General features: G+C 38.2%; 7 protein-coding genes and 2 long non-coding RNA genes across 15 annotated transcripts; 5 read left to right on the forward strand and 4 right to left on the reverse strand.

Moving 5' to 3' along the window:
• Positions 1-108,475: 108,475 nt before the first annotated feature.
• On the reverse strand, positions 108,476-147,250 carry ANKS6 (ankyrin repeat and sterile alpha motif domain containing 6). 3 transcript variants are annotated; one of them, XM_079300640.1, is made up of 17 exons: positions 146,809-147,250; positions 143,790-144,289; positions 141,488-141,532; positions 139,611-139,815; positions 136,018-136,124; positions 134,439-134,587; positions 128,704-128,914; positions 128,084-128,133; positions 126,891-127,094; positions 124,817-124,982; positions 124,009-124,178; positions 120,263-120,452; positions 118,752-118,868; positions 116,802-116,869; positions 115,396-115,512; positions 114,587-114,683; positions 108,476-109,242 (listed from the first exon to the last, which is right to left on the reverse strand). In XM_079300640.1, the coding sequence occupies exons 1-17, from the start codon at positions 147,168-147,170 to the stop codon at positions 109,193-109,195; spliced, it is 2,808 nt and encodes a 935-aa protein (XP_079156766.1). In that variant the 5' UTR covers positions 147,171-147,250; the 3' UTR covers positions 108,476-109,192. The 3 variants fall into 3 exon arrangements, with proteins under 3 accessions (XP_079156766.1, XP_079156767.1, XP_079156768.1); XM_079300641.1 differs by lacking the exon at positions 108,476-109,242 and adding an exon at positions 112,953-113,115; XM_079300642.1 differs by lacking the exon at positions 108,476-109,242 and adding an exon at positions 113,050-113,187.
• Positions 147,251-154,953: 7,703 nt separating this feature from the next.
• Positions 154,954-200,609, forward strand: GALNT12 (polypeptide N-acetylgalactosaminyltransferase 12). The gene is made up of 10 exons (XM_079301096.1): positions 154,954-155,467; positions 168,578-168,747; positions 169,451-169,640; positions 172,835-173,020; positions 175,271-175,388; positions 181,385-181,561; positions 184,081-184,212; positions 191,056-191,169; positions 197,314-197,469; positions 199,769-200,609. The coding sequence occupies exons 1-10, from the start codon at positions 155,088-155,090 to the stop codon at positions 199,904-199,906; spliced, it is 1,761 nt and encodes a 586-aa protein (XP_079157222.1). The 5' UTR covers positions 154,954-155,087; the 3' UTR covers positions 199,907-200,609.
• A 6,917-nt stretch (positions 200,610-207,526) lies between these two features.
• GABBR2 (gamma-aminobutyric acid type B receptor subunit 2) lies at positions 207,527-654,067 on the forward strand. The gene is made up of 19 exons (XM_079301095.1): positions 207,527-208,258; positions 307,458-307,595; positions 385,233-385,403; positions 416,870-416,971; positions 421,998-422,063; positions 427,457-427,648; positions 428,756-428,992; positions 462,506-462,566; positions 495,315-495,395; positions 498,388-498,538; positions 499,006-499,138; positions 511,266-511,373; positions 526,168-526,290; positions 615,767-615,877; positions 627,355-627,579; positions 633,860-634,042; positions 635,986-636,115; positions 644,506-644,623; positions 651,597-654,067. Exons 1-19 carry the CDS (start codon positions 207,944-207,946, stop codon positions 651,760-651,762), a joined length of 2,811 nt encoding a protein of 936 aa, XP_079157221.1. The 5' UTR covers positions 207,527-207,943; the 3' UTR covers positions 651,763-654,067.
• Positions 654,068-688,671: 34,604 nt separating this feature from the next.
• Positions 688,672-724,634, reverse strand: ELP2 (elongator acetyltransferase complex subunit 2). 4 transcript variants are annotated; one of them, XM_079300326.1, is made up of 22 exons: positions 724,460-724,634; positions 724,288-724,366; positions 722,517-722,602; positions 720,608-720,758; positions 719,300-719,377; positions 715,702-715,766; positions 709,738-709,804; positions 708,787-708,921; positions 707,823-707,918; positions 706,023-706,123; positions 703,950-704,081; positions 703,329-703,478; positions 700,842-701,030; positions 698,728-698,794; positions 697,147-697,242; positions 696,969-697,026; positions 693,415-693,487; positions 692,829-693,015; positions 691,121-691,242; positions 690,473-690,615; positions 689,833-689,946; positions 688,672-688,886 (listed from the first exon to the last, which is right to left on the reverse strand). In XM_079300326.1, exons 1-22 carry the CDS (start codon positions 724,589-724,591, stop codon positions 688,730-688,732), a joined length of 2,478 nt encoding a protein of 825 aa, XP_079156452.1. In that variant the 5' UTR covers positions 724,592-724,634; the 3' UTR covers positions 688,672-688,729. The 4 variants fall into 4 exon arrangements, with proteins under 4 accessions (XP_079156452.1, XP_079156449.1, XP_079156451.1 ...); XM_079300323.1 differs by having other exon boundaries at positions 698,728-698,797; XM_079300325.1 differs by having other exon boundaries at positions 703,950-704,071; positions 706,013-706,123.
• A 46,771-nt stretch (positions 724,635-771,405) lies between these two features.
• Positions 771,406-828,304, forward strand: CTNNAL1 (catenin alpha like 1). Of its 2 annotated transcripts, none has more exons than XM_079301068.1 (19): positions 771,406-771,697; positions 792,169-792,358; positions 798,424-798,611; positions 803,308-803,427; positions 805,589-805,678; positions 805,987-806,157; positions 807,174-807,374; positions 809,211-809,297; positions 812,336-812,494; positions 813,865-813,957; positions 814,271-814,421; positions 820,396-820,433; positions 823,560-823,610; positions 823,709-823,863; positions 824,608-824,656; positions 825,444-825,500; positions 825,618-825,737; positions 826,886-826,969; positions 827,043-827,122. In XM_079301068.1, the coding sequence occupies exons 1-19, from the start codon at positions 771,572-771,574 to the stop codon at positions 827,070-827,072; spliced, it is 2,160 nt and encodes a 719-aa protein (XP_079157194.1). In that variant the 5' UTR covers positions 771,406-771,571; the 3' UTR covers positions 827,073-827,122. The 2 variants fall into 2 exon arrangements, with proteins under 2 accessions (XP_079157194.1, XP_079157193.1); XM_079301067.1 differs by having other exon boundaries at positions 771,408-771,697; positions 827,068-828,304.
• LOC306799694 lies at positions 814,777-817,288 on the forward strand. The gene is made up of 2 exons (XR_013773667.1): positions 814,777-815,015; positions 816,804-817,288. It is a non-coding gene; the product is annotated as an uncharacterized lncRNA (long non-coding RNA).
• On the reverse strand, positions 828,288-832,022 carry ABITRAM (actin binding transcription modulator). The gene is made up of 6 exons (XM_079301069.1): positions 831,912-832,022; positions 831,783-831,834; positions 829,615-829,744; positions 828,810-828,886; positions 828,668-828,737; positions 828,288-828,599 (listed from the first exon to the last, which is right to left on the reverse strand). The coding sequence occupies exons 1-6, from the start codon at positions 831,973-831,975 to the stop codon at positions 828,471-828,473; spliced, it is 522 nt and encodes a 173-aa protein (XP_079157195.1). The 5' UTR covers positions 831,976-832,022; the 3' UTR covers positions 828,288-828,470.
• Positions 832,023-832,604: 582 nt separating this feature from the next.
• On the forward strand, positions 832,605-834,781 carry LOC306800261. The gene is made up of 2 exons (XR_013773787.1): positions 832,605-832,786; positions 834,526-834,781. It is a non-coding gene; the product is annotated as an uncharacterized lncRNA (long non-coding RNA).
• Positions 834,782-835,056: 275 nt separating this feature from the next.
• Positions 835,057-850,297, reverse strand: SLC39A6 (solute carrier family 39 member 6). The gene is made up of 9 exons (XM_079302215.1): positions 849,518-850,297; positions 848,165-848,345; positions 847,738-847,907; positions 846,262-846,471; positions 844,668-844,737; positions 843,363-843,740; positions 837,996-838,076; positions 835,430-835,620; positions 835,057-835,324 (listed from the first exon to the last, which is right to left on the reverse strand). Exons 1-9 carry the CDS (start codon positions 850,277-850,279, stop codon positions 835,172-835,174), a joined length of 2,196 nt encoding a protein of 731 aa, XP_079158341.1. The 5' UTR covers positions 850,280-850,297; the 3' UTR covers positions 835,057-835,171.
• Positions 850,298-894,564: the final 44,267 nt, after the last annotated feature.

Raw genomic sequence — 894,564 nt, forward strand, 5'->3', positions numbered from 1 at the left:
AACAACCTTTTAAGAGTCAGGCCACAGAAAAACTGTATTTAAATTGGGTTCATTTTATAAAAAGCTTTTTTTCATTTCTATTGTGCCAAATTGTAAAACAGTAGCTGTTCCAACATTGCCCGCAATCTGCATTCACTGCTGTTCTGGTTTAGGTCTCCAGTGATTCTGTTTTCCTTCTGGTGGAAGTGAGAGTTTAGAAAAGCTGAAAAAATACCTGCTGACCCCTCTGACTGGAGCTGAGAGGGATTATTAGAAAATGAAGGAATGAAAAGAACTAGTGAATAGATACCCAGAGGAAAAGGGGCAGAAGACATATTTATTTTAGACCTGCAAGTTTTCTTGGAAGCACTACTTCTCTTAATCTTCCTTACCCTCTGTGAAAAAACAAAAATTATCCCAAGGACTTCTGTTTTCCAGACACAAGCCAGCAGGCCCCATTTCATGTTTTACATCTCTAAGACTGCAAGGAAATAACATTCAGGAGAACCCAAATCAGACACTATTCAGCCAGTACTACACTGCCAGGCACAGCTGAGAAGTGTGCAAGGGCATACCTAAACACAATACTGAAATACTATCACTCTGTGCCTTTGTTTCTCTCTACTATGTTAGCTCTCTGCTGGGCAGACAGAAGTAAAAAAGGCAAAAAAAAAAAAAATGGCATGCTGTCTGTTTTGTCCCTGAACATTTTCTTCAGAGTCAGCTTGTTTCTCCGTGGTTGAAATCAAGATCCACACAGGACGTGAAAATAGGAAGCACAACAATCACACCTTACTAATCATGTACTAATCTACACACAAAAGCAAATCTAAATCACTGACAGTTAAAACCATTCAGGGTCTGCATTTCCACAGAAAAAAGTGTTTGACCACAAAGTCGGATTAAAGATTTCTTCTTCAGAACACCTTCCAGATACTATCCATGTGCAACACACCCACATGCCCCAGCAGTGCCTTTGCAACTGCTAGATTGTCAGTGTGAACAGAATTGAAAACATCCCTTGTCTTTGAGCATATTGCAGACTTTTACATTTTTAAACTCTATATAAAATGGGTCAGCTCATTGACCTTCTAATATGTCCCTGAACCAACCACTTCCTGCAACATCTATGCTGACCCAAGCAGGAAGGCAGCATGCTGCCTAGCAAAACCAACACCCTGGAGCTCCCAGCAGGGCTTAAACTGGCCTTGTTGATGAAGGACTTTGTAGCTGGGACCTCCAACCAGGGCTACAGGATCTGTCTGCCTACTGGATAGCTAGGTTGGAGTTGGAGATCTTGGGGGCTCCACATCTCAGAATGGCCCCAGGCTGTCAGTTCACCTCCACCAGCACGGGTACACCTGAGCCCTGGTACATGACTGCTCCTGGGGGATAACATAGGTAGTCATCAGTAACAACAATTTTTATTTATATGTATTTTATTTTGTTGATGCTATAGGATTTAAAGCAAGCTTTGTTTTCTACATATGGGCAATTAAAAAGTGACTCTACCACCTTCAACATCTGGCAGAGCATTTCTCAAGATGGCTTGCTCCAAAATTCAAGGCATAATTTTCAAAAATAGGCTGTCAGGTAATATGAGGTTGTTACACACATTAGAAAGAAAGTTGTGGAGGGATCAAAGTCATCAGAAAGTTCTTATGAAGAGTGAGGAGAAAAATGGCCATTATGCCTTCAGGTCAAACCAATGAAAGACTTGCTCATCATAGGAGTACCACACTGTTGTGAGGCTACCAAGCTTAATTCGGGCTGGATGTTGCCTAAATTTTATTTTCATTGGAAATTTTTTAAGCAGGTCACTGCATGGTACTAAAGGCTATCCCAGTACAGGTCTGAGAATGGGGGAACATGATGGAATTTAAAGAGAATCCTGTTTTCTAAAACCAGGAACCCGAAACAATCATGTTTGCAGTACTTTAGACCGTATTTGTCACTCTTTCCTTGCAGTAAGCAACATACCAAGCAGAACACTTGATTTGCCTGTCAGCACAGGTAACAATGGCAGAGCATTTGTAAAAGAAAAATCTCATTACCAAAATTTTTCAGTCTTTCCACTCTCTGTGGTAAATCACACTCTTTGGAGCAGATCCAGAAAAACAGCCCATGGGGTAAGGTGTTCCACTGCCAGCCTTTTTTTGACTTAGTCATGCCCTGGGTGATGTAAGCCACCAAATTCTCATCTCTTCTGAAAATTCATCTACTACTTTCATTCCTTCTATAAGTATTTTGCCACCTAATCTGAAATTTGTGTTTATGCAGATCTTCTAGTGGAGGTTTTATTTGTTTTTCCTAATCTTTTTCATGAACCTTGAACAGCAATCTTGTTGACAGCAACACAATCCAAGGATTCAGAAGTTCTCTTTATTCTGGAGAGACTTATGTGTTTGGGCAGACATATAAAGCCTCCTCTCACTTCTGTATGATTTTTTTTTTGTAGAAATCTGCTTATTCTATAAAAAGAATCTGTCACTGAGAAGCAGTGTGACTGAAAAGGCACAGTAGCTGAAAACTGAACTTTATTGAACTAGGTTCAGCTTTAAATAAATCAAGCCAGTAGTTCTTTCTATGTGAATTAAATTTGCCCAAATGCAAGACCCATTTACCATTCAAACATGAGTCCATTTATCCCTAATGCTAAAAGCTAAGTGTGACTTTAAAATGGTGTAGGTGCACTGAATTTTCCCTCTTCACAAAACAATTTTTAACCCAAATTAAATAAATAAAACAATAAAAATTCTCAGAAGATTCTTAGTAAAATTTTCAAGTTACATTTACTGCATATTATGTTGCTATCAAGATATGTTTAACCACTTTCTGTATTATGGAAAATTACCTGTACAGGAAAAACACTTTGCTTGCTTTGGTAGACATTGCAATTAAAATATTCAGTTAGGCTTAATATTTAAAAGCAGCATCAGAAAATGTTATCCCTGTATTAATATGCACGTGGTACTTCTTTTTCTGATTACATTCTTCAGTTTCTAAGTTAATATACTGTAGCTTTCTACCAAAAGAATTTGCAACAATAGATTGTGATGGTAATGAGGAAAAAGTATAAACATGCCTTTCCCCTCACTTTCTAGATAAGCTTCATTTTCCATATCATTTTTTAATTGATGGTTTTAAAAGTATTTTTCTGTGTGACTTTATCCAGCTATTTTAGAAATACCCTCTTACCCTAACCTCTTAGCACAGATTTCTGAAATACATACAAGTGCAAGTTGGAAGAAAGCACACGACTCTAAAACATGCTATCAGAGGAAGAAAACAGCAACAAACTAACCAGCACACACCAAAACTGAGCACTACGCATTGTGATGAAGTCCTCAAACTGGAGTTTTATGATGGCAGCTTAAAGTTTCTTACATGCCCTTATGTTGCAGTGCAGAATAAGCCAGGGACAGCTGCACCAATTCTCCACAATTAGTCAAGGTCAGACAGTGGAAAGGGAGGACACTCACTATTTGTCAAGAGAACAATGGAAGGAGGCTCAGCCTTTCTCCACCAGGAATGACTGTTCGCTACACACATTCAACCCATGGCGAAATTATGCCTGGCCCTTTTTCGGTGTAGTAGAGAGGGGCAACCTTTCCAGACAATCGAAGTGCAAGAGCTAACAAGGCAGAGCAACAGCACAAAAACAAGCTTGTTTTAAGTACTGAAAGCATATGTTCTTGACACAAATTAATGTTTTGACACTTGTGGAGACAAAGGTATTGATTTCTACAATCTTTGAGTAAAAAATACTAAATCCGCTCAAACCTGTTCCTTCACATTTTTATTGGGGTTGCAGATTTAAAAAAAAAAATTAAAAAAACAAAACTCCAAAAAACAGAACATTCTGACAAGTTACCAGCAATTGTTTTGCTTACTCTGAGGGGTTTCGTGTGTTTTTTTTTTTTTTAACATGTATTTTTCATGAACCTAGAAACATATTCAGAAAAAGAATTAAATTTTGTGCAAAGATACTTCCCTTAACATTGGTAGGCAACCAGAGATGGAAAACAAGAAAATCAATTCAAAGTATCTGCCATTAGCAGAAGGAGCGAAAAAAAAGAAAAAACCAAAACATTTTTAACACTGAGATTTTGTTTCCCTGTTTAATTAGGTGCACTCAGAGCTGCATTTTGAGTTTCTTTATGACACAGCACAAATACAGAAAAGACAAAAAGTAGTTATAAATAATGGATATGAAGGAGTAGTTTTGATATGGAATACTCACAGTACTGCACTGGAATAAATGGGTTTAATTGTGTCAATTCTGTCACTTGTGTGAACAAGTGTGGGGATGCAGAATAGGCTGAAATTATTATGTGAAACCATATGAAGACCACCTTTTTAAACAGAACACTATACATTAAGATACATTAAAATTATTCATATTCACTGCAAACAGTATTTAAGCAAGGCTATGGCAGTTCTGAATACTAACATACTTTTAAGGTTTTTATCACATTTGCATTCATCAAAGCCAAACAATTTTTAGATACTTAAGGAGAGAATTTTTACAATGAAGGAGTTTGAAAGCATTACTTAAAGTACATATAATTAAAAAACATCAAAGAGCAAATATGCTGTTTCTGGAGACACCACCTGAAAACTAGATCACATTAGCTTTGAAAGAAAGGAATCTCTCCTTCAGCTAGTTTTTGTAGCTGCTAAGGTGCAGAAGCCACACCTGTAGCTGCACACTGCCATAAAAAAAGGGAAAGATGGAAATCTATGAATCATTCTATCAAATCCTTCCCCCCCAGTCAGAGGAATAAGGTAAGCCTCAACCATACTGTTTTCTTTCTCTGTCACTGTCCTGCAGACACATCTGAAAAACTGATTCTGGAAAGGTTCGATAAGAGGAGGAAATGGGAAAAATTTTCCTTAAGTTAACTTCACATTCCAAATATCCTACTTTCATAATAAATCTCTACTGAATCATATCTGAAAAACAGGTTTTTAGTATATTAACTTTAGAACATCCCTTTTCACCTGGAGCAATTTAGAGAGATTCTTTAAATTAGCACAAATTTAGTTCTTTGTATATCTAATGAAGACAGATTTCACTGTAGGAACTGTGCCTGTTAATTGAGACAAGAAATTGGTGCACTACCTCCTAAATTCTAAATCCTTAATGTCACTTGGCTATTGCATTGTTTACAAAGCAAGGCATTCTTGACTGCTTTCTTTATCACATTTCCGATGTCAACTGAATAAATTAGAACAGGAAAATGTCAGAGTACAATGTACCTTTTCAAGCCATTTGGCTTAGTGAAGCAGGACAGATTCAGGCAAAATTACCTCTTTTCCAGTCTGGTGGCTTTGCAGGAAGTTTCTTCATGTTTAGCAGTCCCTTCCCGTCCTCTCTTTCTTTAGAAAGCAGCCCTGGGAGGCAAATGACATTTGTAAGTGGAAGTAACCACTTAGGTCACTTTCAAGCTGCTTGCCATACACCTTCTCTTCTGATAGCTACAGGTACTACTTCCTGTGATGAGAATTTAAACCTGAAATTTGTTCATTCTAATCTTCCTTTCCGCTGATCCAAAGCAGAAGCTCTGCACCATTCTCCCCTGAGTGGCTAGAAGGTGAGGACAGGCCCCATGTGTAAAAATAGTGCTGATCAATGGAAAATAGTCAATGTCATATAACGCCAAGAAAGGAAATTATTCGAAAAAGGAAGACATAAATTGTTAAGTTATTTCAGTCTTTTCACTAAATCGATCATAAATCAAACAGACCAAAACTCCGCTTGGGAGTTACTGGATCTGAGAAAGAACTTATTTAAATGAATTCATCTAGCTAAGGGCAACTGCTATTTAACTGCATATTTTGAATTTTTCAGTATGAAAAACTAGATATTCCTATTCCACACTGACTTTTCTCATATTTGGATGGTTGAATTTTGAAACCTCAGAGCACATAAGGAAATAATATTTTGTGGCATTATTGAGAGGGTTTTTTCCCAAATGTGTCTACTGCCACATGGTATCAGTACTTGACTGGTTTGCAAATTTTTGCAGATAGCTTGAAAATAGATAAGAATTGCTTGAAACTTTTACCAGGTATAAACTAGAAAAGTGATAGCATTTTAGGTAAAAATTTCATCCACAGGGAAAGAAAGAATAACAAAAGCTATGCTAATACTGAATAGCTAGTAGCTTACAATATATTTTTATAATATTTTAAAGTTACTATGTCACCTTTTCTCCAAATATTATTAAAATCCAACTAGGAATGTTTCAAATTAAAGCAAAACCATTTAATCTTGTTCTTTCTGATGACTGTGGCCTTAGAACATTACAAAAATATCTATTCAAACATACCTGTTCCTCATAAAGAGTCAATAAATGCTTTTCACATGATTGCAGACTATCTAAAATTTCTCAGTTCATAGCATAATTTAACCATAGACATGTATTATGCTTAAAACTAGGTCTAGTTTTGATGGATGTACAGTTTATCCATACAGTAAATAAGAGTACAGCAGCACCAAGTTGTTTATAAGATAGAAGTCACCAGTGGTAAATAAAATGCTATAAACCACATTCAGAGCAGTATCCGACCTGTCATTTTGATAGTACATTTATGCATCTGACAGGGACTGTCTTTTCCTAAAGAGGTTAATAGAGTCACATTTATGTATCACTGAAGTTGAACTGATCTATACAGACTGTCAGGAGAAGGGCAGATGGATAGGTAAATTAGAAAATACTAAAATAACTTTCTCGCTGCTATAATAATGAGGGAAAAGAGAAAGAACTAGGACTCTGAGAATCATTAACTCCTTTCTGATACTGTTCATAGTGTACTATCTTAGGTCCCTATCAATCCAGAGAGTCTGAAATACAGGAAAGTCACCTAAAAAGACCTGGGTGAATTATAAATGGATGCAGAGTTATACTCCAAACACATTCTTAATGCACATTTCAATTAACTGTAAACATCACTTATTGCTGAATTAATTCATTCTAAATTCTATGTTGTAATGAAAAATCTCTGACATAAATTGGCTTGAAAAAGAGCAAATTAATCTAATATCGAGGCCTTATGGACAGATAAAACATCTTCATTTAAAACTAATAAATCTATGTTTAGCTAAAAAAATATTACTAAGAGAAACTATTTGTGCAAGCAAAAGCAGTTCACACAAAATTCTATCATAAAACAAATTATCTCTGGAAGAATTAGTGCTCGTTAATGATGACAAGAGTGTTCATATAAAATCCAGAAAATAAAATCTAAATATTCTCTGAAATTTGATACTAATCAAGATTAGAAATTCCATTGTGAACTACCCCAATTATAGACAATATCATAATAGTTATAGTATATACTGTACACCTGAAAATAAAATTTAATTTTCATAATTAAATTCCTGAGTAATTGTTACTGGACATTAACAGGAATTTCTTCTACTATAGATCCTATGTTTTGCAGAAACACACTGTTAATAATTTCACTATTATCTATTAGTTGCCTTGAATACTTGCCAGAAAAGAACAAAAAATAAGTGCATACATCAAAGTATCTAATGTAAAATTCAGTTGTTAAAAAAAATGAATTTTGTATCTGCATTTACAGGCTATTGCCTCCAACATCTGTTAAAACCAGTGACTAAGATAAGACCTCAAGTTCTGGTATTTGATAAAGAGCCTTGACTTTCAGAGGACAAGTGCTCACCACTTTGTGAATCATTAAGTAGAAAATTAAGGGCTGTGTTCCTCCATCCTGGCAGAAGCATACCACATGATTTAGGTGATGAGCCACTGAGCTGGAATTTCCATGATCAAATATCCACAATGAGATCTTTGAGAATGAGCTACAGACCAAGACTAAGAATTATCCACACAAGTTATTGGGTTAATAGTTTTGAACAATGAACACATATGAGAGTCTTTGCTTACACAATCTGTGAAGAAAAAAATATCAACTGTGGAATAAATTATAAAATTAAAATTATGTCTGTCTTTAAAATATTTTTGCTGCATTATAGTGAACTGTAACCCTGACTGTAAAGCAACTGTCCTTTGTATTTCTAATTGCAAAGTTTTTACAATAGCCATACACAGCAAGAATAAATGTCTGAATGGAAGTCATGGTGCAAGTTTGTTGTGGAACAAAAAAATATATTGATTCTTCGATCAAAGGTCAGACCTAGAGTAGCAATGCAAACACACACAGTCTGGGCATAGATGAGAAGTATTTCATAAATCTAGCAGAAGTGAAAGCTGTCACTAGTTTCTTTTTATGAGCTTGTTTGATGAGAGTAGCCTGAGGTACCAATTAAAGGGAGTTACTTTATGACATTATTAGTGGAAAGTATGTTCAAAGGTGAGCCTATTTGTCATGCCTGATTAGCACCAAGTATGGGTAAAATTAAAATGGTAACAAACCAAGTAAAATCTGTTTTTAAAAAGATCCAGTCAAATTGATTTGACTTTCACTTGCTCAAATACAAATTCAAGTTGCTCAGAGCTTTGTTTTCTTTTGCAGACTTTTTGTAATTAAGATTCAGAATACAATTTCCTATCAACCCACTAGTGCCATGACAGATATTAATACTATAGTGCAGCTAATTTTACTGAGTTTTTGCATGGAAGGTTTTGATTTACTGAACTTTCTAATCATGCTGTTATTTCTCATTCTAAACCACATGAGTGGTTTTCTCACCAGCCCTTGACGGAAAAAAAAAAAAAGAGCATATAAACCAAAATTGTCAGCAATTAAACTAGGTGGCAACTAGGCTTACCAACTGCATTCTGCACAAATCTTGAATTGTTATTTAAAAACTACAAGGCTCTTGCAATCTCTTCTAGAGAGTCTAGGAGAACATTTTTCATCCCAAAGTCAGGAAACCATATGAAGCTTTGTCACTAAAGCTGATATAAAGGTGATCTTTTCCTAGACTTTAAGTCAGAGGGGCTTTCCCATTTCCCTGCTTCCTTAACTAAGGAAGTTTTATTAACAATCTCACAAAATTCCTCATTTTGAAACCTGAAATTAATTAAAAGTCATTGATTTCAGTAATTTTCCTCTTTGTTAAAAATCCCTAAATCATTCTTCCCATCCTAGTGTGGATCAAAGAAAAATTTACAGTCAAACTCAATCATATTTTAGAAAGCTCATGGGGATAAGATACACTTGTTTATTTATATACTAACCTCAGTCTTTTCCATTATTAAGTACAATCTACAACTAATTGTGTTAAAATGTCACCCTTTACTCATAAAATTTCTTATAATGACTTGAAGCTGTGAAATCAACTCCTCTTGCCCTCTGTCCTAAATAGAACTCAACTGAAGCCAGAAAAATCCAGCATCAAACATTCATAATTACCTCCTTTCCTCCACAATATTAAAAAAATATTTTCATTTTATTGTGAATCCTAAATATGTGCCTACATTATACAATTCTGTAAGGTGAAAAGTATTTGTGAGATAGTGACATATGTGAAAAAAATATGCTTGAATCTAGTTCAATATTAAAACAGTGGTTGTATATAATTAATCTTAATTAATCAGGAGGATGCAGATACAGTATATGCATGTCATGTACCAAGAATCTACTCTAAATTGGTGTGCAGTGCACAGTCCCCTGCAGATGTGCAGACCAAGCACACAACACGTGTCTGGCTGGCCCCCTCTTTTATAGAGGGATTGCAACAAATTGAGATTTGCTCAATAACATTTTGTGCCTGCCCAATACTTAGCATGGAAAGGATTGCTTTCTATTTCTACACCCTTGAAAAATGCAAAAGGTGTTTTCACTAAAACTACTACAAAAACAGACTCCTGCCACTGAACTGTGTATGCAGCTCATATTCTTTCACACTTTCCAAGGGAAGAAATTATGGCATGATGCAAATCAGATTCTCAGCCAAGTTTTTTCCTAAGAAACTTCTAGACATTAAATGTGCCCTTAAATATTCACTTTGACTGCACAAAACTAAAATAAGTTGGGATTCCAGTGTAAAACTAGATAATTCCATTCAACTGCATTAAAAAAAAACCAAAACAAACAAACAAACAAGCAAAAAAAAACCAGAAGCCAAATAAACAAAATCCCAGTCATCAAAAAGAAATATTTCTCTCTTGAGAGAGAATAAATAAGCAATTTTTATTTTAGATTCAGCATGTACAACCACATTTCTTAAATGTACACCTACACATTTTCATGGGAGCTTTTCCTAAGTGTCTGACAGTCATTAGAGAAGTAAACATGCAGCAATTTCATACTATCTTTCCTTACCTTTTCCTCATCAGGAATAAGCTGATCTGATACTTTTAGAAGTAGTGTAATTTCTGATCTTTGTCTCTTGTTTATGTCTCTTCTTTAAATTATTTATAATATGTTCAGTACTATTAATTTGTCTTCCAACTTTGCAATATAGAAGTTAATGACTTCTGCCTTTGTACTAAAAATATGTAAATCAGAAGAAGTGCTCAGAAAAAACCACACTTTTCAGCCTCAGCACATTAATCACAAATGACTTTTTGCTCCAGTGTGGGTGGGAGTCTTGAAGTACTTCTTATTCCAACAATAGGCACTTCTTACTCTAATAAGAATGAAAAAAATGAAATATGGAGAAAAGCTTGGGGGCTAGGTGAAGGCAATGTACAGACAAGAAAAAATTAGTAAGCAATTCTGGGAGGCCTAGGAAATACCAAGTAAATGTAATGGAATTTCACCACTTAATTAGGTTAGGGCATGAATGCAAAATTATGAAAAACAGGTAATTAAAGTATCTTGTAGAAAATTATCTCTTCTTATAGAAAGGTCGGCCAAAAAAGGCAATAAAGTCAGAGGAGGGAATCCCACCTAAGCAATCTTATGAATTAGTAACAATGGTAAAAAAAGTCTTTCTTTCCTAGAAAGGTTGGATTGCAACAGACTAAAGCTTTACAGACAGTGAGAAGCAGTTAAGTGATATCGGCAGCAAGGTAATTTCTCATTTTTCTTCAAAGACTTCTTCTTATTACTGTTTGTGGAAGATTGACTATTGACCAGCTACTTCACAGATAATCAAACTAAGGAAATTGATATTGCATTCTGGCCTGAAACTGTGGAATTTGTCACATTCTTGCAGGAGGAAGCCAAGCTAGGGTCTTTCTCTGACTATTACTAGCTCTGGCTTCAATGCTTGACACTTCTGTTATACTATTACAGCATTTTATTCCTTCACCAAGTTTCCAATACTCTGACTTTAGCATTTTTGTCCAGTGACTCAAAAAGTGTCCTTTTGGTAAAAAATGTGTGTTGCACTAGCACAGGAATATTATACTTTACAAATCTTGGTATATATCTTGGTATAGCAAAAATATTCTCCACTGGAAATATTTATTAAGAGAGATCCAAAGAATGAAAAGCAGATTGAGATAGAAGTTCTTCCAGAAATACAGAAGTGGCTTCTTGAAGAAAAAAAAAACCTCAGAGTCTCAAGGTGATCAACAGCAACAAAAAGGGTTGGGATGCACTAAGTGTGAAATGTTGGAATGAGGTTAGTCCATTGGGGACTGGGCAATATTTTGACCTTTCTGCCTAAGCTAAATACTCTTGTATTATTTCCCTGTGTAGAAGATGCTTTCAACATTTTTTGTTCTGTGCTACACTAAAGCATGAAAACAAGTCTTCTGTTTCCGGGTTAATGAGTTGGAAGGGACTTTTCTCCCCCTTCATTGTCTGTGTTGAGGTCAGGACAGGTTAGAACCATCAGGCACCATCTACTGCTCAAGCCAGGGTACTGAGAAGTGTGAAAGAGCTTGAGCTGCTGTGAGTGCTGAGCATCATTGCCCACAATGTGTAATATTTCTTGGTCAATTGCAAACATCACAACCAGCATTAAGGGTTGGTAGAGAAGGAATTATCACCATTATAATCTGATTTACTGGAGTACCCAGTACAGAATAATACTGTGGTCATTTGGAGGTATCTTGACTCATCAGTTTCCTAATATTGCTGATACATTTGGAACTGATGATATCCCAGTCACTCTTGTTACTTGCTCAACATATGCAGGAAGGCATGAGAGAAACAAATGTTGTAGCAATGTTCCCACTGTGTTGTGGACTGGATACCGAGGGAAAAATGCAGAATTCTAAGTGCATCATTTGCAGATTTCCCAGCACACAAAGAAACTTGATTTCAAACTCAGTAAAATTTTCTGCATCTCAAAACCTGTGCATATTGCCACCCACATGCCAACACAGAGGAAACACTAATGCAGATTGCATACTTTAAAAAAATGTTCTTCTGAAGTGCTATGTACAAGACAAACTGAAGCAGTAGGAATTATTATTCTCTTTCTTACACACTCTGTTTAACCACATAAAGGGACAGTCAACTAAACCAATGTCACTTAACTATAAAACATTTCACTGCCCTAGGGAATTAGTCTACTCAAAAGTAATTCCCAGACATCTAGCTCTCCATCCACGATCCCTTCATCTGTGTTTCTGCACTTCAAAAAGCCAAAACTTCTCTGATGATTTATCTTAAAATGCTAAATTGAAGCATTGGGAATAAGCATAAGATAAAACTCCACACTCTTATCTTGAAATTTATATTTAAAAAAAAATTACCACCCAAACTTTACCCCAGCAATGACTGCTGGCATTACAACATAGAAAAAACGGATAGCTAATTTTGGACTTGCTGTTGTTATACCCATTCTTTCAGATATTTTCTGTTCTAGAAGACCTACCCCTTTCTTATCAGTTGCAAAATATCACAAAATTCTTGCTTATTGTCTGTTAACATCCCCTTTGAACTCTTTTATCATTTTTTTTTTCCACCAGACTTTGTTTTCCATGTTTGGATTTACCAGTCTCAAAGACTGAGAGCACATCTTCATGGAGAAATCAGGAGATATAAAGGAAACCCAAAATAGTCAGTAAACTTTCACTAGGGTTTTTTTTTGCTTGGGTTTAAAAGGGCAGCTTCTGAATATATTCTAATCTTACAGGATTATCCAACAGAATTTGACTAGGAAACACTTAATATCCTTACAGCAATGTTGATAGTAAAGGTGACAGAAGTCTTGCTTAATTTATTGAGCAGCAGTTGACCCTAGTCAATGTATTTATGACTTCTGTTGAACTGCAATTCAAATTTAATTGCTCCCATTATATTGCAGACTCTGTATACTAAATGGTTGAGGATTACAACTCACAGAAAAAGGGATGTATTTAGAAAAAGAAGTGGTCTTATTGCAAAGAATATCTAATATCTTCTGAAACCTACTTAACTTAGAAAATGTTTTCAGAAGAATATAGTTAGCAAGCTCATCTCATATGGTGAAAATCCAAAATTTTTAGGAGAAACAAAGAACTATTTTACAACTAAACATTAGACCATCTTCTGTCCTTTACAGCACAGGTTTATAGAGGAAAACACAGAAGTATCCCAGCTTTCTATCGGTACATAAGACATTTTGCTGTTTAAAAGCTGGGATATTGAGTTATGTTTTAACCAAAAAAAATATTCAAATGTTTTCAAACATATTCAGAAAACAACTCATTTTTTAGTGCAGGACAACTTTTACACACCATAAAATGAAAATTATCTGTATGTATTTATAGAAAAACAATAGTCTATGCAGCACAATGCAAGAGCCATTTAACCTGTGAATTGCAAGGTTATTTTTGTAGCTGTGCCCTGTCTAACCAGTACAGAACATGATTTATGGTCTCCAGCAGAGCTTCATCATCATTGTTCTCACCTTTATTTCCATCATAGTTAATTAAAGGGAAGGTCATTGTCACCTTATGTTTTAAACCTTCTTAACATAATATATCACCCTGGGTATGCTTTAATAAGGGGAACCATGAAGGAATGCTGTTATAGGAAAAAAACTTTGGAGCATAATCTATCCTGTTAACAATTACAACTTAGATTTACACATAATGAAAGTTAATAAGCAGACAGAATGAAGGCTATACCTTGATAGTCATTCAAATCTTGATTAATTGGTTGTGTGATCTCATGGAATAAACAGTAGTATGCTTTTCTTGACTTCAGGCATATGTATGAAGAGTGATTTTCTAAAGCAAAGATCTTCCCTTGAAATAATTTTAGCATACAAAACACTGTGCCAGTGGGAAAGGAAAAAAAAAAAAAAAAAGAGAGAGAGAGAGAGACACAAAAGCAAAGCACATATTTTAAATATTACCAAAGAAACCTCTTTTGATGTTAGATGTACAAAATAAACCACCTTTACATTGAAGATTGGCTCAGGCAGATTACAAAATATTCAGACAATGAAGACAATAGGTCTTAATACAGTTTCAGTAGGTGTTAGCTTTTTTAAAACCCCTAAGGGAAAGATTCAAACTGACTTATATCTCCTGAAGAGAACCAACTCTCTAAAACATACATAGTTCTAGGGGGAAAATAATTTAAATATATATTTACATCTTAACTCCAGAAGAGCTCAAAACATCTTCTCTGCTTAATTTATACTAATAATTTGATAACTATTATGCTGTTTATACAATTGGCCAAAATGTGGTCCAAACATACATGGAAAATGGAGCTCCCCAGCATTTCTGTACAAGTTAGCTACAGATAGTCATAGAAAAACTGAATGCTGACTTCATGGTTTCCCAAAATTACGTTTATTCTAGAAGATAAAGCTGATTTTTATTACAGTATTAGTGGACTGTATTACAAGAGGCAATACACAAAGTACAATCCTTGTCATTTGCATGTACAGTGCCTTCTCTCCTGATGTAAACACAGCAGACCTGAACTTGTCTTTAGGGACACACCATGCCTAGCTGGAGGCAAGTCTGCACCTCAGCCAGCTGGGCTGTCCAGGTAAATCATGGACCACTGATCCAATTTGTCTGACAGCTGGATCCAGACACGAAATTCTTGTTTATCATCTAACCTGGAATTGCTAATTTTGTCTTCCTTGCTATACATACCCAAAGTTCTCCCTCAGTGGAGAAAGCAACTTGTCTCTACAGGATCAAAACCATACTGATCCAGGACCTCCTCACCATAGCTGCAGTGCTTCCAGTACTGCCTCTGACATGCTAATACATTTTTAAATGGTGGTTCTAAGATTTAAACAGTGCCTTATGGTTTGAGGAGTCAGAAAACAAATTCATTGTTGACCTGAAAGAGACATTTTTATCAATCCCTTCCAATTAGTTAGTTGGAAATATAAGAAGAAGAGTTAACAAATGGCCACTTGGACAACTTGCCTTCGACATCAGCAATGCTTTTGAAAGTACATATCTCCAGACCACAGAAACTGGATGTTAACACTCTCTGGAGACAACAAAAGTATGCTATCTCCTTATTTGTCTTGTCTTCTGGCAGCATTACTGAAAGCCCTAGATGTCTGAGATGGAGACCTGTGAGAAGTTCCATGGAAAAGTCACAGATCAGGTACAGACAGTAGGAAAGAAAGGTGCTATACACTCAGCACCATGCTGAGAAAATTGTGGCACTTCAAGACAAACTCCTTCATGCACATGCAGTATGTTACTGTGTAATTGTGTGGGAGGGTGGGTTAAATAATGTACGCTGCATTCAGTCACCACAGAAGTACCCTTCGCTTTTAATGCTCTGATGCAAAATTCCTCTTAAACATCAGCAAATAATTTTGGCTAATAGCATAAATAATTTTCTGCAACAGTGTTGATCTCTACATTACATCCTCTGCTTATACATAGCCAGCTTTCCAGGAACTCCAGACACAGCATGATTCTTTAAATAGAGCAGCCAAAAAGCAAAGCAGGGAAGTGAGCAGGGATTAATTCAGCTCTTAAGATTCCTCATAACCAGTTGTTTGACTTACCCTACTGTAAAGCTCTCAGTGATATTTATTATAGCAGTTCATTTTGTTTCAGGTCGGAAGTACGCCACAAAGCCTAAAACCAATGTTAGTACTTTAAATATCCAACCAGAAAAATGCAGCAAAGGAGATCTCTCACCATATAAAATGAAGAACCCTGGCCACAAAACATAATCCACACTACACTTGAACTGCTGGAAACCTGAAAAAACAACCAGATGTTTTAGTTCATGTTCCATACCTTCCAATTAAATTTCATTCCTGTCTGTCATTGTATAAAATGAGACGTTTAGCTAAAGAATATATTTTTGCATAAACAGTGTATTGCTTTAGCTCCCCTTAAGATGTGATGAAACCTCCTAGATTTTGAGGCCTTAATATTTCTCTCTTGATACTACTCTTAACAGTCTTAAACATTTAGGCTAGTAAAAAAAAAAAAAAAAAAAAAGAAAAGAAAAGAAAAGAAAAGAAAAGAAAAGAAAAGAAAAGAAAAGAAAAGAAAAGAAAAGAAAAGAAAAGAAAAGAAAAGAAAAGAAAAGAAAAGAAAAGAAAAGAAAAGAAAAGAAAAGAAAAGAAAAGAAAAGAATGGCCTTGATGCCAAAATACTACGGAAAAATCCTGTATTTCTATTACACATTTGGCAAATCTTCTGACCCCACATTAAGGAAGGCGTGTACAACTCACTGTGCCAGCTCTGACATACCAAGATAAACCTGGCTCCTGCTTTAGAAGCTCCTGCTGGGTAGCATATTGTATAGAACTTACAACTTCTTATCAAATCTAAACTAATTAACTAATTACTAGCTGCATGAAGCTTCTTAGCTCTTTATCCACACATCAAAAATTCATAATAATTACAACCTTCACAGTTCCTAATGGCCTTGCACCCCTCTTTGGACAATATATTCACTGCTCCTGCATTTTCTGGGGTTCTCCATTGTCCTCTTTCCTCTCCCCACTTGGCTTGGCACTAATAGGAAAGAAAGAAAAGATGATCTATATTTGCTTTGTGCAATGACCTGCACTGCCTGTCCCTTCCACAAAAACTGAGGAACTGGAGGTGTCAGGCAGTCAGAAGAAGGGTCTTTCCAGGCATGGAGGCTGCCACTTCTCTCTTCTGATGGTACCAAAGCAGAGTTCAAAATCAAAGTTAAGCAAAACAGCAACTCTGACAGACATCCTACGTGCTGAGAGAGACACTATGTTGGCAAACACAGAGAGTCTGCCTATGAAGGAGCAGTAGTCTTATGAGAAGCTGCTGTGGGAACTGGGGGTGCTTAACATGGAGAAAAGGAAGCTCAGGGGGGATCCTATTGCTCTCTGCAACCACCTGAAAGGAGGGTGTAGCCAAGTGGGTGTCAGTCTCTTCTCACAGGTAACAGGATGAGAGGAAATAGCCCTGGTTGTGCCAGGAGAGGTTTAGATTGAGTATTAGGAAAAAATTCTCCATGGAAAGTGATGTTCAAGCATTGGAAGAGACTGTCCAGAGAAATGGTGGAGTCCCGGTCCCTGGGTGTGCTGAGAATGCATGTGGATATAGCACTGAGAACATAATTTAGTTGTGAACATGATGATGATGGTTGGATTTGATAATTTTAGAGGTATCTTCCAGTCTTGATGATCCTAGGATTCTATATAGCCATGTAAATTCTTATATTCAGCCAATATGAATTTTGCCAACACAGATTTGTTCTCATGTGGCAAAAAATGTCTCCTTTATAAGCAGCTTTGAGCAAGGTTACAAGGTTCACTGCCTAAATACTTGACAAAATTTCAGTACCTCCACTAATCTGTGGTTACCCTGCCACTGATTATCCAGTAACAGCTCCAGCTTGTCTTCACAGTGACTCTTGAATGTTTTCTCAACATGAAATATGCAAATGAGAGAGATGTCTGAAAAGAGAGCTCTTGGGATCCTCCCTCATACTGCAACTGTCTTCTACTCAGGTGAGCAATCTCTAGAAGTATTGCCCCTCTCCTGACACCTGGCAATAATTCCAGCTATATTAGAAGGGAAGTTCCTTAGAAAGGAGCAAGCAATTGAGAATGCAGTAATGCAGCAGTTCAAGGCTTTAGAAGCAGCAGTGGGACAGATAAGAGGAGGTTTTCTTAACACATCTTCCAAATTCTATGGCACCATCCAAGCCTCCTTTGCCTCCTCCAGAAATCAGACAACTAAATATTAGCTGTCTCAAGGAAGACCTTCTGTCCAAGTGGTCATCAGCAGCAATCATGGGACAAAATACAAACTGTAAGAAATGTGAGTCTTAATGTGTCCTAATTTATAGTGGAGAAAAGCAGGAGCTTTTTGGCCTCAGGGACTTGGATTCTTTACTTGACACTGGTATTTAAAGTGACAGATGATTACCCAGAGATGGAAATAATGTGACATTAAAATATTCCCCAAGAAATACAACATTTGATACCCTAGCTCAAGAAACCTACTCCAAAATAATAATAAAAATAAATAACTAATAATAAAAGCCAGTCTGGCTTGGGGCACAGCATGGAAAGTCTGGTTAAGTAAAGATAGTGAAATGACCCTATGTCTAAGAGCAAGATCTGCTCTTAATGCCTAACAAAGCCATTTAAGGGTTGGGTAAATGAAATCAGTAATGAGATTCACATGGGAAGTACAGTGAATGAACTTTACTTCCTGACATGCCTACATATCCCTGCTATGAAAGAGCTCATGATCAATGCTGTATCAGTAGCTGTATATCAGTCTACAGAGACCCAATCTCACATTATAAATACCAATACATTCTCAATTAATAACCAAATAAAACACACTCACAACTCACTGATGACTTTTATAGGTAGCAAACAAAGCTTTGTAGCCCCTAAAAATGATGGTAGTTTTCTTCCTCCAGCCTCTCACCCTCAAAGTGCGTGTTTTTCTATTTCCTCTCAAGACTTTGGAAATTCATGCTGTTTGGAAGTACAGCCAGAGAGTTCTTCAACACAGACAAAATATCACCTGTCAAAAAGCCCCTACATTTTCTATATTTTTTATGGCTTAAAATATTACAACAATACCACCTATTAATAGTCTGAGGCTATATTTATATGATTCTTTAATTTATCCTGATTGTTAAATTGCAGAAATCTAGCTGGTCTCACAATTGCCTGCCAATTCAGCGTGCCTCTCTCCAATGTGACTGCTTTGCTGAAGAAAAAAAGTTAAAAATTGTAAAACAATTCTCAGCATTACACAATGGGGTTAGAGAATAGCAATAAAAATATATACATTTCAAGCACTGTTTACTATTTATATCTTTATAAATCATGTATAGCATCCTGCTCTATTCATATTTTTACAGCATAAATTACGTAGGTGAGAAGTTGTGATAGTCATACAAAATCTGATTTTATGACATTTTTCCCCTTGCTGTCTTTGGTATTAAAAAATCAGGTTAATGTCATTCTGCTTTGTATTTATAGTTCCTATAGAATGACATGGAAAAATTTCAGAGTAGGTTAGTCACATTGATATGCATTTGTTTTCCTACATAACTGAGACTGCTTACATATAAAATCAGTACATTTACTGTAATCCATGTCTCAGCAAGCCAATACTACTTATACTAATTCATATAAAAAAGCTTGTATGCTAAGAAATGTCTATAAATATTCTCTTTGGGATTACTAAATTCACCTGCCTCTTTAAAAGCTATTGCTGTTTCTCTAGTGACTCTGAAGAGAAAACACACAAAATATAAAAGTCTATTTCTCCTCCCCTCAAAGCAATCATCACTGTGGCTTACTTGAGTGAGAGTAGGACTACATAAAACCTTTCTAAGTGAGTGTAATATACAATTCAAGACTAATCCCTTAACATTTTTCTCTGACTTCCCCAACAAATTCCATCCTCCAGAAAAAAAAAAAAAAAAGAACACCAACAAACAGCATTAGTTGCCTGATATGTTAGAAAACATACAATATTTCTTATGCTGCTAACACCTCCATAAAATAGCAAATACAAGCACACACTAAAGAAACACTAAGTTTTATTACTTACAATATGGCAAGAAAACCGCTCTCTAGATTCTACAGATTATGGCACAACGTTATATAGAAAGTGATAATGTAGTCGTCAGGAAAACCTGAACAGTTTTCTTGTTCTCAGCACAAAATAGGAAAGAAAACTATTTCAGGGTCTATCACAGTTAGCTAAACAAAAGGAAAGAACTCCTAAGGAAAAAAAATACCATTAGATTTGCTTTTCACAATGCAATGGCTTAGCACAGAGGGAGACTGACCAAAATTTCAGTTATTACAAAATAGGATGTCCCTGCACATCCTAAAAAGGAAACATGCAATCACTTTTTGTCATAAATTTTGCCTTTTTAAAAATTATTATTATTTTATTTGGCTGATTTGAGGCTTGTTTTCTTCTGGCTTAGTTTTAGGAGGATTTGTGAATATTAGGGGGGTTGCTTGTTTGTTTGCTTTTCCAGTTATTAATACTGCCAGTCCATAATGCACATTACCCTGCATAGTGCATAATACTCCCTGTCAGGAAAGCAATTCCTTTTTCCCTGTGAAAACAAACTAAAGTGAAGGATTCTGTGCTAGTAGGGTTTTAATATCAATTGTCCAAAATAGGGTAGATGAGACAAACCCAGAATAAACCTCCAAAAGATCTGTAGCATGAGGCAAAAAATAAACAAATAAACCCTTCTCACTAGCAGAAGGTTATAGAATCATTTCAAAATTAGCCCACTAAATATAGTACATTTTTTCTGTGGTTCTTGGACTTTTTTTTAACTGTAAGTAGTTCCTAAATGGCACTTCAATATTTTGATAAAACTGAAATACTGCCCAGCATTGCAGTAGCATTTTTATCTCTATACTGATACATTGTTTAAACTCATCTGCACACGTCTTTTCCATTTCAATTTTTGTCATAAAGCCATCAGGCTGTTTTTGAGACCAATTAAATATTTCTTAAGTACCTGCATGAAGGCAAAACTCATTGCTTAACAGATGCTACTAGCCTTTTATGAAACAAATCATTTATTTTGTTGTAAAAATTGCAAGGTGTTCCTTGTATCTTTAATTTTCTGCTGCCAAAGAGCACTCTAGAGGCATGCTCTAAGGGAGCTTGCAAAGGCACAAGTAAACATGCAAACACTACTCCAATGATGGGAGGCCAAAAGATAAGATCTCTTACAACTCAATGTTGTTTACTGTAGGCTTTTAAATATGCCTTAGCAAAGAACCCTTTTTTAATCTTTCAACAGGTTCTTTCTGCCCTTTCATTTCAGCCAATGCTATTCCAGCCCTCCCAGCATGTTTTTCAGAGAATATGTTTAATATACAACATACCTAACATCACACATCACTGTGCTTATGAGAAGACAGTCCCTACTGAGTAAGTAAGTATCTGGGAAGAAATGCATTAAGTAAATGCAAACGAAACTAGTAATGACTGTGCAATACGTTAATCTGAAAGAGCTACTATCAATATCTCATGTTAATTCTGTCTCAGAGGAGCACCTTCTTGTATGACTACCATATGCTTTTATCCTTTAAAAATGTCGACTCTCTCTAGTGCCTATTAGAAGGATTTCTCTCAGGCATTGTGATCATGTTTCAAACCACTTATACTCTTGGACAGCCAAGGGACTGCATTTGCTCTATCAGAAACCTAATGCTGAATACTCAATACTTCAATGTGTCAAATTTATGTGTGAGCATGAATTAAAAAGCACCAGGCAGTGAACTAGCAAAACTTCAAGGAAAACACTCAGCACTGCTCCAATCTAATACATGTATCTCTGTCAAGTTGCCACCTTTCATTGGTTCAACACCACACTACGGGTCTCAAAATCCACAACATACTGCATTGGCTCTATAAATATTTCATCTTCATGATCTTTAAATAAGACTTAAGTAAAAATTAGAAACTTATTTTTCAATTATGTCAGCTTAGAAAATGGAATTTTAATAACACTGGCCTTTTTTTAACTTGAAATCCATTGGGAATTTATTTTCTATTTCCAGGAGGAAGATAACAAAAAGAATACAACAGAATCTCCATAATTAAAACTGTCATATTTTGAGATGCATAACCAAGCTTAAGCATTATGTAAGTATGTGGATACTTCCCCTAATTTCTTGCTGTTACACACACATCATGCACAGTGTTCCTAGAATTTTCCTTTCTGTTTCACTGGGCACTACATAATTTCCTATCCCAGCCCCAGTCCAAGCACAAAAGGAAAGATTCAAACAAAATTTTCTTCTTCTATTTACTGTGCAACTGCTTCACTCATGTCCCCTTTCATGTTGGTTCTAGACACCAGCCTTTCAGACGCGGGGTGTGATTTCTTGCAGAAAAGAATACACATGGCAGAAAGAGCCTCTTCCCCCACTCCACATGGAGGGCATGAAATCCAGGCAGTCAGCAAGAGTTTTGTCTGCCAGGCCACGATTTCACACAGCATGTCCATAGTTGAATGACAGACACAAAAGAACTTGAAAAGTGCTACGCTCTTAAGATAGATGTCACGGCTGACAGTTATGGTATGGAGCTGTCAGCTGGGAGCAAAAATATATTCACTGCCTAAATATTATTCACCCTCTCCACCCCAGGGCTGGTACCGCCCAACTTTCAAATAACTGCAGGCCAAGATTTGGTGCTTAAGGAATGATTCATGAAAATCCATATCTTCAGATAATTCATTCCTTTCCATAGATCATCTCTTCAAGTTTTGTGAGCTCTAGGCTAAAATTACAAGTTTGGAGATGCTTTGTCAAGCTTGTGCTGATCAAGGGAACTGACAACATAATTGTTTTATCAAGATGAGTATCTATTTGATGTTCTTTTAAGATTCTGCCCAGCTGGACTGCTAAGCAGAAATTTATGAGGTTTTAGAACAGATGTAACCAGGTTTAGAGCTATGGGGATCCTTTTTTTTCTTCCAGATGTACATGTACTCATGTACAAGACTTTCAAATTTAGTTTTATCTTTCTCTCTCCTTCTTCCCCCCCACCTACTCATTTCTTGAGCTGATAATTCCATGGACATTTTAATTAATCCACAAAAGGCCTAAAATAATTTAATATGTCTTCAGCAGTGAGAGACTTAAAAAAAAAATAACAGTACTTTAAAGTACTTTAAGGCCTTCTATATATTGTTTCAGACCATAGTTATCCCCTAAAGGTGCTAGAAAGTTGCATAATCTTAATATCTACCAGTATGCAGAATGCATGAAAGGAAAGCAGTAATTTATGTTCCTAAAACAAAATACAGACTATTTAGACAACTATTTGGTAAAGTGTATTTCACTGTCTGGCAATATTATGAAGTCCAGAGGAGAAATTAATGATGCACAAAGAAGTATGCAGCTCAATGCTATACTTTAAATAAAGACATTAGAATAATTTTTTCTATGTAATGATTGCAGTCAGCCCAGATGCAGAGGAAGTTAAAATCACACTATCATTAATTTTTTATATATGAATTTAAAATACTTTACCAAGAGAATCCCTTGGAGGAACATTTAAAATAATTGCATGCCTTCATTAGTTAGTAGCAATTCAGAATGATCGTTCCCTAGTAGAGGCTCTGAAAGAACTTTTATGAAGTTAGGATGAAAGCCTTAAATTCATCACATGTACAACATTCACTGAAGTTTAATGCGATTAAAGGAAATTATTTAAAGTTATATAAATAATCCAGTATTATATATATTTATCTTCTGCACAATTCTCTTCCAGAGAAACAGTTGGAAGATCTATAGGATGGGTTTGATGATTGAGCTTTGATTGTGTCATCTTTGTCTGAGATATAAAGGAGTAATCTTTTACGAACTAGTTTACCATCCAGCAATCAAGGGATGATAGCTACATAAAGAAATCACACAGTGTAGGATACACTCCATACAAAACTCTAGTTTATCAAGGTTAACAAGGTTAACTATTCCAGTTAACTAAATTCAAATGTATTCTGCGATAATAAAAAATCCTAATAACACTAATCCTAATAATATTAAAATTCTAATAATATTAATTATTTCCTTATTTAAGCAAATTCCCTTAAAATATCTGCATTCAAATATTGATACATTAATTCTTAAAATCTTGCATTCCTTTCCCATAATTTTTTCCAGAAATAAGAGATAATTTACTCAGGACAATATTGAAGTATCAGGCTGATTAAAGTATTGTCTAGCTCTGGGCACTGTTGAAGTATGTTGAAATATTTTTTATCTGGTGGGATAAGTTTTATGTTATTTAGCTCTAGAGCTCTTTCTAAAGCTTTTAACACTAGAAGAAATATATCAAGGAGTTCAACCATTTCTAGGTTTTGAAGAGCTACAATCTGAGAAATAGTAATTTTGGAATAAAAGTAGAAGACCAAATTCCAGATAGAGGTTTTTATCCTGATTTAACAGTACATCTTGAAAGATACTCTCAAGAAATTTTGATGGTATACAAATTGAAAGAAGGAAAGGTGCTTTTCCAACATGGAAAGCAATGACTGGCAAAGGCACAGGGATATAGTCAGATGAAACATTTCAAATCACAAGGTAAGCACCAAGTTCTATCTCCACAAGAATCAAAGGAGACTTGTTCAATCTCTTTTTATTTTATTCTGATTTTTCCTTCTTGGGGTCTTTACTCTTCCTTTTTAAAGAGCAATAACAATCTACCTCATTATCTCTGCTGCAGTCCTTCTTCATCTGAATTAAATTCCTGCCTTCCTTCTGTCTTATATTTTTCTCACCAAAGACTCAGCTGCTTCAGGTGCTTGAGTCTTCCAGAAGTGCCTCTTCTCATTATAGGAGAATCTTTTCAGGTGACAAAAGAGGATTTTACAGCCCAAAAACCCCACATATGAGAACTAGAATTCTGTATACCCTGAGCTCTCATGAATAAGAGATCTTCATCTGTGTGCTGAAGGGTAAAGAAAACTGTAATGCAAAAATTTACAAGGTGAATAATTACTCCCCCATCTCTTACCAAAAATAGATTTTGCTCTGGTTTTGAAAAGAAGGAAAATAAATACTTATTTAATAAAATTTTCTACTTATATGCAGGTTTCCATTTCACACTTATTTCTTTTTTAATATTCTTTTAAATAAAATGCCAAGTCATTGCATAATCTGGAAAAATAATTTTTAAAAACCCCATTACTTGAACTTTGACTAATTTTCAAACACACTTTTACAGTGGATTTAGCAGAAATGCATTATTCTTAAGCCTGAGCAGAATGTGGTCCATTGCAAATGTCTCCTGTTCTATCATGATCATTTAATTCCAAGAAAAGACAAAACTATTCTATGCATCTGTATTCAAACACAAGATAAAGTGCGTATTTGGATATTCAGTTTTGTTCTTTGAGTACTGTGCAAATCTCTTATTTATTTTTTGTGTTTAAACCTTTATGCATGAAAGGAATATATTGAGAATTTTTTCTGTTAGCTTAAATCTGATTTCAAAATTAGCCTGAATCAAATATTCTCTTTCAGCATATTACTGAAATTTCCATCAATAGACATTTTAGAAGAAAACCTAAGTATAGAGATCTTACTCACACACTGTTTTGTCTCCAGCACTAGTATAAATCAAAACAAAACAAAAAGATTTGATGGTGATACAAAAAAAGAGGTAAGATTTCTGTAAGACCCCATTTTGCAGCTATAAATGGAAAAACATATGAACATCTTCAATAGAGCTAAGTTTAATATTACTATCCAAATTCCATTTTATCCCACTGTCACTGCCACCAAAGGAGGGGTTTTATGTTGGAGATAATATGATACTGCAGTATAAGCCCTCCTCAGATTTCAAACAGGTCAACTTGTCAAAGCTTTTTAAGGGAGCCAATTACATTAATTTTCCACAGCAGAGAAATACATATTTCATTTCCATTTCCCACTAGAGATGGGGCCCAGGGATTCTGTTTCGAAAGGCTCTTATCACTAAGTAACATTCGTACCCCCAAAGGAACCTTTGGCAGTCACTGGTCCATTGATATAATTGAGCAAGGTATGAGCTGTCTGACACTGCCATGGCATTGCTCAATAGCACTGTGCACTGAGCACTCGGAACAATGGAGCTTCAGCAGACGGCCGCATTGTCAATAAATTTCAATTACACTAATTGCCAAGAGTTCAATGAGTGCACGTTCAAAGGGGAGGGGGAAGGACGGATGGAAGATTAAAAAAGAGCCTCTGTCTACCAGAGCTAAAGAATAGGATGCAATAAATAAACTGCAGCTTCTAATGGGGGCATTAATGTATTTTTTTTAACATGGCTTAACAAGATTTTACAAGCTGTACCAGTTTCAGGGATCCTGTTTTACATTTCTTTCTTACTGTCTCTAAACAACCTGTACAGAGACTCAATTATGTGGCATTATCTTTCAGGGAAGAATCATTTTCTTAGGTTTTTATGTTGTTTGTGTTCTGCTCAGGATGGATAATGCATTTGAAAGCAGAATGCTACAATGTCAATTCCATGAGCAAATGAGGCTGCTCACTGAACAATCATATAGCAACCAAAAGCACCACCTTACTGCAGTGATACAGTCACATATTCTAAATTAATTGGGGATACTTCCATATACATGTGTATTCGCTGCAGTCACTATTAATATTAGGCTCACAGCAATGTACGCAGTATAGATATAAGCAATTGATATACTAACAATTCAACACAGATTATTTACTTCAGTGTCTGAGCTTGCATAAAAATATTCTTATCTATTCTGAGCTAAATCTGGGAACATTTTGTTTGGCTTATAGGAGCCAGAACCCTAAACAAAGTATTTCCTGATATGTGTAGTTCTGGTTTGGTTTTTAATACAGCTTTCTGTTTAAAAGGGACTCAAAGGAAAAGGCATTTTGTTTAGTATTTTTTCAAAACCATATAAAAATTCTAAGTGAGTAAGTTAAATATTTAAATTAGCAACTAGATGACGAAACCTTAGAGTGAAAACTAAGGAAACTATTAAAAGTTCCTGCTTCTGTAAGAAATGTATGTATAAATAGACTGAAAAACTGCTTATCCAATATCCAAAAGGAACTTAAGGAGGTCTACAGCTCAATCTTCTGCTCAAAGCAGGGTCAGCTCTAAAGTCAGAATAGATTACTCAGGACTTTATACAGTTGAATTTCAGAAATGCCAAGGATAGAGTTTGCCTACCCTCCCTAAGCAACTTGTTCCAACGCTTGACTGAATTCATGGTGAAAAAGATTGTCCTTACACATGCTTGGGCTCTCTCATGCTTCAGCTTGGGCTCATTGCTTCTTGTCTTCCCACTGTGCCTCCCATGGATCTTCCAGTGAAAGTCCTTGTTCTAAACACTGTTTAATGGCATAGACAGAGTGCAACTGTTCAAACACACAACCCAAATAGGTAATTTATATTATCACAGCTAAGTATGGCAATGTCAAGAAGAAGATTTGAAAATGACCACTCTATTGGTTCTACCAACATTCCAAAAAATCTCCCAGCTTTAAAAAAATCATACATAAAACTACAGACAGTTTTACTGTAGGCCAAATTTTAAAACTCAAAGAATGCTGCAGAAGAGAATGACAGCTTCAAAATCTGTCCAGGAAACAAAACAGAGGTGTAGTCTAATACATTTTCAAGATTTGTTTCTTTAATAAAGTCCAATAAAATTAGTTTGACAAAATTAGGTCTTCAGCACACCACTGAGAGTGTTGACAATAATGACTTAAGCTGTAATGGGCTCGATAAGACACCAAAAGAATTTACAGCACATTTCAAGGCACAAAATTTAGAAACAGTCACTTACCTACAAAGGAGATTTTTAAAAATTTAGGTGAGAAACATGCACAGCTAGCCTCAGTTTTCTGGGTAAAAGGAACAAAAGAACAAATACTTTCTATCAAGGGAGAAGGAAATGGTGGAACAAGTGTAAGATTCAATTCCTCCTCTGCTTCATTATGTTTATGAGTTGATAGACATCTAAAGTTTAACCCCTTTTTTACACCTCAGAGAGACCAGATCAAGATTTGCCTGTGGCAAATGAAGGAAAACTGAGGAAGGACAGAGAGCAGGACTCAAACCTCCTGGAGGCAATATTACCCAGCCACAGCATGCAGAGATCTCTGCAGCTGGGATGATAAGTAACACAAGCCCAAGAAACGCCAGGGCGTCGCAGAGTAGGAAAGGGCTCCTGGCTGATTCACAGCCAATGACACTACACGTGCAGACCAAACGAGGTATGGCTAAGGATGAAGAACTGAGGTGGCTGGGGGAAATCTCCTGGACAACTGTGGAATGAAATAAATAATGGATATTCCCAGCTTGCAAAGTAAGCCTTACATAGAAGAAGTAATCAATCATATTTAGAAGCTATTTCAGGAATTTATGAAGATTCTGAGACACCCAAAAATTATCCCAGATATCACAATTCATCTGACTAAAAACTGTGTTGCTTCAAAGGTGTGGACTGTTTTTCAAAATTTACAGCAAAAATGAAAACTCATTTTGATGCATTATGATTTTCCCTAGTCTAAAGAAATCAGATTTATGCGTAGTCACTATCAGATTCCTCTTTCTTATCCATTAAACTCATTACATTTCCAACAGCTAATGTGGAAGTGGAATTCAACATGAAAATTCTATGAAATCATCTTAAAAATCAGTGCTTGTAAGAAGGAATAATGATGGTCTTCCACTCAAAAAACTGAGTAGTGCTATGTGCTTCCCACACTGCACAGCTCTGTTCAGGCTTACTTCACTTTGCATTGCTGCTTATTTAAGGCAACAAGTTGTAGCCAAAGTTCACAAAGTTTGTTTCTCATACAGCTCACAAAACACCTTGTTCAGCTTGAGAATTCTTTATCAGGCATTTTTGTTAACTATAGGATTTCCTTAATTTCAGAAGTCTAGAGCAAAGTTGGTATTTCAAGAGTTTTGAAGTGAAACACAACAGACTGTTTAGTTTCAGCGGCATTAGATGTTCTGATCACAGAACATTTTTGTTTGTTTATGACAATATTAATCATAACAAAAACAAACCCACCACATTTACTCTTTAAAAAAAGAAAAATATTTCCTCCCCATAAATAGGTTTTCCAACTTACTTTGCACAAAAATTTTAGATGCCAAAATTTTAAAATCCGCCCAACCATATCACTATTGCAGCTGTCCCAAGACTACCATAAAAAAGTAGAGAAGCTAGTTAAAACTGTTAGTTTTATATTCTGCTAATTGAAGTAAAGGAATTGTTCAGAGATTGAAAATCAGGAGTCACAATGATCCTGTATTTCAACTTCCTGCATAAGAGAAGCTGTAGAATGTCACAGAATTATTTCTGAGGCAGGACTGGCAACTTGTGGTTAGATGGAAGCTGTTTTTAATAAAATATCTGACCTTAATCTAAGAACTTAAAGACAAATATTCCATCACAGTTATTGGTATTAGCTGGTGCTTTATTTTACTTAAAAATATATATGCAGTTTCCTTTGCTGCCCTTACCCATAGGCACTATCTTTTGGAAATTGTTAAGATTTTGTCTAAGAATTTTAAAAGATCAGTAGGAATATATTTACACAAATCAAAAGAAGACAGCATCAAAAATGCTCTGTGCATCTTTGACATAAAAATGCACCCTTAAACAAGCTCTTAACATTGATGTGAAAACAAATTTTAATGTGAAGTAGCATATGCCTTTCCTGTTTTCCATAGGTTATTTTGTTTATGGGTTACAGGTAGCTAATGGAACATTCTATATGAAATAGATAAATCACACATGAATTAAATTAACACATATATAACATAATCAATTTTATGTTTATTATAATAATTATGGAAAGCTATCCATCCACTGGAAAATGTTTTTCTAAGATCAAATTACACTGTGAGGTACTCCACTGGTAAAACAATTTATGAATGAAGGCCATGATACATAATAAGTCAGGAAAATCTCATTTTAACTCAAAAATGAAGATTTTCCCTAGTGTAAAAGAAGAAAGTTTGTTCATGGAGTATAATATATACAGAATAAATGGACCAAATATACAATACGTAAAATTATTCTATTTTTATAATTTTGGAATATGTTTCATATGTGTTGAAAAATAAGTAATGGTTAACAGCATCTAGACTACAATTCAAAGTCTTTTTAAAGAAAGAGAAAAAAATAATGTTATTTCATCATAACAGCTTAGTGTGGTTTATATCTAAAAATTGTGGTTGTGTATTTTCTGAGCTTAATGAAGCAAACTCATTGAAACAAAATAAATTTAAGCCTAAATCATTATAACTTTGGATTACTAGTGTTTCAACTTGATTTGTTTATTAATGTCATCTTCACTATCAATTTTTTTTAATCCACTGTACTGTATTTTTCAAATAACAAAAAATGAAGAACACATTTTCCTGGTTGAATCCCACTTTTGTAAGAGATCCATGAGACTAAACGAGGTTGTTACATGATTCCTGATGTCTAAGAGCAATTATTTTTGCTTCCTTACATTTACACAATATAGTACTACTTCCAGGATAATAGGACATTGCTATATGCAACTTTCTGCATGATCCCCAATGTTTTAAGTCACTTTTGCTTTCCACAGACATAAATAAATTTTATAGTATTTACTATGTATGCAGATTGGAAAGAAAGCTCTTTTTTAAAAACCTAAATATTTAGTGCCTTTCAGAACTTAGGTTAAAAAAAAAAAATCTCCTAAGTGTCATTGAAAACTCTGGGAGTCTATGAGAACAGTCTCTTGTCCAAGTGTACTAGAGAAGTATGATATATTAAACCTGACAGGATGATGTTCATTAATCTTTGAAATGTAGTCGGGACACTGGTAATTCCAAGAGGCATTACATTAAAATGAAAAGCCCCCTTATGGCAAATGAAGGTGGTTTTTTGTTTCCTGTCATCATCCATTTGTAACTGCCAATAGCCGCTAGTTAAATCAATGCACCTGATAAATATTGCTTGACTGAGGAAATCTAGAGAATCATCATTTCTTAGCACTGGGTATTTATCTTGTTTTCTTATTGCATTTATTTTTCAGCAGTTCTGTATTCTGAAAGCCTGTTCATACTGTTTGGCTTTTCAGCAATTAACATTGGCCTAAGGGCAAACTGAGCAAGGGACATGGTTTCAGACCAAGGCATATACTACAATTGTTGCTTTACTACGCATCCTTACAGAGGGTTGTGGACAGAATTTCATGAGTCCTGATGTTTTTATTCAGAGCTGTATGGTAATGTTTGTAAGATTTTGAAATAGAAAAACTCTGTTTCCCATCCAACTCAGGAAAAACAAAACTTACATTGTCTCTAAAAATGACTATAGGAATTGATCTATATCTCAGAAGTAAGTGAAGACTGGATCCAGGCAATGATTTATCCCTCCCTCATCTTTAAACCATAACAAAATTCAAGAGAAACAGACGAAAAATATATTACTGTTTGCTATTTAACCTTTTAGCTGCAAGTCACACATTTATAGTTAATAAAGGAAATATATAAAAGTGGGTGGAGGCAAAAGACACATATACTTGATACAGTCTTTAAAAATCTCATTTGGTTGTTGGGTTTGCCTATAGTATACAAAATATGAAGTGCAAATTTAAGGCTTATTTGCATTCATTTACCCTAAACACTTCTGTCTCTTGCTATGAAAAGGGCAGTATTTTTTAGAAGTGCCCATTTACTTTGATTGTTCCATTATTTCACATGTCTAGCCTGTGATCCATACATTTGGGTAATGCAAGATTAGTGATCACCAAATATTGATATGTATTGGTGTATTTTTCTTAAGGGCAAGATTTCTAAACTATTAAAATGCTTCTTTCAGTGACTTACCAAAACACTTTTAAGATGCTAAATTTGCATAAGCAACGAGAAGCTATTTATTTTAACAACAGAAAGAAGCTCTTTCCAGTGATTTATTGATGTTTATTGCCCTGATAGGCAATGAAGTAGAGATAGTAGTGCTTTGAGTGGTATTCTGAAGCACAGAGTCAGGAGTCTTCTCTTCAGAAACTCCCTACTTGATCTTCACCAAGCCAACCTGAATACCAGCTCTCCATTTTTACAATGGACAATTCTATCCTACAAAGCACTCATAGTGTGTAGGTATGATATTATATAAAATGAGACACACAGCTAGCAGCCTTAAGAGCTGTGAAAACACCAACAATACAATGCCTAAACCAGATAGTATCTCAAGGGGAAAACTTATTTCACCACAATGCTATTTGGAAAAAAAAAGTAAAGCACATGTTACAAATTTGCTAGCACTTTTGGTCTATAGTTGATTATATCCAGTTGCTAAATTAGTCTTTTCTCTCAAGTCAGAAAATTCATTAAAAATTCATTTTGCCTCATTAGCTGAAGTTGTTTCTATTTTGAGTTATACTCTTACCTGATTTTTTTTATAGACAGATTTCACTCAGAATTTGTAAAAGCATCTGTAATAAAAGCTTGGTCCAGCAAAACACTTAATTGATGCATAAGTTGGAACATGACAATAATATTGCTGAACTCAGTCCAACTGGCTAGGTATTTATGGTTACACCCATGTGGGTGCTTATGGCCTGTCAGCTGAAATCACAACTTGCAAGTTGTCCTGTGCTGCCATACATTTACCACATCATGGAGACAGTTACTCTAATGACTGAAGAGCCAAGAACAAATCTTTCAGTACACACAGTATGGTTTGCCTGAAGACAAATGGCAGGGAAAGGAAGGCATGGATACAACACTGCTGCCTGGCACCACACAAATACAAAATGAGAAGCAGCCAGAGGACTGCTGATGTTCTGTGTCACACTCTCAATGTGACAAACACAATGTTAATGCAGAAAACATCATGCACAACAGCCACAAAGTGAGCTGTTGAAAAATATCCTACCACACTTAGAAAGAAGATAAAGGAAGCACTGATGTATTTTGTCAGAAATAACCAACATAAATAGCTCATACATATATAAATTCTTCCATTCCAATTTTGCATCATCTTTTAATATCATTTGGTGAAGTCTTGCACTTTTGTCATCACAGTCATTCAGTGGGCTTTATCATAACAATGGTCATCATCAGGATGATTTCTGCAGTACATGTTAAGGTCTGGCTCCAATACAAACAAGACAAGCTTACTCCATCCTACTGATCTACCTCAGCCTGCAGGAGCTGAAGGACAATTCAGTGCCTCAACAGACTCTTTAGTGGATGTGGCTTTAGAAACCAAGCCCTGGCTGCTTGGCATTCACTATCTTTCTCACATCCTCATTTTCAGTTAGGAATAGCCTGCTCTCATGTTTGACAATATATATTTCACATTTGGTAATTATTCCTCATCGTATTATCATAATGTACCGTGTCCTAAGGGCAACAGCCCTTTGAGATTCAGTTCTCTTGGCCTCTCCCATTAATACAGGCCTACTGGCTGTTTTACATGATTGAGGTTTGACTCACAGAAATACAAATAACATAAATTTAGGCCACTGGCTTTTTAATCTTCCCTTGGCTCCCCAGCAAGGCAGATGACAATATTCTAATCTGCTTTCCATTATAATTAAGGCTCTCATTTAGTTTATGATTTTATAATTGAAGCACCACCCCTCAAGAAAAATCACAGGAATATCAGGGAAATTCTGCACATAGCAGAAGGGGCAATAGGCAGTAACAGAAAAGACATTTCTATATTAAAAAAGACATGTACAAAAAGGTTCACATTTCTAAGGTGATAAAAAGCATTTCCACACAACACAACTGGGAACATGGTAGAGAGCATTGAGCAAGCTCCAAATTTCTTTGCATGTGGTGCAATAAAAAGGAGCACTGTTCCATAAACATATGAGAAGAATTAGCATGCCTCACTGTGCAAGCTGTTTTGTCCTACTGACAGGGTCATCTGCAGCCAACTCATTTGACACCAGCAATGGGCTACCTGTGCCATGTCCCATGACATGATTTAAGCCTGCTCCTCACAGTAAACATAGCTCCATATTTAAAATAGAGTTTCCCTTAGCTTGAACTTTTCCACGAAGGTTAAATCTTCATGTTGACTTTGGAGAGCTCTGAATTTGCTAGCTTTCAATACTGGGATGTCATTTTGTCTCTCTATAGCAAGGAAATATGAACAGGGGCTCTCAGCTGAGAAAGGTGAGAAGTAGAGATAGCTCAAAGGATGGACTATTCATCCCATACAGAAAAAGCTTTGATTTGCTCTGAATAACATGATTTAGTTTTTAGTAATACCAGAAGTCAGAAGTGTGTGTTGTGAGTCATTAATGCTATTTCAAAATGGGAAAACTTCAACAAGACTATTGTCCACCTAAACACATAATGTTGATTAAAAGGAACACACATAGAAAACATCATTAGTCTTTTCATTAGTCACAGACAGGATAACATAGGATCCCAAGGAAGAAGAAAGGGAAAATACAGGAAATTTTTTTTCACCACTTCCAGAAAAATAAGCAGAGGGAAACTTGAGTCAGAAACAGCAAAGTGGCACCCAGACAATCTGGCACTTACATCAGGAGCAATGAGGACAGGACTGAACTGTAGAACAGTAGTTAGGATTGCTGTATGTGCCAAAAAACATCATCTGTCAGCATGGGCAAACCGGGCATGATAACAGCAGTGTGAACAATGAAGTGAGGTTAAAGGACTTCCCATTCTTTCAGAGTGCCCAGTGCTCCTGGACTACACAAGGGCCAGGATCACAGAGCTGTTTGAAGGTTATATTCAAACCAAGTGTTTGCCAAAAGAAGTACTATTATATTGGCAACATGGGGGACATTTCTGTCCTGCATTTTTCCCAAGTAGGTGTGCCTTTTCCAAGCTGCTGGAGTATGCTCAGAGCTGGTGTGTAGTGAAGCTGATGCTATTGCAGCCAACAGGTGAGCTGCCCACTCTGAGGGAATTCAGAAACACACATCTTTATTAAAATAAGCCAGTCCCTGTTATCACAAGGTTGATCCATGAGTCAGAACATGGTCCCAGAAAAGACAATGATAACAGGGTACTCCAGGCCCCTTCAAACATTATCTTTACAAAGCAGGATATGAGTAGCATTAAACAGTAGCTAACTGCTGTTTACTGTCAAACACACATTTTAACATCTACAACCCATATGTCACTTTCTACATCCCACCCTCTCACATATTTTAAGTTCAAAAGAGCTGTCAATCCTTATCTAACCTTTGGTTTTTGGGAAGTGGTTCCATATTATTTTCCCTTTCCTACTCAGAGATATCAGTTTAGGTATTACTCCAATGATATATAAAAATAATTAAGAAGACATGTTGCAAGAAAGTGATTTTAATTTGCTTCTAGAGAAGGGGTTAATATCAACTCCACTTCAACTACAGTTGTGTTGACTAGTAGTCAAGGAACTACACTATGACATGATTATGATTTCATGGCTAGGGCAGAAATTTTTTCAGGAATTACATGAGAAATTTACTCTCTGCCATATGGATGATACAAGAGAGAATGCACATAGCACTGTGTGAAAGGGAAGGGAAATATGGGATAGCTGTATCTACTGCACAATATGTGTCATCCAATGACTGTTGGGATGCCTCCAAATCTTTTCTGCAGAAATAATGATTAATATTTTTCTTATTATTATTCTGACAAGAGCAAGAAATGTCTCAACTTTTCAAACAGAAAATTAAACTAGGTGTTAACAAAGCTTCAAATTGAAATTATGTCACAGACAGGAGAAAAAAAAAAAAGTTTGGCATTCTTCTACCATGTCCTTATTTTTCCTATTCAAAATAAAATAATGAAACAAAAAACAAAGAAAATAGGGTAGTTTTACTCATTTTCTTAACTGTTATTCTTCAAATTCCTAAAATTTCAAGAATTCTGAAACTGCAGGTTAGTAAAAGGAAGAGACTAAACCACAGATATTATCAATTTCAATGCAAGGAGAAAGATAGCAATGAGAAAAAAGCATGCTAGGCCAGCATCATTTTTATGTGGCCATTTCATCAGTATGCAGGGTTTCCACAAATGGAAAAAAAAACAGGTAAATATTGCTCTACCTTATATCATGTTAAAGGTAAAAATTGCTTCTATTTTGGTAAAGTCATTCTTCCAGTTTTCAGCACAATCTACTGAGAGGTTATCTGACTTCACCAAACAGCTGACAGACTTAGGAACAGAAAAGGCTTTCTCAAAAGCAGTGAAATATTTCCAAAGATTGTTTATATCAACAATATAATACTTACAGAATATAATAATATTATACAATAATATAATACTTACAGAAGAGGCTGCAAGTCAGTCTACATACTACTACCATTAACTGCTAAAATGAGTATTCAACTCAGTTTTAATAGTGCTTAAAGGTCATATACCCCAGTGAAATAATGAATGGACAGAAATTTTTGCCAGGCAAACTGTAATGCCTTAATTTACCACTGAGCTGAAATGGATTTAAAAGTGGAACTAACTCAAAAATAGATAAAGCTTGTAAATATAGAAATTAATTCACAAATAGCATCTGTAAAAGCACTTCGGCAAATTGATAAAAATACATTATGCACATTAATCAGTTTGATTTAAATTAAAATAAGGCATCATATTTGTGTTTAAACTAGAATATTTGTGGCTTTGGGAAGAAAAAAAATATAATAGGACTAAGCTAACATTGGTTAATGCTGAGTTTCTAAGCCATAAAATCTTAAAGCAGATGGGACAAAAAAAGCAGACTGAGGACCTGGACAGTTTAGATATGTACACACGCTTCAGAATACACAGAATGCCACAGTATCTGAGGATCTTATGTAGTAGTGATGTGTTGTTACCTGCCATTCATGAAAAGCCTAATTAGCACAATTATCTTCTGCACTAGGTGTGATACCTTTAGAATTAATTCACATCACGCAGTGGATGTCAACACTCCAAAGCCTCATGAATTCCAGGAAACAGAAAACTTACCTGGTCAATACTAACTTATTTTGCTATATGGTTGAATAAAAATGTGATGTGAAACAATAGTTGTGCCATTGTTTAATTCTTGAGTGAAATTTCAAAAATTTCTTGTGATTCTGCAGCCAAAATCATGCTCTAGTCTTACTGACACATGGGCCAACTTGAAATACAGGCCCTTGAAATACAGGAGTCCTAATATTTAGGAATAAACACTAAATTAAAAGGTCATTATTAAAATAAAAAAAAAACCAAAAAACAGAAAAACCCCAAAGTAATCAGGAATTATTGCAAAATGCCCTTGAAAATAGAGACACAAAAGTAAAGGATGGCTGGCAAAGTAGCAATAAAAATTAAATTCATTTTATGATAGAATTAGGGCCATAAACACAAAATTCTAACAGATATATTCTATATTTAGAACAACTGAATTAATCCAATACAGAGAGAAAATTTTTTAGAACACTGTCTTGATACTGGGTTTTGAAGTTGTACTTGTCTAACTTTAAGATGCTGATAAATTTAAAAACCAGAAACTACCCAAAGCTGAATTTTTCCAAGTGCCTGGGCTGGACACAGACACCACATAGATAACTAAGTTTTCCATTTTACAACTGGAGAAACACAGGAGAAGACTGAGGAACTCCCCTCTCTTTGGATGCCATGTTAGTGGTTTCTCAGAAGCTGTGTGGTACCCATTAGCCCACACAACTTCTTCACTGCAATGATTTCAAACATACATTGCACCATCAGAAACATGAGCCTGGCCTAGTAAAAAGTCATGAGGAAAATAACCAAAATACAGAGCTCATTGTAGTGGAAATAAGACCCAGACAGAGGCAATGAATGTTAAATCCAGATCTGACCACAGGACTTGCCATTCTGCCCCAAACTTGACACCCACTGGGCCCAATACAGTGTCTCCAGCAGCAGCCAGCACCAGATGCTTTGGTGAAAGATACAAGATCCCCACAGATGCAGGATAATCTGTCTCCCTCGAAGGTCTCATCCTAATCCCTTTAGTTATAGATTCCCTTAAATCCTGATGCATGAGGAGTTTTATCCCTTCAAATACTCTTTTTTAGCATTACTATCATAACTCTGGATATTCTTGTTATCCATACAAATGCCCCTTCCCTCTTTGATGCTTATAAAATTCTTGATCTCATCTTCATCCAGAGCAAATGAGTTCTACAGTTTATATAGGAACCTTTTGGAAGTATTTCTTTATTCTTAAGAGATGGGAGAACCTGTAGTCTCACGATCTTCTTGGCTGCATGCCTCTGTTTTTCCATTTTTTTCTCTTTCAACTACATACTTTACCACTTCCACTCTCATCTGAGTCCTCAGGTAAGCAATCACTTCAGATATTTATGTCACTGGCTTTTCTCACTGCTTTTATCTGGGCCTATCCAATAGGCCTGCAATACTTGTTTCCTGGATGGACTTTCTAATAACCAATAAATTTTATAGACCACTACACTGCTGACAGATACAATAACTTTGTATGTGATTACTTTAAATTTTTTTTCTGCATTTCTTCAAAAGGAATGCACAGTTACCAAGTCTGAGTCCATGAAATTTCTTAAGGCTTCTCTGGACTTGATTAACAAGTAACCTACAAAGAGGTTATCTACCACTAACGTGGTGTTGCTGCCACATTTCTCCTTTCTCTTTCCAGATAACTAATAAATACATTACACAACAGCAGACCTAGTACAGAAACTTGTGGCTATTAACCTTTTGCCATGATGAAAACGCACCATTTGTTCACGCTTTGTCTCCTGCCTCTCAGCTACTTTTTGATCTATGATATTACATTGCCTCACAGCTACTTGGTTTCTTTTAGAGGAGATAGTATCAATCCACAGCCTTCAAAAAACCATGCATGACTAGCCTCAAAATCACATGATAGCTTACAAATCATGACATATTAAGGCATAATAACAATTCTGTTTCTCTCGGTGTCTGGTTTCTGAGCTTGCCTGATTCATGTTCATGAACTTTAACTCCTGAGATTCTAGAAAATTTCTCATCCCATTTCTTGACTACTGTAATGAAGAATTTTAAATGAACAAAATCAGGTAATATGGGCCCTACAAAAAACCCTCAAGAGCTAGAAATGTTGAATGTCTCTTCGGACACCGTGTCAGACATCTTGTGAAAGACACATCTAATATCCCATCTATTCATTTGCTAACAATCTCAAAGAATTTGAAGAGAGCAGCCAGACAAAGTTTGCTTTGCAGAGCTATATGATTAGCTATGATTATCTTCCAACTCTTCTTTCTATTTCAGAGTAACTCCAGCTAAGATTTAACAGCATGTAGTCCCACAGAGCTCCTCTGGAACATTTTTAAAAGGTATGGTCAGAGTTTCTACCCTGTCATCATCTGATCAGTTAGCCCATTTTGAGCAACTTGGTTTTGTTAGAAATTAGCTGAGTTATACTTAAAGCACCCTCAAAACTCTTGGATATATTCCATTTGGACATGGTCACTTAGTTGTTTGGAATAATTTACTGGTTTACTACACCTTTTAAAATTATAGGTTCAAAAAACTGGCTCCACTTTAACAGATCAATTAAACACTGAGAGAAAATAAGTGTAAATAATCAAATGTTCTATTTTAAAGGATACATGAATTATATAAGAAATCTTTTTTAAATTCTTTCAATAGTGAACTCTAAACACAAAGGAAAAAGCTCAGACAAAATAGAAGCAGAGCAAACAGGACAAAATATTCAGGGCAAATATCATTTGCAAATTGCAATTGCAAAAGTCATACCTATGGCTATTTTTTTTTTAAGTGCCTCAGACATTCAATTTCATTTCCTCCAGCTATTATATCTATCCTTTTTGAAGAAAGGAGAGGCTTCATAGCAGTCTCCATTTCACATACCAGTATCCACTCTTTGGAAAGACACATGTGCTCTTATGTTTTAAAATGCAAATTGTGAGGGCCTCACTTGAGCTCAGGTGCCACTGTTCTATTCCTTTGACTCCTGTAGTTCAGGGTCTGTGAGAGAAGCTTGAAGAATATGCAAGTCCCTCTAAGAAATTGTCATACTTAAGGTTTGAAAAACTTAGAGGACCAGTAGCAGCACAGGATATAATTTGAGATGACCAGCATAATTTTTTACCTGTAGCACCTAAAAGAAGTAGCAAAAAACTTCTGTATGGACTATTGCTAGTTGAAAGCAACTAGGAAGACAAACAGAAGAGAAAATTACATCAAGATTTCAAGCAGTTAAAAGAAAGGAAAATAGACAAACCCTTTCAGAAAGAGTTTATGATGTGGAGAAGGAAATATGATTCCTTTTTCAAATCACTAATCAAAACACAAGCAAGAAATTGAGAAACATATTTCATTTGTTTTAGTAAATAAATAAAAATGTTTTGTGTGACAAAGTGCAAAGTTAAACCTTTTTGTTTTATTGCTGTACTTGTTCCACTCCATATTTTATATGGGGGTTCCAGAAATTTGAAGTTTCACAGCATTGGAAAAGTGGAATTTTTTTCTAAGAACAACAATTCTATTCTCTGTGCACTTTGAAATGGAAGACTGTATAGTTGTACTTACCTAAGATCACAAATCAAAAGGAAATTCTGCTGCTTCCAACTTCCACGCTGATCAAAAATCTCCCCTGAACTGGCAATTCCAACTGCAAATATTGTGAACTATAAAGAGAGTACACAGGCCAAATCCTTCCATCTTTGTAAATCTCCTGAATTTGTATTATATGTTTTTATATTGTTAGCATGATCCAACAAGGTCACCATTCAATGCCATACGTGATGCTTCTGCACCATTTTGGGAATAAATTGCTTACTTCTCCTGCATCTGGAAAGAATACCTCATGGGAAATATTGGTTTACATATCATTTTAAAGCAAAAGCTGATTTCCAATAAAGACTGTAATTGCAAAGATATAAATTTATTCACAAATACCAGACAGCACTTAAAATTTTCGGATATTTCTGGCACAATAGTTATATTACAGTGCCATCCACTGACTCTATCCTGCAAGTACGTGCACTGACACGCACAGCTGCTGCTCTACATTGAGTTGGCTTAATTCCCACTGAAGGGACAACCATCCCCAGACAGATATATTCCCAATTCATTTCCTTCTGCAATGATAACTGTGAAATTTACCCAGCTCACAAAGGAAGAGAAATAATTTCTGTAATAGCCTTAATGGGTTTTTAGAGACTTTGGCTCACAGCCAAGAGAGACTTAGACATGGCTTTGCAGGCAGCATGAATACAGAGGTTACTTTCCTCTGTTGTGTGTGTGCATGTGTGTTGTGTGCATGGTTTTATTGTGAGCTACGTTTCAGGCAAAAAAAAAAAAAAAATGAATTGAACCCCATCAGCACTGATGCGCCCACCAGTAGTTTTTCCTCACTGACATCAAGGGATATGAATGAAAACTAATTGCGCTTCAAAGAAAAGGCAAATCACAAGTCTGTTGTAGGATTAGGTTTTTCTTTAATTAAGATTGTTGAAATAAACAGCAAGAGAGCTGTTATGGACTTTTTCATGTATACTTTAGTTCCAGTTTTTCTATTGAAATATGAGACTACCATGTTATTACAAAAGAAGATCAAAGAAAAGAACACACTAGGAAAGCCTGAAAAGCTTTCAGAAAAGAAAAAAAAAGCTCCAAAATATTAAGCTTTACTTAACTAAAATTCACTGAAATAGTCCTCAATATTTCAGTTACAAAGAGTTCAGTAATAACCTCTTACAATTAGTATTTCCAAGTATGTGCTTTACTCATTTTCTATTTCAAAGAGAAGCAGAGCATTTAAAGAATGATTTTCGAAGAAATAATTTTGACAATTCAGAGGCTGCTACACTTAACAATAAATCACATTTTCTCAGGTTTTTTTAAATGTACGTTCACTGACTAGCACATTGCATGCCAGCACGGGCGTATGCATCCACACACCAGCACAAACACACTGCAGAGGCTCTGCAGAGCTTTAAGAATTCTACAGAGGAGGATCTGGTTTTGTGACAACTCCAACTTTGGTCACTGAGGGTCACTGGGGGTGAATGAGTCATCAAGAGCTTCAAATTAAAAGCAGGTGAGGAAGAAAGGAGCCTGAGGACTACAAGGACAGTCCAGCTGGTTCGACTATTTCATTGCAGCTCTGCACCACACACGAATGTGTGTTCTCACAGGGACTAAGGGGTCACAAAGCACGATGTTCGGTACTCCAGCATGCCTGCAATGCATGCAGTGTGAACAGAGCTTTAAAAAGCCTCCTCTGTGGCAGGCAGGCTGTCTCTGCTACCAGACGGATTTAAAGTCTGTTTAGCCACAACCACATTTTTAGAAGTTGATGCCCACAAAATAGAAGAAATGAGACAAACTTAATGCACGTCCTCAAAATTTCTGGACATAAAGATGCTCAGGGAGGAAACTGTGATTTGGAGCACTTCCAAAGTGCAGGGCCTAAATTACTTGCCAGTCTCTCAGCTTCCTCTATCTTTTAATCTTTAGCCTCTTTCGTATTCTGCTGTTGACAATCATCTGTGGCACACACACTCATGTTTCTAGTCCTACCTACAGTGACAGTGCAGCCACCTTTGTGCTGCTTCCACACTGCGAGCTGGCTGCCTTCCCACGTGTGAACTTTTACCAGCCAGGTTTGCAGTCAGCCAGGAGCCATCCATCAGACAAGGGCTGTAGAGTATTTCAAGCACCAACCACTCATGTGCCATTATTGACATTCAGAACCTGGCAATTGCTTCGCTGTACGGCATTATCTGCTACTGCTCCTCTCTGTGAGTAATTAAAGAACACACCCAAGCAGCCCGTCAGACACAAAGTACTAGAGATTTGCACAGTCTGTGGTCTTTAGGTACAGATCAGGAAATCTACATATCTATTACCATTATATCAAAGGGGTTTAGCACACTAATACTGATGCAGTGCCGATATGAAGGAGTTTTAATAAGGGCTAAACTCATTTACTTGATGAAAGATGGAAAAATTATTCCTCGAGGGAAAAAAAAAAAAAAAAAAAAAAAAAGAAAGACATAGAAATAGAAGTTGTCCCTAGGAAGCTGGGTTCTGGTTAGTATTGTAGATATATTGTAGATAAAATCCACCTTCTTGGGACTCAGGTTAGTTCAAAAATACCTGACTCCAGAGTCCGACTATGCTGAAAGTCACTTATATAAAAACAAGAAAGTGGTAAGACATAAAGCTATAATATTTGAAGAAGAAGGGAAGAGGAAGTCTTTGTTAACAAAGACAAGGGTTTTGAAGACTACATTTGTGCCTGAATCCTGAGATGCTGCCTTTTAAATTATTCCTTTTATTGATTCAGGAATAGATTGCTTTTATTTCAACTAAATTTTGTATTTTCAACCAACCTGAATTTTTTGCTCGCAAAATAGGTAAGTTATTTTCCACAATATCATTGGAGGCAAAGACTAATTTTGTACTCACAGAAAGCAGACACCCAAATTTACTGATTTTGCTTTAAACAAAAATTCTTGCTCAGACCTCTAGTCTTAGCATAGAAGAGATTAAATGATGGTTTAAGCTCAACCCTCTTGAGAGAGGTACTTAAAGGTGTTTGAACATTTCTTTTTTATCCCTTTTCTAAGAGCTACAGCACTAAAAAGAATTTTCTTCCTCAAAATCCACTGAGGTCTGACAGAGATAATATCAAAAATTTGCTGGATTTTTGGACTCATGAAATTTGAAGACAGAGTATATGCCCTAGGACCATACGATATAGATGCATCTCTGTTGGCAAAATTGCCACAAGTCCAAAGTAATAATATTTTTATATTGAATATTGTTTCTAGCTCCTGGAATCCCATCTTTTGTTTTCCCTGCTTTCCATTAATATATTTTGCTATAGCTCCTACAGCATATGTATATCATGTACCCAACATATTATTATCTTTCAGGGGGAGGAAACTCAAAATAACTTTAGAATAGCTACTAAGCACAACATACACCTTACACAACCACATGTGTCAAAACTGTAAAATAAATGGCTGTGATTGCAACATAATATGCTCTATCTTAGGTCCATAACTTTCAGTGTCACATGTCCAGCACTGCTCATTATTCAAAACTACTGCAAACTTCCCAGGTCTAGCCTGGCCAGTTGAAAACCTAGTGCCCACAAGTACATGCAGGCTGTCATTTGAAAGAAGCTCTCAGCTCGATTCCACAGTCACCATCTATCTAGGTAGCAACCCCAGACACGAAGCCCTAGGCAAAGCAGAAGGCCATTCTCTAAAACATGCAGAAGCCTATTTCCCTAAGGACTCTGGAAAGCTTTGTATGGTTAATGTGCTGCCAGGCATACCCAGGCAAGGTTTTCTTCAGCTGCTTGCAATGCCCAGGAGTTGGACAGAGTGCAGAACACATCATGTCACAAACACTCTTGTGGTCACTTATCAGGAAAGTCATATAGATTTAACCAACAAATCTTAACCTTAAATTTAACCAATTTAAACCCCATTCAAACTTTTAATCCTTTGGGCTGTTTTTCCATTGAGTGTTTGTCAGATCACTACTTTACCAAATAAACTGTGTTCTGATTAGGTTTCCTTATCTAAATTGCCCATATTGCATTACTGCTTTGGTTCTACTTGGACAAAACACAATATCAATGTGTATTTATACCTCTTCCAAAGAAACAGTGAAGAGACCAAACCCATGTTCAAATTCCTGTAATTGTCTCCGCATCGTGCAGGTAGGACAGTTTCTCATTTTTCATTCCTATTTCTCAAATAAATTCATCCACTTTGTTTACATATTATAGTTATATTACTATATAGTTATATAGTTGTTATATAGTTATATAGTTGTTATATAGTTATATAGTTATAGTTATATTCATCTACCTGTATGGAAATAGATTGCACTGACCTGCAATACTATGTTCTCCAGCCACTTTTATTATAATCAGATAAAGGGTTTTTCTGGAATCATCCTCTTGGAAAACTTTAGACCTTTCCTGTTTTAGGCTAGCTTCAGAATTATGCAAATCCTCTTGGATCTCTACCAACATTATTTCTCTTCGAACCTAAAATTCCAACATTTTATCCTATTTAATTCAGTAGGTGATATATAAGTGTTTCAAATCTGACCAAATGGCACATCATATGCACACTGTTTTTGCAGCAAACCCCATAAAAATTATGACACAGTATACTCTAGATTGGTGCAGAATACTCAGACCTTCACTTTTGAATGTCAGTTTGTGGGCCCAGTGTGCCCAATAGCCAAATACCCATCCAGCTTCTCATCACACCTGCTCCCCAGTCAAGCAACACAAGAAAATAGGATCAGAAATTTTCATCTGCATAAGGAGAATTAGAAATAGATTCAGGTAGCAAGAAACAAAGACTTCACATGTCCTCCCCGCTTTTCCCTACACTCCATGAAGTCTGGCACTCCAGACTCTTCTACTGCCTCTCCTGGAGGAGGAATGCGGAGGGAGTGGAAGAAGTGTGTGCTCAGTACACAGCAGTTCCTCTCTTCCTCCCTTGCCCCTCACGCTGTTCCACTGTTCCATCATGGACTGCAGCCTTTCAGGAACCTGCCTGCATGACATTTTTTTACCCTTTCTTATCCAGGTTTTCCCCAAGGCGGCATCACCTTGGCTGCAGGGCCCAGTCATGCCCTGTGGTGGAGCCCTGGGGCTGGCTGGAATGGGCTGTGTCCAGCCATTCCTCACAAAGGCCCCTGCAGTATCTGAGCACCTGCTCCTGGTACATTCAAAATTATCAGAACCTACATATATCAAAGCTAGAAGGAACCAGAAAAAGTCAGTCTTACACAAAGCATCACATTTTACTCAGATATGCTTTGATTTGGCTAGATAATTATATTAATCAGGACAAGAGAAAACAGCCTAAAGTTGTACCCATGGAGGTTTAGGTTGGATATTAGGAAAAAATTCTTTACAGAAAGGGTGATTTGGAAATACTGGAATAGGCTGCCCAAGGAAATGGTGAAATCATCATCCCTGGAATGCAGCACCTCAGACTCACCAGCACTGCTGATACACTGCTTTGGGCATCCTGAAGTTCTTATAACATTCAGTCCCCAGGTTCTTAGTACTACTTATATTTCACCAAATCTCTGACAGCACAACATTGGTCACTATTTTCTCAGCTGTCATCAATTTTATTGTTTTTTCACTAGATTTGAACAACTGAAGTAAAGCTTGCTGGGTGAAGGTCTGTCACCTACATGTTTCTAATCTCCTACTTTCTAGGCAGTGTTTGCCTCAGCTCAGCAGTCACTCCTTCAGGGCTTTTGCCTCTAATAGTCCATTCTTTTTTCTCCTATAGAGATTATAAGTCCATTAATAGAAAAAAGTATTTTCTATATACTGACTTGTTAAGTTTTTAATTCTTTATCAATGACTATTCTGATGGGCACTCAGAAGTTGAAAGGAAAAAGAAACATTAAAATCCCACTCTATAATATTGTTATCTACAGAACTAGGAAGAAGAAATTCATCAGACCATCTACCCAATAACATTCACTCACTATTTTGTTTCTTTCAGCAAGTATACAGTATACAGAAATAGCTACAGTAAAGGAATCAACAACAACTTTATTTAAGAGAAGTAAAAAGCCTAGCCAACAATAAAATAAGCAAGTTTTCCCCTACTAAACAAAGTCCCACAATGTCACCACAAGAACCAAACACAGAACTAGACCCACCTGCACCAGCACCCAATGCAGCACTCAAAAGAGAATCCTCCTCTCCCACAAAGCTGCAGAATTAAGGAACCCACACTCTAAATGTAGGATAAATACAGCAAAAACTCTAAGATAAAACTCAGGAGTGCTGAATTAAGCAGCTTGAAACTAGAAGTGTGGAGCCCTTTATCTGCTCTTCCTTGCAGGGATGTCCTACCCTTTAACCCTGAACTCTTAACATGCACCAACTTCACAGTACCCTCTGAAGCTCTACAGAAATGTTTTATCACCCCCATTACCTGAAGCTCAGCTGCATTTCCTTTCACACAAATCCCACATCACAAAAATGCACCTCACCTCCAGCCATCCTGACGTGCATCACCCCATAGCCCAGATGCCTCTCCCAGCTGCACAACAAGATTATTCTCAGGAAAATACACAGCCTCTCCTCTGGAGAGCTTTCCTTCCTGATCAGGAACAGAATGGGCTGCTCAGCCACAGGCTTGTTAACTGAGCAGAGCACACGGTGTGTATTCAGTGAGCAAAAGAAATATTTCAGCCATTCATCACATTGTTCTTCACTGAATTCTAAAATAATACTCAGCAAGTGTGATTCCAGGTCAAGGTGTGTGTACAGACAGACAACCTTTGCAGGCTGAAAGTTAAGAAACTCTCTGTGGTACTCTGGAGAGCACTGTGGTCAAGACAGACAACAGCTAATATAAAGTACACTTGAATAAGCTTTCCATGGGGCTTTGGGAAGTATTCAGTGATGGAATAGCATCAGTCCCATATGAAGTGCTTTAGCAATTCCACCTTGTCTCTTTTATTGTGTGTCATTATGTTTTTTCAGCTGTTTCTTTTAATGTGGTTGCCCTGGTTCATGGCTTAATTTATTGTTGTCCTTTTATTTCTCGTGCTATCTCTTGTTTTGTTGTGGCTTTGAGTTTGGGGTTTTTTTCGTGAGGTGGGGATTTTGTTTTTGTTTGGGGGATTTTTTGAGTACCTCCACCTCTTTATGGGTACCGCATTTTTTCTGGCTCTCAGTCCTTACATGCCCCGAACTCAGAAGTGGTGCTGCCCACTCCTGGTGAGCACTGGTAGGTGTGTATGCCCTCTTCAACTCTCCACAGACAAAGGAAAGGAAACAGCTTCATATTAGAGAAGCATGCACTTAGTTAGAAGGATTCATATTTTTTAATACTGAGAGCAAAACCTAGGATGATTTATAACTAAGATATAGCTCGTCCACATTGAAATAATCCATAACGTTATGTCAAAGCAGTGCAAAATCAGAACTGAATGTCATCACCAAGAAATAAAGACACAGAAGGTTTAAATTACTGCAATATATACACAAGAATAATAATAATAATAAAAAAATCCAGCTAATGTTTTTCTAAGCCATTTAGATTAGATTGAGTTATTGGTTATCATACTATGTTGCAGTATGGCCATTATTGTGGTACGTAGAACACAGCCAAAATGGAGAAAAGTAGATTTGAGATGAAGAGGCTTGGCCTTTATTATTCCTCACCCCAAATTCTGTTTAAAATGTTAGGCATAGAGTTGTATGTTTCTGGTGTAGCTCATGTAGTAGTTAGCTCTGATGTTGAGCTCTTTGTTCAATTACTAAATCTCAGATCTCAATTATATTCCGTTATATTGTATTGAAAAATTATAGTATTCTTAAAGCTCAAGTGACTACGAGAGACACAAAAATATGTTCCTCTGTATTATAGCATGAAAAATAATTGGCCTCCAGATTCAGAAAAGTGGAAATGTACTGTAGATAATTAGGTCAGACTTGAGGGCCTCCTAGGCCTGCCTTTGACCCATAATATTTCTAACTCATGGATGCAGTTAGAGTAAAACTGTTATGGTCCAGAGGGAGTGCAGATTTAAAGGTCTTTGCTTGTCATGCCATTTGGTAATTTCTCACTAAATAAAAAAAACAGAGATCAAAACTTGTAGGAACGAGGATTTAAATTATATATTCATTTTGGCATTGTAACTGAGCCTAACAATATTGTTTTGCAGCTCAGAAGAGATACTGATTTGTAATATTTTCATGGTTAACACTGTATGTAATCCTGCAAGGCTTTGACAAACACATATTTGTAACTTCAAATTTAATTAATTTGTGGAATAAATATATTTCTCAAATCCTCAACACCTCACTTCACCTCTCTGCTCAACCCACTCACCAGTGCAAGCTTATTTAAAGAAATTTGAAGGATACAATTCAGCAAAATGTGATTGCTTTTCTCCCTGCCTTTTTATAAATGAGAAAGTATAATAAAACGCCAGTTTGATTTCCTGATTATCTAAAATCTAACACACTGCAAACCTACTATCATAAGCAATAAGGAGCATGTCTGTTAGTGTTTTGTTCAACTGAGGTATGAATCCAAGTAACTGCATTTTCATTTGTGTTGTCCAGCAGTCTCAGAGAACTTATTTGGATGGAATTAAACTAGAAAGTACTCACCGCCCAGCAGGACACATAATGCATATCAGATTAAATTGGGCATTCTGACCATGGAATCATACCAGAACCAGCCAAAAGTAAACCCCATGGGAACATGTACAGTAGGGATGTCAGATCCTCTAGCCCTAGAAGGATGTTGCTGTTATGCAGGACTGATTTACTGGTTAGTATTGACATAGCCTGTGATGATGTGCCTGTAGGCTCAACCTCTGAGAACAGATCACCTTGACATACTTTAGCTTCACTATATAGTTACATAAGGCTAAAGCAGTAGAATGTTTTACATGACTACAGGACAGCCCAAGCTAATGGAGCTCAGCAAGGCATAGATCCATGCCCAAGCACCCTACTTCTCAGATGTGCTTTATTTTATGTTATAGTTTAGATCTAGTTTCCTCAGTCATTCTCATAATCTCTGACTGTAGTTCAAATGGAATGTGCAGGATTACTTGAACACATCATGTGCAGCCAGTCCCTTGCCAAGTATTGGGCAGGATGACTCTCCAGAGTAGAAAGTGAAACATAAGTCCTGGACTTCTGAATAAAAGCACAGGACTGAATCACAAGCAATGACAATCTGAACTGGTTTGGGTTAATTAAACCTGCTTCTGCTCTGAAAATAACAATTTACATAATGCCCTGATGTTTTGGAGTGAATGAAGCTCAAAGAGGGACACTCAATAAGCCTGCTCATTCACACAATTTCAGTCCTTCCAAATCTCATGCTCTATGCTTGTTTTCTCACTGTTTTGTAGTATGACCTAACTCCTCCACAACCATAACACTGTTTTTTAAGAGCTTGAAGTCAGTCTTCTGATTAGTCTGGATCTGAACTAGAGCTGCCCCAGGTTTCCAAAAGTCATTAATAATACAACAACTTCCACTGTCTTCTTGGAGCTAGACAGATGACAGAAGTCCTGAATCTCCTGAAGGATATAGCCAGGCTACCAAGGAAAAAAGATCAGAGAACAAAATGTCTACTGAGCATTAAACTAAACAGCCAAAACAACCAGCTATCTGTGGAGTCAACTGTCCTGCAAACTCAACTTTCAGAAAATATTAAAGGTATGTGAACCACTGCAAAATATTCACTATTTCCAAATATAATGTATTGGCAAGACATACTAAATAACTGGATTCCATATTGGTCTTGTGTAACTATAGCTTCCATGGCCAGTCAGCAATCTTCAAAGTCTAATAAATCTAATAAAAATAGAACTGGTCAGGTAGTCTTTGCCAAATGTGTTATTCAAAGAGTACTGCTGTTACTAATCAAAACTATTCTTCAGCAAATAGCTTTTAGTAGTATTTGACCAATTGTGTAGCTGGCAGAATATTATTCACTGAATAAATTAATTAATGTATAATAACAATATTTGCTGAATAATTTATTTGAGGAAAATTCTTTTCGAGTATTTGACAAGCTCCATTAAATTCCAATAAAATCTAAGACATCACCTAATTAAAAATAATTAAAAGTCTGTTTACAAAAATTGGCCTTATTCTTTGGTACATGCCTGATGGCATTTGACTAACTGTACAGTTCCCAGATGAAGTTATAACTGGATAACCTGCACGGGAAAACCAATTCAGACTGCTAAAATCTTTAAACTTGTATTTTCTCTGCTATTTACACATCGCGACCTAAAATATATGCTTCTCACAAAGGCCAACCCTGTAGCCCATTTCCACTACCAAAACCTGGCCACAAAATATAGATATATCCTATCCTTTCCTACATGTGGCATGCAGAATAGCTCAAGACAGTTCAACAGAGGAGCTGTGTGCTGACATGTCTCACTAGAGTGAGAGAGGGATAATGGACACCAGGCATGGTGATGGGCCTAGGTAACACAGCTGCTTAACCAGCTGTTATACATATTTCTACCTGAAAGAAAAGTCACATATCTTACAGCTTGTGGAACTGTAAATATGTCTGTGAACAAAATATTGTTCCTTTACAGACAGAATACTTTTTCTGAGCAATGTCTTCTGTGCAGGTTTTTTTTGTTTTTTTTTTTTTAAAGAAGCTTTTAGATGTGTCTACTGGATATGCTAATGTTACTCCAGAGCAAATACAGCTCCAATGAGGTTATGCCCCAAGTGGAAGTCTTTCAGACTGCCCAAAGTCTGAGAGGCAAATCTACAGTTGCATTTCTGATGGAAGTATAATCTCTATGTCTGTTTTGGGCCTCAAAATTATTACCTTTCCCACTAGTTAACTAGAAATGCCAAAATACTGAATTGGACTGAACCTACTGAAAAGTGTCTTGATTTTGACCTAAGTTTATTTATTGACTTTCCTTTCCACATATGTTTATACTGATACCTACCTCCCCAAAACCAGTTTCTATTTTGTCTAAATGTTGCACCAGTGGAAAAAAGTTCCAAAATTTGATTGCTGAATATTTAGCTGAAATAGCAATCATTTGTTAAATGTGTCTCTCAAATTTCCTGCATGGCTTGAAGCACAAATGATACCTATCTTTTGCACATCTTGTAGCTTTGTAGTCCATTCTAGGCTCTTATTTAAAATCCCGTCTAAGCCGATCTCTGTAACTGTACACAAAACATAACACGCATTGTAATTGTTTGCAGCATCATCTTGCTGCTCACAGGATTCTCAGCTGCCCATTGATGCAGAAGAATCAGTGGCCACCTTTTATTATATCCCAACATTGCTCCATTCATTAGAAACCCTTTTCCTAGCACTGTCTTACTGACGAGCACTTGACGTGTCTCCTGGTTGTCTGCCAACCAGTCTTGCCATTATTGCTGCCAGAACAACAAGACTTTCAGGACCAGACTATATTTAAATACTGCAGCCTTTACCTCCCACTTCTCTTTTGTTTTAGTGGGCATTTTGTCTCCCTGAAGCATCCATTCAGAATTTGATCTCCCAGTGGTTAATCTCATTACAGATAATCCCATGTACTGAAAATCCTTCCAATAGGATAATCTTGTGAACAGCTTCCCTCTGCTGCCTTCCCACCATTCTTTCAAGGCTGAATTATTTTGATCTATTAAATAAATGGATCTCACCTACATGTAATAGTTTTCCCCTTAGACTAATTGGTTGGTAGTGAAGTACTAACCTCACACTTTGCATCCATTCCTACTTCTTTACTGGGTAATAAAGAAGCAGGTTGATATTTTGGTCACTCACCACTGAAAGAAACAGCAAGATGGCCACCTAAATTCCCACTCAAAGATTGATAACAAAAGGAGGCTATAATATTGTAATATTATAATATCATTCATTCTGAATAATATTATTACTCAGTGTATTAATACCCATCCATTATTTGTGGAATATGGAGATGGTAATTACTATTATAATTTCACTACATATAAATCTAAATATCATTTTCCAACTAATATGTACAAGAGTATATTATTTATAACTTCAAGACACACCTCAGTTTCATAGTTGTAAAGTCTAAGCAATACCTGCTTAATGCAGTTCCATGCAAATAGGCACTGTAAATCAATTCGTAAAACTTTTGTCATGTATAAGTAAAATAAAATTTAAATTTAAACAGTCTCCACAGAATCCATGTTTATCAAATTTCTGTATTCATAGCAATCCTGTTTACTCAAGGAAATATTATTCTTACTGTTGTAGTAGAGTGAACAAAAATTCCACAGGTTTTAAGTAATTAACATACTCAAGATTTAAAGATTGAAATGTTGTTTTCTAATACAACAGTTCTGCAGCTGTATGCATGCTCTGCTAAGCATTTCATTACAATATTCTTGACAAGCACTCTATACCCAGTTCTTCTCATTACTGAGCCTTTGAGAACACTTGACTTTTTTTTCAAAAGGAGACTGGATCAGGTAAGGACAGTTTTGTTTGCCAAATCAAAGAGTGGAATCAGATATTTGAGACCAATTGTATATTATTAAAAGGAGACACTTTACATTTTTCCTAATTTATCTTTAACATACACTGAAAAATAATTACTATTCAGACACCAGATATGAATCCACCAGTCCCATTTCTCCATCTTCAGAGAATTGAAAAATCTAGTTTTTTCTGAAATTTATTAGTTAACTTGTAAGAGCTGGAAAATAATCATGAATCTGTCAACCTAATAAAGCTAATCTTAGGGTGATAGGGCTCAATACTTCTGTATATTTTAAGTTAAGAAAATTAAATACTTCCAGCAACTAGAAAATTTGTTGCCATACAGTGTAATTGAAAACTTCTGTTTTCTACATGATCAAATGATGACTAATCTATCATATACTTTGTTGCATTATGCAGCATATGAGCTAAGTAATTAGCTAGAAGCAAATCTTTTTCATTATTTATCATGAACTGTTTTCCTCCCCAAATTAGCAGTAGCACACTAGGCACTAAATAATGAAAAGCTGCCAAGAAACCCCTCTAATTCACTTAAACTTATTACAATACCAAATATTTCTAATGAAATTTGATTGCTGTCAAAAAAATGGAAATAAGTGGATTATTCTTACGTGTTTCAGAAAAATTACATATTTCTATTGTTTTGAAGCATTAGTAGCAATACAGAAACATTCACATTTCAACCAAGTTAATTATTGTTTTTTCATCTGAAAAAAGAACTGGCATTTTGCTGACAATATACAGATTTTTCTCTGTCTTAAACATCCCTTTAGAGCACTCACTAAACTGAGTATGTAGTCATACACAAATCCTCTGTAGGAGTGACTCTGGTAGCATATGTTTCATGGTTTTCTTAGTAGCGAAATTGTTTCAACAATTGTATCCTTTAATTATATAAAAAATTACTTTTATTACTTTTGTTTGCATTCTTTTTCTGCATCTGGCAGTCTTTCATGAAGAACTAAACAACTATTAATCATTGTAAACTTTGACATGAAAAATACTTTGTTCATCTTTGTGGATAATGAAATATTTCTTCTCAAAAATAATCAAGCAAAAAGTAATTTATACTTTCTGACTATTTCATGCAGAACAATTATCAGAAACATTTGCTTTTCCTGTATTTTGGATTGTTTGTGGCCTTTGAGTTATTTTTTGTTCAAAGAAGTCTTCTTTTGTTTTTGAAGAAAGACTGATGCAATATTTCTATTAAATTTGCTACCAAAGTTATGATATGTTCTCATCTCATTTACCAATCAAATGACATCTAGGTGCAGCTTCATATCAATTATCACACATTATCATATGCAGTGTACTGAACTAATCATTCAAAGTATCATTTCCTATAAAACCAATATGACAAATATAAATAAATATAATACAATCATCTTTAAATAACCAGCACATTAACTACACACCAACTGCTCTACAAATATATTTAAAATATAACTTTCTGAATGTCAAAGCTAACAGTGTTTAAAGCTTCACAATATTTTTTTACCTTAGGATCCTGTTTTATAAAAAGACAGTGCAAGTATAAAGTATGTTAAGCCTATGAGTGAAAAGTACTCCTATTTGAGAAGCCTTGATCTTAGACCAGCTGGGCTGAGAATATAAAACAGCCTTCAGAGCAGCAGCTCTGTATGAGTCATTCTGATATCCCTCTGATGGGGTGAATACTAATAATACATCTCTCTGTTTGTTGTGCTGAGATTTTTTTCCCCCTCACTCAGACAAGGGAGGGAAAGCTTTATGCTTCTCTCTTCATATAAACAAGTCCGTATCCGGCTCAAAGGAAGTTTTCCACCACAATTCTCTGAAAATTTCAGCAGGGTCTTACCATAAGGTCAGAAAAAGAGGAACTGTTGTCCCAATTCAATATCACAGCTCAGAATCTCCTCTCTACAACCTTCTAAGCAGAGGCACAATAGAGTGAAGGTGGAGATATTCTTCAACATACAGGCTGGCAAAGTCAAATAAGAGTTCAGAAAACTCTGTAAGTCCCTTGACCCTTAAAGTTACAGTCAGAGACTTTTTCCCTTCTCGTAGTACTCATGCAATCTTTGCCATAAAATACTTACACAAACAGTAAACATCCACATTTTACACAGCCATTAGTTACAAAGGCTTCTTTACACAGCTCTACCCTGCTGCAGTGGACGAGGGGGAGAAAAGAGCCAACAATTACAGTCTGTGGTTTGTAGCTCTTTGATTTGTGTTGCAGGTGTGCTGTTAAATGATTACAAAGAAACTTAATTCTTTTGGTTTTTTAACTGCCGGAAACATTTTCTGGTGCTCCCATCAAGTGTTGCTTCTGAGATCTTTAAGGTCTAACTGAAAAACAGCACCTTCTCATAGGGAAGAACTTCTCAGACCAGAGTTTCACAGTGTGGCACTCAAGCCTTATTTCCTGGTATCTGCATAAGTACAGGAATTTCAGCTACTTCAAGACAAGTGTTTTGCAAAAACAGACACAGCTTGTGTAACACCACCATTACACTTACGTGGAGAATTGCATCTTAGTTGTTAATAGATAAGTGACTGAAAAAATAACGACTAACAGTGGTTTACTTTACCATAAAGGAATATCCTTAACTCTCTCTCATTTCCAAAAGACTATATCAGCTTGCTGCCATCCCTCTCTAGGAAGTCATTCACAATTAAGCTCCTGATGACTTTTTCATCATGTCAACTGCTCAAAACACTGTAAGAAAGATAGGTTGAATGACTCAAAATCTAGCTGGCTCTATCCTTTCACAGCATTGTTCATTAAATTAGTACTAAAAACATCTGTAATCTGCTTCATTATTTCCTTTCCAAAAGGACATGTGACCAGAATCCATCTCTAATCCAAGTTGAATATAGCTTCACTTTCAATAACAAGATGTCAGGCACTCCTAACTTTGTATGATTCCTGTGTAAGAAATATATGCTGTCACAGCATTTGCCAAAAAGGAACAGAGATATCTGTAGGGACATATAATTAATGTTGTAACTAATAGTCACCACAAAGAATCATATTATCAAATAACATAATATATTAGTTTATAAACAATATTTTGAATGAACACATTGAAAGAATTACAATGAAAGGTTATGCAGGAGCAAAAGTAGCTATACATCTTCTAATATTTGTGCTTCTTTTTAAACATCTATTTTTCATTTTGTAGTTTCTCATTCCCTTAGGTACAGCATAAACTTAAAAGAAACCTAGATTCTTCACAGGATTTTTAGAGTATATGATGGATCAATAATTTGTTGGTTTGTTTATGAAATATGCCAAGTTATCGGGACAGAGTCATTTTTAAGAGGAAAGAAAGATCAATATATATGTGCATAGATTTATGGGTGTTTTTTGTTGCAATCAAAATAAGCCTTTCTGTTTAAAGAACTCTAAAAGGCAAGCTTGGCTTTTCTTTTTCATCAATGCATTAGCTTAAGCAAGCCACTTTAATACTAAATGCTGATAAATACTACTTGTCAATCTTTCATTCTGTTAAAATCCCTTTGGAGTGTAATTTAAGTAGAATAAACTATAAAAAAAACACAAGCAAAAAGCCTACTAGGACTTTTTAAACATAACAATGTCTACAATGTGTTCACTTCTTTAAATATGTGAAATATTTGCCTTGAACTAAGGATCTTATCCACTGCTGTACTTCTTCCCTTGGGTTACATGGATAGAAGTTTCTCAGGAGAAAAAACAACACTAGATGGGTGGAACAAGGGTTTGGACCCCCCATTTCCTTGTTGCATCGCCCACACAGGACCACAGCTTTTTCTTTTCTCTTGCAGCAGCAATGCAAGTGTGACATCCAACTTGTGCTAGTTTTCAATATCCTCAGTGCCCTGTACACTCCAAACTTTTAATATTAAATTTCCTTATTACCCACTAGTTTTGGTGTCAAAGCTGAAGACACAGAAGCATCACAAGCACAACGTAAAGGGTCCAAAACCAGGTTGGAAGGGAGTTTAAGAAATCTCATCTAATGGGTGGCATTCCGTACCACAGCAGGGGTTTGGAACCAGATGATATTTAGGGTCCCATCCAAATCAAGCCATTCTCTAAGTCCCTTAGGGTTCAGCAATCCTGATATTGCTGTATAATTGCTTTCCTACCAGCCATGAACATAAGTATACTCATCTTCTGAAGGCATGCAGGAGTTTTGCAGCCACACTACACACACCAGCAAGAATTTGAAACTATGTGCATCTCAGCCTATCTCATCCCTAGGGTCCACTTTGATCATTTCAATATTCTCAGAAGCCATAAACATAATGGCAAGATGATGATAGTACTGTATATACAATATCTATCTGATTTACCTAGCAGATGTAGCATTCATCTCTAACAGAGGTAAGAACAATCAGTCTTTCATCTTCTTGGGCAGGCCCAAGGATAATCCTAATAATAACAGTAAAATAATCTTAATAAGACGGCTATCATCTCCTTTCTAAAATGCTGAGCAGACTTTTTCTATATGCAATCTAAGGACTAGACCCTGTATCTCCTCGGTAGCCTACTGTAAGATGAAAAGAGATGTGAGTTTTGACAACTTTTTACCATGAAACTATCCAGAATCCTTCAAAACCCACACTGGCCACTCAGCATCTGTTATCTCACATGCACAGACAGGTAATGCTCAAACTGAATGAGGCATGTTTAACCCTTCCATATGTTCTTCAACAGGGGATCAAATTGGAACATAAAAATGGAGAGCACTGTAGTCAGTTGTTCCTTGAATTCTAGTCACTGGATAGCCTCTCACAGAACACAATCTCAGATCCAGACTTTTCACTTGACAGCACATTCTTTTGTTGCTGCTGGTATGGATGCAGTCTTGATTTACCAAAAGAAAAAAAAATCAGAATAAATTGGCCACTGCCCCCTTAGCAGATTTGTTCCACTCATGACAGGAAAGGTCTGTCTTTCAAATCAGAGTAAATGCTGTAATCAAAGATTTTTTTTTTCTTCCTCATTTTACATCTAAAGGATGAAGATGAATACATATTATTATATACAGATGACATAAGAATGGAAATAAAATTCATATTAGACGAAAATTAACTATGTTATTCACTGGTTAGATAACTGTACTTAAATTCTAATCTTTTCTGTTTTAAAATGTCATTAAGGAATGGAATTTAGTACTCTTTGATAAAGAAAAAAGATACTGTTGCATTTTTTCTGTCCTTCATGCAAGTTAATTTTTTGCATACTTTGTCCATAATTGTGTGTAATTCCACAAACTTTGCTCAGAAAGCAAGTAACCACAAAATTGATTTTTACTGCTTGAGCAACTAAGCTAGTCTATTGATTTCTCAATTCTTTGTGTGATTTCAGATAGCTTTCTTAAAATATACCAGAATAGTCCAGGGTTTTCTGTGGGAAGAGGATAATATGATGCAAGTCATCTACTAAACACAGTTTATTCAAATGTTTATCAAATTCTATTTTCTTCCTCAAATAATACTTTCACTCTACTGTTTTTCCTCTTTCCCACTTTCCCTCTCCCAACTTCCAGAGACATCAAAGGCATAATTAAGCAAGAAAGAGAAATCAAGGGGGAAAAAAAGCAAGATTACCTTGTTAAAAATTTAAACGGGCTAGTAAAAGAAGAAGAAAGAGCAAATAAAACATTTAAAATATTTTTTAAAAGATGTTATTGCAATTTTGATTGTGATGTGCCTCAGTCAGAACTGAGAAGTAGAACTATTCCCCCTTCATTAGTATGCCAAATGTTCCCCAAAATAGCTATTTAAACAAAGTAATTGATTAGTTTCCATATGCTTTTATTCTCAGAATTAAAAGAAATGTGCAAATTATCTGGGAAATTTATTTTTCATTGCTTTAATCTACAATTTTATTACATTATCAACAAAACAATTGGCAAATCATAAAACAAAAAAACAACCTTTCAAGGCTTTGCAGAGTTGTCTGTAACTTTACAAAAGTAACTAGAGGAAATTTACCTTTCTTGTCTTGTTCTGACTCTTTGTCTGTCATGGGTAAAATTCTTACTGTCCTACTGATTAAAAAAAAGGCATCAAACCACAACATTCAATTCTGTCAGGGCTGTCAGAAAGGTGGAGAAAATTACCCAAGAGTTCTGTCTGTTCTTTGAATAAAATCAAGAAAAAAAGGAACATGTTTATTCCCTTCATTTATATTTTTATTTCTTTCTGTGTACCTGTCCAGTTCTAACCATAATTCATTCTTGGCTTTTTTCTACCAATGTCAATTTTATTGCCTGATTTTTAAATTAATTCAATACAATTTAAGGAGATTAAATGTCACTAATAAGTACATTGGACGTGCCTGACTACACAAGTGGTGGTCAGCTTTAAAGGATCATTTATATGCATTTATTGTTCTCTACATCAACATGCCAGGCTAAGTGTTAACTATTAATAATTGCAGTTTTATTAAGAATTATGTTTTGTTAAGTGTCTTAACTTACAGTAAGCTAAACAAAATGTGAAACTATAAAATAAACTTTTAAAAATAATATTGAATTACTAAATAACAATTAATATTCCTCTCTTTTGTACATTATAGTTTAATTAACAAACTTACTTAAAGGTAATAAAAAAAGTGTATATCCCCCAGAAAGATTATGATGCTGTTCTAGATTTTTTGTTTATTTATCCCATAAATCTTTAGATAAATTCTGTTTGTTCAATTTAGTAACACTTTATTAAGAGTTAATTAAGAACATACACAGTCAAAGAATACATTAGACCTCAACAATGTCCAGCTGATTTATGAATCAATTTAATATTTCTACACTGTTTGCAGTAGCCTGTATTAGAAATACTATGTTCACATTTATTTTATGCATGACTCTCCAATATGTAAATGGATCTAATCTATCAGTCTATGAACTCTTCACTATTTTTTATCTGTCCCTACTACATTTAGACAAAAATACTTCAAGAAGATCATGTGGTCCTTAGTAAAGCAACATCTGCTTTTCCAAGTTATTACAACAGGAAAAAATAATTCCTAGTAATAATAACAATCTAATCTAATCTAATCTAATCTAATCTAATCTAATCTAATCTAATCTAATCTCATAATGCAGGTGCTATTTTAGGAATTCTGCTATAACATAAAATGCCCAAAGCAATGATGAGGTGTTTCTTATCTTTGAACTTTCAGTATGAAAACTGGAAAAAACTTCTTGAAGATGCTAATTTATAGACTTCGTTAGGTTTTGTTGTGCTGAGTAGGAAAGTCTTGATTTTGTTTTCCAATTTGCTGGGAAAGATATTCCATTGACTGACTAGTTGTTGACTGTGTTTAATGTTAGAATTTCTGAAACAATGACTATTTTTGTTAAAACCCTTGGAGATCAGATTGCATCTCACCTTTTAAGTCCCAAAGGAATGAAATTCATTACCATTGTGATCCCATTCTTTGTGCATGTTGACAATGTCTTGAGAAAAAAAAAACAGAGTGATTGAAAAGACCACACAAAACAATTTCAAAATGCTTTAGGCACAAACTATGTGAGTGACAACTACAAATTTAAGTGCTGTAATTCTTTGATTAATAGAAAGAAAGTGATTTAGATTATTTTGATAATAGCCTTTAGGAAAAAAAAAATGACACTTAAAGGACTATAGAAATTTGAGGTTTGAATTACTTGCCTAAGATGTGTTTTTAAAAATAACCTGTCACCTATATTTTGGAAGGAGAAGAAAAAAAAAACAAGTTATTGGCTTTTTATGAAGTAAACTACCTACTGTATACTTCAGAAGTGACACTTACATTTTTTCTTACCATATCCAAAACCCTAAGAACTTGAAACATATAATAGCCTATTACAGAGCCAGAGTATGGACATGATAAGAAATCAAATTCAGAATTTACTTCTGATTTACTAAAAGGAGCAAAGCTATGGTCTCTTTACAAAATACTTCCATACAAAGACTTCTCATAATTAACAGCAGTTTTGACAACCGGCTACACAGAGCAATAATGAATAATCACCAAGTGCCATGTACACTAGGATGAAATAGAATTACCTATTTTAACAAGCACATTTGAAGCCCATATCTGCTCTAAAGTTCTACTTGTGTGACATAAAAGAAAATCAACTGACTCATTTAGGTAGTCAAACAAAGAACTAGGTACTAAACTTCCTACTTTACTGTTACTAATTTTTCACAACAAAAGATCTGGAACTTCTTAGTACTTTTAAACAACACTTTTTGCATAACTCAGTATCCCCTCAAGAAGGAGAAGCCCGGGAATTCTTTAGATCTATAAAGAAAACCAGCATACCATTTCCCTCTATTCATAAACCTCTGAAACAAATTTGTATCCTCCATGGTGCCCTTCTTCATTGAAGCTTGGCCACTACAATGATTCAGTCCCTCACTTTGCTGTACCTGTGGTCTGATTTTGTGTAAAAAGTTAAAGGAAAGTGAAAGATCCTGAAAAACAGGACATTCCTCCTGTGTCCCTTGCCTTCCTCTCTGATAATCCAAAAGATCCTTGCTTAGACTAAGTTTCAGCTGTTAGGCCAATCAATCAGTGCTGACACCAAGTTCTGTTCCTTAATAGGATGCAAGATAGCATTTGCTTAAGTTGTCATTCTCTCATTTTTGTAACCACCTTCACACTGGTTTGAGCCTTTAGTTCATTATTCAAGAAAATAATGTGATCTTACCCAAACAAGAATTCTTTTTAGTACATCTTCAGAAAACTCTTCAATGAGATCTATCAAATAGATATTTGCATATTACACAGATTTTAAAGAAAAACAAAATTTACTTTTTTTTCTTTAGCTGTCTTGGTTCAAGTACCTATAAATTAGGAGATTTGCAGATAGGCCTAACAAAAATTTCAGCCTAAAGTATTATCTATTTTGTATCTCATAATTATTTTGTTTATTGTAACTGCAAATTCAGATGAAAATTTATAGCATGACTTATTCCTGAGGGACTTAAGAAACAAAGTTCACCCAGGCAGTGAAACTGCAGATTTCGCAGGTCCCCATTGAGTCAAATAGGAAGAATAGTAAATTTATATTTGCAAAGCCATTTTAAAAAACACTATTTTCCTCTTCACCCTCCTCAGAGAAAAAGATGCACATAGCAGGAGCATTTGTATAGAGCACAGGTATTGTGAGGGTTTGGGATTGGCCACTGTGAAAAGGATTCTTAGCATAGGAGCAATGGTTCTTTGGATAACTCAGGTTTAGAATGGACTTCAAGAGGTCTCAAGTCCAACCTTCTACACCCTATGTTGAAGAATAGAATAGAATAGAATAGAATAGAATAGAATAGAATAGAATAGAATAGAATAGAATAGAATAGAATAGAATAGAATAGAATAGAATAGAATAGAATAGAATAGAATAGAATAGAATAGAATAGAATAGTTGGAAGCACAACTATGTCTTAGTCCACCTGCATCTTACTCCAGTTTACCACTGCCTTTCTCTAGATGGTTTATACAAGTGCTGAACAGCTAGGAATAATAAATGACAAAATTTTGCTGCAGTTAGCATGAAGCTGAAGCTATTTCACTTGAAGCCACAAAAGTTTTTCTGATTTATTTCAGGAGAGGAAAGAATGAAGATAGAATCTTTTACAAAATTATATCCATTGTCAGATGATGTCAGTTCTGTGCCAAAAGACTACTTGTTAGTTAGTACCCAAAAGTTTGGAACTCTAAAACACAAAAAGTCTTTCCTGACATCCTGAAAGAGAAATAGAGAAGTAGCAGTAAAGGTCCCATGAAACAGACCACATAAACTTAAGTTCTTTTGAGAATTCTTTCAATCCACCACAGTCCTTAAATATGATATCTTTAATGAAGAATTGTGCACCAGCTGTTTTAGACTCGGTGAACAAAAAATGGTAAACCCACAAAAGAAAACTGAATCAACAAAAGCCTCTGACATTAATGACAAGTTGTTCAGAGTAGTTGCAATTGCTTCAAATGCAGCTTTGGAAGACCTGTTGTTTCATTTGGAGGCAACTCAGGCCTCAACTTTCCATCCCTCCCTAAACACTTAAAAGATGACCAAATGAGAATTTTACAGAGATTTTACAGCTGTACTGGCAGTGTAATTTGGGTCATCGCAGAGTAATTTAGGTCTGAAGGTGTCATGGGAGGCCATTCAGTTGAACATATGGTTCAAGGCATGCTTAACATCAAAGCTAGATCAGATTGCCTAGGGCTTTGTCCAATCGCATCTTGAAGCTCTCTGGGGATGGGCATTTCACAGCCTGTCCAGACAAACTGTTCCAGTGCACCACTGCAGTAATGGTATTATGAAAACTACAAACAATGGGATGTGTCTGACAGACATTGGGACATTAAGGATTTCTTCTCCTTCCAGCAGTAAGTGATGTCCATGTCATTTAGGACTGCTTAGACAGAGGATTCCCAAGTAGTGGGCTACACACAGGAGTAGAGATTTCCACAAAGACTGAAGAGTGTAAGGTTCTGCAGCCACATGCAATTCCTGGCCACATGAGAACCTAAGACTTACTGGTGGCTGAGCCTGCCCTAGTCTGAAGGGGTAGAATAAGTGTCAGTGACATCCAAAAATTGAGCTGGCATATTAGAAATTGGCTTATGCTGCTACTGCAGAAAACAAGAACAGGATGGAGAGGAGCTGAAAACTGGAAACTGCCCAAGGTTGCCTTCAACTTTCTGTATACTACCAAATGATGCTGTAAAAATGGGTGAAAACAAATTGCTTGCACACTGCTAACACAAAAGAAAGTATGTTGCTTTCATTTTTGCACAACTGAGGTTATGAACACAGGCTTAATGTCAGTTATAAGACTTTCTGTTTTGGAGAAGAAAGATGGCTTCATAGCAGACAACTGACTCCTAATAACAATGCAGTTGTTCATTTATAAGCAGCTCCATGACTCCAACACATACTTAGCTTTTTCCACATTCTTCCTTTTACTGCCCTTCATTCATTCTTTAACCAACGTCCTTTGCTTCTCTTTTTGAATTATTCATGTCTTACTAAAATTAACTGTGGAGCTGACAAGATAAGGACCTGCTATGACCATCTTAGGCCATTTATGCTCTACATTGTTTTCAACTTGCCTATTTAGTCTGTACAGGGCTTAGCTGACCCTTAACCACTCTAATAATAAATATGACTAATAAAAATACAGGATTATTTTTTAGCCTAAAAACACTACGAGAAACAAATTCATTGAGGAAAGATGAAAACCACAGCAGCTACCACTGCTCTATTCTCTCCTTTCCACCTGTTGTTTAGATCCAGATTCGCAAAGCTAAATAGCCATTCTGCCTCAAACTTTGATCACTTTTTTCACTGTATGAAAGATAAGCCCCTGGTACTATACAGAGAGCAATAGTTGGTTCAGCCTCCAATATCTGATAACTTTTATGTCCCAAAGTTACCTTTGGATCATTAAAGAATTTATCAGCTTGACTTTTTGCACTCTGATACTCATCAACAGGAGAAGGAATGCTACAATGTCTGCACACTGAAAGAAACTCCTGCTCAGAAAAAAAAAATTACCATCTTTTGTCTTATTTAACACTTCCATTTTTTAAACTGTAGTCTGTCTCAGAGTATGATCAAATAAAATTATTGCTTTTCATTCAAAACGAGATCATTATGATGTTCTACCACCTTCCCATTCTGTATTTAGCTGGGTATAGTCTACTGTGCTTCTCATAAAATTACCTTATAAGCATTTGTAGGCAAGAGTATTTATAACATGTTATACTGAGCCTAGCACTTCTTAATCAGAACACTCTTATTGTAAGTGCTATCAATAATTTATAAGGAGGGGGGAATAAAATCAGTTTTTTTATATTTAACTAATTGTAATATTTCTGTTTGAAAATATGATGTTCAGGGACTGATAAATTGCTTCTTTGAGGTAAAAATGAGTCAAAATCACATAATCTCTTCAATCTTTACAAGCAGAGGTGACCCAAATTAGCAATTTTTGATCTATGGATATCTCTTGTCTGCAATTAGGCACAATCACTGCCATGGCAGGCAGTTATTATCACCAGATGCAATTTCTTGCAGATGTTCATATTAAAATCAGAAATGCAAGCAACATCCCTTCTAGCCAAGACTAAATACATGTGGCAAAAGCAGCTCCTTAAGAATAATTGTGTTAGCTCTTTATCATAATTTTGCCAGAAAGGTTTTTGCATAGGAAAGGGAAAAATGTATTAGAGACACCTGCTTTTTGCCCTTCAAAGTTAAGTGCATTTTCACCTCTCTTCTCTATACCCTGATATGCTTATGATGTATTCCAAAAGAGCCCAACAGCTCACAAATTGATGGATAGCAATTTTTCCCATGAAAATTACTGTGACGAAGGAGTGATGCAGGCAGGGATTTAAGAAATACATGTATTCTAAATACATACAGCAAGTGTGCATGAGGTGGCAGATGCAGAGGCAAGAGACAGATCATCCTTATCAACTGGAGATGCTGGGTTTTTTTACTGGCTGTTTTTACAGCAGCTGAGATCTTTCGAAATCATTCTTCGCCAATCAATTCACACTGAGCTTTGCTATCTCTTGTCACAATGCTGTTTTTCTGTCCTTCCCTCTGGATGGTCTTGCTGACCTTGATTCAGTGGAGGAAGATGATGAGGATGAAAACATAACTATTCAGACAGAGAGGAAAAGAACTCAGACAAAAAGATTTACACTGAGTATTCAGGCCCACAGGTCAGACAGCTGAGTCTAATACTGTGTCATGTTCAGAAAGGACTCAGGTGCTGAAAAGGCAGCACCTTCTCCAGCAAGTGATCCTAATGATTAGGCTGTATAACTAGAAAAGAAAAATCAGGGCCTATGGTAACTGGGAGAGCTAACAATTAGTAGAATATTAAAGCTAATATACTATTTATTATTGAGTGTCTGATAAAGAACTTTTAGCCAAACTGTTTAAGTTTTGATTTTGTTTCTCCGACAATTATTACCTGCAGCAACATAGACTTAATTCAAAAATAAAGTGTTGTACTTGCTATTTTCACACATTTTAGTAGAAGAATACTAACATTAAATAAGGGTAGTATTTTCCATTTTTGATCACTCTGTATCAAAAGAATAATAAAAAAATCTTTAAATACAAGTGCCAAAACTTGGAAAGAGAAAATAGCCCATTTTTAAGTGTTGTGTAAGATTGCAGAAAATCTAGATGCACCCTCTAAATGTATGTCATGGTCAGACAGGCAATCAGAAAAAACCAAACCCCCAAAAACACCAAAACATGATAATAAGGATCAGTTCTACTAAAGTCTCTGTGCAAAATATTTAAGCAGATTCTTAAAACATGAAGTAGTTCCTCCAGTTTAATTTGGTTTATTTATGTAAGATTGTCACACTAATTATTGTATGAATGAACTGCACTTACAAAGAAGTAACACAATGCTATCATGTCAGTGAAAAGCAGCAAGACCTGTTTTGGGTGTTCGGACCGAGACTGGTAACATGCTTGCTGCACAATGTCTTCTCACACAGCTTTACAGTTACTCACCTCTACTGAGTGCCACTAAGAAAAGAATGCTGAATCCTCACCCTCCACGTAATTTTTTCTGCTCTACTGTAAATGTGACTGATATGGGGTTAGAGAGAGGAAGACAGCCATATACCAACAGAATGCAAGGGTTGCTATTCTGCAACACCTCTACAACAGCAGCTTAATGGCAGATGCTTACCTTGGCTTACAGGCCTGCCTTAAGATTCTGGAAATACTCTGGCCTCCAGAAAGTTTGCAAAATAGAAATCTGGACCTGATTCTGATGTCTTATGCTAACAATATTCTTCTTTCTAATGTAAGGTAGAAGGTTCCTAATAGCACAGCTTCAGTAGAGTCAGTCAGTCCACAGATGATAAAATACAGCCACAGTATTCCTACCAAGAATTCCTCATAAATACACAAGACTGTGAGTTAAACTGTGCCATTTGGTAAGGGCCAACTCTGCCCACCTCTGCCGAGAAGAAAAGGTAAAGTGCAAAATGACATTGGCTAGACAGAGCAAATATCATTGCCTGGGAGTGCTTCTGCTTCTCGTGTTGTTGACATAAGCTCTAAAATCAGTGATAAATAGAGACCAGGATATCAAGCCTGAGGAAAGCAACTAATAATGATTCCATATTAGCTGTTAAAAAAATTCATTCAAGACACAAGATTCTGGATCCTGTAGCACTGCAGAGTCTTTCAGGCTCCATAAAAACACAAATTCAAGATTTTAATTAGCCCTGTGACAGTTTCAAACTGCTGTCAATCAATCTGTGAGAAAAAAAAGAATACTTGTCAAGTTTGCATGCCCAGGGAGAGTTAAATTGAAATTAAAGTGAATTTTAAAAGATTGGAAATAATTAGGGCACCAGGAAAAAGAATTCAGAGAAAAAGAAAGCTGTAAGAGGAAAATTATGTTACTAATTATGCTTTTTATTTTTTATAATTAATCCTCATTCCAGTCCCAGCTCACCTTTAATAAAATTAATGAATGATTACACAGGCAGTGTTATACTGCCCAATATTTAATTATGCAGATTTCCCACATTATGTGCACACATATAAGCATGCCCAAATGACCAACTATGTGCCCATCAGAAAAATGCAGTAGAATGGTCTATGCTGTATGAACAGACTCCCAAACTCACATGCACAGTTTATTAGCATATTCACTAAGCCCAGTTTCAAGTGCAAAAGCAAAGTTGTGCATTCCCTAAAGCCAGCTCGAAAAGATTACAGAGGATGCTCACACAGAACAAAAGGGTATCAGCATCAAACACTCCCATTCTTCAGTCAGTGCAGCTCCAATGAAAAAGCTGAAATCTGGGAGGATTGTAAACCTTAGCTTGTGAAAGACAGCTGTGGGAAAGACATAAGAGTAATGTGAGATAGACACCCAAAACAGTGAGCTTAGAGTCTACAAAAAGCAAAAGCAACAAGGGAGTGAAACACGGAGGAATACCTGACATTTTGCTCTGAACAGAGAGCTGGGTGAAGGGAATGCACAAGAAACCCTCACTGGAGAAGACAAGCAAGACTTTATCTCATTAAGGCGAAATGTTAATGATTTTCATATCTCCTGAAATTACCACATAAACACCTATATGGGAGTGAGGAGACTTGCACGTATGATTTATAGATAGAAACATATAAAAAACATAAGAAATGTGCTATGCAGCTATAAACTAAACCCCTCCTATCCACAAGGTCAGTAAAGAGATGCAGTGTCACACTTTTTAAAGCAACTAGCTGTTCTTGGTGCATGCCTGAAATGTCTGAATTGCTGCAAGGCAAAGATCCCAATGCTATTGTCTTTGCAGAAAGGTCTAAGAAACAGAATTAAATTACATACCCAGTGAATAGCAATGATATTTGTAAGTGCTGTGGTTGTCCTGAAACATGGTTACTACCCTATGTCTGGCTCACTAAGCAAAAGAAGCAACTTTCTGCAACGCTTTGTGAACCTGACAATTAAGCAGCAAGACAGGAGTAGGAAAACTCAGCTCCCAGCCAGCACAGTTGTTCAATTCCCAGGCACTGCCTTATTTTATTAGCCCTAGCTCCATCTGTAAAGAAATATGTGAGGTCACTTCAAAGATTCACAAACTACTAATACTTCAAATTGCCAAGATAAACAGATTTCCATGACCCCTACCTGCCTTTATGCATGTACTCTTCTTCAGCCAGCAAATACATAGTACCTGAAAATACATTACAAACCAAAATTTTATGAAGTATTTATCTTATTTTATTAACTATTTATCTTAGCCCTGTGCATTGAGGCTTTATTTGCTGATACTCCTAATGCATGCCCTGTGAGAAGTGTGTTTCTAAAACATATCTTTTAGCGTCTACTTTTAGCGTCTACAATTTTAACAGACATGCCACTGCAAACAAGCACAGACAAATACTGTGACACTTGAGTTCTTCATTAGAACAAATACTGATCTATACAGTTTTTCTTTTGTGTATAGACAGTAAAGCATCAGATAGCTTCAAAAAGTCAATTAAAAAGAGAGATGGTGCATCTTAATCACAGTGCTTTTCCTATCTGTTTTTTCCAGTAGTTACTTAAAACCACTAACTTGAAATCACTCACATGCTGTCTTCAGAAGTTCACTCAATCAAAGGGCCAAGCTCTGAGCAATCAAAGATCTTAAATCACTGGAGCGCCCAACATCAGCCACAGGAGGATTAAAAATCCAGTAGCCAGAACTCAATTCTTCGATCTAGCGAGCACCAGCGCATTATGAGAAGTCCCTAAAGCCCTAGATCACAGCCCAGCCTTTGCCTACTGTGGAGCTAAGTGGAAACTGTCTTTAATTCCTTAGGAGATCCTATCTTGCCAGATGAAAATAGATATTGGCCTCTGTGTGTAGGATGATTAGAAGAATGGAAGAGGATTAAACAAGATGCAAGGGGAAAGGCTCAGAGTGGCTCATTTACATGGTATTACTGCTGACAGATAGGTGTTAACAGAACAGAGCAACCTAAAGGCAAAACTGTATCTGAATTAAAGCTGCATTTATTTACTCAAGTTATAAAGGGATTAAGCCCTGTTTATTTTACCACATCCAGCACTGTTTTATCTATTAAGCACTTTGATGCTTGCTCAATTGTTCTGTGTCATGCATTGCACAGATGTTTAGGGATGTGTTTATCTTTATTTAAAACAGAGGCTTTTAAATGTTTCAAACATAAAATATAGATGCTAATGGCAAGTAAAACATTCAAGGATGTCTTCTTGTCTCCCAAAATGGAGACATTTTTAAAACAGACAACGGGAAAAGTAAAAAGCACATTTATAACTACTTTGTAGATTGCTGACAGGAAGAACGAGGTACAGGAGAGTATGTGTCACACATAAAGGGAGTGTCACTAACAAAAAAATCATTGTATTTTGATTAACTTCTAATGATTCAAAAAGCTTCAATTAGGCAAGAAAATGATTTAACAAAAATTCCATCCTACCCAATATATCAGTGAGTTTTTTCAAAAGAGAGTTTAACACCTCATAAGGTAGCCACTGTTTCACTCTGATGACCCAGTGTTTCACTGTTCTCAAGTGACCCAGTTCTCAGGGGACACAGAAACATTCCCTCCTTGGACGTTAACACCAGGAAATCAGTTATATGTAAGATTAAGCCTGAGAGCTGCTGGGCTGCTCTTATGCCCTTAGTTGCCTCATTTACCATCCCAAGTTTGGACATGATGCTTCTTACCTTCTGGGAACTGAAAAGCTAATTGTACCTCTTAGCTTTGTCCATCCCTGCTTCTGCTCCAGCAGACCTGCTTCCCTCCTCCTTTCTTTCTCCTTTTCCTGCTCATTGCAATAATGACACTTTGCAAATGTTTGTATTCTACTCCAAACTTTTCCAACCCATTTTGCACAAAGAATGGTGAGAGTGGTCAGAAGAGAGAAGATGAAGATTGGCAGAGGAATAGAGAATCTTTCAGAGTATGGTTTTTCAGATCTACTGGTGCTCAGTGCTGTTATGTGTTGCCTAGGTTCATGTTCTCCACTAGAGTGTATTTGCATAGCCATAGGACTCACTCAAGTGCAATCACACTCTTGATAATCTTGTCAGTAACATCAAGACTTTTATTTTCTGATGATACATTTTCTGGCTCTTGCTGGGACAGAATTGAAGTGCTGAGGCTGTGAGAACGGGCTTCTGCATCTTTCTTTTCAGCAGAGAAAAAGAAGAACAAGTAAAAGACAATGGGAAATAAATTCTGTCCCAAATTGTACAAGAAATTGTAACATGTTTCTACAATCTGAACATTCAGCTTCCCACAAAACTACAGCTAATGAGTCCATTCCAGACGAAATAGAGGCAAAGGTAAGTACTTAGTAGGAAAAGCTTTCAAATACTGCTGGGTAACATCAGTATTAAAACATATGAGTATTCTTTGTAGAAGACTTATTATTCATAAAAAGCTACCAGTAAAATCTGTGCAAACACTTATGAAGCCAAACCAAATTCCCCAGAAAGGTTCTCACCAAATGGGGAAGAAAAACAATAAGCAAGCAAGCAAGCAAGCAAACCCCATCCATCCTCATCCCACACTCACCCCACCCTGAAAAACAACTAACAGAAAAGTGGATTTCAGATACAAGTAATAGACTCTGTCCTGCCTTGAGAAAGCACCTGGAAACTTCCATGCCCTGTAGGGCAAGCCACCCTTTGTAAAAGGGTCAAACAGCATATCTGTAATGGATTCATATCTCCATGTTCATCACAATTAGGTCCTCGTCCCAGTCACCTGAGCTGTCCCTACTTCTCTCAACAAGCTCCTCAACCATCCCAAGCACTTCGTACAGTAATGTTCTCGATCCTGCCTGCAGCTGAAGCATGACCTACTTACAGTTCATTTTAAAAGACAGTGTGACCCTGGCATTGTGGAAGACTTTTTTCTCAGTAGTGCAGTTCCTTGTAGTCTCCTACACGATCAGACTCTGCCATTAATACTTTAGATGTGAATACTGGCCCTGTTACATCAGGTACACTATTATGCACAAAAGAAACAAGATTGAAGTAAACAAGATTTCCAGACATTAAATAATTATAAAAGAACCTAGAGACTTTAACTAGCCTGTTTATAGAGCTTCAATGCCTCTTAAAATAAATAGGTCATTGTTGATAAAAGACTGGGCTCCAGTTCTATCCTTCTGTATTTTCAGAATGCTTTCCAGCATTCAAGCACAATATGAAGAAAACCCACAGGCCTATCTGTTCATGCTTCTCTAGCCTTAGTATTGATATTAATGCCAACAAAATTAGTAATTTGACAATTAGTTTTCCACTTACCTGAAAAGACATGAAAGGCAGAAAGAAAGTAGTTTAACTAGATTATAATGTGGCTGTGACAAGTCAGGTTCCTGTCATGTTACAGCCTTCCAACTTTAACATTTTCATGTCTGCTTGGCAGGTTATTAAAATAAATGAGGGTGTGTTGGACTGCTGTTGCACTTTTCTCTAATGGGAGTTCAGGAATTTGCAAGCCGCTACTGTAAATTGACCGATCGTGAAGTCTGAAAGAAGTTGGCTAAAGTGGACAATTAGGAGCATTTCTCCACAGCCGAGTGAAATACTCCTTGTTATTTTAATAATTCAGGCACAGGCTAATTTTCGGAGGCTGAGTTTGTCAAGATAATGTGCCTTGTGCCTGTCTGCTTGTCATTTTTAACTCAATCCCACGTTACAGGTGCAGTCTAGCTTACAAAACAGGCAAATCACTCACAGTGGAATTTGCATATGGAATATAGATATATTGTACTTAGTAAAAACAGTCCAAGAAGTCAACACATAGCTGTGATAGGAATGCACATGATGGTAAAAACTTTTGATGTTTGATAGCTGTTGTATCCCTCTTTATGCTGATATAATTAAAGGTTTTGTTCTGCACTATGCATACACAAATATGTATAATGTAAAGCATCATGTAGATTTCTTTGTAAAGAGAGATGGTAAGACCGCAGGAATCCCATGTGGCATGCAGATGTTCTGGGTAGACCCAGTTACTTTTTTCAGTATAAAACATCTCAATGTTGAAAAATGTGGAACATGCAGGGAATAGTTACTTCCTTCAGCTGAGATGGTGAAACCTTTATAAAAGATGAAGCAATTTCTATATACATTATTATTCCTAGATTCTGGAGGCAATGGCCACAATACTGAACCAGAATTTTGAAACCTCTGATTATCTTTTCTTATCTATACCACTTAGCATCTGCTTCTTCTTTGCAAACAGAATTCTCACCATGCATTTTACTCTTATTTTCTCAAGCTTGATTTCTGACCAGACATAAATATTCAGGTTCAAACCAGTTGAGAAATTCTCTGACTTGCTGAATGCTTCCACTGCCGATTTAAGCCCAAGCACTGAGCCAGGAGAACTCATTCTGAAACAAACCAAATACAAACTTACAGTGGATGATGCATCTCTAGGGCAGCTTCTTGAAGGTCAGATCAGACCAACCAAATATCAGCTTATACTTAAGACACCAGGATCTATACCATCCTAAGGAATGCCATCACACTGCAGCAACGTTGGGGAAGGCAACTGTGTTCCTTCTCTTATGTTCCCTGCCAACTTTATAATCCCATTAGGAGGACTGTCATGAATGGACACCTAGGGAGAAAACACTGTACTTATGAGAGTGCAGTTATGATGCTTACAAGGAAGACAAACATTTCAAATTACCTGTAAAGGCTGGGCAATAGGAGCCTCTTAGTCTTCTCCACCACGAGATACACCTACAGACAAATGCATATCTGTGCCTATGTATCTGTTTGCATATTTATGAATAAATGGTTCTGTATTTGTATACATATATATTTATCTATTTTAAGATGTAGAAAAATTCAATTTATTTTTAATCTTCCAGATATGTCCCTCAAGGTTATGCAAAAGAAGACAATACAACATATCACCTTGAATTCACCAGTCAAAAGAGTCATTATTCCACCTAATCTCTGGTGCTGCCATCACCTCCCCATATGCCAGTAGCAATGGAGCAATACTACCATCTCCTGGAGCAAAACTGAAGGAAATCTCATTAACTGGATTGAGGGATGGAGGACATGGATCCCCAGTGGCAACAGAGTCCATTAGAACTTCTATGACTTTGAAAGGTGTGGTGAAGAGTGTACTTAACAGTGATGGGGCATGGATTCTTAGAAAAATGTACCATGAGAGTTCTTGATTTTGGCCATTCCTAGATATACCCTAAAACACCAAGAGCAATCTGAATTTCAATATTTGCATGCAAACCAGGCTATCCATGTGCAAATATGAGCATTCATCATATATTATTCATTTGTGACTGCATTTCAAAAGTTTCAGTCACTCGGTCAGGAAGAAAACTCAGTCCTTGGCAGCTGAGGTGGCCACTCATGCAGCATGACGAATGAGCAGTGCAGAACAGCTGAAGCAAGCAATTCACTCTCCAAGACTATCCATACAAAAATATTCATGTAACAAAGCCTACCTCAAACAAGATACTTGCACTCGGCAATTTGCATAAGAATTCATGTAATAGATTCCCTATTAGAAATTAGTCTGAACAACTCTGATCTTCATACATGAGGAGCAACAGTCTTTATGTCAGACCTAAGATATTCTTAAATTATGAAACAGTGAAGATGAGGATTTCAAATCTATGCACACTATCACTTTCCAAGAATTTAACTTCAGAAGCTTCAGAAAGGGAATTGTTGCTGCTGCATCAGGACTTGAGAGAGGAAAATGTCAACATATGAGCCTAAGTCGATTCTTAAGGAACTTGATATCTCTGCAAAGAAACAACAAAAAGTAAGGGCAGCCAGCAAAACCCATCTCTGGTAGAGAATGAAACCTAAAGATCAAGAATCAGAGTCAACACAAATGTCAGACCTCAACTCAAGTGGTGTCAACAGGGAATAAATGAAAACTAAGATGTTACAGTATTACTGAGATGACAAAATAAATGTTTACAGTTTAATCCTAACAGCTATTATCCTATGGTTAAAATCTTCCCAGGAAAGGCAACAAAATGGACAGAAGAAATATGCAATTTGGTGACTTCATTTCTCCTGCAAAAGAACAGTATCTCACCAAGTTACAGTTGCCTATTTTCTCATTTAGTTTCCCTTCTCTCCAGATTTTAGTGGAAAGCTTCCTTTTCCATGTATTTTCCAGCCCCACCTCCTCTCTGAGAAGGACTGCATTGCTGACTGTGTTTCAAGCTTATACTAATGTAAATATGATAGTTATGTTGCTCTAGATCAGGTTTCAGGATGAAGAGATGTCACATCAATTCTGGTAGTATAGATTCCATGCCTTTTTGGGACTAGATAATATTTACCAAGCAAATTACTTCAGAAAAAGATCAGGGCATCTCATTTAATTGTGTTTCAAAAAATTTAAAAAAGAAAAAGAAATAAAAAATAAAAATAAAAAATAAAAAAAGAAGTAATGTTTATTAATGACTTAGTGACTTAATGGCAATTTAATCCAATGTGTGTCAACAACATAAATTAATTACATGATTTAAATGCCAAGAACATTATACTTGACATTTTGAAACTGTAACAATAGAAAATATGGTGCATGTCTGGAATTTAAAAAAAAGTGTTTTAGAGGCCAAGGGGAAGAAGGAAATGGCCATTATCAACAAATGAGACCAAACACTATCAATACATGACTCTGCAATTATTCAGAGGTTAAGGAACATAACCACAAATGATTTTTGCCTAATTTTTTGTGTGCCTACCCTTGAGCAAACCTGAGTTTACATACACCTTGTCTCTTTAACACTAGATGGAAGATCTTAAAAATATCAGTTTGCAGATGTTACTTTAAAGAATGAGAGAACACTGCTGTCTGTGAATACAGATATTACTCATATGTATATATAGAGGTAATATTTAAATGCAGATGCAGTGAAGACCCTTTTGTAAACTTAATTTTAAAATTAACTTAAACTCAGTCTTAAAAATACAAATATTTAATATTTTCATACAGAATGAATTTTGTATCTATATATGTAAATTCTTCCGTGCTGTATGTCTGGTTAAAACCTGCGCCTTTCATTTGGACAAACATTCTATTGTTAATGTCTGCATTCTTACAAAAGTGTAGATTCAGAACCCTGAATTTTAAAATAGAACTACAGAGCAACCACATTTCCTCTTTCCATTCAGTGTTAATTGCTAAACAAGCCTATTTTCTGGTTAATTTTTAAAACTTCTTCTGATGTTTAATAAAAACAGACTGAAATTCTAGACAAAATAAGATCAGACACCTCCTTTTAACAGGAAAACTGTAATTCTTTCCAGTATTCATTTATGAGTCTATATAGAGAAAAGTGCAAGTCCAAGCCCACTGAATTCTGCATTGTTACACATAATGAAGTCTGAAATATTTCAGAGAGAATAACTATTTGACATTTATAGACACATTTTAATATAAATCACATGGCATGACTCACCTTGTACATTTGTAACAGAAATGTTAAAGATAATTATCAGATGGGTTAACGAAATCTTGATAATTCTTAATCTCCTATAGAACTCTGAACTGTCAAATACGTATATGGACAAAAAGCATGACAAAAGCTTAATGACTTTTGGAAGTCACTATTTATTATTAAAAGTAATAGTATCTGACATAACCAGTGTATGTTCATCAAATATATATGAAACCTGAAGCAACTTTGTGATATAAAGGTAATATTCCTCAGAATTTGAGATTTCATTTACCTCATTGCATAGTCTATTGCAAAAATATTTGTCTAACACCTAAAAAGTGAGCCAGTGCAAATGTAGAAATATGGTAAATATGTATTTTCATATATTTCTCCCCAAACTTCAAAGTGACTGCAACTTGGTTTGGAACTGACAATTCACTCTTTGAACACAGAAGGTATATTATCATTATTATACATTTATATAACTATACAAAATACAAAATAATATAGCATAATAAAACTAAAAATAAGCTTTCTACTAATAACTCTCCTTTTTGTGCTTTTTCCCTTTCAGGAAGCTCTTAAACAGAAATCTGTCCTTTACAGAAAAATTGTAGTGGTTAGTTCAAATAACATGGACAGCTAAATAAATATTTACAATATCAGAACCTACAGTAAAAACTCATTTTCATGGGCCTAAGTGGCCTCATATGGATTATCAATTTTTGCAATTACTGTGTAAATAAACAAACAAGATTTAAAAAGTCAAGGATACTATATCCCAGAGGGTACTTTGTTCTTTCTTTTTGACAAGCACAGCTTTGTTTAAATTGTGAAGAATAATACTACCAAGCAATATATTGTTTAAGTATTACAGGTTGTTTGATGAAAAGAACATACTTTAAAAATACATCAGCCAGGATACAGCAAGGAGATAAGTTCAAAAGGAAATTTTATATCTGTCTTTTCAAGTGTTTGAATTTTTCCTTCCATTTAATTGCAAAATTTCATTATATGTTTTAGTTTCAATAAACCACAAAGTTTGGGGTTTTTTTCAGTTATCAGTTGCTGAGGCTTTTTTTTTTTTTTTTTTTAATTTCACACTTCCACATGTTTTTTCCTTACTTTACTCTTTTCCTGGTGCTGTCAAGGGTATCAACTTAGTTGTGTAATGTCTGGCAAAGCAGATTCTCCATGCTTTGGCTTACTCACCTACAAAAACTGTGTAGCATGCTGGTTGTGCAGAATTAGTATGATGTTTAATCAATCTTCATAGAAGCACTCAGCTTCAGAATCCTAGCAGCACATATGTAGGAAGTACCAACACATTTCATTCCTGTGTTTGCAGCATCATCAGAGCTGTAAAAAGGGAGTGGAGCTCTACTTTATAAATGTTGAAATTATTAATGAGTCATGCTTTTCACATTTCAGAGACAGAGCATTTCTTCAGGTCAGAGCTGCCATTTTGCTAATGTAGCACTGAGTATACTGTAAGTGTATTAAGGTGTAAGTGTAGCTCTATAGTAGTGCTCTTGAGACTGAAAGCTTGCCAGAGTTTTACAGTATGTTGCATTATACTTTTCTCCAGCGTGTAAAAAATGCTAATGCTGAGGAACAGGACTGGCTATTTGTCACCAAATAGTGTTTCTAACTGTCTTTAAACTCTGTTCTAAACTGTGGTTCCTATGGCCAATATTGTTATAACAAACACAGCATATTACCATTATTTCACAGAAGTTCCCAAAACATATCAAATGCTAGATAAACTTTACAATAAGATGTCCCTATCCTCAGCTCCTCACATACACACCCCCACCCACATGATGGGAAGAAGTGTTCAGAGATGTTCCTAGTTCATCACCTCTGAAAGTCAAGGGACAATCAATCAGGCTGCATTCTTGCAGCTGGAGTTCACAACTGGAAAGTTTGTACTGTTTCCTAGATGTGTTAGCAGTTGTAGTGCAGATGCATAATAAGCAAAACAACATTTTTCTCCCTGTTAATGTTGTTTCTACCTGCATCTCTTTAAATAGATGTGTTAGTAATATTTTAAATTAACGTGTTCTGTTGATCATTAAGGAACAGACTTGAAACTGAAGTAGCGGTGCCTAATTGAGTAACTATTACTACCCCAGTAATGGGATGTGTGAAGCATTTTATCGTCTTTCTTTGCAGATTGTTAATTTAAATGGATGGCATAACAATAAACCAGTTCAAGTTAATCAGCTGAACAAAACTGGGATCATTTTAATGCTGAGAAAACTACAGCTGTTGTAAAATATGATAATTAATAATTAATAAAGTTGATGAGAAACTAATTTCTGAAAAATGGAACATCTCTCTAAAGCTACTCATGGGTAAAAGTCCCTGAATTTCTTCAGTATAATGGTCCAGAAAGGTCTCATATTCCAATGAGAAAGACTGAACCATAGTGAAGAAGATGGTGTTTTTCAGCCTCCATAACTGCAGTGAAAGCAACTGAAAAGGCCATGTACAAAACAGTAACCTCAAAGTGTTAAACTTTGAATTTTAAAAACACAGTAAGGTGCTTTACGTGCTTTCAGAATTAATTAGAAATTTTCTTTCCACCTCCTCAAAGTTTGTTCTCATGGACCCTAGATAAAAAAAGTGTGCTTTCAAATTACCAGTGCTAAATTGTGGTTTTGCACATGCTTTCTCAAATGTAAACAGGATTTTGGGGATTTGGTATTCTTTCTTTTTTTTTCCCAGTAATAAGAAATAAATAGTATATATCTTAAAGGACCAGGACCCTGGCCCTACTGTAATTATTAAAACACCTACAGTGTGACACCAGTTCTATCCAGGTTTTAAAAATTCTGGATGTCCTGATTCTGTTTGGAACTGCAAGCACAGTGGAGGAAAGACTTTTCTCAGTATTAACATCTGAGTAAATAGATCATCATCTAAACATTCACAGTATTGGTTGTTCATTGTGATGCATTTTTTGGGAACATTTACCTATGCAGCAGAAACTATCCAAGGACTACTGAAGATGCTCCAAACAGCACTTCTATATCAGAGTGTATGAGTAACATGGAAAAACACGTTTTTAACAGGCAACTATTTCAGGCTGCAAAATTCTTCTTGAGGTTTATTCACCTTCTGGCCACCATAGTAATGTCTTGTCTATAACAATTGTTCAACAAGTCAATAGAAAAATACTGATAGAAATTTGATCCCAAATTCTTGCCTCACATTTGTTCAGTTTTAAACTGGAAATCGCTTTAAAGTTGGTGTATTGTAATCTGATTACTCAAATTTGTAGAGTACAAAGGATTACAATCTGTAAACATAGTTTCTAGGGTAACACATTGGGATTTCAAGGGGAACACATCATAACACAAATACACTGCAATCAGTAGGACCAAACAGCAGTAATGGACAGCTGTTTCAAGTTTAATAATGGTTTGGATTTTAGGATAAATAAATTCACTATATTCTGAACAACTTTTACCCTGATTCCATGGATGTGTGTTGGAATTCCTATGCAGAGCCACTCTCTTCAAATCGTGTACAAACCTTGGACTGATAGCTAACACTGCCACAGAATGAAATTTTAAAAAACTGGGAAAATTTAAGAAAAACAGGCCATGCCTCACACATCATCAGTTTTGATGCTCCACAGATCTATAGCAGAGAAGAAGAAAAATCTTTAATGAAATTATGGACACAACAAATATTATATCTCTTCAGAATCTGTAGGCAATATCCTAACAGCAGGGATTGTAGTACGGCATGGTTGATAAAATTCTGCTTAGAAGAATAGAGAAAGGAAGAAAAATGGCTTATTTTTTGCTACATTATATTGGCATTATATTTTTGCATAAATTTACAAAGTGGAAGAAGCAGTACCCATGTACAGACATGAAAGATATGTTTTTAAAGAATGACATATCACAGATATTTGGAAATATCCACTGATCCACTCAACCAACAGAATGAGGACTTCAAGGCATAACATCCCTTGTCCTGAGCCTTCTCAAGGTCAGTGAAATGTTTAAAAAAAAAAAAAAAGAGAGAGGTTAGGAGAAAGAGAAGAGCAAGTAAGCCAACTGTTGCACTTATCTGTCTTGTCAGCCTTCTCTGAACCAGAACAGCCATGAACTAGCAAAAACTCAAAATGCCACAGAGATGCAGATGCCTGTGAAATGTGTTCTTCTTAAACATCTGTCTGGGCAAACACATCAGGAAGGCTTCTCATCTCACTAGCCTTTTGCCAGCCTGACACGGAAAAGTTGTCACTTCCATGAAAATGCCAGTCCTTCCTCATAAATGTATCCAAAGCCTCTGTGAGCCCAGAGAGGTCCATGCTCTTTATGGAGAATACTGTTTGCATCACAGAACTGTACTAAGTTTTTGTTGTAATTTGATACACTTCTTTGCTGATGTATTGGAAATATATGAAAGTATTATTCCTTTTTCCCAGCTGGAAACTGCTTCTTATTGGGAACATTTTTTATTATTATCAGAGAGGCAAAAAGCTGGGTGAATCATTGCTACACACAGCTGGCATGCTTCTTCCATGAGCTGGAAGCTGCAGCTTCCAGAAGCTGCCATTTCTTTCAGTGGCAGTTTTTTTTTTTGTTTTTTTTTTTTTTTTGTTCAGGGATCACTCAAATTTTTTAAAGATTTCTTAAATTTTTAGAGTTATTATCCTCTACCTCTCAAAAAAAAAAAAAAAAAAAAAAAAAAAAAAAAAAAAAAAAAAAAAAAAAAAAAAAAAAAAAAAAAGAATGCTGATTCTACTCCCACCATGGAGAAAGAAGAAAAAGTCTGTTCCTTCCCCTACTGGCAAAGAAAACTCTGGAAAACTTGGATCTTTCAGCTTTAACAACACTCTAAGATAACATATCTTTCAATTTATAATGTTGACATTCTTGCAGAATATTCCACAAATGTATCAAAAATCATCCTATCTTTTGATGTGAAACAAAAATCTCTCATTTCTCTACAGTGTGGCATGAGATCAATCTGGGTACTTGCATTCATGAGGGCACTGGTACCTTAGCAATAAACAAAATTTGCACAGCAAAAGCTCTTGTTCTTGAAGAAGCAATCTATAACAGCCAACAGCTGAATAGCCAGAGAAGATTCCTAATGAATCTTGCCTAACACTGCATCATATAGGTCAATCCAAATAAAAGGAAACTTTAATTTATAAATTTAAAACCACTCTTATCCTACATTCATGTCCCTTTTCTGCTACTGCACAAGTTGCAGAGTGAAAACAAGAATGATGTTTTGAACCCTTAGATCTCATTCAAGTCTATACAGAAATGTAGCTATTTTTGATGTTAAAATATTTTCTGGCATCAGTGCTTCTTGCAGCTAACTACCAAATGCTGCCAGAATTTCTCCCTCTCTCCCCCATGCAGTATTTGACAACACAAAGTGCTGCTCATCCAGACATCAAAACCATATATGGATGCAGCCTTCAAACAAGTGCTGAGCACTCCAAATCTTCTTTCAGATCCAGCTGCTATATACATCTGTCTGTAAGTACCAGCTAAAGCTTATTTATGCTTTGTCAGCAAGCAGACTTTCTGTTCCAGGCTCCCTCAATACCCATTTTATTAGTCCACTGAATGCTGAATTATCTGAGGATAAGCAGGATGCAAAGCTGCTCTGGTTGCTTACTGAAGGGAAGAGGTGGAGGAATAACAGAAAATCAGAACATTCAACAACTGCACAAGTAGGTGGATTCTCTCTGAAAAACAGCAAAATCAAAGGAGGGAAGAACAATTCATTCCTTCACCAGGCATCTTCCTTTCATTTCCCCTAAAAGGAGCATGGTTTACCTCTTCATTAACATCAGTAATTTCCAAAAGTCAAATACAATTCTCATCAAAGACCAAAAACCACAATCATACACAAAAAAACCCAAAACAAACAAAAAAACCCAAACAAACAAAAATCAAAACCAAAAAACACGGCAGAAATTATTTAGACAATAAACCATATTTCAGAAATTTAGCACCATTCTGTACTTCTGCAGAGAGAGCTCCTTGCCTCTTCTTCCTTGTTATCTCAGGGTCTATATGGCTGATTTGGTTCCTCTACCTCAAGAATGTGCTGGAAATGGTTTCTTGGGATTAGAACCTTATCCTTACTGCCTCGGAATATCCCTGCCACATTATCTCTCACTGTCTTGTGAGAAATTGGCTTCTCTGTTGAGTAATCAGTGCCCTGCAACATTTAGAAGTCACTGTGATCTCTAAATCACTAATTTTTGAGAACTTGGAGAGATTGGTAGAGTAGAAGAAAAGAAACAGTACCTAAAAAGAAGGAAAAGGAAATAGGGGGAGCTACAAAATGGCCTTATTTCAAGACCCTAAGACTACCTATTCAGCAATCAGCGTTTAAACATTTAGAAGACAAAGAGTTTGTCAACACATCAAGAGTCTATAGTTCAAGTTGCTTATCATCCTTGGCAGCATGACTGGCTTAACAGAAAGCCAGAGAGAAGCAGCAGATGTGATATAGTAATTTTTTTTTAATTTGCTATTTTCCTTTGTGAGAGTCACATACTGGAATACAGTATGAATTTATCTTTGGTCAAACTCTTCTCAACACAATAATTTAAAATTTGAATGTCAAAGAAATACAAATTACCAGTTTGCAGATGTCACTGGTCTGAAGGCCTCACATCAGAGATTGAAGTAATATCTAAATGATCCTAATACGTCTGGAAGACATTCCATAGGCAAATGCAAAGAACTGTGCCCTGAAGAACGGAAGTGCATAATAGGATGTAATAACAGAATAGCTAGAGCATAGAGGACCATAAACTGATAAACTCAACTTGGTGATGTTGCTGTTGTGAAAGGAACATCTTTTTTAGCATAGGACTCTCATATATCTCTCTGATATCACTCATAAAGTGATAAAGATCATTCTACTCCATGTTCAGTCAGCTTGATTGGAGCACAGCAGTCACTTCCCAGAATCATACTTCAAGAAAGCAGAGAAATAAGATAAATGCTCAGGAGAAGAATGGTGGTAGATTTAGGAAACATGGCCTGTGAAGACAGGTGGAAAGAATTATTTTTCAGCCTTGGAAAAAAAGTAGTGAGGAGAACCTCTAACACCATTTTAAGATTTGAAGTAAAATATTTATAGTTTTATATATTATTTTATAAGTAAAATACTTATTCAAACCTTATCAATACTGTCTCATATTCAGAGAGAGAGAAACAAAATATAATCAGCTTCAATGGTATAATGGAATCAATATAGTAGCTCAAGTTGGAAGTGACAACAATCCCCCTTGTTCCAATCCCCCTACCATAGGCAGGGATGTCATCCACTAGACCACCCACTAAAACCCATCCAGCCTGGTCTTTAACATTTCCAGCAATAGGGGCATCCACCACCACTCTGGGCAACCTGTTCAGTGCATCACCACTCTGGGAGTAAAGAATTTCTTCCTAATATCTAATTTAAATCTCTCCTATTTTAGTTTAATACAGTGCCCCCTTTGCTCACATAAAAGTTGCTCTGGTGGTAGCAGGAGAGATTCAGGTTAACTTTCAGGAAAAAATTTTGAGAAGTGTTCCACACTGGAGAGGCTGCAGAATCTGAGTCGAGAAAGCTTTTGCAAAGAATGTTGCATGGGTATGTGTAAGGGATGAGTTAGGTATATTAATTAATCTCTGAATAGAAAGGCACCAATCTGGCCTTCCTGAAATCCAAAGGCCACAGTGCTTGCCTTTGGGCTCAAGAAAAGGAAGTGACCAGTAAAGGTAATGGTGGGTTTCTCCATAAGGGAAGGGGAGTCAGACAGCAAGGCAGACAGCAAGGCAGACAGCAAGGGCACAGACAGATTTGCAGTACCTAAAAAGGAACAGCAAAGCAGATCTAGTGGCAACAAGATTTCAAACTAATGGACAAGTATCCAATATTGAGGCAGGTCCACAGCCAAAACAGGGAATCAAATGCACAAATCAGTGGGATATGTAGCCATAGCTGCAATAAAGGTAGCAGCAAAGAGCAAGAGTCTGAGTTTAAAAACAGCACTCAAGCAAAATAGAAACAAACCCCAGCACGACTTCTTACAACTCATTCTCAGTCTTCCTTGGCAGCAGATAGATCTAAGGCCACACTGCTGCACTGACCTTAAACCCAGGCTGCCAAAAACCACAGAGTAGAACAGATGCACTTGGAGATCTGAAAAATGCATAGAAAGGGACATGGAAACCAGTGCAGCATCCATTTGCCTTTCTTGAGTAGGTACCTCCTAATGTTTTTGTGGTTTTAAGAAATATTATCCACAAATTAGTACTCTGGCATAAAATAACATTTTTAGCTGCTGCTTCAGGACTGCTAGTACAGTTCTAGGATGAAACAACTGAATCAGCACAGTAATAGAAAACCCTGACATATGCATGGATAATACTAATATACTATAAGTATTATCTTCTTGGAATGAATATATACATATAAATATATATATATATATATACAGGTAGAATATTATAGCAGATGAATATAAATGTTCTGATTTATGATAATAATTGCAATGTTTTTAAATGTTAATATTGTTTTTGTAAGATAAATTTTGAAAAACAAGACAATTGTAAATACATTCTGTAACTGTAGCACTATTATTAGAATCAAGAGAGGTTTGAAAGTATTTTTATTGATAGAATAAATGAAATTACATGATAATATGCCATCTGTTGAGTAAAAATCATAATGGCAATGTAATTAAAATTGTATTACTAATTAGTAGCAACACACCAAATATGTCCTTTTAGAATAAACTTCAGTATTTCAAAGCTACATCACTGCAGGAGTGGCACACTTGGATTCCATCCAGGGATCAACTACCTCCCTTTACAAAAGATGTTTCACCTGACCTTCTAATCCAGAGCTTGTGCTTCTACTTTACAGTCAGCTTTTCTTCAAGCCAACTTGTCAAACACATGGGTCATGTTTTCCAAATGCCAGCAATAATCTGAAGTACGATCACCCAGAATACCTTATCTTCAGGAAAGCAATAGGTGGGATCATTCTCTTGTGTGAAGAAAACAGAAATAAGTGTTCAACATGACAAGCCTCAGATCCCTGAGACTCGGCTATCCATGCAAATCTTCACTTATCAGAACCCACAATTCCCCACCAGCTTGTATTCCTCTCTCCTCCTGAGCTAAAAGCCTATCTGCTAGCCTGAAGTGCCACACAGGGCCTGGGCTTCCACACAAAACAACTCTAAAAGAAAAAGCTGCTCCCTAGGCCTGCCATGCTCCTACAGGAGTCTCTGTGAAAGCCACACTGAAAGAGCCAGAGATGGCTGATGAAAGGCTGGCCAGAAAAACAAATGGCAACTCCAGTACCAGTTATTGGTTTAACTGTATGCAAATTCCAATGCTGCCAAAATCAGTGGCCAATTTTCAGAAGAGGATTTTAGTTTTAAGATGGCATAATCTTTTAATCTTTATAATAAATGTGAGAAGTTCTCCACTTTGTTTAATTCAAGTGTTGCAAATTTAATGTGTTATCTGTTGGACAGACTCTGATCTTCAGAGCTAATCTAAGTAGGTGATAGAGATGATACTGATTTTGCATTTGCATTCTATCTGTCCAGCATTAGTCTTTACATGAACTGGTACCTATTTGAGGAATTGTGCTGACTGGAAACTGTTATCAAATCATTCAATGTACACAATATATGCAACTGAATCCTTTAAATATTTTATTCTAGAGAGTATAATTTGATGCTTAAAATAATTGAATTTTCCAAATTATGCTAACTTGGGATGCTGTAAGAATGTCTCAAAAATTAAACATAGAGTTTGCTGATAAAACTAACAGATTATAAGGTGGTGTGTTAATCGATCACATTAAGATTCCTCCGACCCTCTGTTTACCAGACCCCAGAGTAGTTTTTGATCATTTGGCATATTTCTATAAAAAGGCCTCTGCATTATTAACTAAGAACAGTGAGTGACTGAAAAAAGGGCTTGAAGTTGTGAGATCACATTTTTTTCAGTCAACAATATCTGGAGACAAAACTGTGAGCTGAACAAATCACAGAATCACAGAATAAGCTGAGTTGGAATGGTTCCACAAGGATCATCAAGTCCAACTCCTGGCCCTGCACAGGACCATTCCCAAGAAAGGATAAATGAGGAATTTTTCCTTTGGATATGAAATAAGGTAACATTTGACATATCTAATAATGCTCATACTTTTCTCAATCTAATACTTTTTAAATCATGTCCCCTCCACCCCTCATAAAAGGTGTTTAAATTTTTCTTGCTGAAGGTATTCCTTCTATATCCTGGACTCTAGTTCTTCCCCTCTTATTTTCATAAAAACTTACTAAAGTGTTTCCTCTGGTTCTTTTTGTTTAAAAAAGACATGCAAGATACTTTTATTTCATGAAAGTTACAAGCAGGTAAGAAGTTAACAATTAATAATATGTTTTTCATACTAGTAGTGCCAATTATATGCTGTTTAAGCTTATCATCTAATTGCATGGTAGTGCTGGCTTCAGAGATGGCATGACATTAAGTCAGACTTGTGCTGCATTTCCCAGCAGTGGAATATTCAATTATTTGTTCTGACTCATGTAATTCCCTGTATTCCAAGCTTGTTAATGTCATTACAGGGCTGAAATAAAGTGATTACTCTAAATGAGTATTTATCCGATAGGCAATGCAATTCCTGCCTCCTCCGGTTGACAACAGATGATTGCAAGTGTTCTCTCCTACTCCCTCACCTGCACTTCCCCCTCCTTCCCCTGTCAAGGAGGAAACCATAACATTGTGGTGCTCTGTGAAATACTGTCAGATGGCGTAAAATATATATAATAAAATAAAAAGAAGCGCAACCTTCCCCAGCAGAGTTAAAGCTAATGACCACAGCTTCCACTCCCAGTCAGTGATGACAGGTTGAACTAACTGATAATGGCATGCCTGCTGTTGAGCTGGCCACTTATGTTATTTCTCTTGACATGGTTCTGGGGAAGGCCTAATTTTTTTGACATTTGACCATGCAAATTTGAGTCCTGATACATTATTCTGCATTTACATCCTCCCAGTGTTGCTGTTTAAAATGTGCTACAAGCTCCTTGAGCTCAGCTAATAAAGGCCACAGAATGAAAGAAAGTTAAATATGAATGTAAAAGGAGACCTAAATGAAGGGCTAGCTTGTACATCTCAGAGATGACCTTCTGGAAATGAGCAAGTGGAAAATCCTTTTTAAAGCAAATGGTAAGAAGTGTAACACCAATTTTTTTTCTTCAAGTTTTTTTAAAGATTCTAAAATATTCACAAAAAGGAAAACATTAAGTTTTACATAGACATTTCTTCGGTCAGCAATTCAGCTGAGTGTATTTTAAGACTAGGTTCCATTAATGACTCTTAGTAATACACCTTTCCCAAAGAGCCAGAAATTCACAGTGCTTCATTAAATATAAGGAAAAATACATCCTGCTCTCTCTCTCTCTTTCTTTTCACTTGCTCTTAAATTTTTCACATTGTTCATGTCCAAACGTATTACCTGTGAGCAAACCCAACTTTTTTCCATCTCTTATAATTAATTTGTATAAATTTACTGCTTATGAACAGCAGTAGCTTGACAGCTCTGGAAAAAACATCTCCTTTAGCTACAGAGAGGATGCAGGCTCCCCTGCTAAGGCTTTTACATCAAACCTGAATGCATCAAATGCAGGGAGAGGTCAGCATTTCACGGACCATCCATACTTCTGTAAGTCAGGGAAGTTGTGGTGAAACTTTCAATCCCAGACCCTTCTCTGTTATCTTCTCTCTTATTGACTGTTTACTACAACAAATCTCTCCATGCATAAGCAAATATAGAATTTTTTCTGGTTTCCGTGTTCTGCCTCACTCGTGCATAAAAACTTCAGTAATGAGCTGGCTGCAAGATTATTCAGCATCCAGACTCCTATATCTGCCACAAAGTTAGTACAGGAAATGTACCAGACTTCCCCTAGTCAATCACTCTGGAAAATAATGCATTTTGTAAAGAGCACAAATCAGAATCTCTAAAGACAAAGCAGAAATCTATCCTAAACAAGAAAACTTTAATCACTGTGCAATCTGGACCTCCAAGTCAGACATCAGCTCTGAAGCTACTTACTATATTCATTTATACTCTCCTTACTTTCCCTTTACATTTATCTGACTTCATATTTGCCAATGACTAAATAATCTGCAACATGAAATATAAGACAGAGTCTGTGTGACCTCAGTATGTTTCAGTTAGAAAACTTGAAGATGTTAATATTGCAGCTCTGTCTTGTGGGAACTATATTACAGTACATCATATTGCTACCAGTTTGAGATACTATGTTGTGTTATAAGGAAAGCAAAGTAACACCAAAGGGCTGGATTTCTTTTCTTTTTATTTCTTAGATCTGCTGGTATCAAGATTTGGTTTTCAAAATCTTATTTGATACACATTTAATGGGTACCTTAAATCTAACTCAGACTGTCCAACAGTTGAAAAAGATCTGACCTCAGTTCCTTTTAAAGTCCAACACCAGCAGCAACTTGATCAGTCATCTTGTATTCACACTGAGGTCAAGGAACACATTTTTTTTTCTTAACTACTCTAAATGGATGGTCTCTCTAGATGATTCAGTCAATTTGCAGATATATCTGATTGCAAATCCGTAGTATCTCTCTCACCTGGTCTACAAGGAATAGCTCCTTGTTAAGTCAGCCATTCAACCTATCTTTTCCCAAGATGAATTTAGACCCATTTACCATCCTCTTCTCCTGTCTCTCTGGCTAACATGGACAACAAGGAAATGCCCTCTCTTACGTTTTCCTTGTGGAAAAGGAGACGACTAGCAGGGAAGTGCCCAAACCTACATCAAAGGAAGAATATAGCAGTCCAAATATATGTCTGCTCATTTTTACTAGAGAAAGCCAGTTCCTCCTATGATACTTGCTATTTTTAAAATTTGTTTTCAAGCTACCTGAAATAACCCAGTTTCTCTTTTTCTTCATGTTTAAGGTAACCTGATTAAAAAAATTTGCAGTACTGACCAGAATTTGCACATCATTTAACACATAATTAGAAGCAAACCAAACCAAACCCAAACTGGACTATGCATTCATTGTGCTAGATAGTGTTGTAAGTGTAAATCCAGGGAGGATGCTAATGAACAGAAAATAAACTATCTCAGAAATCAATTACATTTCTATAAAAGGCACCACCTGAGCAAATATCAGTATCTGGAGTTGGTCAGAAAGTAGCAGTAACAGCAACCAACACCCTAAAAAAATCCTGTAAACTTTTCTGTTTGTACATCTGTATAAAATATATTCTTGTCCTGTTAAAGCATGAATGATCTTGAAAATCCCCCACCTCAAGTGCTGTGTCACCCCAGAGCAGCTGAGGCTGCAGGAGAGGCCATGAGAAACAGCTGGCTATACAATATCTTCTCACCAGTTACCTCACTTAAGCTATAGAGCTGCAATCTAAGACACATTCTCCAAATTAAATAGCATTTCCCTCTGCAATTCTTTAATTCCATGAGGACTGATATCTGAGAGACAATTTGAACATCCATGACAGACACTCATACGGCAGCTTTAAAAATGACAGTGTGGGCATGTGAAGTCCCAAATTTGCTCTGTAATTTCCCTTTCAAAACTCAACAGACACCTGCATCATTTGTCATGCTAAAGGAAAATCACAGTTCAGCACTGTATTCCCCTGGAGGGAAAAATCATGAACATACCAGAATTTATCACCAGTCTGGTTTTGTAATCCAGTAGCACAATAACCATGAATCCAGTAATACAAAAAATAAAAGTTCTGAAGCAAACAGACACCATTTTTTCAAAGAACTGTGGTGTGGATAGTTTTTAAATACTGCAAAGTGTGTTTCTCTGGGGAAATGATTTCCAAAGGCACAGGGGCACAAGTGGAAACTAGAGGAGAGAAAAAGGACACAGGCCAAAACTATAAACACCTTCAAGATCATGTTACCTCCCCTTTTACTATTGAATAAAATTCCATTGAATGCAAATGCTGCTCAATTGTTATTTACTTAGAAAGACTGATGTCCAGCAATGTAAGCTCAAGGGTTTCTAGACCTACCTAAGCTGTCTACATCTCACTTTCAACAATTCTCACCTAAGCACTTGCCAGGGAAATGAAGAACTAAAATAAATGATATGATAACAGAATGGCATCTTATTAACTCCTTAGAAAAGAGTAAAAGCATGAGAGCTGATATTCTGTTCCAAATACATAAAATCTCTTCTCAAGGTCAGATTATTACACCTCTCCTACACCAGCAAAAGAAGAGTTGGAACTTGAAAATACTTTACAGTTCCAATCTAATTTTTATAACTTGTAACAGCACTGCATAAATTGCACGGGCTGTCAAAGATTAAAACTAGTCTATTTCTACTGCAGATTACTTTAAATATTATCATTTTCCTGTTTATATCTCAGCAAATAAACCAAAATAAAAGTTATCTACTACACAATTTATCAGCTTTTTCAAGTGAAAGACACTTTAAAAAGATCAATGCAAATATTTAAGTATTAGATAAATGTACGTATATACTGCCCTCTGCAGAATGAAATTAAACCATCTGGGAATTCTGTCTTTCAAGAAAGAATGCATTAATAAAATATATACAATAGATTTAGAAATATTCAACTGTTATCTAAGTACTCACATAACTTGAAGCATGCATTTAATTCTTTCCTAAGTTAGGACCATGTTTTATGGAATATCCATTCAGATGTTCCCATTGTAATTGAAAAGTATTTAGCCAGCAGCTGCACCTTTAAAAATACATCCTGAATTACTGATCAGCTATGAAAAAAAATCACTGAATCTCTCAAACTGGAGTTTCTAATAATCAGTAGAATTTAAGGGATATTACAAGGATTTTAAATAAACTTACAAAATTCACAGATAAGTGAGCAATAAAGCTTGGTCAAGTTATCAATAATAAAATCAGAATAACGAGTTCAGCTAACACTTAAAAAGATATAACTGGTCTATGCAGAGCAAGCAGGTAGATCCCTTCCAAAGACCATTACTTCTTAAAATCCCATCTCTTTACAAGATTAATATAGGATTAATATCAGTGCAGCTGTATTTTTGTCACTTTAGCTAACCACAAATATTCTGCTTCTACATGACATTACCTTAATGCTAGCTAAGTATAACTTGCCATGCTCTGGGGTTATTTGCTGCTGCAATTTTAGCTTGCACTCATACTTTGTCCCAAGCAATAAATAAAAAAAAATCCTATGTGACTAAAATAAGTTTTTCCAGAGCCATTTTGATCTTTGAGCCTTTCCCTACTGACAATTTCTGCCACCTTTGCAGTCTCTGTTATTTATATATTTATATAACCTCGATTAAGCAATAGAGTTAGGACAGGGGCTTTCTGCTCTATTAGGTCTTGTCCTCTCTCAGACTACAGTCTTTATGCTTAGCTTACAGAGTGATGTGGATTTTACTTTTTTCAGAGGATATGTAAAGCAGCAGTTAATTAGTTTTCAGAGAAGAAGGAATAGCAACACACAATGCTAAACTAACTTTAAAACATAAAAAAAAATTGTTTAGAACCCAGTCTGATCCAGAAGAGAGCAAATTAACACCAAGAAGGTGGGCAGCAAAGACCAGATAACCAACCTGAAAGAGTGAGAATAGAGGTTACAGTGACACAAAGTGGAAGGATACGGCAACACAGAAAAGTGAATAAACTCTCAGAGATTCCTTTTCAAAATACACTCATTGGTTGCTGCTTTTAAGAAGAAAAATCTACATCAAAGTAAGACAAAGACCAAGGGCTTCAAGTGCCCTGAAACACAGCTTAGCACTGCAAAATGAAATACTCTCCTGGATTATCCATCAAAAGTTCTGCCCAGTTCTCCCTGACCTTGTCCTGGGAAGCCTGGGAAACGTTGGCCCTGGCAAGTCACACTGCTTGCTACTTGAATCGATTCATTTACTGCTGCTCATTTACTCTCACTACCAGCCATACATATGAACAGGAAGCAGTATGTATTGAAAGCAACATGAAAGGAGATGGGGAGGCAAACTGGAGTGGGAAGTGGGAAATAGGAAAGCTTAAACAGTGAAGCACGTGCTCCAGATAACTTCAGGCAACTGAAGAGTAGCTGCATTAAAGAATTACTAACACTTCACACAATCCTGAAGTAGCTTTGCTGTAAAAGGACAACCTGATACAGAAGTTATAATTAACTCTTAGCAAACCTAAAAAGCACTAGTGTGGTTTGTATTAAGACCTGAATGACTGCACTCCCTAGGAGATGAAGCATGGGAGACAGCAATGTAATACAGAATGTACCACAGAGAGAGGGTATTTCAGAGTATTGTCAAGAAGCAACTGGACCAAACACAGTCTGATCTCAATACAAATAGTGTATTCTGTTATCAACAGCTATGTCCAACTTTCTTGAAGAGTGGCTCTCAGTCATTCTTCCTGTGTGATGATCTCCTAACCTCCTGTGTAAATGCCACATACTGATCGACCCCAGACACAATGCCTAGTTTTTAAACACTGCATAGTCTTCTGCATAGACCAATTGCCTCTTTATAGAGCTAGTCAGAGGAGAGCAGTACATTAATCCAGACACACTCCTTATCTTGCCAGCTGCTCCACTGAGATGCAGAACACACTTGTGTCCTCTCAGTCAGCCACAAGACAATCACATGAATGTCTGTGATGAAAAATTCATTGTTAATACCCACTCTGTAGCTGGCAAGCTATCAGTTGTTACCAGTCTCATGGAGTGGCTTCAAAAGATGAAGAAAATGTCCTTGCAAAACAGAAAATCTGGCTGCACATTTAAATATGACAAACACAAAGGTGGATGTTTTAACCAGACCTTTTCATGGAGACAAAAGCAGAACAAGCATCAGGGAAATAAAGCTGGCATCCAGTCTACCCAGATGATAGTAGGAATGCTAGATGAGTCAGTTCCGATACTTTGCCAGTGTGCTCACACAAATCAGGAAAAAGAAAGAGTTAGGGAACACAGAGTTCTTTCTTACATGTAACAGCCTCTTAACAAGTGTATCTGGAGTGTGAAAGTGCACCTGTCCTGTTGTGGGGGAAAATCACAAACTCCTTCATGAAACAATTGCTGCAATTTGCTCAGAACCAGCCTTCATATTTGGTTACACTTCTGGAAAATTATTCTATTTATATACAATGGAAGAAGTATAACTCACTTTGGTGTCCATTTAACTCCCAACTTCCATTTGAAAGTTGTCCTTCTGTTAACATCAGTACTGGTTTTTGTTGTTTCAGAAGTCAGATTCAGACCATTTCATGGCTTTGCTATAGTGGTCTGTTGTGTTAGCAATGGTATTCTCCAATTCAGCACTCCCACCGAAACCAGTGCTGCTGCCCCTCCCCTGTGGTGCACTTGAGAGGGGAGTTGGAGGCACAAAAGGCAGAGAATTTGGTGCTAAGAACAATTTACTGGAAATAACAAGAAAAGAAAAATAACAGTAACAGCAACAATATTAATAACAAAAGTGTGCAAAAGAGTGATCCATGCCAAAATGCTCTCTGTGGAGCCTGCAATTCTAGCCACACCACCCTGATGGCAAGAGAGCCCTTCCTTCCAGAAGGGGAGTCCTTTCCCCTTGCACCCTCCTGGCTACTCCTGCCAGAACGAGAAACATGCTCATATTGGAGAAAACTGGGTTTTCAAAGTAATAGAACTGCAAAGTACACCAACATGTTATGATATTAAAGCTTACACTTAAATATTGGGTTTGAACCTCTCAAAATCTTCGGATGGCACATAAATTTTGAAAGCTTTTTTTTTCCTTTTTTTCTTTTTTTTTAATTATCTCCTTGCAATGCTATCTTTTGATTCTTTTGTCAGCATTAGGCTGAATCAAACTTAAGCCTTTTTTTTTTTTCCTTTTTACCCAAAATGAGCTGGAATCTCTTTGGAGCTTCATTTGCTACATCTGCAGCTACTACTATCAGACTTTTGATCAGACCAAGCCTTACAGATGGAAAAGTTCTACTTGAAAATTCCTCACGTGTTTGAAGATGTCAATAAAGATCTTTTAAAGTGTCAGAAGTGATTGCTCTGTTTGTAGTCTTGCTAATACCAATTACAATGGTATTGTTTTCAGTCAGAAGAAGGTATAAAGAAACAACTAAAGCCCTTCTCATTCCCCTACCCACTCAGATGCTAAACTGCACACAAACACCTAGGCACAGAAAGAGAGGCACACATGCACACACATGCCACTCTGCTTCTTTGAAAGGAATATATTTAAGTATTGGCCCTATGGAGTAATGAAGGAAGTATGTAAATACAGTACTCTATTCTTTCAAGAAAAGCTTTAAAAATGCACGCATTCCACTCCCCCTAAATTATGGTAGAAGATGGGTCATAATAGCTAATGTAGTAGGCAAGAAGGGAGAATGGAGCACAATTCCCTAAACTCGATAAAATAAGCAATTACTCTTGTTATCTGAATGGCTCTGTCAGTGGAGAAGTTGTCTCTGTCATAACAGAATCTAACAAAGGCTGTTGCCTTTAAGCATCAAAGGCTTTGGCCTTATTATCTTTCGAAGATGTGCATGTATATTAAGTTTTCCCAACAAATGGCAAGGAAGCATCTCTGGGAAAATATAAAATGGTGATAAACTATGTCCAAATGATTAATTCACAGAAATTCTCCATCACACTGCAGCTACATGTGCCCATCTCTTCTGTTATGCCCTTGGAGATTTTCATACTAAACGTATGTGCATATTTTTCATGGCCACTGATATTTGAATTGCAGCCTGCTCCCATGCAGAACATAAAACACTTCAAACTGCATAATGCTGACTAAATTATAAGTTCTCCAGTGGCCTGAGGTAGCAAGGGCCATAATAATGAGTGTGCTTAAGTGGTTTGTGTAGATTTTTTTCCCCCTTTAATTTTAATGCCCTGACTTGCTGCTGCCTTTTCTAAAGCTGGGGATTGTCTCATACAATCATAACAACAGCGAAATAGAAACTGCATTATGCTTTGAAAAAATGTGGGATGCAAAGGAGAAGCTCCACTCATCAAGGGCAGTGATAGCCAAATTCAGCCATGTCGGTCACATGGAACAGAAAATGCTTTGGTGACTTTGTCCACACTTGCAATTATATTTGAACTGTTCTAGGTATAAAGCCACATTTAATGCATAGAAAGCTGCAATCCTTTCAATCACATTCATACTGCACATAAAAAAAAAAACCAAAGCAAAACAAAAAAAAAAAACAAAATAAGCCAAACAAACAAAAAACCCCAAAACCCAACAAAAACAAACAAACAAACAAAAAAAAAAAAAAAACAAAAAAAACCCACATCTGAAGTGTCATTTGATTAAAAAGATAAAGAAACAAGGCAAATGAAGTCTGTAAAAATACTGTGAATTTTACTTATGGCATTACAATAGGTCAAAGTGGACATCTGTATGAGCTGCAACACTTAGTGATTTTGCAATGTTTTCAGTGTTATGGTATTGGTTATTTTTCTTGGGTTTGCTCAAAAGACAAATGGATGAAAATGCTTACACTGCTGCAATGCTCACTTCCATGGTAATTGGAAAAATATACACAAACTGTGCTAATATCCACGGATGTTTACAGTCAGGCAGATAAAAAACGCCTGGGCACATGTTAACTGTTTCTATCAACTTTCCCCACCTCTAAATAGAGACCATTTTTGGCCAGCACGTTGAGGAGCAGGGAGCTATTGACTTCACAAATCAATGCAAAGGAAGACAGACTCCTTGGAAAACCCTTTTCATATGCCTGCCTTTTGTTCCACAAGGTTTTGGGACGCTCATTTCTAAATTCCCTGCTTTACAGGATTGAGGCAGATGTTTAAACCCACTTCTCACAGGATTCACTGATCCCCATCAGTACCTAACTACTTCACCTAGCCTAAGGTCTGAGGCCTTCTTTGCAGATGACTGCAAATTTCTGCAGCTCAAGTTCTTCTATATCAATGTGGCTACACAAATTCCCTGGCAACAGTCACTGGACCTCACTGAAAACACAGAGTCAAATATTTTGGTAAGCAGAATCTACCAATCTGAAATGGAAGAAGTGAACATGATGGACTTCTTCCCTACATCCAGATTGCTCCAGAATCCTGATGTGGAACTCCTGGGTCAGTAAGCAGGAAGGGTGGCTCTGTTTTCTGTCTCAGAAAAAGATTAGCAGTGGCTTTGACAACTCTCTAGAACAGGTAAGATCTCCTGAAGCAACACCAAGACCTCCCAGGAAGTCTCTTCTCTCTTACATATTGTACACATGAAATGAATACATCTTCCATGTGGCTGTTTAATTCCCCATCATTTTGGATACTGTTTAGACACTTTACTTGCTACTTACTCAAAGTGAGTCCAAAGTGAGAAATGAAACTACTTGTTAGTCAGAGAGTGCAACCCTACTTGTTGCAATGTGTTGACCTTCTTCAGCTCTTTTCCTCACTTTCATTTTATACTTTGCGATTCAGTCATTGGGTCACAAATATGGATTTCATTTATTTATGTACTTATTTATTATTTGATCTGTCTTCATCCCCAAAATAAAAGCATGGTAAACACGCTGAGTCACAGCTTGGCTGAGGTTGGAAAGGACCTCTGGACGTCATCTGCTCCATTCCCCCTACTCTAGGAGGACCACCTAAAACAAGCTGCCCATTACCATTTCAAGATGACTGTTGAGTATCTGCAAGGATGGAGACTCCCCAACCACCTAACTCTGTCTTCTTTGCACCTTCCTTTCAAATATTTTTATGTGATGACAAAATTTCCTTAGTGATCCCTTGCTGGACTCCCTCCAGTTTTCATCCCAGCTCACTTTCTGTTCAGCCAACCTATACTTCATCAACTTCTGAATGGCACTCTTGTGGAAGCCCATGTCAAAAGCTGTACAGAAAATGAGGCAGACAATATCCATTGCCTCATCTACCACAGCAGTCATTCCATAACAGAAGGTTATCAAGTGGTAAAGCATGACTCCCTGGGGTGATGACTTGTCCTTTATATGCCTGGAAATTGTTCCCAGGATTAGCTGCTCCATCACATGCAAAGGAATTGAGGTGAGGCTGTAACTGGTCAGTAGTTCCTGGGGTCCTCCTTCTTGCCCTTTCTGGAGACAAAATGACACTTTCCTTCCTTTAGCCCTCAGACACTTCCAGTGACTATGTAGTTCAAAGATTATCAAGAGTGGCCTCTCGATGATGCCAGTTCCCTCAGTTCTGATTGATGCATCCTGCCAGAGCCCATGGAGTTACATATATCCAGTTTGATTTTATAACTTGAACCTCTTCCATCGAGGGCAAGACTTCCCTGCTCCAGTCTTCCCCTTTGATGTCTCAGCCCTCAGATTTCTGAAGGTAGGTCTTTCTGGAAAAGACTGAGGTGAAGATGGCATTCAGTAGCTCGGCCTCTTCCAAATCATGTGTCACCTGGCTCTTGCCCCATTCAGCCTCAGGCATGTACTTACCCTAGTCCTCTTTTGCTAATTGTGTATTGTGAGAAGACCTCTTGCTACCTTTAACATCCCCCACTAAATTCAATTTTAGATGGATTTTGGCTTTCTTAACATCATTCTGCATGTTCAGACAGTGTCTCTCCTTTTTATGCTTGAGTTTTGCCAGGAACTCCTTATTAACTAGTGTAATCATCCTGATAGTTTTGCCTGACTTTTTGCTTGTTGCAATGGACTGTTCTTGACCCCGGAGCACATAGTCCTTGAATATCAAAGAGCTTTATTGGGTGACTTTTCCATTCAGGGCCTTATTCCATGGGAGTCTGAGTGAACAGTCTCCCTGTAAGGCCAGAGTCCACTCCCCTGATATCCACAGTTATGATCTTGCTTTTTGCCCTGCTTACTCTTCTAAGCATTCTGAACTCCAGTATCTCAAGGCCACTACAGCCAAGATTGATTTCAACCTTTACATCCTCAACCTTCTTAATTTGTAATTACAAGGTCCAGCAGAACACCTGTCCCCACTCAATCCTCTATCAATTGCACCGAGAAACACTGTCCAGGAGCCTCCAGGATTGTGTATGTTTATCTGTGTTGTTTCTGTGGAAGATATCAGGTGGGTGAAGTTTCCCCAAAAGAACCAGACCCTGTAACATGAGGTGTCTTCTGTCTACAGAAGATTTTTTCCATTTGTTTTTCAGTGTCTTAGCACTTATTTTGACTATGAGTATACATTGCTTCCCATAAGTAATGACATACATAATTATTCACGATTGTTATACAGGGTATACCACCAAAAACAGGTATGGTATATTCTGCATGCCTGGTTTTACTTCAAGGGGCACCAGGTAAATTTCATATCTCCTGAAATATCTGTCAGCATATTTGGTTACCTTAAGATGTCTGAACAACCAGATTTGCAATCATCCATTTAGTTTGGCTAACTTCTTCATTATATAATCTGGTCAATACATTGCTTTTACTGGCAAAATTAAGTCAGGCATGTATTTTAACACATGGAAAGTGAACAGCTATGCTGATTCATCAACCTGAATTTACATGACAGAGATTCTTATTATGCAAAAGCCCTAATATTATTGTATTCAAATACATGCAGACCCTTGCTTGCCAAAAAAATAAACGGGCAGTGGTCTGGCTTCAATCTTTGCCTCTTTCTCTGGCACAGCTTGTTCAACATTTTAAAGTGCAAACACCTGCAGCACTTTGATCTTCCTTGAGTCAAAGGTGCTTCATGCAGTCCAAGTGGACAGCTAACCTTTAAAGAGGCTTTTCAAGGAAAGTTTCAATTTAGATTTGAATCCTTAGTCACAGAGCAGTGTGCTGAGGACTCATCTGTAGCTTCAGGAAGATTTTAATTTAAAACTAAAATTACTACTACTAGAAGAATAGCCAGTTCTATTGATGGTGTGTAGGCATCCTATGTAACACTCTCCTGAGGCAGACATTCTAGCTCCTAAAGCTGAATAAAGTGCTTCCTTTGTCATACCAAACCTTGCTTATCCCCAGAGGTTTTCCAGAGAAGGTTTGAAAATAAAGGTGTGCTTCAGAAACTCTCATTTACAAAACAGTATGTAAAGTAGTCAGGTTTCAGTACCTTTTAAGGAGCAGGTGAGCTTCGTTTGGTCCTGCCTTCAAAAGTGGAATATTTATACCACCTTCCTCAGTAAAACAGTGCACCACTTGTCTCTCGGGCACTCACATGTGAATCTTGTCAAGATCTATTGCCAAGTTTTCAAGCATCAGTTTTAGGATGAAAGATTCTTAGAGAAGTATCTCGCAAACAAACTTTCAAGAGTTGATTGATGTTTGAGAGACCTTGCTCTGAGCAAGACACTGTAGTTTGTTCAAATTAGTTTACAAGATTTCACATTTTAGCTCATTAAAAACACAAATGGTAGATGCTATTAACTTATGGGAGCTGCTTTTCATGTATCCCTTTGGAACATGCCCTCTGCTCCCTAGTACTCTTAGGATTTCATACGTGATAAAGGTTGAATTTAGAAAAGAGAAGGCATCCACACAGTACTTCAAAAGAGTATTTAAGTCATGCCTTTAATGTTCCACCTGAACTTTGTTTTAAACATGCACATTTTCAGTCCCACAGAACTACATACATTTTAAGCACCTATCTCCTCCAGGTAAACTAGATATATCCTTTCCTAAATTGAGATTGCATTTATTTTTCAGATAAAAGCTCATAAAAGAGCTGAAATTATAAAACCAACAGGCTTATTTAACAAGGCCCTGTTTATGTGGCTCAGCCTCCATGTTAAAGGATTTCCTTTCCTCGTAAGAAACAAACTTAGCTTTCCTCCCAAAACCATCCCTAATGAAACACTTATCCAGAGCAGGAAACAAGATGATAACTTGGTAACATGGCCACCTGTCAGCTGGGCACTGGTCCAGCATTCCTGATTTCACAGAGGCTGCAGAAAAAGCTTCAGGCCACAGAAATCAGCTTGTAGTAACTTTCAGGTGTAACTGACACAGGATTAATAGATCAAATTTCCCAAACTGAGTAGTTTGCTTATGGTGCAAAATTTTAAGTCTCCCCATCTCAGAACACCTCTTTGCAAGCTGAAACAAACTGTAGACAGATGTGCCCCTTCCTTAAATTCCCCTTGCTTTGATGTCATTCATGGCATGATTTTAAGACTGCCTAAATAAAATACGTCTGAATGTTAACCAAGCACTGAATAGAAATATGAGTATGAACTGGTTCCAGTCATGACTCTAAGTAAATGTAAGCATTGTAAGATTTAGCTTCTAGCTTCTGTGTAACACCCGTAAAACCCTTGGTCTGGGTCTGTGAAGAATTACCTAGGGCCAAAAGGAAGACACAGAAGATGGGTATTTATATTAACTCCTTGCACATGCCCAAGTAGTTAGGCACCTCATTCTGCTTGGATTTACAGTAATGTCTCCCACATGTTAGAATTAGCTAACAGCTCTCCAATTTTTATCCTAAAGCCAGTCAGACCAGTTCTCTATTCCACATCTTGCCACCAACTGAACAAGTGTATTAGCTACAACTCTTGTGGTTCAAGTGATGCCAGTGTCACTATAAAATTTTCATATTAGCATAATCAAGCACTATCCAGAGAAGTTTGGCCCACCTTAAGGAGCCATTGCTGAAAGAGAGGAAAAGGAATAACCACTGATTACACAAAAATTCTGTTGTCAGAATTATATAGAGCACTTGCTCTTTATGTTGTTTAATTCAGTTTGGAGACTGCACCCTTCTGATGATGAAGACAGGTCACAGAGCTTTAGAGATGAAAATGAGCACCTTCAAACCCCTTAATTTATAAAGTATTTAAATCTTTGTACTTCTGCAAGAGCTGTCACTTGCGTTATTTGTCCTTCTCTCTTTAATGGATAGTTGTAGTTCCCCTACGTTGATCTGAAATCTGACACATTCTTTTCTAATTAAGGACATCTAATGGGAAAGTTACACTTTCCCATGATGCCTACTACAATAAATCCTTCTAATTATTAATGTATCTAGGCAAGTGACATCTCATTATTTGGGTGACTTCACAAAACCATTTGACAGGGAATAATGATGACTCAACGCCAAGCCTAAATTTGGAAGAATTTAAGCAGATCAGAGATTTTTCACTATCATAAATATTTTTTATTCAGATGGTTTAAACTAACAGATACTCAGACTGGAAAGTTCAGAACTGTTATACTTCTTCCCACTGCAATGGGAATGCCAACTGCAATGGAGAACAACACTGGTGTGTTTTGAAGCATACCTGCAAGTATGCTGCTCCTGTCACAGTTTCCTTTATTGATCTTTCCATAGCTTATTTCTACAGCAAATACACACCATAATGACTGAAGCAGAGAATGCATCAGGGCAATTTTATACAATACTTAAGACTTCATTTGGCATTCACTCACTGGTATTATTTTGTGGGTTCTCCTTTTCTGTACGTGAACAGACAGCTTGGATCCCTGTGTCTGTTCGGAGAGCTCACCCCCTATCCCGTGGAGCATCAGCCTACACTGAGCAATTGTGTAACATGGGGGAGAGGCTGCCAGAAAAAGCTCCGAGGGCAGCTTTAAGGGGTGACGGTGCAGGTGGGTTCCTCAGTCCCCTCTCCCAGTAAATGGAGAGTAAATGGCTCTGCTCAGGGCACAGCCAAACCAAAGCCTTGCAGTGGCTTCAGGCGCATCTCCCACCACGCTGTCGCTGCCGGGCAGCCACCGTGACATGTCCCCAGCCCTCTTCCCGATCCTTGGGGCACAGCTCAGGGCCGGAGCTCGCACCACTCCTCCATTTCGGAGACCCAGAGCTCTCGAAGGGCCCGCGGCTCTGGGGACGAGGGCTTCGCCCCTGCCGGGAAAAACGCGGGGACGAGGCAAGGGAAAGAGAGCGGGAGAGCCCATTAGCTCCAGAGCAGCTCGCTGAGTAAAGGGCCTCGCCAGCCAGCCACCTTCCAGCCACGCCGGTGCCGCTCCCGTCCGCCGTCCCTCATTCCCGAGTTCTCCTGACCGCAGGGCTGCCGTCCCTCACTCCCGGGGTTCTCCCTGCCGTCCCTCATTCCCGGGGTTCTCCCGGCTGTCCCTCACTCCCGGGGTTCTCCCGGCTGTCCCTCACTCCCGGGGTTCTCCCTGCTGTCCCTCATTCCCGGGGTTCCTCCTGCCGTCCCTCACTCCCGGGGTTCTCCCGGCTGTCCCTCATTCCCGGGGTTCTGCTGACGGCGCCAAGGCCGAGCCGGCAGCGCCCCCTGGCGGCCAGGCACCGCCATGGCGGCCCTGAGGCGCGGCCGGGCCGGGCTCTGGCGCCGAGGGGCGGCGGCGGCAATCTCAGCTCTCCTCTCCTCCTCTGTGATCAATTACTATCAGGGTGCTGCAGCGCGCCTCGGCTGAGGGGACGGTAATTTCTGGGCTGTCGATAGCAATGAATAATTCAAGGCGCTGCCGCGGAGGCTGAGGAGCTCGAGATAAGGGTATCAAAGATCAGCGCAGGCTCCAACTTTTTGAAAGTGGAGGGTGTTAAACTCGACGCCTGGCGCTCGGTCTGCCTCATCAGCCGGTCCTGGCGTAGCAGGAACCGTGGGATGCTGGAGGATGCAGGGTCCAGCTGAGCTCAGGGTCAGCGCTCCGGTCCCGCTCCCTGCTGAAGGCGGGTCCAGCTGGGAGCTACGAGCTCCCTGCTACTATTAGCTAAGCTTGACCATCAAACCAATTTTTTATCTGTCTAGTTAACCACTCATCCAAACTGTGGTATCTCACCTTGGATATAAGAATACTGTGAGACAGGGTGTTTAAAGCTGTGCAAAAGTCAAGGTGCTGCTCTTGAGTCCACAAATTCAGACAGTTTGTCATAGAAGGCAATCAGATTGGTCAAGCAGTTGGCAACCTCATGCTGACTCTTGCAGCTTTCACCAAGAATCTCGGGAAGGAGCATGATCCACAGCCTGGGGATGGTGGTGGTTCTATCTGGGCACCAACACAATTGTGAATGTTTCTGTAGTGTTTTTACTCTCTCATTTCAACACCTAGAAAATATCAAGAATGTAAAAGAGCAGTTTGCTGTGGATGCCATTGTTAATTGTTCTTGGAGCTTTCTGTTGACAGTGTTGGTGGCCATGACCAGCTAAGGATGGAACATTACCAGCTGTCTATTGGTGAAGGGAAACTCTGGCAGAAAAGTTATTTACTCAAGATCACACAACGTGTCTGTTGTCAAGCAGAAGCAAAACTCAGGATGCAAAACTCCCTTCTGGTCACATACTCATCCCCAAATTTATCACATGGTAACTAATGCCAAGAACATAGTCTTCCATTCAAACTTTTCAGACAAATAAATACTTCTTCCATCCAGTGACCTCAGCTTGAGGTTTCATTGCATTATAAATATACATGTCTAACACGTATAACAAAAAAGCAACACAATGGTGAAGTGAATTATCTGGATTGCAACATGCACTTGGCTCTAATAATAAGCACTTACAAGGGAACATGAGCTCATTGGGGAATGTTAAAAAACCCAGGATGACAGACTGAAAAAAGCAGGTACATGAACAGAGACAGCAAAGCTGGCAAAAATATTGTTGCTGCAAATGGAAGGTAAACATTTATTTTATGTTTTTATGGGAAATTTCGAGATGTGTGTGGTTTTGTTTTGATTTTAAAAATACTGCATTTTTTACATTAATAAAGTAATACAGCTCTCATTCATGTTTTAAAACTTTCTGTGCAATTTTAAATTTCAAAATGCAAGAAGCATAGGACAGTGTCTTTCTCTTCTTCCCTTCCTGAACCATCCTTGTTCCACCTAAGAAATCACTGGTGTGTCTTTGCCAGACATCTTAAAGGTACAAACCAAAGAATCTAGACGTTCTCTGTGCTTGTTAAGCAAATTAAAAGGAATCCAGTGTAACATGGGGAACCAAACACAGAAGGTGGGAACAGCATAGTATGGATTTCCATCCTATCATCAGCTCTGCCTTCTGTATTTGGCATGCTCTGCTTGTGAAATGGCTGTGCAATGCTTCTAATGTGACATGTTGTCTCCAGGAGAGAAATGAGGAGTTTCTCATGCTGTGCTTATGCACAGTTCTCCCAAATTAATTTAAAATATTCACATGTACATAATAGCTAACATATGAGAAGGTTATTTCTAATTTCCACAGAATAAACAAGCTAAATAATTTACTTAGTTTTGTTGATATATCCAACCAAGTCAGGGTTTTCTAGTGGGGGTACTTTTGTAGTTTTGTTTTGTCCTCTTCATCCCCTCATCTCTATAATGAACTGCTCTTTGTGTTGCTTTGCTCCAGCATAAAAGAAAGGCATTACAAAACAAGTCCATTGATAACATTTGTAATATTTATCTAATAACTACTCATCAGATTAGAGAGAGGCAAGGCCTTCCAAGGTGTTAAACAATAGCATAATGAATTCCAACAGGGAGGTGAGCCACCAACAAAATTTAAAAGATATCTAAACCAATACAACAAACACATTCTGCAGCTCCTTGTGTAAGAACATACCTATGGTTTTCTTGCACACACACTGGGTTTGGACAGAATTTATGCAACCAGACATGGGGTGGGATACTTCATTTCTATATTATTTTAGCCCAGATTCTTTTGCAGTTCCCTGCACTTCAATCCACTGTGGCTTGGATGTGGTATGGTTACACAAATATAAACCAGGCCAGTATTTGGCTCTTTAGTTCAGCGCTTATTTACTGAAAGGTAAAAAGGGACTCGTTTGGGGTTTTTTTGTTTGTTTTTTTTTACAACTTCTCAGCAAACATCTTGCCACAAGTAGAAAACCATTATTTTGTTTAAGCAGTGCTATCAGAGAACTCAGCGCATTTAGGAGTTGTCATCTAAGAACACCACTGTCCTCTAAATTGAACAAAGAATTGACACTATTAATGTTAGAAGTCAGTATCTTTGACCATTCAAGTTTACATTTCAGGATACTTGAGAAGGCACACCTCTCCTCATGCAGAGGAAATAAGGAGGAGCTTGGTTGCAACTAATTACTGCTGTGTAAAAAAACCAGCACCTGGAGTGATTGGCTTCCCTGTGAGTTGGACCCATGCCTGCTGGTTGGCTGAATCATAGGACTAGTCAGCATGACTTCATAGGCTGTAATCTAGATAAAACACAAGAAACCACCTGTGGCTATACTAAGGAAAGGCATTCTATTATTGCAGGATTTGCTATCTGACCCTGAATCTAACAGCCTGTTTCCTAACTTGCACTGATTTGATTGGTTTTATTGTACTTGTCAGTGTGATGAGTGGCAAGAGTGAAGTTATGTCTGGCTAGGAAATACAGGGTGTATTGCAGTCTTCAGTATGTACTAAGTAATCTTCCTCAGAATATTTAGAGCCTAACAAAGTCTCAGCATTTAAAAGACTGTTGCCCACTACATCATGATGCTGGATTTACTTGAATATTGGTAACACAAAAAAGTGTCAGCAAATTTTCACTCTCTGTTCACTCTCTTTGTCCAAGGAATTGGAAGGAAAAACCCAAAGTTTATGTATCACTGTGTAAACTGAGAAACAACAGCAGCATCCCCAGGGAATGGTAACCATGAATGCTGTTGCTGTGCAATGAAAATGATGGGATACTTGGAAGAGAGCTGACAAACCTCTGCAAAGTTCACTGTAAGAAGATGTCTATAAACCACCAAAGGACTAGCAGAGGTATAGTATGCACAACACCCATTGTCTGAGGGGCACATGTAGATGACAAAATATCCTTCCATGATATTCCAGAGATGGTGTATGGGACCTCATGGGATGCACTCTACAAATACTGAGGGAGCTGTCTGGTGTCCTGCAAACCTGCTTCAATTATCTTTAAAAGGTTGTGGTGATTGGCTAACATTTCTGCACAGTGTAAGAAAACATTGCCTATCTTTATGAATAGCAAGAAAGAGGATTCAGGGAACTGGACCTTAGCAGTCTCACCTTGATTATGGGGAATGTGGTGGGAAAAATAATCTTGAAAATAATGTCCAGTTATTTTAAGATGGTGTTTGGGAGTAGTCAGTACAAATTCACAACAGAGGAAATCACATCTAATGAACCTGACAGCTTTCTATGAAGAGCATCTCACTGGATGAGGGGAGACCAATGGACAGGGTCCCAGGCAACCAGATCTAGGTGGTCTGCCTCAGCAGAGGGGCACTGGACAATATAAAACTCCAAAGGCTTGTTCCAGCCATTCTGTGATAGTGTAAAATGTATCTGTGGCATTGTTAAGGACTACAGTTTGCATGTGTGCTTGACACACCAAATATGCAATTAAAAATGCACGAAAGGAGATAATACAATGTTTTAGAAGCATATATAAACTGGAGCTCTGTTTTGTATTCTGTGGCCCAAGCAGCTGGAAAAGTGGATCTCTGCACACCCCCTTTAATTACTAGCACAGAGAACGACACTTTCTGTTTGCTGTAAGTAAGGTATATGAGCAACAGATTTTGAACTAAGTCTGTGATAAACAGTAAGAGCTTTGGAGTCCTGAGCTGCTGAAGTAAGTGAATCCCAGAGCATTCAATATTATGACTATTCAAAAAACCACCTAAAAGAGAGGCAGATCCTGAAAAGAAAACCAGAAATCCCTATCTAATAGCTGTGCTTCTATCTCCAGCTTTTATTCAATTTTTTTTCCTTTTACTTATTCCTCCCATTCTTAGGAAATTATGGCAGCAGAAAGAAAAATTATATATGGAGAAATCTGTGGAGAATAGTTAAAATCAGGCCCATTGTAATCAAATCTATTGCACTTTGTTGGCTGCTGTCTGTGCAAAGGTATTGTTCCACAGCTCACAAAAACAGGAACTCTCTGCACCAACTAATAGGAGGCTACCAATTCTGTGGGGTAACAAATCACATAGGCTTACTAAAAACAAGAACTCACAAACATGTATCAAGTGTATACATGAACACACAATATTTTTAGGCTATTTATAAGGAAGTGTCTTAAATGGGCCTGCTTTCCAACACTCATATGATCCTGTTTATCACATTCAAGAACTCTGCTCCAGTACAGCACTATCCCTCAGCTAGCAGTCCTGATATCCCACCAAACAGACCTATTTTGAGAGTGTTGTACACACACATAAAAACTCAGAGAAGTAAGAGGCCAATTAAAATGCTATAGGTGCAATGCCAGGAATATGTCAATCATACTTCAAATATCTATTTGCTGTTGTTTTTATGACTGTGTGTTAATTCCATTAAGCTTTAATGCACACTGGAATGCTGTGAATGACAAGTAGCAAATATTGCTTCGAAACAATTCCTTCCTATGACACTTTAAGGACATTGCATTAACAGTTCATTTCAATAATACAAACTTCTGAGAGACTGGAAATTAAGTGTTCCAAATCAGCTTTAAATATAGCACAAGAAGTTTTGGTTTTAATGGACAAAGCCTGTTCCCACTAAATGTACCCTTGTACTGCCAAGAGGGCTTTGAAATAAAATAAAGTGGCAAGTTTGAGGCTATTAGTGTCAGAGTTAGACAAGCCAAGCAATTGTAAATTAAGCTGATCTCGGTATTAAAGAAATCTCTTTGCATGAACTCTTATGTTCCCCTTCACTCTGGAAACCAAAGTTATTCCCTTGAGAAGGTACCTGGCTTCTAAGCCATTTGCTGAAGCATGAGGAATACTATAGATGACTGCTTGAATAATTTCCAGATAAGAAAGTATCTTTATTTAAAATCTAATGTTCATTAATTGCCAAAGTGCAGAAAAAGAAAATCAAATTCAAATAAACTTTTAAAAGCTTCTTGTAAAATAACATTATTCCTCAGCAAAACCTTAGGTTAATTAGATTAGTCAAGTTTATAGTGCTAGACTGAATCATAACAACTGTTTTTGCAGGATTTCCTTCTTTGGTAAAACCCAGAAGGTATCACTTTTCATTATGAGTTAAGCAAAGTTTGGCAACAAACATTTTCATTTAAATGAAAAAAGGATGACACAGAAAATGAACAGCAAACAGGAACAAAAAAAAAAAGCTTTCACCTCTGAAAGTCTGTGACAAATTAGGACAAGTCAATGAAATTACACTCTCCATCTCTGAATGTTCTCTTTGACCAAGTGGCTGCAATGAACAACCTGATCATGACCCTCAGGTAGTGTCATGTCTGGCATTCCTTCTGGGTGTTTTGGATGCCTTAGGGTCTGGCAAATGCCAGTGGAACCTGGACAATTGAATCAAACTTCTGGTCTAGCCAGTGAGATACTGGGTTTTGAGGCCCTGGTGATGGCACCAACCAGACCTCCACTGCCTACAGTAGAGTTTAAAGAGCTGCCCGTGCCAGCCCTGACACACAGACACACAGCACAGGACTCTGTCTCAAACTTACCTCCTCTCAAAGGCAGAAGAAGCAGCCATGAGCTGTCAGCACAGGCAGGAGCATGGAGAAATGTAAAATCTTTAGTTATATACTGAGAGCACTCAGGTAATTGGAGCTCCAGTATCTTCTTGCCTTTACCTGCAGTACTTGAATCTTCAGACAAAGAGTGTCAGAGGCTTCTGATGACTTGTATTTTAATTCCTGATGATTTGCATTTTAACTGCTTAACAAAAATGGTATTTACTAAGCAGAAAATTATTTCTACTTGTAATTATTGCAACTTCCATTTCAAAATTGCTACAAAATCAAGTTATAAAAATGTATTTTTAAGGATATGTTCGTGTTACTATTAAAAAAGAAAACAACCCAGCCAATACCAGATAAATGTTTTTATTCTCAAAAAAAAGTCAGCAATATAAAATATTTTAACATTTTTTCTGTTTAAATATTGGTGAGAGATTATGCATTTCATCAAATAAAGTGCTGTTTTTTAAAAATAGGTATTTTGTTTTTACTGCTGTTTAACCTCATAATATTGAATTGTTAAAGTATATTTTGATTATTAAAGAATGCAGCATTACTTCTCCTTTATATTTCTTCCCATGAAATCATTGCATTTTCAATCTAGACTCCTTTATCTGTATCCAATCAATAGAGGCATATTCAGTTTATGCATTTCCCCATGTAGAAGGTCATAATTTGTGGTGGCCTTCTGTGCTTTTGTTGCTCTTGACTGTGCCCATGTAGGTCTCCCACGGGTTCTTTATATATGGGTAAGACTGGAATGAAACATCCATCTTCTTGCATGTTCATCCATCTTCCTTGCTCTTCTGATTTTGCTCTTCTTAAATCCAGACCACTGATGCTTTGAACAATTCAACAGTTGGGTTGAACTGCAGAAGCAATCTCTTTATTATTTTCTTTGACTTTCTGTGGGTTCTGTATTTTAGGCACATTACTGCAGAAAATCCTATGTCACTATAGTCAGGACTAATTTTTCCAATTTTCATTTGTATGGATTTGTCTGGATTTACTTAGATGCCAAACTTCACCATAAAAAAATAAACAAACAAAAAGCACTTTTGTTCCAGTAACTACCTTTTAGAAGAAACAACTTCTTGCGGTTTTAAAGAGCAGCCAGGAGCTGTAAGAGAGGAAAAAAAAAGAAGTCTGAAAAACTGCAACCAGTAAGACTCACAGCTATAAACAAGAGAGTAATTCCAGAACTACTGGAAATAGGCCCACATTTCCCAATGTACTTGTTATACCAGTATCTAACAGTTTGATCCTGTAGTTCATTTTACTCATCTTAAGCCGTCTCCTGTAAGGAGAAGGTATAAAAAGTCAAACTCATGTGTAAAAAGATCACCTACTGTCCTGTATGATTTTTATATGGAAGTCTGTATTGATTTTGCTCCTATTTTAACTTCTCTCTCTTCAATTTGAAATTTCTAACTTGCTCCTCTGGATAATTTCCATTTGATATTTGAGTCTGAATCCGAAAATGAAAAGTAAATACACAAATAACTGTATCTGCAGATACATATGTATCTATCAATGTAAATAACATACTATAATATGTAAAGAGAAACCAGAAAACAAGAATTTCCACTAACTGTAGACTGAATGGCATCATATTCCTTTTTCATCATAGGCATGGCTACTAGTCTTCATTTAAACTTTTGTCTGGAGAATATTCAGTATATTCTTTTGAAATTGATGTCCTGCCTTTGTTCATTGCCCCTACCAGATGTTTGGATTTTCTCTTTTCTTCCCACCTATCAGGAATGTTGTTTAGATGGTGGAGAGCAGCTGAATGTCTGTACCAAGTGACAAGGCTCTTTTTTTTTTTTTTTTTCAAATATTTGAATAAAATTGGCATTAGAAGGCAAACTAAGTTAACTGCTAGTTAGCTTTACCCCCCAACCAATCTTAATGATTTTTTTTTTTTTCATAATGAGTTTAAGACATGTCCAAGCAGAAAAAGATTGTATCCTTCAGAGTATAAACCTTGGATGTTCTCATGTTTTTCGTGTCATTTTTGTAGAAATGGCAAATTCTGTTGCAAGCCATAAGTGGGCAAGGGAACTGGCATGAAGTGTTTCCATTTTATCACAGGATTTAACATATAACACTTCCTTACACATCTGTTATAACTAGCATATAGAATTTTATGTCTGCTCTTCTGGAGGAAATTATTTCAGTTGCTTTTCTCCCCTACCTCCCCCCCACACCCCTTTTTTTTTTCCCATAAGAATCCATATGACCTTTTTTCAGCTTTCCATTTCTGATTTGGCAAGTTTGTGTTAAAATGTAACTCTGTCTTCTTTGGTGTAATTCTTTCAATTACCCTGCAGACCACTGCCAGATCTGTTCAACCTCTTCATTGCACTCAGTTAATGAGGTCATGAATCTTGGCACAGCCCACCAAAATAAACTAAACAATTAGTCCTGGCAACTAGGCATTCAGAAAGTCCAATTTTCTTTTTTACCAGAAACATGTAAGCAAAAGGTCACCTTAAACCACAAACAGTAACTTTTCCTGGGATAATACTATTTGTTAAACCCCATTGTCTCAGAAATCTGGGCTTTATGCTGCCACTTGCTGTTTCTCTGAGGTTGGAATCCAGACCAAGGAGAAGCATTTTATTCCTCAGAGCAGTCATTCTGCCTCATGTCTCCACAGGCTGGTCATCTGCTCTAAATGATGAAGCAGCACAGTAATTCTGTGTTTGATGGACACATTCCCTGGGTTATAAAAAAACAGTATCTTCCTAGTAGTTCCTCTTATCAAGGACAGGGTGCATTGTCAATCTTCCAATACGTAATAGTAGCCCAACTACCTAAGTGTCAAAACCTGCCAAAATGTTCACCCTTGGAATTAATAATTTTGTCATAATTTTCTAAAAATAACCAATTAATTTCCATTAAAAAAGAGATGGAGGCAACATTCCCCATGCAAGGACTGTTTGCCTATTCAGAATTCATGGTGCCTCCAAACCTAATGGCTTACAGGTCCAGTAACCTCAGAATCATTTACACTGCTCTGCCTTATGCAGTTCAGGCAAGGACTGGAGCATGGAATTCACAGAGCCTAACCTGGTGTCCTTGGCAAGGGGTGGGTAGGAAGGATTCCATTTCAGAAACATTCTTTATGTGGGAGTCCACAATACCTTAACCAAAAGCACTAGCAAAAAAAAATGTAAAACAAATACATAAAGACACAAAGTAAATAATAGCAAATTTCTAAGGCAGATGTCCTAGAGAAGCAGAAAGATTAAGCAACTGAACTGCTGTTTACAGAGCACAGGTTGTTGTTTAAGTTGTCACATAACTGAGATGTGATAACAGTGATGTGAATCTTTTTAATGGTTCAATAGAGAATATAAGGGAACAGAGACCAGTGAGATGGACAGTAATACCAACCAGATTAGTAGAAACTGTAACAACCTGTAATTTTGTGGAAAACAATCAAGAGGGATTTTAGAAGTCTTGCCTAACCAATCTACTAGAATTCCTTGAAGGTGCCAACAGTCTTGTAGATAAAAGAGGTCCATTTGATGCTTGGATTTTGACAAGACATTTCACAAGGTACAAAGTTAGCCCTTAAGATAATAAGGGACCCACAGGGGAAAAATAAAATTTTTTGTGTGGATAAATAATATGTTAGGGTGGCAGAGGACAGAAGGTTGCAGTAAACAGTGATTTTTCCATAGTGGAGAGATTCACCACTATTATTTCATAGGAATATGCTTGAGGATATTCAAGATATGAACAGTATATTCAATATATGATTTTGAAAGGGCACATAGAGTGAAAGGACAAGCCTTCCTAAGTTATCCATGTAAATAAAAAGAAAGGTAAACAGAAGACTGGCAAAAAGATTTCATGGGACATCTGTGCCTAAACAATAAGATAGTGACAAAATTTGGTGAAGATAAATATGAAGTAATATGAAGTAAGGCAAATGGAAAAGATGTATGTGTGTTTATATAAAATTATAGGCTGTGAACTCAAAGTCAGTAGATCAGTTGAGTTTTAAGAGGTAATTGGAATTAATACCAATTCAATCTTCAATTATAGCCAACACAGTAAAGTCCCAGAAATAACAAGGAAAGGGCAAGAGATTGGAAAGGAGAGCACATAACTGAAAAACAAACATCACTCAGTCATGTAAATCCATAATATGCCTACATATTGAATACTGTATGCTAGGCTGGTATCTCCTAAGTATGAAAAGATAATAACAGAAAAGAGGTTAGGAAAAACTATGGTATAGGGAATGAGAAAGCAGCCTATAAGCCTTCCCCTTGGAAAAAAACATGAATGAAGAATATCACAGTGATCTGTAAAATCATCAGTAGCATGGATGCAGTGAAGAGGAAACAACTGCTCACTGTATCTTCTGATCCAGTATGATGAAGTAAAAAATGTCAGGACATGGCAAGTTCACAGCAAATGAAAGCAAGAAGCTCTTCACATCAGTGTCAGATGAAACTGGATGAAAAAGTTGAACACAATAGTATGGACCTTGAATCTGATTTGGTACAGCTGCTCTTAAGCTCTAAAATATTACACATTATTGGAACTTCAGGTTCCAGAGACTGCATAAGGATTCCACTGCTACTTTTTACAATAAAAAGCAGCTTACCTGGTGCAGAAACTGCTTTTAGCTACATGTTCTCTTCCTCTTCTCTGTTAGTGCTTCTGTTTCATGGCCAAATCTATATCATGGAGCTCTAATACACAAAAACCCAAAAGCCAGCTCTCTGATGGCAGCCTTCTTGCAGGGTCTTGTCAAAAGCTCAACAGGAGTAACTGTTCCTCCATTCTTACAAAATGATGTTCTCCCCAACTCTGAGCCTCCATTCTTGTCCTTTGATGTCTTCAAGACACTTAAGGTCAGCAAGTTGCTTGGAGATACATTACACCTCTATGCTTCTTTGGTTCTTGAGTAATTCCTGTTCTTTGCACCATGTAATCAAATCCCAAACAGCTTCTGCTCACCTAGTAATATCTACAGAAGAGGCTCTTCAGCTCTGGGATGTTACCAAGTGACATCCAGAAGTTCCCACACATGCTGACTATGCTGAGAACGGAAAGTTGCACAATGCATACAGGGACACCTGATAGTGGCTTTCAGCCAAGCAGACTACACAGAATACTGGAAGTATTAACTAACTAACTAATCCACCAATTTCCAGTTTATCCCAAGACATCAGTAGGTCAACAGTTAGCACCTGCTTTCACATACCTAGTGAAATGCAGCTGAGATTGGAACAACTGGCCTAGCTCATTATTAACTTTTCCTAAAGCATACAATACCTGAATTATTTAGCATAGCCCCTAAACAAATGAAATTATTTTGTGAGTGGATGAAAGCAGCAAAATAAACAATTGAAGAAGAAGCACTTTTAACACGGTGGATTTCTCAAGGCTATTCAATGGCTTTTGTTGTTTCTACTAAATATGGATACAGAAGTACATGTGGGAATAAATTATGCCCTTTGCTTTAATCTGGAGTAACAGATGAGTATCTGCCTTTGTTACAGATTGCTGGCAGGACAAAGATTTGCAGTTTTTATATCTGAGAGTGTAGGAAATGTATTCAATTATTACAGTATGTTTTGGTCACCGACAGTACATTTTAAAAGGCAGTTTCTCCAGCCTGGCTAGCAGACAACACTGATGCTTGGAATACATGTATTCCAACGTGAAGACACCAACTATAGATAAATCATATCAAAATACTACCTATGCAAAATAACCAGATGCATACATACATAAATATATAATTAACATAGCTGTCTAAAACATTATGCTAAATTGTAAATCTTGAATATATTTATTCTACCTGATCATACTAAAGTGTCTCCTATACAGATTATGTAAATTATGTACGTATGCAATTATGTATCATACAGAACACCTCCCACAGATGCTACATATATACATACAGACACTATAGACAGTATACTGTATGTTCTGGTTTGCTATACTTACATCCATTTTCTGTGTTTAGGAATGCAAAACAAAAATTTTATCCTTATTTCAGATAGTAATGAAGGATGTATAAACATATTCAGATACCTCTACTTTTTGTGTTGAAATCTTCTCTACAGTCTCAGCAAGAGACACACATCATTAGCCAGGAAAGCACATAACTGGCTTGTCTGCCACATTCTGTCTTCCAGACAGGATTAAATAAAATATCCACACATTTGGACGTTAGGAATATTTCTTTCAAGAAAGAGTGATTAGACATTGCAAATGGGCTGCCCAGGGAGTTGATGGAATCACCATCCCTGAAGATGTTTAAGAAAAGACTGGATGTGACATTCAGTGCCATGGTCTGGTTGGCATGGTGGTGTTTGGTCATAGGTTGGACTCTATGATCTCAGAAATCATATTTTCCAACCTAACTGATTTTGTGATTTTGCAATTGAACCTGTAATTCATTTTTCAAATTAATTTCAGGTGCTACTTACGTTGGGAATGACCTGGCGGTCGTGTGTTACTAACACTACTCTCAAAGGAAGAGTGGAAGTTGTGTATAGTTTCTTGTAAAATCTGTCTCTCTCGACCCTGTAAAAGAACAATAAAATAAAATGAGGCATAACTTAGTATGGAATATCATCCACCTCCCCTAATTTTTAGCCTCATCACTACTGTTGATCTTGACTTAGGGAAATTTTTGTGTTTTGTTTGTCTGAACTTCCACTATCAGGGAATGAATGGACCTCAAATCTAAAAAAAGCTGCTGAGAAGCATCAGCAAGCCTAGGCATGTTCCAGTAAAAAATCAAAGCATATCAAAGGCATGTTTCAGTAAAAAATCCCTCTGCCAAGAGCACTTTTTACTGTATACCATTCTTAGCAAATTTGTTTATGTTGACACAAAATTCAAAGATAATAAAAGTGTAAGAAATGAGAGAAGCACTATTCATGTGACCACAGATGAATCAAAACCTGTTACATTAACTAAAAGACACCCTTCTTCTTATACTGCATTCTTTAGCTGTGCTATTGCAGCCAGATTATTCTCTTTCTTGCTGAAATCAATATTCAGAAACTGCAATTGCTCACATTTACAAGTACCTTGTTCACTGGACTAGGAAAACTATTGAAAGGAAGTGCCACAAAGGAAGACTTTTTACTAATCAAATACATGAAACACTTTGTTTGGAAAAAATTAATTTAGCTTTTCTAACACCCACAAATAAATTTCAAATGTATATTGAATTAATAATATAAAAAACTTTGAAATCATTTACTAAGCACAGTACTTAAAAATGTACCTTTCCTGCATTCAGTTCAGAAATAGCTGCCAAAATCTGCTGCCTTGATCCATCTGTTTTAATACCCAGCTCTTTCAGATCACCATCAGTAAGTGTGAGGAAAGCTTCCATATCCACCTGCATATTAAAAATATAGAAGAAAAAAAAAGAAAAAAAGGTAAGAAAAATTTACCTATGCAAAGATTCATTACTCCAGGTTAAAAGTGGTTTGTTGGTTTTTTTAATTGTATAGACTTAATGTAAGTATTGTGCATAAAGAATTTTTAATTAATTACCAGCACCAAAAGATACACATTTTATCACTCTTTTGTAAGCCTTCTAATCTGCTGTTAATCATTCAAGTAATCATGATAGGACATCTAAAATATTAACGGATTTTTAATTTTTTTAACATCAACTTCTATTAATACTAAATATATAGTCTCCACAGAAATTCCTCCACCTACAGTAACAGCTAATTAAATAAACCTAAAGTTTCTCTCTTTTCTTCACCCCTTGCCCCTAAGTATTTTTGGAATTTCAGAATATTGTGGTTACTTTTCCAGTGTCTCCTGAGAAAAAACTAGGTTTTGTTCATATATCAGTTTTTATTATATTGTTATAATATAATTAGACTGTGATAAGAACAAATATCTGAAACTTTTCATATTGATATAACCTTCACACACTAAGCATATTAATTTCTATACAATGCTCCCTTGCCTATCATGCAGGGGATCAATAATAATATAATAATATATTGAATTGTCAGGGCTCATGCTGAATTTTGAACTCCGTAGCAATGTCAACTTAGTGCATGTCTATTCACTACCCTTTTCTTTGACCAAATAAACACACAATATTTGCTCCCATCTGATACTGCCTTCAATATCATAATGAATTAATTTTCCTTATTTTCCTTATTTTCAGCAACATTTTCTTTCATTGCATCCTTCAGCAAGTCAATGTCACAGCTCCCATCTATCACAATGCCTACGCTCCCCAATTTAATTCTTCTATTGCTTATAGGAGCAGATAAAGAACATGAAACAGTCATCTCAGTGACTCACACCCTGCTGTTCTCCTTCTGAAAATGAGGTTCCAGCTGTGATTCCAGGGATGACACAGTTCTATGAACTGTTTAGCCACACTGGATACAGATATATATGGGAAAAGCAGACTGTAACAATAGAGAGAAAAAAATCCTATATATATAAAAGTTGTAGGTAAAAAAAGTGTAAAAAGCTCTGTTCTTTGCAGTATTCTGAAGAATGCTACAAATATCACTTGGTCCATGTTTCAAGTTTCTCTCTGTAACCACGAAAGGTTCTAGAACTTGATTCTGGATCACAAATTTGATGTAATGTGTTATACCCTTCTTTTACTAAAACAGCAAAAAGAAAAAAGATCTTTTAGAAAAGACATACCTCCTGTTCCTCAAATATAGGTTGATATTTCTCAAGTGACAATTTTTTAAGGATGCCAGTCAGCTCATCTGTAATAACAGGGAAAAAAAAGAAATCAACCCCATAGATTAGAAAATATTGTAATGATCTCAGCAATATGAAATTATGAAAATGAAAATATATATTAAAGCCTATATTTCCCATAGTCATTTATAATAAGAAAAAACTAACCCTACTTATTCTCCGTCAGAAATTGAAATATTGGCTTACTCTGTTCTCACCTACTTAGATATACTGTAATTCCATCTAGTCTTACCTCATTAGAATAAACACTGTTGTATTGCCCTCTCTACCTCATTAAAAGGACAAACCAGTAAGGACAACTAAGGCATTTCAATGGCCTAAAAGGCAGGCACTTGCCCCCAGATGGCTGATCCAGATTGTGCAGGTTAGACAGCAAAATTTCTCAAGCAGGCAAGGAACTGAAAAGCCTATTTCCATGTCATCATCAAGAAGGCAAAGTGTAGAGCAAGCAAATACACACCTACTCATTCAAAACACGGATACAACACAGGTCTTTCTGAACCCTCTTCTCCTTGGTGCCCAACATCCAGGCACCTTGAAGACAGCTGAAGTCCAGCTAAGACAAAAACTGGACAGAATTTCAGTTTTGCAAGCTTACCTTCCAAGGCTAAGAGCAACGAATATTGTCTTTCCTCTCAAAATCAAAGGAAATTAAACATTGAAGGACCTGACAGTGACTCTTCCCACACATTTAAAATGTGATTAGCTAAAAAGCATAAGTGCACTTAGAGAATAACCTGACATTCCTTCTTAATTAAACACTACCTCTCCCAGCTAAAGTTTTCTTTTTATTGCTTTGCTGTCACGAGTAATTAACTGCTTTTTCTCCTAAAGTACCTAAGTGGTCAGTTAAACTAAGAAGTCAGAGTCAAGATGAAGAACATGAATTATTACATTATAAAACAAAACTATATTTAATAATCTGCATATAAAGTCACTTTCATTTAAAAGACATTACTAGTCCATTACAAAATATACTTTGCTTTCATTTACTTCACTTCTTTGTTTTTTGACTTTCCCATTTCTTTCATCATCACTAGAAACATGAAAGAGAATTGCATACTCTAAGCTTCTCAAAAGACATCAAGTACCTTGAGATAAACACAAATACACTTCTGTGTACTATTTTGGAACATCTCTTCTTTACACAAGAGAGACCATGGACAACTGAAGAGAAAAATTCTAGCTGAGTCTTACTTTCTGCTAGGTTTTTGTTGTTTTTTTTTTTCTTAAGTTCAACTAACTTGGTATACCTAACATGATTTGCAAAAGTTGACATGGGTCTCACACTAAAAGCTTTAGTACCCTGACATTAATCCACGGGAAAAGGTAATCAGTTTTAAAAATGTATAATGGGAACTTCTCCACACTATTTGATGAAAAATATCATCTTAGAGAAAGAAAACAGAATTCGCATTAGAAGACCTTTAGATATATTATTAACATTTTTTTCTTACAGGTTGTTAGTTGCCCTTCTCATTTTTCATCATGGTGGTGTGCTTAGAACTGTAGATCATGATAGAGGAAGAAACTTTCAGGGCATCTGAACTCAGTCTTATTGTCATAAACAACTATAACACCAAACACTTTTCACACACAGAAAATGCTTTCAGGTGTAACACCTATGTAAGGTGTTTCCTCTTCCTCTACCCCTCTTCCAGTTCCTGCATTATTACACTAAGGCTGAACAAAACCTAAAGCCTCTCAGTTTTACAACTCTTTCTTCACACGTTTTGCTTTACCACTCTCATTTGCTCTACATTTACCTGGTCTCCTTACCTCCTCCCTGGAGCAAGCTAAAGTTCTTGGAGCTCATACTGCTTTTGCCATGTTAATCCCATTCAGCACTTCCTTTTACAATATTCTATAGTTGTAAGGTAAGATTACCTTTCTCCAAGCTTTCAGAGCCTTCTTTTACTCTCATATGATTTTGTCTTTCATGATTCTCTACATCACTGTCTCTCAAAAGAGGCCCAAGCTGTTGATGGTCCACCAAGTGGTTGCCTAAAAAGAAACAAAGAACACCTTTGAATGCTGCTGCCTACTGCTCCTTCACAGAAAGGTCAAGGCAGATAGTGAATGCAGATCAATTTTCTTATTCATTTAAGTTCACTTAAAAGAAAAGTTAACACTACAGACCTTCTATATTTATTCTTCTGATTGCTGCTCAGCATATCAGCATTTATCCTGCTGCTGCTGAATCAAAGCCCAGTGAGTGAAGCCCTTGAATTAAAGGAGCACTTACCTACAAAAGCTTACAAACACAATTAATCCAGAGCTACTTGGGCTTCTGACAAACAACCTTTTCTCTGCTACAAGGGAACTCACAGTATTCTGGCCTTAGTGCACTTTCACAAAACTGAGCTTCACTGGGTGAGATGAGGGCAGCTGATGGCTTGAAGAATTCACCTCATTATCCAACAGTGAGTTCTCCTCCTTTTATGCATCTCTAAATCAGCAACACTTATATTATCAACACATCATTGTAAAACAGCACTAAATGTGAAAGATTTGCTCCAGCAGTCTCTAGAATATGTTACAGCTAAGCCATGAGGAAAGAAAGAGGGTCAAGTATCACCTGTCCTCAGTGTCAAATCGAATTACAGTGTTAATGGACAAAGATGGCATTTGTGAAAATAAACCAAAATCAATAGAGACAATTTCAGGAAAAACAAAAATAGTACAAAGTGTCTCCATTTCTTATTTAAAAGTTCTGAGTCATGTTATTTTCTCCGCTTTTTTTGAGATATTTACAAGAAAAAACAAAGGTATTGGTATCATGTTTCCAATGCAGTAAAATTACTTTTTAAAAGTTGCAATTTAGCCCTGAAATTCTAATTTAAAAGGTATTAATCTTACTAAAAAGTAATAATATTATCATTCTTTCTTATGACTTTAAGTTAAAAAGAAGTTGTAATAAGGTTTTTTTTGCAATTTAGAAAAATAAATGCACTACAGCTCTTAATGAACTTCATGTATCTATGACTTGCTATGGATAAAAAATGTAGCAATGTGTTTCCCCTGCATTTACTAAGAAAAATCCAAGAAATTTAGAGTGGAGAAAGTGAATTTTGTACCCTCAGCAAAGGATGAAAAACAGGACTTATGCCATGAAGATGGAAAATGTGGCCATGTAAGAGAGGTCTACCTACACATTTGATGCTAGCTTTGAGGTGATACCAGTCTCTCTGTAAATGGAAAGAATCACAGATTTTGAGAGAGAAAACAACAGTCATTGCAGGACTGCCAATCTCATTGTAAGAAACACCATAATATATTTTCTAGAAAGAAGAGAGACCTCATTCTCATGCAGATACACACGAGTCCAGTATAGTTTATGCTTTAAAATGCAGTATTCTTGATGAATGAATCTCCTGTAATTACAGTGAGCTACTCACCATCCTCTGTAATAGTGCCACTGCTGGAGCCATTGCTCTTGGCATGTCTGTGAGAAGAAGAGACACAAGAATCTGCATTTTGAACCTTAGGAGATGGGGAAGGTGACGGAGAGGGTGTGAGAGTTGGTGATGTGCTTTTAGATGTAGATGAAGTCCCAGATGGAGGTCTTTTGCTCATCTCCAGTTTTTGCTGCAATTAATGATACAATCATTTCAGTTAAAAAGTAATTTAAAAATGTTTACTTATACATGATGCTTCAATATTACTTAAGTTGTATATAATTTCTGAGAGCATATAGTCACAACCAGAAGTTTCTGCTTGATCTATATTGAAATAACTGGAACAACAGTGATTTTATTTCTGATGAAAGTCTCTCTTCTCAAAATTGTCAAGAAAAACACATTTATTAAGGTTTTAATTTTTTAGTTATTTCTTGTAAAGCAATACTGCCCACAAGCACTAAATTATTCTCGTTCTAAAAGGACTATTATGGTTTAAGTACAGGTGGCACCTATACACCATACAGCCTCTCACTCACATCCCCACTTCCCCTGGCATGGTCAGAAGCAGAAATAAACTTGCAGTTGAGATAAAAACAGTTTAATAACAAAGTAAATTACTTTGACTTGAAAATAGGGATTTTCATTTTGAGATTTAAGTCTCAATTAAAGATTTTCAAAGCATATGTGATGCTAATTTAAAGTAGCACTTCATGCTGGGTTAACCAGAAACATGAAGCAAGGACAAACTAAGTTTTGGGCACATTAAAACCCTTACTGCACTGGAATGGAACTTTCCAGCCAACCCTCAAATTTATTATTATCTAACAGGAGTAAATTGATGTATTAAGAATTTTGCAAATATTTAACACATTTGGAGGCATACAAAACAGGAAAATGCATTAGTTAAAATGGGTAATAAAAATATAAATATGTACACACATAAACAGTATTTTCCAAAAACAATCAGTGCACCTCACCTGTTAAAAACTCTTTGATCTACATATGCATTTTGATGTCTCAACTGAATGACCTAAAAAGGTGATTTTTTACTGGATTCTTGAATTCAGAGTTTAACTCTAAATACCTTTTGTCACCTAGGCTACAACAAACTGATAAAAAAGTTGATCTAGGTAACAAGGAAGAAATGAGAATTACAGTGGTTCCTGTCTTTTCAAATCTGTTTCTGTGCTGTGGCATAAATGAACTTTTCTAGTTAATGAAAGAGATGCAGATTTAAAAGATAAAACTCATTTGAGTGGTAGCATTCTTCCATTACTCTATCCTATGTCAGAATGCAATACTTCCTTAACCCTGCACTGAATTGACTAGAAGTAATGTAGCATGATACAAACTTGAGAGCTCCCTGAAGAGCATTATAAGCTCATTTTAACATTCAGTCCCAAATTTCCATCTAAATTGTTACTGGCCATTTGTGTTGCAGAATGGTCTTCCCTCCCTAGCACACTGCCTGCATTTATTTAAATTACATCATCCTGTAAAACGTTATTAATTTTTTTTCTTTTCCTTTAAAGCTTGCACCATCTCACCCTTCATGGATAAGTTTTGCAAAATTGATCAGTGTAGTATCACTGCATTTTTAGATCAGCTATGTCCAAGTTTAGACAGCATGGTCCTAATGGGAGGACACAAGCCACTCCTTATGGATACAGACATTAAATTTCCACCATTTACATTGCTGATTACACACTGCTAACTTTTGCAGACAATGTGGATCCATATTTGATTGTGTTCTCCCAACAGAAATATCCAAAAATTACCTCAGTTGTGTGATACAAAAATACCTATAGTGAGACCCACACTATGACATGTTTTGTTACTGGTGGATAGAATGAAACTCATCTAGACGTCTAAGCAAGGAGCACTGAAAAAGGTGTTGCATTTCCAGAACAGTGGCATAAATATTGTTTAAAAATCTTTTCAACAGTACAATGAACAGCCTTTTCAGAAGATGATCTTCTGCACATTGCACTTCAATACTCTTTTATCCCCTTATGCATCCCACTGTGAGTGGAAACAGTAGTTACATTTCTTAGTGGCAGCATTGTTCCAACAAAAGGCCAGGAGATCTGCAGCCCAAAGCTCACAAGCACAGGTATTATCTCTTGGTGGGATGATTAATATAACTGAAGAAAAATGAGACTTTTGAGTGGCACACAAGGAGCTCTTCTGAAATTAATTCCAAGCTAAAAACAAGCTGAGAGGGCATGCTGAGAGTTTAATTAAAACATACTGGTCAGACCACCTCTGAAATAAAAAGCATTTGGTAGCTGCTCTGCAGAGAAGCCTTCAATGAGGGAAGAGGATGATAAAGTGGTTTTGTCTAGAGGAAAAAGAGATGGATCATTTATAACTCAGGGAGCAGTTACACAGGATAAAAAAGGAGGAAAGATTAACATATGCCAAAGAATTGGTATGAATCCTCAGACTCTGGTCCAGCTGAGTAAGAAATTTTAGCTCCCAATCTCATCTTTGAAAAGCAACTAGTAGGCCCTCCAGAATCAGGACTGACAGATCAGAGACAAAGTGACTATTCATGGAAACTGCTTCAGTATTGGTAGTTGCACCTTTTTCTAATTTTGTTCTCCAGAAATTTCCATGTAATTTCTGAACAACTTTGCAATTTCATTTATCATTTTTATGTGATTAAATACAAATATTATGTACTGTTACCATATAAAACATCACAGAATGAGTTTGCAAAATTATTAATTTTATACTCTGGTCATTTTTGTTTCCCCAGGCAAAATTTGAAGAATCTCACTAAAAGATGCAAAGAAAATAAAACAAAACAAAATGAGCTGCTTGGAGATTATATAAGCAAAAGTTGGAGAAATTTTGCTCTTGTTAACATATTCTAACATTTCCATAATACCAGGCATTAAAACATAAACCCCAAATTATGTGTTTTCCTTCTCTTGCTCTCTGACATGCAATGTTTCCTTATGTAAATAAACCCATCAACTTCTCAATGACGTGTCACATCTTCTGTCACGATGCTGCTTTCCAATTTGTGTCTCTGCAGATCTTGAAGACTTAAAATCTTAACTGCCAAAAAGGTTGGATAAAGCGGTTAAGAACTTCAAAAGTACATGCACAAAAATGTGCATGTCATGAGGGTAAAGCTATTCCAGGTAAGTCAGCACAGATAGTATGGCCTCAGGAGAAAAACTCCACTTCGGTGATGACCTACTGCTTAAAAATAACACCATGTGGAGCAGACTGATTACATGGATATTGTTGTGGCCAGCATATCCTGGTACAAATTATTTCACACTTTGACATCAGGTTGAGCTTTTGAAGGAAAACTAGCTAGAGAAACTAACTATGCCACTTCAGGGTAAAATTCAGGAACAACTAATATAAAACATTGGATCTGAACTGCAGAAAGAAATTATGAGAAACCATAATAGTGCCGATCTACCCTAAGGTCAAGCATTGCATTTACTGTTTCTTAAAACAGAGTATTTAAGTAAGTATTAACTATTTAAGTAATTAAGAGTACTAATATTAATAGAAATTAATAATAAAATCATGTTTTCTTATTACATTTAATCTTCTGTGGACTTGAACTTAAAAGGAAAGTCTGTAGAGCTGCAAAGTTTCCACTAGCATAACAAGTGATTATTCTTTTTTGGCTGTGCAATGTTATGCACCAGGCACCCATGACTGAGATACAACCTATTAGCCACTTTAGAAGTGCAAAATTTTACATATCCTGTTACCTTTGCAACATGTCCATTGCCAACAATCTGAGCACACTGCAAATCTGACACAGCAGACGAAGGAGTTGACTGGACTGGACTGTGCTGTTGGCTGGGTTTCTGTTCAGGTAAGCCTGCTGCCTTTCTTCTCTGGGCTGCAATCTGAGACAAAACATTATCTGCACTGCCACCTAGAACAAAAAATAAAATAAACCCAGTAAAGGAAACCATTATTTTTAAATGTTTTTTATCTCTGAAACATTCACTTTCATTTAAAAACTGACTATATGAAGCAAGAGACTTGCAAGAGTTTAATCTCTCCAGCAGCTTCCAGAATAAAGAACAGAAATCAGGTGCAGAACAGGGAAGCCAGTCTTGTCTATCTATATACACACAGAGCTGACATTCATAGCCTTGGACACAGATTTCAAGAGCCACTTCACCATATTGGTCTCAACCAGGTACAATGTGTGCAGCTTCAGTTTTAATTGAGAACTGACTTTTATTTTAAACTAGAAGTAAGCAACATGCATAGGAGTCAGCTCTATGACATGCATGGTGCAAGGAGCCAGCATCCATCTGATTCACCATGGGTGGATCCAGTAAAACATGCATGAGATGGGCTGAACACCAAGACTTTGAAACATGCAAGTCTCTTCTTCCCTTACATAGGTGCTCAAAGTCCAATCCCCTGTACACTAAATTTACAGAAGTTTTGCTTCTACAATGGTAGGAGTGCTCAGAAAAGGTTTAGTATCTTTTATCATCATCATAAACACTAATTTTTAACTGAATCAGATATAAATTATTCCCTTAGCAAAAACAGTACCTGATCTGTTATGCAGTTCTCCTCCATGCCTGTTAATTCCTGCAATGTTATTGGATCCACCAGAAGAATGTGGAGAATGGTTGAAGTTGTTGGAATTTGAAGGAGATGCTGGCCTTCTTGCAAATGTTGGCAATTTGACTGGTCTAGCACCTTTGCTAACAGAGGTCTGGAAAACAAAATGAAAAGTAATTTTTTCTTTCTTAATTGAGAAAAAATAAAGAGCAAACTTCAGCTGCTATTTTATTCATCCCAAGTCCTGAAACATCCACTGAAGAACAAAAAAGATATCAGAAAGAATCTTATTTTACATATATATATATATATATATATATATACAGAATATATACATATATAAATATATATGTACTGAATATATTTATTCAATGAAAGAAATTACACCATAGTAAGCCATTAATTCTTCTTAATTTTTGGCCAACACAAATAAGCATATATGATGCACCTGAGATATGAAATACACAGTATTATGAGCAGTGGGGAAGAAAAAAAATTATCACATGTGAAATTTCTTTGCTGCAGAATCCTGGCTTTGTCTCTCCCATCTTATAAAACAGCTACCAACATTCCATCCATCATACCTCTGTTTCTTACAAACTAAGCTTCAAGAAGTGATATAAACTTTCTCCACCAGTTGCATTTTTATATTCCCTAAACAGCCAGCTGCACTACTTTATTGAGTTTTATTAACTGAGGCACTATTGATCTAGCTATACACTACCCAAATCCTCAGCCACATTCTGCTTCATTTCTCTTGCTTTTACACCATTGAGCAGTGCCAGTCATTTGACATATGAGCTTTTGCAGCTTAGTTTTTTCATGTTTCTTTTCCTGTTGCTCAAATCACTTCTTCCATCTCTGACTTACTGTTTCTCTCCTTCCTGCACCCTTAGCAAGATCCTTCTTTACTCACAGGACTGATGGCTAGTCCTCCTCATTTGATACATACACCAAATAGCCAGTAACATTATTTCAACCATCTTTTTGGGGATGATAAACACTTACTTTCCTGTTATGTCCCTTCCCTTCTAATACTCTACCTTATTTCACCTAAATCACCTTACTGGTATTATGCTAACATCACTTAAAAAAAGGAAAAGAGAAAACAATTCCTCTTAAATGTCTTTTTCCCATTTCTAGAACTGACATTGAAACACACTTCTAGACTAGTCTTCTCAACATCTAGCTATGACAGTCTACAGTTAGGGGAGTAAGCACTTCTCCTTTTTCTCCAGCTACAAAAGAGAAGACTGTCCAGGTTGTTTCATTTCCTATCTCAAGACAAACCACATATTTTTCTTTTGGTTTGCACTTTCACTGAAAACACTGTAGAATCAGGCAAGTTCCTTCTATAAAAAGACAGAAATAATCAAGACTTTTTCCAGTTTTACAGCACTTCCAATATAAAGCTGTGTGCCTTCAAGTCCACTTGCTCACTACTAGCAGTAATTTTATCTATTGCTAATCTTTCAGAATAGTGTATCGGTATATTGGTCTTACTGATATTTCTTCCCTCCTGCTCAGTTCTTAAAAACTGAGCAGTTTCATGCTTTTTTCTGTCCCTGGTCTTTTTCCAAATTAGAGCAGTTTCTACCACACTGCTGGTGGCTCTGGTTAACAGTAAAAAAAACCGCTCAAAACAAAAAAAAAAAAACCCCAAAAAACCCCCAAAAAACAAAAACAAAACAAACAAACAAAGAAACAAAAAAAAACCCCAAAAAAGCAACCCCAAAATAAAACAAGAATCAAAACCAAAAAGAAACAAAACAAACAACCCCCCAACAAAACAAAAATAACAAAATCAAAAACATGCAAACCCCCCAAAAACCAAACCAACCAAAAAAAAAAAAAAAAAAGTTGTATAATTTCATACAGAACTTCTGCTCCGTTATGTTCCTTCCATAGAGATGCACATTCTTCCCAAGCAGCACTGCTTAAAAGGACAGGCTATTGCTGAGACAGTGGGTTAAAGTTAATTTCTAACCAGAAACAGAGTGGCTCACCAGTCAGCAGGGCCTGGGCATAAGACAGTATTTTCATACACATTTAGTTTGCTTACTATATCAGAGTTCCCACTGCTGTTAAAATCATGCTTGATTGCTCTCTGTGGCCAGGCAGTTCTCATCTGTTCAGCTTTGCCATCTTTGCTGAGTCGGGTTCGGTCAGAATTCCAAAGCTCAAAGCTTGAGGGTGGTAAGAAAGGTGGTATCACTGCTTTCAGCTTATCACTGGGCAGCCTGGTAAATGGAGCACTACTCCTCAGCTGAGAGAGGAACAAAGAAAAGGGGTGGGGGGAGAAAGGGTCACTTAAGAAAGATCACTGAGAGCTGGTGATGTAGTTTCAAAAACATGAAAACACATTTAAACAAAAGAAATGAGACACAAAGTACTATTTGTGGAGAAGTGCAACACATAGCAACACAGAGAAAACCAATGAACATTGTGTCACACCTCAGTATTCTGCTCATTCATTTGATACAAGGAATACAGTTTATTAAGTAGCAGAAACTGTTTCTTCCTTTACTGGGCTAAATATTGCTCAAGATGACTTTTACAAGAATAACAATCAATTTCCAAAGAAATAACAATGTAGTCCTCTCTGTATTCCCAGACAGAATGCCTGGAAACTGTGAGCAACTGTGTGCTCCTGCTGTATGTGTACGCAGAAAGAGAAAATAACACCACAACTGATTTTGCTCCCAGTTCTGTCAGTCAGTCATATCAAAAGTTATTACAAAAGAACTCAAACTTCTTACAAAAAAACATAAAGATAATAAGCAGCCAAATTTAATTACATCACCAGGGAGTAAGTTACAGGGGAATATAAAGCTATAGCATTACAAAAGAAGAAATAGAATAACACAAATACGCTTTCCAAAATAAATATTTCATAGTTGCCTCTACTAGTAATTTCACACCTCCATTGTATGATGTTCCATCCATATTTTCCTCACTTCTTACTGCTTGTCAGCAACTAAGGTGCTGTTCCATCTATTTTACTATTTCATTGCTGATTAAAGATATGGGTAATTCTTGAAAGAGGTAAGTACAGCTTCCATACCACACTACTTTTAGCATACTTTCCAGTCTAAGAACTACTGGTTTATCAAAGCCTGTTTGCTCCTGTCTGGTGACTTTAAACAAGCTCTTTTTCTAGAAGTGACTTGGACAGGAGGCAAAGAACTGTAAAAACTATGGCAATTACATGACCCTCTGAATTAGGCAGAAGACACCAATAACACCGCAACGTACCATAGTTGTCAACAATTCATCATCCTTTCCTCCTTTCGTAGTGTTTGCACCTGAAAAAAATACATAAATTATGTTTTATTGTTTACATGTTTCTACTTTTGCTTCTATGGACAGCTCACTGTTTTTAAACAATCAACAGCTTTACCCTCAATAACCACACAGTATGAAAATTTCCAGTGACACTGTCACACACCTCAGCTGAAGTTAAGCCAAGTCTTACTTTGCATTGAAGACAGTGGGGGATTTTCATGGAGAGCTGTACAATTTCAGTAGACACACTTTACAAGTTGAGCTTTTCCAATTTCTCTTTCTTCTCAGAATTATTTATTTATTTGTTTAAATAAATTGGCTTTCATTACATAAATTAGTTTATGGAAGATACTAACACTTTTCAGTGAACAGTCTGAATTTAACAGTGTTTAGTAGCATGGTTATATTAGTATTTTCCTGCTTAAATGATGCTGCACTCAGTGAGTACAAACTTCTCTTTTTCTACAGACTACAAATATATTACGTTTTTTCACTTATATTAAGCTACAGCAGAACTAAACCAATAAATCCGAAACAGTATCATCCTACCCCACAAGAGCTCATTTCCCACAAGACAACCCTGCCTTTACCACTAGCTTTGTTATTCGTGTTCCAGGCTGCAGCAGCATCAAGGTTTCCAGAGGTGTCTGTATCACTCTGTGAGGCTACTTTTAGAGTGGAATTTAGTGATGGTTCCGTCTCATCCGGAAAAGGCACAAACTGATTAGAAGGAAATCCATGGCGCAATGTCTGAGTCAGCTTCAGCTTGCGGAATCGATTGGACATCCTGCTCCACCAGGACTAGATTGAGAAGAAGATACAACAATTTAGTTCCAACTAAAAGAAAAAAAGACAGCAGCCATAATTTTACCAAGGGATTTTTGAAATAAACTAAAAAGCAACGTTAAAGTGGTTTCCAGTTACCAACAGAATCCTCCCCCATAATTTGTATGTGTAATAATTATCTCTTCCCTTTTTTTTCACCTGGCAAATATTTGAAAATGTTTTTCCATGTTTTCTGGAAGGCCAAAGTAGAAAGAAGTATTAGGGCAATTTGAATAGGGAATTCTTGCAGATACATAACAAATATTTAATTTTCCCATTAACTTTGAATTTCACCATCAATTTTTACTCTCTCTGGAATCAATGAGTGACATCTGTATTTTCTGTTTTTTACAGTTGTGCACATGAGCTTCAATCTGCATTAAAACTTCTTGTCAAGATTTTCAAAATCAGTGGCAAACTGGAAGAACTGGGATAGCATTCCTATCAAACTAAAGCTTCACAATCTATACAGTATTGCTATACAATAGATAATATTATATAGGTAATTTAAACCAGACTGGAAAGACTATAAACTGAAAAAGGAAAGAGCAGCTGTGAAAACAAAATAAATCTTAGGACTATGTACCTATAACCTCCATCCATACACATATGGATACATCACATTTGTAGAAACTGTTATGCAAAAGGACTACCTTTGGCCAAAATAAAATTTATTAAAATATTCACACACTTGCATATTTTTACAGGCCAACAGTGCAAGTTGCTTCAAGTCTTTAGCAAGACATTTCTCTAGACTATACAAAACCTATGCCATTTGCACTGAAAATTGTGTGGCTTCTAGATAAATCAGATTATAAGTACCTTCTGATTATTTCTTAGTAAAGATTTTCCTTCTCTTCCTGGAACACTTTTTTTAAAAACTCACGTTAAAGTAGCAACACTTCATTGGGGTAGCTTTAGGTGATAGCAAATCCAGGTAACAATCCCTTGTGACAATACATATTCTGCTCTCTTCTTGGCATTTAATATTTTACTACTCACTGATACATGTTTTTGCAACTTTGTTATACTTATCCTCTGCATATTAATCCTTGCAGCAGAAGACCATTAAAAACATTTTAGACCTGCACAGAGCATTAGTAATGTATAGAGTCCCCAGGACTCTGCATCTCTTTGGTGGCACAACCAATACAAATTTACATTACTTTCAGCAACAAAGATCTGATGAAAAAAAGGCAAGAGAGACATATAGCTCTGCTAAAGCAATAAAACCCACAGTTCAGCACTTATTCATCTTCCAAAAGGAACTGGAAGTTCATCTAGTTTTAACAGAGAGTACAATGAGCTTACAAACTTCGTTTTGGTCACTGAAGCTACCTTGCTTCTGTAAGAAAGATCACTTCTAACTGCCCATCATCTCTGCTACTCCTGCTCACAGTGCTTCTGCTTCCTTAACATGCTCACACCACAAACTACCCTGAAATGGAGTAAGTACATCCACTATGTTACCAGACAAAAAAACTACTGCTCTCTGGCAAGAAAGTAATGGCACCTGGGAGGTTCATCTTGTCTTCTACAGTTCACAGTATGATGGTCTGACCTCTGGAGTTTTTTGTTTGCTGTTGCAGGAGTTTGCAGCCTCTCCATATACCCCTACCACATCACACAAGTACAGAAACTGCAATAAAGGGCTTTAAATAGTTTGAAGCATTCAAGTAACAAAAATTCATTTCTTATTTAAAATAGTGTCTATAAAAAAGGCTGAAATCTAGTGGGAGAAGGCAACAGTATTAAAGAACTAGAAAAATAATGTTGCCATTTCAGAAATATCTTATACATTTGTGACAATGCTAGGAATTAAAGAGTAAGGGGGAGAACTAGAAATCTCTGCCCTGAATTTTAATCTAAAATACAAATTGAATGTGATAATTCATACTGCTGTAATACTGACATTGAGAGTGTAACTTACTGAAGAACAGGCAGGAAGGAAAAAAAAAGAAAATTTTTGCATACGGAAAAGGGACAATTTGTTTTTAAGTTTGTTGGGGGGAAAGGGTTAAAATCAAATAGGAGGAGAGAAAGGTGCCTGCTCAAAGTGACCTTTCAGCTGGGAATGCTAAAAATGTAGGTGTGGAAAACTGAATTTATTATGCCTATGTTGTTCATCTTCTGCCTAATTGGAGAAGTAGAATTCCTGTGTAGAGGTAACAGGCTCTCAGACACACCCGAAACCTTTTGTTACAGGATGAACTATGCCTGGAGCTGGGTCCCTGTGTGTCTGAAAGCCAGCCCTGCCATTGAGGCAACAAAATAAATCTTCTCCTTGCATTTTATCTGTGGCTTGGTGGTTGCCTTGGTTACCCAGGTGTTGATTCATACAGAGGCCATAAAATGGTGAGAAACAGAACAAATAACAGTTTGTGTGTGATAGAGATGAAGAATGAGATCATGAATATCCACTACATTATCACCAGGTAAAGGAACAAAGGCCCATACTGTGCAAAAATTAAAAGAAATAAATCCCAAAATAAAAAGTCAACTAGTTCAGACAAAAGTGATCAAAGACATGAGAGTGAAAAGTGTTGTTTGTTGTTTTTTTTTTAAACTTCAAAAGTAGCCTACCTGTAATCAGGTATTTCAGTATGAATACCATTAACAGAAGGAAGGCAGGAATATATGTGTGTTTGCATAACAGAGTAAGAGTATTTAAATGAGCTTCCACAAATTAAAACTAGACAACATTGATCCAAATTATTCCAGATTAATTACAGGCAACATGACCTCTGAACAAATATTTTACTCTTCAGTAAAAGAGTACTGAAGAAGTTATAGAAACCAGGAAAAAGGCAGATATACAATCACTGAAAGGAAAATCTGAAAATTTACTTATCAAAATGCTTAACATGAAAAGGCATAATGAAGAAACTTTGTATGTTGTCACAGCTCAAAGACACAGCCAGCATAGGTTTGTTAAAAGTAAATTCTACTAAATGAATCTATTTGACAGAGTAACCAGTCAAGTGAGCAGAAGGGAGGAAAAGCTGGAATGCAGCTTGACTTCAATGAAGTTTGTATTGTTATTTCATGCAGCATTCATGAAACAATTGAGAAAATATGGCTCAAATAAAATTAATAAAGAGAAAAGACCACAGCCAAAAAAATGAGACAAATTAAAATTACAAATTATTTGATCTCAAATTGGGAGAACATATTTTGTGCAGTAGGTCTGGGAATGTTCACTAACTGCAACAATGAAACATAACATGGTTTTCCACAGTCTATGGAAGACATCCATCTAGACATTTTGTAAGTACCTTTAACATTCCAAATTTAAACACTGCCAGATCAACATTATTTAGTAGAGGTCAAGCTGGCATGTAATTGGAAATCAAGTGTACTAATATAGGAAAGGAAGTAAGGAACAAAGCAGGTGGACTTAAGAAAAAAACAAGTCACAACATAGCAGAAGCTAAGTACAGATGCACAGTGTTACAGCTGAAAAAAAAAAAAAAGTGAATTTCGCTGATAAGAGGAAACACATCTGTGATATAATTTCTGTATGTACAAACTAGAAATAGTAAAAAATTTAGGAAACAAAGCCTACAAACAAGAAAATTTGCATTAAGCAATTTTGTTTAGACTAGGAAAAAAATACTAAATATGATAGTTATCTAAGTATTTATGCAGTTCTTATAAAAATGAAGGTGACCACTGAATAAGAATCAATCAATTCAGTGGGCAACTAAAGAGATATAGGTTAAATAAGGGTGAATCAAATTCTAACCTTAAAAACCATCAAGCAGTGAAACTGGGTGCTGATGGATAGACCATGAGATCAGGGGATCTTCTTCACCACACTGAAAGAAGAGAGAACTGAACATCTGTCAAAGATGCTTTTGGCAGGTTTATTCTATCTCCTGATGTAAAGGCAAGTGAGCCTCATGAATTCCCTCTCACTTTTATATTTCCATGATCCCACAGACCCCACATTGCAGTGATCTAGACAGAAAAATGGTGTACTGTCCAGGTTGCCACAAGTATCTTTTGTTTACAGTTCCACAGAGCAGCATGGAAACACTGTTGCTACAAATCCCAGGAGAGGTCCCTCACTACAGCCCTCTCTTCTCATGCTGGCCCAAAGAGACACAACTGTTTTGACATTGCTCTCCAGTCAGAAAATGTGAAAATATCATTATTACCCTTTTTGAGTATTTGCAAGAAGAGTAAGATCTATAAGATACTCATGGTCAGACAGATTGATTAGTAAAGCATTAAGAAATGATAGAAAAACACGTTATATAGACTTCTAGGTTATATTTATTACAGAACTACATAGAAAACAATTTCTGCTGAAAAAAGCACTGTAATATTCTGTAGTTTTGAGACCAAATACTTGAATATCCCAGAACATTAATTTTGTGTCAATACTTGTGTGTATATCCTTATCACTGACAAATCTTTTTTTTTTCACCTCACTATCTTTTATGACTCTAATTCAAGGCTTTGTGTCATAACACTGCAAGGGTTGCAATCCAATCCATTGTTGATCTGTATTCCACAAAACCAAAAGTTAACCTGACAATTTCCCATCTAAGTAAAATAGATCCATCCAAATTGATAATGAAGTTTTATCATATTGAATAATAGTATAATCATATGAAAACAACCACATGTTCCTTCATAGTTAAAACTGCAAAACGGATTTGAGCTGAAGCAGAACTTTAAATTGTCTTTAAAACTGATATCAAAAATAGCCTGGAAATTAACATGACTTTTTTCAAGATCCTGTTAATATTTATACTTAAAGGATGACAACATGAACTCCAGGAAATTCTGAGGCACACCATAATTAAAGATTATTCACTAAATAAACTGATGCCGGGAAATAGCAACACCAATGGCAACAACAACAAAATTAACTCTTCCTCCTTCTCTTTTGCAAACAGTCAGTGAAAGTTACAGTATCTTTGTTGAGTTGGCATAGACTTATTCTAACTCCATGTTGCTTCCTACTGGACCACCATCAGTTTTAAGGATACAGTATACCAGATGTGTAAGCCTGAAGTGCACACTTCTCCATAACTCTTTGTATTAAAATCTCTGCTATGATCTTTTTAATTTTCAATGCCAGTAGCCTGTTACCATTTATGGCTATGAAGGAGTCTGTCCTCTGTCCAGATTTAAAAAGCAAGATCATAATGGAAATTGAGTTCCAAACTTATGAATATGGTACCTTCCATTCAATGAGATCTATTTCTAGGCACTGAAATGCTTCAATGCAAACTCTTCCCTCTGCCTTGCCACCTGAAGGAAGGAATACGTGCTACGTGAAGGAAGGAATATGTGAAAGGAAGCTGAATACGTGCTACATTCCACAAAACCAGAACACACTGTCAACAAGAAATTGTTGAAACACGATCCCCAACAACTCCCCAGCAAATCCAGTTACATATTAGATCCAAAACACTTCTTAGCAATTGCTTTCTCTGCTTATACATTACAAGAATTAATGAGTTTTTATTTTAATTAAAATATTTACCTTTAGGCCTCCTTTGTCATCTGGCAACATTGGGACATTTAAGGATTGTCTACTTCTGGAACAAGGCAGAGATGATCTGTTGTTCAGTTTATTCTTGTCTTTATCTACTTGCATGCATGCTGATGCCAGTAACCTTACAAGCTCAGTGTCTAAAAGGAAGCAAATTAAGACAATGTTTGGCCTGTTTTGCTTTCACAAATTACAACCAATGCATGGACACTTTCCCTGTAAATCCCATGTACTTAGCAATTATATACAGCTCAAAGACAAAGCAGATGAACCCCTAAACCTTCTTTCTTTCTTGACCTATTTTCCCATGCCTTCTCCCCACAATGTGGGCTCCAGTCTTATCATCTCTCTAAGGGTATTTATCAATATAAAGAAGCATGCTACTCAGCTGGAATCAGTCATGTGTGACCAAGTGAACTGTCTCCTCTCACACTTTCCATAAGTCAAGAATAATATTGATGCTCCCTTTTCTCACCTGACACAGAAGAGAGTAGAGAAAAATGAATATTCTTTCTTCAAGCGTAGGTTGCAGGAAAGAAGTTCGAAAGCAAATCCCAAAGAGACAGAAGATGTTCAGTCTGGACAATGAAGGGACTGAAAAAAAATGGTAAGAAAAAAGATGGACAAAAAAGAAGTAAGAAAAAAAGAGTGAAAAAAAAGAACAAGCAGGACAGGAGACAGGAAAGCAAAAAAAAAAATTCTGCAAATCTGCATTTTGTACAAGAGTCAGGACTTTCAGAAAGGCAGAGAGAACTGAATGAGAGAAAGAAGCAGCAAGACAAACTATTCTGTCACAGAAGCTAGTTCTAAAATAATTCTCTGTGTTTATTGTCTAAAATGTTCCACTATTAGTGTACTACTTTTGACACGGAAAAGAATCTGCTATCAACCAAGACCACCATAACGTGTAAATTCAGAGACTTCATTATCAGTAATGGGTTTTGGCTTTAGATAAATCAATTCAAGTACCAAGGAAGGTAAACAATATCAAATTATACATGTAAAACAAATTGCAACAAAAACTCTATGCCTCTATGTGTTTTGTTCAAGCCTCCCAAAAGCATGCTGCCTTGTCCTACAGCACTCCCACACAAACAGCCTGAACCCTGAGGTATGATTTATTCTTAGCCTTTACAGAACTAGCAGGAGGTTCAGCCAGGAGTTCCCTAGTTCCATTTCTACTGCTCTCTCTTTGTCCTGTCCCTTTCCTGCTCTTTGCCAAGGGGCAATTTCTAGCTTCAGCCCATAGCTCTGTGCAAATGACACTACAGAATACCAGTGCTCCCACAATCAAATGCCACTCAGCTGGCCATGGTGGCACAAACAGCACAGTTTTCAAGCATCTTCAGAACCAAAGGCAAGAGGAATGCACAATATCTGTTACCCCATAAACATATACATTAATCTAACCAATTAACTCATACTCCACCACTTTCAGACAGTGTCCTTTATTGGTCCAGTTCAGCCTGGAGAGGATACTTCCTAGTAACTGCAATGTATTTTCTAGATGGGAAGGAATGTATATTTTTTTATGTTGTACATTTCTCCTGAGCATTTTGAAATAGCATACCTGGATCATTCAGCAGCATTATCAGGTCAAAAGCTGTGTATCCGTTTTTTGCACGAAGGTTAACATCAGCTCCTTGATTTAGCAAATACTTTACAACATTTTTGTTTCTTTAAGGGAAGAAAAAAAGGCATTGATCACATTAGAGAACATGTAAATGAAGAAAGAAGCCTCCAGTACTCCATTTTCAACCTTTTATAACATTGTTTCTCAGTCAGAGATCAGTTTTACACATTCTACAGCTAACTTAGTGTAAAATTTGTTCACAAGCTCTTCAGAAGCTCCCACAAGTCCTTTGTCAGTCACTGTTTACTCACTATGAATTACATTAATCAAAATGCAGAAAGTTAGCCTTAAAAGCCTAATTTGAATAGTCAGTTTCTTAAACTGATCCTTTGGAAGTGACAGCAATATGTTGTTAAACACCTTTCTAATGAAAACTATTAATGCCTAGGGCAGAAAAGCAGATAGAAGGACAAAGGCCATTTCAGTAGTCATCATATGCCATCACTAATACTTCAATGCAACCCCATTTTCACAACTCGCACATTAAGAAATTGCATATACAAAAACCAAATTGACTGAAGATAACTTATAAACTTCAAACAGTACTTCATCTAATTACAGCAATAAATTATGTAATTGAGAAGTCACATTATCACTTCCCTGAGGTGTTTAATATGCAAAAACAATCAGCATTAAATGTCAACCAACACAGACACCTCCAACAAAAGCTCCTCAAAGCTAGCTGCATAAAAGACACTCACCATCCTGTTCCAGTTCACCCCCTCCCCTCTGATACACCTGAGTAAAGGAGCAGGACTCGCCTTGTGAGTTAAAAACAATACTTCAATTTAGCCTACGAAATAACTGAACAGATAATAAAGCTAAAATGTAGGAAAATATAAACAAAAATATATTTAATATAAAACTCTTGAGCAATGACTGACCTTGTATAAAAACAAACTCTGACATGCATCAGCAACACAGAAAAAAAACATTGTCAAGCACCAACAGGTAACTGCAAATTGTAATACAGAAGCCAAAAAATGAATCTCAACACCTCCACCTCAGAGCACCATTTCTTATACACATGACATTTCCACTCCTGAACTCACCACACAAAATCAACCTGAAATGGAGGAGGGCTGTTACTACTCTCTTACAACAAAAAATTGCTTATCCTCACCACAGCTCCTCTGCGTATTTCCTATTACTTTTCTCCTCTTCTTTAAAACTATTATCCCTCCATCCTGCTTTCCAGTCCTGCACCTTGAGAGGACACAGAGACACAATTTTTTAGTGCCTCTGACTCAGAGAAACCTTGCCTGCTCCCTCCTTCAAGCCCAAGACCCTTCATACTACTGGTGGTCCTGAGGAAGGCTTAGCTGAGGCTCTGTGGAGGCCAAAGTCTTCCAGATGTTATGAAAATTTGTAACCCTCTATGCTAAGAAAAAGGCTCAGATGCAAAGTAGAGAATTACAAGGATAAGTATTTATTTATGCACATGAGGTATTCCACCCACACTGGGGCACTCTGAATGTGCTTTACACACAGGGCTCTTGTACACTTCAAGTGTACTACCACCACTCGTAATGTGATTGCCCATCATAGTAAAACTTAGCACAGCAACTGCAGCATTCATACTGCTCTTCTATTGATCCAGATGTCCCTGGAGTCAGTCTTGTTGTCATTACTTACCCATGACATCAGACAATACTTAGAGGGTTTCATAAATGGCTGTGATGCTGGGATTATCTTGGCTGACTAGTGCTATCTTTTATCCTTCACAGATAGCTCTAAGTTCCCAAGAAGTCACATCCTTACTTCCAGGGCTGGGACATCTTTCTGGTCACTCCAGTGAGCCAGTGTCCTTTAGATACCTTTACTTAAGCATGAACAATACCAAAGACTCCTTAAATTCCACTACTTCAAACATTAAGCATATTAACAAAATTAACTAACAAAGTTTCATACTATGAAGACTGATTGATATAGTAGGGAATTTTCATAACCCAGTCCTCCAGTAAACTGAACAGCCAGTGTCTGAACACAAGCAGGACTCAGCTCTGTGTGTGCTTCCACAAACAAGAGAAGTATCTGAGAAGTACCAGCAAGGGGACATGCCAGCAGCCCTGCCCATCACTTTGTGCTGGCTGCTTTATTCCAGCTGTGTGCTGGGTGACTGCTGCTATGTGAAACAGCTGCAACCACAAAAACTGGTGTACATCTTAGTGCACTTCTGTGGAATGTCAGTCACTATCATCAATAAAATCCCCAAGAACTACTTCAGAAAAGTTTCACAAGGCAATGACAACTTGACCTCCCATTTTTCCTCTTTATTGCACATGCATAGTCTTACGAGATCTACTGACTAAAAACAAAATCTGGTGCAGAATACCTGCATTTATACAATTACTGCACTACCACTGAAGATAACCTTCACCTTGATGAGGGCCTTATCTACAACAATGAAGACAACTTCACCTTCCTAAACCGAATATCCTGTATTCTGACAGTGTTAAGTATATGATAGACATCACATGTGAAGTACCAGCCAGGGCAATTTCTGAGGTCTGACTCCTAAGCATCTACCTAGATTTTTGAAGTTTTACAGAAAATGACAATCATTTCAGCTGCATTTCCAAAAACTACATGAAAACTACAAGCTGAATAGAAGACAACAGGTATGTTTTTAAGACTGGAAAAAGTGGCACATGGAAGGCTGATTGCCTTGAAATTTCACAACTTCATGTAGGTTTACAACCCGGGCAGGAAGGATCATAGCATCTTTCACAATACTGAAAAACATCAAAGGATGGAAGCTGAAATTTGCAGCAAGGCTCCTGGGAACTGCCTGGAGCACTACATTCCCAGTACTTACTGACCTTGCTTCAGGTTCCCAAATACTCCACTCGTTCTAAGTCCAGATATCACAGAATATCCTGAATCAGAAGGAACCCACGAGGGTCATTGAATCCAGCTTCTGGCCCTGCACAGCACCATCCCCAAGAGCCACATCATGTCTCTGAGTGCTTTGCTCCAAGACTCCTTGAACTCTGTCAGGTTTGGTCCTGTAACCATTTCTCTGGGGAGCTCATTCCAGTGCCCAACCACTCTCTGAATGAAGAACCTTTTTCTAATACCCAACCTAAACCTCACCATGACACTTTCAGCCATTCCCTCAGGTCCCATTACTGATCACCACAGAGATCAGTGCCTGCCTCCACTCTTCCCCTCATGAGGAAGTTGCAGACTACAGTGAGGTCTGTCCTCAGTCTCCTTCAGGCTGAACAGGCCAAGTGACCTCAGCCACTTCTCACACAGCTTCCCCTCAAGGCCCTCCACCATCTGTGTTGCCCTCCTTTGGACATTCTCCAATAGTTTAATGTCTTTCCTATACTGGGGTGATCAAAATGTGATACAGATCTGCTCCAAAAAGCTGAGGGCAATGCAAGTGTAATGAAAAACTGCCCTTAACTTCTTACAAGACCTCTCTGCTTCTAGAGTCAGTATCAAAAAGGATTTTTTTATATTGGGATGGAAGAAATATTAAACTTCTTCACTGCTAGACACAAAAAAAGCATGTATCTTACCCATGGTACGTGGCCTGCATTAGTGCTGTCCAGCCATGAACATTATCCTGTTTATCAATATCAGCCTTTTTCTCAACAAGGAGTTGAACAAGGGGCAGCTGTCCAGTTACAGCTGCAATCATTAAAGGAGATGCACCATCAACATTGGTAATATTAACCTGACTCGGATCTTCATCAGTGATCTCTTTTACCAGCTGAAAGTTTCCTGCAAAACATTGATAAAATATAACCTAAATGTTAGTTAACTAGTACATCTTTCCAGCTTACATCAAACTTCATGAGGCACTGTATTTTCCTCGTTTTCTCTACCTGTACACTTAAGGGGCAATCCCATTACAATAATTATTTTCTGAAATTAACAAGTAAGGAAGGCTGTATGAAGTGCAGTGCATCCTGCATACGAAGATATAAATAAGGAATATTTCTATTAAATTGCCATAAAATTATGTCATGCAAGGAAAATCGATGATGCTGAGGCACCATGATTTTTCCTTCAAAGATCCCTGTTCCATCTCCACAGGCTGCAATCACAGAATCAATGACTTTAGAATCAAAGTAGGTGGGTACAAAAGCACTCTAAAAGTGGTGGAGGCCATCCCTTGCCTTAAACAGGTAGAATAATGACCTTGCATTGACCTATAAGTTCCTCTTACAAGGATAGTTCACTAATTCTAAAAACCTTTATTGATAGAATTCCACAACCCCTCAACGAGTTTATTCCAGCACTCAAACCTTCTTATATTCTGAATGAATTTTTTCTCTGCCTCCAGTATTTGAACTACATCTCCAATACAAAAATTCCTTATTCCTTCCTCAAGAGTAAAGTTGTTTGTTGTCATTAGCCTCTTTTCAATGCTGTCTTTAGTTCTTTAAAAGTTAATCTACTTTTCAGGTTTCACAAAAGAAGCTGGTAGCCACATGAGTTATTGTCTAGCAGTATGAAATATGTTACTGAACATATTTGAACAAGGTTGTGGGGTTTTTTTTCTAAATCTTGAAGTAGGACTACTTAAAAAAAAAAAATGAGGTAGTATGGATTACCTTAAACAGAGTTTAAGCCCACCTACGTCCTGTATTTTTTTTATGTCCTATAACAGGCAAAAGCAGCGAAGAAGATAAAGAAAAAACAAATCTCTGTGACTGTGTTTACCACCATGGGAACAGGGGCAAGAACAACCAAATCATCAACTGCCATGCAAATGAAAAAATGTTTACCTTTAAAAAAACTCTTCAGATAGTAAACTGCCTCATGGCATAGGTTGCTTTCAACAGGCATGAACATTTTCCTTAGAAAGTCGGTCAGAATCCCAGACAAACTTTGCAGCCACTTGAATGCACTCACTGAAACTCCCACACACCAATGCCACTCAGCTTATTTCTTGGAACAAGAACGAAAGGAAAGCACAGAACTGCTTTTCGTATGTTCCAGTTTGGTAAAAGACAGCTGGTGGCTTTTTTACACAGAACCAGAGCACAGACTTTGTTAAACAAAAACCCTGAAACCTACAGAGACACAGAATTTACTTTGAACCCTGGAGACTCCTTAACTTAACAAGCTGCTTTTTTACCAGGGCTGCCACCCATAGCCAAGTAAAAAAGCCAAAACCCAGTTTGCTGACCAATATTCATTTAGTCCCTGCTATGATACTTCTTCTGACCCAGCTCTAACATCTGTAAATCACAAAAATCACAGGGGTACAAGAAGGGCACATGATCACTCTAAAAATCTAACAGACTTTAAACTTTCCCAGGAAGATGTTTTGGTAGCTCACATATGAAGAATGGGAACAGAAAAATCATGTTTCCCATGCTAGCAAACAGACATACTCTGAAGTAAGAAAAACTAGACAGGGTGGAAGAGTAATGGCAGTATTTACCAAGTTTTAAAGCATGAAAGACATCAGGTTGCCTCTTTTCTGCATCTGAAAGAAATAAAAACATTTCTATTAGCAATCCAAAAACAAAAAAAAAATTCTATTAGATTTTTTATGGGGAGAAAAACTATTAAAAATTTATGACTTACAATAAAGCATATGTTTAGGCATACATTTAATAAGAACAAAGAAAGTATTGGCAACTTCTTTATTACCTTTGGGAAGAATGACTCACCTGTATGGTTCTCTGTGCAGTGCTAAAGCTAAAAACTGTAATAAGGCACCAGCACAGGCTTTTCAATTTCCATTCTCCAACAGGAAATTCTATTTGGAAACCCTTTTGTTTCCTGCCTGGAAGTCTAAAATATTCACTAAAGAACTACGGTATGGTTCTGAGATCTGGTAAAATCCCCTGTACAACAGTGAACACTCAAATAATAGGGATTATTTTGAAAGGTGACTCAAAAGGAGTTTTACAAGCTGCTCCAGTTTTATTTCCTCTTGAGTATTTCCAGGTTAATTTGTAAAGGTCACAAAAATAATAGTGTCAATTTAACTACACAGCTTGCTACTTGTGAATTAATATTCTTCATCTCCCAGATAACCATCCCCATAATAAGAATTGCAATTATTACGAATTTTAATATTTTGAGTGAAGAATCATTCTTTTTACATGGCTTAACAGTGCTTTGAAACTTCTGGCATTATATAAGATGAGGAAAAAACAGTGACATATTTTTCACTTTCTACTGATGCCAGAAAATACTGTCCTCTATCTTCCAAATTATTACAGACAAGGTATTACTACAGAATCAATTGGGTAACAAAATTTTATGTTAAACATAAGAGAAACACTGAGAGATTTTGTGAGCCCATTGATTCTGACTCCAAAGGGAGTCAAATTAATGTGCTGAACAAAAGCAGTAAGAAACTCTTATTTTAAGACCAGAAAAGAGAGTGATGGGCCCTACATTTTCTCCTGACTCAGAAACTGCTCTTATAGAAGGAACTGTGTGTATGTGCTCACCACAGTAAAACAGATAGTTTAGGAAAGGACCAGGCTCCATACTTGCCATGTGAAAACCCTAGAAGGGAGGCAGCTTCAGGGAGCAGGGACATGAGAAGATGACAGAAGGAGAGACTGCCATCTGGGTAAGCCTAAGTAAGGACAGGGACAGAAGGCAGGTAGCACTCAAGCCACTCCAGGTAGTTCTGAATTTGCTACTGAGAACACCTGTGGGAAGAGAGCAGCTTTCTCCTAGGAGGCAATTCGCCCTATCTATGGCAATGGATCAGAAGAAAAGTTGCTTTTTTCCTGTCTTTCATATGACAGAAATGATCTTTCTTCTTCACAGAATATTCAAGATTCCAGTGTTAGGAGGAGACTGAGGAATGATCATAAACCAATGCAGAAATTTGTGTGGAAGACTAATGTTTTTATTCCCCTCTCTGCCCAAATGAGTTACTACCCTCCTGCTGATGGAAATTCTAGCTCAGCACAGGAGACAAACAATAATCTGCTTTAAAGCAAGTCCAGTCTCCTCACTCAGAGTCCTTCAATACTTTGTCATACAACCACAGAAGGTTTTCAAGATTCATGAGGCCACCTCTGCCTGCATGTACATCCTGTACATGCAAACACATGGACACTATTGAATCCCATGGATCTCTGATTCTGTGTACTGTAACCAATAGATGTATGTTTCTCAAGAGACTGGTCATTAGCAAACATCTACAATGAATCAGTTCTGCCTGACAGCACAGCTGTATGAAAGCTCTAGAGCTCCAACTTAGCCTGAAAGTCAATACCTGAGTTAACATCTTCTCTAAAGCAGAAACAATGTCTGATTTTTGTTCTTACTTCTTCAAGTACAGGGAAGCTTGAACTGCAGGAGTGACACCAAATGTAGACAACAGTTTTGGACATGTCCATATGGCAATGGGAAATTATCTCTCTTCAGCTAGCCCCATCCTTATGTTTTACAGCAAGCAGTCCAAAGCCAGAAAATCCAGCTCTTCCAAACCCTCTTGTTAAGGACTTCTCAGTGCTGGTTTGCATAAATAACTTGAAAAGTGTCCCCAAAACAGCCACATACAGACAGGAATCTTATCCTGCTAACACAGAAAAAATCTGCTCAGGTTGGGCACCCCGTACCTCAGCTGAAGTAGGTGTGTCTACTCCAACATTTTCAAAATCCAGCTGCAAATTACAAAAGAACATCATGTCCATACAAAATACGCTCCTCAATTTCTAAATACACAATCAGACTGCAAGAAAGTGAAACAGAAAAATAACATTCCATACCTGCCTGAGGCCTGATCGTTGTGAGAGACTCCAAATAGTCCTTCATGTCTTTGTGTTTGAAGCCAACAGAGATTTCAAAAGGTGTTTTATGTAGTACATTCAAGTGATCAGGATTGGCACCTTTCTCCATGAGCTGCTGTGCCAAGCTCACCTTTCCACTAACGGCTGCCAGCATTAAAGGGCTCCAGCCCATTGTCTTTAGAGTGTAGTTGCAATCAGCTCCCCAGTCTAGCAACAGATGCACCACTGCCTCATGTCCATGCTGAGCAGCTGCCATCAGTGGAGTGATATCAGGAAGGTCGTCTCTGCTGCTGTTAAGTACATTTGTACTAAAATGGTCGTAATTGTCCACAAAAGCTCCGGATTCCAGCAACAACTTCACCATGCTGACGTGGCCACCTCTGGAGGCCATTGTGAGGACACTGGCTCCTAACTTGTTCTGTGCATTGAGATCAGCACCATTCTCCAGCAAGATGTGGGCAACACTTAGATGTCCAAACCTTGGGAGAAAGAGATATAGAGGAGAATTAATGCCTTGGATTGCAAAAACCAACATATTCTGAACCTAGAAATCTTTGTTACCAAATTTGCCTATTGACTAGTACACACACTGAGAGAGATCATAGACACATCTCTGAATGTGACAATGGGCACCTTGCTGGAGGAGGGCAATCATCAGCTGAGGACTGTAAATTAAACCACTCCACATGTAGCAGTGACCATGCTCATATAAAGCAGGCACTTATTGAAGAGGATGGTCTGCTCAAAGCAGCAAAGTGCCAGCCTCATTTTCTACTGCAGGGCACTCACAACTTCCATGAAGCAGAGTGTCACTTTCATCTTCTTATTTTCACAGCTGTATCACATTAATGGATCAAAGCCAGTTTGTTTCCAGGGATCTTTATTAAGTACCCTCATTACTAATGAACAACTAGGAAAAAAAAAACTGCAAAGAGTCAGTGCTAACTAAGGAAAAAAAAGACCATTTTATCAACTGGAGAGTCTTTTGAATTATCCCTTGTTTTCCAGTTGTGAACTATCAATGAACTCCCACAGTGGAAGAAGAGTCAGTGAATACAGACATGCCCATGAAGTTCAGGGAAGAACACAGCGAGTGGTCACCACTGTTGTAAAGTTAGCTGAACTTCCCTCAACAATAAGGGGACCAGAGATGATCTTTAAGAGAAATGGCTTACCAGAAGAGTGGGACAACTAGCCATGTGAATGGCCTTCCCTAAAACAATCAATGGAAAGTATTCTGCCCCTCAGTCAGACACACCAGCAGGGGAGAAATGTCGACATAGTTCAGCCCAACACCAACCACCAAAACTGAGCAACCAGAAAATTAACTTTAAGAAAGTAAGGTGCTTGGGCTGCCTTCCAGCCACATAGTCCTTCCTGATAATTTGGGATACCCAGCGCATAAGTTGACACAAGCAGGCCAGAACAACCACAAACTCACTCAGCTAGAATGCAAAGAGTAAGTTTATTTGTTACCTCGTGAGCAGAAATACACAGGCTCACAGTTAATTTTATGCATACATCCTACCTCCTGTCCAATTGCAACAGAGGTAATCAGAACCAGAAAATTAAACAGCTACATAAGTCTGAAAAATGTTTGTACCTTTGTACAAATACCGTGTTTCCTTTCTGGTTATCCATTAAAAAGAAAAGAGAAACATGCTCTTCTACTTTATGTTTCTCAACAATATATACAGTACTTCTCAAATCTCAGCCAGTAATTTCTTGAAATCAGTGAGAGGGTTATAGTCATCTGATTTTATTGTTTTAGGGAATGAGCGCATGGTTTTCATTAAGGAAAAAAAAAATCTAAAACTGTTTCTGAAACTTTTTCCCTTTTTTTTAAACCTTCATAAAATAACCAAATTGTTGAACCTTGTCTTCCTTGTTCTTACTGGAAAACCAGCTGTGTGACTCATTCTTTGGGAACTTTCTACGGCCATTAATTGAAAGGAGAAATGTTAACTTTGAAACAGATTTCTTTTTCCAAGAATCCAAGTATTTTTATGTTATGAAATTAAAAAAAAAAAAAAAAAAAAAAAAAACCCCACACAAAAAAAACCACCAGAAAAAAAAAAACCTTTTATTCTCTTGATTCTGTTATTATAGGATAGCAATGCCCTCCAACCCTGCCAAACATGTCTGTGAGCCCGAGATGTGCTTGTTGGGAAAAAGAGGAGCACCAACACCAGCATTAGCAACCCGGTAAGCTCCCATGGCCCAGCAGAGGGCTACACAAAGGACAGCACCGCCGATGCAGAAACAACCGTTCTGTCATTAAAACCCCCCAGCAATGACTGTCCCCGTCCTCCAGCAAACATGGCAAACATGGGCACGGCAAGTGAAATTAACTGTTTCTGTTCGCTGCAGTATGCTTTACGTCAGACGTAGTTTGCAACAAGTAAGACACACATATACCAAAAATAAATAAATAAATGAATAAACCACTGAAAGTTAAGTAAGGCTACGTGCATATACCTATTGTCACAGAAGAGAGCAATGGTTTGTGTTCACATTATCGCCAGTTTTGCGCTGGCTTAACCAAGAAACAGCATACTTCAAACACCATATCCTTAACACGAAAACTTTATAATGCCGCAGGACAACCCTCAGCCAGCCGTGGCTGGCAGCCCCTCCTGACCCTCGCCAGGGACGGGAACAGGTGCCCAGCCCGAAGCCCCGGGGCAGCTCCGGCCTCCACCGCCCAGACCGCCCGCGGCCTCCAATATGGCGCCCGCCCTGCCCCGCACGCTGCCTGGCCCGCCGCTCCCCGCCGCTCCCGGGCGCCCTCCCCCGGCCCGGGCACCGCGCCGGGCAGGGCGACAGAGCCGAGCGCCCGCGGCAGCGCGGGGGCGGGGAAGGCAGAGCTCGGCGGCCCTCCCTCCCTCCCTCCCTTCCCCGCCCCGGGGCTGCCGCCGACTAGGCCGACGCTCCGCGGCGAGGCGGGCTGGCAGCCCGAGAGCCCCGCTCGGCGCTGATCCCTCCCTGTCCCCCGCACCTGGCCGCTTGCATCAGGGGGCTCCATCCGTAGTGGTTCCTGCTCTGCACCGAGGCGCCCTTGCGCAGCAGGAACCGCACCAGCTGCTCGTGGCCTCCCGCCGCGGCGAACTGCAGCCCCGTGTTGCCGGCCTCGTCCGTGCAGTCCACGGGCACGGCGGGGCTCGGCGGGGACGGCGCTTCGCCGCGGGGCTCCGCCGCCGCCTCCTCGGGGCCGCACGCCGACGAGGAAGGGGCCGCCGGGTCGGCGGGGCCGCCGCCACTGCCGGGCAGCCCCAAGAGGCGTCGGGCGGTCTCGCAGTCGCCCTGCTCGCAGGCGCGGAGGAAGAGCTGGACCTGGGGGGGCACCCCGCACTCCCCCATGGGCAGCGCTGCCGGGCCCCGAGCGGCTCGGCCGCCCGCCGCCGCCGCCGCCGGGAAGGCAGCGGGGAGGAGGGGACTCGGCCGGCAGAGGAGGCCGGCCCAGGGCGGCTCTCGCACGGCGAGGAGGGGGAGCCGGCCGGGCCGCGCTCCTCGGAGCCGGCGGGGGTTGTCCCGGCTTGGCCCGGGGGTCTCGGCGCCTCTCCTGCCCCGCTGGCAGCCCCAGCCGTGCCCCTCGCCTCGCCCGGTGTCCCGTGTCCCCTCCGCTGGGCTTTCAGCCCTCCGGGCTCACAGCCGTTTTCCGCGCTGTTACTGAGTGCCACACAATTAAATGTGTCCGCATTGCGTGTCCTTCTGCCCGGGGTCACGGCAGCAGGCCTTCGCTATGGCTTATTCCTTCTCTCCTGACACAACAATCCCCTTTTCTTGCTTCTCAACGTGACTTCCTACAGCCTGGCGCGGTCCCTCTGTCAGCCCCACTCAGTTTACATGATACTTCAGCCTTTACTTGCACCATCCTACTTTGTATCTCTTTTAGGTCCCAAGCGGTCTCTCCCTTCAATGAGATACAAGATTCAAAGTTCAGTCTTTTCCCCTACAAAAGCCCATTTCCCATCTCCTGACAGCGCTGATTAGTCTTTCAGTTTAAAATCTTACCGCATAAAATGTGAATTCCTTGTGTGTCTTTCAGTTTCAGTCCCCCTCAGGAAATCCTGAAATCTTTTCTAGGTTAAACTTTACAACATCTAAAGCAAGGCGAAAAAGAAAAGAAAAATCTTGAACTTAGTCATTCAAGGATATAATGTTGTGTCCCTGTAAATTCAGACAGGTAATTTTCTATGAAAATCAGTGACTTCAATGGCAGGACAGGGCATTGTTATGGGGTGGAGGGTTTGGGGATGAGAAGACTAGGAAAACTTAAAAGGAGTATAAAAAATCTACCAAATGCCACTGAAATGTAGCAATCCCCTGTTTTTAGGCAGTAGCATCCTTATCTTCCAAGTTATAGAGCTTTTTGGCTCTGACACTCTAGCAAATCCAGATTGCCAGACCATCATGGCAAAGGGCCAAACAAATTACACTTGGACAAAATCTACAGCAAACAAGACTCTTGGCTAAGTTATGGGCACTTTTCCTTTGGGAAAGTACCGTTCATAGCACCAAAAATAATAATAAAAAAAAAAATAAAAAGAAAATAAAAAAAAAGAAGAAAGATGCATATTTATCATTCCAGAAATAATAGAAAAAATTCCTGGATAGGGCAGGTATTCAGGGATGCTTCTTTCATTACAAATAGCATGTGTCAACTCATGCAGAATATTTAAATATGTGTCACCTACATTTATGCTAAATAATTTCCTTAAGCACAGAGAAGCTTACAGTAGCCATCATCAGAGTGAAGATGCATGGCTAGGGAGAATTTTGGTCCAGCCAAAACAGCCTATAGCCATCCTTACATTAAAACAGTATGAGGAGCTTGCCATTGTCAATAAAGCTGGATGGTGCAATTCATTCTTTGTAAAATTTCAGAGCCTGGAAGAAGGGAATGGCAAGTGATTAATGCAATACATTATTCATGATTGAAGAAAACTGGGTCATACTTACCATATCAAAGTGCATGCTCAGATATAGTCAAATTACTGGCAGGATCACTCCAGTTTATCTTTGAGATAAGCTCACTGAATATGTTGATCCTACAAATTTATGTTGTGTAGCTGATGATTGATGTGATCAATTTCTACTAATGGTTTGAAATTACAGGCAAAGATATCATGAATGTAATTAGGACTCTATCAGCAAAAGATGCAACACTTATTTTAAGAAGTTTATAAGACATAGGAAATATTTGATGGGGTTTAAAAAGGAGAGGGAAAAATTATTTGTCCTGAATTCTGCTGCTGTCATCTGATGGTCATTACCATCTTCAGCTGGCATCTTAGGCATTTATACTGGTATGATCACTCAGAGATCTCTGTCACTGACTGACAATCAAGGCAAGGTAAAATAATCAAATTTCTTCTGAAATTAATAGACTGCTATGCAGTATTGTCCTGCATGATGCAGTACCAAGCTCTTTGCAAAATACAGGACTTCATTTCTTCACTAATGAAAGAACAACATAAGTCTTTCAAACAGTTCATGATAAGGGAGAAAACTTAGGTTGGAAGATAAGATGTGACAAAATAAAACCAAGATTCTCAAGTGTAGGTTGTGTTAGTTGTTCAGAAGATTTGTTCAAACTGCTTCTTTGTCCTGTCAGTGAAAAATGCATTGCTTTTTCAAGAAATTCATTCACATCAGTCCTGTGCTAATTTGTATAGGTCAATGTTAGATTACTCCAAGGTTTAAATAATTTTAAATGACAAAAGAAACCTTAATGAATGAAGAAATTCCTTTCAAATAAAGAAGATGAAAAAGGTGCAAGGAACACAACAGGCCCACCAAAAAGTGCAGAACACATAAGGCAGGAGTATGCATATGAAGTCAACATCTGTGAAACTTTTCTAACATAGGTCTTCACTGCTAATGACCTCAAAACACCAGCAAGAAGATAGAATGTTTATTGATGCTACTCATCACATAATGTGAAATAAAAGAGATAAATGACTTGGAGTAGTTGCTTTTCAAGACTCAGAAGTTATCATTTGGTAAACAAAGCCTAGGAAACCATTAGAGCATGTGTGCCTGTGAAACTGGTAAAGTGAGTATAATATGGCAAATGTGCAATGATGTAGAACTACACATTGGCCAGGTAAAATGACAAAAAATTCTGTTGCTCTTACAGTAGTAATAGGATGCAATGTATTTGGACATATACCATGACACATGAGCAAATCTCTGCCTTGTATATAATGCAGGATCACATAATATGGAAAATTGTAAAATTGCCATCATAATCAAAACCTCTCAGAAATGTAAAAATGCAAGAAATCAAGCAATCTGTTTCAAAGAAATCCATAGTACCAGAAAAAGGTGACTCACTCATAATCTGCGTTATCAAAGTCTGAGAATGGTAGCATCTCAAATCTCCAAGTATGATGGCAGTTTAAGAGGTAAAAGATTTATTTTCTACTGTAAAATCTTGCTGATGTGAATCACAAGAAGTCATACTTCTGAGAAAAAGAAAACTGAAATTTTTAGCATATCTTGCATGAAGACTCTTATCTCTGCCTTATGGAAAGGAAGACATATATTAGAAATACCATCACAGGAAAGAAAATGCTTCCCCAGTATCACTGAACTTATGTATGTTAACTGTGGTCCTTTCAGGCACAGAAAGAGAAACAACCTTGAAAAAATTTCTAAAAACCAAATAGTATTGGGTAGCTATAGTGTAGGGTGACAAAGATTAATTTCACAACATAATATCTGCTTGACTTCTTGGTTGAGAATTTTAATCATGGTCTTTGCTTTGTGTACTACAGCCAGCTGCTATACACCTTTATGAGGAATTTACTTCATTTACATGTTTCAGAATACATTTCAACAAACTTTCAAAAAGTATTTGCAACTCAGTATTTTAAATCATTGTGTCTGCATGAGACTGTGTGAAAAATCAGTCAGGTTCCCAACACAGCATACCATACTATCATTAACATGTCACATCATAACATACTTTGTGATCAGAACTCCAATTTGTTCCAATACTTTCTGACAGCTAAGCTTCCTGGCCTAGGTTTCCTTTATGCAGGTTTTCTCTTCCACTGTCTGCAGTTCATGCTTGCTACTTAACTAAAGAGAAAAAATATATGCAAGTGGTACATACCTACAGAAATGTCAAACATGTCTATATTTAAGCTGTCCTGGCTTGAATGTGACCTTTTGAGCAAGGTATTTTGTGTGTGTATATTATATGTGTGCATACATGCACATGTGCATGTGCACATGCATGTTCTACAAAGATCTGCAAGGTGGTACACCTGAGGTCTTGTGCAAGTAATCCACTGAATGCTGCCTCATTTTACTGACCTGTCACTAGGAGAATTTCACACTATTTATCAGCCTGATAGAAGATCCCTGAAATAGCTGACAGTTTCTATCTCAGTCATTAAGTCTGTGTTTTTAATCAATTTATTTACAGAGTTCTTCCTCTCATCTCAATTCCACAATCTCTCTGCCTCTGCACTATACACCCAGTTTCCCTTTTGACCCAAAGCCTACCCTGTAAAACAGGGTTCCTGCAGAAGCACCAGGGACCCTTTGGCACTGGGGAAGCAGGGTGTGGCTCATTTTGTGTTTTGCATGTGCTGTGCAGCTGTCTCGAATAGATACTTCCAATGCAAACACATTTATTAAAAAAATCACTGGCACTGGTAGTACAATAGACTGAATAATAATATTTTAAAAATATTTCTGCTAACAAAGGAGAGAAAGAGCAGCCAAGGTGAGAACTGGGTGGGTGTTGCAGGGCAGTGTGATTTTATGCACAGTTAAAACAATGGTGAGCAATGAGCCTATAGCCTGTTCAATGCTATCTCTAGTGGGTATGCTTTATAATTAGGATGATTCCTCCCCTCCTTTAGCATATTTCCTGTCTATGTCCAAAGTATTTGTACTTCATGTTTTCTATCATATTCTTCTGATTTTTTTTTCCAGAATATGTAAGCATTGGCTTTTTCTAAAACTAGGAACTTTATTAGGAAATACATTATTTGATACTTTATTTTTACTCTGGAAGTGTGAATTTAGTAGCCTGTTTAACTTATTGAAAATAAGTCTTCCCACTCTATTTCCATTTTTAGATTTTTGTTTTTTACACACACACACACACAAAGGAAAGTTTGGATTATGCAAATTTTAAATCTTTTGCCAAATTTAGTAGCTCTGTTTATTTCTATAATATGTATGTTATCACTAAAAATAAGAATACCTTTTAATAACGATACAAGTGTCAAATAGTTCATCTTATCTTACCTCTTTAGGTGTTCTCTATATGTAAACCTATTCCTTCAAAAAGCTCATGTATATTAGGTGAATTAAATACACCTGCATTTCAAACATATTTCAGAGAGCAACAGATACATCCTTAATTTCAGCTTTTACTTTCACCATAATGTGAATTCGTATGGGCAAATCCATATTGCTGTAGTTAGTATTTTTCTCTTAGTGTTTTTTGAAAGGTTAAGTTAATATTTTGGATACTTTTTGAGCAGAACAAAAAAAAAAAAAATCCGTTTTTAAAACAAAACTTTCCAAAGGTTTTGATTATTCTACTGATCTTCTGTTTTAATTTGGACAACTAAGGGCACAATAGATGTTTCTAGATAATTAATTGGAATTTTTATATTACTTGTTTGGTTGCTCTACTTATCTTTAGTTGAAACTCCTGAAGCAACTGAAATAAGTCATTAAACACTGAAAAATCATAACAAATTATTTTAACTTCCATTGTTACTCAAACTGAAAGAAACAAGAGAACTTCTTAAAAGGAATTCTACCATGAAAATTCTGCTACAAGTTTTATGGCTAGCAGTAAACTTGTTCATTTGACTTATTAATTGTAGATTTTTTTTTTTTTTTTTTTTTTTTACCCCAGAGCTTACTTGTATGTTCAGAGAGAATTCTTTACATATTAACTCTTTCAGCTCAGAACGTTCAGTCTTCCCATCACATTTACATCCCAAAAATATTTGAAAGAGCTTGAGAAAACATGTTTGTGCCTTCATATTCTTTACATCTTATACAAACTTCTTTGTGAATGCAAATAATTGATTCTTTATGATTTTTGCATTAACCTCATTATGGTACTTTCTCTTGATCTGCTTTATGTGTTTGGACATCATCCCCAGGGAACTACTGTTTACTAGCAATACTTTCAATTCCCACTGCAATGGTGATCACCCACTACTTTACTGTAAGAGCATTTTTACTTGCTGAGAGCAGTTCTGTCATATTTGGTTCTGTTTCCCATTTTTTAGTTTCAGAACTTGTTTTAGTCATGTGATCACATTCTTGTACTTCTTCCATATTGCTCTAATACTTAAAATACTTAAATAAAATGCAAATTCTTGTAATATATAAGAACCTCTACGGCAGAATCCTTCTTATTCAGAAAGATGGCAAGCAACGATACAAAGCAAATGCTGGGTATACAATAAATGCTGCCACCTGCCTCTTCAGACCCAAAGTTCGCTAGACATGGCTTCCTCTATATGCAATGTAAATTCTCATGTCCAACATGCTGATATTTAGTAGTTGTCTACAAAGTATATTGAAACTAGATTTTATGCCTATATAATTACCTGATAGCTAGCTGTATTGCTGAATAAGAAATAAGTTGTCTATGCACACATTTGTTGCAAATCTACCTAAATTACTTGATTTATGCTATCTTGACGGAATCAGAATCAGTCATTGGTTTTCAGAACCCTTCTGTCAGAGCATGGCCTCCATAGTAGTTGAGTCTGCATTTGTCACATGCAATACTTATTATAATGTAAAATAACAAAGAGCTCATAGCTGTATGCTCTGACCCTGATGGTGATGAAACTTTTTCCCTTCCTTAGTGTTAGTTTCACTGCTCACTAGTGCTGTAGAGCACCACCCAGTGCTGCATACTGGGCTGAAGTTCTCTCTCTGAACATGACCAAACTCCTCTGCTGGGTTGATCTTGACAGGCCTCCAACAGCAGGAAAATAGGTGGAGCAAATGACACCTCAAAAATACTTAAAAGTAGCGAGTTCCAGCTCCTGAGAGAGAAACTGTATCCAGCTATGTTACATTTATATTAAAGTGTTTCAAACACAAAATCAGGATCTGTCAGGTAATCTGACAACCTCCCGATCACTAGTTTAGGCAGATACTGTTAGGGGCTGCAGTAAAACAAACAGTATGGATATGTTGTTGAGTATGAAGCAAATCTGAAAGTTCCAACTAGTGATAATGTTGGTTTTTTTCCCCATGTTCCTGTCAAGCCATAGAATACACAGCCCATTATATGTATAATAAATTTAGGATTTTCACTGGTCTGGATTTCTCTCAGTGAGGCCACATTGGTTAGCTTCTTTTTTTGACCAAGAACACTCCTTTCTGCAGCAAAAAAAAAAGTTTGTCAGTAATGCCTATAGCTTCTTAGCTAGTGTTCTGCTCTACTTCTGAAGCACGTGCTATTCTAGAGGCAAAAGAATGGATGAAGCCCGAATTCCTGTCAATTCGTTTCCTTCAACCCCCTCTGTGGGAAATAACATCCCTTAATGTCCTGCAGCTCTGAACATTTCTGTCCGTAGATAACAAGCCTTGGGTCTATCCCAATAACTCCCAATGGTCAAAGCAGCTCTCTATGGCCCTGGCAGCTCTGTGCCGGCAGAGCTTTCCCTTGCTGGGGAAACGGAGTATCTGCCGTGCAGCTTATGAAGGTCCCTCAAGTTTCAGGACGACCAGACCACCTTACCCTTGAAGGGTGACAGCAAAGGGAACATGACTTCCTCCCTCCTTCCCACATCCCACTCCGTCCCTGCCCTGGGATGGGTCAGGACCAGTTCCGGTTCCACCGTTTGTGTCCTCAGGGAGACGCGGAGCAGGCTGGAGCCGTGTGCCTTCCCTGGGGTGCTGGAAAGCTGGGGCGCCAAGCAGCCTTCCGACCAGCGGGAAACCGAGGGGCATCGTTCCCGGGGAGGCGGCTGGCGGGCGGCAGGGGTAGGGCTCCCGGGGGACAAGCGGGGCGGGTTCCCTGGCCGGGGGTCCCGCTCCTCGCCCGCAGCAGCGCCCGTGCCCGGCTCTTCCGCGCCGCGCCCTCCGGGCTGGCCGGCGGCGGGGCGGGGAGGAGGGAGGAGCCGGCAGCGGAGGAGCCGTGCGGGCTTCCTGGCGGGGCAGCGCTGCGGCGGGCGGGTGTCGCGGCGTGGGCAGGTCCGTGAGAACTTCGCCGAGTCTGCCGGGGCGGAGGCGCGCCCGTGTCCGTGAGACGGCCGCCGCCCGCTCGGCATGGCCGGCCGCCTCGGCCGCGGGATGTGCTGGGGCAAGAGGGGCCGGGGCTGCCGGGGCGAGGGCGCGCTGCTCGCCCTGGGGCTGCTGGCCGCCCTCGGCTTCCTCGTGTGGCGGCACGGCCCGCCGCCCCGCCACGCCGCCCGCCGCGCCCCGCCGCAGCCGCCCAGCCCCGACTCGGAGCTGCTGCGGCGGCCGGTGTACGCCAAGCCGGCCCTGGACCCGGGGGCGCTGGGGGAGCTGGGCCGGGCGGTGCGGCTGGAGCTGAGCCCGGCCGAGAAGCGCCGCCAGGAGGAGAGCATCCGCCGGCACCAGATCAACATCTACCTGAGCGACCGCATCTCGCTGCACCGCCGGCTGCCCGAGCGCTGGCACCCGCTGTGAGTAGCGCAGGGGGCAGGTGGGGCCGGGGCACAGGAGCCGTGCCTGCCGCCGCTGTGGCTCACAGAGCCGCTCCGGGAACCGGGAACCGGGAACCGCGGGGTGTCTGCTGGCAGCGGCAGCGCGGATAGTCGTGTCTCTCTCGAGTATCTCTCGCTCAGGAGCCTGGATGCTTTTGGAAACTTTCCCATCACAAGCGCTCCGCGATCACAGCGTTCGCTCCCGAAGTTAAGTCGATTGGTGACTTTGCCAGGCTGCCGCACCTATGCAAGGCTGCACAAAGTTGCGTGTTGGCGGTTCGTGTGCAGGTTGTTTTCCCACGTAGCCCTGGTAGTGTGTTTTCAGTCCTTCAGCTGCGCTGCCCTGCCGCGTTTCTCCTGCTGCTGTCCCCTGGGTAAGTCACCATGGGCAGCAGCATACTGTTTCAGTCACTCCCAGCTTTAAAAATGTTACGCTTCCCAGATTTCAGCTGTGCATTGTATTCAAATGCCTTAAGACACACAGTTTAAAGGAGTTTTATCAGCAGTTTTACCAGGACTGAGCTAGAAGTGGCGCACACAGAGACGTGTAGTGGTATTCTGAAATGGGTCTGTGCTTGATTCGGGACGCATAGTTGCTGGCACAAGTTGCACTTACAGTTATGACACCGGTGGCAGATAAGGGCATAGGCAATTGTAAAGGAAGGGTTAGATAGTGTTAGATGAGGTGGCTCTAATTTACAGGCAGCTGTAAAGCCAGCGTGGCACAACAGGTCTGACTGCTGTGCCCTTACTCGATACTCGGTGTGGCACCGTCTTGGGCTCTGCTGTGAGTGAGCTGCCGGCTGGTGAGAGGAAGGGCTAGCCCGTTAAGGGATGTGCTAGCCAGCACAGGGGATGGCATGGAGCCACGGCTGCTACTGACTCCTCACAGCCCTCACTTCAAGCACAAAGCAACCTCACAGCTTGGCTTCAGCTGGTTTGTTTCGTTGCAACAGGTTTGTACGATATGGTAGCAAAAAGCTGTGGAAAAAGCAGGGCTCTGGATCTCCCGTGCATTCACTTCACGCCGGTGTGTCCTGCCCAGTGTTTCACCAACTCTGATTGTAAGGGCTGAATCTAAAGCATGAATCTTATGATGACTTTCAAAAAGTTGCAGTGCAAAAGCAAGGCCTTTTCATCATAAGTAAGTCTGACACTAGGCTCGTTTTGCTTAGTTATTATTTCCCTCTTATAAGTAGTCTGTAGATCATAGGTCAAAAAAAGGACCATTTTAGTTTCATTTCCATGGGAAGAATTAAATCATTTCAATGAGTTATTTTGGACTTCTGCCATTTCTCTATAACAGGATGTTAGAAGAAAAGAAAGGTTAGAGTTGTTGAATAGGGTACATTATAGATGGGTGTGGGTGACTATTCTAGAAATGAAAATAATTTAAATAAATTTTGCTACAACAACAGATCCTTTTTTATTTGAGTGTATGGATGCTGAAATGACAAAATATATTGAAACCAAAAGAATCACAGAATCATCAGTGTCATAATCTCAGAGATAATTGCCTTCTGAAGCTGGGGCTGTATTGTACTGTTGGCAGGTGCTTCATGCCTTTGTGCACAGTTAAATCTAAATTATGGCAAAAATGTCACACAGCATCTCTCCAACTCACACAGCAAATGTAAAAAACTTTCTCAAAGGCAATTTTGCAATTAAGTGGTAACTTCTTCTCTCAAAAAGGAAGACCATGTAAGAGATTGAAGTAAAAACAAAACAAAACCAAAAACCATATTACCAAGCCCACAGCCAAAGAAAATGCATTGCTCTTTGTTCCAAGATTAGAGGTTATATAGTTTGAAATGTCAAGTCCAGGGAAAATACTATTACTTTTTTATTAAGGTGGGTAATGCTTGACTATGACCTTTGATGAACATTCTGGTGATGAGTGAGGCTATGATGATGGGAATTAAGCAGTAATGGTAGATGGCAACTAGGTTTCAGCAGTCCACCAAAATCATGCAGAGGCTAAATTTTGGATGTCATCAGTGAATCTACTTTGGTAGCAGAAGACCAGAAGGTGACAAAGGCACCATTTTTTTAGTGGAGTACCAGAAGAGAACCAGAGAACTGTGTGCTGGCAAGCCTTGGATCTTTTCCAGGCATGTTATCTACCAACTGTAGTAAGGGAAAGAATTAGTAACAGATGGGAGGGTGTGATCTATTGAGAAAGTCAACAAGGCTTTTGTCAAGGATGACGTGTCTCACGAATCTATTTGAGTTCTTTGAAGGTTGTAATTATATGGATAAAGAAGTATGTTGTTACTTGATTAAACAACTGTGAAATAATGTGGAAATTCCTTGTATTTATAAATGAGCAGAAACTGTGAAGCATTTGTTTTGGATTTTTCTGTTTTGGTTTGTGTTTGTTTCAGGCTTTTTGTTTGTTGTAAGGAGTGAAGAGTCACTGATAAAATCCCACAGAAATCTGTGTCAGACTCAGTGCTATTCAACTTACAGCATGGCTTTCATAAAGGAGTGATTAATTTACAGGTCTTCAACCTGAAAGACAGGTGGCCTGCTGGAAGTGTACCTCCTGCAGAGCTGCTGAAATACATGGTTGATGCATGAAAGGGGATAAAACAAATTCAGCCACCTTCCTATTCCAAATATCCATTTTCTGTGAAGCATAAGAAAGTCCATCCACTAGAAAATTTAAATCAAATATTCAGGCGATATTGACAGATGCTGTGCTTGGAGACTGTTCTGGACTATGGGCTGTTTCAGCATATTTTGGTGTGTGTGGAGGCAATCTGGACATTTTAGATACCATTAAAATGGGGGGATTGAAGGGAAACAGAGACGACATTATTGTCACCTGGATGCCCCACTGCTCCTTTTGATATTAATGTCCTTCCACACTGATCAATGAACCCACTTTCTGTGTGTGAATTGGTGAAATCACTTGAATCCGATGAAAACTAGAATTTTGCTAATTAGATAGAGTATCTGAACCAGTAAGCTGTTAAATGTGATATGCAAATCATTGCACAAGGTGTTGCTGTATCAGAAACTGATGCCAAAAATCTTTTCCTACTGCTGTGTGTTGTACATCCTGGACCTGCCGTGGGAACAGAAGTGTGGCAGGTATTTGCTAATATCTTTGTCTGGTAATAGTGTACAGGAAGAGAAGAATAGTTTGGCTGAGATTACTCTCTCAAAAAAATGTATTGATTGATTGTATTTGACTGTGAATCCAGAAGTTTCAAATTTAGATCTTTCTCCTACTAATAAATTCCCAATAGTAAAAATATGCAGAAAGTTGTTATTCTTTCTTGTTTTCACCACTATAACTTGCTTTTTGTGATGACTGGTTCTGTTTCTATTGACCCACAGAGCCAAAGAACTCAACAACTACTGTTGTTTCCTTTAGACAGTTTCTGCTTCCTTTAACTGTCTGAGCTTGACCCTTAGCAACTGATAATATGTTTCATCACACAGGAATTCTTTAGTTTTATTGGAAGTATACATATAAAGAAATAAACTTCATGTGTAAACAGTCCTTAAAAATGCCCATTTGGAAGAATCTTATGGATAAGAATGTAAGTTACTCAGTGGTGATACAGTTTGTACTAGGCTGGGGTGAAATAAGCCATAGGGTCAGATAAGGATGGAGGTTGGAAGAAAACTTTGGGATGTCTAGTCCAACCTCAAAGCCTCCAAGGATGGAGATTCAACAACTTTTAAACACCTCTTTCAAGGCTCCATCACTGCCACAGTGATTTCTTTTTCTTTTTTTCCCCTGATCATAAGGCTGTTTGGATGGTCCAGCTTGTCTCTGCAACATCTACCCTTCATTTCTTGAGCTTGTACTCATAAAGGGAGCAACAATTATAGGAGGTTTAAAACCAACAAGTGTCCTTTGTTAGACTTTGACTTACTGAGGGTCCTGTTGGGGCTGATGCCCTGTAAGTGTGGTGTGATGAGCTTGGGGCCATGGGGTTTGGCTGCTGCTGCTCTCTGCCTTCCTTCCCCTGCAACACCACATCTGCATTGTGTCCATGGCCTTCTAGTTGTGGGCTTATTTTACAGGACTGTAGGGCTGGACAAACAATTGATACATTCTCTTAGCCTTTTACAGCTTATTGCAATGTGTAAGAAATATATTTCCAGTTTTTCTATTTGGGTTCTTTTCAATTAAGGGCTATTTTTCAAGCATTGTTCCAGATTTTAGACATTCTACATTTTTTTTCCCCTTTCTGTATTACAGTAAGGATGCATTTCACAATTATTTTGTGGATAGTTTCTGTAAAAGCACAAAAATTACCTTTGGCTGCCTCTTGGTACAAAAGAAACAAGTCAGGAGTAGGCACTTTTGTGCTGACTCAGCCTTTCATGTTGTCTCTTTCATGGTGGAAGCTTGATTCAGCCCTTGGGGCTCATTTTGCTTGTAATCACAAGGAAATGGATTTTTAATTATTTCCTGTCTTTCCTAAATAGCCACAAAAGCCCCCAAAATATTGAATGTGGCCTGCATAGTATTTTTCAACCCTAAGAATAGTTTTAGAGGTTTGTTCTTTAATTCTGGGTAATCTTCTGTATTTTGGAGAGACTCTTTTATGTATTTTTTTTGTATATGTGTGATTTTATGTATATGTTTAAGTATCTGTGCATATATCTTAAGTGTCTTTGTATAGATAGCTAGATATACACAAATGCTCAAATTCCTCTGTTACCATCATTTATGCCTATAATATTATTTATTTTGGGGGAATATTGTGTTTACCTTTAGCATAACAGTATTGTGGTAAGATTTTTCTGTCTTTCAAGATTGTTTTTCGTGTTTGTTCCCATATTTGTATTTGATTCTCTAAGTCTCTCTCTCTTCTATGGTTTGTTTTGTTTTCTGGGCTGTAAATACTAAATCATACCAGGATGTTTGTCTGATAGTATCTTGCTAGCAAGTTTCCAGGATAAGCCTTGATACTAAGTTTTGGTTCCTTTTCTATTCCATAAATCAGAGCTACCCCTGTCAGGAGTTTTAACCTGACTCTGCTTTGGGAGAAAAGGTTCAGCAGCTGAGTGTTTCCCTCTTCAGCCCACACTGAGTGTCTGACTTCACCCAGGAGCTTCTCTTTCATCTCTTACCCAAAAGTGAAACAACTGTGGTGACTTTTTTTTTTTTTTTTTTGGTGTATATAGGAAATAGAACTTTTTGAAGAGGTGAGCTGCAGCAGCTTGATCTTTCTGGCACATCCCTTCCCTCTAAACATGCACCTGGTGATTCACCTAATGCCCAGAGCTGGCTTTGGCACAGGTATTCCCATGCTTTGCATCTGATCAGGAGACAGCACACTACTTCTTACAAGATAGGCTTTGCATAAAAAACTGAGGAGTGTGTTTAGTATAGGAGTTTTGTAACCCTATGGTCACTTGTTAGGATTTTTTGGCTTGATTTCTAGCTTTTCAGAAATATGGAATTGGTTACTAGTAACCATATTAATCATAATACCTTTTAGTCATTACTTCAGTGTTAGTTGGCAGAATTTCTTTAATATCCAAACAGGCTTTGGACCTTCAAAGCAATGCTTTTCTAGGACATTTCATTCTTTCTTCATAAAGTAAGTTGGGTAAAAATAATTCTTCCCTATGATTGTTTTTTGGTTTGTTTGATATTTTTCTATAAGAAGGCTTGCATTTTAAAACATTACAAAATGAAGCAATCCTTCCACTATTGCTTTGATATTTAGGATATTTTGCTACTTTTGCTTCCTGTCATCAGTAAAAATGTGTCACTTCTCTTTGTCATTATGCTTTTAACAACCCCCAGCAAATATTTTCCAGAAGTCTGGATTATTTTTCACCATTTTTTTCCCCAGATTCTGGTTAGATTTCCTTAAATTCCTTTGACATCTAGATTATTGCTTGGTTTCAGCTGATTTAATTTTTAAATTGAAAAAGTTACCAGGTCTGTGATTGATAGCAAGCAAAATTTGATTTTTTTGAAATTCAAAAACTTTTTATTATAAACCATTGTGTATAACGATCAGGTGTGTCCATACCTTAGTTATAGTGATGAATACAACAGATTCTTTCAGTTATTGCTTTGCAGGCTGGTTTTTTTGGTCTTGAATCAAATTACTCACACTAAGGTAAGTTTTTGAATGTAGGTGTAGGAAACAGTATGTCTCTGTGGAAAGGTTAAATGTATCTCACTATTGTGGAAGAGAATTGAAAAGCAAATTTACATTTGAGCAAAATGTAACCACTGTTTCAGCTCAACAAAATAAAATAAAAATCAAGTGGGTTTCCCCACTGTCACATGCAGAATTTCCTTCTTGTCTGCACATCCAGAATCTCAGTCAGTTAAGAACTTCTGTAGCCTTTCTCTAACAATTTGGAATTAGGAGTTTCTATGGATTACCTGAATTTGTGGATTTTAGGATACAGATTTAGTCAATTCTCCTCCTTGGTCTTTCTAGACTTTTTTTCTTAATGTATTTTTAATCTGTTTTAAACAGATTTGCTTTCTGTGTCTACTTTCTCTCCACCCCCCAGCTTCTTAACAAATACTTTCTTCTGTTTCAGACTCAGTGTCTCTCTTGCTTCCTTATTATCTGAAATCTTAAGAAAGCTTTTGGCAGTCTGTCTTGTCAAGACCTTCTTGTCATTGGGACAATCATTCCATAGAACATTAAATAACCTGGAAAACAGTTTCATAATCTAGCCAGCCTCTCTTTCCAGAGGCTATGATCATATCACAGTGTTGTAGACTGCACAGGGGTGCTTCCTCTAACATGGTTTGTTTCAGCAGATATAATTTAGGGAGCTTTTAGCCAGCCTGCTGGGCTGGGAGAGGTGGTGGGGAAGTGTAGGCCAGCACCCTGAACTCACCTGTTTAAGTGTGCCAGCCTTGCTCTGAATAATCTGTCCATTCTGGCAGTTATCAGCACCTTGCTGCTGTTTTATAACCACACCAAGACACACCTTCTGTACACTGTCAATGCCTTTTTCTACAATAGTTAAACACATGTGGCCTGTGTAGGTGTGTAAAACCAGGTGGAGCCTCTCCATGCCAAGATAAAACTTTTTTTATTTATTTATAATTTTTAAAAAATCCATGAACTGACAGTTGGCTCAAGGTACTCTTATGTGACAAAAGAAATTTGACATGAAAAGTTGGGTAGTGTTTGGAGGAGATAAGAATAATGTTTATTATATCCTTTAATTCCACTGGAAATGTTGCACTTTTCTATCCCAGGCATTGGGTGGTGTTACTTTTGACTGGCAGGCTGCATTTTATTCATAGGTTACTCTCCCACAGAGAGGGGTGAGGAGTGGATGTTCAACTGTATATACTGGAGTAAGAGACATGGCCTTTGTCACTGTGGGGTGACTTACAAACCAGTGCTGCCACTGGTGTCATGCTGCAGGGCTTGGGATGATTGTGGATGGATGTGCAGAACCCAAGCTGCAGCTTGGGCAAAAGCAGAAAAGGGGGTAGAAGATCCCAGAACTGCTGTGGCCTCTGTCATGGCTTTGGGAAGGTGAGAGAAGGAGGTGTTTTCTCTTGAGTGAAGATACTTTGCAGATTCCAATGCCCACATGGCTGCCTCTGCTGTTTATGGAGTGGGAATGAAGATGGTGAAACCAGATTGAGATGCCCATGCAGGCTGCCATTCATCCCCATCAGACTCATTTACTTACAGCCTATAAAATGCTACTTTTGAGCACACCTCTTACTGAAAGAGCAGTTTAAGTCCTTGTTTTTAATGTTCAGGTTAGGAGGAGGAGGAGGAAAGGAGGTTGTGTGGCAAGCCAGCATGTCTATGGCCCATCATAACAAGCCCAGCCAGCCTGGTTCCTGGCCCACCATGTGAAAGCCAGCCTGAAGTAGGACCCTGGCAGTGTTTTCCAGGTGACACTGGGATGGGGCATATTGTCACATACTGGAGTCACATAAATCAAATCAGCTTCAGCAGTGGCGTGTGCTGTTTTGCACTTCTTGAGAGAATCCTGAACTTGCCTAGGGCATTCACATTGAAACTTCAAACCCAAAACTTAGCAGTATACCTTCGGAAAGTATTGAATAATTTATGAGCAGTTAGTGTTCTTAACAAATCTTTGAAAACTCAGAAAACATTTCTTTTTTTTTTTTTTTATTAAAATATAAGTAACTGTGCATATAAAATATCAAATTTGGAGATTAAAAATCTCTTTTCCCTTTCTGTATCATTGTCACAGTTGTGGTGAAAGTCTTAAGTAAGAGCATGTCAGCAACCATTCCTAATTAACTCATGGCAGTGTGCCCAGTGTGCACACATTCATGCTCTCTTTCCCTGTGTATAGATACACATCTCCTATAGAAACAGCTCTTTACAAAGAAATAAATTGAGTGATTACATTAATTGACACAAATGTTCTTGAAAACAACCCGTTTAATTTTGTTTAGGCATTTCCTGAGTGATGTCTCCTTAGTTTCTAATAAATAACCTATTGTAAAACTTGCTAACAGAAGACTATGTAGTGTAGTAGACTCCAAGGTTAATTTATTAAACTTGTCAGCTGTTTACTCTTGGTTAGACTGTGACTTAAAAATTCAGTATAAAAAAGGCAAAACCAAAACCCCACAGGAATTTGAATGCATGATGATACACTTTTGCATGTTTGGCTTCAGCTTGCATTTTGTGGACTTAGATGTTTGAGTAGAAGCTGTTGTGAAACATAGAGGAAAGGCAGTACATAGCAAACATGCTTTGGTGTTCAGGTACACACAAGCATTATTTTCTCTTTCTTCCCATCTAGAGATTTGAGGATTTATGGATGAGCAGATTTAGAATTCTAAAATATAGATGTTCTCTTAGTGTAAATTGATCAGAAAAGCCAGAAAACAAAGCTTTTACTGGTTTTATACCTGTCTTATGCCACAATGAGAAGTAGGAGGGCCCTGGAACAGCCACCCAGCAAGGCAGAAGGTGCCTGAGGGAAAGGAAGGATGATGCAGAAGGCAAGATGCTGCTGGAGCACTGTACTGTCCCTGTCTGCTCCTTGGAAGATGGTTGGGGCAGTCCTGGCCATGTTTTCTCTGAGTGTCACAAGTGATACTCTCTGAGTGTCACAAGGCTCTGCTTGTGCATTTTCTAGTGAATCTGCAGAGAGCAGGAGTGACCAGAGGGCAGAGACTGAGCAGGTGTCACTCCTTTGCATTGCCATACCTGCTGTGGTTATTATTCATTATATACCAGTGTTTTGTCATTGAAATCTGAGTCCTGTTTAAAACTATATGCATTTATTTTGTTACCTCTAGAAAAGCCTCTTGGATGTGTTGGCAGCAGGTTTTTTCTCAGTGGCTGATCCTGGTATCTGATAACTGTTACCAAAATCAGGTTGACTAGAGATATGTGTACTTCTCTGAAGAAAATGAACCCACTCAACATCGACAACATGCCATTTTTAATTTAGGTAGTTGTTTATTTAAAAATGCATTGAATTATTAAAAACCAGTAAAGTTCATGTGATTGAACAAGATAAGGAGAATAGTGAAAGAATGTTGGACTTCAAATGCATCTGCATTTATTTTCCATGCTTGGAACTGCCACACTTACAGGCAGCTAATTTCCTCATGTCTGTGTTATGTTTTTACCAGCCATTTGGTAGATCTGATGACTAATTCAAAGTGATGTATCACAGCCAGTTGTAGGGACCATAAGTAGTTTCCTATAGTCATTTAACTTTCTATGAATAAAGTTAACAACTGTTCCATAGTCAAACCTCTATGGATAAGAGGGAGGTGGGGACCCACTGAGGTCTCTTGGGCTGTGCTGGATCAACAGCTCAAAGAGGGTGAGGTGAGTTGCCTTCTTGATCTGTCTTTATGGACCTGCAGAGCCCAGATGGTCAGCTCAAAGGTGACAGGTAGTTTTTAGGATGAATAATGTGAGATGCAATTAATCCTGTTTTAACATGATCCTCTCTATTGGAAAGGAAGGTGTTATGTGTTTGAGGGTGGCACTAAAGAGTGCCCTACTCAGAAGCCAAAAGCAGGTTGCACTATAGAATGCATAAATATACATTCCCAGTATCTGCAAAAACATATTTTGGGGCTGCTGTCACCAGTTGCTGTCATTTTAATGACATACTGTAATTGATATGCATTTGTTTTTCTGAATAATCCAAAGTAGGAGTGAAATGATTCACTTGGAAAGTAGGAGCTGGGATACTTGGCTGACACATGGAGAATAAAAGTACATCTTGAAGTTTGCAAATGTGAAAACAGAAAACAGGGCTGCTAAGGCACTTCTGTGGTAAACATGAGTTGAGAAATGGAAAAGATGAGTTATGACCACTAGGCTTTAAATCAGGTTTCATACTGGTAGTGGGTTTTTTGAAGTTTTTATTTCTTGTGAAGTGGTAAAGTTTAGTGTCCATATGCATGCCACTTAATTGTTATTCAGCAACACTTCCAAGCATTTCCATTTCAGGGATTCATTAGGTTCTTTAAGATTTTCTTATACTATAATTTTTCCAGGGTCTAAATGCTTTGGATTTGTAATCTCCCAAATGGGATTAATTTTTAAGGCTTAGCAAAACTCTTTCATTACAGAAAGATAAGGAAAATTGTGCTTCACTTTAGCAACACTGAGACTGCTAACAGTTGAGATCTTCTAGCAATTTAGTAGGAAATACATGTCTTGGAAATAATATCTGAGATAGACATGCAAATCTATGCAGAAGTTGAATAACTTGGGATTGTTTTTTTCTTCTATTTTTTTCCTTTTTTTTTTTTTATTTTATAGATTTTTTTTTTATTTTTTTTAATAAGAGGGTCAGGATACTGCTCAGGTCAGGGTGGCTGTTCTGGCCAGCAGCCTGCCCTGCTACCATGGTGGGTCACTTCTCTGCACTCTTGTGCTGCCTTCCACCGTGGAGCTGGTAAATCAAACCCATTTTTTAGTGCTGGCATCTTTCTTGACTTTGGAAACCTAAGAAACGTGTGCTCCTGTAGCAGGCTGATCTTTCCTGCAGTGTGGGGTGTGCTCGAGGATGGAGGCAGCAGTGCATAGTCAATCACAAAACAGGGAATTGCCTTGCTCTGTGCCAAATTATGTTTCCCATCTCCAGCATGTAATTTCAGGCAAATCTGTTGAAGTCTTTAATCTATAATTAGACTTATAAGCTTCTTTAGACCTTTTGGATTTCCTTTCTTTAGAAGGAATACAACATTATTATTCTATGAATCTTCTTACATATTTTTCAAAGAATGCTTTACTGGTGTTTTTTAAAATTTATTTATATTTTCCTTCAGTTTTCTTCAGTGGGTGTGTAGAGATCCTATTTCCATTAAGAAATGAACTCAAAATTACCTGGTAAAAAATGAATGATATATATGATTTTTTTTTCCTGGCAGTACTGAGCAGAAATGTTTTTCAGTAGGCTAAAGTAAATATGTATTTCTAAAATTGGATTCACACAGTGTATTTTTCCTGCATTAAAAATAAAGAAGTTAATTAAAATGTCACTCGTCACTCCTTTTCATTTTTTATGTGTCAATACATGAATGTCTGGCTAAGCAAATCAATTCTCTCACCAGATGTTGGTGTGGGACAGTTCCCTCTGTGAAAGCCTCTCAGGGCAAGTTACAGCCTGGAGGGAGAGGTGTTTTAGTACTTCACTAGATCACTGTGTGTGTCTATGTGTACCTACCTATGTACATATGTAAATATCTATACATGTAAATATGCATGGGTGCAAAGGAACTTTTGGGTGCCTCCTTTGCCCAAGTGTCATCTGTCCTTGTTGCTTCCTCATGTTCATGTATTTATTACAGAATTACTTTGAAGATTGTCTGTCTGTTTTCCTGGTAAGAATTTGAATTTTAGGCATAATCAGATTCAGATTCTTTTTCTTTCTGTACACCAGATCTTAATAGATACTGCCTAATCTTCAAAGAAAACTTTAAGCTTTTTAAAATTGCAGACACAGTAGCCTCAAGTTTGTTAAAATATTCTTAGGTAAGCAGTTTGCTTCAATGTAATTTTCTTAGTGGTTTGGGGGATTTTTGTGCCCCTAAATTGACCTAAGGGATTTTCCTGCCATGTTTTCTTCTGATCAGTTTTATTTCCCTCTTCAGCTCCCCATAGCATGTATTCTGGAGGACTTGCTGCTTTTCTGTTTTGGTTGAAAGGATGTTCTTCCTGCTTTAGCAGTCTACAGAATTTGAAGTTTGTCTTTCTTGCCTCTTACAATCCTGGGGGACTCCAGCCAATAAAAATTGCCAATATGGAATACTCTAATCAAAGATGAGAAATTGTAGAAAATGCCATCATTGTTTTAAAATTCTTCTAAAGATTCTTTAGAAGATTTAGGAATTCTTTAAAGAATTTATGCATTTGGCTCAGCTATAAGTTTCTTGGCATCCTTATGTTCATTTAGGGAAGTTCATATATGTATTTATAGGAAATACATTCTGGAGCTTAATCCAAAGGTTTGCAAACTTTCTGGCTCTCCATAGAGCCAAGCTCATGCATTTCTGTATCTGTTTTACATTTTCGTGGATTCTACTATTAGATTTTGCCAGTTATGTGGCTCTCCAAATTCTTCTTCAGTGTACATACATTTCAGTTTTGTTGCTGGTTGTTTGGTTTGGGTTTTTTTTTCTTTATATGTTGCTGTTCCTTCACAGTTATATTTTTACTGTCTAGCACTTGTTCTGTTTTCCAAAGCAACAGTTATCAGTAGTTTATGTTACTGGTTTTACTGCACTTAGATTTTACATCTCTTTTATTTTTTTTCCTTTAATTCAAGGCACATTTTGGCCATTGCTTGTTCTTCTATTTGAAATTGTGCAAAGATAGCTTCTTCAGGTACACCAGTCCAGAATACCTCCTATTATTTTTCTTTTTAGACCTTCTGGTAGTTTACAGAACTTTATTTATAATGCTTCTGTGGAAATGGAGCCGCTGTAAGAGCAACTTCCAAATGTCTTCTCATACAATTTTCCACTCAGATGCAGTTCTTTTCAGATCCTTTCTGTGCTCTTGCTTGCAGTTAGTAACTAGCATATGAGTGGATTTGAGAATTGTTTCCTGAAAATTAATAAATGCTTTTGCACTTGTACTCAATGTTATTCCCCCTTTACAGATGCAGAGAGAAGAAATATGATTATTATAGCCTGCCAAAAACCTCTGTTGTGATAGCTTTCTATAACGAGGCTTGGTCAACGCTTCTGCGAACTGTTCACAGTGTTCTTGAGACATCTCCAGACATACTTTTGGAAGAAATTATCCTTGTAGATGATTACAGTGACAAAGGTAGGAAGAATAAATCTAAATAATGTTGGTTGTTGATGGGCTTCTTTGGTCAGCCAGCTCATAGGAGAAAAAGTTATGCTGTTCAGGTCACACACCAGAAGACTGTACAACAAAGGCCGCTCACTGAAAAAATAGTTTTTCTTGTAGTGTGCCCATGAAAAATTTGGCTTATGGACCAAATTTAGTTTGGAATGGGGAAGCATATTTGCTGTGTTGTAACATGAGTGCTTGTGTGTATAGATAGACTACAGTTTGATCAGAGCACTTCAGGTTTCCTGAATTGAGCATGTTTTGATTGCAACAATGCTCCCCTGGCATCTCATATGATGACAGTGACCTAGTTCTTTGGTCTGGATTGAACAACAGGGCATAAAGGCATTGCTGGCATTTTCCACCACACATGGATTGTGTTAAGAATAAAACTTTTTTACAGAAAGTCTTAAATAACATTGAGAAGTGCTTATCAATCAGGGAATGTATTACAGAGGTAAATGTGAAGCGTTCAGTTTCTTAAAAGTGACTGATCCAAGTTCTGTGTTTTTTTCATGTCCTTTCTAAATATGTATAGCAGAATGTTGAGTTCAAAATGCCACAATCTTTAGAGCCCTACTATAAGCAATATGCTAGTGAGGAGAGAGCTTCCTATAGCATGACATAAATCACTTTGGACTATATTATCCCCTCTCTTGTTGGTTTGTTACAGAGCATTTAAAGGAGACTTTGGAAAACTACGTGGCAGGTCTGCGCAAGGTGCGCCTTATCCGTGCCAACAAGCGAGAGGGGCTGGTTCGAGCCCGGCTGCTGGGGGCATCCGTGGCAAAAGGAGACATCCTGACATTCCTGGACTGCCACTGTGAATGCCACGAGGGCTGGCTGGAGCCACTGCTGGCAAGGTGAGCTGATGCTCTGGGCTGGTTTCTCTCCCACTGGAGAAGAAGGGGCGAGACAGTTTGGCCCACTTCTGCAGTGGAAAAATGACTCATGGTTCACCAAAGGTTACTGCAGTCCAGTCCCTGAGGCACTGGGAGTGTTTGGTGTTTGTCTCCTGCCTGTGGGAAGCAAATGGAAGTGTGAAAGAGCACGACATGGTTGGTTATTTGTTGTTGTTGGGTTGTTTGTTTTTTTTCTGTCCTGAGGGCCAAACTGTTCTTTTCCTTCAGACAGTGGAAAGTTTAGGGTTTCAGTAAGTCAAGTCCATGCCCTCTGTTTTGAAACTACCTTGGTAAAGGAGGCTACTTCTGTCAGCCTGGGAGGTGGATTACAGAAGATCTGGAAAGATGTGTGCCCTGCAAGGCAGTGTTTGCATAAGCAGATTGGAATACAAGCCAATAAACTCCATCTTCTTAGCCCTGAGCAAATCCAACTTTCCAGACTGGTTCTGATATAAAGGATCATAGTTAGGGTAGGGAGGAGTTAATGTTGTGTCAACACTGACTCTTACTTGGAAGCCATCTGTCCTGGGACACTGTACTTTATGCCTGTGTAGTCTGTTGTCTATTCTGCAGTCAGGCTGCTCAGAAAACTTCGGTTAATTAAAAGCAAGCAAACAAACAACAAAAAACCAAGGAACCTTCCCAAAGCTCTAACAAAAACTCTCTAGAAACCAGAATACTAGCCTTCTGTTACAGCTGAGAATATTTATTGTGTTCTTGAAGCCTCCCCCATGTGTAGCCAGCAGCCATACATGCACTTTTCCTGCTATGGGTTCAGCCACTGATACCTCATCACAGCACCTGCTGCTCCTGCATCACATTACAAAGCTCTATTGCTTTTGCCCCTTTTGCTAACAGCTCATGGCTTTACCCCCTTAGATGCCATTAGCAGATACTGATAGATACAGGATCTGAATCAGACCAAAGAAAGAAAAAAAGTCTTTCCTCAAGGCCAGTGTTTTGGTTTGGATCCTGTTAAGATTCCCACCAGACTACAGAAAAGGACCAGAAAAAAAAGCCCTAATACAAACCGGAGCAAGACTTCCGAAAGCACATAGTGTCTTGATGTGTGCAAGTTTTCCTGATTCCTAGTGGGACTCTGTTCTCAAACTCCCCATGCCCCTTTGAAATTCTAAGAATACTGTTTCAGTTTTTTGTTTTCTTGGCATACTTTCCTTGTTTCTAAATTTCGCACTGAGTGTATACCAAGTAACTGTGGGCTAACTATGATAGTGTGAAGAAAGGAAAAGGGATAAACATCAAATCGTGATCATAGGATTAACTGCTGTCCCCTAAAAAAGTGTATGATGGGGAGACGATTTTGTGATTTCTTCACTTCTTTAGCATACCACTAGATGGCAATCTTGAGGAAGGATTGGGACTTTTTTAACCGGAACAATCACCACCTGTAAAAAGTTATCCCTCTCTTGGAATTCCTGCTGTTCTTGCTGCCGATGCAGACATACACCTCTAAGGGGTTTTACTGCATCATATCTGACTCAAATGTATGGCAGCAATACAACAGCGCCAGCATTTTGCAGTGCAAACATGGTTGTATTTGTAAGCTGCCTGTGCATTGTACCATCTAGTTAATTCTTAATTTACAGAAAAGGTGATGGCTTTTCACATCCTTTCATAATTGAAATCACATGCCAGCTACCTAATTTTTAGTTATTTTCCTACTTGTTGCAGGAGGAGCAAAATATTTTTACATATTATTGTTTGTGTGTGTATAATTTTCATTGCTTTGTACAATGAGGATTTGTACAAAGTTTTATGCAAGTGGGGAAGGAGATAACAATATTTGTATGAGCCCTTTTGTCTGCTCTACCAAGCAAGATCTCAATGGGAGATCATAAAGAAGAAAACAGCTGTTTCACATATTCCCTCCAGCAACAAGAGGCCATTTCACACTTAAAGCAGTCTTTCTCATCTCAGGCAATTCTACTTTGGAATTGCTGCTACATTTAACCATCACAAGCTACTGTAATTTCACAGTATGAGCTCTTGGTCAGCCTACAGGTTTTTGGCCTAACAATTCTATGAGGAATGAGTTCCCTTTGAATGACAGATGCACTGCATCTCTTACTTGTTTGATAATATAATGTGTTCAGTTTGCCTTCACCTCTGAAATACGTAAATACAAGATGCAGGGTTGAAGTGCATACCTGCCTCTCTAAGTCAAACAAGTTACTTCATTTCACTGAACTGTCAGGGGATGTCTAACACCAGAAAAGGGAAGATGCTAAACAGTGATTTAGGAGAAAGACCTTGGCTTGAGCTTGTGTGCTTGATGTTGCTCCTAGTACTGAGGAGGCCATTCTAGAAAATGAGAAGTGGGACTCTTAGAGTCCCACTGCTTTCTGTAAGGAATTCCTTTGGAAAGGAATCCTGAAAACCCTGTATGATACTGAGAAAAGGGAGGAAGGGAGTTTCTACAAACTCCTTGTAGAAGCAGACCTGCAAGAAATGTCACCAGCTCTGATATATTCTTAGTATGATAAAGATCTTGATTATCTTTAGATGTCATTCTGCAGTGCTATCTTGTTTTTCCTTTTCATCTCTTATATTGCCAGGATTTTTGGAAGCCACCTTCAGTTATGTTTCATTGTTGGAGGTCTAATTTGGTTTTTTTCTAAGCTCAGGGCTTCTTTTTGAGTTAGTGTAACAGTACTTAGTACAGCATTTGTAGATGATCACAGTTACAAGAAAAGCCATGACTTCAAGGGCCAAGAGTCTGGCTGGTTTATTATTCATAATTGCAAAACTATGCAATCAAACTGCTCTCTAAAACAGCTACTTGTACAAAAGAAAATGTACATTTTTTGGTTGATAAAGTGGTGCTGGCTATGGCAGCCAAGCCAGATGCTGAATGTATCTCCAGCCATCTGGCATACTTTGCTTCCATCATCCAGGAATGTTGATGCTTGCCAGTGAAGTCCATCCTGATACATCCTCCTGATGATCCTCAGTTTGAAAATGGGGATATTCCTGTATTGATTGTATCATCATTTCCTTGTTATTGCAGCATGACTTGAAAAGGAGCAAAACTTCAGGTTTGGTATTGTAAGCATTCTTCATTCTTGTCACCTCTAGTTTTTTATTTTTAGAGAAGTTTCTAATGGAAGTAACCCTTTTGTTTTAAAATATACCAGGATTGCTGAAGAAGAAACAGCTGTTGTCTGCCCTGTTATTGATGTTATTGACTGGAATACATTTGAGTACTTGGGAAATGCTGGTGAGCCACAGATTGGTGGATTTGACTGGCGGCTGGTCTTCACTTGGCATAGTATCCCTGAAAGAGAACAAAAACGGAGGAAGTCCAAGACCGACGTGATCAGGTTAATTTTTATATCCTCTGAAACTGTGAATATATTCTTGATTTCACCCAAAAATGCCAGGTGCTGAAAGATATTTGGGAAATTAAGGTATTACTAAAAACTATATATTTTGTTTAGTTCCCCATTTTTTTTCAAAATAGCTCCTATTTACAATCTTCCTGGAAGAAAATAGTGGTCTAAAGGCTGATCCTGTTTCATTTTCCATATGGAAAATTTACTGCAGAGTAGTCCCTTGAGTCCTCTAAGCAAACTCTTACAGATGCTTACCAGCACATGGAAAGAGTGTAACTGATTAACTAATACTGGAGGATGTCCTCTGTGCCAAGCAAAGAGCTCTGTGTTGTTATAAAAATGTATCATGGGCAACAATGAAAAGGGAAAAAAGTCACCAACCACTAAGTAGGTAAAAGTAGCTTTGAAGAATTTTTTCTGTGCTGTAATGACAGCTGAGTTCACTGTGCTATTTTCAAAGGTGAAACCATTTTGCCAGCTCTTTACTGGGGTGAAACAATACAGCTCTATCCACCATGGTTTCTGTGAAGGGCTAAATCACAGAGCTCAGGCCAATGTCTTTATCATTTGTGTTAGTTTTGTTTTATTTTAAGACAAGATGCCATCAGTTGGTATTATTTGTCACTCAAAGTGGTATTTTTAGGAGATGCAAGAAAATAGAACAAACAAGGTACCTGGTAAATGGGAATGGTGGACAAGATCCTCATAGCTGAGGATCTGCCATGTTTAACCTAGCTCCATCTGCTATGGAAATTGCTGAATTTCAGCAGTTTATTGTAGTAAATTAACCTGTTTGGCATTGTTAATGCAGTAATTTTGTTAGTACTTTTATCTGTTATTGTATAGATCACAAAAATACAGAATTATTAATTTTTCTCAGTCTTTTTAAAGTTGCTTATCATGATATTAATACCCAGTATTTCACAAATACTAATGAACCTATCCTCAACTGAACAAACTTTTTTTAAAATAGGAAAAGTGAGGTGGTAATAGTCTTTCTCAGCATGTATTAGTCCATGTCCATCTTAAAGAAAAAAGAATCCAAATAGAGTAAGTGTTTTTAAGACATTTATTTCAGATATGATGCTTTTTTTTTCTTCATGATACAAAGAATTTTCTTTGACATGCCAAGAGGACAATGATGAGGGATAAAGTTTCATGGTAGCCTGAGGACTGTGAGCTCGACAGGTGTCTGGAGAAAGCAGCAGTGCTGGCAGTGGTGTCACCAACAGCTTGATTTGGAAAGATGAGATCTGGAGGGAGACAGGAGGACTTGACTGGTTATGGAGTTTGTTATTTTTCCTTCTGTCTTGTCTCATCTCATTCCATTCTTTGAAACAACATATGACAGTGTGAGACACTGCTGCTTCAAAAGGATAGCTGGTAAAATTAGTTTTGACAGAATAAGAGTAATTGATCATCCATCTTGCTTTTGTTAATATTTACTTCAACAGCAATTTAGTGAAATTCATATAATGTCAGTTGAACTTAGTTCTAATCAGTGTTTTATACTTGGCACTTTAAAGAGTCATCCTCAGACTGTAGACAATAAGGGACAATATTGAACAAATACAAATTTATGAGTATTTGCACACTCTAGCCTACTGAAAGTGCATCCCTTAAGTGCACTGTCACTCTGGGCTTTGTGATCTTCAATGAGGATCCAGTCATGACTCCTGATTTTAAACCCCTCCTCCAAATTTAGTAAAAAATTTAAGAACATACAGGTGGGTAGATTTTCTTAGAAAGAAAACAAACCTCTTTAGGGGCTATATTTACTTAATGATTAAAGTCTGAGAGTTTTTTCTACTGATACTAGTGGGATCAAGAATGCTGTTTTTAATTACTAAAGCACAAGTATTTCTTTAATTACTGCTTAAATAAAATAGATAAGGATACAGCACTTAGAATTTCAGAGCCAACTAATACAGTTCTGCCACAAAGAAACTAATGTTCTGTTATGTGAAGAGGCTCTTCATTTACACACAAAGACACTGCAGTTGGAAAAAATTATTTGAACACAATATTTTTTATATTCTGGTGCTTGTTTCAGATACATTTTTTAATAACAAAATTAAATTCAAACGGCCTCATAATAATTGCTAAATTTCTGTTACTTTGTATCCAGAAAAAACTAAGAAAATAGAAAATAAAAAGAATATTACATTTTTTAATCTGTTGCATTAGTTTAATATTTTTTCTTTTTACTCAGTTCAGAGTTACTATTCTCTTTTATAGGTCTCCAACCATGGCAGGTGGATTATTTTCTGTGAGCAAGAAGTATTTTGATTATCTTGGTTCCTATGACACAGGAATGGAAGTCTGGGGAGGAGAAAACCTTGAATTCTCATTTAGGGTAGGTGGCTTAATTGAAAGTTTCTTTTCTTCAGGATACAACAAGTTCCTATTTCTTTCTTCATGCCCTTTTACTTAATGAGGTAGCTGTAATGTAAGCAAGTGCTAAGAAGGGTGTATTTTGGAAGATGTTTATATGAATCTTGTTCTCTCACATCAGGATAGCTGTACTTTCCTTTCAAATAGCCATTATAAAGCAATTTTAAAAAGCATGTCTTTGTTTTGAACCCTAGTATAAAATGTAAAAAGGAGTGTGATACTAGTGGGTGAAGTTTACATCCTGCAGCTTGAAGGAGGTCATTGGGAGGAAGATTTGTAATGCTTTGATGTGACTCAGAGTTCTTGCTGTGGTTAAAGGAGTGAGCAGTTCCCACTGGGCAGGAGAAGGCAGCCCTTGTACTGATTTTAAGACTTTATTCTGTTTCACCTGAGAAAAAGTGTATATGAAGTTTATAAAAGGGGGGAGGGAAGATCTCCAGTAACTGTAGAGTTGTACCCCACAGGAGGCATGACCAAGTGCTCAGGTGTGAGTCAGATAGCTGCAATGAAAAGGATTTACAGCAGGAAAAGAGAGGAGATACAGGGTATTCCAGACTGATCAGCAAAGCTGTTCTCTGCTCAGCCATTTCCAGTGCTGTGGCTGGTTCCCACTGGTTCTCAGTGCTGGTTTCAGCACTGACTGCCTGTGGTTTGCCCCAAATCACACTTAGCTTATTGAAGCCATCCTGTGGTGACGTGAGAGGGATGCTGTAGGGCTGCTTTTGGCTATCCTGGATCACCCCTGTCTGTTCTGCCCATCACCTGTTATTTTTGATGTTTGCAATTCTGTGAGTCATTGACTTGTGGTACAGAAGGGTTTTTTGTTTTTTTTTTACCAAGTGACAACAGACTTCAAGGTTAAATAGCATTTTAATGTTATAAAACCACTTTCTTGAGAAAGGAGGCATCAGCAGACTGTCTCTCTGGAAGTCTGTGTGTTAACCAGAGAAGCATGGAGTCTTCCTGGCTGCTGTTCCAATCCAGTGTTGGCAGTGCAGAAATCTTAGAAAAGAGGGTATAAAAATAAGGATCAAAAATTATTAGGAATGATAGCAAGCACGGGCCCAGAGGTGATGTGGTTTCTCTCTGCAGGGAGACTTCTCAGCTGGAGACGCTGATTTGAGTTCATGACCACCACTTTTTTCACTTAAGCAGCAGTTCCTGGCAGTCTACTCAGTAGACTTGGTCTAGTTCATCAGGCCTCCACCTGAAGCACAAAGCGTTTGACCCACCTCCATCAGCCCTGTGACCCTCTGAACCAGGAGGCTCCAGTTCCAGTGTATCCAGGACTCCAGCTCCTTGAAGAAAACCTCTAATATGGCACACTTGGCATGCAGTTCTTGGCTTTCTGCTCCTTGTGTCTTGCTCTTGGGGAGACTGAGGCTTCCATACAGCTTGACCCCTTCCTTTTGACTCAGAGTGCCCCAGTACCAGCTGCTGCTTTAGACCCAGCTTTCCATTACCACTGACCTCTAGGAAGCTCTGGAGCCAGTCTCATTTTTTGTGTCACTGGCTCCCCTGACCAAGGGCACCGTGGGGTGCAGCAGTGTGTATGAGCAGTGCCTTCACTCCTTCAGCGTGCAGGACTGTGGTCTCCTCATGGGACAGAGGAAGCATTAGGGGTGGCCCAGCACACAGGAGAAGCACAAAGGGGCAGCAGAGTTCCCAGGAGAGAGCACACAAACTCTGCAAGGGGATAAGCCAGCATGTAGGTGCAGGTGGATCAAGCAGCTCCTGGGAGACAAACGATTTAACAGGACAGGCTGTGCAATGGCCAATGAATATGCCTGGCCTTGCCAATTTTCCTGGTGCAGACTGCCAGTAGCATCTGGGCATTTGTACGCAACATGCTTTGCTCTGTTTGATTTGGAGCCCTTGTACTCGTGCTCTGTGTGGTGAGGATTTTTGTGGAGCAGAGCAGAGTGCTACAATGTTGTTTAACTGTGTTCTTTTGGCTGTCTGCAGTGTTCCAAGAGGTCGGAAGGGATAAATCATTGTTAGGGTTGTTGTCCTTGTGTTTCTAGACCTGTCAGACCTGAAAATTAGGGGCAGAACTACTCAAAACCACTGTAAATTAATTTATTGTTGTTCTCGTCTCTGACAACACCACTCTCTCCCAATGACATGAAAAGACTTGTTCTCAAGCCTCCCCTCTCTTGCACTTCGATTGCTCTGAGCTGAAGAAATTCTCTGTGGTTTTGAGAGGTGCAACAAGGACAAAGCTTTTGCTAAAAGCACGATGACTAAGAGCGATGGAGGCTACGTGCTGAATGCAGAATCGAGTCAATGTACCTTGATTTTGGATTGCTTAATGCTATTTGGCTGGATAAAATTTCACTTCATGGGCATAATGGGCATTGAAATTCCTCTTTCTGAGGTATTCAAAATATGCTCTTTCATCTTCTCCCTCTTGTACTCAGAGCAAAGGGAATCTGGTTGCAGCTTCTGCCCCCTCTGTGCTCTTGATCCTGCAGGTGGTGCTGCAATGTAAGTTTGTTTCTGGACCAAGGCTAATAAGTCTGTGGTCTGTCCTTCAGCCTACCATGTGCAAAAGGGCCTTTCTTCTCAGAAATGTTACTGCCCTTGAGCCTGGATGATACGCCCCAGAACACTTGGGATCTTTGATTTTACGGTATTTTGTATTTTTTCTTTTTGTCTGGATCTGGAACTCTGTCGTGTGTCGAGAGCAGCCAGGGTGAGTCCATGTGTCTGGGGTGCCTCTCCACCCACCCAACTTCCAGCAGATTGTGCATGAGCATCACACTGGAGGCTTAGCCACAAATCATCAAGAAAAAATTGCAGCAGAGAGAGAGAGAGCAGCAGAAACATAGGGTTTTCCACATTTTGCCCTTTTTTAGGATGTAGCATCCTTTTTATGTCTTTTATTTCTTCCAGATAGTCTTAAAGTGTTAGAATGACCTGTTAGAGCTTTTATCCTTTAGCATTCATTGACCCAGCACCAGGTCAATTGTCCAGAGACCTTGCTGATCCCAAGGTGAGATTCTGAACATTTTCTGTAAGTTTTCATAATGTCACCATCTGTCTCTGAAAACAAAAGAAAATATGCCAATAGACTGCTTGCATCAAGATGAAAGTGAAAGTGAAAAAAGGAATGTCACCTTGTTTTCTTATTGAAGTGAAGGAAAAAATGTGTGCTTTTATAATGAGAGCTGTGAGTTATCCAGACCTAGTAAAGAAACAGATCTACATGTACGTGAGCTTGCAAAATATGCATGAAACCTTATGTGCTTTTCTGTTACAGAAGGTTGAACTAGTTTTATGGAGAATCTTCTGCAGAGCCACTTATTTAGTATTTAGCAATCAAATTTAGCTTCTCTATTAAATTCCTCCCTTTATTTTATGACTGTTCATTTGCACCTGATTTTATATAGAGGTCATAATTTTTCAATTAAAATGAAAGTGAATAAACCTTTTGAAGAATTGTTTAGCTGAAGTATATTCAATTTTCTTTTGTAATAGGATGACAAGATAATTTTTGTACTGTTTTTATGAAATACTTAGAATTTAATGAGCATTGCTTAGCAACCTACAGTTATTTTTTTAGAGATCTTTAATTATTAAAAATTCAGCTGTTATGGAATTCTCTTTTTGTCATCAATTTAACAGAGGTATGGTCAGTTTGTTTCATTCCTTAAAAATCAGACTTTATTATGGAAGAGCTGAAGCATGTGCTTCCTTCTTAACTACATTTTTTATTTCAGTAGTCTTTATCATCTGTTGCTAATATTTAAAAGTAGATTGATCTAAACAAGAAAATTAATTAAGAATTATTGTATGGAATATGACATTGGAAGTTGTTAAATTAATAAACTTAATGTTTGGGTCTTAATATTTACTGACAAATCTTGAATAATAAATCACAGCTTTTAGAAAAAATCTTGAACATAGAAATAATAATTATGAAAAATATTGTTTTGAAATGCATCTCAAAAAAGGAGTTCATAAAGTAAAAGTGGATAGTTGGTTTCATAGTAGCTTTCAAAATAGCAGTAGAATAACTTACCTAAGAAAATATGCAAATTGTTTAAAAGTTCAGTACAGAATTTTAGATTTTTTGTGTAATTCATTTAATCATCTTTGTTCAAATGACAAATATACTGCTTCCCTGAAAAGCAGCAAAAAAGAGGACAGAGGAGAGAAACCTCACTTGAAAAACAAGAAATGAAAATTTTGAATCCAGAAAGTTACAATTATCCAATATTGCCTATAGCTGAATAATGTATTATCTACATTTTTAAGGAAAATCCTGTTTTAAAAGTAAATGTGTTGGAGTACTTACATTTTGGTAATTTAGCACAGTATTGTGCCATGCATAAAGTCCCATGTTGGTATCCAAAACCAAATCAATGGAGATGACACTTACTGATTTCCAAATTTAGAAATTTGAGAGAAATTCTAAGTAACTTTAAAAAACCCCTAAAAGCTAGCAGTCTAAACTCAAGTCCTATTTTTTGTGGGCTGAAAGCCTTTATCTCTTTAGATCCCTAAAATTCCCAGAAAGAGAAGTGGGGAAAGTCCTACCACTGATCTTTTGACACTGTTAGCAGAAATCTTTTATTTGCTACCTCATATCTTTCGCTCCTGCTGTGTTCATTAGAATAACATGTAATTAAAACTGTATGTCTTATACAAGAAGGTTGTCAGGGAGCAAACCTCTACCCCTTAAGCCTATGCCAGCTAATTTCCTTTGTCTTCCATTAACAAAGGAATGATGAGCTGCCACTTATGCATGGTTGAATGCATGAGGAGAATTCTAAATCTTTTATGGAAAGTCTATCAGAGCCATTGGTGACAGCCTCAAGTTAGTTCAAGTACAGCAACATATCCCACCTTCCTCCCATCTGACTAAATTTCAGAAACCTTGTTTCAGGCACCCTTCAGAAACAGGGCATCTGCTATGTTGTGGTCACACCTAATATTGAATAGAAATAAGAAATATCTAGCTGTGCTTTCCTTTCAGGTAATCAAACATGAGATCAGAATGGTTGATGGGAAGGTGGATGTGTAGATGAACTGACAAAAGTCCTTGGTTTTCAGAGGAGAAGGATGTAATTAAAAAGATGTGTACAGAGTGCTAAGACTAATGGATCCACTTGATGGTAGTTTCTGGACTTTATCTCATGGGCTGTACATTTCCTGACCTGGGGAGGCAGGAGCATGAGCACAAGGGCAGAGTGATGGTTTGCAGGGTTCTGCTAATTCTGCACATTTAGGTGCACGTACTTGCTTGGCATCAAGCAGGAATATTGATTTAGATAGGAGAGGTCGTTTCATTGTTGTTGGCAGGACCACCATGAGTTAAAGAAGTGCGTCGCTTTTCCTTTTCATGTGTTGGGTCTGGGGCACCTTTCCCAGCTTTCAATGGAAAAGGTTAGTGGGATTTTATCACCAGGCACCCATGCCTCCCTTCTAGATGAATCTACAAATGAGAATACAACTGTCTGTTCTTTGATCACATAACAAGCTTGCCTGTTTTGTCAAGTCAGCTTTCCAGTAGAATAGATAAATACATATCTGTAGATTTCTGGTAAGAATTAGTTTTCAGCTATTAGTCTCTTTCTGAGGTAACTATTTACATGGTTAATTTGAAAAAGAAACATGCTTCTTTTTATTTTCTTTCTTTCTTTCTTTTTCACAATGCCTGCATAACTTCTATTGTAGACCACATCTTATTGTGAGAAAATAAAACTAAGAAAGGAATATTGCTCTCAAGATAAAACCAGAGATGTGGTTATCTCTTTGTGAACTAAGAGCAAATTGTTAAGAGCAATGAGGATGTAATTTTATCCATTTTAGTCATCAAATGAAACACAAAATTATTGTATGTGTTACTTGTAGTATGGTGAGGTTTTCTTGAGATGATGTTATTCTTACTATACCCTCAAGCTTGCAGTAGACTCAAATTAATGCTACGCACAATGTCAATTCTTTGCTCAGATATGGCAGTGTGGAGGAAGTCTTGAGATCCATCCTTGCTCCCATGTAGGTCACGTTTTCCCCAAACAAGCTCCGTACTCGCGCTCCAAAGCTCTGGCAAACAGCGTGCGTGCGGCTGAGGTGTGGATGGATGGATACAAACAACTTTATTACCACCGAAACCCACACGCCCGCCTGGTGAGTTCCGCCCCTGGAATTTCAGTTCCTGGAATTTCAGTACAGTTTGTCTTCAACCTACTAACTATTGACTAAGTTACTATTTGACATGCAGTGATTTTTATGTTTATTTCTTATTCTTTCTGAAACTTTTTTCCCAGGCGTTGAATAAGTGTATAATTTTTAATTCCTTGGAAAAAATTAAAAATTCTGTAAGAGTGCAAGGTGGCCCAATCTGTGTCAATATTAAATGAATAAATGAAATAATAATGTGAAGTGGGGTCATCAAAGCAAGGAAGAGTTGTTTAGCCAAAAATGTGCACTTCTGTGAGCTGGCTGATACAGGACTCTCAATTGCGCAATTAATGAATGCAAATCATGAAGTTTCAGTGGACAGTAGAGCTTCAGGTGAATAATATTTTGCAAAATTACCTGTCTTGTGATAATTGTAAAACTTTGGACTGATGTAAAACAAAATAGATTTTTCTGTTTGATTTGCTGCTGCACTGTATTTAGTAAAAAAAAAGAAAAACACTAAACCAAAATCAATATTGAAAAGATTAAATTAATTAAAATCAGTCATGAGAACTCAGATGAAAATGTTCCTAATAAAATGTTTCAAGTATCAGTTCTGTTGGTTTTGGAGGTTTTTTTAAGTTAATGTTTTTATTTTCCTTGAAATGAAAATACAAGATCATTGATGGCAGAATTTTTCAGGAGATTATTACTGTGAAAATTGAGTATGTCAAAACAGTAAAGCATTGTGCAAATTCATAACTTGGACATATTTATCGTGAGGGGCCTGAAGGCTGGAAAAGAGTGACCCTGAAATGTCCTCACAGTGTCTAGAAATTAACTAAATGAACCTCTGTCACAGGGTCTGAAATTCAGGTCCCAAAGAAATCATTGTCTGCTGTTGCTTGTTTCTGGTGGTGCCTGTTTGCATGAAAAGTTTTCTAAACATGGCCTTTCTGTTTTTGTGCCTGGGCATCTGCCTCTGGCTGTGCTGGATCAGACCTGAGGGACCAGTGTGGGGCACAGGGAACCCCCCACTCATTTGGGCTAACCCCAAAAGACACTGCAAGGGAAAACTGCTCTTGAAAACATTAGCCTTTTAAAAGATACAATGGAGGATGCTGGAGAAGATGAATTTTGTTACTTTCATCTTGTGTTTGTTTGGATTAAATTGGGTAATTAGATTATTATAGTCCACACATTTGTAATAATTGGTTTACTTTAACATTATAAAAGCCATTTAGGTTTTATTATCAGAGTCTGACTTGGGGAGAAATATGGGATTCACCCACAGGCATTGCCAGGATGATTTCAGCTTGTTTTATACAAAAAGAGCAATAAACGCTGACAATTTTTCTTGTGAAGTGCTGGGCATCTTATGTCTGTTATGACAGAGCTTTAATTTTAAAGGATATTTTTGTATTAGTACTGGAAGTTTCATGTATTGGCTTATTGTAACACAGTGGCTGGAAGCTGAAACTCATGTGGGTTATTTTTCCCCATATCTAAGCTACTGCCAATGAACTTTTGTTTCCATAATACTCTGTGCACCACTTGTTGCAGCAGTTGAGTTCAGACCTTTCTACTTCATCAAACCCAAATATTCACTTCTGTAGCATAACAGGAAAATGATTGATGCTATGCCTGCAAAAATTGGTTCCATGAAGTTTCACTTCAAGATTAATGTTCAGACCTCAGAGCTAATATGTCACGCTGTTTGTTTATTCAAACAGGCATTCTCTGCCTCTGCTTTACATCTGCTTTTTGTTTTCACTGGTATTTCCACAGCTTTGAGAAATGCAAATACATTTGTGGTTTGATGAAAGAGTGATCGAGTGACCTGTAAAATCTGGGGGCTGCAAATGCTGTCTCATGCCTGACTATCTGAAGTCCCTAGTCAATATAAAGACAGGTTTTTGAAGACAGACATAAAAAGACGTGAACTCTGCTCCAATCCATAGATAGGGAAAAGTCTGCAATGGAAGCTTTTCTCTAGAGGTTTAAGATTTCATAATGCCCACCCCCCAAAATTGTGAAGTTCAAAGGATGCATTAGCAGATTTTACAAATTTCATCACTTAAGTGTAAAACTATACAGGTAATTTGCAAATGGATAGTGTCATGAGTTAAAATCCTCAAGACTCATTCACTGCTTTGGAAATTTTCAATTATCTATCTAAAGGAAGCTTTGTTTTCCAATATGCCTTCTCAGTCTCTGGCAATCTGTATTCAAGGGCTTCCTCACTTGCAGATTCAGGGAGTTTTCTCAGACAAACTGTCTTCTAGAATATTTTAAAGTTTTACTTGCATAGCTCCAGTTCTTTTTTGTCAACATTAACAAATGTAAGGATAATGAAATCAAATCCAGCACCCAAACATGGTGATTTTTCCTGGCTAGAAGTCCTAGTCATCACTGTAGCATACGGTTCCTAATAATGTATACAGATAATTTAAAAGAGAGCATCTGTTCTAGATTTTTTTTAATTTTTATTTTCTTCTTTCTTTTCTTCTTTTTTTTTTCCCCAGGAACCATATGGAGATGTGACAGAAAGGAGACTTCTACGGGAGAAGCTGAAATGTAAGGACTTCAAATGGTTTTTGGAGAACGTGTATCCAGAACTTCACGTACCCGAGGACAGACCAGGCTTCTTTGGAATGGTATGTGGCTGCTGAGAAGGGGGCCTGCTTGCAGTTCTCTGAGCTCTCCTACTGAGTCAGTCTGAAGGTGTTTTTGTGCCTAAATCAGTTTGGGATTTTGGTAGAATTCAGTTAAAATTGGTAGGCTTTAAAATGTGGTTTCTATCAGAATCTTTCTTGAAGGGAATGCTGTTTATGAAGGAGTTCTGTGACAATGTAGGAGAACAGGTGATGTTGCCATGAATTCTAAGCGATATCTTGGGACTGTTTAAGGCAGGAAAGGATGAGGTTTTTATTTCTTGAAACATTGCATAACAAAAAAAAAAATAAAAAGAAAAGCGAAATGTTATATTTTACTTGTTGAATTGAAAGAAAAAGAGTGTGCTTTGAAACATATGTTCGTACATTTTATCTGATGAAAAATATGATGCTCGAATGATGGGAAATAGAGTTGGTGCTAAGTGCTTTCAGATCATAGGGGATTCTGTATATTAAACCAACATGTTAATTTTTAATCTGGAGGTCACCTTAGACCAGCAAGGGCACTGGCAATGGGTTCAATATCAGAATCCTCTTCTCTTTTAAGAGTTGACAGCTCTTTATACTTTTTGCAGCTTACAAACAAATATAAACTATAGCTCTGTGTATATCACATTACAGTAATCCAATCTGGAAGGGATGAAGGCAGAGATGATGCAGCAAATACCCATTTCCTCTGAAAAAATCACCAGATACCTGCTGGATGTTAGGAACGCAAAACTGCACCTTTCTACCAGGCAAAAATGTATCAAATACCTTCCTGATTACCAAATGCCACATTGACCTAAAAGTTCTTTTGCTGGTAACTCAATTGCTCTGCAGATTCAGCTAAGCTGCATTCTCTCACTGCTGCATCACATCCAGCCCTTGTCTTGCTGGCATCTCCCCTTCAGTTACTCAGCCTCTGCTGAATCTCCTTCAGGAAAGGGGAAAAAAAATCTGATCTCTGTGGACGAACAAAACATTCAGGAACCAAGTCTTCCCACAGTCTGCCCTGATAGCTTTGTAACTTGTTGAATGAAAAAGATCCTCATGTGGAAATGCTGTGGTTTCCCCTGGGAAGCTGTATTTCCCCTGAAGAGCTGTGGGAGTTCCCACAGGGAGGGCAGCAGTTGTCAGAAAAGCCCTTAGGAGCCTCTGGGAGAATTGCCATCCTTCTCCATTTGTCTTGGAGCTTGCAGGAGAGGTGGTATCTCTGTGATCACTGCCTCAAAAGGTATTGCCCACCTTTATCCAGTACCTTGAACAAACCCTGGTACAACATTGGTTCAGTTTTTGCTCTTTGGTGCTGGATTGCTACTGACAAGGTCTGAGACAGTTGAAGCAGTAAGGTATTACAAGACTTACCTTCCAGGAACATTTCAGGAATTTTATCCTTCCCTCTGCCTCTATGTTTCTCCCTCCAAAAGAAAGGGTTAGACTGGTGCCAGTGATAGTGCCTCAGCCTCCTGGGGAAGAGAAGGTATTTGTGCAGTTTCTTTTATGATTTAATTGTCATCCTCAGGCAACGGGGTGACAGTACCTAGAAATAATAACTCTTGTTCAGAGCTGTTTGAGGTATCTAGAGTATAATTTAGGTGTGCTCTATATATTTCTCTAAAAACAATTCATAAATGCTGTCATCTAGTTGTGAGCATAATGAGAATGCACCATTTTTGGGGGGGAGAAAGAATTTAAAATGTGATGGAAATATGGTCGTACTCTGAGAAACTGAGAGTGCAGAAACGACACCTACTGATTCAGCTGATTTGTGGATATTGAGTCCCATCTGCTAGCTTCAATGAATCACTGATGGTGTTCTTTACTCCCGCCTTAGCTGTGTAGTGCTTCTGTGGTTCACAAAAATACTGTATTTAAAAGTGTCAGCTTTGATAACAGCTCAGCTCAGTGTGAGGTTATTTGATTGTTCGAAGAGAATACAAGGGAATATGGGGTTTTTTTATCTCCCTTAAAAACCTTTTTACTTTTGAACTGAAGTTGAAAATATTTCTAAGATTACCCATAAGTCAGCCATGTGTTATTCAAATGGAATAGCAAGAATTATTGAGCAGCATTCAGCGCTGTGCACTAACAAGCGGCCTCTTAAGCTGCATTTTTTTTCTTGATACATAGATAAAAATATCCATGCTACACTTGGTTGTCTAAAAAGTTAGCTGCCTAAAACTTTACTTAAACATACTGAATTATGAACCTTTTTGCCTGAGATATGATTGCATTCCTGCAAACTGCCTGAGACCCATAAAGGAGATTAATATCTTCTTGCTTCTGCCTGGGCTTCATGCAGCTTTAGAACTCTGTGAGACATGAACTTCCGACTTGAATAATTTCTTTGGTGGGCCAGGAGGAAGCAAGCTGGTAGGCACTCGTGGGTTGAAATAATATGTCAACACTTCTGGAAAGACTGATAATACCTTTTAGGCTCTTGTGTAGCACACTGATATCTCTTTTTCTGGCATAGCATCTGATTTGGCCATCCTTGAGCAGGGCAGAGTACCTACCAGTAAGTAGGTGTGAAATTGTAACCAGACTTGAGCCCCAGCTCTGCACAGATTTCCCACCCAGGCAGCAGAGATTTGGTCAGCTTACAAACCCTGACTCCCCTGGGAAGAGATGGTGTGGGTGTGTGTAGGAGGAGCTCTGTGGCAGCTGGTGTGCTCAGTGTTGGTGTGGAGACATCGCTGCATTGTGCAGCTGGATGAAGGTGGAGGAGCTGGGCAGCTCTGTGATCGTTTCATGCTGTTGGTGACTGTGGAAAGGCACAGCTCCAAAGCAAGGGAGTAGTCAGGGCTCTTCTCTCTCCTAAGATATGTATTAAGTATGGCTGGCATTGAGGTGCATATCTGAGGATAAAGATTATGGTCATTTGACGAATTTGGCTTTAAATTTGGCATCAAGATTGATGGCAAAACACAGTAGTAACACAAAGATCAGGATTTTACTCTAATTTTCTATAAGTTTGATCACTTGGCAGTGCAACCATACTATGTTCTGACACGGCAAGTTTTTCTCTGTTCTTCTCAGTTTCTAGCTGATATTTCTTTCAGCTGAATGTAAAGCACCTAAGCTGATAGATGTCTGGTGTTGTGACTTTCTATCTGGTCTCTCTTTCTGCCTTCTATCTGTAAAGGCATCTGCCACTGACTGAATGAGTTGGAAAATCAAAAACTTTTTTTCTTTTGACAGCTTCCTTCCCCTTTTTCCTCCAAGACCATCTCATATTCATTTCCAAGTGTTCAGTCATAATTTTATTTTAATTTAAACCAGATATAATCTTAAAAAAATTGGAAGGAAGATTCTAAACTATGCTTTTAAAACTATGAAGAATTTTGTTTTTCTGCAACATGAAAGAGACCATTATTTAATTTATCTAAAGAATACAAGATATATATGGACAGGCTGGCAGAAGAAGAGAGCTACATGGTTTAAATTATGTAATCAAGGATATTATTCCATGACTGGTGCTCCAAGTTCTCAGAGGGATCAGCATCCCTTCTCTAGGGTATACCTCTAAAACTGCTTCATAATCCAATTTGTAGAGCTGCCACTTGAGGTTGAATTGGTAGCCAAGATTAGGACTGACTAGACCTGGAGACCTTATGCCCATCACAGGAGGATATGCACCTCTTGGTTGGATGGGCAGCCTCTGAAAGCTAGGGGGAGGCTTTTTCAAAGGAAGTGGAAGAAATTCAAGTCTTTGGTAGTGAGCACACCATTGTTTGAACCACATGTTTATATGATTTTGAGCTTCCCAGGGAGATCTAGGCTTCCTGGGATGAGCCAATGAATCCAAGAGCAGTGTGTCACCTTCCTTCAGAGCATTTTAGTAATCAGTGTTGTATGCCCTTTTCATCATTGCCCTTAAGAAGTTAACAAGTGATATAAAAATAGCATTCATAGTAGAATTCAGTAGAATCATTCCCTGTGACTACTTAGATTACCTTTGAGGTGAAAACTGATGTATGATCAGTACTAATGAAGATGTTTGGCTTGCTGCAAATTCATATTTTACTGTGTCCCACAGTATCATCTGTCCATATCACTAATAGATCAGCACCACTGCCACTGGCAGAATAAAGATGATTCTGATCTATTCTGTGGATGCAGAAAAATGTTGGCAGTGCTCCATTGGCCGAACTTATCAACAAATATAATGAAGTTTTAGTGTCAAAAATCTGTTGTTGATGGTTTGTTTACAATGGACTTTATCTTAAAAAAATGCAAGCCCAAACTAAAAATTACTCATAGAATGGCACCTATATTGTGTATATGCTAGTGTCCAGATATTAGGAAAAAATAGATTTAAATATCTCCTAGCAGTAAGGGAATAAGGTCTATGGTGAATATCTCAGTAGCTGGTGTTTACTACCTATTTCAGCCTTCTAACAGTGGTGACTAAATGGCATGCAGAATGACACTAGCAATGTGGAGCAAATAGGACACTAGCAATAGGAGGCAAATGCTGTAAAAACCACAGCCAATAGTCCTGCATGGGTACATTTTTTAGATCTGAATGGTGTGTTTCAATAGCAAGGTGATCAACATTTTTTCTTGCTTCTGTTTCTCTAATGCAGCATTCTGCAAAAGAACTAAGGTAAGTCACAGAGAAAATTTTCTTCTTATTGCATGAGTTGTTTATGGTGGATGTGGGAATAAACACAGCTTCAGAAATGAATGGATGGTCACTGTTTTGATAGAGCTCTTGCACATAAAAGAAACCTAAACTGTATATTCTCATTTAACAAGAGAAAAATACTTCACAAATTTCCTCATACTTCTTTATGCCTTGGAACAGAGGGCAAGTTTGTGTTTTTTTGTTTGTCTTTTTTTTTTTAATAAATAGCACTGCAATCAGATTTTCAAATTTTTCTGTCATTTCAGATCAGGTTATTTAAAATCTTGGAATATATTCTTCCCACTAATTAGGTCTTGAATACCTGTTGGGTTTCCTGATGAAGTGTGAGCATGTCTACCAATGTCTGACAAAATAAAATAACCAGGTGAACTGTATGGACCCTGTACATGTAGGACGATGTCAGCATGTATCAAAAGCATTTATGCATGAAAGAGAAAAAAGAGAGAACATCAATGGTAACATCCTGGAGCACAACCTCATTTTCAAACCATCTGAATTGAAGCTTAAGTTTAGTAAGCTTTTACACATCTTTTGTTGTGTGTTTTTGGGCATTCACTAGCATGCATTGGAGAGTTACTGTTGTTCTGGTGGTGCAAGGCATTTTTGAGCAGATTATTTAAAATTTCCCAAAAGGGAGCTCACACTTGGGCATGTGCTAGGGGCTGATGGCAAAGAGCACTAGTGAATTCATTGGGTTGCCTGGAAGGGCACCATGGATAAGGGCTTTGCTGCCCTTGGAGCCAATGGACAGTCAGGCAGAGTCATATGTTATTAAACATACTAATGGGAGACCCTCTGGTCCTGGAGACAGCTGCTGATAATAACAATTGTAGAGATAAAATTACCATTGTAAGTGGCTATGACTTTCAAGTTGATATTTCCTGATGTAGAATGTAGAAACATGAGAAGCTCATCATTTGTTTTATGTAGTTCCATGGCAGTGTTAAAAATAGTCTGTGTAAGACACTTCTCTTTCCTGTTTTTCTAAGTGTAATTCTTACTTCCTAAAAAAAATAGGTAAACAAAATGTTTTCTTTTGACTGTTCAAGGGAGGTTGCAGTGGCCTAATGTGGAAATGAGCACCAAGAAATGGAAAGAAGATGTTGGGTAGCACTAAAAGTAGAAGTTGACAAAGCAAACATATATAGAACACAAGTATTTAATTTTCCATCTTGTGTGGTTTGCTCTGTGGTGGGTTTAAGCCCTGCAGGATTTGCCTTGTTTGTTTAGTTTTACCTCCTGCAATCCCTATGTGTCTGCTCATTTTCCACATTAAGAACTCAGGATACGATTATCATGACTAGGGAAGAGCAGTGAAATTGCACCTTGCTGAACTAACTCTTCTGAGATTTACTCTGCTTATTCTTTTTGTCTGTGATATAATTACACTCAGTAACAGGGGCATTCAGCTTCTTGTTTACAGAAGCCAGTGTAATTTCAAATTTTGTTATGTGGCTAATACCAGGAATCAGTGGTTGTAATGTGATTGTTTAGCTTATTGTCAGCTAATTTTGCCTTCAGAATACTTAAACACAAATCCTTGTTAACTAGCCTGTTGTTTTGAAAATTAGCTTAGTTAATATTTTAAAATTTAATCTACCTCTTCTGTCAGAGATCAGCAGCACGAGTAAAGAGCATTTAATATCACACCTAGTGTCTCTTTCCAAAGATATATTTTGCCCACTTTCAAGATTTCTGATCCTAAAATCTGTCTTTTTCTTCTGCCTCAAGAGGGTACTGGAGTCCTTTCGAGAACAAATCCTCCTAACATTTCCCATTTGACAAACTGAGAAAAGTATGTAGACATCTTTTCATAAGAAAATTGAACAAGTAGATCCTGGGGGAAAAAGGCATGGCAGACTCTTTTGTTCTGCATGAGTTGCTGGCTTGTTGGGTTTCAGCACAGTTTTTCATAATTTCTCCTCGCTCCCTTTGCAAATATGTTGGAACACAATGTCATTCCTAGGGGAAGCCATTGTGTCTGGCTGCTTCAGTGCTCAAAGTCAAGATGGTCCAGTTTAATTTCACATAAGTCTGAGAGGTGTTACCATTGCATCCCTTTGATCTATTCCAGTTGATTTGCATCAGCTTTGGGATGGATTTCAGAGCCCAGCAGGATGGATGTAGAGTGGCTACAGAATATCTTCTTTACTTTAGACTAATATTTTAAAATATTATTTTGTTTTGATTAGCTGAAGAATAGAGGAATGGAAAACTTCTGCTTTGATTATAACCCTACAAATGAACATCAAGTAACTGGACAGAGGGTGATACTCTACCCATGCCATGGTATGGGACAAAATCAGGTAAGAATAATGGTTTTTTTTCATTTTGACTAACACTTATGATTGTAACGTAGGGAAGTATGGTAGAGTAATTGCAATAGGGTTGAGAATGTGTAACCCACAGTAAGATGATCTTAGTTAAAGTTTTGATTCTTGCACTAAATGCTTTTTATTTTGATGTATCTTAGATCGGATTTTATTCATTCTGATGATGTGTCCACCCAGCCGAGGGAACTCATGCATATCTTTATTATGTCTTTCCACAGAGCCCATTATCAGGGGTTCATAGCACATCAGTGCAGCAATAGTGCTCACCCATCTCCAAAACCCCTCTGATCTTTTGTCTGTCCGTGCCTCTAAAGCCCTTAATAACATTGGAAACCTCACCTAGTTCCACCTGTCTGTCCTCATGTCTCTTGCCCGTGCTGCCTTTCTAGCTACCCAAGAGGTTTTGGACCACATCTTTTCCTGTCCTTCTACAGAAATGTCCTCCTGGGCTTGGCCTCCACAGTCCAGGAGAGCAATTCTTTAAGACTTTAATTCTTGCTGTCTTGTTTTTAACTTCTGAAGCTGAAAATTCTGTTTTCTTTCTCCTTGTTGACTGAAACTGTGTGCAGCAGTGGTTAGTTTTGATGCCTATAAGCCTCTCTGCATAATGCCATGGAAAAAGTATTGTGGGTCACTGTGTTGTGCCATGCTAGAATGCCTGTTTTGCATAGTTATGAGTGACCACCTTCCAGAATTGAAGTTTGGTGTTTGATGTGGGGTATGAAATTGCCTGTCTATCTTGATTTTTGGCTTTTAACCCAGAATAGAGCAAACACAGTGCTGGAGATATGGTCTCATCAGTGCTGAGTACCAAAGGTCTTGTGAGACCTCTTGTGCATAGCCCTGTGACAGCTTGGGTGGCTTGACAGTTTAGGTCTTTTTTGAATGAAATTAATCCAAACATTCAGTTAGGATTTTTTGGAAAAAGGAGAAGAGGAAAAAATGAATTTTGGAAAGAATACAGAGATGTGCCAATTAAGCAGTGTATCTGCTATCATTCTGAACTCTGCTTTAAAAAAAAAAAATCAAAACAAAACAAAAAAAACCTCATAAAAGCTTGAGGAGTGTAAAACAAGTCTGTATTGAGGAGAAAACTTCTAATATCAACTGCACTTTACAAGGAAAAAGCAATGTACCTCAGATCTTAAAAGGAAATTGGTTTATTGCTGATAGCAAGCTTATTGCTTAAAGTATTATAGATATTATTTAGTATTATTTATTAGCTCATGTCTGGTTTATGTCTTAAGTTTCATAATATTTCTGTCCTTAAGGGGAAGGCTGGATAAGAATTTTGTACCACAAATGCCAAAGGATCTCAATACTGACAGGTGTATGCCAATTATCCTATGCCCCACCTCATTCCTTTTACTCCCTCAGTTCAGATGCATGCCCAAGTTAAGAATATTCTATAGATCTATATAGAAGTTAGTAATCAGATAACCCAGTCAAGTCACTTTCTTGTAATTAACATTGATTGCTTTTGTAAATTAAGAAGCATTTCATATATAGAATTACATTTCTTTTTTGTTGTATTGCAGATTACAGAGAGGAGAGGGGTTGCATTTTTTTTTGCATTTCTCTGAGCAAAAAGAGTTAGCTTAAATTTTACCCTTTTCCCAAGAAAGAATAAAGATATAGTGGAAGCAAAAGAGATGTACAATTGAGAGGTGAATCGTCATGAGATGACATTTTTACAGTTGTCCTTTGTTTAGCTAGCACTAAGAGAATAACTGAATTTACTGCAAGATATCACATCACTGGGTGTTAATGCTTTTCCATTTCTGATGATGGGGTGGTGCATCCCTGTGCCTGTGGCAGCACGGGCCAGGCTGAAAGCAGCAGCACTCTTGGAACTGCAAACTGCTCCCTCTGCTGGCACCCAAGCAGGAGGAGGAAGGGGAAATGGAGCAACTACCTCAATGGAGTATAAACCTATAAAGGAAAATATGAGATGACTCAAGAGAACTGCAGAGCCTGAGGAGGGAAGGCCAAACATGGGAAAAGGGGAAAACAAGATTAGTGAAATGGGCAAAAAGGCATGGGAAGGATGGCAGGAGCCATGGAAAAAGGGTCAATGTGACCAAGGGCAGTAGTAGTTTGGGACAGAGGTTGAGTAACAGGTGATGAGCAGGGCATGTGTGATAGAGGACAGAGTAGGAGAGGGAGTGAACCAAGCAGAGTCATTGGAGAACATTTAATTTGAAAGGGGCAGGGAGCCCACATTATTAAATATGGGAGCCGAGATACCAGTTGGCAAAGGGGACTGTGAATAGGGGGATAGATTGTCACAAGAGAATAAGTGGATGGCAAGAAGAGTTGTGGATGGGGGAACAGAGGAAGGCTAAAATAAGACAAGAAGTAGAAACACAAGTGAGATGGGAAATGAAGTTGGGTTTGCTGGACTTGCAGTTCCCTTTTCTGGCTCACAATTAGCTGTGAAACCTACCAGCAGGACATTTTTCTCTGTTTCTTTCCATCCCACCACCTTCTTGGCAGTCATTCTGAAAAGGTAGCAGGCAACATGTTTCTTGTGGTGCAAATTCCTTGGTAAGTGACACTTTGAGCATCAAAACAGTCAAAGTCTTCCATGTTTACATCCATTGCTGTCTGCTGATGAAATATTGTGGCAAGGTTTGGTCATTCTCTAGTGTCAACAACCAGAGTTTCAGAGATGTTTACTGACAACAGGTAGCCTTAACTTCTCTTTGGCCCCTTGGAAGGGAATCTGCCATGCTAATTCCAAATTCTTCCTGCCTTTTCTCCCTGAGTTTGTTCTCATCACTCCATTCATTACCTATCTAGAGCTTTAGCAACAAACCCTTGTTCCAAGCTTTGTTCTAGTTCCCTGTCCTCACCACAGGCAGGTGGCTTTTTATGTAGGGACAACTGTGAAATTCTTCACTGGAAACAAATTTCCACTTAGTGACCTGTACATCAGTGTGCACTGTGCTGAGAGGAGAGAGCTATAAGTTCAGTTTTACATCTCAGTGAATAAAACCACTCTCAGAAAACTAAAGTTGCTGGTAATATGTTGCTGTTCTTCCTTGAGTTCATGGTCTAATTGAGAGGGTTTCCTTTACTCCTTTTGTGTAAGCATAAGAAAACTAACTGGAGTTTTTTTTAAATTAGTATATTCACTATCACAAGGAGGTGAGAATAACATTGCAGTGTTAAGAGCTGAATGTGTATGGAAGAGGCAGAAAATACACAAAACACTGGCTACCGATTGCTTGCACCTCAGGCTGCTTATGTTTAGTGGGAGTGTCTGCCCCAGAGATGAGAATGAAAGGCTTTGAAATTAAACACCAGTACAGCCCTTTGCCCTTCTGGGTATGGCTGGGAAGCAGCATAGAGGGCACCAATATGTGATGGCAAGAAATCAACCTGATGTGATAAGAGGATGGGAAAACACTGACTGAGAGTGTTCTTTCCAGAATCCCCATTTGCAGCTGATAACATTTGACATAAATAGAGACAGGGAAACAAAGAAATTAGCAAAAGCCCTTGGGTTTTTAGGAAAAAAGAGTATCAGACCTGATAACCTCTCTGCTGGTTCTACCCATCAAGTGCAAACTTTTTGCTGCATTCAAAACAGTAGTAGCACGGCATAGAGAAAGATAAGCGTGTTTCAGGGTCCAGTGAGGTAGCCAAAATCTGCTGCTGGCCCCAGTACCAGAGAGACACTGATGCAGCTGAGGCATATCCTGTAGTTTGTCCAGAAGCCAAAGACACTGGGAAAAAGGCTTCATTGAGTTTCCCAACAGCACTTAAGGGAATCTACTGATTCTCAGAAGGAAAGAAATGCAGTCAGGCTACTAGTTATTGGGCCATGGATTAGTTTGAAAATGCTTTCTTTCTGCTGACAAAATGCAAGAAAAGAGAACTAAAAAACATTGTACCTTTTCAGGAAGAAGATATTTATTTCCTGTATTACCAGAGCTTGGAAAGGCCCAAAGCCTTAAGTATTTATTCATTTTGAAGCAAGAGTGGGGTAATGAACTGTATTATGTTCGTTGGGCAACAAGGCAGGAGTGCTTGGTTGCTGGTATTATAACCCCATTCCTTAAAATTATCCAGAAATTAACCATTTTACTTGTTCATTTTACTTATTCTTCTTCAGAATCTGGTGCAAGTCCTTGAGAGACCATGCAGCAAAGATATCAGTAGTAAGAAGTGCTCTGATCTAGTAGCTGCTCCATTTACCATGCATCTGGTACAGTCAGCAGCTTGCAGGCTTTCACTTACAATACAAATTGCTAAAGAGTTATTATATCTAATAAGTCCCCTAATGAGCAAGGCTCTAAATATGGCTTTGTGAAAGTGGCAGCTGTGAAAAGTGTCCATCCACACACAACTGAGCAGAACTGAGGCTTTTTCTTTATTCACAAGCCATAGGATTAAAATGCACGTCCCTGTATCTCACTGTGGTGCCCAAAGTGGTGCATTTTTCATGTGTCAGTCAGATACTGAACCTGGAGATAAAGCCTAAAGGCCAGGGATATGCCTATTAGGATAAATAATAATTAAAAAAAAAAATAGGACCAATATTCACACAATTTACTTTTGTTGTTGATGAGATTTTTTTCATAAGGCAAATACAGAGGTAGTGCAACCTACATTGTAGGAGCAGATCTTAGCAATAGGTTCAAGGGAAAATCCTGGTCTCTGGGGTTTTATGTCTGCAGGGAGACTTCAAACCTGATGTTGCTTTCTCAAAATATTAATTTTCCTTTGTGGCTTACCACAAATGAATGGTGGCAAACAGATGAATTCTGGTGGGGGGTGTGGGTTAGTCACTTGCATCATTGACAGAAAAGAAAAACCATGAGGATCCACAGGGTGATGCAGTGGGCAGCATTGGTCAGTGTATGGCTGTGATGGCCACCTTGACAGAGAAATTCCTGATTATGGTAACAGGAGGGGCAGATTTCATGAAACAACCATTATCAGTGTAGTCTAGATCAGAGCTCTTACACTTGGAAATGGATGGCTGCAGATTCTGTAATCGCACAGTCTTGTTTATACTGAAACTCCATTTCCAACTCCTCATTCAAGGTTATTAGCCTGGTTGGTTGTTAAGGATGTTTTTGTGTAAAGTTCAAGTATATACATTTCTGATGTATGTACAGCCCCCTTCACAAAACTTTACAGTCTCCAGGGGGGGAAAACTAAACAAAAGAGGATTCCTTCTCTCCCTCATCTCTGCTAATGCAGCTGTACTATGGGTAATAAGCAATTTTCTGATGTTTATAAAACTCTCTACTACTTTATTGAATATAATCTAAATCAGATCTAAACACACATTCGTGCACTATAGTCATCTAAATTATTTAAAAAGCTTGCTAGATACAAACAGCTCTCAAACTCTGCCACTCTTTAATGAAGTCCAAAAGTTGGCAAATGTCCATGATAAGTATAAAATTTTAAGGAAGTCTTCAGCCATAACTGCCTCTTCAATTCCTGAAGCCAGGAGTTTGAGAGCATGTTCATAACACTTCTGTAGAATATCTCACAACAAGCAAAGAGAGTAAATTGTCTTTAAGGAAGTTGTTTTTATGTTCAAAAGCAGCTGTAACTGCTTCAAATTGCTTCAAATAATATCTTCAAACTTTATAGAACAAAATGCTCATCACCCTGCATCCTTAGTACTGGAAATGACCATTACAACTGGAAATGAACCTAGATCAAACTGCATTTCAACTATGCAATGAGCAACTCCTTAGTTAAAAGTAATATTACTTTGTGATGACTGAATTAAGAAGGCATAATGTCAGGCCAGAAACTTTTTTCCATCCTATTTTTAAGGGGGCCTTGAATGTGGAAGTCAAATATTACAGTTTAATTTAGGAAATTCTTTAATGCTGGAAAGCTAGGACATTTATTCAGTATTTCCTGCAATTTTAGTGCTACCAGTGCTGTGATGTGATTGATTTTCTGTAAAATAGTAAGCAGTAGAAGTTAAAGACCCTTGAATATTTCTGGCAGAATTTCTCTTCACAGCAACAACTTTTATTCATGAGCCTAATTATAGTCTCTTAGTATATGCTTCTTTTTAAACACTCTCTGGGTACATGTGAAATGACTGCTGTCCTCTGTTTCTTCTCTTGGGTTTGTAGTTTTTTTGAGTACACATCCCATAATGAAATACGTTACAACACACGGCAGCCGGAAGTCTGCGCGGCAGTCGACTCAGGAACTGACTACTTGACCATGAACTTGTGCCAAGAAAATGCCCACAGTGTTCCTGAAAACCAGAAGTTTATTTTCAGAGAGGTAGGTGTGCCCTCTTGGGTTTGGGTTTGTTTTTTTGGGGAGTGGGTAGAAGGAGAATTATTGAATTTTTAAAATTTTTTATGTTACTTGTGCCACAACACTGGTACAGGTCTCTGGGAGAAATAGGCTATCTTGGGTTTTAATATCTGAACACAGAAAGAGGGTAGCAGGCAAAGAGTATTCCTGTCATAAAGAACAGGAAGATGAGAGGAAGGAAAGCACCCTTGTTAACATGAAGGAGGTTGGGAACATTCTATTTTGCATGTCACCCCTACAGTCTTCTGAGACTGAGGTGCTTCAATAGAACCCTTCCCCAGCCACTTCTGCTGGTTCACTTCTGCTCTCCTTTCATTGACTTATTTCCCTGTATTTGCATTACCATACATCCCCAAAACTTCACACACCACCATTACTTTGTGCTCCTTCCTGCTTTTAAGCACCTGCCACTGCATGATATTAGAAAACTTGTGTTTAGTAGTTTTAAATCTGAATAGAAGCTGGATGAAAAATTATGGCCTTGGTCAAGTTCTGGAGTGTTGTTATTTGGCTAAGGGAAAAGGCCACATAATATATCAAAATGGTGTATTTACATAATGTGTCTGCATAATGCATCTAATCTCTACAAGCTCCATGGCTGACAAATGTCACACTGATGTTGCACCAGTGACAGGTAGCAGGGTAAACTCTCAAAAAATGGGAGGAAAACTGCTGTCCGTTCCCTAAATCTAGTCGAGACTGAAGCTCACAGTGATATTACTAAATAAAAATGTTTAAAAGGTTGACTTTATTAATGATGTTTCATTTTTGATGTTGACTTTTAACACAATTGCTCAAGGTCATATGCATTAATCCCTAAAATGACATGTATTGAAGGATCTTCAGTCACTTCAAGAAATAATCAAGAAAACTGAAATTTTCAAATTGAGAAAATTTTCAAATTGAAAAATATTATGGAATGCATCAGTTTTCACTGTATTTCTAACCATTAATTTTATCATCTGAGACTTTAGGAATTACTTTAAATGTTTTTTCTCATGATCACTTTGTGCCTGTATGATTTGAATGTGCTGCTCTGCTCCAGTTCCTTTCCTGCTGCTGCACTAAATCAAAACCACTGGTCTTCACCTTTGAAGGGGAGTGATGGGTGAGGTGTCAGCACCACATTTCTTTTGCTTTGTGCATAGTAGTGTCAGACAGCTGTCCTTATGGATGGAGCATAATCAAAGATTTGAACAGCCTTCCCAGCAGCTTGGCAAGAATTGAGTTCTTGTGGACACTGAGTCAAAAATGAGTGAGATGGATGCTGATTAATCCACTCTACAATTTGAATTATCATGTTGGAAGCAGGAAAGTAATTCAGCAGCTGAGTCTGTCAGCAAGTCTGTGAGCAAGCACAGGCTGCTGGGCATCAGGAGCTGTGCCTCAGGATGCAGTTCAGTGCAACATTCCTGATGAAGGAGGGAACAGACTTCCCCAGGAGCCAGGGCTGTGCTCAGGAACAAGGTGCTGGCATTTTGCTCTCAAAGCTGCCTTGGGAATGCTTACATGTGGGGGTGTCACCTAGGCCAAGGGGATGGCCTCAGAGCAGGGCAGCCCTCCATGGCTGCTATGCTGCCCTTTTGCAGCTCGCTGTCCTAGCTGAGAGTGTTCCTGGATTGGAGCTAGAGACTGGAGATTACCATAAAAAAAAAAGGCCTGATGTCTCAAAATGTGTTCTTTGGAGAATCTGACTATGGAGATCTGTCAGACCATACACCTCTGAGGCAGCTGTGCTGCCCTTCAGCAAAGCAAGTGAACTCCACAGACATCTTGCAGGCAAGGGTCACACTTAGATATGTTTACTTTTTCCACCAAAAATATACTCTATGAAGAGATAGGAAAATTTCTTGCTAAAAAAGATGTCCAACATTTATGGTTAATGAACAATATTTGCCTTTTACTTACAAGACATGCAATAAATTGATAAATTTGGGTAATACATGTGCTTGGCTTAGTTATTTTGTGCCATATTCTGGTCCAGTAACAAAAGGCAATGAAAGCAAATGTTAGCAATCCTTTACAGGCTGAGATGTCACTTCATGAATGCTGTAAAGCAATGTTGATGTCAGTTTAAAAGCAGGACCTTTTGGTAAAGTTTCAGACATCCTCAAGTACTGAGGCTTTACCGCAGAACCTCATTGGAAGGATATGTGGCGTATTTAATTGTTGCAAATGTTTTTTAAAACTGTTACTTTAAAGCACAGTGATATGCTTGCAATTTTTGAGACTGAAGAGCACACTTTATTTCTGTCTTTTGTAGGATGGTGCCTTGTTTCACCCACAAACCCAGAAGTGCATACAAGCCGAGGCAAACGCTTACAACGGGAACCCAGCGCCATTGTTACGACCTTGTACCAACTCAGACTACCAAAAATGGTTCTTCAAAGAAAGAAGTTGATCCAGATGTTGTCTAGGACATAGCTGAATGCAAAAAAATGTGCTCTTTCTAGTCAGCATTTAGTCAGCCTTTTGAAAAATCTCATAAGTGATATATTTTTGTATGGAAAGAACTGTAATTAGTTGACAAACCGTGGATGTCATTTGCTGGAGCTTTCGAAGGCACTAAGTATTGAGAGCTTCATAAAGTGCCACAGAATCTGCTCCTTTTCTCTTTACTTGGCAGCTACATAACTGCTTCTGAAATGTCTTAGGTTCTTTTCACAAGTGACAATGTATTTTTTAAATCTACTGTGTGGAAGTAAGGCAGTCAAAATAATTGCACTAATGTTAATCTGCCAATAACTTAAAATGTTTATTTTTCTACTAAAACATTCTGCAGTTGGATCTTTTAATTTAGTTGTTAATAATTATTCTCATCTTTTAAATACCAAGAAGGTAAATGTAGGCCATATTCTGCCCTAAGTGACTACCCCAAAGCCCTCACTGAAGATAGTGTGGATTTATTTACACATAAAGGCAGAGTATATCTGCATGTTTTTGCACAAATAACAATCTAGATGCATACAAATTGCACATGCCTGACAATACTATACCTTAGATGTTCTGACAATTTTAGATGTTCATGGCCCTTGACAAATTTCTAATCATGCTTAAGGTTGGTTGGGGAGTAAAATGGGGATTTTCTCATCTTTCTTAAAGGGGAAAAGTTATTTGGATTCATATGGGCCCAGCTATGTGGTTGTGTCCCAAAATGCACAACCAACTTGAACATTATGTTTACTTTCAATGTGCATGAAACTTTCAAGATAAGACCTACCAATAATTCTTTTGTAAAAAATTTAAAATTGCAGTTAGAGAAAATGAATCTTAACATTTAAGTGTTTAAATGATTCATGTGGAAACAATTATATTTCAAGAACAGTTTTGTGACTGATTTCTGCGAAATGCAGCTAAGATTAATACTGAAAGGGTTGTCTTTCGGGTATGACTTGTATTTTGTCTGGGAACTCCTTTTAGATGAGTTGGCCCTGCATATATGATCCTGTTGAGGTGTAACCTGCAGCAGTACAGGATGGTTTGTGCCCTGGTGTGTGGGATCTGCCTGGCCCAGTCAGACAAGGAGTGTGTGTATAGCAGTGTACCTGCCCATTGACATCAGCATTACCATGCTGATTAGAAGGGTTTCAGCTCATGAGAAGGGTGTCAGATGAAGGAATGATTATGTATAGAAGGATGAAAATTTCAACCTTTTTCCCCTCAGAAGTCGTGGCATCTGTTTTGATTAGTTTGGTATGTGTTTTGTTGTTTGCTTTTGTTCATGTTTTCTATAAAAATGTACAGCCTTTTCTTTGAATCCCCACAAGCTCATGCCATTTTGGCATACCTATTTATATGATTGGGGTGTGGGGGGAGGGTTTCTGCCTGTAGGAGATACATGTTTTGGTTCTTCCAAGGACTTTCTTACCCATGTGGATAGAATGTTTTTGTGAGCACCTTGAAGTTTTGTCTCTGTGGGATGGACTGATGAAACTGATGTTAGAATTAATAAAATATTTTGTGAATCAGAAGAGTGGGAAATGTCTTATCAACTATTTTTTTTTTCTTGTGGTCAGTGGTTTTCATTTAATAATTTTCCTCTTAGGCCTAGATCCCTACAGCACTTGGGAGAAGACAGCTTTGTTTTATGGTATCTCAAGTGTCTCAAGTTCTGTTTCCTGAACTCAGTAATGCTTCTGTTCACCTCCTAGCAGCAGTGGTTTACACTTTGTGGAGCCACAAATCAGAAGTGGGTGGCTGCATGAGGGAACAGCAAGAATTTTATATTAATTTCTGCTTTGCCTTCTTGACAGCTGATTGAACAATGTTAGTAGCTGATAAAAGCCCAGCTACTAGAATCATAGCCAGAGCTCTCACTGACCTCCGTTCTCAGTGAGGTTTTCTTAGTCTTGAGATTTCAAGACTCATCATCAGATGGTGGTAACTTAAACTTAGTAACAGGAAATTATTTTCTATACATCTTTTTACTTTGCCCTTCTTCAGAGGGAAGTATTGATGGTTTTGGCTTCTTGCAGCTAAGATGTTTTCACATATGCCAGCCAACCTGCTAGCCTGGGGTGCATATTTACTAGACAAACATACTTGAGGTCAAAAGCAAATACTGAACATTAGCAATGCCAGCAGCTTGCTCCCTCTGTGCTGGCCTTTTGGTCCCTCTACTCACCATTTTTATTCCTTGATAGCCTTTTCTTCTTCTCAATGTGCTGGAGTTGTATTAATGTCTGGCTTCATGTTTGGAGGGTGAAGGACTCCATCAGGCATCTGAGTCATGAAGTACATCTTCTGACTTCCTTTAACATCTCCAGACTTCCTTTTGCAGGAGGTCAGGGCTACCTGCTGAAGAATGGACTGTGGACTTTGGACTTCTCCTGAGCAGAGATGGGGCAGGATATCTCATAGAAATGGAAAAATTGGAGGACTTTAGTCAAATCAATGCTTAATTCTTAATCTTCTATTCCTGTATTTAATTTTTTTTTAAGAAAACCATCCAGACTACACTCTGTGTAATTCTCATATTTATTTGAATTTATCAGGTAATGATTTTGATTTTTTTTTCATTTGTTCATTCATTCATCAATTTCCTTTCATTTAAAAATTATGAGTCTTCAACATGGGCTAAAATTTACTGGATTTTCACTTCAACAGAAGACATGTGAAGGTCACAGTACATGAACTTTCCTTCTAAGAAATAAACCACTAAAACCTCTGTATATGTGGCCTTGACTGAACCATTGTGTTGGGGGATTGTTAGAGCTTGCACAAACACCTGGGAACATCAGTCATCATTGCACATGCATCAGTCAACATGAATTGGAAACAGTACTTCTTGCTGGCTCTGCTGAAAACAGAGACTCAAAACTGTGTTCAATTTTTGTTATATTTATAGGAAGTGGTAAGATGCACTGCAAGGGGAAATTCATATTGGTTGATAACACTGAACTGGACTGATGAGATTGTGCTGCTATTTCCTATTTATGAAAACATGGGCACTTACAAAGTGACAGTGTTTGATTGGGAATTTAAAATCTGATGCTCTTTTAACTTCATTTGGCTCTCTTAAGGCCTTTAGATTTGGAGATTAACTTGAAATTAATTGAGCTTTGTCCTGATACGCTGATATAAAGCCATAGCAATCAAGGTGTCTGGAGAAACTGTAGGGTTAGGATCATTCAGTTGTATGCATACATATATATTTGTATGTATATTGCAACTGTGCAGGTTTTTTGGCAGTGTTTGAGAATGCTGTATACTCTTTTAATAAATATGGAACTTTGTGCTAGGAAGTTAGCTGAAGTAGGTGGGAAAGCCCTTGGGAGGAGGGGAAAAGATGGATAGGAGAGCTCTCTCCTGTTCTGTTGAGGTGCAACAGCAATAGCTGAGTTTGAATTGCAGCACTGCAGTATTCTGGCATTTCTCATTTACAGAGAAAAAACATGCATGTACATGCAGTACTAAAATCACTATGCTTAGATTAACAACTTTCAAATTTTTTAATCCACTGTTCACTGAATAGACAAAGCCTAATTAGGCCAGTCCCAGTCAGGACTGAAAGGAATTGTAAGGCTCCAGGATTTGTAAAGGTGGCTGGAGAAAGCAACGACAGAGCAAGACCTTCTCAGTGACCTCTCTAAAAGTAGTAAGAGGATGAATATACATGAAAATACATACAAGAAGTGAGGCTTAAGGGGCTGCATGACTTATTTTGTGTAGCATCAAACCATCTCCCAGAGTGGGACAGAACTTGCAGCAGATGCAATTTTGTTTGTTGGTGTTAAGGGAAAAATCAGTTTTCTGAGTTTCTTGACTTTATCCATGGACTGAGGATACTTAACTTGCAACTGAAGAAAAAGTGGTCAAGGGAGTCATACCAGTACAGATGCTTAAATGTGAAATTAATTAATTAGGTACTCTGTTATGAGCAAATATAAATATATAAAGAACAAAATTGTTAATCGTGCATACACTGTGAGAAGACTTAGTAATAACTGAGAAATTGGAAGCGATCATTAGTGGAGAGATGCTTGACAGTGTTTTTACAGAAATATGGTTGAAGGATTCACATGATTGAAGTGCTGAAATGACTGGGTAACATGCCAGGAAAAAAGTGACATTTGATATTCGAGTTAAGAGAACAGATTTTACTATTCTCATGAACTGATTTAGCCAACAAGGAATAAACAGAGGGTGTCTAATGTGGACCACCAAATGAGAATATAAAGCCTTTTTGCCTAACAGATAAAGGATGTGTGCAGCTTCAGAGGATTTCATCCTAGAGAATGCACTATACCAATTTGACAGTAGCAAAACATTCTGGGGATTTCTAAAGGAAAAAAAGGCACCTGGAGCCAGTGGCTGTGTCTGACACAATCTTTAATAAGCACTTTGGTGCAATTCCACTTTAGGCCACCTCCTATTTAAAATGAGCTGTTACCTGGGCATCTGATACATAAACACAGCACAGTACCTAAAAAAGAAGAAATTTCTCAGTGTTGAGAATTGGAAGGAAGCAGGCTTTTCAGAACATAACTATAACATATAATCATGTTGAAAACACATGTAGACAATGTGAAGCTTTCAGATTGCAAATTAAATACTTAAGTACCAGAAATAAAGGTTTTTGTGAAATCAGAAGCTGGCCTCAGTGTGTCTATTATACTACATGATTTTCTTGCAATACATTCCCTGTTTTGGGGGGGGGGGTGGGGGGGGAGTGCTTGGGTGTTTTTGTTTGTTTTTGTTGGGGACTTTTTTCTTGTTTTTTTACAAAAGGTGGAAAAACTGTCATTTTCATGCCTCACTGATACTCAGGAAGAATTTTGAGAGGCTTACTTTAACTAATCCTCATTGTTCAGTATATGGCCTTATTTACATCTGCATAACAAATTGCTAGACTGAAAAATAAAAGTTATTTTCTTAATGTGTGTTGTTTCCTTTTTTTTTTTTTTGGTTGGTTGTTTTTATAGAACATGAATATTACAGTTTCATAGTGCTTCCCAAATGCCTATTAATCTGTCTTCACAGTATTACCATAAAGGAAGAGCACCCTGTTTTACTGACAGGGAATGCAGCAACACAGATTAAGGTCAGAAGAGCCACATTGTTAAATACTGTAATTTGAACCCAGCTTTTCTTGCTTTAAATGATATCCAGCCTTACTGTAGACCTCTGCAGCTCCTAGATGCATTCCCTTGCCCTAGCTCTCCAGCACAGCCTTCCCTGTGCACTGCAGGGACACCAGTGTCAGCTGGTCTCTGCCTCCCACATGAGGGCAAGCCTTGAACTTCACACTGAGTGCAACTGACCAGTAGCTCTTTACATCCTGTGCTGGGAAAAGCAAGATGCATTTCAGTCTTCACCTAACAAAGGGATGTTTGCTGCCACAGCAGTAGTAAAGAACGATGGCAAGCAGTCACTAATAATGTCCAATATACTAATTCTGTTGTAACACAAAACCTGCCCTTAAGCTTTCTTTCAGAAAGACTGAGTTCTCAAAAACGTGGAATTTGCTTCCAAAAATACCCCCAAATCTTGGAAGGCTGATGATGGCCCAGAGACAATGTGAGTGTGTTTGTTAATAAACTGCCAATATTGTAAAAAGATCACCAAATTGTCCAAGTAGCTGTAGTTCTGGTCACCAAGTACTGGTGAAAGTCACAGAAAGATATAGTATGCAGGCAGTGAAGAAAGGTTTCCTGTGACACAAATTTTGACGGACAAACTTGCATATCAAGTTGAGAATGGCAAAATATCATTTAGCATATGATATTCTGGTTAAAAATAGCATTACACAAAATCAATATGGCACCTATTCCTATTGGCATCGTAGGAATGTTCTTGGTGTTATGATAATCAATTTTCTGCAAGAAAATGAGTTGCTGGAAAGTTTGCAGGTGACAAACTGCTGGACAAGTCACTTGTACAAATAAAGCTCATGGTTTGATTTATTCTAGTGCAAGAGCAAGTGCACAGGAGTAAGGAGGTGGGTGATGCTTTTAGGCAGTATGAATTCAATTCAATGTGTGGTGAAGATCACTGATACTATGTCCTCTTAAACTAATAAAGGTATGATTAGAACTACTGGGTGGAAGTTGGAATAAGATAAATTGATACTGAATATGAAATGCACCTTTTAGCAAAGTAATTAATGATTGAAATGATTTATCAAGAGATGTGATGGACTCTATTACTGATACAGTAAAGCCAACACTGCTGGATATCATCCTGAGTGAAAGGCTGTAATGCAACTAGTGTTATGGAATAACTGGTTGAGGGCTTGTAGCCCAAGGTCAGATCTTACAATCTTAGAATGTATTAATCCATGAAAATTCTTTCCAAATTATTGCAGACATTCTGCCATTGCTGTGTAATGTAAATTAAATTTATTAGGTTGATCTTCAAAGGTTTGCTCGCAGTGACCTCAGGAAATTTATGAATATGTATAGAAAGTGGGGTGCCTAAGGCAGGGTTAAGAAAAGTTTCTCATTTTGCCTGTACCACCTCCTGTATGGGATCTACCTGAGATGAAACAGATCAGTGAACTGCTGCTCTGGGACTCTGCAGACCACGGATGTGGGTGGGCAGTGTGAACGTGTTCCCTGGGATGGCAGGATAGCCTGGGAGCAACGCAAAAAGCCATGGGCTGTCTATGGGACATGCCCCACAGCCACTGAGATGTGAAGACAGCTACTTGGCGTGGACAGGGCTCGATTCCCACAGGCTATTCACAGGATTACGACTGCCCTCCGGACAGCTCAGAGCCCTGTCGCAGCCTTAATTTTTTTCTTTTTTTTTTTTTTTTTTTTTTTTTTTTTTTTTTTTTTTTGTCTTTTGGTAACACGAGCGGTGTCAGGCTCCCAAAAAACCGCCAATTCTGCGGGAAAAAGAAAACAGATTAAAAAAAAAAAAACAACCCAACAAACCCACGACTTGTGCTCCAGCGAAACGCCCCGCTGCTGCGTGCCGCAGCGCTGCCGTGGCCCGGGCTGGCTGCGCGTGTGCGTGTGCGGGGTGCCGAGCCCGAGTGGGAGAGCGTTTCGCGTGTTTGCGTGCCGCGTGTGCGCGGGGAGGGCGGGGAGAGCCGGGCAGCGCTGCCCGCTCCGTGCGTGTGCCGGAGTCGCGCCGGGGGCACAGCCTCCCCACCCGCCCCGGGCAGCGGCTCGCACCTCCCCGCACCCGCCCCGGCCGCTGCACCTGCGGAAGGTGCCCGACCCGCAGGCGGCGAGCGCTGATGCCGTGAAGGGGAGCTCGGCTCGGCCCGGCCCCGCCGCACACTCTGCTCTGCCCCCGGCCGCTTTGCCCGAGCCGCAGGAAGGGCGCAGGCGGCACCTGGCGGGGGCTGCCCCGGCTCCGCGGAATGCGGCAGTAGCACCCCCGCCCCGGCTCGGCACCCTCCTCCGCCTCCCCGGCTCTAGGGGGGGCTTTTCGCTCTTCGGCGTCTTCTGCCGGAGCATCCCTTTTTTTTTCCCCTCTTCACCCTTTTGGAGGAGGAGGAGGAGGAGGAGGAGGAGGAAGGAAGGAGGTGTTCAATGAGGGCTGCTCGGCTCCCCCCGCCGCGCCTGAGAGGTGCTGTCCCTCCCTGAGCGGAGAGGGGGGAGAGCTGCCGGGGAGGCAGAGGCAGGTCCCGCTCCCTTGCTGTGCCGCCGGGGAGAGCGGAGGAGGGTGGTGGGGAGCGTGTCTGTGTGTGCGTGGTGGTGGTTATTTATTTATTTATTGCTCCTGGTGGTTGCAGCTGGCAGACCTGGGAAGGAGTAGGCGCCATTGCCAGAAGGATTATTGCCAGGGGAGGGGAGGGGGGGTGGGGGGAAGAGAGAGGAGACCCCGAGGCTCCCGAGGAAGCGGAGAGAAGCAGACCTTTTCCTCCCGCCTTGGCTTCTGCCGCCGGGGGATGCGCCCAGACTGAGAGGGGCTCGGCTCTTTTCCGCCGCTCAGCCCGTTCCCCCACCCTCAGTCCTCCTCCTCCTCCTCCCCATCCAGCAGCATGCATCCCTCTCCGCGGAGACCGGCCGCTGCCACCTCCAACCCTGCCATGCTACTGCTGCTCCTGTGCCTGGGCTGGGCGCCGCCGGGCTGGGGCTGGCCGCGGGGCAGCTCCCGGGGGGCGGCCGGGATGCCCCCCAACGCCACCACGCCGATCTCCATCATGGGCTTGATGCCGCTCAGCCAGTCCGAGGAGGACCAGAAGAGCAGGATCGGCCGGGGAGTGCTGCCCGCCGTGCAGCTGGCCATGGATCAGATCCGCAACGAGTCCCTGCTCAACCCCTATTTCCTGGACCTGCGGCTCTACGACACGGAGGTAGGGACCGCCGCGGGCCCCGCGCCGCCGGGGCAGGGGGAGGCGCCGCCGCCCAGTCCCGGGGCGCTGCGGGTGCCGGGGCGCAAGGGCAGCGCGGACGCCGGGCCGGGGCTGCGGCTGCCGGCGGGGCCGTGCGCGCCGCCTCCGAACCCCCGGCCCCGCGGGCTGCCGGCAGATGTGCGGGGACCGGCGGCCGAGGGGGAGGACGTGGAGGCGGCGGGCCGGGTCCTGTCCGCCCAGTATCATCAGGAGCGGCTGCCCCGGCGGCTGGGGGTCGGTCCTCCGCCCCAGGAGCTCCCCGGTCCGGGAGGCATTCTGCGCGGGGGTGGGCCCGGACGAGCGCCCGGGCGGCGGGGGTGCTCGGCGGTGGCGGTGGCCGGGATCCGCTGCCCTTGGCACGCACGTACACCGGTGGGAGGAAAGCTGCCTCGCCCAGCGAAGCCGCGGCCGCATCCCTGTGCCAGCCGCCACCCGCTCAGCAACAGATGCACGCCGGGCGCTCCGCTCCCCCGCTCCGCCAACGGGATCGCGCTGCCAGCCCGGCTCATCCCGTGCGGCGGCGGGACGCGAAGGGCAGCGATCGCAGCCGTAGATGTAGGAGGAGGCGGGGAGGCTCCCGCCGGGTTTCGCCGAGTTTCCCCCGTCCCTGCCCTCCGGTGGAGCGCTCGCCCGGGGGTGCGTGGCGAGCGGGCGGCGGGGAGCGGAGGCGCTCGCTTCTCGGCAAGAACTAAATTTGCAGCGCCGGTCCCCGCGGAGCGCCGCCAGCGCGGCGGGATGCCTGCCCCCGTTCCGGAGCGCTGCCGGCGGCCGGCCGGCAGGCTGGTAGAGGGGCTGGGCGAGGAAACACACTCACTTTACCTGGGAGAGGTGCAGGGAGTGAGGCGAGGGCTTTGTCGAGTTGGTGGCCACTACCACCCGGCCACAACTGCCTTTGGTTTTTGTCACAACTTCAGTACCTGTGTGTTCGCGGAGGATGCGCGCGGGTCCGGTACCGGGGCTCCCCTGAAGATGGCAGTCGCTTCTTGTGTAATGCTGGCGGCCGGGGCTCGCTTCCAAGACAACCCCCGGTAAAGCAAGTGACTGCTGAAAATCTTCCCGGCTGTAATTTAAGGAAGCCCCTGTCTGCTCCCCTTCGGTTCTCAGGGTCCGGAGGAAACGAGCTGAGAGCAGCAATGACAGGCTGTACTGCTTCGTGACAGTGTTTCCGCCTCTGAAATGACTACCTAAGGCCTCTCTTCCAGGGTGGCTGCTTTTTATTGACATAAATTTGTCATAGTGGGCCTTTTTTTTTTTTTTTTTGTATCTCTGAGCAGAAATGCATGGAGGGCAATACTGCTGAAGATGTCACTTAGGAAGGAGCAGGCTGCCATGGTGTTGTGTTGTGTGAACAAGACTAGATACTGACAGGGAATACAGGCAAGATCAGCCTAGAGTAGCTGCTAGTTTCCTTAAAAAAATGAATCTAGGGAACTCTGCAATTGTAATGAAAAGAATTATGGGGGATTTTCTGAATGGCATTACCTGTCTCATAAAGTGGGATGCATGTTAGGAAAAAAATCACAGTTCTCCTAATCCTGTTTTCATTACATTATTCTATATTAGTTCTTCCCTTGGATAGAATTATTACAAAAATAACATATGCATAGGAATTAGAGAAGCCTAAGCAGGATGTCCCTTCTTCGCACAGTAACATCTCAATCAATAAGGTGCTGCACTTTATTGCAGTCAAAATATTGTGACGTTCTTAGTAGAGATTTTGGGTTCTGAACTAGATAGTCATCATTAAAATATTCAGGAAAAAATTACTCTGTTTGTTCTGGAGTGAGTATCAGTTTCTTAAAAATTGCATTTTTACTGTTTTGGATATAAGAAATCAGGGTCGTGTTGCCAGCTTGCTGTGTTTCTTTGAATGCTTTTATGCAATTAATAAATGGATGGTTGTGGAATGCTAAGTCAAGTGAATGTATATGTTTGGAGTACTGTTGGATCGTTATTGCATGCTTAATAGTGATAAGTAAATAAGTAAGTGTCCATGAAGAGTGCTAGATTGACTGCACCCAAACAGAATAGACTAATGCCTGGAACAGCCATTAAATACCTAATGGCAGCACAAACTTTTTCACTCACTGCAGACATTACCTTTTTCCTTTGGTGCACTTGCAGTAAGCAGGAAGGTAGCTAGCTCATCATGCCCACTTGATTCTCAGCCTGTTTTCTGAGGCTGCCAATAAATAGATATGCCTGAAGGGTCTGGATCCTTATCATTGCATAATCAGAGACCAGGGAGTAGTTCTCCCTCTCAGGGCTTCACAGGTGGTGCTCGTGACATTGTTGGCTCTTGAGAGAATGTAGATCCTTGAACACATGGGATTTTTTTAATAGCTTGAGAAATAATTGCAGTGTGTTTATAATGCTCAGGAAATGTATAGCAATGATTTACTAACTCATGTATTCTCCCTTGTGTCTCTCCAAAATCCCCCATTGTTGCAGTCTGATCCTTGTACTGCAATTTTCTGTAATGCTTTAACTAAGTGTTTGTGAAAAACAATAATGAAAATCACCAAACTAGATAAAAAAAAATATATATTATGCATTCAGGTTCATTCTGTCAGGATTGAACTGAATATTCTAGCTGTCTTGATAGTTCTGGTTGTATAAGGAAGTATTAAAATGCCTTTGCTTTCTGACCAGCCATCTGAAGGGCTGCAGTGTGCCTTCTAAGGACAACTGGTGTTTGTCAGCACTTGAACTCGTTAACCTTTGAGGATATGAGCAGCAGCTCTAGTGTTTTTCAAAGCATTGAAATTGAATTAAGCTCTTAAGTACAGTGTTTAGTTTATGTCTCAGTCGAGATTATGTGAATTGCATCTTTGTTATGAAATATGACCACAGGTTACATACAGAAATATAGAGGCTTCTGTTTTGGGTATTTTTTTATCTTTAAATATGCTTGGAGTGTGATCCTGATCCAGGCTGTTTTGCTACCTCATGGGCATGTCTTTATCTATTTGAGCATTCCTATGCAGCTCAGCCAATAAAACAAAGCTCAAATGTAGGCATTTGCAGAACTCTGGTCTGAGTGACTTTACTTTGCACTGTTCATTTCAATGAGAGTGGGAGTCTCTCTCTAGATGAGACTCTTGGGCAAAATTTCATAATTGTGTTATTTTGGAAACTCAAGAATTTATAAAGTGATCATCTCTAAAGAGTCTCATCCAAACCCCATTGAAATTAATGGCAGTAATGCACTGATTCCAGCAGCCCCTGGACCAAGTCCTAGAAGCTAAGGGTGCTTGATAGTTTATGGCTTCAGATCAACAACCGTGATACAATAGCTCTTCTTTTTTTTTTTTTTTCTTTTATAATCCCTGTGATTTTAGCTTTAGTTAGTTGAGAAAGCAAACAATTATTTTGCAAAATAATGAAAGAAAAGCCTCTACAAACACTAGGTATAGCTCAAAGATGCACAATTATCAGGAAAGATGATTTCAGCTTAAGCACCCTGGAGGAAAAAAGCAGAATAACCCTAAAATAAAGGCATTAATCATTCTTGTGCACCCTATTATCAATTTTAACAGTATTTGGTTTGCATCAGGCAAAAACTGACCATATAGTAACATATGGTCCATATAGTAACTGGAGGAAGAGGCATTGTGGAAGAAGGCAAGAGAAGTTAATGGAAGTTGGATATCTGTCGTTCTACATCTGGACATCTTCCCTCAAATACACACTGGATTTTCTGATTTCTTGTAGGAGCAGTGCTGGAAGTGGTGCACAGACAGTATGAGCTTGTTTTGAATCTAAACATATATAGTCAAGAAAGCACTGTTTCTGAAGATCAAAGTGAGTCTTGACAAGCTAAAAAAACCAGTCTTCCTGAAATAAGTGGGTATATTATCACAAAGAGGAAAGGATATTTGTACTGGATGAATGAGATTATTTAATTTTCTCTAACTACAACAAATACCTTGTGGTAATCATTATATAATCTCATCTTTGTGAAATAATACATTCTACTACCTTTAAATAGCAGGTTGGCATAAAGGGGTGTGCTCTAGAAAATGCGCAGGACTCCACAAAATCTGAAGGAAACCTGAGATTATTGATATTTGATACATATTGGCCTTTTTCTATTTTGTAACTAAGTAGAAAGTGCCTTTCCTAATTTACCTGACAAGAAATTACAGTCTAGGTGTAGTATGTGTAGATTTTGTATCCTCTTTCTTTTTTACTAAAAAAGTGTATGTGTTTTCAGTAAAACTCTCAAAGCTTAAGAAAGGCTGTGCACCCATCTGAGTCATTCCTTCCAGCTATTCTAGGTTTTAAAGGACCCTGAGCCACCAAATGACAATGCCTCCTGCACAAAGTCCAGTCATGAGTGATGTCAACAAAATCCACTCATGTCTCGTTCCCACAAGTGGAAGTAAGAGAACTATTCACTTTTGCAAAGTGTGGGGAACACATTCTGGAAACAGGAGAGCAGGTTTGTGTCAGTGGTACAAAGTAAGGTGTCTGTCCCCTGGATCTCCTCATGGTGGCCCTCAGGGGGACAAACAGCTGCTGGTTGCTGTCTGAAAAACCTCACCATCATTGTAACAGGGCTGGGCAGGGGCACTCCCACCCCCTAAAGAAGTGCATGTGATGTGTTGGTTAGGCACTCTGTCCTAGGAGGCATCAACAGTGTCTGGATTTGCAAGAGGACGCATGATGTACCAAAGTCAAGTGGGATCTCTGGGGCTGAGCCCTGCCATGTTTGTGAATGCTCTGGGCACTAAATTGTCTGGAGCCTTATTTTGATTTCTGGAGTGCTCTCAGTGGGACAGGTAAGGTGGTGTTGTAGTCATCTGAGGGCAACAGCTGAATACACAGGAGATGTCAGGGTCTGAAAGAGAGTCCAGTTTACAGCAGACAGAGCTGGTAGACGTTTGTTCTTGTATCATCAGGTGAGCATGTGTCTGGCATATGCTGAGGTACTTGGGTAATTTCTTACCTTTAAATATCACTGAGTGCTTGTGCTGTCTGATATCTGCAGAGAGTGAGGCATTAAAATGTACTACACTGCTTGTATGGTGACAGTCGCTGTCTGCTCTGCTGGTGACACTCTGCTGGGAAGGGACACACTTCTTTAAATAGTCAGTGCCCCCTCTGACTTCTGTGTAACATGACTCCGTTCACGACATAACCTCCTTTTGCTTTAGAGTTCTGTAAACTTGGAGGGAAGAATCGAAAAGTTAAGTGTTTATGTTAATTCTATGCTGGCTGCTCTGCTGATGTTAGGATGTGGGTGGGGAGAGGAGAGAAATCATGTATTCACTGCACCCACTCCTCTGGGTGCAGATCCCAGACCTGCAGAATGTATATGCTCTAAATATCTCTGCAAAGAGATTAAAGCCAGTTTCTGGCATATGTCTTGCAATTTCTTGTATAACTTATCCTATGCATACTGCAAAACACACTGATATGGAATCTTTTGATTCAAATGCCAAACATGCTCCATCAGCATGGAAAAACTAATTCTTTGAATAAATCTAGGTAGTAGTATCTATTTGCATTTGAAGAAAGAGTAGAAAGGCCCTGTCCTCTTATAAGGTTATCAGTCAGAGTTAATTACTCAAGTTCATGAAAAAGATGGAGTGTAATATCCTGGTGATAACTGTGAAGAAAATATTTGCTAGAGGAAAACAGAGGAAGAAGCTAGATGAGAGAGATTTAATGATGGCATTCACAAAGAAAGTTGTTGATACTCTATTTACATTGTTTTAATCAAATACATGTAACTGTTTGGAAAGACATCATAAATAGCATTGCATGTCAAGGCTGTAAAACACCATCTTGCATTAATAATCTGAGTATGATGACACGTGTGCATATCAAGTTTTGTTTGCTTTCAAGTTCATTGCTCTATGCATGTTCCCATGGCATAAGGCAGAAGAATAATGCCTGTGAGCAAGCTGTAGAATCTGGGAACCAAACAGGTCTTTCATGAAAACTCAAGTGAAGACCATTGCTATGATAGGAAAGGAGATACTTTTCCTTAGGAAGGGTTGAACCATTGCATGCAGAGATCTGGCTCAAGAAATCAAGTGATGGAAGTTAACAGAGGAAAACCCCCATGATTCCTTTTGACTTGGATAGTTTTTGGGGCAGCTGGAGTTAGCAGAGGTGTGTACTGAGATCAGCGAGCACAGCTATGACTCAATCTTGTGGAGATGTCTGTTAATACACAGCAGCCCCATATATCCCTGGAAGCCTATTTCAGACTGTGAGATTCCAAACTGAGATGGTACAGTGCACATACATCATATTTTTTCAAATTTATTTTTGTACTAGGAATCTTGGAACTAAATCAGTGAAGGAGTCTCAAAGTGTTCAGCAGCCAGATGCACTGTTCTCTGATTTGTGGGTCTAGCTGAGCTAGAAATGAGATTTGCAGTGCTTTTGTGGTTCTTGGGCTCCAGCACTAATGGCCCAGCAGTCTGACTTCTGAAGCAGCTCATTCAGCTACACCATTGCTATGACCTTAAGAAGGTGGTGCCCCTGGAAACAGGTGGAATATGCTTTCAGTCACCCTGTGTCTCCCCTTGCCATGCCACTGACACTTAAGGGATGCCTTCTTTGCTTCTGCTGTGGACAAGATCTGCTGGATTTGGGGGCTGCTTGATAATGCCTGCTGAGTGGAAATGTGACTGGCAAACACTTTTCTTTTATTTCTTTTTTCCCCCCTTGTGGTGGAATAGCCATGTAATCTCATTGCTAAGTCAGTGATTGATGCTCAATTTCTGTGCCATTAATTTTCCATTATCATCAGCCTTTATTTCTGACATTTTTATCCATTTTATTTTTCAAGCAAGTTTTCTCAAATGTGAAGACGAAAGCTAACAAATTAAAGACAAATATCCACCTTCTGCCTGAAAAATATACCCACAAAGAATGATGAATATAGGGTCTAATTTAGCAGGGTTGTCCAAATTGTTGTTACTGGGGCTTCTGAGAGATGAAGACCCAGATAATGGACTAATTGCTTTAATGTGAGCATCACAACTTTGAATGATAGGATTAGAAAACCTAGGTTTCCTACTATGGCCACGGTACTTTCCTTAAATAATTGATGAGTTCTAAGATCAGAGGACCATTAGGATTATCCACATTTTACAATACAGACCATGTATTTCAGCTGGGAATTTCTGCCCATTGTGCTGCAAACTAGAATATGTACTTCAGAAAACTTTTCGATCTTGTCTTAAGGATCCCCCAAAATCCTTGTCCCTGGACAACTTTTTTCTGTGATTTGCTTGAAATCCCTTTAAAGGTCCATTGTTATTTCCAGTTTAAACCCTGCTGATCCTGCAGCTGCTAAAGCTATGAGAGCACCAGCTCAATTTTTTTTTACATAGACGACCCTCCCTACAATACCTTACCAGCACAGGTTCTTGATGCCACCAGCAACAGGGGGGATCAAAGGTTTCTGACTTTTAGGGTTGTCTAGGGGATCCTTTGCTTGTATGAAGGACTCTGATGGATTGGATCCTGATGGAATCAGAAGACTTCTTCACTTTGTCAGATTGTCACAGACTTAATGTGAAAACCTTGTATCTTTGCAAGCTGGGTCTGCCAGGCTCTTGTGCTCTGTCATTGAGTAAATCGTTCTGCAGAACCATCTCTGAATTCTTGGCTGAGCTGATTTTCTTTCCCCCACCTTTTTTTGTAAGACCCTTTTTTGTCACAGTCCCCGTCAGAGGAACATATTGTGTCTGTCTGATTAAGTTATTTCTGTAATCTCTTTTATTTATCAAACAATCACCACCACATATCTTTAAGAGAATCTGTTTGTTGAATATTTAAGTTCTTAAAGTAGTTATGTATTCTAATTTGCCATTTGACTAGGGTAGGCCTCATCTTCTGCTGCAGCTTAGTTGAACTACAGAGTTATGTGAAGATTCATACACACAATAGGTGTCTAAGTAACCATTTTACATCCAAAACCTCCAGGGAGTAGTAAGAGGCCCCTTTTGGGATGCTAATTAACTTCCTTTCCACTGTTTACTGCTCCTGTTTTCACAGGGAATTAAGTGTTTTTCTAGCAAAGAATAAATCTCTTTCTTTACTATCTTTACTTTATATGAAGGGACCATTTTTGACAGCCTAACACTTAGTGTGGTATAAAATGCAGCACATAACATTTTTCAAGCGTTGTCATTCAGATTTGCACTCATGTTTATCTTACCAGCACCATGTAGGTATATTGTAGTGTGTACATATGGTAAAAAAATATTAAGCTGTGTGTTTTTCTGGGGTCATTCATATAATTTTAAAGTTCTGTAAAAGCACTTTGGGTTTTACTTTCTATTTCCCCCTGTGAATTTGGCAAGCCCGAATTATTAATAATTTACAGGAGGTTGATCAAGAGAGAAAGCCAACTTCCTCTTTTTTCCCTATCCACTTTCTCTCTTTCTAAAAATTGGAAGAAGGACAAAATTCCAAGTTGGTGAGAATCTAACCTGGAGGGATGTGCTAGTGGCAGCAAGACTTTGTGTGATGTAGCAAAATAAATCTAAGTTGCAATAGCTGCCTTTATATAAAGTGATACAAAAACTTTTGCATCTTTAAACTTAGCCAAGCTCCCCTCTGCTCCTCATTTTTTGCTGTGAAGCATTTAATGCTATCAGCTCCACACAACTTTTGTTTTGTTTTGTTTTTTTAAGAGTTTCTAGTTAGGTCCCTGAACTAAAGATTTGCTTTCCAAAAGCGTGGAGTGATTTGCATTTTCTGTCAACAACAGTGGGAATTGCTGAATGCTCAGCACTTTAGAAAGCCAGCCCACCTATGAAAATGCAGTCCCTCTATGAGGAGGAGACCTAGAATTGCCACTTTTAATTAAGAGCAAAGGCACTCATCGTTACTTGCTTTACAGTTTCAAATTGCCTGGTGGAATAAAATGCTGATTTCACTCAGTCTTTGGAATAGAAATCCTTTCAGGATCAATGGCTGTATTAAATATATTTTTAAATTAGATTATTACATCTCAAGGATCTTGTAGCTGAAAAATATGCAAGGTATGGGTATTAAAAAAAACAATAAATCAAAAAGTAGTCATTTTTATAATTAACACATATTTGAAAATGGTGTGCTTGACCTTGGCAAAAATAACAGCTTGTATGAAGTAAACAAAAGGAGTGACATGGAGGGAGTGTTATGTCCCTAGGGCCTTGTTACTCAAGGCAGGTCTACATGGCTGGCACGATTGTGTCTCTGGTGGGTATCAGGAGGTGTTATCTCAATGTCAGCAGAAGTCCTCACTGTAATTACAGCAGCAAACTTTTTTTTTTAACAGATATAACAAAGGTTATTTTGTTAAAAGGGGATAGTTTACAGAAAGGTAGAAAATGTGTTTTCCTTAACTGCTGAAAAGTTTGGTATTATTAGAAATCACTTTTTCATCCACTATAGGGCAAGTTATAGATTAAGCTACCTCTGAACATTAAGCTACATTGAATGAATTGCTGATTTTGGATTTTTTCCCTCAGCATTTTATGTGTTCTTGTGTCTTTCTTCTCAATCTTTGCAGTTTGTCATCTTCGTTCTCAAAGTGCTGCCACTAGAGTTTCATCTCTTACTTCAGGAGTAATCTCACCGTTGCTGTATATAGAAGTAATTTTATCTCTTTTCTTCAAGCCTTCTGTTCAGAATGGAGGAAATTAATTTGATCTTTGTGTTGCACTGCTGGGAAGGAGGAAAAGAAGGCAGAGAGATTTTCACCAGGAGTGAGACACTAGGGTTTGAGGCAAAACTAAATTTTCATTTGCTCTCTCAAAATGAATCTCTCTAGCTACAAGCAAGTCTGGATAGCAACTACTTAAAAAGCTGGGACATGTTACACCAGACAATAGTGTCTTGATAGTGAAGCTGCTCTTGGCAGTAAGTAGAGGCTTGGTCAGGACAGGATTTGCCATCCACAGTACAATACATTACCAAGGTTTCTTAGGATATACAAGTGCTCTGTACTCTAATTACAGTGAGTGATTAAGCAACAAGAGCAGAGACACGTGGGACAAGAAAGGGTGAATGATAACCTTCTCTGAAAAAAACGAACATGTGAGGCTGGGATTAGAACATCCTATGAATGTTACTGGGTGTTACTCAAGGGGGAGGAAGCTGTGTGTGGGAGGAGTGAGGTGACATATAGCTTAAATATATAGCCAGCCTTTAACACAGTTAATACAGTCTATAATCAAGCTTTTACATGAACTAATAACTGTTTAAGTGATTTACAGTTCAGAAATACTGATCAGGGGATTGAGAACTGGATTTTAAATGCTGTAAAATTAGAGGATAATATGGCAAAGAGGACAACACTGAAAAGATTTCTCCTTTTGCCTTTGGAAAGTACTATCTATGGACAACACATTTATGCCAGGTGTTTGGGGTTTTTTCTATTTTTAAGTTGTCAGGGATTGTGCTGCTACGAGGGAGCACAGTTTCCTCCTACAGTTTCCCTTTCTGAATATTACTCAGTTTGTGTGGAACTCACAAAGGAGATGCCAACAGTGAGTCATCTGGTCACCAGCTCTGTCCTAAGTTTTTCAGCTAAATCTTGCAAAAGCTACTTTAATGTACCCAACAACAGTGATTGACCTTTGGTAAAATGCCCCAAAACAGTGTGGAAGGCAGTGTTTGAAGTCAAATGGCCTTCTTTTTCTTTGAAATCAAGTTGAAAATTGAAATCAAGTTTCAAAATTTCAAATTAGTGCAATTTCTAAAGCTTCACATTTGAGAAGTGGATGTAAGATGCAATGAGTTGATTTATTGTCTTAAGATTTCACCACTGTTGTATTTTAGTAGTAAATTTTGAGAGTGTTGGGCAAACTCAGTTGAAAGACTCTATCTTCAAATGTGCAACAGAGGCTTAGTTATATGTTTTTATAGATATTAAACTTCAGGAGATGCTATTCAGAAAATGAAGATTATACCTGCATGATCAGTCATGAGCATGGCATGTGTAGATATTTTATTTGTAAAAATGAAAACACATGGGCTTTTGATGCAAGTTTTACAGGATTAGTCAGCAATAAAAATACTCTATAAGAAACAGTTGTCTGGTTAGATAGTTAAATGTTTCTGTCAGAAAGCACAGTTTTCAGGACAGGAGGCTGCTGTAGTTCAAAATCTTGTTTGCTCCTTTGTCAGGCATAGGTTAAATGCAGCCATGCTGAGGGCACACAGAAGTAGCACCAGAAGAGAAAAGACTGGTTTGTGTTGAAGCTGGTCATGAATCTGTAGAATAAGGTGTATCTTCATGGGTCTGTAGAATAAGGTACCTTAAATGTCCATCCATATGGTGCTGAAAATTATTTCATGGCCTCTGATTTGCCATTGCCCTTTTATGAATTTAAAGGCACTGGCTGAGCAACAGGAGCTCAGTGAGGTGTGGTGGCAGATTTGTGTCTTTTTGAATGCTGAAGAGAGTAGTGGATAGTGCAACCACATTTTTTTGTTACCTACCTATGATTAAGTGGAGGCCCATGTTCTCACTCAGCTGGTGAGAAGATTTGGGCATAGGAGGAAGAGCAGTTCAGAGCACCTTAGCTGCTGAGGTTTGGCAGCATGAATGCCTGCTTTCCACTTCTCTTCATTAGTGTAGTCAATGCTGAAATAATGCTGGTAAGGAATAGTCCAAGGACTATTCACCAACAAAATCCCATTTAAGCCTCTAAGAAAGGTATTAAATGGGATTTAAGCAACATCTTGGCCTATACTGGCCCTCTGCTCTGGGAAGAATTTCATCTTAAGTAAAAAAAAATGTTTTAAAAATGTGTTTTCAGTAATCACATTATAGAATCATGAGGCTTAGGAATGGAAAATACCTATTAAGTCATTGTGTTAAATTGTTGCTATGCAGATTGTGCTGTGAGAGTGTGCTTCCTACTTAGGGTTGTGCCCAGACAATGTGTTAGATTTCTAGGTCTAGGAAATATCCATAATAAATTTTGGTCTTGCTGCATTTGATTTGGCCATAGCCTTTTACAGGAAGAAAACCAATGTCTCCTTCCCCACACAAAGGGCTCCACACAGCCTTGCTGCTTTCTGAATGTGGGCAATGGTGATGGAAAAAGCAAAGGTTATGCAAGGCTTTTTCTCCACCCTGAGCAAGAGTATTTCTATTTCACCTTGTGTTTGTGTATAAGAATGCATTGGGCTCTTTTCTTGTCCATCCAGTTGCACAGGTGTGTTGGCAGAAGGGTCACTGTGGACAGTAGTGATTAATTGAGTGTATCACCTGCTTGGAGCTATTTGCTGGGCCCAAGGTAGACATTTTTTGCTTATTTATACATTATTAGTTTGCTCCTTTTAATTTTTATTTATCTATTTACTTCCATGCCCTCATGTCATGTGACATATATATCATAATTATAAATTAGAATGTTTATGACTAGAATTTATGTGGAGATTTTATGTAAAAAACTTTTTTGTTGCATGTCAGCTTCAGAATAATTTGTTGACCTGGAATGTTGTGTTTTTAAATTTAAAATTAGACAAGCTAACCTGACTTTCTGCAGCAAACTAATGTTTTCTTTTTTTTTTTTAAATGTCAGCCATTCACAAAATAAATTGCCAAGCTCTGAACATATAATTTCAAATTTGATTTATACCAAATTAACCTTCTGCTTATGAGCCCTTCCATTTGTTTTCCTTTCAGATTATTGAGTCACGAAAACCTTTGAGGTTTTGGGTTTCCATCCCAGCTTGGCACAGGGAATTTTTTTGAAACCTTGAATTTCCACAAGGCAGTGAAGCAATTTGCTTTCCACCTGCATGTATAATGAGACTTGCTGAAAATCAGAGCTTTTTTCCTACTTGGAGAAGCAAGCATCTCCCAGATTTCCTTCCTCTCCATGCCCCTAGGCTTGGCCCTTGTGTTTCCTTCCCTTGCCTATGACAGCATTTCAGAAGGTGTGGGATGTGGATGAGGGTGGGGATGGGGAGAGCTGGCTGCTTGGATGGAGAGGAGGGGTCACCCAGGGCTGCCTCCAGAGAACAGTGGCACTGCTGCTGTGAAAGGACAGGGAAGATGCTGACCGGCCTGGGGAGCAGAGGTGCAGCTTCTCCTGTGGTGTGGTGATCCTGTGTATAATCCCTTCTCACCCTGGTGAGTTTTGATTAGCAGGAGGGAAGATTTTTTCCAGCATTACTGTTTTCTCTGCATTTCTGCGTGTGCAGCACCCATTCCATTTCGTAGCCTGGCATAGTACTTGGAAAACTGCAAATAGTGTGTTGAAATTACTTAGCTAGCTACAACAATATGTAAAATGCCTGTCAAAAGCTATGTGCCTGTAGATGGGAGGAGCAGGCCTGAATGCTAAATTTGCTCACAACTACCACTGATTTCAAGGGAAGCATAGGGTTTCTAACAAAATGCAGGATCAGGAAAAACTGATACAGAACTGTACAGCTTTGAATTGATACAGCTTTTTCACTAGAAGTATATAAAATATTATTGATATGCAAGACTTCATATTCTCTGTTTGATGTGTATGAAACCAATAGAAAATGGGTTTGTGCAAGATAAAACAAAGACAATCTTCTGACCCAATGGCATACAGGTTGCTGTATGCAACCACTTTGATCAACCCCTAGAATATGTATTTTAAAAGGAATCATATAAGTTCGTGTATTGATTTGTCACCTATGGTAGAATATTTCTCCTACAGAATGTTTAAAATGACACGTTTAAAATTAGACTTGGCAGAGCAATTTGCCTAGAGATTATTCTTGTGAAGTATTGATTCACAGCACTGCTGTGAGCTGGATTACTGTCCAAATTGGAAAAGCCAGTCGTAGAGAGGTCTTTATCCTTTAATAACAATTAGCTGCTTTCTTAGAGGGACATAGGTGGCTGGAGCAGAGGAAAGCTGCAAAATGTCGGGCAGCCAGGGAATCTAAGGCCTTCTCTTCAGGGGATGTGGGCTGCTGGGCGAGAGAAAGAAAAAGAAGAAAAGCACCAAAAAAGATGGTTTTCTGGAGCTGGAAGCTAGACACTCTGATGCTGTTTGTGTTACTAATAATCAGGTGCTCTGAGGAGCTGAATCGGACTCGCCTCTCTCTTCTCGGGCTTTTACCCAACAGCTGCCTGATTGGCCAGAAAAACCTAACAGCAGATGTGCTGCCCGCGGTCCATTTAGCCCTGAAACATTTATACAAGCATAGATGGATGCTGAAGAACTATGAACTCCAGATATCATTCCATGACACGCAGGTAAAGGGGTGTAGAGTTGTGCAGTGTTTGAGCTTCCTCTGTGAGCACACTTCAGAATGCTTGTGACTGAGCCCTTTCCTGGCAAACCTTGCTCTGCTGGAATAGAGCAAATGCTGGCTGCCCAGCAGTGCTTGGGCTCTTGGGTGGATGCCTGACTGTGATGTGGATCTTGCAGTGCAATTGTGCCCTGCTAGAAGCAGGAAAAGACAGCGTGTGAATTAGGGGGATTGGCAAACATCTATGGCTCTTGAGAAGTGTTTGAGGTACCCAGAAAGTGATTCCCAAATCCATGGCTTGCCAAGTCACTCTATTCTTCTGCACTGTCTTCTGCATCTTCCTCTTGCAGCTTTCCACAGTGACAGCTTTATAGGTCACTGTCTTTTTCTTTCTGTTCTGCATGAGCAGGAGAGCAGCCTGTGCTGGGCTGTCAGAGCAGGGTGGTGGTGTAGAGCTTTGCTTGCCAATTTAAGGAAAAAATTAGAGGCTGATATGAGAGATGAAGGTTCTGAGAAGCTGGATATATTGAGATGATATCTGTTTTTGCAATAATTTCAGATTTGAGAGAAGCTTCTTCTAGAATTGTGATATCTCTTCATCTTCTGTACAGAAATTAAGGCAATCTGTTTCTAAAACCTGTCTTCTAGTATGGCCAGAAGAATTGTGACAAAATTAAGAGGAGGAGCTCTCATATTAGGGTGATCTGGGACCTTAAACATGTTCTTGAGGAGATTGTCACTGATATGGATTTCTGTTTCCCGCATCAGAAGCATGTGGTGAGACAGATGCCCTCAGATTCATACACACTTACAGGCTGCTTAATATTTTGAAGTTGCAAAGTAATGTGTCTCACCATGTTTGCTTATCTATAAATCTTTAAATGTGGAATGTACTGCTATGATGAAGTTATTAAAATTTGACATTATTACACCAATAACAGTTGTGCTGCATTATATAATGGGAAGAAGGTATTATATGTCTTCTTTTGAAACTCCAGAAAATTAGCCAAGGGAGAAATTAGAATGTAATTTTAATAGTGCATTTGGTTCATAAGCACTTATGTATAATTTTTGAAGTGCTTAACATATAACAAACATGATCCCATATGCTATAAAATTACTTGAGGATTGCCTCCATGTTTAATAATGGAAAACAAATGCATCAACTGCATGTTCTCATTAAGAAACTGCCTGTCTTGTAAATTACCTTTGATACAATTCACTGTTTTATTAGTTTGTCAGTACGTTCTTATCGGAAATGTAAGTATAGATATGCAGTCTTGAAAAACATGTATTTCTTAGTTTCTCATGTAAAAAAGATTAACATTTCAGTTACATTTCAGCTTAAATAAGTGGAAAGTGTGGATATAAGTTTAGGTGGACAGCAATTAAAACCTACTTTTATTTGCTCAGATTCAGTGTTTTGACTGGGCTATGGGCAGTTTTGTGGAGGTGGATGTTTATATGCTAATTGTGTTTACTTAGTTTGCAGTTCTAGGAGCAACTCCAAAATATTTTTCCCCACATAAATAGTCAGTGGATTTGAATTGCCGAACTACAGCTCTGTTGCATTGATCTCTCAATTTGAATTAAAATATTGAAGTAATTTATAATTATATTTTTTAATTAACCCCTGGCAAAAGATGTGTCATGGTGATTTGTAAGGGATTAACAGAATGTGGATCTTTAAAACTTCTGATTTTTCTTCCTGGTTCTGAGAATAGAGTACACACTCTTGAGTTTTAAGTACTGATTACAGACACGCTGCTGAGGTCCTTGTATTTAATGGTTTCTCAGGGACAGTATGAATGCAAGAGAGCTGATTCTGTTTTTTTAATGCTGTGAGCTTAGACTTGCCATATGTGACCTTATACAACCTCTGGATTAGCTTCCTTTCAAGTAGAAAATACGGATACTTGACTTTTTGGATGCAAGATCTGCAATGAAGGGGACAGATAATTGTCTTTTGAGCATTGTTCACTAGGAAGACAGGAAAGTTATGTCTAAAAGTACTTGTTGCTTTTGCTGAAATAAAAAAATGGAAAGAAATCATGACTCAATATATGATGATGCACAGGGCTTGAAAACAGTGTTGTAGCTTCATTCATGAGCAAAGGGAAGAGAGTTGTGCTCTGCCAGGAGCCCCTGAAGTTTTGAATCTTATTGCTGCCCAGGAGGGAGCACTGCCCTGCCCAAAGGTAGGATGTTTTGTGCAGGTGTTCAGTCTTTGGCTTTGCTACAGTTTTATTTCAACTAATTAAGCTGTCATTATTCCAGAATGTGAGTGGTAATCAAGAGGCAAGGGGAGGATTCCTGCAAGAGCTGTCTGAATTTTGTGTATTAAATGAAGCTGTTTCAATTAGGAGCCTTTGGGAAACTTTCTTCAGCAGAGTACTTTATAACCTGGTGGCTTTGGCACTGAGCTGAGAATGGAATGCTCTCTTTGACTGATGTCTCCAGGTCTCCTGTGATTAAATGTGCTTTTCCTAATTACTGTGTTGTCAATTCCTTTTACGTGGGACTTCCTTGAAAACTCATGATGCAGCACTTTCACGTTAAAAAAAAACCCAACCAAACAAAACAACAACAACAACAACAACAAAACAAAAAACCAAAAAACCAAAAAAACAAACAAAAAAAAAAAAAACCAAAAAAACCACCCCACATTAAATATTCACTAAGAATGAAAAGCAAACAAATGAAAACGATCTTGTAGTTTGGTAAATGGCTGCTTATCCATCAAATGGTACATCTATGTCTGCAATGTTTATTTATTTATACCAGAAGGACAGTGTTAACAGGACTGATGTATCTTTCTGTTCCAGCCAGCCCAGGCAGTGGCAGCTTGGGGAGGAGTGTTTCCCTGCCTCTGATTGAAGGAGGGCTGAACCTGAGTTGTGTGGAGAACTCAAACCCTTGAAATGCTGGACAAAGGATCAGAAAGGCAGAAAAGCTGCCATCTGCAGATCTGTGAATCCAGCCATGGAGCAGCTTTTAGTGCAGCAGGGGAAATTATGCCCTTGAGATTTTCACCCATGGGGGTGGGCAGCCAGGTATAATTGAGCTGTCTGAGTATCACTTTATTTCTGTCTTTCACCGTATGGCTGACATCTGGAGTGTCTCCTTCTACGCTGTCCTCAGGGTGATCAGCCTGGTGGATTCTTACAGGCTTAAGCAAGTCTAAAAATAGTTTTACTGTTGTGTAAATAACAGTATGTTACTTCTTCAAAGTTATTTTTCTATTCTTACCTAGTTTTCTGACTTACTAGACAGTTAAAGGGATGCAAAGCCAGGGCTGTATTAGCAATGGTGTTAACAAGAAAGGTTTATGAGCTGTAATTAGGGCATGGCCTGAGAAAATATTCTTCACCACTGGGATTTTCTGAGTAGTGCTGATTTGCACTCAGATTGCTAGTTGACACTTGGCTGAGTCTATCCTAAAGTGTATCATTTCTGACAGGAGTGCTACAACATATTCCGGTCTGACTTAAAAGCTGTTTGTCTTTTCTTTGTTGTTAAACTGATTCCTTTCTAATGGAAAGATACAATAACATGATAGCTATGTGTTAGCTCATTTAAAGGCAGATATATATTTGTTCTTATTAAACAAATGCAACCCTCCAGCCCTCTAGAACTCAGCAGTAGAACAGTCACTGAAAGTGACATTGATAAGGAATTTCTAAAGTGAAAATTCCAAGGCATGCTGGTTTATTTATCCTACCTAAATAAGAAAAAAAAATCCTGCTTCATGCTTAAGATGCAATGAACTGAAGCATTACACTGGTTTTGGGTTGTACATGTACATTAATTACTTAAAAGCATAGACATTTTGAAATGATGTTAGGATACATTGCCAGTATTATTCCATAAATAAGACAGAACAGTTACTGGTTTTCACGTGTGCAACTCTTTGCATATGATGTGTAACTCCACCTTGCACATTCCTACATTCTGGGATGCCTCATGAAACAGTTTGCCAAGACAGGCATAGGAGACAAAAACATCCCGTTTTGTAAACTTGAGAGTTTGAAAACTTCTGTAAGTTGGTGACCCAGGAAGTTAATAAAAGAGCCTGTACTATAAACCAGTTCTTGACATCTAGTTCACATTCACGTGAACAAGACATTCTATTTTGCCTCTGAGAATGCAGTTGCTCAGTACAGTATTGTAGGCATGAAAATTGTGAACCATAAAATACTTGACAAAATGCTAATTTTATCTTTCCTAAATTGTCATATCACTATCCCTATTATAGGAAAAGTCTAACTGAAAACAGGAAGAAAATTGTTAAGTTGTCTGTATTTTTCAACCCAAAAAAGTCTTAATTATTATTCCTGGCAACATCTCTTTGTTTTCCAAATCATATACTTAAGAAAAAAAAAAAAAGATAAAACTGGCTTAATTACTTTTAAACAGTGAAAGGTTTCCAGTTTCAGTTTTATTCTAATGTTTCACTTTCCAGTACAGCAGGGGTTCAGAGTTGTACAAAGGGTGCACAGTTGCCTTATGTTAACCCTTTCTAATATTTCTCATATAGTGGAAAGACCTGTAGCTTTTCTTAACTTTTGTCCCCAGAAGACTCAGTCTTTATTCACTGATGTAATTCTGTCTTTTTGCTCTATCTTCTTAGTGTCACCTTTCATTTATTCCAGGCCTTTGAAACTGCTGTGTTTAATGCACCTCACCCGTACAAGTGCTGTACATGCAGACATCTGGTGTGAGAAACACTTCTTGGGCTTGGCATTTTTGTTTTCCTGTTACTGCTTCTGAGCCATAAGGAATTTGAGCAGAGGAGTTGGTTGATGAATCCAATGAGGGGTGACAGCACAGGAGAGGGGTTTGGAGCTGTGAAGCCAGGGATGTTCCCAGGCATGTCCAGGGCCAGAAGGGCTTTGGTCTTCATCTGACCTGGGTTTGGAAGTGTGGGCTGGGGATATCTCCCTTCAGCTAGTGTGCCAGTGTTCTTGTGTGATCAAAGAGTAGGCAGTTCTATGTGGGAAAATTCATCTAACCTATTTTAGGTGATTATTTTTAAGATAAAAAGGATGGTATACTAGAGAAAGCCTCTTTTTTTTTGGTGAAGTATAAAGGGAACCTCAGCTGGCTGATGTAGATGCAGATGTCTCCTATATGGAGTTCTGTATTATGTCAGCTAGAGACTACCCTAGGTGTCTGGGGGAATTTTAATGTGAGACCCTGTAGTAACAATGCATTTCCATCACCTCTGGCTCTCCAGAGAGCTCGTTCCCCACCATCCCCACTTCATCTTTATTGGTTACAAAATACTCTTCTTTGGTCTCTCGTGTCTAGCCAGAAAAACCTGGAAACCAGGTCAGCAGTGTCCTGTGGTGTGTGGGGAAGCAGGGAGATGGCAGCACAGTGGCCAGGAGATGTTGTGTGCCAGCCCTGAGGACACACAGGCAGTCCCTCACCTGAGCTGGGGATGGGCTGCTGCTGCTGTGGGGCTGTGCTTACTATCACCACATCTTAATCTCAAAAATCAAGGAAGGATAGTTTAGATAGTCTTGACACAATTTTTGAAATTGCATACTGCACCTCCCTGCTCATATTTCCATATTTGGATGTTGTCCTTCTGTGAAATTCTACACATAGATGTTTTGTGATCTTTATTGTGAAAGTTTCATAAAATGCCTCTCTTTGAATTTGAAAATAAAAAGGGAGATCCACCAGAACAATAAGATTCTGGAAAAATTGCTGCATTGAAGTATGCTTTGTTTAGGGCAACTTCAAGGTTTTATTCTGGTGTATTGTGTTTGAATAGATCCAAGTCTCTGGTGAATACTGTGACTTTTGGAGCAATTTGCTTGATTTTGACTTTTCACTAGTGCAGTCAGTCTTTAAAGAAGTACCACCAAATACATCTCCACTCTGCTGTCATTCTCAGACACACCTTGCAATTTCCTTAGCTTTTGCTGCAAAGCAGTGATAAAACAATTGTGAAGGCAAAGAATTAAAAACCCCACAAGGTTGTTGTTAAGTTCAGGATCATTTGTAGCTTGGCTGAAGTGTGGGAGCCTCACAAACTGCTCTGAGAATGGTGACCTGCTGGGCAACTAGCACAGGAGAAGTAAACCAGGGTTTGTTCCAAAGTAGGAGGTGGCAAAGCCACTTGATTGATTTGAATAATTCCACTGAGGGGTTAGACATTTTGGCTTTGCATCACAATTAAACTTTCTTCATTTTTTTTGCATAGTCAGTCTTTAAAAATGTCTTTTACTTTCAGGTATCATCTATTCACTTCTCTGATAGCAGCTGATGCCATACTATTAGAAACATTTTTTTGTTTGATGGAGATGCACAGCAAATATTTTAAACATAGAGAAGTAATCTGGATTTTTTTTTTTAATAAAAGGAATGTAGCACTGTTCTCTGAGGGTGCTCATACCCAAAGCTTGTTATTCTCCAGACCTTCTATGTCCATCTGAATCAAAGAACTCAGTCCTGCTGCCCATCTCCTCCATTTGTGGCTCTTACCCTCTTTTCCCACTGCTGGGGTCTTTTTGCTCTCAGCATTTGTTGTGTCTTGGCTCACATCACTGCTGCTCCAGAGCTGCTCTCTCCTGCCATGACCACTGACTCTGGGTGCTCTGTGGTTTCTCATCTGCCCACAGTAAGGAGAGAGGCAGGGATCCAAGAGAAGGGAGTCATCAACAGGAGGCCAATGAAACCTTGTGAAGAGGAAGTAGGCGTTTCACAGGGTTTTAAAACAAGAAGGATCAGGAAAAATGTCACCCCAATGTCTTATGAGCACCTTCCAAGTACAGGAATCCTTTAGGAGTGCATGGTTTAGTACCAGCTAAACCACAAGAAGTTTAGAGACACAAATGTGATCAGAGTGCTGTATTTGAAGAAGTGGGGCTTGAAGCTGTAGTGAGAGATTTTAACTCCAGAGGTATTTAGCAAAAGGAAGAAGAGAGAAATTAGTTTTTATTCACACTTTTTTAGCAATTAGCTTCTTGTTGCTGAGTGCATTCAGTCGTGCTACAGTACTTTACCAAGTGTATTTCATAAATGTCAGGCTGGAATGGAAGATTTTCTGAAAACTATCTTAAATGCATAATTTAAGGAAAATCATAAGGTTTTTGTAGTTATTTTCTCAGTTTTGTGATTAAATTATCTCCAAATAAATATTTATTTTTATCATGAAGGCAGGGACATTGAATTGCATTTTTCATTTTGTTCCAAATGATGCCCTTATTCCGGAAAAACACCCAATAGAAATAAGAATTTCTTGATACATGAGAAAGCTCACATGAAGATCTGACAGATGGAATTGATTTGATATTTATATGATATGTATTAAATTATTTAAGCCTTACTGGTCAAAGCAATCATATAGGTACTTGTATAACAATGGGAAAAATACTCTTGATCCAATTCTCATTTACAAAATGGATGGTTTTACAGAAACTGACAAGGTAAAGGTGCTTTAAAAGATCTGATCTTTAAGTCTGCATAGGCAGAGACCACAGCCAGTGTAATTGACTTCAGTGTAAGCTTCTCTCCCCAAAACCTGAAAGCCAGTATTAATAAAGTAAAACATATAACCTATGGGGTGGGTAGAAGTGAAGTGGGAAGATATAAAAGCCAAGAGGGTTGTTTCTTTTAACTTTGATGTGCTGGTAGCTGCAATCAAAGTGATGCTATAATGCAGACAAGCTTTAGAGCCAGGTGATGTGCCAGGTTTTATCCCTGGGACTAAGATTAATTATTAAGAGGTCATGCAAAGAACTTTTGATGTGGTAAATCAGGGGAAGAACTGGTAAAAATACCAGAAAGCCTCTCCTTTGTAGCACAACTTACATACCAAGCAGCAGAGAAAACTAGATGAATGAAATGCAAAAATATGTTTGCCTCGAAAGGGATACTTGCATTGGTACATCAGCAATGGTTTTAAACTTGGCAGTGTTTACCATGATGGTAGAAGTCTTAGGAGATGCTTATAACAAGAACTTTTTCATGCCTAGTTTTTGTTGTTACTGTTGGCTGTCCTAAAGGAGTCAAAAACCTAGCAGTAGATTAATTTACAAAATATGATAATATTGTCTTCATTAGCCTTCCATGGACCAGTTACTCTATCCATCAAGAGATTCCTGCAGCAGGTTCACCAGTCTCCCTCAGACTTGTAATTTATCTTTTTGAAAGGTGTGCAGTTTTTATTTAGAGTCATCCAAGGATGGAGAGAATTTGCTGCAATTTTTTGAAAGCTGTACCAATCGGCAGTTTCACATATTATTTGTGGTTAAACCTTGCTGATTTTATATTTCAGTTGTAATAAATAATGGTCTCTGTTGGATTTAAAATCACAATGTGATCTCTATATATTGATTGTGGATCATGTTCATCTTGCCACTTTCTATTGGCTGTGATAAACAGAGGAAGTGCTTTTATTTTCTTGCTGCAAGGCAGAATTTTCAGGAGTTACACCATTCATCAAATTAGCTTTTTGGAGAGAGAACAGAGGAATATCACCATTTTCTATTCCCCTACTTGACTCCTACTTTGACCTCACATTGTAGAAGCAAGGTTCCCTTAGCAATTGGCTCTGCTGTTCCTACTGACTTGTGGAGGTCCAAAGAGCAAATGGGATACATATCTGATACAGGAAGAGCCCTATTCATTTAAAAACTGCCTATGAAAGTAAAAGTGTCTCTAGAGATTTTTCTGTGTCCTCGAGTTGTCAGCACACACTGACTCTTCTGTCTTTGCATAATGCTGAGATACAGGCTGTGTCTATCATAAAATACTGCACCCATAAAATATAAGTTTAGACTACGATTGTCTAAATCTGAATATTCTTGATAGACAGAATCACAGTATGACCTTTTCTGCTTAAAATAAGTTTGAAGCCCATCCCCTTGATGACAAAAACCCAGCATGAGCAATGGAAGATATTTTAAAATTTTATAGTGTTTCACATATCATTGCAAGATTGTTAATCTTTATTTACAGAATGCTGGATGTATAAATGCACATTTCTCTCAGTAGAAACTGAAGAATCAATATTGTTTCTTTCAATAGAAACAATATGACAGACATTTTGTTCTTTGACTTTGTTTACCAAAAAAGCCTGCATGTGCAAATATGTGTAGCTGTGAAGCTATACATATAAATATGTAGAAGCAATATATGTACTAAAGGAGAATGTGTACGACTGTGGCTAATTTGGAATACAAAATCCAAATGACATTTTGCTTACTTTGTGTTTCAGCTGTCTTGTTTGAGAACTCTTTTGGGTCATGGACATTTCTTTCAATCTGTAAGAAAACTGCTAATAGAATTAGGCATTGTGATGTTTCTAAAGCTGTCATTCATAGAATCATAGAATCACAGAATTATTTGGGTTGGAAGGAACCTCAGTACCATCTAGTTCTGACCCTACTGCTATGGGCAGGGACACTTTTCACTAGATTCAGAGCCCCATCCTACCAAGGGGTGGGGTATCCACAACCTCTCTAGCCAACCTGTTCTGGAGGCTCACCACCATTATAGTAAAGAATTTCTTCCTGCTATCTAATCTAAATATACCCTCCTTTTGATTAAGAGCATTCTCCTTGCTCCCACTGCTTTTTATTTCCACTTAACTTTGGAGTTTTCTGCCTTGATCGTTATTGAGAGTGCTTTCATTCTTAGTTTTACATGAGTACTGCTAGTTTGGCCTTACAGAGTTCCTTGCTTAAGACCTGATCCATGACCAGGATGACACAATAGAAAGGGCCCATCAAAACTGAACTGAACTGAGAAGTGACGATGGATGCAAAGTTGATGTCTGATTCATCACACCTATTTTTAGGTATGTGTGTCTGAGTTGGTCAGCCTTTACAGTCAAGACATTTGGATGTCTGCTTTAGGATGCAATGAATTCTGTATTATATAAGTCAGCTTCTTTCCACTGTCTACACTAACCCACAATATTTAGCAGAACTCTAAGTCTGGTCAAGTGAATCACAGTATGTGTCTGGCCATCCAGAAAGGGATTTGTTGTTTGTGCTGTTCAGGTACATGGTACACTACCTTGTTGACCAATTCTGCATGGCAAAAATGTGAATTCTTGTTTTTTTTTTCTTTTGCTCCTTCCTATTCATGAACCAATCTCCTATTAGTCTAGGAAATACCTTCAGGTCTGTGTCCTAATGGAATGCTTGGATACTACATAGGTTTTTACATGACAGATCATCCATTTAGCATCTGAGAAGTAAACCCACAAACGGCAACCTATCTTTGTGCCTCAGGGACTGTTACCTCCCATCAGCTGCCTGTGCTACCTAATACGTGTTCTCTTTACTTCCACTGTAGAATTCACATTTATCTAATCTTCTGCTTCCAGTGCTTCTTCCAGAACTGTGTTCAGCTTAGTTCTGTTAGTGATATTTTAATTTTGCAGGATGCTTTTGCTAATGAATGCTTTTACATCTTTGAAAATTTAATCTCTTTTGTTATTTTCCAAACACATTTCTAAACTAAGTTCCTTGCCTTCATTAGTATTCTCAGTAGCACCCGGCTTAATAGCATCAGCAAATTTTCAGCAAATTAACCAGTTGTTTATGTCTTCAATATAAAAATCAAAATGTTAAACAGGACTGTTCCAACACTGATCCTCTGGCAGTCTAATCATAGTCACTTTCCCCAAACTTAGCAATTTATCATTTATCATCACTGTTGTATTTCAGCCATAGTTCAGACTGTCTTATCACACATATGTAATCATATGTAATTAATTTGGTAAGATAATATAAAATGATATGCTAAATTTCAAATATTCTAAGTGAGTTCAAGCTTAGTTTTCAATTAAAATTCCCACTCAGTGGGCAGATGCATCACAAAAGCAAATAAATTAAAATCAGAGTGCATATGCAATGCATAACAAATGAAATGGAAAATTGTGGATACAATATTATACACAAATATTAGATAAATCAGTGATACATCCATATATGAGGTGTAATCCATCATAGATATGAATACAGGTCTCATAGGAAGGATTCAGAGATGGGGACAAACCTAGTCAAAGGCCTGCAAATGCCTTTGCACAGCTGAGATCTGATTTGAAAGAGGCAGTCAATCCCAAGTATCATGTTTCAGGAAACTTATTCAACTTAATTCCCCTAAAGAAAAGACCCCAAGATTTTTTTACTTTTGCATTTTGCTTGAATGAAATCTTTCTTGGTCCAGATGTCACAAGTAGAAACTCATGACAGTGGTTTCTGGCTTTCTTGGGATATCCACACAGATTCTTGGTATTGTTTGTGGTACTTGTCAGTCCCTGAGTTGCTCAATGCATAATGCACAGGTGGGTCACACCCAGACTGTTCCTTCATGCACCAGTTCCTCTAATTTGTTTGAACTGATATATAAAATGGTTGTTTCCATTATTATTTCATGTAAAGGTTGCCCCAGATAATCCTTCACTTCTTTTGAGTCTGGCTCTTTTGGTGCATAAGGAAATGTGGGAAGACACTGGGTCCTTGAAATGAAGCTGATGTCTTGGACACTTTCCATAGCATACAAGAAAAAAAACCAAGTAGGAGAGAGCTCTGAAGTGAGTACTGGGGGCGGTGAGGAATGTAGTGTGATGAATGGTCAGGAAGCCACTCTAATGCTTTCATTTAAAAATAGACATGCAGTCTCTTGTGTGGTTACAGAGTAAAACTTGAAAAGGTAATAGGAGTGCATTCTGAAATCCAAAGGTAAATAAGCAGTATGAATTTATTATGATGATAGGTTCTATTTAATGGTTTATTGGAGCCTGACTCATGACCTTTCAACATCCATAATGGACAGTATTAGCAAAATAGGGAAGAGATTCGTAATGTATAGCAGCCATGTAAGGACCATAGTGCCTGTCAACCCTTTTGCAGTGAAATTCAATTTCCTGCCTTTTTGTCCTGTGCCGAGTAGAGATTTTCTTTTTATTGTTTCATTTGACTTTGAAGAAATATACCTTGTTAACAAGTTCACGTTTATGAATGTGGTTTGTCTATCCGAAACTTTATTTTAGCTTTCTTCTTTATAATGGTGAGACACTGAGCATGTATTTCTTAAGAAGCTCTTAAATTTACCTCAAGTAACTGCAGTTCATGTAGGTCTGATTGTGCTAAAACAGAACTATTAGTCGTAATTGTGTGTAGAACAGAGCAAATAATTCTTAAAGAATGGAGTTGATCAGAGTCCTCAAAATTTCTGAAAATAGAAATGTAGTGTAACAATATATTTTAACTGAATTTTGGGGGTCAGTAAAAATAAAGAGACAGATCCTTAAATAGAAAAAAATATATAGATACACTTTTAAAATTCTAAAGCATGTCACTTAGAGCTTAGCCCGATAACCAAATATATCCCTCCAAAAGACTGAAAAGACTGGGCAATGTCCTTCAGAGATCGGCCAGCACTGGAGCCCATTTTGTGTAATTCCTGTATTTTATTATTGACCTGGAGGATGGGATGGGGTGCAGCCTTCTCAAGTTTGTAAATGACACTTGACTGGAGCAGTAGTGATGAGTGGAGGCAGAGGTAACTCAACAAGGTTGGGTTGAAAGGACTCTTGCATATAAGACATTGCCATAATGAGGACTATCAAGATAGTTCAGTGGTTTGGAGCACATTACGTAGAAAATGTGGTTCAAAATTTAGTTTTGAAATACTGTATGCAAGGGAAGGCAAAACAGATGGTATTTGGTGACTCACTAGTATGAAGGTAAAGTGCAGCTACCATACTGAGCTATCATCTCTTCATCTCATGGGCGGCTGGTCCCACTCTCATGTCTGTTGGAGGGACAGCACAGAAGGGCACAAGCAGCTCAGCGTGTTTCTGGAGGGCATTGGTGATAACTTTCAGAAAACAGAAGTGATCAAGGAGCTCCCAAGCTGCTGAAGTAGGGGCTTGTGGAGGTGGACTGAAAGCTGTCTGAACTGGAGGGCTCAAAGTGATCAGCAGCATGAAGACTAGCAGGAGATCAGGCCCTGGTGGTGTACCCCAGGCATCAATAAAGGGTCCAGCACTGCTGAATGCTTTAATTAATCATCAGGATGATGGGACAGACTGTACTCTCAGCAAGTTTGGAGGTGAGACAAATGTGAGAGAAAAGGCTGATAAACCAGGTATGTGTGCCTTGATGGAGGGAGGGACTTGGATGGGCTAGAGAAGTGGGGAAGGGCAAAGTCCTCACAGTAACACATGGCACCAGTACACACTAGGGCTGACCAGCTGGAAAACAGCTTTTCAGAGAAGGCCTACAAGGTCCTGGTGGACGGCAAACTGACCAAGAACCAGAAATGTGCCTCTGCAGCAAAGGAAGCAAACAGCCTCCTTGTCTTTCTGCTTTAGGAAGAGTGTTGCAAATAGATCCAGGGAGGTGATCCCTCTTGTCTACTCAGAATCTGTAAGGCCACATCTGAGGTGCCAGTTCCGGGCACCCTGACACAAAAGAGATATGGACTTACTGGAGCAAGCCTTCAAGGATTTCTCATATGTGGAGAGGCTGAGAGAGCTGGGATTATTTAGCATAAAGAAGAGAAGAGTCAAAGGAAAATTTATCCATATTTATAAATGGCAGGGTGTAAAGAAGAAACATCTAGACTCTTAGTCATGCCCATTGAGAAGACTAGAGGCAATGGGCAATGGGCATAAAGTAAAACACAGAAAATTCGATCTGAATATAAGATTTTTTTTTTTTGCTTTAGTGTGAGAGTGGTTGCACCAGAACACTCTCTAGAGATGATGTACAGTGTCCATCACTGGGCATTCTCAAAACACAACTGGACACAGTCCTGGACAACTTAGTTTTTCTGACCCTGTTTTGAGCCAGGAGGTTGAATGAGATGATTCCCCATATACCCCTTTCAGACTCATTCATTCTGTGGTCTGTGCCTTACTCAAGCCTGAGTGGGAAGCACTGAAGGAATTTCCCTCTTTGTTTATGGTGAAAACCTCTGTATAAGAACTAAGCATGAGGTTACTAGATTTACTATTTGATAGAAAATCTCAAAGATAATTAAAATTGCTAAAGATTGAACATTTTACTTAACCATGTTAAAGAGTCAAAATTATGAACATTACTCAACTCCCTTTTCAGCCCGAAATTTGGAAAGTCTTAGTAGTGTGAAATAGTAGAACTTAAAAAAACCCAACACCTAAACAGATGGCAAGACAAGGGAGAAAAGTGCATAGTGAAATTAAGAAAACAAGGGACATTACATTTCTTTAATCTGAATTCTGTAAGAACAGTAAAAATTGAAATTGTTTGATGTTAATCAGTTATAAGCAAACATGCATTTGCTATCAATATTTTGCAAAAGCATGAGAAAATGTATTAATTGCTCACAGCTCTTGCACTCGGTGTCACAAGTCATCTGGCAGATAAGTTACAGAATCACAGAATTTTTAGGGTTGGAAGGGACCTCTGGAGATCATCTAGTCATGCCCCCTACCAAGGCAGGCTCACCTGGAGCAGGTCACAGAGGAACGTGTCCAGATAGGTTTGGAATGTCTCCAGGAAGGGAGACTCCTTACACCTGCCCTTGCTGAACCTTGTTAGATTTCTTTCTGCCCAATTCTTAAGTTTATCAAGGTCCTGCTGAATGGTAGCACAGTCCTCAGGTATATCAGTCACTCCTCTGTATTATCAGCAAACTTGCTGATGGTCCCTTGCATTCTTTCCCTTTGTTCAGGTCCTTGATAAACAAGTTGAATGAGTTGGACCCAGTAATGAACTTGGGGAACACTAACTACAGGCCTCCAGGTGGATTCTAATCTCCAATTACAACCCTCTGAGTTCTCCCATTCAATCAGCTTTTGATCCACCTCTGTTCATCCATCAAACCCACATTTCCTGAGCTTACCTACGAGGATTTTATGGGACAGTCTTGAAAGCCTTGCTGAAGTCTAGGTGGACAGCATCCACTGCTGTGCTGTCATCAACCCATTCTCCTATGTCATGATATAGACTGTCAGATTTTTCAGGATGATTCCCCTGTGGTGAATCCATGCTGACTACCCCTGATTATCTTTTCTTCTATGTGCTTGTTGATGACCTGAATGAATGAATGAATGAAAGGCCTTCTCCATCACCTTTGCTGGTGATGGAGAGTTTAATGGGTCTTCTTTCTTGCCCTATTTAAAGATGCAAGTAACACTGGCCTTCCTCCAGTCATAAGGCACCTCTCCCATTTTCCATGATTTTTCAAATGTGGTCGAGAACAGCAGAGTATCAACATCTGTCAGCTCCCTCAGCACTGTGGGTGCATCCCATCAGGTTTTATGGATTTGTGCATGTAAAATCTGCCTAGCTGATCTCTAACCCAACCCTCTATGACCTGAGGGAAGTCTTCCCTTCTCTGGTCTTCTCTTACCTCACAGTTCTGAAACTCCTGAGAGCCACCCTCAGCAGTGAAGACTGAGGCAAAGAAGACATTCAGTGTTTCCCCTTCCACAGTGTCTTCCATTACCAGAATAACCATCTGAATCAGCAGCAGCCCAACATTTCTCCTAATCTTCTTTTTTCTGCTGATATATTTGTGAAGCCCTTCTTGATGTCCTCAATGTCCTCTGCCAGACTTAATTCCAAGTGGGCCTTGGCCTTTTTTGTCACATCCCTGCCTACTCTGACGATTTTCCTATAGTCCTTCCATATGGCCTGTTCCTTTTTCCACATCCCATAAATTCCTTTTTTGTATTGAGAACTGTTAATAACAGATGGATGAAAAGATCTCCCCAACAAAGAAAATGACATGAGGAGAGGTCTGTATTTCAGTATGGTGTTAATTCCTCAGCCTGCCAGAGAAGTAATTTTTCTGCTATTTTTACAAGTCACTGAACATCTTAACACAACACTGGAACCAGTCAGCAGTTGGGTTCATCTGTTATATTAAACCTGACTCAAATGTCAGTCTATATGTAAGATAAGCAACAGTGGTAAAATCACAGTTATGAGTCTCCAAATGTTTTTAGGGCAGAATTTGTAAGTTACATTAGGGAGAAAACGTGAAAAAAATCTGTATTATTTGAAAATCAGGGCAAGAAAAAAGAAAATAATTTTCCTGTTTATTATGAGTCTCCAGTATAGAAGTAATGGTTGGCTTAAATCTGAAAGAATGACATTTCAATATAAAGGGAGATGATAATTACATAATTAATGTTTCTGGCAGTAATAGCAGTAGTAGGAGTACTACTACTTCTAATAGTAGTAGTATCAGCAATAATATATTCTAAAGCAACATGCAGTTCTGAGGAGATGCAGGTGTCAATTTCCCCATGATGCTGAATCCTTAAGATGGATACAGTTCAATTCTCTGTACAGGGTGATCACAATGCAGGCATGTGCCACTTTGCAAGTGATGGCCTGGGTAAATAGCCTTGGTGGCTTTCTGACAGGCCACAGAAGTTGCACCTGGTGCTGGTGGTACCATCATCTGGTAGAATTTGAGGTGGTTTCTGACACTTCTTCCTTGAAACCCTTCAGGATGAGAACTTAGCAATGGCTTTAAACAGCAGGCCTGGAAGGACCCTGTGTGGAAGAGTGAGAGTTGTATCAAACACAAAATCATGTCAAGGAAATTCTGTGACCAGAAGCCTGAAAGCTGATAGATGTGTCCTGCCCAGTGATCAGGGTCTGTGGGAGCAATGGTTGCTTAATTTGTTTATTGAAGGCTCCACATGGAATGTGTCTGGTAGCTCACTCTTGGTGGTATCCCTCATCTTCAAGTTGCTTTTTGCAACTTCCATGGCTATTGAAAGGAAATGAGTAGTTAAAATAATAGATTTTAGATCTTCCTGGAAGCCAGAAACAGGAGAACTTGGGGCCATAATCTGTGAACATTTCTGCCTGAACTTAAAATTAAAAATGTAACATGTTCTTCCTGTCTGACATCTGCACAGCAGTTCAGGACACGACCTGTAAGTTTGGGTTGATTTTTTTTTCCTTAGTGCTAGCTGGGGGATAGTACTAAAATTGAATAGGATCACGATGGATTGGAGAATCAATCTGGAAGAAACATGTGCAGTTCAATTTAGACAAATGCAGAGTCCCAGCTTTAGCAATAGACAAAGTTAATAAACACTTTCCTTACTTGGCTATAGGTCTTTGATATGTGTGACTTAGTCTGATAGTTTTCCTCAGTTGTACATAAAGAGTTAAATATATCTTAGTTCATTGCTGACAAGGGAACATATATTTAAACAAAAAGATGATTAGGGAGGGTTTAGGACCATCAATTCTTTCTTCACCAGCTGTCATGTATTGGCTAAAATAGATCTCTAAATCTTCATTCATACGTATTTTTATTTATTTTACATTTATGTAGGCAAGATCTCTTACCATAAATTAATCAAAATATTACAAGAAGTTGTCATTGGATAAGAAAGAACTATAACACATTCATTTAAATCAGTGTGCTTGAAAAATGGCTATATGAGGGACTTACTATTTTTTTTTCTTTACTTTACAAATCACTTCTGCTGCTTTTTCTCAGTTCTTCAATATTGTACAGTTCATTCACTGAAGATGTGTCTTTTTTCCTGTCTTACTATGCATGAATTCTCATATTAACATCTGGCAAATTCTGCCAGATGTCACTGAAATAGTTTCTTAGTTTCAGTGCTGGAGATACTATCTCAACTTTAGATACCCAGGAGGTTTGTGATTGCCATACTGTTCTGTCCTGCTGCTTCTATATTCTCCATGCACAGGGTGATCTGTGGGGGAGCTGCCAAAGGAAGAGAAATGTCAGGAGTAGAAATGTACTTACTGCATCATACAGACCAAACAACCCCAATTCACCTCTCCTTTCTTCTTGTGAAATAGCTGGGAAGAAAATCTTAACCTCTGGAACAGACCTTTCAATGTGTAGAACTTAAAAGTATTAAATATAGTGGGATTTTTTGGGGTTTTTGTGTCAAGAGTAGTGAAACATGGAACGCTCTCAAATAATTTCATTTCTAGATCATTAAATAACTCCTTCATAGTAAGGACCTACACTTTTACCTGCTTAGAGGGTGATCATCCTTTCTATGCTTTCTCATGTTCCTCATGTCACCTCTGACAGCAACCCCTGCATTGTCACTCTCCTCATGACTTGCCATCCTTACTTTTCACAGTATCTGCTTAATTTTTCTGCCTGGTTCCTTTTTTCCTTCTCTACACCATTTCTTTCACACACAGTGCCATTTCATCTTGGCCTTGTAATTAGCCAAATGATAATCAATAAGATATAATATTCTGTGCATAAAAATAATGTCCGGAAATTATCTTGCTGCTTAAACAGCCCCACTTCCCTGCAACAGCCTGCTGAATCAGTCACTTCAAACATTACTGGAAGCATTGATTGCTGCACTATTCCTAAATGAAACACAAGTTTATGTACTTTATCTTCCCATGACAATGGTAGTCCGAAATTATACCTTTGAGCACACTTTTTTTTGCTGTAGTTTATTTTGGGTAAATGGCTTTCAGACATTAATCACATTGTTCCTCCAGCCAGCCTTGCTGTAAGGTAGAGTTGTAAGTACTAGAAGATGTGGCATCACTAAAATGAGAGGTGGAAGGAGCTCTTTTGGTGCAGGAGGGATCAGGTAGTGGTCTCCTAGCTGAGGATATTCCAACAATGCATTTTCACCCTAACCACTCAGAAATATGGTTATTCAGATCCTTGCACTTAATCATCTGATTGAAAGTACACACAGAAGTAGCCTGTTCCCTGCGTAACAGACTGTGAAATGTTACTTCTTTGTGTTAAAAGGGGATCCAGAGTTAACATTTGGCATAAAAATGCCAAAGGAAGCGGCTGATCTTTCAATCAAAGGACACAGATAATTTTTGGCAGCAGGAGACTAATTCTGGGTGATCATATGTTACAGTTTTACTAGGAACTTACTTTAATATTACTAGTCAGCCAAATAAGCAAATAAATAAAGCAAATGTTGTTATGAAATCAACTTCAGGCACTGAATTCTCTAAAATATGAGATTAATTAAAAAATGAACTGATGCCATTGTGAAATAGCTTATATGTGCTTTGGTGAAGAGAAGAAAATAAAGAAGGAATGTTTGTGTGTAGTACCATCAGAAACTAGAATTACCACACAGAGTTAATCTTAGGAGCTACTGCACATGTTTTACACAGCAGCAGTTCTGCAGGGATTCAAACAAACAAAAGTGGCACCACTGCTTTTGTGGTAAGGTTTCACATCAAGGAAGATTTTTCTCAAGAAATTAAAGTGGCATCATTGTTGTTTAGAAGACTGTGTGCCCTTTGACTGGTATAGTAATAAAGCATGTAGTCTAGCCTCTGCAAATCTGATAAAGAAAAAGGAAAAGAGAATGGATGCTTTGATGAATGCAGCATGGTGTCAGAAAGGACATAAAATATATACTACCTTAGACTTTGCAACCTCCATTTCAGTCTTCTTGGCAGATTTGGAAGGCTTAAATGTTTCCAAGCTCCCTGATTTGTGTATATTTAATAGCACACTACTATCAGAAGGTTATCAAACCTAATATTGTACTTATTTTATTTTGTCTTTAGAGTGATAAATTGGAGACAGAGGAATGGGAAAGCAAATGAATTGGTCTTAGTGCAGTCTGAAAGAATGTTGCCTTGTATCCATTTGAACCCAGCAAGGCAAAAACACTTTGTCACCAGACAGAACCTGATCTCCGTGGTCTGTTGAGCAGATTGATCCATCAAACGATTTCTCTTTTTTTGTTGGGCAAGATACTAAATATTTCTTTTTTTTTATTCTGTGCTCTAAATCTATATGTTGATCTGGGATGCCTAGAATAGGTGCTATCCATGCAATGCATTAGCACAAAGCAGGCAACGTAGCTTGTCAATCACACTGATATGCATGTTAATCACTACTTTCCTAGATTCCTTGTCATCCACAAGAAATGCCTTGATGGCATTGGGACCAGCGGCATCACCACCAGTACAACATCCAACTCAACATGCTGTCAAAAACCCTTCTCATCTTCCTGCAGCTCTTGCTCCAAACACTCCTTCCCCTTATTCCCCCCCAACAAGATCCTGATGTGAGATCACAGGACAAGACCAGGCATCTGCTCATCAGGTCAAGAGGAGATGTAGGAGAGGCATCAGGTATGAACAACCCTCCTGCAGTAAATCCCCCTTTACCACTGACATTTTGATGTGCCACGTTCATCACACACGGATTGGCTGCCCTGCCAAACAGACTCAAGGCTCATCTGAACTGTGCCTGAGACGTGGCTGGATCCAGCAGGAAAACAGCTCCAGGCCACAGATCTTGTACTTTGTTACTCTGAGGGGAGGCCAAACACAGCAGTCAATGTGATGGTGCAGAAGGGGTGCTCCTGTCCCATGGCACAGAGATGAACAGAGACTCCATCACTTCCAGAGACTGATGTGTCACAGTGGGACACAAAGTGCAGTTTCCCTTCTGCTACACAATTTCTGCTTCACAAGTTGCTCTACTTCACAATTGCTCTAAACACCCTCAAAACCATCCTCTCCCCAGGACTCTTCCACTTCTGTTGACTACTAGATTTCCCCACTTTTTTCTTTCTCCAAAATAAGACTTTGTAGGCTTGTGAACATCAATTTCACCCTCCTGGAAAAAAGTGTCCAAGAAGCATTGCTTGAATATTTTTTCTTATTTAATCAGATACAATAATGCAACAGCATTGACTCAGTGAAGCATAATTTAATAACAACTTACATTCTGTAGTAGGTTTGATCCATTTGTCTGAAAACACTTTAAGACATTAATACATTAAATTTAACACTGTCCCTCTTGTGAAGTAGGTAGGTATTATAGCCTTAATTTTACAGATGAGAAAACACAGGCACAAAGAATTGAAATGCCTTGCCGAAGGTCAAATGAGAGATTCCTGCTAGAACTAAGAAACTGGGAAGAGGAAAGAACAGTATGTTTCCATTAGCACTGCAGCAATGTATCCAGCTCCTAGATCTTTATGGAAGAAAATGTGTGCATCTACACACATGAGCAAATTATATTATCCTCGTATGTGTAACATTAGTATAAATGCCTGCATAATCAATAATATACTTTTAAATTCAGACAATGCATCAGAGGGAGGAGTGGACCAAAGGTAACATTTTGACCAGCAACTTTGTTCATTTTTCCAGTATTATGAACTCAGCATCTCTAGCACTATTACTTTTTCTTGTTTCTTTAATGCAGTTGTCAGTTTTGAGAAATAAATGCACTAAATAAATGAGTGTGTAACCCTTGCCATGGCTGACATAGGTTAATAAGATTCTGGACTGCTGTCTCTGGAAATGGACATTAAATCGGTTCTTGGTCATTCTTGCTATGGTGTTAAAAGAAAAACAGACCATAGGAAGGTACAAAGTTGAGAGAAAAGCTCAGTTACAGAAGGCTGTCATGACTTTGGAGTTTTGCCATGAGAGAGAAGAATGTCTGGAGCACTGTTAGGGGCTGTTTAGCAAGGACAGGGGCCTCTGACACATGCTTGTGTCAGTCTGCAAATTTTAGCCAGAATGTGTAGATTAATTTTTTTGCTTCTTAACTTTCTGATGCAATATGCCAGTCAAGGTAGAACCATGCCATGTGTCATATGATTTTCTTTGTTCTTTTTTTTGTTTCTTTTGCTCTGGAAAATTGCTTTCTTCTCTTCAGCTATTCTCTTTTTTCCCCTTGAATGAACATATTCTGGAAGTACTTGCATATTTCTGGTTTTCCTTCCCTCCTTTTCCTGTAATCAATTGCTTGCAGCCACTTCCAGAAGTGTATATTGGCTTATTGTCAATTTGCCCAGCTTAATCTATGTAAATGCATACAAATGCTTTTATCTCTACTCTCTTTCCCTCCCTACTTAACTCCTCTGAGGTTCTCTGCATCTGCTCTGATTTTTTGCATGGAGCTCTGTTCCCAAGTTTTGAATAGATACATGCACTTATCCTGTACATCTTTGCTGTTACCAGATACCTGCAAATTCCATGCCTTTCAGGCAGTGCCTGTTGCATTCACCCATGAAGAGAGGTTTTTGATCTTTCTAGGGAACATGAACAAAGCCATTTGCAAGTAAAAAAGTCCCACTAGATTGATTTTCCCTTATGGTGTCTGGAGGGGAGGACCAGAAAAACAAATAATAAAATAAAAAATGTGGTTCCACTGCACATGAAGCAATCACATTTCTTGCTTCCCAGCTGTAAGCACTGAACTCCAGCTCCTCAAACAAAAAGACAGAGGTTCTGTTTCTGTCTGGAAAAGTCCAAGCTGGCTAACAGAGGTGTGGGAACTGGAGAGAAGATGATTCCAAGTGAGAACCCAGGACAAATTTATAGTTATCATTCACTCTTTTGCATGTTTTTTCATACCTGTTCCCATTTGCTACTCTATCATATGGTGCTTCATGGATGTGATTTGTAATCTGCTCTTAAGTCATGCAAAAACCCCACAAGCTAGAGTGTCTTCCCCTGAATTTATTTTCTTACTTCTCAACCCCTAATTCCTGGCAGAACAGGGGCAAGAGGAGGCTTTCCCTCTTTTTCCATGTAGCTCATGAATGCTCTGTCCCAAACAAACCTTACTCAAGAGGTTATTTTGTGCTGCTGCCCTGAACAGCATTTCACAGTGTCTTGGACTCTTGGCATGTGTCCTCATGGTGCCCTTGATGAATGGACAGCAAGAAACACTGGTTAAAACACAGCAAAAGGAAAATCTCCTGAAACCAGCAAGAAAGAGGAAAGAAGTCATCTGTGCCTTGCCTTCCCTCATTGAAAGAGGCAAGAGAAGACTGTTGGTTTCCTGCTGAAGGTTTATGTTTTATGTAGACATGCATGACATCACTGTGATTCACTGTGCTAGTGGGTGATGGAGCTGTTGGGTTCTTCTTTGGGGTGAAACAGCAAAGTATTTCTTATACTCTAATATTCTTAGATTGCCTTATCTGTATCAATATTTATTTTTGGATGCTTCTTTTCCTCAAAGCTTAGCTTTATATCCTTTTTGCATTCTACAGAAGCACAGAATCAACTAGGTTGGAAAAGAGCTTTGAGATTTCTGGTCCAACCTCTGACCAAATGCCACCTTGTACATCTCCACAGAAATGGCTTTTACCACAGAAAGTCATGGAAAACATCATCTAAATGAAAGATATAGAGGTTTGCCAAGTAGCTGCTTAGAAGGTCTACATGTTCCTTTACCCATGATGAGCAGTTTATATGACAGCCAGAAGAATTTGCAGACACATTTGCTACATTGCTCTTACTAACTTTTCTTTTGTAAAAGAGCTTGCAACTGTTTTTGTAATGCGCCTAATAGTCTCTTGTGTTCTCACTAATATGTTAATGCAACACAAGATACAATAATAGTATGGTGTATACATCATATTTAATGTTCTATATTGCAGTGTTTATTATAAAATTAAATACTAGTAATATAAAATTATAGTGTCGGGGGGGGCTTCAGACCTTTAAGGAGCTCATTTAGAGTGTTTTTTATTTCTGAGTGTGTATGTTAGCACAATTTAATTGCTTAAAGATGGTTACAATGCTTTTTTTGACCAGAAGTAGGCTTACTTTTGAGTGCAGTTGGACTGCTGCATTTTGAAGCAGGCATGGTCTGTAAAATACTGTAATTTTAAAGACAGGTATTAGAAAGCCAGAGTAGGAGGTTTTTTACCACCTAAGATAAACAACTAATTTCTGTGTACTCAGGGGTGCATTGATAATGGAAAAAGGATGGGAAGGACATGAAAAATGCACTGCTTTTCAGAAAAACAGAAGACAAGTCTGACAGTACCAGCAGCATCCAAACGTGTCTGCATTGTTGCACCCTCCTACAAGCTAAAATCTTTCCAGGAACACTTTATACCCATTCCTGCCCTTGGGGATAGTGGGCTTCTCCTTAGCAGTTTCCTTGCTTGGCTTCCTTCAGGACTGCTTTAAAGTTTGAACCTGATGGCATCAGAAATACAAGCTCACTGAGTTGCTAGAAGAGCAGCTACATCAGCAGGTTGCAGTGATGGGTTCTTACAACAATTAATCTGTCGGGAATAGAAAACTTGTCAATTTTCTTTCTATTTTAGGTATGTCCAGGAAGTCTTTTTTGAGAATGTAGGTTTCTATTTTTACCTGAGAATATGCTCTGAGTGGTTTTAAAATTGAAGTCTTTTCAGACAAGCTCTGTGCCAAATGGAGATATTTTCCCCAGTTGCTCTCTACTGCTTTGGGAGCAAATTCAGTGCAAGTCAGGTACTGTGGGCAGAAGTTGTCCTTCCCAGTAGTTTTCTCTTCCTGGCTGGATTGCAGAGGTGTGAGCCCAGGCACACAGATGATACGGAACTAAAACTGTTTTTCAATATTTTTCTCATCCTACTATTTTGTTTAATGCCACCAAGAAATACAAGTTCTTTTATAAAGTCAAAATGTTTTTAAAGTTTAGATCAAGAGTTTTGGTAGATTATGGAGGAGTGGCTTGGGGAGGTATTTGTAGCATGAGACCTCACAGATTTATTGTGCCATATGCTCTGTTCTCAAGGTGTAATTTAGTAAGCAATCTTTGTGCTGTTTTTTTGGTTGTTTGAGTTTGTTTTTCTTTTTTCAGATGGAACTGTAGATAATAATTTCAATAGGTGTTACCAGATTATGGCATAATTTGTATTTGCATAGTCTGTTAAAGTCCTGTGCTCTTGCTTTCAAGATTCAGGATTTAAACCATGAAATTTAGTGCATTTGCTCGGAAAATAAGAGATATGTCATGTTTGACAATTAAGAGGATACTGTCAGAAAATTACACAACTTTATTTTCAAAGGCAATAAGAAATATGATCCAAAACATTTTCCTCTTCTTGTAAAAACACTGAACATCCTGGTTAGGAAGTCATATAAAAATAATCTTTGTATGAAGGAATTTGTTCCACATAAGCATATTTTACTTTTCCCCTTAACATTTATTTGCAGTTGACTATTTATAATGGCTGCTGAAAATCTATTGAAGATCTGTAAGATCATCAACATTAACAAACTTGCCTCCTGTGTACTTTTGTACATTGTCAAATACAATCTTAATTTGCCACAGGCATTGTATATTTATTGAAAGTGACATTTTCCCATTTTCGTCCAAGCAGATGTCTCATATGTGCAAAGAAAACTAATTCAGAGAACAAAGACTGTGTGTATTGCCTTAATGTTGTGCAATTGCAATATTTTTGAATTTTAAGAAAGTGAAGACCTGAAACAGACGGTTCCAATTCCTACCTGTGTGGCCAAAGTTTTAGCTTAAAGTAACATGAACTGCCTGCATAATTTTCAGACTGACTACTTCATCTGTTTGTGTATGTGTAAGCATATACAGGTATATATACTGACACACATATATGCTTGCAAACTTCCCACGTGCTTGATGATAAATTTTTCCCCAAAAGTCACATTTGCTAATTATAGAATGGGTTAAGTTTATGTTGTAGTTTATTTCTGGTTTTTATTATCAAGACCAGATGTAATGTACGTTAGGCTTGATCATTTTATCTTGGACCTTTGCATTATAAATGTAATTGAATATAGGTATGGTTTGTTGTTTTTTTTTTATCTACACTGTTGAAGTCTTAAGCATGCACAAGAGGAATTATTGAGATTAGAGTCTGTGAGCACTCTGCAGAGCTGTAGTTTGCATCACAATGCCTTATAAAGTCAATAGTAGTGAGAATTCTTAGCATAATTTAAGATGATGCATCATTCCAACAAGCAAAACTCTTTTGGACTTTGACCCAGAAAGTATTTCCAGCAGATTATGAATGGGAACAATCCCTTCTGGAAAATCCATTCATCTGCCTGGGAAGAGTTTGCCAAGAGTGCGTGTAGTCAGATTAGCCTCTTACATGAATGGCTAAGTGTAAACAAGGGACTTAATGCTAGTCTGTAGGTCATGCATCAGAGCTAAGCAGTTCAAATACAAGACCTTAATTTCTTTGCCTCTTTCCTTACTAATCTTATGTCGTGCTTACATCAGGTATGTGTGTGTCCAAAGAACACTGGGAATGCTGATAATTAGTTTCTTCCTTGAACATCTCCAAGTGAATAGCATCAAAATTGATCAGAATTTTTAATTTCTTGCTAAAACTGTGAGTAGTGCTTAAGCACTTTGCAGAATGAAGAAATCACTCTTTTGGTTTTCATATATTCATTTGAAATGCTTTATTTACTTCGAAAGGATTAATCTTAATAGCTTTAAAAATGAAAGCCCAAAACTAGCCAGAATTGTTGGCTTAGGACCTACAAAAGGGAATTAGTGGCTTCCCACTCAGCACTAATGAGTGGATTTTTTTTAAGCTCTGTTTATTTATGAGCACTGTTGAATACAAATTCTTGTTAAACAAGTCATTTTAGGGAACCTGCTCTGCTTGACATCAAAATATATTCAACAATCATATTAACAAAATGCTATTTGGCCTAGTGGCCACGTAATTTCATCTAGCATGGAAAAAATGCAGAATGCTTAAAGAAGAAAAATGTTTAGATTATTAACAACTGTAGTATTCAGTAAAATCACCTACTTTTCTTAGCATGGGGTACTTTTTGGGCAACCTAAGATACAAGTACATACTATTATGGACTTAAATGATGCATACAACATACTATATAAACATTCCAAAAAATTTATATCTAAGGTATGTACAAGCTTAGTAAAGTCCTTTGCTCACATTGAAGACCACGTGCCTTAAGAATATAGGATGTGAAAATAGGATACAGGTTTTGGGGTAACATAAGTGTTCCCCTGCAAAACTTTCCTCTATTGCACCAGTGTTATTCCTTTTCCATGGATAAAAGAAATTTCAGCAGATTAAAACCATCAAAGTCTGTATTTTAATAGATGAGGACAGAAGTATTTTTTTTTTTGCTGTTTCTTTGCTTTTGGGAACTGACTAGTAACACTTTTACTGTAGGGTGTTGTACCAGATCCCCTATCTTGATTCTATTTTGATTACATGTAAGAGAAGACAATTTAGCCAAGCTTAAAGATTTTTTTGTTGTTCCTTGTGCATGACCTCAGGTTTTGTTTTAAAAATTATTTTTGGTCGTTGTCATGAAATGAATTTTTCTTTTTCATGTAATGTTTTCATCTTCTCAACTTCATGCTTTTTTTGCCTTTTCATGTTTTTGTTCTTTTTACATTTTTGGTCACAATGTTCTCTTCCACCATTTTTGTTCTTGCACTGGAACACTGGGGAGTGCCATTTTGGGTATGCAGTGTGCCAAGAGGAGCGTGTCTGTAGGTCCCTTGGCATGGATGCTCCAGGGTAAAGCTGGAGTTGAAGGAGCTGCAGGTGACCTTGGAGCAGCTGCACATGACCTCAGTGAGGTCAGACACTTTACTTGCCCCTTTTGCAGAAGTGATTGGGTGCTGGGATGGGATCCTTTAGTAAGGGTTTGCTTGTGTCTTCTTTCTTTACATATCTAATAACCCCAAAAAACAAATTAATTTTTACAGAACCACTCAGCTTTGGCCATCTGCTGCTGCTCAGCAGGGGAGCCATTCTGGTTGTGGAAGAGCATACCAGAAAGGTCAACTAGTTTTAGTTCCTCAAATTACTCCATTGACAGATTGACCTGTAATTGTCTTCTTCCACTGTGACAAATTAAAACTCACTTACAGTGGCTAATGATTTGCTCCATTATACAAGATGGAGGTGGGATAATTTACTGCATTCCTGTTCTGTGCTGGAATTGCTCATCTGATTAATTTTGGGGAAAAAATTACACTGTGATAAAATGTAACATTAAGTGGACTGTACTCCAGCTCCAGCATCATCCAAGTGGATGTCTCATTTTGCATTTCTGAAGAGATATATACAATGTAAAAGTGCTCTTGTTTTTTGCTAAAATATGTATATGTATGTACTCACAGAAGAGCTAATCCTTGTTTATCGCTGACAAAGGTGTATCTTGGGGACTTAAGGTTCCAGATCATTACAAAAGATGTTTAAAATAATTATATATATAACACAGTAGTAATATATTATAAATAAACTTTTTTTGTAAAATTTTAATTAGTGCATGCCACCAAAAGTATTGAGAGGTTGCTGCCTGACAAGGAACATCAAGCTTGCCCTTGAAATAATGTTGATTAAAATTACAGTGTTTGAAAAATAAATTATAGAAACGTGTGGAAAATGAGCCATTTACATGCACTTGTGTGAGTATCTGCAAATATAGCACTGTTTTTTTTTCTTTGTTTGTTTATTGGCAGTGTCCATCTAAACTGCTCTGCATCAGACTCCATCATGCCTGTCAGCTTCACATGGTTTTAGAACTTTCTGTTATTTCATCAGTGAAGCAGAGCAAGCACATTACTGGTCAAATAATAATTTAAAAAACCAAAAAAAACCCCAAAATGTAATTTATATATTTTCTGTATCCATGGTAATGAAGCTCAGTAAGGCAGGAAGACTATTACATCATCATTACTTACAGCTTGTGACTACCTAACCAGTTTTGAGTCACCTGGTCCACACAGCATCAGCTCCATCTCCTAGCACCACTTTTTGCTAAGCTTTACTGTGCTTCTTAGACAACAGTCATCTCCCTCAAAATTTGTTTTCTGGATCTCAGTGTAATGGTACGGGAAGAAAAAAATAGTACAGAAATTATAAAAAAAAGTTTCTATCAGGTATGGTAATGATAGCTTAAGATCCTTTGAAATGGTGACCTTTCTGGATCTCCCTAGATGAGCAGATCTCATTCTCCCACTCAAAAAATTTTTATGTGTATTATTAGCCCTCATTCAGATGCACTGCAAAGTGAAAAGCCCTGGATAGCCTGGATCATGAAGTAATTCTTACAGAGGCTCTGTGAGCAGGGAAAAAATGTTCAGGACTAGTGGGGAAGATGACAGGTATTAGCCAGAGACTGTTCTGAAATATACTTTCTTCCACCTTTAGTACTTCTGGCATGAAGGATTTTGTTGTGTACTTATGCTTTGTTTTGTTTGAGGGGGTAGCACATTCATAATAAATATGAAAATGATGGACTTTTTCCTTGCTTATCCAGGGGCAGAGCACACGCTTCTTAATTTTTTTCTAGCCTTTTTTATAAATAGCAAAGGCATATTGTTTGGATTTATGCCAGTGGGTTGTTCTGTTGTTTCAGTTTGCTTTACAATCTGAACAGCATATGGATGGCAAAGCCATTATGCACCTGGAATGAAATACAATTCCTGTCTCCTTCACATGCATGCATCTACCTTTAAAAGGAAGAATGAACATTAGAGAAGCTGAAGGTAGAAGACACAAATGGGAACTGACTTTTGTGAGTAGAACCATTTGTGTAAATCTCTGAATCAGTCTTCATGGAAAGTACTAACATAGAAAGCTATAAATATTTTTTAATTCTTTCTGAATGAAGATCAGTGTGAGGAGGTATCTGACTCTAGTTTCAGTCAAGAAAAAATTTATTCTATTTTAATTTTAAACAGAGTTATTAAAGATAATAAGTGCTCATATTTTGAAGTATGTATTTTAGGGTTGGTCAAATGTAAGGAACATCTGTATCTCAGGTGTAACTGTTAGTCCAGCTCTATGTTAGTCTCAGCCTCTTATGGATCCAAACATTCTCTTGAGTGCCTTCCCACCTTTGTGCCATTAGATGACAGAGTCATCTAGGCTGAATTCCTGCTCCAAGCAGCCCTTCTGCCCTGCTACAGAGGCTCTGTCATGGCTCAGTTGGCCACACCTCACACAGCTCCAGGGTGCAGACTGCAGCTTCACTGGGCCACTGACCCAGCACTGCTCCAGCCAAAATGTTGCTCCTGATGCCCTGATGTACTTCCCAGGCTGCAGCTTGCAGCTGTTTTACTGCCCATGTTATCTGCCAGGACCATCATCTCTGTAGCCTGTTTCAAGGAGTGTTATGTTGTCCCTCAGCCAAGCTCAACAAGCCCAGCTTCCTCAGTCTCTCTGGGCTGGGTTGCACGCTCCAGGCTGGTGACCAACCTGGCAACTGGACTTTTGCTGGAGAACCAGAGCTAAATAAAGCATTCCAGATATAGTGCCAAAAAGAAGAAAATAATATCTTCCCTCTTGCTGTCTAATTGCATCTACTTATATTACAGGCTAATTGCATCATGTCATAGTGTTTGAGAAATGCTTGAGAAATATAGTAAGGTAATTTTTCTATAGTAATGCTGTTCTTACAAGTTCTACAAAGAATAAAGTATGCTTTCAAGATGGTTTGCCAGCATAAACTGCACTACACGGATCTGAGAAATCAATGCATGAGTTTTTACCAAAATCATAACAAATGACTTTAAGATGCAAAGCCTGTTTTTCTCAAATTCAAGATGAAGTTTGCACTTGATTAATCTGGAGAAGCAAAGTAACACAGGAAATTATTGTGGGCTAGCTTCATCTTTGCTTTCTGGCAGTGGACTCACAAAGATGAGTATCCATCACATACACATCCTTTGCATTTTGAAGGGAGAACAGCACAGGGGAGATAAGTGAGGGTGGAATGCCTTCCATCTCTCACAAAATACTTGTTGGTAGTCTTCACAAAGCCATTGAAAATGGTATGAGGGATTTACTTCACTTCTACCTTGGACATCCATTTTTAGTCGTCTATTTAAATGGGACTATTATTTAAAACATGTATTTTTAATTACTGGAAATTACACAAAAATGGTAAATGTGGAGCTCGCCTTAATTCCATACAGTGCATGTTATAATTTTTAAGAATATTAAGAAAACAGGTGCACCCAATTGCAAACTTTGTAACTCATATGCAAGCTTCTATATATAATTTTTATTTGAGCACAATCTCTTCTATAACTGTTTTTAACCTCTTATTTTCTTTGTAGTTCTTTGTCCAGTCTGACATTTGCAGTAACTCTCATTTCAATAAAAAGTGGAAACATTTTTTTTGTTTGATTGTCCTTTTCTTTCAATTCAACTTCTAAGGATATTGGTTTCCTTTAGAAATGTATTTGTTTTGAACCATATCAGAATTGGGGCTTAATGAAAGACAGCTTGACATAAAGAGGCAGGCTTCAGTATGCTTGTAATTGGAACACAGTTTAGAATTTGGTGTCCAAAATGCTTTTTTGGTTGTTGATTGTTTCTTTGTTTTTCCTCTTTTTTTGTTGTTATCATATCTAGAGGCCTCCTGAAAGGGTAGGTTTTAGTGTGATGTAACTTCAGTACCCAAAGAGATGTTCCTGTTCCATAAATCCTGTTCTCCTGGTACAAGATGTGTGAGAGCAGTGGCAGGCAGCCAATCTGGTAGAAAAGCACAAGCAATTAGTGTAAGGAAACAAGTTAAACAGATTGACAGGTGCATAAGGATTTGTAAGTGTCCTGTTGGGATAAATTCAAAGGATGTGCTTGAAAGAGGGTATTTTTGTGTGTAGATGTTGTTTTTTTTTTGTAACACAATGTGTGGACATAGAAGGAGTTTTGTAGGGAAAATGACAACTGGAGATAAAAAGCCACTGCTGTTGACAGAGGGAACACAGGACTTGATGCTTTAACTGTGCACTGAATTATTTGGGGAGTGATAAACAGGAGCTAGACATAATTGTATAAAAATATAATAAACATACTTGATGAGAGGAGGGTGGAAGCAGAAACTCTAATTTACACTTTTTTACGCTTCTGGATTTGATGTCAAAATTTAAAAATTCCAGTTTTACAGGGAAAAATTTCCCCTCATACACATGAAACCCATAATTTTCTGGAAGATTTTTTTTTTACATTGTTGAAATTTTATTATGCACTTGTAAATCTCACTTCCTGCAAAAATTGTGACCAAAATACCTTATATACAGAAAAAAATAACTGAATTGCCAAGTATAAAATTGCCAAGCTTAAAAGAAAACTGAGTTTAGAGTAATACTGTGTAGAACAAACTGCAGGGTAAGGAGGGACCAGAAAAAGGAAATTTAAGAGGTGGAGAAGAAGAGGGGAAGGGGTTAAGGTTGAATTTCTGGGTCAGGTGGATGAGGTGGAAGGTTCAGTAAAGAAAAATAACTGTCTCATTTGCACAGACAGACTAAAAAGCAATCACTAAGTTACAACTACTAAAAAATTAATTCACAAGACAGGGATGGGATAAGACCTGATTGAGAGGTATGGCTGATGGCATCTTTTGTTTAGAGTGCTGGGAGGGACGTTTATCTTAGGTGTTTTTTGTTTATTTTTTTATCTCCTTCCTTTAATTAGAAGGACTTGTTTGGGTGGGACCGAGGTGGAAATGGGAGGCTGCTCCTGCTGGGGTAGGTGAACAGAGATCTGCCCAGAGGGAAGGTGGCAGCAGGAATCCTGCCAGGAGCATTGGGGAGGCAGTGGGAAAGAGTAGGGACCAATATACCAGAGACACAAATGACAGAAAAAATTACCTGCAGACAGAGATGGTTGGGCACAGTTTGGTGCAACTCTGAAAGCCACTCAGCAGGGCAAAGCCAGGCTGTGAAGCAAGGATCAGCCTACGTTTGCTGTTGTGAGAATAATAAATTTGAAGCAGACTCAGAAGTTGTCTCTCTCAATTATCTTGATGATTTCCAATGATTGAGGGCATCGGTGTCAAGCTGTTATTTCTTTCCAGAATGTAATTCTAAAATCAATATGTTGTACTAACACTTCCAATGCCAGTGATGAAAATAAAATAATTTAAATATGTAGTCAGAAAATTGCATCTATCATCGCTTTCTCTGCCATATAAAATTACTCAAATTTTGAATGCTTGATCTAGATTCCACCTGAGATGTAGCACATTCCCTGTAGCTTTCAGGCCAATCTTCCCCTTCCCCTGCCCAGGAGACAGGCAATGCTGCTCAGCTGGATGAATTTGAATATATCAGCCAAAAAATTAATATTGGAAGAGAGTCTTCACATTCAAAATTTGCATGCTTGCAATTCAATACCAACTACTGATTTAAAAAACATTTTATTCGTGTGTTTTGCTTTTGTACTTAGGATTTTTTTTTTTTGGGGGGGGTGGGGGCTGTTTTTTTAAAACTTGCTTTTTCAATTTATTCCATGAATTCTACATTTGGACCTTCTGATTTTTTGATTGACTGTTTTTAGAGGCCACAAAAAGTGCTGGAGAAAAACAAGTGACAGAGTAACACAGCTTTTCTTTTAAGAAGCAGCTCACACTTCTTGGAAACCTTCATTACAGTAATGTGCTCCCAGGCTGTGTGGTAGCCAGCAAGGGTGTTTGCTTTGGGCTCCAGCACTGGCACTGCATTGGCACAGATGGGATAGTCTGGTAAAGTACACAGAGCCATTTGCCCAGCTCTCCTTCCACCAGAACCCACAGCACAAGAGGATTGGGCAGATAATGCACCCTGAGCCTCACCCCACCTTAAAAATGACACGGTTTCAGTGCTTCTTCATGCGTGGAAAAAGGTTTTACTGCACAGCTTCAGTCAACCCAGCTTTGGCTTTCTAAATTTTTCTGCTAATGAGATTAAAAGCCTAGTCGGATCTTGGTTTTGAAACTCGTGGAAAATTGTCACCTTCCAGCTGGAAATGAGCCAAAGGCAAGCTGCATTTGTCATGCCAGGTTATCATGGCCACTGCTTCATAAAGGTTGTTGACCTGAGCATGATGGCTCTGCTCTTAACAAGCTGCTGGTGGGAGGGACAGATGAACCTAGTTTACCAAGGCAGATGTGGGAGGGTTTATGTTGTGATTTTGGTTTGAGATTTTTTTTGTTAATTTTTTCTTTTTCCCCAAAGGAAAGAGTTTATTTGTAAATGTTTATCTTCTAGGATAATGTGATGTTTACATTCTTGGAGTGCAAAACACTGCTATGCTGCCTGTTGTTTTCCTCCTTATCATTTCAGCATCTTTTTGAAAATATATGAATATACATGTCATGCAAATGAGGGTTTATAAGTCAATAAATAATTGTATTTGCATTACTGCGCATGCAAATTTTGAGGTCAAGTTACAGTCATTAAAATAGTTTTATAAGCATTTCTTTTTACCTTGACAAAAATAACTCATCTTTGAAGCAATTACTGTCATGCAAACCACTCAACTATTTTGGACAACTTGGTTTTGCTTTGCAATGCTATTTGCTCTATCCAATGTAGCTAATCTGTGCAAATGCAATAGGAAAACAATTTGCTTGCTGGTAATCCTATTGTTCAGAAGGCTGGACCTTGGATGACATCTCTGTAACTCTGCTTGTGCAGTGTCTGGATTAAGCAGTGATTCCCTTACCAGCAGAAGCAAACATGAAGTGTTTGTTACATGGTGAATGAATTCAGCTTGCACGAGCTTCTTGCTCCTTGGGGTGGAGCTGTGAAACAAAGAAGAAAAAGGAATTCTACAAATAAAGATCTGGACATCAGAGTTATGAGATAAATATCTGCCAGAATTTGGGGACAGTAGGGTAATAGTCCAATGTCAGTACTGGAGGCATACTCAGGCCTATGACTTTAATAATGATGTATGTCTGCTGTATATAGAAACATTTATGACCTCATGCTGTAATTTAGGTGTCCTTTATTTAAAAAAAGGACACATTAGGCAAAGTTTTGAAGTGATTCGCTTGAAAAGATAATTTGGAGACCATCCCTGTGAAATATTGCAACAGCAGTGTCTTTGGAAGAAGAGATCAATCCAAACTGATAGCCTTGAGGGTAGCAGAAACTTTAAAATAAGACCATATGATCATCAGAGGGAATAAACAGTGTAATAACTATTACAGAAACATAGGTAAATTCATAGCTACTGACTCACTGATTTTTCACTGCATAATCTTTATTCATAATATAAATTTAAAAAAAAAAATTAGCAGTCACACAGGCAAGAGCCTCAGTGTTAGATACTTCCCTTCAGAACATTTTCCAGTACCAATTTACAAAGAAAACAACTTTTTTGACCTTCAGGATGCCTTTTGGCTGATTTAAGTAGCTTTGAAGGACATTTTGCTTTCTTCCTGGTGCTGCAATAGTGCCAGTGACAGTTCTGTTGTATGAGGCCTCAGGGGGGTTGGATACAAACACAGATGACACTACAATGTTTGGCTGAGGAAGTTCTTGATTGTAACCTGATAGCATAATGAACAACAGAAGGTGTCAAGTGTTATTACAGTTAATGGGCCTCAGTTTTCTTGTCATGAGCTTGAATACATCTAATTCTCTTCACAGCACAGTTTCCACCATAATAAGGCTGAAAGAATTGTCAGGACTGCCAAAAACCTGGGCTTTGGGTTTTATTGTTTTTCCCTCCCTACCCGCATCCTCCCGTCTCCAGATGGAGAGGGATAGGTAAGTGGGAGCATATCAGAATAACAAAGCATGTAGAAAGAATTACTAGACTAGAGAAAAACACCAGCAGAAGGCAGAGGCAGCCTTCCAGTACAGCTCATGTCACACCGTGTGTGGACTATCCTGTTTATTGCAAATGAAGATTTGAAGCCAGCAGCAGCTGAAAAGCAACAGGCCAGTGGTAACTAACCAAATATTGCTGTGCAGATAGCCAGATTACTGGAACTTAAATATTCCTGCTAACCAAGGATGCAACTGGCATCTAAAACCAGATGTAAGGTGTGAAGGGCAAGAAGACACACATTCAAGACTGGTGTCTAGCAAAGAACAAGTGACAGCTTCAAATTAATGGGTGACTCGCTCAGCACGTACCTAGCAATATGGATTGAGACAAGATGAACAAGATAAGGCAATAAAATAATCAAAGACAACTTACCAAGACAGATGTAGTCAGAAAACTATTACAAGTAAGAGAAAATAATGAAAAGAAATTAATAAAGCAAACTGAAAACCTTTTATTTATAAATGAAAAAAAACCCCAGTATTTCAGTAAAAGCAATGCAAAAATTAATAAATATGTCCTTTATTAAAGTGATTAATGTTGAGGACAGAAGCCTCCTAGCATTAAATAATACTTTGCTGTTCATTAGTCTTAGTGGTTTATGCAACTGGTATTTGCAATTTTTGTTATATTTAACTACGAATAAAAAGGGAATTAATAAAGAGATTGGAAATAGAAGAGAGAAAGGTAACTCAACGTCATGTAGTTTTATAAGCTTCAAATAGCTACTTGAGCAGAAAAGAATTCCTCTGAAAATTTTGCTTTCAGCATACTGGCAGAAGTAAGCTTAATTTTACTACTGTGTCTCCTCATTGTGTATGGCCAGAGGTACTGGGCAGCACTTAATGACAGTGATGAGAGATTTATAGCAGAGACATAAATACAGTGAGTAGCAGAGAGGTTATATATAATGGAAGTGCAAGTCGTGTTCCTCTACAGCCATAATTCTGAAAGAATAAACACTAAATTGTTTTCCTTAGGGGACAACTTGAATTACTCCTATGGCCTGGTTGTGAGGATAGCTACTTTCTCTAAGGCTTGAGGCTTGGCAAAAATGATGCATGAAAATGAGAACCAAAGTGTGGATGTCCTTGAAGGCAATCATGAAATGAAGAAAATCACCCAGAAAAAAATAATGGATGAATTGTAAAAAGATATAAAAACCTCAACAAGCATTACATCCAACTATTTATTCTTCCCTGTAGAGAGAAAGAATCATTACAGGAGTTCCCTCGGTGAGCAGATATCTGGAAAAGGCTAGTTTTGTCACTGCTTTATCCTGACCACAAGCTTTTGTGGCTCTTGAATTCTTGAAGCTCACAAGTTTCAGGTGGCCCAAGTGCAATCTTTGTGTTGAAGCAAAGCCATGCACCTGGAAGCTGGCACAGATCCTGCTGGGTACAGCAGATCCTAGAGGCTGCAGGCAAGCAGCCAGCAGAGCCATCCAAGCTCCTGCTCCTGGGCTCCCCCAGTTCAGACTATGGCTATTCTGCAATGAAATGGGAAGTTGGAAATGTTTATTACTTCCACAAGCCTGAATTGACTCTTTAGCAACTTGCTTCCATGTTGAAAGGAAGGTGACATGGCAGGGGACAGAAAGAGAGCCAGCCAAAATCTCTGCAATGCTGATACCCACACCACAGTAGGGCAGGATAGGCCAAGTCTTTCTCCACCCCTCAGGCAGGTGTCCTTCAGAGAGAAGACATCTGTAGAGCTTTCCCTCTTGTGGAGCTCTTCATTAACTGAATTCAACCTGAGTTTGCAAATAGTTTATTATTTTCTTTAAAAATAAAATAAAAATAATAATAAAAAAAACCCTTCACAAAACAAACAGCTATCTTTCCTAGCCTTAGGCACAGCTGAACAGCTGTGAAGAAACATTTTAGCTATTGCTGTGCCAGTCACGGCAGAGGAACAGAGCTTTTCACAGGTGGCTCTCATTTTCTGGGTTGCTGACTTGCGACCTCACTGTTTGATTTGCAGAGGCACTGAGTACTTGCAGCTGGAGTTAATAGTAGCTGGGCTTTGAGCATGGAAGAGCATCATGAAACAAGTCTTCTGAAAAGCAGTTTTCAGCACTTTTCAGACTGAGTATCCGAAATTAGTAAGTGTGTGGTGGTTTTTGGTTTTTCTTTTTTTTTTAAATTTTTTATTTTTCCTCTAGTTTTTTTTAAGAAAAGTTTTTCTTGCTGTATGTCTGCTATAAAAACAAATTTATTAAAATGTGTTATGCATGTAGATGTTATAATGATGAACTTATGGAGGAATCAAAAAAGAAATTAATTGCTTTCAGTCTGAACTCATGTTGGGTTTACAGAAAGAAAATTAATGGCAGTAGAATATGGTAGGCCAGTGTGCTGAATCAAGTAGAATAGTACAAAAAGTTGTTATCATCTTCTCTGTGTCTTACTCTCAGGATTTCATGAAATGGTTTAAATATCTACTGGATAAGGTCAGGCACAGTCTGTCCATGTTGTGTAACTTGCTTCACTTCTATTACTACTGCCTTATTGTGGTGTAAATCAGAAGGAGTGAATCTTGAAGGAAAGAAGCCCTACATGACAGTGCAAAGAGAGGTCTTGTACTGTCGTGGGCCCTAACACAGTCTGTAAGTTCACACAGAATATTCTGAGCAATGAGCTCTCATGCAAGGTGCCTCTGGTAGCCCTGGGTGAGCAGCACAGTCAAAGACTGAGCTTCAAAAGTCAGTGGTAGCTTATAAATAACAGTACTGTAAGTATATAAAACATGGCATAATGGTTTTCCCTAGCTTCTGTGGTTACTGATGTTTTAGCTTTATTACTGGGACAGAGTAGGGACAGAGATACATCAAAGAATCATTGATGTGATAGTCGAATAAGGTCACCTCCAGTGACAGGAGAAGAAACATGAACTGCTGGGTTTCTTTATTTCTTAAAATGTTAGAGAGGAAACAGCGACCTAGGAAAGGATAAGGAATCCCTAAAGTTTTGCAATTTCTTTTTTTCTGCATAGCTGAATGTAAGAATTGCTGCAGCTGATTCTGATTAGTATCCATGTATTTAATTGCAGTCTGCTGCTTATGATTGATTGTGTTTAGGATGTTACAGCACTTTTGCATTGCAATTAGGTTAGAAACTGGAAGGTGAGTTTTGATGTATTTGCTTGTACTGATTTAAGATTTCCCCTGGCTGTTGGAAATTACCATCGTCATTATAGTGAGAGTGAGACGTGTACCTGTGGTTCCACTTTTCTGTTTCTTAACCCATGAGGAATGAATTGCTGATAAGAGTGGGTGTCTGTAGGAAGCCAGACTGTTAATGGGAAGAGCTGAGGTGCACCTTCTTGTCTTGTTCCCTTGGGCATTTGCTAAGGGCCAGCTTGGGGCAGAGCAGCCATGTTTGGTTCTTGTGCTGGTATCCAAGTGTCAGACTCCTGTATGAAATTTTAAAGCTCTTGTCTGCTCTCACCTATGTGCTTATGAAGCCAGGTTGAATGGGACTCTGGTAAAAAGTGTCCCTACCCAAAGCAGGGAGATTGGAATTATATAATCTTTAAGATCCCTTCCAATCCAAAAATTCCATGATTCTACAATACTCTGATAACAGTTTGTATATTGATGCAGTGACCTTTTTCAGCTCCATGCATCTTTTCAGTGTAAAAGTCACTGTAGGTTTAGAGCTCCTATGAACCCACTGCATGATAAAATACAATGTCTAGAGAATATTTACTGAAGCAGAACAATTTTTCCTGTTACTGGCAAAACAATGCAAATATTGAACATCAGCAGAATTTTGCAGTTTAAGAAGTCAAATTCATTGTTGTCTATTACACAATACATAAAGCAAAAAGAGTATGAAAGCATGCATGGATATCTTTATACTAGTGAAGAAAACTATTTTCAACATAGGCTCTGTGTGTCTCCAAAAAGATAGTCAGATTTTTTAATTAGCAGCAAACTGAGTATGCTTCAGCAATTTTCTGCAGAGCCCATCATAAACCATGGAAAACTGTTTTGGAGTCCTCCTACCACTCAGTTTTCATACACAGGATTTTTGCTTCCCCGAATTTTAGCTTTGGAATGATTCCAAGCATCACCCCATGCAGCAGGATGACAATACCTGGAAACTGGGACAGCAGATCCACAAGAAAGATTGCATACTTTCAGCAGAGTACAAATGAAGGAGACTTTCTAACTCCTAGTAATAATAATAATACTATCTCAGATGGGAGAATAAATTCAGCCAGCTTTTTACTTTGCTAAGCTGTGTGCTCTGAAATGAGTCATCATCAATTCATTTGGGTTGACCCAGTTCAACTTAAAGCAGAGCTTCATCTGCCCTGATCTGATCAGATGCTACACAGCTTGTTGGTAGCTGTAATGGTTGTGGAAAGGAAACTACATACAGTGATTAACAAAAATATTTTATTACACCTACTGCCTTGCTCAGGAATTTGTATAATACTATGTCAGCATGTGGCATTTTTTACATGTTGTTTTGTCAAATATAAAGAATCCTTGTCACGATCTTCCTGTAAAATTTCTTAAATTCCTGGCTGCTCTTATTCCTGTTGTCTCTTCTTTCTGCTCATGGTTGTGCCTGAGAGACCTTTTGTCCTTGCCAAATCTGTCAAGATTTGAAGGTCAGTCGCTGGCAAGCTGAGCTTGTGGTTTTCACAGGTTTCAGCCCTGGTCTGTACTCAGAGCAATTACTGGTGTCCTGTAGCATTGCAGCAGCGTTTCTCTGTCTCTGCCTGTACTGCTGTTAGCAGGCAGCTGGGATGCAATGAGGAAAGGAGCTTTTTAATACCCTAGTGCATCTTTACAGATCTGAAATATTTTTCCTTCACCTTTTTGTTGCTGTTGGGTGTATAAGCTGACTTGCTGTGGGCTATAAACTGGATGGTGAAACAAGACTGCTGCCTGCTCCTTTAGTTGGCAAATCTTAGTTCTGCTTTCGTTGTCTCTTATCCCAATTTGCCTGGATAATATTTTCTTGAAAGCAGCATACACTTTGCCATTAAACTAGGTCCAGTGTGAGAAAAATCTGAGGCATTAAACTCATGATGTAAGCTCTGCAAATCCTTGACAGGTAAATTGGAGAGAACTGAAAGGACTTGAGAGGCTGTGTTTTCCATATATCCATCCAAATATAAATGGCTTGATTGTAACTGTCACTTCATAGAAGCCGTTGTCTAAGTTGTTCCTAAAAACCTCCTGTGATGGAGATTCAAATCCTTCCCTAGTCATATATTCCAGCTTGCAATGTTGGGCACAGGAAATGTTTTCTACCTTAAATTTGTAATGCAAGCCCATACTTTGCTGCTAGAAGATGTGGAGGAGAAAATGATACCTTAAGCTGCTTTAATTTGCCACTTAGATGCTTGATGACTTTGAATGATTAACAATTTTCACTTTCCAGGACAAACTGTCCTGACTCATTTAACCCTTCCTTACAAGCTGTACTTTCTAGTCTTCTGCTTGGTCCCATTATTTACCCAATGGTTAACTGTGAAGAGCCTGGATACTACTTTAGTTTTAGCAGCAGCAACTGGGCAAGCTGGTGAAGTGCTGTCTAGTGCCACACAGGGCAAAAGCACTTCTTGGTTGTCTTATGGATAATACTCTTCCTTTTATATTATTGGTATGGTGGTTTTTTGTATGGTGGTTGGTTTTTTTTGGTTTTTTTTTTTTGGTTGGTTTTTTTTTTTTTTAATTAAGCATAAAATGCATTTCAGCTGAGATTAGCACCTGGCTCCTGTCCCTTTGTGTATTTGTTTGTTTTTTTTTTCATGGTGTAATATCATATGTCTATAGATCTGAAAATGTAGAACTTGCATTTGTTCTTACTGGATTAAAATAGTAATTTAATGATTTCAGTGGGAGCCCTATGAAGGTTAGTCAAACTAAGCAAGTTGATGAGGAGGACTACTTTTTAATTTTTTTTCTTATTTTCTTAAATAAAACAAAAAATATTCTAGTTTCCAATCAGTTGGATATTATTTGTGTTAAGCTTATGTGCTATTTTTATCTTATTAAAGATGGAGTGTCAGAAAATCAACTGAAAATTTATTTGACTGGAGCCTGTGCATCAGGTGAAGGCTTAGGAAAAGCTCTGCTGTTTTCCCAGTGAAACAGATGGCATTCATAGACCTATAAGAGTGCATGTGTATTTTTGATGTGTTTATGGTAATAAGCAGGGAATATATTTCTCAGATCTTCCTGAAATCCAGTCATGCCATTCATAGTGAGAAGATGTATGTGTTCTTCTGCTACTTAAAAGCAGTGCATGCACAGTGGCTGTATTATTTCAGACCAGAAACCATCCCTGTTAAACGCTTGCAAACTAAATCTTTTATAGCATTTTTAAATTTTGAAAGTCACTAGCAAAGGCCTGCCTCTGAGCTGCTGCATATTGTCAGTTACTCAGTGACATTTGGGATGTGGTATTCAAGGATACATCTCCAAATGCTGACTTTAAGCTGTCAGCACTGAGATCTTAGCAATAAGTATTTGCAGTTCAGACTAGCAATTTATGGAATACTTTAAAAAACAGCTTGATAACCTGTCTTTCAAAATAGTGGCTCTTTTACTTCATTTTTCTTGATAGATCTTTTCCTCTATAGAATGCAATTCCATATATTCAGTGGCATTGTTAAAAATTACATTAGGACTTTTTTTGCTGTTTTGGGTTGTTTTCATCTAGAAGATGAATTGTGAGCAACTATTTGTTACCATTTGCTAAGTGACATCTTTAATTCTATTGAGCTCCTACATAAGCAAAGAAAGAAGATGCAAAAGACCTTGAAGCTTTTTGTGTCCATAATTTTCTTTAGTGATTTTACTTGTGATGTTTCTGATGTACTGCATGAGGTTTTTAAATCACATTTAAAATCTTGGTCTGGAGTGTGACAATTTATCTATTAAATCATTCTGTGGTGCAATGTTGTACTTGGAAAACAAACTAGCACTGAAACAATGCCAGCTAATAAACGTGGTGGGAAAATGTTCTCCTAGCTAACGTTGCCCAGAATGAGCTAGATGTGGAAAGCTGCAAACTCAAGGGGAAAAAAAATATTTAGGGGCATCTTGCAGATGGTAATTTATGCAAGGCTAAATTAAGCCTATGCAGTAAACTATGGATAGAACAGAGCTCCAAAACATAAGAATACATAATCCACTCTGGCTTCCAGTGGTGGCTTTCTGTTTTTTAGTGTCCCTGCTTCAGAAATAAGCAGCTGCCCCTCCAGTCCTTTAGCCTTGGCATGACTTGCTCCCTGGTGTGTTCACAAGCAGAATTTGTCCTCCCTCCCTCCCTCTGCTCCTTTGTGCAAACTGAGGTTAGCCAGTGGGTGAAGTCTTGCTCCTTGACTGCACGTGATTTGGGACAGGCATGATCCAGCCTGAGTAGTCCAGGCTAAAAGAATTTAGCACCACTGCATAAAGTCTGGCAGCTAGCATGTTACCTTACAGAGAAGAGATGTCTCTTTTGGAATGAAACAAACCCAAAGTCATTGCCTGTTTGTCCTAAGAAGCAGAAATTCTACCTTAGTTAGACCTATCATGATGGGCAATCAGTGTTATTTGTAAATAGAAATGTGATATAAATGGAAATTTAGATAGGAAATAAAGTTCTGATCAGTCTTTTTTTCTGTGCCATCCTAATCCCTTGAATAACCTTTTAATTTAAATTGTGTTTAATAACTGGATTAAGCTGAGTAAAGAAAAAAATTGCTTAATGGAAATAAACAGAAGTAATGAAATAAAATATAAAAACAATAGCTCTGACAAAAAGCTTTAAATTGCATTGCGGTGATGGGTGGAAAAAAAGACAAAACAAACTACCACAGACTTGGCTCATGCTTACTTATGTATATATGAAATAGGGCTCCTTTTATTCTGAGTGACAGTTTGGAATTTATCTATTTTAAAACTTCTGTTGGTGATAGAAATCAGCTGAATATAAAATGTGTTAAAACTCACTATTCTGTCATAAACTCAAATTTAAGAGTTCTGGGGAGTGGATGATATTGATGGGCTTTATTTTGTTTTCCATTTGTTCAAATAGCAATGTTGATTGCCTAATTATCTTTGAGTTCCTGTGAGAGAGAAAAAGCAAATGTCATTTCAGCACATTTGGCTTTCACATAATATTAAGACGTCATTGTCTTCTAGTAGCCAGCCTGTAGGCCTGTAAATTGTTGATCTGGTAAAGGTAAGCTGCAGAAGTGAATAGACAAAAGCTTTATGGCACATAGAGATGTTGCCTGGATGATAAACTGATAGGATCCAACTTAGACTGGTTAGAAATGTGTGGGAGAAAAAGCTGTACATGTACTTCTTGCTTTTGTATATGAAAGAACAGATTGCCTTTGAGACACAGAAAATGCAGTATATAAGGTAATTGTTAAATAACTTCTTTCTCCTCAGCCTTGTCTTTATGTGGATTGTAGACAAGCAATGAGATTTGGGTAGTTTCTGTCTTCTCTGACAGGTCTATCATTGCCCCAGTGCTGCTGGCACCCTGAAGTTCCCTATTATCATCACATCTGGTCTCATCAAAGAGCCAGTGATAAACACAAACTTCTCCTAAAATATTTGTTGTTTAAAAAGAAAAAAATTAAAAATTCAGTGATACAAACTATAATGTTCAGGGATAGATACATTCCTTGCTGCTGCATAAAGCCAGACAGCCACCAAAAGGGAAGTCAAAAACTCAGACTTTCATTGCAGCAAGGATTTGTTTAGTAACTAGTCCAGCACAGCATTTAGTGTAGTAAAGAAACACTTGCATGGGTGTTGGAAGAGAAAATCTCTAAAAGATCAGCAAGGCTGTCTTCCACATCAGGCAGAAAGAGGAATGAAGGATTAGTCCTATGTAATTGTTTAAAAGAGAGTTAGGCCATAGGAGCTTGCAGATGGTACAAGGGAAGGCTGTATGTTCTGTAATCTTGATTGCTGTCAGGAGGGACCAGTAAGTAAACAGAAACACTTTTTTATTTATGTTTAATTTTTTTAAAAAAATTATTTATTCCCCCCCTCCCCCAAGTTGGTTTTGGTGTCTCTATTTTCTTTTCATTTTCTCCAGAAATCTCCATTTCCCTGGTGTTTAAGTACTCAGCAATGGGCTAACTTGATTCTAACTGTAGCACTATATTTTTTCTAAATATAAATAAAGATGTGTATACAGCAAATATAAAAAGCAAACCCTTTTTGCTTCTAAACAATTTGCATTTCTATCAGATGTGAGAGATCTAATTATAGAAACGCATACAGGCTGTTCTGTACTGACATGCTGGAAAAATCAGAACAATTCTGTTCCTCTATCTTCTGATTCCTTTAATCTCAATGTTTTCAAGAATCAGTTCTGAGAATGCCCTCACTTCATTTTTTACATAAATTCAGCATACTTATCATTATTTAGAAATTTGGGTCCCTTAAAATAAGTTGTTAAGCAACTTTAAAGCCTACATTCTCAAAATTTCAGGAGAGAACTAGACATGTGAATCACTTTGACATTTTTGAAAATATTGCTTCAATCCTCTCTTTCATCTTGTAATTTTAAAGGATTAAAGGCTTGACTGTCCTTTAAAGTCACAAGCCAGCATTATCACTGGGAGTAATGGCACTGTATTTCAAGACATAGAGCTGTCTATCTTTAGAAGACTTCTGAAAGCTTGCTTGTAAACTAGATAGATGTAAAGATCATCCTGAAGAGGGGGTGCATGTAGAGACATGGGCACCTCCAGGAGTGGTAGTTTGCAGAGGTTCACTGTTACAGCTGCTTGAGCAGTTTCATGGGTGTAGTAGCAGATAAACAGAGAAACTCCAACTCTTTGGGAAGAATAGGAGGGAGGAAATAGTTTCAGGGCTTGCTTGGTCTGAGGGATCAATATAAATATATTCTGATAATAGAAAAAAACTTGTTGGTTGGCTTAAAATTCTCAGCTTGGCAATCAGAATAAGGTGAAAACAAACATCTGTATATCACAGGTGAAAAAGAGCACTCAAAAATAACTTTGGGATTTTTTGGTGTTTTCTTTTCCCCTTCAGAGTTATTTATTATATGCACTTAAGTCCAAAGCAGTACCAGTACTACTCATACTAGGGCTAAAGTAGTATTTTCCTCAAACTGCCATTGATTTTTATATATCTCTCACTAGTTTCAAAAATTGTATGTGATAGAATGCTTTAGTGATCTCATCCTTGCCTTTGCTTTCTCAGAATTAGTTGTGGTGTAGAGGATATATTTGTGGATACAAGAGCATATTTAGTTACCAAATGAGGCAAAGGTCTGTTAAAGAAAGATATTTATCCAGTCATTTTTTGGCAAGAGTTCTTCTCAAGTATCTTGCTGCAAGACCCTCCAGCACAGTGTATCTTGCTTTCTGTACTGATTTGGATTAAAGTGTCCAGGTGTCACTTATAGTGTCCTTGACTTTTACATTTGCCTGGTTAACCTCTTATTTTTCAAAGATAGTCCTCAGACTGCCCCCCTTCTTCCTGGCCTGTTGTCACCTCCTGTCACTGGTTTCTCTGCTTGTCCTGTCCTCCTCAGCTGCTGGTGCTCTGCTTCTTGTCAGACTTCCAAAATGCAGCATCAAGTTCTCCCATACGCTGCTTTTCCACAGCTGGCCTTCCAGATATAGCTTTGACTTACAGCAAAACAAATTTGCAGAGAAAGCATTTAGCTGCCTTGATTAACACTATATCCCACAGAATTTTTGCAAAGCAAATAATTTCTCCTCTCTACACTGATAAGTTTTATTGAAGAGCAAGAGATTATTACACTTCAAATGACAGGTAGAATTTCAAATCACAAACTAAATCTCATCATAAATGCTTGCATTTCAAATCTTCTTATTGCTTCTGATGTGCTGAGGGAGTCATAAGCTTGTGTGTTGTCTGCTACAGCTCTATACAGTACATAAAGAAACCTGTAAAAACACCATATGATATTATTATGCAATATGCAACCATTAGATTTCATTAAATTCTGGCTGGTAGATTGGTCTCTGAACTAAATCCTTTTTGGCCTATGGACATTTACAAATTGTCACAAAATGCCTCCTGATTTCATCTTTGATAAGATAAATGCAAGAAGATCTTTAAACTTGTTAGGCATGACTGACTATTCTGGCCTGTATAGGTTTCCTTCACTTAGTAAGTTTATAGTTTGAAATAGTGAGGATGGTCATAATTATTGCATCTTCTCCACAAAAGGATGGTAAATGTCTCTGCTTTCAACCACTGCACTGAAGAAAGAGTAAACTTGGATAAGCAACATTTCAGAACAGCTGATTTCTTCTTAAGAGCAGTCTTTTTTAGGAATCTTTCAGGAGGAAAGACTCTTAAAATCTAGTGGAGAATCTAATTTTCATTTTTCTGATCCCTTCCTGCTTAAGAAAGACACAGTCTTCCAGGAGCCTTTTGAGATTAAAGTCACAGGCTGACCAAAACCTGCTCATGCCTTGCCACTCTTTCAACTCAATTTTTTTGAATGCTTATGATACAGATAGGTAAACACAAAACATCCAGTGTCTTGTTTCTGCCAGTGAGGGATTCTTGTGATTCAAAATGCTGCATCTCACTAGAGCTTTAATTTCTCCTTTGCTTATTTTACTATTTATTCATTTAAACAATTGGGTGTGGAAGTAGCAAATCTTGGCAGAACAATTGCAAACCATATTTTTTATTTTTTTTCAGTCTTGATGATCTTTTCTCTGTAGTTTATACTAACTTATCTTGAAGTTAGATAGTTTTTGCTGTCAGTTCATTTCAGGCTGTCTCAATGATTTAAGTCATAAATTTTAAGCTTAAAAAAACTGATTGTGTTTTGCAGTTGGGATCTGAAAACAATTAGCAGCAATTTACTTGTACTCTTAATTCAGAGCACTATAATCTCTAATTGTATTCCTACTTTGTGTACATTATCAGTGGGATATTGGGTACAATGACAATAGAAAAGAAGGATTTGGGGTTCACTAGGCAGGCTAAACATCTGTAATTCTCAAGTGTGGGAACTTTTTATAGTTTTTTTTTTTTCTGAACTGAACATTAAGACCTTTACTTCAAGAGTATACTCAGTTCTGATTTATGCATTCAGCAAAGAAGCTGGAAAGAATTCAAAGTAAAAATAATGAGTGATGTGACATTTGGAAAAATAATCTTAGCATAAGAGAAAAAGAAAGTCTATTTTATTAGAGTTGCTTCAGAAATGTCCTGATCACAGCCTGGGGCAGGATTTTGTTGGAGACTGTTGAGAAGGATAGAATTGGCTGTAAACAAGCAGGGAAGAAACTCTGACTTGTCAAAACACCAGCTGCCTCCACAGTGACTGTCTTTAACTTATAGGCAGGTCTTTAATTTGGGAGAAAGCTCCCAACTTTAACAAAATCCAATAATAAATTTTTTTGGTGTTGTTTTGATAGGAGTCAGAGGATTTATAGGCTACAGAGAGCATCAGCACTTAGCAGGCATGTAACATTAAACAGTATATTTCTACCCACTGAAAGATTAAAACTGAATTACAAGTGATTTTTGAAACTGAGAAGCATTCTCTGAGATGTCTGTTCAATTTAATTGAAGTGCCATTGTGAAAAAATTGGCTTTTTACAATAATTTTTTAGTAAATATACCCTTTGGAAAGCCTGTATTCATGTAGCAATGCCACAAATTTGGCTCAATGATGAGAAAACAGAAACATCCTAAAGTTTCTTAAAAATGCCAAAACCAGCAAGAACAGTAATCCAAAACTCAACCTCCAGCAAATTAATTATGTGTAACAGAACATCCCGGTTTTTTTGGGTTTTTTTTTAATTTTTATATTTTTAAATTTTTTTTATTTTTTTGTGTTACGAAAATGCTGCAGAAGCCTAATTTGATGCTAGATATTTCTGGTTGTATTCAGTCATCTTGGCCTACTGCAGAGGAAAATGTGTTTTTATTTCTTAGACACAGAGAAACAGCCCAGCTTCAAGACTGCCTACTGAACTTTGATCTCATATGTCATGAACATAATTATTTATACATTTCTGATCAACTCTTCCTGAATAAACAGAGAGATGATACCACTAGAGTCAAATATCCACAGTCAAGGACTTTCAGCTAGTCAAAAAGCTGTGTATGAGAAATAAGGCCCTGTCACATCAGGAATTATCCAGAGGCTTGTGACACCTGGATAAAGATATACAAAAATGCTCTTCAGCCCTTTTTTTTGTCTGTTTAGGCAAACTGTGTACTTTTTCCTGCTGGACTGTGTTCAAAAAAATTTCACAACTGTCTTCCAAGTGGGCTGCTATGAGGTGGGGGAGGAAGGAGGGCAGGTGGCTGCTGCAGCAAGCACATGCTGTTATTACCTGCAGGAGGTTTGCCCTGTCCCCCATCTGTGAGCCCAGGGATGTCGTGGGGGTGCTGCTTTGGGAATGGTACATGGCTCTTGGCTGCAGGGTGGCACCACAGCTTGGGAGCCTGAGCTGGTGCTGTGAGAAAAAGAAATGAAAAAAAAAAAAAAAATAATGCAGATGGCTTTTATCTCCAGCAATGAAAACATCTTAAGTTTGTCCACTGTTTCCATGGTGACCATGCCATCATATAGTCTCCCTGGGTAACAGGCAGGAGGAGGAGAATGCTCAGAGTCTTGAAATATATAAACCAGCATATTCTTATGAGAAATTGTTTTGCTCGAAAAGCAAATAGATGAGGGTGTTTTTTGTAGAGCTGCATCTGTGCTTGCACTTGTGCAGTCTCAGAGTGACAGTGGCTCTGCTGATGGGGCTGTCAGCTATTCAAAAAGCTGTGTATGGAAAGCAAGCCCCTGTCACATCAGGGGGAGTTATTCAGAGGCTTGTGACACCTGGATAAAAAGCTAATCTGCACATTACATGCTTTCAGCTTTTGGTGTAGTCCATGCATATCCTGAAACTGGGTGACTGTGAACCTCCTGAACTGGAGGGCTTCTCTGCACTTTTTGTTGGTGTTGTATACTTGAAAGATACTCAACTATTTCATGTAGATCAATTATCCTGTAGTATTGTTTGCTTCAGTTTTGTGTTTCAGAGCAAAAAAAGAAAGGGGAAAACGAACTTTAAAAAAAAGTGAGGGGAAAGAGGAAAAAAAAATCAAAAAACAAGGAAAAATGGCATTTTTGACTGATGGGACTAGACCAGCAGTGCCTGGATGCTCTGAGCTATGGAGGAGATCCTTCTGCTGGAAGGGTAGGCTGCACACTCAACACCCATGAGGGAAAGGGATGCAGCTAGGAGATCTCCAGGGGAGCCTGGTGAGAGAAAATGGAGTTGTGCATGACAAACAAGGTGCTCTGCTCACAGAAGCAGGCCAGAACAGGCTGAATATGGAGGTTTTCACCTTGGGACCCCAAACTGGCTTTAGTCACTTCACTGTGACCCTGTTGTCTCAATTCCTTTGTAGACCCATCTCTTTGTCCCTTTCTTCTTGCGGTTAGAGGTGGGAGGGGTGAGGGGGTATGACTAAGCCTTATGCCATCAGATTTTTCAGTTTGTTCTTGCTCTACTTGACTTCAGTTACCCTCTGTCCTGGCTTGCCCTTGCAGGTGGCAGCTCAGGTGGCCCAGTTCCTGGGCACAAGGCATTCCTATTCAGCTGGGAACCTAGAAGGACACTTTGGGAATGTGTGAAAGGCTGGGTTTAAATTACATGAAATGCTATTATACATACATAAATACCCTGTGCATATTTATCATCTGCATCTGCAGGACTCATCTGTACTGTATCTAATAGATTCTGTACAGAACTGGTAAATTTTTGCCTTTTAAAGGCAAACTCAAAGGAAATGCTTCACTTGTGCTTTCTACAAAGCTAAGGCAAACAAAGGTGACATGGGAATCTGCAGCTCCTGCAACTCAAGTGCCAGGGACTCAGTGTCCAGCATTGACTGGAGCTGAAACACTTTAACCTTCTGTTATTCCAAAATATCCTGTTATGGGTAAGGAGGATGCATTGTAACTAAACAAATAAGCATACACTTTATATATGTAAAGCCAAGCATTTATTTGTAGTATAATGGAAATGTTATGAGTCTGTTCCAGAGCTGTGACAACCAACTGATCATTTCATGCCCACCTGGTTGTTCCTGTGTTAGTGAACTGCAGGTCCAGCTGTGCATCACATCTGGTTGACTCATCCTGCAGCAATGTCAATAAGTTTTCTAACACCCTCCAAAATTCTCTCTCAACTGCTTGTGTCTTGCCATGTCACCTTTGCTGAAGGTATTATAGACCCCCATGAGAGCAAGGGTTTGATCCAGAGACTTCCTCGCTTGGACTGAAGAAATCTTCATCAGCTTTAATTTGGTGGGATGTGGTGCATGCATTCCCTATCTTTTAGACACTCACAGTATCCAGCAGCTTGAGCAGCATTCCTGGGCCCCTGTGCACACCCTTCCTCTGGCAGCAGGATTTGGCATGTAGTTCTCTGCACTCCAGAGCAGGCTGCTTTTCCCAAGACTGAGTGCTCCTGCCTGCTGCTCATTTTACTTGTGAGGAACTCCAGGGCTGTCCTTGTGGGAAATTGCACCGAGGCATTATCTGCATGTGTGTAGTGGATCTTCCCCCAGCAGGTCCTGTCTTCTGCAGCAGCTGATAGCAGTTGTCTGGGTGCTCCCTATGGGTCCCAAAGTTTGATCCTAAGTGCAGTCCTTCTTGAGCAGAGGGCATATTACTGTCTGTGTTGCAAGTAAGCTGGTCTAGCAGCACTGAAATTCATCTTTTTCAGCACATCTCTATGCTAAGAAAGCTATGTGAAGCTGTTATCATTAGCATTTCACCTGTTTTTCATCTTTCCTTCCTGTCAGCTGCAAACTTTATTCACAGAGATTTTTTTTGAATTTGCTTTCAGGAATGGATCTGCCTTCTTGATGACCTTAATCAAAGCAGAGAGGTTTGAGATTTGGCAGACTGCTTGTGTCAAAGCATGACTTGATTGATGGTGTAGCCAAGGTGTGTTCATTACTCAAAACTGGAGGGTTAGATCTGCTTGTCTGGCTCGTAGGTACTTTCTGGGCTCAGAAGTTGATAGCTGGGAGGTTCCAAGCAGATAGTCATATGTACACAAACCCTCTTACCTCCCTAGCTCAACCAACAGAAGATCTGAAAATGCAGAATTAAGGTACCATTTAAAAAATCAAGTGATGAACAGAAAACAAAGTATGCTGTGACACACCTAAGGACTTTGGGCAAAAATGGGATGGTAGAAGAGGTGTGAATAATTTTCATACAAGAAGAGGAACATAGGTGGTTCATTGGTCCCCATGGATTTCTTTGTGGCACCTAAATTACAGCTTGTCCCGTTTTAGAGAGTTCTGGAAAGGAGAAAATCATCTTGCTGTGAGTCCACAGCAGGTGAGTGTCTTGATGCTTTAAGTCTTGCAGTGGCAATGGCTGTCTCCAGTTTTTCAGTCACTCTTGCTGCAGGTTCTATTACTCCCTCTTGACTTTTCTTCCTTGCTTTAAGCCATCAAATATTCCACAAAATTCATGAAAAAGAATAATTGAGATTTAAGAAGGGTGTTCCTTCCAGCCTTCATATGATCACCACTACAGCATTTATGAGAAAACAATATAGGTATTATATTACTCTGGAATAAATATACTTCAGGATTGCCTCCTATCTGCAATCAATGAATCTTAGAGCTAAAGCTGTATTTGTCTTGCATATTTTATTGTGTTAATCTGTCACTGAATGGTCCTTTTTATGTTTCTTTTTATCAGTTGATATCTGTGTTCTCAAAGAGATCTGGATTTTGAAGGACTTTGGGAATTAAAACTGTGAGGGAGGGAGGGTGGGAGTGAGGGAGAGAGGAAGGGAGGAAGTTGTGACCTGCCCAACAGTCTTGACAAATACAGTAAATTGGCATGCCACTTGTGAATAACTGTAACTCTCTCAGGGTGTGACAGCATTTCAGGTAACGTTTTCATCATTTACTTCTGCAAATAGGCATTGACAAGAGAGTTAAGATTTCCATTTTGTTTTCCAGAAAGTCATAAATTAAGAGTTAAGATGTGGTGAGCTTACTCAGTGTTGTAGCTTGACAGGCACAGAATGGCCAGGGTATTTTGGGGGTAGTGTAAAGGGTTGTTTGTTTGCTGTCTGTAAGGTTACAAGGGGAAGGGTTTATAATTCAACTAGAAGAATTCCACACTTGATCACAATGATCAGCAAGGTTTTCATTCTTTTCAGATTAGGTGTATTGGCTTTGTAGGTTCTTATCTTGTGCTAGTTCACAGTAAGGAAGCTCCTTGGAAAGTTTAATGAGACCTCCCACCATGGTTATTTTTCTCTATTTGTGTTTTAAGAGATTACACAGAATCAGTTAGGAGGGAAGTTGACTTTCACACCGTATCAGTGTGTCTGCTCAGAAGTGCAAAGCTATAATTTTGCTATTTTAATGTTTTACAAAAAGATTGGGCTGTTCAGGACTGTGGTGCTAGTTGCCTAGTGGTAAGACAAATAATGGGAAAAGATCAGCAAGTGTTCAAAGATATTAGATTTTTCTGGAGATATTTTTTCCCCATGAAAGAAATGTCTGTGGCATTCAGTAAATGATAATATAATCACAGAGAAAAGGAGTAGCCACAGTGATCTTGTCATTAAATGTGTACAATCTAATTAAAAATTTGTGAAAAAAAATATTTTGCTAAGCTTGGTGTCCTGGAGATTTGAGCCTTCTGTCCCTCTGCCTGGCCTCTGCATGCACTGTGAAAAACATAATTTCTAGCTTTCTTCACATTCATTGGGATTTAATCCCTGTTTGGCTCTTAGAGCACTGCCAGCTACCTCGTGTTCCCTGGTGCCTTGGGAAGAGGCAGCTGCAGCTGGAGTGGAGTTTGTGTGTGACCAGGCAGTGCCCATGTGCTGCCCCCTTGGCAGGTGGCAGAGCCTGAGGGGCTGTCTCACTGTACATGTTAAACCTCTCTAGTTTGCCTCTTCCTGATTCTTGGGCACTAGATTTCATCCAACATAAAAATGATCCTTTAGGAGTGCAAAAGGATGAAGGGTTATGAAGACAGTGATGGATAAGCAGGAAAGTGGTACATTCTGAGTCACTCGAGAAGTGAAAAGCAATGAGCAAGATGTGATGTGATGTTTCTTGAAGCTTTAGGATTCCATGCCTGGGCATTTAAAAGCAGTTTTTCCTCTTCATGTTTTTTTGGTTTTTTTTTTTGTTTTTGTTTTTTTTTTTTTTTTGCTGTAGGTAAAAAAACCCTCCCTGGGTGTAATGCTTTAATGCATTCAGTCTAGGGGAAAATCACTGCTAACACTTCTGGTAGGGATTGACAGATTTGATCCTCAGGGAAGGATTTGGACTTGCTAGTTTTGGGAAGAGAATAATCCTTTCTGGATTTCAGTCACAGTCAGCACAAACCCAGAATTTGTAAACAATAACAGAAACAATGAACATTATGGAGGAGGGAGGGATAGTACTCCCTCACAAGGAAATGGTAAATTTTAAATTCATCTTAAAGTGAAAGGAAGATTAGTACCCAGCAGTTTAGGGTAATTCTTGAAAAGGATGAACCTATTGAAAACTGTTGATTGGGCAAAATTTAGGAAAAAAGTAGGAGCAATTTTTACTGTATGGTATCCAAAGTGTTAACAGAAGTGGTATAAATGCATTTCTAAAAATATACATTTATGAAGAATGTCAGTGGAGCTGCAAGAGTTTTTACCAGGGCTGACTTCCTTTCATATTTATAAACCTTGCCTACTTGCGTGGTCTCTAAAGTAATTTGAAATTCCATATTTGCATATTTATTTCTTAACCTTAATATAGTAATAAAATGTATAACTGTCTCCATTTTATTATGTATCTCATGCCTGATTTTAAATTAAAGGAAGAGAGCCAATTCATTAGGCTATAAGCTATGACAACTACAGGGATTTTTAGAAATTAATTTGACAGTAAGTGAAATTTTTTTCTGTGTTTTTTATTTCTAGTTATGTTTTTATATGATAATGAAATACTTTCAGGTTGAGGTTTTTAAAATTTGTTTTCTCTGTATGTGTAAAGAACCAGTATCACATATATATCAGGTAACCCTGCATTTAAAACATAACATGTATTTGCTTCTGCAAGAATTGCCGTGTCAATATTCATTATGATGTACTTCTATGGAGCTGCTTTGGGGTACATAATGTGTGTGTACTGTTCCCCAGGATGAAGCATTAGGGAAAGATCCTTCTCCATTTATAAATGCCTCTGAAATTGTTAATAAATGACAACTTGCTTTGCACAGGGAATGTACACTATATAATGACATATCTATTCAGCCAGTTGATTCTGTGATTGTAACTGTTCTTTTATATGAGATTTTTCTAGAAATAGACTATTGCCAGGAGAGAAAACAAGAAGAGTATTTTCTTCATCAATGAGATTTTAGTGTCTATAAGGACACGTCTTGTGGAAAGATTTATATGACAGCTATCGTAAGTGTAAAATGAAATAAATGCTAGTGTTGCACATATGTAATTCATCTATATGATCTCCATATGGAAAACATTCAATAAAAATTCTCAATTAATAATACTGACATTTTTGCATAGAAGAGAAGACTGAATAATTTGGGTGGTTTTCTTGTTTGCAGTATATTGTCCTATTTAGGGGAAAAAAGAGAATTGTGATTAAATCTTGAGATACTTGAATCATGTAAATCATTTAAGAATGCAAATTGCTTTTACAGATAATGAACACATCTAATAAGGGGTGCTTTAAAATTAAATGAATCCGTTCAAACTTTAACATTTACATAGTATTTTATTTCTATCAGTCTATAAAAAATTACATTCTGGCATTGTCTTCTTGGTCTCCAATTTTTCCATTTCATGACCTCTTCTTGTGTCAGACATATTTGTCACCTGAATGTCTTTGAATTCAGGTTTCAGCTTGACATGATTCAGAAATATTATTAACATATGTGAAAGTGTGACATTCTTCACATACTGGGTAAATTCTGATCTGCTTGGTATATCTATACAATCTGAAGGATACTTTAGAATGATTGCTTAAAAAAGAAAGTAATTTCCCATCTCCAGGATTGCAATGAAAGTCATTAGCTGTAATATAAAAATCTTCTGTTAAAAGGTGGAATAGCCCAAATATTCCAGATCCTCAAAACTGAATGTGAAAATAAAATTTTTCAGGCATTTAAATTCCTTATGATGTTTCATTCCATCAGGCCAAAGTGGGTAAAGAACCAGGACTATTTTCTGCACCTTCTGTTTTGTGAGATAAATAAGTCAAGCTAATATTTAGCCTTCCCCTAAGACAGGCTTCTAAAATAACAGAAATAATGGGAATGGAAAGTCTTTCTCTGCATCTGTCGCACAATGAATTAATCATTCTCAAATGTTATGATTAAAGATGCACATGACAGTCCTTTTTGGGTCATTTACTGTCTGGAAACATTTTTAATATTACATTTGATGGTTTTGCTTCTAAACGTGATATTTAAATATTTACCCTTCAGTTTCCAACTGATGAGCTCCAAACTTGATGAACTTGGGGTGGACTTCTGTTTTATTGATTCCTTAGTGGAATGGTTTGGGTTGGAAGGGACCTTAAAAATCATCTTGTTCTAGTCCCCCCCATAGATTCTGAAGACTTTGTAAATTACTGCTCACCTACATATGCAGTACATAAGGTATGTTATATAGTCCAGTTGTCAGCTCTGAGCTGGAATATGTTGTGTCAGTGCCTGCTGTGCTCAGAGGTGTGTTTGCATCCTGTGAAGCCTGGTCTGAGCAGGTTTGCATAGCTCAGGTGTGAACCAGGGGGGCTCTGGGGCCAAAAGCTACTGAGCCAGAGTTTGTGTCCCAGCACAAAGGCAAGGCTGCAGGAGACAGGCTGGTGCTGTGCCAGCTAAGTGATAGTAACCAGCCTGCTCGTGTTTGCCTTCAAAGGAAGGGAATCCTTGCCATCCATCCCAAAGGAGCCCCTTGCCCGGGTGGTCTGCCCCCAGTGGCCCATTCCTTCTGTCAGTGCAGTGGGCGAATCAAATTGTCTCAGGAGATCAACAGATCCTGTCCCTTAGGATCTTTTTTTGTGCAGTGTTAGCATTCAGGCATTCATTTAGAAGCCAGAGTGGAGGAGGAGAGGAAAATAGCAGATTTCCTAGATTTTTTTCAAGAAGCCCAGTAGAGTCCTCTGCCTAATTTTCTTCACCAATAGGAAGAATTAGTTGCAAGATGCAAAATGCTCAATTCAGTTTTAAACTTTGCAGTGTAACTTAATACATTAAGAAGGACAGATTCACATCTGTCAGTGCAACTGTAAGCAGAAGACTGTCTAATGTTAAGTCTTAATATTTACATATCTAATTTACATGTCTAATATCTAATGTGTTTCATGCTCTCAATGTCTGCCTCAAACAGGACCTCTGCTTTAAGGATATTTGTCCATTGCAGTACATCTTCAAGAAACTAGAATTCCCATTATTCTTAACAGAAATTTGGTAGAGGAAAAAGAAAAGTAGAACTAGAGGCAGATGGAAACAAAAAGTGTTATTGGGTGTGTTATGTGTGGAACTAGAAACTTGCTGATTGCAAATGCTGAGCACAGGGACTGGGAAAGAAGTGTGACTTAGAAATGTGAACCTTGTATTTCTAAGAATTGTTTTTGGTTTCTGGTGTACTGGAAATTTTCAGGGATTGTGAAGCTTTTTTTTTTTAATAACATATGGAGGCCTTGCCTAGTGATAATCAGGGTGCTCATATATGTCAATTTGAGGATGTAGAGGCAACAAACATCTCTAATACTTCTGAAAACTTGGATTTAATTCTTTAAAAATGCCTAGTTGCAATTTATCATTTCCACTATGTGGGAGCCCTTAGATTCATGCCTTGGTTCAGTTATTTTTAGGACTGCACCAGCTACTTCTGTGTTGCAAATGTGTAGTGTCATGTATTAACTGACAGGGACTGACCTGGGCCTTTTGCATCTATAGTTTCCAGTTTTATAAATGACTTCAGATCTACTTACTGAAGGAACAAAATGAGTCTTAATAGTGTGCCAGGATGAGGAAGAAGGTTGTAATTTAGAGACCAAAAAAGCAAACTAAGAAGTGTTAATTATCTTGTCCTTTTGTACATTTGTCAATTTCTAACTGGGCACTATAGTTTTAATGTACAAAAGAACTGTTCCACTTTGTTACCTAATGCCAATTCATTGGTGTGGCTGTGGTCTTTTGTCATAGAATAATCTCAGAACTGCTTTCTGTGAGCACACTGAAAACCATTTTTTCAGTTTATAAATCAGGATGTTTTAATCCAAATGAGTAATGAGATGGTTTAATCTTATTGAGAAGGCATGTAAAAAAATACATCTTCAGCTATAATTAAGTAGTTTAATTGTGTTGTCTTGCATAACACTGTACAAGATAAAAAATATTTTTTTTGTAAAAAAAAAAATCTGTCCATTAAGCATTCTTTTTTTTCTGACAAGTGACAAGAATGAGAGATGTCTTTACCCCTTGTTTTCTGAAGCAGGTCTATTTGATTTGGCTGCAATAAATTTATTTATTTTGTTTTGATACCTAGGTTCTCTTGCTATTTTTATTTTCCATTATATAAATACTAATCTTGAGTTATGAGACAGATCTATGCTGCTAGATGAACAGCATCAGAAGTGTGTTTATATTTTGAAGAGTGTATGCTTCATGTAAAAGTCAAAAGTAAGTTTCCACCCCAGCACTTTCAAAACAAACTTAAAATGTCATTTAGTCCTATTGAAAAAAAAAATAAAAAAAAAAAAAAATAGATGCTCTTGTGAAGATAACGAAGAGAGACATTTTGGGCATTTTTAAGTGAAATAACTGACATTGATATGCATTACTGATATGCTTTTGATCAATTTTGTTGAGGGAATGACAACAGGAGTGAGTGTATCTAGTGTAGAACCTGGAACTGGGAATTGCAGTGGGACAGTAGTCACAAGCCAGAAATAGCAGGCATGGCAAAAACACGACAAAACAAAAACCAGCTGTTTTTCAGCTAAATGGTGCTGTCTTTAACTGCAGATCAAAGATACAAGTAGACATTTTGCTCCATTTGGTAAATGTTTGACATGCAGTTTCCTTGCCACCTGGGTTCCCTGCCCCACCTCTTACTGGAAGTACTAGATATGTGCCAAGTTCTAACCCCTAAACCACTAGTTTAGTGTTATATAAATTGCTTACTATGTACTTATAGGCCTTAATAAAAGTTGGACATGATCCAGGTAATTGTGACAGTGAAACAGTTTCTGTGTAACACAGTCCTCTGAGGGTGCTGAAGACTGAAGTGTGTCAAACCTTCTGTTCTGTGTATACTGTCCTGTACTGGGGTGCCAGGGGATCCAAGCATCCTTACCAGCTGAAGGACATGAGACACAGTTATGACAAATTTCTAGGCAGAGCTCAGCTGACAAAACAGAGTTCTATGTTTCCTACCCCATTTTCCTAACCTTTGCCATGGCCTGCCTGTACCTGGCTCTGGGGAGCTGAGTTTCACATTGATATTTATCAATAGAAATAACTTGTTTGAGTATATGGAGATAATGGAAATGTAGTTAAGATTTTCATAAATGCATGAAATTCAGCAACAAAGTATCTTTTTTCTTTTATTAGAAAAGGGTTGTCACTTGTGTGCAGATAGGCCAGAGTTCCACTGAGGGATATATTCATCAGCTGCCCTTCAGGGTGAACAAGCACTCAGAGGTCAGTGCATCCATTCAGTACTTAAACAAGATCAGAGCAATGTCATCAATAGAAGTAGTGGAGTTCATCAATTTCACTCACTCAAATCTATTTGATATTATATTTTGTTTGATCTATTGATATTATAATTTGTGTTCAGCAGTCTCCTAGAGTTAACCTACTTTGGTTTCCTTGTGTGTGCCTGGCAGCTCCAGAGCCAAGTGCTGGGACCATATGTTCCAGAGCCATGTGGTGATGCTGAGGCATCAGCCTGGTGGGAGAGGGAGTGGCTGGTAACGAGGCCAAAGCAGCCTGGGGAAAAGGGCAGTAGGCATCTGGAGGGACATTGTCTTATCTTCTTTACTGAAATCCAGAATACAAATGTTTTTGAGACAGATCTTTTGACAGGTAATTCTGGGACTGAGGCTGGCAGTTGTTCACTGAAAATATTCTGTGTTTCTCAGTATGACTTTGAGGACTGCTCCAGGAAGGAATGTGTTTGAGGGATCTGTTGCCAGGGAGGAATGCAAAGTCCTAAACATTGTGCTGTTTCTGCCTTTAAGGATTAAGATATCTAGGTCTGCTCAAAAGATTAATGTAGAATTAATGCATCACACATGTATGCCTCTAATCAGTACAAATTTTGTAAAATGCTGACCACCTACTTCAGCATGCTGTAATACTCCATCCTTGTTTTGTAAAGCATCTATCATAAGGTAACTTGCTAAATATCTTACAGGAGTAAATGGAAAGTGGTGGTGGGGGGGGGTTGGTTTGTTTTTTAATTTTTTTTCTAGATAATTTTTTTTTTGGTGGTAGTGAAGGACCAACTAAACTTTGGAGAGAGTTACTGCATGGTTAGGGTGAAGTGCAAAGAGCCAATACAATGGTAGACCAATGCTTGTGAAAACTTGCCAATAAATAAGGCTAAAAAGGTGCGGATTTATTGTGGAAGGTTTTGGAGGGGTGATGCTTAGCTTCCTTGTTTTGTTAGCCAGTGTGTTTTGCATTCCTGTGCCATGGAGCAGTTGTGTCTGCCATTGCACAAGTCTCTTGATCTGTAAAAAAAACCCTTGATCTGTACAGATGTGTAGCAATATGTGCTCAATACTGCCATCGAAACAACCTGCTGCATTTTGAAACATGCCACCTTAAATGCTTCTTAATGGGTTTGAGTGTAAAAATATTGCACAGAAACATTATTTTATAATGTTATAATGTATTTGGGGAGATGTATATAGCTTAAATTCTAAATGTGAGTTAATGATCAAGAAAAAATTATTCCTGAGTTACTGAAGAAATGGAAATTTTTCTAAAGAGATCGAGAGAAATAGAAAAAGATTTGAGGTTTTTTTACTTAATGAGGAGTTGTCATCTAGCTGCAAAATAGGCTGAGAATTATTGACTTCAAGGAAGATAGCAAAGTATCAGTGCCATTTATCATTCTTGACCTTTCATTGCATAATTAAAGGTGTTTAGGATGGCTAAAGGGTAGACCAACCCATTAGTGTGAACTGACTTAGTGGGATAGAAAAGCACAGACAGTGGTTGAAGGTTGGTCCCTACAAGCCTAATTCCAGTGAATTCCTTTTATACTGACACTTTGCTTAGGTGCTTTGTGGCAGTACCTGTGTTCTGAACATACACCACCCATGGGTTTTGCATGAAACAGTGCTGTGGTTTGGTTTGTAGGTTTTTTTTTCTCTACAGGAAACTAATGAGCAAGGAAGGATAAAAATGAAGAAAACACCCCAATTGAAATGCCTCCTCCAAAGCACAAATGAAATAATCTAATCTTCCACTAATGTATAAATAAGCCCTTTCTGTGATTGCCCCATGGTACTGTGCAGTAGCAGATGAGGAACCAAGTGATTGCCTGATCCTCCATGAGAGTAGGATTGACTTACATAGTGACAGAAGTGAGAGATGGAGTGTTCTTGAAGGAATTATTCCTTAAGATGTCATCCATATTTAGTATTAGGCTAAAGCAGTCTAAAAACAAATGTAATTTGTTGTTATGAAAGAATTGGGAGATGTGCTTTTCTGCAGTTTAAGCAAGTTTGTGCATTTCAGTCCACTCAGAGATTGTGATAGATTTTTAATATTTTGTGGGTTTTATTTTGTTGTTGGTTGTTTGCTTGTTGTGTCTTTTTGGTGTTATTGAGATTTGTTAAATGTGACCTGATATACAAGAAAATAATCACTGTGAAATCTCTGGAGATGTTTGAAATGTTGTACAGAGAGAAAAGTAATTAGAATGCATAAGAACTTCTAAATGTCAAGATACAAGTGTAAATGTAACCTCATAATCTGTAGAGTCTGCAGTTATTTATGTGCATTAATATATTCAGAAAATATTGCATAAGATAGCCATTCAAACTATGTAACTGTTAGGAAAGTAAGAAACTTGAAATATTGCCAATTTTACACTGTAAGGAGGAAGAGATCTGCCTATTACCAAATATTAATATTTTCATGAAATAATTATTTACTACAGAGAATTGTGTAGATCAAATGCATGCAATAATACATAAAATTTATTATAATGCTGTAATGTACCATTTTGAGGAGCTTCCCCCAAAAAAGTTTGTGTACAGGCAATGCTGAGATTGAAGGGACTCGAGAATGAGTCCAACTCCTGATCCTGCACAGGACACATCAAGAGTCACCCTGTGCCTGAGAGTATTGCCCAAATGCTTCTTGAATTCTCTCAAATTGGTGCTGGGACCACTTCCCTGGGGAGCTTGTTCCAGTGCCCAGCATCCCTCTAGGTGAATTATTCAACACTGCAGTTTCTAGTTCAGCCTGGTACAAGTGCACCAAAGTGAGAATACCCATTACCAGTCTAATATTTTACCTCTTTTTTACGGCTTCTTGATGCTAGAAAAAAAATCTATAGATCTATGTTTCAGACTCTGTACCAGTTTCTCAAAGTGATGACTGTTTGCTTTTTTTTTTCCTTTTTTTTCTTCCCCCTCCCCACCTTTTTTTTTTTTTTTTGTCATAGCATATGACATATTTTCTAAAGTAAAACCAGTATCTACTGGTTGAACATTGTGTTTAAAAATATAGTTTTCCCCCTAAGATTATTTCCCAGTGCTTATTTACATGTAAAGGTTCCAGGTGATATGGTACCACTTTCTTTCTATGATTAAAATAGCTCATATGTAAACCACAGCATCAAGGTGTTGAGCAATTTAAGCACCTATTTCTTGCTCCTTTAATTTTGTGCATAATGAACCTGACACATTTCAGGATTTCAGTGCTGTACAGTGCTCACATTTGCACATACCTTGGACTTAAATCCTAGCTTCAGGGAGGAGAGATAAAATTCATGGTAGATTGGCTTAATTCCTTTTTTTTTATGACAGATGTGTGGATCAGAATAGAAACTGGACTGTTAGGCTAAGTAGTAGGAGGTGTCTTTGTGGATTGAATGCAAGTGATGTGGTCAGAGAGCCTTGTTAAATGCTTTTATCCTATGGTGCACTTAACTATTACATGGAATTTTTTGTGTGTTTTGAAATCCTTTTGTTTGTATCTCCTAACTGTTCTGGGGAAGTGGCAAAATAACACAGCTTAGTTTGGATCAAAAATTTGTAGGTGTAGTATATGAAAAGAGGATTTCAATAAGGCCGTGAACTGGGGGTTTATGTGGGTTTTTTATAATTACAGTAATGCGGTCTAATAAGGTGAAACTTCTTAATGAGTGTCTGGCACAGTTTTTTTTTAACTTAGAACTTCTTTTCATTCCTGGCTGAAGAAAGCAAATGTCATAAACTGTGTAAGGAGATTTCAGTGGTTTCTGATGCCCCAGTGTCTAGGAGCTGCACCTCTGCCAAATGGAAACATCCATTTATAGAAAGTGGAGCTATTAGGGCTCTTTCCAATCGAAAAATAAAACAGAGAAAAATGTAATATCAGAAAGCTTCAGGGATTGCTGTTTCCCCAACAATATGTGGGCAGAGAAATTTCAAAAATGGAGTTTTAGAGCAGCAGCAGCAGCCTGGTGTCAGAGAGTGGGGAATATTTGCATGTTCACCAGCTCTGTTAGGAATGGTCAGATCACTGTGGGTGCCAAGGTAAGGATTTAATTATTTTGCCTGATTTGATGACTAAGTCACATTGAACAACGTCTCCCAGGCACAGAGATACTTCTTAACTGCATCAGCAGCGTTTGACACCTTTGCTCACCTGAAAGACTCTAGCAGCTTTGTATGGCATCTATGTAATTTTCAGGGCAATCTATGGTTTCACTGAAATATAAATCACAGCTATTGTGGGCTAATTTAAACCCTGGCACATGAAGGTGGATGGTCAATGATTACAGGGGGTTTACACCTGCTTTTTTTTCAGTTTATCATGTTAGTCTTGCTTCCCCTAACATTCACCTAGTTTCATTTCTTGTGTGTTGTAGTGAAACAGATTTTTCCCTAATTCATTAATTCAGGATGAAACTTCAACTGAACTCCAAAGTGTTAGGAAATTTAGATGGATGAATAAATGTATGAAAGCTCCAAAGACAGAATCGCTTGTCTGCCAAGACACTTCCCATGATTAAAAGATGCTGTCATTTAATTGAAATAAATTATTGCTTAAAAATCACCAACCAAAGACTCAGTAAAATGACTTCTAGGATTAGCAGACTTTTAAAGATGACAATACACCTCTGAATAAAATCCATATTTATTTTATATCTCAAATGAAATGAGACTATTAAAGAGTTTTTGTACTTTGCCCATTTTTCATTTTGTTTGCATGGCCTACTTTTCAACTTACTTAAATTAATATAGTTAGAACCAAGTCTTCTGAAGATAATGAAATAACTGTAGCAAATAACTGCTGTAAGGAAGAGGAGACTCTGGCATGTATATGCAATATTAAAAGAATTCTTAGTGAGACTGCTTTCATAATGAACTATTCAAAAATGTCACTTACAATCTAAGCCACAGGATGAGATTTTTTGAAAATACTGCCAGAAGAAGAAATCCCTGTTCCTGTTGGTAGTGTTAGTGGCTACCACCCACTCCACATTTGATGTGCATGCAGTCATGGGTCTGGTTAAAGCCACAGGCTAAATCATCTTTTAATCAAGCTAAAAGAGTGGAAGTAAGTGGAATTCAATGTCCTTCACAGTGATACCGAGGCATGGTGGGGAGATACATAGATACCTAGGAAAGTCAGATGATGATGATTATTTTATTACAAATTTAAGTTGAAGGTTGTGCATGTGTGTAAGCACGCAAGCCAAGAAACTAGGACAGGAAGAATGGAAAATCAGTGACCTACTAAGAGAAGAGGTGTGAGTAAGGCCCCAGAAGATGCAAAGATGTGCTCTTTGTTAGAAAGCACCCTGGGGAGGCAGCTCTGCAGCTATGATCAAGAGTGAGCTCACAGCCCAGCCAGGCCCTTGCTGCTGCAGAAAGGGAGATTTGGAGATTTCTGATGCCTTCCCTGAGTGCTCCCCCTACCCTGCCTGCTTGCTCCTGATTTCAGGGTAGGATGGTTTAGCCCACTGACCAGGGGAAAGAAATCACCTGAGTACTTTTCCTGCTCTGTCATTGTTTCAGTTTACTCATGTGGGATCAAAGGGCTGTCAAAAGCAGCCTTAGTGAGAGGGTGGCAGGGGCAGAAGGTCAGCACCTCTCGCTCTCATCATGGCAAGTTCAGCTTCAGTCATGGGGATAAGCTGTACTCTCAGCTGAATTAGGGGCAGGGGTGGAGAAAGTGCATGTGGGTTGTTATAACAACTCAGCTCTAGTCTTTTTGTGCTTGCTCTACCTTTTTATTTTTTGGCAAGTGCCAAGACTCTAAAGAAAGGCTCAACAAAACATCAAACTCTCTGCCTACATATGATAACTTTCACCCTAAAAAGTACAGGCATTTAGACTGTCCTAATGGGAGACAGTGGTTACATGAAAAACTGACTCTATTTGTCCTCTTGAGCACAGGCACATGGTGGTTTTGTTGAAGGCCTTGTACATGTGAGAATCACAGAACGGTTTGGATTAGAATGGACCTTAAAGGTCATCTAGTTCCAACTTCCCTGCTGTGGGTGGGGACACTGTTGTAATCTGATCCCAGAGGTATAAGGAAGGTCTTGCCTGTCCCCCTCCCACTACCCCAGGCTTCTCAGGGCCCCATCCAACCTGCTCTTGGACACTTGCAGGGCTGGGACATCCACAGCTTTTCTGGGCAACCTGCTCCAGTGCCTCACCACTCTGAGCAACAAACTTCTTCCCCAGCGTTTGATCTATATCTCTACTTTTTCAGTTTTAAACCATTCCTCTTTTTTTTCCCTGTCACTAACTGCTGTGTAAAAAGCTCTTCCCCTCTTCCTTATAAACCCCCTTGAAAGTACTGGAAGATTGCTAGAGGTCTCCCTGGGGCCTTTTCTTCTTCTGGCTTAACAACTCCAACTCTCTCAGCTTCTCTTCAAAGGAGAGGTGTCTTGTGTGTGCAGGGGACCACCAAGTGGGGTGTTAGGAGAGCAGAGTAGAGAGTCACCTCCCTCAACCTGCTGGCCACACTCTCTTTGGTGAACCACAAGATGTGATTGACCCTCTGATCTGTGAGTGCACACTGCTGGCTTTCAGCCCAGAGCGTTGCTGGACACAAGACACTGAAATATCAGAAGTTATCAGACCTGGGAGAGCAGGAACATAGATGCCAATTCCCAGGTGTTCATGATTTAAGGAAAGGCATATTAGGGGGCAGTATCCTCTGCTTCCTGTGGTGGTGCTGTCTGGCTTATCCCCAGGCTGGGCAGGCTGTCCCAGCCCCAGCTGGATGAGGCTCCTTGTGTGTATACAGAGGCAGTGGTACCTCTGACAGTGAGCTTCAGTCTTCTGAGCCTCTCATGTTCCTTAGGCTGCTCAGTGTGTCCCCACAGCATCCTTCCCAAAGACAGCTAAATGGAGCAGTGAGTGACAGCAGTTCAACCTTCTCATTGTCTGTTCATCACTTAGATGTCAAGCATCAGTAATTGTGTGATTTCCCCTTGCATTCACTCTTCTGTTTTACCATAAGAGATTTTAGCATAGGCTTTGAATAGTATCAGTAGATTTATTGGTCTGGATGCACCTAATCTTCCCAATGTTTGTTGACTGTTCATAAATGATGTTATGTAATGGGTTGAAATGGACTTTTTTGCTGCCTTAAACAATTCAGAGTGCAAACTTCTGACAAGACAACATCATCTTTAGAAAGGAGAGGCTTTAAATGCTCACTACAAATCATTACCACCTGAACTAAGTACTACCTGAACTGGTAGAGAATGAAACTCTTTTTTGGTGTGAACAGAATTTAACTTTGACAGTGATTAATCACTACAATTTACTAAAAATGCTGGGAACTGTGGTAACTTATCTTCTACTCTTGTTCCAGGAACCTGCTTGTTTCTAGAGTTTGCTGATCACAATGTTGGGTCAAGCAATAAATTAGGATCTCATACATAACATTGTGGACTTTGAATCCACTGTATCCACCTCACAAGCAAGGACTGGATTTTACCAGTTCAGAGCCTATATAGAAGTAAAATGAATGGCCTCATGACAAGCTACAGGTCAACGTGAGATCAGGAATGCAACAATATCCATGTCTCCTGCAGGAAATCATTCAGGCAGTTTATCAGTCTGTGTTTTCATGCTAGTCTTACCACACTCTCGTGCTGCACATCTACTGTCTGGCCATACTTCTTAAGATCTTTAAAATTTTTTATTAAAGAATTACTAAATTTTTAGCTTTTATTACCTGCACTAGGTGGGTGATAGGAAGCTGGTTATTCCTGACACACAAAAAAGCTCCAGTTATTAATTCTCTCCTGCTACTTCCCTCCCTCCTCTCCCTCTCTGGTCTTAAAATGTTTGCTGAACATTGTGGGGTATGGAGAAGAGTTGAACAGAAGCTAGTAATAGCTGCTGCATGCTGCTCTTTCAAGTTTCTTATCTGGTGACAATCCTAGGGATCCTTGTATTGCTAATTTATCAGTCAAATCAATACAGATGTGTAAAACTCAAGAGTATGTGAATGCAATGCATATTTAGGACCAACATTTCCATCATGCTTAATGGGAAACAAAAAAGGGGGAAGTTCATACTGATAGTATTGTATAAAAGAATAGAGGTAGCATCCCCTGTTTTTCATCTCCTTATACAAAAAATTTCAAATTCAAATATCTTTAAAAATATATGTACCATACAGATACTGCAGTGTGTTAGACCACTTCCTTTCTGTTTGAATGCCAACATCTGAGAATGCTAGATCTGAAAAAGCATTGTACAAACTGCATTGAATAACAGAGCATACGGTAATGAGGCAACATACATGATGTTCTCCCAAGTGAAAATGATACAGAACACTCAGTAAAAGAAATTTGGATGTCTGTTAGAAATCCAAATTAGCAACGTGACAAGGCTGTCTTATAAAAATATTTCACAAGTTCTCAAAATTCCATCACAGATGTAGTTTCTCAGGGGATATTTCCTGCATGTACATCTGCAGCAGTAGCATGAATAGCTTCTACTTATTTAGATGTCTCAGGTTGTACCCTTTGAAGAGGGATGGCAGTAGTCACTGTGAAAACAGGATAAAGAATTGATGAAGTGCCAAGAATTTTGGGTTAGATACAGGTCTGAGCTTGGAATCACGTATTAGGGGAGCTGGGATACACAGGAGACTGGAGGATACAGGAAAGCATATAGAAACTGTATGGGCAGAGATTTATGTCTGTTACTCTTTATCAGAAAATATTATGATTATACTTTTTTCAGTTGAGCTCTGTAAGCCTAGCCCTGGGGAAAGTGTATGCAGAAGGCAGGGATGGAGAAAAATTTTCAATAGAGTGTGAAGGAGGATTGGAGTGAAAGTAATTGGGATGTCTCAGGGCAGAAGTGGTGTTAGGGTTAAGGAATACTAGGGAAAGAGATGGGAACATTACATGATAGTACATTCTTGCACACACAACTGACATCTGCTATTTCCCTTCCTATTTTAAACAGATGGTAGGAAATCAAAATAATTTTTATTTGATTACTTAAAGGGAGTTATTCAAATGAGATTTGTCCTTAAAGGGCTCACAATCACAATTTGGATGAAGAACATTTTAGCACAGATTCACTCAGTGACACTTTTGTCTGCCAGGATTGCTTCAGCATCTTTTATCTAATTTTACCATCTCTCTGTTCCTAACCATCTTGTTATCTCCAACCTAAGTCTTCCCAACACTATTTTCACAGATCTAATAATGTATGATACTTATCTAAAAGACAAGATCCTAAGAATGAAATGGGAATTGCATTTAAGTCTCATCTCCTAATTAGCAGTAATTCCAGTGTGAAACACTGTGCACCCCAGAGCTGAGGAGACATGGGGATCCAGGGTCTGATGCCACAGGATGCAGTGTATGCTGGCAGCTTCTGGGGCTGGTCCCAGTTCAAGGAGCACTCTTGAGAAAAGTGATGAATGGATATTAGGAATGTCTATTCTAAATAACATCCCACTTTTCTGCTCTGTTTACCAAGATTAGCAGATGCCTTCTTTCCAGGAATATAGCCTAGACAATCTGGTGTTTTCTAGGAGAAGCTGTAATTACAATAAGTTATAAATACCTTACATCATTATACCATTACAATATTGAAATTATTACGAGGAATATTACCATCACAGCTTCCCCTGAGCTTTCATAAACTCTGACTTGCCAGGAATTATTCTGGGACCTTGGCAAAAGGTGATACATCCTGTGTTTGTGGGTTAATAAATATCGTCATAGCATTTTTCCTCAGCCATTGGAAGTTACTGGGTGAACATAAGTATGTAAAAATGAAAGGTGATATCACTTGCTTGATTAAATGACATTTTTAAAAAAGGTTTTAGACAAGTTGCAATTCATCTAGTTAGAAAAATTGTGGCAAAACAGAGTGATATTAGTACAAGGAAAACAATTGTCTACCTATCCACAGTGATCTGTAAATACTCCTCTTTATAGTGACTGAGAACAAAGCATGATGGAAATGTAGTTTAAAAAAAAAAAAAAAAAAAGGTTTAAAATAGAATCTTGCATGAGAGCCAGAGAGCACGCAGTTGTTATATGAAGATTAATGATGTTGTTCTTTTTCAATAATTTTATATATATATATTCCTGTTGTTGTCTTAAGTAAATGCTAGTCAAAATAATTTTTTGCTTTCCCAATGCAAGGTGATTCTTATTGGAGACGGAAAGATGTGATACAAACCTTAGGCTCAAAAGTTTTGTCTGCAGACCTTCATTCCAAAAACGGAGTGAAGACCCTGTATTTTCAGTGCTCATGGGTACTTCTTGATAAAAAGACCTTGTCAAATCAATGCAGGAATGTTGGGTTGGTGAGAATTAGTGCTGCATCGGAGACTGCTGTGAATGGACATGGTGTTGTGAGGCTGATTTTGCCTTTCTTGCTTTGCTTCAGCTCCTGTGGTAACTTAGTATTCAAATATCACAATTAATTTTGCTTGAAAAGGACCTCTGGGGACCTCATGCACCACATGCTCCATCACCCTTTTGATGTTTCTCCTTGGTTTCTCTCCTGTTTATCAGAATTTCCTCTGTATCCAAAGGCTCAAAAATGAGCAGGCTGCTTGAAATGCAGCTTTGACAGTGATGACTAAAAGGGAATAGTCTGTCCCAGGAAACTGAGCAGTCTGCAGTCACTACTGCACAGCCCCACTGGGGACACACATTCTAATTCTTGCTCCCCAGGCTCCCCCTTCCCTGTCTCAGGGTGCTGCTTGGCCTGAACTGCTGCACGGGGCTCTCTGCTCCTACATGAGACTTTGGATTTGCCTTGATGAAATTCATGAGGGTGCTGTTAACACACTCCTTTGGCTTGTCAGTGAAGGGCAGCACAGCCCTCCATGCAAACATGAGTTTGACTTGGCTGAGCTCAGGTAAATGAGCACAGAACTCAGTTTGCTGTTCCAGCAGCTTTCCTGAAGCAGAAAGCTGTGTCCTTTGGGGATCTGGGCAAGGGAAATCTTGGCCTCTGTCCTGTTCCATTTAGCCCCACAGTTTCTGGGGTTGCCATGATGTTCTCTTTAGCTCATTCAGCTTCTGCATTTTTTTCTGTGTTTTGCAAGAAGTTCCTGAATTATTAATGTAACCAGTTGAAGTTTTCCAATCTAATATTACCCATTTTGCTCACTTCATATAGAATTAATCAATTACTCTAAAGGAGGGGTTTATGTTTGTACATCACCAAACTCTTTTGTTCAGAAATCAGTGGAATCAAGGAGTTAAGTGCCTTTAGATTCAAGCCTAAAAGGGTAGGTGTGACAAACACTTGCTGGCAGGAGTTGGACTCAACATAACAAGAGGGTTAGCTGACTTTGACCTTTGTGTTTACAGCATTAGCTGATAACTAGAGCTTCTTGTGTTTCTTCTCAGCTTGAGGTAGTCCAATCTTGCCACTCAACAGAGGTTGTTGTTTTTTTTAACTGCCAGGCTCAAGATAGACAGGGCAAAGAACACTTCTGTTTTCTTGTTAAAGGTGTCCTGAAACTATTTGAGTTAAATTAGAAGTGTTCCCCTGTCTACATCATCAAGTGGAAAAAAATAAAGGTATATTCTTCTCAGGTCCTTGATGTTTTGGTGGCTTGTAGTAAAAAGAAAAGAATCATCCCATGAAAAAGAAATATTTTGCTTTAAGCAGAAGAAATAATTTTGAAGATTTAACTATAAATATTTTCTTAAGCTTGAAATCACAGAGTGAGCAATGTTAATAGGAATGCTTACAGAAACTCTGTGAGGTTTTAAATGGGATTTATTTCAAAATGGATGGCAATTGAATTATTTATAACAGATCAAAGCTGTGACAAAATCACTTCTGATTTATCATTTCTAAATAGAAAGTGGTGCTATTTGCATTGTGCCTCTTTTAATGCAGATTTTTTTGTTGTTTTTTTTAGAGGTTGCTTTTATGATGCACTAAACTTCATATCAACCTGATTTATATAGGTCTTACATAGCTTAGTCATATTGCTTTACGTATTTTTGATTAAATGGCATTTAGAATCATAGCATCCTATTTCCTGGACATTAAGAATTTGTAATTAAGAACTAACCCAATATTAAATGGACATGAGAAGGTACAGGAGCTAATGCTGCTAAATGTTTTTGAAAAGGCCAAGCTAGACTGTCAAATGACATTTCAAGGTGCATGTGCATATTTATCAGCAATGATAAATCTGGATTAGAAGATAAAAATCCTTTCTACTCAGTGAGGAATACAGGGCTGACCAATATAAGTTGCTCCTAATACACCTGGTGGAACTAATGCACAAACAAGTTGAAAACCCATTAAAACAAGACTATGAAGAGTTTCTTCAACTGTCAGGAACTAGTCAAAAGAAGAACTAGAATTTTGTTAGTACAAGCTAATCTGTTTTCCAAGTGTTGGGGCACAGAGCAGGAGTATGCAGCACTCAGAAATTGATTGTCAGTAGGCTGTGTACCCAATATTAAGTGCTGAAAAGCCTTTGGTTTGTTGATTTGAACATTAAAATGCAAACTTGGGAAACAATTTCTCTGAGTAACACTGCAAATAACTCTTGTAGTCTAATTTTCCTAAATTTGTTTTCTATTGTGATCTCAATTAATTAATTACGTTCATTTTCCCCCTCATGTTTATGGTTGAACACACACTGTTCATAGTTTATGAATAAAGGAAATTCACAGAAATGGTTGCAATACAATGGAGAAAGCGGTGGGCAAATTTTCTGTCTTCCTTCCAGTAATGTTATCATAATTAATTTAAAGCATGAGGAGCTCTGAAATCTGGAGGTGTACTTGTTTTGTCATATCTGCATATCTGTAGAAATATTCTGAGCTTAAAGAAGTCAATAAGCCTTTGTGGTTAGGAGGGGAGACATATGACACTTCCCCCCCTTCCAACTCTGTCATGTTTGCATGCTAACACATCACATGCCACCCAAATCCATGTTAATATTTGTGATTCATTCAAATCCCTCCTTTTCTTTGCTGTGGGTGTGAGTCTCCTATCTTCCAACTCCTACAGTAGCTTAAACTACATTTTGAACACATTAGAAGAGGGTACTCACACAGTCTTCCATCAGTTTGCATATAGCAGTGTAAGTAGGAGGCAGAGGAAGAAATTATCCCTTTTTTTTTCTTTTTTCTTTTTTTTTCCCCCATTGATTTTACTGTTTCTAGGGAATACAGGCCCCACTGCAGCTGAGGAATGGGCTGTTCCATGTTTTCATGAACTGTCACCTGAGATGTTATTTTGTCACCATGTCCTTCTCAGCTTAGCAAGTTGACATGTGCTCCCAGCTCCATTTGCTGGAGTGGATTTGTTTTGGCTTTATTAGTTTGTGGTGAGGGTTTTGTTGTTGTTTGTTTGCTCATGGAGTTCTTTTTTTAAGGTTAGTACATGGAACTCTGCTGGCAAACTGTCCTGTTCTTGAGGCTGAGATATGGGGTGTTTGAAAAGAGCATTTCCTTTTAACTGCTGTGTTGTCCTTCACCCTCAAAGGAGAGCAGTCAAATCAGAGTTGCAGGAAGATCTGTGGCAGCCAGGGAGGCTCTTGTTCTCCCTCTGTCCTTGCCTCTGCATGCACATGCTGGCATAAACATGCACATCTACATCCTGCTTTGACAGAGTGCAAAAGATGAACTCATCCATTCCAATGTGAGGTCGGCAGACATACTCAAACAACTGTAAATATAAATAGTAAGTTGTCAACTTGCTTTACCTGAATTGGGAACCACTTGCATAAACTTTTCTAATTGGGCTGTGGAAAGGTGACAGCCAGGTGACATGTTTCTGACCACAACCTAGGTAAAGAATGCCCCTTCTTGTCTTTACTGTGTCATCTGGTCTGTCTGGAGTGCTTCTGCTTTCATTTCATCAAAGATTTGAAATCCTACTTTTGCTAGTATACATTCTCACTATTGGTTTTGAACTAGATTTTGTGCTTCCCTCCTACACCAACAGCTGCCAATTTTTATGCAGTTTCCAGCAGCCAACAGAAAACCTTTTTAGGTCTCTTTTTCTGCACTACTACTTTTTACTGGAAGACTTAATGACAGAAACTCCTTTCTTCCCCTTGAGACGTTCTGAGTGTCATATCAAGTAAGACATTTGAAATCTCCTGAGGTATCCATAGCTCTGGTTCATTTTGAGAATGGTTTCCTTGGACAAGGTCATTGTCAATTTAATATTTCACCTGGTCAGGACTTGCACATTTTCCTTCAGATTGTCTCCTAAGAATTTTTAAGATGATTTTAACTCATTCACACTACTTCTTCTAACTATATGATGCCAGAGTAAAAAATGAAAACAGATCCAGAGCTGTACAAAGTACTTTTCTTCACTTGACAGTATAGTGTCAGCCATGCTTAACAGAATGATTAGAATCATTCTATTAGCATTTTATACCATTTCAGCCTGTTAAGATTCTGGGTGACAGTCAGTACATGTTTGGCAAAAGAATGTCAAGAATCTGCACCATTCCCTGTACAAGCTTAAAGCAATTTATCTCTGTTGGAGTACATGGTATAAGAGGAAGAAAGCTGTCTAGAGGAACTTGATATTTGCATGATTTTTTAATTTATTTTTTATCTCTGGACAGCTTAGGACTGAATGAGCCTGACAAAACTGTGGAGATTTTAAGGTAAGGTTATCTTCATAAGCAGATGGAAAACCTTACACATTTCTCTATCCAGTTACTGAACTAGTAAGTGAATTTTCTAGTATGATGATTCAGGGAGTTTAGTCATTCACAGTTTATTAGAGTTTAGTCAAGCCATTTTTAGTGGTGTTTAGGCAAGTTTAAAAAGTCAATTTATACAGACATGAATTCTATTCATGCATATGAGCTTTGCTTGTGGGGTAGCAGTGCCTAGCAGAGCATTACATGCCCAAGTAATAGCAGCAGTCAGGGAGGTTTCAAATATAACCAGTGTGAAGGCAACTGGGCAGATGACAATGGATTTGGTGGTTTGGAACTTCTTTGTGGTGTGTCAGTGAGATTTCTGTGGAATTTGGTAAACAGTCAGCAGGAATTTCAGTGAGACATCTGAGGGAGGTCATGTTGGGGTTTGTTATGGAGGAGGATGGTGTGCACAGAGACAAAAACAGTTCTTGGGCTCCTACATTCATCCTGGGTGGCAAGCTGGCAAGGACCTGAGGAACAAATTTTGTTGTGGGTGTGTCACATGTATGTAATACATTTAAGAAACTAAACAAAGAGAATTAAGGTGACCTAATTACGCTAAAATGGGCAGGCTAGCAGACCTTAACCTCTGGTATGGGCTTTGTTCTCAGTTTCCAGACTTGCACTGAATATATTTTGCTTTTAAACATCTGGGTTTGAGCTGTGCTCTCTGTGGGCATGTCACCTTCACTCAGCTCTATTTCACTTTTATGTCACACGGCCTTTTTTGGGGGGAGAGAATAAGCAGCAAACCCCCAAGGGTCAATACTTAAAGGTGAGTAATACCCTGCTCTTGGCAAGTTTAATTAAGATTTTCTGTAAGAGCTGTAAGAAAAAGAAAGAGCACTGCTCAGTCTGCTTGTAGAAATCCTGTACTATGCTGCTGAATGTGAGTGGTGAGGATTTATTTGCCAGTCTGCTACACTTTCTTGATCTAGCAAAGGAGCAGCTGTTTGTTAATCATGTTCCAATTTTCAATGTGGAGGCAGTATGTTGCTTTTATAGCTTTAAAGCTATTGAAATGGAGTGTTCATGCATGAGTGTGGCAGGACCACATATCAGAGAGACCCACCACTTCAAGTTTGAAGTGGTCCCTAATCTCTACCAGTTATTCCCCTGGAATATAAAACTCAGATCAAGGAGAGACTTTAGATAGGGAAAAAACAAATAAAGTTTGCCTTGAATAATACCTGTAACAGCCTTGCCTACAGAGCTAATGAAATTGGAAAACTTCTGGAACAGGTTTCCATTCCAGTATCTTTGCATACTTCCAGGGCTGATCCTTTTATTTCCTTTGCCTCTCAAGATCAACTTTGAGTCAACTCCCCACTGCAGATAAATCTGTGGCACTTCAGGTTTTGTTAGTGATGTTCCCAACTGAAACAGGGATTTTGGGGAGTTTTCCATACCTGCTGACTGTGAAGCATTGTGCCTACTCACAGGCTGAATGTCATCCCATATGAGTAGCTGCTGAAACAAAAGTTTATTCTTTCCATGTTGTCTCTTTTGCCAGGTATTAAGAGGGGAAAAGAACATGATGCTACCTGTGCTGATATGTACTCTATCCATTTCCAGCCTAAGACTTCTATGGAATTGTGAATTATTGTAGTCTCATGCTATGTTAATTCATGCCAAATTAAAGCATACCATGAATTTAATTTGGCTTTTATGGGCTAACTTAATGGTAGTTTATCCAAAGGATCACACATTATTCCTCGTTAGATGAATTAGCTTAGCAGAGTTTCATTTGCTATGAACAAAGTTCAACTCTTTTACATCACAGAAAGATTTTAATTAAAAATCATGGACTTGTGATGGAGGCTATTATACCAGATTTTCTTGACCTTTGAGTAAAAAAAATAATTTTTTGCTATTCTTAATTCATTACACCCTTTCTAATCTCTTACTTTGTCAGCTGTATTTTAATTCTGATATTTGTCTTTCTGCTTTGTGTTTCTGAAGTTCTTGTTGGGGAATTAAAAATAAATATCAAAAAACCAAAGAACAGAAAACCCCAAACCAAACAAACAAAAATTTCCCCAAACCAACCAAGCAACCAACAACAACAACAAAAAAAACAAATAGAAAATCAAAACAAAACTCCAAAAACCAAAACAAACCCCAAAACCAATGAACTGAAAAAAAAAAAAATCTTTCAAAACATATTACTTCAGAAAAGTCATGCTGGGAGCTACGTGGACCACTAAGTGCTCTTGATGTTGAATATCATCCTCTAAAATGCCAGATGCTTTCGGACCTTTTATTAAAATTCAGATATATTCTCAAGGATGCTACAGACATCCTTGTGGTAGCTTAAGAGATTGTCTCACATTTTCCAGGTAAATGACTTTCAGAAGTTATAAGAACAATTCTGAAGGACCTTGGAGTCGTCTGTGCCCCTTGTCATCCTTGGTGAATGTTTATTTAGAAATTTCTGTGGCTGTGAGCACTGAGACATGAGCCCTGTTGCCATATGACAGAGGCACACAGGGGAGACTTTATTTCGACATGACCCTTAACCAGAAGGATGCTGAAGAGTTTTGTTGAGTTTTTTTCCCCCATATCTCTTCACCCTCTGAATAATATATTAATTTAATGTCAGAATAGTATCAAGAAAGATTTCTTTCTTTTTTTTTTCCCTGTACCCTTACCCCTTTTATAAAAATAATGGCTTTTCCATCAGTAAATAGGTCATGGTAAAGAAAAAATTCATATAGCAGACTTCCCTTACCACTGCTTCTTGCTGAGAGTCAAGTGATTTTTCAAAATATGTTTGCACTCCTAACTTGGTTTTTGTTGCAGCTTATTACTGCAGAGAGAGGGGTGCCAGGCATTCTATCACATATATCACTGGTACTTTACATGTTTTGCTCTAGGGCACCTCTATTTTCTTCCACCTACAAGAACTTCTTGATTTTTATTTATGAATTTGTATTTTTCTCCTTTTTTGTTTTCTTATTTCAGGCCTTTCTTTTATTTACTGTGAAGAGCACTGCTACAGTTAAAAGGAGTTACACATTTTTAGTATGTAACAATTTTCAGTGTACTGAAAAGACACACTAAGAGCTCAGAGCTGATATTCTTCCCTGCATGAGGTGATTTTCCTATTCCCAAAATTACCTGGGGGGGAAAAACCCCAATCCTATTAAAACTGAGCACATAGTCAGTAGCAAACATACGGAGAAAGGAGAAGACTGGTAAAACTATACATTTAAAGAGAGTTTCAGAAAACTTATTTACAAAACATAAAATGAAGCATGATTTCTTATTTTTGATTGTGTGAAAAGTCATATCTTTTGTACACCCTAGATCTGGAAAACAAAATCCAGTGTCATATTTAAATGACATATCTTTTCACTTTCTTTTCTGAAGCCTTCCCTGTATTCTGAAAAGCACAGAGGAAGGAATGAAAGGAAATCTAGCAGAAATATTTCAACAGAATGTGACTATGAAAACACATGCTATTTATGGCAGCGTAATGATAAATAATAAATGGTAATAAGAAAGGGAATTTTTAAAAAAAGAGACAAATACAATTGAAGAATTGATATTAGTGACTTTGTGTTGAACCTGCCAGTATTGTCCCCTTAGTTCTCCATTTTATACTTGAGCAGCAAATGGCAAGTACCTTGTAAATCTACTACAGCATATATCTGAGAGACAACAAAATAATCAGTAGAGTGATAATGATCTTGGGGTTCAAGTGTCTGAAACAGTTAACACATTTGAGGTTGCTTAAATACAAAAACATGACTGATTTCATAGGGACATTTAAAAATATTTTGATATAAATAAAGTCTGAAGGTATTTTCCTTAATTACTGAAAAATTATTATTTTTTTTTAATTAGAAACCATTGTAATGTTGACCTTCTTGGTAAAAATTGAAATAGCTGGAGAAAGTCAAGCCATCTTATTCTCAAAACCAGAATATATTATTTGTTTTCTAAATGTGTTATTTTACTTCCAGTGGAAGTAAATTCCACTGGAATTTTATGCTATTCCATAATTCCACTTATTTGCATAAAACATAATGGCAAAAGAGTAATACAGGTTCCCTTGGGAGGAAGAAATAAGCAAGGTGTCCCTGTTAATGCTGAATTTTCAAAAATATCTGATAGGCCAGAAAAAACCAATACAGTACCAAGACTTAGTTTTGTGTTTTATATATTTATGCCATAAAGAAGTGAACATCCACAAACATCTTTAAGGTTACTTGTAAAAAATTCTAATTCAAGAGGATAATTTTTTTGGGAAGGTGCATCCATTTCAGTTAATGCTTTTCAATTAAAAAACATCTACAAAACTTTCCTGTGTAATATTTTATTAGATTGATGCAGAAGTAAGTAAAATAAAATGGACTGTATGTTATGGGTGAGCCAATACAGTATTGATGTTATGTTAGAAAGTGTCCAGGAATATTTGAATTAGCACTAATTTGATTCAGGGAAGATGACAGGTCCAGCAGCAGAACAATCCAACAAAACTCAGTGACTTATACTGTGGTGTCTGACTAATTGTTCGTTTTGCACAATAGGATTTCTCTAAGGCCCAAATGTTAGCTTTTGATTAGAAATTCACAAGAAGACATTAAGGTTTTGAATTCCTGTTCAACTTCTTACAGACATCCTGGCCAGTGTTATCTTAATTATAAAATCCATTGCTGTGTAGTCCTCGAGCAACTCCTGCACAGGATTAGGGATACAGACAGAAAAACAAAAGGAAAATTATAGAGTGGATCTGTGCTTCATGGACCTCCATGGGCTGCAGGGGGTCAGCCTGTGCTGCCACAGGCTGTAGCACCTGGAGCATCTCCTGCCCCTCCTTCCTCACTCACCTTGGTGCTGGCAGGGCTGTTGCTTTCACTTTTTTTTTTTCCTTGTTCCTCCTTCACAGCTGCTATGCAGTGGTTTTTTGGTTTGGTTTGTTGTTGGTTTTTGTTTTGTTTTGTTGAGTTTATTTTTCCTGTTAATAAACATGTTATCACAGAGTTTCATCAGCAACACTGATGGGCTCAGATTTGGGCAGTGGGAAGTTTTGGAGCCAGCCAGAACTGGTTGTCAGTCCTAGATAGGGACAACTCCACTTGTCTTCTCACAGAATTCACCCCTGCTGCTCCTCTGCTACCAAAACCTTGCCACATCAACCCAATAGTTCCATTATTAAAAGGTAATGATCTTCATATCACAAATACAAAAAATGTTTCTTGATGATCTTCTGATCTTGTGTGTGTGTTAGTTGCACAAAGCTTTACCTTTGAGGAAAGACTTCACCTTTCAAGCTGAATGCAAGTTTACTCTGAATAGAAGCAGTCAAATTGATCTCTGCTACTACTGCATATTTAATCAGGGTGGAAACATAGAGTCAGTTTTGATTACAGAGGATTTATCTATTTGCTACATTCCAATTCCATTTAATATTGGAGTTCTCATTCAGTGTAAATGTTATATACTCTAAGAAATAGTAACGAGACGGAAAATATAAGTCATGTAATAAAAAAAGAGTATTATTGGAAAAAGTAAATATACTTCTCTTATAAGGAGAGACAGGAAATCTTTGTTTATATTGCTTGGTGGACTTGATTCCAAACAGTGAACTGAATAAAAAGAAAATGTCATTGAGCAAGAGGCTGAGCCTTCACAAGGTGTTTAGACAGGTTCTTAGGAAATGAGGGGACAGAGGAGTGAGTGGTCCCCCTTTGCTTTGGGATCAGTGATTAGAGAGGCTGGTGACACCTAAGGCAGAATATAAGCTGCTAAATGAGATACCAAGCATCAGCATCAGATAAAGAAGTTGCTATATAAAGTCTAGAAGTATGTCAAGAGGTATCAAGGTAAGAGAGTTAATTTACTGGGAAATATTTCACTGACTAGATTAAGTCCTCCTCTTCTGTGTCCAGTCCTTCTAAAGCAAAACCAAATAAGATTGCTAGATATGATTGCATATTTTAATTAAATTAAATTATGATAGAGAAATCACATACAGAAAGGCCCTCAGTTTAGGATGAGTTAACTCCAGTTTTAAGACAGAGAAGTTTAGTGTACTTGCTGGAAAGTATTGTTTTTGCTTTTCAAATACAGAATATAGGAATGAATGTCTGTAGCAGTTCAGGCCAGACTTGATGCAAGTACTTGGCGTTCTCAGTTGATCAGCAGGAAGGGGAGGATTTTAGTCTGGCTTCCCTAGAATGGCATCATGGCCACCAAAAATTGGTGATTAGATGTTTCCTGAGATTATTGCCATGTCTCCGTTAAGAAGTTTTGAATTGTTTTTTGGGTTTTTTTTTTGATCTATGAACTAGTCCAATTTAATTTCATGTATTTGTGAACATTTAGCATTCATGACATCCCCTGGCAAGGCATCTTACACCTACTTTGCACAGTGTGAAGCATTCTAGAGCAATTGAAAGGTAGTGCTTTTTCTTTCAATGGATAATTATGTTGTCACCAGATGCTGTGGTTGTCAAAGTGGAGGTTCCAAGAGCAGTCGTACAAATTTATGGAAAGAAAATCCAGCTACAGCAGTTAAATGCTAAAATATAATTGCTGGCTTTTAAAGTACCTAGATTGGAGATAGTTGAAAACAGAAAGAAACTCAGGGGAAGTATGCCCTGCCCATATAAAGCAGTCAGAGTTTGCTAACTTGATTGACATTTTTTGTAGCTCCAAGCAGTTGTCTATGTGTTCTTCACTGAATTGTTTGTATTTATTGATGGCTTTAAAGACGTCAATGAAAATTAAATTAAAGTGATTGTTGATGTTCCTCATCTCTTAGCTCCATTTGAGTTGATGTTAACACAGAGCTAGTTTCCAAGCAAGATTTTGCAGAGGATAGGAACCTTTGTTCTCTCTATCCAAAGAAGTCTCTTCATATATTTATCAGCATTTAGGGCAGAGTGCTGCTGAAAGCTCTGATATCACTCAATAAAGTTGGTTAGTTTGTTATGCAGATGACAGCTGTTTGTTAGTCCCTCTTTTCATAAAGGCTCTCTAACATCAATTGTCAGTAGCTCAATAGACACCAAAATAGTTCCTCATGTTTACTTTTACTCAGAAAAGTATAGTTGTGCCAGAATGCAGCTTGCTGAGAAAAAGTTCAGCACAGCTGAACAGCTAGGAATCTAAACATAATCACACATGTGACCAGTGTATCCATCCCTACAATGCTCATTGCTGTGCAACTCTAACAAGATCTGTTAAATTGCAAGTATCTGCTGTTGTGATAGTCCTGTAATTGCTCAAACCTGTCAGTGTTACGAAGTTGGCAAAATTATTGATTGTATGAGAGCCATATGAATTTCTGTTCTGTGCACCAAGGACCTGCAGTATGTTATGGTTATGGCCATGAGGATTCCAGTGTCTCTTTCACTGTCTGCCAGACAGCCTTCCTGGCAGCCAGCAACCCTCGCAGGTCAGTCCTGCTGCTTCTCCTGATTCAGTGCTGTGTGGCCTTCCCATGGCACATCCTTTCTCTCAGCTGCAGAGAACATTTGGGTAGGTTGGAATCTCTCCTGTGTATTCAGCTGCTGTGCTGCTCTCTCCAGAAATGTTCTTGTCCACCCCTTACACCTCAGGCAGCTCTTCCTCCGTGAGTATTTGGATCCTTTTCTCAGTGGAGGATTAGAGTTTTTATTTTTCAGCCTCTCCTCTGAAGAGGATTCAGGAAGGTTAATACTTCAATCCACAAATTCCTTTGACTCGTCTCCTATGCAGCAGTTCATCTGGCTATTTTTCTTAATTAAAATAGGTGGTTCTGTGCACTCTGTCAGATGCTAGCTGTGATATTAAGCTGTCTTTGTCACAGCAAGAGGCAGGTCACTTTGCAGCCTTTGCTTAGTGATTTGGTTGTATTCTTCCTTGTGAATTTCCCAGGTAATCTGTATCAAGTCAGTGTGTTAAGAGATACACTTAATGTAATTATTTCATTAATATGTATGTTTGCTATTTATATTTTGCTTATTGCTGGCTTTTGGCTGAGACTAAGCATAGCAATTAATGTGTTTGGGGTAGGTAGTTCTCAGCCCCTTCTGAAGAAAATTGTGATAAGTGACATATCACATATATTCGAAATTCTAGTTTAGGTAAATGTATTGCAGCCATGGTCAGTGTTTTAATGTGCAGTCAAGTTCAGGGCCACAGCAGAGCTGCCTGGTTTTATGCATGGGTTGAAGGTGAGCTGCAGTTCAGCTCAGTGAAGTAGACATGTTGATGACAATTCAGGCAAAATATCAAAACTTGGTAGCAAAAGCAGTGTTGGCTCCTTCAGATTATATTTTTCATGATACAAGTTTCTGACTTTTTATGAGGGATTATTTCTCCTTCATTGCTGTCAGTCATACTACAATTAGTAAGACAGCTGCTTGTCATCCGCATGTGGCCAGGACTTTCTAGTCTTTGCTTTTTAATGTGGATTTTGGTTCTTCTGTAGTCTTCTGGTGTCCTGTAAATAGATTACTGCAAAGAGTTTTTCCTGCACCTATCTGGAGTCACTTGGAGACAACAATTCAGGAAGTAGTTTGGTGGTGATATGATGGTGGTTGTTGTCTTTCAACAGCACTGCCTTTTTTTATGGTTACACATGTAGGCTTTGGAAATTGAAGACCATGGGCAGCAGTGGTGTCCACCTGGGATTTCTAAAAAACTCCAGTTGTTTGCAGGGTTTCAGGAGCTCTCTAATACATTTGTCAGACTAGAGGCAGGAAGAAACCTTTTCTCCTGCTTGTCTGTCTGGCTTGGTAGGGCTATTATTTTTATCTGAATGTTTATTTTTTAATGCTTGTGACAGACTGTTCTGTTGCTTGCAGGGAAGAATGTTATACACAGTGTATGTTGTGAAATGTGACATTAAACAAATGTGAAAGTCTGCTTTCTCCCATCTTTCTCATTTTTCCTTTCATTTCTGTCCAGTTGTGGCCAGCCACAGTACTAAGTTCTTGTTCTTTATCTCTGAGATTTACTTTAAGACTATTGGGACAGTTTTGCTCAAGGAATAGGCACAGTCTACTCTAATTATTCATGGTGGGTTAGAAAGAGAGAGAGCTGAGACTGGTCAGGAGGAAAGTACAAAGGTGAAAACATGGTAGACTTTTAACTGGATCACATGGAAGAGAAGCCCAGGTGTTACTGTAGGTACTTTTGATTGATCAGTAATATATCTTGGCAACATGATATCTCTCTCACTTTGGGAGAGATGAACAAACATTTTGGCATACCTTCCCAAGAGAATATTGAAAAAGGGTTGTTGTCATGTTAGTATATTCATAACCATGAACAATCAAATAAGAAAGAAAGAAAGAAAGACCTTATACCAGTTCTGGCCCTCCCAGAAAGCTGACCTACTGCAACCCATAATTTCTTAAGTTTACTGCAATGAGAAACATTTTGCAGGCAAATAGTAATTAAAAATGCATCAGTTTTTTGTGATGTAAGGGTGGGTTTTAGTGTGGATTTTAATTCAGATAACATGACATAAGTCTTTATAATTTATTCATAAGTTTTCATGTACATGGCCCTTCACAGGCTGCAACTTTGGACAGTTATTTTACTATTAACATAACTTTTATTTCATATATGGCTTGTCTTCTTCTCAAACTGCCACTTAGTGATACATTTTAAATGTGATCTAATAAAAAAAAAAAGAAAAATAACTGGTTTTAGGTTGGTATGAAAACTAGTTCAGCAATCTCTTCTGCTGCAGCTTCCTATGATAAGGTGGATGAGGGAAAAGACTTGGCTAAATGTCAATTAAGTGCAGATGCCTACAGCTCTAGTGTCCTTGTCTGCTTATAAATTCAAGAAGTATCTGAGCCTTCTGGTTGCACTTGGAATAAAGTGGTCTTTAAGTAGGGAATGAAGGAGTAAGAATAGAGAATTCTGCTTCTTCCATTGATCATCGTCTTAATTCCCCCACAATGTGAGCTTGTCACCAGCACATTAAACTGACAGGGGAGCCTCTGCTGTACTGAGTGGTTTGGGGTTTTTTTTTTTCTGCATTAAAAAGGAAAGCATTGGGCTATATTATGCAATTTAAGACAGTCTATGCATTAAATATCTGCATGCTTTTGAATAAGTGGGAGTAATAATTCTATTCTTGAAGATAGAATGCAAATATAATAATTTTTCTTTTAGCATATTAATTCAGTAAGGAGATTAATATAAGCTTCCAAACTTCTTAGTCAAAATCTTTATTCTCTCTGCAGAATGCAATACAATTACTACTTGGATGCTGATAGTAAATGAACTGTTTTATTGAATAGTCGTATTGAAATATTGGAGGCTGCTGTGTGATTGTTCTTATAAAGAGTACATTCAAGGAAGACTTTGTAGAGGAGGCAAAAGAGAGCAGAAGACTTCTGTTTCAGAAAGAGAAAGGGGTGGCCATTAGTTGAGCAGTGGCAGCCACTATTACAGTCTGTTGGTACTTCTGACTTCCAGTTTGGCTTGGAATCAAATTCTTACCTTCAGGCACATAATTTATTAATACTCTGTTGCAATCTAAGGAATTAGGGTTATTAGGAATGATTAATACTACTTTATTCAAAGACTGATATATCTTTTGCAATACTGGCTGGCGTGAGCCTTTTTTTCTTAATTTTGAGTTCTGGTCTCAGTCTGCAGTAAAATTCTTTACACCTGAAATAATGATCAAACTAATTATCAGGGAAGCCAAGAACAGGTCAGAAGGAGACCTCAGAATTTCATCTAGCCCAGCCTTCCCAGCCACTCAAAGCTGTGTCAGCTGTGAGAGCAGAACAATTAATTCTTAGCACTTCAAAAGAATATTTTATTATCTTTTGAAAGTTTTATGTTATCCTTCTAAATTACAGTCTCTCTGCAATATATTTTTGCACAGAATACTGAGGTTGGATTTTAAGTTGAAGTAGAAGCTCCTTAGGAGTCATCCTTAGAAACAGAACTTTTTTCACAGAGACCATCAGCATGTCAAACTTCCCTTCAACTATGGAAGCCCTGCTGACAATCTGGTGTTACATTCCAAATTTTGCTTTGGGAAATGGTAGCTCTAAATGTAGAGAATATTTTGATCAAGCATTTGTTACTGGACTTTTTAGTTATTTGTCAAATGGCAGTACTGAATCCAGAAGAGAGTGCTCTAATTTTTCATGTTTAGATCTTATGTTTATGTCTATGGAGCTCCTAATTTTCTTCCATGCCTAACTGCTTAACAGTTTATTTCTTAGTCAATTAATTTGTGACACTGAATATTGTCTCTCTCTTTTCTTTTTTTCAGTGTGACAATGCAAAAGGACTCAAAGCCTTCTACGATGCAATAAAATATGGACCTAATCATCTGATGGTTTTTGGTGGTGTTTGTGCAACAGTTACTTCTATCATTGCTGAATCTCTAAAGGGATGGAATTTGGTTCAGGTAAGGCATGAAATGGAATATATTCTCATGCTGACTGTCTTGTGTATCTGGATTTTTTTTTTTTTAATTGGAAACTTAATGCTTTTAAAGCTTAGCATTTTGTGTAATTTTTATGTTTCAGTTTTGAAGGCCAATGAAATTATGTGTAAAGATTAGTTGTATGTAGTGCTGTATTTTAAGGCTTGGCATTTTATTGTACTCAGAAATACTTGTGAGTTCAGGGCAGCAGTCATGTGTCTCAATAGGTTAATTAAATAAAAATAATGTGTCTCAAAAAGCAACCTAGGTGAGATCACATTCAGACATGGTAGAGGAGCAAACCTAGGACTTTTGAAAAGTTAGAAGAAAGAACTCATCAGGCCTTAAATTATGATACTTCAGGGTATTTACTCAGTCAGAATGCAGTAATTCCTATGCACTTCAAAAGTGCTGGAAGTGCATAAATTCTAAATAGTGACTGGGTTCATGTCTCAGTATTTAACTCACGAAGCACATTCATTCCCAGTTGTTCTTCTTTCTGACTTTCTCAAAGGTCAAGTTTGTGGAAGGTTTCCTCTGCTGAGGAATCAGAATTTATTAATACTAATCTCTAAAATGCAGATAACAACAGTATGATTTTCTTCATTTATTCAATCATCTGACTAGTGAAAATTTTCAGATGGATGGCTGATCACACAGCCATCAGGTTTTGCCTTTCTGATGTGGAAACACCCTTTCTACTCAGTATTCATATTGCCCAAAGATACCCCTGTACATTTTTTTTTTCTGAAAAACTCAAAATCATTCTATAGCAAAATGAAAAAATATATAACAATTACCTGTGGTTACACTTACAAACAGGCTCCTCTTTTCCACGTGGAATACTCACTGAGAGTGGTGCAGCAAGAACAAATGAGGCATAATTAAGTTTGTGAAGAAGATGATGATCAGAGTACAAATGGGAAAATCTTAGGAGGATAATTAAAGTAGCTTGTTAACTGTGTTTGCAACACTTGTCAAATCAGATATTTTTTTTTTCTGCTTTGGGATTTTTTTTCCTGATTTAAAAAAGAATTCCTCTGTGGAAACGAAATAATAGTGTGTCTCTGGGGAGAATGGAGCAAATAGCAAAGCTTGAAACTAGCCTTTAACACTTTCTATTAAAATTGGCCTAGTTCATGACCTATAATGAAGTATATGGCCAGAACTCTGTTTTTTTCAATTTGTCACATGGAGTTTCTGTATGATGTAGGGTGTTCTACACAGCTGGATTTCATTGTGCTAAAAATCTTTACACTTGTAGTCAAGTTCTGCTTGATGCAATCTGGAAAACAATTTGTTCATGAAGTTGCTTAGTCTGAGGAAGGGTGATTAGAAAGCTTTTAAATTCCTGGATTTGTCAATATATATGTTCAGTTATAGAATGGTATGAAGTATTGCTACCAGAGAACATTTATTTCTCCATGTTTATGGCTGTGACTATGCTTTAAACATTATTTATGATATTAGTTCATCAAGGTATTCTTGGCTGCTTGGGCTTAGTATTCTGTGGGCACTAGATAAATCCTCATGTGGCAAAACTGCTCTTTATGCCAGGTTTTTATATCTTGATTGGCTGAATGATGAAAGAAACAAAAAATAACAGCATGGCTGGGAAGTGTGGCGAGGCCTAGTAAATGCAGCAGTGGCAATAATCTAAATATTGTTATGTCATACAGTGACAGCAATATGTGTATCTGCAAATCAGTAGATGTAAAGTGTATGAGATAGCAGGGAAACAGAGTACAAATCCTTCCACTCCTCAGGATCCACTGTCATAAGTGTCTCTGATTAAAAGCGTAACTTGAATAGAAAGAGAAGATAGAAATCTGTAGTTCTCAGAAGTGGAGCAATAATATTCAGCTTGGTAAAATACAAGGCTGTCCTCCCTCAAAACTTGAAACTTCATCTCAAGGAGTCACAGTGAACTCACATAAATTTTTTTTATGAAATCATGATGATGATGAAGTCATTTCATGTTGCAGTCAGGAGGAGGGAAAACAGCATAGAGACAAAAACTAACCTGACATTGTATTATTGAATAGAGGATTTTCATTTGGATGTCTGACTCCAAAGCTTTGTCCCTGTCCTTGTGCCTGCAGTCATGAAAACAAAGCTCATAACCCTAGCAGGAACATTTGATTTGATTTGATTTACACAGGTGTCATGAGGTTCAGCTAAGTGATGACTCTTATACACAGGAGAAATGCAGGATGATACTGATAGTCTTGTGAAAAATAGGGATGAAAGAAGAATAACAGAATATAAAAACTAAAAGTAAAAATTACTTTCCTGAGCAAATACAAGATGAGGCTTGTTGACTGCAAAACCATTCTGAAGACCTTTTAGCACTCAGTCACCCAAGTTATTGGGTGACAGATTTTCCTTTGTTTGGATGAATTTTCCTTTTCTGCCTCTTCTTCATTCCCTACAATAAGAAGTTGCCAAAACCAAACAATGAAACAAAAGGACAAGAGTATAAGAGTATAAATGTGCTGGAATTTTTTATATTGCATTTTCTACTCAGGGAGCTATGGTAATGATGAGGGAAGGGAAAGAAATAGTTTCTTGCAAAGTGACTTCAGTCTCTACTCTCCTTACTGTATGATTTTGATAATGAAAATGTCTTTTTTACTTAACTGGTTAAATCAAGTCACTGATAGCCTGCAACAATGTGAAATAGGGAAGATTATAGAGGTTGAGAAAAGTCTCAGTCTGAAGGTGACATGTCTTATTTCCACATTGTATCAAAAACAGGTACTTTTCCATCTCCATCTTGACAAATTCTGATTTAGTTATGATCACAAGCTGAAAGGGAATTTGTGTTCTCAATTAGCTGCCTTCAACTGCTGGCTGATTTAATTAACTCTTACTGTAATAAAATTAATTATTTCTAATGGAGCACTTTTTATCTGTGAAAGGAGCAAGTTGTTTTAGTCTGCAAAGACTTATGTCATCCTGAAGGACTTTCACTGAGATATGCTAGGTGAAACAACCTGGAAAATCTTTTTTGAACAGATTCTTAGTAGGACAAATGCAGGCACCCATTCCTTAGCCTCTCAAATTAAAAGGCTCTCCATGGGGAATCTCTGTGTGCCAGCAGTCCTTTGTTGAGTGACAGTCTGAATATGGGCTGGAGGCTGCATGTGTGTCTTTGATCTCCAGGCTGTGGAGGGGAATCAGTTTGAACCTTTGGTGTTTTAGTTTAAAAGTGCCAATAATATCCTGTGCCTTTGAGAGTGGGCCTTAAAGGCATGAAGGCATAATACTGGGCAGTTGGTGTTCTGTAGGGGGAATACATCAATGTCAAATTCCTCCATATTAATATTATCCCCATTCTCCTTCAATGTGCATTCAAGGTAATTCGAGAGTGAAGAAGGATCATGAATATAATCTCTTAATGTCTTGCAAAAGACAAGTTATGTATTTTTATTCTGTACATTGAAGCATTCCTGCTAGTACCCAGTTAGTATAAAATGGAGGAGGTAGGTAGCTATTCAGTCTTTTTCTTCTATTTCAGTATATCCATCAAATGTTATCTCCATGTGAATTCCTTACAGTGGCAAAAGGATCTATTTTATATAGATTGCTGTTTCTCCTGTTTTTCATTGTCATCTCTCAATTTTCCTGATTGTTTTGTTAACATAAACATTTAATCAGCATGAGGATTTTGACCACACAGATAGTCTCTCTTAATATGTGGACCCCTTTCTCACTTTCTGGAGATTTGTCTTTTTCTTCCATTGTGTCACTGACAGCCTGCTTCATTTACAATTTCATTTAACTCTGGAAATAAGCTTCTGCCAGAAACTAAGTATAAATGTTTGTGGTTCCTCAGAATATCCTCTGTTTCTACATATTTTATGTAATCTAGTCATAACTGCTGGCTTCTAGGCAAGTAACTCCTTCAGGCAATACAGTGATTAGATCGTAATGACATTCAAAACTGAGGAACCTTATTTTGGATTCAGCATCTCATGTTGGAAAGTTTTCTAACAAAATTATAGGTACCCTAATCATGGTGTATTACTGCTCACTCTTGGGCATATTAATATAGGATGAGTTTGTGTGTTAGTAAGGGGTGCTGGAAAGGGAAAATTCCTGGATGTAGGATATTAAACAGCCTACACTGAGATTTGTTTTATTGTCCCAGAGACCCATAGGTATTCAAGATCCCATCTCTGAATTACTGAAAAGGCTGCCGCTGTTCAAAAAAATCAATGGTGTTTTTAACTTTCCTTTTCCTTCTAAAGCAAGGTTGATGTGATTACACTGTCAGTTCCTCCTTGTGATTTCTGACCACTGGCCAATCACAAACCAGTTTTAACAAGGGATTTCCCAAAGACTGTTAGCTTCATTTCTGTGAAAATGAGCTTCTGTGGACAGGGATCCATATGAATGAGGAAAAGGCTGCAACATAAGCAGAGAGAGCTTAGGGCCAGCTGTGCCATGTTCTCCTCCTTGTCCAGCTGTTGTTTATGGACAGGCGATTGACTGGATCGAGATTTAAAAAAAAAAAAAAAAAAGGAAAAACAGAGGAAGGGCGAAACCCAGAAGGGTGTGAAGGTGTGAAGTAGAAGCTGAGGTATATGTTTGTGTATTTGTAAAAGCCTAGGGCACATGTATCTATAAGAAACCAGGCTTTACTAGGTGTCTGTTACTCGTCAAAATTATTGTTAACACAGAATTTCAAAACTATGTCAGCTTTGACATGAAGGTACAGCAAATCATCACAGAGATTTCTATACTGGCCACTGAATAAAATTTATTCTTGGTGATATCTGAATTTTCTAAATCCTTATACTTGTTACCTGAAGCTCCAGCAAGAACACATTAATATTTGATAAAAGAATGTGGTGTTTTCTTTTCTTTTTAGCCTTCTTCATCATGTTTATTCCAGTACAGCGAGTTTGTGCTGCTTTTGCCTTCACTGCACAATTTTCATGTATTATTAGTTTGAGTAATGAAAAGGGCATTTAAACTAGTTTTTGGCTAAGAAGATTAGCTACTTCTATCTATGTGATGCAGGCAGTCCCTCTTGAAGAGTCCTTTTTTCCCACTGGAATATGACCTGATGCACAAACAAACTAGAATCTTTGATTTTTGGCCCATAATTCGCTATTGTAATTTTCTTTTTTCTTCTTTTTCCTATGCTTTTCTATTTTTTTTTTTTCCCTGGGATTGGAGGGATTTTATAGATTTTCTGTATTTTTGTTGTGCTTTTAATAGACAAAGTGCATGAGGGAAAGACACCTCTTGAGGTCCTATTATATAAGGTGCAAACCTGAGGACATTCTGATCCTGCTTTCAGGAGTTAGCTGAGCACATAAAGAAGTTTTGCTCACTTCTCTGTAGGAATGCCCAGGAGCTTCTGAACAGGAAGAAAACACAGTAGGTCTGACCTTCAGGCAGATTTTCATGTGAAGTTTCTTCTCATTTGAGAGAAGCTGTGGTGAATTTGAGGGAGAGAGATCTTTTAGGTCTGCAAATCCTCCCTCTGAGACAAGCTGCCAGCAGGAACCCTGCCATTACTGATGAACCCTCCTGAAGATTTGCAGCTGCTGCTGGAGAAGATGCATGGGGAGTTGAAACAGATAATCAGTGCCCTACCTGCTAATTAGGCTGTGAGCCTCAGTGTGTGGACAGATGCATACATGCACAAGGTGGAGCTGGCTTGGAAGGAGTTGTATGTTCACCTTTGAGCTTGGAGAAATGGATGAGGCAGGACAGCAGGCAAGACTGGTCTAGGGCAAAGGAATTACTTTAGTGGCCAAAGTCCTTTCACAGGGATGCTGAGCACCAGTGCATTATTGTAGTAACAACATCACTTTGCTGTTAAGAACAGAAACATGGTCCACAAAGTTTAAATTGGAATTTTCCAGGCTGAGGTATGGCAAGAAGTGCACATCCTAAATTTCAAATGCACTGTAAAATATAGTAGGACCTTCTTTTCTCTTCTTTTTCTCTTCTTTCTAAATGTATGACATTGATTTCTATGGCTTAACCTGTCTTTCCATCAGTTTGAAACTGGCTTCTATCTAGTGTTCACTTTTATTTAAATATGATTAGCTCTTCTTTTTCATCTTGTTCATCCTGCAGAAAGCATCAAAACTACAATACATAGTCTAATTTTTGCCTTTGATCTAATGTCTAAGGTTCAGTTCACTATGTAAAGCGTGAATAAAGATATTTTAATACAGCTCTAGAGTCAGGTCAAAGCAGTCAAGACTGAACCTGTATATTTATTCTAACATGATTTGCATGTCTGGCAGAAAAAAAAAATAAAACCATTTGTTATTAGTTTTCTTCTTAGCTGTTTGCATGTATTCATTCAATTCCTTTTTTCAGTGCTGGATCAATACTACAAAATGAATGAATGGTGGTCTCAGACATACACTGAAGAGGCAAGGATGTCACTTTGCTTTGCAGTATGATTTATCCTTGGGAAAGCATTTAATTCTGAACAAATCAGATATTCCCTCTGTCTGAATCTGAATGGTCTCTTGAACAAAAATAAAAGACATTAAAAAGATCCCAAACACACAGTGTAATACACAAGCATTGATGTTTTTTGTTTTTCAAATACAAAGTCTTGTGTTATAATGCTAGCTCACATTATTGGTAAGGTGTTCAAAATGTCCAGGGTAATTTATAATTAGAATAAATAATGGCTATGTACTTTGTTATTTAGGGATTTTTTCTCCCTCCATGTAATTTTTTATTGTCTCTCTGCTAGTATTGCTGGATTTTTTTTTTTTCAGCTGTTCTTTTCTCTTTCCCATTTTGTTCATTTCCATAAAACAGGCTTGAAGTCTTTTCTCATGTGGCTTTTGCAGCCCCACAGCTAGGATAGACTTGCCATGTAGAATCTTACTTACCAAAAGGTTTCAATATTGCACCTTGCAGCTACTGCAGAGCTTCCTTCCCTGCTACAAAGGCATCCCTTAGAGTTCCCTCAGGCTGCTGTTTGCTGCTGCTTTTTCTGGAGGGGTTTTAGGAGGGGAGGTAGAGTGGCAACTCTGGTTCCCATCTCCTCCTTCTCTCCTCTTCCCTGTCCTGATAGGCAGAGTTAAGTTTTGCTTCTTTGTAAAATCACCTGTAGTTCAGCATCTTCTTTATGCTGAAAGAAGAAACAGCTATTTCTTTTTCAGATTTGAGATTATTTTTATGACACATTTTCTAGTACCTTGTCAGATGTCTTGGGTTTTTTATGGTTCTTACCCACTGGACAAAACTGCTGCTAAATTTTATTCTAGCATTGTGTTTTCACTTGACATTTTCTGGGAAATATTATAAAATTTTGGGGGATGTAACTGTTTGGCACTAATGCCCCATTATGATAATATTTGATTTATTCACAATTATGCCAGCCCAAAGAATCGTGTTTTGATTCATTAATCCCATTGATTTCATTACTCTGTGACCCAAAGACTTGTCTAGAATCTCCCATTGTTTAGTGGGAGCATTTTTATAGTTTCTCAGCAAATGCAGCACTGAATTTTGAGCTGCCACTTGCATTTTCCCCTATGCCTGCTTTACAAATCTCATTAGTCTCTCATTGAAAGTTATCTCAGGGAGATCAGATGTTAATTAGCTGGCCATCTATATATGATTTAAAGGTTATATTGATTTAAATCTATCTTATTTTATTGAAAATCATTTTATCACTTTTTGATTGACTTTTGGCAATCATTATTATTTTTTTCCAAAGTGTTCAGACTATAATGTTGTATATCTCTGGCTATTGCAATATTTCAAATATTCTAGGAAATTGCTTTCAGGCTTCTTTTACCACTAAATCCCCAAATGTGGTTCTTCTGATTATTTTGACTACACCCAAGATTTTGGCAAAGTTGGAATTGGTTATTTTGGTATGTTACTCGTCAGAGTGACTACTGTGATTTGTTCCTTAAACAAGTAGCACTGAGTTTGCTCTACATAACCAGCTGGCTGTCCTGTTTCTCAACAGCCTGCTTGGAAAGCCCTGGGGCTGTTTTCTCTCCAGTCCCTTTGACCAGCCTGGCTTGAGTGGTCTTATGTGGAGTGGCACCCTCTGCCATAGCTGCTGTGTCCTTGGAAACACACAAACCTGTCCACAGCAAGAAGGCAAATTCAACAACAAGTAATAATAACTAACAGCTAACAAATAAAACTTGACAACTAAGTCAAGGCAAAATTGACATGATAAATTTTGTTGTTTCCTACTGTGGCTCCCACAGCCCCAAATTCACTTCTTCATTTCATTCTCTCTCATTTCAATGTTTTTCTTCGTGTCACCGTTCTATTACAGAACAAGGAAAGGAAAAAACCATTTTCAAGTGGTAAATTAACCTGCTTTTCCCTGAATGCTCTTTGGCAGCAATTACTTAATTACTTATTTTGAGGAATAGCCTAATTCATAAAAAATTGGCATCAACATCTCCTGGGTATAAATTGAAGAACAAACTAATACACCAAGAAATTGTTAAAAGAATAATCATCATTGTGAAATTTTGAAATGTAAATAAGATATTTATTGACCTTTAAAAACAGAAAAAAATTAATTGTGCTCCATTAAAGAAGTAATTCTATGGTGATATGTTTGTAGAAAAGCAAATGGTAAGGTACACATTCTCACATAATAGAAGCTGCTCTAAGGGCATGATTCTAAAATTCACTGTGGAGTTCTTGGTATGTGATTCATCCAAGATTGAAACCTATATGGATGACATCTGCTTTTAATTTTTTACATCTCAGTACTCAGTACTAGTTCACCTAGAACAGTTTGGGGGACTTGCAGATCTTGCTACATGCTTTCTCCAGGCATCAGTTAAGTTTTGAAACAACTAGAGAGGAATAAGGCCAATTGAACAATTGATAGTTATATTTTAATTAAACGTGAAGTAATTTGGAAGCACATTTAGTTCCTTTAGCCTTAGTTATCACACACAGAAAAAAATAGACTCTCAGTGTCAGAGACAATAGAAATGATCAGCACAGATTAAGAACCTTCAGACTGTTGGGAAAAACAGCCTTGTGTACAAAATTGACTGAAACAATTGATAGTTGGAATAAGAAGCTTTGTTTGGCCCTAGAATTACAGTGAGAAAAGGAACAGAGTGCACAGCTCTTAAGTATTGACTTGTGATGTCTTTTCCCTTTGCTTCTCGTCACATTTAAAGCTTTCAGCCATGGATAGCTTAAGTAACTGGGTTTAAAATTATTTTTGCACTAGAAAATAGTTCCACAGTTGCACCTTTCCAGTCTTTCAGAATCTCTTCTTGATTCTCTCGATTTTAATTCTGAACAGTAGTTGCAAATTCAAATTTACTTCTAGTTCTTGTTATGCCTTGATTTCATTCATTTTTAGGAGATATGTAGCTTGAAATTTCTGAACTCTGTGTTAAGCCATAGCATCTTCTTCTCCTAGTTTTCAGAGTAAGGGAAGGTGCTTCTCCAGTGTAGTCCCATCTTCCCTTAGCTTGCAGAAGTCCATCAGACTTTGTTATCCAGTAGACAGCCCATCACATTCTGATTAATGGACTACAGCAGGATTGGCAATATAACCACTATGAGCTTTGTTTGTGTTATGATGCAACACTAAGCTAGGAAAATTCTGTAATTATTTATAATTAAGCTACTGTGAGGGCACAGTGTGTATCAGGATGTGGATTCATTATGTCAGTTTGCTTTCTCAAAGTAAAAAGATTAGTGGCACAGCTTCTGGAAGGTTTGTTTAAGTCCTTCAGTACTCAGATAAGGGAATAAGTATGCATGTGATTGGGGAGTGGCAGGTCTCCAGCAGCTTAAAATATTGCAATTGAAGCTTGGGAGCCACAATTTTGTGTTAATTTTAAGCACAATCTTCCTGACATAAATTAAGAGTTAATTTGTTCTGTTTTAAAAAAGGCAAGAAAATTTTTCATCACAACCTTTTGAAAAGCTTGTAGAAGAGTGATGGCAGTCTCAATCTGAAATAGTATACAAGTGCCAATCAAAAGCTGGATGTTTTTCTGCATTTTTCCAGTGGAGGGCATGAAGATGGTCAGAGATCTAGCACATCTCTCCTGTGATGACAGGCTGAGAGAGTTGGTTGCTCAGCCTGGAGAAGGGACAGCTCCAGGATCTTATAAAAGCCTTTATAAGGCTTTTATACCTAAAGGGAGGTTACAGAGAAGCTGCAGAGGGACTTTTTACAGGAGCATGGAGAGATAGGACAAGGGGTAACAGCTTTAGACTAAAAGAGGGTAGGTTTAGATTGATTATTAGGAAAAAATTCTTTACTGTGAAGGTGGTAAGACACTGGAGCAGAAAAAGCTGTGGATGCCCCATCCCTGGGAGTGTTCAAGGCCAGGTTGGAGGGGGGCTCTGAACAGTCTGGTCTAGTGGAAGGTGTCCCTGCCCATGAAAGTGGGTTTGGAACTAGGCAATCCTTAAGGTCCACTCCAAACTAAACTGTTCCGTGGTTCCAAATGACCTCACAAGCTGGATCCACTAATGGGTTTGGGAGCATCTGTAGCTCCAAGGAAAAGATCCTTTCTGGGAAAGAGGCATACACATGCATCCTTGTTAATAATGGGGCTTTTAATTATAAAGACATGCTTCTGCCAAAGAGATTATTTTCCTCATGTCACTCATTTAATTTGAACAATCAGTCAAAAAATTAGTTTTGTAAGCAAATTTTAGCTGTTTCTATTTTCAAGGCTCAGAATGCTACTGGGGAAAGCAGAGTGACTGAGCAAGCAATAGAGATAATCAGTACTAGACTGACCTCAGTCTTTTTTATGGCTCAGTCTGCTGCAGATGGGACACTGGCATGTTTTCAGATAAATGCAGTTGCATTCTCTTATTGCATCAGGATTAATTTTCATCCAGAATTATGGTTGGCATGTGTAAGAGGGTACTAGACAAGCAGTCTGCTTTGAAATTTTCTTCCTGTGGCTTTCTGCTCTTCAGTTGTTTTGTCCTTTACCTGATTTGTTTTATTCTGCTTGCTTATAAGAATTTAAAAAGAATTCTATTTACAAATATGAAAGTGAAGGAAAGGCCAGAACAAAGAGTTTACTTTTATAGAAAAATCCTGTATGTTATTCGTGGATCTTGATGCAGGAATCCAGAATTACATATTAGGGACTGTAATCAGACTAGCCTGAAAGAAATCTGTCTATAGAGACAAAAGTTTGAGATGTAATTTTTACCTAGTAAATTTCATTCTGTCTCTTCAAATGTTCATATCTTAGGTATTAAAATTCAGTAACGTTGCAGCTGCCAAATCCTCTAATGCTTAGTGGCATAAACACTAATGTTGATCATGAGTTCTTTGAGTTGTCACTGTGAAAACTCTTGTGACCAATGTGATTTTGCCCTTGCTTTTGGAAGTCTGTATGACAATGTGATAAGACCCTGTCTTTATGTTGATTTTAGCTTGGGAGGAAGTATGAAAATGCAGACAGTGGTTTCTTATATTTTGCCTTTGTTAGAGCAAAGGGCAGAATGATTCAACTATGGGGCCCTGAGCTCCACTGCCTGACTACTCACCTTTATTGATTGAGATCTCAAACTACAGTTTTTGCAACCATAATAATCTTATACATAGACTGTATGCAAGATGGCAGGAGGCATATCTTTAATTATAACACAAATCTTTCTCATAACAAAGGTGCTTGCACTGGCTTGATTTGTCTTCTATTCATTGTCCAATTGTTAGATCACAATAAGAGTTCTAGAATTCTGCAACTTAAAGTTGCTTTAAGTAAAGGTGTATAGCTAAGTTGCTGGTTTGTTGTTTGGTTTTATTTATTTAAATTAAAGCATCAAAACAGAAAACAACAAAACTGAGTAATAATCTTTGCACAAATAATTCTTTGCTTTGCTCTTTCTGTTAGCCCCATTCTTAACTTTTTTATCTCCCATTGCCACAAGCAGTGCTAGGAGGGCTTAAAGACAGCACTTTGCCAATTAGTCATGGCTTGCACACTGCTCTTTTGAACAGCAGGAATTTATTTTTATGTCTAGAACTCCATGTTTATCAATGCAGATGAACCTACAGAGGGGAGTCTTGTAGTTAGTTCAATAGTCTAACTCGTTATGTGAACAAGGAAAATGAAACCTTAAATGTTGTTGCCCAATACTCTACTGTTTTACAGGCAGATTATTATAGTATTATAATCACTTTGGAAAGACAGCTTGTGCCTCCAGTCACAAATGAATTCACACAGAATATGACATTTTTAGCATAGCCATAAAGGGAACAGGTTTCTGGGCAGTAAATCTTAGAATTAATGTTTACTGAGAATAAGTGACTGAGAGTGCTACTTTGGAAGTCTTAGCTGCCTGGCCAGAGACTACATAAATCCTACCTGAATGGTTTCCCCAAAAGCTCCATCTATTAGAGGTATGTTTTCAGAAAGCAAGGGTAATATTATTGCCTCAGCGCCCTAGATGAATAATGAAATGTGCATCACTTGAATTCTGTAGATCCTCATACTTGTCCATGTATGAAATGAGTTTTGGTAACCCCATTATATGAGGACATCTCAAGGCCCAGTATCTCATGAACTTACCATCAGACTTTGCCCTTGATCCTACACTGCTTCAGAGTACAAACATCTCTCATTCTGCATCTCTTCTGGTAGTCAAGCACCACCATGCCATGCTGGGTTCTCTCAGGAGGGGTCCCATCCCAAGTAATTGCTTGTGAGTTTGCCAGGAGCTTTGACTGCAAGTTATACAGTTCCTATGAAAAAAAAAAAAAAAAAGAAATCAGAAGAGGGATCAAAATAAATGTCGCTTTTCTGAATTGTCATCAAGATTACTGTGGCCAATGTTACAATTTCTAGTTTTGTACCTCCTTTGCTTTTGGCCTTTGAGAAAGGCAGTTCTGTCTTGCCACAAAACATCAAAGTGCAGTGAGCTGTCTCAGATGGTCATGGCTCAGTGCTTACAATCATGAAATTAATTTCCAGGGATTGGAAGTGGTACTGTCTCAGCTTCTTCTTTGGTGATACAAACACAAGCTCTGTATGAATACCTGGACTGCTGAAGAGAATGGATGGATTTCCACTTATCTTCAGGTGCTCTAGACAATATTTATATGGAATAATAGGCATACCCACCTTTCAAATTTACCTGAAAATAGAAGAGTGTGAAAAAATGAAGTGTACACATTTTCAGAGCTTGGTTTGGTCCCAGGAGCATGGAGTTATGAAACCTGCTGCTAAAGCCCTGCAGAGGGTGGGATTTCAGAAGCACTCCTCGACTTGGAATGGCTCATTGCTCTAGCTCTAAGCACCCCCATGCCTAGCATGCCTGATGTGCTTGAATCACATCCTGAGGCACTAAACTCTCCCTGTGTGCTGTACAGTGAGCTCAAGAGCCTAACTTTGTATTCCATTACTCTGAAAAAGCACTGATGTTCCCAGAGTGTGTGTTTGCCAGGTATTTCTGAAGCCATGTCTGTCTTTCATCATACTGCAACAGCTCGCTGTGTTGAATCACCATATATAAAACTGCAGTTCTAATTTTAACATCACAATTGGCTTCTCTGGAAGTGGCTGTAATGAGCAAAATGAAACGTTATTAACCAAATCCTTTTTCCTGCTCTGCAGTCTAATTGTCATCTGGAGAAATCTCTTCAGAGTTGTAATAACAACTTTATGGGCTCAGTAGAGAGGAAGTTGTATGCCTCTACTGAGGTTTTAAGCCAGTACTAGACATTGAAGACCAACACACCAATTTTTTAAAAAAATCACTTTCATGGAGATTTTGACTGATTTTAGGAATGCCTAAATGTATAAGGCAGTTCTGTTTTTTCCTCAGATGTCTCCAGGTGCTGGATATGTAGGAATTTGCTTTTGTGCATTTTATTTAGCTTTGCTCTAGTCAATGCAGGTTATTGTCACTTAGTTTTGAAAATAGACCTTAACACAATGCTCTTGTTGTCTTTTAAGATGTTTCCAGCAAACATGGTAGTAAAGAGGTTGCTGGTGTTTTACTGTGAAAATAAAACAGCCATAACAGTTGCCCAGAAATTTGTAGGTTTACTGTTCTCTCCTAAGACAGTAAAAAATCACCTCAGAGTGCCATAAGTGGTAGGCTACAGAGCCACTGTCCCTCACATCCTCAGTTTTTCTGGTCACACAAACCTTTTCAATGTTTTGCTGTAGAGTGAGGCACTGCTGATATGAGGTAGGAGAAGATGTAGCTGACACCCTGAACTTAGGGTGATGATAAAAACAGTGTCAGTGCATCAACCTGAGGATGACTTGGACAAGATTCTCAGACACGTGATTGACTCTTGGGGATGGTGCTGTGCAGGGCCCAGAGTTGGAGTTGATGATTCTTGTGGGTCCCTTCCAACTCAACTTATTCTGTGGTTCTGTGGTCTATGTTTCCTTCCTCCTGGACAAGACTTACACTGACTTTAAGATAGGAGTGCTCCTACATTCTGGCAGCCAATGGGTCTAGATAAAAATATTGCATTGTAGCCAGCTGCTTTGGCAGGACAAGTGTCAGTGCTCTTCATCCTGCCATCTCCATGGATAGAGATCTGCTGCCTTGAATGATGTGGCTGGTCTTTGCAGAGCAAGGATTTGGCACTCCCCATTACCCCAAGCATTCTAAATGTGCTAAATATCCCCTGTTTAGTGCATTACTTGTTTTCTGCAGCACCATAGTTTCCAGTTCATGTTATAAGGAAGCTAAATGTGCACAGAGTTCAAGGTGCTCTTCTGGGACCCAGGTTGAGTTTGGCAATATTTATTTTGTAGGTACTAAGGGAATTAATTTCACTGATAACTGAGTTTGTATTCACTGCACTACCTGAAGTTACCTTGTACAACACAAACATACAGTGAGGACAGGAACAAAAACCAGCTGGTTTATTGATTGCAGCTTAGGGGTAATTTTCAAACATTCTAGATATGTATAGAGGAAAAATCCATCTCTGCTCCTGCTTAAAGAGTGTATGACTGATCTTGTCAGCTTTAATTTTTGTGGAATTTAGAATGTGACATTTGGTATGCCTGAACTTATCCCTATGTAGGATACTGTTAGTCTTAAGTCAATTCAGGATAGAGCACTCAAATTATCTGTCTTACAAGAACAAATGACTGGAATGGGCTTTTCAGGTAGTATGAGAAATCTTAAGTTTTTCTTTAAACTGTTGGATAACTTTTGAAAAGTCCATAAAGAAGAAGAATATTATAGAATTCAGACATTGATTACACTCAATTTCCAGAATTTCATAGCAAGTTTTTCCAGAACAGATAGCAAGAATCACTGTAGTGGTTCTCAACCACTTCATCACATAGATCATGTTTTCCTTATTTTACCGAAATCGGAGCCTAAGAGAATCAGGAATCACAATATAATATATTAAAGTACTCCAGAGAGACCAATTTTTTTCTAAAGAGATCTTCCATCTCTTTTGATTCAGTACCCAATCTAGATATATATGCTCCATATTTTTCCAAAACAGAGACATTAATAAATATTAATTTAATATTTTCTAAGCTTTCTTCAAGCAAATTGAAGAAATTATTTTCATTTTGAAGATCCTTTTATGTGTGTGGTGATTTCTAGATCCTACTTTAATTATGCCTAAATAATTATGAATCTCCAGATTTTTTTTCTATGGCAGTATCTCTATTTTTATTTTGATCATAAAAAGAATAAAATTCTGCACTATGAAAGTATGATAGAACATGCAGCTCAGAGCTAAAAATATTGAAGTTCTCATTAGAATAGGCATAATTTGATTATATTGCTCATATCTGGTAGTACTTATAATTCTGTGTTTTTATTAGTCTATATAGCTTTTTCTTCAGTGAGGATGTAAATTCTTAATAATTTTCTGCATAAACCAGTTTTGAAATGTTCTGCTCTCAGGGAGACATATCTTAGGGAGAAGATTTGGGAGAATCATGCCAATGTGTATAAACACCTGATGGAGGAAATGAAGGCAGAGCTGGATTTTCATAGTGGTGTCCAGTGACAGGACAGGAGGAAATGGGCACAAACTGAAATGCAGGAAATTAGGTGTCATTGTAGGGGTGACCAAACCCCAAGAAATGGTATAAAGTCCATTCCTGGAGATTGTCACAAATGGGGCTGCACAGGACCTTGAGTGACATGCACAAGTAGACTTTAGTTTGAGCAGGGAGGTCAGACTAGACTAAGACCTGTCTTCCTACCTCAGCTATTCTGTGATTTTATGAATGTAGCCCACAGTCTTTATTTAGATTTTTGTTTTACTGTAGACTAAAAAAGCTAAAGTAATGGCAGTGAAATTCCACTGACAGATTGAAATATCTATGGGTTCCCTTATCAGCTAAAAATGATGAGCAGATTTTATTTTAATCCTGTTTAATTCAGTATGCACTTATTGTTACTGGTTTGTTTTTGTTTTTGTTTGTTTCCCCCAAATCCTCCTTCAGGCTTTTAAAGCAATAACAATGAAACAAAGTGCTATACCCTCTGAATATTGAATTGAATGTGACTTCATGAATAAATATGCATTTCTAAAACCAAATTCTTAAAAGCACAAACAACATTCATTAACTCTCCTTTGAGCAGGAAGTTGGACTATTTGTTTTCCTGTGATTCTGAAATTCCTGAACTATGGTGGCTCCTATTAGGTTTAAAAGACTAAAGATGGTTTATCTCTCACATGTTATAGTTCTGAAAATGCTAGTATTCTTGGAAATTACCAGAATATTGAAACTTTTCATTTCAGCTTTGTGTATTGCTAGATATTAGAATAGTTCTTTGCAAAGTGCTCCATCATGTTTAGTGGTTAGCAAAGTGCTAAAGCTACTACTTTTCTAAGGAAAAAGTTCTTGGACTTCATTGTAATTTACCAAGCAACTCCAACAATCAAAAATTATAGTAGTCAGTAAGATTTAAAAGACCATTTAAAAAATCTCTTTAAGCCCAAAGCCAAAAAAGAGAACAGACAGAACTGTACAGGAATAGTGTATTGGAACAGTGTCTGCTTTCTGTCCTGAACAGAGACTGAATAAATTGTATGGCTTCCTCATCACTAAAACAAGGATGCAAACTCAAGGGGAGTTACATCAAACATGTCAGAAGATCACTGCACTGAAAATGGAAAAGGAATATAAGGAGGAGAGAAAGTGTACTTATTTTAATACAAAATTATATTTTGCATAGGGTCAAAACTCTCATTACTTAGATGCACTTGAGTTTCAGATGAAAATAACTATAATTCCTCATCTATAAACATAACTTAATTTTATTTGTTGATGATTCCTGTTAAAAAGATTGACATGACTGGAGTGTTAAACTTTATAGTCACAGCCTCTTCAAGAAAGATTAGGTGATCAAAACTCAAGAGAGCACTCAAAAATGACATTTCTTATCAGTGACTTCTTGAAAGAAAATAAATATTTGAGGGATTACTACCAGATTAGAGAAGTAGGAAGTGTGTAATCAATAATAATGAAGTTATTACCTGATGTTTGCAGAAAACTATTAGATCACGGTAGAAAACAAAATGCTGAACTCAGGATTTAGTTATTATATAGAGAGAGTGAAATGAAGACACACAATAGAGGACTTCAGTCTGGATTAAATATGATAGAACTGGCAACTTCTTCAACCGCAGCAACAAAGAAATAGGATTTATAGAGGCTTAGAGGTTTATGTTTAAATTAACATAGTTTACAATTTGAGTTGTTTAAAATTGTTGCTCCATATCCAGATATCTACAGTTTGTCATGATTACAAAACCCAAACAAATGGAAAACTAATGGGCAATACTGGATGACATTTAATGAAAACAAAGCTAAAAAGGAAAAAGTGATAACAGTTGATGGAAATCAGAAGATAGGAATATTTGGAACATAACAAGATCTTGACCAGTCTGATGTGATTAGACCTGCTCTGGACAAAGATTTGTTCTAGGCTACCTCTGGAAATTGGTTGAATCTAGGCATCCTCCCCACCTAATATGTTCCGATGTTCTAGGAAGACAAAGAAGAGCAAAAGACATGTTTAGGTAAATCAGGAACTAAGGAAATCTGACTATACCAGTTAAGTGTTAGGAGGAAATAGTATGGTCAAAAAAATGTGTAAACAGAATAAGTGTTTCTTTAGAAACAGACTTGGTAGGTCTCTTTTTGGGGAAATGATTGATAACAAAAATATTATAGGTTTTTCTGCAGTAACCTGTGAGAATGATGGTTAGGTATTTTAGAACAAGTTGTTTTAAATAAATCTCTATTTAAATTTTCTGACAAACTGACCAAAGAACTTTGTGAGTATTTATCACAAATGTTATCATCTTGGACCACCAAAAAACTTCAAAGGAAGGGGAAGGGAGCTAACACTGCACTCTGTGTTAAAGGACTGTAAAGGATAGTTTGAGCTGACACAGGTTAAAATCTGTCCCACAAAACAGAACAGATGCTATAGATTTTTGACTTATACTGAGCAGACAGAGGTAAGAGAAAAAATATACTTGTGGATTTATGAAAAATTACCTCCTGCCAGACTCCTCTTGCTTGGAATTTATAGTTTCTGTTGAGGAAAAAAAACCCCCACGTTTATAAATTGAGTTAGTTTCTAAATAATAGAGGCATTTACCTTGCAGAAGTTAGGGAATTATAAGTAACAAAACCAAGTCACTAGCACAGATTGATCTCGATTACTGAGAGAACATCACCTCTGCATGGATTTCCTCTCTTCTGGAACATTTCTCTTCTGGAAAGCAGTGTTCCTTAAAAAAAGGAAACAAAACAATCTTCATAGATAATTGGTCTGTCATGACAGTGGGATGCCATACTCAACAAAACAGGATTCTTGCATGGATAGGCAGAAAAATAGGGGAATTTTAGGAGGAATTCTGTGTCTAGTTCTGGAACCCATATCCAAAATTTTCACAGAACAGCTATGCAAATAGATAAAATGCAGTAAAAAGGTCTAATAATGAGATATTCCAATAATTCTGTTCAAACCCTCAGACACATGATGGTGAAATTTTGTCAGAAAAACTTTTTACCACTTCTGTATCAAGAATAAATTTAAGTGGAAGCTTTGAAATCAGTGGAAATAAGGCTAGAAATAAAACATACATTTTTAACAGCAGGTATATTTAATATAACAATTTCCAGAAGCTTTCATTCAATTCTACCTTGTTAGCAGGTCAAGAGCAAAGGTTTTTTTAAAACTAAGCTGTAGGTTAAAGAAAATGTAATCTAGGGCATTACTTCAGCATGTCATGCATATGGAGTCACTCCAGATGCTCAAAATTATTCTGTCCAGTCTCACCTACAAGTCATCTGAACAAAGATATTCTTACAGGGATACTGAATTTTTATCATATATAGTATGAAAACATGGCAAATGACATTTTCCAAAAAAATCAGAGCATCTTCCTTGGATAATGGAGATAGCTATTAATTGGCTTAAATTGAGGAAAAAGTATTAGAAGAAAATTATTATTTTAGAAATTGCGTGAAGATCATTGTAGGGACTATTAACAGTTCACTGTACACAAGATAAAGTAATTGCCAAAGGAAAAAAAATAGAATAATCATGATTAATAAGTTCTTTGCTCAGATATTTTAATAATTTGATAGAATTTTTTTTTTGGTCAGAAATCCACTGTGAAGAAATCTAATTACTGTCCTCATTTTTGGGTGTAGTCTAGAGGCAGGCAAATGTCTTCCAGTAAAGAAAAAAATATTTGGCATTTTCAACAGAAAGTATATTTTTCATTTGCAGCTGGAAAATGTGTTCATGTAAAGATATTTTCTGGGCAAAGATAGAGAATAAATATTCTCAACCACAGTACCTTGCAGGGAAATGAATGAAACACACGAATGTATTTTTTACTTTGTTTTTAAGTTAAAACTGAAGTAATCTTATTAAAAGTTTGAATACCATTTCCTTAAATCACATAAAATATAAGCTCTGTTTCTATCATTAATAATTTTTTAGCTTTTGTATTGTGAAGAAAAGCTTGTCTCTATGCCCTAAGGCACCAGACATGTTAACAGATCCTTCTGCTGCTGTGAAGACATGGAGATACCCTTTAAGGAAAACTGCCCTTGTGCTTTCTGTCTGCATTGGGCCCAGCTGTCTAGGAATCTAAGACAATACCTAAAGGAGCATTTTAGCTCAGATCTGGAGTGTGGTTTGGATGTGCATCCTCCTAGTGTCCCCACTGGCCATGCTTTGGCTCTTGCCTAGCCAAGTGTTGAAGTGCTGAAAGGATGATGCCTTCTGCCATCACCTCTGCCTGGTAAATTTGTTCCTGAATAGCTGTTGGGTTTCTCTGTTTTTTACTCCTGGTCTTTAGAAGCCCAAAAAGTCTTCTGGCAACAAATATTCTGAATATTCAGAGAGCTAAGACAAGAGACCCCTTGGGTGGAGTTATCCCACAGAGTTTATCCCATTGTGTATCCAAAGCTTTCCACATTCTTACTGTGGACCTTAAAAACTTTTATTGAAACTCCTGTTTTCTAGAAGTTGAAGCTGTTTATTTGCAGAGTTCAAAATCTTCAGGGCAGAAGGGCCAAATACAACATATAGTTTGACATGCAATTAAAACTCTGGACAAAATTTTTCAGCTACTTTTCAGCTATCTTTGTACAGCCTAGTAATTTATGGCTAAGCTGGACTGAATCTTTATAAAAGACATCCATTTTTGATTTAAAATGTTCTACAGAGAATCCAGCATACCCTTAAGTGAGGTGTTCCAATGATTAATTACACTCACTCTGAAAATATTTCCAGTCAGACTTTGCTTAGCTTCAGTCTCCAGTCATTTATCTTTGTGCCTTTGTCTGTCAAGAAGCTGCTTGCCACTGAAAAATCTTTTAATACATAGGTACTTACAAACTGACACTTTGTTGCCCTTGGGAAAACAGTTCTGTAAAAGTGACACACATTTACAAAATCCTTTAAAAGAAAGGAACCCAAAATTTAAAACATTGCTTTGTTTTCAATTTTTTCCAATTTCAAGGGAATAAGATTTTCTTTCTATAAAACTTTCAGTATAGTTATACTGAACTTTCAAGCTATAGAGAGAACTTTTTAACCAAACCATGGCCATGAGTTGAAATGAAGTAAAACTGATAAAGCATTCCTTTTTGTTACCTTGTATGTCATCATTTTCAGAGAGATACAACATGGTTATTTAAAACTCTTTTTAAAACCAGTTGTTTCTATTACAGCTGCTACTAAAAAATGTGGGTTTTCCCCAAATGATAGGATGAGAAAAACCTAATGGAAAGTTCAGGGATGGTAGAGCCAAGTTTTTCATTCTAAGGTGTATGATGGTAGAACAAGAGGAAATGGATATAAGTTGCAATATGGTTAGATGTAAAGAAATGTATTTTATTTTTCACCATCATCAGAGACTCAAGCAGGCCCCCAGAGGGGTTTTGGGATCTTTGTCCAAGATGATCTCAAAGTTTAGCTATACACAACCCCAGGCTCCTTCATCTAGAAGACCCTGCTGAAAGCAGGAGTTGACCTCTGATCCTCAGGGCTCCCTTCTGTCTTGAATTCTGCAGAAACACCACAAGTTGGGCAATGTGAGTGTTTCACCCTTTCTGTCTTTGATGGGGTTTGACAAGAGCTTCCTCCTCCACCTGGTCAAGAACTTATGTGAAGTGTGTTGAAAACTTGTGTCTTTGGGATTTGGAGAACAATCCCATAAATATATGACTGGACCAACTTAGCTTCATTTCCTCAGGCAAAAAGACCCAAAACAGACAGCAGGTCCTTGTTTAGTCACATCACCTATGCACATGGAGCATGAGAAACTTTATTAAACTGGTCATCTAAGTTGGCAGCTTTGTTGACATGCAACAGAAAATTACCAGTGTTCCATATTGCTGATTACTAAAATCTCAATTTCTCAGTTTTATCTTTTGACAGTCATATTTGGGTAGACTGTGATGCCTAAAAGTAATTAAAGCTTTTACTGGTAATAAGTAAACTGAGGCATGGAATTTGCATTTATTCATAATTGAACAGAAAAACACAAAAAATCATGAAACAGAACCCATTTTTATTCACTTGAAGTTTAACTCCCAGTTTTCTAGCCTTTGCAAAATATTGCCTGTATCAGACAAGTCAGTGTACAAGCAATGCTAATTAATAGAAGCAAAAAGAGAAAAATGAATCTCTCATTCTAGCACAGTGTATTTTGACACAAAATTTAAACAAGTATTATTCTATTACCTAATTAATTCCATTTAATCAAACCAAGGACATACCTATCTTTGTATTTTTTCTATAAATAAGCCACAAAGTCTGGAAATTTTTAAGTCAGGGAAGCCAGGCTGTCATTATTCAAATTCAAAGTTGTCTTGAACATTGCACTCTTTGATATGCACCTGATAAAAATAAACTTGTTATGTAAGGTGCTGATTCAGTGAAGAGGATAAGTACATTCTTAACTTTTTATGCACTACTGGATCTAGTAGCATTCAGTAAGTACACATAAGTCAATTGAAAATTATTGAATGACAAGAGTCATTGTCATCATCAGGAATATAAATGCATTTCAGTGCTACTGATCATTAACAATATGTCTGGTGAATTCGTGGCTACTTAGTTTGATTGCTTGTTTTAGCAGCATCAAATATTGCAGTAGTTATGGATTTCCAGTAAACTTATTTTCAAGAGTTTTCAACTCTCCGTTGGCAGTAGGAGGTCACACAATCACGGTATTTCAAATATGTTTATTTAAATCCCCAACAGAGTTCAACTCCATTAATTCCATGACCTCTTTTACTTTGTGCTCTCTGTCCATGGGCAATTATTATTCTGTGTTTCAGTTAGTTATTGCTAAATTCCTGTTTTTTCTTCCTCTGTTTCTCCCATAAGAAGGGAGATCACTATGAGTAAATCTAAGCCAGTATTTATATCTCTTTTCCTTTTGCATTTTTATTACTGTGATTAACATCCTTCTTTTGCATAATATTTGCTTATTTGTGTATGGAAACAAAACAGTGGTGATTTATTTCTGAAAGAGACTTTAATATTTCCTTGTAGTAGTCCAAATTGAAAAAATATATCAAAAAGTCACAATGCCTATACATGTCTAATGTGTTTTCTCTATGCTGAGGGGGTGTTTGGGGGTTTATTTTCTGTGGGGCTTTTTTTTGGAGGGGGGGGTGTATGTTTGCTTTGTTTTGTTGTGAGCCTTTTGTTTGGTTTTGTTCAATTTGTCTGAATCTGCTTGGAGCATCATAAAAAGAGAATCTGGAGAATCATTTTATGTTGCTTGTACACAAGTCTATGTACGTGGAGAGGAAGGGAATGATCCTCCAGGTTTTTGATTAGGAATTGCTTTGATTTGAATGATGTCTGCTCATGAATAAATTGGTATGGTAATGCAAATGTGTGATTTGAAGATCTTTCAAGCAATTTATGAACTGAGGTTTTAAATACACATAGCTTAAAATGTAGCTAAAGTAATTTATATTCTGCTACACAATGGCATAAAATTCTCTGATAGCAGATGTATTTTGCAGTAGCAGCCAGTGAATTCCATAACAATATCAATTTATTTTATTGCTAAGTAATACACTTATTTTTTTCTCACTTATATCCCTTGCAAAGATACAAAATGTGACTCATAGCTGAAAACAGTCAACAAATTTTATATTTGATTAATATCTTCAACAAATGCTTTCATGTGTTCTCCAAGTTGTATGGCCACACCACACACAATCCCTGTCTGAACCTGCTTCTCCCCATATGTCAGAGCTTGGCTAAGCTTGAAGGCTGTTAGAGCAGCTTTTCTTCATCATCTGGACAAGTCTGTACTGCTGCTTTGTGCAATAAGTAGCCCCCAGTCTGTGGTGCAACATGCAGTGTGAGGATCTCTGGAACAAAACAGCTTTAGTTGTGTGGCTGACACTACTTGCCAACATTTGCATTTCTCTCTGTTCCCTCTGCAAGCCTAACACCAGCATTTGCTTTCCAGCTTTTTGAGCCATGCACTGTAATCTGGTTAAAATGCTCAATGGCTAAATCTTCCAAGAGTCAGCTGCAAACAGGAAAAGAAAGTTTAAGCTTAGATGACATTTCTCATATATGTATGTTGAAAATTGGAAGGTTTGTTATCTGTAGATGCTCTGGACCTACCTTTTATTAAGACCCTTATAATAGCAAGGGATGAGAGGTCCCATCCAGCCTATGTGCTGGCCAAATACTGAAATCAGAAGTTACCAAGTCAACATGATAAAAATGGGAAAAGGCAAGAAAAGGCACCATTCAGAGCTGTCATTTTGGCAAATATATGCAGAGCACACATACCAATTTTTGCTACAAATTTAGTCTCTTTGCTGCTGTTTAGCTTCCTTGTTGCCTTGTTGATTTTAGTGTGTGATTATAAGAGGGAGAGGAGTTCTAAGATGAGCTAGAGTCCAACATTATGTGACTTAATTTTAGATGTAAGAGGAAATTCTGTTGCATCACTCTGTGACAAAAGACAATTGTGAAAGGAAATTCTTATGCAAGAATACCCCTTTTCATACTGAAGGCCATGCTAGGAGTATATTCTTTAGCAATATGTAAAAGTCTATTCTCATGCTTTTGGCATTCTTCATAATGTTCCTTCTTGCACTTTTCAAATATTTTCAAGTTTTTCTATAGATTTTCATGTCCATGCTTTTCCCATTTTTTATTATGGTAGGTTTTTTCAAGTCCAATTTGGCTTGAACATCACCCACATATCTGTTTGGAATTCTGGGGTCTAAAATTCTTTAATGGAAAAGAAATGGGGTTTTATTGATGTAATACAATGGTGTAGAAAGCTGAATTTCGAATAAAAGTGATAAAATAGGTCCTAACTTTATATACATTTTGTGTATCAGTGTAAAGACTTGTAAAGATTCAACGTCAGTGGCTTTGAAATAATTTGGGCAGTCTTGGTAGATGAACTGAACACATGACTGCATGGTTTTCATGAAGCAAATTAAAGAAAGTAGGAAATAAAGAAGGTGGGTTTACTTTTGACTCCAACAAAAGTAGAACTACTGGATTATTTGTTGTACGTTGCAGAACTGTGGAATAATGGTCTGAGGACTCAAATATTGTACATATTACAAGACTTTAAAATTAAAATTTATGAAAATGGCACTGTATCTGTCTGGGAACATTTTGGCAATTTTTTCCAAGTTCTTTCTTCAATCTAGTTTCCCAGAGATCGAATAAAGATTTAGAGAACTTGATTTGTATTCAAGGCATTGATTTACAATGTTACTGACCTTCTCTGACTTAGCAGACAAAACTTAATGTGATCCCTTGTCAGCTACAAAAATTCAAATGTATATATGGGCAGATATTTTCTTGCCATGCAAGGGCCAGCTGCCGTTTCCTGAGAGCTGTGTGAGGTTTGCTGTGAGTGGAAGTTTCCTGAACAGTCCAATCCAAGTGAATCACAGGAGGTTGGAGGTTGGTTTGGGTAATGCTGAACAACCTTTTTGTCCATCTCACATGGGTGTGGGGACCTCTGGTGCTCCTCCAGCCTCACACCCTGCATGTTCTCTGTGTTAACCCTGTAGGGACTGTTTGCTACCATGCCACTGATGGATACAGGTGAAAGCTGGATGCTACAAGGAGATATTCCTATTTGGGTGTCTCCTCCCAATGCCTTTTTCCCCCCAGTTTTTATGGGGAAAAGCAGTAAAGTTGTGGTCCCTGTTGGCAGTGTTAGAGGCTTTTTAAATCCAAGTTAAAGTGATTCTTCTTTGTACCATTTTCTAATGGCTAGAGATGAAGAAGAAAACTGTCTAGACATATTAGCTGTCTTACAGACAAGGGCTTCACAAGCATTGAATTATGTATTCTGTAAGGGGGAGATCAAAAAGTGCCTCACTTCCTCTACCAGTTTCAGCATCTGCCATTAAAAAAGCTGTTTGGTTGCTACTACACAAAGGTTAGACAGGTATTGCTGCTTTTTTTGCTGTGAAAACAGCAAGCAGAACACAAAAAGGGTTTTGTTAGCAAGAAAAAGACTAAAAAAAGGAAAAGCAACTTGCTAGGAAAACACCAGAAAATATAATGGATTTACTTTCAAAGAGTTTGAAGTGCTTCTCAATAAGTTTTTTATGACAGATACCATTACTGCAAATAAAACCAAAGTGGAAAAGTAGTGTTAACTTCCTGCTGACTGCTTGGGTAGCCAAGATATCCATCACTTTTATCTTTTATTTGCTTTAGTGGTAATATATTTAGAATAACCAGTCCAATAGTTTTCAGACTTACAGAAAATCTACACAAAATTATGTAATTTCTTTTCACTAAGTTTTAAAATATTTTTCATTTAAATGAATCTAAATGACATTTTTTTCTTAGTGAAAAATCTATGGCACGTGTAAATAATTAATGCATGCATAAAAACACACAAAAATCTCTTACTGATTTCTTTTGACCCTGTAAATAGATTTTATAGAATGAAATTCTGATAAATAGGCTTTGCAAGCTTCTTGTTTAAGACTAGCAACTTTATCCTTTTTGTGTTACTTTTGTTTTTTTCATGTTAGTTTTGATTGCTTAGATTTATAATTTTTTCTTGAAAACAAGGCAACATGTGTTTAAATGAGATATTTTCCTTTTTGCTTTGTTGATATTTTGCACAGCAGGCTGAAGTGGATTATCAATGTGTCTGTTGTCCTTAATGGAGAAGTACTTCACCTGTTGTGACATTTGAATCTCCTCTGAGAAAGAGACTGGCAAATCTGCCTATTTATTATTTTGTACTTTTTTTTTCCTTCTTCCTGTTTTCAGTATTAGTTTGTGGGAATACTATTTCATTAATTTTCATATTTTCCTTAATTTTAACAAAAATTTTCTCAGCATTTGTAACTAGGGATTTAGCTGAGGTGATGCTTGAAATCAAAGAGCCAAGTTAAGAGCTAGTACAGAAAGAAATCTTTATTGATGTCTATGTTTGAGAGTTTTTGAGTATTTATCTATTTTTCTCCTGGTTCAAAAAGCAGAACACAGTACACCTACTGTGATTTATAGACTATGTAAAAAGTCCTCAGAAAAATTAGGTGTCTCTGCAGTCCCACAAAGTTTAACATACTCTTGTATCTTTAAATGCTGGTAAAATTATTTGGTTTTAAGCAATTAGGTAAGAATCAGTGTAAATAATAACATATGTTTTATAATCAGCTGATTCTGACTGCCTTTGTCCAACTCAAATAATTTAGAAAGTCTTAATCATGCTTGTTTTCAAAAAAAGTGTCATGTAAATATTAAAGTAAAAAAAAAAAATCTGTGGGCTTAGAATCTCATACACTTTTCACATATGAAATTATCGAACATGTTTTTTCTCTTTTTTTAACACTAATAAATTTTTCCTTTGAGAAAGTACATTTGTCTTCTGTACTCAGCCATGATTTCAGGTTTCAGGTTAGGTATGTCACCTTAATTTAAACGCCTTATTTGTTTACAGTGTTGTATCTTAATACTTAAAATATGAGGTTTCCATTTCTGATATCAAAGGTACCAAAAGATTGTCCCTTGAGAATCAACACTTTCTTTACAAACAAGATGAGCCCCACTTTTTCTTCATTCCTTTTAAGAACTTTGAAGAACTTTGAAGTCAAGAAAATTTTTAGCTGAATGTCAAATGAGGACATTTATCCTTGTTCCTCTGCAATACTTAGTTAAGGCTTACTTGCTGGAACTCCTTTGATTTTGCAGTGATAAAATAATTTCTTTTTCTGTGTCTGTCCTTTGGTATGTTAGAAACAAAATGTGCCTGTAAAGCCACAGCTTTCCTTGTGCTAACACAATGCATCAGAAAGAGGCTGGCTGGCTGCTCATTCATGTGAAATACTTTGCTCAGTTTCTCCATCCTGCTTACTGAACAGTTGTCTTTTTAATTAGGCAATGTTGATTAATCTCTGACTGGTGTTGTGAGTCAAAAACAAATTTGATAGCAAACATTGTAGAATCCTCCAGTAGCATGTCCCAGTAAGCAGGATTTTGCAACAGGTTCAGCAAAACCACACCTGCCCTTTGGTGTTTTTCATGACAAGTTTTCTCCTTTCTCTCCTGCATGTTGTCTCATTAAAGACAAGAGTATTTTTTCTCACAGTTATCTCAATTTGCCCCTAAAAGCCAAGAGTTTATTATGCCTTCTCTGCTCTTGCAAGTTCCAGACAAGAAAGTTTGGGGTGTTTTTTCAGAAGTTATTTGTCTTGATGCCCAGAGCAATGAAAATTTTCGGGGTTTTTTTGCATTTAACAAAATTTGAGATGGTCTTCTGTATTAGAAGTTAGTATTGAACACACCCTCGAAGCAAAGCCACTTCTACCTTCGTACAGAGCCTGGGAGCTGTCTAGTTCTGACCCATAACAGATTTCCCAGTAAAGCCAATAGAAAGTTCTTAAGAAGCTAAAGTAAACAATAATATCTAAATGTACTACCAGAATAAATGTCTCAGTGAGACTGAATGTCACCAAGAACTGGAAAGGCAATTTTAGAGCTGCTGTTTTTTGTCTTTTTCCTGGCATTCTTAGCATTTTCTTTCCAGTTCATCCTCTGTTTCTCATTTACTTTTCCCTTCTGTGTTTTATTGCTTTTGAGAACTCCCAGCTGATCCTCCTGTGCTTCAGTTCCACTTCCTCTCACAACTGCTTTCCAAAATAGGATCATTGAACAGTTAATGCTGGCACTTAGGATGAGTGAACAACCCAATTAGATTAACTGAGGGTAGTGAAATTCATGTTTCAGACTTTTATTTTCTGCCAACTCAGGAAGACAAAAGAACATCAAACAGCTCCCAGGTCCTGCCAGGCATAGCAGTGCAAAGTATAATTGGGGCCATAATGTCCATGCTGGTGATGATGTTGCTGTTTTCAGCCTTCAGGGGATAAGGGCATTTGCCATTTGCTAGGGAGGACTTAAATGGAAGAAATGAGAGTTTTGGCAGATTCTTCCTGTCAGATTTTGGGGTTGAAAAAATAAAGATAAGAATTTAAACCTTTGTCAGAGCAAAAGACATTTACCAGACCTTCTGATCTGCTTTGTGGACATTGACTAATTGACTTATCCATACCTATGGCTAGCCTTCTAGGGATCAAGAATTTCTCTTTTTGCTCCTGAGTAAAGCAGTACATTGGAGAGAGAGTAGAGTCATGGTGCTTGCTCTTAAAAGGTAATAAAACATCAATAACATTACTTTCTTATTATTTAGCCAGTGTGGTGGATACAAAGGAAGGTGACTTTCCCCTGGGCCATGAGCTGTGGTGTAGCTGTTTTACATTTTTTCCGCCAACCTTCCTATGTTAGCTGGCTCTATTTCTGTAGGGTTTTGTAGCTGTAGTACCTCAAAATTATTTCTTAAAGCTTTAAGACACAGTTGTTATTAAAGTGTTGCCAAAATATTATTATATATTTACGTTTATATATGTTCACACATATAGCACACTCATACTCTTCCTCAGAAAAAGTGCTGTCAGTACTAGGATTTAAAAAGTGTGCGTTCCAGAGATGAGTCCCAATGCCACATTAGTGCCTGGCATGACTTGTTTTCAGTTTTCCTCCTACCCCTGACTACTGCTGCTAATTTCCAGTGCTGGCCAGCACACAGGCATAGGCTAGCCTTCCCAAGGTTTTGCACTGAATGTAATTTTCTCTTTCCATTGCTTCTTATTGGCAGAGTAGACAAAGTTTCTCTGCTGAACTTCTGAGATGAGTTCTTACATTTGATGGTTTGGTGCTCTCTGTCTCATTTTTGCATTTGGTCAATTTCCTTTAGTCCTTCTCTCACTGAAAGAGATGGCACAAGTTATTTTTGCTTACAGAATTCCCTCAAAAATGCAGTCAGTTCATTGCCTGGGGATTTTTTTAGTAGTCATTTACTCGTGCAACAAGGGAAGATATACAAACTTAGCTGCTATTTCAGCAAGTCACCAAATGCTGTTTGATACCTGACATTGCCTCTTGTTTGCTCAGACCAGTTTGTAAGTAATCTCCTCTAGGTTTAGCTCTGGTTTTGAGTCCAGAATCTAGTTAGATTTTGAAATAAACTGTTCTCTCTCACTGCAATCTCCATACATTTCAGGATCAGTGGTCCTGAAGAAGTGTTTCCCATTGGAATTTTTTCATAATTTATATACATAAATATATATATTATTTTTCCAAGACAGGATGGTATGTGAGTCACTTACAATTTTCCTTCCCACACCTTCTTAATTTAGTTTTAAAGAGTGCCATTGAAACGTGTCTGCAATAATAATTTCTTACTGGAATAGTGTTTGGTTCTTATTTCTGCAAGTTTGCAAACCATTAACACTTAACAAACCATTGCACTAGAATTCCTATAAAGTGATTTCTAATGGTTTATTTGGTTTGCCTTAAATAAATTTTAAATGATAAATATTTGTCAAGCATAAAGACAAGTTTTTGTTATTAGTTTCTGTGTAAGAATGTGGTTTCACATTGTTTTCACTTTAGTTGCTTTTTAGCAAAATATGTCAAACTGTTCAATAACCATGAAAGATACCTTCCAACCTGCTGCTGATGCTGCATTAAGAGATATTCTGGCTTCTTTGCTAAACTCAAAATATTTCACTGAAGATTTATACTTGGGACAATATTTAATTCCTCAAAATAGTGACTCTTGCCAATCTTTCCACATACCAATTTAGTATGGAATGAGTTTATTAACAAAGGTGTGCTTTTAATCTCTGATCTGTCTAATTTCTACATGTAGTCAGCCATAAAGAGAGAGCAAGAGCCTGCCCTCTAGGGAGCAAGATCAGCCCTCGAGCTAGGCATTGCCTTCAAGAGAGTCTTTCCCCATCGACTGCAGAAGAAGGCTGGAGAAACTAAAATAGCTTCTGGGACTAGTCTGGATCTCTAACTCATTAGAGAGGCTTAATTATATCAACATGTTGGAGATTCTTCTGTGATATAAATTCACCTTCCATCTGTACAACCTTTTCATTCCTTTATTTTTTTTTAAGCTTTTAGCATCTAGTCAAAATATGCTCCACAAGTGTCTCAGTTAATATGGGGATATCACTGAAAACTGTTTCCAAATTTCTTTTTGAGAAAAATATAGAGATCATTTGCAGGGAGGCAGTAAAACACTACATAGCATCTCGCTGCATGTTGCTCATTTTAAGAGGAACTTGCAAGAAGCTTGGCACTCTTTGTAGTTTGCACACCCAGTTGGTAGTATTTAATATAAAACAACCCCTGAAAGTGGCATTGAAAATGAAACCTGTTTGGCACAAGTGTAGAGCACCTCCCATGGAGATCCATGCTCAGTATTTCATTAAAGATCAGCCATCACTTGCACATAATACTTGAATTTTCTAAACTAAGCTAGGCATAATGTATTCCTAATACAACATAACTAGAACTGACATTCTTGCTTTCACTTGTTCTGTAGAAGTATATCTTTGCTGGTGTTTATCTTATGAGTTTTTGCTTTTAATAGTGGAATTTTGTTCTCCATATTCACTTAAAATTATTTTTTTAAATACAAGGTTCAAAGTTTTTTTCTTTGTACCATAATATTTAGGCAAAAGCTTTCCCTTACTAAGGCAAGTGTGCCATATATATTTTGAATTTCTGATCTGTTTATTTCTCATATCAGAACCTACTGTTTACAATTTTTTAAAATTGATAAACCCAAGGAAATATATCTTTCAACATCAGAGTCCTTTTTTTCATCTTTGTCTTCTCTCTTTAATATTTGTTACTAGCTTGTAGTTGAAAAATGCTGGGTTTCTGGTTGAAAAGCAACTTTGAAGAACTGCAATTTATTTTTTCTATCTTCAATCAATAGGGGTTTTTGCCTATGATTGTTTTATGGTTTTTAGTAATTCTCTGGCATACTGCAATTTTACCAATGGATGTTTCTGTTCTTCTCCTACAGTTTTATGTGTATGTATACCTTTTAAGCCCACACTTTTCCTGCCATGTCAACTTTATTTCTGAAGTAACATCCCTATATTCAGATTCAATTTTTTAATAAATAAATTTCATTTACAGCTAATCCACATTGATGGGATTTAGCTGCATTACTTAGTTGCTTACTATAGCTCAGGTTCCTTACAGTGCAGCTGACTTCACATAAATAAAAGTGGATTGTTTCCTGATTATGAACTTCCAACTCACTCTGAGTGAGTCACTCAGAAGTTTCAAACAAGCCATCACTTTTTGGAGAGCAGTCCAGGGAAATTTACACTGTTGGAACAAGCAGTTGTGCTGACATTAAATGAAAATGGAAGAACACTGCAGGAGTTTAAAAAACCTAAACATTTTATAAATAAAAAAGTTTACTGTCATTTTGAAGCTATTTTTGTTTTCATTGTTTTGCTGTATAGAAACTAAATATAAAAAGTGGAAATTTAATAACACTTTTCACCTAGCCCAAAATAAGAATTTATACACAATTGTACATTTTTTTACTTCAGAGTTATCCAGAATAAGCTTGAGGTTTTGCACTTTATAAATTCTGCTGCTCCATGTATAGTTGTTTTCTGTCAACTTACTGTACACTGGTATTAAATAGAGACCTGTCACCTTTCTTATGAGGGTGTAAGAGGATGTTACCTCAGCTATCTTGGATAAGAACTGGGAGGTAAGAAAACAGTGTCTTTGGGCTGGAAGATGTAAATGGAAGTACTCTATGTTAAAGTGTTCTGTTTCTGTCACCACATAATTAGCATGCAACACAAATTTTTGTGGTTAAAAATGGGCTCTGTCTTGGTGCTAATCACAGTGCAGTTGGACTGACAAGTAACATCCCTTTGGTCAGCTGCTGGAAAGTTATTCACTGACCTTAATGACTGCAGGGAGAAAAAGGGATTCTATTTTAAAACCTTGACTGTAGCTTATGAAATGAAATAATTTCATCTTCAAACTGTTGGCTCAGTAAAGGATATTAAGTTATAGATATTCTCTTTGGAGATTTCTTTCATTTTAGGAGATAACTGGGGGCTGTCATGATGAGACAGAACTATAAGTCCCTTTGATTTAAGTCATGAACTTAGAGAAAGGTCTTGTTAGATTTAAGTAATTCATAAAACTCACTGAATCTGAAGATTATTGCCCAGTGTTGCATTGCAGGATTTGAGACAAGGTTTGATATTTCGTTTAGATGTATCCAAAAGTGATTGCATATTTTTCTAGTTTATTGTTACTCTACTGCATATCTTTGTCTATTTCTTTTGGTTTCTTTACAAAACTTCTTCAAGTGTTTCCATTTTAATCTTGTAAGTCTTGATGTAGATCAAGATATTAGAAAAAATTACTTTCCTTCTAGAGTTCCACAGTGATGGTATAATGCAATCCTTTTCTCCTTTGTCCCTAAAAAAACAAAAAATAAAAAAAAAGTAGAAATGCTTTCTTTTTATTATTTTTATACATTTTTGGGGATCTTATTAATTAATGAGTCAGGTGTACCACATCATATTTTTTTTCTTACTATTTTTTTGAAATTCCTCTTGCTTCCTCAAGAAATGTCAGATGTCTGCTTTTGCCTTCTCTGTGCATGGAATTAATTTTATCCTAGTATCATTGACATTGCACTTTGAACTGCTTTTGCTTGTATGGTTTTGCCTAACTTTTTCCACTTACAGATATTTCTGCAGTAGATTTTCTTTGGGTTTTGTGCATTTTTATTTTTGCTTGTTTGTTACATCCACATTGGTTCAATTTTTTGAAGGCATACCTCAATGGAGTACAATTAAGCCCTGTGTGATAATTTTCATCAGTATATAATGTTTCCCGCGCACTACTTGCATCAGCAGTTTAATTTTAATATTTTATAGCTGCCAAGAAATTAATTTTAAATGTTTTTTAGAATATAATATGTAGTTTTAATTCCCATTTTCAAAAGGAAAGCAAATAGAGCAAAAATTCACTAAAAAAAAAAAAAAAACCTAAAAGAACTACTTCATGTTATCTGGGACACATTAAAATATCTTGAACCAGATGTCAGAAATTATAAAGTTATGAAATGAGCTACTAAATTGTAACCTTCTGTATAGTTTGGACCATTCTATTGAAACACAATACAGAGACATGCTCAGATTTCTACAGAAGAGGAGTTTAATACCATTTTTGTGCTTATTTTTGATTATGATTTTAAAGTAGATAAGAATGTGGATAAATGGATGCTTAAACTATACATTTTTTCAAATGAGGATTTTTCCTTTCACATTAGAAAGATCCTTCTGTGTCTTACAGGATAAGATACATCAAACAGAATAAAATATATTGAGACACAAGAACAACATACCAGAATTTTCAGTTGTATATAGATAATGAATAAAAAAAACATTGATAGCACTTCCATTTTCTATTTCAATTGTTTATAAGGATTCATTTATTAGGAGCTTTCTGTCCCATTTGGCTGACAAATGCTGCTGTCTGAATCTTGATGCAATCGGCATCTTTTCCTCATACTAAATCATTCATGAATATTGCACTACTTTTAGACTCTTTATTCTGTCAATGACTTTGTGGTAAAAATAGAAATAGAGCTTTTTGATTTCAGTGATGCATTCGTAGTTGATGCAGATCATTAGCTTTTTTAAATGCATAACTCATAGATCCTAATTTTACAGTCTTTAGGCTTTTAATCTGTTGGTAGTGTTTGCACTCTGATTTTAAAGGAATAATTTAATTACCTTTTTTAGTACTAAATGGAATAACTCTCCAATAGTAGATACATAGATATAAAACAGGAGTAGTTAAATAACGTCTCCAAGAAAAAGGAGGAAAGATTGTAAGCCACAAACATAACCAATTCAAAGAATCAGGGCTATTCAACTTTTATGAGAAGAAAAGATAATCTGTGATACCAATAAACACTATACAGAACAAAGGAAGACAAGAACTGTCTCCCAACTCCTTATGTGACCTTCAATTAAGAAAAAAGTGTGTTTGTGTTTATAACTAGTAATAACTTTATTCTTCAAGATGCATGCTGTGTAAGAGCTACAGAGTTTAAAGTTGGGGAAAATGTCAACCAAAAGAAAATTCGTTGGTGCCAGTAAGACTTTTGAGGTGCACGAATGTCTCTGCAGAAATAGCAGAGGCAGCAAAAGACAGGGATGCAACTTTATTTAAAAATAACCATAATTTTAAAAGGTGCTAATAAGGAAAAGAGTTTGTAATAGCAACAGTGAATCAGGCTTGACGGGAAAAAAAACCCATTTCATTTATACTAGATATTTCTGGTATTTGAGAAACCCTTTACAGTGCTGACAAGCTCCATAAAAAGTGTAATACATACTCTGCCTTGTTTTTTTCAGGGAGGTTTTCACTTTTCTGCATTGCAGGAGATTTAGAAATAAAGCAACCTGCACTACTTGGGCTTTGCAACGAAACTGAATGAAAATTGCACTACTGAAAAAACTTTACTCTAGGATTTCTTAGCAGAGCTTGCCTTAAATTTAATTGATAAAAATAAGTAGGTAAATACAGATGTCTACCAAGTCTCATCAGTGTGACAATGTATAAGGTTTAGTTTGTGGTCAGTTAGCTTTGAGATACCAAAAGCATTTTGTCCTTTTCCAGTGTTAGAACACTTATCATGATTGCTTGTGAGGAAAATGGAACATGTTTGGTTTCTTTTTTAATGTATGTTTACTGCTGAATGAGTTTAAAATGCAAGTCAAGAAATGAAAATGCTTACATAGCAAGAAATAAAGAATTTAGATTATGTGGCAGGTTTTTGCTGTTGAAGAACAGGCAGCTGCTCCTTAGTGATTTCTCTTTTTATAGAATTGAAAGAGAAGAGATGAGCAAACTCTAATGGATAAACCTTAATTTGAATGGTATGAGAATGTCTTTCATAGCAGAGGAAGCAAATTGTTGTATGGACTGTGTTTATTTTACTCAACATTTCTTTGATGAGAATTTGCCCTTCATTTAAAATTCTGCAGAACATTTACACAACACTTGCCTCCTACAGAACAGGCTGTAATAAGTGATGGTAGTCACTTACTTCTGGGTTCAAAAGAGCTGTTCTACTTAGGACAATGGAAGGACATCACTTGGCTTTGGATTAGGGCTTTGTAAGGAACTGGGAGATGGAAGCCCATGTTACAGAGTGCTTCTGGAATAAATATAGATAACCACGAGGATATGGCTGAAAGATAGGAGCACTGCTGCCTTCTCTCTCCAGTTTTCTTTGCTCTGTGTTGAGAGGCTGTAGCTCACAGGTACAGTGGTGTCCTATACTGTAAGATGATGTACTGGAAGAAAGAACAAAGTGAAGTGGAATGCCACATCTGCTGAGGTTTACTTCAACTGCTTGATGCTGGATTGTATAATTTTATTTTTCTCCCCTCTATGGTAGTGTAAAGCCTGGGCCATATAATCAATGGTCTTTTTAGTTTGACTTTTTCAATTGCATCCTTGAAAAACCAGTGGGCTCCCTGAGTGGACAGTGAGGACTGGCTGAAAGGCAGATTCCAGAGGGTTTGTAATCACTGGCACACTCTAGTGCCTGTCACAAGTGGTGTCTCCCAAAACTTGGTACTGGGCCCAGTATTGTTTAACTTGTTTGTCAGTGACTCAGATGAAGGGGCAGGTGCCTCCTCAGCAAGTTCCCTGAAGACACATAGCTGGGAATAGTGGGTGATACCCCAGAGGGCTCTGCAGCCCTTCAGAGGGACCTTGACAGGATGGAGAGATGGGCAGAGAGGAAAATTCTGAAATTTGACAAAGACAAGTGCAGGGTCCTGAACCTGGGGAGGAATAACTCCAGGCACCAGCACAGGCAGGGGGCTGACCTGCTGGAAAGCAGCTTTGTGGAGGTCTGGTGGACAACAAGCTGTCCATGAACCAGCAGTGTGCCCTGCTGGCCAAGAGGACCAATGGTATCCTGTGGGGGGTTGGGAACACCAGCAGGTTGAGGGACATGATCCTACTCCTCCACTCAGCCCTGGTGAGGCCACATCTGGAGTGTTCTCCAGTTCTGGGCTCCTTAGCACAAGAGAGAGATGGAGCTCCTCGAGCGGGTCCAGCAGAGAGCTACAAAGATGATTAAAGGACTGGAGCATCTTTCTTGTAAGGAAAGGCTGAGGGTGCTGGGCTTGTTCAGGCTGAGAAGAGACAACTGACAGTTCTCGGTGCTGATCAACAGGACAAAGAGCAGCAGGCAGAAACTAATGCATATATGCACATATGAATATGAGGAAAAACTGCTCTGTGGATGATGGAGCACTGGAACAGATAGAGACGTTGTGGAGTCTCCCTCAGTGGAGATACTCAAGAACCGTCTGGTTGCAATTCTGTGCAGTGTGCTGTGGGATGATCTACTTGAACAGGAAGGTTGGACCAAATATCCACTGTAGTCCCTTCCAACAGTATCCATTCTGTGATCAGGTCTCTAAGTATTTACCAAAATAGTTAATCTTGAGAATTTAGGAAACTATTGTCCCTTTCTCACTTTACCTTTTGTTTTTTTCCCCACTCTCCACTTTCTTTGTTACCACCTTCTCCCTTATCACTTTTGTTTTGATAGATCATTTGTAAACTCATTTGTATCTCTCATTGGTATCTTTAGTGACATATTTTGGGAATCATGCCATGATTTCCATCATTTTTTTCACACACTGTTGCTGAACCTACTTTGTTTCTACTTCTTCATTTTTGGAGAACACAAAAGAGAACAGGAGACATTATTCCAGCTGAGGTGACATCATGAACATAAATAAACTGTCATAAGGATGTCCTGTGTTTTATGCTAGGATCTTTCTTGAAATTCTTAATAGTCCATTAAATGTTTGGTTACCCTTAAACACTAAAGTGACATCTGCAGAAAATTACCTGTCATAGCCATGTAATGATTAATGTTTTAGAGTGAAAATTTCTATATACCTAATTAGAGCTGCAGGGTTTGTTTGGTTTTACTACATGGATGTGGCTTTCCATGCACAAATATTATTGATGTACTGATATACTGAACTTGAAGAGTCCCCGTTAACATGAAAATAATCATGGCACCATTTGTTGTCTTATGTGGACAGAGAAGTCTACAGGCATTATTCATCGTTTTCATAAATTCTTGAGAGATCTGAAAACACTGACATGAAGGCATCTGAAATGTTGTTTATTATGTTATATGAAATACTGCATTTTAAATTTGTTAGCAAATAAGGTGGTAAAAAACACCCAAAGCTGATACTGATCTCTGCAGCTCATAGGCAGTTACTAGCCCAGATGTTCTCACCTGTTGCAAGCTGACAGCTCAAAAATACGTGTAACTTTGAATACAAGTGCTAATAACAACTGAGACAGTAAAATGTAATTATTGCATGTTATTATACTCTCACCTGTGCAGCTGCGAGGCGTAGACTGAATATTCTGCCACGTTCAATTAGAAGAAGATAAAAGTAGCACTGGAGAACTGAGTCAGTTAAATGAGAATTTAAATCACTGCAACTGCAGTAGCAATTGTAAAGTCATTCAACACCCCAGCCAACAAGACATGTTTCAAGACTAGCAAAGTGTGATTTTTTTCCTGAATTTAGGTCACCAAAGCTAGTAATTTGGATGATATCTTAAGGGAGTGTTTGGCCTATCAGGCAGATGTATGATTTCTTAATGCCTTTTGAGCAGTTATAGTCACTGGAAATGTACTGTCCTAGCAACTGGAGTAGAAGAAAACTGTCTTTTCACTATGTTATCAACATTTGCCCCTTGCATGCACCATGGCACTTGCCATACTCTTCACTTTCTTATCCAGTCTCTAATAAATCCAAGCTGCATCTACCTACTCATTTCAATATAGGTTTTCATTGCAAATGGTTCCTGTAGGGCTGCAGCATCTTTTGTTTTAAGATATAAGTCAGACCAGTTATATTGTTTTGACTTCTGTTAAAAAAATCAGAGTAATGGTTGATCTCCCTTTATTGATAATAATTTTATAACAATGTTCAGACTTCTACCTTTACCTTGTAAACATAAAGGATACATTAGTGCTATGGTTGCTGTTTCTGTGATCAGGCAGCCTCTGGAGTCACAGGAGTTTCTGAGATTTAAGAAATCAGAAGTGAGAATGTAAAAGCTGCTTAGAACTTCAGAATTTTAGCCACATGTGTCAGATTACATTTTCCATATTATCTGTCTTTGAATAAATTGATTTCTTAAAAAAGAATGGTTCAATTGGAGTAAATGGACTTAAAACACTGCCTAGAAGATTTTTATAGGCAAAGAAATGTATGCATTTCAGTAGAATGATGATAGTTAATCATCACTTAGACTTGCCTACTATGTAACACAAGCTGTTTAATCCAGTAATGATTGTAACACATCTATAGTTTTTGTTTTAAGAATGTACATTTTAATGTACCTTTTATGATATAAAAACTGAGACCAGTTCACTAATTAGCCTTCCCTTTGGTATGGGCCAGTAAGTTTCTGACTTGTGGCTGTAGAGTTATCATCTGACAACTCCAGTGACTTTTGTGGGATTCACAGAGTAGCTGAGGCTGAAAGGCACCCCTGTAGATTGTGCAGTTCAACCCATCTGCTCCAGCAGGGTCACACAGAGCTGGTCAACCAAGACCATGTCCTGACAGCTATTGGACCTCCATCCTTAGTCATGAAAGAAGTGTTTCTTGATATTCACATGGCGCCTGCTGTGTTTCCATTTGTATAGACTGCCCCTTGTCCTGACACTGGATACCACTGGGAACAGTCTGCTTCTTCTTCATTCCTTTTCATCTGGTATTTCTACACTGTCATAAGTTCCTCCCCAAGCCTTCTCTTTTCCAGGTTGAACAGTCCCAGCTCTCTCAGCCTTTCATCATAGGAGAGATGCTCCCCTAGTTCTTTGTCCTTCGTTCCACTTATCTTCCAAAGCCCATCTTTCTTGTAGCCCAGTTTCTTCAGAAATGTTCATTTATTTTCACTCTCCTATTTGACATTTAAGTGGCATATTCTATTGAGCCTTCTCTCAGATTGCCTTTTCCTTATTGTAAACACAATTCTGGAATCTATACTAGAATTCCTTTGATCCCAGCTGATGCATAAATTTGAAGTCTCCTTTCTACATTTCTGCAAACACACATCAAGTAAAATGGAAAACTACTGCTCGTAAAATTGGAGTCTTATGTCAACCAAGCCACAGCAATCCAGGCTTGAAACTCAAGGTGTCTTTTATTTTCTGTAAACAAAGAAATTGGACAACTCCACCAATTAATGTCAACTGAAAGAAAACAACTGTCCTATATAAGACAAGGCAACAGTGCTTGATTTTATCACAAAATACCAACCTTGTAACTAAAGATTTTTTTTTCAGAAACCCTCACACTCTTAAATTGTGACCTATAAAGCAGCACTTATGACCCCACCAACAGCACAACCACCTCCCTCCAACCCCCATCCTGATTCCCCCTTATTACATAGTTGGTATTGCTGCCCATGTCCAAGGGATATCCTGCAGCATTAAGTTGTTCATATTTAATGCTGGAAAAAAATATTGATCCAAAATATAAATAAAAGAAATCACTTGAAAGAAGTTTCTTTTAAAAAAGTTTATTTGGAACAGGAGTACAATTTTACATGCTTCACAGAGGAATTAAGGCAGACTAAAATCAGATATTGCAAAACCCTAAATTTCAAGCTATAATATGCCACTAGCTGGAATTTTTTTTTTTTTTTTAAATCAGGCAGAGAAAATGGTTTTAATTTATTGAATTTTTAAATCTATTTTGCCTTTGTAAAATTTGTCTAACACACTGCTCTATTTGATGAAAATAAAGTAAATTATGAAAGGGAAATAATATTTGGAAATTTGAGGTTTTTTCTCAGTTTAAATATTGAATAAAATCACATTAACAAGAAATGTTGTTATTTGGGGGATGGGTTTTGAACATGGAGTAGTTATAACAATTTAAAATGCACCATTATTTGTCCCATGCCATGTCCTTACTTTGGAAATTCAATAAAACCTTAATTTTGACCTTGAGGACAGAATACTCCATATGAAGCAGAATGTTTAAGTGCAATTCACTGTGGGTTCCCTCTTATCAGTGTGGAAAAATTTGAAAGATGGTCTCTTTAACACTACTTTGTTATTGTCAGTTTCAAAAACTTCCTTCTTTCAGTTAATAGAGTTAGGATGACACTTATTAATATGCCTGGTGTTTGCTTTTATTTACGACCTTGCTGATGCTGTCCTAGAGAGTAATTTCTTCTGATCAGCCTTCAAGAGGACCATACCATAAGTAGTGATTTAAAACAAAATAGAAAGAGATTTCAGGTGTTGTTTTAGCTTGAGTAATAGGTGCACAGTATTCTCTTCTGTTTATACAAGTAATGGATACTCTTATAACTGCTGCATGACTTGCAGTCATCCAGCCTGGTCCTTCCAGAGCAATGGGAACCACTCTGATTTGGACTTGGAAATCTCCCTCAAGGGAAAGTTTATTTGCAGCAAAATTATCTTCTCAGAAAATTGCATAACTTTTCTGAGCATCCCTGCAGCCTTCATGACGTGTCCAAAATTGCTGGCAGGTGAAAAGGTGTTAAACTACTTGAGGCTCTGCATCTAAAACCTCTGTAGATCTGTAATCCATTACTGAAAGGAGAAGGGCTAAAAATGTTGTGTTAATGATAATAGATGCTGAATTGCTTAAAATTATCCTTAATACGTAAACAACTTCATTTTATATCAACAACACTTTTAATGAGACTGTATTTCATATAGATGCTTTAGCTCAGAGAAAGACAAAGGTAATTGCAGTATGACTACAGCCAGAGTGGTGCTTTCATCATTAACTACCCTTTAGCAGAGATGGCTAAAGGAAACATGGCATCTGGATTTGCTTAAATGAAGTATTAAAGAGAGAAGTAAAATCAACTAATAAAAAATGGCATAATAGTAAATTCACCAGTAGAGTGGAGGGATATTTTATGACTGGTGGTTTTGTCCCCTGAGATATTGCAGACAATTCATCCAGAAGACTGTAACTCCATGTTGCATAAAGTTCCCTGTGGACATTCCCCTGGAGACCTGTCCTTCCAATGCTGTTTTCTCTCCACACCAGCTGTGTCCTGGCAGCTCATCTTACTGTCAATAAGATTTTCCCATCCGTGGATTCCACTGAGCCACAGTGTCTGCTCTTTCTGTTTTGTTTTGTTGGTTTATTTGGGTTTTATTTTAATGTCTTGCAAGCTTGACTATTCTTTTCTTCCTTCATGGAAGGACAAAAAGAGGTTAGAAAACTTTGTGATATCCTTCTGCATCTTGATTCCTTCACCTTTTTTTTAAGATTCTCTTTAACCTTGCCATCATGGAGGTGTAAAAGTCCTAGGAATACTGTGACAAAGTTCATTGCAGAGCAGGGAATGGCAGAGCTGCTCATTTGCTGAATGTCAGTGTGCAGCTTTCTCCACAGGTTATTTCCTATTGAGAGGCAGCCTAAATGAGCTCAGTGTTGCACCAGGAATGTTTTGGTGTGCTGGGGACCTGAACTGGAACCGCTGCCTGAGCAGAACTTGGTTCTGTGCATGCTCTTGTGCATGCTGCCCATACCCAGGGTAATGGGTTATATCAGTTAGGATATAGCTCCTGGGTTTGTGCATCTGAGAGGGGATATCCCACACAAACATGCACATGCACCAGATTTAAGTCTGTGTTACCAATAGTTGTGTGGCCAGAAGTATAAATCTGAGTCCTTGCTCAGGTTTATTTCTTTCAATCCAATCACATTATATTCCCTTATCTCTTTTCACACTTAATTTTCATTTTAGCATCACAACAATTCCGTGATACCTATCTTAAAACTAAAATATCCTTCTGTTTCATGGATGTAATACTGCAATGCAAAAGCTTTAAAAAAACTGTGTATTTTTTTCAGTCAATGTACTACCATATCTTAATTGTTCTAGCAGCAAGGAAGGAGTTTCATGGAGACTAAGTTTTTCAAGAAGCTTTAAAATAGTCTGCTTAGGCAGAAAAAAGGTTTGGAAATCTTTGCAATATATCAGTTTAGGGAGACTTTTGACATTTTTTACAACAGGGAATGAGAAACTTTGGCCATTTATTATTGTTTGTATTTTTATATCTGATAATGCTACCATGTTGCACATTTATCTATATGTATGTGTGTGTACATATATATACATATCATCAAACAAAAGCTAGGCAAATACAAGACCTTTCAGTTATATAAAGGAAACTAAAGCAGTGTTTTGACTTTCCTCTTGCTTTGATAGAAAGTATCTCTAAATGGGGCAGAATTGTTCCCCTGCCTCACCACATCTCCCAGAATCATCCAATAATGAATCTAACTTCTCATGACAGTTGCTTCTTTAAAATATTGTTTTCATTGAAGTAAAAGCAAGTAGGAATTTTCTTTTTGCTAGTTTTGCTTTGAAACTCAAAACTCTGCTTATCACAAGCCATTGGATTTGAAGAAAGTATGAATTGTACTTTAGCAAAAGTATGTTCTTCAAAGTTGACAGTTTTCTGAGGTGTTTCCAGAAAATTTCATCAGTGGTCTTTGGACAGCCATTGCTCCCAGTAAAAAACAGATATTTCATAGTCTTTGTGATTTGAACATACTGAGTTTTGTCACATCCTAGAGAACTTCCAGAGTTCACCAGAACTGTTCTTTTTGCAGCATATGTATATTTTTTCCACCAAAAATAACTTAGAAGCAGGAAGACAGATATCTGTTTACATGTCAATTCCTAGTATTGTCTAAACTTATCAGGTGATTTCCTTGAGTATGCACTTCTCAATGACGTGCAGTACTTAAGGGGAAAGTGAAGTAAGACATTTCCTTTTATGCTGAATGAAGTATTTCTAAGAATGGCAATTCTTTATGCTGCTTCAGAAAGCAATTCATATGAAACTGAAAATAGTTTGATTTCTGAAGCTGGAGAGGTTATCTTGTCCACTACTCAATGATATTATGACCAGGACTGCCATGTCTTTAAATCAGTTTAAAAATCCTGAATATTTTTCCTGTGAGCTGTGAAAGTAAAGTATTGTAAAGTACAATAAAATATGCAATTGTATACAAAGAAAGATGTTAAGTAAGGCCCTTTAAAGAATAAAGAGAAATACAAGTATGCGTCGCCTAGAAAGTAAATTTAGCAAATTAAAGTCAGATACAAATGCTTGGAAAAAATATGCAGCTCAGGATACATTTAGCTGTCTTTTCTGCAAGGATATGATTGTTTTGAATGAACTGAGGAATACTGTATAGCTAGTTAGAAATCTTGAATTGTTTATTCATAAATATCTAGATATTATCTGCTGAGACTGAAGTAGAGATGCCCCCAAGATGGAACGACTACGAGTTGCACCATATGTAGTTTGTAGGACATATTTACAATGATATAGAAGTAAAATATATTTGAGCATGTAGCCATTTTTGACAGAATCTGTTGAAATATAGTATCTGCACAGGAGAAAATTCAGATAAGTGAATATATTTAATCTCTATTTTGGTTTCTGTCTCTACAGGCTTGGTTGCATTGAAATAAAGATTCTGAATTAAGCAGTACAATGAGCTTAGGAATAGTGTTTTAAAGTCCTTATGCTAGATTGATTCAGGCACTTCAAAAATAGCACATGAATAGCAACAAGGCATAGCAATGCCCTCATTGTTTCTCTGTTGACATATCAAAATCTGTTGCAGTGAGCTAAACCAAATTGTGGATGGCCTTGGAAAACAAGGAAGGATATATTGTAAAGAAATAGCTTGGGTGGGGGAAGGAAGAGGGGAAAAAAAAGTCCTTCAAACCAGCTCTTTACCACAAGTGACAAACAGGTTGTCATTAATAGACAAGTATAATTTTTATTATTAAAATGGAGTTAAAAATCATTGCCTATTTAATCAGTATTCAAAAGGATTATAGGAAAGGAGAAAATGTATGTACCGAGTTAGGATAATCTTGGGAAAAAAATATTTAGGAAAGGAATAAATAAACCTCCAAAAGTTGAAAGTAGGTTGGTTTATATTAGATATTAGTAAGAAATTCTTTACTGTGAGGATGGTGAGGCACTGGGACAGATTGCCCAGGGCAGTTGAGGATGGCTCATCCCTGGAAGCGTTTCAGGCCGAGCTGGATGGGGCACTGAGTAACCTGATCTAATGGAAGGTGTCCTTGGTGTCCTGGTTTCAGCCAAGGACAGGGTTTATGTTTTCCAGGAGCTGAGAGGGTGCATGGCTAAGGGGGCATGGCCAGACCCAGGTGTCATTGGGTACTGCCTCAAGTCCTTTCCAGGGGCAGGCAAAAGGGACACTCTCTGGCTTCCAGGGGGAAGCGTGTTCCTTTCAGAGGGAGGAAACCTGGTGGGTTAATTGGTCTGGTGTTGTTTTATTTTGTGTTTCACTTATTTTGTCTCACAGCTTTGTTGCTGTTACTCTTCATTTTCTTATCTCATAGTGGTTTCCAGTAAATTGTTCTTAGCTCTCTACCTTTCATGCTTTCAGCTGGAGGGGGAGGGGAACAAGCAGCTTGTGGTCTTTTTAGTGGGAGTACTGAACTGGGGAAGACCTTTCCTAAACCATGACATCTGTGCATGTCTGAGGGGCTGGGACTAGATGATCTTTTAGATGCCTCCTAATCTAAACCATTCTGTGATTATATGCCTCTGAAATTAGTGCTCTATACCTAGTTAATAAGATAGCAATTAAATGTTGATTAATTCAGAGTCTGAAATGTTGCAGTTACAGGTCACCTTTTTCATACACCTTCCCAACTTCTGATGAGGGTCATGTAGTTTTTGCTGCTGCTTCTTCTAAGTTCTTATTAGAAGCACTCCCTGTAAGAGAAGATGATGCAGCACTGTTCTGGAAGTGGCACTGTATGCCCTGTACTCCTATCACTGTGGGAGGGGGTCTGTCTTCTGCTTGTTCGACCTGGTGGAAGAGCTCTTATCCAGATACAACATTCAACTTACGTGTCCGGGGTGAGGCAGGAACATTCTGGATGACTCCAATGAATTAATTGTTTTTTTATCAAAGGTCATAGTGTATACAGGTGCAGGGGTGCACTTCTCAGGGAAATCACGTCCTAATGGTTTTCTAATCTCTTTTGTTCTCACCACAGAAGCAGAAGGCAGCAGAAGCAGCTGCTCTGTTAGTGCTACTTATCATTAATCTTCAGTCAAGGTCTTTCAGTCTTTCTGAAATTGTCTTGAAATCTGCTGCAGTGAAAATGCAAGACTTCTGGAGGCAGACATTTTGCCTGAGTCTGTATATTACTTATTTAAATTTTGCAGTCTTGTGTGAAATTGTCTGTCATGACGGATTGTGTGTAAATGTAATTTCAATGGAAACCCATTAGTACTTTAATCCTATAGAGATCAGTGAATATTTAATTATTTTACTATGAAATCAAGTTTACAAGATTACGTTTTGTCCACTTTGTTTTTGAAGTCACCAGTAACGCCCTTGTTTAAATCGTGAAGGATGGGCACAATATGAGTAGAGGTTTACAGGAAAAATAGTACACAATTGTTTTTTCTTTCTCAGGGACAGGTTAGACAGGAGGCACAGACTCCATCAGCACACTGAGTGTGTCTGAAGCAGTAGTAGCACAAGGTGATGTAGCACAAAGTGCTGGCATATGGTGACCTTCAGTGCTCAGTCTTGCACTTTAATGATCAGGGATTGGTGTTTACCAGTTGGACTCTCTGTGTTCTATGTCTACATATCTATACATAGTTTCTGCAGACATTTATTTTGCTTCACCAGTAGCTAATGACAACATACAGACGGATCTGTCTTAGACAAGTATCAAAAGCAATATGTGTCCCATATGCATGAAGCTTGCAGGCTAAAGCAAAGCCTTTAGCATTACTTTGGCATTAATTTTTGGCAGAAAAAATTCCCAAATCATAAGATGCCTGAAAATTAATGATACCAATCCTGTTAGAGGGTTTTATGCCAAGGAATAGGAGGTCTTGGGAAGCATAGCATGTTGTGAGGTAACATATATTTTGCTATTGCTTGTTGAGAAAAACAAGTGCATTGCAGGCATTAATGAAATAGAATCACAAAATACTTCCCCCTAAAGGGGGCTAAATGGATTTTGGGGTTTATGGACACCGTGTTTCCTCAGCCTTAATTGACAGGCAACATTACTTTTATCTACTAGCTTTAGTGAAAATTTACTTGAAAACCAAACATGGGCAAATAGGTGGATAGAGAAAATGAAAAACCCTGTGCTTCCCTTTTCAGAAACATCAAACGGTGCCTCAATGGATTATTTCTTTGTATTAGTATTGCATGCGTTTATACCAGTATCATCTTTGGGTTTGCTATTTTTAATTAAAAATCTATTTGCATTTACTATTGGCCTGGTGTGACAGTACATCCTATGCAGTCCTGATGGCAGCTCAGTAGGTACCACAGACTCCCCAGCAGAGCAAATGCCAACTCATGCCTGCAGGCAGATGGGAAAGTAAAACATGCATGTTATTTCCAAACCACTTAAAAAAACAACTTCCCTTACAGCATCAGATGAAAACATATTAAAGAAAAGCTGTCTTTCTCCACATTTAGATAAATATGTTCTGTAAAACCAATTATGTCAAGTAATGTATTTGAACAAATATGCAGCAATTAGGACATTTTGCTGAGTGTATCTGCGGTGACTACCAATCATATCAAAGCCATATTGATAGCAATCTTCTTTATTATTCTTCTTGCTTAAAAGGAAATTCAGATTTAAAAACATGAAAGCCAAAGAAAATATTTGGCACAATCTTTCTTTCTGTGAGCTATTTTATATATTCAATTAAAGCCTAACTCGTTATTGGTCACAAGGCACTTTAAACTGAGGGCAGTGTGTCTGCCCTTAGTATGGTCCTTGTGTTGTTTCATTTTGGGATGAATTCTATTAATTCTTTTTGGCATGTTTCATTTGGGACTGGAAACTAACTTTTTAAATATCATAAGACCAAAAAGAAATGTAAAAAATAAATTTAAAAAGAACAAATCAAACAACTAAACAAAACCCCAAACAAACTACAAATAAAAATCTGCTGTTCTCTTTCTGTCCCAAGGGAATGTGCCTTTACTTTAAGATGCAGAAGTGCCTTTTATAAAATTGACTAGCTGTCATCTCTGTGTATTGCTAAAGATTTGGTTCTTTTGGAAGTAGTTTGGTTTACCTAGTGATACAGAAATAAAACATAGATAACACATAATTAGTTGAATGCTGCCAAAGCACTGCCCAAAGGTAGATTGTAAACTGTATTTAGTGTGGGCTTCCATTGCTGAAGAAAACAAAAGATATTAATTTTTATAGAAAGTAACTAAAATTATAAACTTATTATCCTGCTTCCTATGCTGTCAAAATGATTAAGTTTAGAAATTGAAGTGATGAAAATATAAATCTTAATTCATCTGGCATTTAAATTTTAAGAGATAGTATTTCTCTGGCCTTCTGACTGGCCTTCTGACAATATATTGAAGTGGAGAAGTAGCCAATTGAGTTCATTTGAGGGATGTTTTTTTGGTTCTCTTTCTACTTTACATCAGACATAGACTTCAATCAGTCAAAATTATTTTATGCAACTTTTTATTCATATATAGTATGTTTGTTTCTATTCATTTGACACTTTCTCAGTTTCTCTTCTTTCTAAAGATAGGACAATGTTTGCTTCTCAGTTCTAAGAAAGGTCTTAGGATAGTCTGTATGGGACATTAATTAGAGCATAGATATGGAACAATATTTTGGGACTGGGTTAGTGGCCAACCTCAACTTAGAGAGACAGGCCTCAAAGATAGAAGTGGTCACAAGATTCACTTGATCATAAAGCCCCAAGATTTTTATGGTGGTGCTTCAATTTCTCATTAATTTTGCAAACTGCTGGGACTATATATCCAGTGGAATATTTGCTCCTTAATTAAATTTAATTTTATTCCTGTAACCTTAGAATAGGGGAAACAAAAAATCAGCAATCAATATCTTGTCACCATAGCAATCCTAGTTGGAAAATACTTTATGTTAAAGAAATGCTATCTGTATTATTATTGGAAAAGTTATTTTATTAATCTGATTTTAAAGCTTTCTGAAATGGTGATTGTGCAACCTGCCTTCTCCAGTGCTGGGCTACCAGGGTTCTTTCATCATGTCTAACCAGAATCTTTGTTGTTGCAAACTAAACTAGTTATTTCCTTTTTTTTTGAAAAATAGTAAAGATTATTCTTGCTGCCTTTATGTTTTCGTATTAAACATCCCTATTAGATCCCCTCTTTCCAGCTAGGTTAAAACCTTTTTTTTTTTATTGTTAAAGTTGTTTTTTTCTGGCCCTCTGGTCCTTTCTCATGCTCATATCTGGACATACTGTCTTTGGTCCACAGCCTCATTAAAGTGCTATTCCCTAAGCTGAGGCAGTATTTTTTTTTAGCAAAACCACTAATTTGTTTTATGTTTGTGCAGGTGATTATTTTCTCCTGAAAATTTGATGGCTTGCCCATATTTCAATTGAATTCCTGATTTAGTTGCAAGCTACTGCTTCATTTTGTTGAGATTTTTCTTATTAGTTCTAATTTTGAGCTTTAATTTTCTTACCATCCATGTTTACCTAATGCTATCTGTTGATTTAATATGCATGATCTGTGTTCAAAGGCTATTGAATAGTTAAAGTGATGATCCTATACTCAGAGAAAGACCCAATTCCAGAATTTCACTCCCTGTCCCTCTGAGTTAGCTTGGCTAAATGAGAAGACACCACTGAGAAGTTTTCTCTGGTTTGCCAATTTCTCTGCCATGAAAGGCAGTTCTGGAAAGTGAAGCACTTAAAACTGGAAACAAAAATACCAATAAGCATCAAGAAACATGCTGGCTTTTGAAGAAATATGCAAGAATATTCTCAAGGGGTCTAGAAACGTAACAAGTTGGTGAGCATTTTCAGCTCTCTTATTCTATGTTCTGCCAATTCGTTCAGCTTGAACCACCAAACAATGTCTGAATTTTGACCCTATAATTACCTTTGTAAAGGAAACAGCATCCTAAATCCCAAAGAATTAGCTCAGCTCTCTGACCAACAGCAGAAGTACAAGAGGAAATGTGGTAACAGGATAATCATTAAATCCTCCATGGCCTGAGTCCACAACTGAGCATGACACTTGAAGGTTTTGTGTTCAGAGGTTAGTGACGAGAATAATTTTTGTTCCAGAAAGACTGACCTGCAAAGAAAGGTCTTAAGACCTGAAGTTTTTTAAGGAAGAGTCAGAAGGAAGAAGACAAAGAGGCTTCAAGCCTCTGAAGGAGCTGACTGTCAGGAGGCAGAGAGCAGAGGCAGGATCATTCCACCACTGCAGTGAGAAGGGAACAACTTGCCAAATTTATGGTTTGTCAGACTGTCTAAGAGATAGAGCAGCCTGTCTGCCAGGAGAGCTGACATCCCTTCCAGCCCAATTGTAGGTCTCTCTGACTTGCTCCTGTTACACTGTTCTCCAGTACCTGACTTCATTCCTTCGTATTCCTGCATTTTTAAAGGCTCTTTCTGAGCTTCTTTTCCTTTTGTAGATGCATACACATAATGATTTTATTCTTTTCCATCATGAAAAAATTCTTTTAAACCTCTAGCCTCATTTAACAGGAAGTCTACAGTCATTGGTTTATATTCTTTAGGAATTACTTTTTCTGATTATCTCCCAAGCAATTTCTGCCCTGTGTGCTATCTGAAGTTCATTCACAGCAAGGAAATAAAAACAAATACCTCTTGGCAAAACAACAGGTTCTTTACTCCATCTTTACTCTTGCATAGAATCTGTTGAACCAGACAGTATCCTTCTTATACTATCCTGGTTCTTGGGTTATCATTTAATTTCTTCCTCCCGTGTCACATTTTTTGTCTCATTCCTCCAGTAGGTGGAAAATTTTAGCTTTCTCCTAGACATATTTTTCAGGTGGTGTTCTCTGTAGCTTTTATACTGACAGTACACATGCATCTCCATACGGATCTGTTCTAAGTCTATAAAATTAGGATCTCTAGGGCTTTTTCTAGTAGTACCTGAGACATAAAGCAGACGAAAACAAGCTTAAACTTAGTTCTAGTGATATTAAAAATGTCAGGTAGACTTTTTTCCAAGAAAATATATTTCTCCCAAATTTCTCTTAGCTAAAGAAGACTGCAGTCATGACTGATGTCCTCCAGTGGAAGATGCAGTAGTGTATGTTCTGCTGAGTATAATGTTACCATTTTCCTCATTCTGCTTAATCATCACATGAATTCATGGTTCTAGTTTTGAGGTCACAGCTAGCTGCTGCAGAAGTGCTGGTTGCAAACCAACTGAAGAGCTACTGGCCAAACCTCTCTCTTTGTCCTTGACACAAGCAACTGATAGACTCTCCAAGGCAACAGAAACCCAATGATGATATGAAACAACTTGTTATAACAATTTTATGGGATAATTCAGGCATGGCATACCATGTGGACCTCATGTTGGATGTAGGAAGGCTTTGAGCACCTAAAACAAAAGCTGTAGAAGTTGAATTTTTAAGGAATCTCTAGGCACAGTTGGTTGGTGGGTCCCTACATACTGATGGCACCAACGTTTCTGCTTGTACACAGCCCTGAACTGCTGTGACCTGAGAGGTGCCACTTCTGCTTAAACCTGGCTTTTTGCATAAATCTCCTGACAGCTGTGACTAGAAGTCATGCTGTGAAGGTGTCCACCACATCAGTGTGGTTGGCCTTGTAGAAGCAGTGGCTTCCATAATTTTCCAATATATAAAAAGAGGAGAAGAATGGGCAAGAAAGGGAGGTTTGAAGCCTTGCATGGCTTGTGATGACCTTTTTTGCTGCAGTGCACCCTCCCTTGATGTAGTTGTGGTCTTGTCATTACAGTGATATCCCAGATAATGTGAGGGGAAGATGAGAATACTTGCAATTACAGAGAGGCATACATCCTGGGAATCCTGACTTCTAGGCTGTCCTTACAGAGGATGGCTATAATCTGGGCAGGAAGGCAAAGTTATCTACCTGCTTTTCCTGCTTGTGGTTTCCCTCTGGCTACTGACAGTTAAACAAATGGGTTTCCTGAGGTGCCTGACTCTTCTCATGAGCTGAAAGCCAAAGGCCATTTGTGTTCTGAGCCATGTACTGGCACAGCATGATTAGGAACTGCTAGTCTGAAAGCACCTGTTTTTACTGGGTCTCCCAAAGCATGGCAGCATTTCTGAGAGCACTGCAAAGGAGAAAAAAACTGAATTGTTCGTGACTGAGGATCTTCCATTTTGCTGTGATTTTTTGCTACCTCAACATATCCTTCAGGATTTAGAATTTCTTTGAAATGACAATATTTTGTGATTGAATCTGAAAGTGTCACTAATGCAGGGTATGGGTAAGGTGTGAAGAAAGCAGACTCTCATCTGTCAACCATATAGGATTCAACCTACTGGTTTAGCTAGGTCACAAATAGGATACTGTCCATGGAGGAATGTTCTTTTATTTCAGTAAGATACCTCTCTGAAATCTAGGTAAATTATTTAGAAAAATAGGAGTTAACTTGCAATTAAATTTTATTATTTAGCTAAGAGAGAAAAAACAAACACACTTTTAATTTTTTTTTTGTTATTATTCAAACATACACATTATGTTTGTAATTTGGTGACTGCTGGAAAGCCAAAATTCACATTCACACTAGCTTGTTAATTAGGGACTTATTCCTATTAAGTGATTAACAAATTTAGTTGAGTCATCACCCACAAGCTGGTTGGTAGGTACATGCCATCACATCCTCATTCATACACAAACTCCTTCATTTTCAACCCCTCACTGCTCACTGTTACCTGCCACTGGCCCTGGAGCCATGGACTGAGCTAGCAGTCCAACATTTGAGATATTTTGAGTTTTACTTAACACCTCAATTCCTGCATTGTTGTTGTTATACAATGAATTTCCATCCTCCTTGCAAAAATAAATTCTTGGGATTTTTTTCCTCTTAAATAAGTAGGTCAGGTTTAAACTATGAACTTTATAGAATACAGAGAAAAAAAAAAAGATATATCACTGGGTTTGCTTTTTAATGTTATTTTAGTTGAAGAAAGGAAGAAGTAGGATTTTTGCTGCTTGATATTAGTCCTATAAAAATTACCAATGGTTTGTTATTGATAAACTTGATTTGTTTACCTCCCATCCACAGTGGTAGACAATTTGCAATAGCTTACCTGCTAAAATGGCTTATTTTAGGTAATACTTCTGTTAATGATAGATACTTGGCTTTTTTAAGATTCATCCCTTGTAAACCATTCAGGAGAAGAAATTTTGCTATAGCCACAGAGAGATTGTGGCCTGTCTTTAGTAGATAGTTTCTCTTTGTTTAAATGTCCCTCTGAATTGTAGTTGGACACGCTTCACTGGCATTACACTGCATCAGTGCCATGCCCATCCATCCATTTCAGGAGGATTAGCTCTGTGCAAAGTTCATCAGTCACTTCTGCCGTTGTAGCTTGGCATGATTTGTACTAGTCTAATTGGGTCACAATTTCAGCTAATAATGATTGATACAAGCTTTTTATCAGTGTGGGAGGGGGATGTGTGACCTTCTTATCTATTCCTCTGCTTCCTGAAAAAACTTGTTATTAACATTATACAAGCATTAAACCTGCTTAAAAAAAAAAAAAAAAAAAGAGAGAGAGAGAGATGGAAATGTGTGTTTCATTAAAATGTCTTCATCTAGTAATCTGTTGATGTGAGTATAACACTTTAATATGAAACTGGCAGGTAAATGCTGCTCTTCAAATTTAATTGATGGAAACTGGTAGTCCCTCTGCAGGTTCAGTTGTAACATGCACACTTTTGAACTCCCTATTTCAATCTTTTTCTCCCTCGGCATAATTATTAATTTATTTTCCCTCTGTATTTGGCACTGGTGAGGCTGCACCTCAAACTCTATGCTCAGTTTTGGGTCCCTCACTCAAGAAAGACTTTGGGATGTTAAAACCTGTGCAGAGAAGGGCAGTGGAGCTGGTGAAGGGTCTGGAGAACAATCTTTTGAGAGTAGCTAAGGGAGATGGGGGTGTTTAACCTTCAGAAAAAGAGTGAGGTCGCACCTTATGAGTCTGTACAACTACCTGACAGGAGGGGGCAGCCCAGATGGGGGTTGGCCTCTTCTGCAGGTGACAAGCAACAGCACACAAGGAAATGGTGTCAAGTTGTGCCAGGGAAGGTTTAAGTAGGATATTGTAAAAAATTTTCTTCACTGAAAGGGTGGTCAGGGACTGGAACAAAATATCCAGGGAAGTAGTGGAATCACCATCTCTGAAAGCATTCAAGAGATGTGTGAATATGGCTCTTGGGGACATGGTTTGTGGTGAACATGGTGATGGTGCCACTTAACAGGTGGAATTGATGATCTTACAGGTATTTTCCAACCATAATTTTTCTATGAGCTCAGAACCACCAGTACACCAGTGGTTTGCCAGATCCTGGGGGACCTTACAGTGACTTTTGTCCTCTTTTGAGTAAAGAAAAAAAAATACATTTTCTCTTTTGAGGCTACCTGGCTTTTGAAGGAGTACTTTTAAAAATTTTCTGTCACTGTAATAGGTCATAAAAGAGTGTATGGTTTTTATTTAGAAGGGCCACTGTCAGTACATTCAGTTGTTTTTCCAACTAATAGGACCTCAGGAAAGTACTGGTAGTCTTTAAGTTATGTGAACACACAGGACAGTGTCCCTCTGGTTCTAAAACTGCAATGTAATATAAAACTCTCAAAGGCATATTTTGCACATGAAATATTATCTGTGGGGTGCTTCTACTAACCTTTCAGCCTTCTAACCTATTTATCCATTGTGTTTTTATAATCCATTGGTCTGGGGTGGTTTTCATCATCTTAAAATGTAGCACAAGCCAGTTCTTTCCCTGCTCTATTCGCACTTCAATTCTGGTGTGTCTGAATGTCTGCATCATTGTACTACGTGAGTGCATTTTTCATACTTAAAAATAGACTCAATAACCATCTTCCTTCTCTGCCTTTCACTTTACAACTGCAGTAGCAGCTACATTTCCTGTCTCAATAGCACTTATGAAGCAATTAAGCAAATTTAGGACAGATTTTGCTACTGAATGCTAGACAGATTTCTCTTTATCCTTACTAAACTTGTGCATGGACAGATTATACCCTAATGGTCTAGTTCTTTTTCTGCCCCCACAAGAAACACTCATCTCATTTTATACATGGGCCATTTGATTTGGTGCCACAAAATGAAATTGATGGATCCTCTAATTGGTCACTTGTAATTAATTAGTATAAAAATTATTTATCTTTTTCTGTGTTGTATTTTCTGTAGTCTTCAATGACTACTGCTTGTGGTTACACAGCTGAAGGAAATTATTAGCAGGCAAAGTGTGGACTTATGGGAGCAGGTCCAGAAGAGGGCCATAAAGATGATCAGGGTGCTGGAACAGCTCTCATGTGAACACAGGCTGAAAGAGTACAGCCTGGGGAATCTGAGATCCAGTGAGATCTCATTGCAGTCTGCCAGCCACAAAAGAAAAGGGGGAGAGTAACTTTTTACATTGGCAAATAGAGATAGGACAATGGGAAACAGTTTTAAACTAAAAAGGAAAAGATTTAGGTTAGATATTAGGAAGAAAATCTTTACTGTGAGGATAGTAAAGCACTAGAATGGACTGCCCAAAGAATCTCCATCCCTGGAAGTGTTCAAGGCCAAACTGGCCAAAGATAAATAGAACATGTATTATATAAATACAAGTTTAAAAGGGCTCACCAATTGTACCAGTCCATTGCTGTATTTATGGCCATTACTAAATAGCAAAAATTATTATTCTGATTTATATCAGAATACCCCCAAAAATAAACTATTATTTACACCATCCCTATAAATTACGCTTCCTCCATAATAGAAATGAATATTAATATTCGATCTTCTCTCTGCTCACACATATTTTATTACTGAAAATTGCTTGCTTTCTGAATTACAGAGAAAAAAATGTACTTTTGGAAGGAGCAGTTGTGCAGGAAGGATTCATTGTGCAGATTTGCAGCCTTCAAAACTGGTAACAAAAACTTCTGCCATAGGGCTTGAGTCACCTATGACTGTAAAACACCAGGATAATGTGTATGCAAACATAATTAAGTTTAGTCATGGAAAGGAGTTCTTGATTAGAACAGGATACAATTAGTACCATGGTACAAGATATGGGTAATACCTCATTAAATAATTGGAACATTCTGCAAAAATCTGGCCAAAATGTTCACACTGTTCAAATAGGAACAGCCCAAAAGAGATGAAAAAGAGAATGAGGGATTCCTGGGGGGAAAATGTTATAACTTGTTTAGTGAAATGATGATGAGAAAGTACATGAATACTTTCCAACTAGCTTCGATGCTCGTTATCTTCCTGTTCAAAGAGCAAATGCATGTACAGAATTCACAGAGCGTTTAGATTTGAAGGTTTTGAAAAAGTTTCTAAATATCCAGAGAGCAAAGCTCTGAGATGACCTACATCAAGGGAGGTTGTGAGGGCAGAAAGATTGGGAATACTTACTGGCTGTGTGCAGACTGTAGCTGTGTTTATATAGGGAAAACACATGTGCATGAATATACCTAGACGTGTGTATTCCCTGTATGTGGAATACTTGCCCAGCCTTGCTGCTGGCTGGGGCCACTGGATTGGACAACTCTAATAAAGGTCATCAGGAGTTGCACAGAATAAATCCCCTGTTTCTGTGTAGGTCAAGGGCATTGGCAGTGTTTCTCATCTTTCTATGCCCTCATTTGGTGGCACATCATTGCTGAGTCAAAGAGGGTTTTACTACAAGTTTTCAGCTTAATAAAACGTGTAGGGAATATTCTGTGGATTTGGTTTATTGGAGCACATGTTCTCTAGATTCTTCTTACTGTGTGGTATCCTGGAATTGCTGAAATGGGTCTTGATGAACAAGGTCTAATTTTATATGGCAGCGGCAGATTATACTGACCACATGCCACCTATTGAAAGTGTTTCCCTTCTAAGTGGTTGGACTGCTTGAACTTCCTGTGTTGATCTTGTGCATAAGCTCTGGAAAGGAGCACAGACGAAATGGTTGACCCCTCCTCCTCTTGGTACTCACAACAACAATATGCTCCTAGACTCAACTCCTGTATTGCCATACATCAGCATAGAGGACAAACTTCTCTCCTGCTGCAGTAGAGAGAACAGTCCTGTTCATACAAAGCAGTATGACCTTCATCCTGCACAACACCATTCTTGATTCATATTCAACTCTGTGAAAATCTGATATGCTCAGATTTTTTTATCTTCCCATGCAAGACTAACAAGTTGTTTTTTAACTTTTTATTACTCTTATTATTTAATTTGGTGGATTTCATTGTTCTGAAATGTATAAAGGTTTTTCCATTTCATCTTAGTAAATTTCATCCTGTTTTCTCCAGCGTAATTCTTGCATTTACCGTTGTTCTGATTTATTCAACTGCATTTATGTATCTTGCATCCCCTCTTATCTGTTAACTGCAACTGTTAACATATTATCTGTTAACATATTATTTCATCTTTCAGTCCATAAGATAGCACAGCTGGAATAGACTGTATGTAAGCAGTATAAACCTTATGACATCATACAAAATTTTCATAGCAAATTTTCTTTTGCACCTTCCTACTGGCTTTATAAGAACTGAATAGTAGTTCAGTCTGCTTAGGATGTTTGTTTGCCTGCTTACAAAATATCGTATGTTGTCAAAAACCTTGTTAAAAATGAGTTGTGTCACTCCCCTTGTTTTTTCCTTCAGATACAAGGATTGTTCTCTATCAAAAAGGGTAATCTGATTGGTTCAGCATGATTTTCCTTTTATGTTTATGATGAAGTCAGCAATGAAAAAGAAAAATAAATTGAAAACAGTCAGTTATGCACTAAAATTGTGTCCTTCAACACCCGTCTAAATTTTTGTAAATCAAAATAGCCTTTAGCCATGATTTTTTATAAGATATCTCAATGCATCTCAAAGCACTAGTGTTAATGTCATATATTTAGGTGTATAATATATAAAATCCAAACCAAGTTAAGCAAAGACTTTAGAAGAAAATGTGTAACCATTTTCAAAATAAAATGAGCAAATCACATACAATACACTTTTTATATTAAGAAGGGTTAAAGTAAATAATTTCACTGGAATTCTTTAATTTAGAGAGAAATCCATCTTCTGCCAATATAAAAAAGAAAAAGTTTTCAAAAATTCCCCATGCAATTTGCAGATATGTTGAAACTTGAAGTTAAGAAAGGATTTGTTAGGCTTTTTCCTGATCTGTAGTAGAATAATGTTAAAATATACTTCTATATTACAGGATTAATATACCTCTATATAACAGGATTCAGGGATTGAATTACACTATATTTTTCATATTGTATTAATTTTGACAATTATGTCACTCTAATATTTCCTTGGACATCTCTTTATTGAGACATCATGAAGCAAATCCACAACACATTTGTAATGCTTAGAGCATTCTGGTTTTTATTTTTAATTTAGATTTAAAAATAAACAACCCAAAGCAGATATCTTCACAATTAATGATGGTGAAATCTGAACTAAAACGCTGTACTCAGTCTCTCTGCTGCATTAAACTCATTTTCCAGCATTCAGAGGCAGAGCTTCTGTCAGTGTTTTCAGCATCCTTCGCTCACTGCGGTGTAGCTTTCAATATTTTCACGTTGCTCAAAATCTGTGCGAGTTTATTCACACAGTGCTGAGCCTGAGCTAATATTCCCTGCTGAGGGACTTAGCTTCAGCACAGAGCCCTGGCAGAATATCTCCTGGTATTGTAAGAACGACTCGTTAACTCTATACACGTTGTTGACATAGCAGTGGTGTTTTGAAGCATTGACTAATTCTTCCACAGCTGTAGGTAGCATCAGGCACTTGGTTTTTATTAGGAAAGTTGCCAACACGTTGGGAATGTTTGTACGCACAGTGACTGTAGTCAAAGATACTCTTTGTTGTTAGGCACCACTGTTAGAAGTGGTCCTAAAAGTTCTGGTCTCCCATTACTATAACCCCTGCTGACTGTGGAAGTTAATAGCATTGGCATAAAGCTCCTCAGAAATTACAAGCAACACCCATATGCCAACGTTTGTTGCTAAGTGAAATTGTTACTAGCACCACTGAGTTGCTGGAACTGCTTGTAACAGCTGTGAACCCCGAAGCCGGTGATTAATGTCAGCTCCAAGCATTGCCGGGTGCCTGGCAGAGCTTGTAACAGCCAAGAATACTGAAGGGCAGGGCTTCTGATGGCTGCAGGCACTGCTGGCTTCCCAGCAATAAATGTAACATCCTGAAGGCTGGAGTCACAGCATCTTATCTTTTGGCCATTTCTGCTTGGTTCTGGTGAAATCTAATTGCCAAGATGAAATGAAGAATTTTAGAATTTCCATACAGTTATTTTTGCTGGTAAACTTCATTATGAGAATATATTCCTTGTGGGGTTTTTTTGGTTTTTTTTAAATATAGTTTACAGCTGTCCTTGAATTTTCAGGAAAGAAGTGGGCTGGATTCTGAGTGTGGCTATGCTCTTTATTTATTGCCAGAGAATGGGGATGGACTTTTGTGGAACCATGTGTAATATTCTTATCATGGGAGCAATTCCATGCTATTTCCTATAAATGAAAGCTCATTATAATAGAAAGATGCCAAAGAACTAGAGATTTAGCTTCAGCTAAGAATTGCCAGTTGTCTCACTGTGCCAGCAAGTTGCACCCTCTGCTTGTTGTCTCTTTGGGAAACTGCAGTGAGTATAAGAAGACTTAGCAATGAGAATAAAGCTTTAAAGACTTCAATCTCTATGCATATAAAAGGTCAGTGGATAGGCCAGTTGTCCTACAGTATTTTATATGTCATGCTGCTACACATCCTAAGGCATTGTGCATCATAGAATCATAGAATTTTTAAGGTTGGGAAAGAGCTCTTCATCAAGTCCAGCTGTTATCCCAGCACCTCCAGGCTCACCACTAAATCATATCCAATTAAAACACCTGTAACATTGCCAAAACTATGAATTAATCTAGGACTGCAACAATTTAAAACCCAGTATTTACCCATGAACATGTATCTTTTTGTTCATAGAAGAAATATTTCCACTGTCTCTGCCAAAATTGTGTTACTAATCCTTGGGCTGCTAAGCATCTGTACTCAGATCTTGTAATCCTGACCTTCTTATCAAATACACAGAATAAGGTAACAGTACTTGGTATTGCTCAGCCAGTCAAAATGGTGTCGGTTATGAACTCCTGTGAACTTTTACTAAGACAGTAGTTAATTCACTCTGTTTTCTAAGCAAGAGCTATGTAGCATAAAATGAAACATGAAAGCAACAGACTCAAAATCAAGTGGAAGACCTGATTCCTCAATTAAGCTGTGCTTAATTTGTGCATCTCTGCTGTGGATTATTATGTGGACCAAAAATTTCACCTTCAAAAAGTAGCTGAGCTAGATATATTAATGGAAGGGGGGAAAAAGTGGTGGGAGGAATATTAAATCCAAAGGCAACTGAAATATCCAAATAAATTCATGAGCTGCAAATTTCTGGAGGTTGGGAGTTTCCTTTGCAAATGTCTCTAGCAGTGGCTGAGAGCAAATATGTAAGAGCACAGAGACCTAGGAAAGAGCAGACACAGAGGTGAAGGAACAACAGTGAATATCTTTGTTTTGACCTGCTATGGCCAGGTATGATATGCTGAGTTTTTTCAAACTGGAACATGTATCTCTGGCAAAGTAGATCCCCATGTAGGTGTTTGCCTTCCTTTGTGAATAACTTGATTGAATTAATTTGAATGAACACATTTGAATGTTGTGTGGATTTTTCCCATTCATCTCCTCAGACTGCCGGCTCTCAAGCCTTTGTGAAGAGGAGTGAAGCGATAACAAATTTATGGCTGATTATCTTAAGTGAAATCTAAAGCTACTCTCTTATCCACAGCTCTTAGATGCATGGCAGCTTCTGAGTGCAGAAGCAATGAGAGAGCTGCATTTGTAGGATTTGTGAATTTGCATTTGTGAAATAATGTGCTGGAATTATGTGACTCAAGTAACACTGTTTTTTCAATGACAGCCATTTAAATAAGGAGACAGTAAGCTGGCTACCTGAATTGGAATACAGCACAGTAACTGCATAGACAGAAAGAGTGCAAAGGATGAGGTTGCACATGGTTGGTTTGGATTAAGTGAAAGTATTTTCTATATATTCAGTGAATAATAGGTCTGGGGAAATCATTCTTATGGAATAATGTGTTTCCTCTACTATCAATTTGTTGTCAGAGAGGAAAATAGAGATATATACTGTACATATTCTGTCTGAGAGCTTTAACTTGCAACTGCAACTTTAGTCATTCTTGAATGGCATCTTTATGACTTTTATTTCACTGGTGGCATTTATCAGTTTTAATTTTTTAAATCAAGAATATTTTGAGAAGATGACAAACAAGTATGCATGTAAGCATTTTAAATATATTGTTTTGTATTTAGACACAGAGGTTGATAATGGGGCCAATAACTGTTACATCTTCAGTAATCCCTTGGATGATGGAGTAGGGTAGACCCTCATCAGATTTGCAGGTGTGAAAAAGCCAGGATGTTTTGTTTGTACACCAGATGTGCCATTGGGTTGTGCTGCCATCCCATGACATGTCAGAAGGCTGGAGATCTTGGCCAGAAAGTCTCTTCTAAAGCCAAACAAAGGCAAATGCCAGATCCCACCCCAGGGGAGAAAGAAACCCCAGGTACTCACCTGTACAGGCTGGGTGGTGTTTGGCTGGAAAGCTGCATTCCAGTAAAGGTCCTGGGGATCCTGGTGGTCCTAGGAGCACCTAGTGGAACATGAGCCAGCAAAACACCTTTGGAATATAGGCAGCCAGGAGAAGCCAGATTGCACTAGGGAAAGCATTACCACTAGATCAGGGGAGGTGAGTGAGTCTTCTTGACTGCTGAGCCCTGACTGGAGCACATCTGCAGTGCTCTGTCCACACTGGGGTCCCAAAACAAGGTAGACAGGGACATAGAGGAGCAAGTTAGCAAAGACCTCCACAAGGGTGAAGTACTTGGGCACCTGTCATACGAGGAGACCCTGAGAGAGTTGTGGTTGTTTAGCCTAGAGAAGACTGAGAATCTTCCCAAGAATGCCTGAAAGTTGTGGCTCACACACTCATAACAGGCTCTTATTATGAATCCCAGTTGTGCTCTGCAGCAGCAGCAGCTTGAGTCTCCATTAACAGCAGGTTTGGAGGGGCAGCCATGAGGACAGAGGTGCCTCCCTTAACTCTCAAAACACAGGGACATGTGCCTGCTCCTTCTCTGATCAGTGGTGAGGTGGGGACCAGGGAAAGAGGGATTGCTGCAGAGGGAGGCAAGGGACAGATCAACCACAGCAGGCACCATTTTCTCCAGTCCTTTGACTTGCTGGGCTGTTTGTTCTATTCTCACTTTTGTACCTCATCTTCTCCAGGGAAGAGCTTCTGGTTATTGCCTCTTCTGAGAAGAACTGGAGGAGATGAGTTGAGGCCACAGACAGAGGAAGGGCTATTTTGTGCCTTTGTATTGCAAATCTCAAGTAGAAGGCAGATATTTTATATTGCAGGAGAAAAGGGAGAGACAGGAAGACATATGGGGGAGAGAAGGTGCATGTCTGTTCCCAGCCTCCCCCTAGAAAATTGAAGTGGCCTCTTACTCTTTGAAAGCTGCTGTGAAGCAGTGCTTAATCTTCTGAAATAAGGACCCAAAAAACATAAATACCCAGAAGCTGTAGTATTCCTTTTGGATATGTTACCCTTCCCTAGCACTTCCTGACCAACTCCTATTCAGCAACCACATTGACCTGAGTCCTGCAGGCTTAGAACTTGAAGAAATGCATGGTTTTACTGATAGTGAGAGATAGAGACTCTCAATACAGAAATATTGTGTATTTATCTTTATGTATAGTTTGAGTTCTCAATAATATCAATAAGTAATGGAATCAAAATTTCTGTTATGTGAATACAGAAAACATCTTTTCCATCAGCAACAGGATGTTCCATTTCTTATTTCACCAATAACTTGAATGTATGCATCTAGCACAAAAGGACTTGAGACAAGTACAATTTGAATGACATCCTGACAACAACATGATATCCAGTTAAAGGACTGAGAGTATAATATTTCCATGTTTTTTCCTGGATCCATTAATTCAAAACATATCCAGATAATATATTTTTGAGACTTTATGCTGTTTTGCTTCTTTGGTTGACTCCTACTACTTTTTGATGGCTCCTACTATTTCCAGACTAGCTTCATAGCTCTGGTGCACCATTTGTGCAAAGAACAGTGAGAAAGCCTTCTACTCATCTGGCTCTTTTGTAAATTTAGCTGGCTGTCATGGGATAATGGTTTCTAAATTCCCAAAACAAAAATCACTGGATTTGCTTGCAGTATCTGTCCAGTGTCCTTTCCCCCTCAAGTTTACCCCATTGCTTCCACAAAGCTTTGCAGTTTAGTGTATAAAGGGTTAAGTTAAAGTTGTTGACTCTTTTCTTTGATTTAATAATTTAAAGTATATTTTTTGTTGTATTTCAACTGTGTTGCACTTCTCTTTGGTCAAGCAGGACTTGCAGAAAATGAACAGCAGAGAGTGAATGCTTTACCTCTGTGGCTGAGTGTGAGAGCTCAAGTGCCATGCAGCAGTTGGGATATTGCAGGGTCTTGCTCCAACTGCAGCCTTGGCTGTGTGGGTATAGGTACAAAATCCTGAAAGGAACAGTTGAAAGTATGTGGGCATTGGTTTTTTTGGCTGTTGCCTAAGGTTTAAGGTAAATGACATTGTTGGTCATAGAGAGATGTTCTTATTCAACAAAGTAAACAGCTGCCCCATCAGTTGCCTTGGATGGTTTATGTAAAAGTGGAAGCATTATGCCGAGATGAAATATGTGGTAAGGATAAGGTTAAGACTGTTTTGAAACACCTGACCTGAATCTCCAAGTAATTTTAAGGTTGAGAGAAAGTGCAGTGAAAATTCAGTTATCTAAAGCCTTAGCACTGTGGTAAGAAATTTAAAAGTGAAGATATGGAACCACTTGGAAATTCCATGATATCTGTATTTTCCTTTACTATGATTTCTGAAGAATTAAGGCACTGCCAGATTTATTAATCATTTTAGTTTAACCTTTTAAAGAGACCAATTAACTAAAAAACCCTCTGGGGTTAAGAGGCTGAAGTTTCTTCTAGGGGGTTCACTGCTTCCTCACATACTTTAATATCTACACAGGTCTGATAATTTTTGTGGGATTCATTTGACCAAGTGCAATGTAGGTGGCTGCATCTGATACAGGCACTGAAGTCTCCCACTGGTGCCTACAGTAGTTAGTAGCAGATGCTTCTAGGGAGTGATTCATCTCATCTTAAGGTTTACCCTAGGCAAGTCAATATCAGTCATGACATACCAATATAAATCACACCAAATTTGAAGTTTTACTCTTCTTTAAACATACTGGGACGTAAAAAAGAATGGGTCAAGAGGTTGTATTCAAGCTGGCTGCCTACTGGTCACTCCTTATCTATACTCTGGGAGATGCTTTTCTGCTCAGAGTAATCTGAATTTCTTTATAAGGGGAAAATAAGGAGTCCAATAAGCTGAAGAATAAGTAAATTATTGATATATAGAAACAAGAGCTGTCAAATCCAGTAACTTATGGATAGTAGATTAATCTGATGACAAACAAATTAATAGAAAAAGAAGATACCCTATTCATTTCTAGGTGTTTCTGTGAACTAGCTATGAAGGCACCATATGCATATTGGGAAAAGTATCTTCATTTTTACTACAGTTCTGTCAGAGAGTTAATCTGTCACTTGTGGTTTATCTTCTCTTTTCTCATTGGATAAGTGCAAAAGTATACCAGGAGTTGTCCCAAAGATGTAGGTTTCTTCAGTAGTTAAATTTAAAGGGGTGAAAAATAAATTTGATGTTCATTTAAGAAATGTAGCTGTTCAACTACAGAGAATTTCTGAGTAACCTGCTTGTAAAACAGACAGTGAATATAATGAATCTTATTTTGTTTTCCACCCAAATGCACAGTGCATTGGTTGCTAGTGCATCTCTTGATAAATATTTTTTCATAAAGCTGACGTTACTTTAACTGCAGGAGGTACTTCACAATTCACAGTGAAAATATATTTTCCATATATAATAAAGTTCATCTATAAAAGTTTCATATATAAAGTTTCATATATAATAAAGTTCATATAAATAAAGTATAATTCCTCAGGCACAGCAATACAGATCACCAATGTAATTTTTGAATCTCCAGGTGAGTATGAACGGTGCATATTTCCAGATCTGGAATTGCACTGGTCACCTGTCACAGATGCTTTTCATTTTCCCTGCTGTCTGTACCATCGTGAGTTTGTGCCATGCAGAGGCAGTAAAAATAGCAGACAAGTTCACATTCATCAGGAATATGTCCAAGACCAGTGTTTGAAAAGGTCCAAAATAACTCAGTACTACCCAAAATAACAGAAGCTTAAGTCAGTAACTGTTGAGACTAAGTAGACAAAGTGATAAAGAAGCCCTCCCCACATAAATACTAACAATTTGATCAGAAATATTGCATAAAAATAAATGGAAATTCAGAAAACACTGTGCCAGAAATAAGAGAGCTGAGAAGAGGTGACTTCAACAATCTCAACTTATTCACTGCACATAGAAGTGAATAATAAAAAATGAAATGCATGAGATTGAATTAGGAGAGATGATACTTAGGGCAGCTTCCAAAACTAATAAGCAGTACCAAACTCTAATGCACATTTGACTTTTCATATGTGAGTTCCTTCTCTCAAATCAATAAAACTATTGAAATATTTAAAATTAAACTATATTCACTTTCCTGGCTCTGTGACAAAGATCGAGCACAAAGCTATTCCTTGCATGGGAAGAGTTAAGGCTGTATTGGCTTTTGTACTGCATATGGAGAGATTCAGTTCTGTTTCTATCTCACCTGGATGGATGTGAGTTACAGAAAATATTGTAGGAAGAGCAGGTTGATAAAGACTATTTTCGGGAATAGATGGGGTCCTAGTGAACAGTTTTATGGAGTAATTGACAAAAAAGATAATGAGGTCTAGAAAAAACATTCAGCTTTCAGCCTGCAGGAACTAGGGCGATGGCAGCAACCAAGGAAAAATGGCTGAGAGATCTAACTGAAGTGTGCATAATCTTAAATGGTGTAGATAATCTTAATTCTTTGTACCCAGCATGCATTCAAAGACCAGGGGCAAGTACTGTACTTAAAATCAAATGCAGGCATAAAGAATCACTTATTAAATTAATAGCAACTGCTGAAATGACCTGCAAGGCATAGGTATTGAGAAAAACACATTGAGGGTTCCTGGGGCAACGATTAGGTCATGTCCTGCACCCAGCAGCATTGGAAGGAAACATTCATGGCTTCTTCCACTTTCTCACTGGCATTTGAGAGGGTATTTTTGTTTTGTAACTGTACTTGAACCAAGACTCATTGACAATTTTTATTTCATAAAAGTAGATTATAATGCCTCATTAGATTTTTTTACAACCTCTTGCAGATTAAAAAGAAAAACAGAATGCAGCTGTAAGTTGACACTTTTGGTCTTTAGGTTGTCTGAATATATCTGCATTAGCATTTCCTGCCTGCATATGTTGCTGAAAGGTTTTGTACATGTAGATTCCCATCCAGAGCATCTTGTTAAAATCTGTGCTGACCGTAGATTAAAAATATATGCATAAATTATGCATGATTTTGGTTATTTCTTAGAGGAGGATCAATGACACATTTGACATTTTAATGCCAAATATATTATAATCATAATTGTGATTGACATTTCTGCTGAAGATTTTTAGTGGCAATGCAACCCAAGTTGCCCTTGCTGCTGGGCAAGCAGAATTTATTTTGCTGGCAATGTCTGTTGGCAAAAAAAGTTCCCTGAATTTTTACCAGTTTTTTTAACATCTCTACTCCAGCAAGCCCTTGATTTCTCTAGCATAGCCCTTCTTATAAAGTATTAAAGGTACAGTTCCAGGTGACTGATGTCAGACTGGTCTCTGAACACTTCTGGTGGGTTGTAACTGCAGCATGCAGTGCTGAGATATCAGAAAAGTTACAGAGCTGAAAGAAAAGGCAAATTAGTCCAGGCTGAGTATAGAATTAGTGATGAGGTATTGCTCCCAGGACCTGATAAGTCATCTCTCAGCTATGCTGTTCCATATAGAATAAAGAGTATCTTTGTGTATTACTATATTACATAATGAGTCTGTCACCTGTTTTAGCTTGAACAATCTGAGATTTCTTGCTTAGGTCTGAAAAGAGAGAATGAGAAATAAACAAATCATTAATTCACAGCTTAGGACTATGAAAAAAAGTATTTTTGTAAATAGTTCAGTAACTCTTGAGCTAACATAATGTGCCTTATTTCTTAAGATGTTGTATTCCCATAAAAAAAAAATACAAGATGGAAAGATCAGAATTGGGACTCTATAGGAATGTCCATGTCACAGAAGAACTGGGAAATTTTCATCTTGAAGCTCACCAATGGCCCCACTCCCTATTTCCAGTAGAGTGAAGGGTTCATAATGTCCCAAGAAAAATATTGCACATCTAAGGTATCTTTATATTTGAGAAATCTTTTTTATTCTTTTCATCATTTAGAGGCAGAAGGAAAAATAATAAAACAGATATTTAAAGACCAAATGTAGACAGAACAGCTGTAGTTTTAGCATGTGTTAGCTGGATGAAATCTGACAAACAAATAATACTGATAGAATGATAATAGTTTCGGGCAGCCATCCAGGAACACGCTGTTGTGAATAGGTCTTGAAAGATTTTTTTTTTTTAATTAATTATGTCGATATAGTCTGTTTTATCAAAGGTGAAATATTTCATGCAGTTGTTGGTTTCCACTAGATTTTGAGGATAATCTGTTGTAGACAAGAAACAAGGAAATTGAGTACCAAGGGTATGAGTGTAGGAAACTTTGCTTGGTTTGGGATAAACAATAATGCTGTGACTGAAGTGGAACAGGGATTTGGAACTGGATTCTGATATAATCCAGGCCAGTAGCCAAATGCTAAGCAACTGAGTGTGACAGACAAAAATACACAGCCCTCTTTTGCAATGCAGTTCCATTTTTGAAAATGCTCAAAAGATTTTATTTCTTATTCTGTTTGGAAATTGAAACAAAATTTGCAGCAACTTCAGTAGATCTGACATTTAATTTTAACGCTCTGTTCAACCTGTAGCAATAAGCAGAACACATATTAGGGCAAATGATTTGTGTTTAATATAAAGCAGAAAATCTTTCTGGAGTGTAGAAAAAGGAATTAATTATTTTTTTAGACTCTGATAGATCTTTTCAAATGAATGGTCAGAAAACATGCCATGAAAAGAGGATGACAATTGTTTATTTTCCATTAATAATGAAAGAATCAAGTTAAGCCTGATGATAAATTTTTAATTTTGGATGGGATCATCTGTTGGAGATGATTCTGCCTCATGTTTACCTGACTACCTTCTGTAACTCTGAACCCTAAAATCTCTATTAGCTTTACTGACTGCACTGTTGACCATTGAATTGAAGGACATTTTTCATAACTCCATCATATACTTCCTTGACATGTCTCAGAAGTAAGGTTAATGTCATAGGTCTGTGAGGCAGTAGTTATTAGAACTTAAAATGGGTCCCATTACTTGGACATGAATTTCATATGTAACTATATTTTAGTCTGAACACTAATAACTATTGTTTTTCCTTTTCAACATAAATATTGTTCAAAGAATTCTTTTAATTTTTTTTTTTCCTCTAAAGTTCATAAATATAGGTTCTTGCTGGTGTGAACAGAAGCATGGAAGTTATTATTCTATGCTGAGAGGCAGGTGAAGCAGTAGTGCTAATGTCTAGCACGTTTTCTTCATTTTATTTTTTTCCCCCAGCAGATCTGCTACAATTTTCATCTTTATTTTCATGTTTATCCTTTCCATGACTTGAAGACAAAAAAGCACCTGAGAGTGGATTCATAGACTCATAGAATGGCTTGAGTTGAAAGGGACCTTAAAGACCATCTAGTTTCAAACTCCCCTGCCACAAGTAGGGATATCTGCTTAATCATCTTGCTCCAAGCCTTATTCAGCCTGGACTTGAACACTTCCAGAGATGAAGCATTCACACCTTATCTGGGTAAACTTTTCCAATACCTCACCATCCTCACAGTAAAGAAAACTTCATCCTAATACCTAATTTCTTTCAATTTAAAGCCATCCCTCCTCATCCTATCACTTCATGTCCTTTTAAAAAGTCTCTCTCCTCTTGTAGTCTCTTTTAGGTACTGGAAAGTCTACAAGGTTTTTTCCAGAGTCTTCCTTCTCCAGGCTAAGCAGCCCCAGTTCTCTTATCCTTGTCTTCTTGGGAGAGCTGCTCCATCCCCTGATGTTTGTGGTGCTCCTCTGGACTCACTCCAGCAGGCCACATCCTTCTTACATTGGGGGCCCCAGGGCTTCAATCACTCTTCATCCTAAATCAGTTCCTCATCTTAAACTACAGACTTTATGGCAGGAAAAAAGTTTAACATCAAAAGACCAAACTTTATAGTCTGTTCTGACTTCTTGCGTGCAGACATCTACAAGGTTTTACCAAATTATATTGTGAGTAGTTTGGGTTGTTCAAGAGGGAAACAGGACTGAATGCTCCTTTTCCATTAACCTGTAGGCACACATCTTTCAGCTGAAGTACTTCTCATACGGATTTTGTTTAAACCAGTTTCTGTCCTCAAAAATATTGGTTTGTTCAGTAGCCAGAATTGCTTCCTAAAATGTCTCCAGAGCAAAATGCAGCTGAATATCTGTCTTAATGTGATTGGATTAATTCACTGGAATGCCATCAGCATTGAGGCAGGTGCCTTCCAACGTTGAGACCAGCTGGAAGTGTTTTTTCTGTAAGCTCCCAGGTGCCAAAAGGCAGTCAGTGAAAGCAATTTCAGACACAGAATTAATGAAGGTAACAGCAGATGATATTGGGCAGCAGTGTTTGGCAGAACATTTGACTTCAAAAGGAACAGTAGCTTTAATCACATGGGTAATATGTTATGGATGATGAAAGGGATGTTCATCCATGAGATCAATTCTTGTCCAGTGAGTTTAATACAATATGTATCTTCATGTTCCCATTTGGATGAGGCATCCTGCCCATATACCAGCTAGTGAGACATCACAGATACTCTCCCAGACTTTTATTTTGCTCTTGCAGCTGTCATAATGAAAGCCCTTACAGAGTTATCAGAACATTTTTTAATTGCTAGTTCTATTTGTTATAACAATGAAGTTTGTCCAGTTCCATAAAATCTTATGATTGATGGAATCTCCAGAGCTTTCATTCAAGTAATTATTTAACAGTATTATATGACAGGTAAAAATGTAACTATTTACCGCTGCTGGAAAAGCATAATATGCTGTTAATGTTTTCTTCTTTGTCAACTTGTGTCTTCTTTATATCACCTGGGCTGTTTGGGGATCATGATTAGGGCACAGACAGGAGAGAAGATTGCCACTATGATTTCTAGGTCCAACTCAGAACCTATTTCTTTGGTGTCTGTACCTAGACACTCAACATCAGCAGATCAGCAGCTGTACAGGTAAATTGCCAAAAAAACATTTTCCTTGTTTCTTAGTCTTTATTACTGTGTTTTGCTTTCACCTGGTTTGAAGATCTGTGCAAGCAACTGTCAATGAAATTGCTGCACTTACCTTCTTATGTTGACATATTTCCCAAATATATAGGTGTTTGTAACCATTTTTGCAATGCTACTTCCGTGTGCCTTTCCTCTAAGTCATCCATCAAAGCTGATTAGATGATATATTTCGTGCATTGAGGTGGAAAAAGGCATTCTAATATATCCCTCTTCTTATTATACAGGCTATCATGTATTTAAGGTTCTCTTTAATATTCTTCTAGAACACTTTTTTACCTTATTTCAAGCAATGTTATGACATTAAAACCTATTCATAGCTTCACTAGTGGCAAGATCAAGTTCAGTGATAGTTTCACTGCACATCAAGATAAGTTGGCTTGCATAATAAGGTTACTGTGAATTAACATTTAGCCTAAATATTTATATTTTATAATTACTATTCTGTTAAAAAAGGCAGTTTACTATGCTTCAATCTGTTCTCTGTCTCTGGGTTAAGAGTGTATTGTTTCACTTGTTATGTGACATCAGCTAATGCTCAAGAGCTGCCCTAGGCAAATATTTTAACTCTTCATTATTCATTAGTTTCCATTCTGGTTCTTCTAGCTCCTGGGACCATCACATGCTTGCACTTGAGTATCATAGTTGTTGGCACAGGTTTATCAAAGCACTAGAGCTGGCAAGGCACACAAAGGAATGGTGTGTGGTGCCACAAGTACACGTTGCTGCAAATCATCGTCTTCCTGAGTTTTGTCCTTGCAATTTCATGTGACAAGGTTCTGTGTGTGCAATCCTGTACCACTGTAAGAATATTTTCGGTGGATTTTCCTGATCTTCTGCTCTTTTATTGGAAAGAATTATTTGCATTTTCCTTTTTTTGCAGAAAATATTGCTTCCTATCTAAGCGTACATGACATACAATCTCTAGTTATGATGATAAATGGTAGCACCAATCAGTTGAATCAGCAGTTTATATCCTGTTTAGCAATGTTGATTTATCAGCATAATTTAACTTTATAGAAAATGTGCAGGAAATAAAGGTGATATCTGCCATATATAAAAACCTCTCCATCAGGACTGGTTTTGCAGCTACAGGGGCACATTTAAATTTCTAGCAATCATTAATAAAATGTTTGTACAAACCTAGCACAGAAACCTAGGAAGACTAAGCTAATCTCTCTGGTGCTCAATAAACTGATTTTCCCATTTGCAAACGTGTCCTGGCTTAGGGCAAATTTAGGAGGAAACTTCCATACTGGTCAGGGAAAATATTTCCTTGGAGAAAAGTAGAAAAAACCTGTTTATTTAACAAGCAAAGTATTCACGTGCATAAACAATGAATAATATTAAACAATAAAACCTCTTTTGTTCTGAAGGGATGGCAAATTTAGAAAGTCCCTGTCATGGAGTGTAGCTTGGTTTGCTCAGTCTCTTATCCGTCTTATCCATCCCTCCCCCTGGAAAGTGCTGCATACTGGCCCCGGTGGGCCACAGGTGTGAGCTCCTGGTGTTTTCAGTTCAGAGCAGGGCTGATCAGTTCCAAGAAAAAGAAAAGCCACAATCCAGGGAACTTCTCTGCCTCAGCTATCTACAAAAACTAACTAAAAGCAAAAGATCTCTCTCCTGCTGTCTGTCCATGCTGCAGAGAGCACAGTCCAGGAGAGAGAATGCGGGAGAGCAAGTGCAGATTCTGAAAACGAATTTTGTGCTCCTTTTCCCCCCCTTTGCTTTCAGAACCAGTCTTAAAGGAGCAAAACTTAATATCCAGCATAAACAGAGCAGGTGATTAGGGCTACATGCATCATAAAGTCACCCTAGAACATTGCATTAATCAGCTGTCTTAGCAGATGACATTTTATTCACCCTGTTACCTGAAGGAACTTTTATTTCCTTTTATTTTCATTTCCCCCCTCCATTGTATAATACTCCATGAACACAGTGTGTAGAGGTTGAACTCCAAACAGCCACTTGCTTTCCCTTCCACCCTGTCCTGCCAAAGAGGGACAAAGGCAGAGAGCATGAGCTGAGATAACAATTTACTGAAAGCAAATGGACTAAGGAATGCCCAGTGATGGCAGCAGCACCAATAACAGAAGTATGCAAGAGGAGGAGGTGCTTTACACACAAAGGGGTTCACTACCTCTACGTTGTTCTGCATGGCTGCTGGGACAAAGACAAGACAGACAAAGATGTGCAGGGGCTCCCACAGTGCTCTGCTTGTCCCTGAGCTAGGAACAGGAAAACAATGGACACCCCCAAAAGCTGGATTGTCCACGCTGAGCCACACTGCTGCTTCACATTCTGGGCTCGATTCTGTGCTTTATATTACATTGCAGTTTTAGAACCAGAGGGACACTGTCCTGTGTGTTCACATAACTTAAAGACTACCAGTACTTTCCTGAGGTCCTATTAGTGACACTGGTGTCACTGATTTGATTCTTTCATCTGGGTCCACTTGGCTCCTTTCAGCTTGGGTCAGATTCAGCTGAGCTCTGCACATCTTGATCTACAACAGCTTTGCAAAGGATTTCTGTTACTGGGTTACCTCAGCTGATACAGTTTATTTAAATAAGTGCGACTCCTTAATAGACCTCTGCCCTTAGATAAGGACAACTGTTTACCCAGGGATCATTCTGGTCTTTTATTTTCCCCAGACTTTTGTACCCTACTACAGCAACAAAAATTAAACGTAAATACTTCTTAGAGACAGGGAAATGACTGAACAGAAGGAGATTATTTGCCATTTCTGGTAACTTCCTTTCTCTCTACAGTACATGAGACTGCAGTATGGCTTCATTCAGCCTTCCAGCTTCTGGACTCATATATGGGATCTATACATGGCACATACAGTGTTGTTTCCTTTTCCAATTTTTTTCATTGTTTCTAATAACGTCTGTCCTTTCTTACATAACACTTAGTCTTTCCCATTGATTTCATTAGTGATGCATCCCATTTTCTTAAATGAACAGTAGAGCTTATCATCTTATTATTCCTGCTTCTGGGCTGACTTTAAGTTGAATGCACCATTACTTCCTTATACAGAAGCACTTGAAAGCACTTCAGACTGATGTTTCTCATTTAATCTCCCACAACTCCTTTAAACTTAATATAGGGTTATGAAGCTACCTTTTACTCCCCTTCTGCAGATCTGTTCCTTTCAACATTTTTTGTTTTAACTTCCTTTTTCTTTCATCTTGCTATCTAGTGCTGATGACAAAATTTCCTTGAAAATGTGTGGATTTTCAACTAAATTAACATTTTCAGAAAATACCATCTTTCTTGGGAAAATTTAATTCATCAACACATATGCCTGACCCCAAAACTTCTGTAATAAAATTCTTCTGTATATTTTTCAGTTTTTCAACAGTTCACCAAAGTCTATGCAATACCCTGGTCTATTTGTTTCTCATTTTGTATTATAGCTAATATTTTATAGTTTTTACTTGAATGGTAAATATTACCTTGTTTTCTATTTCAAAGTTTTATACTGTTTCATTTCAGAAATTCCCATCTGAGTCATAGCTTATGTTTCCCTATATACCATCATTTTAAGTTCAGATGTGGTTGCTCACAAATTGGAAGCAGCTATTCTAAAGATATTCTAAAGAATATATCTCAGAGATAATCTAGCAAGTAGCTGCAAGTTTTTCTGATAGTATTCAAACATATATATATATATATATATGTCTCTATAAAATATATATGAGCTTTTTTTTTCTATAGATCTACACAGAGCCTGTTTACATAAGTACACACAAAATAATAATTTATCACCTGGTAACTGTCCACTGTGTCTTTTGCTTTATAGTAACTTGAATTTTTTTTTTTTCCTTTCATTCGTCCTTTCTTGAAGTTTGTCTTTTGGCCACCTTTTACAAGTTTTGTAAAATAATTTCCTGTGAAATAATAACATTATACACCCCACAGGCATTTACTGCTGAGTTATAATCCTGTATATAACTGTTTATCTCTCACTCCAGTTGAACACAGGGAGGCAAGTACAAACACCTGTCAAAAAAATTTAGACCAGTGCATGAATATGTATGCATTGAAAATACAATTTTGTATTTTGCAAAGAATTGTCTGAACAATATGATTGCCTTTCATCCAGATTTTTGCTAAATAACTGAAAGTTATCAACATGAATTCTTGTAACAAAAAGCAGGATGGCTTTCAATCCTGGAGAATGAAGTTAAACTATGAAAAGCCTTTCAATATGTAATTTTCAAATCAGCCATGAATAAACTACTTTAGCCCTAAATACAGAGGAATAATTCTCTGTTAAAATGGGCTGTACTATCATAATGCATACGTGGATGGACTGTGTTGTGATCTTACTTGTTTTATCATATTAAATAAAGTTTTTTAATTAGTATTTTCGTTATATTTCCATATAGCTGTGCTATCTCACATACTTTACCCAAAATGTCAGTTCATTTCTTAACATGATCTTTTTATTACCATTATTTAGAACATAAGGAGATTTTTTTTCCATTTTTCATCCTTGTCCCTCTCAAAGAAGAATATTGATGCAGGTGACTTTTCTATTAAATTCATTGCCTCTCCCAAACTCTTACAGAGATGATTTTATGACAAGTTAAATATTTTTGATGATTTAATTTTTCCAGGATATTTCTCCATCTCTTGCAATGGTCTTATTAATTGTTAAAGTGATGCAAAATGAGACTAGCCATAATATATGTGATGCTTGAAACACCTCTGAACCCATCCTACAACCCAAAAATTGTTTGAACATTCAATTTTCCTATTTTTGTATTTAATAAAACCGTTATTTAAAAATAAAATGAAGAGGATTTTTTTTTTTTTTTAAATTCAGGTGTCTTTAGTTTTACACTAAACCTGGATTCACCTCTCTTCATATGGTTGAGAAATCTGTTATGAGACCTTATTTTTCTGTAAGCAGTGAAGAGAGGTAATGTTTGGCTTCATTGTTTCCAAGGAAATTTGAGCAATTAGGATACTAATTTAGGCCCTTTAAGACACTAAAAAAATCACAAAGGATTGTTTTGAATTATCTTGCTTACATCATGGATCTTCACCCTAAAGCCAGCTGACACATAGAGATGCTTCTCATTACTATGGACCTTTGTACTACTGATCAGAAAACATTGCCATTCAATCTGTGAACCTGAGCTGGTGAACCTTGCTGGTGCTTCTTGCCACTACTGTTACTTCAGTGTTGCTCTTAGCTTCTTTTTCTTAAGATCAATCAAATTATGTTTGATCCAAACCCATAATAACTTGAAAAGCAAGTTCTTGAAAAGCAGCTGGGCTGCTGAGAGGCATTCCTCTTCAGGCTGGATTTGCAATGTCAAATTTTCTCTATTTTTCAGTCAGCAGTACAGGTCCTTATTTCCACCTTCATTGTGCAGTGAATGCATGATGTTCAGCACTACCAGGCTAAACAGAAAAGCTGACTAGGTCTACCTGGCAATGCTCATTCTTCTTTCCTTATGGAGTTGGTTTTGGAAAATCAAGATGGCAATATGTCATAGCACTTCATGTTGCACTCTTTTCGTGAAATCTAGTAAAAGATCAGCTGCTATATTAGAAATGTTTTACCTCAGAATTATATGATAATTACATTATTCATGATCTCCTGGCTAGTGTAGAGAAAGGATCTTCCATTTTGAATGGTATACTGTAAACTGTCCAGGTAATGCACACTTTAAGCTGTTTAGATTTCTTTTAATTAGGAAAGCAAACTACATTCAGGCCATTATAACAATGCAATATATACTTTGTGAATCTATAATCAGACAGAGAGTAAGTCCTATCTCTGATAGGCTAAAGCTATATTTTTATAAACTTGAAGAAAAGACTTGAGCTGTTTTTTCAGATTAAATTTGTCTATTCTGAATTTCAGAAAATGTTTTCTAACCCAAATATACTGAATGCTAGTTTTAAAGAGTGTAAACTTAAAGCTATGTTTGATATATAGTCTTGAATTCACCTACATTTTCTGATTCTCTATTGATTTTGAAAGACTTTAAATAACTGTATCAGGGACCTTGTTTTGTGTCAGTCGAAACAATTTGCATTAAAGCAGTACTTTAAGAAACCCCTTAACCAAAAAACCTGGCTGAAAAAATGCTTGAGAAGCACATTCCTAGAAGCCTAAAAAGAACTGGAGGGAATGACCAGAGGTATCTTTGGAGTTGGAGTGTGTTCAAAAAGTGAATGTCAGGCATTCTCTTCAAAACACTGTCTGAAAAACATTCACAAAAAAAAAAAAAAAAAAAAAAAAAAGGCCACCTTTAACTTTGGCAGAAGCGTTCAATGAAGTTTTCTATTTGTTTTTGTATGTTTTAAAAGTTTTCCTGTTTTCTTTTGTAATAAACATTCTCTAACCATGAACAAATTCCAGTGTTGTAGCCATTGAATCCTCTTTTATAACACAAACCACAGGGGGCCTGCTTCAGTGCAGGAAGCTGAGACCCAAGTAAACTTCTGAGTTTCAGCCTTGGCTAACATAATGATTTTCTGTTTTTCTGTTACCTGGAGCTGTTTTGTTACATGAAGGTAGGAAGAAGTACTACTAGGGATTTACTCAGTAACTTAAGATATATAAGACTTTGAGAAAATAATATCCTCTTGGAGGTATGCTCAACTTTTATGAAGAGAAATTGACAGGGAATTCATCATAGAGATTTACTCCCTTAGGCCTTTTTGCTCTGTGCAATGTGTAAGATGCATGATTTTAAACGGAGGATTTTACATCACTGACTTTTGAGATTTCCTAGTTTAATTTTGCAGCAGGCAGTTTATAGAGCTAAAGTATTTCAAAAATCTCTGTGAAAGTAAATGGTGCTGATAGGACGTTTAAGGTGTATGATGGTGAAACTTCTCTACATGACATCAATGCACAGATTGAGTCTTGTTGCACTGAGGAAAGCAAAACATTTTAACTGACAGCTAGATGACTTATGATGACTTTCATTTTTTTGTTCTTTGATTTTTTTCCAGCTTTCATTTGCAGCAACAACTCCAGAGTTGGCTGATAAGAAAAAATATCCTTATTTCTTCCGGACAGTGCCATCTGACAATGCAGTGAATCCAGCAATTTTGAAGTTACTCAAACATTACCATTGGAAGAGAGTAGGAACTTTAACCCAGGATGTACAAAGGTTCTCTGAGGTAAGATTTGCATAATTACTAGTATATGCAGAGAGATACTAATATCAGAATTCTAAGGAGTTAGTTCCTTTTATAAAAGCGATTCAGGAAAAAGAAACAGTCCCACTGTTTCAGTCCTGCTTGACTTTCTCTTAGTAGGTCACATTTGCTGTACTGAATAACCTTAATTCCCTTCTGAGGTTTATTTGAGTGTCTGTAATGAAAGCTACCATGCTTTTGCATGTCTGATTTTTACACACAAGATCATTGCACCCCAGTACAAAGGTTCCTTTATAATCTTTGATTTGAAAAACCTTATTTTTGAGGGAGGCTTGTATTCTGACTCTGGTTCACTTAAAAGGGAGAAGAAAACCAATTTCATCATGTTCCTTTTGTCCTCTGATTTATTACAAACATCAATCTGAACACTGATGAACAAAATCTGGTAAGTCTATGGCTAAAAATATTGGAGGAGTTTACTGAGACAAAAATGTCAGAAGCCCCTAGAACTAATAGGAACACATACTATGCGCCCCACAGATCTTTCAAGCTTCACCCTGAGCAACATTCTGATCATAGAAATTGCAATAAAGAATGGACTAAGTGCCAATAATGGCTTTAACAGCTGAGTAAAAGAAAGTATCTTATATGTAATGAATCAGAGCTACACAAGGAAAAAGTTGCCCCATTAATTATCAGAGAGGTAAAACTAATAGAGACATGCTTGGTTGTTTGGTTGTTAGGAGTTTTTTTCTTCCTCAACATTGATTTTTAAAAAGGCTGACTGAGCTCTGAAGACTAGTGCAATTAAAACTAGGGAAGAGGGATAAGAACAGGTTAGAGTCGTCTTAGATGAGTCAGATATTTTCAAATTGTCTGGCACAATTAATTCACTATGGAATACTTAAGAAATCTTAGACTCTTCCCTTATGAGCTTTGAGAATTAAAGCATAAAAAGTAAATTAATTGTAGAGGGAGGGAAAAAACCTATGTGTCTGTCTTTCCAGAAAACACACAAAGGCCTTGGGAATTATAGGCCAGCCAGGTTAAATTTGATTCCTGGAAAGACACTTGAGCACATAATCTGTTTGGAATCACCCAGGAGATAAAAAAATGCTAAACAAGGGTGAAAATGGATTTGTCAAGAATAAATCATGTAAAGCAATCTGATTTTCCTCTATGACAAGGTAACAAGTCTCAAGGAGGTGTGATACATGATGTATGATATTCCATGACTTGTAAAAAGTTAAAAGTGCTCCTAAAGAAAAGTAGGAAAAGTTCATCTTGGTGAAGATACTGTAAGAGCAGTATACTCTCTAGCCAATATTCATTCAATAAAAGTTAATTGACATCAGGTCAGTTGAATATTTGTTTTTAAAATAAATGCTGAAGCAAAAAGTCACCAGAAAGTATGGTATGCTTTACCCTTCTCTGTCTTGGAAATAATTTCAGTGAGTAGTTATCAGTGGTATACTGTCAAACAAGAAGGATGAGATTCTGTCAAGTGGTATTCTCTAGAAAGAGATAAGGCTTTCTTTAGATAGTATGATAGAAAAAATGTTTATTAAGTTGCAATTGATACCTACTTGGGAAAAGCTGCAAGTACTTTGCTGAGGACTGGATTGTGTTTCAGGATGATATTGATGCTGGCTTAACTCCAGCCAGCAGCTGAACACCATACAGCCTCTTGGTCATTCCACTGTGAGCATGTTTGGGGGCAGAATCTGAAGGGCAAAAGCCAGAAAGCTCGGGGATTGAGATAAAGACAGACTCATAAGGAAAGCAAATGCCATGTGCACAAGCAAAGCAAAATAAGGAATTAGTTCATCTCTTCCCATAGGCAGGTGGGTGTTCAGCCATGTGCAGGAGAGCAGGGCTCCATCACACATAGCAGTTACTTAGGAAGATAAACACCATCACTCCAAATGTCCCCTCCTTCCTCCTTCCTACCCCACTTTATATATTGAGTATGATGTCATATGCTCTGTAATATCCCTCTGGACAGTTTAGATCACCTGTCCCATTTGTGTCTCCTCCCAGCCCACCATACAAGCCCAGTGCCTTGCCAGTGATGCAGTATGAAAAGCAGAAAGGCCTCGATTCTGTGCAAGCCCTACATAGCAATAACAAAAGCATCTCTATATTATCAACCTTGTGCTCAGCACAAATCCAAAACACAGCCCCATACTGGACACTGAGGAAAACTACCCCAGCCAAAACTAGCATATTGATAAAGGTTTTAATAAAAACAACATGAAAGTGAAAAAGTACAACATGGCCGTGTAGGCAGCAGATCTCCAGAGAATGATATGGCAAGCACAACAATGAACTCAAAATTGAGTAATGGACAAGACGTTTAGACTCCTTGATTTACTACAAAAAGTAGAAAAGAAGCAGAAAGCTCTCACTGCACCCAGTGTAATGCAATACTGACACTTAAGATACATAGATTAAACTATAACTCTACTTAGTGTTCATCAGGTGAAAGTAGGAAAGTCAGGTCTAATATCTTCAAGAAGGAGGTAGACCAGAGAAGTCTGTAAAAAACACTGGGCCACCTGGAAACATATTTAATGAGAAAGATTAGAAGTGAAAAAATGTCAAATAGAAAGAGTAGAGTATTGAACTTTTGTTGTGTAGAGTTTTTTAGGGTAAAACTAAACAAACACAACACAGGGAACCTTGGTCTTCCTTTGGGACTGCTGGAGGGACTTTCTGTCTGTCAGGGTCACTTAAAAAGTTATAAAACTGCATCTTTCAAGGTTTGCAAGAGTACTGCACTTGAGTTCAAAGTCTCTCCATTTCTCTTGAAAGGTAAGCATCAGCCTTCTCTGTCTGCAAACTCAATTTACTGTGATTCATTACAGCTTTCAAGTAGTGCAAGATTCAGGAAAAGCTTCCTTGAATTGCAGTGATTTTTATACAGCATGCTGAGTCCTGGGTCTTCAAAATGATTGGAGCTTGATTCTTCCTTTTTCAGCTCCATGTAGAGTTTCTCCCTTCCCTATGCAGACAGTGAAAGCACTGGAAAAACTGTAGGAACTAATTAAATTGCTGTCTGGGAGCAGTGAGAAATGGAATATAGCAGGAGAGCACGTGTTGGCTGGGCAGAGCCCAGTCCTGTTACAAAGAGAGTAGGGCATACTGAGGGATTGAGGCCAGGACCAGCCAAGTGTGCAGATCATCAGGCAAGGAAGTCCATGGCAGTAAAGCAGGTCCAAGGCCAAGCTGGAAAATCAATCCACAAGTCAGGGTGAAATCCAGTGACTGCTGGACAGGTCTATGGCAGATGCTGAAGACACAGGAATAAAGGCTGGATAGCACTCCCAGAAGAAGGACTATCAAGGCTGTTAGTGACCCTCAGTCTATACCTCAACTGAAACTATAATTTTCCCTCTAAAGGAACATCAGGCAAAACTATTCTTCGGATATTTTTTTGAAAGTGACAAAATAGTTGAATAGGATCTCAAACTCCTTTCTCTGTTGTAAAATGCCAGTGAGCTTGGGATGTGAATGGTCTGATCTATAATGAAAATGCATTACAAACCATTGGATCAGAAGTAATTGAATGTCTTCTCTTAGTCTCATGCAAAATAAAATAAGTAAAAACAAATTAATGGGATCTTTAGAGAAGCCTGTATAGTAACTCAAGTGGTTTTACTCTTAGCAGCGAGACAGAGCCATTCTCTCATTTTTCCATCTGCCAGAAAGGCTGCATCGGGTTGACAGATCTCTTTCTCTTTTTTTAATCTAGAGCAGTTTTTATGTATATATAAATTTCCTTCAGTGGTCCTTCCACCTAAACACATGGGAGGATAGATTCTCATTCTTGCAGAGGGACTTCATATCCATGTAGTTTAGTCAACAGGAACCCTGATTGCATCTCTTTACCTGCCATCTAACTTCAGGGTTTTTTGGGCTCATGACTTTTTTCCCTTAGCTAGATCACTGTCTTCTGTTCCTCTGCAATTTGTACTTTGATCTTATCTACTGAATAATTAAAGCTCACCTAACTTGTCTGCAAGTTAGCTGCCCCTTAAAGTCATCAAGCTGTCTTTTTGGTTTACTTTGCCTTGTAATGAGACAGTTGTCTCAATTGCTTAGTTTATCTTTATCTCTGAAGGACAAGATCACAGATGATCTCTTGCTTCTATTTCAGTTGTTTCCTTTGAGAATCCTTTCTGCCAAAGCTTTGGGTTATCGCTCATTTCCTTTTACTTGGCAAAAGTCTTGTCTTTCTTATTAAAAATATTATATCTTCTTTAATCTTCAGGTCACAAAAAGAGATTAAAAGGTAGGTAGAGAGAATGGAGAACATTATGCCACGGTTTTTTCAGTTCTTAGAGCACATGGGCAATATCTATACATCTTACACTGCTATCATGGCTTGAGACTCCTTTTCTTGGCATTGCTTGGATTCAAAGATTATGACTTTTCAAGTGACCTGTATTCTGTGGCTGCCAATAGTTGAGCTCACTGTTAGCATCCTTTGTGAATTCTTCAGCTCTCTTTGTACAACCATAAATATCCTTTCCATTGGGTTAATGTTTAAATTGTATAAGTTGACTTGGTATAAGAATAATGTACACACTTCATCGGTTCTGTTACTTAAGTAGGACAAATTCATAACTATTGTGCTTCTGTGTCCTAGATTTCATGGATTGCTGCCCTGTTCTCATCCTCTGGGAGAAGATTCTGTTTCAAAAGTTAACTCTGGGGCAAAGATTTTTAAATGAGGTTACAAAATATTTTCAGGATTTTCAGCTCAAAGTGTTTGCTGTGGAATATAACTGTAGGGTAAGTTGGAAGAGATCTTGGGAGGTCTCTCATCCAACCTGCTGCTCAGGCTAGCTTTAGTATTTATCAGCCCTGAAGAGTTACAGCTGTTTGTCCTGGTTCTGGGCAGGAAGGGTTAGTTTATGCAGTGTCCAGGAGGGGACATCTCCAAGACACAGAAATTATTCTATACCACCTTACTTCATTGCTGGGATTTGGGGGAAGGGAGTCTCTTCCAGTGAAAAGGGGTCCCTTCCAGCTCAGCACATTGGAGGGAGCAGTCAGGAATTGTTTCTATATGAATTGTTCACATCTTTCTTATTCCTTCTCTCACTGGTATTGCTGCTGTTAGAGTTCCTTCTCTTATCTCATTGCTATTTCCAGTAAATCACTCTTAACCCATGATCTTTTGTGCCTCTGATTCTCCTCTCCATCCCACCACAGGGAGGGGAAAAAGGGTGTGAGCAAGAGGCTCATGGTTTCACTGGAAACACTACATTGGAGAATAGCATTCCTAAACCACGACACTGTTGCACACAGAGTTTTCAGAAAAGGCCTATGTCCTGTTTCTGATTCACAGATGAGCTTTCAGCTCATTGAAGCATATGCAGTGGTTGGTGCCTCAAGTTTTCCTGCTACCTCTTTGGGATTGTATTTTGAATTAGGCAAACCAAGCAATACTCCTGTGGTTTGTGGCTTGCAGTCTTTCATGCTTCAGTGGGAGGAGTCATGGGAATAAAGTTATATTTAACTATCAGTAAATCAAAACTTTTGGACACCACCAGTATTGAAGAAGATGTAAAGGTTACAGAATGTGACTGGGAAACAGAAAAATGTATACTTATGTACTGGTTTTCAGATATGCTTTATTTGCTTATGTGTAATTCCAATTTACCTTGCTTCAGTGTTTTTCTGTTATTTACTCATATTTTTCATTTTATTTATACATCTTTTTATTCATAGTATGTTTCAAACTGGAAGTTAGCACTTGATTGCAATGATACACTAAGAGAGCTTCCTTATTTTGTGATATAGACTGGCTTCAATTCTTTTTGCAATCATCTCGTGTTGAAATTCATTGAAACTGCGTTTTAACTTAGCATTTGATAGCATATTCATGGTATTTCTAGATATAAAAATATATATATACATTTTCCTCCCACTGAATACCTTGTCGGGGATTGTTTTTAAAATAAGTTAAATTCTGTTCATCTCAAGTGAATCTTTGTTTTTCCTTCCTTCTTAATAGTCATCTTTTTGTGTGATTTCTCTGCTTCTTCATGGAAATATTGAGAACTCGTAATTTTATAAGTGTAGGTGGCATTTCAAAAAGGCAGAAGAACTGAGAAGTGTGCAGTATGATAATTAAATAGATTAACAATTTCAAGATAAAATATTCTCTCCTGTGACTCTGTCACAGTCTTCATTGAGATCAATGACCTCAAAATAATGACAGTACAAAAACTTAAAAGAAACTAACCTTTTAAATGGACAAAAAGGCTTTTTTCCTGGGAGACATGATGAACACTTCTTTAGATTATGTTGCATTTTGCACACTGACAATGCAACATCTGTGAAAATGAGCAGGCCATCAGGGTCCATTTTACCTGACTTTAAAGAATTTAGTATCTCTAAATTCCAAGTTTCATCCAGAAAATGTAATACTGGAAAAAATAAAATTGTTCCCAAGTAAAGCAGCTAACAATAAGTCTTCTCAACATAGTATATGTCTGTTGCTGTAGAGAAATCAGACTAGAAGCATTATTAATCTAAATTTTTATTTATTGTAGCTTTGCTTTGTCACTGTACAGTCTGCAAACTCACATCTGAGTTAGAGGCCAGTTCTGATAAGAATTCACTGGATGAGCAGAGGTAATGAGAGAGTTATTGTGAGGCTAAGAGGACTTAGGAAAAATAATTGAGATATCTGTAGACCTTTCATATTTCAGTCAGAAAACAAGCTTGAGACCAAAGCTAGTACGTAGACTTCAAGGTGTGATTATGTTTTTTGACTTCTTAGGTTTGGCTTCTGAGGATCAAAAAGTTAAGTAGAACTTTCCGCACTCATCAGCTGCCAAGAGGTTTTAGTGCAGCAAGAAAAACATTATTTTTTTTGTCCATGAATGAGCTTGGAAGTCTTAAATATAACAAATAACATAAATGTTTAATCTGAGAGCTCTGAATAGTATGCAGCAATTTCATCCTAGAAGGAGTGCTCCACCTTCATCTTTGAACAGAAAAAAAAAAGGAAAAGCAGAAGATTAGAGAGACAGAGAAGGCAGTAAAAGGAAAATATGAGAAAAAAACCATGAAGATAAATGAGAGCAGGAAAACTGAAACATTATAAATGTCATTGTTTAACTATAAAACTCTTAGAAGTTATCTCTTCCTAATGCTTACTTTTTCAAAGTTTCGTGTGCCTGAGATCTTCTTTCATATTGTCTTATTCCCAATTCCTGTCTGATTTCTCTACCAAAATTTAGGGAAAAATTTAATTCAAGTTTTCTTGACGTCACAGAGAAAAATGAATTCTTCTATTCTGTCTCATAATTATGCTTTCTTATAATTCAAGTTGATACATTCAGATCTTCACAGACAGGCAGTCACTGAAAGTGACTTTTACTAACTAAAGGGAAACTGAAGTTTTGGATCTAGGATGATTCTTCTGGGTCCTGGTAAATATTTAGAAGCCATGAGATTATGGTAAGGTCACAAGACTATCATATAGGAAACGGGGATAAATCAGAGAGATGGAGGCTTAGCCCAGGTTTGTCCCTCTTCATAGGAAATGGTCTGTGTACATTCAACTACAGAGCAGGAGGTCATTTGAGGTGAGAATTGTAAATAGTAGTTAGAACTGGCTATGTACAGGCAGCCTTTCAGTACCTTCACAGATGAAAACTGCACAGCCTCCCTGGGCAACTTATGCCAGTGGTTGGTGATCCTCACAGTTACAAAGCATTTCCTGATGTCCAGATGGTGCTTGGTACCTGCTGGGTTTCAGTTTATGCCTTTTGACTCTGATCTTGTCACTGGGCACCACTGAAAGAAGCCATGCTTCATCCTCTACACCTTCATGTCCTTCTCTGGTCTCTCTCCTGTGTGTCCATGTCTCTGTATTGAGAAGCCAAGAACTGAACTTGCCACTCCATGTATGAGCTCAGCAATGCTAAGCAGAGAAGGCTCACCTCTGCTGACACATTGTGACAACACTGCTAGATGCATCCCAGAATACTATTAGCTTTGTTTGCCACAAGGGCACATTGTTGGCTCATCTGCAACCCAGTGTCTACCAGGACTGTTTTCACCAAGCTGCTTTCCACTGGGCACATCCAACTTATATTGGTGCAGGTTGTTTGTCCCAGCCCAGGATTTTGCACTTCCCCTTGTAGAACACGAGGCTCCTGTCAGTATGACCCTACTGAGTATCAGTCACTCATCCCAGTATGTGTCATCAGCAGCCTTGCTGAGGGCACACTTTGCCCCATCATCTGAATCATTAATGAAGATCTTGATCAGGACTGGAGCCAGTACTGCCCCCTGGGGTACACTGCTAGATTCTGGGCTCCTCCTAGACCTCATGCCAGTGGGTGCAGCCATTCGGGCAAGTTTTCAGTTTACCTCACTGTCCCCTTGTCCAGCTCATATTCTATTAACTCTATGAGAATCTTACAGGACAATGTCAAAAGTCTTGCTGAAGTAAGTCTAGGCAGGCAATATGCTCCATCACCCTCTCAAGTATTGATGTGATGTTGACTGGCCTGTAGTTCCCTGACATTTCCTTTCCTCCAGTCATCAGGCACTTCTCTCAGTCACCATGATTTTTTTATTATTGACACAACACAGTATCACCTACATTGGTGTGCTCAGTAACTGTTTGCCTACAAGATCTCAGTTGGATCATTATCCATCCCTAGGAAGAGCTCCATATAGTCCAGCTGTTCTGCCTCAAAAAAGGCAACCCCACCTCCTCATTTTCCACCCCTCCTTCCAAAAGAGTCTGTATCCCACTGCATCCACTTGAGTTGCAGGATCTATCCCACATTATCTGTGAGCCCCATAAAATGGTAGCCCCACAGCAGCTCCCTGATACATAAGTCACTGTGTTTATTCTCCAAGCTGCGTGCTTTGCTGTAAGGGCACTGCAGAGGGCAACCCCACATGCTGATTTCCCAAAATTATGAGAAGATTTCTCTGTAACGGTGCCTTGCAGGCACATCCTTGCTTATGTTCTGGAGGTGACCCTGCTTAGGCTCCTTAAGCTTTGTTTTGTTGATTTTGTGATCCCTTTTGGTCATGTCACTCCAGGCCCTTTACTTATCAATCCTCCCTGACCTTCACTGTCTCACAGTGCTTCTGGTAACTCTCTCTGTCATTTTTAGTTTTTAGTGCTCTTTACCAGGGCAGCCATTTTGCTGGCAAAGATAACTTTGTCCCACTTAGTGAGAAGGGTCCCAGCTGTCTAAAGTAAGTGTTGACCCACAAACAGGGTTCCATAGTTGTAGAAATCAACACCCTCTCACCACAACCAGCTCCACAACCAGCTGTGGATATGTATTACCAGCTGCCTCCTTCCCACAGCCTTTCCCCTCACCAGCAGGAGTAAGGACAATACCATGTGGGCCCCTATGCCCCTGGCCACTGACCATAGAGCTTGAAGTCACTTTTGATACTCTCCAGGCAGCATTATTGGTGCCACATGGATGAGCAGCAGTGAGTAATAGTAAGTGTCAGGAAAGCTTTGGCACCCTCTCAACATTATCATGGATCCAGGCACCCAGAAAGCAAACCTCCCTAGATCATAGGTCAGGTCCACAGATAAGTTCCTCTGCTCTCCACAGCAAGGAGCCACCCATTATTATTTCTTGTTACTTTTTCCTGGTGGTCTTGCATGATTTAAGGTTTGGTTTAGGGGACACAGTTACTCTCTTGAAAGCACATTTTGGTAATCTTTAGGATTCACTATGCTACTTGGGAGCATTCACTTGTCTGTGAATCAGGAGTTTTCCTCTTGGTGCCAGAAATCACTGACTTGGCATGGACAGCTTAAATCTCCCCTGCAGCTTGGGGTTCAGGGATATTGAGACTGTAGTGTCTCCAAGAAGTCAGTCTGTGTCTGTCTGTCTGTCTCATCTTTCCTGCTGTTGTGCAGCTTATGTGTCACTACCACACTTGAGACTTTTTTTAGGCTGATTTGAACACAGTTGTGTGCCTCTCTCTCTCTCTTCCACCTCTCATTTCTTCTGGTTTTTGCCCCTTCTGCACAAGCTTCTGTGCTTGACTGTCCCTGGGAGCTGTGCTCTGGGCTTGGCTCTTAGAGAGGCCTCTCCTGAGCACCATCTGAAAGGATTGTTGACCCTCTGTAGAAGGTGGCTGCAAGAGGGCTCTAAGCACCTTGGGTCAAGGGCAGCTCGTCATGTTCATTACGATTGGCTAGAGCATTTTGGGGCCATGCTGGCATGGCTCTCCTTATCTCATCCTTGCCTTGCAGTAGCAGGCACCTTCAAGTTTCTCAGAGGATTCCTGAGTTTTCTCATTATCCTGGACCTTGTTCCTAGAGGATCACAAACCAAAGACCATCAGCTTTTGCACAGACTGGTGGGTCTGTTTGGGACACACAACAAGCAAATCTCCATAGGGGTAATAAAAAGAGAGGCAGAGGGCAGGAAAAATAAATCACAACATAGTTTTTTTAAAGGAAAATTTTGTCAGAGATGGTAAGCTAATTGATTTCTTAGAACTATTAGAGTGGATTTTAATGCTTGGCTGAATTTTATTTTGGTTGGTACAGTGCCCTGCAGGACCTGGGCAGAACAGGGAAGATTGGATGAGTGCAGAGAGTTCTAAGCCAGTTCAGAAGCACAGCCAGAGGGAAGACTGCAGCAAATAGCAGTATTTTTAGGACAAAGAAGTTGATAGTGAGTTTTTTCTTTTTTAAAGTGATAGCCCTGGGACCAAGTTTTTTAATTGTATTAATTCATTACTTTAGGGAGAACAACTTACAAACTTGAGAAAGTTGTAGATGACACAGGGAATAAAGAAATTCCCATTACAAAAAAAGAAACCGATCATCACAAGGGTTGTTCTGCATGATCTCATTAACAGGAATCAGAAAATGAAGTGTGGTAGGCTTTACACATGGTAAGCTTTCTAAATACTCTAGGATTTTAATTAAACAGATTCCAGCTGTTGCAGAACCATAAGACATTAGTGATGGTTTCAAATACTCTCTCTTTAACTCTTCCTTTGGATCATTATCGCTGTAGCCTTAAATAATTTATTGCAGATTTAAATTTTAGTTCTGTAAAATGTTTTACAGCCTACAGCATAGGAAGAGACTTCCCATGTGTGAATATTTTAAATCTGTATATCAACTCTTCGGTTGTACCAGGCAGTCCCTTTCAGAGATAAATTCTTGTGGGTTTTAGACATACCCAATTCTTAAGAATCTCCTTTTCTTATTATTTTTAGATACAATCTATCAGAATTGTAAGTTCCCTCTACAAGGGAAAATTTTAATTTACCTAATAATCAGTGTTTCATTACCTTACAGAGAACTTACTTAAGATATATTTTTTCTTTTTTGTTAGAAAATAAAGAATTAATCTAACTCTGATTATTGAAAACTTTATGATAATAGTCATACTGTTATGATACTGAAGATATATTTGAAAGTGTTTAATTTTTACCAAAATGTCTCTTTTTTAGTCTAGATCAGATAAGCTACTTGGGGCATTGTATTACCTGGCTGAATGAATGCATGAGGACTTCCAGCATACACATTTCTAAACTTTGACTGCAGTCAATACTGTCAGAAAGAACTTGAGATCAACCCTTTCTGTAAATGTCAAAAGCTAAATCACATACATGTTAAATAGGAGTTGAATTCACTAAAACTGTTGCAGTAGCTGTCTGGCTTCTTCTCTAGAGCAATTGCTGTGAAGGATCTTTCAAGAAGTTCAGAAAGATAGGTCTGTAAAAAGTATATAGGCTTCTTATCCCTAGCTTCCAAACCTGGGGAGTTTAATTCCTCCTGATACAATTTTTGGATGCATTCCCAAAATCAGAGGCAGCCATGACAGCACACAGACCAATGAACTAGTAAAGGTTATCAAGAAACACTGAGATTTCTGTGTATTATAAATGCTGCCATTTTCTGGGAAGTTAGAGCCTTCCTCTGAGGCTACAGGGATGCACTTCCATACATGCAGAATTCACATCCCCACATAAATTTCTGGACTCCAGAGGTCTACTGTCTGTACTTCAAAGGTTGAATGGAGGTCAGTGCCTTCTCTCAGAAAGCCATTTCTGCAGATGACATTTTTGCTTTAGTTTCTCATTCAAGAGCATGCCAAGGAAGTGGAAATTCTCTTTTCTGTTCCCTTCTCTTTGAATCCTCTGAAATGAATTCAAGCTCACATCAGCCCACTGCCAGGATGGGGACCTAATCATCAGAGTGGCAGACATCTGCTAACTTTTTTGGCAGTAACTCCAAGTACTTTTGCTACAGTAATAAATGGGAGCATAACCCATTCCAGAAGGGTACAGTGTAGGTGGAAAACGAGGAATATGTCCAGGTAGTCTTAAACAGATGCATAACAAGACACGCTTATGTTTGCTCTGCACTGCTCTGAGGGAGGAAGGTGGGTGGTGAATTCCTGTGTTTCATTCTGCAAATTACACATCTACTAAAGGGAGGAGGAGTACAGAACAGAATTAGACAGTGTTGCAGAGAATGTGTCACATACAAAACTTTTTTTGAAGTTCAGCCTCTATGTGGACATTGAGCTGGCAGTGTTTGAATGATAAGAAGTGAGCAGATGTTGGTCTGCCTTCTGCAGAGGCTGTTCTAGTCATTCCCTAGATGTGCACAGCTAGTAATGCAGCATGAGCAGGAATGCCTCTGCTGTGCCTTTGTTTCCATGCAGAGATAAAGTTGTTCTCACGTGTTTTACATCCCCAGTCCATATAGAGGTTGCTAAGAGTAATACAAACTTCACCATGACAGACAAGACAATGAATGGCATTAGCAGGTCCTAACAGGCAGACCAAACCTTCTTTAAAAATGCTCTGTGATTGATCTGTGATCATCTCTGTAACTTTCCAGACAGGACAAACAGGTGTCAAGGACTAGGGTGACCTATTAAGCCATTTCAATTGCATATCCAGAATGCAGTTACTTTTCCTAATCAGTAAATAAACAGTAATATATAGAAAAATGCATCAGTCAAAGTGTATGTGTGAGAAACAAGAGGCTCTGGCTTTGCAATTATCAAAAGTGGTGCTTTGCATGGTGATTGATGTAACCATGGCTTCCAACAGAAGAAGGAATCCATCCATAAAACAAATGTCCTATTCAATGTAGAGCTGTAAACCCCCATAGTTCCTCTTTCTTTCAAGCAAGGACACAACAAAGTTGTGAAAGAAGGAAGAAGGAATGTTTTTCATGGACCTTATTCGACTCACTTTCCCCCTTGCTTTGTGCTGAACTCTTCTGAATCTTGTCGTGTCTCCAGCTTGAAAACTTCCCTTCTGTGATCCTCCTGCCTCTTGGGGTTGCATGTAGTAGAGGTTTGTTCTACTGTTCCCTTCATCTTTCTAAAGTGATTCTGCAGATGAAGTACTAACTTTATACAGAATGAGTGCAGGATCCAGCTGCATCATCTTTATCAATGAGAAGTGTAGCTTTTCATTTCTTTCAAGTAATTTTCATCACTGCCCAGCTTCATCAAGAATTGTCCACATGTTTTTTCAAGAAGTCTTATCTAAGACTGTAAAACTTCAATTTATATCGGCACTAAAATCACTAGCTGGAAGGTATAAGAGGGTGAATCTGTTTCAAAATGCAACAAATTATATAAATTATGATTTTCACTATATGGTTTTCTATCCAGTCCTGATAGTCATGTAAGAATCAATGGGAGTTCACGGACTTAAGCTGGCATGGATCCAAATTGCCATGTTCATGCAGTGTGTTGCATGTGAAGTTCCCAGCTCTGATGTTTCTTTGTCTGTACTGAAAAGTTATATTCCTCATAGTACCAGAGATTGCAGGGCTGTTGGCATCACATTGAAATGCTATTCCCTGGAGAAGAGGAGGGGGGAAATATATGAATTACGTTTTGATTATGGTACACTGCATTGTAGCCTTTAGCTCTTATTTTGTTTTCTAGTCATTTTCTTTATTTTAGCTTCAGTTTTATTTGTTTAATTTCAGGCTGTATGATGTTCTGATGCACTAGCAAACCAATTTGCCTACAGCCTAGTAAAAATCTCATGTTTTGCTTCTGTCAGGTCTAATGGTTGCAACAGTGTTTGCCCATGCACTGGTGAAACAGACAAGTGCTCTGCGTTACATTTGTCAGTCTTCTGCAAAATGGTCCTGAGGTTTTCCCTCAGACCAGCTTTGCTTTGCTTGTCCAGTTTGGTGTAATGAAAACCATGGTATGAAGTTTTCTGTGGTGGATATCATCACCAATGGTTTAATGGATGCTTTTGTTTATATGAATGATGCTTTAGGGTGAAAGGCACAAGCAAAAAGCAAGTTCCCAACACTGTTTCTCCTGGAAACCAGCTGTTTTGAGCTTTTCACTTCTCTTAAAGTTGCTTGTAATTTCTGCAACTCTACAAATGCAAAACTAGTGAAATCCCTCTACATTGACTGCCTGGTTTAGATTAAATTTTGTGTCCTTAGAATGCTTTGCATATCTTGTTTTGTTCTTTCCATATAAAATACATTCTTAAATTTACTTGTGATAGGACTTTCTTCCTGTGGCAAGATTCCTATATTTTGTTGACCAATACCCTTAGGCAAATTTTTGACTCAAAAAAGGTAGCAATCAATTCTGAATGTTCTTGATAAAACAGATGACTAGCTTCAGAATTGGTCCTCTTAAATAGTTACTATACTTGAGGGTGTGACCCATGTAAAGTTTCTTTTTTTCAGATGACTGAGATCATGCCTGCATAAGTGATGCCTCAGGGCCAGAAGACTCCCTTTGCTTACAGGAATTGCTCTGTGTTTGGGATTCATTTTGTGTTAACCACAGGGGAAGGAGATTGATCTGTAGCTGAGTGAGATGATGGGTGGGGAGGTCAAGAGTGCAGGGTGATGGGAACACGACTACAGAAGCAATAAAGCTGTGTGAAGGGACACCTGACTCAAATGTCTATAGTCCCTTACTGAAAAACACAGAAGAGCACTGCTATGTTGTGACAGCTATTCTCTCTGATCAGAGTTCAGTGAAAGTAATCAGGAAGCCTGAAATATGGAACGTATTGAGGTTTGAATACAGGCTTAACATATTTACATGAGGAAAAAAAATGGTTAATCGAAAATAAATTGATTAATTTTTATTTCTCTTATGGAAACATCATTTCTGCTGAATGAATATTAAGCAGCCTGTGGTAATTAATGATGAAGTAAGTGATACGCATTTACTGAAATCAACTTTAAGCAAGGGTCCCAGATCTTTTGAATCTGTGGTTAGAAATTCTATGCCAATTTAAAATAAAACTGTAGACAAGAACCAAATGCATACTAGTTTTCAATTATTAGAATGAAAGATGTCTTTCCTGTAAAACTTAATGTAAGAGTGAAAGACAAGGAGGGAAAAATACTGCTTGTCTTTTTAGATGTACACAGTATGTATGTTTGAATTTCAGTCAGTGATGCAATGAAAGGAAAGAAATCTCAGATGTAGCTAGGGTTAGCTGCAAACTTTAACCTGTGGAAAAAAAAAAGTTAAATAGAATTACTTGATTAAAAAAATGCTGAACTCTATGGGACCTAAGATACCAAATATTAAGAATATGTCTGCACCAAAAAAATAAACATTCTTATCTGTCTCCAAGACAGAAAGAACTTTCAAAAAGGATTTTGTTTATTAAGGCTAAGATTCTGCTGGTGTCCATCACATGGTTTTGATGCAGTGCTTTCTGACTAAAGCATTGTGGCCTCTATTTTGTAGGAATTCCAACAAGATATTTGTATTTTTCCTTAAAAACTTGTTAAGTTACAGATCCTAATACAGTGTTATGTGGTATAATATAACGATCTTTCTCTGAGGTTCTCATGCTGACTGTGACATCTTATGGTGGAAAATATCCTTTTAGTCAGTTTGGATCTGCTGTCCTGGCTGAGTTTCCTCCCAACATCTTAGCTATTCCAAGTTTACTGGTTTTGGCGGGCAGGAGACAGAAAAAAATCCTTAATGCTGTGCAAGCATGATTTAGCAATAGCCAAAACCCTGGTGGGTTATCAGTGCTGCTTTAGCCACCAGTGCAGAGCACAGCAACCCACAGGCTGCTGTGAACAAAGCTGAGTTGATAACTTAATTCCAACCAGACCCAGGACATCATGTTATTCCTTCAAGCTCAGGTTGCTGCCAGAGAATGAAAGTCATCAGTGTTTTTAATCAGTAGATCTTTAAGAGTTATAAAGAGCTACTTTCTGCCAATATAAAAGAATTTGCTGTTTTTATTATCTACAGGGATTTGTTATAATTTAAAAAATGTGGACAGTAAAGTACAAATAAATTAGGGGATGGGAGTTAGACTGGATCCAGTGAAAAGTTGAAAATAGGAAAGTTTGATTTTATCCAGTCAAAATGTAGATTTTTCTTGGTTTGCTAAGGGAAAGTGCTACAGAATCTAATTAATAGTTGTATAATCCTCTAGTTTCCCATGTATTCATGCTCAAGAACACTGGAAGGCTGGGAAATTCACTACTGTCTTTGTCACTGTCTTAGTGGTTAGTGATACACATTAAAAAAAAATGTGTCTTATTTCATCTTTAACTTCCAGCCACTATATTTTATGTATTTTTGTCTGCTAGATTAAAGAGATTGAAGTTAGAAAATCTCCTTAAGTAGGTAATTTATCATGTATAGACTATCATCAAGATCCAGTTCTGTCCTAATCCATCTTGGAGCTCATTTAGTCTCTATACAGTCTATTTCCAAACTGCAAATCAATCTTACAGTTTTCCTCTAAAGTTTGAGCTCTATCTTGGCATTGCTTTTAGTGGGAAAACTGGATAGAATTGGTTATATTCCGTTTTGGGAGGACAGTGGGTACTGTAGTAGTGCTGTAGGCATTAAAGCATATGTAATTTTTTTGCTAGGTATATACCTTGAAGTTCACATCTTTTTTCCAAGTGGCCAGAGATTGCCTTCAATCATTCTAAAATCCAGATATAGGCTGGCAAGCTCTGAACTGTGCCCAGCTAAAGAGTGAGCAGGGCTAAGGTCTCCAGCTAGGGGTGTCTGCACACCAAGGGTTATGTGTGATGGTCTGTGGAGGTGCAGGAAGAAAATTATCACACTTCCATTTCCACTTATTTTTATTTTTATCTTAAAAAATGAGGAAGAAATTAAGCTTTGGTATATGTATTGACACTGGTGTATTTAGCCAATCCATGTGTCAGATAGCCACATAGGGTTCCTGAAGGGTCCTGAGGGAAGAGGGGTTACTTCCCAACACTGGGGAGTTGAGAGTGGCATCCTCACTCATTCATCCCCTTTCAGCTTATTCCATGTATTACTGTTTACATGTGTCCAGTTAAGTGGATTTATGGATTATATTATCTAGTTTTCACTAAACTACAAAATGGACAAGGGGCTTAAAAAGATTCCTGCAGAGCAACTGCAGATTGAAGATAATGCTGATAATGCCAGTAGAAGTTAACAGGAAGAAAATGACAGAGCTGACATTTCTCCTCCTGATAGCACGAGTTCTTTATCAGTTGCGTTATGAGTTACAGCTATGATGAGCCAAGCAGATCTGAAAAGAAGTGAAGGAAAAAATAAAGCACACCCAAATTACCAAGATCATTTGAAATATAGATTTATAGCTACTGTTGCTAGTAGTAAACCTTGCTCTAAATGTGTATTGTGCCCTGAGATGTTTGATATTGACAGTAAATGAAGACACTGAGATTAGAAAGACATTTAAAATTTAAGCATCCAGAACATGAAAACAGGCCTCAAGTAATGTGTAGAGTCACATGATAGTCTGTCCAGTACTTTACAGAGCTAAGCATGATGATAAATGTTTTAAAAAAAATCTGAATTTTCTTACTTAATAGGAAAATACAAAAAGGTCCAAATTATTGAGGCAACACTTGTTCTTTTTGTGCCAGTGAAAATGCATGGCAAACAATAGGTTGACAAAGTCCATTTGTCAGCAAATACTGTTGTAAGATGCAGAGAAGAGTTGCTGAAGAGTTGAAGTAACAGATTTTTTTAAAAAATCATGCAGTGTAGGATGTTGGGAGCATGTGAAATTACAGACATTTCTAATGTGTCTCAGGGATTTGTTGAGTTCTATTTTAATAATGGAACATATAAAGAAGTACTTCTCTGTGAGCCATTGAAGGAAATATGTACTGCAGAAGGTACATTTTCAGAAGTAATAATAAGGACCATGTTTTATGGAAAAACTGTGTAAGTGTAACAACTAATGGAGCAGCTGGTACAAAAAAAGTGTATTCCAGAGGGTTGCAGAACTAGGATCACATGTGAAATTGCTTGGGTGCATCAGTCATTGGCAAACTCCTGCAGGAGCTGATGTGGTTAATCTTACAGAAAAAAACACCTTTCAAAGCTGAAAATTAATCTAGGTGAATCTATTGTATAGCAGTTTGGAGAAGTGACTGAAAACTAAGAGATGCACCACTTTATAAGATATTCTTGCTTCCTCCATTTCTCCTCTCCTTTAGGACCACACTTAAGAGTATCACATCATCTGGTAACCATGGGGAATCAGGGCAGGGAGAGAAAGAGGGAGGATTCCTGTCCTCCTTTCTCTAATAAACGTTTTTGGACCCAAATATTGGTAGTAGATGATACTTCCCTTACTTTGATGTGTTCATGTAATGTGGAGGAAAATAGGTTCCATGTCAGTGGATTGTTTTTTAAACATTTTTTTCAATGTAAATCAGTAATGAATGGTCAGTTTCCTAAGTACTCTAGTAACACCTGCACTCCTAGATAATATTCACCAAAGTTTTCTGGCACTGAAATAAATAAATAGATAGAAATTTAAAGAATTATTCAGATTGCAGGATCCACAAATGTAAATTCAAACATGTCTGCAGAGCTTTAGCAGAAATGTTATATAAAGAAAGGGAACATAATTAAAACAAAATTAATGTCTTTCTCCTAACTCCCAGTCTAGTACAGCTTCTTCTTGCCAAAACACAGTGTGCTTCTCTGGACAATGGGACTGTTCCATGTGCTTCTGTGTTTCTTTTTTTGTTTAAAAGAGATATATTAATTTTACAGGCAATTAATGCTACAGTTTGGTTTGGGGTTTTTTAATGTTAAATGGGCATTATCCTTTAGACCAATTAAAGAATATAACAAATGGCATGGAATTTATTTACAACTCATAAATAGATAAAAGTTATTTTGAGGGAGACTATTAAATTCCATTGAATTCAAATGTGTAACCATAATGATGGTGCATGTATACTCTCCTTCCTAAGAGGCATAAAACAAAATATTTTATATGCTTATGAAAGTACCAAACATTTTTTCATACCAGATTGTTGCTAGGTCTTGTGGGGATATAGAAGTCTGATTCCAGATTTTCTTTGAATTCCATACACAATCCATAAAGTTAAGAAGAAAAGGGCAGCAACACTAAAACGAATTAGGACATATGGTCAAAGAGATCCATACAAAGTCCAAACAGACATAGTTTTTACCACTTGAAGTTGCAAACAAGTGGCCCAAAGACACAGATTGACACTGATTCTTAATTTGCAGCATAAAGCACTTCAAGTAATTCTCACTTGGAATTCTTTCCTGGAAGATTTTGTCTTCTGGTTTCCATACTGAATTAAGGACTTCCTCTCAGACAGTACTGATAGATTGCATACATTTTTATATGATTTTCTAGTCGTGGATAAAATTTGCATTACTTTCTTAAACCAAAAAGCTTGCATTAATGTCATTCTGGAGGATTCTGTGGGAAAAGAGAATATGAAGCCAATGAAATTAAAAGATGCCACCATGTTGGTTTTGTTTATTTTTTTTAAGTGCATCACTGATGTAGTTTAAAACCCTCAAAAGGCTGCTTAAGACAATCTGCCAAGATGCAGCATGAGGCCTGTTCAGAATCCCATTGGGAATAATAGAAAACAATGTGCAGAACTTATTTAGAAAGGACTTGATATGAGACATACAAGAGATTATTTTGATTTAAGAAGTTTCAGGAAACGACTCCACAAGGAAGAAATCTCAGAACATAAAAGTCTGTCAAAAAAGAGAAAGAGCAATTAACAAAGACATTAAAGGTTTCAAAAAGATATGTACAAGAGCAGGAGGAAAATCACTTTTCTAGAAAGACTTTTCACAGGTAACTGCAGTACAGCTTCAGCCAACAATTGAAATCTCAGTGGAGGAAGTATGTGAATCAAACTGAGACGCTCAAGTACAGTAAATTATCACCACCATATGGTGTCCTTCTGAGAATTCTGCAGTAAATAAAGTGTGAAATAACAGTCATACGCCATTGCAGGAAATGTTGCTGCAAGGTTTTCTTTGTGATTAAAAAATATATTGATATAGCTACTGTATTTTCTTTAGTCTTGGGGAACCAAGGGATAATCCCCAAATTCCAAAACAAAGTTTAATCTCCTAGTAGTCCTAGAAAATAGGATGAAAACTCTAATAGCAACAGTACTTTTTCTTGCTTTCCTGACTTTGACTTTGATAAAAAGTGAATTTAATTCACTTAACACATGCAAATTCATTACATTAACTGGAATAGGTTAACTGAGCTATTAACTACTTTTCTTATCTAAATTCTTGCTTTCCAAAAAATAATGTAATTATGAATTCTATCAACTTTTAACTTGCTTGGTTTTTTTAACAGAGGTGGTTGCTCTCCAAAGCCTTTAGCAGAGGACAGTCATGTCTCTCATGATGATTTTGGGAAAATCACTGATGTTAAAAATGATAGTGCCATTATCAGTTTTTAGAGGAAAGAGGTGGGAGGCAGGGAAATTAGAAGGAGAAACAGTAGTTTAGTCTGTAACTTTCTTCTCCCCAGGTGACATGAACTACTGTAGCTTCCCTAATGCCAGAGAGCATCATTTAAACATCCATTATTTTTTTCTGTTGCAGACTTTTTGCAACATTCTGTCACATTCCACGAAGCAGCCTTGAACTTCAGCTTGCTGCTGCATTTAAGAGACAGGGTCAACTCTGTGTGCTTCCTGGAAATCACTGTTGGCTATTGTGCCAAGCACAGGGCAGCTTTTCAAAATACATTTAAGTAGTTGAAATGGTATGCCTCGTCTTTTATTAGTTTTGAATTTTCAAGATTTTCTTTTATGTGTATCCTTTGTTCCTGAGGTCATAGGAAATCTAAATCCAACTAAATTTTAGATACAGTTAATTTTGAGTGTGATCCACTTTATATGCATTTCTGACGTTTTCCAGGAGCACCCTTCTTTTCTCTTTTTCTTTTTCTTTTTTTTTTTTTTTTTTTTTTTTGTTTGTTTGTTTTGATTTTTTGTTTTTGCTTTGTTTTGTTTGGAAACAGAACAGTAAATTCAAGACATTTCTTTAGGAAGCATTTCCTGATGGGTAGACTCAAGCAAAGTTTCCTACAAGAATTAACAACAATTAAGACTGTAGCCACCATACAACTCCTGCAAGACTGCTGCTTCCTCTTAGAGGCGCATGTAATCCCTTTGTCAGAGGTTTATTGCACTGAATAATAGATTTCTCAAACAAAAAAAAATCCTTGTATTTGGCCATTTGAACCTTCTTGCAAAAGTCCTTTCTGCAAATTAAAGCATGGTTGGTCCTGGGGGGTGATCTTTTCCCCCTGGGTTATGTAGCCTTTCAGCTAGCCTGTGAGACAGTATGTCTATTGTTTGAAATGTGGAGTACTTCAAGAAGATCCAATGTTGTTCCCATTGTGAAGACTGCCATAACTAAGATTGTGAATTTCAGCCTTCTTGTGGCCTGTTACCTTGAAAGAAGGGAGAAAAGAGATTTTTCTGATACATTGGCAGTATCTTAGTTCTTCAAGGTTTCATAACTCCTCAGTTTTCCAGTACAGGTGGGTGAGCACAGACTCTGAATGCCAACTATTATAGCCAGATTCACAATCCTTCTTTGGATTTGATTGCTGATGATTTTCTGCATCCCACAGACAGAGAGAATGAAAAAAAAAAATGTTTCACAAATATTTATAAACCTATGTTGGTATTCTGCATTATAAATAAATATAAATTATGAATAAAGTTAATACAGTGTCTTCACAGAGAGCCAATGCTGAAGCATTTTGACAGAGCAATCAGATCAGCAGTATTTGCATGTGCAGAAGGTGGCCATTTGAGTTTGTAAACTCATTGTTTCCTCAGATAATAATCCCAGTGATCACAAGAATGATATTAGTGGCCATCTGAGACAGCAAAAAAAATATTAACTGAGCAATTGTTTCCACTTCAAAGGCTCTAAAAAGTTATTTTTGAAAACAAAACAGTAGTATGAAATTTCAGTGCATAAAACTAAGGAGTGCAATCGTACTTTAGTCTCATGTATCTTCATTTTATCTTCTGACTTTAGTTTCTAAATGGATTGAAGTTGCAGTCCTTAGTACAATATGCTACAGAATTTCAGTCTTAAGAAAACAAAAAAGGATGGCTCAATTTAATATACATGTGCGAGTGAGAGAAGTCCTTTGAATGCAAATGAAACACAGTGGAGAGAAAGAGGAATATTTCTTTTTTAAATCTCTTTACTGCTTGTCTCTGCTGAGTAATATCACTCAAGCTAGTATCCGATTTAGTTCTCTAATGTAGCAGAACCTCTCTGAGTCAGAAAAGATAGAAGGTAACTTCTTACATATTTTCCAGAAAGAAGGAACATGGGGCTGAAGCATGGTTCATATGGTAAATTTTTCTTGTATTAACATAGAATTATCATTGTAATGTGATGACCTTAGATCCCTGAAATGGCATCTCTTTTCTGCTTTTCATCTAAAAGAAGAAATAGAGACTCAGATATTTAAATTGCCGTGCTTTTTTTACAGAGCTGATCTAAACAAAGATGCTTGGAGCAGTGGAAAATAAGTTAATGAAAAGCTTTATTAAGCTGTTCACAAATTTTCAACAAACCTATCCCTGTACTCCTAAAAAGCCTAAAGCCCAAATACCCCAGTGTGTTGCCAGGAGGGCAAGTATTCCCATAGTTCAGACACATAACAGAATTAAATCTGAGCTTGATGTTGCTGACCTTTCCACATTTAGGAAGTCTGAGGAATATGAATTGCTATTTTGGAGGACTTCTGAAATAATGTAATAATTCCTTGTGATCTCTATCCTCACAGGTTCTGTAATCTCCCTTTCATCAAAATGTCATGCAGTTTTTATATTAGGTAAATGTTTCTTCCTTTTTTAGTTTCCCACTGAGGCTTGTATTCATAGTTTTCAGTTGATAACAAGACTTACTCCTGGATGCAGAGGTTTTCAGAAGTGTTGGCAGAGCCCCCTGAGTCTGATGCAATTAAATCATTAGTGAGTGCATGGCAAAACTTCAAACTTGGTCCAGGTTTTCTGAAAGGAAAAAATTCCAATACACAAGGATTTTAGTTTTTCACAAAACCATGGTTTAGACAAACCTTCTCTACCAGCCAAGAAGTGGAATAAGATCCTGTGTCTTCTCCCTCAGCCATGGGGTGGACAGATTGAGAAGGGATGCAGGAAGGCAGCTCACTCCTCTGACCTTGCCCTGAGAACCTTTTATTAAGGTAAGGGATCTTTGGGGCTTTTAAGGTTCAGTGGATGGCAGTGCTACTGGAACATCATTTTGAGACAGGGTTAGATTCTGAGACTGGAATTTAGCTGGAATTTGTCTGTATCTCGGAGTCCTCTGTGCTCCATTTATAGCTGATGAAGAAAGGAGAGAGGTTCTTCCAGGGTGCAATTCATCTCACCTCTTTTAGACATCTATTTATTGATGAGATGACTCACTACTTAGAAATGCTCATTTATTTAACTTTAGCAATATACGTGTAACACCCTTCCCTAGTTAGTGTTGGAATAAAAAATATTTTATCCATCACAGATTAAGAGACTTCAAATGTATAAATGGTGGGTTGCTTTCATTCTAAGTGCCCAAGGAGGAATTTACATAAAGGTGCTTCCTTATGTAATTATAAATCAAAGCTCTTTTAGCACTGATAACATTTTCTCGAGCAATATTTAATCATCATTCATATTTGTTTGAATTATCCCTCTCAATGAATTCTGTTCAGAATTATTTTAGTAAATGGGCTCTTCCTGAGTGTAATAAATGTGTTTGAAATGTGTATGTATGCAAGAATTATTAACTACTATACATTGCCCACCTCTAATAATACAGTAAGATCTTGAGTCCCTCATTTTTGTTTCAGTAGTCGAGCAGTCTTTGCTACGTGTAGACAATTACACAAGTGGGTTTGAGGATGGTGGTATAGTGTGTCCTTCAAAAGAAATTAATTATCTTTTTCTAAGCTGTGATTTATTCTTTATTTCTGTGGTACCATGAGACTTTCCCTCTTGTTCTATACTCATGTCCTAGGCTACACTAAATCCACCAATGTAAAGCAGCCTTATTATGTATTCTAGGGAGTTCTAATTTATTTTAATTAAAAAATATATATATTTAAGTTTTTTTTCTCTAAACTCACATTTAAACCCTGTGAAATTTAATTTCCCAGGGAAAGATGCAGGTGTATTCTATATTTTTCATTTGATGTTCTGATTGCTCTTCACACATAATAATATAGAGCATGTGTCTGCCTCCACATTCCCTCTGAGATAAAATATTGAGTATTTCAGCACACCCAGTTACTTGAATGCTTGCACCAAGTTCAGTACTCCTATTGCATTCCCTTGCTGTAATAAACAAGCATTTCTAAATTCTCACTTATTTACTTGCACTTCTGGCATCAGCTTGTAAATTATTAAATAATCTATTCACAATATGGCCCCTATTTACTTTCATAATACCTGACATGAAAATTACTGTTGTATAATATTGCAACCTCCAGACCCTATAATTTTGTTCTGCTTTCTCTACAAGTCATGTCTGATAAACTTGTAGAAAGATGGCTGCCCTATTTCCCTGGAAGCAATCAGAAATCACATTATCCTCAGTTTTGTAGATGGTATCTCACAGTGAAGGAACCAGGAGTTTATTTTGTGTTTATTTTCTTTTCTAGTTTTGTTCATCAGTGCTCCTTAACCCCTCATGTGAGCCAATGTTATTTCTTATAGAATAAATAATTACTTTCAATCCTTGCCTACTATCTTTGAGGTCCTTTCTGGCTTGGCAATGCATTATGTAATTTTTTCCTGTAAGGAATGTACCATGCCTTTCCTCTCTCTGCTGTACAACTGAGGTGTGTTTTAACTTTTCTTAGTGTCTGGTCTTACTGAAGAGAGTTTGTTTTTTCAGACTGCTCAAAGTCCTGCTGAACATTATGTGCATGTTCTTAACATGCCTATAGATTAGGTGAAACTTAACCTTTTGATATTTTGTTATGGCACAGATCCCTGAGGTTTTTTCCTAACTAAATTTTTATTTCACTGTCATATGCTGGTTTCTTCAAATACCTCATAGCAACAGATCCTCTCTTGAAAAGATGAATTTATTTAATCTCTATAGGAGAGAAATCACCTTCTAACTTGGACTGTTTGTAGGTAAGCCTAAAGCCCCCTAATTAACTTCCCCCCTACCACAAGAATCCTACATACCTATCAATTATTTTTGCACACAACTGATAGGTTTAGCATCAGAGTTCCTGATTATGTTTAGACTCTGTGATCAAAAAACACAAGAAAGGTAAAGCAATTCCTTTTTTCCTTTAGAGAATTTGGGAGCAAATTAGAGCATTTTGTAAGTGATTTCATAGAGATTTATTTTTAAGTAGGTATGATCTGTTTGATAGTCACACATATGTAGGTTTTATGTGAAACCATATTCACCATACTGCCATTCCAGGCAGAAAGGAGGATAATTAACATTTTTTACTGAAATATGTAGTTATAATTGAAATATAACAAAAATATAATTGGCAGTGTTATTATTACTCCAGTCTGAAAGATTCAGTCTGAAACATGCAGGTGTTTCTTGTAGATGAGACTAATATTGATTGCATTATTTTTCAGGTTAGACTCAGCTACTATTATCCTATTTCAATGAAAAAAAGTAATATTTTTTTATGAAATCCCATACTCTGGCAGTTTAAAGTAAAAATCCAGTATTCCAGCGCTCCTTCTTCCCTTCCTGTCACAATTAAAACCATAAACATGGTACTTTTAAAAATATCTGATTTCTTTTGTGCAGAGAAGGAAATCCAATGCAATTCTGATTTCATTTCTCCTTTACACAATAAATCACTTTTATTTTTTAATTTTCCTCTAAATCAAACCCTTTCCTACTAGCCAAAATAATATTTTACTGTTACCTCTTGGTGTATTTTGTGCTTCATCTTCTATTTTTGCACTGTCTCTCTGCTTCAAATGAGGTTCTACCACCTGTTTCATTTTTGTAGTCCCAAATGATGTGTGTGTTGATGAAAGTGTATCTCTGCAGTTTGCATTTCTTGGATGTAAGTTTTCACTTAATGCTTCTAAGCCTCTATATGTGACTAATGTGTTCCATTGGAATGGAAATAGGGATGATTATGTTTACTTGTAACGCATCGTATATGGTGAGACCTCTATCTTTACTAATCCCAAAAATTGTAATCTGTCCTATGCAATTAGTCACAATTTACATTTTGTCCATGTAATGAGGAAATTTTTTCTTATCATTCAAACATTTGTTTTGTACACATATATTTATATGTCTGTGCTGAAACCCCTACATGTAACATTTTAAATTGCACTGTATATTCCGGACTACAGGAAATCTTAGTAAAATATCTGACTGTGTAATCCATCTGGTCTGACCAGCTCTCATTTGTTAGGCATCTCTTATGATCAACATCTGGTGGGATTAGACTGCCCTGAACGACAAGGATTTAGCTTGCTGTACTTACATGCAGCTTTAGTGAACCAAAAGGTCATCGGAAATATTTGTTAAAAGCAAAGTAGTATGATTAATCTAAAAATTATTAAATTTGTTTTGTAACTGGCAGCATTAGGATTAACTGTGTGAACTGTGCCTTTAAATGTATAATTTGAAACCTAGTTTGAAATGCTGGTCAGTGCAGACCCCTAAATCCAAACTATCATCACTAGATTGGCAGTTCATCACCTTTCTTTACCACTTTTCTTGGAAAAAACAGATAAAATTGGCTTGCAAAAAATGAAATACTGTGGTCAAATGGATGCTAACTATTTACTAGAGTTCACAAGGTGCTTGCAGTAATAACCACACTGAAGTGAGCAATCTCATCTCTCCTAAAAAAAAAGCCACTATATATGCAACTTTTGTATCCTTGTGAGGGACAGGTTCATTTATATATTGTACGCAGAGAATCCTCACACTGAGTTGATGTAGGAAGTAAAAAACAACCAAAATTTAGTGTCTGGGCTCTGAGAGCACCAAAAGCCCTTTCTGTCACTGTGTAGCCTCCAGGGCTGTAACCCCACCTCTCACCCCATCCTTTCCCTGTCCCTGACCCCATTTCAGCTCAGCTCAGGGCCATCTGACCATGCCCTCATGATGCTGTGGGGTGCTGGATTCTCCTTCACTCCATCACAGCTGTGCCTGGCAGGAACCCTGTAGGCTTGTTCCCAGTCCTCACTTTGATGTGGACCTGCCCAGCAACTTGATCCTGTTCCAGACTTGAGGATTGAGTTCCCAGCTTTACACTGGGCCTGCCTTATTGCCATGAACTTGTGTGGAGGTGTCATATCCTGGCTGAAGCTGGCTGTTCTCTCCAAGCCTGTGCTGCTCCCCTTGCTGGGTTGTTGCTGCTGAGCTGTGCTAGTGCTCTTGCACCCCTCTTCCTTAGGGAGCTAGATCATGCTGCTCCCCAATATTTTCTTCCTTTCCTTAAAGCTGCATTCATTCTTTCTGGTACAGACCACAAGTGTGTCGTAATTTTATCTCCTCTAGACTCACCATTATTTACAATCTGCTTATTTATTCTATCTACTCTCTCAATTTGCTAGAGGTTAAAGAAACTAAAAGTTCTTCCTTTGCAGTGCATGTTCTTTATTCCTCAAAATCCCTGTATTTCTTCTTTCACAGGTGCAGGGTGAGGGACTTTGTTGTTCACCTCTCAAACATCAATAAATTTGATACAAGAGCTATGAGGTAGGCAAGTACTGCTGCCATCCACTTCACAAGAAAAATGTAAAGCCTGACTTGGTAGCAAACTTTAAAACCTTTATTTCAGTCATAGGAGTTGAATCAAAGAGCAGCTCTGGCATAATGAGCGAGAAAAAACAGTTCTCTTACATCCCATCTTTTCTTTTGCCTAAAGCAAAAGGGCCATACTTTTCTTTCTGGAAAAGCATCCCTTACAAACCCTTCCTTTTTTGGAAGTTGCTCCTGAGCAAACATATTTGCACCCCAGTAATTTTTGTAGTTGACCACACAGATTAAATATCTAGTATGGTGAAATACTGGTTTCATCTAATTTTGTAGACAGAACAGTGCAAAAGTGTCTTTCACTGGTTTTTGAAAATTTTCAGGTTTACTGATGATCAGGGCTGGTACTTCCTGTTTTGGCAAAATGACATATTGCTGTCTTTAAAGTTCATAAAGTTGATATAAACAGACATAGAGCTACAGCCTCCATTAAATTGTTAAGTGGAATTACACTGCTTCTGTGTTATAGTCAATGCAAAATTTCCTTAGCAACTGTGGATCCCCATAAAAACTTAATGCAGATTTGCTACCACTTCCTACAGCAGTTTCTGAAAGTTGAAATTATCCTATTTGCACAACAAAAACCAGAAGCACAGTAGTTTACAGTTCTCTTTACTTGGAATGAAATAGTTGCTGCTGAGCTCTAAAACTGCTTGCACTAAAACTGCTGGTGATACACTTCCCAGGACTGTGAGCATCTGCTGAAACAAAACACAGCATTTGGTACTCCCAGCTCCACAAATTTCATCCAAAATAGGAATGTTTGTGTCAGGATTGGCAGCTCTAGAAGTGGAGGTGACTGACTTTGGACCTAAATACAAATCAGAGGATTCTATAATTAAGGTCATCTGAAAGAAGGGAAGAACCTCTGTAGAAAGAAAAACACAACTTTCCCTTCCATGACATATGTAGAGTACTTATAAAGGAAGAAAAGAACCTGAGGTTTGTGGGGGGAAAAATGTATGGAAATAGGAAGTAGAAATTGGAAAATATAGTAAAAATGCTCCCAGACACAAGATGACATGTCAGACATAGGTCAGAGCATTAAAGGGAAACATCATCTTTTAGAAAAACCTTGTAAATTCTTACAAAGCTCTAATATCTTGTTGGGATAATGGGAAAAAATCACCTTTCTTTTGGCAAAATCTCCACAACAGATGCATCTGGAAAACAGCAAATATCTGCTTGCAGCAGTAAAGGGAAAAGGTTTTGCACAGAATCTAGTAAGGTGTGTCTTTTGGGAGATTATTCAGTAGATAAATGAAAAGTCTAGGAGCTCTGGAAGCCACAGATACTTTGCTTCTAGCAGACGAGACAGGGGAGATGTCAGAGAAATTTCTCAGTGGCTGAATTTAAGTAAGCACTGCTCAGAACAAACCTCAAACATATGCAATTTAATTCCTCAAGTGCAAAGTTCTAAAGGGATGGAATCCCAACAAGTCAGTAGACTGTCTGAGGTATAATTTTTATAATCATCAGCCTTGTGCCCACCACTGAAGCCTACCCATAAGTATTAATACTATTTAATGTGTGGTTTTTTGTCATTGTTCTTTTGTTCATAATGGTCTAATTTGACTAGACAGTATTTGGTAAATCAGCTGTTTTCTGCTCAGTTTAGCTGAGTAATGTTAATCTAGTCTTTGATTTAAAGATCGACTAGAATTGTTCAGAAAATATCAGAAAAGCAAATCTGAAACTAAAAAATTCTTGTCATACAGAAGAATATAGGACATTATGGGTAGAAGCAAATGATAAGTTGTATTCCTTGGAAAGTACATCGATGCTAAGTAAGAAAAATGCTACTTTTTGTCAGTAGCAAATGATAGTTCTAGTGTTCTCTTACACTAGGTTGAAGGATTTTGGACATTGGCTAAACTATGATCAAGAGAGATTTGTTTTCTTGTGTTATCACTGATGGTTTGTTTTAAAAAAAACCTCAGTTTTTTCTTTATATTGAGAAAGACCTCTGTAGCAAGGAGCAGTTAATGGCATCACTGGAGCCAAAATAACAATAATTCAGTTTTACTAATATGGAAGCAGAAAAAGAAGTCACTGCTGTTCACTTTTTGTGAACGTGTTTCCACAGAATGAGTTTAAAGAACTCACAGAAGGATAAAGGATGCAACTCAAATCTTGGCAGGTTGACCATTCTGACTTGCTTCTCTAAGATAAAACAATTTTTAATAAAAAATTACTTATTTTTTCTAATCATTGTAAAAGGTTATAAAGTAAAAAATGTGTCTTAGTAATTTTAAAGCATGACTAAAGGGGATAAGATGACATAGAGGCCATGAAAGAAGTAATTAAGGCAGCTGCTGTAGTGATCATTGTCAGGAAGTGACCCATGGAGAGGTCATCAGAAAGTATCTGCATATGACACACAGACTTCTAAATTCTCCTGTTTAATATCACCTATCTTCCATCCTCTCTTTTCTGTGTTTGCATGTGGGATACCTGTTTTACACGGATTTGCTTCTCCTATTTCTATTACAAACAAATTAAATAGGCAATCACTGCAATTGATGTGATCCTAATTCTATTAACTTAAAATTGGTGTGCCACTCTCTTCATTTCAGTCTGTAATCATGTTGCAGACTAAAATTATTTTTGCTTATCTATTAGGAATAGTAATGTGAAACTGGCTTTGCAGTTATGTGGCTGGAGGAAAACCAGCAGTGATTAAGACAGAAAACCTTGAAGTAGTTATATGGGAAAAAACCCTAAATCAGAAAGCTGGATTGCTTTGTATGTTATCTGGCTTCTTTGTGCTATTAGGCAGCTCAGAGAGGACAGTCTTGCCACTATTAAACAGGTGAAAAAAATCTGCTAGTACCTATATGTGCCACCTTCCACCCAACTATACCTCTTGCTGCCCCATGGTGTGATGAGTGGTCTAAGAGAGGGGTTTGCTAGGCTTTATCAGTCCCTAAGTGATTTAAGCTAAGCTCTACTGATTCATCATAGGACCAGCTTAAATAAGTACCTGAGAATGTATGAGTTTTCTTGATGAGTCTTTTCCCTTGATACTGTCTCATACACCACTTTGGCTACAACAGTTTTTGGTCCCTACAGCCCTGGGAATACAGAAGAATAGTTCATCCCTATGAATGGGAGCCCAGTTTGTGGGGCTATGTGTGAAGAACATTTTTTTTTGCCTCATGTAGTAAAGTCCTTTATGTGGTACAGCCATTGATAGCAGATGGTGGTTGTAGAGGAATAACACTTTGATCACATCTTGGGTAAAATGGAAAAAACTGTGTGGGTGCATATATCACCATCAAGATCATTGCCTGTCATTACAGATATAAATGTAGCCCATCTGCTTCCTTCTCACTAGCCCTTGGTTCACTAGTCTGCCTTTTTCTCATCTTGTGACAGGTGAGGAATGATCTGACTGGCGTCCTTTATGGTGAAGACATCGAGATTTCGGATACTGAGAGTTTTTCCAATGATCCCTGCACAAGTGTAAAGAAGCTAAAGGTATGTGTTGCTGTTTGATGAAAAAGATAAAGTGGTGATTGTATTTTTTTTTACATGAAGAGGAATAAGGAAACAAAATTTGTGTTAGAATGACGCATTACTACATTCCATTGCATAATAATATAAAAAATGGCCCTTTGAGGGCTTAGTCCTTCTTAAGTTATTGTAGGTCTATGTGTATAGTAAATATTTTCAATAGTTCCCAATAGTGATACTAAATAAAGGAAGTTGTTGCTGGCTTAATGTTTGCACTTAATGCCCCAGTCATAGTCATATATATGTGAAAACTCTTGAGGTTTCGAACAAGAACCCTTTTAAGATAAATTATCGTGTAGAAAGAATATTGAGACTCTTTCCATTAACTCCATTACACATTTTAAATTGAATTATTTGCTAACATCATTTGCATGATTTCAAATGAATCATAAGCAAAAAAGAAAGAAAAACAAATTTGGTAGGAGAATAACTTCTCATCCTTCTCCTATTATACTGAGTTATTAGACTTCTGCCATCTCATAAAATTAAAGCTATATTTTAGCATTACTATGCAGTGCAACCAGCAATAAACTAGACACAAGAGATATGACTCTTAAACTGCACAGGAACATGAAAAAAATGATTGAACAGCAGGAGAAAACACTTTTAAATAGTGAAGTTCTCTTGTTTCTGGCATGAAGTGCATATGACACATTTAAACCCACAATCCTGAAAACTCTTAATTATGTGTAAAACAGGTTGCAAAAAAACCCCTAAATGATGTTTAAATAAGTAAAATTAAAGCAAGAATATTGACCTGTGTAAGACTAGGCCACTACTGAAGCTGAGAAGGTTCTAGAGCATCATAAACTGAGAGTGGTTTATTATGTCCACAATCTAGAGATGTAAGCCTGAACGTTTAAGGTGTTAATAGGTAAAGGTTACGTTTGTGGAAAGCCATTTGTGTTTGTCCAGTCTAAGCCAGTTTGCATTTCCTGTCTGAAAACCTGTCTGGGTTGAAGAGACTCCAGTAGGTGTTACAGTAAAGTCCATATTTTTGACCAGCATTGATGTAATAACAAGAAAAAAATGCATATTAAGCATTTTAGCGTGGAAGTCATAAGAAGTAATGTGATTCTAGCTTTTCTCTTCATCAACAGCACATTGGGTTGTTTTACAGGGAATACAAGAAGACTGAACTAACAGTATATTTGTTATCTCTTGATTTCTTCTTCAAAACAAATTTAAAAAATAAGCAATTACCCAGAAAATTGCTTGTTCTTGTCAGAAATATAAGGTTAGTTGCTGTTAGGTACATGTCAGACCAGAATTTAACTAAACAATTCTAGAAATGTTCATTCTTTTCTTCAACATGTACCTCATATAAGTAAACTGGTATTTGCTTACCTGAAATACCTTTTATTTTCACAAACACATTTAAATTAATGAAATTGGTGGTTTTGGAATGGAAAACAGGAAAATCTGGTATGATTTGCAGAAATATATTTTATATTTCTCTCGGTAACACCTTAGTTTCTACTGCATTGACTGCACAGTTAAAAGGTAAATTTAAGTTTAAGGATATCTTTAAAACTCATTTTTGTGTTCAGAGAAAGGAATGCATTTGTACATCCATGTAAATGCTTGAAAATTCTAAGCATGCCTAAGTTGTAAGATCAATAACCCTTCTGCTTCCAACTTTTCATACCTTGCATGTAGGACAAAAGAATTTCCATCATGTTATGATGGTGGGAGTTGATGTCCTCTAGTTCACCTTCACCATCAGCAATTCCATAGCTAAGGTCAGAGGCTTATCTGTAGTTCTTCAAGTGGACATCCAAGCATTTAAAAGTCAAAACATGTGGCTACTTCCGCTGTCAAAGTTACCCAGGTTTTTGTAGATTTATTGATAACCTCTTGACTGTCAGATACATGGTGGAGAATAAGACAGAGTATCTGGGCTATTCAATTTTGGTATCTCATAAAGAGCCTGCCAAGGCATTGACTTTTCCTGGCAGATGAGATATTGCAGTAATCCTTCTCTGGAAAGCTATATAATACAACATTGTGGTGTTATTCATTAGAAATGAGGCAGATTAAAATCTGATCAAAGAAGGGAAGGTTTGAAGGCTGAAAAAAAAAAAAAAAAAAGCTGCCTATTCCAGCATAATATGCATCACTCAAAAACTCTGAAAAGGCTAAAGAGTGTCTCGTGTCTGAGGCTGTTAGAAATGGCAGTGAAGGAGACAAGTTGTTCTTCCTCCCTCAGTAGAGCATCTCAGATGTGTTGATCCTCTCTCTCTTCAGGGCTTATATTACTCAGCTCCTGGTGCTTCCGAAGCCATTTTATATTTAGTAGCCAAAAAATATCCTCACCTATGTGAAAGAAAGAAGTGAGAAAAAGAGTAATTATTTTTTGAGGCTGGGCTATAGTTTTAATTTATAAAACATGTTTTTATGCAGGGTTTGCCACAACTGTGGCTAAATGAAATATAACTGTTCTTCATTTTCTTGTTTGAACTTCAGTCCATATGGGAACATATGTATTTCTTACTGAGGGGCAAAGCTTAAATGCTGATATTGCTACTGTAATCTCTGGGAAGAGTAAATATGACAGCTCACCATCTGGCAAACAGTCTAAACATTGGTCTTTTTATGTAAGTGCAGTTTTGGGAGTTGCCTTCCCCCTGGGATGTTTTTAATCATCTTGTAGATCACCTGCCTAGTTCCATGAATTAAAACCTCTTCAGTCAAATATGTTTTGGCTCCAAGCAATTTACAGCTCTCTGAAAAAGAGATTTGACACTTGCAGGGATCCAATGGGTGATTTCTTTGATCTCTATGAGGAAGTTCCACTGTGTTAACTTGCATCATTCTGCAAGTGTGTGTGTAAAGGAGTTAGTAGATCCTTGCAAGGAAATGATGCTAGTTAATGGTATGAATGAAGGGGGGAAAAAGTTATGCCCAGCAAGCATCTGATGTATCTCTCTGCATGAGTCTGTAATGTGGACTTGACCTAGAGCAATGACATGAACCCAGCTCTGACATGGGTAAAACCTCTCAAAGTACTTGAGCTTTGTGCAGTTGCATGAATTTGAAGCTTCAGTGTCTCTCATGTGGGATGGAACCAGCAGACTCAAGCCTGGCATCCAATGGATCTATGCTTATTTGCAATCTTGAATGCAATTCTTCAAAGAGGAAATCTGGGGGAAATGTGGAAGGGTATGCTGAAAGTGGAGTTCAGAAGGAAGAGGCTGGCTGAGGAGTGTGTGCAGAGGAAGACTTATGCATGAAAGAGGAAGAGCTGCTGGATAGAGTTTCCTAAATTACATGTGTTCTGGCACACAACTCCTTGGTTACATGGGTCCATACTAAATTATGTGATAATCAGGTGGAAGCAATGTCTCAGGGTGTGAAACCACAGACCACAGACTCTGTGACTTCAGTCTGAATGTTGTCACACAGCCAGTGGGCAGCATTGCTGCGTGCACACTCTGGGATTATTATTTAGGAAGCCACAGAGTTTACATATTTTGTTTGTTGTTTTGTTTGTTTAATTGGTTCTCATTATGTTATAAAATGGAAAGGAATTTTTTTAATTTAAGTTTAATTATTAGATGCTGTGCCATTTATTTTTTAATCAAACTCTGCTACTCTTTTTATCAAATATTAAGTCTGCATTTTTATGTTCAGAGCAGTCAAGTGACTCAGAGCTGAGGTTCCAAGAATAACCAATTTTTTTCAAATGTGAAAAAAAGAATCCTAAATCTATTTATTATCCTTACAAAAACTGTAATACTATTGCTGTAATTTGTGTAATTTGTTTGTTTATTTCCATGTAACCTTGTTAGATTTGTTTATAAAGAATATAATCCACTTGAAAAAGATTTACATTACTTTATCAGTCTGTGGCTAAATATAAAAATGAAGAGAAGTAGGCTTACTGAAAATGCACAGGTTCAGAATGAGCAAAGCACATTACACTATTTCTGCTTTAAACCATGCTAAGAGTGATACTGTTGTCATGCATTTAATTACAGATGCATTCTAATATCTTACTGCACTGTCCATCATAATATTTTCTGCTAAACAGGAAATAAGCAGTGAAATTATCTGAGCTAGAAATCTTTGACAAATTGATTTAATTAAAACTTAAATGTTTTTTGCCATTGAAAATCATACCAAATCATATGTTTGTTTTTTTCCTTGGAGAGAGAAAGAGCTGTTAGTAATTCTAAACAGATCTTATACGAAAGAAATGAAAAATTAGATTTGCTCAAGCTTTTGCAGAGAGCTCTGCCTTTGTGTGAAAGAAGAGGCAATGTGAAGTCATATAAGTGTGTTTTGTGGATATTGGAAGTAATATTTTATGTTAGGAAGAGGTTAGTCCTGTTCATGGAGAGATGTTTTCTTGCTTATAGTCCTGAATTTCAGAAGACTCTCTTAAAAGTTTCTGTGTATGAAAGTAAAATTGTCATTGGACTTCAGTCATAGGTTTTTAAACTGTGATTTTTTTTCAATGTGTGGAGGTGGGAGGGAGCAGAGGGAGTTGGCAGTGTATTAAAGTGACTACAGAGAAGATGTTGTATGAGTAAAACCTATAAAAGTTACTCAAGCAGGCATAATATCAAGACATTTGATCTCACAAATCACATTTCTTAATTTTACAGTTTTATTTCATGCAGAAAGTGATAAGTTTGTGTCTTCAACCGGTTCTAATATGCAAAATTATAGAAGACATATTGCAAGGAAGCAAAAGAATATTTGATATTTTAGTATTACTGAATACTAATATTTGACTGTAGTATTAGTTTTCCTCTCATTAGTGCTATTGCCTAACCATTTTCTCCTCCCTAGCCTTTTTTTTTTTTTTTTTTTTACTTTTGTGGTACTTCAAGTTCTTGAACTTAAAGAGGATGAAATAGTTCTGTATTAATTCTGTCTGCAGCTGTGATCTGTGCTAACTCCCTGCATGATCTGCATGGCCAATTAAAATGGTATCTGGAAGCTGGACTGTGTTTAACTGCCACGTATTTTATTCAATCTGCAGGGTAACGACGTTCGGATAATCCTTGGCCAGTTTGACGAGGAAATGGCTGTGAAGGTTTTCTGCTGTGTAAGTAAATGTATTTAATTGCATGTCAGACTAAAGAATGTGCTGCATTTGAATAAAAAGCAACCTGAGCATAAACATTCCTTCATGGAGTTTAGATCTGTGAAGGTTTTTATCCTAAAGAGAGGTTACATATGCTTAGTTCCATTTCTCTTTCAGTAAAATACTTTGTACTTGATTTCAGTGGAATTTAGGCACAGGCTGCATGGTTAGCTTCTTCTTATTATTTTTTCCTGTAATGGAACTAAATGCCAAATCAGACTTGAGCATTGAGCTTCACATCAGATCAAAGGAAATACTTGCCTATGTAGCAGCAGATAGAAAACTGCAAGATTTCAGTCTTGTCAAAGATCTGTGTTCTGGTGATAATATCTGTGTGTGTGGATTTTGCTTTTAAAGAATATGAAATTCAAGCCAGTTCCTATACATCCTGACTCAGCAACACTAATAATTTCTGCTACTGAAAATGTTACTAATTGTGCAGTTGTCATTCCCATCTGACTGCTGTACCTTTTATATGTATTACATGAAAGCAAATATTAGTTGGCAAAAAATAAAGTTTTTTTAAACTGTAACAGTAGTACTAGCAAACATAAAATTCCCTATCCTCACCAATTGTTTGTGTGAATATGTTGCAAACTTATCCACTGATATTGCCATTAAAAGTAGCAGGATTAAAATGTGGATCTTACTTGTACTGGCCTGAAAACAAATCCCAAAGAGAAAGATTTTAGTGGCCTAAGTATTGAATTCTTAGTCTAAATAGTTAGATTAATCCAAGAACACAGTAAAATAAATATAATGGAAAAGCAATTGTCACAGCATCTAAATTTCCAAGGTTGTTTTTTAGTATTCACTTAGTGAGACAGTTACCTATCCTTGGAAAGAGAGGAAAGGCAGAAGTTCAACATCTAAGTGCTGCATGTGCCTCAGATGCATTTTGGCTCTTACTCAACAGCTGTCCCAGTTGGTGGCAAAATTTGGAAAGGAGACTGTATAGTATATTTGGAAGGAACAAAATCTGTTTTCATCCCAAAGGAAATGGGAAGTATTATTCTGTTTTTCATTCTTCTCATCTCTAATAGGTCTTTGTATATAGATCTTTTTGTACTGCCATTTAAATTGGATTGACAGATATAATTTCCTATTTTATTCATTCCTGGAAGAAAGAATGGTACTTCTGCAGCCCAGATCCTCCTCAGATCTCTTGGGCTTGGGCTGCATTTCCCCAGCAGAGGGATCCTCGTCAGAATTATCTTCCAGTCCAACATCAGCAAAAGATTGATCTCATTTCTAGGTGCCCTTAATTTCTAGTTGCATTTCTCTAGAGTCCTCTTCCAAATCCATGTGCCTGTGAAGAAATCCTAGAATTCTTTGGAGGAGCAGGCTGTCCTTCAGTCTGCATTGCTACTGTCTGAAGGGTTCCAAGGAGAGGATGTCTCTGCCACAGGAACCCCGGTCACAGATTTTGGTGGCTACAGTTTGGTGTGAACATGGGGAATGTCTGTAATTCTGAGTGGTTCAAGACTGATGGCTGCTTCTAAAGTACGTTAGTGTGAAAAATAATAAGGTGGATTTTTCTGGACCCTGGGGAGATCTGAAAGAACATGTATTTAGGCTTGTTTAAATGTATTTATTTGAGAGTTTCGGCAGGAGACTGAATGCAGGAGAGGGCAGTTCAAAGTAGGTCATTTATATATTAATGCACTACAATATGTCAGAAAGCTTGTTATTACTCATAAAATATATTGTTGACTCATGCACTCCTACAGATATATGCCTAAAAGCACAATAACTTAGATATGCCAAGTTTTTTAACTCCTCTTTTCCAGGTGTATATTCAGACAGGTTTCACGTGTGATTTCCTGGGTTTATTTTGTAGAGTTACTGACCTCAGTCAGAAAAAGGCTTCAAGTTTGTTAAAAGAAGATGCTTTTCCACTAATGCAAGACTTTTTTTTTTTTTTCCTTTTCTGATTGTGATTATATCTTAAATATTATTTGATAATGATTTATGTAGGTGGCAAAACCTTTAAAGTCTGCCTCACTTTTTTGCCTGGATTCAACAGCCATATGCTATGAAGTTTCCTCAGGACACCCATAGGAGTTTATATAAGATCATGTAAATCATTAGATGATGTAGATCTTTAGGTTGGAAAAGACCTTTAAGACTATCAAGTCCAGCCATTCACCCAGCACTGCCAAGTCCACCACTAAGCCATGTCCCTAAGTGCCTCATCTGCACATATTTTGAACTGCCTCCTATGACTCAACCTCTTCTGATCCCTGATAATCCTTTCAGTGAAGAAGTCTTTCCTAATATCCAATCTAAACCACCTCTATTGCAACTTAAGATAATTTCCTCTTTACCTATTCCTTATTCCTTGGAACAAGAGACCAACACCCATACCCACACCCAAAAAAAAAAAAAAAAAAAAAAAAAGAGCCTAAAAGACAGTATGATTCAGTAGCAAATTTTAAAAACAGGACAGGGCTGGTTCAAGCTAAAGTGAATGCTGGCAGGTATTTCCTACAAGAATTTAAATAAGCTTAGCTGTTCATTTATCACCAGTGTCAAAAACAGTGAGCAAGTTTAGTTCTATGGGAAATCTTAGCTTTATAATTAATTTTCACCTCAGTGGGATGAATGGGATGTTTTCTTGGAATAGAAATTAAGGCCTTTTGGACAAACTTAAGACTTCAACAATCAACAAATTGCCAATAATTGTTTACTACACAATAATTATTTACTACACATAAGAAATATCTCTTACATTAATCTCTTTGTTGTAAATAAGCATTTACTTATAGATTTAAACAAGAATTAATTGTTTTAAAAAGAAAAAAATAAAAATTCAGTTTCACAAGGGCAAAAATTGTCCATGACAGTTTCCTGGCTGCTTGACAGCAACCTGGCTCTTTGCATCCTACATAGGGCATGGGAGAAAGATTAAGGAAAATGCATGACTACTTTATCTGGTTCTGGAGGTATAAAGTATGTGAAAAACCTTCTTGCCCTTGTCTGCCAAAAAATCTTCCCCTTAGAAACTGGAACTTTTAAGTATTGGTCTATGTGAACTCAAACAGTTCAAGAAAGATCCACGTGTTTCAAGTACATGCATCTTTTAAGCATCAAAATCACCTTCATTTAGCAGAATTAACTGGGAGAAAATGGTGGGAAAAAAGTATTATTTTGCAATAAGTCTTCTGGTACTCAGACACTGAAATGTCCAATAGTATCAGCTGTGCTGTCACTAGAAAAATGACTGCAAGGTCATGGTGCTCAGCCTCAGAGGAGCTGATTTTCTTCCTACTTTTGTCTTCCTCAGACTACCCTTCAAGCCCTGTCGTTCCATTGTATGTCTAAAAGAAGAGCTGAACCTCTTTAAGTGGCTGTTTTGTGTTTTATTAAACCAGATTGTTAAAGAAATGTGAATGTATAACCAGTCCTTCAGGCAACCATGTTGGGAATGGTCCATTGTTTCCAGGATGAAATTTCTGGCTATTTTGAAATTTTCAATCTTCAGCCCATTTCCCAGGACATTCACAGCTTATGCAGGAAACAGTACAAGTGCTTATGCAAACAGAAAATTTCCAGCAGCTCTAATTTCAGAATAGTTCCCAGCCAATACTTTCTGGCAACACACAATTTGATACTTTAATCTCTACAGAGCAGGGGAAGCTACATAAGATTGTCCTTCTCTAAAAGCACTTTTCTGTGTCAGTTTGCATCCTCATGATTCGAAAACTGACAGATAAAAAACCACTGAATCACTGAAAGGTCTTGAACGACCTAACTGTATAATGAAAACTCTTTTAGAAGGAAATACTGCAGGATGGTATTGCTATTTTCCTCTGGTGGCCCTGGAATAGAGTGCCTCCATAGCTGTGCAGGAGGGGAGGTGGGTAGGAGGAGAAAGCAGATATGTTTCTGCAAGGGCAGAATTAACAAGCAACAGAAAGACAAACTGTTTATGTGGATTGTGGAGTAAGTAATATATGAGATGCAAAACACCAGGTTTCAGACAGGACTTTCAAACAGCATTGTATACAAAGGCATGAAATTTGATTTTAGCTGAACAAAAGCTTTTGCAACCAGGGGCCAAATAAATGTGCTTTGTGCACAATACTGTTATGAACTAAGCTGGCATCATTATAATAGACTTCACAGATTTAAAGCCCATTTTTAATTTGTGTATTAACATATTTAGGAGGTTGTCCTATTTAATATATTCTGCTATTGATCTTTGTTTCTCTGATAGGCTTTTTGTATGATCTTTGGGATATTTTTCAAAAGAGTTATTTCAGAATCTGTCCTGTTTGCATTCTCATAATTTCCTCCTTCTGTAATATTTTCTGTGAAAATGCAGCAGTTTTCCTGTTAAGAGCTCTAAGCTTACACCATGTATTTCTAAAAATTAGAATTTTTATCTTAGGCCTTCTATCTCTAGTATTGCTTATATTAGGAGCTGAACAAGCATGAAACCTGCAGTTTTGAAATGGAGTCTGACTGAAATGTCGAAAGAAAATATCTAGTTGCAAGACAGTGAAAGAAACATCTGAGATAAAATTTGCTAATTTTATCCAAGAACACTGTTCCCAATCAAAGAGAATTTTTTTTAGAATAGATCAGCTTTTAGGTACAACAGCATATGTCCCTGACTAAGAAAGTATTTCTGTTTCTTGTTATATATATCTCTGCTAAGTATTGAAAGGAGATAACTATAATCCTAATATCTTGGATTACAGTGCGCTATATTCACTATTCCTACAATATATGAATTTCATGCAAGACAATTCTTACCAAGAAAAAAAAAATCATTAAGATTTTGCTTTATCAATTCACTATTCACTCATGCTCCTCAGAAGGAACCACTAACTTACTGTTACAATGGTCTGCTTTTTAGCAGTCACCTAATTCATATTTGCCACATGTGATGTGATGGCAGCTATGATCCAAGTTTTCTAATTTGCCTGGTCCGTAGGTTGTCTTAAGTGTGATAATAACTTAGTTTAATTGGTAGCATGATGGTTCTATCACTTATATAATAGTTCTGTTATGAAGTACTTTCTGTGGATAGCTGTGTCTCCTGTTTGTGCTCCTCTTTAACTCCCTCAGTTCTAGGACACAGTTTCATTTTTCTGTTTTTTGAGAAATGATCCACTGAAAGAAAAGCAGGGTTTAGTAAATTCTCCTAATCTGGATTCTAAACCCATGTGTCTTCAAAAAAGTCTTCATTAATAGAAAGTAATTATTCTAGACTGTTCAAAATACTTGTGTACCCCAGTTACACCTTAAATTCATTAATAATGAAAAAAGTTAACAAAAGCAATTGGTTTTATGTTCAATACCTCTATTACAATGTCCATTATATTTTCTGTTTTTCTTATTTGCAGGCTTATGATGAAGAAATGTATGGCAGCAAATACCAGTGGATTATTCCAGGCTGGTATGAAAATCTTTGGTGGGAATCCTGGATTAATTCCTCACAGTGTCTCAGCAAAAATCTTCTTGCAGCCATGGAAGGTTATATTGGAGTGGATTTTGAGCCTCTTAGCTCAAAAACAAATAAGACAATATCAGGAAGGGTTAGTATTTTTATTCCATCTATTTTATTATGCCATCAGTTCTCTCACTGCTGGGTTGGCACAGTAAAAGCACCAAGGAGGGAAGTAAAGGCAAAGGGGTCTTCTACCAAGTCACCTGGCAAAAATCACAGTCAGTTTCACCACTTCCACTAGTCTGCAGTTTTGAAATATTTGAAAATCAAATCTAATTCTCTACAGGATAAAAAAGCAGTGAAGTCCCTTGCTTCAAATCTACCCTGTTCCCCCAGTATTAACATTATAGTTAAAGGTATATCAAAGTTTGAATTACAATCTTCAGTATCATGTGCTGTGTCACTTCAAGCTAAATAGTTGAGCAGAGAAAAAGAAAACTCTTATATTTAAACCTATTCTACAAACAGCCAATTTGAATGGTGATTTGTGCCCCTCAGAACTAGGGAGCAGGTGGTGAGGATTGCTTTAAAGAAAAAAATATGTTGTGTTTCCATAAAGCACATAAAATTTTATCACAGAACAAATCCATACAAACTCTGACCAATGAATAAATATGCCTGATTTTGCTGCTTTTAATATTTTTTTTCCATCTTCCTTTCATGCTTTGCTGAGTGATCACGAGAGGCAACTTTACTGAAGGGCAACTCATCATATGATAGCACACTTGTAAAATAGAGACAAATTGCCACTCAAAATTTCATATTGAGCAAACAGTTGTTCGAGTAAAAGTTATTTGATTTGTGTTATCCTGTAAAGTGTAATCCGACCACTAATTTGCAGGGATACAGGCTTATTCTCTGTTCTAGTATTATAGCTCACCAACTTACAGTTTTGTTTGAACTGCAGCCTTCTGTACAAAAGTAAAATAAAGCAAGATGTCATTTATACAGTGAGGCAGTACAACTGCTTTCACTCTCTCTGTCTTCTAGTTCTGCTTCCCAATCTCACCAGCAGTTTTAAAATCAGGCAATGCATGTTTATTGAATTTTATTTTCTTTCATAATTTTTATTTTGGAAGCCTGTGTTAGTTAGGCACATCTCTAAATTGGAAAGTGCAGTTTGAGGTGTTGGTTTAGATTCAACTCAATAAAATGTTAAGCATTGAGGTAAAACTGAATTTAATCTCCTCTGCAGACTCCACAGCAGTATGAAAAGGAATACAATGCTAAACGTGGTGATGGACAATCCAGCAAATTTCATGGTTATGCCTATGATGGAATATGGGTGATTGCCAGGACCTTACAGCGGGCAATGAATTATCTCAATTCCACCAACAAACACCAAAAAATTGAAGATTTTAACTACACAAATCACAAACTCGGCAAAATTTTTCTGAATGCTATGAATGAAACCAGGTTCTTTGGAGTAACGGTAAGTCCTCATCAGATAATGCAGGAGGCTTGTGATTTTGTGTCAGTAGTGGAAACAAGTATTAAATATTAAGCATGCTTGAAAAAGAAACACAGTTCAGTATTTCTTCTGTTTTCAGAGGTTCCACTTCCACTTTATATTAATAATTAATGTTGTTGCCTTGACAGTCTTGCTCATTACCTATCTTCAGATGCCAAGGGATGACATTGTACAATTCTATAGTTATCAGATTTTTAAGCATGAATGTCATCTGAATTAACAAATCAAAGTGGTCCCAGGGGAACCACAAATTTAGCAAACTGCAGTGACCTTGTAAGTGAATGTTTTAGCAGTTAAGGAGTAACTGGAATGTGACCTGAAAATATATATTCCTCTCCATTATTTAGGTTTGGTAATAGGTTATAGTACACTGTCTGTAATTCCAGTGCTGTACATCCTAGATATTCTTGCAACATACTTCATTTGTGATTTAAATTTATTTATAATTTGTATTTTTTCATGGTTAAGTATAAAATATGCTCACAATTAATGAAGAACTGGTCATATACAGTAGTATCCTCATTCTGATTTCAATTGTACAATTGCAAACGGATACCTTTTTGGGTTTTAGGGGTTTTTTTTCGAATTTGTTTACATTTCTGCTTTTTAGCAGAGTAAAACAGGCGACAGGAGTGTGATCTTAAAAGTTCTTAATTGCTTAATTGTATCTGAGGCAGCATCAGTTGGAAGTTCAGAGCTCACCAAGAGAGATGAGCAGATTTCATTGCAGGGAAAATGGTTTTTGGAGTTTCCAACAGCTGCAACAAGGAACCTACTGGAGCGTGCTTTGTTGAGGTGTTTGGTCTGCAATATGGCTAGATAAGGAAAACAGTGTTTGAAGAAAAGTGTATTTCAGTGATGCACTGAGGGGCATCTCCTTGCAGCAAGAGCATGGAGAAGGTTGGAGGGAGCTGGTCAGATTCTGTCACCATGTTAGAATAAACTGTCTTGGATATCAATTAGCATCTAAACATGTTGAAGTAGAAGAACTAAGTTGTCATATGTGTCAGAAACTAGTTCAAGGAGGAAATAAATCAACAAGGTGCAAAGGCTCAACCTTTTAGTGTCCTCATTAATGGCGGAAAAAGTTTTTTGTGACATGGTGCAATTGAAACTAATTCTGAATTTCTAAGTGAAAATCAACCATATGGCAAGAAAATACTAGTATCTAGTTGCTTGTACAATATGAATTTTGCTTTCTTTTTACACTGAATTTGAGTGAAAGTTTCAGTAAAAGAATTTGTTTTTCCATTGTATTCATAGTAGGCCTGGGTGAAGCTTTCAGACAGTAGCAGGTATGAACCAGACCCTTCAGGGCCTCGGTTATATTTGTCCTGTGTTATTCCATGTATGGTATCTATCAATAGGCTTGAAATTGAATATTGCTATGAAGTTCCTTTTTGGGGTTTTGTTTGTTCTTATCCTTTTTGCCTTCTGTTTAGTTTTGCAGCCAGTTATAGATTTCATTAGCATTGCTTAATTACCCTTCACTGCTTCCTCTCGAACAAAAAAAATCCCCAAACCCAACCCAACAAAATCAAATCTGAAAATCTAAGATTGAAGGAAAGTTCTTTTTCACTAGTTTCAGAGACACCAGCAAAGTCTCACATGCAGAGAGGAGGGAATGAATCCCTTTAGGGAGGGAATGAATCAAAGCTTCAAGTGCCACATTCAACTATGTTTACTGACTTTATTGCTTCAGATATAATAGTTTTCAAATAAATTACTGCATGATACTTGGTAATTTCTCTTTATCATTGGTCAACCAAGTCATAATGACAATGCACAGCCCAAATCTGGTAATTGCAAGGATCATACTCCCTATACCTGTAATTCATGAAAACATTTTGAGGGAGATATGGAGAGAAGAAAGTCTACAGCAATCACACTTTCTTAGGGCATAATTACAACACACAATGCTCAAGCTTTTCCAGACAGCATGGAGAAAGAGAGTTTTGGAGGAATATTAATTATTTTGCATTGTAGTGTTCAGAAAGCTAAAGTTGAAGTACCAGATTGATTCTTACCAGAAACACTTTTAAACTTTTTGTTCTTCAGTCTAATAAATTGCTGTCATTTGTGGCCTCATTTAAAACTTTCACTTGAATATGACTTTTAAGTCTTGGAGTGCTAAATCTAATTTAATTTCTTTTTCCAGAATACGTATTTTAATATAAATTTTTTACAGTTTGTTTTTTAAAACTTATTCTAAACAGGAAAAGGAAATTCCTTTATTCAAGAGAATCTGTGCCAAATATAAAATGAGTTTTGGAAAAAATAAAGAAGAAATAAAAGGGAGGACCAAATCTTGCCAATATTCAAAACCTCATCTAATAATAAACTATGTTGTCATTTATTAGGTAAGACAAGATAGACAAGAAGCTGTAGACAAGAATCTAAAACTGGAAAATCTGTTGAGACATCTTTCTCTATGCTTTCTGTGAATATGATATCAGAAACACTGCCATGCCATAAATAATAAATACCTTTACCCAGTTTTCATTTTCTTTCAAATTATTTATAGAAAACAACATCATTGAGTGGGGAAGGGGTTGTGGAATTTTTTGAACAATTTTGAAAAGATTTGGGATGAAATGTGCTGGTTCCTGATTATACGGAATATCATTCTTTCAACTTTATCTTCTTTTTTATTTCTTAAATTCTTTTAAAATTTTCTAGGAGACAGCATTTAGAAAACAGATAAGGCTATTGCCCAGAGACTTGACATGACAAATCTTATTTTTATGTATCAGAAACTCAGTACAAAAGTATTTCTGCTCTCTTTCTGGGTTTTTTATTCTTAGCAAATTGATTCCTTCTGTTATTTTGCCTTCATACTTATCAGACTTGTAGGACTTATAATCATGTTGATTACCATATAAATTTCTTGTGCATTCTGAATACAGAGAAAGTAAAAAAAAAAAAAAAATTGGTGTTTTATCAGAAAAGAGTAATATAGCTATCTGCTACACTTCTGAAAATATAAACTGGGTACTGTTCTACAAGTGGAAAAGGATTTTGTGATGAGAAATGCAAAACAAAAGACCTGCAGGGATCTTCCTGCAGTTTTGTGAATCTGTATGTCCAGTCCTGGAATCAGATTTTCTGGTGTTGGCCATTTTCCAGTTGAGTAAGGCATTTCTTGGTTAGAATGGCCCCTCTGCAATGACCAGCTTTCAAGAGAGCAGTGCTTTTGATTTGGAACTACTTTGGCTTTCATGGTGTGCATTTTCCTAATTTCCTTATTTATCAGAGCACTTGATTAGTTATAAATGAGAAAGTTGCTGTAATAAAAAAATAGGATTTTGAAGGAGTTTTTTTTCCCACTTTTCTTAATCCAGATAGATACATTTGTATAAACTAAATACAACACTACGCTTGTGATTTATAAAGAGCCAGGTCCAGTTTCCTTGCTAAATATATTCCTCTTCTCAAATAGCACACATTCTTTCTGGTAACTTAAATGTTAGAATATGGAAGACGAGAGAAGAAGTATTTACACAGGTTTTTTTGACACTGTTTAGATGTCTGAGGAGTTCCTGATGTAGTTGGTAGAGACACTGGAAGTAATTTAGATTTGCAGGGTTTACTGAGGTCCCTGCTGAACTGTTACCACTTTGAATCAGTAAAGAGTGATAAAGTGATGGGAAAAAAATACGTCACAGAGATATATATATCTGCATTTCAATTCCATAATACACAGCATTCTACCTATAACATGTTCATGCTGAGGAGAATTTTCTACAGAGTCAGAATTATTCTCCTAAAGCAAGACTGTTTGTCTAAGGGATAATTTAAAAAAATAATAATAAAAAGAAGGAATGTCAAACTTTATTTTAATGCTACCATAATACAGCTTGTAGGCTTAATAACTAGTGAAGAAATAGTGCTATCTTCTCAGGATAGCAAATAATATTTAGTGTAGCAAATAATATTTAGTGTATGCTGAATCAAAATTCATCTAGAGAATAGACAGATTTTGTCTTAGTAATTTTTTCACTTTTTTTTTTTCCTCTTTGTAGAGGCTATGGATGACTACACAGTGACTTACAATTCTAGCAATATTTATATTCGTTAGCAAAAAATGTTGGTTATACTTGGAAAGATGTCACAGAATGGTTTGGCTTGGAAAGGACCTTAAAGTCCATCTAGTTCCAGCCCCTCTCAGAGCCCATCCAACCTGGCCTTGAACACTTTCAGGGATGGGGCATCCACTGCTTGTTTGGGCAACCTGTGCCAGTTCCTCAGCACCTTCACAGTAAAAGATTTATTCCTAATATCTACTCTAAATCTGCCCTCTTTCAGTTGGAATCCATTTACCCTTATCCCTTCACTACATCCCCTTGTAAATAGTCACTCTGCAGTTTTCTTATTGGCTCCCTTTAGACCCTGGAAGGCTGCCATATTAAATACCACATTTGTTCTCAGGATATTAGAAGTTTATTCTGGTTCCATGGGGGAGCCAGGTAGTGGGAAAAATACAGTGCATGTCAGAGACAATTTTTAATTCCTTTTTTACTCAAAACATGACGCTATTTTTAAAAAATGTTTTCCTGTAATTTTCTATTTGCTTCACCTTTGTTACTGATGTGAAGTCATGAATGTTACTATTCTCACTGATTTATGCCTGAACTGTTGCAGGGGGTATTCTGCTTCTTGCATTTATTGCTATTATCTGTTATTATAAATCAAGTTTCAAACTTGTTAATTTATTTCTCCTCCTTATGACCTTCTATTATTTCTGTGTAATGGAAAAAGAATTGCAGTGGAGGAGTGAGAAAATTAAATACAGTGTTGTCTTTTCCTTTTATGTCAACCAGAGACTAGCACAGTAGGATAAAATTCCATCACAGTAGCTGCTGCACAATTGAAACCACAGCCATGAAATAGCTTTCAAGTCTGTCTCTGGCATCCTGCATTTGAATGGATCTAGTCATATTTCATAACTGGAAAAATGCTTATTTATATGAAGTTTGCTTTGTATTTTAATGCTGATTATTTTTGAAAATTTATCTTAGCAGCTTGATTCCAATTTCCAGGCTTCAGTAGCCACTGTGCTGTACAGGAATCTCAGAAATACAGGAGATATTAGCAACAGAATAGGAAAAGGGAGAAAGTATTATTTCATGTCATCCTGGAAAAATAACCTACCCAAGATGGTTAAATTAAAAAATGTGTCGGTCTTTGGCAGAGAATCAGATAAAATTAGCATGGACTTCAGCAGGATGAGCTTATGCTTAATATGGGAGTCTAACAAACATTTCTGTTAGTAGCATTGATCACTGCAACTAATTTTCATGAACGGTTCTGAATTAAGCCTCAGGAGCTATTTATACCTGCAGTTAAATTTTTTTTGTTGGCATGGTTGAGGTAGGATGAATAGTAAAAGTATTGGGGGAGGGCAGAAATTTCAATCAAACAATTTCTTGTTAATATAGAATAGAGCTTTAAAAGAACATTTAATTTTATAAAAAGGATGGGGGCAAAGGTTTAGTGTGCAATGGAATACTTAACACTATAAAGACATCTGTTACTGAGAAATGCTTTTGAATGTTCAATCAAATTTAACTTAATTTTGAACATTTGAAAATTTCTTGTTGGACATTTACCATAATTGGGTGATTTGAGGGAGTACAACAAGCTAGCAAAACATAGGAAAATCTGTAAATGTATGCACACACACGCACATGCTCACAGCCCCACTAAATCTTGGCAAATCTCAGGTTTTTTTCTACACCTGCCCCTGTGAGGGTGAACTGTTCTGAATTTAATACCTTGCTTTGCCTTTTCATTTTTCAGAACTTGATTCCTGGTAGGGTGTTTCTTGTCTAGCACAAAAAAGAAAAATACTTGGGATCTGGCTGTGTGCAAGACCCCCTGCAGAGCTTTTTGGTTTTCTTGAACCTTGAATCTCCGTTTACCTGAGAAGAGATAAACATGGTGAATCTCCTACTACATTGCTCCCTCCTGACTTCCAGCAAATTATCCAACTTCCATGACCAAGCAAGAGCAGTACAGGTGGTTGATGAACTAATTTGCACTCTATGTGGCCAGTTCATTTAGGAGACTCCCCGAAATAGAGAGCTGCTAAACTATGCCATCAGCAAGTTTGCATAAGGTCATAAACAATGTTTGCTCATTAGGAAAATTCATTGCAAATATTTTCATCCACCAACAGTGTAAAACTGCATACTAAAGGAAATACTAACTTTTAGAAATGAGATCTGAAATTAACTGTGACATTTCAAAGATTAGCCCTCAAGCTAATCAGCAGTTGACAATTTAATAGTTACAGTAGGTGTCAAACAAAAAAGGCTTTAGTCTGAAGTTGTAGAACACTTACTGCAGCATCTGTCATTTTAATAGTTGGATATTTGATGAAAATAAATTAACAACATACATTTATAGAAAAGCTAGTGAAACATTTTCTGGCTGATATCTCTTAGCTTCCTCTGCTTTGTATTTAATATTGTCTGTATCTAGACAGTGCTTAACACAATGCTTAATATGCCCTACAAGCTGCTTTGTTGCTACTTTTTGTACAAAGAGGGGAAGTCCCTACAAATAATAAAGAAACAAATCTCAAGGGAAGGCAATTGCACTGTCTGAGTGGTGGTGCAGGTTCGTGTTTCACAGGGTAGTTCTCTTAAAGCTTCTAAAGAGAGCAAGCATGTTTCAGTAGTGCCACAACCTTGGTTTGTTTTTTGGTCTGAAGTGTGATTTGTTTTTTAGCTGCATGTTTTTAACCAGCCTTTGGTTTATGTTTTGAGATTGCTTTTTTTCCTTTCATTTCATTTTTCTTGTCTGTATTCCTTGAATTTGGAGGATGAAAAGACTAAAAAAAAAAAAGTTAAATTTATGAAATCTCTGTCCTGCTCCAGATCTGCAGTTAAGCTGGGAGAGGGTATTGATGGTTTTAAAGCAAGTTTTCAAGACAGTTTTTTCGTTTGCTATTGGGTTTCTCTGAAATTGTTACAGAGGGCTCTTTGAAAACTGCAAAATACTGAAAGAGTGGGCAGTGTGTTTGTGTTGGACAGGCATCACGGAACTGCAGGTTCTGGTGTCTGTTGAATAAGCAGGACATTTTTTTTTCCGATGATTAGATGGCCTTTTTTCTTCTGCTTAGTCAGAAGTACTACTAGATAGATTCCTTTGCCACCTTTTCTTTATCTATCAGAAAAAGAAGGAAAAATGTTATGTACCTTCTGTCACTGCGTTAAAGCCCTGTGCCCTGCTTCAACAAGTTTTTTTATATGAGATAGGAAGTGTTGTGTGCCTACTGAAAAAGGGTCATAGGATAAAATTCTACAGACACTTATGGAGAAATGTCCTGCTTGCAACAAGTGTACCATTGAAATACCATCTCCTAAAATTATAGAAAACCTGGAGTAGCTCCATCCACCTGAACTGTGACTTCAAACCATGTCAGTATCTTGGGATCAGTGGCAGATGACACATCAGTGTGGACCTCTGGTGATGATCCCATATCAGGAAGAATATATCAGCACTTCTCTTTATCATATACAAGACCATAAAAACAGTTCAGAGTTTGCAAAATATGCTGTAAGACCTGCATTGACAGAGTCTCTCCTGCAATAATTATCCAAAATGGAAATGCAGTGAAAGGCACATGGTGTTGATGGTGTGGCAAATTTCTGGATTTCTGTTTGGAATTTCTCAATTTCTGTTTGGAATTTGTCAATTTCTGTTCCTGATTGGCAGGTATACCCCTCCTAAGAAGGATTGAAACGCTGCTGTAAAGGGAGGTGCAGAAGGAAAGTGGAGTGTGATGGAGAAGGGAAAGTCTGAAGTGCTTCAGCTGCACTGTGACCAGTTGCAGTTCTTGGTAGCTGTTGTATGTGTCAGTCAGTACAGCAGCTAAGCAAACAGCTGTCTGGAGAGCTATGATTACACAGTCCAGGTTAAAATTATTTCAAACCCCTTTCAAGTAAAGTTGTCTGTAAAGGAGGACTGCTCCTGCACCAAGAGAGAAATAACTTGAGTGCAGAGGGAACAGATGAAATATCAGCAGGGTCTGAGCTCTGGGTGGAGAGGCCCTGGAGAGGAATTATATCCATAGCTATGTCCCTAACCTGCACACATGTATTTTTAAGAACAATGATTCTGGAAAGGAAGACTGCATAGAAGAATAAAATGGGAAATAAAAAGATTTCCTGGAAGGCTCTTTTCTAATCTGCATCACAGAATGGTTCTGAGTTTCCAGTCTCCAGTGTCTCTTGTTCTAGTTCTGATTTGTTTATTAGTGCTTAGAGTTGAATGAAGATCTTACCTGACTGTGCATTTCCCAAAATTGATTTTTACTGTCTTTTTTGAAGAGCAAATCAGTAACAGATTATGTCAATTCCACAGAAATATGTCCAGATAAGGCAGGTGTGCATGGACCATGTGTTTAGTAGCTGGACCATATAAGTATTTAATAGATGGAGCTTGATGGTCTTGATGAGCCAGCAAGGCTCTTTTATGGTTACCTGGCAGATGGTGTGTGACTCATACAGGTGCAGGCTGGTACAGGCACAGCTGAACCATCCTTCCAGGTGTGTATTTGCAGATGATGCAATGAAGTTTAGGGGGGAAAACAAAGTCTTTGAATTATGGGCATTCCAGAGCAACAGTGCAACAGTAATATAGTTATTCCTGCCTTCAGTGTCCCTAAGAGAAGGAAAAAAGATTTATGGCAAATTTAGGGGTGCTACTGTTTCTGTCTGATATGTCTCTGTTTGAAATTACAAGAAAAGACAAAGAAGAAATACAAGAAATACAAGCAAAGACATCTTACATGGATATTTCCAAGCCCTCAGCTGCCCAGTGGTTTGAAAATGAAAACCACCAAACAGAACCTTGAAGTGCAAGATATTCTCTCAGTGGGCACATTGATCAGAACAGCAAGATTAGGTATCCTGCATCAGCCTCAGTCTGTAAACTCTTTCCTCAAAGCTACATCTGGTTTATATCCCTTTCCTCCTAGAAGAGAGCACTAGAGAAGTATGTGGTTCAGCTTAATATTTGGGTAGTGCATGCTCTTCTGTAATGATTCTAGAGTTAAAACTACTATTATTTTGGAGTTAACATATTTTATGAATAGTATAAAACTGAATTCCTGAGTGCTTGAGGGAATCGCAGTTCTTGTTTTATTTTCCACAAGAACAGATGTTAGCCCTGCTGCCTTGGGATTGTTCCAACTCTGGTAATTCTGTGCTGTGTACCTAAAACACTCACTGAGGTTTCAGATGGATGAGGAAGTTATTATTTACTAGCTTTTCACCAGGACTCCTCTGGGACAATAAATGCCATAAAGATGCAAAATTTTAGTACTGTTCTCCTTTCTCTAAGTAGGCTTTCATCTTATTACTATTTCACTGTACAGGTAAAATATAGTAAGATTTTACTGGTTTGATCTTGTTCTTGTTTCAATCAGGAACAAATCTCCTTTAGCTTCATTGTGAGCAGGAGGCGGTTCTTACCTAGCAAAGTGCTCTAATAAACAATTTGCAAATATTACTCAAAATCTTATTCTGAAATCCTTTTTTCTCACAGAAAATGTAGGAGAAACTCCTTTTGAGACGCTGTCTGGAGTTAGTGGAGATATTTTAAGGGTGCTGATCAGGTGTATTGCTATGAGTTTGGTAATGAATGATTAGGCTCAAGAGCTTGTTCAAGTGCGTTTGGAGAATGTGTTGAGTGTACTGTATGGAATTACATGACTCAGATGTCAAATAACTGAGAGTGATTAAAATAATGGGGTGGAGTATAGCAATTTAGACTATAAGAGACTACGACTTTTAAGTGCGGATCATGTAAATCAAAGAAATGCTGAATATTTTGGTGATCAGTTGTGCTCATTGTATATATTCATTTGGCTCAACAGTGTAATTCTTTCCTGGGTATCAGATGGCTGGGAAAATGAAACATAGAAAAAAAGATAAATGAGAAACCTTGAAGCATGCAAATACTATTCTGAAGGCTGAAGCAATAGGAAGAATATTCATGAGCCAGTTTGTCGAAATCTCAAGAACATGTTTTCTACTGTTTTTTGGAGTTGTAATCATACTACTCTAAAATCTTCTCAACATCTGCTTTTCCTGAGTATTTAAAGAATGAGTAAATCTCATAAATGATAAATTTCGAAATGTGTTTGATCTGAAAGCAGGTTCATTTAGTAAATAAATTCTGGAGTATAAAATTAGTTCTAACCTGCTTATATTTATGCTTTACAGCACTGTTTTGGATACTCTGAGAAAAGAAATAAAATATATACATTCTCTATGACAGTTTTTGTGCTACATTTACAAAGATCTGTTGATTTAGGTTAATTGTACTTGTCTCCATTTTTGAGTATTTGCTTGGCAAACTTTAGTTTATGTTCTTCTTTCATCTAGGTTACCCCATCACTGGGCAATTTTAAAAAGCTTTTGAAATAAGCCTTTTTTTGTCTTCAGTGAAAGTGTCCCACTTGATGTTACAAGAATTAGAATTTAGCATTATGGGAATTTTTGCATGCACCTAAAAGCAAAATTTTCCCTTGGGGAATATTTTGCAATGTGACCTTACTTTATGGCCAGTAAAAAAACCCTTAACTTTTAAAACTGTATTTTGTTTAATTCTTTGTTCACATTGCAGCACTTCTGAGTTTTTAGCTTCACCAATTAATATATTCTTCACTGTTGTTAATCTTTACAGCAGCTTTAGGCAAAAATATTCCTTAACTTGAATGTAGAATTCTGCTGAGTGTGAGTCCACCTGCAGCAGTGTTAAGAGTGGTGTTATTAGCTGACTTAGCCTGGAAATGCTCTGAGGTTGTCAGGTCTGATGTTCAGTGGATTATATTTTTCATACACCACTGCTTGTCTTTTCTGGCAGTCATGATTTCTATGATGAACTAGTTTTCTTCCTTGGAGAGGTGTTCCAGTTGCAAATAGGATTCTTGGAGCCTCCGAGCATTTTTGGGAAACATGGGAAAGTAACAGTATTCTAATGGCATTTCTTGCAGATAAATGCACAGTACATTTTCAAATGGTTTTCTAGTAGTTTTGGAGTCAACTTTTAGAACTTCTTATTTACTGCCTTCTGCTCTTCTCCCCACCTTCTTCTCATAGATTTTTTCTCAGCCTCTGCTGCAGCTGAGTTCAGCATTTTCTAGCCTCTGCTAAAGCTACGTAAAGATAGTTTGTTTTTAGGATTTCATAAAACAAAAGAGTTCTTGCACTTCAGTAGAGTATATGGCATGTAACCTCCCTTGGAGAACTTTCTCACGTGAAGAACTTCCCCCTTGGAGTTCTTCACATAAACATTTGGAAGGTGATGAAGGGGAAAGTGCAGCAGGACCCTTGAAGGAGGCTCTTCAGTATAGGACAACAAGCTCCATTGGGCTGCTTCCAGCTTCAGCCCTGCCATGACAAACAGGCTGAGATCAAAGGCAGCACTTGGAAAACTAAAGTAGGCTACCTTTTTGTTTTTGATTTTTTTTTTCCTCTAACCACATCATTTGAACAATTTTTAGATATTCCTATTTTACACATTTTAGAAAAACAATCCTAGGATTCTGATTTCTGCCTTACCACCTGCTTTATATCTGATCCACAGTGACACCTGAGATTGTTGACAGATTCCTGTCCATAACACTGGACAGGAATCAGACTCTTCTCCCATTTTTCAATGAACAGTTTCAATCAAGCCTGGGAGCTGTTGTGATTCACTTGTTTAATTTTTCTGTGTGACAGTAATTTTTCCATTTTTGTAATTCATATTGGCCTCAAATGCACCAAAACTTATAACCATGCATCCTACTAACCACTGTCAGAAATCAGATTATCCTTTTAGAACATGGTCTATAAAGAAGTTCACACATCACTCTGCTGTTGTTAGTTTTAACAGCATCTATATTTTTATATATCAGCCTCTAACATCTCACCAAAGCTTCATTAAACCTTATTATGTCTCCAAAAAATCTTTCTGCCCTTCATTCAAGAACTTCTCAAACTACTTTGACATTAAATCTTGTGTATGTGCCTAAAACAAGCAGAGCTGTACCCAGTTCTCTCACTTACATGTTACCAAACCTTTTTGGCTGAGTGACCCTTCAACCTGAGCATAACCTGCAGAGTTTTTTGTGATGCCACTTATTTAGTATCAGTAGGTGTTATAACAGGTAGTTAGATGAAAACAACCCAACTGTAACCAAAATAAAATAATCTGAATACAAAGATTGAACCCACCATCAAGCATTATCAGGGATTGTGCAAATAAAGCTGCCCAGGGCTGATGTTTCATCATCACTGCAGAAGATACTCGACAGGCTGCTTGGTGACACAGAAAACTCTGTGTGACTGTAATACTGAAAAACTGAAGAACTTTCAAGAGTAACTCAGCACAAATCAAGAGATAATAGAGAACTATTTGAGGGAAGAGTGGTCCCATAATAGTGTATTTAAAAATCAGCATGCTTTTCCATCTGTGATGGATTGACATAGGGGGTTTTGGATGCATAAATTAGCCATATAAGAGCCAATCCTTCAACAGGAACTCTTTGAAAAAGAAAGATGCTGTTTTATAGTTTGTGAATTCTACACTTTTTCTACCACATGAATTGTGCCTCAAAAACTCCTGGTAAAATTCTTCTGCCTGTGCAATTTCAGTTCTGCCTCATTCATCCTGGCTGCTGAATTAGACAGCGGTTCAGTTGGTTTTGACCATGTAATTAGGATGATGTTGTGCATAAGCAGTCATCATTGTGAGTGCTGTAGAACAGCCAGAGCTAAAAACCACACCTAGAGACTGCAAAGAATATTGGCCCAGCGAGAGACAGCAGCAGTCTAGCAATTTTCCTTCCCTGCCTCAGCCCAGTGAAGGACAGGGTTCTGCTTCATGTAGTGAAGGAAATAGTTTGTTAATTTTTTTTGTGGAGTCTCAACACTGAAGATCTTCACTGAGGTGGCTTCCTTGTCCTGTGTGCTACTGCTTTACCTGCTTGCTGGTACACTGTGGTGTTGCTGCATTTGCCTGGTGACTACCAGATTCACCACGTTTGTGTTGAGCTGCTTTGGTTAAAATGTTCTCCAAGAGTTACAAAGAGGAGAGGAAGTTTCAGTGGTGAGAAGTGCATGTCTCAGCTGTATCTGAATTCTGTGACACAGAGGTAAACTCCTGTGGCCTGAAGGTTCTTGTTCTGCTGAACTCAGATGTTTGATGCAGACCAGAGAAGCATGTGAGCATGTTCAAAAGAGACTGCAATGACATTTTCTGTTAGATATTCTTAATGCTAAGTTTTCGAAGTTCACAGTCAAATCTGTTAAATTTTATTATTGGTGCTTTCACTATGAATGACACTGAAGACTGGCATTTGAAACACAAAATATCTAGCTCGTCACTTAATTTCCTTTTTTTTTTTTAAATTAAAATCTTTTCTCGATGTCAGGCTACACAATTTTTTCTCCATTATGACAGTTCCGTTGATAGAGGACAAGGCAAACGTGTAAGAAAAGCAATTATGACACCACAAAATTTGATCAGGGATTAAAAGTATAAATTGCCTGAGGTAAGAACACATAGATCAGTTAAATTGCATCTAGGAATAAATCAGTCAAGCTACACATGCTGCTGAGGGATAATTGTTTGCTGGTCCCTTTGGATGAGTGCACAACAAACCCACACAGCATTAAACACCGGGTCACACACTGATTGCTGTGAGTAGACCTCAGCAGTGTCACAAATGCTTTCCAAGGACCTTTCCATTGTAAATGCTGAAATTTTTCATTGATTCATGATTTTTTGGTGTGATTTTAAAGCTATTCATTTTAATGAGATTTATCCTATCGCCTACTCTTTAAAAGCAAACACTGTGGCACTGTGGAAATTTGGATCTCTTTGCATCTAGATGATGTTTTCTCCTAGTTTCCATTTTGAAGATGCAAGTTTTGCTATAGAGACCAAAGAGCTACAATTAGTATTCTAGAAAAGGTTCAGTGCTCAGCTTTCAGCTTAATGTTCCAGACCTAAGTGTGTTCGTGTCAAGTTTTCCCTCTTGCAGAAAGCATGGGGAAAGCAGATGGGAAGAAAGACATCCTTTAGTGGTTAATTCCTAACAGTGTACAGCAAAGTAAACTTTCCCTCTGCTTTGAGTCTATTTTCCATAGCACAGCTGCCAAGTCCCAAGGGATGCAGCAGGGGCCATTTCCCCAATTTGAGTCAACCCATAGCCTGTGGGAGAGGGGAGGGATCCTGCTCCAGAGCACTTCTAAAATGCATCCCAGCTGCTCCTGGGCTAAGGAAGAAGCTGTGACAGAGGGAACAGAAATCCCTGTAGATGTGGTTCAGAAAACATTTGGATAAGTAGCTGTTATGAATCATGAATATTAAGCATACTTTCCCTTGAAACCTAAGTAGTGGCATCTGACTCATTGGGCTCATGAATTTCTGTAGTTATTCCTGCAAATAGCATGTACATGGACGGAAGGAAGGAAGGAAAATGTGACTACCTTGCCAATTATTTCTTTTCATATCTGTTTTTTATGTTTGGGCACTTGGGGTTTTTAAGATCTGGGCACTTGAGTTTTCTGGTTTTTTATGCTACACCAGTGAGTAAATGTCAGCTGTTAAAATGTTCAAGCAACTAAAGATGCAGCTAAGTACCTAGAATATTGATTTTATTTTGCAACTTATTATTTAGTATGTATTTAAACATAACATACTGTATTGTGTTTCTGATTGAAATATATTTATGAGGTATTTCCCCAGAAAAGTGGATGATGAAATTTATGTATATCCTGATTATCATGTTATGCATCTTATATATTTATAGTGATAAGGATTTTGATCAATTGGTAAGCTGGCTAAAGGTTCACCCAATGATGAGTGATAAAAAAGTGTGATATTAAAAAGAACTCTATAATAATTATAAAATAAACCTGGAATATCCTAAGTGTTGCCCACTTGATTAACAAACATCAAACTGAGCATCTCTCTGCAGTAAGTCAAATGAACATGTAATGCAAAACCAAATGTTTAAAAACTGCAGAATATATTTTCTGTGCTTATTTTTAATAGTCTCGGGGGCAGAATAGCTGTATTTCATATTTTCTTTCTAAAAAATATTTTCCCTGAGACTTTCAAACTACTCATACTGGTCTTTCTGTTAAGTTCTGATTAAGCAAAGTGCTTTAAAACACACTGAGTATTAAGAATAAGTATTCCAAATGGGCTGGTGAAGGGCTGTATTGAATCAAGTCTTTAAAGAGTATGTTCCTTGTTTTGCAAAGAAACATTTGCCTCGTAGAGTTAATGTTTAGTATCCCCTCTTTGTGGAACTGTTTTACAGTAACCATTAGCTGTGAGAGAGAATAAACTTTGTTACACAAAATGTGAAAATTATACAATTTTTAATGTGCATCTCAGTGAAATTAAAGGCATGTCAGGCTTGGATTTTTCAATAAAGGCATGCCATTGCCTGGGGGCTTGTCATGGCTGAAAACCTAGTTTGTGACATGCTTTTCACTTCTCTGAGTGACAGGCGAGGCAGTGCTGCCTCCAAAATAAAACGTGTTAAGGCCTTTGCAGACTGCATGTATTTTATGATAGGTTATAACAGAATCATAGAACATCCTGATTTCAAATGGAGATGATAAAACTGAAGTTAGTGTATTAATTTTTGGTTGGCTTTGTTCTTTGAGGTCTGCAAACCACAGACTCCTCTCAGTCACAAAATGCAACTGTATATGATGCAATCCCAATGCACCACAGCAGCTTTATTTTCTCTTGTCTCTCATGCTAACTTCATCTACTGCTTTCCACAAAGCTCAGCAACTCCTGGCAGTACATAGGTGAGAGGAGCTGAGAAAGAACTTGCTCCAAATTCCATGTGTGTCACTAATATAATCTCTTCAGCAGTGATCTCATATCAGAAGGGGAATAAGTGAAAAAAATTCTCAAACACAGCAATTCCTTTGTGCTTTAATAAAATTTTTAAGAAAGCAAATAGGGATGGGTATCTTTCTCTGTCAAAGTATTCTTTTTATTTTCTCAATTTAAAAAAAAAAAATAATTACCTCCTCTTGATAATCATATTTAACCACTATTGCATTCATAGGATTTAGTTGTTGTTTCAATTGTATTTCGGTTATAACAAATACTTTTAATAACCACAACCTTTTAGGGAAATGCAAATTTAGGTTCATGTCCCTTTACCTTTTATTCACTGGCAGCCAAAATAAATCCATTCAGAAATCAGACATCACTGTCTGACTTAGACATGTGTTTGACTTAGACACTGCTTGTAGTTATCAAATGCGGATGGTTTGCTCAAGGCTGCTGCCTTGAAGTCCTTTCCCTGCCAGGATATGCACCTTACTGCCATCTCTACAATTTCTCTTCCACTCCAAGATGGCATTATCTTTTTCTCCCTCCTAGCCTTTGTGCTGTAATCTAACCTGCTACTCCTGCTACAGTTCTTCTTTACCTTTGCGGTTCCTAAATGAAAAAGCTTTTTTTGTTGCTGATTGCCTCCATCAAATATTTGTGACAATATCTCCCTCTACTTATTATTCAGCCATTTCATATAGATGGAAAGGTCTTAATCCTCTCCAGGAAATTAATCCCTACATACTTTGATTTAAATTCCTCCACCAATGCATATGTTAAGAAGTTATGTGGCAGTGAGCAGGCCAATGATTTAAACACTGTGAACTGAGAGGGGAAATAGTATTTGACATGCATGATGTTGGCAAAAGCTGCTTTTGTGTTATGGCTTTCTGAATTTCCCTTCATTAATTCACATTTTTCTGTAGTGGCAGTGTTTGTGTGTGATAGGAGTTTTCTCAATGTAAGTTACTCCAGAGCTTAATCCAGACAGAGGGGCAGTTTTGCTTATCTCTCTCACTATTTTTCCCTCTTTGCCTTTAGTTTGAAGATTAGTTTATTCAGATCTACCTTATTTTGAAGTAAACACTGGCTATTTTCCTGTCCTCATTTCCACATTCCTGAAGCCTGCATGTTGTTTTCAGCCTAATCTTGTAATTAACTGCAGGAGGGTAGCACTGATGTAGGTGAGTACAGCTGGCACCTTTCCCAGCCTTTCTTGGTGCAGTCTCTGTGCAAGCAGGGTAACAAGGATGCCTTTACTGACAGAGCATTTCCAATTTATGGGTCTATAATCTTAACAAAGGCAAGACTTTCAAGTAATTCTCGTATTTGCTGCATAGTGTTCCTAAACTTTGCAGTGATTAGCATGCATTTGTACTCACTGATGGCAGTGAGTGAACAATAAAAATACAAATTATTTATTTAAAAGTTGAATGTGTTGAAATTCTCCCCAAAACTAGAATGTTATTTTTCACATTTTAAAGTTTTACATACGTAAGCATAAAGAAAGCGTAAATTTGGCTTGGGGTTTTTTAAGTCTGGACGAAGTGGAAACCACTTTTAAAAACTCTCCAAATCCGAAAAGTGGTTAACCAGGGCTATAAAGCAACAGGAGAAGGGTGGAAGCTTATTCCTACTAGTTATGTAGAAAAGCTGAAAAAGCATTGAATGCTGCACCTAAGAAGTTGTTGACAAGAACTGTTTTTATGATCTGTTTGAAAAACCTGACCTGATTTCACTGTAGAGAAAGGTTAAGTATAAGTTTAAAGATTACATAATTTGTAAGCCACCAATTTTTGAAGGCCATATATCCCCATCCTGCTAAAAAAAGGTGAAAACAAGAAAAATTAAAACCAGATGGTGCTCTTTGCTTTAGCAGAAGTGGTCATAACTCTCTTCAGATTAGCCATCTTGGATATGAAAGAAGGAAAATGATTCATCCCAAAAAATGGTGTCATGTTCTTATTTCAGGGCTGCTTTTCAGCTCTCCTCCCTTTTGTCTTGCTGTTTCCTTTTTGATTCTGTAATACCAGCAAACCCACCATGCTGGGCAGTAAAATGAGCTCTGGTGGGAACTGGGGGTTGAGAGTAATTGCTCCCTTGCCACTCACAGGGCTCTTTCTTGGTGTAAAGGTTGAGTAACTGGGGAGCTTGAGCTGGTTTGTGTGACCCAGGGTACGTGGAGGCAGCACTTGAGTCAAGCCTGCTCCAGAATAGGCACCAGTTCCCACTCTGTCTGAAGGCAGATTCTGTGATAGCCTCCAACAGTTGCTGCATGGTGAGAGGGCTCTGTGTGAAGGTCAGACACAGCAATCAATGCTCTGTGTGGAGCATGTTTGAAGTGTAGCCAACACATTAGAATTTGAATGCATTTTCTTACTGAGTGCATATTCTTATAACAACTATCTGCATGATCTTTCCTTTGAATGAGTGCTGCTTCATGCAGTGTGTCTGAATGAAAAACTTCTCTTGTGTTTGCTGCACACTGAAATGAATAACCAGGTTTTTCATAACATGAGAGCTTTTCTGGATCTGATGCTTGCTGAAGTTTTGCAGTGTTTGTAGATTAAATGGGAAAATGAGAGCTAACACAAGACTGTAGCTCTGTAGAATGTACTTTGCTCTGAGAAAAACTGTTGTTTGTTTCAAACATTGAGCAGCAGCATTTTTGTTCAGCTGGTTTTCTGTTTTCCTAATCAGATAAAAGAGATAAGAAATAGGAAAGAAACAAAATGCCTAAAGAGTTGGGAACGGCTTACTACAACAGCATCATGCTGAGATATACCATATTTGTTTGACTGCATACACTGACCAAATAATTATTTCAATAAATATAAACAATCAAAGTGGAAAATAGTTCATCTGCCATTTCTCTATTCCTCACCTGTAAGTAATACTCAGTATATCTGTGATGTGTGGCAAACTGATTTTCATACACCTTATCTTGCAATTTTTAAAATAGAGAATATTTTATACTCACTTGACCATTCTTTTCACTTGTGAGGAAGCAAAGAACTATCATAGTGCTTTACAACATGTGCAAATTGTATAAATTAAGTACTGTTGAACAAAGACAGAAGTTGCCTTATGCTTAAATTTCAGTGGGAATATGTAGCCCCATGTGAAATGCATATTGTTTGGACAAAAAGTTACAATACCCATATGCAAAATAGAAAGTCTTATCCTTCTCATTTCAGTTAGTAAGAAAGTTTCTTTTGCTTAGCTGTCATCAAGACTATTTAGTCCATTATTTTCCACGGGAAAATTCCATTAATAAAAACTTGGAGTGAGAAGTGGCTCAGCTTCTAGGAATAAATCTTAAAGATGTTCAGAGGCTCAGAAAATCTCAAAATTATGGTCTTTATTAATAAAGTAATACATGCTCTGCATAAAAATAATAATAATTCGGATATATTTTGACAAAAAAAAAAGAAAATATGAATGCTGTCTTGAGACAGAAATTTGTGTTAGTCATACTTTGCCAATGTCAGTAGAAGACTTCAGATATTTTCTATGATGCTGTTGATCAAATACTGGTTAGAATGACTGTAGACATAAATTTTCTCTCCAAAACACCACCTTTAAATAGGATATTTTGGATTTTTAAATAGAATAGTCTTCTGGCAGTTAGACATAAAATAGTTTGCAACTAGGAGCAACTTTATCTCTGGATCCACTGCTCCCTGTATGCACTACACAGGGAGCAAAGTTCAGTCTTTAAAATATAAGAGTATGAAAAGTGTGTCTCTTTTCAAGAGCATGAACAAACCCTGGCAGAAAAGAGCACGGACACTGTGTCTTTGTCTGTCAGACAGACTGTGTCCACCCCGGGAGATAAGTCAGGGAGTGCTGGAAATTGTTCCTGGCTTGCAGCCACAAAAATTACTGTCAGGGGTTAGTAAGCAAAACCCTTCTTCTGAATACACTAAGTCAAAAAAGTCACATCAGCAGCAGTAAGCATCTCACTTCTTCTGCTCCTGTATATTCCCCCTGCCACATTGCAGAGGGAAGATTTCTAGTGAGAAAAAAGAGAAAAGTGACATAGATAAAGCCCTCTCTGTCTCTAGGGGTTACCAATGCACCTTATCTGCCTGATGGTAGTAGAAGAGAGAGAAACAAGATTGTAAAACAATGCTGCATAAATTCCTTTATGCAATGTGGACAGTAACATAGCCCAACAGTACCACCTGATTCCCAGAGCTGCATTGAAACTTCCCAATCATTTCCTACAAATTCCTCTGCACAGGGTAAAGCTTTTTCTGATATCATGAGACACAGCAATATGGCCCTTCCAATGAAGTTGACTTGGCTCTCAGGCTTCAGAAAAATAGTCTAGAATAAGTGGTATCTTCCTTATATGAGTATTCTGAGTTTTTGGAAACAACATAATTTGTATGCTAATAAGGTTTCCATTATTGCAATGATTGCTTTCTTGTCCATTAATTACTTATGCTTTGATCAATCTGCATTAGTGCTCTGCATAAAATAGCTTTACAAATATTTAATAAATGGGTTCACAATATTAGTGTTTTTAAAGATAGTTATTGCTACAAATTAAGAGATTCCTTTTCCAGCTTAGAATATGAAGATAAATATGATCTAATTTGAGAAGCAATTGTTAGCTGTTTTGCAATTATTAATTCCTTTTATGAGTGATAGAAAGAGAGTAGAATCTCCTTTTAAGTGCTATATCCTCATTCTAGCTGGGATTCAACATTGTCATATCACTGCAATATAGTGAAAAACATCATAAATATTCATTGAATGCCAGTGGCAGAAAAGGAAATACTTTCTTATTCTAATACCACTTTCATTTGAGATAGATGAAATAAAAGGCTTCTCATTAGTTATTTTGGAACATTTAATACTCTATAGGCATGCCATACACTTGGCCAATTAGCATAGATGATTGATGACAAGAAGTAAAAAATAGAAGTAACTAATTTTTAAGGGCAGCTGTGAGTACAGGGATTGCTGCAATTTTACAGAGCAGTGCAGTTTGTCAGAATATCAAAAAGAAATTTAGTCCCATTTCGTTCAGTGCAAGTGTGTTGACCAAGATAAGGAAAAGGTTATGATGCTGGAGATAGCCAGAGAAAATAATGGACTCTGTCATTTGTCTTCCTTCAGGCTGTTTAGATATTATAGCTGTCTCCAAGAAGCCAAGCATCTGATGCTGAAATGCTTTAATTACAGAGGTGTCAGCATGAGCTTCAACTCACAGTGATTATTTGGAACTTATAGTGTTGGATCTTGTGTAGGAAAATGAAGATTATTGCATCTTTGAGCAATGGTTTCTTTGTTTTCCAGTGAGATCTCTTCCAAGTTTAATGCTTCCTGGATCTTGATGGTTTGATCTCTTCAACAGGGCTGAAAAAAAGCAGCCAAACTGATAAGAAGGTTTTGAGTATGAGGCAACCTTCTCTTTCACTGGGAATAGAAAAAGAAGCTAAGCAAGGTCTGGGCCTCTGTGCTTGCCTCGAAAAATCTAAGCTTAAAATCAGTTCAGCTGCCCTGCAGGACAGTTTCAGGACTTCCTTCAGCACAAGCTGAGGTGCTGCCAACCATATTCCCAGTGGATTCACACTGGCATCAGCTTGCTCAGTTTCTAGAGCACTGCTGGGGTTCAAATAGCACTTCAGCCCAGCTCAGTATGATTCAGGGTGTGGGGCTGGGGCACTGCTCTTGAGAGGGAAATGTATTCAAATAGTCCAGTCCTTCCCAAATATAAATTAGGGGCATAAATGTAGATTTGTGTACATTATTGTCTAAAGAGTGCAGCTATGAGTTAGTCAAGATTTCTGCTCTTTTGAGTGGTATTCTGCCATACCTTTTGATAGACCCACAGACTTTTTTTTTTCCAAAATTTAAATATTCGTATTTTCAATATATAGAAAATTTTTACAGTTTAAGAAAAATTTAGATTTTCATTTCAAACGAAATATTTTTAAAGTCTGCAAACTGATTTTAGCCCTTTTTTCCACAGGAAAAATGATGAGTTTTTTTCTTATTTTCCAGCATTCTTTGTATGTCTTAAAATGTATCCTTTTTTCTTTTTCTTTTCATTGCAACTAAGGGATATACAAATCTCAAATTTATGAGTGTTATGTGTTAAATAAATGAATTATGTTATTCAATTATCAAATTGAATAACAGTTATCAGAGGAGAGCATTTATCGTCTACTTTAGGCATACCAGAGGCATTTAAAGAAAGCATAGGTGTCTGAGGTTCAGAGAACAGCAGCCCAGAATGGTTTCTGTCCAGTCTCACTTTCAGGACACTGAAATTACAATCCCTGCCTCCATTCTGGAACATGAAATTCCAATACACTTTGTGCATGAGAGAAACATTTCAGAATGGCCAGGTAAAAATCTTCCTCCTATATAAAATCAACTTTTGTGGTGGAAAGATAACTCAGCTGTTTTTTTATTCTTTTCCCTATTGCAGCTCTGAGAATACCTAGTCTCTGTGTGGAGAACAATTTGTTCTCTGCATAAATATAATTTAACAAAAAGAACGGGGGAATCTCCTTCAAATAATGCTGCCAGGCTAAAAGTAAGCATATGGCCAATAATGAGAGAACCTGAAAGCATGAGGAAAGCTTAACATGATAAGATTCAGGTTCAGAAACAGTTCTCTGATGGAAATAATGGAAGTAAAAAAGCTCCCCATAGTGAGTTTTATAACTCCAGGAGCTTAGATATGAATATAGCTCCATGAAATGCATTGATGGGTAGTAATTCCCTAATTCCCTTCCAGTTCCAAATTTACTGGCTCTGATTCTGCCTGCACTCCTCTGAAAGCAAGAACTGAGAGCAGTACTTTTAAAATAACTCCAAATCATTTATTATATATATTTTTTATTTTTTAGGGTTTTTTTGGTGTTTGGTTTTTTGCTTGGTTTTTGGAGGTTGGGGAATTGGTTGGTTGGTTGATTTTAGTTAGTTGTTTTTTTGGGTTTTGTTTTGGGTTTGTTTATTTTTTTTGGGGGGGGGAGGGGTTTGGTTTTTTTTTTTTTGTTTTTTGGTTTTTTGTTTTGTTTTGGGGGGTTTTTTTGTTGCTGTTTTGGTGGGGTTTTTTTGTTTTGTTTGTTTGTTTGTTTGTTTATTTTTTTTGGTCCAGAAGCAGCTTAGTGGCGTCTGAGCTGAGAAAGGAAATTCCATAGACTAGGTTTGGTAGACTGAGAATCTGCTTGTACTTTTAGACTGACACCAATTTTGCTTTCCTGTGTAGATTTACCAGTTCATTTACCTGGGTGCATCTGAATTAGTCTGCATGGCATGGTATAGATAACATCCTGTGTGTGGAAATGCTGGAGGGATGGGTAGGAAGAATATGCCTAGTCTGTTGCTATTTCAAAGCATTAATTGGCTATAAACAATACCTTGAGTTAGAAGAAACCCAAAGAGGACTGACTTTTCATTGCCTTGCTTTTATATTAATTTTTGCAAATTAGTTGGTGTGACTTGAGGGGTAGCAAGGGAGATATCATCTGTTGTCTTGTTTTCATCTCTGTCATCATGTCCATAGGGAATCCTGAAGAGTTTTCAAGTGGTATGTTTCACTGAAAAATATACTATTTATCTATTAAGTGACTAGTAGGTCTCAAATTTTTAGTATGACATTGATTTTTAATTAATTTAAGGCAGCAAATGTATTTAAAACAACAAAGTACTTAATAAAAGTTTCTGAAAGCATCCATCACAGTGGGAGGATATTTAAGTATCAGTAAGTCTTAACCTTAGTGTTCTGAAAGTGTAGGAGGAGTGATCCCAAAGTAACACTATTACTCTAAGCAGGCTTTGTGGAGTCTGAAGAGAGATACACCTTTGAGCCCTATGACCTGTTCTGGCTGGAAAGCTGCTGTGCTGTGTAGGATCTGATGGCATGTGGCACTGCTCACCCAGAAACCAAACCAGGCATCTCCAGACCTGAGTGTTTTACAAAGAAGCTCCCGTCTTTCCTCACCAAAACACATAGACAGAGAATCTTTAATGTGTCAAAACTATTGCAGTTATATCTCACTGACTCTCGCAGGTAGTTGGCAAAGGTTAGAATAATCTGAAGGACTAAAATGGACAATGAAAAGGGCTGAATTTGATGAAAAGGGCTGAATTTGATTTTATTAAGAATATGCTGGTTAGATCTCCTTCATGCCACTGCCAAGCCTGTTTAAATCTCTGTGCTCAGCAATGCTAATGCTCTTCTCTGCAGATTTCAGTCAGAATTTGATGCTGATGAAAGCATCACCTGGAGCCATGCAGTGCTGAAGAAAAGGAAGAGGATGACACTTCCACTTCATTATCATCAAACATAGCTGTCTTCAGGAGTCCTTTCTGATAGCAATATAGACAAAATCTGAAATTTTATAGAAAAGTAAATCTGAAAGTCCTAGGACTGGAAATAGCTTAGGCTAGGTTTTTAGCTTTACAGAAATAGACATTAAACATCTTAAATGTCATAGCAATTCTGGCAATTGTCAAGTAAAGCCAAAACTATGACTGAGCTAAATTAAAAAGTTGTTAGAAGCTTGCTGTAAATTTAAATCAACAAAAATTGTTGATTCTTTCTGAAATGAAAAATGGACCAATTTCAGTGATGGTTATTGGGAAATGTATTAGAATGTCCTGGATGGTCAGTTCCCATGTGCTTTGAACTGTCTTAGTTGATTTGCCAAAGAAAAGTTTAAAATAGTCTAATGACTAGAAACATTTTATGAACATTGAATTAAACAGTTTGAGTTTGTGTGCAAGAGCTTGTACTGCATAAAAAGAGGTAAAATCGGTGTTAGTGTTGTAGACCTGGATGGTTGCTCACTACGAAGAAAATACCTTTTAGCTTACTCAGAGCCTTCCCTGGTCAGCATCAGTTTACACTTCTGCCTGCAGGGGAATTTTTGGATGCAAAGTAGCTGTATAACACTGGGAATGAGTCTGCTATCATAATCTCTTCTCTACCCAGAAGGGAGAATCATCCACGACTGACAGGTACACATACTTAGAGATTTGTTAAGCTGTCTGGTCTTTGTAATTTTTTTTTTTTTTTTTTTTTTAATTCCCCTTTCCCGTTAAGGCGGTTTTTGAATTAAAGTTACTCACTTAGAAAGATAATTGTCTGAAGATACTGCTTTCGGCACTTGCACATGGATAATGCCAGTGTGCTCTACTTTGGATATGAAACCCTTGTTAATAACAGAGACTGCCTGCTCTTTAGAAAGATCAGAGTAAACAAAGTAATCTCCTGTGTCCAGCCAATGTGGCAGAGCCTGGGCAGGAGGTGGAGAGAGTGGATCCTGCAGTCTTTCAGGTCATCATCAGAACAAATGAAATACAGCCTGTGCAGTTCTGCTCTCTTCTGAGATTAATGTAGTTTAAAGAAAATGGAAGAAATTACTTCAGAACATCATATGAAATTGCACTGTTGAAGAGATGGAACTGCTGCTTAATGCGGTGTCCTTAAAAGGCTTTTTGCCATCTCTTCTGATTCATTCTTACAAAAGCTGTGGGGGGGAAAGAAACCAACATAGTGGTGGAAGATAATGTGCTGTTACCCTGTTTCTACAGACACACAAAGCTAGAAACTGAAATCATCAGGGACTCAACCTCGTAAGAACAATTCTGAGCATCACCTCAGCAGTTCATATTTACTCTTTTATACACACTGGGAAGGGCTTGAGTTCCTAGTCCCAGTGCTTCAGACTGTTTGCTTTTCTCTTGCCACCTTGAAAAACAGGTTGTTTAGATCAATGTTTTTACACACTCCTGGAGGAGATTGAGTCAAGAGAAAAGGCATTACATTTCTCATGCTTTGTAAGCCAACCATAGATCAGGAAATTTGTTAAATGCCAACAATCAGTGCTGTTATATATTATATATGTCACTTGATTTGAAAGCATTTGTTGCATACTGTTCCAGGGCCTGTCATTTTGTTTCTGAAGTACTCATAAAGAGACTTGCAAAATAGCTTCTCAAGTGTATATGTTTCATTTCAATTTCTTTCCTGCCCTGCTTTTAAACCTAAGACCACTAATGATGTCCAACAAGAGTTTACCTGACCACAGACAGAAAGGACTCACCAAAAACTCTGTCACTGGGTAAAAATGATATGGCCTTAAAGAATAAAAGAGCATCTAACTACTTTGCCTTGTGGTGGCTATAAGCCCAAGATGAATGTGTAAAGGCACATTAATGAGTAATAAAGCATAAAGGTTTCATCTTTCTTCACCTGCAATGGCCAGCAGGTCTGATACTGTTTGATGCATGATTTCCTGGCAGGCATCCTTTTCTCCCCCCTTTCAGCTGCTTATGAATTGCTGGTACCTTGTCAGGGACATTATTCCCTTAGTTTTGCTTCTGTGTGTAAACGGAGTGCTCAGATGTTCGTAAATGATGCCTTTGCTTGCTGTGCTGAAAGAAATGCTATGATTGTGCTGTCTCATTTCAGCATAGCTGTGTAAAATTGTTTAGATGCATCTAAATGCTAATCTAATGGAGCAGCTTAGTCTGGGCTTATGTCATTGTGCTGCCAGCAGCAGACTTTTATGCAGTGACAACTGATGAGAGAGGATGCTGATGAGATGGAGGGAAGAAATTTTAACTAAAGAAATTCTGTCTGTTCCCTTTCTGATTTCTTCACTTCCCTGGAAAAAAAAAAAAAAAAAAAAGAGTTAAAATTCTGCCTGTAATATGGTAAAGATCAACTAGCAAAAAATTAGTTAGAAATATAGGCACCCTTCTTTTTGCACAGCAAGATCATTTGAGTTTCAAATATGCCTTTTTCAGGAAATACATAAAACTGTAACAGGGGTTTAGAGAGGGAAGATAGGCAAAATAAAAGAAATCCCCTCTCCTTGAAAGAAGAGGCTGAATGGAATGAAATTCTTTATTTAGAAGGAAGTCTAGTGGCAGCATGATGAAACCAAGTGGTAAGGCTTCCAATACTTTGTATTTCCTAATTTGAGGATGTATGTGAATGATAGGTACACAAAGATGTACTTAATTTGAAACTGTAGATATTGATCTTCAGTTTTCATTTCTTCTAGTCCAGCTGTGGAATATAACTCATTGCTATTATGATATTAGCAATTTCACAGTAGCCTTCTCTTTTTTGTTAGGAAACTTAGTTTTGGGAAAGGATTTTAACTCAGGATAGTCTAAAGAAATTATTTTATAGACCAGGGATTTATTTTTTATTTTTGAGAAACTCTATTACTTATTCAGTAGGCATTTAAAGTAGACAAGTGCCAAAGCAGAACACAATGGGCAATGCCTACTAATGCAACACTACTTGAAATAGCTGATGCTAACAAAGATCTTGGCAAATATGAGACACAGATCCCATCTTTTTATTAAAATTGCCAGATATTTTTGCCTAGTTTTTGCAATGGAAGAGGAAAACAAAAAAAAAAGAACTTTTGTATCTCTCTCCTGTGTCCTTTATTTCTAAATTGCCTCTGATGTGAACCTGTACATCTGCTTATCCCATACTTCATTCATATGAGAGCAGTTTCTGTAACCTATTTAAAACATCATTAATATTTCCTGATCTCTGAGATATAATTTTCCACTTACCTGTCTGACTACTAAGAGTTCACAGAAGCAGCATAAGAATGCATGAAGAGTCGCATGAGATTTATAGACTGGGTCATGTCCCAGGCCTCTGTTTCTAAATGAAACAAATATATAAGTAATCCTCACTCAGTGCAAATTTCAGAAGGTCATTACCTGCTGTGCAAAGGAATAATGTGAAAAACAGCACTGATTTTTTTGTTTTAGACCAAAGTCCTAATAGATGAGTGCCTCCTAGTTCCAATATTAAGGGATTTGATAAACACAAATTCTTCCTTCTTTTCCATCACTGTCACAATTACCAGAATTTCTTTCTTTTTCTCAGTCCTTCTTCCTCACAGTTTTCCTCCAAAACCAGTGTTTTTGTGTTTGGGGAAACAAACTTATTTGGGGATATGTTTTTTAAGCATAGCACAGCATGCTTTTTATGGTGCATATGGACACTCAATGTATGGAAGTAGGCCTGTTCATTTTTTTTCCTGCTATTTTATGCCTGTTCTGTCATGTCTAGAACAAAAGTTTCTGTTTAGATGAGAATAGGGCTATTGCTTCCTTTAGAAAATGTTAGCCAAGATCAGGTTTTCAGCTATGCTTCACCCTGCTCTTTGAGCTGCTCTGCTGCTCTCCAGAAAACAGTGTTCAGTAACCCAAAGCTTTTGGAAAATGTTGTAAGAGAGAAAACAGGCAGGGAAAAACATCCCAATGGATTGTAAACTATTTCAGATTTTAGTCTTTAATCTTGAAAATTTTGAAGGAAAACATCTTTTCTGAAAAAAGGTGCATGGTGTGAAAAGCAGCAGTCACTGAGTCTATTTTGATCAAATATTCTAGAAACATTTTATCCACAGCAGTCTAAAGATATAAAATAATGGACTGAGGAGCATTGTTGATTTGATGGAGCATTTTTATTTTAGTCACCCTCTGCCTTCTGCTCTCCTCTCATTTATCCAAAGATGATGGTTACCTCTTTGTCCCTCTTGGGGTTACACCTTCACTGCTGTCTCTCTGGTATCCTCTCTTGCACTCTGCTTAGATCTCCTGTGCTTAGCTCTTTGTCTGCAGCTGAATGAGTGATGTAACTAGGTTGAAACCAGAAGAGTTGTGCACAAGCTGCCCTCAGCTGGAAGCTTGCTGCTTTGTTTCAGAAGTGAGGTTATACTTGCAGATCTAAGAGCCTGTTAGGTAGAATAAATGATATTCCCTTTCTCTGTAAACACCACTGCCTTGGACATGAAATTTGGAGGGTGGAAGAGGCTGTGAATTCCAGTGTGCAGCTCTTCACTGCCCACAAGTTGCAGAACCAGGAGCCACAGAATCCCAGCTTGCTGCTTTGTGCATCAGGGAAGGTGTGTCACTAGTTAAGAAGTTCTTAATGAGTAAATTGAGTGCAACATGTGAGTAGCAGGCTGTGTGGAAACACAGAAAAATCTTCTGAAAGGATCTGGGGCCAGCAGAGAGTTGCTCCCTTCCTCCTACCTCCTTCTGCTAGTACCTGCATCCTTCCAGGGCTCCTTTGTGCTGGGTCTGGTTCAGCAATTCATAAACAACATATTGCCCACTTGCCAAAGCAATAAAATAAAATTTAAAAAAACAAAAAAAAACCAAAACAAAAAAACAAAACCAAAAACAAACAAACAAACATAAAAAAGCAAAGCAAAAACAAAACAAAACAAAAATCAACAACTACAAAAAAAAAAAAACCTGAATGCATTTTGCTGATTTAGTAGGCCAGCTCACACAGGGGCTTAATGAATGCTGAGCTACCACCTGGTAGGTGTAGGGCTGTACAGCTAGGAGTAATGTGAGAGGCCAGCAAGCTGCCCTCTGGGTGATAGCAAACTCTTAGGTTTCTTATCCTAGGATGCTTCACCCTCCTTGCCTTGTACAGAAGTACACCTTGATTTCAGTAAATGCCACAGAACTTAAACAAAATTAATTTTATATATGATATAAATACATAAAGAATATATAAAATTATATAAAACATTATTTCAGTTGTCATAGTTATCTTACTGCTTTTCAGGTATTTCTGCATGCATTCATTTAGATTGTTTACTTGATATCAAATATCTCACTCAGGTACCCCAAAAGTGAACAAGGTAATTTATTTTTGGAAAAATACCAATGGTCGTTTTTGGAGAAGGTTTGACTGTGTGGTCTCAGATGTTCTATGGAAAGCCACTGGCTTTAAACACTGTTTTATGAGGAGGAGATGACTTGTTTATAGGGCAGAGCAGCCCAGATTTCTAGGCAGTGAAGTGAAACTGAAGCAGTGTCCTGAAATATATTGGGCCATCAGAAAACACTAGTGGCACAGAAATCCTGTGGAATTGAACTGTCCTGCATCCATCTATGACCTTTCCTCTGATGAAGGGGCATTTATGTTGTTAATTTAGCTTGAATTTATGTTTATGACATTTTGAACCAGCAATAAGATAACAAGTATAGACTGATTACATGATAAACATCTAAACAAATAGTTGTTCAGTGCCATGTTTTGGAAGACTGAAGGAGGAAGTAAACGTGGTGTAAAGCAGACTTGTGTTGTAGAGATAGTACTGAAAATCATGAAGTAAATGCTATGCACTTACTTCTCTGTTTACTAAATTTGAGATCCTTTGCAGAAGAAAATAAACATTAAATTAAATGGTCGTCAAAGTGCAGACCTGGCCCTGACTGAGAGAGCAGTTAAGAAATTTATGGACTCTGGTTTGATTGAAGATGATAAGGAAAGTTAAAGACATAAATGAAAAATTGTGCTGGCTGTGGATTTCAGTGTATGAAAAATGAAAGAATTCTAACTTTGGCATGGGCCTCTGTCCAGAGCTGAATAATAATACTGTCAAAGATAATACAAAGAAAATTTTAATAAATGCTAGTGCTCAGTAGATCAAAAAGAGCTAAATTACATGCTGATAATATAGCAAAGATACCTACTTTTTAACCACCAGGAAAAAATATAGAAGCATAATATACAGTTCCTTCCAAGTAGAGACGAATGACTGCTTTAAAGACAGGGGAAGTCCCATGTGTCTGAAATAAATCTAATGTTGGCTAATAGTTTGTAAGTGTGAATGGACAATGTGGACTTCTTATTCTGACCACAAATAAAGGACTAATGGATTAAGATAAAAAGAAAAGACTCTACATCCAAGGAGGATAGAAAATATCTTTTTATTAAGGGGATGAAACAGTTACTCTGTATAACAAAGTACACAAATCAATATTCGGTTTGTAAAACAGAGCACAAAAAAGATGATGGTACTCAGAAGAAATAGGGAGATGATGTCCTTGTATGTGGCAAGTGAGATTGATGCTGTTGAAATGTCTGGTCCAGTCTGGTTTTCATAATTTGTAAAGGACATTCAAGCACTTTAGCTTTTTGAGGGGAAGAAAACAAACAAACAAACAAACAAAGACAAACAATTAAAGGGAAGCATGTGAAAGATGTATCAGAAAGCAAACAAACAAACAAACACAAACAAATAAAAACCTAAAAGACCTACAACACAAGCTTCTGTATTTCTGTTGTTTGAGTCTCCTAACTTGTAATGTGAGACTAGTATTGTTTATGCTTATGGGTGGTAGTACACTTAGGAAAACTAAATAAAGTACACCTATGTAAGGTTGTATGAAGAGTTATGCAGCTGCAATGAATCCCAAATACAGGGATGTATTTGGGCCAAAAAATTGATATTCTGTGTGCTGTGGTGGCTGTACCCACCAGCAGCAATATCCAGGGGAGCCAGACTGTGCCAGACTGAGCTCATTCAGCTCCTTTTCCACCGTCTGTTCACATCTCTGTCTGTTGGACTCCAAGCCACAAACTTTCTGTTTCCTTCCCATCAACTTTTCAAGGGTCACTGCTAGTGTGAAGATGCCTGTCCGCAGCTCAAATTTGGGCAGATCAACTGGGCAGATTGGTATTTATTCTGGCATTCACTTTTACAACTAGTAAAGGAAGAAAAAATGTAGATGGTAAATTGAAGAAAATTAAATAAACAGCAAGACACCAGTGTGGTTTATGTTGGTCTCCATTGAGATAACCTGTGTGTAATGGAAGAGGGAAGCTTTGCTAATTGACTATTTAATATATAGTAAAATGTGGGGTTTCTTCTAGGTGCAAATTATACACTTGTGCAGTTGATTTAAATGCTTGTTCAGGACCGAGGTCTTATTTTACATCTCTTGAAATAAAATATTTGCTTGATAATAAATATTTTTTTAATATGATGATCATGTTCTGAAGAAGTTAGTATGGACATTACTTCCATTATTTTTTTTAGTTCTATAGAATCACTGGTCCTTTTGCTAATCAGTATCTAAAAATGCCTATGTAATATCACCAAAACACAATGGAAGGTAAAAGAGGATTTTGTGTGTTGCTATATTCATGTGGATTTCGTGAGACTTAGGTTTTATGGTGGGTCACACCATAAACTGCTGTTTTAACTGGCACATGTGCTGGAGTGTGTGGTGAAGTAAAAAGAAAGGATTAAATAGTGCTGACTGGCTTTCAGAATGTCTCATCTTAATATGTGTATCAGTAATATCTATTATTCAAACATCCACCACTTTAAATAAAGACAAAACACTTTTAGCAATTTATGAATCTCACGTGTAAAGAAGAAAATTCTCCATCTAAATCTCATGGTATGTTATCTCAGTAACAAAGAAATGGCTTGATGTGAGCTGTAGAACATCACCAGGTTATAGCTCACTTCTCATGATATAAATCATTACATAATTCCTAAAGACAAGTTTCTGAAACACTGAATGGCTGATTTCTTACTAGCATTGCTGTAATTTATAAAATTCAACATTTTACTGTCTCTTTATATCACTTTTTTTTTTTGCTGCAAACATAATTCTCTTATTTTTTTTAATAAAGTAACCAGAAGATCAGGGCTTTTGAGTCTTAAAGTTTAGCACAATGTGGCTTGCACTTGTTTAAGCTTTCTACTGTTTATCAAAGGGAAATGGCCTGCAGAAAAAGGGGAGAGGTGAGTGTGCTGTACTACCAAACTGTTGCACTGCTCCTGCAGGGATCCAGCTTCAGTATTTCAGAGGCCTTCAGTGCATCCCTTCAGTCACCAGAAAGGGTTATCCAAAAAGTGACAGGCTGGCACAGAGAAATATACTGTAGCCTCACAGCTTTACCATTTGGTTTCTTTTCCTCTGACATCTGCCAAAACAAAGATTTATGGAGATGGTGTTAATAAGCCAAACCAGGGATCCAATCTATCTTGACAGCGCTCAGCTCTCCGCTGCAGGTTCAAAATATTAAAAATATTTACTGCAAATGAATGAAACCTTCTTCTTTCATACTCAATTATGAAATAGTTGAAGTAAGGAGGAATTTTAACAAGATCTTTTCTTAATTTAATCCAGAAAGATTGGATAAAAGATGGGACTAATTTCCTAGGGATATGTGAGGAGGTTTCAGCATTACATGACCAATATATTGAGAAGTAAGAGTGTATAGCACCACAGATGGTAGTACTGACTTAAAAACATTACAAATTAAAGAATACTAGGACACACATGCTGGTATAGGACAAAACCAAGCCATAGGAGCTACTGGTATCCATAATCTAGTAGGATAAGTATATAAGATAAATATCTTCTAGAGCCATTTGGAGAACTGTATGATGGATGAATGAAGTGGAAAACTATTTTCTTGTGTGATCTTTGAAAGTTTTTATGTATCCTTCATAAAGCAAACAGTGAAAATCAATTGTTTGCATCTCTCTCATCATTAGATTGAGTAAGTTACTGGCTTTATTGTGCTTCTATTTACTTTAAATTAAAAGTGGGTGATAACACTGGCCAAGTTTCTAAGGCCGTTTGAAATCTGTAGAAGAAGGCTTTAAGGATGTGTTCTTGTGTTATTTTCAATCTGTTTGAATCTGCTATCTTCAGCATTTAAACATTGCTTTGGTAACTTTAATAGTCAATGGCAAATTAAGATGTTAATGAAAAGCTATATTATGAGAGATTTATAAAACTTTTAAGGTGTTTATTTATTTTATTTAGGGTGAAGTTGTTTTCAGAAATGGAGAGAGGATGGGAACTATCAAATTTACGCAATTCCAAGGTAGGTTGCAAACAATTTTCATTATTTTTATCTATGCAACTTTTGTGTCAGTTGCATTTGTGTCAAGATGTTTTAAATCTGTACAATTATTTATAAAAAAGAACTGTTTGCAGAAAGGAACCTAATAAGTTTTTGTTACCTGTTTAAAATGCTGTGTTCTGAACCTTGAGTGCTATGAGGTATTTCCGAGATTTTTTCTTGAAATCCCCATGTTTACAGAAACTACTGATCTATAGCAACCTGTGACTGTTTAAAAAACCTACTGGTCAGCTCAGTATCCACTTCTTAATACAGTTGTTTCTTAAAAAGGAATGTAAAATGGAATCTGGAGGGAATTTTTGTTGTTAAGCTCTTTCAAATTAGTTTTTTCGCTCTCTGAAGACTCAGTTTTGACATTCTGCAATTGTCTGCTAAAAGTTGCTTCAGGAGTCAGTCCCTCAGCATGCAGGGGACACAAACTGCTGACCCCATCCCTTGGAGACAACATGCTCCCAAGAGCAACTCACCAACCCTGCTGCATCCTCTCAGGCTGAGCTGCTCCTGCAGGGAATGGTCTCAGCAGCAGAGACTGCAAATGAAGCCACAGGGATTTGTCAGGGGCCATTTGCAGCCAGGAGGAGGCACTTGCTGGGAGAGGCTTCTGCAGAAATGGTGATTCATGTTGTAGCTGTTTCTGCAGTTTCTAGAATGCAATTCATGTGTTTTATTCCTAGGCTGAGGCTGAGATAAAACAGGAGATGATTGCATTTGGATGGTCTCATGAGGGTAGTTGTAAGCTGGCAAATTCTTCCCATACAATGCATGAGAGAGAAGCTTGCTCTCCCTTTGTTTTCAGGAGAGCACTTTAAACATAATCCTGCTGACCAAGTTACAAAGGCTCATTCTTTAAACAGAAATTGTCTGCTGTATGGACAATATTATTAATGAACAGCAATGCACTTGAGGGGTTCTGTTGTTACTCATTCTGAATTAGTGAAGCAATCTGCAGAATTGCTCTTGCCTTCACAACTGTAAGTGATGCTATTAATTCATGTTCCCGGAAGAATTTTGACCCACTAAAACTTTGCAGACATCATCCCACAGTAATGTAATTTAGGAATTCTTGCTCAACACTAATGATAAATATTGTTTGCTACCTATTCTTCCTCCCCCCGGCCCCTTTTTTCATAATAGTGGTGTTTACAGCCACATTAAAGAATCCTGAGAAAATTTTTACAAGAGGTGTTAATTCCTCAGAAGTCTGGAGGAACTCTAATGCATTTTGCCTGAGGTAGCTGTATGTACCCTACTAGAACAGCTGAGCAAGGAGGAAGTTTGGCATGTTCCCTCTGCACATTAAGGATCCCATGATTTGGGATCATGGGGAGGAACAATATATATCTTCTGAACTAATCCAGAAGAGCCCTACAAGTCCAGGATAGCTGATTTTAAATTGACTTTTATCTCCAGCCATTCAAACTGAGGTTCTTTATAATATTTTCAGTTTCATATCAGATACTATTTAACAACAGTGGTTTTACCATCAGCTGAAATATTGTTAGATCAGTAAAAACAGAGGAGACAGCCACCCCTTTAAAATCCCTTATAATTGCAAAATTATTATTTCAGAAGTGATTCAGGCACATATTTGGTATTGTGATCATCAAACAAAGATTTCCAATTAACCTACAGAAAATAAAACAACTCAGGCATCCTGTGGAGAAGTGCCAGAGAGAGGTTGGATTTCTATGCAAACAATAGTCAGTCAACACATCTTAAGTCTGGTCTCGAATTTTGTTTAGTTTCTCACTCATTTTGCAAATAAAGAGAATGTGCATAAATGTATGAAAAATTGAATAAGGAACAATATAGCAACATAGATGAAAGTTTTCTCTTTTTTTAACTACAAATGATAGTCTAAATATTATCAAGGATTTTTCTGTTCTTTTATTGGTATTGTTTTTGTACAAAGATTTTATATTCAATACTTGTGGTATAATTGTAGACATTATTAATTTGCTCAAAAGAACTCTTAATTGGTTAGGGGACTTTCTGAAACATTCTCATTAACTTTTAATAATTCTTGGACTATTGGGAAAGTTCCTAATAATGTAAAGAAGTTAGTTAAGGGCTGTGTCTAAAATGATAAATGGGCTTTTCCTTTGTAGTTACAGCTGTTAGGAGTGATCAAGCATGAGACAGATATATAACTCATTGGTTAAAGGGTTTTTTTCAAGAATATAATACAAATCATGAAGATTTCAAGGAAAAAAGACCACATCAAAGATGTCTTGTAAATGCTTTTGTAAGATTAGTTGTAATTATGAATATAACTTATATTAAATATATTAGCAGCTTATTATCCAAACATAATAATTAGGAATTGCCTGTGTTAGTGTTCCACACTTCAAGTATTTTTTTCATCTGCACAGCTTTATAATTTCTTTAACAATCTGAATGAAAGTTGTTGCAGTTGCTCACAGTAGAAATAATTCAATGCAGAAAAAATAAAGCAGATAAATAGGTAATAATATACCAGAATAGGGCCAAAACCTCTGTTCCTCATTTGCTGGGTAGAAAAATCAGAAGAGTTCTCTCCGGAGCTATATTTTCTGTTCTTTGCTGGAAACTTTTGTTTTATTGAGACTCTCTGCAAACATTTTGAGTATGGAAAAAGCAGACAGACACATCTGCCAGAGGCAAGGGAAAACCAGCCTGTGAGGGTTCAAGAGGGAACTGCAGTTTTGGCACATTGTGATGAAAATCCAAATAGTTGGTTTAATTTTGGATCTAGATACAGTTTTTTTCCCAAACTCATGCTAGTCATGCCTCTTTTTCAGCTTCTGTGCAGTCTGTTACTTTTGCAAGTGGTCAAACAGATGGTGCCAGAGATAGCTGTGACCAATCTGCTTGCTGCTTTATAGATTATGAATACCTCCCAGGAATTATTTAGTATGCAACATAGCACATGTAATAGCATTTCCCCCCCCCACCTTACTGGTAAATAAAGAGTAGGCTGTTAGTTTAGCTGAGATATTCAACTGATGTTTGAAGTTTGCATCCTTCCAAATGAAGGGCAGTTTTTCCATGGGTACAATTTAAGAACTCTTCTCATAGTCAGACATGTAGTTGAAGTAGATGGTCAAAATCTTTTGTCTAGTGAGAGCTGAAAAAAAGTTCTGACAGTTTTTGTGGGAGTATCAGGGAGCAAGGAGGGCAGTAACAAAGCTGAAATTGTAGATTGCTGTGATATGGGAGACTTCAAGAGCAGATCTATACCTGTCCTTCAGAATGTTTCACTTTGGCAGATCCTTTCTGATGAACCTGACTGGAGCCTAGAAGGCACCTTGCTTTCAGTCAGACTCCTATTTCTGTCAGACATTAAAGAACACCTAAGAGATATCTGTGTTGGAATAGGTTAAAAAGGAAAATCAAAGAATTGTAAACAAATACAAATGAATTGTGTAGATAGCAATGAAAGTCTGTGGTACTGCCTATTGGAACAAACCTTTAAGGAAGTGGGAAGAATTTAAGTGTTTCAACTCATTTAGCCAGGTAATGTGGTGTGACATTTGTAGTGCTGAAAGCTGATCTGTTCACCAAGCGAGAGGCAGAGCACGACTTGTCAAGTGTAACACCTTTGGTCTCCTCAGAAGAAGCCTTACTGAACTTCTGCAGTAAAATCCCCAGATATTCTTCTGAGTTTAACCAAATGAAGGAGACAAAAAAAAAGTCTACTCTACAGTCAAGGGGAAGGTACTTAAGAACCCAGGATTGCTTTCCTGGATCCTCAGTGCATCTATAACTTGTTCTCCAGGGGCATCAATCCAATCCTGGAAAAGTTTCTTTCTATTTATTCTGAATATAATCTGGCATACTCTTAACTACTCTTGGTTCTTGCTTCCACAAAGGCTCGTATAAATAATGAGAATAATTGTCTTAGAATGTATTTTTTTTAAATATCTAATATCTGTCCAGTATATAACCCAAAGAACCAGTCTATGGATTGTTTTTCTGTGATGATGTTGAAGGAATATAATCTATTTAATATAAAATACTTAGTAAGAACTCTGAAAACTCAGACATATGTATATATATATGGAAACTGTGGTGTCAAATATCTAGACTCAGTGGATTAATTCACTGCTTCTGCAAATAACTTTAAAAGTCAGAGTAAAAAGTCAGAATAAAATTTCCTTATAAATATTAAGGGGTTTTTTTAAGATTAAGGAATACCTTAAAATATCTAAATATGAATTTAGGAAAAAAAGTATATAACGAAATTCAGAATTCTGTTGTTTGAGCAATTTTTTAGTAATGGTCAATAAATAATTGCTAGTGTCATGTAATGAGTAATACAGTTGTAAATTAAACTGTGTACTGCTTATCCTGGGCAGAGGATTCTGAGCTGGATCCTTCTGGAAAAGACCACCATATCATAAAAAACTATAATTTTTCAAGCAAAAAAGAGAATTACCGAAGAAGACAAAGTTAACTTCTGATACATCCTAACAGGAGAATATCTTGACTGTAATCACATCAATGTGTATTTTGTAGACTTCTTGCTGCATCATATCCAGTCCATTTTTATCTCCATATTGAGTAGTGTAATTTTTTTGTAACTGTCCACACCTTAGTGACCAGTGGCTTTTTAGCTTAGTGATCAATTAATTCACCGGATTAAAAAATGGTTTGGGTTGAAAGGGACCTTAAAGATCACCTAGCTACAAGCCCCATGCCTTGGGCAGAAACACCTTCCACTAAAGCGTGATTTATATGAGTGTAAAAGTATCCACAAAACTGATTTAAAGCCCCATTTCAATATGGAGAGTTATACCTAATAGACCTCTGAAAGGGTGTGCCTTAAATCTGGAGTCACTGAATATTGACATTGCTGATTAAGAAAATGAACCGGAATATATAATTATCAAAAAATACAGTGGTCTCTGAGAGAGTCAGCAAGCACCAGGGGGACTAGACAAGGATTCAAAAAATACTAAGGATTTGAAGAAGTAATCAGGAGAAAAAGAATGCTGGTCAAATGGCTTGTGCTACATTGGGAGCAAACTTCTGGACAAATAGAAAATTAAGAACAACTCACCAGTTCATAGTTATACATAAAAACAACTAAAGATTACAGTAGGTGAATGAATATGAATATGCAAAAACAGGAGAAGTTAAAAAAAGGCAATTTCTGCACTGGGATGTAAAAATAATAGTATCCTTTTAATCTCCCTGGTGTCAAAAGGCTATAACTAACTGTGGAGCTATCAATACTGTTTCAAGAAAAATGTGTGGAGAAAACATAAGGGTAAGAAAATACCGCAATACAAAAACCAAAATATCTGGGCTGCTTAGAGAAGATGGTCAAAATGCATGATAGCTGCTGAAAAAACAATTTCTACCTTCATTGTCTGGTTGAGAATTAAGAAATTTGGATAGGAGAGAAGATTTGAGATAATGTTAGGAAAAACTTAATGAAAAGGATATTTAAACTCTTGAAAATTGCTATCTTCCTGACTGTTTGAACTGGAGGGTGTCTTTGGACCACAAGGTTTAATCATTGCATGTGGATTTATTGTCTATCAATTTGTCTTATCTTTCATGAATCCATTTATAATTTCGGCCTTCAACTCATCTCCTGGCAGTGAGTTTCAAAATATAATTGTGCATGTAATGATTAAAGCACTTCCATCTGTTTTAAATCAACTGTCTTAGAGTTTCACTGGGCATACCCTGCTTCTTGTGATGTGATAAGCAGTGAGTAACTGTGTCTTACTTTTTGCACATTGTTCATGTTTTACAGATCTCTCTTATCAATGAGTCTCTTTAGAAATGCAACTCTATCATCCATTTAGTTTTTTCATCATGTAAAAGCTACTCTATATTTCTAATAAGCCTCTATCTTTCCTGGTATTCTTTTTTTGTGAGAGCTTGGTGAGAGCCACACACAGCTCTGAAACATCCACCTCTATAACTCACCTTTCTGAAGAACTTTTCTGAATTATTTTAACTGCTCTCACAACATTCTGTCTGGCCACATATATCCTCTTTTTGCCTCTGGCCACCAGTGAGCACAGCACTGATATTTTCAAAGAACCAACCACAGTGAGTCTGAGGCCTCATCGTCGATGCTCTTAATTACTTAGTACCAACAGTTTGCATGTGTATACTTGAGACTCATTTTCTCTCGTATGTTATGCTGTACCTCACTAGCACTGAACATCACTTATGGTTTTGTTATCAGTATTTCACTCACCTTTACAATAGTCCTCTGTCTGATGAAACCATACAGAAGATTATATTTAATATATGTTTATTGCTGTTTTCCCTTTTTATTGTCAGATTTTTTGACACATTTCCTATTCAGTTTCTGTTCTTTTCCATACCTACCAGCAGCAATATTTCCCCAGTTATTTCTCTTGGAATCTGTTGGCATTATTTATTAGAAGTTGGGGTTTTTGGTTTGTGTTCATTTGGTTTGTTTTTATAAACACAGGAAAGTGTATTAAAATTCAGGTATCAAAGTAGTGTACTTGTGCTGTCAAACTGAAGAAAGGACAGATAAGGGCTATAGAAATTTTTTGGGGTCTTAGGGAATTATTTACAAAGACTGATTAATGGGATTAAGTGTGGGGAGTTGAGTCACCTCATTTTGAGAAGCTGTATAGTGTGGATATAAACTTCAAAGCCAGGGAGGACACACTGGAAGGGGACAATGATGTGCAGCTGCTGGTGACCATGGCAGCTTGTTTTGTTTTGTTTTTTGTTTTGTTTTGTTTTGTTCTGTTTTACCTGAGCTAGCTTTAAGCGGGCCAACTGTGAGCAGTGTAGCAACAATAACATGGAGCAGACTGGAAGCTGGGAATCTGCCCAGGAGCAAAACCAGTGTTTTGGTAGGTGACCTTTCCACTGGGAGCACAGCTATGGGAGGCCACAGCTTTGCAGCTATCACATTCAAGCAAGCTATTTCCAGGCTAGCTGGGTACTTGTGTGCCACCCAAAGCTGCAGTGAGCTTGACAGAGTTGCTGGGAAGAGTTGCATCCATCGTTTTTCCCCAGGCATGAGTGAGGAGCAGGGGAAACCTGGTTATCACTGTGTTTCTGTGCCTGTGCTTCACAGAGAGCTCCATCCCTTGAGAGGTGGTTTGAACAGTGCAAATAGTTATTGCTGGGACAAGAAGCTGTCATTTTCATAGGATTCCACTTCTTTCAATGTACTCTGAGGCACAAAGTGTTTTGTAGGCTCTGATAAGTCTCTGTCACTCTGTTGTGCACAAAATGTCTTAGGAGATGTCTTAATTACTGAGTAAAAAGACTAACTTTCAAATGTAACAGCAAAGAAAAAAAGTTGAAAAGCAGGGGAAAATAATTTTACAAATTATTTCTACCACAGACTGAAGTATTCAGCTCCAAAAAGTTAACAGAAATTAGCACCCCACTAAAGAAATGGAGTTTAAGAAGAACCTGAAAGAATTGCCAGGTTTTTCCTTCAGAATTCTCTGACTTTCACTATAGTTTAATATTTTTTTCAGCTGGCATTCAGAGTCCTACTTTTGTTACAGTTAACTTGTTCAGATGTTCCATTTCAGGTGGTGTGCAGTGCTGTCCCTCCCTGTCACCACCCAGTCCTCCCTGTCTTTTGAAGAGAGACAGAGGTTTTCTTGAGGGCTATGGGGCCACCATGAGCTGCTGCACTCTGCAGAGCTGTGTGCTGGCATGTCTCTCTCCTTGACATCTCAGAGAGATGGTTTTTTTGGAAGAATTTGTAATATTCTACATGGGGATAAAAAGTGCCCAAAGATATACAAGAACCCATGAAATTCTGGTATATATTATGGGAAAATATTTAATTTTGTGTAATTAATGCAGAATTCAGTCTATTGAAATTACATCATCCCTAACTTGTAGTTCAAATATTTCCTCAAGATATAGAGAACCATGAAATAGAATAATTTCAATTCTTAATGAACGGAAAAAAAGAAAATGAAGTTTATCTAGGTCACTGAAAGGACATAGATCTATTATTTGACATTACCATTTGAACAGACAAAACAGAGTATTGTTGAGCAGTACACCAAGCCAGGATGTTAAAATTTGTGTAGTTGAAGGTAATAGATGTGAAGATCATCATGTAGAATCTAAAAGATTTCTGAATCTGTGGAATATTATAACAAAGTGTATTTGAAAAAAATTTCCTTCATAGAACTTTGTCAGGGATGGTAGAAGATATCATCATGGTGTTATGAGAAAACAACTCTGATCTATTACAGATAAGAGAGATGAAAAATGATTTTTTTTTCTTTTTAAAGAGTGCAGATGGATTTATTCACTCTGTAGATGACCAAATGCAGTTGTTAATTGTGTGCTGCAGAATTCATATAGGCATTTCTACTAAAACTTAGAGAGCACAGAAGTATTTTAAGTCCAGGAATTAGCTCCTTATTAAGAGTACAGAAAGGCTAAGTTGCTTTTCAAATGTACTAGACCCCTTTTTTCATCCTAATCATAGCTTTGTGTTTTTCTGCCATTCCAAATACTTATTTAATTTCAAATCATAGAAAACCATGCTGTCATTGTATTGGCACCTATTTCTCTAACCTCACATTTTAGTTTTTGAAAAAATAATTTATTTTGATATATCATCACTGGACCCTGGTTCAGAAATTAAAGAATTCTGATTCTGTCAACATGTAACAGATAATGAGCACATATAATTAATAGATTTGGGATATATCTTTTGAATTTTGTCTAAATGTTTGACTTTTGGTACTACTTCACAATGGCACAGTTGCCATTTTCTGGCTTGAATCATGTTATTTAATATAGTTATACTGAATTTGTTACAGATCTGTGATAAACATCTCTCTGTTTATTTTCAGTGAATTTTGATTATTTGCTCCAACAGGAATTTCTCACCCTCTTTTTGGAAAGAAGTGGGAATGCCAGTACAAGAAATAGTAGCTTTCCATTTCTCTGTGTCCAGAGTCAGTCAAGACCCTTTGTAATCTCATACTTTGGCTTAGAATACACTCATTTTTCAGAGTTTTCTATTACAGAGTCTGGCAGTCAAAAAAACCCCACAACAGCCACATCCCATACATTTTGGACTTAGGCAAAACATTTTTTAAAAGCTTACTATGGCCCTTAAGGTTCCCTTGTCACTGCAATGAAAGGACTGGGTCATACTTTTCTTACTCTTGGGTCACTATTTCAAAAACTGAAACCAAAGGGAGAACATGATTGTGGACTGTTTAGAAAAATATCTGTTTGAAATTCCATTCATCTTGGTATTTGTTATCTCCAACTGGAGCTCATGTATAATTTTTTCTTTAAATGATTATAGAGGACAAGGGATGAATTCCTCATAAGTAAATTATTTCACTAGATTGATCTAATACATCTACCTGCAACAAAGTGATTCCACCACAGATGATTTAGCAGTGATTTAGTTCAAAATGCCAGAATTTATGCAAAAATTTAGTTCAAATGCCAGAATGAAAAATGTATTGAATTAATACTGTTCATGTAAGGAGCAGGGTCAGGCAGAGATATAGGGAACTGTCATTTGTACATAAATCTAAGTGCTATTTTATATGATCCCCAGCTACTGACATGAAGCAGTTTGATATAGCTTTCTGTGTTCTCCCTTTATTCCTCCCCTCTTTGTTAACCTTTATACACATTTTACCTCCTTGAGCTGCTTTCTGCATATCCAGTTCAGAGCTATCCAGGCCATGCTTTGACCTTGACGGACTGTACAGTCATTACTGGTTAATCTCTTGCGTATAATAATCAATTTACCCTTATTTTATCAGATTTGGGACTTGACTGGACTCACTAGGTGGTCTCAGAAGCCCCACATGGCTGGGAAGCATGGGAACAGTCTCCCTGTCAGTATCTTGGCCACTGCAAATCATCTGGGATCTACCAACAAAGACTAGCTTGGAGGAGGAGGAAAAGAGCAATACCCCACTAAAGGGGTATCCCCTAAACTCAAAGAATCTTTTAATTGGCAAAGGCCTTCAAGATTATGAAGCCCAGCCTCTGACTGATCACCATGTTGTCAAATAGACCCTGGCACAAAGTGTCAGCTCCAGTAATTTCTTGAATTTTCAGGCATGGTGACTCCTCCATCTCCCTGGACAGTCTGTTTCAGTCTGTTCCAGTCCTTCTGCTTTTGCACTGAGCAGGCTGGATGGCTCTTCCCCAGGAAACCTCCTATCTATTATTTAGTTATGATGGATCTTTGCTCCTATTAGAAGTAGGCTCTAGGATCCAAGTTAGTAATACATATACCCTGTTCTGGCCATTTTAAAAATCAAGGTATTTATAGACCTGGTAAGGCAAATTGCTCTACATATTGCCCTGACCTGTGTCAAGATGGAAAGTTGAGTACATCCAGGGAAGCCCTGTGATCCTCAAGAAGAAAGGTGTCTGACATACATGGAGGGACTAATCCTCAGGCAATTATTTTACTGGTTTTGAGTGCTGCTTGTACCAAACAGGCTATAGGATGGATTCACAGAGTGCTCAGTGGAATGACATTGCTCCTGCAATATCACATGTTCATAAAAACTGACACCTCCCCCTTGAAAATGAAGCATGTGTTTCTCAGTTTAGGAGAAAAATAAGGAAAGGGTCCCTGCACAGAGCAAGAGAAGCTAAGCCTTCCTCTCATTCTGGCCCTTCAAAAGGTCACTGCAGAAAGTGTTGTAACACAAAGTGATTTTAACCTGACTCTGCTAATGTGACATTTGGAGCATGGCAGTGGCAGTCTGATGTGACAGCAGGCAAATGTTGTACTGTGCTGTGTTAGTAAATGGCAGATAGTCTGATAAAAATGAGGGGCTTATTCACGTGTTTAGTCTGTGCTTCCCCTTTCAGAGGAAAAGTCTTTGAAAAGTCTCTGACGTGCAAATCCCAAAGGTCAGTAAATGCACAGAGGGCTTGTTGAATTCAGAGAAGAGAATAGAATTAAAAAAAAAAAAAAAAAAAAAAAAATTGTGAATTTTCACACCCGGAAAATGTTAAGTAGGATTTAAGGCTGCTGTTGTGTACAGAAGCTATAAATCATCAAAAGCTTTTTAACTGCTCATATCTGGGTTTGATAAATTCAGCTGACAACGTAAGTGATAACCTGTAGCCAAATGCTAGATTATTGCCTGTGTGTTACAGGTTCATTTTTCAGCACTTTAGAGCTACTTTAATCCCTGAAAGACTCAAGTAGCTCTAGTCCATCTGATTTACTGTGCTGGATAAAATCAGTGGTGCACATAACTCCAGCTGTGGACTGACTCTGGAGGGAGTGAGTTTTACAGAAACATTAGTTCTCGAAAAGACTGTGGGCTCACAAACCATAAATGTGTAGATTGGTGTTCTTCAGATATAGAATATACTGATATACTCATGCCATGGACCATGTAAGTTAAAAATTTCACCTCTTGTATGGGCTTGAGGTGGACTTCTGCTTCTCTTTCTCTTGTTAATACATATTTCAATGATCTTTTTTAATGAAAATTCAAATTACTGTTCTTCAGGCCTCCATGACTATCTATTTGTATGGGAGAGGCTGACTAAATGAAAGGAATACAAAAGATAAAATGTCAGGGGGAAAGACAACTGAGTTATACATTTTAATTTCTAAGTCACTCCAGCATTTTAAAATTGCTACGCAAAGTGGATTTGCCCAAAGATTAGCTCACTTGGTCGGAGCATGGTGCTATTGATGCCAGGATTTGGGTTCAATCCCCAAATGGGCCATTCACTTAAGAGTTGGGCTCAATGATCCATGTAGGTCCCTTCCAACTGTGATTCTGTGAAGCTGGCTGGCAGCTGAGTCAACCTAAACATGCCCCATCCCAAATGGTGCAAAGCTGAAACCTAACATTTTTAAGACATAGTAGGCAGATAATGATAATGCCTCTCCCTTGGCTTTATAACTGATGATTTGAGCATGTAAGCATTTCTTCAAGTTTTTCGTCCCTTAGATCTTTTTGTGATTGACAATGGAGATCTGGCCAGAATAATGATAATGTTTTTCTTTCTCATACTGAATAAGAAAGAGAGAATAACAGTCTAGGAGCATTGCAAAATTCCTCAGCTCTGCCTTGTGGAATTTAATGTAGAGATTTTCTGAGCATGAGAGCCTAAAAGGAATAAAAGTTTATCTTAAATGATCTGTCAGGTTCAATTTATTTGCATTAATTGGCCTGGAGCTCTTCCATTTAGCAAAACCTTGGCTGCTCTTGCATGGGCAGAGTCCTTGGAAGAAAAGGCTCTTTTTGCTGCCTGCCTAAAGATGCGTCCATGCAAAGCAGTCCAACTAGCATCCCTGGCAGGACTTCCTATCCCACAGGGCCATGGACAGATGTACTGGGAGAGTAGCTTTGGACCTTCACAGTCTGCACACATACCTCCTGGTGCTGGGCTACAGACCCTACAGAAATGTGTACTGCCTCTTTAGTGACAGATTTGAGGAATTCAAGACATGACTGGACCTGGCACTTGGTGCCATGGTCAAGTTGACAACGTGGAGATTGGCCAAAGGTTGGACTCCATGATCTTGGAGCTCTTCTCCAACCTAAATGATTTGTGATTCTGTCATTACAAGCAGCCTTCTTGCCTCAAACAGCACAGCCATGGTCAGGCATGGGTAATGGGGGCAAAGTGCACTCAAGCCTCTGGGGTGATGCCCATTGTGGCCTCTGGACATGCATTAAAATTATGCATGTGGGACCCCCAGGTTTAGCAGTGCTTGTCCGGAACTTCAGACAACTACAAGAGGCAGATGCAAAGAGTGGAGACAAGAGATGATTTCTAAGCCTTTGCAACATCTGTTGCTTTGTGCTTTCACCAGCTTACTAATATATAGACTAAAAGAACAAGTGTCACAGTGGCTCATCAGTATTCTTCATTACAATACAATTAATTGATCTCATGACTCTGTAATTTACACCAATTCAAGAAGCATTCATGGCAGGTGAAATTCGTATTTTCATCATTTTTGATAAATTTAGGATGAAATTTATGCTTTATTTAAGACTACATAGATCCCTCTTGTTTGCTTTCCTTTCATCTTGGCATTGCAACTATTATTAAAAACAAAAAGTGGGGAGACAGGAGTAAGGGAGTGAAATGTTACATTTTTCATGTCATAAACCAAGTACTCAAAAGTCAGCAATTACAGGATCAAAGGTAAAAACTCACAAATAGCTTTTCCCTCCATTCTAAAGGATAAAATAACTAATGTTGAAAATCTGTAGGAATGAAAAATTTACAAGCAGCAGAAGTAAACTCATTCAAGGTCCAGATAAGGAAATTGGAATAGTCTATGCTGGCAGACCTGATTTTAACTGGGTGAAAGATTAGGTCATAGAGTGGCTTTTAGCCACTTAGCATTAAGAAAGTGAAATTCTGTCCCTGCTTTGCATTGCTCAGGATGGGGATGGAAAAACAGAGTTGAAATATTTCATAATGTTACTCCGATTCAACCAAACTGTTTGCCACTTAGCATTCCAAATAGTTTGACTAAAATGGAAATGGGAAAGCTGCCCAAGATGCACAGAAAGGAAATACAGTCTTCAGGGTTCTCTGAATTTTCCCTTTGTCAATCTTTTTTTTTTCATCTTTGTTGATATCCTGCCAGAGCAGAGCGCAGTTAATAAAACTAGACCTTGAAAACTAGATTTAATTCTTCTTGTGATACAAATGCTAGAATTTTACAATTGGTTAAATTTTGTATGAAAAAAATATAGCGATATGCATATGCTGTTATCTCAGATTTGACATAAGAATCATAAAATGTCCTCTGTCACCACCATGTGTGTATTTTCCACTCTTTGTAGAAGACCAGTAGAAATAAGCCCCTGAAATAGTGGCAAACTCCTTTGTGCTTTGACTAGAATATCCTCCTGTGTATTCCCTTTTCTCAGATGGTATGAGTTTTCTTGGGATTGTCCTCATCTGAGATTTGTTAATTTCTGCTAGAGAAATTGCCACAGATTTCCAAGACTAAAAGATGTGGGTGCCTTGTAAAGGTCCGAAACAAGACAAGAGCTTCCTGGCTTGCACACATGATAGGTTTCCATTCCTGTACTGCAATTTATCAGCCATTCTCAATGATGGGATTTTTGCCTGTAGTCTATGATTATGAGGAAATATTTAGGGGACTATTTCGATTACATTTTTGCCAAACTATCAGGTAACTATCTAATGGTCAAGTAGTAGAAGAAGCTGCCAGGACAGTTATACCACACATTTCATTTTTCAAAACAAGCTAGCTAGATGATGTTGGATAATTAATCCCTATGGAATAACAAAAGACAAACAAAAGTGAACAATAGGTGTTTCTCTTTTTAATCTGGAATGGTTCTATAAATTGTGCCGTTACATAGAAATCAATAGCTGATCAGTTAGTTGGGTAAAACCCAATCAACAGATAAAATATAAATGAAGCTGCATCACACTGAATTGGGTCAAATCCCACTGGAAATGGGTCAAGCCTTTAGGAATCCTTCCCTACTGTTGATTATAATGAGTGTACAAGGTTTTAAAACCAGCTTACAGCTTTTAATCAGCAGTAGCTTATGGTATGATGAATTACTGCCGTGTATGTGCTGTAATTAAGCAGTGCTTTATGAAGACAGTGTAGCTGTAATATTGTAAACTCTGAGACTGATACAGAAAAGTTCTAAGTCCATCCTGTAATTTTAAATTGATTGGGCATTCAGGGCTTTCAGCATCTCACACAGCAAAACCTGTAATGTAACAGTGCAAGAGAACTCATTTTGCACATGGATTTTGCACTCATCTGTGACTGTAGCAGCTTTTAAATTTTTAAGGTATTGATCCACAGCCTACTTTGATCTTACAATATATAAACTGAACCAATGTTAAGTACCCAAATACAGAAAATATCTTCTGGAAGCATATGAAATACAAAACTTCATTTCCTTCAAGAAATGAAGTTATACCAGGCTTGTGACAGTCTTCAGCAATGCCTTCTTCTAGGACTACAAATGAAAAATGTGTACATAGAATTTAGTTATTGCTAAAGTGTCTATACAGGTAATTGTGTTTACCAATTAAATGGTAAGAATAGAGATACTCAAGCTGCTCTTCAGATGTTTGATTTTTATGTCCCTGTATGCCCATATTTACACCAGCACTTATCTGCTCTGGACTTATACTAAAACCTGGCACATCTAAGCCACATCTAAGCCCTAGTACCTCAGGCCAAATTGTTTTCTGACAAGATGGAGCATTGCTCAGGATGTCCCCAGGTGCAGCAGACAGACATCCACATAAAAATTGGATAATTCAGATGTAGTTCCATCCTCTGCTCACTGTAGAAAAGGAACTTACATCAAAACTTCCTTTATTCTGAAGTTACTGAACTGCTCCTGAGATATAACTGGGGTGAATTTCTAAGCCTTTCATGCTTATTCTGTTTTGTTATGTATTAATTTGCCAGAAAGAAAGAGCAAAATAACAGTCCAGAAGCTGGGACATTCATCTAAACTGGGGGACAACTGAGTTTGGATCCCTCATCTAGATTTTTCTGAGAGGAACTTAAACCATTAATAGATCATGTATTAATTCTGTGTTTGTTTTTCTTTACCTTTTATTTGTGAAGGAGGTCATCTCAGGAGATGAAACCTGTGTCGTGTGTGATGTCCATGAATATTCAAACAACTTGTCCAGATATTTGTGTCTGGGCAAGTTGTCTTGAACCACCTTAAGGGAAGATGCAGGAAGTTCCAGAATGAAACTAAATCTTATCCTTTGGGTTTTATCTATAGGGAATCAAGTAAATCATGCTCTATAAGTGTCTGTCTTCCCCAGCTTCTTGACAGAGACCCCAGAAGAGGTGGCTGTGACATACACTGTACCCGTTGAAGTTTGGATAGAGGAATCCCCCCAAATCATCTTCTAACTAATAAACAGTGTAGTGGCTGTAAAAGGGAGGAATTAACTATGACAATAATAACAAGTTAAATGAAACACTACTCAGTTGCTTCTTCTGTAGTTTTGAAATCATGGGTCACTTCCCATATAATAATGTTTAAATAATCAAGTTCAGACACTTATTTTTTTACTGGCTTTAGATCTCAGAAAACTAATTTGGTGCTGCTGAAGAATAATCAAACAAAATTAAATCTGTAAATATGAGAATCCTTGCTGAGGAAGCTGAAAAAGCCCAAACTGTATTTTTTAATAATGCAAGTAGAGATTAAATTAATTTTAAATTCCTCCCCAGCACAGTAATTTGGACAGCGCAGGAAATCTGAAGGCTAGTTCCTCAGTTCCTAGAATTGGTAGGTATGACTTATTGTATGTAGGATTGTATGTGGATGACTTATTGTAGTAGGACAAAGGAAAAAAAGGAGACTTTACCATCCTAACTTGTCCTGCCCTGGTGTATACAGTTTCTTGTACATGCAAATCATGGTGAATGCCCAACAGTACACCATCCAGGAACCAGGAAACTCTCAGTGAGGTTTGTCAACACCAGCTTCTGTTACCCTCTGTGTGGTGAACTGTGAATGGAAATATTTATCCAAATTTTTCACCCGTTAGGCTCACTTTAAGCTGGTAAGGAGTAAGAATTTTCTTCCAAAATTTGAGATAATTATTTTTTAATAGATAATGGTCTGATAATACCTTAGTGAACCAAGGCAGCTGAGTTGGTGACCCAACAGCCTGTGAAAAGGTGTGACTTTCTTGTGTCTGGTGCCTTGTGTCTTCAGCAGCCTTGTGGGATGTGTCACCTCAGGCTGATGGGTTCTGTTTTGGAGTGAATTTTAGAAGCACAGAAATTGTCAGTGCCCTGTCTGGGTTTTGGACACTTGTGGGCTCCCTGAGACACCTCACTAATTCCTTGTTGTCTTAGACTTGGAGGAGGGCTGTGGCTGACAATCAAATGAAGTTGCAAGAAAAATTTATTTGTAGTAAGAAAAAATAATTTATGTAGTATTGAAACCTATCAGTTGATTTCATTAATTCATTATTTGTTTCCACCAAAAATTAAATAATGACAAAAATCATGATTTAATTTGTAGATAGTCCTTTTAAAACTTGCTTTAAAACTTCCTTTTACTTATGACTGCTATAAAAGCTATAATAATATAATTTTAGAAAAATACCATCTTATCTGGCACACTCTAACAAAAATTTGTTGTGATAATTCTATTCAACTTTATTTTTAAGAGGCCTGTTTTCTTTCTGAGGTAGAATTAAATTAGTCATACACAGGTTTCACTAAGAAAATGTCTCATGCAAGAAGCAGAGAAATTCAGATGGTTTTTCACCACTTCAAATTATGTGTATAGTGCTTTCTTGATTGTTAAATTACACTCTAGGCTAGGTCAAGGTATAGAATAATTTTTATTTTCAAGTGGATGGGAATTAGATGATTTAGAAGCATATTACTGGGTATCAGAGAGCAGGTAATTTTATGTTTAAGCTCAATGAAAAGTTTGTATGGGGTGTAAAGGAGGCTTTTATTAAGAAAAGAGGAGCAGGAAATTGGACCTCTTCAAAACAGACTTACCCAATTTCTCTTACTAAAGTCAGTGAGTGGGTTTTCACAAAACCAGCTATTGAAGGAAACAGACAATGCACAAGATAGAGCATGATAGATTTAGCTTTTGTTTTCAATTGAATCTTTCATCCACAGAGGTTTTACAGCACGTCCTGTCAAAATCTCCTAAGATATGGAAAGCCCCACTGAAAGAAATAAAAACAGTCTGAGAACATCATGTCCCAAGTTAAAAAAAAATTTAAAAATACAATATAAAAAATGCAGTGTTGGTGTATATGTTCTGTTTGTTCATTACTTCATTCTCATAGGCAAAATCAGGAAACTGATTTGTAAAGAAAAGTCTCAATCTGAGTTGTTATTGCTACTCTGTTGATGAATTGCCACTTATGAACTGGACCTAGCTGAATGATACCTGTAACTCTCTCTTTGGACCTCTTCTGAAAAACTTCAGAATGGTAGACAAATGCCTAAAATAGTTGTTTTGTTTCAAGAAACTTAGATATGAGATTAGGGATTTAACAACAGGTAAAAAAGTTTGTAGATAATATTTCTTTTGGAGGTATTCAAGCAATAAGGATAAACATGGCTGTCTCACAGGGCTCTCATCTCTCCAGCACTGTGTGCTGTAACTTTTGGCAGTGAAGCATGGTGAGGCTGTGTCTGTGTGCTCCCATCATTTCTGTGCCTCCCACCACCTTTGCTCACCAGGCTCAGCAGGGTTACCTGGCCTGGCCCCTGAGCTCTGTGTGTCCTACACCTGTGTCAGCCTGCTCTGTGCTCTCTCTTGCCAGTTCTCCTGGTCTTCAAAGTATTTTTGGTATGTTGGAGGGGTTGGGTGGGGCATGTGTCAAAGCTGTGAAAGGATTTAGCGTTTTCAGGGCAGGGACATGAGCAGGAAAGGACTGTCATTAATGGCTAGTCCAGAAGAGTCCATGAAATTTCCATGGCAGCTCCACTGTCCCTCCCACATACACACACAAGAAATACCAGAAAGCCCATGATGTGCTACCCTTGGATAAAACAGCAGCTTCAAAATCTGCAAGAATGGGAGCATTCTGCACAGGGATGAAACAACGCAGGTGGTGCTGCAGGTTGACATGGTCTCAATACCAGTTACAGAAGTGAAAATTGCTTTCCCTTTGAATTCTAATAATCCTATGCTTTACAGCTCAGGGTTGAAAAACACCTGCAGAAACAGTCCATGAATAGGATATGAGTTATATGAGTTATAGAATATTTTCCATTTAACTAAGAGACTTCCATGTGTAGGAATATATCCACTGCTGCGTGCCAGAAATAACTCGGCAGAGCAAAGGCAAAGCAAGTTGGTGCTGCACATGAAAAACAGAGGTGCTGCCAAACAGCATCAGTGGTGTGATTGAAAAGGAGCCAGTGACTCCTCTTTCAGCTAGGCCAGTGCAGAGGAAGATTTAACACAAGCACTGCTCTGTCCAGCAGCTGTGTTTCCCCTCATGTTCACTCGTGATACTGCTGAGTGAGGAGAAACACGATCTGTGAAGTGAAAAAGTGTTTGAAGCAGGGTGGGCTTAAAACCAAGGCAAAACTTAGGTAGAATTCTGCAATATGTACCATAAATCCTGGCCCCTCTGTTGTCTCTTGTTTTTGTTGGTACTGGTTCTACTGTGGCCAGGATATCTCTGGTCCTCCTAGAAAGTGAGATGGTAAGACCATTGAGGTGAGGAGGGCATCAGGAATAAGGCAAAGATGGTAGCTGGAATTTGAGGGTCCCAGCTTTCCAAAAACACAAGTGAAGATCCAGGGACTGCTCTCACACAAATAATTTCTCATCTAGCATGTGTTTCATGTGTTTGTGGCTGCTGCTTGCTCATGAGTTTTGACATTTATTGTCTTACTTCCCATTGTTCTTGTTTAAATCAAGGTTACTTAAATCTAGAAACAAGAGATTTGTGCTAATTTTTCTGTACCTACTCAAAACACAGGGAAGCAACAGAAAATTTTTCCATCTTTTACTGAAAAGCAGTAAAAGCACTTGACTTGTGTCGAAGCTCCCAAAAATCCATACATGCTATTGCAGAAGAAGGAATTGTTTATACGATAGAGAAGAGACAAAACTTGTGCATAAATATTTTTAATGCAGTTTAGTACTGAGATTCTTAATTTGGATAATTAAAGATTTATGGTCAAGTATGTAACTATATAAAACACATGATAGATTATCATGATAAATAATCAACAGATTATCATTCTGTCACAGTCTTTTTTTTCCTTCTGGATACATTCTATGACTTAAATTTCTATAAAATGCTGTAAATATCAAAGGATTGGTAGCAGTTACTCAGATTCATATGCACTGAGATGTATACTCACTTCAGGTAGGATTTAAAACCCTTTTCACACTTTAATCACTGTGGGTTTGACTTTCAGATTTGTCAGAAATGAAGTTAATGGGACAACTGTCTTTTCTAAGTAGTTGATACTAAGACTATGCTATCAATTTCAGGGAAAAACTGTAAAAAAAATTTAAATTGTTTTTAGCATTTCCTTCTTCCAAAATTCTGCTTACTCTCATACTCCAAACAAGCTTCAGCTTTCTTCACCTACAATTTTAACATTGTCTTAGGCAAAAGGTTAAATTAGAACAGTTAGACACTAATCCATCTCATTTAAAGCATTACAACTTTTTGACTTTTGATTCCACTTGCATCTGTTTTATACAGCAGTTTTCCAAAATTTGGTACATCTTGTGGAGGTTATTTAATCTAGTATTTTATTCCCAAACCATTTAAAAAATTCCTACCATTCTTCAGTCTCATTCTGAAAAAAAAATGCATACTTCTGCTTTTCTAGTTTTAATCAGCTTTGCGAGGATTTTTACCTTATATTGTATTTCACTCCTACATGCATCAATCCTGTCCTAACAAGACAACGTTGCTGTATGCTATCAATTTTCTGAGCAGAATAGATTTTCTCAAACTAGAAGTATCTTGTCAAATTGTTTTCTCTTGGTACCTAAAGTATGAATTTTAATTCTGGAAACTCTTAGAAAGTGTATTTAATGTTATAAAGCACACAAATACAATGCTGCACTTATGCATAAATGATTTGCTGCTCTGGTTGTGCTTTGCTACACAACTTTATTCCAGAGCTGACTGTCAGGTGTATTATATAACTGCTCTATATTAATTATTAAATCCTTTATTATTTAGAGTAATTATAATTTAATGGCTGTAGCTTTCCATGGGAGGCTTTTTCTCTTAATGCTAGTCTGCTTCCTGTAGCTACTCAAACTCCAGATGAAGAAATAAAGGGAAAAATAAATCAGAATTTAAAATGAAACAGCACAACAATGTCATATACCATATTTTAGGAATTTTTTTTTAGCAATTAAAGATATCATTAAAGATAAAATCAATGAGTTTCACTTTGAAACTGTTCTTTGTGTCTCAGTCAGTCTTCTATACCAATTTCTTTGCTCTTAGTAAAACACATTGTTCCTAATTAGCATTAATAGGAAATCACTGTTGGACCTTTCTCCTCCTTTTTATTTTTTTCCCAGTGGATTAGGATAAAGAGATTATTCAAAACAAGTTAAAGCAAGAGGAAGTTTGCTGAAGCAGCAGGAAAAAGGAATTATTACTCTGGAACGTTGACTTTTAACCAGTTCCAGTTGGAGTGGTTTATTTCTCTTGAATATAGGATCAACTTACAGGTAAAACAAAACAAAACAAAACAACCAAATCTGACCAAATCAAAATAGTTTTCTTAATGAGTTTTCTTTTGCAAAGATTATTAATTTTTGAGGGTTTTTTTCCCCCATAAGTTTTAACATAATTAGATTTTAAAATGAAAAATAATGAAAATGCAGTGGTGATAAGTTTTGTAATTGAAGACTAGTTTTCATCCTACATAAATGTACTGGTAGGATCTGGAGGAAGTCAAACAACTCTATTAGCATGAAAGGCATGGATCAGGATGGGCTAAATCCTGAATTTGCCATTTTCTTATGTTTCAAGATTGCTTTGGTCTCATGCTGGCATACAATTCACATATATTTACATCAAAAAATAAAAAGGCATAGAATGGATATTAATAAAGTGAGAAATAAGCTTCTAGGAATCTCTTGGGCAGGGTTGCTGCACAGAAAATTTCAAATGTTGTTAGAATCCCCACCATAACTTTTGTAGACAGCAGCCTCTTGTGAGTGGGTTCCATCTTCTGGATCTGTCTTTTAAAGCCTGTGAGAACTGAGTGGGGCATGGTCATTTTTGCTCCTCTTCCAGTGCTTGAGGTCATGGGGCTTCATATCCTCACCACCTGCTCCCCACAGCCAGTTCCCAGGCTCTGGGTCTCACACGTTTACAGACTCACAGCATCTTCCTCCTGGTAATTCAAACTTTCCAAACTTCTCAGGTGGCCTCATGGGGATCAAAAAGACAGACAAGAAATGTAGATTTTGAAGAGGAATTGCCCAGCAGCCACTACTACTTGTAAAATGCGTCTCTGCCCATGGCAGGGGGGTTGGAACTAGAAGATCATTAAGGACCATTCCTACGATTCTGAAACACTGAAATTTGCAGCCAGGCACACACTTTCCTCACTCAAAGAATCATGCAGTTCTTGGGTTGGACAGGCATCCTGGCATTGTGTAACACTTCGTGTTCTCTCACTCCCTAGAGTGCATTCCCTAATTGCAGCAGGGACAAGCCCGTCCCTTATGGGAGCAGAGTGTTCCCTGAGGACTGGGAAATCCAATTGGTGATCCCGTGTGACTTCTGCATGGGGAGCTGATTGTCAGGGGAAGACTACAGCTCAGAGTCCCTGGCTTTCAATGGCTCTTTGAGTGAGAGCTGTCTTGTTCATGTCAGCAGCAGAAACTGAAGCAGTGATCTAGGCAGGGTATTGCTACTTGGGGGCTTCTGGTTTCCCTAATGTCTCAGTAAGAGCTCATTTGTAGTTGCAGGTTACAGCACAAGTGGGCTTTTTGTTGCTCTAAAGTTTTTCCTGGATTATTCCCCTACAAGTCTTGAATAAATTATTTGGAATAAACCAGCCTGGATGACTCAAAACTACATTTCTTGTACAGGAAAAAACTTTGGCAGTTACTGTACAAATCATAAGACAGGAAAGAATAGAATTTGCAGCTTTGTATGAATGTCATCAGCACTGCCTCTTCTCCCTTATTTGATATCTTAGGATGAGGACAGTGGGGATTCTGCCCTTGAGTTTGACCCTGAATCATGAATAATGCTCTTCATGAGCTACAGTGTTTTCACAGGCCACCTGGTGTAATGGCAAGAATGGTTATTCAAGGACATAATGAGTAGTTGAGATCTAACACATAATATGCACAGCAGCTGCAGCTCTCCTCTGTTTTCAGATTTGGTAACAGTGAAACTACAACCTTTAAATAACACCCTCTTAACTCTGTAAAAGTGTTAAGGATGTAGTATGTAAGGAAGAAGCCAGAGCATCTTGGTTTAGGTCTCTCAGCTGGAGCAGAGCAGGCGCAGCCGTCTGGGAGGCTGCTCAGCATGTGCTGAGCCTTCCTCTGCCAGGGGAGGGGAAACACAGCCTGACAGAAGGTGAGGGAAGGCCCTAATTATATAATCATAGGTATGCATCCAAATGTGTCAAAATGGAGTTTATGATTCTTCCCTGCATGGAGTGAGATCACCAGAAAGCAGGCATGCCTTGCTCAGTGAAGGGAAAACAACCTTGCTGGGACCCATGATTGCTGGCATGATTCTTTGTGCTGGTCAAGCACACATCTGCTGCTCTGGGAGACATTTTTATTTCTGTCATGTTGTGCACTTAAGTTTGGTTATCATTTAAATTAGCAAGGGCTAACCAGCCCTGAAAAGGAGAACTGTATGATGCAGCTCATCCTGCACATCTGAGCAGCCACTGAAAACACAGTGGCAGAGATCTAGCAGCCACGTGCAGGTCAGCTGAAGCTGTCCACAGACCAGGGCTACTGTCAAACTGTTGTGCTGTGCATCACCCCACTGACAAGAAAAGTCTCTCTGGGAAAAGGTAACCACATCAGGCTTTCTATGTAGCTGAAATGTGTTTTTAAATTTGTTTTGTCTACTACAAAAAAATAATTGATATTGCACATTGAATTTAGAATTTCAGTTACATAAGTAATGGGCTTAGTTGTAGCAAAACATTTCTTTTGGACATGCACAAGAAAATCAAATGAAATGCTAGAATATTAAGCATATCAGAGAAGGAAAAGGTCACCTTTATCTCCTTTCTCATTCAATCAGAGTGTGTAGCTGGACTGGAGTCAGGGTCATCCAGGTCCCTGGGGACTCTTTCTTGTCAGGATATCCTCTATCACATCATCTGTCATGTTTGTATGGAAAGCTTAACTGCTGAGCTAGCAGATGGAAACTGGGATTAGGTCACTGTCCTGAGTGTCTTGCATTTTTCAGCTGTGTGTGTACTTTACCCTGGTGAGACAGAAAAGACTGACAGCATTGCAATTCCCATTCTTTTCCTTCCCTAAATGACACTGCTTGGTGGATTTGATTTAAGTTCATTAGTAACTTTTGGCTTAACTGAAAAAAATAATCTGGCAATTTGATAATGATTCAAATCTTTCTTTTGCCTGACTATCCTGGTAGTGCACACTGTGCTTTTTTAGACTGAGTTTCCAGGACACCAGGGACATAATAATTGCATTTATTCCCCTTAGATAAAAGAAGTGGATACACTAATGCTCTGTCATCTTGGGTTTCTTTGGAAACATCATAGATTTTTGAAATGGGTACACTGCAGTCCTGTAGTTTGCTGTCCCTTACCTTTGAATGAGTGCAATGTCATGATGTATCTTGAATTGTGCCTCACAGTCTCTGACATTTCAGTGCTCTGAAGTCAAGCTCAGGTGGCAAGAGAACGTGGCCACCACCTCTCTCACTGCACCTCCACGCCCTGCCTGGTCCTGCCTTCAGTTTTCACTCTCCCAGAGAGACCCTGACAGATGGAGCTGCTGCTGGGCCCTGGGATGCTGCCAGAGGGGCTTCTCTGCTGCTCAGTGTTATCCATGTCCAAACCTGTCACTGCCTGGATGGCCTTTCCAGCCTGGGCAGCTCCTGGGAGTTCTCTCGGGAAATCAGCCCAAGCTTGCACAGGCTGATTCCCTCACACACCTCTCTAGAAACTGGACTAGTGTATGACACAACAATTAATGAAATTGAGCTATCATTATTAATTGAGCAAATGTCTTCTCATGATTGTTGCCTGTAATCTTATATGTACAATGTTATTTCTGAGTCAAGAAAAGCCTGCTGTGTTTGGACTGTGCCAGGAAGAAGTCACTCCAAGTGATAAATGGCATATATATAAATTTTTGTAGACCATGCTACATCCAGATAAATATTAATATTAAAGACGACATGTATACTTACACCATTCAACCTTAAAGAAAAATCTATTTTGGCAAATAAACTCCTAGAATGATGAGGATTTGCATTTTCTGAAAAGTTAAATAATTAAACAGAATGAACAGTAGAACAGAAGCACCCTTGGCTAGACTAAGATGTTGCAGTTGTTGCACATCCATGTATCCTAGAATATAATCATACCATATCCACTTGAATATATATTTTTATCTTGTAATTTACTTACTAGAGTTGATTTAAATTGCTGACATACATTTCAGGTTTTACAGTTTGATTCAGTCAAGATTTTATGTACAATTATTAAATCCAAGAAAAAGTGTAATCTCACGTGCAACCTCATTTCAAACTATCATGGATTTTATTAAGCATCCTAAGAAACAGGAACTTCTATTCAGAAGAATTAAGCTCTGTAAGCTCTGTTTACTTGATTCATCATAACCATTGTTATACTTCATGGATGATCTGCCTTCATTTCTTTATGTTTATTTATACCTTTCTCAGTTTCCTGAATGAAAGCTGTAATGATGATGTTAACAATTCATATTTAAAGAAGTAATAGTTTTAAACAGAGTCTTTATTTATTTATTTCATTATATAGCTCTTTCTTTGATACATAATGTTTGATACCTAATATTTTTAGGTGTTAAATCCATATGAACTATATTGCTAAATTTCTATACAGAGCTAGATGACAGTCTAACAAATCAAGTAAGAGACAGAAGTACAATAAGGAAATTGAAAACAAAGGTTAAGAAGAATCAGTAAAAATAATTTTGTAAGCTCATGAAAATGCAAATTCTTGAAATTTTTATAGAAGAATCTTCTTGGGCTACAAAATGATTGATTCTTTTATGAGTTAGGTTACTTAATGATGTTTTGTGTGCTCCTTGCTTACTTGGTCGCTGTGTCCTTTTGGCAAAATACCATTACTAATGTAGTGAAATTTTGCCCAGGATTAAGACTCCTTAGCTTTTATCCTGACTTTAAGGATACTCTGTTTGGCCTTTGTCTGGTTTGACCTTTCTGTCTGTTTTGCTTTATGGATGACTGAAAGATTTACAGCCAGAGAACTGGTTATAAGGGATAATTATCACTTGCTATATATACTGCTTTCATAACTTGAGATTTCCTGTATGCTGTGTATATATGTTTCCAAAGCACTGAAATCTAGGATTTCATAAATACAACACATAAATAGAACTTTAAATGAAGGAAACAGCTATGCAGCAGTTAAAGTAGAAAGTAGTATTTCTTAGGACAAAAGAAATGTTAAAACTCTAATTACAAGGGTAAAAACTATCACAGTTCAAATCCTTGCAAAGGTAACATGCTTTTCTTCCTTCAGTCTTTATTTTCTGTCAGCTTCTGCTGAAGAATAATCTTCTATCTGACCTGACATTTTCTTCCTTATTTGAACTGTGATTCTTAATCTCAGCATTTTTGTCTTTGAACAAAGAAATGGTTGCCTGCAAGTGGATGAAAAAGGTTTTGCTCATTCATTATTTATAAGCTTCTATTGTGATTCTTTTTTTTTTAATTGGAAACTTTCAATTGGTGTTGGTTATTGCTGATATGTGATAAGGATAACTGAAAAGCTTTTCAGTCCTGTCTGACAAGGATATATTATGAAAGTTAAGATTGCATTAATTTGCTAAGACTTGCTACATGACCCACAACATGAAATGTTTCTGTATTTATTCTGAAGGAAATTAGTGTTCCTGACACTTAGTTTCATTCAGTACCATAGAGGCATTTGAGGCAGCATTTCCAGTTATTTGGTAGATCGTTATTTCATGAAACAGCTTCAAAATGAGCAAGACAGGTAGGGCAGGTTAGCAGAGATTTTGCAGGCAATTTGCACAGGATGTATTGAAATATGGGAAGTGTTCTCAAGCTTGGCATCATTTTCCAGTCTCCAGCCCAATTTTTTCACTGTTTATGTCTGGCCAGTCTTCTTTCCTGCGACTTGCTCTCTGAACACTCTTGGCCACAGGATTGCTGTCGCTCAGTGCAGCACACAATCTCTTCAGGAGCCTTCCCAGGAGGCAATAGATGAAATGAGAAAGAAGACCTAAGACCTGTCAGTGACAAATGATTGCTGGGTGACTGGCAGTGTAGAGTGTTAAAGAAAAGCATTCACTCTTTAAAAGAGAGTGTGAGCAGAAGCTAAATTGGAGAGAAACAAGCCTTAGGACACCATAAGGTAATGTGTCAGAGCACCCTTCACTCTTTCTCTCCACTGAACCTATCAAGGAGCTGCCAATAGCTTGCTAATGGTGAGCTTTAAGACAGGTCAGATATGTCTTTGAACGTGTGAGTGCCTGTGCAGTAGCATGATTTTTGATTCATGCCTAGGAGATTGATTTGAAATTTGAGATTAAAATCTGTGGTTTAATCCCAGCCAGCAGCCAAGCCCCACGGAGCCACTTGGTCACTCCTCCACCAGCAGGACTGGGGAGGGAATTGGCAGGGTAGAAGTATAGAACTCAGGGTTTGACATGAAGACAGTTTAATAAGAAAAGCAGAAGCCATGCACACAAGCAAAGCAAAACTAAGAATTCATTCACCACTTTCCATGGGCAGGCAGCTGTTCAGCCATGTCCAGGAGACCATGGCCCCATCACATGTAATGTTTACTTCAGAAGACACATGCTGTCATTCCAAGCGTCCCCTCCTTCTTCCTTTTTACCTCACTATATATCCTGAGCATGAGGCCATATGGCCTGGAATGTCCCTTTAGTCAGCTGAAATTGCCTGTCCCAGCTGTGTCTGATCCATCTCCCATTCTCCTCCAGCCCCTTGATAAAGTGTCAGTGTGAGAAGCAGAAAGGCCTTAACCCTGTGCAAGCCCTGCTCAGCAAGAACAAAAACATCTCCAGATTATCAACCTTGTGTCCAGCAGAAATCCAAAACACAGGCTTGTACTAGCCACTGTGAAAAAAAAAAAAAACCAACTTTATCCCAGCTGAAACCACCAGAAAATCTTGCCAAATTTTAGAGCCATTCTCTTCTTCAGGTATTTCAGGTGCATATGGACCATGCTTAGTTTCACCTGTTGGCAAACACTTTTCCAAAATTCTTGTGAGGTCTGATGACTAAGTATTCCCTATAGCTGCCAGCAGTCCTGTTGATCTGTGATGCATGAATAAGGATTAATGCTCAGAAACTAAATGGTTCTGTTGTAGGACAAGGTTTAATAATATTGGTGCCTGAGATAGGCTGCTGAGTGCTGATTATGCAGCAAGATTTTCTAAAAGGCTGAGCATCTAATCACTCCCACTGAATTAGTATAGTTAAGCAAAAGGGGCATCTGGAAGAGAGTGGGAGAAGAGATTGTTAAACTGATGTCACAGCAAGGTTTAAGGGAGTGCAGTGATCATGTACTGTGTGGAGAAGCAGGAGAGGCTACATAAAAAATTTTGACAAGCATTTCAAGGAGGAGTCATGGAGGCAGCACCTTTTGCAGGCATGGTTTTTCAGGACAAACTAAGACCTAGATATTTTTTAGGCTTTCAGCTACATGTAATATTTTTCTGCTGCTTCTAAATCAAGGATAGCCTGTGTACTCTAGATGAGAAACCTCTGTGACCCTTAGTTTTCTGGACAATAGTCCACGCAAAGTTTATTAAATTTATTTTTAAAAATTACATTGTATTTGTTTGAAAGTGAACACTCATCACTTGCTCATATTTCTCTCTGTAGTTTGCATGGAATTCTAAGTTTTTAAGAGCTGCAGTGACATAACAGTGTTCTTAGTAGTGTCAAGCTATGGCAAGGTATTATGTGCTTTGAAATCCTTAATCTTCATTTGGAGCCATGTGGTTTGGGCACTGCAATGATGTTAGGACAGACATACAATTTGGCTTTGTGCTGGCATAGACATAGTTTTGACATGAGTATATCTAAGCAGGCATATAGGAGTTCATGAGTGGATACACACATCAATACATGTATTTTGTAAACTTTTTAGGATATAGTGGTTTTTCAGAGGGGCCTTTATAAGCATAAATTGTACTTGTGCTTTTACTGGCATAAACATTTTTATGTTGGTTTAACTGCATCACTGTGAGGGTTATTTGCAATCAGACTGACATAACTGAGGGTGCTAGTAGCTTTAGATACAGTATCATTGAAAGCTAGACAGCATTGTCTACATAGAGGAAAATCCATCTGTCCCATCCCTTATGCATTGCAAGTGTATTTCTCTCATCCTTAAACACTCAGTAGAAACTGTCTTCATGAGGTGTGAACAGTACACTTACAAAAATGTGGTGAAAATAGAAATTATGACATACAGCAAAAGGAACTGAAAGTGAGCATAGACTCATCTGGAAATTCTCAGTGTAAGTAGGTAGTAGTAAAACTGACAATCATAATACTGCTGTGCATTTTGGTAAGTTTGTTTTATTCAGCTGATATCAGTTGCAGGATTTCTTTTTGCTTTTATTGAACAAGAACATGTAACCACCTGATATGCTCTTGAAAATCCTCTGTACTAACTTTGTGATATGTGAACTAATTAATTAAGTGGCAGTGAGTCAATTTGTGTGGAGCTGCTTAAAGTGGGCCATAAAATCTTGTAATAAAATATGTAGAGAAAAGCTTTTCAATATACCTTTAAGAGTTTCTATTCTTTGTTGGTAGCAGGCTTTCATCTTGGTGATATAAATAATCTGTTCTGTGACAATGAATTAACCACAAGGATTGTTTATAATTCCATGAGAATTATGGGCATAAGTTACAGACACATTTTTCTGGGCCAGTTTTATCTGGTTTGGTTAGTTTTTATACTTTTTTGTCCCTCTGTGAAAAACAGCTTCAGATTCAAGTTCTGAAATTTCTCCACTCCTGTCATGGTACTGATAAACATTATCTCACAACCCCAGTACATTTTCTCTCATATTTTTCTTCTGCATTTTAATGTGAGCTTCAATACAATATCTCTATTATGATTACAGAAAGATCTAGTTAAAAATAATAGAAACACTACAGAGAGAAGCCAGCATCATATTCTGAGTATTCTGAAAGGCACTTTGTTGGTGTGTTTCTTTGAAGGAGTTCTGCTCTCTCCTGTCCTTTTGTTGTTGAATACTCAGAGGTTTTGACAGATATGAGCTACATTATATAAATACTATACTAGCTTTAATAACTGAGAATTTCCAAAGGCAACTGAAAGGAATAGCATATAGAAAAGTGAGCCTGCAGTCCCATCCTTAGCTGTATTGAGCTGTGCAAGAGAGAAGAGAACCACAGTCCTGTCTCCTTGCTTCCTTTAATTAATATTTGGAAGTGGCTTTGTCGCTGACCAGCACTTGTGCTTGGGGATCTGAAAAAGCAGCAGCTGTACTTGTCCTTGCTGAGAGAACAGAAGATCAAAAAAAAACCTTTTTGTGTCTCCCCCTGAGCACCCCTGTAATCACACTATAAAGTGAATAGTATATCCTTCCTCTCAATAAAAGTATGTTTTATTTCCCTCACAGACTAATTTTCACAGTTGTCACTACCTTATGATATCAAATATCTTTATGGCTCTTCTTGACTTCTAGAGAATGTGTCATGTCCTCCATGAATTGTCCTTTCCTGTTGGTAAGGGACAAGGGACATTGATCATGTGGTTTCCTGGTAGTAATTACTGGGTTTTTTCTCCCACATTCTTGGGTTTCTAAGCCCAAAAAGCTTGCTTTTCAGACTGCCATGGGAGCTTGTTTGTCTGAATACTGAGCTCCATTCCTGCAAGGGTTAGCTCCTGGTACCTAAGCTAGCTAGTTATAGGGCAGGCACATTGTCAGTGTCACTTCCCCTGTGAAGGAAACCATGTAAGAATTTATAAATCCTGAAAAGAAATGGCTTCATCTGCCACACAAAATAATCACACAAAAACTTCCTTAATTGCAGTACTGTAATCAGATCATAGATTTACACAGTTCTTGTGTATGTCTCTCCACCTGTTATGTGCTTCCCACATCTCATCTAGTCCCAATAAACTCTCAATGCAGAAATGGTTGCAGAGCAATTACTTATATCTCTTCTATGCTCATCAGAGCTATGAGGCTTTAGCCTGTTTCTAAACTTTGAAGCTGGGGCTAGACCAACACCAAGGAGATGCTGTGGACTGTCTGTATCTAATATGCCCACTGCATTTCAATATGCATCCTGATGTTCTTCTCTCTTCTCTCTAGGTTGTGTTTTGATGTTTTAGATCTACAGGTAACAGCTGTCATGCTACAAGTACAAATGGAACTAGATTGGTTCTGGTTTTAGCATTAACCATTTTAGCTTTTAGATGACTACTGGGAATATTTTGTTGTTTAAGATTGTCAAGAATCGATTCATGTATCTACTTCACAGTGAATGTTCAGTCTGTGACAGAAATTATAAACTTATATTCACTTTTAAGAGTATGTGATGCCTTGTGGATGGGCTTTGTGAAACTGCTGCTGGATACCAAGGGATTTTGCTTTTATTCCAAACTACTCTTAGGTTAGTCATGAGAAAGCTAAATAAGTCTTCAGAACTGCAAACTCCAGCTCTTAATGGGTTTTTAATAAATGCCTATGACCTTCTGCCAGATTTGCAGCCCAGTATACAATTTGTTGTAGTCAATTTAAAAAATATAACAATATATATAACAACATAAAAATAAAGATAGTGGTTGGTATTAAGGAAACTTTTGCCTCCTGTGAGGTCTCAGATTGGTATTAGTCAGACTGTAGATTTTACTACAATTAAGCTAGCAGTTCTATTCAGCAGAGCTGAACAGGCAAAATCACTTTGAGTGAGAAAGGAGAAAAGGTTAATGTGGAGCTGTTGGGTGAAATACAGTCTTTCCAAATTTGCCATCTAGCTCAAGATCATCAGCTCCCAAAATCAGTGTCACAAATAGGTTCATGAACTCAGAATTTAAATGTAAATTGGGCTGTGTTTGCCCAGACAGAGAGGTCTGAAAAGAATTTTTTGTCTCTATTGAGCCAGTTCTCCAATGAAATCTTTAGCCAATGGGCCTGTGGTTTGTAAGTCTGATCAAAATGTAAAAGTTTTGGTGTAAAAATGATAATACAGTAAGCACCTGCACTTCTAAGTCATACCAAAAACCCAACAAAAATAGCAGAAAATAATTGATCCCAGATGTTATCAGAAGTTTGGGATAAATGCATTCAGAGTTCCAGGTGCAGTGGCCAAGGCAGCAAACAAATTCCTCTGTCTGCACACTCTATTCTGTCAGGTACAAGAAGGCCATAGGTGTTAGGACAGTCCCAAAATGCCAGATGAGATGAACAGTAAAATTTTAACTCATTTTAACTGGCTTTAGTTATATAACACAGTATATTTTGCAGTCAGGGTACTAATGAGTTGCTAATTCCCAGTCAGAGTAAGAGATTTGATTCCCAGCATATCTGCTAACTAGCCAGTCTGCTCCATACTGGCTGGAGCCTCTACCATGACTCTCCTGGGAAACACTTCACAAAGCAAGATGTCCTAGTTGTTTAAATGGGAGGGGAGTGTGTGATTTAGCTGTGTTTTTTCTCCCAGTAAAAATGTTCTGCATGGTGTGAGCCAGTAAGAAACTGTGTGATCTTTAAGCTGGAGATGACCATATCCAATAAGAGTTTCCTGATTATGTAAATGAGGTCTTAAAAATGCTTTATGTTTCTTTCAAGAACCAGAAATGTTTCTTTTAATGATGTTGGCTGTCTGGCATTCTGATTTAATTATTCATGCCTTATTCTTTCATATTTCTTTTCCTTTTGACATACTGTCAAAAAAGAAAAAATCAGTTAAATAATTGAGAACATGTGAACTGCCATAAACAATCACTCTTTCTTTGTTTCTCTGCAGAACAAAAGGAAGTAAAGGTGGGAGAATACAATGCTGTGGATGACAAATTGGTAATAATCAACAACAGCATCAGGTTCCAAGGTAGGAGACAAAACTGGAAAGAGATACAGAAGTGACATGGATAGCTGCATGGAGTTTCTGAGACTGTGTGCTCTTAAAAAAACTGTTTTAGGATTTTTAATAACAAATGCTGTGACATTGCAAAAAGTAAAAGGGAAAAATGCTTTAAAAATAGAATTTTTAGGTGTAATTTTGAATTTTGAGTGGAATATTGCAGTTTTGGTATGGTATACTTGGTTTTTATTCCAATGATAGGGCAAAATCAAATTTATTTGTGTGTACAAATGTTCTTTGATATTTCATGAAGCAGGTTCTTCACCAATGAATAATGTCCTATTTCATGCCCATTTACCCCTCCCCCAGTTCATCTCCCCTGAGGGATGTTCTCATGTTCTGTGTTTGCAGACACAAGAAGGATGCAGTTGTTTTTCTTTGGGAGGTGTCGGGTAGTTAGAAAATAGGTTTCCAAAGGCTGGCTTTAACATGGCCCATGGGAAACAGGGCCAGAGAAGGTTTTCTGACCAGCATCCCTCTGAAGGTTCACAGCATACATGTATCATTTCTTCCTGCCATTTTTTATCCCATGCTGCTCCAAATATTACACGAGGACTCCCTCAGCCCACAAGCAGCTGGAGTGCAGGCATACCAATGGTTCTCAGTGCCCATGGTCATGGCAGCCAGGTGTGAGCTGAAATGAGTTTTAAGGGTGTCTCCTGTTGAATATAAGCATATACATTATTTTCAAAGCTAATTTTAAAGATTTAATCTTAAGCTCTGCTATGGTGCAGTTCAGTGAGAGAAAGTGAAATTGGCTTTGTGACTTCTGAGTGGTTTTCCCCTGAGTGGTGAGGTGGATGAGCATCAAGCTGTTGTGCTGTTGTACTCCACTACACCTTTCTCCAGTGTCCCAAAACCCAAGGTTTGCATGAGCGTGGGTGGAGTTTCATTAATTCATGACTACTTGTCTGTCTGCTGGAGCTTTCCACCTTTCCTTTTGATATCCCTTGCTGGGCTTAAAAGAGCACAGATACCCAAACTTCTCACATGTCTCTGAGGAATGAGGCTTTGAAAATGAAGAGAGCAGAATCTGTCCCAGTTGTCAAAGTCTGGGACCCACCAGATTATTTTTGTTGCAAGGATAAGCTAATGATGTGCTTAAATACTGATTGAGCCCCATTAATTGCCAGAGAATATATGAAGTATGCATCAATTTACAGGAGACAGCAGTTGTTCATAACTTCTCACTTTTATGGACAGTATATGATGAGGAAAAGTCTCTGTACAGTCTTTTTTCAGGACAAGACTGCTAGATCTTGTCACATCTGAAGGTGGTCTTTCCACCCATACCTGTGGTATGGTTAAGATATTATGTGACTCATTGAATCTTTTCTTTTTACTCAGCTTAGCTTTCCATTAAGACAGTTGGATATTCAATGTGGAAGACACTGATTTCCAGTCAGTATAAGAAGCCTAGTAACTTTAAGTATTTGAAATAGAGAGTAGTAAAAATGTTCCTTTAATGTTTTAAACCATTGGATAAAATTCCACAGCAACAGGAAGCAAGAGGATTGAATGGCCAGTACACAAACAAAAAATAAATTTTATAGACTCAATGTTTGTTTATATTTAATAAATACATACCTTCAATATACTCTGTAGAGTGCAGAAAAAGTAGGGTGAAGGTTTATTTTTTAGTGTTAGTTCTTTAAAATCAGGCATGTATTTTACTGCTTTTTTGCCTTGCTACTTGTCTGATTTTATGAATTATCATGGACTTTAAATACATGCAATGTGGAAGGAAAGAAGAAAATCTCAGGTACTTCTTTCCAATATTAAATCAAAAAATGGTCCCTTCACTGCCACTTTTTTGTAAGCACCTGGAGGAATTTATTTTTTTTTTCTGAAAAGTTTGGCATAAAGACAAAAGGATAGCAAATTTCCATGATCTGAATCGTTTCAACTTATCTCTTAAAGGTAGAGCTATTTTATTTGGCAAACCCTTGAATATTCTTTTAAGTGCAAGGCAGAAGAATGGATGTAAAATTTAGCCTTGACAGCTGCTAGCTAGGGACACACAGCTCTACTTCTGCAGCCCTTGCAGCCCCACCGGAGAGCCAATGTGAAAGGACAGGCTCAGGGGCTGTGGGGCACACAGATCTGTTTCTGAAGGAAGACAGCGATGCTAAAGGCCTTTTGCCAATCTCCTGCACCAAGGAAAAACTTAGTAAGCAGGTGAAATGAAGTGTGGGAAGTCAGGGATGCAGAGCTTTATTGCAGTTGTCAGAAAGCGATTCTCCTCACTAAACCGAGAAGCCTTTAATTAGTTGGAGCTGGCTGTCAATGAAGTTTAAACTTAGTTTTTAAGTTCAGGCATTCAAATCTACATCTGCAAATGGACCTGTCCCCATAAAACTTTTGCTATCCATTTTTCCATATTGTTCCCTTCTGTAGAATCTTGAAGGCACCTAGTCTCCCTTCCCTCCTCCCAGGGCTTCCCCCACCATGCCCCCAGCCCAGGATTGCATTCCAGCCCAGGACCATCATTCCCTGGCCCAGTGATGCTACACTAAGGCTGATCTCCAGACTGGCTGCTTGAATTAGCACTGGCAACAACAGTGGGCACAGAAATGATGATTTCTGTTTTCTACTCATTGCTCTGTCAATTGTTGCAGGAAAGCATAACGACCTAGTAAAATTTACACTCAAAGTTTGCATTTCCTTGTTTATTTACTTTAAAATGAAGCTATTTAGCATGTAAGGGGTTCTGCACCGGGGTTTGGTTGTGTCTTTTCTTCCAAAGAGGATATTTACCTGCTCCAGAAATGCAAATCTTCATGTCAATCAATGTGACTAACATATGTCTGTCAAAGCCAATGATTTCATCAGCTACTGATGTGGTTCACAGTTGCTAAGTGTGCTAATTCAAGGTATGACACTTAGGTGAGGCAAAGTCTCTTGCAGAACTTCTACATCTGGTTGAGCTTTAGCCTTTTTTTCCTTTGTGTAATTCTAGGACTTGAGCCTCCAAAGGACAAAACAATTATACAAGAGGAGCTGCGCAAAATCTCCCTGCCTCTCTACAGCATCCTCTCAGCCCTCACAATCCTGGGAATGATAATGGCCAGTGCTTTCTTGTTCTTTAACATCAAAAACAGAAATCAGAAGTAAGCCATTCGTGTTCCTTCTATCGCAAATTCTTTCGTATTTAATGCCATGTTTGTAGAACCAGTCATGCATGTTTATTTATATACATATATATGTAAAGAAAATGTAAAAGTGAGGAAAGGTGGTATTTTAGTTAATTGAAATCATTGGGTAATATATTCACAATGAAACAAACTATTTAAGTGCTTTTATACTGTCTGAAAAGTGTCATTTTCTATTTTATGTTTGACTGTCTGCTAATAACATTAACCCTAGCTAATTAATCCATCAGTAAAAGAGGAGGTCTTTTTACTGAGCACTCAGAAACCTGGAACAATACCTAACTTTATTAAACAGCAAATACTGTGCATGCCTTTAGATTTCATGAAGTTCTAGAAGAGTTATCTCTTTGCCTGGTTTGCTCTTTGCTCTAGTAGCCTAGCAGTAATCTTTTCCTCTTTAATGCACTATCACCTTTTGTCCATAGACTAATAAAGATGTCCAGCCCCTACATGAACAACCTTATTATCCTTGGAGGGATGCTTTCTTATGCATCTATTTTTCTTTTTGGTCTTGATGGATCCTTTGTCTCCGAAAAGACATTTGAGACACTTTGCACAGTAAGTAATTCTATATATTCTAGTTCAATTCTAGTTGAATTCAGTCTTACAGGAAACTGTGTGAGAAATGCAAGCAGAAAAGTTCAGTAGTTGGATGTGTCATTCCATTAAATCACTGTTAAATCACTGTTTCTTGTAGTTCTTTCCTGGGATATTTTCTGTGACCAAATTCTAGAACATGCACAAAACTTCATTTATGGTGGTGGTGGATATTGTTTTTGTTATTATTATTATTATTATTATTATTATTATTATTAGCTTCAGATGCATTGGGATTTGATGTCAGACTGATAGTTTTGAAATCATATCTAGAGAGGTGATTTACTAAAGGCTGTGTTTGTAGCATGACAACTTGTAATAACTGTAAAGCTACTGTGTTTTCTTTATAATTCAGTATTATTTTAAGCTACACGAGTGCTGTTTGTCTAGATCTCTTTAGTCAGTCTCTTTGGCCAATTCTCCAAAGATTCCTACTTTTATTTCCAGGCCACACTATAAATTCTAGCCTAGATCCATATAGAATACATTCTAGTTGAATCAAAACAAGCCACTCAGAAACCAAGTTAAATATTTCCACCTAGAAACTAGTCTTAATTGTTCGGTGTTATATGCACTTACTCTGACTCACACAGGTCTTTCAAAGAAGGGATGGGGCAAGAATTTTACTGCAAGGATACTTCTTCCAGAAGCAGTACAAAACAGCATTTAAATTTATCCAATACCTTCTCAAGACATTCTAAGACTCTGCTTGACCTGTTGCCTACAAATATCACACTTACTCAGGAGTTTTTGATTCTTATTCTTGTCTCTAGGAAGCTGCAGTTCAGAACACCTTTTGTTTTTAGGAGTCTGAATTTCTGATGTCATAACTGGCAAGAGAGGAATTTTTCTTCAAGGGGATAATTCAAAATTGATGCAGATACATCCCAATATGTCAACTGAAGCCCTCCATACTGACTAGAATCCTTACAGAAGTGAAACACCTTGTGATCTGTTGAGTTAGACCATTTTGAAACACTGGACATTCCGTAGCAATGCCAAGATGGACTGGAAGACACACTCTGGGTGAACATACAGGATTGTCTGAGCTGGGCCCTTAGCTGAGCCTGGACAGGACTGTGTTTCAGACACTGAAACTTTAGCAGCAAAGGAGAAGGAAAGAATATCCAGCCTTCCTAAAACTAGAACTCTAATTCTCAATACGCTAGTAGAAAGAGATGCCTTAAAGATTTGAAAGGGATGGTCCTGTTCACCTCTCAGAAACTAGTCTATAACTGTTAATATAATGGGACCAATAGGAAGTGGAAGATGAAAGCAACCATTTCTAATCCAGGAATTATGTCCTTGGGCTTGGGATGCAATTTTTAAGTCTTTACATCTGCTCAGTCTTGAGGGGCTTGTATCCAGAGCTCCTGATTTCCCTGCCAGGCTGCAGGCCACTGAATGACTGAGCTGCAGCTTTCCTCTGGAAGCAGCCATGGACTGCTGAACAGAAGGAATGTGGGAACCAGAGATACTTATCAGCATCTAGCTGTTCTCGGAAACAGATTTCCAACCAAATGTAGCTGTATATGACTAAATACAGCTAAATGAGTCCCGTTTTACATGTGAAACAGTTCAGTCTTAACTCTGAAAAATGAACCAATGTCCAAAATCCTCTGCCTCTGAGCTAGAACATTTCTTCTATCTGATTTTTCTCTAATCTGCCTCTCAAAATGTAATCACTACTCTCATTTTATAAATGCAAAAAAATTTAACTGTGGGCTGCTTATTTTGTCTAATCCTACATATCTCTTCCTTTTATTCCAATTTGTATCTGTAACATGTTAAGTCTGTTTGTCTGCCATAGAGGGATAGATCTCCACTCGAGGAAAACACTTACTTGACTTAGGTGACCAGTAAAATAAAAGGGTGGGAAGAATGCTATGTCCTAAACCCAAACTTCGATTAAGAAATATCACCTTGTGCCTTAAGCAGAGTTGGTTTTTTGGGTTTTTTTTTTAATATAGTTAAATGCCGTATAAACAGAGCAGAGTCTGAGATTTCTTCTGTCTTGGTTTTCCAGATTTTCCGTCCTGTACAGAAACATTTCTGATTGTATTTCTGTGCATGGCTACTGTTTCTTAAGAAACTCAGCAATTAGTACTATTGTCATAGATGCAATAATCCTTCAGCAGCCACCAATAAGGAATGCTTTTTCAATCATCCAACTAATTAAAATGATATTTTAAATTTTTTTTCTCCAATTATATACTTTTTAATAGGATAAGTAATGCTTCTCTTAGATATCATCTCTACATGGCTACCATTCACCATGGCAATGCACTTTTATTGTATCTAGAAAACTCTGAATTAGTTCTGTGAAGTTTGTAAATATGGGAGGCAAACGCACTTACCTGTTGAATAACTCTTCTCTTTCTCATCCTCTCCTCCAAACATCCACCAGGTGCTGGGTACAGAGTATGCATTTGGCTCTGTGTCATGAACATCCTGATTCTCATGTGGGCAATGTGCTTAGTGGTTTCATAAGTTCTGCTGACAGATACCAGTGCTTATAGGATCAGGCGAGGTCAAATCGCTCTTCATCATCCGTCTCCCTTGAAATGCATGATTTTTGATTACTCATTCTAGCCATGAGAGATTAGTTTAAAATTCCCATTTTATTTCAGACTGCAGCTTAGTCTTTAAAAAAAATCGGTTACAATTGAGAATGATCATAAAAAGCCATTGAGGCAAGTCATCAGGATGTAACAACTGCATCTCAGACACAGACAAGATACTGACATATGGCTATATACCAATGAAGGGAGGTTTCTTTGGAAGAGAAGTAAAAGATTTCATTCAAGTTTTATAAGTACATACAAAGCTGTAAAGCTGTCGTTAGTGTGTTATCCCCTGTTTAAGCCAAGTAATTACCCTTGTTGTCTTCTGTATTTCAGAAGTGATGAGATCTCACCAGAGTAGCAATATATACCCAATAATCAGTGTATCTAATTGGATATGTTATATATGGTCTCTAAATTCTGACAATTTTTGGCAAGCTTATTGGAGGTCCTTAAATCTTCTCTGTTTACTAAGGTGTTCCTACCACAGCAAGGGGATTTGGAATAGGTGGTCTTTGAGGTATTTTACAATCCAGGCCATTCTATTGTTCTGTCCTTACAAATTCAGGAAAAATGGTTTCCAAATTGTAGGTATTACATTCAAATCAGTTGGGTTTGTTTCCTCTAGAGCATGTTGTTTGTAGTGCTGTTTGGAGGGTGAAATGCTTTGCAACATCAGCTCTTTTTTTTAATTTTCAACGGTTTATGTCTACATGTGGCATATTCCTAATGCTGTAATATTCCAAGAACACTGAAATATGTCCCAAAATCACACCAGTAACACCTGAAATGTTCAAAGGATTTATTTGCTAAGTTGTACTACTGCTTTCCACTCTGTTAGGCCCTGGGTGTAGAAGGAAGTGGTTTATATGTCATTATGCTGAAACATGGAAACAAGTGTTAAATGTAGTGAAGAGTCAGCAAAGCACTTTAAACATATAGTAAAAAAATTTGCTGAATAAGGGTATATTATATTAGTCATTAAAAGTATAAAATACAGATTCTGTGACAGAGTGATAGAGTGAATGATTGGTTCCAAAACACACTCATTTTATCTTGTTGTGCTCATTTTCTATGGAAAAGTAATCAGTACATTTGAATACATAATAATTCTGTGTTTTCACAGTAAGAACTCGTAATAGCAAATATTGCATAATTTAGTTTCATATCAGAATTGGAGATTACGTATCATATTTTATAACTCCAATTATATGGAATTAAAATGATCCAGAGCAGTGAGTTCTGAGAAAGTGGTCAGTGTATTATTGAACCATTAGATCATGTCTTACTTAATAGCAACTTTATTGGTTGCACAGAACAAGAAAAAGCAATACAATATTTCATTACATCCATATGTATGCCAAAGTACATAGTGTTTTAGAGAGAGAGAGAGAATGAGAATGATTTATCTTTGTTTTTAATCTCACAATCACCATGGTATCAGAGCAATAAAAAAATTAAAAAAAAAAAAAAGACAAGTTAGAAGTAAGGGTGTGAAATGAGATGTGATGCCAACTGGAAAAATGCAAGCAAGTGGAAACATATTTCAAAGCAGTCATTATATGGAAGAGAGAGACTCAAAATTAGAAATGTTAGTGACATATCCTATGAATAGAGTTTGAGGTGGCATACTAAGTAGAGATACTTAAAATAGAGAGAATATTAGATAAGATCATAACGTTTAGACTTCTGTAATAAATTCCACTGAGAATTTAATGATTTACATTTAAGATGAATGTCTCTCCAAGCTGGAACTGCTATGGGATGAAAGACTATTATAGTCTTGAGTACAACCATAGACCACTCTGTTTTGTATCTTCCTCAAATAAGTAAATCTAATTATTAAGTTGGAGCTGAAGATGTTTGAAGTACTCCATGTTGCTCTCACCTGTAGTTCCACAAAAAGAAGGCCTGGTTCATTAGGTACTGGTAGAGTGGACAGCTCCTCTTCTCCTCAGTCTTGTAGTTCTGATCTGTAGCAGGACTTTCTCCTGGGCAGTGTGCTGCAGTGGCACTTTGCAGTGACTGGGAAGTGGCAGAAGATCTGTCTGGCATAATTGAATGTGGGGTTCATGCTTTGATAGGAGATACCTATTGTGCAGATAGAATATCCTTTACACTCCAAAGTGTTCTGCAAAGGTGCCACATAAAATATAAGAGGATTTAAATCTTGCAATTTACATAGGCACTAAAATGAAGCATGCTTTATCTTGTCCATCATTAGTTAGCACAGTTTATATGTGTTGCCAAGGCCAGGCAGGTGTTCTGTGATTTCAGGTGATCTCACGGAGCCTGGTCAGTTTTTTGGCTTGGATAAAGTGAAAAAAATGGTGTGAAGGTTTTTGCACACTGCAGGCTGTGCTCAGGCTCTTAGATTTCAGTTGGTTGCTCTCAGCCATGATGTGGGTATTTGGAAACACTGTACAGAAAGGTGAGCCCAAGCAGTGGGGAGGGATGGAGAGACAGAAAGAGAGAAGGAGAGAGTACAGACCATTGACAAAGTCCAGCTCACTACTACAGTGTGTGTGTGACTACCTTTTCTCAGAAAAACATCTTGAGGACATGTGTGCTCATGGAAACAGTATATGTTGTAGACCTTATATCTTCTCAAATGTGCATTTTAAAATGTGACCTTTGAACATATCCAGATATTCAGACGAACTTAGTAGTATTATTAATTATGGGTCATGAACACTTTTGACTCTGTGCCTTGCAACAATGTGAAAGGCAGATTTTTTTCTTTTTTCTAAACCGGTTTTCTTTTAATATTCTTATATCTGCCATGCTGAGAGAACAGCTAGGCAAGGTGGAACCCTGTGGTTAAATTTCACCCTATCTAGGGAAACCCTGAACCTCTGAAGGGTGGGGATTGCAATGTGATATGAGTGGAGAGACATCCTGAAAAACACATTAAATAGAAGGTAATATACAGTAGTGAGGAACAGGCAGAAAAAGGCAGTTTTGAGCTGCTATGAAATGGATTCCTAGGGATGGAAGCAGGATGCAGGGGGAGGGGGATGGTGAACAATTTGCTGAAACTCCGAAAGCTGGCTGAGGGCCGCTCTAAAAGGAGGGACGTGCCTCTAATAGTAAAGCAGGTAGAGGGAGAAGATGTATGAACCTTCTGTCTTTTTATTTATTTCTGCTTTGTCTTCACATGTCACTTTGCATTTTCTCTGTTTTACCAATTTTGAGGCAACAGACTGAAAGGAAATCTGCGGTTTTCTCTGTGGGCAAGAGGACACTTGGACCCTGTGCTACCAAATAGCATGTGGCCTTGATATTTGGCTAGTCGATGATGTGGTCCTTATTCAATTCATGTCCTCTAAGCTCTTCAGGAATTCCCCAAAACTCAAGGCTTTGGTTTGGTTTGTTGTGGGGTTATTTTTTGGGGGGAGAGGGAGATGTTTCCTGTCTTCAGACTTTATGTTTGCCTAATTCTTTTCCCCAAAATGTTTAATTTTGGCCAGAAATTTAAAAGAAAATCCAACAGATACACATTCAACTTCTATTGAACTGCAAAAGGATTTAGACCTCTAATCTATTTGTTTGTCTCTGGAAACCAGAGCCTTTGTATTTTTCATCTGGCCTTTTTAATTTTGTGTGTATTCTTCAGTTTATTTCCAATTTAATTGTTTAGCTGTTAATTTTAATCTCCCTTTTCTGTTTAATCTTTTCCATAATTGTTCTCCCTGTTGTTCAGTCTGAGACTGATCTCACTACTATTTAATTCAACAGCAGCTCTGTTACTGAGTTTAACATGAGCCTGATCAGCTTCTATTTTAGTAAATGACATTTTCTTGAGGGTAAAGAAAAAAGAGTACAGACAAAAGTTATAAGGTTGAATAGATCCTAGAAACAAAATTATGTCATATGCTGAAGCAAATACACCACAACCTTGCCAGAGATGTATTAAGGTAATATTTTTAGAATGTTTTCCTCTCCTTCAGTAGAAATAGCAGACACTTTTTAAAGCCCCCTTGTAGAAACAGGAGAAATGATAACATCTCTTACACTACCCATAGATTAACTGTGAAAAATGATCTAAAGGATATTAAGAAATCACTACAGGAGATCTCACAGCATGAGATGAACCTCTGTATTTAATTTATGTGAAAACAGCGGGATTCAATTCTCCAACATTATTGCCACTTATGTTTTACAGGAATCTGTGCTGGTGCCACACAAATTCTAAAAAATGAGCTAAAAGTCAAAAGAAATTGTCAGAAATGTCTGATATAAATGAGAAAAGTATCATTCAAAGGGATGAACTCATTCTTTGGGGTCTGCTTGTTCTCACACTGTCAATTCTGCCATCATTAATAGAAGCAGAGCCATAACCCAGTGTAAACTTGTTGAGATGAAACATCTTTGTTCATCATAATTATCCATTATGTCCCCAGTTTTCCAAGAAAAATAGAATGCTTAATTTCCGTCTTCTGCTTACTCCACAAAAATCAATGCAATTGTCCACTTAGAGACAGCTGTGCTCTCCAGGGCTAAATGCACAGCATGGTTTATTGTCACATTTGTTCCTTTTAAGTACCTAAATCTAGTTCTTAGGTGCCACCAAGCTGCTCAGCAGCAATGTTCAGCTGCTGCCTAACCCTTGGGCAGTGCAGCTTCCACCCACAGTGTGTGTATAACTGGCTCATTATTGGTATTCCTCGAGTGAATCAGTCTGAGACTCATAAACAAAGCTGCAGAATGGAGTGTAATGGAAAGAAAGATTTCCAAGTTTTATTAAAAAAAATAAATTAACTTCTTGAGGTGGGGAAAAGTATGTTTGTGAGAATCTTAAACCTGAGTGATTCACTGCAGAAACATAATCTAATTGTTTTACTAACTGAAGGAGCTCTTAAAGAACCAAGCAATTTCACTATCCCATTCAAATAGCTGTTATTTAAAACAAAAAAAAAGTCACCTAAAGAAGTGATAATAAGTTTGAAACATTTAACACAATGCATGAAGGTCCTTTGTGCTGATACTTGGGTTTCTTTGGTCATCCCTCTGAGTCTTTAATCAAACTTTCTTTTTAGGCTTGAGATTGGCAAACTGGATTAACACAGCATTAGCAAAGATGCAACATGAAAAAACAGCATTGTGTATTCAGTACAGGTTATATTTCTTCTTTTCAATTTAAAAAAGCAGTAAAATGCATCACTTTTTTGATCAACTGCATTTAAAATTGCTGTTAACATTTTCATGGACTCGAGACTTTCCCACAAACTTGCCAGATTGTAACTGTGTGGTTTTCTGAATGCATAGGCAGGGGTGGTCAAACAACAAAAAATAATGGAACTTCTTGAAAAATGAAAGTTTTAATTTTTCATTAATTCAGTTCCTTTTCCAATATAACCTTATGATTTTATTTAGAATTGTAATTATATTAAAATAAAATATTTATTTCAAATAATATTGGTGTTTATCTGAAAGTTAGCAGCACCTAAAATGTTAGATTATTTTTAAAGTTTCATTTTTAGAATATATAAACAGAGATTTTTACTTCTTTATTCAGAATATTTCTGGCACTTTCACTACTTATTAACTTCCCCTTACTAACTCATTGTTCACAATTAGATGGCTTCTTTTATTAATTATGAGGGGTAATATCAGGTAACTTTTATGTCTGTTACACAGACTTATAATTAGTAACCACTTCACCATTCCCATAACGAGATGATGGGAGAGGCTCAGATAGATTTGTGTGAAAATGTCAAATAGCAGCAAATGTAGACTAGCCAGCTAAAGCTCAAGATTGAAAGGAAATAGGATTGAATTTAAAGTAATTTTACATGAGATTCTTTACCTATCTGTGCTTATTATGGGGCAGAAGAATTGTCTTCCTTTAAAAAATAAAAGGTGTTTAGCACCCTTTGGATAGGTTAAAAGCAGAGAGGTTTTACTGTCAAAGGAAAATAAAAGGTGATGCTCCTACAAGATGTAAGGAACATCTTGTTCATAGATGCAGTGACTGTCTAGCTGAAACTTACAATATTTGTCTCAAGTTTAATATTTGACAAAAGTAGTGTGCTTTTTTAAATAACAGTCATATTTGTTTCAAGTCTGGAACCTCATCAGAAAGATCTTTTTCTTTGTGGAGATATTTTCAGCATTTACTGTTGGTCAGCTGTGCATTATCCACTAGGTAAATGTTTTCCAGGTTTTTTTAATTATTCCATGCACCTCTAAGAACTTCTGTCAAGTAATTTATAAAAAGCAAAAATTCTTACATGGTGTTTTCAAAAATAGATCCTAAGCCAAAATACTGTAGTGCCTAAAAACAAAACAGACATAGGAAACTCCATTTTACTATTTGTATAGGAATACTTGTTGTATACCAAATTATATCATTTCGTTTGACACTTGCATGTTGCCTTGAATTATAGAAAACAAAATATTTGTAGGACATATTCAAAGAGTCAACATATCTCATTCAAAAAATAAAAAGGAAGTAAGATGTATAAGCAGAAAATTGAAAGTATGCCCTAAAATACTTGAAGGCATCAAGAATTTTGTAATGATTTAACCAGTTAAGAAACAGGAACAGGTATTTGAATGCAAGTTCTTGTCTGCTAAAGAGAATTTTTCCTGCTTGTTTGGTGGGTACTGAGAGAAGGGTGGTTGTCTTTAGCTTCTGGTGAAACACATTGTTAGAAAATTCCAACATGACAGAATTACTGATCAATTCTGTAGCATCATGGTCATGCTCTTCAATTACTGATATTTTTATCATGTTCTTTCAAATGAGTAGGATATGGAGGTATAATACATTTAAGAATATAAATTAGCAGATATAAGTATTTCAGACTTTTGCTGTTTTCTAAATTTTTCATTTTGCCAGCTGCATTAATGAATTATAGCAGATAAATCTGAGGTCATTTTCTTCAAAATTAAAAATTTATTTTCATCTGAAACTTACCATTTCCTTCTTAGCAGCAATGATCTCATTTTGACAAAATCTTGGTATATTTAATCTAGAATGTTTCTGATACAGACAGTAATTATGTTATTCTAATATGCATGCTCCCAATCATGAATACATACATTTTTTTTAATCAAACATGCCAGAAATAACATTTTTCTGAATATTAAGTTAGAAACATATTATGAGCATAATTGAATTTATTAGTATTCCCAAGAGACAATTACTGTTTCAGTGAGAACAAAACAGTCTTATTAGAGACACAAAAATGCCATGTATCTGTTTGCCAAATATACCACTAAGCTGTACACAAAAGAGATGAATACTTATTAATAACAGCAAAAGGATTGAAAGCTAAATATGGTTATTGATGTGAAGTCAAAAAAAACCATAACTGACTAGTATGAACATGATGATATGAAATGTATTTTTTAAATACCTCAGAGTTGATCTAACTGTGGTTTTACTAAAGCATAATGCAGGATAGTGGTTAATCAGCAAAGAATTGGAAAATATTGAAGCTAAAAATAATGCTTTGCTGGCCTAAATTTCTTTTTTTTTTTTTTTTTTTTTTTTTTTTTTTTTTTTTTTTTTTTTTTTTTTTTTTGGTAGATTGGTTGTTTAGGGGTTTCTTTTTCAATATCACATTCAAGAACATCACAAAGCAGCAAAACTGCAATCACAATTGTTTTACTGGTTTTGTTAATAGCAAGATTAACCAGCAAGGAATCAACTCTACATTCAGGGTCATTATCAACAATGTGGCAGATAAACCACAACATTAGATGCCGCTAAATAATTAATATATACATGCAAATATCTAAACAGTCTTCTGTACAAAATCATAGCATTTTCTAATGTTTAGGCTCATGGTGCTGTGTGTACTTTTCATAGAATCCTAGAATGGCTTGGGTCAGAATGTGACTTAAATATTATTTAGTTCTAATTCCATGGCCATAGGCAAGGATGTCACCCACTAGACCAGGATGGTCAAAGCCAAATCCAACCTTGAACACTTCCAGAGATGGTACAGCCACAACTTTGGGCAACCTGTTCTAGTGCATCACAACTCTAATAGTGAAGAACCACTTTTCTCTTACTAATTCACTATTTTGGACCATACGTGTCTTATTTATTTATTTTAATGAACTGCAGTAATTTTATTGCTTTATCAATAGTATTTGAATGAGTATATTTTTTTTTCCTTTCCCTGCCTTTATACCTAGTCACTAAACACTATCAAAAATGAGAATTTGATTTCCACAGAAAATTTTGTGTAAAAAGATCATGTTTTGAATACAAAAATGGAAATTCTGAAAAAATTTGAAAGGACAAAAATGGCATGTATTTTGATATTAAACATTTAGATTATTCCTAAGGTTTGTCTTAGATATCAAGTTTTGAATCTTACTAGATTCTCATCAATATGCATGTCCTGAAATTAGAAATTAAAAATTCCAAACTCTCCAGAAGTTAGACACAAAACTAGGTTGGTTTCTAATGAAAATCATTGCCTTTAGGTTCTCTAAAGACTGTTTCCCAAATGCTTTTTTAAAACATCCTAGTTTCTGTAAATCAGATTGGTTTTTTGTATCACAAAACAGCTCTGCTGGCCAAGCATGCATGGTCAGCATGGCCAAAAGAAGGCCGGCTTTCTCTTTTTCAATATTTCCTTTCCCTGTATTTAGCCATTGTCTATTCCTCAGTTTTTTCATCTGCAAGGTTGAGTAGTTTGTTTTTTCACTTCTTTGTTCAATTTTGTGCAGTCTCCCTTTTCATTCTCCCTTTTTCATGGAGTCTCTAGGAGGGGGTTGAGATTATCCCTCCTTGTGGTTTTTCAGGATCTCAGATTCAGTTATTGGCTTCAAGCTCCATGCTTGTGCCTCTCTCATGGACTTCTACCTGCTATTCTCTGTAGTTTTTGATCCATCTTTGGGAAGAAAATGGTCTGATCAGGGGGGAAAAAAAGCTTTCAAACAGCCAAACCTGCTTGGTAGTGAAAACAAACTTCCAAGGAAATAGAGAGGGCCGTGTAGAGTTTACTGCAGCTGTGAAGGTCACTGTCCTAGCTCAAACCAAGTCTGAATTTAAAATCTCTTGTTCTTATCTTTCCAGAATGCTCAGGTTTTTTCATTGAGTGATGTGTATCTCCCATAGTACAATCCTTTTTTATTTAGTCTGAATTACATCTCTATTTCTCTGTTAATTTCTGTTCGAAATGTTGCCATTAATATTAGCTCCCTGAGTGGTTTTTATAGTCTGTCTCTTGAGTTTTTCAATTGGTTCTTTCTCTATCTGCAAAGAACACAATAAAAGTTAAAAAAAAATAAATGAGAAAAAGCAGACTATTCTAAGATAATTATGATCTATGGGTTTATATATTAAAGAGATAGTTAATTCAGCATCCAGATTTGTTTTAGTTAGGGAAGGAATGGACAGATGAGTAAAAAAAACAAGTCACCAATTAATGAGAAACTACTAAATACCAAGTTTTGTCATGTTCTTCAGATTTTTTTTTTCTCAGGATCTTGACAAAAAGTTGTCTGAAATAATGATGTCTAAGTAACTTTGTCTTTTATTAATGTATACACATTTTTAGGTCCGAACATGGATTCTTACAGTGGGATACACAACTGCATTTGGAGCAATGTTTGCAAAAACGTGGAGAGTCCATGCAATTTTCAAAAACGTAAAAATGAAGAAAAAGGTGAGAGGAAATAGACTCTTTTCTTGTTGTCCTGTTAATACAATTTTTTTATTGTTTCCATACCTTTCTTAGATGTCCATAGCCATGCTGACTGTTCATGTGTCACGTCCAAAGATCCTGAATAGTTTGATATCGGGGCTTTTTGGTTTCTTGTTTAGTCTCTGAGAGTTGGAGTCAAGCATCAGCCCTCCAGTCTTTATAATAAGAGATGGACAGTGGAGTTGAATGTAAATTGTCAAAATGAATTTTAATCTCTGCTCCCTCTCAGTATGTTTCTTCAGCATCCAGAGTTCTCCTTCTGGTAAATTCATTTTATAAAATGTTTTCTGATTATGTCTGTTGGAGACATGGGTATTACCTGTGGATTTCTCACAGGTTGGTAGGAGGAGGCAAAAGAAAGTCCTGCTTACAGCTTCCTATTTCTAATTATCATTGAAATTGCATAAATTTACTCTGACTGATCAGAATTGAACCACAATAGTTGTCATTTTTTTATACAGCACATTTTCTGTAAAGGATTAGGCTCAGCTTAGGAGCAGCACAGCTCTTCATGATATTTTTCCCATTAAATTTCTTTTCATACATGAAGCACTTTTTGTTTTTTATTTAAAAATTGGGAAAACACTGAACAGAAAACATTTTGGTAACATTAATGGTAAAAGCATTAAGAGAAATGTGCATGAAAAAGAAAAACAATTTAATATTTTTATAGAGAGGGCAGAAGTGCCAAGTGCAGTTCCTATGTGCTTCTGAATAGTTTTATTCTAATAACCAATAAAGAGTTATATATAACCAAATTAAGTAGAATAATGTTGTAAGACCTTGTCAGATTCCTTTGTTTTCCCCTGTGTGTGGTCATAAAAGAACTGTGTTTTTATATTTTTTGTTAGCACTGTATTATTTTTCCACAGCTGCAATGTGTAGGGAATCTGTCACAATGGAATACATCATTCCCTTGGAAGAAATGGACTTTAGATAGAGAGGGAGAGAGTTAACTCCATTTCTAAGAGGATTTATGTCTCAGGTTATTAAGGAATTGCATGCTGTGTCTGGAACAGGATCTATTACTCTGGGACCACAACAACACAACCAGCTAGTACTTCCCCCTCCTATTCAGTCATGTCAGGTTTGCTCTATTTCATTATCATTCATTGTAAAAAATAATGATGAGTAAATACAAAATATCTTAAAACTAACTAAAATTAGAAAAAATATCTATACCAAAACCAGGATACTCTGGGTGGAGTGAAATGGAAACCCCTCCTTTTTGCACATGTGCAAAGAGCCCACTCTGACATATAAGTTTATAGTATAATAGTTTTTTTATATATTTTTTTGGTTTTTTCCTTTTTTTTTCAAGAATCTTACACATGCTATATTAATTTTTTTTACAAGGATGAGCCAGGATTTTACTTTTCTGAGAAATGAAATTTTACAATGAAAATATGTTTTCACTTATATTAGTACAAATATTTTTTAAATTAGTGAAGTTACACAAGACACTACAGTCTGACACATAAAAACATTTACTTCATAAACTTTATTATCCTCAGAATTTTATAAATTCTCCAATACCTGCTGTTTCACATAGGAGTGAACAGGTAATGTCACTGAGCTTCTGATTCCTTTTTTTTTAAACATTACATTTTACATCTGCAAGTGGCTGCTTCAATATTAAATTACACTGTCTCTTAACTAAGCATAATCCTCCAATTCTTTATTGCCCCTTTTCTTCAAGGGGTTCATCACCAACTGCAAATTGCAATTAGTTATGTAGAGCTGGATGTTAAAAATTATTTAAGACCAGTTAAAAAGACACTAACCAGTATAAGGGAGATAAACTTTCAGACATCTGGAGGATGAGCTGCTTTACTCTGAGTGGTACGGGAGACATCAAGGCTATTTGGCATCTTCTTCAATATTCTGGAATTAAGTCAATAACACATTTTGTTCTATAAACTTTAAAGAATTCTTTTTTTAGATATCTCACTCCAAATCATAAGTATGAATCATAAAGTACAACAGTTTTCTTTATGTAAAACAAATCAACTATCCATGATAAGTGTTTACTAGTCATTTATTTTCTGTCTTCGATTTGCCAGGATAGATAAAAGTGTTTTTAGGAGCTGACTGAAAAACATGGCATTCTTTACTTATGTCTTGCAAGAATGACATTTCCATTTTCTGCAGATGTAATTTACAGCCAAAGTATTTTCTTTATATAGATGCACAGAAAATAGAAATTTTTGCAAACAATATCTAAACTGACAAATGCACCAAGGCAGTGCCACATGAAAACAGCACATTAATGTTTTCTGAATTAATTGTGCCATGACAGAGTAGACTGGCATTGCAATCAGAGAAGTGCAAAGTTCCAAAATTATATGAGTACTATGGATCCTATTAATTTGTGATCACTTCAGTTACTACCTGTATATGACAGTAAAATCAGTAGGACCTTGAGCCATGCCACCTTTGCCTTTGTCATCCTCCATATTTTCATCAGGAAAACATTTGCCAACAGTGAAATTTCTTCACAGAATGAAAGAATCTCTGTGTGGCTTTTGAAAATACTGGTTAATTCATTTCCTGAAAGTAGGTGTTAAGTAAGGGAGAGAATTTGATGGGTAAATCTGTAAATCTCATCAGATAGGGCAAGCTTACTTCTGTACATTTATTGTACACTTGGGTGTACAATGTGGCTTTTTGAAGAGATTAGTGCATATCTGTCTCAGTGAGAGAAAATGTACAGAATTTCAAATGATAATAATAATGCACTTCATATTACTGCAGTGGAAAGTGGAACTTAATGAGTTAGACTGTCTTGAATTAGTTGAAGATTCTCGTTAAATGCTGTTTATAAAGCTTTCAAAAGTCTTTTTTATTTTCACCCTTTTATATATTCACCCCTGTATTACTGGAAATTAATAAACAATAAAATTCAGAATACACTCATTCTGTTATCAGAATACTAAGGACAAATTGCACAAAATTCCCAGAGCTCTGTCACCATCTTTGATCTTGCTAGGGCTCAAAGGAAGCAAATTAAAAATGCATTAGTTTTAGCTGGAAACAGAGGGGTGCAAGGGGATCAATTTTTGTCAAATGGAAATGACAGAATCAGTAGGGGGAAATAAATTATTTTTGAGTTTTGAAGAGGTTAGCAGAGATAATGGAAAGCAGAATAGAATTATTATTAAAAATACCCATAACAGTTATAATTGAGGTGCAATTCTGATTTTCATACGTCTCCTTCCTGTTGTTTTGGGCTGCAGAATGTCTGCTGCTCAGAGAGAGGTGGAAACTGGTTTTTTGTTTCCCTTGGCAGCAGGAGGGCTGGCAGAGGATAAGAAGAGGAGAATATCAGTGGCAGGAGAGCATGTGGTGTCCTGGGGAAGCTTTAGCTAGCTGAACCATTTACAGAAGCCAGTGCTCCTGGTAAATTTAGAAGTATGAGAAGGTGTCTGTTTTGATGGGATCTGCACTATCTTGGGTATTTGGGGGTGTTGAAGCAGTCCTGCACAGTGACTGCTCCTGCACAGCCCCTGCATGTCAAATAAAGCCCATACACTTCTGATAAATACCAGAATAGTAAGAAATTCAAAGCAGTGGGATTTAAAGCCTCCATAAATATTATAAATTCTGCTCCTACAAAGACAAGTGTTTGGCCATTTGTAGATGGCTACAGTAAAGCAGAAGATGATCTAGGTCACAGTGTTGCCATGTTGCATTTGTTGTATTTGAAAGTGCAATACATTTCAGTTGATGCTGCCATGATAAACTAATCTTACCCATAACAGAGTACAATCTGGCTTTGTCTATTTGGACTTAATTCTTCAACTGTGGCATCAGAGAAGGGATGTTTTTATCTTCTGTTTTCACTGAAAATATTACCATTTTACTCAGTTATTGCTACCACTGTAGACTTCTGGTGGCATATGTCTTCATGTTGACAAAGTTGCTACAAGATAAATACAGAATATAATGACAAAGGGGATGTACAGCAGTCTCTTATCTTGAGGCTTGTGCTGCTATAACTTTGCCAACATTATTCTTCTCCTTCATGATAATTCATAAGGTTTTCTCTGTATTACCAAGATCACAGGGTAAGAAAGCTACAACCAATCACAACAGACACAAATGACTTATCAGGCTAACCTGACTTAGCTGTGCCTCTCAGACTGCCATCTGGCAAACTCATTGTCATTCATTTGTTCTACTAGGTCCTTATAAGACTACTGAAGAGAGCTGAGGTCTTCATGGCTTACAAAGATGGGTAGGAGATTTTGCAAATTATGTTTTTGACAGTAGGGTGGGGAAGGGAGACTGGCAGTGCAAGGGAACTTCAGGGCCAAGAGACTGGGACCAGGAAAGAGATCGAAGAGGAGTAACTAGGTTTGCTGCTAATGCCTCCAAGACAGAAGCCTCTCCAGATTTAAAAAAAAAAAAAAAAAAAAAAAAAAAAAAAAAAAAAAAGAAAAGAAAAAAAGCACAAAGAAAAAAACCAACAATTTGGGATTATATACTAGGAAAAGATATTGAAGAGGGAGACTGAATTTGAATTAAAATTCCCTTGGAAACTAAATTTCAAGGACAGTAAAGGCAGGAAGGTCTCTAAGAAATGATCAAGAAGGGTGGCTATGATGGAATGCAGAGCCTGAGTAAGGTATTTAAGTGGCAAACTGTAATTGAAGACTGGGTCTGGTTTTAAATGAGATTAAGATTCAAAGGCAGAATGGGAGGCCTGAAAATTAGGGATGTAGTCTAGGAAAGGAAAGCAGAAATGAGAACGGAGAAAGAGACAAGAAAAAACTTGGGATTAGAACCAGCCAAAATGATTGCGCAAGAAGTGTGGGCAAAGCACAAAATCTGAACACAGGATTTTGGAATTTTACTGTTCTTTTTTCCACTGCTATGTATCTATAAAACCTACAGGCAAAATATGTGCCTTGTCTTCCTGTTATGCAGTTGTACAGATTCTGATAGCTACTAGTGACTCTTTTAGCTCAAGCTGATGATGTGTGCAAAGATGTAAAGGCTCCTCTTGCTGATGTGTGCAGCTCTTTCTATAATTGAATCCTCTTTCCATTTTCTTTATGAAGAATGGGCTCATGAAAATGTTAAAAGTTTTATGTTGTGGCTAAAAAGTCAATAATTGAAAAGCTACAGCTTGCTAGGATCTCTACAATGTACACTTATTCCCCTATGCAGATTATTAGGACACCAGTGAAGCCTTAGCTTCCTACAGGATGCCAGTCATGAAATAAAGGTAGTCAGTCTGCTCTGGGCATGGAATGGGAATGTGCAGTAAAAGACACAGTTTTATGTTAAGATCTCTTTCACTTAAACTAGAAAATATGCATAATGAAAAAATGTAGGAGTTTTGAGAAAGGTGGTCTCATGTTTAAGACGGTTGAATGCCAAATGAAAAATAACTACTTTCCAGAATTATTTGTTTTGCTGTAGAAATCTCTCTGGGCATATTTTTCAGAAATTATTCTTTTGTTTCTTTGTTTCTGAGAAGCAGATCTATTACCTGAGTGAAGCAACGCAGGAATTCTCAGACATTTTAGCTCATTGCCTTCACACAAATCTGGCCACCTCACCTCCATAACTCATACATTTAATGGTTCAAAAACGGGTGTATAGAAAACTAGAGGGGTAAGAAGCCATCCAGGCTCTCTCTGGGGACCAGGGCACATGGGCTACTGAGAGCAGTGCCCAGTCCTCATCCCCAGGTCAGGGTGGGCAGCAGCTGGCTGTGTGCTCCTCCCCTACAGGTGCCAGCTGCAGGGAGGCTGCCAGGTCCTGTCATTGCAGTATCCCTGGAGGGGGGAGCAGAGAGAGGAAAGCAGCTGGAGGATACACAGTTATGAGTTCATGTGCTGCTGCCTTCTCAACTTGTGTCTATTGTTTGCTATCCCCATCCCTCACTCCAAAACCTCTGTGAGGAAGTTTATAGCATGAGAGTCATCTCTAGCCATGAACTTTTCTGTAAGTTTTTCAAGCCACTTATAGATTTGGAATTTAGTACAATCTATATTTTTCCTCCCCAAAGCCCTGAAGAGGTTTAAAAAAAGTTACCCATTATCTTAATCTTTTAAAAATAGATGAAGCAAAGTTCTCCAGATTACGTTGACAGAGGGTTTAGGTCAGAATATCACAGGCCGCATCTCATTTATTCATTTAAATCCTATGTAGACATAGTTCTGAATTAGCATAAATGCAGTTTGTATTATCTAATCAGTTTTTTCTGTAAATTCTGTTATAAAATATATTTCCAGGTCAGTTTTCAGTCTGTTTATATTTTTTTCAGGATATTTTATAAAAATCTCGCTAGATCTTTTTATGTGTATAGCAAAAATTATATGATGGATTTCCCCTAGGATACACTTGTATTCTACTGAACATATATGAGAGATCATAAGTCTGGAGAAGAGATGTGTCAAGATCCAAAAATTTGCTTTGGGTAACCATACCAACAGTACAACAATCTATTAAGGACCATCTGCTGAAAATGAACCAGCATATGGATACCTAAAGAAATATTCAGTGTTATTGTTCAGTCTTTGAGAGTAAGAAAGAAGACTGTTTGAAATTTGTTTATGTTTAGGATTTTTTTTTCATTATGAATATTTACCACTGGACAAGTAATCTCTGACACTTACAAGGCAGTGTAAATTATTCAGGTATAGCTTATGCTTTATTAATACATAGATACAGTACTTCCTAAAGTGATATAAGTGGAAACTAAATTATTTTGATTTTTTTTTTCCCCAAATAGCTACAATTATAAATTTTATGTCCAAAGCTTTAAAAATAGTCAGTATAATCTTAGAATCCAAAGCCAGATGAAAAATAAGTATCTTAGTTTTCATAAGAGCTGATCAGTCAAAATGCCAACTGAGGAATAACAGGAATCACATTTCTAAAATTTACATTCATATAAATATGGAATTTGAAGCTAAATCTCAAGCTCATGTCACAGAAAGAAGCTGCGTTAATGAACTGTACATCTAGGAGAAAAATCTGCTTTTGAAGTAATTTATGTATGGAAATTTCTGCATGGTACAGTTTGACAAGGGTAAACCTCAGTAGTGACAAAAACAAGGAAAACTCAATGTGAAATGTAAGTGCTCATAAATGGTGCTACAACCATAATTTCTATGTATTATGAGACTATTGGATGACAGGGAAATAAAGAACATGTTGCTATACAGTATGAAGCAATTTATTCCTGAATAGCTTGAAATTGGATTGTAAATGTAATCAAGTGCATTGATGTTCCCAGCTATTTGGTAATGATGAAGTATGCTTTTCTAGAGAATTTTTCATTAAGGAAAATATTAAAGTCTAGGTATTTTAGTGTTATATCAAATAAAATCACAATATTTCTTCTTGAGCATTCAAATACTTGGTGCACCTTTTTTTTTTCCCTGAAGATTTTTCTTTCAACACCAAAGATGAGAATTCACACCTCTCATAGAAAGTTCTTTACTTTTATGGCCCAAGTGCATTTTTTCTCAGAGGTGAATTTGACCTCTGTGTTGGAGAGATATGCAGGTTTCTCAAGGTAGCACATCTTGCTTTGTTGGTTGTGAGCAGATGTTAACACAATGTTGAGGCTCTTTCTAAGACTGTTTTCCAGAACACCAGCAAGAGTAGTTGATTCTAATGTTGTCAAGATGGATTTCTTAGTGCAATTTATAGACTAGCATTGTTTTATTTTTGTCCTTTCAAAAGAGTTTTGTGAAAAATAGTCATTTTATATCACTCTGTGTGCTCTTTATGGTGGGATTAGCAGTGTTAATAAAACAGTCACTTCTCCAATTCTCTAGTGCATTGTAGTCATAACTGAGGCTCAGACTTTCAAAACAAGGGTTTTTATAATTTTTTTTTTGACATATCACTTAATCTCTCTCTATCCCTAACCTCTGAAAAGTTTCTGTCTTCTGCTTCCCCTAGGGAGTATCACCACTAGGACATTCCCACTTTTTTTATATTTGAGTTGGAAAAGAGGAAAGGTGTCTTCTAATTGAGAGCTTCTCCTGGCAGCAGGGCATAGAATCAACACATCCACATTTTTAATAGCATTATTGGGAGAGGGAGTCTGCCCAATGATGCAATTATCCTAAGTAGGAGTCACCAAAGAAACCTGTTTTAGAAATATGTGCTTTATCAAGCTAGTGGCTGTAGCTATTTAATTCTGAAAGCCAAGTGCTTTTTGAGCATATCCAATTGTCCATCATTGTCAGGAGTACCACACACTCCCCTATCCTGAAAGGTAGTCACCAACTTCTTGGATTACAGGTATCACAGTTAATCCTCACAGGAAACAGAAATGTTGGTGGGTTTTTTAAAACTTACAAGTAGATATACAAATCTTCCATCATATCAGTCAAAATGCCTCTAAGACAATGAAAGTTAGCTTTTTACTCCCGGTGACTTACTACTGGTCAAAATCCTTAATACTACAACATATTTTTTCAAATGTTAGCATTCACCCAATTGAAACTAATGTAATTGCAGCTTGAGGCATTGCCAATACTAATCATACAATCTATTATAGGAAGTACTCATAATAGCTGTTGAAAAAAACATTGTGGAGTTATTGGGAACAATGCATAATGTGTTTTCAATGGTCCTTTTTTCTCATTCCATTACACAATAGAAATTAAGAATGTATTACATTATAGTTCTCTAAAATATTAATGGCTTTAATAACTCTCAGATAGAATCTCCCTCAGCCCACATAGGGTAAAGTTCACCCATCCACCACTGACTTTGCATCCCCAGCCTCCTGGCACCATCCCACTTGTGCTGATGCACTTAATGTAGGGGAGCAAGCCAAAGGTGAGAGCCATACTGAGAGAAATGAGAGTTCAGTTTATGCAATGGAGAGACTATTCTGAAGGCAAGCTCATGAGTGGTTTTATGGTCCCTTTTGCAAGCTCACGGACCTTACAGGTTTTTTTCCCCTGCAAACTCTATTTTCTTTCTTTTCCCTCCAGTTCAGAGAGAGGACACCAGTCAGCAGGATTTCTGTATGGATCAGGGAGAAGAATATTTGGTTTCAGATTTCTGAGGATTTTTATAATGGATGTCAGTGATATTCATTTAAATTAATAAGGTCTAGGAGGCTTCACAGAGGGATCCTTTAAAAAGAGTTTCTCTCTACAGATTCCATCCCAGGAGTCTGGGGAAGAAACAACTGAAAAAAAAAAAAAAAAAAAAAAAAAAAGGTTAATTAATAACGTTAAGTGTTTATCCAACTAGTGCCAGAAGGCAAGGGACTACTCTGCCAGCTAGACTAGACAGGGTTGATCTGCATAAGAGAAACCAGAATTGCCTTCTTAAATAAAAATAATCCTGGATCTTAAATGAAAAAGAAAAAAATATATATTTTATCAAAACCTATGAATAAATGCAAAAGTACTCCTAGTCTTTCTGTTTCTATGAATTCAGTTAAAAACCCAACAAACAAACAAACCACAAAGATTTAGCTAATACAGCTTTAAATTTAAAGACATTTTATTCTGACAAAGGGAGGTGACCTGGTAACAAGGAAACAAACGCTGAAGAAAAGACAGGAGTAAATTAAGTCTTCATTTGTGATGGAAAGTTGTTTGTGGAAATCAGAGTACAAAACTAATGTTACATTCTGGAGAAAAGGGTAAGTCTTCATATGTAAGACTCTTTCTTCATGATTTAGAATGGAGCTCAGCTTTAGGGTCTATGACATAAACATTTTCGGAGCTGGTTTCTAGTAAGATAAGAAGTAACAGAAAGTTTTCCTTAGCCATAGCTATAAAAAACAAATCTCATGTTTAATTACTCTTCATTGCCAAATTGTCAGGTGATCCCACAAACTAGTAGATGATAGGGTCCTCCAGAAAACAAATTTTAAAAAGCCCAACAAAAGGTGTGTGCAATAATAACCAATTGGACAGTTGAAGTTATCATGGCAGGTGATACAGCCTGTGATAGTTCTAGAAAATCCTCAAGAATTTCCATGAGCAGAAACTTTATCACAGAGTTTTAGACAGGCTTTTTAACTCCTGTGATCAGACAGCAAGGCCTGTGGAGAGTAAGGACTTTGATCTCTCTTCATGGTCACGAGTTTCCAGAACAATTTTGATTTGCTCATACAGCCATGTTGCTCAGAAGAAAATGGCCTACCAGCTTTTGTTCTGAGTGAATTTGTTTTGAGGACAGACTGCTTCTTATCCAGATATATAGTCCAGACTGGTGGCAATGGCATTTATAACAGTGTTCAGATCTGCCAGGATGAGACAGATTCACCTATCCAATCACAGATGGTAGAAAATATGACTCACAGATGCTGCTGTGTGAGAGCTTGGCTTCAGCGAGGATTCGGGAGCACTTGCAAAAATGGATTTTATTAGCTACCATGTATTTTTCCAAAGGCTGTTTTACTGTTTGCTAGAAGGAAAATGAAAAAGGAAAAAATGAGAACCTTTCTCATAAAGAAAAATTATGGTTTTGGTAGTGAGGAAACTCAGTAGCTCATGACTTTCTTTTGCCAGACAGAGAATTTGTCGGATTTGCAAGATCTGAGTCAAGACTCCTTTAGTGCATCTGGTGTTTCCCAAGGAGTGAATGTACTGAACTTAAGGAGTTCTAGTGGGTGGGAGTGATGGCTGGGGAGAGGGAAAGCTGAGCTTCCTGCAGGTGGAAGGGGAGAGCAGCAAGCCTCTTAGAAATGCTGTTAGTTAGTGGCATTTCTCAGGGCAAATCTCTTTTAGGACAAGCTGCTAATGACTGGCAGAAGTGAAAAATAATTGAACAGTGTTTTGTTCTGAAAGCAAACATTCTAGGGGAGAGTTCTGCATCACAGCTAGATTCCAACAGTGGTTTTGCTGAGGACAGTCCAGCGCTGGGGTGGGCGTGGGTGGCAGCCCCAGCTGCCCTGCATTCAGTCCTCTCACCCTGCAGCAGCAGCACTTCCACTGTGTTTGACAGAGCTCATCATGGTAGTGTAGGTCACTTAGGTTATCTTATGGGCTTTCTTTTGCTTGCCTTCCTCCTGGCTGTCTGGCAGAAGCAAGGGATGAATAATACCTGCTGCCAGTGACAGCTGCTGTTATACAACTCCCCTTCTGTCCAGAAAAGGGCAGAGTAATGCAGGAAAAAATATTCCAAGAGGTATCCAAGTAAGAGCTCCACTGTTGCTGTATCTCTACTTCAATTTTTTCTAATAACTACCTGTCCAAAAAAGGGTTACCAAACTTACAAGTGAGCTAAAATACTGCTCTGCAAGGACAGATACAAATGAAAGATGTATTAGAGCAAGGAGAAGTGTTATGATCATATTGCTAATGTGATATGAATAGGACATTATTTATTTTGATTCTGTGAGTGGATTATCAGTATTACTGCTTTTGATAATATCCTTTCACACGTTTGCTTCTGGCATTGCTGTACCCACCTGATTAATATTACCAAGGGTTGGTTAATCTGAATCCAATGCAACTTTACTTTGAATATGAAGATAGTCCATAGAAATATGGAAGACATTGGGCTGCTCGCCTACCCTTGCTAAAATGTACACTATTTTAATTAGAAAGATAAAATATTTTGGATTTTTTTCAAGGAACCTTTTTGGCTTAGGAGACCAGAGAGAGATATTTCTGTCTTTCTGAAAGATGCTTTCACATTGCTTTTAATTTGTCAAATGCATATTTTTAGCTGAAGCTAATTGTCTTCACCTCCTCATGGGGGGTGGGGAATGAGGAAGGGATGTTCATATTTCAGAACACTAATTTTTCTGACCCTAAATCTTACCCAGGATAGGTGGGATGAATTGTGTTTTTAATGCTTTTGTCCTTGTCCACTGGCTACTGAGAAAGGCTAAACACATAATAGTTCAGCAGCCAACTTAGGTAAAATAAGCTACATCAGTTAAAAAGGAAGACTGAAGACCAACTAAAATATGCCAATAAATTCCCTAGCCATTTAAGAGGGAATAAAATAAATTTGAGTTAATATGTCAACATTTCAAGCATTTCTAAATCCAAATTCTCTATGGACTTCATTCCCCATTTTTTCCTCTCCTCTCCTCTCCTCTCCTCTCCTCTCCTCTCCTCTCCTCTCCTCTCCTCTCCTCTCCTCTCCTCTCCTCTCCTCTCCTCTCCTCTCCTCTCCTCTCCTTCCTCTCCTCTCTCTCTCCTCTCCTCCTCCTCTCCTCTCCTCCCTCTCCTCTCTCTCCTTCCTCTCCTCTCCTCCTCCTCTCCTCTCCTCTCCTCTCCTCCTCCATCTTCCTCCTCTCCTCCTCTCCTCCTCTCCTACCTCTCCTCTTCCCATCTCCTCTCCCTCTCCTCTCCTCTCCTCCCTCCCTCCCTCTCCTCCTCCCTCGCCTCTCCCTCTCCCTCCTCTCCCTCTCCTTCTCCTCTCCTCTCCTCCTCCTCTCCTCTCCTCTCCTCATCCTCTCCTCTCCTCTCCTCCTCCCCTCCCTCTCCTTCTCCTCTCCTCTCCTCTCCTCTCCTCTCCTCTCCTCTCCTCTCCTCCTCCTCCTCCTCCTCTCCTCCTACTCCTCTCCTCTACCCTTCTCCTCTCCTCATCCTCTCCTCTCCTCTCCTCGCCTTCTCCTCTCCTCTTCCTCTCTCTCCTCTCTCCTCTCCTTCTCTCCTCTCCTCTCCTCTCCTCTCTCCTCTCCTCTCCTCTCCTCTCCTCTCCTCTCCTCTCCTCTCCTCTCCCTCATCCTCCTCCTCCTTCCTCTCCTCTCCTCTCCTCTCCTCTCCTCTCTCTCCTCTCCTCCCCTCCCCTCCCCTCTCCCCTCCCCTCCCCTCACCTCCCCTCCCCTCCCCTCCCCTCCCCTCCCCTCCCCTCCCCTCCCCTCCCCTCCCCTCCCCTCCCTCCCCTCCCCTCCCTCCCCTCCCCTCCCATACTAGGAGTAGTACTAGGCATGTTTCACCCAATGCCTGTTTGCAGGCATTAGAAGAGAGATTTAAAAACCCATGGACAGTATAAACAAAGGCTAACCTGCTCCTTTTCAGTTTAGATTGCCACTTGATAAGCAGCTAAAAGGTCAGATATAGTTCTGTTTTCCCAAAGAAGACAAGGGACCACGCTGTATCTGAGAATCTTTGCTTAGTACCTGCTTTCATTTTAGCTTAATGAAGAAACATTTCAACAGCCTTCCTCCCCTGCAGAGCACACCAAGACACCTTTTCCTTGCAAAGTTTTCCTTGCCCAATCATCCAGCAGCAAGGCATGAAAGCTGCCCCCCTCCCCCTTCACTGCCCTCTCCAGACACACCTGTGCTGTCTCTCCTGAGGTGGGTGTACCACTTCATTGCTGCTGGAAAGCATCACATTCCAGTCCTTTATGGCAATGGTAGCCCCTGGATTCACATAACTTAGGAAATTAAAATAATCTATCGAGTCCTTTAGCTCATTCTGATTTCCAGCCTTTATTTTATTCTTAGTTTATTCCAAATTATCTATACAATAAACCAGCAGATTAGCAAAAAGTGGTTCACAATGTTGCCAAAACATCTTTCAAAATACAAAATGTATCACACCAAAATGTATCACACTTTCTAAATTTCTTCTTCCATTATTTCAAATTTTTTGTCATTTTTATCATTTTCTTCAGCTTGATAAGAATGTAATGCAAATACAATTTATTCTCCACAGGAATACTAACCTTGCCCCTATTAAGATTAGCAGACACTTCTGGCTTTTTAATGCATTTTCAAAATCCTAATAATTTCATCAAATTGAACTTAAATAATCACAACTTTATTAAGCTCCTCAGACTTAATATTTTTTAATATTTCATTCGGATTAAGTCAACTGTTTCCCAGAATGAAAACTTGGGGGAAAAAATGTCCATGGATTTGTCCATGTTAAAGCAATTTGGCAATAACTTTTGACTATTGGATGAATATTCTTAGTAATAAAGGTAGATAGTAGTTAAGAAACCATGACCATACACTCAAGAGCACTGAAATAAAATTAATTTAAGCCCGATTTTCCAACATGCTTACAACTTTGCAACTGAAATAATGTAATTGAAGTGTATTTTTTCTGCGTTGCTATGTGTACAATAGTAGAAATGTCATAGGGATTGCATGCAGTTATAAAAGACACTAATACATGGTTTAGATTGTTATTTTTATCAACAACTCTTGTTTTTTTTTTTTTGAACCTAAACCCCAAGCAAAATTAAAAGCATGTTTTACACTGGATGTGCATTTAGGCCTCTGACCATTGTAATACAGGAAAAATACATCATTCCTTCCTGCTCCCTGGGTAACAGGGGCAAATATTAAACACATAGACACAGAAAACCTCCAAAATTAACTTTTGATGGCTTCTGTGTTTTCCACATCCAAGAAGGTTGTGAAAGAGTGAGCACTAAATCTTAGTGAAAACTACCTCGATGCCTGCTACTCTGAGACTGATGAACAGTTTCTACATTTACATGCATAAACACAGCAGTGGCTCCCTAGAATATATTTTTCTCATTTTCCAGAAGTTAATATTAAACCCAGGCTTCAATATAAATGTTTAAGAGTCCTCCCAAAGTCTTTTTAGAAGGTGGAAAGTACTTCAGATACTTCTAACAACCATGAAATGAACTAAAATAATTTGCCTTGCTTTCATCTTTCTATATTTCTTTTCTTTGTTCATTGTTAAAAACCTTTGTTATTAGCAACCTGTGTTTTTCTCCCTATATAGGAATAAAGCTGTACAGGGTCTATCTGTGGCTCATGGGAATCTCCCTGATTCTTTTTTCCTTTTTTTTTTTTTTTTTTCTGTCTCTCCAGATCATTAAAGACCAGAAACTACTGGGGATAGTTGGAGGGATGCTACTGATTGATCTTTGCATCCTGATTTGCTGGCAGGTTGTGGATCCTTTGAGGAGGACAGTGGAAAAGTATAACATGGAGGTATGTCCTCAAGCCCAAGTAATACTTATGGTTGCATATCAGTATCTACAGCTTTAAGATTAAGCTAAAGATGCATTAGGTGAAATGAAAGCAAGTCATGTATTTTGGGGGAGGAAGGGTTCTGGTTTTTAAAACCAAATAGAGAAGAAACAACTGCAACCAAAACAAATTGTGTATGTAGAGGTACCACATTTCTGTCGCTTGTGAGACATTTTATTTGCAAGGGCTGTAAACACAGGAGAGTCCTCTGCTAAGACTCTCTATTAGAGTTTGTTGCAATAAATAATAGATTATCAGAACCCATTAGTGGATTTCAGTAAGAGCTCATTCAAGATAAGTGCAGGAGAGGTCACTGCTTAGACTGCATTCTTTGTGGAGATGGTCAGGAATTATGTTACTTGCTGCTATATTTATTTGCAGTAATTTTATGTGTGTGCACCCATCCTGACTGTTCCTCTTTTAATGGTATTCCCAGAAAGGTCACATGAGCAATTATGATAGACAGGAGGTAATAGCTTAATGCCAGGTGTATGCACTCTCCAACACTCTGGTTGGTTGCTAGAAGTGAAGCTGAATTAGAACTTTCTGGATAAACTGACAGCAAGAAACATGGCAGCAACAATCCATACCTAGGAAAAAAAACATCTATCTGCATATAGATTTTGCATTGTTTGAGAGTTTATTGCCTCCAACATGGAAACTGGTGATATCTGAAAACTAGATTATACGAGGACAATCTAGAAGTGTTAGTCTCTTCTCCAGTTCTTGGCAATCTGTAAGAACAGTAATTTTCTCTTCTGATGTTAACATTTGCAAGAAAATATATACCATTTTTACTTTGATCTTACTTTGCAGTGTAGTTCTGGAATTTTATTAGGAAAAGATTTTACTTTTTTGGTAGAATTTGTATAAGATACCTTAGAACAATGCCTCTTAAACTACAAGTGATTTCTTTGAAGAAATCATTTTAGAGTCTAAAAGATTTGTCTCAGTCATTCCCTAGAGATTAAAAAACTTCCCAGCTAATATAGTTGTCAATAAAAAATAGAAAATGCAACTGAAATTTGTCTTTTGGAGAAACTTCTGGTCTGTGTCTGTATAGCTTGAAGCCATAGCAGCTTGTTGAGAGCCTTGTTTACTTCATTTTGCTCCAATTGTATTGTAAGTGATATTTCAGTTGTCAGTATTGCTAACATTTTGTCTGCCCATCTAAACCCAAACATGTTATGACAAATAGTCACAAATTCAAATTAAAATAATCTCAGAGAGAGGAATTTTACTTTTTACTTTAGTTTAAACTAAAGACCTGATACTTAGTTTTACTAGATTCACTTGAGTATAATGTCCATAGACAGCAGCAGTAACTGCGAAGTTAAACCATAGATACCATATATTTGAAAAATAATATTTATTGTGGTTTTGAATGATTGCAATTTCCATCTGAACTTTTTTGTGTATATTCTTTGATCTTCTAATGTATAACACTAAAACCTTGGTGTTTTTTCTACATTTGGGGCTTCCCAGACCATGGGGCTGCACACCAGTTGCCTGAACTTTGCATAAGAACTGAAATTCTCCTGGAACTATACAGCCCATGCAAAGTGACATTCACCAAATGCACACATGAAAACGTTTGATATTTTGGTCCCTTTGACTTGAACTTACTGTTAGAGCTCTTAGCTATTACTGTAAGTTGCACAGAACATTTTTAAGCTAATGGATTTGGGGTGGGAAGGAAATAAAAGTATCATGCTAACAAATATATTCATTAAACTATGTGCGTAAAATATGTTACTATAAAAGCAGTGAGGTGAATTGCAATTTGCTTTCCTGAAACACACCTCTTCAGATCTCTAAAACTCCTGTGTAAATATAAATGACAATTGTCTTTGCTGCTATTATTATTATTGTTGTTGTTGCTATTATTATGTTATTTTTTAATTTTCAGGTTTTTAAAGTGTAATGGTGAATTCTTTAGTTTAGTTTGATTGAGCACATATTATATTTTCTGTATTTAAAAAATACTTGCTACATTGTAAATACTACTGGTGGCAAATTTCTGTTTTATTTCAGGAATATTTTGTAGTGGATATTTCTTGCCCCACTTGATTCTGTGAAATAATTTTAAAGGGATTATTTCTGTCAGTTAATGCTAATCCAAGTGATAAAGATTAAACTAAATGTAGGCTCCAAATTCATGAATGCAATCAGTCGTTCTAGCTAATGAACAATTTGAGTTTAGGAATACTCATCAGGTTCCTATGTGATAGTTCTGCATTTGGTTTGTATCAGGTGGCCCTCTGTCAGTTGTGGCTTCATAAACACATCAATCAAAGGAACCAAGATAAGAAGGGTAATACTGGGTAATGTCCTGTGCTGTTCACTATTATTCACAAAATACTTCATTTTAATGAAAGAACAGCAATAAATTATCAAGAAGTCTTTAAAAGAGTTCTTAAACCCATAACTTAAAAATCCAGGTTTCTTTTCTAGAGCTGTTTGCAAAGTCCATGCAGTCCATGCTTTATAAGCTAAGGATAAGCAGTCTAAATTTAAAAACAAAAAGGGAAATTGAAGGCATTTCTTGAGACTCTGTGGTCATTGCAGAAGGCAGAAATTGTATGGAATGTTGGATGTGTCAGTTTTCAGACCAATTTCTGGCATCCTCACCCTACAGGTATGGTTTCTTTAGGAAAAGCACGTCTGTGGCTGCCATAAGACACCATGTTAAAAGTTTTAATGATGGAACCACAAAGCATCCAGACCCTCCAGTCATCAGTAGGGGAAGTAGTTTATGGTTTATGGACAATAAAACTGCTGGATAAAAGCAAAGATGTTAAAGACCAAGGCAGGGACGATGTTAAAACTTCCCTAACTCCACGTTGATTTGCAGAACTGTAACAGTGTCCTTCTGTACATTTCCTAAGAGTGTTGTAGGCTTGAGTGCCATATAATGTAAAAGCATTTGGTGACACAAAAGGCTTTTCAACTTCAAGTAACAGGGTAAAAAAACCCAAACTGAATTAATCCATAATGTTACTTCTATTCAGCTGTGTTCCAAGTTGCACTGTCTGTAACATTTCTCCTTTTGGTAATTTTTCAGACCACTGGAGAGACCTCTCACTTTCTTTCTCACTAAGTTCTTCCTAGGCTGAACTAGGAATTTGCTTTTTTTCATCATGATTCACCTTTTTTTGTCATAATCAGAATGCTGTGTGGTTATGCTCAGATCTGAGCTAGGCTCCTGCCAGACTGTTTCTCCCAGTCTTGTGAACTGCAGTGCATCCTTCCTTCACTGTCTCACTGGCTGGGCTCTTGGGCTCTACTGCCCATGAGGAATTATGGTGCTTCTGTGGATGCAGCTGTAGAAGACTTTTGCAAGGCTCCACTGTTTTTTGCTTTTTTACTTGCTTTCTTAAGCAGGCAATGATTATGTGCTAGGATGCTCTGTGTGACTTTTTTTTCCTACTACCTAACAAACTTTGTGTTTCAGTCAAATCTGACAAATTTGAGCAGATACATCTCTTAAGGACATAGGACCACAACAGATTTGCTGGAAACAGCCAGCTGTGTGGAGGAGAGGTTCTGGCAGTGTCTCCTCTAAGTGAAGGGTCACAGAGTGAGTTTATCCCTTTATCTAAATACAGATATTTTAAATTACCTGCTACAGGGTAACTTCACTCTTAGCCGAAGAGAATCCAGCCACAAAAATGTTTAGGAAACCAGCTCACTCTAATTTCAGTTGCTCAGCTAAGTTGGAATGAAACCACAGTCTGAAACAGCAAAATCCTTCAGAAAGTGGAGTCTGTGCAATAGCCATATCATGATTCAATTATGTACTTAGTACAGTTGAAAGGGTCCATGTGTACACATGCACTCACACTCACCTCTTGCTCATAATTAGCTCAGCAAGTCAGAGCATGGCACTAGTAATGCCAAGGCCATGTGTTCAGTCCTGCATGGACCATTCACTTAAGAGCTGGACTCGGTGGGCCTTGTGGGGACCTTCCAACTCAGAATATTCTGTGATTCTGTGGTGTAGTAACTCTTTTTCTCTAGAGTTCAGCTTGAAAGCCTCTGACTGGCTTATCTTCTCCCAACATAAATATCTATGAAACAGATTGGATCTTTGTAGCCTTGGAAAGTAGACAGTGATAGTGTTTAATAAATAATTACTTTTAGGGGAAATGGACTACCTCTTATAACTCCCATGGTAAAAAAATCTTGCATTAATGTTAGATTCAATGAAAGTAGTACCTTGCATACTGGATGCCAATATTTCTTGTTAAATTTTAAAACATTTATCCAGGGCAGCAGCCTTTGCATTCGTTGATGTCTTAGTGACAGTTAAGTAGTTATTTCTGTGATGTTTCCTCTTATGCATTCTAATGATAGCATTATCAAGATTTAAAAATAAACTTCATTCTGATATCTTGAATACAAGTATTTAAGGTTTCAGCCTAATTTTTCCTGGGATGGTAATAAATGTGAAATAGAGGAAAAAATCTGAACAAAATGCCATTTTAGAAGACACAGAAGAGAAAAAGACATCAATGAGCATGTCCTATTTGGGCTTCTAACACTGACATAAACATAAAATGCAGAAAGATATATATATATATATATATATATGAGAATGTTGGAATAACAAAAATACCAATATGCAAGAAACATTAGTAAGCCATACCAGTGTCAGAGTAGTGCAGTGTTAAAGTCAATTCATACTACCAAATTAATAATTTCAGTGAGTGAGACAGAATTTCTATGTATTTCGAGTGTATAACAATGCTGCCAGACACATATTACTACACAAGCCCAAAGGTCAGCTTTGATTGATCTGTTGAGGGACTCATAAACATTGCAAAACCAAAAAAATGGTTATTTAAACTGGACAAATGTGCTGCTCAGCCTAACTCATTTGTAATTCAACAGATTAGAGAACCCACAGACAGAGAATTAACCCTTGATTTCATTCTGAATGGCACACAGAATCTTTTCCAAAGTCTTTCTATGTGGAAGAGTTTTCCATAGCTACAAATAAATCATTCTTAGTTTTGGTAGATTTGAAGAAGCAGCAGCCAAAAAAGTTCTGTAGAGTGGTACTCAGCTTCAGAAAGCAGAAGAACATTTAGTTGAGGAAGCTTCTTAAACAGAGGCTAAAGAGAAAACTGCAGAGAGTTAAATCTTTGCAGGTGGTTTAGGTAGTATTAAAAACTTCATATGTGAGACACAGTAAATTCCTGCCACACATCAAGTAACACTTGAAAAAGAAAAGACTCAGCATGACAAAACAGCAGGAAGACATCCTTCAAAGAAATAAAATTATATCCAGACAGGGAAAATACACAGGATCATAAGGTCTGGTAAGTTAAATGTAGAAGACAATAAAGCAGTCTAAAAAAGCATCTTACAATGAATGAAAAAGAATAATAAATCTTTCTGTAAATACCAGTAGCAGCAAGATTTCCATGGAATCTTGGGAATAATATTTAAGCAGAATAGAAGATCATTACTTGCAGAAAATAAGGCTATGTAGAATGATTAAATGACTGCTTTGCTGCTTTGTTCAGCAAAATTCTTAGTTGAAGGATTTGTGGAGATTGCTGTGCTAGAACCCTTTTGATGAACTCACTGAGGAGTGACTGGAGTTGCTGGTAGAAATAGGGAAACTGATCAGAAATAAATCAATGGGAAAAGATTCTATTCTCCCAGGTTTTCTATAGCAATTCAAAATAATAATTGTCAAACTACTGATAGATTACAGTATGTAATCATTAGTTCAGAACTGCTTTGATATCTGAGCAAAATGTTGCAAATATCTTGCCATGTTTTCAAGACAAAGTAGAAACCTTAAACTTGTAAGTTCATGTAGTAGGCCAACTTATAAAAATTATAATCAGAAGTAGGATTAGAAATTGATATGCTACACTGAGGAGGAGTTGACATCACACTTGTGAAGGAACAAGTCATTAAAACTTAGTGAAGTCCTTTGAAGAAGGCAGCAGACATGAATAGAAGCTGACACAGCCAGCTAGGTCTCAAAAAAAGGACTCATCAATTTCTTTCATCAAAGGCTCTCACAGAAAGGAAATAGACATGGAATAAGAGGGAGGCCGTCAAACGGGTATGAAGTCCTTTAGAATAAGGAAACAGAACTCAGAAATAAATAAAAATTAATTTTCAAGTAAGGAGGCATGTAGCCAGTAGAGTCCTTCAGGCAAGTCCCAGTCTTTGTTCTGGTACCTGTATTATTCAGTAGAAGAGGTTATATCAAATTATTTCAGAAAATATAAAAGAGGGCTGACTGTGAAGAATTCGGGAGAGACATTGCAAAGCTTAACATAAAGTGAAATGCTCTTTCCTTATAGCAGCTGCAGCAGTAAAAATAAATGTTGTTTTGTTTGTGATGTAAACTCTTTCTGTTAGAGAGGAAGATGGAATTATAGATTTAAGTTCAGCTAGAGGAAACCCATAAATAGATTAAATAAATTGAGTACATCTCACATCTTTCTGAATAGAACAGAGGAGTCTGGCTTTAAAACAATTATAACTGCCTAAAGTTTTTATTTAAATAGCTAACCCAGACCAAAATCAGCTGCTTTGATACAGACCTCTGAGCACCCAGATATGTTGAGTATATCCTCAGTGTATGGATATAAGTACAACAGGACTGGAGGAATAAATATTGTTCCTGGGTGTCTGATTGTTTTTTCTGTGGGACTTCTCCTAGAACCTGAAGAAATCAATACCACTGAGCTTTCATTTGGGCTGTACATTAATTTAGCTATGCATAGATACATGTTTAAAAGTTACTCCCAATAGTAATGCAAGGTCAATGGTAAGTGAGAGTTGTGCAAAAATAACTGAGATGGGATGTAAAGAATACTCAGGAAGGAGTGCATATTTTATGTATGAAAGTCCAATGTGAGCACGAAGCTATACCCTGATGGACTAGTTAACTAAGAGCTGTGGTCATCAAATACAACACATTTTTTTAGGACAGACGTTTGTCTTTTAAAATTGCATTGTCCCTACATTTTTTAAAATGAAATTTATGTGAAAATTTGGCTTCAAAGGCACAGATGTAGATATTTTTCTTTAACATCCATTTTCATAACAACACTGCTATTGAAGGGACTGAAAAATACTTTGGTCCAAAATTATTCACAGAGGAGTGTGGGATGGGCTGGGATGGGGTGGGGTGTTAGTATTCACATGATAACATGGGAGTTATATAGGTATGGAGTTGGTAAAGATGTCTGTTTCAAATTCAAGAGCTCAAGCAGATTTTTTGTAAATTCTATGATGTTTTGAAAAAATTGGATCACGTTATTTTCTCTTTCTGCATATGTATATATGCATGAAGAGATGTGTTTATAGGGTTTTGTTTACATTGTGCTGTTCAGTCAGCTAACAGCTGGATTAGAGAGAACTTTGTCAAATGTGCAATGTGAAATGAAGAATTTAATTGGCTGAAGTAGTTCCTGGGGGTGTTCAGCCTAATGCAGGTCAGAGCTTGTTAGTCAATTTGTTCTCTAAATATCGTTATGCCCATCTGTTTCCCCTACTATTTTTTAAATAAATTTAATTTCTTTCCTTCCAATTTGAAATATTACAGACTGTGGGAGCCAAATGTCTCCTGAAATTTGTAGCCTGCTTTCAAACCCTGCCATTGTAGCTCCCAGCAGGCGGCCCACAGGGGTAGCTGAAACTGAGAACTCTTACTTGCATCTGCTGGGACACTCTGGTGGCTGGCAGATGCTCCAGAGAGAAGGAAAATGAATGGCCATTAAAGTCATCTGTAAACCTTTCACCAGTCCAGAGGATCTAGCACAGGTCCAAGGAAAGAGTAAATACTAAAGAGTAAATGCTGGTTTACTTCTCTCTTTCATTTGACATCAGTTTCCAAGGAAACAGAACAAAACGTGAGAGCTGGGAGCCAGCAGCTGAGATTGACTCAGCTGGTGGCTAGTCCTGCTTCTGTTCCCATGGAAACCTGTATCAAATTGGCAAAAATAAGGAAATAGGGCAGGGTCAGTTCCAAAATGGTAGGATGAATGGCTGCTGCTAAACAACAGCTACTTAACAAGAGGAGCCTTGCTGATACTTATTCCTCTTCAATAAGCAATTCCAGTTTTAGTTTTACCTGCCAAAAAAACAGAAACCTCAGAAATGTAGGAATCACTATCATTGGCCAGACTTGTTTAAAACAATGACTGGCCCAAATACTTTCAGAGGTGGACACCAGAAATGTGTAGTGCACATCTGAAAATTCATCTGTCACACTTGAAAATTTCAGCAGTGATTCACAATGAAATGAGCAATTGTGTATAGTGCATAACTCTTATATTCACACTAATTGAACACTTTTGTTACTCCTATAAATGTCAGGTGGGTTTGACTCTTGCAAACTTTGCACAAATCAGTGTCATTGCTAACTAGACATAGTATGAAGAACTTCCTGTCTCAGTTTTGAAAATACTGCTTTTCAGTCTCATTGAACATATATTACTTTTCTTTTAGAGGAAGAGAATTGAGTCTTCCACATCTCCTTTGGCAGTACCAAGCATTACTATTCATCTCTGTGTTTACAACCTTATTTTCCTCTTTTTTCTTTAGTAGACAGTCCCAATCTTATTAAGCTTTTTTTCATGTGACATAGAAACTCTAAAGCTTCCTTTTTAGTTAGGATGACTAATATTGCATATTTTAGAAGATCTGTGTAATGTGTTTTATCTATTATTCATCCTCTTCCATATATTTAGTGTATTATTTTTCACTGTTGCACACCATTGAACAAAATTTTGGACTTCACTGTCAAAGCTATTCCCAGATCATTTCCATGAACTAATTATAACTTGGAGAAAATGTATAAGTAGTTCCACTGTTTTTATAGGGGCATTGCAGTTACTGAAATCAAATTCCACTTGTCATCATATGCCCCACTTTGTTACTCTCCTCACACTTTTTAAGACTCAACCTCAGTGTTTTCGTCTGGGTATTTTCATGCTTGTGCTGTTGGGCAACACTGACTTCAGTATGGAATTATGATTCCTAGAGTGGAAGTATTATTCTGGAATATGGAAGCATGTTAGTGGAGGACTTTTGTTATATAATTATTGTTACTTGTGCTACTGTTACGTAGTCACACTTCACACTTTGCAGTAGCTGCTCCAGTTCTCAGGGCTCTGCTGCCAGAGGTACCCAACAGGACCCATCCCTTCAACTGCATCTGGAAATCCAGACTATTGTTCCCCCCTTGGGATTTTAAGGCATAGTCCTCAGTGAATTAGTCTGTTGGAGGAAAGGAAATCAGATGTCAAATATCTAACTCCAAGTCAATACATACACACAGACCTAAGCAGCCATTTACCACTAATGACAGCAGCACTGCTGAGGTTGCTGTGTGAGACCACCAGTGAATGATTCACCACCTAACCATCATTAAAAGCAGCAGACACATCTTCTGTCTGGGATACCTGGCTGCTTCACACAGAAGGCACTGAGCAGTTTTGTTCATTCACTGAGGAGGCTCAGTATATGACAGACCTAGTGGCACTTCTTCCCTTTAAACTTCAAATATATAGGGTGCAATCATTCAGATTTATTTCTCTGAAAACTGAAGCCAGAGTCAAACTTTACACTGATTTTATGCTCCTTTATAAGACTACAGTGTTGGTATAGGACACTGGTATTTTTGGCAGTCAGGAACTGCCTACTAAATAGAAACATAGCTGGCTTTAAGATATTTCAGAATTTGTTAAGCAGTACCACATCAGCAAGGTCATAGAAGTTCTTTTCTTCACATGCTTACCTTCTTTATTCAGAGACAACTCTTTATGAGATCTCTGGACACATTTTTACTTGAACTTCATATTGAGTGTCAGTGATTTTAGTTGTCAATATCAGAAGTGAAAAAAGACAAGAAAATGCTTATTTCCATTAATCACCAAAACCTGATGAGGAGAAACTTCCAGAACACAGTCTAGTAATGGATTAATCTTCCTTGCTGCATTTTAACCTGGGTACTCAATGTTCAGCCCTTTCTAGTAATGTAGCATCTGTCTTGTTTACTGGAAGAACCCATCACTGTATAAAGATAGACTTTAATGCTTTTGCCCAAAACCAGATGCTGATATGGATAAAAAGAACCATAATGAATTACTCCACAAATATGCTAAGGCTGCAATAGAGACCAATAGAATCTTTCCACCAGACATCTCTGAAAATAGAGAATTCTGCATTAAAATAGCTGTTTAGCAGAGCAAATTATCTAATGTTATTAATACTTCTTTGGGGGAAGAATATTCTCTTGTTCCTTCAAATGTTTAAATAGGTTGACTCTGAGAAGATACAATCTGGATATCCTTGTGCTTCTTTAAAACCATTCTTTCAATCATAAGCAACTTTATGGAGAAGGCAAGCCTCGAGTTTATATTATAGGTAATTAGAGGTAGTATCATTTGCATAGAATGTCCTGAGTTCTGGCCAACAAATTGTACTGGAACAGATTAATGGCAGTGATTAATCCTGTTGTCAATTTACAAAAGCAAGCCCTGAGTCACCTGCCACAAGATCTTAATGCAGTGCTTGACCATGAAGTAATGCTCTCTCACTCAAAGGACACCTTGGCTTTGCCCTGAAACCACGTCAGTGCTGCTCAGACTTGATAGGAGCTGATGTACTTTTCCTTCGAGGTGAAGTGCCAGGTGAGCACTCCTGTTTGTAAGAGTACCCAGGGAGGCAGGGAGAGCTGGCTGCACTGCAAGGGCACACACACACACACACACAGGCCACAGGCAGATGCAGAGTGCTGCAGACAGCCCAGACCTTGTGCAGAGGGCCTGAGGAAGAGCTCCCTTGAACAAAGCATCCCCTTCGTTTCACTTCTGTGTTTGGTTCTCCTGGACTCCTCATTGCTTCTAAGCTCTCTCACACAGCAGCACCTGTGAGCAATGTGTCCAATGTGTTTGTGCCCAAACCATGGAAACTCTGTCCTTCCCCAGCATAGCAATGCAGCCATATTTTGAAAACTATTTTTAAAAAAGTGCTGGTACCAACACAGGACATTTTCTCCAAGTGCCTTGGGCCATTCTGTGCTGGAATTTCCCATATGATAGTAAATCAAAGTCTTTATGTGATTATATTTTAGGTATGTAAAATTGGTCTGCTTTAGGTATGTAAAATTGGTTTGCTTTAGAGGGTAAAATTGTTTCTTCTCTGATAAGCATACGCTAAAATTTAAACGTTTATTTCATATACAAGTGAGAAAAAACTTTTTTCTGGCTCTGGAAAACACTAGAATGAACTTTCCTATAAAAATTGCAGATTCTCACAAATCTCATCTGTGCAAAAAGCAGATTGTTTCTTAATTAGTTGTCTCCTGTATTAATATCCAGAAGAATGTGTTTATGCCTATGCATTTTTATTTTAAAATACCTTCTTGTATAGACTTCTCTCCCTGGATAAAAGAGAAGAAACACATAATAGCTGTTAACCACATTATTAATGGGGCCAATATGCATTAGCAATACTTTGGTTGCATATGTATTTTTTTAAGCTATAAAACAAAGGGCATTTTGCTTTTTAGAGACCTGAATCACCCTGAAGTCTACTTTCCAAGCTGTCTTTGTTCTTAGACCTTCAGCAGCTCTATTCTGGGAAGTGCATTCCTTGCTTCCATGCTTCCCTACCCTCCTATAATGCTTTCTCCTGCCTGTCTCCATGAGCTGTCACGCTTAACAAATCTTACCTCATGCTCACTTTCACTACCATAATGTGCAGGTCGTTCATAAAACTGGCTGTGTGAAAGGACAGCAAACTTGTGGCTTAGGCCAGCTCAGCCTTAGATCACCACCCCACTCCTGAGCAGATTTTTAAAGACTAGTGATGACCTCACTGCAGGTGACCATCAGTCAGAAGTAAGAAGAAAAAGTGAAAAATTGATGCAGATTGGACAATTTCCCAAGAGAGGTACTCACTTCTGTTTTTGCTAAGAATGCTGAGACAGCTCAAATCCAATCATTCTTTTTCTTTTTTTTTTTTACTTTAAAGAAAGAGTGATGAATCAACTATGAGCTACACAGGCTGGTATGGACATATTTCTGAATAGTCAGTGTAAGGAAGACCTGATTTAATGGTTTCTAGTCAAGACTCAAAAATAAATGCTTACTAATTAATTGTGGGGAAGTGGAGTAAGTTCCTAGTGCATGAGGGTGCCTCAAAAAGGGAGAGACCCCAACACTGCAGCTGTAGCTGCTTGGCATCCCTCTTTGGTTGTCTTGCTTTGTTTTGTTTTTCGTTTTTGGGGTGTGTTTTTATTATCTTTTTTTTTTTTTTTTTTGGTTTTGGTTTTGGTGTTTTTTTGTTTTTTGCGGGTTGTTTTTGTTTGTTTTTGGTAGTGGTAGCCAACAGTCTTTTCAGCAGAAAATTTTGAGTTTTCATTCTGTTGTTATCATTACTTCTCATCTTAACAGCAGTGTCATGGATCCGTTTGTTTGATTTTTTTGGGTGCATTTAAAAGAAACTTACTGTTGCCTTTTAGCTACTTGTTCATGAAAACTTCTATTAGCCATCCTAATTTTTCCCATGTAATTTCTCTATAATGTATAACTTCTTTATTGTGACTATGTTATAAAGGATTCCTGGTTATCTCAAATAATATTTTGGATTTTAGTTATTGATATACCTATTTCTTTAGAATTTCCATTTTATTCAACACTTTCCATTAATTCTGAGATATTTCTGTTGCTTACTTATGGCATCTATGACCTGAGCAAGAATTTTAGAGATCCAAGAACCTTTCTAAGCAGTTGATAACTCCTTTATTGCTTTATATCAGATTAGAGCTAATCAGATATAAAGCTAGAAACCTCATTTTATGGAAATATCCTGCTTATATTTTAAAATTATGATGTCTGATTTTTTCATCAACAGATGAAATACTGTGTAATTCTGACCAGTGTGGAAGTTTCTCTTCTAATCTTTTCAGAATTAGATACTTGAAAAGGCACGTATTTGGGAAAAAATGCTTCTCTAAGTATTTATTTTCAATATGCCGAATATAAATGTACATTATATGTTTGAATATGAACATATGTGCTAATATGTACATATATATTATTCAGTATCTTGATTGTTGATATTTCAGTTCTGGTATTTGGTCAGGGACATAATTGAAACAACCAATGGTTTGGATTATGGTTGACAAAAGTTGGATATTCCCTCTGTTATTTCTTTCTGTGTGTTGGTAACTACCCTGCAGAAAAGGAACTTTTAATCTAACTGCTCTGATTAGCTCTCTCATTTTGTAGGGCTGTTGCAAAGAAAGGTGGGACAGTACACCTACATCCTAGATTTGTAGGGCTAATGATAGAAAGTTCCATTTACCCCAGAATTTTCTTTTTTCCATAATACCATTAAGCCAGCACGTAACTTTGTGCAGCAAATGAAAGCAAAATGAATTTTTCTGGCTTCCAAAACGGAGATGCTCTTCAGCTTTGTTATACAGGTTGAAGGCACACATCTTTAATGCTTTCACTGGGATCTAACCTTACAATAATGCTGTGAGTAGTTTAAACTAAATTTATTTTTTCCATGTTTTTCATTTGTATACATCAATATAGAAGAAAGAACAACCAGTTAAAGTACTCTGAAGACACATTCAGGAGGGAAATGTATGCCTCATGGTAAACCATCAAACAACATTATAAGAAAGGGTATTACAAAGGAATTGAGCTGGAATAAAATTGAAAAGATCACTGTGGGAACAATTTGGATATTTTCCCCCTTCCTTTCCAGTGTTTGGAGTTTTTTAAAATAAATTAATAAAATTTATAAATTAATATGAAATGAGATTCATATCAGAAATTATCAAAGTAATTAGTTAAGCAGGTAAAATTATGAACTTTGATAAGTTGTTTCCACAAGTCACTATGATACTGATTTCATAAATTGAAATGCCAAACAAGATATCTGGTTTAAGGGAAAATGACACAATAGATGAAGCTGCATATAAATAAATGCCAGGTGATGGTTGAACATGATACAAGAGCACTTAGTTTTAAGAAAATATCATCATAATGCACAATAGAAGTCAAAAGGCAAACCAAGTTTAAGGGATGATAAGAAAATAAATAGGGGAGAAAATATAAAGCAATCTTATGTCAGTGTTTAAATTCAGAGTGGAGTTATACTGCATACAGCCCAGCACAGTTCCTGACCTCCAGGAGATGGAAAACATCCGGAGCTATGTAGAGTCTTGAAAAGTATGGAATAGCCCCTATCCAAGGAATAGGCTGGGATCAATTCTGCCTGGAAAAGAGATGGATGAGGACAGGGAAGAATAAAATCTTCAGTGGGTTAGAAAATGTGATTAGAAGTGATCACACATGGTGTATTCCTATACAAGAGCTGAGGAGCGTGAAGTGGAACTGGCAGGTTCAAGGAACAGACAGCACATACTGCAGATGGTGAACTTTTCTGCAAAACATTGTCCATCCTAAAAGCTTTCATGGGATTAACACAGCAACTGGGCACACTGGAGAAGGAAAAGACTTTCAGGTATTAAGTAAGCAGATGTGACCTCACTGAAGAAATCATTGTGTGACAGATGATAGAATATTCCAGAGTTGTTTCTTTATGCTTGGCCTTTTTTAGCTTCTTCCCCAGGGGAGGCATGGTTTGGTAGGACTTGAGAAGTGCATTGGGCTAGATAGATTTTTATGAGTACATCTGTTATGTGCATCACCTATGAAGAGAGGGGATACCTGTAAGGGCTCAGCTGCACCACCTAATTGGTGACTTGTCTTCTCTTCTTCTGCCTTCACTCAGAGTCAGGATTAAAACACAAAGGAGATGGATTGCTCATTCAGACTTGGTTGTTTATTAAATCTTATCTAAAGTATGGAGAGGTCTTCAGCACTTCTAGCTATCAAGCCTAAAAACAAGAGAATGGAGGTGAATCTAGCTAGTTACAAAAAAGCTAAACAGTCCAATTAAAAGCTAACACCTACATTATTTATACTTTTGACCCAATATCCAAACCCTGTGACCTGTAGTGCAGCACTAACTATCCAACCAGAAACTACTACCTGAAAGCATGAAGAAGAAGGAAGAAGAAGGAACAGAAAAGGAGAAAGACAATTCCCAAGAACTTCCATCATATCCCATACCCATTACTATATCCTAAAACCCCAAATTCAAAACCCTTCACCATGTGAAATTACACACTTCTATTCTAACTGCACACTATTGTTCTAACTTCATCACTCAAATTTGGAATTCTTCTCCAGGGCCTCAAGTCAAAAGCAGTGTTCCCTCGGGGATCAGTGTCAGAGAGCACAGAAAGTTTAAAACTCCCAGACTTCTGGGTTCCAACAGATACCCCTGCATTTTTAAGTTCTCTTTGCATTTAATTTTATTTATATTTTTTATAATTCTTTCATAGAATAAAGAGAGCAATTCTGAAAAACTGCAGGTAGCATTTCTGAACACTGATGGAAGAATGTTTAGAATGTAATTCCTGACATCAGGTGTCCTGCATTCTTTTCCAAGTGTCTCACAACATCATATTTTTAGATAATTTGATAGTTGTGCTATGATGGGAACTCATATTCATCTAACACATCATAAAGAGGAAGAGATCTTCAGTGTTTACCTAATTTTTATTTAATTCATACAAACTGATTCCTGAAAAAGAAACTGAGGTTAAGAAATTAAATATATAATTATAGAATCTTTGAGACTGGAAGGGATCTCTGGATATTTTCTGTTTAAAGCAGAGTCACTTATAGTGCATTGTTCAAGACCATGTCTAATCATATTTTGAATATATTCAAGTGTGGACTCTCTACAACCTCTCTGGGCAATATGCCACTGTGTTCAACCACCCTCATCATCAAAAAAGCATGCTTTTTTCTCATGTTTAAATGGTACTTCCTGCATTTCAATTTGTGCCTTTTGTTTTTTCATTGAATACAGCTGACAAAAACTCTGGCTTCATCTAGAAATATATAGCTAAAAATTGATCATGAGTAAAGAGACACTGTGTGTGGGAGTGAGACTATGTTTCTAAGGCACTAGATTAGTTGAAGATCTAGAATGGTCTTCTTGGAGAGGGGGGATAATGATACAACTTGAATTTCAGGGTTTAATAATGATAGGAAAGAGATTATGTGTTGTGAAGACTGGCCCCATGTTTCTGTGTTTAGGAATTGGTCCCCAGATTTTTACAAAGACCTTGTGAGAATTACTTTCAACCCTGCTATTTTCCAGTTAAAGGTTGGCTAGCTTCATCTGGATTTTGAGATATTTTTTCAGCTGCAAATGGCTAACACAAGAGAGAGAATACCACAGCTATCACTGCATCTCCTTTAAAATGGTTCATTTGCCTCAGGCTTTAGGATTTAGCTGTAATGAAGATGAAAGATTGATGGCTGACTGCTGACCTACTTTGAGGAAATGAAAGAGCAGGTGGCATGCTGCTGACTAGGAGAGTAAAAGACTGTACTAAATGCAGAGAAATAAAGCATGGCTGAATAAAGTCTCTTTTAGATCACAGCTTCTTTTCAGTAGACCAATACAGAATAATACACATCTGGAAACCTCAAAACCTCTTTTATATCTCTGCATGTGTAAATATATTTAACCTATTTGAAATAGTTATTTTCATTTTACATAAGAAGGCTCTATAACTTACTGCTAGGGCTTTGAATCTATCCAACTGTCACAGCGTATTGCAGAAACTAATGGGAAAAGCTAGATGAGGCAAATTACAAAAAATGTTAAAGCTTAAAGTGTGACAGATGTGTCTGTGGCTGAACAAACTGTTCTCCAAATTTTGTTTAACCTTTGGCAAAAGAGAGGCACGTTCTTCTAAACTCAGAATTAAGGTGTTCCCACAACTGTGTGATGAAAGTGTTTAATCATTGCTGGGAACCAGCCCTGCAGAGAAGAGCTTTGACCTTTCAACTGGGAGCAGTGTACTCTACTTTGTGTAAGGAGCTTCAAGCATGAAGCATGAAAAGGGATTAGAGAAAAACATTTCCAGTTTCTTGGTAGCAGTCATTTTCAAGCAAACTAGTAATACATTGGTGAATGCAGCTAATGTTGATCACCAAACTTCTCATAACCAATAAGTTTATAGAGAATGGCATGATTTTTAAGCTATATATTTTCCTCAAAAAGCAGCTATCTCCCATGTTTTAGAGCAGGTACAGAAGAGAAGAGCTATATTGCCTACTTAATGGGAAAAGGACTGAGCTGCAAGCCCAGAGAGTTGTGACTGTACTCCCTTACATCTTGCATTTCTGCACTTGCAACAGCCCTCATTGATACCTGCAGTGTCATGCTGACATCCTGAAATGAGAGGAAGCTTTACAAACTAAGCAGATCCCTCTGTACTCAGCTTCAGATGGCAACAGGACCCTAGGATGTAATTTAAGAGATCCAATTCTTGTTCCTTTAGAGAAGAGTCAAAGGGATGTGCCATTTGGAGAATGTCAAAGGTGTGTGGCTCTGAATTTCCCTTCAGTAAATTATTATAAAAGTTCAAGTATGTGACAAAAGGCATCTTTGTGTATCTTTACACTCTTTTCCTTTACATGGAAAGCTTTAACTTATTCTTTGAATGCAAGACATGGGAGATACCAACCTATTAGGCTGTCAACTCTAAATATTCCTGAGAACTTTCCTTTCATACAGTCTGGGAATAAAAATCTGATTTTATCATCTGATATTCAGCCCATATTCTAAAACAATTTATTAACTCATGGTCATTTTTGTACTGTCTTCCTTTGTTCTGCATCTTTGAAAGAGGAGACAGCTAGAGGAAGTGAGCATTTACTATGTTGGTGTTATTCAAAGCTTGAGAGTGATGTAGAGGGATAAAGGGAGAAAAACATGTATGTGTATATCAGAGAATGTGTGAGTTAATATGCTGCATCCTTTTTTTTTTCCTTCCCATCCTGTAAAACATTCTAGTTAGGAGAAAACTTACCTTGGTGGGGTTTGGGTTTTTTGTTTGTTTTTTGGTGGGACAGGACACTTCCAGTAACTTTTTCCTTTGTGTACAAAGAGTAATAAGCATTATGTATGTGTTTCCTGTAAAGGAAAAAAATATAATTTCATAAATCTTTTTCCTCAAAAGAAGTGTGATTTCCTAATTGTTGTATTAATACTTATGGGTGTGGTTGTCTTAGGGTGCAGGAATTATGCCATCAAGACTTAATTTTCTCTGGTTTTGATCTATCTCATCAGGTGTCTGGTGGCCATTTATACAAGGCAAACTTGTTTGCTTCTACTCCTAGAACCCACCTGATAGACTCTCCATCATTTGCACCATATAGAGCTCAGTGAGAGCAGACCCTTACTGAAGCTTTGCATAAAAGCTCTAGAGAAGATAAAAAGTTACTTACCTTTATAAGGTTAGGTTTAACTCACATAACAAATTGAAACCCAATATTAATATTTTAAAAATTATTTGATGTTACAATGATACATATTTTTTAATCTTTCAGAAATAATAAGGCTGACTATAAACAATAATGATATGAAATAAAGGAGAAGCCCTTTTTCTATTGTTCTTGCCTGAAAAAAAAAAAGAGAAATAGGAGTGAAGGTGAGGGTGACCTAAAAAAATAAAGGTGAGAGGAGCACAAGATTATTCTTTTGAATCAGAGTCCCACAAACCAGCAAAGAAAGAAACCAAGGCAAAAAATACATGTCTAACAGTGAAAATGCATGTGCCTGGGCATAACTAAGAAACATCTATAATGAAAATACCAAGATAATTCTTTTTCTGCCATAAACACAGACTGCAAAGTGGTAATTGAATAGATTATTTTAAAAAGGTTAATGAAGTATAGCAATTAAAATGGTGGGGCTTGGAGTGTTTTGGAAGGTAGGACTATTTTAGCACCATTTGTAAACATAAATTAAAAAGACGACTGTATCCTTAAAAGATCTATTCAGAGTATTCTATGGTGAAGTGATGTCAATGTTCCTTTGTGTTAGAAATCATGGAATCATGGAATCATAGAATGGTTTGGGTTGGAGGGGACTTAAAAGATCATCTAGTTCCAAAACCCTGGCATGGGGAAGGACATCTTTCATGAGGCCAAGTTTCTCAGAGCCCATATTTCCACTAGGTAACACAGATATGTTTTTCCTTTTGTATAACATTAGAAGGAAATTTACTGCCATTGCTACTGAAAGATTTTAAAAATGTCTGTCTCTAGTTGTGATTTGCATACAAAACTGAGAGGATTAAAGTAAAGGTCAAATCTAAGATGGACATACTTTGTGGCATTTCTAAATTGATTTTGACCTAACTCACACTCATTTAATTCACATCAGAACTCTTGCTGGAGTACAGTTAATAATATAAAGATTTTTTCTAATTCTGAAATTTTTTCACTGGTTTAACTGACTGGTTTTACATATAAAAATATGTTATATGACATATAAAAATATATTTAACTGACATATTTTAACTTGTGTAAATTAAGCCAGTGATGTTTATTATGCAGGCAAGCTATCACTTTCCAAGCTATCAGATTACCTGTCACAAATACATTCACTCTAGATGGTGCAAATTGAAGGACTGGAATCTTGTCTATTAGGTATTTGAATAACTAGATTTGGGTCTATCAGTGTACAGAGATAAAAAGTATAACTTGTGAAAGTTTCATTGTCTTTGGGATTCAGTTTTTACTTGATGTTGTCAATGGAATTATTCATCATAAGCAATTTATGGGATTTCTGATAGGAGTGGTCTGTAAAGAATAGTTTGCTTAGTGTTTGCTCCCATTTTCAGTCTCAACACTCCTTTTTCTTTTCCTCCATGTTTTCCTAACTCTTTCAATGAACAGAACTGTAGCTTTTTCTCTTTGATGTATGTCCCTTTTGATTAGGAGATCATCAATTATTTAGATTGTTCCAAACCTTGCAGCCTAATACTTTGAACATTAGACTGTAAGTAGAGCATTTTCAAGATCAGTGTTTAAAAATAGGTCATGTTTTTCAAGAGACCAGCCAAATCAGTGTTTGAAAATCTGGAAAATCTCCTGATTAGCATTCAGTATTTGTTAACCTAATATGTTTAATATTGTTTTTAAAACATTAGCTGTATTATCTTTTCTATTTAGAAAAGCCAGCTAGCTTATATACAACATATAATGCCAGTTGTATTATTAACAGTATCTGTTAAAAAACAAGAACAATTATATTCAAGGGATTTAGCTGAAGAAAAGGAAGGTATTTTCTCAACTTCCCATTAACATCCATTTCATACTGTTTGGTAACCTTACAAAGTTATCAGTGTTGTTTTGCTATGATAATTATTTGGTGCATATGCTTTATTATTAATAATAATAATAGTAATAATAATATTTTGCATTTCTGAAGCACTTTTCATCTGCCGGCCTCACTTCTTTTTGCAAACAGCTAATTAGACTTCAAAACACAGTAAGTGGTGCTATTCCCACTTTTCTGCAGGGCAGTACTGGAGGGCAAACCATGCTGCCTCTCAGTAGGCAGTCCAGGATGCTTGAGGGGATGAGTAGGAACCCCCATGAATATGAATTGTGAATTAATATGCCATGAGGCAAGCTTTCCTTCTTATTCCTACTAATTAGCTCATGGCCTGATAATGAAAAGGACAGAAATTTCAGACTGTTCCCTGCAACTGCATGCTTAAAAGTTTTCCCCTTATCTCATTATATGGCAGAGAAATCATGACAACCACAGAGCTTTTCACAGTAGTTTCACACACCAGAGAGAAGTTCAAGCAAAACTAACTATTTACACATATGTGTTGATTAAATGGTGTTTTCCATCCTAACCTGTGTAAGTGGTGATAGGTGTACTTCTTCCAGCTTTGCTTCTTTCGTATTGTTGTTTTCCAGATGAGTTCTGGCCAAGTGCTTTCAACAGGGTAGCTACTGGTATTTGTCTAGTTTTGTTGGCTCTCCAAGCTGATTCACAACTGGCTGTCACACTCAAGTATATTAGAAATGTTCACAGCACATAAATGCTGAGAGAGAACTAGTTATATCATCAACCATAGATTTAGTTTAAGATCTTCCTTTTAAATAAGGAGGGTAAGAGCACTGGATTCTTTCTGTTTACTTCAACTTTACTAAGGCTTTTGACACCATCTACCATATCCTCATAGAAAAACTGATGCTGATGATGAGCAGACAGCCAATGGAAAGCTGAATGGCTGAGACTAGAAGGTGGTGATCAGCAGCACGAAGTCCAGCTGGAGGCCAGTAGGTAGTGGTGTACCCTGGGCTCAGTCCTGGGTCTAGCCTTATTCAGGATCTTCCCTGATGATCTGGATGATGGAGCAGAGGGTATCCTCAGCAGGGCTCTGGTGGGGTGTAACTGGGAGGGATAGCCAGTGCATAAGAGGGTTGTGCTGCCATCAGAGGTCCCTTGCAGGTCTGGAGAAACAGACTGACAGGAAGGTCAGGCAATTCAACAAAGAAATGTCAAGTCCTTCACCCAAGGAGAAACAAACCTGAGTGCCCTGGGGGCTGACCAGGTGGGAGTAGTTCAGCAGAAAAGGACCAGGGCCTCTGGTAGACAGCACATCAAACATAAACCAAGAATGTGCCCTTGCCATAAAGGTGGCCAATGGGACCTGGGCAAAGCACTGACAGCAGGTGAAAGGAGAATCCTTCCTCTCTGCTCACCACAGGTGAGGCCACACCTGGAGTGCTGGGTCCAATTCTGGGCTCCCTTGGAGAGACAAGGATGTTTAGGAGAGTCTAGTGAAGGGCCACAAGATTATCTGACTGGAGCTTTTGTCCTATAAGGAAAGGCTGAGAGAGCTGGGACTGCATGTAAGTATGTGTGATATACATATATATGTATATGTATGATACATGATGTACATATGGCTATGTATATAAATACCTGAAGGGAGGGATAAAGAGGACGTAGCCAGTCATTTTTGAAGGCACTCAGTGACAGGACCAGAGGCAGTGGGAACAATCTGAAACACAGGAGGTTTTATCTGAACATTCAGGAAACACAGTTTCACTCTCAGGCTGACTGGGCACTGGCATGGGTTGCCCAGAGACATAGAGGAGGTATCCTCATCCTTGGAGTTGTTCAAAAGCTGCCTGGATATTGTTCTGGAAAAGCTGCTCTAAGGTGACTGTGCTTGAGCAAATGGATTGAACAAGGTGACTTTTGGAGATCCCTTGCTACCATACCCAATCTATGATTCTTTGATTTTGTAAAATGAAAAAGGTGGATTTTATCTACCTAAGATTCTACCTCAGGGCTACTTGGGATTTCCTCTCTGCTGCTAATTTTACCTTGGTTTCCATGGAGCCAAAGGCAGAGGAGCAGAAGAAATCAAGTAATGAAGCCTACAAGTAGTTTCTCAAGGGAATGAGAGGCTGAACAAGGTAAATGGATATAAAATAAAACAGAAACTATTTCTCACTTCATTGAATCCTTGAAAAAATAACAGAAGGATGTCCTTGAATGCAGTACTCTCTGGTCTAGTATTTAGCAGCATTTTTTTTAATACCTTTAATTTTTCCTTGCTATCTTATATTTGTTGCTGGACGTATCATTTTTCAACAATAATGCCATTTAATGAAATACATTATGGATACAGAGTGACATCATTTCAGTCTTGTTATAAAAGCAAACTGAGGGGTAGATGGCTGTCCTATACACAGGTGAATTTCAGTGTAATTTTTTACTTAGGTTTTAAAAATAGTATTCACTTTTCACAAATATTTGTCCTAGAGACTGGGTGAAGAATCACTGTAATGTGAAATGAAAACATGATTAACATAGCACAAATAGTTAAGTTTATTGTACCTAATGTTTAGTATTTGAAGAAGAGTAGGATAAAAATACTGGTGGAATTTCCTGTTCTTAACAACCAGAGTACAGAATGTCATTTTTTCATCTGTGTCTCATGAAACAGCTCATCATAACACATATCATAGATTTTTGGTCTCTGCCTTTTTTTTTCTTACTAGTTTTACTGCTGATTCAGGCCCTGACTCTGCAAACTATTGTGCACTATGTGCTCACTGCCTGAACTGTGGCTTTTCTGAGCACATGCAGTATTTATCTAACCACCAGATTCTGCATTAAGATATTAGAGATTATTCAGGGAGTGGTGGTGAGGTTTTTATTTCTTTTTTTCTTCCTTTTTCCCCCTCTTCTTTCTTTTTTTTTTTTTTCTGGGTTTATTTTGTTTTTGTTTGTTGTTGTTTTGTTTTCTTTCTTGTTTATAGTATTGTTTTTCATCAAAGAAAATAAAAGAGGTAAAAGAGTGCTACTTTAGTGCTACAAGGGTGAAATACTTTCAGAGGGCAAAAACATTAAGGTGGCATGTTGTAAAGGCTGTAACTACTGGGAAAAACCCAATAAGAGGCTGTTTATCAGACTGTAATGTATTTTAAAGAAAAGCATTAGGAAACTGGCAAGCAGACAAACTAATTTATTAAAAATATTTTAAGAACTCAGAAACCCTTAAGAACCACAGTAACAGAAAATTATATGGATCATCAAATACAGATTATAGAGTCAGAGAAAACCTGTAGAATACTGATTCCTTGTGGAATTACATGAAATTTGGGTGAAAATAATTTTCTTTATAGCACTAGAAGGAATTACCTTCAGGATAATGGCTTCAAGGTCTTCAAGCTACAGAATAACAGTATCCCCTTATATGACCTATTTTATGTGTTTTGGCTGGTGCTGCTGAACAGCTGCAGTCATTCTGTTTGATCTCCACTTTTAGTTTTGCAGAGGAGAGCTGTTGGGTTTGTGGGGATGACCATTTATTAGGCTATCCCTAAGGTGCCCCAGGGGAAATTCTGATGGAATAAGGGCTGTAGCAGTAGTATCACTTTCTGAAATAACAAGTTCTGAGTAATAAAAATTATTAGAGACTTTTGTTTAGAAAAGATACAAACCTGTCTTTTTCTTCCCTTGCTTGTTTCTCTCATATAACATATATATGTTTTCAGGACTTCTTCCCAATGTCCAGCAATATTGGGAATTGGAAACATGAATACACTCCTGTGTATTTTGATGTTTCAAAAGTAATTTTGTGCATGTACATGTTTTAGCAAGAAAAAGTATATATATGTATATTTACTTTTCATTTAGCATTATAGCTGTGGATCTCCTGACTGGGACACTAGAACGATTACAGATAAACTTTTGTTAACTTTGCTGAGTGTTTATCTTGCATTTCTTAGCCATAAAATACACTGGGTATATACTGGTGTGTAATTTTTACCTCACTGCAGGTGTATCTGCTGAATTGTTTCCTGTGGTGTACAGCAAGTGCAATGGCACTCAGTGCAGGAGCTCAGAATGGCCACTGCTCCTCCCAGAAATGACCAGGCTGTGTGCTGCAGCTCATCTGACCCAAAATAGATGCTGTCCTGAGAAAGTATTTGGAAATGACTTGTAGATGACTTTTATCTTCTTACACACGATATTAACATGCTACAGGATTTTTTTAGTTTTCCACAAAGTGCTTTTATTGTAAGAAGTCTAGCTTGTGTTTTTCCCACTTTTTTTATTCACCCATTCAGCAATTTATTATGCACCCTGACAACTTTCAGATGGGATGTACCCTACCCCTTCTCCCCCTCTTTCCCTTGTTTGCCTCCTAAACACCTTCTCCTCAGGCATGTAATCAAAGGCTTGGCTCTTTCACTGTTGCCATAAACTACATCTGCTCCTGAGTCAGGTGCTCTGTGGTCATGGGCTTTGGTAAATCAATGTAATGAGTCTCTTTTAAACTTCTCAAAAAAGGTAATTTGGCCTTTTGGGTTTATTATTTGATTTGACCATAAAGGAAGGTGAAATCTGAAACTTTCTTGCCTGGATTTTGTTTGTTTCTTTGAGTGGAAAAAGAAAAAAAAAGTAAAAATACCTCTTACTAAACTGAAGGATCTATGGATTTTGTGTAAGTAATTCCTGCAAGAGTGCTGGTTTCCAAGCCTTTCCTCATTTCATAACACTTACAGATTACATTTCCATCTCAACATACATCTACTCCTTTTGTATTGTATTTGATAAAATTGTACCAGCATTGTCTGCTATTTCTTGCTTCCCCTCCAGATCCAACTTGTCCTAAATGAACTTCTGTTCTGAAAAACTACAGCCACTGAAGGAGCAGTGAGGTGTGATTCACCACATCTGCACAGACTTTCCTACTGAACCCACAGGAAACACACATAAACCATTTTATTTCTTATCTCAGCAGAATTGTTTTCCTCTAGACTTGTCAGCCCAGCATTCCTTTTTATTTTGAAACAACTAGATCCTGCAATTTTTTTCCTTTTGCTGCACACAGTTGCATGTCTAACAGAAATATGAGCTCAAGTATAACCCTGAGTAAATTCCTGTTGAAACTGATGAGAAAATATTGCAGAAATTACTCTTTGAACTGATCCAGATAAGTATTTAAGTGTTCTTCTTTCCTCCCCCTCATTCCCTGGCTGCCTCCCTCTCCCATTTTCTCTTTTCATTCTTTCAGCTGCCTGCTTTCCAGATTACTCTTTTTTTCTCTTTGTTCATTCATTTTTAACCTACTACATCTCTTAACTCAGCTTTTGCCATTGAAAGTTTCCTCTCTCAAGGAAAGATGTTTGGTTTTTCTCCTCTGCTGAGGATATACCGGTTCTTGGTTAACTAGTGTGTACTTCCTCTTCTGCTGCTGTACCTCTGCATGCACCAATTTTGCCCATCTGAGTGTTTCATAATGTTGTTCTACAGAAAAAATATTTGGATCACTGCTACTGTTTCTTCCTAACTATTGGAGTTTTGAAGTTGACCATATTGCTGAAAAAACAGCTGTAAAGCATTCACTTTGTTTTGTCACTGGAATATCTACATCTGATACAGATGAAGTCTTTATCTACCTCTGAAACTACATTTTCTTTTTCACTTGCCTTTAGTGTGTAACTAGATGTAATTAACAATGAGGCATAAAGATGTGCACCTACAACTGGGAAGTCACTCTCCTCAAAAAATTTCAAATCTTAAAAGTTGAATAGATATAAAAAGCTAAGAAAAGAAATTAATCTTTGGCTGATTAACAATATGTTTTCCTAATAGAAGTCCATCATAAATGTTCATACATGCAAGAAATGCTTGTTCAGAGAGAATTATAAAAGGTCATTCTTGCCATAATTGCAGCATCAAAAGTGTATTTTTTGGTGTTGGAGCAAACAAAGAACTTGTTTTGCCAGACTACTCTGCTCAGTGCAGTTGTTCATTCAGATTCAAACACTGCTATTACCCTTCTCTAGGGCACTTCACCTGAAAGCTTTTCCAGCCATTGTCAGTGGTCTGACCCAATTGTCACTTCAACTTAATCTTTTAAACAAGCTTAGCACCTTCCCTGGGCCCTTGATTCATGTGTCAGCCTTCAAATATGTCTTCTTGTGCTGGAAAAAAAAAAAAAACAACAAAATATTTTATCTCCTTCAAACTGAGAACCCCAAAATAAACAGCTGAAAGAAATGTTTCATGTGACAGCCTATCTCCTACAGAAACAGAGCTGTGAAGTGCACAGACAGATGGCTTCTGCAGGCAAAGCATATTCTCAATGTGTGATAAATCAGATTTTTTATAAATATTCTTGTATCTTTTTTTTTTAACTGCTGTTATAAAAAGATTATTATTAACTGTTGAAGAATGGGCTATTGATTTCATCCTCAGTGCTGAATGGGAGAAGATCATCACTCACTTGAGACTTCTCACTGGCAAGGCTCTCCTGAGAGGCAATCATGAGTGGTTTGCTCTCCAAAAAATATTCCTGTTTTGGAAGTGACACACAGATTATAGATTTTTAGAGTCAACCACCTTTGACAATTCTAGCTCCATTCTTTCCATTAACAGATATATGATTACTATTAGAGTGGAAATCTCTGACACATAAGGAAAAGGTTTTCTTCCCTGGAATACAGAATTTCCACTGCTCACTGTTTCCTCCTCATCCCAACAATAGTGAACCAATGATATTTTAGGGTATGACAGTTTATATTGCCTATTTTCTTCACTTTACTGAAGTCTCCTCTATTAACTGATGCATATTTTCCATCTATCAAACTTAACTATTCACAGTATCAAACAAAACTCTCCCTTCAGTGTGAAATTTTGCACAACTGTGTCTAATAATTTAATTGAGTTGGGAAACATTGAAAATTCATACTCTAAAAAGCTGAATTATCTGGATGACTCTCCTGTGTAATTATGAAAGCAAGAGAACTTAACATTTGTATTTTCCCACCAGCAACTCGTTTTTCTGTTTGCTTTCTGTCCAAACTTAGGAAATTAATTGTTTTATCCCACAGTTCATGCTCAGAAAGTAGCATCCAGTGAACTGTTTTGCCTTCTTTCCCTGTTTTTAATAGTCCCCTTGGCACTCTAATACATTTTGAAAGCTTCTGTAGCTGGGGGGAACTGTCAGACTTGACAGACTGCTGAACTTCTTCTCTTTAGCAAGCCAGGCCAGGCCATAGATTGGGGGGAAAAAAATAAATAAAAAAAAGCAATCCACATTTGGGAAGATTTGTTACTGACACTTCACCCTGGCAAAGAGAAATCCTGAGCCAGGTCTGAGTGAGAAGCCAGGAAGAAATAGGTTAGAAGTGCTGCTAAATCTGTCATGGTGAACACAGTTAATGACCATGGTCAAGCAGGGTGAGTGTTTGTCAGCACCATTCAGTAGCCAAGATGAAAAGCTCTCTCCAGAGACAGAAACAGCTCCTGACCTACAAGTCTAACCTGGAAGAGAAGGGGTCTGTCCCTTACTGTTGCAAATGTAAGTGGTTTTCTTAATAGTGCTCTCCATTCTAATGGGGTACTAGTTTTGTCTTCTGCATCATCTTCTGTATGAACTAATAAATCATTAAGCCTCCATCTGATTTCAGAGGTGAGGGTTTGAGCAGTGCTTGGATTTAGATTTTAAATCATAGCTTTTCAACTAAGAACAAGGTATACCAGTCAATGGCAAGCTTTCTGAAATAGTCAATCTGTTGCAGGAATCTAAATCCCACCTGCAATCTTTCACATAGATAAAAGTCCAATCCTTAGAATACTATTTCACAATTTTATTGGTCTTTTTTAGTATAGGGGGAGTTGTAACAAGGTGTATGTAGTAGCATTGTATACTAAAACAAAATCTGCCAAACATCTGCCAAATTCTGCCATTAAGCTGAATTCCTTCCCTTATCTTTTTATTTCTATTTTGTTGTTAAGATCCTGGAATATTATAAGTGGGATAGTGCCTTTCTGATTTTTGGTGCACAAAAGGGGAAAAGCAGTTGGGAGCAGAGAAATGAGAACTAGAAAAAACACAAAGAGCAGCAGTGGTAGCTGGTTATAGTTACTGGCAAAAGTGAATGAATGACATCTACAACTTACAATTTCTTACCTTGAGTGACACACATGTAATTCAGTCTGGTTTAGGTTTTTTCATAGGCTTATCTCTTATAAAGCAAGAATAGTATTCTCTCTCTGCATGCAGGACTTTTCTCAGTGGCATATAATCCTGTACCAGTTTTCTGAAGCACAGTCATAACCAAAACAGGGGTATTTTTTTCAAATGCATTATCTTATGATTTTGCCTTCATTCTATGTTTTTTCATACTCTTTTAATTTTACATTATTTGCTTTGCAGCCTTTGAGGGCAGGCTCTGGTGGCCTCTATGTACCCAGTGTAGCTAGGATATTTGTCCAATTCACAGTTCACATGTAAATTACACCATAGTTTGCACCTCTGATATTTAAAGAAAAAAATCAAAATTATCTTTCATTGTTTGTTTGGCATTTCCTTCAGTTCTGTCCTTTCCTATTTTTAAGTTTTAACTTCTGAGAAGAAAGAAGGCTTGTACTTTTTCTTGGGAAAATTAGCAGTATTTATACTTTGTTTAGAAATCCCTTCTCCTTGATCTGCAGACACTTAGGTTTCACTGGTTAGTTCCCTCACACCTGAAATCCTGCATCTGGGCATACTCCATGTAGGTGCATGATCACCACCATCCTGTATCTCAAGTTTCCCCTAAGTATGCCTCTTTAGGCCTTTGCTCTAGTACCTTTTTGTAAGATCAAGTCTGATGCATGCAAGCAGTGTAAATTAATCTGAAAGCAAAGCAGGGTCAGATGCTTTGGTTAAAAAAGTAGAGGAATTGTTCTTGGTTCAGCCACTCCAGCTGGGTGTGCCCCACCAGCCTGCCTTTTGTACTGTGCTGCCTCCTTCCTTCTCCTTGTAGCCCAGCAAAACCAAGGTGGTTTCTCTTAGGACCAACAGCAGTTTCTGCAGCTGGGACTGCAGGTGTGATGGTGGCTCAGCATCTCAACATCTACAGCTCCCTGTGTCCTCAATAAGACATGTATTATACTGGTGCCTACACTGTAGGAACTGGGAGTTCCTACAGCTATCCAGGTGTCCCAGTCCAAAAATGTTGGAGAAAACTCTCCACAGATTTTGGCTGAAGCTAGGAAGCTGATTTTCTGTACTGGAGAAACTCTGGTGTGAGACTTCCTAGCATAACTCATCTTCCCTGGGAGTCCAAAGCTGAAGGAGGGTGTGATCTCAGACATTCCTCTCTCGTTAGTTTTTTCTTGGAGTAGTGTTTGTGGCTCACTGCTCAGTGTGCTGATGCTTTGAATCTCATTCAGAAGAGCACTGTGGAGAGTGCAGGCAGCTGACTTGATGGATTGCACTTCAAAAGAAGATGCCAACCACTTCAAAGTCAGACATCACAATGCCAGGTCCCACACTGTGTCTGCATTCTTTTGCACAACACACCTTTACAATTTTAATTTTAATCTTTTAATCTGCCACTGACAGAAAGCACTTAAATCGTCTCTTTCATCTATTGTGCATTGTAGAAATGCACTTTCATGCCAAATGACTTCACTCAGTCCATTTCCGCAGGCAGCCTGTCCAGTTCTAGGCTCAGTAATCAGGCAGGCTGGCAAAAGGTAGGGCAGGTCTGGGCTGCCTTTGGATAAGCAGCTTGGGCTCCAGGATGTTGAATTCCCTGACTGGAATGCTATTTTCTTGTTGAGCCATGGTGTACTTTTTAATGGTCACTTCCCACCTCTGCTCCTTCAATGTGCTGAGTCTTTCCTTTGCTGGTGCTCAGAAATGGCAGAGATAGCAATAGTAACCCCACACAGTGACAAATGCCCACCCACACCATTCCACAGCTGCAGACATGTCACTTCTCATAGAGTGCCTGCTTTCAGCAATCTGCATCTTCCCTTGCTTTGGTTTACTTCTAAACAATTTTTAGACATACTATTAATATAGATGTTTTAAAAACCAGCTTTCTTGAAGTTTCTTCCTTTTATTCTTTCAGGCACGTATCCAGGGTGCATGTCACACAACTGTGCTAATTATGTTTATTTCTAGATTCATTACTACAGTCCTGTCCATCTTAGGATCCTTTCTTTTGTTACACTGCATGTCCTATTTCATCCACTGTACTTATTCTGAATAGGGAGAGCCATATGCAGAAGATCCATTGTGACTCTTCTAGAAAACTTTATTGTTCCCATTGAACCAAGCAGAGGGATGAAGATTTTGTTAACATTTCAGTAAAAACCTTTACCCACTCAGTTCATTCTCTTCAGAGTTCTCCTATTAACAATATGGGCTTCTGACCTGCAGAATTTTTATGGGCATTGGTATTACAGGTATCCTGAGGATAGTTTTCCTTTATATCCCCCTGTATTTCATGCCCCTAATCATCCTCTGCAAGTATGTTCAGTCTGCATTTTTTTGTGGGTAAAGTAACACTTCACAATCTCATATCACCTCAAAATTGGTACAAACTTTTCTATAAAGTACATTATTAACTCAAACCATTTTAATTTTCTGTGACAGGCAACACCACACACACTTCAGAAGACAGTATGAAATTTTCACTCACACACACACATATCAAGTTGTTGTGTACCCACAGTGGAAGTTTATTTCTTTGCTACAGCAATATTGGCTGACTTATGGCTGCAGTGTCCATCACTGAACCTGCTGAACTTGCAAAAGGGTGACCTGAAAGTGTTTAGTTCCCTTGCCTTACTGAAAACCAGTGATGGTTCCTGCTTCCTTTGAACTCCCAGGATTTTGTCATCTCTTGTAATCCCTTTGTAACCCCTTTTAGTAGATTTTTTCTCTTCCCCACCACTCCACACAACTACTTGTAAAATTGTACTTTTTTTTTTTTTTTGGCAGAGATTTTGATGGTGTAATTACTGGGTTCTGAATCAAGATACAAATATTTTCTGGGAAATTAACTGAATTTCTCTACTCTCTGCATGGAACCATGCTTGAACACACAGTAACAAAGGGTACCTCTGAACCCTTTCAGCCATCTTTCACCACCAAAAGAACCCAAAAGTATTTAAAAAGAGGATGAGGACCAAGAGCTAATTTTTCCTAGGAATGAAAAAGTCACTAAGATTAATAGTTCCTGGTCAAAGGGAGTACCAGCTGAAGAAAAGGATTAAGCATGAAACAGATTTTTGCTAATAGTCTAAGGGACCATTTTTTCTCTCTAACCTACAAATCAAAGGCTGCCTTTGCTAATAATAGCAAATTTACTCTTTCAAATTCAACAATTAATTTTTTAATGGAATGATGAATATTTATTTTTTAGTTTTATTTTAGACCACATAACCTTTTGGTATTTTGAATATTAGCTGCCATAAAAATAAAATGTAGGGGGTTTGGTGTTGTTTTAGCGCAAATTATATTGTTTATCAAGGGCTGACACTATTCTTTTTAATTTTCAAAAGCCAAAGATTTTAAATTCTCCCCTAAGTAGTGTAAAATATGGAAGACAATTGCAGATTTTAAAATCTTGATATTATTTATAAACATTCTCTACATATGGGAATTATGCTTCATATCTGTGAATGTATTTGTTGATATTAGTGTTCTAAAGAAAAATGGTTCCAATTATTATTCTGCATATTTAAAGGCAAAAAATGTATTCCCAATGCTGATTTACATTTCTTAAAAAGGCTAAAATACAAATAGCATGGAACAGTATACTGAGAACCAACCACAGTCATTTAAATGCATGTGCTAGGAAAATGTTATTTGATTGAACAGCTTACCACAGACAGATCTAATAAGACCTTCAAGGAAGTGAGGCTAAATTCACATAATACTTGTGTGCTGAGGGTAAGATGTGCTGTGAGCAGCAGCCTCTGGCAATGACACCAATTTCGTTGGATGGAGAAGGGAATATGGAGCTCATCTCATGGTGCAGGGAAGGGAGGGTGCTCCAGTGCCTGGTGTTTCACTCACACTGCTGAGCTCATCCCTTTAATGGGATTCTTTCACTCAACAAGCCCAGCCTTCTTTGGTTTCATGCAGATAGAGATAACTCAATATATCTTCTAGCAGTTTTAAAAGAAAACCCAAACTAAATAATCTTATACATTTGCTGCTCACTAGGAAAGTTAGTGGCCATCACCACAGCAACATATCACTAGCAACTTAATCTATATGTTTTATAGTTTTTTATCCATTGAAACCTATTGTTTCAGTAATTGTTTTCTTGAATAACAAAAGGCTAATTAGCACCCAGTGTTTGTCACAGAAGCATTTTACAAATGCTTCTGTTGAATGACTTCTGACACAACCAATAAAAGAAAACAATTTCTCATTTCCAGAAGGGTGTATTTATGGACAGAGAATTTTAGTGATTTATCGCAGACCTCAAAGAATTGTCTATAACACCCAAGTTACATAAGATAGGATGGGTTATTTTGGTTCAGAATGCAGCTGCCTATTAGTTACACAAAACACCTTTCACTGTTGTTATGCCAAGTTGTTCTTGGAATCCTGTCTGTTGCCTGCCTAAAAATGTCCCTAGCTGGCTAATGAAGGTATGACTTTAGTGTTTACCTGATATACTGTCTACCCAGAATTGCATAGATACAGCACTTTTGCCCTGGGTTATCAACCTCTGAAAATGAAGATCTAAAATAAAACTGATGATGTAGCCTTAGCTGCAGGAGAACTCAAAGTCATTTCTCTTTCAGCACAAAGTGGGGACATTTTCTTTTCCTCTGCAGCATTGTGGCATATTCGGACTCAGTCATTTCTTTGATGTGTAAATGCACCTTAAGAAGGACATTAAATATTTCAAGTAATTGGTATGAACATGAAATCTCTCATTAGTGTCTGCTAGACAGCTGCAAAGTGCAGATAAGCAACTGCCTGTGCTAGTACAAGAAAATATTCCAAAATACTTGAGTGAAGCTTCCTGTCTAGAAATGCCCAGTTTCTTTTTGCCCTTCCAGACTATGTCTGTGCAATCTGTGCCTAGTGTAAAAATTCTGGTTATGTGGAAAAGTAAAGCACTGTGTCTGTTAATCTCCTTGCCACAAAGGCTTTTCCTTACAGTGGCATCTAGGATCTAGGCTCCAGACCAAAATTATTTTCCCACCTACTGGCAGAATCGAATTTGGATGGTGCTTATTTAAAACACTTTAATTTGTCACATGTTTGATTTTGAAATGTGTTTTCAATAACATCCAGTGAAGTCCCTTCTAAAACTGATATGACTGTCTAAAATGAAATGGCAACAATAATTAACGTTCCACTTCATGGTTAATTAAAATAATTATATACTAAGAAAACACAAACTTCATATCATAAAACTAGTTAATTAGTCTTCTCAAAGCTGTTTTTATGAGGTCCATTGTTTTCACAAGCTCTAAAATTGTGTGTCAGCGCAGTATGAATGTAAAGAAATCCTCTGGACTGCTTCTGTAGAAGGAGGAAGTTTAGTTCCCCACATGTACTTCTAGCACTTTCTGAAAAAGTTTGGATACACAAATTCATCCTTCCTGAGACTGAGCAAGATGTCAGTTGGAATTAAGGAAGAGCCATGGAAGTGAAAGGAATTTTATAACAGGCTGATTTTCAGCATTCATTGTGGTTCCTGACTGCACTGAGGAGAGAAGGGCAGTCAAGTGTGTACTGCCAGTATAACCATGAAGAATAATTTAGTTTACTGGGGAGACCAGAGATGAAGGCTGGAAACAGAACTTGAGTCCTTCAGAGAGCTGGATGTTTTCCAGATATATGGCAGGGTAGAGTTGCTGTAGTGAAAATCTGATCTTTTTTTAGTGCTGCTCTGAAAGCAGGGTAGGATGATGTCTTTGCTGGTGCAGAACCCCAAGGTACTGAGAGCAGCTCTCCCTGTTATCTAATGTTGTGACCTGCATTATGTATTAACCATTAATTATTTTGCAGATTTTTTAGTTTTTCAGATTTACACATTTCTCTGAAGATTAGCTTCTTTCCTAATTTAGGATTAGAATACCAGTTGGTAGTTTTGATGAATAAAACTTTGCATCCGCAGATTGGGATTAAGGCAATCTTTTCTCTGACAGAGGTCTGCAAACAAACTAAAACCAGAAGGCAGAAGAAACTTCCTCTGGAGGTAACAGACCTTTCAATCATAACAATTTGTGCAGCTCTTTCCAGTGAGCATGCAGTCCGTGCTGGTAGGCAGGAATGCTGAATCCAGCAGCCAACATCATCCTGTGAGTCTTTTGAGCAAGAACAGCTCCAGCATCCTAATGAACAGGGCTGCAGTGCAGTAGATGTTTTACAGAGAAGTGTTCTGTTGCCAGTGAGGCCAAAGGAGAAATCTAGTTTAATTTTGCTTATAAATAAAGTAAACTTTAAAAGACCACAATACATATCATCAGGTAATCAAATTCTAGAGCAATGTTAGAGCTACTCTTGAACTACTTCTTGGTCAATCTTCTTGCATTTATGTGTCTCATATCCTGGGACATAAATAGTTTTTCCACTTTTGGATCCCTCTGATATTCAGAGCAATTATTTTCCTTTACTGCTGTAAGAATAACCACAGGACAGCACCTCATAGGAAGTACAATCATAAATGAGGCTGTGATAGTACATAAGATATTTGGTGCTTGGCTTGCCTTCCACAATCCAGGAACAAGCAGCAATAAAAACATCTGGTTTAGCCATTAGTGCTACCTATCCATTTATCTCAGGTTGTCTTAAGTACATAAAAAAATTAAGTTTAAGTCAGAACATTTTTTTTTTCTTCATGCATTAGTTTCAATTTTTTGCTTTCTCTTCAAACCTGATGATGAGCTCATAAATAAATTTATTTTATTTTTCCAGTCAATCCAACAAATCAGCTGCTCCTAAATCCCCTGTATTTCTATGTCATTAAAACACTGAAACTGGAACAACACTAATATTGCATCTCTTTTAGGAATATTGTTCTGTGGTGCAGCAAGGGAAAATGTTTGTAGCTGTTTCATTAAAACCTGTGTTTTATGTTCAGCTCTGCCTAAAATATACTTATGTAACCTCATGAGTGAAATGCATGATACACAGTTACTCCTGAACAATAGCACTAAGAGGCCTTGATAAGGGGTTTGAATGCTCACAAATATTACCATATGTAGGTGGGAGAGCTGGGACTGCACAGCTCAGTGAATATTCCTCCCAGCTATAAATAGCTTTTGGAAAAGGTATCGAATGCAATATAAAAATGCCCAAGTGCCTACAATTCATAGCCCTGTTATCTTGCATTACTGAGTTTTTTTGGTCTGTTTAGAGTCTGATCTAATTTTTGTGCCAGATACTACAATTGGGGTTGCTTATTTTCCAATACAATACTAAGGCAAATTCAGAAATACCTGTGCAGAGAGAAGAGATACAAGTTACCTAACCCTTTAATCTGGCAAACAAAAATGCTTGATTTGACAGAATTTTCACTGCCCACATTAATAAGCAAGATGAACTTCTAAAATGCATCAGTAATGAGCCACAAGACCATCCTAATTGTGTAGTAAATTCTTCATTCTTTTTAACCCTCAATTCAGCAGTGCTCTGTAGCAAACTGCAAAAGGCATAGTGATCCAATTTTGTACTATGAATTAACCACTTTTTTAGTCATTTCAGAATATGGAAGTTGTCTTGCCATTTTTGTGATCCCTTTATTTTTCGCCTTCCCAATTACATTAATAGTTATGTTCTATTATTTTTATCCTTACACAATTGTAAATTTTCAACATATGAACTCCACGCTATTTCAGGTCTCTAGAAGAAGGCTCTATCTTGTTTCTAGTTTTTGTTTCAAAGCAAGATACTATTTCAATATGTTGTACACCTTCAGCATATGGGTACTCATACTAAAGTCAACAGGTGGCTCATACTTAGGGAGAAACATATGGCTAAGTAGTGGGGTTTTTTCTTTTTTACTTTTTTTTCAGATTTCGATCTAAAATCATACTGGAAAAGCCTGAATATAACAAAACTGCTCTTCTTCCACTGTGTGGAAGAGCAGGACACCTGACACATTTCCACATTTCCTGTTGTGTGCCATGAAGCAGTATTTTGTAGGATTTCCTGCTACATACGTGTATGAGGTTAGAGGAAAAGCTGATGTAGCACAATCCTGTGCAACCACAGGCAAATTACATAGACTTCATTATGTAACTGGAGGGCTGGATGAGCAGTTCTGCTAATGCTTTGCAGAGATAATCTATTTGAGTTCTATGAAGACTGACAGCGTAATATCAGGTTCTGGTACTGTAACCAAGGTTTTGCATAGATACTAAACAGGATTTTGTCCTAGCCTGTATTCCAGGTTTATTTCTTTGTACAGCTCTGCACAGATTTCTGTTCAGGTCATTAAGTCGTGCTAGGTTTTCACTGTTGATTCATTAGCTTTGAAGGGGCTGAATTCAAACGCATCAGTTTGCTGCTTCTCTTTCATATGAATTCCTTATCTGTATTTGCAATAGATGAATTATGTTAGAGTAATCTATTTAGCATAATCCATTCATTTTTTATTGCCCATTTGTGTGATGGAAAGCAGACAGACTTCTGGGAACAGGGTCAAAACCTAGCTTTCTCTCTCCATCCTGGATTTTAGCTAAGCATTAGGCATTTATTCTCTGGTATTTCTGTGGAGACAGATCCATGTTGACACAAATCCTAGGAATTCCTCTTTTTTGATGAGTTTGCTGTTACTCACAAATATTGCTGAGCATATATGCAGTCTTTCTCCTGCTTGAAAGGAGAGGAGGCAGCTACAGAGGAGAATTCTCAGTTCTGGATCTAAGCAGACTGAAGTGCCTGACATGGAACCTTCATTCACAGGCTGAAGCATCTGGGAGAGGTCAGTGGTCAGGCACAGCTTAGCACTCCTTCCAGGATAACTTCCACTTTGCAAGAGCACTGAAATGCCTTTTAAAAGCACTTCAGCTGCTATCAGCTGTGCTCCCACAGACAGACTCTAGGCAATTTACTGCCACCAAACATCCAAGGCTGATATCTACTGGGGCTCTCCAGATTGATACCAGAAGTGGAAGAATGACATTTTGGCTGCCATGGAGTGCCACCCAAGTGATTAACCTAAAAGAAAGTCAGCAGTGATTTTAAGTTAATGTCTGAGCACTGAATCACAGCTAGTGTATCATCCTTTCTACCATGGCAGCTACAGTGGCAGTAGCCTGTGCCAGAAGTACACAGCTCAGATTGGTGACCTCTTGAATCTTCATGAATTCCCAGAGACTGCAAAGAGCCTATAAATCTGTCGCTGACTGCCCTGGGAGTTTAAATGTCTGACTTGGATCGTTAGATACTTTGGTACTTTGAATCTATCTCTCTTTGAAATAGCGGAAAATAAAAACCTAAAAAACCCATCAGACTCCACTCTTCCCCACTCTTCCCACTTCCAACCCCTATACTAAGCTTTTACAGCAGGTGTTTGGAACCAGTCCCTTGTGTTAGGTGCATGTTTGTATTATCTTTTTGTAGTTCATTACTGTTGCATTTATTTTCCCCATCACCTCACACATTTTCCTCTTCTGTAGGACCTTGGATTTTAAAATGAAATATATTAATTCTTTCTCCAATAGACACCATTCCATTTACAGTCAAAGAACTGTAAGAATCCATGCCAACTGGATCATATCATCAAGCCTGGTCTCTTGGGTCTCTTTTCATTCTGCTTAATTTATCACTTCAGCCCATTTGCCAAGTTTAGATATATGGTTTAACACCAAGATCAAACTCCGGAATTTTTTAAAACACAGACAGAAGCATGGTTATGCTTATATAGGGTTACATTTTTGTAGCTATGTCCTGCCTTTAGGTTTTCCAGGGTGCCAAAAGTGCTGCTGTACCTGAGAGTTCAGCTCTAAACAGGGATGTGTCAGCACTGCTGATGCCTGTGTAGGTCTTGGCTATTGCATTGAGAGGTTACTTCATTCTGGTGTCCAGCTGAACACAACAGATCCAGTGACTACACTTCCAAGCTCAAAGGATGTTTTAACACGTGTCAAAAATGTACGATCAGAAATGAGTATACATCACATAATCTCAGGTTCCAAAGCATCACATCACAATTAAAGTCCTCTGCAGTGGATTGTACTGTTCCTATGATGCCATAGGAGCTCCAGACCTGGCTATTTAAATGCCATCACTGTTGTAAAGGGATATTGGAAAATATTTGATGTACATTGACAAAGTTTGATCACAGAACTTTTCCTGCAAGACTTGGCCTGTTCAAGTTCATGCAATACCAGATCAGGGCTGAGGCTCCTTACTGCTCAGAGTTAAAGAGCTCTTATCGCACTAACAAGCAAATTGAAAACAAATTAATGATGAAGTGTTTCAATTTGGACAGTAGGTGTTCTTTCTTTCATGTTTACATCATCTGGCTGTTCAAATGCAGCTGATTTTTAAAAATCCCTCTCTCTAATCTCAGGTGAGGGATAAGGGAGCTCTTTGGCTTCCATGGGAAGGTTCTGATAGCCACGACATAAACACATATAATATTATATTTGAAAGAATTAAATTTATCAGATGAACTTTAGGAGTAAGGAAAAGCCAGCACTCACTTGCATGTGCTGTTTCAAGTGTAGACCTCTCTGATGAATTTGCCAGAACTGGCATATTATTTTTGTGGGTTTTGAGTCTTGTCTCTCATATTGGCCCACTTATATTCTAGCTCAGCCTGTCCTGGGATGCCTGTGTCCACTCTCATTGTTCATTTAGTTTCCCAATATGTGCCAGTGTTAAAACAGTGATGAAGATGAATATCTGTGGCACAAAAGAATAAAAGGAAATCTTTTGCTATGGTACTAAAGTGTTTCATGTGTGCAGACCATGAATCAAGTTACTGCAAATTACCGTCTACAATGTTCCTACATATAATACACTTAAAAACCATAAAATATTTCTTTTATTTCTTTTATATCCCTTAAATGTGTAATAAAAACTTGATCTTTATCACTGTTAGCAATATGGCAGAATAGCAGCAAACTTAGAACTATTTATCTAAATTTATTATGATTAAAAATATAAAAGGAATCTAGTGTTATGGAAGAATGTCTTTCACTAGCCAATTTAGTGCTCATCCCTGTGTCTGAGATTGCTTGTGGATCAATATACCTAGTTTTATTGCTATTTATTTGGACAAATGTCAGTCATATATTTCTCTTGACCTTTTAGTCTATTTAAAGCAAAAAAGGAAATAGATATTTATTGTTTGCCAGCCCTTTTTTCTGTCTCATTTCACTGCATATGTTCTGCAATCCAGTTTTCTAGGCAAGCTGACTGCATTCATTTCATTCACCATTCTGCCATCTGTGAAGTAATTAACTTTTGACTTATGGAAAAAGAATCATGAAGAATGACAATCATTTTATTTATTTCCCTGTGCCACTGGAAGATCAGCAGTAATATTGTTTCTATTTAAGCTGGGGTATGCATGAACATCCAAAATCTGGAAATTGCTCAGTTTCTTTTACAGTGTCTATTTTGATTTTACTCCAGCTAAAATTTTCCTGTCATGACTATGAAAGGTGCTACTGTGAGCTATAGTTCTGCATCTGAGTTGGTTGTGGCCCTGAAACTTAATATGAGGACTGGATTAAACTGTTTGATTCAAATTGACATCCTCCTCTGCCAAACCACAGCACCCCTACAACCAAGATTTGCAAAAGCATTTGGAGATTTATAATGTTTTATGTGGTTTGATGTAGGAGAGAAAGATATTATAAATTCTTTTTCCAATTTACAAGGAGATTTATATTACTATAAATGTTAAAAGAAAATTCTGCTGACCATCATTGCATTATATTAGTTTTCATCTTAAAAGGGAGACACTTTACAGGACTGTTACAGTGCTGATGGCAACAGAAGATCCCAAGTCATGTTCTGTTGTGTGGAGGAGCAGAGAACTAGCAAAAATTCTGTTTGCCTACTGTGATTATAGCAATTCAGTCTGATTAACTAGCCTGAAGCATTCATATTCACACTATAGGGCAACAATGTGTAGTTATTCATCCAGGTTGGTGCAATGATTACCTTTCTTCCCTTCTGGTTTGTCCAGTTGAGTTGGCACAGGGTGATTTAACTGATAGGGCAGAAATGCATGTCACCTTTACTAGATTTTCCTCTCCTTGCCCCAGGTGTTGCCCCTCCCAAAGCAGGGTTGGCTGGACCATAGATGAGGTTTGTAACCCAGAATATGAAAAGAATTATAGTATCTGGGGGAGTATTTTCTGCAGTTGTTTGGAGACTGTTTCAGGTGTGCTTTTAACCAACTTTGGCATGGTTATATAATAGCTTCAGGCATCTTATTGTGATCCTCGCTGTGAGCTGACAATCTCAGAATTACAGTCTTTCCTTTAGAGCTGCTAATGTTTCAGGAAAAATTTACTGGGATGGCAATTTCATGACCTTTTCTCTGCAGTACTTTCTGTTTCAGTAGCAAGCCCATCAAATATTTCTTTCTCATGTAACTTCCAGGGATATTTCACCTACCCAGTGCATGAGATGAACAGACTGTGTGGAGAATGACTGAGGAAACACAATTTCAAGCCAGGGGTGACAGCAATTTTAGGTGAATTAGGGTACAGCATAACAGATATCCATAAGTTAGCTCTCCTGGTGAACCAAAGGCCATCCTAACAGTTAAAAACATTGAAAGAGAGGAACAAAGACCAGGAAGGATGGTCAGAGAACAAATGCACTAAACCACAGTCAGTATCCATCAGGTGGGATTTGATATTGCTGTGTCTGTAACATGGCTGGAAACAGTGGCAGAGTCACTGTCACTTTGAACTCTGCATACTGTAGAAAGGAAAAGATTCACCACAAGCAACCATCAAAGCACAGAAGCATGCCAGCTGCTCATCTCTCCAACATTTGCAAATCATGTAGGGAAACATTGCTAAATTTTTAAATGAAACAGGTTACATACTTTTATTTTCTAATAGGTTCCCCATTGCAGATGCTCTGACAGTTTTCCAGCTATATTCAGCATTTCTTTCTGAGGGGATGGGAGGGTTTTTAATGGCATATTATATATAAAATTTTTAGTTCAAATAATATTTTAAATGGCTGGTGAGCTGTGTCTTTCCCAAAGTTATTTCCTTTCCAAAGTGCCACAGATTTAGGTCTTGTTAATAAAATTTAGCAGTTCAGGTTTGCTTATGTTCATTGTCTCACAGCTTCATCTTGTAGATCAAACTATTCATTCAAAATTATAAAAATATGGGTATGGACAACATTCTTGAAAAATAAGGATTGGTGCTGTGATACTGCTGGAACCAAAAATCTGGCACAGAATTAGCTGGTATGATCTTCTGTCTCAGTTTTGCTGTCCAGGTCATGAAATTTGTTTATTCGTAGTCCTGCACAGCCCAACCCCAAGTAAGTTGTCCAGGGATTTAGTTAATGTTGTCATTATGCTTTCAGAAGGCAAAGGGCTCATTTCTGTAACATCTGGTGCAAGACAGTCCAATCCCCCCAATTTGTGCAAATCCTGCTGTAGTTTAAGTCCTTTGTAGTGTTTTAATGTCTGAAACCCTTTAGTACAATCAGCAAACTTTACTAATGCACAGTCCAATTCTCTCCTCATATGAGTATGTAAAATAAGTATTGCTTATAATAACTCTGTAGGATATAACCTTTTAACCTTTAACCCTGCAGCAGAGTGTGGAAATGGCATCTTTCTGCCATTGTGTGCTCTAACCCTGTGAAAAGATAGATGTGCTGTTACTTGATTGACTAACCTGCTCTGCCTTGGGCACCCAGGAATGGGATTGGCTTTTTGGGTTGTGACTACTGGGGGCTGGTGCAGAGAAAAGTATCATAGGTATAGGCAAAGTTGATGAAGGACAAAATGTTCCAAAGTTTGTGCTTCTTTTGTTTTTTCTTTGTTTTTTCTTTTTTCTTTTTTTTTGTTTTTGTTTTGTTTTGTTTATCTGATAGATCAGATGTTAAATTTAATCCTTTCAAATTGTGTCAGTGTTTTACCTCCTTCTGAACTAGATTCTCAGACAGTTTCCCTGGCTCTCATTTAAGTTCCTTCTGTCTGTAGATTGCAAGACTGTCTTTTTAGGAGCAGCTTTGCTGTCTTTAGAAATACTTGCTATTTTAAGAATGACTTTCATAAACAGTAAATTTAATTGCACTGGATTATGCAAAGTATTTTCTGGATATATGGTAGAGCTTGCTCAGTATGCAAAAGTACCCAGAAAAAGAAAGGAAATATATTTCCTAGCTGTTAAATGTTAGGGATTGATTTGCTCTTCTGCATTTAATCTGTTCTAATTGAACAACATAGCATGGTTGAAATATATGCCCATTCAGTGTAAAATCCTATGTATGCTGTTTGTTGAAGTAGTTGCTACCAGTCTTAGGGACCTGAATTAATATTCAGATATTAATATCAGTTTCAGACATTCTATCTGTTACTCAATAAGTTTTTTTGAGTCTTTGTTATTGAATATAAGAGTATTGTGCCATACTTTCTGTACAGACTCGGTTCCACTTGTTATTTGCTATCAAAATACAAAGCTGCTTTGTTCTTAACCATTGGTACGATGGCAACTAAGATATCATCCTCCCTAAAGGTCCTTCTCCGATTATTGTGATAGAAAAGGTAAGATATTAAACACTCTGATGATCCTATAAATTAAAACATGTATGAAAGTCTTCATTTATGTATTTATTTCTCTTTTTAAAGCGTCCACCTAAAGTTTTGTTCCTTGCCATTGCTGACAAGAACCTTATGTTAAATTTTGCTCAGACAAAAAAAGCAAATGCACAAACTCAGTCCAGACTTACAGATACAAGACCGTGCAGTCAACAATAGAGTATTAATAAAGCATTTATCACTTAACATAATCAAGGAGAGTTTGAGGGACAATTCACAGGAAAGAAGTGAAGAATCAGAAGAATCATACAGTTTACTCTATGATGTGGCAATATTCCCTAGGGTAGTCCTGTAATCCTGTGGCATACACTTGCCATGAGAGTTCTGCCTTGTTGTTTGCAGATAACACATTAGCCAGTTTGGCCCTTTGCACTGGCACATCTCTTACTAGCCAAAGTTTTGTATTTGTTTCATAGATTCAACCAATCCAGCTTGAACTATATGGATTACCTCTTTCAAAAAGGAACAAACACAATAGTTTCTGCATTTGTACTAGTTTTGCTGTCTGAGATTGTGGTAAAGTTTGAGAGTTTCATCTTGACCTCTTGAAACCATTTCCTCAATAGAAATCACTCAATATGAAAATCAAATTTTCTGCAGAGTCCAAACGTGTTGAATTTCAGAGTTAGATGTAAGACTCATTCTTTTGTTCAGGGAGCAGCAAGGACCCAGAGACCAGAGCTTGCTCTTGTGTCACCAGAGACTCAGTGGACAACTGTCCAGGGCTCTTCAGCATGCTTCTCATTCTGCTGAGAGGGTGTAACCTGCCTCTTTGGAAGCTGCAGAATAAATATCCTCTTCAGTATACACTTTCACATTATTCCTTTCAATCTTTGAATGAAATACCATCTGGTCCTGATGACTTACTGTAATTGCATCTTTAATTGCTCCGTTACTTCCTCAGAGAGTTCAATCTCAGGGAAAGACATATTCAGATTTACCATTAAAATTGACTTCAATATAGCAATTGAGTTATGAGGTCTCCTCTTTCTACATCTCACTGTATCCAAATTGTGTAGAAGAATAAGGACTACCATAAGGATATTTCCTGGCCTACAGAATTCCTGCTTTGGTTAAATGGAAAAGTTTTTCTTGGAAAATGTGTTACAAATCTGACAAGTAGAGAAATAAGATGAATAAGGAAGTTCCCTTAGCACTGAAAAATCTGATATTTATTATCACTTCTGTTGATTATGTCTCTCTAGTCTCAGGATTGACATTATCATTGTCAATCACAACGATATTACACCTTTATTATGAATGCTTTCCTGTATTTAAAGTCTAAATCCTTATGCTGTTCTGCTGCTCACTTCTGATGTTGATCCAAGTTACAATGACTTCCTTTATATTTTCAAGAAATCTTTTTGAAGTATTGAAAATTATGAAGAAAATATTTACACATGTTTTTCCATCATTGTGCATGCACCTTGCTGGCCCTGTAGTTGTGGTGTAATACATCAAGGCTCACATGTATAAGCTGTTGAAGTATCCCAGTTAGTGGCTGATGTTGCTGAAAGGTTGTCAGTTCTTTGTGAAAGCAAAACATCTATTCTTTTATAGACTTCAAGCCAGCACTTCAGTTGAAGGATCAGTCGAAGGAATTTTTTTTGATCCATGAATCACTTACAGAGATCCTAACACAAGATCATCCTGCAAACAAGGCAGACACAGGACATCTTTTCCTAAGAAAAAGCATCATGTTTAGCTCATTCTCTTGATTTTCATATTTTTCTGTTTCCATTTCTTCTTCTCCAGATATAAAGAATAATTTTCTGTTGCTAGCTGTATTGACTTGACTTTTTCTGGGCACTGTTGCTAAGTTCCTTTTGCCTATCCAAGAGAAAATGGGAGGATATGACCAATAAGGCTCAGTCAGTTTTCCCATATGGATCTTCAGCTCAAGATCATGGTATCCTTGTTGTGCTCATTAGGATCTAAGGACATTTTTTCAGATATTGAGTTCAGTTCCATTCTTTCCTGGGACTGTCCTGGGATCCCAAGCAATTTCAGCAAGATTTCTGGTTGATATCATCAATATAATCAGATGAAATCCTTGCATCACAATGTTATTAGGATTATTATCCTGTATGGTTTCACTTGCAAGATTTCACCCTGAGGCTGGTTCAGAGCTGGCTACCAGCTGGAAGCAGCATGTGTGCAATTATGGAATCAGCCTTGTCCCCACACAGGAGTGATCAAAGGATGCAGTCTCAGTGTCACTATTTCCCTCCCTTCAAACCTGTGGTCTTAGCACAAGCAAACAGGATGCATATGGACCCTTAGTCATCCACTCTTTCTGAAAATGCATCGAAACTCAGACAATGCCCTTCACCTGGAACAATTTCATCCTCCTGAAAGAGGAGTGACACTCTGCATCCTGGCAGATGTTACATTGGCCCTATCCACTGTGTAAGGGAGCACTTTTCACCCTGATAGGCTCAGCATGAAACAACTTGCAGAGCACTGCAGTTAGCAGGTGTGAGCAACCACCCATCAGACTGTTTTAAACAGCCAGTAATTCCCAGGCTGCCAGGCAAGGTGAAAGACCAATCCTCTCAGTACAAGAAGGAAAATGAGTAGCAAGTTGAAAACATACCATTTTGTGCTATAAGGGGCCACATTCCTGCCTCTCTCTGAGATGCCCTTTGGCATTCTTAAAATAACCCCCTACCAGAATCTAAACCTATTTCCTGTTAAAAATGGCAGCAATTCAAAATGGTTTGTCTCTGTGGATCCTATTATCTACTTTTCTTTCTCTCTTTTCCATCACCTCACTGTGCTTCCAGGGTGACTCAACGTGGTAGATGGAATACAAGTTTCAAATGACTCTGAGATGAGATTCTTGAAGTCCTTGAACTACAGTGCCAGTCAAAGAGTATGAGCGAAATGGGAGCATCCCTATGGACACGAGATTCATAAAGGGCAATATTCAGAAAACTGTGGTTATAGTAAATTCAGAGACCATGTGAATGTCATCTGCTTTGCTTGGTGGGAGGAGAGGTTATACAGAAATAGCCTGGGTTTTAAAATTTATTTTTGAAACCTTCTCCCTCTTCTGGAATTAGTCTGTGTGCAAATCTGAACATTATCATGTCTCCCCTTTGAGCTCTACCACCATTACAAAGACATTTGTACTCTTGACATTACTATAAGTAGAATAAAATGTTAGCTGTTGTATCAGCTAGAAAATCCCTCCCAAACTAGATTAATCTATTCCTGTGATTTGTGAGGCACTTATTCTGGATTTAAGCTTAGGAGTCTTAGCAAAATTTTTCTCAAATCTAGAAGCATGTTGAACTTTATGGCAAATTAATACATACTAATAGAGCAAATTTGGTTTTCCAGCACAGAGACTGTCCACTGTTTGTTTTCCTTCTTGTAAAATATTAATCATCCATGCAGGAAGTTCAAACTACTCAAGTACTCAAGTGATAGGCAATAAATCAGAAAAGACCATTTCTTTGTTGTTTTGATAAGTGGCTTGCTATTTGTTTTCAGGTTATTTTTGGTATGAGAGAAGGTGCTAGCATTTATCTGGATTTGTTCAGCAAATGTTGGAATGGAATATTTTACATTGAACTGCTCAAAGCTATGACAGTTTAAAACCTCTAAAATTTATAAATAATTCATATTTTATAAAGAGAAGGAAAGATGTTGGTAAAAGTGTAAGTTACGGACTTTTTTTTAAGATTCAGAGACAAAACACATGATTTGTCTTCAGGCAAGAATAATTGAAATGTCATCCAAGATCCATGCACCTTGACCTCTTTTCACTGAGTAACACACCAGTTGCATGACAGGTGCATTTGAAATATTAAATTTTGATGGAACTGGAAAGTGCAAGCAGAGCTAGATATGTATGTCAGCAGAAATGAAAGACATGACTAATCTACCAGGAACAAAAAACTATTCTACCCACTTCAGACACAGCACCTGATCAGACATTGTATCACTGGAATGATCAGAGTTCAAATCAGTTTCTCTTACAGGACGATGAAGTCTGTCAGACTTTTACAAGCAAATGACATGAACTCAGTGGACTGGGATTTGAGGAGAAAAGTGGATTTAATCCAGAAGTAACTGACAGCATGAGAGATGGAAAGGGTCAAAGGTGGGAAAAATGAAAGTGCATTCTTGGAAAAGTAATTTTTTTTCTATATAACTAAACTAACATAGATGATCCCTACAGAGAGTCAGACTAGATAAAATATTCAGAAAGGTTGTTTTAATCTGGTGACTGTCTATTCTGTATAAATATTGTCCTAATCTGTGCTGCCTTACCCAATATAAATAAAATAAGATTGTAGCTGAGATTAAAATACAGGGCCAGCGGTCTCAAACCCAGCCTAAATTTATGAATTATGAGGCCACTTTCTACAACTATTGCAAGTCTGCCATGCTATTGGTAGCTTCAGTAGGGAAATGGAGGGGGTTTCTCTGTACATTACTGTACAGAGAAAAGCCTGATTTTTAAGGCCAAGGACTTTCCCAGAAACTTCTCAGTGATATACTCTGATATTCATTGAATAATGCCAGAAGCTTGTCTTTAACCACATTCTTACTAAAAATAACAGTTATGGATGATGATATGCAATCCATTGGCCAGAGCAGCACTGCAGAACAGAATATAGTGGGGATTCTGGACTGAGAAGCATGTTTCCAGCTGACATGATGATATTTTGCTGCTCACTACCAGTACTGGTCCCTTCTGCATCACCTGGAGTCAATTATCAAAGCAAACTAGAATAAAAAGGAGTGAGATGTCATCTTCTGTGAGATGACTCCCTTTCAAACCAAAAACCACACCACTCATTCAGCTGTAGTTATCTGCAGAAGTTTATTGGTGCAGACTTATCAGAGATCCTTTCAAGCAATGCTTCATCTTATTTGAAGAAATGGGAGCAGTGACAGTGGCCTCTCCATGCTGTGGTGGAATACAGAAACTGAGCCTCCATTCCTCCACACCAGCAATCTCAGGAACCAGAAAGATGAGTTTTTCTCTTTTTGTGGTATCTGCATCAGCCAGTGTTCAACTTCTTATTTTCATATTTTCAAAGATCAGATATTTTGGATTATTGTGCATAAACATCAGCCCAGCTGACTTCACAAACTTAGTTTTATTAGGGTTGCATAAATGTTGGTTAAGACTCGAGGTTCTATGAAGAGAAGTTTGAGCCTACAGAATAATATTAATGTCTGATTTCTTTTTTCTTAGTTTTGCAATGCTGAGTAGATATGCAATATGAAGAAAAAAGATAGGAGGTTAACAGAAAAATTAAAACTGGAATTCAAGAACCTTAACTAGAACTTCATCAGAATTATGTGATAAATACAAAACTGTGCAGCTGTAACCTTAACCTGCAACATTCCATTTACTGCTTTCAAATCCTCCAGAATGATAATAGATGTGATGAGTTACCTCAGTCTTGGCAGAATGAATTAAACTCTTACATTGCTTTACAGCAGTACTTGAAAGTGAAGCATCACTCCTCTTATTAAGTTTGAGCAGCTTAATCTTTAGGCTTAACACACTCTGACACATGTGGACTTGCAAAATACACTAAACAAAAACCTCTGTGACAGTTGCCCCTTCCTTATAAAACATAACCCTCCAGATTGCACAAGATGATGGTGAGTTTTCTTGCCCAGGAATTGGGACACATTTCAATTACCTGTTCAGTGTTTAAACCCCCAGTTCCAGGCATAGACTAGCACATTTGTCTGTATTCTGGAAAACTGTCACTTTGCATTATCAGATTGGAGACACAAACTGCCTTTGTAGATGACTGATCTCTCAAGGTTACATTTTTGTTTTGTTTTTTCTTTTATTTTATTCAATGAGCCAGGAAGGAGTTCCCCTCCTCCTGATCAGTACTCTAAGGTAGTAATTTTTATGTGGAAATGGAAAACCATGTCTTTTGTTAGCTTTGTTTTTAAAGAAAATCTCAGAAGTATATTTGATGCATAGATTTTATGCTGGAGAAAGAAAAAAAAGAGGAATCTGTATGAAGTGCCTAAGAGGCAAGGTTAAATGACCTTGCCATCCTATTGCCTGGCTCTAGGTAGCTTTGAGATTCTAATTGTGTGGTTTTCATTTGGGGATATCTCTCTATGTCCATCCACATAGCCAATCCAGCCACCAAATCTGTGAAGGCAGATGACTGAGGGACAGCCACCCCTGTCCTTACTTTCTGGATCCTTTCATTGGATCCAGCCTTGAGAGCACATGGCTGTTGGACAGCAGCAAATTAACTTTAAAAAATGCAGTTCTTTAAATTCCTTCTTATCTTTCTAATAAATTGCAACCTTAAAAAAAGAAATAATCTGGCTAGAGACTTAAATTTATCATGGCATTAATCTGACTGTGTTTTTACTTTGCTTAAAGTTTAATTTGATTCTTTCCCTCCAATAAATCTCATGTTAATTAAGACAGCCCAAAATTAATTATAGGGACTGTTGCTGGATGCCTAATGCTGAATATTCCAAAGACAAGTGGAGCTGACTCCTGCCTTCAGGTGAAGCAGAAACAGCATGAGGGCATGAACACTGATGGGCATGAGATGGCAAATTGTAGCATGAACAAGAGCTGTGAGGCTCCTACCAGCAGACCTTGGCTTGTAGACCCAGTGACAAATCTGAATTTCTATAGGGAGTACATAAGGAGCACTATCAGTCCAGTGTAGTTGTTTGGGCTCTTTTTTTTTTGGCAGTGGCCATCAACACAAGTACCCTGTGCCAGATGTACATAGCACAACTGGAATAGTGTGTACAAACTCATGCACAGAGTCAACAGTTTCACACTGCAGCTGAGCCAGTGAATTTCAACATTTATCTATAACAGGCTTCCGTCCCAGTCAAGCACTTTTCTTCTCCTTAGAAGAAGGCTATCAGTGATGCCAAGCTCTACAAACAGCACTCAGTTCTTCTTTCTAATTTACATTGGCTTGAAATGTAGTTTTTCAGATATACTTGAAGGTAGAATTGAGCCTGTAAAGGCTCCATTCCTGCAAAGTGTGATGTGCATGCAAATAACTCATCTTACAAAGGTTCCCACTGACAGCATTAACTTTATAGCCAGATGTTTTGTGAAATCAATACCTTTGACAAGAGGGAAGGTTTTTAAACATGAGACACAGAGCTTTTTGCAACTTAGAAATGAATATTCAGGAAAATTCCCATATGATAATTTCAGATATTATGAAGGATATTATTTCTTCTTCATAGAATATGATTAGTTATATAGTGATGCTGGTTGACCAGCAGATATTGACAGATATAAAGCAAGAAATATCTGTGACAGTACATGACTTCATACACTAAACTGTCTTTTTATTTAAAATTTCATTGAGTATAAGAGGATCATGAGTCCTTAACAAGTGTATTAGACTCTATGAACTGCATAAATGAGATTTCTTTTCCAGTATTGTGCAGCTGGTGCTATATATTGTAGTTAACTAAAACTGGTTGCTGAAATGGCAATAAAGTCACAGTTAGTATCTCTCTTAGGATAATAAACTATGTTAACTTTTTTTCCCAAAGGGATAGACTCACAGGTTTGGGGGTTTAGATGAAGAGTGCACAAGAGTGTGTCTAAAGCAGCAGCAGAAGGTAGAATAATCAGCAGAGCTGTATGAAGACAAAAGCAGCAGCAACCTGATAATGTTACGGGTTGATGCCATCCAGTGGTTCACTGCAGCACTCAGGGACAGGTTTTGAGTATCTGGTACCATTTACAGATTAGGCTACAGAGCTGCTCCCTTCTGATATTGTTATTCCAGTTGAAGTTGCTTATGTTTAATAACTGCTAATTTACTTTTGTTCTAACCTACAATTGTGTAATACTCTTCACATGTGCTTTGACCTAATTTCATATACACAGCAATTCATAATAATTTCATATTGCCTTGTCTATGTTGTGAGTCTGTGTGCACATACAGACAGCAATAATGTTCTATGGCACAGTTTCCATCTGAAGGGGCATGGCTCAGCTATTGGAAGAAAAACCAGCTAATTTTCCTGAAAATCACATATGTGCTCCATAAGTGGAGCGACTGCTTTATATCATAGCTCTACACAACAATAAATTTTTTATTTTCTCAAATGGTCATAGAGGGGAGACATATTAAATGAGCTGCAAGCAATTATGAATGCTTGAAGCAATTATGAATGCTTGCTAGAAGTAACCTGCTACACCATCCTAACAATATTGCAATTTATCTCTGTGTCTGCCATTTAGAAAACAAGGAAATACCAAAGGCCTCAGTGTAGTGGGTTTCACATGGATGTATTGCACTGTCAAACTGCAGAAAAATTGCCTGTAGATGTTAATTTTATAATGTTCAGTAAACAGAACTGATATTCTCATTAGTTTCAAATCAGGAAATCGGTGCAAAATTTAAAATAAATTAACTCAGACCCTGGCAAGAAATCTGCTTGCTAGTATGTGCATGTTGATTTTAGGGGATTGAAGGAGGTATTGAAAGCTGTTTCTTCCTTTGAGAATGGACATCAGCACTAAACAGCTCTGAGAGACCATGAACAGCTCACTCTACTTTTCCATGCAAAGCAGATTCAGGAGTGCTCTGCATTGGAATGACTGCAATTCCCTGTGGAGTCACAAGGGATGGCACCAGAAAATGGTAAACACACGCTGCAGTACATTAGAGGAACTACTAAATTCTGTTGTCCTCTGTGACAACTGCATCAATTTCAAAATTGCAGATTTGGGTGGGAAGGAGGAAAAAATATTTCTGTGTGGCTCCCTTTTACTCTTCTGTAAATAGAAGAAGCAGACAGAGAAAGAAAAGGGCTGAGAGGTGCAAAATGACTGACAAATTAAGTCATCCCTCTTCAATTTTGACGGGACTATAAAGGGTGTTGAAAACAAGCCAGTTTCCTGGCAGTCTGTTTCATAGGAATTCCTGTCTGCTAACAAGAGTGATTAAAACAGCAAATGAAACTTTAAATATGAGTTACCAAGAAAGCCTTTTGAAAACTTAATTGTTGCAGTTTTTCTATTCCCTTGAGTGCCAAGCAGCATGCAGTTAATGTCATGCCAGCTTTCCCCCCCACAAAGTTGTTAAGTCCACAGCATTTCAAATATAGACCTAAGGTTTCTCTGTGTCTGTTAACAGGGAAGTGCCTTCTCTCATTTAGCAATTATTACTTTTTTTCCGTAATCTCAGCCACAGGCAGTTTAATTTTACTTTGATCAACTGTCTTGTCTTTCTATCACTTGTCTGAGATCTGAAGAGAGAGAAACATCACTGAGAAAATGCTTGTGAACTGGCATTAATGTGATTTAAGTCGTTTGAATAAGTTTTGGATTAAATTTGGCACTTTTTTATCTGTAAGTTTAGATAGTTAGTTTTCATAGATATTGGGATCAGAAAGCATGAACACGTGGATTCATTGCAATAGTTAGAGGTGCCTACATACATCTGTGCTCTTAGTGTGATAATTTTTAATACATAATCCTGTGCTCTCTTGTATACTTACATCGATTATTCCTCACCTCCTCAAACTTTGATCTTGCCTTTTCCTCTGAAATATGAGAATATTGGTTCTTACAGCATGCTGTAAGTTGACTAATGGCATGGGTGAGCAGAGTAAAACTGAAGATTTCTCAGGGCAAAAAGCTGGCTGCCTGTCACGTCTCTGCAGAGACTCTGCTTCTCTGGTGCCCTTGCAGGCAACACTGCAGAATAATGACCTCAGCAGTGGATTTTTTTCCATTATTATTTAGATCCTTGTCAGACTATTTAGGGCTTTATAGGCTTAAATTGTTCCTTTCACTCGCACCCAGGAGCTCACTGAAGGCCAGTACAGTGCTGCTGAGGGTAGTAGTGTAATGGGCTTACCTCCTACTCATCCTTCCATGTAACCCAGGTTTCAACATCTGAGGCATCACAGGCAAGCTCTTTCTGAAAACTGTATTACAGTTATGACCTTATTTTGGCAAATCCTGCAGTGGAGAGCAAGCAGCATGGAGATGAACTGGTCTCTGCATTGAGTGCAGGAGCAGCCTGGACAACAAAAAAGATGTCCTGACTTATGAAAAGGAGTCTCTCCTGTTTAAAACAAGTTGCCAGGGTAAACTGGGGTGAGGTTACCTCTGACTTGATTAGCTGTGTAGCACCTGAGTGCTAAGTGAATGTGAGTATTGGATAATATATTCCACTAGTTCAGCACCTCCAGACAAGATTAAGCTGTAGAACTATGTACCACAGGAAACTACTTATCTTTCCTCCTGCATCCAGTGTAATCCTTGGAGTCAAACAGTAAGGGTACACCATTCCAAATAATGACTTTGACCAAACAGTTCACAACATAATTGTTTTATATGTCATTCAAAGCATCCAGATTTCTTATAGCAACCTAAAAGTGTTTTGTTACCAAGCCTTTTTTAAGAATAACACTTGTTAGCAATATTGTCTTGAGGCTGAAACACTTTCAGGTTTATTATTTCTCACTATCCTTTGGTGCACTGCATTGTACTGTGAGCTAATTAAATCTGTTCTCTTAGAAATTACAAATTCCTTGTTCTGTGTTTATTTTGAACACAAAAAGGAAAAGTTTGGAGGTCAAGGCAGATATCTAACTAAGATTGATGTAGATAGATCTTACTGGATCTCTTGTTAATACCCTCAAGCTTCTCTGTCCAAATATTGAAATGGTTTGAATTCCTGAACACCTGAAATGCACAAAAGCTATTGGCAAAGGAAGGCTAAAACATGCAGTCAGTGCTTTGTTTTGCTAATTGTTGGTAGGAGTTTGCAGACAAGCCCACTTTTGCTTCACTCATTCTGATAAGGATCATGAAGAAAGGCGTCCCTGAGGAGGATTTTGAAGAAGTCTAAGAAAAGGGGTTTGTGGGGTAATTCAGAGAAGGAATTCAGAAATGTCTCTGTGAAGTCCTCATCACTTACTACAAAGTAAAGAAAGAGGCTTATAGCATGCACAGTTGCAATAGTAGAAGAAACAACAGGCAAACCCCAAACTCAGAGACAGAGAAACCAAAGTTCTTCTGCAGATTTGTAATTTAGTTTTAAAAATGTGTAATATCTAAAATTACATTATGAAATGTTGACTTGAGCATTCAAGAATGCTCTCACTGCAATAGAAAGGATCATTATTTTGTGAAATATTGCCAGTGACAAAATACAAATTACAGTACAGTCACCCTGCCTTCGATAGTCAAAAAGTTACCAAAATCATTTTGTTAAATAATCAGTTTATAGGCATAGACAATAAAATAACAAAGTGATTTGAAACCGCCAACATCAATTTATCAAGAATAAATCAAGTTAAATCAGTGTGTGTTTCTTTTTGACAGTATAACTGCCTGGTGGATACAAAGAAGGCAGGGGATGTGATATATTTGGACATTAATAAGGCTTTTGACACACTACCAGTTACATTCTCATAAGCAACTTAAGGAAATGTTCTGGATGAAATTGCCATCTGGTGGGTGCACCCAATGGCTGCAGAAATGTATTAAAAAGCAGTTATGACAGTTCACTGTCAAATTAGGAAGAGGTATTATATAACATCCTTTACAGACTTTTCCTGTGTTTTGTTCCAGTTTCATTAATGATCAGAAAATGCTCATCAAAAAAGGGAGATTTTTTTCTTTATCCACTGATAAGATGGGAACATTTTGGAGGATTAAAATTCAAAAGTCATGGCAGTTTGAAGAAATGGTTTGAAAATCATTACACATGAAAGAGCTGCTACGCTTGCTAAGAATAAAATACTCAAACAGAAGATTTGAAGTAAGGGTGATAATACTGTACAAAGGAGCAGGGATAAAACACAGTCAAAATATGAAACTGCAGTTTCATACTACTGAAAAACAAGGAGCAGAGGAATTTCAGTGTCTGTATCTAAAGCATGGGAGGTAGGAGGTATTTGGTTTTACATATGGCATTTTAACTAGATCATTATGTCAGACTTGGATTTCAGAATAGGTAAACATTTCTAAAAGTCAAAAGGAAAGTCAAAAGAGATATGAAAAGTTAGAAAATGGCTTGTGAGGGAGGTTTGAGAATTTGCTTATTTGTTGTGGCTTCTTTGTTCTGAACAAGTATGAGAAAGCTTGTCATAAAAAGAACTGGGAAATATTATTATTATAACAACAAGAAATTCAAATTCCCTCTTATCCACTGAGAATAGGACAAAAGTAGTTAGCAGAATTTATCCAAGAGAGAGTTAAGTTAGATGCTAAGAAAATGTAAATGTAGGGACAGATTGTGCTGGAACATGCTAACTGTGCAGTCTCCTTCACTGGAGATTTCTGAGGACACATTAGATGAATGTGTAATCAAGAGTGAGCTGGGTATGCTTCATCCTGTCTCAAAGATTTCTTTCAGCCTAGCTTTGTGTGATTTCTACTTAGTAATGCAAATGTCTGAAATTAGTGCTTAGGTGGAATCTAGAAAATAGCTCTGAGGTAGATTCAGGCAAAAGTATCTCTGCCAGCAGACTGGCAGCAGAGCCTCCTGACAAAACCTGGGAGCTAGGAATGAGGGGGTGAAGAGATGGTGACCCACAGTCCATTGGGGAGGTGGTGGGCTGTGTTGGCAGGAGGGTGCAGCAGACAGGACAGAGCTTAAGGATGACAAAACAGGGTGAAGGACACCCACTTGGAGCACATGAAGGCAGCAGGGAAGTGCCACAGACAGCATTGCAGGGGAAGCTCTCACAATTCATGAGAAATCAATTGGTTGGAGCACCCCTCTGAAATGCCTTTACACTGATGCATGCATTTAGACAAAAGCAGGAGGGAGTGCAGGTGCAGGACTGTGACCTTGCAGAGATGGTGGGACAGCTCCCACAGCCAGCGAGCTGCAAGGCATGGACACAGGACTGCAGCATGAACAGGGAGAGGGGAAGGTCATGGAGTCAGTCAGTTTTTTGTCAGAGAATAACAAGGATCATTGGAGCCTTGCCCTGGGCTCATTAGACAATTGGCAGTCAACAGTTTATGGTTTAGGATTAGAGGGCAGACCATGTCATGGCAGGTGTCTACTACAGACTGCCAGAGGGGAAGACGATGATGCTGTCTTCAGAGAAGGGGAAGAAGCCTTGTGTTCAAAACCCCACTTCTCATGAGGGGCCTGTTACCTGCTGGACACAGCACTAAGCAAGCAATCCTGAGGTACTTGCAAACAAGAAAGGCTTGGGGATATGAAAGTTGGGGCAGTCTTGGCTACCCATGAGCAGGTGGAGAGCTCATTCTGAGCAACAGGTAGGAGGAGCATGACTCTGGATTATGGAACAACAGACTGTGGCCTCTTGAAGGATCTACTTGATGGGAGATGGTCATAGAGAAAAGAGCAGACCAGGAGCTCTGGCTGATCTTCGGGATGCATAACAATGAGCTATGCCAATGTGGAAGAAATCAAACCAAAGTGGCAGAAGGCCTACACCTCTGTTCTGTTTTGGGCCTCTCACTGTAAGAAGGACATTGAGGTGCTGGAGCATGTCCCCAGAAGGGCAACAGAGCTCGTGAAATGTCTGGAGTATGTCCTATGAGGAGTGACTGTGGGACCCAGGGATGCCTAGCCTGGAGAGGAGACCTTATTGTTCTCTACAGCTGTCTGAATGGAGGTTGTAGAGAGAAAGGGATGTTAGGAAAAATTTCTTTGTGAAAAGGGTGGTCAGGCAATGGAAGGGGCTACCCAGGGATGTGGGAGAGTCATCATCCTTTGAAGTGCATGTGGATAGGGCACTTGAGGAGATGGTTTAGTGGTGAGTATGGTGGTGGTGCTGGGTTAACAGCTGGACTTGATGATCTTAGCCTTAATGATTCTATGATGGGTGAGGATGATCTGCTTACTTAACTCAGACCTAAAAAGGAAGAGTAGAAGAGGTGATAGCTGGAACAGGTGAAAAGAAGAATACAGAGATATTCTCTGACTATGCAGCAATGGCAATAGGAAGGCTAAAGCCCATCTACAGCTGAATCTTGGAAAAGACAGGAAGGGGATCATGAAGGACTTTAACAATGCCATCAGCAACAAAAGACAGATCAGCAAAAATGAGGACGTGGAATGGGGTGGGGGAGAAAAGACATGGAAAAGGGTGAGGTACCCAGTACCTTCTTCACCTCAGCCTTTACTGATAAAATCTGTCCTGAGGAATCACAGCTCCCTGAGACCCATGAGAAAGGCCAAAGCGAAGAAGTTTTATACTCAAGAGGATCTCATTACATAATATTAAGCCAAGGGCACATACACATCTGAGGGACACAAGTGAATGCATCCATGAGGACTAAGGCAGCTGGCTGATGTCATTGTGAGGCCAGTCTTGATTATCTTTGAAAATTGTGGTGAATGGGGGAGGTTTCAGAGGACTGGAAAACTAAAGGTCACTGATATGTTCAATGAGGGCAAACAGGAGGGTCTAGGGAGCTACAGACCAGTCTAACTCATCTTAATTATTGTGAAAGTAATAGAGCAAATCCCACTGGAACCATTTTCCAACGTATTATTGTGTTTTAGGCATTTTCCAATCCTTTGTAAAAGAATGCAAAACATCGTTTGTTATTTTTAGTACACTACACAGAGGTTTCATGTCTACAGTGCTGAGGCTCTGTTAGGTTCAGTGATCTTGATATCTTTGTCAGCAACAAGCTGAGACAGAAACTTCTAGCATCTCACAAATGCTGGTGGAGCTCCACATAGACAGAAAGTCTCTTCCAAACAACACACTCCTACTTTCTAGTAGGGGTCAGATAAAAAAAACCACAAAGCCTACTTATTCTGAACTTCCCCCATTTCTGCATGGCCATCCTGATGCAGTAATTGGGCATAATAAAATGGAACCATCTGGGACTAGCAGATATATATGGGAGAGAGGATGAGATTATCTGGGTGCAGACTGATTGCAGTTGCAAAAATAATAAAATCATTTTTAAGGGAACGATTTTCAGGAAGTTTAATTTGCAGAGTGAGAAAATTAATTGAGAGCATAGGCAATTTTCATCTTTCCATCCAGCAAGGAGAGAAAACTAAAGGGAAATAATGAATATAATCAGAATGACAGGAAAAAGAAACAGTCACTTATAATTGTTCTTGGTGACAGCATAATTTTTTCAAGAATACAGTGGTGTCTGAAAATTACTTTCAATAGCTCTGAAAATACATGAATGATATTCAGTCAACTATTTATTATGACCAAAACACTTACACAGTAAGTCAGAGGCTTGGATGGGTCAAATTCATATTCCCAAATTTAAAATAATCTAAAAATAAATAATTAACATACAGGTGAGACACATACACAAATTTTGCATCTATGCAAACAAAAAAACCAAAAACTTTGGAGTTCAAGAGGCAGAATTTTACAGCTTTATTAAGCAAAGCATGGCTATGAATATCAAGGCTGTCAGGGGGAAACTGTCTTGGAAAAATTAAGATATTTTAACATTTGCATTTTTTCTGAATTAGCATAAAATTAAGATATCTACTTTTTTCAAAGAACAAAACACTTTTTGTAACAAGCTTGTTTTCACATTCACCATGGTCATGGCTGAGACTGCCTGGTTCCTGATTCTGGGGATGTTTCTGCATGAGCTATGGTGTTGGGAGAATTTAGTGCTCTTCAGAAGACTGCTAATTAGCAACTGGTCTAAAGGAACTGTTTGACAAAACTACAGGCCTTTCCAATATGTTTCCTTTTCTAGGAAGGGTGGGATACTACTCTGTTTGTAATTATAATGAACTGTCTTGTACTGTCTTGTACAGCTAAGGCTGGTAAATGTGTCTCATTTTGAATTCCTTGGTACTGGTTGAGCTGTGAAAAGTAAGTGAAGCAGATCTGATAATCTGACCCACATGACTCCTTTACAAAGTAAACATTATCAACGAACACTTGATTTCCTGTATCCTCAAGGAAAATTGCACTGGAAGCAGAGACTGCTCATGAGTGGCCTCTTGATAGCCTCTTTTCAAATGCTTATCTTCCTGTATCAGCAGGCAAGTCTTGTTTGTGAGGAGGGCTCCACTCCACCTCCTTGTTTGGGATACCAAGGGTAATTCACACACATCTGTATCTCGGTTTTCATCCTGTTCTGCTCTGCTGTAAATACCAGTTTTATTGACAGCTATCAGCCTCTCTGACACTCCTCTGTTGGCTGGAGATCTGAAATTCCCCAGCTCCATTTTTTGTCAAAACATCTCCCAGAGATATAATGAGCAGCAGCAGGGATTGGAAAAAACACTTGAAAAGTGCTCAAAACCCAGCTTTGTTCATTCTTTGTGGCAATCTGCTCTAAGGTTTGCTGCCTAATATTGGTCACACTACAAAATAGTGCTTCGTACATGATTAGCCTTTGCCACTATTAAAGTATTGCATTCTTTATGTTTAACCTGATTGTAAGAAGAACTTTCACATCAGGCTGCTGTTGGAATTGTTTTATGTGGCAAATAGTGCAACTGTGTTTTTGGCACTCCGGAATCTCTAAAAACAATAAAAAATAAATAAGTTGTCATTGACAAGGACAGAAAACAAGTGCTGTCATGGAAAAGATGCAATTTTTTTCACATTTGGGGTATTGGTGTAATCTTTGGTGCGTGGCACAATTCTTCTGAAAACTGCAATTTTTTTCTTTCTTAAAACATAGCGCCTTTAATAGCTAAAAATAGCTGTCAGTCTAACATTCTGTGCTTTTGCCCTGTAGCATTAGCCTTGCAGAAAAATGCCTAAAGACAAAAAGAGACGAGTCTGAATTTGGCCCACATCCAGAGATTTTTGTGAACACGAACCCCATGGGCTGTTTAGTTGGTAACTATTAGAATTGTAGAAAGTTTTTTTGTAATTCTGTTGTTCCACAAGAAGAATGAATGCAGAAACTATGTTAGTGTTTCATATCCCAAATTCAAAATCACTAAAAAAGTAGAATGTGGAGAAATTATATTCTGGCTGCAGAAATAATACCAGGTTATATTAAAAAGGGGTAGATATGTATCTGTAAATCCAATTGGATTTTAGAAATTAAGGAAGATCAGCCTACTGACTTGCAGTTTCCATGTTATCATGAGCTTCATGGTTTTGATGATTTTCTTGACTTTTTATCTTCTCTCTTGAAAAAAAACCTGCCTTTATTCAAAATTGTTTGTTTGCTCTGTTAATTTTAACAGGACACTTCTCATGATTAGCCTATCTGTCATAGCCATACATCCTGGAAATTAAAAGTGAACAAATTCCTAACCTTGTATAATCTGCACTTCATTACATCTTTTAAAAAATAATGAACTGCTGATTTGTTCCCTTAATTATTTTTAGGATATATGTAGCCTTCAAATAATTAAAAAAAAATTAAAATATTGTTTAGTTCAATACCATTTATATTTAACAAATAAATGCACTACAATTAAAGTAGAGCTAAACTAGAGGCATAAGAGTAGTTTATACACACTACACTTTGCCATGACCCTTGCATCTTGAGGTAGAATAGAGTATTGGGAGGCAGTTTTTGTATTTACCAATCCTGCCAGTTGCAGCTCTTTGGGCTGGGCTCAGGTGCACATGTGCAAACACCTGCTGCTGGCACAAAGCAGCCATGGGCCCATGCTGCCACCATCTGTGGTGCATGCACTGCCTGGCAGAGGGATTCCCTCTGTCTCCTGGAGGCAGGCCCCATCCATCCCTTTGTGTTGCCATGGCCACAGTCTCCCTCTGAGCATCCTTGAGTGCAGAAGAATGCAGTGGTGATGCTTCCCCAGGAGACTGCCTTGTGTTCAACATCAGCATGGCAGAATGGTGAGGCACCTGGTGAAATACAGCAAGGTGGGGAAACTTTAGCCACAGATGTGGGCAAGCCAGGAACTGGTCTTCAGCTGCAGGCAGTTTGTGCTCCTCATTGCAGCACTGAATTTAGAAGTCTTCTTATATAAACAAACAAATAAATAAATAAATCTGTATATATTTATAAATATATACTCTCTCTAAATACATAGTTATTATGTAGCACATTATACCTAGAGGATAGGCATCCTCTACGATAGGTATCCAATTTTTCTGGATTATCAAATTTGAGGTTGAATTCTGAGCAAAAAAGAGTAGCACCTGAAATCTGGTTCAGGGATTATCTCTTCAAATACTCATCACTTTAGCATATTTCACAGACCCTCCATAATATCAGCCAATATTCCTATTTTTGTAAGAATAGCTTTGTTTTCTCAGTAAACAAATCTCTTTTTGCTAGCTTGCTGTGGTGATAAAATTTAACATCACAAGCAGCTGTCCTGTAAAGATTGAAATAAGGACTATGTGTTAATACCACAAAGAAGAAACACTGGGCTGCAAAGTGCCCTTTCTTTCTCCAGGTGCCAGCATTATAAAGAATCAATATGAAATGAACAATTAGGATGAGAAAGAAAACAAACATAACTCTGTTCCCATTGTTTCTTTCTCAATGTTAAAAACCTTGTTGTCAAAGAGGCAGGGAGGAAAAGATGATGAAACAGTCTTTGATATGAAAAAACTAAGCCCTCAGAATTTAGGACTTTGTCTTCCTCTAAAGTGGCAAAGAAGACCAAGGTCATTTAAAGTCAGTGAAACAGGAGCCATTCTGCTGTGTCCTTCAATTAAAGCAGGGTGTGCAAAAAGACGATTTTCTCTACTGCATCCTTTTCAGAATGACCCAGTAATGACAACCCAGTTTAGCATGATGACTTTGATAATCGTTATCTCAGGTATGCAGAGGTGTTGGGGAAAAAAAAATCTTATAAATGCCACCATAATAAAGTGACAATATATTTCATTATTAAGGAATGGGACCTTATTTTAGAGAAATTATGGGAACAATTTAAACAGTCATGGGCAGAGATAGAAAAGATTTAAAGGGAGAGGAGCTCCAGCCAATGAGCAAAATCACATTTCAAAGGATAGATTGCATCATCTTTAGTTGGGATTTTAGTGGTGCACAGGACTTTTGCTGTATTATTCTTTGCAGTAGACAGACTTCCACACATCCCACTTGCAGGATACAGAGTTGAGTAAGCAGGGAATAATCCTTCCAGATGCAGAACAGTAATTCAGCAATAACAGCCTAAAGTAAACAGAAGAACTGTATGTGAGGTTTTTGCACCATCTCCTAGGCTGAGCATCTGTTCAGCAGCTGAGGTGGATACTCAGATTCAGAAGCAAATCTTAGTGTTTTTGCATAAGCACAAGCCCCTTTCTCCTCTGAGCTGGGATTTTCCAAGCTGCAATGCTCCAGTGTGGAGAGACACCTGGTGGGGGCTGCCAGCAGTGCCTTGCTGGGCTCACCTACAGAGCCCACAGTTCTCTCTTTGCCATATTCCCTCGGTTATTATTCTCTGTTTGTGAAATATTCACAGCCTCCTAAGCTTTTCTGCTGTTTTTCTTCTTTTTGTTTCTCAGTTCTTGCAGTTGTAGTTATTCTTTGCAAAACAAGATTCATGAACAAGACTGTTAGTGAACCATTTCATAGCTGGACAAAATGTTTTAGCAAAAAAAAACAAAAACAAAGTTAATTACTTCAAAGTACAAATTCACAATATCTTACAGATTTAAACCAAATTCTGCAAATAATTTCATGTGGAGGGGGGGAAAAAAAAGGTGCCTCATTCAGATGCATGCTTGAGCTAGACCAGGGGAATTATTTTCAGTCTGCCTGCTGTCTCAGGGCTTAGAGCAGTGTGGAAGGCTGGAAGAGACTTGATTCAGTTCTAATAAAATCCATCCTCTGTAAGATTGAAGGCTGGGTGGGGGCTGAGGAGGAGGTGCCTATAATCAGATCATGAGATGCTCTAAACAAGGGCTTCCTCACTCATCCCCTTTGAGACTGCTTCATTATTTATTAAATACTGACATAATTACACATCCCAAAAGAAGTATAAAGAAGAAAAAGATGAAAAAGAAAAAAAGAAAAAGAAAAAGAAAAAGAAAAAGAAAAAGAAAAAGAAAAAGAAAAAGAAAAAGAAAAAGAAAAAGAAAAAGAAAAAGAAAAAGAAAAAGAAAAAGAGAAAAAGATAAAAGAGTGAGAGCGGTCTGAGATTGGTTTTCCAGCCATGTTCAGGGACCTTTGCTGGATAGACAGTATATTAATGCTACTTGGATGCTTGGTAGCAGGGTTTGGACCTTTAAAGGTCCCAGTCCAACCCCAACTACTCTGTGATTCTATGATTCAACACACACCAGTGTTCACACAAGTAACCACTGAGTAACACATAAAGTTCCTCAACAGGTGAAATGCAAAGCAACTCTTTGTGGCACCAGGGCACTTTTCAGGGAATTAGGGACTGGGAATTCAGGTCCCCTCAAGAAGAGGAGACATCTGAGTTTGGGGCTTCTAAACTGTAAATCCCTAAATGAACCCACCCTTTCTTCTGTGTTTGGCAAGTCCAGGCTTTCTTTAGCATTGTTCTTTTGATAAGTTCTGAAATAATATTTTATCTAAGAGAAAAAGATTTTTTATTTTTTCACAGTAGGAGAAAATGATTCAGCTAACAAAAAGTCTCACAGCCTTAATTCCAAATGTGGGGTATTTTATTAAGTACTCTTATTCCCACTGATATTTCAAAAAAAGCTTTCAGAAAGTGCTTCACCTATATTTTGCATCAGAGTTTAAAGAGTATTAGAAATGCAGGCCGTGAATTTTCTAATTTCCAAGTATTTCAGGAAAACAGAAGCTTCTTTAGGAATACTGAGCATCCTTTAGCCTGAGAAATATCTGGGGCATTTTATTTCACTGCAGGAAACAACAGCAAGTACGATTATGCTCTCTTCTGTTGTTTTAAATTATCACTTTTATGTAATTAATTACATATGCAACACAGAACTGTTATGAGAGGGTTGAGTGTGCTAGACAGTATAGCTCATATCTTGCAATAGAGGTTGGAAAACCATTTATCCATATTCTCCTGTGGGGCATTCAATGTTTCTTGCAGGGTTGTGGTGAGCTGTTACCACAGCCTGCCCCCATCTCACCTTCCTGACAGGTCACTTGCATTAAATACAGTGTGAGTCTGCATTACTCCCCCACACCCTCTTTCCTGCAGCATCAGGTGGGGCCCATATCCTCAGATCAATCACACTGCACTCATCAGGCTGCTCTGGCATTGCTGCTCAGCCACCAGAAAGGTCTAATGAACATTTTGTGTCTGCAGCTGCTTCTTGGCTGCCCTCGGGAGCAGGTGTGGGCTGGGTGGGTGCCCTGGCAGGCACAGGCAAAGACCCAGCTGGAGGACAAAAGTCAGTCCAGAAATTCTCTGTTTTCAAAATACTGTTTCTTTCCCTAATTTAAAAAACACATTATCATATTAATATGCTTTATGTCAGAGGCATTTCTAATTTGAATGCCAGAGTAACAGAGTGGCTGTAGTTTCTCTGCTTAGTACATGAGCTCCTGCTTTTTCTAAGTCTTTCAACAACATATCTCATTATCTCAGAAAAGAAAAAAACATGGTGTATTCACAATGCCCTTAAATCATGCTTCTAATTATTAAACAAACTTGTCAATAGCTATTTTCACTGGAAAGGCAATGGAACAAAAACAACTGTGTTTGCCAGCAAACACAAGGTCGAACATCAACTTTTAAAATCTTTGTCTCATATAAAATAGAAACCATGGCATATGCCTCAGAAAAAAAAACTTTACTTCTTTCTACTCTTCACTGGTTTGTTGCACCAGAAGCCTTTTACTGCAGTTCTGTTGTACAGAATCAGCTCCTCGCCGTGAGCATCCAAGTAGAATTGCTGATTTTACAAACATATACATCCACCTGTCAAAACCATAACTCACATTAAAGGGAGATTGTAAAATTAATGTTCTTTCATGAACTAGGTCACATGTGATCTTACATCTGATGAACAAAAATCCAGGACAGAGCCAGCTTTTGGTCCTAAAATTACTGCTGTTAATGTCTAAATTCATGTGATTGGAACTTCAATTGTTCATATGGGCTATTTACTTAAGATTTGAACTCAATGATCCTTGTGTGTCCCTTCTAACTCAGAATATTCTGTGATTCTTTCCTGTCACTCCATTGAAAAATGTTTTGAAAATAATTCACATTATATTTGAAAATTTCTATTCCAATTTATCACTGATGATGAAAAAAAATTGCAATTGTATTTGGAATTTCCTTTTATTCCTGTATTATTCCAGGAGTCAAAGCAAAGCACTAACATGTCCTAAATCTCTGGGAGCTCATTGCTATAACAAGTTCAAGATAGGGCCACCAACATGATAGGGGCTGGAGCACTTCACCTGAGGGAAGACATTCAGGGAAAAAGTCTTGCTCAGCCTTGAGAAGAAAAAGCTTCAGGTTGGGTTAACACCAGCCTTCCAACAGGTATGAGGACATTGCTGAGAAGGTGAGATGAGCTTCCTCTCAGAAATGCACGGGAAAACAATGAGCACAAACAGAAAAGATGAGCTTGACCCATAGAGACTAATTTTTTTTTTTTTCAGGGGGCAAAATTCTGTATTAAACCAGGTTTAATACAGGATTTGTTATTTAATATAGGTTTAACATCTGTCCAGAGAGTTGTGCAGTGTCCCACTGTGAGACTGGACTGTATCAGTAACTGGTTCTGACTCCACAGCTGACCCTGCTTTGAGCAGGGGGTTAAATTACAGACAGGTCCCTGAGGTGTCTTAGAATTTTCCTGTGAACTTATAATAGATTGTTTGAAAGGAAAATTGTCTATTAGAATGTCAGAAACAAACACAATACTGACACAGTAGGAGTTGCATGAGGAAATCTCTTAAGGTTTAACCATCTCAAGAGACCTCCAACAATGTCATGCTAAACTGGATGTGTTCTGATAAAGGAGTTTTGCTGTGATTACACATAATGATCCCTAAAGCCACAGGAGAATATTATTTTCTCTCCTTGTCATAGGCATGGAAATTTCTACAGCAACGTTGTCATTGGAAGGAAAAATTAAAATAAGAAATTCTGGCAGGAGGAACTTATGAAGTGTATCATCCTCATGTAACAGTGGTTATGCACTAAAAGGGATTGCTTCCACTTCTGCCATTCTTTTTAAAGAGTTTAGCTTAAAGAATCTAAATCTCTAAGGCTCTGGAGCCTTTTATATAGTTATTTGAATTTTACTTAGATGTAAGATTCATGTTAAGTGGAATTGTTTCTGCTTATTCTGAAAGGGCTCTTCAAAATAATTTACTATGTTTTCTCTTCTTCCCCAGTCAGCAGGGTAAAATCCTACATGAGATGTGCTTGCAGATTTCATGTACTGTTGAGTTGCATATTTAAAATACAGATTATTTGTGGTGACTGCAAAACAAGTCCTAAACATAACTTCTCTTTTCTGTATGTTTTAAGTGCACAGTATAGGGAAATTCATTTCAGTGCTCCTTGAAGGTTGTTTCTTGTTCTCAATGTTGGGTTTTTTTTTAATAAAGAGAGACATGCTTTAAAGTAGTAAATCTATGCTTTTACCAGGGATTAATATAGTCATGGCTTTAATCCATTAATTTAGCACCTATGAACAAAAATAATTAAAACCCAAACTGAAATATTCAAAGAAATCTAACACTGCCACAAACTCCAGCAAATTATCAAATGAGACATTTCTGCAAAGGCGACTGGTTTTTTCAGGCATATAAGAAATAATTGGCTGACAACCTGGGTATATGAGTATTTTCAGGAATAATTGCTTCAAAAATGAAAAGAGCAGCCACAAAGTGTGAGTCTCTGCATCCAGTTGTGGAAAACAGAAACTAAATATATTCGACATGCTCTAATAGTCATATATGAAGAAAGTAGAAACTTTCAAGCACTTTTGTAGGACAAACCTCCCCCTTTCAAGTAGGAAGCATAAAGAGAAATGTAATCTGATAAATAAAATGCATAGTAGTCAATGAGGATACCTTTGGAGTTTCACTTTTGAAGCACAGCAGAGGCTGAAGTAGCCTGCCTTCAAATAACTTGTAGGTGTTTGGAAAGAATACAAGATTACCATTCTTTTCAGACATTGCAAAACCATCAAAAATTCCTGTCCTTTATATTTTCTTTAAAGATTTAACATTTCTGAAAGCTTTAAAGAATATACTGAAATACTATATTTTCAGAAATATCAGAGTAAAAGTCAGACGAGCAGCAAAATTTGGAAGTATGGAGGTTTGAGCAGTTGATACATTTTTCAAAGGTTTTCTTACAGGTCCAATTTTTATTATCACCAGATACTAAATCAAAATTATATCACAATAATAGAGCTTATATGTACTACATAAAGCAGTGATCCAGGCAATTCATTACTCTGTCTATTACTAAAAAGGTGTCACAGTATTGTTACCTTACATTTTAATAGTGAAAGTCAGAGGATGGTGGTTTTATTCTGCTATTTTAGTTCAAAAAACACATAACAGATCAGAAGAAGTTGCTTTCATAGATCTATTTGTTAGAAATAAATATAAATATAAATTAAATATAAATATAGATGTAAATGTAAATGTAAATTTGATATAATAATCAAATGCCTCAAAATCAGTGTGAAGATCACAGTTACTTAATGAGTTTAAAAGCAGCCTGAATGTTTACATATCAAAATTACAGCTGGCCTCAACTTCAGTTATATTTAAATTGTTGTGAGACAACTTAAAAGGATTGAGGAAAAGGCAGCAAAGAGAAGCATAATGTAAGAATTTCCATTTTGAAGAGCAATTTTATAGCTGATAGGAGTGGTAGATGTTGGTGGCACACAGTGATGAAAGTGGAATATATATGGAGGCAAGATCAGAGAGATGAAAGAGAATTTTCAGATAGTAGGAGGACAACAAAAATCATAAAGGAGTTTAGTTCAGATGCTTTTTAAAAACTCAGAAAATACATAGGAGCTAATAAGATAGTAGTATAAAAATAATTAATGTCAAAAAAGGCCAAATAGTGTATTTACTCTTCTAATGTGACATCAGTAAACTGTCAGCCAAAGTCTTCATCAACATATTTTTAGTACATAAGAGGGTGTGCTTTGCAGACTATACATAAATAACCAGTTAAAGTAACCTGTGCAAGAACTGAAGAAGAAAAAAAACCCTGCAACCTTTATACAAGTAATAAAGGCTTTACCACATTCATAGAAAATTCCAGCAGCTTGGGAGAAAGATTTTATTTTCTTTTTCCTGGAAATATAGTTTGCTAGCAAGTTTGGACATTTTGCAAAGCACCTCTGTAAGTGAGGCTCCTGCTAACTGTGCTATTGGTCTTAACTATAGTGACAGTTTCTTTGTCTTTGCTGTGGTGCAGTGCAGACATATCAGTTATCCCTAAAAAATGAAAAAAAACTGAAATAAATTATAGTGTAAATTCACATCTGTCTGTGGAATATAAGTTGTACTTCCATACAGCAACAGCAATAATGAAGACCTGGCTTTTCCTGTAATGTTCTACTTAAAACCCACTTAAATTAAATGAATTTTTCTTTACTAGCAGTAATAAATTAATTTTTTTAAGGAAAAATAAGCAGCTCTGCTACCACAGCAGAAGTTTTTGCTGTTTGTATGTTGTTATGAACTTCTAGGTAGGTCACTCTTTTTCCCACCCCACTTCTCAGAAGCACTTTAGTGTAAGGATGAAGTTTCATTTCCTACCAAGTTTGTCCTTGATACTAATTCAATAATTGTTCTTTATGCCATGGAAAAGTGTTTCACAGCAAGGAACACCTGAGATCTTACAGTGCTCAGTACAAAATGCAATCAAAGCTATTGATAACCAGGGTAGGAGATTGGCCTAATGGTCTGATAACTTACTCAGGATTCCAATTAAGTCCACTTGAGTGTGGTATAATTCCCATAATGACTTTGAGTAATCCATTTAGTCTTCCACCTTTCCCCACCACTAAAATGGGAAAATAATTTTCTTCAAGATACACTGGACATATTTGCTGTTGGGATTGGAGTGGGAAAAATTCAATAAAATACCCTGTTTTAGGGTGTCACCTCTTCACTCTATAAGAGGGTTAAAAATGCAATTTTTTATTACTTCATAGTATGATAAATAGTAACACTTATTTGTCATAATACCTGTCATTTTTACAAAATTCCTATGAAAATATACATGGTTTTTCTTCTCTCTTTTCTTTCCAGCCAATTGAATGGTGACACAGATAATTGAGCAGTTTCATATTCTACCAAATGCAGCTTACCTCTAATTAAGTGTTGTCCATGTATGAGAAGGATTAGAATATTAAGGACTTAAGGTCAGGATTAGCTGTAGAAGCTGTCTTCATCCTCAGGAAACAAATTAAAAGCACTGTTGATTAAATGGATGATTTCCAATAGTCAGTGTAGACAGTCCATGTCACCATATTTTCTCAAAGTGACTGCTACATGCATGTATGACAGCATTACTCCCATTCAGGAAAAACTAGATATTTACTTTGTGCAATAAAGGACTGGAGAAAATTTTATTTTGAAACTATGAAGAGATCTGTTGATAGCAGTTCAGGGTGTTGGTGGCTCTTATGCTCTCTTGTTTTATTTCCTTCTTGATTATTTGAGTCCTACAGTGATTTTTCAAGAAATGCTTAATTTACCTTGACTTCTGCCACTTGTTTTGAACTTGTTTTTTTCCTTAAAGCCAGTGAAACTGCTGGCAAGATAGATTTCTGTGCAACATGGAATGAAGTGTTAGACCAAAAATAGAAAGGGGTTAGAGACATTCAATGCCCAATGATTTCTGTATTCCACGTCAAAATTTCTCAACCTCCTTCCTAATCTTTACACCCATTTCTTTCACTGTTGCTTGGCCACACACAGAACTAGGTCCATTTCCAAGTGCTTGTGCTAATTAATAGAATTCCTGACCTCAAATTATGTTCTAAGGTGCCTCATTTCAGCATCTCCTCTCCTTCAGTTGACACCTCTACATCAAGGGGCACAAGAAGGGGCAGTTTTGTTTCTCTTCCCAATTTGAGCACAAAGTTTTAAACTCCACTGTGCTTCAGCAAGTTAGTTGGAAGATGTTGGTTCAAATATGATGTCATAGAAGCAAGTTTGGAGTTCTTCTGTATTCTATCCCAACAGACAGCAGTTGGGATGAGGGAGGGAAGAACAAAAAGAGGCCACCCTGCCCTTCCCACAAGCTGTGTTTCACACACTGGTAGCTACTGCCAAAGCAGAATTAGGAAATCAAGCCCCACATGTCAGTCAGCTGGGAAGCATTTTGTGGTAAGGCTCATCATAAAAACATCTACAGGTGAACAGATGTTCTGGGGTGCTGTGCATGCACCTCACTGCTGAAATTGAGGTGGCTGCTAGAAATGTTTGCAGAGGAAACTGGAAGGTCGTGGGGATGTGTTGCCTACAGAGCTGGCCTGCCACAGGTATTGGTGATACCAAAATGATGGACATGTATCCCTGAAATTCAGTGCTCCTGTCCTCTTTGTAAATGCATCCTTGAGCATCTCTGATAGTTCAATAGTTCTCTCCCTATTTGTCCTGTTTTGTTGTCTTTGACCTTATTGAGAATGGTCTCATGAAGTGTCCTCCATCTAACGCTTGGAAGAATTGCCTATTTATTCCTGTGTTTTCTTTCTTCTTCTAATGGCTGTGTTTGAGATGAGATAGAATTTTTATGATAGATAGGAATTTTTTTGTTTCCTAATGATTCCTTTTGTTTCAAGGAAACTGGCCATAATTACTGTTTAAAGTTCAGCTCTAGAAAATGCTATGAAAAACTGCTTCTTGATGTAGTACTCAGAACTGAGATGCAAATAAACATGAACTGAAATAATTAACTCAATTACTAACTTCGACTTTTTTCCTGTTAATCTGTGTAGGGTTTATATTTTCAGAATAATAATGTCCAAATTCATCTTAGCTGAAGTAATTTTTTAGGTTGAGATTCATTCCTTCCTCTCAGTACTCAGAACTAGGTTTTGCTTGAGGCAGTCATTTAATTTGTGAAGAAATTACTTCTCTAAACTTTGTCCCAATGTGACTTTTGACCAGTTTATGTGTGGATAGCTGAAACAATACATTACTAACAGTTTATTAACTTCAGCTGAAATGTCTTTCCTTCAGTATTATATGTTCAATACTTTTTGTGATTTAGAAGCCATAATTTTAACCTGCCAAGTATGTCTTTCAGATGGGGTGAATACACATGTAGTTAGGAAGTTAAACATAATAGCTTCTGTTTGGCTTGGGGAGCTCTGGATACAGCAGGCAAATATTACCATGTTTCTGTGACTTTGCTGTTCCAACCTTCTCTCAGACATCTATTTCTCTTTCTTACTCACTGCAAGTAGAAGACTGCCTGCTGCTCAGGCTCCCATGGGCTGAGCTGCCCTGGGCTGCATGGGTGATGTGACAGCCTCTCTGGTGCTTCCCAGGCTTTTTCATCCCCCTGAAAACCTGGCTGCTTCATTTTTACCTCTGCCACCAGAAGGAAAGGAAATCATAAATAAGGAAAGTGTCCACCAATGCCAGGGATGTATGGAATTAAACTAATTAGCTAAATGGAAAATGTTCAGAACTAAGCGGGGGAACTCTGTGGAACAGAAGATTGATGATTGCAAGGGAAGCAGAAGAAAAGGAGCTGGGAATGGCAGACAGAGGCTGCATGTTGACAGTATTTGTTGCATGGTGGTGCATTGTACAGAGAAAACCAGCAATAGCTAAAGCACTGCAGGAGCTATGTGGGAACACAGGGTCAGGACTCCAAAACTATTCAAATTCTTGATTGCCTAGATGTCTCATAGGCACCTAGGTGCAAATTCACTCAACCTCAGTCTAGCTGCCACTTATCCTTTCAGGCTGCTGAAATCCTAGCTCTGAACTTTTCAGATGCCCAAGTGCAGTGTTGAGGGTAGAGGTGCCTAAGCTTTGCTGCTGAGCTGCTGCTTCCAGCTCTGCCAGGGTTCACAGGCTGAGCAACTCCATCTGATACTCTCTGCAGTCTTGTGTGTATTAGAGGAGTCAAAACAGATATCAGACTAGTAACTTTTAGTAACCTGTGGAAATACAGGATGCACACTTAAAATATTTCTCTACTGGCTTTGATCACATTTTTTGGAGAAGTACCTTGGTCTTTCTGTTTGCATGATCAGGAGCTGAGATCACGTGTAATGAAGTTCTGTTTTTATGAATCCCTGCCTGACATTGTTTCTCCTCACTACTCTGTTTTTAGAAAAAAATAAACAGCACATCTTTAGGTTTTAAGATTTCATATCCTAGGTTCTTGTTGTGAACCTTACACATAGTCTGCCCTCCTAAGGACATTGTGACTTACAACAGATTGGGCATGGAAACCAGAGGAAATGGCTTCAATTTTGAATCTGTTACTGAAATTTCCACCCACAAGCTGAGTATCATTTCAGTGCTACAAGTGCACATTCACTGTACATCTAACAGCAGTTTAATTTTAATGCTAGGCCTTATTTTTGAAGATTAATTTTTTAATTGGCGATCAAATTGTCAGTGCCTGACTGAAAGCAGCTCTAATTTATGTAACAAATTTATGTCTAGCAGCTTCACTCAAGCCATTGGAGTTATACTAGGGCCACTGAGAATGCTTCATCTTTAGATCAGTATAAACTTATTAGGATAATTGTTTGATCTTATAAGTGAATCCAGCAAGCTAAAATCACCCTTCATCTAAAGCAGATAATTACATTAGGGTTAAATTAATTGATTTATATGATGGTCATGTCCTGGAGCCTGCCAGGATCCTGAGATCTTAACTCCCTCTCTTGCTTCCTAGCATGAAAATGATGGAACTGGAAGAAATGTGCAAGTTACAAATTCAGGTGTGTCACCACTTGCTTTTTGGTTATTTATTGCTGTTTATAGAGCAGCTCAGGTTTGTGTGACACTTCAGGCAAGTAAAGCATCAGGTTACTGCCTGACAGCATGGAAAGCTGATTGTTCATCACTTGGCTTAGGCATTCCTGCTTGCATAAAATGCAGGTGATGTGTGCATAACCTGATGGCAAATTTGAGTGCTTTGTTCACCTGCTCTCCATTAGATTTTGGCTTTATGCTGACTGCTCAGGGAGACATATCAGTGTAAGAGATTTGTGCTGTACCAGCTGTGGTCCTGGAACAGGAATCAGATGTCATGGAAGTTTGCTATTGTGACAGCAAAGGGGCATGAAGAATAGCCTGCAGTTGTGGAATCCTTTTCAGAAATGACATTTAGAAAGGCAAAATGCAGATGAAAAACAAGTGAAACTTTGCAAGGAAGACCTTCTTTCCCATACCTCTCCTGTTTTCTTTTTGTATATGTATTTCCTCTTCTATCTGTGTTGTTGTTTATTCCTACTTGAATCCCAGATGTTTTTAAAAGCAGCTTGAGGCCACCCATATAGAAGTATGGGTCATCAATTCATTACTGCTACGTGCATCATACATCACCTCAAGTCCCTCTAATTTTGTTCCAGACTTCAACAGACAGTAATATATATATTTGATTTATCTGTCATTGTGTCATTATGAACACTGATGGTATATTAGACCTCTGGAAAGCATGTTCATCCTTTAGAGTCTCCTGACAGGAAAGCACCAGTGTGAAAGACCCAGGGGGATAGAGAGACAAAGAGGAGAGGAACCTTTGATCTATTCCTTCTATTCCTGGACTATACAAAACACCTGCATCTATCAATCAAAAACACTGATTCTGAGCAATCAGGCTTCATTAGCTCCATTTGATGCAGGACTAATGGTTTAAACACAAAATGAAAGAAGTCATAAAAGTTAATCTGTTTGTTAAAACTTTAGCTTCTGGTAAATGATGGGGTAATTTTCATTGAAAATTAAATTGTAGAAAGTCATATATGAATGTGGCTAAATACAGACTGGGAATTTTTTCTGAAAAGAATATATTCTGTATCTTGAGATAAAACATCCTGAGATGTAGGAGTTGCTATGGAAATGCTTAAATTAAATGTAAAGCATGCATAAATTTTCAATATACCCATCACTTTGGGAATTGGGGACATATGTTAGGGGGAAAGACATATACATGAAGACAAAGCAGAAGGTAAAACATGGGATTTTTTTTTTTCTGTGGATCTGTGTTTGGAATATTCCACTGGTGAATCTACACCTCATTTTGAGTGCAGACCAAATTCCACACTTGAATTCCAAAGTATTCCTGTGCAAACTTCAGGACAAGCCAGAAGCATGGCCAGAGGTAATTGTGCCACCAGTTCCCTGTCTTCTCATGCAGCACTACAGCTTGGCCAGCTTTGGGCAAACAAGCAGAAATCTGTGCTCTCTAGGAAGGTGCTGGGTACCACCACAGTCCATCACACCCTGGGGTTGACCCTACCTGCTTCTGTGTGAAGCAGAGAGGACAAGATGACTTCCAGATGTGCCTTCTGACCTCAGATATTCCATGGTTTCCTGAAGCTGGAATTATGTGAATAGACTGATATCTTGTCCTTGCAATAGTCTGTCCACTGAGCTACAGGTGTTCTTTAGCAGATGCAGTTAAAAAGACAGAAACGTACAATGGGTAAATTGCACCCCTTACCCCCGTACAGATCTACAGAGACCATATAGCTAAAAAAAACCCTCCAGGTTTCTTTTCTGATGCTGACATAGTGAATGTCTAATCAGCCTGAAGACTGAAATTTGCAGAAACATTCTGAATCTCTCTTCATGCTTGAAAGAGCTTCTGTAAGGTGGTTCAGTTTTCTGTTTTGATCTTCTTGCTAAATTATGACTCAGCACTCTAACGTAAATTTAAAAAAAATATCTCTGAATCTTCAAATTGCAGCTTCTTATAAGTCAATTTCCTCATTAAGAAAAAAATAAAAATCTGTATCAGAGATATGTCATATGAAACTATACACATAAAACACACAGGCACCTTTAATTAACTTTAAGTTATTCAGTTTAATCTAAGTCCTGATTTATGAAAAGGCTTCCCTCCTCAAGGAACTTTGTGTCTGCCTGCCTGCATCAGCATTTTGAATTGGGAATGTGCACCTGGAATTTGGTTTCACTTTTTCAGTGGAACTACATCAGAAGTGCTCCAGAAGTGTGCCTGATGTGCTCTATCCACTGGTGGATAAGAAGGCTACAGGGCTTTGTTTGAATAGGTGTGCCCAGCCCAGGCATTGCTGCAGGTGGTGACTCATAGCTGCAGTTGTAAGAATCCCATTAGGTTTGAAAAATGTAAAAAAATCAAAGACACAATCTTGACTGCACTAAAATGAAAAGTAAGGTTCCCATTCACTTTAGGGAAGGCATGCTATAACTAGAGTAGATGCTTTTCCCACCCCAGCAGCTGCCTGACAGGAATGAACTACAGCAATCAATTTTTAGATATGGCTGCTGGATCCAAAACAATCATATACTCTGAATTGCACTTCTCTGCAGAGCTAGAAAAATGCACCCTTTATCAAAGACACATTAACCCTGCTGGACAGCCACTTTAATGGATAGGTTTAATAACATCAGAACCTGTTTGTTTCCCATTGTCCATGCACACAAAATAAATCCCTCTGCTAACACAGCCTGCACCTGCCTCTTTCACACCCATTTTAAACACTATTTTGTACAGAGGTGAGTGTTCACCATTCATTTAAAAAAAAATAGCATGACTATGGTAAAAAAATAAAGTATATTTAGTCACGTCCTTCATCTGCGTATTTATAATTTCTCTTTTTGTTTTTTCATTTACATAATGATGGAAAGCTAAGGGTTGAAGACACCCATTGACATGTGCAGATAAAGCCTGGAGGCTAGACCAGTAAAGATATTCTTATGTCCATATAGGCAGGTGTTCTATCAGGAAATTTCAGGTATTTATTTATATTAATTGTCCACTAAGTAAAATATTCTGCAAAAAATCAGAAGCAACAAATGGCACCTGGTGGATTTTATTTCCATCTGTAAGCAATACGCTGTGTCTTTGTAACCCATGGCATAGGGAAATTATTTTAACCATGGTGTTAAATGGTACTGGATTCATTGGAGACTATTTTGGCAAACATATAGTCTATTAAAGAGACAACAAGAACTCATGCTTGTGAAAATATGGTGGGAATAGACACTGAACTATGACATCTGCATACTATTTAATTAAAAAGAAAATATTTGCACAGCTAATATAGATCAGACAGTACTGGAAGAAGCTTTTTATTGCTTATCACAAGAGATGCTGGTCCTCAGAGTGTGATTTGATTCACACATGAGCAATGTATATCTCAATGTTTAGATTTGTGATCCTGTGAGTCAACCCAAATTGCATATTGTGACTATTATATTTGATACAATTCTTGAAAGCAGTGTATTTAAAATACTACATTGAAACCTTTTATTTAGTCATAATTAGCAGATACAGGAATCGAGATACCACAAACTTTATGTCTTTGGGGGGAAAAGGTATTTAAAGAAGTTAATGTGCCTCCATAAAAACTTAAATGCATAGGGTCATATTGTGAGAGCTTGTTCATACAGTGCTAAGGTACTATTTAACATACAAATTGTGTAATGGGAGCTCTCTCCTTTCGGAACACTACATTCAGTTATTCAGATACTTTTTGCTTAATGAATTGTTGCACAATTTGTCCAAATTGCTACTGAAAATAATTATTTTTGGAAAATGGTTCTCTTTAATTGAGGAAGGCTATCATAAACTGTTTGTAGAGAATGGGTTTATGTAACTTTCAGCTGTATAATATTTTTTATATATATATATAATATAAAGCTGTAATATTTTGAAATTTAAGGTAAGCATTTGTTTGGCTTTTCCCCTGAAAACAAAGTATGAGTATGTCTTTGATAGTGCTTTCAAAATTTTTTATAAGCAGTAAATTTTTTAATCCCTCAATTGTATACAAACAAAACATGCTACTTATTCACTATCTGATATATATAAATTCTTGTGTTTTAACAGGTTAGCTAAATCATGCTCTACTCAAGCTTTTACACTTGTCCATCCCATTGAACACCAAGCACTGCTCAGTGGTAGATATACTTGTCTATTCATAAACAAGTGTAGGATAAGCTGTCATATGTCTTTCCCTGTCCATTCATCCCTAGAGGGTAATATTGGACAGCTAATTTACAAATTAAGATTTTGTTAAGTCAGGCTCAAAAAACTACACTAGTATTTTGCCTCTATAGGAGTTCCTGTTTCTATACTAATTATAATATAGTTTCTGATTTATACAGAGTAGATTTCATACCCTTCAGCCACCTCCTAAGAAAGTAGTTTTCCATTTCTAACTAATAATTGCTCTTGTTTAATTTCTTGTATTGAATGGCTGATGTATTCACAAAGTAATGTCAAGGTGATTGTGGGAATATGTAGCAGCAGACCTCTCGTTGGGGGTAGAAATGAGCCAACACACAGACTCATTCAACAATGTGAAAAGGATCCTGGCTCATTCTTCATTACAGCTCAGCCATCCTGGCTCTGACTACAGCAAGCTCCTGCTGCAGGGTCCAGCTGCAGACTGGCTGTGGCTGTTTCCTGCTGCACTATGACAGCCAGTGTTGGTTTGCAGACTCTGAACACAGCTTTACCCAGCTCAGCCATGACTGCAGGCTCCAACACAGGCTCTGACTACATTAGATCCAGACTGACATGAAAGCAGATATTTTATTACAGCAACTCTCTTCCTTGTTCTGGTCTTCTTTGTCTAAATAAGTCCCCCTTCCTCAGAGCTCCTCTACCTCCTCAAGGTCCTCTTTCTCCAAGATCCCCCAACCCACCCCTTTTCTCACACTTATCTCTGTTACTCACAGCTGTGACCCATTAAGGGCAAGGCTGTTCCTCTTCTTTGGTAATTAATACAACTGTGATTTATCAGGGGCGAGGTCACCTGTAATCTCTTGTTCTGCCCCTGCAGGAACATCAGGCCTTGTTGCCATGGAAATAAACATTTACTTAAACACATTTCAAAAAGAAAAAAATCACTTTCACAAAAGTTCTTTAAGAGATATTTTTGTAATTAATGTTGATCAGGCTACAGAAAGAATTCTTTGCTATTTTTGATTTATATATGTTGGTTTAAATGTGTTAACTGTGGGACCAAGTATGGGATTGATGCTGAATCAATTCATACCCCACTTGGTGGGGACAGAAGGAAATCTTTTTAGGGGGATCATGTGAACCTGTCCACTTTCTTCATTAGCTCTTTCTTCCCTTTCTTCTTAATTTGGCAGGCAAAAGTGTTCACCACAACTTCCTTTCTTCCCCACAGTCTTCTTGAGTCAAAGGGGTCTGATGTTTCAGTCTTCTTGAGTTTTTTGTATTTCCTTAATTCCATTAGGTCTCAGGATTGATCCCAAGGTTTATTTCTATGCTTGATGTATTTGTGAGATTCTTACTGAACTTTCTGAGCAATTTACCAAAAGTCTACTCCACTGTATAGAAACTCAAGTGACCAAGAATTGTCACTGCTGACACTTTTTCAAGCCTTAGATGAGTTGTGAAAACCACCTCAAGCTTCAGTTTCTCGGTGGTAGGAAAGCTCACTCCAGCAGAGGACTAAGACATCAACCTCACTAAGTTGGATCACTTGGCTCATACCATAGGTGCTCCAGCGATCCTCAGTGTGGGTTTGCTTTGGTGAGAATCAACTAAGAGCTCTGTAGCAGAATGTTCTGCAGTTTCCTTGGTTCCTCAAAGCACACACACACACTCAAAGCAAAACTGAGATTTCCTGGGGCCAGACCAGTGCTGTTTGCCCAGCTGTTTTGGCTGGTCCTGCTCCAAGGAGCCCTCCAGCACTGCCACCTGCAGCCAGTGCAAAGTGCCAGAATGTCACACCTCCCATCTCTCCTAAAGTCCTGTCATGCTGCAACCTTCAAGAGGAGATGGTGACAGCATAATAGTTGCTTGGATAGCTCAGACAGAAGGGTGACACCAGCCACCACTATTCAGAAATGTGCTGCTTTTCCTGCCCTCATGCTGATAATGCCTGTCTGCCTGTGCACCTCTTGTCCTCTGCTGGTCTGTCTGTGAGCTGAGAAAAGTGTTATCAAGAACAAAGGCATCACCCCCTTAATGCTTCTCTTCAATACCTTGGTCTGAGAAATGAAAATTTGGGTGTAAATGTAAGTTGTCAGGGGCTATGCTAGAAAGAGTTTTTGATGGCTTTCATGTAAGCTCTGGAAGTGCTCTAGAAGAATTACATACGCTCACCTGTCAAAATAAAACTATGGAATATACATCCCTAAAAATTAACAGGAGGAAGGATAAAATTGCTAACTATACCCTATTGAAAAATCAGGGATAGATTTGGAGGAAACATTTTTCTGTGGAAATAACCACCTTAAAGAATTATTCAAGTCCAGTGAAGGTTACAGGCTTTGCCTCCAATACTGGAACAATCCAGTTTCCTGAAACATGCAGACACTTGACACAGTATGATACACTTGTACTGGGAAGATGCTTGTAGGTAAGATCATCACTATCTACCAGGATAACGCCAAGCTCACACGACAAAAGAAAAAATGTAAAGCTGTGGATATACACTGCATATTTAGCTATAGACAATAAATGAAAACACATCAGATCAATGCTTCTTATAACTCTCTAGCTTGAAAAAAAATAACATTTTGTCTTGTCCAGATCTTCTAATGCAAGAATTCACAGAAACATCACCTTAAAAATAAGCAAATGTACTAATATTATCAAGAATATATGGGAATTGCAAGGCAGAGTAGGTTCAGAGTGATCTGCTTGTGCTACATATGTATATCTATACATATATATCATATATATGCTTCATAAACAAACAAAAAACCCCAAACGTATATGATTTAGAGTTTAACAGTGTAAAAAAAATCTGTGGAAATATAAAATGAATTTTATGGTTGCTAGGTTTTGTTTCACATTGGCTTGCTTTTTCAACTGAACATTCTTCTGTTGCGTACCAGAGCAAAGGACCTGCAACATTTAAAGTGTGTGGTAGACTTGTGTTAAATGAAATCTGGTCTGACAGATGCTGAAAGAAAATAAATTATTTAAGAAAAACGTTGCATAAAAGTTTTACTGAACTGCGAGAACGAAAAATATTCCCATGACTACCTGCTTTGCTCTGAATAACGTCAATAGAAGTGGCAACACTGAAATAGCTATTTGTAGAAGAAAGATGTAATGGAAAAATCAAAAATCCCTGTAACTGCTATTCTTTTTGTGTTTTGGGGGTATGTAGCTTTCAAGGTAGCTTTGTGCAGCTATTATGAGTTCTCACTCATTTCACCTATTCCTATGAAATCAAGAGAAATACTTGAACAAGATTTCAAGATTATATTTTTTCTAAAGCTTTTAAACTGTCTTCACGTTTCTGTATTCATTTAGAAAACAGAGAAAAGAAAAATGGAGAGCTCTTGTTTGCATGTGAGTTCTTTGGTCTAACTTGACCTTGGGTGTTATGGTGGTATTAATCCTGACTATGTCTGTAGGGCTGCTGTGACAGCTGAGCACACTCCATTCCACTCCTCAGATTTCAGGAAATGTGCTGGTCCAATGGTCCAGTGAAGACCAATAAGGCATGTTAAAGAAAGATAAAACATGTCAACAGTGGAATATGAGCTCAAGATGTGGCTTATCAAGGACTACATTAAGAGTTTACTGGGTCAAAATCGGTAAATTCCAGCACAGCAACCAAATTGTGTTATGCAGCCTTTCACTTCAGTAGACAAAACATAGTAAGTACTAAAAGGAACTAAAGGAACCTGATAATTCATTTTAGACATCAGAACCAAAATTAAGGCCACTTTTTTCTGCAGTCAATACAATTGGCTCAGCAAGAGCTATATAGGTTTATTGTCACAGGATAGTTTATTTCTAAAAGTGATTTTTTTTTCTAAAAGAGATGTTTTATTTCAAACTGGAGTTAATGCAATGAAAATCTATATTCTGTGTTTTACTGAAGATGAGACAGCTAGCAAGACAATCTCATTTAACTGTAATGTCAATATTAGTATGAAATATTAAGCCTCATTTCAAAGCCATTCTTTAAAGCAAGATGGACATTGATTTAAGATTCCAAGTGTAATTTTAGTTTGTTTAGGCCTACATTTTTCACTACTGAAGCAGGACTCTATTTAAGATAAAGGCATGCTTTGTACACCTTTAATCACCTGCCTTCACCTGTAAGCTTTGCTGGCATAATTATGTTTGTAAAAGCTGCAAAGTTGTTTGGTTCATTCACTGGTGTCACCACTCCAATATAGGAGCAGTTACTCTGGCAAGCATGAATCTTCAGAAGTAATCTGTCAAGACCATGGATTTACAAGCTGATTTATGATGATATTCCTTAATATTAAGATTTTTTCTCAGAAAACATTGAGTTGCCATAAGATTCATATACTTGCTATAAAAAAGGTGGTCTCAGTCAGTTTTCCCACGCAGAATTATTTTGGTAGGAAAGTACTAAAATATTCTTGTTGACCTTTGTTAACTAAAGAACATCTCTTTTGAATTCAACATGACCTTTCTCATCAAAATGGAGTTAGGTTATATCAAAGAAGATTATCAATTTTAAAAGGTCAAAACAAAATCAAATCTTTTGAAGTAATCAAAATATTTCTCTTGACCTGACCTTTATTGAGTCATTCCTCCACTCTTTTTTTGCATGAAAATTGTATGTAAAAATGTTTCTATCTGAGAGATTACTAGTGTTGCAAGGTGGGAGGAAAAAAAAAATCAAAATCTTCAAAATTTTTATTAAAGACAAATGTTTTCATGTACTTCTGTATATTGAGATGTACCTTATGTTTGACTGTCAAGAAGAAACTGGGAGTTGATTGAAGAGAAAGCAGCTTTTGTGTTGAGGAAGTAGAATTACCTAATTTTAGAAGGACTTATGGAAGAGAATTAGGCGTTTCTGCTTCAATCATTATGTTGAAATTATGCAATATACTTATTAAGCTAGTCTTAGGATTTAGAAATTAAAGATTTTCCTCAATATTTTTGAAAACAAAGGAAAGAACTCTCCTTACTACAGCAGTTCCTCAGTTATGTCTTTGTGCAGTCATAAAAACAGCAGCAAAATCCTCCAATAGGTTGATGGACCATCATCTTATCATTTTTGAAAATATAAATAAAAACAAGTGGAGAAATTAAAATCATCCCTAATATTGAGAAATAATGGGTTTTTATTATTTGCCACAGCCCAGAAACTATTCATTTATCAGTGCCTGCATAGGGTGGCAGTGCTCTCTGATGATACTTGCCTCTGAAAATATCAGAGGCAACCCTCTCTTCTCCCACACATGATATATATGTTTTTAAATCCTCTTAGGGAATGAATTTTTCACTTTCTAAATTAAGTCAGTGTCCATTTGTTGTTGTTGCTGTCACTACAATGCAAATAAGCATAGTGATAAATATTTTCAGAATCCATAAATCAAGGCAATTATAGCACTAAAAAGCAAATATAAGACAATTGTAGAGGTGAGATTGTTGTCCTCCTTGACCCAAATAGCTGGGCACAATTGAGGACCTGATTTTTCTTACAGGAAGAAGCAACTGATGATAGATTCTGTGAGTTGTTGGGTGCAAGTCTGGTTTTTTTACAGGAAAAGTGTTAAATCCAGTTTCTTCTGAGTGCCACATAATGGGCAGTAAGTCATATCCTTGCTTACAGCTCAAAGCCTTCCCACTAGGAAATTAATTACAAAAACAGCCTCAAACTTGGTTCCAGCTGGGGCCACCCAAACAGTTTGTCCCTGGCTGTCCCCTGTGGTTTCCCTCTACTGTTCTCCTTTCTGCCTTTGCTGTCCTTCCCAAGAATGCTGTCTGTTTCCATTACCATGAGCAAGGAGGCATTGAACTGCTCCAGCCACCAAAAGGAGTGCCTGGCATGGCCTCCAGCACAGCAGGAAATCTAGCTAGGAAAGGAAAAAAAAAAAACTAGAAGGAACTGCAAGTCTGGGCTGTGAGCCACAGTTCTGGGCAGGTTCACAGGAAAGGAGGGGAGAATATTCTTCTTGGGGAGCTGATACCAGGAACTGTACATTTCTGGTAGAATCTGTACCGTGCCAGAGGGGATGGGTACTAAGAGAGCTCCTCATTCCTCTGACCTACTTCTTTTATGTGCCTTGGCCCCTTGCCCTCCCTTCAGAGAAAGCCACACGATCCACGTCGAGAATGCTTTATTAAGCCTTTGTAACACTTGTCCCTCTGTCTCCATGCACATACACAGAAAAGTTCATTATCCACCAGATATGCAATTGGGGCAACATCCTCTGAGGAAATAACATGATGTAAAATTTCTGCTGAAGTGTTGGCTGAGTGCAGAATGGGAAGATTCGGTCACAGTTGTTTGAAACTCTCTATAATTCAAGAGAATTTTACCTTTTTCCTTTCATTTTCTAGTCAGCAACTGTTTGCAGGGATCACAGCAGTTTCTTGACTCAGTCTACACCACTATTTTGCATTTTTATGTTAATCCAAATAGATGAAACTGTTTGTATTAGGAGATGATATCAATAAAAATAGCAAGAAATCTCTGGGAACCTTTCAGCTCTCAGAAAACAGTTTCATTTAAACAACAATGAACCACCACAATAGGAAAATAAAACTCATTAAGTAAAGTGATATTATAAATAATGCTGATGGGAGATTTTCTCTGCAAATAAATATATGGACAAATTCATGATAAGAGAGTTTATAAATAGCTCTTCCGGCATTTTATCATCAGACCAATTTTTATCATCTGTAAATCAGACCAATTTACAGTATGTATGCAGACTGATTTATGGAATTATTTGTAGAAGAGGCAGATGGGGACCTAAAAAGTAGATTTGTTTTAAAGATATTGCAGGGTGATATCACTGTGTCTGTATCATCAAACCTTATTTTTTAGGATAATAGGAATTACAGCGGTTATCTCTAATATATTTTGGGGGAGAAGGGGAGCTTTCTTTGCTCCCATTCACTTGGAAATTTAGACCTGGAGTCAGTATATGTATCAAACTGAGGGATGTAAAATAGCAACATCAATATCCTTGAGGCCATGAATAATCACTACTTTTTCTTTAGTTTATATTGTACACCTTTTTTCTTTAGAAAACTAAATTGAGAAAAGTGACTGAAGTAAAAAAATAAAAAGGGATATTCATGTTGGTATTCGAGCAAGTCTCATTTCTTTGTGTCATGATTGCTTGCTAACCATTACTGAATTACTGTCCCATACTAAAATACCAGTTGGAATTAAGATTTTTAGGGGTTACAATACAAACACATATGTTGATATATTGAACTGTGGAAACAGTTTAATCATTGAAGTATTTGTGAAGCCAAACAATGCCTAAAGTCCTGTCCACTGACTCAGGTGGCGTGGTGAACTGCATTGGATTTCAGTATAACAGGAAAAGAGAAAATGAATGAAGCAGAAAATAGCCTTTAATCTCCTTAGATAATGTAAAGATACCCTTTAGTTCATGTCACAGAGGCAAGGGTTGTGTATTCACATCTATGTAAGAAAGCTTGAGTCCTGAAACACTTCATACCTCATCTTTCAATCATTAAAATGTAACAGAGATGTCCAAACTTCTCAATTAACATTGAAGGGAAATTAAATTGGTCACTGGACTGCAAGAATTCAGTAATGGTTTTGTGTTTTACTGAGATTACTCTGTGACATAAAATGGGATCCGTAATGTTCCCAAATCTAAGATCAGGTATCAACAAAAACAAACAAGGTTGCTTATTATTCTAGGTTGTCTACCAATTTTTTAATTGGAAGACATTCCAAACGAGCTACCATAGCTTAATATTGTCATTCCTATTTTGCATTAATGGAAAGTATGACTGCACAAAGTTAAAAATACATGAAACAAAAGGGAACCATTTCCTGGAAAATCTCTTCATCATATCACTGTTCATATCAGCTGTTTTGCTCTAAAAATACCTACAAATTATTAAGTAATCAAAAAGTTGACAGTGTCTGATCCTTCTCTTTTCATCAGTAATTAAGAGCCTGGCTCTCAATTTCACACTGTGTGCTCAAACTGTTTGAATCCTTTTATGAAACACCTTTACAGAATTCAGAGTATAAATCAACTATAATTATCCTTGGGAGGAAAAAAAAAATTGAATTTAAGAAGTAAGAATGATCTTCTAATTTAGCAAAGTCTGAGTTTTAAGACAAGGAGTCACATGTGAGCTCCATATGACTGCTAAATGTGCTAAATTAAAGATGCCAGAGATATCTAATTCAACTGCAAACTAGCTGTAGTACACAGTCATTATGCCAGTTCAATTGAAGCCATTTAAAGGGAAGATAAAACAGAGTGGGATGATATATGAAGGCCATTTTAACAGTGTGACAGAAGAGTAAGATCCTGCATTTTCCTATACTGTGGGAAACACATGGTTTATTTAAACATAGTAAACAGAAGCTGCAGCTATTTATCTTATGTTCCATGCCCATCTCTGGAAAAGACTGAGGCCTAATATGAGTTTCTCACTGGTGGAAGTGCAGTTTCAGAAGTGGCACAGAGTCCCACTGGGGGTCTGCTGCAATGTCCTTGGTGAGCTGCTGGGACTGAGCCTGAGCTCTGTCACACGGCAGCAGCACAGCTCTGCAAACAGAATCATCTCTCTGCTGGCCAAGGGACCTGGTGAGGAGACTGCAGAAAAACTGCCTCAGGAAGGCCAAGGACTTCTGGATACTGTGTGCTAGCCCAGTCTGCTCTTCATAGACATTTGCTTGATCAAATGCCTCTGGGAACATGGACCCTTCCTCCTTTTAAAACCTTTGTGAACCTGCAGAAAAGGAATAGCAATAAAGACACAAAATAAGTCAAAAGTATATTAGTCATCATGCAAATATCTGTCTTTTCCAGAGGGATTTTGGCCAGTATAATAACCACTAAGAAATTGTACTTATAGATAAAAAAAACCAAAAAAAAACCAAAAACAACCAACCACAGATTTCTCTGATGGCTCCTGATAATTTTAAGCTTTACCTCTCACTCTGCCAGTTCCCACCTAGGCCATCACTCACCTGTTATGACAAGGATCTGCCAGCCCTCCCAGAAGACTGAAAAGCAAAGAAAATGAAAAAGCAACAGAGCTACAGACATGACTAATAACTGTTTAAACACACACAGGGGATATCAACATTCTGTGGGTAATCTGTTTACTGGTTTGGGTTGCTTTCTAGACCTACCAGATCTAATGTAAAACAAGCATTTTACTGGTGCTGATACACAACTCTTGTATGAAGTGAACAGATTAAACTATTTATGTTCAACTGCTGAAAGCACTCCAGAAATTGATGTCAATGTCAGAAACCTTATTAGGTTTCAGAGGAGGTAGGAGAGCTTCAGCCTAATCACAAGATAGGAGGTCTTCAGGCTTTTGAGAATGACATCTGAAGGGCATTGAGATTGTTTCCTATAAAAGGAAAGGGCAAATTTCCAGTACATATATAATCACTGGTAGCATTTATGTTGTCATCCTCTCTAAAGCAATAACAAAGTGCACAAATGGTGAATGATTAGAGAGGTCAGTCAAGTGCCCCATTCAGCTGTAATTGTAGAGTTTTCAAAAATTCTTTTGACATCAGAAAATATCATATGTTTTTTTAACCCAGCTTTTTGCTATGATTAGTTAATTCATGCAAAATCAGTGAAGAAACAGAATGGCAAATTAAAAGCAGTAGAACAGGAATGTCATTTTGCAATAGTGATAAGTAATCAGAAAAATCTGTTCACTTTAAAATTACTGCTACCTACCAATATTTAACCCCACACGCACAGACCTCAGCAATTTTTTTTTAAATACTACCACCTCACAGGTCCCAAAAGTCTTTTGAAAGAAGTGCTGCCACATCTTTGCTGCAATCAGTATTCTCTCTCTCCCTGCTCTACACAGAGCACTTCACAAGATTTTCCTATCTCACAAAGAAAAACTGAACACACTGTTTTACTTAATTAACATCAATTTTGAACCATCATGCCTCAAAAAAATCTGACAATCTTCCTACTAAGGAAATTATGCTCACTCTCTAACAGTATTTGAAAAGGAAATTATGTTTTCAACTTCATCATTTTTGTGCCTTTTGTGTCTTTAAAGAGAGATTTTGGGTAACGAATGGACATACACTTTCCAGTTTTGAAGTAAATTATCACTAGAGAATATATAAATTATATAAATATATAATCTGCCACAAACAAAATAGGAGCTCTCATTTCAGTAAAATTCCTCAAAACAGGGAATGATTCCAATTATTTATAGTTACTCAAAGGAGAGGAGTCCTTCAGTCCAGGTGTGATTAGAGTTTTCAGTCCAGGAACAAAGAAAAGAAACATGATATCATCCATCACACCAGGTGAAAGCCTTCATTATTTATACACTTTCTTGCTTCAGAAAAGTGGGAAACTGAAATAGAAGGAATACCTGGCAGGAAGGATGTGGAACTGGGGAAGCAAAGAGACAGTCCTGTGCTGACTCACTAGTGTGAAGAAAAAAAAAAAAAAGGAAAGCACTCTGATGATCAAAACCTTAAATTTTATTACACTTCTGTAATTCCAGACCATGAGAGATGGAGCTTTTGGCACGTTAGAAAAATTTCTCTGTAGTACAGCTCTGATGACACACCAGTAACACCTACAGAGCCCAGTGTGAATGATTTGTCCAGTGAAGTTTATTACATAATAGAAAAAAAATGATGTTAAACATATTAGCTGTGCCTTTGACATGAAAAGGTGCTTTCAGTGCACCTAAACTTTAGCACTGGGCTTTTGATCAGGGAGAATGAGAGAGCTCAGCTGATCCCCAGACAAACATTTGTAGCTTCTTAAATGTTGTGATGACATTTAGTGTTTGCAGTCATTTCAGTTCTTCAGCTAATGGTGGTTTGCCTGCCATCAACAACCATTAGGATGGAGTCATAAGCTCTCTGGGAGAGTTAATATTGCTGCCTTGGTTTTTATCTTATTTTGTTTTAGGACACCTTTTTTTCCAAGAGCTTTATTTTTCCATTTAGGGTTTCTACAGAAGTTCAGGGTAGGAAAAGGTTTTAAATGTTAATGTCTTGCCTGCTGAATGCTTTGCAAAGAAAATTGTGAATAGTTTCACTGTGCATTGCATCACAGCACAAGGCTGTTTGGGTTTTCTCTTTTTTTTTAACAGTGTATGAGGTATGGGGAAATGCCTCACATACAAAAATACCAGTGGAAAAAAGTTAACTGAAGATTATTGCTGTGACAAATACATAAAATACATAGCAGAATACATAGCAGAAGTCATACATCATGTGGGAAAGCAAACATAAGCTTTAGAAAATTATTTAGATCTCCTCAAAGTCCTTCCACTTACAATTCTATTTTTCAGTTGGTGAAAATATGACTTTTCCTTATATAATAATCATACTTATTAATAAGACATTTTTCATGTGTTATTCATAAAAAAGGAAAATGGAAAAGCCCACTGGGACAATCAGGTACAGAAAGCTACATCTGAGTTGATCTTAGTTTGGCTGAAGTTCAGATCCAGTCTTTCAAAGTAGAAAGGAAAAATAGCTTTCAGTATTTCAGCCTTTTCTGTAAGCACAGCAGACTGTGGGTCTCATCTCAGAACAGCCAACAGGAGTGTTCTGCAGCATGCAACTAAAACAAGTTCTCCTAGAATCACATACAAGATCCTTGTGTTCTTTTGCAATGTTCATCTTTAACAAGCAGCCTAGCAGTTTGACCAAACCCTAATATCTATTCTAATTTTATACAGCATAGTAGCTATTAACCCTTTTCTCTGTGTGTCAACTTCTTTTTTCTGTCCATTGAAAAAAAAAACAAAGTGAGTAGGTCAAGGGGTATTTAATGACAATTTCTCTGAGTCTTTATTATTGATTCTCCTTCATATAAGCAGTTCTGGTATTCTCCAAGACCTCATTATTCTGCAATATTATACAATCTCCTTTTCCAAATAATGAAAAGCTGCACAGCTTCCAGAAATATTTAATTTTGCACGAGCATCCGCTGGTTCTAAAAAGCAATGTTTTTTGATGATGGTTTATGATCTCTCCTAAGCTACTGGTATAGTTAAATGGTCTTTGATTTAGCTCATGGTTATCAGTGAAAAACCACCTGAAACACAGCAATGTTTCATACATTGTTTATCAGCCATCTGCCAGTGACACAAGAACTGGAGGTAAAAGGAAAGAGAAATTTAAATACATTATTTTTCATGCCTGTGCCTTGTAGAAAAAGTATATGTCCTAAAGCAAATAAATATGACTGACACTATTAAATACAGAGTGACTTCAGATATTTTGTTTCAGGTTTGCAGTGACCTCACCAGGTAGTAGCTATCAGGCAGCTGTTTCCTCAGACCCTTGCTTTCCACTGTATTTCTCTGCAGGTTCATGGGTCTGCTCTCACCACAAGTTACCCTTAAGTTGTCCACCCTGTATCCTGCACATCCTCAATCTACTGAAAATAGAGCTGAGTAGCACTGAGGTGTGAAGCACAGGAAATCTGAGTGCAAACATTTCCCCTTTTGTTTCTTCAGCCGGACCCTGCGGGCAGAGACATCTCCATCCGGCCGATCCTGGAGCACTGCGAGAACACCCACATGACCATCTGGCTGGGGATTGTCTATGCCTACAAAGGGCTGCTGATGGTAAGCACCCTTCTTCTGCACAGCTCTGATTTCTCTTTGCTGATATATTACCTATAACAGGCACAAACTGAATTATATTTGCTTTCCTGGTGGCTGAGGGTGAGTGAAAAACTGCCTCGAGTGCAACTTCTATTATCAGATCTGTTCTAGTGGTCATTAGACAGTAATTTGTGGATATATGCATATCTAAAATAAATAAGACATCTGTAGCATTTAAGTTTAATATTATGGATATACCACAAACTGAGAAATTCAGTAGTGAAAAGATGGGTCTATAAATGAGACAACTTTGTAAATAAAGAATTCCTGTAGGTTGTCCAAAAAAGGTAGAACTAGGTTGCCCAAAATGTTTGCCTTGTAGTTGCTAATGTATTTGAGGAATAGTCATGAGATGCAAGATTAATCTGAGGCCTGAATCAAAATAACCCTTTTGTCCCTGAGGCTCATCTCCATAAAAAGATATAACTAAAATAGATTCCAGGAACCAGGGATCCTGAGTCTTGGTAATTAAAAAAAAAAAAACAAAAAAACAAAAAAAAAAACTGTAAAGGTGACTATTAGTGATTAAAAGCTCCTGAGCCTGAAGGTTGGGAAAACATCTGATATGGACAGCACTGACCAGCAGAACACCTATCTCAAATCAAGCCCCATCTGGATTCTAAGCCTGATAGACATTAGTCTACACTGCCTGAAGGGGTCAATCTGTTCTGTGCATTTGGAGCATTCTGGTTCATTAGGACACTGGGGAAAGACTGGATCAGCTGCTTCCACTTGGCGTGGTTGGTGCTGCTGCCCAGAGGGGGCTGCTGGTGCCTGGAGTCCTCTTCTTCCCTCTCCTCTATGAATGACTGCTCTGATGAGCCCTGCTGCTTTTCATGATGCTTTTTTCAGGCTGAAAAGTCTTTAAATAGCCAATACGAGGCTTAGCAGGAGAGGATGAGAAGTTTCGTTTCTTTAATTTCTAAACATTTGCTTTGTGGTCAGACCATTCTGCTGGGATGAGCCTTCAAGCAAGAAGGCACTAGCATCAAGTGTCTCCATTCCCCAGGTGAGAGTTTTGATCCTTGAGCTACGAGCCAAAAGGAAGCCTTCTCAGCTCTCCATTTAATTAAGAAAAAGAAAGAAAAAAGGCAGCCTTAGTTGTAGATGCCTCCTTTTCAGGGAATGTCCAAGCATGCTGTGAAATAAAGAGCTAGGACATATGTGGTCCCTCCAAAGGGATCAGGAATCAGGAGAGACTCCACACCTCAGCATATCTTACTGGTTGGTCAGCTGAGGGTGGCTCTGGATGCACATTAACCTTAGCATGTAGCACAGCACCAAGGAATTTATGTCCTGGAGGGCACCACAAGTTGGGAGCCATGACATTGACTAGGAGTGGGGTCACAGTAAGATTCAAATAAATCGTTTTGGGTTTTTTTTTAAATAACTTCATCAGTGTTTTCAGTTAAAATATTTTAAATATGCATTCTCAGGCAACTTTCTTTGAGGTGTTGAGTGGTGTTATACAGTAGTCAAACTGCTTGGGTTCTCACTAGTCCTTTGCCCTAGACTGGTTTGCCAGCATGTATGTTGGACTATTTTCTACGAGATATGTGGCACTCTTTAAGTCTGCAAGGGTCATTTCAAACGAATTTTGCAAATGCCATTACATTATTATGTATTAGACAATAATATGTGCATAGATGCATATGTAAAGTACCCAATTTATTATTGAATTTCTTGGTTTATGGTATATTTATAATATTCAGCTTAAGTGCTACTAATATCTTATTTATTTTACGTATGCCATTACTTGCTAATTTCAGGCACATAGCATTTTATAACCACCAGTGAAATGCACACTTTTTATTACTCCAGTGCCCTCTTAACACACAAATCACTACATATTAGAAAGGAAGATACTCATTCTGAATCATTTAAATAATTGCTATGATGAGTGAATGAGTGATATGAGGACAACAGAATTGATGCATTTTATCTCATCACCAAAGATGCTTCTGTACACCACACGTACTTTGCCTTCAGAACAAAAAAAAACCCAGAGTCTCTCATGTTACTATATAATTTTATAAAGGTTTAGCTAATACAAAACTCTGAGAGTTTTTAATAGGAATTTAACATGCTATGTACTAAAGAGCTAGTATTGCTAACTCCAGTACAATGCAGTATTTAAGGTGAAATGTGTTTACTTGGGCTAAAATTATTTACTTTGACCTTTTGTCTCACAATGGGAATAAAATGAGTTATTTGTTTCATCTCAGCCAGAACTATCCAGGCTGGACTCTTAGAATGCTTTGCTTATTAATCACACACACATTTGTCTTGTCTGCTGTTTAATTCCTCTCTTCCTGATAATACTTTGAATTACATTAGACTCCAGGTCTATGTTGGAAGGTTCATTGTGTCCCTGATATGTTATTACAGGTACCTGAGAAACAGGCTTTTGAGGCAAAACTATATTTTGAGCTTGACTGTTGCTCTCTGTATGAAATCCTACTTTTGCTCGTGTTAATTGAAGGGGTTTTATGCCATAACTAATAATAGTGACCACTACTCATACACCATTTTTATTTTGTTGTCCTTAGCTAACCTTGCCAAGAATGAAAATATCAGTATTTTATGACTGAGATAGGAAAAAAAAAAAAAAAGTATATTCATCATGGGACTTTATGAATGTTGCTAAGAATAAGAAATTTATTTTCTTGTAATGATTCATATTCCCACATATCACTATAGTTGATATACTGCCCAACACAACTCTGTAATTGATTTAGAAGCCAAAGAAAATATTAATTCAACTAAAATATATCCTTGGGATAATGTTCAATCTTTATTTCAAGTCTGAAAGAATCCCCTGCTTCCTAAGGATCTCTGATTGTTATGCTGAATTTGTCTTACTTCCAAGCCTTGCACTTTGGTGGGTCTTGGATATATGCCATCCCTCTTACTCTAAAATGGCATTATGTCCATATTTCTAGGCAAATTTCTTTGCATTTGGCCAAATTTCTGTGATTTCCCTAAAAATCTTTCTGTGACTTGTCTACCATTCTTCCCCTCTGCTTCCTCTGCCCCATGATATTATCTCCTCCAAGTCAATATACATATCTGGGACAACTTAAGAGAGAATTGTTTTTAATTATCCTTTTTTTTTTTTTTTAGTAGCTTCTCATTAACAGTTATATGTTGAAACCATAGCTTTCAATCAATTTAAATTTGTTGTATTGATTTTATAGCATTCTGTATTTAAATAATGATACTGTGCACTATTAAGACAAACACTACTGAGAAATCCATGTATCCTGCATGAATGTAATTACTTTTATGCAGTCTTGCAAACTCATTTTTAAAAAAATAATGGCAATTTGAATTATAGTGCTATCCCTTTTTTCCCCCCACTTATTGGCTGAGTTCATGTGGCAGCCATTTCATTAATTTGCTTAGGATAGAAATTACGGTAATAGCTCTGTAATCACTGGGGGTGTTCCACTTTCTCTTTTCCCATATGGCCTCTTTGTATCTTAAGTGGAGCTTTGCCAGAATTCCAATAAATATCAACAATTAAGCCCAGCACTCCAGACAACTTCTAAATCAATTCTTAAAACTACTGCCTGTAAGTTACTGTCACCTCTATGTAAAGATAGGACAAAACCCTTGTTAAGCACATCTTATCAGGCATCATTGCTATTGAATTTGTCATCTTCCAAGGAATGAATCATTATTACGATTCATTTGTCTCAACTTACATTTTTATAAATCCCAATGAATCTGTTAATGCTGCTAGCCATTCATTTACTACTGTGCATTTAACTTATCCTTCCACTATCTCTATTTTAGATTTATGATCCCTTATCATTATTATGAATTTCCTCTTTTTAACTTTTGTTACATTCTGTTCAGTCTTTGGCCAATTTTATTGCTTGTTTGTTTTACATTCCACAACAACCAAAACAATTTTTAAGGTAAGAATATTTTACATATGTGTAGCTTAGGACAGATCATTTACAGCACATGTATAAGCAACTTTCTGTTGCTGTTGGTAAATATACCTGTTGCTACCCCTTCTCCAATGGCTTCCTTTGCTTCGTTGGCTAATACATAAACATTACTTTTCCACTTTTTCATGTACTTGGAAATAGATTTTCAAAAAAGGAATTAGGTGGCATGGTTTAGAGCTTGGGTTCCAGTCTGCCCTGCAGCCCAGTCTTCAGTCAGCACTTTGTGCTCTTGCCTCTGCAGGAAGGAGGGGAAGCAGATGCTGGCTGTGTGACAGGCACCAGTTCCCAAACATCCAGCAAAAATTTTGGTCGCTGACAGCATTTAGGTATCTACAGGTGGTGCTGAGGATGGTCTGGCTGTCCTTGCTGGATGTTGGATGTAGCTTCTCACTAGTGCCCCAGGTGCTTTAGCCCTCTCTGTGTGTGCCAAGCCCAGGAGCTGCATGTGAGCAGTACAGCTGTGCTGTGCAGCACATGCTACTCCTTGTATTATTTTACCATTACTGTATATTTACTAAGTGAAAGCTGGATGTAAAGAATTATATTTTTTTGCCACTAAGGAAAGGGAAGCAGTGGAGCAGCTCACCCAGAGAGTTTGATCAGCCTTGGTCCTCAGAAGGTTCCAGAACTAGACTGGATAAAAGTATGAACAACCTGCACTGAACTCCCATCTGAGCCTGCTTTTTGAGCAGGAGGTTGCACTAGATTATTTTCTCAAATCCCTCCCAATTATCTTATGAGATTATATCAACCATGTGATTAATTTATTCCTTTGTTAAATTAATACATTTGATGTGCAGAAAAATTGAATAGTTTTCAGATTGTGTTAAAATTCCCAATTGTTTACTGATAATGCCTTTGATTTTTAACACACATATTTATATTCTTTCCTACCTCCCTTCACAATAAAAAATAGAACTCAGAAGAAGGACCTACCTCCTTATAAATTAACTTGCATGATTCCAACTCAGATATGTGGTGGGGCCCATCTGTCCTATCTTACAGTGATTAAAGAGAAAGATAGTCAAGCTTTTTGGTGGGGGAAATTAGTTTATAGTGGTACCAGATATTTATTATATCTTCAATAAAACATGTACAGTATTTTAGCATCCAAAACCACATCTCCATATGGTTTTGTTGGATATTTTTTTCCCAAATATGACCACAAGGAAACTTCAAATATATTTTTGAAATTTTGCAGATAGTGGGGTATTCCCTTACATATCTCTTGGCATCAGTTTTTGTACAGCAGAAATTGGTTTAAACTGTAGCACACACTGGCTTTTAGCAGAGGTGCTTCACCTCCTTACAGAGCTGTGATTGTGGTAATCTTATGCCAGAAACAATATAAAGCTATTCCAAGTGGACATTTGCTAATGACCAGTTGTGCATTTGTTTCAACTGAGTTGCTATAATGTGTTTCATGACTAAGCAGAATTTTCATGCAAAAAGTCAAATACACTCTGAATGGAAAGAGGGGGAATTATTTTATTGACTTGTAGCTTTGGGAGACTGGAGTATAAAGTGAAATTTGGATGCCTGTTAGTGTTCATAGATTTATGCAGCTGCTTTTCTGTCTTGCACTGGGTATAAAGTGTTTTGCCAAGACCTTTAAGGAGAAAGTCCTTCAGCTGAGTAGCTGAATATGCATATATTGCAATTAAAATCAATATTTAACTCTTGTCCTAATGCTCAATAGAAATATTAAGCTTCCCCTAAGCAAGGTCTATCCAGAGCAGCTCTGTGAAAATTAACTAAATACACAACTGACTCATAGCAAATCAGGGGAGTGAGCAATGGTTTAACATCAGGTTGTACTGACAGTGAAGGTAAGAGACCTACAAGTGAATAGTTTGTCTTGTGGTTTTCTAACCTAACTTATTGCACAGGTAATTTAAAAAAGAAAAGAAAAATTAAAAAAAAAAAAAAAGAAAAGTCACTTTTCTATGAAAGCTGCTCAGTATTTTGCACTGTACAATTCTCCAGTGAAAACATGAAGACCAAAAGTCTTTTTTTTTTGGTGTTCATTGAAAAATATCTGCAGCCATCTCATAGAAATAAAAATGTGCCCGTGCCTGTGATGATCTGGATTTAATGACTGAACCTGAGTAGAGAAGCACACAAGTCAAGCTTTAAAGTTACTTCAGGCTGAGAGGTCCTCACAGCCCAGAGTCCAGAACTGCCTTGGTTTAGAGTGCCAGGAGGGGAAATCTCACAGTAATCTAGCTAGAAGAAAAAAAAAACAAAACAAACAAAATTCTCCAGATGTAAAACCTTTGAAGAATAGGCTTGATTTTATTCTTTTATGTGGCACACAGCAGGGCTGCTAGCCACAAGTGAGCAGGATCAGTGCTACTACAATACAGCAATTAGCTGCAAAGCTGCAGCCTGGTCCAATATATAATCTTTCCAAACCCATATACCCCAGTTATTGGTAAGCATGACTTATGACAAGACTGGAGATTTTTCCTCTGGTATTTCTCTGCTGTTGTCAGATATCTTTAACATAATTTTCTCTATCTTTCTTTCCTAATACTGTTCATAACCTAAGCTGACATGACTTTGAAATGAAACATTTAAAAAATGGTTTAAGGACAGTACAGGGCAATGGAGGTGAATAAATAATTTCCTTCCTGTCATGTGACAGTCTCTGCAATCCAATAGCAAATTAGGCATTTGGTTGCATCAATATATGTTATAAGTCTAAGCAATTGTTACTGTGCTTAGAAGTAATTCTCATGAACAAGATTTAAAATTAACTAGATGGTAGAGTTTTAAAAAACAGTGTTAAACATTTTCCAATACTTCAGCTACAAACACTTTCATTATATCCCCAGGTATCAAAATTTGATCAGTACAAGATTTTTTAAAATTAAAGTTTGCCTATTGAATGTAAACACAAGTATAATATTCTCCAAACACCTGTTATGCCTCTAACATTTTAATGCAGATTTTTTTTAGTGACCACTATTCTATCTTTAATCACAGTGATACAATCCTGTTGTCTTCAGATACTATTTACCCCAAATTTATACAGTGGTTTTCTCACAGCCTTTTTAGGTGCACTAACAGCACAGCCTAAACCTACCATACCAACAGCTGCAAAGGCAATATTCTAAATCAGTGTCAAATGGATGCTGCCTAACCTCAAACAAAAGATGAAACAAACCCATCCTGCCTGTACAGCTGCCCATATCTTCTGAGAAAACCCAAACCAATATTTTATGGCACTTTCTACATCAAGATGTGTGTATTAGACCACTAAAACTGAAGAAGACTTTAAGTTCATTAATAACCCTGTAGGATGCCTTTCTAGCTGCATTCTCAGTGTCATTGGTTGGGATCAAAAAATGACTAAAATTAGGCCAGTAGAGTTGACAGAAGGCTGAGGTGTCCTTAGATTTTAGACAACAGCTTTGTACAGGAGAATGTGTAGCCCTGAGTTATTCAAACTCCTTTGGAGGTGCGTGGGGTCCATCAGAAGGCTCAGGATGGGAATTGTAACTGGGGTAAAGCAGCGGGGACAGATGTGCCCTACACCTCTCTAAACCCAGCACTTTAGCACTGCTAAGAGCTGCCTGCCTCCATCCCAGTGTGTATTTACACACACCTTCTCTAAAGACTGTTTAATCAAAATTCTCAGCAGAGATCAGAACTAACATCCCACGCAAGTGCCCCATTAATTAAGTCAGTCAGTCTCTCATTACATAAAATCTGACAGCTCTGAAAGAAGTTCAAGAGCTCCTTCAGAAGCCAGACTGCTCTGGGGTTAGAGAGCACATCTCAGCAAAATTTGGAATTGTGCTGTGTTCTTCAAACACAAAGCTATGCAATGGTCATCCTCAGCATCATTATCTTGAATTAAGATGTGTGCTGGTGTATTTTGTGTGGAGACCAAGCCAGGGGACAGACTGAGAAACCTTTACCAGCTTGAGCCCTGTAGGAGCAATAGGAGGAGAGACAGCTGTATTGCAAATATCAGCAGGCAACCTAAAAATATCAAATAGCTCTTAAATTTCACAGCAGTCCCAAGAATTAGATGCCCCCAAGCATAATTTGAAATATAAATTTATTATCTGGGGACGATGAATGTTTAAAGTTTAGGTACCAGCAGTAAGGAGGAGCTGAACTAGGTACTATGAGTTTGTGGTTTTAACTGTAGCTCCCAAGTTTCATATTCAAAAGAAATCACAGAAATCTGGACTTTTCACTAGCAATGTCAGCATCCCATTCCTAAACCAAGATATTTTACAGGATTTTTATCTCAGAGCAGAAACCTTACAAACCCCATAGAGCCCTTCAGGCATCTGCACCAGGCAAACAAGGAGCACCTCTGCAATCACCACTGCCCTGGCAGCAGGATGCAGAAATCTCTCAGCTTTTATCTATGTTTGAGTCTCAAAGATGAGCTGTGACTTTTGGAAAAGAAGATCTTTCTTCCTGAGGCAAGCATTTTACCCAAAATGCTAATAAAAATTTAAAACAATGCTCCCAGATTTAAAGTGCTTCATTCTGAGGAAACCCACTTGCTGCAAGAGACTCTCCCTTTCTTTAGTTATCATATAAGCATATATCTTCCTTTCATCCAAAAGATATTTAACCATTTTCCAAGCTGTTCTCAATTATAAATGAGCATGAGCCAAACCGTAACCCCCACAACACTCTTCAAACAATCTTTTCCCTTATAATTGATATTTTAGATCATTTTATAACCACCTCAGCTATAAATTCATCCCCATTATTTGTAATAAGTGCTGGCCTCATGTAAGTATATTGGCTGTTTTCCCAGAATAATGCTTTTGGAATGGAATTCGTTCATACTGAGGGAAGTGGAAGATAGTGAGGAATGATCTACAACCCTAAAATCTCATTAATAATTAATCATAGTATGAGAAGATACAAATGTTCTCCATAGTTAATCAGGGTCTCATCCCTTTAAAAATGGGATGTACAAATACAGGCAAGGATTCTTTCTACCCCTCAAAACAGCTAAGCCCAGACCAGCCTGATTGTCAGTTCAGGGCTGGCAAAATGTAAATTTGCAGCAGAGCTGAGTAGTGCAGCACCAAGATTGCAGGGAGTGGAGAACAGGCAACTCCTGAGATGGTGGGGTTTGGGGGGAACAGGTTTGTCTCCTGAGAAAAGGTACCACCACTGCATGTGTCCCCCCTGCACCCAGGTGAATGCAGTGGCAATTTTTTTCTGCAGAGCCTGAAAAGGAGTCTGTTCATTCCTGCTCTGCCTGTGCACAGTGCCAGACCCAGCAGCAAAGGATGCTGCCTGCATCCTTCCCTATGGGGCGATTGCCTTGTTTACCAGAGGGGCTCTGAAAATGTATCAGAGCATGAGCTGCTGCTCTGGCACAAGGCTTGATGAGGGGTCAGTCACCTCAGCTGCCCTGCCTGGATGGCTGAGACCCCTTGCTGGCCCAGGTAGCTGTCTACAGACCCCTCAAGAGCATCTCCCTCCCATGCTCTGCCTGCAGCAGCCACTACTGCTGTTCCTGCAATTCTTAGGTGCTGGGAAGGTGGGTAAGAGAGGTGATGGGCCTGAGTAAGGTGTGGGCTCTAGTCATACTAAAGGAGATTAAACTGAAGAGGCAGGATTGCAACAACGAGGCAATGGAGTGCCCTCAACAGGACCAACTCCTTCAGCAGCACATAGAGGGATAGGATGGGAATGCTGCTGAGAAAGACTTGGGTAGGGATTAGCTACTGCTGCTGATGCTGGGAAGGGTCACCTGTGGCAATCTTAATAGGGATTGCAGCAGTGATGGCAGCATTTGTAGGAGGATGAGCAAATGATTCTCCATCCTTCGCCTGGACTGGGAAGCTCCTGCAGCCACACTCCATGGACTGAAAGTAGATGCCTAATCTGCCAAAGCCTCCCAGCCAGCTCTGCTCTATCAGGGTGACACATGTTGTAGGCAAGAGAATTAAATAAGCCAGCAGACAAGCCAGGGAGGGCAGGGCTGGCAGCTCAACAGCATGTCCTGGTTGGAAATGCCTGGATGAATAGGTAGATGGCTGCAGCCTGGAAGTGCCTGTGGGAGTGCAGAGTAGCTGAGTCACAAGTGATTGGCTTTGTTACCATTGTTATTTGAGGTTAAAACTAAGCAAATAATCAAGAAAACTTGCATTACTAGTGTCCCAGTGTTGCTATAAGTTGGGCTGGAACCCAAGTTTGTAGAGCAAACATCAATCTGCCATTTCCCTACTCTGTTTTGCTTGTCTGGCAACCAAACACTGTTCTTCTAGTCCAGGTTATTTGCCATTACCATTGACCTCCAATTTCCTGGATTGCACATAAACTGATGTTGTATAAAAGAGAAGATTATTTCCATGACATGGCAGTGGACAAATGTCATTTGTCAGCTGTCAAATGTCTGGGAGGAAGGCTACTAAGGTCAATGGGAGTGCACCTTTGTTCTTTCTCCTTCTTGTCTGTTCCTGCATTGTAATCAGGAAAAAAAAAATGCTAGAAAACATAGAAACCATGTCCTGGACCTTAGTGATAGCTCCTCTCTCTGTCCTTCCCATCCATCCAATGCCATCTGCTGTCTGTCCTGCTTCCCAAGTCACCATACAGTCCTACAGGGCTTTGCATAGACTGTGGGCTGGGTTACCTATTCACAATGTCTTGAGTTCATTTAGGCTTTTACTGCATTGCCAGAACTCCTCTGAGGAATGCAAGAGGAAGAAAATAATTGTCTGCAGCAGTTCATGTTGCAGAAAAATCTAATTAAATTTCAAGGGATGGAGATGGCTTCCTTCCACTAAAGGCTTTCCCCTGCTGAATTGCAAAAGCATATTGCAAATAACAGAGGGGCTAAAACTTAAAAATACACCAAAGGAAAAAAGCAAACAAAAAATTGCCACAAGAATATTTTATGCCAGAAATCATTAGGCAACTTCAATTGAAAGGCCATTACCAACTCCCACTATAATAAAAGACATTATAATTGTAATCTGAACAACTCGGGTGACACTTTCTACATTGTATATTTATCTCTCATGGGACACATCTTGGCACTGGTGCTTATTAATGTAGGTGATAATCATGTAATGAATAGCCAGATTGATAAGAGCATATTGAGAATAGCTGCTGAAAATAGCTAAAAAAACAATGCACATTATATCTTTACTGGAATCCTTAAAAAAAAAAAAAAAAAGGACAGTCTTTAAAAATTATTTAAAATATATAAAAAAGACAACCATAGTATTTAGAATTTTTTTTTCCAATCAGGAGTAATTTAAAGTTTCACATTTTTCTTGTTAGAGCAGGAATCTGTCCTAGTGAGCAAAACAAATCACATAGGTAATTAGATCTTGAGGAAAAGGTAGGTGTATATCTCTGAATTGTAATATCACCTACATCTGTCAAGTTGGAAAACATACCTGTTTTAAATGAGTGCTTTTTCTAGATGACAGCCAATTCCTCTTACAACTATCAAAATTTCTCCTTCTTTTGTTGTTTCAGTTATTTGGGTGTTTCCTCGCCTGGGAGACACGGAATGTCAGCATTCCTGCTTTGAATGACAGCAAGTACATCGGGATGAGTGTGTACAACGTGGGGATAATGTGCATTATTGGTGCTGCTGTTTCATTCCTGACTCGGGACCAGCCCAATGTGCAGTTCTGCATCGTTGCTTTAGTCATAATATTCTGCAGCACCATTACTCTCTGCCTTGTGTTTGTACCCAAGGTAGGTGAATTTGTTTTGCATGGGCCTTTTTTTCCTGCTGTTTTGTAATTATGATGCAATATGCAGATGTTTATCACCTTTTCAAGTGCAGGAGATGTGTATGAATTCTTAACCAAGCTCATCTATAAACTCTTCTCTCAGGACCCTGCAGGAAAAACAAAGATTCGTGACATTTTGGAGAAAGTGTGAACACATCTGCTTCTAATGCCTATATTTTTACTGAAATTGTGACTGGGGAAACAAAAGTTGTTTTTTTATAGTTTCAATACAATAGCCTCTATTTCCAGCTTTCAGGAAATTTATGGAAAGAGTGGAGATGTAAGTGGAGATTCAGAGGGGACATTCCTGTTGTTCTACTCTGCCATGTTTCTTCTCTTCCCACTTTTTTTTGTGATCAGTTACAGGTACCAAAGGAATAGCATAAATCTGTCTCTGGGGAGTTTTAGGTTGGACACTAGGAAAAGGTTCTTCACCCAGAGGGTAATTGGGCACTGGAAAAAGATGTCCAGGGAAGTGATAACAGCACCAGCCTGACATAGTTCAAGAAGCATTTGAACAATGCTCTTGGTGATCCGTGGGCTGTTCCTGTGCAGCTGGACCTGAGTGATCCCAATGGCTCCCTTCCCAGGATATTCTAAGATTCTTACATACCCTAAACAAGATAATCAAGATCTCTGTTTCTGTATCTACAAAATTATGATCTTTTTAGTTCACTGGCATGATAAGAGAGCAATTGTGTTGAAGCCTACAAGTACTCATTTATGGTGGCACAATAGGCTTTGTCAGTACTTCAGAGGGAAACTCTATGTATGCTGCAAATGCTGACACTGACATATTTATTAATGGGTATATTAAAGGACTAAGTGAGGCACAGGCTGGGAGACACCTGCTTTAATTTCCTTTTGCTCTTCTGGGCTCTAAGGACAGGTTCATTGTGCCTTGTTGGAAGAATTGAAAAGAAATTTACAGAGGGATGGAACTTGATCAGTTCCCTTGCATAGTTATGCTTTAGACATGAATATGACAGATCTTGAATGAAGCAAAAAATGGCTTTTATGTAAGCTTACTTAGCAAAGCCTTGAGTACTAGGGAATGCATTCAATGTTTTGAAGTAAAATGTTCAATTGTATTCATTTTAAGTGGCTTGCATAAACATAGCTTATTACCCCAAATTAGATACATATGCAGTTGGATGTCTGAAATATTTGCAAAATGTAGATCTTTTTGCCTCTATGATCTGTTTTTAGATTTTTCAAGTGAGTATTTATAAGAGGCTCTTTATTGGACCACGTTCAACCAATGCATGAGCAAATTGTAGCCAGTAGATTCTGGTGCTAAGTGGCATCCTATCTACTGGGGGGCCAAGAATTATGTCTGCAAAAGAAGCAAGAGAAATAAGCTAATAAGCTTATCTCTAAGTGCAACCATTGAAAGAAATTAGAGGTGAAGACTAGCAATAGAAGCTGATCTGTGATCTGCAAAAAAAAAAAAAAAGCAAAGTAATTAGTTCTCCAGGATTGACTAAACAGGATGCTTTTCCAAGTTTTGCAATTCACCTCTCAAATATTAAAAAGCCATACTGACATGTATAGTCATATTTTTATTCTGGATGTTAGGGAAGAATCACAATTTTGCTCTAAATTGAGGGCATGTTCACAAACACATCAATAGAGTGTACTTTGAAACACTGCAAGATTTAAGTGGGTAAGCCATATGAAAACTCTGATGCCAAAAATACCTCTAAAGAATGTCAAACTCTCTTCAAAGAGAATTATTATTTCTGTCCCTGGCCTTTGCCCCTTTGTTTTCATGCTGCTTTGCCCATCCCTCTCATCACAGGCTCTGAAACTACTTTTCTGATTCCTTTTTTAACCCCTTCCTCTGATCTTCTTTTAAACTCCAATTACCCTACCCTCATTTTTCCTCTCAGTTCTTTTTTACTCAAAATACAAATATGAACCACAGCATGAAGTCTCTAACCTCTTTCTGTGTACTGCCAGGTTTCCAAATGCTTAGCTATTTAGCAATAAAATTCATCATTAGATAAGGTACCAAAAAAACGTTGAGGCAGGGACTGGAATGCAGCACTCCAATGCCCATGTGAGTGTTTTCACAGCTGGAGAGTTCTTCTAGCACTCGTATATATTGTCCTACATCTCCTCTGGCTATGCTGTGCCACAGTCACAGCAGGACAGCTGGCAAACATTCCCTCCTCAGCCTGCTCCAGCACAGGTTGCACAATACCTCATCTGGACACCACAGAAGATTATATCCAACACTACCTAGTCTGTACATCTAGACACCAAATCTCTCCCCTCAAGTAATTATGTCATAAATTAGTACAGTCTTGGCATTTTAGGAAGGTTTCTGGTGAATACTAAAGCCTGTTGCTCATCAAGCTCAGGGGATGATAATGAAGACCTGGAAGACTGCACTTTCTCATTTATTAAACTGACCAGACAGATGCAAGCAGTAATGTGGTTCTGAGCCAGGTGAGTGCCACTACTTCTCTGCTGCACAGAGTAAAGTGTATTCCTTTTAACTAATCTCCAGCAGTCTCCTGGGTCAGCAGTGCTGAAACTCAATTTTACCCCACAGCCCTTTTATGAATCTAAATAGGCATCTACTCAATGATGTAGACACACTAAGGAATGAAACATGACATTTTTCCCTTCCTTCTTGTCAGCTCTACTAATCTTACTTCCCTATAACATGGCAATTACTATACTTCTCCAGTTAAATGTCCACTACGTCCATTGCCATTTTGTCCAGTACCAAGTGCCTCAGAAAACAAACATGAGGAAAATCCCACAGCAGAGTAAGAGAGATCAGAGGAAAAAATGCTCATTATCCTCTCCATTTAAAGGTACAAATGATGATAGCATTATACTGCATCACACTTATATTAACTGTACACAATCTTGTTATCCAATCAAAAACTTTCCAAACATTGCTAAAACAATTATGGATTTCTGCATTCAAGGGCATTATGTAGAAGTTATTTTCAGAATTCAAACACCAGTTATGTATATTTTTCCTGTTAGAAATTAACTGCTATGTCTAATTATCTTTTTAAGGACCAAGATGTCTATAGTACTTTTCAGCATACTCTTCACTTCTTTAAATAAAAAATTCTAATATGCATTCTCTCCTAGTGAAGTAGTTGTCACATGCTTATCCATGTTTATGAAGCTTCCATGTCCTTCAATTTTTCTCCATCCATTTTGAGAGAGAGCACTGGGCTTACTTTTAGTTGCCCAGCAAGTGCATACCATTTCTGGCTGCAATGGCATTAACACATTAATTCTGATCCAGTTTCCTGCAGAGCAGCAAGGCAAAATCAGTTCTAGGGATTAAAACATTCCTTGTCTATGTTGGTAGCATTTTATGCCTATTTGCAATTGGCTCTATGGATATTTAAGGTTGACACTTCCTGAAAATGAAAACCTCACAGATGTAAGACAGCACGATGTAACTTCCACTGACTCTGTGGTAGAAAAAAGAATTGAAAACTCATCTAATCTCATTCTTTGTACAGCATGAGCCAACAATGTTGCCCATGGAGTTTTTAATCTAGTCCACATCATGTGAATGAATTCATTACACCATGTCCCTGTTGCAAAACACCCAGTCTTTAGCTATTAACTCCCAGACGAAGATGATTCAATGACAATACTTCTATCTTATATTTAGTTATAACTTAGACCACATCAAATTGCAGAACTTTAAACACTTGTAATACTTTTGCCTCCTGCTTTCAGAAACTTTGTAATTACCATTCTTCACATTTAACTTCATTTGCATGTAGTTTTTGGTCTGGGACTTAGACACATCAGTCATTACAACCAGCCTAATTTGAAACAAAGTGTTGTGAGAGTGAAGGCTCAGCTACAGCAAGATACCCAGGGCCTTAAGCAGTTGGGTCTTGGTTAATTCCAGGTGAATAATTCCCAACTCCTCTGAGTACCTCTACCAGCATTTAACCATGTTCACAATAGGAAAAGCTTTTTCTGATGTTTAAGTGAAAATTTTGGTTTTTCAGCCTATGTCTCCCTCCCTTTCACTGCAGATCATTGAGAAGAGTCTGGCTCCATCCTCTTTACTGTCTTCCATCATATATTGAATATACATGAATAATGTAAGCCCCTCACAATGTCTTCCATCTCAAGGCTAAATAGTCGGTCTTTATTTGTATCATAAGGGCTGCAACCTTATTCAGCATCTTTGTGGCCCTTCTCTGGGCTTTCTTTCCTATTCCTATTTCTCTATTGTTCTGGGCAGCCCAAACATGGACTCAACACCCCAGGTGTGTTCTAGCCCAGGCTGAGTAGAAAGGAAGGATCACCTCTCTTGGCCCAGGGTCCTTTTGGCTCATGTTCCACCACAATCTCCAGTGCCTTTACTGGAAAGGTATTTTCCAGCCAAACAGACCTCGTGCTTTTTGGGGAGCTGCTTGGGGTTTCATTTCTCCTCAAGGTCAGGACTTAGTATTTACCTTTGCCTAGCTTTAGGAGGCCCAGATCCATTTCATTCCAGACTGAGGAACAGCATTAGTGACTGGCTGCCACAATCCTCTGAACCTGTCAATTCAGCCCAATTTGAATCCACTTCAGTGGTTCCTTGCCCAGTCACTTTATTAGTTTAACAGTGAGGATGCTCTGGGAGACAGTGTTAAATCTTTGCTTAAGTCAAGAAAAATAACACTCTACCCTCATCTACCAGCCCAGACATTTCACTGAAGACAGCTATAAATCAGGCTGGTCAGGCAGGATTTCTCTTTCATAAATCAACAATGACTGCTTCCAATCATGTTCTTGCTCTTCATATGCTTGGAAATGGTTCCCCAGAGGATTTACTGCAGCATCCCCCACGGACTGAGGTGAAGGTGGCAAGCAGGCTTTTCCCTAAATTATTCTCTCACATATCCTGAACACAGCTGTGACATGTTCTTTCGTTCAGTCCTCAAAAACTGCTCAAAATCAACATTATCCTCCAAAACTGACTAAGAGTGGCCTGATGATGACATGGACCATTAATCCTCAGGCATGCAACTTGTCAGGTTGGCTGAACCTGATGTATTCAATTACTTTAGTAGTCTGGAATTTTTGAAGGCAAGTTTTACCATAAAGACTAAGGTGAAGAAGACACAGAGCACCTTAGCCTTCTTCATCTACTTTACCACCTGAAAATTGAAATGTATTATCCACAAACATCCCAATCTTCAGGCATGGTCTGTAAATACATGTCAGGGACCACATTCTTCAGAGTCTGAGCAGTCAGATCTCTCTTGTTCAGAAGTTAGGGCCCTATTTCGTGCCACTGGAGCTGCAGAACAGTTCCATGCTCTTAATAATACGAGGAATCAGTTCCAAAATGCAGCTATACCACAGAATCTGGCTGGACTGTGCATGAAAAACAATTGCCCATTCTGTCTTTTCAGACAACTCAACACCTTTGGATTTATGATTCCATGCCTATCCTCTCAGGGCAGGGAGCTCCTTCAGCTTTGCCTGTATACAAATATATATGTATGCTGCTTGGCAAGGAGCATAAATTTTGTATTCTCTAGAGTAATCTGTGAATCTCTCTCACCACTGCCAAACAGCAGGAGCTTTCTCTCCTCATGTCGAGGTGATATTTTCACATTGTCACTGAGTGTTAAATTTTACTTATATTTGCCTAAATTAAATATGTTTAAGGTTAACCTTTTTTTAAAGTGGCTTATTTAATTTGTTTGAACAGATTTAGTTTATTTTGGGTTGCTAAAAACTAATTAAGTTTCTGTTATCTCCAGAGTGCAATCTCCCATGTTAATACTCCTGCTTCACGTCTCTCACTGCTTGAGTGTTACTTCTAACAGTAGGAAAGGACAAATTTCAGATGAAACTGTGCTTGGGAAGAGAAGGGTTTGGTGGATTGTTTTTTCCTTGAAGAAGGAATATATCCTTTGAAAGTATAAAATATCAATGAAAGAGAAAAATGCATTTGATAGAATATTAAAATATATTTTAATATATTTTAAATCCAGATAAATATATTTTGAATGAGTTTTCCCTAATTTTTGGAATGTTTCCCTTCCCATAATCATTTTAATTCAACCTATTCTATAAAGTCATTCAGAAATCATCTCAAGTAGTGCACATGGCAAGCAGAGCTCACTTTCCAGTTTTATACTTGAAAAACAAAAAGGAGCTGTTGGTTTGCCTTTCAATATTTTGAGATATAAAATAAATAGCTGCAGAAATAAAACAGGATTTCTTAAGGCTTTTCAACCTTTCAGCTCATCACACTGCGAACAAATCCAGATGCAGCCACACAGAACAGACGGTTTCAGTTCACTCAAAATCAAAAGAAAGAAGATTCAAAAACATCAACATCAGTCACCAGCGTCAATCAGGCCAGCACATCTCGACTAGAAGGATTGCAGTCAGAGAACCACCGCTTGAGAATGAAAATTACAGAGGTACTGGTTACTGTATATACTGCCCAGGCACTTCATTTTCCATTGTTTGGTGTTGCAATTCTGCAATCTGTCTAAATGCTGACTGTTTTTTAGAGAAAAAAGTTAACTTTCCCCATAGAAATAATAGGAAAGAGACAATTTATATGGATTGCTAACTAGTACAGCAAATACATAGCAGGTGTGATTAAATGAAACTGTCTCTTAGCAAAATGGAATTAAACTTGCCCTATTTTTTTGTGACAGGCCAATTACCCTGCTGCTTCACATGGCCATACTGAGCTCCACAGCTCCAGCAGTGTAACCTTTACAAGGTTTACCTCTTTACCTTTACAAGTGTAACAAGAACCACAGCCCCACTCAAAGGCTGTCCTTGTTCCTGCTTATGGCTGAGTTCTGAGGCTGCTGCTGTTATTTCTCAGCCTCTCTGAGAGTTTGCTCAAAAACTTGCTAGACAGATTTTTACATCTTCTGTGAAACAGAATTACATATTTTCTTAAGGTAGAAAAATACCTTTGTGAACGTGTGAGCTGACTCTTTTGGCACAAAGGTGGAGGTTTCTTCAGTGCCTACTAAGGGAAAGGCTGAGCACACGAATTCCACTAGAGCTATAGCATGTACATTTATAGTTATGTCCATCCTTGCTCAGTAGATCTGAAATGATGACAAACCAATCTTGAAGACTGCCCAATTTTTGAGACAAGGTAACCATAACTGATCATGTCATAAAGAAATTAACCTATTTGTGCCCAGTCTGTATTCCTACACCTTGAAGAAAAGCTATTTTATTGAAGCAGTTATTTCTTTGCCTAGATCTTAAATAATAACAATTGCCTAGGTAACTAGAAGATATTTACTCAAGATACCAAAGAATCCAAAAGTAAAAGTTATATCTGCCTCGTTAAAGAAATTTAGTTCAGCTTTGCCAGGTCCCTTTCATGTGAGAACCTTGAAATTTTTAATGAAGGCCTAGCTGCCTGCTGGCTATTTTTGTTCTTTTACTCTTTAGTTTTTTCCTACTAAGCCTTCTAACACAAGATCTCAGCTTGTGCCTCGCAAGGCTCATGATGGTGAGCACAGGTAAGGCAGATCTGAGCAGCCCCATTAGTGCTTGCAGGGCCCTGCCTCTTTCTTTTGGACTTTGCTCTAAATAGATTAAATTCCCAGAACCAGTGGGTCCAAATCAGTTTCGTTGTCAAGGGGATTTGGAACATGCCCTGCCATGGCTAGCAGATACATGTCTAGTTTGAGTTGCTATGTCCCAGTTCTATAAAGAATAATGTAAAGCTAAATTAAAGCACTTTTAAAATCCACTCAAGCTGGTAGTGAGTGAGACATGGTCTGGACACCACGCCCTGCACAACTGTTCACAAACAGGATTAGGAAACTTGTTTCTTGTAATTTCCTATTGGGGCTGTAGACAATTGGGTACAAGTCAGCCTCTGAGGAGAGCACACTGTGCTCTGCTCAGTGCTAAAAGTGCATTCCTGGTAGAGTTGACTGCAGTCACTCACATGATTGGACATGCCACAGTTCCCTTATATTCTCCTGTATGTTGGATAATTTGATGGATGAAATGGTTATAGCTATGTATGTCACAATTTTACATGTGGATAATAAATGACTGAGGGGTCTTCAGTTTGGGCTTTCTCATCTTTCTCATTTTGGCCCTTATCTTTCTCATTTGTCAGTACACCTGAATTGCTACTACTGTCAACTACTAAAGCTCCTACACCCTGTGTGCAATATCACAAGTCAATTTGTGACTTGTAGCATTATTTTTAGAGATAGAGTAGTAGTGCTGTAAGAAAACTGCATTTGTCACAGTGTAATAATTGCATTACCACCTGTCTTCCTGTCTAATTATAGAAAACTGTGCCTCAGTGCAGATACCTGAAGCAAAGACTCCTGGATTTTGAAGGATTTGTACTCTCTTTGTTTTTCAGCTGGATAAAGACTTGGAAGAGGTAACAATGCAACTTCAGGACACTCCTGAGAAAACAACATACATTAAGCAGAACCACTATCAGGACCTTAATGACATTCTTAGTATACGGAACTTCACAGACAGCAAAGGTGAGTGCTAGTAAAATCCATTAGTAGCTCAACGTGCCAAACCTTTGAATATCAATCTCATTGAATTGGTTTTGGAGCACTCAGACCTTGGTAAGACAGCTTAAATATTTTGGTTGAATTACTAAGGAGATGCAGATTCACATAATGAGCTACGTGGTACCCATTGAGTAGTTATTTCTGTACATATGTCTTCTATTGTAATACACATGGTGAAATGGGAAGCTTTCAGAAATGTACTTGTTCAGAGGTCAAGTTTTTTGTGCTGCATGGAGAGAGGAAAGTCACAGAATTTTAAGACCAGTCTAATTTGTGTTTGCCTGACTAGGATGCTGAAATGCTGCTTTTGGATGCTGCTACCAAGCACGTAAAAGAGAAGCATGTAAATATTTCAGTGCTGATTTGGATTCTAAATGCAGAATTGAAGCCACTCATGTATGAAAATTCTTCCCTAGGAATTGATAAAAAAAGATTTAATGACAACTGTAATATTCCTAAGTTGTTTCTCCTGTGTCTCTTGCACTGCTCCCTGAAGAAATACATGCAAGAGAATTGCTTCCATTAGAGCCATTTTGCTTTTTGAGAAGCAATAAAATCTGGTGCACAGTGCAATAAAAGTGGAAGCCAGGACACCCACTTCCATATCTGACTCTAGAATGGATCTAGTTTGTTACTTCCAGCAAATAGCTTTGTAAAACTGACTTTTACTATGGTGTATGAAAAACTGGTTGCTCTGTGCTCAGAATTTGTATATTTGCATGTTTGCTACACTGCAAGGCTCGGGCTTCCTATTGATGTGGCACCATAGTCTTGATTCAATGGGACAGAAGTCACGCCTATGAATAAATTTGAAGAATAATTTTAGAACAACAGCAACAGTTCACATATATTTTTAAAGTATGTTGAAATTTCGGTTGGATAAGGTTACTTTTTCTTGAGTGTTTTGTTTTAGCCTGGGTATGTTCTGGGTTGTATAACTTGTGGCAAAAAGAAAAAAAAGGGAGAGTTCCCAGTGTCCTTTTTAAAAGTGGAAAAAAAAAAAAAAAAAACAGAAGAGGGGAAAGGAGGAAAAGGAAAACGTAAATAGCTGCTGGAGGCGTGTGATTATTGGGCTGAGATCAGGAGCAAGAACTAACATCAGTGAGTGGGATGAGGCAGTTTGAAAGGAACACATAGAATGTTCCTCTCATGTCAGATGCTCTGGGAAAAATGATAAATCATGAATAATATTTCAAGCAGAAAAGATATATTGCATTGTGCCAAATGCCCATCTGAGTTTGGGTATGAGAAACAAAAAATGATTCTCAAGAAATACACTGGGTATAAATTTAGGATGGATGCTTCCCACAGCAAGATGCACTCCATTTGCAGTAGGAGGCTGGTGAAGAAATCAAGGATAAAATATAACCTTTCTGCACTTACTTGTGGCTATGTCTACAAAAGACATTGATGGCTAACTGCTGCTTTAAGCAACAGCATCCAAAATTGTCCTTGATGCTAATTTTCTCCCAGTATAGCTTTTATGTTTTTGCTGTGGGGTGCATACTTAAAATCATCTGTAAGCACGGAGCCTTAATGTCCTGAGTAGCTTGAAACTATGTATTATTGGGATTTATAGGGTAGATATTCTACACGTTGCTGGACACAGAATTGTCTCAGTGGACCTACCACATAAAGCTCCACACAAAAGGTGGGACAGGTGCAGAAAGATGCTTTCCCTTGTCCAAATGTATATGGAAAAGTTAGAGCATCCATTCACCTGGGAATGAGGAAGACCTGGATCCCAATTTGCAGAAAGTGCTTGAAGTTTGGTCCCACACCTGGTGGCAAATACTCCATGCATGCATATTGTAGTGTTTCCTGATTCTGACACAAGTGACATTAAATATTCATACTTCCAGGCTCTGAGCCACTATGATCAGCAGCCCTTTCTAGCCCTTTCCTGTCCCTCCAATTCCATTTCTTCTTCCTCTTATCTTTCATTTCCCTGTCCCTTATCTGCGTCTGACTCTCCTGTCTGCTTCTCTCACTGCACCCATTCCCAATAGTCAACCCATGTGCTTAATATAAATTTGCCATTCCAATCAAAATAAAAAGGCTTTGGAGAATTCATGCTGCTGAGTCACTGCTGCTTCTGTGCAGATTCAAACAGACATCACTTAAATGGTACTTAAAAAAATTCTTGCCCTTACGGCTACAGGAAAGCTAACTCTGAATGACATGACTATGCTTTCTGTAGCTGTGCATTTCATGAGCTCTCAGTAAAGGAAAATACAGAAACTTGAAATTATGCATCCCGGGTGGTACTCGAGTGAAGCTTCAGAATTGTAAATAATCTATTAGCGTGACCTAGAAGTGACCATCTCTCTCATCCCCACTGTGCAACTGGGGAAGCCAGTCCAATATTGGTTTAAAGGTGATGATGAGGTTTGTGCCTTCCTTGATCTTGTGAAAATGTGAGCTGGGAGAGCGGGAATAGGACAGTGAAGAGACAGGCTCAAAATAGCAGCTGACTTGGAGCTAAAAATCATGCAGATAATTTGCCTCATTCTCTTTGTGGTTCATTTCAATGTGAATTGTTCTTATAAAATATCTTGCTGTTCTGGAGGAGCTCACAGGGAGAATACCATGTAGTGTAACCCCATTGCTATTGCTTACACAAACTCAGGGCACTGCTCTTCACAGAGCAGATCATAACAGGGGATTTAGGCAATGCATCTCGAACAAGCCCTGATCAAACTTTAATGTCATAGTACACTTCAGTAGAATTTAGATCTGTAAAAATAGCTCAGAGTTAAAAATCCTAATTCCTATAGCCAAAGGAGGTTATTTGATTCATCTTCCTTCCCCACCACCCTAATTTACATAAGATACTGATTTAAGATACAAAAGTGAAATTACTTATCCAAAATAGGTAGATACAGCTGTGAACTCCTATACCTGCCTGACCTCAGGCAGCATTTCATAACTTTGGGATTCCTGGTTAGTTATTAACAGCTACAGCTCCTGGTGTATCCCAGGAGCTTTTTGCTGGCATAGGAACTCCTTTGCAGCACATTTCAGTACATCTCATTTAAAGAGAGATATTATCTGAGACACTCAACTCTTGTTCACAAATGCATAATGTCCCTGAGACATCTTCAGCAATTGGCTATGTAAGAAAAGCAATTAGGAAAATGTGATTTGTGGTTTATGGCCTGATTGCTTTCTTTTAATGCAGCCTTTTAGCTGCACTGCTGCATAGCTTTGTCTGGTCAAGCAGTTTTCAGCATGCTCCATGGGCTATGGCTCTGATACCTCAAATGACTTTCCAGCTGAATTTAAAAGGGCATCCCCTTAACTTAATTTCCTGCATTCCTCAGATGGCTTTGAGTCACTGTGCCTGCTGGTGGCCTCAGCTCTGTGTGCTGGGCAGCATTAACTTCTCCCCTGGCACTTGTGGGGTCTGGTGGCCTTGCTGGAGTGACAGAGCCACGTTATAGCCCAGGTTTGAGGCAGGGATGGAGTGGGGGAGGCCAGCACTTGGCTCAGTGCTGGAACTGATAGAGCCACTCAGCAAGAGGAGTCAGGCTTGGAGGCACGGCTGTGTTTGCCAGGCTGACATTTGGAAAAAAGCAGGACAAGTGCCTCAACTGTGATGCTGTGTAAAGGAAGGGGAGGGGGTGAGGGGGGTAGATAATTTTGTTACACTTGGAATTCATGCTATCTTACTCTACTTGACTTCTTTTGATGTTTTAATACATTAAATTATTTCCATGTGACATAATTCACAAAATCATGGATTGAGAGAGTTTCATAAAAAGCAAAGCTCAGAAGAAATCCTGCAGAAAATCTCCCTCTATTTCTACCTTGGCCAGTACATTTCAGAAAAGCATATTAGGGAAATTAAGGAATGACAGCCATTCTATGGGATGTACAGAAGCCTCGCCACAGTCCCCTCTTATAAGCCAATACTTTTTGCAGGTTCTCTCTCTGCAGGAGCCCTTCCTTGCTCAGAAAACCTTGTTTGTTTTAAGACAGAAAACAGTCTTTACTCATTGCTGTGAATGGGCTGGGAGCATTCATTTACATGTCAGCTATGCCTACATACTGTCACTTGTCACCCCACTCGGATGTTTCCTGGTGTTAGTTTTTCCCGATGTAAAAGCAGCTCAAAGAAAAACAGATTTCAAAGGCATGTTGCTCACAAATGCAAAGCAAAACAGAGTTCATCTGTGAGAGATGAGGGAAATATTATTCCTATGAAGTTCATGTGATTCAAGCACTAAGCTTGAGATTGAAAAATAGATTCAAAGGGTGAGGGCTTTCAGAAATAACTCCTTTAAATGGATGCTAGTTTGAAGCAAGAATATAGTTCCTTCCTTCATAGAGATATATAGAGATATGTATGCTAGTTTCTGTGAAGCTTAACAAATGGATTCAATCCTGAAATTAGAACTTGTTTCTATATCAACAGGGAGACCAACCTGTCTGAGGATCAGTACCTGCCCTTTCTTGCACAGAAATGAATCTGTAGTAAAGGGAATTTCTACTGATTTAAAGTAGAATAAAACAGAGCAAAATCTTGCCAGTTTGTTTTTTTTTTATTCTTCCTCTCAAAACACAACTGTGAGGGGCTATGATTTAGATTGCCTGTGCAGTGTGCTTACTTCAGGAAAACTTTTTTCTGATTACCCAGCAGATGATGTGATCATTTTAATTTTTCCTTTCAGTTTACTTTTCTAGCACCCTATTCACATGAAAAACAGAGACTGGCTAGTCATGTTTCACAGTTCAAGCAATAAAACTGGGAAAAATTAGAGCAGGTTTTCAAAATCTGCCTTCAATTTTAAAGTTTCTTGAGCACTTTAGTAAATCAGCAATTACCTCTGCCAGATCTTATAAGTCCTTATTGAACCACACTTGCTTCTTTGTGGAGCACAATATATGCTTTCCAGCAAAGAGGAACAACAGTAGAATTGAAAGATATTGGATGAAGAGTAGTTCTGTCATCCAGTTCTAAGCCAACAGAGGAGTATTGCTGCTAAAGCATAATGATGAAGATGTTCAATAAAGCTGCAGTGTACAAATAGCAACAAAACAAGCCTGTAGTTAAAAAAAATATGTTTTCTAAACTCTTGAAAGAAATGGAAGCATCATCAGTCACCTGGTGCTTTCTGCCTGCAGCTGAATGAGGGCTGTTAATATGCACAGCACATTTAAACCTGCCCAGGTAATTTTGGCAGCACGAGGTTGCAGAGTGATTATAGGTCACCCCAGGCAGAGGGAGAGGAGGGCAGCTGGGAGCAGTGACCTCCTGGCTGAGCCCCTCAGCAGCCTGCATCAGGTGTGCTCTTGCAGCTCAGGGCTTTGTAAATGGAAGCTGTCTCTTTGCTACAGGTAGGCAAAGGTCCTGAGCTAAAGCCTTCTGGCTCTCACCAACCACTGGCAGCGAGTTTGTTTATAATGAGCCCATGGCTGAGTGCTCTGTGAGGCCCTTGAGATGTATTTGTCTTTTCTCCCAACAGCTTTCTGAATGGAGAGTGCTCAGGCATCACTTATCCAGGCTTATGAGTTCCGGTGTGAGGTCTACAAAGGTGAAAATTATTTAGAAGGTGCTTCTGGCTAATGTAATTTCAATTTAAAAGGTAGTTACATCATTCTGGTGCAACTTACTGGGTAGAATCTGCAGTGGCAGGCAGTAACCTGGGAAGGAAGGGCATTTTCCAGCCTGCATTCTTAATGGACAGAAGAAGAGAAGATGGGAAAGTATCAAAAACATATATACTATATACTGCTAAACTTTCCAGGGGAAACTGGGAAATCAAATGTTTACCACAACTTTCAGTTGTTCACATGTATAAAACTAGTTTTCTAAACCCTTAAGTTTTTTAAGTGCATATGGGATTAGTGTTTTTTCTTTAAGCTCCAGCTCCCAGAAGCATATGACTAAGTGAGAATCTTGCTCTTCATTATTTAAATGAAAGGTAAATGAAAAATAAAGATATTCTAGTTTCCATAGCTGCAAAATAAAAACCAGCAACTCCTCTCTGAAAATGCTTAACAAATAAGAATTACCTAACTTTTTCTTTTAATTTTGAAAGAAGCAAATGAAAAAGAAAAAAAAATGACAATTTTATGTGCATTTTGTCTGTATTTTATAGATATACAGTAAAACTTGTACTCTGTAGCCTTGTATGTAGAAATTTATTCAGTGTATTAAGGGCAAATCATCTGCAAGAGTGGTAGAAAAGAGTCTATTAAGAATAACACACCGTGATATATGGGCAGTTGGTGTTGAGAGGTGAGTAGGAAGAGAATATATGATTTCTGCTCTACTCTAAACTAAATCCCCCACCTTTTTGACAAGGACCACCTCCTTCTCTTTCTCTCTCATAGCACATCTGAAAGTAGATGAAACTCCTTTCTTGTGTACTAGACACATTATCCTACTAAATAACATACTCACAAAGAGCAACAGCTGTATTTTCCAATAATTTGATGAAGAATTATATCTTTAGTGGCTTCATAAAACGTTAAATTGCTTATCTTGGCCAAAGGAGTTGGAACCCTAAAATAATTAGATCTTAGAGCCTTTCCATCCCTAATTACAAGGATTATTCAAATTTTTACTTTGGTCTGTATCAAAAAGTCAGCAGTTTCCATTGTCAGCTTAAATCAGCTCAGGACTAAATGTTGGTTTTAATCACGGAAGCAAAAAGTGTTCTTTTCTACATGTCTGTTTATAGACATCACAAGACTTTTATGCAAATGTCAAACTTGATATACAAAGAAGTGCAATGTACAGAAAATAAAAACTGAACTCCTGTGACAGCAAATGCCACACCAGCAAACTTCAGGCTGCCCTGAGATGATAGACCTCACTGCTTATCTTAGCCACTGTCAGATTTGGCTCTTTGCTGTACTCCCTTCACATCTAAACCATCAGTGAATCCTGCCATCTCTTAAACACTCTACAACTGCTACAGCTGAACTCCTTAGTTCTCTTCTACTGACATTTTCTTGCCCCAACCAAAGCAGGTTCATGTGTTCACCTCCTTTCTCACCCAGATCCTTCTCTTCAATGCAACATAAGTGAAAATCTTGTTTCCTCTTCCAAGCTGTAGTGATCCCTATGTCTGCACATTGTTTCCTCCTCACCTACACACTTGGCTGTTGCTTGCTTGTTAGGTTTTTCACAGCATAAAGTGAATGCTATCAAATAATGCCAGGGATGACCTTGCTGGGAGGGCAATTATAGATCCTGGAGATTGCCCTCAAAATATTTATGCCTCCAGCTTCTTTCCCCAGTTTATGTTTCTGCTGCTTGATTTGTCCCCCCAGTGCCTGTTGATAGCATGCATTCCTAGCATGCTGGGAGCTGAGCATTGTTTGGGGCTTCTGAACATGATTACAAGGGAGAAGCTTAACCCTTCAAAATGTACTGGCTTTCATGCCATTTTCCTTTTTTCATTACTCCTCTCCTGCTTTTCCCCCTTGTACCCGATTTTATGTTCCAATCCTCCAGTACTCTCTTCAAGAATTTACCTCAGACTCTTCTTCCATTCTGCCTCAATGCCTGCAGCAATCACTGCTCCTCTGTTTGTGTGGCAAACAACTGCTGGTGATGGATTTGGAGCTCTCTGTAATTATTTATGAAAACTGTGAACTGCCCTCATTATTCAGATGCTTTCTGTGTGATTTGATTTGGCTTACCACAGAAAGAGACTTTGAAAAAGCAGGCAGGAACAGAAAGGATCTTCTTAAAATGGCTTTGTTCACCCATGTTTCTCAGGGAGAATGATGCCATGGACTTCAGCACAGCTAGCCAGGGACTCCCAGGACACCCAGGGGAGCCAAGAACTATGATCTGTCTTGTTATCACTATGTAAAAAAGAAAAAAAGTGTAAAGACATCATTAGCTGTCCTTGCTGCAGACAGCCTATGGAACAGTGCAAGTGATATGGATCATGTTTCCATGCTAAAAATGATGACAGTAGCAGATGACAGCAAATGACAGCACTTAATTGCCTGTGTGATCATAAGAGTATCAAGGGTTTCTACATCAATGAGATTATAGTTTTTCTAGGAAGAGTGTTATGAAAAGGTTACAATTTCTAACTGCAAGAACAGTACAGTTACATTATTTTTTCACATAGCCCGAGACTAGATGGGAGAGCATGATATCACTTTTGTCACTTTCCTGTTTCTTCATGGTGGTTCCTGTGGAGAAACACATCATCCAAAACATAAGAGTACCATAATCTCACAGTAAAACTTGAGACTATATTGGAATATAGGTAGCATGAATTTACTTTGTGGTATTGTGGATATCTGAGAAAAGTTAAAATGAAATAATTTTTAAATGGTCACTTGGTCACAGTAAAGTAAAATTGAATGTTTTGTCCATCCAGATGGTGAGAAAGCCATTTTGAAAAATCATCTTGATCAAAATCCACCAGCACAGTGGGGCTCATCAGACCCTTCCAGAACAAGCAAAGATCCCATAGAAGACATCAACTCTCCAGAACAGTAAGTATACATCGTTACCCTGCTGACAAGATGTTCATTTAAATTATTGCATTTCATCAAAGCCCATATTTCTCTTCCATGCACTTTTTAATGGAAAGACCTTCACTATATCCCCCTCTCAGCCAGCCCAGGTTACAGAGAGAGCCTGATACACCAGCAACAGGGAATGTGAATGGCACCTCCTGAAGCACCGGTAGGCAGCAAGGTTGTCCTGTGATGCCTCCCTGCCACCAGCTCACCACCCCAATGGAACTTAAAGGATATCAGGGGTTTCAGACCCTAAGGTGCCCCAAAGGCAAATCAACATGCTTCTTTCCTCTTGCTGGAAACCTCCATAGCATGATGTCCAAAGTTTCTGTAGAGAGTTACAGGATGAGCTGTGCCCAATCACCAGTGTGTGGAGGAGAGAAGAGGGTGTACATATGTGCACAAATGTCTTATGACTGTTGTCAAAAGTCCAAGTCCTTCCACACACCAAGCAGAAGGGTTCACAGTGTACATAGACATTTTGTTCTTTTCCATTCTTAAGCTAGATGAGAAATAAAAAATGTCCTGAGAGCTTTTCAACGTTGCCATAGCAGCTGGACCTGAGTTTTGGCACAGGAAAGCCTGCACTAAGTACTTTCCCTTAGAAACAATGCTGCAGCTACAAGGGGAGGATGGCACAAAACACTGGCTAGATTTACAGAAGGGAAAGAGTCTTCTGCTGTCAGCTTTTGTCTCTAGGAGCCTATACAATAGACTCATGTCCTACCCTCCACCAGCTGAGCAGGACCTGCCATGGCCAGAGCACAGGGAAGCGCCGTTCTCATGTGCCTGGAGCAGCTGTTCCCCCATGGTTACATGGGCATCACTTCATCAGTGTCTGAGCTAATAGCTATCAGACTCCTGGGCAATTTAAAAGCTTATTTAAAAACAGAATAAGTTAAACAGATTACTAGAGTGAGTTACATCAGCAGCAGCAGTGCTGATTGCAGATAGTGGCTGCTGCCTTGTACTACCTGGAGCAGGAAAACACGTGGACTTCTAAATCTGTCATTGCACTCAAAGAAAAAACCCAACCCAAGCCTGCAAAGAAGCTAATTCACACAAACACATGCATCAAAAAGAAATCCCACAGTAGATGAAATAACCTGTAATTTCTCATAAGCAGGGCTCTTGCTGAGAAAGCTATCATGACTTCATGGGCTCTCATGACTTCATGGGCAGAGTGCTTTAATGCATAGCTTTTAAAGGCCTGTGTATTTTTCAGCACCATTTGTCAGAAATAATGTAGTGTGAATGCAGCCTCATCCACATGTGCCCCACTTACATTGAGAAAGATGCTAAGAAAAATACAGACACTCAGATAATCCAATTGTCTCGATGCAGATTTAAGACAGACAAAGAAAAAGAAACATATTTGGTGGTGACAGAACTTCCTCTAGGCTAGTAATAACTGATGAGAAGATTGAGATTTCCTAAAGGTTCTGGACAGTGGGTCAGTAGGAATCTGGACAGTGTCTGACATTTATGGAAAGCAATTAATAAAGTCCTGCTAAATCTAAACAGTGTCTTTGAGCACTTGCACAGCTGTGACTGTGCCAGGTCCAAGGGCCAGTCTCTTTCCTGAGAACGAGTTGGCAGTTTGGGTACCAGAGCCACACTGCCCAGACACAGTGGATCTGCCAGGGAGGAAATCCTGTCTTCAGGACTTCTCTCTTTTTGACAAGAGATTGCCTCCAAAGTTTGTACTCTTTAAGATATCCTTCTGCACTTCTGGGCTTGTTTTTCAACTTGTCTGGCAGCACTTCTGTCCTTTGATGGTTGCTAAATGTATAATTTTTGGAAAAAAAAAAAAAAAAAAGGAGTTAAAGACAAGCTGTATTTTCTGTCTTTCTCATTTCATTTTATACATAGTATATCTGATAGGTAGTCACACAGTCTGAGAAACATTTCTTATTCAAGAACACAAATCTCAAGGACATTAGTCTGAAAAAGATTTCGTCTTGGTCATAAACCTGTGAAAGGAGGATGTCAAGACAATCATTTTTCTGCAGAAATTTTAACTCTTTAATGTCTATGGGGAAAAAAAATCATCCCAGTTTCCTGTATTTGTCAGCACTCATGAGAACTGGAATCTTCTAGTATGAAAGCTCTTAGAGAGTCCAGAAAAGAGCTGATTCGGGATTTTTTCATTCTTTCTTACCATTAATGCTACATTTAACTCATTGATAAGATCCCTCATTCTACAGCTGTGCACAAAGTAAAGGCACAACATTATACACACACCTCAGGCAGTAGTGCAGGAAGTTGTTTCACATTTGTTGATGGGGCGATTTTTACATTGTCTCAACCATAATGTGGAAAACAATTTTTTTGTACTTGTCTCAGATTTAGAACCCTGCAAACAAGGAAAATGAAGTCTGTATGACTTAGAGCATGAATATAGACAATTCTCAGTTCCCTTGGCAGTTCCTGCTGGGCAGGACCCAGTAGGTTTTCCACACTGCCATGTAAAATTTTCCATACCCAGTCAGACCATCAGATGAGAGGAGCAAAAAGTGGGTGCTGACTGCTTCTTTCCTGTTTACACTGTCTACACAGTTTAAATTAACACCTCCTATAGCAGGCAAAGTGATGCCAGTGCACAGGCACAAGCCCTGCACTTTGATTTCCCATTTTTTAGCACACTCCCCAGCACAGCTGTATCCATTTGTACTCTCCCAGGTAATGCTCAGCAACAATCCTGGGGGATGCTTAGCTGTGTGCATGGACACTGTACCATGCCAGCTCATCTCAGATCCAGAGAACAGCCTGAACCAATTTAAAATAGATATAATTCTTTTCCCAGTAGGATGAATTGTCTCTCAGGCAAAAAGTCATCTGCTTTGATGAGTATCAAACTGTGCATATTTCCTGATGGGCAGCCCTGCTTATCTAAAGATCACATCAGTCAGCTTATCTGCATGATGGCCACATTCAGTGGTTTGTCTTCTGTGACCCTTAAAGACATCCATCTATGCACTTTCATTCCTGCATGTTGTCCCTTCTCATCAGTGACCTACCTCTAGCAGGTCATTAGTTTTTGGCACCACTAAAATTTATTCCATTCTCATTTTAACAGCAACAATATGTAACAGTCTTCCAGATCTCTAAGTAGAGGTGATGACAGATTTCTGCAGGACCCCGCTAAAAGTTGTGATTTTAATAGACTAATTCTATATGCAGGGTTTTTTGTAACCTTCAATGCATAACTTCAAAGCATAACTAGAGCCAGTTATGTTAATTTAAGTAACAGAAAATTCTCATTCAAAAAAGCTGGTTGTGACTGGATTATTGCATTGCAGCCATATGCCTCAGCATGAACAGGCCTTTGTTATTTGGTTTCTTCACTGAGAGTAGTTTATCTATGATCTATCTATGATCTTACTCAAATGTGTCATTAAAATAAGGTGGGTTTAGAATGGTTAGTTCACCTGCTAGTAGAACATCTTGCTTTACTGTAGTCTTTTTGAGCTTCTCCAGTTTCCCTACATTTGCTAAAAATCAACACTAATGTGCTGCAGAATTAACTGAAATAATCCCCAAGTGCTTAGGCACCATTTACACACTCCCACAGAACTTCAGATGTTTGACTGTTGCAGCAATTTGTTTCAGTCCCCCACTTACCAATGGATCTTATTACTGGTTTTCTATGATAAAACCAAAATATATTTCAAATGCCTTGGCCCCTTGTGGTATTGTGCATTCCCATGTGCACTGCACTGTGTCCACTGACTTTGGAAGTCAAGGTTTTACCTGATTTTATGTTTCCCTAATAAGTGGCAACACAGATTCCACACACAGAGCAGCCACTCATCAGGATTCTGCTCCCCATCTCCTTTGGTGGTTGCTACCAACCCTTACCTCTCCAAAGTACTTGACCATATATATGCTTTCACATACATATCTGTACATATGGACAACTTGAAACAAATTCCTAGAGTCATATAATGGTTTGGGATGGAAGGGATCTTTAAAGGTCAACAAGTCCAATCCCCCTGCAATGAGCAAATACAACTTCATGTAGATCAAGTTGTTCAAATCCCCATCCAGTTTGGCCTTGAATGTGTCAGGGGATGGGGCATCTGAGCCAGCTTTATTTTTTTTTTTTTTTATTACTTTTATGTAGTCTAAATCTAGCCTCCTTTGTTTACAACACGGCATCCTCTCACTCCCTGCCCTTGTAAAAAGTCCCTCTTCAGCTTTCTTGTAAGCTCTCCTCAGGTACTGGAAGGCAGCTTTAAGGTCTCCCGGAGCTTTCTATTCTCCAAGATGAAAAACACCAGTTCTTTCAGCCTGTTTTCATGGAAGACATCCCCCAGCCCTCTGATTTTCTTTGTGTCCTTCCTCTGGACTCGCTCCAGCAGGTCCACATTCTTAGGAGAAGAGCTGAATGCACCATTCCGGGTGGGGTCTCACCAGAGCAGAGCAGTGGGGCAGCATCACTTCCCTTGTGCTGCTGGTCACACAAATTTTGATACAGCCCAGGATATGATTAACTTTCTGGGCTGCAAGTGCACATTTCCAGGTCATGTCCAGCTTTTCATCCACCATCACCCCCAGTTCCCACTTGGCAGGGCTGCTCTTGATCCCTTCATCCTCCAGCCTGTATTGGTACCAAGGTTTTCCCCCAAAGCATTGGCGAAATGTGGCAGGAGTAGAAAAAGGAAAAATCACTGATATTGGGGAAAAAAAAAAACCAAATAGAAAGAGTGAGGCAAGGCACAAAATTTACTTTCACTTCAGGCAAAAATAACAGGTTTGTTTGGATTTTGCTATTCATTTTGGTTTGTTTCATGTTTCACTCTAAGAGTTTTGTCTACAATCTTCATTATGTGCAAGGCTCCAGGCTACAGTTCTCTGCCCCAATTCCAGGAACCAACTTTTCAAGGGAAAGTAAACTTTTAAGTACGGTTAAAGCAGAATTTGCCACCCACCTCAGCCACCATTGGCAAAGCTAAATAAATGTGCTTTGTCCATGGTATGGCTAACACTGAAATGGATAAAAAAAAATCCTATTCACTTGATTATGCAACTGGATTCTCTTGGAGTCGTTTCAAAAAGCCCTTTAATGAGAAGTCTATAACAGTTGAACAAAGTAAGCATTTCCACTGGTGGGAAAATAAGTGAGGGCAATTCTGCATTTGAGCCCTCAACAAGAGACAGAATGACAATCCACAGCATCAGGCTCATAAGGATTCAGTACAGGAAACAGTGAGCCGTGCCCCCTCTGCATTCCTTGGATACAAGGCATGACTTCATTGATAGCACCAGGAAGAGTGGAGCACAGTAGCAAAATAACAATGAATGGATGTTGTTTAGTTCCAGGAATGAATTTCCAGCACTAGAATGATCACCACTGAGGACTAGCATTGTGTGAAACTTTAAAAAGGAGTTTGAGGGGGAGAAACAATGAGAAACTTTCCTGGGTAGGCAGACAAAAGCTACTTTTACTGCACCTCCATACAAACCTCAAAGTTTGTAGTGAAGAAACTAAAGAGGTGAATGCTACATTTCTTTCTGTTTGTATTTAAAAGCTGCACTGCTTGGGGCCCAAGCAGTGCAATGGATGCCTTAGTGTCTGTCTTTGCTTCCTAACACAAAGCAAAAAACCAATTAAATGTCACTTGAACCAAAATGGCTGTCCAAAGGGTAGCTTTCAAACAAACACCTTTTATAAAGGCCTTTCTATACACTGTCATTATATCAGATAACAGGTAAACATAAATTTAAAACTCTATTATACTGATACAATGCTTTCTATGGGCATTTTGTTCAGAAATCCAAAAGACAGTCTTCAGTTCAGCTCAGTCACTTTGACATCTGTCATCTCTTTAGAAAGTGCCTCTGTGTTTCAAGGGTGAATGTCTCCAAATACAAAGCCATCCTGATGATAAAATGACTGAAAACATCTTTTACACTAGCAAACCTTAACAAGATTTTGATTTTGTGAAATGTGTGACTATATCCACAGCACAGGAGAAGCAGAGCCCTTTTCTCATGGCACTATCCTCTCCAAGGAAAGGGCTTAGATGGAATACCTCGGAGCATGATTTAGTATTCATTTAAAGAAAAAATTATACCAGTTATCATTATGTCAATCCACTTGGAAAAATGAATACAGAATGTTGGGTTCTGGAACACTGAATTTTAGTATGGGTTTTGGGCAGGACTGCTTTTAGAGTGCCAGCTACTCATTCCCATAGCACTGACTGACAGAACACAAAAGCATTTATCACCTCAAAAGCACAGACCCAAACTTAAAAGAGGAAAAAGCCATCAGTCCCAAATCCCTCCCACCATGCACCTGTGTTTGCTTTAGCTGGAGTTGCAGAAATGCCATCCTTAATACTGACATCCTTGTGCTAACTGATGCGTGGCTTGGAACTGTGACCTCTTGCATGTCTACACAGCTGGGCAGGGCTCTGCATGCAGTAGATCACTTTGCAAGGGGTGGGGGTCACCTAGCCATACACCCACTTTGCAAACTCAAGGTTTTCCCTTTTCTTGGTATCAGCAGCCTAACAATTAACCTGAATGTCGCTGGGAATTTCAGAGTGTCGTGGAATGCTGAGAAAGCATGCTTAGTTTCCTTTGTCATGTCTAACCTGTCAGAAAAATTCCCCAAGGGGAAAACAACATCATGGTGGCACAGTTCAGCATCAGCAAACACAATGCTGCTGGCATTAACCCTGTCAGGAACAGTGGCAGGCACAGAGAGCTCCCTCGCAGCAGGCTGGGAGCACAACAGCCATGTGGTGCATTCCATGTGATGTATTCCATGAGATACATTCCACGTGATGCATTCCACATGATGCATTCCATGTGATTGGTGCATTCCATGTGTGTATTCCATGTGTGCATTCCACATGGTACACTCCATGTGACTGTGCATTCCGCGCGGTGTGCTCCATCCCTGGCTAACGCTGCTCTCCCGTCTCTCCCGCAGCATACAGCGCCGGCTGTCCTTGCAGCTGCCCATCCTCCACCATGCCTACCTGCCGTCCATAGGAGGAGTGGATGCCAGCTGTGCCAGCCCGTGTGTAAGCCCCAGTGCCAGTCCTCGGCACAGACACGTGCCGCCCTCCTTCCGAGTGATGGTTTCGGGGCTGTAGGAGGGGGAGATCAGTGCTTCCTGAACTGCTTTTAAGTACTCAATGACTGGACTAAACATCTGACTAGAACTCTGCTACAAACATGTAACATTGGCTCTTACCGCAGAGGAACTTCTGCTGAGGCCCTCGTCACAGGAGTGCCCATGTAACTCGTGTGAAAAAGCAAAGGAGGACACAAGGAGTTTGATCTGTAGCCTTATTCATGGAGTTTTTATTTCTTCACCTAGAAGTCACTGAAAAATGTTTCTTCCAAAATTTCTACTAGCAACAAGGAGGCTGGGATATATGGATCTTGCAAAAAAGACACTTGGAAAAAAAGAACCACTCAAATGTCACTGAGCATTACGTGGCTGCTGAGAACATGCAATTCTATACTGTATCCATGTAAGAAAAATGTAGTGGTCGAGCTATACCACGTTGGAATAGATACACTCATTTTTACAAGAGTTGTGTTAAATCGCTGGAAACATTCTGCACTGGTTAGTCTTGCTTTTTTTCATTTCAGGGATGATGTTTAGTAGGAAAGAAGAATTGTGAGAAATGATTCCTCGGGTGTCATTGAGACTCTGCAGTGCTGTGAGCAGGGTCACCTTTACCTTGCAGCAGTATGTGTAACCCAAGCAGAGCCTGAACTCCAGCTCTGAGTTGCCACCAGCTGGAGAGCTGCTGATAGCACACAGAGCACTTCACCCTTCTCCAGGGCAATGGTAGTGACTGCTGACCATCTGCAGCTTCATTTTTAGCAAAGTTTCTCCACCTATTTCAGCATAAACACCACCAACCATAACACACTAAACTGTCTGAAAAAGTCCTAGGGCTGATAACTCAGGAAACTGAGGACAGATGGGTAGTAAAGTCTTAATGCCACAGGATGAATTGTTTTTCCTAGTTCGTTTGAAGTGTGTCACACATAATTACAATAAAATTAACAGAGTGGACTTGGGGGGAGGGATTAGGGCACAGCACTTTGCTGCTGCAGGGCACGTAGATGTGAATATACACCATGTTTGCTTCGTACCTGCATACGTGTGACAGTTGTAGCGAATAGCAGAGGACAAACCCAATCTACCAATAGAACATTTTACCTGGATCCTGAAAGGACTGTGAAAAAACAATGGATTTTATACTTTAGCTCCTTTCCCTGAACCAAAGTAATTAGGAGGAATGACAGTGGTGTTGGTCTGGACCAACTCTGGAGCCAAACCCTCAGGCACAGGTGAGACAAACATGCAGCTTCTTTTTCCAAGGGACTGGAAATGTATCCTCTCACTGCCAGGGCTATTTGCTAAAAGTAGGGGGGAAGAAAACACATGAAGCACCCACTGGACTCTCAGTTTTCTTTAATCAACACTTATGCCCCTCAGACCAAACCTTTGGAATGACATTTGTACAAAGGTTTGTGAAGCAGCAATGACTGAAGCACAGCTGAAGGGGTTCATTAGCTGAGGGATTTAACTGCAGCTTTGACAAGCTAGCATAAATCTCCATTAAAAATAAAATACACCTCATAGTGGCCAAAACCAACATGAATATGTATCTGAATCTTACAATCAGGAGCATCACAAAATATTTCACTTGGCACATACAGTAAGAGAGGTTATGGAAATATCTGTAGCTTTTAGAACAAAAAAACATGTAAGTATAAACACAGATAAACTAGAATTCATTACTCTGTTTAAGCACTAAACACTGACGTCGTCACTCAATGTGTGTTGACAGTATTCTCTTGCTTTATTAATATCATCAGGGCCTGGTTTATTTTAAAAGGAATGTTAATTTTTAAAAAGAGAAAATTACTATATTGTATATAATGTATACACAAAGATCTCTGTAGAAATATTATTCCAACTTAGCAGGAAAAACAAAGAAATTCAGAAGTATTGGACCATTGGAGGTGAGTGTGTGTGTGTGTGTGTGTGTGTGTGTCTGTAACTTCGTGAATACTGACTGTGTGACGTTTATTAGGTTTAAACCATGCAGTACATTCTTTGTCTCAATGATACTGTAGTTTTTCCCATAACATTTTTTTTTTACTTTACTGCAGATAACAAGACCAACCAAGTGAATATAGCTATTTAATGTTTCTGTTCTTTTATACTGCAGCAAAAATGTACTGTAAATTTATGAAGAGGCTGTGCCCCAATGGCATTTTCCAATGATGTTAGTGCACAAATGCTTTAAACTAGACTGGAACTGCCAGAATAAAATGTAAATGAAGAATTTCTTGTATAACCTTATACTGCATGAGATCAATTTTTAATAAATTGTTGCAAATCTGTTTTTATGAATAAAATATATAAAACTTAGCTTTTTGGACTCAATGCCCTCTTCCCCCACTGCAAAATCATTTTAAATGAGAGTGTGTGTGTACATATATATGTATAAACATAGATATATATATAAAAGCCTCCTTGGAGAAAGAGGAATCCTATTACAACACTACATTTTAATAAAAATGTAAGATGTAATAAAAATATACATCCTAGTTGTTGAACAGTTTGCATTGGGAGATAACAGATAGATGAGCTTCTTCTGCCCTGAAACACGATTACTGCAGTATCAAAGAGTGAAGTCTAAGACCTTTTTCAAATGGGAAAATAATCAAAACATGTACTGAACATTTATATCCACACCACACTTAGCCCACACACTGTTCTCTCTTGCCCCACAATGAATGTGAATTCAGAAGAAAAAGAAATATTTTACTATTTCACACAAGTGATTGAAGTTGAGCCAATGTTCCAGCTCAATAGTAAAATCTCTGCATCAACAAATGAGAAGTTTCTGAGAATCAATTGCTGCATGAAGGCAAACACTAAGTCTCTCCATCTAGTTTTGTGCATGTGGTGGGATTTGTGTCTTACAGCAGGTTCTTCTGCATGACAAAACAGGAGGAGGGTGGGAATGTCGGGCAATGAGAAAGTGAGAGGAAAGCGCATTTTGAGTCGCTTGCTTTTCAACAGGGGAGCATCCTCAAGTCAGCACAAAATGTCATAAAGCCCAGGATGTGAGAATTAGAACCACCACAAATGGCTTTCCAGTAGATTTCTGATGCATCTCAGAACATATGCAAAAAGAGAAAATACTGGTGAGGAGTTAACAGTGTGGATCGTGGCTCTCGGTGCAGAATACCAGATGGCAGGAGAAACTCAAACAGATACATCAAAGCTCATTCAAGAAAGGAAAAAGTACAGAACAGCTTCAATGTGAAATCTATATTCAACCAGAAATTGTGGGAGGATGTGAAGAACTTAGAATTTCTCATGAATAATAGGAAACCAGAACAAAGTGAAATACTACTTTAAAGGGCCATGATAAAAGAGGAAGATATCAGCAGAGCAACTTTACTTGAACCATTGACTTTCCACAGTCACAACAAATATGTTTCCTGTGCAATCATAAAGTTGACATTGAATTAATGGAAGATTGCTAATCTTGCAGCACTGCTTTCAAATAAATAAAATCAAGAAAGGTAAGATAAGAGCATTTTCCTCTTTTTTTTTTTTTTTTTTTTTTTTTTTCCTTGAGATATAATACTTTTCCTTAAAGGTTGATCAAGTCAAATAGTTTCTGATCTTTGCAGAATTTGTTTGTTCATTGCAAGTCTCAGCACAATATGCCTGTTTTCCCAAGACTGGATTAGTGTTTCTGCAGATCTCTGGTCAGGATTGCTTAGGGCCTGGAAGGCAGCCCAGCAAGGCTTGTCCCAGCACTTCCACAGCACCCCATGGATATCAGCAGGGCTTTATTGTGTTCTCAAATCACAGTCCAAAGGATGGACTGCTTTGCCTATTCAGCATGTTGACTCTCCCTGTCATAAGCTTGTTTAATAGGGATTTTCTGCTCACAATCAGAGAAGACTGACAGATTTATTACAATGGTTTAAGCACCATGATTTTTATCGGAGTTCAGTTCTCAGTTACTGACTGCCTTTTCCATCTCCTGACACAGAGAATAGCACTTACAGCCATTACTTTAATATGCCTGAATATCATTCACGAGTGCACTTTCAAGAGCACTTTGCCCCTCGAGTCGATCAGGACTCTGAGAGCACTACTGTGCTTGTCACTGCTCACTCAATGGCATTGCAGAGAATCAGTAGAGGGTCTAGAGATGCATTGGAAGAGATGGGGAAGGGAGAGCCCAAGCTGCTGCCAAGGGCAGTACCACCATGTTAGTGTTGCCACAGACAGCCTGCAGACATTGAGCCACCAACTTTGCAAACTGCATCCCTTGATGATGAAGTGCTGAAGTAGACCAAATGATGGGCAAGAGGGAAGAGCATGTGGGAGGAGACGGTAGAAGCATCATCTCCAAACACTGAGGAGATCCTTCACTTCCCCTAAAAAACTGGCTGCTACTTCCTTTTTTTGATGGATGCCCATCAAAGCTAAGCACCATACAAGAATTTAAACAAATTCCTGAGCTTTAGAGGCTAAATTCAGTAGAGGTCAAATAGATCTGAGGACAGGATCTGTAGGTACCAGGAGCAATCAGCCTATGGTTTGGCTCACTAGCAGAAAGGAGCATAGCAAAAAGGAGCTCACAAGGCCTTGAACTTCAGGAGGACAAATACCTTAATGAGTCAGGAAATACAGGCTTTGACCAGAACTGATCCTGTGCCCACATGCAGTGAGTGCAACAGAAGTTAAGAGTGTTGATTACATTTACAACCCACAGCTGCAACGTCCTCAGGGACCACATCACACACCTACCCACCTGCCTACCACTGCCCTCAGCAATGTGGGATGCCTGCTGGAGCAGAGGAGCTGCCACTGGCAGCAGATCATCCCACAGATGTGAAGTTGTCCGTTCTGGCAAGTCAAACTGACTGGAAAATAGAGGGCAGGTGTGGAGCAGGGAGTGTGTGTGTGTGTGTGTTGCAAAGAGCACAGGCAGACACAGAGAAATTATGAGCAGCTCAACATTAATGGCCTGGAAAACACCTTGAGCATCTAGGCAGAGACACCCTTGCTACCTCCCAGTTTGAGAATTTGTCAAACATTTAAAAGCATAGACATTCCAAGCACACAAACACACAAGCCTTCCCTAGCTCAGAATTAATTCTCCTTGGTCCTTGCCCACTCTGCCACAAACTACTAAGCCTTTTCAGCTGAACATTCCCTGTTTGAAAGCAAAATGCAGCATGATGCAGAAATGGAAGATGGGAAAAGAGCAGGCATGAAAACACACACATGACTTTGTCTTCATAAAGTGCTCTGCTTTAGTGTTACCCAAGTGGCTCCTACTCTGTCTTGTCTAAAGGTACTGCAATACCCCAAATACCAGGCACCCCTTTCAGGACAGGGATAGATACACCTCTTCTACAGGAGGAGGAGCCTGACATCCTCACCAAACAAGCTAGCTGGCATAAAACCAGTCCACATGATAAGCAAGATGTCAACCAGTGATACAAACCAGCACAAGCTTCATAAGAGCAAAGTATTCTCCAGAACACAGCATCCCTCTTTGGGAAGTGCTGTGCTCCTTTTACTTTGGACATGTCGTGTACTACACACCACAAGGACAGCTCCAGAGAAAAAAACTGTTCCTCCAGCTGGAGAAACCCTACATTTTTTCCCCTGCTACACCTGTGTCTGAAGTGGAGAGATAGAGACATAACAGTAGAGGTGAAAGTCATCTCTTGAGCAGTTCAGGAGATAAAGGCAGTGTCTCCTGAAAAGCTGCTGGGACCACCTGCCTGAGTGAGAGGGTCATCTGCAAATAGAGGTGCCTCCAAAAGACCTGGTGAGAAGAGCAAATTGCTGAGCATGGATCAGCTTGTCCTTCAGAAGGGTAAAAGGAAGAAATGTGTTTGTTGCTCATCCTAAAGGCAGTCACATTTCCAAATACATTGACTATCCTCATGATGAGTGGTGGGTGAAGGACACTAATAACAAGGGGAGCAAGCACACTGAGCTTGCAGAGGGAGTGTGACCAGGCTAAGAATTCCATAAGCCCCACAATTCATCCTGATTCAACATTGCAAAGAAATCCTCTTCAGTTTGCCTTGGCTCATTCTAATGTCACTGGAAGACACTATTTGAGAAATGCAGAAGAGTCCATGGGATAAAAGGGGAAAAATATCAAAACAACCAACACACACGTACAAGAAGGTGGCTTGAGAGTCATAAAGATGAAAATGAACAAGGGATTCAGCTGCAATCACTTCTGAGGAAGATTCATCAATGTCAGCATCAGATATGAGCACCCCTAGCAAAATATAGTAGTCACTGTCATCCCAGAGAGCTGGCTGTACAAATAAAACTGTTAAAACTGTCAGAAACTGAGCCAACTCTGTCACTAACTGCCTTGGTGTTGCTAGTAACTAAAATGGGAGCAACTTTCCTCCAAATTTTGACCTCAGATTCTAGTAGGCTCAAAGTATGAAATTCAGTTTAGTACCTTGATATCCTAGGCTGTTTCCAGACTTTCATTATTACTGAAAGTCTGCAGGAGTGTGGAGCTTTCAAATTACCAATCCTTATGAAAATTTTACAGACACTGGTTTTTACAGACAAAGACTTTTTTTTAAGCAGGTTGCCTTAGTCAGGGTGTGGGGAGTAATAATTTCATTATTCTTCCTATGTACACATAGTTTATTGCTTTCAGAGGCCACCACCGAATTTTCCTTTGAGATTATAAACTCTCCAAACTGAAAGTACAACTGAACATCTTTGTACTGCTGGGTGATAAAGAATATTTCTCTAATAAGTGTTCTCATTCTTTGAGAACCTTTTATTCTTTTCTCTCCCAAAATATCCTCTATTTCTGCCCTGTTTCAATTTTAAAATCCAAGAATCTATTTACCTAAGAATTAACTGACTTTTGAACTTAAATAAGCAATTTATGATGAGAGTGAAGCTCAGCAAAGTGGAAAAAACGCATGAGTTGTTCCAGCATAATCCATGCAAACAAATAAGAACAGTGCTTGCAACTGCTCAAAACTTTCAGACATATCTCACTGAGACAAATGAAAATAATTTCAAAACAAAATCAAATAAACACATCCCAGATTTAATGGCCCCTTGAGTTAGAGGACAGGTTTCAGTTATCTTGGAACAACCAATTTGGGTTGCCACAACCTGGGATCCAACCTGCCTGCTCCACCCACTGGGTTTGCTCACTGCTAATTAAAGCCACCTTCATCCTGCAAAAGCTGGCATGTAACTTTTTGAGGGTGAAAAAATTAACTTTGAAATTCAGCCTTGCACATATGAATTCTCCACAGACCTTTACTGCCTTGTGTCAACCTGCCCTTCCTTCCATCTCATTTTGCTTTATATTATACTGTCATTTTATATAAAACTGCTCCTATTAGGGACAAGAAAAATTTTAATGAGAATGGAAAGACATATAAAAACATTCTTCTAATTGGTCTGTAGCAGAGCATTTCAGTAGTAGGAGTGAATCTGTTGAACCCAAAGGCATCTGAAACTACCTGAAAGGAGTTTGTAGCAAGTGAGGGTCAGCCTCATTTCCCAAGCAGCCAGTGACAGGAAAAGATGACAGAGCCTCAAGCTGTGCCAGGGAAGGTCTGGGTTGAATATCAGGAAGAATATCTTCATGAAAAGGGTTATTAAGCATTGGAACAGACTGTCCCAGGGAGGTTTTCAAGGTGAGACTGGACATGGCCCTTATTGCGGTGGTCTAGTTGATGTGGTGGTGTTCAGTCAAAGGTTGGACTCAATAATCTCAAAGATCTTTTCAAACCTAAATGTTTCTGTGATTCTGTGATCTGCCCCCACTGAGCAGCAAGTTATTTGTTTTGCCATGGGACAGTAGCAATTGTGTCAGCTGCCCATCCATTCCTCTCAAAAGAAGTTTGCTTGTAATTTTTATGCTAACCTGATCCTATTGCAGGAAGACTAACTTCTCCTCTCTCCTTCCAGACTTAAATAAAGTCTCCTGACTGAATCTTTTCAAAATTATCAAGAAGGTAAAAATTCTCCTTCATCTTCTTGATTACCTGATTAACTCTGCTCCAGCACCTTGTACTCCTGTAGGCAGGCAGAGGAGCTGGGGCATTCAGCAGCCAGACAGACCCTCTCCAAACCACATTTCCCCACAACATCTAGAAAGGCTGCAGAGTTTCACACTCCATCTTTCTTTCTTTTTTTTTTTTTTCCTTCTCATCTACTTTACCAGCTTAACTCCACGTGCCATCTCCATTGTTCTTTGAGCATGTGTTACTGATGCTGGAACATCTCAGATGTTCAAATCTTTCTGAAAAGGCTGTCAGTCCTTACTTGAGAAATCATGAGTAGTGAATGCTTCAGGAGACCCAAATGTGATAAAAATAATTTCAAGAATAAAAAGTGACTATTTTAATATCATCTCCTTTCAAATAAGCTCTATTTTTTCCCAGTGTACGTCAGCAATCATCAACCATCATTGTCTTCTACAATTAAAAACGTGCACACCCAGTTCATGGGCATGCTTGCATTTCTTTTCATACCCCTTGTTTTTGCCTTTTCTCTTTTCATGTTGCTGATTTATTGTTTGTTTGTTTTCAAGCAAGACAGAAATAAAATTAACTTCCCCATATGGAGAACACCAACCACAGAGCATTTGTGTCTGTGCAGTACAAATGCTCAAGAGTAAACTGCTTCTCCTCATCCAGCATGCAGAGTGCATATCCCAGGCTCTATGGGTAGAAGCCTAGAGCTTCAGTCAGATGAAAGATAATAAAATGAGCTTGGGCCTCATTAACTTACCCTGTTGATGTGAATATTAACATAGATTAAAATCCAAGCTCCAAAAAGAAAACACAGTCCCAGCTCTCATCACAGGCAAACTGCAAGCAGTAATAACTTCCTTGAATTAATTTACTTCATCACACTCTAAAGCTACAGTAAGACACTCAGCATAAAGGCTTTTTTCACATGGTTTTGGAAGTTTTGTAGCCAAGTGCAATTTCAAGAATTAAATCTCTGCTTATGCACTTTGTTTATGGCTTTGATGAATACCCTGCTGTCTTGGCTTCATATCAAGAAAGAGTCTAGGAAGGCATTTTTCTTTCTTTCAGGATCTAGTTCAGCTTGGTATGCACAAAAACATTTACGAACATATCAGAATTTAGACAACCTTGCTCAAATTAATTTAATGGGGTGTATTCAAAATGATGAAAAGATGTTTCTCATTAATTTATCTCTCTTCTGGAATAATGCTTTCCTTTTACTGATGTTCAGTTCTTTTACTCTGTTCTAAATAGATGTTATATTACCTTCATTACGGTTACATTATTAGTACTACACTGGTTATGCAAATAAGGACTCTTCATCTTATTTTTCCCCTCTGCTATTCCTACAGGGGATCTGTGTTTACAGTGTAGTCTTTGTACTTATATAAGAAAAACTGAGGTGGAAGGAAGAAAGGAATTGCTGGGTTTTTCACTTACACTACAAACTTCATGTTTATCATGGAAGTTAAAATATGTGTTTAACAACTTAACAAAGGAAAAAACATTTATGGACATCATTCATTCCTCCTAAAGCTAAATCCAGTCTTGAACTGTTCCTTAGGAAATTATCACCCTCTCCCTGGTGTAAGAAGTTCAATGCATTAAGTGGTCATCAGCAATCCTCATCCAAAATCTTCAGGCCAGGTTTTATCTTTGTTAATCCCAGTCACCAGTTTAATGTTTAAAAAGTGCTTTCCCCAGAATCCACTGCCTCATTTGACTCCCATCATGAGATTTGTCTGCTCTGTTCTTTCCTGGCATAGCTGACATGGAAAGACACTTGAAGTTGAGCTTACCCTCCAATTCCCTATGCTGATGGACAGACTCCCTTGGCCAGGGGGATTTTTTCATCATGGAACTTACCCCACTCTTTAGATACATCTGCCTATTTCTCCATCTGCATTCAGGGTTGTAAACTGCTCCTTGTGAACTGTGGTGGTCTTAAGACAGACATCTGTTTCTGCCTCTGTGACAGACATTTCCTGCCAGTAGCTTGCATGCCCCTGTAAGATAGCATTAACCCTGCAGAAGGGCAGAGCAGCAGATCATATGATTTTCTGGCTGTGTTTATTTCATTGGAAAAGACTGATTTGGAATTTTTTTGGTACATCAAGCTAGACACTGCTTTATGCACTGTAGATTTCTTTATATTTAATACGCAGATCACTGGCTTAGCACACAGTGGATGCCTCTGCTGATGACAGTCCTCTGTCATACCTTCTTTCTGACACTGTTCCCAATGCAGTTGCTGTGGGCAGAGCTGCACCTCCCCAAAGACATGCCTTTCTGCATAAAAAACATCCCACAGTCTGCTAAATTGCTTTTGCACCTGTCAGGCAGTCATTTGGCTACCCATAAATTACAGTATTCCCTCTTGCTCTACCTAGCATCCTCCTCATGTTTCTTCAGTTCTCTTGATGAGAGCTTCTGCCTACAAACACTAAAATGTCTCTTCTACTTTTCTCTAAATACTCAATTTCATCTTTTTGGTTTCTTTGGTGGCCAAACCTGCCACTCACAACTGCCAATTGCATCAGGCCACCTAATAGTTCACTAGGTTACTGACTGATGAGCCCTTATTTTGCAGGTGAAGTGCCAAGAACAAAAATCAAGGACAGAACTTCTGTCAAAGAAGATGAAAGCCAGAAGATCAATGTTGTTGTTGCTATATGGGCCATGTTATCTGCATTTTCTGAGTGATGACTCTGCTATCAGGACTTACTGGGCTGTATTTTGGCACCTCTGAGCTTGGTGGAGCTATGGCTGCAGAATCACTAAAGGGTTGGTATCATCTGCTGAACTTGTTTCTTAGCCTGAAGCTGGCAGGTTTCAGTGTATTTGGTAAAGGACTAAGGAAACACTGATTACAGTAGTGTAACTACTCCTGCTGGCTTGCCAACAAGGAACTCTGTCCAAACAGACTAGCAAGGTACAAGGATAACCTCCCAAGCCAACCCAGGGCTGGAGGGAGGCAGCCCACTGCCACTCCCAGGAGGAAGGGAATCCCCTCCCACTTCTGAACTCCTCCTGGTGAAGACATTCAGTGACCAATAGCTCACCTCAGACACTTTCTTCTAAAGGAAATCTGGTGCTCTTGACCTTCAGGGCTCAGAAGGGCACAGGAAAAGTGTGTACAAAAGCCCACATAAGTTGCACAATTCAAAAAAAGGAAAAATGCAAATTTTTCATCTGAAGTCATTCAATCATTTGGAATATCATGTGTCTGGTAGTCTTCTCCCATCTCCCAGAATTAGCACAAGAGAAAGAGAGAGCATGGAATTCACCAGCTCATGTGAGATGCAAGGTCTTTTCTGTGCAGTCTTTATCTGGAGAGTTATATAAACTGAATGATCCAATGCTCCCTGAAATTGCCATAGAAAAGGCTGACAATGAGAAGTGATTTCCTGTTCCTGCTGCAGCACTTACCATTATTTTCCACCATTATATTTATGCCACTTCATCTTAGGTTTACTCTAGCAAAACAAGTTCATCTTATCTATAAAGGAGAACAGGCTGTTGCCTTATTCTGATCGTTTTTAATCAACATTCTAGACATGAGCAAGTATCTGGAAATAAAAATATATTTTTTAAAAAAGAGAACTAGGAATACCTGAAGAAGGAAGAAGAATGGTTTTCCCACTCTTTCCCCTTGAGAGAAAATATTTTTACATATTTTTTTGGATCAGCCTGGGCTCAAAAAATGTAGAGACTGACAAGCAGAAATAAGAAACAAACCAAAACCAAACACAAACAAAAAGACACACACACACATGCCTTACAAGAAAATAAAAAAGTAACAGGGAGTTTTCCACCACTTGCCTAGTCCTCCTCCCCCAGTGGTTATCTTGGTCAAACCTGTCACTGGGAAAAACACGTTACTAGCAGAGGGAGAAGACAATTCAAAATTGAATCATGGTTATTTCATATGGTTTTCCAGATGGAAAACCATAAATCAGGGTGAGGGTTTACTGCAAAACAAAACAGTCTGGAGAAGGGAGGAAACATATGCATGGTTGCATACATTAAAAGCAATTTGAGAAAATCAATTAGACATTTAGAAAATGATAGGCAATGAAGAATAAATTTCTCCATTTTTTCCAATCAAAATTTTGCATTTGAAACCATTCTCTGGATGTATTGACAATTTGTGTACATATAAGCACATTGATTTTACAGTGCATTGATTTACTGCTGCCAAATTTGGAACATTGAAGTCCTATGTACAAATTTAATATGGAGTCACAGACTCACTAAGGCTGGAAAAGGTCTCCAAGATCATTGAGTCCAACCTTTGAGCTGGTGGTTGACCACCACCATTTCAACAAAACCATGCCACTAAGTGCCATGTCCAGGTGATTCTTGAACACCTCCAGGGGCAGTGACTCCACCATCTCCCTGGGAAGGCTTTTCCAATGCTAAACAACCCTTTCTGTGAAGAAATTCTTCCTGATGTCCACCCTCAATCTCCCCTGGCACAAGTTGAGGCCATTTCCTCTTGCCCTGTCACTGGTCCCTTGGGAGAAAAGATCAACACCCACCTTGCTACAATCTCCTTTCAGGGAGTTGTGGAGTGTGATAAGGTCTTCTCAGAGCCTCTTTATCTCCAGGCTACATAACCCCAGCTCCCTCAATCACTCCATGTAGGACTTTACTCTCCAGACCCTTCACCAGCTCTGTTTCCCTTCTCTGGACTCACTCCAGCACCTCAATGTCCTTCTTGTAGTGAAGACCCCACAACTGGACACAGGATTTGAAGTGTGGCCTCACAACTGTTGAGTACAGGGGGACAATCCCTACTCTACTCCTGCTGGTCACTATTTCCCATCCAGGCCAGGCATCCACTGGCCTCCTTGGCCACCTGGGCACACACTGGCTCATGTTCAGCCACTGTCAATCAGCACCCCCAGGTCCTTTTCCACCAGCAGCTTTCAGCCACTCTGCCCCCAGCCTGCAGCACTGCCTGGGGTTGTTGTGACCAAGGGCAGGACTCAGCCCTTGGCCTTGTTGAACCTCACCCAACTGGCCCCAACCCAGTGATCCAGCCTGTCCAGATCCCTCTGCAGAGCCCCCTGCCCTCCAGAAGATCAGCACTGGGTGTTATCTACATTCACTGACTTGTTCAGTTGCAGCAAAAGCTCCCTGTTCAACCAGGATGATCTTTTTCCTCACTGGCTCATCTTTCAGCACAAAGGGACAGCCTGCTCCTGTGCCTTTAAGATTTCCTTCCAAAAGTAGCTCCAGCCTTCCTGGATCCCTTTATTATTAAGGACTGTTTCCCAAGACACTCATTAAACCAGTACCCTGAACAGTCCAAAATCTGCTCTCAGGAAGTCCAGAGGCTTTGTTGATGCCCCCTCCTTACTTCACCTAGGATTGAAAATTCTCTCGTTTCATGGTTGTTGTGCCCTAGACGGCCTCTGACCACCACATCTCCCACCAGCCCTACTCTTTTTGTAAAGAGCAGGTGTAGCAGGACCGCATCCCTGTAGGCTCACTTACCAGCTGCAACAGGAATTTATTTTCCACACACTCCAGGAACCTCCTAGACTGCTTCCTCTTCACTGTGTTCAGTTTCCATCAGAAAATCCAGCAAGTTAAAATCTCCCATCACCCATATTCTTTAGCTGATAAGACATTTTGCATAAATATTATTTTGGTTTATCATGTAAGAATATTTTGATAGGATGTTCTGGGCTCATGTATTTTTTATAAATTGCTGCTCTTTTGGTAAAGCAGAAATGTGGGGTAAACAACAGCAGCAAGTAGTTACAATTTCTCATCTTGCTACTACACAGCACACCTGGATTTATATCTAATTTCACCAATAGCTTTCATTGTCCTGCCTTTTTACATTTTCCTTACTCTGTTATTGTTGGGGGGGGGGTTAGTCATTAACTTCAAATTGACATCCTTGGGCCAACTCAGTTTTAATTTAGGAGTATGAAACAAAAATAGCATAATGAGACAAGAATTATACAAATGAGAAATGAGCATATGGCAAAAACCAAGCCCTTTTAGCTGCTCTTTGAATGTAATCTGATTTATAACTGTGAGGTTATGTGGTAGAGTTTAGAGTGCAAAGCTTACTAAATAATGAATACAGTGCTTCCATGTAATTTTGCTGGCAATGGCCCTGAGGAATTTTAATTAGCTTCACCTCCCATTAACAGCAAGGATAGCTATGGATATGCAGCCTTCCTACAAGAGTTCTGCAACTTGACTTATTTAGATTTCATTTTTCTGCTATCAAAACACATCTCCACCAACACAAAGGAGCACAAAGGAGTGATGACAAGCGGCCAAACCCCAGTATCTTAATCAGACAAAGCAGAGCACCCTGACCTGGCTATTCCCATGCTCAGTCCACTGTCCTGGTACAAAACCCATCATCAAAATGAGGGGGTTTTTTATCCCTTCTGGATAGCCTACAGACTGAGGGAGTGTTACTGCCTTAAGGGACATGGAATTCATTGAGACTTGCCAGGGAAGGGCACCTGGGGATTTTGCAGAACTACAGGTTTTAAGGGGGGAACAGTAAAGGATTAAAGAGGTTTCAAGGAAACAAGCACAGAAAACCTCCCCCAAGAAATAGGATAAAAGCAGGTGGTTGCAAACAGGCAATTGCTCAGCAGACTCATCAGCCTGTGCCCTGTGCCTGACTGCAATAGCCTGTCCTGCTTCTCATTAAATTCCATTTCTGTTTTCCTTAGGGTGGGCCTCTCTGCATTGTTCCATGAAGGCCCAGCTATCACTGATCAGGCTAGGAGGCCAGGAAGAACAGAAGCCCTTTGTCTGGGATGGCAGGCAGCTGGAGCCTGCAGACGTGCATGGGTGTGTAGAGTGCTGTGTAATGACTGGCAAACACAGAGTGAGACTGGCAGTGAGCAGGGAGAGAGTCCTGGCAGCCAGGAGTATAGGCTGGATGGTGGAGAGACCAAGAGGTCTGAGAGCTGGCTGCTGGAGGGATCAGGAACCCAAAAGTGGCTATTGGTGATCTTGTGGCATCTGAAGGTCGGCTCAGACACCTTTGCATGTTGTGTGGCAAAGGCAGTGGAGGGCAGAGGATCCAAGGACCATTTGCTGGGTAGTCTGTGGGTCTAAAGCCAGTGGCTGGAAAGATCCCTAGTGTACCTCTGTGTGTCTGAGCACCAGCATTGGATAGTCACAAATGTCATCTGTCCCAAAACTTGGGATGATCTTGGTTTGTCTGGTGATAGGTGCACAGGCAGCTGCTTCTTCACACACTTTGCCAACAGTGGGAAGTCTGGATGCATTACCCAGGATGTTTAGCCAGACAAAGCAGACCTCACCTCTGCCAGGCCTGGAGTTAGTGCCATCCTGGTGTTCCCTTCTGTGCTTATCTCGTGGTAAAACCCTTAAAAGTGCTTGAGACAGGACTGTGCTCTCTAAGTCCTTACAATTCCATGTGCCTGCAGGACACACCTGCCCAGCCTGGCTGCTGGACACGTGGGGCTGCCAAAACAGCCTTACCTCCATCTGGCTGCCAGATTTGGCAGCTCCTGACAATTTCTTCTTGAGATGGCAGCTGAAGTGTGCAAACAGCCCCCCCACATCATTTCCTGGAGGGAAGGTTAACAGGACATCTCGCTACTAACTCGGGGTCAAACAGCAGCTGTCTTCTGACATGACACTTGCCTGTCCTGGTGGAATCAGTGACATTTATGTCTCTTGCTATTATCTGAAGCCTGGTATTCACCTAGAACATTAGCTTCAGCTGCAGTTCCAAAAGGCATGGCTTAAGGGATGAGTTTGGAACTCTTTGTCCTTAACCACTTAGCTGCTGCCACATGAAGAAATTCTATCCTTTCTCTTTTACTGCCCATTTACCTCCTCTGTCCTACTAGCCAGCTTTCAGCTTGGTGCATTTTCCCCTCAGCACAGAAGCCTTCTGCCAAATCACAACAATGAGCTCAAGAAATTGCTGTAACAGCCAGAGAACAGTGTGCCCCAGGAGCCCCTTGCCTCTTTACTGCCTCTGCCTGCCACACTGGACCTCCTGCTCACCTGAGAGGCACAGATCTCTGTCTAATTCCTACCATCAGGGAAATTGGGAGAGAAAGCTGTAAGCAGGGGAAACTCACCTCAGGATCAGAGATCTGCTGATTAGATGATGACTATGGCTAGGTGTGCCCAAAGAGTTTTCACCCTGCTTTTACTCAAAGCTCAAGCCTTTTCCAGCCTCAACACCAGATACAGAAAATTTCTCTAGTGAGTGTGGATAACCCAAAATGCAAATTGACAATTTTTTCCTTGCCTGTCTCAATTTTCACTCATTTTAAAGAGGGAAAAATGAATAAGGGTGGTTTTGTTATTTTTTTAATAAAATTTATTGTGATGACTGTATTATTATGGACCATAAATCTGACCTCACAGTTCTCATTACCCTCTGTTTTCTGGCAGCAATTTTGGGAGAGTTTTATTTCATCACTAAGAGAATAAACAAATTGGACCTATTCTGTTTCAATATACCAATTTGCTACAAAAGGTTGATATTCTTGGACAGCAGATGCTTGGAGCTTTGCCAAATGGGAGAAGAAAATCTAAATAGGTTTTCTGTTGTTATTACAGAGTACTGTGTATTTATAGGTCTATAACATATCCTCACCTCTTTAACAGTCTGTCAGACAGCTGGAAGTTTTCTAAATTACACGAAAATAGCAGTTTTAGGTTCTGGCACTACAGAAACTTAGAGTAGAAAATCCAGAGAACAGAGCAGAAGTCTATACCAAAAGGATAAGGCAGATGGGAGGGCTCTACATGATGGCAGACTCCACAAAACAGTCTGACTGCTCAGAGAAAGCTGAATGAATTACTGGAAGTTTTTCCTTAGACATCCGTTCATGCTGGATGTGGAATATGTGAGCCCAGATGTTTTCTGCTGTTGTATTTTAAGAGAACTCTTGCCACGATGGATAAAACAGCAGCTGGTGAAGGGTGCAATGGCTCCAGCTACTTTGTTGAGGAGGAGAAACAGCCAGTGAAACTAATCAAGGACAAAGAGCAAGCGGGAAAGGGACTTAGAGATCAATTAGTGTCTTGTACCCCTTGTTTTCCAAAACAATTTTCCCCCTGACCTACCATCAAATCCCGAAGTGTTGGCTAGCAGGAGATGCTCAGGGTGATGTCTGTACAGCCAGCACTTCCTTTCCATGACTACAGTGCTGATGGAGCTCACCTGCACAAACCTGCTTTGGCAGCAGAGATCCTCAGAGCAGGAGGCAGCTTTACAGGACAGGCAGCCAGGCCTTACAGCTGCCAACACTGATTTATTTGATAGTGTCTCCACTGCTATTTCACTGCTGACTGTAAAGCAGGTTGCTTGAGCCTTTGGAGAGGTAGCTTTCTTGCTGTATCACAGGCATTGTTATAATTCTGGGTACTTGTCATACCTGAGGTAATAAGTAGACTATTCCCCAGTAGATAGAATTAGCAACAAAGACAGAGCACATATGTGGAACAAGTTAATTACTCAGTACAGGACAAAAACCATGAAAAAAGCAGTTGGGGAGCTAACCAAAGCATATTTGAGGGATTTCAGCTTTAAAAACCTTGGCCTTCAAAGAAATCTGTAATCAGATATGCAAAACAGAGCTAACAAAAAAAAAAAAAAAAAAAAATCACTGAGTTTCTGAAATCTTAAGGCAGAAGGTCTTCCTCTCAAGAAAGGGAGGATGTGCTCTCTTTAGATAGCTTTCTAATTTAGGAAAATAAGCTCTCTCTATACAAAGATGTTGGCAGGCCTACCTATCAACTTTGTTTAGGCTTCCTAGCAAGTCACCACATGGTGTCTTTAACTACAGAATTTAAGAAAGCTTCTAGCTAAATGGCTTACTGACAAAGATATCTGCTTTTAAACTACACATAAACTAGGTATTTAAAAATTCATCCAAACATCTGGGCTCAGAGGTAAAATATTTTAGAAGAAAACAACCACAGCATATTTTCTGTTGAAAGTATTCTGTGTCTCAACTTCCTTCAGCTAAGCTGTGAGATGTCAGCTTTAATGCTTCAGGTAATTGTAGCTGTCACCAAATACCTGAAGAGAAAGTTGGCCTTTAATATATTTGAGAACTTTAACAATTTTGGGGGTATTCAAATTGTAATAGCAAAAAGCAAACTCAGGATCAATACATAATGTAGAATACAGGTTAATCATAATTTTACTGATAGGCTTATTCACGCAAGAAAAAACAGTGCAATTGGAGAAACAAGGTAAGCAATGACTTTTAGAAAGACTAAAGCTCTTCTATTGGGTACTGATAAGCAGAAATAGGGCTGGTCCTATTCCAAGAGGTTCTCACGAAAATGTTACACTTAGATATTGGAAGTTAAAATGTACTTTCTGGGGGTTGAAGAAAAATCTGGCTGCAAGAAGTGGCATTATATAAATGCGTTTTAAGCTATCAGAAAGATAGAATGGGGAGAGCACACATTGGTATGGAAAACCTGAATTGATCCTAAAACCAGAGCCATTATTATCTTTTTCCCTTTGCTTCTTCACAGACAAACAGTAGCTCCACTGTCCTCTTCACTAAACAGCCCAAGTGGAAAGTGATCTCTGGAGGTCATTTGCTCCAACCTGCCTGCTCAGGCAGGACCATCTAGAGCCATTCACACAGGACCATGTCCAGATGGCTTCTGAATACCTCTAGGAAAAGATATTTCACAACCTCCCTGGATCCTTCTGTTCCTGTATTTGATCACCTTTAAAGAAGATCCTTTTGATGTATAAATGGCATTTTCTCTATTTCAGTTTTGGCCCATTGCCTGTCATCCTTCCAGTGGAAAGCAGTATCCTACCTCCAGAGATCACACTGAGCCAGGGCCCCTGCTGTGCCAAGGGCCCTTGTTTGAGTCACTGCAAGGGACCATGTCCCAAGTGACCCCTGTCCTTTGACCCCAAGCAGCCTCTCTTGGCTGCCTCCATCATTGCCTCTCCTACCTCATCCTGCATTTTCATCTTCTTATAATCAGGAAGAAAAAAGCCAATATAGAGCTGCCTCCCCACATCTATTTTCCTTTCCTCAGTCTCCTTCCCCGTCCTGTTGCCTGGATTATTCCCTCTCAGTGCCTCTTCCCTCCCACACCCACCACCTGCACCTCTGCACAGGTTCTTCTCCTTTACTAGCTGCACCTTCACATCTGCCCCACAATCTCTTACAAACTGTTCAGCCAGAGGTGGAGGTGTTCATGGCAACCTCACTCCTAGGCAACTCAGCTCCTCACAGGAAATTCAAGAGGATTATACCAAGCACTCCAGCCTAACCCATCACTCCGATACACTTAGGAGATAGGATCAGGTGCTGTTACACCAATATTTCTGTGTGTCATTTTTACTCCCTGTCCACTTCTTATCTTACTTTTATATTTCCTATTAGGTTTCCCAGCACATGTGTCAAATTTAGCAGACTTAATTTTCCTGTGTCTCCTCTGGAAACCTTTCTAAAAAACTGCTGGAGTGGTTGTAGCAACCTTATAATATCAAACTGGTTTCAGACAAAAGTTTGCAAGCTGCTGTGGGCAGATCAGCTCTTGCATCCTTACATTCTCCTTTGGAAGACCTGGGTGAATGTCTTCCAGTTATGATGATGTGGTAATATTTATTTTGTCTATTCCTTCCATAATCTTTTCTGCAGTCACTTAGGACTGGGCAATTCAATGTGTGACTTCTTTATGATGTGCTTATCAAAGATGAGCACTGCAGTCAGGATCCTTTCCCCTGAAACATCCTCCCTTTTTGAGATGGTGGAAAAGGAGTACAAACACTTTGCTCTCTCACACACCCACACCCTGCCTACTGAAAATGTATTTTTTCATGCCCACACTCAGAAGAAAGAAGTAGGAGTGCTGCAATTTTAGTGTACTCATTTGGTTGAGAATTTATACAACTTGCTTGCTTTCTGCTTCCCCCAGCCAAAGGCTCAGAGAGCCAAGCAGGATGCTCTCAGCTGCCCCTGGCAGATGGCCCAGGTGGCCAGGGCATGCTGGCATCACTCCTGCATCCCCTGGTGCTGCAAAGCCTGGACCAGCCCCCAGTGGGATGGACACAGAGCACCAAGCCCCCTGTACCTGAGAGTGAACCTCAGCTGGCATGGAAATACACGGACTCCCACTCCTAAGTGAAGAGGTTTGTGTTTAGCTCCCATGGCTGCCCCGGAGGATGGCTCAGATGAGATGTAAATCCATTCCTGCTCCACCAGCAGCAGGGGTGGATCCTGCCAGCTCTGTGATTCCCAGGACCAGCTCTCACACACATTCTCACTTGCACTGGGGGTGGCCGGGGGTGGGTGTCTGCCTCCCTCTCCTCACTGTCGTTCACATCTCTCTCCTTCCTCAGAGGGCTGCCACAGATTTGAAAAGACCTAGCTCCACTCCACTGCCTTTGACAGGAAAAAAAGCCTCCCTTTCTGAGCTTCATCTTATAGGAATGTCCATGCCGAGTTTTAAAACATATATAGTGTTTATAATATAATGCAGTATAATCCCACTGTATTTTATTGAGGAGGAGTGATGTGGATTTCCATTGTTTCATCATGCAAAAAAGTAGATAATAAAATATTCTGCCAACCACACCGGCTGTGAAAATTAAACGTTACAAGTGACCCAAATAAAATTTAACCACTGTGTTTCTCATTCTCTTCCCCTGAAGGTACAGCTATCACCAGCTCAGATCCCTGACTACAGATGATGGAAGCAAAATTCCCCATGTACTTAAGTTCTTTCTATATTTTTAAATAAAAACAAAGCAATTAATTTGGTGTAGACTGTTTCAGATATAGGATTCTAATCTGCATTTCTATAATCTTTGAGGAAAATGCTTGTTACTGCTTAAATGGTCATAGGTTTGCTGCCTGGATGATAATCCTGATGCAATTTCACACTGATTACCAAGGACTTTTACTGTAGCATAGCAGGTCAGAGAAGGCTCATAGGGGATTCTGTAGCAGTCTAGGTGATCTGTAAAACCATCTCTCTTCCTTCTTTCTTCATTTTTCTAACCAAAATTGTTATATATAACACAGCAAAAGAGAATGAAGAAGTAAGAATATTAAAAATTGTTTTAAGCAGTGTAAGCAGGAAGCATTCCTGAGTGGAACCTTCTGATGGATTTGGTTGTCAGAGAGCAAGACAATTTCCTTGCCATGAAGCACTTCAGAGGAAGGGGGAATTGCTAACAGCAGAGCAGCTCCACATGGCATCCACACCTCTTCTTAACTGTGTGCTTGGGCAGCACATAGGCAGTGAAGCACAGAGACATTACCTAAGAGCAGCTGGTGGTTAAACTCAGAACATCCACAGTAACCATGAGGGACCACTCTCAGGTAAAGGATTTAAATAACATAGAACAAAATTTCATCAGAAACCCCTTATTTTGAAAAGTAAGGGCTGTGGTTACTGTTTCTAGACTCGATCCCTCAACACACGGCTTCTGGTACTGACAGGGAATCTGTGCTTGGCTTTGTGCCAGCCTGCTGTGGTCAGATTTGGGTGTTGTAAACCCTCACTTTGAGCTGATTTCTGTCAGCTCTAACCCCACCATAGTGGAGAATTTAAAAGAAGATCACAGCCAGTTCCTTTCCCCCATTAACCTCTGCCTGTCCAGACTCCCCTTGCTCAGAGCACCAGTGCACAGCCCCTTCTGTTACTCCTCTCCCTTGCCTTCAGCTGTCCCACCAAGAGGAAGGCTTATTTTGCTTTCCTTATCCTTCCCACCCAGGCTGGGATCCAGGACAGTTTCTCCTCCCTCTAAACACAAGGAAAGAAGCAAGGAAGACTCTTCTGAGCACCCTGGAAATGCACTGCATGCCCAGGATTTCAGCTGCAGGTCTAACATTATCTACTAGGACTTACAAGTGCACACCCAATGGATCTCTTCAAGTCAAATAAAGTAGAAGTACTTGTTCCATCCTTCAAATGGAAACAATTTTATACTTTCCTACAAACCATCAGCTGATTCATAACCTCAATATTCAGCTCCCTTCCTCAACTAGTTAACAGGGTTTCCTGAAATGCTCATTCCTAGAATCATGGAATAATTAAACTGGAAACAACCTCTGAGAACACTGAGTCCAACCATTAACCCAGCACTGCCAAGTCCATCACTAAGCCACATCCCTAAGTGCTACATCTACATGTCTTTTGAATACCTCCAGAGATGGTGACTCCACCACTTCCCTGAGCAGCCTGTGCCAATGCTTGACAATCCCTTTGGTGAAGAAAGGAAAGTAAGTGAAGGAAGAAATTCTTTCTAATACCCACTCTAAACCTCCCCTGGTGCTGTTTACATTTGCCCTGTTGCATTTTACTTGGGAGAAGAGGCTGACACCCACCTTGCTCCATCCTCCATCTCCTGGTTTTGAAGGACAGTTAGAACACACACAGCAGCAGTCATGGTGCGTCAATGTTTGAGCCAAAAATAGGACATTCTCCTAGCAGTACATTTTCTTTGTCACTTAATTTTGAAGTTACATTGATTTTTAAAAATAAAAACAGTTTGGGCCATTGTTTGCATAAAAGATGTTTTAGAAAAGTACATTGTATTGGTTTTCAAATTATTTGCCAATGTTTGCCATACAAATTTCTGTTCTCTTTGCTGTACCTCCCCCTATATTAGGAATGGACTTTAACAACTATCCTAAATTTAAAATAAAATAAAAATAAGGTAACAGTACCAAGATGTATTCCTTCTTTCCAATCTTCCCATGCTCAAAATCACTGAATTGTCCTAGTGCATTGCCGCAATTTTTTTTTTCAATATCGCATTTCACAGATTGCATTGGATTTTTTAGATGCACAAGTAACTTTCCAGCCAATTCTTGGGCACAGAAAACCACTCAGCAAGAGCACCTTACTCCTAATGAACACAGAGATTTTACCTGCCCTCTGGAAGCTTTACCCAGTGAATAAACAAAGTTGCTCTTTCAAAGCCTGCTGCAGCCCCAAGAGCCTCCTCAGAAAAGCAACACCTCCACAGCCACCCTGCAGCCAGGTAATTCCTACTCTGTGCAGAAATGCAGGATAATTACAGCTGGATTTCCCCAGCAGGTGCACTCAGCCCACAGACCTTGCCATCTCCTGGGGAGCAGAGACAGCTCTGTGAAAAACTGAGCCCAGGGAACAGGTTTCACCTATGCATCAGGGTTTTTTTTGCTTCTACACCTGCTCTCTTTCCTGTGTGGTCTGTCTTTCCCCAGAGCTAGGGATCCTCAGACCTGTGCCTGGCTGCAGCTCTCCAAGGCAGGTGTGCAGGCAGACTCTGCTGGCTGAGCTGTGCCCGAGCCACAGCCCCCTTAGGAGTGTCCAGCATCACAGCCTGACCCTGCTCCTCACCACCCTGTGCTGCATTCCAGTGTCTGCCACGCTCCTCCTGCCACTCATCCATCAGGCACACACACCTGCCCTTTCCAGGGTCATTTCACAAGCCAAGGATCCCTGTCAGCAAATTATGGTGGGGGTGTTGCTGACAGCCTGGTCCCTTTGTTCTCATGTTGCCATTAGCATTGTTCTGCCCATGACAGAAACCTGACATTGTCCCCTGTCGTTCTATGATCAGTTTCGATTTTAGTTACTAATGAAACCAAGCCAGGCTTGAAAATACACTTTTTCACATATCTGGGAATTGAATGGGCACTAGTGCTTCATGCTTGTTCCTTAGCCTAGTTGCTGAGATCTCATTTGTACTTTAATTATTGTTACTTAGTTTGTTCAGGAAATTTTAACTTGCTTGTTCCTCACTCTGCAGGTTGGAGGTGTCCTTTGTGAATACAGTCCAGTCTTCTTGTAAGATAAGCAGCAAAGAAGAGTCTTAATTTTTCAATAAAGCATCTTGTAGTCATTTAGAAAATAATTTTTACAAGTGTTTTCAGACAATCCTTTAAGTGAAGCAGAAATCTGATGGAGGAGTAGGGAAATTGTTTGAGAGAAACTGTGGAACATAAGTTTAGTGGTATGCCAAAAATTTCTGGTGGAAGCAAAGACAAAGCAAAGTTGTGATCAGTATTCAGTTCAGCTTACTGGAGGTCTGCATGTGTTACCCTCAGCATGTCCTTCCCTCTTTAATTATCTTGCCAGCTTCAGTGGCTCTCAGTCTCAGGGTCACCAAAGCTACTTGCTGGTAACCTGATTGCCAACAACAACAAAAGACTCAGAATTGCCTGTTTTGATTATTGTTTAATTTTCATTCAATTCACAGTCAGTGGATGGTGGAAAGAGCTTCCTAATGTCTATCTCATGATCTGGAAACTCTCACCAGTGAGTGAAAATAGCTGCCCCTCAGAAGGGAGGACAAGTCTAGAGCTACTGGTCACTCAAGGACACCCAAATGCCAGCAGTAGCTATTTCCTCCTAAAAGAGCCTGTCCCAGATGTGCACTTATTCCCCCACCTCCATCATCCTTAGGTGATACTTCAGCTTCTTCTGATGAAGTCGACTGAAAAATACGTGCTGTGCAAAGATCAAAGTAAAGCAACAGTTAAAACTGGGTGAAGGCATTGCTGAAGCTTAAAGAAGAAATGCTGGAAGACATTCACAGAGAGAAATGTGGAGATGATGGGCAAGTAATTTTGCAGCACCAGAACTCCTTCTGATGTGTGACTTCACACGGCCTTAACTGGCAGAAAATTTTCTGAAGACCTTTCCAAAAAAAAAAAAATCAGAAATACTCTGAACTTCTTTAGGCACAGCTCAATCAGGCAATCAGGAAAAATTTTAAAATATAATGGAACACAGGCCAGTACCCCTTACTTTGTTCTCTGGCTTTTCACTGTCCACCTGAGGTAAGACTGCTGCTATTGCAAGCAAACAGTTTTCCTGGGCCCTCTAGACCTGGGTGAGATGACAACAAGGCTGCTGCAGGAGCCTGTGAAGAAAACACCCCTAACATTGAATTGGCAGCTCAGTGCAGGAGGCAGAGCTGTCAGGGATTAAATTTGTCTTCCTCACACAGGTGCTTGTTCACTGCAGCCACCCCCAAGGTCCCTGGAAGAAGGACTGTAAGGGAGGAGGGCATGTGAGTAAAGGTTTTGACAGCTGGCCAGTACCTAATGCTCCTCTTGAAATATTCAGGGAAAGAAAATGGTATGTTCCTTCAACTGCCTCTTCTCTTTCACTTCTTGAAACTCAATCTCAGTGGTTTTCCTGTGTCAGAAACCCTAGCTAATTAGGAATAGCTTCAGCTTATTTAAGGTCTCATCTTTGTGACATCAACACAAGGACATTGATAATTCCAAGGTGCTAGGGAGAATGAGGTGGTGGTATTAGTGTGTAGAAATAGTAATTATCTCATTCACAAGAACTGGGGAGGGCCAGAGAGATGTGCCATTTCATGAAAAACTGCAATATCAACAAATATCTGTAACACGACTCCAAAGAGTCTCCCAGAGTGGCTTTTAAATAATTGAAGAGAGATTTTAGGTGCTGCTAAATTATGATGCTTTGGGCTTTCATGCCAAGTTTTCTGAAGTTTACTATAGACTCCAAACAGGGAGTGCATTCTAGCTTGAAAACAGATCTGAGTGAGCATTGAGCTGCCCTGAGATCAAAGTTTGTTAATATTTTAATGTTTCTAACATGACGCAGAGTGCATGAGAAGTATGAGCCTTGGGGACCATCCTGCTTAATTTATGTTGTGAGTCACTACCAAAAAGCAAGGCTGTAGTTCTGTCTTCCTGATGGCACATTAAATTCTGGCTATTCTCAATAGTCCAATACAGAGCATTAAAACAACCTCTTCTTCCCCTTCTACATTTTTAACAAAGACAATAGAAAATTAAACCGGTTCAGGACAATAATAGGCAATCAGGAAAAAATGTTGGAGCTGACTGTCATTAGCTATACTGATTTTCAGTCTAGTATAGAGATAAATCAGATCAGCATTTGGCAAACAAAACAGTCATGCTGGTGCTGGAATAATTGCATGCATTGTCAGAAATGCAAGTAAAGGCCTTCAAATGTTCTGCCTACTTAACATCAACTCTCTTTTATTTTAAATAGTCATCTACAGAGCAAACATGATCTAGGGAAAAGCAGCACTGTGAGGCACAAATGGGTAGCAGTGATCACAAAAGGCTGAGCAGAGCACATGTGCTGGCTCCTAGCACGGGACTTGCAGTAGCAGGCTGGCTGCCCAGCTGCAGGACACACAGTGGGGTCAGGGAGAGGATAGGCTCTTCTTTGCCCTAACAACCCCAGGCAAAGCACTGGTTCTCCAGCTTCGTGGACAGAGGGCTTAGGACAGGAATCTCTCCAGTGAGAGGGTCATGTAGCACAGATAAGTAGAAAAAATAATTTTCCAGCCATAGCCTGCAAGCATTAGTTCTGTGGTGAGCTGACTGAAAGAGTGTCCCAATCTCCAGATAGCTTTGGGTGATGAAAACCACTGTGCCATCAACAATGGGTTTGGCTCTCCTGCTGCCTCTTGTGATTTTGTTTTGCTCAAAGCAGGATGCCAGGATGAAACCCAGGACAAGTCATTTGTGGCCACTCGACCAGTAAGGCATTGGTGAGAAGGGCTGTTCCTGTGCTCCTGACAACAAACTTCCTGCAAGTCACACGTGTCCTGAGAGGTGTCCCCCATCCAAGGAGTCCATATGGACCACAGAACATTAAAACTGCTACTGCTTTCTCCCTCCTAGTACACAATACTGGGCATTAAGGGAAGATCATCTGTGCAGTGGGCTTTTGAGCTCAGTTCCAGATTCTGGCCTCCCAAAGCAATGAGTTATCCTGTCCTGCCACAGCTGCTGCCCTGCAGTGCGAGTGCTGGGTTTCCATGGCTAGGGTGGGAGCTTGCACTTTTTTAAAGTGAGCTGAATGCAAGCAAAGGCTCTGAGTTTGGCTTGATCACCAGTCCCTGAACCATCTCAAATTTACAGCTTCTGCTGGCAAGATTTATACTGAATTCAGCTATTTCAGGTGAGCTTTAATCCTCAAAGATAAAAAGGAAAAGCAGGTTGATCTTCCCCTCTGATAAAGCAACAGACCTCAATATATCAGGCAGCCTCTTTAACTGACAAAGAAGCAAAAACTGTGCAGCTCCGTGTATACTCGTGAGTGGTTCTTACCTCATTATTGAAGGCTGTATACACTGATACTAGTTTGAAAAGACAGAAGAATCTGATTGTTTTGCTACAGCTTTGCTCATCCCATCACAACATGATTCCCCAGAAGATTTCCCTAAGAATGATGCACTGTTCTGTTTGTGTCATGAAAAAGTGGCACATCTCAGAGATGCTGCAACATGACACTGGCTTAGTGTTTGTAAAAGGCTCCACAGCAGCCAGACAAGCCAAGGGCTTTAGGAGGCAGAATGACACTGTAGGGGCCAGCTAATCCTGTGGCAACCTGGAGAGCAATGTTGCCTAAAGCTGTTAAAGAAGCACCAATCATTGATCTGGGCCTGCAGTGGATCTCCCAAAATAGTCTGGTACTGACTATCCTACTGGAAAAGGGAATAGCTCAGCCAAAAGCCTGCAAGCATCTGGCACCAACATGCCTCCACGTGTCATGAGTGCCTGCTAGCAAAGCTTCATACGGCCATTATCCTATGAAAGGTTCATTTGCATATCTGTGCCACTTGGGAAGTGAATATTGTTTATATTAGCCAAGAGCTGATGACGAAAAGGGGAACGTCTGCCTGGGACATGGTGTGCTTTCAGAAGCTGAGGTGAATTGTGTGCAGACACACTGCCATGAGACATGGCAAACAGCTTCATGATTTGAACATGGGAATGGCACCACAGCCAAAGTCATAACTGGCCAGTGTTAGATGTCAACAAAATACTGTACACGCCTAAAACAGGGGTCTCCACCTGGCTGCAGCATAAGGTGGGAAGAGTCTGGAAGAAAAAGACCACAAAGAACAGCCCCAAGCCACTGAAGCCCAGCTATAGGAAGACTGGGCTTGTCACCACTGCCAGCTGAGGAGATGGTGCAGAATATGAATCTCAGATCTAAATGTACATTGACCTCTACATCAACTTCAGAGCCTACTGCACCTGTCCAGAGCTACTCCTATCACAGGGTAAACTACGTCCCAGTGACTCAGAGAGCACATATGGCATCTTCAGAAGGAAACAGAGATAAGACAGCTTCTTCAAAAGCATATGTTCACCTTTCTCCCACGCCCACGCAGAAGCACAAGGTGCAGAACATGTTCCACGCACACACCATCGTCATCACCACAGCACAGTGCAGTCTGCTCCCAGGGGTGCTGCAAGCGTTGAGCCCCGAGGCAAATCCCAAAACTCTGCACTGTCTTTATCTGTTGAGGTTCTGCCCATGCTGAAGCTGTGCTCAGGCTGAAATCAAATGTTTTTGCCTGCTTTGTGTTTGCTGTTTGGCTGAGTCTGGGGCACCAGTTCTTGCCCTCAATCAAACAGCTGCTGGGGAAAAAGAGGGATAGGGACAATTCTGGGCAACATTTTTCTAACGTGTCTCCTCTTAGAGGCATATCAAACACAAATTTTCATTTGCTTCCTCGAGACATATGGAGAAAAGCAAGTACCACTTTTTTTACACAACTTTTTTATCAGTTAAGAGACCACATTTTGGTGTCTTACAGATGACCAGTCAACCCCACCATCACTGTAACAGAACAAGACTTCAAGACAAACAGCACAACCTTGCAAGCCCTTTTGTAGCTTTTGGAGAACCTCTTTTAGCCACATTATAGTGAGGGAATTGTGGAAGAGTAAGGAGATGTTTCCAGCTTGTTTTGCTCCTTTAAAGATCTTTCTGGATAACCTGGTTAACCACAAGTCACTGCACTGCTCAGTAACTCAACAGAGTACAATATCCCCTCCTAAATTATGCAAAAGGACAAGCTGAACAGCAACTGCACATTCCTATAGACTTTTAAAAAAATCAATAATTTTTTTGTTTTAAAATCTGTACAATCCTATGGAGACATTTTCCTCTCTGCTGATTTTGTGGGCAAGGACAGCTGGAAAGGGTTTCTGGCATCTGCCACGTCTGTGGGGAGGCTTTCCACACAGTGGAAAGGCTCTCACCAAATCACAGGAGTTACTCACCAGCCTCCTCTGTTTTTACAGAGTCGATAAAGGAAATTCTCACCACCGTGATTGACTGATTCTTTGATGAAGCAGCAAAGACACAGGAGGCATAAAATCAGCTGCTGCACAGACGTCCCAAGCATATGCTGCCAGCACCTTCAGTCCTGGGTTGCAGCTAACCTGTTATTTTAGTATTGGATTTATCCTTTAGCAGCAAGTGCTAATCATTCCACACCAGGCTGTGATGCTAAGGCCTCTGCAACTTGTCACTGCAGACCAAAATGGTATTAGAAAAATTAATTTATGACTTAAATAAGGAAATAATAAAACAGTCCAAAGACAAGATACTACATTCTGTCACAAATATTCGAAAGACAGCATCATGAGCCTTAAATGCTTCAAATAGGATAGTTTTGACTTGTTTCAAAACAAAACAAAACAAAACAAAACAAAAAAAAAACCCAAAAAAAAAAAACTCCCCCAAAAAAAGAAAATTATTTGCTAGTACTTTAAATAAAGCAGTTTGGCTTGTTAGGCACTCCCAGACAAACATAAATAAATAAATATAAAGATGCAAAGCCAGTAATAAATACATGTTTTATTGGTAGAAATATTGTAATGCTAAGGAAGAGGCAATAAGTTCAATGAAGAGTACAGCTGCCATAAAAGGGACATTTTATTACAGCAGAACCCTTCAAACTGGAAAAGAAATCCATGGGTAGGGAATATACTAGAGGTCTATAAAATCAAGGAGACAGTGAAGAACAACTAATCATTTCTTTTCTAATATAATAACAAGGAGGCATTAAATGTTCTAAACAAACAAGAGATGCATCTTCTTATTGGCACAGACTTACCCTGAGGATTACCAACTAATCACAGGGAAATTATGTGTTTGCATGGATTCAAAAAGCAATTAGACAAACACATGGAAAGAAAAGGAAATTCATCAATAGCTAATAGGCACCAGGGCTCTTCCTCTAGTTGAAGACGTTTCTGAAACTTAAGTCACTGGCATCTGGGAGAGTTTCCTCATATGGATCCACTATGATCATCCCTCACTTAAAAATCATAGAATCAGAGTAGTTTGGGTTGGAGGAGGCCTTGAGTTCATCACTCTTCAAAGCCACATCCAGCCTCACCTGGAATGCTTCCAGGAATGGGTCATGTACAGCTTCTCTGGGCAACCTATTCCTGTGCCTCACCACACTCACAGTAAAGAATTTATTCCTAATATTGCATCTAGATCGACCCTATAATCTAAATCACAGCTGCCATCAGGAGGTATATGAGACCTCCTTAGCTTAAACCCCTCCCAGGGCATTCACATGGTTAGACAGCCTTTCAGAATGAAAAAGACAGACTACATAACAGATACAGAAAATTAGGTCCCATTTTACACTTCAACAAAATAAAGCAAGATAATTAAAATTTTTTGTATATCTTCTTCAGACTGAGTTGTTGGGGTGAGGGTCAATATCTGTATCAGACAGTAAGACCCTGTGTGATTAGGAGAAGCTCATCACTTTCTGAAGTTTGCAGTTTCCCAACTGCAGGACAAAAATTGAAAACTGCTTTCAAAAGCAGCATTTAATGAGAAATGCTTGTCACTGAAACAGTGCATTTAAACAACTCAGGAGATCGAATACCTGTGTTTGAATATATTTGTAATTTATTTCTATTTTTTGAGCATATGTGACAGGTGCTGCAAATACACGCTTATCCTTTTTCTTGTATTGCCACCTGGTGGTCCTGGGCATGTGGAAGCAACCAACTCACGGGTTTTTCAGTGAAATTACCACTGTTCAGGCATTTAAAATAGCATCATTTTCTTTTCCTCTGAGATAGATGACAAGCAATTCTTTACATCTAGAATTTTAGGCATGAGGTGTTGTTTGGGTTTACAACCAATATAACAGCACCTACGTTAGCTCTCAATTATCTTAATTAAATGGATGGCTGCAATGGCCACCCCAAGTCACAGGGAAAGAGCTAAGATGGATTGCAGCTCTGCTCTGGGCTCTGGACACCTGCCTTGGCTGGGTGCCTTGCTCTCTGGGGCCAGGCACCCCACACTCAGAGGGAGGCAGGAGATGGAGGGAGCTTGCAGCCAGAGCCAAACCATCTTTCCTCTGCCCTTTCCACCTCACCAGTGGTGGAAGCATGACGTAAGAGCACTTAACTGGTATGACAGGAGCTCTTTTGTTCCCAGAAGCAGTGTGCCACGTGGCCAGAGCACTGCCTGAGCTTCCATCTAGTGGGGATGCTGGAATACACTGCACAGTGGGTATGGGGAAGATCCACTGCGCACACATTAAAATCTGCAGCTCTGTCCTGGGATCGCACTGCCAGCACACACAAGCAAGTGCATGCAAAGGAATAGTGTAGGAAAGTGATATGATAAGGTTAAAGAAAAGAGAGCTATAGACTTGGACTCCCTAGGAAAAGAAATTGTAACATAGGCTTAAGACAGTCTATTGTGGAGATTGTGGGCACTTGTCCAGTTTGAGGTTTTCCTCACAGGAAAGATGATGTTAAGCTGGAGCCAGTGCAGCAGAGGGCCACTAAGGTAGTGGGAGCTGGATCAGTTGCCCTGTGTGGGAAGGTGGAGGGATGGGCCAGGTTCAGCCTGGGAAGAGAAGACTTTGCAGGTACATGGTAGCAGCCTTCAGTTGCTATGGAGGAGACTGTGAAGATGATGGAGCCCAGCTCTTCACAATGGAGAGATGAAGGAAGGTAAGAGAGGGCATAAACCAAAACAACAGAGGTTCAGAGAAAAAGAGAAGAAAAGTTTTCCCCATGAAAACAGTCAGCAGTCAAACTGCGCAGTCTCCATCTGAGATTTGCAAGACCAGACTGGCAGAAGTTCTGAGCAGCCTGGTGTGATTTCACAGCTGACCCTGCCTGGAGCAGTTAGAGAGAGAGACTTCCTGAGCTCCCTTCCAATTTTAATAATCACATCATCCTATTGCTCTGTGAAACATAATCTGTTTTTATTTCAGCCTTGAGCTAGCAATTTTCAGTACTACTAATCTATGGAAATACACTTTTGAGCAATTCATAGGAATTGCAGAATTTCACATCAGAGACAACTCCTGTTTTGAGATATGACAATACCTTTTACATGAGAAAACACACCAATTTTTCTTTTTTGGTAGAAAAAGTTGAAGATGCCAATTTCCTAGTAGTAGCTATGCAAAACCAACATTTATACTTTTTATTAGCTTTAACAACTATACTCCATGCACCTGTAACAATAGGGGTGGTGTGCCAGCCTGAATCAATGCTCACCAGCTGTAAAGGGGCTCCCACTTCAACTAGTCCCAATGGACTTAGTGACCTGGAGCTGTTACTGAAGGCACAGCAATATCTGTGATATAAAGAGAAACATACCAAAGAGGCAGAACACCCATGGGAGGCTTCTACATCACACTTTTAGCACCTGTGCAGGTCAGACAGACCCACCCTACACAGACCAACCTACAGGAGCTTCCCTGCACTGCAGCCTTCCTGAACAACTTCTGCAGAGAAAGAATCGTGTTGCAGCTCTGTGCTCTCTGTGGTCAGTGGTGAAGACTTGTAGCATGCAGAGAACTGAATATAGGACAGCCTGCCATGTCAAAGGAAAAAAAACATAAAACAGCAGAAAGCTCCTACACTGTAAAAAGTGTGTCTGTGAAGTGCAGATATTCTCTCAGAGAGGCACATCTTTATATGATAACTCACAGGAAGGAGACTCTCCAAGATGATGAAACAGAGACAAACATAACAATTGCTTTATCTTGAAAAGCACTTGGAAAGCCTCCCTTGGGGAGACTGCAGTCAATTCATTTTTGTAGAGGAGAAAAGTTCCCCCCACTGGCAGGTAGACAGCTTATGCTCTAGCAAAGGAGGAGGCCATGCTGCTCACACGTATGCCAGTAATTTGTTGTCAGGGAGAGAGGAGGTAATTATGTTGGACAGGCTGTGTAAATTCCAAAAGCCCAAAACCCAGCAAGGGAAGAATCAGAGACAAAGAAGGCAGAACGGAAAATACCAAGAGGATGTTATACTTGATACATGTGAATTCTCCCAGGATCATGTATTAGAAAGCATTGGATTATTTTACAAGAACAATAGGAAGAGAGAGAAGGCTGTTGAGAAAATAAGGATTGGCTACAGGAGTATTTAGGGGCCTGCAGGAGGGAGGAAGGGTCCAAGAAGGCAAATCATCTTTCTTAGAAGAGGGTGTGAGTAAAGAACAAAGTGCTTAGAAAAAGCAAAATGAGGCAGGACAAGATCAGTGTTAGCACAAGATTTTCAGGGGAACAGCTCTGCTGCAGTAAAAAACGTACTTGCTGCATCCCTTGTTATTTCAGCTGAGATCTGCTGGAGTCTATAGAAGGCTGACACCACTGTAACACAGATATTACCTTGGGCACAGCACCTCCCCTCATCTGTGCAGCTGAAATGTTGGCTGAGTCCTGCAAACACCAATTACAGGGAGCAGCTCTCCTCCAGGACTTCCAAGTCCAGGGCACATCTGATTGGTAGTGCTATCCCAGGATACTGGAGATAGCCCCATGATTATGGTACAGCACTGGGATTCATCACATGGTCTACCCTAAATGCCCTCCAGAAAGAGAGGCCATTTCTAGTTTTATTATTGCATTACAGCATACAATGTGCTGCTGCAAAAACTAAAATGACAATGTTTGGATAAGCATAGAACACAAACTGCTCAAATACAGTCACTAAAGCTGGTCACACAAGGGGACAGCAAGAGTTGTGCTTGAGCAAGAGTACCAAGGGCTGGCTAAGGGAGCCCACAGCCCCCCAGCTCCCTACAAAGCTGGATACAAACACAGAAGCAGGATAAGAGGAATCTGGTGGTTGGCATAGGAAAAAAGGGCAGCTCCTGGCTAGGGGAGAAAAGTGTCTGAAGGGATATCACACAATTGTTTGAGGCAAACTATGTTCTGCCAGTACACAGGGCAAAAATGGGAATGTTTGGAGGGTCAAGGGCTAGGCAAGTCATGGGGTAAATGGTGCCCTGCTGCCTCAAAACTACCACTGCAGAGCCTAAAAACTGCTGATAAATGAGCAGTAGTGGGGCATTGCTGAACTGTGCTCAACCCCCACCTCCACCAGATTCCAGCGAACAAAAGGCAAATTCTGATTTTTGTTCTGTCAGTGATTTTGCCTCATCTTTCATACAGCTCCAGATGCTCCTTAAAACAGAGCAAGTTATATTTTTGCTTCTCATTTCAGTTATTTTAAAGTTTCCTTATTTGTAACAGCCATTTTTTAAAAGTGAGATTTGAGTCTAAATGAGGACACAGCTGCTTCCTCCTCTTCCCTCATCTCTGCATTAGCTGCAGTTGGCAGTGAGCATTGGAGCATTCTCAATTCTTCACGTTAAATATTTTGGAAAACAGAGATTAGTCAGTTACCAAAGTGATGTTTTCAATAGCTCAGAGTTCAATAATTGACTTCCTTGAAATTTTCAACCCCTTCTAGTTACTTCTGAAGTCTCAGCTGACAAGAGAGAACAGCAGGGTAACACTTTTTTAAGGCTTAGCACGATGCATAACCTGCTCCTTCTTTGCCATTTCATAACTGAAGGAATCAACACAATCGATAGCCTGGCAGCAGTGCCTAAGGAGCTTGCCACATGGAGCCCAGGCAGGAGTTCCTTGGCTGAATGTCAGCACCCCACATCCTCCCAGCTTACACAAACAGCTCATTTTATCTTCCTGATCCACTGGACACCACAGCATGCTCACCTCTAACACCAGTGCTAGCATGGCTTCTTGGTCCAACACAGGCTTGAGGGTGTCTCAATACCTACATCCTGGACTGAAAGATTTAAGACTGCTTTGGACAATCTCAGTAACAATTTGATTTTGATTATAAACAGCAAGACCCGTGCCATTTCTTGCTTGCTTTGTCACACACACCTCTACTGTAAGACAAAACAACCCTCCTCCTTTAGGCCTGATTACATAAAACACTTTGCTCACATCTTTGACCACAAAGTCTCTTCAAAATTAGCACAAAGCCAGTAAATACTGATAATATGCATCCAAAATCTTCATGGGGTGGCTTTACCTCAAATGTATCAAAAGGTATTAGAATGTTCTTTACAAAACTTCCATTTATCCCATCAATTTCCTCAACTCCATTTTCAGTGACACTGTACAATAAGCAGAGAATTTCAGAGTGCCAAGTACATTGACAGCAGCTCATTTCTTAATATTTTTACATGCTGATTTACATTTTGAAAAAACATGAGTGGATTTATGAGAAAATAAAGGTGCATATAAAAGTCACACCTACTAAATGCATAGCAAAGTGACATGTGAGCAAAGATAGTATCATACACAAAATATTAATCATGTGTTGAGGTGTCTAACCTCTAACTTAATTGAAAATTAAAAGTGTCTATTATAAACATTTAGACTTAGGAGACCAACAGACTAATCTGGTGCATTTAAAACTGGAACAATGAATGTGATTGAGTCACCAAGTCCAGGGGTAATGTAGTGGATTACTAGATCCTCTAGTAGCTGATGCTTGTTTAATGACAGCATTTCACAAAATAAAAGAGAGGGACAACTAATATTTCATTGTCACCTGTACTCAGAAGTGGCCACATAACAACATGTACTACTATTGGAAAGAATTGTACAGTATTATCATAAAATTGTAAGATACGAGATTACAATTGGAACACAGAATAAAGTCTAACTTTTGGCATCTTTTTGAAACCTCATGAGTGATAAGTTATGTCTTTCTCTTGCCAGGATATAGTTGCTTTAAAAAATCCCAGAAAAGTGAAATACAATACTCAAATGCTTGAATGCTAAAGCACTCGTGTAAGGAAAGCACTAGGTACCACAAGTAAAATGTAGCAAATCATCTTTATTAATAAGTCTTTTTTTTTTTTAATTCCTCTGTCCCCATTTTAAAGATTTTTTTTTAATGGCTGAAAAACAGAACTGAAAATGAAGAGCTAAAATACAAAAACCTTTCAAAGCATAAACCATAATTATTCTGAAAAAAGTATAACCCACTCTGAAAGAGCTACACTCTTAATCTAAATATCCAACACAGTAAAAAGTTAAACACAATTTCAGTTACCTCTGCACTGCCAGTTACAGGTAGCAAGCAGTTCTGGAATAACAATTTCACTCTCAAAATTTTACCAATTTCTAAATTAGACTTTGGAACCAGATAGAGACCTGCTGATGTACAATGCCCAAAGGCATTGTAAGCAATGGCTGTCTCCTTTTAGCTCCTTCCTAGTGATATCCATAAGCTTTTCCAGTCCAAACTGTAGAGGACAGCCCTCTAACAGTCTCACAGGCAGCTCTTCTATCACTTTGCTCAGAGAGGGCTCACAGGGAAACACTAGAAGAATTAAGTGGTCTCTGAGTTCAGCTTTAAGCTTCACTTGACCAAGAAGCATGAATTCAGCCCTGCACAGCCCTGAATGTGTAATACACATTCAAAGGCAACCAGAGAAAGCTTCATGTTTAACTCTGATCTCTGGCTGCACAGGCCACAACACACACTGGCAGCACTGGTAGGCCCATCAACAGTTAAGTTTAAAAGCAGGAGGAGTTTAAAAAAAATTCAGTACTCCAGGTGGAATCTCAAGCACAGAAGAACCCAAGCATCAGCAGCTTCCCACCTACCCTTCAAGTCACAGTGAACAAAGCTGTCTCATTATCCTCCCATGCCCTACCAAGCTCCCATCCCTCAGATCCAGGATATTCACCAAACAAAGCATACACTTTCTACTCCCAGAACTGCAGGATTATAAAACTATTTGACATTTCCAACTTCCAAACCAAAGTTGCTTTGATAAATTACATGTCAGATATTTTACTTTCCATAGCAGAAAACAGAAAATTCAATAATCAAAGTCGCTAAAAGTCGAAATAAAATGCTGTGAATCTGTTTGACACAAACAGGCCTGCTGTCTTTGCTAAAGTGCAAATCTGTTGACATTGAATATTTTAACACTGTGATCGGCTCCACAACTTGCAAGCTGCAACCACTTGCTGCTGTTCTCATCATTATGTCCAGCTCTCCCTGCATGATGTCTCCAACATAAGCGTTTCACAGCAAGAGCATGACTTTGGCTGCAACAAAAAGAAATCCATACGTAACTGCAAAATGATAAACACAGTTGGGCATGTGAGTAAACGTCAACATTCATGTAATTAGTACTCTTCACACAACACTACCAACTGAGGGAAAACTGACTTGTGACAACAGCACATATTAAGTTCTTATTAAGTAGGGTCATTAACACTAATGACATTTTATCCTCTCGCTCATCAATAATTCTAACAGCTATTGATTTTCAGTTTTACCACATTAAGCTGGAGGTCAAGTATCTCAGTTACTTAGATATGACAGATCTCTGGCATTTAGCCTGCAATTTCCTGTTATTTGGTGTCTCTTTCCCATTCACTGCAAGCACACACAGGCAAAAGTCACCATAAACTTCCATTTCTGTTACTATCAATGTCGTGTGTGATAGAAGAACCCAGGGGAGTGCTCCAATTGAAACATTCCAAGTCTCTCCACAGAGACTCTCCAGCTGTCACCGCAGCAGCCCCACATAGAGCTTGTTGTTCCTTTGTTTTCTGCTGGAAGCCACTCTTCAAAGCTTGCTGACATCCACTCCAAAATGTTTTGCTGATGTACAAAGACAGTGATCCTTTCCAGTCTCTATTCAGTGTTTTCTATCATCATATTTATGACTAAAGGTAAAATAGTTTTTTTTTTTAAGTAGGGCCAACAAAGGGTAATACTTCTCAAACCACTTGCATAGCTTTTGGTTTTTGTTGGTATTTGTTGGGAGGTTTTTTTAATACATCTAAATAGTCAATATTTAAATTTCTGGGTTTTGCTTCAAGATATCTTTAGACTTTCAGGGATCACACTTTTCCTAAGAGGATAACAATTTTTTGTATAGAAACAAACTAGATTCATGTATTTTATACTATAAGAACAGAACTTCAGCACTGTTAATATGAAGAATAATATTTCATTGCTCCTAACTCACTTCAGAAGACATACCTGTTATCTATCTCAACACTTGTGGTCCAGTCAGTCAGTGCTGGTTCTTTCCCACTTTGCTTCCATGTGTTCAAGATAATCTTCCCATTCTCTAAGCCTACTGCAACAATGTATCTATCAAGAGAATAATTACATTAATTTCATTAGAAATTACAGCAGACTGTTCAGTGAAGTCAGTTCTAATGCAGGACAGAGAGAACTAGCACTCAAGCACGTTGCCCTTCAAATCAGTATTTACTTTTCCATGAAAACAATTAATACATTAAAGCTGTTTCACAAAAAAAATGAGCAAAGCAGAAACTTGCTACATATATTCGGTTATGAAAAAAAATGAGGTTATCATACAACATCACATCAGTGAATATTGTTGGAAGAATTAATGTGTTTCAGGTGCATTCATGCGTCTGTCCCTCCCCTCTCCTACTTTCAGTTTTCTCATAACACTTCTTGGAGAAGTCACCATACACCTGAAAAGGGGGTTAGGAAAGAAAAAAAGTAGAGGTCATTCTATTAAAGAATGGTCAAAATAATTGATAGGTAGATTTTGGGAGCTGTTTAGCCACAGGAAACTAGTTGACTAAAGGGATAAACACTAATTTCAGATTAGATACAAAATGACATTACAGAAAACCAGCAATACCTTCCATCAGGAGTAAGCACACGGCTGATACCAACAGCAGTTACAGAATCCCCAGCATCCAGCACTGTTGAACAAGGCTTGATTGAATCCAGCTCATTCCCTTCAGTAATCACTGACAAATCACACTGGCCCCAGATAATGACCTGTAAGGAAGAGAGTCATCTATGAACTTTCACTTTAATCTTCTTGTAAATGCACGTACAAAAACATAAGGAATAACTTAATTAAAATAATTCCAGGGCACAGTGGATGACCCTAAAAATGGTAAAAAAAAAAAAAAAAATCTCTACCTACAAAGATTCAACTTTGTAGGCAGTCTGTCTGATTTCATTAAAGTTACTGACAACAAAACCAGATCCTGTTATGAAAGTTAAAGAAAAACTTGAGACCCATAGAATTATGTGACATATGCTTGTCTTGCTACATGAAAAAAGAAGGGAGAATGTCCAACTGGCAGCCCACAGTCTTGTATATACATATTCAAGCACTTTATTTAGCCTATGAAAGTATCACCGATTACTTTGCTAATACATGCAATGAGATTTTTGTGTATTTATAAAATAGGGGCTCATTAGAATACAGTGTTTGTTATTCTAAAAGATGTTTAAAATAACTCTGGGCTTTCTATGTTCCTTTAACATTAATTACCTTTTTGTCCCGACTACCAGTAATAAAATACTTGCTATCTGGTGTCCAATCACAGGACCAAATGATTCGACTGTGAACAGCTGTATTTTTATCTGTGTATGCACAGCAAGCGAAGACTGGTCCTGGGATAAAACATGGAGAGAAAAAGCCTTTTCACTTATTTTACATATTAAAAGTGATTGCTACTGTTACTTAACTCTATGTCAGAACTCCAAGAATACTTGGACATTATTCCACTCATCTTTAAAACAACTGGGGATACTTAAGACTACATGAATATTTTTTTTCCAGCATTTACCACAGTGGTAACTAGGATCTGTTGAAGACCATATCAGCAAGCCCTAAAATAGTAGCAACAGTTCAATCTTTCTTTTTCAGAAGAATTTAAGTCCAAGTGTAACACCTTTGGGTTATTTCTATGAAATTTTTTTAAGAACACTGATTTCAGGTGTTTTTTAAATAGTGCAACATTTACCATGTGCTCACGTTTCCCCAGTAATTTCACCAAAGCTCCTGTTTACCAGTAAAGCCCCAACTGCTCCAGTCATAATGGTGCAATTGTAAAGATTAACGTGTTCCCAAAGAGACAAGCTTGTATTCAATATGTATACAATCAGGCACTAAATCTGATCAGCAGATCAGTAAATGGGAATGCTTTTCCTAAGTAGAAAAGGTTGTCATTTTGGAGCACAGACTTTGAATAACCACTTCTTGGGATGCCAATAGCAGCAGTTTTGCTTTACACTGATAATGATGTTATTTGTAGACAGAAGGGTTATTGATGAACTGATGAAAAGAGGATTTCCTCTACTTGCTATGAGTATTCATGATCCTTATTCTGAACCATTGTGTAACTACTGTGGACAATATGCCAGGCTTTAGAATAGAAGTCTGAATAGAACAGAAATTCAAGCCAGGATACAACTGGACACTGTCTGAAGGGGCCAAAACTCACTGCCAAGTCTCTAGGAACATTCTATAGAGCCCAGCAGTGTTTATATGCTATTAAGCCAAGAGTGCAATGATAATCGCTTTCAGCACAAGCATCTGTTCTAGGATTCTATTAAAGTGTTCAATAGCAATCTCCTCATGATTTCGCAAGGCTCAAAGTCTTAATGAGAAAGTCAGCTGGAATCCTTACTATCAGCTCTTTTTCCAGACATAGCCAGTCCTAGTCGAATTAATCAATTGTGCAGGATTATCAGAAAGCCACACCAAAGACAGATATTAATCCTGTCAAGAGTCTCAAAGTGTCATGGCTTGCAAGCAGAGACAAGGCAGCCTGTGCAGGGTATGGGTGCAGCACTGAACCTTCCAGCCATGCCTGCACAGAACTAACTCTGTGATGAAGGCTCTCCTTAACAGAATGCCAATCTGAAGTTCAGCTTGTACACTTGATTTCAGTAAGTCAAACATACAATCACATGCAGAAGGCACGAGGACTAGCAGACTTCATTACATCCATCAATTAAACACCACCTAAAGCCTGATTATACTCTTCTCTGTATTTTAATTTCCTTTCTATCTTTCCACACATTAATTGCATTTCTTAAATCCACAAGAGCCTACACCACTAACAAATCTTCAGAGTTGTAAGCAAAATGTCCATTAAAATATTTTATCATTTCCCTTTCAGATATTCTGCAGCCAAAAACACTGAACAAACTGCCCAGTCTAAAAATGTGTGTATCCACTTCACGTATCTTACCGGACTCTGAGGAATCTTGTTTCCTCCACAGTGACCAATTTCTGTCTCTAGAAACAGCTAGTAAAAAGCTGTCATCAGGAGAAAATGCCAGCTGAGTAACAGTCAGATTGTGAAAAGACAAACTCTGCAGTTTCTTCCAAGAAGCAGTGCTCCACAAAATAATTGCTGCATGTTCTTTTTTGGAAGCCTTTATGCATGGAAAAAAATATCAGTGCAAATTAATGAGAGCAAGTATAGAAGTCACACCTTCCAAAGCAGTAAGATATTAGACAGCTTGTTTTAAGGCTTGCAATCAAATAAGACCCAGCTTTCTTCTGGGAGGTTTCAACATTGTTTCCCTACTTTCTTCTCATACTGATAATATCTGTAAGAAAACATTTCACACCTATATTTTTTAGGGTTTATCTTACTAATATCTTCAAATGTACCATACAAAATTTAGGAATAATAACTTATTGGCAATCCATCCTCACCTTTGCAAGGAACTGTCACTTATACAAAATCTCTCACATTTTGTGAAAGAAGAAAATTCAGTCCTAGAAATAGGATAGCACTTTTCACTAGGTGGTGCTAGAAATCTTCTTACCTTACATGCTGAGGCAATTACAGTGTTTGAATTATTGCAAGCAACACAAAAAACTTCATATCCATGTCCATATCTGAAATACACATGAAAACAAATTTAACACATCACAGTCATTTTTGCAATATGTATTAAAGTTGTTATATTAATTTAAATCCCTTTTAAAAAATGAAAGGCACCTGCCAGGAACTTTTCACTACTGTTTCAGTATTACATCCCAAATAATTTGTTCAGCTTTCAGTTTAAGCATCTGCACAAATTCTTCCATTAGACACTGGCTACAGAAAAATCTCTCCAGCCCATTCCATAGTCTTAAAGCACAAGCACTGCAAAAGCCACCCTAATGACTAACAAAACAGATTAAAGCAGCATTTATTGTATCCTTATTTTCTTAAAAAGCAATTTTAACACTACCAGTAAAAAACATAAGCCACATATTTGAAAACCACTGAAGAAAAATGCCACGCACACACAGTCAAAGGATGCCTATTCTGTGAAATACTGCAAGAAGATTTCTGACCTAAAGGACAAGCATCATGCTGGAAAAGGAAATAAAGAGAAATTCCACACAGACTAACACAAATTAAAATTAGTCACAAAAAAGTAAAATTGGAGATGCAACCTATTAACAGTAGACAAGTATCAGCTCAATACTGGATGGGGTAGTTTCCAATGATTCTTCTAGTTCTGAAGAGATGGACAGTTCTCTTATTGAACTCCTTTGGTCAGCATGTTAACTTCTTACATGGGACTCATGTTCATGGGATTTCACTTGTAGCTGGAACAGCCACAACGTAAATGACAAATTACTGTCTGGATCTGCTGAACTGAGTCTGAAGCATCGTTGCTGGGCGTATCCCATCAACAGACTGCCAAAGCCATGTCTGAAGACTGGAAATGCACTGGCTTTTATAAAATGTAACTGTGCCTGGACCCTTTAACAGGGAGAGGGACTGGGGTGTACCCCTAATTGAAAAGTTAAGTTGCAAATTTGTGTGTATTTTATAATGATGAAGGTACTGCTGGATGTCTTACTCTTAATTCGCCACAAGCAGGAGTTTTATCACAATGCTTACTTTAAAGCACATTCCTGGAGACAGTTTTGTAGTGAAAACCACGGCAAGTCAATTTTCTAAATCTAAAAAAATATTTATTGCATCAAAAGTATAAATTTCCTGAAACTCAATGACAGGAAAATAACCTGTAAAACAAATCCTCAGTTGCTTTGGTTTCTAATCTCCTAAAAGTACTATTGAAGAGCAGTTGATAGAAACATTTCAAGCTTATACATGCAATGCTTCTTTTGCTAAATGGAAGTGCCAAAATGTAACCATTCTTCTTAACAAAAAACATAAAATATTGTCTCTTGCAAAGCTACTTGTGCAGGACTATCCTCGGTCAGACCAGCAGCTCTATAGCCCATTGCTGTCTCCAGTAAAAAGAATTAAGCTATTGGCAACAGGAGATGCTGTTTTAAAAGAGTGTAGATGAGCCTTGACAATATAGGAGCTACAATATTGTTCCACCCTCTGATCCCATAAACAATATCTTCACTACATAATACACCATCAAATAAAGGTTCACAATGGAGAGAAGTAACTGCATGAATGAATAATGAAATTCTATTTTCAATCACAGGCAATTTTGCCTCAGCACTGTACAATTCTTAGCATTCTTTTAATGCACAGGTAGACTGACTGGACTTTCAAGTGTCCAGACAAATGAATACAGTATTTTCTAGTGTCAAAAAGGATCTTTTCCAACTTCCAAGTGTATTGCATGAAATGTACATACATATAAACGTACATATTTATGTCAACACTCAAGCTTTAATCTCAGCATGCTGCATATGAACTCTCTATGATAATTTTCCAAGGGGATAAAGATTAGCATATTCTCACAAGATTTACCACATTTTTAAAGTTAATATATTATGTAAAAAATTTAGCAAGTTCTTCATACTAAAAACCTCCTCAAGCAAACATTTCGCAAAACCCAACACTAATCCTTCAAAATTTGGTGTCAAGTTAGAGCTAGGAATACACAAATGTCAATGACAAACAAGCTATTTTTAGCAAGTCAGTGCCTCACACTGTTCTTCTGCTGCTATGGCAACTTGAAATCTACATTATGTGATTTCATGTTACTTCTTTAAAGATTACTCTAAGCAAAAAATCTGAAAGTCTATGAATGCTTTACATCTTGTTGCTCTTGCATAAAATAATCTATATCATTAGCTGTGTCTCTAAAAAGAGAAAAAATTGCTCAGATAAAAGTCATCTGAAGACTGTCATAAAATGGAGTTATTTTAATGTATGCAGGATATAAAGGCAGAGAAGCAGTACATCCATAGCAGAGTATAAAATATTAATGTCCCACTAGACTTTGTGAAATGTCAAAGGCAAATGAAGATGAATTTTGGCCTTGGCTCCTTTTCACTACTTAAACATCCCTTATCAATCTACTTATGTGAGTGCACTAGCAGCCATAGAATGCACAGAAGAAAAAGTAACAGTTAGAAATTACAAAATGTGCAGATATGGTCTAACATCCATTGGCTTTCCTCCTAAAATCATTTTTTAGTACAAACAGAGTAACTGAGTTTAAAAGCATTCAAAGCAGATTTACTGCCCAACTGAAGGCAAAGATCAGCTCCCACAGAACTTCCCCCCCAGTCAAATGAAAGCAAGCTGTATAGTGTTTTCCCAAAGCTTTTTATTTCCTCTCTCACAAAATTGGTAATGTAGAGAGGTAACTGTAACCATCAGCAAAGGCTCAACTTTCATCTTGTTCCAGTCTGAGACCCCTTTCAGGAGATTCAGATAAATAAACCCACAAGAGATTGAGATTATTCAATTTCTTTGTGTTATACTTGGAAGATTGTCAAAGTATAGCCTCATGTTACTGGGATCCCCAGGGAGCAAATCAGGTGACAATATTCATGTGAAAATTGTTGTGAATTTCAGAAAAAGAAGAAAACACAGCTTAAGAATTCTAAAACCCTGCAACCTCAAAACAATTATCATAACCACGTAACTTCATTATCCTCGCAACTGACAGCCACTGTGTCAGAATTCAATATACCCAAACTGGGTTTATAACCATCTTACTCAACATTTTTCACTTTGCTCTACCCACTAGACACATCCTGGTTTGGCTGCTGCTTCCATCTATTGCACCTTACAGCTCTGACAGGCGTCAGGGGCAAGCTCCTCCACTGATGGCTCAGCCTCTACTTCTACACCACATCTGCAAGCCTGTGCCACCAAGTGGAAAGTAGAGGAAAACTTCTTACACAGAGACACCTTCAGCATAGACAAGGTTTTAAGGAGAAATAAACAAGTAAAATAAAACTACAACACTTCAGGTCTAACTGCTGTTTTCTTCATTGTTTCCTGATTTATATATATAATGCATTTATTTTGCAAGAATACAGTGCACACAAAGTCAAATAACATCATAAAATAGGCAGAGTTACAAGACCAGGCTACATTAACATGTTGCAACAGCTTTCAGGAAATTTTGTAACAAATAAAAGAAGGAAAAATAAAACTTACAACTTCTGAATTTCAGGCCACAATGTATTCTGCAGCAAGTGATCCTCTGGTGGAGGTTCTAAAAAAGATTTGCACAGCCTACTCAAATTTGATTTTTCCAAAACAGCTAATTAATGCTTCAAGTTTATATCCAATGAACCTCATTCACTATTTCCTACAACAGAAATTATTCTCATACCTGTAAGGATGAAGGGCTGAAAATAAATCTCTGGATACTGATTTGAAATGGTATCAAATGATTCTTCATCCTCATCTGGTTGAACAGCCATATCTCCTGCAAAAGTAAGGACTTCATTAGCTAGAGAACATGCTTGAAAGGAGGGAAAACACATGGACTTATTATACAAGTTAAAAACATCTATATTTCTTACAAGCAATTGAAACTAGGTTCTTCTGCTTGCAGAGTTACAATAATGAGTACTAGAAGCTAGTTATTCTAATGCATATGAGAATGAGAAGATTTAAAAAAAAATATAATCTAACCTTTATTTTGAAACTGACCTCTCTCCATCAGCACAATCTTTTAGAGATTCCTAAAAAGAATTTCAGTGAGGAAAGCAGTCACCAGAGTTCAACCTGTGTTTCCTCGATGTTAAACCTTTCCTTCTGTATTTGAAAAAGTCGAAGACAAAAATCTCTGATACAAATGATGAGTTCCTAAATTTGACATAGATCACTAACTGAAAACCCATATCTGAGCAAGTGTATCTACAACTTGCAAACTTCAGCAAAACTGCTGAGGGCTCAGTCCTTAGCTTAGTCCTTCATTGTGAAGGTATTAAGAAAAAGGTACAGAGATAGAGAACAGTTCCTCCCAGACAGAATCCAAATATACATCTCAAGCACAGCAGTTTCAAAAAGAAGGTACAGAAAAAGCAAAGCAAAGACTATCTTCTCATTCATCCCCTCTTCACTCTTTGAAAATTAAATGAGCAATGTTCATCTGAGACCAGTATCAGATCATCACTCACCATGAAGATTCCTCTGCAGAGTAAGAGGGAATATGTCTGTGGTGTTTTACCCTAAGCTATCAATGCTGACAGCACTGTGTGAACACAGGTGGATGATGCAGGAAGGTTTTATTCATGGTGCTGCTTCTGGCTGGGCCACATGAAATCAATGGAAATTATTTATTATGTGTGTGGCAATAATCCAGAAGAAGGAAGTTTTGTTCCTTCGCTCATTGAAAGGGCTCATGAGAAAGCAGGAGGAAAAAATACTTTGCCAAAATATGTTTTACAAGTTATTTCAAGTACAATAAAGTTGGTTTTTCTCTCAGAAATGATTTAGAAAAATTTGGCTTACTGCCATTGAGGACCCCAGAGACAAAGCTTATTAAAATGCTTCCTTTTGTAGGTCACACCTTCTGATAAAGATTTAAACAGAGAAAAAACAGGTCTGACCTAATTTGTACATACCACTATAGTACATTTTTACCAGAGACTGTATGAACAACCTAGTCTCATTCCCAGTCTCAGGAAAATACCTTTATCATTTTTAGGGAGATGTCTGTCCCTCGTTCCCCCAAAATGTAAACTCCATTGCCTCCCCAAGATTAGTTACTGTTGGCTAACTAATTCACTTTTAAGCACCATGTTTAGGCACTAGCAAAGAAATAAACACTTTGCATGATTTTATTTCTAGAATTCTCAACTTGCAGTCAAGCCTACAATTACAGACCTAATATGTACACTAAAACAATCCCTTAAATAAAGTTCCCACATGAAACATCACAATCATTATTTCTCACTAGCAATACCTTCAAAAACAGCTTTATTGGATAATCCCAAAGCTGGCACAGTTGCACCTTCTGGAAGATCAGATGACTGCTGAATTAAAGAAAAAAAAGAAAGGTTACACACAGATTGTCATGCAGGCTTGGATATCAAAGACCACAGCTTAAGGAATCCCTGAGAGCTTCCAGAGTTACTTTCCTGGAGAAGTGAAGGGGGTGCTTTGAAAAACTCTTGTTCAGAACATACCCTGGACAACACAAAAACCAGTACTCTGGCAGGAAGGAAAAAAAAAAAACAAAAAAAGTGCTTTTCTAAGGCCTCAGCTCAAGGATTTTCTTCAATACTAATTGCAGGTTTTCTTCCACAATTATATTTATTCTGGCACGTACATGACAATTAATCTATTAACTGAGAGCACAGCAGTTTTTAACACAATAGAACTGGGAATCTTTGTTCTGAAGTGAAATAATAAAAGCAGCATTTTGGAAAAAAGAACAGAGGGTGACTGCCTGTGACCACAACTTGAAACACAACTCAGTAAATAGTACAGAGATGTGGCTGGAATACGTGTCTGATTAAAGCAGCACATGGGAAAGACAAATCATCTGACAGAAAATCATTCCATAATGGCATAAGGACAAGAGTAAAAATTTATAAAGTGAACTTAGGGACCTTTGCATAGAGATAATAAAAGATTTAATATCTGAAAACCCACTTCCTTATGGTATCAGGAAAGTTCAAAGAAAGATTGCTTTACAGAATTAAATACATATTTTAGGTGACAGCTTAAAATGTATTTAAATGTTCATAATTAGATAAGAAAATGTATCAGAGACCCAGACATGCATAAGGCCTCTAAAACAAAAATTTTTCCTCATTACAACCCAAAGTAAAACACAATCCTATGGATTTGAACTGCATATAATCCTAGTCAACCCTTTTTGAATATAAAGCTGGTTTTGGGTTCCAGGTACTTTTTTGGGGAAGGCATTTAAGCCAAATAATAAAAAAAAGCTTCCCCTCTTTATTAATAAAAAAAGCTTCCCCAGAAAACAATTTTTAGAAAGCTATTTAAAAGCAGCTATATAATTAACACTCATAAAGCCTTTCTCTTTATCCAAAATCCATGTGAAACAGCCAATAAGAAAAGTCTGTATAAAGTAAAATAATGTCACCTGCCAGCCTTATAAAAGCACAATGTTATTTGTACAATGTTCATTAATGCAAATGCTTATGAAGTCTTGTGGAATTAAAGCACTAAACAGCTACTTATGTAACTTCTTGCTATCAAAAATGATTCTATTTCTATCCCAGATATTTAAATTGTTAAATTAATTGGGAAGGCTGATCCATCTCTGAGAAACTGCACAGAAAACCCTGCTTTTGAGTAAGATATCCAAAGAGCATACAAGGCACTGCACAGAGGCAACTATCTTGAATGAGATCTGCTCTACAAAATGCAGACAAAATCAGAATTACACCTTAATGTAAACAGAGAGCAAACAAAGAACAGTAAGGATATAGTCACAACTAAGGCTGGCAACCTCATATCCATACAGGACAGCTGGCAAACCCACAAGTAAGAGCTGAAATGCAAAGACTCAAGAAAATTTCCAAGTGCCAAGAGGAATTAAAGCATGAGCAAACACATATTTATAAATATTTGTACGCAAGAACTAAAAATAGTGTCAAAAGCTTTATGCTATTTCCAAGCAAGCAATTAAAAATTAGTAATACCAACACATAACCACACAACAATAATTAGATCTAGACAAGACTACTACACCCTTAAATTAAGGGGAAACATGTTCACAGGCTTCATTGTTTGCTTAATTCCCACGTGTGTACAGCAGTCTACTTAGGTTTGAGTTGCTTAAAATTTACCCACACTCTCTTCGATTCTCTGACACAAGGTTTTGTTTGGTTTCAGACAGAACCTGTTTCATATGATAACATCATAAAAATGAAACACATGGAAGCAAGCAGAAGGAAAAGGCAAAACAAGGTTACAGTTTCTGTAGGACTATTTTTAGAAGAATTTTTACAAGGTTTAGTGCAATCTGACACTTTCTGAAGCATTAACTTACTCTACATCTAAGAGGATTCTCTTCATTAAGCATTGCTTTAGCATACTTACATGGGAGCAGAGTTTCTCCATTGGGATACCAGTGATGTTACTGAAATTTTCTATAAAATTCTTGGGAGCACGGAAAACTCGAAGCACTTTTTCATCTGCCCCTGACACAAACTGGAACCGGCCGATCATTGCCAGACAGCGCAGGTCGTATCCGTGTACTTGAGGCCTGGCAATTTCATGCCAGGTTACCTAAAAATGAGCAGACACACAGCTAAAACACAATTCTTAAGCAGAGAAGCAGCACAATTTGAAGTTCTAAAAAAGCACCACTACTCTACTTGCTGAATTTATTAACACAAAGCAAAGTTAAGAACAATCTTCTACTGATGTGCATAAAACTGGTGCTCACATACTTCGATTGAATCCTCTTTTTCCACCAAACCATTCCTGTAATTAGTAAACTCTGTCCCTGCATAGATGTGTTTAAGGCACCTTACTGTGACTTCTTTATGCTGGATAGTCAGGAACAGAACATAATTTGCCTAAGCAGAAAGAGGTTTGTATCCTACTATTTTCAAGACTGTAGGTCTGAAAGAAAGGTAGTGATAATTATCTTGTTTCCTTCATCTATCCTTCACAAAGAACAGCAGCATTGCTGTCAGCAGGCTACAGCTTCCTACTTGCCTCTTTTCTTTAAATACTTGATTTAAGTGAGACCATTTAATAGAAGCTTCGCAAAAAACTGACAAACCATAATAGATTCTTGCAAAAAAAATATGGAAAATCTGGATATCTGTAGAATTATTCCTACTTTCCTGAAATACTATATCCACTCTTCAAGTATTAATCCAAGTAAACAAGAATTAACAGACAACCAAAACAGAGAGACAAGCTAGTTTTACAGTCATACTGAACAAAGAATATTATCAAAAAAGGTATTATTTTAATTACTTTTCTAAAAAACTGACTTACTCTACACATGAGAAAAATTACTCTCAAAAAAAAAAAAAAAAAAAACACATTTATTTTCTAGCAAATGCACTTTCATGAAGAGATTTTTTTTCCTAAGTGTCATTTGCTACTTCACCTGGATGGTACTTCAGTTGGAAAAATTCAGTGTGCACTTTTGAACTAGAAGAGCAAGAATTAATTGAAATAACTACTTCAGTACTCCAATGCCTGTAGCCAAGACTAGATATCATATGAATATAGGCAAAGGCATTATATTGACTGTAGACTGCACATATCACACTAAAAATTCAATTGAGTTTTGAATGTTGAAGTTTCTGATAGGACCTGAAAGGGAATTCGAGACATCCTACAAAACCTCCTGATTTTACAAGGGCTTGATTATTTTTCAGAGAGGAAAAAAGCATTCATTCTTTAAAAAAAAATCAAATAGTGCAACAAACTCTTCTTATCTGAAGACAGGATTACAATTACAATTTAGCAAGCAGCATACATAATAAAGAATGGTACTTCAGTAGGTCACTGAGAAAGTGATATTGACAATTCTTGAATGCTGCCAACTTACATCACATGCTAGCCCTGAACTTTCTTTCAATATATTTAATGCACCCTCATGAGTGGAGATCAGGTTAAAAATCAGGGAAGGAAACTGGAAATGTCCTTCCTACAACACAAGGCAAAGTATAGCTCTCGAACAAGGGTTGTCACCACTCCTGTGTGGCCTGGAAGAAGAAAATCAAAGAACTGATGCCAAATTCACTCTCACAAACATTATACCTCTTGTGCTGCTCTACATTACAGAAGCTTTGAAAAGACAGCTATAATAGCCTCCCCCAATTAATGGCACAGAGCCTTACACGACTATAGCCAGTCTAGTTTCTGCCAGTTTCCTGAATGGAATATTGGTAGTGTTCTGTCAGAAAAGCTTGTATTTGTAGAGGAGGAAAATGCATGAGAAACAAGAAACAGGAACTTATGCATTCCTAAACAGACTTTCCCCCAACTCAATGCAGGAGGAGTGAGCAAGCAGTTGTGTGGTTCTTAGTTGCTGGCTGGGGATTAGAACAGGACAGGTATCAGCTGCACCCATGTAGTTCAGATAATCATTCTAGTAAAACAGAGTCATTACCAAATTAATGTAAAAAAATACAGTGAGAACTTTATTTAGATTATGTTAGTGTAAAAAAGCACAACCAAATTTGCGTTTCTTTACTGTCAGCCGCAGCAGTGTAGCCAATTGTTAAAACACTGCAATAGGTGGTTATTAGTATCAGTCATGTATTCCTCCTTCTGAATTACTGCAGAGCATGTTTCTCAAGACTGCAAGAACACTAACTGAAGGTAATCTAGACATGGACTCAGGACTGAACTGCAATCATACTGTCTGATTGCAAAAACTCTGCCACTAGTATTTTTAAAGTGAAAACAGCACACTCTCGATTACCAAACCAAGCAGTTTTAAACAGATCATCACTTGGGGAACTTTTAAGGCTTGAGTTATATTTAGACAAACTCATTCCAAACACAAGACTGACGAAATCCCCTTAACCACACTCACAAAGTCTTTGAAGATCATACCTCTGTCTCTTCCTTCCTTTTCCATGGAGCAAAGAGCCTTGTAGTTTGATCAGAGCTCACACTGATGATAAACTCTCCTTCTGGATCCCACTTTACATCCTCTACACTGTTAAAATGTCCTGAAATCACAACTTCTGGAGTCCATTCTTTCTATTAAAAGAGTTCCACAAAGAAGTAAGGAATTTTTCATTTGACTGATTGGCACATTCTAAGCAAAATAAAAGTATCAATGTGCTTAAGAAAATAAGAAAAACACAGCAAATTATTAGAAGTCAAGAGAAGCTGAAGAGACAAATAGTCTTGTATTGCTCCCATCTGAAAGAAACTTGTGTTTCTTCAGCTGTGCACAAAGCACAACCACAAAGGAGTTCAGCCTGTTCAACTGACTTCATGATCTCCACAGTAAGAAACAGGATTTAGAGCCTAGAGGATTTCAACCTCCTTTCTATGCAGGAGTGAGACTCCTATGGAATATTATACTCAGAAAAAGTCTATTTCAATCACTAATTTTAAATTATACTGTTACACTTTTCTATTAATAACAGAAATTTACCTCAAATAACTTAAAAGTACAGTTCTTTAAAGTAATACTACTAACAAAAAAAAAAAAAAACAACATACCTTATTAACTGTAGCCTGTTTCCAAAGGTGTAGTGCTCCATGAAAAGCATGAGCAATGATCATCGAACCATCTGGACTAAACTGGCAGTCAAAAAATCCAAGAGTATTGCCACCCACTTCACCTACACGTACCTAAATTAATGAACAGAAGTGAAACATCCATGAAAATGGCCTTCCACTGCTACAAAATCATTCCTACTTCATGAGATGAAAACTACCTACAGACAAGAGTTCAAATTACATACAAACACATTTGAAGAGTATTTTAATTGCAAAGTTAAGAGTGAAATGTCATGGGAATTAAACCTGCATGCCAACTGAATAGAGCCTCTCTTCACAGACATTTCAAGATAGGATCCCCCGATGGAAAGAAATCACTACATTAGATAGATGCAAATCCAAATGTTCAGTGTTTCAGTCCAGCTTGTTGGATGCAACAGCTCTTTATCATCTGTTGCCTGGCTACTGCTCTGTTGCACAATACAGAAAAATGATCCAAACAAACAGCAGTTCCCAAGTATAAGTAGGGAAAAGAATAATTTCCAAGATTCTCTAGCATATTTTCATTTCCCCGTTTCCCCATGAACATCTGCAATTTGATCCACACTCCTCCTATGGCATATGCTGGCCTCTGTTTGGTGCTTCTCTTACGACTTCTCATGTATGTGCATATGCATACACACAGGGCTGACAGTTGCTCTAGTGCCCTTCCATTTTTTAAATTTTATTAAAAGATAAGTAGTTACATTTCCAAGTTTTATTCAAGACTTAAGACAATTTATTTCAAGCTTTCAACTCCTCCATTCTTATATAGCCTCTGTTAAGATCAAAATGAAATGAACCAATGTCCTATTTTAAATGGCACTGCACTAGAAGTTCCATTTTATTAGCACTCATTTAAAAAAAAAATACCACTCATATTGGAGTGACTTTGATATGCCATGCTAGAGGCAGAATTCTAGTTTCACCTCCGAGCAGGGGAATGAATTTCATCATGCTATCATGAACAAGATGTCTTTAGAAAGAGAGAAACTGGGATGTTCCCCTTGTGCCCTTCCTCCCTGCAGGCTTCCAGCTCAGATTTCCCTCTCTTGAGGCAAAATGGGTTTTTGCAGTTAAAATGTCTGATCTGAACTTGAAGCTGCACATTTGTTGTCAAACCAATACAAAGGGAATGTAAAATTAAAGAACCACAGCTTGCAACAAGCTTTACTGCACTATCCGTTTTCAGAAGCTTGTGAATTTAGCCACAACTACGTGTTACACCTAGGGACATCAAATGGCATCTCTATGCGATTGGTCTTTTATGACTAATTTCTACTTCAAGCACAAAGGCATCAGAACTTTTCAATGTAACAGAGGAAAAATTAAATAACCTACTGTAACTCTCACTTTTTCACCCAAGGGATGATTGGAACTTTCTTCGTGACAGGAAATATCACAAACAATGGCTGGCATAACACAAACAGCTTCAACTGAACTACTGCAATTTGGAAAAGCAGGTCAGTTGAAAAGACATCAATCAAAGCACTAGAGAAGTTTGGTTGTGTTACTTGTTTATTTAGGATGATCCACATCAGAAGAGCTTTTAGAATACTACATGAGTGACACATGAGTATTCAGCTCAAATGGAAGAAAAACCCAATGACACAGCCAATGATCAAGTTACTGTGAGTAACACCAGGCTTGTGAATTGCATGTCAGCTCCTCTGCAGTAACTGCTCAGGTCACATTCCCACAAGCATGAACTGCAAATAGTTCAAGAGGGTTTTTTCCACCTCTTACCATTACTATGCAGCCCCTGCCTTGTACACTATGAATGACAGCTGAGCACAAACACCCCTTATAAACTCCTAATAGAGTAGTAAGAGCACAGAAAAGCAATAAAAATCATATTGTATCCCTTTTTTGAAATACAGTTTTACTCACAACAGAGCATAGGAATGAGTATTTTTGCAAGAAAACACTTCACCTTTCTCTGACAGAATTTTAGAGTTTTTGATCCCTAAAATACCCACATGATGGAAACACAATCTGAATACAGTATATACTGTGAGAAAGACTAACACTTGCCTGTTCTAGCCAGACTCCAGATTCTTTATCAGGTTCCCAGATGATCACAGTTTTGTCCATTGATGCAGATAATATCCTCATTGGTTGTTGCATGCTGCCATCTACAGTACAAGGAAAATCATTATCCTACAGCCTAAGAGCACACTTTCTAAAGAAATTAGGTGATACTGAAATACATGTAAAAAACTGTTCAGCATCAGAGACATGCAATGCAGTTCTTATATGCCAAATTCACAGGCATTCTTGCCAGGCATTCTTTAGGAGATACTGTATTCTCAGCCATAATCACCCAAAAAGAGTAAAATACATGAGAACAACCATATTCTACAGTTTTCTCACTCTGAACTTCTATTGAATTAAATATAATTTGGAAGAAAAGCTAGAGTTTCACAAAGAGAATGCACAGCAGTTCTCAGTTCTATTCCTTAAGTATGTTCTTACTGAGAGATTTTTAGTTTAAAATCATTGTCCTGTATTCGCTGTTAGGGGGTTTTTCCCCAAATTGTTAGGTTTGCTACTGACTTCAGTAGACTCTAGCAAACCTGTAGTACACACAGTAATTCAGGACTGCTCCCCAAAACACAGTGAAACACTCCAGAAAAAAGCCCAACACAGAATTGTAAAGAGGGAGCTGGTTCATCTGCAGTTGTGAAACCTGTAGGAAAACCACTGAGGAACTTTTCTTGCTAATGGAGATATTGGCAGGCATCTCATGAGGTGATATGTTAACAACAGACTTCCCACCTTACCTTCTGCACTGAGAATAAGTCTCTCAGTTCAGTTTTTCTCTAATGAAAATTTGTTTTGGGAACCCAACACTGGGTGGGTCACAACACAAGCAGCTTCACATATGCAGAAGCACCTGGAAAACTTCATGGTCTAACAGGACAGTTTTCAGACTGCAGTGCAAGGCTGACAGGCCTACATTGCACCTAAACCTTGTTCTAAATCTTTTACTGGTGTCTGATTTAGAAAAAAAAAAGAGAAAAGTTTAAGGACCAGATAACTAACCCAATATTTTTAGAGCAAGTCCTGTGTCTTTCACTACATGTATTTTGACATTCTAATGGCACTGTAATTGAACTGCTGTTCAAGTGCTGTACAGACACCAGCAAAGCTGTCCTTTGTACCACTGAAGTCGCCTGTCATCAGAAACTCTAAAATACATCAGAAAAAAAGACACCTTTGCCAGTACAAACATTCAAGGGTTCTGATTGTGCAATGTTAAATAAAGAATCTCCTTCCCTTATATGCCAGGTAAACACATAACAGCAAAACAGTACTGCAAACAAGGCTGTCAGAATTTAAGGATTTCAAAAAAAAGATAAATACTCAGGCAAAATACAAAATTTAACTATAAATAACTGTTCCAGTGGGAGTCTGCACTAATGCCTTAAAGTTACATGCTCAAGAAAACTGATACTCCAGGAATCCACACTATTAAAACAAAAGGAGAGCTCTTGAGGTAATGGTTACCTTCTGAAGAACAGACATTTCAAATACATGTAACCTACACGTAATCAAGGTTAGAGCTATTAATTCATACTGATTAACTAATTTGTACACCATAACCAACAAATCAAATACAATAAAGTTTTTACAGCTCTGTTATTTAATTTCATTCCTTAAAGAAAAGGTGAGTACAAGGCAACCTCTGCTTACTCATACAACATTATTTGCAGAATTTAAAGACTGCCGTTGTCTACAGGAAGATGTGAATATGCAAACAGAATACAAAGACATGTGACTGTACTTTATGTATATGACAATTAACATTGCTGGTGTTTGGTATCTTTTTACCTTTGGATAATGAAGGTTGCCAGTGAACTGCATACACCCAGTTTTCATGACCAGCCAACACAGACTCCAAAGAAACTGCATATGATGTGTCAGCATCTACCAGAAATCAGAGAACAGTATGTTTTTTTTTTCTAAAAGCCAAGACTAGGTAATTTCTGATATCTTTAGTGAAAGTAATCAAATGCTTTCAACATCTGCCAATATCTCAAACTTCCTGACACAGAAGAGCTCCTTGAAATCCTACTTTGGCACAAGCCTTGAATACCGGATTGATGGTCACAGGTTAGTGTATTGCCTTAGAGGGGTCTCTCAAAATTCCTGGAGAACTCTCAGGCAGTATTGAAATAAATGCTCCAAATTGGCACTATGCATACTCTTAGCATATTTCAATCTCCAAATGACTGAAAACACAAACATTAAGATATTTCAAACAATGAATCAGGATTTGCAGGAAGCATCATGAGCACTTTTTACACAGATCATCACATACTTCATTATATTAACTAGGTTGCCAAACAATGTACCCTACAACGTCAGCAATGCAAGCATCTGATGTTACCATGCTTAAAGACCTTGTTAAATGACCACAAAGTAAGCCTGCACATACTTATCTTTTCTTTCTGGTACGTTATCTTTAAGTAACAGCAGCATCTCTTAATTCACTGAATTCAAAGAAAATGAAAGGTAAGCTACTAAACGGGAGAACCACACAACAGCCTCCCTCCCACAGATAAGTAAGTGTTTTACATATTGTATTTGGAACATGCATAACAGTAACAACTCATGTTGGTATTAAGCTCTCTCACTGCTTAACCATTTCTTGTAATACATTATTAACTTTTGGCTTTAAAACAGTTAATTCTGCCTTCTTAACAGCTAAAAACAATGCAGTCAACACAGAACAAACCAAACTAAGATACACAAGTGAAAAGTTGTGCCAGAGAATCTCACAGCCGTTACCTACCTTTAACAGTAAAAATATTCTCTTTCAGTTTTATGGAATCATCTTCAGTTTCTGGAAGTTGCTTTAATTTTGCGCATACTTTCCAAATTCTGATCAAACAGTCCTGAGCACAGCTTGCTAAGAAGAGGTCTTCACCTATTTGTTTTCAGAAAGAGAAAAAAAAAATAAAAAAAAGAGCCACATCTTCATTGCAACCACTGTCATTACTAACCTACCATCTTTTCATACATGCACCTAACAGCATTATCCAAATTTTTCCTATTGTACACGGTATCATAAAAACATCCAGTTTTACTTGAACAACAACAACTTTCCCATTCAAATTCTCTACTATTTTATAACACACTATGAACATGTCCCTGCTTATAGATGTGGAAGATATGGTAAGCACTCTACATGTGATACTTTCCTGCTATTTATGCCCTTTGCTTTTGGAATTCTATCAGTCTCAATACCTGCCAAAATCCTCTTTCCTTTCTTCAGGCTTGTAGCATCCTCCAATTCCATTTTTTTGGTGCCATTGCAATAACTATTGATTAATGTCTGCGAAGATTCTTCTCTTAATTCCCCAATTAAAAAAATAAAAAGGGCAATGGAGGAAACAGGAAAATATAAACATACTATTTCCCCCTACTCTCCCCACTTTGAAAAAGCAGCCAACTCTTCCTCACTCAGATATAGACAGTTGTATATTGAAAAGGACAAGTTGCTAAAACCTCAATTTGTTTGCATTTAAGTCAGACAAACAAACTTGAAAGCCAGAAAAATATTTTTAAAAGGAAACAAAGTTTCATCTTGATTTTTAATATTAACTACCACCACCTCAGGAAAACAAATATCACAACCACAAGACCTTAGGTGCTCTTGTGCATCAAGGTCATCTGTTGGAGGGGTAAAACACTAGCAATGCCATTAAACCACTATTTCACTTTATTCATCTTTCATACTGACCACAGACTGCCCACTCAACGCCTCTTATCCAATCTTCATGGCCAGGGAGTACTAACGTTTTCTGAAACTGAATAAAAACTCCTGTTACATCATAGAAATGCACCCAATTGCCATGCACATATCAGCAATAAGCCTTAGTTTTTCAAGTTTATTATATTTATAGTTTTGATTATTTGAAACAGGGGGAAAAAATAAGCCACTGCTAAGGATTGTAATTTACACACAGATTTGAAATAAGCCTTTTTGGTTTTGCCACCATTGGATATGCACACATAACTTTACAACATTTCCCATATATAAAGCAGGAAAGGATGTGAATTTAAGGTGCACAGCTTCAGGAGGCCACAGTGTCTCTATGATACATTTGACATTTTTTTAAGTTTATCAGGCTTACAGTGATGCACAAAAAATAACATAATGCAGGTGTGATGTGACAAGTAATTTCTTGCATTTGTGTAAAGTGGATGCAACTGCAGATGATGAAGAAAATGAATACAAGTGAAATCAAGTATAAAAAGAAGAGTAAATGCTTTGAAATTATTTCAAGAATAAATTTGCAATATAAGATGATCAATAAGAATCAGTTACGGTGCTGGAAATATTCTCTGTGTTTTTTAAGTTTATTAAGAAAATTTCTAAGGAAGGTGTACATCAAGAACTGCTTATAGAAAACTACATGAACACAGGTTCAGGAACACCAGAATGCAAACCCAGTCTGGATTCTCTTTTAAGAACTTTCACTAGTAATTTATTTTCATTTATTACATATGTAGTATTACCATTTTATTTTGATTCATGCATTGAATCAAACTATTTACTATCACTATTTACTCCTTACATAGCATTTAAGCCATTTCTGCTTTTCTTTGCCCAGAAACAGACCTACTTCCATGACATTTTTTTATTCCAAGTTGAAGTAAAATGTCTGAAGTAACTGTTACAGTTAAAACTGGTGTAGTTTAATATGAATAACACATTATTTCTGGCATTATATTCTACTAAATCCCTTACCTAGGCCTACTTAGAGCTATGACTAAATGTCAGCCTCTGCTACCAGCACAAGTCTGCAACAGAGGTCTCTCCTCCAATCTGTGACAGGGAAAAAAAGAAACAAATAAAAGGAAAAATTTGCATGTGTATGAAAAAAAATCCATACTCAGAAATTGGTGTCCCTCTTTTTGATCCAACACTTCTGATATTCTCCAAAACCACATTCCCATCAAACAATGCTACTCTGCCTCTCCTCATCACACATCTTCAGTCAAATATAAAATGGTTTCATTTGAAAAGGTCATTGAATATCATGTAGATACACCCTTTCCAGCCATAAGCAGGGACACTTTCAACTAGATCAGGCTGGTCAAAGCCTCATCCAACCTGGCCTCAAGCTGCTCCAGGAATGAGGCATCCACAACTTCTCTGGGCAACTTGTTCCAGTGCCTCACCACCCTCACAGTAAAGGAGGAAGTAAAGAATTTGTTCCTAATATCTACACTAAGCCTACCCTAGCCATTGCCCCTTCTCCTGTAACTATGTGCCCATGTAAAATGTTCCTAAAATTACAGAACCATCTATATATGAGATAGATAACCAGAACAGGATATATGATGAGACCAAGCTGATCAGATACTTGCAAATCAGAAAGTTTAGGTCTTAAAAATGTCTTCTCACAGCCACCTAACCCTCATTTGGCTGGTCACTTCTGTAACTACTGGCACCTTCCAGATGGGGCATTCCAAATAGATGTTTAAGTTAAACACCCAACACATTATATGTAAAGGCAGGAAGAAACAGTCCAGGAAGTGAGATGAAAGATTTTTCTGAAGATTACATGGTTTTGGTAATACATAAAAAAAATGTTTAGCAATTGATATTTCAGATAATAGATAAAACACATTTATTTATTCATTTATATAATCTTTGACAAAATGCATGATATGTTATATCCATCACGGTTAGTTGGTAAGTTTATTTCTAACTGAAAGACTGGTTGAGGCTGAACTGTTGCTAACACCCTTCTCTTTTATGGTTCCTATAATGCTAAACAGTGTGTGTATCACCTGAAACTTGACTCTAATATTAATCTAAACACACATCTAATCACTTTCCCTTTTCAAGGTGTTGTTTTGTGGATTTTTTTTAAATTATCCTCCTCATCTTACATCAAAGATATCCATTAAGAAAAGCAGCCATTTGCTTTCCCTTAGAGCAAAACTAATTACTTTGAGATTATTAATACCATCCCAGATTTCTAAATCATTTCCCAAACACATTGCTAGGCAGTACTTAGCTTTAAGTCAAGCATACAGTTCTTGCATGCTGCAGAACAAGCATGCTTAACCAGCCAGCTAGAAGTCTGTACTAATTTTTATATGCTTACATTGAACAGTCCCATTGAACTATTCACATGATTTAAGGCAGATACTGCTGAATTTAATTATCTCATATTCACTCATGGCAGTAATACCAGCACCAGATGGTGTATGAAGCATTACTGCTGAGGAGAGATACCCCCAAATCTCTGTAAATGCATCCAGTCCCTTAAATGAGAAACTCGTGCTGCTGTCTTTCCCATCCCTGCAACATCATCCTGCACTCTGCACCCATCTGAGCAGTGCCAGGAGAGCACAAGGGCTATTACCATACACTGAAGGATGATGCCATGAAGCTGAGGAACACATTCTTAGTCATGTAATTTAGTTTTAGGTGGTCTGTGAGGAACAAGAAGTTGGACCCAATAATCGTTATGGGTCTCCTCAAGCTTGAGATATTCTAAGATTCTATGATTGTCAATTTTCAAGATATTTTTTCCCATAAAAATAAAAACTGTCGACTGAAACTGAGCAAGGAGTAGTGTATGATGTTATGCTAGGATTTTAGTATTGTTTTTGCCCTTTTCTTTGAAGTTTTGTCTTTTGGCATCCTATATCCAGTTTTTTCAGATGCATTCAGTTCTAAAATTGAACCAGTATAAAAGGATTGTGTAGATGCACATGGTCATTATTTTTAGGTGATTCAGTCAAAGTTTCTATTATTGTCTAGGTTGCATATACACCAGTGTTTTGAGGTGTCATTCTTCTCTTTTTTACAGACTTTGTTTTTAGAGTCTCAAATTTCTTCTTTGTTTCAGTTTGCACTTCATCTTCACTGGATACTTAAGAAGTTCCAATACCAACAGTTTAAAAAAACCTCCTGGTCTGACTCTACTTCTCAGGCTTTCCCATGCCCCTTACCTAATCTCTGAATATTCTTGCCTAGCAGCAATCTGGCCTCTTTCCTTTTAAACAAAGGATAAAGTTGTTCTGTAGGTAGCACAACTAATGAAGCTGTGGACGTGCCCAGCACACTCTGTACAACCAATCCTGCCCACACTTTGGGTACATCTCTTTCAGGACCAGGCTAATAGCATTTTTTCTCCAGCAGACACTAGATGTGATATTCCCTCCTCTATGCAGCTGTTAATTTTAACAGATCAGAAAGAGCTTGAATTATTTTTGATTTATCCCTGTATTCCACTTCTCAACTATGCCAAACTACTTGGCAGGAACTCAAAACACGCAGTGCACCATCGTCTCAGAAAAATGAAGTTCAAATAGAAATTTTCTGGTAAAAAACACTAGTTTAATCTGCTGGATGACTAACTTGCCTTCCACAGGCCACATCTGTAGATGTTGTATCTCAAGCAGCAAGATATAGTATGGTTTCTGAAAGATTTTTTCCCTGGATACTTTTATAAATCAATACCCTCTTCCAGCAAGTCAGAAAAGCCAAGAGTTCATTCTCTGTACTGTTTAACACAGTAAGGGATCTATGGGTAGGGAGCATCAAAAGATGTAAAGCATGCCCACTCAGTTTTAAAAACCAAGCAGTTTTTAATGAATAAGTACATTTTGACTGGAAAATTAAGGAGTTTACCAAAAGGTAGCCTGAATTAGTTAGCTAAGTAAAGATGCCTCATCCTCCCTCAGAGTCTAACAGTGCCCTTTAAATTTCATAAGAATGCCCTGTTATGAATGCATGTTCTACCTCTGGATTCATACTCACATTCATAACCTTTTTGAGGATATTAACTGAAGGAAGTGCTTTACAAGAGTCACTGAATTAACTGGACAGAGCTACAGGCCCTTACCAGCAAGGGAATGCCACAGCGAAAAAGATTCTAATCACTCTCCTATGCCAAGATTCAGTAAAAAAATGACAAGGCTATAGTAACACTTTCTTCAAATACCTTTAATAGTACTAAGAAGCCATAAAAAAAGGTGTCAGTACATCTGAGAAAACCTGATGAATGAGATTTAGCAGCTAGGCAGGAATTCATGTCAGAAGGCTTGCAAGGATGTCTTAATTCTGTTAATAGCTGTAAAGCACAACACAAGCCTGCACAGTACACTTAGCTAAAAGAGATAAAAAGTTAAGATAGACACCAACAAGAAGACACTAACAAGAAGTCCCACTTCATTTAAAAGATATTCTGAACAACAACTCTGCCACAACAGCTGGTGAAAATACTTTCTGAAATTGAAATTGTGAAAAATAACACATGCAAACCAAAATTGCTCATCCCTTGTATAAATAAAGTTTCCTACCTCCAAAAAAAGACAGCACAAACTTGCTTATAAAGTTTGAGAGAACCTGTTTATTCAAGTTAACTTCCTTTACCCTTCACAGACTGACTGCCTTTTAAAATGGCAGACTATTGTTATACTGGAAAGTTTGGCCAACAATGGGCAAAATAAGTTATGTATATCTGAAAATTTTTGGCAGTCAAACTGTATATAATTTGTTAACATGAATCATACAAGAAAACAAGTTTCAAACTCTGAATGAGAAAAACCAACTGCACAGTCCCTGACATAAAAGTCTCTTTAACACATTGAGAATCAGGAGTGGCACTCTGCCATTACTAATTTCCAGAGAATTCATTAAAATGACCAGTCACAAGCTACACAGGAAAAAATAAAAAAATCAAAAATCAAAAATCTAACCAAGCACCCTTCTGTTCTACTGAGTGGTCAAGAAATCATTAAACATAGAAAAAGAGGATGAAGTACTTATTAGTACTTTTACTTGACAACAACAGCAACCAAAAAAATCTTATTACTGTACATGGCAACACAAACTGGCAAAATTACCTATAAAGTAGCTTTTGTCTCTCATTAAAAAAAAAAAAAAAAAAGAGATTAAGTGTTTCTATGCCAGTTTCAAAAGGGGGTTTTAAATGGTAGCTTCACTGGTGCATGGGGAGAGCATTTGTGGTTTGAAGGGTTTTTTTTAAGAGAGTGAGAAAAAGAAAGAAGTGATGCTGAGTTCTGTTTTGGAAAACAGTCACTCAACACATGCTTTAGAATCTAACAAAACTTCTGAACAGATGCAAGAGAGGACATAATGTTTTTCTAATGCTCAAAAGGAATATTTATCTGTATGAAAAACTAAAAACTGTCAGCTTCCAAATAACACATGAAAAATGTGCTTTTATAAGTGGATACTCCTAAAAATACTTTTTCTTTATGTTCAAAAGCAGTCAAGCATAAAGGGCCTACTTGGCAACAAACATAAAATTCTTTGGATAGAAGTAATAACAGTTCCATTATAATAATTTATAGAATGAAAGTAACAATTTCCATATTAACAACTCGATGCCTGGATACTTAATAAAGAAGGACAGTCGCAGCTATTTCGTATCAGTGGGAATAGAAACAGGCTATCTTGACACAGGGGGGGAAAAAAAAAAAATCAAGAAAAACTAGAACTTTCATGCACTAAATTCAACTTCAATATTCTGTATGTGCACTTCATCACTACCTAGAAAAATTGATTAACTATTTGGAAAAGAGTTGTTGTATGTGATGGCTACGTAGAGACAGAAAGGACTTGGTGAAGAACTTGAAAAAAATCAACAGCACATTTGAAAAGAAGCAGAAGAACTCAGTAATGCTCTGAACAAGAGACAAAAATTGTAATTACCTGACCATTCTGCTGTATAAACAAACTTATTTTGCAGTCATCACCACCACAAGCCAGTACTGGTACTAGAAAGGAAAAGAAGGTCTTCAATTTTATAAGTTCTAATATTCTAGGATATGAAAAAATATAAATAATGCAAAAATCAATATAGAAATATATCAAAATATAACAATACTAAGGCTAGTGTGATACTACTTTTTAAATGTTTTCTACCTTAGCTGCCTAATAAATTAGTATCTTAAGAACAAAGGACTCAAGAGTTATTTCAACATGCAAATAACATCCATAAATATCTAACATGCTAAAAGGAGTAGTTTGCCTCAAGCTCATCTGTAGGAAGTTCAAGTATCAAGAGTTTCTAGCTAATTGTATTGATATCAACAAGCATTTGCTCTAAATACAGAAAGAAAGAACAGAACAAAATGACTCAGAACTAAAGCAATTCAAGTTCCTAAATCAATTAAGATAAGTTTAGATGTAGTTAACATAATTATTACACAGCAAATGAAAAGTCCAAAAATGGAAGACAGATGACCACTATCTGTACTCAAGAACATGAAAGCAATGAAACATTTTTCACTCAAGACTACTCAAGTCTTGAACAGTAGTTCACTTGCACTGGCTAACCTAGAAAGTGCACAGACCCTATAAGTCTACTGAATCAAACCAGAGAAAGTTATGTCTGAGGTTAAAAAAAGAGAAGTTAGGCAGTGTATTAGCTCCTCTGTCCAACAGAAGATGAGGAAAAATAGTTAAAGCTTACTCCACTCTTCTTTTTTTACATCATAAGGAGGAAGTGTTACTACTCAGGACTGAAACAGTAAAAGCAAATCAATTTAGTATAAAACTGTGAAAGAATAAGTTATATGTTAAGGGTTAGATATTTGCATTTCTCAAGTCTGGGTAGAAAATGAAAGATACTAAATTTAACTAAAATCAACTACTTTTAACAAAAAGCCTTCGTGACATCCCTTCATACAGATAATTTTATCTTTATTATGGATAGTAAAAAAAAAAAAAATCAACTTGGATATTCATAATATGTTTATCCTCTATTCTAATTTCTTCTTTCTACTTGTACCCAATCTGTGCCTAAATACCCACTGTTCCTCTTGCACTTCTCAGCCACATTCCACATTCTTATAGTTCCATCCCTTGCCTCTTCTCTTCAACCTCTAAGTCGCATTTCACCTCTATCTCCTCCTCTCTTTAATAGGCCTAAAAAAACCTGCTTTGGATTAAAGGTGATTAGCTGCTTTGAATGAAGACCTAGTCATCAGGTTCACAGGAATTGGGCAGGAGTGACATTTTCTTCAAAATACAATATTATGGATGTTCTTGAAGACAGTATCATCCTTTCCTGAGAAACACATTTTATGGGCCATTACTGTGTTTACATATTTACTCAATGGAATGAAACTTTAGCTAAGAACATCTAAGAGAACTATGATTTAGTTGCTATTGCAGACAAATGCAAATACTTTCACTCAAAAAATTCTATCAAGAAAAACATATCTGGCAAAAATGGACAAGTATACAGTTTTCCAGTGCTTTGGGGTATTAGAATTTGGATCTGATTAAGATAAAAGTCCTGCAGAGGAAATAAGTAAATTGGATAAGTAGAGCTTTTCCAAGTTCACTTGCTCTTTTTTTTTTTCACCAGTTGTAATTCAATTCAGAGGAGACAATTATTTGCTGTCAGAGGCCAAGCTGCATCATTAGCAATTATCCAGGTGGTAGGAAGAATCAGATTATATGACAAATGGCTGATCAAGATCTGTAAAATAGTAAATCCTATTGCCAGCATTTTAGAAGCAGAGTTTGTGCAAACACTGCAAAGCAAAAAGCAAGCAAGCAACCAAACCTGCACAAAGCTCTTCTTCAAGGCTAAAGAGCAAATGTACAGAAACTCCTTAACAAAGAGGCTGCCAGAGAAGTGTTTAAGCTGCATTCCAGCTGCAAATGACTGGTCAGGTTTTTATGAGCAGTCTATCAGTTTTTCCTGTTCGACTTCTTGACAAAAGTGACCCAATTTTTTTTTAAATAATTTATTTTCAAGGACAGTTAAATCCTAGGCATCAGGAACATCCTCTGAAAGTTAAACCTTGCATTGCACATGAATCCATTTTCAATGCAAGCCTCAAATTTCTTTTCTTAGTGAAATTAGAGGTTACTGTGAATGCTTCAGGAAATGTAGTTTACAATTTTAAGAAAAGTAATTCTGTATTTAGTTCCTGACTTAAGAAATGCAGATTGTTCTCAAGAGAAAAACTTCTTTGAATCTCTGTGCAGCTGACAACTTAACCTTCATAAAGATTTCTGAGTAACTCCTAAATTTATCATGGATCATTTTTCCCTGAAGATCATTAAAATTCCAAATTGCCATTAGAGATTAATGTTTCTGACAAATGATCAGCAGAGATATTTTTAATAATATATTTTAAGCTACTTTATTTAGTCTTCGGAATTAACATACTCAACTATATGGACTACTATGCTAGGCTTAGGGAGAAAATAGTGGCAAAGCTTTATTAAAAACCCTTTAAAGATTTCTACAGGAAACATTTCTACAGGCACCTCACTTCTAAAGAATATTCACACTTGCAGTAATGATTTTAATTTATCCTCAAGCCTTTTAACTTCACCTTAACAAGCACATGTTAGTGTATTTACATGAAAAGAGAGAGAGAGAGGTGTAAATGTTCTTTACTGACACAGATGCTGCTTTTGGTATCAGACAGGCTCTGGAAACAGACACTGGCATTTCCAAATGGGACAATACATCCTGATAGAGCTTTCATAGCTCCCTGAATTAAAAATATAATAAAGTATGCTTGTAGACATATAATCAAAACAACACATCAGTGTGGAACGCATGCAGCAAAGAGTTGAAAATTCCAGATACAGTAAGAAAATTTAGCATTTTTTCAGATGGAAGCTGGGCAGGCCTCCATCCAGGTGAAAGACTAATGATACTTAAACACAAACTTAATTCATCACATGTATCTGGCTTGAGGATATATCTGTTTTATAAAAAAAAAAAAAGCTTCTACCTATTTGCACAAAAAGAATGTGTCTGTAGCAGCTTACAAAGCCTAACCTTTCTGTTAACAGAAAGCCACATAAACCATACTGAACAGTCAGGTTAAAGTAGTTCAGCATTTCAATTTTTTCACATTTGAGACTGAGTAGGTGATAAACACTGCTTGGGAACCTATGGTTTTTGATGCAGGCCTTCAGATTTTCTCTGAATCTTACAACAAGAACAAACATGCAGCAGTACCACAAGGAGTAGGTGGAAATAACAGCATTATCCTATCCCATTCATTTACAGCACTGCTACCTCATTTAAAGCTCAAGAGTTCAGCTAGTCAACTCCATCTGAGTGCCATTTTGAAGACACTGTAATCAGTCTGTGTCTTTAATTACTAAGAAGAGTTCAGAGAAAATCTTTAGATACAAGACCCAGCTTAAGCAGATTTCATAGAACACAAAACTGTGGTACACAGGTCTGGAGTCAGTCAACTGAAAACCTGTTTGGGGGATTTCTTAGATTTTTCTTCCTGCATTGATATTCAAGATGTGCAGCTTTACTTACCATCGCTGCCAGGCAAGAAGGATAAGCAGAGATCCATAACAAATCCATTTCCAAACTGCAGAATTTCAATGCATTTAGCTGGAAAACAGGAACAGACAGTGTTGATCTCATTCACTGTAATTATTATAGTTACACTGTCATTTCCTTCTGTAATATATAGTTAAAATTTCCCACCCATTTTTATTTTAAGAAGCTGAAAAAAATCTACAGATTTTCAGAAGCCTAAACAATAATATCTTTTGTGTGGCCATAAAAATTCATCCAATCAGTTGAGTTAGAAGATAACACTGAGTATTAAATCTATACAGCTTCACTGTGGTAACACATTAGAAGGAATAAATATTACAAAATATATCCTGTGGCAACAGCATTCACAACACAGGAAAATCCTGAAAAAAAAAATGGAATCTGATTGCTACAACAGCAGCTAGACAGATGAGCAAAAGCCTGCAAACCACCCTGAGATCCTGGAAATGGTTAAATTAGTAAGCCATCCAGATCAGAACAAATGAGGGTAGCAGAAAAAAAATCTCTACAGCAGAAGAATTAGTCCCTCCCACTGTAACCCACACCAGCATGACAAAATTAAAAAGACAGGACTTCATGAGGTTCTTTGGGAGCACCAAAAATGCCTTCCAGAACATGGGACTGTAGATTGGCAACTCCCACTTCTCTTATGTAGGCAAGGCAATATGAAATCTTCAAACACACCAGGGAAGGAAGAAAATAGCTGAAGAAATGCAACCACTACAACTCAACCAGTAAACAGCACCTTAAATCTCAATCATCTACCCAATTTATTTCTTATTTATTTTAGAATGCTGTTTTCCCGTATGTCCATGCAAAGTCCTAGTTCAACAGAAAGTCAAGATCCCATTATCCCAAACTTCACTGGACTCAAGCCAACAGGAAAAAACAAGTGACTAGTTGAACATCACCTTTCTAATGTCAGCATTAATCATTTTACTACATAATTTTACTTCACACATGCATGCAGCTAGTCTGTCTCCACATTACAGAGCAAAACAATAGTTGAGATTATTTTAAAATATGTATTCAGCTTATGATAAAGTAAATTCAGGCCACACAACCCTGATAAAGTATAAAGATAAATCATTCTGCAGAACAAATCTGACCCAAGGCTTTTAAAGAGTAATACAGTGCTTTGATGTACTAAAGTCTGAAGAGAAATCAATGTTTGATTTCTCTAGTTGCATTAGTAAGATGTTAGTATTTAATACCTAATGAATAAGCATTCACGATTCTTACTTAGCCAGTATGTTATCCCTAACATTAAAAAAATGTTACCTTCTGAACCATGCCGAGACCAGATCCTCACAGTCGAGTCAGAGGCTGCAGAAGCTACTAGCAGATTTAAATCAGGTTCACCTGACTGGTAGACAGCATCCACAGCAAAAACAGCTTCTGTGTGGCCTTTGAGAGGAATGCTTTTCACAACCTGAACATGTGAGAAAATATCACAGTTTTAAATTCTGGTAACTTACATGAGAGAATTTTTAAAGCCATTTTAAGAAAAAAAAAAATACTGAAAATGAGTTCTGTACCTGCAATGGCAGAGTATCTGCCAAGCTGTGCTTAAGCTAGACCATATTCCAGGAAACCCAGAGAAGGGATACAGCAGCAATGAATATTAACTTGGTAAGATTTTGCTCAAAGATGAACAGAATTAAATGCTCCTGTGTACACTACATAAACCTCACCCTTCCTTCAGGGAAGCTGGAAACAGCATAGAAATTAGAAAGAGCAGTTTTCCTTCCTTTTTCTCCTTCTTTTGGCCCTTACCCTGAGGAACATCTCCCAAAAGTTTGGAGAACCTTAGTGAAGGAGAAAGAGCAGAGAACATAATGGAATAAGCAGCAGCTACAGCAGCTGTAGCAGCAATGTTTAGCATGTCCTCACAAACCAAAACAGCTTTTCACCCATTCAAATGCCAACGTGAAAAACAAAAATGCTAAATTTAGACAATGAATACAAGTGATTCAATTTGCAATCTGTTCCCCATTAACACAAAGATCAAAATGAGAAGCTTTTAATTTTGCAACCACAAGGCATCCAGCATTTATCCAAATTTTATCATAGACAAACTTGACATCTCTTTCCAAAATACAGCCTGGTAGGCCCAGTAAGAATTTTTGATTGGTTCAATACACAACTTTGTTTTTAAGAATTTACACTAGTCTAGAACTGCCATTAAAATGTGCACATTTAGCCACATTCTTTAGAAATTTTTGCCATATGGCTGTGTACCACATCAGCAGAAAAGGTTTATTAAAAAGTCTGTAAGTTAACTCAAATAAATGCATGAACAGTTACAATGGATCAGGATCAGAAATAACTTATTTCTGAGAACTTTTCCCCATCAAAGTAGGTGCATTTACCCCTACTATGAATTCTCATGCATTTTAAAATGCCAAGTCTAATAACCTACTTTGAGACAGATGATGAAATGGCTTACCTATACAGACAGTCACAATCCAGGGCCCAATAAGCAAGATTTTAAAAGCTAGATAATAAAGTGTTTTTTTCACCAAAATTCCAGGTCATTCTGAAGGCTCTTTCATACAACACTGAATCTTTTGCCTTACATTCTACAGTAAAAACAATAAATTAGTATGTCTCCTTACTTTTCTCCATTTGTCTGACAAAAACCAATTTTTAAATTTTCATTTTTGTTAAACATCTACTTCAACTTGTATATCATCCTGGTAAGACTATCTACATACAAACCCCACACCGTTGCACAGGTTGACCAGAAATCACTAGAAATGGATATAAGGAAACAAGGAAAAAGGGTACCAAAAATGCCAGCTCAGAATGGGCCTCCTGGTTTAGAAGTTTTAAGGTGATTTAAAGAAAACAGTCATGTGAGACTAGAAAGCTGATGAGTCAAGAACATGGGTCTTTCAGACACCTAAACAAATCCACTCAATGAGTGACAGGTTAGCTAATTTCTTTACCAATGTTGATTTGAAAAAGATGAACCACAGAAAAAACATTTGTAGTAAAACATATTAAGATAGAGTACCAACAATTTCAAGGATATACACACCATGTTCAATTAAGAAAAAACAAAAAACAAACAACCAGTCCAAGTGAAACAAATAGTATGAACCAGGAATACAGACAAAACAGACCATTTGTCATAGGTGAGAAACTAGTATGGAGCAAGATTTGAAAACAGGTTATTCCTGCTTACCTGACTATTCCATGTTATTCTATCTTTCCATTCCCAAAGAATAAGTTGTTTATCAGATCCACCAGAAATTAACTCTGTTTCAGAAGCTAAAAAAAAATATGTCTTGGTTAGTTCAGTGTACACTTAACTTTGTAACAGCAACATAAGCAGTTCTGCTGGTTACTACTCACAAAGTATCACTGGTAACCAACGTTTCCACCAAAATAAAGTATGGTTAATAGGAGTTGCACTGTGCAGAACAGGTTAAGAGCAAAGACATTCCCTAGGAAAACAGAAAGAGAAAATTCACAGGACTATTTAAAGTTCTGTATGAAAGTGCTAAAAATACCTTTCCAAAAGACCCTCAAATCCAACAGTGTAAATTCATCTTTTGGGGTTTTGTTTGGTCTTTTTGGAAGAAAAGAAAATAAGGCAAGAGAAATCTAAACAAACAGAATTCAAAGCTTCACAAGAAAATTTAATTCCCAAGTTCCCCGAAAACAACTTATTTTAATAATTTTTAATAAGAATATGGTTCAGCACAACTTGTTGAAAGGATGGCAGTTTACATCACAATCAAAAAACTCATGTGTGCACCTCAGTATTTCTCAAAAAAAGAAAGTAGCACATTACATTAGCAGTCTAATAAGCAGTTGCATTTCTCTTTTTCAGTGAGTTTCCATAAACATCTAAGGGCAAGAATATATGCCTATAAAAATTCTGCCCTAAGCAATGTTAAATCCTAGAATTACTATTCAGCAAAAGCCTTATAAATGTCTCAAACATTTCTATCTATCTAAAGATTCGTTTTTTTGAGCACACAACCTCTATGCAATTTCAGAGTTTTATAATCAGAGATTGCTAAAAGGCATTGCAAATGAGTTTACAAAGTCAAAACACGCAAAACTCCAAACCTTACTGAAGGGACTGGGAGCAGAACAAGCAGCACAAGCCATCGACCTGTGTGAGCTGCCACAGCCCCAGGCAATCATTCTCCTGGGGTGCCCATGGCTGTGGGGCTGGGAGCAGAGACCCCCTCACCTAGCAGGCAGTTCACCTGGCTTTGGCAGGTCACATTCCTACAGACACACCTATAACGTGGCCACACCTCGACTACTGTGTTCTGAGCCCCGCAACTCAGCAGGGGCGCTAACGTGCTGGAGCAGGTCCAGAGATGGCAATGGAGCTGATAAGGGTCTGGAGCATGCATTTTATGAGGAGTGGCTGAGGGAGCTGGGCGTGTTTAGCCTGGAGAAGAGGCAGCTCAGGGCGGCCCTTATCACTCTCTACAACCACCTGAAAGCAGGGAGGAGCCAGGTGGGGGTCGGTCTACTCCCGCAGACAGCAAGTAACAGCAGAGAGAACACATTCTTAAGCCCCGACAGGGCAAGTTTAGGAGGAACATCAGGGCAAATATCATTACAGCAAGGGTGCTTAGACAGTAGAACAGGCTGCCCAAGAAGGTGGTGGAGTCACTGTCCCTGTAGGTATTTAATGAAAAACGGGACGCGGCACTCAGTGCTATGGTCTAATTGACACAGTGGTGTTGGGTCATAGGCTGAACTCCATTATTTCAGAGATACTTTCCAAACTAACCGATTCTGTGAAAATCCCTGTTGGGAAGCCGGGCCTAAGGCGAAAGGATGCACTGCAAGCGCCGCAGACCCCCAATTCCAGCAGAGTCCAGCGCACCCGCAGCTGCCGAGCCGCCCCCGCCTGCTCTCCCCAGCACGGGGACCCGGCCCCACCGCGCACCGCACCCCAGGGACGCGGCTGCAAGGCCGCTACTCACCGCCGCCCCGCCGGCGCACCCAGCGCACGCAGCTCACCCTGCCGCAGTGCCCGCGGAGCGCGGCGACCGCCCGCCTCACCTGCGGGACAGACGGACAGACAGCACCGAGCGTCAGCGACTGGCCCTGGCCCCGGCCCCGCTCGCGGCCCCGCCCCAGAGCGCATCAGCTCACCGCCGGGTCGTAGAGGATGACGTCGTGGCAGCTGCCGAAGGCGAGGAGGCCGCCGCGGCCCCAGGCCACGGCGCCGCCGCCCACCCGGTTGGCGCAGCAGGCGATGTGACAGAGCGACACGGGCGCCGCCATCTTCCCGCCGCCGCGTGCGCGACCCCGCGCGGCTCCCGTGGCAACGACCCTGAGGGGGCGGGGCCTGAGGGGCGGGGGGCGGGGCCTGAGGGGCGGGCCGCGTGTGGGGATTTCGGCGGGGTTTTGTCTGTCCTGCGCCTTTGGCCGAGAGCTCAAGGGTTTCAAAAGCTTAAAACTTTCCTCTTTGCTGGTATCAGAGATCGTGTCGCTGATACCCATTCCTGGGCTTCTTCCATCGCCTGTGAAGCCACCTCCTGATAAACAATCATGCTCAAATTAAATCTCTGACGTCGGGATGTACTTATTATTACCATCTATGGTGTTCTAAAAAAATGAAAAGTGTGAGACTTTGCAACTGAACAATGGCCAGGCTCTACAGCTTGATCTGAATATGTCTGAATATTTCTGCTTTTCAGAGAACAGAGCAATTAGTGAATTCCATCTGTTACATTTTATTTTTTCATTCTTTGATGTACTTATTACCCTTCCTGCACAAGAAACTGAAATCAAATCAAGAAAAATAGAAAATTACTGCAGTGGTATTCTAGTTTTGCTTGCAAGGCCACTGGCCTTGAGGAGCAGGGTCCCAGTGCGGGTGTTACACTGTATTCATGTGCTCCAGTTGTGTCTGCCGCTTGGCTTCACAGGTTCAAGGATTTTGCTGGTTTCCAGGAGCCACAGGTGGAATCAGCTGCCCCACAGGCTGAGCAGGAGCCTCAGCAGGACCTTCAAGACTGTGCCTCCAAATGCACTGCCCCACACACGCAGAAGGCCGTGGAGCAGAAACCAGGTTGAAATATAAATGGAGAGCTCAGCTATGCAACCATGGAAAGGGAGAGAAACAGAGATGTGCCTCCTGTCCCCAGACCACACCTAGGATATCCTGGAATAACTGAAACTGAACTGAAAAGCTGGGAAGTGTGGGCTGGAGGGAGAAGCTGGCTTCATGGGGCTGTGCAAGAGGTGGGGGCAGGAAGAGAAAGCAGTGAAAAGCAAGGAGGCATCCAGAGGAAACGCTCTGCATAGCACATGGAACATTTTGGGCCCTAAACCTCTCCTGCCCGGCCTTTATCTCCCTGTGTGTTCTTGAATCCTGGCTGTTGGCAGCGCTGTAACCTGACACAAAAACATCGCAGATAGGCACAGTTGTTTTCCAGTGGGTATGAGAGGAAGGAAGCTGTGCCTGATCACACAGAAGATACAGCCAGAAATGTTAGCTGCTAGGGGAACAAATGACTCCTAGCAGAAAAATGCATGGATCCAGTCATCAAAGCATGCCTTGACTGAGGAGTGCTGTCTGGAGCTGCCAAGGATGGCTGCACAGCAGCCAGGTTGCACAGCAACCCCTTCTCAGCAGGCCTTGCCAGGGCTGGAGTCGGGGCTCTGGCAGAAGGAGGTCGGGCACTGCCAAAAGCTGGGTCATGTTATAGGAGCTGCGTCTGTTGCTGTGGGAACAAAGCTGCCTCTGTCTGTGATTGTAGGCATAAGTGTAGGCTTTTCCAAGATGGATTGGGTGAGAGACTCCTCTGTGACACACGAAATTAACTCAACTGATAGATAACCTGCTGCTTTTGCTGTCCTGTGAACAGTTTCACCGGGGTGCTGCTTGCAGTGGAGAAATCAGGGGTTGTACCATGCCTGAGGGTGCAAGGGTATTGTGGCCCTGTGCTGCAGGGTTTTCTGGGGCTGGTCATTGCACAGCCAGTTTGAGGTACCACATTGTGGAGGGCTGCAAGTGCCAACTATTGACAGTGATTGCCACTTTTTCCCAAAAACAGATCTGACACTGTCACCCCTAACACAGTTCAACACTGAGAGAACTGGGATAAATCAACATAGAATATGGATTTAAAAGTGCCATGAGGAATGCTGTAGCAGCACCATGGTGCCATGGCTAAAAATGCACAGGAATCTGGATTTATGTCAGGACAAATCAGCCCAGATCAGCCTAGTTTCCTACTTGTCATAAGTACTCTGTCTGACCAAGGCCTCCTTCACATGAGTCTCTGAGCCTTTGGTCAGACCCAAAACAGTTTTTTTCTGAATTCTAATGTTACGGGATCTTCTCTTGAAAACTGAAATATCTGGAGGATATTGTATGAGAAGTTCAGAATATCTAATTTTTATAGAACCAATATGCCTTTTAGGAACATATACTTTATAAGGAAGTAATAGTGATGGTCAGTGATGTTACAAGGATGGAAAAGGACATACTCTGGACTTGTCACCAGCTGCCAGTCTTCATTCATAGCTAATATCCTCATGGAATTAAAATCTCTTGTAGAGGCCCAAAGAAGTTGGTGCTTCCTTCCCCTTAAAAGTGGACCATCACATCTGTCCTTGTTTTCCTTTATATTCCGTAGTTAAGTTCTATAGAAGAAAGTTCAAAAGTTGTTAAATGAGCAAAGCCAGTACTCAAAGGTTGGGAGCCTTGTTCTTGTAAGCTCTTGTTGAACTGAGCCTATCTTTATGTGTCTTCATTGTATACATGCTTATGAAGTAATCCCTAATGAAATTGCCTCATATACAAGTTACTGTTTGCTATTTTTACTTTAGGTTGTTTGCCTCCAGTAGCAACTTGGATGAGTAGTGCCTAGTGAATGAGACAGCTATTCAGTATTTTAATGTCTCCTCATTAGCTATATCATGGCCCTAGGCTTAATTTGTTGTACCATAGGCTTTTCTGTACAACACAGAATTATTTTTTCCATAGCCATCTTTTTTTTGTTTTGTTTTGGTTTTTTTTTTTGTAGCTTCTACTGCCACAGCACCTGAATGTCTCAGGAAAAACCTTCTGAGTTACATTTTTCTTTATAAGATAACTCTTAGGCAGAGAGGTATTATTGTATTCATTCCCTGAGGTCAATTTCTGCCTACATCAGAATTCATTAAAAAAATCACAGACTCATAGTATGACTTGAGTTGGAAAGGATCTTAAAAATCACCTATTTTCAAGCTCCTGACATGGGCAAAGACACCTTCCACTGAACCAGGCTGCTCAAGGCCCCATCCAACCTGGATTAGAATACTTCCAGGAATAGAGCATCCACAGCTTCTCTGGGCCACCTGTTTCAGTGCCTCAGCACCACCACAGTACAGAATTTCTTTCTAGTGCCTAACCTAAACCTGCTCTCTTTCAGTTTGAAGGCATGCCCCCTCTTCCTATCACTACACTTCTTTATAAATAGTCCCTCCCCCATTTTCTGTAGTTTCCACTCACCTTAGGTACAAGAAGGCTGCTCCGAGGTGTCCCCAGGGACTTCTCTAGGCTGAACAACCCCAAATCTCTCGAGCACCATAGGCCTTTAGAGGTGAAATCCCTGCTGTGAAAGACAGAGAATAGCATTCAGGAGAGTGGCAAACTCTTCACAGCATCCTTTGCCTTCAGCTTGGATTGAGAGCATTCAAAACATGGAAATCAGATTCCACTCCTGGAACACTTCTAATGGCTCTGCCAAGGTTTCATCTGAGGGATCAGAGCTGGAGCACTGTGAAAATAAATATTAAACAATAGTGACCAAAACCATAAAGATGAGTTTAAATAACTCCCTAGCTTCACAGAGGATATCCTGTACAACAGCTGGGAAGAACTCCATTGCCTTTGACATCTTGAAAACAGATACAGCCTCTTCCATTTTGCCAACAGTGGGATCTGTATTGGAAGGCATTCCAATGCATGAGGAATACTAATTTGTAGGTTTGCTAGGATTTCTGTCCCTTGAGCATGCACCTACCAGAAGGGATGATCAAGGAGAAATGTCATTCTCAAAGTTACTAATTGAGTCCATTAAAATTCACCATGAGACTTTGTTTAACTGCCACTGGAACAATTCTGGAATTGTGGGTCCTGCTTTCAATAAAAGTTAAGGTTTCTAGTGTATCTTGAGTATAATGTAAGCCTGGGGTATCCTTTCTGAATACATTTCTCAAGATAAAAAAGCCAATATTGTTACTTGAACAGATTTAATTTTAAATGTTTTGAGTACTTTTTTAGAAACAATTTCTCCTTTAATTCATCTCACTGAAGACTGAAAGTTGAATGATGCTGGTGAAAGTTGAACTGAACAAATCTTAACTATAGCTATTTCCATTTTTCTTGAAGGATGTATTTTAAGTATTCTATTAATAGCTTAAATCTCTACTGCCTAAATGGATTTCTGATTTTCTAAAAAAACCAAACAACTAATTATTTAGAAATGTAATTCAAAGTTATTTCCCCAAACAATGACTCTAAATTGCTGGCTGAAAGAAATTCTGCATAAAATCTTCCCTTTTTAAAGGGAGACCTAACACAAACATGACCTAGAAAATTGCTTGGGAAGAAAAAAAGAGAAAAAGGATGAAACAGCTTGTCACATAATCGAACTGATTATGCATTATGTTTTTGAAACAGAAGCTCTAAAAAGAGACATGATAATGGGCATTCATTCCAGAGGGCGTACGTGTACAAGCACACATGCACACACACACAAAAGAAAAAGTACGTGGAAATGCCATCTGAAATAATTAAGGTAATATTTTACATTTAAATTCTGTATTAGCAGCAGTTCTTGTAGGACTTTTATGAATAGTGTTCCACACCATAGAATAATATCCCCCAAACCCAAAAATAAGGTTTCTAATAATCTCCTGATGTATCTCTTCATGCTCATTTAAAAATCCCAAACCTAACACGTTGAGTTAATATCAGTAGGTGGTTTTATCTGTACACATACACATTTATCATGTAGCCACATCCAATGCATATATATTTAGAATGGGTTTGATCATAAAGGGGTTTTGTACAAGTTATATAACCTCCAAAAGGATATGCCTGATCCAAAGCCTTCAGTCTTCCAAAGCAGTCTGAGATTCCCAGTATTTGATGAGGCTTTGAATCAGAGGTCTGGTTACTGACTTAGGAGCTGGCAATGTTTTTTATCTGTATGATAATGCCACACTTCCCTGCTCTTTGTCACTGTCTCACTCCCAGGAACTTGGTGAGGACAGGTAGGAAAATCAATAACCTTCTACCCTGCTGGTCTGAAGCTGTCGTGGGTTTCAGCTCGGGGAGCACTGTAAGTTTGTATGAGGAAATCCCCATTCCCAATGCTAAGTTCTCAAAGGCAAATGTCTGCTGACTCTCACAGCTGCAGAGCAAAGAGGAACATGACACAGCATATCCTATGCTCATACAGCAGTCTGCTTGTGTTCCATGAAACTTCCTCTTCTAGGAAAGATAATTAAAAACTCTCTCATTTCTGTCAAAATTCCCTTTTAAGATGGGGGGGATGTTTCTTATTCTTTTTATTTTTTTCACTGTTGGTGTACATTGATGTGCAACGTTTCTGTAGTAGACAACAACTTTTTGGGAGAATTTGATGAACTGCTTTACCACACATTATAGATGTGTGAAAGGCTTGAATGTGTCCCAGCACAAGGGCCACAAAGTCCCCTGTGCCATTCAAGATGGAGTTGCTTTTCCCCTGTCACCTTCAGCAGGACACAGCCCAGTCAAATGCCACAAGCCACAGAAGAGAAATAAAAAATACTTTATTTTGCAAGGAAGAAACGTGCTTTCTGTTTGATGTGGCTTGGCTTAAATAAGCACCTCAGAGGAAGACTTCATACCACACTAGCATTAAGAAAACATTGCTAAAAAGAAAGGCCTTTCCTACAGAGATGTAAGAGTGAATAGTAGTTGATAGTAAAGAAATTTAGAAGGGAAAAAATACTGAGTGAATATGAAGAAAAAAAATCCCACTGAAAAGTCAGTTGAACCAGGTTAGAAAATTGCAGTGTCATGAACAGGAACATGTGATATCTCTTCAAATTTTAGGTAGTTAGATCTGCTTTGCACCTAAACCTGGAATTCAGCCTCCTTCTTCTGCATAATAATTCTAAAAAACATACTCTTTGGACATCAAGCAATTATTTTGATACTTTAAATTATCTCACTGGATAAAACAGAAAAAAATGAAAATGAGTTTGCATAAGAAAAACACCATGAAATGGAGAGAACATGAAATATGAAAATATAAAAATCTGCATAATTTTAACCATTTAGAAAAACACACACAACATACAGCTAAACTTAGCATTTCCAAGCACATTATTTTTAACTCTCATATCCTAAAGTGTTTTGAGGCAAAGTATTTTGTCTACATTTCCAGTCAAAAATTGAACCATTTAAAGAAGTAAAATACTTAAGCAGGGATGTCTAGAGAATGAGGACCAAAGCAATCTCTGCACCAGTGAGCCTTACAGGACATTATGCAAACAGCATTGCATGAAAGAACCAGGCAGAAGGGGCATCACCAAAAGCCTGCAGTGCAGACTGGAATTCACTCCTGAGAATCAAACTTCTGCACACTGAGCAGTAAAAACACTCAGAGTAGATCCTTAGCTTTCGTGCTGCATTAACTGCCAACAAAACCAGACTTACACAAGGATAGGGTAAACTTCTACCTGCATTGAGTGCATGAAAAATCGTCATTTCACCAAGGAATATTGTCAAGGTAAATTGCAACATGCCTCATAGTTTCTTCCCCAGTTTCCATCCAAAAAGTCCATCTTTTGTGTAATCACTAACAGCAAAACTTTGCTTTTGCCAGGCTTTCCCTACAGTCCAAGGCATGGAGAGCTACATCCTCCGGGTTATACATACAAACTGTGGGGAAAACAGTTTATTGTAACTGGAACAGGCTCCCCAGGGAAGTGGTCATGGCACTAAGCCTATCAGAGTTCAAGAAGTATCTGGATGATACTCTTAATTTTAGTAAGCAATTTTAGTAAGTCATGCAAAGAGCAGGGAATTGGACCCAGTGATCCAATGGTCTCTTCCAACTTGAGGTATTCTATGATCCTTTTCCTAGTCTGTCACATTACCCTCTAGAAACTTTATTTTCCCTTTTCTTATCCTTTTCCTTCTCCTATTCACTTCCCTGTTGCCTTAACTTCTGCACTGAGTGTTTTACAGAATGCATTGTGTTCAAGGAGCTGGCAATCCTGAACATTCCTGTTCCACTGGGCCTTGTACACAGGGCTGGAGCAGCCCATTCATTAGCGTGGGAGCCACCCACACCAGCCTGAGCTACACTGGTGTCTGTGGGATGGAGATAACATTCCAAGCTGTTGGAAGACTGCCTGTTAGCTGGACAGCCCACTCAGATAATCTGTAACTTTCAAAACTGCTGGGAAAGGTGACTTTTGTGTGGATCAGGGGGAGGAGCACAGCTCTCCTGCCTGGGAGGGGGCTGCCCATGGAGGAGTGGGTGATTAGCTCAGTAGGTTGCAGCATGATGCTAACAACACCAAGGTCACTGTTTGAACCCCACATAGGTCATTCACTTTAGAGTTGGACTCGATCTTTTTGGTTCCTAGCAACTCAGATTACTCTGTGTGATCACATTTCTGAGTGACCCCTGCCACAGTACCCCGAGCAAGCACAGCAGGGTGCTGGGCTGCCTGCCCAGCAGGGTCCTTGGGCTGTGCCAGGCCTCCAGGGTCACCTCACCTGCATCACAGTCACAGAGATGCCTGCAGGCAGCTCCCACACCATACCAGCAATTTAGCCTCCTACATGGCCTTGCCCGTATCTAACCATACAGCAAAAAGTTCTGTAAGCATCCTTCAGGAACAGAGCTTCTTGTGAGAAAATCCTGTGTTAGCTCAAAGAACCTAAAGGGGGAGGATGCAAGAATGTCTCCATGGACAGGATCTGCTCTGTGCGGAATTCCTTGGGGAAATCCATCTGGCTCCATCAGATGCTGCATGAGCACAAGAGTGCCCAGCATCAGAAGGGATATAAAATGTACTCACTGTATATATATTTCTCTTCTTATTGTACAAAATCTGATCTTTTATGGAGCTGTTTAATTGTCTTGTTGATATCCATACAAGCCCTGCTCCATCCCTTTCCCCCTTCACCTCACCCCCTCCCCAGAGCAGAACATCCTCTACCTCTTCCCCACTGCAGGTGTAACCTTGCCCTCTAATCCCACCACCCCTTGGCACTGTCAGCTCACTACCCTCCCCACAGCCCTGAGAGCCAGGCCATAGAAAGGCTTCAAGATGCTCATAAAATGGCATAAAGCCAAGGTACAGAAGACTGAAAGATTTTGTCACCCACTTCAGTGTATTTGCATTACATTTATATTTCTCCTATTTCTCTATAACATATTCCTTTAACAAAAAAAAAAAAAAAAAAAAAAAAAAAAAAAAAAAAAAAAAAAAAAACCAAACAAACAAAAAAACAACAAACAACACCCCCTTCAAAAAAAAAAAAAAGTGCTATAGAAGTTGAGAGATCTGCACTGAATAGTTGCATACATGCCTCATGCAGAAACCAGCTGCACTGAGCTGTGGAGCTGCCTATCATTCCCAGACTATTCATGTCCTTAATGCCACCAAGTCACCCAAAAACATATAGCAAGCAAACAAGATAAAGGGGAACTGCTGAGATGGCTTCTGCTTTCACACTTCTCTGCTTTTCGTTTAGCTCTTTGTGAAACTGGCTTTAAATTATTCTGTTTTCAATGGCCTTTTTTTTTATTTTTTTATTTTTCCTGATTGCCATTAGTCATTACCTAAGTGCTCAGAATCTAGGGAAGCCAAGATATTTTGGTTCAGCTGTCAGGTGAGGCTTGTGACAGATGGCAAAACGTTATTCTTAATGAGAAGTTTTTCCACCACAGATCTCCAGCAAGGGAGTCCTCCCTCCCCAAGCCTGCAGTGAGCCCAAGGTCACTGTGGCAGGACATGCTCAGGTGAGTATCAGGGAAAAGCACAAGCCCCGGGGTGTCTGTAACAGTTTGCAAGTGGTGGTGGTACCCTGAGGACTGTCCTGCCTATTGAGCACCAGGGAAATAATAAGGATGGCAGAAAAAGGATAAATCTTTAGCCTTGGGGAAAACTGAAAAAGGTGCTTTCACATTGGAGCCAGAAAAACAGCAAAAAATTGTGTTATTAACTTGGACTTTATTACAGCCTGCATCCAACTGCATCAAACATTAGTCATCTGTACAGAATTTTTAGTAAAAGGAATTACTAAATTATAATAATAACATTCTTATTTTATAATACAGTACAAAAGCAACTAAAGTATTAGCAGGTAAGCTCTAAGGCTATAGACACAGCTTCTTAAGGTCATATTTGAACTATATAATCTCTAATGATTCTTTCCTATTTTTCCAGATTGTACACCAATGGAATTATTATCACAATCTTTTCAATTTCCTGATAAAAGGCATCAATGTGAATAAAAAATAATTATGGAATAGTTGTGATTAGCTTTAGGATATGTAAGAGTCATGATCTTGCTCTTGTATATTTGTAACTTTCTGTATAAAAATTTATATCTAAACAATATTTTCTGACCCCCTTTTGAATATGTAGTATCTGCTAGGAAGTAAACACAGATTTTCTTGTACTGTATAAAAGATGTCAATGTTCTATAAAACGTTAAGAAAATGTTTTAAACATGATCTTTTTTTTCACATGAGCCTTATTTTTCTCCTTAGATCTGTGAAGCGAATATGTTTTCCTTCTTCCTATTTCCATCACATACAGAAAAAAATAATATTTTTCTTAATTTAATTATAGAATCATAGAATGGCTTGGGCTGTAAAGGACCTTGAAGATAACTAGTTCCAACCTCCCTGCCATGGACAGGGACAACTTCCACTAGACCAAGTTGTTCAGAGCCCTATCCAACTTGTCCTTGAACACTCGCAGAGATTCAGAGAACTAGAATAAATCTAATCTCTCCCTAGACATAAAAAGCATTACAGGAGTTGTCCCAGGCTGATAGAAATTGTTATACTTCTCTTGGAGCAAATCTTTGATTGTTTGCATCTTCTGAGGGCTTGCTTCTGAACAGTGGTAATGAAAGTGCCATTTTATTCTTTACTTTAGTAAGTGTTCAATATGCCCAGTAAGGTATGATATGAATCAATTTATTGTAGCCCCAGCACATTACAAAAATCCTCTTACCAATGTTGGAAATTTATTCTACCATTTTCAGGGCAGCAGTTGAAAAGCAAATTGAATAAATTTTAGGTGGGTGTTCATGAAATGGAAGAAAAAAGAAACAGCAGCCGCTTATGCAGATTTTTCCCTTTCTGTTTTTTTTTTCATTTTGTTTTTATGACATAGAAACAGGATGTACATTTCCTATTTTATAATAGATAATTGCACCCAAATCTTTCCATATATTAAAAATAACTCATTTTCATGTATCTTTGTAAAATATCTGGTGGACTTTTTTTCCCCTAGTTTCTGCATCATTATTATTCCACATTTGATTATATCTATTTGTCCAGAACTATACCTTTTTTCAAAAGAAATCATCAGATGCAATTTGACATTATGTTTGAAGAAGTTCTGATAAACAATGAATGACTAATAGGGGTTTTACCATTATTTCATTTTATTTTACCATTATTATGAACATCACTGTTCACTTTCAAGTGAAAATCTCTGCCTACATTTTTAGGAATGCTATTTGTCTGAACAGCTTATTAGTTTGTTCAAATATTTTCTCGTAGAGTTGTTCCTTTTCTTTCCTTTCTTTAAGTCCTTTAAGTACTTTAAGTCCTTACAAGCACATTATTACATGAATATTTTAATTTTCAGTACATGGACATCCTTCTGATTTTTGGCTGTATATATTTTGTCCTTTCAAAACTTTAGAGATTATTTTTTGTGTCTAGGAGACTTAAATAGGTTAGCTGTTTATTTTGCTAAGGCATGTGTTTCTTTCTGAGTAATACTGAATTTTAAATAAAATTAGTGATAAACTGAATATTATACACTTATAAAATATATTAATCAAGATAATTTAATAATATGGCAATAATTTAGTTTTTATATGTACAATAGCCATTAAAAAATCATATTAAAGCCCAAAAATTTTCTTGAACATTGGAGCCTGAGATAATCTGGTTTAGGGTTTACATTTTGGGATGGTTTCATTGATTTATGTCTCATTTGACAAGAAGGTACCTGATAAAATGTCTTTTGAGTCAATGGACAGGAAGATTAAAGAAATTAAAGTTTTCATATCTTTGGGCTCCAAATCCAAGCATCATAAAACAGAGGTGACCTACCTTGAAAAGATGCTGTCTCATCTGGTACAGACATGAGTTGTTCTCACTCCTCACAATATCCCACTGAAATCTTCATGTCTTGCCCTGTCTGCTCCCTGTTACATGTGGCATGTCTTCTCTGATCACAGATTCCTTTCAATTCTCTCGCCCAGACCTCTTGTTTTTGCCCAAACCTCTTTTCTCCTTAAACCCTTTTAACAAAATGGTGTGCTTATAAATGTTTCTGAATTCTGTACAGAATTTTAGAAGGTGAGTCACTGAGTAAAACCGTGACCATGACCTTTTCTTTGAACCTTCTTCTTCCATAATCTCCATTTTTTCCCAGGGTGTATTTTTTCCCCTGCTCCTATCCTATTTAGAGATTTACATTATTATGCTACTATAAAGAGATTTCACATTTTTCCTTCTTCACAGATAATAATTTATTCCAGACAATAAAATTTTCTTATCTCTGGCAAATATTGATGAAGACCATGCTTCCATGGATGAAAATTGTTGATGATCCTGAAAATCTGACTTTGGTCATTTGCAGTTCTAAGTTCTGACTCTCCAGTTGTCCATATACCCTTTCTACAGAAAGAGGAAGGGAACTCTTTGCTCCCTTCCAACTTCCCCCAGTGTATCAATCCAGCCCTACTGTGGAGCCAGGGATATATAGGAACTCTCAAGAAGGAAGTTATATGAAATCCAGTAGCCAGAATTCAGCTTAAGAAGTCCAGTTTTGCACAGAATTTCTGAGCCAACACTTCTATCCTGCCAGGTTCACTTTGCACTAGAGAGAGCTGTTACCCACAGACAAAGTGCGAGTGGGTTGGCACATTCTGTTATTTCCTAAATTGCTGCAACAAGTTTTGTCTGAACTTTTTGATCAATCTCCTCAACCCACAAAGTGAATATAATAACCAGGCAAAACACAATATTCACAGACAAGGAGGCTTCTTATCTGTCAGAGACATTATTTTCTTCTGTCCTGTTTTCTTTTCCAGCAGCTGCATAATGGAACTGTCATCTTTTATCATGAGATGTTGTGATATTCCTCTGTTGCTTTCCTAAGCAACAAAGTTCCTTCAAGGCACGTAGTTATGTTTTCAATTAAAGTACAATGTCATACATTTGTTTCCATTTCCATCTCATTGACAAACAGCGAAGGTAAAGAACATATATTGTATTTTCATCTGGTTTGTTCAGGAATTTGAGAACCTCTCATAGGTTGGCAGGGTCACTGTATCACAGTGCTTATGTAGCTTCTCCCACTTATCACAAATTTGCACATCTAGCTTTCAAAAGCACATCCATCTTTTCAATGCCATGTGATTTTAAGTAGTCACTGATTTCACTCTGTATCATTTAGCTAATCCCTTTGACCTCGGCTTTCTCCTCCACTTCTGAGTACTGTGATCATTTTGGATCCATTTGTGCAAATGCCATCCTACACAAAGGCAAGTCAGATACTGGTCTTCACTACCTGGAAACCTATTGCTTTGATACAGAGGTATTTTGGTCTCATTCCTGAATTCAGCAAATATTTTTACATATAATGTTCCTGTCTTTAATAAAAAGAATTGTTCTTACATGAATAATTTTGGTGGCTCTGAAGAACTGGAGGTTTTATTTTATTTTTGACTGCGTACAGTTTGGTTTAAAATAACCTTGGTTTGTTTTGCTGAGCATCATTTATAAAGGCCTGGAAGGAGGTATTGAAGATGACTGGATGTGATGTGCTCTGAGCCCTTTGTCTGCTGATGTGCCCCTGTGTAAACTGCACTACAATACACAGGGTTTATGGTGGACACAAGGACAGCCTCCAGCAGGGCTTTTACCACACTCCACTGAGGTTATAACTTTGCAAATGACAAAAATTAAATTATTTCATCTCCAAACTAGAAGTTAAGTCATTTTGCTGTCTTTGAATGTAGGGCTGCCAGGAATCCCAGGGACAACTTATATAAAGCAAATCATCCAACACTGTATGAGACATTCTGGAAAATTTTTCCAGAGCTGCTTGTACCACCACAGGCTGTCCTCAGCCTACCACTGGCAGGCTGGCCAAAGCCCTGTATGGCTAGTTTTCTTAAAACTTGGCATCTCCTTATTTCTTCCCCTTGTTGAAAAGAGCTTCTGCCTGTAGGTTGCTTTTTGCTGTGTTATGAAGGCACATGGACTCTCTGCTAATGAAGTATGATGGCAGCCTTGTGATCTTTGCCCCGCTCCTTGGTTTTCTTCCTTCTTGTTCAGCTGAAGCTGATTTTCAAACCTTTTCAAGAAGCTTTAATGAGAAAGAATTTTTGCATGGATCATCCTCCCTCCCACTTAAAGCAATTGTGATTTTCTACTCTTATTTGAGGCAACAATATTTCTAAAGAGACTTTTCTTATGTGGAAAATTACTGCTTGGAAAAGTTTTCATCTGCTATTACTGTTTCAGTTTATCAGGTAGGAACAAGCTAAAATGGCTAATCCTATATCTAGTTTTCAGGCTGTAAACCACATATAATAATCCTATTTTGAAGTCCAGCAGCAGACATAGGAGGGATTAGATTACTCAGAGGAGCAAAAAAGGTTGAGTGTCTGCAAATATTTTCTTGGTCAGCCTGTGAAATATTGAACAGAGTTTTTCTCTTCCCTGGAGAAAAAGAAAAATAAAAATTAGTATCTTGGAGTATCTTGAAGCATTGAAAACAAGTTTGGATAGAAGAAGAATGTTGTACTAAAGCAGATAATAAGCAAAAGGGCTTGAGAATTCTTTCTGTTTCTTCTCTATGGAAGGGAAATTAGGTATGTGCACAATTACAAAGCAAGTGGCATGCATGATAATGTTTTCCTCAGTCAGATTTGTTTTTCTGTTCTTCTAATTTGGCTTTAATTAACACTAACACAAATAGAGGTTTTTCCTGAATAAAAGCACAGATATGTACTGTGGCTAAGGTTTTAAATCACGCCTGTGGTGCACTTAGGTAATTTCTATTGGTATTAGAGAGAGTAACACTTTTTTTTTAATGTGCAGCCTGGAGTAAATGGTACCCAAGTATAAGACTGATAGTCATGCTTTGTTGTGTGTGTGAAATTTAGCAAAGGGAATTAACAACCCAAATGAGCGCTCCCACATGAAGGATAGTATTAAACAAATCTAGCTCTAAGTCCTGACCTTCCTACCCATAATTCCTGTCAGGAGACTTTGAAGTCTGATCTAAAAAGACTGTGGAGCTTGGAAACTGAAAACAGCATTTCACAGGTATTAGCATGATAATTAGGAGTCTGTTTAACACATGACTTTAATTTGAAAGTAAGTAATCAGAGTTTAGATGACACTTTGCTTAATTATATTGAGTGTTTGACATGAAAGTAAATTAATAGCAAATTTATTTCCACAATCTGCTACTATTAACACTGGGAAAACCAGCAGAACTCCAAATGTGCTTTATACAGACATTTTTCAATATTATTATCCAAAAAAGATGTTGCATCTTTGTAAGAAACAACACAATGCACACAATGGAAGAATAAAGGAGCAGTTTCCTAGAGCAGAAGACAGGGTAGGATGTGATTGGGACTGAGCCTGTAGCACCACCACTGCCCACTGCGCAAGGCAAACACTGTTCCTGAAGTGTTACACACTCCAGACTGTGTCCTGGAATAGTTTGAATATAACTAAATAAGAAAGGGCAACAGTGGAAACAGTCCCACTAAAAGCACTCAAGCCTTTGCAACATGTAGAGAAATGGAAAGAGAGTACAAGTGTTCAGATTTGTAATTTTTCCTTACAGTTAACCAAGGCTCCATACATAGCAGCCTGAGAAAACTGTAAGTGTTATCATCCCTCAGTTTTATAGCTGGATTGTTAGAGAGAATATTTTCTTTGGAAATGTTCTGCCTTTGGCATTGGTATGAGGATTTTTTAATCTCACAATGCAAATTATTTCCCAATTTAAATGTAGGAACAATTATCACTCTAATATTTTTGTAATGGGGAATACGTAATTGGAAATTACTTCCTCTCCTAAAGAGCACAGCTTTCTATACAAGGTATATAATTCATATCTAATAAAGTGAGAATGAATTAGGCAATAAAACAGTGAAGGTATTTTGAAATGTGAATGTTTATTTGCTTTTACAATACAATTTGAAAAACCTGGACAAAGTCTGGAATATTTCAAAGGGAAACCACCACCCGTATCTAAAGTTGTTGTTGCTATGAGTTATCTCCCACAGTGGGTATATGTAACTTAAAACCTAGAATAATATTGCATCCAGCCAACACATGCTATTAGTGTGGTCTGATAAAAGCTGGGACAGGTTGTGCCCAGTTTGTTGAGGAGTGGCAATTTTAAAATATTCACATCCATAATACAGAGGTCCATGACAAAGATGGGTCAGTGTGGCACTGGCTCACAGTAGCTTAGGGGTAAAATGGAACTGCCATGTTATATCTCTTGAGATTAAGGTACTCTGAGAACACTTCCTCAAGTGATGTGAACACCAGCAAGAGAGCTGTCCTGTCATTTTGCTGAACAGCAGCAGAATGACTGTGCTTGTGCTGTCTTTACACTGCCTTTAGCTCCTCTTTTTCAGACTATTTTAGAGATCAGATTAGCTAAAGCAAATTATTTTAGAGAACCTGGAAAAGAATCCATGCAGATCCAACTGAAAAAACCCAAGCCACGATGCTGAAAACAGCCAGGCTGCACAGAGGCAGAGCTCAGAGTCCTGCAGCCAACAGACAGCAAGACACTTACTACCAACAGGATGCTTGCAGAACAGATTTGAACAATTTCTTGTTGCTCTTGTTTCGTGCTACCAGAACCTTCTCTCCAAAATTCCTGTCACAGAAATGATAGATGTTAAAGGTTATTATTATCTAGGGTCTCAAAAGTGCTTTTGCTTCAGCCCCTAGGAGATGAAACAAATAAAAAAATTAAAATGTTTTAGCCAAGGAATCCCATGTTACCAGATCCTGAAACTGGAAGCAAGGCAATTTTCTCAACAACTTCTGAGACTCCTGAAGCCCTATAAAGACATCAGCTTTATGAAAGCATCAATAAGAATTGAGAATCTCCTTGCAAGGAGCATCCCTCAGCAACCAGCCAAATGCTGTTTGGTTTACCCTGTTTTTTTCTCCCACCAGTAGTAGAGTACTTCCCCTCCCATCAAGAGTGGGGCAAGTTTCCCTCTTCAGCTGCAGGTTTCCTGCCAGGGACACTCTGTGATCATCAGCCACCTCAGGGACACTGGCTGTTCTGGCCATGCTGAGAATGGGCTGGACATAACAGGGAAGAGCAGAGGCAGGACTTCCTTTTAACATATAACTGGGCTTTTTACTCACAGTGACAGTCTTTAAACATGTTGATAAGGAATATAATTTTTCAAGCTGCTGTACACTCTCCTTAGAGAGTATATTTCCCAAAGCATATTGCATCTTGTTTATTATGAAATTTAATCTACTGTATGAGTGTAGACATTTAGCATATACACCTCACATACATATATACCTCATGTACATCCTCAAAAGGGGATGCTGAAAGCCTTTGATTTATGCTTCAGTGGCAATTTGAACTACAAGGATTGTAGTTTTGTGAAGACAAAAATATCAACATTACAAATTACTATACATTAGCTAACATTTCACCAAACAAATTAATTTAGGCCATGTAACTCTCATGACAAAATTGAGGTGATTCCTTTATAGGAAATATCCTTAACATCCAATTTCATTTTCACACAGTGTTCACAGAGCTCCTGAGAATGGCTGTGAAATCAGACCAGTTTATCAATTATCACTTTCACAAAAGGGTTGTTCTAAATACATTTTCCCTTGAAGGTATCTCAGCTCTTTTCATCAAGAGAAAAGTTTGGATGGAGGAACTGGAAATAATTTCTTTTTGTCTCTCCTTCCATCTTTTTTTTAAACATTTAAATAAATGTATAGTGATTGTGCTTAAATGGAAAAAGTCAAATACTATTCATGAGCTCATTTTAATCTCATGAATATCCCATATTTGATTTTCCAACATGCTAAAATGCCCCAGGTTTTTAATCTATAGTGATTTTTTTCTCTTAGTCTTACATAGTAGTCCCTCACAGATTTCCTTGAAGAGGAAGAACATCATATTAGGTAACACATTGCTGTAGTTTCCATATACACTCTCACACAGCATGTCAGAAAGGAGATTTAGGTGCAGAACACTTGGTTAAAAATTCAAGAAACTGGCCTTCCCAAACAGTCCCCAGGTTTGCACTTGCCATGGAGTATTAGCAGAAGGAACTCAGGACCCTTTGTTTTCATTCTGTGACTCATTGTGTCACCAGATGTAGATGTGTTTTTATTAGGTCTTCCAGAGGTCACCCCATGTTTCCCATCCTAGTGGTGACTTGTTAAAATCTAAAACCAGAGAAGCAAGACATGGATTTGTAATAATCAAAATTTTAACTGGACAAGTATGTGAGGAGAAATGAATCACATTATCATAGCCAGAAAATAAAGATGAACCCCTTTTTTAACAGAAGAAATAGATTTCCTATGCAGGATTTCCATGAGAAGATGTGCTCTAAGAGGGAGCAGCAGCTGCTGTGCTTATACAGTACAGCTGCAGAGTCCTGATGAAATTTCGAGGCTTAGAGTTTTACAAAACTGGTTTGATGTGAAACTCTAGGGGGAAAACATTTGCAAATGATGCTAGAAGTAGGCAGAAAATATTAACTACTCTAGTACTTCTATTTGCATTTTTGAGAAGAACTTGTCTTTCTTACTTCATTAAATATGTAGGGAAAAAAAAAGCATAAAAACACAAGGAGATATTTCAAGCCTATTTTACAAAGTGACCTGAACCACAACTATATCTGAATTTTTATGACTGGCTGCTCTTACCTCTGTAGTTAACAAAGAAAGTCAAGGAAAAAGAGAGAAAAGAGAAAATCTTCTTACTCTCATGGGTCTATCTGTACTGAGAATTTAGATTATCATACTCATTGAAGCACAAGACAGACTTACCTTCTTTTTACAAGACAATAAGAGAAAGATGCACCTGAATTTGAGGTAAGCCTGCACAATCTTGTTAATTCAATGGTCATATGAAGAAGCACAGATTCATTTCCTTGGTAGTGATCCTGTGAATAAAATATCAGTCTGTTAGACTTGAGCTATACCTATATTTCACATATAATGCTGTTGTTTAGGTATATATCAGAAGTTATGGGCCTTGATACTCAGAATGGCCATCAAGGGCAAACTTGGCATTTTACTTACTGATTCTCATATCTGACTGTAATGCTGTGACATTCAAATGCAAATCCATGAGGGAATATAGCCTCTCAAACACAAAATGTGTTGCTGAAGTGATTTTTAATGCATAAGAACAACTGCAATGGCCCAGACTCCTAGGGCATATTTTTCTAGTGGTCATATTTGCACGAATCCCAAACTGGAAGCAGAGCTGCTTCTATTAAACAGGCAATCCTGTGAACACCAGATCTCAGGAGTCCTGCTTGCTTTCAGAGAGATCTCCCTGCCAAGATGCAATCAACAGAAACACACTCTGATGGAAGACTGGGCTCCCTGGCATCTAAGAAGGTATGAATCCCAGGTGGAGCTTTCCTGAAGTTGTATCTCTCTGCTTTCTCACCTGCTTTCTTCAAATGTACTGGAAACGTGCATCTTTGAAACATATTTTTTCTTTTATCTTTTTTTTTTTTTTTCTTTTTTTTTTATGTGCTTGAAATACAGCGACAGACAGAGTCCTTGGCTGTGACTTTTATAGGGGGGAAATGAAATATGTACACAAAAAGAAGTATCACACACTCTGTATTCATTCACTGGAGGCAGTGTAGAGTGATGTGGGCTTTCCTGTCAAACATGTGAACATAGGAGTTAGCTCTTAGGGCCAGGATGTCAATGTATTTAAATGTTCACTGACTTCACAGTAGATGTGGTGCTTTATACAAGTCAGAGACTTCAACCCCTGTATTTACTAAGTGCAAACTCATTTAACTCAGTTGATCTGAGAAACACTCCTGATTAAAAAGACTTTATTAGGGATAGCTATTCATTATGCATACCCACAGCTTCCCAAAGAAACTCATTCTCAGTATCCTGCTGTGACAGAGATTAGTCATTATGCAGTAAAGCTGTACTGCTGGGACCACATTTGCATTATTAAATGAATTAGAGTATTACTTACAAAAAAAGCAGTCCCATGGCAGTGATCCCCACCCCCAACCTAGGCAAATGTGGCCAGCAGATGTTTCAGGACACGTCCAACCATTTGGGAAGAGGACTGCATCCTCAGTCATCTGTCACAGTGAGGCAGAGTCACTGGCATCTATAAAATACAATAGAAGGGAAGTCTCATAGAAACTTCCCATTAATAGCCAAGTACCTACTATCAAAAGCAAAGCAGCAGTAGATACTGCCTATAAAACACTACAATAGTGTTTCAGTGTTGGGTTTCCTCCCCCACTGCACAAAACCTGCAGCACCACTGAAACACACCTACATCCAAACTTTACATGGACCTTTCTTCCAGAGCACTGCCTGACCCACTGCTGCCCCTGGCCATTTCAGCACAGAACTGGGAACTGCTCAGCCAGCCAGGAGAAGCTACCAGTTGAGAGGCAGGCAGGAAAAGCTTTTAAGTGACCATTTTCCAAGCATCTCCTCTCTTTGAAGTTGCCTTCTCATCTTAGAGCAAGTTTAAGTAGGTGTGTGGAAAGCATCTTTTTTAGTTTGAACTCAAGGACTCAGACAGTCCACCTTTGTTTTGGGAGAACACAAAAATGGGCTGAGGGCATTTTACTTTTTTGAATGGCCTCCTGACCATCCTAGGACACTTAGGCTTTTCCATCCCTTTTCAAGGCAATTTTAAACACAACTTTAACAAGGTAATGTGTTTCACTTTTAATCCTTGTGAATAAGAAAACTTCACATGCATTGCAATTAAAAATAAATCCTTATTTCTGTGCAGCTATAGACTTTTAGGCTCTGTTTCTGCCTGACTTATTGAAGCCACACAGCATGTAGAGCAGGGGGCATGGCCACCTTTAGAAGTGGGGCTGCTCTTGTCTCTGCTCTGAACCACATCCTCAATGAGCTAAGCCAGAGCACACCATGGTCCAGGGCTGGTAGTGTGGCTGGATAGTAAATGAGGGTACATGCTTTTATTCAGGTAAAGGTCCAGCAGTTCAGACATCATGTGCCACAATTTAGGCAGCCTGGAAAACCACATGAGGAAAACCAGGAAGGAAAACTGAGCTGCCAGCACGTCCTGGCCATCCAAATAAATGAGGAATGGATGGTGGCCAAATGCAACAAGCTGGTGCACTTTAGAATACAAATACCAAATTCAGTAACATTTTGGAAAAAATGTCAAAATCATGCACTCTGGAAGCACACAGTTCCTGTCTGAAATGAAGGCAGCTTTTTACCCCCTGCAGTAGCTATTACTGCAGGCTGTGAGCAAACTGGTGACTTGAACTCAGGTCATATTTTCAAAGTTATCACTACAATCATAATTCCACAGATCCAAACACAATAAGGTGTAGATCCTAGCTGTTACCATGCTCTTTGAAAAGCATATCCAAATTGAAGTTACAAGTCTAGAAGAAAAGCTCACTAGCCTAAACATTTCATCAAATCTGTGCCCAAAAGCTTGGACTGTGGAGGCTTTGGGCTATTGCAAATCTATTGTAGGACCTCAAGGGTCCAGTCAGACAAAATAGGCTGAACTGATACATCAGCCCAGGGCTGCTAGAAGAAGCAGTTCTTCTCCCTCTCTTCCTTTTTGTCACCAATATCCTCCTTCTTACTCTTACTGCACTGATCCCCAGCTAATTTCCCTGGGCTAACTTGGTGCTATCTAACATTTCAAGGAGGCAGCTGAGCTTGTGAAAGTGGTAGAAATTAAGATTACAAAAAAAAAGAGAGAGATAATTATTTTTTAGGCATAGCAAGCTGTGAAGTCAGCTCAGCTATCTCATCTGATTGGACCTTCAGACATGCTGAGTATAAAACAAGCAAACACTGGCTGCTCTTGAAAAAAATCTGCTGAGTTTTTCAAATACCAACATATGGCCTTTATTAATCTTGCAAAATTGTATGAAGGTGCAAGACAATAGAGTCTGACTCAAAATCTGTAGAGTTCCCTTGTGCTAATTAGAAGTGGCCTTTCCTTTCACCAATTCCAAGATGTTGCCTGAACTTTCAAGTATTTATGAATGCAGCTGCAATTTCTTACTTGAAATGAAGGACCAATGGCTTAATATTTAACCTGTCACTGTTGTCAGCTATTTAACCTTGTCCAGAAGTGAATGGGTAATTCCCCTTGGCTAACAAAAGTGCAAAAAATATCTTAAAATGACCTTGTGCCAAGTTTATGGTGAAAAGTCACACTTCAGTAAAGCCACACAGTGAGTAACCATGCTGACCTTTTGTTCTTGGCCATTTGAGGATGTTAAAATCTGACTGAAACCTTACACCATCTTAGACTCAAGGTGCTTAAATAAAACAAGGGGCAGTGGCAGGGAGGATGAGCCAGGCTGAGGCAGAGTGAGCTGAGCCCTGCTCCAGGCAGCCCTGAGGAAGAGCTGCACTAATTTTATGTCACTGATTCTTGGCTGGTTTTAAAATTTTTGTTATCAGAATAGACTTCTTTATTTGGACAAAAGCTGACTAAGAAGGGGGGATTTATTCACATTAACAGGCAGTCAGTATTAATGACTCATTAGCATATGATCAGAGAGGGTTTGCAACCCTGCAGGCCTGTGAGTGGGGCTGAGAGAATCAAATAGAAGGAGAAGAAACAACGATGAGTTTGCACTTGAAAGTTTGTTTTAGGAAAATAATCCAGACAAGAGGGTCATCAGTTATTGGGAAACTAGACTGGCTAGTGGATATTCCTATTCCAGGAATGAGCATATTAAGATTTCTCAAACTGTAGTGTCTGTGCAGTCATATGAAACTTAGACTAAGCTGCCAGCAAAAGGCAAAGGATCTCACTCATGACCCATAGAGCAGTCTGGGGCTCTTGATGGCTTGGAGATATCAGCCCAGTTACTCACATATCTGAAAGAAACTGAGAAGATTTTGTAAAATGCAGCTCATCAAGCTGAAGGGTGAAGCATGCCTTTTAATTTCACTCTGGGAGGGTGGGCCTTACCTGATGTAGCCCTGCATAAGCTAAAAGGGGAAATTTGGGTATTAGCCCACTGCTTCTTGGTACTCTTTAGCACAATCAGGCTCATCTGAAGAAGAAATTCCACTTCTTATGAGTCTTATTTATGAAGCTTTTCTGATTTCCACTCAATGCAAACCATGTGAGGTCTTGCTTCTCCAAGGCAAAAGTTGTGCAGCTCTCTACAGAGAAAATCCCACTGCCTTCTGACTCAGCCATCATTTAAAAAAAACAACAAAACATTTGCTTTGATGTAAAATTGCTCCTGAATGCACATAAACAGGCAGGGTTTGAAATTTTGGTGCAGAATTTGTCCTTTGGGTGCAGTTTGCTGTCTCTGCCATAATTATGTTTTGAAATGCTTGATTTCATTTGTACTTCTGTCCAAATGAGCTCTTATCCTCTTCTCCTGTAAGCAAGCGGATCTCGCATCCGTTGTCACCAGAGTGAGTGGCTTCTCCTTTTAAAGAAGAGAGCAGGTGTGTGTCACCCTGCACATCAGTGATCACCATAGCAGTGTCTTCAAAACTTTCCAACAGCAGGATTACACTGCAAGTTCCATCTTCTCCTCCTTGTCACTCACCCAGGGGAAGGATTGCTGCAGAAAACAATGTCCCACCCAGCACTGTGGGATGGAAGTCTTGGCTCTTTTGCCATGGGCAGCACGAGCTCTCCTGAGTAATATTCCCAGCCCTGCATTCAGCACTGTGCAGGCAGCCTGGCTGCCTCCCACCCCTGAGAGAGAGCTGTGGTGCCTCTGCCCACGCAGGCACAGCGGGATGGACTGGAAATCAGCGGTCACGGTCCATTCCACAGGCACGCTCAATAAACAGAAAATAATGGCTGGGAGTTTTCAGCTGTGCATGGGAGATTCAGTGTGGCCTGCTTTGTTTTCAGAGTGCTGGGAGAAATCTGTTTTGATTGCTCAGACTTCAGAGCAGCTGCTGTAAACATGACGTGTCTGGATGTTTCTTCTGGGCAAATGCTGGCGACAATGCAGCTCACAAATTCTGCTAAAACAGATTATCCTCCATCTTCCTGCTCACCCTTTTTAGGGCTAACTGACAAGTCATTAATCCTCAAAAATTTAAGACAGCTATGGGCCTCTTTAATTTGCACCTAGCTTCCTCTAATCTAAACTGATTTTTCCAGAAGCCAAAAATAACTGCTGCACATATGCAGCTGTTCTTTTATTCTACCTAAACACTAGTGGGAACAAGAGCATGATTTTCTGTTAAATCCCTGTGTCCCACCCCATTCCTGCCCCACTGATATGTTTTTCTTGGGGCCTATGACTATCTTTGAAGCTCCTTGTGGCAGCAAAAAAGCAAAATTGAATCATAGCACAAAGAGAAAATCAAAACCTAAAGAACACAAGATTGACACTGAACTCAGCTATTTACTTAAAACTTTGCCAAGAAGGGAAATGCAAAGCTGTTAATGATGATAACATTGAAACCCAGAAGGTAGGTTTTTATCCCATTTCTGGAAGGTCAGCTGTGTTCTAGTTTTCAAGTGAAGACAATGTTTCACAGCAAAGATGAGCAGGTGAAAATATACACCAGCAGTGACCCATTTTATAGAACAAAATTTTAATTTGCACATCTTTTATGAGTGCCCAGCATCCAGTTTGAAAGCATGTGCCTGTAGACATCATGACTTAATCACAGCCTCATTAAAGACAAAATCAAGCAGCTTTGGTCGTTTGGCCACCTCAAGGCTGTAGAACTGTCATCCCAGTTTGCTGTGTCCAAAATCTCCTTTTGATTTTCAAAACCTATTATGCAAACGCAGGAAGCATGCTAACTAGAACAATGAGCTCTGAACATAGGACTTTGCCACCCAAAAGACATTTCCCTGTGACCTCTAAAAAACAAAAAGCCTCCCCAGTTCTTTTCTGCCAAGGCAATGTCTGCATTAACAAGTTGTGCAACACCAGTGGAGCAAATCCAACTTTGCAGCCCCTGCAATCTGAGGCTGTGGTGATGATCCAGTGCTGACTTTTGGTGTTTCAGCTTTTTCTGCTCTCCTGGACTGACAGCCCAGTAGTGGCTGGCACACACAAAGTGCAGTGCTGAAGTATACTGTCTGATGGAACCAAATGTTTGGTGCACTTCCATGCTAAAGGAAGGGCTATTCTAGGGATTTTATGAAGAGCTCATCCGCCCATGTCAAAGACCTTTCTGTGATGAAAATAAAAACATGAGTGGACATAATCAGGAGAATCACCTAAAAAGCGTAATTTTGATCCAAACTACATCATTAATGACAACACATTCTGACAGAGTCAGCATCTGCCTGGGCTTAGCTGAGCACAGGTAGGTTTTAAGGACAGTGTCAAAAGAGGTGCAGCTTCTGATGTGCTCAAGTGTGTGAAGGCTTATGAGACCCCACAAGGGTCAGCACTCCCTGCTGGCAGAAGAACTTTTTTCACCATGGGTGCACTCCATCCTTAATTGTAAGGGACATTTTTTTTTTTCATTCACTTTTCCAAAGGATATGGGGAAGGTTGAACCATTCAGTCAAATGCTATAACCTAAGTTTTGCCAGGGAATACCAACAGATCCAATCACTGACTGAAACGTTTTTTCAGGCTGTAGTTCAGCCTGAGGAAATAAAATCTTAAAAAAAAAAAAAAAATCCTAAACACAAAGCCTAAGAAAAATATGATTCTCTGTTATTCTGTGGCTATCCTGAATTATGAGCTTGAAATTTAAAGTCGTGGGTGTGGAATTGTATTTGAGCCATTAGCTATTGAAGTGTGATGTTTATGCATTTGTAACTCAGTTAGAGAAATGGCATGCAAAAAAAGGAACCTTTCAAAGGCTTCAGGCTTCATGTAGGGCTATATGAACTGGAAATGCTTCATATTATTTGAAGTCTAGCATGTTTTATTGCACATGTTTAGTGAGTACTGTGGAAAGGGCAGAAACATGAAATAAACCAGCCCATATGGATTCCATAATTTTTATTTATTTTTTAAGTAGAAGTTTTGCTAGTGCTTTATAGGAGTTTCATAACAGGCTCAGTACCTATAAATAAAGGAGATCTTCAGCAACTGGGGGTTTTACTGTGTCACTGATGTTTTCATCCCTACAGACTCAACTCACACTGAACAAATAAAAGTTACAGCATTTTGAGGGAACTGGAAGCAAGCTGGGACCCTTCTGATATTAGAAGACCATGTGAGCATTCCAGAGACCAGACAGCCTCTAAAAACAAACTGATATGGAAATTTCTCCTGTTTTCTGAAGACTAAAAACAGTTGAAAGAAGTATGATGAGTGCTCACTCCTAGAGAGACTTCCAAGTAATTGAATTAAATCCTGAACATCAAATTTCATATGTTCCTTCATAAACTTCATATGGAAAGGATTTCAGCTGCTCCCCAAGTGTAAGATGTTACCTTATGTGTCTGCCAGAAAAGCTCTAGCTGACTCCCAAGATCTTTAGCTACCACTGCCTTCTATAAAGACAGTGCTGTCCTCCTGTTTAAAGTGTCAGATACAGTCAAACACGACACCTGTCTATGTCACTGAAGATGTGAGTCACTGGTTGTGGGTTAGGGTTGGCTATGCCCATAGTGAATTACTAGTTTATTGGATTATCTACCTCTACACATGATGGTCATGCCTTTAAAGGTTACTAAAAGAACTCATCTGCAGAACAAGAGGTACACTTCATTGTAGAAGAATTCTGCAGGTATCAAAAAAGGTTAAGAGCTTTCCAGATTTTCATGATGGATTCTCAGACATGGGATAGAATGTTGAAAAAGAAAATAAAAACAAATTGCAAAATTTCTTCTAAGTAACAGCTTATTTTGTTGGTAAGGAAAAGGCTGAAGTGACTGTACCACAAGCAATAAAAAGTGTGCCAAGAAAACAAATAATGATTGTGGCAGTAGATTATTTAAGATGAAGTGGGTGGCTCATTCTCTAATAACTCAAAGAAAAAAAAAGTAGATTAAAAACTATAATAGCTCCTTCTTTTAAAGGAGAAAATAAAGACTGATGAAAAGGACATATTTTTCTCAGAAGCCTCTGATACTTTTGATAACTGAAATGTAATAGTTACCACAGTATTGTTAATATTGGTTTACAAGGGGGATATTCTATTAGGAATGCAAGAATATACACTTCTATCTAACTGCTGAGATCATATGCTACATATAACAACATGCATAGCACAACTATTAATTTTAAAGGTATGTGACAAAACTTTCTTGTCACTCTCATTTATGCAAAAAAAGGCTAGGAATTTCAGGATATGTTTAATTTTGTCAGCAAAATATACAAGTATCTGAGGTTTATCCACCAACAATACATGTTATCACTAAAAGGCACTTAAAAGCCTTCCAACTTCTCTAAGTCACCTATGTATGTTAGGTGAAAATTTATCAAATGCAGTCTCTAAATTGGTTCCAGATGGCAAAGGTGAGGATGATGGCAAACCACTTTTGGTAACTGGAATGATGCTTATACTCTTTTATAGTGAGCTAAAAGTCTTGGAGCAGTTTGATTTTATATGCTGAGTTTTCTGAAATCATGTGTTCTCTGCAGAATAATGACAAGAAACAGATGACAAATTCTTTTGTCATAGCAGTAACATAGCAGAAACACATCAAAACAAAGCACAAGGTGTGTGAGAAGGGATAAATTCAGTAGCATACCTTGGCTCTTAGAAACCTGACTTTTCAGTTTCGTGTAAGTGAACAAATTTTCAGTCACCTCCTATAGAAAAATGTCATTTTTTGACATAAGTAGGACTGAAGGGCTGAGATATGAAAAAAGGCTGGATTTGTAGTGTTTAATGACAATATGTATGAAGAATAATGTATGTTGAGAGATTCAGTAGGGAATTATTTATTTGAGGAAAATGCGAATGCACACCTAAAGCTTACAGAGTGCCTCCTCAAAACACTACCTGATATTTTTACATTCTTTCCTTCCATCTCAAGGTATCACATAATGTCAGTTGCTCCTGTTAAGTCCAGAGCTTTTAACTGTTGCCTGACATTTCTAACTACACCATTAAATACAGAATCATCAATTATAGAAGAGACCTTCAAGATCATCCAACCATCAACCCAGCTCCAGCATAATCACCCCTGAACCATAGCCTCAAGTGCCACATCCAGATGCCTCTTGAACACTTCCAGAGACAGTGACTTGGTGACTTATTCCAATACCTAGCTAGTCTTTCTGTGAAAAATTATTATATTAAATAAATTAATTGGTATATTATTTTTCTAATATCCAATCTAAACCTTCCCTGGTGCAATTTAAGATCTTTCCTCAGCACCCAGCACAATGCATTCCTTTTAAATACAGTGCTCTGGATTTTGAAGGGATTAGAGGTGGCACACAGAATGGACATAGGGCTCCATCAGTGAACATCTCCCTGAAGTTTTCCTCAGCAGCATCACCTACCAAGGGCTCTTCAAAAAGCTCACTGACTATTTCTTGCACATCTTTTCCACAGAAAATGTGGTTTTTTTTCAACCCCAGACCGATAAAATTATGACGAAGAAACTGTTCTCAAATACCAGAAAACCAAAACATGCATATCCAAGGAAAAGAGCATGAGACATCTATAAAAAATAATTCTGCAGCTGTTGGTGTCAGTTCCCAGCTCTCTACCATTCCCCCTGCTTCACAACAGCTGCTGCATAGACCTTGTGGGCGATTTCCAAAATCTCTAACAGAAGCTGTTTTGCCCTATGAGAAAATCACAATTTCATTCTTGTTTCCAGTTTTAAAAGAAAACAGCACCATGTTTCTGGGGAATTTAACCCAAAGCCACCTAAATCCTGAGAAAGCTTTCTAAAATCACTTGGAATTTGCCATGGAGGAGGCTGTGTGTTAAGTTCAGTGCAACTGCAGTGGTGCAACACAGAGCAGTGGGGACACAAAGTATAGTGCATCTAAAACTGCTCAGTTGCATAAATATTCCATTTCCCATATTCTCATGGATGGGAGCCCTTCAAACTACTCAAGTTGCAGGCAAACAGGTCAGCAGAGATGAACATGGAGTGGAGGACCACTGGAATTCTCTTAGCTGAGCCCTTCCTGTGGGCATCCCAGTTAATGTGCCTCAGGTTTATCAGGATGGGACAAGAACAAAGCACTCTCTCCGGTGATGAGTGATTTCGCACTTATTTTTCCTGCTACTTTGAATTGTTCTGTCATCCATTTAACTCTCAGCAGTATCAGTCATCAGGGGAAGAGACAACTGAATCCATAAATTAATGAGTGCTTGGAAACCATTGTGTTTCTCCGAAGTGTCCCAATGTCTTTGAAATATTTGAAATATTTGAAATAACTGGCATCATCTCCTGCATCTTAGTACCAAAAAATATTGCAAAAAAACCCCAAAACCAAAACAGTACCAGCTGCTTGATGTAAGGTCTGATTAACTCATATTCTGTCCCCCCTTGCTCTGTTATCCCTTCTTCTGAGGTTCTCTTCAAATCCACGTAACTATTTACAAGGGAAAAATAAAGGGGACTGAGAGCACAGAGAGCAAGTGGAATTTGTTTTGTGAGCTTGAGAAGAATAATCTGCCAGTAGCAAATTATGCTCAGATAAAACATCTGTAAATTTCAAGTAATGAAGTGACCAGGTCCAAAATACCTGAAAAACAAAATGCTACTGAGCAATAGCAAACAGAAGAATGGCAAGAATAATCAGTGTAAAATCAAACCAATCAACCAACAGCATCCCCCAAATATGCAAACAAAGGCAACTTTTCTGGCCCTAACACTGTGCTAGTCTTGAATGTCATGGTTCATTTCACCCTCAAATATACAGAACAATATACATGATTAAGGAAACTTGGATTCTTGAGCTCACTAGGTGGTACCACACAGTATAGAAGTAAAATTCTTCAGAAGAGGATTTTACTCATATCTATTAAGGTTTTTCTTACTGTGGGCTGTTTCACTGTGAAAAGAAGTGTGCACTATCCCCACACCAAAATGAAAATGCTCTGGAATAACAGAGTCCTGACTGTACCAGCACAGGAAAATGTAGAAACTGGGAAGACTTTGAAGTAAATGAAGAAAGAGAAGAAAGGAAAGAAAAATATTTGGAGAAGAATGGCTGTGATGGGATTCTTTTGCTTGTAGCAATGAGATCACTGCTTTGCCCAGGCACTGATCCTAAATGTTCTGGGCCCCTTAGGGAACTGCTTTATATGGAGTACTGCTAGCTTGTTCCCATAGACAAGGCATACTGGCTGTCACACTCACGGATATGAAATTTATCTTTCTGTAAATGAATTACAGACTTAGGAAGGCAGCAAGCAGCCAAGCCTCAGAAGACAAAACTGGAATTCAGATTGTCTAAATCTCATTGGACCACTGTGCATGGTGACCTGCCACTTTATCTCAGACTAAGTTTTTACCACATCCTAGCCCAGCTGCTCAGGACCCAGAACTTTCACAAATCTGAAATAGATCTTCTGAAACAGCACTAGGTGAGTGATTCAGAAAGCTATTTCTGTCGTGCCCCTGTGACCTGTAAAACTGAAGTCTAAATGAGAGGAAGGTCTTAGGTAACTGTTCCTGTAAGAGGTACTTAAGAGGCCTGCCATGTATTGTATTTTCCAGGAGTATTTCTTAAAGCTGATAATTTGTAGTTCCTGGGAATTCTACATTGAAAAATGGATGATAACCAAAAACCAAAATATTTATTAATTTTCAATTAGCAAATTTCAGTCGAGAAATGTAAAATCCCATAATTTTGTCTTGGTTTGAAACCAACTTGTCCCTCCTCTTTCCTTTGGTAACTCAGATGCAACTCGTAATCCCATTCCTCTCAGCAGGGCTTCCCACACAGGTTGCTTGTGGCTGCTTCAATTCAAGACAGACATCCTTGAAATCCTCTAATGAATTAATGAAATTTTTTTGGCCTATATATTTTTATAAAGAAAAGAAATCATGTACAATTTTACTACCATGGCCTACATTGAGAAAGAAATTAATTTCTAGATAGGTGTTTCATTACTGAAGCTTAACAGAAAAGTAAATCTGATAATTTTCCCTTACTCTGCTTCCTTTTTTTTCCAAAAGATATTCAAAGAAATGATAATTTTTATTAAGTGGCGGAAATCAAATAATTTAAATATCATCTTAGGAGAATGAATATTTTGTTAAACGTTAGTGATTTAGAACAACTCTGACATATTTCATATTCCTCTCCACTGCCTGTTAATTTTTTCTCTTTCCATTTTTCTGTCATGTATATTACCTAGTGCAGCTGCCAAGATCAGCTTAGAGTGTGCTCAACTTTCATGAATTTTTCCTTTTATGTTCTCACTGAATTTATAAAGCAGTTTATAATGAAAATTCACCATAAAGTAAAAAACTTACAAGATATTTTTATGGAGCAGTCGTAAGTTTTACAATTTAAACTGGGAAGCAGTAACTGTGAAGTCATTGCCATACCCATGGTATATTTTAATCATCTGTCTACAATATGCATAAGCTGGAAAAGTTTTTTTAAAAAAACTGAAGGAGATTTTCCCCTCCTTGAGGAACAGCAGAAACAGGAATAAAATTCTGATATTTGGAGACTGTAATTGATACCAACACTCTGTAAAGATAGCAGCAATGGAATGTTACTGAAAGAATTGATTCACTGTTTGTTGATTCTTTTGTTATGTACACATAGATAGAAAGGAACCATAATACAAGGATGCAACTAATGACAGTTTCCCCCATGAAATCCCCTTCCAAACAGATAACAAAGGCACAGAGAGCACTGCCTCAAGGTCCTTCAGCTGAGGTCTCTCACTTGAACATGACAGTTGAGAGGTATCATAGCACAGGAGATAATAACAGTCTCATGAAAATAAGTTAGGGGCCAGCTAGAAATTTACATATCTAAAGCAACACTTTTGAATCCCAAGTATAATCCTCAACTAGCTGTTGTGAAACAGAAAGCAGTAGTACACTGGTTCACAGTAAAATATCCCAATTAATGGAGCCTTCTGTCTTGTCCAATTTCAGCCTGTCAGTGGTTTGGATTTGCTGTAGTAGGATTTTGCTCTGAGGTGCACAGGCAATGTGTAGGTATTTGCTGGAGGGGATCACCATCATTATTTGATCTGTTCTTGGTTTTACTCACTACTAAACCAGCAGATAGGAGAGCAGAAAGCTCAATCTCACCTGGGAGGACACCTAAAGGAGCAGGGCAGAAGGAGGAGGGCGAAGGGGCAGCCTTTTATCTGAGTACCTGCAGAGCAGTTATGTTGTAAGGACAGTGTATTCCAGAGAAACACAGGATCTGGTTGTACCTGCAGTATTTTTTCCAGTGCTTGAAGTTTGAGGAAAACAAGAAGAGAGGGATGCAATATGCAGAGGCAGAGGTCTAACTTAGAATCACAGAATATCTTGAGTTGGAAGGAACCCATAATGATAATTGAGTCCAACTTACCAAACTAGGACCAAAGGAGAGGTCTGCTACAGACCTGAACATAGAGTGTGTCACCTGGAAGGAGGGCTGACAGTGAAGTCTGTGCTGCAAAGGACCAGTGCACATCAGTAGATGAATTCATGCTTTTCCTGGAACTTAATTACAGCAGAACTGAGAGTGCACCCTTCAATTTAACTTCTGTGATTGGTCAGGAGATCAGTAAGCCAGAACTGAAGGCCGGGTTTGAGAAGGCTAGCATGGAACTTTGTCCACACTCTCTGACTCCACAACCATACTCAATGTATTTAATCAGTAGTTACACCTTTTTTGGAACCCTTAGCAGAGTGTATTTGAGATAAACTGAACAATAGAGTTCTCACTATGCTGAAATGGCTGGCAACATGCCAAAAAGTAATAGCAAATTTACTAAAGTATTAGACCAGTAACATTTTATATTAAGAATCATCACCCAAACTGTCAACACTAACAAAAATATTTGAAGCCCTCTTGTGAGCCCTTTTGAATGCCTGCACAGAAGAGAAGTATCTGCAGCTGTACACGATGGAGCTGTTGGTGACTGGCTTACCCTTTTTCTGGGGTGGGCAGAGAACATAAATCACCATGGGCTCGTGGGTCAGCAGGCTGGGCTGCATCCCACAGCAGGAGAGGAGGAAATGGGCTGTGCCAGGAAAAAGGGTGGTGCAAACCACTTCCCTTCTGCAACAAGGAACACTTGACCCCATGAGTCAGAGTTCCCAGGTCGGTTCAGCTCTGCTTCTCCTTTACATGGTTGAATTGCTTGGTGGAAAGCCAACGTTCTGGGTTTGTTTTAGAGAGAAACAGTTAAATCCTTTTGTTAGAAGTATCTGCCCTGGGTTTCCGTTGGTTTAGGGTGGTAAAGCTTCTTCATTGTGTTATGGAAGGATTGGAGTGGTTCCCCATGAGATTCAACAGCACCAGTGTTTGAAAGGTCGTTTTCCATTTAGCACAGAGCTACAAAAAGTGTAACTGGTATATTAGTCAACTTTCCAACTTGCATGACAAATTAAAAACCCTGCCAGAACTCAGCCTCTATGCTTCTTTCCTTATCTGACTGCAGAGATACTCCTGTTTTGTAGTTGTGAAACTTTATTAAATGTGTCTTGGAACTGGTAAATTCTCAAATTTTATGGTTGGTACAGTTTCTCACTGCATTGATAGTAACAATAGTAACTGTGTGAAAGTAAACCTGAAGCATGCTCAAGCTTTACTATTAAAAATACACCTGTTAAGGAGAAATATGCTATCTTTGTGTGTATGTAGTGTTTGGCTTATTTTGCCTCTATAATCAGAATTATACTCTAGATATAAACAAAGCCTAACTGCTTCTCACGTATCAGTCAGGTTCCTAGCTCTACTTGAGTAGTATATTATAATATCTGAAGGGATTTGCATAGGTGGCAGAGTGTGCTGCAGAGTAGCTTAGAAATGCTTTCTGGCAGGACTGGAGTAAAAGTAAATAGGTGGTCTGCAAGGAAATATACAGCCAAACTGATGCTGGGTAGAATGGATGGTGAGATGACAACACCAGTTAAAAATACAATCCACCAATGACTCAGCTTCTACTTGAGCAGCTTCCTAACTATCCAGAATGCTAGCAGTTCAAAACCTATGAGCTATCACATATGTATTGGCAAAAACACACAGTGAGTCTCATGGTTAGAGCAGAGGACAGAAAAACCCAGGCATCTGTTTATGACTTAGCTACAGATTTACTGTGGAAGTCCAAGTACATTTAACTCTTTATATTCCCCTAACTCAGTCTGCAAACTAGAAAAAGAAAAAAAACCCAGCTAGTCATGTTGTAAAACTGAAGTCTTGCCTTTAAGGAGTTAAAGGAAAAGCAAATATGTCAAAGTTAGTCCTAAATCACTAATTCTTTTTGCTGTAGCTACTAGTAAATTCCTCCCAGTAAGAAATGCCAAAACGAATTTAAAGTTCAGTCTCTCCTGGAAGTCTCTTGCTTTTGAGAAGGAGGGGAAAGGAAAGGCACCAGCCACATAAAGGCACTCACTTTAGAACTGCAAATGAGCCTGCACAATGTTTTATCCTTCACCAGTCCTCTTTGTCTCCTTCTCTTCTGACTGCATTCTTGGAACATCTTGTACAAGAATTTATAAGACTATTTGTTTTATTGCCACATTTTAAACTGCATAGACCACACTGCAGTCTGAGAAATACATTTGAAAAGAATGGTGAACTGTGTTATTTTGGTAAAAACAGTTCTTGCTAAAACCAAAAGCTGTGTTTTTCTCACATTGGAATTTAAAAAAATACTTTGGCAGAATTAGGACATGAAAGGTACCTGAAAAGTTGAACTGTGTAAACACCAAAATGCTATCAAGTAGAGTTTCATTAGAAAGTAGGGGATGCAGCATCACTTATAAGAACTCATGAGTTTTACTTATTTAAAATACACAAAAGCCACGTCAGTTTTCTGGCATTAGCGGCTTTTCTAATTTGATTATACCTGAACATAGTGTACCTGTTGATAAACAATTAAAATCAGTCAGAAGTATTTAGAATTTGAGTACTGCTTTTATTAAAACCAAGCTGGAAGCCATAAGTGTGCCTGGAAGAGAGTGCACCCTAGACTATGGGTGCAAATAGCCCTTTGCAGGTAAGATCCCTTCAGGTGTCTCATTCAGAAGGCAGCAGCACTGCTCATCTGCTAGAAGGGATAGATGTGCTGCTTTCCTGATTATCAGAGCAGTGGCAGGGGATGGAAGTGCTGCAGACTCTGCTCCTCCAGCCATCCTTTTGCACCAGCTAATATTTCCGATAAAACGGGTAAATTTCATTTCATGGAAAAAGTGACAAACGTCAGCAAACTAACCTGAGGACAGAGATTTCATCAGCAGGCTTTTGGTTACTGCAGAGTGCATTATTGGATGACTGGATCCCTGAACTATATGGTAAACATTAAAGAAATTTTAAAAATTGTATCATTAAAATGATGACAAAATACAGTCTGCTTATTTCAATCATTCAAATTCCCTTGAGGTAAATGACACAGACAATGATTACACAGGAAAACATAGAAAATAATTACAGGGAAGTAATACAGGCTAGACAAATTAGTTGATGAAAGAAAACAAGTTAAGAGGTTTTTAAAAGTACATTTAGGAAAAATTAATAGGGAAGGCAAGTTTAGAGACTGTAGGCTTACACTTCATGACATAAAAACATATTTCTTTAACGTCACTCCTAATCTATAACAAAAAAAAAATTTGTGGGGATGGCATTTTTTAATGAGAGGATACAAAATCTGTTGAAAATAGCATTGGATACAATCTTTTTCCCATGAGTATTTAAAAAAACAGATGAATCAATTTTTATGCATTATTTTCTACACTCATTCATTTGAAAGGTGCCATCTGTAATATGTTTGCATAAAATGAATTTCAGTCTCACTACAAAACATTTGTTGAAAATAATTCTGAATTTACTTTGGAAAATATTCACTGTAGAAATCTGATGAAAGCTCTGCATTCAAGCAAGTAAAAGAAATTACCGGGGAATCTATAACCAATGATATTAGCCTCATTTTTGGCTTTAAAATAACAAATAACACAATATAAGAAATTAAAGAACACTTTGTTTTACATTTTCCAGTAATGCCTACACTGGAAAAAATTGAAAGAAATTATACTTGTTGCATCAGGCTGTTAGAAATTATATGATTGGCTGTAAGAAAACAAGACTGGTGTTCTTTATAGCCTTCTCCAAGAGATCCCAGCTGCCTGGAACATATTACTGGCACACAAGTAAATGCTCCTGCATAAGGACCCTTCCAGTTTTTTGTAATTGCTCATTCTGGTTTTCCTTACAATGACTAATATATGGTTCCCAAGTCTTTCGAATGCAAAGGCATTTTCAGAAACTACCAGTTTTGTGACTTATAATAGATATTGTAACTTAATTAATAGAACAGTTTTCCTTTATTTTGTTGAACTAAGATGTGCTACATACCTGTGAACATTAGGGAACCATATTCAAAGAGTATCTTCAAGCTTAGCTTGTTATAGGGTTCCAGATTCCTGTTCTAATCTCAGATTTAGTGATCATCAGCTTTCTCCAAGTATTTAAGTGTTAGGTCAGGAATGGTGACAGCTGAAGGTTCCTAGCTCTGTGTTATAATGAAGCAACAGGTTCCACTTTTATTCAACTTAGAGCTTAGCAAAATGTGTTAGAGAAATTGTCTGAAAAAGAAAGCTGTGTCTAACAAGCCTGCTTAGCCTGCTGGCCTTGCCTGCCTTCTGTGCTTTAGAGCTGTGGAAAAGAGGAGGCTCAGCCATCTCCATTTGCCAGCAGGCTGTGATTTTAGACATTTCTCTGAAAACATGGAACTCCTCCACGAAGTAATATTAAAGTTGGCTGAAGAATTCCTTCTCAGATTGAATGGCTATGAATGAACTGGTTAGTGCTTAACAGCTGCGTGGTTGGAAAAGGATGAATTGAAATGTCCGTGTTGGATTGTACTGCTATTTTTTTATATGGGACCTAAACTGCATGACTTAGCACAAAGAGAGGCAGCTATTAACAATAAAAGTTTGAACTCAGATAAAAAATTGAAAGGAGTGGCCTAAACTTAGCCTTTTTATCCTTGATCACAGTTCCTGGCATTGTCTTCTTCCAAGGCTGAACTTAATGCAGTCCTACTTTCCCACCTAAAAAGCTCTTCTAAGCTATCCTTCAATTACAGTTTCAAAATTTTGTCTGTCATCCACTGGAAAGGGATAAAAGTTTACACAGCAACATGTCTCAACTAGAAATCATTAAAACACCTACTCAGTTAAACCATGCAAATCCTATTATTTTTTTTTCTGGGGGGGGGGGGGAAAGGGGGGAGTAGTATGAGGTCCTGTGCAACAATAAGACCATTTGTTACTTTGCTACATTTTTGATTGTTCGATATGCTCTTCTCTCCAAGACTGTGATCTATAGAAAGTAAAATCCAGAGAACTGAACGCACCAATTCTCCTGGCAGCCTCACATAAATAATCCAGAAAAGAGAACACTAACTATGGTTAGACCAGCTTTCAGTACATTTTCACGGTGAAAGGGAAATATCTTTAAAAAAATCCCTAGAAAATCAGTGACTGATTATTCTGAAGGAAAACTGCCAGGAAGGAAAAGATGGAAGTGCCTTCTTACTGGGAACAAATCTACTTCTGCTCTGAGTTTGTTATTGATCTGTGACTAGAGAAGTCTGTATCTCTGAAAAGCAGAGGAATAATTAATAATAAGTATCATTAGAAGGTGAATTCATCATTAGAAGGTGATTCAGCTACTGGGATACTTGATGATCAGTACTGTTCAGGGTCACATAATCAAAAAGCAGGGAAAGAATTTCTCCCCCTCCTCCCCTTCCTCCCTTCCTGCCAATTTGCATCTGTCACATTAGACAGGAAATAATTGTAAAAAGAGATGAGTAAATAGGGATAAACTGTCTCTCACTATCAACTCTAGAACAGGACAAAAATAGAGTCATGACTACTATAAATATTGTAAGGTTCAATAAGTGCATGTTCCCTGAGCCTAATTCCTGCTACCAATCTTTCCACATTAGTCTGCCAAAACCTGAGAACCTCCAAAATGCTGAACAGAAGATAAGTGTTGTGGGAAGCCAGAATACAGTTTTCTTCTGACTAGAACTTGGGCTATCTAAGAGGGAATTCACAAATGTGCCTTTTATTGACCTGTGCCTGACCCAGAGGACTCAGGAGATGACAGATGACTTCCACTGGAACAGTTTTAGGCCAGTGTCTAAAGAATTTTGACTCTCATCAAAGAATTTCCTTCAATGTAATCCTAATGGGAAAAGTACAAGGCAACAAAACAGTTTGTGGGGTTTTATTCTTCCTAGCTAAGAATTGTGACCAAGTATAACAGAACCAACTATAAGCAGTTTTGCTGTATTCAAATGAGGGATATGACAAACTACTGATTCTAATCTTATGAATATTTTGATCTGTAAAAATTGGAGGAAAATATCCTAAGGGATTAGAAATGCAGGATTTAAATGAGGCGAATGTTAACTGGAAAGGAGTTGCGATAAGAGATATAAAAGTAACAGTTTAATTCAAATTGCATGGCTATAGTACAGTTCCATCATGCACATTAAGTCTATTTGGATCAGCATATACACACAAAATCCCTGTCTGAAGACAGCTGGTCATGCCTTTTATAAAGTGCCCCTGGAACACTGAACTTTCTCTGAAACTCATGTTTAATATGTGACTTCTTTTTAAGAAAGTTTCAAGAGGAAGAAGAGAAATTGTGCATGATTTAGGAGTCAAAAGTGTGAGTTCTGATTCTATTATGAAGGCTTTGGAGGGAAATGTACTAAAGCACCTTCAGATACTGAAAAGAAGGAAGAAGAAAATAAACTTATATTTAAAATGTTAAGTGGATTCTACCATTCTTGTTTGGGATGAAAGGCAAACCTTCAGAAACATTGCTAAACATAGTATGAGTTCTCCAGATCACACTTTTAAGTCCCAACTCTATTTTGAAATTAAAAACAGCAGTAAATCATAAGTTAATCTTTATGTTAAGTATGTTATGCTAACAAATGTTAAGACTGAAAAGATAGTATTGACTCTTTTCCTTTTTCCTGAATTTAGGTAAGAATTATTTGGGGGGAACATAGCAATTTCTGTTTTGTATCTAAATGAAAATGAAGTCTGACGGAGGTTCCTTCAAAAAAAGAGACACCACCTTGAAACATCCATAGTTAAACATACAGATGGGAAGTGGGAATTTAGTTTCAAGACCAGGATCTGAAGCTGGGTAAGCAGGGATTTAAACCAGGTTATGAAAGCTACATGTGTGACCTGTACACCAGGCTACACTAATCTAGGTGGATTTTCGCTTTGTCTTACCTCTGCTGTGCCCATTTAAAAAAAAAAAAAAAAAAAAGTGAATCTTAATAATCTGTCTTTCAAAGTCAAGGATAAACTCTGCTAGAGCTAAAAGAATATTATCATTTGCTGTATCCCCTCAGCACCTTGATCATAACTTTTGAGAAGGACACAGAGGTAGATAAAATACAGTTGTGGTTTCTGCTGGAAGGGCTGAGATTCCCTACCCAATGTGTACCAGTATTTGAGCATGAAAGGCAGAGTAAGGAGCAATTCTATCAGGATATAATTATCAATTACATATCACTCTGTGATATTTTAAGTTCTAAAAATACACTGTTTTAATGTAGAGTGATATTTTTCTAGTTATGTTCCTTGGTAAGATACATAGTATTGTGAGAAATTGAAATGGGTGCATATAGAGGCATAGAAAATAAATGAGGTCCTGAGAATCCTGAAGCAACTTGCCGGCTAAATAGCTGGCATGAATCCTGGAACTCTGAAAACACAAACTGTCTCCCATAAATTGGTTTCTCCTCTTTGAGAGAAGCAGGGTTTTTGCCATCCTCTATGGCAGGATCAAAGAAACATTGATTAGGAAACTATTTTCTCTTTATCCAAAGCCAACAACTAGACTTCACATTCTGATTGCTAGAATAGCCCAACTGTGAAAGAAGAAAGCTTGAACTTTGAAATCTACAAACTTGCTCCTGCTGAGGACCATGAACAGCATCCTGAGCATCCCTGAACATGCAGTCCTCACGTGGCACCACTCCAAAGTACAGCAATGGAAGAGTTGCCAGGTCAGAACTACTGTTAGTGACTACAGCAATTCTGTCAATGTTCTCCTTGCACTGCAACACCTCATTTTGTTTTCAAAACTTTTGCCTATTAGGGCCTGTCTACATTAGGATGTTTTCCAAAAATGGCTGATATTGCACTGGCAGTTCAGTACAAATGTCAGGTTCTAAGAAATGCTTTTAGTACTTCGAACATGACTGAAAAAGAGAGGCTTCTAAATTTTCAGTTATTTACATTATGCTTTCTGGAACTTTTAATATTTAGTATAAACTCACTGAATGTACTTATTTCAAAAATCCTTGTGCTCCCTTGGCAATAGCTTGCCGTTTCCCCTTCCATTTCAGCTGCACTTACAATTTTCTGCTCCAATTCTGATACTTCAGCATGTACTCTCCTGCTGCCAGGAACAGAATTGAATCCTACCAGCTGCCTGTAAGGGGTTAGAAACAATATCTTTTAGCATTGGAATTATTTTATTACTAATGTGTATTAGTAATGTCTTTGTTGGGCTTAAGTTGGTTTCTTAACTGAGAAACATGTTTTAAAAAGAACATACACCGAAACAAAGTGGGGTTCATAACCTGTTAATAAGGAATCTTAAGTAATGCTATGAAAACAAGCCTAGAAGCTGCTCACTTTTTTTAGAACAGATCCAGGTTAATTTAACAATGCCACATGGGTGAGATTCCTTAATGAATAACTACTGTTTGGAGGTCAGGGAGATCTGAAAGATGCAGTATCCTTAGGTATCCCCAGGTTCTTTTCTTTAAGGAGATTTAAAAATAATAGGAGGAAAACAGAGCAACTAGGATAACTGATACTCAATAAAGTACATTCTTAGATGTTGCAAAGACTTATGCATGATAATCATCTAAATAGAACCCATGTGCATTAGCATCTGTTTAATTTTCCTCTACTATCTCATTAACATCACAAAATGCAGACCAACAGGATTTTGATAGCCAGCCAGCTCATGCATGTTGCAATTACGCTTCCTCTCATATAATTCCCATGCTTTCCTCACATATCTGAGGAAACTAACAGAGTATCTGTGGTTTAAATCATTAACATCTATAAGTACTATCTATATTATCACACTTTTCAAGGAGTGTGGTATTTATTGCCTGACTAAGTTAGCAAACGCACATTTGAAAATAAAATAGCTTCTAATCTAAGTATTCATTTGCTGATGAATTAAAATCACCAAGTTATTCAGCACAATTCAAAATGAAAAAGCTGACATATCATTTATTGCAAAGGCCACAGCCATAATGGGAACGTCATTGTTTCCCTTTCTGCTGGTCTCACACATTCTTTTTAATCTTGATTATTTGTTACCCTGTTAGGAACTTCTTATGGTAATGAAATCCTTTGTCAGTGATGTAACCAGAGCATTTTGCTGCATTTTTCCTTCCTACATAAGCTACATTTGCAGTTATAAACACAGTGGAGTTTTTTTTTGAATCACACAATTACAGATTGTTTGAAGGAAACACACGTTCCGAGCTGTTGCTAGGTGGCAAATGCTCTTAAAGATTTTGCAGGCTAGAGATTTCTTCAAACCTTTAATCCTCCATATTTATTTTATAACCCATAGGAACTGTTAAAAAAGCAGCAAAATACCACTCAGTGCTAGGATGATAGCAGATTTGAAAGAGATAAAAGATTTGGCATCAAAAGCTTATTCCCAATCCTAGCTACAGGTCAGCTTAAGACTTTCATGAGGGTTGATTATCCTGTATCTGCATATTGCAGGGCTGCTCATGCTTTCTTCTAAAACTGGTGTTAGCTCCTATTTAGAACAAGGTCCTCAATCACAGTCCTTTGAAAAATATGTAAGTGCAAAAGAACTTCACAGACTACAAGGAAATAAGGCAAAAGTTTTGCTTAACCTCTAGGAACTGATCATCTAGGGGATTTTGCCTGAGATCATGCAGCCCCACTGAATTTCAAAGAGTATAGCAACTCACTGACAAATCTAGTGTTTGTCTGAAAAGAAAGAATCCTGCATTCTACCATTCCTAGGGTATGATTTTACAAAACTGCACATTAATTCCTACTTATAGGTCAAGTTGAAACTGTATTTTTCAGGTGTTCTTTAGAAATAAGGCCAAATTCACAGCAGAAGCTAAAGTGATGAGACTTTTCACCTCTAAAAGCTGTCACACCAGTGTCAGTGTTAGACTCAAGTTTATATGTATTAAAGGAAGCTCTAAATACAGAAAAAAACAAAACCAAGGCTTTATTACAGAGCAGCTTCAGCTTCTCCTGCAGTGCATAGTACCTGTTTCAAATCTCAGCATATTCATATTCAACCAAAAGCAGGGTCTTAAAATGGAAAGTCTTGGGTAACTCAGTATCCATTATATATTATCCACTGCATTTTTCCTTGCCAATAAAGTCTCATGTTACCATTATAAAAAAGCAAATTTTTAGAGGATTGAAAATTGTTCCCTTGTTCTTCCCTACCTCAGACACACATCTACAACTGCAAGTGGCTTTAGTAGGAAACATAAGTGAAAAAATGGGATATAACCTTCAGACCCTGACTTTAATGTTCTTTCTTTAATTTTGATTGGTTGATTAAAGCTTCTGTGCTCCTTGTGTTCAGCATGATACAGGAAACATATGTTTTGTGCCTAGATGTGTTCTCAAAAACTGCTTCTTGTTACAGAAGTCTCTTAATGGTGCTGAGGTAGATGAAAACTACCGTGTCCTTAGACTTCCTGGGGAGCTAGCACAGGTACCTGTATTCTTTTGAGCTCTGTAAAAGAGGCAGTGAAGCCATGATGGGCTATCAGCATCTGACCATCCAAACGAGCTTCCTCATTTTCCTCAGACAAAGGGGACAGAGTGTTTTGGAGGTGTACCACATTTGGTAGTGTGGCCAAATAGCTGTTACTTGCTGAAGATTTTGACAGCTACTACCTTGTAAACTCAAAGGGAGAGAGAGCTTGAAAGGGCACAGATATTATATATATTGAATATATATATTATTATTATTATATCATTGCTCTGGAAAAACCTTCAGATAAAAATAGACGCTGGCTTGTAGTCCTTCAGATATGTCAACCCATTACTTTAATATCCCCTGTTCTTCATAGTTTCTGTAATAACTGTTGCAATCTCACTGTGAAACTAGTAAATTCACAAAATGACAAATATAGCCACTGTGGAGTCACATAAAATGCTCTCAATGTAAAAAAACCACGTTGTCTTTGTAAAGAGTATTTTACTATGGGGCATGAAGCAAACATAAAAGATTGATTGTTTTTATAAAGAAGTAATGTACTTTGGACTTAATAACCACTAATAGGTTTAGACATTTCACGCAATGCTTGTCTCCCATCTTTTAACATTTCTCAAAAGCCTAAATTTTGTAGCTGTCTTTAAAATTACTGATTTCAAAAGCTGCCTGCAAAACATCCCCACTGGAAAAAAAAAAAAAAAAAAAAAAAAGAAATATGACTTTGTCAAATTTTAGAGGAAACTAGAGGCAATCGAGGGAAAAGCTTAATCTTAAAGTGGATTTCTGAATTGCATCTGGGGATGATTGATGTGCTTTCCCCTCCCACACCGCTATAACTTTAATCTCACCTGGAGGAAAGAGAAAGGGAGCAATCTGACACTTAGCCCACTCAGCTCTGCTTTCCAGACTGCAGCTGGGAGATAAGGAAGCAATGGAGGCACTGCTTCCTCTCACCCCTGGATAGTTGCTCTCTGTGGGAGGACAAAGACCAATTACCCCTTGGAATTCATCCTCAAAGTGTTAATAATTTAGCTAATTCCTACGTCTTACTCATTATAAGCATGTGTTGAAAAGTGCTCATTATCAAAATTGAGTAAAAAGCCCTCTTATCCATCAGCTCACCTTTAATAGTATTTCCCTGTTCTCCCTGCAGTTTGTGCTTCCTAGACCAACTGCTCCTTGTGGACAGAAACTGCTAAGCTCCTCTTCACAGCTCACAAGTTCAAACCCGTCCTGACTGGTTAAATGGCATCTGCTTTGCTGCATGTGCCTCAGCAGCACAAATGGAACAACTATAACCTCATCCCTGACAGGGATTTCTCCATGTGGAAAAGGCTTCTGTCCTCACTGCTGAACCTTATGCTGGTCAAAATGACCAGACTAGCAAAAGCATAACTTAAACTGTTTAAGTGTTACCCATCTCGTTTTGCTTTAAACAGGCCAGGGAACACACACATCTTAGCTAGAAGGTAAGAGCAGGTGCCAGCTGCTCCATCAAACTGAGGCTGACTGACAGCTTCTTCAAACAAGCCATGGCACAGGTAGCATAAGATTTGTTTAGTACACTCATTAGTGCGTTTCATGTAATTCTCATCAAAGCTAAGAGGTCAGCATCTGTGGTGAGAGGCTTAACTACTCATAAAGGCTCAAAACAGCCATCCTTGACAGAAGGCAGAGTGTAGGGAACAGCACTTTTGTCTCAGAACTCTGGCACAGCACTGTGCGAGGTAGTAATGCTGTCTCCCATAAAAGCTAGTTTAGTTAGGAACAATAAAAGTAAGAACTAGACAAGGGAAAACTGGCTTACATTCTGTGTAGGAATCTGTCACCAGTCACAGAACCCAAGCTCATAGATTATGGACAGAGGAGCAGGTGTCACCTCCTTAAGTGAAGTCTAGAAACAATATGAGGAGGACCAGACTGACATGTTCATAATGCTATGAGGATATGAATCACTTCCTTCCTCTTGACCACTGGCTAAGTTATGAAGTTAGAAATATAGTCCATTAGGCATTACTCTTGTCCTCCATACTTCAAACGCTTTCCAGGTCCAAAAGCAGAGTTGAACAGTGGTAACTCAAGTGGTAACATGAGACTGCCGTGGCCAGTGGGTGGTCCTCACACCCTGCAGCCACCAGGGACGTTCTTTGTGGGGTGATGGGCTACTGCTTTTGTGAGCTGATGATCGTATGCAGAACGTTCTGCTGTGCCTTGCACAGTGTTCTCCTCAGAGGTATGTGTTGGCATGCCAAAGGTGTGGTTGCAATCTATCACACTGGCTCATTCAAATTGTCTTAACATAATTAAAGAGCACAATTAAGCTCCAGGCTATGATGTTTGATGATCTCCTCAAGGTGTCTTCAAAGATACTAGTCTGCAGCATGCTAGAGATTTTCAACTGTCTTATATTAAAAACAACACAGCTCTGTTTGCCTAGCACAGGATTCCAGAAGCAGAGCAGTGGTTTCCGTGCTCACATCTGGAGCCACCTGAGGAGGAGAATTGGGAGAGCTAGACAGTGTTGTGAGTAGCACCACCCACTTCGTTTTGTTTCAAGTGAAAACAAAATGCAAGCAGTAAAACAAAGTGGTAGATTGGGAACAGGAGCTCTGTCTGCAGAAAGGCATTGCAAAGTTCACACGATTTGTCCACTAAATGTAAGAATTTTTTTTTTTTTTGCCACTTCTAAACTCATTGTTTCTTCTTTAAAAAAAAAGTTACAATCTTCAAAATTAATCATTAATCTCTGTTACTAATGCTGCTTTGATTTAGAAAATGTCATTCCTGGAATGTCTGATACATTATTGTCATGAAGATGACAGACAGCTGTCTTTGAAATTAAGTGACACAAATTGTCAGATTAAAAACCACTTGTGCATCCAAGTGTTCATGTCCTTCTAGTGCATTTCTGACGTGAATCACAGATTTGTGTCTGTAGATGCTGATGACAATTAACTTGCATTATGGCAATATTCATGAAATAGTCAATAAGTGGGAATAACAGGGGAAAGGGAAAAGGAATGCACTTCTCTCTGGTATTACTGACACTTTGGTGGATGTTCCTGCTCATGATCCAGAACTTGGGGAGGCTGCAACCCTACCTAATCTCAGTACTCTATCAAAATGTAAAAGAAAGGACTTGTTGCCAGACCTTGGAATATGGCTATTGAGAAGTAAAAGAAAAACATATTACCTGGAAAAGAACAAAAGGTGTTGTAAGAAAATGAAAAGTTTGGGAGAAAAACAAACCAAGAAATCTCAAGTGTGCTCTAAACCACTTTGATCAGGCATGACTAGTACTTATTTCGAGTCTGCACCATCATTCAGATGTTTTTGTACCATGGCAGGTTTAAGCCTTCAGTTCTCGCCTGAAACACTTGATGTTATATAAGATGTCATTTTAGAAAATATGAGACCATGTTGGAAACCAATTTCCTGAAGAGCTAGGAATAGGGTCATATCGTTATCTAGTGTTATACTTGCAGCTCTGGCAATTTTCTTTTTTAATAAATATGGATAAGTCCATAGGACTCTAAAGGACAACAAATATTGTCCTTTATCTTATGTCTGTGTTTCAGTCATGGAAAAGATGCTATGCGCAAAAAGGGTCAGAAATCTTTTCGAAGGCATAAAACGATACAAAGTCCCTGATCTAAAACATTTAAAAAAAGCCAAAGACACGATTACAGAGTTGTGTTGTGCGAGAGCTGAGCGGTCAGACACAAACCATCAGCTCTGACCAGGAAACTAGGTATTTTCGTGGAAGTGGTTTCTGTCCCAGCCCCTGCCTGCTCGCTGGCTGCCCACAGCTCCGCGCTGAGTGGCCCCAGAGCTGGGCTGGAGCTGCTCTGCACCCCGGCCTTGGGACACAGCCAGAAGAGCTCCGCTCCTGTCCACAATTTTGGGCAGACAGCCTGTAGAAGAAACAGCCGTACCAAATGCACTCAAGCCAAATGAGACCCGTAAGCATCCATGTACAAATGCTTTTCAAACACAGGTTAGTAAATAAAGTGGAGAAGTGAATTTAGCCCATAACAAACCCCACAACACAAACCAAAACACTTTTATTTCTTTGAATTACTTTTGCATTTTTGCCAGATCAATCACAAACGTTGTTGCTTTAGCAGGGCTGGGCAAACCCGGATAAGCGCGATAGCAGTTCTCTAGGAGCGGCCAGGTATGGAATACAAATCACCCAAAGCCAGAAACCTTTTTTTCCCCCCCTTCGCCATGAGTCTTCCAAGAGAGAGGCTGATGGCGTTTAGTTTGAGACACATCACCAGCCCTGCGGATGCTAAACGTAGGCGAGTGGCGGCTGCAGCCCTTCCCAAGAGGAGAGCGGCTCCTCGGCTGCCTCTCCCCGGCCCTCACACCGGTGTCCCACACGGCCCGACCGAGACCCCCGTTCCCGTTCCCGCTCCTCCCCGGGCCGCTCAGCCCCTCAGCCACCGCCTGCCCCCCTCGGGCAGGGACCCGAGCGAGCCCGGAGGGGAAACTCCGGTGGGAGCGGAGGCGGCGGGACCAGCCCCGGCCCCGTTCCTCCGCCGGCTGCGGGCTGTGGCGGGGGGAGCAGGCGGCAGCGGGAGCCGTGCGGGCGGGAGCTGCCGCTTTAAATCCACCCCGTCCCGAGGGGCGGGGAAGGGGCCGCCGAGGGGGGGCCGGGCGCGCGCGCGCGGCATCGCCCGGCGCGGCAGCGGAAGCCCCGGCGGGCGCGGGGCGGGGGCGGCGGCCCGGGGGCGGGACCGGGACGGGCGGCGTGAGGGGAGCGGCGGGGCGCGGGCTGCCCGTGCGGGAGCGCGGCGGCGGCGGCGCGGCTGGAGGGCGTCCCCGCGGCCGGACGGGGGTCCCGGCCCGGCTCCCCCGCTATGGCCACGTCCCCGTGCAGCAGCAGCGGCGTCTCCTCGTCGTCCTCGTCGGGGCTGGGCGCGGACGCGGGGCTGGAGATCCGCACGCGCTCCGTGGAGCAGACGCTGGTGCCGCTGGTGTCGCAGGTAGGAGAAGCGCCGCGGGAAAGCGATTTCCCTTCCCCCGCAAGCTCCGGGAGGCTCTGCCCGCCCGGGACGCGGCTCGGCCGCCGCCGAAGTTTGCGCGCTCGGGTCGCGGCGCTCCGCAGCCCGCTCTGTGCCGCCGCGCCCCCTCCCGCCCGTCCCGGGGTCCCGCCGGCTGCCGGAGCCGGTGCCGTGCGGGTGATGCTGCTCGCACGTCCCTCCCCGGGAAAGACTCCGAAGTTCCCCGCAAGGTCGCGGGGGAGCGTTGCGTAACGCCGGGCGCTGCGGAGCCGCCGGCGGTGCGAGCCCCGCACGGAGGGGCTGCCCGAGCCTCCCGCCGCCGCCGCTGCTCTCCGCCCCGCCCGGCGCCGGAGAGCGCGCTGCACTTCAGGGGCTTCCGCGGAGCTTTGTGTTTTCGCGGTCTGGCCTGAGCCTTGCATTGATTGGAGCTCCTGCTGCACCCCGGGGAAGCGCCCGAGTTTTGAGAGGTTCCATAATAGGCAAACTGTCCTGATGACCTTTTAGCATGTCCCGCGCAGTGCTAAATGACCTTAAACCCCCGCAAATTGGGCTTTTCGGCGCTCTGCTAAGTAATTATCTGCGGTGTTTTTTTGTTGTTGTTGCTGTTAGTTTTTTTTTTCCCAGACATTTACAAAACTGTTGTTTGAGATACTCATTAGAATTTTGTTTCTTGAAAAATAATGTCTGAAAAAAGCACAGTATTTGCTGTATAGAATTTTTCTGCTTTGAGCACTGATCAATAAAGTTAGCAAGTCAAAACCTATCTGTACAAAATCTTTAAACGATATGTAACAGCTATACAAAAGTAACTAGTCCTGGTGAGGTCAGATTGTGTTTATACCTCATAATCCATCTGGAAACAAACTGTGGTAAACCTTGTTCTGTATTTGTATGTCTGGGCTGCAGGAAGAGTTTCTGATGGCTAATTGTGTTTCTGTACCCATTATGGTAATGTCTGTTTATTTTTCAGTTTGGAGAAATCACAGTCAGTACAGCAAAGCCCTTCAAAGGGATTGAACAACTTGTTCCAAGGCAAAGTAAAATGAATTTTCTAGTCCTGAAACAACTGAGATGAAATAGGGAGATCTCATTCAGGAAGCTTAGGAGCAATCAGAAACGCATGCAGTTGCAAAAGCTGAATTTAATTGCATGTGTTAACTTTGTACTTTTAACAGATCCATATGAAGATGTTCGTATTTCTCTGGAGTACTCTGTAATAACAATGATCTTATTACCTTTGCAACAAACCCACAGAGAAGTGCAACATGTATGATTTTGCATTGACCACAAAACCCGTGACAGCACCTTCCAGAAGGGCTAAGCAGCTCTCCCTTCCCTGTGTGCAGGGTGCCTGAGCATTTGTGAGCACTCGGAGCTCTCCGTTTTCCTGCTGAGGCACTCCAGGCTCCAGACAAGTGTGTTCCTTGGAGCGCGAGCGCTGAGCTCTGCTCGGATTCAGGCTGAAGTTGCTAATGATGCCAGCAGTAGCTCCCTACACCTGCCTGCTAAAATGTAGTGGTTTATCACTTCTGCCTGTACCATTCCATCTGGATTGCTCAACTGAGATCTCACTGGCTGGCTTTGTTGGGAAATTTATGCAATATGGTCTTTATAGAGTACTTCTTTGTCTCAGAATTTGCTTGAAGAGTCTGCATAAGCTGTGCATGCAGTAACCCTCAGGGTTTTGTTTTTCTGCTTGTACAAAATACACTCGCAAAGGGCTATGTTCCTACTGTGAAGTTAACTTCACAGTTTACCCTTTTGTTAAAATCTGAGAAGTGCTATGTGATACTTGTATACTACTGAAACAAATAGTCAGAATGTTCCTACTGCTTTTCACTTACTTATTTTAAGCAAAGAGGAAACAAAAGGTGCCTTGTCTGACAAACTCACTTTCAATCTCTCATGTGGGGCTAAATCTTTCTTTTAAGGAAAAAAAAAAAAGCTGCATTGATTCTTATTAAAATTTATGTAATGTACCGTACATTGTCCTCATTTTAATATTGTAAAGGTGTTTGCCTGATTGTTTTTCCTCAGTAATTGTGAGGGTTGGTTTTGTTTGATTTTTTTTTTTTTAATTGCATTTTGCAGCGTTGGTTTATTTTCTAATGGACTATGTTGTAACAGAGTACATTTGCTATCAGCAGTGCTATAAGATTCCTGTTTTTCCAGGAGGAGAAATTACTCCTAGAGTCATTACTTCATGTACTTATTAAACCAATTAAAATTGGTTTTAAAACTTAGAGTGTGTACAGAGTTAAACTAGATTTGTTCATACCTTGATGTGGCCCATTTTTAAGAGTGCCACAGATGACAAAGACGACAAATTTAAAGCCATGGGATTAAGCATATTTGCTAACGCTTCTTTTTCACTATCTACATAGCTGTAGTGTGAAAAGAATCATTGTACAGTATTTTGCAAAGTATGTGGCATGCAGTTCAGAAAATATGGTTTCTGGGGTCAAGCACCACGATTTTCTTTAAAATAAGTAGCATTTTCTTCTCCAGGATAGGTGTCTTTAGTTCAGTTTTCCATGAATAAATATAACTATAGCATGCTTTAAAAGTCTAGACATTTCCTTCACTGCTGCTATCCATTTCCAGTCTAATTATTTTGAGGTCCATTTTTTAATGGGAGGTTTTTGGCAACACACGTCAGGAAGGGTGTTTGAAGTGGTCAATGCTGACTCATTTAATAACAAGTCATTTAAACAGTTGAGGAAAAGCAAAGACAGGGAGAAAGCCCTTTTCAGGATGTGGCTTCCACAGCTGCCATCTGTACCTGTTTTCTAGTGTAGGAATAATCAGGTACCATCACAGCTGTAGGATTTTGTTCTGATCTGTTCTAAGGAAGCATTCTGAGGATACTCAATTTGTCGACCTTCGCAGTCAGGTACTTGAGAAAAAAGAGGGAAACTTTGAGATCTGTCTACCTGGAGAAGAGAAGGCTCTGGAGAGATACATTGCAGTTTTCAAGTACCTAAAGAGGACCTGCAAGAAAGCTGGAGAGGGACTTCTTACAAAGGTGTGCAGTGATAGAGCAAGGGGGACTAGCTTTAAGCTGAAACCAAATATTTTTAGATTTGATGTTAGAAAGAAATTCTTTTCTGTGAGGGTGGTGAGGCACTGCAGTGGGCTGTCCATGATGGCACAGAGATGCTGTGGGTGCCCCATCCCTGGAAGTGTTCAAGGCCAGGTTGGATGGGGCTCTGAGCAACCTGATCCAGTGGAAGACATCCTAGCCCTTGGCAGAGGGAGTGGAACTAGGTGACCTTTCCCTTGTATCCCAAATCATCCCACACTTCTATATTCCTTGAAAGAACAAAGTCACTTTTCACAGTTGAAGGTGACCTATCCTCAAGCATCTGGAGTGCAGACCAATGTATTACAACTGCTCAGCTTTCAGAAAGCTCATTTTGTCATAGGCAGTTTGGAGAATGATTCTGTGCCCCTATGTTACTGAGCATGTTTTTCCAATTTTCTTGGTATAGGATATCCTGCCAGAGGTTTTTGAATTGACTTGACCTATATAGTAAAAAATACAAGCTTTTAAGCTTTTCTTTTAGTTACAAAAAACCCATGATACCAATGCTTTTGAATGCTGTTGTTGTCAGTCTTAGATTCTATGTAAGTTAACAGTGCCTTGAGGTGAATGAAGCAAACCTGTTGTTTACTGTTGTATTGTTTCCTTGCTTTCTCTGAAGCAGGCTAAAATAATTCCCATTTCAGTAAATGTTATATAACATTACATAATGTTCTGCCACTGTTCTGTTTTTCCAAAGTTTTTGGAGTTGTATATTAGAGCTCAAAGAAGCTCCCACAGCTGATGTTTTCCTAATAATGTGAAAAGCTCACTGATGCAGTTTTCAGACTGAAGGTATGACTTTGGAATAGCCATTGTGTATCAGGCTACAGGTCTGTGTATAATCTTTAAACTTCTCTCTGGTTTTATTTTTTGGGCAATTATCAGGACTGATATGGGGGCCAGTACTGTTTAGCATCTTTACTAATGATCTGATTGTTGGGGTGACCATGTTCAACAGGCATGTGAACTTCCCTACAGCAAGCTGGGGAGTGTCTGACACTGTGCACGACAGGGCTGCTAGACAGAGGGACAGGCTATAAAGGTACATGACAGGAAGTTTGTGAAGTCCAAGTCATGCAGCTGAGATGGGGTAACACTCATGCAGCAGTTCAGGATGGGATCAACTGTTCTCAGGAAAACTGCACTGGAGTCCTGGAGGACTGGAGTTGAGTGGGGGTCAGCAGTGATGTCCGGCTGCACCTAGGGCTGGTAGCATGGGCATAACAAGCAGAGTGCAGAAGTGATTATTTTTCTGGTTGGCACTTGTGAGGCAGCATGGGGTACAGCACTGTGTTCTGCAGTACGAGGGAAAACACTGACAAACTGGAGTATGTGACATGAGGGGAGAGGTAGAAGGAAGTGGGGTTGTTCCACCTCAAGAAGAGAGGTGTAATGGTCTATTACCTTTCATATGGAAAGCTAGGATGGTACTTTCCTCTGTCTATCACTTGAATCTGCAGTGATTTTTTTGTTGTTGTTGTTTGTTGGGATTTTTTTTGTTTTGTTTTGTTTATATGTTTGTTTTTGGTCTGGACAGTGGCAGAGTTTACCACAGTCTACAGCTATCCACCTAATGGCAGGTATGGAGAAGACAGAGACAGGCATCCCAGAGATGTATGGTGACAGAACAAGGAGCAATGGGCAGAAGCTGGAATATGGGAAAGTCTATTGAGGTATAAGAGAAGGCTTTTTTCAACGTAAGGGAGACCAAACACTGGATGAGGTGTGCAGAGCTCCTACAGAGTCTGCAATTTTGGAGGTGTTCAGAATGAATAAGACTATAAACAAGATACTCTGACTAGACTTGGTTTGAGCAGGGAACTAGGGCAGATGATCCTGGAAATTTCTTTCATCATAAGCAAGTCAGATGTTTTCATGGATGTCTGTTTCGTAATCAAAAGATCTTGCTGCTGAGGAGTAATGGTCAGCTCAGACCTAGCCTTCATAAGGAAACCTAGGAATGTACTTTCCCATCTGTATCACTTTGATCTGCAGTAATTTTTTGGTCTGACATTTTGTTCCCTGGTCAGTGCAGCAAGATGTTTCTGCAGTTCTGTAGTCAGATCTTATCTTTACTGTCCCAAATAAATTGGGATCACCAACAAATTTTCATCATGTTATTACTTGCTTATCTCTCCTCTATCTTTGTGATTATATATAATAATCCATGTTGTAGTACTTTGCAGTATTAGGTTTCTGTGTAACTATTAAAGTAGGTAATCATTCACTTTCTGATATCCTTCATCTTCCTTCTCATCATTCTGTATCTTTGATGAGTTTAATATTCGTGCAAAAGATCTGCTTCTGTTTCTCTTAGAGACTTGCTTGATGTCTTTTGAAAACTGTGGTGTGGATTTTGTTTCCTGTGGATTTTCTTTCAGTGGAGTGTCTTCTTATTTATGATACAAAGAAATCTGGTTGTTTTGTGAGGCAGTAATTCCTTTAGCAAACACCTCTATTAAATCTTTGCCTATATGTCATATTTATTTGGGTATCCACTACTTCTTTTTAACTTTTTGTATTGATTTAACATGTCCAAGTGTAAGGGCAACTTTCACACTTCACTGTTAACGTGGTTTTAAGCAGAAGGTTGCATGAGAAAGTTGATCCAATACATTCTATCTTTGAGCCACTTGAAATCTTAGTGAATAACATCTAATGTTGGCAAGTTGCTCCAGTTCATTTTAGCTAACATTTTTATATCATATTCTGCATATCACTTTGATTCCACACACATTCTCTGAGTACCTCACAGACATACATTCTGGAGTAGGGATTGCTTCACTTTCTTTTGCAGTTGAGCACAGTTATGAATAGCTGCTGTCCTCTGTTCTTATTTTCTGTCAAAAGAATAAGGCAAATCTGTGATAAGGAAGTAACAGAGTACGTCAGGGTTATAACTCCTGCAGAAATGGAATGAAACAGTTTGTACATTACTGTATCTTTAGTGAAACTGATGTTATTCTCCATGGAATTGAAAAAGCATGTACTGTCCAAGAGAGAGCTTTAAAAGGAGTGTAAAACTGCAGACATGGAATTCAGTATGCTACTGTACTGCTACTGACACTGGCCTTTGAATTTTGTCTGTAGGCAAGCAGTGTTTTTGGGGAAGCTGTTTTGTGGATTTGCTGGCTTGGAAGTCCTCAGATGGCTTCTTCAAATACATGAATAATGAAAAAAAACCAAACTAAGGGGAATGTGAACCTGTTGCTAAATGGAGGTGGGACCCTGGTAACAGAGGATGCAGAGAAGGTGGAGTTACTGAATGCCTTCTTTGCATCAGTCTTCACTGACAACACCAGCCCTCAGGAATCTCTGACTCAGGAGACCAGGGTAAAGGAATGTTGGAAGGATGACTTCTGCCTGTCAAGGAAGATTGGGTTAGAGCACATGTAGGCAAACTTGCTATCCACATGTCAATGGGCTGTGATAGGATGTCCATCCATGAGTGCTGGGAGAGCTGGCAGACATCACAGCAAGGCTGCTCACAGGCATCTTTGAAAGGTCAGGATGATTGGGAGAGATGTCTGAGGACTGAAGAAATCAAGTGTTACTCTGGCCTACAAAAAGAGTAAGAAAGAGGAGACAGGGAACTACTGGCCAGTCATCCTCACCTTAATTCTTGGAAAGATGATGGAGTGCCTCATTCTGGAAGCAGTCTCTGTCCACATGGACCACAAGAAGGGGTTCAGGAGTAGCAGGGATAGATTCACTAAAACTAAATCATGCTTGACCAACCTGATTGACTTCTGTAGTGAAACAACTTCCTGAATGGATGAGGGGAGAACAGAGGATCTTTTCTACCTCGAATTCAGTGAGACTTTGGACACTGTTTCTTGCAACATCCTCATAGGCCAACTCAGGAAATGTGGACTGGATGAGTGGACAGTGATGTGATCTGAGAACTGAATGGCAGATCCCAGAGGGATTGTTGCACAGGGTCTAGCTGGAGGCCTGTCACAAATGGTGTCCCCCAAGGTTCAGAACTAGGCATGATGTTGTTTAACTTGTTAATCAATGACTTGGCTTCATCAAGGAAGGGGCAGGTGCCTCCTCAGCAAGTTCATTGATGACACAAAGCTGGGAGGAGTAGATGATACCCCAGAGGCTGTGCAGACCTTCAGAAGGACCTTGACAGGGTGGAGATTGGAAGAGGAACCTTCTGAAATTCTGTTGTTTTTTTTTTCTAACAGCTTTAAAGCATTATTAGGCTTCTAATTTATTTATCACTAGCTCTTTATTCTTGGAAGTCTACACAAATGGAGGGAGGAAACCCACCACATTCTTCCTGTCTTTTTTCCTCTGCATCATGCATCAGGTATGTAAATCTTGTATATAACCTGATGTGTGAATGTCTATAGCCATAGTATTGCATTGTAGTACAGGCTCATTGCACACCTACTTTAGAACTTGTTAATCAAATGTGTTCTCTCTCAATTAGAGTCTAAATAGAAAGTGTCTTATATACTCTCTGCACAATATTTGCAAACTTAAGGAGTATGTGTAGTCTCATTCCCTTTATGAACTTCAGCATTCAGTCCAAACTCAGATCCATTTCAACTTACTTGCATTTCCCATGCAGCAGATGCACTGACAGATTTGTTCCAGCGAATCCCTTGGCTTCCTTGTTTCACTGGGCATTTTTTTGGTACTTCTAGGTCTTTCATATGCCTAGGGTGCTAAAGGATTCTTACATTGTTGGCTGTTGTTGCTCCAGTATGGTGCCAGAGCTTGTGCATTGCCCCTTATAGCTCTTTTTGGAAGATGCGAAAATTCTTTTTTGGAAAAAGTAGGATAATCCGTATTTGTCTTTAGCTCATTGCATCTGAGGAAAAGATCTGCATGTACCCCTTTTAAAATGCTTAGGACCTTGTCTTTGGTAAATTGAAAGCTTTGAGAAGCTGTTTCTCCTCTTTTCCAGAATTTTTTGTCTTATGAATTAATTTGGTGCTCACTTTAGGCTTGAAACCTGGCACTAGTGTTGAATAATAAAATTATGACTTGTGGTGTAAAGGCTTGCGTTGTAACTTGGATGGAGAGAGGCGAATCTCCTGCTGAACTCAGAAGAGTTTACATCCTGTATGGCAGAGAAACTCTGCTGTGGATCATATGCTGTAGCTGCTGTGGCTCTGGAAGCATATGGTGCTGCCTGGGTACAGACTGCACCTCTGCAGTTCCAGTCAGTCACTGGCTCAGTGACTTCTCCCTGCCGTTCCACAGGTATTGCAGGTTAAGTTGTGAGCTTCTGACTCATGTCAAGCATCTTGTGCTTCATTCAAGTTCTTTTTCTGGCAGAAGCTCAGCTGTTACTCAGCCTACACTTGGTGCTCTGTGCCCCTAAAGGAGCCTGATTGTTTCACTTTGATTTATGCAGAAGAGTTAATCTTAGGAGATTGTCATCTGGATATTGAAAAGGTGATTATTTCAAAGTATCAATTGTATTTCTTGGCTGATGTGGTTGCAGGTTTCCTTTTAATGAGACTAGTTTTTAATTGACAGCTTTTAGTCATGGAAGCTAGGTCATTGTGAAATGTTGAAAGAGAAATAGATAATAATTTACAGCTGTGGTTTATAAGGTATGCTGTGGAGTCCAGGAGTTCCTTAGAATAACTTAGAGGTAAATTAAATTATTTTGTTACATTAATAATTAATGATGTTACTATCACTAATTATATTCTGCTTTGCAAAGAAAATTACACTTGAACATTTTATCACATGAGCAACAGCACTATCATGAAACAGCTGTGATTTCAGGCTTATTTTTCTGTGAACCCTTGGATTGTAAAATTGCCTTTGAGTTAAGCTTGGGTACTGCTTCATAATGTTCAATACCTTAGTCTTTGATGTTATAAATGAGTCAGACTAACATTTCAAGTGGCTGAAGGAAGATGCTTTTTACTGACATAGCTGAAAATCAATTGCTCTTTTTCAATGGTATCTTATCTTTCATATTTTTGAGATCTGATTAATGACTTTTTTGCAGATTAAACAATTTTTTGTAGTTCTCCAGTAGAATGAGTATTAAATCAAAACTGTCTCTCTGTGGTCATGCACAAGAAGAATTAGAGCAGCTTTCTTGCTATTCAGCATTGTTAACAGATGGTTTTAGACAGATTAGGTAGGGAAATCCCCAAAGGATGATTTATGAATTAATGATTGCAAACAACTCTGATTATAGTTCAGTAAAGCTGTTGTGTGGTACTATGAGCCTGTGGCTTTCTGCCTGGATTTATTTTGTTTTTTAATTCATTAGAAGAGTATAAACCATGCTAGATAGAAACTTATAGCTCAATAGGTAAAAATAGACTTTAATGCATTTCATTAATAGCCCTGTTTAAAGATAATGGGGTAAATGAGAGGTGATATAGACTCTAGCTGTTGCTCTGCTTTAGGTACTGAATTGGATTATTTCTTAGTGTAGTGAATTCTCAAATAGTAAGATAACTCCTAAGCACAAATCACAAAAGTAATTTATGAGCAAATCCCAAAGTTCTTTCATATGTGCATAGAAAAATAAAAAAATCATGCTGTTGCTTTTGTCTTACAGAAACATGTTTTTATTAAACAGAATGAATATAACCATTTAGAACTACACAAATCCTATTTTCAAATAAAAATAAAGCAGTTTTTCTGTAGTAACAATCTTGTCAGCATGTGATAGTATTTTTTGTTTGTTTATTCACAGTCATGAAAAATGTTTACAAGTAGAAGGATAATGTCCAATGTTGCAAGCACTTAGGAGTTAGCATGTAGGAGCTAGACCAGTGCATGGAGTGTTCCCTTTTAGCTATCAAAGATTCTGTATTGTCCCTCTGTGGTACATTTAAATATCTTAAATTTTCTAACTGAATGAGTTTTTATTGCCCTGGAGCTCTTCAATGAAGCAATTAAAAGAACATACAGGCACTTTAGCATAAATAAGGTAATAGTTCCTGGATTGTAGAAAGTTGTTTTGCACCCCTGTAGGTGGGTAGTAGTTGGATTTGCATAGCCTTTTCCAGAGAGCAATGTACTTCTCAGTTAATCCCTAGAGCAAGTCTGTGCTTTTCAAAATGAAATACCAGGTGTTGCTCTGAACTGAAGTGGGATGTCAAAATGCTGTTAAGGAAGCCTTCTCTGAAAGAGGCTGCAGGAGCTCTTTGGTTGGGAGCAGGCAAGGATTGAATAGCTGGTGTTCATGGCAGGGAAGCCACCTGCTTCAGGGACTAACAAGGAACATCTTCTACATCTTCAGGAGCCAATCCCTGTTTGAATTGAAGGAATTCTCAGTTGCAGGTGATATAAGTTTGTTGTCCCTGCTGCATCCTTTATTACAATGTCTGAGTTTTTAGTTCCACAACAGTGGTGGCTTTTTTTAATAAGCAGCTCAGAGCTGGCTCAGGCATTGTTTGCACAAGCAGTACAAGGTTAGGTCCATTAACAGCAGCAAGTTGAGGGGAAAAGCAAGAATTATTGTTTGCCAGTCTCTGGTTTTGAGGTTACCTGATTATGTTAGTAAATTGAGTTATTTCTGAGACTTGCATCTCTCTGGTGCTGAAAACATGTCTGCATCTGTTTTGACCACATCTGAAAGTACACTTTAAACAATGAACTTCTCTCTGAGTTGGATTTTCTTAGGCTTAATCCTGCTCTAGGTGTGGAATAGAAAGCAGGAATTGCTTTGTTTATAAAATCTGGCTGTTTGGGTAAGACGCTGAAAGGCAACAGGAGAGGAGGAAAGTGTACTGCCGTGTATGTCCTGAAACCCAATTATTTGGTCTACTAGCTTATGCTCATCTTTTCTAGTGAGGTGGTTGTGCATTTCAAACTTCAAGACAGCAGTTGAGTTAGAAAGCCAGTTTTACTTCTGAACACATTTTGTAATAGGTTAATGCATATTTTATGATGTCCAGTGTGCTTGTTGATATACACATTATATTAGCAGAAGTTAAATTGGACCTCGTTTGAAAAACTGTCTTTGCTCACATCAAGTTGCACAAAGGTACAAATTTTGGTGCCAGCTCAGTCTGTGAACTTGACTGCATCTCTTAAAAAAGAGAGGAAAGATTGAACTTGAATTGTCTGAAAATTATTATCTTTTTCATGGTCACTCATTGCTATAGAAATTCTGAAGATGCATTATTTGGGTGAATGGTGGGGCAGTCCTTTGACTTGTACAAGGTATCTTTGATCATTGGCTGAGTCTCACTGAGGATTTTTCCAGTGATGTCTTCTCTTCCATATGTGGAAAAACAGAGGGTAGCAGCAATGCAGGTTGGGTTTTGTCTGCAGATCAGTGGGGATCCCTGGTTTTAAGGAGTCTGTGAAAAGAGAACATTAAAAAGAAAGCATATTTCTCCTCTACAGTAGGGTACTTTAATAACATTCATTAAAGTATTTTAATCCTCTACATAATATCAAGAGTCCACAGACTGCAAAAATAGTGAGCTGTATTATTTCCTCTTTTTTTCCCCTCTGATATTCCTTTTCACAAGAAAAAAACAATATAAAAGAAATAATTTAATCCCACAGAAAAAAAAAAAAAAAAAAAGAAAAAAAAAAAGAAAAAAAAAGTCTTGAATTTTTCAGGGTTTTTGTTGCTTTGGGGAAAAAAACAAACAAACCAACAAAAAAAAAAAAAAAAAACAAAACAAACCAGAGAAACCTGCCATGCAAATCCCAAATCCAAAATAATCCACACTGGAGGAAACAAATTGCTGCACTGCATTTGAACAAGTTCATCTATATCACATTTTAGCTAATCATTTTCTCAATGGTGTTTGGTTTGGAACTTGAAATTTAAAAGTTCCTTGGTTTTCTCGGAATGCATTCAGCACAAAGAAAGGGTATTCACTACTATAGTACAGTCTTGCTCTGAGTTGAATCCTTTCTTTTGATCTCTTAAGAATTCCAAGAATGTCTAACAAGTACATAGCAATGGTACTAATAATCTGAGGTGTGTATTTGATTTTGAAGTTGTGTACTCTTCTCTTTCCTGGTGAACTCTACAAAGAGTAAATTTTGAAGTGTAGATGTGAAGGAGGTAAAAGAGGACTGTTTTCACTCCTTCCAGATAATATTTATATCTGCTGAAGCTATTGTGCTTGTGAGAAGTGCACAATTATGTATTGTGGTGTTTTAAAATTTAATGTACAGTTTGCAGTTAGCCAGCTGAAAATCTGGTTACAAGTGCATTATAGCTCATGTTGCATTTGCTTGTTCAACTCTCTTGATCTTTTCTAGGCAAGCATGTGGAGGGCTGTGGGATATAAGGTACTAGGTTAGGTACCCCAGTGATCTGAGCTGGTAGGGCTGTTCTTGTGTTGCTTGGCAGCCCCTGCTTGTCCCTGCAGGTCATGGATTGTTCTCTCCTTCCTTTTCAGAGGTGGCTCACCAGCTTGTTAGACACTGCCTGTGAATGATTGCCTGAGGCTCTGCTAAGCGTGTTAGCATTTGCCCACAGATAAGTGAACCAGCCTACAGGTTGTTAAAGTTGTTTATTTAATTTGATTCCCTAAAGGCTTTTATAAAAGATGTATATAAAACCAATGAGAAGGTATTTTAAAAAAGCCTCCAGGTAAAGGTACAACAATGCCACAAGTCTAAGTACTCAGCAGTCTTGGATATGCAGTGCAATTGTACTGCTCTTCTAGACACCAGTCCAGAGGGACTATGAGGAAAATTCATAAATAGGGGGTAGCTGGATTCCATCACTTCATGGAAGCTGTCTCAAAAGTGTTGACTCAGCATCCTAAATGATGTGTTGAGGTCTGTATGACTTCTGCAAGAAGGGTTGATATGCCCCTTTGCATAATAGCACATAGAAGAAACTTCTCTGATTCAATAGTCCATAAAGCAGGGGCAATTGTCTGAAATAATGTTTTCAACATAAAAAATATATGGGTTCTTACAGTTAGCTGTAAGTGCTTTAGTAGTTAGTGCAGTTGAATTTCATTTTGGTTAGTCTTGTCCAACCTTTGACAACTTTAAAAATTTAGTTTCTGCAGAGATTATTAGTTGAATATTTTGCAAAATTAAATATGAATAGATGCTAATTTTCCTATTCTGCAAATCCACATCATAGCTAAACTTTTGAAAAATATTTTAATGCTTGAAATTGTACAAAAATGCTTAAGATTTCCATAGGTACCAGGACAGACATCTCATCTCAACAGATTTTGTTTTCTTGGACAGGTAAGCAGGTAGTCCTTGTTCACTTGCTGAGATCCCTGAGGCTCATCTTGTGATGAGAAGCCTGTGTGGCAGTTCTTCTGGTGGTCCTTATGGACAGGATGTCCAGTGCCAGCTGCTGCTCCTCCACTCCCTCTGGGGCGTGGTTGTATCCTGTAGCAGGTGTGGGTGTTGGAACAACATGTGCTGCTGTCTGGCTAAATGAGTCTGAAGACCTGATCCTCCTCAAGGAGTATGCAAGACCTAATGAGAGACAGTACCTAAAATGTAATATTAGAGGTTCCTCTCTGCCCCCAAGCTCAAGATGATCTAATGAAAGTACAAGGAATGTGAGAAAGGCCTTTTTAACCAAGATTTCTACATGTTGTATTTAATGCAACTAAATTTACCTTACAGCCCTCTTCTTTGTAGGGGTTTATAACTTCTTTCACAGTATGTAGTGCTATTACATTTTCTTAGCAAAGACTGTTCATTCCTGGTATTATTATTATTATTTTTAAGAACCAGATTTTCTACCATTGTAAAGTTAATGGAAGGTAGAAAGCAGAAAATACACTAAATGGAAGAGGAGCTGTTACTCTGAGGCAGCTAATCCTCATTGCATTGAGATAACATCTTGAATTTTTTCTAGCAGGAAAGCTAATCAATATAGAATTAAAGAATCAATGACCTGGGTTGGGAAGGGATCTTAGAGGTCATCTAGTTCCAACCCCCCCTACCAAGGGCAGAGACACTTTCTAGTAGATCAGGTTGCCAGGGCCCCATCCAGCCTGGCCTTGAACACTTCCAGGGATAGGGCATCCACTAGAAGTAAAGGTTTTTTTTTTTCCTGGTATCTAATCTAACCAGATTCTCTTTCAGTTTGAAGCCATCCCCCCTTGTGCCGCCCCTACATGTCCTTATAATAGACAGTCTCCATCTTTCCTATAGGCTCCTGTCACACTCTGGAAGGCTGCAGTGAGGTCACTTAAAGCCTTCATTTTCCAGGGTGAATATGAGTGTGTTGGGTTTGCATGGCAGGATTCTGGTACTGGGGCCAGTGTCAGATGGCTCCCATATGGACCCACTGGCCAAGGCTGAGCCAGTCAGGGATGGAGGTAACCCCTCCAGGACAATGTATTCAAGGGAAAAGGTGTAGTGCAGAGGTAATTGCAGCCAGAGAAGAGTGGAGTGATACTATGAGACAAACAATTCTGCAGACACCAAAGTTGGTGCTCTAGTTACTGGTGCAGACCATGGTGGGGCAGTTGTCCCTCTGCAGCCCATGCAGATTCACAGGGATGCTGTCTCCTTGTGCTGCTGGGGGAAAGGAGGTAGAGAATCAGGAATAAAGACCAGAGGGAAGGGGTAGAGGGAAGGTATTTTAAAGATGTGTTTTACTTCTCAAATCCTACTCTGATTTGATTGGTCATAAATTCATTTCTTTTCCCCAAGCAGAGGCTATTTAGGCCATGATGGTAACTGATGAGTGATCTCTCCCTTCCTTATCTCAGCCCACATACCTTTTATTATATTTTCTCTCCCTTTTCTTACTGAGAAGGGGAGGGATCGAGTGGCTTTGGTGAGCATTTGGCATCCAGCCAGGATCAGCCTTCCACACAAGAGGCAGTAACAAATACTACTCTTGAGAGTCTAAATCATCCTGTGTACATACAATGTGGGTGCTTTCCAATGGAGAGAGGTGGGCAGGATATCTTCCAACATCACTTTTCAGTTTAACTCTTGTGTTTGTAGCAGGGGCTGTGAAATAGCTATGTTTCCTCTGGTTTTATTTATAGATGTCTATAAATACTTCCTGAAACCCAGTCTCTTTAAGTATCACTTAATTCTGTCATGCAAGACTTAATTACACTGACAATAAATAGACATTAGAATATTTTTAGCTAAGCATGCTGTCATGATGCTTCCTGAGCATGAAGCATATAATGACTTAAATGTCAGTTTCTGAAGGTCCTCAAAAAGATCTGGAAAACAGCTGCTCAAAAATTGCCACAATTGAGCTTGTTTCCTTAAATATGAGATACATCTTGATACATTATAGCTATGTCTGTTAGTTTTGGCAAAGTTCAAGGGAAAAGGCCATTTTTCTGTGTCTTCCCATAACAAGTGACAAAAAAATTGTAGCTGACAGATTCTTGAGACACTCCTTAAACTGATATTCTCAAATCTCAGATAAACATTCCATGGAAATAGTGTGAGAGCTCACATTAAACAGAGGGTGAGTACCATCAAAAGGACTGTTTCCTTTCTAGGACCTGATCAGTAAATCCTTAAGTAAACAGCATGTAACGTATTGCTCTTGTTCAAAGAGACTTGCAGGTAATCTTTTCAGCTGGTAACTCCTGTCCAAACATCACAGATGTTGGTGACTGGGAAATACATGATCTGAATATAACAGATTAAATATCCCGGAGGTGTTAAGCTTGAGGGAGCACTTAGATGATGTTCTTGGACTTGCAGGGGTTTCCTTCATTTAAAAAAAATTAAAATGCAGTAGTAGTTCTAGTCTGGTTCCAACTGGATGGACTGCAGGGGAAAAAGCAATTTCTTGTAATCTGAAACATCTTAAATGTTGCAAGTTTTACTAGTTCAGTTTTTTATAGGCTCTTAGGGTTTCTTTGGTTGATTGTTGGGGAGAAAATTCCTTGTTAAGTTTCTTCTGGGTCTTTCCTTTTCTCCATTTAACTTGTCCAATTTTTTATCTTCATTTTAAACATTGTTTAAAAGTCAGGAGCAAATTTTTTGCTTATTCTTTATTTTAGAAGCTTTTCTTACTGGCCTTTTGATGCTCATTGCTGTGTTTGTGTTCTGAGGCAATTGTTATTGAATGCTGGACTGGTTAGATAATCTTTGCATTGCTCATTAGCATCAAAGTTTCCTTCAGTTTGTCACTTAATTTTCTAGTGAAATTCCTCTCCTTGCTGAGTTAAGATCTTGCTATTTTTTTAAGGCTGACTGGTAATTACAACTTAATTAAGTCTTGAAAAGAATCCTAAACTGCAGTTGCCATTACCTCTGCTTTTTCAAAACTTCATTTGACATGGAGGATGTACCTATCACTCTTAACACTCTGTGAGGGAATGAGAAAGATTTTTCAGAATTATGCATTCTCATTGTTTGTAGAGCAGTGTTTTCTGCAGGTGGCAGGTTATGAGAAGCCCATCTTGTGTCTGAACAGCTTTTGTCATGCCTTTGACTTTATTACATTTGGTTTATGTGTAACTCATGTTTCTAGAACTAAACCCAGCCCTGTTTATTTTTAACTGATCTATATTTCATATCTTTCTTTTATCATGACCTACCTAATCCTATTTCAGGGCTGTTTGTTACTTAGTTTTTTATAGGAAACATCTTATGGAAATCTGATATCAATATAGGCTGTGTTTGCTACAAAATGTTGATCACACTTGAAAGAGGTGTTACATGAAGCTGTTTACTGTGATATTTCAAACTTCTTGACCAACTTCTGTTTTGGTTCTCTCACAATGGTTGTTTTTAACTGTCAATCTATACAGTTTTTTGACTTATCTGAAAAGAAAAAAAAATATGAAGCTCAGCCAACTTCCCTCCATTCCAATGTTAAAGATAGTTACTATACTGACCCTAAGTTAGCCAGTCTGAGAAGAAATTATATTACCCAGCTAAGAGTTCATTATTCCAGGAGGCATTTGCAAAGCCTCCACTGCTGTGCATAACCATAGGTTGAGTTTCATCTTTATATACAAGCTGCTCAAGTGGGTGTCTAGAGTAGGCCATAGAATCAGAGAATGGTTTGGATTAAAAAAAGCCTTTGAAGACCATCTAGTTCTACCCTCCTGCTGTTGGCAGGGATACCTTCCACTAGACCTGGCCTTGAACTCTTAAAATGATGGGGCTTCCACAACTCAGAGAAATTGTTCAGTGTCTCATCACCTTAGTGGTAAAAAATTACCACTTTAGGTCCAGTCAGAATCTACCCTTTCAGTTTGAAACTGTTGACCTTTCTATTTCACTACAGGCCTTGGTAAAAAGTCTTCTCTGATCTTCTTCTAGGCCACCTTTCATATGTTAAAAGGCTGCTGTAAGGTCTTCCTGGAGCTTTTGGCAGGCTGAACCACCCCAGCTCTCTCAGCCTGTCCTCACAGGAGAGGTGCTCCATCCCTCTGACCATCTTCTTGGCCCTCCTCTGAACTGTCTTCAGCAGGTCCACATCCTTCTTCTGTTGGGGACCCCAGAGCTGTGCACCCCTCTCCAGCTGGGGTCTCACCAGAGCAGAGTGGAGGGGCAAAATCCCCTCCCTCAGCCTGCTAGCCATGCTGCTTTTGTTGCAGCCCAGCACACAAGCACATTGTTGACTCATGTCCAATTTTTCTTGCACCAGTACCCCCAAGTCATTTTCTGCTGGGCTGTTCTCAGTCCATTCATCTCCCAGCCTGCATTGGAACCAGGGATTGTCCCAGCATGTGACCAGTGCAAGACCTTGTGTTTAGCCTTGTTGAACTTCATGAGGTGAAGATGAAACTGGTGATAGACCTGTCAAAACAGCTGCTTATTCTTGCTTAACCTTGGCAGGGGGAGTAGAGGGGTTGTTTTTTGTAAAAATGATGATGCCCTATGAAGGGAATGCTAAAGAAATTATAGAAATGTAAAAGGCACTCGTGTTCCTGAGAGTGTTTTGTAAGACTTTAATAAAGCAATTTAAGCTGTGATATCTTCGTGATTTTTATTATTTGCATGCCTCTGCAGTAACATGGGAATTAAAATAAATGCCCTTGATGATTTGTAAGAGACAGTGGGATTCCTTTCACTCTGCAGTGTTATTTGCATATGCATTTTTTTTTAGGGTTATGCAGAACGTGTTTGAACTTCAACTGGTGTGAAATGCTGTGGGAGGTAAACTTGCAGCCAGTATGTAAACTTGCAGTTTGTTGTAGGCCAGTGTTATTTTATATATATTTTATATATTCTGAGAAGTCTGAGTTATTCTGAGAATAACTGTATGAATGTAATATTAACCCAGTATTGGGTTGCTGTTTACTTAAAAACCAATTGAAGAAACCAAGTTGTGACCCTCTATCAGTTTGGTTTTCTTCAGCATTTGGACTCATGCTCTCAGATGCCTTGCTAGCCATGCCTATTCCAGAATTTACCAGCTGGCCCTGTTAAATTAGCTGCTGACAGTATTTTTAAATTTGGTATACCTGAAATACCTACAATACAAGAATTCATGAGAGCTGCATACTGCAGTTGTTTTTACCATGAATTTCATGTTGTTCTGAATTTCCATTGAAGTGATGGTAATTGTGTATTTTGAGGAATGTCATTCCTCACATAAAATGAATTTGAAGTTGTTCAGATGTTTCCTCAGTTTACTCTCTGTTAGGACTCTGTTTTCACTGTAAGCTCTTTCCACTGGAAGGGCATCTAGGGTTCATAGGTTTTGAAGTTTGGTGATCCATAGGACTCTTACAGGGACAGATTTGTTGTATGAACTATGGAAAGCAACCTTCCTTTAGACCTTATGGCTTAGATACAGATTGGAAAAGTAGGCCATGTATAAGCTAGTGGGCAGACAGTGCATTTCTCTACTGATTTTGTACTGTTGTGGTTTTATACCAGAACAAAATATTTTTCCATTCTCCTAGAAGATCTTCCATAGAGCAGCACTGTTTTTGGGTTTTTTGGCATTTTCATTTTTCTTGTATGTGCAAAGTGCTCTATGAAGTGTTGATATTTCCCATTGCAAAGAATTTAATACTGGAAACTTGGCTAAACCAGCTCCTGGCATTCAAAACTAGCCTCAGCAAGGTGTTAAACATCACCACCCTTTTTCTTTTTTTCTTTTTTTTTTTTTTCTTTTCCCCTCCAGAAAGATGGCTCAGTGATATCTGAAGGTGAACCTTGGGCATTGCTAAAATCATGAAGCAGAACAGTTCCTACACTGCTTCCTGCTATGTCCTTGAATCTGTAGTGAGCATTACAGGTACAGCTTGCATTCTCCTATCCCACCACAGGCTTGACTGGTAGGAGAATGAGTGAATGAGGATGTTTTTGGTTTTTTTTTGAGGAATGGCAAAGACATCTATGATCAAGCTGGTATCGCTGAGATGTTCAGACACTTAGGTAATTCATGTAATTCTGAGATTCTTTAAACAGACATCTTTGAGCTCCTGGGAATATAGCTGACAGTGGAGTTCTGTGGGCATTTGAAACAATACTCCTGCTGAAAGGAGTGCTTCTACCCATCTTTCTCTCCTCAGGCTATACTGTTTCCCTTTTGCCACCAAAAATATTCATGAAGCTATGCAGTGAACTAGACTGGGGACTTGATAATGGGGAAAACAAAAACAAGCATTACCTTCTCCACAACTGAGGTTTAACCCACATCAGATAAATTCATTGCAAACATGAGAGTGGGAGACAAGGACAGGCAAGACTGTTTTTGTTGGGTTTTGATGATGGTTTAGGATGTTTGAAACTAGAGAGTTTAATTTCTGTCCTTGTTCTCGCTAGGAAAGAGTTGTAGCAAAAATTTCCAGCTCATGTTTGTAATGCAGTTTATAGTTAGTTGTGAGTGGCAGGATTGCATACTATTCTCATGTTTATGTGATGCCTTGGTTGAGAAGCTGCTTCTGCAATCCTGCCTTTCTCCTCTGTGAGGGGAAAGGATCTCTTTGTTTCCTCATGGTTGGTGTTTTGGACGAATCTTCAGTCTCCTGCAGCCAGCATGCAGCTGATCTCCAGTCCGTGTGCTACGAGAGGGAATGCATAGCACTTTGCAGGGCAGAAAAACCAAGTCAGGAGTTCAAAACAGGAATGTCCTCAGAAATTGTTTTACTAATAACTTACATCTAAATGGCAACCTTCTTCTAAATTCTAGGAAACACATAATTGACGATGTTTAAGTTAGGAGTATGGTAGATATTTTAATGGGGGAAGGGCTGTGTAAGTAGTGTGAAAGCCTGTTGAGACCCAGGGCAGCTTATTTTAATACTGCAAAATGGGAGTGGAATAAAAATAAAAACCTCTATTTTCATTTGATAAACTGAGCAGATGAGCAATCTTAATTACACTTTATTATTTTTTCATTCTCTGAGAAGTTGAATGATACCTCATGACACAGCGCAAAAATCAATTTTATTAGCAAAGTATTGAGTTCAAAACTTGCTTTTGGTATTCAAGTTAAAATGTTCTAATAAATAACTCATCTTGTTTTCAGATAACTACTCTTATAAATCACAAGGATAAGCCAAAGCGTTCAGACAAGACTCTGCAAGCAATCCAGCGAGTGGGCCAAGCTGTTAACCTGGCCGTCGGGAGATTTGTCACTGTGGGGGAAGCCATAGCCAACGAAAACCATGAGCTGAAGGAGGAAATGAGCGTTGCTTGCATCGAGGCAAGGAGAGCAGGTATGCAGTTACTCAGGAAATTGTACTTGTGCCATTTTTGGCACGCTATTTTTAGTGTCAGGCATCATGTAAGAACATTATTATTTAATTGCTTAACCTTCCTCTGCTGGTTCATTCAAGGCCTGATCTGTTACCTGATTTTGTCACTTACTTAAATTACTGTCATCTTACGAATAGGGAATGGAATGGTGTTGGCTTTGATTTTTATAGGATCATTTGCCACAAGGAATTACCTGACTGCTCTTTTTTATGATGTTACTACAGACAAAGAGCAGAGTGTTGGGAATACAACTTTAGAGTTTATTGCTGCCAAGTTAAAACAGTGGAGTATTTTAAGTTATTTGAGTGCTGTGCTATTGAGGTCACTGCATTCCAAATCTCAGTGTCTGAATGAAGGTCAGTGTCAACCCATATTTCATCAGGACTCAGTAAAATGACTCACATCAGTCATCTGATGACTCCCCTCAGTAGAATGAAAATCACATTGTGCTTGCCATTTTGCTGGATTCAAGTTTTGTTGCAAACTTGCTGTGTGTGTGAATTGAATGTGAAGTGTGGATAATTGAGTTGCCTGCTGTCACTCTCCTTCCCCCAGAAGACTCTGTCTAGGCGAATTGGGGTTTGCATTCTCTGATGCTGTAAGAGAATGTCAGTGTTGTGCTAGAAACTACTTTCCTAGATACTAAATACTATTCCTTGCATATTTCAGTGTCCCTCAATAAATGTATTTTCTTAGATCTGCAGTGAAGGCTTCAAGATGACATTTAGTAGAATCTAGTTCCTTTTGTTGTTAGTGGGATGAGGTTTTGTTTTCTCTTTCAAATATTTTTGGATTATGGGAAATTCAACTTGAAGCTTTCCCAGTTTGATCAGGTGGATGAACCTGCAAGTGTGACAGATTCTGTTTGCTGTGGCTTCAGGCTGACAACCTTGAGCTTCTGTTGCGGGGACAAATAAATGACCCTTCATCAGCCCTTCAACACTAATGCCTTGATTACTGCTGGATGCAGCAATATTCTACTCCAAGATGTGGGTTGAAACTATGTAGTATACTTGAAACTGATCTGTTAAGTTAAAAAGGGGGCTTGGGTGGGTGTTCGGTTTTTGTCTTTGAAATGATCTCAGAGTCCTGAAAACCTTATCTTTGCTGTCCTAACTGGTGTTTATGTCTTGTTGAATAGCTGTTCTGGCCTCAGACTTTGGGGATAGAGTTCATACTATTATTTGTGATTAAACGAATAAAAAAGAAGCTTAGAAATTGGGCATGGTGCTGTAAGAAATCCTCTGAAAATCCCTCAACAAGGAGTCACAATGTCTAGAAACATGCTAATGATGAATGATTGTTCTTGTGATTTGAAGGACTGTTCTGGATAAACTTTAGACTGAAAATTCCTAGTCGCTCCAGTAAACTTGGCTGCAAAAAGAAATGTCCTAATTTAAAAACATTCCATTTGTTATGTGAAGCATGTGTTTTCTCTTCAGAGATCCAAGTAAAGTGCTGACAAGCCAAAATTGCCAAAGTTCACATCGATAATCTCAGCTGCTGGAAGAGCAGTGCTGTCTGAATCTGTTTTTTGACTTGCCACTTATGCTGTGGTTAGATATTTTTTTTCTCTGTATTACTGTATGCAGGAGGAGCTCAGAACCTAAAAATAGTCTGTGCTACTTTATCCCAGCAAAAGACTATAGTTCTTTTTCACTGTAAGTTTTATTTCCTGTTATGCAGTAATAGCCTCAGTCTAGAGGAGTGAAGATATGGGTTGTTTACATTTCTGTCAGCCTCACGTTTACTTTGGCATGGCTCAGTTGTTCCCTGCTTTTGAGATCTAACTGACAACTTACATGGGAGATTCAGTGTAGCAAACATGTTTGCTCCTGGTTATTTGTTTGATGGAGGAGTTTTTGAGCCAGTATTATCTCTGTGGACTGTTCAGTGCTGGACACAGTAACAGTCCTTTGAGCACATAAATTCTTACAGGTGAATGTCGCCTGAACTCAGTTTCTGAGCATGGTTACTCAAGTGCCATTTTTAATTACTTTGGTGTTCCAAGCAAGCCAAAAAATTTCCTGGACAATTACAGCCAAGCATATTGACCTGTATTAAGGAACCCTGAGTTCTTAGAACATAGGCAGCAGAAAGCCTTTGCTCTTTAGGAGAGGAAATCTGGTAGAGCTGTTCATACTTCTTTTTAGCCAATAAATTAGATTGTATCTCAGAAATTGAGATTTTGTTAGGAATAAAACACAGATTTCAACACAAAAGGATTTAGAACATTAGGCATTTCAATTTCTGAGAAAAATAGGGAGTCTTTAAATCAGTTGCATATCCTGCAGAGGCTTTGAAGGATGACAGATGTTGTATCTGTCTCTTGAGAAGGGTATAATCAGTGATCTGAAGTGTTTCAGACTTGTTATGACTATTTCCTTGTAATAAACCTTGTAATTTGATTGACTCAAAATAGAATCCTAAAACACTGCAGAGGGTCATGTAGCAGATTTTGTGTAATATTATTTTTGCACTGTGTCAATGTTTACAGTGACAGTATAGTAGTGGAATGTAACTTAAAGAAGCACATTTTAGATGCCCATCTGTGGATTTTTTTTTTTTCTTTTTTTTTTTTCTCTCTAAAACTTGGAAAGACTGGCTAATTTAAAAGAGAGAGCACATGTCAGGAATAAGTGTCATAGCTTTTCCAGTATTCTCTGCCAGTTGACTACATAGCCCTAAAGGAAGACATGGAATAAAGTAAAAGCAATAAATAGCTCTCTCTTATTTTTGCTTTGGGTTTTAGTACAGAGAGGGCTAAATTAGGAAGGCCGAAAAATGGAAATTTAAGTGGATAAATGGAATCACAGAATAACTGAAGTTGTAAGGGACATTTTTACTCCCAAGAATGGAGATCATGCAATTTCTTTTACACTTCTCATTTTTGCTTCTTTCTTGTGCCTTTACTTAAAAGTGTTTGACCACCTTTGCTGTGGCAAAAGTATTTTCTTACATCTTGTTCCTTGCTTCTTGTTCCATCACCATACTTACTGGGATCAGTCTGGCTGGCTCTCCATACATGCCCACTAGGGGGATAGATGTAGAGCACAGAAAGCTCTGCCACGGCCTTGTCTTCTTGGGGCAGAATAAATTTCCCCCTTAAAGCTCTCCCCTTATGTCACTGGCTCCATTATGTCAGCTGAGCTGCTGAGGAACCCAGAAGTGGACATAGTGCTCCATGTGCTACCTCACAAGTGCCAGAAGGAAGGGAAGAATCATTCCTGTCTTCCAGGTGCAGCTGCCGTTCTTGCTGACTCCAACTCTTTGTTGGTCCCCCCTGTCTTTCCCCACAAAGATCCCTGGCTGACATCTGATCTCAACATGTAGGGCTGAGTGGTGTTACCCTGAGCCAGATGTGGTATTTACTGTCCTTGTTGGACTTCACAGATTTTCTATCAGATCATTTTTTTTCAGCTTGCTCCTCTGTCTATTATCCCTGCCCTCTGCAGTATCAGACACTCACCCACTTTGGTGTTGTTCACACACCTGCTGAACATGCTGGGTCATCATCCAGGGAATAGTTTTGATGACTCCTGTCAACCCCAGAGAAACACTGCTGGAAGTTGACTGCCCAGTGAACTTTGTGCCTTTTATCACATCCCCAAGCCCAACAGTCAGGTTCATTTTCTACCCATCTTTTTGTTCCCTTAGTCCATATCCCTTGATGAGTAATAAGGAAACTATGGGGGAAAATGACAGGGGCCATGCTGGAGCTGAGATGCACAGCATTCATTACTTTCTTATTTTTTAAAAACAGTGTCATCTCATCGTAGAAGGCAGTCAGATCAATAAGGGACTATCACCCTGGCAGGTCTGTGCTGATTGCCTTTTTCTTTCAAGATTATTTTAGTGGTAATCCTGGAGACTGATGTGAGGCTGACTAGCCCACTGTTGCCTGAATTTTTCTTGTTAACCTTCTTTGAGATGGATATGACAGTTGTCTTTCTATCATTGGCAATATCACCCAATTATCATAATCTCCCAGTCATGCTAGGAGAATTACAGACACTGAACTGTCTTTGACATGCTTAGATGTGTTTTATGGACTGATGCACACCCAGCTGGTTATAGCTTCCTTAGCTCCAGCTCTTTACCCCAATAGCTCTTGTACCCCACAGCTTACTCTCAGGGCTTTATTCCTGTTCCTGTAGTTGCAGATCTATAGGCAGAGAAGGAAGTTTTTGTTCTGTCTTGAGTTTCTATGGCTATCTGGAGCTTTTGACAGGCAGGTGTTTCAGTGTTCTCTGATCACTCTGTGTGTGACTAGCTGCTTCACCTTCATCCTCAATAAGGTGAATCCCATAGCATAAGAAATGGGGTAATGGTGTGCATCCTTTCTTATTAACAAAATAACTTCTCATCTGTTGTAATTGTTCTCTGTGTGTTTCTACAGCATTTTGTGTTGTCACAGATATGATGAGGCCAAAGAAATAGATTAATCTGCTGACAAAGGTGAACAAGTAGAGACTGGTGTGAGGTGAAATGAATTGAACTGTGGAGAAGGCAATAGTCCATGTTTTACTGTCAAATGATCTCTTGACTGGAGACTTGTCCTACAGCTTCACTGGGAGTGCCCATCTGGCTGCCCCCCACTCTTTGAACTGTAGCTGTACTTTTATAATTCCTCTTGCTTCTAATCCATTTTCAGGTACTTCAGCTGTGGAACTCACTGTCTCAGACTGTACTCTAGTATGGGATATTGGAGTGACTCTCTGATTATTTGTAGCATGCCTTTTGTGACCTGGCCTGGTCCCAGCAAATGTACTGGAAGTTCCTTTCCATACTGCAGTACTATTTCAGCTTCTTAAGAACCCAAGGGATTACAATTATCAGAGGAGAGAAGCACTATGAAATGTGGAGCTCTGTGGGTTGAAGGACTGTCAGGCCTTCCTTCTTCTATAGTGTATGGTATTTCTGGAGTACCAGAATAATGCAAGTTCTTCAAATGGGAGCACTGGCTTTATCAGGCTTTTGGAGTATTTTGCCTGCTTAGGTGTTGAGGTTTTGAAGATGAGTCATAGGGAATTTTATTAAATATCCTAGATTTTATCTTTAAGGATGATCTATAGGTCAGTTGTAGGTTGATCATCTTGTGTTGCATGCTAGCAAAAATCATGTCTCAGAACTTGCCTGATCTCAGTCTCCCAGCACCCCTTCTCTGGTTACAGCAAATTGCTTTGTCTTTCATGCATTGCACTACTATCTAGGGTACTCCAGAACATGAAATTGGACAGGGTCTGTGTTTCTTTCTCAGATAAGGAAATCCATTAGCTGCAGTGAATGTAGGGTTTTTACCTGCATAAAAAATAAAACTGGTCAATTCAGCCCATTTAACTGCTTAACTAAATGCACATTGAATAAAATATAGTGATGAACCAAAAATCAGCACTTCTTTGCCTTTCTCCCTTTCCTGTCTGACAGTGCTCTGTGTAGTGGCCCTCCTTGGAATGTAAAGCGCAGTAGTCTCTCACTATAATGCTTCCATCCTCTAAGTTGCAAAGTTACTGTTTGGAATCTCTTTATTATTCATGCCTGGAGACTTCTGGAGACAGGAATAGGAAATCCATAAATTATGGGGATGCTAATTGAAATTTGGAAAGTGGAGGGCAATTTGTAGTTCTTTCTTCCTTGCTATATCCCACTCTTTCTGTGGATTGATGCTGCAAGTGTGGACATTGGTTTGACTTTTGCTATTAGAATCAGAAAAATGCCTCCCATTAATGTTTTCTCCCTCCACACTCCCTAATTCCTCTCATCACTCTCATTCTCAAATAGCTGTAGATTACTGTAAGAAAATTAGTGTATGTTACAGATGGAAAATAAGGTAGCAGTGAATTGTAATACACACTTAAATATGGAGAGGGTGCCACCAACAGTCGGTTGAAGGAAATGAAGCGAAATAGAGAGTTGTAGGTAGCTCTGAGATTGTCTTATCCTCAAAGGTAAAAGTTAAGAATGCTTAATAGCCAAGTAAATTTCTTCTAAGTATGGAAAGTCACTTTTTTTTTTTTCCTTCTAGGTGAAACAATTGCACAGCTTACAGATGTGGCAAGCTTGGATCATCCAGAATCTGATAGCCACATAACAATCTTTACAGACAAAACGGGTGTGGTAAAAGCTGCAAGGTTGTTGCTTTCTTCTGTCACAAAGGTGCTGGTGTTGGCAGACAGAATTGTTATTAAGCAAATTATAACTTCCAGGAACAAGGTATTGTAGCTTTTTTTCTGTTTTGTTTAACTGATACCTGCAAAAGAGTGGTGGTAAATGTGATGTTGTCATTGTCTCTCTGGAGGAATTATAAAATAAAGAGATAAAAAGGAATGTCTTACACATATTTACTTACCAGGTATTTGAAAGGGATTGGCTCTGAGTCAGTAGGATTAAAATAACGATTTTTAGTGATTCTGCATTTTATGTCACCCACATTGCTTTATTCACTTATTATGCTGGAAAAGATGCTGTGTTACTGCTTGTTGAACTTTAAATTTGCTGTGAAGTGAAAAGTGTGTCTGTTGATAAAATGGTCAATAAATCTACTTGCTAATGACAGGATGTTTGTACTCTCAGGATCAAGACAAGGAGAATATTATGGCATCTAAGCAAAAAGCTGTGAGGAATGCACATAAAAGTCTGTGCCAGAAAAGTGAGGTTTACAGAGGTTTACAGATTAAAAGGGTTTTGTGCAGTTTAACTTAGGTCTTGAAACTTAGGATGAAACTACTTGGTTGGTTTAAATAATGTATGAAGGCCCATTTAACCTCAAATTTAATCTATTTCATGCAGTGCAGACTTCACTGTCTTGCCTGTAGGGTATTCTTCCATTTTTTTTCTTCACAATTTGCTAAAACAAAAATAGAAAAATCCTATGTTTGAAAAATGAGAACCTGATAAGGCCTGAGTTTTTCCATTAATTTTGAGCTTGTAATCCAGAGCAGTGCTCCTCTTTCCACTTTTGACTCCTCATGCTGTCTCAATTCCTTTGTCCCAGTTTACTTTCCAGACCTGTTGGTCTCTATTTTGCAGCACCTAGATCCAAGACACTCAGTTCAACCCAGAATTCCCAACCAGTGAAATTAACTGCTTCTCTCTGGCTTTAGACTTGGCAGCACAGATCTGCTCTCTTTGTGCTCATTTCTTCTCTCAGTGGTTGATTCAGTTGGCAGCAGTTTTAGCAATATCAGTTTGCTGAAGTTCCTTTTAGCTTTGGTCTTTTTTTTGCTCTGAAGACCAGAATGGTGCATTTATTATCTTTTGCTGCTTTTCTGCTGTTGTCTGCAGCCATGCAGTGATCCTAATTAATTTACCTTTCCAAAAGTGGTGGGTTTAGGCTATGAAGCAATTATGCAAATGCACATATCATGAAAGGATAAGGAGGGAATATATCCTTTCAGGAGCAGGCTAAGTTTCTGATAATTTTAAACATACATGAAAATGTTGTCATATATACACTGATGTGAATATAGTAAGCATACGTGCACCATTTAATTTTGAAAGCATTTCAGGCAATCTCATAGTCCAGAGTAACTGTGCCTCTGACTGCCATAGGCATAGAATTGTAAGATATTCTGAGTTGGAAGGGACCCAAGTCCAGCTCCTGACCCTGCCCTGAACATGCCCAAGAATCACCTCATGTGCCTGAGAGCACTGTCCAAACACTTCCTGAGCTCTGTCAGGCTTGGTACTGTGACCATTTCCCTGGGAAGCCTGTTCCAGTGCCCAATCACCTTCTGGATGAAGAGCCTTTTCCTAATATCCAATCTAAACCTCCCCAGATAAGACTTCAGGCCATTCCCTTCAATCCTGTTACAGAGAAGAGATCAGTGCCTGTGCCTCCTCTTCCTCTCACCAGGAAGTTTTAACTCCACCCAGTCCCCTCTTCTCCAGGCTGAACAGACCAAGTGACTTCAACTCCTCCTCATCCAGTTTCCTCTCAAGGCCCTTCACCTTCATAGCCCTCCTTTGGACACTCTCCATGGCTTTATATCCTTCTTATATTGTGTCACCTACAACTGCCCCAGCACTGGAGGTGAGGCTGCCCCAGCTCAGAGCAGAGCAGGACAATCCCCTCCCTTGGCCAGCCGGCAGTGCTGTGCCTGATGCTCCCCAGGACACTGCTAGTCTTTGTTATCTTCTGGGTTTTACTGCATTCTCCTTTCTGTGCATAGTGCATGTGTTTGGGAAAGCCTGCTTTTGTCTGTGGTACCAGTAGAGCAGTTTGTATCTTTAAGACCAGATTAAATAAACGATGGTGTCTTAGACAGGCCTAGTATTTATATATGCCCTAATTTTTATAAAGTACAGTCTGGAAAAGTGTGTCAGATAATGCTGTGCTGGATAGCAAAGAGGTTCTTCTGTAGGAGACATTGCAGTAGAGGGATAATATGGGCAGGAATCTAAGAAGTACACACAAATACTCTGAGGCACTGTAGTATAATATGGCAAAGAGGATAGAAATGAAGAAAAAGCATCATCAGTACTGCCAACTGGAGAGGATTCTGGCTTCTTGAAATGCGTCACTGTTCCAGATCATCTCAGATCCATTTTTATCTTAGAGACTGAATGCCTAGTGTTAAACTTCTGTTGCCTTTTTTTTTCCCCTCTCTATTTCTGAATATCTTTATTTCATTGTCATCATCTTCCTCATGTGAATAAAGAGTTAATCAAGGGCAAATGGTAGAAAAACAGATGAGTGGTTGGACATCTAATCCCTCAGACAAACAAAGTGATTTAGATCTTCCAGAATGGTCATCTGTTCTGGAATCCAGCCTCTAGCTGATGATCCCCAGTGATCCTGTTCCTGCTTCCACATTCTCTGCACCCTGTATGCTGTCCTTGTGTTCTTGGATTGCATACATTTTCTTCTATATATGCCCACATCTTTCCTACCTTTCCTAACTACAAAATCAGTTTCATTGTCCCGCAGACTTAGTCACTGCATCAGTGAGCTTAAGGTTTTGCTCCACTCCCTGTCACCAGTCAGGTTAGGGGAGCCTGAACAATGAGCAGGGAAGTGACAGACAGTGGGGGAGTTGCTGCCCTGTTCATTTTAGATCAAAATATGGATGTGCCCAGAAGTGATGTCAGCCCATGAATACTGTCTGCAAGGCGACATTCATCCTGCAGCAGCAGCTGTGCAATACCTAGTGCTAATTTAGATGTTAATAAGAGCTTAAAGACGTAGGGTTTTTTTACGTTTTTTAACCTTTTAATTAAAAAATGTATGTCTTCATTACTATCCGCATGTTGCTTGTTTAAAGTTTTAAAATTAAAAATTATGGATCACACTTATTTTGCATTGTATCAGCATCTTGAATAAGTGTTAGACAAATTTAGAGCTGTCTATACAGTCCTTCAGAATGTCAACTCTGCCTGGGATGTCTAGAATTATTCAATGCAATGGAAATACATGTGAAATTTTTATTTGACAGGGAATTTATCATGGGAGAAACACGAAAAACTTTAACAGTTGTTTGTAACCACAGTCATGCTCACAAAGTACTACATTCACTTAAACCTAGAATGGTTGAGCATTATTAATATTTCTTTTTATCTATTCTTAGAAGAGGAAGTTGGACCTTAGCTTGTATGTTTTACTCTTTTATCCACATTTGCTTTTCTACATTCTCACTTTCCCAGTCCTGTGGTTCTCTCCTTCTTCCATCTCTCATGGAAGTCCTTCGCACTCCAGCCTTTCTCACAGCATCAGCACTCCAATCAGGAAAACTCCTTGTTTCTGCAGCCTTTGTGGAACTGGCTGCCCAGCATAATATACAGATTTCTGCAGTCTAATATTGCTTGATAAAGCAGTGAATTCCACAGCAGTCACAGGATTTAGTGGAACATTTGCTTAGGTTACAACTGAGATTGGGCGGCTGCTGCACAAATAAATGTTTGCCTCTAGGAGAGTTTGCCAAGGTTATAGAGAAATGGGAGTTTGTCAATCAGGTGTGTACACTGCTTTTGTAGTTGTGGGGAAGATATTTTGGCATAGAAAAGGAAAATCAGTTGAAGTTTCTTCCTTTCAAGTACAGTGTGTTAAATTTTCATGCAGTGTCTTATCTCCAGTCTGAAAGACAATACAGAACTGCTTTGAGTGTTTTCCCTTCTGAAGACATTTAGGGTTTGAAAAACCACTTGCAGATTAGCAAGTATGTCTAACCTGAAAAAAGCAGATGTTAATTTCTATTATAGTCCATAATGTAGTGACTTCACAGGATACCTTCAGTAATCAGTAATTTATAAGCTCTGTGATAGTCTTTGCTGAATGTTTAAAAGAATGCTGATTTTACATACTTTAATGTATCTTGAGTAAGAGCTTGATACAACTTGAGTATATTTAGTTCTTTGTTTTATATGCAACTAATAAAAATCTCCAGAGTTAGAGTAGGTTGTTATGGAAAGTATAAAACTATGTATTCACTTATTTCTAACTTTTTTGTTCAGTTTTGTTGAATTCTCTTGCTTTGTTTTTTTTAACATAGAGAGCCACTGAAACACATGTCTATGCAACTGTGATCGTAGACTGTAAAAGTTAGGCAGCTGAAAGGGAGAGTTACAATACAGGGATATAACACAGGGATCTAATTTGCACTTGTTACTGTCATGTTAAATTTAAAGACACATTTTTTTCCTGGATCTGGAAGCTGAATCCATTAATACTGTTGTTCTTAATACCATGAGGAACAAGGAAAATGATTTTGAGGGCTGACAACACTTTGAATGAAGCATGATAATTAACCTACATTTGATTTCTGGATGTTGAGTTATTAATGCTTAAAAAGTAACAAAATACATACATTTTGCACAACTTATAAGTGTCTGGAAATAGTAGTACTCCTAATTCAATGATAATGTTTTTTGTTCAACATCTCAATAATCTACAGTGTTTTCTCTTATCTTGCAGGTTCTTGCAACAATGGAACAACTAGAAAAAGTCAGTAGTTTCCAGGAGTTTGTACAAATATTCAGCCAGTTTGGAAATGAAATGGTGGAGTTTGCCCATTTAACTGGAGACAGGCAAAATGTAAGTATTAGTGAAAGATTGTGAGAGATGGTGCATGATGTCATCTTCATCTTATTATCAAGAAGGTGTGGGTTCTTCTGGGATGATAAAAGAAAACAAAACAAGTGCTGTTGTCCTGTCTCTGGAGCCTGCCCTCTCCTTCTTCCACCCAAAACATCTTTTGATTTTAAAGCTCAGCCCGAGAAAATGTGGCTGCACTGTTTGCCCTGCATATCTTCCAGAACCCTGGGTGTGTGTTAGTTGCATTGTCTTTTGGCTTCAGTCACTGTCTTTTGGCTCATTACTCTGGTGGAGTTAGTCTGTTGTTACTTGACAGAAGTATTTGATGTTTGCATGTAGGATTTCATTATTTTAGAAAACTCCAAACAGATTCTAATAAAGCATCTGCTTGGGTGGCTTGATGGTTTGTTTGTTGTTATTATTATTATTATTATTCATTCTGGAATATTTTTCTAGGTTTAGATCAAAACCTTATGTTAAGGCAATGAGTTTTCTCACATGCAGTTGCTTTTTCAAAGCCTTTCATTTGTACCAGAAGCTTTTTTCCCACTACTTCCAAATTTAAGTTAGTTGTAAATTTAAGGGTTTGGTGAGGCTTAAGACTTCTGCTCTGAGCTCTAGTTGCTTTCCCTTGATAATCCAGTCCTCTGTTCAGAACCAAACCAGGGTTTGATATGAATATACAGAGTCCTTAATATCCAGCAAAATTCAGAATTCAGTTTGTATAAACAAATTTGCCAACGTCATCTGTTTCCTTTTGCTGTTGGTGTGTGCATGCTTAGTGTCAAAGAACCAGGACTGGGAAAGCTACTTAAAATTAAGGGAAATACCTGCTTAGAAGTGAACCCTTTTTTCTCCCCTGAAGTTTTTTTTCCCTGAAGCAGTTGTTCCTTTGGGAGGAAAACATGCATTATTACAAAGTTGTAGTCTTTTCAGTTATGTTGGATTTTCAATGTCAGAAGTGATGATCTGCATTCCTCTCCTTGCCTCCTTGACTCTTTTGGAAAGAGTCCTGCATTACCACTTCTTCAATTGTTTCAGGACTTTCTTGAGATGCTCAGCTTACAATGTGTAGACTGCTTTGTGGCACTGCTAGCTTTATGGGGTGGAAACATCCCTCATAGTATTTTTAAGTGTGCCATAAATTCTTGGGTGCTATCAGATTTATCAGAATGTAATGTCAGAATTTCAGAAATTAACCATTTTCTTGTTTGGTTGTTTTGTTGGTTTGGTTTTTAATGTGATTTTGATCTTAAAGATTTTCTGTAGTTGCTAAATATAAACATTATAAAAATGTCAAAAGAGACTGCTGCTGTGATTTATCTGGGTGTTTTTGTTAATCTAGAGTATATTAGGATTAATTAATTATCTCCTGTAAACCTTCAGCCATTCCGTTTCCTGTTTGACTCTCAGGTAGCACTCAGCTGTCTGTGAGCAATGAGAAGATCATAGTTATAACTTTTTAAGTTCTTCCCCTTGCTAGACCCTCTTGTTTGTTGAGAATTCATGTCTTGCCCTCTTCCCTCACATCCTGGTTTAGAGTCTAAACTCTTCTGTATTGATGAACTTTGCTGGGGGTATAGTTCAATTTTGCAGGTGTATCCGTCTTTATCTGGAAAGTCTTAAAGTTTCTGTACTCAGAACAGAGAAATACCAAGGAATTGCTTTTTCAGCCTATTAAGACTTTTTTTATTACTGGCATGTAGCAAATATAACACTCAAGTAGAAAAAAAGATTTAGTTTACATTTCCTCCACTGCAGTGCAATAAAAGCAGTTGTTCTCTGTCTCTACCTTACCCTCCCCTTCATTTCAGAAAATACTTCTTGTCAGCTATTTTTTTCACCTAATTTTTCTGTTTCATGAATAATGCTTTATGATCAAGGTGTCAAAATTAGCAAGTTTATGTAACATGCTCTGTATCTTGGAGATCCTCTTTCTTTGAAATCTGAATTCAATAGAGCCAATATATGGCTCTATAAATGCATAAATTAAATTCTGTCTGAAAAGTAAGTTGTAGATCATGCGTTAGGCAGAAATTAGAATGCTTTCTCACAAACCATTCACCTGCAAGAGTTTCCTTTTTTCCAGTCTCACAAGCAATTAATATTTAGATACTGTGTAATATTTGGCTTTGTTTTTTTCTTTCTTTTTGGCATTTAGGATTTGAAGGATGAGAAGAAAAAGGCTAGAATGGCAGCATCTAGGGCTGTTCTTGAGAAGTGCACTATGATGCTCCTGACTGCTTCAAAGGTGAGTGAGTTTGTGCACCCTTACACAGCTTGGGTAAATCACAAAGCATGGCATCTGCCTGGAGAGCTGACTCTCCTCTCTCAGCCTCACTTGAGATTTCATGCTAAAGAAGGGTTTAAGTGTAAAGAATGAGGAAAGAAAATCTTTATATTCTGAGTAATGGTGTGAATTTGACTTAACAGCAGTTTAACAGAAAGAATGCACCATTTTTAAAACACATTCTTTAGACTTGCCTTAGCAGGAAGTATTGATTTCAATATACAGCATGTGTACTTTCTCATAATAGTTGCTCTACTTTCTTTAAAAAGACTTGTCTGAGGCATCCAGACTGTGAATCTGCTCGTATTAACAAAGATGGAGTTTTTCATCGGATGAGACTAGCTTTGGAACAGGTAATAGAAATTGTAACTGACTCTAGGCCAAATGGAGAAAATGAAGTGGCCCCCATCAGCATATATTCTGGCATCAAAGAATTCAAGGTAAGAGTAGACATAATACTGTTTTTTACAGCCAATAAAGTACCTCTTAACTAGGATGTTGGAGAAGAAGGTGGTTTTAGGTTTAAGATCATGAAACTGCATCTCTTCAGCAGCGTTGACTTAAATTACTGTCCCAAAGTGTTAAAGAATCTGTCAAGAGGTGCCTATAATTTAGTAGTCATTGCCAAAATACACCTCTCTGAATCAGTATGCATTCAGAGCTCTGATATTTTGTTGAGGTGATTCATTGACATTGAATAAACTGAAGCATCAGGATCTGATCAGACCTTCATTAATAGTTGTTGTTTTAGAATTCTTGCTTTGTGTTAGTGTTTTTAAAACTGCACACAGAAATATTCATATGAACATTTAAAAGAGCAAACTGTCATTCAAAAGAAATGTTCTGAATTGAAATTGTAGCCTGTAGCTCAGTGGACTTTTTTCCTCATAAAGGCTTTTCTAAATTTCTTATTCTATTAAGAACAGTTAATGAGCAACCATGGCTTACTGCTTTTGAACCTGTCACTTTGATTCAATTTATTTGTTTATCCATTTCCCCTCTTTAAATTTCAACTGAAGTTTTTTGAGAGCGCCCCAAAGTATTCAATTTTCTACATACACATTTTTAGAAAACTACTCAAAATGGATTACATGGATGTGGAAAGATCAAACAAAATCTATTTAATTTAATTTGAATTTAAGAACATATTTAATTTCTGAAACTTACTGAACTTGGGAACTTTTTTTTGACAGCAGTAGAACGATGATGTATTTGCTGTTATTCCTTGTAAGGGGCTAGTAAACTGCAGATTGTATTATCACTTTTAAAAAACATCCCAAACCTAAAACTGCAGGTCTGGACACAAGCAAATTGTTGGATTACTTTGAAAATAAGGGAATAATTTTAGAAGGCACTAAGTAGATAAATAACATGTAAAATAATGGATCTACTTTCTGCATTTGCGTCACAACTAAGTCACGTAAATTCTGAAGGAAATGATGTGCTTCATTTTCAGAATAAGGTGGAAGGTCTCCGTGAGAATCTTTATTTTCTCTCAAAAGAGAACCTTTCAACAATGCTGGAAGTTATCCTGGAACATACAGAAGACTTCACAGATTCTGCCTATACCAGTCATGAGCACAGAGAACACATTTTGGAGCTGTCTAAACAGGCTAAAATGGAACTAGAGCAGCTGGTTTCAGTGTGGATGCAAGCTGTAAGAGCTTTTTAGCAAAGTAAATCTTTTCACCTCTACTTTGAAAAGAATTTTGAATGCAGTCTTTCTTCTAGGAAGAGAGAACTGAGTGTATTCCTCACAGTGGGAGCTGATCAAGGAAGCCATAGTTTGTTCTGATCTTCTGCAGCTTCCATATGTTCTCTCCTCCCCCTACCCCAATGGTATTGCTTCATTGATTCTTTGATGGCTAAATTAGGCTACTGATGGTAGTAGACTAATTTTAATGAAGTTGAGTGGAAACAAGGCAGTGAACAGAAGTATCATTGCACAGTCTTAAAGAGTTAAGTCCTTTGATGGAGTTCAGAGATTTCAATTGCCTTTATCCCATAGCAGTGATCACAGTTTTCTTTCTTGTTTTTAGTGGACTATTGGAAAGAGTTAAAACTATTGGAAAGGGAAACAGTATAAAAAATTGACTGTGTTTTTCATATTATGGAAAGAGAAGAGAAACAATAAGGCTATTTTTGTTTTTCCTTTTTTACATGGTTTAAATGATGGTAGCTTTTAGAGAAGAAGCATGTTAAGCCTGCCTCTGTCATTTGTCTTACTTGTATCTTCTGTCATTTTGAAGAACATGTAAAAGGGGAAGCAGAGATGGAAAATGCAGCTTCTGGTTTTGATGCTGACTTGCTTTCAGTCTTGATCCTGGGGATATGTATAGCACAGTCTTATCAACACTGAAATATGACAGATGTGTCCTGGTATAGGATATTTACTCAACTGATATTTACTCAACTCTTATTTCTTAAGAGAAAGCATTTTTGTTCCTTTTTCCTCTTTGAATCAGGTACTGCAGTCAGGTCTTTTTAATGCAGTAGTGTAGTTTGAAGTACATATAAATCTTACTGATAATACAGAATATTGTTGTGACAAACAAGACACATATAGAATATTAATTGCATAGACTCCCTTTAACTACAGGAGCTAAACCTGTGTTCAGCTTGGTGTTGGTGGTTAGCCCTGGTAGGCAGCTGTGCAAACACTGCTCAGCAATAACTGAATACCACGTTGTCAGCAGTGTTTTTATCAGACATCTGAAGCAGCAGCATGCCAGGTTTATAAGGAAATTAATTCTAGACCAGTCAAAACCAGGACACTTGCTTATTTCTAAGCTCTGTTACTGGTGGAAAGTGATCACATCTTAAGTATTTTACAGACTACATTTCAAGAGATGGAAATGAAAGCCTAGTACAAGATTATGCATATATATGATCTGTGAAAATACTTGGGCATGCACATGTGTGCTTATGCATTAAGTATTTTCATTAATAAATAACCCAGCCTGATTGTGACTAAAGACGCAGTAGGAGATAAAATAGTAACAGCTCATTGAGGTGGATTTTTGGTTTCAGCTCAACAGCTTCATTGCAAGGTGAATTAAAGTTGAATTTTTTTCATTCACTATAGAATGTTTGGTATAACATTTTAGGTACCATTTTATTTTAAAAGGGTTTTTATATTAAAAAAAAAGCCTTAAACACTTGTTTTACTTTAGGATGGTCAGGTAGAAGATTTCTGGCAGATGTCTAGGAAACCATTTTCCTGAAAAAAGCTCAGTGAGGTTTAGAAATAAATTCCTGTTGAACACAAGCAGTCAATCAGATTGCATCACTATTGGTTTTAGATTTAATTTGGTGATAAATGTTTCTATAAAATAAATTTTTGACTAGAATATGCACAGGCTGCACAAGTGAAATAAATTCATCTAGAAAGAAAAGGCTGTCTTCTAAAGCTTCTTGAGCTAATGACATATGAAGGTGGGGTTTGCTGGGTTTTTCGTGTAATGTCTTGTTGGTTTCTTTCTTTGGTTTGCAGCAAAACCAAAAGACAAAGGATCTCATGGAAGACTTGGAAGTAGCCATTTTAAAAACATGCCAGTGCATGAATGAACTTAAAAGAGAGGTAAGTGCAGCTTAAGCAAGAAAAGGTGAATAAAAATTCGAATTTCTTACTTTTTATACATGAGGTTGTTAAATGGGATCCTGTACCCAAGAAGACTGTTGTCTGTTATAGACAAGAGTAACCAAATCAGAATTATATCATGGAGCTAGCTACATATCTTTGTCCTTAGTGATTAGAAATCTGTTGGCTGCACAGGCTCATTGCTCACCCACAAAAAAAGTTTTTGGAAGTAAGTACTATGTATGTAATCATTATTTTAAATGTAAAGGCAAAGAACCCTTGGGGATGTATACATCACTGTTTGTAAATACATTTTCTTCTAGAGTATGCCTAAATTAATAAATTACATTTGCAGTTTATTTGTACTTAGCCTGTCCTACTTATTTCCTTAGAAGAAATATGTTATGACAGTGCCTTATACTCAAGAGGTTTTTTTTCCTCAGCAGTTGGCAGCTGTATGTGTGTCTGTAGTAAATCATTATTCTTTTGCTAAGTGCAAGTATGCTGTGGTCAGCTTGCATACACACATGGAATAGCTGCCTCATTTGGTACATGGGATGGACTGCACTTGCTGCTCAGGGTCTTCAACCTTTCTTTCAAGGATAGCATTGCTGCCTTGTCTGTTCAACAGAATTGAAGGAAATAAAGAATCTGGTTTCTGGCATCTTCCTAAATATTTGCATGTCATTCAGCTATCTTTTCAACTGCTTCAAATTGCTGTTCTTTTAACCAGATTGAGAAATTAAGATTAAGAACTGTGAGTTTCAACACAGAGCAGTGCAAAGATATTAGAAGTGTGGTCAACTTGCTTAGGCTGAGCTGTCAGCTACTCTAACTAGGAAACCTCAGCTGCTGAAAAAAATCTTTCTCCCCTTTTTTACCATAGGCAAAATGAGAAATTTTGTCTTCTGGACTATAGTTCCTGCCACTGTCCTGAAGGTTTGAACAGTACTTTCAGTCTGTTTCAGTTCAGTTGCACTTCTGCTGTCAGGCAGAGTGTTGGGCTCCAGAAAGTGGAGGATACATAGTTTTTGCACTGGGATTATGTGCTGCTTTGTAATTTAGTCACCATTATAGAGGAAATGGGTAGCAGAGCTTTTCCAAAGTGGCATTCTCTTTGGAATGTGTGCACTTCACAGTGCTTTAACTGGGAGATTATCCTTTTTGAGTAACATTGCCTCCCATGCTGAATGAGGTGGAAGAGTTCACAGTCAAATTAGGATGTGACTGTTTAATTACATAGATCATAAAGCCACAGGTGGCTGGAATATGTTGTGTGAAAGAAAGGATTTGTGCTCTTAGAAGTAAGTTTAGAGAATTTTATAATTTTTATTGTTCTCTGTGTAGTGATTGAATTGATCCCAGAGTGGCCATGCTTACATGACTGAAGTCTGTCCTATCAGCCTGACTTGGGGTGCTGCAGTGCATTAGTCAGCAACCAGGATTTCTACTGGTTAAATTCAAATGTCGTGACTCTAATTAAAATGGTTTTGAGAGCCTGAGTGGCTGAGAACAAAAGCCAGCCTTGTTAAAGTAGTTCTCACCTGTCTCTGTCTTTTTATGGAAGAAACAGAATTTATATTCCTTTCTTGGGGTTATTTTACTGCTCAGGATCAGAGACAGCATTAAGTAGAAGTATATTTCTATTTTGGATCAGGGTGAACATAATCTCTAAGGAAAAAGGTGATCTCTGTGTAGTCTAGATATAAATGAGAATTGCTAGTTCTACTCCAGCATTACAAGCCTTTCAGATACCCTTTCTTCAGAGCTGACTTCATTTCTGGGATTAGTGATTTTACTAATTTGTAATGCCATGTGAGCAATGATACATAAATAGTTTATAACAGGTTGTCATAGCTGGTTTTTCCCCCTCAAAAAACAATTGCAGCAGGTTTTGAGGCAATAATTCAGTTGTTTTATCTTTTGTGAAATTAAAAAAAAAAAAAAAAAACAACAAAAAACCACTTAATTCTGGATGCACAGGAAGTACTGCCAGAGGAAAGGTATAAAAATGGAGTCCAGTGAATTAAAAACCCCAACATACCATTCCAGTAAACTCTTCTCTATGAAGTGAGTTCCAAGCTCACTGCATTCATAAGAGCTGGAAAAATACTTTCTCTTGAACACCAAGTTTGTTCTGTACTCAGTGTAGTCTAGCAAAATGAGTGCAGTATTGCAAGACTCTCAGTAGTCCTATGAGCATACTCTGCTGTCTCTAGAGGGGTTGCTGTTTTGGTTTTACCTATGTTCTTAACATGGGGCTGATTGAAGGCCACAGGTAACCTAGTGACTAGTTACTAGAGCTAGCAGCAGCTGTCACTGGTAGCTGTCATCAAGCAGAGTCCTTCACAGCACAGTTTCTGAGTGTCTGGATTTAGGGCTGTGTTTAAATCAGAAGCTTCTCCTTGCTTGGGAGTGCAGGCAGATTGATTGAGACATCTTCAAGATGCATCTCCTTGTAGAAAAGGTACTTTATACTTTCCTAAGGTTGTGTCACAAGCTGATTATATTCAAGCTTTTCTTTGTGTCACTGATAATTCTAATTCCTAATATATTATAAATTCAGTTTTATGTGGCTCCAGTCTGATTCACACAATTCAATGTGTGTTCTTTCAGAGAAGTGGAATGACCATTGTGCTTTGCTTATGCTGAACTTGGTGACCCACAGATTAATGCACCTAATTTTTCCCCATCTGTAACACAGTCAGAAAGCAGCAGTGTTAAAACTTGATGGCCTCATTTTACCCAGCTTTTTTTTTTTTTTTCCTCATATGTGGTTGTGGAGTTGGTTTTTTCTTGGGTTTTTTTTTGTGGGGGGAGTTTTTTGGCTTTTTTAATTGCAGTGGATTTTATCTTTGAATAGTAATTGAAGAAATAAAACTCCTGATAATAAGCAAGCTGTATATCAGCTTTCGTGGCAGTAAATATTTTGCTTCTTGAAAAATTAATCTGTCTCTTAAGCTTGTTTGACTTGGTACTAGATGGATATTTTTTTTTCTGTTCCATGTTTATCTCTCCTTCTTTTAATGCTCTTCAAGGTCCACAGTGCAGCAACATCTCTGGCAGCAGATCTTCTAAAATACCATACAGATCATATGGTTCTCAAAGCATTAAAAATCACAGGAGTAGAAGGAAATCTTGAAGCTGTAGCAGAATATACTTGCAAGCTATCAGAGCAGAAAGAACAGCTTGTTGAGGTGAGTTCACAGCTGCTTTCATTGAAAATGAATGGGTAGATTTGCATTGATCTATTCCTTAGGAAAGCTTTGATCTGTGTTCTTGTAATTTATTTTTTTATTGCAAGTGTTGTAAAAGGAATTTATATTTGTGCCCAGTTCTCCTCATGGATCTAGACTCAATCTGTATGTAGACATTTGGCCTAAAATACTAATAAAAAAGTACATTTCTAGATCCAAGAGGAAATGATGACCCCTTTCTTTCAAGCAGCAGACATCCAGCAATAGCTGAATCCAGGTATACAAGAATGCTGGAGATACCCAGTTAAGTTTCTTAATGGAGTGAATTTGATTCTTTTGAAGATCAGTCAAGAGGGCCACTGAAAATCTTCCTGCTTTGTGAAAAGCAGTGTGTGGAGGGAATGTCAGCCACGTCTACCTTGTTGCTGTCTCTCTCACAGCCCAGCAGAGGTACCTCTGCTAGCAGGTGACATACAGATATAGATCACTTTGATCTGAAATACAGTGATGCCAGCAGCTGTACTTGCATGGTATCCAATGTTCATTTCTAAAAAATTACATACACAGGGCTTGAGGATTGCTCCCAGACTATGAATATACAGAAGCAACACACTTGAACTTCCAGGACTGGCAGAAGAATGCTTTGAATTTTTAATTTCAACTTTAATGTCCCCTTGATCTCTGGCTATTTAACATTCTAGTGAGACACTTAATTTTTTTTTTCAGGCATAACCAGGAGGTTAAATAGCATGTGAGTGAGACCTTACAGCATGTCTATGATGGACAGTGCAATAAGTTTCATATGTGCTGTCTCTTTCTTAAAAATTCTTTTTGATCTGAAAACTTCCATGTTCCTTCTCAACCCAAAGCTGACTCTCAATCTTCCTAAAAAAACAAGATGAAGGAAATAGTATTTCTTCCCTAAACTAATTTTACACTGGTTTGCTCAAAGATAATTCAGTCCCCTGGATGTTGAAAGCCTAAATTTTCCACATGGTCGCTTATTGCTGAATAAGCCTATTCTGCTAAAGTTATTTATCCTACATTTTTTCCAAGTTCTATATCTGTGTGTTTACTTTTAGTTTTATTCAGTTATAAATATGTGAAATTCTTTTTGGTTTACTTTAATTTAGTTATTAAGACTTCCTTTTCTGTGCTTTTCCACACTTTTCAAGTCAGGATTTAGCCTCATTTTTATTGTTAATTCTGCCTGAGAAACTTCCAGCATCCAGTGTAGTCCCCAGTAAATATTTAAAAGGACAATCAATAACTTTGTGTTTGTTTGTACACTTACGTACACCTTTTCTCACTATTAATAAATGCACATATTTTACAATTATTTTCATGGTTTTTTTTTTTTAATAATTCAGATGTGTCGCTTATTGAGGCATGTTTCTGGAACTGAGCCTCTTGAGATTACTTGCATACATGCAGAAGATACCTTTCAGGTCACAGGCCCACAGGTATGTTCCACTTTTAACTGGCCTCTTCTACTACACATAAGTCAATAAAAATTACTTGTGTGAATTTTTAGGAGACTTAATGTTTACCTATTCAAAGCATTCGTTTCTAAGAAGGAATTTTGCTCTAATTCTGGGTGGTACCTAAAGGAACGCACAAGAAAGATCATCAAGCCTGCAAATGTCAGATGAATACACTACAAAGATGTAATAGTAGCAGTTTAATTTTGTGTTTTGCCTGGGGAGGCATTTGTGAATTCATGTGGAACACTATGTACTAGGATTTGCAGTAGCAAATGCTTTGTTCTTTGTCCAGATAATTTCTGCTGCAGAAACCCTGGCACTACATCCGTCTAGCAAGATTGCAAAAGAAAATCTTGAGGTGTTCTGTGAGGCCTGGGAGTCTCAACTGAGTGACATGTCTTTGTTGTTAAGAGAAATCAACGATGTGTTTGAAGGAAGAAGAGGTAAGAAGGCTGCATAGAAATAGAAAAATGTAACTTCAAATCTAAGAATTTTAAGTGTGATTTAAGAAATTCTGGTTTCTTAAGAGTGGAGTGCAGTAAACAGTTGCATATCCTGTGGGATCTAGGTAGTAATAGAAAAATATATTTGGTTTGTATAGATGTCAAATCAGGCTGCTTATGGGATTTTTTCAAATAAAAGCAACCCAATATTTAGAGGCCGGATTTATGTAAGATTAGCTGTGTTCAATTTTCTTCACTGGGATTAGTTCTAGCAAAATCAAGTGGAACTGTTGAAAGGTCACAAAAGTGTTCGACACAGCTCTTTGCCAGCAGTGTCCAAATACAAGGGCCCTCGTTTTATCTAGAAGATATCAATTTATAACAGTCAAGATACAACTTGAATTGTGACATGTTTAATTAATGTCCTGTACTTGTGGAAAATACATATATACATATATATTCTATACTGTCAGCTTGCCTTGTATTCACTTCATAATGTAGTGAATGTAGTTATTTGATTTTTAAACTGCTGTCCTTTCTCCTGGATGGAATTTCTGACGACTCTGCACAATCTTGGGATATTTTCTCTGGTTGGTAAGTTTATTGGTATTTGTACAACATGTAGAAGAAAACCTTGGAATCTTAAGGAAAAAAAAATCTGTGTCTACTTTTAGCATAGGGTAATTTACCTTTAAAAATGGAAGGCATTTTTGTTTTCATTTTTATACCACATAATTTTCTTTCAGATTATGTCTTTAGTGTAGCCTGTCATACTTCTTAGAGCTGTGTGTTTGTTTCAGTCTTTAAGGTATAATTGCATACAGATAGAATGTAATATATAATAATACTGAATGTCTTGTATTTTTAAGAAAATTGCTCAGGTTCAAAAGCTTAGATTTAGCTAAACACAGGCACTTATTTTTTTGTATACAGGATACAGAAAAAGTAAATCAGGTTAGATAACACTTTATCAATGATATAATACTTCATCTTGCTACTGAGATCTCACTCTCAGACTTTATTTTGTAGTTTAACTTTCTCTTCTTGATTTTTTTTTTTTTTTTTTTTTTTTTTTTTTTTTTTTTTTTTTTTTTTTTTTTTTTGTGTAAGCAGTTTTTTACTGCCAGCATTTTGAGCACAGTAGCAGCCAATCATGGAGTGAATATCTGAAATTGTTGCTGCTAGTTGGTGAATGAGTGCATGCCTGAGCTTCAAGGCTTATAAAAAGGAAACATTTAAATTCTGAGTGGATTTGTAATAATTGTGTGTACTGCAGGTTACTGGCAGTTTGAGACTTTGGAGAAAAACATGATTGTTATTCTGGCTGCTCTTCCACCTTGGTCTGGAATACCACATAAATATATGCAGCAATCAGAGAGCTTTTATGGGTCTTTTAACTTCCAGTAGATTTTTTGTTTGTTTTAGGAGCCAGGGTCACACTCACATTCCTTAAAGAGAACATTTTATAAAATTAAACTTAAATTATGATATTATGCTATTGTTAATGTGTTAAAATAAATTCGAAATCTTTAGGGCTGGTCATGCAGCATCTGATTTTTTTTCAATTCATACAATGGTTTAGCAAGGTTAAATGATAACCTTTTTATATATATATGTGCACATGTGCATATGTATATATATAGATATTACAGTATTTAAGAATAATAGGATGAGAATCATGCAGCCACAGCAAAGCATATCCTTGGCTCTCCTAACAAATTGTTCTTGATATCTGATGCCCAGCTTCCTCTGTAGTTCTTGGGGCTGCTGATGGAAGATGACACATTTTCCATAAGTGGTATTTTCCACTTTCTTTAAAGCATCATTTCACAAGGTCAACCCAATGTCCTTGCTTGAAGGAGGGAAAGGAGGATGGGTAGGTGTTGCTGTGCAGGTTGGAGGCCATCATGAGTGATGCAGTGAAGACTTCTCTTGTTTGGCATAACCACACAAGTGTGTTCTTGTTAGTGTCTCTCATTTCCTCAGTCTTTCTTTCAGCATAAAGTGTTCTGATACCAGCACCACTGGTAAGACACTAAGCATGGCTTGTGTTCTCTCTGTGGCCTTGGGTGCATTAGATCTTGTAGTGCCAAAACACTTAAGAAATCTCCATTTTCCTTGTCACATGGCCCAGCCTAGTAAGAGACTTTCCTCTGAATCTGGATTGTTTCACAGTAGCCACTAATTATGTCCTTAGAAGTAGTTTGGTCTCTTATATTCACCTGTCTTCTACAAAGTTTTCCTCTGTATTGTGGGCTAATCTGGTTTTGTTTGTTTTCTCTTGTTGGACTTCAGAGTGACTCTTGTCACTAAAAAAAAAAAGAAAAAAAAAAGGGGGAGCTGAAAAATCTCACCCAAATACCCCTACCTTTTGTCTATCAGAAAATACTCTGAAGTTACTTTGCCACTTCCAACATTTTTCTTCTCTGAGAAAACACAACTGGTGATCCAGTAAATAAATGAAACTAACATATTTACTTGCTAAGATTATAAGAGTGGCATTCACAAAACTTTTGCCTCCAAACACAATGGCATTTCACAATATTTGATAAGACTTTATTCCTCTCATAATTCATGATACTTGTCTTAATGTTGAGGTTGGTAAAAATGTCTTTATTTTACAGACTAAAATGTATCAAGTGCTTTATTCATAGTAAAATTGTGACTATATGTAACAAGAGATAGAATTACAGTAAGAGGTATATTTTTTTTTCTCCTCAGTTTAAAATCTTGTATTTTTGTACTACCAATGTAAATGTTTAGCTTTGTTAGAGTGGTCAGAATACAGCTTAAGATGCAAGAATTGAATGGTGACTAAATGTGCTGGACACATCAAATAAAAGAAGCATTTTTCTGATTACACTAGATTCACATTGTTTATGCTGATTTCTTTGTTTCTACGAGCAATTGCATCGCTCCTTATCCAGTGCATTTTTAATAACATAAAATGAGGTATTTTTCATGCTGAGGTACCAAATGCACATGGGAGGAGCTGGATTTAGCTTGAAAGTGAAGCACTATTTTACACAATTTTAATGAAATGATACACCAGAACATGCCCAAATTGAAAAGGGTTTCTGTAGGGGAGCAGGATTCACAGGCAGGGCAGAGTTGGGGAGGCTGGTGAGCACCCTGCATCCCTCATTACAATATTTTTGGAAATATTCCTGTGCTGTGCAGAACTGTATAGCAGGGTAGAGTTGTCCTTTTCCTCAGTCCTAAGCCACTATTTAATCCAGTGGTGAGGAGGCCTGTTCTCCACAATGTTGGTGTGTCCAGGCTGGGATGAGGAGGGTGACAGGCTCCTCAAGAGAGTGACTCCTGCCAGGCATGGGAAGTTTGATTCTGCCCACAGTGGGATTGTTTTGTTCATTTCCATTTGATTAACTCTGAGTCTCTTGCACTTTGAGATGAACCACCTGACATAAGTACCTTTCATCAATCCAAGCTGCTGGATGTCAGCCAGTCTCTTTTTTCTAATGCTTTGGTTTGAACATGGTGGAGAAGAATGTAAATAAATAATCCTCTGATTTGCTCCCTTGTAACTTGGGTCAGAAGTGAGAGAATGGTTTCTGAGGATAACACACTTTCCTGCCCTCCTCTCTTGTTTTGCCCACTTGATTTGAGAGGAGTTGAAGGACCATGAGGTTTGTGAAGTGCTGTAGGTGATGAATGGGTGATACAGATCAGAATTTCAGAATTAGGAAGCTCAAATTTTAGAAAGAAGAGTGAAGCAGGCATGCTGCTATACTCTCAGAGATGAAGTAACATCAAAAGTGGGAGTGAAAAATTGAAATAGGGGTATTGTGGAAGGAAAAACATGATTGGAACTAATAGAAAGCAAGAAATTGGAAGACAGAGAGAATGAAATAATGAAAATTAATTTTAAGTGAGAAAAGGAAGGATAAACATGTTTAAGAAAACACATTAGGAAAAGCAAAGGCAGAGTCAAATAAAAAAAGACCATCCTGGAGTGAAGAAAGCCTAGCAAATGTCTGACACACAAATTAAGGAAATTAAATACCTAAAAAAATGTATATTCTGTTAATGTAATAAAAGTTTTGTGATTACACTGATGGAATTAAGTATTTCCTGATTAAGTAGGATTATCTCCAACCTGAGCTGATCTTCTCTTTTGAAAGGTCTGGTGTCTGTGGGTCTGGTGAAGTGCATTTTTGTGTGTGAACTTTGTGGCATTCAGGATTTTTTAAAATGTTCCAAGAAATAAATAGTTTTTAATAAGTAGATCTATCATGTTTTTGAATATGGTGAGCAACTAAACCTTGCTAAGCCAAATAATGGGAATTACTAGAAGAGCAAAGGCAGGGTTTTTTTTCTTATTTCTGTTTGCTACCACTTTCTGTTTGGTTTCCATAATTCTGAATGCCTGCCTTGTGTGTGCAAGTACTGTGTCGTTACAGTGAGCATTTCTATTCTATTTGTTATGTCAAAGATTTTTGTGTTTGAACTTTTTAACAAGGCACAACAAGTTTTTACATAGCTCCAAGGAGATCTTTTATGCTGCAGCATTTAAAATTGCAGGTTCACTTTTGTTCTTGGTATGTCATACATGCATTCTTACATGCCCTTTAGCTGATGTTTTGATGTATAGGATATTGTAAATGACTTCTCATAATTTGTATTGGTCTTTAGGGAGAAATCTTGCTTGGATACGTGTTTGGGCAATTAATATCCAAATAACTGCATTCTGATAAAAAAGGCACTTGTGCCCTGTTAGCTCCTTCATCTTTTGCAAAACTGCACAGGGAAGGAAAAGGTGATCTTAGAAAGGAAGGTTCCATTTTTTGATTTTTCAAGAGGATTGAGAGACACTTGTTGGCATCCTAAAATTCTAGGAGTCATTTGCTCAGACCCAGAGATTATGATCTTCCTGTTCTGTCAGGAGATAAAGGGCATGCTTTCAAAAAATCCTGAATGCACAAAAGAACTGTATTCTGAGGACTCAGAATGAAATTGCTCTAGGAGCTGATACAGGAGGAGGAATTAGCAATTGCAGAGGGGTTTGTTGCTTGTCCTTTGCTACAATGCATCCTCTCTGTGTAAACCTGTACTGACATCCATTGCAGTAGCCTTTGGGTTTTAGTTGCTGGGGTGGGGTTTTTTAAATTTTTTTCTGAGTTTTTTGGTCATACCAATTTTTTACTATTTCTTAAGGTTTTTTCTCATTTTAATTTGGTTTAGCAGACTTTCCTAAGTCTATTGTAATAAATGCAAGACCTTATAGACTATTATGTCTTTTATTAATTGAAACTCTAATCCTACGTTGTTAGCCCAGGTGCTGTTTCTTATTGAAAATAAAGTCTTCTTAGCAACTTTCAGGTAACACCCAAAAATAATTTTTTCTTTCTTAATTTGTTTTGCTCAGACTTGCAATCTTGTAGGCCTCTGGCAAAACAAGAAACAATTCAATAAGTGTGTAAAATGCTGTAGAACTTCCTTCTTTATAAAATACAGCACACCTGGGATACATACTGTACAGTACAACATGAGAGTTTTATTTGCATTACTTAGGAAAACCTGCCTAGGTGTTTCTCACTAGTGGCACTGTCTAGTCCAAATTTCAGACTATTCAGCCCATGCTAAGAAAAGCCACACATGGAGCTACAATTTTATGTTCTGTTTTTTGCAACAAAAACGAATGCATGTAGCTAGTCATTGGAGAGAGTTGCTTTATTTCCTTGTGGAATACATGCAGGGGACTAGAAATATTACTGAGGGAAATGTTCAGAGAAGCTTTCTTAATTGTCAGTTGCTAAAATCTGAGCAGTACGGAGCACTTGGCCTGTCTCTGAAAGCATGAGACAGAGGATCTGCAGTATTCAGAGAGGAGGAATTACAGGTAAGTAATTTGCTTTTATAGTACTGCAATTTAAGGAAGGATAAAGTAAGGCATTTGATCCACTGATTAAAATCTGCATACAAATTTTGGTATAAACCTGTGTGTTCTTCATAGGAGAGAAGCGTGTCTACCTATCACTGCCCAGACCAGGGGTAAGTTGCTTTTGGGTTTGTTGTGTTTACTTCACATCTGCTGTTCTCTGTTTGACTTCTTTCCCTGTCACAACTTGTTGGGGACATAACAATATCTTGGTAACATGCATCCTGACTGCATGGCTGACAGTAAAATACCAAAGTTTGTCAGTTTATTAAATGAATCATAAACAGGCTGAAGACGAATGTAACTAGTTATGTAATGTGCTTTAAACACTTTGACTGTAAATAAACTTTAATTCCTGTTCGTTAATTTTTACCACATACTCTACTGTCATGCAATATAATAAAAAAGTGCATTGTTGCTATTGAAACAGTAGGAATATGCTGCAATATACTGAAAGCTAAAATAAAAAATAAATCATACTACCAAGACTTAATATTGTAGCTAGCCTGAGTTAACCTGTTTGGAACAAGGGGGCATGTTTGAGCCTGTTGTAGCCTCTTTAAAGAATGGGTTCTTGTTTCCTTCTTTGATCTTAAGTGTGTTTAATGTAGAGAAAAAAGTTACACCAAATACCCAGTTTTTACGTGTGAGGTATTGAATATCCTTAGCTGATTATAACTGATATTACACTGTTTCTGATAGTGTCTGTATGTTAGGTTTAGGAAACCTCCTAAACCTAGTGTCATGTAATCAGTCATTTGATTCACTTGCTATGAACTGAATCTTTCAGTGGGTAGAAAAAAAGAAAAATGGTCTCAAAAGGTACAGTAAGCTCTTCCTTGTTTTTCTCTCCTTGCTTTCTTTCCTTCAACTGTACTGTTGAGGAATATGAGTTTGAAATGGTCTTCTATCTCCATGCCTTCTGTTGTGCAATTCTACAGCTTCAAACACAACTTCAGAACCCTTAATGAAAAGAGAAAAGCTTTATATATAAAATCTTCATTTAAAAAGTTTTATAAATCCAATCTGCAGATTTAAATAGATTATGTTAGGCTGTATGAGCATGGGTGAATTTCACAGTTATGAAACTAAATTTTGAAACTTTGACCAGTTTGACTGAGATACATAGCTTGTGGACTTCATAATTTAGAGATTAAATGCTTGAAGTTGGAGTCCCACTTATGGATTCATATATTTTTGAAAATACTTTAATAAAAAAATTGTGGTCAGCATTTAAACAGTTCTGCTGTTTGAAAGGTTGCTGCCTTCTTTTTTTAATTTTGCATTTTGGAGAGTTGCACAGTTTGAAAGTAGATAGGAAATGTGGATTGCATCCACAGGACACCAGAGTTTTTTCACAGAGTAATTTATGTGCCTAGCTGATGGTCTGAGCCTTGGAACTGCCTCTCTCTCTGGTGCTGTTCCTCTCAGCAGAGCCTCTCCTCCCTGTACTGCCGCCACAGATATGCTGTGCCTGCCTGACACCCACGCTGTCCCTGCACAGAGGCCACCCTGTTCCTGCCAATCTAATTAGATCACATATTTTGTTACATCTGTTAAATTGCCACTGTGCTGTTTGCTGATAATGAGTGGCACCCTAGACCATGCTGTGGATGAGGACCAGAGCAGCAATGATTCACATGTGTACTTTAATGCGTATTTTTCCTCTATAGTTTAAAGTGTTGAATCATGTTTTAAAGGCAAGAATAATGTATCTGCTGATCTGACTTTTAACAATAGTACTATTCAAATAATACAAGTGAACAGAGTGGAGAAAACTGCAGAAACATTCTGAGCTTTCTTAAGTTATTTGACTGATTTGTTGTAATCAGCACTGGTTTTCTTGAATACCCTTAACTCTGCAGCTTAAATATTTGCCATACCTTCTAGACCAAAGTTTGTGTTGACAAACAAATCTATTTTGGTTTGTCTTCCTTTCTTCTTTTAAGACACTACCTTAAAAATAGCATTCCTGAAATTGCATTTCTAATGTGCAGTATAGTCAAATCACAATTAGGAGTATCAGTCCTTTGTGCTAAATGTTTTGATATGAGATCAGTATTTCTAATAAGTAGGCAGATTTTGCAGTGTCTAATCTGGGCAGACATTCATAAGATTCAGAATATTTAAACATTTTTGGATGGGAAAAGAGAAATGGCAGAAAGCTAAAATGAGCACCAAATTGCACTAGGAACTTCAGTATGAGTACTTTTGTTCAGACTCTTGAAGTGAGAAATGGAGGTGGCACCTGAATCTCATTTCTGATGCTGTTCACAATGAACAGTGTTGTTTCTTGTTTATTTTTTACCCTCAGGTATTCCTGAGTCTAATTTGCCCAGGTACTCCCACTAATGAATAGCAGCAGGTTTTTTCAGTTTTTCAGAATCTCAGACAAGGCTCTCAGTTGGGCACTGAGATTATCCACCTTCCTCCTGTGCCTCACACCTCTCCAAATTATGACATCAACTTTGTATTATTCCTCTGCAGTCCAGTGATTTCTGAATGTGGACTGTGCCTCCCACGCCTGGTGGTTTTGCTGTCTTTGCACAGTGACAGCACCTACACACTAAATTAAAGCTAAGAACAAATATTTATGAAATAAATAATGACTGCCTAAGTGTGCCATGCAGTTGGCAAGCACAGCCTTAGCAGGTAGTCCACTCACATCAGTATCACTAATTATTGTTTAATATGCACTAATATTTGTCTTGCAGCCAGACTGATACTTTGGGTAGTTCATGACTTAAATGAAAGAAGGAAACCCATGAAAAGATCACAGTGTCAGTGTTTGTTTGCAGTTGCTTCTCCAGAGTGACACAGAATTATGGGCTGCCTCTTCACACCAGCATTCGTATGGGTTGTAGCCTACATCAGCTTCCTTGTTATATCAGTACCATCAGTGATGGAAAAATCAGTGCAGGAGCACTTGCTTAAGACTGTTTAGTCCTGAGTATTATTGAGGATTTTCAGGGTAAGGGGAAGACATCTACTGCATTAGGAAGTGGAGCCTGAGAACTCTGGAAGAGGTATTTTCCTTGCAATTTCAGGGCATGTGCACCTGCCATTTCAGGACAGACAGATCAGAACAGGTTCTTAGTTTCTGTTGAGAAGTTTGTTTGAACCTCTGGAACTCTCCTGCAAAGCCTTTCTCTGAATATAGAGCTACCTCTTTTAAGATTTTCTAGTAAAATTATTACCAATTCCTTTTATTTAAAAATATTGTTTTTTGTTTGAAACAGAAGCATAATGCAAATCTGAAAGCATTAAAGCCAGTCAAACTAGATACTGAGGTAAGATGCCATCATTTCAGTAAAAAAACTCCTTTCATATTTTTATCTTGTCTGAAGAATGTGGTTTTAAGTGCTATAAATATGGTTACCATTTACAGGAACAGGCAAAAATTGCAAAACTTGGATTAGAATTGCATCTGCTAACATCTGATGTGGATTCTGAGACAGAGAAATGGGAGGATCAGGAGAATGAGATTGTGCAACATGGGCAAGGCATGTCAAGTATGGCCTACTCCATGTATCTATTTACCAGGTAAATACCCTGCACTTGGCAAATTTTGGTGGTAAAAAGAGAATTAACAGTGTTTATAAGAAAGAACAAATTTTCATTTTCAGAGCATAATTTCAACCCATTTAGAAAGGAACTTGATTCTGTCCATAGGCTTTATACATTTTTGTAAATTTCTAGGCTGTTTAAAAACCCCCTAAATTCCCCTTTATTGTTAAAGGGCTAAACACCTGTTTGTTGGAGGGCATCTATTTACATGTCTCTTGGGTACAGAAAACATTTTCAGAAGTATGTTACTAAATACTTTGAAAAATTAAGGAATTAAAGCACAAGTATATACCTGTAGATGAGAATTACTGATCCTTGCTGTACTAAAAAGTGTTTCTCTGAAACTTGCCTGTGCAATGTCAGCTTTCTTACTTGAAGGATTTAGGTTTGCTTGGGGCTTTTTAACCAGAGCTGAGATTTTTTTTGTTACCTACTAGTCAGTAATACTTAGTACACCAGACATGGATTGTTTAGCTTATGAGCCATTGTTAATTCCCCAACAGGGCCGTAGCTACTGAGGTGTTTGTGTAATATTTTTTAATGCAGTTCCTGTAGGTAGTGATTGTTGTGACTAGTATCTTCTACAAGACTAATATTTACAGTTCACTGGTGTGAACTGTAAAATGCTCAATGGTGAGACTATAATTTTTTTGTAAGTAGCAAGCAAAATAATCTACAGTCTATGAATGGCATATCTTCTGCTTTTGTTATTTCCCACAGAGGAGAAGGACTTCTGAAAACTACTCAAGATTTATTTCATCAGGCAGAGGTAATGTATTTTTAACAAAATAGAGCATAGATACTGAGTGCAGCCAAACAGGAACTTCAGTGTCTGATTCCTTACACATAAGTACAGTGTGCCATGAAATGACTGGCATCTGTAGATTTTGAGCACCCTAACTCTGATACATATTCTGAAAGTGAACTTCCCAGTGTTCTAGTAGGTGCTTTGGACAGGATCATTACACTGACAGATTCCAGCTAGGAGGAGGGATAGCAAACTGGCATTATGGTAAATTCAGTGGACTTCAGCACATTTGTAGTATTTGTTGTGTCACTCAGCTCAGTCTGTGGTAGTGTTAACAGATAGTGAATCCTAGTCTGAGCAGCAGGATTTTCATGGGAAAGAAAAAAAGATGTAACAATTTGCACAATGCAAAAAGAAGACACGGGATCAAATAAAGGGATGTGGGATGTGATTTCCAGGATGCATGCCTGTGTGTAACAGGAGACTGGTTACCTTTGAAAGGACAATAAACTAACAGGGCAGGTGTTATCACAAAACATTTGTGAGCTGCCACAGTGCAAAAAATAATTGGAAGTTGGGGGTTTTGTTGTATGTAAAGGAAAAGCCTTTAAACTCTGTGAGGATGGCAGTTTGTAGTGTAGATTATTATTTCAGAAGTCACTGCAAACTGCTGACTTTGAATGATATACTTATACAATTATTACAACTGTTTCCTGCTACCTTTTTACTTAAAAGCATACTATTAAAACAGGAGGGAAAACAGGACTATTGTAGTTCCATTTTCTTAAATGCTTTTTCCTCCTTTCAGATTTTTGCCACAGAAGGCACAAAGCTTGCTTCAGCTCTTCATGCTCTTTCTGATCAGGTGATGTATCCTGTGGCATCATTGATACTGCTTAGAAGTTGCTTATGCTGTCTTCTCCCTTAACTTAATGTTGGAGTTTTTAACACAGTTATTTTGTCTTCCTGGACCATGTACCAGGTACATGATGATGACAAGCCTTTGCTTCTGTTGGAGGCTGAAAAACTCATCTCAATGTGCAAGCAGCTCCAGATAACAGCTAAAGCTCCTGCTCAGGGTAAAAGTGCTACATTTACAAAGGTAAGGTAAAATTATATATATTTCTCAAAGTAGCACCTAACTTGTTTTGAAATAAAGTAATTTAGTGATTTATGCTCCAGTTAAAATATGGAACTAGGTTGCAGCAGTAGTGTAATCCACTAGAACTCCATTCAGATAAACAGGAACTGTAATTAAGTGTACCTCAATATGGACTTCAGGGATCAAAATTTTAAGGAAGGTAATATGTATTTCCACCATTGTAATAATTACTGTTGTTATTGTTACTGATGTTTAACACAAGTTACAAATTCCAGACTCCACTACAGAAGCACATTTACTTCTCAGTAGGTAGCCTCTACCCTGGAGTGCACAGATTATTTTCCAATATTAGTATTTGCTATAAATAACTGCATAGACAGCTGCCATGAAAGTTTCATCACTGTTAACACAAATAGATCTGCAAAGATCAGAGGGGATCAGTGTCCCTGAGCCAGCAGTGATCAATGTGAGCAAGACCATTTCCATGCACCTGGATGTTTGTTTCCAGTTGGCTGTGGGAAATGTGTTTGAGTTTTACAGCAGCTGTGAAACTGGCTAAAGCATGCAAGCTACACTGAACCAAACTGAGCACCTTGGGGCTACTGTGTGGTTTGTTTTACACTCTGTAAATTAAACAGGAACTCCAGTCTGTTTTTGCAGTGATGTATAGCAATTACATATTCTTAAATTAATGTTCGAAGGCTCAGACTTGTGATCAGTGCTGAGTGTTAAGATTTAAGATAACTTTTAGTGTAACATCAGACTAAGGCTCAGATGATGCATGGCTTTCTACATCATGCTGGCTGGACATAAAACAAAAGGAAAACCATGAGGAATTATGATTATTCATACTTAGATCGTAAGAACTCTTTTCCAGGAGACTTCTGTTACTGTTTAATGTATTATTGGTAGTTTGTTTCCTTGGGATGTTTCTGCCTCATAGCTCAAGTCGTGCTTAACAGAAAAGATGCTCTTGTACTACAAAGAGAAATTTTAAAAAATGTAGGCAAACCCATTTCATTAGGAGGTATTTAAAAAGGACAAGTATTACTTAACCCAGGTCAAAGCAGATCACCATCTCATGCTAAAAAAAACTGCCTAACACAAGTATTGAGTGGTATTACTCTGCTATTAACTGTCTTGTTTAGGTTGATGCATGCATTCTGAAAACAAGGAATGTGATGACTCTGTTATGTCAGCTTCTTCCACTTTGCTGCAAATTACTGAGGAAGGTAAGTATTTGCTTAATCTGCACTATTAGAAGTTTTGGGGTTTGTTTGGTTGGGTTGCTTTTTGGTTTTTAAGAATTCTTTTTTATATACATACACAGAATAAAGTGGGAAATGGTTGTCTTAAGCCTGCTCCACCATGGAAAGAAGACAGAATACGAACTGGTACAAATGCACGTACTCCAGAAAGAAGAGTGGACACATTTGGCATCAAGTCTTTAGAAAATCATGTAACAAACATGACATTTTTAGAGAGCAAGTAATCCTAGCACTGAGAAATGCAGCAATTCCCATTTGAAAATAACACTTGCTGAAGTTTCAATACTGCTTTCATTTGTGGAAAGTCAAGCCAGGTTAATTTGATATAAAACTGTTGACCTTTGTCACATCTAATAGATGTCCCATTCCTTAGCCATTAAAAGACCAGCTAGTTTAAATGTTCTGTATTTTTATAATGTGAATGCTTTTCCTACGCTCACTATTGATACGATTTTGTAATTAATGCTTATGAATGTCTTAATGGATGTGTCAACCCAAAGATGCTGCTAACAGACATTTTATGTTAATCCCCTCTGCTGCATACACTATATGTAACACTACTGTTGAAGTCTGTAAACTCATCTCTGGCCTTTTTCAGTCTATGTATTTGATGAAGCAGAATCAGGAATATGGTCTGAAAGGCTGTGGCTTGAAGCACTGAAATGTTGCCTTAGTTACAAGTTATACCTGCAATGAAGTAGTCCTAGGGGGAAAAAATAACCTCTTTCAATAGCTGCACCCCTGAATTTTAATCTTGACATGATTCATCTCTACAAAAAGTGTATTTCTAGGTGATTTGTAGTCTTGACTCAAACCCTTTTTCTTTTACTCCATTTGTAGATGGCAGTTGTTGCTTTTTTTTAATTAAAACTTACTGAGCAGAATTTGAGTTGCCTGTAGAACCACTGAAGTATTATGCAGACTTGACATTATGCCATCTAAAATTTAAGAAAACAGATAGTGATTATTGCAAAATGCTGTACAAAGGGCATTATTTGACTTCAGGATACAACTTGGTGTGAAATATATATTTTCAAGTTTATCTGCTCTTTGTACATAGGCTTTTGTTGCATTTTTATTTTCCATTCACTTGTGTCAAACTCCATATTGTATTAGTTTAGCTAAATTACATGATAGCTAAATGCTATGGTTTTTCTATATGTACTATGCTATTAAGCAGAAGCAAAGATGATTGTGGAGTATAAATAATCTCCAATATGTCATTCTGAGCTTATTTAAAATACTGTAGTGCTAGAATTCAGAGAAAAATAAGAATTTTAAGTCAAGTTTTTACAGAAATTTTAATATACAAACTGTTTGAATTGGTTTATTCTTTTATGAATCAAGGAGTTTAGTTCCACTTTTAAAAACTGGCACTGAGCCTTTTCAATACTGTAAAACTCACAGTGTACAATAAAAGTCACTCATTTAGTATCAAACACAGACGGGAAGAGTAGAATTGATTTCAAGAAGCAGAACTGCGGCGTTTCAACAGAACTTCCTCGTACTCCTTCTGCGTCAGGAGTCCCTGAGTTATACTCTTGCTTTCTTCAAATTTGGGTAGAACCACTGCAATATACCCCTCAGTTGATGGCTAAAAAGTGAGACTGCAGTTAGCAGTGAAATAAAAGCTGAGAAATAAAGAACAAGAAAGTGTCTTACCTTTTCTTGCAGAAGAGCTGGATTACTAAGGATGTTCTCATTCACTTCAATCAGCCGCCCTCGTATGCAACTGCAAAAGTGTTCAGATTCTGTAGGTGGGTGTGGTATGTCAAGGTAAGAAAAAAAAAGGGAAAAACCTTACCTGTAAATAGTGTATTCCTCGCCATCTGAAGAAGATATCCTGCACAGAGGGGCAAGTTCAGTTAAAAACTGAGCTCCCTGCGTTTGGAAAATAAACAAACATGTCTGTAGTTTTAATTACACAGGGCTTGTAAAAGTCTAAATGTCTAAAAGGAAGGATGTGTGATAGGTATGGATCATTCCAAGTTCCAGAGCTGTGCTTCCCTACAGAAGGGAAGATGCCAACTTACTTGTGTGCACAAATCAAGTAGAAGTTTGTTACAAGCTGACAGATTTAGTCATAATTAAGTTTCTTGCAGACTAGCAAACTTCTATTTTGATGAGACTAAAGTCAGGGGAGAGAGGAGAGGAATGGCACCATAAGCAAGTTAAACTGCACCTTCAAAAACCCACCACACCATAAGCAAGTTAAACTGCACCTTCAAAAACCCACCACACTGAACTGGCCCATCTACTATCTAGATCCGCTTGAGAAGAACAATAGTCTCCAAATCCTTTATATCTTCCTGGAAATAACTTTTTATTATTTCAAGGAGGTTTATATCCCTTTGTACTACCAGAAAAATTACTAGAAGCGAGTGGCTTTGAGCAGCACTGGAAACCACCAGTGCTGTAGGAGCACTGCAAGACCCTGGCTGGGACAGGCAGACAGGCACCTGTGACAAGTCTAAATTCTTCAAGTGCAGAGGGGCTGGTCTTACATGAAATACAAAAGTAAGCTGCTGGCTTTCTATCCAAGAAATGACAGAAGGATCTCAGGCAGTGAGATTATTAAAATGAAAACTAAAGAAATAAAAAGGCCATACCCTTTTTGACTTCCCAGAGACCTTATTCTGAAGTCTGCTACAGTTTGCACTGATTTGGTAATTAATGTTTTTAATTGTTTTCCCACTTTGAAGAAGAGGATGGGCTTCTGCCAAGGTGATGACACAGATCCTGCAAAACAACCAAAAGCAATTATTCCACTGTAGTTGTAAGAAGCCACACCCTTGTACTTTAAACAAGTCTCACAACCTTCTCTGCCTATCTTACTTGACACCTGTTGTACCAAACTGAATGAAACTAGAATTCAGACCCAAAGCCACTCCCATAGAAAATGCATTCTGTCAAAAGCCCTACACTTCTTACTGAAACAGAACCACAGCTTTTAAATAAGCCAGTGCTGTTCTATCAGTGCTCTACCCCATGAGAGCATGGTTGGTTCATTTCAGCCAGTAGCTGAAGCAGGGACTCAGGTTAAGACAAGTAAAGCATGATGTACTTTTATCACAAAATGCAGCACAAAGCAGTATTTCTCAACAGCTAAAGGCCCTTTGTGGTGAACAATTACAGCTGATGAATCCTTCTGTGAACTGGCCTTAGTTAACTTGCTGCTTGCATTTCATTTTTTTCTAAAGGAGTGTTACTTACCAAGACACAGGACAGTTTGAGACAAGCCCAGCTGAAGAGACTAGCCTAGCCTAGAACCATGCTAGATACACAAGCATGATCTTGCCAGTAGATGAAGAGAGTAGAAGCCATTCTGTTTGAGAGTATAAAACCTAGAGCAAGCACCAGACTCAACAGAAGAATGACTGCAGAGAAAACCAGGGCACAGAACCAGATCTCTCCCTGTGGATGCTGTATCCATGTCCCCACACTCCTCCTAGGGAGTTCTGGCTGTGCAGCTCCCACAAGAGGGAGCTGGATCCTGGTGAATGCATCCAGTGTGTCCTAGCAGCAAAGCTACCTCCCTTCACCCCAGCCTCCTAAGGGGAAGATGACAAATTATCTTTCAGCTGTCACCTGATGGAGCTGAGACCTCGCAAAACAAAAAATCAGGAAGCAACTTCACATTGCCTAGAAGCAGCAAACTGAGCCATAGCTCCATACATAATAATGGAAAAATAGTTTACAGAACATCTGGCTAAGCTGCTGTGGAATCCAAGGGTCTGACATTTCAGAAGTCAAAGCAGCAGAACAGTCTTCATAGACAATTGAACAAATCAATAGGATTTAAACTATTGTTTATATCAGACACCTGAGATTAGTAACCTTGTATTTAGTATTTAGTACAAATGGAAGGGTGTCCTTCCTTTCTGTTACTGTCATGCCTGTTATTTGAAGGCACTCTGGTTTCCCTTTTGAAAGAATTGAGGAAGAACTGCAGGAAACAGCCACAGAGAAGCTCCAAGTCCAAAGGCTGCAGCGAGGTGATGGTTCTGCCCTGTGCTAAGCATGCCCTTTCTTTTACTCTGAATTCCTAGAGCAGGCAGCTCACCGGGAACACAAGCGCTGCCTCGCCTTCCCTCAAGCCATGAGCCACTGGCCCTGCCACATTTTCTGTGGACAGCAGTTGGCCTCTGTTCTTCTCTCTGGGACTAAGCAGCCCAGAAATGCTCCCGCTGCCCCAACAGGCTGCAGCAGCGGGAGGTAAGGTATGGAAGGAGACTCCACATCAGGTACAGGTTGATTTATTCCAAATCACTGCATATCCAGCTACATCCAAGCAGAAACAAAGACACTTTGCTTGTTCAAACTGAAGGAGTTCTAAATCAGGTTAAAGAGACTCCAAAATGTCATTATGGAAAGGCCTTTTGGAACATTGCTCTATCACTACTGGTGATCACAGAATCAAAAAAGACCTGTGAGATCGAGTCCACCCTGACCGACCGTGTGAACTAGAGCATGGCACTGAGCGCCACGTCCAGTCTTTCCATAAACACCCTTAGGGACGGTGAATGGGCCCGTTTAGCAGGAGAGGGAGCGAGGGCAGCACCACGGACACTGCCGAGCTGTACCGGGGGTGTGGGGGGGAAGAGGCCAGGCCTCGCTGTTTCTCGTTGGCGCAGTAATTAAAGGACGGGGAGGCCGGTTTGTCATTCTCCATCCTCCCACGTTCCGGACAGCGCGGGCTCGCCCGGTGCAGTGTCCCAGCCACCCCGTCCATGGCCCGTCCGGGCCCGAGGCGGACCCGACCCCGCCGGCCACTCGCCTGTTGGAGTGCTGCAGCACGCAGAAGTCCTCGCACGGTCGTCCCTTCACGTCTGCAAGAAGGGCACAAAGAGGAGTCAGGGCCCGCCCCAGCCCCAGCCCGGCCCGGCCCGGCTCGGCCCGGCGGTACCTGGCTTGTACCAGCGGGTGAAGTAGCGCTCGGCGCCGCCCGGGCCCGCCGCCCCCTCAGCCATGCCCGGCCCGGCCCGCGGCGCGCCGCGATGACGGGAGAGGGCGGCTCCGGCAGGCCCGGCCCCCGGCCCGCCCGGCACGGAAACCCGGCGGAAACACGGCACAGCCTGCACAGCCTTTCTTCTCCTTCTTCTCTCGGCTAGAGCGTCTCACCGTATTCTGCACCACGGAAAAACGCTCGGACGCCCGCGGTTTGGTTCAGTGGTTTATTTTCTCTAGCATACAACAAGACAGCAACAGCTACAGTGACCATATATAAACGTGCTTTAAATTAAAACAAAACAAAACAAAACAAACACAAAAACCTAACAATCCTTAAAACATCTTTTTGCTTCCTGCTCGTGGAAAACAGAACGACTCAGTTTTTCCACAGAGATAACTGCACTGGTGTCTCAGATCAGGCAGCAGGAGAGCTCTGTGAATTCCATACCAGCCTCTAAATTCCATACCAGCCTCTGAATTCCATTCCAGCCTCTGAATTCCGGTTCAGCCCGGGCTGTTTTCTATCAACATAAAAGAGTTGCGTTCTCACAACACACGTGGCATCACAATTAGGCACAAAGGATGCAGAGAAACCGTACCAGCACCTGATCCCCACAGGCAGGCGGGGGAGAGCCTGAGAACATCCACACCTCTGCTGACTCCTGCTGCCCAAACTAATGTGACACCTCTTCTGTGCAAATACAGACCAAAACCATTAGAAGAGTGTATTACAGAAAAAAACCCAAAATTTATTCCAGCACTGCTTGCCTATTCTCTTTACCTGCATCTAGCACAGGCGCTAAAGGCAGCTGTAATGGCATAAAAATTAAGGTATGTACCATTATTATGCTACAGATGGATACACAAAGCAGACACTTGCATTTATTTTCCAGAGTAGCCAGGCACATTAATAACTCCAGCAGAAAAATATACACATAAAGAGCTACTTAGAGCCTCTGCCCCACCAGTTTGCCAAACTATGAGTATTTCCAACAGGAGTACATTGCAACAGATGCAGGTTCTACTTCATAAGGCTGACAAAGAGAACAAACAAAAAGAACAACCAACCTTTTGTCATCCTGCTGACACAGAACTACAGCATATTTTAGTCTGTATCCTTCTCAGGTATCAGTTTGGACAGCTGCCTGACACGGACATTTCTCCATCAATGACTGAAGAGCACTGAATGGGTGGAATATGCTTGTGTACAGGACAGAACCATTTCTGCCCACTGCATGAAAGGCAATTCATTTTTCTTATTCTTAAATTGGCTATGTGTTTTGATATGTGGATATTTTAATGTCAGTTGAGTACATCAAAAGCCAGCCAAGAACCCAGTGGAAACACTGAAATGTGTAGATTTATCTCCATTAGATAGTGATTGATCTTAAAATCTTCTGAGCAACAGTAGGTATCTGCCCACTTCCTGTGTCATATCCAGACAAGAGAAGTCCAGGTGAACTGGCAGCTATTATGGCTGTAGGCTAACAGAAACCAGCAGTGAAAAATTAAACTGAAGGAAGTACACTTTTGTACCCCCTGGCTTCAAAGGAGGCGTAGAACAGGATTTCATCAGTGTGAGCAGAAAAGCAAATATCAATCTTGCTAACCTGAGGAAAGGCTGAAAGAGGAGAAGCTAATAGTCCACTGGCTGCAAAAACTCCTGTGGCATCCATTTCTCTACTCCTAAAAAACCCTCAAACCTCTCAATTAATTGAAAACATCTATTTTCTGAGGTGATAGAATGGTTCCTGGCTTCCACTGTATGACAGACCAACAAACTGTTTTAACCTGTCATACATGATATTATCAAACATTTCTCTTGTTGTTCAAGCTTTTTATTCAGCTGATGATTTGAAGCAGTGGATGAGAAATTTGTTCTAATTATTTTATTTCTGGGACTTTTAAAGCTAGCTAGTAAGATAGCATAATTCTGTTATTTATTCATCATTAAACAACTTTGCCATATTCACCTTCCCTGCAAATGCAGAATTTATTTTGCTATTGGTTTTTTCAACCTTCTTCCTTCAGTGACATTCAGAGTGGTTAAACATATTAAGACTGTAGGCTTAAACTACATACTTCAGTATACACATATCATCCTTAACACACTGCTTCTCTAGATATGCTACCAAAGAAATCCTTTTATTTTGGATTTCTCAGCTTTAGTTCTTGCAAAAAATATAGCACAGGTTCTGTACACTGAACTAGAAGTAGGCAGCTCTCCCACTCAGCTCATTTTCCTAAAGTAAATCAACACTTCAGGAAGCTGTTGTAGGAAATGATTGTTTATCTAAGCCTGTAGCACTCCTCCCTCCTGATATCAGACAGGCTTTAATACACCTTTGTCACTTCAGGCAGCCTAAGTGTTGAACAGTAAGTACAGCACTGCTTTTAAAGTCTTTTTGATGGAATTCACAGATCTTAAAGCTTTGGCAATTTAAGAGCTGGACTTTAGATGCTGATTTGAGAAATCAGTGAAGAGCAACTCATATCAGAAGGGATGAAACAACTTAAACATTTGATGTAAACACTTAGAATGTGGCTTTACTTTAATTTGTTTGGAGTAGAAACCAACTGGAATAAGACACAGGAATCCACAAGCTACTGAGACAACCAGCACCACAAGGATGGAATGGACTTCTCTGCCTTTCCATATAAACCAGGTGGAAGCAGAAGAGATGAGTTTTTACCAATAAACACATGCTAACCATTACATGTCTTGTAATGGTTGTCTTGTTTTGCTCACTGTGCTCTGTATCCACTGATTTTAATTATGCTAAAATAAAAACCACTTTTATTTTACCCCTTTAAACCAAAAAAACCCACTGAAGTAGAAAACATTACATATAATTACATACAGTAAATAAATTCAGTAAAAAAAACAAACTAACCCCACCAGACATTACAAATAATATAAATTTGGCCATGTTTTACTAAGTACCACTTTCCAAAGTACCATAAGCAATGCTAAATCCCAAGTAAAAAAACCACAATTAAAAACAAACAAACAAATAAACCCCCCAAAAACCCCAAACTTTACAGTGTTTCTTTCTATCAGGCAAGAAGGGAGGGAAATGCACAAAATCAAAGCACACCAATAAAAAAATCTAGTCTATATCAAATGTACCTTTCCAATAAGGAAATCTGTAGAAAAAAAAACAACAACCCTACCACTTATAATTTAACATCGAGTTGTCCTCCTGGCAACCAGGATTACAAGTTTATGCTGAATACAATCTTGTGTTCAAATACTGAGATAAGCAGCATTATCCCAAAACCCAGGAGAATGCCAGCATTCTGTAACAGGAAGTATCCCCACCGGCTGCATCCATGGTCACTGGCATCATTGTGGAGCATTTCAGGTACCTAAGCAAACAAGAAAGTGTTAAATGCCTTCAAAACAAACAGCTGCTTCAAATCATTAACTCTTAAGCTGTGTCATGCAAAATTCAAATAGGTCTAGGCACTTACCATATCCACAAGAGCCACATACATGAACAAGCCAGCGGTAAGTGCAAATATCCACATTGAAACATTGTCTGCATAATGACCAATAAGGATCCCAGTCGCCATACCAAGATAAGCCAGCATTGCTGACAGAGCGTTATAAAGCACAGCTTGCTTGACAGTCATACCAGCTTTTAGAAGGACAGCAAAATCTCCTGTAACAGGGAAAAAAAAAAAGCAAGACATAGTTTTCATCCTCAGGTAAGTACTGCAGTGTTGCCTTATTTACAGTTCTCTTACTTACAGGATTACTAATCTACTTTTATGCTGTTGTTTGCTTTATTTTTCTTCCTTCATAAAATCAGAAAACACTGAGGGACAGAAACTCAGAGGGTGCACATGAATAACAACACAGCAGCAAATACTGTAAGTTTATAATTTTTAAGTATTCGCATTTTTGAAAGAAGCAGCTTTTTGCTGAATCACAGAACAGCCTGACTTGGCAAAGACCCACAAGGATCATCAAGTCTAACTCCTGGCCCTGCACAGGACAGTCCCAAGATCACACCATGTGCCTGAGAGTGTTGTCCAAACACTCCTTGAACAACGCTCAGCCTTGGTGCTGTCACCATTCCCCTGGGGAGCTGTTCCAGTGCCCAAACACCCTCTGGGTGAAGAACCTTTTCCCAATATCCAACCTAAACCTCCCTGACACAACTTCAGGCCATTCCTTTGGGTTCTGTCATAGGAGAGAAGAGATCAGTGCTTGCCCTTTGTCTTCCCCTCATGAGAAAGCTGTAGAGTGCAGTGAGGTCTCCCCTCAGTCTCCTCCAGGCTGAACAGACCAAGTGACCTTGTTCACTCCTCAACAGGCTTCCCCTCAAGACCCTCCACCATCTTCATACCCCTCCTTTGGACGGTCGCTAATAGCTTCATCTCCTCAAGCAGCTTGAATTTAAACCATCACTGTAAAATGCTGCAGTACCTGATATGCCTGAGTGTTCCTAAAATAAAATATTCCCACTCAATTATGTATTCAATTTATTATCCTGTAATCGCTCTTTGTACTTTTAATCTGTGTTATAAATTTAAAATAATTTCTTTATTAATTTCTGTAAATGATCCTTAACGTCTTATTTTTACCTGAAGCTATGATAGGCCATCAGATAGAAACAATTTTCTGCAATTCAGAACATATTTTTTCTAAACCAGAGTAATATAAACTTACTATTTGAAAATAAAATTGATTCTTTGTGTGTTATCTCCAGTTAAAGTAAACAAAAGTGATTTTCAAAGCTGATTTGAGTAATTTGCTACAACAGCTTTTCCTACAAGCTACTGCAATTAAGATGAACTGGTATAATAAAAACATGGTTTAACATTAACAACAATTTACAACTTTATTCCAGGCTAACCTCAACTAGTCCCATTTGTTTCAATTTTCCTATGTCACTTCATGTCCTCTGGCAAAGACGGTATTTCCTATCAAGTCTTCTGTTCTGATTAAAAAAGTATGATTTAAATGTTAAAAGATTTTTCTTATTTCTAAAACCAACAGAACAGCTGAATTTAGAATTATCCAGTTCATAAGATGAATTCACTTCTTATATCTGAATTAACAACATTCAGTACATGTAATTAATACAAGTTCCACAATTAGTATGAACAAGTCTCAATTCCTCCCAGTCCATAAAATCAGGTATGTTTTCTCCACAATAACATATTTCTGCATAAAATTACTGTGTAAATATATCCAACTGTTTATATAGAGGGAGTTTAATGTTTACACACACTGGTTTGCAAGCTCCATTAAATGAAACTGAATGTTCTCCCCTCTGGGGAATTAAACCTTAAAAAAAGGGAAAGCAAATTCTTCTTTCTTCATTCTATACACCAAGTATGACTGTGGCCATGACAGCTAAGAAATAAACACCAATTGCACATCCAAAATGATTTGACAACTGGAAAGATCAGCTTCATCTTGAGTTCAACTAAGCACATCCACCCTGTTCTCACCAGCTGCCCTTCAAAAGGGCCAAATCCTGAACTCATATTGTAAGACACGACAATGATCTCTCATGGGACTGCACACAAATTTAAATCACTTGGGCTTGAAAGACACACTGTTTCCAGAAAGATTCTAAGTCATTTCAAGTTTAATTTAGAGCTACAGCAGTTCTTTGCTAGACTTAATGAAAAAGCAGCAAATGTTATGCAGAAAGTACTTTGACTAATCGTGACCTTCTTTTTAGCAGCACAAGCATGAGAATAAAATTAAGGAGAGATGTGAGAAAAGCAAATTCTGTCACACATTCTCCTGCAATTCACAACTTGTTACATACAAGGAGAATAAAAACTACAACTAAATTACACAGAAAAACTGCAAGAGACAGTTTTATGCAAAGTAGCTGAAATATTTAGATTTTTAAACTATTAATTCAATTAAGAAATGGTTAAACAGTCTAAGTATATCAGAAGTATCCTTGAATAGACAATCTGACACAGATGAAGTTTTCTGATCAAATTTTATTCCCCTACATACACCTATAAGTATATACACATGCAGCATATGGAAATGCTGGGGTCTTACCTAGCTCATGAGGTAATTCATGGCAAAATACAGCCACAGAAGTGCTTAAACCACTAGAAAACCCTTCAGTAAAGGCTGCTCCTATGAAGAGACAGGGGAAAAAAAAGCAAACAAAACATTACTACGTATTCAGACATCAAGTGCAGAAGCATTAATGAACATGCTTGTGTCATATCAGGACATACATTTCACTCAAATTTTTCTTTGTGGAAGCATTTAAACTTTAACTGAACAGTTGCTTATGATTCTTGAGTTGCAAAATTCTTCAGAATCTTGCTATTAAAATAAAACCACATTTCACTATCTTATTTCTGAACTAAGCCAAACACATTCCAACAACACAACCCTTCCCAAAAAATGCAATAAATGACAATACCATCCAAAAATATGTGCGGGTTTTTTTTAAGATACAAAGAGAACAAAGCAGCTCAACTGCAACTGAGAGTCAGATACCTTAAGAAAGTCAAGACACAATAATAGAGGCTATGAAATCAACAGTGAGAGATAACTTCTAAGCAGCTTACTTTTAAATAAATACCAGAGCAGCTTGCTTTCAAGTGGAGAAAAAAAAGCCCCAAAACCACAAAAACCCCTTAAACTAGTTCAGCAGTCCTCATCTTTCCCATCTCTCCTGCTCCTCCCATTCTTTGCCATTTTTCTTGCTTGGCAGCAGCTCAGGAGGATGCAGCACACTGCAGGGCTGCAGAGCTGCACCACAGCTCACACGTGACATGTCAGGTCCCCAGCTGCATGGAGAGCCTCTTCAAGGATGAAGAGCCACATTCAGCTTCCTCTTCAGCTGCTACCAGGAGCCTGCCAGCAAACAAGATGCTGCCAACAAGCAGTGAAGGAGGCACTAAGCCATGTCACAGTGGCTGGCACACAAGGGACCCAGGAGTACCATTCCCAGAGGAAGCACTACAATGCCAATGACTCCACTGGAGACAATCCCTTCTTTTCACTGGGGAAACTACATGCTGACCTAACTCTTGAGGGAGACAAGGCTATCCAGGTCTTCAAGTGCAAGAAATGACTGATGCTCCTCCCTGAAGTGATGACAGCAGCAGGAACATTATGTCTGGGATGTGAGCTGTGGCATCCAGGCAAGAGGATGCAGGACATGGTGAGCAGGCATCTTTGGATGAGTGGTAAGAAACAGGATCAAGAGGGCCTTCAGAAGAGGTTCTACAGGGGCAAAAGCCCAAGCTCATCAGACTAAAGAGGAAGGCAAGACCAAAGTAGCACTGGAACTAGTATAAGAAACATGAACTCTGAGATGAGTAACAATTGAAAACAGTGCAGTCTGGCAACAGGAATAACATTCTGTTCCCACTACAGCTATTGATCTGAAGAACATGGTCATGACCTTGGCAGCAGTGAAAGGATAAATGAGTCCTGCCTTGCCCAGCAGTTCAGTACATCAGATAAAAAGTACAAAAAGAAAGGAAAGGTTTTTTTAAATTTTTTTTTTTTTAGTGACAGGAGATTCCCTCCCATGCAGGACAAAGACAGACCTGCTGACCTGTTGCCCAGGAAGTCCATGGGTTGCCCAGAGCCTACTTGAATGATGCTGTGGAGACACCACCAAAGTTTGTCTGGCCTGTCATGGATAGATACAAACTGCCTACAGGGACAGAATACAATTCACTGTGGAGGTATTTTTGCTACCTCCATAAAGGGGATCCTTGACCACAGAGATCTCCAGTATAAAAGTACATGTGAACTGTGGTTCTATATGTCTATTCAGCCCCTTGGTCAATCACAGTAACACTAAGGAATAAGATTACCAATCATCTAACCAAGGAAAGGTGGTGGATAAGCCTACCTATGAACACAGGACATCACCATTCACACAGTCTTCAGCTGTGGAGGTAACAGCACTGGGCACACAAACCAGGATGTTCCTTAACTGTACTGGTAATGGTTTCCTACTACAGATGACACAAAAGCCAGCCAGAATTAGCATTGTAAATTGACCTGCTGCCCAAAAACAAGGAAACACCGATGGCAAATACCACAAAAAATTACTTCTTTGTGAGCATGAGGTAACAGAGTTCAGGACACAGGAGGAGGCTGGAAGACGAAGAAACAAGATCAGGACTCGAGGCTTTAATGAAGCAGACTTTGACTTATTTAAGGAACTGCAGTGTAGAATACCCTGGGAGTCAGTCAAAAGGGATGTGCCCAGAAGGGGTGGGCAGTTTGTAAAGCACAGAGATGTACAAACAAACAAGCCAGTTTGTGCAGGAACACTTGAAGAAGATGTGCCCAGGTAAGCAGTGTGTCCTAATAATTTAAGATTCAAAAAGGAAGCACACAAGAAATAGGAACAAAGACTAGCAACAAGGAAGCTAAAAGCAGTGGAACAAAAGGGAGGAAGACCAAAGCCCAGCTTGATCTAAAACTAACAAGACTCCAAGGATAACAAGAAACAGTTCCATAAGAATGTTAGCCGAGAAACAGAGTTCATTAAAAATTCGGGTCTGTTGACAGATGAGGAAGGGAAATACGCAGTATACATAACAAGAGGCACAGCACAGCCTTCTCAATCTTTGTCAACAAAGCCAGATCCCAGCTCCTTACCAGAAAGAAAGAGACATCAAACCACAGAAGCAGAAGTTCAGAAAAATGCAGAAAAAGTGAAATGCTCAGGTGCATCCCAGGATGGGGATCCCCTGAGGATACTGACAGAGTTTGTGACTAAAAAGCTGCTGTTGATCATGTGTGAAAAACCATGGTTATAGAAGGCCCCACTGGAACTCTGGGAAAAGGATAATATTATTCCCATTTTTAAGAAAGGCAAAGAACCGGACTCAGGAGTGTTTAGTGTCATTCAGTTCCTGAAAGGATCATCTGAAATATCCTCTTAAAATCCCCTCCAAAAGCTGCATCGAGCTTGAGGAGATAATTGACCACACAGATGGTGAATATAACAGAACTGTAGTAGGATTTCTCACACCATCTCCTATAGCAGTCTTATCTGGGCAAAGAGGAAATATGGGCTTGCCCACTGACTGGACTGCTGGGCTAACAGGGTTGGTGGCTGGTAAGAAGTAGAGCTCACCAGGACAAAAACTGCAACGCATTTTCTTCAGTATCTTCACTAATGATCTGGATAAAATAAATGGCACCAACAGCAAATTTAGGGGAAAGCAAGAGAAAGTAAGGGCTGAGGTGACAGACCAAGCACTAGAGCTTTAGACAAGATCATAGCAAACTTAATTCTTATGAAGATCAAAGAAGACAAGTAAGAAGTAATCAAAATGCAAGCTTAAATATCAAGAATATCTCTTTTTATTTTTTCATTGCTAAAAAGAAGTCCTGAAATGTTAACAAACTGAAGATGAAATTAATATATCTGGCATTATCCCCTCTCAAGATGCTGATTTATCTTAAAATATACTTTTAAGACATGACTTTTCTCAAAACCTAAAGAAAAAAATGTGTATGCAAGACTAGTGTAAAAATAGTGTTCTGCATTTTACTTATTTAATTGTAATTACGCATAAAAGTTCAAATCACAGATGATCCTTTTGCACAAATGAGTCAGATGCAACAGCCTTAATAAAAAAATAATCACTTTTAAATCTTGCTCCTACATAATTAGCACAACAGATTTGAGGAGAAAAGTAACCGATAGAACTTATGAATAACAAATCACATGAAGCAAATCAACTTAAATGAAGGGTTATGCTGGCTAAAGCTATCTTTACAGAAGTGTTCACATCTTCTTTAAAATACAGATGAACTACTACACAAGTAGCATTGGCATTTTTACAACACCATCAAATTGATGTTTTCCCATAATACTTTTAAGAACATAGAGAACAGAAAAGAAACCCATATTTCCATTAGCCTGAACAAGCTACACAGCAGGACTTCTGAAAGCTATTGCTCTCACTTGTTCAATAAGCCTTTATTAACCTTTCTCATACTTTTCCCTTCATAACTATAAAGTCATAGCTCCTTCCCAAATCTCCCTAATGCCAAGAGGTAATTGATTCTGTGTCATTTGTATGCAAATCTTCCTTCTACCACATTTTTCACTACTGATCTGCTCAAAAATTTACATTTCATGCTTCAGCTTCCATCAAAAACGAGATTAAATCAGAAAGTCTCTTTTCACATTACAGTCTGAATTGACTGAACCTGAACAACTGCAAATATTGCTGTGCAAAAATAGTTATTATTTGGTTTCCTCTTCAAACAAGAATGAATTTTTTCCTACAATAAAATTTACAGAAAGACTGATACTGCTGAACTGCCTCCAGTATGCTAAACAGCCTCGAAATGAATCCAATACCTGTAAAGATTAGTCTTAAATACAATAGTCAAGATCAGGAAAGATTAGCTTAAGTACTGAAGATTATTGATTTGACTTCACTTTCTGTAACTTACTTTAACCTTTTAAATTCAATATACCTGTAGTCTAGTTCTCCTTCCAGGAAAAACATGGGAGTTCCCAAATCTGACCTCCCAGACAGAAGTCCAAAACAAAATATTCAATCTACTATATTTGGGATGAAGAAATATTTTCACTGAAGCATTATCAAAAAAAGAAAGACTGAGCAACTACAAGCATTAAGGGAAAAATCGGTGAAGGAACTAAACAGGAACAAAAAGATAAATGCTTTGTTTACAAGTAAAATAACTGTTTATACCTGTTCAATTTTTTTTTAAGTGGACTACTATGCTCAGCTCTAGATTTTAAGGTTTTGAGTATATTATGACCACAGTTTCAGAAAACAAATTCAGGCTAAAACAGATTGAAACTAGGGCCTCATCTCCCTACCCATCAGTGCTCTGGAGGAATACTGATGTGTAACCAGTACAGGCAGGCAGATGGGCCAAGTACAGAACCTGACCTTGCTGCATCACAAGAGAAGATGAAAGAGAAAAAAGTGAAAAAGCCAATGATGCCAGTGGCCTGACTGAAGTAAAAAAACCACAGTTACTTTGTATGTGACAAAAAAGACAAGCTTGTCCTAAAAACAATTAGAATTTTAAAAACTGCTGAGCACCTGCGGGCACTGAAATAGAAACTCAGTCTTAAATATTCTTTATAAGCCTAGGTTTGGTTTTGAGAAATGTTAGCTTTAACTCTTCAAAAGCAGGAAATGAAGCCCAGTTCATATATTTTCTAAAGAAACACAGCTGCAAACACATAATTTCTCTTTCATACATCACTTACCTTCAGGTTGTTAAGCTGGAAATTTTTCCTACTCATTAAGATGATGCTCTCAGAAAAAAGTTTAGGCTTCAAAGTCCCTCTGCTAATTAGCTAAACCCTAATAGAGGTAAGAGACAGCTAGAAGACTTCACTGCCCTCACATGCAAGAAAGCTGCAGCTCTCAAGTTAGCACTTACCAATCGCCAGCCCATCACTAAAATTGTGTAGCCCATCTCCCATGATCACCATCCAGGCCAGAGTTGCAATCCCCGCGTCCTTCAGTTCTTCGCGCGAGTAGCGCTGACTGTGACTGTGGGGATGATGGTTCTGATGGTGATGGTGGTGCAGAATGTGATGGTAGTCATGGTGATGGTGACTCAGATGATCTGTCTGTCCTAGAGTATCGTGCAAGTGAGAATGGCATTTGTTCCTACAGCCCCTGGACACATATTCGTTGTCAACCTCCTCTTGATGAGAATGAGCTATCATCACTTCTTCTTCCTCTTGTACAGTTGGCTGCTGAGAAATGAAGGTTGATGGATCTTGAGAATCTACTCCTAGATAGCCCTCAGGCCCTGTTACAAAAAGCCAGAGTACAATGTTACACATTTTTAAAATCACCTAAGAAGCAAAGATACAATAAACAGTTTGACTATGGGAAGCCTAAAGAAGTTTAGAGACCGATAATTCAATGTCTTGAACAAGAAGATTTCCTTGAAACGTTTCCACAACTTATTTAGGTTTCAGAGATAATTCCCAATAGCTCACAATAAGGAAAACTTTTAGTTTCTGCTCCTACTGCTGAAACAGCCCTTACATTATGGCAACAAATGCTTCCCAAAAGGCAAAAACCTTTTAATCTGAGACTCACTGCAATTTAAACACAAGAGCAAAAGGCTCCAAGTCCCAGTTTCACAGCATGAAAACTGTTAGTTCAATTGCTTCAGGAAAAAACAAGTATCTGAAAAGCATGTGCCATTTAGTTATCTCAGCTGAAGAAAAAGGATACAGAAGAAGATCATGTTATAGATAATTTTGGAAACTCCTGTATTTCAAAACAAATACAGGCACTTGAGCTTAACACCTGAAAAATAAACACTAAAAAACAAAGTCATCAATACAGACCATGAAATACTCTCATATAAACGCTGCTGACACACTACAGTTGGTTCAGCAGTCCAAAGAGAAGTGTAGAAGTCAGTAGGTTCAGCTGTACTGCAACTTTCACAGAATTTCAACTTCTGCTGCTAAATCCAGAATTAAAAGGCCTAAAGTTCCAAAACTATGAATTTACTACTTCTAACCCACTGATCCTTTTCAAAAGAAAGCAGCAAATAGATTTAGTGCTCTACAAATCAGCAGACAGGTTTTGTTTTGAAAATAATTCAAGTATGAGTGATCCAATTTACAGTAAGAAGTGGATCTGAGAGCTGCCATCAATCAGGTGTTTTTTAAACAGTGCTGCCTAAAAGTAAAAACTGTGTGACATTAAAGAGACTTACGATCATCCGTATCCAACTTATCTTCATTTGCTGTAAACTTCTTACTTTCTCCATCATCTTCATTTTTTTTCTTATTCCAAAAGAAAATACTGCAGTTATGAATATTTTACTTGTTTTTCAGGTTATACATGAACAACATTATATTCATAACATTTATGCAGCCTGCACAGAAAGATGACAATATGGAAACCATATAAAGAGTGTAGAAGAGGAATATTAGAATAGTACTAAAGTAAAATTACAAAGGTTCCTCAGACTCCATAGGAGAGGAGAAAAAATAAAACTAAACAAAAAAGACCACAAACAAACCAACCCATATATATAAATGCCCTGCATTTTTCACAAGAAATAAGCAGAAGGTTTTCATCTGAGAAGCAAAATACATCAAATGGTGAGTAATATATCCCACTAATTCTTTTCTATCATAATGTCAATATGTTTTTTAATAATGTACAGAAGGAAAACCAAGGAAAATCTCTCCTCCTTGCTCACTAAAGTCTGTGTCACAACAATTTATAATCAATGACTCAGTATCTAGGAGGGCATAATTAGTCTAACAGGAAATCCATTCCTTGTGGCTGGGAGGAGACAAAATTCTTGCTTTGGTTCAAACTGTTCATGTTCTTTCCTGTCAAACAAATGTAACTAGAGATAAGGAAATCTCAGTTAGTTCAGTTTCAGTATAAACCACATCAACACATCCTCCCATGCTCAAAGAGCATACATGGCATTTGCTGTGCAACTGCTGCCTTAATGACCAATTTAACATGAAAACTAAACAGAGATTATCAATCTTTAAGGTAGCCTAGTAATTAGCAGTTTTTAAAGCAAGTAATTAGTATTTACTAGCTTTCTTCAAGCAAGGCTTAGGATTGGCTGGAACCAGATGACCTTTAAGATACCTTCCAACTCAAACCACTCTATAATTCTATTGTATCACCAATTTCTGCTTAATCTTTTTTACTGAGTCAAGTTTGATATATCTGAGAGCTGCATATTTTGGGGGAGAGACAGGAAAGCTCCAAGGGGCTTGACAGACTGTTTCCTCACAGAATGCTATTCCATAATGCCACTTTCTACAACATACTTGGATGTATATTTATGTAAGCACTTACTGCCAACCCTTACCTGTCTGTGCAAGTGCCCTCTTCAACAGAAGTACAATAACTGTACAATGCAAACTTATTGCATCCAGGATTGAAATTAAAATAGTAATAAAAATAGTTCAGATAGCTAAAAATGTCTCAAGATACCAGAAGGAAGTCAGTAATGAAGTGAGTTCTTAAACCACTCTGTTAAAACTAAAGATGCAACTGGACATTTGCTTATTAAACAATTCACTGCAATGTCAAAGCCTGTACTATGTTGCCTGGTTGTGGAAATAGCAGAGTACTTAATAAAAGGATCACACAAGAAGATTATCACATACTTTAGAAGCATGTGTGTCCCTAATAAAAATGAAATTCTAACACTAATCCAGTCAGCCATTGCTATTAAATTGAAAGGTATATGATATTCATGGAAGGTTTTTTAATAAGTGCTTTCAGAAATGAGTACGCAATACAATAGAGCTTCAAAGTAATAGTCTCCCTACCTTTTTCTTTTTGTCTTTAAATTGCTTTATTAAAGTGATCAAATGCTCCACTAGAAACATGAAGTACAAGCCTCCAAGTGCTGTAAGTCCTTTCCATGTAGAATCCAGGTAAGCACTCTCCTCTGTACTTTGAAAAACAAGATGCTTGTACATAGAGCCTTTTTGATCAAGCACAGGCTTTTCATGATAATGGTGATGGTTTCCGTGAGACTAAGGGAAGAAAAAGAGGAAAATTATTATATTCAAAAGAACTGTAATGTAAGAAACACAGAAAGTCCTTTTCACATCTTTTTCCTCATGTCTGTAGTCCAGACTTGACAATTTTCACAGGTCAAATGCTCTGCTTAGAGACTCAAACAATTACAAAGGAATCTGTTGATTGCAAATTTATTGATAAGAAGAAACATTGCAAGGACTGGGAACAGGCCTGGCACTGGCCCACACGCTGAAGCTGCACAGACACAGCTTAATCCCAAGTGTACAGCTGCCACACAAACTCCTGACCCTATCAAAGAAACCACATTTTAAACAGTGGTCACAGCCAGCACATCAGTTAGCTTCCCATCTAAGACAATTCACAGATGCCAAACAACTTTTTCTACAAGGACGTTGGCTATAATTTCTTTCTTTAAAGAAGTCTGACACTTTTCCTCTCCTTACTGGATACTGGTGGGTTCAGAAATAAAAAACCTTTTTGCACACCTCATTCACATGTGTTTTGATTTACACAACCTCCACAAAAAATGCAAAATTAACTGAAAGGAAAAAGAACCATCTGGTGGATTACAGGCAGGACTGAGAAACCACAGAATCTGAAGTCACTTTTATTGGTTTTATTTGAAAGCTGGAACAAGTTACTTTTGAGAGGGGAGGAGAGGGAAAATATCTGTTTAAGAACTTAAAAAAAGGCAGAACTTTAGCAATCATATTTCCTTTTCATTGTCCCTATTACATAACAGCAATTCCAAAATCTATCAAGTAGTATTTTCCCCAGGACTTCAGAAATGATGGACTCTGGTAAAAAAAAAAAAAAAATCACAATAGGTAAGCCATCAACGTAAGTGGCTTGTAACAAAAAATAGTTGATTATTCATTTCACATTTAAAGTGTTCAGTGAGCAATTTCCACTATCTCTAAAAAATCCATTAAACTGAGGAAACAAAAAATGGGGGGCAGCATTCCAATAAACCACTAAGACAAATTATGCAAAATTCAAGGAACAATAAAGGGACGTGGCAGCACATATGACTAAGAACAGGAAATAGAATGGGATAATGCTCTGAAGCTCTTGAACTTTTAAAGACTGTGAAATGATTAACACAGATATTCCAAATGGAAAACCTTTCCATCAAACAACCTGCATAACAGGGTTGAGAAATGACTCATCAAATGGGTATGAACTAATAGGGGACTAATACATACAGCTGTCAAGTTCTTTTCTTTGAGACAATGAATGAAACATTAATTAATACTCACATGTGGAAGGAGGTGTAAGAAGGCATCTCCACTCAAGGTCCCCACAGCCAATGCCACAAGAAAACTCAGAAGAAATTTGAAAAATACTCGATTCATCAGTGGTACCAATATAACACCCAGCAAGGAAAGAAAGCTGATGACAGAGATGGATATAAAGCCACCAATCCAAGCTGGCAAAAAAAAGTAACAAAAATAAGTAAGGGCTGTACATGATTTTGTCTGCTTAACATTTCTGTTATCAAACACACCTGATCATTCAATTAATCAGATATTAACAAAAGGTATGCCACAAAGAGATCTCTAATCTTGGTGAAGTGCCAAAAGAAAACAACACTTCTTACAACTATGAAATAGGTTCCTTGCATTTGTAACTAACATATACATTTTTCCATTAAGCTTCGATGTTACAAGAGAAAACACAGCCTACCTATTTGCAGGGAGTAACTTTTTGGAGGAGTTTCAGCTTTTTCACTGGTAGCATGGACTATGCAGTATTTGCCATCGATCTGATTAATAAGAGCTGGACAGAGATAACTAAATTCTGTAGCAGTCAACAATACTTGAGTGCCTATTCCATGCGACTGCATCAGTCTGGATGCATTGGAGCACTGTGGAAAAAGACATGTTGAAGATTAACCAGAACCAAAATACCACAATACATCTTAAAAGAACTGCACATCCCATCTCAATTGAAATGCAGCAGCACTGCATGAAAGTGGCTACATCAGAACAACTCAAAAACTGGTAACAAACCCATTTAGTAAAAAATGTACTTCCACCTCAGTCCTGCCCCAGAAAGCTGGTTTGGAAGTCTGGGTAGATAATGTGTGATTATTACTCATTCTCAGCTCAAATGGGTCAGATGCTTTGATGTACAAATAAAAAAAGCCTAACACTTTTCAGTCAGTTTTAAAGGCCATCAAAGGAAACATTAACAAGGTCTAATATCTTTTTGTAGCAATGGCTGCTGTGGAATGTCTTGTTCAGAGCATGTTGTACATACACTCCCTCGAGTAAATAGCTCCCCACTGTACAGCCTACACACAGTCTCAGGGGTTTAAAGAACTGCAGTACTTCTGCTTCGACAGGGCAGAACACAGCAACAACTTGTGAATTCAGCACCCACCATCGCATGGCACACAATACCCAATCAGAATTACCTGGTATGGCCACAAACATTAAGATCCTGCTTGCTTTTTAAAGTCCTTAATAGAAAAGGATCTGACTATTTAAGAAAAATGTCTACAACACAACTATATTCTTTATCATTAATAATTTTATACTGTTTTAAAGTAACACGTGACATTTTGCCACAACCTTTTTAGAGTTGTTTTTTACGTACAGTTGTCAGATGGGGAGGGGAGGGTGTTAGAGGAGGACAGTTCTACACTATCACAATGTGAGACAGCTTTGATAAGAATCACAGTACCTTAACTGGATCTTTTTACTTTCACTACATTAATAGGAAAACAAGACAGACTCCTGATTTAAGGCAGAACTGGAAGTTTTAAACTGTACATGTTTTTCAGGTTTAGTGAGAGTTTAATATTTAGTAACAGTTAAATATATAAATAATCAATGCATTACACCAAGTGTACATTTACTCTTAATTTTCCTTTAAGCTTGTGAACATAATACCATATCCCCTCAAAATGTTAAGTTCCAAAGTTCCAAGGAAAGTGTTTTCACGTGTTTGGCTACGCGTATTGTTACACCACAAAACTTGAAAAATAAGGCCGGTGTATCTGGATTCCTGAGAATACAACAGAACCAGCCTCACCTCTTGAGTGCTTTGTTTCTTCAGTTTAGAATAGAGGTGGCTCCCTCTGTCCAGCTCCTTCGGAGAAGCGCGGGGTTCGCCGGTCCTTGCAGCTCCGCGGGCGGTGGCGTTGCGGGCCGCGGTGGCGTTGCGGGCCCCGGGCAGGCCGGGAGCGGTCCTGCCGTCCCCGGGCTGCGCGCTCCGGGGCTCGGCGCGGCCGCCCGCGGGCGCCGGCATCTCCTGAGCCGCGCTCTTGCTGCGCACAAAGTTCTGCTGCCGCTCCCCGCTCTCGGCCTTGTGCGGCTCCTTCCCGTGGCTGCTCCTGTGGTCTTTGCCAGCATCGGAGTCGTGGTTCGGGCACGCGGTCTTCTCAGAGCTTTTACTCAATGAAACATGATTATGATGAGAGTGGTGATCATGGTCATGGTCGTGATGGTCATGATGGTCGTGATGGTCGTGACTGTGGTCATGATCGTGATCGTGATCATGATCGTGACCGTGGCTCATTTTAATCCTTTTCATTTTATCTATACCTATGTTCTGTAGCAGCTTTCTAAACCCATCAATTGACAGAGAGTTGTTTTCTCCGTAACGATTGAAAAGTTCTTGAAGGTGCAACTTTTGTATTAGTCCTGCCAAGTCAGTATTGACACCCACTGTCTTTTCTGGAAAAGCTCTCTCCGATGTATGCACCACAGTAGCCGTCTCCACTCCATGATGGTAACTTTCACACAGAAGTATGGAAAACGATACGAGGAAAATAACTGATACCGTACTCTCCATTGCAGCTCCTTTTCAGTAGTAAAAATAATCAGGAAAAAGAGGAAAATTTAAGTAGTTTGCATGAAACTGATCACGTTGTACTCTGTAACACGCAGTCATCATCCACTCAAACAAAAAAAACCCACAACAAACAAAACCAAACACTGCTCAAAGTATCAATGCAGCAAGAGACATTTAAATTTCCTACACATTCAGCACTTCTCCCAGATGTGCTGCCTCGGGCAAAAGAAGCGGCTGAATACCACGGTGAGGTCACTGGCCACCAACACCTCCCCAGGTGCCAACCTGCCTTTGTTCAGCTCTGCCTGAGTCACTGCTAACACGGGCAGAGAGCCCTCAAGGGTGCACCAACTAAGCTCTAGGTTCGAGTTTTCTCACGCTTCAAAGAAGCCCTGTAATTTCTCCCTTAGCAATGAATAAGTCGTATAAATTACATGTTCCCTCTTAAAAACCGAAACTCCCAACCCTTCATCAGAGGATTTCCCGCAGGTTTTGGCAAACCAGCTGGGCAAGTGTTTCCAGCGCTCCACAAAAATTTGGTTTTTTATGCTGTCACGTTCCGTCTTTGTTTTAACATCAGTGTCGCACGGCTCCTTTCCCTAGGCAGACCGACTATTGCTGCGGACCAGCTGCTCACAAGCGTGAGCGTTTGTGTGCTTCATCCCATAAACACTCCAGCAGGGCTGCGAATTAACTCCTATGGAGACTGATGGAGACTGCGCGCAGAGCTATGCTGCCTCAGCCCTTTTCCAGGGAGATATTAATTAGTCAGCCTGAAAAAACCCACACCGCGGCTGGAAGGAGATGGCTGCGAGGGGACCTCGTCAGTGTCCGTAAGTATTGGAAGGAGGAGTGCCAAGAGGATCGATGCAGGTGGTGCAGAGAAATGGCATAAGAGGCAAAGAGCAGACACCGATGTACAGGGAGCAACCCCGGAATGTGAGACAGAACGTTACAGTGCGGGTGACCGAGCACTGGAACAGGCTGTCCAGAGGGTGCGGAGTGTCCCTCCCTGCAGATAGCCTAGAACCGCCTGGCCGCAATCCCGTGCCACGTGCTCCGGGATGAGCCTGCCGGAGCAGGGCGGCAGGACCAGACCCCCACCCTGCTCCTTCCAGCCTGTCCCGCTCGGTGACTGCGACCCGCAGGAGCCGCCAGCGCCCACGGCCCCCGCTGCGACTCCGCACGGGCGGAGGGGCCCCGAGCGCGGCGGGGCCCGGGCACGGCACACGGGAGGCCGCCGCAGGGAGAGGGGTGAGGAGGGGGAGGAAAGAAGCCCGAGGTTACCTCTCCCGCCGCCGCCGGGCCGGGCAGAGCCCACCGCCGCCGCTGCCCGCCCGCGCCAGCCGCGCCGCGCCCCTCGGCTTCCTTCCCTTTCCTTTCCTGTTCCGGGTACGGGCGGCGCGGCCGCTCCCAGGGAGGCGGGGCCGCCTCACGTGCGGCCCCAGCCGCCTCGACGGGCCCGGCGCCGCCCCGGGTCCTGCCGGGGTGTCCCGCGGCTCCTGGGCTGCTTCCCCAGCGGCTCCCTGCTTCAGAAAACACTCAAGTGTGGGTTTGGTGTCTCGTGGGAGGCGCGAATAACCCCCAGAAAGTTAAAAGGATGAGAGTCAGGGGGGACTTTTCCTCCCAGAGAACACGAGTCATTCAGGGCTGGCAGCGCTGGTTCGGTGGTGGCACGGGGTGTGGCAGCATTCCTTGGAGGCTTGGAAAGGGTTTTGTACAAGGACTCCCGGGGTTGAAAAGTGTGTGGGCAAGCAAGGGCCGGAATTGGGCTTGTAAATGGCCAGGGATGTTGGGTTTCCACGGCATCCACGGGCCCTTGCAGCGAGCCCAGTTTGGTTAAACCTGTCATGATTAATGACATGGCAGAGGAATCACTGTGCGCGAGTGGACAAAGAGACAGTGAGAAAGGACTGAGATCACCCTGGAGAAAGGCTTGAAACTTGCTAAAAGCACGTTGCTTTCTCCTGAAAAAACTTATTGTATTTTTCACATGTTGCTTTGCTGTGCCGCTTAACTGGCCATCAGCCCTTCACCACTCTGAGTCCCAGGCACAGGCTCTCTTACACTTGCTGCTTCTTTCTCCGGCATTTCCTGAGCTTTTCTCTCTGTCACACATTGCTGGTAAAGTGGGTGCTTACCCGTGTGCCAATTGCCTCTGGAATTTGGCTCTCTCTGATCAGTTGCCAAGGTTTTTCAGCTTGCTGGAATGTGAAAGCAGCACTGAATCCTGCCCTAGTATCTGGCTTTACTGATGACTTCTGAATGTTATGACAGTGTCTCAAACTTAACATCCAAGCCATTCTCAGCCGTCTTTCTCCTGCTGCCTGCACTCCTGACAGTGCCACCTTGCTCACCAGTCAGGAGGTGACAGATGTCTCTTCTTTATGTCTAATACCTCCCACTCTCTGACTGAATTAAACCTCTTTGTTCATGAGTTGAGCTGACTGAAGGACAGAAGGGAAATATGCGTTGTGAACAACTCCAGAAATAGAGAGCAACACATCAGAAGGTTATGGATTTGTTCCATGCACTTGCTTTTGAAGTATTAAAAAAAAATTCTGAGTCATTCAACCCTACTCTTTTTTTTTTCCCCCGAAGGAAGAGAGGGAGGCTATAAATGCAGGAGTGGGTGGGATTGGTGTGTTTGGATTTCTTTTTTTTTTTTTTTTTTGTTTAATGCTAATTCATTTTGCATAAACACCATTTACCATATGCCTTTGTATTACTTCAGTAACACTACATTTGTGCCTAACATGCTAATGTTGCACATTTGTTTGTGGATTGTTTATTTTTTAAATCTTTTGAGATTACAGCTGGTACATGATGCAGCCTCTTTTTCTAGCCTCATGAATGCATGGACTGTCTTTCTTTCATTGTATCAAATCTGGAGTTTCCGCTCACATCTTGTCAAGGTCACCTAAGTATCAGAGTTTACGTTGCACAGAACTGGTCTTCAGCACTCTCTTTTATTTTATTCAAGTAGTTAACATGAATCAGCTGGGGAAAAAAAAAATCCATTGCAGTAAAAACAATTCACCTAAACTGCTTATTTGTAGTAAAACTTGAGGTCACATTTATTTTACCTGAACTGATCTCAGCATGTTTATCTTATGGTAGAATTGAAGTACTTTAATAATTTTTTCCCCATTCTGTTATTTAGTGTTTTAGTCTGAATACATACCCAGCTGTGGGCTCTGGAGTGGTTGTGATTACATAAAACAAAGGTCTTGGTGACCCTTGTGGATGGCTTAATGAATGTATAAAAATCTCTCAGCCCATGGACAAATGGGAAGCATTAATTGGAGAGTTGGTGGAGAGCAAACCAGGAAGCAGCTTGATTGCTGTCTTAGTCCATCATGGAACTGCATAACTAGCCTGTAGCTCCAGACCCCTGTTACAAAAAGGGTATGTTTGGACTTGAAAAGATCATCTTTGCTGGGATTTGTTTGTTTGTTTGTTTGTTTGTTTTCAGGAGGTGACAGCCTTTTCAGCATGGAAAATGGATGAGGAAGAAGGAGATGGAAGTAGAAAAGCTTGTGAAAAAATATACATATTTAACTGATGTGATTGGTGTTGCCCAAAGATTTCTTGATTGCTGGTGCTGAGTGTGTGCCAGTGCAGATACCTGAAGACTTACAACTTGAGAACCAGTAAGGAACTGCTGTTGGTGCAGTTCCAGTCTCTTAGGAAGGCTTTATCACAGCTGTGTTGTGTGAGTTCAACATTATACACTTAATGAGGTGATGATAGGATAGTGGGCCTGAGCATGATGCTGAGAAACACCTTTCTGTGGTCCTTCTAAGCTTCTACCCCTAAAAGTTTCTTGAGATTTGGAAAGTTTTAAATTTTCTTGCCTTTTAACTTTTTATTGAGAACAGCTATGTGATTAGACGTATTAAATGCTTTATAAAATAAATGAAAACTCTGAAAGTTAATAACTTTGGTTTTAAACTGGTAAGTTGTTACTGTACGAGTTCTGGACAGCTGAAACCTCACACAAAAGTCCCATATCATTCTTTATCTTCAGTAATCCTTTTATTCTATTAACAACACTTCACAATTGTAAAGAAATCCCTGAATCAGGAATTCCTTGTTATTGTTCCAATAGGTTCCTCTTTTCAGTACTATGCTGAACAACAAGTTCGCAATTGCATATTTGATGTTATTGTATTCTAACTCCTAAAGATACATTTTAATGTAGCAATGTCCTTTGTTTGCTTGTGCATTCTGTGGTGATTTTCAAAATCCTTAGAATTCTGTCTGGAAAAAGAAAAATGGTATTACTGGTTATGGCTCCCAAATGGCTACAGATTTTCCTCAGCCTACAAGATGAGCTTTGGACAGGAGTGTTGGTTTGTTTTTTCGGGTTTTTTTAAATAAACAGAAATACATAACAGTAATTTCTTAAGTAAAGGAACATATATGAATATACAGCAGTACAGAATTCCTTATGTAGCAACCTCCACTACCTTCTACTGTGTTCCTTCTCTTTCTTTAGTGGCTCCTTCTTGTGTCAACAAATTCTTTTCTGAAGACCTCTCTGAAACAGAGGGGTTTCAGCTGAAGAAATAATTATCTGGAAGCTTCACAGCAAGAGCACTGGATCCTTTTGTGTGCTGTGCTTAGCTGCACAGATGTCTGGGGAAACACTAACTGCCAGGGTGGGGCTTTGACTTGTATCATACATTTTCTTACAAATTGTGACTGTAGACATGACCTGCTTGCAAATAATTTCTGAAGAATAAGCCCTGAAATTATTGAAATAGTAAAGAATAGAAATAAAATATTGAAGTTATGCTATTTCCCCCTGCAGAGCTCCTTTTGCCTTTAGCCTGATCTGTCAGTTATTGAAGTCTGTGGAAAAACTCCCTAGGGATTTGAGCATATGATCACAGACACTTAGAAACCAAAAACTTTGCTGTTTGAGTCTGCTGTAATTTTTGTGTTCAGTAATTTTGATTGTATTTTGTATTTTTCAATGCTTATGATACGTGTAGAATATCAGTATTGAAAATAATTCATAAACTGTTAAGCTGTGCTTGATAATGTAACAGAATAACACAGAAAAGTGTCTTGGCATAAGCTGTATGTGGGGTTATCAGAGGCTCATTGCCATGAGCACCGAGGAGCAATGACTTGAGGGGAAACTCCAGTCACTGGGTAAGCATGAGGGAAAAGCCCTGATCTGCATCTGGGACTGTCAAAGGAATAGGATCAGCCTCAGGTCCAAGTGTGAAATTCTAAGTGCGAATTTCCCAAATAAGTTTATGGAAGAAGCTGGCTGGATCACTACAGACATCCTATCACCTTGAAAGGGACATTGAAGTCATTATAGGATGCATGGAAAGAGATTCTTAGGATTGTGCAATGTTTATTATAAAATGTTTAGGGGAAGGACCACAGTGGGCAAAAGAAGGATCAAGGTAATTTCAGAAGGGACAAAGATGAGAAGAAAGGGAAGAAGTGACAATAAGGGCCAGTTGCAAGGCTTATTATAAATAGTTGAACATGCATGCTCTGCTGCTTTTCCAGCTTTGTTACTGAATTCCATTGGTAACTTTGTGAATGAGGGTCTGTCTGTTCAGTGTGGATGGATGAGTAAGTGCCAGTGGCTAGAGAGGACACCAGGAGTTACAGGGGTCCTTGCTTGTGATGCCAGCAGCTGGGAAGTCAAATGTGTGCAGGTGTGAGTGCCAGCAACAGGACAGGTGGGCATAAGTATGCAAGTCAGTATGTCACAGGTGTCTGTGTGTCTGAAGTGACAGCAACTGGAAAGACTGGAGTGCGTGCACAGTGTGTGTAATTAATTACTAATGAACATTAAGGTGGAGGTTGGAAGGACCGATGGAATTAGGGGACAAGGCAGTGAGAGAGTCTGTATGTACATGAGGCAAGTGTCAGGTTAGGGATTCAGAGCTGGGTATAGATTGACTAAGACCTGTGAGAGCCACAGGGTGTGTGTCAGTGTGCATGCTCCAGTGGGTCTGGGAGCCAGCAGCCTGTGGGGCTGCGGGCCTCAGGGGCTTTTATGTCCAGGTGCCAGCAACTGGAGACAGCAGAAGATCCTGCAGCCAGTAACTAGACAGATGGAGTGTCTAAGAGCAGCTGCTGGAGGGATCTGTATTATATCCATGTATGCATTCCTTGCTCACAGGCTTTCATCCTAATCAGCCAGATGGGGGAACAGGATGTGGGTGCCGGTGCTGTTGGTGATTACATGAGGGCTGTGTTTGGTCTGTGTATCTGTGTGACTGGCTCTCTGTGGGTCCTCCACCTTTTTTTGAGAAAACCTGCTCAACCTCACTGCTGCAGGATCCAGGGCAGCAGCAGCCTGGCCTCTACTGGGTAATGAGATTTGGCAAACTCTAGGAATTATTGTTCTTTGGGTATTGTGGTGGCATTAGACCTCAGATGCAGAAAAGGCTGAGTTTTCAGGAAAAGAGTGTAAGCAACAGCAAAGTATATTAAAAAAGAATATGGAGAAAATGAGTAAGAAAAAGATAAAAACACTCCAGAGAAACCTATTCAGAATTGCAGAAACATGCAATTTGTTATATAGCAAGGAACACAGTACACAGTACAATGATATGCAGTGATTTTATACATTCTTGTAGGTGCTATTGACTGAAAGATACTGAAAGAAGAGAGTAACAGCATTTGTTCTTGCATGGCATGCTTTTCAGTAGCATAGCTGAAATATGTACCTTCACAGGAGATTTTACTACATAATTAAAAGGTATCCCAGATGGAGATTCTCTTCCTTTGTGTCATAGAAATATAATAGTTACAGTGTCTGATAAAATCTGGTGCTTAGAGCTTTTATTTACTTCTAAAATTTGCCAAAGAGGTTCTGCATCATAGAACGTGTGCATTTCATGTGTCTTAAATACAGGGCTAGCAATTATTAAATCAGCAACTTTCTATTTAGTTAGAAAAAGTTATATTTAAAAAACACAGAAGCAATAGCTTCCTCATTTGTTTGTTTCTTTTTTTTGCCCATCTAATTGTGTAAATAGAAGCTTGAATCTCAAATGTCCTGGCTCAGTCAGCAAAGGTGGGCTGCCAGCTTTTCAATACCTGTTGCCTTCACTTTTTTACCTGAGCCAACCATGCAAAACTCACTTGAAATGAGAAAATTCATGGTGAAGAATGATGTTTCTGGTGGCAGCATATTCTCCCCAGTTTTGGGTGCAGTGTCCTGTAAAAGGGATGTTGCACTAGGATGACCTCTCTTTTATTTGGGCTGAACACAGGCTGGATTTATGGCTGGCCACCCTTCCCTTTTGCTTCTTTTGCTTTGCTTTGTCCTAACAGAAAAATGATGCCACTTTAGTTTGTGTCTTTTGAAAATGGATTGTAATAATGAAAATCATAGCTGCTTAATGCACTGTTGGAATAAATTTTTGGAGTTCATGTTACTTTGCAAAGCTAGGGCAGTTAAAAGATTTTAAAAGCATGTATAAACGCTGCAATTTTTGCTGTATTACAGGTTCTCTGCTGAATACAGAAAATAATTGGAAGGCATGCATTTGGGAAGTTGTCTTCCTAATCCTAAATTTAAAATCAAAGTTCTCAAGCCTAAATGCCTTTGAAATCACTGAAGCTAATGAGTACCCAGCATCTCAGATCTAAGCCTGCTTATTTATATTCTTCAGTCCAGATCCAGTGTTCCCATGCCATTTTAAAAGCCTGTCTTTAATGTGAGCTTGAGTTCTGACCAGTAAAGCTTTGATAAATGCCATTAAGGCAATGTAAGAAGTAAACTTGTTCTGACACAAAGGCTGGCTCACAGATAGAGTTGTTTACTGCATAAACTATAATTAAAATATTGCCATATTTCTCTCTGGTACTTTCTGGAAAGAAATAGCAACGTGTGTGTTGAGTAGGTCTTGGGACACGCCACAGCTGCTTGTTTACATTTTGCAGAACAGATAGTGTCCAAGTGTGTTGTACTAATTGTACCTAACCAGATGAACTCTAAAACTGTATGTAGCACTTAAAACACTTCAGATAAGCTACTGCTTTGCAGCTACTTGGCATATGAAGGACTTCTAAATATCCAGTAGCCCGGTTCTACTCTTCAGGACTTCATGCAACATTTCTGGTAGTAGGAGGCCTTTTGCTGGTCTCAAGATATTCCTGTTTTGATAAAGTGTTACATTGATGTCCTCAACTCTTATTAAATTGTCACTGCTTTGTGACGTGCTTGTTTCAAAACTGTGATACAAAAGTAACCTCATACAGAGGACAGATGTCACAATAATATTTAGCATTATTGTCATTATGTTTTCTTCTAGCTGCTATGTATTGAATTTGGATGGTATAATATCTCATGTGAAATAGAACACTAGTAGATAACTTGAAAACCTGGCACAGCCAGGTTTTTTTCCTATCAAACTAATTTCCTTTGAACCTGAAGCAGCATCCATCAGATCTTGTCAGCAGCACAATGAGGTACCTACTGTATATTGTCAGTGGAATACCAATTAGCCTTTAATTTTACCACACGCCCAATCAAAAGAGCTATTGCTTTCACATGATGGCAGAAGGTCATTAAAACAAATGATCTTGCTGCCAGACAATGACAACAAAACCACAGCTCGGTAAGTAGTGTATCTGTTATTGGGCACTGACAGCACACTAAATGCTGTGCTGCTCTCACTTTTTCATTCTGCCTTGTTTCAGGTGATCCCATGGCCTGAGAGCTGTTGCTAAAATTCTGTCTCCTAACTTTAACTTTTCAGATGCAACTCTATTTGCCTCAAATGTTCAAGCACACAAGTACTTTTGATGTCACAGCTGTCAGATTCTGTACCTTTTCCTTTGCTTTCAGCTGTGTTTGCTGGTTTAGTTCTTAACAATCTTTTCCAGGAAAAACAGCAGCCTGTCCTTTAATGTTTTTTCTGAATGTTTTTTCTTCAGCCCTGCAAAGTGAGTGCTGGTGCATTACTTACGATGTTACAGCTTGTCTGGGTTCAGTCACCAGGATTCTCTGAGGTGTTACACTTCATATTCTGCTGTGAGATGTGGGCAGTTCAGTGCTCTCTTCTGTCTGGGATGTAAGAAAATTTCCAGGTTTTAGCTTTCTCATGTTTTTCATCCCACTCACTTTTGAACTTTCCTCTTGTTAGGCAGTTGCCTGTTTTTCTTCCTTCAGCTTGAGAGTGAGGTTCTTTACAAAATTCCATAGTAATACAGTTGCAGCTGTATAACTGGGTGGTGCTATTCACAGACCGGGGTCAATCACACAAGGCTACTAAAATGTATTAATGTTTTTATATTGAAAAAGGAGCAAAAGTCTATGTACTGTAATAGATACTACTTCTCCTATCATCAACCCATAACATATGGTTATGAGATGTCTGTGCAAAAGTAAAACAGAAAAGCATATTGTAAAAAAAAACAAAATGTGAAACAGAGAAACATAAACAATTGGGAATAGAGCATGACTGACAGCAAAAAAAAAAAAAAAATCCTCCTCTGTATGTAAGAATTCCAGTTCAAGTCTTTGCAATTTTTTTCTGTGCTGAGTTTTTCCACTGATTTTGCTCAACAATATTACCAACACTGAGAACTCCTGTAGAGCTGCTGCATTGGTTGCAATCAGGAAAAAAAAGGATTTTTATCCTTGCTGCAAAATAGTCTAGGCACCAAGTTTGTAATCTTTTTTTTTACTGACTTCTTAAAAGGAAAAATTAGCACTGATGGTAAATGGTTCTGTGTGAGATTTTTGGCCTGTCTGTAAATCAGGTGGTAAGTAAGCATCCAGAAAATGCGTAGTGTATGATCATTGACCCAATGACATCTCTTCACTGTCCTCCAAAGCTGAGAAAAGTTTATTTTCTACAGAGTGTCACTGGAATGTTTTTACCAGGGAAGAAAAAAAATGGTGTAGCAGTCACACAATTCAGTTGTAGTCTCTGAGGCTCCTGGAAATAATTCCCTCCTAAGTGGTGTCCCAAGAAAGGATGATGTGTTCAGCCTGTTTCATTCACCAAATGTGGAAATGTTTGGGTTGGACACCACAGATACATGGCAAACATTGCTTCTACCATCTGCTGGAGGCAGTCCTGGTTAAGTGTCCCTGATGGAATGGGAATGTCTGCTAGTTTAGTGCAGCATTATTGAGTCTGATTTTTCACTGAGGGGTATTTTAGATGAAGCCATTTACCCAATGCCCAAGAATTAACTTCAGTAACTTTTACGAGTTGGTGAAACGATGGAGAAAAAGTGAGACCTGAAGTGAGAGAACCTGAATTCTGTTCTCCAGGGAGAATGTTTTAACTAACAGTGTAATTTGTAAGAAAAGGAGAATGGTGTTATTTCATTATCTCACTTCTCACACTGCCGACTCGAATTTGGTGGATCAGAAAAGCCTTCAGGTATTGTGTGTGCTCTGTCTCCTAAACAGCTACAGCTTAAATCATAGAGAGGAATGGAGTCATGTAAGAATTTACATTTAATGTGTGTGTTTGGTATAAAAACCTTAATATCTACCCGTTGTGAATTCATGACTCCATATGGAACTCTGGTTTCTGGTGTTTATTTTAAAACCCTAAGGTACTGCTTATTTAATGTCTTTAGAAATGAATATCAGTGTTAGTGTCTTTAAACTACATTTCTAGTGCTTGCAGTTCTAGGGGAAAGAAAGAAAACTTGATTCACATGCACTTTAGTATTTCCAAAATGAGCATGGAAAAGAGAAGGACAAATATGACCAATCATAATTGTTAAAAAACAGTGAGCCTAATGCTGAAAACAAGCCTGAGTGACTAAAAGTCTCCACTATTTTAAGATTAAAATAATAATAAAATTTGGCTTCTGATATTAAATGATTCAGCAATCTTTGCTTTCATTTTTTTTTGCAACACGAGCCTGGAAACTCAAAATAGTCTCTTTCAAATAACTCAAAGTTCAACACCAGATATTTCTGGACCATATTTCACACTTTATCATGTATTTCTGGACTCATGATTAAATCTCCACAAGCTCTGCAGTCAGAAGCCAGAGAAGGCTGCTGTAGAAAGATAGAAAGATGCAAAATGCAGACTAATACTGCATTTAGAGCAATGCTTGCTGTATTATTTTCTGCAGAGATTTTTTTCATCACTTTGTCTTGTGACCTACATATTCCAGTCTTTTATTATACCTACTTTATGCTCCTTATATAAAGATGGTGTGATTCTTTTCAGGGGCAGACTGGCAATGCTTGTGGGTCCCTTCCAACTCAGGATATTCTGTGATTCTATGTTTCTTTATCTGAGTTGTTTTGATGTATGGATGGCAGGCATGAACGAGCTCTCTGAGAGCTCTGAGAGCACACAAGGCCACTCTAGTCAAAAAGCCAGGGACCACATTAGCAATCCACTAGGTCAGAACTTGTCTCTCCAGACTTCTTGCAGAGCTTATTAGTTCAGGGTTGGTGCCAGATAGTAATGTAGTCACATCTATGTCATTAAAGCAAGCTTGCATCTGCCCACAAGGTCACACAAAGTTTAAAACTAAACTCTTCTTTTTGAACAGCCATTTCAGGCACTACAGACTGTGCTCAATAGGTTTGGGAGCTGAAGCAATTTGAGCAGTCAAATATGTAAGTAAGCAGTCATACATACATAAATGCATATGTATACATGTTGCTTGGAATGATTTGGCTGAAGATGTTAAGGTATGAGATAAGTTGTCAGTATCCTCTTGACTCTGGGTACGATCTTCCTGTCACCTATGTGAGCTGCAAGGGGTTAAACCATTGAGTCATTGTTACTGGAAATTTGTTCAAGCACCAAAATAATGGAAGCCCAAGTATTTGACTTTGTGCCTTATGGCAGCAGAAATTTATCTTGTGCTTTAGTCAGCAATCAAACTGAGGGTAGAGAAGGCTGATGGTAGTAGTCCCAGAACTTGACAAAAACTTGTAGCTTGCTGAGTAGTTGAAGAGATGGATCAGACCATTTACTTAACACTAAAATAAACTTCTGAAGTCTGCCTCCTTCTGAAGTCTTCCTGGGCTCTACAAGCCCTACACAATTTTGTTCCACAGTCTTTTGAACAAGTCTTTTGTAAGCAGGCAAATGTGTCCTTAACTTTTGTTCCATGGTAACTACTCAGTTACCTGATGTGCTCGGTCTCCTAACTCACATAACAGCTGGTTATGGACATAGTTAATAGTTTTCATACTTACTGAAATAAAGTTATACACAGCATTGTTAACAAGTGGAAAAAGACTCTGTTACCAATAGAATAATGGCAACCAAATGGCATTTTTGAATAGAACATTATTTATGGAATACCCAAGCTTTCCAAATCCTACTGTAAATAACACTGTTAATCATGAAGAAAATCTTAATTTAGGATGTTAATTTTCACTTTTCTCTGGTGATAATTTTCATGCCTGAATGCATATTCTGCAAGTCCATGACAGATAGATATTGTTCATTTGAAGCTGAGGCACAATGTTGGGACAGATTCACAATAATTATTGTCTTATATATGTGTAGTATTTATTCTAATTATGGACAGCTGAGAATGCAGCTGCAAAATCATCATTCAGTTTACTGTCAGTGTTTATTACTGGCAAGGTCTTTTAACTTTTAGAATACAGTATTTTAAGCTCTCTCTCTCTTCCTTCTATCTCTCCACAGATGTTTTGAACATTATTTTCAAAAACTAAATTTTACAGCCTCCGGACACAACATTTTTATATTTAGGGCCCTTTTTGTGGAAAAATAATAATTTTTGAGGAATATGTATGCAAACATTTTAATAAGGCAAAAGCTTATAATTAGGAACTGACAAGCAGAGAGTTTAAACAACTGCACCATCTTCCTTGAAAATAGATAAGTAGCAAGCAGAACCAGAAAAGCAGCTTTAAAAGCTGCTGGGTTTGAATGCTTTAAAAATGGTAAAATGGTAATGAATTCTTTAGACTGGAAGGTTTGTTTCTGAACAGTGGGGAAAAAAGACACATATTGTGCATCAAAAAAAAAAAGTGCTACTGCCAATCTTTAATATTTTTGATACTGTAATCTTGAGGAAGATTTAGTAGGTCTCCATTGTTAATGTCTAAAACTCTTTTCTTTTTCTTGCAAATAAATCTTCTAAAAGCAGTTTATAACCACATTTGCAATAGCTGTTTTGACTGAAACCTTCTTCTCTGCAGTTACAGGAAAAACATGGCTAATAACTTTTTCTCCTAAAAACATCAGTCCCTTTGCTACTGTTACAACTGTGTAATTTGTGACCTCTCTATGTAGAAAGTCTGATGGTTTTAACACTTCATACTCCAAAAGGGACAAAGCAGCATTCTCTTCCTTTCTGTCTTTTCTGCTCCCAAGGTAATTTTGCTTATGGTGTGCATTGATCCAAATCTGCAACTCTCAATTCTGTGGACATTTTCTCTCAGTAAATTTTCATATACTCTGCAGGATTTGTGTCTTACAAATGGCATGGTTTACTGTTTCCCTTGAAGCATAGCCTATCTTCCCAAAGCTCTTTACTTGAGCCTAAAACCCACTGATTCAAATGAGCTATTGTCTGCATTGTCAAAACAGTAAAGGTTTTCATTGCTAAGGGTCATTCCAACCTGTAAAATTCACACAAACAGTTATGCAGCACCTATCAGGCTATGCCTGGAATACTGTGTTCAGTTCTGGTCCCCACAGTTCAAGACTCACATGGGCTGACAGGAGAGGGTCTGAAGCAGGGCCAGGAAGATGACCAAAGTATTGGAGAACCTGACCTCTCAGGGAACACTGGAGTTAGACAAGAGGGCTTGGAGGGATCTCATCACTGCATTCCAGTACTTAAATGGGGCTAAAAAGAGGATGCCCCTTATTTTTTTTACCAGAAAAAGAAAAATTCCAGCCTGTCAGAACCTTGTAAGTCTTTGGTAACTTATCAAACTAAATGTAAGCACTGCATTTTCAGTCTTCACTATAGATATCTTTTTAGAACCATATATTCAAAATTTGCAAGAATATTTTTAAAGTAATTGCTTGACATAATTATTTCATGACCATATAGGCATTATGATAGGAGTAGCAGCCTCTAACACAGTTTGTCTAGTGCTTTCTGTAATAAAATAAAATGGTTATAACTTTTAACAGCTCCACTTCCATCATGATTAGCAGCATATTTTGGGAGCTTGGCAGGAAAGAGTCTTTGAGTTAGAAAGGTGTCTTTTAGTGCCATTATAAAAATTTCTATTGCATTGGCAGAATTTCAAATTGTCAGGAGTCATCATTTTTCCCACGTACTGTATACTGTACTGATTAGGGTTTTGCACTTCCTGCCAAAACCCTTGACATCTGAGAGCGCTGTGTGCATACCAGGAAGCCATCCTAAATCTGTGCAGAATTCAAAGTCTGAATGGTTCATGAATCAAAGCAATCTTTTCCTGTTTAGCAAGCCTGTGGGGAATAGGAACTGACCAAGCAATAAATTCATTCTGTACCTTGACTTTTTGTCTTCAGTATGATCTGTACCTTTGACTCTGCCTATTAATAAAAATATCTCTTGATTCACAAAGAATATGCATAAGCTCGAGCAAGAAAACATCCAGGACAGATACATGAGCTACCTGTGAAGTTACAGAAGGAAAGCATTACTTAGAGATCTTTAGCTGTTTAGCTACTAAAACAAGACTAGTCAGATATAAATGACCTTTTAAAAAGGAAAAAAAAACCCAAAGTCAATCTGGCACGGCTTGGAAATTTTTTTTGTGGATGAAATAATTAGTCATTGTAGGACTCCAGAACATCTAGTAATTTAATCTTCCATCTTAAACTAATGACATCATAAACCTCTGCAGATCTCCAAGTTTATATTCCACTAATATTTATTCCTCCAATTCCAAGAGGCTAAGTCTGCTGATGGACAAAAAGTCAGAAAAAAATATTAAGGAAAGTAGCAAGCTATTATAAATCAATCTGACATTTAGAGAAATCTGAGTTACACCAGTCAGTGCATGCACCACAGCCAAAAATTTCTATCTGATAATGTTACACAATTTTGGTCAATAAACTTGCAGTAACTTGAATATGGTGTGGATTTTCTGGATTGTAGGATTTGATTTTTCATAATCATTGTAAAGATGTCAGAAAACCACGGAGCTGTCATAGCAGTAGAGGCTCATTTCTCGTGCTGAATGCATTTAGCACGCAGGAACACTGTAGAGCAGCTGAAGCTGGCTGGCAGGGGAGCTCTGCAGATTAACTGGTGTGAGTGCAGCAGCCAGGCTTGAAACTGGGGATAGAGTCATTCACCAGTGAATCACACACCAATCCAGGAAATGTGAAGCAACAGAGTAAGGAAATGAACATCGTGAGTGTAGTAAGAATAGTTCTGGGAGACAGGACAGCTAAAACAATGGTTGAGATAATGTAAAATACAAGATAAATTTGTAGCATTTTAAGTCCCAGAAGTAGCAAGTACATTACAGAACAGCAAAAGATCACAAAATAAAGTTACATGAAATACAAACCAATAAAAAACCCTTTTTGTCACTGATTATATTGTTAATGATATGTATGAAATGTTTGATTATTTTTCATACCTAAATTAACAATTTTCAAACCAGAGCAATTTGAAGCTGTCTAAACCCTTACTTAAGCAGATTCAATGTGTCACAAAAGCTGCAAAAACTTTTTGAAGTTAATAAATGAGCTAAACCCAATTTCCTGTAATAAAAATCCTTAACTCTTGGCCAAAACTTCACCATTTGAGAAATCCTTTCTTGCTCCTACCAGTGAAGTTTTTTAAGACACTTGCAAAACATGTAGCTTATCTTCCACACTGATGGTTTATTTTCTGATATATTTTTGTTCTCTGAAATGTCACATTGGAGGTCACCAAATAATTTTCAGTTTTATTTAATTAAAGTTTGTAATTCTCATTTAGAAGCATGTGCTCTGGCCTGCAGAGTTGATTATGGATAAATTGCCAATTACTTTTGGACACAGGGAGATTGAAAGTGGTGCAGTGAGTTATTTTTCAAAAGCCCATGCAGCATGGACTCTTAATTGGTAGAGTTTGATGGGAATGACACTCATTACACAGCAAAGTGCATTTGGACATCCAGATATGTCCTTCCCTACTTCTTTGGGCTGAGAGTTTAAAAAACATTGATGTTCTGAAGTGAAATGTGTACTGCTGCACACATGTTGCAGGAGAGAGCATTGGTCTCCAGACAGCTTGTGATGAGTTCATGCTTCTCCAGAAACTCAGTGCCAAGTACTGTTTCTCATAGAAGAGCTACTTGTATTCTTGTCCATATTCTTAATTTCTATGATCTTACCTGTACTTAACAGATTCTTGTTACAACTGTATAAAAAAAGAAAAAAAATCATAATTTCCTTGAACACTTTTAGAGATTTGTTCTTCACCCATTTAATCTTCTCAAAGACCCAGGAAATATATTACAATAATTAAGTTTATTTTCCAGAAATTTCATTTAAATAATCATCAATTTCTCTTTGCCAGAAAATCTGATCTGTTTTTCAGAACAGATTTTGCACCAGTTTTGATAACTAAGACAAATATAAACCTCAGCCAGATTAATATAAACTTCTAATTGAATTCATGTCATTTGTCCTTTGATTTATGGGGTTTGCAGGTTGTATATTTGGATTTTTAAACATTCTTGAAATACATAAATTAATTTGTGTAGGGATATGAGAAAGTGATATTATCCTTCTGGATCTACAGACATAATTTTCTCCACATTAGTCAAGGTTTAATTACAGTGGTGAAGATTTTTCTTCCTACACGTAAAATATTGCACATTTTAATAGATCTTATTATTTGAAAATGTCTCTTGAAATTCAGCATTTATCACAATTTGACTAACTTTATCTTTCACTAAATTAAAAACCCAGTTGACTTTTTCCTAGGTTTTTTGTTGGTTCAGTTTCTAGAGGTTGAAGTACTAAAGATCCTTCATCTTTTATTTTCATCTTTAATGTAAAAGTTAAGCAGCCATTTGATTGACCATCTCTGTTTGGCTTTGACCGAGACTAAGAAAAAAACAGGAGACCAAGGGAACCTTTAGACCACTGATGTTTGAACTTCCAAGGATTAGTTGCTTCAGTGAACTGTTTTCAAAAGCTAATTTCTGAAATGTAACTCAAGGAGAAGTATAAGTTACTCTCTGACATTCTCAAAAGGTTAAATTGGAAAGAAACTGTGCCTCTGCCTGATGTTCTGGTAAATAAATGGTGAGGAATGACACTGGCTGAAGTAGGAATGTTCCTTTCAGTCAATACAAGTTTTAAGTTTTGTAGTGTTTTCAGTAAAAAACCAGTAAGTATTCAGAAACAAATCTGGATTGTGAAGGAGGAAATGTTAACTAATTAGGTGTTTGTAAAGTGACAGTGGGGGCAGGACAGAATCATAAGGCAATCGTACATGACGAATTAAAATAATTAGAATAATTAATTCCATAGTTACATGGGCAAAATCAGTTCAAGTGGAATAAAGTTTGAGGAGGTGACTCAGATCTTACAGCCCACATTCTTTGTAGTTCTCAGTGCTTATGAATATGTTTACATATAATCTGACTCCAGTTTAACACCAGGCACCTCCTGCCTCCACAGAAAATGAGGATTCTAAATACAAATACAAAGTGTTAGTACTCTTGTGAACTTGATTCTGTTCTTCCCTCTGTATTCAAATATCTGTAAAATCAATATTGTCTGCCTTGGTTTTCTCCCATTTCAATAAGGTACAATGATTATGAGTCCCTGTTGTGGAAGGGTGACAATTTGTTGAAGGGATTTCACAAAGATTTAAGACAAGCAGGGCTGTCTTCAAGCAACATTACTTGATATCTAGTAAATTAGAAGTAAAAGTTTTTAAGCAGTGCAAGGAAAGCCAGTGATAAATGGTCCATTGCAATAAAAATACAAATAAGTTGTAATCATAAAAGTCAAATAAGAACTGGTATTAATTCAGTAATTATTTCTTGCAGCTCAATAGTGCATATGAATAATTCTCTATATCTTTTGCTTGAATTCAGCATTTCCACTGATGGTTTGTCCAGGCACCTTTTTTGGCTGAATTTTGTTCAACAAGGTTGTTCATAAAAGCCATAAATTGCCAGAGAGTGTGAACTGTTCACAAATGAATAGCAACTTGATTAATTTTTCTGTTGGTGTTAAAAATAAAATCCTCTTGATTGTTTTCAGTGGTGTATCTGCTTTTAAGTATGTCATAGGGGTTTATATGCCCTATGCTTTGAATCTCAGGTAATTATATATCTGAGACTTAAAACAAGGAAAATAATCTTATATTGAATTTATTATCCTAGAATGTTTTTTATTCTTTGCTACCACCAAAAAAAACCCAAAAACCAAACAAACTCATTTATGATTGCAGTATCATCTGTAAGTATTAAATATACTCAGCTGATACTTTAGTTGGCTTATTCTGTCTTTTCATCACATCTGTGTATAAGTCAGTAGTGTTAGGTTTACAGTCAAGTTTTATTTTAGTGCTCCCATGACTTATAAGAGGGTAATCTGGTAAGGTAGCTCATTTGTATACATTCTGTATAGTTTTTCTGCAATCAAATTGCAGATCAATTGCTCTAGGTTTTAGTTGCATTGGATTCACTGAAGCTTTAACTGTCCACCCTAATTATTTAGAGACCCTAATGTGTAGTTACAGCCTTGATTAGTGTAGGCACAGGCAGAATGGTCAGTACAAAAAAATAATGTAGAATATATAAGGTAATAGCAGGGAATGTATGCTAATCAAATTACAGAAAAATTGAAAATGGAAAAGATCAACTCTGTATGTAATGAAATTTAATCCTTAGATGTTTTTTTTTTTCATTCAGTACAGTTTTGAATGCATCCAGTAAAGGTTTTTCCACTATTCATTGATGAAAACTATTGTGCTACCTGAGAGTTCATAAATCTCACCTACATTTCATTTTTCATCTTATTACTCATAGGATAGTGATGTAGGTTGTAAATTAGAAACGTTCAAAGCTGACAAAGAATTGGCTTAAGAAATTTTAAACAAAAATGCATCACAAACCTTGAGTTACTCTAAATCATTATAGCCTTGAGGCTCCCTGGATGTGTACTGCAGCATTTACTGCAGCATTTCAAAAGACATTCTTGGCAGCAGAAAAATGGCAAATTACCTTCAGGGTTCTCCCCTGAGGTCTCAAAGAAATTATAGGGAAAAAGTTCAGTTCTTCTGAGACTCTCTGCTAGGCATCCATAAACTGGCTTTATTCAGAAGTACTCACAGAAATCAGGAATAAAATTATTATTCCACAAGAGCTGCTTGTCCAGCGGTGCTTTAAACCTCCCTGTTAGCCCAGTCTGCCTGAGTGTTCCAGTTACATATTCACCAGGGGCAGTAAGTTCAAGTATTCTGCTCAAAAATAACAAAGATGATTTCTGCATCCAGAAATGTGGGGAAAGTGGATGCCACTATTTTAGGTAAGGTTTACAAGAGCTTCCTGCCTTACAAATTGACTGAGGCTCCACCAGGACATAGAAAGTCACAGCTCACTACATGCATATTTTGGAGAGCTCTCCTCTCTTCTGTAGAGGCTTTTTCCCACCTAATTCAAAGTCAGTCAGTTTTACTGAGGTTTCAGTAGGGAAACTCATATATTTTGCTGCAGCTTCCAACATGGCTTATGACACAAAATCCTGTGAAGTGCAATCAGAAATTTGAAGGGAATCTTGACTGCATGAAAAAGACAGCTGTCCCCTTTTCTGAACTTCTGCCAAAGTCTGCCATTCCTCTAAATACAAATTCATATTGTTGCAATTGTTCTTCAAGTGTATCTAGAGAAACTGAGGGAAATTGGATGAATGTCACTCTATTAGTACTTCTCCCTTTGCATGCACAAAGAAAGAATGGAGCTCTTTCAGCTTCCTTTGTAAGACTTGTTTTTGAGAAGTAAAAAGGTTTCTAATTTATTTGAATCCATGTCCTCAAAAAATATAGGTATCAGGAGCTTCTCATTCTCAGTTAAACCCAGAGTGTCTTCCACCAGTTATCTTGTTTCCTCTTAACATTGGCTGATCCCAGCTAAGGAATCCAAGGTGGGCTAACTCCAGTTTTTGTCTGAGAAAGTTGCAATATTTTTTTCTTTTCTTCTCTGCTTCTACAATTCAGTGTTTGTGCCTAAACTTTGGCCTCAGAATGCAAATACACTCACGCTCAAAACATCCAGTTGCATATTGTACATTTAAAGGAAACTGAAATTTTCACTAGTTCCATTTCCCACTTTTCATAATGTGTTGCTGATCTTTTGCCTCTGGTGCTTATTCTAAAATTTCTCCTCTGAGGTGATGTAACAGATTTGATACTGGCCTGGTTATAGCCTGCTGCTGGTGTCTGAGTTTCCACTGCAGATTAGCTCAGAATGAATTTTAGAATATAATTTCTTACCTTTTTGTGCTGTTTTTGAAAGTGAGATAGTTGTATCAGAAATTAATGATTTTTTGTTGAAATTTTAATTTTTTTTTCAGTACATGTGAGTCTCGAGCCCACAGATTAGCTGGAAGCATTACCAATGTGTAGCTAAATAAATAACTAAATCTGCCTAAGATGACAGATAGCCTGAAACAGCTGTTTTGAGAGGTGAATTGCATCATTCATGACAAGGATCAAAAGCCACTTCTTTGCCACCTCCCTACAAGAAAATGCTGTACATGTGACAAACTAAATCTAAACACCAAGGAGCTAAGGTGAAGAAACTTTCCTGTTGCAGGTTAAGGGGAGAAGAAACAGTTCATTTCCTTGAGAAGTGTAAATAAGAATGCTTTCACACCTTCTTTTTTGAGGAGGAAAGAGGTGTTCTCTGTCAATGTCAAAATCTTCCCTGAGACTGGTATACTAGCTATTTTCAGTTTGATAAAATTGATTATCTACATTTCTGCAATGTTTCTTAAGATGAATAAAAGTCCAGTTTCTCTCACAAAGCCAAAACCACATTGAAATTCCATACATCTTTTTGCATTTTAATGTCTCTAAGATTTAGTAGACCATGTCTAATTTACAAGCGTTACAATTGTTAAGAATAGTTAAAGTTTTAGCTCAGTCCTCATAATGTATGAGGATTTTAAGCAGAAAAACCATTAAGACTAATGGGATTAATTCCCTAGGAGCAAGAGAAAAAAAACTTCAAGACCTTTCAGAAAATACCTTCTCCTTTCATAATGTAATTAAATTGTCATTAAAGTTGCATTATACATTGCTAATTAAAGGGGAATCACTAACATTACCATCACTAACATTACCAATTACTCTTTTAAATAATATTAATATGAAGAAAATACTTGCACTTCAATTTCTTTATATTCAGCATTTCAAACATGATTGTTTCTGGACAGAGAGGAGGGCTGTAGGCACGATCCACTTCTCATGCTGTGATCATGCTGAGACAAAATCATGGAAACCACTTTAAGAGCAAGTATGGGATAAGTTTCTGTCTCTGTTATTAAAAAGGAGTGATGTCCTACATTTTTTTACAGCAGCTTAACTTACTCAAAATTTCTTTAAATTTTTGGGAGGCTATTTAAATTTTGAAGGCTAGAGTGTGAACTCTTCCAGGCAGGTGTTGCATGTTGCTTGCTGTTTACACCACAGCTACAGTACTGTGATTTCAGGCAGAATACAAACATCCCTTGAAACTTGCCCCACACAAGTAGGCTCAGGTTGAGAGAGACACATCATCTCCTACAGGACACCCTGAAAAAGCTCCTTTGGGGAGTTCCTCTTTGTTCTGTAGGCACTTACAGGGCAATTCACTTAACTCAGTGGCAATATCTGCAACAGCCTGTACAGGAATATAAACCAGAGGTAGGGATGGTTTTGTCACTTGGGGTTCTGTATTGCCACTGACTATGGAGCCATCTTCATGGTAAATAGTATTATGCCTTTAGTGGATTTATGGAACAGCTATTCCCTCATTTCTGGACCTCATACAACTTTGGTTTTGACTTTGTGACCTGCTTAGTGCCATAGAAGTGTAGCTATTTGCTGACTGCACTTTACTCTGTAACAGAGCTGTTGTGGGGACTAACCCATTAATTTAATGGAACATTAAGTTGAAATTGTGAGCCATAGAATCTCATCAGGAATCAGTGAAGAAAGGCTGGGTTGTATTTACAATCATAAGCTATTTTCATTAGAAATTTCTGTTTATCAAAGCCAAATTTTTAATGTGAATGTATAAGATTTGGAGACATTTCAGTAAGGCAGATTATATAAGTTTTTCTGACCTGATGGTAAAAGTTCAAGTCCTTCTCTCTTCTGAGTCAGCTTAGTTGTTTTCATTTCTTCAATTTTTTACCCATATCTGAGTTCAGACTCTGAATCTGTAAACTTCACCAGTACCAGGGAGGAAGAGGAAACAACACCTAGGACAAATGTGCTTGCATGGAAGAGTGAAATTTCCCAGGGAACCAGACATGAATTAGCACCTCTGTAGATGCAGTCTGGAGTGTTGGATTTCTTACTCAGGCTAGTAGGGTATAGGTGCACCCTCAGACTAGTGTGGGATGTGTGTTCTTCTAAAGCCTCATAGCTGAAATAATTGATGTCTGTCTTATTTATCTCGTGTGGGTTTCACCCCACATTTTGCATTACTAATGTTTACCAGGATTCTTTCAGTTTTCAGGGGCTTTAGCACTTCTATCTAGCTGTCACACAAGATGTGTGACACAGAAGGGGAGGCTGGTGCCCATAGTGCAGGACCAGCCACACACCTGAACTCTCCCAGGCTCAGCCAGTGGATCCAGGTGCCTTGTGGCAAAGGCAGCAGCCAGCTGTGAACAAGGTGGGAGCAGCAGGGCAAGGAAAATTGCTTCTTCCCTCTCCTCAGCCATTTGTGACACCACAGCTTAGGGGCTGGCTCCACCTTGGGGACCCTTGCCACAAGACACTGGTGGGGCCAGCTGAGGGGTCTCCAAAGAGAGTGGAGAAGGGCTTGGAGTGCCCTTGGAAAGGAGTGTCCCAGGGGTTGGTCATGGGGGCTGTGCCACTGAACACCTGGAGGAGGCAATGGAGTGCTTGATCCTCCAGTTTGCTGGTGACACAACCAGGGGGGACTGAAGCTGACACTCAGGCTATCTTTAGGAACTCGGGCAGGGCAGGGAGGACTCCAAGGCAGCTCCTGGGGCTGACCCCCAACACTGCAGGGACACACCCAGAATTGTGTGGCCAGAGGAGAAGATTGTGGTGCAGAGTGAGTTTCTGATTAAAAATGACCAGAGTGTCATTCCAGATGGACAAAGGGGAGGGATGCAAAGTGCATCTCCACCGCCGTACTTCATAGCTGACTCAGCTCAGGAGGTTGGATTAAACGACCAGAAGTGGGATGGCAGGCATCATGAGGTCACCTCTCACCTTCCAGAGGCCAGGAGTTTGTAAACTAGCCCTGGCCACATTCCTTATGTCTTGGAGGCAGCCCAGGAGAGCTGTAGCTATGGGGCAGCTTCCCATCTCTTCCTTCTCAGCTCTCCCTGGGCTCTGTGATTTAGTGAAATGGGCAGAAAAGTTTAACTTCTAACTCTTTGCCCTCAACCCATCTCTACTATATTTTCATAGTATGTGTCTTTGGTAGTATGTTTTATTTGGAGCTGATAATTCCTATGCAACTCAGTAACATCTCTATTTGCTGGTTTTGACCCCAACTGAGTTTCACCCATATGATTGCTAAAGCAAAAATGTGACCCTGTCATTAGATACAGAGAACAGGAAGTGGGAAAAAAAGTTTTGAGGTTAAGATGCTGAGTTCTGCTTTTGTTTGTGTTGAATTTAAAGGTTTTTCGGATAAAGATGTGCAACTTGGGAGAAGACAGAGCTATTGTTAGAGAAGAAAAATTGTGAGAAAGAAATTGAAATGGGGGCCAAGAGAGGAAACCTCTCTTGGATGAGGATGGTATATCACAAACCAGAAAATAAGATGTTGAAAACAGTCATCATTGAAGCTGCACAAATGAAAGGGTGCCCTAGAGAAGATGTGCATGACAGAGGAACTTGAATGTCACTGACACTGAACTTCTATTCCCTTGGAAAAAATGTAGCAGTGGGACATCTGCTCGTTATGTTTAGTCTCTGTTGGTTTAAGTGAAAGTTAGTCCAGATTAAAGACAGGCTGAGGAATATAGGCTGCCTTGGAGATCACAGGCAGAGGCATCACTTGACTTAACTGGCTGTTGGGTGATGCTGAAGCAGACTTACCACTGGTTAGTCACTGGGTTTTTATTTGCAAATTTGTCCTTGATATTGTAGAGTTCTGACCCACCATTGGAGCACGAGGAGAATTGACCCAGATCAAGAAGTTTATTGAGGAATGTGTCTTTCTGGAAAATACAATTTGCACTATAAATTGCTTTAAAATGCCAGGTCCTAAAAAAAAAAAAAAAAAAGAAAAAAAAAAAAAAAAAAGAAAAGACTCCTAGTTTTTAACTTTTTCTTTGAAAAACATGGGTAATTTTCCAGAAATAATGTGTCTTGATAACCCATGAAACTAAAAAAGTGGAACTTATGCACATATACCGGATAGAAATTCAGTACTGAGGAATAATGTTCTGCAAAAGGGAAAATAAGAAAGAGCCTTGGAAGCAAATGCATACATTTAGCATAATATGGTCTACATGTAATCTATATCCTAGTCACTTCTTCCCTAAGATTACAGTCCTGAAATGTATATTCATAAACTTTCAGACAGTGCCTGATACAGTGAGGTTACAAAGGTTCTTGGTTCCTCTGGGTATTACTGCAATATAAATTTTAAATTGTACTGAGATAATAGTGTAAGCGGACAATTGGATTGAAAAGTCAAATACAAAAACTCAGAAAAATACCAAACTCATGCCTTTAAGCCTCCATGTACCTGTTTGGTCTGGCAGAGCAGGAACAGTCTGCAGCTTCCTGAGTCCTGTTTTACCATGACCTAGAAGGGAAAGTCAGGAGGTCTCGTGCCAAAGGCCACTGAGCACTTCAAAGGAGTAGCTCTGCTTTGTGGCAGTGAGCTCACAGAGACCAGCAATGGGTGTGCTCTTTGGAGATTTAACCATGTGTTGCAAGTTCTGTAGGATGCTGGAATGGGCATTCAGCATGCTGCTGCCTCGTGCTTCTAAACCCAAATGACTTTTAATGCAAAATACATCAAATAAGCAAAGTCTGTGTTAAGGCATTAAACTGCCCTTGTGTGAAATATCCAAAAGAACTTAGTGAGAAACTGTTGGACTCTGAGAGCATGAGTGGTCTGGAAGTCGTTCAAATGAGGCAATTTCATGCATTATTTATAAATGCATTGTGGCATCCTGGTAGCAGGTTCTGCCCAGTAACAATGAAATTCAGAGGTATGGTTCTTTGTATGTTTTTTTAATTGTAATGTAGAATGCTGTTCTAGACCACTTCATTTTTCAGGACTTGAATAAGTAGTAATGAATCATATAAACTCATCAAGTAGACTGGATTCAGCCATAAACTCAGGATTTGTAAATCTACACCAAGGAAAGTAAGGTCTTTTGTGAAATACTGGGAATGAATCAAAGTATTTTTAAACTGTTCCTGCTTAACAACAGTCAAAATGGTTATTCTTTCACATATGAAGTGTGTGACCAAATGAAATGGAAATCAAATTATGGCTTCAGGTTGTTGTCCAGATACAATCTAAAATGTTCTATTTGAGAGCTTTAAATACTTACCTGGGCTAAGAAAGTTATCAAATTGAAATAAAGACTGGATTTCCAAATGCTTATTCCTTTGTGCTTTGTTTTGTTTTGTTTTGTTTGTAATTTTGCATTTCATTACAGCAGAAACTGAATTGTAGCACACCAGAAGAAATGTATTTATCTAATTGTGTCTTTTGAACACAGCTCTGTAAGAACTCTGTGAACCGAAAAAAATCTGAAAAATAACTTGTATTACATCATTTGACAGAGATAAATCTACTAACACTTTCTGCAATATCATAATTCTAATAAAATTTGAGGAGCATAATTTTTATCCCCAAACATATTAAAATTACAGAAGAAACAAAAGACAAATAAATCCAATGTAGAATGAAATATCTGAATTATACACCTGTTATGTCTTATCTTTAAAACTATACATAAAAAATTAAGTGAGCATATATGATAATAAAGATAATAAGGAAACTAAAGAGAAGCATAACACTTTTAAGCAAAAGAAACCCAAATTATACAATTGACCCTGACTATGTACTAGAGATAAATTCCTGCAGAAGATACATGTTCTATTTGAAAAATTCTAAAGGAGTTCATTAAAAGATTAATGAGGGTTACTTTAATGAACTTTTCTAAGAAGAGATTAACAGTGGTAGCTTTTAGAAATACAATTTTCTTTGCCTGCAGCAGATTCAGTTCCTGAGTATCATCAAGGAGCACTGAGCATAAGCCTGTGACTTGTGACCAGTCCCTGAACTGTGCCTTCACTGACTGAGAGCCTAGATTTAAATCTTCCTTTTCCTATGCACTGCTGAAAAGGTGAGCAGAATGAACAGTTCCTAGTTTGAATTTGTTTTAGCATCCTCCATGCTCAAGAGATGATTGTTTTTCATCAGCAGTGATTCCTTATATTTCCCTTTACCAGAAGCTGGAGCATAGATGCATTTGAGATGTGGGAAGGATTGTCTTCTACACCTGCCAGTTCTAGTCCTCTTTTCCTTCAAGTATGCCACACACTACTGGGCTGAGCAGTGAGTTGTGGAGAAGTTCAGTAGAGTAGTGAACTCCCTGTGGAGTCAACTCACTGTTTTCTAAGAAGATAAGCTGATGTTAAAGGCTTAAGCCAAAGATTAAGTTCATCCTACATCTTTCACAGTACAGCATTCTCTGTCTTCTTTCCTACCCACTTTTTCCTGCTTTATTCAGCCTTCTCCCTCTGAAAGCAGCTGCAGTGGCAACAGGAAGGGGCAATCTACTCCTTTTTTTCTGTTCTGCTGACAGCAGAGAATAGGAAAGAGGATTTTTGGACTTTGTAGTTGAGGTAGTGGAAGAAAAGCATCTCCTGCACATTCTTCAGTGGGGCTGGTGAGTCTGGGTAAGTATGAAGATTTTAGGGCACATGACATAGCATACCTACCTTTTCAACAGTAATGTGTGATCTGTCTTACAGTATGAGAGGCAGAAAGCAGTCCTGGGCCATAACCATGAGCTACAATACAATACTACTGTCATGCCTCACAGTGGTTGAACAGATCAAAATCCCTTTAGCATTACGGGGTAAGCAGAAGGGTTGAATCTACCTGAGAAAATATATGCAAAGTGTGACTTGCTATATTGCTACACCGTATCTGCAGTCTCAATCCTTGGTTCATATTAGATTTTTTTTTCTTACAAGCTTGACAGCAGTGATGAAAATTAAGATTGAATGTGGGAGAGGAGAGAAACCTGTATATAATAAGAATTGTAAAAGAGGAATATTGAGCATGTTCTATATATCAAATATTATAAAGTAAGACTTGGTGAATGTGGAGAAAGTAACAAAGCAGCACACAAAATGTGGAACCAAAATATTTAAAATTGTCAAAGGCTGTACTGCAGACAACATGAGCACTTTGTTACTGATAAATGCAACAGAGTCAAAAAGTCCAGCAGGCCTTTAAGTGGAATTGCAAAGTTTTACTGTTATGGCATGGGAATATTATGGTTATGAAAAAAACAGGGTGGACCAGATGCAGTGTTTATTATATATATACTTAGGTTGAAAGTTTAAACAGTATTCACTGCTATCACATTGTGTTTACAATATTGTATAATAATATGACATCATCACAAAAACATAATGTCATTACTGTCTGCCATAACTGAACTATAGCCAGGATCTAATCCAAAGCTCACTGAATATCAATAAAAAGGCCTTCAATGACATCAGTATGCTTAGGCTCAGTTAGGACAGAAATGAGTGGGCTGGCTTATGCCCCTCCAGCCTCTATTGGCTTATCTAATTAATGCTTGTTCTGCTTGTTTGCAAAGACCTCTTAGAGGTGGTTGCAGCAGCTCAATGACAACCAATATATTCTGTGCTGTGGAAACAGATCTGGGTATACCCAGCCCTTGCCACAATCCTGTGTTACTACTAAAAGAGCAAAAAATCAACTAGATCTTGTCTACTGCTGAAGCACCACTAAACCAACTGTCACAATCCCTGAACATATTGGAATGCATTCTCTTCAGTGTTTCCACGTGTTTCTTTGAGAGGGCATACATAAACCTAAGGTGAAGCCAGCATTTAAGCCCCTACTTGGCTAATACCCAGCTCCTGAAAAACACAGTGGAGCCCAGGCTAAGGCACTGGATGATATGCAGAGTGTGATAGCTAAATTCCAGCTTGAATTCTTGTTACTGGAGAGTGAATGGACTGCAGATGAAGTGAGGATTGTTCAACCCTAAACCACAACACCTTGCAGCACCATCATGAGCTCAGTGCTAGAAAGACATCTCTGTTTTGGGATGAAACAAACACTGAAATACAAAATTTCATCCTAACCTGATTCAAGTTCTTTCTTTCAAAGCAACAGAAACTCAATCAAAAATTAGAGGAAATAGCATTGCATAAATAAATGCTAAGTATTCAGCATGAGTCAGTAAAAGTAACCATAGAATAACAACATCATTTAGGTTGAAAAGGACCTGTAAGATCAAATCCCACTCTTAACCCAGCACTGCCAAGTCCACCACTAAACCATGCCCCTAAGTGCCCCATCCACAAGTCTTTAGAACACTTCTAGGGATGATGACTTCCCTGGGCAGCCTGTTCCAGTGCCTGACCACCCTTTTAGTGAATGAATTTTTCCTAATATCCAATCTAAACCTTCTCTGGTACAGCTTGAGGCCATTTCTTCTTGTCCTGTTGCAGTTTCTTTCAGACCTGTGCTCCAGACCCTTCCCCAGCTCCATTGCCCTTCTCTGGACATGCTGCAGCACCTCAGTGTTCTTGGTGTTGGGAGGGGCCCAAAATGGAACACAGGATTCCAGTTGTGCCAAATCCTTCAATCGCAGTTCAGACAAAGCCACTCTGTTTAGGGGGAGAAGAGTCATCTGGAGAGGAAACATGTTGTGTCATCTGTCCTCATGCAGGCAAAGAGTGGTCCTTGGCTCTGTTTTAAAACATCTATCCCCTAAGAATACTAGATTTATCAAACAAAAATCTGTATGAATAGGTCAGCTGTTCATAACCTTCAAGAAATGAACTATATGCTGCAGTTGTCAATGTAGCAGAGACTGTATAATGATTAAGATGATAGAGAAAGCTTTCTTGCTTGCCTACATTAGATTTATTCTACTGCTATGTCATTATGCACATAAGTCTTAGAAATGAGAATTGTGTAAAACTAGTTGAAAATGAGAGCTCAGCAATGCTGTCAGAAAGTTCTCACCACTGTACAGACATGCACCTTCCCATTGCCTCCAGAAAAGGTTATTACATTTGCTGTCATAAGAGATGAAAAGCAAGCAGCAGCACTTTAAAATGTTCATATAGTATATTCTTGGGCAGGAGATGCATGAGGTCTGGCTGCACTTTTAAAGACAAAAGCATGCTCACAGAGGGCTGTGAGTAAGAAAGCCTTGAAAGCTTGTGCCAATATGTGTGACGTTTAACTGGCACCTTTTGAGAGACTAGATTCAGTATTGTCTAAAATGAGATGCTTGGTGTTAGACCTCAGACTGAAATCCACACTGCTAAACCAAGCACTGGATTTGCACATACATTAAGGTTTAAAAAAAAAAAGTATTCTGTTTCTATAACGAGCCTTTGGGATTTCCCATTTGCCATCACCAAAAGAAGGAAGGAGTTGAAAGCGTGGCTGCATCTGTCCCTTGAAGTGTTGTAACAATTGTTTCATCAGTTTCGTCACACTATCTGTCCTGTTTTCTCTCTAATCATGCAGAAACAAAATATTCTTCATATTCATTCAAAATATTCTAATGTGTGTAAACACTAGCAGGGATCTAATTACCTAAGCTGGGAGTTCAGCATGCTGTGAGTTTTAATAAAGCTTGTATAACTGGCGACTTAGTTCTCTCAGTGTATAATCTTTTTATTTTAAAATGTTAATAATGACATCTTTATGGTGAAGGTTCCCCTTTTTCAAAGTCCTACTGTTGTTCTCTACAGATCTGAAATATTTGGTGCTACTTTTCATACAGCAGCACTTATGGAGGTAGAAAGGGACGTGAAAGAGCCAGTCCTATCTGGGAGACTCAGGATTTGCTGCCCAACATAATGATGGCAGGGCACTGTTTGCTGACATACCTAATTTGCAGCTAGAATAATGGGTAAGGTGCTCACTTCCACCTGCTGTATTTTCTCCCCTTGTACTGATAAGGGTATCTAAGAGCAGGGCCAGGAATCACTTCTAGCTGGAAGGAAATAGGGAAGACTCTTAAGCTGCATCAGCCTTGGACTGCAAGGATTTCGGGTTTCATTTTGTTAATATGAAATATTAACAAATATGTTAAGCCTAATGTGAAGAGCATAAGCTTTCTACAACAGAAGAGGCAGAACAGCCTTTTACTTCACAGGGCTGTAAACAGAGGATGTTGTCCATTCCCTTTTATTCCAAACCTGGAGGAACACCAAAAATGTAATGGTCCACAGAAGAGAGATGGAAGACCAGAATCCAGAGTCCTGCTCTGGCTGGCAGCGGGTAGCTTGTCTTTTCTATAGCCAGAATGTTCTCCCTGGCCAGGATGTATGCAATGTTCAGTGCAAATTTAAACAGTGAGAAACTCAAGGGAGCAAGGAGGGCCCATCCTAGAGTAGTTTGTAGTGAGGTTGCACAGCTACACTGCACGGGAGAGTGTGTGGGGGACCCTGACTCCCTCAGCAGTGTTCTAGAGACCAGGATGGGTCTGCAGTGCTTCAGGTTTGTCCACAGATGTAAGGTCTGCTTTCTAAAATGTATGTGGAGAATGTGTGGAGTTACTTTTCTGGTCCCAGTTCTAAAGCAATTCTATCCCTTTCCAACCCCACTGGCTGTCAGAACCCATATCAGTCCATACCACTCTGCAGTGCATCCACCAAACCCTGTTTTCCAAGTGCATGCTACCACTTCACCATTTCCAAGCCCCAAGGGTCCTTTATTATTCTTTACCACATATTCCTACATTCTCAGCCTCCTCTTCCACCTTACACATCCCAAACCCTACTTTCTTTACTGTCCCCACCCTTCCCCCAAGTGCCAGGAATCTTCCTGCCCCATTACCCCATGCAGAAGTGCAGGTATCAGTATAGAGACAGTTGCTGCAGGGAGTTTTGCTGATGTTTGTGGGAATTGGCAGCTGCTGCACTTGAGAGGGAAGATTACAGATTCAGGAATGCCTTGCTGAAGGATAAGAAATTATTATACATCAATTGCCCCACAGCACTGACTCTAGTCCACATTATTTCCTCATGGCAAATCAGAGATGGTTTTTCTCTTTGTAAAAGCATATCACATCTACTCTAGGGTAGGAATGTGCCCCAGGGCAGTTACCAGGATAGATTTTCTTCATATGTCCACACAGCTTTCTTTATTGTCAAGCCAAATTATCATGCACCACGTGACTGGTAAACTGGAAATATCAGGCACCACCTGATCTTAGTGCTCCACTTCTTCTCCTCCCCTGCCCATTACCAAGACTGGGGTCAAGAGGAGAAACTAGAACAATTTGCAGAGAATAAAACAATTCCAACAATCAGGAGAATGAGATGGATTATGACTAAGGAGCGACATGGAAAAGAAATGTCTTGGCAGCATGTGGAATGGTTTGCAGAGTGGATGTAAATTGCCAGAGTAGCTGTACACTTAAGTGGAATTCTGGTGCTAATTGCCAGCTGAGCCCTGAGAAGCTACAGTCTTTACTTAGGCAGCTGAAATGGCAGTCAGTAGCAGCTTGTGCATCTATGCAATAAAATTTCCTGTATTTAAATTCTGAACGTCATGACAATTAGAAAGAAAAACACCCCAAGCCTGGAAATGTGTAAAAAATTTCTCTCTGCAATGAAATCCACTAGAGAAAAATTAATTGTAATGTGATTTTCTTGCACCAGCTATTGATACTGATCCAGAATAGAAACATGAGTGGTTTTTTATTATTTTATTTACTAGTTCTATTCTGCTTTTTGCCCTGTTCTCTTTAAGAAGTATGTGAAAGGGCCACTGTTATTGTGAAGTAATTGGTTGCAGTTAAAATTTAACCTCAGATATCAATAATCTTCACATTTTACTTTTTATTGATTTCATATTATATTCTCATTTCTTAAGATGAATACTGCCTTAGTCTGTAAGCAAAATATGTACAACTTGCACATGGTTAGTAGAATATAATTATCTCCCTGAATGTAAGGTATGTTTGTATTGCCATGTGTCAGTTCACAAAAACTATGATACCCATATACATTTTCAGAATAAATTACTTTCTTTCAGATATGACAAGGAGCAGATTCTTCATAATCTTACAAAGTTGTGTCAGTCCACAGAAGGTTTTATAACAGTTTCTTCCATTGAAAGCAGAGATGATTGACATTTCATATAAAAGTGGATAAAAGGCTGGGCTGATTTTGGCTGGGGTAGAGTTAATTGAAGTAGAATTATTCACAAATATAAGTTGAAGATGGAAACTAAAGAAAGTTCCATCTCATATGACCTAGAACCTTCAGAAACCCCCACAACTTCCTTGAAGTATGTGCATAAACAGGCTCCAGGTTTATTATAATTCTGTACATCACAGAAGCCACAAAATCCAGATGGGTTTGCTTTCTTTTGATCTAAAATGATAAAATTGATGATGACTCATATGTAAGAAATACAGTATTTCTGACTCAGCATTGAGGATTCAGAACTATCCTACTTATAGAAAAGTTAGGTTTCCAGCACAGATGAAACACTGTCATGTATAAAACAAGCAAACAAATGCAAACACATTTTCTGTGTGTGGTAATTGAAATCTGAGTCTGAACCTTATGAGACCTTGGAATAAGGCAGTGATTACAGGATATACAGTGCTTACTTGGGGATTGTGAGATGCAGAAATTACAGGAGAAGTCATAAAGGGAAGTCAACCAGAGGATTTGCTGAGGAATTGTGGTGGTCTTGCTGTACAGCTGGATCCTCGAGGGCTCTGGTGCTTGCTGGCTCCCTTCTCCATGCTGCTGAGGATTTACTGAGCAGCCTCTGTTCCAGCTCTGTCCATCTGCCACTGTGTCCACAGAGTCCTGGCAGAGGGATTGCTCTTGAATTTTTCACGAAGTTGCAGAGCTTGTCAGCCACCCCTGAGCCTTTCTGACAGAGAAGAATGGAAATAGCCTACCTAAAGTTCAGTGCAGCTGGAAACTGACTGATCCTACCAAAAGCTTTTGCAAGCTTTTCCCTTTGGTTTCCTAAGATTTTTCACTGTGCATATTATAAGAAGCACTAAATCTTTCAACTGAGCCTCTGTTGGTAAATTTAAAGTATTCTTTATTTCACCTTTAAACACAGAACATGCTCTGCAGATAGCAGAGGTTGGATCATAGAGCATACCTATATTTCCAGTCATAGTCTCAAGGCAACATCCAGCTCCCATGAACTCAGAAGGCATTAGGTTTGATGACAGCACATGATTTAGGTCTCAGCTCCCTAAAATTTTCTGATTGCTCCCTTCCTCAGACAGGGATGCTTTCTGCTTGTGGTGAGTTGACCTTGGAGGGCTGTCAGTCACACAGTCAGCAGATTTTTCACTTCTACTCAACAGGATGGAGAAAAAATTAGATTGAAATAACTCATGTGTCAAGACAAGGACAGGGAGATCACTTACCAGTTATCACAAACAAACCAGGCAACTCGGGGGAGATTAATTTAATTTATCACCAAATAAAATAGATTTTGATGTTGAGAAACAAAGAAAAAAGCCACAATTCTCCCCCACTTCTTTCCAGGGTCAACTTTGCTCCTTCATCTCTGAATTCCCTTCCTTCCCCTAAACTCCAAGTAGCACAGGAGGATGGGGAATGAGGGCTGCAGTCAGCCCATAAGTCTCTCTCTGCCACTCCTTCCTCCTCACACTGACTGTGACTGACAGCCTTCCAAGGTCAACTCACCACAAGCAGAAAGCATCCCTGTCCAACTGGAAGGGAGCAATCAGAAAATTTTAGGGAGCTGAGACCTAAATCATGTGCTGAAGTTGATAAATTTAAGATAAGTAAGTTACCTTAATATAGGTATTAACTAACTTCTGCAGCCCCTATGTAAGAACCTAGTAAAGCTCAAATATGATCTGAAGTGTCAAACTCAAAAACTTTTTTAGAATCTGGGAGCAGAGAAATGTTGATGTTTGTGTCATGGCATGGCACATGACTGAACAAACAAGTTAACATGGGGGGGCAAATGGATCATCCTGCACAGCCACAGGATTTTATAATAATCCTATAGATGTATTGTCAAAACCAAGATCTGATTTTTTGTCTGTGTGGTAAAGAACTACCTGCAAAATTAAGCAAAGCTTAAAACTGGCTTAGACAAGATAGTGCCAGGATGAAGGGGGAGTTGCTAAACTACATTGACAATTGCTCTGCTAAAACCCTGAAAGGCCAAAACACCCCAAAAGCGATGAAAACAAGTGATTGATTTCTGCTTGAACTGTTTTTGTGCTGCTTTTCAAGGGCTTGAAAACCTGTGCTTCTCTCCCAAAGTGCCATGGTAAGATAAATAATAAATAGACTGCAGTGTTTGAGCCCTACAACTGGAAAAGTTCAAGGGCAGAGAAAGAAAGAGAAGGAAAGGAACTGGTGATTGGGGATTACATTCTACAGACAAATGGAAAAATTAGATTAAATATAGGAGGTGTGTGGCTGTGAGCAGATCTTACAAGAATATATCTGCTTATTTTTTTTGCAATCTTAGTATGTGTGCATCACATAAGCATTTTCATAATTAGCATCTCACAATATCAGCCAGAGGCATCAGTGAGGTATTGCACTAGGCTGGGTAAACTTTTGCTGTTTGTGCTGCCTGTCAGCTGGGCTTTGGCTCCAATGGAAATATGATGATCAGGCATTGCAGAACAACTCTTTAAACATGAATTGATGCAACTCTGCTGTGCAATTCTGCATGGTAAGGTGATCAATAACAGTGTTCTGTAAATGCATTGCAGTACACTGGGCCTTTTCTACCATTGCTTTTCAAAACAGTGCAAAGTTCACAAGTTGTGCCATTTGCTTTCCATGGGATCACACATGGTGTTGTTAATCAATATTAAATGAGTAAAGCAAAGGTTCAAGCTGGTATAATTTAAGCTATTGTGTTTGTTAGTAAACATCAGTAAACATCAGCCTTCTCCCCCTTCACTTTTCACATCTGCCCAGCACTTCAATGCAGTGTGGGCACCACAGATGAGATCTTCACTCAGCATGGTATTTTCATCATTTCCTCCTGGAGGCACAGCTCTCTATGGAGCAGAGGGCAGCAAAGCTCCCTGCAGAGAAATGACACCTTCCAGACACAGAAAACACAGACATGTATTCCTTTGGGTGTTTCTACCTTGTTGAGTTTGGATCAGTAGCACAGTCCCAGAGTGCATCTCCCAGTCCTCCTAAATGGTCCTGCTTTGATTCCATTGTGAGGGGTCCCTGAACACATGAATTGATTCCTTCTGCATAAAACCAAACTGGAAGGTGCAGTCCAGATGCCAATGGGTGTGCTGCTCCTGGGCCCAACTTTAACCTGGCTGAAGGAAGATGTCCTAAAATGCATATTACAATCATGAAAAATCCTCAAATCCAGCTGCTTTACAGATCTCTTGCTGGCTGCAATGCCTGCTAATGTGAACACAGGCTTTGTGGTGACCTTGCTTGACCTTGGCAATTTATTGCCAAATGTTTATCTCTGCATCTTCAGGTGTGACTTTGAAGTGAGCAGGTACACTGTGCACAGTCAATTTGAGACACACATCCTATCAACCAAGGAACATTTGGGTGTTTTGAAATGGCAAAAGAATGCTGGTTTTGCAGCATCTCTCCCTTTTCTATGCACAATGCTGCTTTGAAGTGATAGAAAAACATAAAAGCAGTTTTCTAGCATTTTAAAAAATTCTGTCAGTTTTTCAGTTGGACAAAACAAATTATATGTGGAAGAAGCAAGGGCCCGAAAATTGATAACTTTCCCATTACTGGTTTTTATAAAGCCAAAAAAAGGCATCCTGTTTTTTTCACTCAAGGCCAACCCTTGCACCAAGCAATAAATCATGGCAAAAGCACAGTTCCTTAAATACTGCTACAAGCCATTTCATAATAAAAAATGCTGGTTGTTTTAAATAAAGGGCTCACTGCTTCGTGCCTTACCATGCAGAGTTTAAAATAACACAACAGAGCTTGGTGTTTCACTTCAAAAGAAAATGTTGCTGTGCTGAAACCATAATTGGAACATAACTACCCAGAATAAATTACCAAAGTTAGGAGCAATTGAGGGGTGGCGGAAAGATGCTGCAACAGAAGTTGCATGTCTCTGCAAATTAGAATGGTTGTTGTCACAGCTTTTATTTTAAGTGAAGCAGACTCTAAGCACTGGGTTTTTAAAAAGAGTTTGGCAAGCTGTTGACATTTAGACCTCAAAATAGGCAGACAGGCTTTCCAGAGGGCCCAGAAGTGGAAACTGCTGGATGCTGGGCTCCCTCAAGCATGAGGTCCCTCTAGACTTCAGGGCATTTGGAGGCATTAGTGAAAAATTACCAGACATACCCCAGTCTGAGGAACTACCTAAACTTCCACATGTCATTCCTGTTTCCTTTTCCCTAATCTTCCAAGTTCAGCTTTTCCAAAGTATTCTGTACATCAATACACAAAACACATTCAGTAGCTGGATGAACAAACAGTAGTTAGTAGATCCCAGTCTGGATCTAGCCATTCATAAAGGCAGCACAGTATCTCCAAATGCAGCATTTCTTTTCCTAGATGAGACTGGCCTTTTGTATCTTATGAGTCAAAATATTTATAAAAAAGTCTTTGAGCCTACATATGAGAAAAATCTATTTTTATATTTTCATATTAAATTCCTCCTAATTGCATATGATATTTCCCTTTCTAATTGCATTTTTATAATATTAAAAAGATTACTTATTTTTTAACATAGCTCTTGATGTATCTCATTAGTCAGATAGCTCAAGTTGGTAATAAGACATTTGAAATAGCAATATCATGCTGTTGTAGAGCTGGACTACTTTATTTCTCTCTCCTAGTGGAAGAAGACATTTTAAATATCAGAAATGTATGTTCATTTGTCTAGCCATAAAAATAACTTTTTGAACAACAAAAAAAAAAGTTTATTAATAACTTATCTTACTTCTAATCCTTTCTTGGGAAGGCATTTCACACATCATTCCTCCCAGATAGCATAAATTAACAGGAGCCTTTTTCTCTTTCTCTCACAATAGTCTATAGAAAATTGAAGCAAATCAGCTGTATTGTTTTCTTCTTAGATGTCTAAGGCCATATGATAGAATTATATTGGATTATTAGTTATGTATCATAGGTATTAGTAAGCTGCTTTCAAACTCAGCATCTAAATGCTTAAGGGAAACAGATTTTCTTTCAAAGGGATAGTTGTATCATCTTTTTAAAAAACACAAAGCCAAGTCCACATAAATGTTGGTTGGGGGAAGATTTTTCAAACTGAAACCTTTTAATCTTACAATAATGTAGGGGAAAAAAAAAAACCCAAACCACCACCAGGACAGTGATATTTTAAAAGTTTATAGCCCTGCAGGAGTCAGTCTACAAATAACAAGCATGTACAGCAATAGTTCTCTAATAAAATATATCTCAAATGCACTTGTGCTGTTCATCATCAGTATGACTACAATGTTCCTCACAGTTCAGCATCTTTTGTTCCAGTTGTACACTAAAATAAATCAGAGGTGTGACAAATTGGGTTGTCTGAACCTGTGGCTCTGGTAAACTTCAGCTCTGGTGCTTCTTGCCGTGCCAGCTGTGCCACTGCCAGTGTCTCAGATGAGTGGGGATGTCTGCTAAGCTCCCTGTTGAGGAGCTTTCAGACTCTTCCCAACTCCAAAAACAAAGTCCTGCATGACAGATGAGGTTTTCTTTTTCTTCCTGGCCCACTGTCTGCCTTGCAGAGAGGGTTTTCAGGAAGGCAATAAAGGAGGTGGCTTTGACAGCTCTGGTTACTACAGGTTCCCAGAAGGCAAACAGAAGTTGAATTTTGATTCCGCCTAGAAGGGAGAAGGACACTAAATCCACCTCCTGGACATGCACATTGATTTGTCCCTTTTGTATTTCTTGGTAGACAGCCCTGTCCTTTCACAATCATGAGTGAACTGCCCAACCTCAAATTATGGATTGCCCTGGAAGTGAAGACCTGGATTAAAAAAACCAAAAACATCCTGTTGGTGTGGGAGACTCCTGTATGTTGAGGCTGTGAAAACTGTGAAAAGTGCATGTGCAGTCTGGAAGGCAAACTCAAAGTGCCTTTTTTTCTTAATGTGAGAAGAGTTTAACATTTTATCCTCAGTTACACTGACCGTATTTGGCTCATCCAGCAGCAGCCATGCCAGAGAAACTGTGATATTGTACAGCATAAGGAGACTTTAGCAGCTCCTCCACCATTTGTTCCAAGGGATAGACTCCTGCTAGAAGTGGGTATAATGTGAAAAGATGGTGTGCATAGGAAGCTATTTCAAGCAAGAGCCCTTATCCCCAGCAGTGCCTGCCAGGTGCATCTCTGGGGGCCCTGGCACCAAAACACCTGATACATCCCTCTGGAAAACACACTTTGCTGCATGCTAAAATGTATTTCAAAATAATGTACATAAGTAATATAGATGTTGCACATTTTGAACACCTCAAATGACAGAGAGAAAAATGGAACCGAGAAACTGTGATATAAGTCCTCTTGCTCAATTTAAAACATTATGCTGAATAAACAGAGACATTTCTTATTCCAAGAATGGAGTCTTAAAAGCAGATTAGATGCTACATCATAACTACAAATTCACTTAAACATTCTTTTAGAAATGAGTTATCTCAGTGATACTGGTAACTAATCAATACACAATTTGAAAAATACTCCATAAAATTCAACTCAACTATCAAAAGCATCTTATTTCTCACTTCCCATCAGCCTTCATGTGAAAGTTCATTGTGAGCAGATTTAAATTCAGAACACGGTTCAGAATGAGTTCTCTTTCCTTTGGTAGCAATCCTATTGTCAAGCTCCACACGACATTCAGAATCATGTTGTGCTATTCCTGAAGGAATATAAATATCCAGAGCTGTGTCAACAATAAGTCCACTACAGACCACAGTAGCAAGCATAGAAAGTGCTTTGGTAAAATATGACTTTTTAGAGCAATCTGTACTTTTTGTGGCTCTGATGCAATTCCATTTTTCTCTTTGTAAAAGGAAGAAGTGCAGCGAGTTCAGGGTCTTGTGAATTAAAACTGCTTTCATCATCTCGAGCATCAGCATACCATGTGTGACTTGATGAAGAACAAAAGGATTAATGGCATTCTGGAAGTTAACTATGACTCACATCAGTATCCACAACATCATGTCTTTTGGAGGAAATAATCAAATATAAATAACATTTCATGGCATCTCTTGGGGCAGCACGATAGTCATATAATTTCTCTCTATGTAAGATGGAGTGCATCTCTCTTAATAGTTTTAGCTGGTGCTTTCATATTGATTGATGTATTTCAGACAATGTAGCTTGCTCCCTACTTACAAGCAATTAGTGCCACTTCCCGACACAAAACACATATCCTTGGGCAGGGAGAAGGACTGTTCTGAACCTTTCAATCATAGAAGCATCCTGTGATACAGACAGAATTCCACCTTTAAAAACTGTGTGTAATTGACCCTGTACTGCAATGTCTACTGAATCTGCACTCTAATGCTGTCCATATTTTCTACAAAACAGCCCCAACCTTTTAACACAGAGCAATGCTGTTTCCAGAGCATATGCATATGTATGTTGGATGTGTTTTCACCAGCCATGTGCCTCTGAAAAGGAAAAAGCAGCTGCCCTCCCCACTCTGGTTGAGAAACGGGGATGTGTTAGGAGACAATTGGCACTTCAGGTACTTAGGTAACTTGGCAATGAGGTTTTATCCCTACAGCAGAGTCATCTGTGCCCATGCCAGGAGGCAGAGCAGCCCAGAGACAGAAAGCCCTGCAGCCTGCTGATGGCCTGGAGTCTGGAAAACAGTTCCTGGCCACTGCAACCCAGCAAAGTTGTAGTGGGAGTATTCCACAGAAGCAGAAGTCTTTAAACAAGTGCTTTTAATCTGTCAGAAGCAGGTGGTCTTCAAACAAATCAATGTTTATTGCAATATATCCATGTAGGGAAAAAGACACAACATTTCTTGAGTGGAAGCTGGGACAGGAGACTTTGATGTCTACAAAGAAATCATGTAATTACAGTGAGTCAAGAGATCTGCTCTATCTGCAAGCATTTCTATTAATCTCCTATGTTTCCAATTAGAAATTTCACCATTCATATGAAGAGATAACTTATTAGATCACTGTCAAAAGGATTGAAACTGTATTCAGACCTTTATTGCAATTGTGTAAGTGATGGAAATGCTTTGCACAGTTACCTTTAAAAAAAAAAAAAAAAAAAAAAGAAGGCAAGCCATTGTGGAATCATCCTAATTCACTGCAAAAACATTATTATGCAGAAACCAAAAATACCATATTTCCAGGTACACATTATTCAAGGTGCATCAGCTGTCATTTGTCACATAGAGTGACAGCTCACCCAATAGGTCTTGTTCTTACCTTGAAAACTTCCATCAGAAACACATGGAGCAAGATAGCTGATGCTCTGGACAATCTAAATCCCTAATAGTCTCATATTTCTGGGCACAAATGTAATCATATTAGACAAGTTCCTCTGGAAATGTATTCATTTGGCTTTATTACCCACCAAAGGAGATTTCACAAGGTTCTGGAAATTCAATAAACCTCCCATTTAAAAGTCAAGGCTTGCAAATACTTAGAAATGTGCTCCATTGGAAAAAGCATATTACTATGTTAATGGGCACATACTGAGCTCATGAGTTTCAGAAGTTCTTTCTGAATTTTTATGGAGAAACAAGAGAAGAATACATCATAATTTAAGCATGTCATTATTCTAGACCATATTATCTCACTAACCTTAATGTGTATTAGGTTAGAGTTGGCACCTTGTCTAATTCTTCTTTTATATGCTACAATCATTGTTTATGTTAAAAAATTATACAGCTCCTCTTTCTCCTTCCTGACAGTTCTGTTTTTCTAAGTATATAGTTACATACTAGCATAATGATAATATAATTGCTTTTGTGCTTGTAAGCATTATACATAATGTGGATCAAGAACAATGCAATCTGTCTGTGTTGTGTAAACATTAAAATAACTAAGAAAATTAAGTTTGGACTGTTTGGTAATGATAAAAGGGTGAGAAATATAGCTGTTCATAACAATGCAGATGGCTATGCTTGAGAAGGCTAACTGTGTAATGATAGAAATCAATGTACAGCATGATGAAAATGGTTAATAAACTTTGAAAAGTTATGCAAAATCAGAGTATGAGAACAGCAGAAGGCTGGAGAAAATTAGAATGAGAAATGCAATGAAATATAACAATAAAGACAAGCTTATGTAATTCTGAATTACACACTGTCACAAGCACAGGGAAGTAATAGTCCCTTCCTATATGACTTCAGAGCACTGACAAACTGTATTCTGCATCCAATTGTGTGTTTCTGCAGCAAAAATTAAAACAAAATAAAAGTGACAATACAGAGGCCCTTGACAAAAATGTTTGAGAATATTTTAGCATATAATGTACTACTAAAACCAGTCATTGGGGACAATTAAACACAGCATAAAACATGTCATTCTTTAATCAGCTTTTGCATTTTGATTAAGGATTGCACATAACAATGTGAAGGGTATTCTCAAAGCAAGGGGTATAATTGGCAAGAGCCCTAGTACTCATTAACTGAAGATTAAACTTAAAGCAAACTGAATACCCATCTGATGCAGAATACAGAGTGCTGTTGGGGCAATGGAGATCAAGTTCAATGAAATATTTTATATTTTTGCCTTTGAGCTTTTTGCAAAAAGCTAAAAGCAGGATTGAAAAATTGTCATGATTTTATGAACACAGTTGAAAATCTGCAGAACTGAGTCAGGCATGACCTTCCTGGTGCCCCCAGGCACACACAGGTTTACAGTGCTGGGAATTAGCTGCTGTTTAAATACAATTCACTAACAAAGAACCAAAACAGCCTGATCAATAAGTGACAAAAGCATTTATCAGCATCTGGAAATCACTTTTACTGATCAGCAGTTGTCTGGAAGTATTTGAAGAAGAGAGATGTCAGATTAGAAGAAACTGAGAAAAGGGTAACAAACTGATTAATGTGCTAAAGAATTGATTCATTAGGAAAGATTAAAGATGTGAAGGTGTTAAGTGACAGTTCATGTTCTATTATATAACCCAAACAAGAAGAAAAATTGTTTGGAATAGATGACTGAGAACAAGTGATATGGGCAAACAAATTTGTGCCAATCCTGAGAATGGTTTGAAGTTTTCCCTACTGTTCCTGCCACCACTCTGAACAAATGTCAGCAGAAGGTGTTAGAGTTGGGAGGAACTCAAGTGTGCTGGAGAAGCATGTGTTTGAAACTGGGTTTTGAAAAGTAAGGATTTTGTTTTGCCATGGCTACAGAATCCTTTGTGCCCTGGTTTTCCCAGCAACAAAGTGGGCTCAGTAATATTTCTTGACTCATGGGGACATAGTGACAAGATATTCAATGAGAAGAAATATGTATTCAGCTTGGTTCTTAAAAATCATCTTTTTGACCCAAATGGGCTTTTAGTCATGCCTTTTGACTGAATAAAGATATTCTGAGAAAGAAGAGGCAAAACAACTGCAAGAAGAGAAAGAGATCTGGCACCATGGTGATTGGAAAAGGGAAAAGCATAAAATCTAAGGAAACACCTGAGGAATTAAAGATTAAAAGAGAAGGAGGGGAATGGAGAAGAACTGTAGGAACGGGGTAGAAAATGCAAAACAGAGTGGCATAGTACAAGGCAAAGAGTTCTCAGGTTCCCAAAAATAACCAGCCTGAGCATGTTGCTGCTTTAAGAATTGGTGAGACATTGAGGAGCTTCATGCACTGGAGAAGGACATACCTGAACAGGTCAGCAGGGTGCTTGGGGCCAGTAAAATGGCCACTGCACCACTGCCTGTCTTGCTTGCCCCAGAGCCTTGATGAACTTACACAGGCAGGGAAAGGGCAGAAAAAATAATCAACCTTCTCTTTTCCAGCTCTTAGGAGCAGCAGCATCAAGCCCAGCTTTACTGAGCTCTTGCCCTCCCCTCACTCTGTCCTCATTACTGTAACAGCAAATTCAGTTTGGCCTAAACTGGCTTTTTTCCCCCAAGCTTTGAGTGGGGTTAGATACTTGAATCACTTGATAAAGCTCCCAGACCAAAATTTAGACGTGAAACTTTGACAGAGGGCAAGTATTGATCTGGGACTGGTGCCATATATTTAGTCCTGGATGGAAAGGAGCAAGAGAGTACTATGCTAAACATTCCTTCTGTTCAGCTGAGAGCCTTCCAGGCAAGAAAACCTCTCCACAGTTATGTTTTCATGGTAGTGTGGTAAGAACAACCTGTGCAGGATTTGCTGGATAGACTCCCAAATCTGACAGGCCATGCATGATTGCTGAAAAACTCAGGAGTAACACAGAAGAAATTCTGTGGTGCTGAAAAAAAATTTTAATTAAATACCAAGTTTAATACCTAATGAGCAATGTGTGAAACTAAATTACATAGCCAGTGCCACCTGGTTCTTTCCTGGTTTTGCACTCATTTTATTTTATCAGAATACTGTGGAATTATGTACTGAAGATACTTATTTCTATTATCCAACTTGCAAATACTGAAGGTGGTAGATTTAGGTAGGAGTCATCTGAGATTTTGGGCATAACCTCCCTAATAGAGACAGATTAATAAATTGAACTATTGGATAAACTAAGTACTTTTGATCAAGCAACAAAAGTGAAATAGTTTGTATGAGAGAACTGAGTCTTTTATTGAGGTTGATTCTAGATTTCATTAGACAACGTCTTTGATGTAAAACCAGAGGCAATGAGCACAAAGTGAAACACAGGAGGTTGTGTCTGAATATCAGGAAACACATTTTTCACTGTGAGGGCAACCAAGCAGTGACACAGGTTGCCTAGGGAGATTTTGGAGTGTCCACCTTGGAAATATTAAAAAACTATTTGGACACAGCTCTGA

This window comes from Erithacus rubecula, assembly GCF_903797595.1.
Source record: "Erithacus rubecula genome assembly, chromosome: 3".
Taxonomy (NCBI): domain Eukaryota; kingdom Metazoa; phylum Chordata; class Aves; order Passeriformes; family Muscicapidae; genus Erithacus; species Erithacus rubecula.

Coding starts and splice junctions, on each gene's coding strand:
- ANKS6 (XM_079300640.1), bottom strand. CDS start 147,170: ATGGGGGAGTGCGGGGTGCCCCCCCAGGTCCAGCTCTTCCTCCGCGCC. Junction 134,588..136,017: donor AATGCTGCTGAATGATCCAG/GTATGCTATTTC, acceptor GCTTCCTTTTAG/ACACTGAGCTTGTAAGGTTA. Junction 128,915..134,438: donor ATGACAAAGGAGGCCTAAAG/GTAAATATTTTA, acceptor TTCTCAATCTAG/TCCTGGTGGAGCAGGATGTC.
- GALNT12 (XM_079301096.1), top strand. CDS start 155,088: ATGGCCGGCCGCCTCGGCCGCGGGATGTGCTGGGGCAAGAGGGGCCGG. Junction 155,468..168,577: donor CCCGAGCGCTGGCACCCGCT/GTGAGTAGCGCA, acceptor CCCCCTTTACAG/ATGCAGAGAGAAGAAATATG. Junction 184,213..191,055: donor GACCAGGCTTCTTTGGAATG/GTATGTGGCTGC, acceptor TGTTTTGATTAG/CTGAAGAATAGAGGAATGGA.
- GABBR2 (XM_079301095.1), top strand. CDS start 207,944: ATGCATCCCTCTCCGCGGAGACCGGCCGCTGCCACCTCCAACCCTGCC. Junction 495,396..498,387: donor CAACAGCATCAGGTTCCAAG/GTAGGAGACAAA, acceptor GTGTAATTCTAG/GACTTGAGCCTCCAAAGGAC. Junction 627,580..633,859: donor GCCTTGTGTTTGTACCCAAG/GTAGGTGAATTT, acceptor TCAACCTTTCAG/CTCATCACACTGCGAACAAA.
- ELP2 (XM_079300323.1), bottom strand. CDS start 724,591: ATGGCGGCGCCCGTGTCGCTCTGTCACATCGCCTGCTGCGCCAACCGG. Junction 720,759..722,516: donor GAATAACATGGAATAGTCAG/GTAAGCAGGAAT, acceptor TCACATGTTCAG/GTTGTGAAAAGCATTCCTCT. Junction 689,947..690,472: donor GTGCTTACTCCTGATGGAAG/GTATTGCTGGTT, acceptor TTCTCTTGATAG/ATACATTGTTGCAGTAGGCT.
- CTNNAL1 (XM_079301067.1), top strand. CDS start 771,572: ATGGCCACGTCCCCGTGCAGCAGCAGCGGCGTCTCCTCGTCGTCCTCG. Junction 805,679..805,986: donor TGCTCCTGACTGCTTCAAAG/GTGAGTGAGTTT, acceptor TTCTTTAAAAAG/ACTTGTCTGAGGCATCCAGA. Junction 824,657..825,443: donor ATTTATTTCATCAGGCAGAG/GTAATGTATTTT, acceptor TCCTCCTTTCAG/ATTTTTGCCACAGAAGGCAC.
- ABITRAM (XM_079301069.1), bottom strand. CDS start 831,975: ATGGCTGAGGGGGCGGCGGGCCCGGGCGGCGCCGAGCGCTACTTCACC. Junction 828,738..828,809: donor GAGGAATACACTATTTACAG/GTAAGGTTTTTC, acceptor ACACTTTTGCAG/TTGCATACGAGGGCGGCTGA. Junction 828,600..828,667: donor CAGCTCTTCTGCAAGAAAAG/GTAAGACACTTT, acceptor CTCACTTTTTAG/CCATCAACTGAGGGGTATAT.
- SLC39A6 (XM_079302215.1), bottom strand. CDS start 850,279: ATGGAGAGTACGGTATCAGTTATTTTCCTCGTATCGTTTTCCATACTT. Junction 848,346..849,517: donor AGAAACAAAGCACTCAAGAG/GTGAGGCTGGTT, acceptor CTTTTTCCACAG/TGCTCCAATGCATCCAGACT. Junction 847,908..848,164: donor AAGTTACTCCCTGCAAATAG/GTAGGCTGTGTT, acceptor TTTTTTTGCCAG/CTTGGATTGGTGGCTTTATA.